This window comes from Mustela putorius, unplaced genomic scaffold, assembly GCF_011764305.1.
Source record: "Mustela putorius furo isolate JIRA1106 unplaced genomic scaffold, ASM1176430v1.1 tig00000129_pilon_pilon_pilon, whole genome shotgun sequence".
Lineage (NCBI taxonomy): Eukaryota > Metazoa > Chordata > Mammalia > Carnivora > Mustelidae > Mustela > Mustela putorius.
The window spans coordinates 2,243,396-3,396,828 of record NW_025421290.1 but is presented as its reverse complement, the minus strand read 5'-3'; the positions used below and the strand labels follow the sequence as shown (position 1 = coordinate 3,396,828).

The following is a 1,153,433-nucleotide window of genomic DNA, read 5'->3' as shown; positions in this document are numbered from 1 at the left end:
TGAGAAAGGATGCTGTACTTTGTCAAATGCTTTTTCAGCATCTATTGAGTGTATCATATAGTTCTTGTTCTTTCTTTTATTAATGTATGGTATCACATGGGTTGACTTGCGGATGTTGAACCAACTTGCAGCCCAGGAATAAATCCCACTTTGTCGTGGTGAATAATCCTCTGAATGTACTGTTGGATCCTATTGGCTAGTATTTTGGTGAGAATTTTCACATCTGTGTTCATCAAAGATATTGGTCTGCAGTTCTCTTTTTTGATGGGATCTTTGTCTGGTTTGGGGATCAAGGTAATGCAGGCCTCATAAAATGAGTTTGGAAGTTTTCCTTCCACTTCTATTTTTTAGAACAGTTTCAGGAGAATAGGAATTAATTCTTCCTTAAATGCTTGGTGGAATTCCCCTGGGAAGCCATCTGGCCCTGGGCTCTTGTTTGTTGGGAGATTTTTGATGACTGCTTCAATCTCCTTACTGGTTCTGGCTCTGTTCCAGTTTTCTATTTCTTCCTGGTTCAGTTGTGGTCATTTATACCTCTGTAGGAATGCAACTATTTCTTTCAGAGTGTCAAATTTGCTGGCGTACACTTGCTCATAATATGTACTTATAATTGTTTGTATTTCTTTGGTGTTGTGATCTCTCTTCTTTCATTCATGATTTTATTAATTTGGGTCCTTTCTCTTTTCTTTTTGATAAATCTGGCCAGGGGTTTATCAATCTTATTAATTCTTTCAAAGAACCAGCTCCTAGTTTTGTTGATTTGTTCTATTATTTTTATGGTTTCTATTTCATTGATTTCTACTCTGATCTTTATGAATTTTCTCCTCCTACTGGGTTTAGGCATTCTTTTCTGTTCTTTGTCTAGCTCCTGTAAGTGTAGGGTTAGGTTGTGTACTTGAGACCTTTTTTGTTTCTTGAGAAAGGCTTACATCACTATATACTTCCCTCTCAGGACTGCCTTTGCTATGTCCCAAAGATTTTGAACAGTTGTGTTTTCCTTTTTATTCTTTCCATGCATTTTTTCAATTCTTCTTTAATTTCCTGGTTGTCACATTCATTCTTTAGTAGGATGCTCTTTAGCCTTCATGTATTGGCGTTCTTTCCAAATTTTCTCTTGTGACTGAGTTCTAGTTTCAGAGCCTTGTGGTCTGAAAATAGGCAGGGAACTATCCCTATATTTTGGTACTGGTTGAGACCTGATTTATGACCCAGGATGGTATCTATTCTGGAGAATGTTCCTTGTGCACTAGAGAAGAATGTGTATTCTGTTGTTTTGGGATAGAATGTTCTGAATATCTCTGTGATGTCCATCTGGTCCAGTGTGTTATTTAAAACCTTTATTTTCTTGTTGATCTTTTGCTTGGATGATCTGTCCACTTCAGTAAGGGGAGTGTTGAAGTTCCCTACAACTATTGTATTATTGTCAATGTGTTTCTTTGATTTTGTTATTAATTGGTTCATATAGTTGGCTGCTCCCATGTTAGGGGCATAGATATTTAAAATTGTTAGATCTTCATGTTCAGACTCTTTAAGTATGATACAGTGTCTTTCCTCATCTTTTATTATAGTCTTTGGCTTACAATTTAATTTATCTGATATAAATCACTGCAGCTTTCTTTTGATGATCATTAGCATGGTAAATTGTTTTCCACCCCCTCTCTTTAAATCTGGAGGTATTTTGGGTCTAAAATGAGTTTCTTGCCTATAGCATATCAATGGGTCTTTTTTTTTTTCTTTTAATCCATTGTGATACCTGTATCTTTTCACTGGGGCATTTAGCACATTTACATTCAGTGTAACTATTGAAAGATATGAATTTAGTGCCAATGTATTGCCTGTAAGGTAACTGTTATTATATATTGTGTCTGTTCCTTTCTGTTCTTCTACTTTAAGGCTTTCCTCTTTGCTTAGAGGACCCCTTTCAATATTTCCTGTAGAGCTGGTTTGCAAAAAACATTTGCAAATTTTTTCAGTTTTTGTTTGTCCTGGAATCTTTTTACCTCTCTTATTTTCAATGATAGCCTAGCTGGATATAGTATTCTTGACTGCACATTTTTCTCCTTTAGTGCTCTTAATATATCATGCAAGTTCTTTCTGGCCTGCCAGGTCTCTGTGGATAAATCTGCTGCCAATCTAATATTTTTACCATTGTGTAACAGAGTTCTTGTCCCAGGCTGCTTTCAGGATTTCCCCTTTGTCACTCAGACTTGTAAGTTTTACTATTAGATGACAGGGTGTAGACCTATTCTTATTGACTTTGAGGGGGGTTCTCTGCACTTCCTGGATTTTGATGTTGTTCTGTTGGCCATATTAGGGAAATTCTCTACTATAATTCACTCCAGTATACCTTCTGCCCCCCCGCTTTCTTCTTCTTCTGGAATCCCAATTATTCTAATATTGTTTCTTCTTATGGTATCACTTATCTCTTGAATTTTCACCTCGTGGTCCAGTAGTTGTTTGTCTCTCTTTTGCTCAGCCACTTTATTCTCTGTCATATGGTCTTCAATATCACTAATTCTCTCTTCTGCCTAATTTATCCTAGTAGTAAGAGATTTCATTTTTTATTGCACCTCATTAATAGCTTCTTTGATTTCAGCTTTGTTAGATTTTAGTTCTTTTATTTCTCTAGAAAGGGCTTTTATTCCTCCAGACAGGGTTTCTCTGTTACCTTTCATGCCTTTTTTGAGCCCAGCTAGCACCTTCTTTATTTTTTTTTAAAGATTTTATTTATTTATTTGACAGAGAGAGCACAGTAGACAGAGACGCAGGCAGAGAGGCAGGCAGATAGAGAGAGAGAGGGAAGCAGGCTCCCTGCTGAGCAGAGAGCCCGATGCGGGACCCTGAGACCATGACCTGAGCTGAAGGCAGCGGCTTAACCCACTGAGCCACCCAGGCGCCCCCCAGCTAGCACCTTCTAAATTGTCATTCTGAACTCTAGATCTGACATATTACCAATGTCTGTATTGATTAGGTCCCTAGCCTTCAGTACTGCCTCTTGTTTGTTTTTGTTTTTGTTTTTGTTTTTGTTTTTGTTTTTGTGGTGAGTTTTTCCACCTTGTCATTTTACCCAGAATAGAATATATTAGTGAGAGAATCAGAGCCACCCACTTGATTTTGGGAGTATTTTGGTCTCTTAGAAGAAACTACCTACCCAAATTTTAAAGGAAAAAAAACCATATAAACACATAAAAAATAAGGGTAAACACAATGAAGGTATGGGATATGACTGTAAAGATGAAAATAAAATAAAATTTCTAAAAAAAGGAGTTGATAAGATATGTTGGTTGGGAAAAGAAAGAAAAAGAAAGTGGAGAGAATTTACTCAGGCTGGACACTAGAACAAAGCCCCATGCTAGGTTTAGGGTATATTTTGATCTATTAGAAGAAGTTGTATTCCAAAATTTTTTAGAAGAAAAACCCTATGTGTATTGAAAAAATAAAGTTAGATACCATGAAGGATAAAATATGACTACAATAATAAAGGCTTTAAAAAGAATTTTTTAAAGAAAGGTATTGTTAAGATAAACTAGTTAGAAGTGCTAAAGAGGGAAGAGTAAAAGCTACAAAAATTAGAATAAGAAAAAAATAAAATTAAAAAAATTTAATTAACTTTGGAGGACTAAAGAATCCTGGTGAAAAAGCCATGAATTCCATGCTTTGCTTTCCCCTCCTCTGGAATTCTGCTGTTCTCCTTGATCAGTGTGCTTGGTCTTGGCTAGATGTTCTTGCTGATCTTCTGGGGAGGGACCTGTTGTAGTGGTTGGCAAATGTCTTTGCCCAAGGTGAAATTGCACCTACCTTGCCTGGGGCTGGGCTAAGTAATATGCTCAGTTTCACTCAGGAACTTTTATTCCCTGAACATTTTCCATAGAACTCTGGAGGAGGGGAACGAAAATGGGGGCCTCCCCATCTCCAGCCCAATGTGGTCAAAAACTTAGGGCCCCATTTCAGGGTGCCATCAGAAAAAAGCCCTCAATCCCTCCCATCTCCCTGGTCTCCAGGCACACTCTGTGCTCACACGGCCTGTGACCAAGCATTTCTGTCTCTGGCACACAGCCCCGTTCAGAGTTGCCAAACCCAGCAGATCCCTGCTATTCTTCCAAAGGGGTTCTCCCTGGATCTGCCACTTGTTGTGTCTCTGCTCAAAGAGTAGTGGCCCGATTGTGCCATAGATCATAGTTTAAGGTAACCCCAAGCTGAGAGCTCACTCCTCTGCTCTGTCCCTGTAGCCAGCTTCCCCACTCCAATACCTGTGATCTCTGTGACACTCAGACACCCCTGATCCTTCTGTGACCCCACAGGACCTGAGACCATGCTGTCCCCAAGAGGGTTCCACCTCCACTTAGCCTCAGGAGCAATGTCCCTCAGTGGGACAGACTTTTAAAAGTTCTGATTTTGTGATCCATTGCTCCACTGCTTGCCAGGATCCGGCCTCTCCCTCCGCAGTCTATCTTCCCATCACTTCGGATTCACTTCTCCACATGTCCTACCTTTCAGAAAGTGGTCGATTTTCTGTTTCTAGAATTGTTGCTCTTCTTCTCTTTGATCTCCTGTTGGATTTGTAGGTGGTTTGATGGTTGGATTTGGAATAGTTTGATAACTATCTAGCTGATCTTCTGCTACCTGATGTCATCTCAGCCTGCTACTCCTTAGCCATCTTGACTCCTCCTCCTATAATCAATATTTTGCTTCTAATAGGTTAATCAGGCTGAATGTTTTCTAGAGTTTTCTACAGTCTGGTTTCTCAAACCTTCCATGAACTTGGATTCCTGTCTGTCCTAGCTTTTAATGTGAAGAACGATTGATGTAGTAATACAAAATCAAGAATGCATTAGATTATGCACATCTTTTATCTTCTGCAGTTATTCTTCCCTACTTGTACATTTGCATGAATATAATCACATGAATTCTTTTGTGTGTTTTTTCTTCAAGAATTGTTAAGTTTCTGAAATTCAACTCTACTTCAGCCTGCATTTCTTATTAGTTTTGGGGGGTTACTTTGCATTAAATCAATATACCATATTGTATTAATCCATTTTACTGATGAAATACATGAGTTATTATCCAACTTGATTAAAAACAAATATACAAAGAAAATTCTTCTTCATATATCTTGAGAAATGTGTACAGAAGATTTGCATATATGCTTAGGAGGAAAATTACTAAATGACAGAGCATGTGCGCCTCAGAATTTGTTAATTAACATCTAACAATTCTAAGGTGGTTGGAGCAATATACATTCTTAGTTATAGAATATGAAGATCCTATGCCTATAGCCATGCCAATAGTTATCACCACACTTTAATGATTAGTGAGTAGTGGTAAAATACTTTTTAATTTCCATTTTCTTTATTATCAAGTACCAAAAACCTTTTCATGTGTTTATCATCTGTTTGCATTTCTTCACTTGTGAGGTACTTATTCTAATACTGGCTACCTCTCTTTTTCTCATTTATGGAAGCATTTTTCATCCATTCTGCAGACTAATTCATTGTCTATTGTGTATGTAACAAATATATTTTTTCCACTTGGAATCTTGTCTTTTCTTTTTACAAAGTGTCTTTTGGCCTTTCACATTTTTATTATGTCTTGTTATTATTTTAATTTGTATTTATATTTAGTGCTTTTTACACCTTCTTTCCCAAGGCTTTCTTTGTCACAAAATATTGGAGATGACATTCTATAGTACATGCTAGAAATATGTACAGTTTTGAGTATCACATTCAAGACTGAAATTCAACTCTACTAGAAGTGATTTAACTTTGCATGAGGTAAGGGAACAATTTCATATTTTTCTGTATGGATATCTACTTAGATCCTTTTTTTAATTATTATTAAAATGCTATCTTGGCCCTACTGGTTTACAGTAACTCCTCATCATATTTCAGTTGTCTGTGTATGTGTGGATCTATTTCTGAGCTATTATAAACTTTCAGTCTCTTTGTCCTCTTACACAATGATGGTGGCTTCATTACTATAATTATATCTTTAGTTCTATATCTGATCATGTAAGTATTCTTTGCTCTTCTTTATGGCTGACTTGGTATTTTTTGTCCATTGCATTTCCATATGAATTTTATTTTTAAAAATTTTATTTATTTTTAATATTTTTATTATGTTAAGTTAGTCACCACATAGCACGTCATTAGTTTTTTATGTAGTCCACATGAATTTTAGAATTGGCTAGACAATGCCACAAAAATATGTTGGGATTTTGAAGAGTGTTCTAATATATCTGTAATTATATTATGGAGAATTGGAATTTGGGGAGATTAAAAATTCTAATATGTGAACATGCTGTATCTCTCCATTTATTTTGGTCTTATCTCTCTCAATACTTTTTTCTTACACGTTTTCTTTAAATTAATTTCTAGGTACTTTGTATACCAGATGCTATTAAAATGGTAATGTTAAAAGTTAAACTAAAATTACCAGATAAAATCTTAATTATCTAAAAGATAATATAAAGGGCACATTTTTCTAGGACCCTCTCCCAACCTATCCCTCTCTTTCTCTCTAAATTTGAACTGATCTCCATAATAGAAAAGAAATTATTGTGTTATTCCAGCTCTTGGGCAATTCTATTTCTTAGTGCCTGAGTGAATTCTTTGGAACTTCTAGCTTAATCTGAAAAATGAAGTTACAATACTGTGAAATACAGTGATATAATCTAAGTGTGAAAAATGTGTAATTTTGATCACAGTGGGGTTGATGGGATAATTTCAATAGTTTCTGGAGCTGACAATTTAAATGTAGTCAACTTATATTAGTAACTTACAAACTTTCTCATATTGCATATTTTTGTGTCTCTATAATATAGATTTGCTGCAGCTGTTTAGTTAATTCTGAGCATGTAATTGCTTGAAATCAATTTATAATCTCAATATTTTGTTCTTAATGGAGTATCCTATTAAACTCAGTTATCTTTTATTTAATAAAAATATCTTTTTTATTGAAGTAGAATTTCAGACACATATCTGAAACAGAAAGAAAAAAGAAAAATGATTTTCAAGACATTGGACAGCAGGCAACAAAGGACAGTGATCATTGAGACAAAGAACAAATGGGTTAGCCCTAGGCATGGCCCAGATTCCTGACTTGAAAAGTTTACAGGTCCTGGCACAGAGAAGGGGAACCAAGGTAGAGCCCAGCTCACTCCTTAAGTTGAGGGGAAGGACACTAGAGTTTTCATAGACCACGGTAGCCAGAATGAAAATATAGAACATTGGAGAGCATAGAAGTTCACACAGAATCTGCTACCTGCTGAGGGAATCTCTTGATTACTCGGCATTTATCAGTATATGAATGTGAAGAAATTACTCAAACCCAGGGAGAGAATTATCTGAAAAAATCAGTGAAAACAGAACTCAAGAGAGCAAACAGGGACGAGAATCGTATCTATTACCTGTAGCCAGTATAGAAAATCTAAAAATGGATAGGGTTGGGTAGAGTACTGAGAAGAGTCAGTGGTGATGAATGTTTAACCTTGGATTAAATGTTCCTTTGAAATTGCTTTACAAATTTTAAGAACATCACAGCTGTTTACAAATAAGTAAACAAAACTGTCATACTGCTTCCAAATACTAAATTGTGTCCCAGAATAAAGTCCAAGAATGTTTATAAGAATGCAAAAGTAATGAGTCTACAATAATGTAAAATTCACAATGTCTGGACCACATCAAAGATTTGAAAAATATATCCCAAAGTGAGGAGAAAATTAATTTATGACATTGATGAGAATTGACACAAATATTAAATTTATAAAACAAGGACACTTAAAAGATTAGAACTAAATTCCATACACACAGAAAGTTAGGTAAAGATATAAACAAATGTATACATCAATGTATCAATGTATCAAACTTTTATAGTTGAAAATACAATGTCTGAAATAGAGAACATACTGGATGAGATTAATTTCAATTAGACATTACTGGATAAAAGATTAGTAGCTTTAAAATCAGCAATACAAACAAGAAAAAACTAAATGCCAAGAGAATTTTTTAAATGAAATAAACATTAGTGAATTGTGGACCAATTTAAAATATCCTAATAGATGAAAGAGGGAACAAGCTATTTGAAGAAAGAAAGGATGAAAATTGCCCAAATTTGATAAAGGTATAAACCCAAGCTAAGCAAAAATTAATCATGAGACACATAAATCACAGTCAAATTGTTCAAGCCATTTACTGCAAGAAAAGCTATAAAGTGGCAAGAGACAGACACTTTATTTACAAAGGAATAAAGGTATAGATGACATCAGATTTCTCATTGGAAACAATGTAAATCAGAAGACAAAGAGCCCTATCTTTAAGTATTGCAAAGAAATTTAATTTGGGGGCTGGGTATCTGGGTTGCTCAATTAAACATCTGCCTTCAGCTCAAGTCATGATCTCAGGGTTCTGGGAAAGAGCCTCACTTCAGGCTCTTTGCTCAGCAGGGAGTAAGCTTCTCCCTCTCCCTCTGCCTCTCAACCTCACTAATGCTTTCTCTCTTTCAAATAAGTAAATAAAATCTTTTAAAAAAGAAAGAAGTTTGAGATTTCATATCCAGAGAAAATAACTTTTAAAAATTTGAGGCAAAATAGACTTTTTCAGACATACAAAAGTTGAAAGAAATCATCTACCAACCAGTATTACAAAACATGCTAGTCTTTCAGGCAGAATGAAATGAGAGCCGACTGAAATATGAGATTTCCATAATGAAATAAAAGCACAAATAAGGATAACTATAATAATAAATTTATAGGGTAACCTTGTTACTAATTAAGTCTTTTAAAAATAAAGTTGACTAAACAGAAATATTAACACCTAATGTAGTTTATAACATATGTATAAGTAAAATATAAGACAACAAAAATGCCAAAAAAAATCCCTATGAAATATTATAAATATTCCCTGTAGTTAATAAACATGAGGAATCATTATTTCCTGAAATAATTTAGTATAAAGATACTCATGTATAGTAACTTATAATAAATAAATGCTAATGGTAATAAACTGATATGAACACATGCTTAGTGAAAAATTTACCTTAAAACATAGTCTAAAATGGAAACTCATTAATGAGAATGAATATTAAACATGTTACAGATTCCAAATGCTTGCCATCAAAAGCATAAATGAGAGGTTGACAGAAAAAAAATGATAAACATTCATAATGATATGTTTATTGTGTTTTCTTGTATGATGGGGGCGATTATTCTACTGTAGTGAAATACACAAAAGTGTCAGGTCCTAGTGAAGATATTAATGATGGTACTGTAAATGCAGGTGATAAAATCATTATTGGAGATACAGTGAAAATGTATATTCTGTGAGTTGATCTTTTGAACAGCCTGAATTTATCAGTAAGACATTCCTGGGTATCCATTCAACTAGAGAGATCACCTGCAAAACCATGGTACTGGATCAAAAGACAATGCTTTTTAAATCACTGTTGTAGTGCTATTTTATCCCTAAAATCCTGTTCCATCGTTATCATGAGATGTCCAACACCAGTTTAATGACAATAATAATAATTATACTTCATCTCCAATATCTTTAAATAATTGTAATAAATGCATAATGCATTAATATGAACAGATATAATGTGTTTTGGATCTTTGTATATTAAAACTTGTACTGAACATATAATTCTTAAGAATAAGTGTTCTAGTATCTGAGGTCTATATTTATCCCATTATTTCATTTATCAATGTAGCAAAATACAAAACGTGAATGAATATAACATATATAATAGTCTTTATTAACTTAATAGTCATGCATTTTTGGGGGGAAACAAAAATGTTTATTCATATGAATAGGTTGTTTATTAATAGAGTAGTATACAGATATCATTGATAATATTTTATAATATGTGAATATATACTCAGTATCTCTCTAAAAATAAAGCAAATGGTAAATCCTAAAACATAACTGACCTGAAAGATCTCAAATATAAACCTGAAGTATTATTATTTCCCTAATGTGAGTGAGATGGTCTATCCTGGGCTTTCATGTTTTCTTCTATTCTCTGGAATAATATCTATATGAAAGACATTTTGTGTTCTCTATGATTTAGGTTTTTTTTTAAATCTGTACACATTTTGGAGGGTTCATTTCTTTACCAATGATACAATTTAATTATGGGAGATCTATAAAATCCTTTGTGCTTCTGGAAATATTTATGGTGATTTATAAATACTAGTAAAGAATATTTATTCCATCTATCTTGTTTTAACTTAAATACATAATGTTTAATATTAATAAATATTATTTATTTCTTATATATAAAATATATATTTATTATTATTTATATATAATACATGTTATATATAAATTTATAAATTATAAATTATATATTTATATATAAATTATATATTTAGTTATTATTTATTATTATTATTTATATATAAAATATACATTATGTATATAAATAAATAAATAAACAATAAATAGCATAATAATAAATATTTGGGCCTTGCACAAATGAGGAGATTGTCCACACCATCTATGGCTTCATTTGGTACACATAGGGGGCCACTCCCCTTGGTCCACTTGGACCCCTGCACACTCCCTACTGGGAAAGAATAAATGCTCTGTAGACCTACCCCCTCTCTCTCCCTCTTTCACTGTGTTTAATTCCTTAGAGAAAATGCAGTCAAATCCTTCCAATCAGACATATGTTGATATTCATTGTGCCTTCCATTTGCCTTAAACTTTCTTGAGGATTTCTCATCCTTTTATCTGTTTCAGGTATTTTAAATAAGTAACTTTCCCTTCAACAATGTCTAGTATTCTTCACATTCATTTAAATGTTTATTTTTCTCCAGAAATTCTGCTATTTTTCTCATTTACTTGTTTTTTCTTAATACATTGTTCTTTTTAAAATAGATTACTATTATAAATTATTTATGAACTATTTATGAACTACTATCTATAAGCTATCCCATTATAAAAAAATAGGAATGGCAGATTTCTTTCTGTTCTATGACACAATAGCATATTTTAGTACTTCTGGTTTTTCTTTTTTTAAGATTTTATTTATTTATTTGGCAGACAAATCACAAGTAGGCAGAGAGGCAGGCAGAGAGAGAGGGGGAAGCAGGCTCCCCGCTGATCAGAGAGCCCAATGCGGGACTTGATCCCTGGACCCTGAGATTATGACCTGAGCTGAAGGCAGAGGCTTTAACACACTGGGCCACCCTGGTGCCCTTCTACTTTTGTTTCTTAATTCAATAATATTTCTATGACTGCCTGCAATCTTTAGGACATCCTTCATTTCTTTTATATAGTGGTGAAACTGCAGCAGCCTAAAATAAAATTTACTTGCAATTCTGCCTTCAATTAAGCCTATATTACTTGGTTTCGGTCAATGTAATGACATTGAACTTAATATCTTCCCAATAAAATTTGGGCATGGGGCACTTAGGTTTTTACTTCCTAGCAACAGCAAATTTTTATATTTGTAGAAATTAGTTTCTAGCTCTTCAAAATATCCACACATGGGTGCCTGGGTGGCTTGGTAGGTTGGGCATCTGCCTTCAGCTCAGGTCATGGTTCCAGGGTCCTGAAATCGTATCCCCCGCCAGGATCCCTGCTCTGGATCTGCTTCTCCCTCTGCCCTTCCGCCTACTCATTCTCTCAATCTCTCACTCTCTTTCTCAAATAAATGAATAAAACATTTTTTTTTAAGAAAATGTCCACACACTTCATATCTACAAGACTTGTCTTGGTGGGCCAGTTGTTTACCAGTCAGGTCCTTTTACACCTACAAGGTCATCACATAGAATATTCATATCTAAACTGTCCATCATTATTAAATTCTTAGAAGCACATTAGATGTCATCATTAGGTTTAATTCTTCCTTCTCAAGAAAAATGACTTTGAAGCACAGTGTTACTTTAAACTTGTGAAGTTGAAACTGGATTCCAAATATATATTCTTTTTTTAATGGGCTCTCTAAAGTGTCTTTTAGAGGGTTCTATTATCTGTATTCCTAATTATTTTGTTTTGACAAGAGACTTTTTTTTTAGTGATGTATTTCTTTTTATACATTATAATTCTCTTTTTGAGCTTATCTTCAACATGGGATAAATATATACACTTTTTTTTTTTTTTTTTAAGGAAAGCCATGTGCTCTTAGCTATGAAAATCCCTCTCTTAGAAAGCTTTGCAACAGTTGTTTCCAGAGTTCCAGAAGATGACAAGGTCTTGTACCAGTTAATATTCCTATAGCACATGAACAATATAAATAAAGGCTGTATAATTTTTTACAAAGTGATTTTCACCCAAAGTTCAAGGAAGAAGACAGCCTACTTATGATATACCTGAATAAGTAGACAAAGATTTTCAACTTTTCATAATTTCAATAGCTTTCAAGGTTCTTATTTATGAAAACTTCTAATCCTAGCTGCACTTGGAGTACATTCAAAATCATATCTTATCTGACTGTTCGACCATATCTTATATTACTGGTTCCCTGCTGTAAGATTTTATATACTAATCTTCTCCCCACACTGTCCTTAGCCCGCACTGTATTTATTTGCGCATAAAGTGCTCATATAAAAACCCCTCCCCTTCCTTTCTGTGCATGTAAGGATTTATTCTTTTTTTAAATCTTTTTTTAAAAAGATTTTATTTATTTATTTGACAGACAGAGATCACAAGTAGGCAGAGAGGCAGGCAGAGAGAGGGAGGAGGAAGCAGGCTCCCCGCTGAGCAGAGAGCCCGATGCAGGGCTCGATCCCAGGACCCTAGGATCATGACCTGAGCCAAAGGCAGAGGCTTTAACCCACTTAGCCATCCAGGTGCCCCTGTAGGGATTTATTCTTTATTTAATTCCCTTTTGTTCACTTTGTAGCTACAGCCACATTTTCTGAAAAAGGCTAATAGATCAGACTTCTGTATATTGTCTCTTGCTTAACTCCAAAACTGTGACCCATTATGTTCCTATTTTATGTGAGATACCATGAAACATTTGATGTTGACCCAGGACACTGTCTTGCCAGGTGGTCACATTCTTATTCTACTATATCAAACATTTTCAATTTATCTTCTGCTCTTATTTGGAAAAAGGAAAGATTAAAGAAATTAATTAACTAATTAAATTTTAATTTCATTGATTCATTTTATTTTATTTATTTATATATTAAAATATATAAAAGTTTTCTATAAAATATTTATTTATAATTAATTTAATTAATTCAATTTAATTAATTAAGGATTAAAATTCTTAAAATCAAATGGGGAATTTTCTTGAAATCAAATCATTTCTTCTCATTATTCTCTTTTTTCTATTGTATGTGTGAATGATTTGGGCTGCTTGTCCACTACGTAGCTAGCACTGACTATTCCATTCCTTACAGATGTTTCTTAAAGACTGGCTAGAAAATGGGACACATGTTTTCTAACCTCCTCTTTGGTAAAACTGAATACAAACATATGAATCCTTTGCATTTTAATAACTTTGCCAGTTACTACTATAGGGAAACAAGCAGGAATAGCAACACAATAAATAGCAAAACAATAATAAAAACTTTGAAAAAAGTTAATATACCCAAAATGTTCTGACAGCCATGGTCTTGGAGCTCTCTTTTCTTATTCCTTCCAAATCTCGCTTCTACATTCATTTTATATATGTGGTACTAGTATCTCCCTATCCTCATGCATTGAATGAGGTTCTCTCTTCCAGACCTATAGCACCAACATTTAAATTTATTTAAAACAGCAGCTTATGTCTAATCTCAATTGTATAATTTCTTACCATTTATGAAATTTAAGACTAAATCTAAATTTTATCACATATTAGGTATTATTGTCTCTTGACACTTCTCCAAAAGTTCATAGAAAGACTGAAAGATAAACCAATATACATGGACCTTACCTGTACTAGCAAAAATTTAAAAACAACAACAACAAAAAAAAAAACCTGCCAGTAAGGTGGTAGGTAAGAAATACTAGCATTTTCAGGAGAGATAAATAAGCCTATTATGAAAGTCTTCCAAAATTCCAACCCACAATATGGTAATCTGCATAGCTCCCTATGATAACATTCCTGCAATTTGAAAAACGGTAAACAGTTAGTGATGGATGTATTGGGTTTCTGTGTATTGCTCCTTGCTCGACTCTGAAACTACAGTCCCTTTATGTTCAAGATCTGGAAGATGTTGCCTATAACTAGATATCATCATAATTATATGTTGATAATAATTATGACAATATTATTATATTATATTACATTAATATAATATTCCTCTATGTGACAGTAACTATGCCAAGTACTTTGGAGACCCTATTTCATTTAACCCTTGTAAGTCTATGACGTATATATTGTGCTCCTATATATTAAATGAGGGAGCTAAGGTTCAGAGAATAAGTAATTTAACTAAGGTCATACAGCTAATAATGCTGGAAAACATGATTTGAATCCAGTTGTTTTGAACTCCAAATCTCAATCATACTAATCACCCTTAAAAATTTTTTTTGGTTGGGGGCACCTGGGTGGCTCAGTGTGTTAAAGCCTCTGCCTTTGACTCAGGTCATGATCCCAGGGTCCTGGAATGGAGCCCCACATCGGGATCTCTGCTCAGCGAGGAGCCTGTTTCCCCCTCTCTCTCTGCCTGTCTCTCTGCCTACTTGTGATCTCTGTCTGTCAAGTAAATAAATAAAAAATCTTAAAAAAAAAATTTCTGATTGGATTTTCACAAGTGACTTATTTAAAAAAAAAACAAAAAAAAAAACCCTAGACATTAATCCAGACTCAACACTTCACAGTCTTTGTTCTGACAGTATGTTGTGTATCAAATATCTTATTTGTCAATTAGAGTTACCCTTGACTTTTTTTCAATTCTGATGATCAACAGGGGTCAATGAAATAGCAGGACCATGTTATTAACTTTATTGTTTTTTTGTTTTTTTTTTTTTTTTTGGTTTTCAAATTTTATTTTTTTTTATTTTTTTTTTTATTTTTTTTTTTATTCTAAAATTTTAACTTTTCTTTCTATGTCATTCTTAATCTTGGGTCCTCTCTTGGTTCCTGGTCCCTGACATTGGTTGGCATGTACATTCTGCCATTCTCCCCCCTCTTCTTTCCCTAATATACCCAGAACTACCCCCTGCCCTTTCTGTCAAATCAAAGTATCTTTAAGGAGTTTCTTTCATACTTGGGTCAGTGGAGGCTTTGCCAATCTGCACACTCCCAGATGGCTAAGAGATACTTTCAGATCATTTTAATCATCTGTTTTTCATATCCCAAAGACTTTGATGCTTATAAGAGGATTATCTCTCAAGAATAGATCGGGTTAGAGAAGAAGCTGTTAAAATTCCATTATTTCTTTCGACTGTTGTTATCACTATGGCTGCATTGGGAATAAATGATTTGGGCTTTTAGAGTTGGTGCATGAAACCAGGTTAAGGAAGAGGTACAGTATTTCCCTTTATAGAATGGAATGATGTTAATATGGTCAAAATATGATTAATTCTTTGAGGCATGACTTCACTTCTACTAACTTGGTCAGCAAGGCCACATGTGAATATGATCCATAGCATTTATCTCTACTAAGACTCATAAACAAGTTTCCAATCTCAGATATTACACTCAATTATTTTAAATATGCAAGTAGAATGGCTTTAGCTCACAGTTTATGTGATAAAATGACTAACTCAAAAGTACATGACATTACACAGAAGATCCAGTAAAGACACACTTAATTTCCAAATTAACCAAATTTCTAAGATAATAGAGATCATCACACTGCAATACATTATAAGCTTTAGTAGTGAGGGATAGGAGGATCAAAAACCATTTAAAATAATAAATATGAAACTATTCAATAGTCTACAGCATTACTAAATAAGGTAACCAATAAAAAACTGGAGGAGAAAATTAATTTTATATACAGGCATACTATGTTTTATTGCATTTTGTTTTAATTGAAGGTTTGTAGGAACCTTGCATGGAGCAAGTCTAATAGCACCACCTTTCCAACAGCATTTGCTGACTTTGTGTTTCTTTGTCACATTTTGGCAATTTGTGTAATATTTCAAAATTTTCATCATCGTTATTATATTTATTGTGCTCATCAGTTATTTTTGCTGTTACTGTTGTAATTGTTTTGGGGTGCCATAAAAATCTCACCCATATAAGATGATGAACTTAATCCACAAATGTATATCTTCTGACAGCTCCGTTGACTGGCTATTCTCTCATTCTCTCTTTCTCCTTGGGCCTCTATGCCTGAGAAATAATAGTATTGAACTGATGCTAGTTAATTACCCTACAATGCCCTGACAGTGGTCAAGTAAAAGGATAAGTCACACATCTCTCATTTTAAATCAAAAGCTAGAAATTATTAAGCTCAATGAAGAAGGTATGTTCAAAAACCAACGTAGATTGAAAGCTAGGTCTCTTGAGCCAAGCACTTAGCCAAGTGCTTTTCCTTTGTGAATCCAAAGGAAAGGTTCTTGAGGAAATTAAAAGTGCTACTTCAGTGAACACACGAATGATAAGTGAAATAGCTTGCTGATATGGAGAAAGTTTTAGTGGTCTGGACAGATCAAATCAGCTACAACATTCCCTTAAGCCAAAGGCTGATCCAGAGTAAGACCCTGAGAGAAGTGAGGAAGGTACAGAAAAAAGTCTGAAGCTAGCAGAGGCTGGTTTATGAAGTTTAAGGAAGGAAGCCATTTCCATCATATAAAACTGCAAGGTGATGTAGCAAGTGATGATGTAGAAGCTACAACAAATTTTCTAGAAGATCTAGCTAAGAAAATTAATGAAGGTAGCTGCATAAAACAACAGACTTCCAACATAGACAAACAGCCTTCTGAAGACGTCATCTAGGAGTTTCATAGCTGAGAAGAGAAGTTGATACTTGGCCTCAAAACTTCAAAGGAGAGGCTGACTCCTTTGTTAGAGGTTAATGCAGCTGGTGACTTTAAGTTGAAGCCAATGCTCATTGATCATTCCATAAATCATCCTAAAATCCTTAAAAATTATACTAAATCACTCTGCCTATGCTCTATAAATGGAATAACAAAGCCTGGATGACAGCACATCTGTTCACAACATGGTTTATTGTATATTTTAAGCCCAAAGTTGAGACCTACTGCTCTGAAAAAAGAGATTCCTTTCAAAATATTACTTCTAATTGACAATGCACCCTGTCACTCAAGAGCTCTGTTGGAGATGTACAATGAGACTAATGTTGTTTTCATGCCTGCTAACACATTCTGCAGTCCCTGGGTCAAAGAGTCATTTTGACTTTTAAGTTTTATTATTTAAGAAACACATTTTGTAAGGCTATAGCTGCCATAGTGATTCCTCTGATGGATCTGGGCAAAGTTATTTTTTGAGGGGTTCAAGGCTTCAGTGAAATATTATTTCAGTGAAATAAGTAACTGTAGATGTGGTAGAAATAGAATTAGAAGTGGAACCTGAAGATATAATAAACTGCTACAATCTCATGGAAAAACTTGAATGGCTGATTTGATTCTTATGAATGAACAAACAAAATGATTTCTTGAGATGGAAACTACCCCTGATGAGGATACTGTAAAGATGATGCAAATGACATAAAAGTAGAATATTACATAAACCAGTTAATAAAGGAGTGGCAGGGTTTGACTGGGTTGATTCCACTTTTGAAAGGCGTTCAACTGAAGGTAAAATGTAATTAAACAGCATTGTGTACTACCAAGAAATCTTTGTGAAAAGAAGAGTCAATGGATGTGGCAAATGTCATTTTTGTCTTGTTTTCTTAAAATGCTGCAGCCAGGGGTGACTGGGTAGCTCAGTCACTTAAGTGTCTGACTCTTGATTTCAGCTCATATCATGAGATCAAACCCTGCATTGGGCTCAGTGCTGAGCGTGGAGCCTGTTTAAGATTCTCTCTTTCCATCTCCCTCTTCCCTGATCCCCTCAAGCTCTCTCTAGAAAAAAGAAATGCACAGTCACCCCAACCTTCATTAACTACACCCCAGTTAGTGAGCAGACACCAACATTGAGGTAAGACCCTCCACCAGCCAACAGGTTAAAACTCATTGAAAGCTCAAATGATAGCAAATTTTAATGATATAGTATTTTTAAAGATTTATTTAATTATTTTAGAGAGAGAGAGAATGAGCACATGAGTTAGTGAGTGGGGGAAGGACAGAAGAAGAGGTAGAGAATCTCAAGAAAACTCCCCATTGAATGTAGAGTGCTACACTGGGTTCAATCTCACAATCCTGAGGTCATGACCTGAGCTGAAACTGAGTCAGACACGTAAACAACTCTGCCACTCAGGTGCCCCAGCAATAAAATATTTTTAAATGAAGGCATGTATATTATTTTTTAGATTTGATGCTATTCTACACTTAACAGACTGCATTATAGTGTAAACATAAATTTTAAACACTGGGAAACCAAAATATTTTACTTATTTTATTGTGATATTTACTTTATTGCACCGGTGTGGAACTGAACATGTAGTATCCACAAGATATGACTTTAATGCCAATGTTCAATAGAGATCACGTAATTAGGAATTTGTGTTACAAATTGAAAAAACAGCACTTAGCGGTTTATGCCTCAGTCCTTTAAAAATTTAAATGCGTGACCCATAAATACAGAGAACAAATGGATGGCTGCCAGAGGGAAGAAGGGTGGGGGGATGGGCAAAATGAGAGAAGGTGAGTGGGAGCTGCACAAGCTTCCAATTATGGAATAAATAAGTCATGAGAATAAAATGTATAGCAAAGGGAATATGGTCAACGACCATATACAATATTGTATAGTGACGGATGGAAGCTACATTTGTGGTGAGCATAGCGTAACGTATTGAGAACTTGAATCATTATGTCATACCCCTGAAACTTATGTATCATGGTGCATCAATTATACTTCAGTAAAAAAAAATAAATGTATGGGCGCCTGGGTAGCTCAGTTGGTTAAGCGTCTGACTCTTATTTTCAGCTCAGGTCATAATCTCAGGGTCTTGAGATTGAGCCCAGTATTGGCTCCATGCTGGGCTGGGGCTTGCTTAGGATTCTCTCTCGTCCTCTACCCCCTCCCCTGAGTAATGCACACTCTCTCTCTCACTCTAAAAATTAATTAATTAATTAATTAACATCTGAGCATTTTTATAACATTTTTTGAAATAAAGCCATTAACCAAATTTCTATAAAGAAATAGCAGAATATATTTAAAAATCCAGTTCTAATCTGGTATATTTAAATAAATATATGTAAAAACCTCAGTTCTGAGTTTGTTTCAAAGTGATATTTTTTAAATTATATGTTATGTGGAGATACTGTGGAATAATAATGATACATAACTACATGTGGACTAATTTATGCTATAAACACTCATTTGAGCAGGCAAGAGAGAAACAAAGCATTATTATGTTCACTTATTACAGAATCAACCAGTTTTTGTTTGTTTGTTTGTTTGTTTAAGATTTTATTTACTTATTTGACAGACAAGTAGACAGAGAGGCAGGCAAAGACAGAGAGGAGGAAGCAGGCTCCCCGCTGAGCAGAGAGCCCAGGACCCTGGGATCATGACCTGAGCTGAAGGCAGAGGCTTTAACCCAGCTGCCCCCAGAATCAACTAGTTTGTCATAGCATCCTGTCCAAAGGGTTAAAACAACCCAAAAATGCTCTTTTACATATTTAGTTGAGTTATGGAGAGTTAAATAAATCACATATTAGAAATGCTTATTTTTAGAAAGCTTTAGAAATTTATTGTACTATAGCAAAATAGAAAAAAAAATTGCTAACTCAAGTATAAAATCTAGAAATGTTGCCTTTCTCATGACCTTTTCAGTCATGTGTCTCATGATGTATACTTAATTTTATACACACAAATATGCATAGATGTATACACATATCCATTGCATTATTTTATTTTCCCTGTTTTACAAGTAAGAAAATTTAATGTAGAAATCATCTCTAAGAAAAGTAGAAAAATCTTTATCTGCTACTGCTTTGAGTTAGTATATTCTAATTTAGAAGATATATCTTGCAATATTTAAAACTAAATGTGGACACAGTTTTTAAGTCATACAATATCTAAAATCCGTAGATATTTTATAATCATCTCCTTAATGTGAAATAAGGATGAGTATTTTTCCTTTAATAAGTTAAAATGGCTATTCTTTGCTTGAATACAGCAGTCAACAGTAAAAACAAGCTTATTTCAAACTTCAAATTTTCCAATTATTTGATCAAATTTAAGAGGAAAATGTCCAACATTTTCAATACAATTAAGAAAAAATTAAGGGTAACGAATACTCTAAATAACAAGTAAAATAGAGAGCAATAAATATGCATTCAAAGGCTTACCAACAATATTTTTTTCTTTAAAAAGTAATATTTATAAGAAACCGTCAAAGGCAAAGGGATAATAAAATAGTCCATAAATAAAATTCCCTCATAAATCATTAAGTGCTAATTTCCCAATATACATATGTGTTAAAATGATATAAACATGACATAAAAGATGAAATCATTTTGTGTTAAAGCTGGTTTATATATTAAACTTGTCAACCTGACCTTTAAGCAAATAACAAAAATAATATTTACAAATGACCTATTTTGACATTTCAATGACAAAACATAAATGTCATGTTTAAATATTTGTTAAATATAGTTTATGGTTGTGAAAATTGAACAATTTTGGAGGAAGTTATTTGGAACTGTGAATAAAGAGCCTTAATACCATTTGTTTCTTTTACCCAGTGATTCAAAATCTGAACAACTAGCCTAAGAAAATAAATATAAATACCCCTGCAAAATTTAATGCACAGAGATGCTCAATTCATAAAAGTGAATAATTAAAAAGCATAAAGCCCTAATTGTCAAACACCTGGGGAACTGCTAGAGGAATCCAAGTGTTTTCTTCTTTTTGACAACAAAAGAATAACAAAACTCATGTAAACCAGGAACAAAGGAGACTCTAACCCTTAATCCTTAGTAACGCTGCTATAGTTCCTTCCATATGCCCACATGTTCTCAAGAGGTTGTTATCCTTTCCATTAGTTCCACTTTGCTTCTTCATAAAACTTAATTCTCAGGACTTTGAGTAAAGCTTCCAAGAGGAATGAGAATCTGTACTAACTAAAGATGCAACCTATAATTCTTACCTGCCCATATCACTGTTTATTATCTCTCTCACAAATAGCATTGGAATTCAAGGAAACTGAGTAAACTGGACAATCTCCCTCCTCCTAAACCTCAAAGCAATTGGTTATTCCCATTCTCCCTAGGAAAAAGTCAATTTAATCTCCTCAGTGAATTTAGACACATAAAAGAAGTCTCCTTGTTAAGGGGGTAAGAGAAGAATAAAATGAAACAAGATGGGATTGGGAGGGAGACAAACCATAAGTGACTCTTAATCTCACAAAACAAACTGAGGGTTGCTGGGGGGAGGGGGTTTGGGAGAAGGGGGTGGGATTATGGACATTGGGGAGGGTATGTGCTTTGGTGAGTGCTGTGAAGTGTGTAAAGCTGGTGATTCACATACCTGTACCCCAGGGGATAAAAATATATTATATGTTTATAAAAAAAAAATAGAAGTCTCCTTGATGCCCAACTATACTAATGGAATTTATTGTTTTATTCTTAAATGGCAACTCATCCCGTGGTCTCAGATTTATGGACTTGAATGAGGAAAGAAAGCTTATAATTGATTCAAAAATTTCTTTTGTGGATTTACAGGTATCAAGAACTGTTTCAAAATTGTAAATATCATGTTGACCCACAAAAGTGTTCACTCAATGGTTTATTCTAGTAAAGGAAGATATGTAATTAATAAGAAAATAAATAGGAAATGGGGGTCAGTGTTTTTCTTTTCCTTGTATAGAGTCTAGAGCTGAGAAAAACAAGACATTTACTTTCTCAAATGGTTATACTGGCTTTATAAAATTCTGAAATAGCCTTTCTAAGAGTAAAATACTAAGAATAAAAATGTGGGCACAATATTTATAACTTAACATTGTAGAAATATCTTCTCATTTAAATCATATCTAGCATTTCTTGTATCAAGTTCCAAATAACAAAGTTTTCAAGATACAGAAGAAATTTTAAAATATACTGAGAATCATAACTGGAGGAAATCATACCAGCAAGAACAATGGAATACAGTGAAAAATTACAATCTAATTGCTGATATACTCTTCAATCTAAAATTCAATCCGCCAGAGAGAAGAAATGGAAGACATTTTTCTTCTTTTCTCTGCTGTTTGCACCTTTGTTCAGAGAACCATTTATATAACAAACAAAAAGCTAGATAGCTAAGTATGTGCATTTTATTTAAGAATGGTTTTTGAGGTGATCAATATGACCCTTTCTATAGATATTTTTAGAATATTCCTGGAAAATAACTGAATTATATGCTAAGTATGTATGTAGGCCACAGTGGGTGGGGGCAATGACTGATATGGAGGAAAACTAGAGAGAGGGTGAATTACTATTACTAACTTACTGTATGAGGCATTTTTAGTTCACATAAATTAAGCACTCAATATAGGACAAAAACAGGAAGAGCCTTGGCAGCATTCATGTTAACAACTGTCATTTTTGTATGTCCTACCAGCTTAGTGTCCTAAAATCTAAAATGAAGGTTAAGGAATAGCCCACTTCAGCTCTGGTAAGCTCTACCAGCCGAATGCCTGCAAGGCCTGAGACATTGGATAGAATATTGAAATACCACTCTACACTAATCCTAGCTGTGATAAGGATTTTTTATCTAAATTGAAAATGGAAAATAAGCAAGGCAAATCACCTATTGGCATACCCCTGGTTTGAATAAATCTATTTTCAATAGAGAATAATTAAGTAGAAGAAAAAAAAAATGATTTCATTGTTGAAAACTTGCTAAAGGGCATGGAAAATGGAATGGCCTCCTAACGTCTCAAAGGAAGATCTCAACTGAGAAAAAACAGTGAATTAAAAAAAGATATTTTCAAAAACTCTTTGAAATTCTTAACATGGAGACAACATGAGGTCAATGAAAGATAATCAAAATTATAGCAAAAGGTGAGCTAAGGTTTAAATATACATATATATGGCAAATATATTTTTCAAATTGAAAAATGTTTTAAGAAAATTAAATTCGAACTGCAGAATTCAACTTTTAGTTAAGTATGTTACTGGCATGAAAGAAAAATTAAGAAATATTTTTAAGAGTTAAAGTGAAGGAACAGAGAAATGAAAATGTTTTTTTTTTTTTCTTTTTTTTTTTAAAGTAGAAGGTAGATACAGGGGACACATAAGGGAAATTAAAAGTTGAGCAATTCTGTCTAAAAATAAGCCAAAGAAAAAAATGATGGAAAACTAAAAGTAAAAGCTTCTAAAACATCTGAAACTAGAGACCTGAATGTGTTGTATTAAGAGGGGATTAGTGGTTGCTAGATTAAGGACTTTTAAGAAATAAAAACTAAAAACTTGTGAATTACAAAGATGAAAAAAAATCTGCAAGCATCTAACTAGAAAATAAATCAGGGTGGTCTTATTTTTATGTGTAAAATTACTTTTTATAAGGCCATAGGGGATAAAATTGGGGTATATGATTTGTTAATCTAAAAACACTCCATGGGGCATCTAGGCGGCTCAGTTGGTTGAGCGTCCAACTCCTAATTTCAGCTCAGGTCATGATCTCAGGGTCCTGTGATTGAACCCTGAGTCAAGCTCATGCTGGGTGTAGAGCCTGCTTAATATACTTTCTCTCTTTCTCCCTCTGCCTCTCCCCCCTGCCCATGCACACTCTCTCAATCTCTCTCCCTCTTTCAAAAACACTCCAGTTAAGATTTTATCAACCACGGGGTGCCTGGGTGGCTCAGTGGGTTAAAGCCTCTGCCTTCCACTCAGGTCATGATCCCAGGGTTCTGGAATCAAGCCCCACATCTGGCTCTCTGCTCAGCAGGGAGCCTGCTTCCCCCACTCTGCCTGCTTCTCTGTGATCTCTGTCTGTCAAATAAATAAAATATTTTTAAAAAAAGATTTTATCAAGCAATAACAACTATTTTATTTGTTTTCAAATAATAAGTGTAACATTTGCTTCCAGATATGATGAAGAAGTTTGTGGCATACCAATGCTCCTTTTGAGAGCAACTATAATGGGAAAAATATTCAAACATATATTTTGATAGGCACTGGAGAGCTAATGAATCAACCTGGAATAGAGGAGACAAAATCCCCCACAGAGAAGATTTATGAAAGATGAACTGAAATTCTGTAGACTTTTTCCCTTGGGGTATTTTCTGGCTCTGGACACCAGGCAACTGTTCAAAAATCTGGATTCTGCCTGGGCAGAGCTCACTGTTGGGAAGCAGAGATGGAATAGAATGTTTTGTCACTCAGAGAACTAAAAAGTCTTGAGAGGTGACAAAGAGAGGAATGAGAATTTAACCTAATGAGAAGGAAGGAGGAAGAGTTGAGCCATTGCTAAGCTTATTTTCCCCTCAATATCTGCTGAAAAGTAGAGGTACATCGAGTATGAAGATAAAAAAACTAAATAGGCTCTGGGTAGCAAAGCAGAGAATGTAGTAGTCTCATCAGGTTGAGATGGGGATTAGCATCTAGAATCTTCCACCCGAAGAGGTCCTGGTGAAATTAGTTGGAAATCCTGCCAGGTTTGGCCTATCCATGAAAACAAATCAGAAAAGATGGTTGTGGGCATTATAATGAGCAGAAGGGTAAGAACAGTATTCAATGGTTGACACCTTAGGGTGGAAATAGATGAGCAGTCCTCCAACATTTTACTTAAACTGTAAATGACAAAAACCTTTACAGGGGCATTTGTTTTGTTTTCTTTTGTTTTTCCAAACCAAGGACTTGAATCACCACAAGAGGGAGTCAAAAGGAGGGTGACTATGCATTAGGAAAAGGAAAATTCCTGGACTTTTCAGAAATTACTAGGAATTGACATTAATTATTGAGAACTGACATTAATCCTTTGGAAACCAAAATGCCATTTTGGTTTGAGATTCCAAGTAGGAGCAGGTGGATTCAGTTTATTACTGAAGTTTTGGCTTAGGTCCATCTCATGTTAGGGTCAGTGTGTTTCTAAATGCATCTGTGGTTATTTCCTCACGTCTAAAAAGCAATATACATATTTATAACTAGAAGAATCCCTTTACTAGCTCCATGACCTATGAAATAAGAGCTATTACAATAGGATTTGCTAGTGAAAACGCACTATTACTGCATCTCCCTGTAAATAGTTTATATGAACAGACAAAAGATCCTGAACAGTAACACAATATTGAAGGTGAACAAAGTCAGAGAACTGACAGCACCTGACTTCAAGACAGTATAAAGCTACAGTAAGAACCTGTGGTGAAGAAAGTTTAGTACTGGTGAAAGAATCAATAAATAGATCAATGCAACAAAATAAAGAGCCCAGAAATAAACCCACATTAATATACGCAACTGATCATTGACAAAGAAGTAAAGGCAATACAACCGAGCAAAGACAGTCTCTTCAACAAAAGGCAGTGGAACAATTGGATGTTCATATGCAAAAAATGAAATTAAACATACACCTTATGTCCTTCATAAAAATTAACCCAAAATGAATCAAAAACATAAGCGTAGAATGTAAAACTAAGAAATTCCTGGACAATAACCCAGGAAAAATATCTAAATGACCTTGGGTTTGGCAATGACTTTTTAGATACAACACCAAAAGCATGATCCATGAAAAAAGAAACTGATAAGCTAGACTTTATTGAAATTAAAATTTCTAAAAAATAAAATAAAGTAAAATTTTCTGCTCTGCAAGACTCTGGCAAGTGAAAGAGAAGACAAATCTCTGACAGAGAGAAAATACTCACAAAAGATTTATCTGATAAAGAACTGTTATCCAAAATACAGAGAACTCTTAGAACTCAATTAGAAGAAATCAAACAACCAGTTTAAAAAATGTGCCAAAGGCCTTGACACCTCAGCATAGAAGATATATAGATGGCAAATGAGCATATGAAAAAATACGCCACATCATATGTCATCAGGAAAATATAATTTAAAACAATAAAATATGGGGCGCCTGGGTGGCTCAGTGGGTTAAGTCGCTGCCTTCGGCTCAGGTCATGATCTCTGGGTCCTGGGATCCAGTCCCGCATCAGGCTCTCTGCTCAGCAGGGAGCCTGCTTCCTCCTCTCTCTCTCTCTGCCTGCCTCTCCATCTACTTGTGATCTCTCTCTGTCAAATAAATAAATAAAATCTTTTAAAAAATAAAACAATAAAATACCACTACACATCTATTAGGATTGCCCAAATCCACAACCAATGACAACCAATGCTGGCAAGAGATGGAAAATAGCAGCAAGTCTCTTTCATTGCTATGGGAATGTAAACTGGTTCACTCACTTTGAAAATCAATGTAGTTTGGTTTTACAAGATAAACCCACTCTTGTCATATGCTCCAGCAATCATACTCCTTGTCAGTTACCCAGAGGAGTTTGAAACATGTCCACACAAAAATCAGCATGTGGATATTTATACCTACTTTATATATAATTGCCAAATCTTGGAAGCAACTAAGACATCCTTTAGTAGGTGAATGGATAAATAAACTGTAGTACATTCAGACAATGGAACAGTATTCAACACTAAAAGAAATGAGCTATCAAGCCATGAAAACACATGGAAGAATTTTTAAATGTATATTACTACAGAAAAGAAACCAATCTGAATTAGCTACGTACTATATGATTCTGACTAGATATTGTTCTGGAAAAGGCAAAACTATGGAGATGGCAAAATGATCAGTAGTCAGCAGAGGTTGGGGGATGGTGGTGGCAGGAGATGAATAAGTAAAGTACAGAGGATTTTAAGGACAGTGAAAATACTCTGATATTTTAAGGGTGAATACATGCAATTATATATTTATCCAAATTTATAGAGTATACAATATCAAGAGTGAATTATTATATAAACTATGGACTCCAGATAATAATGATTTATTAATTGTAAGAAATTACTACTCTGATGGGAATGTTGACAATGGGAGAGGTTAGGCATGTATGGGGACAGAAGGTATATGAAAAAACTGTACCTTCTGCTCGATGTTGCTGTGAACCTAAAACTGCTTTAAAAAGTAAAGTCTTAAAAATTTTTCAAAAAGCTACCACTAGTTTTGGAAAAAATATATTTAGGCACCAAACTAATATCATGAAGTTAGAGCTAGCAGATGTCTACATAGCCCCCATGTGTGTGATATGTAACTCACGGAGCAGGCCATGAGGTCACCATGTGCACATGCAGCCATTATCTCTAAGTTTCCAGGTCTGATAACCATGATCTTTTTCAAAGGATGGCCTCCACTTTCCAAATATGAGAAAGTTCCTTTTATTGGTAAACTCTACCTTGGATCCATATATGGAAGAAGATGCTAGTGAAATATTTCCAACCTTGCACATGATCATTGTACCAAATAGGCAACAAACAGACAATCCAGCTCAGTACATGCCCTTGTCCCCTCAGCATCCTGAGATGCTGACCATATGCATACAGGAAAACAAACAAACAACATTCGCTCTTGCCCAGCCTGACCAATTACCCCTTATACAACACACTAGAGTTACACAAACGAACAAGTAGCTTAAATGAACATTCATTTGAAATCCAGAACAATTTAAGAGCACCTTACAAAGCCACGAAAGTTAATTTTCCTATTTTCACTCAAAGTTTCTTACTACTGTTGAAATTAGGTCATTTCTGCTTTAGTCATTAATATAAACCAATAACAAATAACAACTGAGCAAATTCCTTGTAAAAATGACTTTATTCTACTTGTTTATTTCTTTATAAGTCTCTACTTTGTCAGCATGCCCATCTGAAAATACTGAAAATATTTCCTGTGCTCTTCTTATCATTATTTTGTTGCTTAAGTAATATGGCTTCCAAAGTAAACTGAGATAGGATATTTTAGAGGAGAAATCTCAGATGAGTACTTTATTGTAGGTGGTTTCTCTGTGATCCATCACTCACACCCCACAGCCTTTCCTGTATAAAAATCTCCAAAGAGGCTTGACTGCTTTTTCCAATGCCCAGTGCCTCATCTTTAATGGATATTCTGAAATGGATTATGGATTATAGAAGGATGGATGGATGAATCAATAGATTGATGGATAAATTAAGATAGTCATATAGTCCATTTATTTTTTCCTTACCCCCTTTTGTCCCTTTAGTGCTTTACAGTATCATCTCTTTCCCCTTTCAAATATCTCACACATGTGTCAGCTTCTTAATTATAAAGTTATATTAATGTATTTGCTTGCTAAAAGCTTAGTGCTTATGACAATAAGGCCTACAGAGCTATAGATATCACCTTTTGATGTAATATTACTGTTACATTTTAAGAATTACAACTTTTAACAATTTTTTTGAAGAACAGAATGGGGCCAACCCTGTTTAATTCTGTTCGTTCCCTAAGTGTTTAGTCTATTGGAAATGCATTGGAAACACAGTGAGCACTAGGCCATCAGCCTTTCTTTCCTTACCCTGCATTCTTGGTTCTGTGTTTGCACACTGCACTTACACATATGAGAGTGTTTCGGGAGGGTATTTTGACTATTTGCTTGATATAGTTTAGTTACATCATCCTACATTCTTCTAAATTATTCATACTTCTCAATTAAAAATAAGTTCCTTTTTCCCTTTTTCTTCTGAGGTATCCCCCCCAACCTTTTTTTTTTTTTTTCCTTAGTAGAAGTATTTCACTTGCAGGGAATAGTTTTTCTATCTCTAGACTATGTTATATTTGTATTATATACTATGTCAATTCAGTACTTACTTTTCCCTTGTATATCATTTTTTCTGAGATCATACATGTTTCTCTCAAGTAACTTTTCCTCCAACCTATCACTAATTGCCTATAAATTCCTTCTGATAAAAATTATCATTACTTTGGCTTTCTTTCTAAGTATCCTCAGAGCAGAATATTTCTAACAGTTTTGAAATTTTCCAATTAAGTGTTTGGTGTCAGCTATTCTATAGAAAGTAGTCTATCTTTTAATCAGAAACAACATTCCTTTCTTAAACTGCTTCCAAAAGTAGATGTTATCTTTTGATCATATGTTATCACTCTATAACAAATACCGGACACACACTGAAGTGCTATTTTCCTTTGTTGTGTTTTTATAATTCAAAGGTATCTATTTATAGATGTTTCAGTTTTCTAAATGCACATACTTACTTTTGCATTTCTGTATTTGGCAATATTAGGCTAAACTAGTTTTCACTAGTTTAAAAGAATTAAGTATATGAAATGGAATAACAAGTAATATGTACCTAATATGTCTACAGGATATTTAATATTAAGCATATGAATAAAAATGTGACAGCATAAATTATAATGGACAATGTGCTACAGCAAACTTGGCTAGTCATTGGCCCTTGGCAAGAACAAACATCTGAAACATTCAATTACTGGTAGAAGGTTTGAGGTGAGTTGGGGTAGGAACTTCTTTTCCTTCTCATCAAAGTCAGCTGAAACACCACCGACTTGAACTGGATTGTTGTTATTGGGAAAATATTTCAGTTCTGACAGCCTTCATAAATATGTTCTACAAAGGTATGCTATAAAACGTTATAGATGCCATTGCTTCTCTTCTTTATCTGGTATCTCTCTTCTTTATTTTGGGCTTAGGGACCCTCTAAAAATCTGTTTCTGGGGAATGAATGCTTTCCAGTAGACTTGCTCTCCATTTTGACATATGGTTTTGAATTAACTCCTCCAGCCTCCACAAGTTCTTTTTTAGTACCTAACAGAATAGACCAACAGATTCTCTTCTTAGTTGGAGTTACAAACTCTCATCCAACTACCTAGATGTAGATTTTTCCAACTCCTAGGTGACTTCCAGATCCCTCAAGTCTTTACTTCTTTCCCATAAATTCCAGCTTTCTGCTGCCCTCTCCTGGCCTACTATGGCATACAGACATTTATAAATTTGAGTTTTAAATTAGAAAGAAGTAAAACAATTACTTTAAAAAATTAGTGTGTAACAAAATCTCCTGAAATCTTGTGAATACATTTAAGTTACAAAGCCTATCACCCAGCAATTACTATTCTGTATATCTGAGGTAGTGGTCAGTAATGTTCACCTTTAATAGAGTGTTACTCCGATTAATGTGAACTATAAACCGCACTAAAAAACTGGAATAGGCAGATTTGATTCAAGATCTTGGCTATAATATTTTGACCGCAAGAACAAGCCTTGATGATATTAATTAGCAAAGAAGTCATTTGCATGTTTTTCCATTGTTTAATTTTTAATGTAGTAACTAAACAAAACCATTATTATTTTAGATTTATGTATTTGATATTCAAATTTAGAGCAAAATTTAAAGGAATATGAATACCTAGGTACGCGTAGATACAATGGTGTCTAAGTCTTATATATTGACTAACTCTATTTATTCTAAAAGTTATCTCCTCTGGCCCAATTTTGTATTTCTTACTTCAATCAAATACTTTAAATACATTTCACTGATCTTTTCTGCACATATTGGGTCTTTAAAGATTGACTCTATCTATAAAATAAAACACACAAAGACTGATCAAATGAGCAAATAATAGGTACAATAGCAAATACCCTTGTCACTAGTGCCTATAACATTTTTCTGCCTCAGTCTTTAAATTTGCAATTCATAACCTGAGTCCGATATCAGAATTATCTGAGGACTTTAAGAATATAACTATATTTGGGTCCCACTCCCAGAGATTCTGGCTTAATTGATTTGAGAGCAGGGTTCATATCAATTTTTGAGAGCTCCCCAGGTGAGGCTAATGTGCTCTAAAACTCCTTTCCATTTGGACTTTGAGTCAGAACAATGGTTGCTGCTAATCTGTTTTCCCAGTTTCATGGGCACCCCCTATGCCTCACCTTCATTTATGGTCATCCTTATCCTGGAAATACTAATAGATTGTGCATTCTCTAAAAATACAATAAAACTGACTGGTAGATATTTATGGTTTTGATTTAGCTTGTTGGCTCAGTAATAATGGGGAAAAATACCATTAAAGCCATCTGCTATTCTTTCACCGTCAATCATTAGAAGTCTGTTGTTTTCCAAAATATTGCTAGGCAAAGGATTCTTGAGTCCTTGACTTGTTTTCTCATATGTATTGAGAATATAAAAAAGGGTACTACAACTTTTTTTCCTGTATCCATTGCTTCTCCTAATAACATATAGTTATCTTACTTTACTAATTATGATTCTGGAATTGAAATATTTTTTTTTGTTAGTCCTGACTTGCATGACATATCCAATTTGTAGCCATTCTATACAAAGGGTTGGAAACAAATACAACATCATCATATAACAAAATGAAATTCTATAATAATTATTATACAGTTAAAGTTTTGAATGCATTTATCAATGGGAAGTAAAATGGTTTTATATCACATATGAACAAAGAAGCTTTCTGAGTTTGATCCCATTAGTATGAATTTGTCTAAAATACTGAGTTACTGTTTTAGAATAAAATAGAACTCCATATAGTCATCAGTCTCTAATGCTAGAATAAAGTTACAGGTTATTAACTAAACAACTGGGTACATTTTTAATACCTCTCGCTAAATAATAATAAAGTGCAGTGCACATATATGAAAGATAATGTTTATCTAAATCTACAACTTGAAGATATCACAGAAATGTTAAATTCTGCATTTGTTCTTTAAATTAGATTGTATAAGAGAGAAGCTCAGGTATATAGGTTTATACTTAAGTCTTTACTTAATGTACATTTCTAATTGGAAGAGATGAATTTAAGCAGAAATTTGGACTGTGTTTTAAATAAAGTCAAAATCTGGCTATGAGAAAGGCCCTTATCGTAAGTCCTGTGCCCAGTCCTTTCTAGGACACACATGATACAGAAACTTTTATACTTCATAGTTGGTACAGCCTCCCTCTTAGAGATAACAAACCTACATTTGTGGGAAGAGCTCTCAAAAAGCACTCTTGTCTTGAGACCATTGGAAAAGTGGACTTGTTACCCCCAGAGACCCAGGGAGTCTGTGAATAAAAAGAGGGAATATACTAAGGGTGAATAAGGAGAGAAAGTAAAATGGAAGACCATTATTCCCATAATACTATTACATTCACAAAACTTATTGGCGCAGGGAATCTTTTATGGAAAATAGTGAAGCATCTGCTTACTTCCCATATGCCAGTAGAGAGCAGAGTGGTGACAGAGGACTACGGAGGCATATTAACTATAGGCAATTTTCCAGAATTTGCAGGGATACCTCAAGATTCTCAAACATTACAAACCATGTTTAACTAGATTTTTGGATCACAAGGGGGTACCAGCTTACAATTGGTTTATTAACAAATTAACATAACACTTTCAGATTTAGTAATTTAGTAGATTTAGTAAAATTCATTTACTTCTGTTGTCTTGTTATGCAGCACTGCCACTGGTACTGTATAGAGCACTGAAAGCAAGGCTTCCCCATATACACATGTCCTAAAGAAGCGTGCGTACTCCTAAAATGGTCCTTACCTCCCTGAAAATAGGTAGAGCTTGGAAACCAGAGCTTTCTTCAATCTCAGTATCTGCTGATACTGCAGCACTAAGTGCCAAAGTCTCTAGTTTAAACTAGTGAGCACAAAAGAAAGTAGGGAGCCTGAACTGGGTGGGGGTCCAAACGTGAATATATAGATCATGACAAAAATGAGATGGCTGGTTTTCTATTCTATATCCATTTAATATCCACTTACGAAAACTCTTCCCTTTCCAGGTATATTTTACCTCCATCCTCCACATCTAATTTCATGTAAGAGCTATCTGTATTTATAGTGTCCATTTCTCTCTTTTCTTTAACCCACTGCAATTTTTCTCCTTCCCACCTTTAGAATATGTTTTAACTAGGTGATCAATGATTACCATGTGGCTAAATCCAATGGAATTTTTTTTTAAGATTTTATTTATTTATTTGACAGAGATCACAAGTAGGCAGAGAAGCAGGCAGAGAGAAAGGAGGAAGCAGGCTCCCCACTGAGCAGAGAGCTGGATGCAGGGCTCGATCCCAGGATCCTGGGATCATGACCTGAGCCGAAGGCAGAGGCTTTAACCCACTGAGCCACCCAGGGGCCCCCAATGGAATTTTTTTGAACACGTAAGTTTTTTTCTTTTTTTGGAATTCTCTTTTCCATCTACTTTTCTGACACAACCCTCAATTAATTTTTTTCTACCACCTCTCACTTCTATTTCTGCCTTGCCAATCCATTTTCATTTACCTGATACAGTATTTAAATTCAGGATTCTAGGTCATGGGTCAGCAAACTATGGCTCATGAGTCAAATTCAACTTACTTTCTGATTTTGTATAAAAGGTTATTTATTTATTTTTTTTTTTTTAAGATTTCAATTATTTGTGAAGGCAGGGGGCAATAAGTAGGGAGGAGAGGGAGAAGCAAGCTCCCTGCTGAGCAAGAAGCCCATCGCAGTGCTCCATCCCAGGACCCTAGGATTATAACATGAGCCAAAGGCAGATGCTTCACCAAGGCACCCCTGTAAATAAAGTTTTACTGGAACAAAGCCAGTTTCATTCATGTATATATTGTCTATGGTCAAATAAAAACAACTGTGCTAAGATGTATAATTGTGGCAGAAACCACATAGCCCTGAGAGCCTAAAATATTTACTATATATATAACCCTTCATAGGGGAAAAAAAAATGTTTACCCCAGTCCTAGGTATTGGACCTTAGATTATTTCCTGGTATTTTTCTAATCATTTTTTAATCTAAATTCCATTAGCCAAATTATAGTACATCATTAGTTTTTGATATAATGTCCAACGATTCATTAGTTGAGTATATCACCTAGTACTTATCATATCACATGCTCTCTTTAATGCTCATCACCCAGTTACCCCATCCCCCAGTCACCTCCCTTTCTGCATCCCTCAGTTTATGTCCTGGAGTCAAGAGTCTCATATGAATTGTCTCCTCCTCTGATATCTTCCCATTCAGTTTTCACCCCACACCCCTATTGTCCTCTGCACTATTCCTTATGTTCCACATATGAATGAAACCATATAATTGTGTTTCTGATTGACTTATTTCACTTAGCATAATACCCTCCAGTTGTATCCATGTCAATTTCTAGTCATTTTTATAAGACATCACATTAACTACCCTGTCTTCAATTTGTATCTATAAACAGGATGACTTCCAAATTTATATCTTTGGTCTAGGTAACACCTCAGAGTTTCACATTTTTATATCTAGCTACATATTTTCTAGTTCTAATGGAATGTCTCAAACTCAGGCTCAAAACTGAATTTATAATCTCAAACACAACACACAAAGCTGACCTCATCAGTTTCCTTCCTTAGTGAAGGGCACCAGAATTGATTCAATTGCTTAAATCAGAAGACTGCCATTCACAACACCTCCCGCTGTCTTCACCATGCCTAAGGCAACCAGTACAAAGTCTAATCAGTTCTACTATTTGATATCTCTCAAAGCTATTTAATTGTACCCATAACTCCATCTCCATATAAGTACCCCTAATCTCTCATCTGGACTATTGGAATAATCTTCTAATTCCTTATACGTCCCTGCATCCACCGATATTTCTGTTACTCTATCTCCTTTATATGGAACAAAGGGATATTTTTTTTAAAAAATTTAAACCTAAGTATTAACTGCACACTTTAAGATGTGATTACAGTTAACATACTTATGGCATGACAATTGATTTTTTTTAACTTCTATTATGGGGAGAATATATGGCTCATAGGACTCAGATATTTAGGAAATGTTTAAAATAATTGCACACTAGTAATAAACCTTTTAAACCAGTACCTAAATGCTCTAGTGATATACAGCTACTTATTGAATGGTAAGTTCTGCATATAGCTTACATCCCATTCATGGTAGAATACTTTATTTATAAAGTCAAAATACCATTGCAAACTATTCTAGCAAGCATTATAAATTCACCAAATTAAACCTTTCTGGATTGCTCTTAACAATCATGCTCTTTCAGACTTGCATATTTGTGATAAGCTATTACATATCAGACATGAAGGTCTTAAAAGAACTTAAAAGCCCCCTGCCCAGCATTCTGCCCACAGTTTAAGGCCAGAGTTTTAAGCACATTAAATACAGTACTTGTCAAACCAGCCACCCCCTCTTTTCCCTGGATCCTGCATATAACTTTATCTGTGTCAGCCCATTCCTCAACTCCCACATCATTTTCAGAAAATGGCAGGTTCTAAATCACAAACTGAAACCTGGGTAAGTATCTCCAATAATTCCATGAAATAACGTTCCATTCTGTGTCTACAATGCAAAATAAGCAATTTGTCAGTTATATAATGAGTTTAAGCATTTATCCTTTTGTGACCTACTACGCAGCACCACCTAACACTATCTCCCTTCTGTCTTTGCTTCCAAATTTATCCTCGGTCTCATCATTCCCCTGGAGACAAATGCTATTTAAATAGCATGATCCTATTCCTATGCCTCCAGGAATCAAGTCACCTGCCTCTCCAATTGCCTGAGTTAAAACACATGCCTGACATTTGGAAAATTTATATCAGCTACAAGAAATGGGTTGAGACCAATTAAGCCTACCATATCAATAGTGGACCTAAGCCTCTATATAAGTTTAATTAATTAATTATTCATTCACTCATTTGGTCAGTATGCTGAGTTCTATTATTTGTCAATCACTTTTCTAAGTTTGAGGAACAGAGCAAGAAGACAAAATAAAGAGGGGGGGAATCCCTAATTTTATGGTGGCAGGAAACAGATGATATATATATGCATAAGTCAAACATATAGCATACAAGTTGTAATAACTGTTTTGGGGAAAACATAAAACAGGAAGGAAGGGGTAAGGAGTGCTTACCTTAAATGGTATATGAAAGGGAAAAGTGATGTTATTAAACTGGGAAAAAATATCTTGGTCAGTAAAACAAGTTGTGGGTACTTGAGTGTGTTCAGGTATATCATGAAGACTAGTGAGTCTAGAGCAGTTTGAACAAGGAAGAGAGTAATAAAAGGCACCATCAGAGGGAAACAGGGAGGATAGATTATGCAGGATTCTATAGGCCATTATGGGGCCATTGGTTGTTCTTTTGAGTGAGATGAGAAGTTATGGGGATTTTAAACAGAATATTTTTAGTATGATATGTTTTTAAAAGGACTACTCTAGATTCTATGTAGAGAAAAATTTAAAAAATAAGATGCACATACAAAATAGGAAGAAAAGGGCAAGGAATTCCAATTATTGATTGTGCAAGGAAGTGATTATTATGATGAACCATGGGACCTAAGTTGTGTGTAATGATGGAGACAATTCATTTTTAGTCAGTTAAAATCTATTGCAAAACTTCCATTTAGACAATGCAGTGGCTTGTATCATTTGCAATGGTAGAAATGAGGTAAAGTATTTAAAGTCTGGATAAAGCTTGAAAGTTGGGTCAATAGGACTTGCAACTAGAATAGATGTTAAGTACAAAATAAAGAGAAATCAAAGATGTTGCTAGCATGAACAAATTAGAAAGATGAATTTGACAATAACTAAGAATAGAAAGATTGTGGGAGGGACAGATTTGGGGAAAAAGTAGAGAGTTCTATTTTGAACATGTTAATTTTGAGACAACTATTAAATCTCCAGTAGAGTTGTTATGTGTGCTTTTGGATATGAGAATTTAAAATTCAGATGAGAGTGCCTATATGAAGATATAAATTAAAGAGTCATCAGAGTACAGATGGCATCAGAGGCCATGAAACCAAATGAAATTGCTAAGGGTTAATATAGAGATGTAAGAGTTAGGAGGATTCAGTGCTGGGTCACTCAAATATTAGGAGGTTGGGGAATGGGGAAAACCAGTAAAGGAGACTGAGAAGAGACAGCCAAAGAAGTAAGAGTCTCAGAATACAAGTGAGGATCATGTTTCAAAAAGGAAAGAGTGACTCTTAATTCCTCCTGATAGGTCAAGTAAAATAAAGATTAAAACTACCATTAGAGGGCCACTGGATGGCTCAGTTGGTTGGATGTCTTTCTCTTGCTTTAGGCTCAGGTCAGTTTCTCAGGATCAGAAGATTGGCCCTGCATTAGGCTCAGCACTCACCAACAAGTCTGCTTATCCCTCTTCCTCACCCCCCACCCCTCCTCCCAACTTTATTTCAAATAAATAAATAAATACAATCTTAAAAAAAAAAGAATCACCATTAGATTTAACAACATGGAAATCATTAGTGATTTTTAGAAGTATGTTTTCCATAGAATGGTGGATTTAAAAGCCTGAAATTACCTGGTGAGAAAGAAAGTATAGGCAACCCTTTAGAGGAGTTTTTGCTATAAAGTGGTAGATAATAATGTGTCAATAACTGAAGGGAAGTGTGAGGTATCAAGAAAGATATTTTCCATAAAAACCTGAACCATGGTTAGTTGCTAATAAAAAAAAAATGCTTTTGTAGAGAGGACAAATTGATGTGGAGATTAAAGCGAAAGATTGCCTTCCAGAGGTGAGATGGGGCTAGAGGCTGGTGAACTACTAGAATATTGCATTAAATAAAAACACAGAAGCATTCATATTAATAGGAGGAAAGACAGAGTATAAGAGCATGAGAATCAGCAGATGTCTAATATGTGTTAACATACTTAGGGGAGTTGCAAGTTCTCGGTGGAACAGGAAGGAAAATGATTAACTGAGGGTAACAATGGTGGAGGATAAGTTAAAGACTCAAAGACAGAGGATATGATATGAGATAGTTCTCTAAAAGGACAAGGGAAGAAGGGAGTAGAATTATCTGGTGCCACTACAGGCCCAGTAATTGGTATTTGGTCTTCTCTTCTGCCATGTACCTACAAAACAGGAAGAAAAAGGCAAGAATGCCAATGATTGATTGTGCAAGGAACTGGTTATTATGATGAACCATGGGACCTAAGTTGTGTGTGATGATGGTGATAATTCATTTTTGCTCAGCTTTTATATCAAAGCTTGAGAAATTTAATTTATTTAAGCATTGTCATGGTATTAATATACTAGTAAGTTTCTAATAGGAGAAGCAGATATTAAAAAAATAATCAAACACAAAATATAAAGTTACTATGGTAATAAATAGGACAAAGGAAATGTACATGTTTCTATTAAATCATATAATAGGGGAATTTAAACATTTGGGAAGTCCAGGGAACCCTTGACAATCAAGTAGTGGTCTGAAGAATAAGTAGAAATTGGTTAGAAAAAAAAAAAAGGAGGGATGGGGAGGTCAGGATAGTGAAGTCTCAGACATAGCAAACAGCATACAAGCAAGTACATTGTGGGAGGAGAGAATAGCAGGTACCAAGGAATGAAAACAATTGGGGCTATGAGGGTAAGAAGGAGCAAGTTTCAGGATGAGGCTTAAGACATAGGAAGGGAGAGGCCAGATAATAAAGAACCTTACAATCAGGGTAAGCATATAATTTATTGTCCAAATTATGTACATCTCTGTATAAAAAGAGGTGTGAATAAAACAATTATACTTCCAGAGTAACAGATAGAACCTGGAATTGTGTTGGGCAATGTAGCATTTTGTCAACTCACTCACATAGCATGTTCAGGTCCTAACACTTGATACTAAGAGAGACACCAAATCATTGAGTATTTTTAATGCAGAGGGGTGATATAAACAGACTTGAATTTGTAAAGATCATTTTGGCCACAGTGTAGAGCTTAAAATGGATAAAATGCAGATTGGCTTTTTAAAAAGTACTTAAAGCAGATCATACAGGAAATATTAGAAGAGTATTGATGGAAATGGAGAGAAAAGATCAGTTCAAGATATATGTGTCTTGAAGTACACATATCTTGAGGCAAAACTAACCCAACTTTGGAAAAGTATGGTGAGAGAAGGTATTGAAACAGACTACCATATTTATGGCTTCAATAATTGGATGGGTCATGGAAATATTTTCTGAAATAGGGAACATTAAAGAAGAATAAAATTAGAAGAAAGATCACAAGCTCAATTTTGAAAATGTTGCTTTAGGGGTAGCTTTGAGACATCCAGAAATAGATATTTAGTCGACCACTGGATATATGTGTGTAGCCAAAAAACCCTCAGATTTTATGCTATATTAATTTTATCTGTTTCTTACATCAAATTAATTTCCAATTCTAAAGAGTAGAGATTTCCAAAATGCTAAGAAATTGAATATCTAATATTTCTGCCATTTCCCTTCATCATCAGGTTTTACTGCCCTTTCCTTCACATATTCAACAACCTTTCCAAACCACCTTCCCACCCCCCCATCATACACATACACTTGGAACCTCTGGCAATCATTGACCCCTTCTGTATCTCTATAGGCAGATGCTTAATGAGCTGAGCCACCCGGTATCCCTCCATAAGGACTTAAGAATCAGTTTGTTATTGTCTACAAAATCATTTTATAGGATTTTAATGGGAATTATATTGAATCTATAGATTAAATTGGGAAGAATATTAACAATATTAATGATATTAAATCTTCTCAAAAATCAGTATTATATATTGAATATTCTTTGATTTCTATCATCAGTATTTTGTAGTTTTCCAATTCAGGTATCCAGGCCCTGCACATATTTTGTTAGATTTACACCTTAGTATTTCCCTTTTTTCCTTTTTTGGTACTATTATAAGTGGTATTGCTTTTTTAAATGTAATTTTAAAGTATAATCATCAGTGTTGATCTATAGGAAAGCAACTGACTTTTGTATATTATCTTTGTGTCTTTCAATCTGGCTATCCTTATTAGTTCCAAGAGTTTTTTTTATATACTTAGATATTTCCAGATAGACAATGAATAAAGAGTTTTATTTCTCCTGTTTCAATCTGCATACATTTTATTTATCTTTCTTATCTTTGTGCACTAGCGAGGACTTTCAACAAAGGTTTTAATAGGAGTGGTGGAAGAGGTCATGCTGACCCTGTTCTTAATCTTTGGGGAAAGCAGCCAGCCTCTCACCACACCATTAAATTTTATATTAGCTGTAGTTTTTTTTTTAACTTTTTCTTTTTCAAAATGAGGAATTTCTTCTTTTCTTAGTATCTGAGAGGTTTTCTGAAACATGAAATCATGTTACCTTTTATGAATTTATTTATTTGATTTCTTTACTTGAGAGAAAGTGAGAGAACATGAGAGGGGAGAGGTTCAGAGGGAGAAGCAGACTCCCCGCTGAGCAGGGAGCCCAATGTGGGACTCAATCCAGGACCCCAGGATCATGACCTGAGCCGAAGGCAGCCACTTTACCAACTGAGCGACCCAAGCACCCCTCAAATTATTTTTTAAAAATTTATTTATTTGCTTTAGAGAGACAGCACATGAGCAAGGAGAGGGATAGAGGGAGAGATAATCCTAGAATAAACTCCTTGCTGAGCACAGAGCATACTGGCAGAGCTTGATTCCAGGACCCTGAAATCCTGACCGGAGCTGATTATCTAGAGCCAGAACTTAACCAACTGAGCCACCAAGGCACCCCTCAAATTATTTTTCACTACCATTTGATATAACAATATGATTTTCTTCTTTAGTCTGTGTAAATGGCAAATTACATTGATTAAATTTTCAAATGTTAAAATTCCAGATTTGCATACATGGAATTATCCCTTAATTATAACCACTTATTTGTGTTGTAATTTTTTATAACATTGTTGGATTCAATTTGGTAATATTTTGTTGAGGATTGTTGAATCTATGGTCATGAAATATCAGGATACTGATTTATAGTTTTATAGTTTTCCTTTCTTGCAATGTCTTTATCTGGTTTTGATGTTATAATGCTGACCTCATAGAATGAGCTAGGAAGTGATCTGCTAGCTTCTGTGTTTGAAAGAGACTGTGGAGAGCCAGTATATTTTTTTCGTTAACTGTTGGAAAGATACATAAGTGAAAGCATGTGGACCTAGACCATTCCTTTTTGGAAGGTTATTAATTATTGATTCAATCTATTTACTAATAATAAGGCAATTTATCTATGTTTTCTTTGTTTAGTTTAGATTCTTTGTTTCTTTCAAGAAATTGAAAGAAAGGCATCCATTCTATTCCTTTATTATCCTTTTAATCCATGGAATCACTAGTGGTGACTTCTCTTTCATTTATGGTATTGGCAATTTGAGTCTCCTTTCTTTTTTTTCTTATTCTATCTATAAGTCTATGAATTTTATTGATCTTTTCAAACATCAGCTATTGGTACTGGGTTTGTTGATGTTCTCATGTCTCTGCTATAAATTTTACTAATTTTTTTTTCAAATTGGTATTATTTCCTACTTCTGCATGATTCACGCTTTAAGTTCTCTCCTTTTTCTAGTTTCCTAAGAAGAAAGTTTGGGTTATTTGTTTTATATCCTTCTCTTTCTAATATATTCATTTAATGCTATAAATTTCCCTCTAAATACTGCTTTGTTGCACTACAGGGACTTTAATAAGTTGTATTTTCATATTGATACCATTCAAAATCTTTTTTCAAATTTCCCTTGAGAGCCAGCCCCTCTTTGATTCATAGGTGGTTTAGAAGTATGTTATTAATTTCCACATATTTGAGGATTTTCCAGCTATCTCATTGTAATTGATTTTTAGTTTAATTCCATTGTGGTCTAAGGACATATTCTGCACAGTTATTTCTTTTTAAGATTTTACTTTTTAAAAAATTTTAGACAGATACAGAGAGAAAGAAAGAGTTTGAGTGAGGGGCAGGGGCATTGGGACAGAACCTCAAGCAGGGTTCAACCTCATAATACTGAGATCACAACCTGAGTTGAAATCAAGAGTCAGATGCTTAACCGACTGAGCTACCGACTGTACTGTACTACTGTACAGTACAGTCACTCTACAATTTTTATTATTTTAAATGTATACTGGTGTTATAGCCCAGAATGTAGTCTATTATGGTGAATGTTTCAAGTAACCTTAAGAATAAAACGTACTATGGTCTTATTTGATGAAGTATTCTATAAATGTCATTTAGATCAGACTAATTGATAATGCTGTTAATGCCATCTGTATCCTTACTAATTTTCTTCCTGCTTGATCTACCAATTACTGATAAGAATGTTGGAATCTCCAGCTATAATTTATTTGCTTATTTCTCCTTTCAGGTCTGTCAATTTTTCTTCACATATTTTTTTGCATAATTATATTCTAACACATTAAGGGTTGTTATTTTTTTTGAGAATTGATCCCTTTATGACTATCCTAGATAATATTCTGTGTTGTCTACTTTGTTTGAAATTAATATAGCTAATCTGACTTTCTTTTGATTAGTATTAACATACTATATCTTTCTTCATCCCTTTACTTTTAACTTATCTCTGTTTTATTATTTAAATTGGGTGTCTTATAGGTAACATATAATTGGGTCTTTTTTGTCTACTTTGATCATCTCTGTCTTTCAATTTGTGTGCTTGTATTATTCTCATTTAAAATGATTGATGATATATATATTTTAATTAATACATATTATATTTCTAACTCTTTGCTATTTGTTTCTTTTGGGAATTTTTTGTTTCTTTCTCCTCTTTTTGCTATCTCTGGTTTTAGGAGTACTTAAGTGGTGCCGATTTTCTCCTATTTGATCATATTAAATTGCCTTTTGTAAACAATTGGTTTCATATGGTTTACAACACACATTTTTCTAATCTAATTAATTATCTAATTAATTAATCTAATCGAAGTCCACTTTCAACTAACATTATAGCACTTCAGTGTGATATAGGTACCTTATAACAGAGCTTTCACAGTTTCTGTCACTATCACTTGTAATATTATTTACACTCCTTTCACTTATCCATATGCTATAATCACCCAATAAATTGTTACTATCATTATATTAAACAGTTATCTTGTAGATAAAGAATAAAGAAAATTCAAGGTTTTATTTTTCTTTTATTTATGCCTTCACCAGTGTATTTCCTCTTATTACAGACCTAGATTTCTAACCTATATCATTTCCTTCTACCTAAAAATTCTCTTTACATTCCTTTCAGGGAAATTTTGTTGATCATAAATTTCCTGTTTTTGTTTATCTGAGAAAATATATATTTATCTGTTTCATATAAAGATAATTTTTAACTTTTCCAGCCATGGAATTCTAAATTTGTCTTCAAAAAGTTGTTACATATGTTACTTCATGTTCCCCTGCTTGCATTCTCATGAGAAGCCTGTTGTTAGTATTCTTCTTGTTCTTCTATTGGTAATATTCCCCCTTTATTTTCCTTTCTGGCCTCTTGCAAGATTTTTTTGTTTAAATATGATCCTGGATGTGGGGTCTTGGATATTTACCCTGCTTGGTCTTCTATGGTCTTCCTAGATTCGCAGTTTTTTTTTTTTTTAAGATTTTATTTATTTATTTGACAGAGAGAGATCACAAGTAGGTAGAGAGGCAGGCAGAGAGAGAGAGGAGGAGGAAACAGGCTCCCTGCTGAGCAGAGAGCCTGATGCGGGACTCTATCCCAGGACCCTGAGATCATGACCTGAGCCGAAGGCAGAAGCTTAACCCACTGAGCCACCCAAGCGCCCCCTAGATTCGCAGTTTTATTGATTTTGCAAACACTTTACCTTTACTACTTCAAATATTTCTTCTGCTATGATCTTTTTTCTTTCTGACATTCTGATTATATATCTATTACACATTTTGAAAGAGCCCTACAATTCTTGCATGTTCCCTTTCTTTCATTTTTTTTTCTCTTATATTCCAGTTAAAAAGTTCTATTGGCTTATCTTCAAGTTCACAAATTCTTTTCTTATTCATTTTAAGTCTACATGTGAGCCTGTTGAAAGAATTTTTCATTTCTCTTGCAATGTTTTTAATTTCTAAAATTTCACTTTAGGGCCACCTAGTTTTAGACCTGGTTGAAATACATAAAAAGGAAATAAGCAATTAAAATATAGTCTAAGTGCTCTTAAATAAGAGATAAGAACTCACTTACATATGTCTTTCATTTTATAAAATATTCATAATAGAGCACATGGGTGGCTCAGGTGGTTAATCATCTGCCATTGGCTCAAGTCATGATCTCAGGGTCCTGGGATTGAGCCCTGCATTGGGCTCTCTGCTCAGTGGGGAGTCTGCTTTTCTCTCTCTCGGTCTTTCTCTCTGCTATCTCTCTCTCTCTCAAATAAGTAAATAAAATATTTAAAAAATAATAAAATAAAATATTCCTAATGACAAAGACTACACAGAAAAAATCACGCAAAACCCTAAGGTAAAATTTCTTCTTCATTTTCAGAAGTGAAGATATATATACAATACAAAATATATATTAGCAAGCCAAAATAGATTAAAATGATATGTTATCATTCAACTAGATCTTATTTAATTACATAGAAATGTTTTAAAGTAGAAAGATAAAATAATTACATAGTTATAAAATTTAGAGATATAAACAGTTTTAGCTCAGAATTTTTTAGCTAATGTAAAATGGAAACACAAACTGATTATATATTTTATATTATTAGAAGGCAAAACTTACCAATTCTACAGAAAGAAAAGATGTTCTTTTCCAGAGCTAAAGATAATGAATCATGTCTTTTTAAAGGACCAAGTGTTTTCTGTGTCAAACACTGCATTGAATTTTATTTGTTTAATGTTTGAACTCTTTTTAATGTACATTAATAAAATGTGGAAATAAACTTTAAAAATAGAAAAATATTTTAGATATTATGTGATTCCACCAATACTAAAACTATATCTGTAACATAAATATAGGTTGTGATGACCTGAAGGAAAGAAGTAAATATTGGGCCATAAACTGAGAATGATGAGGATATGTGGTTGCTTCTCCACAGAAGTGAATTTTAAACTGAAATTTGAAGAATGAATAAACCTGTCATTCAGAAAAATGATGTAATATTAAACAGCTTAATACATTTCTGGGTACAAAAAAAAATCAAAGCAAATGGGAGAGTGATAGGAGATGAGATTGGAAAAGTACAGGAACTTCAGATCATGGAAGCAAGGAATTGAGAATTTATTTTGAATAATAAAGAAGGAATAAGTTTAAGCAAAATATGGCACAAATGTATTTGTAGACTCTGACAAATGAATGAAGAATGATGGCAATGGTGAGGTAGAAGAATAGAGGTGAGGAGACCAAAAATTCTTGGTCAAGAGATGATGGCTGCTTGAAGTTCAATGGTATCCACGGGGAGCAAAATGAATGTAAGAATTTGTAAATGCATTTGAGGAAACACATTTGTTTTTCACTTTAATACTAGATAGGAGATGGTTCCATTAATTGAGTTATGGAATCTTGGGGAGAGTCTAGCTTTGGAGGTGAGGGAAAGGAATCTCAAGAGTTTCAACCTGGGCTCATTAACTTTAAAATATTTGTGAGATGAGAGATTGGAGTTCAAGTAGGCAAGAGTGCATCAAGTCTGTACTTTGAAGGAGATTTCAAGGCTCAAGATATTAAGTTGAACTACTTCACATATAACTAGCACTTAAATGCATGGGAATGGGTGATAGTACCTACAGAAGGAAAATTAAAGTAGAAAATAGGATCCACAAGCAAGACTTTATATATTCCTTTCAGAGGCTACTGGGGATTAAAAAAGAGATTAAGAAGCAGTTAGCCAGAAGCAAAATTAGAATGAATTAGTTCCAGAAAGTAAGAGAAGAAAAGATTTCAAGCAAAGGAATGCACAGATGTGTCAAATATTCCTTCAGCGTTGAGTAAGATGAGATCAGAAGAACCATTGGAGTTGGTAACATGGAGATGTTCTTGACTTTATATTCCTCAATGAAAGAAAAAAAGATGCTTTAATAGAGAGTAGAATGTGTTGAAGTGGTCATGGAGATTGAAGCTCCTAAGAAGGCATTTGTGCACAACCCTGATATGTCTTTTGATTTAAAGGTAACATTAGGTGTATGAGGATAAACGATCAAGAAAGTTTTGTTTTAAAGCTTTTTTAAAAAAGATATTTCTATTTTTTTTAATAAGGACTTTATGTAGGCTATTACAGGGATGACAAATATCATCTTCCAGTAGTATTTTTAGGGCTAGACTGAGATAAAGAGATTATAAATGAAATTCTTACATGACAAAAAATGTGAAAATATTGAGCTGCATATCTCAAAATGAAGTATTTTATTTCTATATGAACTTCTGTTTATAAGAAGACTCAATCATTCATTCAACAGCTATTTATTGAACATCTAGTATGTGTGTGAACACTGTTCTGGAGAAAAGCAAATATACCACCAAAGAAACAAGCTAGAGGCCCTTACTACCTTCAAAAACTTGTATGTTTTAATGTGTATATAGGTTTGAAGAGAACAAGGCATATGGTTACTCATTTAGTCCACTTTCCTAACTTGCTAACACTCATAAAACCTACAGGTCTATTTTTTCAGGCTTTTGTTCTCTGGAGGTTTTTATATTTGTTCACTTTTGTTTTTCTTTCTTGCCTTGGCCGCTTTTGATGGTTTTTGTAGGTTTAGAGGAAAGCAAACTGCACGGAGGACATGGGGAGTTAGAGAGAAGGGGGTTGGGGTAAATTGGAAGGGGAGGTGAATCATGAGAGACTATGGACTCTGAAAAACAATCTGAGGGGTTTGAAGTGGCGGGGGGGTGGGAGGTCGGGGTACCAGGTGATGGGTATTATAGAGGGGACGGATTGCATGGAGCACTGGTTGTGGTGAAAAAATAATGATACTGTTATGCTGAAAATAAATAAATGAAAAAAACCCTACAGGTCTATAAAAATGCTATAAATTTGCAATGATAAAGAGGCTATGAGTGCTGGGTAAGAATTGATAGATCAATAGAACAGATTATTTAGGCAATTACCAATAAAAACTATCAATGGAACAGTATAAGTGGCAATTGTAATAAAGAAAATGCTTGCAAATATGCCAAACACTAAGAAGAAAACAAAGAATACTGAAAAATAAAGAAATAGATAATGTGTAGATGAGTCCCACAGAGGAAGCTATTTCAATTATGTGTTTAGAAAGTGATGTTTAAAATGTTCTCCTTATTTACCTAATTAATATAATTTCATTTCCTATTGATTAAATTGGAATTTCACAAGCAGTTGAAAGAGTACAATAATAACTATGACCCATAAAACCCATAAACTTATTTCTAAAAATGTTATATCTATGCCCAATGGGAAAGGGGAACTTTCCCCACTTCTCAGCCACGTATATAAAAAAGAATGAGAAGAAGTTAAGCCCAAATTAAGTTACGCCCAATTTTATTATGCATTAGCATGGACTTGTGATTACCCATAAAGCAAGGGCAACTGAAAGATGCTCTGACTAATGTTTACAGAATAGATGGGGATGTCATACATAGCTTAGTTTCAGTTCTGCAACTCAAACTCAAATTTGGAAGCAAGTTTTTAAAAATTATTTTTGAAAGATCTGGGCATACTTTGCATAATACTAATTTCTAGTACTCAACAAATATAAGCATCCTTGCATTCATATGATAACAGGATGTGTTGCTGTATACACAAGGGATTTAGTTATTTCTACAGTATTTCATAGATATTTTAAAAGCAGGACTTCAAATTGGTGTTAAATTCCAATAAAGAGTTTAAAATACTTCACTTGAACAGGACAAAAAGACCTCAAATAAACAACCAATGTAACAAAGTATTAATAAATTTTTTTTAAAAAGCAAGCAAGTAAACCATAAAAGTTAAAAATTTGAGTAATTACCAGATACCAGACACTGTTAGTGAGATAGCTTATTTCGATTAGTATGGCTTATGTCTAGTGTGCCAGGGACACTCCTGGCTTATACATGTTCCTCCAGCATAAGAATAATAGTGCCCCCAGACAATGTCAAGCTGTCACAGCTTAGATAATAAACTGTAACACAATCAATATTTAATCTTTATCAGATAGGTACTGCTACAATCATTCTCTTTTTTTAATAAGAACTAACTGAGGCTCAGAGAAAACTTGCCCAATGTCCAAAGAAAAAGTAAAGCTAGGCTTCAAACCTGTGTAGAACCAAATCTTGCCTGGGTTTCTCAGTGCTTCTGTAAAAAGCTGTAGCCTATTGAGATACTGAGATATATATGAATAGAAAACATTTGCCTATGCTTCCACTAGAAGTATTTTATTCTTTACATACTATGCAGATTAGATCTGTAGGCTTTTGTGTAGCTCATTATGCTGATCAAAAATGTAGTAAAATGGGACTCCTGGGAGGCTCAGTTAATTGAGCATCTCATTCTTGATTTTGGTTCAGGTCATGCTTTCAGGGTTGTGAGATGGAGCCCTGCATCAGGTTCTATGCTCAGCAGGGAGTCTGTTTGAGAGTCTCTTTCTCCCTTTCCTTCTGCCCTGCACCCTGCTCATTCTCTCTCTTTCTCTCTCCCTCCTTAAAATAAATAAATCTTTTAAAAAATGTAATAAAATTTCTGTTATCTCCCCCAAGAAGTCCAAATGGTTACAGCCTAGTCTTGACCCTTAAACTAATCTCTTAAGGGGTCACAAACATGAGTGCTCTATTTCCTTAGATATTTACATTTCAAGGAAGAATGAGATCCAAGACCTTGGAAATATCTCTAGGTCATAAAATTCAGAGACACTAGAGCTTATCAGGACCTTGGCAGGGTATGTTTACATTCTAGAATGTTAAAGTGGAAACCTAGGATCCTTCCCAACCTATCTCCAAAGACAAAAGGGGAGGAGGAGGCAACTGTCTCTCCCCCTGTATATTACATGCAGATAGATAAAATCCATGTTTCTCCCTCTTTCACCTATGGAGTGACTCTCACTCATCAAGGTAATTATTCCATTTGGCTTTCATCATGTCACCTTAGAGGTAAGGACCAGAACAAGGGGAATCAACAGAATTATTGTTGCATATATAATTATAATAACTAATATGTCTCTTATCCAAAATACCTTATGTGCATATTCGGGATAAAATTAATAAAGATGAATATAAAAACTCAATAAATCCAAGTTGTGCAATTCAAGAATCTGTCAAACCACATTCTTTACTTACAAAATTGAGAATGTCATAAGCCACAATAAAAGAATTAGTGTAGTAATTTAACAAAAATGAGAGATTAATTGAACAAAACCCATGGACAAGAAATAAACATTAGTATAAGAGAATTTTAAAGGAATAATCCATTTTAAATTGCAGATATTTTCATTAATATCTTTGTATTTAATATTTTTAAAAATATCAACTTAAACACCCATATATTAGATATTTTATAATAGTCTTTATGCAGAAAGCCACAGAAAAAAATTAAAGGCAACTGGATTAAATAGTCATTAAATAGGAAGGATTAAGTTATAAGTTTAGGAGGAATAAAATAAATTATAAATCTAAAATATAATTTATATCAAAAATAATATATACTAGGAAAATAAAGATATATTAACATTTTATATTTGCCAAATAAATATTAAAAATATCTATACAAAATAATATAAAAACACTTTAAAAGACAAAAAATAATAAGCTTAGAAAATGGTGACTTGTACTAGCCATGTAATACATAAATTAAGATAATAATGAACGATAGTGACTATTGCATAGCAAACAAAAAATGACAGAATCCGATTTTTCAAAAATAACAGTAAATAGAGTACATTAATTGGTACTTACAGAAATATGATCAGAATATTCTTTTTGAGAACAAAAGATATATTTATAGACAACTAAAATTTTCACAAAATTTAAACTAGCAATCTCTTTTTTGTTACTCTAATAGAATAATAGAGCTAAAATATTAAACCTTGAATTCTAAAATTATATGACCTATATTACTCAAGCTCACTTGATATTTATTGATGTTAACTTTGTGATCTAATTTATAGCCATTTTTTAAAACTATCACATGTGCTTTTGAAAAAGGATATACATTCTGTATGTACTTTGGGGCACAGAATTCTGTTTCTACTGTCAGATCAATTTTTTTAATAGGTAACTCATTTCCCCCATATATTAATTTTTTTGTCATTTTTATCACTTTTTATAATTTCTGATATATATTACAGTCTTTTAGTATGACTTTTTAAAAAAAATTTTTATAGAATTTTTATTTGATGTTTTTCTTCTTCTTTGAAGAATTCTCATTCTCAACTAGGAAATATACACTGCCATATGTATACATGCATATATATCATATATATATATTATATAAGCATTTTTGATGTTCTCATTGGGAAGAGAAAGCCATGTGAGAAAGGAGGTAGAGACCGAAGTGCTGTAGAAGCAAAACAAGAAGCCAAAGATTACCAACAAACTACCTAAAGGTAGGAGGAGGCAAGGAGGATTCTCCCCTACAGGTTTCAGAGGGGGCATTGGATCTGCTGACACCTTGATTTTGGACTTCTAGACACCAGAACTATAAGGCAAGAAATTTATGTTTTAAGCCACTCAGTTTGTGTTAAGTTGCTATGGCTTCAGGAAACTAATACATCCATAAATTACATAAGTGGAATAGAAGATGTAGGAGAAATTTTTTAAGAAAATATTAAAAGTTGTTAAAAAAAAAAGTTAGCTGTGACTATAAAGAAAATTGAATAAATTATGAATTAAGGGAATAACTAGTTAAACCAACAAGAGTAATCAAGAATTATATCACAGCACACTAAAATGTTTAGCTATGAATAATATTTAAGTAGGCATAATAATATAAGCATTCATTATTGATTTAACAAGAACAATATGATAACAGTAGAATGATGGGAGAAAAAAGGCAAAAAAATAACACTGCCAAAGATCTAAATTTACATCTACCATAATAGGAATTCAAGACTATGAAAGTCATTATATATATATATATATATATGTATATATATATATACACACCACATATTTTCTAGCCATTCATCTATGGAAAGACACTTCCATATTTCAGTTATTATAAATAGTGCTACAATAAATATACGGGTGCATATATCTTCTCAAATTAGTATTTTATTATTCTTTGGGTAAATACCCTGTTGTGGAATTACATATGCTATTTCCGTTTTTAATTTTCTAACATATTTCATTTCCAAGATATTTTGTTTCACCTTTGATTTCTTCATTGGTCAATTGGTTGTTGGTATCATGTTGGTTAACCTCCACATATTTGTGATTTTTTCCAATTCCCTTCTTGTAATTGATTTCTAGCTTTATATCATTAGGTTGAAAAAGATGTCTGATATGATTTCAGTTTTCTTAAATTGATTGAGAATTTTTTGTGGCCTAAGATATGATCTATCCTGGAGAATGTGCCATGTTGCACTTGAGAAGAATGTGTATTCTGCTGTTTTGAGATGGGAAGTTTTATATATACCTATTAAATCCATCTGTTTTAATATATCATTTAAGGCTAAAGTTTTCTTTATTGATTTGTTATTCTCTAGAATACGTTCCCTGCAAGCACGTTCATATCTTCTAGATGTGTGGCAAACCTGAAGTCTGTCCCTCAGGGTAAAGCCCCAGGACAATTAAATAGGTCTTTTTCATAGAAAGACTTGTGGTGCCGTGCTGTCTATGTAGAGCTGTGGGGTTGGTAGCCCACCAAGAACTGTCTCTCCAGTTGTTACAGTCCCATGGGACCCAAGAACATAAGCTCCCCTGGCCACCAGCACCAGGTGATCAAGGAGTTCCCCTGTGTGGATGACACACAGCTGCTAGCTTTAGCATGGCAATGAGAGAACATAGAGTCATGGCATGTCCAAAGGCTTTTGCAGAACAGTGGGTAAACACGAAGAAATCAGGATAAAGGAAGTTACAGGGCACCTGGAGGCTCAGTCGGTTAAGCGTCTGACTTGGGTCATGATCTCAGCATCCTGGGATCCAGCCCCACATCAGGCTCCCTGCTCAGCAGAGCATCTGCTTCTTCCTCTCCTTCTGCTCCTTCCCCTCTGCTTTCTCTCTCTTTTTCTCTCTCTGCCCCCGCTCTTTTTCAAATAAATTAATAAATAATCTTTAAAAAAAAGATAGTAAAAGTTACTATCAAGATAGAGGAAGAGTTGGGGCACCTGGGTGGCTCAATGGGTTAAGCCTCTGCCTTTGGCTTAGGTCATGATCCAGTGTCTTGGGATTGAGTCCCTCATTGGGCTCTCTGCTCAGCAGGGAGACTGCTTCCCCCCTTCTCTGCCTGCCTCTCTGCCTACTTGTGATCTCCTTCTCTCTGTCAAATAAATAAATTAAATTAAATTAAATTAAATTAAAAAGGAAGGAGTACAAAAATGACACATGCCAGTGCCCTCACCCACAGAGAGAGTCCCAACAGTCCTTGCATCCCAGGCAGACGCTTCAAGATTAGCAAATGAATCTCCTTCATATATAGGCTAAATGCATTATAATCTGTTGCTTTTTCACTGGTCCTCAGGGCATGTGAGTCCACCTGCAAGCTCTTTAAGAGATAGCAGCAATGTCCACAATAGCCAAACTATGGAAAGAACCTAGATGTCCATCAACAGATGAATGGATCAAGAAGATGTGGTATATATACACAATGGAATACTATGCAGCCATCAAAAGAAATGAAATCTTGCCATTTGCGACAACATGGATGGAACTAGAGCGTATCATGCTTAGCGAAATAAGTCAGGTGGAGAAAGACAACTATCATATGATCTCCCTGATATGAGGAAGTGGTGTTGCAACATGAGGGCTTAAGTGGGTACGAGAAGAATAAATGAAAGAAGATGGGATTGGGAGGGAGACAAACCATAAGTGACTCTTAATCTCACAAAAAAAAACTGAGGGTTGCTGGGGGGAGGGGGTTTGGGAGAAGGGGGTGGTATTATGGACATTGGGGAGGGTATGTGCTTTGGTGAGTGCTGTGAAGTGTGTAAACCTGGTGATTCACAGACCTGTACCCCTGGGGATAAAAATATATGTTTATAAAAAATAAAAAATTATATTAAAAAAAAAAGAGATGTTTCTCAGTTCCTTACAACTCTTCAGATCTAGATATGAGCCCAGTGGTTTTCAAAGCCAAATGTTTTGGAAGTTCACCTCTCTGTTGCAGATCCCCAAAGCTGGGGGGTCTCTTGTGGAGCACTTCAACCCCTTGCTTCTCTGGAAGAGGCTCTGGGAGAAGCTCTGGATCTGGGGGATTCTTCCTAATTGTGGGTTACTGGGCCAGGACTTGAACTGTGGGAATGACATGTCTCTGCCTCTTCTACTCATCTCAGTGAGGCCCTTTCACCATTTGTGGTAAAGGAGCTGTTCAGCTACTTTTCAGGTCTTTTTCAAAGGGAGTCATTCTATATCTAGCCTTAAATTTGGTGTGTACAGGCTAGCAGGTGAGTTCAGAGTCTTCCTATACTGCCGTGTTGAGCTGCTCCCCATTCCTTAATTTTCAAATCAGTAGTTCATCCCATTTGTATACACCTGAAAATAACACACACATTCTGCTTTGGATTTTGAAACTATAATAGCCATGCTATAACTATAACTATAAGTTTTTAAATTTTTCATGTAATCTACACCAAACTCATTTTTGTTGATTATTCAAAAACTGTGTCAAATACTTTAAAATACATATAGGGAGCATTATTATTATCTTTTTTGGTTGACAATGATTATTTTTATACATATTAATTTCTTTGAACAAAAAGATATGAAACAAGAATAACATTGTATTTTTGCCCTTCTGTCAAAGCTTTTTCAGTTGAGTAAATCAGCTTTAAATTCAGCTCAACTTATTAGAATCTCTGCTTGCCACCCGGGGATTTGTATCCCTGGGGATTCTGTAGATAGACTGAGAGATTGATATGATGATAAAGCTCTCTGAGGATCTCAGAAAATATTCTTAGAGGGACATAAAAAGAAAAGGATAAACAAATAATACATTTTGAAAAAAAACAATATTGAGAATGCATTTACATCTAAGCACATAAATATACCCAATTACCTAGCATTCTTTTGAATCATTTTTTAAAGAGTTGAAAAATAACTCGGAAGTGAAGGTATTCTGAAAATTCAGGACTCCTTCATTCATTGTTGTTTAATAGTTAGCTCTTCAATTATTTTAACACTCTGAAAACTTGGTGCTCACAGTCCAAACTGGTTCTTAACATGGACATAACATTTTAAGAAAAAAAATTGTTTTGGAAACTGAATATATTTTCAATGATTTGATTTGAAGATTATTTCTAGCAGAGGAAGAAACAAGGGTTTATTCAGTTTCATAATGAAATTAGCAGGGATTTTAAAAAGATTTTATTTATGTATTTGACAGACAGAGATCACAAGTAGGTAGAGAGGGAGGCGGGGGGGGGGGAGGAAGTAGGCTCCCTGCTGAACAGAGAGCCTAATGCAGAACTTGATCCCAAGATATACTCAGGTGACACATTTGTTTCCAGGATAAGACACACACATTCTACACTCCTTAAGATAAAACATATCTAATTTGCACTAAAAAAGAAAACTGTACTCCCACCTCTTTATCTACATCCAATAAATACTGTGGGCCACAACTAACACTGAGATAGTTTCCTAATTTAAATTGAAATGAAGCAAATAATTTTATAAGCTACCTCTCTTCAGGAAATTCTGGCTAAAAACAAGTCACATTAAATCTTAAATATTTTTAGATCACAAGGGCCTATTACAGCTCTCTGTGATGGCCATATTTTATCCTATTGTATTTTTTTTTAAAGCTTCACAAAAAAATCCAGATTCTTAAATGTGCTTCTAGCCCTTGTGTATTTATCTGAAAGGCAGTGCAAAGTACCATTTGACTCCTTTAAATGAACCACTTGGGAAAGTAATGGGGACTAACTCCAAATAACAAGAGGTCAAACTCTGTCAAGGAAATGTGTTTACTATCTTATGTTTTTAAAATTCTCTTTTTAGAAAAGCCTTTTAGATTGTCACCCAAGTTAAGTGACATCAAAAGCAAGATGCGAGAGCCTCTGTCAGAAGCACAGTGGTGATCTGTAATGCCAACTAACTCCAGGTGTAAAAGGAAACTGGCATTGCAAACTGTATCCTCTACGTAACATTTTGAAAAATGCTTAAAATGCCCAGTGCCTCACTGGGTGATGGGCATTAAGGAGGGCATATGATGTGATGAGCCCTGGGTGTTGTATGCAGCTGATGAATCATTGAACACTACATTAAAACTGGAGATGTACTATATGTTAGCTAACTGAATTTAAATTAAAAAAAAAAAAAGCCCAGTGCAACATTTCTATCAGCGAGAAATGTGGAATTATTGGAAAGTTCCATTTTCCTATTACTGCAGAAATTCAATTAAATGTCCATTAATTCTCAAGATTTTGCTTACAAGATCATTTCCTAGTTAAAAGAAAATTTAAATTTAAAACCCATGTTCATTCATATTAACTGGTTAGTCAATCTATGGTTAGGATAGTCCTTCTTATTTTTCAAACCCATTGTTACTTTATTTTCTTATATTTTTCTTCCTTAAGATCTAAAATGCTATAATGTTTCATTTTTTTTCAAAGATTATATCTATTTATTGACAGAGGAAGAGATAGAGAGCACTAGTAGACAGAATGGCAGGCAGAGGGAGAGCGGGAAGCAGGCTCCCCACTGCACAGGGAGTCCGATGCGGGCCTGGATCCCAGGACCCCGAGATTATGACTCAAGCCAAAGGTAGATGCCAACTGAGTCACCCAGGTGCCCCAATCATATAATGTTTCAAGAAGTGTTTAGCATTTAGTAAGCAGGATGTAATCGTTTCTAGTTTTTTTTTTAATTTTGTTATTTAAATTTCAGCTAACATAGAGTATGATATTGGTTTCAGGTGTACAATAGAATGATGTAATTTTAAGGATGAAATCCAAACTGCAGCCCATTTTGCTATTTTCTCCTCTTTTTGGACATTTGTGTATGTCATATACTAATGGGCTATATTTAGGATGATATCCACTATCAGTAAGTTTTTAATATTATTTTTGCTCTTTAGCCAGTTGTTTATTAATATTGATATTAACCATGGGGCCCCTGGGTGGCCAGGTCAGGATCTCAGGGTCCTAGGATCAAGCCCTGCATCTGGCTCTCTGCTCAGCAGGGAGCCTGCTTCCCCTTCTCTCTCTACCTGCTTCTCTGCCCTCTTGTGACCTCTCTCTGTCAAATAAGTAAATAAAATAAGTAAATAAAAATCTTTAAAAATATATTGATATTAACCAGGCTTCATCAAAACATGATTGCCTTTAATAAGACAATTGGCAAATAACTGAGTTGTAAATGTTTGTGTTTGGGCTCACTAGAATAACCCTTATTTATTTAGGGTTATCAATTGATCACACACATCAAGAATGTGAAAGTGCTTGTTGATCCTAGTTCTTTTCCTACTATGAGATGCAGTTCATGAACAGCCCAAATGTTCAGCCTTATGAACCTGTGAAGAAATATAAAGTCATGTTTCTGTATTATAACAGCTTGTTCTTCTCTCATAATTGTGGCATCTCAAACTTCTCAGCAAAACAGAATACTCTCTCATTATTACTGGGTATCTACAAAGGAGAATGTCATTTGTTCTTATAATGTAATGGGTTCCCAATAACTGCAACTCAGCATCTTCCTTTATACTGATCCAGCCCTTCCTTCCCATTGCCTACTGTTCCTTAAATCACTCTAAGTGATAGATTTGTTCTAACTGCCAATGGAGTTTCTTAGGAAATAATTGGCAGGCCTGTGCTATAAAAGTGAACATTCTGGATTCTGAATCCAGTAATAAGGAATGTCCTAGCCAGAGGTGTGTCTCCTGATACCCCAAACTTCCCACTCTCTGTGATATGAGTGTGCCAGTTTCTGAAAAGAGGCAGAGAAAATGGCTACCTTCTCAACTCTGAACTCAGATTACTTGTACATGTCCCAAACCACAATATTTGTGTACAAAATCTCAAAAAATTTCTCCTGAAAGTGAGTTTTTCTGCCTCTTCTCTTAGCTTCTCATCTTTTGCAAGTATCTCTCAAAGTAAAAATCAACAACAAAAACCACTCATGAATAAAAATCAGCCACCCACTATAGAAGTAAAATCTCTCCACTGCAGTATACACAAAGATGTATTTCTGCTACTTTCCCACTCCACTCCATGTAAGAATAATGCAAATTTCCTGAGACACATAACTCCAGCCCATCTACACCTTCTTCTGGTGTACACATTAACTTCTGGTTACCTGTATCCATCCAAAGGCTATTCAGCTAATTTGCCCAAAACGAGGGAGCACCCTTCCCCAGATATAAACTGAAGTATCTACCTCTAGAGACAAAAGAAACTACGATTTTAAATGCTTATTTTGTCTATCTGTATATAAAAAATAATAGGTTACAGTTTCATCCAATGTCCCACTCAGGTGGAATTCAAAAGCCCTTGCTCATCTGAAACTGTTCCATTGGTTATGACTCCACCTGGTTTAACTGAAGAAGTCTGCCGAACACATGTTTACCCTTGCATGAATAAAACACTAGTTCAAACCATTAGTTGTAAATTATTGTATTGGAATACAATATACCTAACAACTTGACTATTTTCAGAAGGATAATACTAAAAAATATAAAATAGCATTCATCAAATATTTAAGCATATGATAAACACTGTGCTAATGGCTTCACAATATGATGAAAAATACATGAAAATTCTGAAATTTTATGAAAAATATATGAAAATCACCAAATGAAATGGTGATTTGTGGAATTTGAAATGAAAAGAATATGAGAAATTGGAAGTTGTCTGCACATGAGAAGTAGGAACAACATACATCGGGTAACCACAGAAAAAAACAGAAGAGCAGCATGAATGTTAGCTTGCGATTCTTGCTTATAACTCAATCTTGTCATCAACAAATACACCAGACTTATATACTACAAACTTTTTAGACTTTTTAGATTTGTCCAAACTGCCTCCTTTCCTTGAAGCACCATCTCCCAGAGCTTTACCTTGGAAGACTGTTTTCGGTTTGTCCCACAGCTCACTGATGTTCTGGGTTTCTATTAAGTCTTATTTCTCTGTGTTTTTCATTTTAGATAGGTCTACTGCTGTTTCCAACTTCACCAGCCTTTTCTCCTACAATGTCCAATTTGCCATTAATTGCATGCAGTATATATTTCATTTTACCCATTGTAGTTTTTCTCTTTAAAAAAAAAAGATTTTATTTATTTCTATGAGAAAGAGCAGGAGTGTGGGGAGAGGCAGAGAGAGAGGGAGAAGCAGACTCTCTGCTGAGTGTAAAGCCCATTGCTGGGATTCAGCCCAGGACCCTAAGATCATGACTTGAGCCAAAGCCAGATGTTTAATTGACTGAGCCACCCAGGTACCCCAGTTTTTATCTTTAAAAATTCAATTTAATCTTCTGCTTCTCTACTTAACCTATTCAATTACTCCCCAACCTTCCTGAACATATAAAATATAGTCATACTGTTTTAAAAACCTTTTCTACCATTGTTATCAGTTTTGGCAGAAATTTCATTGTTAGTTTTGGCAGAAATTTCGCCATGTGAGGATTAAAAATTTTTTTTTTTTGCTCTGTTGTTTGCATTCCTGTAGCTTTTCTTTGGATGATAGACACTGTAAATTTGGCCTTGTTAAGTACTGGATATTTTTGTATTCCTTTGAATGTTTTTGAGATTTATTCTGGGGTATACTTAAGTTTCTTACTTGGAAATAATATAATCTAATGGGGCCTTGTTTTTAAACACTTTTGGGGTAAGACCATAGCAGCAAATACTCGAGATCTCATTTTTTTCCTACTACTAAGTACTATAGAATATGCCCCATGAATTATAATGTTTTCCACCCTGACTTGTGGGAAAAGGCACTATTTCTGGCCATGTGTGAACTCTGGAGATTATTTCCTTGAATTGTTTTAGGCAATTAACTCCCAACTTTAGTTAGCTTTCTCACAAGCATGCCTTGATCAGTGCTCAATCGAATACTCATGGGATACTGACATCTCTGCATTTCTTTCTCTGTGCAACTGTTCTTTTTTAGAACTGGAGCCTGCAGACTGAAGCCATCTTGGCCTTCCCAAAATCCCAGTTCCATCTCTCACACCCAAGGAGACTAGCAGGCCCCATCTTATTTACTTGCTGTACCAACATCTGCTATCTCTCTTTAGGTGGTAAACCAGGGAAATTAAAATGGCTATAGGGCTAATCCTAAAAACTCACCTCATTTGTTTTTCATCTCTAAGAGACTGTGGTTTTGTTGCTTATGTTCAATGTCTTGAGAAACTCTTTCATATATTTTTATTGTTTTTTAATTTGTTTTAGACAGTTCTATTGATTGAATGTGTCCCTAAAATTCATATATTGAAGTCCTAAACCTCAGTGTGGCGATATCAGGATCTGGGCTCTAAGGAAGTAGTTAAGGTTAAATGAGGCCCTAAGAGCAGAGTCCCAGTCTGATAGGATTCATGTCTTTAGAAGAAAAAAAAAAAAATCAGGGATGCCTGTGTGGCTCAGTAAGTTAAGCATCTGACTCTTGGCTTTGGCTTAGGTCATGATCTCAGGATCATGATATTGGGGTCATGAGATCAAGCCCTGTGGTTCCACTCTCAGCAGGGAATCTTCTCGTCCCTCTCCTTTGGCTCCTCCCCTTTCTCATGCTCTCTCTCTCTCTCTCTCTCAAATTAAAAAAAAAAATCTTTAAAAAAATTTTTTAAAAAAGAAGAAATACCAGAGCCCCCCCCCTTTCTTTCTCTCTCTCTCCTTTCACAGGTGTACAAAGGAAAGGCCATATGATGACACAGTGAAAAGGTGGCTGTCTACAAGACAGAAAGAGAGCCCTCATCAGAAACAAAGTCTTGTGTCAACATGAACTTTTCTGGCCTTCAGAATTGTGAAAAATTAGTCTCTGTTGCTTAAGCCACACAGATTGTGATGTTTTGCTGTAGCAGCACAAGTAGAATCACATAAGCAGGTAGATAAGCCTTGTTTCTCTACCTTGGCTGAAGACAGAAGTCACAGTTAAGTAATTCTAATCATGTGCTCAAGACACAAAATACAGCAGCTATAGCAACACAGAAAACACAGAAGTAAAAGCAAGGATCTTGTATCAGCAAAGTCCAGTTATAGTAACACTAGTAACATTTATCAAGTTTTGAAACATGTGTTAAGCACAGTGCTAAGTGTTTTGCTTCCATCAAACCATTTGTTTCTGTTCAAAAATCTATAAAGAACTCAAGAACTTCTACTCAGCATGAGACAAACTCTCCCTGGATCTGTAAACCACTATAAACAGTAGTAATGTCTTGAGACTTTTGTGTGTCCCTGGCCCCTGCCCAGATTCTTATGCTTTTTTATCTCTCATTCTTGGCACCGAAAGTCTTGGGTCTCATTAGGCATCCAATTTCACCTTGAGTCTCATTAGGCATCCAATTTCACCAAAGAATTGCAATTAATAAACTATAGTCAAGTGAATGTGTTAGAACTAAAGACAATATGTTTTGAATTAGGAACTTAGCAGATAGAAAGAATATCAAATTAAATAGAGAGAAGTACAGTTGACCCTTGAATGACAGAAGTTTGACCCACATGGGTCTTCTTATATGTGTATTTTTTTTTCAATAAATACATTTCTCTATTGTAGTGTATTTGTACTGTAAATGTTGTATATTGCAAATGTATTTTCCATTCCTTATGATTTTCTTGATTACATTTCCTTTTCTTTTTTTTTTAAGATTTTATTTATTTATTTGACAGAGATCACAGGTAGGCAGAGAGGCAGGCAGAGAGAGTGAGAGGGAAGCAGGCTCCCTGCTGAGCAGAGAGCCCGATGTGGGACTCGATCCCAGGACCCCGAGATCATGACCTGAACCAAAGGCAGCAGCTTAAACCACTGAGCCACCCAGGCGCCCCTACATTTCCTTTTCTTGAGCTTAATTTATTATAAAATACAGAATATAATATATATAACTTACAAAAAATGTGTCAATCAGCTATTTATGTTGTCAGCATGGCTTCTGGTCAACAGTCTAATAACAGCTAATTAGTTAAATGAGAATCAAATTCTGCATGGCAATTTCTGACTGCATAGAGTTCACTGTCCCTAACCCACTCAGTTGTTCAGGGGTCAACTGTAGCACACTTAAAAACTAGAAATCAGAATGACAGAAAATATGGAAACAGCAGTGAAAGCAGGAAAAAGAATAGAATCAATAGAAAACATAAGAATCTTGCAGGATAGAAATTAAAATTTCTATTTATATGTATAGAGGGAGAAACAAAAGAAAGTGGATCAGTAGAAATTATGAAGAGAAAATGTTTGAAAAATGTTCCAGAAATCATGAAAGACATGAAGACACAGATTGAAGAAATTCTGAAAATCCCAAGAAAGATAAAGATAAGGAAAACTACTATAATATTCATCAGACTAAAACTGCTAAAACCATAGACAAACAGAAAATACTAAAGAATCAAGAAAAATTTATATCCAAGCATACATCAGAGATATCTTTAACTCAGTTCCAGACCACTACAATAAAGTGAATATCACAATAAAGCTAGTCATTGTCTCAACCATGTGCTTAAAGATATTCAGCAAAATTAGACTGAAAATTTTCTTAGTGTAGTCACATTCCTTAATTATCTCAGCAAGATCTTTTAAATAATTTGCTACAGTTTGTACATCAACACATATTACTCTACCATTCACTGTTACATTATATAGACAGATTCTTAAATGTCATGAACCAACCTCTGATAGCTTCAAATTTTTCTTCTTCAGCTTTCTCACTTCTTTCAGTCTTCATAGAATTCAAGAGAGTTGGGGCCTTGCTCTGGATTAAGCTTTGGCTTAAGGAAATTTGTGGCAGGCTTGATTTTCTATTCAGATCACCCTAACTTTCTCTGTAACAAGCAAAAAGGCTTTTTTCATTTTCTTATAATTTGTGTATTCACTGGACATTTTAATTGTCCTCAAGAATTTTTCCTTTGCTTTCACAACTTGGCTAACTGGCACAAGAGTATTAGCTGTTGGCTTAATTTGGGTTTGAACATGCCTTCCTCACTAAGCTTAATCCTGTCTAGTTTTTGATTGAAAGAAAAAGTTGACAGGAAGAGTTAAGTTGGTGGAGGTGTAGCAGACTGAGATGACATCAGGTCTCAGGAGTTCAGTTAGATAGTTATCAAACCATTCCAAACACCTAAAAATCCAACAAGATATTGAAGAGAATAAGAGCAGCAATTCTAGAAACAGAAAACTGACCACTTTCTGAAAGGTATGACATGCGGAGAAGTGAATCCGAAGTAATGGGAAGATAGACCGCAGGAGGAGGGGCCAGCTCCCAGCAAGTGGTGGAACAACAAAGTACAAAATTCAAACTTTTAAAAGTCTGCTCCACTGAGGGACATGATTCCAGAGGCTAAGTGGGAGTGAAGCCCTCGCAGGGACAGTATTGCCTCAGGTCCTGCAGGATCACAGAAGGATTGGGAGTGTCTGAGTGTAGCAGAGCTCACAAGTATTAGAGTAGGGAAGCAGGCTATAAAGACAGAGTTGAGGAGTGAGCTCTTAGCTCAGGATTATCTTAAACTGTGATCCATGGCACAATCAGGGCAGTGCTCTTTGAGCAGGTACCCCACAAGTGGCAGATCCAGGGAGAGCCACTGGAAGAGCAGAGTGACAGGAATCTGCTGGGTTTGGATACTTCTAACAGGGCTATGTGCCAGAGACAGAAACGCTCCATCACAGGCCGGATGAGCTCAGAGTGCAGCCAGAGACCAGGGAGACAGGAGTGATTGAGTGCTTTTCTCCAAGGGTACACTAAGAAGTGGTGCTCTGAGCTCTCAGCTCCACCAGCCAGAGATTGGGAGACACCCCCCCCCATTTTCATTCCCACCCTCCAGAGCTCTACAGAAAGTGTTCAGGGAACAAAAGCTCCTGAGAGTGAACTCAAGCAGATTAATTAGACTGGCCCCTGGCAAGGGTGGGCAACTCCATCTCAGGCAAAGACATTTGAGAACCACTACAATAGGTCCCCCCACCAGAAGATCAGCAAGAACATACAGCCAAGACCAAGCTTACTGATAAAGGAGAATAGTGGAACTCTAGAGGAGGTGAATGCAATTCTCCACATGATTCTTTAATCCTGCAAGGTTAATTAAATCTCTTTCATTTTATTTTATTCTTATTCTAATTTTTTTAACTATTCCTCTTTCTTTCTTTTCTTATTCTAAGTTTTTAAACTTTTCCTCTTTTCTCTTTTAACATTAACTAGTTTATCTTAACAATACCTTTCTTAAAAAAATTTTTAAACTTTCATTATTATACTCATATCTTCTACTTCATTGTATATAACTTTATTTTTTGTATACATATATAGGGTTTTTATTCCAAAATATTTTGGGATACAACTTCTTCTAATAGATCAAAATATACCCTAAATCTAGCAAAGGACTTTGTTCTAGTCTCCAGCCTGAGAAAATTCTCTCCACTATCTTTTTCTTTCTTTTCCAACAAACTTATCTTATCAATTCCTTTTATAGAATTTTTTAAATTTTTAAATTTTTTAAATTTTTTTAAATTTTCATGTCTAAAGTCATATTCCATCCCTTGATCATGTTTTTCTTTCTCTAAAATTCTGGGAGATAATTTCTTCCAAGATACCAAAATACACCCAAAATCAAGTGAGTGACTCAATTCTATTCACTAGTCTAATACACACACACACACACACACGCACACACACATATACATATATATGTATATATATAGTTAATTTTTAAAAATTCTTTTAAAAAGCTTCTTTTTACCCCATTCTTCTCCCTCTGATTTTCCCACTCTTTCAAGCATTTTATTTTCTCATTCATACATTCTTATCTGAATAAAATGATAAGGCAGAAAAACTCACCACAAAAAAAAAAAAAAAAGAACAAGAGAAGGACCAAAGTCTAGGGACCTCATCAATATGGACATTGGGAATATATCAGATCTAGTGTTCAGAATGATGATTCTCAAGGTGCTAGCTGGGCTCAAAAACGGCATGGAAGATACTAGAGAACCCCACGTCTGAAAAATAAAATCCCTTTCTGGAGAAATAAAAGAACTAAAATCTAACCAAGCTGAAATCAAAAAAGCTATTAATGAGGGGCACCTGGGTGGCTCAGTGGATTAAGCCTCTGCCTTCGGCTCAGGTCATGGTCTCAGGGTCCTGGGATTGAGCCTCGAATTGGGCTCTCTGCTCAGCAAGGAGCCTGCTTCCCCCCACTCTCTGCCTGCCTCACTGCCTACTTGTGATCTCTCTTTCTGTTTGTCAAATAAATGGATAATATCTTAGAAAAAAGAAAAAAAGCTATTAATGAGGTGTAATCAAAAATGGAGGCTCTTACTGCTAGGATAAGTGAGGCATAAGAGAGAATTAGTGATATAGAAGACCAAATGACAGAGAAAAAGAATCTGAGCAAAAGAGAGACAAACAACTACTGGTCCAGAATTTGAAAGATAAGTGATACCATAAGACAAAACAATATTAGAATAATTGGGATTCCAAAGGAAGAAGGGGAGAGGGGGGCAGAAGGTATATTGGAGCAAATCATTATAGAGAATTTCCCTAATATGGAAAAGGGAACAACAACAAAATCCAGGAGGCATAGAGAACCCTCCTTAAAATCAATAAGAATAGGTCCACTGCCATCGAATAATAAAACTTACATGCCTTACTGACAGAGAAAATTCTGAAAGCAGCCCAGGAAAAGAAGTCTGTAACATACCATGGTAAAAATGTTATACTGGCAGCAGACTTATCCACAGAGACCTGGCAGGCCAGAAAAATCTGGCATGATATATTCAGAGCACTAAATGAGAAAAACATGCAGCCAAGAGTACTATATCCAGCTAGGCTATCTTTGAAAATAGAAGGAGAGATAAAAAGCTTCCAAGACAAACAAAAACTAAAAGAATTTGTAAACACCAAGCCAACTCTACAGGAAATATTGAAAGGAATGCTCTAAGCAAAGAGGGAGCCTAAAAGAAGGACAGAAAGGAACAGATACAATATACAGCAACAGTTACCTTACAGGCAATACAATGGCACTAAATTCATATCTCTCAATAACTACCCTGAATGTAAATGGGCTAAATGTCCCAATCAAAAGACACAGGGTGTCAAAATGGATTAAAAAAACAAAACCCATCAATATGCTACCTACAAGAAACTCATTTTAGACCCAAAGACACCTCCATATTTAAAGTGAGGGGGTTGAAAACCATTTCCCATGCTAATGGACATCAAAAGAAAGCTGGGGGGGTGGGCAATCCTTATATCAGATCAATTAGATTTTAACCCAAAGACTAAAATAAGAGATGAGGAAGGACACTATATCATACTCTAAGAATCTGTCCAACAAGAAGAACTAACAATTTTAAATATCTATGCCCCTAACTTGGGAACAGCCAATAATATAAACCAATTAATAACAAAATCAAAGAAACAGATTGACAATAATGCAGTAATAGTAGGGGACTTTAACACTCACCTCATTGAAATGGACAGATCAGCCAAGCAAAAGATCAAGAAGGAAATAAAGGCCTTAAATGACACACTGGACCAGATGGACATCACAGATATATTCAGAACATTCCAACCCAAAGCAACAGAATATACATTCTTCTATAGTTGACATGGAACATTCTCCAGAATGGATAACATGGGTCACAAATCAGATCTCAACTGGTACCAAAAGATTGAGATCATTCCCTATATATTTTCAGACCACAAGGCTCTGAAGCTAGAACTCAATCACAGGAGGAAATTTGGAAAGAACCCAAATACACGGAGGCTAAGAGCATCCTTCTAAAGAATGAATGGGTCAACCAGAAAATGAAAGAAGAATTGAAAAAATTCATGGAAACAAATGATAATGAAAACACAATGGTTCAAAATCTGTGGGACATAGCAAAGGCAGTCCTGAGAGGAAAATATATAGCAATACAAGACTTTCTCAAGAAACAAGAAAGGTCCCAAATACACAACCTAACCCTACACTTAAAGGAGCTGGAGAAAGAACAGCAAAGAAAGCCTAAACCCAGCAGAAGAGAAATCATAAAGATCAGAACAGAAATCAATGAAACAGAAACCAAAAATAAACAATAGAACAAATCAACGAAACTAGGAGCTGGTTCTTTGAAAGAATTAATAAGGTTGATAAACCTCTGGCCAGACTTATCAAAAAGAAAAGAGAAAGGGCTCAAATTAATAAAATTATGAACAAAAGAGGAGAGATCACAACCAACACCAAAGAAATACAAACAAATAGAACATATTATGAACAACTATACGCCAGCAAATTTGACAATCTGGAAGAAATGGATGCATTCCTAGAGACATATAAACTACCACAACTGAACCAGGAAGAAATAGAAAATCGGAACAGACCCAGAACCAATAAGGAGATAGAAGCAGTCATTAAAAATCTCCAAACAAACAAGAGCCCAGGACCAGGTGGCTTCCCAGGGGAATTCTACCAAACATTAAAGAATTAATTCCTATTCTCCTGAAACTGTTCCAAAAAGTAGAAATGGAAGAAAAACTTCCAAACCCATGTTATGAGGCCAGCATTACCTTGATCCCAAAACCAGACAAAGATCCCATCAAAAAGGAGAATTACAGACCAACATCCTTGATGAACACGGATGTGAACATTCTCACTAAAATACTAGCCAATAGGATCCAACAGTACATTCAAAGGATTATCCATCGCAACCAAGGGGGATTTATTCCTGGGCTGCAAAATTGGTTCAACATCCACGAATCAATTAACGTGATACAATACATTAATAAAAGAAAGAACAAAAACCATATGATACTCTCCATAGATGCTGAAAAAGTGTTTGAGAAAGTACAGCATTCTTTCTTGATCAAAACTCTTCAAAGTATAGGGATAGAGGGTACATACCTCAATATCATCAAAGCCATCTATGAAAAACCCACCGCAAATATCATTCTCAATGGAGAAAAACTGAGAGCTTTTCCTCTAAGGTCAGGAACATGGCAGGAATGTCCACTATCACCACTGGTATTTAACATAGTACTAGAAGTCCTAGCCTCGGCAATCAGACAACAAAAAGAAATAAACGACATCCAAAATGGCAATGAAGAAGTCAAACTCTTACTTTTTGCAGATGATATGATACTTTATGTGGAAAACCCAGAAGACTCCACTCCAAAACTGCTAGAACTTGTACAGGAATTCAGTAAAGTGTCAGGAAGTAAAATCAATGCACAGAAATCAGTTGCATTTCTATACACCAACAGCAAGACAGAAGAAAAAGAAATTAAGGAGTCAATCCCATTTACAATTGCACCCAAAACCATAAGATACCTAGGAATAAACCTAACCAAAGAAGCAAAGAATCTGTACTCAGAAGACTATAAAGTACTCATGAAAGAAATTGAGGAAGACACAAAGAAATGGAAGAATGTTCCATGCTCATGGATTGGAAGAAGAAATAATGTGAAAATGTCTATGTTACCTAAAGAAATCTGCACATTTAATGCAATCCCTATCAAAATACCATCATTTTTTTGAAGAAATGGAACAAATAATCCTAAAATTATATGGAACCAGAAAAGACCCCATATGGCCACAGAAATGTTGAAAAAGAAATCCAAAGTTTGTGGCATCACAATTCCAGACTTCAAGCTCTATTACAAAGCTGTCATCATCAAGACAGCATGGTACTAGCACAAAAACAGACACATAGATCAATGGAACAGAATAGAGAGCTCAAAAATGGACCCTCAACTCTACAGTCAACTAATCTTCAACAAAGCAGGAAAGAATGACCAATGGAAAAAAGACAGTCTCTTCAACTGATGGTGTTGGGAAAATTGGACAGCCACGTGCAGAAGAATGAAACTGGACCATTTTCTTATATCACACACAAAAAATAGACTTAAAATGGATGAAAGACCTCAATGTGAGACAGGAATCCATCAAAATCCTTGAGGAGAACACAGGCAGCAACCTCTTCGACCTCAGCCGCAGCAACATCTTTCTAGGAACATGGCCAAAGGCAAGGGAAGCAACGGCAAAAATGAACTATTGGGATTTCATCAAGATCAAAAGCTTTTGCACAGCAAAGGAAACAGTCAACAAAATCAAAAGACAACTGACAGAATGGGAGAAGATATTTGCAAACGACATATCAGATAAAGGACTAGTGTCCACATTCTATTAAAGAACTTAGCAAACACAACACCCAAAGAACAATAATCCAATCAAGAAATAGGCAGAGGACATGAACAGATATTTCTGCAAAGAAGACATCCAGATATCCAAAGAACACATTAAAAAGTGCTCAACATCACTCAGCATCAGGGAAATACAAATCAAAACCATAATGAGATACCAATTCACACTAGTCAGAATAGCTAAAATTCACAAGTCAGGAAACGACAGATGTTGGAGAGGATGTGGAGAAAGGGGAACCCTCCTACAATATTGATGGGAATTCAAGCTGGTGCAGCCACTCTGGAAAACAGTATGGAGGTTCCTCAAAAAGTTGAAAATAGAGCTACCCTATGACCCAGCAATTACACTACTGGGTATTTACCCCAAAGATACATATGTAGTGATCTGAAGATGCACATGCACCCAAATGTCTATAGCAGCAATGTCCACAATAGCCAAACTATGGAAAGAACCTAGATGTCCATCAACAGATGAATGGATAAAGAAGATGTGGTGTGTGTATATATATATAGAATGGAATACTATGCAGCCATCAAAAGAAATGAAATCTTGCCATTTCCAACAGCATGGATGGAACCAGAGGGTATTAAGCTAAGCAAAATAAGTCAATCAGAGAACAACAATTATCATATGATCTCTATGATATGAGAAATTTGAGAGGTAGGGCAGGGAGTTGGGGAAGTAGAGAAGGAAAAAAATGAAACAAGATGGGATCGGGAGGTAGATAGTCCATAAGAGACTCTTAATCTTACAAAACAACTGAGGGTTGTTGGGGGTTGGAAGGGTAGGGGTAGGATGGTTGGGTTATGGACATTGGGGAGGGGATGTGCTATGGTGAGTGCTGTGAAAGGCATAAGGTTGATGGTTCACAGTCCTGAATCTCTGTGGCAAAAAATATGTAATACATTTAAAAAATAATTAATTTTTTTTAAATGTAAGTTATTCAATAATTAAATAATTACGGTCTTGCTCTGTATGTGGAATTTCTAATAAAGTCCATGTTTTCATCCATTGTAAAAAGTTTTTCTAATTTCTCATTAATACAGATATGCAATTCTAAAAATTGATAATCATAGAAGGAAATGGTAATGAGTTGCATATTGCCACATTTTTAGTGCATATCTTCCATGACATTTTAAGAAAATAGAACATACTTGAAGTGTATATAAATATTTCATTATATGATAACAGTTATTCTCTATTAGGAATATTCCTTATTGTTTAAAAAGAATATCACATTACTAAGAAAAAGTTATCTTTCGAGAAATTATATTACTTCCTATACATCATTCAGGAAAGTATTATCTGAGTATATACCCAATTACCAATCTGTAGTATCTTCTTCAGTAATCTTTCTTTCTTTCTTTCTTTTTTCTTTCTTCTTCCTTTCTTTTTCTTTCTCTTTTACTTTCAAGGCATATGCTTTTCCCTATTTTATGTCATTAATCACTTATTACTTGAAGATTTCATTAGTTTCTATTTGTATCACTTTCTAGACCATTAATAAAGCTAATGTTAATATAATCTTCCTTCAACTTGACAGTCTACTATTTTTTTTATTATTCTTAGTTTTCTGTTCTTCAGCATGCTGTCAATCCTGCTAACAATCCTCATAGGTAGGTACTATGAATTAATTTTTCAAGCAGAGTAATATGAAAAATATGAAACAACCTTAAGTGTTATGTGATAATGGTTTTTCCTAAAGCAGAACTGTACCATTGCTTGTAAAAGTTATGTATAGAAGTAATCATTAATATTAGAAGAGATCATAATCAATATTATTAATCTATGTTAATGTTTTCTTCGCTAACAAATACTTAATAAAATAAGTCAGAATACAATTATAAATTGTGGTAAGCCATTTAAGCCATTTTATGACAAGTCTTTACTCTTACTCATTTGTACTTATTTCTGAATATGAAGCTGACTCTTTTTTTGAGTTCCATTTATGAATAGCACAACTAGTTCAAAATGATTGTTCAGTTGATCCAAAATATTTGCCTATTTGCTAATTGTGAATAAAAAATTCTACAGCTCATTTCATAGAAAGACTCAAAAAGAACTCTAAACAAAGGAGAGGACTCTCCTGTAGGTTTAGAGAAGGGATGTGTTTAGTGATTAAGGCATTGTCAGTTTTCTCTGAAAACTTCAGGTAACCCTCAATCAATATTCATTAGGTTTATCAATCAAACAATTTTGTTTAATTTATACCTTTCCTACTATCTCTTTCACCATCTGTCTTCTTAAATATATTTTATTTTATTTTATTTTTATATAATTTTTTACTTATGTTAATCACCATACAGTACATCATTAGTTTTTGATGTAGCATTCCATGATTCATTGTTTGTATATAACACTCCATGCTCCATGCAATATGTGCCCTCATTAATACCCATCAAAGATATGTTTTATTAATGATAAGGCTAGGTCTTTATTTTTCTCTTTTAGAAATAAGATTTATATGAATTTATATTTATTTTTTCCAGGTAGTTGTTTCTACTTTAAATTACCAAAAAGAAGAAATGCTGGTTATATTTAACTGTATTTGAATAACAATGCATATAATCTTATGATAATATTGGTTCATAATTATGCAACAATTGATGAAATCCAAGTTAATGAGTTTCATCCAGGTAATGCCAAATATTTTTAAGATATAGAATACATTTTTTCAAATAAAATCATAGCAATACTTCAAAATATTTAACAGATAAAAGTGAACATCTCTGTGTGAAACAGACTTAATGAGGGCCTGGGATTCTTTTTCCAGCTGTTATCTCTAGATCTCCATGATTTACCTCACAAACCCTAAGACATATCCAAAGAAAATTATATGGTAAGAAAATCAACTTTGTTTCTTGGGAAAGTGGGCATGGAGATGTGTGGGTTAGAGATACACATTCAGAGGTAAATATATCTCTAATTCACATTCAGAGGCAAATGACTGGCCTATGCCAAGTGTTAGTAGAATAGTGGTTACACACACACAGACACACACACACACACACACACGTTCTGGAAGTATGCTGTAGCTATAGAACTGCTCTCAAGGAAGATTCTACTCTGCTAGCTGTGATATGCTGAAAGTACTTTTCTAATGGATGTGAAAATCTTTCATAAAGCCTATTTGCTATTAATTCTGTATTATAGCTTACACATAGGGCATATGAATCATTTTTGTGCTATACTTATTTTTCAACTGAATTTAATGTGCACGACATGATAATAGGTTTCATACATCATTGGAATAAACTGTTATTCTAAGTTGTTTTTTGAACAAAATTTATTTTCCTCATTTTTCAAGTAGCTGTACCAAAAAATCTTAAGCTAATACTTAAGCAAATCCAAATAAGAAATAAAGTACATAAGAAAAGGACATTTTTGAGAGAATTTCTCTGGTATCTTTTGAAACTAGAAACATGAGAAAGAAAATAATTCTTTTTTTCTAAATAATTTTTTAAAAGTAATCTCTCCACCCAATGTGGTGCTCAAACTCACAATACTGAGATCAAGAGTTGCATGCTCTACCAAATGAGCCAGCTAGACACCCCAAAATAATTCTCCATCAATGTAAAACTAAATCAGAAAATGTATTAATACAATGTTTTATATAAAAACATAGTTCATTCTCATATGTAAACAAAATTGCACAGTTAATAAATAGTCGTTTAGAAATATGTCATGTTTAGAACTATGTCATCAATTTCTGGATCAGGTAGCTTTGCAAACTTAGGTTGTTTGAAAAGTATATTGCAATTTTCCTTGAAAGTACCACATACTTGGCAAACTAAAAATGTCCTATTACAACTCATGTCATTTTGTAAGTTTCTTGGATACTTGCTTATTATAGTTGACAAAGCTTTGATATTAGATGTATTTCTATGTAAATGCACATATTTAGCTAATGATATTAATTATTCAGTGTGAAAGTTAAAAAATTTTTCCTATAGTTAAGTAGTTATAATATGGAAGTAGAACAAACATAATCACTAGATTGAAGGTGATTTGACAATATTAAGTCTAAGATGCTCAGGCTTATTATAGTCAGGGCCTCCAGACTATATATTAGGCCCAGGGAAGACAGGCACCCAGCTGCCCTGGGTCCAGTGTTCTAGAAGGTCTAGATGTAACATTACTTTACCCATGACTCTTACCATGCCCCTCTCTACAGTATAAGAAATTTTAAGTACCAAGGAGATGATTCTCCCACCTGAAATCCTGGCCCCATTTTAAATGCACTCTTTGGATATCCAGAAACCTGGTTTCCTGTCCGAAGGACTGTTGTCAGCACACTCTGACTACTGCAAAGGAGGGTATATCTCTGAACCTGAGAGTAGCTAGAGAGTAGCCACCTCTTGATGGGCAGAGGGGAATTGGGCATGAGGAGTAAAGCCTTGGGAGTATAAAAATAGTGGGGGCATACCAGAAGTTCAGAAGAATTTGGAAGCAGTTCTTTAGCATCACACTTTGGCATGGAATCCTGAAGAGTCCCAAGCAGTATAAATTCAAGTGAGAACTTCCAGGTTTTTATCAATATATTTATCAAAGTAGAAGAATAAAATATATTTTATATTATAAATTGTTGCTTTAATTCATAACTTTCAAATATTGATAAATACAGTATGTGAACTTCTATGTGTACCCTGGCCCTAGGCACCCCAATATTGGACATGAACCTAATAATGATGAGTGTCTGCACAGTAAATAAAGGCAGGACAACATTGAGAATAAACCTTCCTGACAACCAATTTGAATAATTTAGTTTCCAAACATTTATTTTTAGCTTGTTTTCCTCCTTTTGGGTAAGCTGAATTGGAAGTCCACATGGTCTAATAAAACGACAAAAATGGATACACAGTCCAATTTCTCATTCTATTTGAGAATGGATGACAATGAAATGGAATCTACAAAATTATTCCTTATACTTTTTAAATTTTATAGTCACATAAATATACATGTATGTCATGAGAGTTAAAACATTTGAGAATCTAGTATATTTTAGAATAATTTTTCATAAATTTTGTAGTTTAAAATTCTGAATAAAATTATCTTGATCCAAGTGGTAAATGACACTGAGGAAAAGTCACAATTTACATGAAGCCTTATATAAGAAAATAGAAGAGTCATAAAAGATATTACTAATATATGTCCCAGTAGATACTGAGTTACTCTTCAGAAAATAGGATTTTTAAGAATATTTTCTGAGAAATTATTCATGAGGTAATATTTTATTAATATAAGAATTCTGAATGATGATATAAACACTTCTAATCTCAAAGTATATATATAAAATAATAAGATTTTGTTGACCACGAATCATATATGATTGTATTTTCATGGATATTGCCTGAGCACCAATTTCATGTATGATTGATTTTCAGAATGTGTTGAACAGAATACATTTTCAAGGTCCATTTATTCAAGATGAGGTTCAATTCACATAAAACATAGTTTCTTATGAATTATAAAGACAAAAGAGTCCCCTAAAACACCAGAGTTCATATGGATTCCTGTTAGTAGAGTTCCTTTATTAAATAATACAATATTTTTAATCAGTTCTTTTTATAGAGGTTAATACACATTTTTTAAAAGTATACTCTATAATCTGATTATTCAACTTAGTTTCCTCAACCATCATCTAAGAAAGGATTTTTCCCCTGAACTTTTATGCATTGAATGGATATACCAAGCCCTCTCCATTTCGTTCATTCGTCTAGTCATGTATATATTCATTTATTGAACAAATTGTTAATTGAGACCCATATACCTGACACTGTGCTAGTGCTGAGATATAAAAACATGTATATACACACATATATATACACACACACCAGATTATTACATAAGATAAGAATATAGAAAGATAGATAAATATTATAGATTGCTAAACCTTGTAAAAGAGGTTGTCTATCTGCTAAAAGGAACCAAGGCAACCTCAATCCTCTCTTCAACATGGAAAAAATGATGCCTTTTGGTATATTAAATTTGCTTCATGGTTATATATGTTCTATACTTACATTCTGAACTTACATGCACATGCCACAACCCCAAAACAAATCAACTGAAATTAACTGACTCAGATTTGACATACATGTTAAATATTAACAAAGGACATTAAAACAGTTATAATAACTCTTTTCCATATTTTCAGAAATTTAGCAGAATATGGAAGGGTTTTTTTTTTTTAATTTTGTATTTATTTTAGAGGCAGAGCTAGAACAGAGCACGAGGAGGAGCATAGGGACAGAGGAAGCAAACTCCCCACTGAGCAGGGAAGACTCAGAGCTTCATCTTACAACCCTGAGATCATGACCTGAGGCAAAACCCAGAAGCAGACACAACTGGCTGAGCCACCCAGGCACCCCCATGGAAGATATTTTTAAAAACTAAGCTTACAAAGATGAAAATTTCAATGTCTGTTATTAAAAAAAAATACCTAAATGGGATTAATAGATTAGACATTGCAGAAGAAAGGAATTAATCTGAGGACAGGTAATCCAAAATGAAACAGATAGAAAAAAAAAAAAACCACTGAAAAAAGTTAATAAACACAACATTTGTGAGTTCTGGGATAAATTGGCCTAAAAAGTGGCCTAAAAATTATGGAATTGGAATCCCTAAGGGACAAAGTAGGGGAGAGAGATGTCAGAGAGGAAAATATATGAACAATCTTTTTAATATGAAGAAAATTATAAATTTAGAGATCTAAAAAATCCAAAAAACCCCAAGCACAACAAATAGAAAGAAAACTATACCAAGGCACATCCTAATCAAATTAATCAAAAATGGTGATGCTGAGAAAAATCTTAAGGCAGGAAGAGAGAAAAAACATAAAGTTCATACATTAAAAACAAAGAGTAGTGGCTGATTTCTTGTAGGAAACACTAAAATTGAGAAGACTGTAAAGCAGCATTTTTTAAATAGTGAAAAAATTCCCATAAACCTAGAATTCTATATCCAAAGAAAATATCTTTTGAGAACAAAGCTGAACTAAGGTACACTTTTAGATATTCAAAACTAAAGAAATTAATCTCTAGCAGGGATCCACTATAAGAAATAATAAAGGAAGTTCTCTAAGCAGAAAGAAAGTTATACCAGATAAAAATATAGATAAACACACAACAATGAAGAGCACTGAAAATGATAACAATGGAGACACCATCCCAAGGTGGAAGGATTATATATATATATATATATATATATATATATATATATATGTTTTAAGATGATTATTTAGCAAAACAATTAATATATCATGGGAGATAAACATAGAAAGAACTAAAATGCATAACAAGAGCAAAAAGCTGGGAGAGAAAAAAGAGAAGTATACTGTCTTAAGACTTTCTAATATATATATAAAGTTGGATAATATAATTTCAAGGTTGACTGCAGTAAGTTAAAGATACATACGGTATACCTTAAAGCAACCACAAAAATAGCAAAACAAGAGTTATAGTTTATAAGCCAAAAAGGGAGGTAAACGGAACCATAAAACATATTCAATTGATCCAGAAAAAAAGGAAACAATCTATAAGATGAATAGAAAACAAGTAATAAGACTATATATTTACTTTATATAGTTACTTTAAAGGAAAAACTATCAACTCATCACATTTAAAAAGCAGATATGATCAGATCAGATAAAAAAGTACGGCCCATCTATATGCTGCCTAGGGAAAACAGAAACATTAAATACACAATTATGTAAAAAGTAAAAGTGATATATATTGCTGGCTCCTCTGAATCTCCAAAGTTTAATAAAATTTGCCCTACTTTCTAACAACAAAGGCAGAATCTGCAGCTCACCATAGAACCCATTCCCAGGGGTCAACATCAAGCACATAACTGGCAAGTAGGTACCATTGACCCTTTACCTATTGTTTGCTCTAGGAGTACTTAAATGTATTTATGCAATTCCAGGTTTGGCACCGAAGCCAATGTTCCAATATGCTATAAAGCACCAGAACCAAAAATATTGTACCAGTTTGAGACTCTTGGGTATCTTTCATCAGATCCAGGCACTTACTTTACTGTCTACTCATTGCAACATGGGAGAAGAAATATCACATTCAAAGGACTAATGCTATTCCTTATTACCCTCAAACCAATGGACTAAGAGGTAAGTGGAAGAGACAAGGGAATGCTATAATGGTGGTGCTATAGAGGGGTCAGGGGAGACAAAGGATTAAAGAAATGGCCTACAAACCTCTGGTGTTATGTGCTATAGTGTAACATGAAAGTAGTCGTGTCATACAAATTATAAGACAGATGTACATTATATGAATTGTTAGGCTCCTGTTGAAATTGGAGCACAGGGGATGAAAGATGATATAGAAATAAAGTAGAAATCTTCCTTATCTTACCATAACTTTCTTTTTCAGTGCAGATCTAATATTCCCTGGACCCAGCTGCCATTAAGGATCCCAGAGGCTAACAATTCTGAAAATAAGGTATTCTGTCCATTAAACTGAACTCCTAGCACTCTGGTTTTATCTTTATTGAGAAAATAAGGCAATTAAAAAAAAAAAAGTTGAACCTAAGTATCCACAATAAAGCAATTAATGCCAAGTGAAGAAAGAATCTATTCCACAAAACATGTGACCCAAGTCATAACACTGAAAATCTTATGGAAATAAGTCTGCCTGAATAACACAAATTAAACATCTAAGAAAATAAAATCACATGGCTTTGGAATGAAAGAAGCAGTGCTGGCAGTCCCAAGTCCTCTGCTCAGTAGCTGTTTTCATTCATTTGTAACAATTAAAATCATGATATTTAGTAAATTTTACTTTCCAAATGTGGTTACAACAGAGCCTCGCCTGGCATGTGCTCTTTTGCAATGTGATTTTGCCAGCTCCCCCTTCAGGAGGTAGGTGGAGATGCATCCCTCTCCCGTTGAATATTGGCCGGTCCTCATGACTTGCAGATAACCAAATCTTGCAACAGAGGTGATGCTATAAGACTCTTGAGACGGGGTCAGAGAGAGGCTTACAGCTTCTGTCGGGGTTCCTTGGAATGCTGGTTGCAGGCTTGTTAGAAGCCTGTCTCATGAAGAGACCACACTTGGGCTCTTTAGTAGAGAACCCCAACTACCCCAGACTTCAACTCACCCTAGCCCAGGAGCCGGATAGTTGAGTGAAGTCCCCGGGTGATTTGCCCCAGCAGTTAAAACCACTGCTGCTGCTCAAGTAGACAGACACTGAGTCCAATTGAGACAAGCCCACATCCGTGCCCTGAATTCTTATTCCAGAGAATTTGTGAGCATAATATAATGGTTATGGTTTTATATCATCAAGTTTGGAGTGTTTTTGAGGATTGAAAAATTAAAGATAAGGTTTAAAGACACCTAATTTATTAAATAGCCCAACTCTAAGCCTCATTACAGGTTAATTTCTTTCTTTTATTTCCCCTTAGAGCTAGAGCTCATATAGCCAACTTAGAATTTGTAATACATTAAAAATGTGAAAAGTCCAGAAAAGAAATGATGACAAAATATATGTCTTTGGATAAACTACTACACACATGAACCAAAAAGAAAAAGAAAAGAAAAGAAAATACTACTGTTTTAATAACTAATAAGACTGTTATTTTAAAGTATATAGAATGAGGGAAATAAAAAATTCAATTTAATGTATACTCAATTTTTCTATGTAGTTTTGCTCCCTTTTTTTTTTTTAAGGACTTTGTTTTCTTTAGAATGTTAGAAGTCAGTAATAATGCCAACATTGTTAGTTACACAGTTCAGAGAGTAGGCCTTGATTCATAGGAACAGTCACAAGCTAAGTTGGGAGTCTGCAGTTTTCTCAGCATGATCCTTGTGTAGTCAACTCCTTGGGACAACACGCCATTTCATTAAATCATTTCTCTTCTAACCAGCTTAACTACTACTTCCCCACACAGCTTTTCCTAAAACTGCAATCATTCTGTTACTTTCCACTGTACATACTTCTCAATATATGTTTTGAATTTTCCTTGGGGAAAAAAAAAATTCAGTGGCACCAATTCTGTTCAAGATGGAGTACCTGTTTAAGACAAACATGAACCATCCTTTCTATAGGACAAAACATGACAGCCCACACTTACTCCACTTCTTATATTCTGGAGTCACAGTGAAGCCTGTACTTCTCAAGAGAATATTATAGCAGATCTGAAATTATTGATGTTTATTGAGTTTGAATATTAACATGGATGAATGTTGGAAAAGACTCAACTTCTAAACATAGGTAAAATGAAATTGTAAAAAGATTAAAACTTACCTTGAATAAAAGGAAAAATAGAGAAAAGACTTTTAACTAATTCTCAAGTTGGAAAATGAATACCTCCCTATAGTTTCTATAGACATCAAGTAATAATTTGTTAATATTATAAACAACTTTATACTGATAAATTTTGAATCTTTGGTGATTTGGACAAATTTCTTGGAAGACACAAATTTACTATGATGCTTCAAGAAAAATCCAAAAATCTGAATAGCTCATATTAATAAAAAGTTTGGGGTTCATAATCAAACACCTCCTCAAAAAGCAAGGCATGGATGTCTGTTTGCACTATTTCTATTCTGCTTTGTACTGAAGATGCTAGCAGGAAAGATGCTAGAGGAAACAAAAGACATGCAGAATTAGAAATAGTTAGTGTCTTGATTGACCAAATAATCACAAGGAAGCTACTAAAAAAAAAAAAAAAAAAAAAAAAAAAAAAAACCTCTACCATTAGGTATGAATTTAGAAAGATCACAATATACGCGATGACTGTTTTTATACTAGTTGTAAAACTGAAATACGATATTTAAGGGAAAAATGGCACTTACAATAACATCAGAAAGATATAATGGAATGAGTTTAACAGGCATGTGAGCCCCAAACTGAAAAAAATAACTTCGCTAAGGGAAATTAAAGAACATGTAAATGAATGGAAAGTTTTACTTTGTTCATAAATTGGAAGACTCAGTCACTAATACGTAAATTTTCTGCAAATTGATCTATAGTTTCAATACAATCTTGATTAAAATATCAATAGGCATATCTATAGACAAACCAATTCTAAAATGTATATGGCAGTGAGAAGGACCTAGAATAATCAAAATAAACTTACCAAGTAAAAATGTTGAAAGACTTACACTATTTCACTTTTTAAAGATTTTTATTTTTTGAGAGAGAGAAAGAGAGCAAGAGCAGGGCGGTGGGAGGTGGGGAGGCAGGGGTAAAAGGGTTAGAGGGAAAAGCAGATTCCCTGCTGAGCTGGGAGCCAGATGCAAGACTTGATCCCTCTAACCTGGGACTCAGGAATCATCACCTGAGCCAAAGGTAGATGCTTAACTGCCTGAGCCACTCAGACGTCCCTATCTTATCTCATTCTAAAAATTTAATTAAAGCTACAAAATTCAAGACAGTGTGATATTGATGAAAGCATAGATAGATAAATTGAACAGAATAGAGAGCCCCTAAACGAACCTATGTACATAAGGTAAGTATATTTTGACAGACTCCAAGGCAATGCAGCAGGGAAAGAAACCCTGTTCAACAAATGTTGCTGAACCATCTGCATAAATGCAAGGTCATAAACTGTTCATCAAAAGTCAGTATTAAGGAAATTATAAAAAATAAGTCACAAACTGAGAGAAATATTTATGATGCTTATAAATGACAAAATACTTTCATCCTACATATGTAAAGAACTTCAACAAATCATTTAAAAAATCCACATAAATTTGGGCAAAATAATTGAAAATATATTTCACAAAGAAATATATTTAAATGGGAAATAAGTATAGAAAAGGAGTTCTACATCTTCAGTCATCGGTGAAAGTACATTAAAAATATAATGACATACAACTTCACACCTACAAGAAGAATTAAAATTGAATGTCAACACCCAAACTGGCAAAATTGAGGAGCAATTGGAGCATTTGTACGTTGCTGAAGCAATGTAAAATTCTAACGTCACTTTCGAAAACTGGTGATTTTTGAATTAAGTTAAACATGTATTTACCTTATGACCCAGAGATCCCACTTGTTGGGTTATCCCCCCCAAAAAATAAAATATACATAAGTAAAATAGTTGCATATAAAATATTCTACTAGCTTTATTATTAATTGCCCAAAAAAAAAGTCAATCAACAAGAGAATGGATAGACAAATCCTGATATGTTCACAAAATGAAATATTCAGAAAAAAATGATCTGCTGAATTATGCAGGTGTGCATCTTAACATTGGATTAATATTATGTCGAACATAGAAGCTTGATACAAAAAAGTATATACAGCATGATTACATTATACAAATTTTGAGAATTGGTAAAATTCATGTATTTTAAGAGAATCAGAGTGTGATTGCTCATAGAAGTTGAGATTAATTTGTGGAGACAAAAAGGAAAGTTCCTGGGATGATGAGAGAAATATTCTATATTGTAACATTTCTCAAATAGCATCAAATTATACAATTAAATATGCATTATCACTCAAAGTTAACATATAAACTTTCCCTCAAAAAGAAAAAAAAAATATCAAAAGTTCAGGTGTTGGTGAAGAAGGTGAAAAGCTCTACTTCTATACATTGTTGATGAGAGTGTTAACCAAACAACCACTTTGATGCTGAACATACACAGACCTTATAACCTAGCATTCCCATACCCATTTACCCAATAAATACAAATACATATGTCTCCCAAAAGAGATGTAAAAAATGTTCAAACTACTTTCTTTATAATTAACATAAACATGAAGCAAGCCAAATACCCACCCAAAGAGGACTAGAATTTCTCAAGACTAGCAATGTTGACATTTTAGACCAAATAATTCTATGTTGTAGAAACTATCTTGTGTATTGTAGGATGTTTAGCAGCACCCTTGGCCTTTTATCCATTAGGTGTCATTAGTAACCCCGCTATTAGTGACAATCAAAAATATCTTCAGACATTGCCACACATACCCTAATGGGAAATTACCTCATTTGAGAAGCTCTGAAATAAAGAAAGCATATTCACCAACTGGAATATTACTCAGCATTAAAAAGAAATGTAGTATTAATAAAAACAACATGCATGAATGGAAAACAGAGTACTATATTGGTAAAAGTTTAATAATTGCTCTCTAAGAAGGGGTGAGGAGAGGCTGATTTGTAGCATTTGCCAATCTCCATGGTTTCCACAACTATTTCAAAAGCTAGCTGTTTAGTGGTAGCAGAGTTGTGTTTTTAGGGAGAACATTTCTAAAAATTAGGCTATCCCAAAATATTTGGAAAAGTGGCATACCTTCTTCATTAGTAATTTCATGGGTACTGTGTGATAAGTTACTGAGGATATTACATAAAAACTTATGAATCCATAAACTTTGGGGTCTTCTAATTTTGAAATTTTGTCATACTAATATTTGTCTTCAGTATCTACTGCCCATTTCCTGTTTATGAAACTAAATAGACCTAAACTCTTAGTGATTTATATTTTTAAACATGTTCTCTTTATATTTATTTGTAAATTCAGTATGTATCTTTTCCTCTCAGAAGAAATTACTGTATATTTTCATAAAAGACATTTATTTTATATACTTTTATGTGTGTAAAAGAGATCTTTTGTACTCATAAGTAAGTAAAGGTCATAGGAGAAAAGGGTCTCATTTAGAAGCCAAAGATAACATTGAGATGATGGTAATTACTTTTCCTTGAGGCTACGGTGCTGTGTTGCTGATAATAAGGATATAAAATGTGACACCAGATTCTACTACTTAGAGATGCACTAACAATAGTAATAAAGGATTCAAGAAAGGTAACATAGCTTTTGACACTAAAAGATTTGGCATGAATTCGTACCTCAAGTTGAAGGGTCAATAAGCCATTGAATATTCTGTAACATGGGTATCCTATTTAGATCTTAAGTAAATATCACATGTGAATTTTTGACATTTGACTATCACTGCTCATGTCCAGTTCACTACTTTTATCCCCCGCAGACTTAAGATGGATGCTGCTTAAATCTATGCTTAATCACTAAAGAACTATTGAGCAGATTTGGGGATTTGAAAGGTTCCTGGATTGAATCTTCAGAACTTATCTCATAAATAGTCAATGAAGCTATGAATGTTAATTTCCAAACTGATGGTTATTTTGTTACATAATCCCACATCAATGTCTTTCAGTAATTAGGGGGCAATCTTCTCTATAATCTACATTCACTCACATCCTACCATGTACAATTTCTTAGAAAACAAAGGAAATAGTGGGCTCTACCTTTTCTTCATATTTGTTGGAAAATATAAATTAAACTAATATTAGTAAAATAGACTTGTGAATGACATTTGAACATCTATGTTACATCCTTCAGTAGAATTCAAAAATATTTCATTCCAAAACTATTTTACAAAATTTCCTTAAATTTCAATAGTGGTTTGGGCATTGTGTATCTACTTTCATATACCATAATCTTTAAATTCCTCTAAAGTCTTCATCAGCCTCTCCAATTATATTAGCCTCTTATGCACTGAATTACAATGTACAATGTTTCAAGTTTTTAAATTTTGAATATATTTTTATAATTGAAAAATATTGAATACAAGAAAATGTTTTTTATAATTTACCCATAAATTAAAACAAAACAAAAAAAAAAACATAAGAAAAAGCCTGATGATTTGATTACACTGAAGTAAAGATATCTATATTAGCTAGGATACCATAATCAGAATGAAAACTAGAAGGAAAAAAAATGCAAAGAAAAAAATCTCACAAATCTAATAGCAACTGCCCATAGCTATTTCCAAATCAGCTTTCAATTCTAATATTTTGCTTTACATTCAACAATCAATATGAGAAAAATTAAGTCCTCACATTATTGAATATTCTCAAATTTGAAAATTTTTGTCACTCCAGTAAATGTTAACAGACATTTTTAGTATGCATAAAATTGGATATCTTTTCACCTTTTATTTGGCATCTGCCCTTTATCTTTAGGAAATATTTTTTTCATTTTGAGGTTTTAATTTCATGATCTCTTCGATGTACCTTTTGTTTCTAGATGAATAAAAAGCTATAATTAACAATGAAGTATATACTATAGGTATAATTGTAAACAATTGTATAGCTCAATAACTAAAGTATATTATTGGGAAAATTTTAGAATTTGAATTTTATCTGAATTACAGGTAAATTGTATATATATTTATTATATATATATTTTTTACTGTTCTTTAATTATTTTTCTGTAACTTTGAAATGAATTTGAAATAAGTAGTAAAAAAAAAGGAAAACAACAATACAAAATGTTTTTAATGGTCTGGAGGTAACAATATTTATATGTATATATGGATGTTTAAAGGTCTCAGTCACAGCAAAGCTAAGTTTGTTGTATCATGAGAGCAAAGCATTAGCCCCTTCGAAATAAGGGAACAAAGATTATTACACTTGGTTATAGACGTGACAGCATGCCCTTGACATGTGTTCAGATGACCATACTATTACTGTAGCGAGTAGACTGACTTCTTTGAAAAACTTAGTGCCAGGTAATAAGAAATCTTATTTCATGTCGCTTATTATGCACTGTAAATATTAATTTGTACCTTTGCCATTACATGCCTAACATAGTTATTTAGTATTTCTTCAAACTTCAAACAAATCATCTCAAAACAGTCTCAAAGATATGAAGTTTCTTATAATTCAGCCCTAAATGCAATTTGCTTTTTGGCGGGGTCTTTCTGCCTCAGTTCTTCAGAATATGACCATAATCTCCCATAATTATGAAGTATTTCATACATCGAGCAAGTTTTACAGCCCACTAAAAAGCTAATTAATGTTAAGTTCAAATTGGTTCTCTTACACTGACATTGCTATGAGTAGTTGGCTTGGCTCAAATATAAAGTGCACTTTCCTTTTTGACCTTATATAACTGAATGCAAGGGTAGCTCATTAAAGGAATTTTAGCATTCTACTTGCATGGATATATTACTAATGCTTGGCTTTCAGAAGCAAAAAAGAAAGTGGGGGCAGGGGTGCAAAACAGTGAAAGTTCAGACAAGGGCAAATACCACATGCAGTTTAATGTCTCTCTTAGTTTGCACTTGACATTGGGCAGGAAGCAACTTTAGAAGTCAGACGTCATAAAAGAAAGTGCTTATGCTCTCTTCCCTGTACTAATATTTCTAATTTTGGTCTCAGTGTGTTCAATCTAAGGTTATTTAACCTTACCAAGAATTTACACAGAGCAGTATTCTTGCTGTGCCTTCTAGAGAAATATATTTAAATATATGTATACATATATACATATACATATACATATACATATACATATAGACTCTCATCGCCCCTTCAAATTCTCCTGGTCCCAGCCCTTTCTCCAGCCTAGTCCTGCTTACCATTTCTTCACAAGCTCTGACCAGCTTTGTGAAGATATACTGGCAAGCCCCTTGCTTCATACTATTGCCCTATATTTCTTCTGTCCTCCTCAAGGATGCACGGGTTACCTAGAACCATGAGGATTTAACATCCATGATCCACTCTACTTAATGAGGATAAATTATTCTCCTTTCCTTCCAGCTGTAGGGAGTCCTGAACTAATGTCATAAGATTCTGGAGGAGGTCTACCTGGATAGAGTTCCCGTGGCCAGGAGCAAATACCAACTTAGTATTGCATCCTTGGATGGTTTCCCCATTCCCCTGTTTTGTTTTGTTGCTTCTTTAACTTTCGCTCCCTGGGATCATTTTCCAAAAAAGCTATGTACTCAACTTTCCCTCAGTTATAGCTTTCAGGATTTGCAGACAGGACATAGAGCAATAGACATATAGAGATATCTTATTAAATATAATTATCTTGTGCTTTATTGTATGACAAATATTCTGAAAGTTGTTTCTAAGGCATTTTTTTTTTTTAATTTCACTGAATGGTAATTTTTTCAAGTTAAGGCCTAATATAGCATTGTCAACATTTTTTAACAGGTATGAATATTGAAAATAAATATCTGCTTAATATCCTAGGCTCTGAAATTTTGCCTACACATGAATCTAAGAAATGCCATTTGCTACAGGTGTGACTTTGGCAAGTTGTTAATGTCTCTGAGCCTCTGTTTCCTTATTTCGTAAAATAGGGGGAGTAATAGAAAGTTATACCACAGTAGTCCCCCCTTATCCACAAGGCCTATGTCCCAGAACTGCCACGGGATGTCTGAAACTACAGATAGTACTGAATCCTCTATAATACCAATTATAAGGTTTAACTTATGAATTAGGCACAGCAAGAGATTAACAATAATAACTAATAAAAAAGAACAATTATAACAATATACTGTAATCAATGTTATGTGAATGTGATAGCTGCCTCTTAAAATATCTTATTGTACTGTACTCAACCTTCCTGTGACAATGTGAGGTGATAAAATGCCCACGGGATGAAATGATGTGAGGTCCATGTCTTAGGTGTCATGACGGAGAGTTATGCTACCTTCTGAGGATAAGGTCAGAGGAGGATCACCTGCTTCCAGATCACTGTTGGCCATGGGTCAATGAAACTGCAGAAAGCAAATCCACAGACAAGGGAGAACTGCTCTAGTGGGCACAGGAAATCATGAATGTATTATACAGCCCTTGTTGCATAACAAAACAAGCCCATACTAAGTGGCTTCAAATAGTAACCATTCGGTTTGCTCAGGATCCTGCAATATGGGCTGGATTAGCAAAAATATTTCTTCTGCTGCTGTCTTTGGGGATCATTCATGAAGTTCATCATGTGATCACTCACAGGTTGCAGAGGTGAGTAGTTCAAGATGACCCTACTCACATCTCTAGTGGACCACTGGAGTTTCTGACATTGAGGTAAGCAGCATTTCAAATGATAGAGAGTGGAACCTATGTAAGGCTGAGGCTGAAAAGTAACAAAAATGTTACTTCTGCCACTTTCTGTTGGTTATAGCAAATCACAAGGATTGGAAGGAAAGAGAGTAAACTCCACATCTTAAAAAGAGAGGCAACAAATAGTATGTGGCCATTTTTAAGGTATCCACCTCCAGTTAGCATTTATAAAAAGCTAAGAACAGTGCCTGGCACGTAGTCTTTACTATTTAAGACAAAATGAAACAAACAAAACCAAAACCAAAAACAAAAACAAAAAAAAACAGCTATTCCCACTACTTAATTTTTTACTACCATTTTATAAAAGTAATTTATTTTTCTTAAATTATAGGAAATTCATTATCTAAAACTAAAGAATAATTCTTATATTTAATAAATGTAGTGAAAACTGAGTGTATTTCCTTATTATCTCATTTCACACAAAATATTAAGTACACATTTACAGAAACAAGTGTATATATGTTAATGCACACACACACACGCACAAAACTAAGACTAGTCCCAGCACCAGTGTTTAGTAATTTCTGGTCAAAAACATCATTTTTCCTTTTAAAATCCAGTCTGTATGGAGCCCAGTTTGCCTAGTTTTTAAACAAAAGTTCTTATCACAACATGACCATTCCCAGGATCCCCATATAATTTTCTGCCTCATCAGACCTAGAGCAGCCAAATATAAGAAGAGCACATCTATTCTGCTTGGGAATAGAAACAAATTACAGGGTTGGAATTGTGTAGTTTCCTGTCCCGCAAATGTTCCTGAGCTTCCTGTGTGAGTTCAGGCATTAACTCAATTCCAGTGATGAGCATAAGACACGTAAGCTTTTGCCTCAGAACACACAGTCAAATGTCAAGCTCCATTCTTGTTCTGAATTCTTGCTTCTCTCCTCAGTGTAAGAATAACATCTTCCTTGGATGGTTTTAAATAATGGATGATAAAATTATCACAATGTGTGGTGTCTTTGAACACATTTAGTGGTATATGAAGTAATATATAGATACAGATAGCTGAATGTCAACTATTTTTACCATGCAGTAATAATATATGCTCCATGCCTGCCTGTAAATGGCTGGCTGCTCAGACTGTGACTTTTGACTAAACTGGGAATGTTGGTTCACCCAGGTTTCCCACAGGCATTTGATTTCTGCATCCAACTTGCCTAATTTCACACTTCATCTCTATGTGCCTGAGTGCCTGACCACACCTTCCCGTCATGTAGATCCAACCTCTAGCTTAGATAACCTGTTTTACCTGCTAACTTCCCTTTGGTTAAGCTAAACATATCTTCCTGCCCTTTCCACTCCCACCAATGAGCTGTGTATCCTTTGTACTGTGGGAGGATTTCAGTGACTATGGTACTCAGGGTGGCTGACCTTACCACTGTACTGATACCTGTTGTATATATTGTAGATGAGTAAGATTCACTTTGAGAAAGATTGACTATAGTTGGCAATAAAAATCCACCAGGCACTCTAATTCCTATCCCAACACTGCGCATCTTGTGGCCTTGATAGGAATCAGTTGAAATCTATAATCTAAAGAACCCACCTTTTAATTATTTGTGATTCAGAATTTTTCCAGGGCACTTGTATCTGCCTTCCAAAAGGCAGAATTGACAGAAAGCTGATAACATGAAAACTCCAAATAATATATGCCTAATCACCTTGTTCTTGCAAAGGAAATTGGAAAAATCATATGACTCTGACTCCAAATCCACTATGTTATTACCTAAGGTACACTGTACTTTTTTTGAGTGCTTATTTAGCAAGACTTGCTTATCCAAAAATTTGGACTCTGTGAAAAGCATTTAGAATTCCTACTGTTTTTTTGATGACCCTTATTTTATCTGGCATGTATTTTCAAAATTTATAAAAAGGCATATGGGTCAGATTTTACCAAGTATAGTTTGTATTGATGAGGGAATTTTTTAAATATTTAGGGAGTTTTTTATCAAATAATACCTATTTTTTATGTCTTTGCAGAGAGAGCAGGGAAAGGAAATGAAAGAACTAGTAATTCAAATCACTGAAGCACTCAGGTTAAGAAGTCCAATGATTTATAGATTATTCCTGGTTGTACTAGTAAAGACTTCCGTGGGTGCAAGTTATTGAAAAAAATTGTTGAAAGCTTTGTGTTATTTTTCAACCATCATTAACAAAGTAGGACAGATAATTGGTATCATGAATAGTCACATGGTCTTATGTAAGAAAGGTGAACAGATGTAAATGCAGGTGGATAACAGAAGATTAAAAGGAAAATTCACCAATTCACCATGCTGGCATTTCTGTCTAACAACCTTTCAACTCCTTATGTAAATGTTCTTGGAACAGAAGGTGGTTTAAATTTGAAGAGGAAAAAAGCCACATGAGGACAGTTGCACTGTTTTTGAGAGAATTTGTTTTCCTCGCTGGGCTTACTCAAGAATAAAATGTTTCCTTCTAAATATCGAGGTTTTTAAAGGAAAAGAAAAGATCCTTTACAAGAGGACTAGAAACAGAAAATAAAATACCATTACAGGAAGCGAAGTTATAGTGGGAGTGAATGACTGTGGAACAGAAAAGCAAGGAAAGAAAAATGAATCATAAGTTATATGAAAGAACAAGAGAGCAACCTTTAAGAGAGAGAGTGCAGAAGAGGTGGAAATCAGGAAAAAAATGAATCTGGAGGACTATGATGCACGTGGAAGAAAACCTTAGAAATAGTGGTGATAATAGTGATAATAGTGAGATATTTGTGGAAGCAGAATTTAAGCCCTCTGAAGCAAGCCAAGAGGAAAGACTAGAGATAAATCAGGACTAGGTTCTTGAGGGACCATTACCACAGCCCCAGTGAGCAGCATTTGGAGGCGAAAATTTAACTCACCCCTGAGTACATCTGTAATTGGATTTGGAATATTTGCAGTGATGAATACTCTACTAAAAATATTGATTGGAAGAATGGTGCAAAACGGAAAGCCCTAGGAATGTACAATATGACCCAAAAAACTGGGGCTTAAATTCCAGCTCCAGCTCTTAATAGCAATGTGACCCTGGGCAAATTATTTCAACTCCATGTGCCTCAATTTCTTTATCTGTGAAATGACATTTTAACTGTCTGATTCTGTTGTGAGTAAAATTATTAAGTCTAGTAAATTGAAATAATTAGAGATGCCCTATCTGGGCACTGCTTGGAAGAGAAATACCTATTCTTGAGGAAATATAATATTCCTTCAAATCAGTACAGTGTTATCCATCACTGTAGACTTCATCTTCCCTCATGTTTCTTAAAATTAGGAAAGTTTAAATAAAAATGATGGAAGTGACTGAATCTGATATCATTATCATTAGAATATTTAAATTTTTAGAATGATAATTTTATTATAGAATTTAAAATAGATTTTTAGGAATGCTAGAAAAGAAAATACTTAAGTCTTTATTCCTTTTATAGTTTAGCCTATAATACAGCAATTTTCTTTTTTATTTTCTCTCCGTTTTATGTGGTATTCTTAAAAGACAAGTGAGCATAAAAAATCCTATTAAATAGTTGCATAATTAAAATTTTTTAAAGATCTTATTTATTTATTTGACAGAGAGATCACAAGTAGGCAGAGAGGCAAGCAGAGAGAGAGAGAGAGAGAGAGAGAGGAGGAAGCAGGCTCCCCGATGAGCAGAGAGCCCGATGTGGGTCTCCATCCCAGGACTCTGAGATCATGATCTGAGCTGAAGGCAGAGGCTTAACCCACTGAGCCACCCAGGCACCCCTAATTTTTGAAGGTTATATTCCACTTTCTACTGTAAAACTTTTAGAATATAGTACCTTAAAATAATCACAAAGAGACATGTTTTTCCAAATTCATAAACTAAATGTTAACCTTATGAAGAGCTCCTTAGGGTTTAGCTTTTCTTTTAAGACATCAACATTGGGTAATCAAGCGCAGAGATTTTCCTATAGGAGAAAGTACTTCTGTTTTTCTTTACTCACGACCCAGCCCACAGCCCTTCCAGCGGAGAAAATAAGAACAACTTCTATACTATTTATTCATCCATAATGGAATTTTGATAATTCAGGAAAGGCATATGTGAAAATTATTGTGTTGCGACATGATTAGATCTATGTTGGGGGGCTGGCACTCTTGGCAGTCCTCAGGATAAACTACCCTATGTGAAGATGGGGAAAGGAGAGCCAGAAAAGAGGTGACAAAGTAGTCCAGGAGGGAAACAGACTAAGTCATGAGATCGTTCATACCATAAGCAGCACATTACTCAGCCTTGTATTTCCCTGTACACAATCAATACAAGAGTTCTTGCATAAATGTAATTAAAGACTGAACTAGAACTGCAAAGAATCTGAGATTTAAGAAATGGTAGACTGTTTGCCAAGCGGCACCTGAAAAATCAGTTGGCTATAAAACCTCATCAAACAGGAAAAACGGTTGATTATAAAGCTTCCGGAACGTGTAACTAGGAGAATCAAATGAATGAAGAGACTAAGCTTAAGAAAAAATGGAAACGTAGGAGTAAGTTTGGGGGTGGAGAATGAACTATTTTTACAGGTTGAATTTGAGGTACCAACACATTGAACAAAAGAGTCTGGCACTAGGAGTGGGAAAAAGGTTAAGACTGCAGAATTGTCCTTTCAAAGTTAATTTATCTAGAGCTAGTTAGTGACTTAAGCTTCTTTGATCTGGCTCAGTGTACTTGAACAATCTCCTTGTATGTCTTGGGATTAATGTCCCTGTTACCATGATTAGTTTCAAACTATCAGTTAATGGAGAAGTTGAAAGAAAAATGGGAACTTATTCTCAAACAGTGTACTATGTGGATAGCCCTAAGCCGCAGAAATTTCCCTCTGTTTTCTTCTTGTACTACATCCAAAATAGAAATATGAGGTTGTTTTCCTGACTGGCACTTTTAAATGTCTCAATCAAATTAAAAAAAAAAAAACTCTCCTGTATATTCCATTAATGATTTTTATGAATTCGGAAAGGTCTACTTTTCCCGTTTCTACACTTCTACTTCCTCAATCAATTATCCTTTATTAATAAAGTAAATTATAAAAGCAATATCATTCTCATGACTTCCCCTATTTTCTAGGACAACTTTTCTCAGAAAGATGAGTCATTTGATTTCTGCTTTTCCTAAATGTAAGTTCCAGTAGACACCTATGTGTGGTAGGGCATATTGTTTAAGACCATTGCCTTGGGAGCTAGATTGTCTGGGTTCAAACTTTGATTCCATCCTTTGCTTAGCAAGTTGGCGCTAGAAACTGTGCAATCTTCTGGAGTCTGTTTTTTCTCTGTACCTGAGCATAACAATAACTCTTCTTCCATAAAGTTTTGTGCTGTATATCTATCTTATGTTTGCCCACAAGGTTCCCCTCATCACTTATCCCAAGTCTACTCTGTGCTTAGAGAGGCCTACTCATATGAACCAAATCATTGCACCCTCTTGCCTTCTCCCTTAGAGCAGAGATAGAGATGGTGGGGTGTGATGTAGGGCATTTATCTCTTCTTGCCAGGTTACTGTAGATTGGCTACAGTCACCTATCAAAGACCACAGCTCCTGGTTGGCAACACTTTTTGTATAGTTACACATACTAGGTCCAAGTAATTCCATTTGCCCGTTCAGACCTAGAGCTGGATCAGAGCCCCTGCTGTGCTAGCTAGGATCAACACCCCTTCATGAGGTAGATACAACTATCCTTATATTACCTGTTTTGAATATGCCATTACATTCCTTTTAGCACTCAGAAAGTAATTGAATGGATTAAATGAGTACCTGGCACAAAGTAAGGTCTACACAAAGTATTGGGTATTATTAGTATTCCTGGGTATCTGAAGTGCTTCTGATATAATTACAACTACCATTTATATAGAACAGGTAAGTTCTCAGTGTTTAACATAAAATAAGTGTTTTAATACTATAACCTGATGAGGTGGCTTCTATTATTATCTTTAACAATAGAGAAACAGAGGAACAGAGATACTAAGTCACTTACCAAAGAATGTATCTCTAATAAGTGGGCAAACCAGAATTTCACCTGTGAGTTAGGCTTCAAAGTAATTTCTCTTAACATGGTCTATTTTATTCAATCTATATCCTCTATGGAGCCAGTAATTCCACTGAGATCAGAGTGCCGGTTATAGCAACCCCTTTACCAATCCCCACCCCAGAGATTCCCCTGGGATTCCTGTGGGATGAGAGTGGAATCAGAGCTCCCAACAAGTAACCCACAACACTGAGGAAGCTGAATGCTTACCCTTGGCTCTCTTTACCCACTAGAGTACCTGTAAGCTTAAAGAAGACCTCAGCCTGGGGAAGGGGCAATGTGGTCAAGTGTAACTACTCCTCTTACCTTTTTTTTTTTCTTTTTTAAAAAGATTTTATTTATTTGAGAGAGACAGCATAAGCAGGGATGGGGGCAGAAGGAGAGGGACAAGCAAACTCCCTGCTGAGCGGGGAGCCTGATAATGGGGCAGCACAGAGTGACCCCGGGGGTACCAGAGGCAACATAGGGTTCAATCTCATGACCCTGAGATCATGACCTGGGCCAAAGTCAGATGCTGAACTGCCTGAGCCACCCAGCAACCCCCCCACCCCCCCCACACACACACCTTTCTAATATAGTCTGCCTTGGTTTCTATGTACCAGGAAGGTGCTTCAGCCTCATCCCCAGGTTCTAGGATTCTCTCAGTGGTATCCATGAAGAGTTGTTCCTTGTTCTCCACCTAAAGGGGAGCCAATTCAGGAAAGAGCTATGTCTCCCACCAACTTGATGATATCACTGACTTCTGAGCCAGTTGTTCTGAAGTCTAATTTCTCTCTGAGTGTCTTTAGTATCACTCTGTTCCTCCCTTCATTTATGGCCAAAAAAATAAATAAAAATACCTTTTTTGTTTCCAGGAACCCTCAGAGTTAATAGTTGTGTGGTATAAAAATTTCTTGACTAAATTCTAGATTATCTTGCCTTCTAAAAAAATCAGTTGACATGAATGTATTCATACATGAACAGTGCAGCAAAGAATAGAAGCAAGATTAAGAATTTTAAGTTCAGGGGCACCTGGGCGGCTCAGTGGGTTAAAGCCTCTGCCTTCGACTCAGGTCCTGATTCCTGGGATCGAGCCCCGCATCAGGCTCTCTGCTCATAGGGAGCCTACTTCCTCCTCTCTCTCTGCCTGCCTCCCTGCCTACTTGTGATCTCTGTCTGTCAAATAAATAAATCTTAAAAAAAAAAAAAAGAATTGTAAGTTCATGTTTTAGTGATGGAGCTTGAACATAAACAAAACAAAAATCATATAACCTTAAATGATGCTGGTACAGAAAAAAAGAGATAGTTATTGAGTTAATTCAAGCATCTTAGAGAAAAATATTGGAGAGAAATCTCCAAATGCAGAGCACTTCTTACCATTTCAAAATATTAAACACCATAACGTGATTTTAGACACAATTCCAAAATTCAATCTAATATCTTACTGTTTTGAAATAAGGACTATCATCGATTTTTTATTGGATTTTGTTTAAATAAGATATAATTATCAATTAATAGCATATGTTTATAGTACATACTCAGCATGTTATTAATTCAAAAGTATAATCCTTCTAATTCCTATGATGATTAGTGCTATATTTGTCTTAATAATGTTACTTCTTATGTTTTTCTTAAGTGAAAACAACTTGACATTTTAGACATGAAGGAATACTTGCTCTTAGAAAATAACTCTTTCCTTAAAATATAATTAATTTAATATTAATACACAAAGATTTATATCATTATAATCTTTAATGAAAATAAGTATTTATTAAAGGCCTGTCATGTGCCAGATATTTTGCTAATTAGGACTCTGAGATCATGACCTGAGTCGAAATCAAGAATCAGACATAAGAGTCAGACTGAGCTACCAGGCGCCCATCATGTGAGCTGTGTTTTGAAGTTTTAAAAGATTTCAAAAGGAGAGAGCATGGGGATGAAGTAGACAAAACAGCTTAATTACAAGGACATTAAGGGCACATTCAGCCTAACCCAACTCCCCTTCTTCTGGGGTTTATGGTGTACTAAGTGGAGCAGCTGAAAGTAAGCCATGAACCACAGTGTGGTGACAAACCACCTAGATTCTTGAATGCTAGCCAAGGAGGTTAGGTTTCCTTGTTGAAACCTGGGTTAGGTTTCCAGTTGAAAAACAGAGTTTCTGCTTTATTAAAATGTGTAACATCATCAGTGTGTGGAATAAATTGAGGACAGGAGAAAACTAGCAGCAGAGAGACCAGTGAGAAAGTCGCAATAAGCTCTTGAATTCTTATAATGTCTTTGTGAATGTAAAGTAAGGGAAATGTGTAAGAAACATTGATATGGCCTGTTCAAAGAACACCTAGGGACTGTATGGAATAGGCCAGCAAATCCCCTCTCAGTGAAGAAGTTGATTATTTGACTAGATGACTCTCTCCTTTTCACTGGAGAACCTTGATGAGTAATTAGTTTGTATTTATTAAGGCAAGAATGAAGGAAAGCTGAATAAATAGAGAGCCAAGTTCTGGGAATAAAAGAGTTTCAAGTAAAGGGGCAGGTATTACAAAGGATGACTGTAATGGACTTGACCCAAGCACTGAAGAACTCCCTTGAAGTGAGGCAAAGATGTTGTTGTAGGAGGACCTATGAATTCATGAGTACCGACTCGCCCTCGGGCACTTGAGCTCAGCCGCTTGGCTGCTGCCATTCAGACTCTCAGTATTTCCGCAGGACCATTGCCTCATTTCTTTTTTCTTTCTTTCTTTCTTTCTTTTTTTTTTTTTTTAAGATTTTATTTATTTATTTGACAGAAAGTGAGAGCACAAGTAGGGAGAGCAGCAGGCAGAGGGACAGGGAGAAGCAGGCTTCCCACCCAGCAGGGAGTTCGATGAGGGGGTTGATCCCAGGACCCTGGGATCATGACCTGAGCTGAAGGCAGCCACTTAAAGGACTGAGCCACCCAGGCACCCCAGCACTCCAGCCCCTCACTTCTTGACAAGAGTTGTGACCCTGAGTCCACATGCCTTGCAGGAGCCCCAGTACGGGCTTCAGTACTGGATGTCTGCTCTCAACACCTATCTAAAGTTATTTTTCTGGACATCCATCATCTTCCAGCTCTGAAGGAGTTGGGGTTCTCATGATACTAGCAGATAAGGAGGTGAAGTCTGGCTCTCGGCAAGTCTTACTAAGATGCTCTGATAAGAGCAAACCCACAATCTTTAAAACACAGAGAGCAGATAAAAATAGTCTTTAGTATGGTTAACAAACAAGTGCTTTCTTGGCATTCAGACAAGTTTTTATTTCTAAGAAGAGGAATATGCGTCAGGAGCTTAAAAACCTACTTTAAGAAAAAAACCCACCAAGCTGTAGTGCTATTGTTTATTTTCCTATGCAAATGTTTAAAATCATCCAGAATTTTAATGTTTATGGAAAATTTGTTCTAGTTTCTTTATATTCATAGTAATATGATGTATGCAGCTGTTTATTTATTAGAGATAGTTGGTTTATGATCAGTTTGGAAATAAATATAGTGAAAAACCATAGTTTTAACAACAATAACAAAAAAAGAATATAACATATAAATTAAATTTATGATGAATGCATACTATGGTTTCTTTTTTAAGTAACTTATTTAATTAGTTGTTCATAATACCAAGAGTATTTAACTTCCCTTTATTATGGAAATAGATAGAGGATATTTTCCATAATTTTGTAAATACTTAACTTCTTATTTTTTCTTCCAGTTATTACTTTTTTATTTATTTTTAATCCATGGATTAAGTTTTACATACAATGTTATATCAGTTTCATGTGTGCAACATAGTGATTCAACAATTCTATCCACTACTCAGTGTTCATCACAAGTGTAGTTACTATCTGCCACCATACCATGTTATTACAATATTATTGACTATATTCCCTATACTGTACTTTTTTAAAAGATTTTATTTATTTGTTTGAGAGAGAGAGTGAGTAAGAGAGAGTACAAGTAGCGGGAGAGACAGAGGAAGAGAGAAACAGACTACTGCGCAGGGAGCCCGATGTGGGGCTCTATCCCTGAGATCATGACCTAAGCCAAGGCAGATGTTTAACTGATAGAGCCACCCAGTGCTCCTATACTGTACTTTTTGTCTCTGTGATTTATTTTATAATAATAAGTTTGTACTTCTTAATCCCCTTTATCTATTTTGCCTACTCCTTAGTCCCTTAACTTCTTATTCTTAAAAGTCTGACTATTCCCAATTGAGTTATTGCTCAAATAACTTTAGTTCAAATAACTTTAGAATTCAAACCCTTATTTCTTAAAAAAATACAGATGTAGTGAAAAGAAGAGCCATCTGTACCCCAATGTTCATAGCAACATTGGCTACAGTCACCAAACTGTAGAAAGAACCAAGATGCTCTTCAACGGATGAATGGATAAAGAATATACGGTCCATATATACTACAGAGTATTATGCCTCCATCAGAAAGGATGAATACCCAACTTTTGTATCAACATGGACAGGACTAGAAGAGATTACGCTAAGTGAAATAAGTCAAGCAGAGAGAGTCAATTATCATATGGTTTTGCTTATTTGTGGAGCATAAGGAATAACATGGAAGACATGGGGAAATGGAGATGAGTAGTGAGTTGGGGGAAACTGGGGAGGGGGACATGAACCATGAGAGACTGTGGACTCTGAGAAACAAACTGAGGGTTTTGGAGGAAAGGGTGGTGGGGGGTTGGGTGAGCCTGGTGGTGGGTATTATGGAGCTCACATATTGCATGGAGCACTGGGTGTGGTGCATAAACAATGAATTGGGGGCGCCTGGGTGGCTCGGTGGGTTAAAGCCTCTGCCTTCGGCTCAGGTCATGATCCCAGGGTCCTGGGATCGAGCCCCACATCTAGCTCTCTGTTCAGTGGGGAGCCTGCTTCCTCCTCTCTCTCTGCCTGCTTCTCTGTGATCTTTGTCTGTCAAATAAATTAAAATCTTTAAAAAATAAAAATAAATAAATAATCAATTCTGGAACACTGAAAATAAATTTAAAAAAAAAGAAAAAATAGTTGTAATAATATTTTACTATTATCACCATTATCAAATTTAATTGCAGATATTAAAACAGATGAAAATAACATGTCTCAAATGATCACTTGAGTCAAAAAGCAGTCCCTCATTTGAAAAGAAAGATCAAAGCAAAGGTTTCTACCCACCAAAAGGGATATGTTTGCTTAAATGATAGAAATGAAAGAACAATAATTTTTACACTGATTTTCATTCATCATTCTCAAATTTATAGGAATTTGAGAGTGGAAAATGGAAAATAAAAATTGTATGTAGACATAAAAAAAAGAATAGTTTTCCTAAAAAAGATTAATATAACTTACAGTAAAACCTGTAATTTTCTTCAGAATCTTACACATCATATAAACATCCATACCTAATTAAAAACCTAAAAATAAAGTGATTTCTGAAGACCAGTATACAAAAGCAAAACAAAAAAATACTTCATATTTTGTATTTCTCATTCCCCAGTGACATATTTTAGGACACTAGGCTATATATAAAAGAATTTTATAAACATACATAATTTAGCTCACTAAAATTCTTTGACTCCTTAAATGGATCATATTATTACATAAAGGAGAGATCTTCAATATGGCATTTTTCAGGGGTAAGTGTTTATTTCCATATCCTAATATAAGTATTCTGGGAAAATCCATCTATTAATTCAACTTTTTCAAAATGTCCTTGTATGAGTTTGTCTAATGTATGAGACTTATGTGATGTCACTTTCTAGAAATAAGCTAGGAAGGAAAAAGTAATATATGATTTGATTTTTAAGAGAAAAAATTAGAAAAAAGTTCAATAATGATGTTTAAAAATAGCATAATATGGCCACTAATAACATATCTTACAAATCAAGAGAAGATAAAATAGAAAAGGAAGTTAATACTTAGGAAATGCAAGAAAATTAAAAAGTCAAATACTTGAAACAAAATGATAGAAGACCAAGAACAGTTACACCAATGAATGTAAATATGTCCTTTTTAAAAAAGAAAAGCTCTCAGATTGATCTTAATACTCAAGTTGCACACATTATTTAAGAGGCAAACCTGAACACTAAAGAGTTGTTGTTTTTTTTTAAGATTTTATTTATTTATTTATTTGAGAGACACAGAGAGAGAGAGAGCAAGTAGGCACAAGTGGGGGTAAGGGGAGGATCAGGGAGAGAGAGAGAGAGAGAAGATCAGAAGCAGACTCCCTGCTGAGCAGGGAGCAGGAAACAGGGCTCCACATGGGGCTCCATCAAATGACGCTGGGATCATGACTGAACTGAAGTCAGAAATTTAACCAACTGAGCTACCCAGTGCCCCAATACAGAATTATATCACTATGAAACAAGTGTAAATGAAAATCTGATAAAATATCTAATAGCTAATAAAAAGGAATTCATTGAATTATATCACCATAAGATATACTGATTAAAATCATGTCATTGAAGTAGATGTACATTTACAGGAAAATGCCCAAAATATAATGAGTTAAAAAAAAAATCCTGTTATATATTATGCTATGTAGAAAGAGTTTAACTATAATATATATCAACATATTTCTAGATACTACAGATAGCTCAATATGTAGAGAGATAGGAATGTAAATATTATATGTTTTATAATAAGGAAAACAATAAAGATAAATACCAAAATATTAATGGTGACCATATCTGAATAATTTAGTAGTAGTCTTCCTCAAAGTTTTGGTAATTTCCAAATTATGCTTCCCACCAAATTTTGTTTTTATAACAGCCTAAAAGGTGAGGAAGATACAACACAAGTTTTCTTTGTTTCTTTAAAAAGGAAAAAAAAAAACCCTAATCCTTAATAAAAAATTATACTATCTCTTAGACTCAAAATTTAGTGACACTACTTTGCTTTGTAGAAAAACATTAGCTAGGGCCACCTGTGTGGCTCAGCCAGTTAAGGGACTGCCTTAGGCTCAGGTCATGATTCCAGCGTCCAGGGATCAAGCCAGCTTTGTCATGCTCCCTGCTCTGCAGGAAGTCGGCTTCTCCCTCTTACCCTCCCCTCACCCTGCTCATGCTTCCTCTAGCAAATGAATAAATAAAATCTTTTAAAAAGAGATAGAAAAAGAAAAATATTAGCTAATGCTTAAAACAATTAGAAAGAAAGAAATTACATGTTATTTTGCCCACATTTTTATTTATTAATATTCAGGAATATTATGGAATAGATTCCATAATATAAGCCATATTTTCTATTAGTGAGCTTAATATTTCTACTATTACTGGTCCCCATCTATACAGATAACTGATAGATTCTTTGTTTAAAATTTACTACTTATAACACTCAAAATTTTTCCTGTGGAAAAACATAGGATTTCAGTCCCAAAAGATCAAATTTAATTATGATAGTTTGTTAAAAATATCATATATTGATTAAAGGATGATTTTGCAATGTATTATAGTTTAGACTGTACCGATAGTTTGAAAATCAATAGAGTTATTTTCATCCATAAATATCACTTTAAATCAGAGTTTCTCAATACTGACACTACTGACATTATGGACTGAAAAATTCTTTGTCATGGGGTGCTGAGTTAAGGATAGAGTGATAAGTGAAAAGGGTTTCTTATACATAAAAGATTGTGGAAGGAGGATTTGAGAGGCAGTGATTCATATCATTTACTGAACTATGTAAGAGTTTCAAGGTCTCTAGAATTCTTACAACCATGCTAGGGTTGTAAGGGACTGATTTAGGGGACTGAATTTGCCATGAAGATGGCTTCTGATTCCAGACAGGGCTTCCATCTGAAAGATCACAAAGAAAGCCTGGTAATAGTAGAGTGTCATATACAAAGTATATTTTAATAGAGACTATCTCTTTCAAAATTGCCTAGAGTGCAGGTAACAGTCATACATAAACATCAATGTTTGAGAACCATTACTTTAGAGTTTCCTAAGGTCTAAGCCTCTTTCTTAAGCATGCCAAGGAGCTCCAATTTTATCCATTTGTCCTAAAATAATTTTAGAAGGCTTCGGAACACATAACAGGATCACTAAATAGATTTGGAGATGAACCTCATGAAAAAATACAGTTCACAATAATTCGTGTGTATTTATTTTACTGCAACATCAGTCTGTTCAGTGATGTTTTGGTGTTATTTTGCAAGATCTAGGATTCAGAGCACCAAACAGCCTATCAGTGGTCCTGAATTTTAACTATGGAAACCTACCTCCAAAATAAAAAGTTACTCTATGCCTACTTAACATTTGTACCAGAGAACAATCACTGCAAATGAAAACAATTTATAACAAAGTCTGGTAATAAGAGACCTCCTGATAGTTCACCATCTCTCTATATCTACCAAAAGTAAAGTCTCCTTTAGAGCAGCACCATTACAAAAAGTAGGCCCAGATAAGTTGGGAGGAATCACAACACCTCTTTTGAGCATCTAAATTCCTTTTGAGTCTTTTCTTTTCAGAGATTACAGAAAACTAATGTAGGCTTTTGGGTCCTTCATATCAGTTCTAAATATCCAATGTAAATAAGAAGACATTGATAGATAAAAGAATAAAATGTTTTTCAGTGTGTATAAAAATGGGCAGCACAGAAAAGTTGGCTATTTATCCCAGATAAAAAATACTTGGGTGGATCTTTTAGTTGATTTTCCCTACATTTGCTAAGTAGGTCACTGCTTTTTTTAAAAAATGGGCTGGTTGCTGTGATGGTTAATTTTATGTGTCAATGTGGCTAGGCTAACAGTACCCAATCATTTAGTCAAACACTATCTAGGTGTTGCTGTGAAGACATTTTGTAGATTTGGTTAACATCTACAATCAGTCAACATTAGTAGAAGAGATTACCCTCAATAATGCAGAAAAGTTTCACCCAATCAGTTGCAAGTCTTAAAAATTGAGGTTTCTTTGAGAAGAAGAGATTCTTCCTCAATACTGTTCTATCAGTTCCTGCCTTAGTTTCCAGCCTGCCCAAATGCCTCTACACATTGAACTGGCCAGCCTCCACCCCTCACAACCCCACAATTATATAGCCAATTATCTTTCTCCCTCTGTGTTTGTATGTCTGCGTCTGTGTCTGTGTCTCTGCACATCTGTGTGTGACACCTAGTGATTCTGTAATTCTGGAGTACCCTGACTGATACAGAATTTGCTCCCAAGAGCAGTGTTTCTAGAAGAACAGAATTTTATAAATGAATTTTTCCTAATTTGTTCTGTGAATTCTGAAACTGGTTCTCATTCTGATTAAACTGAAAGGTACTAATGACTATGCTCCCAGTGGTAAAGAGAGCACTGATTAGATAGAGGCAGATGGAGAGTTATAGGGATATATCCTATTCATTCTGTTTTTCTGGAGAACTCTGACTTGATGCAGTGGCCTAATATCAAGATTGCAATCAAGTTTTGTTGGGATGGAAAATGGATAAAATGATGGAGGCAGACCCAGTTGCCTTTGATCGACCTTCCACATCCTCCTCCAGACTCTATAATCTGAGATACTAAAATGCTGTGGTAAAAGCCGTACAGGAAAGAAGTTTCAGAGAAGATCAATGAGGAAATTCCATTAAAGACAGTGTCACATGAATTATCAAAAATGGAAGTATACCATTCTCTTCCAGACTCTCCCCACCTAATATGCTTTCCTCATTCACCATCTTCAATTCCAAACTTATGCAGAAATGCACCAACCAGAGATCAAACTTTAACTCATCTTTGCTCCTTTGCTCAAAGGAATATAATCTAACCAGAAAAACTGAGACCTCTGAAGAATAAAACATCTACAGAAGAAAGACAACAAACTGAGCAAAAACGAAAGGTGAAGAAAATCAATGAACGAGTAAAAATACGAAGTTAAAATAAGTAAACAAAATATCCTCAAAGAGATCAGAAAAGTTATAACAACATGAAACAAGGTCAGATCTTTGTAAAAAGGGATAAAGTATTATATATAAAACACATAATAGCTGAAATGTAAATATCAAATATGAATTTGGTAGCAGAAAAAGCAAGTTACTAAGTGAAAGATAGGGTCAAGAAATTCTAGTGACTATCAGAAATAGTTAAAGATAAATAATATTTTAAAAAGGGTTAAGGATATAAATGGTAGAAGTATAAGAAGAAAAAACAAAAGAGAAAATATTTAAAATAATAAAAACTGGTAATTTCTAAGAATTAAAGAAAGATTTAAACTTCAAAAAGATTCTCATACACATTCACAAATCTAAATAAATTATAATGAAATTCAGAAATATCTAAAGTAACATGACAGTTCTCCAGGTTCCCAGAGAGAGTGGATGTGCCTTAAAACAACCATCAGATTGACATAGCAAATAATTGACACTGTCAGCAAGAAAACAGTGTTACATTATTTTCAAATTACTGGAGACAAATAACTCAAATAAATTAATGCCATAATTTTATACTAGCAAATTCTCATTTAAAGAAACACAGAAAATAAAAATGTTTTCTAACACAGTCTCAAGTTTTTAAAATAAAAGAACATACTTGAAATTCTACATGGAGGAAATAGTCATGAGGGACAGAAATAAATCCAAGAGGATTTTAATACATAAATGGTATGTAAGGATGAGTAATTAACTTACTGAACTGACTACTATCTATATACAGTAAACAAAAAATATTCAAAAGAACACATACCTAAACGCAAAATAATACCAAATGTATGGTTTTGGATATTGGGATAGAGAATGAGCAATCAGAAAATAAAATAAATTCATGCTAGGTATATAGAGAAGGCCTCTGACTTCTATAGGGTAGGCCTCTGACTCTTGGTTTAGGCTCAGGTCGTAATCTCATGGGTCATGGGATGGAGTCCTACTTTGAGCTCCACACTCTTCAGGGAGTCTGTCTGGGATGCTTGCTCTCTGCCCCTCCCCCACATGCATGTGTGCGTGCTCGGTCTCTCTCTCTCTCTCTCTCTCTCCCCCTCTCTTTAACATAAATAAATCTTTTTAAAAAAATCTTGATACTAAAGGAATGGAGGAAGACATGCAAGGAGAAATGAACCAAAGGAAGACAAAGGTAGAAGTTTTACTATTAAACCATCATAAAAAGACCTATAATATAAAGAATCCTTAAATATAAAGCTTCTGTAAATAAACAGTGGAGAAACTTTTGGGACCTTCACTTTTGTAAACTGTAACAATTTTCTTACAGGCCACAAAAATCATGAATCATTAAAGTAAAAAGAGTATATTAGGAATTTTTATATTCAGAGTATATAAAGAATTCTTGCATTTCTCTCATAAAGAGACAAATCCAATCAAAATACATGGGGCAAAATCTTTAATGGACTTTTCAAAAAAGGATATATAAAAATATCCAGTAAGCACATGAAGTACGTGCAACATCATTAGAAATCAGGGAAATCAATTAAAACACAAAGAGATGTTACTTCAGTTCTAGTAAAATGAATAAAATTAAAAAGATTGACAACACCAACTGTTGGCAAGGATTTGGAGCAACCAGACTTTTAAACCACTATAATCCATACAACTTTGTAAAACTTCAGCAGCTAAACACCTATTATATGACCAAGCAGCTTCACTCCCGGATACTTATACAAGAGAAAAGAACGCATGAATCAGAAGACCTCAAAAGGATGTTAACAGCAGCCTTATTCACATTTCTGCTAACTGAAAGCGACCAAATAAATGTCAACAGGAGAACGGATAAGTAAATTGTAGCATATACATTTAATAGATAATAAAGGTGGCAAATTACTACTTCATGCAGCAATATAGATGATTCTCAAAAATATTATCTTGAGTAATAAGACAGATATATTAATGAACTGTGTGATATCCCTTTGTGTGTCAGCTGCCTCAAGTGACAATTCCCAATAAGGCAGAAGCAACTTCATCAGACAGGGAGCAGTTGCCTCTGTTGGCAAGAAAGGCTCACCAGACTTTTGACTGCAGATACTAAGAAATATCTGAATCCACGGAACCTTCTCAGTTCACTTCGTACAGTCCTGCTCTTTTTCCATAGACACCCTAAACTTAAATAAGACATTTAGGGAGGCTACGAATTCAACTTCCTTTGGAATTCAGCAACCCAGAGGATTAGACTCTTGTTTCTGGTGCTTCATGTTAACATAAGCCTTCAAGGGTAAGATTCTATCACCAGGGATAGAAAATTTCTCATCTTGATAATTCAATGAGAAGAAATTTTTAAAGCTTTAAGCTTGTCATTTTTTTTCCTAAGTCTTCTAAAGGAGCTAAAAATATCCAGCCTATCCAACACACAGTCTTCATATTACTTAACAAATTCTTAATTCAAGATGATTCCAACCAGTAATATAAGTAAGTCATTCATAGCTGTGTACCATAGACAACCATTGGAACACTCTCTGATCTTAAATTCCAGAATCTAGAAGGATATTTACTATTACAAAATCCTACCTGATTGGTTTAGCCATCTCAGCCCTCTATTTTCTTGAGACTTTCTGACCTCCAACATCTCCAGGTAATGTTTACTCTATGAGTCTGCTTTTAGTACAAGAAAGAAGATCCATTTTAAGCTATTTAAACAAAAAGGGATTTATTGCAGGGTATTAAGTAGCTTAGAACATTTTTGGAAGGGCTGATGAGAACTGAGTATGAGCTGGTAGGAGTGAGCCAAAAGCCACCTCAAAGAATTAGACCTCCAAATGCTACTCTAGCCAAGATCGGGTGGCTGCCGGTCAAACTGGAAAGCGGCCATAATATACCCTCTGCTACGAAGTGCGTTTCCATTACACAAACTAGCTTATATGTGAGTGTTAAATTAGGTAATAAGAAAAGTATAGTATAAACATTGCATTGGTTTATAAGTGTTTTTCCCAGTTTATTAATCTTTCATACCAAATAACATCTGAAGGCCAGTCTGGTGCAGCAAACACCAATAGGTGGCACTCTCTCCCTGAACATACTGTTCACCCCACCTTCTTTCTCATGGGCTCAGTTTGCCAGGTGTTCTTGGAAGGCCTTAACGTATAATTTTCTCTTGTCTCTGTGTATGTTGCCCTGACTTCAATAACATAGCATAACACAAAGAATCTGAGGAACACATAGTCACCTTCTATCAAAATTCTGTTCAATAGCCTCTGTCAGAAGCCACGTTATTAAAATGAATGTCATTAGACCTGTCATTCTATTCATTTTTTTCAATGACACTTCTGATTGCTGGAACCTGAATCATGTTCAGAGCTAAAGTCATTTTAGCTTTTTTTTTTTTTTCCTCCCCCCACATACTAGAAAGCAGGGGAATGGTACTGAACCAACCAACCTAAAATATCTATCAAAGAGGGGGCTGTTGCCAGCTGGAACCAAAGAAATACAGAAAGTCATAAGGAAATAACTTACTTCCCCCTCCCCAAAAAAATCCACTAAAATATTCACAATAAAATGAGCAGGAAAATCTGCATTTGCCTCACTAAAGAATTTGATGCCATATTACTACCATATTGGTTATTTTTAAATGTTTTCTGGCCTCTTCTCTCTCCACAGCTTCCTTCAATCCTGAAAGAGCCCTTAACTCCAACAAACAAACAAACAAAGGTAGTTAGCAAGTAAGAGAAACTGGGCAAGAAAGAGAGATATCAAACCAACTCCTTATATTGCAGACTTCTAAGTTCAAGGTGAGGTTTCTCTACTAAGGAAGGAGAATATTTCAATTATATAAAGAGTTAAGTTTGCTCATGTTAACCAAAAGAAGTGTGGGATATATCTGATACTTCAACCAGAGCCAGGAGAAAGGTTTCTACATGTGGAAATCAGAAGACCTAGAGTGAGGGGAAAACATATCTTTTGCTTATAGCCTAATGTTTACATCTCATTCAATAAATGTCTTAACTTACCTTAGATGATATTTATCTTAATGAAAGAGTGTTTTCAATTCTTCATTTTTCTATAATATAATTATGCCACCATGGCCTTGATATAGCTTCCTTATGGGTAAAGTTTACTTGCCTTCATCTTGACATTGGACTTGAGCTGGAATTTCTTTGGTCAATGGGATGTTAGTAGAAGATATATAACTAGAGACTTGAAACGTGGTTGTGGAGTTTGGCTACCTTCCTAACACTGGTGATGAACCATGAAGAAAATGCCTTTAGCAACCCATTTTCTTTCAAGCAGGTCACAGAACAGGATACACAGTGATAGCCACATGCACTGGGTAATTGCTGGAGCCAGAAGATTGAGCATCATGAGGAACAGACCTGAACCCAGTCTGTCTGGAGTTGGGATCCTGAAGCCTAGCTTCTGGTATATAGCCCTACCCAGACACAATGTTGTCAATCCATGACTCATGCATGTGAAAATTATTTTTTCTATCTTTAAACCATGGAGTAGTTTGTTATATAGCATAACTGTAATAATAGCTGACTGATGCACATCAGTATTTCAATTAAATAATTTCATTTCTCGCCATAATACATTGTTATGACTCATCTACTTTATAAAATTAACATAATGTATTTGGGTAAGGAGCTGATGTTAAAATCACCGTGAGAGAAATAATTAGAAAATAACTTTTCATAAGTAAAAATGAGAGTAAGATTTTAGCACAACTGACAATATATTTTCTAACCTTGCACAAATTTTTCTTGCGTGTGCAGAGTATCTCCTTTTTGTTAGTTTGAAGACCAAGTGTAAATATCTTCACAAATAGAAAAATAACTGAACTAATAGCAGTAAATTTATAGGGGGATTTGTTGTTTACTGGGATGAATCTTACCAAAAACAGTCTTTAACTAGAACTCATATTACTTATGCCAATCATCAAAAATATTTATGAAATAAAAATATATACAAATTTCACATATAAGCTAAATTTCCTATTTTTTTTGATCTGTTATTACAATGCTGAGACATTCTTATTTTAATAATCATTCCTTTTTCAGAGATAGGAAGACTGAGGTCAAATTTTTTGCTAAAAAATGTTAGTAAACAAAGTTTGTTTACTACTTGAATCAAATATGCTCTTAATATGTTTAATAGATAAAATTGAAAACATTTAAAGATTTTAAAACTGTTAATATTATATTCCCCTCACCACTTTAAAACTAGCTATTTCAGCCACTTCCTAAACATCAGTACTCCACATGTGTCAAGGTGATGATGGGTAAAATATATCCTAAAATTTCTATCAAAGAAGTTCTTAGAAAAATCCTTCAACATAATAATACAATGGCTATCTTTTTTTTTTTAACATATAATGCATTATTTATTTCAGGGGTACAGTTCTATAAATCATCAGTCTTACACATTTCACAGCACTCACCATAGCACAGACCCTCCCCAATGTCCATCACCCAGCCACCCTATCCTCCCCTCCCCACCCCTCCAGCAACCCTCAGTTTGTTTCCAGAGATCAAGAGTCTCTTATGGTTTGTCTCCCTCTCTGGTTTCGTCCTGGTTCAATTTTCCCACCCTTCCCCCACGACACCCCCTTCCACCTCTCAAATTCTTCATATCAGTGAGATTATATGATAATTCTTTCTCTGATTGACTTATTTCACTTAGCATAATACTCTGCAATGACTATCTTTTTAAAATAAAAAACAACAAAACAGCCTAGAAAAATTAGTTCCTTCAAGAACATGAATGTTCTTTACTGTAAAGAAAATATTTTAAGGAAATTAATGCCACTAACACCTTTACTTCTGTCAATGAAACTGACCCAGGTGATCTAAAGAGAAAAAATATTTAACTCAGAAATTTACAAGCAAGTCATAAAGCCTAACAGGCAAATGGCTCCATATAATAAAAGCAAAGTAAGAGCAAAGGGACACAAGAATGGCAAGTTTTGTAGGACCAGTGTAACAGGTGTGTGTGATCTGAAAACAGTGAGGCCCTTTCCCTTTGAGATGTAACTGCAGCCCTGTCATGCTCTAGTACTCCACAAGGCAGTAGAATAATTGGAGCTAATATTGACTTGGACAGTTCTAGGGAATCTCTATTTAGCAACAGCTGTATGACTAACACGAACCTAATATTGTACAACCAGATAGACAGTGAAACAGCACATGATCTTTTGGTCATGGGGCGCTTGTTAGATAAAAGCGTCTATGTTGTTCATTTGAGTGCAGCCAGCAATTGCTTATTAGATTAACAATAAAGGGCTAGAGTAGAAACTACACGACATGGGATTGTAATAATCTTCCCTTCGACCCTACACAGATGTGTTAGTGTGGAGCATCCATCCATAGGTTAAAAGCCCATTTCTATTTCTTTGTGAAGTGGTGTATCAGTGCTTAGGATGAAAGAATTTAGGAACTAAAGGTCTGAGTGCAATTCTCCACTTAGCTACTTACTACTGATCTGACCTAAGACAAATATCAACTTCCCCAGTTGTAAAAGGAGAGAAACAATGTACTTTACTCAAGAGTGCTTTGCCATATGTCAACTAATAAATGTTAAGCCCATAACAGACTAACTCAGATGTGGTAAGCTCTTGAATATAGTTTTTCTTCTCTTTTCATTTTCAGTGCTATCATTAATCCATTTTCTTATGCTTTTTCTTAGTATTTGAAGTTTTTCTCACTTCATGTTTTAGACCACTTAATTAGAAGACATAGCTCATGTGCTCAGAAGAAAACACGAGATGGTCAGACATGATGACGAGGAGAGAGAGAGAAGAAGTGAATAAAGAACATCAGTGTAAGAGCTGTTAAGGTTTTTGTTGTGTTCAGATTTGCACTGATGTAGTAGTTCAACAAGTCTAGAAATCAATCAGTACAATTCTCTCATTAAAACCCAATAAAACATGTCTTGCTCTTCCTGACACATACAGAAGAAAACCACCATTATTGCCTGATGTAGATCAGTGGCTCTAAACTATATAACAACTATTTTCTAAAGTTCTTTTATTGCCAAAAGACATTCATAGAAAACATAACCTAAAACCACTCACTAGAATAACTCCAAAGTCACATGTTATTGATGCAAAATCGTACGTTATATTGATTCAGGAGAATCAAAGTAATGCTTTAACTGTAAAGGAAAGAAAACCTGATGTTCAGTAAAGTAATTGGCTACGATGTTGGCTATTAATGAAGTACTTACATTTTTGTACCTCCTTACAGCACAATTGGTGCAGGGAAATAGAAGAACATGGATGTGTGTGGACACTAAAATAAGGACTTTGTTAGGCTGACTAATAGTTGCTCTTTGTTGGTAAGAAAATAAATAATAATAATAATAACTAAAACTACAGACCAGTGATGTCCAATATGGTAACCAATAGCCCTGAATGGCTATGAAGCCCTTGAAATATGGGTCGGTGCTACTAAAGAACTGAATTTTAATGTTATTTATTTAAATTAAATTTACTTAAATTATACTAAAAGCTAAATCAGCATTAAGTTCCTCCATAATGTTTACATTGATTATGGGTTGAAATAATAATTGGGAGATATTATATGTTAAATATATAATTAAAATTAGATTCCCCAGGTTTTTTTGTTTGTTTGTTTGTTTTTTACTTCTTAAAATATGGTCACTAAGACCTTTTAAATCTATATTGCTCACATTTGTGGCTTGCATTATATTTCTATGGCACTGTGCTGCTATACAAACTGAATGGTAAACCCTTGAGGGTAGTAGCAGGATAAAATGAACAGTTAGAAAACTTCCTAATTTTTTTCAACATGTAATCTCTATAACCATGACACAATATTTCAATAATTAATTTCTACTACCTAAATTTATTTCTGCATTATAAAAATTAAATTACATATATATAATTTTAAAACAATCTTTATTAATGAAATTCAGTGAGAACCTTGAATTTTATCTATACTATTGAAGTTCAAAGTATGTTAAAAGGAATCTCATGTTTCCTCTGTTCTATAGACACATTGGTGGTAACACTTTCACCAGAATTTTTCCAAAATTACACTACAGACCTGTCAGCTGTCAAAATGTTATTGGAAATCTAGAGTAATTTGCTTCCAAAGAAGTGTATATGAGTCTTAGCAACATCCACAAGTTTTCCTAAGTAGATTGATTCAGAGTCCTTTGGCCCCAACATTAGATTTCAGTTCAGTTAAAAAATTCTAAAAATTTTGGCTAACATGTTCTTCATCTGCTTCACATGGATTAACTACTCAATCCATTTTTATATATTAAACCAAAATTCTTAAAAAATCTAATCATCCTCTCTTTAGTAGCCATTCAAATGAAAGCAACTTACTTGCATCTATCTAGCTTCTGCGAAGATAAAAGCTGTAAAATGTTTGGTGCAAAAAATAGTTTTAAATAATACATGTTTGTTGACAAATCTTATGATAATTCTGTACACTATGAAATTGATCATAAATTCTAGGATCCCATAAAAGATCCCATTTAACTTTGCAAACATATAAATACATCTACAAGAAAAGTCATCATTTTGAGATATGTGAATTGTAATGCCTGATTTTTTGTTTAATAAATCAAAAGTTATTTTAAATAAGAAAAAAATTAACACTGTACACTGAAAAGTCACCTTTCTTCCTAGTATAAACTCTAGTATCATTGCAGCTTACTCCTAATTTTATTATTAACACTTTACTAACTTTGAAATATTTCTTCAGCATCCCTGATATCAACAAAAAACATAATGAATTACGAAAGCACCTACAGCCATTAATGTCAACTTTAAACTCCCATTATACACCCATCACAGCTGCTATTGAAGCAGTGATATTTGGAAAGCTGATGTTTTCACATGAACTATTTTTAAGGGCTTTTTAGTTGACAATCTCTACGTATCCATTCTCAATAATTTTGAAAGTTCCATTCTCATCATGATTTTTTACTCTTTACAACCCCTACATATATATAAGCAGTAATGTTTCATTTTCACATAGAATACTTCTATGCATTGTATGAAAATTTGCCCAACTGCCATTCATTCCACAGCTGATTTTCAACACCTTTCACAATCTCATCAAGCCTTCTTGATAAAATATCATTGCTCAGTGAAACACAAAAATTTTTCCCATTTGAGCTTCTTCCTGTAAGTAAATATAACTTCTCAATCAGCTATAAAGATTTTCTTTAACATTTTTTATTTTACATATCTTATAATGCATTGTACTATTCTGTAAGAAATAATGAGGCCTTTCTTTCTCTGATTAGGGTATATTTAAAACAGTCTGGTCATAATAAGACCATTTTCAAACTTTTCCTATAAATTTCAGTAGGATGACAGGTCCTTGCTAATTGAGTCAGTGTGTTCATGTAATTTGCACTAAATTTAAGTGGTTTAAAGGTTTCCTTTAAAAATGTGTTTTTAATATTAAAGTTATTGGTCTACCTGGGTGGGTCAGTTGATTAAGTGGCCTCTGTGCAGGTCATGATTCCAGGGTCCTAGGATCAAGCCCTCATCAGGCTCCTTGTTCATGGGGAGCCTGCTTCTCTTTTGCCCTCTCCCTCTTCCCCTAACCCCCTTCATGTTCTCTCGCAAATGAAATATTTTTAAAAATAAATAAAAAATAAGTAAAATGTGTTGTTATATTAGAAAGATGAGAAATTGTTCAGTTATCGGACAGACTATAAAACCCAATGTTAAATAATCAACTGAATACCATTGATATATTTCCTTTATATTGACATGTTAAAATAAGGATATTTTTAAATTTTTATTTATTTTTTTAAGATTTTGTTTATTTGAGGCACCTGGGTGGCTCAGTGGGTTAGAGCCTCTGCCTTAGACTCGGGTCATGATCTCGGGGTCCTGGGATCCAGCCCCGCATCAGGAATCTCTGCTCAGCGGGGAGCCTGCTTCCTCCTCTCTCTGCCTTCCTCTCTGCCTACTTGTGATCTCTGACTGTCAAATAAATAAATAAAATCTTTAAATAAAAAAAGATTTTGTTTATTTGACAGAGAGCTATACAGTAAGAGAGGGAACACAAGCAGGGGGAATGGAAGAGGGAGAAGAAGGCTCCGCACGGAGCAAGTAACCTGATGTGGGTCTTGACCCCAGGAACCTGGGATAATGACCCAAGACAAAGGCAGATGCTTAATGACTAAGCCACTCAGGCACCCCTAAAATAGGGATTTTTAAAAATACAGTTATATAATTTCCATAAATGTAATAATTTTAAATACAAATTGACACAAGTATTTTTACATTGGTGACTCAAATATCACAAGCAACATTGTCATTGTAACCTAATCTTCCAAAACAGAAAGCAACCTCTGGCAAAATTTGATCAGAACAAGGGATAATGTCCCTTTAATTTATAAATGAATTCCAGAAACTTTTGGTATATATAAAACCATGGAAAATATTTTGTGTATACATATAATTGAGTTAGGTTTTAGACAATGAGAGACATTCGAAATGTGTCTTCAGATTGAAATTTTTTTATTATGCAGGATTTCTCTATGCTTTATAGCATGTATAACATTCTTGGTTTCTACCTAAAACAGCAGCACCTCCTAATAATTTAACAATGAAAGAAATGCCTGCTTCTCCCTCTCCCAGTCTCCTTACTTGTGCTCTGTCAAATAAATTAATAAAATCTTAAAATAAAAAAGAAGAGAAGAGAAGAGAAAAAAGGAAGAAATGCTTCCAATAAGTTTCCAAAATGACCACAAGGGTTGTGCCTTTCCCAAAGAGAGCACTAAGCAATAGAACAGTGAAATCTGCTACCCATATGCAAACTGTTGCAAACCATGTCTTCCACCTGCTATTTAGTGTATTTATTTATTCATTCATTTGTTTGTTTGTCAGACAGAGAGAGCGAGCACAAGCAGGGGGAGTGATAAGCAGAGGCAGAGGGAGAAGCAGGCTCTGCCATGAGCAGAGAGCCCTGACATGGGGCTCAATCCCAGGACTCTGAGATCACGACCTGAGCCAAAGGCAGATGCCTAACCAACTGATCCACCCAGACACCCCAGTGTCCTTTTATATTTATTGAGTAGTCTTTGCTAAATCTCAATCCCTTTCATAAAAGCAGAGGTTATTTAAAAATTAGCATTTGAAAGAGACTTTTGGGTTTGTCACAAAAAGGTATGGGGGAACTTTTTTTTTTTAAGTTTTATTTATTTAAGAGAGAACATGAGCAAGAGAGCAGAACAGGGGGAGCAGCAGAGGGAAAGGGAGAAGCAGACTCCCTACTGAACCTCAGGGGGTTGCTGAATGCAGGGCACGATGTGGGGCTCCATCCCAGGCACTGGGATTATGACCTGAGCCAAAGGCAGATGCTTAATGGACTGAGCCACCCAGGTGCCCCTGTTGCTGGGATACTTAGAACAAGTTCATGAAAATGAATTTTCTTGCTTGTGTTACATGAAATCTGTAATGCCAACTTCATATTTTTATACTATAATACAAAATACATAGACTCATCTTTATATATCTTTTAGACAAAGACAACAATTTTTAGCAAATTTTGCAGTGACCACTACGCATTTTAACATAAGAAAAATCAACACACCTTTCCTCTATGATACACATATAAAAAGGAATCACAGATGTGCTTCTGCAGGAAATATTTATGTCTTTGCTTCAAACAGAGGAAGGAAGACTAACATTTAATGTGTACCTCATATTGGCAAAAATATTAAAATAATTCCTTAATTCTTACAATAATCCCAAGTTGACTTTTTTCTTAAATGGGGGAAAAAGTCTCAGGGAGTTAAATTAGAGTGATGAAGGCTTAGTGAAAATCCAGTTTAGTTCAGTCTTTCTCCTCTACCGTTCTGTCCTCCATCTTGAATGCCCAGGAAGTGTTCCAAATTTTCCTTTTAAAAGGGCCCCTTATACTTATAATATTACAATTCTTTTTTCCCAGAATATCAAAATAATTTTGGAAGTGGTGTTTTAGTATATTTGGGGGTGGTGATGATGATGATTATTTGAACATTCTGCCCCTTTACTTACTGTCCTTTCATTCAAGGTGGCCCCTGCTGAAGCATCCAGCTATCCTTAATTATGTCCTCTTTGATACAATGAACACTGAGGTTATAGAATAAGTGATATATGCATATACCCCCTAAAATATGTTTGGTATAGTCTCTGGATTAGCAATATGGATTTTGAAGACAAAGCTAAGATTACTGTGTTTTATATTTACATGTAAATATTGATTTTCCCTTAAAAGGTAAATTTAAAAGTTGTACAACAATGGAAGGATTTTAAAGATCTCGATGATTTCATAATTAGTACTGTGGGAATATCCCCTTTAAAAAAAAAAAAAGATTTTATTTATTTATTTGAGAGAGAGTGAGAGAGAACATGAGAGGGGAGAAGGTCAGAGAGAGAAGCAGACTCCCCGGAGCTGGGAGCCCGATGCAGGACTCAATCCTGCAACTCCAGGACCATGACCTGAGCCAAAAGCAGTGGCTTCACCAACTAAGCCACCCAGGCACCCCAAAATCCCCTTTCTGAAGGCTCATCACAGCTATCCATGTCAACTAAATCTGTTTACTCTTTTTTAGACTATTGTTTCTCAGTATTTTTTTTTTTCTCCTGAGATCCTGCCTATAGCCATAGTTACTTTTGAATACCCATAAATTGTCCATTCCATCTGCATTAGTCTCATCGACAGGAACATTTATGATGGGCTAATTTGGAAGGGTACTTCTCATCTTCCTGTGCTCACTCGGACTTTCACCCCTCGCTTACTGTGGTGGCATTTCTTCTTGCCTTTGCAGAGACAGTCTCAGCCCAGCCAGGCTATTCATTAGTCCCCGTATAAACTAACATTTTTATGTGCTTGCTTCGGCAAAGATTTACCAATTTCTCTCACTGCTTTACTTTGCTAATTGGTCCAGTCAGTGTTCCTTCTCACAGCTTCTATCCCCATCATCTTCCTTTAAATTTTCCACCACAGAGTAATTTTCCAGTGTCCCAGAATAATTAACAAATCCTCCCTCTGATTCCACTATGGGTTCTCTAGGACCTAAAATGCTCCACATTCTATGCCTAGACAAAATTCTTATCCTTTAAGCAGGTAGAGCTAGACCCATTTCTGGGGCGGGGATGGAGGGAGATAAAATATTCCTGGCCTAGGCATGCTAGGGTAAATACCTGCTGTATGTCAGAGTTTGAGATTGTCTTCAAGTGGTGCCTGGCTGGCTCTGTTGGTGGAGCATGTGACTCTTGATCTCGGGATTGTAAAATTGAGCCCCATGTTGAGTATAGAGATTACTTAAGAAAAAATAAAATCTTAAGAATATTAAAAAGATTGTCTTCAAGATAACTGATTATCTTCATTATCATGCTCTCTGGTATCTCATTTTCCTTTCTTCCACAATTTCAACATTTCACCAGTCTCTCAAATCCATCGTGGGGGGAAAAAAGCTTCTTAATATTAAGGGAAGAAAGCTGCATAAAATTGTCTTTTCCTCAATCTTAGTATTGATACGCTTTAAAATTCTATTTGTGCATCTGAACATCATGAGGCTAGATAACTGCTTTTTGTTGATTCTTTACATCTATATAAAGTTCTTTCATTCAATGGATAGTCCATAAGTGTTTGATTTTTATTAAGAAATTAATTAATGGTATACTGGTAAAATTTCAAAACAGCTTCTATTATTTTCTACCATAAAAATAAATACTTATAAATTGGATGCTGTGTGTATATTTTGGTTTATGTGGCATTGGCTGATGAAAGAAGTGATGTGACAGGTAAAAAGTGTAGGGGAAAAGGCAATTTCTATGACTTTTAAAGATAAGAGGAAAAACTAATAGGAAGGAAATTAATACAGCCTATTTTGGCCATAACACAAAGCAATTAGCCTGGTTAAAAAAGGAGAAAAGAAGGAGAAAATCAGATTACTGAACTTATAAGTGAGGTATAATATCAAATTCTTTAATAGGATCAAAGAGTCTCACTTACGTTATATAGCAGAAAATAGGTATAAAATTCTTAAAATTAAACTCATTTTTATAATTAAAATCTAATGTATGGAACTAAAGCAAGAATAAAGGGGAAAAAAGTTATATACATTGTACAAGTGTAAATATTCCAAAAGAAAAAAACCTTAAGTGTCAATTCATTTCATGTTTGCAAACACATACATTGGGATACTTGCTTTGGCATAATTAAAAATAATAACTGAAAGCAATTTTAAAACATCTTATACTGCAAAAAAAAAGGCTGTTCCTAAGAAAAGGACTGTAGGAAAATAAACATTCCAGAACAGATTCTCCACAAATACACCTTTTACTAAATCATTTCCCCCAATCCTTGCATTCAGACCCCCTGTAGTTTTCATTGATTTCTGTGAAACAGAGAAAACATACATCTGCCTGTTAAGGAATACTTCATTATAGTGATTTCTGGAAAGAAATGTGCTTGAAAAACCAACATATGCAATATATTCAAAATGTCTAACTTCATTAAAAACTAACAGAAAAAGATTCAATATCACTAAAATAACCAAGATCTATATGTTCAATATCACAAGTAAACACATGTACATTTAAACAATGAGATAACATCATACCCTATAAAATTAACAAAACTTAAGATAAAATTTATTTAGATTATTTAAATGAATTATTTTCTATATAACTCTAAATAATGTTTATAAAGTATGCTAGCACAATGTTGCCATAGACATTACAAGTTAAACTGTCTATATTATCAGAGCAAAAAAAAAAAAAGAAATTTTGTGTGAACCTACAAAATTGATGTCAATAAAAATAAATGAGTAACCAAGGAGACCATGCATTCTGGATGATCTCTGAATGGCTGTGAAGCATAGCCCCTTGAAGATCCATTAGGATCATGTGTCCTCAGAGAAAATTCAATGTGGTATCGACATACTGAAATTGTGGGGTCTCCAGATCCCTGAGAGTCTGAATGTATATGTGGATACACAATACTTCCTGAGCCCCTCCAACCAGAAAATCCTGTCCTCTCCTCTCAGAGTGAAAGAGAAGGGCTTTATTGAGATCACTGGTATTTCCAAGGAGTTAAAGCTAGGATTAGACATAAATTAAGGGTTTAAATTAAGTATTACTTTAATATTCTCACTACTTAATAGGCCCTCTGGGAACAACAGCCTAAGAGGTACGTACTTCTTGAGTCTGAAGATGACTTAGGATATTGAAGAGAAGTATAGCTGAGTAGATAGAAGAGTAAGTTTGGAAGTCAGGACATCTGGATTTAAATATTCATGTCACCACATATTGGCCTTGGCCATGTGAACATGAACCAGTTATGAAATGTCTGCAACCTCACTTTGCTCATTTGGAAACCAGGGATATTAAGTCTGTTTCCATACAGCTGTTCTTTGGATTGAGTGAAGTACACTAGGAAAGCACTTGGCACAGTATCTAGCATGTAATTAGAATGGGTAGTTATTATATGCTAACTAAATAAAGAGGAAGTATAGTATTACTAACACACCTTGATTCTTCCACCAAGATACTCTTTGATAATTCATAATTTATGTGTTGTAAAGAATCACTGTTTTACTTCCTGCTTTTCTATTCTCTTTTCCTTAAAAGTTCGAGATAATATTAATTTTTTCATGACACTCTACTCAATATTTTAAAATTTCAGACTTTTATAATTAGATTATTACATATTGGTGATTAAATATTTAATGTGGCCCAGCCATAGCAACTTCTTAGAAACATAGCCAAAGGCAAGGGAAGCAAGGGCAAAATTGAACTATTAGAACTTCATCAAGATCAAAAGCTTTTGCACAGCAAAGGAAACAGTCAACAAAACCAAAAGACAACTGACAGAATGGGAGAAGATATTTGCAAATGACATATCAGATAAAGGGCTAGTATCCAAAATCTATAAAGAACTTACCAAATTCAACACCCAAAGAACAAAGAATCCAATCAAGAAATGGGCAAAAGATGTGAACAGACATTTCCACAAAGACAACATCCAAATGGCCAACAGATACATGAAGAAGTGCTCAATATCACTTGGCATCAGGGAAATACAAATCAAAACCACAGTGAGATACCACCTCTTACCAGTCAGAACGGCTAAAATTAACAAGTCAGGAAATGACAGGTGTTGGCAAGGATATGAAGAAAGGGGAACATTCCTACATTGTTGGTGGGCATGCAAGCTGGTACAGCCACTTTGGAGAACAGTATGGAGGTTCCTCAAAAAGTTGAAAATAGAGCTACTCTATGACCCAGCAATTGCACTACTGGGTATTTACCCTGGAGATACAAATGTAGTGATAGGAAGAGGCACATGCACCCCAATGTTTATAGCAGCAATGTCCACAATACCCAAACTATGGAAAGAGCCTAGATGTCCATCAACAGATAAGAGGATAAAGATGTGGTATATATACATAATGGAATATTATGTAGCCATCAAAAATGAAATCTTGCCATTTGCAACAACATGGATGGAACTAGAAGGTATTATGCTAAGTGCAATAAGTCAATCAGAGAAAGACAATTGTCATATGATATCACTGATAGGAGTATTTGAGAAACAAGACAGAGGATCATGGGGGAGGGGAGGGAAAAATGAAACAAGACGAAAGTAGAGAGGGAGACAAACCATAAGAGATTCTTAATCTCAGGAAACAAACTGGGAGTTGCTGGAGTGGAGGGAGGTGGGAGGGATAGGATGGCTGGGTGATGGACATTGGGGAGGGTACGTGTTAGGGTGATGATTGTGAATTGTGTAAGACTGATGATGCACAGACCTGTACCCTTGAAACAAATAATACATTATATGTTAATAAAAAAATTCAGTGTGGCCAAAGGTTGTACAAAAATTAATCACTGTCTGACTTATGAGTTTAATATGGTGCCTAGCCCAGAGTAGGATTCAAAAAGGGTAGCTTTATAAACAAATCAATCAATATTTCACTTGACAAGCAATTTCAACACATTAACTAGAAAGATATACATGATATCCTCTGGCTTTCATTATTCAGCATAACCTCAAGATCTCAGTCAAGCAAAACAATAAACCTCTGGATTTCAAGTGGGAGAGAGGGTTGAGCTAAGCAGGAGTGCTTTTTGAGAATTGAGAGGTAACTGAAAAAAATCCTATTGAGCATATCTGTAATCTTGAATCATTTTCTGTTTTGTCCAACAAATTTCTTTCACTGTTTGCCATTGATCTGTGACCTGCCCGAGACCTGCTTTACAACAAAGTATGTCCAAGTCATCTTTGTCTTTCCCATTTTCCCATTTATGACGATTATCTTTCTTTCTTTTTCTTTTTTTTATTTGTTTGACAGATTACAAGTAGGCAGAGAGGTAGGCAGAGAGAGAGAGGCGGAAGCAGCCTCCCCACTGAGCATGGAGCCTGAGGCGGGGCTCGATCCCAGGACCCTGGGACGATGACCTGAGCCAAAGGCAGGGGCTTTAACCCACTTAGCCACCCAGGCTCAGGGGCCCCTATGACAATTTTCAATGAGCCATACATGTCACATACTCCATATATTAAAAAAAAACTAGCAACTTCACCTCCAGAGCTATTTAAATTCTCACATTATTCTAAAGAGTCTTAAATTTCACTTCCACAAAACACATCTCCTATTTCAAATGGGATCACTGAAAGGCAAAAGCACTCATCACATTTTTTTTTCCTTTTTGTTTTTTTCTTTGTTTGTTTTGGGTTTTTTTTTTGTTTTGTTGTTTTTTTGTTTGTTTGTTTGTTTGTTTGTATAAGAGTGTGGAGGTTCTAGATGGCAGTGTGTTGTCTCTTGAAAATCTGCTGTGTACTGGAGGAGTTTAATGTTGAATGACTTTGTCAACAGAATGTGGCACCGCTCTGGGCTGTGCTTCATGTTTGTAGTGCAATAGGGCTCGGAAACATTCTGGGAAAGCAATCACTTCTGCATTGTCTGACCTGAGGAATCTACCCCTCTTGTTCCTCTAGCTCACATCTCTTACCTGCTGGGTGTCATTTCAAGAAGGGCCTTGATTGCAAGTGGCCTTCGCAGCTGGATAGCTCTGGAGATAAATATTTTTCTGTTTCTCCTCTATTTTATCTATCTTCCAGTTTTTCTTCATGCTTTGGATTCCTGAGAAAGAATGAATGAATATATATATATATATATATATATATATATGCCATTTGCATGGTATGCTGTTGATAGGAAGTTAAATTATCATATCAAAGGTTTTACTTGTTTTTTTTTCCCAATCTCATAAAACCAATCTTTTATTTTGACTGACCCTCTTCAATTTGAGTTATTTCACTTCTCTTCTAATACATTTAGAAATCACAAAGCTTCCCAAATCTCCCTTAACATTTTTTTAAGACTCCTATGTAGGAAACATACTCAACAATGTAGCAAATAGGTCAGCTGGAAACTCCCTGGAGGAAGTAGAAAACATATCTATCAGTTTGGTATGCTTATTACTAGGAGCCCATTTGAAATCTTATTAATGCCGAGTATGGCGATTTTTTATTTCCCTTTCCCTTTGGCTAATGGTTTATTTACATATTGACGTATTCCATGGGATTTGGGAGGTACGGTGGGGGGTGGGGACACTAAATGGACATTCGTCTGGAGAATAAAACAGTATTTAAGGGTATTCTTCGTATGAAAATCCTTCTTTTGTTGCATTAACAACTTTGAAATGATCATTGTGTCATGAAATAATCGCTAAATGACACATGGTTCCTTAATCAGCATTGTTCACTGCTGGCAGAATCATAGAATCATTGGACTTGCAAATGCAGGTTTTGACTTATGATGGCTTAGTGTAATGTATGAAAATCGGTGATGGGGTGTTTCAAACCAGGAAAATTCAACCTTGATTTTACATGCATGGATAGCACAGCCCTGCACAGCAAAATGAAATCCATTACCCATTTTATTGTTTTCTATTTGGTGTGGTTTGCTTCAGATTTTTGTGTGAGATGCTATATGAAATGAAAGATGTATCTTCAACTTTTTTTTTAAATTCTGTATATTTAGAGATAATGCAGCTAATGACAGAGCTAACATCACCATAATGTCAATTCTCCATTCTACATACATTCCTCATATGATTTATAGAAATGCCTTTCTCAGGGCACCTGGGTGGCTCAATGGGTTAAAGCCTCTGCCTTCGGCTCAGGTCATGATCCCAGGATCCTGGGTTGGAGCCCCGCATCAGGCTCTCTGCTCAGCAGGGAACCTGCTTCCCTTCCTCTCTCTCTGCCTACTTGTGCTCTCTGTCAAATAAAATAAATAAAACCTTTAAAAAAAAAAAAAAAAGAAATGCCTCTCTCTAGGAAATACCAGCTCCCAATATTGGTCTGGCTAAGGTAATCACAAATAGCAACTTTTACTTAGATATAGTAAATATTACAATAAACTGAAATATTATCTGCTCTAATAACTTGGTACTAAATACAGGAACATTATAGTTTTACTTTTTATTTTTTTTAAGATTTTATTTATTTATTTATTTGTCAGAGAGAGAGAGAAAGAACACAAGCAGGCAGAGGCAGGGAGAGAAGCAGGCTCCCTGCTGAGCAAGGAGCCAGATGTGGGACTCAATTTCAGGACCCTGGGATCATGACCTGAGGCAAAGGCAGTGGCTTAACACACTGAGCCACCCAGGAGTCCCTATAGTTTTACTTTTAAATGGCAACTGTATTACTGATATCAATAGCTTTTACAAGTAGATATTATTGATACACAATATATTAAAGATTATTCCAATAAAACAGCACTGCATATATATTTATACAGGTGAAAAGAATCTGCCAAGCAAACACACATCAATTTTGTTTGTATTCGAGATGCAACAAACAAGATGACAACACAAACTTGATGTAACCTCAAAGTTGCCTCAATCAAATTGCAGTCATGAAGCATTTTTTTTTTTAGATAAACCAGGCATTCCAAATATATGCTCATTTTCATGTGTTTATCTTGTTTAGATTTGAGTTATAACACCCAGAGATACTTTATGTTTTAGAAAAATAAAGTAAGTCTCACTGAGGTTAAGTGGCTTTTAGAAATTCAAACAACTAGTTAATGAGAGAGAGAACATTATCTTCTGTCTTCTTTTCCAGCACAGTTTCCATGAATCTACTGCAAATTGAGGAGAGTAAAAAAAGCAATCCACAATAAGAATATATCAATTACATCTATATTAAACAAAGCCTATATTTCCATTATAATCTCTCAGAAAAATATCTTTGTGTAATGAGACAAATTTAGGTTTGTTGGCTTCCTGGATTACTTTGTTGGAATGGATCTTAAGAACTCAGTTTATTGCCATGGTTTAGAGTAAATATCTGGACACATATGCTGCTCCCTGGATTTGTTTCAGGGACACAATTTGGCAGTCTGAGGCCTCACTGGGAATGGTAACAAATTAAGAATGCCATTCTAGTAAGCTTTGCTCCTAAGCTTAGCACACAGAAAGAAATAAGAAGCCTGTGAATTTTTACCCGTACTATTCTTCTTATTTCTAATTGGTAATCTCTAAGACATCCTGGTTCAAAAATATTTGACATCATAGTTCAAAAAATATTGCTACTTATAAATCCTTTCTTCTGATTTGTTCTTTACCTCCTCAGTTAGAATAGGAGCTCTTTGATATCTGAGCAGTATTTCATGCCCTTTGCCATTCATAGTACACCAAAACAGAGTCTTTACACAGATTTTGAAATATTTCCTGATTTTTGATTATTTGATTCATTGGGTTTGACTTAACATGTGAAAATTTATCAATAGTTTAGAAACATTGTTATTTTATTATGTGTATCCAGATAAAATTGTTTAAATAATATTGCTTATTTTTTCCAATGATAATTCTCTCCATCTGAACTAATTTCAGTATTTTTATTCTTAATTTTGATAATAAAACTTCAATTTACCATCCTTTTGCTTCACTAAGACTTCATTCATGTAACTATCAGAAATGTATTCTGTTAATAAACCAAAATTGTGTGCATATCTTCAGAGGTTCAATTTTAATTAAAGTCACTATTAACTTCTAAAATTATACTTCAGTGCATACTTTTATATATCATACCTATATGTTTTCAAATCAGTGTTCATAGTTTCTTTCATTAAATGGGCTCCATGTTTATTTTTAAACCATTTCCTACAACTGTATTTTAGACATGGTTTTGAACAATTTGTGTCTTTTGGGATCTATTGCCCTGGAAGGACTGATCTTCTGTTACCGTGTTTCTATTTTATAAAACAATGAGGTATTTGGTTTAGGAAAGCAACATTCTGAGCTTCCACAAATAATGTTATCAATGTATTTTCCCCCCCTTCAGGCTTTTACTATTAGCTCTTGGGTTAGGTTATTCAATTTCTATTCATTGTTGAGTGTGTAGTAAGGTAGAAGTCAAGGTTCTATTTTTAAAATATTGGTGGATTCATAGTTGTTCTGGCACAATTTGTCAAAAAGAGATTTGTTTCTACACTGACTTATCTGTTTTAGATACTATTTTATTTGAAGGTATGCAGAAGCCTCTTTTCTTTTACTTTTTCTTCTGTTCATTTATTCATCTATTCCTTCACAAGTTTCACACTATCATGATTAGTCTACTTTTATAGTCAATCCTGAAATCAATTAAAGTAAGTCTTTAAATCTGCCTTTTCTCAAAACTGATTTGCCCTTTCCTATATAAATTTTGGAAACAGTAAGTCAATATCTTCAAATGTGTTTACTAAGATATTGATTGAAATGTTGCTAAATTTATACAGCAATTTGGAGAAAATCAAAATGTTAAAATATAAATCCTTTCATCCATGTACATGGTATATCTATTTTATTAAGTCTTTTTTCATTTCTCTTCCATCCCTAAAATGTCTTATTAGAGTGTAAACAATGAGTTTTCAGGGAATAGGTCTTGCATATATTTCATTAAATTTACAATGAAGTATTTTATGTTTTTGAATGATATTATAAATGATACTTAGTTTTTTGCTTTTTAATTAATCATTACTAATATATAGAAATTTAATTTATTTTTGGATATGGAATTGTTGACCTGAATTGCTGCTGAATTCACTTACTACTTCTAGTAGGTATTTCATAGATTTCTTTATTTTCCAATTAATTGCTTGCATTAAGGAATAGAAATAAATTTTATGTAGAATTCAATTTTATGTATTCATACTATGACCTGAAACACTGATAAAATCACTTTTAATTCTTCTAAGTATTTTTGAAATTTATTGTTTCTTTCTAATCTCTATATCTCATTTTTTTTCTTGACTTATACTAGCCAATATTTCCTTACAGTGGTTGAATTTAAAATCGAAAGAAAAATTCTTTGCAATATGGGGTGCCTGGGTGGCTCAGTGGGTTAAGCCACTGCCTTTGGCTCAGGTCATGATCTCAGGGTCCTGGGATCAAGTCCTGCATCGGGCTCTCTGCTCAGCAGGGAGCCTGCTTCCCTCTCTCTCTGCCTGCCTCTCAGTCTACTTGTGATTTCTCTCTGTCAAATAAATAATCTTTAAAAAAAAATTCTTTGCTACGTTTCCAATTTCAGGAGGAAAGCATTTACAATTTTATATCAAGGAGGATATTAGTTCCAAAAGTTTTTAAACACTTCATTTAAGGATATCTCCTCATATTTATAGTTTGGTGAGACATTTTCCATTATCAGATATTGAGTTTTGTCATATTTTTAATCAATTTCAGTAACTACATGACATTTTTCTTTTTTTTAATTAATGTGATGTTACATTCAATTATGCTTGAATACTTTTGAATACTTAAGATGAATCTTACATTCTTGAGCTAAACCATATTTTCTAATAATATATCTTTTCATGTATAATGTGTCTTATTACATTCAATTTGCTAATTTTTTAAAACATTGGATCCTTAAAAAATGAAAAAGAATGTTTGTTCCATCTTCAGGAGGGCTATTTGTTTGTAATTTTCTTTGTTGAACAGCCTTGTCTGGTTTTGAAAACAAATAATCTGATAATAAATTTGAAACACTCTTTTTCTTCTATTTTCTAAAATTATTTACATGTTATTATTATTGTTTCCTTAAATGTTTGAAATTCATTAATGAAGCCTAATGGCCTAGAGTTATATTAGCAGGAAACTTTCATAATTAAAAATTCAATTTCTTTAATATATGTAATGCTATTGAGAATTTCAGTTTTTTCCTATAGCAATTATGTCTTTTAAGAATTATTCTATATCATCCACTTGAATTTATTCATGCAAAATTGTTTATTACATTTTCTTATTATCCTGTTAGTATACACAGAATTTGTGTTGGGATCCATAGTTTCATTCCTTATCTTTGTAATTTATGGCTTCTTGCTATCTAGAGGACTTCAAATTTTATTAAATTTTTTTAGGATCAGCTTTTCACTTCTCTACTGTTTATTCATTTTTAGTTTCAGTTACTTCTACTTTTACCTTTATTTTTTCCAGCTCATATTTTTCCAGCTAATAAATTTCCAGCTGATAAGTACAGTACATAAATTTTACATATTCTTAATTTTTTAAAAGATTTTATTTTTTTATTTGGCAGAGAAAGATATCACAAGCAGGCAGAGAAGCAGGCAGGGAGAGAGGAGGAGGAAGCAGGCTCCCTGGTAAGCAGAGAGCAGAAGGCAGAGGCTTAACTCACTGAACCACCCAGATGCCCCTATTTTTAATTTTTAAACACAATTATTTAGAGCCTTAAATTACCCTGTAATGACTACCTTAGCCACATTCCACAAATTTTGATATTTATATTATTCATATCTATTCACATCTAAATATGCTACTCCTATCTAAATATTTTCTAAATTCCCATGTGATTTTTCTTTCATATAGCACGTGGGTCATTTAGAGGGTTCCATCTAAGTTCCCAAAAGTTGTAGTTTTTCAAAATATCTTTCTGTTACAGACTTCTATTTTAATTCCCATGTGGTCAGAGAACATATTGTGTTTATTTCTGTTCTTTGTAACTTATATTGACACATTTTGTTAGATTTACATCCGAGCACCTCATTATTTGTACTTTTGTAAATGGTATTTCTTTTTCATTTCAAAATATATGATGGTATGCATTTGTCAAACTCCATCGAACATTACAGCACAAAAGTAAACTAATATATGCAATTTTTTTTTAAATTGGCCAGAAGATTAAATCTAATGCAATAAATACCCTTACAAAAGATTCTAACCGTATTACAAATGTATGCATATCCTTAGTAAAGTGGATGGGCAGAAAAGGAGCTGATCTCAGTAACTTTGGAAAATAGTGTTTGATTGGAAACTATAGGACGTAAGATTAAAAGACCTATACATAAATGTTATACTCCAGTGGTTTCTCTCAGGGACATGGGTTAACTATTCTGAAAAAACTATATCTGTATAAATAATAGATGCTGGATGTCAACTTTTAATAGTTTAATTAGAGAGCAAAGTTACATATAAGCAAGGAGATAGGTGACTAGAATGAACCATGATGTAATGGACTAGCCAGAGACTAACATGAACCCATGCTTAGCTTAATATATATATCAAAGTACAGAAAAATAATTGTTTATATTTGTGTATACAGGACTTAGAATACATATATGGGTTTTTTAATTATGACAGGTGAGAGGCCTAGAAGCACCTCTATTTGAAAATTTGAAAATTGAACCACCCCAGAACATCTGACTTCCAGGTCTTGCTTTCTAAAACCATTCTCTAATAAAATGTATTTCGGACTCCTCAGAGAAATGGCTTAATCTAGGGATGGGGCTGGAAATATACAAAATGAACCTGGAACCTCTCATAGTACTGGAAAGTAAGGAAATGAGCAGAAAACCAATAGGATTAGTAAATGCCCAGGGACACAGTCACCAACCTGAAGGAGCACCCAGTGGCCAGAGCAACAAAATAAAAGCTTAGTACTTCAGTTAGATTTGTGATAACACAAAGTAGAAGATAAGTATCAGTGAGTCCATATCGATATAAATAAGTAATTTAATGAAGGGAGCATAAGAGATAAATCTACGCAACCTAAGAATTCTAAATAATTTATGTAGATATTCTTCCCTCAAGAAGGTGGAACTTAACTCCTTGAATGCAGGTTGGACAAAACACTCACTCACTTTCAAAAAAAGTAGAGTATGGAAGAGGAGGGAGTACCTTTCTAGAGGAAAAACCTGCCAAACACTATTTTAATGAAGGTCAATATCATCAATACTAAGTCATGTTGCATGCGCCATTGTTGTGATATAAATGATACCTCACAATTGGAAGCTCTTTTTACTCAATTAATTTTCCTTTCATTTCTAGTTTTACTGGTATTCAACAAACTTTGGCAACATGAAGTCTTCTGGTGCTTATTCCTAATGACTCTCCCTTTCATTATTCACAGGTATTACCGTGGGTAAATATTTTGAGCTTCTAACTCTGTCTTGAGTAAATTTCCTGGAGGAACCAAATGACATTTGCTTCTAATGTAATAATTGATATGTTTGTGTTTAAGTCAACCAACTGGTATTTGTTTTCTATCCGCCTGTCTGCTCTTTCTTATTCTGTTCATCTTTTCCTGCCATCTCTAGAGTGAATGGATATTTGTAGTATCCCAATTTATACTGTTGACTTTTTAGTCACATCTTTTTGTGTTATTTATTTTGTAGTTTCTCTTATGCATTTTTAATTTATCAAGTCCACCTTCAAATATAATCTACTACTGGGGCACCTGTGTGGCTCAGATGGTTAAGTGTCTGCCTTCAGTTCCGGTCCTGGAGTCGAGCCCCATGTCGGGCTCCCAGCTCAGAGGGGAGCCTGCTTCTCTCTCTCCCTGTTCCTCTCCCCCTGCTTGTGCTCTCTCTTTCTCTTTCTCTCTCTACTAGAAATAAATAAATAAAATCTTTTAAAAAATGTATTATCTACTATTCTATAAAGAAACCAAGAATCTTACGGAAGTATACTTCAAATCACCACCCTCCTGGGCTTTGTGACTTCATCATACATTTAACTCTACATATGCTATATATCTCACAATCTATTGTTCTTTTACTTTAAAAAGTGGTGCCTTAAAGATACTGAAAGAGATGGATTAGATCAGATACATTATAGATAGACATAGATTAATACAAAGACCTGGACATAAGTGAAGTGTAGATATTTAGAAATAGCTTTAAATCTATGTTTTTGATATTTACTTATTTATTTTCTTTTTCTGGTGTTCTTTATTGTTTCCTACAGCCTGAAGAACTTCTTTTAACTTTCCTTGTAGTGAAGATATGGAAGTGATAAACTCTCTGAGCTTTTGTTTATCTGAACAAGTCTTTATTTTACCTCTATTTCAAAAGGATATTATCTCTGAATGCAGAAATCTCTGTGCATAATATTTATTTTTCTGACAGTGAAAGGATGCCATTTCAACATCTCTTTTTAATCATTTCTAGTAAGAAGTCAGCAACACTCTTATGTTGTTCCTCCATAATGCCTTTTTTTTTCTCTAGGTGTTTTTACTATTTTTTTTCTTTTCTTTTGGATTTAAGTACTTTGACTGGGATATGCCTATGTGCAGTTTTGTCATATACATTATGCTTAACTTCTGAATTGAGGCCATGTCCATTTTTCCAAGAAAAAACTTGCTATCATCTCTTTAAATCATTTTTTATGCATTCTTTTCTCCTGCTTGGGCTCCAAATAGAGGTGTTTGACCACTTTATAGTTTCATAAAACTTGCAAGCTCTTTCTACTGACCTATATTTAAAGACCCTGATTCATGGACTCTTTTCTGCTGATAAGCTCATCATATGAATTGTTTGTTTCTGTTACTGTATTTTTCATTTCTAATTTTTATTTTTGAGTCAATTTTATAATATCTATCCCTCTGACGATATACCCCATTTATTCATGCTTGTCATCTGCCTTTGGTCTAGATCCTCTAATATATTTATCAGAGTTACTTTAGTATAGTTGGCCTTTTCCATGAGACCCTTTACCATTTTTATTAAGTAACTTTTAAATTGCTGATAGATGTGGTGCCTGGGTGGCTCATTGTGTTAAAGCCTCTGCCTTTAACTCAGGTCATGATCTCAGGGTCCTGGGATCGAACTCCACATCGGGCTCTCTGCTCAGCAGGGGAGCCTGCTTCCCCTTCTCTCTGACTACTTGTGACCTCTCTCTGTCAAATAAATAAAATCTTTAAATAATAATAATAATTATAATAATTATAATAAATTGCTGATAGATAATCCCATAATCTTTTGACTGCTTCTTTGTTGGTTATGGGACTCTTCTCTTTCTTCTTAATCTGTCTAATAAATATTTTGGGGTTTTTTTTAAGTGTTTTTATTGTAAGAAAAGGATAGGACCTATGGCCAGAAAGAGGGAAGATATGCCTAAAGGGAATGAGTTTGTTTTATTCTGTTTCTTAAGCAGGCTCCATACCTAGCATGGAACCCCATGCTGGGCTTGAACTCATAACCCTGCGATGAAGACTGGAGCAGAGATCAGGAGTCAGACACTTAACCAACTGAGCCATCCAAGCATCCCATGTCTAATAAGTATTTCTTAAATGTCAGACAATTTTTGAAAAAAAATATGGAAAAACAATATTTACACCTATGGAAGAATACTTTCCCGCTTTTGAGTCGATTTTATCTGTAGATGAGGTTGATGTAGAATCTGTTGCTTTAGTTAGATTTAGTTCACTGGCATTTCAAATGATTTCACATTGAGTTCAGAACGTTTCCTTTACTAGACGTGGAATCAGAGTATCTTGCGCTATTTCCCTGTTCTCCTGTCCTCGGACTTCAGCAGGCCCCATGCTTATGCACCCTGGGGAGTTCTATCTCCTCTCTTTCCCGCATGCACTCACACAGGACTTCTGCCTCATGCGCATCCTAAAACCTAGAGGGTTTGTAGAGATGCCCTCTATTGTTCAGCATGGAGAAATCTCTGTGCACCTGCACCTTGAAAGTTACTCCAGCCCTCCTCCAGGCAGAGACAGATGCTTAGCCTGGCTGGGTATGAGGCGCGGAGGGGCTGGGGGCTCTCTCTCTGTTATGCTTACCCAGCCCTCACATTTTAGCGGGACCTTCCCACCACTGCCCAGGGAGTACCTGAAGTGCCTGGGGGTTTCTCGCAGTTCAATCATCCTCCCCTCAGACTTCAGCAGCCTCTACACACCTGACTCTCCCGTGAAATCTGTCTCAGCTCTCCTGTGCTGTTCACAGTGTTTCCCAGGAGTGCTTGGTGAAGCTTGTGCAAAAGACTTGGCAGGTAGTTGCAGATTTTCTTTGTCTCTGCCTCCCTGGGATTCTAAACTGTCATACCAGCCCATTATCAGTCTTTAACAACTTATTATAAGTATAACTGTTTTCCCTTTAGTCATAGCTCTGATGGCTTTTTCCTCCCCTCTTTGTTTCACAAGACTTAAAGCAGCCATGGATCACTTCTCTTCTAGGACAGGCTAACCGCTTAATGGGTTATAATTCATCTCTCTCAAGAGCTTAAGAAACTAGGACTTTAAGGTTCTTATTGCTAGGGTGGAGGGACATTCTCTTGCAACTCTATGTATCCCACGTGGAAGCAGAAATCTTCATTTATTTGTTTTTTTTTTTCTGTTTTGTTTAAGACCTATTTGTTTAAGACCTATTTGAGAGGGTAGGGAGCAGATGAGCAGGGGGAGGGACAGAGGGAGAGAGAGAAACAGACTCCCCACTGAGCAGGGAGTCCAACATGCAGGTCTATCCCAGGACCCTGGGCCAAGACCTGAGCCAAAGGCTGACGCTTAAACAACTGAGCCACCCATGTGCCCCCGTCATTTGCTATTTTTTAATGGACTAATTTCTTCAAAAATATCTTTGAACAATGATAAATAAAAGATGTTTTAAATTTAAATATTTGCAATTAATTTATCTAACTCCTGGAAGTTTATCACTTTTAATTTCTCTGACAATATTATTGAGATGCCCACCATTTGGAATTTCTCAGAAAGATATACAATTTCTAGGTCCTGGGTTTATGAAGCCTTAAATCATAAATCCAATATACAGTGGCTGAGTAGCATACATGGCTAACTGCTAAGAGAATCTTTACGAGGGGTATTTCCCTGTATGTAAAGCTAGAACAATATTGTTATGGAACTACGAGAAGATTATGAATTCTGAAGTGTAAGTACAAAAGTTCAGGTGAGATTAAGGTAATTGCAGAGACATTAAAAGTCTTGTTGAATACAAAGATTTATTGCTTAAGTCTAATCCTAGAATAATAGAAAACTACTGCAATTCATTGAAATAATAAAGGGCCCATTTCTTAGACCTTATATAAAGCGATGTGTAAAGCTTAAGGGAAGCAAGACAATATGCTTGATATAACCTGAATATAAAATATTGCCTGCATTTTCAGATACAGTCACCTTGAATATAAGCTTGAAAGCTTCATGTTGTTAAAAAAAATGCTAATAAATTATTTGGTCATCAAAATAAATATTATTAAATAAATTTCAAAATGCATGTAATCATCCCAATATAATGACAAATTGATATTGCTGTATTTCAACAATGCATTTCTAGTTTTAAAGATGCATAACTGTCCAACTAATCAGGAAAGTTCTGAGTTAACGAAGTAACAACCAGGTAATCCAAAAACAAAGAGAAGAAACAAATACTTGATTCAATATGCAGATAAATATACAATAATGGTAACCAAAAATTGCATTTATTATTAAAAATCCCTGATGAATGAGTCCTTCAGTATAAAAGGACTAATTATAACTGCAATATGAGTAAAAGGAAAGTAAAAAAAATACTGAATTTGGAACACCTGGGTGGCTCGGGCGGTTAAGGGTCTGCCTTTGGCTCAGGTCATAATCCTGGGGTCCTGTGGGGAGCCTGCTTCTCCCTCTCCCTCTACCCGTCCCCCTGCTCATGCTTGCTCTCTCTCAAATAAATAAATAAGATCTTTAAAAAAAATACTGAACTCTACTTAAGGCATGTACACTGTGCCTGGCACAGTCACATCAGAGCTCGATGTACTAATCCTATTGCGCATTTTATAGAACTTGGGGCTCAGAAGCCAATATCCTGGCTCAAGTTAAAGACAAACGGGGCTTAGTTTCAAAATCAAGGGCTATCCACTTTTAATTCCATGTCCTGAGAAAAAGAAAGTGGAGGTGATAGTATCAGAAGGAGCAGCAAAGAAGGCCTAAACTTCAAAGACAGGACGTTTCTGTGAAAGCAGGGAAAGCAGATATCAGAATGGGGAAAGCCTTCAAACAATAAAATTCTCTCAGGAACCATTAAATCAATTTTTGGCCACAGAGAAAGGAATACAAATGTTGCGGCAGCTCTACGCACTGGTTATCTAATAGTGAAACAACTTGGGCAGGATTTAAAATATCACCAAATCACTGAGGGTTACGGCCAGAAGCATCCATCAAAAAGAGGCATAAAAATGCCTCTTCGTAGAGTCTAGGGACTCTTTATAAAATAAAGTTTGGTTAAAACAGAGCTAGAAAATCAGCAAATAGCTTAAATATCCTCCAGCGATGCTCAAGGCAATGGAAGAGTTCACTCTGTTCATATACACAGCTCCAAGATATCCGAGTAGTAGTAAGGCTAGCAATTTAAAGACACAGAATGATCCTGAAATACAAATCACCTGGAAAAGAAAACGACCTTTTATTTTTCTGAATAACTGTCTTCCTCCTGCTACTTACTGCTCCCTGAACAGTCTTTATGAAATTAATTAAAAATTAACTTTATGCATATTAACTTTCTAAGCTCAGTTCACTAGTCATTATCCTCATAATCCGTAAAAGCTTAGAAGAATGCTCTACATTTAGATCACAGATTTTATTTATGCCATTAAAATGTAGATGTTTTGAAAAAAATTAGGAGCTTTTTATCTGGCCTATATCATAGGACAAAAGGCATAAATGATTGGAAGTGGAATTTTGTATATCAGAATTCAAGCATATAGATAAATACACATATGCATATATGAAGTCAAGGACCAAATAGAAAGGAAATTTTCCTGTGAATGTTTACAACCCTTCCTGGAGATTTCCTGGGATAGTCTGAAAACAGGCCCCACATGCTGAGGGCAAGGAGAGCCTAAAGAAAGAGACAAGCCACTCACTCCATGTTGCTAGGTGGCAATTTTAATAACAGCAAAAGGGACTTACACACAAGGCTTGTCCTGAGCTGCAGCAAGATGACTGAATTCCCACACCTGTCCTCCAAATCTTAAAAGCTTATAAAGAGGCCCTGACTGGGCTCAGTCACGTGTACTGCACAGGTGTTTCCAACACCACATCACTATCACAGTTACTCTTTCCATGATGTAACAAAAGTATCAGAAATCTGAGTCGGCATCAGTATTAGCTCAGATTCCTTTGGATTTAAAGGACAGGAAACCCAAAATTAAAATGAGGTTAAAAATATGGCAAATCTTTATGACATAAAAGCTCAGGCACATGATCTCTTGCCAGAAAAGTGCTTATGGAATTGGGACATCTAGCCTCCTCCTGTCTTGTTTGTGCCATTTCTATTTGGCTTTCATTCCCAGTTTTGGCTGGAACCATATAATCTGCATTCTAGACAACAATAGGAAAAAAGAGGGCAAAAAAAAAAAATAATCAAAAGTGGCCGATCTTTCATCAGAGTTCAGTGGTGTGACAGTGACAAGCATCAAGAAAAGTTAATAGAGGCTTTATTCCGAGCACAACTAAAATTCAGAAAATCTGTTATAAAGAAAAGGGTGGAATAGCGGTTCGTACTACAATATTTCAGCATTTTTCGTGTTTTTCCTGAGATAGTAAATGATTGTTCCAGAGGCACACATATGCACAAGATTTCACTTGGGCACTGCCATCATTCAATGGCAGGAGGCTGGAGAGGGAAGAGCTATCTTCGCATACCTCTCCCTCTGTTTTCTAAGGGGGGCAGAGGTATCCATTATCCTTTCCCAGTGCCCCCTCAGCAGACCTCCGATTGCAACTCATTTGGACTGAACGAGGTCACATGCTCATCTGTAACTGCAAGGACAGCTGGCAGAGCAAAGATCTGTCCAGAGAATGAGGGGCCTGTTTGAGCAAGACCAGTGAGAATTAATCCTATTAGACACTGGAGTCAAAACAAAATTAGAGCTTTGTTAGTAGACAATTTTGGAGAATAATATTCGCTAAGTAAACCACAGCTTTTGCCATTATAATCCAGTGTTTTGTGTGTCCTGTTCAACATGAAGGTGGAACTTGCGGTGCCTGGGTGGCTCAGTCAGTTAAGCATCTATCAACCTTTGGCTCAGGTCATGATCTCAGGGTCCTGCTCATGCATCTGGCTCCCTGCTCAGCAGAGTCTGCTTCTCCCTCTACCTGCCTCCTGCTTCTGCTCACTCTCTCTTTCTCCCTCTCTCTCTCTCTCTCTCTCTCTCCCTATATATATATATATATATATATAAAATTACAGTGGAACTTAGGACCAGATAAGGTGAATGTTCTTCAGCTGCTTTTAAAAATTCAATGGCATATTATAGCAGCAATATCCACAATAGCCAAACTATGGAAAGAACCTAGATGTCCATCAACAGATGAATGGATCAAGAAGATGTGGTATATATACACAATGGAATACTATGCAGCCATCAAAAGAAATGAAATCTTGCCATTTGCGACAACATGGATGGAACTAGAGCGTATCATGCTTAGCGAAATAAGTCAAGCAGAGAAAGGCAACTATCCTATGATCTCCCTGATATGAGGAAGTGGTGATGCAACATGGGGGCTTAAGTGGGTACGAGAAGAATAAATGAAACAAGATGGGATTGGGAGGGAAACAAACCATAAGTGACTCTTAATCTCACAAAACAAACTGAGGGTTGCTCGGGGGAGGGGGTTTGGGAGAAGGGGGTGGGATTATGGACATTGGGGAGGGTATGTGCTTTGGTGAGTGCTGTGAAGTGTGTAAACCTGGTGATTCACAGACCTGTACCCCTGGGGATAAAAATATATGTTTATAAAAAATAAAAAAATTAAAAAAATAAATAAAAAATAAACCAGAAAGGTCGCCTAAACAGAAAGACAAGATAATTAGAGCTGTTGTTTAAAATAATGAAGTAGTACTCTATCATGGTACTCTATCAATTACCTGTTGCTATGTACAAACCATCCCAAAATACAGTGGTTTAAAACAGCAAAAAAAAAAAAAAAAAAAAAAAAACTCAATGGCATAATAAAGCCAAGAATAAAAATACTCAGCACACATATTCAGTTTTGGAAAGTGGTATTAGAAAATGGAAGAGAAATTTTTTTAAAAAGAAAGAAAATAATTTTTTTTTGCAGTTCCTAAATATTGCTTGAGTTAAATAAGAAATCAAACCATATTGTAAACTATTAGAATTGAACGAAACTGGGACTGTAACATGCAAAAATACTAAATGATAAGGCTGAAATTTTTCAGAAGAAAATTAGAAGTCTTAAATGTTATGAGAAAATAAGAAAGAATGACCAATAAACATTTCATTTTGGAAGTAATAATAACAATGTATCAAATCAAATTTTAAGAAGAGATACACAAAAGTGAAAGTGAAATCTTATTTAGGGATAAAAGCCAAGAATGTTTTAGAACTAAACATCTATTAGCCTAATTTACTATATTACTAGGTCAAAAGATAAAAATATTAAATATATCTTTAGATGTTACAGGAGAATTTGAAACCATCAGTATGCATTCTTGATTTTTAAAAAACAATCTTATAACAAACTAAAAATAAGAGAAAAATACCTTTAAGAGTATTATGAATCAGGGCACCTGGGTGGTTCAGTGGGTTAAAGCCTCTGTCTTTGGCCCAGGTCATGGTCTCAGGGTCCTGGGACAGAGCCCCATTTTGGGCTCTCTGCTCCCCAGAGAGCCTGCTTCCCCTCCTCTCTCTCTGCCTGCCTCTCTGTCTACGTGTGATCTCTGTCAAATAAATAAATAAAATCTTTAAAAAAAAAAAAAGAGTATTATGAATCAATAGGAAACCCCTTAAGAGTGAACAAGTAATGCCTCAAGTCATCAATTATTTTTCACATTATTCTTCTAATAAATATAGTATGAAAATTAAAGAATTTAGTCATCTAAATGATGGAAAGTTAATAAAAATGATTATTGTTATTATCATTAATAATAAATAGAAGTATATTATAGGTTATAGTATCATCTTGGGGATGATGCTTGTTTTTCCGGGTGTCTTTCTCACAATTTCTAAGGGCATAAACTTGTACACTGCATACTCATGCTTCCAGAGACCCTTGGGAGCACAAGAAGCAGCCAAGAACATTCTGCTAATCTGGTATTGAGTTCCATCTCAAGAACCAGAACTGTCAGCCAGTACCTGGCTATAAATCTAATATTTACAACCTAAATATCTCTCGGTCTCCAGCTTTATTTTGTGCACCAAACTCAAGCTTGAAATAAAATTCTAAACACTGCAACAAACAAAGAGTTTGATTAGCACAGAGTAGTCAAATTTACGAGCAAAGTCAGAAAGATGCAAGACAAAATACACCATACTCTACACTGTGTCCTTGCTCTATACCAAAGGTCAATAATATTATGAGAAATAACCAGTTTTTATAAAGCTCATACAGAAGTATTTTATTTACAACACAAATAAATAAGAGTAAAACAAACTGTACATTGAGATGCAACACTTTTACGAAGAAATAATAAATATTTACTTTAAAACATAAAACACGATCTTGAATAGAGAGAGATCACGTTCCTAAAAAAAAAAAAATAGTAGTGTGGAAAAGATTTCACTAATCTTCAAATCTATATAAATACAGTACAATTAAGTATTTTTTGTTTTTGTGATTTTGCTTTAATGATTTTAATTTGCATTCACAACAACTTTTTTTTAATTTAAAAAAATTTTTTTATAAACATATAATGTATTATTAGCCCCAGGGGTACAGGTCTGTGAATCCCCATGTTTACATACTTCACAGCACTCACCATAGCACATACCCTCCCCAGTGTCCATAACCCCACCTACAATTTTTTTATCATCCAATAAAAACTGGATTTATGGCTTTCCCTAAAATATAAGCTTTACAGAGTTCCTAAAATTTAATTGGGAGGTCCTGGATAGACTTCAATAACTGATCTGAGAAGCAACAGAAAACTTCACAAAACTGCCAATTTCAAAAGATATGCATTAACAGATCATAGTTATACAAAATGAGCCATGATTTCTATTATAACGACCATTCCTCCCCCACCCCCCACAGAACACCAAAAACCACAAATCCAACGAGTTCATATTCCATGTAATAACTTGAGATATAGCTACTGTTCACTCTATGTTGAGAAGCCATAGATCTTTTTTCAATAGTAGGTGGTAGTTCTGCTGAGCCAAGCCAACTTAGTAAGTTTAACATAATGCCAGTGGCAATCCCAAGTTAATTTTTTAAGTTGAAAAAAAAGAATGCTCCTAAAGTTAATCTGGAAAGAGTAAATATATATATTCTAAAGAAAAATCATAATGGGCTATTTGTCTTACCTGTTAAATTTAAAAGTAGTCTGAAAAGATATCATAAATGAAATGTTCAGTCACAGCACCAGATAAAGGAACAAAACGAAAAGTACAGAAACAAACTCCTAAGGAAATGTAGGATTTGATGAAGCATTGAAGGTAATGATATTTGTTCATAAAATAGTGTTGGAATAGGCAAGTATTTATTCAGGGAATAAAATCTTTTATATCTGTTCCTCATACCATAACCAAAAAATGTATTAAAGTAATAAACACTACACATTTCAGAAATACAAACAAAACACAGGTAAATTTTTAGAGGAATGTATGCCAAATATTCTGATGGAAGTTTTTCCTAAGCGTAGATGATCAGAGACAGCAAAGAGAATATAGTGAAAAACTATAAATTACCAGACCCTCAGACCTCTGTAAGAAACCTCAGGATTAATCCTTACAGGAGACATCTCACAACTTTTTTCCTTTCCTAGAGCATGATAATTTGAAATTTTTATCAGCCCTTTAAAATACGTAACAAATTATCTGGCAAAATGAATATTTGGTGTTAGAAGTGAGGATAACAGTCGCCCATGGTGGGGGGAATAGTGACAGGAGAGAAAGAGAAGAGGGGTGCCTGGGTGGCTCAGTGGGTTAAAGCCTCTGCCTTCAGCTCAGGTCATGATCTCAGGGTCCTGGGATCAAGCCCCATACAGGGCTCTCTGCTCAGCAGGGACCCTGCTTCCCCTCCTTCTCTCTCTGCCTGCCTCTCTGCCTGCTTGTGATCTCTGTCAAATAAATAAAATCTTTTAAAAATAATAAAAAAAAATTTAAAAAGGAGAAAAAGAGAAGAAAGAAAGAGAGAGAGAAAGGCAGGAAGGGTGGAAGAAAGGAAGGAAACTCTTCTTTAATATTTAGAAATCGTTCTTCTTTTTTCATCTTGAACCCATATTTCTGTTTTACTTCCAGCACTAAATTGCAAGCTAATATGATATCATTTTATGATTAAAGATTTTTTTTTATTGCACCCCCTTCTTAATTCTGTCACAAAATATGTATATGCTCTAAAATTTTACATTTTATTATAGAAACCTTTGCTAAACCATATTTCTTTTGGATTAAGTTGTGTTACAATTGTTATTAGTACATAATTGATCTTAGTAAAAACATTACAAATCTAAAAGCAATTTTCACATGAAATTAAATATTTTTAGAATGCATATTTTAATGAGATTAATAAAGCTATTTTTAATTACTGAACTTAACCATGGATACCTATGAATTATTGCTAGAATATGACGGTTTGCAATCAATCTTACTGATACTTTTCATTTTATTATCTGAAATAATAAAGAAACATTGATATGTATGTTGATTAAAATGAAAAATGTTTAACAACGTCACCTCATTCTCTGAACTCTTAAGAATTACATGCCAAAATAAAATAGTGTATAATCAAAATTATTATTAATTATAAATCAGTTGGCAAATGGATTAGTTAATACATCTGATTTGTGGAAAGCAAAGAACATGAAACAACCTTTTTTGGCTTTTTTTCCCCCTCTTTTAAACAGGTATTAGTATCATTCCTTGTTTTGATCTGGGGGAAATTTGATGCTTAATTTTAGGTGTCAGCTTGACTCAGTTAAGGGATGCCCAGATAGCTGATAAAACATTCTGGGTATCTTTGAGGTGTTTTTCAGAAGAGATTAGCCTTTGAACTGGTAAACAGAGTAAAGATTGCCCTCAACATCCCAGGTAGGGATCATCCAATTCTGAGGACCTTCATGAATAGAACAAAAAGGCAGAGGAAGAGAAAATTTGCTCTCTTTGCTGGAGCTGAAACATAACATCTTCTGCCCTCAGGTACAGCTTTTCAGGTTCTGGGGCCATGAGACTTGGACTGGGACTTACACTACAGTTCCTTGGTTCTTGGGCCTTCAGACTCTGACTGAATTACATCACAGGCTTTCCTGGGTCTCTAGCTTGTTGATGGCAGATAGTGGGCTTCTCAGCCTCCATGATCATGTAAGCCAATGTCTATGATTAATCTTTTACATATATCTATGTATAAATTATTGACTATGCTTTTCTGGCGAACCCTGACAATACACCATTACTAAAAAAACCTGCACTGAAAACCATCCTAAAATGATGGGAACATGAGTGACTCGGACAGTTGGGAATCTGACTTGGTTTCAACCCAGATTGTGATATCAGGATCCTGACATGGAGTGCATGTTGGGCTTCATGCTCAGTATAGGGTCTGCTTAAGATTCTCTCTCCCTCTCCCCCACCCTGCAACCCCTCCTTTCTAATAAATAATGTTTTTTTAAAAATCATCATAAAATGATTAGAATTTATGCACTTGGTTAAATTCTTTAACCATGCACATTGGGTGAGTTAGGTGGGGGAATAACCAGCAAAAGACACTGACAACCAGAAACAATAACATAAACAAACCTTTTATTACATTAGGAATTGTATATCCATTTGAATCCAACACTTAATGGCGTTTTGAACTATGAAACACTAGAAGCATTCCAGTTAGAATCTGAAACATGTTATCACTAACATTTCTCAGTTTTGTAACGGAAGTTCCTGCCAGTGGAATCTCACAAAAAGAAAAAAGTGGAGAGGCATTACTACTGGAAAGAAGCAATCAAAATTATTATCATTGCAAGCTATATGATTCCTCACTTGCTGATAAATTTAAGACCGTAAAAAAAAAAAGGAAGAAAGAAAGAAAAATAGACCTAATAACCAATTTCAGCTGGTTATCAAATAAAGTGATTAGCATTTGAATCAATAGACCTAGTAAAGAAGATTACTCTCACCAATCAGTTGGGCATCATCCAATTCACTGAGGACCTGAATAGCACAAAAAAGTCAGAGAAAGGGTAAATTCGTCCTCTGCTCCAGCAGGGACATCCATCTTCTCCTGACCTCATATTGGGTGCTCCTGGCCTTGGGCCTCAGTCTTGGTCTGGGACTTACACCATTGGCTCCCTGATTCTCAGACTTCAACTCTTAGAGTGGAACTATCCACCAGCTATGGCAGGCCTCCCTCTTGTTGACAACAGAATCGGAGACTTCTCAGACTCCAGTCATGTGAGTCAATTCCTTATAATAAAACTGTCTCATTTCTATTTCTCTGTACTATATTTCTCTGAACATATAGATATCCTACCAGTTGTTTCTCTGAGGAACCCTCACTAACACAGGAGGGAAACCCAAAGATGCTTTATCCAGATTTTGCAAAGGCAATTTGCCGTACTTGTTATTTTTTCCCTTCGATGCATCTTGTTTAACCTGACCTTGGGTAACTTCCGTGTGCCCCTCTGAATTTATTCCCTCGTCTTTGCTCTGCTCTCTGCTCCCTTGTATCACGTATTTGGTGGGCTTTCGTGCCTGCTAATTTCTCTCTGCTTCGGTTAATAGGAAGCCCTAGCAAATTATCTAAAAGAGAAAAGTGAGTGAAGTCAGGGTGTTTATTCTCCAGGATCCTTCCCTTCAAGGCTGCCCAGACTGCGTCCCTCGCCAAAGGTCAATGCTCATTTCCAAAGGGCCTTGTCTACAAGATTAACTCTCCTTCCAGGTTCCAATAAGCTCTCTCTTCTTTTGTCCCTTTGGTTAAGTGCTGGTGACAGCTTCACTGCTGCCTGTCCCTAGTTCCCATTTTATTCCCGCAGTTCCTCTGTAACTCCAGTGCTCCCCTTTAATTAGTCCCTTTGTGAATCAACGATCCTCAAAAACTCTAAATTCCATGTCATCTTTTGAGATCTTGAGTGATACAGAGTTGAAGAAATGAAGATATTTTAATTAGGTTACAATTTTATTAACTTAGTATTTTAAAATGTTCTTGAACTTTAAAGAGACTTTTGTCAAGATATATTGGAACTGCAAACATTATTAAATGCGTAGAGTACTAAATTTGAAATAAGGTTATGCAATGTATATAGCCAAAATTAGTCATTTACAAAGTAAAGAACATGATAAAATAAATAATTTCCTTTGATAAACTTGTGTGGGTACATATATCATTGGCTTTTATTTATTTATTTATTTATTTATTTTGGGCTTTTAGAATGACTAAATAAGAATCAAGAAAAAAAATCAGAAACAAATCCATTTAGTTTGTTATAATTATTACCAAATTTTCTCATTTATTTAACGAAAGAAACAATGATCTATTATTAAAACCAATAGATCTGATAGTCAGAATACAATTTAATTTTTGCAAATTAGAGGTAAAAAAAATTAAATCTTTTATAAGTGTTAATAAGATGAGAGTTGGTTGTGATTGGAGATATAGCTATTGATATGATTTAATAAAATGGGTTTTAACTTCCTTATTAAATAAGCAGAAACTACAAATCGGAAATCTCTCTCACACACACACACACACACACTTTATATTAAAAGTTATACCTTGAAAAATTTGTTATACAACATCTCAGATACATTTACGTTGATTCTACAGTTTGAAAATGCTTTCATTACGAGGAAGAGTACTGAGAATAGCTTATTAAAAATTGCTTATGATTAAAAACCTAGGGTCAGAGAGGATCAAAGATAGTGGTAGCATTCAGTAATTTCTTTGTATTTTCTTGGGCTCACAGAACTCTCCCTTAAGTATGATGAATTCCTTACTAATAGCCAGGGGTTGGAAGAGGTGATGTTATTAAAGGAAATTTGTCATCATACAAACCATCCCATTCTGCCATATATCAGATCCATTACATTGCATAAGAGGTCAAATGTCCCCTTGCAATGAGCATGTTTTGTATGCTTCACATACTTCATTCTTAAAAGACATATTTATGATAGAAGAAGACAGTAAGCCCTGTGGGTTTGGGGTGCATTAATTAAATCATTAAAAGTAGTCATTTTTTGGTATCAAGTTTTTATCTAAATTCTAGTTAGTTGACATGTAGTGCAACATTGGTTCAGGAGTGGAATGCAGTGATTCATCACTTACGTAGAACACCCAGTGCTCATCACAAGTACCCTCCTCAATACCCATCACCCATCTAGCCCATCCCCTGCGCACCTCTCTCCATCAACCCTCAGTTTGTTTTCTATAGCTAAGAGTCTCTTATGGTTTGCCTAAAAGTAGTCACTTTATTTGATGTCCTGAAGACTGTCAAACAATACATTTTTGTGATTAAGTAAACTCAAAGATCTAAAGTTCATTTTCTTAAAACTATCTTACAGATTGTATTTGAAATGTGTGTAACAAAAGATTTGACCTTAACCAAATAGAGGTCTGACCTCCACCTTTAGCTATTAGTCAGTAGAAGCTGATCTCCAGACCCTTAGAATGTCCTCCCCGATAAAAGTATCTTTATTTACTTGGAGAGCTTTGGCACTAGACATCTAACAATGTCAATTATGCTAAGGACTTTGGGCCTTATGGTATTCACTCTGACCCAAGGAGCTTGAGACTAAGTGGGAAGTCAAACTTCAGTTCAGTTCAGTTCAGTTACAGGAGCTTCAGTAAAAACTGGATACTATGGCTCGCATGAGCTAACCTGGTTGGCAATATTCTGCTTATGCTATTGCATGTTGATGCCAGGAGGGTAGTGTATCCTAAAGAAAATGAAAGCTTCGTGTTTGGAGCCCTCCTTGACTCTGTCCTATCTTTCTCTTCCCATGGCTGATTTTATTTTATTATTTTATTTTATTTCATTTTATTTTAGGGTTTTTTTTTTTAAGATTTTATTTATTTATTTGACAGAGAGAGAGCACAAGCAGGGGAAGCAGGGGGAGTGGCAGAGGGAGAAGCAGGCTCCTTGCTGAGCAGGGAGCCTCATGTAGGACTCAATCCCAGAGCTCTGGGATCATGCATGATCTGAGACGAAGACAGTTGCTTAACTGACTGAACCACCTGGGGGCCCCACTTTGGCTGATTTTACTCTATATTCTTTCTCTGGAATAACTGTGTATATAGCTTTCAGTAAGTTCTATGGGTCCTTCTAGTAGTTTAGTAAACCTAAGTGTGGTTTTAAGGAACCCCAAACTTGTGATTGGTATTGAGTAAGGACAGTCTTGTGGACTATGCTTCCTAGCTTCACAGGAAATATTTCACATATTCCCCCCTTACAAGTACTGCCTTTAATGACATTGTACTATAGGACTTTCAATGCATGGAAATTCATGGCTAACATAGATCCTTAACATGATGTTAAAAAAGTAATAATGAGGAGTCCCTGGGTGGGTCAGTGAGTTAAGTGTTCAACTCTTGATTTCAGCTCAGGTCCTGGTCTCAGGGTTATGAGATTAAGCCCCCTGTGGGTGCTCCGTGCTGGGTGTGGAGCCTGCTTAAGATTCTCTCTCTCTCCCAGCCTCTACCCCTTTCTCCCTCTCTCTATACATACATACATACATACATACATACATACATACTGTATTGAGCTGTCCAGCTACCAAGAGATCATAGGAGGTAAAAGGATTCTCTTAGAGTGTTGTTCCCAAAGGTACCAGTTCCTGGAGAAAAGAGGAAACACTGGGTCAGAGAGGATCCTGCTGGCAACTATAGCTATAACTTGTGCTGCTGGTATTTATTGACTGGGGCATCCCCCAGGAGGATGACAAGCTAGAGAGACATGGTAGACTGGAGGAGCCTGCTGACGTCCATCATCCCAAAGTGTAAAACAATGAACATCTGGGGAAAAGGCTAAAGGTAGATCTGCGCTATGAAATATTGCTTCACAGTGGAAAGCTTGACCCTCCAGTAAGCCTGGGCTTGGAAGAATTGTAGAAAATCACCAAAACTTGAGATTGTAGCCTAACATTTAAATTTTTAATAGAAGATGTGGTCTCTTAAAAGAGCCCTTTAGTGCTATTTTCTAATTGGATTTCATATAAAATTAGAAATGCATTCATCTGGAAAATAATTTCCTCCTAAGAATTACAAAGCACTTCACACCTTATAATTAAGCCAAAGTTTAAAATTTATATATATACACCTATATGAGTATACAGATGTTTAAAAATAATTCTAATAAACTAGTAATAATATTTAAGTAACAATATGAGCTGCAATTTACATTTGGCAGAGAACCTTAAAAGTCTAGGAAAGTCAATATAAGTTTAACTTAAAAAAAAAAACAAAAGTGAACTAAGTTCCCTTTGAATTACCTCACTTGTGTGACAGAATGTAAACATGTAAAGTAGTCTTTTGTGGATCCTATTTGACTGTTTCTGCAATGATTGGTTTTTAGTAAGAACCAATTTACTTTGGGCTTTACGGGGGAATCAAAATGCTATGTCAACAATAAAAGATAGGGCTTTACCATTGTAAGAGAAGTTAAGGAAATAATGGGAGAAATACTTATTAAAGTATGTAAATTTTAAAAATGTAATATTAACTTGGGCAATGCATATTTAATCAGTTCATTGTTTTTGTTGTTGTTTTGTTTTAAAGATTTTATTTATTTGAGAGAGAGAGTGAGAAAGTGAGCACAAGCAGGGGGGAGCAGCAGAGGGAGAGGGAGAAGCAGGCTCCCTGCTTAGCAGAGAGCCTGACATGGGGCTTCAGTGCCAGTCTTTGGGATCATGACCTGAGCCAAAGGCAGATGCTTAATCAACTGAGCCGCCCAGGAGCCCCTAACAAGTTCATTGTTTAAAAATCCTGTGACAGGGGCACCTGGGTAGCTCAGGGGGTTAAAGCCTCTGCCCTTGGCTCAGGACATGATCTCAGGGTCCTGGGATTGAGCCCTGCATCAGGCTTTCTGCTCCGCAGGGAGCCTGCCTCCCCCTCTCTCTCTGCCTGCCTCTCTGCCTACTTGTGATTTCTCTCTCTGTCAAATATATAAATAAAATCTTTTAAAAAATAAAAATAAAAATCCTGTGACAATGTATTTCTGAGTATTATTTCTATATAGTAAGGTATATTTGTGCCCAGTGTGCCTAATAAAATGCAAAAGTACAGAAGCATACAGATGAAAGTCATCTATCAACTTATTACCCAAGAATCCCCAGTACCTTGACTGAGTGGGGAAAAAAAAAAATTAGGCACTGAACATAGTACTCAAGGAACCATAAGGAGACAAAGAATTGAGAATACATTGGGAACATTCAGCAATAATTGATCTCTGATTGTAAGTGCATTCTATGGGCTACACACACGCACAGAGTTTATAATGACATCTGATCAAACTGGTAAATTATATGAAGTACTGTTTAGTGGCACAATCTGACTCTCCCACTCTCCAGTAGCAGGAAGAAGGCTGAGGAATTTGCATTTGCAATTTTGGGAGCTTTCAGGGAAAATGATCTTTGTCTTTTGATAAAATTAAAAACTGTATAAATTTCTACGATGCGAGGGATTACAGCTATCTTTCTTGGACTTCTGGAAGTTGACGTTTTAATTGCAAGGTCATAACCAGGCATAATAGATGTTTCTGAATGGGTGTAGTAGATTTTTGCAATGTTCTCATACGTAGAGATGTAAGGCCCTGAATGACAGCAGAATGACAAAGGTGGCTCAGGAATAGCTCACCAAAAACCTTCAAGATGAGCAGCTAGTGAAGAAATGTGATCCAATATCTCCACTGGGCTCTTAAATCATTGCATTTCGGCAGGAGATTGGGGAGAGAGGGAAAGAAGAAAAGAACAATAACACAAAGACCAGAAATAATGAAGCTATAGCCATTTTAAGTGATTTTAAATAACTCCCTTTTATCAAATTTTACCTGTGTATGCAAGGCAGTGTTGTCTGACATAACAGTTGAGAAGTAACATTTATTACTGATAGTCATTCAGGCTCTTTCCAAGGGAGGCAAATCTAAGCACTTCTCCAATGCAGCCTTATCTCTCTGAGGCAGCGGCCCTGGGAACACAGGCGCTCTGTCTGTGTTACAGACTCTGATCTTAGCAGCTCAGCAACAGCAGGTGAGAGACTCCTAACCTCTGGGGAGCTGGAGCAATCAGACAGCAAAGAAATAAATACTCGGCACAAATAACTCATTGCATCATCACTGTTTACCTATCTAGAGCTCTTTGGAAATTATGCATTATCAGTTTCAAATCATACACCTTAAGCTGCCTGATGTGTGAGGCTGTTGTGTTTGGCCAGAAGCCTGAATTTCAATGGGCTTGAGATTCTCAGTGTTTTATGAATATTGTGCCTTTGATGCTTGTTTCATTTCATTATGATGGACAATGCTCACGTTATTTAATGCATTTTACAAAATTGGCCCTGTGCGAGGAAGTGTGATGTTTGAGTGAATATTTTTGTAAAAGTAAAAGGAAGAACTGAAAAATAATTTTGGTTTTAAATTGCATATTATTATTTGTTCAGTTGTTGTTGCCTTAATGAGCTGTTTTGTTTTTGTCTTTGCTTTTTACCTATTATTTGTTCTGTTTGTTGAAAAGAGGAGCAGGTGGTTTTTCTTCACACTTAAGTAGCCTGATAAAGCATCCAAGCTGGAACAGGGAGGGAATATAGAATCCCTTGGGACTGAGCAGTAGGTCTGTATAATTATTTCAGGTACTCATTTTACTGATGTTTGTGACATATATTGAATATTTTTAAAGGGATACAGATTACTATGTGCGACATAAAAATTCTGCTTTCTAGGTCATGAAATATTGATGAATTGGGAGAGAATAATTGTTAACTATGAGCTGGTGATGGTGAGTAAAGGATTTTTTAGTAGGTGAGGACTGGTGTGTCAAGCCCTTCCCCAGCTGAATGTACATATCTCACTGGCTTCCCTCCCCACACTAGCTCTGTGTACTTGGGCAAATTCCATAATCTTTATGTTATCTCTCAGTTTCCTCATACACAAAAATATGTAAAAGGAGATTAAGCAGGACTTTTGTGAGGAGTAAATGAGATAACCCCTGTTAACAGCCTAGAATCATACCTGGAACAAGGGGAGTGCTTAAAAAATGCTAGCCATTATCTCTGCCCAAAGTCCCTTCAGCAAGTCACCAGGTAAAAAACTGACTTAGCTAAATTATAAATCCAGTCATTCTAATTCTTGGGATTTGGTCACTGGAAAAATGTTCATTTTGTTCGCTTAAGTCTTTTTTGTTATGCTGTTCATAAAATGTGGGGATAATACCTAGCATTCTATGTTCCTTCTAGTTTTCAATGACAGTTGTTCAGGTTTTAGGGAGTATAACATGACGTTCACGAGGGAATAAATTTTGTGTTCAAACTGGGAAACATTTGGCATATGAAGAGATTTTTGAAGTCTTTTGTAGTATTGGCACACATTGCCTATTTTGGATTTAATTAAAACTTCAAAAATGTAATTTTCTTAGAAGTAGTCTCCTTAATGTCCACTCCAAATACATTATTTTTATAAATAAAGCACTTGGCTTTGTAGGGTAGCCGAATATGCCACCCCAGAGTACACCACACTGGCATAAGCCTTATTTTGAGCACAAGGCAATGGAGAGGAAGTACATACAAGTGAAGCTCTCTGCTCTCCCACTATATGCCCAAAGGCAGGACATAAGCTTGCAAAGGTGCCCTCCATTCCTCTCTCTCGCAGGAAAGACAGAATTATCAGAGGCAACTCTATCATTTCTGAAGAAACGAATTAACCAGAAGTTATTTATTTATTTATTTAGCCTTTCCTTCCTTTCTTCCTCTCTTCTTCCCTCTTTCTTCCTTTTCTTCTTTCTAATCTCTAGGCCCAAAGCTGCATGCTCTCCTGGCGGAGTCAGCCCCACACCCCTGGTAGAGACAACTCTCTCTCCTTATCCACCTGAAGGCTGCACCAGAGGAATCTCCATCACAAATCTTCCTAAAATGAGCCTTTACCTAGCACTGGTTTTCTTTATACATTTGCCTTCTCACAATTTGAATCCCTAGAAACTTAAAGTCCTTTTCTTTTGTCTTCTCCCTTCTCTAAAAATGTATTATTCTTTTGTTAAAATGCTGTGGAGGCCCAGTTCTCCATCTCTTAGAGTGACTCAACTCTGGCTGTTCTCACGTGTAAGCAGGATGCACACACTAATACACTTGTGTTTGTTTTTCACTTGTTAATCAGTTTCTGAGACCCTCACCAGAGATCCTAACTGGGTAGAAGGGAGAAGAACGGTTTCCTCCTCTACAGCCTTCTGGGAAAAGCCATTGTGTGTTTTTAGTTTGTTATATTCTCAAATTAACTTTATGCAGAGTTCAAGAGAAGGTAGCTGTTACAAAATTTTAAGATGCTATAGAAATTTATTAAAGGTTTAACTGTTCACCTACTGGCTGATACTCCAGATTTAATATTTAGTGTTTTAGTTTTGCTAGCAAATGTTTATAAAATAGAGACTCTTTGATGTTTATAAAATAGAGACTCTTTCTGTACAGAATATGTAAAACCCACTTAGCTGATATTGACTATTTATATGTCAGAGTGAATGAGTGCATTCCACGAATTTCCTCAATATTTAAAGATGTTAAAAGGGAAAAGTACCATGAAAATATGAGTATCCATGGGTGGGAAAGGGGCATAATTAGGAAGTAAAGTGAAATAAATACGAATCTGAAGTACTATAAAACATCTTAGCCTAGTTCATAATCCCCTCGTGTTAGCCCTTTTGTACTTAGAAGTTTGGGGAAAGGAGACCCCAGCGGCTACTGCCTAGTGACAGTGCGGGGAGGGAATGAAGTCTCATTAATTTCAGTCATTGTGGTTTAAAGAACAGATCATGGAGGTAGACCAGGACTGGGAAAACCCAGGGACAAGAAGAATTTAACTCTTTGTTTGTGTCATGCTGAGACATACCTGTGCTTGACAGGCAAAAGAAAAAATGTGCTCCCTGATACGCGCTTATCCAAAATAGTACCAGATCCCACTTGTTAAACCAGCAAGAAAAAGTAAATGAAAGCTCTACAATTTAAAAAAAAAAAATTATAATTAGATACAAAGCCCTACATTGCCCAGTGTGGTTCTGTGCTATTGTCAACCCTCATTAGCCCACCTCAGATCATGTGACAGATCTGCAGCTCTGGTTGGAACCGGGGGCTCATTAGAAACCACTATTCCTCCTCCACAACACAGGGTGCTGAAACAAGCAATAGCCCATCTTTATTTATAATGTGTCCACCAGAGATTTTTTCATTAATGTTTATTTTATTTTATTTTATTTTTTTTGGTGTCCCTGTGCATTTTAGGGCAAGTTGAGAGCCTCCTGTGCCTCATCCTGATCAAGGCCCAGCTGCTCACACACAGGTTTCCAGATCCACAGAGGTAAAGGTAACGGAATGGGACTAAGCAATTATATAATTTGTGACAATTATACAACAAATATACAGAGAGAATTTTATAATGTGTGATTCATGTTTTCTTTCTCATCAACCTTTTGGTTTTTTATTTGGTCTACAATGATTAGGAACCCTATTACCTTATTGATTTGAGGTACACTTACTGTATTTTTACCATATTCACAATATTAAAGAAATGTTTCTAACACTTCCTCATTAGGAATCATTATTACTGCAGGATATTGTTAGTTATTGTGTGTTAGGTTAAGGAAGCTTCCTCTTATTTAGCTAAAAGTTTTCATCAGACAAATTGCCAAATTTTATCAATTGCTTTTCATATGGCTACTAAGTGGTATTTCTCTGTTTTATAATATAAATTACAATAATTGGTCTTGTAATATTAACTATCCTGTCATTGTTTTTGAATTATGCTGATTAAATTTCCCTGCGTTTTATTTAGGATGTATCCTTCTAATCAACTTGTTATTTTCTTTTCTCATACTGCATCTGATATCTGTATCAATGTTACACTGTACTCAATAGGAGTTGGTAATGATGGGGTCAGGGCAGGCTGCCCTAATAAATTCTACTTTGGCATACAGATTATTTCCAGCTGAAGACAATCAAGGCCCATCAGACTCCAAGAAGAGCCTTTACCTCCCCTTTAATTGCCTAAAAGAAATTAGATGGAGGGCCTGTACCAGGAAGAGAGCTATTATTACTAAAGATCAATTTTTTTTTTTTGAACCCAGAAAGACTTCTCTCCATCATTTCTTCTCCCATCTTCCTATAAGTTGTTTCCCTCCCCTTTGAGGTCCCAGACATCGGTCTACCAGCTTTCCCTTAGGGTGCCAGAGATGCCTCATTTGCCTGCCTGGGAGTCTAAAGAGAAGAAGAGAAAAGTTTTCCTTCCCTACAGAAAACTTTCTATCATTTTCTCTCTTCTGGAATTTTGTAGACAATTTAAAGTATTTATTCCTGGGGAGCCTGGGTGGCTCAGTGGGTTAAGCTTCTGCCTTCAGCCCTGGGGAGCCTGGGTGGCTCAGTGGGTTAAGCTTCTGCCTTCAGCTCAGGTCATGGTCTCAGGGTCCTGGGAGGGAGTCCTGCATCAGGCTCTCTGCTCAGCAGGGAGACTGCATCCTCCTCTTTCTCTGCTGCCTCTCTGCCAACTTAGGAGCTCTCTCTCTGTCAAGTAAATAAATCTCTTTTACCACTTTAATCATTTCAAGGAAAGGATTTGTTGCTTTGTTGAGTCTCACTTTTGTGTGTCTATTTTCAGGTTTTAATGTTGCAGGTCATGCTCCCTGGGAAGCAGACTACATACAGGTGAGATTTAGCACAGGAGGTTGATGGGGGCGTGCTCTTAGAATTACCAGCTGCAGGGGAAGGGAAAGGATAGAAAGACAAAGAAGTCGCCTTCTGCTTCTTCCATGGCAAAGGCTTCAGCTAATCCCACAGAGAGTTCTGGATGGCTTTTAGAGTTCTTCTGAGTTATTAAGACTGAGCCAGGACTTTATAGCCTGCTTTCCACAAATGTTGGATGCAGTGTGCTCCTGGGAAGTAGAAAAGACTTCTAGCAAGGCACTCTACCAGGCAGCAGTGATCTAGCAGCTCATGGAGTAGTAATTTTTTGGTAGACGTGTGGTGAAGTACAATGTCAACTTTAGAATTTAGAATGTCCATTTTTATTTTTTTAAAGGACATTATTTTTTATTTGAGAGAAAGAGTGCACATAAGCAGGGAGTAGAGGCAGAGGGAGAGGGAAAAGCAGACTCCACGCTGAGCAGGGATCCCAAGGTGGGGCTCGATCCCAGGAAAAATCATAACCTGAACCACAGGCAGATGCTTAAAAGACTGAGCCACCCAGGCCTCCCAGAATGTCCACTTTCAGAATTTATTCTGCTCTAATCTACCTCCACATGTACATTGGAAGCGAATAAGGGGCAGGCTGGGCTAGGTAGGGAGAGAGAGGTAGGAGGCTACTGGTTCAGGCTCACAAAAATAAAAAAATGCAGAGATGTAAGGAAATCAGAGATAAGTGACAAACCAGTCCGCCCCACCCTAGGTGTCAGAGGTGGGCTCTTGTTATAATAGCTACTTTGGATCAACAAAGAATTACAAGACCCTAAAAAGGAAGTAAGCCATTAAAGGAGTTATCACCAGTCCTTACTCAATGGTGCTATCAATAGAGATGTTAAAAGGATTTAAGTCCCCTGCTTAGCACTGAATAAAGAACCAACCCTTAAAACCCTCAATGGCAACCCTCTTGGGACCCCTCTCACTCCTGAGAGCTTTTCCTATATCCTCACTTAATAAAACTCTATTGCTTTACTCACTCCCCTTTGCAAGATTCATTCTTCGACTCCCCAAGACAAGACTCTCACTCTCCCACTTCATAAGGAGCAGCGTTTCCATGGTTGGGGTGTGCTTTTTGTTTGTTTGTTTATTTTTAAACATTTATTCATCTAATTGAGAAAGAGACCACACATACATTGAGGGGGTGGGCAAAAGGGAGGGAGAGGGAAAGAATCTCCAGCAGATTCCATGCTGACCTAGAGCCCTATGGAAGCTTGATCTCAGGACCCAGATATCATGACCTGAGCAGAATCCAGGAGCCATCCAGGTGCCCCCGTTTATGGTTTTTTGTTTTTTGTTTTTTTCCACACAAATTCAGAAGCGAAAGGTACCACCACAACCGTCAACTTAGCTGCAGAGTCAGAGGCTACAACTGATACTCCACATCTCCCTCCTTGTTATGGACTGAATGTTAAGCGTCTCCCCCAAATTCATATGTTGACACCCTAGTCCCAGTCTGATCGCATTTGTAGGTGGGGCCTTTGGGAGATGATTGGGTTTAGATGAGGTTGATGAAGGAACAGAAGGCAAACTGAGGACAAAGCGGAAGCTGAACCACCCCCAACCCCACAATGGAATATATGTGACATTCCTCAGGCTCTCCTGGCTGCCCTAAAGGAAAAACAAATAGTCAACTTGTGGAGATCACAATCCTGCAAGACAGGAATCTCCCCCAGTTTACTTACAAAAGCCTTAGCAGTAGCTTCCAGAAGGGAATGCAAATACAATTACATGTCTTTATAACTTGCGGCCCATCTGCAGATATTTCAAGTGGGCAGAGTGTCAAGTTCTTCCAGGGTCTCTCCCAACTGTCTTCATGTTAATGCATTGCTAGAGGGGTAAACAACCTTAACTTGATCATTGCAAGGCCTCTGGTATCTTGTAGGTCCATTTAACATATGAAAGTACTTTCTTGAAACCTCCCTTTTTCCTTACCTCTACCAACCCCATAGTACATAATCAGCCATGCTTCACCACTCCAGGGCAGCAGCTCTTTCTGCCCATGGGTCCTGTCCCCATGCTTTAATAAACCACCATTTTGCACCAAAGATGCCTCGAGAATTATTACTTGGTCACTGGCTCTGGACTCCAACCCACTGAAGCTCACCTATAGTCCAAAACCAGAATAATGAGGGTAGGGCCCCATGAAGGGGTTAGTGCCCTTATAATAGAAGAAGAAGAAAAGACCAGAGCTCACTGGCATTCTCTCTCTCTTTTCTCTTTTGGTCATGTTCTCTTTCTTCCCTGATCATGTGAGAACCAGCAGGAAGGTAGCTGTCTGCAAACCAGGAAGAGGACTGTCAACCATCAGCACCTTGCCAAACCTGCCAGCACCTTGACTTTGAACTTCTGGCCTCCAGAGTTGTTAGAAATAAATATCTGTTGTTTAAGCCACCCAGTCTAGGGTATTTTATTATAGCAGCCTAAACTGAGATACTTCTCAACTCTCCATTTGCATTCCCTTCCATCTTAAACAGCACCTGGGGTGGTCCAGATGGCAGAACTCCAGATGACTTAGACCTTCCCCCATGAGGGATCTGTAGTCCTGGTTACAGTATCTTCTCAGGCTATGGCAGATGTATTATTACACGTGCTCTCCTCTTATTACACAGCAGTATTACCTTTTCCTGTTGTTCAGATCAATTAGCCTTATCAGTTTGGGAAATTCTCATCTGGCCCCTTGAAGAAAAAAATTGCCCGAGAAGAAGACATAACTTAAGTTCCTTGGCATTCTTGTAGGGTCCTGGAGTCAATGGATTTTATCTTTATCAGTCAGAACTTCTATAACCTGTTTGAGCTCTAGGACTGTTCGCCTTAAAGCTCCCAGCTTACTGAGTTTCCCCAATAGAAGTGCAAATTAATATTCAGCAACATACTCAAGGGGACCCTGTGTGTGGTCCTAGAGTTTCTCCTTCAGATATTTTCCTTCTTTGGTTATCTGTCTTACACATTTCTCATTCTAGGTACTTTAGCATTCCTTTATTCTGATCTCTGTCTCTGCAGGTCAGTGAGTTCAGGCTGGGGAATATACTCTTGCACCACGGTTTGGAAAATGCTTCCAGGCAGATCCTAGGGCTCACTTTGTTTGTTTCCTTGTCCCTTGGACCACAGTTTTATGTTGCTTATTGTCTCACACATTTTACATGTTTTCTAGATATATGTAGTGTTGGGAAAATTGTTACACATCACAACCAGAAAAGGATTCTGTATCTTCTCATTCTCGAGAATATTTTGTCATTTACTTATTTTGTGATTTCACCCATTGTGTAGACAGTTAATACGTCGTCATTTTATATTCCATTTGTGATCATCCCAATAACTGAAACCCTTCGGAATCTAAATTAGGTGTTTGTTGTTTCTGATGTTTCACCCACTTTGGCTTAATTTATTTAATCTCAATCTTTGGGTATTGTAGGATCAACTTTTTCTCCAGGGATTATTAGAAATGATTTCTTCTGGAGACCTGGTCCCAGCTTACTAAAGTAATGCCAGGTTCCTTCAGACTTAGTCTAGAACATGATGTTGATAACAACTTTAGTCTCAGGCTGACTCTAAATTTCCCTTTTGTGTCTTAAAGGCAATTCACTACTGATTCTTTCTCAGGATTCAGATCATTTTTGTATGTTTATTAGGTTATCTAATTTTAGAGATTTACTTATTTCCATGTAAGCACAGCAATGCATTGAAATGTAGATTTTATGAAGAATCTAGAATGTGAATTTATTGCACTGATGCTGGACCTTGTGGTATATCTCTCCCTAAATAAGTGTTTTCTTCCCTTCAATCTGACTGTAAACAGTAGCACCCATTGTAGCATATGTTTGATTTGTTTTTTATTTAAATGTTTCATATGAAAACTACATACTACCTTAATTTTTACATGTGTTTCCTCATTGTAGATAAGCCTGTCTTGCTCTCTGGATTTTTTTTGTGTATATGTGATCTACCAATTAACTACTTTTGCAGTTTTAATCTTGTATTATTTCTTCAACTTTGTTTTGTGTAAAAGGGGAAAAATTTAAAAAGCTGGAATCCACCCCCAACCAAAATAAAAGACTGAGCCACCCAGGCGCCCCCAGAGCTTGTGTTAACCACTGTGCTTAAAACTGTATCACCAACACAGAATCCTTTTTCTTTAGGTACAATGGATAAAACGCCTGGAGTCGGATTGTGTTTGTTATCTATTGCTGCATAACCACTGGCTGAGAACAATGAACATTTATTATCTCAAAGTTCCTGTGATTAGAAGATTCTTTTGTTGTTTATAAGCAGATATCATTTGAATGATATGTCATTTACCTGCTGTCTAAGATGTTCACACATATACAAATATGGAGAATAATTCTACAATATAGAAATATTGATTTTAATGGAGTTTCAGTTAAGGCATAAATCAGTGTTCCAACTCTTGGGAAAGTGGAGGGTTTTTGTTGTTTTTTAAATGGAAAACTGTCAAATACAGTGTTTGGCCATCTGAAATGGGAATTGTAATAGCACTATTTTGATGTATTTCCACCAATATTATGTGGCAATGCTATTTTGTTTTACCAACAAGCTCTGGAACATTTAGCAGTCATTTTCACTGGCACAAGAGCCTTTTATATGTCATTCAGTTTAAACTTTTAAACCAAAAATTTTGTGGTCCAGTGTCTTTGGCAAAAAGATGCTGAAGGGAGGGGTGCCTGGGTGGCTCAGTGGGTGAAAGCCTCTGCCTTTGGCTCAGGTCATGAACCTGGGGTCCTGGGATCAAGCCCTGCATCAGGCTCTCTGCTCAGCAGGGAGCCTGCTTTCTCCTCTCTTTCTGCCTGTCTCTCTGCCTACTTGTGATCTCTGTCAAATAAATAAATAAAATATTAAAAAAAAAAAGATGCTGAAGGGAAAGTAACATACAATTACTATGTAACTATATAGAAAAAGATACAAATTGCCATGTTATGGTCCTGCCTTGAAAGAGCACAATGAAGTATATCAATGTATTGTGTGATTCTTTATGAAACTTCCATGTTGTGTTGTTTTGTGTAGACCATAGCCTGTCCTTTGGGCCAGATGTGGCACACTTAAATGCAATTATCATCTCATTCAATGCAGATGCATATAAAATGTCCTTTAGTGCTTCAACATTTTACCTAACTTTTTGTACGTTTTATGACCGTGAGTTGTTGTTTTCCAAAGCTGTTCCTACCTCACCAGGAGGCTTTCTGGATTGTTATGTATTATAAATGTTCTTTATGAGACAGACTACTGTTTTTCTTCTCATTTATTAAAAGTTAAGTAGAAAAAATTTTTTAAAAAGTATTCCTCATGGGTTATTTTTGTTGATTCTAAATATCTTCTCTTTGTCTTGGGTGTTTTGGTTTTTCTGCATGATATTTATGTGTAATTTTATTTTATTTTGCTCCAGATTCAGTATACCTCTCAAAGCTTAAGATTCATGTGACTTATATATTTTGAAAAAAATCCTAATCTTTTCCTTTCCCCTCTTGTATCTATTGTATTTTAATCTATTACTTTTCTTCGTGTCTTTCCCTGCTTTAGTCTGTGTAAAATTCTCTGCTGTGTACTAATGATCTTTTTCGAAGTGTCTTACCTGCTTTTTAACCATTGTGTCAGAGACACAATATTCACATTCTCATTTGCAGTAACGCAATTTGTATACGAATAATTGAACACCTACCTTAAGACATTTGCGAGGCTCCATGGCAACTATTTATGGCTAGATCAATGGGAATTAAGTAAAATTGATATGTGTAACTTTTGGATCACAGCCTTAAAAGGAAAGGAACCGGCCTCCTATTTTTTTCTATCACTCTGGTACAGTCGGGTGCAGATGTGATGGCAGGATGTGAAGCAGCCTTGCAGGACACAGATGTAAAAGCTTAACGGAGATGTTACACAAAGAAATCTGGTTTGTTTGGCAATGTGGAGATGTGTTATCAGCCACAGGATCAGCCACAGGAGCCCTGAATTGCTGGCATTTATGAGAGAAATAAATATTGATCTTATTTGAATAACCGTTTATTTGTTATAGTTTCCTATATCATGTTCCAAGTCTATATCTAACTATTAAACCCATATATTAGAAGGTTGCTCTTTATTTAATATATTTTTCATTTTTATAACTTGCATTTGGCCCCTTTTCAAAGTATTTGCCTTTTTATGCCATCTTATCTCTTATAGTAATTGATTTCTTCTTTCGTGCTTCATTCAATTTAAAGCTACTTATTTTATAGTCTCTGTGTCAGTCAGAGTTTGATCTGAAAAGCAGAACCACCAGATTTGGGTATAATAAGGGATTTATCATAAGGATTTGCCTTCATATATTTGTGGGAGTTGGTTAAACAATCTTGGTGAAGCTATTATTTCTGTGTCTTGTGCTAAGCCTGAAGTCATCAGGACATGCAGTGAGGGAGCAAAGATGGGTATGAAATGAGGGAGCAGGGACAACCAGGTACCTGCAGGAATAAACCAGAAACCATCAGGACAGACCGAGGCCAGTTTAGTCTTTCATTGCTTCGAAGTCTTCAGCCTCAAAGTTGGGGTGCACCACAGGAGGCACTGATACCAGTTCAAACATGTCTCATTCAGAAGTCAGAGAAGTTTTAAGGGGGAATCTGGCAGGTGTGGCCTTACTGTGGGTCCAGCTACCATTCCAATTCAGCCGGATAAGACAGCATGTAAATGACAACCCACTTGAATGGCAACATTGCCTCCCTGATTTCTGAGAATAAAGGGAATACAGCTCCTGCTTCATTTCATCCTTCCAAATCTCATACAATATCTCTTTCCTGGTCCTCATTCACACAGAACTATGCTAGGACGGGGAGTCTGGGGGAAATATTTTTTTGAACATAATTTGGCATAATACAAAGCTATCACAGTCTCTGGGTTTCCCCAAGAATCATTGCCCCCTGGCGTTCACACCCCTGTGAAATCTCCTACCACATTTAATAGGACTGACCTATGTGACAAAAAAAGGTACTGCATAAGTCACAGTGTATGATTTCTGAGGTTAGCTCATTAAATACATTACAGCCTCCTCCTTGGTCTTGTCTCTTAGACTGATCCTTCTGGGGACAGCTAGCTACCATATCATGAGGATGCTCAAGTAGCCCTATAGCGAAGACCATTTGGAGAAGAGCTAAAGTCTCCTGTCAACAGAAGCACCCATTTGCTAGCTGTGTAAGGGAGCCATCTTAGAAGCGGCTCCTCTAGCCCCCATTAAGTTGCTGTCATAGTGAGGGTTTGTGTCCTCCCAAAATTTATATGTTAAACACTTAAAGTCCAAAGTGATGACATATGGAAAGTAATTTGGTAAAGTAATTGGAAAGTAATCGGGTAATGACAATGGAACACTCACAAATGGGATTAGTGCCTTTGTCCCTTCGACCTAGTAAGGATACAGGGAGAAGTTGCAGTGTAGTGGGTCCTCATGAAACACTGAATATACCAGCACCAACGTCTCAGACTTCCAGCCCCAAACTGTGAAAAATAAATTTCTATTTTTATATACCACTCAGTCTACAAAAGTCTACAACTTTTGTTGTAACAGCGCAAACAGACGAAGCAAGTCTTCAGGTAGTTCTAGCTAGTCAGCCCTTAAGTTTTCCAGCTAATATCACAAAAAATCATGGAAACAGAAACAAATTATCCCCTCCTCACTGTGTTTGTGACCCATAGAAACTGTGAGATAATATGATAGCATTATTTAAGGCTACTCAGCAACAGTTAAAAAATATAATCCTTAGCTCTTCATATTGCTTTGAATAGATTATTTCTTCTCATGCTTTGTAATTTTGTATTTGGAACTCATTTTTGAGGGGCTTTATCTGAAATGACCCTAGGTGTCTTGGTTTGAGGGTATATACCACCAGAGTGTTTTGCATTTGTTTCTGTCAGGTGAATGAATGACCTGAGTATAACTTGACATTGATACTTTCAGCTTGAGAATTCACTGAATTACATAAATTCGAGCCCCAAATGTACATGAGGTAAAAATCCATTGTTTTAATTTTTATTTCTCTGAAAGCATTACTTACAATACAATAACTTGTGTATTGGTGTCATATCTGGGAGGTGATCCCAGGAAGTTGGATTGAGGAAGTAAGTACAATAAAGCTGGGCAGGATGTGATATATCTTCCTGGGGTGGGGTTTGTCTTCTAAGAAACAATGTTCCTCAGAATCTTCCTTAGAAGAGAAGGAGTTGAGAAATGTTTTTCCTGGCTCTCCATCTTCCATTGATTGAGGGTGGCCCAACATGTGTTAGGGACTTCAGAGAAAAATAGGGGGTGGGGGGCAGTAATATGAGATGGAAAATCTGCTAAATGCATGGAAACTGAATAACACAGCTGAAGGTGAGATTGCAGATGGGCCCAGAGCATGAGATAGAGAGCCTCAATAGCATCTGCTATATATATGGTCTCAGATTCTAAGGGGAGTATTTTTTCTCTCCATAAGTCATGATTTTAAAAGTTTTTGGATTATCTTACTCTGTTAGGTAGAAGATTGTTTTTCAATTCCATCATTTCATTGAAGGTTTAGCACTTTGTGGATCCCAGCTTTACATGGCAGGCCTGGCTGCATTTCCACTACCATCATCCCTACTTAATCTATTCTGATGTGGACATTGGAACCAAGATACTACATAAAGTTTCTTTGTTCCCTGACAGTAAAGCTGCAACATTGGCCTATAAGTTTACCACTCTAATATTTTAGCCCATCATCAGTCTGAACCATACAGATTTTCTTTACTGAAAGTTCAGCTATACATGTACAAGATTTGTTTCCCAGTATTTTTATTCAGTATTTTAGGTATTTTACAATAGGAAGATATTCAATACCTCTAGTCCAACACGTTAGCAAAATGGAAAACCCTGATCCTCCTGCTTGATGGTAGTGTGGAAATTGAGGAAAGAGACATTAGTCTGTCTGTCACTAAATTCTAATCACTCTTCAGTTGATAGGGAAGGCATTTTGGATACAAAAATCCTAATACTACCCATGAAATAATTTTGTTTTGGGGGGAAATTGAGAGGGGATGGACAAAAGCTGTTTTGGCTGCAAAGTATTTCCCTAATGTTTAACCTAAGATTGAAACCATACTTAACTTCAAGCTAAATGAAGTAGAGCATTGCAGTGATTATCTAAACAATTCACACCAAAATAAAACCTAAGTATGTTTTACATATATTATATATCTATTTCAGAATACTATCTATTTTTAGGAAGTAATGGCATAGGGAAAAAAATTATTTCATCACCCTAAATTTCTACAGTTATATTCTATAGTCATATTTTTTATAGTTATACCCTCTAACTATATAGTTATAGTCTATATAATCATAGTCTATAGTTATATTTCATTTCCTTCTATCAGGGTATAAGTTAAAGAAGCACTTAACTTTTCTCCACTTCATTTTATACTTGCCCAGGGATCCTAGCCAAGTTTATATTTTCCCCTTTTCTTTCTGTAGCTAAGGAAGCTTAGATCTTTTTACCAGGTTTGAGAGGTTATCTTATCTAAATTGTTAATCATAGTTGTGGCTCTCCTTTGAAGAAAGGCATATCCTTGATCCCATAAATTGATGCAAATTTACTTTTCAAGATTTTTTCTAGTCTTACTCACTGCTTCTAAAGAAGTTCTAAAGTTCAAAAATGACCAATGGTTCCTAAGACTGGCCACACATTAAGTATCAGCCCAGGAAAGCTTTTAGAAAATTAAAAGAATCCCCACCCCGACAGGAATTAGTATTTACAAGGAGGTGGATCAAGTAATGATACTTTTAAGAACCTTTCCAGGTGATACATCTAATTTTTGATTAGTCCTAATTCTCAGATTAGCAGTAAGAAGCAATGAGTTAGAATAAGCAACCTATTGTTACTCAAGGATTTAGACTAAATCAGGTAGGTATTCTAAAATTAGAGGTTCTCTACGGGCTTAAAATGTCCTGGTATAAAATATTTTTGAATGAACAGGGGAACTGTAGCTTAGAGGAAAGGAATCAAAATTATTAAAGTCAGAAAAGAGTCCAGTCACTAAGGAAATAGACCACCACCACCCCCAACAAAAAATTCAGGTCAAACTTCCAGTCATTTTTATATGATCAAAATGGATTTATATGTGAGTACAATATATGCATTTTTAGAATTAAAAGGCTTCAATTTTTCCTTCAATAATTGAGGTATAATCAATATATATCAAATACACATATTTGTAGTTAAGATTTATTTTTTAATCAAGTTTTTTAATTTTTTAATTCCAGTATAATTAACATATCTTTTGTTAGTTTCAGGTGTACAATATAATGACTCAACAATTCTATACATCACTCAGTGCTTCATCACAATGGGTGTACTCTTTAATCCCCATCATCTATTTCACCCATCCCTGCACCCACCTCCCCTCTGGTAACAACCAGTTTGTTCTCTCTAGGTAAGAGTCTATTTTTTTTTTGTTTGTCTCTTTTTTTTCTTTGTTGGTTTGTTACTTAAATTCCACATTGAATGAAATCATATAGTATTTGTCTTTCTCTGACTGACTTATTTTGCTTAGCATTATGCTCTCTAGTTCCATCCATGTTGTTGCAAATGGCAAGAATTCATTTTTTATGGATGAATAATATTCCATTGTGTGTATGTATCACCTCTTCTTTATCCATTCATTTATCAGTGCACGCTTGGGCTGCTTCCATGATTTGGCTATCGTAAATAATGCTACAATAACCATAAGGGCACATGTATCCCTTTGAATTAGTGTTTTTGTATTTGGGGGGTAAATACAATAGTGTAATTACTGGATCATAGGGTAGTTCTATTTTTAACTTTTTGAGGATCCTCTGTTTTGGTTGTGGTGGTTGCACTAGCTTGCATTCTCACCAACAGTGCACAAGTGTTTTTTTCTCCACTTTCTTGCCAACACCTGGTGTTTCTCATGTTGATTCTAGCCTTTCTGATAGGTGTGAGGTGATATCTCATTATAGTTTTGATTTGCATTTCTCTGATGATGATGTTGAGCATCTTTTCATATACCTGTTGGCCATCTGTGTGTCTTCTTTGGAGAAATTTCAATTCATCTCTTCTGCCCATTTTGTAATTGGTTTATTTGTTTTTGGGGTGTTGATTTATATAAGTTCTACCTATATTTTGTATACTAACCCTTGATTGAACACTTCATTTCAAATATCTTCTCCCACTCCGTGGGTTGCCTTTTAGTTTTATTGATTGTAGCCTTCACTGTTGGAAGTTTTTATTCTGATGTAGTCCCAATAATATATTTTTGGTTTTATTTCCCTTGCCTCTGGAGAATATCTAGAAAAATCTTGCTATGGCTGATATCAGAAAAATGACTGACTGTGCTCTCCTCTAGGATTTTTATGGCTTTAGGTCTCATACTTAGGACTTCCAACCATTTTGAGTATATTTTTGTGTAGGGTGCAATAAAGTGGTCTAGTTTCATTCTTTTGCATGTAGCTATTTCAATTTCCCAAAACCATTTGTTGGAAAGACTGTCTTTTTCCCATTGTATAATCTTTCCTTCTTTGGTAAAGATGAATTAACTGTATAATTGTAGGTTTATTTCTGGGTTTTCTATTCTGCACCATTGTTCTATATGTCTATTTTTTTTAAAAAAGATTTTATTTATTTATATGATACAGAGAGAGAGAGATCACAAATAGGCAGGGGGCAGGCAGAGAAAGGGGGAAGCAGGCTCCCCACTGAGCAGAAAACCCAATGCAGGGGGTCAATCCCAGGACCCTGAGATCATGACCTGAGTTGAAGGCAGAGGCTTAACCCACTGAGCCACCCAGGCACCCCGCTGCATGTCTATTTTTATGCCAGTGCCAGACTGTTTTGATTACCACAGCTTTGTAATATAACTTGAAATCTGGAACTGTGATCCCTCCACTTTTGTTTTTCTTTTTCAAGATTTCTTTGGCTATTCAGGATCTTTTGTGTTTCCATACAAATTTATAATTGTTTGTTCTAGTTCTATGAAAAATGCTGTTGCTATGTTCATAGGGATTGTATTAAATGTGTAGATTGCTTTGGGAAGTATAGACATTTTAACAGTATTTGTTCTTCTAATCCATGAGCATAAAATGTTCTTACCATTTCTTTGTGTTGTCTTCAATTTCTTTCATTAATGTTTCACATATTTTAGAGTCTTACACCTCACAGGTCTTTCACCTCTTTGGTTAAGTTTAGCCCTAGATATTTTATTATTTTTGCTGCAATTTTAAATGGGATTGTTCTCTTAATTTCACTTTCTTCTACTTCATTATTAGTGAAATTATTAGTGAAATCTGTTGCACAGGTACCTTGATTTTGTATTCTGGCAGTTTTTTGGGAGTCTTTAGGGTTTTCTATGTATAGCAAAACTTGATCTTTTTAAAAATTGAGATATATTTTTCATACATTATGTAAGTTTAAGGTATATAACATACTGTTTGATTCATTTATACTGAAATATGATTCTCTAATGGAAGCTCAAGTAAATGTGAATTACACCACTATAACTCAGGAAATCTCACTTAAACATGTGTCTTAATAAGTTTGGAAGAGGGACAGTAGAGAAAAGCCAATATATTAACATTATTAATCCCTGAGCACTATTAATTTAATAACTCTGTAGAAATTTAGGAATATCCATGTCAGGTTGCTTTGAGAAAATTTTGGGGAAAGCAAGACAGGTAAATATGGAAGGGCTGACCAAAAAAAATGGGTTTTAGAATATTTAGAAAAACATAGAATTTTTAAATGGTCAGTAAGATTTCTCATTTCCTAATAAGAGTTAAAGGGGGAAAAATGGGTAATTCTGAGAAGTTACTTACCTTTTGGTTATTTAAACTATGTTATTTACAAAATTACAGAGTAGTTCAATTCTATTAGTAATTTACAAGGTATTGTAACATTTCCTTCATATTGGCATCATAAGATTATTTTCAGCTAGGAATATTCAAAATTACAAATATGACATTAATTACAGGTCCACATAACCATTGAGATTATGTTTCAATCTTACTTAGACACACTTTAGAAATAAAATGTTATTTTCATTCAAACAAACTGAGCTGATCAGCTCATCCGGGAAAAAACCCTTCATCTGCTTAATTATTTGATAATCATTACAATTATTCCTTATTAAATGTTAAGAAAGCTCTATAGTGTGATTGATCCATTCTAGCTAAACTCTTCATGTAGCAAATATTCAACATTTTTCATGCCATTAAATTTCCTGTCTTTCATTTTTCTTTATATCCCATGTAATCATTTCAACTATATTCCTTTTCCCCAACATATTTTTCTCATTAAAAAATAGCCATATGGTAGCATACCTGTGTGGCTCAGTAGGTTAGACATCCAATTCTTGGTTTCAATTCAGGTCAGGATCTCAGGATTTTGAGATCAAGCCCTGAGTAGGGCTCCACACTCAGCAGGGAGTTTGCTTAAGATTCTCTCTCCCTCTCTCTTTGTGCTTCTCCCCCATTCTCTCTCTCTCTCTCTCTAAAATAAATAAATAAATCTTTTAAGAATAACCATATGGAAATCCAAACAATATTGAAAAATATAAGGGAAAAATTTAAATACATAAATATAAGGAATAATGTTAAAATCACCCAAAATTTCACCCAAAATTTTCACAAAATTTCACAATTATATATATTTTTGAAATATATATGTAAATATATATACTCTGTTCAGAGCCAAACTACTTTCAAATAACTTGACCTTAGTACTAAGTCTAGCTAAAATGTCCTGTCTTCTTTATAGTAATTTTCTTCTGATAGGCCTTTTGGGTTTTCTTACGCATGTCATTACAATTCTAAATATCAAATATAGTATATTTGAACCTCTACTGGGATGCAAGAGAGTGTCCATTTTCTAGTCCAGAAGTCTTATGACCTTCACAGATGCAGAGACAGAAGATAAGTGCATCCACACTTCACATAGCAAGACCAAAGTCACCAAACACCATCTATAGAAAACATGTCTAAACCATGCCCAGGCAATGGTGGAGAGGAGCAGGCAACAGAATCAGTGTCCTCTTCTCCACTGCCCATCTCCCTCTACTCCTTCCAATCTCAAAATTTCAGTCTCTTGGAGCATCTTTAATGACCCTGAAAGCAAATACATTTGTAAGTTGCAAATTTGGAGCTTACAGCTAATAAGCATTTTCCTAAAAGACCACAGAGAAATACCACAGAGAAATTCACCACAGAGAAATAAACTTCATTTTCTTTAACTATCTTTGAATGATAATTTCAAACATGAAAAAAGAAAGAAAGAGAGAAAGAAAGAAAGAAAGAAAGAAAGAAAGAAAGAAAGAAAAGGAAGGAAGGAAGGAAGGAAGGAAGGAAGGAAGGAAGGAAGGAAGGAAAAAGAGACTTTCTGTTTTGTTCTCTAATCATAACATGAAGGTTTGGCCAATTTTTCCCTAAGGATGTTTATTTTCTTAGGAAAATAAAATTAAAGGATCTTTCTTTTTGGCTATACACATAAAATCTGTTATTTAATTTATGTTGAATTTAACGAGGAATTAGCCAATGTGTTATAACACAGTCTGCTGTTAATGGGGAATGGCAATTCTGTTTAATGATTATTACATAGCTTTATTGCCAAAATGTGTCATTAATACACATTACTAAATTGGCATGGAATCTGAAACACAAACTACATTAATCGTTTCCTTTTTGTCTTCCCCATATTTTCCCTCTGCACCACTGCAAACAGGTGACACCTACAGAGAGCTGGTTGCAACGTCACTAAGTTTTCTGAAGCAGATGTCCACTCCAGCTTCATAGGAACTGTATCACTCAGATTCACTCACGTATCGTATTCCAGAAATTAATCACAGAGGATGGGAAAGCAGATTATGTGGGTTTTTTTCCCTCTGGAAAATTTAAGTTCAGAAAGAGAGCTCATGCCGACATCATGTATCACCCACCCAAACTAAGAGGGAAGGCTAAGAACTAAATATGAATTAGGAAGTGAGTTGATTCTGCCCTGCAGCACAACTGCTTGCTAGTAGCAGGAAACTATTTCCAAAATATGAGAGTCAGGACAAAATGGAGTTGAAGTACTAATTTCTTTCTTCTGTTTGTTCATTATTGGTACTCTGTTAGAATTCTCAGTGTTTTTTTTTTTCCCCCAGTGCTGTCATGTTCGTAAAATGAAAGCAAATAAAATTCAATCATAATAGAATAAGCACCATGACAAGGGTAGCTAAAATGATATATCATGAATGACATGGAAATATGATTTAAGGAGAAAAAACTTAGTTGCTTTTAAGCCATCATTGCAGAATATATTAGTGAACAAGGACAGCTTTTCAGTGTTTTCCATGACTCCCCTTATCAACTTCATCTGAGCTCTCCAATACTCCCAACAGTTCCTTCCAGTGTTATTGTTACTTAGCATGTTTCTTTATTATGCGACAGAGGGCGGAATATACACCATTCTTTACTTTTCCCCTAAGATATAAAAATGCAAAGATAAAGTTGTCTTAAGTTGTTTTAAGCAAATAATAAATATAAAAGTTGAAAACAGTTTCTTTGAGGACCTAGATCTGAAATCTTAAGACAAAAGAAAAGCAGTCTAAAACTGATTGCTGGAAAATGGTAAATTATTATATATCTCAGTTTCTCTCTCTGTCTCTGTGCATGTGATGTATAAAATTGTTTATAACTTTGCTTTCTTTTCATTTCCATATTTCCATTAAAATGAAGCAGTATTTTCTCAGAAGACTCTACAGTTTGCTAGGAACTCATAAAATTGGAGACTAGAAAAACTGAAAAAGAAATGAGGAGAACCACATTTAGCTCCTCTTTATTGCCTATAACAGCATCACATAATATCAGTGATGAAACAGCAGTTCTCATTTCGATCTTTTTAAGTCCTATATGTGTAGTGTATCTCAGCTTTGGCAATCATAGTTATGTTTGCTGAAGATTCATTATGTTCTTTTGAGTAAATAAATACCATAATTTGACCTAAAATGTTACTTTACTTGTATTCAAATCTTATTGTCTTCAGTGATATTCTATAGCTAAATGGAAATCATATTTCTGGGTTTACTGATGCTCCAATGGTAGTATAAAAAATACTAGCCATATCTGGACATGAAGTATAGCTCAGTGATTATTATTGTATTTCAGATCATAGAACGCCCTTTGTACGCAGAGCAACTCATAAATGTTGTGAACACTTTTACACATAGGTAACTGGATTAATTGCCATTTGAGACCACAGGCATGGAGACACCTTTCTTTAAAAAAACCCTAAAATTTGTCGTCTTTTTTTAAAATTTATTTTTTATTTATTTTCAGCATAACAGTATTCATTATTTTTTCACCACACCCAGTGCTCCATGCAATCCGTGTCCTCTATAATACCCACCACCTGGTACCCCAACCTCCCACACCCCTGCCACTTCACCACTTCAAACCCCTCGGATTGTTTTTCAGAGTCCATAGTCTCTCATGGTTCACCTCCCCTTCCAATTTCCCCCAACTCCCTTCTCCTCTCTAACTCCCCATGTCCTCCATGCTATTTGTTATGCTCCACAAAAAAGTGAAACCATATGATAATTGACTCTCTCTGCTTGACTGACTTCACTCAGCATAATCTCTTCCAGTCCCGTCCATGTTGCTACGAAAGTTGGGTATTCATCCTTTCTGATGGAGGCATAATACTCCATAGTGTATATGGACCACATCTTCCTTATCTATTTGTCCATTGAAGGGCATCTTGGTTCTTTCCACAGTTTGGCGACTGTGACCATTGCTGCTACAAACATTGGGGTACAGATGGCCCTTCTTTTCACTACATCTGTATCTTTGGGGTAAATACCCAGGAGTGCAATGGCAGGGTCATAGGGAAGTTCTATTTTTAATTTCTTGAGGAATCTCCACACTGTTCTCCAAAAGAGGCTGCACCAACTTGCATTCCCACCAACAGTATAAGAGGGTTCCCCTTCCTCCACATCTCCTCCAACACATGTTGTTTCCTGTCTTGTTAATTTTGGCCATTCTAACTGGTGTAAAGTGATATCTCAGTGTGGTTTTAATTTGAATCTCCCTGATGGCTAGTGATAATAAACATTTTTCCATGTGTCTGATAGCCATTTGTATGTCTTCATTGGAGAAGTGTCTGTTCATATCTTCTGCCCATTTTTTGATATGATTGTCTGTTTTTTGTGTGTTGACTTTGAGGAGTTTTTCATTATAGATCCTGGATATCAACCTTTTGTCTGTACTGTCATTTGCAAATATCTTCTCCCATCCTGGGTTGCCTCTTTGTTTTTTTGACTATTTCCTTTGCTGTGCAGAAGCTTTTGATTTTGATGAAGTCCCAGAAGTTTATTTTCGCTTTTGTTTCCTTTGCCTTTGGAGACATATCTTGAAAGAAGATATGCTGTGGCTGATATCGAAGAGATTACTGCCTATGTTCTCCTCTAGTATTCTGACCTCTCACGTTGAGGTCTTTTATCCGTTTTGAGTTAATCTTTGTGTACGGTGTAAGAGAATGGTCGAGTTTCATTCTTCTACATATAGCTGCCCAGTTTTCCCAGCACCATTTATTGAAGAGACTGTCTTTTTTCCATTGTATATTTTTTCCTGTTTTGTCGAAGATTAATTGACCATAGAGTTGAGGGTCCATATCTGGGCTCTCTACTCTGTTCCACTGGTCTATGTGTCTGTTTTTATGCCAGTACCATGCTGTCTTGGTGATCACAGCTTTGTAATAAAGCTTGAAATCAGGTAATGTGATGCCCCCAGTTTTATTCTTGTTTTTCAAAATTTCCTTAGCAATTCGAGGTCTCCTCTGATTCCATACAAATTTTTGGATTATTTGCTCCAGCTCTTTGAAGAATACCGGTGGAATTTTGATAGGAATCGCATTAAAAGTATAGATTGCTCTAGGCAGTATAGACATTTTAACAATGTTTATTCTTCTGATTCAAGAGCATGGAATGGTCTTCCATCTTTTTGTGTCTTCTTCAATTTCTTTGATGAGTGTTCTGTAGTTCCTTGAGTACAAATCCTTTACCTCTTTAGTTAGGTTTATTCACCGGTATCTTATGGTTCTTAATGCTATAGTAAATGGAATCAATTCTCTAATTTCCCTTTCTGTGTTTTCATTGTTAGTGTATAAGAAATCCACAGATTTCTGTACAATGACTTTGTATCCTGCCACGTTGCTGAATTGCTGTATGAGTTCTAGTAGTTTGGGGGTGGAGTCTTTTGGGTTTTCCATATAAAGAATCATGTCATCTGCGAAGAGAGAGAGTTTGACTTCTTCATTGCCAATTTGGATACCTTTTATTTCTCTTTGTTGTCTGATTGCTGTTTCTAGGACTTCTAATACTATGTTGAACAAGAGTAGTGAAAGTGATACATCCCATTGAGGATATTATTTGCTGTGGGTCTTTCATAGATAGATTTTATGAAGTTCAGGAATGTTCCCTCTATCCCTATACTTTGAAGCATTTTAATCAGGAACGGATGCTGGATTTTGTCAAATGCTTTTTCTGCATCAATTGAGAGGACCATGAGGTTCTTCTCTCTTCTCATATTAATTTGTTCTATCACATTGATTGATTTGCAAATGTTGAACCATCCTTGTAGTCCAGGGATGAATCCCACCTGGTCATGGTGGATAATCTTTTTAATGTGCTGTTGGATCCTGTTTGTAGAGATCCAGACATGTATAATTCTGATCTCAGGCTGATATCATGGGTGATCGGAGTTCTTTGGTGGGTAATCAGCTCACTTGGGGTACAAGTTGAAAAGGTGCCTCATCCTACTTCCCCGCCATCTTGTCCCCCCCTAAAATTTGTCTTCTGCATGATAGCAAATAACTACTATAAAATAAAGGAGAACAATTAAAACAACCTTTAAGATTAATAAGGTAGATAAATGAGTTTGATGTAGATATATAGATACATAGATGATTGCTAAATAAATGGATAGATAGGTAGATAGAATCTATATGTGAGTTTCAAATTTAGTTTCTTAACTTGGTAACTCTAAAATTGCTTTAAAATTTTCTACCCAGCTTAAGCAGTTGACCTGTATATTTAAATGAAATGCAATCCACTGATCAGATACCTATTACCTGCCCATGTCTGCTTTGTTTCTGAGTGGTACCAGACAGTGAGGTCTTGCCTTGACTCCAGGAACTACATACTGTTTTGAAAGTACAAATTTCCATGAATGAGTATCCCAGTACCTGTGGAAAAATCTCTCTCTCCCTCTCTCTCTCTCTCTCTTTTTAAGATTTTATTTATTTATTTGACAGAGATCACAAGTAGGCAGAAAGGCAGGTGGGGTGGTTGTGGGGATAGCAGGCTCCCTGTTGAGCAGAGAGCCTGATTCAGGGCTCAATCCCAGGACCCTGAGACCATGACCTGAGCCTAAGGCAGAGGCCCAACCCACTGAGCCACCCAGATGCCCCGAAAATCTCTCTTGCTTTAACATATGCCTTTCTGTGGCTTTTCTCTGGCCATTTTATGGCCTACTGATTGATTGACAAACTATAACAGCTGAGATTCCACCCAGAGTTAATGATTCTCTCCCCACAGAAAAAAGCTCCCGATTCTGTGTGATATTCATATTACTTTTGCTAATTAACTACCGAGAAGGTAAAAATTCTCTCTAGACTAGTTTTTAGAGACTTCCATTCTATAGCTTTCCTTTAGTTGCAGACTGAGTGTAAATTGCTTAACTATCACCATGCTTGTCATTACAGTCTTTTATTTTATGAAGATGTTAGCCAAAACAGACCAAATGATAACAAATGTTTATGTTAGCTGTTCTGTTTTAAATATAATTTATTATGGAAAAGGAGACTTTTTTTTTTTTTTGGAAGTATAATCCCATTGCAGAAACTCTTCCTATACTGCAATGTTTTATCTCCACATTGTACTTTCCCAAATACAAACACTTTTAAGAAAGAGACCATCGTAGATGGATATGAAAAAGCACATGTTTTGGATTGGGTCATATGAAAAGGCAGATTCCAGACCACATAAGAAGGCATATTTTAATGGCTGATCTACTCCAAATGGAATAAGATCATTCAAGAACAAGTGAGTAAAACTGAAGATATTAAAGTATAGACTAACCAAGTACTAAATGGTAATGCTATATGTGAGTCTTAAAATCTAAGGGCTAGAATAGTTTGGGATATGATCTTTAAGATAAATCTGAATTTGATGATTCTATAATATTATGGAATGGTGAAAGTGTAACCAAGTTTATAAACCCAGCTTTCTCCACATACCATAGTCCCTTGTTAAATCTGCTAATTTTTTTCTATCTTCTGCACACTCATGTGCAAAAATCATGCTTGCTTTCAGGGCTGTGGTGAGGATGAAAGAGTTTGTAAACTTCTGAGATACTTTATTTGTAGGCAACATTATAATTTCATTACAATTCTTATTAAAACAGTGTTTGAAGGTGTTTAAGGGCCACCTAATTCAAATACTCCCTTAAGTGCTTAAATTTTCTTTATAACATTACCGCCAGATGGTTATGTAATTCAGTACTTGTAAATTGAACCATAGTTTTTTTCCTTTTGAAATTAATCTTACAAAGGCTGGATATATAAAGTATATAAATGTGGGATTGTTTTTATTGAGTTAGGGATGGAGATCCCTTGTCCTACTAATTTGCCTCCTTGGTTCTATAGTATCTTCTAAACTTGAAAATCACTGCTTTTTAATATATTTTCACAGCAGTATAACACTCATTGTTTTTTAAGCTAGTGAATAGCTACCAGTATTAGAAGGCTTTTTCATGTGGTGAAAAAAAAAAATCTGCTTCTCAGACTCTTCCTCTTCACGATGGTGGCTCAATAATTTAGGCCCACAAAGGGCAAGTCTACATGTCCCTCCAGTGATCATTCTCAAATGTTTGTAAACAAAAGTTAGTTTTACCCCCAGTCTATTTTTCAAAGATAAAATTTCCCAATCTTAAGGAACACTCTTCATACACATTTGTAAATGTCCCTAAACCTATCAACATTTTTTTTTATTTATCTTATTGTTGTCACTATAACACCCAGGTTATTATATGATAAAGTATAATAAGACTATGTCCTCTCTTATTCTCAAAATATAATGTAAATTTTTATCCATTTTAAAAATCATATACCATTATTGAGTAATTTTGAGGTTTCTGCCAATGAAAAGTCCCAAGACTTTTTTTTACACAGAGTGTTGCTAAAATTCAGCTACCTTATCCTGAATAGGCAGGTTATTTTTTTTCTTTTGACCTAAATCTACTTGATTTTGTTTTTAAAAATCTGTCAAGGATAATAAGTATGAAGAACTATTTATCCTAATATTGATTAAAAGTGTAAAGATAGGGACGCCTGGATGGCTCAGTTGGTTAAGCAGCTGCCTTCAGTTCAGGTCATGATCCCAGCGTTGTGGGATCGAGTCCCACATCAGGCTCCTTGCTTGGCAGGAGCCTGCTTCTCCCTCTGACTCTGCCTGCCACTCTGTCTGCCTGTGCTTGCTCTCTCTCTCTGACAAATAAATAAATAAAATCTTAAAAAAAAAGTGTAAAGATAGATGTGGGGCACCTGTGTGGCTCAGTGGGTTAAGCCTCTGCCTTAGGCTCAGGTCATGATCTCAGGGTCCTAGGATCAAGCCCCACATCTGGCTCTCTGTTCAGCAGGGAGCCTGCTTCTCCCCCACCCTTTCTCTCTGTCTACCTCTCTGCCTACTTGTGATCTGTCTGTCAAATAAATTTTAAAAATCTAAAAAAACTAAAATAAAATAAAATTAAAATAAAAGTGTAAAGACAGATGTAAATGCAAAGCTTGGCAACCTTTGTCCAGGATGACAATAAATAGTCGTTGAATGTGGTTGAACACAGTTATTTCAGCCATCCAAAGCTACTATAAGCATTCAGCTTTTATTTCTTCATCTTATGCATTAAGGACAAAAAAAGACATATTCATAAGTCAATTTTAAAAATGTTCATGTATTAAATTTGTTGTGCCTTTCTCTACTTGTTCTATGATTGTTGATGATGACAAAAGGAAAGGTCAGCCCAAGTAAAATCTACTAACCATTTGTTAAATATTCATATCTTTGACTCCCACAGAGTCAGTACATTTTTTATATATAAAAAGCAAGGAGGTTGAACTTTTGACATCTATAGAATCTGAGGCATGATCACTGGGTGACGGTATTTGCATATTTTGTATTATAGCACAACATTCAAATTCAACCATTTATTCTTATATTAATAGTTATGATGAGAAAGGGATATATTTATGATATAAAGGAATAATTTTTCAGTTTCTATATTTATAATAAAAGCTTCAAGTGAGACAATTGCCTTGTTAAAAAGATGTCTATAATATAATTTCAAGAATGAAAGTTTTTACCATTGCTACAGGATTAGAAATTATAGAGGATGGTCAATAGATACAAAACAACCATCAACTTAACCATAGTGCTGATGAAAATACTGGAAATGTTGGATCTCAATGCCTGAGTAAGATAATATGCTGTGAGAGCGATGGTCAGTCATTCGAATTTAGATAAATAGACTAGTTCTGAAAACATCATGAACATGTAGAATATTTCCACAGAAAATCATACTTCATATTTTGAGTGATAAACATTCATTTTCTTCTTCTAAGGGGAGTATAGCAAAGCATTTTTAAAGAAAATAGTTGTCAGGATGGAAATATAGGTGTCTGGTCTTATGCAAAAATGTATGTCAAAATCCAGGAAGAGAAATTGAAGATGTCTGATGCCCAAAAGGATATATACTTTAAAATCACAAGTGAAGCCAATGGAGTTTATTTCCTCTGCAGTAATGATGATCTTTATGCATAATTCATTTCAAAAGATCAAAATATCAATCAAGCTTAGTATGTAGAAATTATTATTTCTAAAATTCAGAATGATATAACTTTACCATCTTTGAGTCTGCTTTTTAAAAAAAAGTCAAAGGTTCTGAATATAATTTCAAAAAAACATTTAAAATGGTTAGATCAACAGCATTCTTTAAATATATTTATGTATAAATACATACATTTAATTTATTCTTTTTTCCTTTTCCAAAAATCTTTAAACCCAGGAGTGACATATTTTGAAGAAGTGAGCAGTCTCTCAAAGTGCATGATACCTTGAAAAACAGTTTTTAATGATACAAGCTTCTGGAAAATTTATTCATAGACCACTTTACACCAGTTAGAATGGCCAAAATCAACAGGACATGAAACAACAAGTATTTAGAAGATGTGGAAAAAAGAGAACCCTCTTAGATTGTTGGTGGGAATGCAAGTTGGTGCAGCCACTTTGGAAAACTGTGTGGAGATTCCTATCATAGGGTAGCTCTAAAAATAGAGCTACCCTATGTCCCTGCAATTGCACTACTGGGTGTTTACCCCAAAGATGCAGATATAGTGAAAAGAAAGGCTATATGTACCCCAATGTTCATAGCAGCAATGGCTGCTGTGGAAAGAGCCAATATGACCTTCAACAGACAAATGGATAAAGAAGATGTGGTCCACATATACAATGGACTATTATGCAGCCATCAGAAAGGATGAATACCCAACTTTTGTATCAACATGGTGGGACTGGAAGAGATTATGCTGAGTGAAATAAGTCAAGCAGAGAAAGTCAATTATCATATGGTTTCACTTGTGGGGCATAAAGAATAACATGGAGGACATTAGAAGAAAGAAAGTGAAAAGTAAATTGGGGGAAATCAGAGGAGGAGACAAAGCATGAGAGACTATGGACTCTGAGAAACAATGAATCTTGGAACACTGAAAAAAATAAAAGTTAAGATGTTAAAAGAATCATTAGTATTATTTCATGAAAGTATATTAATTTCTTTAAATACAACTTAGAAATAGTAAACACCATAAAGAAACAATCTTTATGGCTGAATTAATATGGATTTCCTCTCTTTTCTTATTATATGGATGAATTTATATTGTCAGTAATTTACTTGCTCTTATATTAAGAAATTAGAAAAAGAGTTTATGCCATTTAAAAATTATGTAACTTCAATAACTGTTTATCTTCCTTTATTTAAATAATTCCTGAAATGGAATTAACTATTTTAATGGACTTCTGTAAAATTAGTTTTTAATAATCTATTTTTTAACTACAACTGAAAAGATTTTATTTTCAATTTTATTTTTTAATAATCCACAAAATAAAGTTTCAACATAGTAATTATTCATGTGGCATTTCATTATATATTCCATTTTATAAGAACTGGCTATTTTATTCTGATGGGCTATTAACATTAGGGCAGATAAATTGAGTGTTATTAATAAATGTGTGTCTCCATGAAAATGGGATGGATGAAGGAAAAAAAATGCTATGACATGAATATTTGATATTTTTATGCAGTAGTTGCAAGCAAACTATTTTATAACCAAAGTACTTCAAGCTGCTGTACTTTGTGGTCTGTATTTTTTAACCCTCTAAGTTACTATATAATGGGACATAGGCAAACATTTAAATTGTAAAGTCTACTTGTCTTGAGATCATATATTATTGTGTTAATTGTTTTTATTTTAATAATCAAGAAGATTATATTTTAAAATCATTCAACAAATCTTATCACTATCTGCTATGTCTTAGGCAACATTCTGGGAACTGGAAATACCTCAGTGAATGAAACATTTGAAAATATTCCTGTTCTCATTCTTAAATTCTAGCATGCATGTTTGAATAAATGGGCAGGAAGTGGATGTCACCTTCCTTGTACACAATAAATATTTTAATGCTGTTGACAATTCCACCTTCTTAATAGAGTCTCTCTTGGCTTTACTTCTTTGCCAAGTCCCATTCATGGTTCTTCTTTTCTCCCTACTTGATCTTAGTCTCCTTTGGTAAGTCTTCCTTTCAGTACTTTCAATATTGGTGGTTCTAAAATTATATCCTTAAGGACCTTTGCCTCTTTCTACTCTTGCCCCAAACATTTCCATTTACTCCCAAGGCTTCATATAGCATCTTTATGTATGTGATGTCCATTCTAATCTCTGCTCTAACCCATGCTTTGTAATTCCAGATCATTATTTTAACTGCTTCTGGATCATCTTCCCCTATGTGCTCCACAGGAAAGTTCAAGGCAAAAGCATTGTGTGAGGCAAATAGGGTAACTTTAACTGATAAATAATAAATTTAAGAGAACCTGTACCCCTGGCGATAAAAATATATGTTTATAAAAAATAAAAAATTAGGGCGCCTGGGTGGCTCAGTGGGTTAAGCCACTGCCTTCGGCTCCGGTCATGATCTCAGGGTCCTGGGATCGAGTCCCGCATCGGGCTCTCTGCTCAGCAGGGAGCCTGCTTCCTCCTCTCTCTCTCTGCCTGCCTCTCTGCCTACTTGTGATCTCTGTCAAATAAATAAAATCTTTAAATAAATAAATAAATTAATAAAAATAAAAAATTAAATAAAAAATTAAAATAAAAAAAAAAGAGAACCTTAGGTACCTAACAACATAACCTATGTAAAATGTAAAAATTGGGTATTTCAGGAGGGAGGAGTCAAGATGGCAGAGAAGTAGCAGGCCGAGACTACTTCAGCTAGCTGGAGATCAGCTAGATAGCTTATCTAAAGATTGCAAACACCTGAAAATCCATCGGCAGATCGAAGAGAAGAAGAACAGCAATTCTGGAAACAGAAAAACAACCACTTTCTGAAAGGTAGGACCGGCGGAGAAGTGAATCCAAAGCAACGGGAAGATAGACCCCGGGGGGAGGGGCCGGCTCCCGGCAAGCGGCAGAGCAACCGCGCACAAAATCAGGACTTTTAAAAGTCTGTTCCGCTGAGGGACATCGCTCCAGAGGCTACCCGGGGCAAAGCCCACACAGGGTCAGCGGGGCCTCAGGTCCCGCAGGGTCACAGAAGGATCGGGGGTGTCTGAGTGTCGCAGAGCTTGTGGGTATTGGAACGGGAAAGCCGGCTGCAGAGACAGAGCCGACAGTAAGCTCGCAGCTCGGGGTGACCTTGAACCGGTGGCAGGCTCGGTGAGCTCGGAGCTCGGCCGGAGGTCAGGCAGACGGGAGTAACTGGGCGCGGTTCTCTGAGCGCGCACTGAGGAGTGTGGCCCTGGGCTCTCGGCTCCTCCGGGCCGGAGACCAGGAGGCCGCCATTTGTATTCCCGTCCTCCGGAACGCTCAGGGAACAAAAGCTCCTGAAAGCAAACCCAAGCGGATTACTCACCCCGGCCCTGGGTAAGGGTGGTGCAATTCCACCTGGGGCAAAGACACTTGAGAATCACTACAACAGGCCCCTCCCACAGAAGATCAACAAGAAATCCAGCTGAGACCAAGTTCACCTACAAAAGAGTGCGGTTTCAATACCAAGGAGAGCAGCAGAATTCTAGAGGAGGAGAAAGCCAAGCACGGAACTCATGGCTTTTTCCCTGTGATTTTTTTTAGTCTTGCGGTTAATTTAACTTTTTTCTTTTTCATTTTTTGTTTTTTTTTCTCACCTTCGGGTAAAATTTTTTTTTAACTGTTACCTTTTTATTTTTTAAAGATTTTTTACTAGTTTATCTAATACATATATTTTCTCTTTTTTATATTTTTCGTAGGTGTTTTCTTTTTTTTAAATTCTTTTCTTTTTTTTTCTTTTTCTTTTTTTTCTTTCTTCCTTTTTGAACCTCTTTTTATCCCCTTTCTCCCCCCTCACGATTTGGGATCTCTTCTAATTTGGTTAAAGCATATTTTCCTGGGGTTGTTGCCACCCTTTTAGTATTTTACTTGCCCCTTCATATACTCTTCTCTGGACAAAATGACAAGACGGAAAAATTCAACACAAAAAAAAGAACAAGAAGCAGTACCGAAGGCTAGGGACCTAATCAATACAGACATTGGTAATATGTCAGATCTAGAGTTCAGAATGACAATTCTCAAGGTTCTAGCCGGGCTCGAAAAACGCATGGAAGATATTAGAGAAACCCTCTCGAGAGATATAAAAGCCCTTTCTGGAGATATAAAAGAACTAAAATCTAACCAAGTGGAAATCAAAAAAGCTATTAATGAGGTGCAATCAAAAATGGAGGCTCTCACTGCTAGGATAAATGAGGCAGAAGAAAGAATTAGTGATATAGAAGACTAAATGACAGAGAATAAAGAAGCTGAACAAAAGAGGGACAAACAGCTACTGGACCAAGAGGGGAGAATTCGAGAGATAAGTGACACCATAAGACGAAACAACATTAGAATAATTGGGATTCCAGAAGAAGAAGAAAGAGAGAGGGGAGCAGAAGGTATACTAGAGAGAATTATTGGGGAGAATTCCCCCAATATGGCAAAGGGAACGAGCATCAAAATTCAGGAGGTTGAGAGAATGCCCCTCAAAATCAATAAGAATAGGCCCACACCCCGTCACCTAATAGTAAAATTTACAAGTCTCAGTGACAAAGAGAAAATCCTGAAAGCAGCCCGGGAAAAGAAGTCTGTAACATACAATGGTAAAAATATTAGATTGGCAGCTGACTTATCCACAGAGACCTGGCCGGCCAGAAGGAGCTGGCATGATATTTTCAGAGCACTAAATGAGAAAAACATGCAGCCCAGAATACTATATCCAGCTAGGCTATCATTGAAAATAGAAGGAGAGATTAAAAGCTTTCAGGACAAACAACAACTGAAAGAATTTGCAAACACCAAACCAGCTCTACAGGAAATCTTGAAAGGGGTCCTCTAAGCAAAGAGAGAGCCTACAAGTGGTAGATCAGAAAGGAACAGAGACCGTATACAGTAACAGTCACCTTACAGGCAAAACAATGGCACTAAATTCATATCTCTCAATAGTTACCCTGAATGTTAATGGGCTAAATGCCCCTGTCAAAAGACACAGGGTATCAGAATGGATAAAAAAACAAAACCCATCTATATGTTGCCTCCAAGAAACTCATTTTAAGCCCGAAGACACCTCCAGATTTAAAGTGAGGGGGTGGAAAAGAATTTACCATGCTAATGGACATCAGAAGAAAGCAGGAGTGGCAATCCTTATATCAGATCAATTCGATTTTAAGCCAAAGACTATAATAAGAGATGAGGAAGGACACTATATCATACTCAAACGGTCTGTCCAACAAGAAGATTTAACAATTTTAAATATCTATGCCCCCAACGTGGGAGCAGCCAACTATATAAACCAATTAATAACAAAATCAAAGAAACACATCAACAATAATACAATAATAGTAGGGGACTTTAACACTCCCCTCACTGAAATGGACAGATCATCCAAGCAAAAGATCAGCAAGGAAATAAAGGCCTTAAACGACACACTGGACCAGATGGACATCACAGATATATTCAGAACATTTCATCCCAAAGCAACAGAATACACATTCTTCTCTAGTGCACCTGGAACATTCTCCAGAATAGATCACATCCTCGGTCCTAAATCAGGACTCAACCGGTATCAAAAGATTGGGATCATTCCCTGCATATTTTCAGACCACAATGCTCTAAAGCTAGAACTCAACCACAAAAGGAAGTTTGAAAAAAACCAAAATACATGGAGACTAAACAGCATCCTTCTAAAGAATGAATGGGTCAACCGGGAAATTAAAGAAGAATTGAAAAAAATCATGGAAACAAATGATAATGAAAATACAACGGTTCAAAATCTGTGGGACACAACAAAGGCAGTCCTGAGAGGAAAATATATAGCGGTACAAGCCTTTCTCAAGAAACAAGAAAGGTCTCAGGTACACAATCTAACCCTACACCTAAAGGAGCTGGAGAAAGAACAAGAAAGAAACCCTAAGCCTAGCAGGAGAAGAGAAATCATAAAGATCAGAGCAGAAATTAATGAAATAGAAACCAAAAAAACAATAGAACAAATCAACGAAACGAGGAGCTGGTTCTTTGAAAGAATTAATAAAATTGATAAACCCCTGGCCCAACTTATCAAAAAGAAAAGAGAAAGGACCCAAATAAATAAAATCATGAATGAAAGAGGAGAGATCACAATTAACACCAAAGAAATACAAACTATTATAAGAACATACTATAAGCAACTCTATGGCAATAAATTTGACAATCTGGAAGAAATGGATGCATTCCTAGAAACATATAAACTACCACAACTGAACGAGGAAGAAATAGAAAGCCTGAACAGACCCATAACCAGTAAGGAGATTGAAACAGTCATTAAAAATCTCCAAACAAACAAAAGCCCAGGGCCAGACGGCTTCCCGGGGGAATTCTACCAAACATTTAAAGAAGAACTAATTCCTATTCTCCTGAAACTGTTCCAAAAAATAGAAATGGAAGGAAAACTTCCAAACTCATTTTATGAGGCCAGCATCACCTTGATCCCAAAACCAGACAAGGATCCCACCAAAAAAGAGAGCTATAGACCAATATCCTTGATGAACACAGATGCGAAAATACTCAACAAAATACTAGCCAATAGGATTCAACAGTACATTAAAAAGATTATTCACCACGACCAAGTGGGATTTATTCCAGGGCTGCAAGGTTGGTTCAACATCCACAAATCAGTTAATGTGATACAACACATCAATAAAAGAAAGAACAAGAACCATATGATACTCTCAATAGATGCTGAAAAAGCATTTGACAAAGTACAGCATCCCTTCCTGATCAAAACTCTTCAAAGTGTAGGGATAGAGGACACATACCTCAATATCATCAAAGCCATCTATGAAAAACCCACCGCAAATATCATTCTCAATGGAGAAAAACTGAAAGCTTTTCCACTAAGGTCAGGAACACGGCAGGGATGTCCATTATCACCACTGCTATTCAACATGGTACTAGAGGTCCTAGCCTTAGCAATCAGACAACAAAAGGAAATTAAAGGCATCCAAATCGGCAAAGAAGAAGTCAAATTATCACTCTTCGCAGATGATATGATACTATATGTGGAAAACCCAAAACACTCCACTCCAAAACTGCTAGAACTTATACAGGAATTCAGTAAAGTGTCAGGATATAAAATCAATGCACAGAAATCAGTTGCATTTCTCTACACCAACAGCAAGACAGAAGAAAGGGAAATTAAGGAGTCAATCCCATTTACAATTGCACCCAAAACCATAAGATACCTAGGAATAAACCTAACCAAAGAGACACAGAATCTATACTCAGAAAACTATAAAGTACTCATGAAAGAAATTGAGGAAGAAATGGAAAATGTTCCATGCTCCTGGATTGGAAGAATAAATATTGTGAAAATGTCTATGCTACCTAAAGCAATGTACACATTTAATGCAATTCCTATCAAAGTACCATCCATCTTTTTCAAAGAAATGGAACAAATAATTCTAAAATTTATATGGAACCAAAAAAGACCTCGAATAGCTAAAGGGATATTGAAAAAGAAAGCCAACGTTGGTGGCATCACAATCCCGGACTTCAAGCTCTATTACAAAGCTGTCATCATCAAGACAGCATGGTACTGGCACAAAAACAGACCCATAGATCAATGGAACAGAATAGAGAGCCCAGAAATAGACCCTCAACTCTATGGTCAACTCATCTTCGACAAAGCAGGAAAGAATGTCCAGTGGAAAAAAGACAGCCTCTTCAATAAATGGTGCTTGGAAAATTGGACAGCCACATGCAGAAAAATGAAATTGGACCATTTCCTTACACCACACACGAAAATAGACTCAAAATGGATGAAGGACCTCAATGTGCGAAAGGAATCCATCAAAATCCTTGAGGAGAACACAGGCAGCAACCTCTTTGACCTCAGCCGCAGCAACATCTTCCTAGGAACAACGCCAAACGCAAGGGAAGCAAGGGCAAAAATGAACTATTGGGATTTCATCAAGATCAAAAGCTTTTGCACAGCAAAGGAAACAGTTAACAAAATCAAAAGACAACTGACAGAATGGGAGAAGATATTTGCAAACGACATATCAGATAAAGGACTAGTGTCCAGAATCTATAAAGAACTTAGCAAACTCAACACCCAAAGAACAAATAATCCAATCAAGAAATGGGCAGAGGACATGAACAGACATTTCTGCAAAGAAGACATCCAGATGGCCAACAGACACATGAAAAAGTGCTCCATATCACTCGGCATCAGGGAAATACAAATCAAAACCACAATGAGATATCACCTCACACCAGTCTGAATGGCTAAAATCAACAAGTCAGGAAATGACAGATGCTGGAGAGGATGCGGAGAAAGGGGAACCCTCCTACACTGTTGGTGGGAATGCAAGCTGGTGCAACCTCTCTGGAAAACAGCATGGAGGTTCCTCAAAATGTTGAAAATAGAACTGCCCTATGACCCAGCAATTGCACTATTGGGTATTTACTCTAAAGATACAAATGTAGTGATCCAAAGGGGCACGTGTACCCGAATGTTTATAGCAGCAATGTCCACAATAGCCAAACTATGGAAAGAACCTAGATGTCCATCAACAGATGAATGGATCAAGAAGACGTGGTATATATACCCAATGGAATACTATGCAGCCATCAAAAGAAATGAAATCTTGCCATTTGCGACAACATGGATGGAACTAGAGCGTATCATGCTTAGTGAAATAAGTCCAGCGGAGAAAGACAACTATCATATGATCTCCCTGATATGAGGAAGTGGTGATGCAACATGGGGGCTTAAGTGGGTACGAGAAGAATAAATGAAACAAGATGGGATTGGGAGGGAGACAAACCATAAGTGACTCTTAATCTCACAAAACAAGCTGAGGGTTGCTGGGGGGAGGGGGTTTGGGAGAAGGGGGTGGTATTATGGACATTGGGGAGGGTATGTGTTTTGGTGAGTGCTGTGAAGTGTGTAAACCTGGTGATTCACAGACCTGTACCCCTGGGGATAAAAATATATGTTTATAAAAAATAAAAAATTATATTAAAAAAATGTAAAAATTGATAGAAATATATACATATATTAAAAGCATAGCAGTAAAGACAGCTTTTAACACATCCCTCAGCTTGTGACAAGTTATACTAATAAATGGTCAATACGATTACCAAACATCAAAATGCATTAACTAGTAGAAAGATAATGATTTGTCAAATATTGTAATCAAAAGCGACTAGATTTTTTTTCAAGAACTTGCAATGCCTTTATGAAATTTCAAATGTAGAAAGTCTGTTCAGATAAAAATCTGTAACTACAACAACAAAAACAGAAATTCTATGTGAAAATTAATAACAAGATTCTGCTACATAGAAAGTTTTAAGTATTCTCTAAACAACATTTAAATCATGGTTAGAAAACCAAAGCTATTAATAATAGTTACAAATTAAATACTAACAAATTTAACTCAACAATAACTTAAAACATTAAGATAACTTTATTAATTAGGGTTCATTATTGAAGTTGAATGAATTTAATAATGCTATTGATCATATCTACAGTGAAAGTAATTATACATTTTTAAATCCTAAAAATTAAGTTTGATTAAATTTATCATCTATTCCTCATAAATCTCTTAACCAACTTGAAGTGGAAGGTACTTCCATAATATGTTAAGGAATAAAATTTAAGACAAGTAATTAAGATTGTATGTAATGGCAAAAATTTTAAGACATTTTCATTAAAATTAAAAGGAAATAGAGTTCCTTAAGTTCTATAGGAAGAATTAAAAATGTATTTATATTAGAAATTAAAATTATAAGAACTTGAGTAAAAAATTAAAAAACGGCAAGATCTCTATGAAGAAAAATTTAAAGTTAATATGAAAAACATAAATGAAGATTATACAATAGTTTTAATAGATATAAATGTTGCTTTCTCACCGGACCGCTCCATTCCTGGGGTAACTCTAACTCATACTCATCATGAGGCTGTGTTCTTTTGTCTAACTGGGCCACTTTGTTCCTATCACCATTAGTAGCTTCATCTTAGAAATTTGGATCTAGCCTCATTGTTACCTCCCTTGGCTTTTTTTGACAATCCAATTTAATCTAGAAATTCCAAATGTCACCTTTACCCCAAATCACCACCAATCACTCTTAAGTTTTCATAGTAATTATCAATATCCACAATAATTCTGAGTCTAAAGTCATTTTCTGGTTTACTATTTGTTTCATGAATACTAATTTTGCATTTCCCACAATGAGACTAGAAGTTCTAAGAAAGCAGGCAACATACAGTCTTGTCTTCTCCTGTGTCCCCAAAGCTAGAACAGGGCCCAACCCAAAAGAGGTGCATAATAAAATTCTGTTATAGTCATTAATCAGCATGTCTAGACACATCTTCTCATAACTGGTTGGTGCAGCTTCTAAAAGTTGATTTATAGATCCACTAGTTGAATTAATGTTTATAATATCTAAGCCTGGGAAGAAAAAGTAGTCACTGGAGAAGAGCTGGGTCTGTTTTGAAGACAGTTTCCCCACCATCCCTCACCTCTATAGGAACCTTAAGGTGAGAGAACCTGAATGCTGTGTCTGAGACTACTATGGCCTCGAGGGGCTCAGAAACACAAGCTTAGGAATCAGTGCTTCAATATTTTGGTGACAATGTGTGTGAGAAAGGAGTTGTCCTTGTATATGCAAAAATGTGTCTTTGGCAGATTAAGAACTCAGTATTTGAATATTCTTTATAGTGTCATAGGCTTTTGTATATTGCAAGACATAGTAGACAACATTCTTAGAGTGGCTGTCAATGTTATCAAAGCAGACTTTAGACAAAACAGGAATGAACACATGTAGCAGCTACCAGCCATCAACAGCTTCTAGTGAGTGAGGTAGATTTATGGCAAATAATCTAAGAAAGCTGGAAAACATTATATCAAACATTTTAAAAGTTAGGTGCAATTAACAAACTTCTAGAAAAAGTTCAGTTAAGAAACCACTTCAAAAACAAATAGATAATTTGCATAGCCTATACCTACTAACAAAATTAATTCATCAGATTATGTCTTCCCACAAAAATGCACTAGACTTACTTGGCTTTATTGGTGAATCCTACTAAGTATGAAAAAATAAATGATGATCTGTGCCACAAAGAAGAAGAGGGGAAATAAGTCACAACTCATTTATGGGATTAGTGTAACATTAATACCAAACCAGATCAGGATAGGATGGGAGAAAAATTTTCAGATCAATCTCATTCTTGAATAGAAACACAAAAATCCAAAAGGAAAATCAGCAAACAATAGAAAGCATTATGAAGAATTTGAGGTTAACCCAGAATTTCAGGGTTGGTTTAACACAAAGAGTTTGTTAATGTAATTCACTACATTAAGACACTAAAGGAAAAAAATCCAAATAATCATTTGGATAAATGCAGAGAGAAAAATGTAAAATACAAATCTATATTCTTTCATGTTAAGTCCCTTAACATAAGGAAAAAAAGGAAACTTTCTCAAAATATGATAAAGAATACTTACCCTAAACTTATACATGAAATATATTAAAATAATTTATTCCAGACATTATAAATCCTGACTATGTATATCCACTGTGAACAACTGTATCCATCTTTTATAGAAGGTTCTAGTCAGAGTAAGAGAAGATAAAGAAATAGTATGCAAGAACTGAAAAAGAAGAAACAAATATTTTTTAATGGGCACATTATGATACTTTGAATAAAAAACCAAAAATCTATAGATAAATAATTATAATTAATATCCAGTTGGTGTCTTCTGCCTGCTTAGAGATCCAGAAGTGTATAATCCTACATCTCAGGCTGATTCCATAGGTATTCAGAGTGTTCTGGTAGATATTTTGCTCGCTTCAGGAGACCGGTTGAAACAGGGTCTCCTACTTCTCTAGCATTTTGCCCCTCTCCTCCCTACAATTCAAGTTATTGTAAGGAGAGCAAAAATTACAAGAGGGATTTAAGTTACTAAACTGTTGGGTAGAATGGAGAAGCAATGGAGTTTACATGGTATCATGGAGAGACCAGGGAGGACAGGGAAGGAGATCAGGGACCATAAGAAGCAATGCCTACTCCAGAAGGAGATCTGGTGATCTACCCCAGTGTCAGGCATTCCTTTAAAAGACTCCAGCCTTGCCAAAGCCTACATTCTTCTGAGACCAAGTGCCTCTGCGCCAAGTTACTACCTACTCAGGACAGAGCCAGAATGTGCTTCCAGTTACCAGCACCACCTTTGTTAGAATCCTCAGTTTCCTGAAGTAATTGCTCCTTTGGTTGTTACCATTAGGAAAGCCCAGAGTTGCCTGTGGAAGCCTTTGGCTTCTATTTTACTCCAGCATCCTTCTCTCTCCCTTTTTGAGAGTGTTGCCTTTGGCAGAAGCTAATCATACTTGAGCTCTCACTGGGAAATACATTTTTAAAGCACCTAGCTCCAATGGTAGAGAGAGAGTACAGGAAGGCGAGTGTGGGCCTAGAACCAGTAGAAAATGACAGGTGGAGTTAATAAGAGAGATGAGGAAGTTTGCTAGATGTGGAACTAGATTTAGTCACTATAGAGGGGCACCGGGGTGGCTCCGTGGGTTAGAGCCTCTGCTTTCAGCTTAGGTCATGATCCCAGGGTCCTGGGATAGAGCCCACATGGCGGGGGGGGGGGAGGGGCCTCTGCTCAGCAGGGAGCCTGCTTCCCCCTCTCTCTGCCTTTCTCTCTGCCTACTTGTGATCTCTCTCTCTGTCAAATAAATAAATAAAATCTTAAAAAAAAATAAAGTCGCTATACAAAAATAAATTAAGTTTTAATATAAATGATCAATCAGAAATTAAGTACTAAAATAGAATTTAAAACTTTAATAAAAATGGATAACTATGGAAGATGCTAAAGCACTAAAATAATAGGACTAAAAGTAAAATTATGAAACTTTATCATAAGACATTAAAGAATACCTGAATGAATATCAAATTACAGCAAGATTAGACTCAGTATTACCAATATGTAAAATTTCTCTAAATTGGCATGTAGGATCAATGCAACTTCAATCATCATTATATCCTCTTTTTGTCATTTTGTTTGTTTTAACAACTCTAAAATTTATATGGAAGATCTAGGTCCAAGTCACACCTAGAACAGAATTACAAAATTGTTCTATGTTGAGATTTGAGTGTATATGCGTGTGTGTGTGTGTGTGTGTGTGTGTGTGTGTGTGTATAAATTAAGATCAAGTTATGGTAAGTGGAACAGACTGCAGTACCCAAACTTATATATATATATGCCAAATTGATATATTATAGAACTATCACTATCAATCAATAGGAAAATTATAGACTATTAAAAATATGCTAGCAAAATTAGTTGATGTTATTTTAAAAACTAATTGGGATTCCTGTCTCTCATTCTATACAAAATCATCTCCATGAAGACCAAATATATAGCAAAATTAAAACTTTTATAAGGAAACATGAGGTAGGAAATAATGATATCTGTCTATCATAAGTCAGTATTAGACAAAATATAAATTGAAGAAACAAGTATTTTAAAAATAACAGCCAACAAATACTTGTACCCAGAGACTACAGATAATTTTTACATATTAAATACAAATAATTCAATAGAAAATGAAAAAAAGCATTTCATGAAAAAGAAAATATGTCTGTTCCAATAAACACATGAAAGGATACTCAGCCTAATTAGTCTTTGTAAAATACCTCTTACAGCCACTACATAATACAATTTTGCACCCACCAGACAGAAAATATTTAAAAGTCTGGCAATATTAAATGTGAGCATGAGGAACAAATATTGGTAAACTGTAATTTGACAAAATAACTTTGGAAAATTATTTGACATTATCTGGTAGAAATTAAAGATGTGCATATCCCATGGCACCAATATTCAACTTCTGAAATAAAGCTTGAGAAACTCTTGCACATATAGAGACCTCACATAGATGTTCACGGAGGTCTGGTTTGTCTTAGCAAAACCTGGAAACAATCAAAGAGTTCACTGAAAGGAAAATGATTAAGTAAATGTTTATGTAGTTAACATACTGGCTTACTATAAAGCATAGAATATTCCAGAAATCTAAGACACTCGGGCACCTGGGTGGCTCAGTCACTTAAGCCTCTGCCTTTGGCTCAGGTCATGATCTCAGGGTCCCTGCTCAGCAGGGAGCCTGCTTCCCCCTCTCTCTCTGCCTGCCTCTCTGACTGCTTGTGATCTCTGTCAAATTAAAAGAAAGAAAGAAAGAAAGATAGAAAGAAAGAAAGAAAGAAAGAAAGAAAGAGAGAGAGAGAGAAAGAAAGAAGAAAGAAGTCTAAGACGCTTAAATGCAGGGGAGAAAAAATATATTTCTCAGACACTGCTAGTGGAAGCTCACGTGGTTAAAGAATAAACTTGGACTACCTTGTCCTGTGGTATAGCCATGCCAGATAATTTACCCCAACTCCATCCCCTCACATACTCACGCCCTGATCTCATCCCAAAATGTACTTTCTCACTTGTGACAGAAACAAATTCCACCTAAGTTTGCAAAGGAAGACATTTACCAGTCTCTCCCAGGAAGGTTAGGAACAGTGTGAATATGTTCTTGTCAAAGTCCTTATACTAATTTTCAGGGCTGCACATATTCTAACCACCGTCTATCTCTTTGGTCCTGATTTCAACTCCAACTACTCCTTACTTTGCTTTTTCTGTTCTATATGACTCCTCAAACCCACCCAGCAAGTTGTCAGCTCAGGGCCTTTGAACTGGCTATTCCTTGTAGCTTAAAAGCTATGCACAGGCTCACTCTTTCACTTTATTCAAGGCTATTCATCACCACAATAATTCTTCCTTGATTACTTGATATAAAATTGTAACTTTATCCTTCATCCTCAGGAGTCCATATACCTTCATCAATGCTCTATTTTTTTTCAACAATGCCAATCAGCTTCTATATTACAGTTTTGTTTGCTTTTTTACGTATTTATTCATTGACTCTCTCTTCCAAATACAATGTATCTGCCATAAAGTCAGGCACGCTATTTTTTTCTTTTTGTGTAATGATGTTTCCTTGGTCTATTTTAAATAGTATCTTAATGCTGAGTGCATGACTTATCAAATAGATATGATTTTACTCTTATGAATTCTGGCTGTTACTGTCAAGAAACACCCTCACTGTCCCTACTGCAATGAACAAACACCGCTATGTTATATATACATATTCCCACATTCACAGAATATCCCCATATTCTGGGAATGTGCCCTTACATTACAAACTCAGTGCAGCCATTTTGCAATAAAAATTTCTGTTTATTTCAGTCTTACCATGAATCACAAATCCTTTATCTATAAAATTGAGCCAGAACATATTACCATTAGACAGATGCTTGCTGGTTTGCATGCTTGTTGAGACATATAATACTGGACTATGATGCTTGCTTTCCATGCAAAACATTTATTCCAGTATAGGAAATAAATATTCTGCTTAAAATTTTTTTAAAGATTTTATTTATTTATTTGACAGAGAGAGAGATCACAAATAGGCAGAGAGACAGACAGAGAGAGAGATGAGGAGAAGCAGGCTCCCTGCTGAACAGAGAGCCCTATGCGGGACTCGATCCCAGGCCCCTGGGATCATGACCTGAGCCGAAGGCAGAGGCTTAACCCACTGAGCCACCCAGGTGCCCCTCTGCTTAAAATTTTTGAGATAATAACTAGATCACCACATATTATCTATCTTTCCATGTACTGGAAAAAAAAAACCTCTTAGAAAAAAGTTCACTACAGTTTATTCTAGCAGTAATAAATATCCTTGGGTTTGTTTATTTTTTATAGATAAGAGAAATGAAATCTATCTAAGTTATCAAAAACAGAAATGCTAGAATGACAAGTTGAGAACAAAAGAATAATAAATCTGTGGCACATGGTGTCATGTATCTGAGAGTTCTGAAGGTTCTAAAGTACAAACCTTTATCTTTACAAAAGATAATTAATACTAAAACAATAATTTTCTAGAAGCACTCAAAGTTGTCTAACTTTGTTGTGGAACTTAATTTTTTTTAAAAAGATTTTATTTATTTATTTGACAGAGATAGACACAGCAAGAGAGGGAACACAAGCAGGGGGAGTGTGAGAGGGAAAAGCAGGCCTCCCACAGAGCAGGGAGCCCAATGTGGGGCTTGATCCCAGGACCCTGAGATCATGACCAGAGCCAAAAGCAGCTGCTTAATGACTGAGCCACCCAGGCACCCCTGTTTTAGAACTTTAAAGATGAGGGAATTATGGACCAGTAGGATTTATAATTGCTACTCCCTTTTCCCTCAATAAAAATCACAAGGTAACTGAAAGAAAAAATAAACCTAGTAATAAAATACATAAGTGAGTGTAATTACCCAGGAATAAACTATTACATTTCTTATGAAGGCACAAAAAACACTGGCCTCAATAGGTGAAAACTAACATGTAAGCCATCTCAAAACTACAACATATATGTGAAAGAGTTCAAAACAACAATGAATAAAGAAAGGAAAGTTAGCCTTTTAAAAATCAAAAGAAATTTTATAATTTCTTAGTGAAAAGATGAAAAAATAATTAACCTTGCATTATAGAAAGTCATAGATTAAATATGAAGTGAGAGCTACAACACAAAGCTAAAATAAGCAACTAAACCCAAACTGGGGAAAAAAATAGTTAACTTAAGGGCCATAGTCCCTATCTTAGCACTACAATTCCTAAAAATGTCTTTAACAGCTATATATATCTCTCCACCATACATATTGAAACTTTTAAACATATATGGTAATATTTTTTAAGGACATTAAATAAGATTATTTAGTTTCTCTTTTATGCATTAACATTATTATAGAAAAGAACAAGTTTAAATATTTCTTAGGTGCTTAGTATAGATAAGTGTAGTAAACAGTCTTTTAAGATGGTTCCATAGTTCCCAAGGACTCCTGCCTCATTATTCAGGTCCCTCTATATGTGTGGACCTGGACCCAGTGACTTGAATTTAACCAATGGAGTACAGCAAAAGCAATGGAATGTCACCTCCGTGATTAAGTTACAAAAGATTGTGACTTCCATCTTGCTAGCACATGCTCTCTCTCTAATGTCTTCTTGGCTTATACAGTTTGATGAAGCAAGATGCTGTGCTCAAGAGGTCCATGTCAGTCCCAGCCCAACAAGCAGCAATAAACAGAGAACGTCAGTCCATCAACCCTTGAGGAGCTGATTCATACCAACAACAACACAAGTAGCATGGGAAGTAACTCCTTGCCTAGTCATAGCTCCTTTATGTAAGACCGCCACCCTAGATTACATACTGAATGCAGCTTTGTGAGAGAAGCAGTGGACCAATCTAGCTCCGCTGAGAATCCTGACCCACAGAAACTGTGAGGTAATAAATGAGTTTTAAGCCAGTAAGTTTGGGGCAAGTTGTTAAATTCAGCAGATAAGTAATGCAGTAAGAAATATGTATTTAGCACTTCTAATGTGCCGGGCATTTTTCTAAGTGTTTAGCATCTTTTGAAGTGATTTAATCTTTTAAACTCCCCCTTTGAGATAGATGCAGTTATTATCCCAAACATACGCTGAAACAAAGTCACATAGATGAAACATCTTCAAAGTAACATCCTCAGCTAGCAAGCAAAAGATACAGGATGTAAACTCAGCTCATCTCAGATAATCTGACTTTGTTCATTAAAAAAAAATACATAAGTATATGGTCTTCACTATTCTATATCACAGTTCACTTAACTCTCACATCTGACATTTGTATATTTCTCTGTGAGAGATTGAATTTTTTAGCTTATTTCAGGGGTGCCTGGGTGACTCTGTCAGGTAAGCACCTATCTTTGGCTCAGGTCTTAATCTAGGGGTTCTGGGATTGAGCCCCACATCAGGCTCCCTGCTCAGTGGGGAGTCTGATTCTTCCTCTCCCTCTGCTCCTCCACCCCCACTTGTGTAGTCTCTCTCTCTCTCAAATAAATAACTATTTTTAAAAATTAATTACCTTATTTCCTTCAATCCATGAAATAACAGAGTATTTTAAAAATCCTGTTTAAAGAAAGATGGAGGAGGTACCCGACCTGATTTCAAAGTTTGTTTTAAGTTACGCTAATCAAAGTAAGTGAAGCAGAGAAAGTAAATTATCATATGGTTTCACTTACTTATAGAACACAAGGAATAGCATGGAAGACATTAGAAGAAAGAAGGGGAAAATGAAGGAGGGGAATTGAAGGGGGAGAAGAACCATAACAGACTGTGGACTCTGAGAAACAAACTGAGAGTTTTAGAGGGGAGAGGGTGGGGGGATGTGTTGGCTCAGTGATGGGTATTAAGGAAAGCACAGGTTGCATGGAGCACTGGGTGTTATATGCAAACAATGAATCATGGAACACTGCATCAAAAAACTAATGATGTACAGTATGATGACTAACATAACATAATAACAATAACAATAACAACAATAATAACAATAACAACAACAACAACAACAATAATAAAGACAATGTGGTAACACTGTAAGGATAAATAGATCAATCAGAAAGAAAGAGTAGAAAAAGGAATCCACAGATATTTGTTCAATTGATTTTGCACAAAGTCACCAAAGGAAGTCAACAGGTAAAGTCTTTTCTATACACACCAAAACATGAATAGTGGGATAGCATTATAGGAAAAAATTCTCTATAACATAGTCAATATGACTGATACCCTCCAAAGAAAAACAACCCCCACTTAAAAGTGGGCAAAAGCTTTTAACAGAAACTTCACAATAAAAGATGAACAAATGACTAACAAGCACATGAAAAGATAGTTGACATCATCAGTAGTCAAGAAAATGTAAATTTAAAAACATTATATACCATTTTACACATACTCTGATTAACTTTCTACGATTAAAAACACCAAACATTTCTGGGAATGTAGGTCACCTAAAATTCTCATACGTTGTTGGTGAGAAAGTACAATGGTATAACTAATCACTTTTACAAAGTGTTTGGCAATTTCTTAGCTATTTCCTACACCTACCCTGTGACCCAGCAATTCTGTTTCTAGATATATATCCAAGAGAAATGAGTGCAAATGCCTTCCAAAATAAAAAGGTTTGTGAAAGAATGCTTGTGGAAGTTTTTTTCATAATGTGTCCAAACTGAAAATGTCCATCACTGCAGGAAAATTAATTAACAAATTATTATATATTTGTACAATGAAACATAAAGAAAAGAAACAAACTGCTAATCACATGACCTATAAATTTCAAACACCTTGAGTGAAAGAAGCCATATATTGTCTATGTAAATATTGTATGATTTCATTTATATAAGGTTCTTTTTTAAATTTTTTTAAAGAATTTATTTATTTATTTGACAGAGAGATCACAAGTAGTCAGAGAGGCAGACAGAGAGAGAGAGGAGGAAGCAGGCTTTCTGCAGAGCAGAGCCCAATGTGGGACTCGATCCCAGGACTCTAAGATCATGACCTGAGTCGAAGGCAGAGGCTTAACCCACTGAGCCACCCAGGTGCCCAATATATAAAGTTTTAAAAAAAAAAACAAAAACAAAAAGCAAACTAGGGGCATCTGGGTGGCTCAGTGGGTTAAGCTTCTGCCTTCAGCTCAGGTCATAGTCTCAGGGTCCTGGGATTGAGCCCTGCTTCGGGCTCTCTGCTCAGCAGGGAGCCTGCTTCCTCCTCTCTCTCTGCCTACTTGTGATCTCTGTCTGTCAAATAAATAAATAAAATTAAAAAAAAAAAAAAGCACACTAGGACACCTGGGCAGCTCAGTCGGTTGAGCATTCAACTCGATGTCAGCTCAGGTCGTGATCTCAGGGTCCTGGGATAAAGCCCACATAGGACTCTGAGTTCAATGCAGTCAACTTGAGATTCACTCTCCTTCTCCCTCTGCCCCTCCCCACCCACTCATGCTCCCTTTCTTTCTCTCTTTCTTTCAAATAAATCTTTTTAAAAAAAAAAAGAGCAACTAGTCTGTTTGATAGAAAGAGGTATCAGGTGAGTGAGACTCACAAAAAAAGCATCATCAGAAAAGTTTCTGGCGTGATGAAAATATTCTAATATTGATCAACATGATCATTGCATGACCTTTACACCTGTCAAAACTTAATAAAACATATACTTAAGGTCTGTGCATTTTTCTATATTTTAATAACACAAGAAAGAACAAACAAAAAAGCCCTTCATATATGCAAAAAAAAAAAAAAAGAAACTCTGGTAGATTAAGTAATTTGCCCAGGATCACACTGTTAAAACATGGTAATATCTGGCCTGGGTCATAGGTCTGCTGCTTCTAATTTATTGACTTTTTTTTTTTTTAATTTGACAGAGATCGGCACAGAGCCAGGCAGAGAGAGTCGGGGAAGCAGGCTCCCCGCTAAGCAGAGAGCCTGATGTGGGGCTCGATCCCAGGACCCTGAGATCATGACCTGGCCTGAAGTCAGAGGCTTAACCCACTGTGCCACCCAGGTGCCCCTGAAACCTTTTAACTTAAAACCTATCCCAAGCCATGTATTTTAGGTGAAAATATATTTGCTAATCCAGAAAAAAAAAAGCCTTTGGCATCATGATAGTTTCTCCCTTAATATTTTACAGCTGTCTGCTGTCGCTTAATTCAATGTTTTTTTGTTTTTGTTTTTGTTGTTTTGTTTTATTTTGTTTTGGCAGCTTACTTAATCCAGTCTTTTTTAAAGATTTTATTTCTTTATTTGACAGAGAGAGAGAGAGATCACAAGTAGGCAGAAAGGCAGTCAGAGAGAGAGACATGGGGAAGCAGGTTTCCTGCTGAGCAGAGAGCCCAATACAGGGCTAGATCCCAGGACCCTGAGATCATGACCTGAGCCAAAGGCAGAGGCTTAACCCACTGAGCCAGCCAGGTGCCCCCCACCTTTTTGTTTGTTTGTTTGTTTGTTATTGACGTTTCTTATTATGCCAGTTGCTTTCTAGTATGCTTTAGAATAAACACTCATTTCTTTTCAAATGAAATCTTATTCTAACAGCTTGGTAATATATAATGTTTGAGAGGAAAACATAGCTCTTAACATGTATATATTTATGTGTGTGTATGTGCAGTGTATAAACTAGCATGACCTTTTGGTGGGTATATTCAAAACACTTATTAATAGTAAACATGTATAAAAATATCAACTAGAAAGTCCATTATTAGAACTTAATTTCATAGAAAACAATAACAAAGAAAAGTTATTGATTATACCTTCCTTATAACAGCAAAAGAGTAAGAGTAACCAAAACATTTATCTTTGGGGAATTAGTAAATAAATTATGTAACATCATTATAACAGAAACCAAGACATTTCTTGAAACAATGTTATAGATCTATATATGGTGACAGAAAGATCCTTGAGACACAATAAGTGAGAAAGCAGAGTGCCTAAGAATGTGTGTATCACAACTCTATTCAACTGAAAATATGAGCATACAGATATATCTAAGTGCACAGAATGCTTCTAAGAAGACACAGAAGTAATTAAGGAGAAAGGGTTGTAAGAAAGGGATAGAAGGAAGATTCATTTTCACTGGATGATTTTTGACCTGTTAAATGTTTTTTTAAGAGACTGTGTACATTTTTCTTTTACATCCAATAAAAGAGCTCCCAAAGTTTATGTCAACTCATAAATGGCAGTTCCTTTTCTGCGAATAAGAGTGTGTTGAGATGACCCAAGGGCATAGCAGCAAAGGGGTCTAGAACGTAAGCCATGATGACATACTCCTTTCAAAAAGAAATTGGAAAGTATGTTAAAGACCAATTATTCTAAATGCGGAGAAGAGGACGGATTGGCATTTGACATTCTATTGTTCTATAGTTTTTTTCTCCAAGCTCAGGAAGAGAAGGAATAAGAGAGAGAAGAGAGAGGTGAGAAAGGGAGGACAGAAGGAATTAAAGAGAGGGAGAGCGAAGAAGCGTGCAGAGCAATGGAAGGAGACATGAAGAAAGAAAGGAAGAAAAAGAAGAGGGAAAAGCATCTTATATGGAACTCCAAGCAAAACAGGAGAGAGCAACACCACTCTTGATGCAGTTAGGAGGAATGTAGATTCCCAGATTCCTGACCTGGTTCTGTTGCAGCCCCTGTGTATCTCAGAATTTTTGCACTCTTTAGAGCACAGTAAATAACTTCTACTCTGTATCGTAGCAGGCCTCAGTGTTTGCAGTTAATATTCACTCTCTGGACACGCTAATATCTCCATCAGTGGGCAATCTCCAATGAGATCAAGACGTGTTTACATGCAAATTCTGGTCTTGAGAGCCACATTGGAGTTGCTTACCCTCAGCGTGTATTAAGTTTTCCATTTAAAGTTAATAAGGGTACACAAGGATACAAACTCGCCTCATACCACTGGGGCTGGAGTAGAGAGTGAATAATATTAGATATTAAAAAAAATCACAAATTCTATAATATGACATCTATGGGAAAAATGGCTGCCTTTGGTTGTGAGGGATATGGAAGTTAGCATTTATTCTTCATGTGCAGTTTTTGGGAGAAACTACCATCTGCTGAATTTTTTAACAGTGGACAGTGGTAGAAAAGTAAAGAGAAAGAAAATCTATCTCAAGTAAGTGAGTTAACTGCTGACTTAGCTGGATCATAACCTGAATAATCCTTAGATTCAGTCATTTTTAAAAAACTTATAAGGAAATCTTTCCTGGGAGTCCATTTACATAAGAGTCTGAGAAACTTACCTGAAAAGGAGTCATTCTATGATAACATGAATTCAATTTGTACAACATCCTACAAGGTAAGTAGTGGCCAGTACTGGGGTATTCTTGCTTGAGTCTTAGGGCAAAAAGTCTGCAGTAAAAACACAGGTAGGGGCACCTGGGTGGCTCAGTCAATTCTGAAATTCTTAATTTCAGCTCAGGTTATGAACTCAGGGTCCTGGGATCAAGCCCCACATTGGGCTCTGCACTGGGTTGGGTGTGCAGCCTGCTAGAGATTCTCTCTCTCTCTCCCTCTGCCCCTCTCCATACTCTACCCCCATTCTTGAGCAAAGTGCACACTCTTTCTCTCTAAAAACAAACACAAAACCACAGGTAAAACCTTTTCACTCTGACACTGAAAAAGCAAAGTATGCAACAAAAAATGGGTGCAAGCGCCTTCTGAGAGGAATTGGGGATATTAATAGAACTTGCTGTAAAAGAACTGTGACTGAAATAGCCAAGAACAATCCTCAGTTATAGACAGATGCAAGAGGGGAGAAGAATCAGTGATGGCATCACCCTTGGGCTCTGGCAAGAGTAGCTGTTTGTTTACATCACTGGGAACCAAACATATCACTACAGAATGTTGGCATGACCGAGGAATAAAATGGTAGGTGCTAAAGGGAAATTAAAAGACTAGTATATAATAGACAACAAATAATGTTAAATTATTAGAAATTAAAAGACTAGTATATAATAGACAACAAATAATGTTAAAAATGAAGTGTTTGGATAATAACATAAAAGCAATATTAGCTTACAGTACATAGGAAAGAATCTGTTAAAAGCCCATAAGAAATAAAGCATCAATGAGTGGTGCCATTTCATGTATTATCTGATATATTTCTCCAAAACAGACAATGTTTTCACTTAATGTTAGAGTTCCTAAGGCTCTGGTGTCCCCTTTTTTCCTCTTCACTCTTTCCATAGAGAAATGCCTCCATATATCCCTGCCCTATTTTCTATCTGTCCTATGACTTTAAAATTCATATCTTCATCCCAGACCTCTCCTCTGGGCTTCAGACCCATAAAGCCAAATATCTATATTTCAGATACCTAAAAAGTATCATAAAATGGTATGTGGAATAATTAAGATCCTTCCCATACCTTGAAGAAAGCCATTTTCCAATGTTTCTTCCTTCAATTACTGATGTCACCGTATTTCCTGCACTTCATGCTACAAATCTACCAGTCTCTTTTGGTGCCTCTATCATTTTCATCCATGGCAAACTCCCTCAGTGCCTTTTGGTCTGTCTTCATGACTACCTCTTTAGTCCAAGCTAACAGCAAGCATCTCTTATCAAGAATCTTTCTCCAGCCTCCTAATTCATCTGCCCTCCCCCTATGACCAATTTCTTTTTTACAAATTGTAAGATATAGGATGACGCTTTCAAAATTCAAGTGTAATCATATCACCCTGATATTTAAAACCCAACAGCAGCTTCATACCATTTTTTGGATAAAGACCAAAATCTTTAACCCGGCATGTGATGGCCTTGCATTGTCTGGGCCCTGACAAGTTTTTAAGATTTATCAATATTTCCTCATTATCTGCTTGCTCCAGACACTGTGGCTTTCTTTCAGAGCCTGAGATTCAACACTTTCTCTCTATTGTTAAGACCCTTGCTTAGGTTTCCTCTTCCGCTCAGAACACTCTCCCCTTCCCCAAGCCCACCGTTGTCCCCTCCATGCTTCTACTCCCAATTCACTCTCAGTCCTCTGTAAACTCTGGCATAAGAAAAAATATTCCTTGAGCCTCCCCCATTCTATACTGAATACTTGAGCACACATTTTCAGAAGGCAACATAACTTTCCTCTCAAACACTTGGGCAAGTGTGAATTATACATTTAACAATGTGACTGTAGGTTTAATGTGTGCCTTCCCTCATGAGACTGTGAGCTCCACAAGGCCAGAGACATCCTCTGGTGTTTATCTGAGCAACAAATCCCCAACATTGCCCAAAATCATTTTTTTATATAAATTATAGACAGATACCATGAAACTACTTTGTATTAGTCCTCACAGCCTCTAGAATTGTGTACTAACATGAAATAGATCCTCTCTTTTTCTCTCTCTTTGAAACAGAGCTGTACACACAGTAAAGCTTACAGCATAATTCCTTCCCACGGAACCCGGTGGCTTCCCTTTACTCCTCTCTATGAACCAAATACATAGTTCTATGTTTTGTAGGTTTATATATTTCTTGAGCCATTCTAAATGAGATATGCACATAGGGTGATTCAAATGGTTCTCAGCAATTCTTAAAATTCAGGCAGGTATTTCTTCTGATGAAAAATCTGTAAGCAACATTCAGGCAGTTGTTGATGATGGCTATCTCTGGGCACAACCAGCACAGCTATCATGACTCCTCAGAACAAGCAAAATATAGCACTAGTGTCCATAACACTAGACAGTCTACAGAGGTCTTACGGATATTTCATTTTGCTTGACTTCCTGATACCGAGCAAGGCAATGTAGAGAAAGTTCTCCTTGCTGACTTCGTCTGCTTCAATGGCCGATCAGATTCAGTCCCTTTACTGCCAGCCCCACTGACCATACAGTCCTCGCCCCATCCCAGGCTAGATGATGCTTACCTACTCTCCCGGAGGTCAATGTGGTATTTATCTTACTACTCTACACTAATTTCAAATCTCTCAGATAATTTGACTTTTTTTATTTTCAAGGGCATTTTTTTTTCCTATATGTGAATCCTTGTGGTTTTGTTTTGTTCTGTTTTTGAGAGAGAGAAAGAGAGAGCGAGAGAGCAAGCTCACATTTGTGAGCAATGAGGGAGGAGGGGCAAAGGGAGAGGGAGACTGAGAATCTTAAGCAGACTCCACACCCAGTGCACAGCCCGACTCAGGGCTTGATCTCACAACCCTGAGATCATGACCTGAGCTGAAACCAAGAGTTAGACACTTAACTGACTGAGCCACCCAGGTGCCTCCAAATATTTGTTTTTTTAAATGAATAGTTTTGACTTTTAGAATGATTGTACTGATGTGGCTTTTGGAACTCACTTTGGAATTCTAAAGACTTTATTTATTTATTTGACAGAGATCACAAGTAGGCAGAGAAGCAGGCAGCCTGCTGAGAGGAAGAAGCAGGCTCCCTGCGGAGCAGAGAGCTCGATGTGGGGCTCGATCTCAGGACCCTGGGATCATGACCTGAGCTGAAGGCAAAGGCTTTGAGCCACCCAGGCGCCCCTTACTTTGGAATTCTAAATCAAAATATTGACTGGATCTTTCTCTTCATGTTCTTGCCATAAAAATTTTATTCTCCTACAGATGATGTAAGTGTCTTTGATTACACAGAAAAAGAAAAGTACATTTGCGAGTATTATAGTATATCATCTCACTACACATGTTCATTAAGCACCTACATTAAGCCAGGGAAATGGGACATGAATCTCAGGAATATCCTCTCAATGAGTGTTCTCCTTCAGTCACACGGTCAACAAGGAAATACTTGTGTAAATCACTTGAAAAGTGAAAGCAGCCAGCCACGTGTGTCACACTTACAGCATGAATAAGTGGTTTAATGAAAAGAATATTCCTCCAAAAAGAAACCTAAGGACCATTTAAGTTACCATAAACAGGAAGAACTGTAATCATCTAGAACATTATATTTAGATTATGAAGTGGTATGCTTTATGATTTTTTTAAAAGATTTTTATTTATTTATTTGACAGACAGAGGTCACAAGTAGGCAGAGAGGCAGGCAGAGAGAGAGAGAGGAGGAAGAAGGCTCCCTGCAGAGCAGAGAGCCCGATGTGGGGCTCGATCCCAGGACCCTGAGATCATGAGCTGAGCCAAAGGCAGAGGTTTTAACCCACTGAGCCAACCAGGCAACCCTATGATTCTTTTTCGTATTAGCTTCATTTTGGTTTCATTTTATGTTCCTTCCTTTGTTTTTTCATATTTTTCCTGTCTCACACATTTCTAAATTATGTTGTATGTGTTATATATGTATGTTATGTGGTGTATTTTCTGTATTATTATATAATTTTTTTTATTTTTTATAAACATATGTTTTTATCCCCAGGGGTACAAATTATCGATTTCCTTTACATATTTTTGGAACAAGAGAGTAGTAAAATAACTAGGCATAATGCAAAAATAGGGCATTTCAGAAAAAGTTAAAGATATACACATGCATGTTAAGAGTGGAGAAGCAGATCAGCAGCTAGTCTAATCCAACAATACCATTTTACCCAAATAATTATTGTCTCTGGAGGGTCTTTTTATCCTTATAAAGTACATTCTCAACCAAAAGTGCTCAGTATGCATGGGGTGCCTGGGTGGCTCAGTTGGTTAAGCATCCAACTGTTGATTTTGGCCCAGGTCCTGATCTCAGAATGGTGAGATTGAGGCCCTGCTGGGCTCCCCTCTCAGTGGGGAGTCTGCTTGAGATTCTCCCCTATGTCTGTCCCCCCATGCCATCTCTCTCTCTCTCTCTCAAATAAGTAAATAAATATTTTAAAAAGTAGTTCTCAGTATGCATTAAAATCAGATGTGTTATATACCCAGTAGTGCAATTTATATAATGGAATATTACTCAGCCATCAGAAAGGATAAATATCCAACTTTTGTATCAACATGGACGCAACTGGAGGAGATTATGCTGAGTGAAATAAGTCAAGCAGAGAAGGACAGTTATCATATGGTTTCACTTATTTGTGGAACATAAAGAATAGAATGGAGGATATTAGGAGAAGGAAGGGGAAAAAAGGGGGAATTAGAAGGGGAAATGAACCATGAGAGACTATGGACTCTAGGAAACAAACTGAGGATTACAGAAGGGAGGGGTGGAGGGGATGGGCTAGCCCAGTGATGGGTATTAAGGATGGTACGTATTGCACAGAGCACTGGGTGTTATATGCAAACAATGAATTATGGAACACTACATCAAAAACTAATGATGCACTCTGTGGTGACTAACATAACATAGTAATAAAAAAAATAAAGCTCATTGAGGGCAAACAAAAAAAAAGCAGATGTGGACAAATTCACATGGGCTGAAATATATGAAATAAGTTGAGAAGAATGGCTCTGCCCTGGGGCATGGCAAGCATTGCAGTCATGAATATAATATTTGGATAGGAGTTTAGGTCATGGAGAAAGTAAAAGAAATATTGATATCAGATCACCAAGAAGAGAGACATTAATGTAGGGCATATACAGGAACAACAAAAAGAGATTCCCAGACTGCTGGTCAGGAAGATATACACCATCAGAAAAAGTGCAGAAGAAAAAAAAAAGTGCAGAAAAAACAGATTGAGAGAAGAATAAAAGCTCTATTTCTACATATTAGATTAAATGGTGGGAGATGCAGTACATAAAATGAATAATAATTGAAAATATTTAGAACATGTCTTAGCTCAGACTGTTCTAACAAAATACTACAAATTAGGTGACTTAAATGGCAGACATTCATTTCTCACAATTTTGGAGGCTGGAAAGTCCAAAATCCTGGTGCTAGCAAATTCAGTTCTTGGTAAAGACCCTCTTCCTGGCTTGTAGAAAGCTGCCTTCTCATGTATCCCCACAGGGCAAAGGGAGGAAGTTCTGGGGTCTCTTTCTCTTCTTATAAGGGCACTAATCCCATGATGGGGCTCCACCTACAGGATCTCATCTAAACCTAATTACCCTCCAAAGGCCTCACTTCCTAATGTAATCACACTTGTGATTAGGCTTTCAACAAATGATCAAGGGCACAAGCCTTCCGTTTGTAACAGAGCATGTTGCAAGAAAATGAGGGGCAGATAATGCAATCAAGGCAAGACCACTTGAGGCATTCACAGAAAAAAACGGAATAAATGCCAAAAGGAGTTAACATGTTGTAAGATACTGACCACATGTATTTTTCAGAGGATGAAAGGCCTGTGGACCCAGTGAAGACTTTGTTTGCAAAATGTTCAAGTATGAAAACACTGCTTCTGAGCCTAGACTTCCAGAAGGTAACAAAGCTGACTTCAGCAACAACAATTTCCCTGGAAGTAGCCAAACTGAACAAAATTTGTTAACTGTCAAAGAAATTTAGCAACACAGTGAAGAAGGATAAAAATGGGGAGAAGTACTGTTTACTAACATCCTTGTGCCATGTTCTGTGTGTTTGCATTCCTACCTCAAATACTGTAGCGGTACAAACGGGGTGGGATAAAACAAAGACATGTATAAACTAGATGTTAGGAATGTCACCAATCAGAAAGCATTTCTTCATTTAAAGAAATTATCAGGCAAACCAGGTTGAGGGTTTACAGAACCACTGACTTAGAATCTTTAAAAAGGCTAAGGTTATAAAAGACAAAGACGGATGAATTGTTCCAGATTAATGAGGACGAAGGAGACACGACTGCTAATGGTATCAGAGGGTTCTATGAAAGTTAAATAACAATACCAGAATTTTTCTAGGTTACGTGATACTGGTAGTATTTTTCAACTTTTTAAAATTTGTCATGTGTTATGACTTTTTATTTTATTTTATTTTATTTTATTTATTTTTTTAAAGATTTTATATATTTTGACAGACAGAAATCACAGGGAGGCAGAGAGGCAGAGAGAGAGGAAAGGAAGCAGGCTCCCTGCTGAGCAGAGAGCCCGATGTGGGGCTCGATCCCCGGACCCCAGGATCATGACCTGAGCCGAAGGCAGAGGCTTTAACCCACTGAGCCACCCAGATGGCCCATGACTTTTTATTTTAAAATAAATATTCTTTCACCCATTTTATTTTATAAAGCTGTATTCTTTTTCTTTTATGGCTCCCCTAAAAATATCTGAGCATCAAGCCCTCCAAAGCCTTAATCTTCTCCTAGAAGATGAATAAAAGAATATAATAAAAGAAAAGGGGGAAAGTTTTTATAGATAGTCATGTACAAAAGAAATGGGGGTGTTCATCCAAAAACATGTGTTCATCTTCTGGCTGAAGTGATTCCAGACCTTTAGATGGATACAGTTAAACTCTAATCTTGAAGATCAATGCACAATATTTAAATCATCAGTTAATGTGTACAGAGAACTTACAGATACAGTAAAGAATTACTTACCTATATTACTAGAGAGTCATTTTACAGAACGGCATTTTCACTTAAGCAGAATGAATCATTAGGTCTCTACTGGAGTGTTTAAACTGTGACAGAAAAGAACTAATTTAAGGACTGCAGAAGTTAAAAATGCACAACTTAAAGCAGGATTACCCTAGACATTTGCCTTTAATTTTCTAGGCTCCCTTTTCATCCTGTCCACCTAGTATTAGCCAATTCTGTAATGACAACGTGAACATCAATAAGCATAGGCTCCAGGCAGAGGTTTAGGTACCCAGTGTTTAAAAACCGAAAAGTTCTCATTAGTGGGTACAACTATTAGCTTTCTTTTCATACAAGTAATCAAAAGAAGAAGATCTGGCTTTCTTCTATGTCAGCTACATTTTAAAAATCAGCATACATGTCCTTAAACTATTATAGTGCTAGTATTGCTCAGTAATTTTTTTGTCCATTTGGATTCTCAAGCTATGTCTTCGTTCAATTGTCCTAAAAACTAGGCAGAGTTTATTAGTCATTGACAGAATCGCATATTACAGAATCTATAAAAGTAAACAAATAATATATTTTATTCAATTATATATTTGTACACAGACTTTTGTGTTCTGTCCAAGTGAAGGAATGCTTTGAGTTTCAATAGCCTCTTCAATGCTTCAGAATAACATGTGAGATACTCTTTTTTTTTTTTTAATATTTTATTTATTTATTTATTTGACAGAGAGAGATCACAAATAGGCAGAGAGAGAGGGAGAAGCAGGCTCCCTGCTAAGCAGAGAGCCCGATGCGGGACTCAATCCCAGGACCCTTAAATCATGACCTGAGCCGAAGGCAGAGGCTTTAACTCACTGAGCCACCCAGGTGCCCATGTGAGATATTCTTACACGGTATTATGGCATAGCCTTCTGTGAGGCATTCGAAAGATTTGAGTATAGTTTCTAAGTCACAGTCACTCATTATGTTAAATACATGGTGCTAAACTTTAAATTCATCAGTCACTCCTTGAATGTTGTCTTAGTCAAAAAATGTCTTGTTGCTGGCTTTTCCCTGGAGTATACCAATAGGGTATTAGTACATTTATTTGTGACATCAGTCATTAAACTCACCAACAAACTGTGACTCGCAAACAAGAGATGGGCCTTTCTAAAAGAGCATTAAAAGCCTGTCAAAATTCCATTAAGTACTGACTCCTCTGGGAGGGCTGCCTCCTTAGCATCCACTCTCTGACATTGATTAGAAGCATAGGATCCAAGGGCAGCTCACTCTTAGTTAGCCCCAAAATTGTACTCTAGAAAGAGATACACGGCATCTGGCTGAATTCTATCAGAAATTCTTTCAGACCAGGGCCAAAAAGAAAGATTCTGTATCTTATTTTTGCGGCCAACACACTGTTAGTTTCTAATCTGGTACAAAGATCTGATTAGTCAATGAACATATTTTGTTGATAAAAGTTCCAGAAAACAATTAAAATGCAAACTACTTTGTTTTGGAAACTATTGAGGCTGTCTAAAAGACTTGCATCTGGCACCCTAAACATTTCAGCTTTCATCAGACTCCGCATGTCCCAGTTTTTGGCCATCTCAATTCTCAAAATTTTTGGAAATAACCAAAAGACTAATTAGGTCATTTGTAGCTTGGCTTCAGTGCCAGGTCCAGAATCCCAGCTGGAAGTGAAGGCACTTAGGAGAGCAATCACCATGTCTAACACTGCCGCCTGGCTCTGGGGATGATTGACATCTCAAGAGCAGAACAAGCTTAGCATTGAATGAAATGCATTGAGGCAGAGCGGACAGTAGGAAATGAACACATTTGTTCTACAAATATTTGCCAGGCATTTGCTATGTGCTATCCATTGTTCTAGGTGTTTGGAGATAGAAAGGTTAAAATGAAATACCCCTGAACCCCCAAAACCATAGCCTATGGATACAGACAAGTATGTGATTTACAAGATAGTGTGACAAACGCCACAACTGAGGCAAAAAAAAAAAAAAAAAAAAATTCAAAAAAGGTAAAGTGTTGAAAGGAACAGCACATTTGTTAAAAAAAAAAAAAAGCATGACAATGGAATACATGGCATCTTCTGGGAAATCAAACTGTTTAAAGTATGGTGTACAAGCACCTTACCAGGAGTTTCAATGCTCTGCATTGTTTACCAGCTTCTCCCATTTTTAGCATCCTTCAGCTGTTCGTTGTTATTGAGTTGCTCAGGCCTTTGTGCAGATCCTCCAATGCTTCACGCTCTTTGCCCACATACTTCTGCCACGACTGAGTCAATCTTATCCTTCAGCACAGCTTCTGTATCACCCCTGCAAAGACACATTTAAAGGATAACATCTCCCTTACATGATTATTCTCCATCATGGCAACCTAAAGAATCTCCATATGACGAGGCATCTCATTTTGTAATTACTTCTTGCATTTATTTGTTTATTGCTTATGTAATGAAAATCTCTATCTGAAACTTGGTCATGTTGCTTTCTTTCATGCCTCTAATTTAGTAGTATTTTGATAAGTATTGAAGCCTGATTTAATGGTCCCAGATGAAAGTGATCTAAAGTTTTATTATATCCGATATAGATGACATTCTCATTGTACAGTATACTTAATATTAAGTACATTTCATTATTCACTGTAACAAAAAGTAATGATAGGTTCCTTGAAACTTAATAAAATTTTTTTTATATCTAGATAAGCAGAAGATAAAGTTATAAGACTTTTGGTCATCTTTAATCTCTTTTTAGGATATCATGTATATACAACATAAGTGTGGTATATGACCAGAATTTCATAACAGATTAGCAGTAGAGCTCAGGTTTGAAAGCACAATATTTGTACATAGACTTTGGTTTGGCCTTAAACCAGGCTTGGTTTCTTTTCATCCTTCTTAGCTTGGTATTTCTCAGATTCATCAGATGAAAGAAAAATAAATGTGTCTCTCAAAGCCTTCCTTATTCAAAGAAGTTCTTTTTGCATTGCAGATCTTAAGTTCTTTTTGTGAGCATCTTGTATGAGCTCGTGCCTAAATAAGCTGCAGAGAACTATGTATTTATAAATCTCATTGTCTCATAAAAATTCACAAGTCCTTAAGTGTGGCTCAAAAACAAGTGATCAAGAAAGAAACTTTTAAGTAAACACTAAGGAAAAGTGACATAGCAAGTGACTAACAACAATAAACGAATAAAATCTGGCCTACCAAACTAAAATAAAATTGAGACCATCTTAAAGAAGATAATAATCCTAATAGCTTTTAATTGTTAGAAACCTGCTACTAACAAAAGATATTAATCATTTCTTAAATCCATGCTTCTATGATCCATAAAATTAGAATCTGCTTTCCACAAGCTAAAAAGAAGACATCAGGGCATGAAAATGTTGTGACTATGCACTTTGATGTTCTATGACCTTACTAGAATATTCTGTTTCTGAAAGGTAATTTATTTTTATTTACTTCTATTATTTATACATCATTGATTTCGCTTGTCAAGATCAAGTGCATTGACAGAAATCTTTACAGGATGGCTGAACACTTCCTAAGGAATACAACGTGAAGTGTACCCTACATTTCTAAAACGGTGCCTACAAAGAGAAGATAGGACCTAAATGTCTAAATGTCTTTGGTCAGGGACAAAATATCATAAGGCAGTTTTACTAGAGACAAGAAAATGAGTTATTGAAGCAGTAAGCCAGCCATGTCTCCCTTCCTTACAGACAATCCACATTTTATAGTCTGTCCAAATATCTATAGAAGCAGTAACCTGAATTAGGGCTCATGATCTATTTTCTTGTTGCACTTACTTTCTGGCCTTTTATAGTAAAATATAAACTTTTAATTCCACTTAATGAATAATAACTTTCTCACTATTTTTAAGAAAGCTATTATGTGCCAAAAAATATTAAGCAAGAAAGTGGTCTTTTTTATTGATATTATTTCTAGTTTTTGTGATATCATTATTAGCTTTAAGCAAATTATTAGCATTAAGCAAATCAATTGATAATATGGTTTGGGTGGGGGGAAGAATTTCATAGCATTTCTAAAGCCTGTATGATGAATTTATTTCTATGCCACAATAAAATGTGATTGACTGAATATTTACAACGGTTAGGGGTGGGATCTGAAGGGGCAGAGGGCAACAACTGGACAAACGTCTTCTCTGCGGAGTCTAAACCGCATTCTTTTCCCTGAAAATGAGGCAGAGCCAAACCACCATGGTGCTTTATTTCTTGTACACTACCTCCCCTTATCTGTGGAGGATACGTTACAAAATCCCCCAGTGGATGCTTGAAGCTGCGGATAGTACTGAACCCCACTGTTGCTATGCTTTTTCCTACACATATATTCCTATGATAAAGTTTAACTTATAAATTAGGCACACTGAGAGATTAACATCAATAGCTAATGATAAAATAGATAGGTAACAATATTCTGTAGGGTAAGTTATGTGAATGTGGTCTCTCTCTTCAAACCTTACTGTATAATACTTACCTTTCCTGTTAGGATGGGAGATGATAAAATATCTACATGATGAGTTGGAATGAGGTAAATGACATAGCCATTGTGATGTAGTGTTAGTCTGTTTTTTACCTCCTGACAATACATCGGAAGGAGAATCATCTGCCTCTAGACCATCAGTTGCATGGAAGTAACTGAAACGACAGAAAGTAAAACTGTGGATAAGAGGGATGGCCATATTCTGGGGCTATTTCACTTCTGAACTTCCCAGCCAGCAGAGTACCATCAAACACATCCATGCTGGCAAAGTTCCCTGAAGAAACAACTGATACACACTTCTACCTGCTTTCACAACTGCTGGGTATTTTACAGGTACTTTCTTTTAAACCAAAGGGAATGTTTAATATCATTTTTATGTATTACTTAATATGTATTCTTCCCTTCCCTCCCTCCATCACCACTACCTACCCCCCCAACACACACACACACACACACACACACACCTACACACACACCATTATTTTGTGGCCCATTTCAGGTTCCATGAATCAGAATTTTAATAGGCTCAGCTGAAGGAATCTGATATTTTATTAAGGAAATAAAAATTTGAAAATCCACGGCTCCAAGCTTTTAATAGCCAATAGGCTATCCACCCGTATACTTTAAGAATTTTAATGATTCTCAAAGGTTTGTTTACCACCAGACACAAAAGGAAGGAATTATCTCACCTCCCTAGTTAAGCTCTGAGAATATTCTAAAATTTATATGATTGATGAAAAACTACAACAATTTAAGCTATGAAAGAACAAAATGTATTATATAATCTTAATGACAGTACTACATTGGTTGACTGTATGACAGTTTTCCCAAAATAATAAGGTATTTAATCATAGTTCTTTCAGTTAATAAGAAATGTGAATGTTTATGTCTGTCCTACCTACTAGCATCTCACAACTGGTAAATGTAGTCAGTGTTTTATTTCGCACATTCAGATGTGAGCCCATCCTTTCATCTAGCCACTGCCCAGCATCAATGCTGTACTCCTAAAGGAGCAACCTTAAAATATCCTTTTATAATTTTAAACATCCCAAAGTTCATTTTACTTATGACGACCTATGTTTTGAGTGAGTATAGAAAGAGCTGCTAGCAGATATTCAAGGTTTCATAAAACAGAGCAATTGGGGAAATGGTTTTAAAGTCACTTGATTTGACTTGATTTAGATAAATAGGGTAGATTAAAAATTAAAAAGGTGGCTTTTATATATATGTGAATTGGCAGGAGAGGTGAAAGGTAACTGACCTGTTTAACCTCCTTTCTGAAATCGACTAATAACATGCTGTAGTTGAAGTAATACTTGGCAGACACAAGAGGCTCATAAACATAGGATGACTTGAGTTCTTCATTTTAAAAAAGCAAATGGCACTGTAAAAAACTCTTTTCAACTTTTAAATTTAGAGTATATAAAAGATCGAGAAATGAAAAACATGCCTTGTATAGAAAGAGAGCAAAAAGTTGCATTCAGAAACAGTCTGCCTCAAAGCAAACTGGGTAACACCTCAAAAAAAAAAAAAAAAAAAAAAGGCCAGGTAATAATTCTTACGAATTGTGGTGAATCAAATAATGCTTTTTATAATTTATATATTTGTATAAGGCATTTTATGTTTGTGTAATGTTAATTGATTATATATATTTCATGTTAGAGAATGTGAGCTATAAAAGAATTGTCATCTTAGTATATTCACCATTGGTCCTTTCTTGTTTTTGTTTTCTGTTTGTAAAACTGGGGAAGATGACTGAGCAAAATTAAGTCATTTAGAAATTCAGTAAAGGAGGGGTGCCTGGGTGGCTCAGTGGGTTAAAGCTCTGTCTTTGGCTTAGGTCATGATCTCAGGGTCCTGGGATCGAGCGCCCTCAATCAGGCTCTGTGCTCGGCAGGGGGTCTGCTCCCCCCGCCCCCACTTCTGACTACTTGTGATCTCCCTCTCTCTCTGTCAAACAAATAAATAAAATCTTTAAAAAATTTTTTTAAAAAGAAATCCAGTAAAGGAACTAAGAATAGAATAGTTTTTACTAAAATTCTTTTTTTCCCCTAATTCCTAAAAGAAGTCAAATTTTGAAAATTATAATTTAATTATAAAATTGAAGTTTTTGCTCTGAATTGTAAAACACTAAGTATGACAAAGATTAGCTGTGAAGCATGGATTCCTACAAAGTCATGTGTTAAAGCAATTTTTGGGAAACTCTAATTTCTTTTTTTTTAGAGAGAGAGAGACAGTGAGAGAGCAAGCATACACGTGTGAGTGGGGGTGAAGGTCAGAGGGAAAGGGAAAGAGAGAATCTTAAATGGGCTCTGTGAGTGTGGGGTTCGATCTCACAACCCGGAAATCAAGATCTGAGCCAAAACCAATAGTCTGATGGGTTAACAGACTGAGCCACCCAAGTGGCCTGAGAAACTCTAAAACACAGCAAAAACAAAAACATCCAATATGAGAATTATGTTTTGGCTTCAAGGCCCACAGGTTATGAAGATTTCCAATAAAGATTCTCCATAGCCAGTCTGATCAGCTCACTCTAGGTTTGGAGGATGTGTTTCAGTGCCATCAACTTTGATCCCAAGATCTCATCCTCCTTGAATACAAAGTAAATCATGCTTGCCATTGGTCCCATATTTTGTACCTTCATAACTACAGAACTTCAGCCCCTTTCTAGGAGACTGTCCCTTCTAAAATCTGTCGAACACTGGATTATAGACCCAGTGAATCACAGAATCATCAAGGCCAAGTTTAGCTCCACTGAGTTGTCCTTCATACTCTGCCAAGCCCACTCCTCTGTCTCCTTCTGTTTCCCACTCAGGTGACTATCAGAGTACCATTCAGGCTAATGCTCAGGTTTTAATGGAATTGCCCCATTTGATGGCATCATCTCTGTTGTATGAAAAGGACAGTGAAATGTCTTCCTTATTTTTATTGTGCTTCTGTACAGGACAGCCTCAAATTAATACAGACTTTAGGGACATGCTCTTCCAGAATTCACACAGCAGATTATCCCCGTGGCATATGCCTGTTTCCAAAAAGTCTAGGTGAAGACTGCCTCAGGCTGTGTTGTTAAACCTGCCTTATCATACAGCACCTCACACATCCCAAGGTAGAATTCTCTCTGAAAACTCACAATCCCGCCGCCCACCTCCACTCTTAGGTCTCAATCTATTTACCTGATAAGTCTACACATACCACTTTCCTATGAGGCATTTCAACTTCCATGTAAATCAGGAGTAAACACACTCTAGGTGTTGAGAGGATAAGTGAGAGCAAGTCATTACCTATTTCTATAAACCATTCTTCACATTAAACAACCCAGCACAAAAAAACTTAGTTGCTATGATGTGCAGAAAATTATTGACAAATAAGTGTTATCAACGTAACAAGGCCTGCATTGTTGTATATTCAATTTCATAACCTCTTAGGAAAGAAAGTATTTATCTTTCTCAAGAATTCACCAGGAAATTATTTTCATGGTACAATGCCATAATCATGATTTTGATCATCCTCTACAACAACATCAATGAGAAAAACAAGCTTTCAGGCTTATACTGTTCTTTCCCCCATGGTACCAACATTTCACAAATATTTTAGGATGCTTTGCTCTTTGCAACATACCATCTTGTGGCTCTAGGAACATAGTTGGAGTAGAATGGACATCTGCAGTAAGTATTTTTGGAATAAATAAATAACCTCTGTCAGTTTACTAGGTACATCATAATAAAATACACAGACTAAGCAAGAGAAATTTATTTTCTCACAGTTCTAGAGGCCAGATGTCCCAGATCAAGGTGTTGGCAGGTTTAATTTCTTCTGGAGACCTCTTTCCTTGGTTTATAGATGGCAGCCTTCTTGCCATGTCCAGATGTGGTCTGTTTCCTGTGCACATGTCACTGGTGTTCCTTTGGGTATCAAAATTTCTTCTTCTTATACCACCAGTTAGGTTGGATTAGGGCTTACCCTACTAGCTTCATTTTAACTTAAGTCTTTCTTTACAGGCCCCATCTCCAATTACACTCACATTCCAGATACTGAGGTTTAGGGCTGCAATGTAGTAAGTTTTAGGAGAACACAATTCAGCCCATAACATGAACGATCAACGTTTATACCATCCAATCAAAATTTATGATTATAATATGAGAAGCAAATGCTGACTTCCTTATGCATATAATTTCATTCCTCTATGGTTAATATACAGGCATATTCTACAAGAAATCTAAACTATACAGAGAGGAAATTCAATAAATACCATGAATTTTAATGAGAAAAAGTAAAAAACTTAGTTCAAATGCCAGTGTGTGTGCAAGGAAACCAGTTAACAGTTTGTGGCAGTTCTCCTAAGAACCTCTTACAAGTATATTAAGTGAGTAATCCTGAGAGAAATTGTGAAGAATGAAGAATACCAAGCAAAGGAGAAAGTGAAAACAAAACTCTAAGGGTCTAAACCCAAGGGCAGCATTTATAGTTCAGAACTTAATTATATAGATGGGGTCCATAAAAAAAAAAAAATTCCTGAAAGCACTGGGAGAGAAAAGAAAACTCCTGCAGTGGTTAAAAGCAGCAACCAGGAACAAAACTGACCTGTGCCTGAATCCTTGTCCCACCACATCCTGGCTGTGATTTGGAAGAGTTTGTTAATCTTTCTGAAGCCATTTCCTCTTCTGTACAGTAAATAATGATTGGAAATTAAGGAAAGAAGTTAAGGAAAGGGCTTGTGCAATGGCTAGAAAACTATGAATATTCAATGAATGACAGTGAAAAAGGATATAAATTAAACAGAATGCTAAATATTCCACTATCTCATGCCAACATATGATTATGCACATGTGGTTCATTTGGCACATATGTAGCACTGGTACAGAGCCAAGGGTACAACAGATTGAATCATCATCATCTTCAGCAGCAGCAGCAGCAGCAACAACCTTTATGTAACTTAGAGGTGTTGAAGATTTACTCTGTGACATAATATTCTTGAGGTTTTATATGCATGATCTAATTCAGTGTTGTCTCTCTCTCTCTCTCTCTACACACACACACACACACACTCACACACTCCTTATAAGGCAGTTATGTTACGTTATGTTAATCAGATTATTAAAAATGTCCAGGGTTAAAATATATTAAAATTATCTTTTATTGGAAATCTGAATAAACAAAAAAAGTCAAGTGTTTTCTCTTGTGTCCTATTTTATAAAGAAAACATAACTGTCATGTAGAGGCGTTGACTTTGGACATATACTTAAGAAGGTAACTAATCTCGGGCTCTTTCACTGAATTGGAATGGGCCAAGGGATGATCCCCCTAGAGGACAGGTCTTTGCTATTCACCTTCAATAAACCCTTTGCACTAATCAAGAGATGGTAAATTAGAGAGAACCCATGCCCTTTCTTCTTGCCTACCTTGGTCACTGATATGGAAAGACAAGATGCTTGGAGCAGCGTCTTGATGACAAGAACCATTGATCTTGTCAATTGTCACCATGACAGTAAAGCCAAGAGCTTCTCAGAGGTGCTGAATTCAACAACTCCCAAACAACAGGCATTAGCAGTTCTTGTTATAATTCTTAAATTAATTGTCCTTATTTTTTGTCACATTTCTTTTTTTTTTAAGATTTTATTTATTTATTTAAGAGAGGGAGAGAGAGCAAGCATGAGCGAGGTTAGTGGCAGATGGAGAGGAAGAAGGAGAAGCAGACTCTCCTCTGAGTGGGAAGCCAGACATGAGGCTTGATCCCAGGACCCTGAGATCATGACCTGAGTTGAAGACAGGCGGTTAGCTGACTGAACCCCTCAGATCCCCCTTTTAAGCCACGCTTAATTGAGTTTTCTCTCAAAGAGAGCTAAAAATTTCCCTGAATGACCCAAGTTTGTTTCTCTGTGCAAAAATCTTGACTAATTAAATGTGAATTAACTGTGATAACTTTTTACATTGATTGATTTTTCTCTCCACTTCACATACAAGCTTTCTATATTCCTTCCCAGGGAAAAGTAGATGATAATTTTAGAATAGAGAATATGGAAAATTGTTCTTACACAAAAACTATTTTTATATATGATTAAATTAACGAAAAAGGCCCTGGGCAAAAAATGAAAAAATTCAGCAATAATTTCACCGATGATGTAAAAATTTTCCATGAAGCTCTAATTATGAGTATATTGCCCACAAAACAATTGTTATTTTCCATTGTCAGATCAATATCATGCCAAAAACTAAAAAAGTAAAAAATGCCTCTTGCCATAATTTTGGATAGTTTTGCTAGCAAGAAATTCATTTAGTTTTGGTATACTCTTTCGTCATCAGTAATATAAGAATTTATTCTATCTTTCTGCAAAGATTGTCACACAGTATATTCTCAGTGCAAACTATTCAGAATTTGAAGGCTTGGTTGCCTATGAACGGTGTGTAATACTATTGCTGATACTCTCCCTGGCACTTATTATCCATGAAATACTTTCCAAAGTTTTCAAGATATCATCACAGAATGACTTGACACCATGGCCTCTGCACCATCATTGAAATTTCTTTTAAGGGCAAATGAAAGAACAAGAGAAAACATTCAGAAGCCAAAAAGACACTCTTTTTCCCCCTAAGAGGTTTAAAACTATCACAGATTTTCAAGCAGAACGGAGCACATGCGAATACAGAAGAGCAACAATACATCACGGATTTGAAGGGCACATCACCCACAAGCAAAACAAAAATAGTTCTTTTAATGTAAATAGTTAATATACATTAGACACCCATGAGAATCTTCATAATTTACCACTTTCAAAAAATGGTAGAATTTCTTTTTCCCTTCAAAGACTTCACAGACATATCCATGGTATACTATAATATCCCTGAAGATAGGCAATGTTCTGTAATACAAAATAAAATGCTATGTGTTAACCTGTCTGCAACAGAGGTTTTAGATGTTTAGCATATATTCTTTTATATCTCTTTAAATTTGACAATTCTTTATCAGGAGAGATTTTCCTTTATTCTATGATTTTTTTAAAAGATTTTATTTATTTAACAGAGAGACAGATCACAAGTAGGCAGAGAGGCAGGCAGAGAGAGAGAGAGAGGGAAGCAGGCTCCCCGCTGAGCAGAGAGCCCGATGCTGGACTCGATCCCAGGATCCTGGGATCATGACCTGAGCCAAAGGCAGAGGCTTTAACCCACTGAGCCACCCAGGCACCCCTCCTTTATTCTATGATTATAATTTTCCTATTACATATTCAAAGATAATTTCCATTATGTTAATGATGGCAATACCACTGACAGTTTCAGCAAATTGAGGCCTGCCAATAACCATGTGAATGAGCTTGAAAGCTGATCCCTCAACCCTTGTTAAGTCTGGAGATGAATGCAGATCTAGTTGACAGTTTGACTCTACTCTCATAAGAGACCCTAGACTAGACTCTCTCAGATAAATTGCTCTAGGATACTGTAACTTCAGAAGCTATATTGGATAATATGTTAAGCTGCTAAGTTTTGAGGAATTTGTTACCTAGCAATAAATAACTTCTACAGACAAAACAAGAACAATTCTCTTGGTCATATTATTCAAGAATAAATAAAAAAGGACTTGATGACTATAATCACATTGTAGCATTCACAGTTCATGGTGAATGGTAAAAATTGCTTATTTTAGACTTTGGGTTTGATGAAGGTCAACATGTTCTTTTGCCTTTGTACAACAAAGTCCCAAGTTAACATGGCCTTGTATGAATGCTTATCCATCTAATAGGTTTTCTGCCTATCTATCTATCTATCTATCTATCTATCACCTGTTTTTCTTTCTACCCATCTATCCATCAACTGATCTATTTTTCTATCTAAATATTTGGGCCAAGTGAACTCTACCTGAATGTTAGTCAAGATTATTGAGTCTAGAGAGGGAAACATCTTTCTGTATTACTGATTCTATCTTCAAGAGTTTAATTTCTTAATGTGCTTGCTATATATTATATAATGATACTTACTGGTGTTAATCTATAAAATCCTAGCATGCAATCTTGGACAAAGAAAATGAAAAAAAAAAGAACTGTTGAAGATCAGTTAAAATTTAAGTAATAGTAAAAACATGGCCAATAGATCTAATCAAGCTTACTGAGGCAGATATACTATGGGATTTTTGCTAACATAGAAAGTTTCACTTTAACCATATCACATTTTACCAATAAAATTCTCTTGAAAACATTGTGGATTTTCTATGAGTTTTCATGGGCTTTATTTTATTTAATCAAAACTACACTCACAGATCTTGTTAAGGCAAGACCTCTTATACTTCATTTTGTGAGATTTGGTGCTGTGAACTATGCTTTCAAGATTTACAACCTTAAGGTGGTTAGAAATACTTTTCTCTAGATAAAAGAATTTCATTCTAAACACTGCCTTAAACTTTTCTGAGATCTTAATTCTCAATTTGGAACTGACTCTACGTTCATGATTTACTAGCAGTACCTTGGAGTGGGTTTTTGTTCTGAAGTCATTCTTGCTTTGAAAGTCTTGCTGTCTGGAGATAATGTTAAGTCGAAAATTCTTGCTTAGTGTCCTTCACTACTGAAGTATTTTTTTTTTTAAGATTTTATTTATTTATTTGACAGTCAGAGATCACAAGTAGGTGGAGAGGAGGCGGGGCGGGGGCAGGGGGGCACGGAGAAGCAGGCTCCCTGCTGAGCAGAAAGCCCTATGCAGGGCTTGATCCTAGTACCCTGGGATCATGACCCCAGTTGAAGGCAGAGACTTTAACCCACTGAGCCACCCAGGCACCCCTGAAGTATTCCTTCTTTACGTCATTTTTCTCCTGTAATATACAATCATAGGCAGTTAAGTGTCACCAAATTCAGTGGCAAAATTCTGCCTAGAAATATATGCATCCAGATCTACAATTTCACCAAGTCCAATTTTTATTTTCTATATTATTGGAGATGACAGTCTCACCAGATGTTTCAATAATACCTAACATAGGTTTCCTATGTTCCAGTAATTTCAGTAATGCCTTCCCTTCTAATCTCTACAGTCTCTTTGCTGCCTTTTAGACTGAAACTAACACTATATGTTTTAGGTTTTTGTCATGACAATATCCTACTTCTAGGTACCATTCCATCCCAGTTTTTTACTGCTGGATGAACAAACCCAAAACTTAGTTCATTTTTAAAAAGCACAATTTATTATTTCTCATAATTCTTCAATCTGACCTAAATTCTTCTGTGCAGCTAGTCTGTTCTACATGGACCTCAAGGTGTGGGATCACAAAAGAAGCCTTCTTCATTCTCAAGCTTCGTGCCTCAACTCAAAGAATCACAGTTTGCAACTGACCCATCATTTTTCTCTCCCCACTTGGACTATTCACATGTCTAGCTTAGGCTTCCTGACAGTATGGTAATACCAGACTTCTCACATGGTAGTTGGCTTCCAAGACTACAGAAACTGAAGCAACCAATACTTTAAAAGCTAGGTCCAACAGATGAATGGATCAAGAAGATGTGGTATATATACACAATGGAATACTATGCAGCCATCAAAAGAAATGAAATCTTGCCATTTGCGACAACATGGATGGAACTAGAGCGTATCATGCTTAGCGAAATAAGTCAAGCAGAGAAAGACAACTATCATATGATCTCCCTGATATGAGGAAGTGGTGATGCAACATGGGGGCTTAAGTGCGTAGGAGAAGAATCAATGAAACAAGATGGGATTGGGAGGGAGACAAACCATAAGTGACTCAATCTCACAAAACAAACTGAGGGTTGCTGGAGGGAGGGGGGTTGGGCGAAGGGGGGTGTGGTTATGGACATTGGGGAGGGTATGTGCTTTGGTGAGTGCTGTGAAGTGTGTAAACCTGGTGATTCACAGACCTGTACCCCTGGGGATAAAAATATATGTTTATAAAAAATAAAAAATTTAAAAAAAAAAGAAAGCTAGGTCCAGAACTGACACAGTGTCACTTCCATCTCATTCAATTCCACAACCAATTCAAAAGACAGCTTAGATTGAAGAGGAAGGGAAGTAGTATATATAGCTTCTACTTTGCTTAGACTTCATTTAAGAGAAATACATGTGGGTTAGCTCTCTTTGCAGTTTGTAACTGCAAAGAGAGCTAACCCCCAAATTCAATTTACTGAGTTTTAGAGAAAGTCATATTTGTGATCATGCTCACTGTTTTACATTACGGCTTAATGATAATCACTTTAATTGCTGTCTACTAGTTTCTCATTTAACTAGAATCCTGGAGAACACAGTCCACAGGTATTAAAAATAAACCTAAGGGGAACCTGGCTGGCTCAGGAGAATATGCAACTTTTGTTCTAGGGGTTGTGAGTTCAAGCCCAGCACTGGTAGTAAAGCCTACTAAAAAAAGAAAATAAATACATCGGAGCAGTTGCTTTTCTTTTTTCTTGTAATGTGAGTCTGTTGATTTTTTTTAATTTAAGCAACATCTTGATGCTGTATTTTACATGAGTGTTCATGAGAAGCAAGTACTCTAACCAATCAGATGTTTCCATCTGGGAGTTTGAATCTTGAAATTCTGAACCAGTGTCTCAGGGTGATGGTAGCTATTTCGGTGACACTTCAAGGAGCAACATGAAGAGTTGAATGGTATATTGCAGTAGCAATGTCCTAACCAAATGATTTCTATTACAAGGCCTTAAGCATGACCTCTGCTATCCGTCTCCACTGGGCTCTACCTAATTTCTGAACTTTCTAAGTTCTTTTTCAGTTTTTCTGAACAACCCAATTATTTTTCAACTGATTTTCTGCTTGGGTTACTAAGGATATGTTTTCTTAGCTTACAACCAAGAAGCCTAACTAATACACATGCTTAATCACAGTTTAACCCAATTTTATGTGTTAATACAAAACCAGAGTATATCCAAGATGTTTCCTTTAATAGCAACACATGATTCTCCAAATATTATTAATATGTTCTCTGACAGGTCCTCTATTGTACCAGTAGAGCCATTGCTAAACTGTGGTGAAGTTTGTGTGGGGGGGGCTGGGGGGGGGCTTTTTTTTTTTTTTTTTACAGAATCTCATTGATTTTATTTATTTTAAAGTGTCCTTAGATGAAAAGACCTCAATAGTTATTATGAACTAGTGATCAGCAACAAGATTTTAAAAACAAGTTAACCTTTGGCAAGTCACACAAACTCAAAAACAATAATGAGAAACCTTTCTTTGTTTAGATATTCAGGAAATTAATTACTAAATTAGTAGAAATTTCTAGAAAACAAAGAACTAATCATTTCCCTTCAATAGCCAAAATATTATTTTTATTGTCATCATTACTTATATTTATCTTTAAGTTTTATTGAAAAGTACACTGGTCATAAATGTTTAGGTCATTGAATTATCACAAAGTGATCACATCTTGTAAGCAGCATTAAAATAAATAAGCAACTATTACAACCACATGGTAACTTTTGAGTAATCCTTGGTTACTTACATGTGTATGATTTTTACTTCTACAGTTGTTTACTCAATTTGTTTTCATTTCGTCTCAGCTTGACTATAATATAGGTGAGAAAAGTAACATTTTGCTCTCATTTTTTTTTCACTGTTAAATAGGACATGTTCAATAAATGATTAGTTAATGAATGAAATAATAAAGTGGTGAGTGGTTGGAGGTTGTGTGAATGTTATAAATTCCCTATTACTGTTTAAAGAGTATTTGATTCCTGATTTTGACCTGAGTCCCTAATAACTGTTATTTCAGTATCTTTTCTGTTGGAAAGCCTGTTTCTGTACTTATCATATAGCAAGAGTTGTTATTTGTAGACAGATATATGTAGTGTATGAACCTGTTGTCTTGTGATCAGTAGAGATGACCTTCTACCCCTCCAAGCCCTGCTAAAGCTGTGCACAGTGCATGTATTTCAGTTAATGCTTTTAACCTTCCCCCACCAAGTCAATATTTTCTTCAGGTTTCACAAAGTAGCTGTTTTCTCCAAGGACCTTTTTCTCCTTAATTCTTAAATTTTAAAGTGAGAAGAGCAGGACGTAAGTTAGAAAGCATGCTTCATAGGAAACATTCTCATTGCAATAAGTGAATAGTAGAATCTCTTATTACTATTGTGATATTCAACATTATCTCTTCTGATTATTTCCAATACTAATACATTTCATATTGGCAACAGCAGGTAAATAGTCACATATGTCAAAAGGAAGAGGTGTACAAATCACCATTTTATACTGTCTACAAAAAAATTATGTTGATTCATCCAGTATCACTAAAAACAAAATGTATTAAAATATATTACCTTAAATCATTCAGGATTATATTACTCAAATGACTGTTATCTAATTACTCTCTTTGGTAGTCAGAACATGTATCCTGGAACCATATTATGCAGTAATTAGTCTACATTCATGTTAGTAACAAGTGTGGCTAAAGATTTTTTCATACTTTGTTATTTGACTAATAAGGCCTTACCTTAGAGATTTGAATAGATTTTTTTCAGTATTTCTGTAAAATTTTTTCCAAAATAAACGTATTGAGTGCATAGCAGACATTTCAGTATTTGGGGAGCTGCTTAGTATCTTAGTATCTTTCCATTTTTTGAGAATTATCTATGAGTCTTGACTGGAAGTATCTATCATTGGTTATATTAATTAATTCTCAAATTCATTCAAGGCCTTTTGGACTTACTTTAAGGATATATAAAGATAGATATCTAAATATCTACTATCCACATATCTATCTACCTACCTACATGCATTTTCTTTTTCTTCTCTATATGAGTTTGTTGAGGTTAACTTTGTAAGTCTTTAAAATATATATTATATATCATATTATTTCTGTAATTGGTCATGAAGAAGTGTCTGTGACTTCCTTCTCCCAATATTATTTCTTAAATTTCCTTTCCAACCTCAGGTGGTTTTGATGTTTTACCTGGTAAAGTACATCAAACCATCATTTCTGAAGTATCTGAGTCCTTAGTGGTTTTGACTTTTTGTTGTTGTAGTCATTGCTGTCATTTTCCATTTACATTCACCAGTGATCGTGGAAGCATTAAAAGGCACCTCAGAGACTCCTTTATTGTGTGGCAGCAAACCGATCTCTCTTTAATAATTAGGATCAATCCAATCACTCCACCAGTGATATGCAAAAACTTAAAATGTGCAGTCTTCTCTTCAAAGTGAATGGAAGTATTATTATGTTTCTTGATGGAAATATCCTCTCCTTGGGAACTAATATCTCTAGTCCAGAACACTTCAAAGTCTTCAGGATAGGATGCAAACATTCTGTGACTGGTAAAATAGTGAAAGGAGTTCCTTCCTACCTTTGATTCTTGGAGCCATGTATTCTGGCTGTGGGGGAGACACAACCATATAATATTTTGTTTAATTCAAAGTATATACTACATCCTATGAAACAACATCACTTTAAGCTGATGTCTTACAACTGCCACTATAAATGACTCCTAAGTAAGCCATTTCATACTTTGTATTAGGTGAGCTCTGTCTGGGTGAGAGAGTAGGTAGTAAGACCAATTAATGCCACGATTCTTTTGTAGCTCATGCTGAGAAATTGGTTTCTTCACCAGAATCGATGCTTTATAAAATTTCATGACAGTGATTAAAGTACTCTGTGAGTCTGCAGGTGGTGGTGCTAGAAGCATCATGGGCATTGAAGGCAAATTGATATTCAGAACATATTTCTATTCCAGTAAAGTTAAAACTTTACCTGCTTTTTCATGGTGAGGGTGCAATGTAATCAATCTGTTTTCAAGTGGTAGATTCCCTATGTGAGTGGTGACATACAGAAAACTCAATGTTGGCCAATGTAACTGGCAGATTGGGCACTCAGCATTAGCATTCTCAAGGTTAACCTTGGTTAAAGGAGGCCTGTATTATTAAAGTCCATATTTCATACCTACTGCCATGACCTCTTTGCTCATGGGCCCATTGAGTAGGCATTGTGTTGGCTGGGAAAGACGTTATTGAAAACTGTAGAGTGAGTAATTTGTCCATCTTATTATTTTGAGTGTCTGCCTTTGGGTAGACATCCACAAGTCAAATAAAATATCTTCACATTCTATGCCCATTCAGAGAGGTCCATACACATACCTCTTGACCCAAGAGCTCCTTTTCACCAATCTTCCATTTTTGTTCTTCCAAGTTTGTATTTATCCAGATGACTCATCAACAACCATTAACAACTATTATATGAACAATGTAATCCATCCTTCTTCTTATCTCTCAGTCTATCCAAAGTAAAATATACTGTTTGGAATTCTGTCTAGTGGAATGTTGTACTTCACTATAGTCTCTTAGAGCCATCATTATGGAGACTGTAAATATGAAGTGTTCACTTACAGGTGACATGAGCATACTGTCCAGAATCATGTACAACAGCATAAAATTTCCTTTTTTCCTCTGAATTTATGAATCATAAGAACTCTCCATTAGGCCAGAAATGTGGATTGAGAGAGTGGATTGTAGTAGGAGTTGTTTTCAAGTAAATCTGAACCACTGACTCATATAACTCTTTTGTATCTTTGGAATCTACCTAAGTCCAGTCTCTTATATACTCTTTCCACTTGATAATGTATTGTATTTGTTCATGCCCAACATTTAGTTTGATAGATCAGAAAACAACTAGTTGATGACTGAAAACTCAGACTTCACAGTTACCTGATATCCCATAGTTAGCATTAAGGCTTTATCAAAGCCAAGTAACAAGTCAGAAGCTGTTTCTCATAAGGAGAATAGCTATCTCCTTAAAGGCATAGTTACGTCCCAAATCCTTAAGGATTGTGTTACAATTATCCTCCAAATTCTTGCCAGATTTTCCATACAGCATTCTTATTTGCCACAGATAATGTGAGTATCATTGGATCTCCCGGATTATAAGGTCTGAGGGGAAAAGCAGATTACACTGAAACCTGACTTGTTTCAAAGCCTTCTTTTGTGCTAATAGAGCAAATTAGCAGGAAATTTGTATATAGGTTAAAGTAGAACACACAAATGTAGTATAGGCCATTTTCAAATTCCAAACATCATGCTTCTTTTGTGTATGTGTCTGTGGTAGGTTGTATGAAATAAACTGTTTCACCTTGAAGGATATATCTTCTGCTACAGACCATTGGACTTCCAGAAACTGCCTTGAGGTGACAAACTTCTGAAATTTTGTGGCATTATCTATGATTCTTTGGCTCAGATTTGTCTTATTAAGGAATCTAAATTATTTACAACTTACAGCTCATCTAGACCAATCAGAATAATATCAATTTATAGAAACAATGCGATGTTTTGTGAAATGACAGCATGATTAAGATCTTTGCAGACTATGTTATTGGGGAAAACAACAACAACAACAAAAACAAGAGAGTAGACATAACTCTGAAGTATGACCATGAGCATATACTGTTAGTCCTGTCAAAAAAAGAAACTATCTAGCAGTCCTTGCAATTTTTTGTATGGAGAAAAATGGATTGACCAGGTCAACATCTGCAAACTAAGTCCTAAAGGCTGTGTCAATTTCTGCCAGCCAAAAGAGGCTGTAATATTGGCTACAAACAGTCACCAAATTCATTCTCCAAGATCTATCCAACTTTTGCACAGGCCAATTATATATTCAAGAACTAGAGAAATTGCTATGGGATCCATATTCTAACCATCTAGGTATTTGCTGTGAGTTAAACTTGGGCTAAAACTTCAGGTTTCCCCTAACTACCATGAACTTCTGGTTTGACTGGTGAGTCACAGCAGTATTTAGAGTGGAGGAAAAATTTCCTGGACAGTGCTAGCTTCAAAGAAGCAATGAAGTTTGCCGCTTTGGGACAGAGAAAATTTCCCAGAAGTCATGGACTTATAATCCATGAGAGCTGGTGCTGTAATGAATTATCCCAGGATCCTGCATGTGAGTTCAGGGGCTGCCATGTTGAATAGAGCACACCGGTAAAGAAAAAGAGATCCCTTCCTCCTGTAGGGATCTTGCAATGGCCTTCCAGTGCCCTATATTGGCAAAATCTAACATCAAGTCAACTGGCAAAGGAGAAAAGTCTAGAAGGTCCACTTCAGGATCACAAAGCAAAGCAAAGAAAGGTGAATTTGAAGCTGAGAAATAATAAGTAAATAACTGGCACAAGATGACATTAATTGAGTGAAGTGTGTGACTATATCTCTAATAATAGATTTTAGAAAGAAAGAATAGCTACATCCCAGGTAAGTAATAACCCAAAGACTCCCATTGCTATATCATTAAGTACAGAAAGTAAGCTTCTGCATGGTTGTCATTTGACCTCTCTTCCCTGCCAAAACAGTATTCCATGAAATTTCAAGTCCTTTATATATATCACACACAAATGAAATATCTTTTTCAATTCTTTTAACATTTAACTTTCAACCTATATCTAAAGTGAGTCACTTTAGTGTAGATAGCCTTCAGTTGGGTGGTCTTTAAAAAAAAATACGTATTTCCTTTTAATTTGGAGAGTTTACTAGACATTAACCTAATTACTGATAAACAAAGTATTATTTCTGCCATTTAGCTATTTGTTTTCTATAAGTTTTATATTTTTTTGTTTTTTCAATTTCACTTTACTGCTTTCTTTTGGCTAAATATATTCTGGTGGACTATTTTAATTTCCTTGTCATTCTTCTTACTATTCTTAGTTATTTTGTTTCGTAATTGAACTGAAGATTGTGATAAACATTAATAGCAAATAAATTTTTAAAAATTCACAAATATGTGGAAACATACTCCTAAAAATCAATGCTTCAAAAAAAAAAAATCAAAAGGAAAATTAGAAAATTCTTTTATATGAAAGAAAACAAAACACAACAAACCAAAGCATGTGGGATTCTTTAAGGTGAGTACTCAGAGGGAAATTTATAGAAGGGAATATGTGGGGGGTCCCGGGTGGCTCAGTGGGTTAAAGCCTCTGCTTTTGGCTCAGGTCACAATCTCAGGGTCCTGGGATCGAGCCCCGCATCGGGCTCTCTCCTTGGCAGGGAGCCTGCTTCTTCCTCTCTCTCTCTGCCTGCCTCTCTGCCTACTTGTGATCTCTGTCTGTCAAATAAATAAATAAAAATCTTTAAAAAAAAAAGGGAATATGTGTGTTGAAAAAGTTCTCAAATTAATAACCTAATCTTCTACTTGAAAAACTAGAAAAATGAAAGTCTAAACTTAAAACATGTAGAAGGGTGGGAAAGAATAAAGATTAATGAATTTATAACAAACTTTCTCAAACTCTTCCAAAAAAATAAGAGAACACTTTCTAATTCATTCTATCAAGCTGTCATTACCCTAATACCAAAGGCAGATGAAGACAACACAAGGGAAAAAACTACAGACCAATACCCATTATTATGATAATCCAAAAATAATCAATAAAATACTAGCAAGCTAAATATAACAATATATTAAAAGGACTATACAACACGACCAAGCTGGATTTATCTCAGGAATGCAAGAGTCATTCACATATATGAAAATCAATCAATGTAAAAACCATATTAACAGCACGAAGGGCAAATCCAAAAAAACGTGTTTTAAAAAATCCAATATCCTTCCATAGTGCAATTGCTGGGTATAAAAACTAAAAAATTAAAAAAAAATCCAATATCCTACCAAACAAACTAGGGATTGTAGTAGGATGTTGCTTAAATGAACAAAAGATATTCAAGAACATATTACTAACATCACACTTCACAGTGAAAAATTAAAAGCTTTCTTCCTAAGATGAGGACAAGACATGGATGTCTGCTATTGTCACTTCCAGTAACATTGTACTAAAAGTTCTAGCTAGAGAAATTAGGCAAGTAAATAAAATAAAAGACACCCAGATGAAAAGGGAAGGAAAAACCATCCTGACTTGCACTAAACATGATCTTATGCATTGAAAACCCTTAAGAATTCAGACACACGGGGCGCCTGGGTGGCTCAGTGGTTTAAGCCTCTGCCGGGCTCAGGTCATGATTTCAGGGTCCTGGGATCGAGCCCCACATCGGGCTCTCTGCTCAGCGGGGAGCCTGCTTCCTCCTCTCTCTCTGCTTGCCTCTCTGCCTACTTGTGATCTCTCTCTGTCTATCAAATAAATAAATAAAAATCTTAAAAAAAAAAAGAATTCAGACACACACACACACACACACACGCATACATACACACAAAAATTAGAGCTAACAAATGAGTTCAGCCAAGTGCCAAGACACAGGATCAAAATACAAAAGTCAGTTATATATCTACACAATTTCACTGAAAATTTCACATTTTCACAATCTGAAAATGAAATTAAGTAAACAGTTCCATTTATAATAGCATCCGAAGAATAAAATGCTTGAGAAAATAATTGACCAAGAAAATACAGGACTTACACACCAAAAACTACAAAACAATATGGGAAGAAATTTAAGAAAAAAGTTCAAGTGGAAAGATATCCCACATTCCTGTATTGAAAGCTAATACTGTAAGTTGACATTATTCCCCCAAATTGATCTCCAGATTCAATGAAACACCTACCAAAATCCCAATTGATTTTTTTTTTGAAGAAGTGAACACACTGATCCTAGAATGCATGTGAAATTTAAAGGGACACTAGGCAGCTAACGCACACTTGAAAAGAAGAACAAAGATTCACACTTGCAATTTCAAAATTTACAAAAAGCTACAGTAATAAAAAGATGGAGATTCTGGTACAATGATAGATATATAAAGGAATAGAATTGAATAGAATTAAGAGTATAGACATAAATCTATACTTATTTGGTTAATTGATTTTCAAGAAGGATGCTAAGACCACTCAATCTAGAAATAATACTCTTCAGCAAATGATGAAGAAACAACTGGATATCAATGTGCAAAAGAATTAATATGGATCCTTATCTAACATCACATACAAAAAATTAACTCAGTATAAAGAATTAAATGTAAGAGGTCAAACTAAAAAAAAACCTAGAAGGAAACAAAAGTGAAATCCTTATGACCTTGGATTAGTCAACGGTTTCTTAAATATGAGACCAAAAGCACAAGTGTCAGGGGAAGAAAAAAAAGATAAAGGAGACTTCATTAAAATTAAAACTTTGTGTATTGAAAGACACTATCAAGAAAGTGAAAAGACAACACAGGGAGTGAGAGAAAATATTTGTGAATCACATGTGTTTATTATACAGAATAAAGAATTCTTACAACTCTACGAAAGTTGAACAACCCAGTGAAAAGGTGGGCAAAAGGGTCGTCTGGGTGGCTCAGTGGGTTAAGTCTCTTGCCTTTGGCTCAGGTCATGATCTCAGGGTCCTGGGATCGAGGCCCACATCAGGATCAGCAGGGATCCTGCTTCCTCTTCTCTCTGCCTACTTGTGATCTCTCTGTCAAATATATAAAATCTTAAAAAAAAAAAAAAAAGAAAGAAAGAAAAGGTGGGCAAAGGTTCTGAACAGACATTTCTCCAATATATACCAATGGTCAATAAGCCCATGAAAATATGCTCAACATCATTAGACATCAGGAGAATTCAAATCAAAATCATAATAGTATACCAATTTATAGCTGGTAGGATAGCTATATTTTTTAAAGGAAAATAACAAATATTCGTCAGGATATGGAGAAATTGGACCCTCAAATATTGGTGATTGGAATGTAAAATGTTTTAGGTTCTGTGGAGAACTTTTGGAAGAATTTTGGTAGCTCTTCAATGAGTTAAACATAGTTACTATAGGATACAATGATTCCACTCCTAATAGAATTAGAAACACACATCTACGGAAACATGGACATGGATGTCCATAAAACATCTTTAATAATAGTCCAAAAGTGGAAACTACCAAAGCATCCATCAGCTGATAAATTTATATTACAAATACAGTATAGCTATACAATGGAATACTATTCAGTCATTGAAAAGAAATAAAGTAATGCAGTGCATGGGTGGCTCAGTCGGTTAAGCACCAACTCTTGATTTCAGCTCAGGTCATCATCTCAGGGTCCTGGAATCAAGCCTGCTTTGGGCTCCTCACTCAGTGGGGAGTCTGCTTGTCTCCCTCGACCTCTTTCCACTCTCTCAGTCTATATCTTTCAAATAAATAAATACACTGAAAAAAAAAAAGAAATTAAGTATTGTTGCATGCAACAACATGAATAAACCTTAAAAACATGATGCTATCTTAAAGTAAAACAAAAAGGCCACATATTGTAAGATACAATTTATATGATATGTCCAGAACAGACAAATCTGTAGAGACAAAAAGTATTAGTGATTTCCAGAGACTGGGGAAAAGAAGAAATAGGGAATGACTGCTCAATGTGTATGAGATTTCTTCTGGGGGTGATGAAAGCATTACAGAATTAGGTACTGTTGATGGTTGCAGAACATGATGAACATACTAAAAACCAGTGAATTGTATACTTTACTATTAAAAATGCTATGTGAATTTTATCTCAAGAAAAAAGTGAAACAAATTGAAGACAGTTTTTGCTATATATACAAATATATCAACATAATCATGATGGTGTTATTTCTTCTTTACATATCCTTATATAATTTTAAATAGACTTTTTATTTTATTTTTTTTAAAGATTTTATTTATTTATTTGACAGAGAGAGATCACAAGTAGGCAGAGAGGCAGGCAGAGAGAGAGAGAGGAGGAAGCAGGCTCCCCGCTGAGCAGAGAGCCCGACGTGGGACTCGATCCCAGGACCCTGAGATCATGACCTGAGCCGAAGGCAGCGGCTTAACCCACTGAGCCACCCAGGCACCCTTAAATAGACTTTTTAAAAGCAATTTTACATTATAGAAAAAAAGAAGATACTACAAAGGGTTCTGGTTTACCCCACACCTGGTTTCTCCTATTATTAACATCCTGCACTATTATAACACATTTGTTACAATTAAGAAAGATACTGATGCACTTTTATTAAGTCCATAATTTATTCAGATTTCCTTAGTTTTTGCCTAATGTATCTTTTCTATTCCATGATCCCATTAAGGATACCATGCTACATTTAGTTGTCACGCTTCTTTAGGCATCTCTTGGCTGTAACATTTTGCCTTTCCTTATTTTTGATGACCTTGACAGTTTTGAGAAGTATAAGTCAGTTATTTCGCAGGATGCCCCTCTGTTAGAATTTACTGTTTTTCTCTTGATTAGACTGGCAGTAGTTCTGCTGCTATTAAAAATTTAAGAACTTTCTGTCTCCTGTATTATGTCAGAGGAATTAACTCCATCATTTAAGAGGCTAATCAAGAGATATTTTTCATCTTTATTGAGGTTTAACTGACAAAATTTTACAATTTTTAAAGTGTACGATGTGATGATTTGATTCACTTATAAACTGTATAAGGATTCCTCCCAGAGATCTTACCTAAATAATCCCTTCTCAATTTTTGCTTCTCCCAATATAGCTGAGGGACATTGCCCTCAGGTTTCCTAGAGGCCACAGTGTAAAGGAGGGGATCTTTGAGTTATTACCCCTTATCTCTCAGAGTCACATCGTGTGACTAAATATTCTGATCTTTTGATCTCTCTGATGTTTCAAGGGAGGACTTTAGGGTCACATCATCAGTATTTTCTGTAGAGTATTTCCTGATAGTGAATTTCTTAATTTTGACTTCCTTTGTTATTTGGGAGAACCAGTAGTTTTCCAAGTTGTCACTTCTCAGTTTTAACAATATTCTCAACTTACATTTATTCTCTCAAATTTTACTATAAGCAGTTAGAATAAACTAGGCTACATTTTCAACACTTAGCATGAAAATCTCCTCAGCTAAATATCATACAATACTTTAGACAATCTACCCCTGTTAATGGATATTTTGGTTTTATTCTCTTCTACTATGACAAATATTACTGCTATAGAGTTTCTTGTACATATGTCTTTTTATATATCTTGTCAGTCAGTATTTCAGATGGATTTATAAAAAAAGAATTTCTTGATAAAGGAAAACAGAATATGTAATTTTGCCAAATTACTTAATTTCCTTCCATGTTTTTAAGTGATTTTTGTACCACATGCTAGTATCTGTTCCCCAAGTCTTGCTAACAACATTTTCAAACTTCAGTGCTTGGCATTATGATACATAAGATATTTTTGTGCAGTTTTATCTTGCATTTTGTAAGATAAAATGCATTATCTTGCATTATTGTAAGCATAAACATTTTTTTCTACTATCAAGATCTCTTCATTTTTTTTTAACTTTTGAAGAATATTTTACCCAAAAGTTAAATATACTAAAATATGGTATGTTTAACTTCTTTGAATACTTTGAAGATTTTATTTCATTATGATATGGTTTCAATTTTGTTTTTCTGTTTCAGGGATCTGGCTTCAATCCTATTGTGACTCTTTTGTCAGTAATTTTTCTTTTTTCCTGGATGCTTTTATCATTTCTGTTTGTCTTTTTGTTGTTTTTAGCACTTTTACCTTGTTATGTGTAGGTACACATTATTCACTTCTTTTTAACCTGAGACTTTATACAATTATTGTTTTTTAAAGATTATCAGCTATTCTATCCTATTTACTATTTCTCTTTTCCCCCCCCTTGGATCTAGTTATTTTGGCATAGACTTTTTTTCTTCTTACTCACTTGTTTCATATGCTTTCTTCTCTATTCTCCATCTTTTTTACATTTTCATGCTTCATTCTACAATTTTTTTTCTAAACTTTCATCAGTTCAATATTCTCTCTTCGTCTATATCAAATATATTATTAAACTCATCTGTGAGTTTTTAGTATCAGCTTCTGATTTTTTTAGTTGGCTTAGTCTAATAGTTTCTCATTTTATTTCTTTGGATTTTTTTTTTTTTAGGTCAGTTGTTGAAACTCTACTATCTAGATTCCCTGTAAATACTATAGGTATTTCTGTTTTCTGTTGTTTCTCTTAGACTTAGATCTATTTTTTTCGGTGTTCCAAGATTCATTGTTTATGCACCACACACAGTGCTCCATGTAATATGTGCCCTCCTTAATACCCACCACAGGCTCACTCAACCCCCCACCCATTTCCCCTCCAAAATCCACAGTTTGTTTCTCAGTGTTCACAGGCTCTCATGCTTTGTCTCAGACCTGGTATCTTATCAGACTTTATTTTTGGTGACCAAAATTCTGCCCCTCTTGGTCCTTGAATTTGTTGAAAATTTTGCTTAGCTTTTCAGTTTTTCATCTACTTCTTTGGGAATATGTTTATTGTTCTTCAGCAAAAGTGGACACAAATGCTGGATTATACTGTGTTTCCATCTTTTCTTAGCACTTAGCCTTGCACTTCTCACTGAACTGTTTGTTCTCTGTTGTCTATATAGACAGACAAATAGATACATATAAAGGCACAGATATGTAGAAAGTCACATTTCAACTTCCTAATTATGCTGTCAGTGGAAGAAATGATTGAGATTACCTACAATGCCATCCCTAGGAACAAATTTCCACCCTTATCACTTAATAGGCTCAAACTAGACATATAACAATGACAAGAAAGGAAAAATACATTTAAATATTAATTTTATTTTTTCATTTATATATAATTTAAGTGTTAAAATAATTATTTGAGAGCTAGAAGATTAATGCTAGGAAGTTTTACCATATTGTTTTTTTTTTTAAACAACATCCCTAGAAATGTATACTCAAATATTTTCTTCATTGGTTGATTTAGATGGATAGATTAGATAGCTCTGAGTAAATGAATTTGGTAGAGAAATGTGTATAGTTTAGATACTTGATAAACTAAAAAAAATGTCAAATATATGTTATCTGCAGAATAAACAAAGTAAATGAGAGAATTTTCAATTCTGTATACTGGAAGTCTGTTTCTGAGAATGAGGTCTTTAGATTGAAAACTAAGGTCAAAATAATAGTTACTATAAATTATCGTCAATAATTAAGGATCTGTATGTAATTTATTTTGTACTTATTAATTTTTAACAATGGGTAAGAAATCAATATTTTGTGTTTACTTGAATCTTTTAGTAACTATAAATGATAATGGTATTATTTGAATAGCCAGAAGATCTATTTGTCCCATACAATCAAAGGAAGAAAAACATGAAAATTTTATTATGGGCCAAGAGTTTCTCAAAGGGTAACGATTAGTCAGATATGCTTTACCAATTTCCTATTTGCAATTTAATTTTTCTTTTAAAAATTTACTAATTCAAGATGTAAAAGGAACATAAAATCCAGACAGTATTCTGAAATGCCAATAAGTAGCTTGATAAAGTTTAGTATCAGTTCTTCATATCTGTATTAATGAGAAGGCTACATTTTATCTGAAAAGATCATGCACTGAGTCAGATGCTGCAATACCTGTCTCCTTTGACTTTTCTCCATAAGGAAGTATCTGGTGAATATGGAAATACTTTGTACTGCAGAGAATGACTGCTCCAGAAATACACTGCATTATGTCACTTTTAAAATTAATTACTTTGAGCACTTTATAAATTCAAAACTAGTTTTTTAATTAACAGATGTATCCTAATAAAAAGGAAATTATCATTCTGAAATGTCTCTAGTCTTCCTAAAATAAAACTGTCAACATAGATTACGACTTAAATCCAAATAAAACAATTACTTGCGAACCTAAATTAAAGTTAGAATGTAATACTTCAATATTAGAAATTATTAATGGGATTACAGGGTTTCTTGGCAAAATAATCCAGCTCCAGGTGGGAAGTGGTAGAGTCTCTTAAAAAATCAGTGTATTTCTTAGATGATCTTTGAATATAAGATACTACTTCCCCACTTAGTTCAAACTCATATAGTGAAAACAATATTTTTTAATCACTTATATATCTCTCTTCAATTCATTAAATCCAAGTTTTAGTCCATTTCTAATTGAGGAAAGCATTCTCCAACAAAATGTTTGGAAAAATTGTATTATGTTTCCATGTAAAATATGGTGGAAACATATTGGGGAGCAGGTTCATCTTTAGATTAGACTTAATAATATACAACAAAGCAGGGGCAGTATGAGTAAAATGAGAGGATGTGTGCTATTTGCTTAAAAGACGCATACAAGGTAGAATAGTGTTTATTTTTGTTAGTCTGAGTAGTAACTGAAAGTGAGTGTGTATGTTGTGGGAGAATCGGGGAGTGCTAATTCTATTTGTTTTATCTGGATGCTGTTTCCACAAATGTGTTCAGTTTGAGAAAACTCATTTTGTTACATATTTACAATAACGTGCAGTTTTCTGTATGTATACTGAAATTCCATGAACATTAAAAAAAAACAAGTAAGATATATAAATCAAGCATGGCAAATACTGGTATTTATTGAAACTGGGCCACAGTTGCAGCATTATTTGCAATAGACAAAAATGTCAGAACCTAAATGTTTATCAACAGATGAATAGATAAAATATTATCTATATAATGAAATATTATTCAGTCTTAACAAAAAGAGATGCTCCTTCTTACAACAACATGGATGAATCTGGAGGACACTATGCAAAGTGAAATAAGCCAGACACCAAAAGAAAAAAAAAAAAACTGCACGATTTCACTATATGTGTAATCTAAAAAAGTCGAATATGTAAAAGCAGAGAAAAGAACAGTGTTCAGTAGGGGCTGAAGGTGGGGAGGAGAAATCGGGTGATGTTTGTTAAAGGGTATAAAGTTTCAGTTATTATGTAAAATGAGTAAGTCTAGAGAGCCAACATATAGCATGATGACTACAGTTAATAAAACTGTATTGAATACTTTAAGTTTGCTAAAAAAGTAGTTTTAGGTGCTCTCATCACCAAAAATAATGATAACTGTGAGGAGATGATATGTTGTTAGTTTGAATGTAGCTATCATTTCATTATGTATATGTATAAGGAATCATCATTTTGTACATCTTAAGTAAATATAATTATTTTTAAAAATATGGTAAAGACTAAAAAAGGAATTGGATGACAGAAAATGTATTTATGTTCTACATTTAGAATTCTAAGCATTGTAGAATTTTCTAAATAAAAACAAATTTTAATTTAATTAATTAATTAATTAAAACTTTAAGTAGGCTTCACACCCAGCATGGAGCCCAAAGAGGGGTTGGAACTTCTGACCCTGAGGTCACGACCTCAGCTGTGATCAAGACCTCAGTTGAAATCAAGAGTTGGATGCTTAACTATTGAGTCCCCCAGGTGCCCCCAAATAAAAAATTTTAAATGACACCAGGCAGATAGCTGATTCAGAAACCATTGTTGACTTCCTGACATGAAGATTTTGCACAGAAAATAAACACTATTATTTTTGTGTAAAACAATGGCTTGGGGGGAAAAAAAGAAAACACTTTAAAAAAATGGTCTGGAACAAACAATTCATGAAACACCATATTCCTTGACTGATGCCTCTCCCTAGTACTAGTTTGCGATCACATATACGTCTGGGACTTTCCTCCTTTTTTAGGTGGGCTTCCCTTAAAAACACAGGAAGCACAGGAAAGTGGGGTCAGAAGGGGAAGAAAGTCAATAAAAGATGCATTCATGAATGGGCACTGCTGTGGACACCTGGGGCTCAGACTCCCTGACTATAACTTGAGAGAATTTTCCTACCAAGGAGTGAAGAAATTGAGGTTATTTATCTACCAACAAATGTCCCTTATTGTTTTGTTTTTGTGGGCATTAGCTCCTTTGCATTTCTGACCTGCTTCTTGGCAGAACTAATGTGTTTCTACAGCAACAGAAAGCCTTCAGACTCAGGTGTTGAGGTAGGAAGCCATTCATTCATTCAATGACTTCTTCATTAAATAGCAGGTGACCTGCAAGATGGACCAAGAGACCAAGGCCAGACCCTTATACAGATAAAACACTTTCTTATGTATAGGTTTAATTAAAAAAAAATTGGAATGAATTAATATCACTACCCATCTAATAACTTTTAACTTGGGTTTTGTGGTTTGATTCCTTTTCTTTAATACAAAGTTGATAAAAAATAAAATAGAAATTTAGAACATATGGAGTACAGGGATTTTGTATACTTTCATGGTTCTGAGTATTTTCTCCAAGATTTTGAAATAAGAATTCTCCCACTTTCAGAGCTGATGACATGCACTGAATCCACCTCCATTTCAACTCTGTTGTTCTAGAGTGAGATTTGTATTCTAAAAGATTTCACTTATGATTCCATCATTCTATTTATAGGTCTCTTGTAATAAGGACAGTTTAATTAACAGAATTCAAAATAACCTAGGGAATATAGACCATGGAAATCCATTATGCTTACCAAGTAACATTTCTTTTTTAAGAGATTTTATTTATTTACTTGACAGACAGAGATCACAAGTAGGCAGAGGTGCAGGGGTGGGGAAGCAGGCTCCCTGCTGAGCAGAGAGCCCAATGCAGGGTTTGATCCCAGGGCCCCACCTGAGCCAAAGGCAGAGGCTTAACCCACTGAGCCACTCAGGCACCCTAGCAAATAATATTATGAAGAGGTATACAACTCATTCTAGGCTTGCCTATGTATTAGAAGTACAGAAAATAACTTAAAGTGAAATAAGATTAGAAAATTCAATTTGATAATTCCCATTTAAATAACATGTGGCTAATAGGCACTAATGCAGGCTCATTCCTATGGAAAACATTCAGGAAAAGACAAAAATTAATAAGTAAAACAGACACTTAACCTTAGGCTAGAATCTGGGAGAAACTGGCATATTTTAAATATAAATAGTAGTTGAGGGGGAAAAAAGAAAGAAAGGAAGAAACCTACTGTTAATTTAATTCTTCACTCAAGTCAAGAGCCTTACTGAAAGAAAAAAAAGAACTAAGAAAGATGCTTTATCTGTTCCCCAACTAAATGGCACATTTCAGGAGCTATTTGCAGAGGAAGCACCACAATACCTGCATTCTGGAAAGTATAGCTCACTACAAGGGAGCACTGAAGAGGGGACAGACACACACACACACACACACACACACACACAAAAGAAAGAAAGAAATTCTGTTGCTGCATGCTGGGACTTATATATTTACCTTTTTTTTTTTTTTTTTTTTTTGGTTTAGAATCAGAAAAGCAGATAAGGCAAGTAGTAGAAAAATCCCCTGGAGTATTCGAGAATTGCACGGCCTGCTCCTTAAGGCTCCAGTAGTCTGCCCATTATGATGACTCTCAGAAGAGCATTTCTCCATTACTCAAGTGGAAAGGGAGTGGGACCCAAGACAATCCATATATTCTGTTAAGAAAATTACATCCTGATAGATCTAAACTCTCTTTAAGAAAAATAATCAGCATTGGGCTAGTAAAAAATTACTGCCACAGAAGAGAAAGAGACTAGCACAAAGACGAGTACATCTCTGACAATAATTTATTGCAAGATCCAGAAGAAAATTACAATTACTTATTTGAAAAGGCTTAAGGCCTTGCCAGTGTCAGGTAAAGACATAAGAAAATGGGATGAAGAAAAGAAAGCAATAAATGAGTTGTCCAAAGGCTTTAAGGACAATTTTAAATTAGTGATAAAGATAAAATTTCCATTTGACCCTGGTGTGGATATCCACTGCTGTGGAAAAATCAAAGCAGTGATGTGGACCAGAAGCATGGGAAGTTTTCCCAGAACACAGAGAAAAATGACAGATTTGATGAAAGAAAGTGAATACTCACATCTTATATATATCAAAATGAATGTATGCAGAGAGAGAGGAAAAAAAGAGTAAAGATAAAGTCAAGAGTAGTTAAATCCCCAAAGAGTATAAGCAGTCTAAACAGAGAAGATATAAATAAGAGAAAACATTTCAGGATATCAAGGGTGAAAAAGGACTTACCACACATAAGGTATAATTCCGGAAAAATCCTTATCCAGGCAAATCCTGATAAAATATGTGAATCACCGACATGAAGTGAAAACACTGAAACCACCTAAGGAGAAAAAGCAAATGTCTATAGTGAATAAAAATTCAAACTTGCCACAGACCTGTCCTCTGTAGTAATGAATGATAAAATACATTGGTGTAACAGGCATTAAATATTATGAAAATATAGAAATGTAAGTAATCTAATTAAGAAGGTTGGTTTTATATATTTATATATAAAACTTCGTATCTCACATTAAGGATTCACAGTTACTTTCTGAGTCAATAAATATTTACCTGGAAAAGATCTTCTAACTGGCCACAAGGAAAATTTCAACAAACATAAAAAAGAAGTTGTACAGTCTACATTTTTTATGCAATAATTAGCATAGCAGATAATTAATCACAGGCAGCGATTTTTCCTTGGCAGCTCCTTAGTTAAGCAATAATTCAAGACTATAATTATTGCAATCTACATTGAAACTAACAAAAGAGATAACATGTTATGTCAAAAATAGAATGAAACAGTGAATTCTATACTCAGGACAAGATGTATAAATCTAAATAGTTTCATCAGTCAATAGGTAAGAATAAACATAAATAAACTAATTATTCAGTCTAAGAAGCTAAAACTGTTATGCCAAAATTATCCCAATTAATCTAAGAGAGAGATAGGAATAAGGAAAGATGAAAACTAACGCACAACTTGATTAATTATAAAGCATACAATGGTATAATTGACAAATCTGAAAGCTAGTAGATAGAAGGGACAAAAAAGATGAAAACTCAAGAATTCACAAAACATATATATGAATACATATACACACAAAGAAAATAAAAGTACAAGTTTTGAGAATGAAAAAAAAGTGATGTAAGCATAGATTTAGAGGAGCTATTTATTCAATTTTAAGACTGTGCTACTCATGAAATTATATTTTAGTAAACATTCAGAAATGCATGACTTACTATGATGCCACAAATTGTATAGACTAACAGGGAAGACCCTTCAAAAACACGTGGGTCCAGATGACGAGCAGGTGAGCTCTTTTGAACCTTTGTATAATAATTTCTATGATACTCTGGAACTCATAAAAATCATAAACTTCCCAGCTAACCTAAAAAAAAGAAATTTCAGACAAGTTTCAGAGAAGAATATAAATACGAGAAAATTCTAACTAAAATTATTAGTAACTCTAGTATTTCATTGAGGTCTTTTTTTTTTTAAGATTTTATTTATTTATTTTTTTTACAGAGAGAGAGAAAGAGAGTGAAAGAGAGAGATAGCAGGAGGAGAGTGGGAGAGGGAGAAGCAAACTTCCTGTTCAGCAGGGAGTCAGATGCGGGACTCAATCCCAGAACCCTGGGACAGTGACCTGAACCAAAGGCAGACCCTTAACTGATTAACTACGCAGGAGCCCCTATTGAAATCTTAATACAGTATTACAAGTATGGTGTTTTTTTTTTTTTTTCCTGATCCACAAAGCTATTCCAACATAATAAGCTCTCTGTGCCTCAGTTTCTTCATCTATGAACTGGAATTAATGAGAAATTCTTACCTTATACTGTGATTTCAAAGATGAATGTATTAAGTTTAAATGGCTTAGATATTTTATTTATATGTATCCACAGGTGGTATTTCTCAGGAGAATCCTGACTAACAGATCTTCACAAGAAACCCAAGTTTAAAATTACCATAAAATAACTATAACTTATACCATAAAGGCATTTGATTAAATTCATTAGTCATGCATACTGGGCGAGTTAGGGGTGTGTGTGTGAAGGGATGTATGGCTAGGAAAAACAAACCTACAACCAGAAACAATAGCACAAAACCTTTTATTAAACTAGGGATTGTATACCCATTTGAAACTAACACTCAATGGCATCCTGAACTGTGAAACATTGGAAGCATTCCAATTAAAATCTGAAATACGTTATCACTAACGTTTTTCAGTTTTATGACAGAAGTTACCGCCATAAACTACTGACAGAAGTTTATGACAGAAATCTCACAAAAAAGGAGGAGTGGGGACTCATGACTCCTAAAGAAAAATCAATAGAAACTATCACTATTGGCAGATTATATGATTGTTTTGCTATCTGATAAACTTAAGACAACTGAAGAAAAAGAAAAACAGACCTAAGAAGCGATTTCAGCTGGTTATCAAATGAATATACAAAAATGAAATAACTCTCTTACCTACCAACAATAACAACTTAGAAAACATAATTTTAAAAATTTCTCATTAGTAACAATAAGGTATAAATTTCCAAAATATATAAGGCATACATAAACAAAACTGCAACATAGTATCACAGTCTTTAAAAAGGCTAAATGAATTCAGAAACAATCAATGTTCCTAGGTGTATGAAAATTGTTTGTTCAAATCAAAACTACATTGAGATCCCACCTCAATGACTGTCAAAATGACTAGCATAAACAACACAGGAAGCAATGGATGTTGGCAGGGATACAGAGAAAGGGGAACTCTCTTACACTGTTGAGGTAGGCAAAGTGGTGCAGCCACTCTGAAAAAAGTATGGAGCTTCTATGCCTAATAGGGCATAGAACTGCTCTATTCCTCAGCATTTGCATTACCAGGTATTTACCCAAAGGATGCAAAAAAACTGATTTAAAGGGGCACATGCACCCTGATGTTTATGGCAACATTATCAACAACAGCCAAATTATGGAAAGAGCCTAAATGTCCAACAACTGATGAATGGGTAAAGATAGGTAGTATGTGTGAGATTAAGAGTCACTTATGGTTTGTCTCCCTCCCAATCCCATCTTCTTTCATTTATTCTTCTCCTACCCACTTAAGCCAAATTAAAAAAAAATATAAAAAAAAAAAAGATAGGTAGTATGTGTATATGTATGTATGTATGTATGTATGTATATATAGTATATAACAATGGAATAATTTTCAACCATTAAAAATAATGAAATCTTGAGGCGCCTGGGTGGCTCAGTGGGTTAAAGCCTCTGCCTTCGGCTCAGGTCATGATCCCGGAGTCCTTGGATCGAGTCCCGCATCAGGCTCTCTGCTCAGCAGGAAGCCTGCTTCCTCCTCTCTCTCTGCCTGCCTCTCTGCCTACTTGTGATCTCTGTCTGTCAAATAAATAAATAAAATCTTTTAAAAAAATGAAATCTTGCCATTTGCAATGACATGGCTGGAGCTAGAGTGCATTATGCTAAGCAAAATAAGTCAGTCAGAGAAAACCAGATACCATATGATTTCACTCATAAGTAGAATTTAAGAAACAAAACAGATGAACATAGGGGAAAGAAAAAAAAAAGAGTGAGAGGGGGGTAAACCATAAGAGACCCTTAACTACAGAGAATAAACAGGGTTGCTGGAGCGGAGGTAGGCAAGGGATGGGCTAAATGGGCGATGGGGATTAAGGAGGGAACTTGTTATGTGCACTGGGTGTTGCATGTACAAGTGATGAATCACAAAATTCTACTCCTGAAATAGTATTACATATTATTACATATTATTACATATTAACATATAATATTACATTATATGTTAAGTAACTAGAATTTAAATAAAAATTGGAAACATTAAAAAAAGAAACTGAAAAAGTAAATAAACTCTGAAGTTGACTGTAAATTTTATATGACTAGTACCGAAACTGATTCATTTGTTTGTAATCATACCCAATATACTTGTTGACTATAGACCCTTTTCCTTCTTGGGATAGTCTCTCTTTCTTTCTCTTTCTCTCAATCTCTTTCTCTCTATTTCTCTTTGCATCTCTCTGAATTGTCTAGAGGTTTCCCCTGCGTGGAGAATAAAATCTTCTTTTCATACTGGTCTATGGAGTTCTTCATGAGTTGGTCCCTAATGACTTTCTAGAAAGCTATCTTCCTGTTCCTTCAATGCAATAGACTCCAAGAACCAATGTTTTGCCATGTGTCTGTACATCTCTTCTCACATCTATATGTGGCCTTTTGTTTTTCAGGTCTATCTCAAAATCCATTTCCTAATGATACTATCTAATATAATCCTCAATGTTTTCATACTCTATTATATCCCACTTTTTAAAAGTATTTATTGTAATCTGCAATTATCCTTATAGTTTGTTTGTCTGATTATTGGCTATTATGTTTCATTCCATTAGAATGTAAGCTTTTGAAAGAAACCAAATGCTCAACAAAGGGAGCTTGGTTAGGCGATTCCATTGCACACACACACTGGGATTGTTGTTCAGTCATTAAGAATGCTGCTAAAGGGGCTTCTGGGTAGCTCTGTAAATTAAGCATCTGACTCTTTATTTTAGCTTAGGTCATGATCTCAGGGTCCTGGGATCCGGCCCCATGTGGGGCTCTGTGCTCAAGGTGGAGTCTGCGTGAGAGTCTCTCTCTCCTTCCCTTTCCCCTTCTGCCACTCCCCTCATTCACTCTCCTGCTCTCCCTCTTCCTCTCTTAAATAAACAAACAAACAAACAAATAAGTAAAGTCTTTTTAAAAAGTGCTTCTAAAGATGATCACTTATTGCCAAGGAAAGATGTCACTCTATATAGAAGAAAAAGAAAGGATACAAACAGGTAAAGAAATATATCATTCAAAATATGTATCTGTAACAATTTTCCCTTTTCCAAATCCTAACCAAGAGATTTATTGTTTCAGGACATGAGAGTTAGGGTATATGCTCTTTTCAGAATTTTTCATTAGGAAGAAAAAAAATTTATTAATATTTTAGCAACATTTCAACTTGTAAAAAAAATAGGCATTTGCATTAAATATGCTGCATTACACATTAAGGACTTAGAGAACTAAGTTTAGTATGGTCAGGCCATATTTTTTTTAAAAGTATAATAATACAGAAGATAAAGGAACTGAATAGAACAGAATGGAACATATCAAAATACTTTGGTGCAAAGGGTAATATTATGAATAAAAATGTGTTTTGGATGTGTGTATGTGTACTGAGTCAGGATAAAAATATATTTATTACGCTGTAATGGAGGTAAGTAAATGGCAAGAAAAGAAAGTTTGGAAATGGCTGCTATAAATGAGTTTTACTTGGGGGGGTAGATGGGAAAAATAAGAAAATTCCCCTTTTCTGGTTATAGGAGTGTAAGAAAAAGAGGGGGAAAGAGAAATATGAGAGGTCTCCTTTATCCCAGGCTTTTGCTGAGTAGAGGGGTTTGTCAGATACATGGAGAACAGAGGTCAGAGCTACCTCTGCTTCTATTCTTTTCCATGAGATCCCAGGCTTCTCACTGTTTTGACAACAGAAATTTATTCTCTTAACGCTTCTTGAAGCTAGAAGTCCAAAATCATGGTGTCGGCAGGGCCATGCTCTCTCTGAAGGTGCCAGGAAGGAATACGCTCCTTACCTTTTCATAGCTCTTGGTATTGCCAGCAGTCCTCCACCTTCCTCAACTTACAGATGCATCACTCCAGTCTCTGCCTCTGTTGCTGCACGGTATTCTCTGTGTGTGTCTGTTTCTGTGCCTTCTTCTCTTCTAAGGACATTGGTCAAATTGGGTGAAGGGCCACCCTACTTCATGATGACCTCATTTTAACTAATAACATCTGTTAAAACCCTACTTCCAAATGGGGCCAAGGTCTGGGATTCTGAGAAGACAAGAATTTGGGGGGACACTAACCTGGTACAGCTCCCTGTGCCTCCTTCCCTCTTCTCATCTCTATCTTGTTGTATTCTTCCTGGTTAACCTTCAGACTACTTAGCCACATGTTAGGCTTGTCTTATTTTCTTTGCCAATTTGGTGGCACACTGGGCTTATTCAATCTCCTAATTACAACTTTCCTATCTATAGTTTTGTTTTTCTTTCTCCCTCCTTTGATGAATCTGTTATGAATTTCCCCTGGAAACCCCCAACCCTCCACTTCTTTGGATCTGCTCCTGAAGTTTGAACTTGGATAATAATGTTTTGCTTCCTTGAGCCACCCGTAATAGACAGAACCCAGTCCTATTCCCTTACTGACATATTTATAGAGGATCGGGATGTACAACTCTAGCTAATATTTTGAAATATTATCTTATATTCAATTTGTTTCTGATTTCCTGTAATTCTTGCTTCTCTAAGGTTCTACACTTATCGAAGCTGAGCACACCTTCAGGGAAAGGGCAGAAACCAAGGCAAAAAGAAGCGTCAGGCATTTGAAAGAAAAAAGTTTTTTTTGGTTTTTTTTTTTTTTTTTGGAAGATCTAGGCTTTAAATTATTAAGCTTTAGCTTGGAGAATTCAGACCACAGCAGTTTTTCTATAAAGCAGAGAGTAAGGAGAATGCAAGATTCAAATGACTTTCATTTTTCCCTTTGCAAGGATGGTCAACTTCCCTCTGGCTTGGTGGGAGTTTTATGGCCAGGAAGAATAGAAGAGCATAGAGAGAGGAAGGAAAATGAGATGTAGAGTTGGAAGACAGGGATATACATATTTCTGAGGGGGACTTCCCTGTCCTCTCTTATGCCTGAAAGGTAGTAGTGACCTTCGTATACGTTAGGTATTCCATGGTATAGAAAGCTTATTTTTTCAATCTTGCCTTAACTTTTGGATGAAAATATCTCAGAGTGTAAATCAGGGAAACTACAAAGGAATATAAAGATCAACATGGCATAGTCAGGTAAAGAAAGAATGAAGAATAATACCATATGGTTTCCAAGGTGTGTGGTGTGGAGGAGATCCAGACTTTCCTGATGGCCCCAGAGAAGAATGAGAAAATTCTTCAATGTCAAGAAGTCTGGGAGAAGCCTGAGGTCAGAAGAAGATAATAGCTGTGTCCTTATCACTGAAAGACACTGGGTGAAGATGTGAGCCATGGGTGCCATGGGGTAAGTGGCAGACACTCAGAAATCAAATGGAAGTCTAACGATATTGGGTGAAAGAACACACCTCTCTCTAATATAAGGACAAAACATGAACCAACCATTTGTGGTATGAGGACAAAGTGAAGGGCACATGAGAGAAACCCTGAAAAACTAGGTAATTAGATAAAAGGTGCTAAATTTAAAAAAAAATGGTCTAGAGAGAGAGAGTTCCTGCACAAGCCCAGTGGGGGAGATGTAAGGGGGGGGGTGGGTAGATAATCCCAAGCAGTGTCCACACCCAGCACAGAGTTCAGTGTGGGGCTGGATCCCCCAATCCTGAGTTCATGACCTGAGCTGAAACCAAGAGTTGGACACTCAGCTTACTGAAATACCCAGGAAACCCAACATATGCTAAATTTTAAATCAAGAAGAGGCTGTGCTTCCTTGAGTTTTCCCAACCATTAGCTGATGTGAGTAGCTTGTCAAGAGGTCAAGTTCAATTACAATGTTTAAAGTCTATGTTATGTTATGGCATATTATATTAATTGTATTGGTGTTGTGATGCTAAATTTTGAAACCAGTACCTGATATGACCCAAATTTTCTTTCCTTTATTTCCTGTTACATGCACAAATATAAATTACTCCAAATATAGAATCATGGGGAACGTTTTAGTTCAACTCTCTTCTAATCCTTTATATCTTATCTGTGGCTTAATCAAATCGCTTTCTTGTCAGAAACAGTGGGCTTCTTTACATTTCCACCACAAAATTGCTAATCCAACTTTGATGTTAATCTTTAATCTAGTCTACTGGTGACCTAGAAGTGTAAGCATTACTTCATACCAATCTGTTTTTAAAAGATAGTAAACCAAGAAAAATGATAAGTGGAAACTTCTCTGTGTTAATATTTAAGCTGTGGAGTTTTCAAAAATAATCTTGAAGTAGAATTGTACTCTAAAATTTTCAAGTTTTCAGACAATCTTAAGCTTTTCCTAAGTACTAAAATGCCAAACCATTACAGATAAACTGTAGGAAAACTTCAGAATTCAATGTAACTGGACAGAAATGGGACAGATGAACTTTGAATGAAAGCAAGTAACGTCATGCCTTTTAGAGAAAACACTTACTTCATCATGCTTATAAAACTAAAGATTCTGAGCTGTTAGCTAACCTCAAAATGGAAGTGATTCAAGTCGTGGTCACATATACTAATGCTCTTTGACAACTAACAAATATTATCAATAAAAATCTTAGGAGTAATAATATATTATTAGAGTACTATGTGTCAGGTGCTGAGCTATGTATCTTATGTGCACTACTTTACTTAAAATTCATAATAACCTCTTGCTCTTTTTGTTTTATGAAATAAGGGAAACATCAAGGTCAAACTGACGTCAGATATTCAAGCTCAAGGCAGTCTGATGTCAAAGCTCAGACATTTACCTTCTATGTTACACTGCCCTGAACTGAACATCTTCTACTCTGGAACAAATCTGCATTTTTTTTCTGTTCCTGAAATAGTGTCAGAATCAAGGGAGACGTGCCAGAATAAGAATAGATCTAGGGCAGGGCTACTAAAATTGTCAAGGCTATGGTATATGAGGGTAGGCTTTAAAAAAAAATAATTATAGGTTCAAGATACAAACTATAGAAAACATGAGTGGTTCACAAAATCCTGGAGGTCTAGAACTATAGACTAGCATATCTGTCTTAAAGAAGGAGGGCATATGAGAGAGAACGTTCTTTACTAAATCTCGGAGATTTGCTATTTTTAAGCTGAAGATAGAATATAGAATATCAAGACTATAAAGACCTTGCCTCATGTTTTCTACCTCTGCCTCTACTTTCCTGTGTTTGTGAGGTACTTCTCACCAGCAGCCACAATATATCTGAGACCTTAGCCCCATCATCTGGTAACAAATTACCTTGGCATCCTCTCAAAACAGTCTCCTTATAGTCAGCCTTTCCTAGGTACCTCCTTTTTCATTTAGACCCTGGATTTGCTACCTCTGGGGATTATCCTTTGGGTATTTTGTTACTTCCTCAAGCCATATATCTCTCCTTGATTTCTTTCAGTCCATACAATGGGGATTTGATGTGCTTCTTTATTTCTAATTTAGCAGTTGCCTTTCTCACTCCCCTTTTTGTTCTCACTAAAGCCCTGTTGAGGGACAATCCTGTTTCCCAAATGAAATCCTGAGTTCTGCTGTTTATGAACAAGTGCCCCCTGCCTGTCTTCTGGAGATGACCAGATCCCCAATACTATGCTTTGTCTCACTGATAGTAAATCATGTCTCGCTGTCATCTGAAACAGTCAATTCTAGGTGATGCTGCTTAGGTTTTTTCTAAGCTTGGATGCGGTGAAGCTATTACCAAGTGGGAGAAAATGAAACTAGGTGGACAGTCATTTGGTTAGAGAAAACTTATCAGAACAGAATATTTTGTAACCTACAGGAATGGTTCAATTGTAGGGTTTAATTAGACTTTATTATAATATGAGTTAGCTTTAAAGAGAACTGGTCCATTGGGCAGAGGTTGAGGAAGGGACAGTTTCGGGTCTCAGATTCATATCCGAGCCACAGAAAAATGGAGTTTGCATTCACAGATTTTGGAAATATCAGAAGTAGATTTAGCTTCAGGATAAAAGGATGAGGCCAGAGATCTGTATACACAGACAACTGAGATATGATTCAGGGTGAGTTATAGTCCAAATAAGATGTGATATAAACCAGGAATCTGTGATCAAGAAGAATAAGGCAAGCAAAGGAAGTGTGGGGCAACAGATTAGGGTGTGTAGTTTCTGAGAGATAACCTATATACCCATGATGATTTCTACATTCTTGCTTAGTTTTATAAACCAGACATGGAATAGTGTATATGTGATTTAAAGGACCACTGGTGGAAACAGGGAGTAACCGTAAAAATACACAAGACTTGGTATTTGCTTTATGGGAAGAGGCTAGATTAGAAAGAAAGGACAGATTTGCTACTAATATTCTGACTTTGCCCTACTCCGCAGTATCTCCTGAATTACTAGCTTCTCTTCTTTCCGTCCCACTATCTGGGGTGTATCTTGTACTAAGCCCTGATTCCCTCCGTGACATTGCCTCTCCCACGTTATCTAGGTTGGAATGTCACGCTCATGCTGGAAGATGGAGATAGAAATTAAAAAGAAACCATAGTTAATAAAACTATAACAGGTTATTAAGGTAATAAGGGTTGTCAGAGGAGAGCCCCTAAATTCTCATGGTCCTGTAATCAGAAAAGATTAAGTGCTGTTCTTATTACAAGAATACTCTTCAGTGAGCCTTAGCAGATGCAACGTGGGATTCCTTTGGGCTCAATGCAGCGTCCATACTCACAAGGCAAAATCCAAGAAGCTGGTAATCCATAAAGTTATTTACACTGCTCCTACAGCAAACTACACTAATTGGGCTGCAGAGTGTCCTGGGTCTGATTTCATTGCAGCCTTTGGACCTGTCTTCTAAAACTCCTCTCCTCTCTGATAAATCTTCTCCCTGCCAGTCATTAAGTCTCAGCTCAGGCTCACCACCTGGAGGCCTTTAGTCGCTAGTGCTAGGTGTGGCTGAATTCAACACACTGGGTTGGTCAGGACAGATTAAAAAAATGTTGAATTTCAAGCAGAAAACAAAAAAACAAAAAACAAACAAAAAACCTTGATTGGTTGAACTCACCATTTGTTTCCAAGAGTTATCTATCCAATGTTTTCATAGGAACAACAACAAAAAATATTAAATCCAGTGCAATTTTTATCCTCATTGCCATGTTACTCAATTAACGGTTGCATGTAAAATTTGCCACCTAGTGCCTTGGGACTTTATTTATATAATACCCATAGTAGTGGTGCATATGTTGACCAACACACCCTGTCCACTATGTGTGTTTCTTTAAAGGAAGGGATTCTGTCTTATATATATTTTTGTATGTTTCAAATCTAGAATTAGGCCTGGCCCAGAGTACATACATCTGGCTGTTTCCTCAACTGAAATAAATTCTGCAATGTCCAGGTTCTCTAAGTTCTCTCCAAGCTCCAAAGAGTTCATTCAGGAACTGCTGAGGTTTCCATGGCTGAGATGTGCACTACGTGGAAAATAAAGGCCCCGTGAGTTCCCAAAGCTTATACTCTAATGTTCAAGGTTAAGGAAAAAATCTCCATTAGGGATAGTCACTTAGTCTGGATTCCTTTGTAAATGGGATATACACTGAGATTCTGTGATAATAAGATATTTAAATCTAGAGTTCTGCAAACAGTCAAAGGGCCTAGGATTCCATAAATACCCCCCCCCAAAAGGACAGTGCCGGTATGCAGGTGAAGTACTATTTGCAGAACATGAGCAGCTAAAATCTGGAAGTACCTCGTGGACATACTGTGAGCTGCCATCTGAGAGTTGCAATTTACAGTCCCTTGAAGCTGCTGTGCTGTACTACGCAAGAATGATTTACTTTTAAAAGACAGATCTTCAGAAACTTAAGACAATTCCTACCGCCCACCTTCCCTACACAAATGACTAGTGAACTTCATTCTCTTGAGAAATGACACACATTGAGTTTTAGTTCTAAAATGATTCTTAATTCCATCCTTGAAAGTGGCATTTCAAAAGAAGGGGTCCCCAACAACATGTGAGTCATGCATTGGGACCCTCTCAACATTCTTGGTTCCTCCTATCTTGGAAAGCCAGAGGGTAAGCACTAGATCACACCCTAAAAAGATAAAATGCATAATTCACTTAATTGAGTTAAAGGACCTCATTGGAGACAATGGGGACTATTCATTTTCATGTGTTTGGAGCTCCCTCCCCATAGCAAAAGTAGCAGGGGGAGAGGGAACTGCAGTATGTTATGTTAATTTATTATGGGAGCAGATAAATGAATACTATGCTCCAGATTCTCCATAGCAATTAGTTTTGTTACCCATGTATAAATGCACTTTTTTAGCTATTTTAATCACTTCCTTATCCATATGCCGTTTGAATTGTTAAGAATATATTCAAGAAAGTGAATTGCACGCAGGAAGCACTAATTATTGTAATTATAAAAACAACTCACAAACCACTTCTATATTCCCAGTTTTCCCTAGCAGAATTTGGTTAAGTATTCCTACACTCGCTCCAATGTAAATTAAAGATGCCTCCAATTTTCTGATCCTTTTCTAACTACGAATTTCTTAAACTCAGTATCAGAACTAGCTAGCTCTGCTCCCAATGAGAGTCTGTCTTTCACAAAAGAGAAAAGATTTTCAAAGCAGCTAACTTTAGTAGGAGACGTTGCATATTAAATAAACTAAGCTCTGAACTCCTAGTGTTTCTCCCCTAGAGAGGAGAGACACCTCATCGCCAGGATGACCACATTTCCATTTAAAAGGATGGAAATGGAGAAGAAACGAAGGCACTTCCAAGTGGCTGCTGGCCTGTTCTGCCCTCTAGTCAAGCAGAACGGGTCCTGGAAGACCTTGGGCGGCGGGGAGGAGGAGGTAGTGTGTTGTAATTACCCTGATCTAGGCTGGTAGCCGGCCCTTCCGCGTGCAAGCGCAAACAGCGGCATCAGGCATAACAGCGGCGGCAGCGCCGCGGAGCTCCGAGTCCGGGGAGGGCCTCGGCGGGGAAAGCTGGAGGCCGGATGTGGCCGGCCTCGCGGAGCCTCTCGGCGCTGTCCATACTGATGAGCTCCTCGGCTGACACAGGCAGGCTGAGCGAAGGCGGAGCAGAGGAGGCAGAGGAGGCGCGGAGGCAGGCGGCTGAGCCGCGCACCCGGCTTTGACGTCGCCCAGCTGCGGCTAGCAGCTCGCGCTCTCAGCACGTAGCGCGCAACGTGACCACACACAGCCTCCCTCTCGGGCAGCCCGGCAGCCCGTCCGCCTGCTTTCGGCTTCGCCCTCCTCTTCCACCTCCTCCTCTCGCCTCCGCGGCGCGCACTCCCGCGCACACCCAGAGATTCCGGCCGGCGTCGAGCCCTGGGCGCTCCGCCGCCCGGCCCGGCACCTCTGCCGCAGCTGGGGCCCGACCCGCGGCCACGCAGCTGGGTGTCCTCCTCGGGCGGCCGCTCCCGCGTCCAGCTCTGGATGCCAGCACTACGTTAGCCCAGGCGGGGAACCCCTTCGGCGGCTCCCTCCTCTAAACTCCCGCCTGTCCCGACCGCCCCCACCCCTCCACCCCTCCACCTGGCGGGGGCGGCGCGGAAGCCCAGAGGACGCGCGCGGTGCCGGTGGGCACGCGTAGACGTGTGTGCGGATCCGGTCTCTGCTTGGCATTCTCCCTCTTTCGCAAGTGGCGGTGTCTGGACTCTGCTTTCGGCTCCCGGAATTGGTGCGGCCGCCCGGAGCCCCTTCTTCGCTGGCAGGGCGCTAACGGCTATTTTGGAGAACGGTGGTGGCGGCGGCGGCGGCTGAGGCTGGTGCCCGAGAGAGCTCCAGACGCACACTCTGCTCCGCGTCGGTCCCTGTCCTCCTTCCTCCCCCTCCTCCCATCCCTTCCTCCCCACCCCCGTCCCCCTAGCCCCACTCCTCCTCTTCCTCCTCCTCTTCCTCCTCTCCCTGCTCGGCGATGCGAGCCTGTATCGTGTAACAGGATTGGCGTTGCAATGGCAACTGATGGAATGGGGGAAGGCAAGACAGCAGGGCTGGGGGCTCCGGACTGCGGGCGGGCGGGCCGCTGCCGCCGCTTGACGCTGCTCCGGGGACCTTCGCGAGTTACTTTGTAAAGGCGAACCCAGGCGAGGACGCCCCTGCTCGGTGCCCCGAGTCAGAGGCCACTTCCTGCTCCGTGGCTGCCCGCGTCAGGCTCGCACCGCTCGGCACCCCCGGACCCCGGCCCGCGCCCGCTGCCAGCCCAGCGCGCCGCCGCCGCCGTAGCTGCGGAGACTCGAGCCCGCTACCCTGAAGAACACTTCGCCTCGCGGCCCCCTTCCCATCACGCCCCCTGCTCCTCCCCGGCGTCTGCGATTTTCCCAGGCGCCCGGTGTGAGTGCGGCGTGCGTGTGAGTGTGTGTCAGGGTATTGTGTTGTGTGTGTGTGTGTGTGTGTGTGTGTGTGTATGAGTGTGGGGTGTGCGGGGCTCCTGCGCTCCGCTCACGGACGCTGCCGGGGAAGGACGGACAGACGGCGCTTTCTTCTTCGGCGAGCGGTTCCCGGGCACCTCGGCGCGGCCCGGGCGCGAGTGGAGCGCGCTCGGCTAGCCGCCGGCCTCCGGAAGGTCCCGCTGCGTACCCCCTGGGCTGGATATGTTCATGTTCACGTGAAGATGGATTTAGTGTACGGTCTCGTGTGGCTGCTGACAGTCCTCCTGGAGGGGATCTCTGGCCAAGGAGTATACGGTGAGTGGAATAGCGACGCTATCGTGACCTTGTGATTCTTAGGCAAGATGGGCTGGCGAGCGAAAATGCACGACTCGCACCGTTGCGGGGCCCCTCCCGGCGTGGTGTTTGATTTACACTTCATCACGTTATTGGGAGCGGTAAGGAGGCAGCGAGCGTGCTGCGGATTGGGCTGCGAGCCGCTCCCCCGGCGCCTCGGCTGGGGCTGGGAGTTGGGTCGAGCCGGCAACATTGCACTCTTGCGAATGAGTGGCTTTGCGCTTGGTTTATCCCCGCTAGGGCCCCGAGCTCTAGCAGTCTTTGATTTAATAATCAGTTGGCTCCTTGCATTGCCGCGGTGTCGGTGCCGCGGTTTCCCCTGAAGGGAAGCTTCGAATGTGACCCTAGTGAGCTTCCCATCCCTCTCTGTCTCCCGCCTTTTCCTTCTCTTTCCTTCTCTCCACCTTTTCTTTTCCTTCTCTCCACCTTTTCTTTTCTTTCTTTCTCTCTCTCTCTCTCTTTCTTTTTTTTTTTTTTTTTTTTTTTTTTTTTTTTTTTTTTTTTTTTTTTTTTTTTTTTTTGGTGAATGCCTCTATGACTTGATTTTCCGGCTCAGGAAGTGGGGTGACAGTTGAGTTGCGTTCTGCACCAGCGTTGCCATGAATACTGACTTGGGGAGGGGAAAATAGCAGGCAAGACTCTCGATGCCAGACACAATTAAGGGACATGTTTATGTGAATGGATGAGCAAAATGCATGAATGAATGGTTGGCCAAGTCTGTGCGTCTGGGCTCTGGGGCAGGACACCAGCTTGCTGCAACAGGAACACAACCTCAGTTTTCTGGAAAACCCAGGTCTGGGCGGGTTAGGATCAAGGCAAGCTTGTTAATTTGGAGATTTTTAAGTCCTCAGGAGCAAATCCAGGTTCCTTTGCCTGTCAGCAGTTGGCACCCTTGGCTTTCGGGACTGAGAGACTCACATACACATACCCAGGCTCTGGTTGAAATGTGCGTCTTTTCCTGGGACAAGCAGGCAGTGCCACAAGGGGAACATAACTTTTATCTCAAAGATATGGTAGAGAGGTTAGGAGGATAGCTCTTGAGGGTACAGCAGGCCAAAAACTCTCCCAGAGCTCCCCTACGGTCCCTGTGTGCTGGAAACCAACCTACTACCTTTGTTATCTATCAAAGTGCTGGCGGGGGGGGGGGGGGGTTGGACCCCAGCACTGCAGTGCTAGGTCAATGGCTGTTCTGGAGCAAAGGGCATGAGTGTTTGTGGAAATGTCAGAGCTCTCCCTGCAGACCCCAGAACTTACTGCAGAGAGGGCATGGGTGCAAGGGGACCTTGAATACTCTAACTCTCTGGGAATGTGGTGTGTGCCTGGGTAGATGCTGGGGAAGGGATGTGGGAGATCCCATAGTAGCCTTTACTGTCTCCACTGTGTTCTTCCTGGTCTGAGCAGTGGGAGGGGGTTGTCCGGAGGGGGTTCTGGAGCCACGGAATTCCATCTGCCACTCCCCTTTCCTGTCTTCCTAGTTCCCTTTTAGGCTTGGGCCGGGAAATTTTCACTTTCTCCCACTTAAAGACATCTTAATTTCTTTTCTCTACCCATCCCCTCATTACCAAATGAAAGAGAACTTGCTTGACAGAGGTGGTGGTGGTGGTGGTGTTTGTGTGTGTATAAAGGAGATGTTGAGACTCCAGGCAGATCTCACTGCTTGGGCTGACAGCAGGAGGTGAGGCACTGAGGAAGGCAGGAATGAATTGAGTGCTCTTTTGACTTCTGCTGGTCTCTGGTGTCCCTGAGATGAGAGTGGCTGAGATTCTAGGGATGGAGGAACGCTGAAAGTAGAGGCTTCTGAAGGAGCTGTTCCTTAGCATGGGGGAGCCTGGATTCCTTTTATCTCAAGTCTAAGTCTCTCTTCCATTTGTTAGGACCATCCCAGCTAAACGGATTAAAAAAAAAAAAAAAAAAACAACTGTTTGTGTGTATGGTGTGTGTGTGTGTATGTGTGTAGGAGATAATGAAAAGTTAGAAAGATTGCAGGGACAGGACGTGCGAGAACTCTCTCGATTAGAAAGGCACGGTTCCATTTTTCCTGTCACTTTTTGTCATTCATATTATTGTCCTGGCAAGTTTCATGTTGGGCAGTGGAAAAAGGTAAGATCTAGGAGTGGAGATAAGTAGGAAATAATTACATGGAAATAATGCCAATGGTGCTTAACAAAAAAGGGGGAGGCAGTTCTGCTACTGAACTGATCTTTGCGATGAAAGTGGTGGTCTTGTTTTGCTTGTTTTCTTTTAATGTTGATGTGGGTATTGGGCATCTGACTTGGAATAGAATGAGTTTTGTATGAAAATTAGTCAGCAACCCTGGTCGTTATGAATGCCACAGCTATTAGGTGGGTGAACAAATATATTTATGTGTTACTTTTTAAGTATGTCTTAGCACACGTTAGGTTCTTACAGTGGGAATCCCTAACCTTCAGCATCAGCATCACCTGGGAACTTGTTAGAAAGGCAAATTCTCAGGCCCCCCTCTTTTCTAAATCAGAAATTCTGGATGTGGAACCCAGCAGTCTGTGTTCATGACCTCAGGCCATGATGACTGTGATGCTTGCTGAAGTTTGAGAACCACCAACATGGACTTAAAATTTCATTGCGTTGACTTTGTAAATCATGACCTTTCTTAATCTAAAGTAGTTTGAATTTTATTAGTGAACGTGTGTATAATGAAGAGAACAGGTTTTTTTTCTTTTAATTTAGGTATAAAATATTGATCAATTGTGAAAAGGACACAGAAGAGTTAGTATAAGATTATAGATGTGTTTTGAACATTTTACATGAAAAGCCTTGAAAATGAATGAATAAAAAAGGGCAATTATAGGGGCACCTGGGTGGCTCAGTGGGCTAAAGCCTCTGCCTTCGGCTCAAGTCATGATCCCAGGGTCCTGGGATCCAGCCCGAAGTCAGGTTTTCTGCTCAGCGGGGAGCCTCTTCCTTCTCTCTGCCTGCCTGTCTGCCTGCTTGTCATTTCTGTCAAATAAATAAATAAATTTTTTTTTAAATGGGCAATTATAAACAGACTTTAAGACCTACATAGGAACTTTGCTACCATAAAAATCTATATCGCTCTATCCTTTTGTCTGTGTTTGCTAATGAAAAACCATTCATGTAACACACAAAGTATTATTTCTTAATTTTGTTTTCTAGTAGCCAGCTTTAAGAAGTAAAAATTATGTGCAAATCAAGCGAAATTATTTCTTTGCAGCTCAAATTAACTTCTTGATTTAGTAATTCAGGTTTTTTTTTTAAAACAGTATATTTGTTTTAAGGCACAGATGATATTATCTTGAGTTACTATAATCTTCTTTCTCTTATGTTCAATCAACTTGACACCATGTGCAGTACTTATGTGTGAAAGTTTATGCTGTAGACCTAGAACTGATTGTCATTTATCTTGGGATATTGCTCAGCAAACTAACTGCATGCTAGCTGAGATTTGCATATGTGTGGCATTTGGGAAGGGAACTTATCCTTCACTTCACCGATATCCTCCCCTCTACCAATAATTTTGATGTCATTTAAAAAGGACATTAAAAAAACTGACATTTTCCCTGTTTATTTCTTAAATACTCTGTATCAGTCATGGCATCGCAGTGATATAAATTGTTTGAAAACACTTCTGAAGGGAAGATCACAAAAAAATAATTTTTTATAATAGAGCTGCATCAGAAGAGTCGATGTGGACTTCCTGAAAAAACTGTTAACTATTCTAATGGATAATGGTCATTTGGAGGTATCTGTATTTGTGTAGTTTTTAAAAATCCATTTTCTTGAGTTACAGATTTGACTTTCTTGAGTTTTAGATAGTTATTTGCATTCAAAAATTTTTTTCCTCAAAATAGTCTTCGAATTTTAGTGTTTTAATTTTCCTTACACCGAAAACCAAGTCATTAAACGAAGAATGAAATGGTATCCATTGCCGGCATTATTTTGTTGGACTTCCCTTGTATGAGGTTGAGGATAACTAATTAAACATAGGATCAGAGGTCATAGTAAATCCCAGCTATGTGTCTATTTAACTGAAGTACCTAGAACCAAGTGATCCAAAGCATTTTTCCAGTTTTGAAAGTTTTCTTTGTAAGTTATTCTGTGTCATAAATTGTTTGGGCTGTTTAGCTATGTTTCCTTTTCTTTTTCTTTTTAAAGATTTTATTTATTTGTTTGTTTATTTAGCAGAGTCCTTAAGTGGACTATTAAGTATTTGGATTGAGCAGGTGTATGTCAAACCTAAGGAATCAGTAGGAGAGAAGGAGAGAGAATCTCAAGCAGACTTCGTGCTGAGCACGGAGAGGGACATGAGACTCTACCTCACTACCCTGAGATCCTGACATGAGTCAGATGCTTAACCTACTGAGCCACCCAGGCACTCCCTAACTATGTTTTCTAGAGATCCTCTTGGTAAGGCAGCATACTGAGAATCGTATCTCCTGGTAAACTTCTCAGTTGTTTTGCTAAAGATAAAAATAGCTCTATTGCCACACACTGTATTTTTACCTCTGACCCATCAGGTCCTTAATTTCCAAGGAGGCTCATAAAAGATTATAAATGCATTAGCACAAGACAAATCTACAAATGAAAAACAGAATTATAGTCTCAGTCTGAGTAGTTTTTAATGGGGGCCAAATCAGCCAATGACTGGGTATCCTGAAATGGTTAATGCACCCTCTATAAATAGCTCCCAGGATGTGCAGGAAGCAATAAACAGAGTAAGCTTATCAAACATACTATAGTCACTCAATTCCAGTAATATCAATTATAGCGAGCTATATTCACTCAATTCCAGTAATGTCAGTTAATATCGTATAATTTAGGAATAACATCCCAGGCAGTAGCTATATAGAAAAGACTTGGTGGGATTGAGAATCAGGGGATAAGGTGGATTGGAAGGGTCTGGAAGGTATTTCAGACTGTCAAGGGATTGAATCTGAATGGATAGATTGGCCCAAAAGGTTAGGTGCTCTGGAACGTCTGTTAACCATTACATCCAGTCCCAGGATATTGCCACCCTCATGGCAAATTTGTTCCAAGTGCACGGAATTGTGATTTTTGTCCAGTTCGAGTTTGGAGATCTTATTATATTATATGCTGCTTTTGACTAAACACATATATAGGATGTCAGCCTGTGGGAGGAGAGGCAGATATGACTTTAATAAGTGTTCCTGAAAAAAAAAAATTGTTCTGAAGCTCTATCACATGTAGTCAGCTTTTTCTGTCTTTCCACTCCTTACCCCACTGCTCATACACATTCACAGACTAATATCATCACATCACCACCTTGGCCAGCATCACAAGGAAAAGTGACCTGCCCTTTGTAACCAGGATTATTTTTGTTCATTCAGAGTCGTCCTTGCTGGTCACATAACTGAGAATTCACAAGTAAAATAGGCAGATTATTTTATGTAGTATTACTTGCTCATGTCTTATAAATCCCTAGGAAAATCCTTAAGTGGACTATTAAGTATTTGGATTGAGCAGGTGTATGTCAAACCTAAGGAATCATTTTCTAGAGAATAAGTCAGAAAGGATTCCAGGGTTCAGATAATTAAGAATCAGAGGTAAACTTAGAAATGAAGTTCTGGTGAATAAATGTCACAAAACAAATCCAAGGAAGGATTTTTTTTTTTTTTTCATGATCTTGATTTCTTGGCTTAATTTTATTGTCCCTTGTTCTGACACTTCTTATTGATACTGTAGAATTATTTTGGGGTGTGTGTGTGTGTGTTATAAGGTGAACCCCCTGAAGTCTTCTTTGAGAAACAGGATACAAGCAAAGTTTTCTGAGAGAACATGCTTTGTATTCTTTGAAAAATTAGTTTTGATGTGATTGTGGTAGCACACATGGAGATGGGACTTACCAGCATGAGCCCTATGGGTTGAGTTTATGTCTTTTTAAGACAGTGTTAGGAACTGTGGTCCTGGGTTGTTTTCCAGCAGTAGAGGTGATTCGTCATTCACATTATTTGGTCTGGTCCTCGTGCTTTGGGAAGGTCTTGAGAGAGCTGGTTTTAAGGCTTGTTACTTACAAAGGTGGAGGCAAACAGCAAACATACCCACCTGGTTCTGATGTTGATGCTGGTGTTGTTTAGCAGCTGCAGTAAACTGAGGGTATGGGCTCTCAGCTGGGAGCTGAATTGGAGCATGTCTTACTCTCCTTTTAGGCTATTTTGGAAAGATAAGCAGCGTATTGTATTGAGCGCATTTCAGGTATGAATAGGGTGAACATTTTCAGCTTCATTGTAATTGCTGTTAACTGAATAGTCCCACAAAATGAAATTTCATTTCTTTGTCTCAGTGTCAGTGTAAATACACAGTTTACAGCAGACAGGAATGATGGCATTTATAGAAAACTGTGTCCTATTTTTATTTTTGAATCCAGTTAATAAATTTCTGGGCTTCTACAATCATAAAGTTGTAAGTGAGCAGAGACTTTAAGATATTATTGAGTCTTCACACTAATTTAAGATAGAATATGTCAGTCAAATAGTGGTCTTAGGTTGTTTGTGAGATTTGTTTACAGAAAGAAATTTCACAACTCTTTCAGAATCCAGGCACATCCATTGGATGGATATTTTTTTTTTCAACTTACTAATAGAGCCCCTCATGTTCCATTATTGGGGCATGCACTTATTTTCCATTTTATGCTAGTACAGTTCCATTTCTTTCTTAACTCTACCACCTTGCACTGATGCCAGTTAATCTCTTTTTATGTTGATTTCTTTCTACTTTTCCAAGACACTATGCCTTTTCTAATCTTGGTTTTAAAACACTTCAGTTCCTTTTCTGTTAATATCATTGATTGAATTCAGTAAGAAGAAGATTTTCACTTTATAATCCAAATCATACATTCCCCACAAGTTTATAATCACAGAAAAGGATTTCAAATATTAGGAGCATACTTTTGGTCTATTACACATTTACTGTAAGTATATTAGTTGAAGACATATTATTAGGTAGGAACAAGGATACTGGAAATTATGATGTAACTTATTTTTGCCTTTTAGTGTGTAACCTTTATAACTTTTCATAAAAATAGGAGACATCAGTTTCTTACTCTTTCCACTCGAAATTATACCAGAGGTTGCTGTGTGCTAGACAGATAGGGTCAATATGTGACATGTTACCGTATTTACAAGCGGCATATTTTTTGTCTTATTTTTTTTGTAATGAGAATGGGAGGGATAAAAATAATTGAGTGATCCTGCGGATAGGAAAACATGTCTGTCTGAAAGAGGAAAGGTTGGTTCATAGCCAGGCCTCCTAGAGTCCTAAAGGACAGCACTAAAGGCAGCTGAGATCTCAAAGAGGTAAGTAGAAAATAGGATGTCAGCCTGGAAAATGCTGTTAGGAAAATGTACCTGCGCCTTAAGTAATGGTAAAAGCAAAATCATTTTTTTCTAAAGTAATAAGAACTTTATTCATGTGTGTCAAACAGAAGAAATAAAATGGTTGCCATCTGACTGAAGAACATCTTCAGGGAGAATTTTCTGATCTGAAAGGGAAAGATGAGGAACTCTTAAATAGAGCCTGTGGTCCCTGTGGACCAGATTATCATGCCTGCTAATTAATTGTATGACTCAGGTACATAAGGAGAAACAGGAACAGATTAAACATCAAGACATTCTATCCATTATTTTGAGTAGAACTGTGTACTGAGTCTATACCTTGCCTCAGGTAGATTTTCTCCTGAAGAAGACGAGGCTTCTGTAAGTATCCTGAGAAGGATAGAAAAATCTGAGGAAGATATGCAGCTTTTGGGAAACTATGGCCAGTGGGGATTCTGCACAGATTCTGGGAGGATGTAGGGGAAGTTCTGGTAATTCAGTCAACAAATTAATGTATTACTGCTGTGGGTAACACATGTGGTTGCGTGAAGGACTGTGAACGCAGAGAGTTTACAAGTTAATTGAAGAGATAAAACTAAATGGAATATGAAGTAAGACTATGAGAAACATATGAGTTTGTGCCTAAACAAAAGAGAGCAATTACAGTAGGTGTCATGGTTGGAGGAAACTAAAAAAAGCCGATACACCATACGTTGAGCCTTGAAAGTGGGTTGGCACAATATAGGTAACAAAGAAGGAAAAGAAATTGCTACAGCGTGGATCCTAGCTGTGGGAATAGTGGTACAGAAAGAAAAATAACTCTAGAATGCATATCTAAGAAAACCTAAGCTATTCCTCCAAAGTATGCCCCAACTAGAAAGATGTTTTCTGTCATTTAACCTCTCCCATCCCCCACAGAAGTCTGTAAGTCTGGAAAATAAATTTCATTGTGTGATACTCTAGAACTTCCTGAGATATTTAGGTCCACCAAGATTTGGGTTTTGTTCAGTTGGGAGCTAACTGAGTGCTCATTAGATGATAAGACAGTTGTGTTTAAAGTTCCTGGGAGGGGTGCCTGGGTGGCTCAGGGGGCTAATGCTTCTGCCTTCGGCTCAGGTCATGATCCCAGGATCCTGGGATCGAGCCCCGCATCAGGCTCTCTGCTCAGCGGAGAGCCTGCTTTCCCCTCTCTCTCTGCCTGCCTCTCTGCCTACTTGAGATCTCTGTCTGTTAAATAAATAAAATCATAAATAAATAAATAAATAGATAGATAGATAAATAACATTCCTGGGAAATACTGTGCCCTTCCAGATTCTAGGCAACCGTAGGAAGCTTTGAACCTACACAGCAGCTCCTCTTGGAGTTAAAGTCAAAAGACTTTTCAAAGCCTTTTTAGAGTGCCTACTACTTAGAAGCAGCGAACCATGGGTCTAGAATGACTTGAAATATCATGTTGATTTTTACAAATGTATAGCCTGGGAGATGAATGCATTGCCCTTATAAAAAGAGAGGTATGTGTTTTCATTATTGTTTTTTATCCTTGTGCAAAGCAGCACAATGTGGTAGAAACCAGGGAACTTGGACTTGCTCCTTGTTCAGCTATTACTTTATTGGGTGACCATAGACAAAAATCTTAATCTTCTATCCATTAGTTTCCACATCTAGTAAACTCTTAGGAAAGAGAGATGTTACATAAAGGATGGCAAGAGTGAAAATGTATGGTTGCTTTTTTATACCTGGAATAGACGGAGAGTGCATGGAAAGTGTTCCCCATCTTCTTAAGAAAGTACACACAGGTGCTCTAGCAATTGGACCTCCTAACAGGATGGCCATTTGGTTCTTAGAACCACGTAAAGGGCTAGAAAGTATCAGAGAGCAAGTAATTTTTTCTGGAAAAAATATTCCAGTGTGTCAGCCTAACAGAAAATAAGTGGTCTATTTTAAAACAGTATATCTGACATTAATCTGTGCATGCAAATGCTACTTGATATTGCATCTCATGTACATGTATAGCTGACACTGCTCTTCAGGCTAACCCCTTCTCTCCCATCAGCGTAACCCTGGAATTTCTCCTTTTGCTTCTTACTGGTGGGGTGGTAGGGGGAAACTCCTATGCCCCCTCATTTAAAAGCTCCACTCAATATTAGTATTACCTAAACTTTATGAGTTTATTTATGTATTTATATTCAAATGTATATATAAATCTTGCTTTAGTACCAAGAAACAAGAATATTCCTAATGTTGTGTCATTTTTGAGACTAAGTGAAAATTAGTAGTCTATAAATATTAATTTCCAAGTGGGAAAAAAGTAGAAATTATTTGTAAAAATATAAATATTTGAGAGTGTAAAAATAAAAACGGAAAATGAGACTATATTACTAAAGAGGCTATCCCATATTTATTGTGTAGCATCTAATCTTGACCCAAAAGTGACCCAAATTGCTGTTTTTCACCTACTCAACTAATCATTAAAAAACAAAAACAAAAACTTTTAGATTTAACTGAAAAGGCAAGGATCTTTTTAACATTAAACTGTGACAGCTATATATATATAAGAAAATATTTTTCTACTTAATGATTTTTTTTTAAAGAGTTTATTTATTTATTTGACAGACAGAGATCGCAAGTAGGCAGAGAGGCAGGCAGAGAGAGAGGAGGAAGCAAGCTCCCTGCTGAGCAGAGAGCCTGACCCGGGGCTCTATCCCAGGACCCTGAGATCATGACCTGAGCCAAAGGCAGAGGCCTTAACCCACTGAGCCACTCAGGCACCTCTACATAATGAATTTTAAGTATACTTGGCAAACACTGCGTTTTTGAGGGTGATAGATAGTTTATGTCGATAATCCCTATTCATATAGCTAATAAGATAGGAAAAATTAAATAGGCTAGTCATTTGAGTGTCAAGATATTAGTTAGATATATTAGTTAGAAATATCTGCTACAAAACCAAAAGGTCATATTTTCTCGAGACTTTAAATAGACAACAAAATTATTAGTTGAGAATAATTTTCCCTATTATGTGGAATGAACAATACTGGCTTTGTGAAGGAAGTCACTATAAGCGTTGACATACGGTAGATTCTGTAGTGTGCACAGATTTAACTGACGTGTAGTTTTGGAGTTCTCAGTCTTTAGTCTTTTAGAATTAGTCAAGTTCTTATTAAGAAGTCATAGAGTGCTATTTTTGTCTTGGTTTTGAACTTGCCCTTTGTTTTTTGTAGTTATTCTACACTGCTGTTGTGATTCTCCACTTGTTCTTTTATTCACATATTTATAATCTGGTTCATTGTTCATACTGGACTATTCACCTGTACCCTTTCCCTGTACAGAGCTGTTATATTAAGTTTAAAGTTTTCAGTCTTACTTCACAATTAATCAAAGCTCATCCTTTGGCTAATTTTGTTCTCACTTTGTCACGCATAGATTGATCTTCGTATAATTGCATAAGGAGATGCAACTCTCTTCCATTATAACCATTCCCTGCAATATTGTAAGCTACATGATGACATCATCATTGTGAAGACTGAGTTTTATAAATTTCCTATTCTTTACCTAAGACAAGAATATCTCCCAATGGGCTGCAGCCTTTTATTCAGAGGCTACTTATTCTCTGATTATTTCCTGTGCTTCTCTGCAAACATCCCTCCAGTGGCAGCAGCTGGGGTTGAAAGTGGCCTTCTTTCTGCTCACTGTGATTTTGTAATTTTACCATTGAACTCTATTCTAATTATATGTGATTTGGGTTACCATTTCAAAAAGCATGTAAGTTTTTAGTTTTCTGTCATCATTAAAAACTCCGCTTGTTAATGCCTAAGATCTTCAAGCTTACTTATGCAAAGATGTACTTTGAAACGTTTATGCTCTACCACCTCTCCAGTTTCAGAGAAAGGTTAAAGAATCTTCTCTATCAATCAGTGTCTGTCTAGATATAAATAGATATACACACACTACAAATATTTATTTATATGTAGAGTATATGTGTATATGCTCTAAAAATATATTCACATATATTAACTGTATTTAAGTATGTGTGTTATGTGTGAGTGTGTTTGTAGATCTGTAGAATGGGTGTTGTGGGTTAGTAGCTATACTTTGGATTAAGCAGGAGGAATCGAGTGGCTTTCCAGCTTTCCTTGCCAACGTGACTCTGATTCAGTGTTGATGGCAGAACACGCAATCTCTTACCTAACTTTCATTTTGTTTTTAAATACCATTTTGTGATACTTACATGTTCTTAATTGTTCACCAGTTTAAAATATTACCTCTAGAAGCTCATCCCTTCTCTTCCCGTCTATTTTTTTTTTTTGCAATTGATAGGGGAGAAATGTTTCTTAGCTGCATAATAGCACTACACATGCAGTCTCTTTTACTTGCAGAACAGTGAGGAATACACTTGAAGCCCAGTGTTACTGGTATGCTGAGAAGACCATCCCTCTTGTCTGTTAGCCAATTCTTTATAGTAGGTCTTTCTTCCTTTTCTCTGTATTCAAATGAGGACAGTAAAATAAATCCATAAACTAAATTTAAGTAACTTGGATTATCTACCTTCTTTTTCCTTTTATTATTGAAAAATAATTAAAAATAGGATATAGTATTTTTTCCATAAAATAATTGCCATTTATTAATTGTCTACTATTGCCATACCTTGTACTAGGAGTTTTATGTCTGTTGTGCAATCCTTTAATCTTGGAATGAGATGATGAGAAATTAAATAACCATTGGATAGTTACTGTTGACTAAATTTCGAATCAGATTTGAAGTATATGTAAAAATAAATATTTGTATACTTATGTGTACTGTTAAGTTACATTCATGTATGTGGATGTTTATAACTATGATTAAAACATGCAAGTTAGCTAGCTCATGTTCCATGCATGAAACTTACCTCAAGCAGTGTATGTTTGAAATGCAAATTGGATAAATTCTAGCTTTTTGCATGAGGAAAATATATAGGTAGTTAATGTCAGCATTTTATATCATGCAGTTTTCTTTCTTAGAAAAGAGGGTTAGGATTTATAATTTTGGGTTTTTTTTTTTCCCTTTCTTTTTAGAACCAAAATGCCCCTACTGAGGGCTCTCCCTGGTATAATTTATTTTTGGACTGATAGGATATTTTAAGCTTATTCATAATTAGTGACCTGTAAAAGTGAAGACATGACTCTACTAGATATTCTGCAGAAGTAGTTCTTTTCTTCCATGTAAAATAGTAGGCATGTGCTTATAAAAAATAACCACTGTCGAGTGTACTACTTTATTTTTCCCCAGGCTGATTAACAATCACTGGCCTTGGTAAGATTGATAGTTAAATGTCATATTTGGCCTGATTTTGCCTTGAGTTCCCTGGGGGTATTGCTTGGGCATTTTTTGCACAGAGTTAATTGAGGGGACTATATCAGCGGGTTCCTTTTCTTAAAAATCTTGTTGTGCTCAAGAGGACAGTTGATTGCAAGCTCTGTCCTTCTCTTAGCTGCCAGTGAGTTCCTCAACCCTCAAAGCTTACAAATTAGTGCAGTTTAGTGATTTGTTTTAGGCTTTTAGCTACAGCATTTGCTGCCATAAAAGCCATTTTTTCCGATACCTTTTGAATGCAGTGATTGTGTCATATAGTATAACCCTGTACCATTCTGGCTATTGTGTGATTGATACAGAAACTGCTTCGATAGGAAACCATTTCAAGAGAGAACAGGAAAGGTATTATATTCGGCTGTAGTGCCATGCATTTCTAAGCAGCTGATGTTTTCTTTAACTGATAACCACCCCCTAAATTTTCAGAGGCAATTGAGCCTTTAGAACTTTAACTCTTAATTCAGTCTGGCTGCAGAGAGCAGTGTCCTGGAGTTCATTATACATTCACATTTCATTAATTCATTCTGGAGTATGACTCTGTTGCTTCTGTTGTATTTTCAAGTCAAACCTCTTTAAGAACATGGAGAAGTATAAATTTAATGAATTTTTCTCTAAACAATGACTCCTTCATACCTGAACCAGATACTTGAAACTCTTGAGATAGTACAACTTTTTAGCATACTGAAAATTGTGATAGTATTCTCAAAATGGAGTGGGCCATCATGTGTTTTTAAATCTTTTTTTCCCCCTAAAGCTTGTGGTTTTTTTGTTTGTTTTTGGTTGGTTGGTTTGTTTTTAAGTTAACTCTACCCACAACATGGGACTTGAACTCACAACTCTGAAATCAAAGCCACATGCTCTCCCGGCTGACCCAGCCAGGTACCCCATGTGTTTTGTTATCTAAGAATCTCAAATTAAACTGTAAACCTCTGTGAAGGAATAGAGTCAAAGATGAATCAAATCACAGTTCAAAAGAGTTTAACCTTAGATTTTATGTTTTTACTACCTCACACATTTAGCAGTATATTTGGGAGTATTTATAGTAGATTTTAGACCTTATTTTTATCTTTCTCCACTTTAGATTTTTAAATTTTGTGATCCCTTAGATGCATAGTTTAATTTGGATGAAGGTGGATAGTATCTTGATGATTGAGCTATACAATTATATACCTAAGATGTAAGTACATCTGTATGTTACAGTTTATCATTTATTTTAATATTATATAATACTGGCAATTAATACTCATTCAAATGAATGTCTATAAAAGCTGAAATAAAGATCCTTAAACAAAATAAAGGCTGAAGTACCTTGTGAATCTGAAAATGCCATTTAAATATCTTCACTTGTTAGAAAATTTAAAGTCTAGATATTTTCAAAGGTTATTCTTGGATTGCTCTAAGAGTATTTTCTGGTGGCTTATATTGATGGCTTCTCGTTCACTGTATGTAGGTGTCATCCTCCCAGCAATTATCATGGTATTGCAGAGGTTTGCTCATTATTAATAAAAGATTCAGGATTTCTCTAAATGGGAAGTAACTGATAAATCAAATAAATAAAAACCATTAAAGCAGACTTCTGACATACTACTGCATGCTGGTTCGGGAGATTAGATTTCAGGTGGCATGGGGAAGAACAGGTATGTTAGCCTGGTCATAGTATTGGCCTAGAAATAGGCAGAATGCACTGGAATAGATTTACTGTTGTAGGAGATAGTTATGGTTGTTATAGGAGATATGTAATGGGAACTAGTAGGATGGATCCAGGCAGAATGAGGTGTCTACATGTCAGAGTTTGGGTTCCCTAGGAAATGAACACACAGAAGACGACTTACATACAGATGGTTCATTAGGGAGTACTCTTGGGAACAGTACCTGTAAGGGAGGAAGGGAGCCTAGATTGAGTAGAGGGTGATTCAGTTACAACAGAGTTCTAAGCTGAGCTGATGGGTGCTCTGAAGTTGGGATGGACATGAGAGATGTCACAGATAGAGGAAAGGTCCTTTGTACCCACTTTTCTAGCAGTCATTGGATGTATGCTGCTTCTGGGTGAGGTGGCTCCCTTTGGTTGAAGGCAAAACCTGGGAGGAACTCAATGGGAAGCAATCAGTAGGTTACGCTCTAAGGAGCTGGGAGAATTGGTGTCTTCATGCAGAAAGATTCTGAATGATGCATCACATTTTCTAGATGTCAGTCTTTATGGTGATTGTACTCGGTTGTTTATGAGAGTTCATCCCATTGGGGAACTGGTCCTCTGGAAGCAAGTTTTCTTTTTTTAAGGAAACATAAGAAAAAAGTTAGTGGACTTAACTTAAGCCCCTGCTACTATGCCGGATCTCAGAACAATTTCTGACATTTATCACGCTCTTTTCTACCACCCCTTTTAGAGGTTCCGCCCCACCCACCGCTAGTAACTCTGAAGTGACCAGGAATGGTCTGTGAATTCTGGTCACACTTCCCATCTCAGACTGCTTCTACAGATACTGCATCAGTCATTTTGCTTTCAGAATCAGTAGGGGAGCATAAACAGATATTTAAGTGGGTCCCTGGGTACCAGATGTCATTTTCCATCCTTACAATGTGTTACAGCAGTCTTGCCTTTTCTTAGCAATCAGGGTTAATTGTCTCTGTGTGAAAGTTGTCTCCTTTCTTGGCCTATTGTCTTTAGCCCACAGTGGCTAGTTGGCAATATTCATAGGAGTTCAGAGTTCTGGCTTTTGTCCTGGGGGAAGTGTTCCCCCTCTGGGGACCAAGGACATCTTAGCCACACAGAATTTAGAATTGTGGAGACTGAAAGTCCAGGTACCCCATGTAGGTTACTAGGAATGAAGTTAAATGGGGCTCTTGGACTTGTGTATTCTACTTATTAGGGATGCAGCTCCACATAATGGTCATTAACCTAGGGTTATCCCAGATCCTGGGCGTGTGGTGACCAGTCTACTCAGGGCATTGTCTTGAAGCTGCTATATCAGCTGCTCCTTCAAAAGGCTGTTCTATTATTTTGTCCAGCCCGTAGCTTTTGAGTGGCACATGATGTGATAGGACCAGTGAATTTTATGATCACATTCATCGTTACACCTTTTTATCCTCTCCAGTGGATCCCTTTGTTTAGTGCAATTTTATGAGGGCTCCTGTTTGGGTAGGTGGCATATACTGAAAGATCTCGAGCTGAGGTGCTTGCAGAGATTGTTAGACAGTAGAGATAAACCCAGAACTGGAATATGTGTCGGCCCTAAAGAGGATGACTCTGCTCTCTCATGGATGAGCAGGATCCAATGTAGTCAATTAACACCAAAAGACTGGTTATTCTCCTTCAGGAACGGCATATATCAGGGTCCATCTTACTGGTCAGTTGGACACTTAGCAGCAGCAGTAGCTGGATAAGCCTTGATGAATGGGAGCTTCTGTGGCTTGGTACATGCATATTGCTGTATGTTTCTCTATGGCTGCTTCCTTCTGGGCATCTATTGAACCAAAACTGTGGTGACTGACAGCAAGCCGACTGATGTCAACTGGCCAAGTCATTCTGTCTATTAGGCTGCTTATTACCTTCCTCTAATTACTGTTGCTCTGTAAAACACCATCCCAGTTTAATGCTATAAAATAGACATTTTGTTATGTTCATGGATGGTATGGGCCAGGAATTCATATAAAGGACAGCCAGAATGGCTTATTTTTGCCCCATAGTTTCTGGGCCCTTTCCTGGGAAGACTTGAAAGCAGAGGATGACTTGACATCTGGAGACTGGAACCATCTGGAGATATCACTTCCATGCAAGGTGGTTGATTCTGGCTGACAGCTGGGACCTCAGCTGGATTGGCAGATGGAATACCTGAAAATGACCTCTCCATCTGGGCTCTCTCATGTTTTGGACTTCGTTACAAGCATGGGGGCTGAATTTTACGAGCATGTATCCCAGGAAGGTAGAAGTGGTCTCTTGGTCTTGTCTGAGAAGTCACATGTGTCAATTCTGTGGTATTCTGTTGTTGGAGGCAGAGACAAAATTCCACATAGGTTGAAAGGAAGAGAATACAGATCCTACTACTTGATGGGAATAGTGTCCCGTTCACATTAGAAGAAGGCTTCTTTTCTGGGATTAGAGAAACTGTTGCAGGCTTCTTTAGAAAGTGCTGTCTGCCACATGCCTCATTCATGGTGGATACACTGTTGGGGGCAGTAACATGCAAGACGAAGATCTGTGGACTTGGGGTACTTGGGTGGCTCAGTCAGTTAAGCATCTGCATCATGATCCCTGGGTCCTGGGGACAAGCCCTGCATTGGGCTTCCACTCAGCGGTGAGTGTGCTTTTCCCTCTCCCTCTGTGATTTCTCTTTTTGCTTTCACTTTCTCTCTCAAATAAATAAATAATTTTTTTTTTTTTTAAAGAACTGTGGACTTTATGCCTACTTGCATAGGTACATTTGCATGTCTCTTCTCCTTAGTTAATGTTGCTGATACTTGTTCTCTTTCCAGTCCTCCATCTCACTAGCCAGCCAATGTATGTACTACCATCAAAGTGCATGTGTGTGTGTGTGTGTGTGTGTGTGTGTGTGTTCTCCAGCCACTTTTCTTTCCACACAAAGTGTGTGATTACTGAAGCTGTGCCTATTGAGTGGATTTCCCTTTTTTTGCTGGCTTGAAGGCATCCCTTAGTGGAGCTTCAGGGCCAGTGCAGTACCTTTTTAGTTTGCACTGCATACCAAACCAACCCACCCGTGGAGCATCATTGGACTTGGTGGTTATATGGGACTTTCCATGAAGTCATGGGTATAAGTTGAGGGTAATGAGCCAGTGCTTTTTACCCAGGGTAGGTGCAGTAGATGCAGGGGTCTAACGTACTTGTGCATTCTCTGTCTACTCAGGTGCTGAGCCTCAGATGGACCATTTTCATCTAATAATGGATTGCTACTGGACCTGCTTTATCTTGTATGATTTAACTGACAAAATCTACCTTCTCATAGACATTTTTGGTTATAAGGTCTTTTAATAGCCTATGGTCAGGCATTCTGCCTAAACAAGGCCCAGTAGTGCATCATAAACTAATTTTCAAATGGTTTATAATTCTCTATTGCAAATGGCATGGGCTTGCTCAAAAACCTTATGTGTCTATGTTGTGATTCTCTTTTTGGGGCTCGCCATGAACTCTGCATGGTGACTGCTCTCACCAAAAATACTTCTGATATGGAATTTGTAAGGTCATATGGCCCAAGCTTCAGGATTTCTTCAGTACAGTTTGTTCCTCTGTAAAGTCTTTGATTTGCTTAGTCTATATTCCAAACCAGCATCCTTCTGTGGTGTATGGTAAGTGGGTGAGAGTAGTATTTCTGGCCAGGGATATGTCGCTCCTGAATCAAGAGTCCTATTAGGGATTTTGCTTCCTTCTTATTGATGCATGATGTGAGATACAATAAGTTGTTCTTTGGAAGAGTTGTCCTTGCGTTAGTGAGGCCTTAGATCCTAAAACTTTCACTGATAAGGTGTTTGTTTTCGATCCTCCGATAGAAGGATGTCTTACCAACTACCAAAGTAGTTGCCACTTTTTGCTTATCTAACTCACTTAGTTGAATGCTATAGATATAATGGGGTAATGTAATATTTTACACAGTGTTCAGTAAGTTCGGATACTTTCAGAAGATATTATGACAGAGGATGAAAAACTTAAAATTGAGTCAGCATGGTAGTTTACTGTGGTTTGCCCTATACTGGTTCTGGTTATCCAACTTTATGTTCCATTCCCTATTGACCCAGCATCCACAGACTCAGTCCCAAAGTTACTCTACTGACTTTGTGGGCAGTGTTCACTAGGTCCTGTGGCTCTTCTCAGCCACTGATTGCTCCTTTCCTCGCTTTGTAGGCTCAGCATGTGCCCAGCCAGTTATGACTTACTCCTAGTTATTGGCCTTTAGGAGGAAGAGAACATAGTGGTAAATCCTAAGAGGGGCTTATGTCCTCTTGCAGAGAATTGTCTTCTGAATTGTCTTCAGGGAGGAAACAGGAAGCACTAGCCTTGGGCAGGAAGGAGTATACCACTTCTGTAGGCACACAGAGTCCAGGGGGGCGCAATGATTGAGACTGTTGAGTGTATCAGACATGATGTTCATTTCCTGAATATCCACAGCTTTCCAGTTAAGCCCTTTATTTTGATGTAGCAGCCTTTTCAGATGAATTTAACTGTATCCAGAGCTCCTAACCTTATAATTAAGTTCTGGACATGATCCTCAGGATTCTTTTACCCTCTGTAGGAAATGAGATTGCTTTCCTTTACTAACAAGGAGGCTCTTTGGTGTTCACATTTCACTTTAAACTGATGATTGTATTTGTTTTCTATTGCTGTTATAACAAATAATCAGAAACTTAGTACTTCAATACAATACAGTTTTCTTGTAGATCTATAGGTCAGAAGTCTGATATGGGTCTCCCTGGGCTAAAGTCTAGGGGTCAGCAGAGTTGTGTTGACTTCTAGAGGGTCTAAATGAGAATCCACTTCCTTGTCCTTGCCACCTTTTAGAGGCTGCCCTTATATCTTGGCTTATGGCTCATTCTTTAATTTCTAAAGTTAATACTGTTGAATCTTTCTGTTCCTTTCTTCTATAGTCATATCTCGCTCTGATTACATTGGTCTAACCCTGATAATCCAGGATATTCTCTTTTAAGATCAGCTAATTAGCAACCTTAATTACATCTACAACCATAATTTCTTTTTGACATGCAACCTGATACAGTCACATTTTCTGGGCATTAGGAAGTGGACATCTTTGGGGAGAGGCAGTTTTCTGCCAAGCATAATAAAAAAATTAATGTCAGCTTCCTATTGTCTTTCTCAAGTGAATGGGTAGTTCCTGGAAATAAACATCTATTTCTGTACTTCTGGTAACTAACTACTTACCCTAACCTCTCAAGTACCTGAGACATTGTACACATTCCTTTGGTATATCATTTCAGTTCAGCTAGGTAAGACATAGATAAAATTGCACGGAGCTCAGGCAGTCTTTTATAGATCTCAGCAAATCTCAGCAAAAAGCTATTGTCTCCACAGTATTCACCTTGATAAATGAATTTTATTCTCCTGGGAAATTTGTTAACTACTCTCTTATTTATAGTTTTTGTGTTCTATAGAAAATGAATTTTTTAATTCTAGAAAAGCTTAACTGTAGCAATTTCAGCTTTTATGATAAGAACTTTTTTTTTTTTTTTTTGGTCCATCTGTGATTCTTATTAGATAGTAATAATCTGCCAGTATAGCATTCATTACCACCTGTAGCTCCATGAATTGTTTATTAGAAGTTAGGGAGATGAAAATGCAGAGAAGATGGTCTGTCAGACAATACCTTTTTCTTAGCCTGAATCTGACTCAGACTTTCAGCTACTCTGGTGGTTTGGTAATTTGTTGGCCATGTCTGCCAATTCTTTAGGGACTTTTGAGATCCTTATTTCTGAGTTTGAGTCTTAGTCCTTATTCATTTTAACTTTTTTGAAAAAAATAAAAGTGATATATTTCCTTTCCACTATCAATTTTTAATTTCTGGAGAAGTGTGTGTATGTATGATGCCAGAAAGATCTTTGCTGTTTTTAAAGTTATTAAAAAATTATAAGATACTATTTTCTTACACAACCACAATTTTCCTGTTTTGTTGGTATTTGACAGGACTTGTTTTCCCTCAAGAAATAATTAAATGGGGGTACCTGGGTGGCTCAGTGGGTCAAGCCTCTGCCTTCAGCTCGGGTCATGATCCTGGGGTCCTGGGATCGAGCCCCACATCGGGCTCTCTGCTCAGCGGGGAACCTGCTTCCTCCTCTCTCTCTCTGACTACTTGTGATCTCCGTCTGTCAAATAAATTAAAAAAAAAAAAAAAAAGAATAGGGAAAGGTCCCAAGTCAAAACTGATGTGCTGAAGCTAGAATGAAGTCTTTGATACAAGACATTAAAAAAAAAAGAAATAATTATATGAATTTGAAACAATTTTAAGGTCAACTTTATAAGCTTTACACATATAAGTCAAAGTCTAATTCTATTTGAGAACATATGTATACTATAAATGTTGAATAAATTAATATTTGAAGATAAAAGAAAATTACTCACTAAATTTCCCACCTTTGGGGCTAGTCTTCTTTATATATAATTTAAAAACATTTATGTGTCATCTGATACTTTCATTGGTTGTTAGGTATATATAATGAAAGTTCAGGTTTCTCTGTGAATAATCTATTATGTCTAATAGAACTCTTGTTCTCAGGAATAATAGATGAGAAGAATATCAGCCATATTTAAGTTTTTTGTAAATAACTTTCCATATTCCAAAAGAATGTGAGATGTCCTAATAGTACTTTATAGGAAAGGAAAATAATACTTTCTAACAACAACAAAAAATCTTTCATAGATAATGTTTCCCTGTATCCTTCACTAGTTCTTCCTCTTCTTAATTGCAAGATATTATAGATCCTCAGAGTTCTGTCCTTGTCCTTGTCTTTTCTCCTCACTCTGCACCCTGTTGCTTTGGGCATTTTAAATACCATCTCTGTCTAATGACTTTCAAACTTGTGCTCCATATCAGATCTTTGTTCTGGGCTCCAGACCAATAGAGGTAATTGCCACATTCACATTTATATTTAGGTTGCTTGAAGGCATCAAAATTAATATGTCAGAAGTTGGAGTCTTGATCTTTGCCTACATCTTTTTCCTCAGCCTACCCCTTCTCATTAAAGGTCACCCATGTCTGTACATTTCTATAGTGTATTATATCATCCACCTGGATGTCATGCTTTTGACCGGGCCTCTCCTTTATGCCCCTGTAACCAGTCTCTTACCTTTGTTGTGGATCAGGCCTGTGGCACCATACTGATCAATGCCATTTTTATACTTTGTCTCTGTAGATGCCCTGGTTTCTTAACTGGTCGTCCCTAACCTCTGTGGAGAACACCCTCCCTACTTCATTTATCTCCATACACACATCCATACATAAAGCCTCCATGATTTTTGAAAACATAAATCAGATGATATCACTACTTTAAAAATCATTCTGTAGTTTTTCATTATGAAGATAAATTTGAAACTCTACTCTTATCCTTACACATTCAAGATGTGTCTACCTCTAGCCTCATCTTGAATTGCTTCTTTCTCTGTGCATAGTGATGGAGACATAATTGTTTTTATTTTATCCTGTAAAAGCATTAGCTCTTTCTTGTTTCATAGTCATTGCGCATGCTTATCTCTTCCTCTTACATTTTCTCCCCTGTATTAGTCAGGGTTCTTTAGAGAAGCAGTACCAGTAGGATGTCTGTATCCACATCTGTATCTATATCTATATTTTTATCTATATCTACAATGTGAGAGATGTATTATAAGAAGTTGACTCATGTGATTATAGAGGTTGACAAGTCCTAAGATCCGCACTTGGCAAGCTGCAGACTTAAGAGAGCAGATGGTATACTTGCAGTCTTTGGGCCAGGAGCCTTGAGACCCAGAAGCAACCAGCGTTTCAGTTTGTATCTGAAGGCAAGAAAAATTGATGTCCCAGCAGAAAGGCAATCAGACAGGAGTAGTTCCCTCTTATTTGGGGGAGGATCAGCTTTTTGTTTTAGTTAATCCTTCAACTGATTAGATATGGCCCACCAACATTGGAATGAACCAGTTGCTTTACTAATTTTATCAATTTAAATGTCAATTTCACAGAAATACCCAACAGTGTTTTATCAAATAACTGGCCACCTGATCACATTTACACATAAAATTAACCGTTACATTTCCCTTACCCCTCCCAGTCCTCTCTGCTTAATTTATTCTGATTTTTCAATTCTCAGATTAAAGAGAGCAGCCCTCCATGACCATCTACTTGATTTAAGTTTAAGTCCACTATTAAGCTGTCATAGCTTTGTATATTTTATCTCTGAGTGGTTTTTATGATTTATTATTCTGTATTTATTTGTGAAATAAGTTTGATATGTATCTTCCCCACTAAATCGGGTGACCCAGAAGGACAAGGTCTGCTCTGACTTGTTCACTATTTATGCTACATAGAACAGTTTGTAGTTTGCCTGACATAACAGTTATTTTATTAGGGGCTGGATAATGAATGGAAAGATTTATGAATGATTTCTAAATTTGTCATAGATAATGTTCATTAAAGTCTCAGGATAATAAACAAGAGGAAAGTTCTTCCTATGTTAACCATTTTCCCCCTTATTCCTTAAGAAGAACAAATTACCACATGGATCTTTTGATAAAAGTTACTATGAATTATTAGGACCATAGAAGTAATGATGAATTAATCCAGTGAATACACAAGTATTTTATGGAATTGATTTTAGAAATTTTCTAGTGTATTGACATTTCTAAAGAAATAACTGTTCTAGCTATAAGACATGAGGTTGGAAGACATAGATAAACCATCACTGTTAACTTGGTGGCTCTAGATACAACAATTGTTACTGGTATAATTTTAGGTTAAAATACATGATCTTTCTTCCATTTCTGTTTACATTCCAAAGAATGGTTTAAATATGGTTTAATAAAATAGTATTGAAGACACTTGAAAAGAGCAGAAAATTAGGTAGACTATTATATGAAAACTTCATTTAGGTTGAAATATCCTTCTGAAATATGTTCTGTGGAGACCATTGTGTAATTTTATTTATCCAGTCTTATTCTATCTGGAAAAGCTTCTACTTTCCAATTCTGGTCCTGCCTACCATTGATACTTCCTTTACTACACCAGCCCACTCAGATCCCATCCTTTGAACTTTTCTTGTACTTGTTTTTCAGTGCCTTATGGTTTAGTACTTAATTGTTCTCTATTTCTGGTTACAATTATTCATTGAGTAAATAATAACTAGACATAGTATGTTACTTTCCAGACATCCAGGAAAACATTCTAAGAATTGTGATAATGATCTTTGTCCTCAAAGAACATATACTCATGTTAAAGAGACAAGTTTATAATCATGCCCATTATAATACTACTCATTGCAAAATGAACTATATGGTAGAAACTTTATTTCCTGATTTCTCAAAATACTTGTTTAATAGTACCCCAGAATTCAGAGGAAGAAGCTGAGTCTCAGACAGATTGTGTAATTTGTGAAAAGTTATGTAGCTAATAAGTGCCAAAGCCCAGATTAGAAGCCAGAATGTCTAACTCTACAATCTGTATTCCTGTCTCTTAACAGTGTGAAATAGCACATCATGACATAGGCAGAGAATCAGAGGAGTCACATGAAACATACTTTGAAATTGTGTGTATGAAAAAAAAAAGAAATTGTGTGTATGTGAGTGGGTATTTGAGGACACAATCTGACATGGTAGTCATAGTATATTTTCTAGGCTTTTAAAAATGCATCTGTATTGGGGTACCTGGGTGGCTCAGTGGGTTAAAGCCTCTGCCTTGGGCTCAGGTCATGATCCCAGGGTACTGGGAACAAGCCTGGCATTGGACTCTCTGCTCAGCAGGGAGCCTGCTTCCTCCTCTCTCTCTGCCTGCCTTTCTGCCTACTTATGATCCCTGTCTGTCAAATAAATAAATGAAATCTTAAAAAAAAAAAAAAATCTGTATTAATCATGATTACTTTAAAGAGTTGAAAAGAAAACAGGAGGACCAAGATGCTACAGTGCATATAGCTGATTCTCCATTTCAATATAGTTCATGTTTAATGCTCCAGAACTCTTAAAACATTTATAAAAGATATATTTGGGACATATGGATATTAAATTTCTATGTTATTTTATGGTAGTATAACAGAGGCAAGCCACCCTATCATAATAGTATTCTCTGCCTAGAATACTATAATTGTCAAAATGGGTGATATGACTACTTTTGTCTACAAAAGGAGATCATATTGTCTGCAGTGTTTATAAAAGGCCAAGTTTTGTTTCTGAAGTTCAGTTTTACTTATCCAAGATAAGATATCTTAAGATATCCACTCCTTAAGTCAAATGGTAGAGTGGAATTGAAAGAAATGATGATTTATTTTTTTACCTTATTAGCTTGTATCTGATGTTATATGATATGATTACAGGGAAGAGCCTTCCCAAAGACAGCATTACAAAGATGCAGGCAGTTCAATAAAACAAATAATTCCATGAAAAAGTCCACATGTTACTACTGATCATCTAATATCATGCACTGAAATTAATAAGAAAACTTTGAGACAGATTTCATAAGGTGAGGCTTTAAAATATATGTGCAGACTCAAAATAGACATACGCAATTATAGACTTTTTAATCTTCCTAGTTTATGAGTGGCATGCATTTTGGCAAGTGGATGAAACGTATATTCATTTGAGATATTAGAACGCCGTATGTGAAACTAGAGGTAGAGATTCATCCAAACAGAATTTTCCATCAGCACCCAAACTTCCTGTGAGAGGACAGTGTGTTTCATTAGTGAACTACCTCTGATTTAGATATCTATGTAAATTGCAGTGTAGTAGAGTGCTTCTAAATACTTGAGTTAAACTTAGTTCCATGGAAGCATGGAATTCAAACACTATTCATCAGTTGTATACACATTAGATAATGGGGACATAAGGAACTAGTAGATTCTAGCTTCGAATTTCAGATTGATGAGCAATTTTGTTTTATTTTATTTTTCTGATTTATTTGAGAGAGCCTGAGAGAGAACAGGGGGAGGGGCAGAGGGAAGACGGAGAAGCAGACTCCCCATTAAGCTGGGAAGCCCCGTGTGGGACTGGATCCCCGAATCCTGGGACCTTAACTGGAGCTGAAGTCAGGTGCTTAACTGACTGAGCCACCCAGGTGCCCCTGTACAGTTTCATTTAAATAAAACTTCTTGGTGATGTAAATTCACTCCTGAAATCAAACATGTGCCAGACTTTGTGGTGAGTGTTGTAAAACAGAAAACCATGTATAAAATAATAACATAAATAATTGAAATTGCTCTTGTGGTAGTGCAGGCACTTTATAAGAATACATGTATGTTGCATACTTTGATGAACAGTGCACTGTTGTTATCCCCATTTTACTCATATGACACCAAACTTAGGGAGAATAGTTATTATAATAAATATAATAGGGAGGGGGTGCCTGGGTGGCTCAGTGGGTTAAAGCCTCTGCCTTCGGCTCAGGTTGTGATCCCAGGGTCCTGGGATGGAGCTCCGCATTGGGTTCTCTGATCAGCGGGGAGCCTGCCTCTCCCTCTCTCTCTGCCGACTTGTGATCTCTGTCTGTCGAATAAATAAATAAAATCTTTAAAAAAATATATAATAGGCAGGATGAACGTTCATCCAACTAGCAAATATTTATATGGCTATATACATACATATACACACACGTATATATATTTGTATATAGGTATATACATGCATATAGAGCTTAAAGCTGGTTTTACATACATAAAAACCTTAAAAAAAGCTGAATGTGTAGATTACTGAAGTATGCTTTAAGAAAACTAGTTCGATAATCCGTCCTCAATACATCTTTAGCAGGTAAAAATATCGGTATATTGTGTGTATTTATATCTTGGTATTTAACATTGACTCTTTGAGAAATGAAAGTTTTTGCATTCACGATGGTAAAACTGGGGGCCCTTGTGTGGCTCAGTTGGTTAAGCATCTGCCTTCCTCTCAGGTTATGATCTCAGGGTTTTTGCATCCAGCCCCACATCCTCTCCCTGCTCAGCAGAGAGTTTGCTTCTTCCTCTCCTTCTGCCCCTCTCCAGATTCCCTGTCTCTCATTCCCTCTCAAATAAATAAAAATAAAATCTTTAAACTAGAAATTTTTCTCTTTTTGTGTTGTAAATCTTTTTGAAACATTGGGAGTTACATTTTGATTGAATCTTATTTTGATCAGTGAAGACTTTTTTGTTAGTGCTGGTACTAGATTTATGAGAACTTAAAAAAATTGTTTAATAATAAAACATACATGTCTACCTGAAATTAAGTCCTTGAAAGCAATTTTTTTTTCTGTTTAAAATTTTCACTTTTGGGAGAAAAATGAAGGTGATGATGCAGAAACTCTTGCAGATAGGAAAGAGGCAAAAGCAGTTTTTCAAGAGTGAAATAGTTCTAAGAAATAGAGCTATAAGGATAGCTTTAAGATAGTGTTAAGATGCAGGCTCCGTTGTTTTTGTAAACACAGTGCATTACTTTCCTACTACTGTTAGAACAAATGGCTGTAAACTTAGTGGCTTAAAGCAGCTCAGATTTGTTATGTCACAGTTCTGGAGGTCAGAAAGTGAGACGGATTTTACAGGGTTAAAATCAGTGTATCTGTGGGACTCTGTTTTTTCTGGGGCCTCTAGGGGAGAATCTGTGTCCTTGCTTCCCCCTCCTCACCCCAGCTGCTGCTGCTTTTTTTTTTTTTTTAAAGATTTTATTTGTTCATTTGACAGAGATCACAAGTAGGCAGAGAGGCAGGCAGGGAGAGAATGCGAGAAGCAGGCTCCCTACTGAACAGAGAGCCCAATGCGGGTCTAGATCCTAAGACCCTGAGATCATGGCCTGAGCCAAAGGCAGAGGCTTTAACCCACGCAGGCGCCCCTCCTCACCCAGCTTCTAGAGGCTGCCCTCATTCTTTGTGTTAAGTCTCCTTCCTCCCTCTTCAAAGGGAGAATAGTAGCATCTTAAAATCTTTCTCCGCTCTGATATTCCTGCCTAACTCTTAATAGGAATCCTTGTGACTCTGTGGGATCCTTCCGTTGGAGGATAGTCCAGGATAATCTTCACATTAATTACATCATCAAAGTCCCTTTCGCTATATAAACCAAAATATTTACAGGTTTCCAGTGTTAGGATGTAGACATCTTTGGGGGACTTTATTCTTTCTACCACAGCCAGATACCAAAATATAGACTAAATGATTGTTTTCATATAAAAACATATCTTTATAATTCTTATTACATGTGTATAGGTGCTCTAATAAAGTAATTTAAAATTAGCCGTGAGAAAACTCACCTGCTCCACACTCTGATCTACTGAATGACCTTTTAATGGCTCATTTCCTCCTTTTCACTATGTAAATTATACCCAACAAGGAGAGTGCTTGGTAATAAGCTTTTAGTGATTACTGCATTAAAAAAAAAGACCCATTTAATCAGTTTCCCTCACATTTTTTTTTCCTGTTTAAATAAAGAGGAATGAAGAATCAACCATTCCATTTTTATTTTAGCACAGGATTTTCTTTTTGAGTAAAACAAAAAAGTTAACATTTTGTTATTCTAGTAAAAGATCATTATTTATTTTTTTATTTTTTTAATTTATTAATTTGACAGAGAGAAATCACAAGTAGACAGAGAGGCAGCCAGAGAGAGAGAGAGAGAGAGAGGGAAGAAGGCTCCCCGCTGAGCAGAGCGCCCGATGCGGGACTCGATCCCAGGACCCTGAGATCATGACCTGAGCCGAAGGCAGCGGCTTAACCCACTGAGCCACCCAGGCGCCCAAAGATCATTATTATATAAAGAAACTACCAGTCTAATTATGACTTCTTGATATTTTAGGTATACAGCAGAGCTTTTAAGGAAAGATTAAGAGTTTTCATCAAGTATTGCTAACAGTTGGTACCTGCTTAATTCTCATATTTTGAGTGGCTGGTGATAAAAAGATGCAAGGTTATATTCCAATAACTAGGATGCTATTCCCTTGCATATTAAACTACTTCTGAGAGATGAATATTGAGAAATTATTGGGAAGAATTTGCCATTTCATATTTACATCATTAGCTTCCCTACACTAAACCTGATGGGCTTAGAGAAATCAGTGATTTGCATATGCATGTACAAAAATGGTGAATGTTAGTGATTTCTGCATCGTTTTTAATGATTGACAAGAAGTACCAGAGATGCTTAAATAGTCTGCTCATTAAATATCTTTCAACTCGATAGGCATTTTATTAAAATGGTATAATGTAGTACTTTAAAATATTTTCCTTTTGCTTCATGAACAGAATTTAAAATAAAGGAACATGCACAGAATCCATTATATATTTGGCTTTTTTTTTTTTACAAGTAGAATATGATTTCTCATCAGCAAAGAGAAGGAGTATAGTCATTGTGCTTATCCAGAATAACAATCATGTTAATAACAAAAGCTCACTTAGCACTTGCTATTTGCCAGGTAATATTCCAAGTGCTGGGTCACCTGGGTGGCTCAGTGGGTTAAAGCCTCTGCCTTTGACTCAGGTCATGATCCCAGGGTCATGCTCAGGGTCTCTGCTCAGCAAGAAGCCTGCTTCCTCATCTCTCTCTGCCTGCCTCTCTGCCTACTTGTGATCTCTGTCTGTCAAATAAATAAATAAAATCTTTAAAAAAGAATATTCCAAGTGCTATATATACATAATATTCCAAGTGTTTTATATACATACATACGTTGTCGATATCCTCATTTGATATATGAGAAAATGAGGCAAAGACAGCCTAAGTCTGAGGTCCATAACTAGTAAACAACAGGTAGGGTTTGAACCCAATCTGTCTCAAAAGTCTGAACTCATCACAAAAGAAATTGTTATTGTATTTTTAAAAGTATTGTTAAATAGTAATTCCAATGAATATACAAGAAATCTTCGGCTTGTTATTTACAAAGTTAACTTTTTTTTAGTTAGTGGAGGTTAGAGTACTTACAGTGTCTATGGTGTAATGCAGGAGCTGTGAGGAGCAGTGAGGGCTCTAAGCCTTCTCGTGGTGGGGAAGGGGAGTAGGAACTGGAAGGGAGGATATGAAGTTGTTTTTTCCCTACCTATGTGTATGAGGTTGAGAAGATGTTGATTTTTGATTCAGCTGTATCTGATGGATAATGAGTGGGAACTGAATCTCTCAGTCCTCCTGAGGAATGGCTGCTGGATGTAGGTTCTTGACTTTTTTTGGTCTGTTGGAAAGTCATGTTTTTGAGCTCATTTTGTTATCTTAAAAGGCATACATGTATATTGAACACACATACGTGTATCATGCTCATTATGTACCAGGGCTATTCTCATTGTCTTGGGAATATTAATTTATTTAATTCTCATAACAATCCAGCGAGGTAAGTACCACAATAATCCCCCATTTACTGGCAAGGAGACTGAGTAGGGAGAAATAAAAAGAACTGCCCAAGGTTGCCAAGATCGTAAATGGCTGATCCAGGATTTGAATCTAGGCAGTCTGTCTCCAGAGTCCGTCCTCTCTTTATAAACAAAGTAGTCCAAATCTGTGAGAACAAATTCCTCTTGGGAGCGGAGCCTTTCACCTTCTGATTTCAGCCCAGTTCTCACTTTTTCCTACTTCCCTGTCACAACTGGAATGGGATAATTAAACACTATGGCACTCTCCCCTCACTCTTCACCCCTTCCTTGGCTTCTAGCTTTTATTCTCATGCACAAATGCTAAGGCTTCTTTTCTCTCTTCTCTTCTCCCTTTTCTCCTATCTTTGCCTCCCCTTTTCTCTTTCAAGAAAGTTAAAACTAAGGTACGGGTAAGTGAATTTGTATACAGTAGTTCTGTAGTGGCATTTTATGTTAGGTATGTAAGAAGCTTAGCTCAAGTTGTAACATGGGAATGAAGTATTAGTATGTTGTTACATGAGAATGAAGTAAAACTTTCTAATTATTCTGTATCAGGTTTATGGGGTTATCATAATACCAACCCAAATTGATATGTAGGAGGAGGGTTATATTCTTATGATGACGAATAGCTAGTTAGAGGACAGCCCGTTGCTCATCAATCTTTCCATTGATCTCTTATTAAGTGTGACCTGGACTTTTGAACTCTTAGTCATCATTCAGCTCTCTAGTCAAATACTGCTTTCTTTTAGTATCACTTTCTTACTTTAGAGTTTCTCTCTCACTTCCCTTTTTCTCTAATACTTGATCCCCTCATTATAGCATTTTCAATAATTTACCTTTTATAGTCACATTCACCCTTAGAATTAAGTAAGTAGAAAGGGTGAGACATCTTTAGAAACATTCACTGACTCAGGGATTATGCTCCCAGATAGGCAGAATGGATAATGTAGGTGAGGAAACAATCGATCATGCTTTGGGAATCAGACTTACATATACTTGACAAAGGGACCTATTTTGTTCTTTGCACCAGGCATGGTAATATAAGCATCAAGGTAGTGATCTGTATCGGTGATTATACTATGGAGTTCTTGGCTTGACTTCAAGTATATCAAAATTAGACATATTTAATTTGCATTAGATGCATACATATGTATAGGTGCATTCATCTACTTTTGCAATTTCTTAGTTGAATGAATAAAAGAAAAAAAATAGAATGCCTGCTTATTTCATTCACTGGGAATAATGAAATGAATACCTTGCCTTGAGAAGTTATAGTAGGAGAGGCAGAAAAATTTTTAAAAAGTTGCAAATTAGTTTACTCAAGAAATGTTTGATAATATATATATATTTTAAAAGAGTTTATTTATTTGAGAGAGATACAGAGACAGAGAGAGAGAGAGCACAAGCAGGGGGAGTAGGAGAGGGAGAGGGAGAAGCAGACTCCCGCTGAGCTGGGAGCCTGACATGGAACTCCATCCCAGGACCCGGAGATCATGACGTGAGCCGAAGGCAGACGGTTAACCATCTGAGCCACCTAGGTGTCCCTGATAATATACTTAAGAGGTGCAAGTCCTACTAAGCTCTGTATATGTAGTTGTAAACCAGAGAGGTGGTGCTCCTGCTTCTGTTGTACATAGGCTGTGATTTTATGTGATATGTGCAGTAAAGGAAATGCACAAAAGAATTGATGATAGCAGAAGACAGGAAGTCTTTGGGTTTTTTAAAATATTTTATTTATTTATTTATTTGAGAGAGAGAGAGAGAGAAAGAGAGAGAGAGAATCTCCAGCAGACTCTGCAGTGTGGAAGGAGCTACATCTCATAACCCTGGGATCATGACTGAGCCAAAACCAAGAGTCAGACACTTAACTGACTAAAGTGCCCAAGTGCCCCAAGACAGGAAGACTTTTAGAAAAAATGATATTTGAGCGAGTGTTTATAAAAGCACCAGTAGAGGTGAGTGGGGAGAGTGTATTGCAGACAGAGGAACCAGCATGGTAGTTCTTAACATAAGAAGTAGTAACTCCATGAATGGACATATTTGTGTCAATATTAAACGAGGGAGGACTCACTGAAGAGGCACTCTGAAGAAAGGGCCTATAGAAGCTGGAAACTGGATATGCTGGTGAGAGAGGAAAAGTGATTTTCCAGTCCTTGGTATGTGTGGATTCCATTTCTCAAGATCTTGTACGTAGAACAAGGGGCCATTTGAGCTTAATACTAAGGATGAAAGAAGAAGAGATGGGGAAATACATGACTTACTTTTGAACATGTTGTATCTTAAATGTTCAAAGACATTCAAGGTGAAGGAACCAGACTCGGTAGGAACTGTGGCTCGGAAAATCTATGGAGAAGTCTGGCTTCAACTTATGTAGAAGTAAGCTGACTAAATCTGAGGGTGAAATAATTTGGGAGATCTGTGATTCCTACTCCTTTACGGAGGATCGGGGATTGCAGGAACTAGAGAACCTCACACTTGGTACGCATTTGATGAATGTTTGCCTTAGACTCAGTTCCATCTTCAAGGAAGCACAGAAGAGAAAGTTCTGTTTAAGGTGCTAAGAATCATTCTAGGTACTGTTTGTTCCTAAGTTCTCTCATAGTAGAACTGGATTTCTAAACTATCATCCTGTGAATTCTCTCTGCCCCTCATTCCTATTGCTCAGATTATATTTATTTCGAATGATTTCAACTGCAAAATGGGTTTTACATTGATATCTAAAAATTGCATCTACATACACATCTGTATGCACAGGCGTAATTTGTGGATGCGCACAGAGTTATTGGCACTAATTTCTTTACTACTGAGTATTTCTGCCTCTGGATGTCAGGGGCTTCATCTAAATTCTTTGTGTTAGGCATCATTAGGCCAGCTTCTTTGACTCTGTTGTAGCTTTGAAGACCATAATCACATGTTCAAAGCCTGGCAGGATTTGATTGAGAATGATGATGACAAAGGAGACAGTAAGCCAAAGAATCAGAGTTGTGTCATTTCATCTCCTTGGGTAACCGCACAGACATTTAATCTGACCGTGTTGCTGTTTGCTGCGCCAAAGGCAGTGTGGGAACAGAACTATGTAATTAGTATGATAGTTCATTCAAAAAGAACAATGAAAAGAGACCAGCTAGCATTTAGGATTATATATATCACATCTGAAATCTGACATTTGCCCGATCTAAAACTATCTTGCAGTCAAATTTGAATAACATTTTCTATGGTGACTTTATACTGATTTGTATTTTATATAATATACTACATAAGGGCATTTTTATACAGAATGGCACATTTAAAATAACAGTATTTTGATTTCTTAGAGGTAAGAGCGGTGTGACCTTTCTTGGGCATTTTTTAAGTTTTAAAAGTTCTTTCCTTGGGCGCCTGGGTGGCTCAGTGGGTTAAGTTGCTGCCTTCGGCTCGGGTCATGATCTCAGGGTCCTGGGATCGAGTCCCGCATCGGGCTGTCTACTCAGCGGGAAGCCTGCTTCCCTTCCTCTCTCTCTGCCTGCCTCTCTGCCTGCTTGTGATCTCTCTCTGTCAAATAAATAAATTAAAAAAAAAAAGTTCTTTCCTTAAAGTCTTTACAGGGATATTAGTCTTAGAAAAGTAAAATTATAATTTATACTAGTTATTTTAAGTGATCATTTGGCTCTGTTATTCCAGAAGGGACTAAACCATAGAAGAGAGGTCATTTTCTCTCAAGGTATTTTGCTATGTCTCTCTTATTCATTTTCTTTATTGACAACTATGCCAGTCAGTTATCTTTTTTTTTTTTTTAAGATTTTATTTATTTATTTAGCAGAGATCACAAGTAGGCAGAGAGGCAGGCAAAGAGAGAGAGAGGAGGAAGCAGGCTCTCTGCTGAGCAGGGAGCCCGATGTGGAACTCGATCTCAGGACCCTGAGATTATGACCTGCGTTGAAGGCAGAGGCTTAACCCACTGAGCCACCCAGGCGCCTGCCGGTCAGTTATCTTAAATAATTTAGTGTCCAAAGTTAAATAGCTTATCCCTAAATTAAAATTGTTTATACTGAATTTTTAACTATGGGCATCTTAACCACAGACAAAACCGGCTTTACGTGGTAGATAGAATTAGAAGTTCTGGGTTATCTTATTGGATTTGAATCCTCTTTGTACTTTTAGCCAGCTTGGTGATCTTGGGGAAGTCATTCAACTCTGTATTCTCTTCTCTGTGTATGTGTATATTTTATGAGACTGTTCCCTTACTTATAAAATGTGAATAGAATACTAGATTTTATAATGTAGCCTTGTAGACTGAATCCAGAAAATATGTATATAGTCATACCATCATGCTTAGCACAAGTCCTTAGGAATTTCTTTGGTTGTTTGAAGTTGTTGGGTATATAAATGTACAGAATCATTTATTAATGCTGGTATGTGGACACTCATATCTTCAATTTATATAGCTGTCTCTAGTCTTAAAATAATTTTTGGTAGATTTTGCTCTGATGATTTATTCAGATCTAGAAACCAGCAAAAGTTCTCTCCTTCATTTGTATTCAGTGAAAGCAGATTAGGCTACATTGTGGTTTCATATATTTTCTTTGCAGTTATACTTAGAAGTTGTTGCTTTTAATAGTAAGATTAATATTCTCTGTTATCTTTTTGTTTAAGTTCAAGTTATACCTTCTGGAGGCTATCGTTTTAGGAGTTGTTGAGTCTGGGAGAAACAAAGTACTTGAAAGTACTATATTACCATGAAAAGATCAGATGTAGTAATAAGATAACCATATTATAAGAAATTATTGTCCTTTACTGAGAAGCGTTATTCCGTCGGCAAATTTTTGAAAAATGTTCCTTGCTTTCTTTTAGTTGCTCATGGAGAGTTTTAAAGCAGGCAAGTTTCTGAATGAAGATTTGTTCGCATATGTTTTTTTGTCAATAGGGTTTAATCTCTGACTTCCATTCCTTTAGATTATGTATTGCATAAGGTGTGTCTGTTTTTACCTTCTCTAAAATGATACCTTTCCACAATTTTCTTGGATATCACATACACTGCTTTGGATGAAACATCTTCTCTCTGGAAGGTAACAACAAAGCATGGATATTTTTTATGATGGAAAATCAGCACTGAAGGCCCTTGTTGTTCCTGAAAATTTGAGTTGCCAGGCTATAGAAACTGCCACTAGTGATTTCAAGGACCATTGAATTTTGAGGGTTGATTATCTTCTGTGAAGATAGATTCAAATCAGAAAATGACCACAGTCCTCTCTATCACTGCAATGATATTTTTCATATTCTTATAGGAAGGTGTTCGTATTCTGGCATCTGAGTACATTTAATACCTAAGAGATAGTGACAACTTAAAGACATTTGACCTCAAAATGAATTACATTCATGTTCCCTTGGCAAACTATGTTTTTTCACAATTTTACCTCCTTTTAAAAATTATTGTTTGCATGGGCGCCTGGGTGGCTCAGTCCTTAAACGGCTGCCTTCTGCTCAGGTCATGATCTCAGGGTCCTGGGATGGAGCCCAGCGTTGGGCTCCCTGCTCAGCAGGAAGCCTGCTTCTCCCTCTCCCACCCACTCCCTCTGCTCTGTTCCCTCTCTCACTGTGTGTCTCTCTGTCAAATAAATAAATAAAATCTTTAAAAAAAATCATTACTTGCAAGCCATCTGATGTTCTTTAGATGATTTGCCAGGCCATATAAAATTTAAGGAAGAACAGACTGATTACATTGCGTTGATTTCTGCTTTATAGGTCTTATTTAATACTGTCTGAAACTTATGATGTAGGTATTTATCCCATTCGGTTAATGAGGAAACTGATTCTTAGAGCAGTGACCTGCCTAAGGTCAACTTTGAGATAAAGAGAAAACTGGGGCTTTCTTTTAGGAAAATAGCATAAAGTTTGTTTTTTGCCATGGACATTGTAGAGTACTTTATTCATTTATTTATTTTTAAAGATTTTATTTATTTATTTGATTGAGAGAGAGAGAGAGAGCATGCACCTGCAAGCAAGTGAGCCCCTGGGTGGGGAGGGGCAGAGGGAGAGGGAGGAGCAGACTTCCTGCTGAGTAGGGAGCTCCACAGGGGTCAAGGTCCTAGGACCTTAAGAAGGTGACCTGAGCCAAAGACAAACACTGAACGACAAACACTCAGGCGACCCTGTAGAGTACTTCAATCAAGAAAAAAAATTTATAAAACCTAGTTCTGATTAAAATTTATGTTGCTTACCTAGTGCCTGTTACTGTTCAAAGTGCTTGCCAGGTATAAACTATTGGGTAGGCATTATTATTACCCATAATAATAACCTAAATGAGCAATTGAGCAATTTGAAGCACAGAGATATTAAGTAACTTGCCTAAGGTCATACAGTTTAATAAGTAGGTAGCTGTGATCTGATTTCAGAACCTGTCTTTTTTTTTTTTTTTTTTTTTTTTTTTTTTGTCTTTTTAAAAGATTTTGTTTGTTTATTTGAGAGAGAGAGAGTATGTGAGTGGGGGATCTAAGAGGGAAGGAGGATGGGCAGGGAAAATAGACTCCTTGTTGAGCGCAGAGCCCAAAGCAGAGGTTCCATCCCAGGACCCCAAGATTATGACCTAAGCAGAAGTCAGCCATTTAACCAACTGAGCCACCCAGGCACCCCTCTGAGCCTATTCTTAAGTTCAGTTTTCTTTCCTGTTAATGGCTTCTTCTGAAAATGATTCAGTTAAAGGACCAGTGCATAGTAATGATTTTGATAGAAGACTTTGTAAACAACGGTATGCCTTTTCCCTAGCATCCTACATATTGTTCATTTTCACAAAAAATAAAAATAGTTTTCATGCTGTGTAAACTGTGGCTGAATAACTCACAAAGTTAAATGAACTGATATTTAAATGAGCCTTTCTAGCCAAAGTCTATGGTTTAGACATGAAATATAGAGGTGAGCATTTTTATTTTAGAAAATATGGTTTATAAAAGCTAAAATAACTTTTTTCTTTTTTTCTGGAGACCAGACTTACAGAAATTTCTTTCAAAATAATCACCTGGGACTAATTTTTATATTTGGGGAAACTAAAAAGTAGATTATTTTAACAAACTTGCATATTTTATAGTATTTATTACAAATGACTATTCAGTTATACACCTCTAATAAATTATTGCTATCCATATTCTCAGTTATTCCTCAATGTGAATATATCATTTTCACATAACTGAGATTGATATACTTAAAATAGGCTCTTGATTTCATACTATATAGCAACATAATGCTTACAATATAGACATAATTTTAATTTTAAGGGCTATGTATGATCTGTCATAATACTAAACAGTTTCTTCATTTTGAGTACAGTTTCTAGTTTTCCCCTATTTTAAGAAATATCACAGTAAACTTCTTGATGCATTTGGCTCTTTTGTTGTTCTAATGTGAATTTACAGAGGCAGGAGGACTAGGTCCAACTATACAAATGCTTCTCGAAAGACATGAACCTTATGTTCTTTCTTAAAGAATCCATTTGCTGGTTGGGTACACAGTGCTCTGTATTTCATCTTAAAAAAAGGACAAGTCTGTTTTCAAACCTTTCGCCTTCACGGTATGTATATCAAGATAGAGTTTCTCATCTGAAACTCTTACCCAGTTAATGTAGTTTGCATTATCCCTCAAATTATGAAAGCTTAGGTTGTTCCTAATCTGTGGGGAACATTCTTGCAGGTGATTTGGGTAAGAAAAAATCTAGGAAAAAGGATCTGCTTTATGTTTAAGGTGAATTACAAACTAGAAACTGTAGTGTCTTTATGGAAACAATGTTAGTAGAATTCTGCAAATTTCCCTCAATGTGCAGGGTAGTTCACTGTAGAAATTACTGATATGACACCAGTATTTCAAAATGTATCAGAATTATCTTCTTCAAATTAAAATTTCATGGTTTTTTACATAGGCTTATTGAGTGTCTTGGCAAAGGTTTTTCAATGAATTGATTGAGATTTTACATTTGCTAAAATGTGTACAACATAAAGTAGCATACCAAATTAAGAATAAAATTTAACATTTAAGATTATTCCTGAATGGTTTAATTTACACACACACACACACACACACACACACACACACAATGGTTATCATTCCTTTGGTAAGCAGCATGTTGCTTTTAAAAGTGCACAGCCCTTGCAGTTGGAAAGTTTCTTTTTAATTCTGTAGCCCTTGCTTTTTTACTGAACTACTGTTTAATAAGTACTGTTACAGTCTCATCTGTGTGCCAGATGTCAGGAATTCAACATTAAATAAAATGGACATGGTCCTAACCCCCAAAGAGCTTCCATATAAGTGGGAGATGACCCAAAAGATAAAAGACTTTGTCATTCTGTGTAATGGAGACAGTGACAGGTGCAGGAGAGGCCATGGTGAGAACACTTAGGATACTGACCAGAAACAATTGTAGCTTCCCAGGAGCACATGGATTAATAATATTTATTGACAATATGTGCCAGGCAGTGTGCCAAGCACTTTACAAGCTTGCTTTCATTTCATATTTACACAGGTCTGTAAGATGAATATATCTGTTATTCTCATTTTAAAGATAAGGTGACCATGAATTAGAGGGGTTCACATGGTAAGAAATGAGAGTCCAAAGTATAATCACCTCCTGTTGAACTAACATCTGAAAGCTCAGTGCAGTGTTATCCAGAAGGGAAAAGAGTTTGGGGAAGCAGAAAAAGAGAATGGGGGGAGGGAAGGGGGGAGAAGAGAGAGATAGAGAGAGAGAAGGAGGGAGCGAAGAGGGAAAGGAATGGGGAGGAGGCAGGGAAGGTGAGAATGAAAACAGACATGTAGAAGTAAAGAGGAACTGGATAAGTTAAGGATCTAGGTTAGAATGGTGACAAGTTTAGGAAGTGCTTATTTGATGGCTTCTACTTTCCTAGTGAAATGAAAAATGATGGGATGCCTGGGTGGCTCAGTTGGTTAAGCGGCTGCCTTCCGCTTGAGTCATGATCCCAGCGTCCTGGGATCGAGTCCCACATTGGGCTCCTTGCTCGGCAGGGAGCCTGCTTCTCCCTCTACCTCTGCCTGCCATTCTGTCTGCCTGTGTTTGCTCTCTGTCTGATAAATAAATAAAATCTTTAAAAAAAAAAAAAAGAAAAGAAAAAAAAAGGAAAAATGAATGAGCCATGCTTATACCGAGAAGTGAGTAGAGCAAAACTGAGTTATTCAGATGCTCTAGAATGCTGGTTCCCAGTTTTGACACAGGTTAGAATCACCAGAGAAACTTGTGCATTCTGTGTGTGAACATCAAACACCAAGGCTGTTGATGTTGGAATCCCTGTAAGGTTGGATCCAAGAATTATTACTATTTTTTAAGTAAGCCCCACACCCAGGTGGAACCCTATGCAGGGTCAGAACTCAGGACTGACCCCGAGGTCAAGAGTTCAAGGCTTAACCAACTGAACCACCCAGCTGCCCCCAGGAATTGTATTTTTAAAAATCTTTCTTGGAGATTCCATTGTGTAAGGAGGGTTGAGATCTTGTAAGAGAATTTTTCCATTTCTTTACAAAAGACAACGGAGTGACCTTGCTCTGTGACCAAGAGCAGTTACTTAATGTTTCTGTTTGATTTGTTGAGTGGGCATAATGGGACCTATTTGGCATGGTTGCCTTAAGGAATGGGTGAGTAAATGGATAAAAGCAGCACAGTAAATCCTCATGAATATTGGTTCTGTTCTTCTTTGGATACAAGTAGAAAAGAATCTCAGAAATGTGTTTCCTTTCTAGTACCTGGCTCTTTCATGTACTCAGGACTTTCTTTGGAATGAAGGGAATGAATTCTGGATGCTCCTGTTTCCTTTAGTACTGTCCTAATCATTTAAGACTTCGACAACACACGTGTGTATGGCTTATTTTGATATTTGGCTTTGTTCTTAATATTCTGACACCTGAAAGTCTAGCTTTCTTCTTAGAAAGTCTTTGTTGTATAGATAATTCCATAACCATAGAAAAAAAATGAGATTTTTACTAAAGAGTCATGGAAAAAAGAATAGTTTGTGAGCAGCCAACTTGTATTATTTGTCATTTATCATATAACATTTGGTATACAAAATTTGACACACATATACACATACATCATAATATATATCTACATTTCCTCCTGAAAATAGTTTCTGCAGTATGAAAATAAATTAGGAAGCTATTCATCGCCCCATGTAATTCATACTTCTTTCTTTCTTTCTTTCTTTCTTTATTTATTTTACAGAGAGAAAGATCACAAGTAGGCAGAGAGGCAGGCAGAGAGAGAGAGAGAGGAGGAAGCAGGCTCCCCGCTGAGCAGAGAGCCGGATGCGGGACTCAATCCCAGGACCCTGAGACCATTACCTGAGCCGAAGGCAGCGGCTTAACCCACTGAGCCAACCAGGCACCCTTGTAATTCATACTTCTAAAAGCGTAAAATTTTGAGGTTTACATTAGAGAAGTGGTTTCATTTACTTCCCACTACTCATTAAGGTTGACTAGGTTTCTGGTATATGCATTTTATAAATTACAGTTAAGTGGCTAAGTGACTTTTTAAAAAAAATATGCTTGTTGTGTATGTGTAACTTTTTACTTCAAAAAATGGCATATATCCTTTTTTCCCCACTGAGCAGTATGTCAGAAATATTGCTTTCTATCTAGATCATATTCTGTGATTCCTAGTCACATGTTCTTATATTTTTTTATACCCTGGCTTCTCACATTATGGTCCAGAGACTGTCAGGATCAGGGTGCTTGTTAGAAATGCAGGCTCTCAGGTCTCACCCAGACCCCCTGACTTTGAATCTGCATTTTAATGAGATCCTTTGGGTGATTTGTGTGCACAATAAAGTTTGAGCAGCCCAGATGCCTCAAGGGAAACTTGTTCTTCCCAGGTAGACATTTTCTAATGAGCTGCAGAGGAAGAAGAGTATATATTCCTTTAGAAGAGTATGTGCTTAATTTTAATTGCTTAACTACAAAATATGCATAATTAAGGCACAAAACAGAAAGTAATAAGAGTTAAATTTTAGCTCAGCTAGCTTGCTGAAAAACAACTGCCAAAGTCAGCTAGATAATTCTTTTATTATAATAATAAACATTTATACCTTTTTTTCTTTTGTATAAGGTATCCCTTCTTATTCTGGAACTAGTAATATCTTTATCCCACAACATTTATGCCTTTATAAGGGCGACCTTTCATTTTCTAGAAAGGTAAACAAATCACTGTGGTGTGGTACACATATGGCATATTTACTCTCTATTATTTCCTCCCTTGACATAAAACCATCTTCAAAAATGTATTTGTTCTCTTCAGGCAAATACAGACGACAATGCTTAATATTAAAGAAACCTGGACAATATTGTCAACATATCTATAAACATCCAGTCAGCTCAAATTAATCAGAATTGCTATTGATACAATGCTTTTGAAAGAAACTTCTGGTACCCTGCTAAGAGCTTTAAAATTTCTTCAGTAATAATCTGTACATCTTCACAACACTGACATGTCACATGTTCTTTATCTACCATTTTTATCCACATAAAACACAAATGTTTTTTTCTTGTCACAGATGAGTTTGCTATGAAACATACCCTGAGATGGAGTTGAGCATGCAGGATGTCTGTTAAGACTGGCTATTAGGGGGCGCCTGGGTGGCTCAGTGGGTTAAAGCCTCTGTCTTTGGCTCAGGTCATGATCCCAGGGTCCTGGGATCGAGCCCCACATTGTGCTCTCTGCTCAGCAGAGGACCCTCCTCTCTCTCTCTCTCTGCCTGCCACTCTGCCTACCTGTAGGTAGGATCTCTACCTGTAGAGATATCTGTCAAATAAATAAATAAAATCTAAAAAAAAAAAAAAAAAAAAAGACTGGCTGTTAGGATCAGTGCTTTAAACAGGGAAGGGATGAAAAGTATGAGTGGGTAGAGGGAGAGGCTGAATGATGATCCTGTCCCTCTGCCAGCCTCTGAGGACCCCATGGAGAGCTCCAGAGATTGGATGGCTTTTCAGCATTGTCTCAAGGTGGGGTAAAGGGGTTGGGCCTTTAGACACCCAAATGCAGGATGTCCCAGGAAAGAAGTTGGACCTGAAACAGTGGCTTCCTTCAGCAGAGATGATCCCCCTAAAGTGAGCTCACAAAGGAGGGTCTTCTTGCAACATTCCCACCAGATTGGGGGATAAGTCTTCATTCCTGAAGAAGGGGGGATGGGGTGGTATATCACTTCATGGTCATTTTTCTCTTTAAGATGGAAGTCTAAAGTAATATGAGGTTCTTCACTATCTGTAGAGAATCAAAGGAAGGTTAATGTTGGTCTGCATAGTTTAAATATTAGGATTTTTGATTCGTCTTTGAAAACTGCCCATTGATTTATCTAATATTTAGTGAGAAGCCACTATAGGCAGTTCCGCACTGTATAATTCTTTATCCTTAGAAATTCAAATCAAATCATGAATTCTCCAGAACAGTGATGCTTAGTAGGAGTCTTTCAGCTCCTTTAACAAATATCTCTGAGCCTGCACTGTATATCACTAAGTCTAGAGTGATGAGCAAAACCAACATAGTCTTGGAGCTCATGGAACTTATAGAAGTTGTAGAGACAGACTAAGCAAATAGTCACATGAGTAAGTAAAAATAACTATAAATTTTGGTAAGTACTATGAAAGTAAAGCAAAATATGTGAGGGGATGAGAGGTGAATTTTCTTAAAAAATGGGTAAGGTGAATGACTTTCTGAGGAAGTATCATAAAAGATCTGGGGATGAACGAAGGCACATGGGTGAAGAGGAGCACTTGAGCCAGAGGGAAGAGAGTATGTTAAAGCTGAGGAAGAGTTCAGGTTTCCTCCCCCCCCACAATGGCAGGTGGCATAGTGGGCAAGAAGAACAAATTTGTCAGGTAGGTAAGGCTGGAGACCTGGCCTGGACAAGCTCAGGTAGGGCCCGTGGAGGCTCTTCAGAATTCAGAGGGTGACTCTGGACTCTCTTTTTAGTAATGTGATCAGTTTAGGGGGGGGTGGCTCTGGCTGGCTCTGTTTGTAGAACACGTGACTTGATCCTGGGGTGGTGAGTTCAAACCCCCATTGGGTGTGGACCCTCCTTAAAAAAATAAAAAAAATAAAAATAATGTGATTAGGTTTGCATTCTTTTATAACAACACCCTAGCTGCCATGCAGACTCAGCCCTCAGACTGAGAGGCAAAGTACACTTGAACAAAGCTTTAAGTGTGGTGAACTCAGTTGTACCAATGAGGAACAAGAAAGGATCCTAGAGTGAGGAATTGGAACAGTGTATTGGAATTTACAGAGACTTAAAACTCTGTCTTAGGTCCTGGGTTCCTGTGACTAGCTGTATAAGGCTAGTAGAGGAGCCTGGGGTTGAAGAAAGGGAGGGGCTAAGTCCTAGGGACTTAGAAATAGACACTGAGGGATTTTTCCTTTATTCTGCAAGTTATCAAGTAGTAATGAAGGCTGAAAAGCAGAAAAATGAGTCTAATAAGCCTATTAGACAGGTAACTCTGATAACATGTGAGGTAATATTGGAGAAAGGGGGATAGTTAGACATTTCAGTAATCCAGATAATAAGTGATGTGGCTTATTTTAAGGCACTGAAACTAAAGAAGGAGGAATGGAACTTAGAAATATTAAGTATAAATGTATGTATGTCTCTTCTCATATTATTCATCTCTCTTTTTTTTTTTTTAAAGATTTTATTTATTTATTTGACAGAGAGCGATCACAAGTAGGCACAGAGGCAGGCAGAAAGAGAGAGAGAGAGGAGGAAGCAGACTCCTCACCAAGCAGAAAGCTGGACGTGGGACTCGATTCCAGGACCCTGGGATCATGACCTGAGCTGAAGGCAGAGGCTTTAACCCACTGAGCCACCCAGGCGCCCCTCATCTCTTTTCAATTATCAGTTTTATTTAAGAGTCAAAAGTCATTGAACAACTTTGATAGAAACTACAGTGACCCTATTTAAGACCTGAAAATAAATATTAAATATTGTATAATATTGCTCATTGCTTTTGTTGATATTATGAATACCACCATTGGTATGTTATTAGAAGGTACAGTCTAATATAAGTTTTAATAGGAGACTAAGTGAGACATTGTTACACAAAACTTTTAGTGCAATAAAGAATCTTGCATACAGACGTTAAATGAATTTTTTTTAACTTACACATTGTTTAGGTATCTGTGTTCTATGACTCTACTCTTGTTCCAAATATAAGAAGTTTTGACCAAATTTTAATAGAGACAACTACAGTGCTTCAAAATAAAAAATTTCAAGATGAACAAAAACTGATCTCAGGAACGATTATACTGTAACCTGTTGTTGAGAAAGGAAACATAAATTTCAAGAGACATAGCTTAAAGGTTTTTAACTATAACTAGAAGCAATATCTTGGGAAATAATCCAATTTGGGGGACTTATGAGTTGGTCAGAGCAAGTAAATTACACTCAACTGCACAAGCAAGGAAACAAGAAAAATTGGAGTTTGAGTGATTTGTTTAATTTCATATGCTAAGGTAATGGTCGAAACAGGCCTAAATGAGGGTTCCATTTAATTATGACTCTAATAGAAATGCCTATATGGGCAAAGGTAAAATGAATCTGTACAAAGCCAACTTGCCCTGTATTTGAAAACAGTTTTATATGATGCCTGCCATTTTGTCTACTTGTTTCTCTGTGGTATAGTCTTTGTTTTATCTGAAAAGCATTTATTAGGTGTAAAGAAGATAAACTGAAGTGTGTATTTCCTAGTTTGAGATTAAAGGAACTAAATTGGGTTTTGACTTCTACCAGTTCAGTGTGACCTCAATTTTAATTTAAAATTAGGAGCACATAGGAAAGTTGTTTACCATCTATTTCATAGCCTGGAGCTTTTTTCAACTGATTGGTTATAAGAATATTCATTTATTTTCAGGTCTTGGAACCAACCCCTTGGTTCTATTTATATCCTTATAATTTGATAAAATGTATAGATTGTTTTTTTCTTAAGGGTGAATAAAAAGATCTCTCAAACAAAAGGAACAAAGTTTTTTAAAGTTTATAGTAGTTAGGGGTGCCTGGTGGCTTAGTCAGTTTAAGTGTCTGCTTCGGCTTAGGTCATGATCCAAGGCCCTGGGATTGAGCCCTGCATGGGGTTCCTTGCTCAGCAGGGAACATTCTTCTCCATCTCCCTCTTTCCTTCTCCCCTGCTCATACTTGCTTTCTCTTGTGCTCTCTCCCTCAAATAAAGAAATAAAATCTTAAAAAAAAAAACAGTTTATAATGATTAAATTAAAGCAATATTTGTCTCAGAAGATGTTAAGGCAAAATCAGTACCTCAAAAAGGGTGTTAAAACTGACATAGATTAATAACTTACTGAAGATAAGATGCCTGTGAACACAGTTCTCTCAGGAGTGACCAGAAGTCAGCCATTGGCTTCTGGTTTGGGACATGTTTGAGGTCATGGGCAATTTCTGTTTATACTAGGATTTTGTCATGTGAATCAACCTCTGATTTTTCTTCATAGATTTCTGCTTAGGAGGCATATATCAAAGAGTAATACACTGGGTTCTACCTATAATCGATCACAAACACAGCTTGGGACCTTGGGCAAGTTTTAAAATTTGCCTAAACCTTAGTTTTTTCCAACTACAAAAGGGAGATACTAATATTGTTCCTCTGTTACTCACAACATTGTAATGACAGTAAAATGAGGTATTTGCAATGAATGTGAAAGCACTTGAAATAAAGGGAAGTGCTAGATAAATAAAGTAGTGATAATCTCTTAGATCACTTAAGTCATGCCTGTGTTTGGTGGTTGCGGAGAGCAGTGTCTGATACATCCTAATGATACTTGTAGACAGCCACTCTTGTCAGATAGGATAGGATACAAAACCTAAATTTAAAAATTAAAAAAATTTTTTTAAAAATGCTTCAGCTTCACTGAGACCTCCAGTCCCTTGATACCTCTCCTTTGCCGTATCTGGGAGTAAAAGCACCTTCCTTAGTTTCCTGACTTAAACGTCATGGTCAGCAGCAGTAGCCGCGTCCATGCCAGTCTCAACAATTCCAGTTCCTGTTGGCTTCCGTGCAACCATCTGGCATCAGAAGCGAGTCTGGCACAAGCCACCTGCCTGCTTGCCTATGACTAAAACCAGTCTGAGTGTCGCTTTTGAAAATCATACCACTCCGTAGACCAGTGCCACTCTCATGCTCTGCTTTCCAATAAACTGGCAATAGTGCCTTGAAAACTTTCTCAGTCCTCAGTCAACTTCCTCTCTTGCTCTCTGTAATGGTGACATCAGGCCTTATGTAACTTCCTGAGGATCAGGTTTATGTCCTCCACCCTTTTAGTGACAACAGATGGTTTTAACTGTTTTCTCTGGGAAATAATAACCATTAGCTCTTAGCTTTTCATGGAACATTCTTTCCATAGCTATATTTTCTCTCCTTCATCTACCTATCTCCCATTTATTCTTGAGGCTACAACCTGAAGAAAACTTTTCCATTCAGAAAGATGCAAATAATTGCTGCTTACTTTTTTTTATCTTTTGTCACTTAAAATTTTTTTTTTATTTTTTATTAACATATAATGTATTATTAGTCCCAGGGGTACAGGTCTGTGAATCATCAGGCTCACACACTTCACAGCACTCACCATAGCACATACCCTCCCCAATGTCCATAACCCCACCACCCTCTCCCTCCCTCCCTCCCTTCAGCCACCCTCAGTTTGTTTTGTGAGATTAAGAGTCTCTTATAGTTGGTCTCCCTCCTGATCCCATCTTGTTTCATTTATTCCTTTCCTACCCCCAAAACCCCCCATGTTGCCTCTCAACTTCCTCATATCCGGGAGATCATATAATAATTGTCTTTCTCTGATTGACTTATTTCGCTATAATTGCTGCTTACTTTTTATTAGTTACTCATCTCAATGAAGGTGTGATTGCCCCATTCACAGTTGTCTCCTTAATGCACATCACTGTGTTTGACTCATGGTTAGTGTTCAACAAATATTTATTGAGTAAAAAAGTGATGTCCTCATTCTTTCTTCCCTCCTGCCTCTAAATGTTACTGTTCTTCCTACTGTGGCTCTGGTCACGTTACTTTTTATTTCTTTCTCCTTTGACTTTATTTAATACATATTTATTAAGTGCCGGTCAGTCTTCTAAGCATATCAGGAATTACTATTTAGACTACATAGTTCTCTTTGAAGAATGTGGAAATATAAAACAGATACCTCTGGAAGGTTGCCAACTTGACAGTAACTCACACTGATTGAATATTTCCTGTGTCATTATCATAGTGCTTATCTCCATTTACATTCTCTCATTTAGTTATCGCCATAAACCTGGGCAATAATGTACTAGTTTTCTCTAAATTATGCTGTACTAACAGATAATCCCCAAATTTCAGCAGTTTACAACAACACAAGCTTATTTCTCCAGTACATGTTGGCTGAAGTTTGACTGTGATTCTGCCCTATGTTCTCTTTACTTTGGGAACTAATCAGAAGGAGCAGCCCCTATTTGGGACATGCCTTTCTTGTGCTCACAGTTCACTGGCTAAGGCAAGTCATTTCGCCAAGTCTGATACCTGTGCTTTGGTGTGTTGTATGTATAAATAAATGCTGTTGGGGCGCCTGGGTGGCTCAGTGCGTTAAAACCTCTGCCTTTGGCTTGGGTCATGATCCCAGAGTCCTGGGATTGAGCCCCACATCGGGCTCTCTGCTCTGCGGGGAGCCTGCTTTCTCCTTTCTCTCTGCCTGCCTCTCTGCCTTCTTGTGATCTCTGTCAAATAAATAAATAAAATCTTTTAAAAAAAAATGCTGTTTGCGAAGGGGACAAAGTCAAGAAAATTACATGAGAAGTGGAAAGAATTTGTGATTAATATTGGGTGGGCGGGATCCTTTGGGTACCTGAGTATTAAGAAAAGTAAGATGGAAGAATGGAGAAGAATGATTGTTAAGGACTACATCTTACATGTATTTAATAAAGAGTTTAGGGATCTGTGAAGGAGTTGAGGATGGCGAAATAAAGTTCAGATAATGAACATGAAGGTCTGAGTGGTGGGAAAGGGGGTTGGGAGTTCATGAGACCATGTGGTAAGTCATGTTAAATGTATGGATTCAGACATCAAGATTATTGAATTTGGCAAGTCCTAGGGGGTGACCAGAATTTCAAATGATTTGTTCCATTTAACGAATCTTCAAAGATTTGTCCTATTAAAGTATGCTGGAAGTAAGTGACTGAACCTAATTTTCAGCATTGGGGATGTTCAGTGATGATAGTTATATTTAAACTTTAGGTGACGAATGTGTGCATTTGCCCACCCATAGTTTACAGTACCTTGATTAGAATGATGATACAACTTAGGCAGTCTGACCATACAGAGTGAACACGAATATCCAGCCATGAACTGCTGGGGGAATTCAGTTCTCTGCTCCAAAAGCCTTGAAAGCTACTGCCTTTCATTGTTTCATTCTCTCCCCAAACTTTATCCTACATGCAAGCCATAAGGTGGAATTTGACTCTTATTTTCTTTCAGATTGCTTTTGACACTTAAGAGCCAAATGTATTTGCTAATCGTATCAATTTTAAATAACTATATACAAAAATTGTAAGGCAAAGCATATGGCCCTGTAGGCAGAAAGCACTTAAGTTTTTCAGCTTTCTCATCGTTACTTGCAGAAGGAGGCAGAGTGGTTGTAAGCATGTAAAATATACCTATTACCTGAAATGTACTTACATTTAGGTGGATTTTTATGATTTACAAATTTAGAAGGCAAATTTAGAAAATTAAAAAAAAATTGTTACTATTCATTTAGAATCACTAATCTTTCCATTTCTTTTGAGAAAAGAGTATATATTGTATTGATTTAGCATGATACATTAGGAAAAGGAGAACTCAATGTGTTACCTTTAAAATTTAGAGACTAACTGCATGGAATAATTTAATTTGCATTTGTCTTTGCATGTGTTAACATTATTTTATATGGTACACTATATATCATACTGTTCCCCCTGTCCTTGAGTAGGCCACAGTATCTTTTTTTTTTTTTTAAGATTTATTATTTATTTGACAGATCACAAGTAGGCAGAGAGGCAGGCAGAGAGAGAGGAGAAAGCACGCTCCCTGCTGAGCAGAGAGCCCGATGCAGGGCTTGATCTCAGGACCCTGGGATCATGACCTGAGCTGAAGGCAGAGGCTTTAACCCACTGAGCCACCCAGGTGCCCCACAGGCCACAGTATCTTAACTAATATAGCTCTAATTCAGAAAGTCAGAGCAATTAATACTTACCTCTTCAATCCAAAACAGTGGTTGGTAGTTTGATAAAACATTGATATTAACTTCTTAATAATTCACTTATTTCTAAAAGCTGGCATTTATTTGGTGCCTTGGTTGTCATGATACAGGCACTGTTAGATCCTAATTCATTCCATTCTCCAGTATTTATCTCTAGATCTCAACCATCAGCATTAAGCCAAGGATAGTGTGTACATCCATCCCAGAGTTTCCTAAGAACACTTTGTAGGGACCTCTTTCACGGCCAAGATGTGAAGGTTTGGGCCAGCAGAATCAAGTGGATGGCCGTATGCTGTGATGAGGACAGCAACAGATCAATCTCTGGATCAATCATGCTCCACCGTGGAGAGCAGAGCATCTGTGGCTGACAAAGTAATAAGTGAAGTTGCAATCACATTTAGTATCCGTGTTGAAAGCCTGTTCAGATATTGACTGTGTGGGGAAAAGTGTCCAATCAGATGGTTGAGTTTGTCAAAGGAAACAAAACATAAAATCGACAGCCTTTTTAAATGTCAGTACCAGGCTTGAAAAGGGCAGTGTGGTCCCTTATGCTCCGTCTGAGTACAAGGAAGTACCTACTCATCTGTGAGTTGTGCTGTGTGGTCTCTTGAGAGCTGAAATTTCCAGTCATTCTCAGATTCTGTCTCTGCCAACATAAAGTTTGAGCACTGTTTCACTGGGTTCTCTGTCTACCTCCTTATGCATATTCTGATTGAATACAGAGCCCTGATTCATGGTTATTTTTGCCCTTCACCTGATATGTGGTAGAAAAGCCTTTGATTTACCTATGAAATTATTACTATTAGCTTTAAAGTACTTCACTCTCTTTGCTTACATATTCAAAAAAATCAATCAGCCTGCCCTCTATTAGCAGCCTACTTCATACTGATGACAATACAGGTGATCACTATTCCATGAAGAGTACTGTTTTCATTCACGTGACTTGTGTTTTGAATATTGTTATTATTAGGTACTAAAATTATTAGGTACTATTTATGAGTGGCTACTTAGAGTCTAACAAATGATAGGTGTTTTACATATATACTTTTCAGCCATCTCAGTGGGTTCACAGAGAAAGTCTTGCTATATATATTTAAATTCAGACACTGAGGCTCAGAGATTATATTAATATATCTAACCCAGAGATTTCCATTCCTGTCTTTGTGCCAGGATCTTTGGGCCTTTTGATATGCATAGAGAGGCCTAGCCGAGAGCCCCTGGTTGGGTCTCATGTGACCACCAGGAATGGCTATTTTATTCCTTATTTGTGTTTGTGCTTTACACAAACAGAGCACATGTTATGTCAAGCACAAACACGGTCCTTCTCTATGAATCCTGTCAGTGGGAAGTTTGGAAGTTTGGAAGCTTCAAAACCTGTAGAAGTTGTGGTACTGGAATTTCAGCTTCAGCCTAAGTTCAAAGCTGCATTATTTTGCCTTATCATGGCTGATTTTGTTATTTTGTTTTGTTTTGAAACTCTTTGTTTGTGCTCTGAGTTTAATACTCTTTGTTTTTATGGCTGGTTAAAAGTACTGGACCAGCTCTTGTACCAAAGCAATGAAAAGAAGAAACCCAAAGTCGTTAGAACATGTACTCGGCATTTAGAAAGATTGCAAAGATGAGCAAGCTAGAGTGCTTACTTACAACAGACTGTGAGTCTTTGATAGAGCACATGTTATGTCAAGAGAGGTACAGAGGGAGAGTTTTAGACTATTGAGAAAGGATGCATCACTTTCAGGGAAGTGATTGATGGAAACATCTTGATTGATATCCAAACATACATGCATATCAGCTGGTACTAGAATTTTTTAGCATTTAATGTTCTTCGGGCTCTTCCCCAATAGTGGCATCATAGTTCTGATGTAAAATTTGCATTAATCCACTCATTTGTGTACAATGAATATGAAATGACCTGCCACTCTCCAGTTAATTGTTCTTCAACATGTTTCTATCTATGTATAGTATTTAATACACTCATGCATGTTGCATGCAAATATGTGAATAATATGCATCTGACCTAAGAAATTGGCAATAACTGTAAGTTATTTTTGTACCACACAATCTAGTAACATATTTTTACAGTTTTACCCATAAAGAAATTGTCTTAGGAGTCAACAAAGACTCAGCCTCTTTCTCCCTCTCTCTCTCTCTCTATATATATACATATATATATATATGTATGTATGTATGTATGTATGTAGTGTCTGTGGTGACTGCTGATAGCAGCATGCAAGTTCACTATTTCCTCCTTTAAAATAGACTAATAAAATTTAAATTAGAAATGCTTTATTATTCACCTAGCTTGTCAGATTATATCCACTCTTCTCTATATGTAAGAATGTTAAATCATTTGGAGGCATATGAGTTGAACTCATTCAGGTCTGTCATTTAACAATTAGGTTATTTCAGCAGTGATGCTTTAAAATCAGTGGTGTGGGCTAGAACTTACTTTGATGATGGATATGTTCTATATATTTACTGTCCAATAGGACAGTTGCAAACCACATTTGACTTTTGAGTACTTTAAATGTGACTTTTAAACTTTATTTACTTTTAATTAATTTAAATTTAAGAAGTTGTATGTCATTCGTGACTACCTAGTGGACAGTGTGTAGCTTTAAGTGCTAGATAAGGTCATATTTATAAGGCTTTGGACAAATGTGTGTACAAATGAGGAAACTTGCAGTACATTCTCTTAACATTGCTGTGTTTCTTTTGTTATGGTTACTTAGATGAAAATTTTAGAATACCAGTGGGGTTTCAGTTACCCATTTGTGTGACAACTTCCAAAGTAACAGAAGTCACTGCTTAGCCCATTCTCTTGTACTTAAAGCAGACTCAGTAATTAGCAGGAGAAACATAGAGAAGAGTGTTTGGAAATTCAAGCATGCCTCGAGTAAAAAGTTTCCTCAGTGAAAGCGGTTCTAGCCTTGAAACAACACTGGCAGTGGGGAAGAAGGAACAAGAGTTTAAAAACATTATAATATCAGATTTTTTTTTTTTTTTTGGTCAGGTTAGTCCAGTGTCTAGATAAGTAATAAATTGTCTGTCTCAGAAATTTTATAAAATAACATAAGTGCATTAGCAGATACTATTAAAATAAACCTTGTAAATAGCTAATTCAGAGTTTACTGCCGGGAACAAGGTAATCTGGGAGTTTTAGCAGTGCATCAGAGGAGGAGCAGACAGTGCACAGACGTTCACTTTGATTCTTCTGTCAAATTTGACAGTAATGCCCCATCATATTTTATTGTCTGCTTCAAAAGTCAGAATCAAATGTATTTTCGTGATAACATTTCAATGCATAGTGCTTATTGGTCATAGGCTGAGATTTTAGTGTCCTGATCATTCCTCCTAGGAGAGGTGGAATGACTTTTCTTCTTGGTGAGGTTTGAAGGAGAAACATGGTTTTACTCTTTAGTGTTCTCAGGTCCTCCACTCTAACATCAAAACCCAGCTCCAACGGTGGACGCTCAGACTCTTCATTTGCTCTCAGTGTGGAGATGGTTAATCCGTCAGGTCTGGGGTCAGCCTCAGGAAGCCCAGTTGCTGGCACATCTCAGCTATGTCTTTCAATTTCAGTTTTATCAATAGTAAACGTGAAGTTTGGTCTTATTTCCCAGTTCATAAGTCAGGTGAGGAAGATAGGATATTTTCTAGACTCCTTTGAAATCCAGTGGTTCTCACCTGTTCTGGGGAGGAATGCAGTTGAGAGTTGGAGGTTGTCCATTAAAATCACTGGAGTTGCTTTTTCAAAGTGCGTTTGTCCTCTTCCTTCTGTCCTCTCACAATTAACCTCACTCCACCTCAGCCCCGGTACCTGCCCCCATTGCAGGCTGGCCTAGATGTTGGAAAGACCCAGTGACAGTTTTGCTTAGAGTTTATTTGCACACCCCACAATTCATACTGCACCAGGCTACTCTACTGTCAAACATCCTGTCTAATTGGCTTGGGCTTGTCAAACATGTTAGGTTTACCTGGGAAGCCCCTCAGTATTTGAGGGAGCTGTTGATCTGGGTAACCAGAATTATTTAAAATGTTCATGTTTTTCAAATGCTACATTTATTTTAAATAACTATACATTATCATAGAATGGTCAAATCATTATTTTGATAGGAATTAAAGGCACTTCAAAGTCAAGTGTTATTTTTTTTTATATTCTTAAGTGTATCATTTCATATTCAGGTTCTATTCCTGAGAAGGTCAAGACAAATAAAATACATGTACTTGTCATTTCTGATGACCATGGGGATATAAAAGAGAACTAAAAAATAAAATAAAACCAGATATAACACACCAGAAAGATGGATCAACCTTACTATAGATTATTTTTTTAATGTATATACTTTTTTTTCTAAATGAGTTTTTAGTAAATAAGTTTTTAGTTAACCTACCAATTAATTGGAGGAGAGTCCACTTTATAACTACCAAATAATGATGATGATGACAATAATATTTAACTCAGGGAACACCTACTGTGTAACCAGATATAGAGCTAAACCTTATAGATACAATCTTTTAAAAATCCCAACCCCACTTGAATTGAGTACTATTATTGGGACAGTTTTATGGAAGAGAGATATGGAGGAACTGTTTCACTGCTAAACCTTAAATGCATGGATGTTAACGTCTTCCAAGTGTTCTGAATGGATTAATTGATATTTGAAATATATTACAAAAACTGCTACCCTTCTTATGTATACTTTCCTTCTTCATTTACCCAGTTAAAATTATAAGCCAGTAGAGATTTGATCTGACTTGGTCGTGTTTTAGATACTTGCTCTACTGGAAGGTTCTAAATTAGGAAGCCTGACATTGTTTTCCACCTGCAACCATTTCTGAAGATTGCTTAATGGTGGACCTTCTAATTTATATGGTTTCATTAAAAAATATTATATTAGAATTTATCTGTAATTGCTCCATTGGTTAGCACAATGAATATGAAGATAAATAACACAAATATGCATAACAAAGCCAGTAATGGCCTCAAGTATGCTTTCTGCTCTGGGAAACTGAATGGAATGCATCTGAGGGAAAACATTAATTTAAAAATTGAATAACCAGTTTCTGGCTAAACTTAACCAAAATTTTATTATGGGAAAAAGAGTTTTTGGGGGGTCACAGTTTATCAACTTTATGTACTTTATACTATATTAACAAGTTTATACACTTTTAAATAACACATATATATATATATAACACAAATTTATATATATATAAATTTATATATATATAAATTTCTTCTAGAATCGCACAAATTATGTTCTCAGTTGCTCCAGTACAGTTAAAGAGCATAAAAAGTGAGAAATTACTTGGAGAAGATTTAATGCTTCATAAGTAGAAGCACACTTAAATAGTTATGCATAGACAGTGGTGAAAAAAATAGTAAATGTACTTCAAAAAGCTTAAAGACAGTATACTCTTTGGTTTTAATAAAATTTAAAATTCACATGCACAGTTACAACCTTGGGCATCTGAACACAACTCCAAATATAGCAAAGATGCTTTAGATGTGTCCATATCTGATGAGGGAAATTTAAAATATTTCATATAAAAGCATAAGTTAAATAATCCTAATAGTGCATAAAGTTTTATTTTTAGTGTGATGTGAGAAGTTAATAATATGAGTTTGAGATGTTTTGTTAGTAAAGGAAATGATATTGTCAACTCGTGTGAAGAATATTGACATGACAGATGTGTATTATTCACAAAGAAAATTAGGAAAGCTATATGTAAATGTAGGTGTAGAAAACATATATAGTTGACCCATGAACAACATGGGGGTTAAAGGCACTAATCTCCCTGCACAGTGGAAAATTGACATATAACTTTTGACTCCCCCAAAACTTAACTACTAGTAGTGAGTCTACTGTTGACCAGAGGCTTACTGATAACATAAACAGTTAACATGTATTTTGTATGTTATATGTATTATATATTCTATTCTTACAATAAAGTAAACTAGAGAAAAGAAAATGTTATTAAGAAAGTTATAAGGAAGAGAAAATACATTTACAGTACTGTACTGTTATTTATTTCTTTATTCATGTATAAGTGGACCTGCATATTTCAAACCCATGTTGTTCAAGGGTCAACTGTAAATCCATATTCTAGAATGCTTAGATGATATTGGCCCTAACAATATGAAATCAGTCCCTCTTTTGTGATAAATGGTACTGTAGCGAGTTCAGGATTTGCTTTTTGTTGTGTATATCTCTTGAATGTATGTGCACACTTGCATGCATATGTAATAAAAAGTTGCCAGCAAAGTGTGAATTCAGAGCCTTTCTCCCAAAATATGTACTCTCCTCTCTTGGTGATTGTTTGACATTCCACCACACAGCTTCTTTAAGAATTTGTTAATTGGTTAATGTGCGAAACTCGTTTGTTAGGAGATGCCTTAGGCAGTTTGCTATTTAATGAAAACAAGGCCATTAGGGTCAGACAGAGCAGGACTGACCTTGCCAGATGACTGTCCATAGGGAAGTTATTTTTTCTATAAGGCTTTTAATTTTCCTTTAGGGAAATAAAGTAAAGTAGTTATTCAGAATTGGTATGAAAAAGAAATGAGAAACCTATAACAGTTATCACCATAGCTGGTATATGGTTGGTGCTTAAAACTCACTGTGAATGATCTGAAATTCTTCCCTGACTTTGTGTCAAACCTAGGTAGTAAGGGAAAGAAAACATGGTATCCGTAGGTTTCCAGAGGATGCTCAGGAGGAAATGTCCTCAAGGCCCTGGAAGGAGAAATCCTATAGTCAAATTTGGTCTACTTTTAAGTTGTTCAGACAGATTTGCCTAACAAGTCATAAACCAGCCCCATATTAGATGTGAGTCTAATATGTAACCTAAGCCCCAAACTAGAAGAATCTTCATACTTTTTTACTTGTGGAAATAGATTATGTTTAAACTACACTTTACTTTCTGTATATAACATATTTTCTGAGCCAGAAATATTATTTCAACACTTTGTTTGGAAATGTTAACTTTAAAAATAAAACTCTCCATTCTGTTACCTGCAAAAATGGGTTTATTTGAGAACAGAGAATGGTAATTCTGGACAAGAAAGTTATGGCAAAATTCTAGGCAAGTCCAGCAAAGGACAGGAATGCTATTTTATGGAGGAGGAGAAAGTTGGGAAAGGTTTGCTTTGAAGGAAAGTCCATTGGAGAAAATCAAGCTTTCAGGGTAATGATGGAGAGTCACAGGGGTCATCGATTTCTTGTAGGAGATGCAATGTATATCTTTTCCTGTTGTGACTTGTAATTGATGATCCTTTCCAGCAGACCATTCTTCTGTTGTGTTCTGTAACTGACAGTTCTTCCGTAATTGACATTGAGTGCTATGGCCCTTCTAGCCTTGGGACTCTACTATAGTGAAGTTTCCCTTTCTTAATTTTCAAAGAAAAAAAATACAACACAGGTAGTGCTTAAAGAGCATAAAAAGTGAGAAATTACTTGGAGAAGATTTAATGCTTCATAAGTAGAAGCACACTTAAATAGTTATGCATAGACAGTGGTGAAAAAAATAGTAAATGTACTTCAAAAAGCTTAAAGACAGTATACTCTTTGGTTTTAATAAAATTTAAAATTCACATGCGCAGTTACAACCTTGGGCATCTGAACAGCTTACAAAAGTTATAGAACCTAATTTTTTGTTGTTGCTAAAACTTATGACTGTTTCCATTTTAAAGTATTTCTAACATAAATTGTTCTTTTATACCTTTGGTCTTTCTCTAAGTGTGTGTAACCTTCTAAATTCCTTATATGAATTCTGTGCAATAAGATCCTGTTCTTACTAGATGTTATACTGAATTCCAGAGTCTGACAATTAATAAAACACATAAAACAGGTACATAAACATATATTTAAAATATAAAATCGAGGGATGCCTGCGTGGCTCAGTCAGTTAAGCATCTGCCTTTGGCCCAGTTTAGGATCTCAGGGTCCTGGAATCAAGGCCCCATGTTGGGGTGCCTGCTCAATGGGGACCCTGGATTGCTTTTCCCTCTCTATCTGCCCTCTGTTCGTGCTCACTCTATCTCAAATAAGTAAATAAAGTCTTTAAAAAAATATAAAATAGTATGTGGTGAGTGCAGTGCAAAAATAGTATTAGGGTGCAGATTAGAGGAAATACTTTCCTTGGATTAAGCGTTCATTTCGAACTTGGGAAATATTTCCACATAAGATAGCCAGAGTTTTTCCCCACTAAATGCTATGAAGATACCCAAATAATTTTTAATATTGTTTGTTCTGTGCTATCAACGTCTTGTGAAACACGGGCTTCTACTTTCAGGAAGTAATAGGCTATGGTGAATCTCTCCTCACTGAAAAAGTACTATTCACACAGCTGACACTGCTTGCTCCCCAGGATTGCTGAGAACTAGCCTTTTTTATGTGCTATGTTGGGTTTGCTGACCAAGAAGAAGAGACTGTAAAACAACCAAAGGTGTTTATTTAGGGCTTTAGGGATTGCAATCTGGGAGATATAGAGTGGCTGAAAATTGAAAATGTGCTCAAATGGCAAGTGGAGAGTGCAGGCTTATAGAGGCAAAAACCACTAGATTACATAATTTGCTTTGCAGAAATTATGATTGGTGCCAACAGAGCTAAACTGACTAACACACATTTAGCTATCTAGCTAATAGATGTTACATTATCTCTGTTTCAGTCCAGAGTACAAAGATGTGTTCCAGAAGGTGGTCAGAGGTGCAGTTGGCAAAAGTCAGAAGTCCAGGACGTTATAAAAACGGAAACAGGCAATGTGCATGGGTCTTCCTCAGTATCTTCCTAGCCCCTACTGTGAATGAATCTTGTAGCAATGCTTCCTTCACTTTGGAATCTTCTTTTGTATGTTGTTGGCCAAACAACCAAAATTAAATTGCTCTACTATTCTTGGGCCAATTAAATGTTAGGATAATTTGTTCGTACTAGTGCATGGGTTTTGTGTTTATTTAAGCTTCCTTGTGTTATAACCTTTCCTAACACATGACATTCTCTTATTCATTAAACTGCTAATAAAATGCTGAAGTTTAAGAAGTAGGCAAAACTGGTGAATTATTTAATAAAAAAACAAAACCAAAAACTAATTCTCTGTGGTTCATGGAGAGAGGCATTTTAGATTGGCACGAGATGTGTGCTTTCTGACTCATTCACAGCAGTTCTTTTTGTCCTACAAACCATTTCTTCCCAGTGGGAAACAAATCATATCCTACATCTTTAGAAGTGTCTTGCGTGCAAAAGGGAAGGGTGGTATCTGTTCACAGTGATGTGGGTGGGTCTGCTGAACAAAGCAATAGTACCTTGAGTATTTAGCCTCAGATATGAGTTTTGAGCTGGAGGCCGTGATTCTGGCCTTACTGTGTGCAGTTAGGTCTCAGTTACCTCTCCTGATGGAGACGGCAGGTGTCTTATGCCCTGACACCATGATTACTAAAATACATTTCGAATATATGAGATGTATATTTAGCTTTTGGATTAAAGTATATATATATATATATTTTTTTTTTTTGACGATTTTATTTATTTATTTGACAGAGATCACAAGTAGGCAGAGGCAGGCGAAGAGAGGGGGGGAAGCAGGCTCCCCGCTAAGCAGAGAGCTCCATGCAGGGCTTGATCCCAGGACCTCGAGACTGTGACCCAATCCGAAGGTAGAGGCCTAACCCACTGAGCCACCTAGGCGCCCCTAAATTATATCTTTTTTTTTAGTGAGTAATATTAAAAATAGTTTGATGGCCATATCGAAATTTGGCTTTCTTTTCCAAGTGGTGGTTTGATAGAAAAGGGAAATGATTCCAAAGGGTGTTCTGTGGTAGAAACTACATGGGATTGATTTTAGTCTGGTTACGCAGCCAACTGTGTACTTCCTGTCTAGTTCATTTACCATTCATTCAATAAATTTGTGTATTCTGGGTGGTAAGGACATAGTAAGGAGCAAGAAAAGGAAGGTCCCTGATTTCATAAACTCTATCATTTAGTTGAAAATAAAGAAATAAAATACAAATAAAAATGTAAGATGATTTCAGTGAGTCATTTGTGAAATGTGAAATCTTATAACCAGATTAATATGTGAAACACTAACTTGGGCAGGAAGGGGTCACCATTAGCTAGAGCATTGGGAGCCGGCCTCCCTGAGAAAGCAGCATGAAGGGTACTCGGCGGATCACCAGGAGACAACGGTGTGAGTGGGCCAAGCATATTTGAGAAAGACCAAGGCCATGAAAAAGAAGGGGAGAGTTGAGGGACAGCAGGAAATATGGGGAAGGAGCTAGCTAGCTTCCTTAAGACATGATATTAATGGAATACACATGTACCTTATAATCAATAGCAGTGTAAATTGTGGGTACCTACTGTAAAACCTGTTTCTCTTTTTATGGGGGATACTTAATCTTCAGTTTGTGAGAAAGAATCTAGGGGAATCGCTTCCCTCAGAACCCATGTTAAAGTTAATTTTGGGAATCCTAAAATTTATTCATTGTAACCATTATAAAGCTTACCTAGAGGACTCTGGGGATGTTGCATATTATCTTAATTTTGTTTCTTTGAGTTTTTGCTGCATTGATCTGATATAATTTTCCCCATTCTTGTTCATGGTGTTCTATCTGTAATATCTTATAGAAAAAGAGTAAGGATACAACAGTATCTATCTAGTATCTTTTCTATCAAGTGACTCATAAAACCCTGTATGTCCATATACCCCGCTTATAGTTAGGACTTCCTATATTTTACTTAAATTTCATATAGCTATGATTAAAAGTGTGTGTGTGTGTGTGTGTGAGTGTGCACGCGCGCACGCGCGTATGTGTGTGTGTGCGCACGCATGTATCCACAGACTCAAACACCCATGTTTTGCCACTTAATTATTTTGCATCTTATCTGTTAAGTATAAGTCGTGATTGCCTTCATTCTGTCTCACTGAAGTTAAATGAATTGATGGGTGTATGGTTAAGTGCTGTGCTACTTATTAAAAAACTTACTTACCCAAGGACACTCCTGTACCTGACACATGTCAATAGCATTGTAGCACAAGACAATTTAAATCATAGAGGGAGAAAAAGAGAGGAAGAGTGAAAGAAAACAAGACAGAAATCAGAGCACAGTAGTTGTATGTTGCTTTGTAACAGACTATTCCCCAGTGCAGTGGCCTGAAGACAATGACCATTGGTGACTTTGTGGTTGGTGTGATGGTTCTGCTGCTACTCTTATTGGATTCTGTTATGCACACGCTTCAGCAGGCAAGTCTGCTGGGATGGGGGGGCCTCTCTGCATGTGGTCTTTCAGCCTTTAGGAAGCCAGACCAACTTTTTCAAAGCATAATGATCTCAGGGTTGTGAGAGGATGAGAATGAGACCTTCCTGGAAACGGCAGGATATCATTTCCATGAAAATCACAGGGCTGGTCCAGATCCAAAGGGTGGCAAATAGACTCCCCTTCTTGAGGGAAGGATCACCAAACTTTTTAATCTGAGAGAGCTAGAGTGAGATCATGATTAAAGAAGGAGGAACGGGGGTGAATGGTGTGAGGTGGGGAGAAAAGAGGGAAGGAGGAGATGGGAAGGAAGTGAGAAAAGTGACATTTGAAATACCAAAGCAGAAGTTGCAAGTATTCCTTCCATGTCTTATCCTGATTTGGCTCAATTTCATGTCTGTTCAAAGTCTTCCAAGGGTTTGGAGACAGTGGGCCTGGAACGGAAACAGGAAATGAGAAAGTGGGGGAGTGGGCAGAGAAAGAGACAGAGGGACAGAGTTACTGAGGGATGAGTAGAGGAACTGGAAATGAACCCACATCTAATTTTAGCTCAGTCATTGGACAAAATGCATTTGCTAGGCAATATACTACAGAATACAGATCTCTTGTTCAGAGGAGCAACGTGGCACAGGAACACTTCCCAATGTGACGTCAAATAGTACCCCTGTTTGAAGTAGCTTTTCTTTGAACAGTGCTGATTTTTGTCTGCTATACATAATTTGAGGATATGCTCTGATGCTTTGGACTAATGCATCACTCCGTGGAACCGGTGCGGACTGATGTACTAGTTTAATAAAGCATTCAGATGAAATCTGATAGTTTCATTAATGTCTGGTAAAGGATTGTAAAAGCAAAATCAATTAGTAGTGGGACAGAGGAAAAATTAGGATCCCTCTCTTTAAATCACTGAAGGTGGAAGAGTAAATATTATTGCAAGTCTCTCTTTGCATCTTGGCAGACAGACTATATTGTTGCTTCTAGAGCAGTGGTCCTCATCCTCGTTAGGGTCGATTATATAATAGACTCATTAATCCAAACTCTTAAATTGAGCAGCTGAACTTGAGAAGATAAACAGGCTCCTATGGTTTTGTGTGGGCAATAATTGGATGGAAGTCATATGTAGATTCTAGTTTACATATGACTTAAAATTTTTCTTTCTCCTTTCTTTTTCTTTAAGCTTTCAGACTTACCAAGTACTTCACTTGGACTCCAGAGAACCAAGTTCGAAAGTGCTATGCAGCATTCAACCTCACTTTCTGCACTCTGGGGCCTCTTCTCTCTAGAATAACATATTTCACAGTCCTGGAACTCTGCACCTGGGAAGCATGGTTGTTGGGTTGGTTTTTCTCCCCAAGGTCTATCTTTTCATCAGTTTTGCATACCACAGATAAACTGTTGGTAAGTTTTTCAGCCATTGGAAGCCACAAGACAAAAGTCCAAGAACTTTCTCTGTCACTTTTATTCCCCAAAGGGACAAAAAGAAATTCCTGTTCAAAGTCTTCTTTACTGGAAAGAGTTTTCCGTAGAGACATGGTAGGAAACTAAACATACACAAATTTTAACCTAGTAAGAGAGGAAGTTTGGTGGTCTCCTTTTTTTCTAGCTTTTAGAGGAATTATAATTGTTTATATTTTATAGTACTTCTGAGTTCTGTAAACACCCTCAAAAAGTTAAAGTGGAATTGTTCTACTGTTTTAATGAGCAACTCATGTGATCAAAATGAAAGCTCATCCCTCTTGGTACTGTCTGATCTAAAAGCAGGCAATAATCCATGCTTCCGCTACATTCCCTCTGTACTAGGCTTCTTGGTCCCCACTATCCTTTTTGGAAAAGCTGGTACTCACAAAACACCTTTGTGATTGGGCCTGTCAGTTGCCTAGTTGTTTAACATGGTCTTTTTGTAAAAACATGAAGTTGCTGGTACAAGAGAGAAGAAAAACATATGCCACTAATTTAAAAAAGTAGTTTCTATTTAGATTTAAATTAGTCACAGGTTTCCACAGTCCAGAGAGGAGCTTTCTTACAATAAGTATGTTAACATAGGTTGTGTTCTTTCTAAATGAGTGAATTTCCTATAGTGGTCAGACCTGAAACAGTACATGATGACTCCAGGAAAATAATTGTAAACCAAAACTCCAAAGTCACAGGAGAGAATATAATTTTTGTACTTGCATGAATTGAAGAGATTTCAAGTTCAAATTTTATTAAAGACTATTTATTAGTATGGGCTCAGACATACACAGGCTTTCTTTTATTCCCAGAACTACATATGCACTGGGATGACACATCCAAGCACTGGTCAATGATGTCACTGGATCATGACCTTTAACCTTGACTCAGATACCACTGAAACTGGAACAAAAAATCTTTTACTTTTACCCACACTTTTTAAGAACAAAATTTGAGCTTCCTCTCAGCTATGCATGTAATTCTGATGGAGTACTGTCTTTCTTATTTAAAAGAAAGAATTTTTTTCATAAAGGCATTAAGTTTCAATGTTAAATAATGGACAAGGAAATGAATATAGCTACTTTATTCTAGACAAGTAGACTAGTAATAGAAAATAGATTTATATGTAAGGACACTTTATGGTTTCAGAGCCATCCCTTAAACTCTTGCTCCCTGAACTTTTATGATCTTCCTGGAAAACAGCCACCCTGGATCAATACATTTATTTTTTCTTCTGTATCCAGGATGAAGACTTATTGTTGGGAAAGTCACAAGTGTTGATTTTTAGTATAGTAGATACAGGGCCTCCTTGAGTCTTTGATCTTGCTCAGTAACCAAACCAAAGCTGTTCCAGACATTGGCACCTAGAACACTCTGCAACTATGAGACGCCTTCAGTATTTTCTTTATGTCTTCTGTCTGACTCCTCATATCTAGCTGATGGCATCAACTAGTTCTTACTCTGTAGAGTAAAAGGACATACAGCATATTTGGTGCTCAAAAATAAATGTTAAGTTAAATGTTTAGTGTGGCCATTTGAGTTGATGTGAAATATGTGTCAGCGTGCACTTTCTTTGAAAATCCTGTGAAGGCAGACTTAAAACTATTACTCTCTATAGCCATGCAGTCTTACAGACAATAGGCATTTTGTGGAACGTAGCTCCATATGTCTTAAGAAGTTGCTGGTAATAACAGCATGTGATTTTTCTATCATTAAATTAAAATTTCTTGTTAAGGTTGCCCATTAAATCATGGAAGACTTACTGGGTAGCGTGATATTTTTTTTGTTGTTGTTGTTGTTAAATGGCTTTGATTCATTCATCAGAAAGATATTTAAAGATAATTTAAAGATTTTTTTTAGCAGGAGTGATGGATTTATACCAATTTAAGTACGGTCTTTCCTGCTCTTTTCTGTGATCTGATAAACAGACATACATAGTTAATGTGGCTTACAAGGAAGAGAATGATGGAGGCTGCGCATCCCCACCGATGGGTTTTGATTTATTTCTTTTGTCCCAGCAGTCTGAGACTTTAATGAGTCAACACTATTGAGAGCCCTAGAGAAGGTGTGGGTCTGATTCCTGTTACATCCAAAAGCAACCATGTCATCATTAATTCAGTAAGAGTTAGGTAAAGTATTAAGCTATTCTCCTGGGAAACTATATCCAATATTAAAGAGGAAACCCACAATAGTCATGTAGCCAATATGGCCACAAATCAAATATATTTCATTTCCTTGTAAATTTGAATTATAGTTCTTTATTCTGTGTAGTATAAGCTAAAACCTAAATCTATTATTTTCCCTCTGTGGTAGTAATATTACTTACCCAAGATATTCAGAACATACAATAGGTTATCTACCTAAATCTATATTAAATTTTTACTTTTAGTTGAATATATTTTATACATTTCAAACAGATTTATTCTTTATTTCAAAGCACAATGAGGTGAGTTTATAATGACACAAAATAATTCCTCAGTAGACTTGATACCTAACCTGGCTCTCTTCTTATCTAGCTGGGTGATATTGAATAAGTAATTAAACCTCTTCTGGCTTGAGAAAGGATGGGGTGGGAGCAGGCTTATCTCTAAGAATCAATTCTAATTATAAATCAATATAATTTAGAAACACAACCTTGTAAAGTGCATGAAGGAGGTATTGTATTTTCCAGATGGGGAAACTGAGGCAGAAAAAGATCTGTTACTTATTTAAAGCCTTTTTTTTTTTTTGGTGGTATGGAGTAAAACTCATTGATGGAGTTGAATGAAAAACTCATGACTCCTTATTCCAAGCACATGCCACTTTCTACTACTTCTTGGAAGAAATATTGAATGCAGTAAAATACTCAGCCTCAGCTGTGTGGAAGTACTTTGAGTTCCGTGTACTGCCTTTTCTTTTTGTGCCTAAGTATACATCCGTAATTATCTTAATTTGATTTGCTGCCATTTGAATAAAATGGAAGAAACCAGCACTTGTCTTAGTTTCCAACTGACTTCATTCTTTCCTGCTAGCAGATTTTCTGTCTAGTTATGTTTCAAATGGAATGACTTGACAGATTCCTTTTAAGTTAAAATCATTGACTCAATTATGGAATATCCTTCTTGTGCATAATGATGTTGTGAAGCATACTAGCAGAGGACAGACACGATGTCTTCCCAAAACGATCGTAGTTTCTAGTTTAGCAGATGAAACAGATGGGTGGGAAACAGAGGCTGAGACACTGCTGGTGTAGCACCTCAGTTCTGTGATTTGAGCTGACATTCCTTCTCTTAACCTGCATTCTGTCCAGCTATTAAAAATAACCCTTTCTTATATCTGATGACAGCTCATTCTGAGCTGACTGTGTCTGTGGAGAAAGGCTCTGAACCACATTTGTGTGGGGAGGAGTCTGGAGCTGATTACAGGCTTTCTTTTTCAAAATTAATATGATTTTGGTAAAATATACATAGCAAATATACATAGCATATAGTTATCATTTTAACATTCATAAGTGTGCAAATTCAGTGGCATTAAATACATTCTCAGGGTTGTCTAACCATCACCACTATGTATACTAAAAACTTAACTGTCCCCAACATAAACTCTGTACTACTAAACATTAACTCCTCCCCACTCTTCCCCCAACCTCTGGAAACCTTTACTTTCTGTCTCTATGAATTTGTCTATTTAGGTTCTTCATATAAGTGGAATCCTGCAATATTTTCCCTTTTGTGTCTGGCTTATTTCACGAAACATGTTTCTAAGATTCATCCATTTTACAATATGTATCAAAATTTTGTTCCTTTTGGGGGCAAAAATACTCCACTTTGTTTGTGTGTATATACGTATGTGTACACCATATTTTATTTAAACATTCATCTGTGGACTGACTCTTGGGTTGTTTCCATCTTTTGGCTAGAGTGAATAATGCTGCTAAGCACATCAGTGTACAAATATCAGAGTTTCTGCTTTCAGTTGTTTTGTAGATATACCGAGGAGTTGAATTTCTGGGATAGATAGTAGTTCTGGTTCAACTTTTTTGAAGAAATACCAAACTGCTTTTTACAGGGACTGTACCAGTTTATATTTCTATCAACACTATATGAGATTTGCAGTTTCTCAACATCCTTGTCAACACTTGATATTTTTTGTTTTTTGTTTTTTTTTTTTTTTTAGCTTTGTTGTTTCTATTTCATTTTTTGGAATATTTATTTATTTTTTAGATTTCTTTTGTGTTCCAGAATTCATTTTTTATGCACCACACCTAGTGCTCCATGCAATATGTGCCCTCCACAGTACCCACGACCAGGCTCACCCAAAATCCCACCCCGCTCCCCTCCAAAACCCTTAGTTAGTTCCTCAGAGCCCACAGTCTCTCATGGTTCATTTCCCCCTTCAATTTCTCCCAACTCCCTTCTCTCCATCTCCCCATGTCCTCTGTGTTATTCCTTATGCTCCACAAATAAACGAAACCATATAATAATTGACTCTCTCTGCTTGACTTATTTCACTCAGCATAATCTTCTCCTAGTCCTGTCCATGTTGATATAAAATTTGAGTATTCATCCTTTCTGATGGAGGCATAATACTCTATAGTACATATGGACCACATCTTCTTTTAATAGCCTTCCTAGTAGATGTGGAGTGGTATCTCATTGGCTTTGATTTATGTTTCCCTAATGACTAATGATGTTGAGTGCCTTTTCATGTGCTTATAAAACCTTTCTTTTGTAGCACATATAATAAAGCATACTTTGTCTTTATATCTTATAGATATATTACTTGATAAAATTTATACATTCTCTTGATGTCTTATTCAGTCAATATCTATCCTTTCCTTGGGCTTGGACAGTTCTATCTCACAAGTCCAGACTCCTGTGATTTTTTTTTTTTTTAAGGAAGCTTCCATATATTTAACTTTTTCATTGACTATAATCTACTACATTGGAGTCTGACATGGAGCTTCACCCAGGAACTGAGCCGAAGGCAGACACTTCACCAATGGAGTCACCCAGACACCCCTACTATATTTTTTTAAAGGAAGTCATTGTAGCAGCCCTGGAATCCAGCCAAAGATACATGAAAACATCTTGAAGTTTTTATAGTAATGATGGTTAGCAAGAAGAGTATTAAGCAAAGATCATTTTGAGTCAAATGACAATTAGTGTGTCACATTTATGTTTATAAAGTATCTCTTTGGAAGGGAGGCCTTATAAAATTATTTTCCAAGTTTTCAGTTTTTGAGATACAAAAATACAAGGTGAAGGCCACTCATATAATAGTTGGAATATTTTACCAACATTATTATTTTTAGTTCATGTTGGAAAAGACTGTTGATGAATTTGTTAGAAGAAAAAAAGAATGTGGGAGAGTCTCATCTATGATATTTTTTCTTATTGATTTGAGTTTTACTGAAGGAAAATATTTAATTGAAATATTCATTCTGTTTAAAAAATGGGCAGACAAGTACATAGATATCATTTCTTGGTAATGGAAACAGACAATCTGAAAAAATTTTTAAGAAATAGCCTTAGTGATTTATTTTGATGATTACTTTAGACTTTTCTTAACTGACTACCTAGGTAATTTATCCTTACAGGGAAAGTTTTCACGACCTCAGTTTCAATAGTGACAGGGTCTCTTGACTACTTGAGCACATGTATCTCTTATAAAACATTTTCATTTTCTTTAGAAGAGTAGGATTTTAAATGTCTGGCCTCAGTGGGTAACACAATGAGACACTGACACATTAGCATGAAGGCCTCATTTGGTGTAGCTACTCCTTAATGCAGAGCAGAGTTCTTATAGAATGTGCTTAGGCACCAGAACATTTTGATTATGGATACAGGATCTTGATTTGGACTTGAATCAAGACTCCTTAACTTACTAATTTTTAGAAGTTAAGAAAGTTGCCTAATTACTACACGACTAGTTTCTTTATCTTTAAAAATGGACATAACAAAATACTGACTTTGGAGGGATATATTGAAGATTAAATAAATGAATCCAAGTAGCAGAATGTGTGGGAAATACATGTTGAGGCAGTATTAGCTAGCTAATGATATTAGTAATAAGTTTGGTAGGGGTATAAAGAGAAGAGACAAGTGCAGTTTCTAGGCATTTGCTATTCCTTAATTCTAGATGGAGCCCCACAGACAAGATGGAAGACAATGGATTTCCTGGGAGGAGGCAGGGTAGAAAGTGATGCCGGAGGTGGAGCTGGATGGTGCGCAATGGCAAACTTCCCCTGGCCCATAATTTCACCATGAACCTAAACGTATGAAACACTAAAAACCACAAATAAGAAAAAACACCACAGAAAATGACTTTCCAGAATGAATCAGAAATGCTTTCTGGAGATGATGAAGAAAGAGTCTCCTGTTTTTAGGTTTCAGTTCTTAGAATGAATCCGTTGCATGAATTTCATTAGTTCTCATCAAGTCCTGCTTCTTGACCATAGAATTACTAGGACAGAACTGGAGGCCTTTTATTTTATTTTATTTTTTCAGCTTTAAAACAAATTTTATTGAAGTATAATTAGTGTACAATTAAATGCAGCCTTCTTATGGGGCACCTGGGCGGCTCAGGTCATGATCTTAGGGTTGTGAGATCGGGCCCCATGCTTGCTTTAGATTCTCTCTCACCCTCTCCCTCTGCTCCTCACTCCATACTGTCTTTCTCTCTAAAACAAACAAATAAATCTTAAATGCAGCTCTCTTATATGTACAGGTGAGGGAGTACTGGCAATGTATATACCTGTGTAAACACTTCTACAATCAAGATATAGAAGAATACTAACATCACTCCCCCCAAACATCTGGTTTTCCTTTGTAGCCAGTCCCTACCCTACCATAGCCTCAGGCAATACCTAGCCTACTTTTTGGAATTATAGACTAGGTTTGGTTTGTTGTTGTTGTTGTTCTATAATTTTATATAAATGGAATCATATAGAATATGCTCATATTTGGCTTATTTCATTCAGCATAGGGGTCGCATTTAAAATGAGATTTGTTCCTATAAAAGAAGGTATTGTCGGGTATCTGGGTGGCTCAGTTGGTTAAGCGACGGTCTTCAGCTCAGGTCATGATGCTGGAGTCCTGGGATCGAGTCCTGTGTTGGGTGCCCGGCTCCATGGGGAGTCTGCTTCCCCTCTGAACTTCTTTCCTCTCATGCTCTCTCTCACTCTCTTTCTCAAATAAATAAAGAGAATCTTCAAAAAAAAGACCTTGTCACCCAAACTCATTTTTTTTTTTTAGTTAGGTCTTTGAAAACTAATGAATTGTGTAGGAAAATTGAGTTAAGGGACAGAGATTACTATATGCCTACATGATTCTGTATAGTGTGGGTATGGCCTTGGTGACTCATTCCAGGTGACAAACATTTAAGATGCATGCTTGAAAGTGGCTTCTTCAGAGTATAATTAATGCCTCGCCCTCCATTATGTTGTCATAATGAGTGAATTCTTCTCTTGGATTCAACTGGAAACATGGTAGGATGAGTTTTTGTGGGTTGCTTTTTATTCCTTAGAGTATATCAGTTTTTATATTTTCCTTTAGTGCTGGGGATAAGCAAAGAAAATGTCTATTGGATCATCTTTTGAAAATCCCAGTTATCATGCTTGGTTGTGTCCAAAATAATCAGCACCCTAAAGTATGCATAATATTTTGTTAGACACTTTGGGGTATGAGAGAGCTTAAGTTATACGCCTTGCTCTAGAAAAGCATATATATACATTGGAGTGGGGTTTATGAAAAAAGTTAGGTATTTACTTAGACCTTGAAAATTGGTAATGTTTTAATTGTGATGAGTGAGAAGACATTCTCAGATGAGGGGTGAAAAGTATTGATAAAGGCTAAAAAGTTGGAAGGATATGGAGGAAATTGGTAAGACAGATTAATAGTGATATATACCATATCATCTGTTTTATCCATTACACTGGAAGTAACTTGAGAACAGAGATGCTGTCTTCCTCTACTCTATTTGTAGCATTTATTTACTTTTTATTTTTTTATTTTTTTAAGGTTTTATTTATTTATTTGTCAGAGAGAGAGCACAGGCAGGGGAGCAGTAGGCAGAGGGAGAAGCAGGCTTCCCGCTGAGCAAGGAGCCTGAAGTGGGACTTGATCCCAGGATCGTGGGGTCAAGATCTGAGCTGAAGACAGACACTTAACTTACTGAGCCACCCAGGAGCCCCTATTTGCAGCATTTAGCACAGTGCTAAGTATGTAGGAGATACTCAATAAATACTGGTTGAAGAAATGAAGAGGTGCATGAAATTTCATGTCAAGCACTGGGCCTAGTGAGCAGTAGTTCTGTTTCTCTTGTGCCTGCACAGTTAAGAACCTAGACCAAATTCTTGTTTAAGTAATGAACAGAATTGCATATGACTCCTGAGTCTATGAAAACCAGGTAGGAGGCAGCACTCCCCCTCTAAGCTCTGAGGAACATTAAACCTAAAAACTCCATTTCAAAAAATTGACAAGAGACCCAGTTTGTTCAACCTGAAACTTGATGTTTCTGTTACTATATAATTTAATATTGAAATAACTTCATGGGTTCTTCAGAGGAATCTGTAGAAGAATCTATCCTTAATGGGAAAGCTGAATTTATTTACAAGCTTTCAAGACTTTCTCTTTTTTAAGTGCTCTCCACACCCAGCATGGAGCCCAACACGGGGCTTGAACCTAGGACCCTGAGATCAAGACCTGAGCTAAGATAAAGAGTCAGATACTCTTGGTTAATTGAGCCACCTAGGTGCCTCTCTCAAGACATCCTAGTTTCTAACACGTTAAGAAGAAAAAAAAAATCAGAACAAAATCAGTCATCAGAAACAGTAAGCTATTATAGAGGTTTGAGAGAGTATAAGGTAAAATGGAGAATATCCGTATCTGTGTCTTTAGCATGTCCCAACAAACTGGCCCTTTAAAAAGTATGGCCACTTAATTTAATGTTTATCCTAGACAAAACCATAAATTCCTTGAAAGGAAGCAAGCCTTAATTTGCAATTTAATTTACTTTGTACAAGAACTATTGTTTCCAATACACACTGAATCTGAATTTTTTACTGACTGAGAAAAGTATACTGATTAATTTATTTTGAAAAATATGTAAGTTTCATTCTAAAAAGACTCTGGCACTTACGTAATTTCACTACTGTTTTTAGTTTAATTATATTTTAAATGTCATTTAGAAAGTATATGTTAATAATAAAAATCTCTCTTCTTGAAACTATCTGGTGTTACTAAACACAAATAATCAAGCAGGGTCTTTTTGTTTTTCAGATCTTTTTAAATTTAAAATCTAGTTAATAGGGGCGCCTGGGTGGCTCAGTGGGTTAAAGCCTCTGTCTTCAGCTCAGGTCATGATCCCAGGATCCTGGGATAGAGCCCCACATCAGGCTCTCTGCTCAGCAGGGAGCCTGCTTCCTCCTCTCTCTCTGCCTGCCTCTCTGCCTACTTGTGATCTCTGTCTGCCAAATAAATAAATAAAATCTTTAGAAAAAAAATAAATAAAATCTAGTTAATATATAGTATAATACTGGCTTCAGGGGTAGAATTTAGTGCAGGGTTTTAAATAAACTGCTGCCTTTACATGGGACTGAGTTTTTCAGATTGTTTCGGTTGGTGTCAAACTTAGCAAATAAGTCTGAAAGCATGAATGGAAGATGTCCAATCCTAGCAGTTAAACCTAGGAATTTTCACATCAAAGATTATCAGTTTTCCTTTGCCATAAGGATGAGCAGAGAAAGAAATTTTCATTTGTAAAATTGGTACTAAAATTTTTAAGATTCTATAGGAAAGAGTAATTTCTTATGACATATGAAAGTTCTATTCATTCTAAGTATAAAGATGAAATGTCCTGTCCTGCTCCAAAATTAGTCTGTAATTGGGTTAAATTTTCTCCAACAGTTCATCATTATTTGTTGGTTAATCATCGTATTTCCAAAATATTACTTTGTGGAGTCAATGGAAGAATTTCCTTGTTCTAACTGTGGATGTTGTGAGCACATTATAAATATTGCAGTATTAGTATAGTTGTCTCAAGATACTGCATATGAAAATTTCTTGGTTTAACTAATCTGAATTATCTTCTTGGTATTTTAATAACTGAATTTACCATAATGAGGTCAGCCCTTCTTTTTCTCTGTTCTTTAAAAAATTCAGATATACCTAGTGTTGTTCATAGTCCTGCCCTATACCTTTCTCCCTAAATATTTTTGCTTATACTTTTCCTTCTGCCTAGACTGTGTTTTATCTTGTCAAAATCCAACTCATCTCTTAAGATCCATCCATATTCTTTTATTCGTACTAACAAGTGGTCACTACATGTCCTGAAACTTCAGTTATTTGCATTTTCTTTTGACATTTATCAGATTCTGCTTTTCATTTATTTGTACTGAACATCAGATACTAACCATACCATGAACTAGGGCACTGCTGAGTTTATATTGTGATGGGAAAGGTAGGTAATTTAAAATCCTATTAAAGATTTTATTTGTTTATTTGACAGACAGAGATTACAAGTAGACAGAGAGGCAGGCAGAGAGAGAGAGAGGGAAGCAGGCTCCCTGCTGAGCAGAGAGCCCGATGCGGGACTCGATCCCAGGACCCTGGGATCATGACCTGAGCCGAAGGCAGCGGCTTAACCCACTGAGCCACCCAGGCGCCCTAAAATCCTATTAAATTAAAGGATGATATCTGCTTTCACAATTTCTCTTCAACATTAGGGCCTAACTAGAGCAATTAGACAAGAAAAATAAATAAAAAGCATCCAATTTGGAAATGAAGAAGTGAAACTATTCCTATTTGCAAATGACTGGAGTTTGCTTATAGAAAACCCTAAGCAATAGATGCATAAAAACTATTAGAACTTATAAATGAATTCAGCAAGGTTGCAAGATACAAGGTCAGCATACGAAAACTACTTGCATTTCTATAAACTGGCAATGACCAATCTGAAAATGAAATTTAAGAAAGCAATTTCATTTATGATGTCATCAAAAGAGTGAACTGTTTAGTAATAAATCTAATAAAAGAAATGCACAATTAACCAGTGAAAATTATTAAACAATATTGAATAAATTAAAGAAAACCTAAATAGCTGGAAAATGTGTCATGTTCATGGATTAGAAGATTTACTGTTAGTTAATATTATGATGATCTCTAAGCTGATCTACTGATTCAGTACAATCCATCTCAAAATCTACACTGCCTTTTTTGCAGAAACTGACAAGCTGATTCAGAAACTCACATGGAAATTCAAAGGAACCAGAGTAACTAAAACAATCTTGAAAAAAAGGGAACAAAATTGGAGGACTCAGTCTACTTGATTTCAAAACTCACTACAAAGCTACACTAAACAATACAATGTGGTATGATCTATTAGTATAGACCAGTGGGATAGACTCTAGTAATAAAACCTTATATTTTTGACAAAGTAATTTGCTTATTCATATTGTATTCTCTTGAAATCTGTGAACCCCCTTATGGCAAGGACTGTATTTCTGTGAGATGCTGTATCAGATAAGATAGTAGTTGAAGGGAATAGGACAATAGGACACATAGTCAAGCCAACAGTACTGGCTATATGTCGTAGGAGTAGATTCAGCTATATGGCTAGAAGTAAGGAATCCAGCTATCTGTAGTCAGGATTAAGGTATTGAGCTCCAAGAGAAAGACAGTGGAGTATAACTGTGGCTATCAAGAAAGTTTGAACATGACTACTAGTCAGGGACTGGATGTTCACTGAGAATGGATTACTGGACAGAGCAAAGGAGGTCTCAGTCGTAAAAAATACATGGGAAGCCACTTCTAAAGAAGACTCTGCAATGAACAGCCCAGGTCCCCTTGGCACTCATTGTCCTCATATTGATATCCTCCGTATGCTCCTATGACTTTTTGCTTGAAGAGTGTTCTTTTAGCTCCCATGGAATATTAAGAAATGCTTGAGGATGGACATACCCTGGAGCTGCCCTCAGCAGCTAACAAATGGACATTGAATGATAAATATTCCAAATGCCTCATTCCTTGGAAGGGGCAACCCTGAGAAGTATCCCATACCATTATCTAGAGGTGCCCAGTGGAGCTGAGTCCCTGATTTTTGCAGAAATAACCTATTCTTGGTGATTCTGGGTGGCTCAGTGGGCTAAAGCCTCTGCTTTTGGCTTGGGTCATCATGATCCCAGGGTCCTGGGATCGAGGTACTGCATCGGGCTCCCTGCTCTATGGGAAGCCTGCTCCCCCCGCCACCCAATCGCCCCCACCTCCACCTGCCTCTCTGCCTATTTGTGATCTCTCTCTATCAAACAAATAAATAAATAATAAAATCTTAAAAAAAAAAATAACCTATTCTTTAATGCATACCACATTGGTTTTCTTCTGTTTCTTGTCTTGTTTCATACTGATTCTTCCTAGGATCATCTTACAAAATACTCAGACTCATCCTTATATTTGGGTTGGCATCTGGAAAAATCATTTCAGATACCACCAAGGCAAAGACTATGAGTTAGGATATTAGGGAGCAATATGGGTGATAAACTAAATCTCACTGACTCACTTAAGTGGCTAGGGTAGAGCATGAAGACATTGTGTTCTTAGGGTTGTGGCAAAAGTAGTACTAAGGACAGTCTGATGCCAACGGTTAATGCTGCGCACCACTTCTTTAGGGCATAATCAATTGAAAGAAAAAACAAGCTTACTTTAGCTAAAGTCAGGTAGAAAATGGAAATATTATTAAGAAGGATAATATAAAAGCTCTCGTTTCTGTCTATCCAGTCTCTCTCCTTTCCCATTCTGGTAAAGACTTCACTGGCCCTCTAGAACTCAACAATTACCATGTGATCTAGATTGGACCAGTTCTAGTAGCTTCTCCTTCCATCTATAGTGTTTGGTTCCAAGCTGCCCATCTTGGTCCATTCAGGTTGCTATAACAAAACGCCATAAACTGGGATGGTTTATAAACAACAGAAGTTTACTTTTCACAGTTGAGGAGGTTGGGAAGTCTACAACGTGGTGCTGGCAGATTTGGTGTATGATGAAGCTCCACTTCCTGGTTCATCAATGGCTGTCTTTTCACTGTGTCCTCATATGGCAGAAAGGGAAAAGGAGCTTTCCGGGGTGTATTTTATTAATGATGTTAATCTCATTTTATGAGGGCCCAGCTTTAATAACCTAATCACCTTCCAAAGGCCCTACCCCCAAACACCATCATTTTGGGGATGTGGAGTACACAGACATTGTGGGGTACACAGTCAGCCTATAGCACTGACCAGTTAAAAACCTCACAGAAATTATATAAACTGAGGCTAAGAAAGTGCATGTTTCTTGCCTCTTATTTTGCTAAATGGTTGGCCAAAATTGAATGATGTAAGCTTTGAGCTATGGGACTGATGAAAGCCATATACAATGCAAAAGAATTGGAACTATATACAAAGGGGCATAATGAAGAGAGCAAGACAGAGAGAAGTAGGGAGAGGGAAATTGATTCTGAAAATGGAAGAAAATTAATGAATTATGGCAATCTATTAGACACCAAACTTCCTAGTCAATCACTTTGTTTTGGCTTTCGTTGATTTATGTTGGGTCTATGAATTACAATTGAGTGTCATAACTATTAACTAGCTGTTTTTCCTAAGCACTTTCTCTGTGTCAGACTGTGTTTTCCATACTATGTATATATTCTCATTTAATCCTGACAGCAGCTTTGTAAGATATGTATTGTTGTATTCGCCATTTTACTGATAAAAAGACTGAGGTTTAGAGATAAGTAGTTTGCTCAAGCTTAGGTAGTTGTTAGTGGTGGAATCAGGGTCTTAAACATAAGTTCAAGTTCTTTCATAACCCAACATTGTTCTGGAAGCTAAGTGGTGCTAATGCCTCAGAGAAAATGTTGGCAAACCTGTAGCTGGAGAGTTAGAGAAACTCTCAGGAGTTTCTCCTGAGGAGAAGTCTCTTAGGAGGCAGCCATCACAGTTCATACATATTTTTGTTCTCTACCATACCTGTATTCTGCCTTTCACATAGTCATTTATTCTTCAATGTATTGTCATTGAATGCCAAATTACCTATGTAGAAAAAAGATTCTGACTTCAACAGACTTTATTCAACCAGGAAGGGATATATCTGTATACGTATACATTTTTAGAAGTGCGTTAGAGTCTGAGCATTGTGATTTAAGTCCATATTAATGGTTATAAGGAGCATTCAGGAAGAAATAAGTTTTTACTTGAGGGAAGTAGGATTCAGAAAAAGCTTTACAGAATGGAGTCTTGATGTGAATAAATCTGTGCTATCAAGGTGAAGAGGAAGACATTCCAAGGAAAGAAAGTAAGTGGCAAAAACATGAAGCCATAAAACAGAATTCACATTATGGGAAGTGTAAGGAGTCAACTTGGCTGAGTTGTGGGGTATTGATGGGATGTAGGCAATGATTAATTCATAGAAGAACTTCCATGTAATTCTAGGAAATTTTAATTCTATCCAGTAGAAAAGAAGGAACCATTAAAAATTTGTATTCACAAAGATGAAATGCAAAGATAGACTTAAAAATGGAAGGTGATTTTCACTTAAGGAGGACCGGAGATGAAGAAATCATTTAGAAGACTTTGTGACAGTCGAGACACGAGACTCTTGAGTTTCTGAATCAGTGTTGTAGGAGAGGGGAAAAAGAGGCAAATAGATGGAGATGTTGAGGAATTATTTTTTTTAAAGATCTTATTTATTTATTTGACCTAGAAAGAGAAAGAGAGAGAGAGAGAGAGCACGCACAAGCAGGTGTAGCAGCAGGCAGGGAGAGAGGGAGAAGGAGACTCCCCGCTAAGCAGGGAGCTGGATGTTGGACTTGATCTCAGGACCTGGAGATCATGACCTGAGCTGAAGGCAGATGCTCAACTCACTGAGCCCCCCAGGTGCCCCAATGTTGAGGAATTTAGTTGTGGTTTTTTTTCTGAAATATGAAATTTGGTTATCTGTACTGCAATAAAACAGTGCTTTCCTCTGTATAATACTTATAAGTAAAGCTGTATCTGATTTATGGTTCCAATCTTAAGATTATCTCTACATAGCATAATATTATCAGTAAGCAAGTACTGATTGAACAACCATCACATGCCAGGTTAAAGTTTAATCTGTAATAAGTAGATGGTTATTCATCGGTGTGATCATGTTTTACATTGTATAACATTACATCAAAAAAAATGACAACAGTGATTGCCAGGAGAGACCACACTTGGTCACATTTGTGTCATCACTGCTTAACATTATTTCTGGATAATAGAATGTGCACAGTACATGCTTGTTCAGTGAAGCACAGATGAACAAATTTCATGGAATTGCTGACTTTAAAAGAAACGAAAAGTTTTATAAAAATGGATTATTTCATTACTTAAAGAAACATCTATATGTTTATTGTCATCAGGAAGGTAACTATCTAAAGATGGTTACATTTTATCCAGATACTTTGAAACTATGAAAATACAGACAACAGGCTAATCAAGATTAAGTAATTTAATTGCCCATTGCCTCAGTTTACTCATTAGAATAGTTGGGATAAGATTGTTTTCCCTCTACATTACTAAGATGTGTTGAGGATTATTTGGGTTTAAAATAATTAAAAATACGTCTCAATGGATGACTAAGCTCTTCAGAGAAAATGCTGTTTACACACAAGGTAATCATTTCAACTTCTAAAGTCGACTAATAAAGAATTCATCTTAGAAAGTAATCACCTGTTATCTGGTGATCTTATTTTGGCTTGAAAACAGATGCATTTTTATATTATCTTAATCCAAGATCCAAACATAGGGATTTAAATAAGGCGTAGGTAGTCATTAATAAACACATATATTTAAAATCTACCATTTTCTCTATCCTTCTGAGAGTTAAAAGCAGACAATTTTGTTCCTGGGACCTAGACTTTTCATCAGTTTTTCAAGGTAGAGAGGATTCAGCATATGTATTTGGAATACAAATATGTTTCAATAAAATTTTGATTATTCAACACCCAAAGTCTGGTACACTAAAATCTCCAAAAATAAATTAGAGCACAATTACATAGTTTTAAAGAGAATTGTCAAGACGAGTGAAAGGCTCCAGTTCACATTTAAGCTAGGAGTTATAAATCTCTCTCTGTTGCCACTGTATTGCTGCTGCTTGTCATTCAGAGCTCAGTGTAAATCTCACCTCTGAGAGAGATGTTTTCCTCGGCCATCTAATCTAATCGAGCGGCTCTCTATCACAGCACTCTGTCTTAAGTCTCTACATCACACTACATTTATTCATTTATTTACTTGCGCATTATCTGTTTCCCCTTAAACTCTGTGATACTGGAGACCTTGTCTGTCTTGCTTACCTCTCTCTCTCCGTTGCTCAAAACACAGTGCATTGTGGGTTCTTGGTAAAAGTTTATTGAGTTAATGAGATAGGAATAAAAACTCACAATTTGGTTCTATTGTCTTTAGAATAAATATCTTCAGTTTTCACAAGGTGGTGTTATTTACCCACCAAAGAGTGCTGTGGCAAGCACAATAAGATGCTCTGTTGCCGTAGTTAGAAGTTGATAAACCGAGTTGAATATGGCAAAGCAGTTGAAGTGGTGACTAATTCTGAATTATGAGAAATATTTTGAGGGGTGCCTGGGTGGCTCAGATGAAGCATCTGCCTTCAGCTCAGGTCATGATCTCCAGGTCCTGGGGTCCAGTCCTATTTGGGAAAAAAAAAAAAAAATTCCTGCTCAGTGGGGAGTCGACTGCTTCCTCTCTCTCTGCCTCTCCCCCTGCTTGAGCTCTCTCTCTCTCTCTCCTCTGTATCTTTCTCAAATGAATAAATAAAAATCTTAAAAAGAGAAATATTTTTTAAAAGATTTTATTTATTTATTTGACAGACAGAGATCACAAGTAGGCAGAGAGGCAGGCAGAGCGAGGAGGAAGCAGGCTCCCCGCGGAGCAGAGAGCCTGATGCGGAACTCGATCCCAGGACCCTGGGATCATGACCTGAGCCAAAGGCAGAGGCTTTTTAACCCACTGAGCCACCCAGGCGTCCCACGAGAAATATTTTGAATAATGCTATAATATCAAATGGTACTAATAAAATATAATTTTATTAATAATACGAAAGAACTTCTAAGAATACTGATTTATCCTTTGGTCATTAATTTGTTTTGGGTTGAAAGATGGTCATGGAGAACTAGCCTAATAACCATACATACTATGCTCAACTTTTATTTAAAGTAAACCAAAGAACAAATATTACATAGATTGCATTTAGAGTAAATGTAAGTTATAGTATTTATTCTATAATCAGCATTGATATCACAAATTTATATTAAAAGTATAAATTATTATAATTTTTAAAAAATAGATAAGAAATCAAGACCTAGAGTTATGAAAAATGGTTAAAAATAAATTCTTATACAGAGGAAAGGTGTTTAGCATATAATAGAAACACTTCTCTCAAAAGGATTAATACTTTCAGTGTGAAACAGTTCATATTTGATCACATGTAAAAGTCATTTGTTCTCAATATCACATCTTAAAAGCACTAATTTATTTTGGTTCCCTTTTGCTGTTGCATTGTTCTTGGAAAATCTTGAATAAAGTGTTGAGGTCAATTTTCATTGCATGGCCATGGATGATTGACCACTGGAAGGATGCCCCAGCCCTTCTTTCCTCCTACTTTCATTTCGTATTTCCTACGAAAATGACAGGCCCTTATGCAGGCTCTGTCATGTTAATATTGTCAGTAATTAAGACACAGATAATGCGAAAAATAATAATATCATACCTAATATTTGCTAGATGCTTACTGTATACCAACCATTATACTAACGATTTTAAGTCTATTATCTTACATGGTCTTCATGGTAATAATAATAATAATGAGATAGGTAGTATTGTTATGCCAATTTTACTACTGAATAACTAGGTTTGCAGAAGTTAGTTTACCGAAGGTCCATCTTATTTCAGAGCTTGCATGCTTAACTGCTATTGTTTTGCTTACTGTAGTGAATGTAGTTCAAGACAGAATGAGGGGAATGAATATGGAGAATAATTCTTGAAAGACGTGTATTAGTTGGGTTTCTGTAATAATGGACCTTAATTGACAACTTCAAAAACATTTATTTTCCCCATAGGTTCAAGTAACTCCATGTATTTTCATTCTGGAACTGGTAGCTGCTGGGGCATACTCTTCCTACGGAGGAAAAAAAGAGCAAAAGAATTTTGTGCTAACTGTAGCCTATGCTATAAATAGACACACTGTCACTTCTGTTCAGATTCAAATGATCAAACAAGTCACGTGACCAAGGCCAACATTAATAAGGCAAGAAAGTGGACTTCTCCCACAGAGTGAGAATTGTGACTAGGCTGATGTCCTGTATATATTTTCATATGGCAGAACCTTCTTTCTTCTCCCCATGATTTCCAAATGTATGGATCCCATCAACCTTCTTATTCCTTTTAAAAGACTCTATTTGAACATATTCTCATAAAAACTTGATTAGTCACAATCCTCAATTCTCATCTCCTCAGGTAATCAAAATAGTGGTCCTCAACCAAGAGCTGGGTTATTAGAAATTTAAAGATTGAGCGAAGTTAGCAGGCAGAGGTGCTTTGGAAATGCAGCCTCCTCATCCTACTCCTACCCTCAAATCTTGTTGAGAACTGCTTTCCTAAAAATACTGCTTTTCTCTATTCAGAAAGTAGGCCCCCATGAAGAAAGTAACATAGGGTAGTTTGGAGACTGAGTTGAGGTTTTTTTTTTTTTTTCCCTTATATGTTCGTGGAGATACACAGTTAGGACTTCCATTAGCTTGAAAGCTGAATTGGGGGACAAATCTTATAGAAGAGCAAATTGCTGAAGAAATGTGAGGCAGTATGATAACTTGTGAATACTCCCTGATTTTAGATAATTAATGTCTTGCTTTACCCAGTTACTGAGCCATCGTGGGTTTAAATTTATTAGCAGTCATTTTTCTTTTCTAAAACAATGTGTGTTAGAGAAGGCTGGTAAGCCAGGCAACTGTTGATGTGCCTCTTTGATGTGGGCCCTGTGGTGAGGGCCATTGTCACTAAGTTGGCTGAGAGGCAACAGGCAGCATGTTATGTGGCAGAAGCATTATTCCTCATAATTGCAAACCATGGGGTAAGAAAACCAGTGCCTTGTTCTGACTTAAAACCTCAGGAAAATATAAATCCATATTGTTTCAAAGAAAAAGAATGACTTCCAAGGGAAATACTGGCATTTTTTTCTTTGTGCTTTTAAATATGTAGAAAACCCATATGGATTCTACTCTTTTCAGAGATTACTGGCAGGTGAATATTTTCTCTTTATATTCCTTTTCCACAATTTCATATTGTTTCTTGATATGGTTTAAAACAGTGTGTGGAGTGAAATTCTATTTCTATGGTTACATTTTGTGAAAACTAACTCACTTGTAAAACTTGAATTTTGGAAATATGAAAAAAAAATAAATTAGGATAAAATAAAATAAATATGTAATAGAGTAAAATACAATAAATAAAATAGAATAAAATAAAAGTACAAATAAAATAGAGATGTGTTCAAATAATTATTCTGTCATTTAATTGTGATGTGAATTTAGCAGAAAAAAGGAATTTCTTTGGAGCTGTTTCCCCAGCTATAATATATGAAGATTATAATTTCTCCCTCTTGGACCTACCTTATAAATTAAATAATAGCATAATACTCTATATATAGTATTAGGTGTCTAATTTCTGTCTCTAAAAAAAACAAACAAACTTTTAACTAGAAAATGGACATACAGAAAGAACTATCTACCCTCTGTCCATTAGGGTCCATTGGATCCAATTTTAGCTTTTAGTGTCTTTTGAGAGCTATTCTAACTCTTTATAAAGATTGATATACCATGACTTTTATGGTTTCTTAGAGGTCTTCCAGAGGAAAAAGAGACCATTTACATTTTTTTAATTAGAGTAAAACTCATCCTCTCTTGTAATTATCATATGAATCCATTGAACCCTCTAAGATATCTTGTGGGATTTTAGTGATATTATTTTTTCCATACCTTGAAACATTTTGCTATTTCATCATCCTAGGAATTATTTCAGTATTCAGCTTGTATTCTCAACAATTCCAAAAAAGACTTAAAAATACAAAATTAAAAGGGAAGATGTTTCACAATTATTAAATGAATCAGAAGATGAATGAAAAGAACACAATAGACTTTAATGATGTTGCTGAAATTTTTTATGTGAGATCTCAGCACATGAATCTTCAGATTATGATATTCTAGATAAATTTTCTCCAAATCAAGAATAAGAGTACGAATAATGCATTTTTAAGGACACAAATATATATGACATTCTCACTTCATTAGTCATTCAACTGGAAACATTTAATCATATAATACTTTACTACAAAAACCTGATCCATTCCATTTTGATAAAAGTTTATCTTTTTTAATATTTATATCCCAAAATTCACTTAAGAGATTGGTATATTTAAATTCTTGTCATAAACTATACTAAAGTTTTTCACTATTTTTATACTGACGTAAATTATTCATAAAACTTAAAAATATATATTAAAAAATTAGATGCAGATGGTAAATGGTGATGACTAATTTTCCTGGCATGATATGGGTAAGATAGTCATATACTTCGGGATGCCTGGGTGACTTAGTTTGTTCAGAGTCCCAACTCTGGATTTCAGCTCAGGTCATGATCTCAGGATTTCAAGATTGAGTACTGTGTCAGGAGCCTGCGTAAGACTTTTTTTTTCTGTCCTTCTCCCTCTGCCCTACCCTCCTCACCTTCCCCCACCTCTAAAAAAAGATATTTATATACTTTGATAATGTTGTCCCCCAGATATTTGTCCTGAGAAAATATTTCAACCCAAGGAAAAAGAAATTCACTACAGCACAAAATGGAAACAAGCTAAATGTATAACATATAAAATGCTTTAATAAATTATGGTTCACCAACAGGATAGTACATCATGTAGCCTCTAATAATGATAATTATGTAGACCATGGAAATTTAGAAAAATATTTATGATGCTAAATAAAAACAACAGTATGTTAATATATACTTAATGATTATAGATGGACTAAAAATAAAAACTTTAACCATGTGTGTTGTCCTTTAATTACAAAACAGAAAGCAAATTATCAAAATTGGCTAAGCTTAATTCTGCTCTTAATCATGTCTTACTCTCTTTGCTTGGCTGTGGAGGTGAACTCAGATTTTGAAAACGTCCACAAAGTAGAACTTCATCATGTTTATGGGACATTATGAAGTCATTTTGGATAAATTGGTTATTTCTACTCTCCACTTCTATCTCCTGTCTCATTTAACTTCCTTCTTCCAAGAGATATGCACAATAGCTTGAGCTATTTTGCAAACTTTCTTCAAGAATACTCTGGGTAGGGGTGGTTGGGTGGCTCACTGGGTTAAAGCCTCTGAGCCCCACATGGGGCTCTCCGCTCAGCAGGGAGCCTGCTTCCCCTGCCCTGCCTGCCTCTCTGCCTACTTGTGATCTCTGTCTGTCTAATAAATAAAGTAAAATATTTAAAAAAAAAAAAGAATACTCTGGGTAGGCAGGAAAGTATATGGGCTTTCAAAGAAGGCCAGCACATTTGTTTTAAATTTGAGAATCTAAAGAGTTTCATTTGATGCTCAATGGCGTATTCTTGCCTGTTTTTTCCCTTTCCTAGTTAGGTTGTAAGTTTTTTGAAGGCAGAGCTGTTTTCCCAGTTCATATATGAGAATAAAGTTAAATGCTTCTGAGAATAAACCTGGTGCGATACAAACAATACATCTTGAGACAAGGGAAGTGACTGAAGAAAACTGAGATTTCTTTAGTGCCTGAAATATGCCATTCGTAAGGATGAAAATTCTGTCTATTCCTACAGTGATTTTTCACTAAAATTTCTAAAATATATATTTTCACTCATATTTTTAGTAGATGATAGATTTCAGGCCCCTAAATGTTACATTTTCAATATCACACTGCTGTTAAGTTCCTGGACCAAAATTCTAATACTAGTCTAACATTTCTACACATGGTCTATATACCGTGCACTACTCCATACTGTGAAAAAGCAGAGACTGTTCTCTAAGGTTGAGGACACTTAACACAATTAAGTGTTAAATTGGTTGCCATCTTTTACAATAATGACAAAACCTAGAAAATGTGCAATGACTTTGACTAGTCCAAGGTTGTAGAATGGGCCACTGGGGAAAAAAAATGAACTTTGGGTTTTAATTCCCAGTTTTGTGTCCCATAACATACTAGTCGGTTTGGCCTTATGAAACATACACATATTCACAGGCACACACACACACACACGCCAGTGTGACATCTTTACAAGGAACCATCTTATTACTACTGTCTGTTAAGTTACTGAAGCTGTTGAGCTGGATGTAGCAGCTCTGCGGGCATACGTCATCTGTGATAAAGTTCAAATAAATGGGAATGAAGACAGGCAATAACTAGGTTACTATGACAGATGTTTGGGGGCATTTTTCCCCCTTCTGTTTTTATTTGGAAAAGGTATAGCAAGCAGGTCACGGGTTTGTGTTAGCTTTTCTATAGTCTGCACTCCAGGAAAACCATAAGTTTACAAAAGCACTGATCTGGCTGTGGCGTTGGGAGTGCATTTGTGGAATTTCATTTATAAAGAAAGAAAAGACTATAAATGTGATGATTTGAAACAAAGGAATATTGGGAAATATTTCCAAGTTACATTAGTGTGCTGAGGTTTCTTCCTGACCTTATTAAATCTTACCTCCTTTTCCCACTGGATTTCATAGTGTTTCCCCAGCTTTGTTTGCCTCGATAGATTGTGGGTGGGGCAGAATCTCTGTGACATGACCGGTATTTTTTTTTAAGACTACAAAGCTGAAAAGAGGAAAGGTGAAACATACTGATGGAGAGAAGAGAATTAGCAAACATAATCTTGCATTCTTTGGGGTAGGCTGATAAGAGGTGATTAGTTAAATGAGTATTTCTATTTTTATCATCTGTACTAATATTTTATTTTCTCCCCACAATATCCCCCCTGGTATATTTATGCAAGGCTCTGTTCTCATGTTTGCTCCCCACGGGCTCCATTTGGCTTGCATTCTTTCCAAACTGCCTGGTTTACTTTGGGGTATAACATACTGGAACTATGGCTCTTTGATTTTTATACTCATTGAAATACTCATTTTATACTCATTTGATTTTTATACTCATTTTATACAATACTCCTATTGTACCATCAAGCATAATTTGATTTTGTGGTAAGTATAAATAGGGAGACGGAGAGCCAAAGTTACAAAGAAGAAGAATCCCTCTATTTTTAGTTGTTCTTAAGATCATACCAATTATTCACATTAAGACTACAATAGAACAGCAGTTTTTAAAATATTGATCTGTACTCTAGAAAGATAGATTATTTTTAGGGTAAACTTATGTTTGCATTTGTTTATTTATGTTTAGGGCCTACTGTTTCATTAAAGCTCTGAGGCTGGTTTAAAAAAATAGGAATCAGAAATAAAATAATAAAAGAGAAGTTGAATTAAAAAATCCATTTCAGGGGCTCCTGGGTGGCTCAGTGGTTAAATGTCGGCCTTTGGCTCAGGTCATGATCCCAGGGTGCTGGGATTGAGCCCCACATCAGGCTCTCTGCTTGGCAGGGAGCCTGCTTCTCCCACTCCCCTAGTCTGCTGCTCTGCCTACTTGTGCTTTACTCTCTATCTCTCTGACAAATAAATAAAATCTTCTAATTAAAAAAAATCTATTTCAAATATAAACATGCCAAATTAGAAGCATACAGATACTGTCTCTGAGTGACACTCAGATTTGGTTCTTAGCTTCCAGGAAGCTGGAGTTGGGTTTTAGGAAAAAGCAAACATGGTATAATTATGTGGTTTATGATACTGAACAGGAATATATATACCAGTTCTTCAGAGGAAGCACAGATTTCTTTAGCACTGAATTCGAAAATGCAACATGTGGGTTTCTAATGTGCTTGGATATGAATTTATATAATGGAGTCCTAAATTATATTTTACATGATATTCAATATTGAATTTCATATATGTTTTATATGCCACTCAAAAGCTGTTGGCACAATATTAAAATGTGTTTCAGGAAGGTAGATTTTGTGAGGGGCATAACTGATGTAAGTTAAATACATATTCTTACAGGAGCTGATTTTGATCTCTAATAAAACGTAAAGTACTGAGGAACAGATGGCTTATACCTTTTTTTTCTTAAATGTGACTTCTTATCCTAGAAGGTTAATGGATGGCAGAGCATCCAAGGTTTTATTTTCTGATCAAAACCTATGATGCTGATGTGACAGAAGTAATTTTTGCCTGGAAATACTTGAAAGTTGATATTAACAGTCACCATTGTTCAGCCAGTTTGTTCAGTGGTTCCAAGTGGCCTGGTGCACTTTCTCTGCGAGTCTATGTGATGTTTAACAGAGACCAAATGATTTTAGCTATTTGCTGAAAATAATGCTTTTCGCTTCTGATGAATTCATGTTGAGCTCTTCTTTCTTTGAGTACTTAGGCCTCAGGATCAGGTTCTTGTTTTTTGCTACTTTATTTGGAAGATATCCATTATGAGAATACAAAGCATTGCAGTATTCAAAAGGGTCTTCCTCTCTTACTCTTCACGGTGGCAATTTTTACTATTTTTTTCAGCTACCTAATGAAGTGTTTCTCTATCCTTTAATATACCACAGCGGTGTCCTCTGCAAAATTAATATATTGATGGCCTTTTGTAAAATGGACATGGTGATTAGAAATTATCTTCATCTACTTACTCAGAAAAATGATTTGGAATGGAAAAGTCAGCAGCTGTTTACGTTAATAGTAGTACTAGAAATAGAGGCAAGGAACATTCCTTATTTTAAGGAAAGAGTTTAGACAGTACAATTGCGCTGTCATGGACAGATTAACTAGAATTGGGTTATAGTTCATGATTAAGAAAATCAAAGTAGGGGTGCCTGGGTGGCTCGGTGGGTTAGGCCGCTGCCTTCGGCTCGGGTCATCATCTCGGGATCCTGGGATCGAGTCCCGCATCGGGCTCTCTGCTCAGCAGGGAGCCTGCTTCCTTCTCTCTCTCTCTCTCTGCCTGCCTCTCAGTGTACTTGTGATTTCTCTCTGTCAAACAAATAAATAAAATCTTAAAAAAAAATCAAAGTAAATTGTTTAATAAAAGGAATAATTGTAAATTGTATTCAGGCCATCAAAGTGGAGTCAGAAATACAGAGCTGGGCTGTAGGGGTGGATGAAGTAGACTGAGAAGTCAGGGGAAAACGTTGCAAGTCCTGTTGCCCAACCAAGGATAAGAACCCAGGGGAGCAGAAAGGCACTTCTGAAGCTGGCTTATGCACAGGATTTGGGCGTGGGGATCTTAGCAAGGAACCTGGGAGTATAAAGGAGTAGGGAAGTATTACAATTTAGGCTCATGATATGGGTAGAGCCACAGATGCCAGTCTTTAGCATCCTGAGATCCTAATATATGCTTGCGTATAATCCACTCTCTTCTTGGTCTGCCTCCAGTTTGCTAAAAAGCCTCAGTGCACACAACCCATCTTTCCCTCCATTGGAATTTACCTAGTGTCTTTGCTTATACCTGTATATATATATCATCTGGATTTTATTAGCAGAGCAAAGAGAAGAGAGAGCAGTGAAAAAAGGCAAACCACGTCAGTTTGGGTTCAAAAGCGCTCTTGGTATAGTCCATGGAATCCCAGATATTTTCTTCCCACAGTGTTAAATTTTATCCTCTACAAGGTGGTAAGGTTTCACTTTTCTGGGAATCTTAAAGATAGCAACATCCTACAATGAAAACATTTCTTAATTTTTAAAACAATGTTAACAAATTAACGAGTTGTATAAACACTCCTTCCATGTCATTTTCTCCAATCAGCTCTTCACATGCTTTTAGTGGGTTTCCTACTGCTTATTAGGAGCAGCTGTGTTGAAGCAGCTGGAGCACAAGTTGGCCAGTAAATGCATGCTATATAGATATTTAATACCACTTAGTGTATTATCAGGCTTTACAACCTTTAATTAGTTAAACCACAGAACACCCGGGCACATTAGGTAATTATTACTTTCCCCCCATTTCACAGATAAGGAAACTGAGCATGAGAAAGATTTGTTTTGTACTAGATTCTAATAGTTAAATGAAGATGCGTGTAAGCTGAATATTTGGTTTGTGAAAAAAACGTGTTGTCTACTGAGATGGCAAGTCCTTGGGGCTCTGGCAATGAGAAGTGTAATAACATGTCTTCTGCTTTATCTAAGGATTATAATGTGATTAATAACATGCTACTTTTCCAGGGCTAGAAATAGTCTATGTCTATTATGTTGGATTCTCTACCCAACAGTTCATGCTTAACTGCTTGGAAAACACTCCCCAGAAGAATAATGCTCGTTTCTTCAGTGTTGTTATCTTAATTAAGTCTCACAGTATTTCATATTTTCATTGATAATTTGATGGAATTGATGTCTATAAATGTTGCCAGAGGTATAAAATAGGCAGAGAAGCATGTTCCTTGATGGATATATTCAGTTACAGAATTATGTGTTAAATGAGAGAAATAATCAATTGTAGAGGGATCGGTCATTGGTCATTGTTTCAAGGGACCTGTTCAAGGAAACATAAGATTATGGTAAATGAATTAAATTTTTGATTCTTAGCACTGTTTCTGTCTTTAATTACAGCTTTGCACTGGAGACAATATGAAAATATCAAAAGATAAAGAACATGTGTATCAAAATGCTAATCAAAGTTGAGTAAATTTGTTTTTTTCTTTTTGGCTAAATTTATTTGTTAAATGAAATTTAAATGAGCCTGTTGGTCTGGTTGGTTTACACAGTTGAATAATGCTGCTGAGGCCAAATTTCCAGTTTCATATTTATATGGACAGATTAATTTTCACTGAGAAAAAAAAAAATCTGTTTCTGTAGCCTGTATCCCCACCTCCAGCTAAGCATCTTCCCAGGAAGTAGGTTGGCTGTTCTGAGTATGGAGGTAGTGAGATCTCCCTACCAAGAGACTTAAAAAAATGAAATACTGACTGTTATAGGTTTTGGTGGAACTTATACCTGAGGGATAAGTTACTTGGTCTTTTGTAAGCCACCTCAGGAAGAAGCTGTGTATTAACTGGGGAATACTATTGGTTTATCAGGTGAACAATTTAGTGAATAAGCCTAATGCTTTAATCAGGTTGGAGTTTTAAAAAATTGTCCAACTAAAGCTTGAATCATATTCAAGTGATCATTATAATTAATAACATTACAGATTTTCTAATTCAAGCAAGATATATGGCTAGGCATTATGAGGATTTCAGTGCATAAAATATGGCTCACGGTTCATACATCTTAAAGTTTATATGGGGTTTTGATTTTTGTAATGAGTGGCAAATAGAGGTCAGAATCATTGCTCATGGCTCACAGTGCATACACATACCTTGTATTTTGTAGAGAAGGAAATTAGCGAGGCCAGACATCATAAATATTAGATGCACTGCAGGAATTTGGAGGAGCAAGGGATTGGCTAGCCTAGGATTCAATTTGGAACTTTCTAAAGTAGAACAAAAGTGAAAGGTGTGCTATGCAGAGAGAATATTGAAAGTAAATCATGGAGCCCAAAAACCAGATTCTGTATTATTACTCCGTTACTTTTTAGATTTGACATATGAGGAAAGTGTGTATATGTGTGGATAAAAATGTACTATGCTGGTATATTCTGGTGTGTGTGTTCATATATGCTGTACATTTTTGAGAGAAGATGTGTTTTCAGTTGAAAGTTTGAAATAGAAATGTGGAAAAATACATTTTGTCCCATAAAGTATCATTTAATCTTCTAACAAAACTCTATGGAAGAGATGGCATAATCCTTGTCTGACACATGAGTGTGCTGAGTTCGCGGGTGAAGGAACTTTCCTAAGGTGAACATACATGTCTAACTCCAGGATCTGTGTTTACTCAGATTCCATTTTAGGAGCTTACGTTAGGTAGAGTTTATACTTAGGGATAGTATATTCAGAAAACTAAGTATGAACTAGTATATCTTGTTTCCTTAACATAGGAAAGTGTTCCTCTTTTAAGTTTTCCATTAATCCTATGGCATAAAGGACAGAGAATTTTTAAGATTTTTATTTTAAAGCAACTTAACTGGCTACCCTTTTTTAAAAAAAAAAAATTATTTGAGAGAGAGTGGGTGCACAAGTGGGGTGAGGGACAGACAGAGAGGGAGAGGAAGAGAGAGAGAGAACCCCAAGCCGACGCCCTGCTGACCACGAAGCCTGCAGCCCAGCAGGATCCCAGGACCGTAATTTTGTGACCTGAGCTGAAATCAAGAGTTGGAACCTCAATTGACTGAGCCACCCTGGCACCCCTTAACTGATAATTTCTAATAATATATTTAAATGAAACACACCTCCTGTTTTCATTACATTTGGTTAGTATACAGAGTTAAACTTTTAATTTCATTTTAGAGATTTTTTTCGTCTTCATCAACAATGTGATTTGTTTTGCCTAAACATTTCACTTAACACTTCACTAAAATTCTTGCTTTGAAAATTTAACCTAAATCTTTAAAAGCACCTCCAGTTCCCATGCTTAAAATAAATCTTTCCTCAAAATTTATCTTTTTTGAAATTAAGACATTAAGTAGTATTACTTTTCCATTACTTGTGGAATATAAGACCCCAAAAGAAAGATCAGTATCTGCAGTAAAATTAAGTTTGAGGTCTCAACTGGGTTATTACTGAAGTATATTGAATTAGCTATGATGCTGTGAACTGTAAGTAGTGGAAATCTGGCAAAAAATGGCCTAAGAGGGGCACCTGGGTGGCTCAGTGGGTTAAAGCCTCTGCCTTTAGCTCAGGTCTTGATCCCAGGGTCCTGGGATTGAGCTCCACATCGGGCTCTCTGCTCAGTGGGGAGACTGCTTCCTCCTCTCTCTCTGCCAGCTTCTCTGCCTACTTGTGATCTCTGTCAAACAAATAAATAAATAATCTTTAAAAAAAATGGTCTAAGAAATAAGGATATTTCTTATCTCCAGAATTTGTCAGTGCTTAAGAATTTATTTTTTTATTTTTTTTTTTTTTTAATTTTTTATTTTTTATAAACATATATTTTTATCCCCAGGGGTACAGGTCTGTGAATCACCAGGTTTACACACTTCACAGCACTCACCAAATCACATACCCTCCCCAATGTATTTTGACTGAACCGAATCACTGGGCCTTTCAGGCTCTTTGCCCTGCCATCTTGTTCCTAGGCTATCTCTCATTGTGGTTGCAAGTGGGCTGAGAGTGTGAACTAGTACTGTGTGCATGTTTTGTTGCCTTTTTTTTTTCATTTTTTGTTGTTGTGTGAGAGATAGAGAATCTATTCCCCAATTATGAAATGTAAATCCTCTCTTATGTAACTGGGCCAGATTAAAAAGTAGTTGCCATGTTTAATGCCATATATTGGCTACCTCAGAGTAATCAAGATCTTTTTCCTGGAGGTAGTGATGGGGAGAATATCTGAACAAAATTATGGATTGAAAGAGGAAAACAATGATCAGATTTTGGACCCTAAACACTACATATATGCATTTTAAATAATGTTATCAAAGTTAATCTGATATAGGATCTTTGATTATGAGACAGAATTATTTTTAAAGGCAAATATAGAAACTAACAACACAAGGAACACAAGGTTAGGTTTTATTATTTATTTCAATATTTAGCCAAGCTTTTATCAGGAATGGCAGTAGTTTTAAGTTTTAGCTAAATGTGAGAGAAGAAACTTATGTAGCAAAAAGAAGTAATAATCTCTAAATACTGACTTAGTTCATGAGCATCAGTGCTATCTTAAAAGGTGTATGTTTTATAACCAGCAAAACAAGTGCCATCTAAAATCGATCATATGAAAATTCTGCATTATTTTGACTCCAGCAACAATTTCAAATATCCCAGGCTTTTCTTATTACATACTACACTCATTGACAGAAATACAATTTTATTAGTCTACAAGGATTTCTTAACAATGATTATCTAAATGCTCTTCTTTATTTTCCCCAAAGAAAACAAGTTCAATAGTTTTGGGGGGTAGTTTTTATGATATGGAAGTTGGTATAAATGACCATATCAATATGTGGTGAATATTCCAGTGGTGAATCACCTATGTACCTTCTCCAAAGACATGTTTTAGAGTGTTTCTTTACCATGAAGAGAATGTTCTTTTGTGTGTGACTGTGTGTGTGTGTGTGTGTGTGTGGTGACTTTTCTTTTTTTGCTAAAAATTGATGGTTAGTCTACATCTCATACTGTCATATTCATTATTTAGACATGGTTTTCACAAAAAGAATTTACAAATAATTGCATTTGTTACATTGGAATAATTCATTCAGTTTTAGCTTTTATTTTAAAATAATTAAAAATAAAGACTGATGGTGAATACTTTAAGTGTATAAGAATAAAGTAAGCCGAACACGCTTCGTTCTCTGACTTGTAGTACTGGAGTAAAATTCCCCAGAACAGCAGTTGGTTGATGACTTTAGTCTATATAGACAGCATGAGGGCCATAAAATCCACATGTGGTTTTAACACTTTTAACTTTAATGACCCTCCTTGTGTCATAACTCAGGCAGGCCAGAACATAATCCATACTGTTAGGGCCCCAGCAGTACTGGCTAGTGAAGAAAGCAAGGGAACCAGGATCCTTTGGAAATGTGGGAATGAGCCCAGGAAAATGGTAGGGCTGGCTCCACGTGGGAGCAGCCAGGAAAGTCCATAGTAGCCGGTTTTTTGGTGCATGCCAGCAGGCAGAGGGACAGGAGCTTTTAGTGAATTTGACAACTTATAGCAGAGTTCCAGTCAGACGTGGGAGTGCAGCAAATAAAATACATCTCACCAACAAAAGGGACATGATTTCATTTGTTTATGTATATGATTAAGTAAACAGTAAATATATTTATATAATTAAATATGTTATATATTATCTATAATTAAAATCTAAATATGTACACACACACACAAACATATAAACACAACAAAGACAGAGATACCGTGTCAAGTTAAGTGGGCTGTTCTAGGATCAGGCCTCCTGGCCCAGCTAGAAATGAGTGTTAGGGAAGATGAAGTCAGAATCCTAGGAATTTTTTGGGTCAAGCAGATGCAGATGGTAGCAGCTGCCTCAAGCGGGTGTGTGACGCTCAACTCTCCCACAAGGGCTAATGCTATGAGCACCGGACAGCATAAAACAAGACTCTTAATTTCACCTTACCCATGAGTATTGACCGTAAAGGCACTTCCTGTAGTGGTTGGCATGGACACAGAAAGTTGTTGAAATTTCACTTTTCAATTAGAAGTATTGTTGCTTGGGTAAGCAAATGTTGAATGGTTGCTAGAGTTTCACCATTTACTGTCTCTGTGACAATATATGATAAATGTTTGCCTCTCAGTTGATGTGTACCTCATTTTAGCTAGTTGTAAGTAAAGCTTACCACTTCATTCTACTGCAGACACTGGTGTTGGACAGATTCTAACATAAGAGTATATTGCAAATGCTCATATATGATGGGTGTCTGAATTATCTTTTTAAATACTTTTAAGTAGTGTTTTATTTTAACCTTTTGTCTATTATCTTACTATCTTACTCATTTTTAACATTTAAAAATGCTTAATTATTTGAAACTTGTCCACAAAACTTGGACAATTTCATGCAGAACTTTTTTCTTTTTTTTGAAAACCATATGTATACACTTTTATGAAAATTTTTAAGAAAATGAAGTAGTTTTATATAATTTTTAAGAACATGAGGTCAATTTTACATATTATAGCTGCCTATTTTACTCCCTTACAAAGCATAATATGTCTAAGCAAGAATTCTCTAATCAGGGCCCATGAAAAGTTCTATTATTAAAAATAATCATTTATCAGCATAAATTTACCACTAGGTTTTATTATAACTGTCATTATGTAATGTATATTCCAGATCTGCCCTAAGGGAAAGAATAAATTTATATGCACTTATAAAAATGCAAGCGTATCACCACTGACTGGCAGGCAACACATAGTAACAAGGGCAGAAAACTCATCAAAATGGACAATGATGTGCATATATATATGTTGTCCCTGAAGACAGAGGCTAATTATAAAATTTACTACTTAAGGGCCTGTTTTCTTTTGTCAGTTCACATCATTTATTCCTGAAATCCAGAGATGTTTACTCATTATTTTTGGAATCTTGACAGTTGTTCTTCATTTTGTTTAGGTACAAATAATGCACTCCCCCAGGGAACTGCATGGTGAGTTAGTCATTTGCAATAAACATCACTTTTCTATTGAAAATACAATTTCCTTCAGATAGAAGCTGGGTTAAAATCAAAACTGACATTATACCACACTAGACCTAAAATTCAAGGATATCAGAGTGGACTTATTTTGTCCCTACCCCTGGCCACCCATACTGCAGATCTTTTTAAATGAGATTGGAAGTTATTTCAAGAATAATGTCACTTTTAGAAAGCATTATACTATTATCCACAGGCATAGATGACAATAGTCAGAATCCTCACCCAATTATAAATCTTGCTTAGAATGACTCTAGAAGTTTTTGGAGTCATGTTCTCGTTGTGGACAATCCAAAAATAAATTTACTTAGCTTACGGATCTGTTTGTAATTCTTTTGTTTGACAGTGTGGAGAGGTGGGTTTTGCATGTATGAGCTAAGAAGTGAAGCCAAAGATCACTCACCAGTCTCAATCTCTCTCTCTCTCTCTCTCTCTCACACACACACACACACACACCCCTCAGTTGTAGACTCGGGGTAAAGCGTAGTGCTTGCTAACAGACAGATCTTTTGTTCATCATTAGAGCCATAGTGTCTGATAGAGAACATGGCACATGATAGGTACTTAGTGAAATTTTATTGAATGAATGAATAAATTAACAAATGGACTTAGTTGGACACAATGTGACATCTATAAAGAATTTTCTCTTGATTTGAAATTTTTAAAAAGATTTTATTTATTTTTTAGAGAACAAGCACAAGCAGGGGGAGCTGCAGGTAGAGGGAGAGGGAGAAGCAGGCTCCTCCATGAGCAGGGAGCACATTGCGGGGCTCAATCCCAAGACCCTGGGATCATGACCTGAGCCTAAGGCAGATGTTTAGCCAACTGAGCCACCCAGACACCCCTGATTTGAAATTTTGAAAGATGATTCAAGCTACCTAGCATTATATCTTCCCATCCTCGTCTGCTTCCCCACCCCAGCCTGCCTAGGAGCTCGAAATAGAACTGTCTCATTCTCTGGTTCTTAAAGGCCTACTGTATAAGAGTCTTTGCTCACAGATGATTTCTGATACTGGACTATCAGGAAATTTTACAGACCTAAGATTCCAGATGAGAGTCACTAAAACCAAACCTATTGACTTTATTTTACATGTTTATAATCGATAATATACTAACTTTTGTCCATCAAGTTTTTGTGAATTTTACCTCCATTTTGATTTGTAAATCTTACTTCCATCATGATGCTCTTTTTGTTCCTATTTTATCACTTAGTATTAAGTAATTCATGAAATGTGTATTTTGTGCTTACTTCAGACAAAACAATGAGCTGTGTACTCTGGGGAGTAGAAACATCTAGAAAACGTGGGCTTTTCCTTCCAAGGAAGCTGTGACATGGGGCAGAGTTTGTGGAGATCGCTGTCAGGGCAGGTAGCATTTATTTAATTATGTGTGTCTTTGCATCAGCTACTTGATCTCTCAGGATCTTTGTTTTCCTTATTGGTGAAATGGGTTAACTGGCAGATCACAGTTATTGTGTGGATAAAACTTTTTTTGAATGGGGAAATTTTAACAAGCTGTAAAATACCACCTAAAGGTACTAAACGTCCTAGAAAAGCTTAGAAAAGGACAGAAGTATTGTATAATCATAAAATGTTTTACTTTTCATATAATAAAAAGTATCTTTGAGATTTAATTTTAATAACAGTAAGTATTTATTGGGCAGGTATTATATGCTAGGCATTTTTATTTTAAACTCAGATTATCATTCCCAAAACTCTATGAAGTTGGGACTGTTACTGTCCCTACTCTGCAGGTCAGAATATAGAGGCTAAAATAGCTCAAATAACTTGACTAGTGTGTTCCAGCTGGTGTTCTAGTGGAGAAGCAGGGATTCAAACACAGGCAGTGTAGTTACTGCTGTTTTGCTCAAGGTGGAAAGGTTTTGGAAAATGAGAGTTTACTTCTGGCTGTACTCTGAAAAATTGGCTCTTTGCTGTCTAGCCTTGAAAATGTATAGAATTCTAACAGTGGAGATGGAATTCTGAGAAGGGTTTTCTCAAATCGGAATTGTATGAGGGAAGCTTCAGAGTGGGAAAGCCTTGGGTAGGGTTTGGAATCACTGATACAGTTATCTGGTGAGAAGTGGGGAGGAAATGAATTATAGGTTTTGATAGTGGGGTTAGGTCAGATTGTAGAGTCTTAAATGTTAGTGAATGGAATTTGTGTTTGATTTAATGAGCAACATGGTCCTATATGCTATGCTTTGTGGTATTTGCAATAACAGAATCAAGTTTAGGGCCAAAGGTAATGTAGAATCTAACAACTGATTCTGAGAGACACCAGTGAGCCTGCCCACTTGAATGCTGCTGTGGTGAAAATATACCCAGGAGTCAGAGAGCAGGTATCTGGATGGAAGTCATTCAGCAAGAGTAATTGAAAGAACCCAAGCCAAAAGGAGACTCTAAATTAAAAAATATGGGGTGCCTGTGTGGCTCAGTGGATTAAGCTTCTGCCTGGGGCTCACTCAGGTCATGATCTCAGGGTCCTGGGATGGAGGCCCACATGGGGGCTTCCTGCTTGGAAGGGAGCCTGCCTCTCCCTCTCCCTCTGTCTGTTGCTCTGCCTCCTTGTGCTTGTTCTCTCTCTGTCAAATAAATAAATTAAAAATAAATAAATTCAGGAATGTGAAGATGCAAAGCAAAGGAAATCTTCAAGCTCAGGCAGTGATTTTATTAGGTTGCAGCCTGTTTGCAGAGTCACAGATTGCTCTCAGTTATGGCTGGGGGAATGGAAGGATTCTGGGGTTTAGAAATGGGACAGACATGGAAAAGAGGATAAATGACAGAGTTGAATTTGTGGAAAAATTAATGGAACCATAGGTTACGAGATGGGTAGAAGACATTGAAGTTAGAAGAAGCAATTTGAAAAGGAATATAGCAAAGTTTTCGCCAACTGAGTTATTTTGGAAGGTGGAGAAGAGATAGTGACTCTCATTTTTGTGGGCTTCCTGTTGCTCTGTTTTCTTTTTGAGGAAAAAGAAAAATAGGTACTTTTCAGTGTAGAGATCATAATTTTTAGAACTTCTTTAAAAATCACTATAATGGACTATTATACTCCCACTTCTGAGTCTTCCTCCTAAAGATGTAGTCAAGTGTTGCTAGCACACATATTGGTCAGAATAAAAATGCTGTCTTTCCCGGAGTTAGGAGTATGGATTCTTAGCTCCATTTCATGCCTGATATCATCAGCCTCTCTTAAATATAACTCACAAGTTCTCCACAACATCACACCCACAGTTTTCATGAGTATGAGACCCCCATGACTGATAATGTTGCAATATTGATGAAGGGACAGCAACGGAAAGTCATGGTTTCTTGGTTCGAATTCTAGTGCTAGTGCTGGCTAGCTGTATGGCCTTGGCTAAAAATATTTGCCTTCAGTTTGCCAGTTTAAGCCAGAGGAGGCACTGGCAATCCTTCACACTCCACATCACTCCCTGCCACCATGAGTGAGAATGCACGCAGTATTAAGGCTATCTCTTGTTGCCAGCCTGCACTTGGACAAGACCAACAGTCTTGCTCCAATAATCTTCTTCCCATAACATCTATAGGACATAACTTAGCATTCAGAATATTGCTTTGGCTGAGCTGAACTTCTTTATTTATGTATATTTGACTTTATTCTACTGAGGGAAATTAGGAAAGAGAAATATGAGAATAAGGAAAGTACAGGTAAAATAGTGCCATGGAAGCCTGTGGAAATAACCTTTGGCTGAAGTTTTCTCATCAGTAAAAGAGAGGGACTAAAGGAGGTAATGGATGCTCAAGGCCACTTCCAAGTATAAACCTCTAAGATTCTGTATTTGAATATAACCAAAGTGTCCTGAGGGTAGTGGTTTAGGATAGAAAGAGTCCAAGTGTAGTCATTGACTCGGGTAAAATGAAAAATGAATTTATTTTAAAATTAGAAGATAGGATGAGGTCATCATTAAAACACCTGCCAGTTAAAAAAATTCTTTATTGTGAATACACTTAGGGAAACACAAATTTATTGAAAATACTGGTAATAAAAATAACCTGCTCCTTGGAAAATTTTCCAAAGAAGTTTTACTAACTTATTGGCCATCTAGCATACCTCTATATGCATGTCTTCATCCATCTGGGAGAGTTGAGTTCTAATGTTGCTGGGTGGTCTGTGAAGACAAGATGATTTTTCAAAATTTTTTTCATTCTTTTGAGCTTATTTTTCTGTCCTTTTATGCAAATATAGTAAAAAAACATACACTTCAAAAATAAGGAGTGTTCAAAGTTATTTTTTCCTAGCAGCAAAATTTCCATCCATATCTCTATTTTCCTGTGAAATAAAATACAGACAAACTGCTAGGTGTGCAATATACTCATCACACAGTCAGATGGCAAATGTAGAGTCTGACTCAGAGAAAGGAACTCAGCCTAAATCAATAACACCTGTAATGGAACTCCCACGCTGAAACCCAGGACACAGGCATCCAGGGAATCAAATGCTCTTCCATAATGGAGAGTGATTTCAGCAACTGAATGCTCATTGAAAGTAAATGGATTTCTTAAATGATAACAAAAAAAAAGAAAAAAAAATAGGAAGAAGGGTTAAAACAGCAAGACCCAAACTAAAGTGTATAGAACTGCCGTATCCCCACAGGAAAGTCAACAGATTGCTTGACTTCATTTTATCTGTGATTCTGGTATTAAGAAAGTGTAGGGTATTTGCATATTTTATTTATTACTAATCATATTTATTGAACACTTATATGTAGAAAACGTTGGAAATTTCTAGAGATGTAAAAAAGTGTAAGAAAGCCTGTATCTTCATATGCTATAAATAGGTAAATTACAATTCTGGGAAATCTCTGATGAATTATAACTGGACTTGAATTGGTCTTTCAGAAATAGTGTTTCAGAAATGGTCTTTCAGATAACCTAAATTTTAATAGTATGGGATTGTCTAAATAAATTATGGACATTCAGTGGCCTATGGTGGCACTATTAAAAATTTTTTTTTAAAGATTTATTTATTTTAGAAAGAGAGAGAGTGGGGAAGGGCAGTGAAGAGAGAGAGAGAGAGAGAATCCTCAAGCAGACTCTCCACTGAGATACAGAACCTGACATGGGGCTTGATACCAAGACCCCTGAGATCATGACCTGAGCTGAAATCAAGTTTAGCCCCTTAACCCACTGAGTTCCCAGGAACCTCTATTAAAATGTTTTTGACAAATTGTTAATGACCTGATAAAGTGTTTAAAATTCAGTGTATTTTTCTTATTATGTTATGAATTATATCTTACAGTATTGGCAAACATTCACATATATGGGTGTGTGTGTGTATGTGTGTGTGTGTATGAGAAATAACAAATATTTCAAAATAGCAATAACATTAAGAGATGACATTATCTTTTTATCTTTTGGAATTTTGTAAAAACTTTCTAATCACACACTTGTTTGTGAAGAGGAGCTATTTATACATTTAAAATTTTTTTAAAGATTTTGAAATCTTTTTAAAGATTTTTTTTTTTTTTTGGACAGAAATCACAAGTAGGCAGAGAGGCAGGCAGAGGGAGAGGGGGAAACAGGCTCCCCACTGAGCAGAGAGTCTGATGTGGGGCTTGGTCCCAGGACCCTGAGATCATGACCTGAGCCAAAGGCAGAGGCTTAGCCCCACTGAGCTACCCAGGTGCCCCTTATACATTTTTTAAAAGATTTTATTTATTTTGAGAGAGAGAGCGAGCTCTCATGTGTGAGTACATGTGAGTAGGAAGAGGGGCAAAGGGAGAGGAAGAGAATTGCAAGCAGACTCCCCACTAAATGCAGAGCTCAACTTGGGGCTCAACCCCACCCTAAGATCATAACCCAAGTGAAACTAAGAGCCAGTGTTCAATGGACTGAGCCACCCAGGTGCCCCCCAGCCCAACAATAGCATTTAAAAAATTAAACAAATAATGAAATGTTTTATGCATTTCACATATTACTTAATTAGTTAATTATTTGTTTCTATCACATAATGATACAAATTATTGACTATCTAGCAGCAGTTCCAAGTGGCTGAGCATAATATACTCATTGACTTCTGGACATCTCCATGCCTTATCACCATATTTGTCAACCACTTTTTTTTTTTTTTTCCTAGGAAGCAACAATATAACTAGCAAAATAGACAAAGTCTTTTGCCATCAAAAACTTCACATTCTAATGGGGAAAGTTACGTAATGATAACACGTACACAAAAGACACATCAGTTGATAAATATATAGACAAAGTAAAATAATACAGTGGCACAGAGAGTGCCACAAAAGAGGTCAGGGCTGCATTTTAAAATTAGGTGATAAGGGAAGGTCTCACTGAAAGGGTAATATTTGAATAAAGATCTGAATTGTTTGAGGGAGCCAGCCAGCAGATAGCTGAGAGAGAAGAGATCCACAAGATTCTGAGGCAGGAGGTTTCTTAGGGTGTTTGAGGTATGGAAAGAAGCCAAATGCAGAGTGAACAAGACTACACTGAGAGTGGTAAGACTGTATAGTGTTTCCTAAGCTACTGTAAAGAATTTAACCATTACTCTGAGTATAATAAGCCATTGGTGGACTTTGAGCAGAGAAATGACATGATCTGCCTTTCCCCCTCTTTTCTTTTTCTTATTTTTTAAAGGATAGAAAGATAAAGATCAGTTAGGAGGCTATGATAGTTGTGTAGTAGGGAATGGGGTGGTGATTTGGGGGCCTGGGCCAGTGTGGAAGGAGTGAGAATTATCAGATGTGATCAGATTCTGAATATGTTTTGGTGTGACCTATAGTATTTGCTGAAGGGATTGGATATTGTGGGATGAGAGAAGGAAGGGAATCGGGGATTGCCCTTATTTATGATTGGACAAAAGAGAGGATGTACTTATAATTTCCAGAGGCCAGTGAGACTGCTGGAGACCCTCTCCGCTCCTCTCTACTCCCCTCTTCTCCCCTTCCCTTCCCTTTCCTTCTCTTCTCTTCTCTTCTCTTCTCTTCTCTTCTCTTCTCTTCTCTTCTCTCTCCCCTTCCCTTCTCCCTTCCTCCTTCCCTCCCTCCTTCCCTTTTTCCCTCCTTCTCTCCCTGCCTTTCTCCTTCTTCTTTTTTCTCTTCTTCATTGGGATAAATCATGAACTCAGTTTTAGACATACTGATTTGGAAATGCATATATAATATCCAGATCATATGAGTAAGTAGATAGTTTGGATAGTCAAGTCTGGAATTCAGGGGAGAGGTGCAGGCTGGAGAAATCCATTTGGGAGAGGTTAGTTAGCGATGGTATTTAAGGCTTTGAATCTATGTAAGATCTTTGAGTTGAGTGCTTATCTAATAGGAAAGAAGGTCAAGGGCTGTTTATGGAAGCGCTGTAATATATAGGGTCACTGAAATGAGACAAAAAGCAAAGGAGATTAAGATGGGATGGCTAGAGAGGAAGGAAGAAAATGAGGAGAGTTGAAATGTCGAGATATTACCATTATTATTATTTTAAAGATTTTATTTATTTACTTGACAGAAATCACAAGTAAACAGAGAGAGGAGGAAGCAGGCTCCTCAGTGAGCAGAGAGCCCCATGCGGCACTTGATCCCAGGACCCTTGGGATCATGACCTGAGCCGAAGGCAGAGGCTTTAACCCACTGAGCCACCCAGGCGCCCCATTGAAATATTATTTTTAAACTAATTTAAAACTAAAACCCAAATGACCATAAATCCTTTAGTAATGTTGGAAAACAGAAAAATAACTAGAATCTTTTCATAATTATTGTTGTGGATGTTATTTCTACTGTTGCTTCTCCCTTTCCTCTATACATATAATAATGTCCTTTTATTGCTCCAGTAATAACAAAGATAGACTATACTGGGAAAGGGTAGAAGATAGTTGATTTTTTTTACCTAATAAGCTTTCCATAAAAACATAAAAAATTTGAAAAATATGCTTATAGCTCCTTTTGAAGTTTTGTTTTCCACTATGTCAAGGAAGAGATGTGAACATGTAATATTAAGGTCTTGGGAGACTTGATGTTGAGTCTATTTCTATTATTTTCTATTTTTGTGTCTTAATTCTTGGGCGATACTAGATTTGTAAATACAGAAAACATTTGATAATGTAGAAACCTCCTCATTGGAGATTAGTAAAAATCAGATTGGGAAATGGTTGGAATTTTTACCAAGGTGTAAAAATTTTACTTGAATAAAATGCCACCAAGAGATTTCATGGAGACTCAGAGGAGCTATATGTATGTACTTAGCTGGAGTGGGAAGAAGTGAGAACATCATAGTATTCAGCCTGAACTGTAGCCGCATGTAGTAGAAATTTTTAATAGAACAGAAAAACATAGAAAGCAAAAATGTGTATCTCCAGGCAAAGAGCAGGCTTAGTGATTTCTGAGCTGGTAATCAGATATCACTCTACTAGATTAAAGGCTAGTCTGTGACAAAAAGCAAAATGAAAACCATCTACCTATCTGGAGGCAGAGTTTAGAAGTATGTATAGTTCGAAATATTTTTTGAATCAAACACAGTCTCCTCTGAGTTATATTGAATAATTATTAATTAGAAGATGTTATATTGTGCTTAATTTCTTTATAAACTTTGTATCATTACTGAAAATTTAAAAATATATATGTATATATTTTTAAATTTTTATTTATTTATTTGAAAGACAGAGATCACAAGTAGACAGGCAGGCAGAGGGAGAGGAAGGGAAGCAGGCTTCCAATGGAGCAGAGAGCCCGATGCAGGGCTCAATCCTAGGACCCTGGGATCATGACCTGAGCCGAAGGCAGAGGCTTTAACCCACTGAGCCCCCCAGATGCCCAAGAAAATTTTAAAATATTTTTAATAAAATAAAAATATATTTAATAAAATATATATTTTAATAATATATAATTAAATAAAATGCATCTTTCATTAAAAATACTTCATTGAATATTATATCAAAAACTAATAATGTACTATACCTTGGATAATTGAATTTAAATAAATTTTTAAAAACACTTCAAGCTATGGAAGTGTTCCAAAAGCAAGAATGAAAGAGACTCTGCTTTAAAAAGACTGGATTGGCTTTCCTCCTTGATGCTTCATTGGAACATTGTGGGAGGCCAAGACTTGACTTGTAAAGGGAAAGGATCCTCAGAGAGAGACTACTACTCTTTCAATGTGTACCTTGAGCCAATATCTGAGCTTTAAATTTAATGAGGGAGTGTTTCTTGATATGTTACTGGTCATTGAAAATAAGATTATGCTAGGCAGAATTGGATGTAACTTGTAGCAGAGAAAAACCATTGTGCCTTCTGCTAAATGCAGAGAAGGCGTCTATTTATAAACAGTCTTATGAAGACTATGGGTGAGACAGGAATTTGGTTATTTTATGTGTTTTCAGAACAGTGAGTTGAAAGTTGAAAAGGAGAATCAGTGTTGACTTACTAAGGATTATTGTGTTTTTTTTTTTTTTAAGATTTTTTTCTTTATTTATCTGACAGAGATCACAAGTAGGCAGAGAGGCAGGCAGAGAGAGAGGAGGAAGCAGGCTCCCCGCAGAGCAGAGAGCCAGATGTGGGGCTAGATCCCAGGACCCTGGGATCATGACCTGAGCCGAAGGCAGAGGCTTAACCCACCCAGGTGCCCCAGGATTATTGTGCTTTTGTTTATTCTTCACCATTGTCAATTTTACTGGTAGGTTGTTTGGAGGTGAAAAGATACATATTTAATATTAAGTACACATATGCATTATCAGTGATGGTGATAGCAATTTTGCCTCTCTATGCTTGATGATACTGATTCTGAAGAGTGGTGTAAGTGTTAAAATGTTGACATACCTTGCCAAACACACCATACTGTATCTTATAGCCATAGCCACATACATGGGGAAGAATGTGATCATTTTCTTTACTAAGAAGTCACAAGAGAAAAAAAAAGTACTATGTAACCTTTAATCCCTTGTTTTAGAAATGGACACTAAATAGCTTTAGAAAGCATTTTTATAAAATCACCTCTGCTAGAGTATGAGTCCAGTTAGCTGGGAGTGGGAATCATTAGTAAAATTAGGAAAGGCAAGCAGATTGCTGATGTATAGTTATGAGGTCTAGTTGGAACATGCTGAGATTATGAGCCCAGAAGGACATCAAAGAAATGATATCTAGAAGGAAGTTAAAAATATATGATGATAGGGCACCTGACTGCCCTCGGCTCAGGTCATGATCCGAGAGTCCCAGGATCAAGTCCCACATCAGGTTCCCAGCTCCATGGGGAGTCTGCTTCTCCCTCTGACCTTCTCCCCTCTCATACTCTCTCTCACTCTCTCTCTCAAATAAATAAATCAAATATTTAAATATATGTATGCTAATAATTTACAAGTGAGTTTAGGACATGAGAAATAGATTTGGGAGATAGTTATATTCATCAGGTTGGACTGCCATAAAGAACTACCACAGACTAGGTGGCTTATTTCCTCACAGTTCTGGAGGCTGGAAATCTGACATCAGGGTGGTGACAGGGTCAGTTTTTGGTGAGAGTTCTATCCCTAGCTTGTAGATGACTGACTTCTCACAGTTGTGCTCACATGGCCTTTTTTCATGTGTGTGTGTGTGTGTGTTTGTGTGTGGAGAGAACTCTCTCTGGTGTTCCTTCTTATTAGGACACTAATCCTGTTAGATCAGAATCCCACCCTCATGTCTTCATTTAACCTTGGGTACATCCTTAGGGTCCCTGTCTCCTAATACAGTTACAATGGGAGTTAGGGCTTCAATATACGAACCTCGAGGGAAGTCAGTTCAATCCATCACAGTAGCCTAAACCAGGGAGTAAGTGGAATCACTAATGCTTTATGTATAAAGACCTGAAGGAAAAGTCTGGTATTCAAGAATAATGAGGACTAAAGAAAGCCATTGACTCTAGATATTAAAATGTATCATGAAGGAAGCACTTCTAGAATGGCAAATAAGACTACCCTTCCCTCCCCATGTTCCTGCTATTCAGTTAAGGGAGAGAGCGAGAAAAGAAAGATAGAGAAAGAGGAAGACAGAGAGAGAGAATGACTATTGCCAAAAACTGTCAATCTGAACTTTTTCAGAACTCTGTATATCAAAAAGCTGCAATAACCTAAGCATATTTATTCAAGAAGGAGCATTGAATCTCTCTAAGAACAGAGTTTTTGGCATTTTTTTACCTTCTCTGTATTCATCTACCTCTCTCTAACTCCACAGAAACTATGAAAACCATCAGCCTCCCAAATGCAGTAGCAATGAGAACTAGCAGCCCATTAACCACAGGAAGGGGAAGACCATTTTGGAGCCCCTCAAATATCTCTGTCCCTTAAAACAACAATGGGATACTACTATGCACCTATTAGGGTGGGCAAAATTCAGAACACTGACGACACCAAGTACTGGTGAGGATCTAGTGTAATGGGAGCTCTCATATATTGCTGGTGGGAACGCAAAATGGTACAGCTAGTTTGGAAAACATTTTGGTGGTTTCCGACAAAATTAAATATACTCTTACCATATGATCCAGCAATCATGCTCCTTGGTATTTATCCAAAGGAGTTGAAAACTTATGTCTACACACAAACCTTCACATCAGTGTTTATAGCAGCTTCATTCATAACTGCCAACATTTGGAAGCACTAACATGTCCTTCAGTAGATGAACAGATAAATAAACATTGGTACATCCAGACAACAGAATGTTATTCAGTACTAAAAAGAAATGAGCTATCAAGCCATGAAAAGACCTTAAAAGTATATTACTAGGTTTAAAAAACCAATCTGAAAAGGCTATATACTATATAATTCCAAATACATGACATTCTGGAAAAGACAAAACTATGGTGACAATAAAAATTTCAGTGGTTTCCAGGGGTTGCGGAGTAGTAGGGAGAGAAGGATGAATAGATGGAGTCCAGGGGATTTTTAGGGCAGTGAAAATATTCTTCATGATACTCTAATGCTGGTTATATGTCATTATACATTTGTTCAAATCTACAGAATGTATAACACCAGGAGTGAATCTTAAGGTAAACTGTGGATTTTGGGTGGTTGTGCATGTTAATGTTGACACCATCAGTTGTAACAAATATATCATTTTTGTGGGGAGTGTTGATAATAGGGGAGGGAATGCATGCGTGAGAGCAAGGGGTATAAGTGAAATTTCTATACCTTCCTCTCAATTTTACTATGAACCCAAACTTCTCCAAAAAAATAATGTTTTTGTTTTGTTTTGTTTTGTTTTAAAAGCTCAATTCCACTGAATTGCCACTATCTGACCTATTTGGTAGATTCCTGGAAAAAGTCCATTAATGAGGCCTGTCTTTTTAAATTTTTTTTCCAAGAATTATTTATTTTAGAGAGGGAGAGTGTGTGCATGAGTAGGGGGAGGGACAGAGGGAGAGAATTTTTAAGCAGACTCCCTGCTGAGCACATAGCCCAATGCAGGGCTTAATGTGGGGTTGGATCTCAGAATCCATGAGATCATGAACTGAGCCTAAACCAAAAGTCTGATGCTTTACTGACTGAGCCACCCAGATGCCCCAGTAGGGCCTGTCTTTATTTGACCTCATTTAAAGGTTCCTCAGTGATAAAAACCTTATCATCAAGGGGGTCAGTTGAAAAAAAATTTAACTACCATTTTAACAATTGAGATGGTGACACCAGTTGGGCAAAATAAGAGACTAACCAAAATCTAAAAAGAAAATCTGAGGAATAAGGAGTCCATAGGGAATACGAAACTCTCTTCCATACTCCTGGGAAACTAGAAGCTCACAGCCATACCCATGGCTGTATGCATGCCAAGGAAGTAATTCAGAAGAACTTAACTTCTTACCTCTGGCTGACCTTTAGGATTTAAACAAATATTTAAAGACTAAGACAGAGTTTAAAACTGCTGTAGTTTCTTTTTTTTGTTGTTTGTTTGTTTTAAGATTTGATTTATTTATTTCAGAGAGAAAGAGAAAGTTAGCAAGGGGAGGGACAGAAAGAGAGGGAGAGGGAGAAGCAGGCTTCCTGCTGAGCAGGGAGCCCCATGCAGGGATTGATCCCAGAATCCCTGAGATCATGACCTGAGCTGAAGGCAGATGATTAACTGATTGAGCCAGTCAGGCACCCCCCAAACTGCAGTGGTTTTAAAGGCATGAATCCCATGTACATACAGAGCTTCTCTTCAAAGGTTTAGAAACTTTATTGGTTCAAGGCATTTAAAGAAATCTCTGTACACTGAGTTGATACTTCAGTGGCTACACATGATGAAGAATACAGACTTCCATAATGAGTCCAGGAGATTCATTAAACAAACAGCAACAATAAACTATGGGCATGAGGGATCTGATTTATTAAGTTGCATAGTTTCAGCAGAGAAAACCAAAAATATGACATATAGAAACAAGAGGGAAAGTGTGACCCATATATAGGTTAAAAAAAAAAAAAAAAGTTGAAAGAAATAGCGCCTGTGGTGCCTGGCTGGCATAGTCAGTAGAGAATGGGCCCTTGATCTCAGGGTCATGAGTTTTCAAGTTCCATGTTGACTTAACAATTACTACCAAAAAAAATTAAAAAATAAAAAGTAAAAGAAACTGTCTCTGAGGGATCTCAGATGATAGGCTCACTAGAAAGAGACTTTAAACCAGTTATTATAATAAATACGTTTGGGGTGGATCAGATGTTAAGCATCTGCCTTTGGCTCAGGTCATGGTCCCCGGGTCCTGGGATCAAGCCCTGCACTGTGTTCTCTGCTCAGTGAGAAGATTGTTTCTCCCTCTCCCACTCCCCCTACTTGTTTTCTCTCTCTTGCTGTTTTTCTCTGTCAAATAAATAAAAATCTTAAAAAAAAAAAGAAATTAAAAAAATAATGAAAAGTAAATAAGTTTACCAAATAAAGGAAATCATGTCTAGTAAACTAAAGTATGAGAATGATGTTTCACTGAATAGAGTATATCAGCAAAGAGATCAAACTTAAAGAGAATAGTTAATTAGAAATTCTGAATTTGAAAATGTAATCAACTAGAATAAAAAATTCATTGGGTAGGGGGTGGTGGTAGTGGTTGGCTTAACAGCAGATTTGTGCTGACAGAATAAATAATGTGTAAACTCAAAAGGTAGGTGAATTGAGGTTATTCAGTTTGAGGACTAGAAAGAAGACAGAAAAATGAACAGAGCCTTAGAAACCTGTGAGACACTGTTAAGTGTTCCAAGATACACATAATGAGAGTCCTAAAGGAGAGGGGAAAAGGATAGAATGAATATTTGAAGAAATGATGGCCCCAAATTTGATTAAAAAATATTATTCTAAACACCAACTCCAAGTAGCATAAACTCAAAGAAATTCAAACCTATGCATATCATAAATAAACTGTCAAAAGCCAGAGACAAATAGAAAATCTTCAACACTCCAAGAGAAAGCATTTTATAACACACACAGGGATGCTCAATACGACTTTTAGGTACTTTAATCAGGAGCCATAGAGGCCAAAAGAGAGTGGAATGATCAGTCATGAATTCTGTATCCAGCCAAACTATCCTTTAAAAGTAAGGTGAAGGGGCACCTGGGTGGCTCAGTGGGTTAAAGCCTCTGTCTTTGGCTCAGGTCATCGTCCCAGGGTCCTGGGATTGAGCCCCACATCGGGCTCTCTGCTGTGCAGTGAGCTGCTTCCTCCTCTTTCTCTGCCTGTCTCTCTGCCTACTTGTGATCTCCTCTGTCAAGTAAATAAATAAAATCTTAAAAAAATAAATAAGGTGAAATTAAGAAATTTATAGAGAAACAAATTGAGAGAATTTATCAAGAGTAGACATCCCTACAAGAAATACAGAATAAAGCACTTTAAGATAAAATGAAAGAACACTAGGCAGTAACCCAGACTCTCATGAAAAAATAAAGAGCACAGAATAAAGGTAACTACATACATGCATATAAAAAACAGTATGATAATATTTTTATTTGTAACTCCTCTGTTTGACCTAAAAGACAAATGTATAAAACAATAGTTTTAAAACTGTGTTGATGGCTTTATAATACAGTAAGTTATAATTTGTATGACAATAATAGCACAAAGCCTAAGAGAAAACAGATAGATATATTGGAGGAGAGTTTTTGCATGCTGTAAAATTCGGTTGGTACTAATACTGATTAGATGGTTTTTTAAATTCTTTTTTTTTTTTTAAGATTTTATTTATTTATTTGACAGACAGAGATCACAAGTAGGCAGAGAGTCAGACAGAAAGAGAGGAGGAAGCAGGCTCCTGGCTGAGCAGGGAGCCCAATGCGGGACTCCATCCCAGCACCTGGGATCATGACCTGAGCCGAAGGCAGAGGCTTAACCCACTGAGCCACTCAGGTGCCCCCTGACTAGATGGTTTTAAGTTAAGACATTAATTGTAAACCCCAAGGTAACCTTTGAGAAAATTATTTAAAAAAATACCAATAACATCAAGGAAATGACAATAGTGTCCTTGCTAATATCCATTTAACACAAAAGAAGAGGATAATGGAAGAATTGAGGAAGAAAAAAACCCATTTAAGATGTCATCTAATATGTGTAAAAACAAGTAACATGATGACAGGTATAACTTCGAACTTATTGGTAATTGCATTGAATGTAAATTAAAGATTCCAATCAAAATTAAAAATAAAAAAAATACTACAAAGGAGATTAGAAAAATAGCACGAGATGAATGAAAGGAAGATGGAGAATACCAGACTGCACTGGATACTGCTACACTGGATGCTGAACTTACAGGGAAACTATAGGTCTGTGTTTTTTTTTTTTTTAAGATTTTATTTATTTATTTGACAGACAGAGATCACAAGTAGGGAGAGAGGCAGGCAGAGAGAGAGACGGAGAAGCAGGCTCCCTGCCGAGCAGAGAGCCTGATGTGGGGCTCGATCCCAGGACCCTGGGATCATGACCCGAGCTGAAGGCAGAGGCTTTAACCCACTGAGCCACCCAGGCACCCCTGCTATAGTTTTTAGTTGTGAATATCTCTATTAAAAAAAGAAAATATTCTTAAGTCAGTAACATTTCACCTTAAGAAACCAGGTAAAGAAAGCAAAGTAAAAGGAGAGCAAGCAGAATGAAGGAGAAACAAACAAAAAATGATTAAAATAGAAATAAAACAGAGAATGGAAAAAGACTAGAGGGCATCAACAAAACCAAAAGTGGTTTCTTTGAAAGATCAACAAAATTGGCAAACCTTTAGCTAGACTAACCAAGGAAACAAAAACAAGGAAACAAACAAACAAACAAAAAAGGAATCTCAAATTACTAAAGCAGGAAATGAAGAAAAAGAGAGATCACTATCAACTTTATAGAAATTAAAAGTTATAAGAGCATGCTAGTGCCTTGGGTATCTTTGATTGCTGTCTCAAATTACCACAAATTTAGTGGCCACAGAACAAATAAATTTACTATCTTACAGTTCCGTAGTTCAGAAGTCTACAATGAACGTCTTTTGGTTAAAATCAAAGTATCTGTCAGGTCGCATTTTTTTCTGGCAGTCTTAAGGAGAACTAGTCTCCTTGCTCTTTCCACCTTTTATAGAATACCCACATTTCTTTGCTTGTGGCCCTCTTCTTCCATCTTGAAAGACGGCAACAGCAGGGGAAATTGTCATATCACATCATTCTGACTTCTTCTGCCTTCCTTTTCCACATTTAAAAAATGTGGCCTCACCCAGGTAATCCAGGATACCTTCCCTAATTTTAAGGTCATATAATTACCGACCTTAATTCCATCTGCTACCTTAACCGTCTTTACCATGAAAGGTAAAATATTCATAGGTTCCAGGGATTAGGACATGAACATCTTTAAAGGACCATCATTCTGCTTACCAATTATATAAACAACTGTATGCCAAAAAATTAGGTAATCTAGATGAAACTGACAAATTCCTAGACATACAGAATCTTCAAACTGATTTTAGAAGAAATAGAAAAACCTGAATAGTTATATAACAAATAGATTTTTTTTTATTTGTGGGAATAATTTTTTAAATTCCCACAAAGGAAAGCCTGGGTACACATAGCTTCACTGGTGATCTACCATACTTTTAATTGAGAATTAATTATATTCCTTCACAAATTTCCTCATCCCCCAAAAAGAGTAGGAAATACTTTCCAACTCATTCTATGAGGTCAGTATTACTGGTTACTGAAACCAGGTAGATATCACAAGAGAACTGGGGCCAATATCCTTTATAAGTATAGATGAAAAAACACCAACAAAATGCTAGCAAACCAAATCTAGAAACATTTATAAAAGATCACTCAGCATGACCAAGTGGGACTTATCACAGGAGCTCAAGGTTGATTCTATTTCTGAAAATCAATCAGTATTAGTAAACAACAAAAATTATGTGATCATTTAAATAGCTACATTGAGCTATCCAGGAATAGATGTGAACTTCTTCAACCTGATAAAGAGAATCTACAAAAAAAGAAACCCAGAACTAACATTATACTTAATCATCAAAGACTGACCACTTTTCCTGTATGATCAGAAACAAGAATGTCTCTATTCAACATAGTACTACAGCTTCTAGGCAGGGCAGATAAGCAAGAAAAAGAAATGAAATACATTTGTATTGGAAAAGAGGAAGTAAAACTATCTCTGCAGAGAACTTGATCTCATTTATGGAAAATTCTCAGGAGTGCTTAAAATTTAGAACTAGTAAGTCAGTTTAACAAGGTTGTAGGGTACAAAATCAGTGGAATATAGGTCAATGGGATAGTATTGAGAGTTCAGAAATTAATTCCTACCTTTATGGTCAGTTACTTCTCAGCAAAGATGCCAAGATCATTCCTTGGAGGAAAGAATAATCTTTTTTTAAAAAATTATGCCGAGACATCTAGGTATCTACATGCTAAAGAGTGGGGTTGGACCCTTACTTGACACCATATACAAAAATGTTTTCAAAGTGGATCATAGACTAAAAGCTAAAACCATAAAGCTATTAAAGAAGGAGATACTCTCGACTTTGAGTTAGACATTAGTTTCTTGTATATGACACCAAAAGCATAACCAGCTTATTAGTAGGTACATTTGATGTTTAATTAAATTGAATTTTTTTGTGTGTTCTAAGGACACCATCAAAAAGGAAAAAACCCACAAAATGGGAGAACACATTTGCAAATCATATATCTTATAAGGGACTTTATCTAGGAAAAAATATATTCATTGCAATTCAACAGTAAAAAGAGAAATATTACAATTTTTAAATTGACAAAGGATTTGAATAGATACTTCTCCAAGAAAATATATATATGATTAATAAATCTCTGAAAATATGCCAAATAATTAAGTTTTCAGGGAAATTCAAATGAAAATCATAATGAGATACCTCTTCACAACTGCTAGAATGGCTTAAAAATTAAAAATAAAACAAAAAATAGAAAATAAAAGGCACTTGGGTGGCTTAGTGGGTTAAAGCCTCTGCTTTCCGCTCAGGTCATGATCCCAGGGTCGTGGGATCGAGCCCCACATCGGGCTCTCTGCTCAGTAAGGAGCCTGCTTCCTCCTCTCTCTCTCTGCCTGCCTTTCCGCCTACTTGTGATCTCTGCCTGTCAAATAAATAAATAAAATCTTAAAAAAAATAGAAAATAGAAAATAATAAAGTGTTGTGAGAATGTTGAAGAAACTCAAATCCTCGTAAATTGTGCGTTGGAGTATAAGATGTTGTAGCCACTATGGAAAAATTTTGGAAATTCCTCAAAATATTATTTATTGACCACATGACCTACAAATTCCACTCCTATGAATATACCTCAGAAAAGTTAAAATGTATGTCCCCATAAAAACTTATACACAGGTGTTCATAGCACTAATATTCATAACAGCCAAAAATTGGGAATAGCCTAAATAACTATTAACTGATGAACTGGTAAATAATATATAGTATATCCATACAATGGAATATATTTAGCAAAAAAGGGAATAGAGTACTGATACCTGTTATACCATAGATGAATATACAAATACTATCCTGAGTGAATGAAGGCAGTCACAGAAAACCACATGCTTTACTTTCCACTTATGTGAAATGTACTGAATATACAAATCCATAGAGAAAGAAATTATATTAGTGATTGTCAGGAGTTATGGGAGGGAAGTAATGTGGGGAGTGACTATGAGTGGGTATTGGATTTGTTTTGGGGGGGTCATGAAATTTTCTAAAATCAGATTTTGATGATGTTAACACAATTCTATAAAACACTAAACATTTAGTTGTACAATATAAAAGAGTAAATTTTATGATATGTAAATTATATCTTAAAGGCTTTTAGTTAGAAATATCATCATTAGACATTTTGCTAGAAGAGTGGTAAAGAGAAAAGGAAAATTGCAGAGAGGTTGAGATTGAACCATAATAAAATATACTATTACCCTTTTAAGAACTTTCTCTGTAAACAAAGAAGAAAGAGGACAGTAACGTTTAATGGAGAAAAAGAATCCTTGATAAGGTCTGTGGAGACTGAAATGTTTGTAGACAGAAGGAAAGAAACTAAGAGAATAATGGAAACTGTAAATGTGGTAGTGTAATTTGACCATTTTATTTCATGTGAAAAAAAACTTTCTTTAATACCAACAAGTTGCTTCTAACTATAATTGATTGCTATTGTTATCAAATTAAAATGATCTAACTATCTAATTTATGTTCAGTGCATTTCTTTCCCCAAAGTCTGCACGACATCTAACCCCAGCCAGACCGGTGAGTTAGGTCTATGCTAATACTGTGAATAGGAAATTGGAAAGAGTCATTTTAACCTTGACCCTCTGAGCTATGAGAGGTGGCCAGGCCTGGCTAAAATCTTCATGGTTTTCTCATTTTTCAGCACATGCTAGTTCTTTACCCTTTGCTGAATGGTTAACAGTTATCAAATGTTGAAAATAGGAATTTGTGAATGTCATTCATCTGCTTACAACAATTTGATTATTGGCTTTAAAACATCCCAAGGCTGTTATTTTTTTGTCAATTCTAGGCAAAAAAATATATTAAATATTTGTTACCTTATTAGAGCATTTGACTTTTGTATGTTCTATTCCCTGGTATCTCCAAACTTAAAATTCTTTGAAATCCAAGAAAATATTATTTAGAGGTTCATAACTAGCTGTATTTTCAGTATGTCAAAGGACTAATGGAAGCCTATATTTACCTATCATCAGGCTACTCAGAGTACCTAAGGAATCAAGATCAATTGTTTAAACTGGAAGTATATCCATGCAATGTGGAAAGGCAATCCTGTGGTTACATCTTGCAGGATAGATGCCATGATTGTATGTCTAGATATCTTTCTATCTCTATATATTAAAAATGGAAAGTTACTGTGTTCTTTTAAAACCAAGTAAGTTGGCTAAAAAAAAAAAAATCCCTTTCAAAAATCTCTTTAAAAAGGCAATATAGAAGTCATATGGGACGTCTAGGTGGGTTGATTGGTTGTGTCAGACTCTTGGTTTCAGCTCAGGTCCTGAGATAAAGCCCCATATCAAACCCCTCCCCCACAACAGACCTGGCCTCCATGCTCAGCAGGGTGTCTGCTTAAAGATTCTCTCCCTCTGCCACTCCCGATTGGTGCTCTCCTTCTCAAACACAAAAGGCAATATAGAAATCATAAACAAAAATCTTCAGATATTGCAGTGCCTACCTCTTTAGAATGGAGAAAATGTGGGCAAATACATCAATAAGTAAATCAACTTTTATTCTTAAAGGAATGACTGGCATCTACTTTAAAAACTAGTAAGTTTTGACCTAATGAGTTCATTAACTGTTTCTGGAGTATCATGGCAGATTTACAAATAATATATCTCAACCAATATGTTTGGTTTGCTTGTGAAGATTTCCAGAGTGGTGTAGTTTCTGTTTTGCCTATGTTTAATGATAATGAATAATTAAGAAAAATTGTTCCTCCCAAATCTAAAGAGACTATATAGATTTAAAATGAAAACATTAGAAGAAATAGGAGTTAATTTATATGTGCCAGGCAACCTTCTGGGCATTTTTCTTTCCTTGTTAAGTCAGAAAATCATTATAGCCACTCCATTATCAAATGAGACACAGAAGACCTGGGAGGTAAAGGAGCATTCAGAAACATGCAGACAACCAGGTTCCAGTGCCTTCATTCATAATCATGATTATGCACTGCAGTTTTCATCTTTGCTTTCATTAAAACAAAATATTTTTCTCAATCCTCCTTCTTCCCAGCTTTACCAACACCGCCAAAGTGAATGCATTAAAAATACGTTAAAATCATGATTATGGGGCACCTGAGTGGCTCACTAGATTAAGTGTCTAAGTTTGGCTCCGGTCATGATCTCAGGGTCCTGGGATGGAGCCCTGCTTTGGGCTCCCTGCTCAGCGGGGAGTCTGCTTCTCCTTCTCCCTCTTGTGTTCTCCCTGTCTCTCCCTAAATTAAGTAGATTTTTAAAAAATCTTTAGAAAATTGTGATTATGTATTCCTTTTTCTTCTTTTAGGAAAAGTGTATCTAGATTTTATGGCACTAAAATTATTGAGTTATTCACATTTTACTTCTTGTCCACACATTTAATGCTTTAATTATTCAGATAGATGAGCAAGTTCAGACATTTTGTTAAAGAAATACTATATGACAGTGGGACCCAAATGTATTAAGACTCATTTCTCATTCTGCACATGAAAATCGTGTTCATTATTAGCATGGTTGTAGCAATAGTTGATTTTAAAGGACACCACTGATTATAGAAGTTGTCTTTACATTTAGCTTCTTGAAAGAATTAGGTTTGACACAATTTTTAAAAGTATAGAATAATTTTTTCAAGGCTTGTTGAGAAATTACCTTGTTCCTTTGAAACTCAAGACATTGTTATTCAAGGGAGTGAGGGCATAACATTGGCAGTACGTTATTATCTCATTTGAAGGACTAAGTACTCATCCTTAAAGTGATCAAATTAAAGTCTCTGACTTTTGGGGCGGTCCACTGAAGAAAAGAGAGGATAATCCAGGAACTAGAGGGACCAAGAAACACTTAAAGTTTTGAAGTAATAGAAGCCCCAGACACTTAACCCTAATCCTAGAGCTCTCCTCCACCCCTTCTCTGGGTTGTCCAAGTCCCCTGTCAAAACCAGAGGCATTTTCTATGTGCCTTTCTTTAGAGAGTTTCCATTTCTGATATTCTTCAGATAGAGTTGGAGGCAGAAGAAGGTCTTCACGGGTATGGAATAAATGCTTGATGGTCCAAATAAGGGCCTTGAATTTGTTTTCGCATAGGAATGTAATGGCTGTCTTCATACTCAATATTCAGTGAATATTATAGCCCACTTCAACAATGCTATAACACTTCAGATTTTGTGTATGAAGAGCTCTGTGTGTGGGTATATGTATGTGTAAACACACACAGAGACACAGCCTCAAGTGAGCTGTGTGTGTGTATGTACTTTTACATTGTCTTGGGATCATATGTTCAGAGGAAAATTGCCCATCAAATCAGTCCATATTATTGGTTGATGAATAATTGCGTGTTCTATGCCTTCCCCATTGCAGCCACCTGACATTCTTTGGTGCTCTCTACTAGGACTCTTCCCAGCATACATATTACATGCTGCTTTCACACTGTGCCTTGTTAGTTTCTATTTCTTGCCTTTGCTAGATTGTCTTCCTTGTTAATTAAACTATGTCATCTTGCATGAACTGTGTTTTCCAAGTTCATATGGAAAGGAACCTTCTACAGAAAGTATTTCCCTCCCCCATCTAAAACCTCCTTTCTTCTGAAGATTTATAGGCTTCTGTTTGTATTTATTTCAGTGATGCTCATATTCCATTTGATTAATAGTTTTGTTTTTCTCCTAGGCTCAGTACGTTCTTCTCCATTTCATCATCATACCAGTCATATAAAAGGCAGGGGTTGTGTTTTAAACATCTAAAATATCTTCAAAGTGCCTAGCACAGCATTGCATGCTTAGGTGAACACCTGAAACACAGCCTTTTCATAAACCTAGAAAAACATCTCAGTAACCTCACACTATTCTGAAATCATTCACAGTGCACTTTCAAGTCTCTCCACCTCCCCACAACCCCAACTCTCCCCTTTATTTCGGTTTGTAACATACTGTTACACCTGAGACTGCTGCTGGTTTTTCTTATTCTCACTTTTAAAGATGCATTGTAAGGATCTAAGCAGGTTTCCCCCCTCCCCCCTTTTGACCATGACAGAATTGTTAAATGTCATTGATTGACACTGTGGATTTGAACTGTATTTTGAGGAAGAAAGCCTTGTTGGCAGAAAGTCACCTGTGTAAATAATATATCATAAGTAACACCCTGCACAGTTTTCATTGGTTTTTGGTATATACAGAGCTTTAATCTATGGCTTTCATTCTTGTTTACAGTGTATACCAAATCATGAACCTATTCCTTTTTGAAAAATAAAGTGTTATCTAGCACAGGATCTCTGCCCCCTCTCTAATCTTTTCTAATCTGTAAAAACATGAGATGTTTTCAAACCAAATATTGAGTTTAGCTGACCACAAAATGGAGATTTCCTCTTTCAATAAAAGTGTGTGTTGATGGATTTTATAGTGTGCAGTTTAAACTGCTTCCTAGCCATTAATATGGACACTTAAATACATCTAGAGCTTAGCCATCAGCTTTTAGTGGTATCAGACTTCTATTTTGTTCTTTTATTTGCACAAATTTATTAAACACAGCCAACAGTGACTTAGAATTAATTCATGGATATGAAACCCATTTGTCACAGAATTTGACAGATTTTCACAATATCAACACAAGGCCAGAATTTTTCATTTAAATATTGAACTTAGTGTTGCATAGTTGAATAATGGAAATGATCCATTTCTGGAAAAAAAAATCAGTTTTAGGTGGCACCGATCATATAGATCATTCTTTTCTATGCACTTCTCTTAATACCATTTTGTTGGTGAATTAATTTAAATCTAGAAAAAAGTTGGTTTACCTTTAAAAATAAACCTATCCTGTACCTGCATATCTCTGGTGCTCTAAAGTAGTTACAGGAATCACTTCTTTCATACTGGTTCTGTGATATGACTCTCAGTTCATCTTTATTTTATTATACAGGTTTGATTCCATTAGATAATCTTTGTATTCTCCAATACAGATTGGCTGGAAGAACACGTCTGATTAGTTATGCTAATTAGCTTCTTCCCTCTGGTGGGAAGAAAGAGGCCTTATAGTCTAATACTGAGAAGTTATTAGCCTGCTGATTTGCGATTTAGCACACACCTCTGGAGGGAGTGTGACCATCTCTCTATAGAACAGACAAACCAACAAATTAGCAACAAAGCAAACACAAAGAAGCAAAAAGCTCAGCAGTAGATGTACTAGGCAACTTAGTTGGTGGGAGATATTAGGCTTTGCCGACTTATGATGGACATATCCAATGTACCCATTCATTTGGAATTGGATTTGAAGTGGCTGTGATTATTTCACATTAGTTTTTTGGCACTGAAAAAACATGGGAAATTTAGGAGGCACGTATTACAGTTGTTGGCCCATGATTATGTGTTTGAAATAGGCAAATCATGCATTTTACATCTGGAAAGCAGGTTAATAAATACAGGCCATTCTTTTTTATCTAATTAATTAATTAGCTAATGAATTAATTTTTTAAACATTTTATTTGAGAGAGAGAAATATGTGCGAGAGAGAAAGATTGAGAGCACTAGCAGGGGCAGGGGCAGAGGGAGAAGCAGACCCCTTGCTGAGCACCGACCCCCCCCCCACACCCGGCCCGCCACTCTGTTTTGGGATCCTGAGATCATGACCTGAGCCAAAGGCAGATGTGTAACTGACTGAGCCACCCAGGTGCCCCAGTAAAGGCCATTCTAACCTTCTAATGCCTTTGTAAAAATCAAAGGTGCCTAAACACTTTGTCTTATAACTGGTTAAGCCTAAAGACAATTAAAAGATTTTTGATTACTGTTATTTTCTCACTGGTGATATTAACCCCAGCATTTAGTCTCTGATATATTTTCTATACTCTCTATCTTTTAAATATTTGAGCATTATCTTTAGTTCATTTGAATATATTTATCATTAGAACTTTATATGAGCCAATTTCAAACCTTCAACATATTCCTGTGAATGAGTTTGGTTAAATGTTTCATGATAAATATATTGGAAAATGTACTGGATTAAATGAAGTTTATAACATTTTCTCAGAGCCTTTTTCTGTTAATGTACTTTGAGACTCTTGCAGGGTTTATAAGCTGCCCCTGACTCCCTACCTTTTTTTTTTTTTTAAAGAAAATCTCACTGGACTATTCTGTGATATTCACTTTGCTGAATGATCTTCAGTGCTTAATATCTTACAAAGCATCTTTCAAACACATCTCTCTTGATGATTTATAGATTTTTTATGGGGTCTGGTAGCTAGATTACATGATTTATGACTATAACTTTAACAGACTGGATGAGAGAACTCAAGATACTTTTGAATTATCTGAGTAAATTCATTGGAAGTGGCCAGAATAAGGGTCATTAACTTATTAACCATGGGGAAAAACTGAAAAATTAATGGTGTCACCTGCTCAGAAAGTATATTCCATTTACTGTTTTGGACCAGACCTATGTCCTTAACTGTCTTAAATCGGAGTATTAACATCTTTACCAACTTTCTCCTTGTCTCTGAGTTAGTGCTTACACTCTGCTTGACCCCCTTAAGGCAGCAAAGTGTTTATTCATGACATAGCTTTGTACCTGAGGGGCTCTGTTATTCTTTTGTAATTGAAATTATTAATTATGTTCTTTTCTGCATCTTCAATGTTTTTTTACTTCCCATGTTTTTAAAAAGTGTGACGCATCACTTTTGTTACTTGAAAATCAAAATGCTCTTATAAATCTATTTTCTAATTCAACACAAAGCATGCTACATCTTTGTGTTATCAGTTGTCAATATCCAGAAGTTGATAACATAACAATATAAGAACATTTTTTATAGCAACATTTTGGAAATTCTGTCTCAAAAAATATTTTAATCTAATATGACTTAGAAATATATGACAATTTTTCTTATATTTTTTTAATCAACTCATATTTACTGTTGTTAAAGAAACCCTAAATGATGTCATTATGTCTTCAGGCTAGGCATGATCTTAAATCGTGTCTTTCTTTAAGCTATACTATAGTCAAAGGCTGTAATAAGTGGTTGGTTCTGAATTTAGCGGCAATAACATGAAATATCTCCAAGGTGAAAGGAAAGCTAAAAGAACATCAGCTAGACCTGTTGTAATCAACCTCTGACTTCCCTTGTGTGTTAGCGTTCTGATCAAATTTGCTTCCCAGAGGTTATTACAAAACCTGGGGAGAGTTTGCTACTTACACATCTTTTTGGAAATAAACACGAGTTTTTAAGTGTCTGTTAAAGGCATAAGAAAAGATATTGTGAGTAGAATACCCTTTTCATGGACTCTAAAGGAGAAACAACTACTTTGTTAAAAAATAAATATTTTGGCTCTATAAAATACTCTTTCCTCTCGGGTTGTTATTTTTTTTTTTAAGATTTTATTTATTTATTTATTTGGCAGAGATCACAAATAGGCAGAGAGGCAGGCAGAGAGTGAGAGGGAAGCAGGCTCCCTGCTGAGCAAAGAGCCTGATGCTGAACTCGATCCCAGGACCCTGAGATCGTGACCTGAGCCACAGGCAGAGGCTTAACCCACTGAGCCACCCAGGCACCCCTCCTCTTAATTAGTTATTATGACCATGTGTTCACAGAACCATGGAGCACAAGTAGTGCTTTAAGACTATGGAATCCATTCTTTTGTCTTTAAAAGGAGCTACTTTGTAAGAAAATAATTACCTATTTCTTTTTCCCTGCCCCTTCTCTCTTTTCTATCACTATTTCTGTCTAGTTCTCTTGTGTTGGGTGCTGAGGAAAGAAGATGATAGTGAATTAAGAGACTTGGTGATTCACAGACCTGTACCCCTGGGGATAAAAATATATGTTTATAAAAAATAAAAAATTAAAAAAAAAAAAAAAAGAGAGTAGTTCAATAACTTTCAATGTTAGGTGGCGGAATGGAGTTATGGTGCCAGGTATTTGACTTTTATAAGAGGACAAGCCTTCTGTGATTCTCCTTATTGAGGAGAAATGGACTTAGGCTCCTCAGGGGAAGAGCAGCCAGTGGCCTGGGGAACAACTAAAGGATTATATTGGGAAGTGATGGAAAGGCTTAAGAATGATATGGCAAGGTTTCCAAGGGAGTTCAAATACTGTGAGGAAATTAAACATTGGATGTGTAGAAATGTATTCAATTTCTCATAGCAATCAAGAAGTAGAGCTGTAATTCAGTTTTTGTTTTTTTTTAAATTCCAAATTGATGTTCCTTCTGAAAATTTACTAAGGGTCACTACTGGTAGACAATACTGAAAGAATCGAGGATACACAGAGGGCAGAGGGAGAAATGATATCTTTATGGTGGCAAAGAGAGAGGGTTGAAACATTATGAGTTCGAGCACAAGTACAGAAACAATGAATTTTGAAATCAACAAATTCCATTATCTACCAGTGAAGGAGAAGCGTGTGGCCTCCTGGCTGCTGTGGCTGTGTATATTTTGTTTATATTTTGCTTATTTTTAAAGTGTTTACATTTTATTTTTGACTTCTTTTGTTCTTAGAACAAATTTTTACAAAAGATTTTACTTTTATTTATTTGAGAGAAACAGAGAGAGCAGGAGTAGGGCGAAGGAGAGGTCCATCCCAGAACGCCGAGATCATGACCTGAGCTGAAGGCAGAGGCTTAACTGACTGAGGCAATCAGGGGCTCCTGTCCTTAAAATGAATTAGCACCTGTATTTACAAACTAAGTGATTATGCCTGAAAATTCTTATTTCCTGTCCCTTTTGAAGTCTGAACATGACAAGGCTTGGCTCTAATTCTTGTGTGGCTATAGTTCCCGAGAGAGAGATGATGAATAGCTGCTCCCTTCATACAGGGCACACCATATTCCCTTTACCCAACTACTTACGTCAGCCAGCTCGACTGTTTATATTACCTGCCTGATATCTGTACTCATTGGATTTTTTAACCTCTAAATTAAGGCATGAACAATAATAATCTGTGCCTAGATTGTAGAATGGAAGTCATTCCACATATATTTATTGATCACCAAGCATGTGGTAGATACTGATCTAGTACCTAAAACACAGTGTAGTGAAGACACCAGGAAAGTTCCTTCTCGGAGTTTATATTCTAATGTGGGTGGCAGGCAATTACTAAAATAATCAACTAAAATATATAGTGTGTTGGTGATAAATGCCAAGGAGAAAAATGGAGCAGAAGAGGGGACAGGAGGTATCTATCTGTGGGTTGTTATTTTAAGTAGGGTATTTAAAGAGTCTTATCAAGAAGGTGACATTGCTAAGAACCTGAAGAAGAAAGTGAGTGAGCAACCACTGTACCTCTTGGAGAGAGGGATTTTTTAGGCAGAGGGAATTACCAAGTGCAGTTGCCCTGAATGGATTTCTTAGTGTGTTAAAGGAACCTGTATGGGGCCAGTCCTGGGGGAGGGATAGGCAGGGCATGGAATCAACCAGTGGGAGAGTAGCAAGGGTTTGGAGCTGGAATGCTGTATAGATGATTGATAGTATCCCAGCTTTCATTCTGAGTACGACCTGTATGACCATAAATACTGGGCCCTAAAGGAAGTGATTGTATGCCAGACCTGCTGGAAGCTATACCATGAAGCTGTACATGACTTACCTTATCTAAATACCTCTAGGTCTTTCAAATACAAGTAAAGGTAACTTAACCCTTTGAACTACCTAGATATGCCACTGCAACAGATTGGTTGGAAGAGAGAATGTGGGTAGGTCCAAAAGATAAAAGTATCAGAATGATTGGGTGCTAATATAAGGTTTTGTTGAGGATAAATTCCTCTTTTGCTGAGTGATGTTCCAATTATTGATTCATTGCCTCTGAGTTGCAAATCCACCCTTAATTACCTGCTCTGCTCTAGTGGAGTTAGACCCTATAAGCAATTTTTTTTCCTTTGCAGTGATGTCAGAATTGAGCTTTGTCAGTAGAGGGCACTAAAGCAAAATTGTGGAAGGAAGAGTGTTTCCCTTCTGGTTCTGTTGCAAATCTGTTTTTGCTGCTGCTTCTGTTGCAAGAATGCCAGTTTAGGAATGTGCAGTTATACTCTGCTTCAACAACATATCCAGAGCGTGTGGTCTGGTGTACCACTTGGCTGTGGCTCTCCCTGTGGGATTCGATATACAGTAGGTTTCCTGCTGATCTGACAGTAAGCAGGCTTCTAGTACTCTGACTCTATCTGTATGCCCACCTGCCTGCACCCCAAGGCATGTTCTTCCCTAGCAACTGTAGACCAGCTCTGGTGTGGACAGCACAGCAAACTTCACTGTCCAGTGGGCTGCAGCCATACTTTCTCCACTGAGATATGAATTCCAGACATGGGGAGTTCTCCCCACCTGGGCAGATTGTGCCATCTTTGGGTACACATCCTCAGCTTTAGAGTTTTTCTTGAGTTTTTATGATACCTTTATAATTTATATTAAATAATTTTTTGTTATTTGATAATTGAAAAATTATTTCATTTTTCTTTGCTATACTTAGTAATTCTTTTACACTTTGTCAGTTCAAATCATGCATTTTCTAAATCCTGATTAGACCCTCAATGATACAGTTGGTAAGATCAAAGAAGTCTAGAACTGGGGCGCCTGGGTGGCTCAGTGGGTTAAAACCTCAGGTCATGATCCCGGGGTCCTGGGATCGAGCCCCGCATCGGGCTCTCTGCTCAGCAGGGAGCCTGCTTCCTCCTCTCTATCTCTGCCTGCCTCTCTGCCTAATTGTCATCTCTGTCTGTCAAATAAATAAATAAATAAATAATCTTTAAAAAAAAAAAAAAGAAGTCTAGAACTTACAGACACATTTTTTTTTCAGTATTCTCAAGGATGCATCAGGTTGAAAAACTCAGCCACAGTGTTGTTTGAGTTGCAGTTATCAGAGAAGTCAAGAGTAGGACTAGCATGACAGGTGGAGTAAGAGGCAACGGACTTAAATGTAAAGCATTCTTGACTAGCAAAGTTTGTGCACTTAACAAGGGATAAACAGAGGTGGTTTAATTCATGACCATGCACATTTATTGAACAATTTTTTACATGCAAAGCAACTGTGCCACTTGCTTTGAAACTTACAGCAGTCCATTTATTCAAAATGCATTTGATGCTTGAACTATGTGGATCTACTCATATGTGACTTTTTTTAATAGTACATACTATAAATGTATTTTCTTCTATTCCTTATGTTTTCTTAATAACATTCTCTCTATTTTAAGAGTACAGTATGTAATACATATAACAAAGTATGTATCAGTCGATTGTGTATAGTATTTAGGAAGGTTTCTGGTCAACAGTAGGCTATTGGTAAAGTTTTGTGGAGTCAGTTATATGTGGAATTTTGATTGCATGGGGACATCAGGATCCATAACCCTTGTTATTGTTCAAGATCAACTGTATATATTCATTGAACATCAAGTAAGTGCTGGCATTGGATTAATGCTGGGTAATTGCTCTGATAATCACACAAGGTAGATAGGGACTTTTTACCTTTCAAATAACATAGAGTCCTGTGTGGGCAGGAGAGAAATACACACACACACACACACATCAATCACATCATGATGTGATAAGATGATGATGGAGGTGACAGAGTAGAAATGTAATAGAAAGGTCAAGTGTTCCTGTCCTGAGACTTAGAGATGTTTTTGAGTGTGAGCAACCCTTCCATTAAGACCCTAATCTAGACATACTGCACTGTTATCTTTACATGGTTAGAACACTAAACCTCAATGAGAAAGGTAATTTCAGAGTCCACTTACAAGACTGGGATCCATTGATTTACCACCCTCTATTCTAGAACAATAATTTATTGAATCACCTGGTAGTTGAATACGAAGTCAACTTCTTAGATGCTACTCAACACACACAGAATAATTTACTGTCCAGGTTCTGTTGATTGGAGAAAAAAATTGATTTACAAATTTGAAATACCATGCCAAACCAGCAGTCAAACTTGAATGAAATGTTAGTTCAGGAGAAACTTCCCGTAATTTTGTTTCATCAATAAGCCATGTATATCCAAGGCATATATTTGCATATGGTTAAAATGTGCTAGCATAGATTCAAAATATCATATCTTTATTTAACTACTGCCTCTTTTAAATAATTAGGACATAAAACAGTCTAACATTGTAATTTAAATTGCAAATAGAAAAACACAGAGGACCTATTTATCTGAATCTGTATTGTCTTAAACATCAGTGCTGGTAACAGTGCTTTTCATTTAACAATACTTTTTCCTATCATATAAATAATACATTAGGATATAAAACTGCCCACCTGTGCTGTACATGGTTATTATTCATTATGTTGTCCTTGGGAGGTCTGGTTCCTAAGTATTTATTGGTATGAACTCATCAAGTTGTTTTAATCCTTAAGGAGTATGTTGAAATCTTAATTCTGTTCTTTTGAGACTCAGCGAACCCTAGAATTAATGTGGTAGCCAAAATAGGGGTAAGTTTAAACCACAATTCTTTGGCACAGGATCAATGGATCTGTTCCACTGTAAACAAAGGTTGGTTTAGTCAAATCAGCCATCTGTCTCTGATGAATTTAAACAGTGATGTGACATATTTCAGTACTGTAACAAGCTTTTGCTTATTTTTAATTTGTTTTTTTTTTAGAGAGAAGGTATCAATGGGATAATAGGTCCCAGGTTTCTTCTTGAGAGTAATTCTTGAATTGCATGGTGGCATCCCTTTTCCATGTCAGCAGCTGGTGCAATTTGTTACACTTACATGTTTGAAGAAACTTCCATTTCTAGATTCTGCTGTCCTTAAATTATTTCAGTCACTTGACTTCTTTTCAGTCTTTTTTCTTTGTGGATTAACCGATTAAGTCTGACATTCTTCCGTAGTGGTCTATAAGCTTTTCATTACATGCTTAGGTTTAGTGCCATAGAATAAATAGCAAGAGCTAGAAGGTGTCTACTTATTTTGCTCAGTGACTAACTTTGGGGCAAGATCATATATTTAGAGAAATTAGACTACTGAAGTACCATGATGGCCAACCTATAGGGAATATCAGACTGAGCTGTCAGTATTGTTGGTGATTTAAAGAAAAACCTTTTACTTCCTATAAAAAAAGTTATTAGTAGTTCTCACTTGTCTACTGGAAGATTTTCACTTTGTTACAAGCTTTCAATTATGTCTCACAATGGTATGAATATATTCTGCTATTTATTCTACTCCAGTGTTTGAACTGGTGTGATCATTGACTTGTGGGATCAGTCAACGGAGTACTTGTGAACTCTCATTCTAAGTAATAGAACACTTGGAAACTCTCACCTGTTCTAGCAACATGAGACTCACAAGAACCTTCATACTTCACAGTAGGCATATGTAAGACAATTATTACTTTGTGTGTCTGATGTTTATATTATATGTGTACACCTAACACCCAAGGTTACAGATGTGCTCTAAAAGATTGGACTGCCTGCTGGAGGGGAAGCTTATGTCTTAGCTCTTTTGGGGCTACTTTGACAAAATATGAAAGATTGGGTGTATTTAAAACAATAGAAATTTATTTTCACAGTTGTGGAGGCTGGGAAGTAAAGATCTATGTGCCTGCAGATTTTGGTCTGGTGAAGGTGACTTTCTGGTTTATAAATGGCTGCCTTTGGCTGTGTCCTCACAAAAGGGGCAAGGGAACTCTTTGGGTGTCTTTTATCAGAACACTAAACTCATTTATGGGACCTACCCCCTCGTGACTTAATCACCTCCCAAAGGCCTCACCTCCAAATACTGTACATTGGGAATTAGGTTTCAACAAACGAGTTTGGGAGGGGTTGGGGAAACACATTTAGTCTGTAGCAATATTTAAGTCTGTTTTTTGTAATGCATTTGTCCGTATTTCACTCGGTAGTTTCCATTCGTTTGACCGTGGTTTTTTGTTTGTTTGTTTGTTTGTTGTAGATTAAATTATAGGCCCTAATTCGTCACCCTCTCCTATGTTGTCTGGTTCATGGCCCTGGGATGATTAAGGCAGAGGAATATTTTCTCTTGAGTTGTGGTGGCCAGATAGTGGAGATAGAGCTCTGAATTAGTTTGCATATGAAAGGCATGCTTCTGGCTGAGCCTTTGCTGTCTCTAAGAAATGGCTAGTCCAGGGAGGGTCATTCTCTCTCCAGCCAGAAAGATTTTTAAAGATGTGAAAATATAATATATATAGAGAAAAAAGAACACACACACACACACACACACACGATATGCTAGTTGTCAAATCTTCAGAAATAAGAAGGTCTAGTTTTAGCATATCCTGTTACATGAAAGAAATTGTGTAAGTGATATAAATGGAATTTATCTGACTTTTTAAATTTTTTTCATTTTGCTTGACAGAGCTTAAAATATAGGCTGAATCAATAACCAACACTGGCAATTCTGATGATGACCAATCGATTCTGAAGAAACAAAACTGAAAAACATGTTGTCATATTAATATGGTTTTCTGGCACGTAACTTTTCATAACGGCATTTCTAATTTGCAGACACAATCTGTGTTTCCCTAGGCCTTTCCCCGAGTGGCATTCACAAAGGGCTTCAATACTGAGCAGATAAGAGCAGCAACATTGTTTTCTTGAGCTTTCTCCAGAGTCATCTGCGAGACATCCAGGCCCTTCAGTTTCTCTGCAGATAGTTCGGGAGTTCCTGGGGAGATTCTGCATTACGTGCTTCAGTGCCATCCTCTAATCTCTCATATGTTGTCTGACATTTTCTGCTTTTCCTGCTGTTGGTGCCCAGTACATTCTCTAAAAGTCCACAGACCTGGTTCACAGACCCAGGGTCCTCACCAAGACAACCTGTGCCCAGGAAGCGGCTGTATTGGTTCTTGCCAAAGCTGTCGAACCCAAAGCCAGCCCTTTTCATTGTTACTTGCTTTTTTATTAAAGCCACCAGCCTCCCAGTTACCCGCACCTGCACTTTGGGATTTATGTGTGAATTCATGAAGGGTGGACTATAGATCAATCACAGCGATGGGATGTTTTCCTAGTTTAGAGCACTCCGAACTCGTCAGCACTATCTCACTGCCCTTGAACTTCTTTGGAGCCTCACATCTCACCCACATGGAATATTTTCCCAATTTTCTCAGTTCTGTGATGCTCCCTGGGCATATTCCCACCCATTTGATTATTATGGTGTAAGATTTAGTCTGCTTAAACTAGGACCTCCTGTGAAATACAAAGAATATCTCCCAGTGATTGAGATATTTGACACCTTTAGCTGTATATACTGTGATTAATGCAATGTCAAATGGTACTCTTTGCCTTTGGTCTTTACTAATTGAAGAATAGAATAATAATTACTATTATTTAACAAATAGATATTTTGGACTGATTATGCATCATGTCTTGCTGAACTTTGGAACTAATAAAATGATCAATAACACATGATTTATTCTTCTGAATATGTATACTGTCTACTAAGGGCACATGTACAAAGGAAACATATTTATTTAAAATATATGGACGTGATAGGATGGATATCAGGGCATAGGCAGTGTAATGAGGTCATAATTCTCCAAGTTTCAAATTAGACCCCAGCCATGAAAGTATGTGCTGTTTTCATTTACATGCCAGATGCCCAATTGCTTTAAGTATCCTTCCTGTGTTTGTGAAGGTGGAAAAGATGGGTAGACAGACACACACTCTTCTATTCCCTTGATCCTCCAAGCATCTGACCTAGTCAGACAGACACACACTCTTCTATTCCCTTGATCCTCCAAGCATCTGACCTAGTCCTAGATGGATTTATATAAACCATTTGCTCCAAATATGTCTGTAGGTTGGATATTGATCAAACCAATAACTCCCAGCATATGTATTAAGAATCAACTAATGGATCTTCTGCAGTGTTTAATATTGTGGGAATGGAGGAGAATTTTGTGGGAGGGAAGATTAGGATTAGGATTTATCCATGACCTGTGTTCAGAGTCTGTAATCTGATTGGTACATGTCTCAGCGACTAGTTCCCTTTCTCTCAACATAGTAAAGTAAATTGATTTTCCTTTGAAGAATTCTGCTTCCATTCTAAGCCTGGGTTATGGGAAAACTTGAAGCTACCTCTGACTTGGTAGACCTGTCTCTGATCTCAGTGATTGACTTAGGGATGTACATGTGACCTAAATTAGAACAAGGGAGAAATAATTCCAGGATTTGTGTGGAGGCTGTCAAAAAAAGGTGCAAAATTCTGCTATGGGGACTGTGATATGGGAGTTGGGGACATAGAGCTAATGCAGCCACTTTGCTACCATGAGGAAGGGCATGATGTTGTTTAAGCAGCCACAGTATGAAGGTTCAGATATAACTTATTCTCTGAAAGATAAAACAGGGAAGTTCTGAAATCAGATCCTTGATAACATTGCTTGAGCCACTGGATAAAACCTCAGACCAAATCAAATCAAAACTAAATCTGGATTTTAATTTGAGCCAGTGAATTCCCTGAGTAAAATGAGTTTGGATTGGTTCTACTTTATTTGCAACGTAAAAAGTCTTAACTGACATAAAGAAAATATATTCAGAGGTATAAATAGTAGGGGAAGGCTCAATATCAGGAAAGGAGAAGAAGAAAGCACCCTGGCAAGCACAGATTAATTTTAATGGGGAGGTGCAGGGAGACAAGTATGATCTGGTGGAAGCGTACTAAAGCAGATTTTCCCTGTCAGTTCCTGGAAACATAGGACTGGAGTAGGGATGATGGGAGGGCTAGAGAATCGGATTTGTGGGCAACAATGAGAGTGATGCTTAAATTCATTAGAGATGAGCTCACAGAAAATGAACATGGTAAAATGCAGTGGACTTAAAGAAGAAACTTCAGTGCCAAGGCAAACCCGGCGTGTGAGAAGACCATGGAGACCCTAAGAAAGAGGGAAAGAAGACAAGGTCAGGAACTGTCCAGGTTATAAAATCTGAGGGAGGACGTTTTATTTCCTAGTAAAACTGAACATTCATAATGCCAGTTAAAAGGAATAGACCTGGTGCATTTCTTTAAAGCTACAACTATCATGGTAATTGGCTTGGAGGATAAAAACTGGAAAATCGTCTCCACCTTTAAATCAGTGCAGAGGGGTTTGTAGTCAATCCTAAGTATGTAGGGGTCAGAGGCTGCTGTTTGAGGCACAGCTATCGGCTTCTATAGCTCTTTCCCACACACTGTGCACTGTTAGCTTCAAATTAAGTGAAAGGCTTCACAGCCTCAAAGCTGCCAGCTCTCTTCCCCTCCCCCTTGTGCTGCTTATTCCAGAAATGGTGATTTGTATTGAATGACCCTCAAGGTGGTCAATTTTCTACAACATTTATTTTGATCATAGAAATATATGTGTTGGGCTTGTCTTCATCAAATCATTTTCAGGATCTATCTCCCTTGATCTTTCAGACTAGTGAATATGTATGCACACAATTCCCTGAGCCACTTAGGGTATTTAACTTCAAACTTAGAGGGGTTTTACCTAGATGGAGAGAAGTACCACAGATAGGAAACCATTATTTCCTCAATTTCAGAGGCTGAAAGTGTTGTGTTGCCATCAGCATTGGACAGAACTTTACCAACATGTTTTATGTGTAAGGAGGCCTCCCCAGTGACTGAATAAGATGACTAAACTAAGCAATACTGCTTAGTTTAATGCCTTCAAGTAACAACAGAAGATACACTGTGTCCCCACACTGTCGTGAATACTCTCTATGCATTAGATTATTTAATCCTCATAACCATTCTGTGAGGTATATTATAATCCCCTTTTTATAAGCAAGGGATTGAAGCCCAGATAGGTTAAGTCATACACCTCATAATATTGTATTTATCCAGTGCTGGTCTGAAATAGTTCAGATACTTCTCTTATCCTTTTTTTTTTTTTTCTTTAAGATTTGTATTTATTTGACAGAGAGGCAGGCAGAAAGAGAGGAGGAAGCCGGCTTCCTGCTGAGCAGAGAGTCCGATGCAGGGCTAGATCCCAGGACCCTGGGATCATGACCTGAGCCGAAGGCAGAGGCTTAACCTACTGAGCCACCCAGATGCCTCCCCTTTCCCTTCTAATAGGGGTTTCTATTAGTGTTGGCTTTTGAAGGACAATGTAACACATGCACATTTTGTGATTATACATCTTGAATCCTCATTTTGAAAGTGATCACATTTGAAGTTTGCTGAAAGACAGGTACCAAATGCCAAAGAGTGGCATCTTCTGCCTTAAAACTCAGTGTTCATTTCCTGGGCATTTTTTAACCTCCTTTGCAATACTAATTTTATCCTGGAAACTTAATGGCATATGTATTACATGAACTTAATTAACATAATTTGGATAAGGAAGCCTTTAAGGTGAATGCTACAAGAAGTGATTCCCTGTTTTATTTTATCTATCATTCTGACTGCCGCTCTGTCATGTTTGCAAGCAACAGATATTCAAATTAAGGAAAATATGATTCATGTAACATGTACAGAAAATGTATAAATTGTATAATTATGTCATAGTTATACATACCCTATAACTTCCAAGCAACTGTACAATTGTTTTTAATGACAAGATTTCCAAATTAGGGAAGTATCCAGCTGTGACAAGTATAATAACATTTAGTTAGATGAATGTTTAAATTTACTCCTACCCACCAAAAAAGACTGTCCTTCTAAGTGTAGCTCTTGTTGACCATTCACAACATTTTTCATGAAAGAAAAGAAATCAGAAGTTCAGGTTAGGAGTTCAGAATGCTGAAATAGAGGTCTTTGTTGAAGGTTACTAAGAGTGTAGAAATAATAAAAAAGGGGAGTAGCATTTTATGTTTTATATTTATAAAAATATTTTTTATTAATGAAATCTCTGAAAAAGTACAAATAATAAATATTCATGGCAGATTTTCCAAGAAAGGATGGAGTTAACGTGTGTGTCTGATTTGTAGTTTTTTTGGGGATGGTTAGCTGCAAGGGAACTCAGTATGGCTATACAGTGCTAGCTGTGTTTCAGATATAGTTTGTTATCACTGATACGATAGGAGATAATGCTACCTGCCCCTTGCCCAAGATTCTTTCTAAAACTTTTTCATGGAACCCAAAGAGTCTGACCTTAAAATGGATGTTTAGATAGATTATTTTCCTGGCACAGTAGAGAGGGTTGTTTTACAAAATAAAATCTATTGGTAATTCTTCCCTGTCAGGAAGTGCTTCCCCGTTAGATGCAAAAAGAACATTTTATTTTAGACGAGGTAAAATTATAAGAGCATTATTTGATTTGACCAGTTCAGTCTAAAAACTAATGTATTTGAGAGAAACTAAATGTTAACCCAGTTGATCATTTCTATTATAAAGATCATTTAAAAAAAATCTGTAAATGTAACTTTTTAGGCATTTATTTGTTCACTGAATTTTTTTTTAGAGAGTATTTATTTTTCCAGTCTTAGTACTTAAAAATCTGCTGGAAACCTATTAGGCAATGACAAGAGACCATGACTTCTTTCTTTAATTAGAAGATGGGAAGTGCCACGGGTTTCTACAGCCAATGACTGAAGAGCTTCCACATTTTCGACCCTCATCAATATGGTGGTCTGATGGAAGAATACACCATTCTGTAAGCAGCTAGAGTGTGAACACTTAGCAGGGCAGGGATGTGTCTGTTTTGTCCACTACTGCATTCTATATGCTAACCATCATGCTCTGCTTGCAGGAGGCACTAATTAAATATTTTCTTGAATGAAAATACTAGATGGTAGACATGGAATTTAGCAGTGCTGTGTCTTGGTACAAGAGAAAGAATATGAACCCACTTGGGCACAGACAAATGGGGAAAGGCCTGACTTAGTAGCAGTTCTTCTACAAAAAATGTGGTGTTAAGTCTGATGTGCTCCTGCTCTGAAAACAAAAGAAAACAAAAAGTCAGGGATAATCGTGTTCTCTATTATGGCATCCAATGAAAGGATCTTATTTGGTGAGCTTTGTGTTCTCTCATTCATTTTCAGTTCCTGCCTTCTGATTGTTCCTCTTTTCAGTCTTTTAAGGTGCTCAAGTCTCTCCAGAGTTAGAAGTAAAGAACTGTTTGGGCTTTTACCCACTGCTTTGATCTCTTTCCTTTATCTCATGTCCAAATTATGAAGGAGAATCACTGACAGTTGATGTCTTTCATATCTCCTGTCTCATTTCCTCCTTCCTTCTGCCGACTCACTCCACCACCACTGCTCTGCTCAGAATATTTCCATTTCAGCCTGCAGTGTTGGCATTATAAGGGTCAGATACAGAAGGTATTTGTCAGCCATTGTGGATACTACTGGAGTCTTCTGCTCGTGTCTTCTTTCCTGAAATGCTGTTCTCTTGCTCACCGAGATCCTCATAGTGCCCTCCTTTCTATCTGCTCCACCCTCCCCTCTCCCCAGCTTTCCCCAAGCTTCTCTCCTGAGTTTTCTGCCTGCAGCGTTTCTCATGTACTTATGCTTCATAGATAATCCTTCCACTCTTAGCGTTTTCAACCCATCCTATGTGCCGATGGCTGCCTTTTCCTTACTTTCACACCTCCTGTCCTTTCTTTCTCTCTTCTTTCTGTCCCTCCTTTGTTCTTTCCATGCATCTATCTATAAAAGTCTTGGTTCATAGACTATAAAGTAGTGGCTGTCTCCTGGTGGGAATCAAGAGGTAGTCTCTACTTTCTTCTTCCTCGTTTTATTCATTTTCTGATATTTTCACAGCGAATATGAATAACCGTTTTAATCAGAAGGAAAAACTAAAATTACTTCTAATTAGAAACAAACAGAAAAGGGAATCTGCTCAAGAATGAATGCTTTCCTTGACTCACCAGGAATCACCTCGCACACTTAACCCTAACTCTCTGTGTTAAACAAAAGGAAGAATGTGTGGGTTCCACATTGTAATCATCTTTGTAGATTGTTCGGTGCAATGTTTAGGGTTTAGCAAATATTCGGTGAACGTTTTTGAAGTATGACAACTCATTGCATGCTGCACAATTAAAATAACATTAAAATCTTGAAGACATGGGTGAAAACCCAAAGCAGGCAGGATGTGGGCCAATATCCTGGAGAAGAGAGACCACCATGGTGATCCTAATAATCATTCTACTTTTCCCTCACAGAATCTGTCAGTATTCAGCAAGGAGGAGAGAGACCTAGGAGCAAGCCCAGCTAGAGGCTTGTAACAGATTTGGGCACTAGATAGAGAATTTAGCATTCTGGGCTACTGGGTAGATCAGGACTTGACACAAGGAAGAGATCTCTGAGACGGGAACTACAAATGAGGAATGTGGTTTCCTCTGAAAGCATTTGCCAGCTTTTAGGCTACATATGTGTAGAGTGAAGTTCCTAGAAATCAAGGAGGAATCTTTCCCAGGAGACCAGAGAGCTTCATAGAGATAGCAACCTGGTGGTCTTGGGGAGAGAACAGTTAGAAGTTAGGGCTGATGAAAGTGGAGTGGCCCTTGTAAATTCCACAGGCTTACTGTCTTGATCCCAGAAGTACTATGACCTACGAATGAGGACAAACTGGAGAAAAGGTCAACCCTAACAAAACCCCAAATCCACATCTGCCTTTTAGAATAAAATTCTCTATGGAAATCACATCAACCAGAGCCTTTACAATATTTTATATATAATATCTACTAGTCATTTAAAATGGCCTGGCATATGCAAAAACAAGTCCAAATTACTGAAAATGAAAACAAATGTCTATATACAGAGACCTGGAGGATGATTCAGATATTGGAGATATGATAATATAGGAGGCTCTAAGGCACTATGATCAATAGTTTTTAAGAAAATAAAGGGGGAAAAATGTGACTTTTCCCAGAGTCCCAGAATCCAAAAGATGTAGTTAGTGAGAAGTAAAGATTTGGTGGTTGGGTTAATAGCAGATTTGACATAGTAGAAGAGGAGATTGGTGAACTGGAAGATAAATGATTTAAAATATCTACCTATCAATAAATGGTGCTGGGAAAACTGGACAGCTATATGTAGAAGAATGAAACTCGACCATTCTCTTACACCATACACAAAGATAAACTCAAAATGGATAAAAGACCTCAATGTGAGACAGGAATCCATCAGAATCCTAGAGGAGAACGTAGGCAGTAATCTCTTCGATATCAGCCACAGCAACTTCTTTCAAGATATGTCTCCAAAGGCAAAGGAAACAAAAGTGAAAATAAACTTTTGGGACTTCATCAAAATCAAAAGCTTCTGCACAGCAAAGGAAACAGTCAAAAAAACAAAGAGGCAACCCACGGAATGGGAGAAGATATTTGCAAATGACAGTACAGACAAAAGGTTGATATCCAGGATCTATAATGAACTCCTCAAACTCAACTCACATGAAACAGGCAAACATATCAAAAAATGGGAAGAAGATATGAACAGACACTTCTCCAATCAAGACAATACAAATGGCTATCAGACACATGAAAAAATGTTCATCATTATTAGCCCTCAGGGAGATTGAAATTAAAACCACATTGAGATATCACCTTACACCAGATAGAATGGCCAAAATTAACAAAACAGGAAACAACATGAGTTGGAGGGGATGTGGAGAAAGGGGAACCCTCTTACACTGTTGGTGGGAATGCAAGTTGGTACAGGCTCTTTGGAGAACAGTGTGGAGATTCCTCAAGAAATTAAAAATAGAACTTCCCTATGACCCTGCAATTGTACTCCTGGGTATTTATCCCAAAGATACAAATGTCCTGAAAAGAAGGGCCATCTGTACCCCAATGTTTATAGCAGCAATGGCTACGGTCACCAAACTATGGAAAGAACCAAAATGCCCTTCAACGGACGAATGGATAAGGAAGATGTCGTCCATATACACTATGGAGTATTATACCTCCATCAGAAAGGATGAATACCCAACTTTTGTAGCAACATGGACGGGACTGGAAGAGATTATGCTGAGTGAAATAAGTCAAGCAGAGAGAGTCAGTTATCATATGGTTTCACTTATTTGTGGAGCATAACAAATATCATGGAGGACAAGGGGTGTTAGAGAGGAGAAGGGAGTTGGGGTAAATATTGGAAGGGGAGGTGAATCACCTGAGACTATGGACTCTGAAAAACAATCTGAGGGGATTAAAGTGGCAGGGGCGTGGGAGGTTGGGATAACAGGTGGTGGGTATTAGAGAGGGCATGGATTGCATGGAGCACTGGGTGTGGTGAAAAAATAATGAATACTGGTTTTCTGAAAATAAATAAATTGGGGGGGGGGAAGGGATATCCCAGCTATCTTAATAGCTTGCTAAAAAGGGCAGAAGGACCTTGGTGATGGCAAAGCCTCTGGTATCCTGTCTCTTATAGGTCCTCTTTAGCATATGAAAGTTCTATTGAAACCTCCCTTTTCCTTAATTCCCCCACCCTCATGGTACATAACCTGCCACGCCTCACAACCCAGGGCAGCAGCTCTTCCTGCCCACAGGTCCTGTCCCCATGCTTTAATAAACCACCATTTTGCACGGAAAACAAACAAACAAACAAACAACCTACCTAAAATCCCAGAGGGGGAAATGAGGAAGAATATTAAAAGAATATGTGATATATGATGAAACTGGAAGTTTATGAGTTACCAAGTAAATGGCCAAGAAAGAATTCTTGAGTTGCTTTTGGTGCAAAAAGTGATTTTATTATAGCATGGGGACAGGGCCCATAGGCAGAGGAGCTAACAGGGTTTGTGCAGAGTGAGTGATTATACACTTTTTAATTAGCAGGGGTTAGGGATAGTTTTAGTCTCTAAGGAATTTGGAAGCAAAGTTTTCAGGACCTTGAGAGGCTGACTGCTGTTAAGATAAGGTTACTTTTAGTCTTTAATAAAACATAAACATTAAGGCATTAAGGCAGCCAGTGAGTTCCTTGAGGAAGGTCACACTTTGTATGTTTCAGGTATCCATCAGTGGGCTGAAGCTGTAAGGAGATTTAATTTAAGCTACATTTCTCTTGCCTTTGTTTCCCTCATCAGTGTGTGCCTAGCATACATATAATTGAGGGTTCTAGGAAGTGAAGAGCAATAGAGACAGAATCAATGAAAATCTTCAAAAACTGGCGATTAAGACACAGATCCAAAAATCCTCAGACTCCAAGGAGGTAAATATAATGAAAAACCACATCTAAGTGAATTATTGTAGAACTGCAAACAAAGAAGAGAACTTCTTAAAAGCAGTGAAACTATGTTTTAATTGTGTTCATTTTTGAGTTCCACATTTATAGAAGGTGATTGAAAAACTAGAGTGTATCCAGGGCCACGTGGATATGGAAAATGTCTGGAAATCATGAAAGACTTAGAGACTGGCTCTGGAGACCAAAAAGTAATAAAAAGGTGAGGGAGGTCGGAATGTTAAACCAGAAAGGAGTAAGAGAGACAATTTTGGTAGTCTTAAAAAATTTGCAGTGTTGTCAGAATGAAAGGGCAATTTACTAGGTCATTGTTATCCAAGGGACAGAGGTAGAATACAAGTTGAAATGAAGGGGTTTGTGGGGTGCCTGGGTGGCTCAGTTAGTTAAACGTCTGCCTTAGGCTCAGGTCATTATCTCAGGCTCCTGGGATCACCCACGTTGGGCTCCCCACTCAGAGGGGAGTCTGCTTCTCCCTCTCTCTCTGCCCCTCCTTGCCCCTTCACTCATGCTCTCTCTCAAATAAATAAATAAAACCTTAAAAAAAAAAAAAGCAGTCTGTGACTCAACAGAGGAGAGTAATAAATAGATCTAAATGACAATGTAACAGTGAACTCCCACTCATTGAGATTTTTAAACTGAGGTTTAGATGACCAAACTTCAGAGAGGAAGAAGGTTTTCTTGTTTTGTTTTTAGATTTTATTTATCTATTTGACAGAGAGAGTAGGCAGAGAGGCAAGCAGAGACAAGGTGGGCGGGGGGAAGCAGGTTCCCTGCCAAGCAGAGCGCCTGATGGGGGGGGGGCTCCATCCCTGGACCTGAGATTAGGGCCCTTAAGCCACTGAGCCACCCAGGCACCCCAGAAGAAGGTATTCTTAAATTGAGTGTGAGTTTAATGAGCTCTTCTGTAAGACTCTTTGTAACGCCAAAGTTAAATAATTCTGTAATGTGCATTCCAGTGAGTGATGGTTGTGTTTTCCTGACTGCGACTGATTTAAGAAGCTGTTTATTTAATCATTAACTCAGCAAATATTATTGCATACCCACTTCATGTAAGGTCCCATCACAGACAGGGGAGCTACCAAGAGACATAAGACACGGTTCCTGGCATCATTTAGATCGTGCACTTGAAAAAAGCCAGTTCTGGAGAGTTTATAACTTATTCAGGTCACTATAATATAACTTAGTACAAGGGAAGACAGGACATATATTATTAAAATGGAGCTGAATAGTGTAAAAGAATAATTCATCTCCACTAAATGGGTATTTTATTCCTTTTTACAGAGGCGATTACATGCTGTTTGTCAAATTGAACACAACTGCTATAAATATAACCCTTTTCAGGGCACCAGATGATCTTAGCATACTATTGCCTCAGTGTTCTAGAAGGCATGCTTGGAGCCTCAGCGGCGTTGAAGCATCTGTATGTCTTCAACAATCCCTAGTTTCTGTGTCAGCTGTTAACGTAACCAATTCTGTCATGGAGTGATCAAATGTGTCCTTATGTAATGGCAGAAGAAAGAGTTATTAATAGTAATTTTTAAATGCACTTTCTGTGCCATTAAATCAAGACACTGCAATTATTTTCTACCCCAAATATTTTCTCCTAAATCTAATGGGATTGAGGATCTTTGATCCTATCATTTTAATAACCCAGGCTGAGGTTGGTTTATACTGTAGTCTGAAAGTAGAACAAGGCGTATCTTTAAAAACTTACTTTTCATGTCAAGTTGCTGTTTTTAAAACTATCTTCGTAGTAGACAATATATTTTACATTTTAAGAGCACCTTTTTAACTGGAGGGGGAAAAAAAGGTTGAAATACCACTTGCTTTGGGTGTTTTTTATCTGTCCTTGATTTGCCCTCAAGCATTACTGAAAAATATTGCCAGTTCCACTGCCTGAAGATTGTTTTCTGGGGAAAATAAATGTTTCAACTGTGACATTGTGTTCTCATTTGATACACCTTTCAACTTGTAAGCTGCTGAAGGAAAAGATAGGGATATTTTGTTTCAGTCACAAACTAAGGCAAAGGCAGCCTCCAAAATGATGGATAGCAAAATAAAAATGGAGATGTCCCTTCGTTGGGATCATGTGCTGAAGACTTAATGAACCTATGTGTGGTCCAGCTACATGCCTGTGTGTGGGAGGTACCTGAGCTGGGAATTCCTGTGGGATGGGGTGTCTGGAAATCAAAGCCAAGGGCCCTTGTCTTTCCCTTCTCTCTGAATGGGCCTTTCCTATAGTTCATGTGAACTTGACTTCAGAGAATCTGACAATTCTGTGGACTGATTACAGAGGTAACCCCTGTGTGTTCCCATTTAATCTCTATCAACTCTGTTTTCTGCTGCAAATAGGAGAATATACTAACAAGTATACTAACCTAAGGGGCCTTCTCTAATACTTCAAATATTTAAAAAATTAATAGCTAATAATTTAGGGTCAGTATCAATGAAATTATATTCAACCATTCCTGTTCACGTAAACCCCTACTGTATGCCCAAAACTATTTTTTTGATTCTGATTAATGTAGGTTTTACATTAATAAGATTATGTACTTATGTACTTACTTTGTCATTTGAAAATGAGCAAAATAAATGGACTTGATTGTATTTTCATCTTTTTTTTTGGTCCTCCATGGCCTTTGCTTAATTGGCATGCCCAGATAGGGAGGATGGGCTGTTGCCTATTTCAGAAGTCTGTTGGTAGTGTTTGATAACTATATAAATGTACACAACAATACTGATGAGCCAATGAAATTAAGCTTTTCAAAGGGCAGCTTTAATTTGTTGATTTGGAGCTTGAAAATGTGGGTTATTTTGTGATTGAATAACATTCTTGAATGTTTAATGCATGGCTCCATTTACCTTGATTAGCTCAGCAATTCGCTACACATTATTTCCAAAGATGCTAATCAATTTTAAATCAAAATAGATTGAATTGCCTCTGAAATTGTGAAGATTGCCCAAAAGTGTCAGTCTCTTTGGGAAATTGAAATTCTGGCATCTTAATGAATACAACCTAGTTATGGAAGTACTGTATAAGAATAATGGGTTTTTGAAATACTATAAACCAGGGATAAATTTCTGAACATAATAGTTACAATAAGTATCGATTTTATCTCCCTTGGAGGAGGTATCTGTGGCATTATTGTAGATCTTACACCTTCTAATTGATAAAATACGAAATTTAGAATTACCATCTCACTAATTATTTGTTACCTCATTCACTTCTTCTGAACTGTCTGAACTTTATGATTTTAAAGATTATCCCTGATTAAATGTCAGGGACATTGCTCAAAATTACACATTTAAAATTAAAACAGAAAGAAAAGACAATTTCTTTAGTGAACATATCCAACTGAATATAGCATTTCTAGTTACATTTAATTGTGTTTACACACACATATTTATTTATATGTACACATATAACACAAATATTAACATATTTGGGGTATTCAAATATGGGAAGACAACATTGTGCTTTTTATTAACCTATTTAACATATTAAATGCAAGCATTTATACCATAAAAGAAAATCATTTGCTTCTCTGTAGAAAGAAATGGAAATGCAGAGTCTTCTGACCATGAGTTTATTTTTATTCAGAACAGTATTTAGGATAAGAAGGGAATGGAAAGGAGGAATCTGTTCCCACTGAAGATTTATTCAGGGTCTAAGATATTAAGAAGTGGAAGGAGAGGTTTATCAATACTTTTTCAGATTTTATTTTATTTTTTAAAAAATATTTAATTTATTTATTTGACACAGAGAGAGAGAGAGATCACAAGTAGGGAGAGAGGCAGATGGTGAGAGAGGGGGAAGCAGGCTCCTTGCTGAGCAGAGAGCCCGATGCTGGGCTCCATCCCAAGACCCCTGGGATCATGACCTGAGCTGAAGGCAGGGGCTTTAACCCACTGAGCCACCCAGGCACCCCTCAGATTTTATTTTTAAGTAATCACCCAGTGTGGGGCTCAAACCCACAACCATGAGATCAGTAGTCATATACTCGTCTGACTGAGCCAGCTAGGCACCCCTTGATTTTCTTAAATATGAAGGTATTCTGAGAATGGTTGTAGCATTTTGGAGTGTATAAGATCCCCTTCCAATCGTGAGCTCCCCTCATTACTGTCTTTGCTGCTTTAGTCAAATTATCAGAATCTTTAAGCCTCATTTTTCTTACCTATAAAGACTAATCACAGTGCTAGTGTGTGTGTGTGTGTGTGTGTGTGTGTGTGTGTGTGTGTGTGAGGTTTTTCTATTTTTTGCAAGAGAGACTGTAGTGACAAGATCAAGATTTACTGCAGTATGTGTAAAGAACTTAGCACTGTAACTGGTAACTGTTCTTCTTATAAGTGCTGTGAATGCATGAATGATGAGTCAGGGAACTTTGCAAAGTAGAGCGAGTAAGGCAGAAAAGATAACGTGTGTGAGCTTCCAAGAAATAATTCTCCAAATCCAGTTTCTATTGTCTCATCCAATAATTGAATATTAAGAATAACAGTCATTGAACCAATCATTAAGATATTCTGGAAGGTGGAAGCAAGTCTTTTCATGAGAAGATTAAAACTAGATTTGAGGGAAGTGGGAAATCAATTTTAGTTTCTGTGTATGTGTGTTTGCAGAGTGGAAGTTTATTAATTATTATATCCATGGCAGGTTATCCTATTCTTGAATTTAAGTCAACGACAAACTATCAATGCTTTTCAATAAACATTAGAAAAGAAATAAAATTCTGATGTGAATTAAAATTCATTCTGTTTTAAAATTGTTTTACAAATTATTTTTCCTCACTTCTGGATGACACAATTCCTATACTTCAGGAATGGTTGATCCTTTAATTTGGACTCATCTTTAATTTGAAGAAAATTTATTTGTGCCTTTCATGTAATGAGTCCAATAGTTCGGAATCATATTTGAAGGAATGGTCACTGATTCCTTCAGTGTTCTGAAGTATACATTCATTTCCAATGTGTCAAGCGGTTAATTTAAAGCACTTATTGATTCTTGATTTTTGCTTGGCTGTGAGCTCATTTATTTTAATGGAGTTGTTAATAAAATGTCAACTTTCTCCTGTTCTGTGTTCTGTATCTATTTTCTGACTACACTTACTTGTGATCTGTCATAGAGAAAAATGATTAATACAATTTCTCAGGGCTTGCAAACTACTTGCACTTTAATGTCCATCTTATAGATGTTTACATTACAAAGTTCACATGGGTTCATAATATGCAGTTTTACTTATCATTGACATCAGCCTCTTCCGGGAAATTAATCCCATGAGTTGCCTCCAGTATGCTAATAGCCAATATGGTTTTGGACAATTATTTTCAGTGCTTTAAGATTTTAGATTGACTGATTGATTTTCAGATATCCTTGGGTGCATTGTGTTTGGCAGGTTTCTGGAAGGGCAAACTTACTGAGTCCAAAACTTACATAACTTAAAAAAAGAAAGGAAAACATCATTAAAGAGAGAATAGTCCTCAGCGAATCCTTAAAGAATTCTTAGTGCTGAGAATAAGTGAAATAGGGTGATTTATTGGAGTGGTGCCTCACAAGGAGGTTGGCTTACCTGTCGGCCCTTCATAGATCTTGAATCAGCTTATCTACAAAGCCAAGTGCATAAACATGGACGTACCTTTTGCCAAATCAGAAACAAATTTTTTTAAAAAATTATTAGTTCTGGTATAGTTCTCTTTGTTCTCAAGCAGTGAGCTCAACTGGTTTAGTATCTGGTTTCATAGAGAGAGAGAGAGTTTATTATCAACAAGAGTCATGACCTTCCAACTTAAAGCAGTGTTTTACCTGGAATAAATATTAGAGAGATAGGGCGGGAAACTATTGGACTTTTTTATTGGTTTAATTCCAGAAAAGAGGAAAAAAATAATTCTTACTGAGTTGGAAATAATTTTCTCACAAACATTATAGCTATTTAGATACCCAAATGTAAGAATGCCTATGTATGGTATAAATTCATAATTTGTTTCTAGCTGATAGGCTGACTCTAGAAGGCCCGGTGAAAGGGCTTTAGAAAGTAATCAGAAGGAGTAATGAGAGATACAATATCTCCTCTGGTCTTCTGACAAGAAAGGAAGTTAAAAAAGTCAAATGAAATCTTGGGAGAACTTAACCTTTGCCATTCCTGTACTGTTATAACCCATTTTATTCAAAGAAAAAAATCAACTATTTCAATTAGCATTATATATAAATTCAAATTCTTTCTCTTAAGATGGAATTTAATTGTTCAGAATTGTTCATATGTCATACATAAAGTTGCAATTTAGAAGAATTGTACGAGAAAACGAAACAGGTGGCCTAAGGCATGTATATCTACCATTCGATGAAAACCTGTGGAAAAGACTGAATCAAAAAAACGAAATCAGCTCCTTAAATTAGAATGTAGCCATGTGTGAAATGCAAAATAGGTTAAGAACTAAAAATAAAATTGAATAAAATGTTTTTTTTTTCACTTGAAGGAATTTTAAAACTACTATAGTAATCATGTTCTATGTTTTTGAACATTCTACATAAAACAGAAATGAATATTCTGTAAGATACTCACCAGTGCTTGCTAAAATAGGAAGCAAAATAGCACTAAAACATTTGGTTGGGTCTAATAGCAAGGATTTCAATTAAAAAAGGACATGTGGCCGCCAGAACAAGCCGCAGAAAGTGTAAACAGTAAAAACGGTGATGGCTGAGCAGTTAGTTTTGTGTGTCTCCTAAATGTGTGTTTGACAAGCTTCCCATGTCACCAGACCTTACATAAAGCAGATTGCTGCTGTAGGTGGCTCAGTGGTTTTAAGTAACTATTTGTCAAATTCCTGTAAGTGTTTTTAACGTGTTCTGTGTCTTTCTTTCTTTCTTTTTTTAAAAGAAACCTTCTCTGTAGGGATATCAAATGTTACAGAATATTAGATAGGAAAAGCATATAGAGTGTTGTAAAATAACAATTATGTTTTCCTGGCAAATACACTATTGCAAATTATGTACACATTCCTATCCATTTTAAGGTGTAATGTGTAGATCAATAATGGAAAGTCCAAAAAGTCATAAAATAGTGTTTTGTTTTGTACTAAACAATTATTTAGTGTCAGGTAAAAATTTATACCAATTTTTATACCTATATAAACATACATCTATGCATATATATAAAATTTCAGCAGGTCTTTTCTCCAGAAATCATTAGGTAGATATGTTACAAAATCGTTACTATTGTTTTCCTCTTGTTCAAAGGAAATTTGCCAAATCTTTTTTACCTTATCATCTGTAAAGATTGTTGACCTTACCATCACCTGCACTTCCCCACCCCAACAAATTTGATATGTTTTTGTGGGTAGAATATTCTGCTTCTAGAATTCTGGAATACCATCTGTCAGTTGCTGGGGAAGAATTATTTCTTTGATCGAGAATTATTTCTTGATAATATATATATGTATGTTCACTTGTATCAGCATAACAGTATTTCCTCACTGTTTACTGGTCTAACCACCTGTAAAGTCATGCTCTCCTTAGCTCATCTATATAATTCCCCTTCCCTCCAATACACATAACCACTCTTCTTACACACACAAGTGTGCATACATATATTCCTTCTCATCATGGTCATTTATACCTTAATTTTCCATACTGTTGGATTTCAAAGGTAATAATAATAAAAAAAAAAAGAAAGAAAAACAAAAAAAATGAGGAAATTTAAGACACACATTACATTGGAGTTGTTTTTTTTTTTAGATTTATTTATTTATTTTGGGAGAGAAAGAGAAAGAGCTCGAGGGTGAGTGGGGATGGAGAGGGAAAGAGGGAGAGGTAGAGAGAGAACTCAAGCAGACTCTGTGTGAGTGTGAGCCCCACCTTGGGCTCAGTCTAATGACCTGGAGATCACAACATGAGCCAAAACCAAGAGTCAGATGCTGAACTGACTATGCTACCCAGGTACCTTGAGATGTTTTTTCTTTATATCAAAATATTCCAGTTTTCTGGTTAGGAAGTAATATTCCATAAGATCGTAAATAGGGGATTGATGAACTCATAAAATAGGTTATTAGGCATTTTGTAATTTTTATGCATCCAAATTTAAGTTATTCTTCATGATATTTGAATAATATGATGCTACTCAGTGGTTTTATATATAAATGTGTGAGGTAACTGAAGGTCAGGTGTCTATGTACTACTTGAGTTCACTGAGCTGATTTGCATGGCAGAATCTAAATTAGAATTCATTATCTCTGTCTGTCTGTAATGGTCTAATTTTATACTGAATCATCTAACATAATATTTTGCATGTGATACCAGTTTAACATATATGTGATTTTTTAATTTTCTCTCTGACTTGTACGTTACTTTTTAAAAATGAAGTTAAGCAAAGTTAATATTTTTGGAAGTTATAACCTAGCTTCTAAATATTTTACTGTAAATATTCTGCTTTCTTCTCCCTTCTTGTATTCTTGGGATAAGTGTACACATAGTGGCACACTAACATCGGCGCATTAACTTTTGCTGAAGGATATATTTTGACATCATAATTTCCCTTCAGAGTTCTAGGGTGTTTTAAGCTTGACTTGTCTCGATTTTAGTCATTGAAAGACTCCCACTTGCAGTCAGAGCTAAACTGTAAAAGTCAGGTGTAAGCATTTTTGGCAAGCATGGTTTTTTCCCCCATGTATTTGTGAAAAAAATTCAGTTTAAGATGCCTTTTATCTGACTGTCATTTTCCGTCTAAAAGGAGGATAAATAGTCATATGTGAAGACATTTGTTGATGTTTGTAAACTATTTGTTAATATCACAACTACTCTGAGTTTCAATCTGCAATTCCTTCTGATTCAACTTCTGATTGTTTGTCTGATAGATGCATTGCATTAGATAATTATTTTGGTAAATAAAATGTTCAATTTTTGTTCTTCTGTGTAAGAATATGTTTTCTAATAACTTTCTATTTTTGCTCTTGATTTAGGAACATTCCAGTTGCATGTGGTAGGAAACAACACAAATTGGCTTAAATAATAACAAATGATTTTGACTCATGTACCCACAAAATAAGTGATTTTATGGACTTTGACTCAGTTTGATTTAAATGTTCTCAGTGTCATCCAGATTTTGGTTTCATTTCCCGCAATTCGCTAGCTGTGCACACCCTGTATTTTGGCTTAATACCCAGGTCAGCTTCCCACATGGTGGCACAGAGGGTCAGACTTTATAACTTCACACGATGAAGTTCAGAGAAATCTCCCCTGAAAAAGAGAGAGGGAAATTGCTTTTCTCGGAGCCCCAGCAAATGCCTCCTTTATGGTTCATTGGCTTAATAACTATTTCTGAACCAAAGTTTATAGCTCAGAGTATAGAATTTACTACCTGGTTTAAGCAGTGTGGCCTCCTGAACTTGTGACTTCAATGGCTGGAGATAAGGTCAAGGGGAGTTGCCAGTGGAAAGTCTGGGGTTGTTGGTAAGAGAAATGGGGATTAGATATTGAGGAGGTGGCCAACCCAGTTGTCTTCTACAGGTTTATGTACAATACTCCTTGTGAAAAGTAATCATTAATGTGCTAATGGTTTTACAGAGGGAGGATAGGCTTCCAGTACAGGTTTTATTAAGGATTAGTGAATACATAGGGACGCCTGGGTGGCTCAGTCCTTAAGCATCTTGGGCTCAGGTCATGATCCCAGGTCCTGGGATTGAGTCCCACATTGGGCTCCTGCTTGGCGGGAAGCGTGCTTCTCCCTTTCCCACTACTCCTGATTGTATTCCCTCTCTCATTGTCTTTCTCGCTCTCTCTGTCAAATAAATAAATAAAAATCTTAAAAAAAAAAAAAAGAAGTAAGGAATACTTGAATGGAGGCATACTATAGATATAAGCATCCTGTAGAGAATGAGTCTCATTTCCAGTAAACTATACATAAATGCAGTCAGTGCATAAGAAAATGTCCTTAGTCTTTTGAATTGGGGTTGATGATTGAACTAAACTTATTTTTTATTGACTCTAGCAATAAAGGGTCTTTATCTGGATTTCAGGGAATTCTCTTTAAGTTCCTAACAGTGAAATTCAGGCGTCCTCCACTTAGCAATTGATTGTGGTAACAAAATATATTTTGTTATAAATATATTTATATTTTTTATTTATATTTTATATTTTTATATATTTATATTTTATTCCACTCCTTGTAGTGAGCATGTGGTTATTGATTCTGTACTATTTTCAGATGCGAAGACTGAGGTTCAGAAAACTTAGTGAATTTGCCCAGGGTCACAGAGCTATTCAGGTTTGGAAACAGTATTTATACCTATGCAGTCTGTACTCTGAATCAGCTGCATGACTGTCCTTCAAACTTGGTGCACTTTCTCCTTAAAAAAAAAAAATGTGGTACTTGATGATTCATATTTCCAGACTTGCCTGTGATGCTTATTTCTCTCTTCATTGTGCTGAAGCATGCTGTTCTAAGACTTGAAATTAACCCACCCCCCCAAAACAGGAGACTCTCCTACTTATCTTAATCATTTATTGATATTTGGCACCTAATTACTGACTACCCATTCTATTTTTGGTGCGTCTGTGTGGATTACAAGAGAGTTAGAAAGCCATGCCCCGCTGACCTCTGTGCGGATGAAGGCAGCAGACACTTCATTTTCCTGCTTTCTTTCTGCTAAAGGGCCCTCATGTGAAGCTGCCCACCCTCCCCGATCCAATGTGAATTTTATATTGTGATGTGTGCAGGCTGTTCACAAGTGATCCCTGTTAGTGGTGACCAACTTGAGAATCTAGCAGTACTGCTGGAAGTTACTGTGATGATGCTAGTGGCTCCCTCCTCAATAGCAGTCCTGTGGCATTACCTTTCTGTAAAACCAACTACCAAGCCCTGCAACCCAGGTCTAATTCTTTAGATTTCTACACAAGTCTGTGAGCCACCCTAAATTCCTTTTCTTCCTAAGCTCTTCATCATTACTTTCTTTCTTTTTTTTTTTAAGATTTTATTCGTTCATTTGAGAGAGAGAGAGACCGAGAGAGAACAAGCAGGAGGAGAGGCAGAGGGAGAGGGAGAAGCAGACTCCCTGGAGAGCCAAGAACCTGACAAGGGGCCCGATCCCAGGACCTGGAGATCATGACCTGAGCCAAAGGCAGACGCCCAACCATCTGAGCCACCCAAGTGCCCCTTATCATTACTTTCAAACTCTGACTGGCAGTAGCATGTTTTGTACTCCCTGTTCTTTAACTAACCTGTTCATGCAAGAAATTTATAGAAGTAAATACAAAATGAGTGCATTTACCTTTGCATCTATGAAGAGACAAAGTATAGTCAGTCTGTATCTCAGAGATAACCAGACTTAGGTTATATCTAGAGCATTGCATCAGAGGAGATAGGATGAAGCCACTGGTTTCCTGGGGCATCAGAATAACTAGAGAGGTGAGAAAAAAGGAAGAACTTGGGGAGAATTTTTCACACTGTTTTGAGTCCTTGTAATCTCTAGCTTGGCCTGATAAAAGATTTATCTTAAAGTTGCAGAGAAATAAATGGAGAGGAGAGATGAAATAAGGAGAGGGAGACGGAGAACCTTTCGTTGGGACTATTATTCACAGATGATCATTCAATCCTAAGGGAGAATTTACCTTATGCAGGTGAAATTAAGTACCAACTATATGAAATGTGCTGCAAGGCAGGGGATAGAATTTCAAGATATTGTTTAATTCCCAGTACTGGTGTTAATAGGTTTGTGATTTTTGGGGAACATCTCATGAGTTTTCACTGTTGTCATTTACAATACAAAGATCAGAGACATCCATAGCTTCCTTCTTCTCCAATCATCCTGGAAAACTCAGAAGGAACATAGAATTCCAGAAGTTAGTTTTAGCTTGGAAGGGTTTTTTGATCAAATTTTGCTTGCTTTCTAAACCCACTGGAAGCTCACAAACCAAGGCTGCCTTGCACACACCACCTTCCTCAGGCATCTGGGGACATTCCCCATCTGTCTTTTAGACTTTGAGGGAAGAGGCATGTTAAAAGGATGGAGGTGAATGTGTCAGGTGGAGTTTCTTACTCTGTAGGTAGTAATGATAGCAAGTACCCTTCCATCTTTCTGAAAAACAAAATAAAGTGAAAATTTCATAAAAGACTGTTAAGCTGCCCCAGCTGAAGTCAGAACCCCTTATTAATTGTGCTGTTGGTTGCTTTGTTGTCAGTGTCATTGGATTTTACATGGCATTTTAGCCCAATAGGCTGTTTCTATAAAATCAACAAATTTGTTGAGCATTCGCTATATTTCAGATATTACATATTATCTCAGTATATTCCAATAGCATCCAGGTACTTAAAGAGGAAAAACATAATAAATGTATGTTGAATTGATTTGTGAGTTTCTGACTATTTTAATTTGGACAAGCCATATAATATTAATTTTTAAAGCATTAGAAACAGAGGTCAGTTAATTCATAACTGAGGACATAGGGAATGCTAACTTAATGTACTTTTTAGTCCTTTGAATTGAAAACATTCGGCAACTATCACTCATGTATGGTTATTAGCCTTAGGGACAATACATATTAGAGCATACACGCTAGGGAATGTTTACACTGTAATTGATTCTATTACTGATGAAATGCTCATTTACCCATTAATATATTTTAGACCCCTAAATTATCACTCTGTTTCTCTTTGTGGTTAGAAAAGTGATCACTAAAAATACTAAGTAGGAAAGAACATACTATTTCAACATTTTTTATATCAGGAGCCATAAAACAAAAATATTAATTTATCCCGTGAGATTATTATAATAGTTGTTTTAGAATATTTCCTTTCTTGAAAGCTCCATTAGGACATAAACTATACTATTACTGTTTTGTTCACTGCTGTATTGGGTGTATAGAAAGTTCTCTAAAAATATCTGAAGAATTCAGGAGGCTGGTTCTCTTACATAATTTGTTGAATTTCCTACTTTCAATTAGCTAGCACAATCTCTCATCACAGATTTTACTTCAGTAGCACAGCTGTCTACGATACACTGTTTTTGTACAATTCTTACAGTATATTAGATTTGTTTGAAAGATATGTGTATACTAAAGACACTGAATGAATGGATACAACAGGACAAGATAATACAATTCTAACCAAAGTGTACATGAGACATAAATTATCTAACAACTAAGTTTTGTAATATATGATATTATTAAAATTTTCTTTGTGATGACATTTGGCTAATTTTTTATGCTTTTGTATAGAAACAAAGCAGAGTTTCAAAGGTCAGCTCTGAACTGTGATGAGCTTCAGAAAAGAAGGTACGATAACATGGGATGTTTTCTCCCCATTCGTTCATTCAACTCAAAGATGGCGACACCCTCACAGTAAGAGAAAGCCATGGATTTTGAGTGGCTGTACAGGGAGTCTGCTGTATAAGAGACTGACATCAATAATTTCAACATTATGCTGTCATCTCTTAAGAAAATCATTGAACTGTGGATTTAAATTAGCATTTCACAGTTGAAGTACTGTTAACTATGGACCTTGGCATAGACTACAATAGATTTATGATGTCGATAGAACAAGGCATCTCTTCATAAGTCATTCAAATCTTTGGCACTTGAAAGGTTGATACCATTTCAGTAAGTAAAGTGGATAATTTGACTTATGATTTTGTAGTCCTCTAATTTTGGGATCTCTTTGAATCTTTATGAGCAATTTTGAACTATAGCTGGATTGAGATCTTATTAAATGTTTATATCCAGTGAATTACTATTATACCAAAATTTTTAGTGATGTTTCTAATGTAGAAAATTAGGAGAAAAGTTTTTCAAGAAATAAATCTGCAAATCTGCCATTTTTTTCCAAGCCAAGACATAATTCAGTTTTCATTTATTGTTGGAAGTCAAAGTCAGACACAAACAGTAAATATTTTACACTTTAATACTTTTATGTGTCTAAGTATGTTACACGAACTTAAAAAGGAAATATTAGATCAATTGATATACTGTGTTCACTGGGCCGTTTTTAGTAGTTCCAATGGTGTCCCATGAAACAGTAATATATACCAATTCTGTTCTTGGCCAGGATTTTACTACGCTCAGGTTTTATTATTTGTGGGTTTTTGTCCTCATGTACTCAAGATGGCTAGAACAGTTTGGAGTATGTAGGCTTTTCTATTGCTCTCTCTCTTCTGTGTTTGCCATATTCAACAGTTATAAATTTTTAAAAAATCATGGAAACATTTTTATTTTCAGGAAAGTCTATATCATAATAGGTCTGTTGAAACAAGAAAGGGCAAATGAAAACAAAACCAAAACTCTCCTACATGTTAATTGTTTGCACATCAAATAAATAATAAATATTTAAAATATTTAAATATTGTGGTGCTTGGGTGGCTCAGTGGGTTAAGCCTCTGCCTTAGGCTCAGGTCATGATCTCAGGGTCCTGGGCTCTCTGCTCAGTGGGGAACCTGCTTCCCCCTATCTCTCTGCCTGCCTCTCTGCCTACTTGTGATCTCTCTCTCTCTCTGTAAATAAATAAATAAAAACTTAAAAAATAATAAATAATAAATAAATAAAATCCTTTAAAATAAAATTAAATAATTAAATATTTAATAGATTTATTTTAATAGATGATCTCTGTATTATAAATTGTTACATTTTTCCGTAGACATATTTGATACTCACTTTATGGTATGGCCTTTCAAAATTTAGCTTCCTTTTCACCAGTAATGAGATTTCCATTGGGCCACAGTTACAAGTTGGCTTGATTTGTTTTAACTCATTTTAACATGGTTTGTTTACAAAGAGCTTTCTGCCTGTTCAGTACTATTCCAAGGTTTGGAAATATACTAACAAGTAAAACAGAGTCCTTGATTTCATGGAGTTAACATGTATAGGTAGATTGGTAGACACAAATCAAACCAATAAAAGTAAGAAAACTGTAGTTGATGGTGATATCTGCCATAAAGATACTAAGATGGGACAATAGAGTAGAGAGGGACAACTTGTATGGGCAGTCAGCTTTATCTAAGACTGTTTGTACCAAGAAGATAACATCTGAGCTGAGATCCAAACTAAGGGAACAAAGCCCTCACATTCACAGGCAGGAATTCATTGGAGAATACCAGGGACAGAAGGAAGGCATATTTGATGGAAGGTAAAATGTGATGAGGTCAGAAAGGCAGGAGCCAGATAATGTAAAGACTTACGGACAACCACAAGGAGTTTGGAGTTTATTGCAATAACAATGGGGAGTCATTGGAGGGCTTCCCGTTTGTCCTTACATCACTTGGATGACATCAGTCTTCAGTTCCAAAAAGAAAAGTGGGTGAGAGGAATAACTAAAGAAAACAAGATTATTTGAGGCGGTGCTGATTATGTCAGATTTTTAAAAGAGACAGTGAGGTAGAAAATAAATAAAATTATCTTGGAACACTGAAAAAATAAAAATAAAGAAAATTGCATAGAACTCTCAAGCAATATCAGAAAGGCTTCTGAAGAACAAAATAAGTTGAGGCTTATAAACTTGTTATCAAAAAGGGCTTCTTTTTTTTTAAGATTTTATTTATTTATCAGAGAGAGAGAGTGAGGCAGCGAACGCACAAAAGCTGGGAGAGCAGGAGGCAGAGGGAGAACCAGACTCCTCACTGAGCAGGGAGCCCAATGTGGGACTCCCCTCCCAGGACCCTGAGATCATGACCTGAGCTGAAGGCAGATGCTTAACCATTTGAGTCACCCAGATGCTCCCCCAAAGGGCTTATTTTGAATCTTATTTAGAGCAACAAGTTAACAGGGAGAACTCTGCCTCTTCTGTCTTTTTCACTATTTGCCTCTCTTCCATATTTCATTGCCTCCCCACTTTTGAAATATAGGAACTCTCCAAACCTCCCTCTTCTGTGCAATACACTGCTTTCTTTGAATGATCTGATCCACTCTAATGGATCATAACTATGCTTATAATCCCCAAACTGATATCTTTAACTTGTTCTCTTTAGTTTCAGGGAAAGTATTCCTGGGGTTTTATTGGATATATCCACAGTCAACCCCACCCTATCCTACAAAGCTGCTTCTAGCATTCTGTTCTCTGCGGTACATGTATATTTAAGCACATTATGTAACAAAATGACTTTTGAAAAAAATGACAATATGGAGAAATAATATGTGAATGACAAAATACATTAGGATAATTTCATAAGTAGCTTGAATGGCTGTAATGAGATCTTATGAATGAGCATACATCATCCCCGAGGGAGGTCTTCTGTACCATTCTCATGGGTTTAATTTTTAATTTTGTTGTTTACAATTCTCGTTTATTATTTTTAAAGGAAGATTGCTAGCATCTTGGTAAAATCTGCAGATAACGAACAATCTGCATACAAGATTGGGATGCAAGTATTTTTCTCAATAGTTTGGAGTCATAAGAATGAGTCAACAAAGGTAAAATTGAATAAAAATTAATATAAAGTGTTTTTCCTTTGCTAAAAATTTAATTTTACATATACAAAGAACAGCATATTTTTTAAACCTAATAATTTAAAATGAGTAATTTTCTTGTGTTATTTGTTGTTATACAGGAAAAGCTTTAAGGGTAGCAAAAGATTGTACTGGTTTTAGCATAACGCTTTGATCATAATAGATAAAGTAATGGTTCGTAACTGTTCTTCACTGATCAAACTCTCTTTTAATTTTGTAGCCCCTTCTAGAGGTCTGCAGAATAAAGATCCATGCTCCGAAATGAATGAGCAGTTATCAATCATTTATCAATATCATCTATCACTTTATTATTTATCAATATCAATTATCAATATCATTTACCTTTACTAAACATTACATGTTTATTCTGAAAAGCAGACTTATCAGAGATATAACTGTCTTTGAATATTTGAATTGTAGTCTTGTTGAAAAAGAATGAACTTTTAATCGGGAACCTTCTTTAGAGGATTGAAATGATCACACTACTCGATCAGGAAGACTTCCTAACAAATAGAGCCATTCAAAACTAGGATTCTTTTTCACTGATGTCAGGAAGTACCTGGTGATGTTTAGGCAGAGGCAAATCCTTATCAAGGATTCAAGCATGAGGGTGAGTTGGACAACATTAGATTTCCAGTCACTGTTTCAATCACCATTTCAGTTCTGATTCTGTGTTGGGATGGAGTAAAGAGCAACCTAGGCAACAAACTTTAAGCCAAAATTTAATTTCATCAGTCACCGACATAGTCTTGGCAGCCACAAAATTTTTGTATGAATTATTTAGGCAGTTCTGACAATGAAGATAAGACCTATCTGAGTATTAGCTGGAAAGAATCCTTTAGGTATAAAGAACACCGAGAGAATAATGCATTACCTTTATCACTAGGGAAAAGTTGAAATTACTTTTCAGCACCTTTCCTCTACTGTCTGATAATCTATAGCTAACATGTTACAGCTACTTGAAAGGAACTTAAAGTGAGAGGTTTATCAGCTGCTTTTTAGTTAGGATCACACATGGATAAGTGAAATCCTGTCTTCTTCCTTATTCAGATCTGGCCTGGCTTGAATGTTGTTTACATTTGGTTTTATACTCCGCTTATTTTCTAAACTTATTTCTAGGCAAAGGGATTCTAAACTGACTTTTCAGTCCTACTTTCTTGCAAGTTACTCTTCTGATTTTTTAACTCACTATTGAATTTTTTTCATGAGCTATATTAGTAATTCCCTCTTCTAAGTCCTTTTCTGTATTTTATGTCACCTAGTTTGAAAGTAACCTAGTCTCTGTTATCTCCTAGGCTAAAATTACAGCTAGATTAATCATCTGTTGTAACCGCAATTCTGAATTCTCTAGTTTCCCACTCTCTTCCCTCTTACACACTCTCCTTTGTGATATTAACTGATTAGATCTTGTAATCTGTCCTGACTTCACCTCATTAAATGCACACCTGCCAACCAGTGTTTGTCAAATTATAATGGAATACTTGGAAACACATGTGATAGCACATGGTAGGGGCATTAACTGCTTTGTTAAGAATTAACTGCTTTGTTATTTCTTCTTCCTCTGTCTACTACAGACTGTAGGGAAAGAAGGTCTGAACAGCCTGCCATCCAAGGCCACAGCATGAAGTCTGGATGTTAGAGGTCTAGCCTGGCTCTGCTCCAGGAAATCATCTAGGGATCTTGACTGTACTCTTCCCTTGGCTCCATATTTTAGAGCATTTTTCTCACATGTGTTCCTGAACCTGATCAAATGCCAGAAACTTCCAGCCTATGGGAAACAGAAAGTGAGAGAAATAAAACTTAGGGCAAGAAGTACATTTAAAGGAACAAAAAGGGGCACCTGGGTGGCTTAGTGGGTTAAAGCCTCTGCCTTCAGCTCAGGTCATGATCCCAGGTCCTGGGATTAAGCCCCGCATCTGGCTCTCTGCTTGGACAGGAGCCTGCTTCCTCTTCTCTCTCTGCCTGCCTCTCTGCCTACTTGTGATCTCTCTCTGTCAAATGAATAAATAAAATCTTAAAGAAAAGAAATAAAGGAACAAAAAGGGGATTTGCACACAACATTTGTTTTTGTGTGCCATGACAAGAAGTTGGTCACATGGCCATGTCTAGCTGCAAGTCAGGAAATACAGTTTTTAGATGAGTGGTCAAGGGAAAAATAGATTTTTGAGGAGACAGTTTGCTGTGTGCTATGTCCTTCATCATTTCTATTTTCCATATTTCTTTTATTGTTTATTTTATGCATCAGCTCCAGTTCTTTGGTCATTGTGGTCAGTCTACTTGAATGTGGTCTCTAACATCCAGACTCCATTTGTCCAAGCACTTCAAACTGAGCGCTACTTTCCCCACAAAGAATATGGTGACCATTCCAGCCAATAGTAATCCATTGAACTGCTCTGTACTTTCTCCCACTAAAACCTTCCACATTTTATTAGTTATTTATCTGCCTGTCTTACTTTTTCTATAAGCTTTTGGTTCAAAAATGATATATCCTTTGTCCTAGTAATAATTTTCTACCAACCACTGAAAAGAATGTGCTTTGTGTATAATTTCTGCTTAATATTCATTCAGTTGAATACATGAGTAAGATGACTATTTTTTTTAAACTTGGGTTCAACAAAAGAAAAAAATAGTAAACAAGACACATAATGGAAATATACAGAGTAAGTGAAAGCTTTTCTAGAGATTGGAAAGTATTCTGTAAATAAATGACTCTGCATTCTAATCCAATTATATTCAAACATTAATTTTGAATTAATGTCACAAAAGACTGCATATAAGTTGGAATTTGGAGTTTAGTTGAAATAAGGGTAGATTAGTCTGCATTTTGCAAATAATGGCATAAAAAATCCCTAGCATTTTTTTTACTAGAATGGATTATAATAACCTAGATTATTCACTTGAAGTTTATTTATTCATTCAACAAATAGTTATTGAGTGCTTGATGCTGGAACAGACATTTTCCTAGGTGTGGAGATGTAGCATGAATAAGTCAGATGCCATCCTCAAATTCTCCTTCTCAGATTATAATATGATATAATATAATATGGGGAGAATAGAGAAGATGAGCATTGGAGATACATATATCTGTATTTTCCCACCTGTTATGAATATTATCAGAACCAGTAAGTGTAGCAGTTTCTTAGTTTATAATCCAGTACTCAAAAATGATTTCCATGTCCAAAGAATAATTTGGGGACCATCTACTAAAAAGAAAATTTTCAGAATGAAATAGTGAAAAAATGAAATCACTAAACCAGTTAAAGCACCAAAATCTTGAAAGAGTTGGTCTAAATTTTTTTTTTTTTTTTAAGAATGACTTAAGGGAGGTCCAGTGAGTTAAGAGAGGTTCTTGGCCTCCCTTAACCTCAGATATATTGGTTTTAGTATAGAATAAACATTAAAGAGCATCATAAAGTTGTCATGTACACTACAATATTAAAAATATCTTAGGTTTACACGTTTTATGCATCTCTTCTTAGCAACAGGCCCTATAAAGCATGGGAAATCTTATTTCAGTACAAAACCTAGAACTTAGTATTCACACACTGAACACTGGCTAACCACATTCTAAAAGAGAGTCACAGGTAAGTAATGCAAAAGAAAGTGGTAAGCAGGGCCTTCAATGTTCGTACTACTCAGACATATTCCAGAGAACAAGTTCAGTATTGGCAGCCAGAAAGAGACCAAAAAAAAAAAAAAAAAAAGTGGGGGGAGCTAAGAACCTGGGATGAGTTTGAGATAGTAGAGAGTAGTGTAGTGGGAAAGTAGCGAATCAATTAATTTTATTAATCATATTCCTTATATAAGACTGTTTATACAAAGTCACTTAAATGTGGCTTGTAGAAAATGGTATCTGAGGCATTTTTTTCTCTTTGACCCTTTGGTTGTTCCTGAAACTAATTCTGAACATGGAAGTCACCTATCCACTATATTGATTATCAATAAAACTTTAAAACAGCTTTATATTTCATATATTTAAAAAAAGAGAATGATCTACCTCTTTTCAGTATAGCCTGTAACTGCAGTGGAGAATTGTCAGATCACTCAGTATTGTTTTGCAGATTTAAAAAAGGTTTTTAAAACCTTGGTTTAAAAAAAGGATTTTTTTTAAAAAAAAGGTATTTAAAATACCATATTTAAAAAAGGTTTTTAGTTTCTATGAAGCACCCAGGTATGTTCTTCTTAAAATTACTTTTAATTAGGAAAATGGATTTTGTATTTAATATTTTGTGATGATTCATAAAATATCTAATTTTTTCATAATATGCATAAAAACTTTTCCAGAATGTGACTTGCTAAGGTCAGCGTAACAATATTATAAAAGGAATGGATTTGTCATCATAGAACTTGATGAATGGCATTTTTCTGGCTAGATTCTTCTAGCCAGAAGTTTCATGCTTTGATCCTATATGCATGAATCCAAATGGAGTTTGGGAAGGCAGCCTTAATTTCAGCTATATGTTCATGGCCTAAGTACTCATTTTCTTTTTTCTTTTCTTTTCATTTCATTTCTTTTTTCTCTTCTCTTCTCCCTTCCCTTCCCTTCTCTTCCGTTCCCTTTTCTTCCCTTCTTTTTAAGCATTTCTTATGGATCTTTTAAGTCTCATCAAATGAAGCAATATAATATAATTAACCCTATGTACCCATAACTCAGCTTCAATAATTAAGAAGAGTTTTCTACTTTCATTTCTTCTCCCAGCACACATTTGCCATATATATAGTATGTATATGTACACACACATACATATATACAAGCATACACACACGTGTGTGTGTGTGTGTATGTATATATATATATATATATATATATATATATATATATAGTGATTTAGTTATTTTAGAGAGAAAGAAAGAGAGAATAGGGGAGGTGGAGAGGGAGAGAATCCCAAGCAGATTCCCTGCTAAGTGCAGAGCCCAACTCAGGGCTCTCCATCTCAGGACCCTGAGACCATGACCTGAGCCTAAATCAAGAGTTGGATGTTTAACCAACTGAGTCACCCAGTTGTGCTCATGTTTGCCAGATTTTTAATGGAAATCTCACATATCACACCATTTCATGTGTAAATACTTGATAATGGATTTCTAATTAATAAGGAAATTTAAGTGGTATATTAGTTTAGTAGGGCTAAACTATAACAAAAAATACAACAAAACCATAACAAAAAATACAACAAATTGGAGATGTAAACAATAGAACGTTATTTTCTCACAGCTCCGGTTGTTCGAAGTCTGAACTCAAGATCTTAGCAGGCCATGTTCCTTCTGAAGGCACCAGGGAAGGAGCTGTTCTGCGCCTCTCTCCTGGATTGCAGATGGCCATCTTCCCTGGTGTCTTTTTACATCATCTTATCTCTATGTGTGTCAGTCTCTGTGTCCCAAGTTTCCCCTTCATGACATCATTCTTATTGGATCAGGGCCCACCTTAATGATTTCATTTTAACTTGATTACCTTTGTGAAGACTCTCTCCAAATAAAATTATAGTCTGAGATATTGATGGGAGATTTGGAGTCCAACTTACCATTTTGGGAGGGGCACAATTCAACCTTAATGAGGAGTAATCCATTTAACATGATTATTACACTAATAAAATCCTTAATAATGTCTAATACCCCAGTTCCTATTCAAGTTTCCTTGTTTAACTCTAAAGTAACTTTGTAGAATTAACTTGTTCAAATCAGGAGCCAAACATATATTCATACAGTACACTAATTTGTGATTTTTCTTTTTTTATTGTATAATGGGCTGTATTCATCTCTTTTTATAAATGCCATTGACTTCTCAGAATGATTCATTTGTCCTGTAGAATGTTCTGCATTTTGGATTTGACTTAGTAATTTCTCATGGCATCATGGAACCTATTCTGCTCTCACCAATTACCTATAAACCAGTAGTTATATCCAGAAGACTGATCATATTCAAGTTCAGATTTTTTATATTCCTTCTATTAAAGGCCCACTTTTGGTGATGCTAAAATTTATCAGTAGTTTCAGAGGTTGTTACCCTTATTTCTCCATTATAAATTCACCATCAATGTTTAATCTAATAAATTCTCTGATGATTACTACCCAGATCTCTTATTTCATTAGAGTTATAGAATATCATTCTTCTGATAATATTGCTTTTCATAATTTATGTGGAATCTTTTTTTTTTTTTTTTTGATTTTCATCACTTTAATTTTTTATTTTTGATAAACATGTATTTTTATCCCCAGGGGTACAGGTCTGTGAATCACCAGCTTTACACACTTCACAGCACTCACCAAAGCACATACCCTCCCCAGTGTCCATAATCCCACCCCCTTCTCCCAAACCCCCTCCCCCCGGCAACCCTCAGTTTGTTTTGTGAGATTAAGAGTCACTTATGGTTTGTCTCCCTCCCAATCCCATCTTGTTTCATTTATTCTTCTTCTACCCACTTAAGCCTCCATGTTGTATCACCACTTCCTCATATCAGGGAGATCATATGATAGTTGTCTTTCTCTGCTTGACAATGAAGAACTCTCTCATTATCCAGATTATTTTAATTATGGTATATTCCCTTTACTTACCAACTTGCAGGATGATAAGTTGATCGTAACTAACTTGAATTGTATTTAGTTGGTCCTAACTTTTGTTAGTATCATTGTGAATATATGAATTTTTAAATATTTGATGGGTTTGATCAGTTGTAGTCATGATTCCTTTTGATGCTAAAACTATCCCATCTTGAATCTGTTGCAGCCCTTTTGGCTTGGTTCTGGCAACTTCCGTATTTGCGAACACATGTCCTAGGCTCATCTTTTATGTATCCTGTTCAGTTATTTCTTCAGGAAACCCCAGTTTCTTTAATGGAATTAGTATTTAGTTAACACAACCTTGGTACTAGGGGTTGAATTTTGATTTTTAATGAAGTCCTATTTTAGACTTTCTAGCTCACATATCTAATCTAAATATCTAAATGAGTATATATTCTTAACTACCAGTTTTTATCTATCTTCGATTGTGGTTTTAATTTTTTTTTAATCTCAACAAATAGAGAAGACTCCTAGTCACATTTGTAACATTCAAAATAATTTAAATTGGGAGGGATTTCCTGTTACTGTATTAGGCCTTTAAATGTTCCTTCAGTCACAGGATTAATTTAACTTTTGAAAGAACTTATAGCATAACCAAGTAGTTCAGTCATTGGGAGAATGTGGGGAAATTTATATCACATGGGTTTTGCCCTAAATTTAAAGTGGTATGAGCCTAAGACTTATGTGTAATTGTACATGCTTTCATGTATATTGTCCCATGTTTTATGACCATCTGCAAATGATTTTTTGGTAGACTAGACTTGAAGATAAAAAAAAAAAACAAAGCAACTTTAAATATTTTTATATTGGTGTATTTTCCAACACTGTTTACCTCTAAATTTCACATTTTCTTTCATCTTTGAGTTAAATATAGGTGCGTATTTCCCTATGGTTATCTGGGCAAAGATAAATGCCAGAACACAAACCAGATAATGCACAGTTTTCATAGACTAAATTAGATCTGATTGAAAAAGAAAATCTATTTGTAAATTCTGAAGCCTGGAATTACAGTGCCCATGAACTGTTTCTTCTCAGAAGGCAGTTCCTGGCTGTCCTGATTTAGTAAGTGCAAAAACTCATCAAAAGATAACTGTAGGTTCTGCTCCCATTGGGGCTTTTATTCCTCTCATTATCTTTGGAATAGCCAATATCTGCTCATCTTTGTTGTTGGAAGCTATAGGAATATAGGCTGATGGTGGTAGGGAGCTTTGGTACAACAGCACTGTTAAGATTCTAGCAGTGCACATTAAAATTGATTAATTATCTGCTCCCCATTTGTAAAACACTTTCTTGGTCTAGAAGAATAGAGAGGATACTGTGGCTATAAGTAGAAGGGCATTAATCTGACTGATTGGTTATAATTCTGCATGACTTAGAGAAGGCAAAACTGTTTTTCATATTGGACCAGAAATATAAAATAATTTTTCGATAACTTTTCCAAAAGTAAATAAAGATATGCAAGATCTATATATAAAGGACAAAGCTAAAAAAATTTTAAAAATAAAGGACAAAGCTCCCCTTGATATCTCCAGTACTCTAGGATTTGCTCTGGGCCCAAGATATCTCAATCTAACAAAGACCAACAACCAGTGGGAAGAGAGCCAGCACTTTTATGCAACTTTATTCCATTATATTATGGACCAGCTCCAGCTGGAATGATTAGGAAGAAATATGCCTAAATAATGAACATACACCTTTGGTTTAAAAAATGAACTAGGATTAGTTATCCTGGAGAAATACGAACATAGTAGCACATGATACAATGAAAAGAAATCCCACCCAAGAGAAAAAGTGCCAAATTGTTAAGTATTAAAATCCTGGCTGACTCCTTCCCTGTTATATGATTCATAAATTGTGGTTTCATAAACTGTGAATGGCGATGTCATGACAATGAGTAAGAAAACTTTTTTCTTTTCTCTTCTCTCTCTCTCTTTTTTAAGTTTTCAGACAAAAATATTTATGATACACAGGATATTTGTATGCCAAAAACTGCTGTGCTGGAATCCTTCTCTTTATAACAACATCTTCTTCCTTTCTTCCTTCCTCCCTTCCTTCCTCTCTTCCTTCCTCTTTCTCCTTCTCTCCTTCTTTCTTCCTTTCTTTCTTGATTTTACTTATTTATTTAAGAGAGAGAGCGACCACAAACAAGCAGAGGGGCTCTTGGGAGAAACAGACTCACCACTGAGCAGAGAGCTGACACGGGGTTCAATTTAGGACCCTAGGATCATGACCTTAGCCAAAGGCAGATGCTTAACTGACTGAGCCACCCACGCAGGCGCCCCATCATTTTCCCAGCTTTCAGTGCAAGTCTTGACATGTTTATTTCTTAATATTTTTATTTTGCTAAGCATTAGGTACCTTTATTTTCATATGCCATTTGTTACTGCGGAAATACTAGTTCTAGTGCATTTAATAATAATTTAAATAATGCCATTATTTTTTTATGACTTAAGACTGTATCTTAAACAGGTACTTTGTTGGTGAGTTCCTGAAGGGAAGTCATCTTCTGTTCCTTTATGAAACACTGTTTCCGTTGTATCTACCATGGTGGGAAACGCATTGTGAGCACATGTATTTAACACTAGAGTATAAGGATGAGAATTTCTTCCTAATAGTACAGATGTGACTAAAGAATTCAGCATCTTCTATATCTGTATTGTTCCAATAACAGCTTCATGTTAAAAAGCTTTTGTTTGCCTTTCGCTCAGCACTTTGTAGTAGGAATATTAGTAAGTGAACATGTCAGCAACACATAGAATTGATAAGAGGGAGTAACTGTCTCCAAATATTCCATGGATTTGAGGCAAAAGAAGGTACATATAGGAGATGCTGGTATCCAGATGTTGCTAGGAAATTCAGAGATGTACAATTGCTATATCAGTCATCTTGGTCCTTGCCCTCTTTCATCTGTGCTTCTGCCGTTTGCTCGTTTCTCCCAGTGGAGCTTATTGGATAATTACTTAACTTTTGGAAAGAGCACCCCAAAGAGAAAACTATAACTGATTCTTAAGGGAATTTTTACCAGAAAAATAATATACAAAATGCAGTACTGCAAATTATCTTGTATTTTTCTATTGATCTCCACCAATAGTTGAGACCTATTTGTTAGTATTTGTAATTTATTCTCAGTTTCAAGAGGCTCAGACCCTGTATTTTTATAGCTTTCCGAGCTTTGCTAATATCAGAAATCAGTGGTAACAGATAGTTCTTAGATAAGATAATCAATTTAAAGAGAATGTTCTGATAAAGTAATCATACAAGAAAAAAATATTCTAATAACACTAGTAATTTTACACTGATTTCTTTATTTTTAAATTAGAGTTTTACTATGCTGTTTTTTCAATTAGAACATATCCTATTCATAGTATATAAAGTCAAATTTTAAGCCCTCCATTAAATTGAAGCTCAGAGTCAATCAATTATCCAAAATCCCTCTCCAAGCCAATGAGTGGTAATGAGGGACTTGTTTTTAACTGAATTTCTGTATTGAGATGCTTGATATTTAAAATTTCAAAATTAGTCAGATCTCATTCTCAACAAACGGTTTTCAGGATTGATAAATTTATGAAACAAAAGTGACCTGTGGAAAAATATTTGATGCAGACTTCAAGCTTTTCATGTTACTGAGATTATTATACTTAATTAAAGAGGTTATGTGAGTGTATTTAATTTCTAATTAGAATGCAAATCAAATGTCTTCCTTTGAAAATGGTCTTACATAAATTTCTTATCTTACTTTTTCAAAGCTAAAAGTTAGGATTTTATAAAAAATAAATAGGCCATAGGATACTATTTGTTCCACCTTCTCATGATCCTAAAAATAATTCCTTACAAGCATTCATTCATTTGAATGAAAAATTTTTTACTCATGAAAGATAAAAACACAAATTATTAATATAGTTAGTATATAAGTACTAAAAATATATCCCAATTAGTAAACGTACCAAGTATATGAAGAAACAATTTATCGCAAAATACAAATGTCAAATAAACTTTTAAAAAAATATGACATCTCACTAATTTTTCAAAGAGGTTAAAGTGAAAATTCTAAGTAATTTTTCAATGGCCAAATTAACACAAGTTTTAAAAATGATGAAACTCAGGGGCACCTGGGTGGCTCAGTCGATTGAGCATGGGACTCTTGGTTTGTACCCTGGTTATGATCTCAGTGTGCTTTGATTGAGCCCCTTGGGGAGCCCATGTAGAGCCCTGCCTGCAGCCTTATGTGGGTCTCTTTGCTGAGCGAGGTGTCTGCTTCTCCTCTCCCTCTATCCCTCCCTGTTGTACAAGTGCATACTACTGTGTGTTCTCTCTCTCAAAGAAGTAACCTTTTTTTTTAAAGATTTTATTCAAACAAATAATCTTTTAAAAAAATGATGTAACTCAGTGATTTTGAAAGAACAGTGGAATGGACATTTGTATACACCATTATTGAGAATGCAAATTTGTTTCCTTTTTTGAAAAACAATCTGGAAATATGGAGGTGAAGTAATGATAATTTCTATATCCTATTGAATGATCGTCATCCTCATCAATTGTTCTGTAAAAATAAGCAAACATTACTTGACTAGTTACTCTGCTACATTACACATAAAATAACACTTAATCACCACAAATGCCATTTTATGATAATAAAGATAGTTCTGTTCCATTTTGAGGATAGAAAACTGAGGCCATGAAGAGTAAGTAAAATTGTTCAAAACTATGAAGATGATAAATAGGGCACACATGATATGAAAATACGGTCGTATGTGGTTGATATGGCTTACGAGGCAATTATCTGTGGAGGACTTACAGATAAAATCAAAACAGCGTGGTACCTAATTTACCAGAGCAATGTTACCAAATGTCTTTCTTAAAATTTTGTTCATGATCCTCTGAAATAATATAGCTTTGGCCATCAGCAATAGTTTCAAAACAGTAGGGTAGTTACCCAGCCGTGGTCATTAGGGGATGAATTTTAGGGAAATTCAGTATATATTACACCCCTTACATGGATTTCTATAAAACTCAATTAGATATGTTTCAGAGTGAACCATATCTCTATCTTCCTCTTGAATGGCAGCTTGATGCCTTCTTTTTGAAGACTTGCAATTTATTTTTAAAATGTTTAAATCATAAGTTCTGTTGGATATATCATATGTATTGGTAATGGCAAAAAGAACAGTAATTTAAGTGTTATTAACTATTAGTGGAATAGGAAAATATTCCAAGGTAGAATTTTAAAAATATTTGAGAGTTACTTTTTGAGATATTTAATTTTAAACAAACAGATACTTGAGATCTATTTTACTTGATTTTGATATATCAGTGTTCCAGACACATTTTAATATTAAAATATTGTACATATATATTGAGATCTTTCTGAGATGGGGAAATAATTGGTTAAATTGTAAGTACTCTATATTTGGCTTCCTAATAGAAGTCTTACCTGGAAATATTGAGGTAATTATATTAAATGTTTCATAGATGGATTAAAATGTAGAATTAACAAGTGTTAGAAAGCCACATTCATGAGAGCTATTATTGTATTATGATTCTGGTGGTAAAATATTATTAAAAGAGGTATAGTGTTTTCAAAAGTTTAAAAAAGCAGTTAAATGGTAAGTGTCTGCAGTTTGGGAGAAAATAAAGTGAAACACAATTTCTCTAGACTCATGTAAAGTAAGTACTATGTAAGTTTTCAATTTATTTTAAGATATAGCTGACTCACCTTGAATTATAAACTAAAAGACTCTAAATGTATTATATAAGTCCAGTATCATGGAAATGATACTTCTGTTATTACTGGTAAAATTCAGTAGGGTTTTATAGGGGGTTCAGAATATCTTTTTAAAGTTTCCCTTATGTTTTTGATAGCACTACTCATAGAAGGGTTTTTATTCTATGCTTATTAAAAATCAACCATATTTTAACTTATCTATAGTGATCAAAAAAATCTCTTTAAAGCTAACCTTTAGTGAAATGAATGAATAAAGCCAACTAGCCAGAAATGATATTTCCTTCCATTGAAGTAACAGACATTTTCTTTGAATCTCTGTTGTTACTTTTTCATTTTCTGTCCTGAGTCATAACTTTGTACATATATTGTGACCACTCATATTGTAAGTTTGTTGAGGGTGTGATCTCTTATCTGCTTAATGCTTGTATTGTACGAAGAACTAAGCTTGAATGTTGTGCTTAAATGTGATTAAGGGGGTACACTATTCCAAAGTGTGGAGTCAGGAGAAGGTTTCCATACAACAAAGCAAGAAATTCTTCAACATCAGTTGGGTGTCCTACACTAACTGGAGATGGTGTTAGATCCCACAGGTTAAGGGGTCCTACAAGACTGTCCTCTACATTAAATGGTAAGTTGCAACCCCTGGTTGTTACTTGTGCTTCTATAGGATCAACTGGCTATAAATTGTAGGTTCCCATGAGCTGCTCTTTGGGTTTCAGATGGCAGTCAAAAGTCCTGGTTGTTACCTGTATGTTGACCAAATGGCTATAAATCAGAGATTCCCATGACCCCTGACTTGGGTTTGATTAATTTGCTAGAGTAGCTCATAGAACTCAGAGCAATATTTTACCTACTAGATAACTAGTTTATTATAAAAGGATGTAACTCAGGAACAGGCAGATGGAAGCAAACATAGGACAAGTATGAGCTCTCTATGAGCATACTGTCTCTGAGAATGCCATTCTTGCTTAAATCTCTCTGCATTCACCAACTGTGCTCTCCAAACTCCCATCTTTTTAGGTCTTTATGGAACTTCATTTTATGGGCTTAATTGATTAACTCATTGATTCAATCATAGCCCCTCTCCATTTCCCAGAAATCAAGGGGTGGGACTGAAGATTTTATCTCTCTATTCATGGTTAGTTCCCCTGGAAACCAGCCCCCATTCTTAGACACTTTCCTAAAGTTACCTCATTGACATTAACCTGCTTGTGGTGGAAAGGATCTTGTTATGAATAACAAGACAGTCATTTGATCTTTATGCCTCTGGGACAGTTTTAGGAACTAAGGACAAAGATGTTCATACTGCTCTCATCAGTCAGGAAATTCCAAGGGTATTTGGAATCTGTGAGCCAAGAACTGCAGATGAAGACCAAATGTATATTTCTTATAAACCATAATATTTCAGAGATAGAAAATTAATAAAATTTTAAAAATAGCCGAAGGAATGAATAAACTATTTCCATCTTCAGTTCATCTCTACTCTGATAGCTTTGAGATCAGAAACAACAGCAAATTTAATTGGCATCTTTGGTTTATTATAATAAAATCAACATTATCAATCTATTTTTTAAAGATTATTTATTTATTTGTTTGTTTCACAGAGAGAGATAGCCTAAGTAGACAGAACAGCAGGCAGAAGGAGAGGGAGAAGTAGGCTCTCCATCAAGCAGGGAGCCTGATGCGGAGCTTAATCTCAGGACCCTGGAATCATGACCTGAGCTGAAGGCAGACACTTAACAGACTGAGCCACCCAGGCATCCCAGATTATTAATATATTAATAGTGGAAAACTAAAGATTAATGAAAGTTTGAGACAAGGGTAAAATTACACAGACTCATTTGGACGTTCTTGGTATGAAGAAACAATGGAAGGAAAGAGGAATTTTTATTTTTGTAATACCTGGTTCAAAAAGGCTACGTGTTCTTGAACGGTCATAGATTGCTGGAGACTGCAGACAATTCCACTAACTGGTCTAATGTAGCTTCCAATGTCATTGCCATAAATAGAACAACTTATTTATTTGTTGAAAGAAAAATGGATATTACCAGGAATATGTGAAAGTACTATCATCATTCTGTGGTCTAATGTGGTAACTCTTTGTTAGATTTTTTGAAGAAAAACTACTATATACCTTGAAAATTAATAATGGTTTTAAGGTCTTAGATGTGTTACATAGTGACTGTGGTACACACATAAAATAATAATTGTCCAAAGTTACTGTTTATTGGCAAAATATATTTATCATCTTGGTAGAATTCCTGGGGAGAAAATAGATCTTTGTTCCCTTATCATGGCTATACATCCAGGTCACCAGTTCATCTTTAAAAAAAAAAAAAAACATGAAAACAGCTACATCTTCTTAGGCCTTTATTTGAGTTGATCTCCATGTTTGCTATCATGAAGTCTGCTGAGTTAAGCTATGAAGCAAATCTCTTGCTTAAGTAGAGGTTCTGGAAGATGAAAGGTTTATCTCTCCTTTCTGTAAGCATCCTTCATCTTCATGGTTAATATATTGGTGCCCTTTCTCACTTAGCTTTATGTAGGGAAAAGTTTCTATCTCCCTTTCTTCCCAGAGTGAAAAGAGAATCTTTCTCATTGAGAAATCCGTATTCCTCATAAGACCCTCAAAAAAAACTGAAGAAAATTTGATGCCTTGGTGTTTAGTAGTTGTAGGGTCAGCTGTGCAGTAAACTCTGTATGGTGTTTGGTCCTGACTCTGAGTTTATGCACATCTCTTTAGAATGAAGGCTAATTAATGAATTTCATTTTTAGCTAAAAATTTCATTTTCCTTCATAATTCTAGGATAACAAAAAAATTGCATCAGTGTCCTGCTAGAATTATTTCCTAAAAATCAAGCTTTCTTTAGAAAGGGATTTGATTTATTTATCTAGCTCTCCATCCATCTGTAGCTTAAACTATTGTCAAAATATCAAGGGCCAGTTCTCTCAGTTTTTTAACAGACAAAAAACGTGAAATTAGCTAGTTTCTAAAGAAAGAAGATTTTCAACAGGAATCTTGTCACAGACCCTGTGAAATGTTCTACTCTCTGATTGCATATAAGCAGTTTATGTCTGCACCTGCACTAGACCTAACTATCTGATTCCTAGAAGGGGAAGCATTCTACCAGTGGCAGAGAATTTTCTCCAGTCTCCTGTGACAAGGTGATATTTTGCTTATTACATCTAATCTGACTTTCTTCATTGCCACTTAACTCATGTTTTTAGATTTTCAAATTTTTTTTCTTTTGTAAGCTCTTATTCTATATTTCCTTTTGCTTAAAATTCTGCAATCTAACACCTCCCATGTTGCTTCTATTATCACCTTTTAGCAACTCTTTCTTATTCCCACAAGTACACCTCACATTGTGAAAATGAGATCTGGCAGTTGTTGAGTTAATGTGATCTGCATAGAAGAGACAGACCACACCATCTGATTTGGTTTCAAAATGAATCTTCATTTAGTCCTCAGAGGTATTATATGATGCCGTCAGTCACCAGTTATTGAACAGTGGCTTATTTTCTTGAAATGTATTCAGAGTAAGAGTTGTTGTTGTTGTTGTTGTTTTTTGCAGCTCTTTGATTTCTTTAGTTTCCCTGGTAGTATTTCTTTAAATAAAATGTTTTTAAATCACGGAAGATAATTCCTCTGGGTATACATACACTATTGTTACAGTAGTCAGTTACAATTCAACCTTTCTGCAAATGGGGGGGGGTGATTTTGTATAAATAATTTTAACAAACACAAAAAACTAAAATTCAATAACATGTCATAGTAGCTAACCCCAGGAGTTATAATTTATCCACAGTTTATGGACAAAAAAGGCTCCCTACTCTCATTGTTGTAGGCCTTTGTTAGGGGGAATAGATTTTACTGTTGACAATACTACTTCTCATTAAAGCCACTATCATTGTCTCATTTTCATCTTCCAAATTAAAAGTACGTGCACGTAATCATTCTTTGTTAGAATCCCTGTAGAAAGCAACCTTCTGCAAAAGTGTATAGGAATGTGAAGACTGCTGAGTAGTTTCTAATCTTGAAAGTTGTATAGTTTTCAGATATAACCCATTAAGTTGTAAAAGAATACTGATGATGAGCTTGAGCTATGTAAAATCCATCCCAGTGATTAAAAGAATGCTGAAAACTTACTGAGACTTGCAGAGAACAAGTGCTACCCAGCTCTTTCATTGAGTACTTGTGTGACTTAGGCAGCACAGCATCTGCTGCCTCAGTTTTCTCTTTATAAGATGGAAATCATAACTGTCCTGAATGCTTATAGACCTTTTAGTGGAAAGCAATATTTAAAAAAAAAACTAGAAAATTTTAAAATTATATTATTCCAGAATTACATATGCAAAATACTGTGTGGATTATCAGTCTCATTTGCCTCTCTTCTGATGGTGTAGGCATTTCACCAATCACTGGGACCTCTGCCAAATAGATAAGGGGCAGAGAGTAAAAATGGTAACCAAAAAGGCTATAGCATGTGTGAAATGTCTTGTCTATTTTTATCAACTAATTTACTTAGCTGTTAGTTTTTTGGTTAAGCACTCAGGGACAAAGCAAAAAGTGAAAGACTTGTTCCCTTTGTAAATAGGTGAATCCTTAAAGATACACCAAAAAAAAAAAAAATCATGAATTCATTGTATAACAATTTAATGACGACCATTTATAAATCTGAGAATAAAACATTTAAGATATGTTTTGTTTTGGTTTTCTAAATAGTACCCCTTCTTAAAGTCATCATCCTAAATTTTTCTAGTGTCACAGTAGTTCTAGTTTCTCTTTAAATATTTATATGGTTAAATCCCATCTGTCCTTGAAATTGTTTTAGCATAACAAGGAACTTCCATTGTCCATAGCTCTAGATATAATTTTAGTTAAACCTATATCAGAATAAATACCAGGGTTGATAAGCATAATAGAAACTACTTAGAATAGTGCACAAGAAGAACCACATTTCATAATTATATTGTGTGGTCAGTTATCAGATTATAACTTTTTCCTGTCCTCTATAGGAGGGACACCTCTTAATAGTTCATGAGGAGTACCAGCTGATTATGCTATGTGGCATAATCATATTATGCTATGTGGCATAAACATGGCACATTTTTAAATCTTTTCCTAGTCAACTTGTATTCTGTGGAAGTGGATTAATTATCATCCTTGGTTCATTACGTATTTTCAGGATTTTTCTATGTACCACTTGTATCGACTTATTTATTGTTTATTAATCTTCTTATTTACTTATAAATCTTTAATTAGTGCTCACTAACCATACTTCAAATGAAAACTAGGAACTTGATCCCTCTCTCTCTCTCTCTGCCTGCCTCTCCATCTACTTGTGATTTCTCTCTGTAAAATAAATAAATAAAAATCTTTAAAAAAAAAAAAAAAAGAAAGAAAACTAGGAACTTGACTGTGACCTACTTGTAGTTATGTGGTCCTCCATCTTCTCATTCCTTCCGTATCTTTTTCTCTTGTTCTTTTTCATATAGTTTTAAATTTATTAACATGATGAATTAGAAGTCTACTTATGTGAATTGTTTTTAACTTTATAAAAGGAGTAGAATGACTTTTTATGGTACTTTAACCATAGGAAGTTTTCAAACTGGTTGCAAAGCACACATGTAAAACAGTAGAATTATATGAGGCAGGATGTCAAGAGCATAATAAATTCTTTGAATTTGATCTATGAACAAAATGCACTGGCCAGATGCTTCATTGGGAGAAAGAGTTATTCAGTTTATGTCCTGTGCTTTGCAAAAGTTGGCTTTGCAAAGAAATTTTACTTACTGTAGTTTTGAAATTCAAGGGGTCTATTTCTTCTCTGGCCTAAGTGTACTCTGTCTTAGCTTGAAATCTCACATGTCAACTCATGCATCTGACCGACAAGATAGCTCACACAGTGACCTACTGAATTCACTAAAATATGCATTTATACTTAGAATACACAAGGGTCTAACTAGGCTAGAGAATGAGTGGCTTGGAACATGGAGATAGCCCGGAGAGCCCCCAGGGCTCAATAGCATTAAATAATACCTACCAGGTGATATAGACAGCCTGTATTCAAACAGATATTCCTAACCTACCAATAATTTTATTTTCCTACTGTAGCGATGAGGGCAGAGGCTTAACCCACTGAGCCACCCAGGCGCCCCAACTGTGAGTCTTTTCTATGCCCCATGTTCTACTTAGCTTAATTCATTCAACCCATACAACTACGTTGATTATTTTTATAATTTTGTTTCATACATGAGGAAACTAACTGAGAAATATTTAGTAAATGACCTAGTTGTAAGTTTTTTTTTTTAAGATTTTATTTATGTATTTGACAGACAGAGATCACAAGTAAGCAGAGAGAGAGAGGAGAAAGCAGGCTCCCCGCTGAGCAGAGAGCCCGATGAGGGGCTCGATCCCAAGACCCTGAGATCATGACCTGAGCCGAAGACAGAGGCTCAACCCACTGAGCCACCAAGGTGCCCCTCTAAGTTTTGATAATATATTGCTCACATTCTTTTTATGAAAAAAAAAATGCTGAATCTCTTGAAAGTCAGAACTTAATGGTTCTAGCCTTGTGTCTGATTGAATGTGATGTACTGTACCTCTCTTGCGATCATCCACAGTAATGTTGCTATGCCTGAACATCTATCAGGAGGATTTGAGCAAAGCAGTGTTTCATAAGGTACTTATTTATGTCCCTTGTTTTGAACAGACTCTGTGACACTGTTTTCTCTAGGTTTGCCTGAGGAAGGCATGATTGAGATGAAATTAGCAATCATTCAAACTGAGCAGTTATTTTTCATAGCATATCATAAACAGAGATTTTTTGTGTTTCTAATTTGTGAGTTGATGATGAATGCATAAACTTTCTCAAACACATTTACACATGAGAGTGATAAAGGAAAAAAAATGTAGTGTTAATTTGGTATTTTTGTGTCAGTTTTGAAGAGCTATCTTAGACTGAAGAAATCTCCATGAATTTAACATCAAACAGGAAAGCAAAATTAACAGATAGTACTGTATCCATTGGCAATTTGAAGAAAACTTTGTTATTAAACCCTCTTTTAAATAAATAAGCATCTCTGCAGGTTTTTGACAAATCTGTCCTCTTCTTATAAAGCACTAATTTATGAATCATTCATTTTTACTAACCAGTTTCCATCAAAAGCTGCTCTACTGAACGGACTCAAATGTTGTACTTTATTTTTCAGCCATGTACAGTAAATGAATGAAAACTGAAAACCAACATGCATTGTTTCACATCTCATTGTCTCTTTGGAAGGAAATTCTTTGGAAAAATATAAATACCTGACCCATAAGTTTTGTATCATACTTACGGTATGACTTGGTATGATAAAACCGAAACGTTAAAAACAATTGCTAACACAAAAAATATTTTTTGTGTATGTAGCCATGTACTTATTCTTCATCTTAGGGTTTCTCACATTCATTGGCCCTTGAACTTATATTATTAAAATAACGAGATAACATTTCTTTTTAAAAACTGTGAAATGTGGGTGAGACAACTGCTGGTTAGAATTTGTACTCAAGGGTTTTGACACCAACAGACGTGTACACTTGTCACCAACTCCAAGCAGTTAAACAAAAAAAAAAAAAAAAATTGATGAGGAGTGGGAATACTCGACTCCTTCTTGGGGACTAGAATATGTCCTTGGCACTTGTCTTTGTAATATCACGCTGTTTAAAAAGTGGAGACTCAAGAACTACTACATGATGAAAATAGATGCCAGCCACTCGCTGCCTGCTGAGATCTGCCAGTGTGAGTGGAAAGTAAGGAGGAGTACTTGTGGGAAAATGAGGTAAATATGAATATGTTAGCAGATGGAAAGCCACTGTTATTTTGACTTCTGTGATGTACTCACGAGTTTTCAGCTTTGTCTGTCACCATCTGTACTTCTCGGTACATACATGGTAGACCTCAGTGCTCTGTGAAATGAGATTTACAGCAGCTCTGTGTTGCAAATGTTTGAAATGTGGTGTCTCAGATAATTAGAATAATGCTTCAAATTGAAGGCTCTCCAAATTGATGGTCCACTTTGGACACGAGAATGATGGGGCAGGAAGAGTTGAGGGAGAGGAACAAAGCAGCTGCAGTGGTCATGATTATGATGATTGTGGGGGCGGGGCTGGAGGCAGGCTCTTGCTCCTCAGGGTTTCTGATTGAGGGTTTGACAAAGGCAGGCCAGTTGGTGTAAAGGGAAGAGTGAGAACAACATGGAATGTGGAGTCCATATGTGGCCATTGAAAATAAATACAAAATAAATACAACATGGAATATCTGTAGTACATTAAAAAAAAATTGACACGTGTTTTAGAATTGTGGAAAGGGAAAGAGAGGGTCAATAAAGGCCCTTAAAACAGCGTTCTCTGGGATTCCTTCTTGTGATGGTGAGCACTTGGGACTCTGAAAATGATGTTCTTACCTTATGATCACCATGATCTAAAAAATGTAAGTGAAAAGCTTTCTGAAATGTTAATTTTTTAAGACTTGAAAGTATGCCATGAACCTCAATTCGGTATTGCAAAAAAAAAAATAAAATACTGTCATTGATTTGTAAACTTGAAAAGGAAAAATAAATGTGTCTATAGAAGGGGAAGGGTTGGGACTGTAGAAAGGGACACTCCTGTAATTCCCTTCCTTCCTTTCCCCCAATTCGGTCCTTCAGCAAATCTTGTTGGCTGTATGTATCTTCAGATTATATGGAGAAGCTGACCACTCTCTCACCGCCTCTACTACTGACATCCTCATACACGATATCATTGCACAATATATGGTCTCTAATAAGTCTCCCTGATTTCATTGTGCTTCTTCTTTTTCTTCTTCTTCTTTTTTAAGATTGTATTTATTTATTTGTCAGAGAGAGAGAGATTGAGAACATAAGCAGGGAGAGTGCCAGCCAGAGACAGAAGCAAGCTCCTTGCTGAGCAAGGAGCCAGAGACAGGACACCATCCCAGGACCCTGGGATCATGACCTGAGTTGAAGGCAGACACCTAACTGACTGAGCCACCCAGATGTCCCCCCATGGTGCTCCTTATAGTCTGTCAACATAAAAGTTAGAATGATCAGTGGTCAATACTACTGAATGGGTGAATGAATGGAAAATGAAGAAAATGGTATCATGATGTGATGTCTTTGTTATCTTTCTTTTGTTTCACAATGTAAAATTTATTTTTTTAAAGATTTTATTTACGTATTAGAGAGAGAGGAAGCATGAACAGGGGGAGGGGAAAAGGGAGAGAGAGAAACAAGCTTCCTACTCAGCAGTGAGACCAGTGTGGGGTTTGATCCCAGGACTTTAGGATTATGACCTGAGCTGAAGGCAGATGTTTAACTGACTGAGTCACCCAGGCACCCCCACAATGTAAAATTTAGTTTCAAATTAAGTTTTGTCAAACAAATTACTGTTACTTTACATTTAAGAAATAGAGGAGCACCTGAGTGGCTCAGTGGGTTAAGCTTCTGCTTTTGGCTGGGGTCATGATCTCAGGGTCCTGGGATTGAGCCCCACATAGGGCTCTCTGCTCAGTGGGGAACCTGCTTTTCCCTCTCTCTCTGCCTGCCTCTCTATCTTCTTGTGATCTCTCTCTCTGTCAAATAAATAAATTAAAAATATTTAAAAAATAAATTAGAGATTTCTAGATTTTTCAAGGTTGGAATGAATTCTAGTCCTATTCTCTCCGTGCTAAATGAGGAAGCTGATGCCCAGTTAAAAAGGTGTAGATATTATGTTCTGTGCCATAGTTTTATTTATACCTGGAACTAATTTCCAGTCCACGTGCTCCTTCCAAAATATAATACCAATCCCAGTGTACAAATGAAAATGGTTGGTAAGAAATTGATTGGTGTCCTATGTCATGCAAAATACTGTTTTGTAAATGGTCCTTTTTTAAAAATTATTATTTCATTTAACTAACATTTAGTATATCAGTAGTTTTTGATGTAGTATTCAATGATTCATTACTTGTGTATAACACCCAGTGCTCATCACAACACATGCCTTCCTTAATAGCCATCACCCAGTTACCCCAGTCCTCCCCACCCCCCTTAATAAATGGCTGGTATCCGAGATGGATAAAGAACTTATTAAAGTCAACACCCAAAAAACAAATAATCCAGTCAAAAAATGGGCAGAGGACATGTACAGATACTTTTCCAAAGAAGACTTAGAAATGGTTAACAGACACATGTAAATGGTTCTATTGTAGAAATGTAACATTTTTTTATTTTTTATTTTTTTGTCGTAGGGAAACTTTGGTCTATTCCTCTCTCCCTAAATGTGTGTCATTCCTGAGACCATATAATTTTTCTCCATACCTGGAAGTCAAAACTTCCAGAGCCAAAGGCTTCTTTTTTGCCTTTCACCTAGAAATGATAATGCCTTTAAGAACCAGCTGTGGAGCCACACTCACTGTTATAAGCCCGTGATGAATTCTAGCTGGAAAATCTAGGTTCATCCTATAGAACTGGTTCATGAATAATAATATTTTACTAAAATTATGTCATATAAGGCCTACTTCTATATTACAGATCATGTGTATCTATAACATTGTGAAAATGTGGGTTAACTATTATCACTGTAAGATTTTAACTGCTTATTTCCAACAATTTATGTAGTCCTTCATATATAGTACCTGTTGGGTATTTTATCTTTATATTTTTCAGAAATAATCTATAGTACTTTTAGTAAAAATTCTGTGTTTTCTGTGATGTTTTAATTTTCATCGATGAAAATATGTGATGCAATATTTTTATTACAAAACTTCTAAGTCAAATACAATTCATTTCTGAACCATAAATGTTTCTCTGTCTTTGAAGACTGTCTACTTAAAATGGATGAATTAAGCAAAATTTAATTTATCTTATAATAAAAAAGACTTAAGCCATTTGGCCTGGCAAGTGATTATGTAACTTGAGGATAATTTCATTACTTTTGTCTGTAGGTAAAGAGTGGTATTTTAAAAACAGAACTGCTTTGTACTGTGTCAAGGCACAAAGGAAACATACTAGCAGTTCAGGATATTAGTATCTGTTTGAACTCATTCCCCTTGGCTATTAATGTGTTGGACAGATACCTTGCATCTGTAATCCTTATTTTATGGTATGGTTAGCCATATAATTTGCAAATTTCATTTCCTATAAACTAGTGCATCATGTAAACACTGTCAAACAGAACTCTGATAGTCTGCTCAGCTAGATGTTGTTTTTAAAATTTCTAAGTTGAATCTGTTTTCTGCACCCTGGAAATAGTACTGGTTCTTTGCCATGTCAGATTTCCTCCTACGCTTATCACTTTATATGTGGCACAGGGAGTAAAAGAGTAGGAAGAATAAGGCTGGTATCTTTTCTTAGCATCACATTAACTTAGGCAAGGGATTGGACCTACTTAACTCACATTTGCAATGGCAGTGTCATTACTTATGTACCTTTTAGGGATATTACTAGTTCTCAAGTGTTAGGTATTCTTATATAAAGACTTCTAATTTCTTGTGCTCCCTCCTTCTTTTATCCATTGCTACTGTCATACAATATGAGATTACCATTAAAATAGCAAGATAATTATTGCTATTGGAACAATTCTCTGGGGTGCTTCTGCCTATCAGAGTAAAAGTGAATCATATAATCATCCTATAGTTTGAGAATTTTTACAATAACACATTGCCCTAATTACTACAGTAGAATTTATAATATCTCATTCTTCTTAAAGATTCCTATTAGAGAAAAAAAAAAGTCTTTCCTTAGTTTGTCTTAAAACTACTTTTCACCGGTACCTGTGGGTGGCTCAGTTGTTAAACATCTGCCTTGGGCTTGGGTCATGCATGATCCCAGGGTCCTGGGATGGAGCCCCTCATTGGGCTCCTTATTCGGCGGGAAGCTTACTTTTCCCTCTCCCACTCCCCATGCTTGAGTTCCCTCTCTTGCTGTCTCTTTCTCTCTGTCAAATAAATAAGTAAAATCTTAAAACAAACAAACAAACAAACCTACTTTTCAGAAGGTACAGAGGGGACCAGTTTTGGTGGACCAATAAGTTTATCTATTTCTTCCTGTCTTGTGAATGATAGTTAAGAAATGATATGCATCTTTAGCACTTTTGAAAAAAAAAAAGTGAGAAAACAGTATTCTTTTTTTCTCATAATATAAATATCATAGTAAACAATCCAAACCATAGTTTTGATTTAAAAATTGGATAATTAGTACTTGTTGCATGAAATGTTAATTCCTACCATTTTACTAACTGATAACAGAAATTGGGGACTAAATGTTAATGCTGTTGGCAAAATCATTTATTGCAGATACATTGTAGGTATTACTTTTTTAGAGCTATTGCTACTTAGGCTGAAAAGATGTGCCAGGAATGTTAATTATTTTATATATTAAAACAGTCATCCAATGCTTAGTTTAAATACTGTTAGAGGCTAGGGCACCTGGGTGGCTCAGTTGTTCAGCATCTGCCTTCAGCTCAGGTCATGATTCCAGGGTCCTGGGATCCAACCCCACATAGGGCTCACTGCTTGGTGGGAAGCCTGCTTCTCCCTCTCCCACTCCCCCTGCTTGTGTTCCCTTTCTCGTTGTGTCTCTCTGTCAAATAGATAAACAAAATCTTTTTAAAAAATACTATTAGAGGCTATTTTACCTGAAATTATGCTTTTCTTAGTTTGACTCTAAAACGTAATACGTTAGGTTGTTTTTCCTGGAAATGTTTGGCTGTATGTGTGTGTTTGTGAATTGATTTTACATGTGCTAAAGTATGGCTAATTTTTGAAGAGCTGTCCATTAGAAGTTTTCAAATAAATATTAAAGAGGGAATGCACTACATATGGTATAATTTTTAAATAATGAAAACACTTGAACCTTTTCTTCTATAAATGGACCACATTATTTACGATTTTTTATGCCCAGTTGAACATAACAATTTGAAAGGGATGAACCTGTATGGAGAGAGAACAGAAAGAATGTAATTGCATAACCTTTGGAAGATGAAATGTGAACCTTAACAGTAGCAAGGGTGATAGAAATGGACCGGACGTGATTTGATTTCAGAGATATGGTAGGCACTGGGAAGCATAAACTTGTAGTATAGGGAGGATTCTGAAGTTTCCATGTGGTTAACTGGGGGCATGATACCATCACTGGGGGAAGGACTTGAGGACATGTTATAAACAATTAGTATTTGGAATAACTTTTTTCTTAAGCTATGTGAAATTTTTTCCATACTTGTAAGATAGTGAATGTTCACCAGTGGTTATTTAGAAAAACATTTCACCAAAGATAATGTTTATGGGAGTAGGTTTTTATGTTGTATGTTTTAGACAATAATTCCTTCTACAAAATATGCCTATAATTAAAATTAGATACCAAGAGGAGGCAGAGGTCCTTCATTCGATTGGACAGTTTGCACCTTTGGGTTTACTAAGACTATAGCATGGAAAGTGTTGTCGAAGTGTTTTCTTACCTAGAAAAAGCTAGAGCTAGCTTTTGAATTGATTAGAGCTTCATTTGAAACTTTTACATTTAGTGTTGTAAATTACTGTTTAAATTACCATCATTCCATTCTATATCTCAAAGGGGAATATGCTATTAATTTTAAGATATATCTTAGTTTATGTTAAGTTCTAAAAAATGATCTTGTATTTATCTATTTGATTTATAATTAAGTAAGGAATTACTGTTTCTGTGCAGAGCACCTTGCAATTCAGTTTAATTGGTTAAAAAATGATCATGTTTATAGGTTTGCTATTATGAAGAGGCTACTACTCTTACTCTCAAAAAATAATTGTTTTAAAGTGAGCCATGTGTAATATTTCCTTTAGATGAAGGAGTGTACAGGAAACTACTGCCAAATCTGACTTGCCTACAAGGAGCCAAAGGTGAGGCTCTCTAGAAGTTAGCTGCCATTTCAAAGCCTTCAGGATGTCAAAAGATCTCCAACACTTCAAAGCCATGTCTTTCCCCCATCTATTTAGCATGATCTGTCATCCACTTGCGAAACCTTCTCTGCTGAATTCCTAATTCATAAGAGGCTTTTCTCAATGTATTCTCTATCAGAAAAGTATCCATTTGAGTTGATTGTTGCTTGAGAGGTACTGCTCTTGGATGTGAAGATATATAAAATAATATTTGTAAATACAATGGGATTTCAGTAAAAGTATCACTAAATACAATTTTTGATATTGCATAACTGTCTTTGCTTTGGCCTCTAGAATATATGCATTATATCTGCATCTTGAAAGATAAACTTCCCACAAGAAAGTTCAGCAATGAATTTCGGTTGATCTAACATATGAAGGACAAAATTTCTACCAAGTAAACTGCAGCTTTTTATAGCTGAACTAAGTTTTATTTTCTTCAGAAAAAATATGTAGGGTTTTGCCTTAGACATTGTGAACTAGAATACCAGAAGTCTTGTCCATTTTAAAAACAAAAGCAATGAGTTTGAGCTGTACTGGGTTATTCTTAAGTAGTTTAAAAGCAGCAAGGGGGACGCCTGGGTGGCTCAGTAGGTTAAAGCCTCTGCCTTCCGCTCAGGTCATGATCCCAGGGTCCTGGGATCAAGCCCCATGTCGGGCTGTCTGCTCGGCAGGGAACCTGCTCCGTTCTCTCTCTCTCTGCCTACTTGTGATCTCTATCTGTCAAATAAATAAATAAAATCTTAAAAAAAAAAAAAAAAGGCAAGGAAAAATAAAGCAACAAGCTATTGGGGAAAGAGAAATGGCCTGGGAATAAGAACAGCTGAACTCAGTTCTCTTACTAATTAGCTGTTTAACCATGGATAGGATACCTTAAACTTTGGAAGCAAAGTTCCCTTTTCTGTAGAAGAAATAGGTTGTGCTGGATGGCCTATCAAGATTCTTAGCCCTACATGTGTGTTTCATATTTATGAAATAATGATTTTTTTTTTTCTTGGCTAGAGCTGGAAAAGAGCCTTCTAACACACGAAGTCTATTGGGATTTCTCTCTCTACCTAAAAATGAGTGAATATCAATCTTACATCTCAGAGGATTAGCACAGAAAAACAAAAGTTGCTATGATGGAGGGACATAAGTCAAATATCACATATAATTCAGCAAACAAAAACTAGCTCCAAGGTGGAAATCAAAGTTGAAAGCCAGTAATTACTTACATTAAGTAAAGAAAAGCCCTGTGAAACAAAAAACCCATAGAATCACACAGGAAAATTTGGTAAGAAGAATCAGGGTGTAGACTTTGGTTAAGGTGTTATATGCTCCAGGAACATAATTTCCATATCACATATTCATTTTTTCTTCCATTTAACAAGTAGTTAATTTGTATTTCACATTACTTTAGGTTCCAGCAATTTAAAATTAATAGGTTTCCTAACATCTAAAACTTAAGCTCTTACAAATCAGATGTCTAAAAATTGAATAATCAGATATTTATCGAACATTCATGTCAGTAATTATCTTAAACATTTTACCTGTATTGTTGCATCTAATATATATATGACTCTCTAATACAGATGCTATTAGTGTATTTTTAAAAACTGATCTTTATTCTTTTCCTACCCCCCACCCCCCACATTGCATCTCCACTTCCTCATATCAGGGAGATCATATGATAGTTGTCTTTCTCTGATTGACTTATTTCACTAAGCAATAATGCCCTCTAGTTCCATCCACATCGTCGGAAATGGCAAGATTTCATTTCTTTTGATGGCTGCATAGTATTCCATTGTATATATATATACCACCTCTTCTTTATCCATTCATCTGTTGATGGTCATCTAGGTTTTTTCCATAGTTTGGCTATTGTGGACATTGCTGCTATAAATATTCGGTGCACATGCTCCTTTGGATCACTACGTTTGTATTTTTAGGGTAAATACCCAGTAGTGCAATTGCTGGGTCATAGGGTAGCTCTATTTTCAACTTTTTGAGGAACCTCCATGCTGTTTTCCAGAGTGGCTGCACCAGCTTGCATTCCCACCAACAGGGTAGGAGGGTTCCCCTTTCTCCGCATCCTCGCCAGCATCTGTCATTTCCTGACTTGGTTAATTTTCGCCATTCTGACTGGTGTGAGGTGGTATCTCATTGTGGTTTTGATTTGTATTTCCCTGATCCCGAGAGATGTGGAGCACTTTTTCATGTGTCTGTTGGCCATTTGGATGTCTTCTTTGCAGAAATATCTGTTCATGTCCTCTGCCCATTTCTTGATTGGATTATTTGGTTTTTGGCTGTTAAGTTTGATAGGCTCTTTATAGATTTTGGATACTTGCCCTTTATCTAATATGTAGTTTGCAAATGATGGGATTGGGAGGCAGATAAACCATAAGAGAGTCTTAATCTCACAAAACAAACTGAGGGTTGTGGGGATGGGGGGTGGTTGGGTTATGGACATTGGGGACGGTATGGGCTATAGTGAGTGCTGTGAAGTGTATAAACCTGGAGATTCACAGACCTGTACCCCTGGAGCTAATAATACATTATATGTTTATAAAAAAATTAAAAAATTATCTAAAAAAACTTATCTTTAAATAGATTAAGAATATTGCTGATGGAAGAACTGGCTCTCAGTGCCTCATCTGACTGTCTTCAAAGATCATGCTATTACACCTTCAATAATACTTTGTCTATTATAAATATCTATACATATGTCCACATTTGTTACTGGAACTATTTAAAACATGATTAAGGAAAAGAAAGCTAATTGAAAAATATGTAATCTCATGCTGATGATGTCTTTCATATCTTTTCTAGGCACACATATATAATTCACCCATGAAAAAACAAATGCTACTGCTATGTGCTTTCTATTTCTTTTCTTTACTTGAAAATATCTATTTTTTATGTCAATAAGAATTCATGAATTCACATTCAACAAATGTATTTCCTGTGTCATTTTTTCTTTTATTTGCTGTGTTATTAATTAATCCCTACAGTAAGAATTTATAATATCCTCAAACTTTTCTAATATTTAAAGTTCTAAGTATATTACCTTTGTATTTAAACCTTTAGGAACATCCTAATTTTATTGTCTAGGATATTATCGATAAAGTTGTATGGATACTTCTCACAGCTTTGTTACATTTTGTCAAATTGTGCTAGCTATGACTGCCTCTTTTCTCTTGTCCAACATGAGATTTTTATGCATGTACATATTTATATATTTTTGATAATATGCAAGTTTTTATGACCTTCCACTGTTACTCAGGTTGAATATTTTTGTCAATGCTTTAGTTAGTCAAGTTTTAAAAAATAAATTTTGTCCTTGAAGCTTGTCCATTTTTTTTTTCTTTCATTTTTCTTTTTTTTTTCCAATTTTTTATTTAGATTTCAGTAAGTTAACATGCAGTATAATATTAGTTTCACATGTCAGATTTAGTGATCGATCACTTCCACATAACACCTAGTGCTCATCACAGTAAGTGCCCTCCTTAACACCCATCACCCACTTAGGCAGCCCCCACTCAGTTCCCTTCCAGTAACCCTCAGTTGGTTCTCTATTACAGTATTTGTCTTTCTCTGATTGATTTATTTTGCCTACCATAATACTCTCTAGCTCCCTCTACATTGTTACAAATGGCAAGATTTCATTCTTTTTTATGGCAGAGTAATATTCTATGGTATGTATATATGTGTGTATACACACACATATATATACATAAAATGTCTTCTTCTTTTTTTTTTTTAAGATTTTATTATTTGACAGAGAGAAATCACAAGTAGGCAAAGAGGCAGGCAGAGAGAGGGGAGGAAGCAGGCTCCCTGCAGAGCAGAGAGCCCGACGTGGGGCTCGATCCCAGGACCTGGGATCATGACCTGAGCCGAAGGCAGAGGCTTTAACCCACTGAGCCACCCAGGCGCCCCCATACAATGTCTTCTTTATCCATTAATCAGTTGATGGACATTTGGGCTCTTTACATAATTTGGCTTTTGTTACAAACATCGGAGTGCATGTCTCCCTTCAAATCAGTACTTTTGTATCCTTTGTTGAATACCTAGTAGTGCAATTGCTGAATCATAGGGTAATTCTATTTTTAACTTTTTGAGGAACCTCCATAGTGTTTTCCAGAGTGTCTACACCAATTTGCATTCCCACCAACAACGTAAGAGTGTTCCCTTTTCTCTGGAGCTTGTTCAGTGTTCTACTGGAGTATTCGTTTCAGAATTTGCTTTGTAAGTTTTTGTTGTTTTTTTTTTACATGTAAAAATGTTAACTCTTTTATACTTTATATTCTAGTCCCCGCCCCTCCCATTTGTCCTTATGCCTTCTAATTTTCCATATAATGCCTTTTCTCCTTTTTAAAGGAGGTCAATATTAATGTAGTCAAGTCTGTTGAGGCTTTTCCTTGAAATTCTGGCTTTGGTTTCAAAGAGTTTTATTTTAAAATATGAAAAAGACTTGTTCTCTCAAAAATTGTTCAAAGTATATGTGCATTTTATTAGGTACTGGTAAGACTATTATAAATTGAACTTTTATCTTTTATTTTTTAAAAGATTTTATTTATTCATTTGAGATGGAAAGAGACAAAGAGAGCTCAAGTAAGGAGGGAGGCAGAGGGAAAGGGAGACGCAGACTCCGCACTGATCTGGGAGCCTGATGTGGGGCTCCATTCCAGGACCTGAGCTAAAGGCAGATGCTTAACATCTGAGTCACCCAGACACTTCTAAATCTAACTTTTAAAAAAATGTCTACAGAATGGGAGAGTTGTTACATCTATGGTTTATTGTGTGATGTCTTAACTCAGATGAACAGAATTGGGAGTGCCCAACGGGGCTACCAGCTGGCAGAGCTGGTGGGCCTTTACCTGATCAGTGCCCCTCCTTGTTTATAAATGCTTTGTCATATCCTTCTATTTATTCTGTTAAGCTCAAGGTATACCTTACTTCTAGGTGTCCTCTACTCTGAGTGGCTTTTCCACCCTGGGAGCATGCATTTGCTTCTGCTCACATTTTCCGAAATGAACCTCCTGGGTTCTCATGCTCAAGTCATAAAGCCCTAGACATGGTTCTTTAATTGACTAAAGAATTCCACCAAAACAATGATGAACACTTTTTATTTTATGTTTTTGTTTTTGTTTGAAACATGCTAAAGACTCTGGTAAGCACTCTTTATGAATAAACTTCTTCAGTCTCCCAATCATTCAATGGAGTAGGTATTTTAAAATTATTGCCATTCCACAGCTGAGGAAATGGAGACTTAGGGCTTTTAAAGTTGCCTAGCTGGTGAGAGAAGGAGTCTTTTCCCCAGTTTCTCGGCCTGAACATCTTTATCCCTTCTCTGTATATTTAACCTGCATGAGGATCAGGTTTACCTAAACCTTCCCTTACCTTTACTGCCACTGTTTCTAGCCCATGCCTAGTTAACATCCCAAATCCACTTTAAACATCTCAACCTTAACCACCACTGGCATTAACTGAAGGTAACCTATCTGTTATGGCTGCAGAACTAATAGTCTGTTCACTCACTTTTGGATAATCAATTTTGTATGTGTCTTCAAGAACTTTTGTATGTGTCTTATAAATTATACAAATTATCTTATTACAAATTATCTTATCGTTGGCTGAATAGCACAGTAAGTCATACAAAGGAAGCACTTTGTGGGCTCCTGGCTGGCTCAGTTGGTGGAGCATGTGATTCTTGATATCAGAGTAATGAGTTCAAGCCCCATGTTGGGTATAAAGTTTACCTTAAAAAAAAAAAAAAGTAATCACTTCATAACTGTATTACAGAAATGACAAATATACAATGATAATAATTAAGCATTCTATGTTCTAAAATTGAGACCTACCTTTATTTCCTGGTAGACATAATACAGTGTTTAAACTCTGTGATTTTAATGTCCGTAAGTTAAGCAAACATAGTATACACACCAGGAAAAAAAAAGAATAAAAATCTGAGCAACTCTGACAGCCACAAAAATGTGAATGGTAACATATTATGGAACATATAAAGGAACTAAAGTTGTATAAATACTTCACTAAGTTATCATTTCACTTTTAAACAATCTCAGATATTTTAGTTAAAAAGGTATGGACTAGTTATTTCACAGAGTAGCATGTAGTCGTTATTAATGGCATTAGAACATAGAAAAGCATATGAAATAAATGTTAAGTGAAAAAAAAGTACAAATTCTAAATTTGTATATATACTATTATTGTGGCTACATATTTTGCAGCTAAAATATACATATAGGCATAGCTGAAAACCTAATAAGCCATAATAAATCATTGTGCTGGGATATTGGGATTATTTTTCCCCCTTTTTCTGGATTATCATTAGTTTTGATATGTTACTTTTATGATTTAAGGGGGGAAAATCACATTGTTGTTTTTTATTTATTTCCTTTTCCCCAATATAGCTTCCTAGACTATCTTGAATAAAATGAATAAACTTAAATTCAATATAATAACACTATCGATATTTTACTTACAAAAGTCTGGCCTATGACAGGCTATAAGTTATTTGAAAAGGGATATAAGTGATTTTTTTTAGCTATCATCTTCCAATTAAGTAAATTATTTTCTGACACAAGATTGGAACTCATGGAACACAAGAATTATTGTACTTGCCAAATCTTTAAGGTTTTCTCCATTCACAGAGTTTATTACTCAGTTAGTTCCCAAAGAGTAAATATGCCACTAAAAAGATTTAAGGCAATTTTAAAATTTGGAATTATATGAACATTAACTGAGCAAAATTATCTAATATTAGATATTTTATTTAAATTTGAATAAATCAATTTAAACAAGAGTAGGTATTTCTTTCTTTTTAAAAAAAAAAGATTTTATTTCTTTCTTTGACAGAGAGAAGGATCACAAGTAGACAGAGAGCAGGGGGCAGCAGGCTCCCTGCTGAGCAGAGAGCCATATGTGGCAACTCCATTCCAGGACCCTCAGATCATGACCTGAGCCCAAGTCAGAGGCTTAACCCACTGAGCTACCCAGATGCCCCAGATTAGGTGTTTCTAAATGAAAAGTGGAAAACATTTTGCCAGAGAAGATTGTTCTGAAAAGGGAGAAAAGCCACCGTGATATAACTTTCTTAAATAAATAAATGTTTTGCTAAATTATATTTCTTGGACTTGTTAACATGATAATTTTCCTCCTCATTTTGCTTTAGTTAATTTTAAAATATGTTTAACTAGTTTAATCTAGAGTAGAAATAAGTTGATATATTTTAAATGTGAAGACAGATTTACAACTTTCTGCATTAGCATAAATGTGACGTCATCCAGAGTCTGTTACTAAACAAACAAACAAAAAGCCCTTCCATCAATGCCATTAGTCACAGGAAATAAAAGAATGCTCAAGAAAATCACTCTCCTTGAGGCGCCCAGGTGGCTCAGTCTGTTAAGCAGCTGACTCTTAATTTTGGCTCAGGTCATGATTTCAGGGTGATGAAATTGAGCCCTGCATTGAGCTCTGCACTGAGATGGAGCCTGCTTGAGATTCTCTCTCTCTCCTTCTCCCCCTGCCATTCCCACTGCTAGCATGTGCTTGTAGGAGCTCTCTCTCAAATAGATAAATCTAAAAAAAAAAAGAAAGAAGGAAAGAAAGAAAGAAAGAAAGAAAGAAAAAAGTAAAGAAAGGAACATCTCTCCTTCCCCTGTAGATTCTATTCTGAGAGCCCTCTGGCTTTTACCCGGCAATATAAAAACAACAACAACAACGTCAGCGCACCTGTTTCTTGCACTCTCCACCCCATAATATTTTGGGATACTAAAACAGTGGTAAGGGTGATCTTGAACCACGTCCTTAACACCACCCCAAGTAGAGAAGGACAGTAATCTTCCCTTACTCTCTCCCACCAACTTTGAGATGAGACCTACTGTAAACACATCCACTGTTGCTGGTAAATCTAACACAGGAATTCACTCCATGAAAATTTCTACTGTAAACTTTCAAAAGAAATTGCTTTCTGTTAGCTGAGTATAAATTCAGCTTCATTTCCATGCTTTCATTAATTGATGCCAGTATGGCCACTCAAAAGAGCTACTCCTGGGAGAATTTTTCATTATTACTTTTGACACACATTGTGGGTAATCCTTTAGTGGACGTCCCAATAACCTGGAGAAACCAGTCCCATAGGAAGTCTTATAAAATCTGCCAGCTGACACTGTGACAGAGCTGAACCTTCACAGTGAGTCTGGCTGTTGTGTCACTGGCTATTGTAACGTCATACAGAGGAGGAGGAAATACCTGAACTGTCTTCATAGACATTAACTTTTAGGTTGCCCTTCGAAGATAACAAGAAGATGCTAATTTCTTCCCAAATCTAATTCAGAATTATGTTAAATAAGCCTGTTGAGATAGCAGTTTCTAAGTATTTGTATCATGCTTTCATGTAGGTCATTGTATGCGATTTTCACATTTCTCTGGGGTATTTTATATATATAGCAATCAAATAGAATAGAATTGTATTTATTTCCAGAGCTCTCCAATGGATGTAAAACCTGAAAAAAATTATTTTTTCAAATTTCCAGTCCTCAGTGTGAAACAGATTTGACATTTCAAAGGCAATTTTAAGTGATTATTATTTGCATAGTAAATTCTCAAGATGCCCTATATGCTCCAACACTTTGCAATGAGCTGAAGTCATTTGAAAAGCAATGCACCTGGCATTTATATCCAACAGAGGTGCCAGGTTTAACTAAAACATACTTTTAGACATTTCCCCATTGGTTTACACTAGATTATGATATTTAAACTCCTTAGTTAAAGGAAAAATTAACCCCAAGAAATTCGATTTTTGAAGTCACGAGAACCTCTGCTGGGCATGGTTAAGGACTCCAGTCTACCTTTGTTTTACCTGATTTATTAAGAATCATTTAGAACCAGATTAATTTTGGCCTCAGCTGCCAACCCTCCTCACAGTCGGAGTTGCTGTCCACATTCATCGTTCCTGGAAGAGGCAGAAAGAAAAACTACTTATTCCAATTAGCTGTGATTAAGAGTTTTCTAGCATATAGGGACAAATAATTGGTGTCAAGCTTTTCAGGTTAGAGATAAGATCAAGGGGCAACAAAACCCGTATGAGGGTCCATCTGCTTTGAAGCTGACATAATTGTATTCACTTTGTAATTTCCATTAAGAACAAATCTACTCATCTCTGTGTCTACTTCCTTTAGACACCATCTGAAGATCACAGGTAGACAAGGCCATAAAAAATTGGACTAGGTCTCATGAGGTTAGTTTGAAGCCATCCCAAGACTGCTTTTGTCACAGTCACTGCCCCCCAAAATGCTTGCACTGGGGGCTTCTGCAACATTCTCCTGATGGCTCTCACTCCTCAGCTCTTTGCTCTTCTGTATGCCTCTGATGGCAGTGCAAAAAGTGTTCACTGTGCCACCGCTGCAAGCTTCTGCCCTTCATGGATACACGTTATTATGAAAGTAGGTCCACTTTCCTTAACCTGTTAGTGACCCAGTTCCTTAGACTTTTGGGCTCCATCATGACATAAACATGTTGTTATATGAGAGAGAGTGTGTCCGAGTTTTCCCTTTAATCATCTTTTAAGTGCGGAGCCCAAGTTTATTTTATAAAGATTATGAATAAGAAGAGTTAATGTTAAAATAGTAAATGATATATATGATTATTATGTATTAGGTTCTGTTCTAAAAACACACACACTTATTTGATCATTAGAACAACCGCACTTATTCCTCATTTTGCAGATTAAAAAAAACTGAGGCACAGAGGACCAAATGCCTTGCCCAGGGTCAAACAGCTCGTAAGTGGGAGAGTGAGGGTTCATATCAGCAGTATGGCTCTAAGACACTATCCATTTACCCACTGCATTATGCAGCTTCCTTAGCTACTTCTGGATCCAAACCTATGCCAGGCTATCAAAACCTTTAAGTGATGCCCTCATTCAAGACATTGCAGGGCACCTTGATGGAAGGGGGAGGACGTAAAGGGACAGTCTCCTTCCCTAGAGCCCTTATCCAGAACCTTTATTGTATGTCATGCTGCAAGATTCATGTCTCTGCACTCCTAGATTCCCTATTGCTTGGAACTTGATTGTGTTACTTTTGCATTTCTATAACACATGTATTTTGTATGTCATTATTTTGATCATTCAGCTACTAATAGTAGCCACTAATATATACTAATGCTTAGTCTTTGAGGAGGGTAAAGGAAACCTTTCTCACATACTAAGAGGCTTCGTTTTTTTTCCCCCGTCTCCAACTGCCAGCCTTATTTTGGCTTCTCCTTTTTACTGTTTTGGCAAGTATTTGTCATAAATCTTTGTGCCTTTTTGTTGAGAAAGTAGGAATTTATGATCATGGTGCCATTTTAAAGAATAGAATTACGTCCTTAGTGGCATCTTCTCTATCTGTCTTTAGTATTAATTGCTCCAATTCACACACTCTGAGTTGCTGATGTGTCTCAAACACTTGGCTTCGTTCCTCCTAGACGTGATTCAGTTGCCATTCCTACTTCTTTGCAATCCCCTCCATTACTTACACTGTTCACAATAAAAACAACAAGCTTTAGAAAGTGAAATTGGAGAGACCTATAGAATGAAGGAATGTGTGTGTGTGTAGAGCTATATAATATTACAATATTACTAATATTCATTAGTAATGTATTATTTATGTATCTAATACATCACATTTATGTGTACAGACTACCATATATCAGAGGAAGATTTTGAGGACTTCACTTTGAAAAAACATTCCGCCTGAAAGGTATCTCTGTTATTCAAGGAATAGGAACCCACTCTTTCTAATGTAAGGTGAAAGAGGACAGCAAGTTATCTCACGGACATCCAAGTTCCATAAGTGAGGCACAGTCTTCTTACAGAAAGACTGAAACCAACATTGGAAAATCAGGGAAGCTGACTCCTTTTTCTACCTGTCAAGGATAACACCAGCACTCACTTGCTTTCTCTCTCTGTCATCCACCTGTCCGTCTCATCTTTCTCCATCTTTAGTCTTTGTTTTCCACCTTTAGTCTCTGGGAATCTCTGAGTAATCTAAGTATGAGTATCAATTAAAATACTTGGAAGAGAGAGAATTGGACTGATTTTTCCTAACCTCTGGGTTGTTTCTTCTTGGATGTTATGTTCACCTCTGGCCCATTAACAGTCCAATCAACTGTGATTCATGTCTTCTGTCAACAACAAAGCAACATAAGCCATGTGGGTGCATGTGCCTAGTAAGTTAGAAATAAGTTTTAAAACTAAACTTCCCAGCTTACCTGTAGTAATTGTTCTAGGGAGAATTTGTAAGTACTGTTATAAGATTCTAAAATTAGGCACATTGGTGATCTGTCTTAAGTGTGGTTTCTCTTCAAGCATTTGGCCATTAAATTGAGCTATTAGGTACAATATTATACTCTAAGTCATACCCATTATAGGCTAAAGGAATATCATTAAATAAGGAGTAATCAGAAGAACACTAGAGTTCTATGCTATTGCAGGAAAGGAGTCAAAATAGTAATAGGAGTATTAAATGAAATGAAAACTACTTGGCATAATGGATGGCATATAACTGGTGATCCAAAAAGTATAGCTATTATTTTAACAATACTGTATGTATATATTCCTCTCTTTAGAAGTTTCTTAATGTCTAAGAACTCTTAAGTCCAGGGGCACTTGGATGGTTCGGTTGGTTAAGCATCTGACGCTTGATTTCATCTCAGGTCATGATCTCAGGGTCCTGGGATTGAGCCCCACATCTGGTTCTGCTCAGGGGGGAATCTGCTTGAGGGTTTTCTTTCTCTCCCTTTGTCCTTGTCCCTACCCACCCAAATTAATTAATTATTTATTAATTAATGTATTTTTTAAAAGAACTCTTAATTCCAGAACACCCCATGTTCATCTCTTTGTATATACGAATTTCCCCATTTTTCAAGTTACCTTATCACTATTTCCTACGTGAAGATTTAGCTGATCAATAAGGCTCATATACATGAAATCCCCTTTCATTTCACTTTTCTTAGGATGACACTCAGTGGCTTCCTATTGTATCACATATAACTGGACTCTTATATATTATTGACTGCTACTATTATTGTAGTGTTTGGATGTCTGCGCCTCCTCTTTCTCCACCTAAATTATGAACACCCCGAAAATAAGAGCTTAAATTTAAAATGCGCACTCTGTCTACCATTGCACTCCTTGCTTGGAACAAGCATTCATGTGATTTCTTTTAGGTATTGTAGATAAATAACTCTCAAGAATTCAGTAAAGTGGGACAGGAAATAGAGTAATTTAATAGAAATTCAGTTTAATATACAAATTTGTTGAAAACTGCTGTCTATGACATAGTATTTATTTTCATCATTAGGTCTATACTAAGTTTTCAGGAATTATAAACTTACTGAATTATCCCTGTTCTTTTCCACGGCTTAGAGTTTACCTTATTTCCTCAATACACACATATACACACACATACAAATATATATTAGAGATTTCTTCTCTAAAACTATCATTAACTTATATAGAATTTTTTGTAGCAAACCACAGCTCTACATAAATGCTTCAGTGTTGCTAGTAAAATCCAGTTTTGAAACTTTATGTGCTCTGAGCATCTATGATATGTTGCTAATGTGTTCACTTATTTTAGTGTGAGAGATAGGAAGGGGAGAAGCCAAAATAATTGTTTAGCCTTGAAATCTTCTAAGCCAAATTGTAACTTACATTAGTCAATTATTTCCATTTTTAAAACACTCTATTATTGGTATCAAGTAAGTATTTCCAAAACTTCCATGTTGATGATACTTGTTTGGGACACTGAGCATTCAGCTTCCTGTCCCTACTTGGAGGATTCTGAGTCAGTGTCTCTCTTAGGTAGAGGTTGCAGTTTTATCAAGAATTTATATTTTTAACCATAAATTCTATTCTGGCAGGATTTCATATTTTTAAAAATTACCTCAGGCAAATCTTATCATTCAGGAAGTTTAGAAAACATCTGTATAAAGCTGTTATCCTTCTTGTCTGCTTCCTTCCTTGCTACTTAAAAATCCTTGTAGACATTACCTACCACAATCACTGGCTTTATTGGGAACATCGCTGGTGGGATGAATTTAAAGGTGGCAGAGTGGTTAGAGTTTATTAAACTTCTTTTTATGGCAAAGACCTACGAGTGCTATTAGCTGGTGAATTGTCTCATCACTTATAAAATATTTTTAATTAGAACAATTTACTGTCCTCCATCAAACACTATAGGGAACTGACAGATTTGAATTTGGAGACTGTTCCCGAAAACACATTACTCACCTATGAATTTATTTTATTCTTATTTCTGTCCTTTTAAAGTGCTCTTCTTTGAAATTACTTGAAATTGGGTTTCAGGAAAAGCAAATGGCTTTGAACTTCAGTAGTATCATTCACTTCCCATAAAAATAAGAAAACCAGGATCATATGGTATTCAAATCTTTTTCATTAAGTATCTACCTTTGGTCTTCTTTCCCTTTTTTTTCTTTTTCTTTTTTGATGCCTGTAGTCTGCAATCATTACAGGTATTTGTGGGGCTTGAATATGTTTGAGCCCCTGAGCACAGAGTCTGGGAAGGAGCGAATGCTCACAGTGGGAAGCCACTTTCCTGAGAAATAAATGTACCACAGGAAATTTAAATTGCTTCTATTTTTTTTTTTTTACAGTGGTATTCTGTTTATAAAACTAAGACATGCTCTCCGTTGTTATTTCCAGGTCTGAATTCCCTCTGTTCTAAGATTACCATTCTCTTTCTTATTTCTATTTTGAGTAAGACGTTTGACCAAATGTTCTTCCTGGCGCAGCTGTCTAGACCCTGCTGGCTTTCTGTTTCCATTTCACAGTGTAGATATTTTTTAACTTAAGGTGCAAGGAACTCTGAAAGTACTTAATTTTGACTCTTTAATGAAATAATTCAGAAACTTGGGGTTCTTCTGATTGGACTTCATGCTTAGACTCCTCCCTTCACCTCCTTAGCTGGAAATCGCTGTAGCTTAGCCACCTGTGTAGGGGGAGCTCTTCAAGCTGAGGTGTAACTGATAAGCGGTTTTATTCTTGCATGACCAGAGTTTATTCCCTCAGCTTTGGAAGGTTTCCTTTTTTTGTTTGTTTTTTAAGTCAGATTTGAGGCAGTTCCTTGGTAGAATGTGAAGCTGTGTGGAAGGAATGACATTGTATGCACACTTCTTATTTGAATGTTTATAATTAATGTTTACACAACTGGGTAGGTAATAAATATACACCCTCAGTCCAAGTAAGTGAATAAAACTCACTTTCTTGGGCTGTCTGAATTTCTACTGATGGGACTTGTGGACCACGATAGTTAGCTTGGGAGGTGTTCCTAGGTGAGCAGATATGGACCAAGAATACTCATGTTATCCTGTGTTCTGGTCCATGTCACTAGTCCCCACATAGAACGAGGGGCTTCCTGACTTCTGCCTTCAGTGACCATGGCATGACATTAGCTGATACCTCTTCTTCTCAGGGGATGAGATATTAAACATTGCAATACAATGCTTACTTTTTTTATGTATTTTTCTTTCAATTTTAACACATTTTACTTTGCTCCTATTTTCTTTTCAAACTATTTCAAAATCATTTCCAAGCTCTACATTACCTTTTCTTTTCCTTATGTATTCATATTTGCATGCAGAGCAGTAAATGTATTATTGCATACGATTCAAGGTCACTTAAAGAATCACAGGTTATAACACCTGGAACAGGAATGAGATCCCCTCAGAATATGTTGTGTATTAGACATAGCTAAAAAAGAACATTAAGTCTCTTAGGAGTCAAATTTAATAGTGAGTATGGGTGAGAATGAAAAAAATGGTATTACCTTTTTTTCCAAAAAAGGAATCAGATCAGGTGAAAATATTTCATTTTGTAATTCTGAACTTCACAATAAGAGATTCAAATTAATGTATACAGCTTTTACTGTACTGAAAAATCTACTCTGGATCCATAGAATATAAATTACCCTGGTTTGCAGATTATGAACACACTATTTTCCTATCTTTTCCTACTACTCTGAAAATAATTCTCCTTCTTAGCATCTTTAACAAAACTTGGCAAAAGTAGCTACCATAAGATTTAAATTAGTTCATTTTGGTATTAATGAACTCTCATAAAATTTTTGATAAGATCAAGAGAGTTTGAGACATAAAATTATGAAATAAAATACATTTAGATTACTTGGCATTTTCCTTTCAAGGTATTATTTCAGTTTAAGACTTTGATATATTCTTTCTACAAGTTTCTCCCATTGAGAAACACACACATACACAAAAAAAGGAAAAACAAAAAAACCAGGAAAGAAAAGGAAGGAAAGATTAAAGAGAGGAAGGAAGGTGATTGAAAGATCTATGTCATAATTCTGGAAAACAAATGAAATTAACCATTGCACAGTGCCATAGTATACAGTGAAATAATTAAAGAGGAGTTCTTCACCTTTTAAAATGGTACAGTCTACAGGCGCCTGGGTGGCTCAGTTGGTTAAGCTTCCACCTTTGGCTCAGGTCATGATCTTGGGGTCCTGGGATTGAGGCCCACATGGGCTCCCTGTTCAGTGGAGAGTCTGCTTCTACCTTTTCCTCTAGCCCCCACCTTGTGTGCTATCTCTCTCTCAAGTAAATAAATAGAATCTTTAAAATAAAATAAAATAAAATAATAAAAATGGTACAGCCTAGGGCGCCTGGGTGGCTCAGTGGGTCAGGCTGCTGCCTTAGGCTCAGGTCATGATCTCAGGGTCCTGGGATCGAGTCCCGCATCGGGCTCTCTGCTCGGCAGGGAGCCTGCTTCCCTCTCTCTCTCTCTCTCTCTCTGCCTGCCTCTCCATCTATTTGTGATTTCTCTCTGTCAAATAAATAAATAAAATCTTTAAAAAAAAATGGTACAGCCTAGTTTTTAAGTAATTGTTCTTGGGCAAGTCAGAGAAATTTCCCCTTTACTCACTGTCAATGAATGAACAATTCAGAGATATTACAGAGTGTAATAAAGGGGGAGTTGATGGCATCACTTTGCCTTCTGGAGGTATATCTCCAGCATGTAATATTCTGCAGAACAGTAGAAACAGGCTGAGCCATGATAATTTAGAGATTTTTTTTGGTCGAAGAATATAGACAGCCTCAAATTCACTAGGACATTAATATATCTCTTCCTAGTTAAAAAACCATTGGAGGGCAGAGAAAAATATACCTTCTTTCCACAAAACTATACTAGTTGAATTTTAGGCCATTACTGGAAATTGAACTGGAAGCTCTGCATATCAACCCTGCCAAGCAGTAAAATATTCTTACAGTCCCAGGAGACAATGGATGTGCAGATACTGATTCATAACATCCTCTCCTTCTGTGAAAAGACTTGCTGAGTATCATTAACCCAGGATGTCAGAGCAGTATAACAAAAGTGGCATGGTAGGATCTTGTGGAAAAGATAGAAAAATTAAAAAGTTAGCTGCATAAAAGTCAGTAATATCTTCCTAATCACTTGAAAAATGAATGCTCTTATGAAAATAATAGTACAGTAAATTTCTTATAGTAACAGTGGATGATTTTTAGAAAATATCTTCTAATGCCATTAAAAAAAATCAAACAACAAAATTCAAATAAAAAGCAAAATAAAGCAACAAAAATGACCATGTGCCCCAAGAATAGGTAGCTATAATAAAATATTAAAATTATATTTTAAAAAAGCGTAGCCTGGTTCAAGCTCAGATTAAAAAAAAAGAAGAAGAAAGCTAACTTTTTAAAATAGCAGCAAAATTAAAATAAAATGGCATAAATAACTCCAAACATGGGACAATGAACAGCAGAGTTAACAGCAGAAAAAGCAAGTAAGTAATCTAGAGGAATACCGGTAGAAGCTTCTCAGTCTTCTTCAGAGAAAAACATTATCTTCTCCCTGTCCAATTTTTTCCCCTCAGTTACTATTTATAGCATTCCCAAACCACTTACTCCATGGCAGCTTGAATTGGAATTGTTTGTTTTCATGTATTAATTCAATTCATGTATTAATTAATTTATGGGAGGTAATGAGTTTGTGTTGGTGTAGTCCTCACTATATTTATTAGATGTTTGCTGAAAGCTTGTCTTCTGAAATGCATGTCATTTGCTAATATACGGTACATACTTTCTTTTCTGGAAAACCACATACCAACAAGGAATAGTACATTTTTTCAGTCTGAACTGGTAAAATATATGTTAAGACATTTACAGGTAGTGCTATTTATCTAACTTCACCACGTAACCCAGTCCTTTGACCATACACTACTTTGTTAATTCCTATGTGCTTTACCAGAACATTCCCTCACTCGTCCCTCCAGCAATTGGATTCAGGCAGTTGTTGCAATATGTCAGCATTGGTTCTAAATATTTCCCCATGCTGGCTGATCTAGAACATCTGCAGTGCTGACATATTTTTATCCAGAGTCTACGTATAGCATGACATTTTTTAGTATGTTTTAAGCTTTTCTTAAGTAAACTTATTCGGGAAGGCCTGGTGCTGTTTCAAACCAAATACATTCACAAGCTGAGAGTCATCGAATTTCTATTGCTCCTGTATAAAACATTAGCGATAGGATGTCCTTGAAAATTTTCAGGCATCATATTTCTTTCCTAAAAGAGGTTACTCCATTTAATCATTTGCATTTATTTATCTCTCACACAGGGACATTCTAACTTGCCATTTGTCTTCTGATTCATCCTTCACCCTATGGTTTCACATCTCTCTAACTCTTTAAAAATGTATACAACTTTCTTGCTAACGCTGACTCAATTGTCTATTTTAGTAGAAGCGTTATAATCTGTTCTTGAAAACTTTTCTGTGATCTCTTAATATTCTAAAATGTCATACCCTCTAAAACCTTATAATAGACATTAGAGTTTGAAGGCTTCTCCTTCCCTCCTCACCTTTCTTTCAGTTACAGTATTGGATACAAACCCATTCAAGCAACTTCATATTTTATTTACCACAGCCCATTCTCATTCATATCCTACTATTTAACCATAAAAGTAAAACACAAAACAAAAAAATACCCTGTTTCTGTGGCTCGTCTTCAAGATCCTAACTTGGGGAGGAGTCAAGATGGCGGAGAAGTAGCAGGCTGAGACTGCTTCAGCTAGCCGGAGATCAGCTAGATAGCTTATCTAAAGATTGCAAACACCTGAAAATCCATCGGCAGATCGAAGAGAAGAAGAACAGCAATTCTGGAAACAGAAAAACAACCACTTTCTGAAAGGTAGGACCGGCGGAGAAGTGAATCCAAAGCGACGGGAAGATAGACCCCGGGGGGAGGGGCCGGCTCCCGGCAAGCGGCGGAGCAACCGCGCACAAAATCAGGACTTTTAAAAGTCTGTTCCGCTGAGGGACATCGCTCTAGAGGCTAAACCGGGGCGAAGCCCACGCGGGGTCAGCGTGGCCTCAGGTCCCGCAGGGTCACAGAAGGATCGGGGGTGTCTGAGTGTCGCAGAGCTTGCGGGTATTGGAACGGGAAAGCCGGCTACAGAGACAGAGCCGACAGTAAGCTCGCAGCTCGGTGTTACCTTGAACCGGTCGCAGGCTCGGTGAGCTCGGAGCGCGGCCGGAGGTCAGGCAGACGGGAGTAACTGGGCGCGGTTCTCTGAGGGCGCACTTAGGAGTGGGGCCCCGGGCTCTCGGCTCCTCCGGGCCGGAGACCAGGAGGCCGCCATTTGTATTCCCGTCCTCTGGAACTCTACGGAAAGCGCTCAGGGAACAAAAGCTCCTGAAAGCAAACCCGAGCGGATTACTCACCCCGGCCCCGGGTAAGGGCGGTGTAATTCCGCCTGGGGCAAAGACACTTGAGAATCACTACAACAGGCCCCTCCCCCAGAAGATCAACAAGAAATCCAGCCGAGACCAAGTTCACCTACCAAGGAGTGCGGTTTCAATACCAAGGAGAGCAGCAGAATTCCAGAGGAGGAGAAAGCCAAGCACGGAACTCATGGCTTTTTTCCTGTGATTTTTTTTTAGTCTTGCAGTTAATTTAATTTTTTCTTTTTCATTTTTTTTTTTTTTCTCGCCTTCGGGTAAAATTTTTTTTAACTGTTACCTTTTTCTTTTTTAACGATTTTTTACTAGTTTATCTAATATATATATATTTTTTTACATTTTTCTTAGGTGTTTTCTTTTTTTAAAAAATTCTTTTCTTTTCTTTTCTTTTCTTTTCTTTTCTTTTTTTTTTTTTTTTTTTTTTTTTTTTTTTTTTTTTTTTTTTTTTTTTTTTTTTTTTTTCTTCTTCTTCTTTTTGAACCTCTTTTTATCCCCTTTCTCCCCACTCACGATTTTGGATCTCTTCTAATTTGGTTAAAGCATATTTTCCTGGGGTTGTTGCCACCCTTTTAGTATTTTACTTGCCACTTCATTTACTCTTATCTGGACAAAATGACAAGACGTAAAAATTCAACACAAAAAAAAGAACAAGAGGCAGTACCAAAGGCTAGGGACCTAATCAATACAGACATCGGTAATATGTCAGATCTAGAGTTCAGAATGACAATTCTCAAGGTTCTAGCTGGGCTCGAAAAAGGCATGGAAGATATTAGAGAAACCCTCTCGAGAGATATAAAAGCCCTTTCTGGAGAAATAAAAGAACTAAAATCTAACCAAGGTGAAATCAAAAAAGCTATTAATGAGGTGCAATCAAAAATGGAGGCTCTAACTGCTAGGATAAATGAGGCAGAAGAAAAAATTAGTGATATAGAAGACCAAATGACAGAGAATAAAGAAGCTGAGCAAAAGAGGGACAAACAGCTACTGGACCATGAGGGGAGAATTCGAGAGATAAGTGACACCATAAGACGAAACAACATTAGAATAATTGGGATTCCAGAAGAAGAGGAAAGTGAGAGGGGAGCAGAAGGTATACTGGAGAGAATTATTGGGGAGAATTTCCCCAATATGGCAAAGGGAACGAGCATCAAAATTCAGGAAGTTCAGAGAATGCCCCTCAAAATAAATAAGAATAGGCCCACACCCCGTCACCTAATAGTAAAATTTACAAGTCTCAATGACAAAGAGAAAATCCTGAAAGCAGCCCGGGAAAAGAAGTCTGTAACATACAATGGTAAAAATATTAGATTGGCAGCTGACTTATCCACAGAGACCTGGCAGGCCAGAAAGAGCTGGCATGATATTTTCAGAGCACTAAACGAGAAAAACATGCAGCCAAGAATACTATATCCAGCTAGGCTATCATTGAAAATAGAAGGAGAGATTAAAAGCTTCCAGGACAAACAACAACTGAAAGAATTTGCAAATACCAAACCAGCTCTACAGGAAATATTGAAAGGGGTCCTCTAAGCAAAGAGAGAGCCTACAAGTGGTAGATCAGAAAGGAACAGAGACCATATACAGTAACAGTCACCTTACAGGCAATACAATGGCACTAAATTCATATCTCTCAATAGTTACCCTGAATGTGAATGGGCTAAATGCCCCTGTCAAAAGACACAGGGTATCAGAATGGATAAAAAAAAAAAAACCCATCTATATGTTGCCTCCAAGAAACACATTTTAAGCCCGAAGACACCTCCAGATTTAAAGTGAGGGGGTGGAAAAGAATTTACCATGCTAATGGACATCAGAAGAAAGCAGGAGTGGCAATCCTTATATCAGATCAATTAGATTTTAAGCCAAAGACTATAATAAGAGATGAGGAAGGACACTATATCATACTCAAAGGGTCTGTCCAACAAGAAGATTTAACAATTTTAAATATCTATGCCCCCAATGTGGGAGCAGCCAACTATATAAACCAATTAATAACAAAATCAAAGAAACACATAAACAATAATACAATAATAGTAGGGGACTTTAATACTCCCCTCACTGAAATGGACAGGTCATCCAAGCAAAAGATCAGCAAGGAAATAAAGGCCTTAAATGACACACTGGACCAGATGGACATCACAGATATATTCAGAATATTTCATCCCAAAGCAACAGAATACACATTCTTCTCTAGTGCACATGGAACATTCTCCAGAATAGATCACATCCTCGGTCCTAAATCAGGACTCAACCGGTATCAAAAGATTGGGATCATTCCCTGCATATTTTCAGACCACAATGCTCTAAAGCTAGAACTCAACCACAAAAGGAAGTTTGGAAAGAACCCAAATACATGGAGACTAAACAGTATCCTTCTAAAGAATGAATGGGTCAACCGGGAAATTAAAGAAGAATTGAAAAAAATCATGGAAACAAATGATAATGAAAATACAACGGTTCAAAATCTGTGGGACACAACAAAGGCAGTCCTGAGAGGAAAATATATAGCGGTACAAGCCTTTCTCAAGAAACAAGAAAGGTCTCAGGTACACAACCTAACCCTACACCTAAAGGAGCTGGAGAAAAAGAACAAGAAAGAAACCCTAAGCCCAGCAGGAGAAGAGAAATCATAAAGATCAGAGCAGAAATCAATGAAATAGAAACCAAAAAAACAATAGAACAAATCAACGAAACTAGGAGCTGGTTCTTTGAAAGAATTAATAAAATTGATAAACCCCTGGCCCGACTTATCAAAAAGAAAAGAGAAAGGACCCAAATAAATAAAATCATGAATGAAAGAGGAGAGATCACAACTAACACCAAAGAAATACAAACTATTATAAGAACATACTATGAGCAACTCTACGGCAATAAATTTGACAATCTGGAAGAAATGGATGCATTCCTAGAAACATATAAACTACCACAACTGAACCAGGAAGAAATAGAAAGCCTAAACAGACCCATAACCAGTAAGGAGATTGAAACAGTCATTAAAAATCTCCAAACAAACAAAAGCCCAGGGCCAGACGGCTTCCCGGGGGAATTCTACCAAACATTTAAAGAAGAACTAATTCCTATTCTCCTGAAACTGTTCCAAAAAATAGAAATGGAAGGAAAACTTCCAAACTCATTTTATGAGGCCAGCATCACCTTGATCCCAAAACCAGACAAGGATCCCACCAAAAAAGAGAGCTATAGACCGATATCTTTGATGAACACAGATGCGAAAATACTCAACAAAATACTAGCCAATAGGATTCAACAGTACATTAAAAAGATTATTCACCACGACCAAGTGGGATTTATTCCAGGGCTGCAAGGTTGGTTCAACATCCGCAAATCAGTCAATGTGATACAACACATCAATAAAAGAAAGAACAAGAACCATATGATACTCTCAATAGATGCTGAAAAAGCATTTGACAAAGTACAGCATCCCTTCCTGATCAAAACTCTTCAAAGTGTAGGGATAGAGGGCACATTACCTCAATATCATCAAAGCCATCTATGAAAAACCCACCGCAAATATCATTCTCAATGGAGAAAAACTGAAAGCTTTTCTGCTAAGGTCAGGAACACGGCAGGGATGTCCGTTATCACCACTGCTATTCAACATAGTACTAGAGGTCCTAGCCTCAGCAATCAGACAACAAAAGGAAATTAAAGGCATCCAAATCGGCAAAGAAGAAGTCAAATTATCACTCTTCGCAGATGATATGATACTATATGTGGAAAACCCAAAAGACTCCACTCCAAAACTGCTAGAACTTATACAGGAATTCAGTAAAGTGTCAGGATATAAAATCAATGCACAGAAATCAGTTGCATTTCTCTACACCAACAGCAAGACAGAAGAAAGAGATATTAAGGAGTCAATCCCATTTACAATTGCATCCAAAACCATAAGATACCTAGGAATAAACCTAACCAAAGAGACACAGAATCTATACTCAGAAAACTATAAAGTACTCATGAAAGAAATTGAGGAAGACACAAAGAAATGGAAAAATGTTCCATGCTCCTGGATTGGAAGAATAAATATTGTGAAAATGTCTATGCTACCTAAAGCAATCTACACATTTAATGCAATTCCTATCAAAGTACCATCCATCTTTTTCAAAGAAATGGAACAAATAATTCTAAAATTTATATGGAACCAGAAAAGACCTCGAATAGCCAAAGGGATATTGAAAAAGAAAGCCAACGTTGGTGGCATCACAATTCCGGACTTCAAGCTCTATTACAAAGCTGTCATCATCAAGACAGCATGGTACTGGCACAAAAAACAGACCCATAGATCAATGGAACAGAATAGAGAGCCCAGAAATAGACCCTCAAATCTATGGTCAACTAATCTTCGACAAAGCAGGAAAGAATGTCCAATGGAAAAAAGACAGCCTCTTCAATAAATGGTGCTGGGAAAATTGGACAGCCACATGCAGAAAAGTGAAATTGGACCATTTCCTTACACCACACACAAAGATAGACTCAAAATGGATGAAGGACCTCAATGTACGAAAGGAATCCATCAAAATCCTTGAGGAGAACACGGGCAGCAACCTCTTCGACCTCTGCCGCAGCAACATCTTCCTAGGAACAACGCAAAAGGCAAGGGAAGCAAGGGAAAAAATGAACTACTGGGATTTCATCAAGATCAAAAGCTTTTGCACAGCAAAGGAAACAGTTAACAAAATCAAAAGACAACTGACAGAATGGGAGAAGATATTTGCAAACGACATATCAGATAAAGGACTAGTGTCCAGAATCTATAAAGAACTTAGCAAACTCAACACCCAAAGAACAAATAATCCAATCAAGAAATGGGCAGAAGACATGAACAGACATTTCTGCAAAGAAGACATCCAGATGGCCAACAGACACATGAAAAAGTGCTCCATATCACTCGGCATCAGGGAAATACAAATCAAAACCACAATGAGATATCACCTCACACCAGTCAGAATGGCTAAAATCAACAAGTCAGGAAATGACAGATGCTGGCGAGGATGCGGAGAAAGGGGAACCCTCCTACACTGTTGGTGGGAATGCAAGCTGGTGCAGCCACTCTGGAAAACAGCATGGAGGTTCCTCAAAATGTTGAAAATAGAACTGCCCTATGACCCAGCAATTGCACTATTGGGTATTTACCCTAAAGATACAAATGTAGTGGTCCAAAGGGACACATGCACCCGAATGTTTATAGCAGCAATGTCCACAATAGCCAAACTATGGAAAGAACCTAGATGTCCATCAACAGATGAATGGATCAAGAAGATGTGGTATATATACACAATGGAATACTATGCAGCCATCAAAAGAAATGAAATCTTGCCATTTGCAACAACATGGATGGAACTAGAGCGTATCATGCTTAGCGAAATAAGTCAAGCAGAGAAAGACAACTATCATATGATCTCCCTGATATGAGGAAGTGGTGATGCAACATGGAGGCTTAAGTGGGTAGAAGAAGAATAAATGAAACAAGATGGGATTGGGAGGGAGACAAACCATAAGTGACTCTTGATCTCACAAAACAAACTGAGGTTGCCGGGGGGAGGGGGTTTGGGAGAAGGGGGTGGGATTATGGACATTGGGGAGGGTATGTGATTTGGTGAGTGCTGTGAAGTGTGTAAGCCTGGTGATTCACAGACCTGTACCCCAGGGGATAAAAATATATGTTTATAAAAAAATAAAAAATTAAAGAAAAAAAAAAAAAAAAAAAAAAAAAAAAAAAGATCCTAACTTGGTGCATCAGAATTCTTCAGTATGTAATTTTATATTGTTTGTTATATTTATAGTATTTCCTCCCACTTCTTTAATATACTGCATGTCTTTTTAACATAGTTCTACTTCTATGAATTCTTAAAATCTAGAGACTGTGTATCCATAAATACCTTCATATTCATTTCAGTTCATTATTTTATACGACAGAAATGTTACATCTCATGTTACCATTTTTGTTTTTACATAATGCACATGCTTTGTATAGTCTAATGTTCATAGTTTTAAAAGGCCTTACATGATATTGTTTCCTCATCTCTTTAGACTGTTGAATAAAGCTGAATGAAATGTATACATGCTTCTTCAATCATATTATTTTGTGGACTTCTCCAGTGTTGTTTTTGGTGTTCATTTGTTAGCACTACCTCCCAACATTCCCCATTTCCAGGTGTTAATGTCTCCTGATTCTTCAAATTTATTTTCCCTTGAAATCATCTTGATTGGAGGAGTCCAAAATGATCTTACTCAGAAGAGTGAAGTTCAGATCTGATGAGACCCTGAAAGATAGCATTTTTTCTCATTCATTACTTCAGGCAGTCATTCAACACCCTTTCAAAGTCCCCTAATTCTAGGCTTCATAATAGGTGCCCTCAAGCCAGCCTCTCAGTTGGAATCCTTTTATCTAGACAGCACCACTGGAACAAGAAACGATTATATAGCTCAGAGAGTCAGGCATAAATGTAAAATTATATTCTTACTGGGCATGAAAACTATATACGCAGTTAAAAAAGTGGGAGAGTGAATAATAATTTTTACTGATTCCTTAAGGACATTAAGTATTATAGAGTTAGCTTTTGGATAGTTTTGGTTCTACATTTATATATTTAAAGTATTAAAGAAATACTGACGTTATAAATATACCACAGACCAGTCATTCCTCTTTCTAAAAAGCAGAATGTAAAACTTCATGATTTATGATAAACAGTACTGCTTTTTTTCCCACCGAACTTTCTCCTTCATCATAAATAAATGTTGATGCAGTTTGGAGGGGAAAGTAAAGTCTGTCACATGAATTTCTTTTGCTCTGTCAGACATCAAAAATTACAGAGTCTGCTGCCTAAAACACTCTCCCACCTCCCCGGATGAAATAGAAGCTTCCATCCATCACATGGATCAGTAGTCTGAGGAACAAAGCAGCTACATTTATTAAGCTAAACCTCCCCATTGGGGCCCATTTCACAATTCTAGTAGCAGAAGGAGTGTATAGCATATAATATGACAAATCAAAGATTTTCAAATACTGTATACCATAATTTCAGCATGACATTTAGCATCTGTTCCCTCATCTTTTTAAATGTTCATCTATGTGGCTTGAATATTCCATGGGATTCAAAGGCAGAAGCAGAGCGAGCCCTTCCTCTGCCATCAGCTAATAGCACCTGTTTATAGAGATGACTGCACCTGTTGGGTGTCAGCTCTCACCCACAGTCAGGTCTTGTCAGACATTTCCACCTCTTTCTAGCTCTTTAGATCATTTAATACATTGGTTATGGGTTAGGCAACTATTTAGTGGTTTCAAAACAGAAGTGTTTCAAACATACTATAATTACATGACTAAAATAATTCTTACCAGAATGACTCTTTTAAAATTTAGTTAACTAATATTCTTTTGGCTTGAAGTTGTATGGGACCTCAAACCTTGCATTTTTCAATTTGGCCCATAGATTTTCAATTTGGTCATAGATGAAACTGAGAGGTAGATGAATCTTCAACAGGGAGGGAAGAGAGTACTATGTACGTCCATATGGTGAGAAATCTGAGTAAAAAAACAAAAACAAGCAAAAAAAAAAAACCAACCAAAAAACTTCTAGAACATTTAAGATTTAAATTAAATACTCAACTCAATGTTTACTACATGAGGAAGATGCTGTGAAACTTGTTTCTTATCTTTTACCGAGTAACAAATCACCTCATATTTAGCAACTTAACAATAACACACATTTGTTGTTTTCTAGGATTCTGCAATTCACATCTTGAATTTGTTAAAAACAAAAGACCTAATATGTATTGAAATTCTACAAAATCCCTTTGTAAAGAAAAATTTTATATTTAAAAATAAGAGGGGAAAGAAAAGGAAAGTTAAGATGTAAGAAAACTAGAATAAGCAAAAGCTAAACCGTGGCCTGGTCAACGGTTGACCATACTTGAAGAGGTTAGGTAGCTTTTACTTAAAATTACTGTTTTGACATTTCTTCTGTTGCCATTATTGTGCACAGTAATAGAGCACCCAGTATACTGCAGTATGGTTGTAGAGCAAGACTGTGTGAAATATGTTAAACTTCACTAAAGAAAGGAATTTTTTTTATTTCTATTACTCAAGGTGGACTGTTATAACAAAGTAACCCCAAAATATGAGTGACATAACATAACAGAAATATGTATTTTTTTAAAGATTTTATTTATTTATTTGTCAGAGAGAGATTAAGCAAAGCAGTTGGAACAGCAGGCAGAGGGAGAAGCAGACTCCCTGCTGAGCAAGGAGCCTGATGGGGGTGTTGACCCCAGGACCCTGGGATCATGACCTGAGCCTAAAGCAGATGCTTAACCAGCTGAGCCACCCAGGTGTCCCCAGAAATATAGTTTTCATTAATGTAACAGTATAATATGCTTGTAAAGTTGGTGGATTTCCACAGTGTGATTCATGGACTTAAATGCTTTCAGTCTTATGTCTCTTATGTCTCTACCATCCCTCACGATGCTGGAGTTTGGCCTTCTAGGCAGAGGACAAGAAATCAGTGCGTGGAGAAGGAATTCCAATTTCTTATCCTTTCATTTTAGAAATGGCATATGTCACTTCGGTTAACATTCCATTAGAGAAAATTAGTTATATGATCCCATGTAGTGTAGTGGGACTGGGAAGTACACTAGGTTGGGCTGGTTCTTCGGAGCAACAGTTACAGTTTTTAGAAAGAAATGCTAAATCTTTAAAAGACCACTGATCAACACCGGTGGCAGTATGATAAAATCTGTTTTAGGAGGGATACTAAAACTCATCTAATACAACTGTACGTCAGATACTTGAGTCTTTTCATGAAATTCAATAAAGTGGTCACCTAGCTCACAGGTTCTCTGTGGAACAGAACATATGGGTGTACATCTACCAGTTAGGAGATAAGTCAAAATCAGTGATGTAAGTAAAAACTAGTAAAGTACTGAAGTTTTCAAGGAATTTACTTCTGTTATAAGATGGGTGGGTGGATTTATGGTTACCTTCACTTGTATTTGTTCATGTTCTTTCATTGTTCAAGTCAGATGGTGGAGAGTCTACATAATTTATAGGCTGTCTAATCTGTACATTGGTTCCCTTCAGCAAAGTCTGGGGAAGGTTGTGAACATTTTGCAAATATCATCCGTATATATGTGTGTGGTGAGGAGAAATGCTGAGAAACTTTTAATCTACTTATTAACCCTCAAGACTACGTTTTCCATCTTTTTTTTTTTTTTTAAGGTTTATTCATTTATTTAATGGGATAGTGGAGGGGCAGAGAGAGAGAGAATACCAAGCAGATTCCCTGCTGAGCACGGAGCCTGATGTGGGGCTCGTTCTCAGGACCCCAAGATCATAACCTGAGCTGAAATCAACAGTCACATGCTTAACTGAAAGACCCACCAGAGCATCCCTGTTTTTTCCATCCTTAAAGACTCTTACTAGAAAGTTTTTTTTAAGTGGCCAGAAGGCCTGTCTTCTTGAAGTCTTTGGCCCTTAATTGCACACCATATTGAGCAAATCTACTACTTCTTCACTTTGGCATTCTTCAGATATTCCCAGAGAAATTCTGTCTCTGTGTGACTTCAACCTTCAGCATGGTATATCCTCTGACTATCTTCCCCATTCTCCTCTGAGCCTTGGGCAGTCTTTCCAAGATCTTATACTATGACCATATATCTCCATTTGTTTTGGTTTTGTGTCAGTGTGAAAATGGCAAACAATTTCTTATGTTATTCAGGATTCATTTACATAGGAAAGGATAAATCTATTGGCCAGGACCAAAATTTCATTACATTGAGCAGTGAACTGCCTAATGTATCAATGTCACCTCTATGTAGTTAACAAAGAATAGATTCACAACGAAATCTGTGACTAAACTCTTCATTACCCTAGGTTTTTAGCCCATCATCTGCATTCATTTCCCTTCTTCATAGCCTGGTTGACATATATGTTAGCTTCATAGGTTCTTTAGGTTAAGATTAGAAGGAGGTTTCAGTGAAAAGTTCCACATTGCCTTTCCCCAGAACCATACTTTGCTATTTCTGTGACTTCCAAAGGCAGAGAAATACAGGGGGACATATTCTCAGTCTATGTTGAAACACCAGGTACATAGAATGGAAATTAGCAGGAATTTGATCAGGAGAAAAAAAAAAAAAAGCAGAAACCAAACCAAACCAAATCAGAACACACACACACACACACACACACACACACACACACACCCCAGTTTGGAGTCATATGTCCCTTTATTCCGCTCATAAAACCACTGCAGTTTCTCCCTTTATTACAGGTGTCTTCTTTCTGTGTTCTTAAAGAATTCTTGATGGGCTTGGTTCAAATCAGGGAACTCCCTTCTGGGGTAGGAGAGTTTGAGCTTAAGATTTTAAAGTGTTCATATATACAATGGACTATTACTCAGCCATCAGAAAGGATGAATATTTACCTTTTACTTTGACATGGATGGAACTGGAGGGAATTATGCTACATGAAGTAAGTCAATCAGTGAAAGACAATTATATGCTTTCACTCATCTGTAGAGCATACGGAATAGTGCAGAGGACAAAAGGGGAAGGGAGGGAAAACTGAATGGGAAGAAATCAGAGAGGGAGACAAACCGTATGTGATTCTTGAATCCCGGAAACAAACTGAGGGTTGTGAAAGGGGAGGTGTGTCGAGGGATGGGGTAATTGGGTGATGGGCATTAAGGAAGGCATGTGATGTGATGAGCACTGGGTGTTATATGCAACTAATGAATCGTTGAACATTATATCAAAAACTAATGATGTACTATACATTGGCTAATTGAATTTAAATTAAAAAGATTTAAAAATGTGCAGCTCTAGTTAGCCTTTTGATTCTGCAGATGATAAGCATTATGGCAGTATTTTTGGAAGGGGATTTTGGGGTTTGGAGGGGTGTAATAATGGAGAGATGTGGTGAAGAATCTTCTGAGGTACTTTCCTAGAGTGGCTACCATTTTAGATCCCTCTGTGGCAAGCCATGGTTACTGACAGATAGATACCTGTCTCTCTCAGGTTCCTCTGATGAGTTAGGAAGTAAAAGAAGTCGAGAGAGCACCTGCCCTAAACAAATGTTAACTCAGTACTGCCCCAGCTAACTATGAATTTTTGAATTTGAATTTTTAAGTTTATTTGAAAAGCAAGTCCTTAGGTTCTCTATTCCATTAACCATTATTATAAATTCCAATAGCAATCACTTGAAAAAAATTATACTATTCACAATTTTGTGCAACAATTGCACTTCCTTCATGTTGAAAATAAGCAGTCTTTATTCATATTCACTAATGCAACATTTCTTCCATTGTCATAAAAGCTATGTGTAACTGCTCTGAATTTTCTAATGTATCACTCTGGAGTCTCTTCTCAAAAATGTCTTAATAAGCAATGAGAAAAATCCTAAATAACAGGTAATAAAAAAACAGATTGCATTATTTGACCTTGGTATTTTTAAATTTCACCCTTATATTTATTCTGGAGATTCTCCTCAGTGGCTTTGATGGTGACAAATGACGTCAGTGTAAATGTAACACTGCTGGGAATCTACTTCCCAATTTCTGACCCAGCAGCTCCCCTCTGCAGCTTACTTAAGGCTGGAAATATGTGATATTCCTTTAAGTCCAATCTGTGGGATCAACCTTTTCTCTGCTTGCATTGGCTTGAAGGCAGTGTGTTTCCAAGGACTTTGCTCAGAGAAAGTAAAAAGAGAAAAGTGACAGAACCACAAAGCTGTGTTTAAATACATTGAGAAGTTAATATTTACTACCAAATATTAAGAAGCTCATACTTCAGTAAGGTGAGAGTAAATCTCAAAAAGAAAAAAAAAATGAAGAGCTATTTATTTTCAGATCTTAGCAGGAAGATATGAATTAAGAGCATATTCCTTGTCTTTCTATCCATGAGGACTGCAAAAGGAGTATGAGGTGATTTAAATTTATGAAGTCCTGTTTAGAGTGAGTAAATAGTTCTTCACATTTTTAGATAGTAATTGTTTTTTGATGATGACGATGATGATGATGATAATGATGATGATTTTGCATACGAAAAAACACATTTAACAGAGAACAACATGGTGGTTCCCAGAGAGAAAGTGGGTACGTGAAATGGTGAGGAGCCCTGACAAATGTATAGAATTGTCAAATCACTATATTGTTCATCTGAAACAACTATAACACGGCATGCTGATTATACTTGAATTTAAGAAAAGAAAAAGAACACATTTATAGGAAGTTCTGATTGGGATCTTTTTCAGAAAAATGAAAGGAGTTGGTGTCAGTATCAGCCAGAAACTCTGCTTCTACTCTGCTGTTCTGTATATTTAGAAATTCTGAAGCTTAAAAAAAAACTTTTTTCCATCCTTCTTATTATCTTTTGGCTGTGTGATTGTTAATGACTAAATAATGCTAGTGATCTTTCAAGTGTTTTCACGTTCTTAGCTAAATCTATATTATTAGAGAAGGTAAACAAACTGATTGCTAAGTTCATTTCTATTTCCAAACAAAAAATGATGCGCTTTGGAACAACACACCCACGATGGGTCCCTCCTCATTTGTCCCTACTTTATGAAAAAACTTTGCTAGGCATGAAAATTGGTTTAGAGATTGTCATAAACTAATTTGTAATAGGGATGAATTTAACTGTATTTCTGTAGCAAAGATCTCATGAACTCCTGCTTAAGACCATGTCATTTAAAATACGAACGTAAAATATGAAACACTCTTTCTTTGGTCTAATAAATAGACTCTTTCGGATATAAATAGGAGTGAGGTTCTAAATATAAAGAACTAAACAAGTTTCGAGTACCTCCACGTTGTTAAGAACCGTACTGGACTATTTCTGGACAGACAAAGGCAGTGGCAAAATACCAGTTTCGTGAGTCTTAGTTGCTCATCTTCTTCCAAGGTATACAAGAAGATGAAGAATCAAAGGGAGTTAAGATCCCCTGGAACGAATTGGGGAGATGTTTCCTTCTTACCCCAAGTCACATGAGAGGGTTTTTAAGATATCCTTCTTCGATCTTGCAGGAGGTCACCTGGGGTTTAGAAGAGCCCAAAGCTGGGATATTCTGTTTCTGCCTGAGCAATCCGTAGGCAGTTGGCTCTGACTGTAGGTGCTGGCTTGACTGCCTGCCTAAGAGGTTACTTATTGCATAAGAATGAAATCACTTCCTGCTAATGGTAGGAGCAAGACTCCTCCTTCTCTATGAACCATAGTGGAAAACTGGGGAGGAAGTCAGCCCAAGTTGAATTTAAAGGGGATTTTGCTAGGACTGCTGCCTGGGGGTAGAGTTTCTGGGAGGTATACCTGGTTCCAGTCTTGAGGATTAACAGAAGTGGCCAACTGGAAAAATGCATTGCCATATCTCCAGTCACAGTGCAGCTTTTCCATGTGGCCCTTATAAGATCCAACAAGATAAAAGTATTACCTTTACCTTGCCTTGCAAGTACCATGGAAGGGAGCCCGGAAGCCAGGTGGTATCTCCCCTCCCTTAGCCTTTTCCATCCCTTCGTATAACTCCCTAAATGGATTCAGGGAACAGAGGGAGATAATGGGGGTAGGCATGAGAGAAGATTCTGACCTATTCTTTGTCCTCAGAGAAAAAGGCTAAGAAGTACTAAGCTGAGCCGAGGTAGAGACTGTGGGAAAGCCTTAGGTTTTGTTGGGAGAAATTAGGAGTTCCCTGGACCGGACAGTTTTTTTGTTTTTTTTTTTTTACTAAAATGGTGATATTTAGCATGTGAGAGTAATGTGAAAATACTGTATTATCTGGAAATAAAAGGAAAATATTTCATGTAAGGGTTAGAGAAGTATGAGTCCGTGGTTCAGGTTTAAGAGAACGGTGTGGGTTAAAAAAGTAAATTGTTTTCTGATTATATTCCATGGAGTTCCGCCCATTCACTATAATGATTAAAGTGACTACAAAGATGCATGAAATTCATTCACAGTGTGTAAGTAGAATTCTAGTCTTCCACACGTAAGTCTACAATAGAGGGGGATGATAGAAATGTGACAGATATTAACATCACATACTTAAATTTGACTTTGGAATGTGGCTCTCCTTCAATCTGACACCCCCCACTTTGTTTTTACTTCTCTATTTTGTAAACCACATATCCTGGTTCAGGCTTTTTAATTTAACTGAATACTGAGACGAAGCTAAGGAGATGTCAAAGAAGAGAGTGGATGATCTCATTGACAAGTGGTGAAGGTTTTTTTTGAAGGTTTATACGTTTCACTACAGTCTTTCAAGTCTTCATGAAGGGAGAACGTTCTTTCACTTTTTTTTCCTAGCCCCTAACCACACTCTCCACTTTCCTTTTTACAAAGATTTATCATTTGGGAGAAGCTCCAATCAAAATGTTTCTGTTTCCACTTCTGTTACAATGAGCCACACCCCAAAGGGAGGAGAATTTCACAGTTTTTCGGTGTAAGCTGCAGTTTTCTTTCCATGTTGTTTTAAGGAACCTGTATAAATTATGGATCACAAACACATTATTTTTGCCAGTAGTCCACTGACTGGATAATTTTCCACTCATTTCCTGTATAATCTGCTCACCCATCATCACAAGAAGTTTTCCTTTGTTACAGCAAACCCAGTGCTCATACACATCTTCATGGAAAGTTTGTGTTGGCAACCCATTTCTCTTCAAAGTTCCACACTGGGCCAACTCTGTGGTACAAGTTAGTTAGTTAATTAGTTTTTTTTGTTTGTTTGTTTCTTTCTTTCTTTCTTATTTTCTTTCTTTCTTTCTCAGCAGTAAGTATAAAACTGGCCAGTGATTTTTATGTATTATTGCTACTACTAAGTCATAAATAATTACTTTCCCTTCTGTTGGCACATAGAGATAAAGCCTGGGGAATGGTAGCCTTGTGAGCGCTTCTTGGGAAAAAAAAAAAGAAGTGATATTTCATTCTAAAACCACAAAGCTATGCACTTGTCACATGAACAGTGTTGACCCACATTGCTTTCTGTGTCCTTAAGAGATTTATGGAAATAAATTATATTTTGTTCCATTGTATTCCTTTCTTTTCTATTTGTCAGCCATCATACCCTCTACTATTGTGGTATCGAGAAATTGAATTCCATTTCTGACTCATTGCTTTGCTTTTCCTATTTGTGCTTATCATTGTCCCAGACCATTTACAAAGGAGCCACATGGCTTCCACTGAAGCTGATGTGCGGCACTTTTGCTCTTTCCCCTCCCCTCCTCTCTCTCATCCCCCAATAACTTCTTCAATTTCTTATTTTCTTTCTTATTACCATCTCCCTCTGGAATTTTTTTTTAATTTTGTCTTATTATGTTTCATGATCACAAAGGTTGAGAAAGAATGGGTAAGTATGCAAACTGAGAAATTAAAGTTCTGTTTTTTAATAATACTTTTCCATGAGTCTTTCCTTGCCATCTAATAATAATTAAAAAAAAATGAAGTTGGTGAAAATGAACTCAACTAATTAAAAAGAGAAAACACTCCAGTTATGCTGTAAATGGAATTAGAATACACTAGGTGTGACTTGAAGCCCTAATCGTTGCACTTGTTATTCTTTCACGTTCAGGGGGGGATATATGAGGGGAAAAAAACCTCTGCTTTCTGGACATACAGAATTTTGTTCCTTGAATGACTTGCATACATCGCATAGGCAGTTACAGTAAAATGACAGAGGTGGCCAAGGACAGATTCTCTTTCATGACCTTGCTGCTGTTTCCAGTGTTTTATTTCTTCCATCTTTCTTTTTCATCATACAAAACATCAGTATGGAGCTTGGCTGTGAGTACCAAATGCCCCCGTCCTGAACTTCACTTGTCCTCTAAAAGGGAAAGGCATAGCAACAGATTGACGAGGCAAATAGAGTTACACTTCCTCCCCTCAATTTTGTTCATCAGAACCCCAGATTCAGCACTTACCTGTCTTTCCCTCTTTTCTTTTTCCATGCCTATCCTCTAGACTAGATACTCCCTGAGGAGCAAATACTGTGAAGACTGTATTATTCTTTGAAATATTCATCTTCTGGGAGGCAAAGTAGATATTATGACAATACTCAATGAAATTGTGATATATAATGATTTCGATGTATAACCGCTACTTTAAATCTGAGAAAGGTGTTTGATCCCTCCTTCAGAGAACTATTGCTCTGCTGTTACAAGTGAAAACTATGATGCTAAGTGCTCAACTTATTTAAAACCTGCTGTTACCAAGTTTGTCCTTCCTTTTGTCTAACAAGTTTGGTAAATAACCTAAGCTCCAATACCAGGTGATTCTGGAAAACTCCCATACCAGCTTTATAGTCAGTAAACTAAGAAGTTTTCCTCTTCAGCAAGGAGCTTCCAGGAAGGGGAATCACCATCAAAAATAAGATGATTTCTTGGAGCAATTGGGTGGCTCAGTTGGTTAAGCGTCCAACTCTTGATTGGCTCAGGTTATGATCTCGGGGCCATGAGATTGAGCCCCATGTCATGCTCCATGCTTAGTGTGGAGTCTGCTTGAGCTTCTCGCTCTCCCTCTGCCTTCCTCCCACCAAATAAATAAATAAGTCTCAAAAAAGAAAAAAAAAAGAGTAAGATGATCTCTCATTTAAACAGGTATTTCTTTGATGTCTCTTGCTAGAGCCTGTGCTATGGGGTGAAAAAACCTACACAGTGAGGTTATGATCCAGTAGATATATAATAGAAATGGAGCAAAAACGGTAACCCTAGAACCTATATAGGATAGAAAAGTAAGACTGCCAGGGAAGTCCTAGGGTTGAAGAGTGTCCCTGGGTGTGTCCATAGCAGAAGGTCTTGGACCTTCTCACGCACTATGTGGATATCTGAATTCCAGCACTTTGGGTCTCCTTTCTGTGCTGGAGATCCCCCCCTCATCAGGGCACCCCTAGTCAGTTGCAGGTGAAAGGTGTTTTTCCTTGCTGGGGATAATTTACTGGCATCTCAGCTTTAACTCTGGATTTATTCTTCATTGAAACATTGTTGTACAAAGTTGATAGTTTCTATAGAATTGCCAAAGCATGAAATAGTGAGATTTCATGTAGTGAAATCTCAGTGCTGAAATACAGAGATAGAAACAGAGATAGGCAGAGAGAGAAATGTAATTCTTTTCATTTTATGAGCCTAATAACACTATTTTTATTTCCCAGTCTATTTTGAAGCTAGAAATTTCTTAACGCTTTATACAAACACATGGTATCTGCAAGGAGGTGGTAATTGTGGGGGGTAGGGCACACATTCTGCATGTCACTCACTGTGCCCATTGAGTCCATATCTTTATGCTTTTATTTGTCCAAATGGAAATATGCAATATAATAATAAAATCATTGTGAGATAAATATGTCTTTTTTTTTTTTTTTTAAGATTTATTTACTTAACAGAGAATGAGAAATCACCAGTAGGCAGAGAGAGGGATAAGCAGGCTTCCTGCGGAGCAGAGAGCCCGATGCAGGGCTTGATCCCAGGACCCTGAGATCATGACCTGAGCCGAAGGCAGAGGCTTAACTTACTGAGCCACCCAGATGCCCCAAGGATAAATATGTTAATCCTCAGCTCCTGCCTTCTTTAGGCCTCATGGGCCACTCTTTTTGCTCACAGTACCCCTGGGTACAGGCCTCCACGTTGGTCTCCGACCTGGGTAAGTGTGTCCCTTACTCCTGGCTGTCCCCTTTCTTTTCCCTCTGTCAGGAATGCTGAGCCTCCAGACAGCTGCCTTCCTTATGCTCTCATTTAGGTTGCTCTTCAAATCATTAGAGGCCTTTCTTGGGCTCCTTAGTAATGATTGGCTCATTATTCTCTTACCTTCTTGATTTTACTTTAAGTGCACCTGTCATTGGAATTAGATTACATTCTTCCTCTTTTAAGTACTTATCACTATCTCTCCACCACTAGAAAGTAAGCTCCAAAAGGACAGGAACTTTGGCTGTTTATGCATCATTATATGTGAAACATCTGTGGTAGTGCCGGGCACTAAAAAGACATTCAGTAAGCATCATTTCAGTGAATAAAGGAACAAATGAATAAATGTTTATGTATCCCTGAACTGACTGCTTGTCATATAATAAGAACTCAAATTATATTATCCATTACCTTTATTACCAGTATGATTATTACAAATTGATGCCAACCTATGATAAATCATAGGATGAATCCTGTGTTTGGTTCTCAAAAGTTTCTATACACAGTCCTGTTTATCTTTTCTTTACTACAGGTTTTTTTTCCCCTAAGTGAGAGCTAAAATCAATATATTTGACTGGTTTTATCTATTTTCTGAAATCAAATAGAAAAATATTTATTCTGCTGCACAGAATGTGTGCATCTGACATTGTGAGCCTATCCCGGGATAGACTGTGGCAGCTGTTTTCCATCATTCTTAACTTTGCACTTGTGGTATTGTGTCTCCATGATAAGTTTCTTTTAAATTTCGGGTATTGGTTTATATTTCTGTTAAGGCTATTCTGCCTTTTGGCATAATAACCTGTATGCACATATACACTTTTTCCACCAATTACTGATTTTGCTACTCAGCTAGTTGTCACATCTTGTACCTACCATCAACCTGATTTTCAAAAAATTGTAAATTCCGTGAGGAAATGAGTCTGTCTACCTCAACAGCGCAACCCTCATGCTTTATTATAGGTGTTTAATATAACGTTTGCTGAGAAAGTATTTATTTACATGCTTATTGTGGTAGCTAAAATTATATTATCCCTTATCTTAATCTTTCTAACACATCCTTCAGTGTAGCCAAAAAAATTTAAAAAATGACTTGCTTCCGTTGCTTATTGACTTTCTAAGAAATTTGTGTTATTAAGTGATTTTATGAGGTTTATGCAACTTTATTTTCTCATGTTTAGATTAGTTATCAAAGGACTGTGGTATTGTTTCTAGTTATAACTTCTCATTACATTTTTATTGTTTAAAATTCCACAATTTATAACTGATTAATTATTGTGTTAGATCCAAAAGTTTTTCATGAAAAGAATTTGTTAATATGCATTGTTAATGATTACTGTTCCTCTTTCCTTCTTTGTGGGAAAGAGTATTTTAGGTGTAAGTTTTGCTCTGTTATTCAGTTATGATTTATGGCTATTGCAAATGCCTGCTGAAATTTCCAAAGTTTTCAATGTAAAAAGTGTGCTTTAGATTTCCCCTTACTCTTTGTTCACTGACCTACTCTGGCCTAGGAAAGTAGTAATTTCATCTTACCTTCCCTTTCTCTATCAAAGCTAGCTGTGACTCATAATATTTCAGAAACCATTCACTCTAAGATAAAAATCACAACTGTGCTAAAATTCCCCTTCTTTGCAAATTTGCATTTGTAAGGACCTCAGGTCCGTGGCATTCAGTCACAGTGAATTCAGCCAGTGAAGTCTTCAAGGCATTCCTGAAAACTTACTACCTACCCTGCACCCCACCGCCACCCCCAACTCCAGTCTTGCTTAAACATTTTAAGCTAATGCTACCCACATGACCCATTCTGTCTCTGCTCTCCATGGTTGCCTTCCCCCACCTGCTGCCCAGTCTCCATGCAGCACATCTTGTCATGTTGTTTTCACCTTGGACGTCCTCTCCTCTTCCTTGACTCAACTTTACCAGATCTCTTATGTTAGAGGACCTCAGCAGCCGTCTTGGGCATGCTGCTTTGCCCGACTAGCCAGTTCAGAGGTCATCCATCTCACCTTTCAGCTCCCATAAGCCTTTGTTTGTGTTTCTCTGTGAGGTGTGTATTTTCTTCCCTGCTTTATAGTCTCTGTGCACAAATCTGTCTTTCCTATTATACTGTACTCCTGAAGGTAGGAAATGCTGTTGAATGTGAATGTGCAGTCCCCAAATGGAATCAGGACTTGCCATATTCAGTTATTAGCTGTGACCTTGAATTTAATTCTTCCTCTGGAAGAGATAAGGGCCTGAAATAGGAAAAATGATGAATTTCTATAAAATAATGCCTTGGAGTCCAGGGAAAACAATCATATCTTTCCCTCATCTATGCATAACTGTGGAGGCAAAGGGCACTCTTAGAGGAAGGTCTTTTTGTTTTCTATTTTTTGACACTTTTCTTCCCAGGGTATCTCTGGAAACTTAGAACAAGGGTACAGTTCTGCTGAGTAAACCAGCTTTTCTTTTATGAACTTGGAGCTACCAAGATACAAACTAGAGGAGTCTATTCTCTTTCACTCTCTTCTAGAAGAAGATAAAGTTGTCTAGTGATTCTCAGTTCTTCCAGGTCTAGATATAACACACATGTGTATCTGAGGTTGCCCTAACTCTCACCAGAGGCGGACCCTAAGGTAAGGTTTCATGAAAAAGTGGTTTATTGGAAAGCATTCTCAGGAGTGAGAAATGGCAAGGGGAAAGGAAGGTCAACAAGTAAGGATGTGAGATCAAACAGAGTCCCATGGAAAGTACCTAGGACTTATCCCTAAGGGGATTCTGGAGATAGTGGGGATCACACTTTCAGAGCTGTTCTTTCAGGACATGGTATCTATATGTTCTCACTGAGATCTGCCTCCAAGGATTCATCTCTTCCTGTGTGCAGGCAAAACCAAGTCCAGAGCTTGAGGGCATCCCTTCTCTGGAGAACCACAGGTGCTTGCTATTGGGGGTGAAAGCATGTTGGAACCAGTGCAGAGGACGGTTAAAAGAATCAGAAGCATTGTAGATAGAGCAGAGGCATTGTCTGAAACAACAAGCCTACATTCCTGCTATAGGTTTGTGCAGAGAATCCTGGCCCAGCGGGGAGAGCTGATAGCAGTGCACTCTAATAAGGCAGCACAGGCGATAAGGAGGTGTGATGTCTGTCAAGGATCCACAAAGAAAAATAAAATAAAACTGGCTAAAAGTAGATCTGCTTTTTTTTTTTTTTTTTTTTTTTTTAATCACCATGCACCACCAGTTCCTAATACTTAGGCTGATAAACTACTTCCAACCTCCCTCCCTCCAGCCCCCGACCTCCATCCGCCCCCCCGCCCCCAACACACATCCTCCACTGTTAGGTACTCAGGTATATCAAATTTGAATCCTGCCATGTTTAAAAAATATTTAGATAAAAATGCATCTTTTTAAAAATGTCAGTCATTATCCCTATAGTTACAAATTATTTGGTGTTCTTTTAAACCACATCACGAAAAGGAAAATATTCTTCTGTATCTATGAAGTAAAATGTGTCCTCCCACTACTGAATCATCATAGGCATAGAGGGGGTTGGGGCAGCAGAGAGGGAGGACCTATTGACTATGTGGGAATGCTAACCTCACATTTCAATTCATCCATTTCACGAATGTTTCTTGAAGAACTGCTGGGTGATTGCTGTGCACATTTTGTGTTAAATGATTATGTAAGTATAAATTATTGCATACATATGTATAGGAAACACACACACACAACATATGTATGTATACTAATTATGCACATTTCTATCTGAACTGTGGTTCATTTCCTTATTTGACTTAACTCAACGCCCTGTCTCCCAATATAGCCTGCTATATTTATCTCCATCATACCAAACTCTTCTAAAGAAAGACTCTTCTTGCCTTTGGAATAACTTTTCTCCTTATTTTATTTTATTTTTTATTAACCAGAGCGCTATGGCAGTTCATCTAAGCATCCTGAGCAAGACAAAAGGACCTAATTCACTACAGAAACCTAATGCATAGTTAAATTCTGCAGATTATTTGCTAGTGAGTCAGCCTATTTACCAAGATAATTCAACTTGCAAATTAGTCATGTAGAAAGATTTAGTTGGCGAAGATAGAGTAGGCACATTTGCCCTAAAAATAGACACACTATGCTTGTTCCTAAAGCAGTACAGTAGCACCACACATAAGAGACAGTGAGGCAGCGAGAGACTTTTTTTTTTTTTTTAACTTATCCAAATGATCAATTCCTTTCCCTGATAGAGCTTGGAGCACATTGCCAAGCATTTGTGCCAGCTTTTCTCTACACTGGAAAATAACCCCTGGCCCATGGTAATGAATCCGGCGCTAGCAGTACCAATTGGTCTGGTTCTTCTTTTGCTTTTCGCATTGCTGACATTTCCTCCTTCCAGCTTGCGAATCGCAGCTGCAGGAATAGAGATGCAGCATATTCTCGACTCCTGCCTCTCGAAAATGGCATCGTGGAGCTAGAGGAGTGAAGTAACTGTCTTGGCTTACATAGCTCAGGAGTGGAGGCTGTTTAGAGCTTGATAAGGAATATTTGAAATCCTTTGCAGAAATGCAGTGTGCTGGGCTGTAAGGTCAGAACACAGTGTCCCCCTCCTGGGTTCCATCCAGTGGTATTTCTTTCAAGGTTATGGGGTACACCTGAAGGTTCAAGCACATAGGTGCCAACTTTTCTTTCTGGTGTGAGACATTTGTTCTTTGTATGTTCTTGGCTATCCCTATTTGCAGCACTGCAAAAACACACCTTATCTTGGAGGGGAGCTAAAATATTTTGCATTTATTTTATTCTTTTAGGCTTTAAGTGTGTAAATGTAGTAGGAAGTTAAATCAGTGCACAAACAGCTAAAAACAGTATGGTTAATAAATGGATAGGTTGAATACATCCATCCATTGGTACGTCTGAATTGTGTTCCAATGTGGACTACAATGTGACAATTCAGTCTAGAGGTACTTCAAGATGAGGTGTTGAGACATGGCCCCATGTGTATACGACAAGCTATCTATAATGGGAAAAGATTCTTGATGAAGAAGACTGGCATTTTGTGGGGAGAGACACTTATGACCTTATGTAGTACTCAGGAAAATGTTGCCTTTATTAGAGTATAGCATGACTGCTCAGAATAAACCAGTGCTAGAGCTCATTAATGAGGCTTCTTCAGTAAATTACTTCTACTGTGGATATGCTTGCATATTGCTGGACCAAAATACCAAAATTTGCATGTGTTTTTCCAGCTGTGCTTGTTTGTTTAATTTAAAAGATCAGCTGCAAAAGAAATTCTGATCATATTCTTAAATTATGAGAATGGCCCCAGTTCCCTGATCACATTTAAAGGCTGATTTGTTTCATTCAGTGCATTCCTGTCATTTGTAGCTTCCACTCTGCCCTGTACTCCATTTGAAATTTGGTGAACCCATTCTATGTACAAACTGTGGGTGTATTTGAGCCCAAAGCATGAGGAAATACTATGGCCGCTAAAGAAATGCAGACATAGTTATTGTCTTCTAGCAACTTGCGGTATTTCTAGAATGGCATCATTTATATGTATATATATACGTGTATATATTCACACACACTTTGCATATAAAGGAAAAATATATAATATGGTTTGAATAATTAGAAGCCTATCAAAGATATGAAATAGAATACAAAGCTATAAAATAGAATACAAATAATAGCTAGTATTTACTGAGATTTACAGTTGGGTGCATTACCACATTTAGTTTTCTCAGTTCAGTTGAGGTATCTGAGGTACAAAGAGGTAAAATATCTTGCTTTAAAATTCCAGGGGTGTCTGAGTGGCTCAGTCGGTTAAGCATCTGCCTTCAGCTCAGGTCATGATCTCTCAGGGTCGCGATCTCAAGTGGGGAGTCTGCTTCTCCCTTTCCATCTGCTCTTCCCCCCAACTCATTCTCTCTTTCTCTCAAATAATATCTTTTTAAAAAGATTCTAAAAAAGCTAGCCTGGGGATAAAAATATATGTTTATAAAAAATAAAATTAAAAAAAAAAAGCTAGCCCTTATAATTTTCCATTAGTCAGTGTTTATGCCCCTATTTAACTAGTTTGGAAAGGAGAGGATTACTTCACATAGAGGTGAGTTTAAAGAAATTAGAAAAAGGCACAATTCTAGGCACCAAAGGTAGAAAAATGATTCATGTGAAAACTCTTTCAGCAGCTTTCCACATGGTGGTGAAGACAGACAAATCGACCAACATTACACTCTGTAGTCAACATTGCAGAATGAGAAATGTCATGGTCTGTGTGTGTGTGTGTGACTCTGAGGAATACACAGAGGGCATGCAAAACCCAGTGTAGATCCTGTTCTCCCTCCAGCAGGTGTGGATCAGTGAGCTTGGATGGAAAACTCAGATCAGAGCCAATGCTTTATTTAAGAAAGGATCTGTCTATGGAATACTTTGTATGGTTTCCCTGGAAACCTGAAATATTACAAGGAGATGTGGTAGGTTGACCCATAAAGTGTAGTCTACTGTAGCTGACGATTATGTCCAGTTTCCTGACTTTTTTCTTCCTACTCTACCTATGAAATCCATTTTGGGTTATTATATATAAATGTATTTAGAATTAGATATCTATTTATCTGTACATATAGTTATACATGTATATGGTTACATTGTATAGTATTACATACAGTATATATTATATGTAGTAAGATATTGTATATTATAGGTAATATTATGTATACTATAGATAAAAAAGAAAATGCCATCTACTCTGGACTACTGGAAATGGGCTATAGTTCATACATAAGCGTGGACTATATATAGCAACATTAGACATCTTTCTTTCTAACCCTCATTCCATTAGAGTGCCTAATGTATTAATCCAGGACTAAAACCTCCAGCCATTTTTTAAAACCAGAATCTCTTATTTTTCAATTTATCTTTACGAGAGGAGCACCCTCTTGAATAGAGAGAAGAGAAACCTTTGGATATTAGAGATATATTCATGATCAGCTTTTCTGTGAGATGACCCAGTTTAAAGAGAACCATAAGCTAAGATCTTAACTGTTGAAGTATTGGGTGCACAGAATGCAGTCGAGCTTGAGGAGGCCTTTCTTGAGGAGGACAGGCTGTGTGAAAGAAAGGAACCAGCTTTAGGGAGTGAGAAAGAAGGAAGAGTCTTAGAAAAAGGCTGAAGGTTTTTGATAAGTCAGGTGGGAACAATGTTGACTTTCTAGAAGACAACTGAATGATACAAATACTGTTTTATGGGCCATGTCCTGCCAAGTTCATAAAGAATGAATTTGAGAGGGCTGAGTCCAAAAGCACAGAGCTCAGGGAGGCTATTTTAGTAACCTGGTCATGAAGGAATGTGGTCTTTTATTACAGCGCTGGTGACAGAAACATAAAGTCATGTCCTCCCTAGTAGAGGAAAGATTCGGGAGGCCTAAATAAGCCTTGGGTATTTGCCAGTTGTTACCGTAAATGCAAATAGCAACTTACGGTGACCCTAGACAGTTTTACAAAGTAAGTTAAACACTATGAAGGCAATGGGAGCTGTGCTTCATGGGTCACAGAAAATGCTAAGCCAGGTGGCTAAACTATGGGTAAAGGGTTTTGTCACCGAAAATAACTTGATGCTCAAGAAAGCTGATTTCCAGGCATGCTAAGACATGCTGGTCTACACTTAAGAGACCAAACTTAAAATAATGTGTGGGTCTACTAAGGTGAAAATATGCCCAGTTCCCAATTTAAGAAATGATGGAAGGTCTGGGGGAAAATATATTTGCATTTCAGAAGTGCATTCAAGAAATGTCTGGCAATACACAAAGGAAATCTTGGCTTCGCTAAAATTGAGCAGATCTGATATTTTTAGGAAGGTGCAGCCACTCTTCTTTGTGTGTGACACTCCCACTAGAGCTAAGTATAATAACTGAGTGGATTGCTGTCATAAAGTACAATTTTATTTTGCAGGATTGGTTTTAATTAAAGCACTGCATTTTTTTTTCTTACTGGGTGTTGAAGTATTGGGACCCAGAGTAATCATACCAAAATTTATATAACCCACACTCAGATGTTGCTCTTCAAATACTTACCTGGGTGTGTGTGTGATAGGTAGGTAGGTAGGTAGGTAGGTAGATATATTTTACTTGTAATTATACCAGCTAATTGCCTTGTCTTCTCTTTACCACCCGTAATTTAGTAGCTAGTCCCCTCTTTGATATATAGGGAGTATGCTTTTATGATTAGGCAATTTCCAGTACTAAGATATATAGATTCCATTTTCTCTACTTTTTTTCCCTTCCAAATGACTCCCATTTGTATAATGCATACATTTATCTATATTTATATATTAAACAAATTTTATCCCCATTGATGGAACTATGAACTAAATTTGAAATTAATTTTTTACTTACTAGTGTTTAGAAAAATAAGGGAAAAGGTCAAAAACATTAGCAGAATGCTTTAAATCCCTAAATAACTCTTTTCTGTGAGTCCTTTTTCTCTCTTCTCCATACTGATATAAGTATATTCAATATCTATTAGTAACGACTGGGAAAGTAACATGTATTAATGATAGTATCCATGTACCACATAGTCTGCTAAGCCCTTTACATGGATAGGTGTAGGAAATGGCAGGTGAGGAAAATGAAGCTCAGAATTGTTAAGTGATTTGCCCTGGGTAACACAGCTACTAGTTTGCAGAGCCCTGATTCGAACTCATATTTCTCCCTCTGTCTTCCTCCTTCTCTGCCTCTCCCTTCCTCTCCCCCTTCCTTAGTCTCTCTTCCTCTCTTTCCCTCCTCACTGTGTACATGTATGTGTGCTTTTTTGTCTTTCTCTCTGTACTGCTCAACTTTAATATGGAGATTATATGGAAGCTGAAAATTAAGTATCTATTCTTTGTATATTAAGGTGCTTTATTTTCTTATGTAGTTTTTGAAAAGTCATATGGTAGAACTCAATATATCGTTTTTCTACTGAATTTTTTCAGCAACTGAGATTGTTAAAGCCAAAAGATATGGGTGTATATGTGTACCTGTGTGTATACACACGCGCACACAAACACACAGTGTTCTGAGAACATTCAGTTTATCTCCTTTCATCAATTTAATCCTTATTTAATTTTAAAAGAGAATATTTTTGAAGTCCAGAAAGATTATCCAGTTTTCCAGAGATCACTGAATATGTAAAGGACATAGATGGGCATTTGGACCAGACTCTTGACTTAAGTACTCTTTCTACCCATCTTCCCATGGGCATCAGGACTTTATCATCACTTCAACAATATGATTATGTATGTTAGAAATTAGAATTATGTCACTCCTAAGCCTTTAAATTGTGGTCATGGTGATTTTGATGATTTCTTAAGCAAATAGCGGAATTCTAGATGCCACATGGACTCTACAGTGGATTGTACAGTGTATGGTCTGCAGTGCAGACCTAACGGATTCTTACACAGAAGCAATGCATATCTGTGTAGTTTGGGTAACTGGTCTCTTTTTGTTTCTTTTTTCATAAATTAATTTAATTAATTTCATGATTTCAGGCTGACGTGAGAGCTCACATCCTCTACCTGTCTGTTCATTGCCCAGCTATCTATAATCCAGAGCAGATAATGACCAGTAATTTCATAGTTTTAGTTTTTCTAACTAAAGGAAACATGATGAAAAGGCATCATGTGTTGGTAAGTTGCAGGAGGAACCAACCTGGAGTGTGGAGAAAGAGGTGGGGGGTATAAGAATATAGAAATTTAGGGAAAAGAAGTAGCCCAAGTGTGATGGGAATTGCAGCAGCTCCCAAGGTAGATCTTCAAACAGAAATTTTCATTTAAAGTTATCAGACGATTTAAATTTAGCTTATCTGATAAGTCTCTTAATCCCTTGTGTATTTCTGTGAATTTGCAAAATCCTTGTCCTTGAAAAATATGGTTCAATGTTAATGTCTTATTGGGAAAGGCTGCACCAACACTGACATTCACATCACAAACTTCAGATTTGGGATAGCATTTTTCATACTACCTAACAAAACTGGTCTCAAATAATAGTGCACACATCCACTTAGACAATAAAATGAAACTAGGTAAATAAACCTTCACTTAATATCAGTAGGAAATAAATGTTGAAGAAGTCACCTAGAAGGACAAAATGATAGTGTCTATCATTATCAAATCCTGAGAACACTTTCTAGTGGAAAGTGTTGAGAACTAGTCAATTTTATGTCAATAAAATGTCTAGGAGTAAAGGAAATATTAAATAAACACGTAGAAATACCACAGAGGCTGGAAACTTCCAGGAACAGGAAACAAAATTGTTTTCTGTACAGGGATGTTGAAGATATTTTTGGTGTTAAGATATTTTTCACAAAGGTATAATTTAAAAGCCCATTTTCTTCAGAGAATTTAAGGAGAAAAGTTCATTTTAGTGTAATTATGACATACTATTCTGAGCCTCTCTATATGTATATGTGTGTGGATATATATGTATATATATATATATATATATATATATATATATATATAAATTTTGACATGTTAGACTTCTAGAAGAGTTAAGAAATAGTGTAGCACTCCCATATGCCCTCTACCCAGCTTCCCCTTATGCTGATATTGTACATAGCCACAGAACATTTATCAAAAGTAAGAAATTAACTGTTACACAATACCAGTACTAAATTAACAAAATTATACAACTTTTAAAGATTTCACTTTTTTTTTAATTTAATTAATGCCCTTTTTGTGTCCTAGGATACAATCTAGCATCGCACATTGAATTTAGTTGTCATGCCTCCTTTGTCTCCTCCGTCTGCAATGATGGTTCCTTGTCTTTCATAGCCTTGATGCTTTCAGAGTACTGTCATTTATTTTGTAAATATCTATCAATTTGGGTGTGACTTATGCTTTCTCATGGTTAGATTTATGGCTGCATATTATTTGAAGAATACCAGAGAGATGATATGTCCTTTTCATTACCTCATATTTGGGGGGTGGAGTGGGGGGGAGGGTGGTGATGTACATTAATGACCATGTTAATCTTGATCAGGGAGCTAATTTGCCAAGGTTCTCCATTCTAAACGTTTTTTTTTTTTTTTAATTATTTCTTTTAGTAATTAGTGTATCTTTTTTTATTTTTTTTAAATCACTGCCATAACAGATTACCACAAAACAACTTAAAGCAACATACATTATCATCTTATAGCTTTTTTATTATTAGACACATGCCTCACTTGAATACAATCAAGGCATCTATAGGATTGTGTTCTTTTTTGTGGGCCCTAGAAGAAAATCTTTTTCTTGCCTTTTCTAGCTCCTATAAGCCACCCGTATTCCCTGGTCTGTGGCCCCTAACCTTCATCTTCAGAGCCAGTAAGGGTGGATCTAGTCTCTTTCACACTGCAGAGTTCTGACCTCTTCCATCTTCAAGGACACTCATGATTCCACTGGGGCACATCCAGATAATTCAAAATAACCTCCTTAGTTTTAAGGTCAGCTGATTAGCAACTTTAATTTGTTATGAAGAATAACATTCACAGGTTTTATGATTAGAATGTGGACATCTGGGGCACCTGGGTGGCTCAGTGGGTTAAAGCCTCTGCCTTAGGCTCAGGTCATGATCCCAGGACCCTTGGGATAGAGCCCCGCATTGGGCTCTCTGCTTGGCAGGGAGTCTGCTTCCTCCAGTCTCTCTCTCTGCCTACTTGTGATTCCTTTCTGTCAAATAAATAAATAAATAAAAATCTTAGAAAAAAAAAAAGAATGTGGACATCTTTGCAGGGACACTATTCTGCTTACTGCACACAGTATTTTTAGGTGATGTCCTGCTCACTAAATTTTTGCTCACTAACGTCCCTCAGGCCTATGGCACTTGTTACAAACTGGTGATATGATGGTGATTTTTGAATTCTCCCATTTCATCTATATTTTACTGATTGAAATTTTATTTAAGAAATAATTACCATTTCCATTTATGTCTTCAGCTTTTTATTGACATAAATAGATACATGGATATTTATTTTATTCTTTGGGTTGCAATCTAAAACCATCATTATTTATTTTCTTGATTGAGTTGTTCCAAATTTGGCCAGTGGGATATATTTCAGGTTGGCTTCTGTGCCATTTTGATATTCCCCTACTTTATCTTTTCAGTACTTTTTTTTTTTCCTTTGACCATTTTGTTACTCTTTGGTATCACAATATCATCTAGGTATGAGGTCCTTTTAATGGAATTACAGTGACCCTTTCAACTGTGAAATTGCTAAAAAATGAAAGTTTCTAGACTTAAAAAATAGAACCTAAAATTATTTTCTATAAAGGCAATAGGTTAATATTTTGGAAAAATAATTCTTTGGAATAGTATCTCTCTGTCTCTCCCTTTCTCCATGTAAATGTTGTGAAAAATCTCAAATTAACTTATAGTGTTTGATATATGTAGCCTTAAGTATGATAAAGATCCATTTTTATAGAGGAGGAAGGACATTCTTTATATATTGCTTGGGGAAGAATAGCAAGCTCTGGTTGCTTTGCAAGTTATCATGAGTTGCCTTAGAAAAAAAATTTTTTGAAGTAAATATACCAAAGTAATAATAGTAGACCATGGCTGGTGAATGTCAGGTGCTCTTTAAACTGTTGGATAATTTAAATAAAAATGTTATGAATTTGATTGTTTTTAGATTGGCACTGTTTCAATAAATCTGCTCTTAACAAATAAACTTCCCATAAACTGCCATCGTGCCACCATTGTCAACATAGTAAAATGTTATGAAAAGCCGTTACTTTTTTTGTACTTTTACAAAATGTCTCAGATGTGTTCTCTGAAGGCAAAAAGAATGTAATACCTACTATTTCTCCTAGAAAAGGCTGAGACTGATGGGAATACAGAGAAAAATTTAAAGAAAATGACATTTTTGGTTATAATAGGAATAAAGAGCTGAGGCAGGGTAGGTAGAGGGAGGAGAGGAAATACTGTGATCTCTGAGGGTTAGGGTTTACAGATACTTTTTGCAACACTATTCTAAATACTCCTAGTGCTCACCAATTTGATTCTTGTAATAAGGAAAAAAGAAGTGTTTGGACCATGTTCTCCTTGTCACTTTGTTATCATTCTTCCAAACATAAATTGCAAACATACCATCTCCTTATTCTCTGCAGTCCTCTCCTTTTTTTTTTTTTTTTTTTTTGTAATGTTCGCATTTGAAGTAAAACTTAACTGCAACTGAGTCATTGTCTCTAAAGTCAATGGTGGGATTCAAGACAGGGTCAGAAAAGCCAAACCGTTTTTCTCTTTCCTGGGACATAATGTTATTCCAGGTACTTACTCAAGTGCTGAATTTGTTTCAATTGTCTAGCAGTTCTTTCCCTTAGAAAGTGCCAATGAGCAGTGAGTTAGGGGCAACATCACATGGTTCTGCTAATCATCTGATTCAGTGCAGATTGTGTGAGAGATGTTCTTCTCATTATTGAGAGATCTATCGTTGAAACATGCCAAGATTAAAATTTATCATGCAGTTAGTCTAGATCTATGGATTAGCTGCACCTAAGGAAGAAAGAAACTAGTGCTAAACACCTAAGAAAGATAAATTATTCTTTGATTTCACTAAAGCACATTTATTGATCTTGCCAGATTTTTCTTTCCTTTTTTTGAATTGCTATTTTAATTTGATGATCAGATCACAGAGAAGCTTTTCTAGGGATGTGTTGCATTGAAAATATATCATTCTATTTTGTGTGCCAGTTCAAACAATACTTAATTGGAAATTGAAGAGAAAAATCTAAAAAGCTTTTTTTTTTCCACTTTGTTATTACTTATGAGTTAGGATAATTAATCAGGAGAATACCATATCAGTATTATACAGTTGTTCTCATAGTTGAAAAGATTAATGTGCAGTTCTGAAGTTTAATTGTGTTTCGCAGAAATTGTTGTTACGGATTGTTTGAAGGTTTCAATGAGGCCTTTTCTCCTTATATTTGAGAAGTACAGTAATTTTCATGATGAGTTATTATGCATTCTCACCACAAAATAAAGACATTCTCTTTAGCCTATATAAAGACTAATTTTCAGAATCAAGTTTATATTTGCTTTTCAATATTTGGAATGTGTTTATTTCAAAATGAAAAATATCACCTTAAAAAATAATACAGTTCTCAAGAATCTGCATCTAGAAATTTCATACATACCTGTTTTGTAGTCTAATATCTTATTATCCTTCAAACCCAAATAATAGATCTTGCTGAGATAGCCTTCTCTAAGTAGTGTTTTTCCCTGTTATTCTTCTCTTACATGGAAATCTTTATATACATGGAGCTGTTCTTCATATATGGAGCTTTCTCTTATTCTTCTTCTCCCCCCCACCAATTTATTAGCCTTAATAACATTTTTGTAAAATGCTACATGAAATAATGATTTATACAAAGTAATAAGGGCTTTTTGAACATAGTTCAAATCACAAACTGACAATAGGACCATCCATATGTTACTGTACAATAAAATTGAGGAAATCATATAGGTATAAAATAAAAGAATAGATGTATACATAATGCACATATTTTTACATATACACTTATACATATACAAAAATCTCTGTATTTATGTATTGGTTTCAGATAATGGTGAGATAATATAAAAAGATAATATAGAAGTCTTTGATATTTAGTTCTAATTCTTTCTCACTAAGGAAATTATAAGCATTCTTTGCAATTGTATGTCAAATAATGGTCATGCATCCTCTGGGCTTCTCCTGTATGTGCAGAATTCCCTCCTAGGATATTCTCATCTCATAGTATTGTGTTCTGGAATGTTCTTACTCTTGTTATAAAACTTACACCATCATCTGCGTCTGTGCATTATGGATTATCAAATGCTCAAAATTCACTTTAGTACAATATTTATAAATTAATTTTTGTAGACTTGATTTTCCAGACAAAATTAATAATGGTAGTTTCATTTACTACCCACATAATGGTGTATTCATTCATTGTAAGAAGTTTTATAGGGCTTCTCAATGTCCTCAGCACCATTCTTCATACTGAGGATAAATCAGTGAAGAAGAGAAAAAAATATTTCTTTCCAGTGGGAAAGATGGGCAGCATTAGCAAATAATTTCATGTAATAATGAATCCTAAGAAGAATATAAAATAATGTAATAGACTTAGTGTCTAAGTGGGAAATGAAGGGTGGGTATACCACAGTATAATGTAATTGGTTTAAAAGGTGACCTGGATGTTAATAACAAGAAAGAGCATTCGAGAAGGAAAAGCAAGGACAAGGTCTCTGAGGTAGGAAAGCAATAAGGACAGTATAACTAGCATGTAGCGAGTAAGGGGAGAACGGAGTAAAAGTCAGAGAGATAGGCAAGGTACAGATCCTATGCCCTTTGTTGGCTCTTCAAAAGAGTTTGGATTTGATTCTAAAAGTATTGAGCATACTTTTTTAAGCAGAGCAATTACATGATCTGTGATATATTTGTAAAAGACTGTTATACAGGGAGAAGCAGGAGATTGTGGAAGTAGTTTAGGAAATAATTCAGAAATACAGAGTGATTCAGAATATATTTGGAAGAAGAACTATTAAAATATGCTGAATAATTGATAAGCATTCATAAAGTAAGAAAGGAATAATATTTATTTATTTATGTTTCTCTTGACCAAATGAATAGATTGAAGTGTCATTTATTGAGATGGTGAAGACAGTAACAATCTTCCATTTCTGTCCTTAGCCAAGTAGTGTTCTATGACCAGATTTGTCTTATCTGGCATATGATCTCTTTGCCATGATCTGTATTCCTTATGCTAGACTGAAAGAAGTGCATATTTAGTAAATTTGAGTGGAAAGAAACACTTTTATTGGTGTTAGAAATTTTAAATATCTAAATAAAAATATTTCTTCTCTATGGAGGAGAAAGTAAAAGGAGTATCATTATTTAAGGGAATCATGATTCAAAATCCTGCTCCAAACTACATAATAGAGCTACTTAAAACTCATTTCTTTTTTTTTTTTAAGATTTTATTTATTTATTTGACAGACAGAGACCACAAGTAGGCAGAGAGGCAGGCAGAGAAAGAGAGAGAGGAAGGGAAGCAGGCTCCCTGCTGAGCAGAGAGCCTGACATGGGGCTTGATCCCAGGACCCTGGGATCATGACCAGAGGCTTTAACCTGCTGAGCCACCCAGGCGCCCCTCAAAACTCATTTCTGTTTAAACATGTGAGATCCTATGTCAAATAAACAGTGTGAGTTTATTTAAACTTCTTTATTGAAGTTTAAAGTCCTATTCAAATGCTGGTATCCTGTTCATTGAAATGGTGGCAGTGCACAAGGTGATCAAGTGTGAGATTACTTAAATTCAGTTCCTAGTACCACCGTTCAAGCTGTTCTGCCTTGGATACATCATTTCATTCTGTTTCACTTTCATCAAGTGTAAAGTGTTATCTATCTCATAGGGTTCATTTCAAGATTGAATGAGTGCACACAAGTGAAGGGCTTATAATTATTCATGGAATAGGAACTCATCAAGCATTCACTATTGCTTTTATTGTTTTTATATTATTATCTGTTTTCATTTGGAACCGTCTGTGTACACACAAACACATGTGCACGCATGTGTGCAAACTCTAGTGTGAATAGATAATCATGAAACAGTTAAACAGAGATTACAAACACCACCATAGGCAATGGCAACTCACTTAATCTTGGGTACTGCTTCACAGGGGAAGCTGGTTTGGTTTTTTTTTTCCTTAAGAGCAATCTTAGGTTCACAGCAAAATTGAGCTGAAGTGGTGTAATGTAAGTTTTAATCACTTGGTTTAAGGGGGGGGAATAAAGTTATCATACAAAATTTTCTAAATTTAGTAATAACCCTGCTTAAAAGAAATTTTGGATATTTATCTTCTCAGTCAACATAAACATAGAGTTCTAGTACCCATATCATATGAGTATTATGTGAATTTTTTGTGGTGATACATAAAGTGTTAGTCCTGGTATCTAGCACATAAAATCCATTATATACTATGTTTTTGTTGTTGTTATAATAGAAAAAGCATAACATTAGAGGTAAGTCCAACTCCTGGCTTTAGTAACAATTCTCTCTCTCTCTCTCTCTCTCTCTTAAGATCTTGTTTATTTATTTGAGAGAGAGATAGTGAGAACACAAGTGGAGAGGAGGGGAAGAAGCAGGTTCCCCACTGAGCAGGGAACCAGACAGGGGAAATCCCAGGACCCTGGATCATGACCAGAGCCAAAGGCAGATGCTCAATCCACTGAGCCACCCAGGCGCCCACACTAATTATCTCTTAAATATATCTGATCCTGGGGACACCGGGGTGGTTTTGGTAGTTAAGTGTCTGCCTTAGGCTCAGGTCATGATCTCAAGGTCCTCCTCTGCCCCTGTCTCTCCCCTAGCTCTTCCTCTCTGTCTCTCTCTCAAATAAATAAAGAAAATCTTAAAAAAAAAATCTGATCATGTTTCAAACCTTCCCTGAGGTGCTCTTCTTTTTACTCTGCATAAGTGAGAATTTCTAGAGTAATAATATCATATTATTACAAAAAATAAGCTATGCCTTACCATATAATTTTTTGAAACAATAGTAAAAGCAAAGAAATAAAAATAAGTAGAGAATTAATAACTGAAAATTTGGGATTTGTTTACATTCTGTTTTTTTTTTTTAATGACAATTAAAATTGAAAAGACCCTGCAGTAGAGCACCCTCCTTAAATTTGCCTAATGTAGGCAAAATAGGCAAATATTCTACAACATATTTGACTAAATTCCTTTATTTCAAATAACCCTGTTACCCTCCTGAGGCATTACTACTTCAAGGGACAAAGTTAGGGAGATGCAAATGTAGCTAGTAAATTATTTATGTCAACATTTTTACCCAGTGAAGATTAACATAAGTGACCAGCTCTTGAAAGAGAATGTCCATTAGGTCTATATACTCTATAAATAGTTTGGCTAGTCTCTGGGTGTCTGTGCAGATTTCTATCTCTGATTTTAAAAAAGATTTTGTGGAGTAATGGGGTTTCATATGGACATTTTAACCTCATGATTTTGTGGTAAAAGAAAATTATTAAAAATCTATGACACAAAGCAAAAGTCTATTTAATCTTTAAAGTTTTGAACTATAACTTTTAAAGTATAACCTTCAAGTTTTAAAGTATAAACTTTAAAATATAACTAAAAAGTTATACTTGAATTAACTTCCATTTGTGATGATTGAGGAAATCTCACCCTTATATGTTAGGTCACAGTTCTGCTTAAATTTTATCTAGCAGCTGAAATGTCTTCTATTATGTTGTCTCATATATTTCTGCCAAATTAGATTTATAAGCTCTTGGAATCAGAATCTGTATATTCAAGTGATTTTATGTACACTTTCTGGCTCCCACTGTATCTCCATTAGAGGAGGAAGGGATTTCTCCACAGTGTGTCTGGTGGAAAGTACATGCCAAAAGAATGATAGGATCTCAGTCCACCAGTGTATTTCCATTTTCACTTATATGAACAGAGGCCTTATGAACTACCTGATACTCTCTGTGTCTTTCTGGAAAAAAAAAAAAAAAAAAAGAATGCTGTCCCAGCTGAGAAACTTGAAGAGAAAGAAAATTCTTAATGTGAATACTTTGAAAATTGCCCTCTTAGTCTCGATATGACTCATATATGTAGCAGTTTAAATAAATCATATTCCAAACAATGGATTTTTAAAAGAAGACATTTTAGAAGATTTAGTTTAAAACTATTACCCTTATTTTATTTTGTCAGATGACCTAGGTAAATGTAAATAGGAATTTTAAAGATTTAATGGTCATTACAGAGATTGTTTGCAGATCAAGAGCCAATTATCAATAGATTTTCAGTCATGCATTTCTTCCATATTTTTTGAGTACCTATCATGTTCCAGAGTGGGGCCAAATACTGGGATATAGAGATGAAGAGAAATGAACCATTTTCCATGCTCTTAGGGAACTGTTCTCATGGTTATATGAGGAGACATGTACTAAGCTAGTGATTACAGACATAATTGCTTTTTCAAAAGGGAAAGGGCAGGGTATAAACAGGGCAAAGGAATTTGTAAAGCACAAGTATTTGAGGAGAGATACTAATTTGGGTAATTAAAAAGTGGTCACAGTGACAACAGTTTTTCATTAAAAAGCACTTTGATAATATTAGACATAGAAATCTTAAAACCAACAGAGATGCCCTTCTGAGAAACAGAGGCACCTCTGTATACCAGTTGGTTTCTGAGCCGGACTGTCTTCTGGAAACACTAGGTACTGACTGAGAAAGCAAGCAGCATTCCACCTGATTGAATTTTTTAGAGAGTTTGATTACTTCAACTAAATGCATAAGAAAACTGAGAAGACAAGAAAACTGAAATAATTTAGAATTACTTTGAAAAATATTTATAACCTACAAAATAATCAACATGACAATGTCCAATTTTGAAATAAGTAACCTGATAGCTTAATGAAGATACTCCTTAAAGTTTTATAAAACCTAACTCAGGGGGCACCTGGCTGGGTCAATTGGTTTAAGCCTCTGCCTTTGGCTTGGGTCATGATTTCAGGGTCCTGGGATCGAGCCCCACATCGGGCTCTCTGCTTAGCAGGGAGCCTGCTTCCCCCTCTCTCTGCCTACTTGTGCTCTGCCTACTTGTGCTCTCTTTCTCTCTGTCAAATAAATAAATAAAATCTTTAAAAAACAAAACAAAACAGAAAAACCTAACTTAGGACTGAAGAGACATTTGGAAACCTATTCACTAGGGAAATTAGAAATTCTGGTTCCAGGACATCAGGGAATTGAAGTGTTGTGGGACCAATGCTGCCATTTACATTGTTACTCCATGAAACTGGCATAAAGCTGTAGACTTGAATGGTAAGCACACTGAGAAAAATGAAATCATCGTTTTGTTATTCAGAGCAGACAGAGCATTCTCTGCTATTTAAATATCTCATCTAGTTGTGCAGAAAACAAATGCATGTGCTAATTCAGGAATGTGTTGAAGTTTCACAGAGCTTAGCCCAAGATACGGTCAATGATACAATTATCAGGCATTGCTGAAGCTTGGCAGGTGTCAGAGAGTCATGGTGGATAGATCTAAAGTTAGCATCAACATCCATGATTATTATTTTCAAGTTAATTTTGTACCACTGCTAAGTAAAGATAAAGTAAATGTATCTGTTAAAAGATAAATAAAAGGCCTTTGGTATCTGAAGAAGAATCATGATACACAAAAGTCACTTTGCTGGTAAAAAAAAAAATAAGAGCTTTAGCTGTGAGATTACTGTTAAGTTCTCCAATTTTAGAAAATAATCATGTAAGAACAACCTGTCCCTGGGGCTCCTGGGTGGCCCAATCTGGACTTCAGCTCGGGTCATGATACCAGGGTCACAAGACTGAGCCAAGTGCCGGGCTCCATGTGGTGTGTGGAGCCTGCTTAAGACTTTCTCTCTCCTTCTCCCTCTGTTCTACCCTCCCCCACAAAAGAAAAACCTGTCAATTATTGAATAGATGATGTCTATTTTTCTTGCCAAATGGCTCCATTTTTCTGTGATATTTTCAGTTTCGACCAAAGTTCAACTGTCGCCACAGTATTCAGATACAGACAGTCTTGAAAATGTGAGTTAAACACCTTACAGTAATTTGCCAGTTGTAGGTGTCTTGTGCTACTGGGGATTTCATTGTTATCCTTTAATTTGCCTCAAAACCAGACTATAAACACTGCATCTGATACATCTGGGATTCTTTGTAAAGCTTTATGAAATGCTGTCTTTTGAACTCATTGCTTTCCAATGGACTTTTCAGTTGGAATATTAGCATATGGTTTATGCATTCATCAAATGTTTCTTTCACTAATTTTAGACTATTTCACGTAAGTCAAAGAGAAGGCAACATTTATTCCAAGTGGGCCAATCTGGATCTTTATATTTATTGTCTAAACTGTATTTTTCACAAGTAACCATAGGGTTTCCTGAGGATGGCAGGAATGTTTACTGGGCTCAGCACAGAGATATGTGGGGAATAGAAATACAGCCATTTATGTTGATTGGGCTAGTGTGGTTTCTGCCTCCTTGACCTGTTCCCCTTCCATTGTAATTCAGTCCTTATAAATGGCTGAACAAAAGAAGAGGCATGAATTGTGGCTTTCATGGTGGTGGCATTTGGAAGAAAGGATCAAACTTGTTTTTCATGCAGAGTTTTAGCTAAAACACCTCTAAATTTTATGTGAATGCTGAAAGGATAGCTGGGATTATGAATGGGGTAGAGACAGATACAAAAAGTGTACATCATAGAAATTATAAAAAGTTAGAAAACTTCAGACCTAGTTTTGAATGAGGGAAACAAAACTCCAGCTACTTTTTTTTTTTCATTTGAACCTTACATTTTAAAATCTTTAAAATGTACTTCAGAAATATCATGGCAGTTCTCTCATGTTGGGGGAGATGTATTTGACTAACTCATTTTACCTTTTTACCTGGAATCTGGTAAAATTTTACCAGATTACATTTTACCTTTGTTAACCTGCAATCTGGAGGAGAGTAGTGGGGGTGACTGGGCAACCACAAAGATCTTCCACATTTGCCTTGCTAATCAAGATCAATGGAAAAACCTAGATTTCACTGGTAAGAAAAGCATTGGAAGGTCAACATCAGCACTCATATTTCCTCTTTATTTAACAGAGACTTTGCTCTTGAGTAAACTCAACTACTTAACTCATTGCTATCACATTTTGAGAATGCTTGCTGAAAGAGAGAGCAGAAAATTTGAGTTTAGGGATAAAAATCAGAAAATACTCAGGCCTGAAAATTTAGTAAACAGAAGAGAGAAGGTGACTATCTATGCTGTAGCACATGGAGAGCAACTCCTATGTTTTATAAGGAGATCAGTATTCTGTTTAGTGACACTACAACTTCAAAGGATATTGTAAAAGTTGTAAAATGCTTTATTACAGTCATCGCACCTCCAAAATTGTCTGGTACATGATTTCTTTTAACTCGGAAAGATGAATTACAAAGTCAACACAATTTGCAGACAATTTAACACCAAAGCAAACACAAAACAAAACACACACTCTGAAATATTTGAAAAAATTAAAGGTGTTTCTGAGTAATCTGGTGTTTGCAATGGAGATGATCAAAACAGTCTTCAGGATGATGCTCCACACACATTTCTTCTTTCTGATAGAAGAAATAGAGTTTGTGCTATTGTGGCTTTAAAATTTTTTTATTTACTTCTTGTTTGTTTCTAGACATTGCTTTTACATCTAAGGAAAATGGAGTCCTTATAAAATTTGTGCCTGATATTAAAAGTAAAGGCCTTTTTCAACTCGCAAAGCCTATAATCCCTGCCAACTCCATGAAAAAAGAAATACAGTGAAAAAGGTTTCTTAAACGCTCATAGTCTTTGAGCCCTTCTGGCTAGAAGCTTTACTTTTTCATCTGTTGTAAATTTTAGTATCTTGTTTTTTGTTTTTGTTTTTTCTCTTTTCTGCTATCCTAGGCTCATTAAAAGACCTAAGGCACTTTTCATATTATTTCATTACGTGATCTTTTTCCAAAATGTAGAATTTTTTGGAATCACAATAGATTTTGTCATGCTTAAAATACCATAGAATATTAGTAGGAGCAAGGAGCTATCTTAGACCTAGTCTGTTTCTTTCTCTTCATATTTGAACTTTTTATCATCCATATTTATCTTGTTATGTGGACAAGATTTATTTTTTGAAATGATTTATGTGAATGGATAACTTATTAGTTATCAAACTTGAATTGTTTATGTGACTTTCAATTTAAAATAATTATTCTGGAAGTAATTTTTAAAATTCTGTTTTAAATATTGTTACCATACATATCGTATGCCAGTGCTATTACACATACATATGGGCAACCTTTGGATTCTCTGATTACATATCTGGTAACTGTTTTTGTTCTTCTTCCTTCTGTCCAAACCCCACACTTACATAATCTTGTCTTGTTATCTTCCTTATAATCAGAGCTTTGTCATCTTTTTAATACTTGGATTATTCCTTACTCCTAGCTTTTATTCACACTTAGAAGGCTTATTTCTTATTACCTTGTATAATTTTTGGATTATCCTTCTTCGTATTTGGATGCCATGTTCCCTTACAGAGATTCAGGCTTTAGTATGTATGCCTAGCTCCATAGAAAGGTCCCTGCATCCCAAAGAAATGGTCCTTATGGAAAAATATTTCTTACGCTTTAATGAATTATTAAATTAATTCTATAACTATCAATTTAAAATTTAAATTTGAATATTTGTTATATTTTGTTGAATAATGGACTTAATCTTTCCTAAGCGTATTGAGTGGTATGGTATATTTTCTTTACAGGTTTTAAAAAATCTAATTAAATTCACTCAATGCTGGACTCATACTAAGCATATGTAAATGAGCAGTGAACCTGTGTAAGGAGTGGGTAAGGGAAGGCCATGACTAGTGGGTATGAGAATATAAGAGCACTAAAACCAATCGAACTCATCCTTCTGTACTCAGGTGTGTTATTTAGAAGAGGCTACTATAAAGGGATATTTTGTACATTTTTTTCATGATCACTGGAAACTTAACCATCTTACTTTCTTTGCACTGTGTTGGTATTTCAATATCTAAATCCTTGATAGAACCAAGAGAGAACTCCATTTTCCTAAATTCTTCTCTCAAGTGAGCAATACTGATAACATAGGAACACTGGTTTTTATTTATGGTCCTGTGTCTTTGCATTTAATACCACTTCAGTTTGGAATCGTCTTTCCCTTACTGATACACCTTTGACAATCCCAGTAGTCTTTCATAGCATGTGAGTATCAACATAAAAACCAATTCTAACATTGGCCGATGGATAACTGATATACCCATATAAAGTGAATGACTTGCTTAAAGCTGTGTTTCTTAAAAGTAAATTGGAATTACTTAGTTATGTGCCCAAATATCTCTTTAATTTCCCTTTAATATCTCTTTAATCCTTTTAACATCTGCAATCTCTGTATATGGCAGAAAATGAATATTGTACTACTTTTTGTCACCAGAATTTATAGGGTGCTTAAAGTATAGTAGCAAAATGTTTATGGGACAAATGAACCCTCTCCAATGAATCAATTTCCTTGACACCTTTTCTGATCTAATATCTTCCTGTTCTCTTAGACCTAGTTTCTGTTGCTCCCATACCAGCTACATATAATGCATGGAAAGTGAGGTAAGAAAGTAAATTGCAGTAAGATGTTAATAAATGATGTCTGAATATGTTTTTCCTACTAAAGTTATGTTTGTTTTACTTTTAATAAGTCAGATAGAAGCTGGGCTGTATAATTACGGGGGATAAATCTCTACTGGTGAAATGTCAGATAGTCTGATTAACTGTCCAAGAAGATAGTTTGATTAAATGAATCTTTCATCCTGGAAATTCTCCCATTTTTTCTCAAATTCAACCAGGGTGGTGACTGCTTATTTCATTCGTGCAAGGTACATTGGGGGACTTTGCAGTTTATGAAGGAAGTTCATTTTGCACAATGCCTTGAGTGTATTCTGTTTAGATTTATACAATAATTCTTACAGGGTTAGCAGGACTGGCACATCTGTAATGAAAGAAGGGTCTTATGGGTTTAGAAGGAAAGTTGAAAATAAATCCTGAAGAAGGAAACATTTTAATGTATTGTTTAATTTATACATACGAATATGTGTGTATATATGTAGTTATCTAACTTTATATAATATAGATACACAACTCATTTTAAGCTAGGTAGAATGACTAAAATTGGCCAAATATAGAACATATGAAAGTGTTTGCTGTCTGTGACAATGAAGCAAAGACAAATGACTCAGTTTGTCACTCAGAAACAACTCTACTGATTAATCCACATTTCTTCTTTATATGCAAAAAACCAAAATCATATATGCCTTAAAAAAGTTATTGGCCTATAGATTGCTCTGCACTTGGATCCACTTGGGTTTATCCAAACAAGATTTTCCAGAATAGGTTTCATCATGTCAGAATTGTGACATTAATTTTAAAGGGAATGCATGAACTTAAAAGCAAGTCATGCTAATTAAAATACCCCAAATTATATGTAACTATATACAAACATTTACATTTTAGCCAAGGATTCTTTGAACAAAAATGAGTTCTTCTTTTATGGGTTTTTTTTTTTTATTTGCCATAAAATTAGATTTGAATCCTTACAACCTTAGTAAAAATGATGATTGCATTAATCTTAATGATTATTCTTTGACTTACTTTTATCTCTTTTTCAATATCTGTTTTGTTGCATCTAAATTTTTGTTGGGTCCTTGGTTACATGGTATGAATTTAAATCAGGATAGAACTTCATAAATCTTAATAATGGTCAAATGTTCAACATAGTGATGCACACAATGAAATATGAATCTAAGAAAGTAATTTTGAAAACCCAAATCTTGACAGGGTTTATAGTCACAACTACAAATGTGCATTAGCATTTTTGTAGAGCTCTAGCAACTTAATACTATTTTTTTCAGTTTTTACATAAATTAGCGAATCAGCAAGTATTTAATCTAGTTCTATTTATTTCCATTTTCTTCTGTCTCTGTATATATATCAAGAAATTTATTTTTAGGCACTGATTTGTAATTTGACAAAGAACATTATCCTTGCTATTAGTAGCTAGCAGTTATTAAGTATAGTAGTATATACAGGGATCATTTTTTGAATTATATAATTTAATTCTAAAAATTAACCTACGGTGTATATGTCTGATTATTCTCATACTATGTTGAACATAATTAGTCTTAGAAAGGATACATTATATGACTAAGAACACAGAACTCATAAGGGACGGATCTTGAGTTATTAACAAGATGTTTGTTGTTTGTGAGTGGTTTTGACAACCAAGCTCATAAAACTTATGGAGATGAAGAAGTTAGATTCAGGATAAGCAGCTCAGTATTATCCTAGGACCATAATTTCATTTCACAGCACAAGTCCACACTACCTTATCCACTGGGATTTCACACTTAATTTCTATAGGAATTAATGCTTATCATTTTCACCTTTTGGCTTTTAAGAAATGCTACTTAACATTTTATAAATGCCATCTCCTGAATACTTCTAAGTCCTGGAGAGTCTGCATCATTTCCTCTTCTCTCCTTGGAACTTAAAAGAGTCTGGGACATAAACCCTGTGTATTGTTAGTGACACTGAGGACGAAAATGAAACTTAAATTCTCTCTGTTCCCCAAATTCTAACACCTGTCTAAATTTGCTGTTACTACAACTGATTCACTTGCTTCCCACTGTGTTCTCTTGTTTGCTTAATGTCCTTTTGCAACATAGGTTTCTCTGAGCAGGTAATTTTATCTTTGGTTCAGCCTCAATGAATTAATAAGATGCTTTGCTTTTTCAATTTTCATTTTTAGTCTTTTCAATTTTTATTTCTTATTGACTATTGCTGGTAATGAATAGACCATCAAGCAAGCTGTCCAGTCTGTGTTACCGTGTAAGTGTTTGTGACTTTCTTGTAAGTGTTTGAATTCTTCCAATTACTTTGTGGGCATTTTGTGCTCTTTAATTCATAGACTCATTGAGGATATAGGCAGTGGCTTTAGGGATTTTTTTCATTCCCTCTTTCCATGGAACTTCTCTTGTTACTACTACCCTCCCCCTTAAAAGCAGAGATGACAGACATCTTTAGAAACTCAAATGACTAATACAATGCATAAAATGTAGGAGGGGCTTTGTAATGACTTTCTGAGCCTAACTTTGTTCAAGGACATCTTCACAGCCTCAGAAATTTGGCAGATACAGGCTCTAGCCGAAGTACCAAGAGTTTAAGAATGTGCTTTCCTTGATGTCTCTTGTTTACTTCCAGTCAAATATTTTGCAGTTTCGTGAAAACTTTGGTTGTTTGATAGATATTTAATATTGACAGACCAGGTTTAACAGCACCTTAAAACCCTGAAATATGATTCAAATGTATAATCAGTCTAATGGAATGATATTACTCACATGGATTTTCTGGACTAACACAAAAATAGGTCTGAAAAAATCAAATGAAATTTTGATGAGATGTTGATAGTCTTCAAAGGCACATTAATGAATCTCTGAGAGATCAGTTTCCTTTATTTTTAATATATTCAGCTTTGAAAGAACACATGGATGAAACCCTTTGACTTGTGATTAAGGAGGAATGCAAAACTGTTTAGCCCAAAGCTGTTTTGCAAATCTCACCTTGAAATTGTGTGAGCAACATGTGGTTTGGTTTGTGTGTACACATGAGCAGCATCTGAAAACCTTGGGGCCTCTTTCCCAGGGAAGTCCAGGAATCCTGATGTTGATGACAGCCTAGAGCACTACTTTCATTCCAGCCTGTCTTTCCCTAAGCAAATCTCCTGTCAAAATAATTTATTTTTCTGCATAATTTATACATTATCAGCAATCTACAACATTTCAAAAGTATTTTTGCACCTTGAAATATTTCCATTTCTATTTCGTTTTTCTTCTGAATAATTGTAGAGCTTCCTGTCTCAGGCTTTCCCTGCCTCACATTATTCATCCTACTCCTTTCCCATGAAGATTGACAGACACGTTATATCAGACAAACTGAAGACTGTTGTGAGTGAGTGCTTTGATGGTTGCATTTTCCTTCTTCCTTCCAGAAAATATTAGCAAACTAACAGGGACTAGATTGTATTGGATTATTAGATGTGGGACTTAAGGAAAGGTTCTTAATTTAGCTTTGAGTTTCAGTTTCCCAATCTGTAAAATGGTAATACTGATAACAGGAGTACTGCTAATAAAGGTACCTACTTCTTAGTGTGATTTATTATGTGCAACAGTGCCTGGCACGTAGCCATATCCCACAGGCAACATGCCAGACCTTTATGATTTTATCAAATGCCCTGACGTAGCCAGGGCTCTGGTTCACAGATAAGAGCCTATGTTTGAGGATCCATCTTAGAATATGCATTGATAAGCAGAATGTATGAATTGGAAGGAACAATAGAGCAGATGGCTGTGATCTTCCTGCTTTCCACATAGATTACTGCTGACATTTTTCTTATCTGTGCCTTCATGAGCCTACTGCCAGTTAATATTTTCCATTTTCACATGGTTTTTTTCCCGTCTTCTGGTCTCCTATGAATTTGCCTTTTCAGCTGTTGTTTCTTATTTCCTGAGACCAACTTTTATGGTCCAACAAATGAAATGAAATTTAAATAATGGCAATCAAAAGTTTGGGTAAGCTTATACTTAATCATTTTAGGGCATGCAAGATTTGGCCACAATCTTCCTACCCAAACTTAGAAGTAAGGGACCTTAATTCTCTCTATGATTATTTTATCCAGATTTCCAGTGCATTCTAGATTGTTCCAATCCAAGTGCACATGCCCCTCTTATACATACCTTTGTTTTCTTTTTCCTAAAAATACTGTGTTCTGCAGTGTACTTTCAAGGCCTAAGAATACTTTTTGACCATTCTGACAAGGTGGTTCCCCTTTCTCCACACCTTGCCAACACCTGTTGTTTCTTGTGTTGTTAATTTTAGCTAGTCTGACAGGTGTGAGGTGGTATCTCATTATGGTTTTGATTTGTATTTCCATGATGATGAGTGATATTGAGCATCTTTTTATGCATCTATTAGCCATCTGGATGTCTTCTTTGGAAAAATGTCTATTTATGTCTTCTGTCCATTTCTTAACTGGATTATTTGTTTTTTGGGTGTTGAGTTTGGTAAGTTCTTCATAAATTTTGGATACATAACCAGCTATGTTTCAACCAAAAACAAACAAACAAACAAATAAACACAAAAAACGAAAACCCTCAAATATACAACCTAAGCTTACAAAGGAGCTAGAAAAGGAACAGCAAGTAAAGCCTAAAGCCAACAGAAGAAAGGAAATAATAAAGATTAGAGTGGAAATATATGATACAGAAACAAACAAACAAACAAACAAAAAAACCCAATAGAACAGATCAACAATACTAACAGATGTTTCCTTAAGAAAAAAGATTTTATTTATTTATTTGTCAGAGAGATAGAGGAGGGGGGAGCACAAGAAGAGGGAGAAATAGGCTCCCACTGAGCAAGGTGGCTGCTTAGCCGATTGAGCCATCCAAGCATCCCAAGAGCTGGTTCTTGGAAAGAATTAATAAAATTGATAAAACCCTAGCCAAGCATATAATAAAGGACCCAAATAAATAAAATCACAAATCAAACAGGAGAGATCACAACCAATACCACAGAAATATAAACAATTATAAGAGAATATATGAAAAATTCTATGTCAACAAACTGGACAATCCGGAAGAATTGGACAAATTCCTAGAAACATACAAACTACCAAAGCTGAAACAGGAAGAAATAGAAAATTTGAACAGATCCCTAACCAGCAAAGAAATGGAATTAGTTATCAAAATATCCCAAAAAATAAAAGTCCAGGGCCAGATGACTTCCAGGGAAATTCTACCAGACATTTAAAGAGTTAATACCTATTCTTCTCCATTTGTTTCAGAAAATAGAAATGGAAGGAAAACTTGCAGACTCCTTCTCCAAAGCCGGCATTATCTTGATTCCAAGATCAGACAAAGAACCCACTAAAAAGGAGAATTACAGACCAATATCTCTGATGAACATGAATGCAAAAATTCTGAACAACATACTAGCAAGTCAAATCCAATAGTACATTAAATTATTACCACAATCAAATGACATTTATTCCTGGGATGAAGGTGTGGTTCAGTATTTGCAAATCAGTCACCGTGAAACAGCACAATAATAAAAGAAAGGATAAAAAACATACTATCCTCTTAATAGAGGATAGCATTTGGCAAAGTACAGTAACCATTCTTGGTAAAAGCCCTCAACCAAGTAGGGTTATTGGGAGCATACCTCAACATCATAAAGGCCATATACGACAGGACCCCAGCTAATATCATCCTCTGTGGGGAAAAACTGAGAGCTTTTCCTCTATGGACAGTAACAAGACAGGGATGTCCACTGCCACCATTACTTTTTAACATAGTATTGGAAGTCTTAGCCTCAGCAGTCAGACAAAAAAAAGAAATAAAAGGCATCCAAATTGGCAAGGACAAATATTTCCTTTCTGATTACTCCTACTCCTAGAAGAGATTAGCCTTTTCTCCCCCATAAACTGATAATATCTCTGTCTACAGGAAACATACTGATATCCCACATACGAAGGAGCCCTACACCAAGTTAGTCAATGATCTGCCAAATATATTATGATCAACATTCAAGTAGAAAAAGACATAGATTTCACCCAGAGTTGAAAGCTTAGTTACAGACTAATGTTGAACTAGAAAACTGTGAAATCATCAAAGACAAGGCCTGTATCTTATATTTTATTTTTAATGATTGGCATAGCTTGGTGAATAGTAGCCATTGTATAAATACTTGTTAGTTCAATGAAAAAAGTAAGTTCAATATTAGACCAACTTTATCTAACATAAAATACTATCAATTTTACATTAGGGAGAACTTGTGGTAAAAGTGATGTTTATTATATAGAAAAATCAGGAATGGAAACACATCACAAATATTTTACGATAGAATGCTTTTGAAAGTTTTTGCTCTCTGAAATGCAATACTTTCTCTCTTCATCCATTTATACATTCATCACATACATGTTCAAAAATATATGTATATATATGTATATATCAGATCTCTTTTATATAAATGATTATAGTTGGGATGTCATTTGTTGTTTGAAATCACTACTTATAAGTTTGGGAAGAAGGAGTTGAGCTATAGACATATAAAAACAAAAGGAAAACTAGTAAATTCCAGTATCAAATTAGTACAACATAAATGAAAGGAAAGGCTATAGATCATCTCTTGGTCTCTTTGAATGACTTTTAACATTCTTGTTTCTAAAAATTCAAAGTAGTGATAATTTGCTCATCTTTTCTTCTTCCTCTCTCTCGCTCTCTCTCCCCCTGCCTCTCCCCTTCTTTCTTTCTTTTCATATTTCATCTTCCTGTTAAGTAAGCTATAAAAAACAAGGCTTACTCTGGATTAAATGCTTCTCTGGGTACTAAATGGTTAAAGCTGTTAGTGCCAGACACTAATTTATAGGTATGTCTTATAACCAGTGAGTAGAATGCAAAATGGTCCTTATTCACATCCTGACAAGCTTCCTGTTTGAAGATAACATAAATTAGTTGACTTTGTTACTGTTAGATTATTGGCAGAAAAAAGAAGTTTGTTAAACAGAATGAAACTCATAGACTATGTTGCTTATGATTGAGCAGCAATCAGTTACGCATACTTCACAGACTTTGGACATTTTTTATTCTTGACTCCTCCGAGATATGTAAACATTGTTTACAAAGACTGCCTACTTTTTTTTTTTTTTTTTTGATTGGATTGTTCTGTGCTTTTTCTTCTGAATGCTCCAATCCAAAAAGGGGAAAATGGTGAATTAAAATCAAAGAAGCAGTTTTCCATTTAGACTCTCTATTGATGATTATACTCATCTTGAGGTTTCTTCATTCTAAAAACAAATCAAAATAATATGAACCTGTTTTTTTAAAATAATTTAAAAAAATTTTTTTATAAACATATAATGTATTATTAGTTCCAGGGGTACAGGTCTGTGAATCACCAGGTTTACACACTTCACAGCACTCACCATAGCACATACCCTCCCCAATGTCCATAAACCCAGCCACCCTCTCCCTACTGCCCCCTCTCCCCAGCAACCCATACATAAGAGTCTCTTATGTATGAACCCTGTTTTGACTTCTAAGTGCCATCTAAGTTGTTTGACATGATAGAGCTTGTGAGAGAAGAGGTCTGGAGGACCTCTGGCATCATAGAAGGTCCCTCTTCTCAAAGGCCTGGGCTGTACCTATAGTACTGATTTGAGGTAGGGATGGCCACATGCAGCTTTTTATTAAACTCACTTGAAAATACACAGTTGACTTTTTAAGGGTCTAGTATGAAGTTGAGAAAGAATACACATGTAATTTTTGACCAGTGTGATATGTGCTAATAATAGTGTGATGTGTTACAATAAGTCAAACTGTGTAGAGGTGTCATGGAAGCTTCCTGGAAGAAGAACCCCTTAAATGTTATATGTAAATTGAAAAATTATTATTTCCTGAATAGGATCCCTTCTCATCTCGATTTTCACTGCCTTAGTTTCTGCCATTATCATCCTTTGTTTAGATTAATGATGTAATCTCTGAACAAATCTCCTGGCTTTTGTCCCTGCTCCTCTAATAGCCTATCCCCTGTACAGCAGCTGGGTTTTCTAGAAACATTTATATTAGATCATATCACTGATCCACTCAGAACCTTTCAGTGGCTTCCTATTTCACTCAGAGTAAAAGCTGAGTTTCCCAGGACTAAGATGGCACATGCTACCATTTCCCATACTTCTCAGATCTCCTCTCCACTCCACTCCTTCTCAAGCCCTACCCCACGCTACTTCAGCCACAAAAGGCCCCTTGCTGTTGTTGAAAGACACCGGGTCTGTGTTAAAGTCTTACCTCTAGCAAGTTCCTCTGCTTGGGACGACTTCTCTCATATGTCCACTTGGCCAATGTCCTTACATCCTTTTCTCAAATCTTACCTATTGTGAGGCCCGGCCTGGCTACCTATTTAAAGCTCCATCTGCCCAGTCTCCTCACACAAGCATTCCTGATCCCTCTGACCTTGCGTTAATTTTAATTCTTCTTAGAGCATTTGATGCCTTCTAATATATTACCTAATTTACTTACTTATTACACATTTTGTATTAGTTTCCTATTGCTGTCAGGAAAATTACCACAGATAAAGCGGTGACTTCAAATGATACAAATTTATTATCTTGCCGTTTTGTAGGTCAGAGGTCCAGATTGGCATGCTGGTTTCTGTGCTCTGGATTTCATGAGGCTGAAATCAAATTGTTCATCACCTGAGCATTTCTCAGATGGCTCTGGGCAGAATAGACTTCCAAGCTTAGGTCTTGGCAGAATCAAGTACCATGTGTTTAGTGGAACTGAGGTCTCATTGACCTTGCTGGCTGCCAACTTGGGGCCACCCTTAGCCCCTAGAATTCTTTCTCCAGTTCTCACATGTTGTCCCCTGCATCTCAGAGCCAGAAATTTCTTATCAAATACTTCTAAGGCATGGAATATCTCTGACTTTCCTTCTGCCTCATCTGTCTTCCACTCCCAGCCAGAAAACAGTTCTTTCTTAAGGGATCATCTGGGTCTGCAAGATAAATAAAAATAAATTCCCTGTTTTAAGGTTCATGAACTAAATTTTATCGGCAATGTCCGTTTTGCCATACAAACTAACATATTCACAGGCTTTGGGGATTTGGGTACAGACATCTCTGAAAGCTGTTTTTCTACCTACCACACAATATTGGTTGCTGTCTCTAGAATGAATGCAAAAACTCATGCAGACAAGAATCTCCATCTGTTTTGTATATTGATGTACTCAGGGTGCTTCAAAGCAGGCCATTCCCCTGGTAGCTGCTCAATAAATATCATTGTATGCATGCATGAAAAATAACTATCATTTTCCATATAAGAGTAAGTTGTTATGCAGTTGCTTAATGATGACTCAGATTAATGGTGACAAGAAAATTTTAATTAGTGTATAGAACATTTAACCTTGCTATGAATATGTGTCCTTGGTTAGAATCTGATTACATAAATGCATTCTCATACTTTTCTCTAAGAAAGATTAATATTAGAAAATCTACTAAAAGCCAAAACACCTACCAAAAACCTTGTTTTAGGGGTAAAAAACACTAGTTTTTGGTAACATTTGAAGATATCACCATAATCTGTAAAGAACAAAAATTACAGTTGAAAAAGGCAACATAAGAATAAACAATCAGAGAATAAAAAGATATCTAATAAAAAATAAATGATTAACTGCATTAATTAAATATTAAAAAACAAAAGAGTTCAAGTATCAAAAGTAGTAACCAACTTATAAATGGTTACACTAAATGCTGGTTACAGTGCCATAAATATATAACAAGTAAGAGTATAACTTCTTATATTCTACAAAGCAAAAAAAAAAAAGAATATGCTATGAACTTTCAAATCAGTCATAAGTGTAGCCTGCAATGCACAATGGAGGAAACATACCTAATGCAACAGAAACTTGAACCAAAATTAATATGCAGATCTATTTATTTCAGTGTTCCAAGGAATTAGAATCAACCGATATCATGTTCTGATAAGTGAATGAATAGCATATTACAAATAATACAATAATTTTACGTGACTTGAGAAAATGTGCACAATATAATGTTAAATGAAAAAAATGTAGAATTAAAAGTGTGTATATAATATAGTATATGTTCCTATATTTGTGTATCATCCATAACAAGGGAAAAACATCAAAATGTCAAACAGTCTGTGACCTTCCCCAGGTAGAAAGATTGTGAATGATATTTATGTTCTTTATACCATTATGAGACTTTGTAATTCTCTTCATTCGACTGTATTACCTTAATATTCAGGGGGAAATTATTTAAAATATTGAAGGAGAATACATATTATCTTCAACATGGAATGGGAGTTTTATTCATTTAACCACACATGTTTCTTCAGCTAAGTACTAAGAATAGACAGAAATGAAGAGGAAACAACCCAATTATTACTTGAAATATTTTGTAGCTATTTCTATACCTTCTTCATAACGGATGCAGAGAAGAGGAGGAAATAGAAATGGAATGAGATGTGAAGACTAGAAAATGTGATGTTTTTCTTTGGTCCAGCCTTTTCAGGTAAATTCTATTCCTCAGACTTGCATTTTCTGTATCTATACTTGCTGCCATTTTAGTGATCACCTAGGAAGGCATTCTAGATTTCTGCCACAATTAAGTGGATACTGTATTGTCAGCCATGTCAAAGGATGCAGCAATGAATTTCATTTTAATTTAAATGTGAGTTTCTAATTATTTTGTTAGGACATATTTCTTAATTGGGTAAAATTTATTAGGTTTATTGAAAATTATTTCCAAATTTCTCTAAAATGAAACACTAACTTTCACTCCTCCAGCAGTGTGAGAATGTCACTTTCTTATATTTGTGTTAATTCTTATAATTATGATAAATTCCTTTCTTGCTCTGGGCCTTGTCTTGGATTAAACTACTTTGCATAGAATTTCCTCATAAAGAGATCAATGTATTTCAGTTTCTGTGGACCACATAATCTACGTTTGGAAATTTATACTTTACAGGGAGCTGTTAGTTGTACTTAAAACTGTTGGAAATCTATGCCCAAGTTTGAAGTTCTTAATTACTTTTCCTTTATTCAAATATTGACTGTATATGTACTGTTAAAGTTGAGTCATGAATGTTCCTTGGTAATTTTAAGAAAGATCATTTATAAAAGTAAATCTTTTGACTGAGTTTATGTGATTGCTTCCTGTGTCATTTATACTCTCACAATTCAAGCATTTTAAATCTCCCTCTCATTGTCTTCATGCTCCAAGTGCTTGGAAGATTATGTAAAATGATGTGACAAAAGGCATAGATTCTAAAAATAGAATTTGTAACTGTCAAAGTGATTTTGCAGTTCATAATTCAGGAAAGGTGCTTGGAAGAGACTCTGAAATTGGACAAACTATTGCACCTTCAAAGTCAAGTGTGTAGCTTTGTTTGGGGTTTGATAGTTCCATTTTCTTCCACTGGTGAGGATAGCAATATTGCCTAACATTACTACTCTCCTTATCTTTGAAAAACATGCAAAGCATAAAAGAAATGTCAGGAAAGGGAAATAAATGATTAATTCTCAAACATTTTTTAAGAAACAGCATGTAACCATCTTTTTCATGGCTTAAGACTTTGTGAAATTTATAGATATGACAGAATATTACACTCTAGCAGTAATGCGTCAGAGTTCATATTCATCAGGAGAGAGCCAAGTGGAAAACACAAGATGAGGATATGACTTAAATTTTATGTAGGAATTCAGTTAAAAACTGTAAGATGAAGGATGTGTTACAGTTCCTTGATTTAAAAGGCAGTTTAATTAATTACTTTGTACCCTTGACAAAGCTGCATCGAAGCACACTTGTTATTAATCATTTTTACATAAACACAATACATGTATACATCGGAGAAGAAATAGATAAAATGTTTGTTTTTTTTTTTTGAGATAGTGTTTAAAAGCACTGTTTAATGAATGATTGCTGTAAAAACATCATTCATTGCTTCAGACTCCAAAATTTCAGAATTATTTTTAATGTGTACAGAAACTGAGCTGAAGTTTTTTTTTTGTTTTGTTTTGTTTTTTTTTTCTATTATTGCTGTCTGGGTTCAAGGTTTTATTACACAAACAGATTACCTAAGATTCATTTTGGGGTAAGATAAGAAGTTTGCTTAAAATCCTTAAAAGATATGTATCATGATTTTCTTTTGTCAAAATCTATGGGGAAATTAAATAAAACAACAATTCCATAATAGTTCTTTTTTCTTTTTTCTTTCTTTCTTTCTTTATTTTTTAAAAGATTTTATTTATTTTATTTGACAGAGAGCGAGATCACAAGTAGGCAGAGAGGCAGGCAGAGACAGAGGGGGAAGCAGGCTCCCTGCTGAGCAGAGAGCCTGATGCAGGGCTTGATCCCAGGACCCTGAGATCATGACCTGAGCTGAAGGCAGCAGCTTAATCCACTGAGCCACCCAGGTGCCCCATAATAGTTTTTATTTTTTAATGGCAAGTTGGAAAGCCTTTTAAATAACCCAAATTCAAATTCAATTGAGGGAGTTTTGGGAAAGCTTTGATAAGGATATGGCCTCTGAACACCAGTCGTGGAGAGGGTATTTCTAGGATTGAAGGCATGAAAGAGTAGCAGGATCACACAGGGGAGCAAGACATCTGGGTGAGCTAGCATAAGAATCCATGCTGGAGATTTATGATGGAGGATACTAAAAACAGTAGAAAGGAATAAGACCTTAGAAAATTCTTTTGCTGTTTTGAAAGTTAACATCTTAATTAGCATGTAATGTTGGAAACTAGTAATTTTATTTGGATCTGCACAGAGGTTAAATGAGTAGATTTGATGGTTGGTGGTGGTATTTCTGGTGGTAGAAATGGTTGAGAAAAAGCAGGAAGAACTGTTAGCAAACCTTGTGGTGGTCCAAGTGGTAGAGGGTGATCGGTTGAGCTATGGCAATGGTAGTGGAAATAGGGCACATCGGAATTTGAAGTGATTACTGGTAGAATGGATAGTTCCTTGTGCTCAGTGGATTGCAGTGGGGAAAGAGAGAGGGAATGTGACTGTGATCGTGATTGACAATGGTTCCTCTAGAAAGCAGAGGTATGGGAGTTTGCAAAAGAGATTGATAAGGAGTATCCCTGGGGAAAAGAGGAAGAGTGGGGTTTCCAGATTCCAGGATGGCAAATGAAGAAGAATTAGAGAAGGAGGACAGTGTTAACCAGAGTAGGACAATCAACTTGGATAAGAAATGAACATGCCAAATTGAATGAGCAGCTAGGGAAGCTTTGGATTTAACTAGAGTGGTTTCATAGATTTGGGAAGGATGGAACAGAGTTGCCGGTGAATATGTTCCAGGGTCAGAGGATGGTGACTGGAGGTGAATCGCAAACAGTTATGAAGGCTAGAAGGGAGCACACAGCATGGTAACCAGAGAGAGTTCAGAGGATGGCTATTGCTGTTGTTTTGTTTTTAAGATTTTATTTATTTATTTGACGGACAGAGATCACAAGTAGGCAGAGAGGCAGGCGGGGGGGTGGGGTGGGGGCTGGGGAAGTGGGGTGGGGTATGCTCTCTGCTGAGCAGAGAACCTGATGCAGATCTCAATCCCAGGACTCTGATATCATGGCCTGAGCTGTAGGCAGAGGCTTTAACCCACCGAGCCACCCAGGCACCCAGATGTCTATTGTTTTTTAGCAAGCTTTAGAACGAGCTCTAGGATGATTTTTTTTTTTAAGATTATTTATTTATTTATTTGACACAGAGAGAGAGCGATCACAAGTAGGCAGAGAGGCAGGCAGAGAGAGAGAGGAGAAAGCAGGCTCCCTGTCGAGAAGAGAGCCCCATGCGGGGCTCGATCCCAGGACCCTGGGATCACAACCTGAGCTAAAGGCAGAGGCTTTAACCCACTGAGCTACCCAGGCGCCCCAATAAGATGATTTTGTGTTGAGGAGAAAAGACAACTCAAGAAGGAAAAAATACATATGGAAGAGAAGAGAATTAAATGATGGTGCCGAGTACCTGGAAAGATGAAAAGGTACAGAATATTAATCCACAGGATTAGGAACTCTTTTTTTTTTTCTTTTAATAGAACAGAAGAGACTGTGTTTTGAAATTAGCTGCCATTCTTAATGGACACCGTTTTAATGATCCCTGTGTTTCAGTCTCCTCATTTGTAATTTCCACATTGCATTCAGTTTTTAAGGCAAAATGAAATGTGTGTATGTCATATTGTATAAATTATATAATGCTATATGAATGCAGAATACCCTTTTTAAAGGAAAACGGTTCATATTCTTTCTTCTCATTCTGTTTGTTCTTTCATTTTTTAGTCTCCCCTGCCACTTCCTTTTTCCACGTTGTTCTAGAAGTATTATGGAATAAACATGTTTTGTAGCCAAAGAGAGAGCTTCTTATCATTTACAGAATTGCATGGGAGGGATAATGTACTCCTTGGTGAGATGGAAATGTGGCACCTGAAGACAAGTTTACACCTCTGCTTGCAGCAAATAAAAAGGGTCTGTTAGGGTAGCATGCCTTTTTTTTCTTCTTCTTCTCCTTTTTTTCTGTAAGGCTTATGTCCTAGTGTAAGTCAGTTATTTATTTTGGGGTATGTGGAATTCAAAATCAGGTTTGTGGAAACACAGAGGCAACAATACCACTTCGGTGTGATTTAACTTTCTCCTGTTCTTGCAACAATGCTGGAGGCTCCTTGAGATCTGGAACTCTTGTCTTTAATGACTTTTAAAAATATGCTGAGGCTACCTGGGGCAGATCTGTGAATCTGGGTATAGAAACAAAGTTTAATTTGCTGAATAAGAAACAAACCATGAGAAAGGCTTGAGTACTACTGCTGGTCTGTTTAAAAGAGGCATTGATAAAATACATACTGTGATTAACTTTTGACCACAAAACAGAATGTGATGGTCAGTGATTTTCATACCTTTAGGCCATGTTCTAAAGTCAGCCTGTCACTTGTTATGAGGCATTTGATTAGTGTTTATTTACTATCTCTCAACTGTCACTCCTTAGAGATTCATTGCATTAAGTCTGCATTACAGTAAAGGAATCTTACTTCACAGCAGACATCATAATTTATCGCTTAATTAAATCAGAGAAAAATATGTAATCAGTGGTCCAGCCAGACCTGACATAGACTGTCATGGGTTTCTGAAAAAGATCTCTCAGGGGATGGTGCTGGAGATGTGGCTTACGAAGATGGACATCAGGCTTCTGAGTGAATTGATCTGATTGAGTACGTAGAGAAGGCCACTCAGCACTTGTGGGTTATGGCCTGTGGGTTATGTTCCTTTGCTGCCGGGTAGCCTGATACCTAACATGATCATGCCCCAAATTCAGTATTATTCCATTTAACCACTTGATGCTGACATGTAAACAGAGTCAAACTACAGGAATTTACTGTTAAAATTCAAGCATTTTAATGAGTGCCAAACACTAAGATTAATCATGCTGTTTGTAGATAATTGGGCTGCCTTATTGCCTTTCTCAGGCAAGGAGAATAAAACTTGCTTTGCTGACTCTCTCTCCCCTTAACTCCCATTTATCTTATGGCTCTTAATATTATGGTACCCTAAGCTTTCAGTTTTAATATACATATTCCTGTCATCTTGTGTAATAGACTTTCACTGCTTCAAGAGGCTGGAATTCCATTCTGTCTTTTCATCCCAATAGTCCTGTTGGGATAAATGGATGTAAGAATTAATGAGTATCTGAATAGATGAGGCAAAAAATGAGCAATTGTTTTGTTATGGTATTTGGTAATTTATTCATTTACTTGGCATGTTTTTAGTGAGATTCTACTATTAATTAGGCAAGAAAGACACCTAGAGCAAAACAGTTACTGGGAACATAGAGGGGAAAATATTTGCCTTGCTATCCAGGATTTTAAAATTGATTTGTTTGTTGTTTTCTTTCTAATGTTCTGTCCATTGTTGGTAGTCACCAATATAAACTCTATAAAGTGTATTTTATTACTGGCTAAACAAATATCACTGGTAGTTTTCCAGACAGAGCCAAATATAAATGTAGAAATGTAGGAGAGTAGACAAAGCAGTCTAAAAGTCTACTCTGCATAAATGGCAAGTGATGAAATAGGAGTTACAAAAGTAATTTTAAAAAATACAGTCATGAAAAGCAGAGAATTTAAACATTGAGTATAAAGTTGGATGAGTTTCGGGGAGAATTCCGATTAAATGGTAACTGTGGTAGCTTGGGGCCAGGAGTATATATGCAGGCAAGTAAGATTTTTAACATTAAATTGTGAAAGAAGCAGGGAAAAAAGCGTACTATAAGAATATGAGTATTTCAATAGATTTTTTCATGATAAACATGCATTTTTAAATGCTCTAGACTTTGACTTTTCCCCCTGTATACGATTGTTCTGTCAACAAGATTATTTTTACCAGAACATTATGCATTCAAACTGGCAGAACACTGTCAGGGGAAAAAAGGAAGTAAATTGGTGATACATGCTATTCTTGTGCCATGGGTCAGGCTTTTAGGTGTCACGGCTTAATTATATATTCTTGGTACCACACTAAGAGACTTGGATGGTGACCAGACCCACCTCCTTATGGATGCCTTCTTTGACCACATCAGCTGACCCATGGTGATTTTCCTTTCCCCTGAAATCCTAAAGCTTGCTATTTTTACATCCCTAATGTGATGCTTGCATATAGCGTTATACAGCATTGATTTTCTTCTAAATCAGACGTAATTTGTTTCCTGAAGTTTATGTAAACTCTTTTGTGGATGTAAAGAGACATTTATTGAATATCTGGGCTTTGCTAGGCACTTCTCAGTATTACGCACTCCATCAACCTCCTCTAGCCCCTCATTAATGTGCTCTGTGTGCCATAGGGGAGAGAGAGGCATTTCCCTTAGGGCTGGACACGGTGGTGGTGTCCAGCTGTAGTGTTCCCAGTGTTTCAGAAGTAGAGTTTATCATATTAGGAGTTTTCTAAGGTCTCAAAACAGATGGAAATAGATCTACTTCTAAGGTAATGGAGAAGTGGTTACTTATTTTGAGAACAAAAAGGCAGGTATCAGACTATTTATTACTCCCCATTCTCCCTTTTCTTGTTAGGCAGATAGACATTACCAATCCCGAGTTTCTTTACCAGAATTTCCCATTCTGTAAACTCTATTGTTCTTTCATCTCCTTATCCCCACATGGTTGTATACCACGAAATTCCAAGTAATACCTGTTCCTCCTCCTGTTCCCGTCTCTTCCTTCGTCCTTCTTCGTTGTGGTCCTTTATGCTGTTCTTTAAGATCGATGCTGCTTTCTCTCTTTTGTCTTATTTTTGACACTCGTCTTTAACATGTCTGACTGAAAATTTCCCTTTTGTGTCACCCATGACATCCGAAATATTTTCAGTCACAGGATTCCTGGTGTAACCAAGTATTCCTTCTTGGCTGGAGAGGAAAAAAAAAATGTCCGGAGACACAGAGGGCCAGGCAGATCAATTCAAGTAGACCCACACTATTTGCCGAAACTTTGTTCTATAATGAAATATAGTAAGGTTACTTGTTGAGTACACAGGCGCTGTTGTGTATAGATACCGCTTATTTTTCCCTCAGGAAATTTGTGGTTTTATTGCAGAAGCAACACCATACAAAGCTAGAAATACCTAAGTCCTAAATGATAACTTATAAACTGTGTATTACAGACATATTCAAAATCTAGAAAAAGGGGTGGAAAATTAAATAACTAGGGGAGAGAATGGAAAAGATGAAGTGTATGCTTTGCACTGAAGGAGTGTTTAAAGCAATGTGGTGCCCTACAAATTGCTTGGAATATAGCATCAGAGAACCTGGATTCCAGACCCTTCGCTACTACTTAATAGCTGTGTGCTCTTAGGGAAATCCCTTATACATACCCTGCTCCTTGATTTTCTCATCTATAAATGGAATAATAATGACAGTTTAATAATAGCTATGGTTTATAAAGTACTTTGCTATGTACCGGAAAAATGTGTGTATACTTTCTCTCATCTCCATAACAACCCTTCAACCATTTTTCTGATATTTAGTATAAAATAGTAAAATGAGGCTGAAGAAGGTTAATACACGTAGTTGGACACCCATGTCTGCCTGGTTGGATTGTGCCTCGTATGAGAGTGTCAGGAGAAATCAATGCAGATGAAAGTGCATCTCAGAATAATGTCAATTTCTATACTTCACTAGTTTCTGAGTTATAAGTAAACTGGATAGACTATATTTAAGTTCTAGATCATGAAAAATTTGGGCTTAGACAGTTAATTGAGGGCCGATATAGCATAATGGTAGAGCGCATGGACTTTGAAGAGAAACCACTCATGGGTTTGATTCCTTATCATGGACCTCAGTCATGTTGTTTACATTTCTGGTGCTGGTGCCTGGGTGGCTCAGTTGGTTATGTGACTGCCTTTGGCTCAGGTCGTGATCTCGGAGTCCCGGAATCAAGTCCTGCATTGGGCTCCCAGCTTCCTGGGGAGTCTGTTTCTCCCTCTGACATGCTCTTTCTCTCTCTCTCACTCTCTGTCTCAAATACATATATAAAACCTTAAAACAAAATGAATTTCTGGTGTGTCAGGTCTTCTTCTGTAAAATTAGGATATTAGTAATACAAGGGTGCTTAAGATTAAAGGGAGACTAAATCAAAGTGCTTGGAACAGTGCTCAGTGGGGTAGTGTTAGCTACTAGACACTGCTGATCACTGAAGCATTGAACAGTTGAGACAAATACACATAACTGATAATGAGAATTCTACATTCCTTGTATTATACCTTCCTAACCTGGGTCTCTTCAGCCAGCCCCCAATGTTACCTTGTTGCTTCTAGAACAAAATTATAGAACATTGGGGATATTTACTGGTCTATAGAGAAAAGAAGCTCTTGATATGCCTACACTCTATTTTATTTTGGTTTTTTAATTTTTTATTTTTTTTAATTAATTTTTTATTTTTTATAAACATATATTTTTATCCCCAGGGGTACAGGTCTGTGAATCACCAGGTTTACACACTTCACAGCACTCACCAAAGCACATACCCTCCCCAATGTCCATAATCCCACCCCCTTCTCCCAAACCCCCTCCCCTCAGCAACCCTCAGTTTGTTTTGTGAGATTGAGTCACTTATGGTTTGTCTCCCTCCCAATCCCATCTTGTTTCATTTATTCTTCTCCTACCCACTTAAGCCCCCATGTTGCATCACCACTTCCTCATATCAGGGATATCATATGATAGTTGTCTTTCTCTGCTTGACTTATTTCACTAAGCATGATACACTCTAGTTCCATCCATGTTGTCGCAAATGGCAAGATTTCATTTCTTTTGATGGCTGCACAGTATTCCATTGTGTGTATATACCACATCTTCTTGATCCATTCATCTGTTGATGGACATCTAGGTTCTTTCCATAGTTTGGCTATTGTGGACATTGCTGCTATAAACATTCGGGTGCATGTGCCCCTTTGGATCACTACGTTTTTATCTTTAGGGTAAATACCCAATAGTGCAATTGCTGGGTCATAGGGCAGTTCTATTTTCAACAATTTGAGGAACCTCCATGCTGTTTTCCAGAGTGGCTGCACCAGCTTGCATTCCCACCAACAGTGTAGGAGGGTTCCCCTTTCTCCGCATCCTCGCCAGCATCTGTCATTTCCTGACTTGTTGATTTTAGCCATTCTGACTGGTGTGAGGTGATATCGCATTGTGGTTTTGATTTGTATTTCCCGGATGCCGAGTGATATGGAACACTTTTTCATGTGTCTGTTGGCCATCTGGATGTCTTCTTTGCAGAAATGTCTGTTCATGTCCTCTGCCCATTTCTTGATTGGATTATTTGTTCTTTGGGTGTTGAGTTTGCTAAGTTCTTTATAGATTCTGGACACTAGTCCTTTATCTGATATGTCGTTTGCAAATATCTTCTCCCATTCTGTCAGTTGTCTTTTGATTTTGTTAACTGTTTCCTTTGCTGTGCAAAAGCTTTTGATCTTGATGAAATCCCAATAGTTCATTTTTTCCCTTGCTTCCCTTGCCTTTTACGTTGTTCCTAGGAAGATGTTGCTGCGGCAGAGGTCGAAGAGGTTGCTGCCTGTGTTCTCCTCAAGGATTTTGATGGATTCCTTTCGCACATTGAGGTCCTTCATCCATTTTGAGTCTATTTTTGTGTGTGGTGTATTTATTTTTGTTTTGAAGAATGTCTAGATACTGTTCCCATTGGAATTCAACATTAGGTCTTAGTTTCATTACAGAGTACCTATAAAAGTCTGTGAGTATGAATTGGACTACAAACTAAAAGCCTTCTGAAATATGTAAAATATTAATAGGAAAAAAAAAAACCTTTAAAAGTATCTTAACTTTGTTTACCAGAAAAATTTTTAAAGTGTTTAAGGAGGCCTAAATAAATGATATAATATAACATTAAAATGAAATTCTTAACTTTGAAGATATGCTTATTAAGAAAATTTTGTATATTTATTTCAAGTTATAGGCTGTGTTTGCTACTGGAAATTGATTTGTGCACTCCTCTTATGAATATTAACACATAGTTTACTATCTCATCTTGACTTTATCTAATCTAACACTTATGAAATATGTAAGTTACCATATTAGTCAGAAGATATTCAAACTTTGGGTTTACTTTCTTCCCTCCCTACTTATTATACACAAAAGTAAATATGGTGACTAGTGGCAGAAATTGCTAGTTACTTTCCAGTTAGGAGAAAATGTCTTTTATACAATTAAACATTCTGTTTTAAACATTCTGATTATTATAATGAACTTAAAACTAAAATGGGTGACAATACTTTTTTTTTTTAAAGATTCTGTTTATTTATTTGACAGACAGAGATCATAAGCAGGCAGAGAGAGAGGGGGAAACAGGCTCCCTGCTGAGCAGAGAGCCCGATGCAGGACTAGATCCCAGGACCCTGAGATCATGACCTGAGCTGAAGGCAGAGGTTTAACCCACTGAGCCACCCAGGCACACTTGACTATACTCTTTTTATACATGAACGTGATTTAAAACTTATGATTGTGTGTGAACTAATGTTTAACTCTCACGCTTTATCAAGTAAAATCTACTCAACTGATATTTCTCAACCCATAATTTATAAAAGTGAGTTATTAATATTTTCATTGTTCATAATTTGTTCATGTTTATTTTGCTTTCATTCCATACATTTTTAAATTGGCCTACAGTTTTCTTCGTAGCTTCTAAGAATCATATTCATGTGGAATAATATCATTTTCTAGTAACTTGCTATTTACTTTAGGCTAACACATTAAAAATTATTGCTTACCAGCACATTTAATCTTGTGTTTGGTAAGAGCCATAAAATAAGAAACTTAAGTGTATTACAGACAAAATGTTATATGTAAATACATACTGTCATGTGACTCATAATGTTTTTTGGTTCTGTGCAGAACACTTCAGAGAAATACATGTACATCTCTACTTTGAGTTAACTCCACTTTGGGAATTTATTTTCAAAACTGGTATAAATAATTTTAAAAAGCCTTTTAATTCTGCATCAAACTAATTTCATTAGGGGCCTAACTTGTGTAAGTTTGAGATTTAAGTTGCAATATATCAATATCTAGGCATATCAGAAGTTGTTTTCAAGTTGCTAACACATAACTTTACATTTGTAGTCAGTAATGTTTCATTTTAAACTTTTGATCCATTGTGGTTTTCAGCATAATTTACGATCATAATATATTTTTTTCTAATTGCCTACTTTATATTTTAATCATGTGAATAAATCCACACATTTTAATAGTTACATGGTTATTAAATTCTCAAGTTGAACTGTTAAAATTTTAAAAAGAACCACTGAATAGAAATGGAAAAGCATGGGTATTAGAATATATTAAGGGAAATAATACAAATTCTTTGCGTCTGTGTCAGATGGATCCACTCAAATGGCAACATAGAGTTTCTCTGGTTTGGGATTGATTTATGTTTTCAGTTGTAATGAAATAACCATTCTATGCAAGATACTTTCTGGTATGGTTAAATTGCTAACATGGTTGAGATTAATTTCACAATGATTTTTGACTGGTAAATATTTGGAGTTTGGGACATTTTCCAAGATGTATCAAATGCCTTTTTGCTAATCTATTGTGTTCAAGAAGCTTTTGACTCTAGTCCAAGATGAACTATCATCCTTCAGTTGGTCACTCAAAGCCTCAGTAACATAGTTGCCTTAATACTAAAAACAAGTACAATATATTGTTCCTACCTTGATAGATTGTTTCAAAGCTCAAATTAATGAACAGATGCAAAAGCAATTGAAAAAAAAAAAAGTGTCAGATGCTAACAAACATATAGCATGTTTATTACATAAAAAATATTATTTTTATTGTGATGTTAACTTTTTTTTCAGTGGAAGAAGTTGTGGTTTTCATTTTCACAGGGGGAAATAGAGGGCCAGAGAAAGGCAATTTTGTCTTTGGAGAAAATGTTTAGTTTTCCTCCTTCTGTTTCCTAAACCACTGCCCAAACTGAAGGTCCAGTGACCAACTGGCCTAGTTTTAGCACTGAATGTCTCTTTTCCCAAAAGAAAACTCTTAGTCCTTGGGAAATCAGTAGGGTTAGTTAGGCTGTAGACACATTTGTTTACTTCCTGTTCAGGCATAAATTACATGATGCTCTCACTATTGAAAGACGGACAAGTAGTTGAGGATCATATAGGTAGAATGTTAATTCATTATAGGCATCACATTCAGATTTTATTGTTCTCTGAAGCTTGCACAATTTTGAGGTTGAGAGGAAAATGCTTCTACAGAAATAGCATAAGGACCCATACAAATGAGGGATCTTAAGTTTAAGCTTCACGGGAAGATTGCTTCTATTGGTAAATCCACCTTTTTCCTTCCTCCATATATGCATAATTTAAAGGAAATAGCTATTATTTGTGGGTTTTAAATTTTTAAATGGGAAACATTCATGCATTAAATATGTAATTATATTTTATTTAAAAAATCAAAGAAGCATAATTTTAAAACTTTTTAAAAATTAAAAAAAGAGAAACTTCTGAAATAATAAACTAAGAGTTTCAGGTCTGGAGGTTACAGCAGTATGATTTAGAAGTAGATTACATTGCAGCAGCACATACATAGATTCTTAAGGATGTAAAAGGAATGAAGGCTTTATATTTTGCATCAAAGCAACTCTAAAGTTGCTTTTTCCCTCCAAGCTTCTCAGTCTTAGAAAACAAAGCTAGCTGCTAGAAAACAGCTAGCTATTTATATACCTTTTTGCAATTCTTTTTTTATTGTCTGGTCTATTTAGCTAGTAACAACTTAGGGTTTATCTAACAAACACTCATGTTTTTGAGACTTTGGAATACCAAGTTTTCATTTGTCACAAAGGCTTCTCGAGAAACACTGGGCTAATCTGATGTTTCTTTCCAGAATTTTTTTGGTTGATGATGAAGAAATGAGTAGTGAGACCCCCAAACACACATTATTTCCACACTCCTGAGACTTCATCTCTCTAATTTCATTCACACAGGAATGGACTTATGTGCTTTTTGCTTAAATTCAGAAATCTCATTCATCAGGTAGTTTTTTCTTTTTTCTTTTTATTTCTGCATTTTTTCTTTAAAATTTTTTTTTAAGATTTTTATTAATTTATTTGACAGACATATATCACAAGTAGGCAGAGAGGCAGGCAGAGAGAGATGGGGCAGGCTCCCTGGTGAGCAGAGAGCCTGATGTGGGGCTCGATCCCAGGACCCTGAGATCACCACCTGAGCCGAAGGCAGAGGCTTTAACCCAGTAAGCCACCCAGGCGCCCCTCAGGTATTTTTTTCATAAGTGTTTCTTGTTTGTCAAAACAACATTCCTACCACTGGACAGCAAGTTTAAGTGGAAATATAAGCTGAGCCCAGATCACCATGCATGGCTCCTCTTTCTCTCTTCCAATGAGATGCTCACAGTGCTTCATTCTGGCCCTTCTTGCATCCCAAGAGGAATTGCAGGGTATGTGCAGCTCAGAAGGCCTCTCTGGATTTTTTGCCCTGAAAATCCACCTGCTTCTTTGAAGGCAGGGTCCACATTATTTTGTTCATCATTATATCTTTCACTCAAAGATGTTTATTGAAAGAACAAAGCTTTTTGCTGAAGTCAGTATTCAAAGGATCAGTTGCATGATTCCGTATTATAAGGAACATTCTGTTGTGCCAGCAGGAAGTATCAGCAAAAATCAGGTCTTGCATCATAATATATATGACTAGAATTTCCCATTATTAAGGTGGATCACTAGCTTCATGAAATGAAAAAAATTAATCATTTCTAAGCTTTACCACTTCTTCACCTTTGACTTTAATAAACTATAATAAACTGTCTTTTCCCTTTCTTCAACTTCACCCTATACTAATTATGTAATTACTTATTTATTTATTTATCCATTCATTCACTCACTCATTTACACACACCTGTTTGATGCTGTCCTTGGGAGATCTCAGGGTTAAGAGACTGACATTCTGGACGTTTGATAAGATCGAAGAGAACTTAGTTTAATGTCTCCCTCTTACAGGTGATTTGCACAACTTTGGCTCACAAGCATACCATGAGCAACCTTGGCATCTTGTTGACCTTCTGGCCTTTAGAGGGATGCATATAAATATAAGTACCAAACAAAAGAAAGAATATTAATAGAAAATAAGTTAGTAAATAATCTTTATTTTTTTTAATAATGAGAATGACCCAGAAATTGTTCTTGGGGAAAAAGAAAATGAATGGAAAAAATAACCTTTACTTAATGCTCCTCCGTTGCTTATATCAGATCTTTGAGATGCGTATGCTGAAGGGGACTTACAGTCACAGCAGCCCACCAAGAAGAAAATTGGGTGTCTGACACTAATCATATATGTCTAAGGGTTTCTAGTATTTACTGATGTTGACATTGAAAATTAGGAGAACATTTTCAGATTCAGTAATTTACTGTGGGAGTGACTTTTAGAGATAATCAAGGTTACACCTAACATTTTCTAATTGGCAAAGCCAATATCAGAGAAATGCCTTGTCTCAGTCATTAAGTTAGTGTGCTATATTTATATGCATTCCTGTGGCTAGAACAAGTGCAATTTAAATAGATGTTCAAAGTGCAGTGAGATTGTCCTATAACCAGACAAACCCCACTAGATGGTATCCACAGAGTCCCAAAGGCTGCCATTTTCTTGGGTCTGACCTTCACTGCCTCAAAAATTGGCAGAAATACTATGAATAAATCATTCTTCTCAGAGGCAGTTTCACAGTCACCTACTCAAAGAAACTGATTCATAAAAATTATGACAATACAATGCCAGCCAATTTTATAATGTGAGATCACTATCATGTGAATAGGATTTCTAGAGCAGACTGGTGCATTTTCTCCCTTTAGCAAATCTATACTACATGCAGGTACAATGAGAAGATTCCTTGGGGCGGAGGGGGTGGGGCATGAAATCAGAGTGGAGATTGCGGTGTGTTAACTGTTTCCAAAGTCTTGTTAGGAAAACTTAACAGAGGAAATCGTATCAGAGGACAAGATGATCCAACCAGAACAAACAGCATCTTAAAGGCTAGAATCAAAACTAGATGCTGTGTCTCTAGTCATACCTTGGATCATAAAGTCTGCAAGGAAGGTCTTCTGCTGGCTGGGTAGTAGTTGAGAGGGCTAGAAATGGCAAGTGCTAGGTTTAAAAAGGTCAAAAAGAGCCAGACCTTGAAAAATTTGGTCCATTCTATGGCAAGAAAGAGAATTCAACTAAGGAGACAGAAAATGAACAGGCAGAGAGAAGTAGGAAAAATTTCAGAAGTTGGTGTCCCAGAAGTTAAGAGCTGGTTTTGGGGAAATATAACTGAAAACAAAATCTTCTCCTAACCCAGAAAACCTCTGAACTCTTAAAAGATAAACTGAAGTGCATTAAAATTTCCAAGAGTTTATTTGAGCACACATCCATTTGAGTCAGCAGAGCAAACCAAAAGTGGTTAGAAGCTCTACAGGAGCTCTATGGGAGCTTGGGGAGAGGTTTTTACAGAGAAGCTAGGGAAGCAAAGCATGGGAATTATTTGACTGGCTGTAGGTTAAAGGGCTTGCTTTATTTGGGAAAGCCTCACTGACTGTTGTGACTGGTTGCTCTTCAATGTTATTGTCTCAGATTCCAGGGCATTGACTCTGGCTTGGGTGTTAGTTGCTATCAAGTCATGAGAGCCACTTCAGTCTAATAATCTCCTTTTTTAATTACTTTAACATCACAAAGGTACCAAGGAAAGAAAACGGCTTTAGTATTGAATAAGCATGAAACCAGAATGTGATGTACATCACAGGCAATATGCTAAGAGACTGCAAAGACAGAAGGAGGTCATGTACTTTGAGATGGCCCTTGCATACACTCTGTCAAGATAAACAATAACAAGTCCTTCAGTAAGAAAACTTGACAACCCCACTTGGCACACACAGTTCATCCTAAATTCACTTGGCAATTGAAGTGACCCTATGTTTAACTATTTGGCTTTATCCAAAGGAAAAATAATTAGATCTTTATGACAGGAGGGAGTTTTGGTGCTAGGCATCTGCCAAGGTTAGGCTTCTGTCTGCCCAGAGACTAGGAGATAGGGGTGCTATGTCCTTGATGATTACATTTCAAGGCTTTGATTCCCAGGTCCTAGAGGAAGACATTACTGGGTTGTAAAGCTGACAAGAGGCTAATCTAGCTTTAAAAAAGAGTTACAGGGCTGCCTGGGTGGCTCAGTGGGTTGGAGCCTCTTCCTTAGGCTCAGGTTATGATCCTAGATTCCTGGGATCAAGCCCCATGTCGGGGGCTCTCTACTCAGCGGGGAGCCTGCTTTCCTTCTTTCTCTCGGCCTGCCTCTCTGCATACTTCTGAGCTCGGCCTGTCAAATAAATAAATAAAATCTTAAAAAAAAAATAAAAAAGAGTTGCATACATTTCAAAGAGACAGAACATAAAATACAAGTTTTCTAAAGAAAATATTGTAAGAATATGGAGTGCAAAGCTGTTTCTTCCCTTGTATTCAATAGGGAGAATTAAACTCTTAGCTTATATTTGTCTTTATGTCAGGGAAGGGTATTCAGTTGATCAGCTACCTTTGACTCATGTACAGGATTTTTAAAAATGGAGAAGGGCAATAGAGACATGCAGAGAACGTCCTATTTCCAGTTTAAAAGGGGCTGGTCTGCTTCCATGAGTTTTCTCAGAGAAAACAATGCAGCCTGGTTCCTTCAGTGTGCTCTTAAAAAACTCATGGAAGCTGAGCAGAGAGCCCCCGACGCAGGGCTTGATCCCAGGAATCTAGGATCATGACCTGAGCCGAAGGAAGAGGCTCCAACCCACTGAGCCACCCAGGCAGCCCTGTAACTCTTTTTTAAGAGCTAGATTAGCCTCTTGTCAGCTTTACAACCCAGTAATGTCTTCCTCTAGGACCTGGGAATCAAAGCCTTGAAATGTAATCATCAAGGACATAGCACCCTTATCTCCTAGTCTCTGGGCAGACAGAAGCCTAACCTTGGCAGATGCCTAGCACCAAAACTCCCTCCTGTCATAAAGATCTAATTATTTTTCCTTTGGATAAAGCCAAATAGTTAAACATAGGGTCACTTCAATTGCCAAGTGAATTTAGGATGAACTGTGTGTGCCAAGTGGTGATGCAACATGGGGGGTTAAGGAGGTAGGAGAAGAATCAATGAAACAAGATGGGATTGGGAGGGAGACAAACCATAAGTGATTCTTAATCTCACAAAACAAACTGAGGGTTGCTGGGGGGAGGGGGGTTGGGAAAAGGAGGGGTGGGGTTATGGACATTGGGGAGGGTATGTGCTTTGGTGAGTGCTGTGAAGTGTGTAAATCTGGCGATTCACAGACATGTATCCCTGGAGATAAAAATACATTATATGTTTATAAAAAATAAAAAATTTTAAAAAAAGAAACTTACTACTAAATAAGTAAATGGCCTTTTTTTTTTTAACTATCTTTTAAAAGACATCTGGATTAATTCTTAAAATATTGTTTGTATTTGAGGGATTTATGTTGGAATCCTCTACCCTTAGGCATTTTGAAGTACTTGACTGTGACAACAATTTTTATTCACAGCTCTCTGGGAAATTATCCACCCCCCCCCTTTTTTTTTACCCTGAGGCCCAGGGACTGCAAAGTAGGGCAGAGTTCTTACTTCTCATTTCCACAGCTGCAGGGGGTGAGTAAGTCTGCTTTTCTGTCTGAAGGCTTTTTTTTCCCCCAAAAGAGAAATCTTCAAGTCTTCTGTAATTGTTCACACAGCATTTTTCATTTATTCTGTTGACCGAATACATTCCTAGAGAGTAGTTTCTTAGAGCCCACATTACAGCATTAACAGCAATAAAATAATCTATATTGGTTGAAACAAGTATTTCTGTATGCCTTTTAAAATCACAAAAATTGGTAAGGTCAGCTGAAGAAACATAAACAATGTATTATTAGATACTTTCCTAGTCATTATATGTTAGCTTGGAGACTTAAAAAAAAAAATATTTGGATAATACCTCCTTTCTTTTAAGAGTCAACATATTTATATGTTTACACATAAGTTTTTCTATCCAGAATTCATATAACATTTATGTTTTTATTTCATCAATCAAAATGTACACAATGTTTATTAAAAGCTATTATGAAACATCAACTATTTGCTAGTACCATGCTGTGTATATTGGGAAACAGGGAAAAGTAAAGACTTGATATTGGTCACAAAAGCTTACAATCATGGTGGTGAAATATGCCTAATGGTCATAGACAGTGCATAGTACAGACTTTTGTGACTCAAAATCTCTTTTGGAATGGAATTTCCAAGACAGAGGAATCAATAAGCAAAATCCAGGAAACTTGACACAGATGGTAAACTATGACCTTTAGTTTGATAGTCAATGCCTGTGTTAGGACCCATATTTATAACTAACAAATTCACTCAGCTGTCTTGGGCAGAAAGCAGCCACTACTGAGAGAAGGCAGACTAGGTCATCATTATGTGATCATAAGTGATGATAAGGCATTAAGTGCTAAGAACCAAAACAGCTCTGCTTTGCCCTCTTTTGCTCTGGGGCCACCTATTCCTCTACCTAGACTTTTCTAGGAACACCTCTTCCACTTTCTCTTTTTCCCAGAATCTATTTTGTTTACTTTTCTGTACGTGTTGGCAGATTACAACTCATACCCCATCCTGAGTTTTTGTGTTCTCAGTTTAAGTGCCTACCAAATCCTGACTGGCATTTTACATTCCTAATCTCAGTATCCTAAGACAAAGTGGGCGTGACTTGACCAGCAAGGTCAAAAGGGCAGCCAGATTGGGTAGATGCTGATGTAGGAAAGACTTTAGGGTTCGAAGCCAACTGCCAAGATAATTCTTGAGACATCTTTGGTGTAGAGAGGTGTTTTATTAAAGCACAAGGACAGCACCCGTGAGCAGAAAGAGCTGCTCTGGAGTCATGAGGAGTGGCTCATTATATACTTTCAAGCTGGGAGGGGATTGGGGTAGTGGAAGACTCCCAGATATTTTGGAAAAAAGGTTTCCAGGATCCAGAGGGGGCTAGTTATTGTTAGGAAAGGTCATTTATTACTTTGAGTAAAAACTCGGTCATGAGACCATTAAGATGTATACTGGTGGGTCATTTGCTTGGGGGATGTTTACCAACATGTGTCTTGGGCAGTAAAGATAAAGGAGGTTTCCAAAGGAATTTTATATATTACAGTAGACTTGCAGCATCTGGGGGGGGGGTGACCTAAGATTGTCTTTTGTGCTTAGGAAAGTATCAACATCAAGGCGGCAGTTGAGTCCCTAGAGGAATTCACTCTACCAGTATCAAGGACTTGTCAGTGGGCTGTGAGTAGTAAGGAGACTTCATAATTTTTCTCCCAACTTTATTTCCCACATAAGATGCCATTAAAGCATCCCCTAGAAAAGGAGTGAGGTAGGCAAATGACAGAGAATTCTGGTGGAGATGGAAGTTGTGGGAGTGCACACAAGCAGGAGGAGCATTTATTGGTATGTAAGAGAGAAAATCACATTGCAAAATCCAGTATGCCTTTCTATGAAGGGTGTGTGTCTCTTATAGAAGAATATCTTATTGAGGGCGCCTGGGTGGCTCAGTGGGTTAAAGCCTCTGCTTTCGGCTCAGGTCATGATCCCAGGGGTCCTGGGATCGAGCCCCGCATCGGGCTCTCTGTTCTGCAGGGAGCCTGCTTCCTCCTCTCTCTCTCTCTGCCTGCCTCTCTGCCTACTTGTGGTCTCTGTCTGTCAAATAAATAAAATCTTTAAAAAAAAAAAAAAAGAATATCTTATTGAAAAGCTGTGGAATCTGACAGTGTTCCAAGTTGAGAGACAAATAACAAAGACCATTGAGGAACAGCGTGGTACAAATCCTCTCCTTCATTGCCTCTCTCGAGGGCCTCATAACACGACCCTTTTGCCCCATTTAATAGCAGAAGATACTGGATTGTGTTGAGTCCAAGTTTAGAGACTGGGCTGTGGGAAGGAATTGAGTTCTTCTGGGTATGAAAACAAAACAGATCTAAGTCAAGGTTCCAGCAGATTAAAAAGACTTGAAAGATAAAACTGGGCTCAATAAATCAATCCAGTCAATGTGTGAAAATAAGGGACTTCTAGTTACTAAGATCAGTAACCCATATGAAAAGTTTGGTCCATAAGCCTTTAAAATGGTCTCTGTCAAGAGCAAGAGACACTCCTTATGTCATGAATGAATCATTGTCTCATGGTTTCTTGGCTGGAGAAGGAAAAGTAAAGGGATGAAAAGCTGGGTTCTTCCTGTCAGTTGATAGAGCCTGATCATTCAATATAGTCGAGAGTCAGCAGCATAGAAAAGAGGGTTGAAATCATGAAGAGAAATAAAATATATAGTATGAGTAAGTGCATGCAGAGCAAGAGGAATAAAGGATCTAGGCTCAGCCGCGAGGAATGTGCATGGTTATAGGAAAAGAGGACACAAATCTTACAACAACCACAACAAAATCTGTCAAAATGTCAATGGAGAACCAGGATTTGAAACATCACAGAAAAAGGTGGGAGGAAGCAATTCAAGGAGGGGGAGAATGTATGTCCAATGCGGCAAAAAGATGAAGAAAATGAGATTAGAGTAAAGGCCATTGCATTTGGCAATAAGGAGGCTAATAGTGACCTTTGGGAGAGTAGAATCAGGAGATTGATTTGTTCAGAAACCAGGTTTCAAGGGGTTAAAATAAGGAATGGATGTGAAGAATGAAGGCAGCAAGTATAAATCAATGGTTTTACATGCTTGATAGGGAAAGGAAAGAAATAGGGAATAATAGACTTTTTATTTTAAGTTAGAGGAGGCAAATATTTGAAAATTTTGTCTACCTATCTCTACCTTCCGTAGTCTTCATTCTCAAGTATCTTAGATTTCTCTAATAAATTTTTAGTCTCTTGGGTTCCCCACCGCCTTTGTACTGCTTATTTGTCTACTGGTTTGTATAACTTCCATTTTTCTGTCACTGATACAACTTCAAAATCACATACCTATACATTTTTAGGAGGAATTGGAACAAAGTTTGAAACAGTTGATTTTGTGTTAATAAGGAATTACTTGAGGATTCAATTTAATTTACTACTATTAGCATGGAAAATAGTGGGCAGTATTTAATTTCAAACTAGATTTAGAGAAGAAATTCTAACTAAGGAATCATTTGTAATACCACTTATTATACATCTCCATCTCTAGTACAATTTCAACTAGCATTATGGGAATACCTAATGGAAGAAATGAAAACAACAAAAAACAAATGAAAACAACAGACTCTCAAAGCATCTAGTGATGAGTTCTCAGGATAAGAAAGGAAAATATGCTATTACTTATTCCAGTTTGTGGTCTGTCAATAACCAGATATTGAGAATAGGGGACACAAACAGTGTATCTGATGAATGTTCAAAAGTGTGGCTTGTTGACCAAAAGGCATGTCCCACCCACATGATATCTATCATTTTCCCTGGTAGTAGAGGCAATACTATATCTGGGCCAACCCTGAATGCAGATGGGTTTGGAAATAGACAAGGGATCTTCTTATATATAAATATACCCTCAATCCAGAAAGATGGTAACATCAATGACTTTCAGAGATGGCATATCCATTCTACAGAGGGCCTGGAGTATTCTACATTAAGAGTACAGGATGTGTTTACCCTGACTCAAAGATGTTTAATGTACAAATACGTTTATCAAAATTATGCCCACATGATGACTTTTTAAAAATTTTTATTTATATATTTGACAAGAGACAGAGATACTGAGAGAGGGAATACAAGCAGGGGAGTAGGAGAAGGTGAAGCAGACTTCCTTCCGAGCAGGGAGCCCAACGCAGGGCTTGATCCCAGGACCCTGAGATCATGACCTGAGGCGAAGGCAGATGCTTAACGACTTAGCCACCTAGATGCCCCTGACATGATGACTTTTGAATAAAGACATGTTTTCTGTTGCAAAAGTTTTTAAAATAATTGAACACTTAGATGGGTTTACTAAACACAATCTAGAGCAACTTCTAGTATTTTCTTTTTAAAATTTTATCTGGCTATAATTACGTCAAGAAAATGTAAAAGAGGGGCGCCTGAGTATCTCAGTTGTTTAAGCAAATGCCTGTGGCTCAGGTCATGATCCTGACCAGGACTGAGTCCTGTATCAGGCTCTCTGCTTGGCAGGGAGTCTACTTCTCCCTCTGACCTCCCCATTCTCGTGCTCTCTCCCTCTCTCTCTCTCTCAAATAAATAAGATCTTAAAAAAAAAAAAAAAAAGAAAGAAAGAAAGAAAGAAAAAAAGAAAAAGAAAATATCAAAGTAATACAGAGAATTGTTGGGTGAACATAAGATGTAACTGTAGAGACGTCTGGATGGTTCAGTGGGTTAAGGCCTGTCCTTGGCTCAGGTCGTGATCCTAAGGTCCTGGGATTGAGCCCCGCATTGGACTGTCTGCTCAGCGGGGAACCTGCTTCCCTTCCTCTTTCTCTGCCTGACTCTCTGCCTACTTGTGATCTCTGTCTGTCAAATAAATAAATAAAATCTTAAAAAAAAAAAAAGATGTAACTGGTAGACAGTGATGAGAGATAGGAAGAAAAAGTGAGCTATTCTGAAGTATTGATGACATATGAATAATAGAGTCAAAATATTATTAGTTCCCACCTCCAACCTCTGATCTTTCCTCCCCAAATGGTGGCATGGAGTGAGGAAAATGGTGGGTGTCGCCAAAGCAACCCACTTTACTCTGCCTTGGTCTCAAAGTATCTGTTCATGAATTAAAGAAAGAAAACCAACTACAGAATCAATTTGGCCTACAAAATTCTGAAATACCTGTTATAGAAATCCTTAATATTTTCTGAGGTGGTATAGTAATGAGCTCCTAAAAAGAAATTCTAAAAATAGCATCAAAAATGACAGTCATGCCCTTGGAAGATGACTTTGAAGAATAGAACTTACGGGGTTAAATAGTCTGGCCATAATGTTTTGTTATTGTTTTGAATTCATTGTTATTGTTTTTAATATGCTAAGAGATGTGACTTACTGAGTGCTTTTCATGTGTCATATATACTTTCTGTCATTTAATCCTCATTTAAAGCCCAGTGAAGTAGGTACTAATGCCCTTATTTTGCATATGAGGAAAGTAAGACACTTTCCAAGATCACACAGCTAGTGAATTGTGGAGCTGGATTTGAAGCCAGGCAGACGTCCTTGTGAGTTCATCCTTAGTGCCACTCCTTTACACTGAGCCATTCCATGTCTCAAGTATAATCTCTGAATGATCCAGAAGTCGTAGTTGTGGATAACCTTAAAAGGTATTGATAGTGTTGGTACTTGACTGTTCATTTGTCTCTTTTCTCTTTATGTGTTTTCAGTCTGCTTCTGTAGCTAATCAGTACCTTTCAGCAAGGTTCCCATTTTATATTGTCATTCCCTAAGGACTCTTTCACCTTGTAATTGTTACTTTTGTTACTTTTTTTTCTGGGATGATTACCATGTTCACATCTTTGAGGAATGGTGGCCATTTTATTGTGAATCTAATGGTAATGATTATCTCTTCATTAACTACATGTTATCAATCAATGGTTGTGTTTTTTCCTTTGATAGAATCCACTATAATCAGTTCCTATGAAATCAGAATCATTGAAAAGATTATAAATGAAATCTATACTTTTTTAAATTAAAAAAGTGACTGATGAATATAATATGGGTACCCTTATTTCATTATACTGCTCTGAATGATAATCTGCATTTATTATTTTTCCCTCTGTCATGCATGTGAATGGATGGATACAGCCCTGGGATTTACTGACATTATAAAGATGAGGCAGCTGTCTCCATTGTAATCATCACTGACTTTCTTTAGAACATCTTAGCAATTAATTTTTTCATTGTGGTCACACAAATGCTCTGTATCTCTCCATTCCTTCCTTCTTCAAAAGAAGACAAGTGTATAATTTTTCTGCTCGTAGTATTTAGAGACAGGAAGGCATTGCCAATGGGTGAGTGAGGAGGATGCATGAAGGAGGAATCATTAATGGTCACTTGCCTTTCTTTTGCATTATCTAAAACATTGGAAAGAAAAAAAAATAGCTTTTTAATTATCATTATTTGCTCCTTAAATAACCATATATTATGGCTCCATCTTTGAAACAATGACCTATAGGCCATTCTTGAAAATATTTTTTTTCTTAATTTTTCTTAAAGATTTTATTTTTAAGTATTCTCTCACCCATTGTGGGGCTTGAACCCACAACCCTGTGACCAAGAGTCACATACTCCACCAGCAGAGTCTGCCAGGCAACCCTCTTGAAAATATCTCTGACTGTGTTTGAATTTTTCATCTTATAAGTACTTTCATATGCAAAAGTTATGATGTCTGATATTACTCACAATAAATTATTCTTATCACTTATTTAGGAATTCCTTGTCAATTTTTACTAAAAACATTTTTCTGTCTATAGGAATGAATGTCAGTTCCTAATCTTGGTGTACAGGACATTTCTTACACCAGAAATGTTTTGTTTGGATCCAGAACCTACCAGAAACACTATAGATATTTATATCTCTATGGTTAAAATCTTGTTTAATAACAATTTGTATAAAAAATTCTTAGAAATAAAAAAGTATTATTTTATAATTCTAATTGGGTCACACATATTGTTACAAGTGCATTGTGTATGTGAGATGGATCCATATTATCACCCCCTGGGACTCTGTGATTGTTCAGTTGCTTTGCCCAAGGTTACACAAATAGCTAGTAATATAGCTAGGATGTTAAATCATGTTGGTTCACATCAAGAACAGCATTTACTCCCTTTTAGGAAATCCTGGCAAGACAGATTTGAAATAGCTAAAGGCATCAGAAGTGTTCATTGTAAGGCTACTCCATTGTTAAAGGCTCAGCTGTCTTTGTGTTCCCAGGTTGCATAGTTTCCTGATTAGCTCTGCAGTGTTCTGTTCATCTGGTCCACCCCACTGGGCTTAACACCCGCATTTGTTCAGTGACTTTCAATTTGTTTTGCAATGTTTTCTTCTGCACTGGGGAGTCTCTAAGTGGGTATATCAGGTGGGATGGAGCCACTGGGAGCCGTGTGGAAGTACCGTGGCACCCACCCTAGCAATCAAGAGCAGTGATTTTGAAGGCAGTAGGTGGTAAAATTGTTCTCTCAGCCATACTGTAGAACATAAAAATATGAAGTATTCTAGACTGGAGAGGAAAGGATGCAAATAATGGTAAACCTGATTAGTAGTTCCAAGTGTCATCACTACCATACCAGGGAGAAGTCAGAAGAGCAGGCGAGGAAAGGAAGAACAATACAATGTAATCGCTCTATGAGAAATGATCCTAGAAAGTTAATCTTGAAGAAAAATAAAATAGAATTTGTACCTTTGACTTTTTTAGGTTTTGAGACTATGGAGTTTAAGATTACTGTGAGTTTGCAATAAATTAATATAAAGTATATATAATATTCTATATTACATATAAAAAAGTATAAAAGTATAAAAAAGCATTAAAAATGTATAAAAGTGTAGGGACCTTACTTAGCTTTGGTACAGCCTAGTTTTATTTTATTTTATTTTATTTTTAAAGATTTTTATTTATTTATTTGACAGACAGAGATCACAAGTAGACAGAGAGGCAGGCAGAGAGAGAGGAGGAAGCAGGCTCCCTGCTGAGCAGAGAGCCTGACATGGGGCTTGATCCCAGGGACCTGAGCCAAAGGCAGAGGCTTTAACCCACTGAGCCACTCAGGCTTCCCGGTACAGCCTAGTTTTAGCCCAACTTCAGAGTTGTCTGGATACTAGAGCCCCTTTCCTAGCTTGGCAGCAACCCTCATAATATTCCGTCCTCTTGATTCAGTCCTTCTGCCTCTGCTAGTGATACTGAATCTGAGATCTCTTACTTTCTTCACTGCATTCTGAACTTTGCTGTTAGGTCTATAGGATTAGCAGTTTCTATTTTACAGTACTTTGTAAGCCTCTAGGCATGTTTGCCTATTCAAATATCTGAGAGACTGTTCGATGAACTACTCACTAACCAATAGAGCACACCGTCATGCTATATCTATCTGTGTATGAATACCACACACAGAAGCCTGATGCTCTAGGCTGCCATTAAGCACTGGGCAGTCCATAGAGGGAAGCATTCTGTCTGAGGCATTTAACCCATTAGAGTGACCTGTGCATAAGAGGTTCTTGGGAATCTGTGTTCAGAAGAAGGATGTGTTTTTGGTCAACCACTAAAATAGAATTTTATTAATTGTTTCCTTACATAAGCACAAATTGGATACAGTGGTTAGTTAATTCCTAGACCTTATTAGATAAGCATATACCACGAATTAACCGAGTCTGTTCATCTTCAATTTTATCATCTCCTTCTTTTTTTAAGATTTTATTTATTTATTTGATAGACAGAGATCACAAGTAGGCAGAGAGGCAGGCAGAGAGAGAGAGAGAGGAGGAAGCATGCTCCTTGCAGAGCAGAGAGCCTGATGTGGGGCTCGATCCCAGGACCCTGGGATCATGATCTGAGCCGAAGGCAGAGGCTTTAACCCACTGAGCCACCCAGGCGCCCCCAATTTTATCATCTTTGATCTTCTGAACTTTCTGCTTCCACTAACTCCATGTGTTATGCCTTAAATTTCAGTTTCCATATTCCTCCTCTCTGCTTTTTCTAGCCCTTCTCCCTCTGAATAGCCATCTCTCTCTTCCCTCCACAGAAAACCACAACTTTTTTGTTATGTTAATTTATCTCATTCTATCCAGGGCTCACTGCTCTAAAATTTGCCTCTTTAAATCCAGAAACAATAACCCTTTCTGTATTTCTTTGGGTCATATTTCACTAATGCTTTTAAAGAAAAAAAATATTTATGACACTTGTTAAAAGACAGTAAGACTTCATCCAAGGAACCTACTACATGGAGTTTTGTGTTGGAGGACAGAGATTGGGCTCAACTCCAAATACAAGAATAAGTGAGAATTTATAGCCAAAAAGCAAGGTGGGGGTCAGTGGATGGAAAATCACTAAGAGGAAACGTTAAGGGTAAAAAGTGGGGTGAATTCTGGCTAAATAACCTAACAGAATTCTTCATAAAAGCAGGCCGGGAAGATCTGACATCACTTGGGAAATAGTAAAGAACAAGAAGCTTGGTCAGATATCAAGGGTGATCAGACATCGCAGGTGGAGATTCTGGTTGAACTGACTCAGCAGGATTTTTGCTAAAGTTGGACAATGCGGAGCCAAATATGGAAGCTAAAATGTCAGGACATAGTGGAAAAGAGAATTCAGAGGAGCCTGACTAATTTGATCAGGGAGAGATTGTCAATTCTTATTGTTACTCTAGCTTGTAACATGTTGGTTTTTTCAATTGCTTGTAATTAATCTTTATGAAAATTCACATTTGTTTATTTTTTTCACTCCAACTGAATTTGAAGCTCTTTAAGACTATGCATTTTTATTTTTTCTGCATCCTTCTATGGTCCCCAATTCAGTTCCCTGTATAGAGTGACTGCTCAATACTCTTGCTCTGGAACTAACTACATGTTTTGTGGGAATAGCATGATATGTGTGGCATAGTGACATGGAAATCTAGTGCAAGAGCAGTTGCACAAAAACGAAGGGGCCAAAGAAAACCAGCAAGTATTTCCCAAATTTTAATATTCCTATTTGAGGAGAAAATTAAAGTAAAAGAAGATAGGATTTTGAAAGTTAGCATTAAAGAAAAGTTGTTCTGAAAAATAAATTTGTGCTTATAAGAAATTTGTGTTTGTAATTTCTTTGCAACTTGCAAAAGAGAACAAACCTAGGTCTGAGTTTGACCCAATAATAGTTGGGTTACACAGCTATAGCTTTATTTTTTCTTTTTGTTAGCTATGTTGGCTTTTATATACAACAGACATATAAATATAGATGATAATGCTGTTTACTAGGAAAACAAGTGTGGAATGAGCCTGTGTGAAATATTTGGCCTCTTTGTAGGAGGTGAGGGCCAGAATCTTTTTTTTTTTTTTTTTATTGTTTGTTTGTTGGTTTTTGCAGTTTAACTCTTGGTGTTATGCACATAGGTATTCACAAACAAATGATCAAAACCCCCAAACTAATTAAAACACAATTAACATAAAACTGATGGATATCCTTTGAGATTGAGGCATTGGAATAAATTGCATTTGCTGTTTAAGTGAAATGCTGTATAATTCCTTTTCATTGTTTTAAAGATGTTTAACAGAATCTTTTCTGTTTTATAAAGTGAATACAATGAAATTTTATTCTCTTAATGATCAGAAACATGCATTACCTTGAACAGTCTTAAAAATATAGATAGAACTCATCTGGCAGATTGAACTGAAAGGAAAAAGACAAAGGAAAAGCAAATCAAGGTTTCCAGTTGGCCATGGACTAACCACTGAGCACAAGGTACTTTTTCTGTGTATGTTGTGCTTTTTGTGTGTGTATAAAAAGCACACATAAGACACACAAAAGTGAAGAGAAACATTGGGAAGTAGCTTCCAAACACTTAGTAAAAGTACAAAATTAACCTTATGAACTCTAAAAACTATCATTTTAGAGGTTAGCTATGGCTTCTAGTTAGAATAATTAGGAAAATTTTTACAAAGTAGGTAAAAATTGAGATCTGGATATTTGTGATGATTGGGACAAGCAAAATTCCATATTGTGTAAAAGGAAACGGAAATTATAAAATGTATGTAATCACAGATTTGGTGATAAACAAATTAAAAGTTAGTATTCCTTTTTTTTTTCCCCCCTAAGGACTGACATCAAGAAAATGGCAGATTTAGGAAGAACAAATTATTTCGAATATATATCAGTTTTACTGAAATGGAAGGAAGATGAAGCCAGATTAAGAAGGATCTTAAAGGTCAAGCTAAAGCATTTTGAGTTTATTTGGCAAGATAATCCCATAACCTGGCACTAAAGATTTTGAGCAGTGAAGACGAATTATATTTTAGAAAGATAAAACTTGCAGTAGTATGTGGTATAGAGTGAGGATTAAGTTAGGTGTAAGAGCTTTGATTAAGATGGAAATCGTAGGCTAAGAAGTTAAGAAAAAGAGAATTAACAACTTTTGAGTGGTTTTTCTGGGGAAGAGGCACTGTATTAGACTTTTTTTTTTTTTTAATGATGACTAATTTAACCCCTTTGCAGAACTACAGAGTAGATATAGTAGTCTCTGCTTATCCATAGGGGATATATTCCAAGATCCCCAGAAGATGCCTAAAACCGATGATAGTACTGATCCCCATATATATTGTGGCCATTCCTACACATGCATTCCTGTGGTAAAGTTTAATTTATAAATTAAGCAGTTAGAAATGAACAACAATAATAATAAAATAGAAGAGTTGTATCAATATACTGTAATAAAAGTTATGTGAATGTGGTCTCTCAAATTTCATTATAAAATACTCATTCTTCCACTTGTGATGATGTGATAAGATGTAAGATGAAGTGCTTACATAGTGAGATGAAGCAAGATGAATGACATAGGGACTGTGACATGGTATTAGGTTTCTACTGACCTGCCAACATGTCCGAGGGAGAATCACCTGCTTCTGGACAGCAGTTGACCCCAGGTAGCAAAGTCAAACTGTGGGCAGGGAAAGACTGCTGTAGTATCTTCCCCATTTTTATAAGTGAGGAAATACATTTGGGAACTTTTTTTTTTTAAGATTTTATTTATTTGACAGACAGAGATTACAAGTAGTCAGAGAGGAGGGCAGAGGGAGAGGGAAGCAGGCTCCCTGCTGAGCAGAGAGCCCGATGTGGGGCTCTATCCTAGGACCTGGGACCATGACCTGAGCGGAAATCAGACTTTAACCCAGTGAGCCACCCAGGCTACATTAGGGAACATTAAGTAAGCGACCAAGTAAATGCTTAGAGAATAGCTGAGCTAGAATTCAAGATAAACTCTATCGGACTTCAAAATTCAAGTTCTTAACCACTAGAACACACTCGCAAAAAAAAATATTTGGAAATGTTGATAAATGATCAGTTATGGGATAAGGTCAGGTTAAAAGAAAATTGAATTGAAGATGACTGTTCCCGGGAGGGGGCACACTTGAGCAAGTAATAGGCTTTATATTTAATATATCTGGCATCTAATAAATATATAGGTATGTGTATAAATTTTAGAAGACATACCATTTCAAATACAAAATTGGAACATAAAGGATCATGTACATCGAATTCTAAATAATCACTTTTAACACTTGAGGAAGAAATGTGCAGAAAACTGAAGAAGCAAATCCAGTGTGTGTTTTTCCCCAGCACCTGCAACTTTTTCTTGCTTGCGTGTAACACCCCTAAATTGATCTGTCACAGATTTTGAAACCATTTTGATATTTAGTTTGGAAATGTTAGTGGCTGAATTCATTGCTGAAAACCACGTTTGGAAAACTGCAGTCTGAAAGTCAGTATCCATGCAGTAATTTTAATCCCCCATGAAGTAAAAATAGACAATGAGTATTTTAGTAATTTGAATACCAAGGAATATCAGGAGTCTTGCCCAGATTGAAAATTGGGATATTATATCCCATTTGTCTCATCATCTGGCAATCTTACTTACACAAAGCAGAGAAGAACCAAAAATTGAGGAAAATGACATTTGAATAATCCAAACTGATCTCACAATATGTTATATATTTAAGGTCAGGTACAACATTTGTGGAAACTCTGGTTTTCTCTTAAATGAAATTTCTTTTACTCTTATTAAGAAGTATATTTAATGAGCTCTGCTTTCAAAGAAAATTAGTGGGAAATCTTAAGAGAACTCCTGTTGTAACCTTGATTTACATTAATATTGCACTTAAATTAGATTATATCATAATGTTAAAGGTGACGTTTGTATTTTCAAGAAAAGTATGATATATTTTTATTAGGCACTGTTTGAGAAGTCAAGTAGCTTTATAACAAAGTATCAAAGCTTCCCAGCTTAAATAAATAATAACTAAATAATAATAAAATAATAATAAATACATTTTCCTAATCTAACATTGAAGAGAAAATATTGATAATTCACGTGGAAATTTTCAATCAACAGGAAATTTTACTTATATGGAGTATTTTTTTCTTGTTTAATGTCAGATTATAGGCTATGTGGTTTAATGAGCATTTACATTTAAAACTCAATTTGTTAGGAAACATTTTACACGTTCAAAAAATACTCATTATTTTTTCAGCTTCCTTGAGCTATCTTTTGTACGTCATACGGTTCACCCATTAAAGTGTGCATCTGGGGGCACCTGAGTGGTTCAGTGGGTTAAGCCTCTACCTTCAGCTCAGGTCATGATCTCAGGGTCCTGGGATCAAGCCCCTGTCATATGGCTCTCTGCTCAGCAGGGGGCCTACTTCCCCCCGCCCCCCTCTCTGCCTGTCTCTCTGCCTACTTGTGATCTCTGTCAAAGAAATAAATAAAAAAAATCTTACAGTGTGCATTTGAATGTTTTTTATATATTCACAGGGTTGTACAACCATCACCACAATCTAAATTTAGAACATTTTTATCCTCATCAAAAGAATCCCTCTGTTAGCAGACAACCCAACATCCTCCTCTTATGAGACTTCTCAGCCCTAGCTCAACAATAAATCTACTTCCTGCCTCTGTAGACATGTCTTTGCTGGGCAGTTCACATAAATGGGATGAAATATCATGTGAATTTTTGTGACAGGCTTATTTCACTTAGCATAATGTTTTCAAGGTTCATCCATGTTGAAGCATGTATCAAACTTTATTATTTATCATTGCTAAATAATATTCCATTTTATGGCTATGCTGTAGTTTATTCATTTGTCAAGTTGATAGAAGTTTGACTGTTACAGATAATGATTTTATGAATGTTTACAAATTTTCATATGGATGGGTACTTTCATTTCTCTTGGATATATCCCTAGGATCACAGACATATTTGGACTAATATCCTGGAACTTACATACTTTACCTTTTAACGGTCATAATTTTAAAAGGTGTCAAAATATTTTCCAAATTAATTAAATGAAATACTGTTGATATCTATGAAGAAAAAATAATCCTCCTTAGTCTTTCTTTCCATCACACCCTCCAAATAAGCAAAGGTAATTGCCTATTGAAGTCTATCCTATGCTGTTCTCAAATACTTATATAAAACATATATACAAACTTTTAAAAATACAAATTAACTTATGCACACATATGAGGAGTTAATTGCATGACAAATTTAGAATGGGCTAATACTGGTGTTTGAATTACTCTGCAATGCAAATTGATTTTCTTGTTTAAAAACTTACCAAAAAAAAAAAAAAAACTTACCATGAAAAATGTAAATATGACAAAAAATGTCATAACTCATTCTTCTAATAATGACAAAATATTTCCTAAAGTGGTATAACAAAATTTACATAAACATTTGATAGTCAAATATACTTATTTCACCTTTTAATTTTTTGCAACTATAAGCAAAACTACAGCCATCACCCTTGTACATATGTTCTTTATAAGAATATATTAATTTCTATAGGCTAGATTCCTTAGAATAGGGTTAACGAATCAATAGTCATCCTTATTTGTAATGCATGTAGTTAAATTAATATAAAGAATGAAACAATTCATACTCCCAACCAATAATTCATGCAAGTAACTGTTTCACAGCATCTCTACAACACTGGATATAATATATGTTTTTATGTTTGCCAATTTTATATGTATTTCATTGTTGACAATTTACATTTCTCTGACTACAAATGAGAGGAAACGTTTTTTTCTTCTGTTTTTTTTCATCTTCTCCTACATTGATTAGCAATTGAAATGTCTTCTTTTGTGAATTGCTAATTCTTTTCCTTTGCCCTTTTTTTTTTATCAAGTTTGTTTCCTTTCTTATTACAACTTACTAGAGCTCTTTATATATTAGGGATAGTAACATTTGCTTATCATTTGTGTTGCAAATATTTTATCATATTTTTGGAATTTGTTTTTATTGTCTTTCACATATAAGTCTTAATATACTCAAAATATATCTATTTTATTTTTCCTTTCAGTCATTGTAGTTTGATCAGGAAGGTTTCTTCTACCCATTAATGATAGAAATATTTTCATACTTTTTTTAACGCATTTCAGCTAATATTATGTTTAAGCAAAGGACATAATGTTTCTAAGGTATTCAGTAATTAGAGTTCATGTAAAATCCACCATTTTCTTCATGAGTCTTTTTCTAAATACTGAATGCTTTATAAAATCTTAGAATATTTTATAAAGTGAAATTATATATTTTATGTATATTATGGTTCAAATGAATAATGAAAAATTTTAGTACATATTATAAATGTTTAATTCAAAAAAGTCAGGCTACTTAAAATATTAACAAACATGAAATGGGAAAAAAAAAGATATTTTTATCCAAAAAGGAGACATACTGATTCCTTTGATGCTATAATATAAAATTTTAAATTATAGACCTAGAAATCACCTTAGTATATACTATTTTCTGGTACCTATGCAGTGAAAATGAGAATCCATTGTTCTTAGAGTTGAAAAACCCTTAAGGCTATGGAAAACTTAAAATTCATATGAGACCTCTTGATTAGCACATTTTGGGGTTGAGGGGATTACAGGAATATTATCATCTAGGAAACACTTTTTGCATTATTATTTTCAAGCTATTTATCTGTTTCTGTGCTTCTCTGGGTTCTATTCAGAATATAAAAATGTGCCTGGGGCCAAAATGATTAATTACTATAATGTTAATATTTTATGAGAAAATATATTAAATCCTGTCTGGAATACAATTCATGGTTGGAAAGAGTCAGTACATTAATTTAGATGACTAAGAGAGATTGATACTTCTAAATAAGGAACTTGGGTATGTATTTGAGACTTTATGTACTAACTTTAGATTTTATAATTTTATACTAAATTTTAGTAATTATTTCATTGAATTAGAAAGGTCAGTATTTGGAAAAGGATCATGCATAACTTTTAAAAGGTCATAATTGTTACGCTACTAATATGATTCCTTAAACTAAACTTCCTGTAGGAAAAATCCAGTGTCATACCACTGACTTTTGCCTTACAATTTTATTTGAGAGAAGAGTAAAAGTGTCTCCTTACTTCCCAAGTTTATTTCAAATTGTAGAATTATTTTTATTTTATGTGACTCCTTTTTTACCTCCTATTTTATTTTGGTGTCTTTTAAGGACTATTTCAAGTCAAGAGATATTTTTAAATTCCTTTTATGCTGTCTACTAGATACAGGTTATATCCCTAACTCTGGATGAATTTGTTATAAGGTTAGAGATATAAAATGTACCCTCAGGAATGTATTAACTGGAAAAACAGGAGACAAGATTTTATAAGCATTTAGATAATATAAAATCAACTTTGTAAAATGGAAATACAGAAATACAGAAAAATATACCATTTGAGTTTTGAGGTTTAAGTTTCACTGGAAACTTAAAACAAGTGTATGATTTTCATTAGTGTGTACATAAGGGGTGGCTTATACACAAGTCGTTGCCAGAGGAAAAGAAGAAAAGCAAAAATGGTTAGCTGCTATGTTTAGAAGTTGGGGTAGGTAGGATATTTGAGAATAATAGTTTGCAGAATTCCTGTTGGAGCTTTATGAATTTGGCAACAGTGAATATTTCAATGACTTGAATTAGTTTGAATAATACAATATAAATAAAAACTATTTTGGTGAACAGCACGTTATTTAAATTTATTGAGAATATTTAATGATATTAATATGGTAACTTGTATATGAATTTCTTTATAAATATCTGTACACAGAATCTTAAACACATTTATAGTTACACAAATAATAAATAGACCAATAAAATATTCACCCAGAGATCAGTGATCTAATCTAGATGGAAGAAATATTTTACTTGTAAAGGCATTTTGTTAAAGTTGTGTTTGCTATGTCTGTAGCATCACTTATTCAATTCAACTCCAGATTAATGTGGCATATCTTCCTTTTTCTTTTTTTTAAGAGTGTGGCTACCATAGGGTAATTTAAACTGAAACTCAGGGGGAAAATAATAAATCTTATATTTAAGACCACTTTACCTTTGCAAAGATATATTTTTACTTTCCCAGATAATAGGAACATCACCTTAGTAATTGACAGTCTTATTTAGAGTCACTTACTCTGAGGTCAGGTTTGGAAAAATGCCAAAAAGGAACACTGGCTAAGTAAGGGAATTAACTAAAACAAAGAAAACTAAATTTCAGAAGGGGATTAAGAGGTCAAAATGTGCATGCTTATAATTGTTGCTCTTGTTTAAATTAGATTTGTTTTGGTGTTAACCAACTGCAGAAGAAAAAGAGTAATATTATTTTTTGGAATGGTTCCACCATAGTAATCTGGTAGTTAGTTAATGAGCTATTATTCTGTACTTTTACTTTGCAAAGGTGTTACTCACAACTAGAAAATCCACATTTAGTTACCCGGGAAGGGTATTTTTGGTAGTAATGTCAAATTAATTCTATATGAAAATAGAAACTAATGATATCTTAATGTAAGGGTTTCCTGACTAATGAAGAGTTTACTACACATTAGTCCTTTAAGAGCATTTTAATGTCTGTCTTCTATATGGTTCTAAATGGTGGGTTTCATGAAGATTTTTGTTTAGTTTTGTTTCGTCTCTTAAACTTAATTCAAAAGCAGTCTGTTTTTCCAGGATAAGAAACTTAAAACACTTCTCCCCTCTTTCTGACTGTTGTTGAAGTTGGAAGTTATTTTAGGAATTTATATTGAGTAGTAACTACTCCTATTTAAAAAAGTGAGATAAAAATTGCTCTAGCATTTGACATCTGTGTATCTAAATTAAATGGAAGTCAAAAGCAGATGATTTATGATTCAGATTAGGTGGTTTGCAAATGGAGTACCAGTGAATAAAATATTACTGGTTTGAAGACATTTTAAGAGACCTACATGTGTAGGAAAGATATAAATGATTTTGAAAACTCTAGGCCTTATCATTCGCTGAAATAAAGATTGATGGGTATTATTGCAAAGACACAAAATACAAGTTTCTGTGAAATTACTTATGAGAGTTAAGGGGTGAACCAATCCCACCATGTTTTATCTCCATACTATAAAGTGAAGAACAGCAAAGATAGTCCAGTTATGTTTGTATTCCTCTGTGCATGTTAATAGTAATTAACTAATAAACTCCAACTGAGTTCTTATTTACAACTGTCAGTCTTTCATTTGATGATTAGACTATGGAACTCAACTATTTGTCACTGTCCTAACCGTATAAAGTTTCTGTTCATCAGTTTTTACTTCTACACGCATATTTGTTTTCTTTCTTTTTTTTTCTTTTTTTCTTCTGCTAGAAGCAAAACTGGTGGACCAACATCAAACTGAAAATGATTGCAATATGTCTAAATTTTGGCAAAACACATATCACACATAATCTTTAAGGAGTTCAGATATGCTTAGATAGAAGTATTGTTATATGGATTGAAGTATATATAACATTTTTTAAAACTCTGATGAAATAATATGTTTACTTGTGCAAAGGCAAATAATGATAAAAAAAGTAGTAATAATAATAATAACAAGAAAGTGAAGAACCTGGTCTGTACTGATTAATGATAAGTTAGCCAGAGGTAAAATTTAATTAATTATATATACTTTAAAATATATATTACATATTATTTGTAACAGATGAATATGTTATATTGACCATTTTTTTGACCATTTAATAGGCAGCTTATTACAGTATAACTCTCAGTGTATAAGTAACCAGGTGAAAGATGAAGAGAATTAGGAAGGGATATCTATTTGACTGTTAACTTTTGCCTTCTACTAGGACATACCATGGATAATGGGTTTGTTCTGGCTAATCCTGGGATTAGAAGGAACCACTCTCTCTAGGAAAATTCGAGAACAGATCCCTTTTATCTTGGCTCTCTTGTGGACTAAAAAATCAGACCCAAATTCCTTGGGGCATTAACATTTAACAATTCTCTCTACCCTTTATGCAGAAAAGACACTCTTACCTAGAAGGGATTGGTGCTTGGGACTCTCCAATCCAGCACTCTTCAGTGGGTTTCCTGACCTCCCTCCTAAATCCCCAAAGCCTTCAGTGGGGGAAGTTCTCCGCTAAGTGAAGGGACCCTCGACTGCTCCAGCTGCTGTAGCAAGAATAGGTTGTGTTGCAAGGAATGCAGCTATTGGAAGTATGACTTACAAGACAGGTTTGGAGCTAGAATTTTTTTTCCCCTTCTTTTCTCTTGCCGGCATGGTTATTGAGATTGCCTTTGTGATTGAAGTTTTGGCACCTCCGCTCTAAAAAAGATTTAGATAAATTAAAAGAGCTTCCGAGAACAGCCACAAAAATGATGAAAGAGTTGGAAGTATTGATTTATAAGGAAAGATTAAAAGAATGAATATGTTTTGGCTTGGCATCAAATTAGGATGTGGTGGCATACTATGGCTATAAATATTTGTAAACAGAAGAAGGAGGGAAACTTCTTTACAGTGAGCCAGTGAAGCAATATGTTATGCAAGAAAGAAAAGGTTAAGGCCATATTTAATGCCCTTCCTTCTGGGTCTTCTCTCTACACACTTGGAAACAGAGTAAGTGACCATTTGCTATCTAGAAGAACTACCTTCTCTTGCTTACCATGGGAGAAAAAGAATAAAACTGAGGGAATTATTATTTAAGTAGAAATGCTGTGTGGTGTTTCTGAGCTTTCTTGACCTTTCCCAAGTTTCTGTCTGCTCGTGCTGGTCACAGTGCTAAGCAGCTTAGCAGTGGCAACGGGTCATGCTGTCAGCAGTATCACCTCAGCTCTTCATGTTCCACAGGGGTGAAGAGCTCCACTCATTCATTATGGGCAAAGCTATCTCTCCCTCAGCAGCTGTGCATGCTGCCAAATACAGCTTCCAGGGGCAAACCTTAACAGACGGGAGAGGCAGGGGTGGGACACCAAGAGGCACATTATCCAGCTGTGCTCAGGAAGGCACGTCTTCCTTCTAATCCAGAAGGAGTGGGGGGGGGGCAGCAAGATCCATCCTATGTCTTTCAGAAATAATACAATACTGAGAAATGGATGGAGGTGAAGGAATTAAATTTTATTTGATTTCTATGATAATATACTTGAGCACCTGTTTAGTTGAGATCACACTGAATAGTGTAGAAAACAAAGTACAGGTTTCCCCAGAGGAACTCTGTTGTGTTTACAGGTTTTGTTCAGATTTTCTTAGTTGTTTCTTAGAATTCATGCATATTATGTCATGAGAGCCGTGTTATACTTGCTAATTCAATTTTAGGCAAAGCTATGAAATCCCATTTTACCTACAAACTACTACTAATTCCATTTTGACTTTACTAGGCAACTTTTCTCACACCATTTATATAAGAAGATGAACTCTAAGATCCAACTTAGAATTCAAGGAGGACATTTCTCTGGAGGGCCAGTCTGCTCAGTGAAGATCTGTGCAACACAGGTTAGCATCAGTCCCATTTGCTTTAAGAGAGGATCTCATTTGGTTGTCACTCAGTTAGAGAATTGTACTCTTCTAATATAATTCAGGAATAGCAGATTAGTGGATTCAGTATTAGGGGATTTAGGATTACTTATATACCTACTCTTTAGAGTTGATGCATACATATTGTTGGAACAGAATTGATAAAACTCAGAATCACCAAATGATTATGTGAAATAAAGATGACAAAGTCAAACACTTGGGAATGCTTGAATTCTATTTGAGGTTCATCTTTAATCAGGGGATTTGGATAGGTGATCTTTCTTTCTTTCTTTTTTTTCTTCTTTAACTCAGAATTTCCAAGAAATTCATTTTTGTTCAGGCAGCTACTGTTTTGAAAGATATGAACACATTTCGATCCTTTCTTCTTTCCTTTTTTTCTTTTCTTCCTTCCCCTCCTGCTCCTTCTGCTTCTCTTCCTTTGTTATCTTTCTTCTTCTAGCCCCTGTTTATAAAATAATTTGATTGGGTTTAATTGAGTTTCTGTATTAATTTAATAAGCAGGAACTTTGAAACTTGGATCTGTAGTCAATATTTACTAAAGCATACAAATTCAATAAAGCCCAGATACAGAGGCATTTTTAATAAAAGTGAAAATCTGAAAGTGTATATAAAAATTATGAAAATAAAGTATATACAAGTGGAAGAAGACATTCTTGCACAGCTTATCCCATCACCAAGATGATAAAAAGACTCTCATATGTTTAGCTTCTACAGAGTTTTTCCTAAGGGAGAGAAAAGGAGGCTGGTTTTGTGAGCATATAAAGTTATGCATTCTGATCAAATTTTTTAAGTATTTTCAAAAGCTTTGCTAATTGCTTTTGCATCTGATGCAAATATTCAATTCAAAATAAAAACTATCAGACAATTTTAGTCCTAAGTGCTCTTACAGAATGTAGGAATGCTAGTTGCTAACAGTATCCAATCCATTAGTACTATAGTGTATGATGCATTTATTTTGAAGTAATTTAGGATAAGTAAAATAAAATAATATCTATTTTCGAAACTTGAAAAAAAACTTTTGAGAAAGCTTCCATCTTGAATATTATAATAACATACACAATGTCATATTGATAGGAGATAGCAAATATGGAACATAGTTTTGCTAAATATAATGAAGTTTTGGGAAGACCTAGCAGCTGATGACTTTCACTTTACCCAACAATTTTGTAATCTATAGAGTCAGAAAAATCTTGTTAGAAGAAAAATACAAGGGAGGGAAAAATCTACATAGGCAGAAAAAAAAAGTAAAAAGTAAATACACCCAATTCAATCAATAGCTAGGTTGTATTAAGCATATTAAGAATATCAATATTCAAAATGTTATTTCTTATAGTATACTTAGTATAGCTAATCCATGGACTGTAAAGATAATAAACACGATATAATCAAGAATTAGATTAATTGAAAAAGGAATGAGTTATGTCATTGTGTGCATACATAGTAAACATCTTCAAAATTATTTGATTTTTATTATTATTTTTTTTTAATTTTTTATTTTTTATAAACATATATTTTTATCCCCAGGGGTACAGGTCTGTGAATCACCAGGTTTACACACTTCACAGCACTCACCAAATCACATACCCTCCCCAATGTCCATAATCCCACCCCCTTCTCCCAAACCCCCTCCCCCCGGCAACCCTCAGTTTGTTTTGTGAGATTAAGAGTCACTTATGGTTTGTCTCCCTCCCAATCCCATCTTGTTTCATTTATTCTTCTCCTACCCACTTAAGCCTCCATGTTGTATCACCACTTCCTCATATCAGGGAGATCATATGATAGTTGTCTTTCTCTGCTTGACTTATTTCGCTAAGCATGATACGCTCTAGTTCCATCCATGTTGTCGCAAATGGCAAGATTTCATTTCTTTTGATGGCTGCATAGTATTCCATTGTGTATATATACCACATCTTCTTGATCCATTCATCTGTTGATGGACATCTAGGTTCTTTCCATAGTTTGGCTATTGTGGACATTGCTGCTATAAACGTTCTGGTGCATGTGCCCCTTTGGATCACTACATTTGTATCTTTAGGGTAAATACCCAATAGTGCAATTGCTGGGTCATAGGGCAGTTCTATTTTCAACATTTTGAGGAACCTCCATGCTGTTTTCCAGAGTGGCTGCACCAGCTTGCATTCCCACCAACAGTGTAGGAGGGTTCCCCTTTCTCCGCATCCTCGCCAGCATCTGTCATTTCCTGACTTGTTGATTTTAGCCATTCTGACTGGTGTGAGGTGATATCTCATTGTGGTTTTGATTTGTATTTCCCTGATGCCAAGTGATATGGAGCACTTTTTCATCTGTCTGTTGGCCATCTGGAAGGAAATCAAAAAAGCTATTAATGAGGTGCAATCAAAAATGGAGGCTCTAACTGCTAGGATAAATGAGGCAGAAGAAAGAATTAGTGATATAGAAGACCAAATGACAGAGAATAAAGAAGCTGAGCAAAAGAGGGACAAACACCTACTGGACCACGAGGGGAGAATTCGAGAGATAAGTGACACCATAAGACGAAACAACATTAGAATAATTGGGATTCCAGAAGAAGAAGAAAGTGAGAGGGGAGCAGAAGGTATACTGGAGAGAATTATTGGGGAGAATTTCCCCAATATGGCAAAGGGAACGAGCATCAAAATTCAGGAGGTTCAGAGAACGCCCCTCAAAATCAATAAGAATAGGCCCACACCCCGTCACCTAATAGTAAAATTTACAAGTCTCAATGACAAAGAGAAAATCCTGAAAGCAGCCCGGGAAAAGAAGTCTGTAACATACAATGGTAAAAATATTAGATTGGCAGCTGACTTATCCACGGAGACCTGGCAGGCCAGAAAGAGCTGGCATGATATTTTCAGAGCACTAAACGAGAAAAACATGCAGCCCAGAATACTATATCCAGCTAGGCTATCATTGAAAATAGAAGGAGAGATTAAAAGCTTCCAGGACAAACAACAACTGAAAGAATTTGCAAATACCAAACCAGCTCTACAGGAAATATTGAAAGGGGTCCTCTAAGCAAAGAGAGAGCCTACAAGTGGTAGATCAGAAAGGAACAGAGACCATATACAGTAACAGTCACCTTACAGGCAATACAATGGCACTAAATTCATATCTCTCAATAGTTACCCTGAATGTGAATGGGATAAATGCCCCTGTCAAAAGACACAGGGTATCAGAATGGATAAAAAAACAAAACCCATCTATATGTTGCCTCCAAGAAACACATTTTAAGCCCGAAGACACCTCCAGATTTAAAGTCAGGGGGTGGAAAAGAATTTACCATGCTAATGGACATCAGAAGAAAGCAGGAGTGGCAATCCTTATATCAGATCAATTAGATTTTAAGCCAAAGACTATACTAAGAGATGAGGAAGGACACTATATCATACTCAAAGGGTCTGTCCAACAAGAAGATTTAACAGTTTTAAATATCTATGCCCCCAATGTGGGAGCAGCCAACTATATAAACCAATTAATAACAAAATCAAAGAAACACATCAACAATAATACAATAATAGTAGGGGACTTTAACACTCCCCTCACTGAAATGGACAGGTCATCCAAGCAAAATATCAGCAAGGAAATAAAGGCCTTAAACGACACAATGGACCAGATGGACATCACAGATATATTCAGAATATTTCATCCCAAAGCAACAGAATACACATTCTTCTCTAGTGCACATGGAACATTCTCCAGAATAGATCACATCCTCGGTCCTAAATCAGGACTCAACCGGTATCAAAAGATTGGGATCATTCCCTGCATATTTTCAGACCACAATGCTCTAAAGCTAGAACTCAACCACAAAAGGAAGTTTGGAAAGAACCCAAATACATGGAGACTAAACAGTATCCTTCTAAAGAATGAATGGGTCAACCAGGAAATTAAAGAAGAATTGAAAAAAATCATGGAAACAAATGATAATGAAAATACAACGGTTCAAAATCTTTGGGACACAACAAAGGCAGTCCTGAGAGGAAAATATATAGCGGTACAAGCCTTTCTCAAGGAACAAGAAAGGTCTCAGGTACACAACCTAACCCTACACCTAAAGGAGCTGGAGAAAGAACAAGAAAGAAACCCTAAGCCCAGCAGGAGAAGAGAAATCATAAAGATCAGAGCAGAAATCAATGAAATAGAAACCAAAAAGACAATAGAACAAATCAACGAAACTAGGAGCTGGTTCTTTGAAAGAATTAATAAAATTGATAAACCCCTGGCCCGACTTATCAAAAAGAAAAGAGAAAGGACCCAAATAAATAAAATCATGAATGAAAGAGGAGAGATCACAACTAACACCAAAGAAATACAAACTATTATAAGAACATACTATGAGCAACTCTACGGCAATAAATTTGACAATCTGGAAGAAATGGATGCATTCCTAGAAACATATAAACTACCACAACTGATTTTTATTATTTTAAAAGTCTGCTTATTTATAATTTCACTTTAACACATATATGGAAAGGAGTTTGCTTGAAGGAAAGGGAAAATAAGGCTGTTTCAAAATTCAAGGAGATGTTAGTATTCCCTTTATGAGATTCAAATTAGTGATGCAAATATATTTGTATGAGCATGCATTAAATCCAACACCACCTGGGGCAGAAGGCCAAATCAGGCTTCTGGTTCAGGTTTAAGGACTATTGAATTTAATGGTAGATAAATATTCTATCTAATCTGAGGTTTCAGACTTTCTATTTTGCTAAGTATGGTGTTAAAAACAAAAACAAGAACAAACCCAACTAAGATGTTCTTTCAAAGAAAGGACACATTTTATTAAAAAAAAAAAAAGTTTTTTAAGATTTTATTTATTTATTTATTTATTTGAGAATGAGAGAGAGAGAGCGTGAAAGGGGGAAGGTCAGAGGGAGGAGCAGATTCCCTCTTGAGCCGGGAGCCCGATGTGGAACTGGATCCCAGGGATCATGACCTGAGCCCAAGACAGTCGCTTAAACAACTGAGCCACACAGGCGCCTGAAAAATTTGTTTTAAATAAACAGAAGTATAATATATCAGAATAAAGAAAGCGCTTCAAACTATATAACTAGCCTTTTATAAAACACCTTGCAATATTCTTATTTTTGTCTAGTTTTCCTGTATTCTGGTGAAAACCTTGCCAGAGAAGGATGTCTGTGTGGCTCATAGGTTGAGTGACCGAATCCTGGTTTTGGCTTAGGCCAAGACCTCAGAGTCCAAAGATCTAGTCCCTAGTCAGCCTCTCTGCTCCGCGGGAAGTCGGCTTCCCCTCTTTAGCCCTCCCTTCGCCCAGCTCCTGTGTGCCCTCTCTCACTCAGTATTAAATATTAATGACAATATAGGCAAAATTAAATTTTAGAGAATAATATAGTTACTTTACTAAAAATGCTCATTAATACCTGTTTAGTAATTTATAATCTACAGAGAGCTTTTACATGTATAATCTCACCTATTCCATATAATAATCCTATGGGATACATAAGCTAAATTACAATATATATAAGAACATATGATATTTATTTTTTGAAACTACCATGTGTTGGGCATTATGCTGGGCATTTTATAAATGTTGTATCAATTAATCTTTTAACTCCATATCTCCACCCCACATCAAAATAAACCAAGACTGGGGAGCCTGGCTGGCTCACTTAGAAAGCATGTGAGTCTTGATTTCTGGGTCCTGAGTTTGAGACCTATGTTGGGGGTGGAGATCACTTGAATAAATAATTAAACTTTAAAAAAAAAAAAAAACTCAGGATAAAAAACAAATAACTTCCCTAAAATGTCATACCTTCAATTGTAAGTCCTATGGAATTATATATTTGTTTTAAGGACATTTGAAATTGAGAAGTTCTATAATAAAATGTTTAGTTTGGACGTGACAAGGCTTACTAGTTATTGTTGTCATTTGTAACTTTAAGTATTTTGGAAATATCTTATAATTTCCCTAAAATTCAACTATGAAGCTATTTCCTTTCTAAGTTAGTTGGCAATTCATCATAATTAAAGGAACATATTCTTAATATAAGACCTATGATGAAATGACATAATGCAGTATTTTCAGAAATAAGAAGGGGTGGTGATTATACAAGAAATTCATTGATTTAAAGATTGCCTAAACATCTAGACAGTTGATATTCAGACCCTTGTATCTCATTTAAAACTGTTTTTTGAGCATTAACAAGCAAGGTTATATTCTTAAAGATATTGAATCCTTGCCCTTGGGAAGTTTACAGTTCACTAAGGGAAGAAGAACTAGAATTTTATCCGGTCATTATGACAGACTGTTTTTTGGCACCTGTCAACTCGGTACAGGTTATGAAATTCAGGGATACCTAATCATATAATAGAAATCTACACGCACAGGATGCCACTCTTATTTTTCTCACACTGGTTTTCCCACAACACTGTGAGAATTCCCTTATCTTCTATCGAAACCTTTCATTGACATTTCTTTCTACTCCCCAGACCCAGCAACCAACTGAAACCACTCAGGAACTTGATAGCTACTGAAATGGAAATTCATTAAAATGATAGGGTTTATATCTCTGTCTCAAAGACATATTCTTGCAGTGGGATTAGAAAATTCAGACATTCTTTTAAAAGTTTTTTGAATGAAAGCTTTATATACATAACTATTATATATAGGCATAACTTTATACACATAACTATATATATGCAGAGGAATGTCTCTTACAAAAGCATGTTAAAAAAATGCTCTATTTTGTATATTTAGAATTTGACATATGACATTATGTTTAAATACGTAACTTTGGATAATTCCAATATTCCATCAATATTCTGGCTCCTATGTAGAGTCCTAATCTTTTCACCTGTCATTTCCAAATACCTGACTATTCTTCAGCCTAACTGGACAGCTCTACTATCTTGAAAACGCCCTGCCTTCTTTGACCTTACTATTAACTTCTGTCAGAAAAGGAGGACCAACAGATAGAATTATTTCTTTTTTACTGGACCAGAAAATTCACTGGTGCCTTGAGTGGACGGATCTCCATATAAACAGGGTTGCAAATCATGGGTTGGAGGAGCAGTGACAAATGACTGTTTAAAAGATGGCAGTGTCTGTCTTAAGGAAGTAATAAAGTTAACAAAAATACTGCTTAAAGAACAATGGCCAAAGAAAGTTACAGTCATCTCATCAAAGTAGAAATGTCTTTTGTGGTGAAGAAGTGGAAGTCCCTTGAGGATTAACGTAGTTCTCCATGATGTCAGAGACCAAAGATTATTTCTTTTATTCTCAAAGCCACTTATTATCCAAGGAGGCTGTGGGAATGCTCATCCTTATTGCCTCTCAGTCATCAAGAAATCATGAAGAAAGGCTTGCTTCCTCCCTTTAAAGACGTTCTTGGAAGCTATATTTGTAACTCTTACTTATATCCCATTGGACAAACCTTAGTTATAGGACTACAGTTAGTTGGAAGGGAGATAGAGAGATGGAATCTTTTGTAATATCTACTCCTGCATTTCTGTGGCAAGGTAAAAAATACATTAAAAACTGAAGGAAAAAAAGAATAAGAAATATTGAGATTAATTGGCAGCTGGTCACATGAATAAAATAGAAATTACCCTTCTAGAACTAAGATAAGGCTAACCTTATCTCAACCAGGTTGAGTCATTTGGCTTACTGATGTAGGTTTTTAAAATTTTCCCAGGTAGGAAAAAACTAGTCTCAAAGCTTGAAACATACTGAATTTGTCATCAGAGATCAAGTATCTATAACTGGACAATAGAGTTTTATGAAAGCAGGAAATCAAATAACTTACTTCTAAGATCTTCTGCTGGGAGGGGATGGTCAGAAATAGGAGAAGCTCTTGGAAGAGGGATACTAAAGAGCCCTACAAATTGACATCTTTGGAAAATAAATCTTAACGAATTATGTGTTCTAGCCACATCTGTTGAATAGAATTTCTCATTAAATTCTACTTCTTTTTTCACCAAAATAGCCAGAAAATGGTTAACATTTAATAAGGTCTAGTTAAAAGGTCAGCATATTTTGCATACTTTCAGATGTGACCTAATGAGTTCCCTAAATCTAAATGGATAAAACGACCTTTATATAGCATAGGGTCCTGGCAGAGTTTATTCTCTAGTGCCTGTCCCATCTTTTAGTGCTTTTACAATGTTCTGATAGTCTGTACTTCTCAGATCATAGGTCATAACTCAGTTATCCCATAATAAATTAACTGTTACCTCTTTTGTTGATTATTTACTATATCTAAAGAACAGAGGATTATGTATTGATAAGAGTCCCAGCAAGAAACAGATGGAGCAAATAAGGTAATTAAAAAACAAAAAACAACAATAAAAAACTTTAATAAAAAGAGTTGGGGGCACCTGGGTAGCTCAGTCATTAAGTGTCTGCCACCGGCTCCTGTAGGTCATGATCCCAGGGTCCTGGGATTGAGCCCCTGGGTCTGGCTTTCTGCTTGGTGGGAAGCCTGCTTCTCCATCCCCTTCCCCCCCCCCACTTGTGTTCCCTCTCTGGCTCTCTCTCTCTCTCTCTGTCAAATAAATAAATAAAATCTTAAAAAAAATAAAACAAGTTAAAATAAAGAGGGTGAAAGATAGCTGACCTTAACAGGATGAGAGAAAGAAGTGGTTCCTGCAACTCTGTGAGTGCCTAGCTGGGGGGGAGTGCCATCTAACAGGAGTTCTAGGTTTTGGTAGAGAAACTGCAGCCAGTAGAGAGGAAGCCAGGGGAATCAGTACCCAAGTTTGCATTTTCTTCTGCCCTCCCATTTCCTGCTGCTGCTTCCCACTGGCTGAGCAGGACTAGAAGGCAGAGGACAAGGGAGAGTCAGGTTGATGGCATGACCTAAAAGATTAGCCTTCTGGGAATACAGCACAGCGTGCGAAGGGGATAGAATGGGCACAGAGAGGTCAATAGTTTATAACTCAGGAAAAACCACAAAGAACTGATTCTGTTACTTGTTATGGTTTTTTTTTTTTAATCTGTAAATAGTTAATAATTTATCTTTAGATGATAAGATAAAATTTAGTCACCTAAAATTTAGTCACCTAAAATTTAACATTTTCTTAATATCATCAGAATTAATGATCAGATGTTCTGGATTGTTTCCTGGATTGCAGTTGGTTTATAAGAATCAGGATGCAAACAAAGACCACATGTTACATCAGCTGACATTTCACTTAAGTCTCTTATGATCTACAAAGCCCCTTCTCTCTCTCTCTTTTAAATATTTGTTGGAGGACTTGGGTAAGGTATCCTCTAGATTTCCCCTGTTCCAGATTTTGTATATTGCATGCGTGTGAAATTTAGCATGTTCCTCTATCCCCTGTATTTCCTGTAAACATTTAATTTAGGTCTCTAGCCATGAACAGATTTAGGTTTATAATTTGCTGAGACTACTTCACAGGGAGTGTTGTGAAGCAGTGATTCCATCACTTTAGCGGTGAGATGACATCTGATTAAGGCTGAGCCTTTAATGTTAAGATTTCATATACCATCCCTCCTAGAAACGGGAAATATCTGGAGATAGTGACATTCTGTGGTCTTAAATTACACCACATGGGTTACTTGCACAGTTTTTTGCGTGAGTGCTTCCTTAGAACTCTGCTATTAAAATGTTTGTTAAAAATTACTTCCTGGGACGCCTGGGTGGCTCAGTTGGTTAAGCAGCTGCCTTCGGCTCAGGTCATGATCCCAGCGTCCTGGGATCGAGTCCCATATCGGGCTCCTTGCTCGGCAGGGAGTCTGCTTCTCCCTCTGCATCTGCCTGTGTTCACTCTCTCTCCCTCTCTCTCTCTGACAAATAAATAAAACCTTTAAAAAAAAAATTACTTCTGACTTGGGGTGCCTGGGTGGCTCAGTGTGTTAAAGCCTCTGCCATTGGCTCAGGTCATGATCTCAGGGTCCTGGGATTGAGCCCGGCATCGGGCTCTCCACTCAGCAAGGAGTCTGCTTCCCCCTCTCCCTCTGCCTGCCTCTCTGCCTACTTGTGATCTCTTTCTATCAAATAAATAAATAAAATCTTAAAAAAAAAATTACTTCTTACTAGGTAGACAACATGTCATAGGCCAGATTTGTACTGTTTCCCGAGTTAAATTCATGACTCTGTATAGACAAATTTCTCCTGCCAAATATTTTTGTATAGATCATCTGATCTTCATAATTAGGTAAGTTGACAGAGAGGGTCTTACTTTGATGCTGATGAGATTTAATACAGATCTTCTCACTTGCTTTAGTCTTTTTAAATACCATGTACCAGATGTGATTTGTATTTTTATATATTTTGATAAAAGGGGCTCTTATATTTTATAAACCTTTGGTACCATAAATCCTGAACTGGTTCTTCATGTAATCAAAGCTGAACACACTTGACTTGCTTTCTGTAATTACTGAAAGTAAAAGAAGATTTCTTTACCTTGGGTTTCCTAGGTTTGGAAGGCATCCCTTTTCAACCATTAGAAGATGGTTATTGAGAGACCTCTGCTTCTGTTCTGAGAAAAGTCTAATATTCTTCTCTGATTTTACTGGTTTTGAAAGAAGGCTTCCCTCCAACCTTTGCAACATCTGGTCTCCAACCCAGCTACAGTAGCTCTGAGTAATTGGCTTGGCCTTCTATAGCTGCATTTTCACAAATGCAATGAAAAAATGCGTTGTATTTGTCCTCCAAGGGGGATAGCTTTTGTAAGTATTAGATTGCAATTTAGTCTGTACAAACATATTTGTGCTGAAATTCTTTCCTTGCTCCCTACCCTCTGGCATGACCAGTGATGAGAATGTAGCTTAATATTAGTGCTTTTTCCTTTCTCTCAGAGTGAAGACATTGCAATTTTATCATTATGCTCCCACCTTTCTCAACTGACTAAAGTCAATACATTTTATTCTGCAATTCATCTTATTTAAAAACAAAAACAAAAACAAAAACAAATAACAATAACAACAACAAAGTCCTGACATTCTTCTGAAATAATGTTGAAGCCAAAGCAAGAAAAGTCTATTATTCTGAGGACATAGCAAACTTACACTGAATAGTTATATATATTTTTCTAAGGAAAAAAGTTTATGTTCACTTAACTACTTAGCATTTGGAGATATTTATTACATGGTTTCCATTAAACACTTGCGTTTCGTTGCAAAATTTATGATGGCATTGACTTTGGCAGTAGCAATAATGATGCTAATCTTTGTTGAGTGTTTATTATATGTCAAGCACATAACTCTTACCTAGTCCCTGTGCTGCAAAACTGAAGGGGCATTTTTCTCATAAATTACATATGTTATCTCACTTAATCTCATAACCACCTTATTAGTTAAGAATTATTCATCCCACATTTCACACCAGAGAATTTCAGAAATGTTAACCCGCTCTTGCAGGTCAAACAATTGAAAGGTGACAAGGAGGCTCTGAATTCATGTCTAGGTCAATCCAGTGTCAATACACTCTACTGTGCTCCTGTGGCCTTTTCATGTTACTTCTTCTCTCCCTGTCATGTTTAGATGTCTTGGTCTGTCACTTCAGGTAGGCTCTTGGGAACACTTTCAGCTCCATTTCCCATGGCAAACATTCAAACATGTTAAGGGTTCTTCTGTCAGAGCTGCCTGTCAATACCCAAACCCTAGATCAATTCAAGAACTTACTTTATTCACTCCTACACCATGAATTCTGTACAAAACCACTCAAAGTCTAATAAATAAAACAATCGATTTCACTATGAGTTTATTTTCTCTACCCTTTGTGTCTCAACCAGATTCTCAATACATGAGAATTCTTCTGTATTTCTCAGTGGTTTTCTTTCTTTCTTCTTTGGAGGTATTTCAAAGTTCTTCACCTTTGCTTGCAAACTAGCTTCCTCCTCTATCAATAACTTCAGCAAATAACTTTGGCTTCACTTTTCAGATGAATAGCAGCCATTGAATTAGTTCTGTAAGTTCTTGCCACCATATCCAAAAGGTTTTTGCTTCTGCAATCACTTTTTCCTCCCTCTCTTCCTACCTCCTCTTTCTCTGTGAGAGTTGAGGAAGTGTTCTATTACTTTCTAAATCAAATCCCTCCATTGTACTGTGTATTTTATCCTTTCTCACCTTCTCAAGGGAACTCTCTCAAGTAATTATCTTTGACCTTTCATTCTCCTTACGTCCCAAATTATCATTTAAACATGCTAAGATTAGTCCTGTCTTAAACACACACAACCACACAAACAGCAATAAAATGTCTTTAAAAGACCCCAAATATTCCTACAACTATTAGACCTGTAGTTTTTTTCTCCCTTTATAGCCAGGCTTGCTGAGAAGATGCTTATGTTCTAACTTTATTTCCTTACCTTAGAGTCACTACACAACCTTCATCAGTTTATCTCTCTCTTTTTTTTTAAAGATTTAATTAATTTATTTAACAGAGAGAAAGAGATTACAAGTAGGCAGAACAGCAGACAGAGAGGGGAGGAAGCAGGCTTCCTGCCGAGCAGAGAGCCCAATGCGGGGCTCGATCCCAGGACCCTGAGATCATGACCTGAGCGGAAGACAGAGGCTTAACCCACTGAGCCACCCAGGTGCCCCCATCAGTTTATCTCTTTACCGAAATCTCCACTCTTGACTTCTTCTGAGGGACCTTTCTCAATTCTGATTTCACTTGATCTCTTTCTAGCATTTCATTCTGTTGAACATTTTCTTATATCTTGATTCTATAACAACACACTTTCCTCATTATATACTGTATATCAGATCATTTCTTCTCATTTTGTGGACTCTTTCTTCTGCCCATTCTTTAGTGTTGATGCTATTCGTAATGACATTCTTAACACCTTTCTCCTCTGCTGCATATACTTTCAATGAACCATTCATTAAACTCCCATGACTAATTTCTGCTGTACACTGAAGATTTTCACTCTCTATCTTCAACCCAGATTCCTAACCTATGCCTCATGTTGAGGTACTATATGCATCTTAAATGCATGATGTTCAAACTTAAAAACACAGTCTTCACCCAATCTGTATTTCCTCTTTTGTTCTCTAGCTCTGAATGAATGACAACACCATCCACCTAAGAGGCTAAACCAGACACCCTGGGATCATTTGTCCGTTTGACTCATAACCGATTCTTCCCATCCCCTATGTCTGATACCACTCATAATAAATAATCATGTAACTTCTTTAGTTCCATCATCATTTAAACATCTGCTCATGTTACCACTTTTATGAATTCTCATTGGTACTTTTTCTACTTTTTTTCTAAAAGCTACTACCCTCATTTCTTATTCAAAATACTGCCATAGTCTCTCCTTCTCTCTCTCTCCCTTTTTTAAAAATTTTTATTTATTTATTTTCTCTCTCTCTCTCTTTTTAAATTTTATTTTTATGTAATCTCTATATCCAACTTGGGGTCAAACTTACAACCCTGAAATCAGGAATCACATGATCTACTGATTGAGCCAGACAAGTGCCCCGGTTGCCAGAGTCTCCTAAACAGTATCCTGACCTTCATTCTTACTTGCTTAAGTTATTATCCACAATTGCTCTCAGAATGAGTCTTAAACCTGAAAATCTAACTGTTTCACTTAGAACCTTAAAATTCATTGCTTTTAAAACAAAGTCCAAACTTCTTATAATGGCCACTGCTCTGTTTTCAGTGGTTCCCTGCTTACGTCTGATCACTCCTCATTTCCTTCTCTATTTCCTTCGGAACCTGCCATGCAGAGGTTTTGGTTCCCTGAGTATATAGCTTGTGTTGACTCTGGGCCTTCTACATGGACTGTTCTCTCTGCCTGTGTGCACTTCTGCAACCTAGTTCTCCCTCCACCAGGCTCATCTTTCCATTCTCAGATTAAACACTGATTTCTTCTCAGCCTCCCTTGGGTTCTAAGACACAGAAAACTGCTCAAAGACATAGCAGTGCTACTTTATAATGGCCAGTTTTTTTGTTTTTATCGTATTTGAGTCATATTCTTTATGGATTATAAGCCTTGTGAGGGTGGAAAGTATGTCATTTCATTAACCATTAAATTCCCAGCGCTTAGAACAGTACCAGACACAATAAATAATAAATATTTATTGAATGAATGAATAAAAATAAGCTATATTTTTAATAAAAGTACAAATAAAAGGAACATTTAATCCAGGTGAATGATTAATTTATAGTATGCAAAGTGTTTTATGTACATATATCATGCATTCTTTAATAACAGCTCTCTGGATGGGAGAAACTTGCCTAAGGTCAAAAAGAAAGAGATTAAAAAAGGAAAAGAAATAGAACTCCTGACTTCTGGTTCAGTGGTGCTTTTGCTGAAATTCTGAAAGGATAAAGTTTGCATACATTGTTCCATTATACAGGTTTATATGATGCACAAAACTAGTATGGCCAGCTGGTTACTAGTAGTAACATTAAAACAAGAGTAATAGTTACCATTTATCGAATGCTTGCTTTGTTACCTGCTAGTTATTCTCTAATAGATAACAGCTTAACTATTTGAACAGAATGACTTTTTCAACTCAGTTAGATACCATATGCAAATGTGTGTGTTTATAATGAAAGGAAAACAGACAACATCTAGTATTTGGGTTAGCTAATTTATGACTATTCTTTGAGCCTCATTGTAATTCATGTGTAGTCTTACAGTGAAAGAATTCTCATGCTGGGGAGATTGCCGGCTCTCTATGGTTTTATCATTTAACCAAGTAACTCTATTTGAGAGTTGGGATGTGGTGGTGGATGGGGGGGATGGTTATACATTTTCAAGTTGTAAAGGGACTATACAGCTGAGAGTTATCATCCAGAAGTTACTAGAAGCAGAAATTCAAAAACACCTTTGAGGTTTTGTCCCCCCCCCTTCATTTTTTATTCTTGTAATACTTCACTTGCAAAGGGATATTGTAAGCTGTTGTTTGGGAGATATTTATTTGCATAAGGACTATTGATACAATCCTTAAACCTATTGTTTTACAGACTGAGATTGTAATTCTTACCTTCTATTCATAGCACGTGAAGGAAGTATATTTTAATAGAGAAGGGACAGTATGAAGACCATCTTTGTTTCCTGTTGGGGCATTTCCAGATTGGATGAAATCAAAAGGGAGCCATCTGTTGAATATTTAGTATTCAGAACGGTAAAACTACTCCTAGCATCTGGTTTGGCCAAGTCCTAGCTAAAAATAAATATTAAATAGAACTTGTTTCTTTTTTTCATTGGTTTTGAACTCTTTTAGAAAAGGTGGTAAATTCCCAAGGGAAAGAAATGTAAACATTTAATTTTTCATTTTGTTTGCAAAATATTAGGTTGAAATTTAAAATCAAATACATCAAAACATTTCTACTTCCATTTCTTTATTTCTCCTGTGAGTTTTTTTTTATAAGTTGTCATGAAATAATGATTACCAATTCATTGATGTTGCATATATCACACAACTCCACTCCCCCTCAAGCACACATATCTTTTCCATAGTCTTAAAATTAAGTTGCAATTCTATAGTAATATAATAAAAATTTCAAATTATGCACTCTTTTGCTGGCTTTGGGGAATGCAATTTTTGTATTTAACTCATGACTGTTAGTTCAGTGTCTTTACCATGTAGCTTACATAGACTCCTTCAGACATTAAATAGTGCTTTATTAATAAAAGTATCCTACCAGATGGGAAGTTACATACAAAAGTAAGAGACAAACTGAATTAACACATTTTATATAGGTTAATAATTAAACTTCTGTGCAGAATAATAATCTTACATGATGCAGAAAAATTACGAAGTTTTGTAGAAATTACCTGCTCTCAAGGAGCCAAGGAGACAATTTGTTAAAGAGAAAAAAAAGAAAGAAAAGAAAATGGGGGCGCCCAGGTAGCTCAGTCCTTAAGTGTCTGCCTTTGGCTCTGCTTGGGTCATGATCCCAGCATCCTGGGATTGAGCCAGCATCCAAATCCCTGCTCAGGGGGAAGCTTGCTTCTCCCTCTCCCACTCCCCATGCTTGTGCTGCCTCTCTCGCTGTGTCCCTGTCAAATAAATAAATAAAATCTTAAAAAAAAGGAGAGAGAGAGAGAAAGAGAGAAGAGTAATGCCACATTTTTTTAAACAAAAAAAAAGTGGTAGAGAACTACAAAATATTTCTGTTTTCCTTTTTTAGAATCTACCCCATACCAGACTATGTAGTTTTTTGTTATTAGCCATCATATACCTTGTAAAATGTTCCTTGATATTGACTAGGGCTTTGAAAAACAGATTAAAAGAGAGAGTGGCTCACTCTTTAATCATCTTTCTAGGAGAGCAAACTACTGTTTAAAGGAAGAATAAACTATTTCATAATTGGCTCTGGTTTTGCCTGGCAAAACATTGCATCAAGACTATTTGTTCTTGTATTATTGAGGAGAGGTTCTTTACACATAAAGAATGTCATAGACCCCACCCTGGCTAATCTTTAACAATAGGATGAGAGACAAAACATTGGTCCTGACAGCCTGGCATTGTGAAAAATACTTGGCTTGTGCTCTTGCCAAAACTGAAGATGCTTTCCTCTTTATAAAATAAAGAAATCTTTTACTCCTCAGAAGCAATATTTTTGATAGGTGCCAAGGATAAAGAAGGCAGAAGGAAATTGGGAAGAAAAGGAGGGAAACCGTTGTAGTGGAGCATCATTTTGAGGTAAACAATGATCAGCTGTTGGCACTCAGGGGGGCTGGCAGGGGCAGTTTAGTTATTTCTAGAAGTGCAGAGGTATACACTCTTCCATTTCTCCAAGAGTTGGGGTAAATGAATAGGCTGTGAAGTGGTGGAACTCATTATTTAATTGAATACTGAAAAAGTTTTTAGAGTTTTTAGATACATCTGAATGCTTTATTTAAAATTATTGCATATTACCATAACCATTTTTAACGCATTTTAAAATGCATGCAAGCTATATAATTGTGTGATGCAGGGGGAAAAAAGAAAAAAAAATAAAGGCTCAGAGCACTAGAGAAAGATTTAACAAATCAATTAGTAAAACAATGAAATTATCATAACCTAGATGCAAAATTTTTTTTTCTAGGAGCAGAAATAACTTTCCTGTTGTGTTATTATATTTAAATAATGAGTGAAAATGGCATTTTTGTTCCTTAGGGTCTGCCTTCTTTATTAGAGAAAGTATTTTTATTCTGTGGCAGTTAATTACGTCTTATCAATTCAAGATAAAACTAAAAAGAAATCATCTTGAAAACATTAGGGGCAAAATGACACAAAGGCTTGGAAAGAATAGGAGTGGTTGTATCTGGATGAAACTAATAAGTGAAATTCAGTGATGTTGATAGAATGAAAGTATTTATTTGGAATTCAGAGTTAAGACTTTTCGCTCTAGGTGATGCCCTCCTTTGAACTGTGGGAGAGCATTCATTTCATCACAAATTCAACCTGTCTCTTTACTACTCATAATTTAGGTGACATTGCCTTCCTGATGTAATGCCGTGCCCAGGATTCAATAGTCTGTCCCTTAAGAATTAGACCATGTCTCCTCTTAATAGCTTAAGACTTTACCACAAGGATTATCAGAAATTAGTTCTTGTCAGAGTAACCTCAGCATTTTCATTAATCCATCAATAATATCTTGAACACCTGTCCCCCAAGATGTGGCCTTCCTGTTCAGGTAGGAAAGAATCTCTTCAGATCTGTCCCTGGCCTCCTAGCCGCTGCCTGCTTTTCCCACTCTGTGGGAGGCTCCCTGAGGTAGTGTTTTTCAGATAAAGCTTTTCTTGCTCCCATTACTCTGACTACAGAGGAAAGGATATGGTTTTCACTAGGCTCTTTCAAGTATAAAATAAGCCCTTCTTCCCCCCTCCCCACCGCCAGCAGAACTTAGCTTTTAAATCTGTAAGGAAGTCTTTTTTTGGATAATAGAAGTTCGAAATGGAAAAAACCTTACTAGTACTATTATGAGTGGCTTCTTTCTGGCCATCTGAATCTGAAGCCGTTTTCACAAAGTCCCTTAAGCCATCTTTTGCTCTGCTCATAAGCTGCTTCATGCCTAAATTTAGGAACATTTACCTCCTCTAAGGGGAACACCCTCCATCAAGTGACCATTTTCAAGTGACCCTCCTAAAAAACATTTCTCCCTTTCCCCATGGAATGCTTCCATAAGACTCCACATGCTCTGTCCTTCAATACAGTTCCTCCTAGTAAAATATGTCACTGCTCTCTTGAGAGGAAACCATCACCAACTTCATCTTCAGATAAAACAAAACAGAAATCTGAAAGAAGTATACCTCTCTACTTCTGAGTTATTCAGGAAGAGGCAGCAGAGAATGTAAGAACTTGAGCTGTCGATAAATACAAAGGTTTGTATTCAGCTCCACTACTCAGTAGCTTTGAGTCTCTGTTTCCTCATCTGTAGAATGATATCAATTAGTATTCGTTCCATATGGAGTATACATAGAAAACATTTTGTCTGAGCTAGGCATACATTCTCATGAGCTGTTAGCAAATATAAACAAATAAAATCACTAGGCTGGAACTTGCAGAACAGCTTATGAATCTCTAAATAAACCGGGTCCTTAGCCTAGTCATAGCCTCTCCCACAAGGTCTCCCTGCTGTTCTGTCCACTTGAGCTCTCCATCTTCTGCAAATGCAAAGAATAACTATATGTAGTCAGTTACTTCTGGGGAAAGAGAAACAAATTGACACTTTTCCCCAAGGAAACATCAAAGCTTGCTGAGATAAATTTTTAAGGCTCTTGAGGTAAGGCTGATTTGTCAGATATATCCTTAGGTAATGAGATATGTATTATCAAAAGTCACCTTATTTACATTGAGGTAACTTCCCTGTTTTCATACTTCCTTGGAGAATTGAGTATGGTTGTTGCATCTTTGTGTTGCCAAACCAACAAGGAAACAAAACAAAAACAAACCTCTCCAAAACAACAAAACAAACAAAAACTTGGCTTACAACTTACCCCAAAGTAGGAAATCACATACCAAGGAGTAGATACTTCTTTTACCTTCAATATGATTTATTTTCCATTTAATGATCATCAGTGTTGAAAAAAACAAATATAGCCTTAGTCACTTCACTCCATGACAGCTATCAAAAGGGTTTTTCTGGCCATATACCATTGTATCAAAAAGCCCAGAAGCCTTGGGTTTTTATTAGGGTAGATACTATTAATTTCACTTGTATTTCCTAAAAAATAGTTTCCCAATCCAGCCTATTATTCAGAAGTCAACTGTTCCTTTGCAGATCATTAAATTGCAATGTTCCTTACCAGGAAAATTTAGAATAAGATCAGCGTGGGAGGAAGCGCAAGATTATGTGATGGCAGATGGGACGAAGTACATAGAAAGCAGCAGTCAGCGGCTCCCCCAAATTTGAAAATAAGACATTCATTCAAAATGAAGTTAACAGAGTATTAAATATAGAGGGTGAGATCAACTGTCTGTATAAGAAACCCACCTGAATCAATATTTTGTGAATGCTGGGTCTGAAATTACAGCAACAGCATACTATAAGCTGGGAGAGTTCTGTGGCATTGAATTTTGAATGTTTGAATACATCACGCATCTGAATAGTAATTCTAACTCTGGGATGACAAATAAATTTCATTAAAAATGACAATTTTAATCAAATTATAGTGACTGCCTAGATTGCTTGCTACTGTCATAGAATCTAAGACTAAGTCCAGATTTATCAGAAAAGAAGGCTGTAATTAATGTCTGCTATACTATAGCATCAAGGAGTGGCCGCAAACCATTTGCTTAGCCCCTTGGTACTCTGTGTGATAAATGTTATGGTCACATACTCTAGGAGATCAGTAAGATTTTTTTAAGACAATTTTGAAATGAATTGTTGGTTTGATTCTAGTGCTAAAAAATGAGAGCGCCATGACTATCTGAATTCCCCTGGAAGTTATATCCCTGTGATTGAGATGGATTCCACAAAATGGCATAAGTACATGGTACTAATGATTGATGTCATCTCCCCTAATAACCTTGGGTCCTGAAATCATGATTAAAGTCAGTACTCTGGATATTTTTTATTCCCCATATTGTTTTAGTCAATGGGAAAGAACATACAGATCAAGAATATATAAGTATTTTGTTTGGCACTCATATTTTTTGTAATGCATTAGTAGTTAGGAAATCTGTTTATACATTGGCATTAGTGTCTTGAAAATCCTCCCAGTTGAGTATAGCTTGCTGTGATCTCTGGTTGGGTGACAAAATTATGATGGTCTGTGAAACTGAGGACCCCAAACTCTGGAGTATCTAGTCCTGATCGTCTCTGCAAGGCCTCCCGTTATCATTGCAATATCTTTAGTTTCTCCTAATAAAATTCTAAAATCAAAAGCAATTAATTAACTGTATAGCCACATTTAAAAGACACATGTTTGATAAATTCTGGTATTACTATATAAGACATGGTATTTGACTTATATAGTAGACATCAGTAGGAAAAGCATGTGTATACAATATTATTTATATACATATACAAATGACCATGTAAGTTAGCTTTATAATCTTGCTTTTTCAGTTATTAAAGTTTTAAGATATACTGCTTCCAAACTTTTATTAACTTATGTCCCCTCTTTATGAGAAACATGAAATTTTCTTTAATAATATTTAAAATTTTTTTTTTAAGATTTTATTTATTTAGTTGACAGAGAGAGTGATCACAAGTAGGCAAAGAGGCAAACAGAGAGAGGAGGAAGCAGGCTCCCTGCTGAGCAGAGAGCCCGATGTGGGGCTCGATCCCAGGACCTGAGCTGAAGGCAGAGGCTTTAGCCCACTGAGCCACCCAGGCACCCTTTTTTAAATAATATTAACTTATTTAATATCTAGTAAAAAAATACTAAAATTAAATATAACTATTCCCCAAGTATTGTTTCATTTTCTCGCTATTCACGCCAGTTCCCTCATTCTGCTACAACCCCTAAAGATGCTATATATATACCCATGAACTTTTAAGACTGGATGATGACAAATGAAGCCATTATAGCCCTTTTAAATGGACTGTCCCTATATAAGGTATGTTAATTACCAGTGATTAATTTCAACCAGTATAAAGTAGACATGATCGTGATTTTTTTCCTTCTGAAATGGCTAATAGGCTTTTAGAAATTTTCAAAATGTGCAACTCCTAGTGAATGTGATGGCTAATTGCACTTTTTAAATTAAATTAGAATTTTGTGAATCAGTTAGAACATCGTATGAACAATAGTACAAACACTTCATATCACCTAAAACCAAGTTTCAGGAACAAAAATGCTTAATTTTGGGCTTCATATATTTGTAAATATCTGTATGTGTTTCAGAGTTGAGGAAGTAAATCATACTATACTATATATCAAAAAACCTATGTCTTTCAAATAATTACAATACTTCTATGAAATGCCCTTATTTGAGTCAATAGATATCTTTGGTTTCTGCACAAAGAAACTGACCTGTTGTAGGTAGGATTGTGAGGTATGCATGAATTGCAACTATATCTCCACAGGACTCTTGATGGATTGACTAAAATGGTCACCCCTGTTGACCAACTGGTTTGAACATTTTCTTAGAAGTGGCTCTTTGTTTAGGTGTTATGTGACCTCTGCCCTATGTTGTAATTCCAGCATACAACTGGGTTAACCCTGTGTTGTAATTCCAACATACAACGGGTTAATAATGCGCCTTTTAAGAGACAGAGGCAAGCACGTATGACTCTCAGAAAAGAAAAAAAGTGGGGCTTTGGTGTAACATGCTATACTACATACATAGAGGAAAGCCAATCTAAGAGGACACCTCTTCACTCTCAGCTTTGAGCATGAGTCAATGAACTTCTGAATAATAGCTAACATCATTAGTATCAGAGCCTGTAGGCTTGCATAAGCTGTTTAGGACATAGGCAAGATTTTCACTATTGTCTTTTAAAACCAAAATCTAATAAATATGTCAAATCCATCTCTCTTACCGTGCTTGAAAGCTTTACAAGCTCTGAAGCACTTAACAAATTTTATTCTTACTTAATTGCACTATAAATTTGCATAAATCAGTGAGGATGTGATCATTCTTTTGGGTTAGGATTGAATGTCAGGAACGCACACATGCAGATATTGTAGTCCACTTACACATATATCACTAGTGAGTCTATTCAGATATACCTTTTGTCTTTTCAGCAATGTGTTGCTTCCTCTGATGCTATCTAGTTCTTAATGGGGTTCTTCAGTATTCGGTATATTCTATCCAATCAACAAAGCGATTTCCATACACTTACACAAACTGTTTAAAGCGGACTGTATGAAATACAATAAAATCTCATTTACTCTAATCCTCATGATCTAGTTTGATGACATGCTAATTAAGAAGAACAAATACACAATTAGGGTAAAACAGCTACTGAAAACCCGACTTGTCTCTCCTAGATTATTTGAAAGAGTAAAGTAAATACAGAGATTATTTTAAGATACTTTGAGAACAAAATTGTTCTGTTGTACCATACAATTATTTAAGCAATTCTTAAAGGAAAAAACAGACTGTGTAATAGAAACTACAGTGTAGTGTTCTGGGTGTTTATGTCATTTAAAAAAAAAATTGTATCATGGGGTCTGAGACATTTTATAAATGAGTATTTAGACATCAGTTTATTTCAAATAAAGTGCAGAGCTTAGTGACATATTTCTTGATATCTCCCACAATATAATCATAGAATAATATGTGAAATTTTATCATGTGCTATTGAATACTCTGCAATCCTTAATTTATAGGATTTAATATCATAGATTTTATTAGGGGGAAAAATTATCAATGGAACCTAGGCAATGGCTACCATATGAACAATTTATTTCCCCTTCCTCTTGTTTTACTATTTCCTAATCTTCTTTTTTTTATCATTTATTTTTAAATTTTAATTTCAGTATAGTTAACATACAGTGTTATATTAGTTTCAGGTGTACAATGTATTGATTCAGTAATTTACATACATCACCCCGGCGCTCATCATAAGTGTCTTCCTTAATGCCCATCGCTTATTTAATCCATCCCTCCACCTATCTCCCCTCCGATAACCATATGTTTGGTCTCTATAGTTAAGAGTCTGTTTTTTGGTTTGTCTCTTTTTCCCCCCTTGCTCATTTGTTTCTTAAACTCTACATATAAGTGAAATCATATGATAATTGCCTTTCTCTGACTCATTTCTCTTAACATTACACTCTCTAGCTCCAGCCGTGTAATTGCAAATGGCAGGGTTTCATTCTTTTTTATGACCAAATAAGATTCCATCATATATGTATATCACATCTTTTTATTCATTCATCAGTCAGTGGACACTTGGGCTGCCTTTCGTATCTTTGCAATTGTAACTAATGCTGCTACAAAGGTAAGGGGGTATGTATCCTTTTGAATCAGTGTTCTTATATTCTTTGAGTAAATACCTAGTAGTGCAATTACTGGCTCATAGGGTAGTTCTATTCCTAATTTTCTGAGGAAAGTCCATACTGTTTTCCACAAACTGGCTCCACCAGTTTGCATTCCCACCAACAGTGCATGAGGGTTCGTTTTCTCCATAGCCTCACCAACACCTGTTGGTTCTTGCCCCTCTTTCCTTTTTGTCATTGTTTCCTCCTACCTTATCAAAGATTTTTTTTTTAATTTCTCTTAGTTTTATTTTTGCAGCTCCTTTCCTAGTAAATAGTATTGTATTATCAGTTGCTAGTATTCATATATAGAAAAATTTATAAGTACCTCTCCTCTTTCCCATTTTTTCCTTCCATCTTTTTTTTTCTATCTCTTTTCTCACTTAATTTAATTGGCATGAGAGTTTGTTATACTTCTCAACTTTGATAGATGGAAACTTTAGTTTATAAGCAGATTTATGTCAGCATTGATCAAAAAGAAATATGGCCAATAAGGCAAACTAGTACTTACTTTTCTTCTTTTTCTCGTGAAGTGAGCCTGAAGGTTTTAGGTGTGTCAGTGGAACCCAAACCGTGTTCTAACCAAAGGCTCTCTATGTTGCAAACACTGTAAGTAGAAAATGTGGGCAAGAGAATGCGAACAGTAAAATAAATTATTTGGAACTAATACAGTCCTTTGAGCAGATACTTCAAGAGTAATACCTGTGAATGATACTTATTGTGGCTCTATCTGTAATACAGTTTCAAGCGTTACCATTACTGAAGTTCTAGAAAAATGAACTAATTTCAATGTCTACATTTCCTAATTTAACACATTCTGTTGACACATTTTTCATTTCTTCAATTTTTTACTGTATTTCACTGGTTATTTATATGAGAAGCTGAGTGAATAATATAATTGATATAAACACATTATCACCATAATTTAGTGCAATGTCACATTCACAACTACTATGAGTGTTTGAAATATAAATGAAACTAGATTTGAGAAGAGAACTAATGAAAATTTGTATTTTTTCTAATGCTAAAGAGAATAATATCAAGAAGATAGATATGTATTTCTCTTCTCTATATTGGCATGACTGTGATTAGGGTGAATAAAGGAAAGGTAGATATTCATTCAGTGAATGTTTATTGAGCAGATACTAGTCTGAGCACTGTGCTCAGTACTGTTAAAAAAAATGAGCAGGTCTGAGAAGATTCTTGAATTCACTTATATTTGGGACAATAAACAAATAAATAAGTGAAATAGCCATACATTTTATCCAGTACTCCTATAGAAGCATATTCTATGATATGGTATACCCCATAATGTGGCAGAGTTTTGAGGGGGCCTACTCTTCTTTGAGGGGGTGATGTTTAAGCTGAGATTTTAAGCACCTACCATTTTTAAGCCACTGCATAAACATTTAATCTCTGTCCTCATACCCTGACATGTTAAGAACCTAAATAATTGACCTAAGGCAGTGACTCAAACTGGTACTTTATTTATGTATTTATGTATTTATTTATTTATTTATTTTAAGATTTTATTTATTTATTTATTTTGAAGGGTGGGGGAAAGGGGCAGAGGGTGAAAAAGAATCTCAAGCAGTCTCCACGGTGAGTGTGGTGTCCGACTTGGGGCTCAATCTCACGACCCCGAGATCATGACCTGAGCTGAAACCGAGAGTCCACACTTAACTGGTGGAGCCACCCACGTGCCCCTCAAAGTGGCATTTTAATTTAAATAATTTTGTGGTTACATACAATTGCAGCTTGCTGGTTTTGTGATTTAGGCCCAGTTACTTAAGGTTTATCAAATAGGAAAAATAATGTCAACTTCAAAGGATTTTTATGAGGATGCATTTATTTCTTTCTCTCAGAGATATGCCTCTTTACCATATTCTTGCTCCCACTCTCCATTTTCTGTTTCTCTACTCTTGAGCAGCTCCGTAGTTGCTGATGTTAATTTCTCTCATGCCATTCTTTCTCAAAACCAGTGCAGCCAGACGTCATCCCTTTCCACTAACTTTCTATTAGTGTCCTGTTGAGCTCAAAAATGACTTCTATGTGATATGTAAAGGTGAATTTTTAGTCATCATTTTATTAATCTGTGAGAATCACCTAACATCATCAAGTCAATCTTTCCCTTCTCTGTGGTTCTGATCCACTTGATCTCCAGATGCCACTGAGTCTGTGTTTCCTCAGTACTGCTCTTTATTATTATTTTTTCACTTCTGTCTTCTTTAGTTGTTCTTTCTTACCTCCTTCTCTCCCTCCTTCATTCTTCCCTTCCTTCTTCAAATATAGGCCCCCTTGTCGACCCGGGACGCCATCCTCTGACCTCTTCCCTCTTCCGTCTGCATGCACTTCAGACCTCAGGAGAGCTGATATCTGACTAACAAACACCTAAACACATATCTGCAGTTCAGACTTCCCTTGGAAACCCCAAACCACAGACCTAGCTACTTCCTTGGCGTCTCTTTGTGAACTCTAAAACACATCATGCAGGGCACCTGGTTGGCTCAGTGGGTTAAGCCTCTGCCTTCAGCTCAGGTCATGATCTCAGGGTCCTGGGATGGAGCCCCGGATTGGGCTCTCTGCTCAGCAAGGAGCTTGCTTCCCTTCCTCTTTCTGCCTGCCTCTCTGCCTACTTGTGATCTCTATCTGTCAAATAAATAAATAAAATCTTTAAAACACATCATGCAACTGCTGATGTGTATTAAAACTGACACTTTCCCTGGCCCTGAACCTTCCTCTCTTACACTTTTTCTTATCAGTATTAATGGAAGCTCCATGACTTCATTGCTTAGATAGAAACCTTGGAGTCATCCCTGAATTCTCTCCAGGACCAGCTTTCTGAGACAGCAACCTATGCAGTCATGCAGGACTCCACACTCAGAAAGTCTCTGTGCTTGGGCTAATGTTCTACTATCACTGTGTAAAAATGCTTGATTTTTTTTTTTTCAACAAAGACCTTACATTTTCATTTTTCACTGAGCCCCACAAATAGCTGTCCTGCTCCTCTTGCTTATGCTGTATATTCAACTCTCACCCAGTCTCATCTCTTGCAGAGATGAGACTGGGTGAGAGTTGGTCTTCCTGCCTCAGGGTTTGTCCCCCTTTAATCTGTTTTCAACCCAGCTGCCAGAGGGATCTTATGTGTGTGTCATATGGTTTATATGTTATGGCATATGTATAATGTGTGTATTACATGCATGTGTCATTCCACTGTATTTAATGACTGATAGTTTCCCATTGTGCTCAGAGTAAATGCAATTAACAAAAAGTCCTACATGATCTGTCTTCCATAATTATTGTCTTCATTTGCCATTACTCTCCTCAGTCTGTCCCACTCTGTAAATACTCTCTACTTTAGGGTTTTCCCATTGCTGTTTTTGCAACCTGGAAGGCTCTTCCCCTGCATATACCCATATGGTGTACTCTCTCATCTCTCATCTACATCAAGATTGACCTCAAATATCTTCTCTTCAGGAAAGTCTTCTATGATGACTCTATTTAAAATTGCAATCCTTCTCTTCAGGAAAGTCTTCTATGATGACTCTATTTAAAATTGCAATCCCCAAACCTCTGGAAATCCTTTTTCACCCTATACCTTTTTGTTTTTTGCCTCTCACAGTATTGATCACCAAATAATATAGCATATAATTTATTATTTATTTATTTAAAATAACTGTCACAGCCTCTACAATGTAGGAGTTATGAGGGCAAGGATATTGTCTGCCTTTCCACTGCTGAACCTCAGCTTTGTAAAAGAGTTAGCACATTGTAGGTGTTCAGTAATAGCTTTGAATTAATTACTTTAAATAAGGCAATATACATAAAGGGTATGCTCTTTGGTTTATGGTAACTATAAAAATATATAATAATACATACTAATTATTTAATACTTTCTTTAAAAAATCTAGTTTTAGGGCGCCTGGGTGGCTCAGTTGGTTAAGCGACTGCCTTCAGCTCAGGTCATGATCCTGGAGTCCTAGGATCGAGTCCCACATTGGGCTCCCAGCTCCATGGAGAGTCTACTTCTCCCTCTGACCTTCTCCCATCTCTTGCTCTCTCTATCTCTCAGATAAATAAATAAAATCTTTAAAAAAAATCCAGTTTTAAAGCTAAATGCGATCTGTTTTCAGCAATTATGGTGTCCAACATCCCTAATATTCCTCTGTGTGGGAAAACCAAGTGTTAACGATTTGAAGTGCTTATTTAACAGATATTGCTCATTCAGTGCAGACAGATCTGTTCTTGACCTCTCCCCATAGAGACCCTTTCACCACATCAGACTAGCTTCCTGAGCACTCAGAATCCCTTGCGTTTGATTCTACTTGAATTATCAATCATGCCGCAGCCTGAGTTTTTCTGACACTCAAAATGTGGTGTGAAAGACACTAGTAAGATGTATATTTGCTTATAGAATTGTCAGCAAAATGTAAATAATTAAGATAACCTAATTTTTATTTGTTTTTTAACATTGAAAAAATGAAAAGTACTGAGTAATATATTTAAGTAAAATTTTAAATATAACCACTATTCATGGCATGCAGTTTACAGGGATTATCTCATTAATCCTCTTACAGATTCCATAAGGTATCATTATCTCCCCGTTAAAGGCAAGAAAATGATACTCAGTGACTTTCCTGTGATCATTTAAGTAGTAAATAAAATTTGAACTTACAACCATGCTACCTTACTCCTTGCATTTTAAAAATGATACTAAACAAAACAGATTCAATACACTTTAAGATGCAAATCTCCTACTAAAAGGATTTTAAAAATGCATGTATGTATAATTAGTGTTTCATCCTGAATGAGCCAAATTCAATGTGACCTAAAGATGAAAATAGGCTTGCTGTATCTTAAATCTAGCTGATTTTTATATTTTTATTTGTTCTCCAGTGAGTCTGTACTGTAGAGCTTTCCCTCAAAAAACCAGGAAGATTTTTGCTTTGTTTTTATATGTCACTTGAAAATTCCAAACACTTCTATCTATCACCTTTTGAGTGTGATGAGTCACAACTCCATTATGGACTTATTTTTAGTTTCTTATTATCATCCCAGTTGAGAGCTGTGATTCCCTCAAATTCTGAACACCAGCATATTGCTAGAGGGAATGTCTTAACCATAACTTAAAATACATAGGGATCCAGAAATCTTAATTATTTGTTACCTGGAACTAAGAAGTCCTTTCACATACAAAATACTACAACTAATATGATGAGTATTTTTAAGTGTGGGCTTAGGATACTATTCTCATTCATTTGTCAGATCAGAACAGAATTGAATATTAACACATTTTGCTTCTAAACATATATTCAAAATAATTATATTTGTGAAGTCATTTTATTTTCTAAGATAGTGAATTGAATTCGTGTATGTGTGAACATCAAGATTGAGGGTAGAAATTGGGAGAAATGAGGGACGAAGACTTATTTTTGTTGTTGGTCTATCACTGATAGAAAAACTATGGTTAAATTCAGTAACTCTTAAAAATTAATACTATAAGTGCTATTGTACTAAGACAAAAATTCATATTGTTGAAACAAATAAGAATTGTTAGATTAATGGGCTATACTGATCATGATATCATAGCCAAAGCAGAGGCTGTTTGATATTTGCTGTAACTTTGAAACAAAGCGTAAATCGTATTCTGTTCAACTTATCTTCTCTATCTATTAGAATGCAACTAAATTTAAAATTACTGGAAAAAATGAATTCTTTACTGTTGTGATACTTTATTGTCTGTTTGTTTGTTTCAGGTTTTTATATAAATTTTGGTTAGTTAACATAGAGTGTATTACTGGTTTCAGGAGTAGGATTTAGTGATTCATCACTTACATGTGCTCAGCACAAGTGACCGCCTTAATACCCATTACTCATTTAATCCATTCTCCACCCACCTCCCCTCCATCAAACCCTTAGTTTGTTCTCTGTTATTAAGAGTCTTTCCTGGTTTGCCTCTCTCTCTCTCTCTTTTTTTTTTTTTTTTTTTTTTTTGGTGGGGTAAGTGGGGCAGAGGAAGAGGGAGAGAGAGAATCTTAAGCAGGCTCCCTGCTTAGCCTAAGCCTGACGAGATCATGACCTGAGCCAAAATCAAGTGTCTGACTGAGCCACCCAGACATCCCTGCCTCCCTCTCTTTTCTTTTCCCCCTTTCCCTTTGCTCACTTGTTTTTTTTCCCTAAATTCCACATATGAGTGATATCATATGGTATTTGTCTTTCTCTGACTGACTTATTTCACTTACAGTCTAGCTCCACCCACATGGTTGCAAATGGCAAGATTTCATTCTTTTTGGTGGCTAAGTAATATTCCATTGTGTGTTTTTGTGTGTGTGTGTGTGTGTATACACACATAACACATCTTCATTGTGCATTCATCAGTTCATGGACATTCGGACTCTTTCCATAATTTGGCTAGTGTTGTTAATGCTGCTATAAACATCAGGGCGCATGTGTACCTTCAAATCAGGATTTTTGTATCTTTTGGACAAATACCTGTAGCACAATTGCTGGGTTGAAAGGGAATTCTATTTTAACTTTTGGGGAACCTCCATACTGTTTTCCAGGGTGGCTGCACCCGTTTGCATTCCCACCAACAGTGTAGGAGGGTTCCCCTTTCTCCACACCCTTGCCAACATCTTTTGTTTCCTGACTTGTTAATTTTAGTCATTCTGTAAGGTATGAGGTGATTCCTCATCTATTTTTGTTTTGTGTTTCCCTGATGGTGAGTGATGTTGAGCATCTTCTCATGTGTCTGTTAGCCATCTGTATGTATTCTTTGGAAAAATGTCTGTCCATGTCTTCTGCCCATTTCCTAACTGGATTACTTGTTTTTTGGATGTTGAGTCTGATAAGTTCTTTATTGATTTTAGAACTTCATCTTCTTAAAATAGTTTTTCATTTAATTTTGATTTTTAAATTTAAGACTAGTAATGATTTTTTTTTAAATAATCTCTACAACCAACATGGGGCTTGAATTTACAACCCCAAGTTCAAGAGTTACACGTTTTACCAACTGAGCCAGCCAGGCGCCCTAGCACTCTTTTTTGAAAGAAATTTTACACTAGTATTGAACTGGCTTTGACTCAGTCTTGAATTCTTTTAAAGTACATTCCACCTTTTTCTTTCCATAAAACTCGGTAAGGACCAGACTTCCCTCCCCTCCACATTGGAAGACACGTTCTGGTGTTTTGTTTTTGTTTTTTTTTAATATTTTATTTATTTATTTGAGAGAGAGCATGAGCAGGGAGAGGGGTCAGAGAGAGAGGGAGAAGGAGAAGCAAATTCCCCACTGAGCGGGGTGCCTGACTCGGGACTCGATCCCAGGATTGCGGGGTCATGACCTGAACCAATGGCAGACACTTAACTGACTGAGCCACCCAGGCACCCCTCAATAATATGTCTCTCTCTTTTTTTTATTACTATGTTATCTTAGTCACCGTATAGTAGTACATCATCAGTTTTTGATGTAACGTTCCTTGATTCATTGTTTGCATATAATACCCAGTGCACCATGCAATCTGCTTTTTCTTGACAGGGTTATAGTTTTTTGTAGTAACTTAAATTGACTATTTACATTATTTGTGTTATCATTGTTTTGATGTTGTTTGGATTCAGCAGCATGTCTGAATTTTGCTAATGTGTCCTTACATGTAGTTGCCAAAATTGAGTGCAATAAGGCTTGTGTAGTTACTTAGCCAATTTCTGAATGCAAACCAATCACTGATTAACTGAATTTGAGAGTTTATGGGAGACTTCAGAATTATCTATACTTGTTTTCCAAATGAGTAAACTGGGGCGTAATGAATATAACTAGCTTGTAGAGAATCACACAGAGAGTTAATGGAGGTGTTTTTTTTGTTGTTGTTTGTTTGTTTGTTTGTTTGTTTTAAGATTTTATTTATTTATTTAACAGACAGAGATCACAAGTAGGCAGAGAGGCAGGTAGAAAGAGAGAGAGGAGGAAGCAGGCTATCCGCGGAGCGGACGGCCCGATGCGGGGCTCGATCCCAGGACCCTGGGATCATGACCTGAGCCGAAGGCAGAGGCTTTAACCCACTGAGCCACCCAGGCGCCCCAATGGAGGTGTTTTGATTTAACTCTAGGATTTATGGGATGAACGAAATGGGCCTGGAGTCAAACTTAATATTGTTATTATGTGTATGGACATGTAGAAGATTTTATGACGAGACATAAGAACAACTGGATTTTCTTCCTCTTATTCCATTATCCATGTCTCCCTAGTTAAATTGTTTGTCTTCTTTATGCCCAAAATATCTCTAGGTACTAAATGAGAGTTGGAAATTAGAGTTTACTAATAGACAGATTTAATCATTAATGGAAAAGGTGTCATGGATCTAGTTAAGTTATTAAGTATATACAAAATAAGGCATTTATTAATGGTCTTTATTAATCCTATTATCAAATAATCTAATAAACATCTCCCTTCTATCATCCCAATAAACTAATTTCTTAGCAAAAATCAGCGTTGTTAAGTAGATTTCCAAAAAATTATTAAAATAACCCAGTTTAAAACCAAGTGATTTGAGAAAAAGCAAGGAAATATGTTTGCATGAGATATGCTATGAGAAAGTGAGAGAGTTTTATAAGTTGTTTTTTTTTTTTATCAAGAGGAGCATTTTTGTGAAAGAGAACTTTTTTTAGATGTCTCTGTTTCTAAAATAAACTGTATATGGGTAGATTAAATTCTAGTTTCTGCAGTATAAATTTTATTTTAGCACCTTCTTATTTCTTGGCATAATGACATATATAGTAATTTTTCTGTTGATTTTTCTTTCCTGCTTCACACCAAACTGCTCAGGGCTAAATACAGAAAATTACATTTTCTTTCTAATCTGAGCATTTGATTGAAGAATTATGTCATCTTATAAGAAGAGTGTTTTTTCATAAAATACATTTTGCTCTAATGTTGAAAACAGTTGCTTTTTAAAATTTATATATGTTATGCTGTATACACATATATCTTTAAAATACCATGACATTTTTTCATTGATCTTTAATGAAATGTCTCATGGACTGGTGCTGCAGTTGACAAAATTTTCATCATAAAAAAAACCTTCTGATTAGTAAACTTATCTTGCGTTAAGAAGAATTAGATTTTTAAACACTGATAAAAACAAGGTTGGCGCATTTTCGACACCCTTTTACCTCTGCCTGCCTGCCCCTGGCAACCACTGTCGTATTTTCTGCTTCTGTGAATTTGACTGTTTTTAGATCTCCATGTAAGTGAAATCACACTGTATTTGTCCTTCTGTGATTGGCTTATTTCACTCAGCATAATGTCCTCCGGGTATATCCATGTGCTTTTTTTTTTTTTTTTTTTAAAGGCTGAATTGTATTTCATTTGTTGATGGACACTTTGGTTGTTTCCACATCTTGGCTATTGTGAAGATTGCTGCAGTGAACATGGGTGTGCAGATATCTCTTTGAGATCTTGATTTTAGTTCTTTTGGATATATATCCAGAAGGCAGAAGGCCAGATGATACGGTGGTATAGGGGAAATGGAGAGCCTTTGTTTGGTGTATGTAAAGTGTCATTTCTGCTATATGAATAAGTTCTAGTTCTGCTGCACTGTAGTTAACAGTACAGTATTGTACACTTCATAATGTTATTAGAAGACATCAGATGTTAAGTGCTCATACCACATGCACTCACAAAAACAAAGGAACACAGGAAAGTCTGGGAGGTGTTGGATATGACTAATTCCCTGAATCATAGTGATAATATCATGGATATTTGCATATGTCCAAATACATCAAATTGTACACATTAAATGTGTGCACTTCGTTGTATATCGACTATACCTCAGTAAACTTATTTAAAAAAATCCTTTAAAGTTAACCCAGTCTGAAGTTCAGTAGTAATGGGTAAATCCTACTTCTCTACACCTCACGAAAACATGCAGAAGGGATTATATAGTCCAGACATAGATAATTCTTTCATAAAATCCGGTTTTCCATCTTTCTTTGCTTTTTGAAAGATGGGGATTTAGATAGGAAGGAAATCTGAAAAATGTTGCCCAGTAGAACTGTTATAATTATTTCCACATTTCACTCAAATATGTTGTCACAAAGGAAATATACTCTGTGGAATTATTTGAGAACTCATTTATATAGGTTTTAGATATAAGTATCTCATATCTTTGAATTTTTTTTTGTTGTTGTTGTTCTGGTAGCCACAGAGAAATATGAAGCATTATGATGTGGTTCTCTCCTAATGTCATGACTGAAATTGACTTGGTAATACAAGTTATTCTGATTATACCTTGTCATAGGGGAAGAAATACACATGGTACATCTAGGTCTCTTTCTTTTCTTTCTTTCTTTCTTTCTTTCTTTCCTTCCTTCCTTCCTCTTCCTTCCCTTCTTTCTTTCTTTCACTCTTTTTAATATTTTTATTTATTTATTTGACAGAGAGAGAGACACTGAGAGAGAGAGAGAGAGAGAGAGAGAGCATGCAAGCGAGTACAAGCGGGGGGAGCAGGGAAGGGAGAAGCAGGCTTCCCGCCAAGCAGGGAACCTGATGCGGGGCTCAATCCCAGAACCATGGGATCATGACCTGAGCAGAAGGCAGAGGCTTTAACCCACTGAGCCACCCAGGCACCCTAGGTCTCTTTTTTCAAAGCTATAATTTCACTTTATCAGAATTCTGCTTTTCCAATTTAAAATTTACCAAATGTTTGTGGATTATTCCCTTTGATGTTGCATTGAATTATGAGACATGACATTAAATACTGTTTGAAAGATACATACTTTTTTCTCTGTATTTCATTGTATATTCCAGTTATTTAAAGCATAGTCACATACCCCAAACTATGGCAGTTAATGCCTCTAGTAGAAATTATATTGTAGGCTAATGTATCACAAACGATGGAAGACTAATAGTCATACCCAAAGTGTATAAAAATTTTAGATCTAGGTTTATAGAAGTAAATCAAATTGACATACAGGATACCTATCCTAAATTAATATTTTTGCTAGGTAACCTGTAACTCACTCATAAAAATGAGAGAAATTGAAACCATTCAAAATTGTTATTAATGAAATATAAATGTAGATGTGGATACATTGATTTTACTATTCTTCCTTTCAAATTGCTATGCCTTAATATTTCTAGCCCGAGTGGTTTCCTGGCAGCTATTTCAAGAAAATAAAAAAGAAAAATGGCAGTTTGAATAGTATTGAAACATTTGATTTGTGCACTGAAAGTATTTCCTTTCTTCCTCTCCTTGTAAATATAGAGGAATTATTTCACCTCCTACTTGGTATCTTGAACTAACTTTTAAAGTCTATACTCTCAAGTCCAAAGGACTGACTTTGTCCAAATCACTTAATTTTTCTTTGCTTCGGTTTTCTCATTATGCAATGATAGACTTCTGTGAGTCTTGATTTTATGTTTGCTTCTGCCTCTCTCTTGATATCAATTGTACATATTCACTAACAAAAATTAGTTCATAACTGTCAACACCTACCATTTTTACTGTGACAATTTGAGAATTTACAAGCCAGTATTCATGATTTATATAGTTTTAAAAATTCGTAGAAGTCACAAGATAAAGGAGAAAAAAACCTATGAAGTGATTACAGACACCTCTACTTTTGTATTTGGAAGGAAAGAAATCACCCTTGAATCTTACAGTACAAGTACTGAGTTCATTACTGGGAAGTGAGAAACTTTTGAAGACCGTCCATCTTGAGCAGCTTGGACAGAAGCACCTATTTTTCTATGCCAAGAACTATGTGTGGAAGGTTCACTTGAATCCTCCTCTAGCCGACTGACATCCTCTCCTATGCTCGTGTTCTCCTTTCTTCTCTGTTTTTCTCTTTCATCTCTTCCTGCTTCCATCCCTCCCCCCTTCCATCCTTTCTTTCAAAATAAGTCTATTTAAGAAAATAACCCCCCATAGCATGCAAGGGTCAGCCTAACAAACTATGCTAAGCAACTTGGCTTTAGAAAGTCTAAAATAGAATAAAGAGTACAAAAAATAATGATAACTTAGTCTCCTTGAATCCTATAATAGCAGCAGAATTTTGCTTGCTCAGGCTGTAAATTAGGGGAAAATTGAGTTGATCCAGTTACATAATTTGTTAATTCAGAGTGAAAACCAACCAACCAACCCACAATATATTGTGGGAGTTTGTTGCTGGATGATAATCTGAAACCTAGAAAGTTACCTTTAAGAACCAGCAAAGCCAACAAAATCAGAACAACGAAATGATAGAGAAGACAGTTGCAGACATAAGAATGATGCCTTTTATGTATAATTGAGGGCACCACTGGGGGCCTGTTAGCTGTGGCCCACCTACATATGGGTATGGCTTAGAGGACAGAATGCTTGCAGATACAGTGTCTCAAACATTTTTGCATCCGTTGCCAACATTGAAATGGGAGGTTTCCCAAAAATATGCATACACCTTCCTCTTCTCTTAAAAAAAAAAAAAAAGTTGTATTAACAATGGCAACGATAGCTGGAATAGAATAAGCCCCCTGTCCTTATCCCCTGGGTTCCATACTTCATGGGCCTTATCCTTTGTGGTTCTCAATAGAACCCATCTCTCTCTCTTTCTTTTGTTCCCAACTCCTGATCTCTTGCAGATGACACCTGATCTGTCCCCCTGGGCCTGTGAATTTTTCCCCCTAGTTTAAATCATATACATTTATATGTATTTTTATTTAAAAAATTATGGATTGGTTTAGTGGGCTATCACATATATGGTATTTATCAAATAAGCAATTAAGAGCAAAACCAAAAATAAATTAAGAATTTTGTTAACACGTCCTCTGTTCACTTGATCCAAAACATGAGAGTTGTCAAATGTTGCTGTAATTCTTATCTTCTTTTTGGGGGGGGGATGCAGTACCCTTCAAAACCTTTCCTTTCTTCACAATCCTAGTTAATTAATGAGAGCAGATCCTAAAAAGAATCCATGACTTCTATTTCAAAAACACTGGGATTGTTTGCTTTTTTTTTTTTTTTGGTCTTATATTTATAAAGGGAAATGGCTCTAATAACATATTTTGTGCAAAGCTTTTTCTTTGATGATTGCTTGTTATCTATCACATCTGATACCTGGAAGAATAAAAACAAAAATAAATTAAAAAAAATCAAAACCAGCTGGATACATACACATCAGGAATAGGGTTCTTTCAGACAGACCAATGCATTCACACTTGCCAGTTTGTTCCAGGAGGATAGGCAGTGAGAATGCACAGTGTGAACAAAGGCTCTTCCAGTAGTGCATAAAATGTGTGCATTGTAAAAATAGGTTTGTATTACTTAAAATCTTAAAAATGCAGCATGATATTAGCATATATTTTGGTCGTATGCTCTACAAAAAGAGCAATAGTTCCTTTAACACACAGTTTTCCTCTCCACACTTTTTCATACTGCCTCAGCTGATCTTTCAAGTTTCCCCTGGTTGGTGGAAATATAGAATTTCACAGTGGATGACAAACACTGTGTGGAGAAAATCTTTCTCTTTATATTTCCTCAGGAATTTATGTACAAATGTACATTGTCTTCCAGATGGTGATTTGCTTTATCTTCTTTTGTTACCATGAAGGGCTCAGACCAAAAAATTGTATACATGTAAAGTGATGTTTAAATAATCACCTCAATCCTTTGAAAATGAAAGAGCTTTAAGAGGAGGCTGACTTTGTTTGTGTTATCATAGGGTAAGCCATATTTTTGTTTGTTTGTTGTCTCATAAAGAAATGTATAATAGTACATTATGTGATTCAGCAGTTTTAGATGGGAAAACATTGTGACTAAGAGTGTAACTTTGCATTAGATTCCTGTGGTTTGAACTCTGGCTTCCATCTTTTCCTGAACCTGTGAACTTTTGTAATTTATTTCCCTTCTTCAAGCTTTGGGATTCTTCTATGCTAACTGTAGATGATATATACTATCCAGGGTTAATGAACTGTCAATGAGTAATTTAATGTGAAATATGTAATGGAGAGCCAGGTATATTTAAAAACTTGAAAATATTCACATGCACATATTGTGTATATGTGTGTATATGTGTATAGTTTTATTTACGTTTTGTGTAGTAGTTTACATTATACACTGTGAATGAATAAATTATTATGGTAAGCAATTCTAAGAACCATGAGGAGTAAAGAAACATTATTTCTGGAATAGGAGTATACTAATCTGGTCTTGCTCTGCATTAGGATTTATTTGTTGGCAATAAGCATTTACACATGTCTCTGCCTGCCAAAAATCCTTGATTCTGCTGTAGGTGAGAGGCAAGACGAGTCTAGCAGGAAGGCCATGGGAAATGGAAGCTCAGCAGGCCTTTCTGTTGATGAGTGTCAGATGACATGCTTGTTTCTTATGTTCACATAGACTTTAATTTACATAATTTTGTGTCAAGAACAAGACTGATAAATATCAGGAAACAAATGCCTGGATATTCCCCGTTTATTCTTCCATTTTCACTCTCCACCCTACATGGACTGACACCAGTGGACTCCCTTGTCTTCTAGCTTCTAATTGCATGAGACCACTAAGACCAAAAGGGTGAGATGGGTTTGTAGAAGAAGAGGTTGAGAATTTCTTCTCTTCACTTACTCTCTGAGAAGACCACAGTGTTCTAGTGGCTCCATTCCTCTGGCTTAGTGATGGCTCTTGTCTGGTGGCCCTGTCGGCCACTAGTTTGTCCAGGTCCACACTTCTTGTCCCTTCAGACTCTGGCTGGGGTGTGGCTTCCCCCTCTTACTAGTCCCAGAGTCTTCCACTTCCTTGCTTTTTCCTTACCTCTGTCCTTTCCTTGGTAAACAGCCCCTTCATTAATATCTCTTTAATCATGCCTTTTGAAAGTGGCATATGATTCCCGACAGGACCTTGACTGATAAAAATGTCCTCAATGAAACAAACTTAATGATTTCTCTGTAGAGAGAAAGGAATAATATATTATTCTACTCCAGGGATCAATAACACTTAATATCTCTATTTCTAAAGCCAAGACAAGCCGTAACCGATTTGCTTGAATTTCTCTCTCTCTGTGATTAAGAGTTTATAAAAATGCTACAACTGTGTGTATATGTATACTATTGTGTGCGCCTAAGGGCAGAGCAATGCTGTGGTTTACATTTCAGAACAGCTGGTGTAGCGGCATAATGGAGAGTGGCTTGAGAAGGGATAAAACTGAAGGCAGGAAATTATTCAGAGACTGTTGTGTGGTTTAGGTAAGAGATCAGAGTAAATTTGACTAGGCCAGTGGGAGGAAATGTACTGGAAAGTAATAATTTAGAAATTATTTGGGAGGTAGGATTGCACAGTGGTTAGCTTCTCACCAGCTCTGTGACCCCAGGCAAGTTCTCTTACCTTTTTGAGTCTCTCTCTCTCTCTTTTTTTTTTTTTTTTTTTTTTTACCTTTTCAAGTCTCTATATTTTCCTCAATCTGCAAATTGGGGAAAATAGTACCTGTATCAGAGGACTGTAAGTTTTAAATTGGTATGTTTAATGTACAGAGAACAATTCCTGGCACGTGGCAGCCTCTAGCATCCACTTACAATATTATTAGTCATATCTTTATGGATGCAGGGTAGGGGTGGACCTAACATGTCTGGGGTCACTTGCAGATAATATAATTTGGTGGAGTATGTGATTTTTTGGTGGCATTCCCTGAAATAGGTAATTGAGCAGAAATTTCAGATCTTTAAGTTTTTCTGTTAATTCCACATAATTTTTTTTCTTCAGACTTAAATTGTTGCCATCTTATATTACTGTGTCTTGCTGTCATCCTCATGTTCAAAATACAGCTAAATAAAACTCACATTCCTTCATCTAGAATTCCGAGTGCATTTGAGGGATCTTCTACTTGACTGGTGTCTTAATTGATCTCTTTATCCCCAGTGGAGTCCCCCACAGTGGCCAAGGGCATCTTTCTTGCAGTTTGTCACCTAAATTGGCCTCCTTGTAACTTAATCTGATTTACTCTTATGTGTCCTCAGAAACCTTTTGTGGCTCTCTGTTTTTTTTTTTTCCAGAGTATATGATCTTAGCTCCTGACTATAGAATCTAGAATTCACAGCCCTCACTAATTTGGCCTGTCATAGTGTTTGATTTTCTCATTCTATTCCATCATCAGATATTTACATATCCTTTAGAGTTTTGATTTATTTTGCCTCTGAGTCTTTCTTATAGCTTACCCCTATATCTGAGATAGATCCTTCTTTCCTACGTGTGCCCAATGAAGCTCCACTCAACCTGCGAAGGTCAGCTCGGTCCCAGTTTCTCAGAGAGATAACCTTCAGAATTCCTCCTGTGTTCACTGTGTCTCTCCTTCCTTCCTTTCCTTTGCCATGCTATAGTACTTTTCAAAGTATTCTTGTATTAGAAAATAAGTTCCCAGATTTTATTTTGAGTATCAGTCATTAATACAACTTCTTGGATCACCCGATCCAAAAGATTCAGATTCTTTAGGCCTGCAGGTTTTAATGCAGATGCTTATCTTAGAATGATAAATGGTCAAAGAGAAAAAGGATTGACCCTTCCTGTCACCTGTCACCCAGCCCAAACAGCTCCTTTTCCTGGCATGAATCCATGATTTCAGTGATTGAGCTGTCTGCTCCCCTGGGTGAGCGGATGGATGCAATCATCCCAGTGTCAGTTGATTTATGACTGAACATTGTTGAATTCCCTGATTCAGTTTCTTAGTTTAGGGTAATTTGAGAAATAAGTCAGATCCTGAATGTCCAGCCCCCAAATCAGAATCTGCAACCAGTCATACCCTTATCTTCCATGTGATTCCTTATCTCATTCTTAACACATTCTACTTTTCATTCCCTCTGCTGCTTAGGCTGGCTTTTACTTCCAAAACCATGCTGTGACACAGTAGTCATGCCCTGTTACTTGCTTTTGTAATAGTACTGTTCTGCTTTTTGTTAAGATGCATGTGCCTAGGGGCGCCTGGATGGCTCAGTGGGTTAAAACCCCTGCCTTTGGCTCAGGTCATGATCCCAGGGTCCTGGGATTGAGCAGGGAGCCTGCTTCCCTTCCTCTCTCTGTCTGCCTGCCTCCCTGCCTATTTGTGATCTCTGTCTGTCAAATAAATAAATAAAATCTTAAAAAATAAAAAAGATGCATGTGCCTATTTGTCCTTGCTCTATCTTCACAGTTTCCCATGTCATATATGGAGCCTGCATCTTTTTTATTTAATTACCCTGAAGGTTGCCTAATTTCCCTCTCCTCCTCCTCTCTCTCTCCTTAGCTTCTTCATAGAATGCTGAACAACATTTATAGCATGTTGCATCCTTTCCTTTCTTACCTAGATAACCATTGAACAGAAATCAAGACAAAACCCTTCACATTTTAAATATTTCAAACAACTTACAAAAATTAACAATTTAAACAACTTACATTTGAATCTAAAATATGGAGACAGAGGTTCAAGGTCAGAAAATAAATGTGAATGCATTTGTTTTCTTTGCATGTTCATCATATTTTTCAAGCAAACCAGGAAGGAAAAAAAATCATGAAAAGATTATCTTAAGATACTTTTGATAAAACAATGATTTGGTTCAGTGGTTGTTGGCCAGAAAAGTCAGCAGAGAATTCCAGAATCTGGACTAATCTGTAATGAAGAAAGAAAATATTCTGACTTTCTCTAGATGAAAGGTAGCTTTGACACTTTTCGAGTCGTTAATGGAATCTCATTTTTAACATGCATTTCCAGTGATTATGATACAGCTGGCCCATGGACAACACTAATGCATTTGACTTTTCTAATTATACTTTGAGCTTCTGCAAGAAAGAAAGAGTGTTTTATACACTTTTGTCTTACAGATCTTAATACATTTTGTACAAAGTATCTACCCAATTAAATATGTCCCATATTGAATTGAATGGTATTATTCGACACTGAGTTTTTCTTATACTTATTTCTTTCATGCTATTTCATGCTTTTATTCTTGCTATATTCCTTTCTAGTTAATTTTACGTTCCTCCCACTTGGCACTCTTACATCGCTATGCCAACCTCCACTTTCAAAGTTGCATTGCAAACTAATTCTCATTGAGGATGCCATTCCAGTTGAGAATGCTAAGGAGCTCTCTTACAGTAGGGTAGTCAACTTTATTTTCTTTTTTTTTTTCTCCTGTTTAGGAAATGAGCTGTTAATTTTATCATACCTATTAATCAAGTCTAGCCACAAGTCATTTTAAGAATAACTGTGGTTGAGCCCTTTAATTTTGAATCTTTGCATAAAGTCACTCAGAAGTCTCATTTGGAAGTATATACGGTATACTATATACATGACTTAACAAAGTTCATTCCTGGACTGTGGTTCGAGTTCATGTTTAAATGAGGGGAGGAATCTTCTACTCTGGAATTTGTGCCATTGCTTCTCTGACAGCCTTAAGACTTTCTCCTATTTATCATTTGAGGTAACTGCAAGCTTTCTATTAATACGAAGCAGTTTCTTGAGGGAGAGCAATGTATGTGTTTGTGAGAGCAGGTGGCGGTGGAGCTAGAAATCCTGGTTGCGAGGAGGGGAGGGGGCAGTTATACGTTAGCTGACATAAGTCAGTGTGGGCAAAATATTTCATGTATTTGCATCATGGCTCATGGTACTGGAAAAAAGTTCAGATTTTAGGTAAATAAGCATAATTTAAAAAACAATACTAGTGGGGCACCTGGGTGGCTCAGTGGGTTAAAGCCTCTGCCTTTGGCTCAGGTCAAGATCTCAGGGTCCTGGGATCAAGTCTCGCATTGGGCTCTCTGCTCAGCAGGGAGCCTGCTTCCCTCTCTCTCTCTCTCTTTCTCTCTCTGCCTACTTGTGATCTGTCTGTCAAATAAATAAATAAAATCTTTATTTAAAAAAATACTAATCTACTCTTCATAAAATCTAGAATTATTGTACTCTGTCAGTCCAAATGGAGACTCTGAATACTCACAGATGACAAATACAATTATCTGAGATGTGGATTTGACACTGAAATTACGTTTTTTATATGCAAGTCATGTTTTAGGTAGTGTTGCATTACAAGTCCTGTCTTCTGTATTCTAGGCCTGTTCCTGAAGGATAAAATCAGATTGAATTCTGTTTCTCCAGGATCCATGTCTCCTTGTCAGGTTGCTTGACTTCATTAAATTTTAGCAGCAATCTTTATTTTTCAGTCTGTTATTTTCTTTCTAGAGATCACTAATAGTAGAATAATGAGTAATAATAATAATAGTAATAATAAAGCAGTAAGCAAATTACTTTGCAAACCTATTCCCCAAGAATGCTGCCAGAGGGTGACCTAATTTTGACACTTCAAAACTTGTCAGCAGAATACCTACTAAAGGAGAGAAAATATTATTTTACATGTAGGACCCCTTGACTTCCCCTATTCCCTTACAACTAGTTAGTCTGCCATTTATAGCAATTTCTGTTGCCTAAATTTTTAAAAACATATGCTCTGTGACATATGGGCTCCTGTGTGTCTCTGGTGATAGGGAATCAATATAAATAGAATATTGTGAATAAAATTTTTTTTCTTTATATAGAATATCTCGGAATCTCTCTTTATTTCACTCAGTTTGCTACTACATGTGAAGTTCAGTATTTTGAAAAAAAGTCCTTTTTAGCATTTTAATAACAGCCTAGCTATTTCTGTCTAAATAGAAAGCAGCATGCAGTTATAGAATCATAATTTCCAGAACTGAAAGGGACCTTGTTAAATTATTACAGGGCAAATTATTAAATAATTGGTAGTCTCTTTCCGAATATATGTGATCAATAGTTTTTAATGGCAGAGAAGATGAACAAAGGAAATATGACTTTGTGATTGTGGAAGCTTGTTTTGGTAATGCAGGGTGAGCCCCTCCTTATAAAGATCATCATGTCCTTTTTTGAAGTGCCTTTAACTTGTATAGCTACACTGTTCCTCATTACAATGGTAGGATACTTTTTCTTTTTTCTCTGGATCAGATAAAACTGTAGTAAGTTGAGTAACATAGGGTACTAAATGACTACTACTTAGCTTTAGTAATTCTTGCAAGATCTGTTTATAGTACAGAAGAAACCACAGCACAGGAAAAGATAACCTCATCCCCAGATTGAGGACAACTGGCATTGAACTCTGGCAAGCCTACCAGCTAGATGTTGGGTTTCAGTCGACAGATTTTAAGGCAACCAACATATGGCAGCTAGCAGTGGAATGCATCTTCTAGTCAAGGCCTTTCCTCTGATAAATAAAATTTGCAGTTACTATTACATGTGAGCTTTTTTTTTTAACATCTTAATTTTATTTTATTTTTTCAGTGTTCCAAGATTCATTGTTCATGCACCACAGCCAGTGCTCCATGCGATACGTCCCCTCCTTGATACCCGCCACCAGGCTTACCCAGCCCACCATCCCCTTCCCCTCCAACACCCTCCATTTGTTTCTGAGTCCAAGTTTCTCATGGTTCATCTCCCCCTCCAATTTACCCCAATTCACTTTTCCTTTCTTTCTCGTAATGATTACATGTGATCTTAATGCTATATTGAATACAAGGTATGTCAAAAAGCAATTAATTGAAAGAAAGTAAAAATAACAACAGACTGTTTCCTTACTGCTATGATCTTGGTGAGGCCTGCCCAACACACAAGATGGAAGCTCAACAGCCAGTATATAAAGATTACTCAGAACTGATTGAAAAGTTACTTTGGGGTGTGTGTGTGTGTGTGTGTGTGTGTGTGTGTGTTTCTACTTTCAAGATAAAAAAGAACAGCTAGCTAACTCCTCAGAATCACAATCTACTCTGTCTGCCTTCTTTCCCCTTCAAATATGCCATTTTCAGGCACATATATGATTTATATTGTTCCTGGAAACGTGTCATTCTTTCCATAGTATTCAATAGGGTGTTCTTGGAACACATCAGCCTGTGAAGTCCATGCTCATGTCCCCTTTGGCCATTAATTCCTATAAGTTTTAGTTTACTTTTATATGGTTAACAGTATTCGATGGGTAAATGGCAGAGATAGATGGCTTTCTCCTAACTTTAGTACAAATACAGATACTCAAGACAGTCTTAAATCTCTTATATCCACACTATTCTCCTCCAGGAAAAATACAGGGGAATTTATGTTTTTGATAAAAATTTTAGATTTGATAACCACCTCTTCTTTATTCTTACTGTATTTCAGTACAAAATAATGGACTTCTCCACTCAGAAAACTCAAGTTTCTTTTTAACAGTGTTACTTGGAGATTATGTGACATTCATCATGCTATCCAAAGGAAGGGAAGAAGGAGGGAGGGCAGAGAGAAAAAAATAGCAAAGGAGGGAAAGAAGAATGGAAAAGAGAGGGAAAAGAAGGGGGTAGGAAGGAAGGAAAGATGAATGGATGTGTTGCTATCACCTATCCGTTTTGGTGACTGTATCATCAGGGGACATGTCAAGGTGTGAACCCCTCATCTTTCTCACTAGTTGCTCAGTAGTATCTCTAGTGGTATCTCTAGTTCAGTAGTCTCACTAGTTGATCAGTGGTATCTCTAGTTGTATCTCTAGTTCAGTAGTCTCACTAGTTGTCAGTTGTTGAGTTTCTTAGTGCTGCCTTAACGAAGTAGTACAAACTGGGTAAACTTGTGTCACAGGTCTGAAGGCTAAAAGGTTGAGGTAAAGGTTTTGGCAGGATTCATTCCTTCTGAGGGCTGAGAAGAATCTGTCCCATGCTTTTCCCCTAATTTCTGATGGTTTGCTGGTCATCTCTGGTGCTTCATGGATTTGCTGGGTGCATCACCCCAATATCTGCCTTCATATTCACATGGTGCTTTCCTGGGGTACATGCCTGTGTCTGAATTTTCCCTTTTTACAAGGACATCAGTTACATGAATCAGGGCTCACTCTAATGACTTCATTTCAACTTGATTACCTCTGTTAATTTCTATCTCTAAATAAGGTCACATTCTGAGGTATTGGGTTTCAGAAATCCAATATAGTTTGGGGGTTCAAATTTAGCCTATAACAAATAATATATCTTTTTTGTTGTAGTACAAAAACTTAAAGCATGTGGAGTATGGTTCTCTTACTGCTGTCACAAACCATCATAATTCAAGGTAGTAGAAGTATAATGTTGCCCTATCCCTCCCCGCAAAATCAGTAGGTAAGATATGTCTCTATCAGTGGGAATTTCTATCATTGCAAATAAACCTCTGTTAATTTTTAGCAAGTCAACAGAAAATGTGGAGATGAACCTGAAGAGATGAAATATCTCTGACACCCTCTTGCTGAAAATTGGAGTTCAGTAGCATATACTGATTGAAAACAGAGTGTGCTTTCAATCTTTTAGTTTAAAGGTACCCCTCCACTAGAAGGAGCAACTTAAGTTTAACAGACCAATAAATGTCCAATTATGGATAGAGTCCATTTCATTTTTGAAAGACAAATAGAATTTTGCAGATTATAATGGATATTTTGCAGTTTGTCTGCAAGTTAGAAATGTACAATTGTAAAAACTGATTGGGAAGAGATAGTTTGTCTGAATTTTGTTAAGCCTAAGGATATTATTTATAAATGTCAGTATCTGTGCTTCTCCCGCCTAAAGTAGATAGTTTGTTGTTCCAGTCCAGAATTACAGATGACTGAAGATCCACCAACCAGAAAGAAGGATATTATAATATGACACTTAGTGAAGATATTATATTATAAATCACAATATACATTTTAAGCAGCACATTCTAAGACATTTTATATGTAGACATTACCACATAATAAACAGACTATAGGAAAGACAGCAAAAGGCTGTGTCCTCAGGCTAAGGAAAGTTATGATGTCAATTATTTTACCAAAAGAGACAGGGGTCTAGATTAGTCCCATTTGCTGGAACGACAATCAGTTAGGAAACTTTTGAAAATAGACGTGCACATAATCTGTAAAACTGCACTTCTAGTCCAGTCAGGAATTATGCATAGCTTTTTTTTTTTTCCTACAGTCCTCTTTCCTCCTTCCCTTTCCTGCCTGTTTTGTACTAAATGCCTATATAGGCTATTGTTTTTTACCATATCCATACATTTTTTCAGTAAACATTTAATGAAATATATGCTGGACACATTGGTAGGCGCTTAGGATATAATGCTGAATAAAACAATAAACCTTCCTGCTTTTCTGACGTTTACTTCTAACTGGAGGAGACTGACTTTCATAACCACAAAGTGTGTGTAAACTTGTATCTATGCTAAGCAGATAGATAGTTGCTATCTAGAAGAAGAGGCCCATGTTGCTCTGAGTGCCCATAAGTAATGGATTTGATTTGTCCAGAGGAGCCAGGGAGTGTGTGCCTGTGGTGAAAACAATGGAGGGAGTTGTGAGTCAGGGATAACAAGGTGAGAGGAAAAGACTTTGGACCCGGAGAGAACAACACGTTCAAAGACCTTGGACCAGAGTGAAATCCAGCAAGTTAGAGGGACTGGAAGGGTGAGTGGGGACAGTTTGAGTTCCATGTGGAAGCAGGGGAAGAACATTCAGAGTTTCCAAAATCCTAATAATAGCAGTTTTATTTTAAATGCATTAGGTTCTTGGGGCACCTGGGTAGCTCAGTGGGTTAAGCCTCTGCCTTCTGCTCAGGTCATGGTCTCAGGGTCTTGGGCTTTCTACTCAGTGGGGAGCCTGCTTCCCCTCCTCCCTCTGCCTGCATCTCTGCTTACTTGTGATCTCTCTCTCTCTCTCTCTTTCCAACAAATAAATAAATAAAATCTGAAAAAGAAAATAAAAGCATTAGGTTCTTAAGTAAGGGATTGATATGGTCATTTCAAAAAATCACTGGTGTGCTGTGTGGAGATGCAGTTGGAAAGGGGTCATCAGCTAGAATGATTTTGTAGTAGTCTGAGTGAGAGATGATAGTGGCTTGAGATGGCATGCTTGTGCTGAAAATGGAGGGAATGAGCCAGTTAAGAGGGTAAAGTCAACAGCTCTTGGTAATGGTGTCAAGAATGAGATCTAGGTAACTGCAGGCAGTTTTTCTGATGGTCTTGCCATTTGATGACACAGAAAAGGCTGAAAGAAGACATCTTTTTGAGGAGAGAGAGATGTTATGGATATGTTATATATATTATATATTATGGAGGTGTTGAATTATGTGTATATAATACAGGATGCATATTATATATTTGGGGTATATTAGACTATATTAAGACATTCGAGAGAAACTGTCAAGTAGACAGGAGGGTACAGAGACCTGGAGTGTAGGACCAAGGTCTGTGTTGGCAGTACGCACTTGTGAGCCATTATATAGATGGCACCTGGGCCAAACCATAGCTTAATGCTTGTGTACTCTAGAATGAGAATGGATCAGAAAAGCCTGGAGTAACACTGGAAACAGCCTTACAGGGTTTGACACCTTTTCCTAGAAAACCAGAATGAGACCCTTCCCCCATGTAAATGACATATGGAAAATGAGGTTGTTCCAAGGGAAGACTTCTTCAATGCAGGAAAGCACTACAGGAAGCTTTTCTTGAGAAAATGTAATTGGAAGCTTTAGACAAACTCTTCCAGAAAGTATAAAAGCCCTTAATTCCACAGCACACTGTTCAGCAGTCTCCACTTGATAAAAGGTCACATACCTGTGTGATCTGTTAAAAATTTTAACCTGTTACCTTATATGAAAAAAAAAAAAAAGATAGGGACAAGTATCATGTTAGCATGAATTATATGTTTTTTGTTTGAGGTGTTCTCATGGGCATATACATAGCCCATACAAAACACTTTGTAGTTAGAGTTCTCAAAATCAATAATTTTTTTATTTATTTAAAGAGGAAGTTTATTTCCATAATTAAATTATATAGCTTCTGTACTAAATGCTAAGTTTAAAAAAAAGATTTTCAACCTCTCTAAAGCTATTTATCATCCTATTTAATTTTTCTCTAGTGTCTCCTCAAATAAAGTTGAAACAGAGGCTCTTCATGTTTCATTGCTATTGAGGTGCTCTTCTAAATATTTGGCTAGAAACTATAATCTGAATTATTATTGTGTGAAGCGATTAATTTGCTGTCATATTTGATATACTAATGTAGGTCAGTGACAAAACACCACTTAAAGGTACTGGTAGCTAATAGGAACATATCAACATGAGAACCTGTCAAAATGGCCTTTAATTGGAAATTAAGGAACATTTGATATATGTCAAAATAGCTCTGGATTTAGACCTTCAGGTCTCTCGTCCTCAATCCTTAATTAAAATGGAGGCTTCATCTGCATAATAACATTCCTGGCTTGTGTCATTCCTCCATTATTCACTTTAGTTTTTGAAACTTCAGTATTGAAAGCGTCATTTTGTAATTGTTTGGATATGTCTTTGAGATTTTTACAAATTTTTGATTTCTTTTTTTTTTGAGATTATGGTAGGGAATCAAATACATGCTTTGCACTTGGAGTATTAAAATATATTTCTAAGAATGCTGATTATGTGATTAATTAAATAAAAGCATATCTGAAATACTTCTCTATAGAAGTACGTACTTGTTCTTCTGTAGATGTGCCTACTTGTTCTTCACTAAGTGTTTTCTTATTTTTTATATTTTAAAATGGTTTATGATAGTAAGTAATTTATCCTTGAAAAGCATCAGTTTCAGTCAAAATTTTAAGCAACAATTTTCATTTATTTAATTGATCAATGGGCCTCAAAAATAAGTTTATATTTGTCAACAAATTTGATCATTTCAGCATATGGACAGTTTATATAAAGTTGATGTCATTTTTAAACATTTTTTTTTCATTTTATCTCATGTAAATTATTGGGAAGAAAATGTAGTGATTTCACTAATCAGCAATAATATTATTTTTTCAATGTTTGCTCCATACATGGAGATTTCAGGCTGTCAATGACTAAAACTTTGAATGCTTAGTGCTGTCAGCCAGACACTGATGTAAGCTTCAGATATACATTGTCAAATGAGATGGCTGAAGCAGTGTGAGGTAAAAAGTTTTATCATCCCTATTTGATATATGAGGAAGGTGAGACTATCCAAGATTTTATGCTAGTATTTCTGACCCAGGAAACTCAACTTCAAACCCAGGACTTTATCTATTTATTTCCTTCCTTCCTTATTTATTTTAAAGATTTTCTGTATTCCTTTATTAAGAGAGACAGACAATGAAAGAGAGCATACATACCCTCACATATGGGGGAGGGAAGAGAGAGGGAGAAGCTTAAGGAGACTCCAGGCACAGGCCCAAGCCCAGTGCAGGGCTTGATCTCAGAATCCTGTGATCATGACTTGAGCTGAAATCAAAGCATCCAATGCTTAACCTACTAATCCACCCAGGTGTCCCGTATTTATTTGTTTATTTGTTTATTTTTTTATTTATGAGAGAGAGCATGTGCACACACATGCAGGAACAGAGGGGAGGGGCAGAGGAAGGGGGAGAGAATCTTAAGCAGACTCCATGTTGACCATGGAGCCTGACTTTTGGTTTGATCTCCCCACTGCGGATATCATGACCTAAGCTGAAATCAAGAGTCAGACACTTAACTGACTGAGCCACCCAGGCGACCCCAAACCCAATACTTTAAATTATAAATGTTAGAAATATTAAACTCTTTTATCACTAGAAACTTTTTTTGTAAGTATTTTATTTATTTATTTGAGAGAGCGATAGAGTGAGTGCAAGTGTGGGGGAAGGGGCAGATGGAAAAGGAGAAGCAGAATCCCCAGTGAGCAGGTAGCCCCACATGGGTCTCGATCCCAGGATCCCAAGATCATGACCTGAGCAGGAAGCAGCCTCTTAACCGACTGAGCCACCCAGGCACCCCTAGAAATTTTTTGAATTAGAGGAATACATAGATACTCATTGTTCATTATGTACGAATAACATAAAGCAGGTGTGGGAGAAAATTACTTATGGCAAAATGTTTCTCTTGAAAGAATAAATAACATCTTTTTGCTTAAAGTTTTGACTGTTTTAGTTATTGGTTTAACTTATGTTAATTATGTAAAATTGTAATGTTGGTGTTGGTGAGGTAGGTCCCTGGGAGAGTGAACCAGTAAAAGTGGGAGTGTAAGATGATATCTGAGTGATGGTTGCTTACAGGGGACCTGGAAAGGTAGACAGAGCTGGTGACCTGAATCATAATGAGCTTAGTCATTCATTGGATTTTATCTATCAGAAAAACTTGGCAGAGCAAGGAAGAAGGTGGGATATTTGAAGTCCAGAAACATGATTTAATGAAAATCAGAAGACTAATCAATTTTTTAAAATGACTCTAATTTCATGGGAAAAAACCTAGTGGATTCAGACAGAAAAGTGTCACCTTTATCCACTGAGATTAAGAGAATTAGTACAATTGTGAAGTGGAAGCAAAGTTTATATATTTTTGAAATTGCTAAAGTTTAAGATTTAAAATAAATAGGTGGATGATAATATTTACTAATAATTGCTTAAGTTTCACATTGCGTGATTTAAACAGACATTTTTATTCTTTCTCTTATGGCATGAACTAATTTAATAAAAATGCTTTTTGCCTATCAGTATGTAAGTGATCATTTTCTTTCTGTATTCTGTTTTTTACCCCTAAATTCCAAAGATATAAAGGAAGGTCTGACCTCTTAAAAATGAAGATGCAACATGGCAAAATGAAACACAATAAAATTTGTTTTTTAGGGTAAAGGCAGAAATGTAGTTAAAACTAAACTTTGAAATTTACTAAGTTTCACTGAAGGTGTCTCACTTTCTTTTTCTTTTTTTCTTTTTTAATTAACATATAATGTATCATTTGTTTCAGGGGTATATATCTGTGATTCATCAGTTTTATGTAATTCACAGCACTCACCATAGCAGACCCTCCCCAATGTCCATCCCCCAGCCACCCCATCCCTCCTACCACCTTCTCCTCCAGCAACCCTCAGTTTGTTTCCTGAGATTGAGCCTCTTACAGTTTGTCTCCCTCTCTGGTTTCATCTTGTTTCATTTTTTTCCTCTCTTCCCCTATAACCCTCTGTCTTGTTTCTCAAATTCTTCATATCAGTGAGATCATATGATAATTGTCTTTCTCTGATTGACTTATTTTGCTTAGCATATTATCCTCTAGTTCCATCCACATTGTTGCAAATGGCAAGATTTTGGGGGTTTTAATGGTTGTATAGTATTCCATTTTATACACCACACACACACACACACACACACCCCACATCTTCATTATCCATTCATCCATTGATGGACATCTAGGTTCTTTCTGTAGTTTGGCTATTGTGGACATTGCTGCTATAAACATTCGGGTGCACTTGCCCCTTTGGATCACTACATTTCTGTCTTTATGGTAAATACCCAGTAGTGCGATTGCTAGGTTGTAGGGTAGCTCTATTTTCAACTTTTTGAGGAACCTCCATACTGTTTTCCAAAGTGGCTGCACCAGCTTGCATTCCCACCAACAATGTAGGAGGGTTCACCGTTCACCACATCCTCCCCAGTATCTGTCATTTCCTGACTTGTTAATTTTAGCCATTCTGACTGGTGTGAAATCTTGTCTCCTTGTGGTTTTGATTTGTATTTCTCTGATGTCAAGTGAGGTTCAACACATTTTCATGTGTCTGTTGGCCATTTGGATGTTTTCTTTGCAAAAATGTCTGTTCATGTCTTCTGCCTGTTTCTTGATTGGATTATTTGTTCTTTGGGTGTTGAGTTTGCTGTATCTTTATAGATTATGGATACTAGCCCTTTATCTGATATGTTGTTTGCAAATATCTTCTCCCATTTTGATGGCTTCCTTTTGGATTTGTAGACTGTTTCCTTTTCTGTACAAAAGCTTTTTATCTGATGAAGTTCCAATAGTTCATTTTTGCCCTTGCTTCCCTTGTCTTTGGCGATGTTTCTAGGAAGAAGTTGTTATGGCTGAGATCAAAGATGTTGCAGCCCGTGTTCTTCTTAAGATTTTGATGGATTCCTGTCTCACATTGAGGTCTTTCATACATTTTGAGACTATTTTTGTGTGTGGTATAGTTTCACTCTTCTGCATGTGGATGTACAACACCATCTGTTGAAGAAAGTATCTGTTTTCCACTGGACATTCTTTCCTGATTTGTAGAAGATTAGTTGACCATAGAATTGAGGGTCTATTTCTGGGCTCTCTTATCTGTTCCACTGCTCCAGGTGTCTGTTTTTGTGCCAGTACCATACTGTCTTGATGATTACGGTTTTGTAATTGAGCTTAAAGTCTGGAATTGTGATGCCAACAACTTTGGTTTTCTATTTTAAAATTCCTCTGGGTATTTGAGGGTGTCTGGTTTGGGGATCAAGGTAATGGTGGCTTCATAAAATGAGTTTGGAAGTTTTTCTTCCTTTTCTATTTTTTGGAACAGTTTCAGGAGAATAGGTATTAATTCATTTTTAAATGTTTGGTAGAATTCCTCTGGGAAGCCTTCTGGCCTAAGACTCTTGTTTGTTGAGAGATTTTTGATGACTGCTTCAATCTCCTTACTGGTTACAGGTCTGTTCAGGATTTTTATTTTTTCCTGGTTCAGTTTTGGTAGTTTATACATCTCTAGAAATACCTCCATTTCTTCCAGATTATCAAATTTGGTGGCATATGAGCAAATACAAATTTGCTCATAGTATGTTCTTTTAATTGTTTGTGTTTGGTGTTGGTTGTGATCTCTCCTCTTTCATTCATGATTTTATTTATTTGGGTCCTTTCTATTTTCTTTTTGATAAGTCTGGCCAGGGGTTTATCAATCTTATTAATTTTTTTCAAAGACCCACCTCCTAGTTTCATTGATCTGTTCTACTGTTCTTTTTGGTTTCTATTTCATTGATTTCTGCTGTGATCTTTATTTCTCTTCTCCTGCTGGGTTTAGGCTTTCTTTGCTGTTCATTCTCCAGCTCTTTTAGGTGTAGTGTTAGGTTGTGTACTTGAGACCTTTCTTGTTTCTTGATAAAGGCCTGTATTGCTATATACTTTCCTCTCAGGACCACCTTTGCTCTATCCCAAAGATTTTGAATAGTTGTGTTTTCATGTTCATTTGTTTCCATGAATATTTTTTAATTCTTCTTTAATTTCCTGGTTGACCCATTTATTTTTTAGTAGTGTGCTATTTAGCCTCCGTGTATTTGAGTTCCTTGCAACTTTCGTCTTGTGATTGTGTTCTAGCTTCAGAACATTGTGGTCTGAAAATATGCAGGGAATGATCCCAATCTTTTGGTACCAGTTGAGACCTGTTGATGACCCAGGATGTGATCTATTCCAGAGAATGTTCCATGTGCACTAGAGAAGAATGTGTATTCTGTTGCTTTGGGATGGAATGTTCTGAATATATCTGTGATGTCCATCTGGTCCAGTGTGGTATTTAAAGCCTTTATTTCCTTGTTGATATTTTGCTTGGATGACCTGTCCATTTCAGTGAGGGGGATGTTAAAGTCCCCTACTATTATTGTATTATTGTCAATGTGTTTCTTTGATTTTGTTATTAATTGGCTTATATAGTTGGCTGCTCCCATGTTCGGGGCATAGATATTTAAAATTGTTAGGTCTTCTTGTCGGACAGACCCTTTGAGTATGATATAGTGTCTTTCCTCATCTCTAATTATAGTCTTTGGCTTAAAATCTAATTGATCTGATATAAGGATTGCCACCCCAGCTTTCTTTTGTTGTCCATTAGCATGGTAAATGGTTTTCCACCCCCTCACTTTAAATCTGGAGGTGTCTTTGCATCTAAAATGAGTTTCTTGCAGACCGCATATCGATGTTTTTTTTTTTTTTTTTTTTAATAATCCATTCTGAGGGGTGCCTGGGTGGCTCAGTGGGTTAAAGCCTCTGCCTTTGGCTCAAGTCATGATCCCACGGTCGTGGAATTGAGCCCTACATCGGGCTCTCTGCTCTGCAGGGAGCCTGCTTCCCCCTCCCTCTCTACTTGTGATCTCTATCTGTCAAATAAAATAAATAAAATCTTTAAAATAAATCCATTCTGATACCCTGTGTCTTCTGATTGGGGCATTTAGATCATTTACATTCAGGATAACTATTAAAATATATGAATTTAGTGTTACTGTATTGCCTGGAAGGTGACTGTTACTGTATATTGTCTCTGTTCCTTTCTGGTCTGTTACTTTAAGCCTCTCTCTTTGCTTAGAGGACCACTTTCAAGATTTCCTGTGGGGCTGGTTTATTGTTTGCAAATTCTTTTAGTTTTTGTTGTTGTTGTTGTTGTGGAAGTTTTTTATCTCCCCTTCTATTTTCATTGACAGCCTAGCTGGATAGAGTATTCTTTGCTGCATATTTTTCTCATTTAGTGTTCTGAATGTATCATGCCAGTCCTTTCTGGCCTGCCATGTCTCTGTGGATAGTTCTGCTGCCAATATAATATTTCTACCTTTGTATGTACAGACCTCTTGTCCTGAGCTGCTTTCAGGATTTTCTCTTTGTCTCTGAGTCTTGTAAGTTTTACTATTAGGTGACTGGGTAATGACTTATTTTTATTGATTTTGAGAGGGGGTTTTCTGTACCTCCTTGATTTTGATGCTTTTTTCCTTCCCCAAGTTAAGGAAATGCTCTTGTATAAGTTGATCCCATATACCTTCTGCCCCCCTCTCCCTTTCTTCTTCTTCTCGGACACCGATTATTCTAATATGGTTTCATCTTACGGTATCACTTATCTCTCAAATTCTCCCCTTGTGATCCAGTAGTTGTTTGTCTTTTTCTCAGCTTCTTTATTCTCCATCATTTGGTCTTCTATATCACTAACTCTCTCTTCTGCATCATTTATCCTAGTAAGAGCCTCCATTTTTTATTGCACCTCATTAATGGCCTTTTTTTTTTATTTCAACTTGGTTAGATTTCAATTCTTTTATTTCTCCAGAAAATGATTCTCTATTATCTTCTATGCTTTTTTTGAAGCCCAGCTAGCATCTTTATAATCGTCATTCTGAACTCTATTTCTGACATCTTACTTATGTCTTGTTGATTAGGTCCTGAGCAGTTGGTTCTACTCTTGTTCTTTTTCTGTGGTGAGTTTTTCTACCTTGTCATTTTGTCCAGAGAAAAATAGGTGAATGAGACAACACAATGCTAAAAGGGTAACAGTGACTCCAGAAAAATATACACTAACCAAAGCAGAAGAGACCCAAAACCGAAGGGGAGAAGATGGGGGGGGAGTGTATATATATATATATATATATGAATAATTGGGCTGCTGAATAGAACAGAGGTACACACTTGATTATGGGTATATTTTGGTCTTTTAGAAGAAACAGCCTCCCAAAATTTTAAAGAAAGAAAAAGTTATGTATATATAAAAATATGGGTAAACGTGATGAAGTGATGGAATATGACTGTAAAGCTGAAAATTTTAAAAAATTTTAAAAAAGGAATTGGTAACATAAGCAGTTGGTTGAGAAAAAGAGAAAAGAAAAAAAAAAGAGAAAGTGATCAGGCTGGAGACTGGAACAAAGCTATACGCTAGATTTAGGATGTATTTTGGTCTGTTAGAAGAAACTGTATCCCAAAATTTTAAAGAAATAAAAACTTACATCTATTCAAAAAAAAGTTTCAATACAGTGAAAATATGGAATAGGACTAAAAAATGAAAATTAAAAAAGATTTTTCAAATGGTATTAGTAAGATAAAATAGGTTAAAACAGGAAAGAGAAAAAATTAAAAAAAATACAGAAAAAGTAATGAAAACTAAAAATTTAACTTTGCTAGACTAAAGAATCATGGGGGAAAAGCCATGAATTCTATGTGCTGTATTACCCTACCACAGGTGTTTTGTGGTTCTCACTGATTGGTAAACTTGGTCTGGGTGGGATGATGAGTTCTTGCAGGGGCCTTTTGCAGTGATTCTCAGACGTCTTTGCCTGAGGCAGAAATGCACCACCCTTGCCAGGGGTCAGGCCAAGTAATCTAAATGGTTTGCCTCTTGGTAGCTTTTGTTCCCTGAATGCTTTCCATACAGCTTTAGAGGAGGAGAATGAAAACAGAGGCCTCTCAGTTTCCGGCCTGTAGGAGCTGGAGCTCAGGGCGCCCACTCCTCAGTGAGCCCTCAGTGAAAACCAGTCAATCCCTCCTGTCTCCCTGGTCTTGGGTCACACTCTGAGCTCACCCAGTCTGTGACCAAGCATTTCTATCTCTGGTGTATGGCCCCATTTGGAGTCTCCAAACCCAGCAGATTTTCTGCAGCGTGCTCCCCGCCACTCTACCCAGTGGAGGATGTGGGGGTCTCCCTGGATCTGCTACTTGTCGCGTCCTGGCTCGAAGAGTAGTTGCCCGACTGTGCCTTCGGTCATGGTTTAAGGTAACTGAGACCTGAGAGTCCCCTCCGCAGCTCCCTTTCTGTAGTCGGCTTCCCCACTCCGATACTTGGCTGCTCTGCCACACTGAGAGACCCCAGGTCTGTCTGTGATCCTGAGGGTCCTGAGGCCACACTGTCCCAGCGAGTGTTCCAGCCCCTGCTTGGCTACTGGAGTGACATCCCTCAGTGGAGCAGACTTCTAAAGTTCTGATTTTGTGCTCTGTTGCTCTCTCACTTGCTGGGCACCGGCCCCTCCTTCTCCTGTCTGTTTTCCCGTATATTGCCTCAGATTCACGTCTCTGCACATCCTACCTTCCAGAAAGTGGTCAAAAATATGGAACACTTCATGAATTTGTGTGTCATCCTTGCGCAGGGGCCATGCTAATCTTCTCTGTATTGTTCTAATTTTAGTTCTGTGCTGCTGAAGCGAGCACAAGTGTGTCTCATTTTCTTAAATGGAAATTAAAGGTATACATCAGGATTTAGAGAGAATTAAAGATTGTCAAAACTCACATGTGTTACACAGGTTCTGGTGTTTGCTAAATTCTCAGTCCATGAGAGCATTTTCCTGTGATGTCTGACTCATTCTTGCTTAGTGATAATCGCTCTTCTGCTCTGTTCAGAAAGGGACTTTGGGTGTGGGTCATTGTCACACTGATTCCTGTATTCTGGGGTCTAAGAGGCATTTTTCTGACATGCTGAGGACCTTGTCCTTCTTGGGATTAGTCACAAGCAGCGGCAGGGATTTCTCATTGGAGAGAAACAATGGGGAAATTGGCAGGCCAGATCCTAAAATTTCCCTGCCTGCCATTGCCGCTCTTGGAGAAGCAAATTGAAGTTTTCATTTTTGGCATATTCTGTAGTAAATCTCATTTGTTTTCTTGATGAGCTAGACTGGAAGAAATAAATACCCAATTTGTGATTAAGGTTGCAGCACAATGATGAGACTAATTTCATTTTAGTTAGTATTTGCTTTAGCTTTGTAAGTTCTTTCCAAGAAAGCTAAAAAGCTCTTAATTTCAGAGAGAGGAGTGTATTTAGGTATACATTTCAGTCCGTAGGGGTAAAAAAAGGAAAAAAAAAAGATGTAATCAGTATCTGTGTTTTGGGGAGTCTTGATCTCATAAGATATGGTGATAATTCATAAGAAGCAAGGAAGATGTGGTTCAAAGAACCTTGGAGGGTTCACTGACCATATGACACATGGCTTCTGACATTATTAGGAGGAAGCCATTTCATAAGTTTGATTTAGAGGGAGAAGTCCTAATCAAATGTTTTAAGGATTAAATGCTGCCTTCCCTTGCAGTGTTATAATCGTTTCTCTGTCTTCTTCACTATGCCCCCACACTGACTCAAGGCACATAAAGAACAGTGCCATCTACATCTGAAACTAATGAGGTACTAAGTTGACTAGTTGAATTTAAATTAAAAAAGAAAAAAAAAGAGAATAGGGCCATCAAAGCAAGAGTGGATTTATCTCAGCATTTTGTTGTTGAAAGTCTATGGCCTAGCCCCCAAAGTGTCTGGCATAGTTATTTTTTAATTTTCTAAAATTTATTAATTAGAGACATGATTCAATTCTTAGTTGGAAACAATTTAGAACTCACTATAGGATACAATAGAAAACCAAGAACTTGCATATAGTGTATCACATTCCTACCGAGGAGAGGGAGTGTGAAGTTCCCCTTAATATTTCAAGTTGGGATATCCAGCTTAGTTTATGCAAATTCTCTGTGAGCAAAATAGGAGATTAATGAAATATTTGATGGACTTTCAGACATCCTCAAGGTGTAGGTCAGCTGTTTTCCCTTGAGAAATACCAGGAAGTACATCATGAGGACTTGGGGTGAGAATGTCCATGTAGAGACCGGAGGGCTCATGACTGGTGCCAGACTTGTTCTCTGGCACACACATTATAGCTTGTCAAATGCTCTATTTGAAAAATATGTTATAAACCGTAGATTCAGTGAAATGTGTATTTTTTTCTTCTATAAAACATGGAAGAGTCTTTGAAGTTTTAGCCATAGATATTAAGAGGTTATGCTTCTAGGTGAAAACAAAGAAAGATATTTCTGATGAAATCTCAAGTTGCAAATGTAGAAACCTTCATGTAATAAAATTTAAAAAAAATTTTTTTAAGATTTTATTTATTTATTTGACAGACAGAGAGAGATCACAGTAGGCAGAGAGGCAGGCAGAGAGAGAGAGAGAGGAGGAAGCAGGCTCCCCGCTGAGCAGAGAGCCCGATGCGGGACTTGATCCCAGGACCCCGGGATCATGACCTGAGCCAAAGGCAGAGGCTTAACCCACTGAGCCACCCAGGCGCCCCTAAATTTAAAATTTTTATACTGTTTCACTTAAGAAAAATAAGACTCAAAAATGTCATTTTGTGGAAAATATTTTAGATTAATATTTTGCAGTTATGTGTTCAATTTTCCATAAAGTCAGTACCCTGCTTGGAGAATGACATTACATGATAGTTCTTTTCCAGAAAAATATTGCTTTTATTGTTTTAACATTACAATTTAAATTGCATTATTGCTTTTTATGTTTAACATCAAAATTTCATGTACATAATTACATTATTTTTGAACGTCATTTCCTTTTCTATTCTTTTTTATTCTATTTTTTATTCTTTCTATTCTCTTTTTATTCTTTATTTATTATTTTCTATTCTTTTTGTGTTTCACTGTTTTCCCACACACCTCTTCTGGTACGCAGCAATTTGTTCTCTGTGTTTAAGAGTGTTTTTTGTCCTTTCTTTTTTGTTTGTCCATTTGTTTTGTTTCTTAAATTCCACATATGAGTGAAATCATGGTATTCGTCTTTCTCTGACTGACTTATTTTACTTAGCATAATACTCTCTAGGTACATTCATGTTATTGCAAATGGCAAGATCTCACTCCTTTTCATGGCTGAGTAGTATTCCATTTATCTACAGATGAACACTTGGGCTGCTTCCATCTTTTCACTATTGTAAATGCTGCAATTAATGTTAGGGTGCATATATCTTTTCAAAGTAGTGTTTTTATTTTCCTTGAGTGTAAGTACCAAGTAGTGGAGTCAGTGGATCATATGGTAATTTTATTTTAAATTTTTGAGGAACCTTCATATTCTTACCTCCTTTGTTGTAGGTTAATTGACCATAAAAACATGAGTTCATTTTTGTGTTCTTTATTCTATTCCATTTATCTGTGTGACTTTTTTTTTGTGCTAAGGTACTATTTAGATTAACTTTGAACTATATTCTTGAAATCTGAAATATTTCTTCTATTTCTTCTATTCTTTCTTCTATTCTTTCTTTTTAAAAAGATTTATTTATTTATTTGTTTGTTTATTTATAGAGGTGGGGAGTGAGGGACAGAGAGGGAGAGGGAGACAGTGGATCTCAAGCAGACTCCTGCTAAGCACAAAGCTAGACATGAGACTTGATCCCACAGCCCTTTGATTATGATCGGTGCTAAAATCAAGAGTTAGGACACTTAACCAGCTGACCCCTCCAGGCACCGCTAACTTTATTCTTCTTTCATAAGATTACTTTGGCTATGCAGAATCTTTTGTGATTCAATACAAATTTTAGTAGTATGTGTTTTAGTTCTATGAAAAATTTTGTTAGTATTTATAGGGATTACATTAAATCTGTAGATTGCTTTGGGTAGTACGAATATTTTAACAATATTGGCTTTTCCAATCTAGAACATGGAATATCTTTCCATTTGTTTGTGTCATCTTCAATTTCTTTCATCAGTGTTTTAAAATTTTTCAGAATTCAGGTCTTTTACCTCCTTGGTTAAGTTTATTCATAGTGATTTTATTATTTTTGGTGCATTTGTAAATGAGACTTTTTTTTTATTTCTCTTTCTGCTACTTCACTGTTCATGAATAGACATGCAACAGATTTCTATAAATTTTATATTCTGCAACTTTACCAAATTCATTTATCAGTTCTAGTAGGTTTTTTGGTGTATTTTTTAGGGTTTTCTATGTAGATTATCATGTCATCTGCAGATAGTGAAAGTTTTATGTCTTCCTTACTAATTTAGATGCCTTTTTTTTTCCTTGTCCATTTTCTGTGGCTAGGACTTAGAGTGCTGTTTTGAACAAAAGTGGTAAGAGTGACCATACTTGTCTTGTTGCCAATATTAGAAGAAAAACTCTAAGTTTTTCACCATTGAGTATGATATTAACTATGTTTTCATAGATAACCTTTATTATGTTGAGGTATGTTTTCTCTAAACATACTTTGTTTCTTTATCATGAATGGATGTTGTTGAGTTTTGCATCAGTGTTCATCAGAAATATTTCATGCACATAATTAAGTTGTTATTGAAAGTTATTTTCTTTGATAATGAATTTTATTCCATCTTTAATAGTATTTATTGCATATAAACAGGTAAGTTTTAATTTTTAATTTAAACTCTACTTTAAATTCTTTGCTAATATTAATCTAAAAAGTCATATAAAAATCTATTATTTAGAAAACATTAATAGCTCCTTTCTAAAACTAGAGGCTTCAGGGCTTAATTTTTTTTTACCTTATCTTGGGCTTTGGAGAGTCTCTCAGGGAAGTTCAATTAATTTATAACAGTGCTTCTCAGGATATACTGAAGAGACATAATATGCAAAATATTCAGAACTTTTCATGTTAAGAGTCCATCAACAAAATCATTTGAGGTTGATATGATCTTTTTTTTTTTTTTTTTAAGATTCTAATCATTTATTTTAGAAAGAGCGGGGGGTGGAGGGGGCAGAGGGAGAGGGAGAGAGAGAATATCCCAGACTCTCCACTTGGAGCCTGATTTGGGATTGATCCCAGGATCCTGAGACCATGACCTGAGCTAAAGTCAGCTGCTTAACCAACCACCCAAGCATCCCTAGATATGACCTTCTTTTGATTAAATCTGGAATAATCAATAGGATCTTGCATTTATTTTATAGCTCATCAAATTAAATATGAAAAAGTATTTCTCTCTAGTGGAATAGGAATGTTGTGTTAACAAAATATAAGGGTTGATGGAAAAGGTGTAGGGAAATAAGTTCATATATATGCAGAAATATTAGTAATTAAATGAATCAATGAATCAGACAACTCAAATAAGCTAAAAGCTTATTTATTTATTTTTTATTGAGCTCAAAGCTTATTTAAAATAAACTGTATGCTTTTTTGTGTCAGAATATTGCTTTATTTAGGATTACTTAAATGGTAATGACAGAAGGATTTTAACTATTGTTAGAAAACATATACAAATTGGATGTTCTGTTTATGTGCATGTTTGATATGTTTATATTCATGAATTTATATTCAATTCACCAATGCCTATTATATACTGAATAGGATGTAATAAGTCTGTATTGTTTTGAAATGTACAGTAAGGTGTAATTTCATAAAGGTCTTCATAGTTTCATGGAAGCAAAGGCATATAAACTTAGACTGAAGGAGAAGTAGAACATCAAAATAATAACAAAATTAGCAGCTTACCACCTTCTATTCTCCTGCCTTATCTTTTTTTTTTTTTTAAGATTTTATTTATTTATTTGACAAACAGAGACCACAAGTAGGCAGGGATGCAGGCAGAGAGAGAGGAGGAAGCAGGCTCCCTGCTGAGCAGAGAGCCTGATGCGGGGCTTGATCCCAAAATCCTGAGATCATGACCTGAGCCAAAGGCAGAGGCTTTAACCCACTGAGCCACCCAGGCGACCCTTCCTTTTATTCTTTTACAAATACAAGCAATAGGGAGAAGCCAGGCTGCTGTGATCTGAGGACTGCAAAGCAGGGCAGAAGGATGGCTTAAATAAAAGGTGCACCATTATTTCTAATCACTAAAATGTAATGGAAACACAAGAGGAGGGCTTGATGAGAGAATGAATACTGTTGTTTTATCTCTGGTTTTAAAATATGAATTCATGTAAGGATATTTATGTGGTGTGGGGATTAACCTTGATTTTATTTTTACAGAAGAGATTAGGTAGTTTTGAGAGATTTCTGCATATGTGGTACAAAGGTTGGCAAAGTGAACTTGTAAAAGAGTAAATAAAAGGATGCCTGGGTGGCTCAGTCAGTTCAGCATCTGCCTTTGGCTCAGGTCATGATTCCAGGGTCCTGGGATTGAGTCCCGTATCGGGCTTCTTGCTCAGCAGGGAGCCTCCTTCCCTCTCTACTTCTCCCCGTGCTTGTGCTCGCTTCTTCTCTTTCTCTGTCAAATAAAAAAATTAAATCTTTTTAAAGAAAAGAGTAAACAGAAAAGAAAAAAGGAAGGAAAAGAAAAAAGATGGGATTTTAGGGAAGTTAATTTTAAAAGAATGATGAGTAGTGGAAAATAGTCAGGTATTGCCAAAAAAAAATGGTTATGTTGGAAATAAAACATTATGGTTTGTTTTTTGTAACATAAATAATTAGTCTCTGCAATCCTGAGATAGTGGCATAATATTGTTAAAGTATTCCATTTTATACATACCATTCTTTTTTACATGGGTAAACCTCAACTGCAGTTTTGCTTTTTGCCCTAAGCTCAGTTTGACCTACTAAGCCCTCTCCTTCTCAATCAAACCTTATCTCATTCAGCTTTTGACCCCCATTACTCTGACACCGTATCTCACTCAAAATTCACCAATGCCATCCTAGCTGTCATAAGCAATGACCTTTTGTCTGTGATCCTCCAAATTTACAACTCTGTTGTAAGTGACAGGTTTGGACAGTTCTCTATGCTTCAGCATCTCTTTATGTCACTTTTAAAGCACCACATTTTCTTCTATTTCTCTGACTTTAGAAACATAGTAAGTCTTTTTCCTTGGCCTCTCTGTATTAAGAATTCATTCTACTCATTTCTGTCATTATCATCTTAACTTCTCATTCTAAAAATTCTCTGTTTTAGAGATTTCTCCTATTCTTTTGTCAACAATGCACTACTGTTTAGAAGCAGTAGGTTTTTGTGTCCAGTTATGACTTTTCAGCTATTGGTCAGCTCACTATCAGCATCTGAAACTGAGTTCTTCATCTCCTTTCCCAGATCTTCCTATTCCTGTCTGTGTCTGTGATATGAGAATATGTAAAGTAGTGACCCTAAGCAGAAAGGTATTAGGCAAAAGGTTGTAAACAAGAGGGATAATTATGGACCATGCCTATAGATACAATACTTAATTGAAAATTTGAGTTGGGAGATCATTGTTAAAAAAGGAAGGGGAGGACTCAGGTCATGATCCCAGTGTCCTGGGATTGAGCCCTGCATCGGGCTCTCTGCTCAGTGGGAAGCCTGCTTCCTCTTCTCTCTCTGCCTCTCTCTCTGCCTACTTGTGATCTCTGTCTGTCAAATGAATAAATAAAATCTTTAAAAAAAGAAAAGGAAGGGGAAGAAAACTTACCTACTATCTTAAACTAGTGACTTGGGTAGGAAAGACAGAAAATAAGAAAGGAAGGCACCATTTTTATTTTTATTTTTAGAATTACTACTCAAATGTGCTATATTGGAGATTGTGAAATAAGCAGAAGAGGCCAATTGTTGTTAATGTCAATTAGCTAAATGCAAGATGTTATAGAAGACTAAGAAGTGTATTACGAAAGAATGTAATCACTTAACTCAAAAGAAAAATGGAAATAAATTTGGTTATTGTTATATTTCTTTAAAAGCAAAACTGAATGCTTGCTAAGAATGGTGTTAAATAAGTGTCAACTGTATTATCTCTTGATGCATGAGAGCAGTAATGTGAGATGTTCTCTGTGTCTCTGGACCTCTGTCTCTTGGTAGAAGTGTGAGGCATGCTGGTGCAGGGTGGCTCACTGATGTCTTTCCCAGGGCTTCTAAGAGGGGGCCACTGAGCATCCCCCTCTCTGCCTATTCCAGGATATCTGTGGTCTATGTCAAGAATAAGCTGTCTTGACCTGGTGTTGAAAAGCATCAAGATTATATTGGCAACTTGAATTTCCAGAGAATCGTTGCGTCAGAGATTTGAGGGATTTACCAGAGTGCAGAGCTCTTACTTGGTGATCTTAAGATGAGAGAAAACTCCAAATACCAAACCTATTTACTGGCTAAAAACAGTGAGTCCTTCAGGAATGGTGCCTGCTACCGGACAGCTGCGGGCAAAAGTGTGTCTTTCGAAAACGCTTTGCAGCTAAGTCCTTAGTCTAACAAAGTCCTCCATGATTTGGGCTCAGAACTCCTCATCTCAAATTTCTCCCATGAGGGAATAATGTGGAGTCCCTAGCAATCAAGAAAGCATTTATTTCCTTCTTTCTTCCTTTTCTTCCTTCCTTCCTTCCTTCCTTCCTTCCTCTCCTTCTCTTCTTCTTTCCTTCCTTCATCCCTCCCTCCCTTCCTTCCTTCCTTCCTTCCTGCCTTCTTGGGTCTAGACCTAACATGGGGCTCCAACCCATGACCCTGAGATCAAGAGTTACATATGCTACCAACTGAGCTAGGAAGGTGCTCAAGGGAGCATTTTCTATTAAAACCATAATCTTTTAGGGCACGTGGGTGGCTCAATCAGTTAAGCATCTCACCCTTGGTTTCAGCTCAGGTCATGATCTCAGAGTCATGATCTCAGAGTTGTGAGATCGAGCCCTGCCTTAGGCTACTTGTTCAGTGCAGAGTCTGCTTGTAGCTCTCTCCCTCTACTCCTGTCCCCTTCTCTCTCTCTCTCAAATATATATATATATATATATATATTTTTTTTAATCACCTTTTACCTAGTTAATCGAGGTATAAACTTCAGTGTCATCTTCACTCCTCCTCTTTCACTCCACATTCAGTTAATCTTCAACTTCTGTCTAACAAAACCTCTGAAGTAGGTCTCTGGCCTCATTTCCATTCCCAGAGCTATACAGTGTCTCTGCTGCGTCTGGACACATAATGGCAACTTGAGAGAGTGGCGCCGCTGTCAAAATTCAGAGTAAGTTATAAACTACGTGGACCACATTTTAATGGAGTTATTTCCTAAACACTGTAGGCAGTCTCTTACAGACATGTCTTTGAACACACTGCTTCCTATCTCTGGAAATGTCCTTTCCCTTTGTTCTCTTCACATGCATTTTTGCAGACCTAGGTTACATGCCATTGACTCTGTAAAACACATTGGAACCCTCAAGGCAGATTTAGGCATCTTCTCCTTTGTCCTCTTCCCCTACTCTTCACTTTCTTCTGTTAGAGGACCTATCCTATTCAACCATAATTGTTCTTTCCTCCCTCTTCCTTCCCTCTCTCCTCCCCTCCTCTTTTCCCTCCTCCTTCCCTCCCTCCTTCCTTCCTTCTAAAATGGATGGACCCAATAGGTTGTAAGCTGCTAAAAGATACAACTCATGGCATTACGTTTTATATCCCCAGAACATAGCCTAATGCCTGATCTATAGCCGTTGTTCAGTAAATACAAGCTTGAAAGCCTGTATATGAGAAGGAAAGCTTACAAATGCTCCTGGTTGTTGCCATTGGAGAATAATTTATTTGTGTTCTTTCTCCAACAGAATACAGAGAGAATTTGGTTTAACTTTCAAAAGTATACTCTAACAAGATAAAAGAATGTCTCTCTTTTGCCCTTTTAGGCTGACCTTTTGAACCCAAGGCCAATTTACTCGAATTAAGGGAGTTGATGTGATTAGTGTTAGGAAAGATTTTACGTAATGCGATTTGGTTTACTTCAAACAAATTTGGATGAATATGAGTCTCAGGCAATATTTTAACATTTTAATTCATTGCTGACTCTACAGGGCAAAGGGACTCATAACCCTTAGTCCAATTTCAGGATGATGAATTGAGGCTTTTTTCAACAAGGCAGAGGATAAAAGGCGACTTGCTTCAGTGATAGTACTGCAAATTGTGTTTATATTTAGAGTAAATAAATTCAGTGCCAAAATATTGATATTTTTGCTAAACTAGGATGTTGGTGTCATTATATTGATATTTACTAAAACAAATTACAAGTTAACTATTAAAATAAAATAAATTATTAAATATAAACATAATCTATGCTCTGAATCATGTGGTGTGGGGCATATGTCTAAAATGGTACTTGGCAACGAAGTGCTTAATATAAAGTCAGCATGTTAAGAACAGGGAGAACCACTGGACAGTACCTCTCTCCTGAAGCCAAGAAAAGAGAATCATTGCTAAATAACCCAAGAAGATTTCAGGAACGTTGATCTATCTATCAGTCTGGGAATTCTAGATGGGAGGATATGGTGAGCAAAGGCTGTCACATGGGATTATATAGTAGTTGCTCAATGAATATATGCTTGAAATTCTGTGTGTGAGATCAAAGGCTTAAAATGTAGGTGATTTTTACCTTCCCACCGATGTTGGGCTGATGTTACAGAGAAGTAGGATTTCAGGTTTTATAATCAGTATGAGGACCTTTTCAGAGCACCTGCAGGCATTAGAGCTCTGTGAAGGGTCATGGATTGACATCGTGAATCCCTAGGCAGGAAGAGCACATGATGAAAATAGGAATTACAAAATACTATTTTGGCAGTTGTGAGATTTCCTGGGTTTGGCAGTAACTGGAGGCAGAATGGTGAATTGAAACATTACAATCGTTGTTTGTAGCAATTATAGTACTCACATTGCTCATCTGCTTATGGTGCTCGAACAACTTCATGAGCAGTTTCTCAATCTTTTTTTTTTCTTCTTCTTCTTTTTTATTCTCCTAGTCTAGTGTACATATAGTTAAGGACTTATTTAGAATCCTAATTTATCTGTGTCAGACATCATTTTAATAGCACGAAGTAGAGAAAAAAACAAGGGACTGTTGGTTCTGCTCTCATGTAGGCCACAAGTAGCTCCAAGCCTGTGAGCAGGTCACTGGATGTCCTCAATCTGGAAATAAGAGAGGTGACCTGGATGAGCTAAGACCTTTTCAGTTGAGCTTTCTGTAGACCAAAGCTTCTAGGATGCTTTCAAAATATTCATCTTATCATTGAGCAGCAAAAGTACTCTGCACATATTTTAATGCATACTAGGAAAAATACATCTTCCACTCCTAAAATTTGGCAGAATATTCCACCCTCCCATAAGAGAGACGGGAGGTTCATATAGGCAATTACCGTTTCCAAGAGTGTGTTAAAATATAGAAGAAAATAGCAGAAAATTAACCCTTGTAAATGAACACAATGTGCTTCCTGTATAATTTAAATGGTTTAAATAAAGCTACTTGTTTGCATTATGCTCCTTTGGAAAGATATAGCTTAAAAATAACAATGCTATTCATTGATTTGAAGTTAAAACAAAAATAAGGTATAAATTAAGCTGGAAAAATGTCCTGCTACTCTATATGTAGATGTACTAGTAGACATGTGCTAGCACTTAAGCTAAATTTGGCATGGCAATATATTTCAAAGTAATGAATCTGTATTTTCTATTTATATTTTGCCGATTTTTATTGATTGTCATCAGTTTGTCAACCTCTATAATATGCATATACTTTGTATGATAGATGTTTAAAAATAAGTAGCTCTCTAGTATTACCTATCTAAATTGAAGTTAAAATTTGATCACCGTAGGAAATGATTTATAGGAAACATTGTGTGAAATATATCAGAACACCCAGAAAAACACTGCAGATAAGAATTTCTAATGTCATAAAACTAAACAAATTACTATAATGTCTAGACAGTGTCCAATGACATGGTTTACAATTTTTTTGATAAATTGGTTTTATAGACCAGACAAAACATTTGATTTGTTTGAGCATCATTTAATTTTCTAAACCAGTGAAATAATGCACAGTATGAAGTTTAGTTACTTGAAAATATTAAAAGGAGAAGGATATTTTATCCTTTGGAATATTTTCCTTTAGTCAGCACACACTAGTAAGTTTTAGAAAATTATTCCTAGCCATCTGGTCTAAGTAGCACTGGCATTGCTATCATTCGGGTGTTTGGTAAAAATGCAGATTCCTAGGTTTTTCTGCATACACAACAGGTTTCTGGCCATACCTCTGAAATCTGTATTTTTTTTTAAGATTATATTTATTTATTTGATAGAGAGATCACAAATCGACAGAGAGGCAGGTAGAGAGAGAGGGGGGAAGCAGGCTCTGAGCAGAGAGCCTGATATTGGGCTTAATCCTGAGACCCTGAGATCACGACCTGAGCCAAAGGCAGAGGCTTTACCCACCGAGCTATCCAGTCGCCCCTGAAATCTGTATTTTGAGAAAGTTTCTGGGGAGCTTTTTCTGCATAGTGATTATAAGAACCACTAAATTCTCATCTTCTTATCCTGCTTTTGGAAATTTTTGCCTTTCATTTGATGCAGATTATTGGAGAATGGAATTCTGAATTTGAAAGTTGAAGAACAGGACTCAGCTTGGATATCCAGAAAAATCTTGAAATACCCAGTTTCATTATTATCTATAAATAGGCTTTTCTATCCTTCAGTTTCTGCTTGAAATTGAGAACCTTAATATGTTCTTTTCAATTGTTAAATACTAAGAGTGCTGTATACATATGGTTCTATAAAACAAAGCATAGATATTGGAAACTTTCTTTTGTGTTACTTTCAGAACACAGGTTATTTCCAGAAGGAATTTTCCCATAATTTGGACTTATATTCATTTTATTGCATCCATAGAATCACCAAGTTTATCCAAATTCTATAACATTCATGATCCTTTTTAATGTTAAATAAAAAATTCCAAGTATGTCCTGATTAATTTTTAAGAAACCATAGCCTCTGCCGGCAATACTGTTGTGTGGGTTGAGATTGCTACAGGAAATTCTAGAGATTATTGTCCTTCACCTGTAGATTGAGCCCTCCCACTTGCCTTTATTTAAAATAACAGTATGTTGGCTAGCTGAACATAATAATAATAATTTTAAGAAAACACTTCCTCTCCCAAATGTATTTATTTCAAACAAAAATCCTGGATTCACGAAAGGGGTGATCTCCAATTTGAAATTAGTGACTGACAGTCATCTCCTTGGTGACAGGAAGCATATCTTATTATCCAAGTGTTTCTCATGACTCATTTTGCATATAGTGGATTTCCAATGATTTGTAAGTCAGTGAATGCTCGTCAGGTTTTATTGAAAAACCTGTGTGGTATTGAAAAAGTTGAAAATTACACTTAGGAATTTGGATAACTTCGTGAGAACTATGTCTCTTGAATCAGAATTTAATATTTGGGCATTAATGATTCATTGCCTTCGTCAGTGGCTTAATTCACGGATCATCTTCTACTCATATCAACAGAAGAGTCTATAAATATTAAAAATCAAGTTGGTTTCAGTTCCTCATAACCAAATCTTCTCATTTGTTGGCACCCCATTTGCACCATGAGGCTTATTAAATTAATAGAAAAACGCCAGTAGCTTTCATTCACATTCTTTTTTTTTTTTTTTTAATGTCTTTTGAGTTTGTCTTTTTTCTAATGGTCTTTTGAGTTTGCACTACCTGAATTTTGGACATCATCCTTTACTATAATAAATTTTGGGTTTCAGAAAGGAAGGGATCTCTTACATTTTAGCAGTCAGATTTTATCATGTAGTCTTATAATGATGGTGATTTCCTAAGTCACAGGTGTTCTCCCATCGTCCTGCTCCCCTTTACCATTTTCAGAATGTCTTGGTGACTGTTAGATAAATCTGAAGCTTTCTGTCCATCAATATCTTTAATCCCTTGGGATTGCTCAAAGTGTTCAGACTGATGGATCTGACCGTGTTAAAGTCTAATAAGAATTGCTCTTACAACCAGGATGATTCATGGGAGGACAGTTGACTTATTTTTTTAATGTATCTTGTCTCCCTTCTTCCTGACTCAACAGCTCCCCCAACGGTTCGTATTGTGCATTCAGGCTTGGCCTGTAACATTGAGGAGGAGCGCTACTCAGAAAGGGTCTACACCATAAGGGAAGGAGAAACTCTAGAACTGACCTGTCTGGTCACAGGACATCCACGTCCACAGGTGAGTCCCGAACCGTGACATTGAGGAATAAGATCTTTGATCTTTCTTGGAAGTCAAAACTGTGTATTTTGAAGATTTAGCTAGGAAAAAAAAAAAAAAAAAACCCTGTGTGTGTGTGTGTGTGTGTGTGTGTGTGTGTGAAATTCAAGTAACTGTGTGTGTGGAATGCAGGATAAGGGTGATTGCTGAACATTCATGCTTGACATACTCAGGTAAGATGAAGGAAGAAAGAAATTTTTGTTTTGGTATTGTGAGAAATTTGGAAGACACTTCTAAGGAAGCTGTTAAAAGACAACTACAAAAATATCTCAGTCAGATAACAATTCATATGGCAATGAGTTTATTTTAGAATGTGGAGCATGATTTCATGATGACATAATTGCAGCCGAGGAAGCATTTGTTCTGAAGAATGTGGTGCACGAGGTCACATGTACTTTCCTTACTCCTAGTCATTATATCCATAGAAAACTTTAAAAACAAATGTTTGCAGGTATATGCATTTCGTTGTTCAGGGTCATCTGCTACAGCTTTCATAAGGTATTTTAGTAGCAGGAACAGAAATTGAGAGTTTCAAAGACATTAAAATTATGAATAATGAACAGAAAAAAAGTTTGTAGGCATGAAAGAAAGGGTTAGGAAGAAGGTAATATAGTTAGGCTGGGATGAAATGTGATTTTTATGATGAAAAAATTAAATTATGTTACAATGCAGAATATTCAGGATTTCTGAATATTTATGAATTTCTGAATTTCTGAATTTCTGCCAATTCTTATTGTCGTATATTTAACCTGACTTGTTCAAAATATTCACCGGTAGTCAACAAAGACATTACAATGAAAAAGAAGTCTCTTCTGGTAGTATATAAATACTTATATATTTTAAGTATTAGTGTTGCAGGAAGAAAAAGAAAATCCAGCTAATACCACTACATAGAAGAAAGTAAAGAGCGATGTGGAGATTTTATGAGTTCATCATTTTAATCTTGTCTTTTGCTCTCACCATCCTTACCTCATAATACTCAAAGATGTTGAACCTTACCATTTTGACCTGAGCAACAAATAAAAATAATCATGTGAACTTTACAGAATGAAACAATAGGTTGATAGATAGGACCGTGACTAGAACTAAAATGGTAAAATATGTTTAATAAAATTTAATGATATGCTGTTAGCAAAATAATCTTAGAAAAATAGTTGTTAAAATAGTTATTAATTATTAATAATAATATTAAAAATTAAAACTCACAGTGGCTTAAATTGTAAATTATAACATTTACTTTTAACTGAAAATTGATTGATGAATAAAATTGTCTTAATAAAATTGAGTTCTACAAAATTTGGCCCATTATGATTAGACTTGGTAGGAAAAAAAATGATTGTAAAGCTAAACGTAAAAAGAAATAATAATTATTAAAATTTGATATAGACAAGCTGATATGTCAAGATTTTTATTTTAATATTTATACAGGAAGCAATGGAGTCCAGTGAAAATAGTAAAAAATGATAGCAGTAACTCAAAAATATTATCTCAAAGAAAATTTAGTGTTGTGAGGATTTGATTCTAATTTTTCTATTGATATACATAGAATAAAAATTCCAGAATCAAAAAGTTGGGGTCAAAATAGGAGTGTCCATACAAACCTAAAAGAACCCACAACCTGCTGTGTAAGAGGTTGGTTTATGGCAGGAGAAAAGTCATTAATGCTTTCATTATTCCTGTACCGAATGGGCCAAATTTAGCACCTTCTAAACTACAAATTTTGCTTAAAAATAAAACTTCCTATCTTTTTTAAAAGTCATCCCCGCTGTTCTGCTCTCCCTCATCTCCATCTTTATATTCCCTTAATACTAGGAATTTCTTATTTTCTCTGTAATGATTTACAATCTGGACTGTAATCTCTGATGTCCGGCCAATCCAAAATAAGTTCTGGAACAAAGGAGTAGATTATTACTTTATTTTTTTTTTTCTAAGTAATTCCATGGCTGGAACCATTTCAGTGTGTTCTGACCCTACGAAAAATTTACTCCAGTATTGTTATTTCTTCATTCCCAGAGGTATTTCAGGTATTTGCAGGTGAATCAGTTTCAGTTTATATTGCCTGTTTGAAAAATTAACTGGGCCTCTTCTTTGTCAACAAACTGTATAAAGAAAGCTGACAGAACAGCTGGGCCTTGGCATCCCAGCCAAACACTAAAGGGCATGCTGGTGGCAGCTGGTCCTGAGGATGGTTCTTCTTGCCTGGGAGCATGAAACTGGAATGCCCTTCTTGTGGTGTTTAATCTGAATATGATGATAGTTGGAAATGCAGGGGGAGGGAGATTTCTCAATCTGTTGCCTTTTCTCTTGGCAACGAGAATTGTAAAGGTCTCCGTTTCCAGAAGTATTCAAAAGCAGCATTTTTTTCTAGATTAAAAAAAAAATTTTCAAAAATATATTATCTGGCAATGCATGATAGCCTGAGTACTGTTGTACCCAAAGGAACGAAATGAAGGAGAAAACAGTACTATGCTGTGTTCCATAGCATGGCGTGGGACTTAGACTGCCTGGGTAGAACCCAGGATCCACGGCGCCTGCTGGAGTGACTTTTGGAAAGTTCCTCAACCTCTCTGTTCTCTGTGCCTCGGGTTTCTTACCTATATAAAAGGGGTGATATAAAAGGGGTGACAGTAACCATTATGCCTAAATTGTAGACTCCTTTTGAGAGTTAAATGTATATTGTAAATATACAGGTACATGTATTATGTATATACACACACATGTATATATGTACTTGGCATGTAATAAGCATTATGCCAACACATAATAAAACATATGCGAGATTGTTATAATTTCTAAGTAATTTATACTAAGACTCTAAGGTCTAGTATTGAATATGTAAGTATGAAAATGTTTCTTAGCTTATAGTCTACTTTAAATTAGATGCATTTAAATAAATTTCAGTCTTTTTGCGTTTTAATACTCCTTAGAGACTTTACATCTTTGCTAATTATCTTTTTTTTTTAAGCTTGCAAGGACTAGAACTATGTTCAGATTACTTTATTTAATGAGGATTTATTATAAAGATAGATGGAGAGATAAGAAAGAAGGAAGGTAAAGATTTGTTGGTCAACCTACCAACCTAATATTACCTCTAGATGCCCATAATTTCAGGATTCAGCTACCTACTCTCTTTCTCTTCCTTCTTTTCTTTTTTCCCTCCTTCCCATTCTCCCTTCTCTCCTTCCTCTCTACTCTCTCAATATTGTCACATCAGTACCAAATGAACTGTGAATATAGTTCTCTTGTAAATGATTTAAACAATGAGATATTTAACTTCAGTGTTCCCTGTCTCTCTGCCACCCACCTCCCAGAGGTTAACATTAAATAGTTGGATGTATTGTCTTGCAGTCCTTTTTTAGTGCATTTCCATAAATAGGATTATATAGGTTAATGCTTTATTTTCATTTTTTTAAATTGGACAATGAAAAGTATTATCCTGTGACTAGAATTTTTCACTTGGCCCTGTGTCCAAATCAGCAAGTATAGATCCAGCCCGGTGGTTCTCAGTGGGTGATCCCTGGAGAGTACTGGTGAGAAATGAAAGTTCTTATGCCTGTGACATCAGGAGCTCTTTCCTGTGTGGGGGTCAGGGATCTGCACTGTCACAAGCCCTCTGATGATTCTAATGTACACTAAAATTTGAGAACCACTGACTTAGAGCATTAGCTTCAAAAAGGATGAATCGTACTCTCTATGAGTGCATTAGACACATGTAATTGCTGCTATTTTGTTCAAAATTGTATTACTTATAGATTTTTTACTGTTACAAATAATAATTTAGGGAAAACTTCTGGAATGTGTATGTATTTATGCACATCTTTATTACATGTATGCCAACATCGTTGTGGGATAGTTTCCTTCTTCAAAATGGAATTTAGCCAGTTAAAGTTAAAGGTGACTCTTGTTTCCTTAGCATAAGTGGATCTTTAATATTTTTGCCGATTTGATGTGAGAGGGTAAATTATACTCCAGTGATGTTTAAATTTTCATTTTCTTTTTTTTTTTAAAGATTTTATTTATTTATTTGACAGAGAGAAATCACAAGTAGGCAGAGAGGCAGGCAGAGAGAGAGAGAGGAGGAAGCAGGCTCCCTGCAGAGCAGAGAGCCCGATGCGGGACTCGATCCCAGGACCCTGAGATCATGACCTGAGCCGAAGGCAGCGGCTTAACCACTGAGCCACCCAGGCACCCTAAATTTTCATTTTCTTAATTACTAGTCAATTTGAACATATTCCCACACATGTATCAATCATTTCTTCCTCTTTCTCATCTATTGATTGTTCTTATTTACTTCTCTTTTTTTATTGGTTAGCTGGTTGTCTTCTGGTGGACCTCTGGGGACTTTTTATTCACCATAAAAATAATTTGAGTGTCTACAAAATACATTGCAAATTTTATCTACCAGGGCATATTTGTCTTTTAATATTGTTTATGTTACTTTGTTACTTCTACCCAGAGATTTTTGTTTTTAAAAAGATGAATCATTTAAATATTTTCATCTTTGGTTTCTGAATTTTGTCCCTAGTTTAGTAGATCTCTTTCATATCAGTATATTGTACATTGTATGTGTTCTTTTAAAATAACAGCTTATATAGCTGCTTATATACTTAATGATTTAATCATTAGGAAACAATTTGTCCATAGTGTGAATATTAGTCTAGTGTTCTCTCTCTTCTTCCCTCTGTCCTAATCCAGACAGGATAGTTAACGTTCCACCCTATAGCTTTAAATTGTTTTTTTTTTCTCTTTTTAAAGAAAATTGAGGTACAGTTGACAAAGAACATTATATTAGTTTCAGGTATAACATTATATGAACACATTATAATAATATTAACATTATATTTTATATTATATTAACATTACATTAACCTTGTATCAACATTATCACATATACATTAACATTATATTGGTTTCACATCTAAAATGTAATGATTTGATATTTGTAAGCATTGAGAAATGATCACCACAGTTAAGTCTAATTAACAGATGGTTAACATATGGTCTAATTAATGTATGGTTATAAAAATTTTGCTTGTGATGAGAACTTTTAAAAACATTTTAACATTATATAATGTTTAATGTTAAACATTAAAGCATTTTTAAAAGTTCTTAATATGCTATCTTTATCATGAACAAAACTGTATTATTTTATTCTGTCATTCTAGTTACTTCTTCTTATACCATGCCATGCTATTTTAATTTCTGTAGTTTTACTTTTTGCTTTGCTATATAGGAAAGCAATTCACTCCTTTGTTGTTTTTCAGTGTTTCTTTGGTTGGCCTCAAACATGTTTCCCTTTCTTTGAAGTTGAAAATGAGCTTTTCATGTCTCCCACCCAAATAAATGTTGAAATTTGAATTACATTGCATTTCTCTCGCCATGAAGCCATGTGGTCAACAGTATAATGGAAAGGTTTTTTAATTTGTTTTAATAACAAACATGGGTATGTATATTTGGGAGGCTTTCTTTCTGTTTTCAAAGACAAAACAAAACAAAGATGAAAATGATCATCAAACCAAAATAGCTCTACATTTATGTGTTTTATATCCTGGCTTTCTAGATGAGATTTCTTTTGAATATTATTTTTCATCACTAAAATATTTTTGAAAACCATTCTTTAAAAAATAATTATATATGTCCAAAATACTACCCTAAGAAGCATTAAAATTGCCTGCTAGTTTATTACAGCCCATCCTTAGGGATTGTTTGTTTTTTAAATTTAAAAAAAAAAAAAGGGGTTAAGACCATTTCTCAATTTTAAAATGGGATCATATCAGTCATTTGATTGCTATGTAAATGTATTCTTGACTGCCAAGCCTGTTGCTGAGTTATTGATGTTTTTATCCTTGTTAATTTCATATGCAGATTTTAAAGTGATAAACTTACCATAATGAAAATCCTTGCAAACCTTCCTAACAGGTTTTTCAGTTTGAAACCATTACCACTATCTGTGTGTTGTTCTTTGCAAATATTTTGTACATATTGGTTCATATTTCCATATTTTTTTGAGTCAGTCTGTTAGATTTCTTACAATAATATTAACACATGCACATGAAAAAGTGATGTATTTGATTTTTGAATTTATGTTCAAATTAATGAGCAGAATTAGAATCAATCATCTAAGGAGAGATCATCAAATATTACATCAACTCCTTCTCATGGTCTATAGAATTCAATACAATGTACTTTTTTCATCTATGATGAATCTATCTAGATTGGATCTGTCTGCTACATCATGTAAGAGATTCTCCAACTAAAACATCTAATATTTTTTCAATGCCTCTTTGGATAGGTTGTGGGAAAGGCTTTAGGATTTATTGTATTCAAACATATATTAATCACAGATTCCATGTCAGTAACTACTTCCCAGTCTGTCCTCCCACACACATATGCACAGACCTACTCTTTTCTCCTGGAGATCTGTATCTTCTTTAAGTTCATGGTTACATGGGTAAATGTACTCACCAGAGCTCATTTAGGAGGAAGCGCTTATAGTGTTTCTGATGGTTGAAGTCATACCTTCGAGTAGTTTTGTTTCCATTGATTTTTATACAAAACATGGGAAGTCTTTTTTGGCTGAACACTTTATACTTTTATATTCCCAGGATATCATCATTAACCAAAGAATTTTTTTTTTTTAAAGATTTTATTTATTTATTTGACAGAGAGAGATCACAAGTAGGCAGAGAGGCAGGCAGAGAGAGAGAGGGGAGGAAGCAGGCTCCCTGCTGAGCAGAGAGCCCGATGCGGGACTCGATCCCAGGACCCTGAGATCATGACCTGAGCCGAAGGCAGCGGCTTAACCCACTGAGCCACCCAGGCGCCCCCCAAAGAATTTTTTTAAAAAAAATTTTTTAAAAAAATCTAACGGAAAAATTTAATGAAAACCCTCATTACATGAGGACTACATTATAAACAGAGAGTCATTTTTTGCTCCTTAGGCGATGGTAATTTATTCTCCTAAACCTTTAAAAAAATATATCTTGTACTTGGATTAAATCTAAGCAGTGAAAGTTTGCAAGTCCATGCACAAGGAATTTCATGTGATGGTGATTGATTACACACACAGACTGAGGATTTGTTTGATTATGGCAGCTTTACCTGCCATGGTCAAAATTTGATCCTCAGATCAGAAAATGGATCTCAAAACAGAGTCAAAATTATAGTTATACAATCATGTAGAAGTCTGAAATTATGGGCACTTGGGTGGCTCAGTTGATTGAACATCTGACTTTGCCTCAGGTCATGATCCCAGGGTCCTGGGATTGAGCCCCATGTAGTCCAGTAGCCCAGCTCTCTGCTCAGTGGGAAGCTTGCTTCTCCCTCTCCTTCTGCCTGCAGCTCCTCCCTGCTTGTGTTCTCTCTCTTTCTCTGTGTCAAATACATAAAATCTTTATTTAAAAAAGTGTGAAATTAGATATCTTCTTTTGAAATCTACATATTCTAATGAAAAGTATTACAAATAGTAGTGCTAAGATCATAACCATTATTTTATTATGGTAGTTGACATAAAATAAATACTTTAAAATTATCAGGGCATTCCAGGAGATAGATGGAAATCAATACTGCCTATTAACATATAATTGAGAATCTGTTGGTTGTGTTGTTTATAGTTGAAATGTATCATTTTAAGGTAAACAGTTGCAGTTCTTTTATTGTAGAAGTTTTGAATACTTACATGGACATTGATGAACTGGATTTTGTATTTTTCATTATTAGCATAACACTCCTATTGGTATGTTTTCAGGTATGTCTTATTTAACTAGGGTGATTGCAAAATGGTAGAGATCCCACAATGTTTTTTTTTCCCCCCCTCAGATTTTAAAATCTTTTTTCTGAGTAGTTATGGAGTGTCAACAAATATAAATTCACAAACCTTAACATAATCTGAAGTGAATTTTTTTTTCATGGTGGAGTGATAGTCAAATTAGTTGACCTATTTTTGAGTCTTTATTATATATGTGCTGTGACTTTGGATATATACATATATATCCATACACACACTTACTGCATATATGTACTTACATATATGCACAAAGATAAATTTACAAAGTATGAGTCGTTTGGGCATGTTCAACATGATGTAAATGGTCATTTATAGTTATATCCACCCCTACCACTTTCAAAAGGCAGCATGTCAATAAGTATAGCAGTTGTCTGCTTGTAATCCTACTGAGTGAAATTTATTCTCTGCATTTATGGCTAGGACATAAAGATGCCCATTAAGAGAATTGGATTTACCTAAATTTTCAAACTCCAATCTAATGGATCATTCCTTAAATTGATTTTAATACATTGAGGTTTCAAATTTAAATTTAATAATTTCAGTACAATAATAGAAAGCCCCACTACCCCCCATCTATTCCATGCTAAAGAATATCCTATCAGCGGTAATTAATAATCTATATCAGTGCTGGTTGTAAACATGACATATTTGTTCTGAATTAGGCTCATCACTGCCTTTCCCTGAAATGCTCAGAGGCGCCTCCAAAAAATCAATAAGGAATAAAAACCTTTCTGTGATCTGAAAAAAGTTAACTTAAGCTACACAGGGAAAGTGCTTGTACAATGTGAGTATTTCCAGGACTGAAAAATAAGAAAACAGTTATTAGGAATGACTCAATCAATTCTTTTTTTAGGAATTATTAATCTTTTATTTTGATTTTCTCTGAGTGCCAGAGTCTTAACAAAAATGTAAAAATAACATTTATTTTCCTGACAGTTTTATCTTTTTCCATCAGCAAACATTGATTTCTTCTTTTTTCTGCTTCTCATGGTACATGAGGAGACATTATCCCGTACTTCCTGGCACCTTCTTGTTTTCTTACTTGCCTTTGGCAGAAATCATTAAATGATGTTGGATATGCTTGAGCAGAGCAAAATCCTTACTTAATTAGTGTCATTTCTGTTGGGTGTCTGTGGTTTTTGAGGTTAACTTTTAGGCATCCAGGTCAGCAGCATAGTGATGATTTGCATTGATATCATGTATAATTAGAACAACTGACCATTTTGAATACAGTGCTGTCAGGAAGATCAATTATAGCCAATCATTTTGGAGGAAGTTATCTGAAAGAGCACAGGAGCACAACATGGGCTATTGTATAAAACACATGTAAACACATTTTATGAGATATATAAATTCTACATCAGCTAATGTCTAAGATTAGCCTAAAGGATCCCTAATTGCAAAATTGTACAAGTGTCTGAATTTCATGATTGTGTATCTTACTAGTTTTCTAGGGCTGCCAAACAAACTATCACAAGCTGGTGGCTTAAGGCCCCCCAAATTTATTCTCTTACAGTTTGAAGGCGAGAATTCTAAAATCAAAGTGTCCTCCAGGCCATACTCCCTCTGCGATTCTGCACAGAATCCTTCCTTGCTTCTAGCTTTAGGTGGTGCATCACCTGCATCATTCCAGTCTGTGCCTCTATCATCGTGTGTGTGTGTGTGTGTGTCTTTGTCTTTGAATAAAGACACTAGTCATATTGGATTACAAGCCCACCCACTCCAGTGTGACCTCATCTTAAGTAATTACATTTTCAACAACCCTGTTCACAAATAAGGTCACATTCTGAGTTACCGGGTGTTAAGACTTCGACATATCTTTTTGGGGGCACATGATTCAATTCATAAGATATAGGCCCTGTTCGTTTAAATTAGATAGCTCCTACCTTCACTGGGCATGTTCTGGGGTTGCCTTTAAAGGGCACATTATCATATATGATGACTGCTGTGTACCATTAATCTCAAAGAAAGCTGTAGTGTTTTGCCTACAGATTTTATATTTGTTGTTCTTCTACTTATCTGCACCCCTGCCTTTTGACTAATAGAATAAATGACTTGTTTGTCACCTCTTCCTGAAACCCTCGCTTGGTCTAAGAGGCTAGCTTAAATGTCATTTCTATTGGTCCAAGATACCTGGCCATTTCTTAACATGATGAATGCAACACAGGATGCTGCTTTGGGGGTTGAGTGAGATTTTAGGCTCTGAACTCAAAACTGCATGGTTTTGAATGCCACTTTCTCCACTTTCTAGCCCTGCAAATGGAAGTAATAGTTAGCCCCTCTTTCATTTGTTTTTGTCATGTATAAAATGACGACAGTAGTAGTAATGATATAGTAAGCTTCTTGCTATTTCAAATAAAATCACAGAAGGAAAGACTTCAGAAAATGTTGAATAATGATAAGGATGATAGAAATAATAAAATAGAATAATTGTATTGTTTTTCTGCATCCTGTATCACTTAGTGGACTCCTAGAAATGAATGAGTGAGTCTTGCATTCCCTTTTTCTATCACTTTAGAGTGAACATATGTTATGATTTTCCTGGGATGGTGCTAGTTGATGGCTATTGTGCTGATTCACTTATTAGTATCATCCTTTTACAATCCCTAAAAATGTCCTCTTGTGGAGAATAAAATGTATGGGACCATAAACATAAAAGCTTTACACATAGAGGATCTCAATTATTTATCGAATGAGGGAATGTGGCACGCATTATCACTTTAGGCTAATTGTTCAATATTTTAATTAATTCTAATCTCTTTAAAAAATATGAAATTGTGTTTGCCTGTGCCTATGCCTTTTACCTCTTAGAATTAGTCATTTAAGGAAACCTTCAGATTGACTTGTGTAGACACTGTTGGAAACCATATACCTCAATGCCTGCAGGAATGCATTAAGCACTCCCTTGGTGGTCTCGAAGACTTAATGTGTGTTCTTACTTTACTATCAAGCAAGGATTTAAAGACACTTGGGAAATGGGACTCAATAATATGAAGCTATTAAAGTCCTTCAGTCAGAGAAGACTCTAAGTTTAAACACTCCATGCCACTTTTGACAGTGGTATGCATGTTTAATTACAGATGTTATAGTGCAGCATTGGGATCTCATATGACTGGAACATATGCACAAAGTATCAGACAAAAGCCTGGTAATTCATTGCTTAGAATTCACTGCTTAAAACCAAACTACAGAGTTGAAACCCTATCTTTAAATAAAATATAGATGATGGATCCTGGTTTTTATCAGAAAAGGGGAAAATCAGTATCAGTAGAAAGTAGAACAGAGTTTGAAAAGGTGTATGCTAAGACATGTTCAACTTTGCTTTTACAACTAGTCCTAGTTAATTTTGCTAGAAGCTTTTTGCATGATGGGGGGCACAGAAGGAGAGAGGGAAGGAGAAAATAAGCAAGTAGGCTCCATACCTAGCATGGACTCCAGTGTGGGACTCCATCTCATGACCCTGAGATCATGGTCTGGGCTGAAATCAAGAGTAAGATGCTTAACCAGCTGAGCCACCCAGGCACCCCAGAAGCTTTTGAAGGAGGATAGCTTCTGTTGTTCATTGGAGTCTAAACAGAAAACCCAGTGGTAGAGTTAGTTACTTCATAAGCACAGGGAATTTGGGTGCATGAATTAAGATGGGTGATCTAGAGATATTTTTTCTCACATACCTTTGGATCCCCTTCCTGGAAACCAGGTAAGCTCCTTGGCCAATGTGTTAGTTAACCAAAGTGGTAAATATTGTGATCACATCTTATCTAACACCATGTTTATCAGTCTGAGTATTGCTAAGCATTCTAAACCAGCTCTCTCAGGATATGATGTTTACAGATTAAACTGTAAACAAATATTTCATTTGTTATTAGACAAAGACATCATCTAAGTCTGCCCCCACAACCATTTGTCTACTTGAGATTTTGATTCCCTCTGATTGTTCATTGATCATCACCATGAGTCACACACTCGGTTTATGACTACTTAGTGTGGTTGTCTGGTATATTTGCCAAAAATTACAAACCAGAATTTTTATTGATTTATATGATATGTACTTATTTATTTATTTTTAAAGATTTTTATTTATTTGTTTGACAGAGAGAGACACAGTGAGAGAGGGGACACAAGCAGGGGGAGTGGAAGAGGGAGAAGCAGGCTTCCTGTCAAGCAGGAGCCTGATGTGGCGCTCGATCCCAGAACTCTGGGATCATGACCCAAACCGAAGGCAGATGTTTAATGACTGAGCCACCCAGGTGCCCCTGACTAATGTGATTTTATAAGTGGATCTGTGTGTATGTGTGTTTGTGTGTGTCCATGAACACACACCTATTACTTCTTGAACAGATGGTTATAGTTACTACTAGGTTCTTATGTCAAATGGTGATCACTTAGGTTTGGACAAGGGAAACAGAAACCATTCTGATTACTTAAAACCCTGAGTTGAGAACTGAAGAAATTTAATGTAGGTAATGAGTTACACTGGGGATAGAAGAGACTGAGAAGAGGGAGACGTACTTGGCTTTCCTTTTTCTTCTGTAATTCGGTCTCATACTACTCCCAAGCCATTAGCTAAACCAGTGAGAGTCTGGGAAACATAGTCTGCAAGGGTTTAGTCCCTCCCAATGATGAAGAGCAGAGCAGATGAAGGTTTAAAATTTTAAAACAAGAGTTTATGGGCAAACTGGCCACAGCCAGCCCTCACAACAGTGCAGAGAATACCACCTGGGGAATTCTGGCTTGCTTTCTAGGTAGTCATCTGAAGAGACACATTTTTGCCTTGGTAAATAAGGTCATTCAGGTTCTAATACTCATTTTGCATGTTCATAAGCTTGTTTGTGTTAGTATAATCAAAGCAGATAAGGGATGACTTTGCATTTTCTAAACTCATAAAGACTCATACGTGTACAAACAATGCAAAAATTGGGTTAGACATTTCTAATGAGAAATGCAATTGCAGGTCCTAGCAGATTGTCCCACTTATAAATCAGTGTAAGTGAGCTATAGAGAGCTAAATTAAGATCAGAGTGCCCATTTTTAGACTTGCAATGGCAAATCGATTGGACATTGCTCTTGTCTACCAGGTTCACTCTCTCAGTAGGCAAACCAATGAAGAAGCCAAATAAAAATCATATTGGTGAGCGAGGGCATTCAACTGAGGTCGCTGAAGGCCATCAGATCCATTATTGGAGGAGAAACTCATAAGGTTTGAGTCCACTAGTAAAGATTTCCCCTTTTTGGACAGTTCCCGAATAGATTCTACTTGCCAGTTTGTTCTCCTGAATGCTTATTTTTCCATTCCTAAGGCTGACCAATTCCTGTTTTGATTGGCACGTTCTTTCTTTAGGTTTATTAGTATTAATACATTCAGTCACATTATAGTCAATTCCTAGAGGTGTGTTAACAATTTGCCTTCATTATGCTGACTTTGCACATCTCTATTCTGAATAGCTGTGGTTAATTAATTATAATTGCATTCCCTAAGGACAGTCTTATTTCCTATATTTCTAATTTCTTTAGAATGGGTGCACCTTATTATATTTTGTTAGAATCCTAAAACTCTGATGAAACTTTGAGTACAGCTTATCCTTTCTTCTGCAGTTCCTCACACTAGGCTAGAGAAGTTGAGTGACTAAGCTCAGGCCCCTTAGACTTTGGGGACAGGGACTAGATTAATAGGTGGCTCCCAAACTGCTAACTTTGTACTCCTTTCTACTCATCTGTGTTTTTGAAACATTTGTACCAATTTCTCCCCTTTTTAGGAATTACAACACTTTTCAGCCTGGTGGCCAGAATGTGATCTTACTTGATCATTACTTTGATCACATTTTATTATTGTTACACATTATAGGGGTGGCCCATCCAACTTAAATTGTGGTCCATGAAACAAGTGTATCAACATCACCTGGGAACTTGTTACAAGTACAAATTCTTGGGCCTCACCCAGATTTACTGAATCAGAAACTCTAGCAGTGGGGCACAGCAATATATATTTTATTTTATATTATATTTTATTTTTTTAAAGATTTTATTTCTTTATTTGCCAGAGAGAGAGAGAGAGGATGCACACAAGCAGGGGCAGCTGCATGCAGATGGAGAAGCAGGCTCCCTGCTGATCAAGAAGCCCGATGCGGGACTTGATCCTGAACTGAAGGCAGATGCTTAACTGACTGAGCCACCCAGCTGTCTCAGCAGTTTGTATTTTAATAAGTCTTTGAATGATTCTGATGCACGTTAAAGTTGAAGGTCATTCATTTAGTGGATTTATATAGTGATGCATTCGAGAATATCCTCAGAGATGCTCATATATGTTACCAGAATATCCCTTGACTCCAGGTGAATGTGGATCCTAGATATTTACTTACCTTCTAAGAGTTACAGCATAGTCACTGGGTGCATGGTTTCATTTCCACAGACAGGCCGTTCTTCAGCAGTCAGGGACAGTTCTCCCACTGTTGGAGACCAGCACTTTCAAGAGGTTTTCCTGCTGACTACACTCATCTGTCCTTTGGAGGCAGTTCTCTTCCAGAACATGGTCAATGCAGGATGACACTTAATAGATGGTTTCAGACTTACTTCCTTGGACATTTCAGAATGTAGTGGTTCATTAGAGCCTGTAAGAAAAGATAGATTGAGGTTCTAGTTTTTACTTTGCCTCTTAAAAGGTTTATATGAGGATTAAATTACATAATGTGTGTAGGAGATTTCAGCATAATGACTAGCAAGTGTTAGGCACCAGTGTAGATGCTAATGTCATTACTGCCGATATTACTGATACTACACAGAGAGCATATTGCTCCCCGAAACAACTGCTGTGTTGGACACCTATGCCTTCTTTTCCAGCTAAAACACAGAGTTTTTTTTTTTTTTTCTTTCTTCTTGTCCCCAGTGATGTCGCCTCAAGCAGCTATTCTCTGGTACATTTATTATGATCTCAATAAAAACATCAACAGGTTTTTTTTTTTTTAATAGGCAAGGTTTATTCTAAAATGTGTACAGAAATAAATAAGAAAGCAAAAATAGCTAAACACTTCTAAAAAAGAAAGTTAACTTGGGAAGATTTGCCCTACCACTTTTTTAAAACCATGTAAATAGTAATGATTAAATACCATACAAATACCACATAATAATAATAAATAAAATAACATGGTATTGTTGCATGAATAGACAGACTGATAAGCAGATTATAAAATGCTGGAAAAGAACCTTATACACTAACAATGGAGATATGAATTTAGTGCCAATGGAAAACAAAGGCAGTATTTCATACCATTAGAGGAAAGTTATATTATTTCATTAGTAGTTTTGACACAAAATGCTAACTTTCTAAAGCAAAATACATTTGAATCTTTACCTCAAATTTCACACTATCAGATTAAATTGGGACCATCCATTCAGTGGAACTCTGGGCATCTGTGAAAGAAATAAGGAAGATCTCCATATATTACAACAGAATGATCTCTGTGGTTGAGATCTAGCTATCAATCAATCTATCATCTCTCTGAATTTCTTTATGTCTATATAACATTTTTGATATTTTTAGAAAAAAATAACATTAAAAACTAATGAAGATTGTTACCTTTAGGAAATGGAAGAGAACAGGATTGAAAGGGTAGAGATTAAGCTATATATCTTTGAATTATCTTATTTTTAAATTCTTACTTATTTAATTCAACTATAATTAATGCATAGTGTTGTATTAATTTTAGGTCTACAATACAATAATTTAAAAATTCTGTACATTACTCAGTGCTCATCACAATAAGTATACTCTTAATCCCCTTCACTATTTCACTCAATCCCCCCCATCCACTTTTTCTCTCGTAATCACAGTTTGTTCTCTACAGTCGAGAGTCTTGTTTATTTTGGTTTGTCTCTTTTTTCCTTTGTTCATTTGTTTTGTTTCTTAAATTCCACAAATGAGTGAACTCATATGGTATTTGTCTTTCTCTGATTGACTTACTTCACTTAGTATTCTGTCCTCTAGACCTATCCATGTAGTTGCAAATGGCAAGATCTCATTGCTTTTTATGACTGAATAATAGGCTAATATATATTCTAATATATGTTCTATGTGTGATGTTGACAGTGAAGGAGACCATCAATGATTTCCTTCCAAAACCACTGAATGGGATATTTATTTGCAAATGAGCTATTAAGTAAGGGGTTAATATCCAAAATATATAAAGAACTTATACAACTAATACCAAAATAATAATAATCTAATTAAAAATGCAAAGAACACATGAATAGACATTTTTCCAAATAAGGTATGCAGATGGCCACAGACACATAAAAAGAAGCTCAAAATCACTAATCATCAAGGAAATGCAAATCAAAACCACAATGAGTAGTTTTATATGTTTTTTGAGTTGTATTTTTTATATTAAAGCCATGCATATTTACATAGCTCCAAACAAAGTAAGTTATTTTTAAATTCCTAAAATTTGAATACAAATGGAAGCAAACTAACACAAGTCCATATCAAGCTGATAGAATCAGCCCACAAGAATTATATCAAGTGATTTATTATAGAGGGAACAGATTGCATGGAGCACTTGGTGTGGTGCAAAAATAATGAATACTGTTATGCTGAAAATAAATAAAAAATAAATTAAAAAAAAATTTGGTCTTTTGGTTATATCTTAATGGGATATATCCTAAATGGAGGCAGGGAGGGAGAACTGAAAAACAGACTAAGCTGCATTTGGTAGTTGTTCTTTTAGTAATAATATTATTGTTATTTTACAAAAAAATTGCTTTGAATCTATTTAATATATATGTTAAATATTAAATATATCTATATCTTAGTTATAGTATGCTGAATAATAGCTCCTAAGGATATCCATGTCCTAATTTCTGGAACCTGTCAATGTCACTTTGTATGGCAAAGGGAGCTTTGCAGATGTCATCAAGTTAAGGGTCTTGAGATGGGAGATTACCCTGGATTATCTGGATGGGCTCCATATGCTCCTAAGAGTCCTTAAAAGAAAGAAGCAGTAGGTCAGTAAAAAAGAGAAAATGTATACTGCTGGCTTTGAGGATGGAGAAGGTAGCCTCTATTTAAATGACATAAGCAGTTTCAGGAAGCTGGACAAAGCAACAAGCAAAACAAACAAAATGAACACAAAAACACCAGATTCTCCTCTGGGAACTTCAAAGAAATTCAGCTTTGGGAACTCATTTTTTTTTCCTCCTAGTGGTGTAAGATAATAAATTTGTGTGTTTTTTAGCCTCCAAGTTTATACCATTTTGTTATAGCAGCAATAGGAAACTAATACAGTAGGCTAAAGAAGATAATTAAAGATATATGTAAGTATACACTCAGACATTTAAATGAAAACTTTGGGGTTTTAATTTTTAGTTGGCAATGTCCATATGAACTCATAATTTATTTTTCATTTTTAAAACGTATGCAGTTCCTAGATCAATCTAATGAAAAATTATAGAAATAATGTAACAAGCACCTGGATTTTTATCTCTAAATAGGATTTTCCAGTAAATGGGACCAGGTCTCCTTGGAAAAATGGTCAATTTCTGTCCTGGGGCAGGGAATATGTAAAGTGAGCTTTAGGTTTTTATTCCAGCCATTAAAAAAAAAAAAGAAAGGAAGAAAGAAAGGAACAATCAAAGAGGACTGAGGTCACTTCCAAAGAACACACTCAACCGGAAAGGGCTTTGACTGGTCAAATAAGAAATAATATGAATCTTGGGGTGATTGTATTAATGTCAAAGGAAAAAAAATCTTTGAGTATATAATAATAACATGCTAAAACAAATCAACAACAAAATGAAACAACTAAACCAACAAAAACTTAATGAACATATTTAGAATTTGCTAAGACACATAAGCATTTTTTAAAAATTGATAATAGTTGAGAATTTATCTTGCTTTTTTTTTTCTTTAAAATGTACTCAGCTGAATTTTTTTTAAAATTTTTTATTAATTTTTTATTTTTTATAAACATATATATTTATCCCCAGTGGTACAGGTCTGTGAATCACCAGGTTTACACACTTCACAGCACTCACCAAAGCACATACCCTCCCCAATGTCCATAATCCCACCCCCTTCTCCCGAACCCCCTCCCCCCAGCTTTTCTATACAAACTGTATTTCAAAGTAAACAAATACTTGTTGAAGACACTGTCTTCTTTAGAGATGAATTTCAGTATATACATGCTGAAAAAATGAACAGAATTTAAATTTGCAACCCCCTCAAAAAATAATGATGTAGGCAGGAGTCATTTATAATGACTGAAATCATTAGGTGAAATATGTTGAGGAAATTTAAAGTGGATGGCTCAGTATGACATCATCTGGATCCTCTGATCAGTCTTAGCCTTCTTGATGAGCAGCACTAGGAAGTACACAGTGCCACGCATTAATTATTCTTGCTCCATTTCCAAATAAATTACAAATGAACCTATATATAAGGAAGCTTCTAGAACTAACTAGCAATTTCTAGAAAACATAGGGTTAGAAAACAATGCTAATTGACACCAGGATGCAGTCACCTAAATACAGAATGTAGGAAAATGTACAGGACAGATCTTCTAGTAGACAATATGGGGTGGAGGGAGAGGAGGAAATGTTACAGATTGAGATACCTAAAGGTCATGTCATTCTTATGCAATGGATAGACTTTTTTCAGACTCTGAAAAAATACATATTTAATACGACGTTTTGAGTCAGTCAAGGAATACTGAGTACAACCTGGTTATTTTATATTCTTTAAAGGAGTTTTTGTTAAAATTACAAGGTGTAATAAATGGTATTATGGTTACATTTTTTAATGTGCTCTCTGATAGAGATAATATGATGTATTTACAAAAGATATGAACCAAGGCCTGGAATTTGCTCAAACACTTTAAAAAAATAAAGATAAGTGATTTTTTTTTTTTTAAATGAGAGGAAGGATAGGAGAAACTAAATGGCAACTATTGCTTGTTGAAGCTGCATGATGGGTACATACTAATTAAATCATTCTCTTTACTATATTGAAGGTTTAAAATTTTCCAGGATATGATGATAAACATAAAAAGTAATATTGGATTCATTCCAGCACACAGGTGACCAGATTGTAGCCTGCAGTCTTGTATCTCAGAGCTTGGCAATCAGAGTTTTAGCCTGGAAGACATTTTAAAGCAGATAATATTTAGAACATTTTTTTAAATTGTGATGTAACTGGCGTATAACATTGTGTATACTTAAGACATAGAGCATGTTGATTTCACACATTTATATATTGTAATATGATTTCATCCACAGTGTTAGCCAACACCTTTATCACATCACATGATTATCATTTTTTTGTGGTGAGAATACTAAAGATCTAGTTTCTTAGCAACCCTGAAGTATACAATATGGTATTGTTAACTACAATCACTATGCTGTGTATTAGATCTGTAGAACTTATTTATCATCTAGTTGCAGGTTTGTACCCTTTACTAATATCTTCCCAGTTCCTCTACCCACTGTCTGTTTCCATGAGTTTGTTTTTTAGATTCCTCGTATTAGTGATACCATAAAGTTTTTGTCTTTCTTTCTTTGTCTAGTCTATCTCACTTAGCTTAATGCCCTCAGGGTTCATCTGTGATGTCCCAAATGGCAGGATTTCCTTCTTTCTCATGGATGAATAACACACACACACACACACACACACTCTTCTGTTGACAAACACTTGGGTTTCCCTATCTTGGCTTTGGTGAGTAATGCTGCAGTAAACATGGGAGTGCAGAAATAATTTTTGATATCCTGTTTGGAAAATGTTATTTTTAATCTCAGTAAAAATTATAACTTTAAACATGATGACTTCCTGTTACATTTATCATAAAAGTAATTATACAGTATTTAGTAAGTCATACACAAGAATTGACGTGGGTTTTTTTTGTTGTTGTTGTTAGCTAGATAGGTGAATGTCTGAAAATACCTTTTAAAAAGAAAATAGAACAATGATTTCCTTGATTTATTTATTATTTTTGAATTAACATATAATGTATTGTTTCAGAGGTATAAGTTTGTGATTCTTTTTTTTTTTTTTTAAAGATTTTATTTATTTATTTCACAGAGATCACAAGTACACAGAGAGGCAAGCAGAGAGAGAGAGAGGAGGAAGCAGGCTCCCTGCTGAGCGGAGAGCTGGATGCCAGGCTCAATCCCAGGACCCTGAGATCATGACCTGAGCTGAAGGCAGAGGCTTTAACCCACTGAGCCACCCAGGGGCCCCTGCACACCTTTTTTAACATCTGTTTCTTCAGCTTGTGCTCTCTTATTTTTTGTCACGTTCACCTTCAGATTAAAATTATAATAATAGTTAAAAGTTGGCCCAAGGCTAAAACCAATATGGAAAATATTCACAAGCACAGAATGAAAATTCCTATATTTGGTTTCATAACATTAAATTCCATGAAGTATAACTCTAGGCTTGACCCTTCTGAAAAGGATACCTGGGTTCTTATAGGACCCAAGGCATAAACTGACCTGGTAATGTTTTCCACCTGGTAAACTAACATAAATTTTAGAAACTACGTGTATCATGGATGTTTGCTGTCTTCTTTAGTGGTATAGCAAACCTAAAGTACTGTGTTCACTTCTCAACTCATAACAAAAGGCTTTTTTTTTTTAAGCTAAAAATTCCTTAATTTTTTTTTAATATAATTTTTTTATTTTTTATAAACATATATTTTTATCCCCAGGGGTACAGGTCTGTGAATCACCAGGTTTACACACTTCACAGCACTCACCAAAGCACATACCCTCCCCAATGTCCATAATACCACCCCCTTCTCCCAAACCCCCTCCCCCCAGCAACCCTCAGTTTGTTTTGTGAGATTAAGAGTCACTTATGGTTTGTCTCCCTCCCAATCCCATCTTGTTTCATTTATTCTTCTCGTACCCACTTAAGCCCCCATGTTGCATCACCACTTCCTCATATCAGGGAGATCATATGATAGTTGTCTTTCTCCGCTTGACTTATTTCGCTAAGCATAATACGCTCTAGTTCCATCCATGTTGTCATAAAGGTTGGTAGTTACTTTTAGGGAGAAGGAGATTGGGATTGGGAAGGGGCATGTGAAGAGCTTTCTAGAGTGCCTGACAAAGGTTATTTTTTGCCTATCTTATATGAATGCATTCAACTATTATTTTATGCAAATAAATAAAAAATAAATGAAAGCCTAAGTGGCTCAGTCTATCAAGCATCTGCCTTCAGCTCAGGTCATGATCCCAGCGTCCTGGGATCAATTCCCACATGGGGCTCCTTGCTAAGTGGGGATCCTGCTTCTCCCTCTGCCTTCCACTGCCCTTTTTGTACTCTCACTCTCTGACAAAAAGACTCTTTAAAAAAATAAAAAGGAATTAGGACTTTGGACTTATTCTCTAGTCCTTTTTAAATAGCAGGAAGAGCTTTCTGGTAAAGCATATCTAGGGTCAAGATAAACCATTTCATCTGAATTTAAAAAAACAGAGTGTGTGTGTGTGTGTGTGTGTGTGTGTGTGTGTGTATGTGTGTATTTGACTGTCTGTCTGTCTCTGTGTGTATTCTGGAGGTATCTAAAAGTTAAACTTAGAAAATGCAACAAAAATACTAGTGGAAACGGATTTTTTCCCCCAAAAAACATTAACATTAACATTAAACATTGATAACATTAAAGCCTGAAGCCATAAATAAGAGACTATTATATTTGAGTACACTAAATAATGAAAATGATGATGGTAATAATAAGCAAAGTAAGTTTGGGGGAAAATCCTAAATTAAATTAAAGGCAAAAATGTCAATTTATATATATATAAAAAGTAATGTTTCAACAAAAGAAAGCACAACATATTTAAGGAAAAGTACTACAAATGAAGACAAGCATAGTCAAAGAATGTGAATATGCAAAAAAAAAAAAAAAGAAAACAAAGACAAATGTCCCTTAAACAGACCACAATTAGCTTACTCTGACATTTATATAAAAAGGTTGATGAAAATTGAAAAGGGAGACTCGAATCTATTGACAAAGGTAAAATGCAGTTGATAATGCAGTATCTGCACTATGTAAGGGAGTGAATAGTCTCTTATATTGCTGGTAAGAGCATAAATTACTAAATCTGTGGCCAATTTGGAAGTATAATTAAAAATAATACACCTAGATTTTGACAGTTACCTCATTTCAGTGCATTCATCTACAGAAAAACACATGTGTTTCTGATGTTACATATTATATATATATGTCTATCAAGAATTTACACTGCCACATTTTTGTAGTAGTAAAAACATGGAAACAACTTTAGTGTACAATAGTAGAGACCTAGATAGATAAATCCACAACACCAAACAAGTATACAATGGAATACTATGCAGTTATTAAAAAGAATAAGACCCTCCTATATGTTTTGATTTCAAACAGTCCCAAGATATATTGTTAAATAGGTTGTGGAGAGGAGGATGGTCGGACGAGTGGAAAAACAGTGCTAACATTCGTTTGAAAAATTCATGAAATAGCCCTGAAAAACAAAACTAAAACAATATGTACTGTATCTTAAGCAGGAGAGGTGAGAGACATAGGATGCAGGAAAGAGTCTTTATTTTTAACTGTATCTGTTTCTTGTTTCTTTTGAATTGTGTACATATGCATATATTGACTATATTGTAACTTAAAAACAGGTAGTATCCCTAAGGGGATGGCTGGGATTAGAAAAAGAAAAAAAGTATTATTCTAATATGGCCTCATTCAGTAAGCTCACTACCTAGTACATTCTTTAGATGATTAGACCAAAATTTGGGGCCCAGTTTGAGATTTCACTGGGGATTCAGGATGCTTGGCAAGTGAGTCTGTCACTAGGTTCCTGTCTATTTGTGAGGGAAAGTGGTCTCTGTGAGTAGACAGAGGCCCTCTAGGGGGCAGTGTTTCCTAACACGACTGCCAGGCTTACAGTGTCAGTTCTGGCCTCATGAAAGAAAATATCCTCCAAGAGTCGTATTTTCATTATAACTACTATTATTTTGCACATTAAATTCACTCCCTGTTATTGTAGCTACTTCCCTGGTTTTCCATGTTCATTATTCTAGCTATGTAGATTTTAAACCTGAGCTGGTTTTCTTTCCCTTCTCTATCCTTCACCGCCTTCTATAGCTTTGAGTGTTCTCCATCTCTGCTGCCCCCCTTAGCTAGCTACTGCCTGCAATCCCCCTGCTTCTTTTATGTCCTCTTCACTTCATCTTGGGGCCAGTCCTGGGCAACTTCTCACTTTTTCACACAGCAGCAGGACCAATACAGAGAAATTACTTAGGTTGAGGATTACAGTTAGTGTTTCCAAGAAAAGTGGGGTGATAAGATTGTGAGCATGCTCAGCGCTATCTAATTCTTGGTGCCAAAACATTCAAGAATGGTGCATGAGCAGTTCAGCCTTCTTAAGCTTTGAATTCATCTTCGTCTGGTTCCCACTGTGTTTCTTGCTCCTCTCTTTCGCGTTGAAGAAACATGTCATTGTTCTGGAAGATTAGGTCCAAGTAATCTATATAGTTTGCCATAATTGACAACACTTAATTTCCACAAATTAATATTAATCCTGTTTTCTGAAGTTAAATAGATTTCTTCTCTGGAATCCCTCTCTGATCAGTATTGCCCAATCAAATGCACAGGAATTAGTTGTTGAGTATAATGTGTTTTATAATTGTTCATAATTTTTCACCCCACATGTATTTATGGAGCATCTACTAGCTAGTCAAAGCAAGGTGATAAAGATGGTCTCACTGTGCTAATAGTTATCTAAGTCTAGCTTCCTTGAAAAATATAAATCCATCTTGTTCATTGTGTGTCCTCACTGCATATCATTTTCACTATTTTTCTTCTATCATAGGCTCTTAGTTCAGGTTCCCTAAAAGGAATTCCTGAGGTGAGGTTTGGTGTGTAAGTGATCTTTAAGGAAAGTGGTGATAGGAAAGAAGGGTAAACAAAGGTGGGGAAGAGAAGGAAGCAACACCAGCCATGATGTTAGGCAAAGCCAGTTTAGTGGGTATCTTCACCCTAACTGTGAAGGGGAGCTCTGCATGTAAGTTTAAACTCCATTTTCCTGCCCTTGTGGCTTCCAGTCTAACTGTGTTCCCTGCACACAGTGATCTAAACCTGATAAATATTTGTTAGATAAATGAAAGGAAAATAGACCTGCTAGGGAATATCAAGGAGCTTAGAGTCTAAACAGAGGTTAGGATAAGGAAGAGTGTGATCAAAGCTATGAGAGGAGTACAAATAAATAGTGGGTTCCAAGGAAGAACAAGTGTCTTTTCTTACCTATCATTTTTTTAATATAATGATAATATTTTTAAAAAGCTTTTAAGGTATTCTTAGCAGTCTCTCAGATACAGGTAGAATCCAGAATGAAAACTAGGATATGTAAACTGGACTTTGCCTCAGGGCCTCCAAATTAGAGGACACAAATCTTTGAATTATTTGAAGGAATAGAGATATTTTTCAAATGTTTACATTATGTGGATCTCCTTTCAGCACATGCACTCCTTTAATTGAGCTTAACCTGCAGCTAGCAATAGGGTAATGTCAGTAATACCCTTCTGGGAACTACACTGTCCATCCTAAAATTGCTAGGATTCTGTGGCCAAGTTGCTAGGTACGGTTCTGCGGGAGTCTCCCCTGCAATACACCCGTGGAAGAGGATTTCACAGTGTACCCTGCTTCCGTGCCAATGCTTGTCCTGTTACCTCCGCCTGGAATGAGCTTCTACTGTTCTTAATTTGGTTCTTTCTTACTCATCGTGCAAGGCCTAATCTCAGACGTCTTCTTAGCTATGACACCAAAAGCACAGGCAAGAACAACAACAACAACAAAACAGACAAATGGGACAACATCAAAATTAGAAACAGCTGTGTTGCAAATAAGATCAAGAAAGTGAAATAATCACACACGGAGTGGGAGAAAATTTTTACAAATCGTATGCCTGATAAGGAACTTGTATACAGAGTATATACAGGTGCTAGGGGTTCCTGGGGGCTCATTCAGTTAAGCGTCTGACTCTTGGTTTTGGCTCAGGTCATGATCCTATGCGGGGCTCAATCCCAGGACCCTGAGATCAAGAGTACACCACTAAGTTGACTGTGCCACCTAGACACACTGACACAGACGTTCTTAAAGCATTACTTATCACATCCCCGAAATGGAAACACCCCAAATTTCCTTAACAGATGAATGTTTAAAGAAAATACAGTATATCCATACAATGGAAGGTTATTCAGCAATAAAATAGGAATCAAATACTCCGTACTATAACAGGATGAACCTTAAAAACACTGTGGGAAGTAGAGAACTCAGTCACAAAAGACCACATAGTGTATACTTTCATTTACATGCAATAGCAGATCCATAGAGACTGAAGGCAGATTAGTGGGGTGCTCAGGGGTGGTGGGGTAGGAGTGGAAGGTGATGGTGCAGGGGAAGAAGACACGTGTCAGCCAATGGCTATTGGGTTTCTCTTAGAGGGACAAAAATGTCCCAAAATTTGATTTTGGTGATGACTACATAGCCTAGCGAATACATTAAACATTGAATTATAACTTTTAAATGAATGGATGGTATACTATGTGAATTATACCTCATTAACACTTAATACAGCTCTAAACGAAACAAACAAACAAACAAAAACCCCTGAATTAAAGGTATCCTCTAGAAAAAGATTTCCTCAGAGGCACCTGGCTAGCTTGGTCAGTGGAGCATGGGACTCTTGATCTCAAGGTTGTGGGTTCAAACCCCATATTGGGCATAGAGATTACTTAAAATATAGTTATAAGATATAAATATATATTATAAATAAATATATAATAATAAAATAAATAAAATTAAATAAGTAAAATGCAAATAAAATAAATAATATATTATAAAATATATACATAAATATATAATATATAATATAATTACTTGAAATCTTAAAAAAAATGAAAAAGATTTCCCAAAACCTCAATTTGAGCTCATTACCTTTTTTGTGTTTCTGGAGCATATATTTATGTTAATAGTCATATTGCATTAAAATTCCTCATATGGCTGGCTTTATCACTGAACTAAATTCCTTAGAAATGAATTCTCTTCTTCTTCCTCTTCATCCCCTCCTTCTCTTCCTTCTACTATTGTTATGTTGCTAGTGTCTAGCATAGTTTTTCATGTATAGGAAGCAAACAACTGAGTTTAACTGTATTATTTCTTACATTCTTTTGAGGCTATTTCATAATGTTAACACCAAATTTAAAATGCTTGTAGGCAGGAAGAATCCCTAAATGTTAGAAAATGCTATCTGCAATACTCTTTTTTTTTCTTCCTTTTTTTTTTTTTTAATTAATGGGTAAATGTTTTGCCTTGAAATTATGGATGATAAAGACAAATCATAAGAGCATATAATCAATATTCGCATACAAAAGCACAGCATATACTGGGCCATTAAAATGACTTTATGAAGGACAAATCAGATCAGACTCATTTTTACTTTCTTCTCATAAATTTACATAAATTTTACTTTCTTCTCATACACACTTTATAAATTTAAAAAAACCTTGTGATTATTTTATCTTTTGTTAAAGAACCATTAAGCTTTTCAAACGCTGTTAATTTGCTCTGACTTTTCCTTGTCTCATTGCACTTCAATGAAAGAAACAGGTTGAACCACTAAAACTCTGTACTCTAATATTATTATATGATTTTACTAAAGACTTCATTGTCATCAAAGTTTCATTAATAACCCCAGAATATTATTTGATGGGGTATTTGAAGACAGCTTTAAGTAACAATTATTAATTGGTTTTATATTCAAAATTCTGTTTGGAAAAAACAAAAATCCTTTACCTCAGTGATTTTCAAGATTTCTTTCTTTTTTTTTTAAGATTTTATTTATTTTTTTGACAGACAGAGATCACAAGTAGGCAGAGAGGCAGGTAGAGAGAGAGGGAGAAGCACGTTCCCTGCTGAGCAGAGAGCCCAACGCAGGGCTTGATGCCAGGACCCTGGGATCATGACCTGAGCGGAAGGCAGAGGCTTAACCCACTGAGCCACCCAGGCACCCCTGAACTGAATTCTTAGCCAAAATCTTTTCAAAATCCAGTATATAAATCATGTAAGAATAGAGATGCTCTGCTAATTAGAAGTTGAAAAAGAGGGTCAAGAGACCCAACCTCTAGCCACAGTTGTCCCCCAGGGCACCTCCAAAGATTGCTTATGGCTCCTTAGGGTAAAAATCACTGCCTTAGTTAGCTGAAAAGTAGGTCTAGGCATCTCCCTGCACCTGGGGAATTATATTTTTTATAGTAACCAATTACCTTGAACTAAGCCAAGTTAATGGCATTTTGCTAACTGATTAGCAAACACTGGAACCCACATCATATGTGTATTGTTTTATATAGACTTTTTAATAGAAAGATGTTAATAGGTACCTCTATGATAACACACTCATGTGATGGAAACAGCTGTGAAATGGGTTGCATGTAATTTGTTACTAGCAATATTTAAAGTGCCAAATTTTGCAAATGGTTCACTTGAAAAAAAAAGAAAATTCAAAGTTATTTCTATTAAAGTTATTTTTATTCCTTTTGCTTTCCTTCTCTGAAAGCCCTAACTGGAGGACAGAGAAAGAAGCAGAGTTAACAGCTGTCATGGGAATTGCTTATAAGTAGAATATGACTTTGGGAGTAGGGAAGGGAGCGAACAGTGTCCATCCATCCACTTCTTCATCTCCATCCCAATATCTCTGTCTCTCTTTCTCTCTCTCTTTTCTCTTCGGGATCACATATCTGGTTATCTGTATAGGTCTGCTATTCACCCACAATGGAATCTTCAACAAGACTTTTAGTTTTCTGGTCTAAGAAATTTATAATCGTGTCACCTTCCTCCTGGGGCTGTGTGAGAGCTATGTCATACAGTCTGTGGAAAACACCTAGCACAGTACATGGCTTGTAGTTAGGGTTCTTTGACTAGTAAAGGTTCGGCTTCTACTAAACCATTTCCTTTCTTTTTTTCTTCCCTTACTTCCTTAAATTTCACTTTAACATTTCTTATATTTCTTATATACTTTATACTTACTGAAGAAAAGAATGTGAGGCATTTTCATTAGACTTTTCCATGTTTGGGTTTGGGTGGGTTTTTTATTTGTAAAGAGAATAACACACAATTGTGTGCATAATTTATAAAAGAAGAACAAAACATCGTTACTCATGAATGTCTAGATTATAAAAACTGGGAGAGCACAAAATAGCAAGATATCAACACAAATTAACCAACAGTGATTTTCAGTCTACTGTGACTCTCACTAAGTGTGAGGTCCTAGATTAAACTGTGTTTGTAGGAGTATGTCACTCTTAATGGGGAAAGAAAATTATTTCAGAAATTCAAGGGAAAATAAGGAACAAATAGTTACTTGGGGGGAGTTATTTATAAGTAAAATTTTACTAATAGTTATGTTATTTATAATTTCTTTTTTTTTTTCATTTTAACAGCTTTTATTTTACTTTATTCCTGCATCTCCTCGATTGTTTCTTCCTTATGTTTGCCCTTTCCCTTTCCTTCTTGAGGAGATTTGGGTTTTACAATTCAAGGATCTTTTTGTGGTCTTTGTCCAGTTTTAGTCTAGGGATACCCCCACCCCCCCTTGCTAGAGTGAATGCCCACATAGTCCGTGGTGCCATCCTCCTGCTCACGCTCTCTTTGTTCCATGTAGAGGACAATTTCTTCCTATGAACCCGGATGACCTTGCCAATTTGCTGACCTTTGTAGTGTCCTCACAGAACCTGTACTTCAGCCTCCTTTGGGATGGGCATGAATCAAATGTTTCCTCTCTCTCCACTGTTTGTAAAGAGGGGAAGACATAATCTTACTGCACATGTGGGAAGGTGCGTTGAAATGCCTTTTATAGTTCTTGTTTCCGTCAGAAGTCCCAAAGGGACTGAGCTTTGTTTTGGCTGCTCGCACTTTAGCGATGGTGGCAAAAGGGAAGAGTAATTTTATTTTTATTTATTTATTTATTTATTTATTTATTAATATTTTATTTATTTATTTGACAGACAGAGATCACAAGTAGGCAGAGAGGCAGGCAGAGAGAGAAGTGGAAGCAGGCTCCCTGCTGAGCAGAGAGCCCGATGTGGGGCTCGATCCCAGGACCCTGGGATCATGACCTGAGCCGAAAGCAGAGGCTTTAACCCACTGAGCCACCCAGGCGCCCCGGGAAGAGTAATTTTAATAAGTTGCAAAGAATTATCTTCTAACATTAGTGGTGTTGCTCCTTCTAGAGGGGGACAGTAATGGTGTCTTCAGCCTCTGTGATTTATCCAGAATCAGGAGGTTGTAGAGCCAGTCATGGGGCTGGGGATGGGAATTCTGACTTTATCATTCCTGCTGCTACCTGGTGCCTGTTTACAGGGCGGTGCTCCCAGGGTCTTTTCAAATTGCAGGCTCTGTATTTTACCAGGTTCTCTGGGTACTCATTTCTCATCCTTTTCTTTAGAGAAACTCCTTCCCAAAATACCTAGAACCACATTTTAGACTTTCAAATTTCATCCATTATTTTCTTTTATAATGACACAAGTTTTTTGATCGTTAGCTCACAGACTTGTTCACACAATTTCCTGTGCTTTTGTAGGGATTTTCTTTTCAAAATTGGTGGTGAGGAGGCTGGGGAGGACAGAATTACATTGGTTATTTCTAAGTGCATTTAAAAGATTAAAAATAAAAGGAAGGAAGGAATTCAGAGGTGATATCTTTGCTGCTATTGGTGGAGTGAGGATTGAAGGAGGGGCAGAGCCAAACCTTTGGGGGAAGGGAGGTTAGTCCTGTCCATATTGAGATTTGGAACCATTTTAAGTTCCTCTCTCAGATAGTGAGGATATCCATACTTGGACTGGCTCCTGTCAGAGATATGCCTTCACTTCTAAAGTGAGGAATCCCACACAGGAAAGAAAATGGCCAAGAATTACAGAAGAGGAGGAATCACCTCCTCTTTATCTCAGAAAAGCTTTAATCCTCTAAGTATAGATTTTCTCCACACGATTATGGTAGCCGAAGTTACTTGAGTAAGCAAACCTCCATGGTTTTGAAAATCTAATCAAGTAACGTATCTTCCATAGGTATCTCTTATTATTTTGAGTGTACATTCACACACACACTACCCACATACCCACATATATGCAATCTGTCCCACAGATAATTAGATACCTGCTAATTTATTAACTTGTCATTTTAAATATGCATATATTTAAAATATATACTGTATAAATAAATATATATATATATTTAAAATATATACTATAAAATATCTAAGTAGTTTGGTGTTTTTCCATCACTAGGTTTTGTCCTAAAAACACTGTCAAAAAACTTCGGCAGATCTCACTTCTCATCCTGGCCCATCTTGTCATTTGAGTGACACATAAAAGAAGAATAGATATAAAATTGTATTATAATTCCCTTTTCCCATTAACATTAATCTATATGCTTTGAATATATTTGACTTTTTTTTTTTTTTGGTACTTTCTGGGCTTGTTAAATTATAGCAACTAAAGCTCCTTTCCCTCTGGTTTCCTAAATGGCATATGCCCATATTACCAACATGAATATTAATGCTTCTCTGCTCAGTTATGTCTCTTTGACGTGACTGGTGTTCTCTAGTTTATGTAACCACTTAGTCTGTTCTATTAGGCAAAATCAGGATTGCATATACATGTGATAGAAAATTCTCATCCTGTGGCAAGAGAGTAGAAAAAAAATTGCACTGCCTTTTTTTAGAGCACGAATAACCTCAGAATAGTGTTTAAGTGTCTAATATTGCTTAATGGAAAAATCCATGGTACGGTTCAAACTAAATGAAATAATGATGTAACTTAGGGTGCTCCTTGAAACAGCATCTTAAGTAGATACTTATGTACTTCTGAGTTCGACCCCACAGCAGACATGCAGCCTCAGAGCTTGCTAGGGAATTTCATATTCTTTTAATGGAGATGGCCCCATGCTGGGCTTTTACTTTTCCAACTGTGACGGTAATAGTTAGTAATCAAGTCGTAATGTAATAATCACAACTACAGGGAAATGCTTCCTGATGTAATAGGTTGCAAGGCGAAAAAATATTGTTGTTTTTCCAGACCTTATTCCATCTGTCTTTTTCTTGTTTTTTGAAAGAATCTAGGCTTATAGGTAAAAACAGCCCCTCAAAATGCTTACACAAATAAAGCTCTATCACTTGCATAATCCTGGTGATTTTTTTTTTTTCCATCTGTGGACTCATGAAAACTCACATATTTGGGAATTTTATGTTGAAATCTGAAAAGTGTCCTGTGAGCAAGAGCCAGAGCCTTCCTAATTCTCAAGTCCCTCACATATTTAACTGGTATTTTAATGAAACAGACATCAATAAAATATTTATATTCTGTATCTTGCAGTTATCTGACTTCTTCCAAAAACTGCTTCGATATTCATAAAAAAAATGCTCCTTGCTGCTTAGAGGTATTCCTAATGCTTCTTGTATTCTGGACCCCAAAATTATCTCAACGAAGGATACAAAGTCCTTTAACTTAGAAGTGTTCTTTATAAATTCATTCGTAAAAACTATGTGGTCTATTCTGTTCATTTTTTGGATAAGGAAACTGGCCCCTGGGAAGTTAACTATCTCTGTATTCTTTACTTGCAGGGTGATACTAGTGACTATGGTTAATGATGATAATGGATCATTTCAAATGGCCTATAGCTTCTCCCCCACAAGAACAAATATATGACATAGCCTAGGTGGAGAAAATGTTCCTCTAAGAGTCCATGAAATCCTACTATATGTTGTTCTAGGCACTAGAAATTTTTAAGTTGAGATTTGAATAATTAACCAGATTAGAACGGGAGTGTCAGGGAAGGGTAGGAGCAGAAGCTTAGCCCCTAAGGCAGAAGAAGGTGCCTGTTCAAAAGTCAGTGGGTAAAAGCATGGCACCTTCTGAGAAGCAGAAGTTGGTCACTATAGAAGGGGACATTGCAGTGTCAGAGCCTGAAGAGCAAATCATGAATAGCTTGGGGAAATCCTTTTTAAGGACTTTGGTCTTCATTCCAATCCTCACTGAAATATTTTAATGAAGATATTGACAGAAGCAGACTTTAATTTTTGAAAGATTATTCTAGCTTCATGGTGAAGAATGATTAAGCATGGCGATACAGGGGATTGTGGCGAGATGGAAGGAATGGAAATCAAGCAGGAGATTCTCCTAGGCCAGAGATGATGGTAACCTAGAATAGGATAGTGGCAATAGAGATGAACAAATTTGAAACCTATTTGGAAGTATAACCTAGTAGTTTTAGTGATCAAGTAAGTGTACTGCTCAACATCAAATACACTTAGGGCTTCAGGTTTAAACACTGGGTGGATAGAGTACAAGTGAGATAGAGATCCCAGGTCTAACAAACATAGTGGAATTAAGAACAGGCTTATGAGTTCGGTAGGTGTGGGTTTGGATTTCTGCTTTATCCCCAGCGTTATTTGGGCTAGTTATTTAGTCTTATGTAAACCCCACCAGTGTGCTCACCTTTAAAATGAGGATAATAGAGGGCACCTGGGTGGCTCAGTCACTTGAGCATCAGACTCGATTTTGGCTCAGATCATGACATCAGGGATGAGAGATTGGGCCCTGTGTCAGGCTCTGTGTCCGACCCACCTTGTCTCATCACTCAGTGTGGAGTCTGCTTGAGATTCTCTCTCCCCTACTTGCTCTATATCAAATAAATAAATAAAATGAGAATAACAGAAGTACTTCCCCCATGTGACTGTGAGGGTTATATGAGGTACTATATATGCCAACCAGATCAGTGCTTAGCAATAGTGGTTGATACTAATAGGGTTAGTTGCAATAATATCAGTAAAGGTTTTTAGAGGCTAAAGATTATGGTTTCTGTATACTTTATGTGGAAGGTATTAGGATTTGTGGCTTTCTCTTTAAAGGCTTGGAAACTATGCGATTAGAAGGTACTGAACTTCTGTGCTGTTAGGAACTTGGGCTCATTAGTTTTAGTCTGTATTAACATGGAAGGCCTCTGAAGTGAGAATAGATTATACTGACACCACTGATCCTCACAGTAGCATTGTGATTTTTTTTTTTTTAAGATTTATTTATTTATTTGACAGAGAGCTAGAGAGAGAGAGAGGTCAAGTAGGCAGATCAGTAGGCAGGGGAAAGGGGGAAGCAGGCTTTCCACTGAGCAGGGAACCTGATGGGGGACTTGATCCCAGGACCCTTGGATCACGACCTGAGCTGAAGGCAGCTGCTGAACTGAGTGAGTCCCCCCAAGCGCCCCAGCACTGAAATTTTTCTAGGACTTTTCAGAGATTTGCCCAGCAATTTTTTTCTTTTTTTTTTTTTTGAACAACTTATCATATCATAAATCATCCAGTTTAAAGAAGATATAATTCCCCAAACAAAAGCAAACACTGGCACAGTATTATCAAGTTCATGCCCTGCATTTAGTCTTTCCAAGAACTTAAAAGAAGATAGTAACATATTTCAACTACCATGAGTAGAAATATAGCAACCAATAAAAAAAAGTATATAGTGTATTTAGATGATGTTTAAAATATGGATTTTAGGGCGCCTGGGTGGCTCAGTGGGTTAAGCCGCTGCCTTCGGCTCAGGTCATGATCTCAGGGTCCTGGGATCGAGCCCCGCATCGGGCTCTCTGCTCCACAGGGAGCCTGCTTCCCTCTCTCTCATTCTCTCTCTGCCTGCCTCTCTGCCTACTTGTGATCTCTGTCTGTCAAATAAATAAATAAAATCTTTAAAATAAAAAATAAATAAATAAATAAATAAAATATGGATTTTACTATCCTGAAGATAGATATAAGCTTAAATCTTGATTAGCTGTAATAACAGAAGCTGTGGTATACTTGAGCCAGCACTTAATGGCTTGTGAAAGGTGATTGTTAAATACACATGTTATTAAACATTAAATATGATCTTATGATTAAATAAATTATATTAAAACCGAAGGTAATAAATCTTCAAAACTAATCACTTCTTAATTATTTTACTATGTCTTGTTATCAATATTCTTGATGTTATTTATTTCTCTTCTATCTCTATGGTAGAGATATCTCTTTCTAACTTTGCATTCAGTGTCTTTATATTGGTAATTTGATATCAGCTCTTCTGGAAGCATTTACACCACAGAAATTGGCAAATGGTAAGTGTCAAGGCTTTGTGTTTTGTTGGAGAACTGGTTGTTAAACATTTGCTAGCACACTGCTGAACAAAGGTAACCACTTGAAGATATAATCTGAAAGATATTGACAAGGAGCAAAACAAGGAAAAGCACTAATCAGGAAGAAAACATTTAAAAATTCTTTGGTGCTTCCTTAGAAGGTAAACCTTGGAATGTAGAAAGCTTAGTTGTTTTGAATGTAGAAAACTTAGTTGTTATGCCATTTTTTTTACCTACTTGGAAGAAAGAATTATGAATTTTAATAATAGTTGTTTATTGGTTTTTGTTTACTACCTTTTGTTTACCACCTTGATGGTGATATCTATAAAGACATGAAAATCTGCAATGATTTGAAAGCAGAGAAGTGAAGATTTCTTCGCCAAGTAATTTTCAGCAAGACATGAGTTTTTAGTGAGCACTGTAGTACAGCGCTCAGAAGTACAAATATAGGAGAGGGGCTCAGAAATAGGACCTCTCTGCTCCTTGGAAACATTTGTGGCTATTAAATTATTCTCCAAGGACATCTTGACTTAAAGAGATTGCTTTTTAATTTTTTTCCTGGGTTCAGGGAATGGTGAAAATGGTAAATTCTGTGAAATAAATAAATAAATTCTGTGAAATAAATTCTGTGATACTTTGAGTATCACAGCTTTAGATAAATCTGTGACAAAATGGGACATGACTTGGAGAGCTTATGTAACACCACAGAGGCGGGCTGGCTTAGTCATAAGTTAGTGCTTATTGGGGTTTTTGAACTCAGGGTCATTTTGTTATTTTTCCTCATGAAAGAGAAAAAGAGACATCATGACCAATGACATCATAAAACTTAGGATAAGGTGAATCATTGTCAGTTGTAGTATAAGGATGGCTTACAACATAGGCTGTGAGTGGATATTCAGACAATCACAAGGCAAATGTGAATGGTTTTGCTGTGCTGTTGTGATCCCTGCAATGACATGAGGTCTGGGAGTTGGCCTATGAGGGTATGATACCATTGCAGTGAATTTGTTGTAGCTTTCTAGCTCCTTTGCCTGTGATGACAATCATGTTAGTCCTAAATATAGGACATCATCAGTCATTCTACTGTAGGAGTTTTTTAAATGAGTACCTCACTGAAACGTGAAAAACCAGTAGTAGATCAGAGATCTTTCTAATACAAAGAAAGGATGACCTCTCACAAGGAAGTATAAATCAAATATGTTTTGGGAGAGGCTTGAAAAATGCTGTTCCATACCACGATTTAACCATACCTGCCTTAGTATTTTTCTTTATTGCATACCAAAATGAGATTATAAGACTGAAGGTGGAAAATTACACTTTGTAATTTGAATCTACATAACTAAGTAAATCTCGATTCTTTAAGTTCTAAGATTTGAGGTTATGGAGAGTCAGATCTCTATGATTCTACTTACCTAGATTTAAGGCAGGGGAAGGAACTGAGTAGCTGGGATGTGACCAGGAGGATCTAGCCTGGATGGTGGGCAGGCAAGAGCTACACAGCGGGGGAATACCCTGGCGAATTTGCCTCTATCCAAGGTTACCCCACAGACTGCCTGGTAGGCTCTAGAATCAAATTTTTCAGTGAACTTGAGAGGTAGGCTCATGCCAACTAAAACCACGATAATTTTAAGTTTATTGGTTTCCTTGTTTATTTATTATGAGAAATGCAATGGCTAAGGAGGTAGTTTCATTCTTTGACTGGAATATTATTACATTGTTAGAAAGCTCTAAGGAAAGCCAAATTTTTACCAAGCCACATTTAGCATAAATTAGGTTTCAAAAAATCTATTCTGTTCATGTGTGCAGGTAAAGTCCGAGATACCAGATACTGTCAGGACAGATGTTAGCACCTTTTTGTCCTATCTTTCCTGGTCATTGCTTGAACAGGGATGACCATCTGCATCTTTTGATGATACTTTGTTCCTCTGTTCAACTTCTGTCCCTTAGATCGTTGGTCAATGGTGAGGTTGCGCCAGCAAATGCACTGGGCAAGCAAGGAAAATATTAGAATTTCCATTTGTGCTTATCTCCATAATTTACATAATATATAATGATTATATAAATGGTATATAGTGAAAAGTATATATTGGTCACTGTTCTAAGGGCTTTAAGTTGATTAGTTCATTTGATCTTTAGAATAGCTTTGTGAGAAGACATCAGATGAAGCCCAGAGTAGTCACCTGATTTGTCCAGAATAGAGGAGCTGAGATTCAAATCCAGGTTGTCTGGCTTCATATTCTATGCTCTTAACCATGACACCACACCACTTTTCCAAAGTAATCCCTAGGTATAATTTATAGATGAATGAATCCATATATGTTAGTGAATACTATTTATTGGTGGTACCGTACAAGTGAACCATTTTATAAACCTCAGACTCTTCTTTCTGGTTTGGGAGATTTTTCTCACATCTCTATGCATCTCCCATGCCCTGATCTGCTTGTTGTATGTCGGTCTTATAAGCAAAATGCCTGTGGGTAATCACAGCTCACTGCTCACACCCATCCCCAAGGGTGTCCATGTTCTTAAAGTGGTTTTCTGGCATCACCTTTAATAATCCCAAGGTCACTCCAACAACATTTACTGTCATCAGATTTAATGAATGTTTCTTTCTTCATAACTAATTCAAAGACCAGAGAATTCTCCAGTCAGCTTGTTTAATGTGGAAAAAAAAAAAAATTCTCCACAAGAGTATGAAGGATAGCACTTTCCTCATAAGTTGTGTGTTTAGTTTACTCTCATTATCTCCATCACACAGGTAGGCTCATAAGACAAGGAAGCCTCATTCAAGGAGAGAGGTTAGTTTCTTTCATCTGAGCATGGCAAGTACCCAGATGCTTGAACATATGCAACAGACCAAGAGTAATTCAGAAAATAGCATCAAGTGTAAGGGGGGGAAACCTTTTTCTGAAGTGAGATTCTTTCTAAAGGTGTTTTTGCTGCTGTACTTGGCATCTTGTTAATAAAAATATTACTTGGGCTATTTTAGTTCTCTCCATACTTATGTGATATAGCACTGTGACTTAGGCCATCTGTTTTTAACATCTTATATCATTCTTTGCCGCTTTTAGCAGATGAATCTTCCAAACAACAGTTCATGAAACTTAATCCTTTCCTCCTTATTGCATCACCTTTTTCTTTGTTAAAATCCTGTGCATATCCCAGAGCTAACTCTGTATTCCACTCTTCACCACCTTGCGTTGAGATGTAAACAAGGGATATTTAGTAAGGTAGAGACCATATTGTTGTAAAATGTTTTAGCTAAGTATCATTTTGTCCATTCCAATTTGATGGTTTCACTTTGTTTTGTTTAAATCCTGAACTTAGTATTTTAATGAGCTTGAAGAATATGGTAGATAGAAGACATCAATAATGTGCTACAGGTTTCAAGAGCCGATGATTGATTGGTCCTTTTAACTATATTTCTCCAAACCCTCTTTATGCCTCCATGGCTTTCGCTGTCATTGCTATGTGATATGACATCGAAGTGATTTGCTTTTGCTTAACTTTCATGCCATTCTTGTCCGTATTATTAACTCAGTGGGCTAGAATGCTAATAACTTTAAATAGCCCATTGGTTGTCATAGTAACTGATATTAAAGCTAAATATAAGTCTGTCTCTTGGATTTCACATTTAAACCGTTGCTGGAATTTGCATACTTTAGGAACTTGATGGACTGATGATAGGACTTTGTACAGAGGGGGGCCTTGAACATTTAGGTTTGAAGTAGGAGTTGATTTAGTCACATCTGGTTTTCAGCCCTTAGTTTATGATTTGTTCAAATCAGTCCAGTTCCATCAGATATATGTTCAGAGACCCCTAAAAAAGATGCTCATCTAAACATTACAAGGGTTATATAGACAAAAGTTTTACTTTTCTAAATTGTTGCTATTCACTGTGGATATTTTCCGTGCTGGTTTACTCTTTTACTTACCGGTGTGATGATTTCTATAATGTTCCTAAATTGCTTTTAAAATCACACTCTGAGAAGGGGTGCCTGGGTGGCACAGCCAGTTTTAGCTCAGGTCATGATCTCAGGGTCCTGAAATCAAGCCCTACAAAAGGGTCGGCGCTCAGCGTGAATCTGCTTAAGACTCTCTCTCCCTCTGTTCACCCCCACCCCTGCTGCCCTGCTCACATTCTCTCTCTCTCTAAATAAAAATACATCTTTAAAGTAATAAAATAATAAAGGTTAATTACAGCCTGAATGCTGAGAAGAGAGAGGCACGTTCAAGGAAGCCTTTTAGAGATGACTGCTGGATACCACCTATGCTCGTTTTAGGGGCCTTCTTCCTCCTATCTAGGGGCTTCATACAGACTTCACCTCTGTCTTCAAGCCTGACTGTCCTCTTTCACTTCTCTTGTGTCACTCTTTTCCCAAAAATATGTGCACTTCATTGAGCACACGAAATTTTATTATAGTTCTAGGCAATCTCTGAGAGCAAGCTGACTAGGTATTAATTTATGTTGTGTTAATTTAAATAACTCATTACTCTCATCCTAACTGTGTAATCTTTCCAGGTAGTTCACACATAGCATTATATTTTGGGCTCTGCTATCCTTTTTTTACCCCTGAAATTAGCATTTCTTTTTTCCACCTAGCACCAGTTTGAGGCTGAATGAATTTTCTCCCTCGATCTCTGGAGATGCAGAGTTATTTTCTGTCTAGGCTCCCACCCCCAGCTTCCAGAAGAAAGAACACTCTGTTATCAGCCGCAGCTTATCTGTTGAATATGTATGAAGCATCCTAGATGTTGGACAGTCTTGTCAGTCTCTTATATAATAATTTGGTGGTGACATTGAGTCTTCTCCCTTCCCCCATATTTCTTGAACTAGCCCCTTTTCTGTTCTGAATATGCAATATCCTGTTCTGCTCCTGGGTCCCCATCTACTCTCTCAGATTCCTTTTCACCAGAATTCACTTTCCAATGACAGCAAGCCCTTATTTTCTAAAACTCTATTTTTTTTCTAAGTTCCTACTTTACCACACACACACACACATATGCGCCCAAGTCTTTCAGTAGCGACATCTAGAATAGTGTTAAACATGTACCAATGGACTATTAATTCTCTGGGTTGTCAAATAATCTTACAAGGGAAAAGGGTTCTGTGTTCAAAAATTATTTAGAAGGGCTGAATTAAACAAGGCAAACAGAGAACCGTGAACAGTGACTATTCACCAGAGAACAGTGAATATTATGAATCTCTTAAGAAGGAAAGAACAAAAGCATTCCTGAAACATGTCTACCTCATGAAAGTTTTAGAACGCTTATTTGTGAGATTTTGTTACCTTTCTTTTCCTTCCTTCCTCCCTTCCTTTCTTTCCTCTCTCTCTCTCTCTTTTTTTTCTTTATGCCTTAGCAGCAATCTTCAAACAAATGTCTGTGAGTAGAGGAATAGTTTTAAGGGAATTAACGAGAGTATTTTCAATTTCTTTAAAATTGATATGCTTTAGAGAGGATTGGGGGGTTTTAAGTTGTCACCCCACCATCCATGATAATCACTGTTAGACTTTTATACAAAAAAATACAACAACAATACAACACCAACACTTAGAGTTAACAGCCTTAATCTTATTTTTGGTGTATTACCTCAGGGTGAGGAAAACAAAAACAAAAACAAAAACCTTCAAGAAACCAAACAAATGGAAACTAGTTTTGGAGTTGAAAAGGTAAGTGACTTCTGTTTGGGTAACAGATTTTTCCCACAGCTAAGATAGTTTCCAATTCTTTTTGCTTTCAACAGAATTGAAGATGAAGTTCTTAATGAAGACAACTTCTTAATGAAGTTATTACTAAATAGGTTACTGGAAATAATGTTCGATGATGTGGGATGGCACTGTATGTTATTTTTCCCAAAGCTGGAATTTCAAAGAAGTAAAATTCCTCTATTCTTATTTATATGAGCACTTCTCTCAGATTTTCATTAGGAGAATGAAAAATAGAAAAAGAGGGATGTTGAACCCTTAGTTTCATTCTAGCCATAATGATTGTTTAGTATACATGAATTAATTTGAAAAAAAGTAGCTTTATTCATTGGATTAAGAGATACATTTTCAATAAATACTTTTCAAAAAATATAATGTATTTATATTTTTAGATCAATTACGTACTAATATGATTTTAGTGATGACTCAAAGTACTTTAATCTCAACCTCAAAAATACACTCCATTTCTCCCACAGGTAATATGAAACATTAATCAGTAAATGACTTTCAAGCATATAAACATATTACCTCAAGATAAAATACTCTGGGGAAAAGTGAAATGAAACATGATTCCATGAGGAAAAAAATGATGTAAAATGTCTATTACCAAGACCATGTTTTCATATTTTAACAGATGATATTGAGCATACCCCCCTTTTATTCTCCATAAGTTATGGCTGTTTATTGAGCAAAAAGTGACAAAACTTTTTTCATCCCATCTTTGAAAGGATAGGTTTTGCTAAATGTACAACATCAAAGATGTTATTATAAGTGGTTGCTAAAAAGGAAAATAAGGAAAACATAAATGTTCTCTTTTAGTTATAGGTGAATTTAGTTAATCTCAAAGTCAGAACTTTGGCAGATTTTAACTTTGGAGGCAAGCCAAAGTTCTTTTTTTATTGTTAAAAAATTTGAAATTAATATATAATCCATATACCATAAAATTCACCCTTTTAACGTGTAACAATTCAGGGGTTTTAATATCTTCACAATCCATGGATCCTGTTAAGTGAATGATATAATCATATTATTTTCAAATCTCAATAGTTACCTTACATCTTTGCAACTAAAGTTAAGAGAATAATGTTAGAGGCTAACCTGAAAATATGTGAGGTATACTTGGATTTTAGCAGTTAGTCTTTTAGGAGATATGTGGGCAAAAATGTTTGAAGAACACAACTCTACATAAGATTCTTTGGGAAACATTGATCTCGGACTCCACATTCTTGTTCTGGTTCTTATTTTCCCATGTCCTTCCCATTTTTTCAGGCTAAGTGTCTGTTTCTGGATAGAGCTCCTGAAAAACTATGAAATGGATTGATTATGCAGTTTAGATAATAGGTAATAGATTTAGGGTTCAACCATTACAAAAATCTTACCGAGCAACACTATGTATCAGGCACAATTCTAGGTGCTGGACAAACTATCAGTGAAAGAAATGACACGAGTCCCTGTTCTTGGAGTGCCTGGGTGTCTCAGTTGTTAAGCGTCTGCCTTCAGCTCAGGTCATGATCCCAGGATACTCAGATCAAGTCCCACATGGGGCTCTCTGCTCCACTGAAAGCCTCCTTCACCCTCTCCCACTCCCCCTGCTGGTGTTCCCTTCCTCACTGTGTCTCTCTCTGTCAAATAACAAATAAAATCTTAAAAAAAAAAAAAAAAAAAAAAAAAAAAAGAATATACTGATAAGGGGACAAAGACAAAGCACAACTATATAAGTAAAATATAAGAGTAGGAGCACTGTGAATTGTGTAAGACTGATGAATCACAGACCTGAACCCCCTTAACAAATAATGCGTTATATGTTAATAAAAAAATTTAAAAAATGTGTTTGAAAAAAAAGAGTAGGAGTTGTGGAGAGCTGAAAGTGGTTTATTTCAAGTTTCAATAAAATGTTCAGGGAAAGCTTCAGTGAAAAGCTGATATTTGAGCAAGTACTTGAAGGAGGTATCGGGGTATGGCAAAACATTTTCGGAAGAGGACATAACAAGGACAATATCCCTGAGATGAGATCATACCAATTGTTAATGAGGAAAAGGTCAGAGTGCCTGGACTAGTGTGAGCTATAAGAGCATAAGAGATGAGATCTGAGAGACAAGGAGGGCAGAAGCACAGGGTCGTGTTGACTGTTGAAAGAATGCTGCTTTTTATTCTCAGCTGAAGTTGTTTGGAGTGTTTTGAGCAGAGGAGTATACATGCTGCCAGCCACAGTGTAAATGATAACTAAATTTATTTTAAACCTGGACTTTCTTAACCTGACACTATCTCTACATATATCCATTTCTCTCCCTGTCTATACCTTTCTAGCCTACTCTTGTCTCCTTTATTTTTCTATTTGTTCCCCTGCCCTTTTTTTCTCTTTCCCTTTTTCACACCTCTGTCCATATATAACTAAATATTTTTTAAATTTATTACATTTAATAAAAATTTTGTGTCATTTTTCTCCCAAATTAAACAGCCAATGACCTTGAACCTAATCAAATATAATAGAGAAAAAAATATATATGCTATTTAACATCATGATTAAGTAGAATCACTTCTTCCCTTAATGGAGTGTCAGAATTTCCTTCTAGAGAAATGATCTTTGGGTAGCATATTATCTTCTTTAAGTGTATAAGATGAGCACTTGAATGCCTGGTTTGGTTGGAAAGGAAGAAGCAAATAGATATAAATTGTTTTACTAGAGAAATGCTCCGAGATTTGCTAGTAAGGGAAACCAGAGAAGGGGAGGAGGGGAGTCAGAGGGTGAGGCAGAAGGAGAAAGCAGTTAGAGAGAGAGAAGGGTCACTGAGCAACATGGGAGGGGAGGGCACTGTTTGTTAAAGTGTCAGCTACTGATAAACTCCTGATTGGAATGGAGGGAAAGTAGATGAAAGATTTTTGGAGGTGCAAGTATTTAATATTGTATTGTCAGCAGTTTTCCTGGTAATCCTACAATGTAACCCCCACCTCTCCTCCCAGTTATTCCAAAATTCAGTAGTCTCCTACACATGCTCTAGATGAATCATCTTAACACCAAGTGAAAGGGAATGTATTATAGGTTGATGTGGAGCATGGAGAAGAAAAATAGCCATGGGAATGTGATATAAGTGAGATCAGAGGTTCAGAAAAACCTAGAAATTTGAATTTACAAAAACAGAAAGCTAAAATAACCCAAGCCTTGAATTTGTGGAAATCTGGAAGTGCGATTCAAATGTCCCATTAAACGTAGATGGGGGAGGGTCAATTTAATTTTATGTAAAACTCTCAGTGGTCAGAATGACCTCAGCTAGCATCTAGACTACATGTACAAATAGCGCTTGCTTCCAGTAACACCTACTCTCCAGTTTCGTTTACCAGACAAGCAGGATTAACATGAGGGTAATGCTCAGACAGAAGAATAGTGTACTGGGAAATTGACTGTTGTTAAAAACACATTGAATGAGACCAAGAAATGTGGTACGAGAAGCTATAACTAGCAGACGCCAAAATGAAAGCCGTGCAACTATGAAACCAAATTGCCATTTTTAAGTAACAAGGGAAAGAAAAGTCCAGTTTCAGTGACATCTCTTCTTGTGAAAATTGAGTAAGTCAACCAAAAGTGAACATTGAAAAGAGGAGAAAGGGGGTAGAGTCTGGAAAAATTCCTCGAGGAGAAGATACTGCAAATACATTTTTGAAAAGTTCCTGTAGCTGATGCAGATATAGGCCAGATGGACAAAGCTAAGCACTAACAACCTGGACGTAGACACCTATCCACACTCAAAAAATACAAATCTGCTCATGTTATCCCCTTGCATAACAGCACCTGTGGAAACGTGTTCTGGCTTTTGTTGACAACACTTCCTCCATCCCTCACGATTCTGTGGTATGCCATGTTCCAATCAACCCATTGCCAGGCTCTTCTCTGACATACAGTTTTCCTTCGCACTGCTATATTTTGGCTAAGATTTGGAACATGTTCTTTGTTAATCTATAGTATCTTTAATACTTTAGGTATTTCAATATTTTGAAATCTTTGGATGTTTCATAATTTGGAAACCAATAATTTAATAATTTGGAAGGGTCACAATATTTGTGTTAAACTTTTCCTCTACCACTTCCTAGCTGAAGACCTACATCAAGTTATTCAACCCTATGAACCCTATGAATCCCTCAGTTTACCTAATCACACCCCATCCATCTCACAGTAGCTAATTTAGTTTTATATAATGTTGAGATAATTAAATGAGATAATACATTTGAGGATCAGCTACAACAGTGCTGAGAAAATAGTGCCTACTAAATAAATGTTTGTTTTCTTAAACTTACCGAATCACCATTTTTCAAAGATGACATATGAATGACCAACAAATAAATGAAAAATGCCTTATACCTTCAATGATTAGAGAAAGTCAAATCAAACCACAATGAAATATTATCTCACACCTGTCAGAATGACTAAAATTAACAACTCAGGAAACAACAGATGTTGGCAAGGGTATGGAGAAAGGGGACCCCTCCTACACTGTTGGTGGGAATGCAAGCTGGTGCAACCACTCTGGAAAATAGTATGGAGCTTCCTCAAAATGTTAAAAGTAGAACTAGCCTTTTACCCAGCAATTGCACTACTAGGTATTTACCCAAAGGATACAAAAATACTTATTGGAAGGAACACATGCACCCTGAAGTTTATAGCAGCATTATCAACAATAGTCAAATTATGGAAAGAATGCAAATGTTCATTGACTGATGAGTAGATAAAGAGGAAGTGGTACACACACACACATACACATTCACATGCACAGGAATATTACTTAGCTACTAAAAAAGAATGAAACCTTACCACTTGCAATGATATGGGTGGGGCTAGAATATAATGCTAGGCAAAATAAATCAGAGAAACAAATGCCATATGGTTTCACTTATATGTGGAATTTAAGAAACGAGAAAGGGGAAGGAAAAAAGAGAGATGCAAACCATAAAACAGACTCTTAACTATAGAGAACAAACTGAAGGCTGATGGAGGGAAGTGGGTGAGGGGATGGGTTAAATGGGTGTTGGGTATTAAGGAGGGCACCTGTTGGGATGAGCACTGGGTTTCACATACAAGTAATGAATTACTAAATTCTATACCTGGCTAATATTACACTCTATTTTACTAAATTTAACTAAATTTAACTTAGTTAACTGAATTTAACTAAAAACTTGAAACTAAGAAAACAAATAAAAACAATTAAAACTCACAATCTTTTGAATGACTACTATCTAAAAAGCAGAAAATAATAGTCATTAATGTGGTTGTAGGGAAATTGGAACCCTTGTGCCTTGTTGATAGGAATATAAAATGATGTAGCCTCTATGGAAAACAGTGTGGAAATTACTCAAAAAATGAAATTCTGTCTGATCCAACAATCCCACTTCTGAATATATGTCCATAATGGCGAAGGCAGGATCTCAAATATGTATTTGAACACCCATATTCATAGCAGCATTATTCACAATGGCCAAGAAATGGAAGAATCCAAGTGTCCAGCATCAGATGAATAGATAAAATGTGGTATATACAGTGGAATATTATTCAGTCCTATAGAAGGAAGGAAAACTTGCCACATGCTACAATATGAATGAAGCTTCAAGACATTTTATTAAATTAAATAAGCCAGTCACAAAAAGATGAATACTGTATGATTCCACTTCTCTGTGTAATCAGAATCCCAGAAACATAAAATAGAATGGTGGTTGCCGGGGGCTAAGAGCAGGGAGGAACCAGGAGTTGTTTAATGGGTATGCAACTTTAGTTTTGCCACATGAGAAGATTCTAGAGATCTGTTGCACAACAATGTGATTATATTTAACAGCATTGAATTGTATAATTAAAAATGGTTTAAAAAGTCTTAAAAAAATAAGTCACCGAAAAAAAAATGTTTTTTTCTTTTATCTAGACTTCACTCTTACCCTTTTTCCTAATGCCTTTGAGAATTCCTTCCAATCTTTATTAGCAACTGTCCCAATGTCTAATAATAATAATAATTACCTCTTCACCTGTTGTATTTCTCCCAAGAAGGAATGCTCCTTGAAGACAGAATCCAAGTCGTATTTCCCCTTGCATTTCCACCCATAACCCATGCCTGACATATCTTGATGATTCAGTGAACGAGTAAAGAATAGAATCATCAACCATTTGCCATCAATTTCAACCCAGATTTTCTTTTTAAAGATTTATTTATTTATTTATTGGAGAAAGAGGGCACGCACTGGAGCAGAGAGAAGGGCAAAGGGGGAGGGAGAGAGAGAGTCTCATGCAGCCTGCCTACAGAGCGCAGAGCCCAGGACCCTGAGATCATGACCTGAGTCAAAACCAAGAGTCAGATGGTTAACTGACTGAGCCACCCAGGTGCCCCTCAACCCAGCTTTAAAAAAGGCAGGGGGGATGGGGAACCAGACACAACACAATGAAACCACTTTACAGTACTCAGACATCACGTTCCTTGGACAGCAGACCCTGAAGTGCCAGTATGGGTTTGCTTTCCATTAATTGGTTTGTAAGTAGGAAAGACTCTAATGTTGATTTTCATGGGCTGAGCTTCCCTAGCAAGTTATTTTCTCAATTTCATAAAGAAAAGCTGCCAAAGAAGTATTAACTGGCATATTGTCCTTATGTCTGATATTTCCTGTTTCAGTCATTTCTATTTTTCATAAGATATTCCTGTTAGAAAGTGGCTTTTTGTTTTCTTGCAAAATTATTGTATGCAGCATGTCACACATAAATATTGTTTTCTTTTTTTACTGAGACATCACTCTCACCTTGTCCTTCTCACCACCCTTTTGGTAATTTTTGATATTTTCTAACAAACAGATGTATTTAGTGTGTTGGTAGGCATCAAGCTTTTGTTTGAAGTTGTCACTCCCAAACTGTGCTCCTGTTAACACTCTCATTTTATCACCAAAATGGAATAATGCTGTTGTGTCTCAATATGCAGCAAAAACACAGAATTTTAACAGATTAAATTTTCTTAATTCTATGTGTTTTTTCCATAAATAATTTTAAACCTTTAGAGCTATTACTAGCTTACTAGATTATGAAAACATAACTATCTATCCCATAATAATAGAAATGTGCAAAACTAGGACTAAATATTTTTGTCCCTTTTTGAGACAGGACCTGGGTATGCATGCCATCATTGTATTTTATGTGAAAATATGGATGCCTTCCACATTTAAATATATCCCAACCTTTTCTGTTCTGAAAGTGGTCTGCCTGAATAAGTTTGAAATTTTATTTGTTATTTTTTATGAGAGTATCTCGTTTTTTTTTTTTTTAAAGATTCTATTTTTTTGACAGAGAGAGAGAGAGACGGCAAGAGAGGGAACACAGGCAGGGGGAGTGGGAGAGGGAGAAGCAGGCTTCCTGCTGAGCAGGGAGCCCTATGTGGGGCTTGATCTCAGGACTCTGGGATCAGGATCCGAGCCGAAGGCAGGCACTGTTTTAACAGACTGAGCCACTCAGGCACCCCATAGACTATTTTATTTTTAACAGTGTTTCTGTACTACATGAGATTCTTATATTTAGGATTCTAGATTTTTCTAATCTTTATCTTTACTTTTCATCAACACGTGCACCCCTCCCCTCTTCCTCTCTGTGTGTGAAAGGGCCTGATTCAGTAAAAACTGATATCTTTTTTGCCATTTTACAAATCTAGATTGGGACTGAAGTCATGTGGTCATGGCAATGGAGGAAGTAGATAGAATAGATGAGGTGTGGGGGAAAGGCCATAATGGTGATATAGTGTGGCTCTGGGGGACTGTTGTCATTTCCCTTATTTCCACTAGCCCCTTCCCTCCCAACCACGACAAACTAAAATAATTATCATCATCATCAATGACAACAACAGCAACAAGAGAGACCACCCTGTTCTATGAGTCAAGTATTGTTATTTTTCCTGTTTTTTTTTTAGATAGAACTAACTCAAAAAGAGGTTAAAGTTCTCGTTTGGGACCTTGTACTAACAAATGGAGATGACCCAGGTAGCCTTTTTTGTGTGTTCATTGTGTTTGTCAGCCTGAAGTTGTGTTTTGTTTTGCTTTATAAGTAAATGTTTCTTTGTCTTGAGTGATATCCTTTATTTCCAAACGTCGTCAAACTGGTTTCTGTGCAAATGTGAAAGTCTTAATGATTCATTTGGTAACCTAAACATCTTGGGGTGCTTTGTGTGAAAACAATGAACAGGTGATGTTTACTTATAGTCACCATGTTTTTACAGACAGAGATTTACATGATAGTTTATTCGTCTTCAGAATAACAGTGCCCAAGGTATGGCATGTATGTTTCAGGGCTAGTGAGTCATAGTAGACACAACCCTATATCCTTTCATTCACGTAATCAATATTATTGACTTGCCTATAATGTAAGGGACTGTTCTAACCTTTGGAAATATAATAGTGCACAAAAGCTTACATTTTAGTGGAGGAGACCATGGATAGTTGAACAAATACAGTAAATGATAACTTGTAATGGTGTTAAGTGGGATAGAGTGAAAAAGCAGGAAAATGAGGTAGAGACAGATTGGGTACTGGACTGCGATACTACTCCGGATGGAATGGCCAGAGAAGGCTTTCAGAGATAGTGATACCTTGCTGAGATCTAAATGAAGAGAAATTGCTGATTCATGTGAAGATCTTGGTGGAGTATGTGAGACAAGAGGCTGAAGGGAGACTTTCTAGGTAGATGAACTAGTAGACAGAAAGGCCGTGAGGCAGGGAACAGCATGAAGAATTCTAGGAACAGAAAAGCAAATATGTATGAAAACAAAGGGTGCTATAAGCACTTGAAGTCTCCGTAACAGGTGGGAGTGAGGAGGATTATAATCAATACATCTCAATATGTGTGTTTAAATGTTATTTTTCTTTCTTGTGTGAAGAATGGGACATAGGGTCAAAGAATTAAAGCAGTGCAACCTGCAAACAGGCAATTAATCCATTTCAGATAAGATCGTAATAATAGCTTAGATATCAACTGAGACGTTGCAAAATGGTGAGACTGGGATATGTTTTGGAAGCCAAATGAACAAAGATTTCTGAGAGATTCAAGAAAAGCATCAACAATGACTCCTATGATTTTGTACTTAAGTGGGGTTTGGCCCATTAAATAAAATTGCCAGCAAGGCTGGGCATTTTAGAAGATCTCAGTTTTCAACCTAGCCATTACAACTTTGTTTATTGTGACCTTGAAAAAGTCATTTAACCCCGTTCCCTCCTCCACTCCCCTGCTCCCCCCCCACCACATGTGGGGCTTGAACTCAAGAGTCGCCTGCTCTACCTACTGAGCCAGCCATATGCCCCTCATTTAACTTTTTTTAAATATTAGTTTCCCCAAGTACAAAGTGAGGGAACTGATAGTACACAGAATTGTAATAATGATGAAATGAACTAATATATGTGAAAATACATACAGTTGACAGTATATATTTGGTGCTCAATAAATTTTTCATGTACATTCAGCCCTCTCCATATGCCAGACGTTAAGTGTTAAGAATTTTATTGTAATTAATAATATCATTATTGTTACGGCTATTACCTTGTATTGCAGAGCAATGCAGTGATAAACTGCACAGTGGGCAGTCAAACATTTTAATCAAAATTCATTATCATTTTTAATCCACAGAGAAATTGAAGGAAAATAGTAAAAATGGCCAAAACATTTGAGAATTATAACCTGAAGGAAGCAATTTACTTTCTGTGCATTCTTTTGGATCCAGAGCCCAATTGGAAAACAGACACATCCAACTAAGGCCAATCAGAGAACTCTGTTGAAGATGTAAATACTTTTTGATCCTGGTGGTTTATGAATATCTTACCAGTGATGCTCAAAATAATTTATAATCTTTTCAGTGAAGTAGAACTTTGGGGTTTTAATCACTTATTCATTTGGGCATTAAAGCAAATTCAGAAGGTGAATCTTGGCCCTGTCCATAGAGTTCTCTGTTCACTTTCTGGTAGAGGTGGTTTGCTTTTTTTGAGACATAAACATGGCTATACTCGATAGTTTTCCTTAGAGAATGTCAAATAATCTGTTGGCTTCTCGTAGATGTTGAAGGATATACATTAAACCATATAGGATCATACTAAATTTGCACCATTAAATAGATGTATACTTGGACCTTTGACAGGGAATAAAATTGAATTCACTGCTCCTTGTCACCATCCAATATATTTATCAAAAGCTGCACGAGAAAACTTTTTTTTTTCCCTAAGATTTTATTTATTTATGGGCACTTGGGTGGCTCAGTTGGTTGAGCATCTGCCTTTGGCTCAGGTCATGATCTGAGGATCCTGGAATAAAGTCCCACATCAGGCTCCTTGCTCAATGGGAAACCTGCTTCTCCCTCTCCTACTCCCCTAACCCATTTGTGTGTACCCTCTGCCTCTCAAAAACAATTTGAAGAATTTATTTATTTATTTTTAATTTAATATTTTCAGTGTTCCAAGATTCATTTTTATGTACCACACCCAGTGCTCCATACAATATGTGCCCTCCATAATACCTACCACCAGGCTCACCTTACCCCCCACCCCCACCCCCTCCAAAACCTTCAGATTCTTTCTCAGAGTCCACAGTGTCTCATGGTTTGTCTCCCTCTCTGATTTCCCCCAACTCAATTATCTTCTCCATTTCCCAGTGTCTTCCATGTTATTCCTTATGTTCCACAAGTAAGTGAAACCGTATGATAATTGACTCTCTCTGCTTGACTTATTTCACTCAGCATAATCTCCTCCAGTCCCGTCCATATTGATACAAAAGCTGGATATTCATCCTTTCTGATGGAGGCATAATATTCCGTTGTATATATGGACCATATCGTTATCCATTCATTCGTTGAAGGGCATCTCGGCTCTTTCCACAGTTTGGCGACTGTGGCCATTGCTGCTATGAACATTGGGGTACAGATGGCCCTTCTTTTCACTACATCTGTATCTTTGGGGTAAATACCCAGTAGTGCAATTGCAGGGTCATAGAGTAAGTCTTATTTTTAATTTCTTTTTTTTTTTTTATTTAATTTTTATTTTTTATAAACATATATTTTTATCCCCAGGGGTACAGGTCTGTGAATCACCAGGTTTACACACTTCACAGCACACACCAAATCACATAAGGAACCTCTGCACTGTTTTCCAAAGTGGCTGCACCAACTTGCATTCCCACCAACATTGGAAGAGGGTTCCCTTTTCTCCACATCCTCTCAAATACTTGTTGTTTACTGACTTGTTAATTTTGGCCATTCTAACTGGTGTAAGGTGGTATCTCATTGTGGTTCTGATTTGAATTTCCCTGATGGCAAATGATGATGAACATTATTTCATGTGCCTGTTAGCCATTTATATGTCTTCTTTGGAGAAGACATTTTTTTGACATGATTATCTGTTATTTGAGTGTTGGGATTGAGGAGTTATTTATAGATCTTTGATATCAGCCCTTTGTCTGTACTGTCATTTGTGAATATCTTCTCCCATTCCGTGGGTTGCCTCTTTGTTTTGTTGACTGTTTCCTTTGCTGTGCAGAAGCTTTTGATCTTGACGAAGTCCCAAAAGTTAATTTTCACTTTTGTTTCCTTTGCCTTTGGAGACATGTTTTAAAAGAAGCTACTGTGGCCAATGTCAAAGAGGTTACTGCTTATTGTCTCCTCTAGGATTTTGATAGATTCCTACCCTACGTTGAGGTCTTTTATGCATTTCGTGTTTATCTCTGTGTATGGTGTAAGAGAATGGTCAAGTTTCATTCTTCTATACATAGAGGTCCGATTTTCCCAGTACGATTTATTGAAGAGACTGTCTTTTTCCACTGGATATTTTTTCCTGCTTTGTTGAAGATTATTTGACCATATGTTTATTTATTTATTTATTTATTTTTGAGAGGGGTAGAGAAAGCCTGTGAGTGGGATAGGGAGTAGAAGCAGAGGGAGAATCTCATGCATACATGACACTAAGTGTGGAACCCCTCAGAGGGCTCCATCTGACAACCCTGAGATCATGACCTGAGCCAAATCAAGAGTCAGATACTTAAGTGACTGAGCCACCCAGGTGCCCCAAGAAAACGTTTTAAAGCTATTTTTAAGGACTTACTTGTCTTTAATCAATGCATTCATTCTGCCAAAAAGTATATATTAAATAGGTATTATATGGAGACATTGTATTAAATGTTTAGGATATAGTAGTAAAAATGACTAGGACACTCAAGGAGCTTGGAGTCAATCAAGGAATAGAAGAATCAGACCATTGTTTGGATATATTTCTACAGGAGTTTCTCGTGTTCTTGCCTGTATCAAAAGCAGAGGCGGGATGCTTGGGTGGCTCAGATGTTTAAGCAGCTGACTGTTGATTTTAGCTCAGGTCATGCTCTCAGGGTCATGGGATCCATACCCGGGTCAGGCTCCATGTTCAGCAGGGATTCTGCTTAAGGATTCTGTCTCCCTCTCAATCTCTGCCACCCCCCACCCCCAGTGTTTGTTCTCTTTCTCTCTCTCTCAAATAAGTAAATAAACCTTTAAAAAAAAAAAAAAAAAGCTTGCTTTGTTCCAGACTATTTTTTCAAAAGTTTTTATATAGCAAATAGCCTTGAAAATTGTAAATAGCGTCTGTCAGGCATGCTTACTATCTAGTATAAAAAAAAAATCAGGGTTCCTTAATGCAGGAATCATGCAGATCATCAGGGAATTTCCTCCCCAAATTCTCAGTGACCTGTTCCTCACCATTTGAGTGAAACCTGTGGGAAATGTGGTTTTTGCTTGAGAACACTTATGTGTGCCCAAACCACAAGTGCTCTGAGAGGCAGCCTCTCCACCAGTGGCCACTCTACCAGCTGTCTTCTCCATGGGACTCCTCACAGACAGGCTGCAGAAACACTGGCTAAACTGACGGATAAACCAGTAGTTTGCCTCACTGTGCCGGCTGGATCCCTGCCTCAACACAGAAAATAAAAAGCATTTCATTCTAAACTGAAAAGAAAAAAAGAACAAAAAAATCCCCAAACCTGGGTTGCCTGATCTGGACCTCCTCTTGCTGTTGCACTGTGGGAATAGAGAGACTCAGGGAACTGGAGCAAATGTGCACATCCTGATGACTGCCAAGGCCATAATAGCAATATTGGTAAAGCATTTCTTTGTCTCTCACCCAAGAGTAATAAAGTCTTTTGTCTCTTATCCAGGAGGCCTTGTCTTCTGCCAGCATTTTTTAAAATGTGGCAGACTAGTTCAGCTTATCAGCTTGCAAATAGGGTTAAGTTGTAGCTCCTGCATGGATCTTGATATCCGTTAATAATCCTGAAGAGTTTATGTTACAAAAGAGAGTAAAGAGAGTAGGGGAGACCTAGGTTCAGGAAACGCACTCTTGGGAGATGATATTAAAGCTGAGACATCAGGGTTGAGGAACTTAAGAATGAAAAGGTCTTGGTGATAGTAGTGGTTCAAGACAGAAGGAAGAGCTTATGGAACAATGTAGAGTAGAGAGAAGGCCTGACATGGAAAAGGAACACGAGAGGTTTAGCATGACCTATCCCATGCCATTTACTTTTCTTTTCTGTCTTGCTTCTGATTTATATTATTTTATCCCACAATATTTTATGTATCCATATTTCATGCATCTTTTATGTATTCGTTTTTTGTTTGTCATAGTATAACAAACCAGCCCTAAACGTAGTGGTTTAAAGTGATCATTTTGTCGTAGCTTGTGATTTTGTGGGTCAGGAATTTTGTTAGGACTCAGCTGAGTGCTTCTTCTTTCTTTGTGATTTTGATGGAAGTCGCTTGGTGGTACTTATTACCAGTTAGGCTATTTTAGATTGTCCGGTAAGGCTTAATTCATTTGGGCGTTGCCTCATCAGAAACAGCTGAAAGGCTGAGCATGCTGGGAAAGATAGCCCCTAGTCCTTATGATGCAGACCCTCTCCCATAATGACCACCCTGCAAGATGACTCAGGACTCCAAGAATGAGTATTTCAGAGGACAAAGTGGAAATTAAATTGCCTTCTGTGGCCTACCTTTGGATGTCTCTTGGCATCACTTTTGCCTTTTTGCTGTTATTCAAAGCAATCACAAGTCTGCCCACATTCAAATGGTGAGGATGTAGATCTCATCTTTCAATGGGAGAAAGGCCTAGGAATTTGTGATGATGTTATACAATTGTCATAACATCTTAAATCCTATTTTTTTTACAGTATACCTATATGTGTGTGGATTGGTTTTTAATTTACTAAAAGTAGGTATGTAGGTAAATAATAATACAGTGTCCTCCAGAATTCACCAACAGAAGTCCTGCTCCCTGAATCCCTCATGGCATGCCCCATGTTATCTGCAACAGATGTTGACTATTCTGCTCCCCAAAAGTCTAGAGACTTGTCTTGGCCTCAGCAATAACATGTTCTCTTGGAAAGGTCCATACAAGCTTTGCATTCTTTGTTACATTCTAGGTAGGAACCCATTGACTTGCTGTCAAATATATTATAAAGCATTGGGGTACTAAAGATACAGATAGAGTTCACAGTGACTGAGACACTCCCCTTCCACCCCAGAAGCTTCCTTCGTAGCCCTGTATCTCTGACACATTTTCCTGAGGAGTTTAAAGACACTTCTTAGACCCTCCTCACATGACCATATTAGACTTTGAGTGTTCTCTTACAGCTCTCACAGTGTGAAAGTCTGTTTCCCTGCTAGAGAAGTGCCAGGTTATAGGTGAATGTCTTGCAGTACCTTGTCTCATTAGCAATTCTTCAAGAACAGAATCTGCTACACAAAAGGAAATACAAAGATCAGTTTAAAAAAATTTTTTTTCAATAAGTGAATGTCTTATTCTTCAGCCCTTGAGCTCATTCCTGTCCTAGGAATATCTGAATCTGTTTCTCTTCAAAAAATAAATAAAAAGATCACCTATTATAATTAATCTTTTTCTTAACAACAGACTCTGAAGAAAGTAGAGGGAACATAAGAATGTTGGTAGAAAAGATTAATTGAAGCATAAATTTAGCTTGAGTTTCAGACAAGATTATTGACGTCAAATATACTATTTTTACCATTTTTTTCTAAGTTCTTGTAGCAGTGTTAATTATGGTTATTCTAAGAGTAGTAGTTAAAATTATTTACTAGCTGTTAGAAAAATAAAAACAAGATTTTTATTTGATAAGTCTGATATTGTGTTGCTCTTAGGCCAACTATTTCATTTTCTAGTCACTAGACTCATTTTGTTACTATAAAACTATATAGCCAACAAGACATTAGGGATTTGTCATGTATCTTTTTAAGTGTAATCTTCTTTTTGGCCTTTTTTCTTTCTTTTTTATAATCATTTTTCTAGCTCTAAAGGGAGCAAGCTGAAAACTGGACTCATCAGTTACTTTGTAACTGTCAGGCAGTGCTTTGTACATAATTTGTGCTCAGTGTATATTTGTAAAATAAATGGGCAGAGTGTTAACATAAAATCAAATTGCTAGTCAGCCTAGGCACCAAATTCATGTTCTGAATGGGCTGGAGAGACTATATAGCATCGTGGGGTCGTGGGTGAGCTTGAAGAACTGTGGCCTCAGAGCCAAATTGCCTCCAGTTAAAGCCCATCTCCACTCAGTTGAGATCCTCGTGACCTCCACTGGACACTTGATTCATAAGACACTCCACAAGACACTTGATCTCCTGATCTCCCCTTACCTCAGGTTTGCCACCTGCAAAATAGAGGTCATAATGACAACTACTCCACTGTTGCTCTGAGTCCTAGATGAGTTAATAGTATAAAGCTCCTTAAAAAGCACTCTCTCCCGGAGTCAAAGCTTCATGAGTGATTGTCATTATTATTCTCTTTAAGGAAATGATTGCAAGTAAGGGCAGGGCATTAGAATACTTGAGGGAACTGTTGACTAGGTGATGAGCTATTTTAATGTTTCACAGAGGTATTTTATACGGGAAGTCAGGATAAGCTTAAAATCCTATGTATTTACCAAAAATATCACCCCTCTGTACCTACAGTTTTACAACTTGTTTTTTTTTTCCCCACTTAAAATATATCTTCGACATTTTTCCATGTCCAGACATATAAAATTGTCTCTACTTTCATAGCAGTTTAGAGTTTGGAAGGAACTTTGAGATAATTTATTTTACCCTTCTCTCCCTATATTGTGGATTGATTGTACTTCTTGAAGGAACCACAGTGTTTCTGATTTTGCATTGCAATATGCAGTTGGCAATTCTATTCAATGTGCCACAGTCAGCATTTGGTTCTTTTGTTGTTGTTTAGAGTGAGTCCTCAGCCCCTCCCAAAGAAGAGAAAATAGCTGTTATTATTCATAATACCCTGAGTTCTTTGTAGTGGATCAAGAAGCCAAGGCCTTTGTAATCACCTGAAATATTGCACACAGAGCAGTAGCAAAAGTTAATGTGGAACAATATAATCTTTTAAAGTCCAGTTAAAAGTAATGGATTAAACACGTGCATTAAGACTGTTGCATTATAAGGTTGTAAAAATGACAATCAGGTTGGAGAGGGAGATTTCAGCAAACCAACCATTGGAATATAAATAGCAGCTTGTCAGCAGGAAGGGGGCAATAGAGCTGAATTCCGAGCCGGCAGTATTAAAACAGAAGAAATGTGCCTTACACTACAACATCCCTACTTCATACCATCAAAAGCTTATGAACGAGCAGCACCAGGTACTCGTGGATGTGGAGGAGATGGCAAGGCTACAAAACTGGGAGAATTGGCCCAAAATCTGTTTGAAAAGCAATTGGACCTTTATTCTCTCTCCTTGACTCTGTTATTTGAGTGATCACTCCTCTCATGCTCTGACAGAGATGAAGGTATTCTATTCTGGAAAAGGTAAAAGTCTCTTTCTAGGTAAATGCAGGGGGCACTAAATTAAAACAAGGGCAGTGAGTGAGTGACTATTGAGGTGATGAATTTTCGATACCTGGTACCTTACCCTGTCCCCCTGCCACTTCACAACCAGTGGTCTACATCCTCCAGTTTTTAAAGTGGAAGATACTTTTATGGGGAGTCTGGGGTGAGGGGGGAGAGAATCCTAAATATACTGAGGGATATCAGAGATCCCCAAGCAAGTGACCCAGGAAATCACCTTATAATGAAGACCATATTTAGTAAGTCTCACTCATGGGCATGAAATTTCCAATCAACTTTTGGTGTTTTGCTCTTAATATGAGCAGAAAACTATAGATCACTCATATTTATGGAAGACATCTGAGATGAGAAGTGGAAGCCAAAAACCCACAATCCGCGCCCCCCGCCCCCCACTGCAAAACCCAGAAAACCATGTGGAAAAAAGACACTGAAAAGGGAGTGAAGATATCCTCAAAAGTTTTTCATTAGCAATCTTAGAGTGATCAAACATGCTATCACATCCATGCAAACAAGAACAGTTTGCTATTAAAAATAGTTATCAAACATAAATGAGTTCTTAGCAATTAAAGATCAAATAGTTGTGAGGGAAGTCTCACTAGGAGGCTTGGAAATTAAAGAAATCTCTCAGAAAGTAGAGCAGATAATGAAATGGAAATTAGGAGACAAAAAAAAAATTAGAAAATTTTTCTTAAGAGGTCCATCTCATTTGAATAACATGAATCTCAGAAAAAAAAAGGTAAGAACAAAAATGGAGAAGTGATTATAAAAAAGTAAAAAAGCAAGAGACCTTCCCAGAACATAAGGAGAGAACATAGGAAAGAAGTGAGCTAAAACTGATAATGGGGAAGGGATGTCTGAGATTACAGCTGCTAAGCAGATTCAGAAAACAACCTGTCCAGATCAGAGACATAGAATCTCTTGGCAGGGATTTATTTCACAAAAATAAGTGAATGAAATACTTAATGTAGTTGTATATACCAAGGCAGATAAGGTCTCTGATGAGAGTTGAGAGTGAATTAATGGTGACTATATTTAAAAAAAAAAGATCAGACAAAAATCACAGTTAGTTACTTCAAGGGAAAACAAGAAGTGGTGCAAGAAAGGAACTATTTCATTATATACTATATGGCTCAGCAGTGACTATCATCACCCAGTCACAGTACTACAAATTCCGAGTAGTGATTAAAATTATGATATAACTATGTTTGGGAACATGAGGGGCAGGTAAGAAGTGTGTTATGTGTTCGTATATCTGTGCATCTTTGTGGTGCAAGTGGGTGAGGCTGGCCAGGAGAGCTAAGTCCCCAAAGTCTGTAATGGAAAGCCAACACAGAATTCTCCAAACAGAAGAACAGAGAAGAGGCAATATAGATATGTTATTTAGATTTATGGAAGTAAACATCACAAAAATATGCTGAAAGAGTTTGAAGTTATTCCCTATGGTAAGCAGGAAGTACTTTACAGGGTTTTGGATGGTATTTCAATTTTAAAAACAAATAAATGAAACAAGATGGGATTGGGAGGGAGACAAACCATAAGTGACTTTTAATCTCACAAAACAAACTGAGGGTTGCTGGGGGGAGGGGGTTTTGGAGAAGGGGGTGGGATTATGGACATTGGGGAGGGTATGTGCATTGGTGAGTGCTGTGAAGTGTGTAAACCTGGTGATTCACAGACCTGTACCCCTGGGGATAAAAATATATGTTTATTTAAAAAAAATAATAATTAAAAAAATACTGAAAAAAACAAATATTGTAAAAATTATTTGGTATTAAATTATATATACACACACACATATATATGTATATATACATTTTTTATATATATATATATACACACACACACACACACACACAGAGAATTATAGCGGGGAAGTAATTGGCTTTTTTCAACTTTATAATACTTGCAGATTCCTCATAACTAGATTGTAAGAACAAAGTAGGGGGAGGATCCTTCAAAAATTGTTTTTACTTATAAAAAAGGGCCTTCATTTTCTGCTGTTCTATTCAGGAAGTTCAGGAAAATGCCACAAGTAAAAATTGCAAGAATTCTATATCACCTTCACCACTCTTGGTCCCAGAACTAATTTCTTTAGGAGGTGAGGTTGAGAAACTCAAATATATTTTTATAACGCATAGGAGAAACCCTGCTTTGATGTGGTACTAGTTTACCTGCCAGCATATGTTTAAAAGTGAGACTGCCACTGGTAAATCTTTATAAAATTTACTTACAAAGAGTGATCTTTTTCCTGCAGTCATTTTTCCTCTGTTCCCCATTCTTCCCCTTGATGATGAAGAGACCATTTGTGCTTAGTCTGTTTTTATTATTTTACAGTATTATTTTTAAGAGACCAAGGGAACCAAAGACTGTTTGGGAAGTGTATATCAAAATATACAGACACAGCCCACCTTTTCAATTACTTTTTTACAAAATAGCATCTCTATACTTTTAGTCAAGATGTCATGTCAGTGAAGAATGTCAGTTGGTCTTTGTGCTGCAAACTAGACACCACTTTGGCCAGAAAGACTTGACTCTATTTTGTAGCAGCTTTGGAAAATCAGCATTGATATAGGTACAAGGATCAGTCCAAAGGATAGAAGGAAAATGATTTAAGGAATTACTGTAATTACATTTGCAAAGATGTAAATACGATTTTTTGTTGAACTTTTATTGTGTGGCCAAAACTTAAATATTAGACACTGGCAGCCAGAGACAGGCCTCCTCAGAGCTAAGTCTAGTAAGAAAGATGATATATAAATTACAAGAGTATAAAATCACATATGTAGTTTTACGTATTTTATTCCAGGAGATAATATGACTTCTGAAAATACATTGTATTAGGGCAAGTAGAAGAAATAGCAACATTGAAATTAGTGGACTTGTATTATCTTCTCTAATATGTTGGATGTTTGTTCATCCATCGAACTATTTCATTATGGTTCTACAGGTAGGTTTTTAAGAGCCTACTATGTTTCAGACAGTCTTGCTAGCTGCTAAGGATAAAATATATTTAAGGATGAGGTTAAGTTTCTTCCAGCAAATGCAGAATCACAAGGGAGACACAAATAAAGAAACAATGATCAGATTGTGGTAAATGCCATTGAGGGATAGTTATCAGAATGGGAATGGATTCTTTATGGACCTTAAATTTTAGAATTATAAAAGTTATAGAATTAGTCTATAGAATTATAGAATTATAAAGAGCCTGCTGTGGTCATCTAATTTTTTACAGACCAGTGAAATGAAACCCACAGAAAATAAAGCTACAGACAGAAGCAAAACAATCTCATGCGTGTTCTGATACTGCTGTGATGTGGTCTCCAGTCACCACTTGCAGTGGTTGGAATGTTTGGCTCCACAGGAATTTAATATCCTGTATGCAAAGCAATATCTTATCAAGCCATTTGATAATTACATAATTATTGAAAAACAATGGCAAGTATGTGTGGCAAGGGGTTACAGTTGGAATGAACAATTATTCTAAATGAAAAGTTAGCAGTAGTAGTAGATTATTAGAAGAAAGCGTGGGTTTTACAAAGTGCCAGGGAAGCAGTGAAGACACTAAAATGAACAAAAATATTCCTTATTCTCATTTTCCATACCCCCTTTAATTTTTTTCTTCACAGTAGCCCTGTGAGTCAAATATAATTGTCTCCATTTTACTGGTATGGAATGTGAAATTCTAAAAAATAAAAGAGTAACTTTCCCAGGATCACAAAGCAATTTCATGGTAGACGAGGGATTTCAATGTAGCATGTCACAATATTAGCGATGTTTTATTTTGTTTTGGTTGTTCCCTTGCCTAAAAAACATTTGTAGGTATACATAACTTTGTTAATTTGGATACTACACAATTGTAACCCCAATGGAAAAATCTTAGAATTATGCTGTAGGGTGTTATACAATGAAATATTCTGAACAGTGGGACAATTAGAGAAAAGGAAGTTGGAGGATGTAAGATTCGGACAAATCTTTATATTTTTCTCCTTGTGGGAATTCATACAAACACTTTGAGCCACAAATAATTCACAGGAGACCTAGTCTTTCAGTGCAAAAACTGATCAAGAACTGATCTTCAATGAAAGGAAACATGCTTGCTAAAGACAAGCAACTAAGACCTCTTCCATCATTAACAAAAATTAATACTTGAAAAAATCATTTTTTTTCTTTTAACCTCAAAAGGAATTGACATTTTAATGGAGAAGATAGATTTTCTGAAGCCAGGTGGGAGTGCCCCCAAGAAGATAGACTGAGACAGTATGAAGATGTTTGGTGTGTAAAAATAGGATACCTACAGTATCATAGTAAAGATACTGTGAGCAGTATCTTTACTATTTTGCCCAATGTACTTGGTTTTTTATTATAATTCATGTACTACCCTACCTCTAAGACACAATAAGGGTCCTAAGAGTTGAGTTACACCTGTTTTTAAGGAAATATTAAAGTAGCATTTTAAATGCTTAATCTTAAAACATCAAATTACTCTGAATGCCCATCTCCTGGATTGGGCAGATGCCTAAACACTAGGTAAGTAGAATATGAAAACCCTCATTGATTTCAACAAATGTAACTAGGCCAGGCTTCCTCCAAATAACCCATTTTTCCAAAATCACATACACGCACACTCATACACGCACCTTTTCACACTCTCTCTCTGTATAAAATTACTTAAAATCAGCTAAGTCAGTGAATGTTCTAATGAAAGCATATGATTAAAGCAATTGGCAGTAAAGTATGAATAATTAACTGACACCAGCCTCCTTAATGACAGTTGGTTTCAAGAGGTGTGGCTAAGTGCTCACTAATTGGTGAATCAGGAGAGAGCAACTGTGATTGGGCTGGATGCTTGTGTTCTACACTGTCTATATTGTCCCTTCTGGGTAGTGTGGTTTTATCCAAAACATCTTAGTTGTGTATCATCTGAAACATGTACTACCTCCGTAGCATTAACAGTTCATTCTTCTGTCTGTGATTTCCATAATTTCTTTTTAAACATTTTCTTTTTTTCCCATTACAGTACTGTGCGCATTCTCATTTTCAATTTGTGCCTCCTTCCACATGGCATTTCCACAGAGACAGTCACATTTGATGTTTCTTTCCTTATATTGCCAATGCATTATGCTTCTTAAATCCTTCTAATTATCTAGTGACTCTTGATTATTGTGATGGTTATTTTATTGAATGTTCACTAACTGAATATACTCCTACAACCTGATTTGAGAAACAAAACATTATCAGCACATTACTCCTCTTGAAAAGTGTTTCTTATTAAGAATAGTGTCCATGCTCCCATTATTTTTGGTGAGATCACTTTGTGTTTTATCTGATATTTGAATGACAAGGTTAGGGCAACTGAATGTGCCCAAAATGTTTCAAGGACTGAAATATTTAGAGAAAAAGTTTGCTACTATACCTCAGGAAAAAAAAAAAAAAATTGTACACCAAAAAAAAAAAAAAAGGTGATATAAAATTTTGATATGAAATCCTACTGTTAAAAAACTGAGGATGTAGTATAATTGTATATATGGAGAAAAAAAAAAACCCTAAAGAATGTCTATTAAAATAGTGACTTTTTAGGCAGGTAATTAAACTTAGGGTGATCTGATTTGTCAAGAATTGAAGCCTATTTTCCCTAAAGAAGATACAATTTCTTTTTTTTTTTTTATTAAAGATTTTATTTATTTGACAGACAAAGATCACAAGTAGGCAGAGAGGCAGGCAGAGGGGTGGGGCGGGGGGAAGCAGTCTCCCCTCTGAGCAGAAAGCCTGATGCAGGGCTTCATTCCAGGATCCTGAGATCATGACCTGAGCAGAAGGCAGAGGCTTTACCTACTGAGGCACCCAGTCGCCCCAAGAAGATACAATTTCAATATATTGCAAAGGTAGTAATAAAATAGCCATTTGACTTATTATGGCTCTTTTTGGTATGTGTTCCCTTGAAATGTTAAAAATTAACAAAAATTGTCCTCAATTAAATTTGTATGCCTGGTACCTTTTTAATATGAAAGAAGCCTTTTATGTTTCACATCAAATTGATCAAAGCATATTGCCTGCCTTTTTCTAAGCAAGCACATCTTTTTGAGAAGGCTGATTTTCTCATCCATACGACACTTTATAAATCATTTTATATAATGAAAGCGATTCACATTGGACATGTTGAGGTAGAAGCCTATTCTGAAATATTTATGATTAAAATAATGATACTTTTCCTTAACTGAGGATTACTAGCCCATAAAACTAATGCTGTATGACACAGCTTGTCTGTAATTTAACTGAGCACTTATCAGAGCCCTTTCCTCATAAATCTAGGCTTTCTTATGGCTGATAGTCCTCAGGATCACAGAAGATGCTTGTTTCCCCAAGCCAGTGTGACACTCATGTTAGGTTTTCACTAAAACTTTGAGTGATGGCAATAGTTAATAACACTCAAATATGTGGCAGATAATTCTTTGGTAGCATTCTGAGAGAAGTCCAGCCCTGCTGCATAGATGCTCATAATGGAATATTTGGCAAATAATAAACAGTTAATTGCAGAGCTAGTCAGATTAATTTACATAAAAATATGTGATATTCTTATTAATTTTGGACTTTCTACCTCTTAGCTCATCTTTTTATTAATTTAAAACCATTCTTCTAAATTATTCTGTATTATTTAGGGTCCCCTGGTCATATTTGGCTAAAAAACTTGTTGTCATTGTTGCTGTTTTGTTCAGGTTTTTTTTTTTCTTTTTGTTTTTACATCATTGTTTGTGGAGAAGTTACTGGAATACATTTCTTTTTTTTTTTTGTTTCTGAGCTTTCACTTTATTTTCTTCCTAAAACTGCTGAGCTTTAAAGTGTTTTCATAAAACCTCTTCTGTGAATAAAATACCCTTCTGGGAACACGGTGTTTCTACATTTATTTGGAGAGGTCTGTAGAGTAACTTAAACCACAGACATTTTAATTAATAAAGTTGATGCTTTTATTATTGCTGAATGGGTAACCCCCTTTTCTTGAGAGCCTTTATAAAGTTGAGTTTCTTAAACAGAGTGCACAATTCTCTCAGAATTACATGAGGCATTAATGAGGTCATTTATACTTTCTAATGCTTACCCAGGGAGTTGTAAAGAAAGGCAGCTGGATGCCTTATGGAAGGAGGTGGGCATTAAGTATCTACTAAGTGTGGGGCACTATTGTAGTTTGGCGATATAGCAGTGAACAAAATCTACCAAATCCTAGCCTTCATGGAGGTTATAGTTTCTAGGGGGAAATGGACAATAAACAGAAATGCATGTATTCTGATCTCTGGTACTGATTAATATCCCGAAGAAGATTAAACTAGGTAAGATGACTGAGAATAACAAACCACTATTTTCTTTTAATTTAATTTTTTTTAAATTTTTTATTAACATACAATGTATTATTAGCCCCAGGGGTACAGGTCTGTGAATCACCAGGTTTACACACTTCACAGCAGTCACCATAGCACATACCTTCTCCAATGTCCATAACCCTACCACCCTCTTCCTACCTCCTTCCCCTTGGCCACCCTCGGTTTGTTTGTGAGATTAAGAGTTTCTTATGGAACAAACCACTATTTTTATATAGGATGGTCAGGGAAGGCTACAGTGAAGAAAGCACTTTTAAGCAGAGTCTTGAGGAAAGAGGAAAGAGGAAAACAAAGGCAAAAGCCCTGAAACAAGAGGAATATGGATGTGTTTGAGGAGGGAGTTCAGAATGACTGCAGGGCAGTGACAACGGGGCCGTTGGAGATGAAGAAGGGTATATGGCCTGAAGAAAAAGAATGGGGTGCCATCCTACTTGCACCCATTTTGGGAAGCCAGAGAAGGGTTTAAGCAGAAGCTAATACCTTGTGACTTATGTTTTAGCAGGATCAGTGTGGCAGCAATTTGGAGAATAGATTAGAGAGATTGAGAGTGGAAGCTGGGTGCTCTGTTCAGAGAGAAATGATGGTGACATCGGCAATGGGGTTCATGTTGGAGGTAGTGACAGAAAGTAGTAGATCAAATATACTGTGAGAGGTTTTTGTGGAGGATTGGATATGAGAGTCAGAGAAGAGCAGTCAAAGATGATTTAAGAATTTTAGTCTGAGTGGTAAGTGCCATACATACAGATAAGGAGTTTTGATTTACTAATTTTTTGACAGTAAACTTCAAGGGCATCTATATCCATTATCAACAGAGATACTTGCATAACAAATTTGAGTTTTCTAATACTTCTGTTTATAAAGTAATACTCTGTGACTCATTCCAGAAGATTATTTTGTCTTTTGTTTCCATTTCAGTCCAAGATTTTATTCTTAAAGATTTTTATTTTATTTTATTTTATTTTATTTTATTCTTAAAGATTTTTATTATTTATTTTAGAGAGAGAGAGAGAGCATGCAGGCAGGGGGTGGGGCAGAGGGAGAGGGACAAGCAGACTCCCCACGGAGCTTGAAGCCCCACAAAGAGCTCAATCTCAGGACCCTGAGATCAGGACCTGAGCCGAAACCAGCAGTAGGAAGCTTCACCAGCTGTGCTCCCCCAGGCGTCCTCCCCCCCACAATTTCGCCTCCAGTTTTAATGACTGAGGAGAAATAGATAATTTTTACCTATAAAATCAGGTTTATAAGACCTACTCTTCATTCAGAATCATTTCTACTATGTTGTCTCAGGTGAGTTTGGAGGTAGAAAGAAGAGCTTACATTAGAGGTAAAGCCTAGGAGACCTGGGTGTGAAACCTACACAGTAAGTGTTGCAGATCCGTTGATCATGCCGGAAATTAGGTTTCTTAAATTTCCTTAATGTGACTTTATCAGGGAACTAAGGTGTTTTAGATCTAAGGATCTTACTTTATTGGATCAGACCCAGGGAGTAAGTGACTTCTTTCTTTGCAAAGCTCTCCTTTTTATGCACCAGGTTCTCTGGCATTCTGAATTCATAATAAGCGTGTCTAAATTAGATTTAGGTTGTGGGAAAGGGAAAGCTTGCCTTACTCTAGGGGAGGCAATAGCTATTTTTACAGGAACCTGAATCTTGTAAGGACTGCATTTTTAGGGTGTTTGCACGAGTTAGTTATATTAATAGGTAACTTGATAACAAATTTCTAAGAAGTGGGTCAGAGAGAAATATTAAATTGGTGCCCTGTAAGTTTTTCTAACAGCTTGGCTTATTTTGCAAGCAAAGTTGAAGAGTCCCTTTTCGTGGAGGCTGTCCTTTATATTTTATGGCCTGGCTGAGGAAAAAGTTTCTTGAAATACTAGCTTTTTTTTCCCCTTCCCTCCCTCTCTCCATTCCTCCCTCCTTTCTTCCCTTTTTTCCTCCCTTCCTTCCTTTCAGTATTACAGTTAACTTGTATTAACTATTTTTAAAACAGATAGGTTCCACTAATATGGACAAAGTCACCATATCCCTTTATCCCCTTTCTGAAGTCCCTGAAGAGGCCCTTCATTCAATTTAACTCTCTCTGAGGGGTGCTGTGAGATGCCAGCCATCATTGCATCATCAATCCTTACCCAGCAGCTTGGTCGGTATTTGAGAGGACATCATTACCAAAGTCACTGCGTTTTTACAAACCTGTGGGGAAAAGCATACTGACTACTTAGAACTTCTCTATCCCGGAAAGAGCATGCCACTCTCAATCTCCTTCATCAGTATTATCTACTTAAGACTTTTCTCAAGCACTCACTGCTTCTAAACCTTTCCTCCTACAGTTAACTGTATCCTTCAGCTTTGTTCTTTGGAACACCTTTCTCATAATAAACCATTGTCTCCCCACAATGGAATCTTCTCTTATGATCCTGTTTTCTCTGGCTACACCATTGATTCTCCACTGTTTTTTCTTGACCCTTGGACCCAGGCATTGGCAGTGACCAAGTCCTTGATTCCCAACACCATTTCTAGGTCTTTAGATCTGGCTTCCTCAAGAGCCCCTGGAGCCAAGTAATGAAGCTCAGACTTGTTAGCTCTTCTTGGCATGAATCTAGACAAATAGGAAGCAAGACACAGGCGGTAATAAGACAGATTAAATTTCTCTTAGTTTTTCCCCTTAAAGAACTGCAGTGAAAGTCGGTTTCCTCTTTGCAGATCTTCCAGATCATCCTCCATGCAGAAAAATGGCACATCCCGAGCAACAAATCCTTTGCATTACTTCCTGTCTCTCCTTGCCTCAGCTACCCCTCTCCCCTTTCCCCCTCATCTTCATTTCACTGGACTTGAACCTCGAAAAGAAACTGTCAACACCCAAATCCCTATCTAAGGCTCTGATCTTTGAAGAACCAGGTCTAGATAGATGGTATTATTCACCTACATTGAGCAAAGATTGTGGAGAAGAGAAAGGACCATAAAGCCCATTTCTGCTTAGACTCTTGGAACTGCTGTCGTTCAACTATTCTTTCCCTAAGTAGTTCGTAAAACAAACAAACAGAAAACAAAAATTTCTCTTTCAGAAGACGTAGAAACCTTGCTCCCAGCCTCCCGGATTATTCTGCGAATTTTCTTATTTTTAATTTCTCCCTAGTCAGACTTATAATACAAATGATCAATGTGTCATACATGAAGACCTTGAGTGAATCGAAGGATGGTGAGATTTCACTAATAGTCATTTTGGCACGTCATAGTATGTAATAACACAAAAATTATTCTGTGGCTATTATATATACACGTGAGACTTATATCATTATCTTCTTTTAATTTCCCTCTTAAATCTTGTTAACTTTGGAAAGTAAGTGGTTGGAAAGACAGTACTATAGGTGATTCTCAAACCTTTTCTCTTTTAGGTATTTAATAAAAAGCGTGCAGTCTTAAAATCAATAAGATAAAGATTTGGATCATTTCAGGATACTCTGTAATTATATAATTAGATATTATAATTACATGTTCAAATGGTTACACATATGAACACTGATTTCTTAATTAAAGACAATTACGCTAACTATGTAAATATACAGTCATCGACTAGAGTGATAAAATCAAATAAATACTTCCATCAAAATGTTAAGGAAAAATGAAAACATGTAGCTTTTGAAAAAACCTTTCAGTGGACTTTTCTTATTTATTAGAAGTTTGATTTGAGTTGCATTCATTTTTCAGTGAGCCTTTTAACAAGATTGCAGTAAAACTGAAATTGTGAATGTGTAAATGTATTAGAAGAGGCAAAAATCTTTTTCATGAACTGTCATGGTAGTATCTTGGAATGTATGTCATTTTCTGTTACCGGATAAGTTCAACATACATTTTTCTCCTTTTGGATTTGTATCTTTACCATGTACTATTGCCAGAATAACAATATTCTATTCCTACTGGCATCATGGCTTCAGGCAGAGTACCAATGTACCAATGTAACATTGGTAGATGTACATTTGTACCTTTAAATAACGAGATCTTAGGTATTTCTAATTTTATATACTTAATACATTATATGAAAACCATCTAAACCATAATTGATAGTTGATAAATGGTGTCTGTAATTGATCTCATGTTATTTTCTATATTTTCACTATTATACTAGAGGATCTATAATTGTAGTTTTATACATATGCATATATGTGTGCCTATATATGTGTATATATGACATGAAATATAAATACATATGTTTATATTGAATATGTTTATACCATGTATTATTGCAGCAATACTTACTAATTATGGGGAGGCTGGTTATTGTATCTCTGTCACTTACTATATGAATTTAGTTTTGTATCTAGATGTATAAAATGAATTAAAAATGTACAAATGAAGTTAATTAAAATAAAAAGATATTGAAATAAGATATTTTATAGTGCCATGTGTGCTGGTTTTAATTTGAACTGGCAAGGTAGGAGAAAAGAAAACATTTTAGGGGTTATCCTTAACAACTCAGGAGACCATAGGCTGAACTAGTTTCATCTGCATCACCTATTTTCCTAAAGGACCCGAATTCAAAGTTTGTGCTACAGGTGACATTCTGTGGAAGTAGGGACTCTATTTCATGACTTCAGGAAGGTTCGAGCTCTCCCTGACCCTCAGGGTGGAAGTGAAATGTTCTCAGAGATTTCTCAATGTGAGTCTGAATTAAAAGTCATGTATGCTGTTAGGTCAGTACTCTGTCTTTTAGGTAAGGAACACTGCATCATTTCTAAATAGACGGTTTCTGTTTAGCAGAATGTGACTTCTGACTGCTTATGCTCTGTTGCAGATGCCACCTTCCCCTTCAGTTACCAGCACCCGCCTATTCTCCTTCACTGCCCTCTCACTCATTAAAACTAGAGGATTGGAGACATCATTTAAGCTTGCAAATGGATAATACTTGGGCAGCCAAGAGTTTGTGTCAATATATTAATTCCCCTGGGTACTTAGATTCTGTGGTGCTTATTAGGTCTATGAAATGTTGACATCTCTAGCAGATGCTACCCAGGTAATACTAAGGAGAAGAGAATTCATCTGATGGATAGAGAGGCCCCTGAGGAGATGTAGTGCTGCCATCGTACTTTAATCCACTAGGCCTGACTCAGACTGTGAACCTGATCGAGGGCAGGTGACAGTGAGAAGAGGGGTGCATCAGCCAGTGTTCAGTTCCAGGTAACAGATTCTGTTCTAGCTAGTTGAAGCATAAATGAATTAATCTAGATATTTAAGTCCTTTCAAAACTAATTATAAGGGTTGCAGGTGAAGGCCATTAAGCTGGACCTGTAGGAATGAATTGTAGAATAACACCATGGCGTCTGTCCACCAACAGCCCTGCTTCCTCTGTGGGAATCACAGTGTAGCTCTCCCAGCCATTAGCTTCAAGAGACACATACCTTAGTTATGATCAAGGGATTGAGCTATCTACTCTGGAACTATTGACTGTTTCATAGCCATGTCTACTGTGATTCACACCTGCAAAAATTGATTCTTTTGTGAGAGTGCTCTCTTCCCACTTAATTTGGTTTTCACAGTTTTCTATTGATAAAGCCCCAAATCTGTCCACAACCTTAGTGCAAGAGAATCTGTTTAGCTTTCTGTCCTCTGAAATCTAAGGACACATCCTTGTCAAAAGTTGGAAGAGGTGGTAGGAGACCAGTGAACTGTATCCCGTGGTCATATGGGACAGTCATATGGGGCAGTTTCCCACCCACCTATTCCCATACTCATTTGATTTTTATTATATTTGGATGAAAGTCAAAATATCTAAATTTCTATTGAAGACCTACCTTGAAGCTATTAAAATGTTGATGATTATATCCTATCAATTCCCTGTTATTTATGTAAACCACTCTGTTTTAGGACAGGCTTCTCTGTAGACCTTTCTCTTTTAACTTTAAAATTCTTAATCTTTCCCCTTCTTTGTACGGCAAGCAGATTCAAGTTCCTTTTCTTATTTCTTTTCATGTCCCAGGAACATTCAGTCCCCCAAATCCAGGTAATACCATGCAGGGTGATTTTCTGCTTTGTTCTTCATCTCCATTTCAATTAGGAAATGTATTCTGGTAGAAATATAAATATGTACAGAAAATGTTACAGTGGGTCGGTAAAGCACACATAATGTGTGCTCTCTTTGCTAAGAATTAGAACAACTGTCTAGTTTCACATGTTCTTGGAGAAAAGTTTCTCAATTTGACTGAACTAAAGCCACCGGAGCTGTTTTCTATTCATACATCAGAGTCAGACTAAAAACAGACTCTGCCTTCAGAAAGAGGGGAACCCCTGTCATAGGCCCTCCCACGTATTAGCTGGGGGATCTTGGGCAAATCGTTTTACTGTGTTCACTGTAAGTTTTCTCATCTGATATAGTTGGAAGGATTAAATGAGAAACCTTAATAAAGCATTTGGCAGAGTAAGCCCTTAAGAGATATTAGTTATTTTTAGTAGAAATAAAGAGTCATCCAGATGCTTGTTAAGATCCTGGGACTACCGTTTACTAATTGGATGGTCTTAGGAAAGTTAGTTAACATTTTTGAATCTCAGTTATCTGAATATTGAGGATAACTGTATTTACATGTAGTGTTGTTAGAAAGACAGTAATGCAGAAGTGCCTACTTATGGAACCCAAGGCAATATTACTTTCCATTTCTTCCCTTTCTAATCTTTATTCAAAATAGAAACAAGTTAAATTTAAATTCTTGCGATATTTAACCCCAACAATAATCTAGAGGGCTAAAATGTTTCAGATGCGTACAAGATTAACTGACCTGTGAATCCTGCAGTTAGGCCCTTGCATGAACATTTATAACAGTCCCTTCTCATAGGCATTATTTTTGGTGCCTTGGTTTAGTTCTATGTGCCTTTTTGTTGATAACTTTCAACCACCTAGCTGTTGATTGAGTTTAAGTTCCAAATAGGAACCTATGAGTAAAAGACATCCATACCTCTGAATGTTGCAAGGTATCCATAAAATGTGTTCTTGTTCTTGTTCTTGTGTTTTCTGGAAGTTCCTCAAATATTTTAGGGAAAAGTGTGAGGTAAGATTTTTCCCTAAAATTGAAAATGTACTCATAGGAATTGGAGGTGTTAATTTCTCTTTCCAGTTCCAGGTGCCTAGAAAAATGCAGAAGGACAGATAATTCACTCGAAAATATTTTCTTGAGCCGATTAAATGTAACTTTTTGGGGTATTTTAGATGAATTATTAGAAAACATGAAATCGAATCCCACTGAATTTCTTATTTGGCAGATCTGGCTGAATTTATCTGTTAGGAGAATCTAGGATACCATCGTTACAAACATCGTGTCAAGTCTATATGCCAAAGACATTTTCATTTTTCTTTAAGTGTGTGGGTGTTTTTTTTAATGTTTTTTTTTAAATTTTTTATTTTTTATAAACATATATTTTTATCCCCAGGGGTACAGGTCTGTGAATCACCAGGTTTACACACTTCACAGCACTCACCAAAGCACATACCCTCCCCAATGTCCATAATCCCACCCCCTTCTCCCAAACCCCCTCCCCCCAGCAACCCTCAGTTTGTTAAATGGCAAAGTTCACTTGGTTATCTTATGAATAAATTTAGCTACTGCTTCAGTAGAGCGCTATCTTGGAGAGAGTAGAACAGAGCAATTTATTTTTTATTACACTTTGAATACTCTGCAGTGTCTGTAATACTGTTAATTTAGATTATATTTTATTATAAAAAATCATTAGGGAAATTACTGCGTCCCTTTCAATAAGACTGAGGATGATAGTGAAAAAATTTCTCATAAGAAGCCCATAAGGAAGAAAGTGGGAAGCTATTCAGTGGCAACAAGTTAAAATAATCCTTAATTATAAAATTTATGGTAAAATAAATATTGATTATTAAGTATAAATGAGCTAAATTTAAATCAGAGAACACTTTTAAAGTCCTAGAAGAAACAGAAAAACTTAACTACCTTAACTATTCACTTACTATAAAAAGCAAGTGTATTTGGAATATACTGTATGTCATTACAGCATCTCCCCTTCATAAAAATGATGCATGGATGATTAAGTTATAAAGGCCCAGTTTAATGATTTTCTTATTTTTTAACTGATATTCTATTCTTTCTCTCACAAGTTGTCACTCAGATCTTTTCTATGCTTTAAATATGGCATTCCCAATGCATGCAGTTTATTTATTTGAATACTTCTAGTTGTTTCTTCAAGGTTATTACTTTCATTATTTCACATTTGAAAGACAGAGATATTTTATTTATAGAGTCTGCATATGTTACAGATGGATTTCTTATATTTTGCTTAATTTATTTTTTTTTCATGGCAAAATGTCTTTGGCTGCTAATTGCTGAATGCAGAAATAATAGCTTAAGTAAGATAAGCATCAGTTCTGTCTAGAAGCTAAATCTAGATGTTGAGAATACTGAGATGGTAGGATGGTGTCAGGGTGTCATAGGGACCCATCCTTCACCCATGACTTCTCTCTGGGTGGTGGCCACCTATGAATCCCCAGCTACCATATTGGAATCTGAGGAAAGATGGAAGAAAAGGAGAAAAAAAAATGGGCCTATGTTCTGTACTTTTAAGGAACTTTTTTAGAAGGCCCACACAACACTTCTGCCACAAGGCATATAAGTATATGGAAGGACTTAACCTAGCAGACCTGAGAACACCATCCTCAGAAAGACATGCTTGCAAGGTTGTACCTTGCTTAGCATCTGGGAACTAGGATTTCCAGAAGGGTGCCACCATTCTCTGATTAGAGAGGCTTACTGTGCCTAAATTGTTATCCAAATCGTATGATGAATGCTCAACACCTGCTTTACTTTCAGAGTCTATATTTTGTCGTTTGCTAGGCAGAGGTGCCTGGGTGAACTTCAGGAAAAACTGAGGCTCTAATGAACTTGTGTTAGACATTTCACATGTGTTGTCATAATTTAATCCTGGGGCAATTAAGTGCCTCCTGTGTGACTCCATGGAGAGCGGACTCTTAGAAGCTTGTGCCTGTTTTTCTCTAAGCTTGTCCTCTTCTATCTTTCCCCTTTGTTAATTTTGCTTTGTATCCTTTTACTGCAAGGTATCATAATCATGACTGTGACCATGTAATGAGTCTTGTAAGTCCCCTTTGAATCATCGAGGCTCATTGTGGTCTTGGGGACCCCAGACAAAATGAGAATTCAGTAAGTGATTATTTTGCGGTTTCTCCAGGTATAAACCATATTTTAAAGACTATCACAGATCTGGTATTTTTGAACTAAAGTTAATAATATGATTTTGTGTGTGTGTTTTTTTTTTAAAGATTTAATTTATTTATTTGACAGAGAGAGATCACAAGTAGGCAGAGAGGCAGGCAGAGAGAGAGAGGGAAGCAGGCTCCCTGCTGAGCAGAGAGCCTGATGTGGGGCTTGATCCCAGGACCCTGAGATCACAACCTGAGCTGAAGGCAGAGGCTTAACCCACTGAGCCACCCAAGTGCCCCATGATTTTGTGTTTTTATTCACATTCTCTTTTCATCAAGGTAACTACAAAGTTTGGGTCTGAATGACTGGAAAGAGGAACTTGCTATTCACTGAAGTGGGAAAGGCTGGGAGGGCTGGTTTGGAGGGGAGAGCGAGAGCTCATTTTCGATATATTACAGGGTCGATGGAGGATAGATGGTGGGGCCAGGAGACTGCCCTGAGCTACTAACACAAGCTTAGGAGTTAGCATCATGTACATGATACTTAAAGTATTGGAGAAGATGGCCCAGAAATGAGTACAAATAGAAAAAGACCATGTTTTAAGGCACGCAGCAATTCAGTGGTCAGGAACATGAGTAGGAACTGCTGGAAAAGCCCAGAAGGAGTGGCCAGGGAGGAAGCAGCTAATCAAATCTCTTTCCATCCACCTTGTGGAGAACTTGGAGAATATCTTATATTCTTTCCTATTTTTCTACAGCTTGTATGGCATGTCATAATCTTTAAACATTTGGATGATGGTAAAAAATGAAGTCAAAACTTTACATTTCAATCATATTTGAGTATATATAGCAAAGTGTTCAATATTATACCAGCTGTATATACTGCTGGTCCACTTTGTAGTCTCTGTGTATTCTATGAGACTGATGCGCTACCTACTGCGCTAACGAGGCACCTTGTAGTCTCTGTGTATTCTAAAACGTGGGGGTGGTTTTATGATAAACTGTTTCATAACTCATGTCATCTGTTTTTTTGTTGTTGTTGTTTAATTTTTATGTGGTTTTGCTCCAATATTGCTGGTTTTCTTAAAAAAATTTATCTTTATAAATTCTACTTTTTCATCTCTCATAGTTGATTTTTGTCCTGTTTAATATCACTAATTGCTTATTCAATAACAGCTCAAACACTAATTTGACACTAAAAAGGTATAATTTAATATCTTCCTCTAACTTCAGCCACCCATGTTCTAAAGAAAATCCTATGCTTATAAAGAGTAATGGGCAAAAATATTTAGATGAATTGATATAAATTCATTAAAATTACAGAATTTAAATAAAAATCCTTTTGTGATATTTCAAACTGAAAGTGGATGAGTAAACTCAACTTATATTTGAGTATATAATAAAAAATCAACATCTGAGACTTACTACACTGTTAAGTGCATTGTTGAGCGGGATTTTGTCTAATTTAAGTTTGCCTTGTCAGCAGAATTGGAATGCTTGGGAATTCATTTAAGCAACAGCAATTTTGTTAATGACTGTTTTGTCCCAGGCTCTGTGCTTTGGGCTGGAGACATCAACATCAAGAACAATGGTTTACAGTTTGTTAAAGGCAAAAGAATTGTATCTTAGATCTGGTTTTTTGGAAGCAGGGTTTAAGATAAGCCTTTCCTTGCAAGTGATTTATTAAGGAAATGGTCTTATGGCTAACTGCTAATGGGGCAAGAAAGCTGGAAGGGAAAAGGAAAAAGGAGGGCAGAGGTGTGATTTTAGGAGATTAGGCTTGGCTGGATCCTGCCAAGGAACTCTGGAGGGCAAAATGTGCTCCTGAATCCATCTTAACTGGAGATGGGTGTGCTGGGCTTTCATATCTGCTCTTTTGTTTCATTGCTTAGAGCAACGGGGTGAAGGTAAACTCTGAAGTATTTCTAAGACTCTAAGAGCAGAGTGGCTTCATAGCCCGAGGACCTTCTTGAATTAAAACCAGAGAATCCTAGAGAGGCCCAGATAGGAGCATAAAGGGGCTCTGAGAGCATCAGGCATAAATATCTAATTTCTTAGCTTGTGATGAGTACTTTTGTAGAGGGGATTGCAAGGTGCTATGGCCACAGACAACAGTTATAATAGAGCTTTATGGGAGAGGGAAGGCTCTCTAATAAAATGATTTTTGGATAATCAGAGGGAGTTAATGAAATTAATAAGAACAGGGCAAAGAACTCTCAGGTCAAAAGGAGCCCAGGGTACCAAGGCATAGAGTCACGTGGTCCCAGAAGAGCTGAAGCTATAAAATGTGGGGAAAACATTTACCTATGTTTTAGAGCCTGTCATGGGATTAAAATCAGATGATGGAATATAAAAGCATTTTGTGATTATTATTTTTTTTTTTAGTTTTTACTTTTAAGTAATGTGTACACCCAACATAGGGCTCAAACTATGACCCCAAGATAAAGAGTCACCTGCTCTACCAACTGAGTCAGTCAGGTGCCCCCATAAATTTTAAAGAAGTAAAATTTTGGAGTGCGTGGTTAATGTTTGGTTATGCTACAAAATAAAACCCTTCCGTGAAGCAGTCTACATTAATCCCCAGCTGTCTGTATTTATAAGTATGTATTTGTTTGCACCAAGACATACTATGCTCTCTATCACCCTTGGTTTGAAATGATGCTTCTAGGCTCTATTGTGGTCTCCTAACTATGTTTCGGAAACCTGGCATTGTCAAGGGTTAGCACTGCATTTATTCAGTTTCTCTCACAGTTTAGTCACCTAGGAGTAAGTTGTTGAAGGTGTAAGTCCAAAGAAAAGCCACAGCCAAAAAGAGTATTAGAAAATCTAACTTTTCCCTGCTTTAAGGCATACCTAGTTTTCAGAAAACCCCATGTCTTCATCCGTGGCTTTCCCTCCATGCCCAGTGTGTTTACCATGTTTACCTCCCCACCATCCTATTCTCTGTGGGGGAGAAGATCCCTCATTGATGTTCAGACTCACCTTTCCTTATTGCTTCTCTGAGCATGTTTGCGATACTTACACTGAGAAATTCTTTCTTATCTCACTCTGGATAGATATCAGTAACTCTAATGTATAGAAATCTTGTAAAAATGTCTATTATGTTGTTATTAGCAATAGTAGTAGTAGTCATGTTGGTAGTAGTAGTGATCTCCAGTATTCTGAGCATACAGAAAAATGTGATGTTTTATGCATAGAGTAAAGAGGTTTTCAGGTTATATTTTTGTTGCTTTGTCAGACAATTGTGGTTCTTTTTTACAAAATTGAATTTAGAAGCAAGTGTGCCATTTTGCTCTAATTTATAGTAGATGGATATGACTTATTAAAAATTGAACCTGTATGATCTGGAGTCTGTGCCTCTCAGAATTCTATTTATTATATTTAGTAATTTAAAGAGGACTGTTTCCTCTGTAATTTTCCCTGATATTAATGCGAGATAAGAGGATAACCTTTATTTTCAAAACTGTAATGAACACTGTCTGCTCATACTCACCTACCATAGATATATCCCTTTAGGGATATAGCCCTTTAGGCTGATACCCTGTAGCTAGTTGTTTAGCTCCCAAAGCACGTCACCAATAATTATAGAAGATCAGATGATCTTTTTTCTTTAGAGTTTTTTTTTTTTTCTTTTTGAGATTTACTTATTTATTTGAGAGGAAGAGAGAGAGAGAGACGGAGGGAGAAGCAGACACCCTGCTGAGCAGAGAGCCCAATGTGGAACTTGATCCCAGGGCCCTGAGATTATGACCTGAGCTGAAGGCAGATGCTTAACCAACTGAGCCACCCAGGGGCCCCTAGATGATCTTTATCTTACTTTTTCTTTGACTTTCTTTTATTGATGAGGGATCATCTGTCAGAATACAAATAAGGCTGGGACAAAGCTCAGAACTCTACAGATTGACTTATGTATAAATGCCCTAACTCATTGACAGCTGAGAGAAAATAGCTTCAGTTCACAAATCCTCATTCACTAGACATTAATTAAAGGGGGTGGGGGCTAAAATTCTTAGCATTGTCAGGACTAAGTCCTTATTGAGTTCATAACATCTATGTAATATACTTTTTAAAGTTTATACAGGTCTATCTTCAACCTATGCTTCAGGTTCTTAACATTTTCTTGAGTTATCTCAGTTCACATTGATTTAAGACTACATAAAAACAATGATGTTTCAGAAATAGCATTCTATGGAAAAACAAAGTAGAAAATTCTTTGTTGGGAGTTGGATAACCCTAAGCTAACTGTTATGTTCTACAACCTGAGAGGATCCCCATATTGTTTGTTCAGATTAGGTAGACATTCCCTAAATTGTAGTAACTTTCTTTTTCTATTCATTTTTTTTTTACAGAAACAATTGTGTAATATTATTGTAACAGGATTTAAATACCATCATACTGAATAATGCAACATATCTGAAAATTAGACATGTTTTATTCCCACCGTGGCAGCAGCAGTAGTCTCAAATATTCTTTCTCTTTTCCAGAGTTATTGAATCATCAGATTTTTTAGCAGAGCCTTGGGAGAGAGGTGCTGTGTGAAGTAGAGTACACATTTCCCAGCCTTTCCTATAGCTTGGGTTAGGATATATCTATACGATATTAGCAGAAGTGTCATTAGGCAGCATCCTAGAAACTTTTGTAAAAGAGAGCTAGCAGGCACTTCTTGTCCTTTTCTTCCTTCCTTCTGCTGGGAATGGGATGTGAAAACTCTATCTACAGGTATGATTTTGGACCTTGAGCTCAAGCAGCACATGGGAGGGAGGGCTTCTAAAGAGTCTGAGTCCCAGAGAGAGCTATTAAATCTGCACCGGCCTGCCTCATTCCAGATTTCTTTTACATGATAGAATTTAACTTCTGTCGTATATAAATCACTGTTAATTGGTCAGGCTTATGGCTGAACCTAATCCTCACCATCATACCCACCAACTTTTCAAGTTCAAACTCAAGTTCCATATTTTCATTCAACATATGTGTATTAGTGGTAGTACTATAGTACTAGTACTAATCTGTATAGATTATCTATTGAACTATTTGCTGAGCATGCAGAGTTGAATTATCCAGAAAGTCTTCCTGTGGTACTTCCTATTTTATTGTTTCTCCAGTGACTTTCAGTCCATTTGTGCTAGGCTAGCTCATGAGAATCTCTGGGAGAAAAAACTAAAAATGAAGATGAATTCATTCTACTTGTATGGCTTAACAAGCAGTAGGTTAGAGTAGAGCCCAGCAACCTACATTAAATTAAAATAAATTAGATGAATCCTTGTTTTATTTATTATTTATCTATTAATGCATTCATTCCTTAATATAGAAGGTACTTATAGTTTATATTTTCCTCTATGTACTCTGTTCACTGCATTCACAGATTTTACTGTGAGATGATTTCTGTTCATTGACTTCTAGATTGCTAGCAATTTTCCTTTTAATTTTCTCTTTGACAATGACGAGATTTCCATGTAGTAGTCATTTTTGATAACTTATTTATAACTATACTCAATTAAGACTAAAGATGTCGCCTGCACTCTTTGCTTTTTTAATTAAGATTTTTTTCAGCTTCCAACTACATGATCAATTTTTGTAAATATTTAATGGATTCTATGTATGAAAGATTTTTTGATATTTTATTAGTTATATCATACATGTTGATTATATTTTTCAGTTCTTCCTTGTCTTTGTTATTTTTTACATTAATAGAAAAAATTGTATCATCTAGAACTGTCTCGTTTTCAGAGAGTTGTATTGGAATTTCCCACTGCCCACTCCCTATTTCTCAAATTCCACTTCTAATTTTGTTTGTATTACATCTTTAGCTACTCTTTACTGTGTATCAATGAATGACAACACACTTTTTAAAGTTTTTCCTTTTTTTTTTTTTAAGATTTTATCTATTTATTGGAAAGAGAGAGCACAAGCAGTGAGGGGAAGGACAGAAGGAGAGGAAGGGACCCTGAGGCGGGGCTGGATCCCAGGACTCTGGGATCATGACCTGAGCCAAAGGCAGACACTTACATAACTGAGGCATCCAGGCACCCTAAAGATTTTATTCATTTGAGAGAGAGAGTGAGAAAGAGAGCACAAGTCGGGGGACAGAGGGAGAAGGAGAAGCAGACTCCTGACCAAACAGGGAGCCGGATGTGGTGCTTGATCCCAGGACCCTGGGATTATGACCTGAGCTGAAGGCAGATGCTTAACCAGTTGATCCACCCAGGTGCCCCATGACAATATATTCTTGCCACCAGTTATGACTTTTAATGTTATAGAAGGTAATCACCTTCCTTTCCAGTTAGTGCTTTAAAGTGTTAATTTGTTCTTATTAATTTAATCTTATAGTATATATTGTCACTCTTGATTGACTGGTTGATTGATTGATTTTAGTTTACATATTCTTGTTACCACTTTCCATGACCATGTCCTTCTTTTACAGTCTTGGTTTCCACAGTCTTGATTATCAATCTTTTATGGTCAGTTTATCTGCATGTATACACACACACACACACACACATCATATATCCATATATATATGATACATATTATGCTATATATACACACAGAAACTTTGATATATAGCATAGTATATATCATATATATATGGATATATGATGTGTGTGTATGTGTATATGTGTGTGTGTGTATACTGATACATATATATCATATAACCTTGTTACCTTTAAATCTAGTCTAACAGATCCTTTTAATGGATAAATTCAGTCTGTTCATATTTAGTCTATGACTGCTGCAATTTTTTCTGTCTTACCCTATGTTTTTTATTTACTTAGAATTATATATTTCTCTGTTCCTTTTGCTCTTTTTGCTTATGTTATCTAATTTCTATTCTCCCATTTAATTCCCCTTTTTCTCATTTTCCCTACCATTAATAGGGTTGTGTATTTTTGTGTATTTTTCTGTTATTTTAATCAGACATTTATGATTATATTATTTATAAACAAAATATTTATCCTCCATAAAGGCATGCTCTTTCCCTTTCCAACTCTCCTAAAGTTTAAGACTTTAGTGTAACTTATTTCTCTCCTCTCCTTTCCTTCCATCTCCATAAGTCATTAAGTTTTACCTCCCATTTGTGTCCTACACCCACCTCAAACTCCAAGATTTTGCTAAGATATTATAAATCCCCTTATCCTATGTTCTTTAGGCTTTAAGAAATTTTATTTGATACTTAAATTGTTTATTACCCAGAAAAAACGATACTTACCCATTAAATGGACATGGGTTAACCCACTCACTACCATATGCTTTTCTTCATCTTGTCCAAAACCAAACCCTCAGATTCAGTTTATTCATTGGGTGATTATAGGATTGTCTCAAGTATTTTTGTCAGGTGGTATTATTAGAACCCTGAGGTTCTGCATGTTTTAATATCACTGAATATTTTTCATTCACACTAGATGAATGAGATCTTGACTATTCCATACAGTGATAGAGACCCTTCCACCACCTTTTTTCTGTAAATTCTGATGCTCTTCCACTGTTTTCAAGCCGTCTGCATTGGAAATGAGATTCCTGAGGACAAGCTGACCTTCTGTACCACCCCAGGCTTATCAGTTGGAGCTAAATTTGGCTATTAGTTCCAGAAATTACCCCCCAAAAATGACAGAAACAAGTTAAATTTTATTTCTCTCCCATGTAGAAGCTCAGAGCTATAAATAGTTTAGGACAGGTAGATGCAACACCATGATGTCAGACATTCAGATTTTTTCCGTTTGATTGCTCCTCTGGGCCGCACTTTCATTTCAGATCAGCTCATCATCCAAGATAGGAGCCAGTGGAACGTGCAGAAATTAGCAAAATGCAGGACTGCTTCCCTAGGAGGACATTTCTGCTCAAAACACACTGGCAAGAAAGCAGATGTAGATAGCTGGGAAATGTTGTTTTTGTCCTGGGCAGTCGTGTGCCTGATTAATAATTTGGGGTTCAATTACTATGGAAGAAGGAGAGGCAGCATTAGGAAGTGAGCAGGCTCTGACAAATTCTGACAGTTTATTCCTTCTAACTGGAAGTTTACAGACTTTGAAGGCACAGCTTTAATGAAAGTCTATCTGGAGGTTTCTTTTCTCATCAGTGAGGTGGACAACGTGGTCAGCTCTCTCAATGAGTAGACATGTCTTTCTATGGCTTAATAATATTTCCTTTTAGTATTTAGTTTTTTAAAGGTTTGAAAAAGGAAAGAAAATTGTCATGTGGTTATTTTTGTTTTTCTCTATTTCTTTTTAGTTTCCTGTATTTCAATACTGAATTATATTTCTTTTTTTAAAAAAACTTATGATAAACAGTATTTGTTTATGGTAAAATAAATTGTGTAAGTAAGAATTTTAAATAAAAATTTTATAAAAAGAATACATTTTCACTATCTTCTTTTTTTCCAATCCCACTCATAGTTAATCAATGTTGTTTTGTGTGTTTTTTTGTGTAATTCTAATATAGTACATATGGACACACACACACACACACACATAATCTTTCTATACAGATGGGAATATTTTCTTCTCTTCCTTTTTTCATTTAATAATATACTTTGTATTTTGGTTCTTTTAATGGCTACATTCAATTTAATTTTAGAGTCAGTTAATGTGCAACTACTTACTTTCATTTGATATTTATATTGTTCTCATTGTTAAACTATTATACATTCATTTGCTGCATTCTTCTGCAAATGATAGTAAGATAAACACTAACCAGATAATTGCTAAGTGAAAGTGTGAACGTGTTTCCATTTTTTTTTTTGACAAAGTTTTCTTTTAGAAAGGGAGCTTCTACCAATTTATCCTTCCAGTCCTGCTATGAAATCTCAACATTACAGGTAGTTTCAATATTTGTGACTATTGCACCAAGAATTTATTTCGATGTGAAGGGTGGTTTGGAAGTTTTGCACAGTGGCAGTATTGTAGCCAATGAGTTTTATCCGAGGCACGATTATTGCTAATTGAAGGGTGGGTTGGAGAGTCTACTATCTTTTATTATTATTATGGATATAGAGTCAGTGGCCCCAACACCACTGATTAAACAGTAAATGGCTAGAGATAGATACAGACATAGGTATGGCTGTTTCCTATATTAACAATCACTGTTTCTTGAAATGTGTCTGCTGGATCTCTAATGGGACCTTGTGATCTTTATAGGAAGCTTATGAAGAAAACATTTTTTTTTTCACTCTTGCATTTGCAGTGATCGTGCAAAGCACTGGTGGATAAAACAGGCAACACCTTAGCACAAAACAAAGCACCGAATTGTGCTATCTGTCTATACTCGTCCCTACTTTCTTCACTAACTTGCAATCACAGTGGAAAACAAACAGAATATCATTAAGAATATCTTTAATAAATCAGTACAAATCATCATTTGAACATCTTCACACTTGAGTACTCTATTTTTAATATTTCATGGGTCAAGAAGAAGTCCTGTAAAGCATTTCTGCTACTTCCTAAAGTACAGAGTTTGTCTCAAGGTAAAGGACTTGTGTGATTGAGTTTTGTAATGAACTTGCCACTGTTTTTCGTAGAGCATAAAAGGATGACTATTTCACAAATTATGGTTATTCAGACTTGGGTATTTGGCAAACCTTTTCTTAAAAATCAATGAAGTGAATGTGCATTTCCAAAGAAAACACCTTAGCCGTATTTGTTGCTAAAGATATAATTCAGTTTTAAGAGAAAAATTAGAATTTTGCAAAATCTTCCCACATAAGTGTGATGGCTTCCCAAAATGTAAAGACTCTTCTGAAGAGATCAGCAGTGAGATTCATAAATTTGCTCTTCTTTTAGTATTACATGATGAAATCTGTGAATATTTGGAAGATCTACATAACTCAGTGAATTCATATTTTCAAATGACTAATGCATAATGTTACAAAATCATGTATGAGTAAAAGATCATTCAGAGTGCAAGATAAACCAGTGAATTTTAATGTTACAGAATACAGAATGTTCACTGATATGGTTTTAGAGTTTACTTTACAGACAAACATTAGGAAACTATCATTGAGAAGTTTTAGTGTAGTATCAAAGAAGGACTATCCATGTTTATGTGAAAAAGCTATTGTAATACTCCTCCCTTTCCAAAGGGAGGTCAGATTTTCTTCATATATTTGAAACAAAGCAATTTGTTGCAACAGATTGCATGTAGAAGCTGATCTGATTATCTAGTTAGCTCTTTTTCACTAAACCAGATATGAAGGAGATTTGCAGAACTATAAAACAATTCCGTTCTTTTTACTCAGTTACTTTTTGTTTTGGAAAATAGTTTTCTGACTAAGAATCTTCCATGTGTTAAGATGTCATCGATTTATGAATATAATTTTAAATGAGTTAATAATACATAGTTTAACATTGCCTCAGCTTCAATCTCTAATACAATAATTGTGAATGGATATAATCATTTTAAATAAATGGAAGTTATTTAGGATCCCTTATAATTTTTTAATATAAAGGCATTTGAAGACCAACAATGTTGATAACTGCTGGTTTTCATCATAGTTTTTTCTCTCCCTGTTTTTCTCTCTCTTTCTGCCTCTGTCTTCTCTGTGTTTCTGTCACACACACACACACACTCTTGCTTTCTCTGTCCCCTATTTCTGAATGATTTCTAGTACTGTACCAGTATAACCCTAATTAATCACTGCAGCTTAATAACATTTTTAGTATCTGGAAGGGCTAGGCCATTTCCAGAATTGTTTTTATCTTGAACTTCCTTTTTATTATCTGAAATATATATTATTTTAAAATCAATTTTATATTATATGATTGTATATTATATTATGATAGTCAAAAAACTTGGTATCTTAATTGGAATTGTGTTTTATTTATCTCAGATTATATCTTAGAAATAACAATTATTGTAGAATTATCATCTGTCTAAAGAAGAACAAAAAATCAGTGCCTTTGTTACATGTTGTCTTTTTATGACCATATTAGTAGCTAGCTTATAAATTGCTTGAAGTCAGGAGTCTTGCCATTTATTTTTGTGTGTATTCCATACACATAGAAGATGTTGAATAAATATTTATTTTTATGAATTACCCAGTTTTTATAAATAAGTAAAATTTTCATTTCATTCACAATTAAGAACAGACATGATTATATTCATACTGATGTTTTAACGATTGGAGAACTTTTAAAAGATACTTTTTATGTCATTTGATTATAGATTTTAACATTACATGAAAATAGCATAGATAATGGCAGTATTATAGGATTTCATCTTTGAAGACTCAGTCTTCAGATGCATTTCTCAGTGTTTCTTCTTATATGTTTGACCAAGGATTTCTATCAACCATTTATCAACCTAAAAATAACAAATAAAAATAAATATCTTATCCAGGAAAGACAAAGAGAGAAGTAAAACCAAATCCTCTTTACTTACCACTTTGTATCACTTTATAGTACCATTATGTGGCTTTCGTTCAGGTTTTATAAACTAAGATACATAAAATTGGAGTTGAATGCCAGTCTTTATTGCTAGCCAAAACTAAGTCTGTTGTACACAGCTGTGTTTAAGAGAATGTTATTGTTTATAATGAAATGTTTTAGATATTCAAAGTGTTTTGGCAGTTAAATAGAAATTCTCTCTTTGGAAAAGTTTACACATTTTTTGAAAATAATTATTGATATAAAGTGAATACTAATTATCTGAACAGACAAGTCATTTGTAGACTTATTAGACCAAAGCCATTTAAAAAAAAAACCCACTTGTAACAGCCAGGTATATATAATTATACATAATCTCAATAAGCCATTAGACTAATCTGCTCAAATTATCCAAATCAAGTAGGAAATTTAAAATAGAATAACATAACATGTCTGAAAAGTCATTAAGAATCTACTTGTACTAAATAAATAAAAAGTATCTTAGGAGGGTTTGAAAAATAGAAAAATTTAAATTCTCAACAAAAAGAAAAACTAATCCATGTTTCCAACATATTACATATGTTTAATTCCAATTTCCTTTATGTTGTATTTATATTGCCCCTCACACTAATTCAGTTATTCATGAATTCCTTGCAATTGAATTAGAGTTACATACGCTACACAACAGTGACCTTGCAGTCAAATTTTTTTAATTCAATTGTGCATACAAATTTAAAATTTTTCCCAATAACTTGCCAGGAATGGCATATAGCATCTCCGAAAGCAGACTCTTCGAATGAGTAATGGCTATTTGATTTTTCTTTGAGAAAACCAACCTAAAGTAACAATCTCTGTTGATGCTTGCTCAGATCAGGTGGACCAAAACAGCAGGAAGTGCCTCTGACAGATTCCAAGACTCAAGTGTCTTCAATGAGACTTTGAGGATTACAAATATTCAGCGTCACCAAGGAGGCCGGTATTACTGTAAAGCAGAGAATGGCTTGGGGTCCCCAGCGATAAAGTCAATCAGAGTGGATGTATACTGTAAGTAACTTTCCCAGAAAACTATAATTAAGTCTACTATGGCTTTCTGTCCTACAGCTTGAGATCCATTTTTTCTATCTATTGAGAAAACCTATGATTTATTCCAAAGCATAGGATTCTGTTTAGTTGAGGATAAAAAGTATGTAAGATAGCAAAAGCTCATTTACTATATATTTACTGAATAAAGAGTCTCCATTAGGAATTTTCATAATATTTATGTGAAAGTAATACATTTTCATTATAGAATATTTAAGAACCAGAGTAACAAGAAGTCAATAAATATTACTGATGATCCCATCAATGGTCATTAGGTTTGAATGTATATACTTCCTACTTTTATATAGAAGTATATAAATGCATTTTTATAACTGCATAAGGAAAATAAACAATTCATACTGTAACTTGTTTTGTTAACTTTACCTCTGTATGAATTTAGCTGTTCTTGTTTTTGTAAAGGCACACCATGTACAAGGTACTATTTGAATTGGCTTGTGAATGACCAAAATCTCTAGGTAGACTCTGTTTTTGATCCACCTGTTTTTGAAGGCAATCAGTACCTTGGGCAATGCTGTGCCACCTGGGAAGTGTTTGTTGATTTATTTTGGTCCTTAGTCTCATTTTTCCACTTTTTGCTGTTAGCAAATATACTTAAAATTTTCTTGGTCTCCTTAACTTCTTCCCCACCAAAAAAAAATCAAGGGCCTACATTCAGTTTGTTCTTTTGCACAGGTTTAAATCCATCATTCCACTGCCTTTTGATGAGAACTTGCATTTTTTTAACTCTCTACTTTTAGAATAAATTTTTTTTTTTTTGCTCTTCTCAAAGTAATTCAGACATAAGTAACAAGTGAGCAGTTCCTGTTTTAGTTCCTGTTTTTCTATTTTTCATTGTGTCCCTTTTCTTTGTTTTGCAGTGTGGGACAAGCATTGTATATTTAGGAAGGTGACTGGAATTACACATGATTTATTTACTGTAACATTTGTTGCAATTTGTTGCACCATCTCATTCAGTTATGCAGGTGACTGGGAAGTGAATGGCAGGGCTGCCTTTGTGATTTATCATGCACTTGGATGCTTGTTCCCTTCCTGGAAAGAATGAGAGAGAAGACCTCTCCCATTCATTCTAACACCTTCTAGCCCCTTAGTCATCCCCTGGCGTACCTCAGGCACCTGTATCCTGCGTGCTAATCTCAGCACACACAGGTCAGTCACACCCATACACCATCTCACCACAGTATAGCCTCTGGCCCTTCTCCTGATCAAATATTTCCAGTTATGTATACTTAAACAACAACAACAACACTGTTTTTACTAGTTTTGTTCATATGTAATTATTTATTTTTTTAAAAAGATTTTATTTATTTATTTGACAGAGAGAGAGAGAGAGTATGTATAAGCAAGGGGGAAAGCGTAGAGAGAGAGGGGAAACAGACTCCCAGCTGAGCAGGGAGCCCGATGTGGGGCTTGATCCCAGAATCCTGGGATCATGACCTGAGCCAAAGGCAGGTGTTTAGCTGACTGAGCCACCCAGGTGCCCCCATATATAATTTTTTAAAGTTTTTATTTAAATTCCAGTTAGTTAACATGCAGTGCCATACTAATTTCAGATATATGACATAGCATTTCAACACTTCCATACAATACCAGGTGCTCATCACAAGTGCCCTCTTTTTTTTCTTTTTTCTTTCCTTTTTTTTTTAATGTTATATTAGTCACCATACAGTACATCATTAGTTTTCGATGTAGTGTTCCATGGGTCCTTGTTTGTGTGTAACACCCACTGATCCACGCAATACATGCCCTCCTTAATCCCTATCGCCAATTTAACCCCCTCATCTGCCTCTTTTCTGGTAACCATCAGTTTGTCTCTATTGTTAAGAGTTTGTTTCTTGGTTTGCCTCTCTCTCTCTTTTTCTGTTTGCTCATTTTTTTCTTTCTTAAATTCCACATATGGTATTTGTCTTTCTCTGACTGACTTATTTCATTAGCATAATACTCTCTAGTTTCAGCCATGTTATTGCAAATGGCAAGATTTCATTAAAAGTTTCATATGAATAGTCACTCTGGGAAACAGTATGGCTGTTCATATCATAATTTTTAATTAAACTAAATTTAATTTAAATGAATTACACACTTGTATAATATAACTTTCTAGAATACATACTTGTACTTTTCTGCTATTACAGATTTGGTCATTAAATCTTAAAGAATTTTTTTTTTTTTTTTTTTAAAGAGAGAAAGAGCACAAACAGTGGGGAGGGCCGGAGGGAGAGGGAGAAGCAGGATTCCCACTGAACGGGGAATCCAATGTGGGACTCGATCCCAGGACTTTAGATCATGACCTGAGCCAAAGGCAGACAGTTAAGTGAGCCACCCAGGTACTCCTTGGTTATGAAGTTTTGTTTTTTTTTTTTTAAGATTTTATTTATTTATTTGACAGAGAGAGATTACAAGTAGGCAGAGAGGCAGGCAGAGAGGCAGGCAGAGGAGAGAGGAGGAAGCAGGCTCCCTGCTGAGCAGAGAGCCTGATGCGGGACTCGATCCCAGGACCCTGAGATCATGACCTGAGCTGAAGGCAGCGGCTTAACCCACTGAGCCACCCAGGCGCCCCGGTTATGAAGTTTTAAAACACACAACTTCAGTACCTTCAACACAATTCTAAAATCTAAAAAGTTCTAAAAATTGAATGAGTGTATTTGCTACTTGCTTTGTTGGACTTTATTGGTAATTTTTTTCAGCAAAACCTGATATGAACTAGTTTGGTGGCAACATCTGATTTAAAATTACTCAAATAGAAAAATAGAAAAGACTTTATGCTCTTTATTTACCCTACTTTGTTTGAATAATCATGTGTTTTGCTCAGGAAATAATGTATCTGATTACACAGTATTGCCACAGAGCCTGCTGGATATGTTATGTGATGCGTGGTATATATATTATATTATCTTTTGAAAATCTGAAATAGTCTAAAAAACATTCCCGAAAGGTTTTGAATAAGAGATTGTGACTTTCACTGCCACCCCAAGAGGTTTGATAATAATTTATATACATAATAATAATAATAATTAAACAATTATATTACTGGGTTAAAAATCAAATAGAAAGGGGGCAATGACATTTTTAAGGACTTAATACTTTTTTTCTTCTCCTCTTACTATGAAGCCATTTCAGTACTAGTCTGCATTATACCCACCTTTTTCTTCTTCTTTATTTTTTTTAAAGATTTTATTTATTTATTTGACAGAGATCACAGGTAGGCAGAGAACTATGTTCCTTACCTTGTATGACCTATGATTTTTTTTAAAAAATTTTAAAAGCACTCCAAGGGTTTTATGAGCTATAATTTCTTAGTAAAAGCATATTTTATAACTAGGCAAATTTCATGACCACATAGTGATTTACTTTTTTTTTTCTAAAATCTGACCTAGTCATTTATACAATATTTCTGATCAAAAGATAATTAATTGCAACTTTTCATTTGCTGGGATATGGTTTCTGAGAGTCTGAAAATTAATAGTTGTATGTTTGACAGAAACATGTAGAATTAGTTCTACTTAATGCACTCTTCATGTCTTCTCCCTAGACCCATGCTGAAACACTAGTAAAGGAATAAAACAACAATAACAAACACAGGATAGAAAGAATGGGAGAGGAGATAAGGAAAAACAATTTTGAAGGAAAAGAATCAGATCAGGAAATGGCCACTGTTTAGCATACTCAAGAATGCTTGAATCAAAGGCATCAATTTAAAGGACAGAACTAGCGTACCTATGCTGTAATGCTGTAGAATCCTTAAAAAGCTCAGTAACTGGAGACGCCATTAAGTTCTTGAGTGAGATATAATTTAGTTTTAAAACAGGAGAAGTGACTGAAAGTCTATATTAGAGTTACATATCCAGATCTCTGTCCACATCTCAAACAGTTCTATGCCTAACCACCTCCTTTTCCCTGCCAGCTTCCTAGTCAATCCCCACAAAAAACCAGAATTTTTAAAATTTATTTTTATTAAAAAATTTTTTTTTAATATGAGATGTTGCATTGGAGAGATTTTGAACTAAGAAACTTGGATTCATCAGAAACAGGAGGCAACATACTGTAGATGAATCAGTTATTAAGTCAAACTTTACATATTCAACATGGTCTCTTCTCACATTTGATTCTGAAAATGCCTTCCTGGCAGAATATTAGAGAATTCCTGTCCAGGAAAACCTATAAACTGGAGGAAAGGCTACGGATCTTGACAAGTATGGAACTTGGCGACAATAATTCAACTAATACACTTACAATAGAGCCTCCTATTGATCAACAGAACTATCAATATGCTCTTTCATAATAACTATTTAACGTGAATATATCCTATACCCCCACATTTGAGACAGTCTTCAAACAAAAGAAATATACCCAGAAAAAGAAATAAGAAAAAGAAATCAGGAAACAAAGATAATTCAGGGGGCCAAAATACAAAATAAAACACAATTCATTGATTGTTTTAATTAGTATTCAGAAAAAAAAAGAAAATATTGCATGTATGTAACAAAAACAGGAAAACTAAAAACAAGGAATTTTCAGAAAACAAAAAAGAACTCTTGGAATAATAAAAATGATAAGATAAAAATCAACAGAAAGTATGAAAGATAACTTTGAAATCTTACAGAGAGTAAAGCAAAATTTATAAAAGGGATAGACCAAGAAAGAGAAGATAAGAAAATGAAATAATTAGCCCAGCTGATCTAACATTTGAATAAAAATTCCAAACAGATAAAATAGAGGTGGAGGAATTGTTTTTTAAATAATTAAGAAAATTTCCTATCATAGTTGGACATGAGTTTTCAATAACTTTGTGTCTAGTATAATGCAATAAACAAGATCCACACCAAAACACATCAATATGCAATTCAGAACACTAGGAAAAAGTGATCTGAAAAATTTCCAAAAAGTTTTTCATTTTTTCCCAATATGGTCACATGTAATGAATTAGGAATTAAAACGCACAGGTCTTCTCAATAGGAATCAGGAAGAAAACAACTGAGTAAAGCTTTCGAAATTTGGAGGGAAAATTATTTCCAACCTAGAATTTTTCACACAGCCAGTCACTGTGTTTTCCTTTTTTTCCAAATATCAAAGAAGATCCTTTTTAGAAGAAGACATTTCTAGACCTATAAAATTTCCAGTTTTTTCCTGCTTTGTTTCCCTTTTCAGGACTCTACTTTTATATATGTTGCACCAAAACTAGAAATCAAATCAAAAAAGAGAAAGAGATGTAATAATAATAACAATAAAATAGGAGATTGTGTATAGGAGAATATAGAAGGGAATCCCAGGATGATATTGAAGCAAGACACCATGACAATAGCTGTGCATTGAGTCTCGAGGACAACCGAGACAGACTGAAGCTGGAAGAGACTCTGTGAAGGGTGTTTTTATGAAGCAGATGCATCTGATCAGCTGCCTGGTTTTAGAGAGGAACTTCATGCTTTTCACAGAATGCTTAATAACGGGGTGATGATAGAAGCATTCACAATTGAGGACTTGAAGTACAGATGTTACTGACAGAAGGCAAAGAAGAAGTTGTATGAAATGAAATGTAATTGAAATATATTACAAGGTTCAACTGTTCAGAATACTTACATAGCCATCGATAACAAGAGCTCTTGACTTAACCAAAAGTATGATATAAGAAAGATGGGAGAGAGAGGATTGGTATAGAAGGGTTAGTATAGTTGTAAAGGCTACTCTTGAACAGGAAAAAATCAATAAGACAATATGAAAATGAAAAGAAAAACAGCCTATAAGTAGCAGTTAGAAATATGAAGGCAAAACCAAGACTGATTAAGAAATGAATTAGAAAAGGTTGCCTCTGGGTACTGGAAATACTTGAGGTTGTGTTTTGTATAATTATTTGGGTTTTTAAACTATGTGCATGTATAATTTGTTATTTTTTTAATTCATAAAATATAGATTTGAAGATTTTGCCTTGGAGGACCTTGTTATGAAGCCCTTATAATATGTCAAAACTGACTTCACTCCAAATTGTATCAGAAGATTATTGTCTTCTAAAACTTAAGACTAGATTTATATTCACATTTTTCTTGAATTCTTCATAAGAATTGATATTCCTTGATATCTGACATGAAATAAAGTTGGCTGAAAAGATATCTTACAAGTAAAAGATAGGCAATAACAAGGGACATTCTAAGTAATTTTACCCCAGAACACGACAGGATTAAACTGAGGTTACTCTCCCCTACCATTTATTTGCACATTGTTTAGGATGAAATTTAATAAGTTTTGACTCTTCATTCATTCAGAAAATATCTAAGTGGCTATTCAAAATATAATACCCTTAAATTTTATGAGGCTACAAAAGAATTATCACATAATTTGTAGTTTCATTGAGTTTAAACTGTTTAAAGAGACAACACGAAATAAATAATTCATTTAAATGGAATACAAATGTAAAGCAATTGGATAAATAATATAAATTATACCACACAACATGAATGATGTGTCAAATGCCACAGAAAGTATAGTGCTGGGTATGAGAGGGTCCTGTGGACTCTTACCATAAAAGCAGTAGGGTTTACATTGTAGTTTGAAGGATGAGATTTCAGAGAATATTCCTCATGACATTTCTACATGTCTTTTGGCAGTTTTTGTTCTGAACTCTCTTTTCAAGGGTGTTTGTATAGCAAACGGTCTCTAATATTAGAGATAGTGTCTGTCTCCAGGGCAGAGAGCAATTTGTTTCCTGACCAGGATAATAAAGGTAATGTCTATCTCAGAAGCCAAGACTGGGCAGGTTTGCTAGCAGAACTTTTAAGATTGGAAGTTTCCTAGGCTCAGGATTCCTTAGCTGTGTCACAAACTATATGTGCAGCATTCATCTGGGCTGCCCCCGGATCGTCCCCCTCGAAATTGAGGGAGGAGGAGAACCTATGAAAACATAAGGCTTATATATCCATTGGAGATCTGAGTAATAACGTCCTTTGTCTCTGACCCAGAAATCTCAGGTCTTCCGCAAGCATCCATGAAATGGTGACAGGCTAACATGTTAGCCGGGAAAATACCAAATTCTTAAAAGAGTTTGACACAGTTTACGTAAGTAGAGGGGAAGGCCAGAGGTAATCCACAGTGAGTGAGCATTTTGATTAAAGGCATAGAAGAGGATTAAATGAACTGTATTTGGACCTGGGCCGGAGGATGGGGGGGGTCCGGTGGGGGGGGGAAGGATACTGACTAAAATGGGGGGATTAGAGGAGGAATGAGAGCTTAATTTGAAAGATGGGCTGCCAGATTGTGTTGAAATCCTACTGCCAGCGTTTTCAGACCAAATGAATGATTCTCTGCCATGTATGCTAAGATCTAAAAAAATTAAAACTTCAGAATTACTAATGAGAGTCAGCAATCTCCTAATACTTACACTGCTTCATTTGTCCTAAGAAGCAGCAACTATTCATTGAGAGCCCCAAGATTCACTTTTGGAGGAGTATAATAATTTATATTTATAGAAATTTATATGTGTATAAATAGATATGCAATATATATGATATATAATACATATACACAATTTATATAAATGATTACACTGCTTTAAAAATTATATGAATTATTTGATATATATTTATGTGAATATAAATATACAAATTATATATCTACATAAAATATAAATATTATACATATAAACATAGATATGATATAGATATAAATATATACATAAATGTATATATATATAAGTAAATATAAAGCAGGCTCATGGAAGTTTGAAGTTTTCATACTGAAATATATTTGTTACCTTGAGATTCTTGAGGGCATTTAAACAGTTTTCTGAGAATGTGTTCTCCTAATTCTTTAACTTATTCTTAGCCATGACTATATTGCTCACAGGGTAATGGAGGTCATACAACTTTAAAGGTTAGGGTTTGATTAAAGATGATTTTTAATTCAAAAAGAAATTAGATTCAGAGGCATTAGCTTAATAAGTTTTCATGTGTGCAGACACTGTTCACACATGAGACAAATCTTTTTCAATATCCATTAAACATTTTGTAAGCCTTCTTATTTCTGAAACATATTCCCTACTTTAATTTCACTTAGTCGATTGCTGCATTTCATTACATTCAGACCAAGCAGTGATTTTTTTTTTCATCCGTCTGTTAGATTTACTTATTACATTTTTACCTGATAAATTAGTGGGAAATTAGGATGACATGTCACTGATTTATTCCCCAAATACAATTTACCTGTGTTAGAAAGAAAAATCATAAACTATACAGTTAAAAATTATTGACAGTGAATTGTTTCGGTTTATTTTTATTAGACCCATCAGCATGATTTCTGGATAACAAAGTTTAGGAAAAGGGCTAGAATGACAAATATGAATTCTGGTACGAAGGTAAGCCCTGCAAGAAAACTAATGCCTGAAGTCAGTCTCATCAAGCATTGCTTTCTTATTTTCCACCCCTCCTCCCAAAACCTCAGTCTCAGATTTGGAAAGTCTTAATAGTGTTTGATGTGGTAATTACAATGCTTATTAAAAATGGGTTACTGTCGTGATAATTACCTATTAATAATTTCAAGACAGAATTTTGCAACATTGTGTATGCTGCAGATGAAGAATACTTACTTATCAGAGTTATATGCTCATGGAGCACATGACCAATCACATTTCAAACAGTGTTAGAGTTACTAATAAAAGAACTTATAAAATATATCCTTCATTAAAAATAAGAGGTAAGCATGTAGAGAATCCTACCAAGATAAGGGCCATGTCAACATCATGCTGAGAGGGTCTGATTTATTGTTAATTTATTGCTAATATGTTAGTTTTATTGTTAACTTATTGTTAATATGTTAATGTATTTATTTTAACAAGAATTTAGCTCTTTTTAAAGTGCTTCAATTTTTTTCTGCAACACTTGTTTGTAGATTTTTTTTCAAAATAGCATTGGCTCTTATAACTTTTAGTATGCAAACATAGGTCTACTCTGTCTTTCTTGTGACCATTTTGAATATTCAAACTGAGGCCTTTTAATGCCCTAAGGTGGTTGTTGTTTTTTTTTTAACAGATTCATTATTTCCACTTAATTTATTATCCTTTGCATGTGGTATTTCCAAACATTTTATCTTCTAGTGTACTCTTTTAACATGCAAAATTTTGTCAGTATTTTTCCAAAAACTTTAGTAATGTTGATTCATAGTTTTACTATAGATATGAGCTGATCCATGTAGTGTAAATTGGAGGTATTATCCTTATAATCAAGAAATGTGAATTCTTACTAATAAAATTGTTAGTTTTGGTTTCTTAAAAAATTTAAAACAGTAATATTTTACTCTCTTGACTCTATCTTGTGGTTAAATTTTTTAAAACATACTTGAAAATTGACATTCTGTTAACATTATTTGTACAACTGATCATATTGTAATGCTAAAGGTAGAATCATATATTTATTAATGTTTAATTTCAGTTTTTTTCATCTGCGCATACATATTTTAAGATTTTAAAATATATTTATTATAGAATTCATTTCCTAGTTTTTCATTTCTTTTTTCCCTTGGTATTTTTCTATTTCACTTAAAAATATTATTGTTTCTTATTTTTCACTTAATTCATTGCTAAACATATTCTCTGGGAGCAACACCAAGATCAAACCACTTTAATATACTACAAACACATCCCTAAATTTCAGGCTATTAATCATGACCTGTAGTAGACTCTTTCTTCCAATGTTTATTTCCTTAATACACAGATGAACTCTGTTTCTCAGTCTTGGTTCATCTAGTTGTGGTCATGAGACTAATTTTGGTCAGTGGTGTAAGAGAAGAAGTGATATATGTCACATTCAGGCTGAGTGCCTTGAAACATCTCATGTAGTTCTTCACACATTGTCTTGATTTATGAATCTTTGCATATACAGGCTCCAGTAATGTGTCTAAGGATCCTGTGGATTTTGGAGCCACATGATGGAAGAATGTTGAATCTCAGGGTCACCATTTAGAGGACGGCTACCCAGGAGACCAATTAGTGTAGGAACAATTGAATTGGAATTTTTATGAAAGGAAATTGTTTTGTTTTGGGTTAAGCCACTGAGGTTTTAGGGATATTTGTTATACTTGTCCTAATTGCGGTCTTCTTTTTTACTATTTCTATCCATTCTCCATTTCTACAATGTATTCATGAAGTTATAGAGCGTGTCAGAAAATGTGTCAGTCCATATTTTTTTTTCAGCACATCTGAATGACTTAGAAGTAAGTACACTTCAACTTGTGAAAGTTGTGAAAGAGAAGAAATCCATTTTTTGAATATATTCATGAAATGGATACAGTAGGAAAATCACTGATTTCTTAGATCTTAATTTTACTATCCCTACCCCCAGTCTAGGAGATACTCCTGGTCTGAGACCTCTCCCTGCCGGAACTCTATGTTAATGCATTTTGAGGCTGATCCATTTTCTCGTTTCTCAGTTCTCCCCTTCTTTTGTGAAGTGTGCGGTAGGACTGTTTCTCAGTGGAAGAATATAACACTAGGATGTTAATTTGTTTCTGTGATGAATTCTCAGTATTTATAGTACCTCACTCAAATTCGGTCCTTAAAAAAAATTATCCAATTTTTATTTGTCTACAGTTGCTACAACTGGAGTATAAAGAAGTAGTTATTGTTTACTTAAGAAAGCCAATTTAGTGCACCTGAGCGGCTCAGTCGGTTGAGTCTGGCTCTTGGTTTCCACTCAGGTCATGATCTCAGAGTCATGAGATTGAGCCCCACAAGGGTCTCTGCACTTAGCAAGAAGTCTGCTAGATATTCTCTCTCTCCCTTTCTCTCTATGCCCCACCCCCACTGCTCACATGGTTGCATGCTCTATCTCTATCCCTAAAAATTGTGGGTATTTTTTAGAGATAGAGATAGAGCATGCAACCATGTGAGCAGTGGGGATGGGCCATAGAGAGAAAGGGAGAGAGAGAAAATATGTATACACACACACACACACACACACACACACTTAATATATATATTAATATATATTAATATATATGTAGTATATATATACTTATATATACTTTATATATATTACATATTAATATATACTCTATATATTATATATACTTATAAATATTGATATATAATTGATATATATTATATATATTGATATATATTATATATATACATATATACTTAATATATACTTATTATATATATATACTACATAATACACACACACATACACACACGTATATTATTCGTGATAGTTGGTATATAAATACCCCAGCTCTATTGCTCCTTGGATGGGATGACTCAGAGAGGCCGTTTCACCATCCCAGAATTCCTCAGGAAAATTAAATTCTAATTCCTTGTGGTTGTTACTAGCTTAATAATGCACTCCTTATGTTTATTTCCCTCACTTTTCCAATAACCTACTGGTGTTTCTGGGAACACTGTCAAATGCACTGCTTGCACTTGAGTGTTTGTCTCAGAGTTTGCCTTGGGGGAGATTCAGAAAGCACATCAATAAAGAAAGGGTGTTTAACTTGTTATAATGATACATTATTTTAGAATGTGCAGGTGGATTTTAGCTTTTAGATTTTAGGTGGATTTTAGCAACACAGCTCTCTGACTTATTTGTATTTTTAGAACATTTATCAGAAGTTACTTTGCACTGAGTAAGTATTAAAATATTGATTACCACATATTTTGGCTGACTTACTAATTTTTAATATGATTTTCTATATAATCACAAAGCATCTTTTAAACAATAATTTCAACATAAATTTCAAGGTAAATTTTATTTCATCTCTGGAGAAGAGCAAATCTTGAATTCATTTTTTATTCTCTTCTCACAGTGAGTTTCTGAAGCATGTCCTTGGGTCTGTAGAAGACTTAGCTTTTCTTAGCTCCCCATAAACATTACCTATTTCATATCTGGTCACTGATGTGTTCAGTGAACATAATGGAAGAGTTGCTTTTAAATCAATGTAGTCCTGTCTTTATCGAGCTGCTTATTATCTATTTGCCACTGATTGAACATATCCTTTCAAGAGATACTCGTGGAGGACCTACTGGAATCCTTCCCTCATTCCACAGGCACACAATCAGAATAGCTACCAGCAGTTTTCTTTCAGTTGCTCTGCACCTGTTCCTACTGCCTTTAGGTTGTTGTGCTTATTCAGTCTGATTCTGAAAATTGCAAATGTTCTGTTAGCCGTCTGGATTGGAGGTCCCAGAAGGCCATTTCCAATTAGAGTCTGTCAGTTTGCAATGTTAATTGGAGGACTCACTATTGCAAAAGATTCTGCTATAAACTATGCTGAGAAATAAAACAAAATTACAAGGCCTTTGCCCCAAAGAAGTTTATAATTAGTTGGAGATTTTTAAAAGTAGACGTAAGAAATAGAAATCAAAATAGAAATAAGAATAGATATAGAAATAAGAAGTAAACTGGTGAGTAAAATTAGTATGAGTATTAAAAATACTAAAACAAAAGTGAATCAAAATATGACATTAATTAGAAAATACTCCCACTAAATATATTAAAGCAGTCAAGAAAATAGATATAACTACTATATCAACATACATTTAATTTCTAGGTTGTTAATTTTATAAAAACTAAAAATTCTTGAGCAAACTTCTTAACTGAAAAGTAACATTTTTTCACAAAAGTTGATGACTGTTTAGGCAAGGAAAGTTTGCATCCAATTTCAATAAACGTTATCCCTCATATCTACAGATTACTTACAAGGTCACCTGGGTGACTCAGTTGGTTAAGCGTCTGCCTTCAGCTCAGGTCATGATCCCAAAGTCCTGGGATCCTGTCTCACTTTGGGCTCCTTGCTCAAATGGGGAGCCTGCCTCCCCCTCCTTCTGCTCCTCCCCACTGCTTGTGGATGCTCATGCTCTCTCTCTCTCTCTCAAATAAGTAAATAAAATCTTAAAAGAGATAAAAATTACTTAAAATTTTTATCTGTCATAGTAAAGTAGCAAATCCATTGATTAAAATAAGTAAAAGTCCCTTGAAGAAGCAGATTTATTGGCTCTGTGAGATTCTTTAGTCAAAGTTTAATGACAGTCAGATGCCTCTGCTGAGTCAGCCAGAGAATTGGAGTTGGCATTTACTGTTGTGATTTCTAGTCAGTTCATGAAGTGTCTGAGTCTAGTTTTTTCTTTAAGAGCAAAGTCTCCTATTGTCAACTCTGTATTACATACATACTTCATTAAAAAAAAAAACAAAACAGTTGGGAGAATGGTATAATTTGTACAAATACAGTGAGTTAATAAAATGATTTGGATCTTAAAAATAGGTAAGAGGATGTTTAATTAGATTGATTTCACATGTTTTTAAATCCAGCCAATTCTGAGTCTCACTGAAAGGATAAAGTAAAAGTTTGAATAGCAAATTAGTGCTCACATATATTTAGCACTTGAGGCCATCAAGTGACTAATACTTCCTCTGAATGTATTCAGGATGCATCATACTTTCTAAGTGAAATTTATAACAGGCCCAAGAAAACTTAGTAAACTTTGCTTCTGCCGTTCTGTCTGTACCATGAGTTAGATGAAATAATTTGAAATATCAGTTCTTGACTAGCTTTATAAGGACAGTGTGGAAAGATTCTCAGAGAGTAAAGAAAGCCATTAGACGTATACAAGATGAGAAGCTCTTCAAAATTATAATGATTTCCACATCCATGTTTCAGGAACAGTTTTTTATTTTTCCCCTTGACAACTGAAGGAAATGGTTCTTGTCAGTCTGGCAGAGGATATCAGAGAAGACATCTGGCCTTGTCTTGGTACTTTATATTTTCAAAATCTTAGCTCTGTTCTTTTAATAGAGAAAAAAATTTAATTAACATTTTTTTAGCTTCTGAACTGTACTTGCATGACCAGATGCGAAATACTGAAGTATCTTAAAGTAGCCGACTTTCAAGACTTTAAAGTTCTTGGGTTGAAAGTGAAGTGAAAACATCTAAACTCCAATTGAGAACAGTGCACTTGTTGTTGTTGTTTATTTGTTTTAAAAATTTTTTGTTCGTGGCCACTTGAGTCTGTCTTCAGGCTTGGAATATAAAAATCCATGCGTCATGAGATACCTATGGCCTGCATTAAGGACATCCAGATGGGTTTGTTCCTTTTCAAACATTTTCAGGAGTCCATCCCTAAGTGTCATACTCAAAATGTGGAGTGAACATGTAAAGAGAGGCTTCTAGAAATCCTTTCTAGTTTTCAGACTGAGCTAAATTAGAATAACAGATGCCATTTTGTAAGCCCACCTTACCAGTCCCTCCTCACCTCCTACCTGGCCCCTACCAAGCGCCTCCCAGCTGACCTCTTCATCAGGAATAGTACTCTCCTGGAATTTATTCTGCGTTGTCATTTCCAGGTCAATCTCTGAGATACAGTCTCTTCCTAGTTCTTGTCAATAAATTTCACATTCATTGTGTACTTTTTTTTTTTACCAATTAAAATCCAATTTTCTGTGCTTTTTTTTTTTTTTTCTATTTTGTGGAAATTTAATCCCTCACCTCTCAAAGCAAAGTTTTCCTCATCCCATCTCCCCTCTTCCTCCTGCCCCCACGCCCCGCCCCCTGCCAGTACTCTAGCTGGCCTGACCCTCTCTGGCTTACTTCCACCTCCATACTGTCCTGTTGTATCTTCCACATCCCCAGCTCCTCTGTTGTGTCCAGTTACCCTGTCTTGCTCCTCCTTCAAGATTCTTTGCTGACTGCTTTAGCTCTTGCTTCATCTCCTCTCCTGGGAATTGTAACATTTTTTTTTTTTTAAATTTTATGCCTCAAGAATGTAGTGTGATTATTCACCTGTTTATTTCACATGTCCACAACATATGTTGTGAAGACTTGAGGCCATTTTAAGACTCAGAGTGTTTCAGATTTTAGAAGGTTTATTGTGAACATAAAATATTTTTTGTAACATTACCAGTGAGACATGGAACACTTCATGATGAAAAACATTACTATTCTGTAGTTCTCTCTATATCCTGAGTCATGTCAATCATGAGCTAGGATACATGAACTTTATAAATAGCCTCAAATCATTCGAAGGCAGCGTCTGTCATCAAAAGAGCTCAGGTCATGTCAGCTTTTGCTTTCAAATGGCTTACAGAAATCTTTCTTTATTGAAATTTTATGGACTTCAAAATAATGTATAAGAAATTGTGGAATTGTATATAAGGCACTGTGTACCTATGCTAATAGTTATTGTGTATGTTGACAGGTATTATATAATGATTCATACCTATAAATTTTGTTTTTCTAAAAGTCTTGCAAACTCCAGGAAAGCAGGGATCACCTTATGTCATAATTTAATATGGTCCTGTTCAAATGACCAGCTCTGCGCCAAACTTATGGTAGGGTATAGGAAACAGGTGTTTGTAGAGGGATAGATTAATTACTTAAGGACACCTGGAGATAGACTCAAACCACTTGATCTTCATTCTTTCAGAATGTGAATTCATCCTTCTTATACTTGTGGCCTCTCTTTTACGACCTCTGCATTATTAGAAATAGCCTATAAATTTCCTCAAAGCAAAGATTCAGGCAAAGAAATGGTGGCATGTGTCCATATTTCTACTGGGTAAAAGAGAAATGAGTAGTTTCTTAACAGCAACTCCCTGAGAGGGCAGAATGCTATTGTTGGAAAACTCTGAGTTAGAAATTTACTATTTCTTTCCTTTTATTTTTCCCCCTCTCTATCTCTGTGTGCATGGAGCAATGTTTTCAATGAGAAGCTGACATCTGGAAAACAATCCTTTTGAATAGTGCCCTCTGTGGGAGTGAAATTCTATTTCATATGATGTTGTATATAGTCAACCATTCAGTATTCATTCAACAAACAATTCTCAAATGACTTCTGTGTGGCAGATTCTGTGTGACTCAGTGTTGAGAACAGAGTGCTAAAACAAAACCAACACAGTTCATATCATCAGAGAGTGTGTGATCCAGAGCAAAGCAGCAGAGTTAAGATATTTGCTGTGGTAGCTGAAATACTGAGCTAAGATTGAGGCATCGTGGTTCTATTTCTTCTTATGTTATCCCTAAGACTTGCTAAATTATGACTTCAATAAAGAGACAGTGTTTCTGGATTTTCTTTTTTCTTTCTAAATGAATAGATTGAACTAAATCATCCTTAATTACCATAAAAATATTTAGATTCTTTGATTCTGAATTTCTTTTTTATTGAAAGGATGCTTTAAATGAAACAAAATCACATCCAGAGTGAAGATTTTGAGTGTGTGCTGGGGCCTGGAAGAGAAAAGGAAAAAAAAAACCCTCTAATATACAGATACTTACTTTTCTAAGAACTGGTTTGAAAAATTATATGATCTGTCAGTAAACATTTTCTGAACACCTCATTGGCTTGGGGATATTTAAAATATATAAAGCATATTATCCACCCATTAACAACCTTTTCATGATAACCTCTTTTGGAAGTAAGAATAGATGCAAAAATCATAACTACAAAGATGTATTATAGATATTTAGGGAAAAAGTCTGGAAAGATTGGCATGATTGGAGGAATGGCTTGAAGCAATAAAGAGTAGACTCAGACCAGTCAAGATGAGAGAGGGAGAATATTTCCGATTGGAAGAGTGGGACTGGCTAGGTGTGGGTATGGAATTATGTATGATATTCTTAGGGGAGCAGGATTCTAGTTCATTAGCAAGAGAGACTGATTTTGGTAAGGGTTACAGGGCAAGTGTTCTCTGAATATTTAGGCAGTGTCCTGGAATGCCAAGGTAAACAGTGTATATATCATGGTCAGGGCAATGAGGAATGTGGTAGAATTGCTAAACAAATATATATACACTTTATAATGTGAAAAAAAAAAGGCTGATAGAAATATGAACAATGAAGAAGGAAAGCATTAAGGCAGAAGTTTTTTTTTTTCCTTGTGACTTAGATCACTCTTATTTTAAATAGCTTATTTAAGTCTTCGCAGTATTGGTGGCATAGTAGGGATTAGAAAGGAAATATTTTAACTGAGTGCCCATGGTATCACAATGAAATTGTCTTGGAATCAAATAATGCTGGTAGTAAAGAAACTGGGAAGTTTTCCTCGTCAGTGTGCTATTTTTCATAAACCCAGCAAAACCCTGTGGGCCTGAGCTGTTTGAACAATTATCAATAAGCTTGTCCTTCTCCTTTTGGAACAATACTAAATATAGGGAGGGTGTTGCAAATAATAGAAATTATAAAGAAGAACGAGAAAGAATATCTGAAAGAAGACAAATTTCATCTTCAGTGCAGTTTGGAAGAGAAAGCAAAACCTACATGAAATGAAGTAACATTATTACATGGTGTGGCATGAGTACATGAGAAGATACAGTTTAATTGTTTTCTTTTTCTGATTCAGTTTCCTTTCCCTCTTTTAACTGAAGGCCATGTAGACACACACCACACATCCTCTGTATAACTTTTTTTTTTTTTTTAAGATTTTATTTATTCATTTGACGGACGGAGATCACAAGTAGGCAGAAAGGCAGGCAGAGAGAGAGAGAGAGGAGGAAGCAGGCTCCCCACTGCGCAGAGAGCCCCATGCGGGGCTGGATCCCAGGACCCTGGGATCATGACCTGAGCTGAAGGCAGAGGCTTTAACCCACTGAGCCACCCAGGTGCCCCTGTATAACTTCTAAATGAAGGTCAATTTTAATCAGTCTTTGCTGCTGAATTTTCTCACTCCTTATTCGTAACCGTTTAGCTTTGTCTTCTCTACACTTTCTTCTTGCAAGGTAAGCATGAGGAGTTGTGCTAAAACAGGAGTGAATCACTGTAATTGGCAATTCTGACTACAAGTGATAGAAAAAATGAGGTGGAATGAACACACTTAATATGCATAAAATGTTTTTAATTAGTAATGTTTTCAATAAAGATTGCTTAGTCCTTTGAAAATGTTTGCTATGTATGTACTCATTTCTAATTTTCTCTCTTTTTATTAAATATCCCCATACTTTTCTTTTCTATGTGTTAGACTGTGTGCCAACTCTAATTTTTCTTGTTGGCACCTCTCAGGACTCACCCTCCCTGTAACCTTGCTTAAAAGCCCCAAATATATTTATCTGCTCCTTTGCAACCAGAGTGTATCCTTGAGAAGTGTTATAGAAACTTCTTTCTCACAGCCCTAAAGCAACAGTGTGGTTCTTATCTGTGGTTATATATCGTCATCTATTTTTTTTTTTTAAGATTTTACTTATTGATTTGACAGACAGAGATCGCAAGTAGATGGAGAGAGAGAGGAGGAAGCAGGCTCCCTGCTGAGCAGAGAGCCCGATGCAGGGCTCGATCCCAGGACCCTGAGATCATGACTCGAGCCGAAGGCAGAGGCTTTAACCCGCTGAGCCACCCAGGTGCCCCTATATCATCATCTATTGTGGACACTCAAAAAAATTACAGGTCCTTGGCCCAAGACATTACTCCTAATTCAAAACGAGGCATATGCCTCAACTTCATGCCACTTTCATACTCCCTCAATGTCCAAAGCTCTCTCTCAGGATTTCTGAAAATTGCTTTGGTTTATAAAGCCCTCTACCTCCTGGGCTTTTCTCCTTTTCTGTCTCTGTTGCTGTGCAATCCCATTTCACCTAATTAAGAAGCATGGTCTATCGATTTCATGGGAAACTGCAATCACCAACAGTCCATGAGCACAGTAGACCTTATTGAAACTTGTCCAGATGTGGGAGAGGCTGATTTGCATCCAGCAATACAAACAGCCAGCCTTACCTGGACCCAGTGGAATTACTGATCTTAGTTTCTTGTTGCCCCTTTGGGGGCAACCAGACGTTCTGTATATTCCTGGTGCCTTTTCTACATTCCTTTCTCGCCTTCTTCCTTTCAGGAATAGTACAACAGTGTCTCCCCATATGCCACCAAGTCCTCTATCATAAAAAATAACATCACCATCTTCTGAAGCCTAATAGGATCTCCTTCTGCCTCTTCTAGTTTTCACTTCCCTTGAACACTCACAAATGGAGGTTTTCAAAGAGTGATCTTCTTGGGGAACAATTCTCAGATATTAGATTAATAAACTGTCTCTACCTTATTATAGTTACATAAGAAGTATGTGGATATCTGTAACTGCATAGTGCCTAGGCAGTATCCATGACTGAGTCTGTTCGCTTACACCTTTTTTTAAATGAGTATGGGTATGCATTAAGACTCTAGAGGCAAAGTTTCAGTTTCAAATCACACATGACAACTGAAAACTCTTTTCAGATATTTAACAAACCAGAACGAGAAAGAAAATTGTTTTCCAGTATTTCAAAGATTTCTCTTAACTTTTTTTTTTTTAAGGTTTTATCTATTTGAGAGAGAGCACACACCAGAATGAGTGAAGGGGAGGAGCAGAGGGAGAGGGACTAGCAGACTCCCTGCTGAGCAAGGAGCCTGATGCAGAACTCATCTCAGGGTCCTGAGATCCTGACCTGAGCTGAAGGCAGACACTTAACTGACTCAGCCACTCAGGCGCCCTCTATCGTGTATTGGAAATCAGTTATGTGCCACTAATCGGGACTGTAAGGTCAGCAAAGTATCATCCTTATGAGTACACACATGCAATCCGGGATGTCGTTCTATAATTTCTGTAACCATATAATCTGTACAGTTTTATTCTCTGAACCTCATGTAACTAATTTTGCTCCTTAAAAAAAAAAAATGGAGGTGATAATAATACCAGAATTATACAGTGGTTGTATGGATAAAATTAGCTGAAGCATGTAAAGTTTCTGGGTAAGTGGCTGATGCAAGTCAGAGTTCAGGAAGGTCATCTCCTGACTGCTACTGACGGGCAGTATGCTAGGGGTATGGGGGAATATGGAGTAGTTTCAAGAAGGATGGTCATCATTGTCAGAATTGTAAATTTTAGGGGTGCCTGGGTGGCTCATTGGATTAAGCCTCTGCCTTCAGCTCGGGTCATGATCTCAGGGTCCTGGGATCGAGCCCTACATCAGGCTCTCTACTCAGTGGGGAGCCTGCTTCCCTTTTCTCTCTCCGCCTGTCTCTTTGCTGACTTGTGATCTCTCTCTCTCAAAAGAATAAATAAAATCTTTTTAAAAAATTGTAAATTTTATATGGATGGAAGTCTGAAAGGAGATAATTAAAAAAAAATCAGGAAGTTAGCATTATGGCCTTCAAGGGTAGGAATTAAGTGAAATAGAGTCAATGAATTAATCTAATCACAAGGGTCCATCTCCACCTGTACTGGCTTTATGGTCTTGGGAAAATTGCTTAGCTCCTTTCTAAAGGACTAATAATGGTGGCATCTAACAGATATCTAATCCAGATAGGTGCTGTCATTACCTAATGATCATAACTATGTTTCCTAACCTTAATCAAGTGTCTACTTTTAACTTGGTAAAGTGTTAAGCCATGGTAGGGATTCTGTTATATAAGTTTTACAGCTGCAAAGTTTAGAATGGTGATTGATGGGTCAAGAATTCAGTAAAGGATGTCTAGAAGAGAAATGTGGGAAGAAGAGGTAGTGGGATGTATCCTATTGATTTTATTTATGTGTAGGTTAAAAAGACTACATCGGGCATACAAAAATAATTGTATCACTATTAATGCTATCCCTACTTAACTAACTGATAAAGTATAACATTTCATAGAACTTTGTAGGTACCATTCTCTAGGTCAATACTTCATGTGTTACATTCATTACATGGTGCACACGTTCCATCTCACAGACACTGAAACTGAGTATGAGGAAACACAAATGATGCAAGAAAGCAGTATTATTTGTGGGAATTGAGATTCTGAGGGAGTCAATTCAAAAATCTCAGATAATATGAGTTAAAACCAACTTTCTTGCTTTGTAATCCCAAGGCAGGCAAGAAGGAGAAAGAAAAAGATCCAGATATAGTAGGCTGGCAGTGGCTGGGAAGCTGAAGGAGTGCCTATCTGTTTGATCTGTTAAAATATAAGGTAACATTTGCTGAGAATGTGGGCAGAGGCTTGGTTAGAGGTCTGAAGAAAATTCTGCATTTTTGGAGCAGTTATGGGGAACAGGAAAGCTCATTTATTTGGAGGAGAGGCTTGTAAAGCAGCACGAAAGGTTCATTTAGTTTAACCTGCAGGTGCATGGGCAACAGGGGAAAGAAAAGAATAGGAAACATCTGCATTTACAATAACAGAGATAAATGCCTTTGTGGGATTTGACGATCTAGGTAAGAATCTGGTGAGAGGGTTCCTGAGCTGAAGTGAAAGTTACCCTGCTTTCAGGAGAGGGTAACTGGGGAATATTGAATATCGAGCTAGTGAAGGTGGATTCAGTATTGATGTGGGTATTGAACACACTGCGTTGGATGGCGGGAGTCATGATGGCAGATGAGGTTGTTTACTAGGTGCAAAAAAAGGTCTTGGAGAAGTTGATGGAATGGACAGGTGATGATGTAACAAGCAGAGAAGAGAGGAGAAACTGCATATATGAGTATTTAAAAACTAGTTTAGTTGGGGCGCCTGGGTGGCTCAATGGGTTAAGCCTCTGCCTTCGGCTCAGGTCATGATCTCAGGGTCCTGGGATGGAGCCCAGCAGCGGGCTCTCTGCTCAGTGGGGAGCCTGCTTCCCCCTCTCCCTCTGTCTGCCTCTCTGCCTACTTGTGATCTATCTGTCAAATAAATAAATAAAATCTTAGAAAAAAAACAGTTGGTACATGAATTATGGTATTCAATTATTACTTTAGAACTTTCAGTAAGCCAAATCTGTTTTATATTCTATATTTTATATTTTATAAGTATATGTATCATGTTATGTATTACAGATATAACTATATTCTATATTTTATATAAGTATAGGTATCATGTTACATATTATAGACATATATTAAACATCTGTTCTCTTTTATTTCTCCACTTTTCACATTTCACTCTTTTTTGTTTGTATTTAATTTCCTAATTTTTTCTCTCCTTTACCCTTCACTTTATTTGGTCTACATATTAGAGCTAATTTTAATATTATAAATATTATTTGCATTTTTATACTACTAAGATCATGATATGGTTTTATATTTTAAATTTATCAAAGAATGTTTTTATTATTGATAATCCAGATTTTGCTATGACTAATTTGTTATACATTTTGTTCTTCTGAATCTTCTGAATTACAAATTCATCTCTCTATTTTTAGCAAATGGATCTGAAATATTATCAGCAAGTTGAGAAGGCAGTGAAGGAAGAAACTGTTCTTACATAGCCCTACTTAAATCATTTAACAGATACGTGCATGCCTGTTATGTGTTTGGCGTAATATATGATTGTTCATCTTTAATCTGTATGATATCAATAGAGCACCCTACTGGGAATCAGGAAGCTAGGCCTCATCCAGCTATGTCATTGTCTCTGTGACCTTAGATTAGCAGTCGCTGTGAAATGAAGAATTGAGAGAAATATTCTAATATTCTCAGGTCTGATCTAGTACTAGCATGCTATTGCAGCCAGTGAAAATGCATAGTTTTGAGGCAACAAATGATTGAAATTTTTTTAAAAAAGTAGAAAGTGAATATTTTCCACAGCACTTATTATATTTCTGCCAGAGATGCTTACTGTAACTTTGCCATAATGCTTCGTCAGATTGAAAGAACAGCACTATGTCAAATCCACCTTTTTCCACCATCACATGGCAGAGATCGGAGAGTGAGAGCAAGTTCTGCTGTCTTTCCTGATAAGGGCACCAATTCCTTTTATGAGGCCTCTACCTAATTACCTTCCAAAGACCCTCAGCTCCTAATACCCTTAGGTTGGGGGTTTGTATTTCAGAATTAAATTAAGAATTGGGGGATGGAGGGGCGCCTGGATGGCTCAGTGGGTTAAAGCTTCTGTCTTCAGCTCAGGTCATGATCCCAGGGTGCTGGGATAGAGCCCCATCAGGCTCTTTGCTCAGCGGGGAGCCTGCTTCCCCTTCCCTCTCTGCCTGCCTCTCTGCCTACTTGTGATCTCTGTCTGTCGAATAAATAAAAAAAAAAAAAAAAAAAGAATTGGGGGATGGAGCATAAACATTCAGTCAATAGCAGTCGTGAGTCCTTTTAAATATGTATTGTAGAAATCCTCAAGTTGTGGAGTATGATACACAAATCCAAAGTTGAAAGGATACTTTTAAGTAATAAACATAATTTTTAATTGTTTTAGATGCGAAAGTCTTATAAATGCTACTGTATTTAGTGTCTCTAGTTTTTAATGTTATGCCACATTATTTGTGCCTATAATGTATCTCGTATGTTAGACTATCTAAAGTTATGCAGAGCAAAGTAGTAGCAAAAAATATAAACTTGGGCAACAGATAATATGTTTTGAAATTCTGGCTCCAACATTTAGAAGCTATTTAATCTTAAATATTTAAAACCTCTGAACACCAGTTCTCTTACATAGTAAATTAAAATAATGATTTCTATATCTCAAGTTTGTTATGAGCATTAAATAACAAAATACAAACCAAATCTTGACCTGATGTGTTAAGCTATAGTAGGTGATCATTTAATGCTATGCTGTAGTACTAAGGCACAGTTATCTCTCTCTGAGCTGAGCAGATCAAAAAAAAAACTACTATTATTGCTGTTTCTGCTTATACTGCTATTATACTATTACTACTACAACTATTTACTATGTTTGTTGTAATATACTTAATGAATAGTGAATGATTCATATGACGTGCTTAGTGTTTTATATAAATTTCTAAACTCAGGAGAAAATTAATTTAGTAATCTTTCCCTGAAGAGGATTAATGAAAAGCAGAAAACATATTTTCTTTTTATGAATACATTACTCTTAGAAATTAAATAGCTCATAAAATTGTTATATAAAGATCTTATTTTAAAATCTTCCTTATAAGCATAATATTTAACTTGCATCACAAATATCATTATATAACTATAAATATAAAACTATATATAAAGTAGTTGTAGTTAAAAAGTCTGAATATCTGAAATGTCCCCAAGTAGGATGTATAAGAAGAAAACTGTCATTAAATTAATATTAGTCTTGATATAGAATGCTCAATAATTCATAATTTGCTGATTTTTGTTTGTATAGGTTTTAAGTTTATCGTAAATGGAGTTTTTATTATTTTCCATTGCTAGGCATAATTTTAAGATGACTGTCTATAGCTAATTTCTGTAGGTCTCCTGCATCTAAGATGTCATCCACAGACTGAAGAGAATATACAATTTACTTAAAAGTTCCTTAACTGTCTTCTTGACTCCCAGTTGTCTGTTACAGACTAAAGCAAGCTTTAAATCTTTGTTGCAATAGCATTTTAAAATCCTATCTGAGATATAGAACAAAAGTCAGTGAACTGTTAGAACTTCTCATTCTTAAATATTTTTGATTTTTTAAGTCAGCAGTGTATTTCCTTATCTGAATATTAAATGAAACCTTAATATGATGGTAGTTAATCTGTATAAATATAATTTCCTGTTAATCATTTGCACACGGCACAATAAAATCATTTATCAAACATACCCCACAGTGAGATCTAGTATAGATTCTGCCTTAATGTCTTCATGTTTCAGTAATAGATATTTCCAAAGACTGGTATTTTAAATTAATTAAAAAATTTTAAATATGTTCCTAGGGGGACATAAGAATATTTCCCTAGTTAAATGGTAATATTATTATCTTTGGACTCTTAGGCCATAATTTTGTCAAAGGTAGATGCTTTTCATGGTAGTTCAATAAATGTAAACACTATTGCCAACATTGATAGAAAAAATTAAATACAATCATTGGAACTCAAATTACAAATAATATGTGTAAGAAAAGAGTGTACTTTGAAGTTGAAAGAATGAAAATTTTCACCCCACTGGTTTTAAATAGAATGCATACTATCTTTGTTTAACAAATACACTGAAGTCTTTGCTGAAATGTAGGAATTGTACTTTAATGCATAGGAGAGAAAAAGTGAGAGCCTGTGTCTTCTATCAAACACATCCATATCACAATCATTCCAGAATATATAAAACAAGTAAGAAAGTTTTATTTTGTAATAGAAAACACAAGCAATGCATTCATTGGTCCTGTCTCAATGTTTAATAGCTAAATGACTATGGGAAAGTGTCTCTAAACTCGGGTTTTTTATTGCTATAAAAAGAATAATGGTTATAATCTTGTACAGTTTTCACAAAGAGAGATAGAGATAGAGAGACCAAGATTCATCTAATTACCTAATTGCAATCCTAGTGCAACTTAAAACCATCTTTATCTACATGTTGTCCCTTTATCTGAATCTTCAGTCCAGTACCATGGGGGTGTGTGGGTGGGTGGGTGAGTGTGTAGTTTCTTGGTTTTATTATGAGCTAATCACTTTATTTCTTCATACTCAACTACTTATCTTTGAAACTGCTTCCTAGGGAAGGCTTTAGGTAACCTAGTCCAATGAGAACTCTTTAGTACTCTCTCCTAGAAAAGGGGGTGATCCCAGAATATTTTTAAAAGGCACAGAAACTTTCATGCCTGAATACTGTAAAAAGGCAAAAACAAGACCAAATTGGATGAATTAACTGAAATTCTGCATCAAAACACAACTGAATAAATTCTATGTATCCAATATATACATATAAAGGAAGGCTGGTTTGAAAACACTTTTTGTAAGATCTTTTATTTCTGGTTATTCAGCCAAAGAAAAATGGAAAATTAATAATCCACATTCTTCTAAATAAACTTGAACCTGGATTTTCCGAATCCATTTTATTAAATCAGCCTGTACTTCAAAAATTTAAAAGCATTGTGTCTAGAAATTATCTCTCAGTTAAATTTTGGCTCTATTGGGGCACCTGGGTGGCTCAGTGGGTTAAGCCGCTCCCTTCGGCTCAGGTCATGATCTCAGGGTCCTGGGACTGAGGCCTGCATCAGGCTTTCTGCTCAGCGGGGAGCCTGCTTTCTTCTCTCTCTCTGCCTGCCTCTCTGTCTACTTGTGATCTCTCTCTGTCAAATAAATAAATAAAATCTTTAAAAAAATTTTTTGGCTCTGTTACCAAAATATGATTTTTTTGTCCAGGATACTATATAGTAAATACAAACACAAATATGATAATTATCTGGAAAAAATTCTTGTACATTCCTTTGAAATACAGTGTTCTGGGCAAGCGATTGTTGAGTTACTTATTCTGAAGAAACTTAAATTTTTCTGATCCTCATGTCAGAGGCTAATGAGCAAAATATTGCAGCTAAAATGACTATTTGATAAATATACCCCAACACTAAATAAAAGGAAGTCTACTATTTAGAAGCCTATCTTCTTAGTGTAGTCTCCTATTTTTGTAGTATGTCTAAAGTGATTTTGTAAAAAAAAAAAAAAAAATGTGACACGGTATTAAAATGCCATTTTCAGGGGCTATCTGAAGGAGCCACCAAGATGCACCAAAAAGAAGGCACACAGTTATATTCTCATTCTCTGAGCTCTAGGTATTCTGTGAACACTGGGCACATTAAATCATTCTGTCATTCTTTGTTTCATAGCACTTACAAGTAGGTTTCTGTATGCTTATATTGGAGATCCAGTATCCTAAGTAAGCCCTTCACATGCATTATCTCATTTAATAAATACAGTTACCTATGAAGAAGGTACCACGATAACCACCACGTTTTCTTTTTACCTTACGCATTGAGAAATCAAAGGTCAGCAAGGAGACAAATTCTCTAGCCTCAAAAAGCTGATGGGATATAATAATAATGAGAAAGTAGATGCAGTCACATGGTTAAGATTTCTGACTCTAGACAAATGGGTCCAAATCTTAATTTCACCCTAACTAGCTGTGGGACAATAATTAAGATTTTAGATATTAAAATCATTGTTAGTGGTATGAGTGGTTACAAGTTAGAATCAGTATGATAATATAAAAAGTGATCTTAAGTGTCCAATGATTTTAGCTATTTCTGCTGTGACTACTATGATGGCTATTGTCACCGTTCTGGTTATTATGGAATATAAACAAGGGTACATTAATGCTGAAATTTTACCTGTCAAGATGCCTGGGGAGCTTTCTAAGAAGGATAATACTTGAGCTAAGTCTTGAAGTATGAATAAGAATGTCACCAAATAATTTAAGAGTCCCTAAATAATAGTCCCTAAAGTTGGGATTTTTTCAATGATTTTATTTATTTATTTATTTGTTTGTTTGTTTGTTTTACTTTGCTTACTTATTTGAGGGAGTGAGAGCAAGAGCTAGAAAGAAAGAGCACAGGAGGGCAGGAGGAGAAGCAGAGGGAGAGGGGGAAAGAAAATCCCAAGCAGATTCTGAGTTGAGCACAGAACCCAATGTGGGGCTCCATCCCATGACCCTGAGATTATGACCTGCACTGAAACCGTGAGTCAGACATTTAACTGACTGAGTTACTGAGGTGTCCCCTTAAAGTTGGAATCTTTAAGCAACGTGATGATAGGCTTCAGATAGACCTAACAGGAGATTTACATGTAAATAATATTGATGGCACCTGAGTTTGAACCCATGGGACTGCTGGAAGTCCAGGGGAAAGTGATTGATAATCACTGCAGCAGTGATTATCAATCTGTTTTTGCAGGTGGCTAGTTGGAGGACACCATTGCTTAAAATCAGTAATACATGGTTGGCTTCTTTAACTGAAACAGTTAGTAGCTAACAAAATAATTGAATATATCTTTTGAAGTAATTAGTATGCACTTGGCTGTTACAGATAGAATAAATAGTTGTATACAGTGAACTGTGAACAATATATGCCAGAGATCTACTAATATTAAATTGTATACCCTTTCCCAAAGAAGTAGCAAAGCAAGTGTTTCTTTTCTGTTCTGACACAATTTCTCTTAGTCTGTCTCATACTTATCTGCACTGGCATTGCCATTGCCTTGCCTTATTATTATTAACTATGATTTGCAAGAAGTTCTCTACATCTGCATTTGTGCAGTTTAAATATTAGATGAAGACCCCTCCTTTATTGCAGAGCTAGTTGTTGCTTTCTCTAATCTGCTCTATAAGATGCAGTCAGTAACTCATTATCTAGAGTTTAAATTTTCATTTCCCTGAACCTTAGTGTTCTGCACCTTTTATTAGAATCTAGGTTTCTCTGCTTTCCTGTTCACTTACCATGTGCTCTGCAGGTAGGTTTTCTACTGTGTCCCGACTTTCAGAAGGAAAGCTAACTGCGTGTGTGGCCTTGCTAAGCATTTCTAGTTGCAATACATCAATCAGATTTATCATTTAACCAAAGTGTATTCATTAATTACAAAGGTTGACCAGTAGATGAGAAAACAAGTAGAGAAGTAGCAACTCATTATCAGTGAGAAAATTCAGAAAGCATTATTATTTAATTTGGTAATCGATTGTTTTCATGGGCATAGAGTCATTTTCTATGAAGAGTTTTGAATGAAATAGCATCAGTTTATAGATACCTTAATCAAATGAAAATGTTAAATTACAGATATGATAACCAAAAATTCTGAAAAGACAGAGATGGCCCTAAGATGGCCTTTTCTAATAATGGATACTATAATCAGAATTGGTGGATAAAGTTTCTAGTATTTTCTCAAAAATATTTTTTTTTTAAGATTCAGACACTAATGATTTTATTTGAATAGAAAGCAATTTTTGTTCTTCTTAAAGTGAAATAAATGGTATTAGTTTATCCTTTGAGAGATCTGTAAAGGATACTTTAAAATACTTTTATAAAAGAGGGGCACCTGGGTGTTTGAGTGGATTAAGCCCCTGCCTTTGGCTTAGGTCATGATTTTAGGATCCTGGGATCAAGCCCCAGGCTTCGCCTCAGGCTCCACCTCAGGCTCCCTCATCAGTGAGAAGTCTGCTTCTCCTTCTCCTTCTGCCCCTTACCCTTGCACATCCCTTCCCCCAACACACACACTCTGCAAACTCCACTCATGCACTCGCGTCCACACTCTCTCTCAAATAAAATCTTTTAAAAAATTTAAAAAAATATTTTTATTAGAGACATATAAGAAGGAACATTATGGTAGGTTTTTTTTTTTTTAAGATTTTATTTATTTATTTATTTGACAGACAGAGATCACAAGTAGGCAGAGAGGCAGGCAGAGAGAGAGGAGGAAGCAGGCTCCCCACTGCGCAGAGAGCCCCATGCGGGGCTGGATCCCAGGACCCTGAGATCATGACCTGAGCCAAAGGCAGAGGCTTTAACCCACTGAGCCACCCAGGCGCCCCTTATGGTAGGTTTTTAAGGTCTTCATTTTGTTTTCAAATTTGTGAAGTGCTAATATACATAAAATTCAAGTCTTGGGGAGGAACATGCACACACACACACACATATTTTAATTAACTAAATACATTAACTAAATCCAAATACTACAAATAATTCAGCTGCAGATACTATAAATAATTTTAAACTTTAAAAAAAAGTTTTTAACATTTCAGTGGAAAAACTATCCACCTTCCCTAAATCTAATACAACAGCTTGTAGGGCAGGTCTCAACCTGAGGCATTTTAAAACAGTTATGTGAATGAGGACCTCCTGAAAAGCTGAGGTTGTAAAGGGGGAAAAATGACCGTACTAACTGACCCCATAACTATATTGTTTCAAACAAAGTAATGTAATAAGATTTAAAACTCCAGCGCACGTACAAGTCTCCTACATTGGATTTTCCACTATATGACTCCAGCGCGTCATAGTTGTATTCTACTGAGAATGTGGAGAGAAAATTGATTTAGATAGTTCTGTACTCAACCATTCCCTCCCCCTCCCCCACTGGAAAGATTTCTGTTGATAAAATGCCTTTTGTTAAGGGGGAGGAAAAGAAAAATATTCAATAGTTTATATGCCATCATGATCTTCTGAACATTGCAAGACTAAATGTTACATAATGTCATACAGTTATGGCAATCTTGTAGAGATGCATTATATATATATATATATCTCCAAAGGTAATATTTTAAGGACTGTGTCATTTCCGAGAACTTTGACCTTACATTCAAGTTGATCTGTAAAGCAGTTTATTGAATTTGCTGATATTTATGTTTTTCCACTAGAGAGTATGAGAGAAATTCCAAAGAACACATGACTTGAAAGCACATGTGTTAATAGAGTACATGTCTTGACTGCCTAATATTTCAGTCCAGAGGGACAGGCAGGCCTTTCCACCTATGTAATTGATTTGGACCTGACTTGTTGTCCTGGGAAGCTGTGTCTACTGCTGTCAGTGAGACTCATTACACATTCATGCTATTTTGCCACAGCAGTGTTGCAAAGGGTCATTAGGTTCTGACTTCTAGATCAGCAAAGTGGTCATTTCCAGACATTACACAGAAACAGAAAGATGCTGTGCATTTCAATTTGCACAGGATCAACTCTAGCCTCATTTTGGATGTTGCGATAGGTCAAACTGATTTGAATTTATCAGGGCCCTAGTAAATACGGAAGCCAAAAACCCAAGCCCTACTGTTAGATGTTGCCAGCACCGTACAGCAAAAGCAACAGATAAATGAGAGTAACAATGGGAGTTGGCAGACAAGGGAAATCCTGGAGAAGTCATCGAAAGAGTGACATTTTACTAGGGTGTTAGAGCACAGCCTCACCATTTCTTTTTCTTGCTACACTGAGGTGGGTTTTAGGTGTCAGCTATTACCGTATGAGTGAGAAAGACCACCAGAAATGATCCCAGACACACTAAGTCCATCTCCTACCTGACATGATGATTGAAGGCTTAACTCTTCAAGAACCATGTGTCTGAGCTCTGCCTCTCACATTAAGGGGTTTAAATACAAATTGAAATGCAGTACCTGTTTTTGTGATTTAGGAAATCATTTTGGGCTTAAAATTAAATGATGCTTGTTTGCCTAATGGTACAGGCATGTTTTCAGTCATGGTTAAACCTGCAAATCAGTAATGGTATTTTTGTTAAAGAGGTGATTGAGAGGTGGAAAAGTGGATGGTATCAGACTCTTTGTTATACTAGGAAGAATAGAAATGACACTGACTCAATGTCAGCAGCTGTGGTTGCCAGAAATAATATTTTTGACTATTCTCGTGATTCTGGACAGCCATGGAGAGGTAGTTGAGCCAGCTATATTCCATGACTCTGGGGACAATATCAACCAATGCTTTCTTGTCAGTCATTTTCAGGGAGAATATTTTTACAAAGGAGCAATATGATGGCTTTAAACTGCCCCTGTTCCCTGCGGGGTTATAATGGCACACCTGATCATCAATTGATAAATTTTAATGTGTACTTGTGAGTGTATGTTTGTGTGTGTGTGAGAGAGAGAGAAAGAGAGAGACAGAGACACAGAGGAAGACAGAGATAGAGAATGTGTGCCACAGGACAGAGTAAGTTTGGGGGTGTGAACTCAGCACTGCTGGCCCTCCTGTGGGCTTGCCTTTAACTGAAAACATGTTAGGCAAGTGAGCTCTCTCTAAGGCTTATGCAGATTTCCACGAAGATGGAACCTGGTTGGGATAGGGGAGTAGCCACAAGCATCAACACCACAGATTTATGCTATTCTTATCTGAAGTTCAGTAATTTTTGTGAATAAATCTTTCTCAGTTTGTGCTATAACCTAGATCAGTTTTGGAATTGGCATTTTGAAATGTTTGTTGCTTTCTGGGGAGAGGAGTTATGCACTTGTTGATATCCTTACTCTGTCATGCTAGAAAGTATCTCTGCTAATCATCTTTACTAATATATCAAGAATATTTCATTTTTGTTCTTTTTAACTTTACTGATAGGAATATTTTTGAATTTCATAGTCTATGTTTTCCTAAGAATAGGGTGTTACTTATTACTGAATAATAAATTACCCCCAAACCCAGAAGCTTAAAATAACAGTTATTTATTATTATTATTTTTAAAGATTTTATTTATTTGTTTGAGAGATAGAGAGCCAGCAAGCATGAGCAGGGTGAGTACAGGAGAAGCATACTCCCTGCTGAGCATGGAACCTGACCTGGGGCTCCATCCCAGCACCCTGAGATCAGGACCTGAGCCGAAGGCAGATGCCTAACCAACTGAGCCACCCAGGCATCCAAAATAACATTTATTATTTCACAGTTTTTGTTTGTCAGGAATACCAGCGTGGCTCAGCCAGGTCATCGTGCCTCAGGGTCTCTGCCTGTCACCAAGTAGTCATCCAGGACTGCAGTCATCTCCAGGGATGACTGGGGGAAAGTTCTCTGAAGAACTTAATCATGGTTACTGGCAGGCTTCACATACACACTGGCTGGTCTCTAGAGACAGAAGTCTCTTCCGCATGGCAGCTCACAATATGATAACCAGCTTCCCTTAGAGCAAGCAAGCAAGAGAACAAGAGCGAGCACCCAAAAAGAAAGCTGCAGAATCCTTGTAGCCCAATCTTGGAGGTGAAATCCTATTATTTAGGCTACATTCTGTTTGTTAGAAGTGAGTCATTAGGTCTAGCCCACACTTAAAGGGAGACGTTTACACTCAAAGGGAGGGAATCGTGGGGGATCATTTTAGAAGCCGTTTACCACAAAGGGTGACATGTAACCCACGGTTTTAGTGAAAGAAGAACGGACATTTACTAAGTCATTTTTATAAAATCTCAAGTGGAAAAATGATTTTGTCCTTCAGATTATTTTTACCTTTAAATTTTCACATCAGGGATCAACTTTTTATAATTTGATGGAGTATTTAGAAATATAAAAAAATGCAGAGATATAGGAGAACAAGCACATACTTATCTACATCCTGTTTTACTAACATAAACAAGGCCGGTATAGTCAAAATCCCTCTCTGAACCATTTCTTTCCTAGAGATAATTGCTGCCCTGACGTTGATGTTTTATTATATTTTATTTTCACTTTGATATTTTAATTTTCAAAATACGTGTTTGTATTTTTACTATATATAGATATGCATTTTAATAATATATTATCATTTTGCCTGTTTTAAAAACTCCTACGAATAGTACCTCTGTTCTGTATATTCATATGCTTCTGAGAACATATGTTAAAAGTTGTTGGAAAGAGCATTATTTATAACAGCAAAACAAAAAAGAAAAGGAAGCACCTATATATTCATCAATAGTAGGAGGGACATAAAAATTGCTGTATAGTCATAAAATTAACTGTTATACACAGTGAAAACGGATGAACAAAAGTCATGCATTACCATGGACTCATCTCACAAGTTTTAAGTTGAAGATGCAGTATTTTTAATCATATATATTTTCTCCCAACTAATTTTTAAGTCATGCAGTATTACTCTAAGTTACTTGTTTAAAATGTGTATAAAGAAGCTTTTTATTAGTTGACTAAATAAATGATGTTATCTGATACCTTATGTTCTTTAGTCTACCAACTGGTTATATGGGGAAATTAAACAGAACATTTCTAAAAAATCACATGCAAGGGTAAACATTTAAAAACTACTAATTACAAGCCTGTCTTATGATGCTTATTGTATATGTTAGGTATTGTTGGGAGTTATGTAGGTCCATTCAATTTGAAGTTTGGTGCTCTGGAAGCAAATTATTCTTATTTGGTTGTTTTTCGGATTTTATTGTGAATGCCTAGAGAGTTGATGGATGTATTTGTGCCTTCCTCTCCCAGCCTCATTTTCCTGTCTTACAATTGGGAAAATTGCAGCAGCTGTGGCTAACTATTTACATTGAAAATAATAACACGCGTAAATAGGATCTTTCTAACTCTTCGTTATTGGCAGCAAAAATAAGTGGGGATATTGGCCCAGCCTCATCAGAGAAACAGAGCCACATCCAGAGTGAGATAAAACAAATGATTATAAACTCATAGCAAAACAAGAGAACAAATTAACCAAAGAAGGCAGTAATAATGATAATCAACAATACATAATAATCGGAGAAAATCTAAGCTATCCAGTAGATACATTTCTTTTTGAGAGGATTTATTTCTATTTGTTGAATTACAAATTCTGAGTTATTTGAGTGACTAGAGGTCCCAATGACAATTAAAAGTCAACTTGTGTTTAAGGCACATTAGATTCAGTAGAGTATATGGTTAATAACATGAGCTAGACTGTCTGGATTTGAAAATCAGCTCAGTCACTTAATAGTTATGCAATCTGGAGAAATTTCCCAAATTCTCCAGGTCTGTTCTCTCACTTACAGTCCTTGTAGGCCTCATAGTATTTCTTTCAATATTTAGTGAGTTAGTATTTATAAAGCTGCAGAAAATTAATTGGCCAATAGTAAGTATTCTATAAATGTTAGCTTTTATTATTAGTTAGAGGTCAAGAATCTGAGATTTTCCAATTACTCGAAAGTAGTTTATATTATTGGTTTTAAAGCAAATAGTTTTATTTCTGTAAAAATCCATACTCCACCCATCTTGGATATCAGTACCTATGTATCTACAATATCTAGTGATATTAGAATTAAATTTCTGGGGTGCCTGGGTGGCTAAGTCAAATAAATAAATAAATAAAATATTTTTTTAAAAAAGTTTATTCTTAAGGCTTTAATATTAAGTACCTGCATTTTGTATGATATCAGGTGAAGTTTTGTAGTGATTGCTTAAGAGTCACATAATTAAAGGGATTCACAAGTTTCTACAGTGTTTTAATAATTGTAGAAAATATGACACAATAGTATAAAGATGCACAGCCTACCATAAAGTGATTGAAAATAGTCAGGTGTGCCCCCTCCCCAAGGTAATTCTTGGTTGCATAGGATGTACTTTTCTTCAGATTATGCAGCAATCAAGATACATGCATGGTATCTTAGTCAAGTTGTGTGACCAGTTAAACCAGATGAAAATTATCATTTTACATAATCCTGAACAACGTGGACAAGTTCATAGTGTTTCAAGAAGAATTGTAGGATTTATTTTATTTTATTGTGCTAAGAGCTCTTCACATGAGATCTATCCACTTAATGTTTAAGTGTATAATATAGTATTGTTAACTGTAAGGACAATGTTGTATAGCTTATCTCTGAGACTTTATTCAAACCACCCCCCTTTTTTAGTGAGGGGCTTGAACGCATGACCCTGATCAAGACCTGAGCTGAGATCAAGAGTTGGATGTTTGGGACGCCTGGGTGGCTCAGTCCATTAAGCTTCTTCCTTCAGCTCAGGTCATGATCCCAGGGTCCTGGGATGGATTTTGGTGTTGGGCTCCTTGCTCAGCCAGAGGAGCCTGCTTCTCCATCTGCTTGCAGCTCTCTCTGCTTGTGCTCTTTCTCTCTCTCTCAAAAATAAATAAAATCTTAAAAAAAAAAAAGAGTTGGATGCTTAAGTAACTGAGCAACCCATGCACCCCAAGACTTTATGCCGTTTGATTAGCAACTATGATTTCCTCTTAGCCCCTGGCAGCTGCCATTCCACTTTCTGATACTACTTGATTATCTTACAAACCCCCACATAAGTGAAATTCTGCATATTTGTCCTTCTGTGACTGGCTTATTTCACTTAGCATATATCCTCAGTGTTCATCCATGTTGTTGCATATGGCAAGATTTTCTTTTTTTCCTATGGCTGAATGATATTCAATGATATGCATGTACCATATTTTCTTTATTCATCTGCTGATGGAGTTTAAGTTGTATGCATATCTTGGCTATTGTGAATAATACTGTACCGAACTTGGAAGTCCTAACATCTTTTTGAAATCCTGATTCCAATGTTTTTAGATAAATATTGAGAGAGAGGAAGAGAGAGAGACTCTCCCATCGCGCAGTGGTGCATAATCATAATTTAACTTTTCTTTCCTTCAGCTTCATTATCTGCAAAATGGGAATATTAATAATACCCAAATCATAAAGTATTTTGTGGATTAGTTAGAATAATTAATATAATGTGTTTAAGAATGCTAACTAGCATTCTAGATTGTTCTCCTGAAAAAATTATCCTGTATTATAGAGTACTGACACACTTTTTTGAAGTTTTTGCCTAATTTTTTGTTATTAATAGTGCTGCCATAATCTGGTTAATAATTACCTTCTCTCTTTCATCTTTTTACTCAAATACCTTGTAGCATTATGTTAATGTGTTTATGTATGTCTCTGTAAAGAGGGTGTCATTAGGTATTTTGAAAGATATATGCTTATCTTTTATTGTCAAGTTACATGAGTTTGGTTAACTTATATGTGACATATTTCTAACATCATTCATTAATTTCTGTTTTATAGTTTGCTTCATTTTATTTTTTCATAATTTATATCTGATTGTTCTCATTTTTACTTATTCTTTTAGCGTATTTTAAAATCACAGTTCTATTTTTATATTTTAATGGCTAAACCTAAATTTTGACATACATATTTAACCTTCTACATTAAACATTAATCAGTATCTCTGTTCTTTTCATAATGCATGGGTTTTAGATATCTCAAAATCTGCAGTTCGATCTACCTGCTACAAGTCCATTGATATAATTTTAAACTTTTATATAGTGTTGTTAGTACTGAGAATTAAACAGAGAACATCATGCTCTAGTTTTCATAAAACATGTCTTTTACCCTGAGTCTGGTCTAATTAATGGTATTTTTAAAGAAGTAGGATGATACTGTCATCGAATGATCTTTGTTCTGCAAAGCTGATATTGCTATTAATTAACTAAACTTCTTTTCAAATTGCAAATTTTGCTAGTCTTATAAGAAAAATTGCACCAACTTGTGAAGGAGGGAGGGAAGGAGAAAAAAGAAGGGAGAGAAAAAGAGGGACGGGCAGAAGCAGAGGCAGAGGGAAAGCGAGAAAGAGGGGGGAAATGAATAAAGAGCTTCATCTGCACCACATAGCTATTTAATAAAGTAACCCAAATTTAAACCATTATATGGGCTGATTTCTAATTAATGACATGGACAAAAAATGTTCTAAAATATCCCAATAGAGGTCTAATTTGCAGCTGTTTGATTGTTTTTCCCTACTATTATCTACAAAGCAATTATGCATGAATAAAGACTTCTTGACTAGCTTTCAAGGAAATATTGACCACTAATACATTTTAATTAAGGAATATTGAAGCAGAAGAATTTAAATTAACAAAATAAACAATGTTAAAATGGTGAAATCTCAACAGTAAGCAATTCTAAAACCTATTAATGTTTCTGTTTCACATTTATAAATATATATGCATGTCTATATATAAAACATACCTGTATATATATGCATATAATTAAAGATTTATTTCTGTAGGATATGTATAATGAATGTGTAATAAATATAGTGTCTTTGTCCTAAATCAAATAGGATTTAAATAATTATTTCTTGGAGAGGGGCATTATCTTGGAAGGTTTGTTCATGCAGTTGATGTCTGAGACCTTAAAAAATCAAGTGATAGGTAGGGATGCAAAAAGGTGATAGAGATTTGTTGGTAGAGGGAACCATATAATGCATAGAGGCAGGAAAATGCATGGCGGTCAGTATAGCCTCATACATCAGTGTCTGGTAGGCTTAGATTAGAATTCTAATGCTGAACTATTTTGGAGAGTTTATTTAAGTTTAAAGACTTTGGTAAATTCTAATGATAATATTGTCTATATCAATATTATGTTTTGGAGATTTGATATACTTATGTACATATGCTTTTTGCGCATTACTAGACCAAAGTAAGTGATCGATAAATAAGCTATCAGTTATTATTGTTATATCATTATTATTACAAAGTTTTCTATAGCTATTACCATTGCTCATTTAAGACATTAGAATTATTATTATTATTTTTTAAAGATTTTATTTATTATTTGACAGAGATCACAAGTAGGCAAAGAGGCAGGCAGAGAGAGAGGAGGAAGCAGGCTCACCACTGAACAGAGAGCCCGGTGTGGGGCTCGATCCCAGGACCCTGGGATCATGACCTGAGCCAAAGGCAGAGGCCTTAACCCACTGAGCCACCCAGGCGCCCCTAGAATTATTATTATTTTTAAGACACTAGAAGTATTTAAACAAACTTGAGCATGCCTAAAAAGAGTAGTAAGAATTAGGATAAGGGAAAGAGGTAATCTGGGGCAGATTATGACCCATTTTATGAACCTCATCAAAACATTGAAACATGGGGGTGCCTGGGTGGCTCAGTCGGTTAAGCATCTGCCTTCAGTTCAGGTCATGATCTCAGGGCCCTGTGATCCAGCCCTGCATTGGGCTCCCTGATCAGCAGGGACCTGCTTCTTCCTCGGCCTGCTACTCCCCCTACTTGTGCTCTCTCTCTGACAAATAAATCTTTAAAAAAGAACCAAAAAAACATTTAAGCATTATTTTGGGGCAAAAGGGAGCTATTGAAGTAATTATCCAATTTGGAATATAGAAGACTTTCCCTTGCTATACAAAGAATGGAACCAGGGACATGAGGAGTGAAACTGGAGGGAGACACATTTATAACATGTTAGAGTTGATGTTTGCCTAAATATGGTAGGTGCAGTAGAGATTGATAAGATAAAATCTGAAATATACTTAGAAATTATTGGGCCTAGAAATTTATTAAATTCAGCCCTTGAAGAGAGATGATGATGAAGAGATCTCCAATGTGATAAATTAGATATATAAAGATTTATTCCCAGGAATGACAAACACAGAACTAGGTCATGGGAATGGGGAAAATGAGTCTGGTTTTGTACATGTATAGGTGCAGATGCTCAGAAAACAAACAAAAAGCATATGTCTAGCAAGTGTTTTGCTGAACTGGATTTCAGTTCTAGAGATACATTAGCTGAAGATAAAGCATTAAAAATAATTAGCATTTATGTTAAAATCAAAGTCAAGGAATGAGTTAAATTAAATTGAGATACTATAAAGGGTGAGAACATACCTAGGGAACATCCACCCACATTTAAATATCAGATGAAATAAGGAGAGCTCACAAAAATGTCCCCCAAAAGCGGTCTGACTTATTTGAGAAAGTGCAGACTTTTCTTTGAATTTCATTAGGTAAGAGGAATACCGGTATGAGTTCCAGTTCTTGTAAAGTGTTGGTGTCATTTTCAACTAATTGGAAACACCTTCTATGATTAAAACCATTCTCTTAATTTCATGTTAAAGTGTACATCTTTGGTTAATATCTTAGTCATCATAATATGGGTCGTCATAACAAAATACCACAGGCTAGGAGACTTAAACAATAGAATTTTATTATCTCATAGTCTGGAATTTGAAATTCTCAAGCAGCCGGAAAGGTTGGTTTCTGGTGGGGCCTTTCTTCTTGTCCTGCAGATGGCCGCTTTCTCACTGTGTCCCCAAATAGTCTTTCCTCTACTTACAAAGCCAACAGTCCTTTTGGATTAGGGACCTACTTTAATGACCTAGTTTAACCTTAATTAATGACCTAATTTAACCTTATGACCTAATTTAACCTTAATAATATCCTTGAAGGCTCTATATCCAAATATTGTCACATTGAACATGAGGGCTTCAGCATATGCATTTTGGGGAAACACAATTCAGTTCATAATAGTTACAGTATCAGAATAACTTGAAAATTTGAATAAGCTGTATGATGAAAATAGTTTCAATTAAAAAAATAATCATAAGAAAATCATCTCTCCTTGAAGAGAACACTAAAGATGTAAGAACTATTCTGATGTCACAGATAAACAGAAGAATCAAAATATTATGAGAAGTGCCTCTTCCCCATGACATATACTTGGTATAATTCCTGGCATAGATTAAGGTGATAAATTATTGTTTTGAAGGAATGTTGAATGAAAAAGTGACATTGATCAGTTCCCCCCAAAATAAATGTAGGAATGTAGACAATGAGAAGTTTATATAATTGGACTAACAAATGAGGTAGTTGCAAATTTTTATTACAAATATGGTGAAATTAAAATTCAGACAGGCTAGATGCTTTTTTATATCATAGTTATTTAATAGAGAAAAAAATGGGTCTGGAACTTAGTCCTTATAATTTTTGTTTCATCGACACCTATTCATGATATATAATGAGAATGGATCAGATGATTTGCAAAGCAAAGTATAAAGATAGAAAATGGGAGAAAAGAAAGAAAAGACAAAGGGAAGTGATATTCACTTAATAAATAAGAAAGAAAATTAAATAATTGAAAAAACAAAATTAGAGTTTCAACTCAAGTGGATTTTTATTCATGAATCTGAAATGAAAAAGTAATAAGTTACCGTTTATGAAAACCACAAGTCAAGATGATCTTTATATATTTATGATTAAATAAAAAAACCAAGTGAACTAAGTTTTAGGAATGAATAGAATAAGATAATCATATCATAAATAAAGAGAGATGACTAGTTTGTTTTATTTAAATAAATATTTAAAATATTTTTTGAACACTAAACTTTTTTTCATAACTATTACTTTAAAATTCTTCACCTGTCTTTGTGTTCCCATAGAACCTGTATTGTTGTACTTTTTTTTTTTTTAAGATTTTTATTTATTTATTTGACAGACAGAGATCACAGGTAGGCAGAGAGGCAGGCAGAGAGAGAGGAAGGGAAGTAGGCTCCCTGCTGATGCAGGGCTGATCCCAGGATCCTGGAATCATGACCTGAGCTGAAGGCAGAGGCTTTAACCAATCCACTGAGCCTCCCAGGCACCCCTATATTGTTGTACTTTAATTGGCTTTTAAAGATGCTATATATCTACAGTAGCCTGATAGAGTATCAAATAAAAAATACATATGAGGGCAGAGAAAGAGATCACAAGTAGGCAAAGAGGCAGGCAGAGAGAGAGAGGGAGAAGCAGTCTCCCCACTGAGCAGGGAGCTCAATGCGGGCTCCATCCCAGGACCCTGAGATCATGACCTGAGCTAAACCCATGGGCCACCTAGGTGCCCCACACATGTGATTTTGTAAAGAAAATTCCAAACCTATAATGATATGTAAGTGGGACTTGAATTAAAATAGATATGTATTATTAACATGGTTTGGATGTCTGCATAGTTTGGAGATTTCCACTTTTCATAAATAGACAGTAGTTTATTTGGAATAATGAGTGATGGGTATTAAGGAGGGCATGCATTGCATGGAGCACTGAGTGTTACATGCAAACAATGAATCATGGAACACCACATCAAAAACTAATGGTGTACTGTATGGTGACTAACATAAACATAATAATAATAATAATAATAATAATAAAGAAAGTGTCATGAAAACAATGTTTGGCTTCAGATATTGTTAAGCTACAGTACAGATGTAAACAGATGAAAAATAGTAAAAATTTCAAGTGATGGCAGTACATAAAATGGACCATAAATGGAAATATTGATGTTTCAAATTAGAAAACTTTAAGGCCTAAAACTTAAGGCCTCCTGTTGATTTGGCTACTCCCCCATAACATTGTGCACCTGTAATTATTAATTACTTATAATTATTTGTTTAATATTCATCTTCCTCAGGAGAACAGTCACTCTACTTGGTCATAATTGTTTCTCCACAGTCTAGCAAAAATCCAGGCACAGTAGATGCTCTATTAAAATTGGTTATAAAGCAAGTTAACATTATAACATAGACATGTATTCATCATTTACCCAAGGCATTGGTGGATCTTCATTGCTGACAAGACCAGTACTCCTATGTATAACTTTAATAACTTTGAACTTGTAGTTTGCTAAATGTACCATGTTCTCTTATACCTTCAAGTGGTTGCTGTTTACTCTGCTTGGAAAAGGTTAGCTTCTATTCACTTTTCTAACCTCAGCTCAAACTCCTTCTCTGTATTCCCTGTTCAGGGAGGATTTATTGCTGTTTCTACCTGGGTCCCTGCATAAGTTTGGGTAGGTTGTGTAATTACATATTTATAATATAACTGTTCCCAAGAGTTTCAGTACCACTCACCACATGAAAATGTTTGTTTTTCTATATTTTCTGCCTCACTGAATTGTGATCCCTTCCAAGATAGAATGTTTATTTTATATTTCTGTACTGAGCTCAATATCTAGTATACAAATGGTAGACATGAAACAATTTTATAGAGTAAATGAATTAACTGCATTTTGTAAAATTTCTTTGAGAATAGGGAGAAGATATTGTCTAAGATCCCAAAGTTAGAAATAGAAGACAATATAGTCAAAACTTTACTGGCATTGTCCCAGGTTTAAATATTCACTGTGCATAGTGAAAAAAGTCTGGTGTCAGTCTTGTGGCTCCCAACCAAGTAGAGATTATTTTGAATGGTCTTTATTTATGAAAGGAAATAATAGCTCTAAAGAACACCTCAAAATTTGAGGGGTTGCCAAATGTGCATTTCCTATGTTAGAGCAAAAATGGCACTGTCTTGTTTGTTATTTTAAAATACTATAACGGTTTTGTAATGAATTTTAATACAATTTAATATCTTTTTTAAAGATTTCTTCAATCAAACTGGAGCTATTCAGAGGGATTTTATTTATTTATTTACTTACTTCTTTATTGTTTTTATAAAGTCCTTATTTATTTATTTGACAGAGAGACGAGAGACGGAGAAAGAGGGAACACAATTAGGGAGAGCGGGAGAGGGGGAAATTGGCCTCCCACTGAACAGGGAGCCGAATGCAGGGCTGGATCCCAGGACTCTGGGATTAGGACCTGAGCCAAAGGCACACGCCCTACAACAGACCCACCCAGGTGCCCCCAAGGCTGTTTTTAGATTACAGAGTCTGTAACACCCACTCCCCTCAATATGTTTCTTAAGTGTTTTATCTCAGAGATTCTTTCCAAGGGGTTCTGTGTGACACTATTAGCTATGGGACAGAATTGATTATGATAAATTTTAGTAAGTACTTTTATAGTTAATCTGCTAAGCATTTCTATTAACTCTTCTTAATAACAATTCACAAACAGAAAATCAGTAAAGAAGGTCTTTAAAAGGACACTGGGTGGTTCAGTTTGTGAAGTGAAGTGTCCCCTTTGGCTCAGGTCATGATTCCATAGTCCTGGGATCCAGCCCTGCATCAGGTTCCCCGCTCAGTCTGTTTTATCCTTTACCCCTACCCTTGCTCATCTCTCCCACTCACTCTCTCAAATAAATAAATAAAATTTTTTAAAAAGCCTTAAAAATACGTTCATATGTCATAAGTTGACATAACATTTCAGAAGGAAAATAGATTCTGAAATAATCACAGTACCTATCTGCAATAAATATTGTCACTGAAGAAATTATATCCTTTTAAACAATAGGAAATCACCTACTTTTTTCTGTATTACTTGTCAATAATGAACACCGAAAGAAAATTCTAGAGAGGTATTAATACCTTCCATGTCAACTGACCTTTGCCTTAGGCCAAGAGAGAACAAAAGATAACCACTTAATTTTTTTCCTGTGAAACCCAAGGATTTTCTCAATCATTTCAATGAAAGCAATGTTATATTACTTGATGTAATTTATTATTTCATTTTCACTTATTTTTCTAGTGTATGAAATTAAAAGGATTTATAACATAGTCATTATGCTTTGGGCCATAGTATTACTGAAGTCAAGAAAAAAATGTTTTTGTACTCTTAGAGGTCTTTTAGTGCACATTTCATATTTAAACCTCTAGTACATTTTCACAGTCTCTTAAGAGACCATGAGTTTTAAAATTATAAAAACCGTATTTTTTATAAAAATGAGAAATTCTCTAATAAGTTATGATCGCCTAAGAAATTGCTTTAATTAACTATTCAGGGGTTGTGAGCCAATGGCTTATGAGTAGTATATGACTTTAGATTCTTATATGAAGATTTAAATTTAGCTACATATATTAAGCCAGTATATAATGTGTCAAACCATCACTTCTTTTGATATTTTAATTTAAAGATACATGAAGAATCTTAAAGTAAAACACTTATAGGGTCATTACAATTTAAAAATCACATTTTTTTATTCACCTTTCTTCTAGAAGGATAAAAATCAACAGAAAAAATTTATTTTGAAATTAATCTATAGAAATATGCATTTTATATAGACTTGTCAGAAATTTTTTAAAAAACTGTATAGAGTGTTTTATTTATCTGCCATCTTAAAAATGTGATAACTGTATCCAGTAGTATTGTACAAATTCATAATCATTGAAATTCTAATGAATTATAAAGTATCCAGGGTTTTTCCCTCTAAACAAAGTATCCATAGTGTTCTAATTTTTCGTTCTTGCAAAAAGAACTTTCAAGTTCAGTAGACTTTTTCTTGAATCATTGCTCTGCCATCTTTGTCAAGTCACTCGACATCTCTAAGAAACTGTAAGTGGGTAGTTTCCCACCTGTAAACTGGCAATGGTTGTGGCTCCCTTGAAGTACTCTTGTAAAAACTGGGTGAATATCAAATGCCTATACAGCGCTTGGCACATAGTATGTTCTGATAAATGATAGCAAATAATTGAGTATTATTTTTTATGGTTTATGATTTCTTTCTTCACTGTCAGCCTTTTTAAATACCATTTCTTGCTGCCATTGTTGGTATTTTTCTTCTTCTAATGTACTTCTGGTTAATTGAGGATTTAGCAAAGAAGCCAAGAAGCAATTATGATTTTATCTAAAAGCTTGGGAGTTGAGTTGGGGGACAAAATAAAGGTGTTGTACCCCATGAGTAAAGGGTGTGCATTTCCGTTGTTTGGTCAAATGACTTTGTCTTTATGTATGCACACTAGAGTTTGTTCTGGTGTTTGGCAATACAGTCAAATTAATTCAGGATAATTGAAGTATTATTTTATTCATCTACCATTTGATATTTACTTGATAATATACTACATTGCCTTGACCTGACAGGAACATTGGGAATGGGGGGAAGAAGGGAGGGGAGTTCTGTAATGTACATAATGATTTTTTTTCTTTCAATTTCTAGATGACTTTATCACTTAATATGTTTGATTTATAATTATTAACATTTTGGAAAAATTATCATTTAAGAGTTCTTTATTCAAGAAATAATCTACTTAAGTTGAGGGGCAAAGCTGTAGAAATGTTTTGATTCAATAACTAGAAAATCTTGTCTATTATAATTATTTCTATTTAATCCTAACTGTCAAGTGAAAGACTCATTTTGTTTTACTACTAAATATAAGGTATATTAGTTCTTGAAACATATATTGCTTATTTTTTTCCCAATTAAATACATGGATTCACATCTTAGTAATAAACATTTTGTTTATTTATCTAGGTGATAGTTTATCTGAACGTTAGTAATCTTTAGAAATCCTTAACAAAAACTGTTGATTACCAATGAATGTGAATCTTTTCATTAATATTTATGGGCAAATGAAGGCAACAGAATACATTTTTAAAATTGTAGATGCACTTTGATTGTAACTATATAAATCTATGGATGTTTTAGGAGCAAAAAGTGGAAGAAAATGTTCTGAAAGGAAACTAGTTGTTAAATTTAAGTTGTTATGAGTTATTCTTGGTCATATTGTTGAATTTGTAAGCTAGGTTTCAATATTCCGCATGACTATTTTAAAATATGTAAATAAAGCAAACTAGCTTTATCTATTTATTTAGCTGGGAAACTAGCTTTTAAATTGTTTCCTGTCATCCTACTATGCCCATTTGGAAGGAGAATTTTAATAACTAGGATAGACAGACTAAATAAATACATAAAATCAAGTAATTGTCCTTTTGTATGCCTCTGAATAAGCTAAAAATCAGACCAATTAATTTTATAACTAAAAAGACAGTAAAAGATAAGGTTAAGTCTCATGATATTTTACTTATATCCATAAACATCTTAATATTGCTGAGGTTTAACAGACTGAAATACTTTAGGTGAATCAGTTCTCAGTCAAAGGGAAACTGTTCTTAGGTACATGTAACTTTCATTGAATTAGTGTCTTGAAGGCAGAATTTCTTCCATTAGCTTCATTAGCATTTTATTACTTTACTGTGAAATTCCACCTTCTTAAATTTAATGTATAAATATAATTTAAGGGGAATTAATTTGAGTTTGAGGCAGTTCCTTAAAATTGAACTTGGTTGATAGCTTAATTCTAGACTATAAAATTTAGCACATACATTTATTAAACTTATATTCTTTTCTAGAATTCAGTACATGCTCCTTAGTTGCAGTATATTCAGAACTATGTAATGTTATTTTAAAAGTTCATTTAGTAGAAATGTTAATTAATAATTTTTTATTAATTACCAAATAAGAATACATATAGTTTTGGGAAAAGAAGTCAAGCAAAAGAAACACACGGTTCATGCCAGTTGAGTGGCATTCTCAACTTAAAAGGATCTAAAAAGTTGTATATTAATTTGGCAGCATTTCACTCCAATTATGATAAAGGGTGAAAAAGCATATGGAGTAGAGAAGTTATTGAACATTAAATGGAAACTTAATTATGGTCAAGATGTTAAGCTTTTATAATGACATTTTTTTCTAACATAAGTAACGGATAGACTATAAGACTTTCTTCACATACCTGGAACATCCCTCACACACGGATGCATACACAAGCCTGACAGTTTCATTCTCACACCCTTTGTCTTCTTTGCCTTTGTAAGCAAAATCATGGCTTTGATTTCTAGTCCAAAGCAATATTGGGAAATATCTTTAGAAAAGGAAAAAATAAATGTGATTGCTTTCCTTAGATAAACAAATAAAGAAGAAAACCCTCAATTTTTTGGTAACTTCATGCTATCCTTCTATATCTGATGATATCACTCGGTGTTAAAAGTGAAAATTTTAATTTTCAGAATTTTTCCAGTGGCCTGAAGTCCTGCTAGTAGCCAACTTTGTTATTATTTTCTTGCTAGGGTTTATTTATAAATTAGTATGGAGAGATGCAGCCCCTTCTCACTAATTCATAAATAAGTGACCATCAATCATTTTGATTGACAACCTCCAGTTTGGTACAAACAGTATGACCAGATTTAATTATTTGAGCCCTCATGATCACCAAATGCAGATTCTTTTATCATTCCCAACAGGAGAACATATCTGACTTCCTTTTCTTGTATGTTTTGGGAAATGTGAATGGTGGATCCATAGAAAACTACACAACAGATAAAACAATGGGTATGGCATGAAGCAGGACATGGGCATTGTGAAGTCACATTCAGTCTGGTTACATCTCTGATATTTATGATATTCTTGCTGAAATTTGCATAATTTTGAGGGATATTACTGTATCTCTCTTATTTGAGTGGCAAGGGGTTGCTCTTAGGCTTTAAAAAAATTATTTTAGAAATCCCATAAAAGCAAACCAAAATGGCAAAGAAAGACAAATGTCAATTAAAGAAATGTGTAGCTAATCCCATAGCATCCAAGCAAGTTACAAATGCACAGGTCTTATGGATGTCTAATATATTGAGGATGATCAGTCGAGAATAGAGAAATAGTAGAGGTACTTATTTGTAAACAACACACATGGCTAAATGCACTGGAATTGTATATTTTGTCTATTTGAAAAATGCAATAAAAATAGATTCAACCATACTGGAAATAAATTAAATCATTCCCTTGAGACATTACAAAGCCAGCAGTTACCTATTGTTCCAAAACTTGTTTACCAAGATTATAAGGTTTTAATGGATTTTGAATATAAATAAAAGAATTGCATTTAGAGTGAACTCTAATGATTAGTGAACTCTAAAAATTGCATTTTTTCCCTATATACCACTCATTACTTAAGCAGGAAATCTAAATCTATTTCTAGGATACATCTTCCTAAGTATTTCTAATAACTCTCTGAGATTCTTCGATGTGTGGTTAGAAAATGTTTTAGCACCTCTAATCTGATGTCCCAGAGATGTGTGACTTAATCAGAGCACTGTCTGTCGCTTGTAAATACCTTTTGGGGGATTGCCCCTTTTGGGTTTCTACTACTTTGTCTCTTGTGAGAAGAATGCCCACTGCTATGGATATTCTCCTGGTAAACCTCCAGTGCTCTGCTCCTTCCCTTCTCAGCCAAAAAGTCCTTCCTGCTTTTCACAGTCAGCTGACTGAAGGGTGGTTCCCACAGCAGAGCACATATAAAAAGAAGACTTGGGTGCAGGGAAAGGTTAAGTAACTTGCCTTAAACTGTAATATTATTAGTATAGACCAGACCAGAGATCTCGGTGACTACCCAGTTCTCTTTGTGATGAGTAAGTTAAATTGGTTCTTATTCAACTTTAATTAGAATTGGTTTCATTCAGTTACTTTTTAAACAGGTATCAACTTCAGAAATACTAGTGGGTGGCTTCTCACAAGTAGAGCATGCCAGTAGTGACGGGTCAGGGTCTACATTTGAGAGGATGCTAATTTCTCCCAATTTTTGGAAAGCTAAATCCAGACCGTTAGGATTTGACAGCTAAAAGCAGAATCAAGTATGCTGGAGACTGGCTTGATTGCCTGATATATTCTAGACACAAATTGTCTTGTCTGCCTATGTGGAGCCCCTGTTGGTTAGTTTTTAAATTAATAATTAAAATGAGGAGCAGTTGGATCAGTGGGAGGTACAAAGCTGGTTAGTTAGTTTGTTTGTTTATTTATTTATTTATCTTTTGTACTGCCAGGCCAGCACTGGACTTGTGTTTAAAACATTCTTTGCCTCAGGTGAAGTTTTTCTCAAGCTTGTTCATAATTTTTCTTCTTCTTTTTATTTATTTATTATTTTTTTAATTTTATTTTTTTTTAAGATTTTATTTATTTATCAGAGAGAGAGGGAGAGAGAGCAAGCACAGGTAGACAGAATGGCAGGCAGAGGCAGAGGGAGAAGCAGGCTCCCTGCGGAGCAAGGAGCCCGATGTGGGACTCGATCCCAGGACGCTGGGATCATGACCTGAGCCGAAGGCAGCTGCCCAACCAACTGAGCCACCCAGGCGTCCCTTCTTTTTTTTTTTTTAATAATGATTTGTTTCAAGTGTTTTTCCTGCAGGCTTTGTCATCTAGAACAGGACAGGTTTCTCTCAGTTGTTTCTCATTTTGAGGTATCTTTCTTCTATCCTAATGACCCATTATTTTATAGTGTGCTACTAAAGCTATCTTGCCCAATATCAGAAGATGCTGATGCTTGTATTACAGATGAAATAACTAGTGTTAAACTAGTGTTAAAAAAAAAAAAAGGAAAATGTACATTGTATTTCCTATGAGAAGATGGATAAATGAACAATTAGATATCTAGAAATACATAGTTTTGGAATGATGAGCTAAGTATACTATGTATGTGTTAGCTATCATTGGGATTACATCCTTCTAAAAAGTTTCAAACAATAGATAAAGATTATTAAGGCTGCTTATAAAACTGGAGAAATAAAAAGTTAGAACAGAGGGTGTATACTGACCTACAAAAATGGAGCCATCTTAATATTTAGCCACCAACCCTATTCTTAGATTAAAATTAAGTAGGATAAAAACTACTTAAATAAGGGGCTTGATTTAGGAAAAAGTTTATTAGAAGGCCAAAAACTCTGTGTGAGGGCTCATAGTTGCAAAAGTAATAGAATGCTGCTTTGCATTGTCTCTTTGCCTATCAGTTTTGGCAGAGACCTAAAGGCTGATAACAACTTAGATGTTGCCAGATAGTTCTGGCAAAGTGAGTTGGTAGACCATCTATGCTGACAGTGGAGACTACTCCCCACCCCAGTGGTATAAGCAGTTGAGATTGGAAGCGAGGGATGGAAGACATTTTTTTTTTTTTTAATTGCTTGCGCTTCATTGTTCCCGCAGGTGGTTAAGAAGGTTATGCTTCTTTCTTTCCTCTAGCCAAGTGAGGGGATTTAGGTAGTTCTGCCTGAAGATCTGCAGATTCTTTCCATCTACAAAAGACAGGGCTTCATTTTCTCTTACCACTTGTCCTTCAGTCATCATCATCATGTCTTTAACCCTGTAAAGATGAGCCCCTGTGACTATGAGAGTAGAAGGGAGGAGGCAAAGCACAAAGTAGGTGAAGGGAGAAAGGGGGCTAAGTAAGCCCTTCATTATTCCCCCCACTCCCCAGGCTTTCAGGATATCAACCCTGAACTATTACACAACTGAAGAGAATGGAGAAGGTCTAAATTAGAGCATTCACAAGTTTGTTTGTTTTTTTTAATTATTGAACTGGGCATTTTAATTACAGAAATGGGACTGTGCTTGTGAATTACTACGGAGAACTGGAAAAACTGTGAAATGTGCCCCAAATCTCATTAAGGAGCAGAAAAAGCAGAAAAAGCTATCACACAGGCTTTAAGGGCCAGTGGAAGAAAGAACAAAGTTGATTTATACTTGCCTCCTGTAACACACTGCTATTTCAACAAACCATTGCATACAAGCAGAAGAGTTCAACTCTGGCTAATTTTAACTATCTAAAAGAAAATTAAATAGTGGGGTTGTTTTCAGTCTCCAGAATGAAATTTAAGAAGTAATCAGGGACCAATAAGGCTAAATGACATGGAGGAGTCCAATCCCCAATTCCTTCACAAAACAGGGCTGCCATTTCTGTAATCAATGAATTTTATAACATATCATGCTGTTGCTCATTCAACATGGGATGCTTTCATTAGCACAGTTACCCCTCCCACCCAGGAAACCCAAGCTTGTTGCTGCTTCCTCTACCACCTACCCTGGAATGGATCTTCCATGGTTCCTAATCTTTGCATTAATAACTCCCAATTCATAGCCTCTGGAGAATGCATCTAGTTAGATGACCCAGTCTCATATGACCACATGCTGGCTACAAGGAGATTGGGAGAGAAAGTATCTAGGATTGCTTTTTTTTTTTTCTTTTTGGGTGGGAGATAGGAAATACACCAAATGTAAGTTTAAATGTTAGCCCCCATACTTGATGAGACCTAACACTTTACCTGTTTTTGCAAATATTTAAAGATCCCAAATCGGGGAGCATAATATAAGAAACCCAATTTCTGAGGTCTTTGACTACTCAAAATTGTGCCCTATTCTGTCCTGATTATAGTCTCAACTCAGTCCTCCTGTTAGGATTTGTATATTTGTGTATTTGTCATTTATGAGCCTCTGTTTTCATTACAAAGAATAAAGTTCAACTATATTAGGCCAATGTTTGTTTATTTCACTAGAATATAAGCTTCCCAAGGGCGAAGTGAATAATGTTGGTCTTTTTCTCCCTCTCTCTTTCTTCCCTCCTTTCCTCCTTCCCTCCTTCCTTCACTTCTGTTGAAAATTCAGAGTGCCTAGAGGAGTGCCTGGAACATATTAGATGTTGATTAAATTACAGTTGAATGAATGAATGAATGAATGAATGAGGGAGAGATAGAGTGAATGTTTAAGAAAAGTATATGATACAATAAGAAAATGCTTATGATATAAGTTATATGCAATATGATTTTTGGACTGAAAGGAAATATATACAGATTAACTAAAATTGGATTTATTTATGGATTTATTTTTACTTCCTTTCTTGTACTTTTCTTTATTTTTCTATTATGTATGATAGCTGTTAACGGGGGAAATGTATTTAAAGCAAGAGTTCATAAATATTCATTATTATTTTTGAACACTTTTTACCAGAAGAGTATAAAATCCAACTAGGACACACTTGTCCCTTTTATGAGGCTTAGTGAATTAAGGTACTTCTTCATTAATATTTCTTATAAATATCTGAATACCTGTATTTGGGGACAGGAATGCTACCTGGCCTATTTATCTTGTTAATTTATGCAAAATATATTGTGATATGGAAAATATATTTATGAAATTTTCCACATAATTCACTAATTATAATTAAAATTTAATTTATTATTAAAGTGTACATTTTCAGATTCAATTCTTGAAAAGCTAAATAATGGAGAAAAATAAAAGAATTATATGATTCTGTGAACTAGGATTTTGTTTTCAAAGACATTAGATGTATATTAGCATTAATGATTTTGTTGGCATAGATAGTACAACTTATTGAAAAACACATTTAGAATACAAAATCATATCATTAAGTAGAGATTTTCTTTTTTATGACATTTAATTAGGTATCCAATCTAGATTTCTTTTGCTCCAATGAACAAAAGAAAAAATTATAGATGAATATTTGTGGCAGTGAATGCAAAAATTTTGGATAAAATCTAACAAATAAATTAACTAGTAGAATAAAAATGCAACATATATTACCAAAAAACATCTATTAAAGGATTACAAAGGTGTCTTATTATCTGCAAATGTATAAATATATTACCAATATGTGTTTTTAAAAGCATTTAATACATTTTTACAGCCCTTCCAAATTTTAAAGCAAATCTCTAAATAAGAAGTAGAAAAGAAACTACTCAAATTGAGAATGTTCAATTTTAATTTAGCCTAAATGAGAAGAAGAGAAAACTAAAATAATTTCAGTTAAAATTAGGACCTAAATATGAATGTTTGCTATTTTATTGTTTTCAGTTTCTAGGAAATGTTCTAAGAAAATAAAGTTATTGATGTAAACTTAAAAAATTAAAAAATAATTTTGCAGATAAATTATAAGACAGAAAATATCTTAAAATACAAATATTATGTATTTATGGACTAGGAAAAACGTTCTAGAATATTTGGAAAGACAAGGGGGTTGAAAATGTATTTGAAGAAATAATAGTAAACTTGCTTGATCCAGGGAAGAAGCAAATCCAAATCTGGGGGCACAGAGATTCTCCAAAAAAAATTAAAACAAGTAGGTCTACAATAAAACACATAATAATGAAGATGGCAAGATGTAGTGATAGAGAATTTTAAAAGCAGGAGAAAAAAAGTATTTACATACAAGGAAAACCCCATAAGGCTGTCAGTTAATTTTTCAGCAGAAACTTTTCAGGCTGAACAGGAGTGATAAATTCAAAGTGCTGAAAGGAAACAATATGTGACCAAGAATATTCTGTCCATCAAGGTTATTATTCAGGGTAGAAGGATAGATAGTTTCCAAGATAAAATTAAGGGAATTCATAACTACTAAACCAGCCCTGCAAGAAATGTTAAACAGGACTGAGTGGAAAGAAAAGACCATAAGCAAGAGTAGGGAACATAGGAAGCAGGAAAACAATAAAACTAAGTATATCTATAAAAATCAGTGAAAAGACTCACAAAATAAAAGGATATAAAATATGATAGCATACATCTAAAATGTAGGGAGAGGAGTAACAAATGGGTTCAAAATTTAAGCAACCATCAATTTCACATAAACTGTACACAGAAGATTTTACATAGAAATTGAATGGTAATCCCAAACCAAAAACTGGTAATAGATATGCAGAAAATAATGAGAAAGGAATCCATGCATATCACTAAAGAAAACCAATGAATTGTGAGAGAAGAGAACAAGAGAAGAAAGGAATAGAGAAACCAGGAACAACCATGAAACAAATAACAAAATGGCAATAAATAATACCTATCAATAATTACTTTGAATATAAATGGACTAAACACTCCAGTCAAAAGACACAGGGTGACAAATGGATGAAAAAAATAAGACCCATGTATATACTCCTTACAAGAGACTCATTTCAGACCTAAAGACACAAGCAGATTGAAAATAAGGGGTTAGAAAAGCATTTATCATGCAAATGGATGTGAGAAGAAAGCCACAATAGCAATATTTATATGGGACAAAGTAGACTTTAAAAGAAAGACTGTAACAAGAGACAAAGAAGGCAGTATATATCATGAAGGCACAATTGAATGAGAAGATATAACAATTATAAATATTTATGCATCCAACATGAGAGCAACCAAACACTTGAAAGTTAATAACAATTATAAAGGAAGTGATCCATAATGCGATAATTGTAGGGGACTTTAACACCCCACTCACATCAGTAGGTAGATCATCCAAACAGAAAACTGACAAGGAAACAGTGGCTTTGAATGACACATTGGACCAGATAGATTTAACAGATATATTCAGAACATTCCATCCTAAAACAGCAGAACACAGGTACACAGGGAACATTCTCCAAAATAGATCAAATATTAGGCAACAAAACAAATTTTAAAAAGATTGAAGTCATTCCATGCATCTTTTCTCACTACAACACTATGATACTAAAAATCAAACACAAAATCTGGAAGGAACAAAAATACATGGAAAGTAAATAACATACCACTGAACAATGAATGAGTCAATGGAAGAAATCAAAGAGGAAGTAAAAAAATAGATTGAGACAAATGAAAATGAAAACAAAACTGTCAAAAATCTTTGGGATGCTGCAAGAGCTGTTCTAAGAGGGAAGTTTATAGCAATATAAGCTTACCTCAAGAAGCAAGAAAAATTTCAAAGAAATTCTGCAACCTTACACATAATGGAGCTAGAAACAAACAACAGCAAAAAAAAACCCAAACTAGTAGAAGAAAGGAAATAATAAAGATTAGAGTGGAAATAAATGATACAGAAACTAAAACAAACAAACAAACAAACAAACAAACAAAAAAAGCCCAGCAAAACAACAACAAAACAAAACCAGAGGAACAGAAAGGTAAACCCAGGAGCTGGTTCTTTGAAAATATCAACAAAATTGATAAACCTTTAGCTGAAATCATAAAAAAAAAGGACTCGGGGCACCTGGGTGGCTCAGTGGATTAAGCCGCTGCCTTCAGCTCAGGTCATGATCTCAGGGTCCTGGGATCGAGCCCTGTATCAGGCTCTCTGCTCAGCAGGGAGCCTGCTTCCCCCTCTGTCTCTGCCTGCCTCTCTGCCTACTTGTGATCTCGCTCTCTGTCAAATAAAATAAATAAAATCTTTAAAAAATAAATAAATAAAATAAATTTTAAAAAGGACTCAAATAAATCCAGAAATGAAAGAGGAGAAATAAAATTGGCCCCACAAAAATATAAAGGATTATAAAGAATATTATGAAAAATTATATGGCAACAAATTAGACAACTTAAAAGAAATGGATAAATTCCTAGAAACATATAACTTCCCAAAATTGAATCAGGAGGAAATAGAAAATTTGATTGAACCAATTACCAATGGTGAAATTGAATCAGTAATCAAAAACTCTCAACAATCAGAAGTCCAGGAGCAGATAGCTTCACAGGTGTATTCACATTTAAATAAGAGTTAGTACCTGTTTTTCTCAAACTATTACAAAAAACAGAAGAGGAAGGAGAACTTCCAAAATCTACTAGGCATGCATTACCCTGATACCAAATCCAGAAAAAGGACAAAACAGAAAGAACTACTACGGGTCAGTATCTCTGATAAACATAGATGCAAAAATCCTCAGTAAAATATTAGCAGACCAAATCCAAAAATACATTAAAAAAAATCATTCACCACAATCAAGTGGGATTTATAACTGGGATGTACGGGTGGTTCAATATTTGCATATTAATCAAAGTGATTAGAAAAGAGAAAGGATAAGAACCATATGATCATATCAGTAGATGCAGGGGGAAAAAAAACCATTTGACAGAGTACAACATCCATTAATGATAAAAATCTTCAACAAAGTAGGTTTAGAGGGAACATATGTCAATAAAATAAAGGCCATATATGAAAAACATACAGCTAACACTATATTCTATGGTGAAAAGCTGAATGCTTTCTCCCTGAGATCAGGAACAAGACAAGATAGCCCACTCTTACCAGTTCTATTCAGCATAGTACTGTAAGTCCTAGCCACAACAATTAGATAAGAAAAAGGAATAAAAGGCATCCAGATTGGTAAGTAAGACGTAAAACTTCTACTATTTGCAGATGAAATGACACTATATATAGAAAACCCTAAAGACTACACACACACACACACACACACACACCCCAGAACTGCTAAATGAATTCAGTAAGGTCACAGGATAAGAAAATCAGTGTACAGAAATCCACCACATTTTTATACACTAATAATGAAGCAACAGAGATATTAAGAAAGCAAAGACATTTACAATTTCACAAAAAAATAATAAAATACCCAAGAATAAACTTAACCAAGGAACTAAAAGACGTGTAAACTGAAAACTATAAAATATTGATGGAAGAAATTTATGGGAAGATAACCCATGCTCATGAATTGGAAGAACAAATATTGTTAAAATGTCTATACTAGCCAAAGTAATCTACAAATTTAATGCAATCTCTATCAAAATACCATTATCATTTTTCACAGAACAGGAACAAATAATCCAAAAATTTGTGTGGAACCACGGAAGTTCCCAAATAGCCAAAACATCCTTGAAAAAGAAAGAAAACTGGAGGTATAAAAATTCCAGATTTCAAGTTATAATACAAAGCTGTAGTAATAAAAACAATATGGTATTGGCAGAAAAACAGACACATAGATCAATGGAACAGATAGGAAGCCCAGAAACAAACCTACAATTATATGGTCAGTTAATCTTTGACAAAAGAGATAAGAATATGCAATTGGAAAAACTGTATCTTCAATAAATGGTATTTGGGAAACCGGACAGCTACATGCAAAAGAATGAAACTGGACCACTTTCTATATAACATATGCAAAAAATAAAATGGATTAGAGATCTTAATGTGAGATTTGGAACCATAAAAATCCCAGAAGAGAGGACAGGCAGTAATTTCTCTGACATTGGCTATAGCAACATTTTTCTGCAACATTTCTCTGCTGAAGCAAGAGAAAGAAAAGCAAAAATAAACTATTGAGACTACATCAAAATGAGAAGTTTCTACACAGTGAAGGAAACAATCAACAAAATTAAAAGGCAGCCTACTGATTGTGAAGTGATATTTGTAAATGATATATGTGATAAAGAGTATCCAAATATATAAAGAAGTGATACAACTCAGCATCCCCAAAAAGAAATAATCCAATTAAGAACGAGAAGACATGAGTGGACATTTGTTCAAAGAAGAAATACGGATGGCCAAAAGACGCATGAAAAGATGCTCACCATCATTTATCACAGAAATGTTAAAACGATAATGAGATATCACCGCATACCCATTAGAATGGCTAAAATTTAAAAAAAAAAATCACAAACTACAACAAATGTTGGCAGGGTTGTGGAGAAAAAGGACCCCTCATGCACTGTTGATGCACCACATGACTGGTACAGTCACTGTGAAAAACAGTATGGAGATTCCTCATAAGTTTAAAAATAAAACTACCCCAAACACATGAATTCAAAAGGAGACATGCACCCCTATGTTTATTACAGCACTATTTACAATAGCCAAATTATGGAGCCAGCGCATGTGTCCATCCATAGATGAATGGATAAAGAAGAGGTTACACACACACACACACACACACACACACACACAAGAATATTAGTCATGAAAAAGAATGAAATTGTGCCATTTGCAACAACATGGGTGGAGTTAGAGAGTATAATGCTAAGTGAAATAAGTCAAGCAAGGAAAGACAAATATGGTCTCACTCATATGTGGAATTAAAGAAACAGAACAAATTAACAAATGTAAAAAAAAAGAGACAAATCAAGAAACAGATATTTAACTGTAGGGAACAAACTGGTGATTATTAAGGGAAAGTGGGGTGGGGAAATGGGATGGAATAGGTTAAGGGGATTAAAGAGTGCGTACACTTAATTATGGTGAGCATTGAGCAATATCTAGAATTACTGAATCATTATATTGCACACCTGAAACTAATATAGCACGGTTTATTAACTATACTGAAATTAAAATTATAAACAATAAAATTTTAAAATTATAGAAGAAGCAATATAATCTGTGTAGGTAGATCTGTAAGAACAGCATCTCAGACAAGAATGAGGCTAGGGACGCCTGGGTGGCTCAGTGGGTTAAGCCTCTGCCTTCGGCTCAGGTCATGATCTCAGGATCCTGGGATCGAGCCCCACATCGGGCTCTCTGCTTGGCGGGGAGCCTGCTTCCCCCTCTCTCTCTGTCTGCCTGCTTGTGATCTCTCTCTCTCTCTTTCTGTCAAATAAATAAATAAGTAAATAAATAAATATCTTAAAAAAAAGAATGAGGCTAAATATTATAGATATCTTCACTCTTATAAATGAGTGAAGACTGGGGTGTCAAGTACTCAGTTTTGAGACTGGGGTGTCAAGTACTCAGTTTTTTGTCTGTTTTCTTTTATAGGTTGTCAGATAAAATTAGTCATTGTACAGAAAACACTATGTAAGAAAGTATATACAGAAAACACTATGTAGGAAAAGATATGAAACTTTCTTGTCATCAATACTTGCACAAAATTTCTCATAGATTTATCTAAGAAAATGGTGTTTTGTATTGATATCTGTAGAAAGTGCTGCAAATCATTGACATTGATGCTTTGTTTATAATGAATGACTTTTTCTTGATTATTGATATGTCTAACAGTTATTTAGTAAGTTTCTTTTTTGTATAGCTTCAAGGCAACTTAATTTTATTCAGGTTAGTTAACATTATTTATTTTTCTGTACATTCATCCTGTAGTTATAATAGTAACATAAATTCTTACCCATAAAGTGAGAAATAATATACTTGATTAGCTTTAGTGCCTACAAGAGTATTGAGTGGTTATATTCCTTGAGGAAACATAGTAAGGTTTTTTGTTTCTGTTTTTGTTTTGTTTTGTTTTGCATAGGATTCTTAAGATTTCTAGAACTTCCCAGAGGGGAAAATGACATTCAGTATGGTATTTAGTGTGTCTTTGCCATCTGGGTTTTCAGATTCGTTTGGTTTAATTCAAAGATTAAAGACAGAAAAATTGGACCAAATGGTAGACTAAAGCCCTGTGGAAAACATGCCTCTGCTGTGATTATTTTTGGGATTAATTGATTCTTTAACTTGTAAGTATACCCCATGACTTCAGTTGCAGTTAATAACTGATTAACCATAAGCACGTAGATTAATTGTGCCCGTGCATGCTGGGAGAGGATTTAACTCTTTTATGTCACTAGAGTGTCCCAGTTTAAGTTCAGAGTAGACTAAACAAATGCTCCCATGATTTAATGTAACTTATTTCAAACAGGACTATCGAATATATAAGCACTACTTTTAGATTTTTTTAAGGTAGAAAATCTATGCCTTTATTAAAAAATACAGAGGAGGCAAAAATAATTCCAAGTTTTTAATCTAAAAGATCAGAAGCTTGGGAGGATACTTCATAAAACAGGAATATGCTACTGATAAGTCTTAAATGATTCGAGTTATAAGAATTCATGTAACTAGGGACGCCTGGATGACTCGGTTAAGCGTCTGCCTTCATTTCAGGTCATGATCCCAAGGTCCTGGGACTGAGGCCCACATAGGGCTCTGTGCTCAGTGGGGAGTCTGCTTCTCCCTCTCCCTCTACTTCTAACCCCCCTCATTGCTCTCTCTCTCCTATCTCAAATAAATAAATAAATAAAATCTTTTTAAAAAAATCCATGTAATATGAAAAAAAAATTCCATGTAATTATACTATTAAATAACTAGCTCAGATATTGACCATTTTCATAAAGTCCCCTATTGTCCTATGTTTTTCCTTCTAAATTCTTGGTTCTTCTTTATTTGTATTTAAGTATATATCTCTCAGCATAGAAGAAAACCAAACAATGATATCCCTGATATGAGGAAGTGGTGATGCAACATGGAGGCTTAAGTGGGTAGAAGAAGAATAAATGAAACAAGATGGGATTGGGAGGGAGACAAACCATAAGTGACTCTTAATCTCACAAAACAAACTGAGGGTTGCCGGGGGGAGGGGGTTTGGGAGAAGGGGGTGGGATTATGGACATTGGGGAGGGTATGTGCTTTGGTGAGTGCTGTGAAGTGTGTAAACCTGGTGATTCACAGACCTGTACCCCTGGGGATAAAAATATATGTTTAAAAAAATAAAAAATTAAAAAAAAAAAAAAAAAAAAAAAGAAGAAAACCAAACAATGAAAACAGAGCAGGACTCATGACTGCATGCTATTCTCTAGCTTCTTCTCTCTTTTTTGCCAGAGCCAAATTTCCTAAAGGATATATCTATGAATCTCTTCATATTTTTACTGGCTTTCATTGCTTTAAGGTACAGCAAAATGACTTTTGGTTCTTCTACTCCTCTGAAAGAACTATGGTGAATGCCACCACCTATTTCTTGCCAAACTTAAAGTCACTTTTCAGTTCTATTCTTACCTTGATTTCTTTTTGCCATTTATTCTGGTTTCAACTCCTCTATGGCAGTGGAGATACTTTTTATTTTGTTTCCCATTGATCTGTTTTGTTTCTACCTTTCTCATCATTTTTTCTTCAGTTTTTTCCTTATGTTTCTCTTCTATTTTCTTCCACTTGGTGTTACCCGGGGCTCTCTCCTTGGACCTTCCATCTCTTAGTTCTGCACACTTTTTGAATGGTGTCTTCCCTCACACAGTATAATGATGACTCACAAAACTGTATCTGTAGCCCAGACTTCTTATTCTGCCCAATATGTTTTAGCATGATTTAAATTTAGCATGATTTAAACAAGAACAACATCTCCACCTTTGTTTTATTTTATATTATTTTATTAATTTTTATTAATTTAATTTTATTTTATTTTACTTTTCAGTGTTCCAGAATTCATTGTTTATGTGCCACGACAAGTGCTCCATGTAATATGTGCCCTCCATAATACCCACCATCAGGCTCACCCACCTTTCATAATCTCCTGTGCCTCCTCTGGTCAAGAACAGGTTTATTTTACATTTCATATTTCTATTAATGCACTGTCCACCCCTCTTCCCAAGCCACATCCTTCCTAAACTCCCTCTATTTACTCAGCCCTGTATCTAATCAGTCACCCAGTTCAGTTCATGTAAGTTTCTAGGATTAACAAAGGTAGTCTATATCATCATAAATATAGAAATATATATGACTTTAATTAGGCAATTCATGACATGTTTAATCAGCCAAAGAGAAAATTTCTAGCAAATTATTTCAGTTAGGAGTAGTGGTTCCATATATGGGAAGAAACTCATTTTCCTTCAATAACTTTATTGTATGTGTGAGTAGCCTTGTTGAAAATTGACATTGATCATATTAGCCACAGATCAGTCTTCTTTTCATTGACACATTAGATCATTATTGAGTACTTATGTCCATTATATCAGGTTGTAGGAATACAAACATGATTAAGATATGGATCTTATATACACATAGATATATTTTGTAGAAAACCATGCTATGTCAGTAAGATGTATTCAAAGCAAATATTTATATATTCAATTATATATGTGATTTATTTCATAAATGCATAGTTTAATCCTCTCTTAAATAATAAAAATAATTCTTTTTACTTCAAAGAATATTTTGTATTTGTCAATGAATATCATCTCTATGTATTTGAATTTCATATATTCAGCTTATAAACTAAAAGAAATTTATTTTAAAGAGAAGTAATAATTGAGATAAGTTTCAACAATAACAGAAAGTAGTACAGTAATATTATCAAAGCCATTTAGTATGAAAACTGAATATTAAATAAATATTTGAGAGATCTTATATCACTTGAACTATATATATAAAGACTAAAGAAAATTAGAAATGATAACCTCAAGGTCCTTGGATAAAACTGTGTAGCAAGTACTCTGTCTAAATCCTGGGCATATTGAAAGATGTTGACTTTCAAGTGAATCCCTCTCATGAAATTATCTTTAGCTGGAAAGAACTACCCAAAGTCAAGCTTTTCCAATAGGGAAGCACTAGCCCAGTGACTGATCAGTGTCCTTTATAGAAAAACTCTGCAGGACAATTATGAAAGTCCATCCCAATCCTAGAGCTTCTTCTGGATCATCTGGAGACTTTGCAGTGACCATCACAGTTTAATTCCTCCACTGCCTGATCTTTTCTACTTTTTTTTTTTTTTCTCTTTCCAAACCACACAGGAATTAATCTTGAGGGCACTCTTCCGTAAGTTTCCTGAATGCATGTCTTCATCAAAGAATCATATTTTCAAGAAATCATTCTACATGGTCTCAGAAATAGGCTCTAAGACAGAATGTTACAATTAGATCACCCCATCAGTCCACTAATTGGCTGACAAAGAGGACCCCATTTCTAGTAGTAGGTGGACTACTGATACCTCTCAAATGCTGTGGCGGTGATGTTGTTAAAACCTTCACTGATGGTGAACAAAAATAGGTACTAGTAGAAGGTAGTGCACTGTGAGTTCATTATCTTCGGCTTTTGAAGAATTCAGGGAAAATCAATAATTGTAAGGACAGTTGAATCAGTTTTTGCTGGGTTCTATTCATGCAGTAGAGAAAAAGAATGAAAGGATGAGTGTGAATAATCATGAGGTAAAGGGTAAATGTGAGAATAAGGAGGTCTCTTTCACAGCATATAAAGAAATTCTCATCTTCTTTAGCCAGAGGTCATTAAAGCTGATAATAAGGCTTAGGATTTATTTAAAAGCATAGCGGAGCTTTATAGAAATTTGAATCCTTAGTGCTGACAAATCAGCTAAGCCAGTTTCTGAACCTTGGTTGAGAATAAATGGAACTCTGACTTGAGGGGTTGGAGAACATTTGGGTTAATAATCTCAGATATCTTGAAACCTAGTTCTCCATAGACCTTCTCATCCTGCACAAGTGATCTGTTCCTCCCAGTTAAGAGTTGTCGTGTCCATCTTGCCTAAAGGTGATTCAGAAACTTCTTCCTTTTATGGCAATACCCTTCTGAGGATATACCCTCACCTCTATTCCTGGCCTCCAGCTCAATATATAGGGTCAATAGATGACATCAGATGGCCACAGAAATGCTGTGTCTCTAATTTTGGAACGGGACTATGCTTTAAATGAGAGGCAGTTGCTAACAATATTTACTGGCAGGAGTTGGGAAAGTATGTATGGAATTGAATCCTAAGGCTGCTGGATCAAATGGGATGAAGAATAAGATTGAATAAGATAGGGGATGGGGAATAAGATCAAATGGGGATAGAGAATAAGGGTTTTTGATATGGTAGTATTCTCCCATGTTACAAAATGTAACATCTTGGCAAGGATAGTAGGAGAAAGTTGCTGCTACTAGATAGCTGTTGGAACCTTGAAGAAAACAAATATTTCCACTAAAAAAAGTACTAATGCCAGAGCTGCTGTGCATACAGTAGAAAAAGGTGTCAAGAGACTCAGATATGTGAACATGTTAAAGTGAATATACCAGTTAGAGTCCAGAAAAGTCATTCATTATCTTCTCTGTAAAAGTTTTGAGGACACCCCTAAAGCAATAAAAATGTTCTGATGACTGAGATCAAGCCTTGGTGGGAAGCTCAGAGGTGATTATTCTCTGTAGGCAAATATTGATGGTAGGAGATGCTAATATAGAATTGAGGTCCCTGATAGGAGTGGGAATGCCAAGATCTCAAAATCATAGAATCTAGGTGACAGTCTTACTTGTCACAAGCAAGGTTACACACAGGTATCCTAATGAGCAGCACCCAGGGCTCTAGACTCACAGAGAGCTCTGAAGATGGACAATAAAACATAGCATCCCACAGGGCAAAATAAGTGGACAGTCAACAAGGTATTATCCAGTCTACATTATTAAAGAAATCAAATGGATGATCAGGAGGCTGAATATGGTCCTATGATGTTAAAAACTCATGATTCCTCACCCAATTGCTGCACTTAATGTAATTTTCATACCTTGAACTCTTTAAAAGGGAGACTGAGTCACTAGAAAGAACCCTGCAACACCTCAGCAGGAATATATGGTAATCATTCTCCAAATTCTTTGTTTAAAGAATCCATATCCACTTAAGTAACCATTTTCTCAGAAAAACAAATTTGTGAAACATTTTGAGGACTGTGGTATAAAGAATCTTAAGTTGATCTTGATACCTAAGATTCTCCAAAATTATCATGCCCTTATATTATTAGAGCTGGGCATATAGGTGCCAGGTAATAAATGGAATCGTGACCTATGTCTGGTCACATTGGGTCTACCAATCCACAGTTCCACCCTTTCATCATTTATCTTGTCTCCAGTTATGTCATTGGAATGGACAAATTTGCTAGTTGTTAGAACCTTCATATTGATTCCTTGGCTTTTGGGGTAAGAGCTATCCTAGTGAGAAGGTCAAATTGAAGCTTCTGGAACTTCCCCACTTTCAGATTTATTAAATACAGTATTATATCCTAGGGGGAATAGCAGAGCTTAATGCCACCCTTAAAATCCTAAAAGAATGCTGGTGGCAGTCCATATTATATTCCAGCTATTGACCTTGTTGTTTCCTGATGAAACCAGACAGATCCTAGAGGAAGATAATGGAATATCACAAACTCATCCAAGCAGTGCTGTCATTGTATCCTGTACCAGATCAGCTACTTTTGCTAGAGTAGAATAACATGGCCTCAGATACAAACTATGGGTCCAGTAATGTACCTAATGTGTTCGTTTTCATTTCTGTTAGGAAAGAAGATCATAAATAATTTGCATTCACTTGACACATGCGGTAGCATGTATTTGAAGTCTTGCCTTAAAGCTAAATTAACTCTCACACTCCTTTTCATAACATAGTCCAAAGATATATGGACCATCTGGACATTCTGTTGAACTTGTTATTGGTCCACTGTATCAATGAGATCATGTTCATCAGTCCAGATAGACAAGAGCTAGATATCTTGGTAAGGCACATATATTCCAGAGGATTGGAATAAGCCTATGAAGATTTAGGCACCCACAGTATTAGTAAAATTTTAAATTCTATTGTATGTATCTTACCAGGATATCCCCTCCAAAGCAAAGCACAGATTATTGTATCTCATAATTCCTATCCTTCAGAGGAAAACACAGTGCCACAACACAGTCTCTTTGGGTTCCAGAGCACATTCCACACATGGAAATGAAAGACACCCCCCCCCCCGTCGTTAACTAATTAACTGCTCTTTTGTTGTGTAAGAGTACCCCTCCTCCCCTTGCAGTGAAAAGACCCTTCCCCCAGGGTTGAATTCAATGTAACTGCTCTTTTGCCTTTCTGTAACTGCTTGGCTTTTAGGGCATGACACTTGTCTCCTGTTTGAACAAGATACCTTCTAATAGCCGAGGCATGGTCACATAGGCAAGGGGGCTGCATGGTCACGTAGGTCACGTAGACAGGGGGCTGCATAGTCAGGTATTACTTTCTGCTGAGTAATAAGGTCAAACTTCCCCTCTTTGTTTCCCCTTCCCGCCTTTCTCTTCACGCGAGGGGGTCTTCCAAAGCCAATCCACTAACACCAAGTATGCCTTTTTTCAAATGTTCAAATTGTCAGCCAATCGGCCCTGTCCCATCCGGGACTTGTATGTACCTGTCTATAAAAATCATGCACCACCCCAGCCAGGTGTGCTCAGCTAGCAGGAGCTGCTGACCACCTGCAGGCGCCTGCGTAACAATAAAGAACCTCTTGCTGTTTGCATCCTGTGGCAGTGTTGAATTCTTGGGTAAGGGGATCCGCAGGTCTTTCAGAAATACCATTTCAAGCCATTAATCTGGTGATTCTGAAGGCTTGAACCATCGACTTCAACTGTGTCTCAAAGTAAAAAGTGGTTTTCTCATATATCTGTGCTGTGATGTAAGTGACCCTGGTGCTTCAGTCACATAACCCATCAGTGCTGGGAAAGGTGTGTGGTTTACAGCAATACTAATAGAAGATTTGCAAACTAAATTTCTAGGACTATTACTAAAACCATACTTTCTACTGTCAGGAATTATGCTCTTTCATAAAATAGCTCTTATTATGCTACTGGGCATTGGTAGGGATGAAGTATCTGAATATGGAACATCAAATGACCATGTGGTCTGAACCACTGATCAGACGTTGGGTTTTGTCATATTTACCAACATCCAGCCATAAAATAGGTCAGATCCATCAGTAGTTCATCATACAATGGAAGTATTAAGTTCAGGATAAGGTATAGCCAGGGCCCAAGGACCCAAGTGAACTGTACAAGGAGGTGCCCAGATCCTCATGACATCTGTGAATGTTTTACCAGTTCCTTTTTCTCAGATCATGTCTGGCCACAGAGTGGATCACTTATAAGTTGATGGTGAAGAAAAAAGGTGAAGCTTATTTTATGATGGGTCAGCTCACTGTATGCATGCAAGCCAAAAGCTGGACTGCTATTTCACTAGAGATCCCCACCGCCCTGGGATGTCCCTGAAAAAAATGAGGGAACGTCTTTCCAGTGGGCATAACTTTGGTTTGGGTGGTATCCCTGGTCAACTACTTTGTGGAAAAAGAGATCTGTTTGACTGTGTTAATGGACCTATGGAAGTGCATATTCTTTTTTTTTTTTTCTTTTTTAAAGATTCCATCCATTCATTTGACAGAGGGAGAGAGATCACGAGTAGGCAGAGAGGCAGACAGAGAGAGGGGAGGAAGCAGGCTCCCCACTGAGCAGAGAGCCTGACGTGGGGCTCGATCCCAGGACCCTGGGATCACGACTTGAGCTGAAGGCAGAGGCCCAACCCACTGAGCCACCCAGGTGCCCCTGGAAGTGCATATTCTTGAGGACCAGAAAGTACCTTCCATAGCAGCACAAAACAATGAAGTAGACAGAGTAGTACAATCAGTTGATAATAACCAGCTTCTGTCATTGGCTACTCATAAACAGCACAACAGGGTCATGAATAGAATTGCCATAATGGTAGGGCCAGAGGTTATGCATGAGTTTGAACCATGGGTCCTCTCGGATGAAGATTGTTGTATCTACTGCCACCACTGAATATCTAACCTGGCAGCAACAGAGGCTAACACTTGACACGTAAAGTACCATCCTTCAAAATTCCAGCCAGTCCCTTGGTAGCAAGGTGTCTCTCTGAGATTCAGACAAGTAATGACCGGGAAGGAAGGAGTGCTATGCTCTGAGATAAAGTATATTCTAAATCAGTGACCATTATTATATGATTTTCTTTTTTTTTTTTTTTCCCTGTAGAATACATAGGTTCGAAACCAAGGAGTGACCCCACTTCTACCATCACATTCAGTGGCCCACTTGGGGAATCTGTGTTTCCCTTTCTGCCACTCTGGGCCCTGCCAGGTTAGAAGTTCTAGTTCTCAGAAGAGGAAAACGCTTCTTTTAAGTGATACTGCAAGAGCCTCATTAATCTTTAAGCCATGGCTGCTACTCATTTACTTGAGGCTTCCTGCATTAGGAAATAGGAGATAAGAGGAATCACCAGCCTGGAGGGGGTTAATTGGCGCATCTGATCAGCGGGAGGTAGGTCTGTTGTTACACAGTGAGACAGTATATGATATGTTAATACCCAGACGATCCACTGAATCATTTCTTGATATTCTCCTGATCAATTTGGGGGCAAACAGCTAAGTGCATCAGTCATGGCTCAAGAAGAACCTGGTGACTTGGGGCTCAAAATCCTCAGTGACAAAGGTATGGCAACTTTACTAGGTAAACTACTTATGCTAATAGATGTACTAGCCCAGGATGAGAGCAACTTAGAATGGTAATAATAGAAAGAGGTGAGGAATATCTCCCAGGAAAGGTGATTAACCAGCATCCTGGAGTAGCTCCCCCTCCCCCACCCCATAGAATGAATTACCATACCTAAAAAAATGGATTTAAGCAGATGCTATAGAGCACTAGCCAGATCCCTTCCTGGGTACTGAAGGACTCATTCCTCCCACTGGTGAGTGTTTTAGCCACCCATGGCTAACAGCTAAATCCTTCTTTAGAAATTACCCTAAACCAAATGGAGCTATTCCTCCCAAGGTCATGCCCCTAGGTTGGGGTGGTGTCTAAGGCTTAGTTCTCTTGCCTTAGGGCAAGACAGTTCTGAGGAGATACTATAGCTCCATCACTTCTCTAGAGTGAAGGAGACCTTTGTTGCAACTAAGGTGCAGCTCGACTCTCCTCCTCAACAATCATGTCTTTTGCTAGAAGTGTTGTTCTAGAAGGTACTTCCCAGTGTACTTCCTGCACACATAACTCTTTAAGACAGTTTCTCTTTTCCAAGAAACCTGACCTATGGTAAATACACATATTCAGTATACATTCAGTAATACTATATAGAGTTTGTGTTAAACATATATTCTGTTTTAAGTGATATATATGTATGCATATTGAACTATATATATATGTATGTGTGTGTGTGTGTGTGTGTGAGTGTACACCCACACACACATAAAATACATTTTTTAGACATGCCATTATTTGACTTTTCTAGAAGATATCTTGTCCTTGTCATGTTTGTTTTTAAGTCCAAAGAAGTATCATTTAGGGGCTGTGTGAAGTAGAAATTCCTAAACATGGGTGAATCCAACAGATAATTCTGCCAATAAAATTTTCAGTAAGCCATTGTCACAGGATTGGTTTTTCAGAAGGCCAGTGACCCAAAGCTTACACAGATCCGAGAAAAGCATGTTTAAGTGTTTGTTCAGGTTTGGTCTGTTCCTGACTGAGCCTGTTGACACCACCACCTAACAAGGAGAGAGCTAGGTATATGTCAATAAATGGATGTTTTAAGGACAATAATATTAGCTATTTGGAATCCAAGGAGAATCATCATTGTTATGTTGACCATCATCCAATTCTGTTTTGTTCCTAAACTAACTGGCTTCAGAATTTTGTTTTTATAACAAAATATAGCTCATATCTTTTAAAAATGAGACTATGACTAAAAGAAATTCTGTTTTGAATAAGAAAAAAAAAAAATACCGTCAACTCACAATACCTTTTTTCTCAAGTCTTTAAGGTTGAATTCAGTTAATCAAACTTCTTTAGGATTTGATTTGTATGTGAAGGACTAATCACCAAGTAAGCGAATGTTTGGTAGATTTTAAAGACCTCTAAATGTTTCATGATAATGATACTGGTATCTCTAAGTACACTGACTATTAAAACCAGATAGTATATATCCCTGCATAGCTAATAGAATGAATTGAAACTGAAGTTTCCTTAAACTTTACCAAAAAAGGAGCAGTTCTGCAAATTTATACTACTGTAATTAGAGGCCTTTGAGGTAGCTGTGAAAAGATTCTGATGTTGGGGAAAAAAAAAAACTCAGAATGTTGCAAAACTAGAAATTTAAACAAGGCTGTCAGGCAATTCACATTTGGAAAAACCTTTTTTAAAACCAGGGACATTTGGGATTCTGTTCTTTGATTCCTTAGGGCAGCTATTACTTCACAACTTTTGTTGGCTTTTTATTATTTTAATGCATTACAAAGAATCTTTTCTAAAAGAACAGTGCCTTTTAAATATTCAGGGTAGCATATGCTCACACACCCCACTATTCTTACGTTTGTATAGTATTGTAGCTTCTCTTCAGTGTTCACATAAAAGTATTGGTCGTATAGAAAAAACTGCTAGCCTGAACAGATGACAAATGACACTTTTATCTATTTAAAATGAGAGTTGAATGCCTTATGAATTGGTGAGATGAAGGTAAGAAAACAATGTGGAATTAACGGAAGTCTAAATGAAACCCCAATAATGATGATAGTAATAATAATAATAGCTAACTTTTATTAACATTTACTATGTGCCTAAGGCTTTAAGGACTAGCTCATTTAATTCTCTAACAGCCTTAATAGTAGGGTACCTTAATATTCCCAATTTATCGTTAAGGAAATTAAAGACCATTGAAGTTATGTAATCTTTCAGTTACAAAGCCAAAGGGGGCAAAATGGGGTGACATTAATATTTAAATACAACAAATGTTTACATCACACTTGGTAACTATATACTGAGTTTATATTAGCACATGGAACCAAGAGCTTGTTGTTTTAGTTTTTCCCACTTTTTTTTGCTGAGCTATAATTGTATTATATCAGTTTCAGGTGTACAACATGATGATTTGATATTTGTACATATTGCAAAATGATCAGCACAATAAGTTCAGTTACATCTATCATCATGCATAGGTACTGATTTTTTGTGTGTGTTTGTTTTTTCCTGTAATGACAGCTTTTAAGATTTACTCTCTTAGCAACTTTCAAATATACAATACAGTTGTTGTTTTAAGGCAAGTTCACTTCTTAATTTCTTTTTCTCTTAATGAAAGAACCTGGAATATGGTAAATCAGGGATTGGCAATCGATGCCAGACTATGACCCACGAGGCAAATCTGGTTGTGGCATCTGCATTTGTAAATAGTCTTACTGGGACTCAGCAACATTCATCATCCATTCATTTACTTACTGCCTTTGACTGCTATTACACTATAATAGTAGGCTTAGGTAGTTGAGAGGAAGACTCTCTGAACCCAAGTTCATACAAAGCCCCAAGATATTTATGTATTGTTCCCCCCCCCCCAGGAAATATTTACTAAACACTATGGTGTATGCCCCTTCTTGAGAATGCATGTAAGATGGCAAAAATTTAGTCCTCATATCCAGCGGTAGAAATATTAATGCCTTTTAACACTATCTTCTACTACCACATTTCAAAATAGCAAATACATTCTGGGAAATAAAATCTGAGATGAAGGAAAAACTTAACCCAGTATAAGATCATATTTCCTTACTATAAAGATAATAATTTATAAACATAATTCTTTGATTGCTTTAAATATTCCGATTATAAATGTTTGAAGAAGTATGTTAAGGGAGTCAGTTGAGCTGCTTGGTATTTATTTCTCTGTCACTATGTTTCATTGTTTTGGTTCATCTGTGAATTGGAGGGTCTTGGATTCTGATCTCTCTCATGGAGCTCTGTTGGAAATATACAGTCATTTGTACTATCTCAATAAGCAGAGATCTTAGGAAGCAACTATTATTCATCTTTATTGTCTATGATTGGAACTTTCTCTAAACATGTCCAGTAAACCAAATTTTAAAAAAATGAGTCTAGTGAAGTGCAATAAAATCAAATATGAAAATGCACCTTTGGTTAGATTTTATATGTGTAATATCGTTGTAACACATAACAGTGTCGTTTGGTTGTTTTTAATTTTTTTTTTTTTTTTTTTTAGATTTGGATGACCCAGTAGTAACTGTTCATCAAAGTATAGGTGAAGCTAAAGAACAATTTTACTATGAGAGAACAGTGTTCCTCCGGTGTGTGGCCAATTCAAATCCACCTGTTCGGTACAGCTGGAGACGTGGTCAGGAGGTATTACTACAAGGATCTGATAAAGGAGTTGAGATTTATGAGCCCTTCTTTACCCAGGTAGGAATTAAGGTATTTACACCCCATTCTGCTAGAATATGTTTCTAATTCAGGTAGCATGCAATATTATGTCTATTTGAAAAGACTCTCCAGCTCTGACCTTTTAAAAATCAGTATGTTCTTGACTGGAAGATAACTCAAATAGTAAAAGACAATTTGTTAATTTTTTATGTGCTCATTAAATTTAAAATGTTAACATTTGAAAAAAAATAAGTTAATGTATCCTAACTTGTATTTCTTTATAGGTTTACCTAGGTTTCACTATAAAGTGCATAATTTAACTTTCGCTGACTGCTTCATTTTTTGTGGTACATAGTTCTTGAAGGGAGAGATTTTGAGTTTCCTATTTGCAATGGCAAATACATTTTAAAGGAATGAAGAAATCTACTTGAAATCCATCTAGCTTTGGTTTTAGGAAAAAGTCTCTGATTTCTTTTGTTCATTTTGGGTTTTCACTTAGGTTAATAATAGAGCCTTAATTATGTAAAAACTAAAATATCTAATGCATCATTAACTTATTTAATAAAAAATTGAATTAATTTTACATGGAGTGAATGTGATATGGAATATTCTTCTGTAATATATATCAAGAGTGGAGAATTAGTAATTCTTAAGAAAGACACTTTATGGGAATATTTGAGTGCCATTACTATAAAGCTTTTTTGGTGACTGGAAAGGAAGCAAGCCTTATTAACAAAGAAAAATATTTTAATTTTAAAATAGTCTATGGAAAATTATCAAAATAATTGTGACCATGAATAACAAAAAATATATAGATAATAAAATAAACAGGGATTTGGCCCCATTATCTGTAGCTTTGAAATATGTGACTATCATAGGACAATTTACAACTAAATTTTATATATTATGAATATTCTACTGCAAAATATTAAAGATAAATATTATGTTTTACTCCTCAACTCTCAACTCTGTAATAACAGAAGGTCATTGTGAATTTTTTAAAATTTCTCTGCATCTCCTTTTGTACCATTAAATATATTTTCTTATGTAGTAAACCATTTACTTATAATGTCTGAGTCCTCACCCCTTTCAATTAATATAATTGCCAATGTTTAGATACTGACTGTGGAAGAATGCATGATATACAAAAAAGCATCTGAACACATCATATATACTTACACTGCCATTTGAGGGTGTAGAACAGCTGGGACTTACCAATATATAAATCTCTAAAAATCATTCTTGGATACTGAGACTACCATGACAGCCTGTTTTGATCTGACCCTCTCCTGACTCAGGTCAATATAGCATCAACTGCTTTCTGTCAACAGAGAGGATCACAGTTTCACACATTCTGCAACACTATAATTCATTCTTCAGTTTTTACTAATATTTATTTATTTAGAAATATTTATTTAGAAAATGAACAGAATATTTGTTAGTAGTATTTAGTTGCACGAGTGCCTCTAAGGTTTAGAAATAAGATAAATGATCACCTACCCCCTTTTTTCTATTGTCGATGTTTTTAAAGAATATATATGTTGTTTCTTCTAAGTTTTTATTTAATTCCAGTTAGTTAACATACAGTGTAATATTAGTTTTAGGTGTACAATATAGTAATTCAACACTTTCATATATCATTTGGTGCTCATCACAAGTGCCCTCCTTAATGACCATCACCTTTTTAAGCCATCCCCCCACTTACCTCTCTCTCCTCCTTCTGGTAACCATCTGTTCTCTATGATGAAGAGTCTCTTTCTTGATTTCTCTCTTTTATTTTTTTCCCTATTGTTTTTTTTTTTTCTTAAATTCCACATATGAATGAAATCATACAGTATTTGTCTTTTTCTCACTGACATTTCACTTAGCATACTCTGTAGTTCTCTTCATGTCTTGGCAAGTGGCAAGATTTCATCCTTTTTTATAGCTGAGTAATATTCCATTGTGTATATGTACCACATCTTATTCATCCATTCATTAGTTGATGGACACTTGAACTGCTTCTATATCTTGGCTATCATAAATAATGCTGCAATTAACACAGGGGTACATGTATCCCTTTGTGGTAGTGTTCTTATATTTGGGTAAATTGCCAATAGAGCAATTGCCAAGTCATAAAGTAGTTCTGTTTTTAACTTTCTGAGAAACCTCTATAAGACTTTTTTCCACCTTGACTACATCCATTTGCATTTCCACCAACAGTGCATGAGTGTTCCTTTTTCTCCACATACTCTCCAACACCTACTGTTTCTTGTTTTTTCATTGGTTTTTGTTTGTTTGTTTGTTTGTTTGTTTAATTTAGCCATTCTGGTGGATGTGAGATGATAACACATTGTGGTTTTGATTTGCATTTCCCTGATGGTAGATGATGATGAGCATCTCTTCATGTGTCTGTTGGCGATCGGTGTGTCTTCTTTGGAGAAATGTCAGTTTTCTGCCCATTTTTAAATTGGACTTTTTGTTTTTTGGATGTTGAGTTTTATAAGTTCTTTATATGTTTTTGATACTAACCCTTTATCAGATATGTCATTTGCAAATATCTTCTCTTATTTCATGTATATTGTTAAAATTTAGAAAATGTGTTTTCCTCTAGAATCTTGTGAAACATTATAACTTTTACAGATACTAAGTTAACACTGTATAGCCATTTCTTACCTATAGGTAGATCTGATCCCTTGGACATGTATACATGGGCTCTGTATAAATTTGGGAGAACAATTATACTGTAAAAATTATTGGGCATTTGTTTATTAAACAAGCACAATGAAACATCCCATTCATTCTTTTGAATCTGTTTCTAGCTTCTATGTTAGCTTCTCTTAAAAACCATCTTATGAGAACTCTCAAATAGCTGTAACACATTCTGCCTTGTAAAAATAACTTTTATTTTTTCTTCCTCTTCTTTCTTCATTCTTTTATGAGAAAACAACTTTTAAATTTGAACATTTCAGAACAGAATATCAGTCTTTACTGTTCTTTATAAGACAAGCTTTCTCTGTGGTGGCTGGGCTCATAACTCTGCTGCTTAGACCATCTGAATCCATTCTCTTAAAAAGTATTTAAGGAAAAATCAGACTTTCTTGCAAAATTCTGTGTTCTGGATTCACCTGATGTAGTTGAAAATTACCAAATAACATGCAGTTTAGCTCCTTTGAAAAGATATATTTCCTGCTTTTGGTTCCTGTGTTGCTTATCTCTCCCCCTGAAATAGCTACTTTGTATTTGTATCTGTCCTAAAAATTCATGTAGCAGCAAGGAATGCTTCCATAATTCTATGTTATGAATGTACTTAATTTGTTAATATCAAATGTGTTTTGTAGACCAAACTAATAGAAACTCAAATAGCAGCACATGGATAATTTAGTTCTTACAGCCATAGAGAATGTTGGTTTTCTCATAAATAAAATACTATCAATGGTTTTACGTCATATCACAGGTGATATACTGCATATAGACCTGATATACACAAGTACAACTGTATCACAAAACTTTCATTATCTCTCCATGGACATTTATAGTAGTGGAATAACGGGCTGCCATGCTCTATTACCCCAAACATCTGTCTAATCATTTAAAAATAAAAATCTGGGGCACTTGGGTGGCCCAGTGTGTTAAGCTTCTGACTCTTGGTTTCAGCTCAGGTCATGATCTCAGGGTCATGAGGTCGAGCCCTGCACTGGGCTCCCCACTGAGCATGGAGCCTGCTTGGGAATCTCTGTCTCCCTCTCCCCTCTCTCTCTGCCCTCTCCCACACACTCTCATGTAAGTATACATGCATGCTATCTTTCTCTCTCAAAAAATAAACAAAAAACCAAATAAATGAGGGGAGGAGTCAAGATGGTGGAGAAGTAGCAGGCTGAGACTACTTTAGCTAGCCGGAGATCAGCTAGATAGCTTATCTAAAGATTGCAAACACCTGCAAATCCATCGGCAGATGGAAGAGAAGAAGTACAGCAATTCTGGAAACAGAAAAACAACCACTTTCTGAAAGGTAGGACCAGCGGAGAAGTAAATCCAAAGTGACTGAAGATAGACCCCGGGGGGAGGGGCCGGCTCCCGGCAAGCGGCGAAGAAATGGAGCACAAAATCAGGACTTTTAAAAGTCTGTTCCGCTGAGGGACATCGCTCCAGAGGCTAAACTGGGGCGAAGCCCACGCGGGGTAAGCGTGGCCTCAGGTCCCGCAGGGTCACAGAAGGATCGGGGGTGTCTGAGTGTCGCAGAGCTTGCGGGTATTGGAACGGGAAAGCCGGCTACAGAGACAGAGCCGACAGTAAGCTCACAACTCGGTGTTGCCTTGAACTGGTCGCAGGCTCAGTGAGCTCGGAGCGCGGCCGGAGGTCAGGCAGACGGGAGTAACTGGGAGCTGTTCTTTGAGAGCACACTGAGGAGTGGGGCCCTGGCTCTTGGCTCCTCCGGGCTGGAGACCAGGAGGCTGCCATTTGTATTCCCGTCCTCCGAGCGCTCAGGGAACAAAAGCTCCTGAAAGCAAACCTGAGTGGATTACTCAGCCCGGCCCCTGGTAAGGGCGGTGCAATTCCGCCTGGGGCAAAGACACTTGAGAATCACTACACCAGGCCCCTCCCCCAGAAGATGAACAAGAAATCCAGCCGAGACCAAGTTCACCTACCAAGGAGTGCAGTTTCAATACCAGGGAGAGCAGCAGAATTCTAGCGGAGGAAAAAGCAAAGCACGGAACTCATGGCTTTTTCCCTGTGATTTTTTTTAGTCTTGCAGTTAATTTAATTTTTTTCTTTTTCATTTTTGTTTTTTTTCTCGCCTTCTGGTAAAATTTTTTTTTAACTTTTACCTTTTTCTTTTTTAACGTTTTTTAACAAGTTTATCTAATATATATATTTTTTCTTGTTTATATTTTTCTTTATTTGTTTTCTTTTTTAAAATTCTTTTCTTTTTTTAATTCTTTTCTTTTTTTTTTTTTCTTTCTTCCTTTTTGAAGCTCTTTTTATCCCCCTTCTCCCCCCTCACGATTTGGGATGTCTTCTAATTTGGTTAAAGCATATTTTCCTGGGGTTGTTGCCACGCATTTAGTATTTTACTTGCTCCTTCATATACTCTTATCTGGACAAAATGACAAGACGGAAAAATTCACCACAAAAAAAAGAACAAGAGGCAGTACCGAAGGCTAGGGACCTAATCAATACAGACATTGGTAAAATGTCAGATCTAGAGTTCAGAATGACAATTCTCAAGGTTCTAGCCAGGCTCAAAAAAGGCATGGAAGACATTAGAGAAACCCTCTCAGGAGATATAAAAGCCCTTTCTGGAGAAATAAAAGAACTAAAATCTAACCAAGTTGAAATCAAAAAAGCTATTAATGAGGTGCAATCAAAAATGGAGGGCCTCACTGCTAGGATAAATGAGGCAGAAGAAAGAATTAGTGATATAGAAGACCAAATGACAGAGAATAAAGAAGCTGAGCAAAAGAGGGACAAACAGCTACTGGACCATGAGGGGAGAATTTGAGAGATAAGTGACACCATAAGATGAAACAACATTAGAATAATTGGGATTCCAGAAGAAGAAGAAAGAGAGAGGGGAGCAGAAGTTATACTGGAGAGAGTTATTGGGGAGAATTTCCCCAATATGGCAAAGGGAACGAGCATCAAAATTCAGGAGGTTCAGAGAACGCCCCTCAAAATCAATAAGAATAGGCCCATACCCCGTCACCTAATAGTAAAATTTACAAGTCTCAGTGACAAAGAGAAAATCCTGAAAGCAGCCCGGGAAAAGAAGTCTGTAACATACAATGGTAAAAATATTAGATTGGCAGCTGACTTATCCATAGAGACCTGGCAGGCCAGAAAGAGCTGGCATGATATTTTCAGAGCACTAAGTGAGAAAAACATGCAGCCAAGAATACTATATCCAGCTAGGCTATCATTGAAAATAGAAGGAGAGATTAAAAGCTTCCAGGACAAACAAAAACTGAAAGAATTTGCAAACACCAAACCAGCTCTACAGGAAATCTTGAAAGGGGTCCTCTAAGCAAAGAGAGAGCCTACAAGTGGTAGATCAGAAAGGAACAGAGACCATATACAGTAACAGTCACCTTACAGGCAATACAATGGCACTAAATTCATATCTCTCAATAGTTACCCTGAATGTGAATGGGATAAATGCCCCTGTCAAAAGACACAGGGTATCAGAATGGATAAAAGAATAAAACCCATCTATATGTTGCCTCCAAGAAACTCATTTTAAGCCCGTAGACACCTCCAGATTTAAAGTGATGGGGTGGAAAAGAATTTACCATGCTAATGGACATCGGAAGAAAGCAGGAGTAGCAATCCTTATATCAGATCAATTAGATTTTAAGCCAAAGACTATAATAAGAGATGAGGAAGGACACTATATCATACTCAAAGGGTCTGTCCAACAAGAAGATTTAACAATTTTAAATATCTATGCCCCCAACGTGGGAGCAGCCAACTATATAAACCAATTAATAACAAAATCAAAGAAACACATCAACAATAATACAATAATAGTAGGGGACTTTAACACTCCCCTCACTGAAATGGACAGGTCATCCAAGCAAAAGATCAGCAAGGAAATAAAGGCCTTAAACGACACACTGGACCAGATGGACATCACTGATATATTCAGAACATTTCATCCCAAAGCAATAGAATACACATTCTTCTCTAGTGCACATGGGACATTCTCCAGAATAGATCACATCCTCGGTCCTAAATCAGGACTCAACTGGTATCAAAAGATTGGGATCATTCCCTGCATATTTTCAGACCACAATGCTCTAAAGCTAGAACTCAACCACAAAAGGAAGTTTGAAAAGAACCCAAATACATGGAGACTAAACAGCATCCTTTTAAAGAATGAATGGGTCAACCGGGAAATTAAAGAAGAATTGAAAAAAGTCATGGAAACAAATGATAATGAAAATACACCGGTTCAAAATCTATGGGACACAACAAAGGCAGTCCTGAGAGGAAAACATATAGCGGTACAAGCCTTTCTCAAGAAACAAGAAAGGTCTCAGGTATACAACCTAACCCTACACCTAAAGGAGCTGGAGAAAGAACAAGAAAGAAACCCTAAGCCCAGCAGGAGAAGAGAAATCATAAAGATCAGAGCAGAAATCAATGAAATAGAAACCAAAAAAACAATAGAACAAATCAACGAAAGTAGGAGCTGGTTCTTTGAAAGAATTAATAAAATTGATAAACCCCTGGCCCGACTTATCAAAAAGAAAAGAGAAAGGACCCAAATAAATAAAATCATGAATGAAAGAGGAGAGATCACAACTAACACCAAAGAAATACAACTATTATAAGAACATACTATGAGCAACACTACATCAACAAATTTAACAATCTTGAAGAAATGGATGCATTCCTAGAAACATATAAACTACCATAACTGAACCAGGAAGAAATAGAAAGCCTGAACAGACCCATAACCAGTAAGGAGATTGAAACAGTCATTAAAAATCTCCAAACAAACAAAAGCCCAGGGCCAGATGGCTTCCCGGGGGTTTTCTACCAAACACTTAAAGAAGAACTAATTCCTATTCTCCTGAAACTGTTCAAAAAAATAGAAATGGAAGGAAAACTTCCAAACTCATTTTATGAGGCCAGCATCACCTTGATCCCAAAATCAGACAAGGATCCCATCAAAAAAGAGAGCTATAGACCGATATCCTTGATGAACACAGATGCGAAAATACTCAACAAAATACTAGCCAATAGGATTCAACAGTACATTAAAAGGATTATTCGTCACGACCAAGTGGGATTTATTCCAGGGCTACAAGGTTGGTTCAACATCCACAAATCAGTCAATGTGATACAACACATCAATAAAAGAAAGAACAAGAACCATATGATACTCTCAATAGATGCTGAAAAAGCATTTGACAAAGTACAGCATCCCTTCCTGATCAAAACTCTTCAAAGTGTAGGGATAGAGGGCACATACCTCAATATCATCAAAACCATCTAGGAAAAACCCACCGCAAATATCATTCTCCATGGAGAAAAACTGAAAGCTTTTCCGCTAAGGTCAGGAACACGGCAGGGATGTTCATTATCACCACTGCTATTCAACATAGTACTAGAGGTCCTAGCCTCAGCAATCAGACAACAAAAGGAAATTAAAGGAATCCAAATTGGCAAAGAAGAAGTCAAATTATCACTCTTCACAGATGATATGATAGTATATGTGGAAAACCCAAAAGACTCCACTCCAAAACTGCTAGAACTTATACAGGAATTCAGTAAAGTGTCAGGATATAAAATCAATGCACAGAAATCAGTTGCATTTCTCTACACCAACAGCGAGACAGAAGAAAGAGAAATTAAGGAGTCAATCCCATTTACAATTGCACCCCAAACCATAAGATACCTAGGAATAAACCTAACCAAAGAGGCACTGAATCTATACTCGGAAAAGTATAAAGTACTCATGAAAGAAATTGAGGAAGACACAAAGAAATGGAAAAATGTTCCATGCTTCTGGATTGGAAGAATAAATATTGTGAAAATATCTATGCGACCTAAAGCAATCTACACATTTAATGCAATTCCTATCAAAGTACCATCCATCTTTTTCAAAGAAATGGAACAAATAATTCTAAAATTTATATGGAACCAGAAAAGACCTCGAATAGCCAAAGGGATATTGAAAAAGAAAGCCAACGTGTGGCATCACAATTCCGGACTTCAAGCTCTATTACAAAGCTGTCATCATCAAGACAGCATGGTACTGGCACAAAAACGGACACATAGATCAATGGAACAGAATAGAGAGCCCAGAAATAGACCCTTAACTCTACAGTCAACTAATCTTCGACAAAGCAGGAAAGAATGTCCAATGGAAAAAAGACAGCCTCTTCAATAAATGGTGCTGGAAAAATTGGACAGCCACATGCAGAAAAATGAAATTGGACCATTTCCTTACACCACACACAAAAATAGACTCAAAATGGATGAAGGACATCAATGTGCAAAAGGAATCCATCAAAATCCTTGAGGAGAACACAGGCAGCAACCTCTTCGACCTCAGCCGCAGCAACATCTTCCTAGGAACAACGCCAAAGGGAAGGGAAGCAAGGGAAAAAATGAACTATTGGGATTTCATCAAGATCAAAAGCTTTTGCACAGCAAAGGAAACAGTTAACAAAATCAAAAGACAACTGACAGAATGGGAGAAGATATTTGCAAACGACATATCAGATAAAGGACTAGTGTCCAGAATCTATAAAGAACTTAGCAAACTCAACACCCAAAGAACAAATAATCCAATCAAGAAATGGGCAGAGGACATGAACAGACATTTCTGCAAAGAAGACATCCAGATGGCCAACAGACACATGAAAAAGTGCTCCATATCACTCGGCATCAGGGAAATACAAATCAATACCACAATGCGATATCACCTCACACCAGTCAGAATGACTAAAATCAACAAGTCAGGAAATGACAGATGCTGGCGAGGATGCGGAGAAAGGGGAACCCTCCTACACTGTTGGTGGGAATGCAAGCTGGTGCAGCCACTCTGGAAAACAGCATGGAGGTTCCTCAAAATGTTGAAAATAGAACTGCCCTATGACCCAGCAATTGCACTATTGGGTATTTACCCTAAAGATACAAATGTAGTGATCCAAAGGGGCACATGCACCAGAACGTTTATAGCAGCAATGTCCACAATAGCCAAACTATGGAAAGAACCTAGATGTCCATCAACAGATGAATGGATCAAGAAGATGTGGTATATATACACAATGGAATACTATGCAGCCATCAAAAGAAATGAAATCTTGCCATTTGCGACAACATGGATGGAACTAGAGCGTATCATGCTTAGCGAAATAAGTCAAGCAGAAAAAGACAACTATCATATGATCTCCCTGATGTGAGGAAGTGGTGATGCAACATGGGGGCTTAAGTGGGTACGAGAAGAATAAATGAAACAAGATGGGATTGGGAGGGAGACAAACCATAAGTGACTCTTAATCTCACAAAACAAGCTGAGGGTTGCTGGGGGGAGGGGGTTTGGGAGAAGGGGGTGGGATTATGGGCATTGTTGGGGGTATGTGCTTTGGTGAGTGCTGTGAAGTGTGTAAACCTGGTGATTCACAGACCTGTACCCCTGGGGATAAAAATATATGTTTATAAAAAATAAAAAATTTAAAAAATACCAAATAAATTAAAATGTAAATGTAATAAAATCTTTTTTCTGCTTTAATCCCTCCAGTGGCTTTCAAATATTTATGATAAATGCAAATAATGTATTGCTACCTAGATCATGTTTTACTTTGCTCTTCCTTGCTCTCTCTTTCTTAATCCATACTTCACTCATACGATTTCTACTAGCCAACCATGTCTATGCCTGGGGTCTCCATGTTATTAATTCTTCTTCATGTTTGCTTAGATAATATGCCAGGGGCCTTCTTCTTCTTCTTCTTTTTTTTTTTTTTTTTTTAAGATTTTATTTATTTATATGATAGAGAGAGAGCACATGTGCAAGCAGTGGGAGTGGCAGGGAGTGGGAGAAGCAGACTCCCTGCTGAATAGAGGGCCCAACACTTGCCTTAATCCCCGGACCCTGGGATCATGAGCAGAGCTGAAAGCGGCCACTTTTAACAGACTGAGACAACCGAAGCACCTGGCAGGAGCCTTCTTAACACTGAAGACGTCACCTTAGAAAGGCTTCCCTTACACATATCTCTGAAGTAATATTCCTTGCTTTCCACATTGTAAATGTGGAAGTTGTATTTTATTTTTCCCATAGCGCTGAATCCATCAAATTATCTCATTTGTGTGTTTGGACATAAACTCACTAATTATAGAGACTTTATCTTTTCAATAGCTCAAAGAGTGCCCAACACATGGAATATTCTCAGTAAATATATGTTAAATGTTCAGCCAGCACTTCCGTGGAGAAGTCTTGATTTTGAGATATGGTACAAATAAAACTGAATTCAAGTTACTAGTAACTCATGAGTCACTCTCTGTAATTCCATCCCTCTTGACCCTCTGAAGACGTCTCAGTGAAGTGTGAATGAGAATGATGTTATAATTGGTTCCACCTTAATGTATTTAGTTTCTAAACTGCTACTGATTTTCTAGTTAGTTTTTAATTGATTTCTAGTCTAATTTCACTATGTCAGAAAGCACACTCTGAACAGTTGTAATCTTTAGAAATTTGTCGAGATTTGCATTATGCTAAGCCTATGATCTGTTTTCATATATGGTCTATGTGCAGTCTCAAGAATGTGCGCTTCACATTTGTTTTGTGTCAGATAGGTCACATTTGTTATTGTGTTGTTCAGATTTCCTTTGTATTTTCTGATTTTTGTGTCTGCTGTTTTAAAAAACTATTTACAGAAGTTAATGTCTATTAATATGGCTGTCTATTTGTCTCATCTTTATTTATTTTTATTTATATAAGGCAATTCTTGCCTTATATATTTTGAAGGCATATTAATAGTACATATGGATATAGAATTATAATTTCCTGCTAGTTTACCTAAGTATGTTATCTTCCTACGCATATTATCTTCTTGATAATATGCTTCCTGATAGATTATCTAAGATATTTTATCTTCCTGGTAGATTATCATTAAGAGTGTCCGTTTGTACCTCTGAAAAAATGCTTCTTGCCGTAAAGACTGTTTGTCGTTCACTAATTTAAGAAGGTATACAGGTTTTTACGTTTTTATTTGAATTCCAGTTAGTTTCAGGTGTTCACTATAGTGGTCTAGCACTTCCACACAATGCCCTGTGGTCATGACAAGTGACATCCTTGATCCCCATCACCTGTTGCACCCATCCTTCCAATGCACCACCCTTCCGGTAACCATGAGTATGTTCTCTATAGTTCAGTCCGTTTGTTGATGAGCCTCTCTTTTGGTTAGTCTTTGGCTTATTTTGGGGGTTGGGTAAAATGGCAAATACTCACCTTTTACTTTCAAAATTTAGGTGTCTTTATGATATGTCACTTGTAATCAATATTTAGATTTTGTTGTTTTATTCTGGTAGGACAGGTCTTAGTTTTTAGCATATGTGACGCTTTGGTTTTGTTTTGTTTTCTTGTACGTGACCCACCTATTTTATTTTACTTGTCTATTCTTGCCTTCTTTTGGATTTAGCAAATATTTTTAATTATTCCATTTACTCCTCTATGTAAGAGTCGTAAGTTATCATAGTATATTTTATTGGTTACATTAAAAATTACACCTTGCCTCCTTGATTATTACTTTATCACTTCTTCAGTAATGATAGGAACTTAACATACTTTAACAATATGTACCCCTTTTGTATTTTATGTTATTTTTGTCTAGCGTTTTAACTTTGTTTTAAAATCAGCAAGATAATATCATTTTGTGCTCTAAAAAAATATTCATTTATATTCATTTTGAGTTAGTTTTTGTTTATGGTGTGAAGTAATGGTTGAGGTTCATTTTTTAGAGATAAATATACATGTGTTCTCCCACCATTTATTAAAAAGATCATTCACCACTAAATTTCTTTGGCACGTAAATTGAAAATCAATTGGCCCTGTATATTAGGGTCTATTTCTGAACAATTTATTCTGCTTCATTGATTTATATGTCTGTCTTTATGCTAATATGCCACACTGTCTTAATTACTGTGGCTTTATAATAAGTCTTGAAATCAGAAAGAGTAAAACTTCCAAGTATATTCATTCTTTTCAGAACTTATTTTAATGTTTTGGCCTTGTATTTGCACCTAAATTTTAGGATCATTTTGCCAATTTCTACTAAAATTCTGTTAAGATTTTGAATACAGTCGTGTTGAATCTATAGATCAGTTTGAGAAGATTGCTTGCTATTGAACCAAGATGACGGATACTGGCAGTGTATTATAATCAAGCACAGAAAAACTCAATCTTCCTCATTTTGATTTTAGTGCTTTATCGTGTATAATACTGCTTTACGAAGGATCTGAGGGCATATGTAAAATTTTCTGGCCAATTTTACTTAGAGTTATCAACTTTTAAGATATAAGTTTGAGTCTCTTTGTCTATATGTATATTTATCATAAGTGCATAGGAACCTGGTTATTGACTTAAGAAATTCTCAAGAGTTTCTTATAAAGAAATTGCGTCTCAGGGGTAAGGCAGACAGGTGTAGACAGCTACCTGGAAATCCCGAGGTTTCGTTTTCAATGGGCACAGTCAGTTTACTTTTGTGCAGGAAACACAAATACAGATTTTCACGGAGACTAATCTGGTCATATATATATATATATATACATACACACATACATACATACATATATATAAATCTGTCTGGTAGTATGAAAATAAGAACTGGTGAAGTTTGCTGTTCATGTCCCATATCTTAGAAAACAGTACAATGCCTATTGTTAGAATTCTGTATTTGGCCTTCTGGGCTGCCATTTGGAAGCTCTACTCAAGTCCACAGTTTCTTTAGGAGGGATGCAGTGGTACTTATGATAATATTACTAGTATTTTTTTTTAAGATTTTATTTATTTATTTGACAGAGAGAGAGTGTAAGAGAGACCATAAGAGGGGAGACGGTCAGAGGGAGAAGCAGACTCCCCATGGACCTGGGAGCCCGATGTGGGACTCGATCCCAGGATTCCAGGATCATGACCTGAGCCGAAGCCTCAACCAGCTGAGCCACACAGGCACCCCAATAATATAACCAGTCTTACATGACTCCAAACACAGAGAATTATGGAATAGGCAGTTTTCCTCTAAAAGGTCTATTGAATGACAAAATTAGAATTAGTAGATCAAAAATTCTGGGGCTGGAATTTTTATAATACAGATGAACATGATACAGGGCACACTTTTTTTGCCCATGAATCTCCTTGATGGCAAACAACATCCTCATTTGTAGCCTCTAACCCACTTGGAAATTTGGAAAGACTGTGAATTATGGTTGACCAGCAGTAGAAAGCAGCAAAATGAACTTAGCTTGTGGTCTTTATTTTTACAATGATAAAATGTAATTTTTATGAAGGTTCTAATTTAAAATGTTATCATATCTATTCTTTTTCTCTACGGTGGAATGTAAACCCACACTTTTCTAAGCGACTATCCAGAATTGTGTTATTGATTTAAAGGCATTATTCGTTTATTCTACATATCAAATTTGCTCGAGATTTGAAATTAATTCTGTGTTATATCCTTGAAATATTTCCTAAGATATATTTGCCTCCCTATAATGGCTTTGGCATTTATAATGAGATAGGAATGGTATTTATTGCTTGTTATGCTAGTGTTTTTATGTGTGTATTTATGAATATATAAAATTCTTAGGTGTTATTGATTTCTTGGATAGTTCTTTCCTATTAACTACTGTGTAAACTTCATGATTGAAAAACTTTCCATATTAACATCATTTGTTTTGGAGCACTTTAGTAATATTTTAAATTATTCCCAACAGATCCTATGACCTTGTGGCTTCCTAATGTAAATAAGATCCAGTTAAAATAACTGAGATCTACTATGTGTAAGATATGGGAACTCTCTGCCAGAGATATAGAAGTTACTAGGTACGGCTCCTCCTCTGCTAACTTTGTTGATATGTATGGGGAGAACTTAAGGTAAATAATGATTATGATTCAAAGTAGAAATCACTGTCAAAATAGAGGCACACAATAATGCCATGGAGAAAGCATTCAAGGTAGAAAATAATAGTATCTGTAATAATACAGAAGGAAGACAATACTTCCAGGATTGGGTGGTGTTTCTCTGGTTGGCTGGATCAATAACTGATGTAGGCAGGGAAGAGTAGACTATAAGCTGGGACAGTATACTAGGATTCTATTGTAGAATAATCCACATTACAGATCATAGTGTGCTTATTTTTTAACATTAGAAAATAAATTCTTAAGGATGTTATGTTTTGTTCTTTAATACTGATGTCTTGTTTTATATTAAGGATAATTTCCCCATTCATATTAATTATATCAATTTGAATCAAATATTTATTTTACTATCCTGTTGAGTGAGAAAATCTTACTTATACTTTTTTTTTATATAACTCATGTTTCTGAGGTAAAATTGGCCTGAGTTCCTAAGTCTGATAGAATTTATAAGAACATAATGTAATAAATTTAAGAGGAATAATTATGCATTTATACTTCTTCATACTGAAGATGTAAGCTAATATATAGTGTCAATTTATAAATTAATAATAAATTAGTTATTAGAAATAGAAAAATGATTGTGAATTAAAAGGTTTTAATTTTTTTACTGGTATTGGAAAATAAATAATTATAAATTTCTAATTCATTTTATGAGAATTTTAGAATTAGTGCTATAGGAGTATTTTACTACACAATGTCAACAGTGGTAAGGCCTACTGACTAATATATAGAATATCTTCCTTCCTTTTTAAATTTTATTTACAAAAAGTAGTTTTAAGAGCTTAAAACTATAGGTATTGCAAATAATTTGGTCAATATTAAAGAAAATGTACTTAAATTTTATAAACTGCACACATTTTTGCTATTTTTCTAGAACTTTTCATAAAGATTTTCATGACATCATCTTGTGTATTGTAATTATATCATCTAATTACAAGACCGAACATATTTACGTCAATTACATAATTAGTTATAATTAGGCTAATTAGACTAATTATACAATTAGACAATAATCAACTGAAAATTCCTTTTTACAAATCATGGAAATTCACATGGAAAAAGCCTTCTATCATCACAGAATATTAAATGTATATGAGCAAAAGAATAAAATCAATTTTATGTGATAAAACCAGTTATAAGTAGTAAAGTCTAATCGGTATAAATCTATATTCAAATGTATACATACATGACATTTGATAGCATATATATGTATGCACACATATATTGATATATTTTGTTATGCAATATGCTATATATATATCTTTTTAATATAATGGACTTTGGGAAATGTTTATTGAGGGGAACAAGGTAATCCTGAATGTCTTCATCATTTCCAGGATGTAGTAAATTAATTAAGTAGGTAAGGTTCAAATTTTCCCATAACTCACCATGTTGTTTTCTGTATTCCTTCAATAGGCTTTGTCTGTATTAGCCCCTCTCACTCTTTGGCATGCTGCCTAATCTTACATATTCACTTAGATGGCTATCCGGTAGGTTCACATATCTTGGTACCTTATTTTCTGAATACTAGATATAAATTTCTTAGGTCACCCAGAATAATTCTCCAATCCCATGATAGCTGAATAACCCAACTATCATGGATCTAAAGTTCACAGTAAAAGTTATTCTTTTTTTTTTTGTCTTTTCTTCTCATGTGCCTATTTTCCTGCTCCATTCTGCATAAGAATTAACTAGAATATGCTGTGTGCAAACCATTATATTTATTGGGCCATACTTGTTGTGGGAGTTATCTAGAAGGGCAACATGAATCCTCTTTTTAAGGCTTAACAATATGTATTCTTACTTTTGAGTAATATAAACACCAGGCACATTCCTGATCACAAAAACATAGGTACACAAAACATTTCAGGAATACATCTACTACAGTAGTAACCTCTGTATTTTAATGGCCAGAGCATCATTGCTGTTGGTTCAGATGTATCTGACTGTTTTGTATATTTCCTTCCCTTGTGACTTATTTCCCATTTACATTTTCTAATTCATAACTGACTATAATTCTGTGGATGGCCCCTAACTCAGCTTTATAAATCTATATTTCAGCCTCACCTAATGTTAAGAATTTTTTATTCCTATTACTACTTGAGTCAATATGGTTAAGCAATGTTGACTGAAAGCTTATGTGCAAGGCAGTGGTTGGGTATCTATTTTTTTCTAGTCAGCAATCTTGACTGAATTGACAGCATATACTCCACAAATGACAGGGGTGGAATGTCAGGTGAAGTTATCTCATATAATGGAAAAGCCAGATCGATACAAATATCTAATTCAAAAAAAAAAGCAAAATAAAAGTGAAAAAATATACAAAGCAAATGACAGAAAACATATACAGACAGTCCCCAGTTTGTGATGGTTCAATTTACGTTTTTTTGACTTTACAATGGTGTGAAAGTGATACAAATTCAAGAGAAACCATACTTCAGATTTTGAATTTTGGTCTTCTCAGGGCTAGTGATATACAGTTAGATACTGTTCTTGTGATGCTGGCAGCATAAATGAGCCAGAGTGCCCAGTCAGCCATGTGATCACAACAAGAGTGATACCCAACTGATCACAACCAATACCCGTATAGCCATTCTGTTTTTACTTACAGTATCATATTCAATTAATTATCTGAGATAGTCAACACTTTATTATAAATGGTCTTTATGCCAGGTGATTTTGCCCACCTGCAGGGAAATATAAGGGTTCTGGGCATGTTTAGGGTAATTGGGCTAATCTATGACATTTGGTATATTAGTTATATTAAATGCATTTTCTTTTTTTTTAATTTTTTATTTTTTATAAACATATATTTTTATCCCCAGGGGTACAGGTCTGTGAATCGCCAGGTTTACACACTTCACAGCACTCACCAAAGCACATACCATTCCCAATGTCCATAACCCCACCCCCCTTCTCCCAACCCCCTTCCCCCCAGCAACCCTCAGTTTGTTTTGTGAGATTAAGAGTCACTTATGGTTTGTCTTATTACATGCATTTTCAACTTACAGTATTTTCAACTTAGGATGAATTTATCAAAGATCATTCTCTCTTCGCTGCGTAAGGTCAAGGAACAGAATTTCCAAGCACATCATTCCCTCTATGGTTGTAGTTAATTTTAAGTCAAGAAACTGGCTATTTCTTAATATATAACAGACAGGAAGTGCATGACTAACCTAACATTTAAAGGATTTGGCTGTTTCTCATACAATTTTTATTTTTTACCAAGAACAGGGAGGAGCAGGAGAGTTGGCCATGTGTTCATTCTAATAATCCACTTGAAAATATTCAAATGTAGAAAAATTACAGAGAAAAAATCAGTATCTGATTATTAATGTGACAAGTTTAATAGGAAGGGTAGAGAAATGAGAAAGTAATAAGGATAATACAAGAAATATAGCAACATAAGCAAAGGACCAAGTGCTTAGTGAAGAATAAAGTCTAATTTTTATAGATTTTATGTTTTTACCTTTTATTTTAAAAGTCATTTTGATTATATATTATGACTACATTTCTTCTTGAAGGATATAATGGGTGGAAAAGACTGAATTTTAGTGCATTCTTAATCAACAAATAATTTATTAAGCAATGGATAGGAAAATTTCTTACTATGTATTGTGAGAGAAACAGGATACCTCTATCCCAGGGGCCTTACGATTCATTTAAAGAACTTAAGGCAACCACTGAATGGTAACTCACAAGTAAGCACTAAATATTGACTTATGAACAGAGGGCATGTGATGTGATGAGCACTGAGTGTGATACGCAATTGATGAATTATTGAACACTACCTCTGAAACTAATGATGTACTGTATGTTGGCTAGTAAAAATTTTAAATTAATTAATTAATTAATTAATAGATGTCTTAGTATAAAAATGCAATGAAAGTTCCAAAGAAAGTAAAAATTTACTTCTAATTGGGAAGGTCAGAAAAGAGTGGAGAATATGTACAAATCTTTTTGAACTGCACCTTGGTTAAGCTGGGAACAGAAAAAGATGCATATCAGGGGTTGGGGAGTGTTTTCTTTCTTCTTTTTCCTAAAGAATTATTTATTTATTTTAGGGGGGGAGGAGCAGAGGGGGAGAAGAGAGAGAGAGAGAGACTTTCAAGAAGACTTCCCGCCGAGCAGAGAGCCCAATGCAGGGCTCCATCTCAGGACCCTGAGATTATGACCTGAGCCAAAATCAAAAGCCAGATGCTTACTGACTGTGCCATCCAGGCACCCTGGGAGTGTTTTCTTTAAAGATGACAGAATTGAATATTATAAAAAGACAGTTCAAAATAGTGATGAAACTTAATTGATGGGAATGAGGAGTTTGAGGAATAAGGAAAAAGTAATTTTGCTTAAACTGCATAGGATCTCAAATGACAAACTGAAGTTTTTGAAATGGTGTCTTAGAAGAAAGTTGGGTAGAGTTTTCTAGCATGGACATGGCACGAGGCATGTCTGGTGGCAGCATCAGAATGATTATAATAAAAGAGAGCTGCAGTTCTTCATAGTAGACCATATATTACCTTAGCCAGAAAGAGCACTCAAGCAATGTTGGTTAAATCAGTGATAAGGGTCTAAAGCAAATACTGTGCCTATATGATTGGAAAGGAAAGGTCATTTCGTGAAAAGAAAATTAAGAATAATCTAAAGCTTAATGTCATTGAATGTGGGGTAATGAGAAACAGTAAAAAATGAATGATGCCATGTCTTCTGAGTCTGGATTATGGGAGAGTGATGGTGGCTTGCGTTAAAAAGAACATCAGCAGAGAAAATAGGTAATGCAGCCATTCTAATGGAGTGTAATAATGAACTTTCTAAGTTTAATATGACCTCGTATGCCCTACTGATGAAAATCTCCATCAAATAGTTATCAAAGAACATGACATGAGGCAGAAAGTCAGAGGTATGATAGGGAGAGGAGAGGACATGTACAGAGAGGCCAGGGCCATCCAACAGGAAAAGAAATACAAACTAGAAATAGAAGAGGTTGGGACACCTGGGTGGCTCAGTCAGTTAAGCATCTGCCTTCTGCTCAGGTCATGGTCCCAGAGCCCTGGGATCCAGCTCTGTGTTGGCTGGGCTCTCGATTCTGCAGAGAGTGGGTTTCTCCCTTTCCCTTCGCCTGCCGCCCCCGACCCTGCTGGTGCTCTCTCTTTCCCTCTTGCTGTCAAATAAGTAAATAAAATCTTAAAAAAAAAAAAATAGGGGCACCTGGGTGACTCAGTGGGTTAAGTCTCTACCTTCAGCTCAGGTCGTGATCTCAAGGTCCTGGGATGGAGTCCCGCATTGGACTCTCTGCTCAGCGGGGAGCCTGCTTCCTTCTCTCTTCCTGCCTTTCTGCCTACTTGTGATCTCTTTCTCTCTGTCAAATAAAAAAATAAAATCTTTAAAAAAAATAGAAATAGAAGAGGCAAGCCTAACTTGTTCGTTGGCAAAGTATAAGGTGGTTTCTTATAAGGGAGGCGGGTAATACAGGAAAAATAGAAGTCAATAAATGATATAAAAAATACATAAAAAAAGAATGATCAAAAAGAATTAGAAAACCAAAACAGATTATCTTAAGAGGTCCAGAGTGGGGGGAAAATACAAGTGCAAGATCATAATTGCTAACAACTGCAGTTAAAAGGATAGGAAAAAAATTGGAGAAGTTCTATTTTATTAATTATACTACTAATGGTGATTTTTTTAAAGCGTGTTTTTTTCTGTTGTTTTGCTTAGAGATTTGTCAGGAACCTATACATTGATGCTAATAAATACTATGATAATGGATCATATTCCACTGGAGATATATTAGTAGAAGATTACAGACTAAAATTTGTACAATAGATAGAAAATGAAAGGGAAAGCAACCAAGAAGTGACTAAATTATGATACAATAATTACATACAGATAGGGGCTGTCAAAGTAGCAAAGTGTTAGAAATAATCAGAAAAGTATAGAAGCATAAAAAAGAAAGATTTACTGAATTATAACAAAAGAGCATCATTAATGACAGTAGGTACAGTTTCAGTGGAGTGTCGAAATATTATTTTAAAAATATGGATTAAGGGGAGGAGTCAAGATGGCGGAGAAGTAGCAAGCTGAGACTGCTTCAGCTAGCCGGAGATCAGCTAGATAGATTATCTAAAGATTGCAAACACCTGAAAATCCATCGGCAGATCGAAGAGAAGAAGAACAGCAATTCTGGAAACAGAAAAACAACCACTTTCTGAAAGGTAGGACCGGCGGAGAAGTGAATCCAAAGCGACGGGAAGATAGACCCCGGGGGGAGGGGCCGGCTCCCGGCAAGCGGCGGAGCAACCGCGCACAAAATCAGGACTTTTAAAAGTCTGTTCCGCTGAGGGACATCGCTCCAGAGGCTAAACCGGGGCGAAGCCCACGCGGGGTCAGCGTGGCCTCAGGTCCCGCAGGTCACAGAAGGATCGGGGGTGTCTGAGTGACGCAGAGCTTGCGGGTATTGGAACGGGAAAGCCGGCTACAGAGGCAGAGCTGACAGTAAGCTCGCAGCTCCGTGTTACCTTGAACCGGTCGCAGGCTCGGTGAGCTCGGAGCACGGCCGGAGGTCAGGCAGACGGGAGTAACTGGGCGCTGTTCTCTGAGGGCGCACTGAGGAGTGGGGCCCTGGGCTCTCGGCTCCTCCGGGCCGGAGACCAGGAGGCCGCCATTTGTATTCCCGTCCTCTGGAACTCTACGGAAAGCGCTCAGGGAACAAAAGCTCCTGAAAGCAAACCCAAGCGGATTACTCACCCCGGCCCCGGGTAAGGGCGGTGTAATTCCGCCTGGGGCAAAGAGACTTGAGAATCACTACAACAGGCCCCTCCCCCAGAAGATCAACAAGAAATCCAGCCGAGACCAAGTTCACCTACCAAGGAGTGCGGTTTCAATACCAAGGAGAGCAGCAGAATTCCAGAGGAAGAGAAAGCCAAGCACGGAACTCATGGCTTTTTTCCTGTGATTTTTTTTAGTCTTGCAGTTAATTTAATTTTTTCTTTTTCATTTTTTTTTTTTTTCTCGCCTTCGGGTAAAATTTTTTTTTAACTGTTACCTTTTTCTTTTTTAACGATTTTTTACTAGTTTATCTAATATATATATATATTTACATTTTTCTTAGGTGTTTTCTTTTTTTAAAAATTCTTTTCTTTTTATTTTTTTTTCTTTTCTTTTTGTTTTTTTTTTTTCCTTTCTTTCTTCTTTCTTCCTTTTTGAACCTCTTTTTATCCCCTTTCTCCCCACTCACGATTTTGGATCTCTTCTAATTTGGTTAAAGCATATTTTCCTGGGGTTGTTGCCACCCTTTAGTATTTTACTTGCCCCTTCATTTACTCTTATCTGGACAAAATGACAAGACGTAAAAATTCAACACAAAAAAAAGAACAAGAGGCAGTACCGAAGGCTAGGGACCTAATCAATACAGACATCGGTAATATGTCAGATCTAGAGTTCAGAATGACAATTCTCAAGGTTCTAGCCGGGCTCGAAAAAGGCATGGAAGATATTAGAGAAACCCTCTCGAGAGATATAAAAGCCCTTTCTGGAGAAATAAAAGAACTAAAATCTAACAAAGTTGAAATCAAAAAAGCTATTAATGAGGTGCAATCAAAAATGGAGGCTCTAACTGCTAGGATAAATGAAGCAGAAGAAAGAATTAGTGATATAGAAGACCAAATGACAGAGAATAAAGAAGCTGAGCAAAAGAGGGACAAACAGCTACTGGACCACGAGGGGAGAATTCGAGAGATAAGTGACACCATAAGACGAAACAACATTAGAATAATTGGGATTCCAGAAGAAGAAGAAAGTGAGAGGGGAGCAGAAGGTATACTGGAGAGAATTATTGGGGAGAATTTCCCCAATATGGCAAAGGGAACGAGCATCAAAATTCAGGAGGTTCAGAGAATGCCCCTCAAAATCAATAAGAATAGGCCCACACCCCGTCACCTAATAGTAAAATTTACAAGTCTCAATGACAAAGAGAAAATCCTGAAAGCAGCCCGGGAAAAGAAGTCTGTAACATACAATGGTAAAAATATTAGATTGGCAGCTGACTTATCCACAGAGACCTGGCAGGCCAGAAAGAGCTGGCATGATATTTTTCAGAGCACTAAACGAGAAAAACATGCAGCCAAGAATACTATATCCAGCTAGGCTATCATTGAAAATAGAAGGAGAGATTAAAAGCTTCCAGGACAAACAACAACTGAAAGAATTTGCAAATACCAAACCAGCTCTACAGGAAATATTGAAAGGGGTCCTCTAAGCAAAGAGAGAGCCTACAAGTGGTAGATCAGAAAGGAACAGAGACCATATACAGTAACAGTCACCTTACAGGCAATACAATGGCACTAAATTCATATCTCTCAATAGTTACCCTGAATGTGAATGGGCTAAATGCCCCTGTCAAAAGACACAGGGTATCAGAATGGATAAAAAAACAAAACCCATCTATATGTTGCCTCCAAGAAACACATTTTAAGCCCGAAGACACCTCCAGATTTAAAGTGAGGGGGTGGAAAAGAATTTACCATGCTAATGGACATCAGAAGAAAGCAGGAGTGGCAATCCTTATATCAGATCAACTAGATTTTAAGCCTAAGACTATAATAAGAGATGAGGAAGGACACTATATCATACTCAAAGGGTCTGTCCAACAAGAAGATTTAACAATTTTAAATATCTATGCCCCCAATGTGGGAGCAGCCAACTATATAAAACCAATTAATAATAAAATCAAAGAAACACATCAACCATAATACAATAATAGTAGGGGACTTTAACACTCCCCTCACTGAAATGGACAGGTCATCCAAGCAAAAGATCAGCAAGGAAATAAAGACCTTAAACGACACACTGGACCAGATGGACATCACAGATATATTCAGAATATTTCATCCCAAAGCAACAGAATACACATTCTTCTCTAGTGCACATGGAACATTCTCCAGAATAGATCACATCCTCGGTCCTAAATCAGGACTCAACTGGTATCAAAAGATTGGGATCATTCCCTGCATATTTTCAGACCACAATGCTCTAAAGCTAGAACTCAACCACAAAAGGAAGTTTGGAAAGAACCCAAATACATGGAGACTAAACAGTATCCTTCTAAAGAATGAATGGGTCAACCGGGAAATTAAAGAAGAATTGAAAAAAATCATGGAAACAAATGATAATGAAAATACAACGGTTCAAAATCTGTGGGACACAACAAAGGCAGTCTTGAGAGGAAAATATATAGCGGTACAAGCCTTTCTCAAGAAACAAGAAAGGTCTCAGGTACACAACCTAACCCTACACCTAAAGGAGCTGGAGAAAGAACAAGAAAGAAACCCTAAGCCCAGCAGGAGAAGAGAAATCATAAAGATCAGAGCAGAAATCAATGAAATAGAAACCAAAAAAACAATAGAACAAATCAACGAAAGTAGGAGCTGGTTCTTTGAAAGAATTAATAAAATTGATAAACCCCTGGCCCGACTTATCAAAAAGAAAAGAGAAAGGACCCAAATAAATAAAATCATGAATGAAAGAGGAGAGATCACAACTAACACCAAAGAAATACAAACTATTATAAGAACATACTATGAGCAACTCTACGGCAATAAATTCGACAATCTGGAAGAAATGGATGCATTCCTAGAAACATATAAACTACCACAACTGAACCATGAAGAAATAGAAAGCCTGAACAGACCCATAACCAGTAAGGAGATTGAAACAGTCATTAAAAATCTCCAAACAAACAAAAGCCCAGGGCCAGACGGCTTCCCGGGGGAATTCTACCAAACATTTAAAGAAGAACTAATTCCTATTCTCCTGAAACTGTTCCAAAAAATAGAAATGGAAGGAAAACTTCCAAACTCATTTTATGAGGCCAGCATCACCTTGATCCCAAAACCAGACAAGGATCCCACCAAAAAAGAGAGCTATAGACCGATATCCTTGATGAACACAGATGCGAAAATATTCAACAAAATACTAGCCAATAGGATTCAACAGTACATTAAAAAGATTATTCACCACGACCAAGTGGGATTTATTCCAGGGCTGCAAGGTTGGTTCAACATCCGCAAATCAGTCAATGTGATACAACACATCAATAAAAGAAAGACCAAGAACCATATGATACTCTCAATAGATGCTGAAAAAGCATTTGACAAAGTACAACATCCCTTCCTGATCAAAACTCTTCAAAGTGTAGGGATAGAGGGCACATACCTCAATATCATCAAAGCCATCTATGAAAAACCCACCGCAAATATCATTCTCAATGGAGAAAAACTGAAAGCTTTTCCGCTAAGGTCAGGAACACGGCAGGGATGTCCATTATCACCACTGCTATTCAACATCGTACTAGAGGTCCTAGCCTCAGCAATCAGACAACAAAAGGAAATTAAAGGCATCCAAATCGGCAAAGAAGAAGTCAAATTATCACTCTTCGCAGATGATATGATACTATATGTGGAAAACCCAAAAGACTCCACTCCAAAACTGCTAGAACTTATACAGGAATTCAGTAAAGTGTCAGGATATAAAATCAATGCACAGAAATCAGTTGCATTTCTCTACACCAACAGCAAGACAGAAGAAAGAGATATTAAGGAGTCAATCCCATTTACAATTGCATCCAAAACCATAAGATACCTAGGAATAAACCTAACCAAAGAGACACAGAATCTATACTCAGAAAACTATAAAGTACTCATGAAAGAAATTGAGGAAGACACAAAGAAATGGAAAAATGTTCCATGCTCCTGGATTGGAAGAATAAATATTGTGAAAATGTCTATGCTACCTAAAGCAATCTACACATTTAATGCAATTCCTATCAAAGTACCATCCATCTTTTTCAAAGAAATGGAACAAATAATTCTAAAATTTATATGGAACCAGAAAAGACCTCGAATAGCCAAAGGGATATTGAAAAAGAAAGCCAACGTTGGTGGCATCACAATTCCGGACTTCAAGCTCTATTACAAAGCTGTCATCATCAAGACAGCATGGTACTGGCACAAAAACAGACACATAGATCAATGGAACAGAATAGAGAGCCCAGAAATAGACCCTCAACTCTATGGTCAACTAATCTTCGACAAAGCAGGAAAGAATGTCCAATGGAAAAAAGACAGCCTTTTCAATAAATGGTGCTGGGAAAATTGGACAGCCACATGCAGAAAAATGAAATTGGACCATTTCCCTTACACCACACACACAAAAAATAGACTCAAAATGGATGAAGGACCTCAATGTATGAAAGGAATCCATCAAAATCCTTGAGGAGAACACGGGCAGCAACCTCTTCGACCTCTGCCGCAGCAACATCTTCCTAGGAACAACGCAAAAGGCAAGGGAAGCAAGGGAAAAAATGAACTACTGGGATTTCATCAAGATCAAAAGCTTTTGCACAGCAAAGGAAACAGTTAACAAAATCAAAAGACAACTGACAGAATGGGAGAAGATATTTGCAAACGACATATCAGATAAAGGACTAGTGTCCAGAATCTATAAAGAACTTAGCAAACTCAACACCCAAAGAACAAATAATCCAATCAAGAAATGGGCAGAAGACATGAACAGACATTTCTGCAAAGAAGACATCCAGATGGCGAACAGACACATGAAAAAGTGCTCCATATCACTCGGCATCAGGGAAATACAAATCAAAACCACAATGAGATATCACCTCACACCAGTCAGAATGGCTAAAATCAACAAGTCAGGAAATGACAGATACTGGCGAGGATGCGGAGAAAGGGGAACCCTCCTACACTGTTGGTGGGAATGCAAGCTGGTGCAGCCACTCTGGAAAACAGCATGGAGGTTCCTCAAAATGTTGAAAATAGAACTGCCCTATGACCCAGCAATTGCACTATTGGGTATTTACCCTAAAGATATAAATGTAGTGATCCAAAGGGACACATGCACCCGAATGTTTATAGCAGCAATGTCCACAATAGCCAAACTATGGAAAGAACCTAGATGTCCATCAACAGATGAATGGATCAAGAAGATGTGGTATATATACACAATGGAATACTATGCAGCCATCAAAAGAAATGAAATCTTGCCATTTGCAACGACGTGGATGGAACTAGAGCGTATCATGCTTAGCGAAATAAGTCAAGCAGAGAAAGACAACTATCATATGATCTCCCTGATATGAGGAAGTGGTGATGCAACATGGAGGCTTAAGTGGGTAGAAGAAGAATCAATGAAACAAGATGGGATTGGGAGGGAGACAAACCATAAGTGACTCTTAATCTCACAAAACAAACTGAGGGTTGCCGGGGGGAGGGGGTTTGGGAGAAGGGGGTGGGATTATGGACATTGGGGCGGGTATGTGATCTGGTGAGTGCTGTGAAGTGTGTAAACCTGGTGATTCACAGACCTGTACCCCTGGGGATAAAAATATATGTTTATAAAAAATAAAAAATTAAAAAAATATATGGATTAAAAATAATTTTTCATTGGAAACAGAAACAAGTACTGACAGAATATAATTAACTGTGAATAAAGAGAATTTATCACTAAATATACATCTAAATGACACTCTTTCTCCTTTGTATGTATTTGAGAATCATTATTACTTTATGATTGCTTTTAGAATGTTAACTATACATACATTTACATCCTTTGAATTCATATCAGGTACCAAGCAGATAATAATCCTGGAGAAATAAATATGTGCAAATGCTTGAATGGTGAAATATAGGTAGTTATAGCACTTTCAATTCATTTACAAAGTATCTCTCCTGTGCTAAGTCCTGTGCTAGATGCTTGGAACTGAGAACAGGACAGACATAGTTAGTGCCCTCTAGGTACTTCCTGGCAAGGGGATGGATGAGTCTGGCAGAAAATTAATCCTTTCCTGAAATAAATGGAAAAATGAGACTGTATTATGAAGAAAGAAGAGCACACTTCACCAAAAGTGATTCCTCCTCTTCCAGAAGGTGAGGCAAGGTTTACCTGTGGAAGTAGGGAGTACTGGTATCTAAGAATGAGATGAATTTGATAAGGCCTAGAGATGATGAACCAAGCACATGCAAAGGTTCTATGGTAGAAGGAAGCTGGATAAGGAACTCAGAGAATGAGGTGAGACTAGGGAGGAAAGGAGAATAGACCATATAGGGTTGACCATCATGTTAACAGCAATTGTGTTCACTTTAAGAACAATAGTTAAGTCATCGATGTGATTTAAGCAGAGAAATGTCATGATCAGATTTTTATATTAAAAAGAAATTCTGGTTGCAGATCGTTATGCTTGCCTGTGCTTTTTTCAAGATTTTATTTATTGGGGGCGGGGGGAGGATGCACAGAGGAAGCCGAAGAGAGAGAATCTTAAGTAGGCTCCATGCTCAGTGGAGCCCCATTGTAGGGCTTGATCTCAAGACCCTGAAATCATGACCTGAGCCAAAACCAAGAGGCAGACGCTTAACCAACTAAACCATCCAGATGCCCTGCTTGCTTGTGTTTTTAAACTATACTAACTGTAATCAGGAATTTCTTAAGGAATGTAGGATGTAGAGCATTACATTTAAAAATAAATAAAAAGAGTGGTCAAAAATGAGCATGTTTCAAAGTCAATAAAAGGATCTGGGAGGGAGATACTGAATATATGAACAAGAAATAATCGAAAGTTCAAGATTCTTGTTACTAAAGAAGGAAGAGGAAATTTAGAGGACTGGATCTGAAGTTCGGTGTAGGATACGTTAGTTAAGTTTTAGGTGTCTGTGAGGCGTTAAAATGGACATATTGAGGTAAAAATTTGGTCTATGTATCTGAAACTTAAGGGAACATTCTGGAATAGAGATGTAGACATGAGGAGGAGGGCAGGAAGGTAGGGCTTGTAATAGTAAGAATAAGATCACCTAGGGGAATTTTATAACTCACAATTAATTGTGGGACAGGCAGCTCCAGGAATACCAACAGTTAAGTGTTGAGAGGAGAAAGGAGAGTGAAGAAATCTAACCAATGATAGTCACAAAGGTAGAAGGAGTAAGATATATCATTTCATTCAAAAATTGTCTGAGTCATCTGTTTCTGGTATAATATTTTCTTTCAACCATGCTAATTCTTTCAAACATGCTTTCTAACTAAGCACACACTTTTCTAGCCATTGTATTTAGTTAATATAAATGGGAACTCTGTAACACACTGAGAGCATGTTTTAAATATAAGTTCTAGAAACACGCACATTGACTTATGTATATTCATGTGGGATGCATTTGCTTTCGTTTGTATAGAAAAAATACAGTGTCTTTCCTAAAGAAAAATTGGAAGATAGAAGATTGTTCCTTCTTAGTCCACTGGGGAAAGTAACTGATTTAAGACCAAATTTTGACAGTGCATGAATGGAATTATGGCCACAGCGCCCTTGCAACCTGAAGGAGAGATTGATTTGATGCATTTGAAAAACTAGGTATCCACATCTGTGTGTGAGCAAGCTTTTTTGCAAATGAGCAGGCAGTCCTTTGTGTTGTTACTAATTATTCCAATCCTTCTGAAGAATGTGTGAAAGTATTGCATTATTTAGGATTTGAGTGATATTACACATGGTTGCATATAGATGTTATTTGGAAAAAAATTAACATTTTGAAAATTGCTATACCAAATATGATTTCACTGGGATACTGTTTACTATTTCCATAATTAAGTTACTTATGAGAGGAACTATTTTGAGAAAGTACATTAATCACCTTACAAAGTAAGGAAATCTTAAAAAACCCATTTTGAGGGTGCCTGGGTGGCTCAGTGGGTTAAAACCTCTGCCTTTGGCTCAGGCCATGATCCCAGGGTCCTGGGATGAGCCCTGCATCCGGCTCTCTGCTCAGCAGGGAGTCTGCTTCCTCCTCTCTCTCTGTGTACCTCTCTGCCTACTTGTGATCTCTGTCTGTCAAATAAATAAATAAAATCTTTAAAAAAAAAACCCATTTTGAACTGGGAAGTTTTTTCTTTAATTTTTATTGTTGTTTGTTTGTTTCTTCTTTTACCATTTCAACAATTTCAGTGTTTTACATGGCCTTTCCTGGCTCATCAAGAGTTTGTAAGATATTCCTGGCTACTTGCCTGATTTGAGTCTATCTACAGTTTTGCAGATTTACCTGGAAGATCTAGACCTTGAACTCCTGAAAAATAAAATTGCAAAACAATAATAATTTTTTCCTTTTTTTTTCATTTTTTTCATGAATGCTTCTTTAAGACATTTTACATCTGTCATTGATATGTATGCACAAAGTATTTATGTATATAAATTTAATTGCCTGTCATTAGCTTGACTTCAATAACTTTGTTCTACCAGCAATGTTTCATTTATCGGCTCTTCTTCAGAATCCATTCCTTTCGAAACATTTCATGTTGAAGTCTGGGTAGATTGCAGTATTTGTTGAATAAACTCCATTATTAAGTACACTATTCTGATCCTTACACAATAATTTGCATAACTACCACCAGAAATAGACTTCTCCCCCTAGGAAGCTAGTTTGCTAAGAAAATGTTATGAATTTTCATTGTAGTCTGTTAGCTTTTATCTCCAGGCACATCATAGTATTATTTTTAAATGCATGTTTTTTTGTTTTGGTTTTTGGGTTTTTTAGGGCATTTTTCCTTAAAAAATAAGACAATCTGCCATTTTGATGATAATATGATCTAATACAACATAATGCCATAATTCATTCATTCATTCATTTTTGTTATCATTGACTTTTTCTAATGACCTTTTCTACATTTTCAGGGTGAAACCAAGATTTTAAAACTAAAGAATCTTCGACCTCAAGACTATGCTAATTATAGCTGCATTGCTTCAGTGAGGAATGTATGTAATATTCCAGATAAGATGGTGTCATTTAGACTTTCCAATAAAACAGGTATGGAGCTTTCTCTCAATGTTTTATGTCTGTTATCCATAGCTAATATTTGAAAAGGTTAAGTTTCTTATACACCAAATGATTCCTGTAGTATATCTAGGAAAAAGACACCTTTTCTTTTTCTCTCAGAGAAGTCTATGATATCTGAAAAGTCACTGGTAAATGCATGCTGTAAAGTTTAATTGCTATATGTTCGCATGTAATGTTTGTTTATATGTCATACAAAATTATAGTTCCTTAAAATAGTGCATTCATAAATATCACAATCATACCCATAACGTGTTCAAAGAAATTCTGAGAAATATTAGATTCTTCACATAAAAATTTATGGTCTAAATTGCTAAAAGTGTTTTGTGATTCCAAAGCTAAGAAAAAGAATCTCTCTCTTACTCTGTTTCAAGTCAAGAACATTAATTGGTAATTTCAGGTAGGTGTTTTTAGGAAAGTATTTTTGTAGAAAATGTCAAAACATTAGTAAGCTTGTGACTTAAGTTAGCCTGTGTTTAGTAATAGAGACCTCAGAATAACTGCAAGCATATTAAGGAAGAATTGCTAAATGAAAGAGCACGGAGAGAGTGTGGGAATGGACTGTCTTTTGCATGATTGTGTGGAAATAATCACTCTAATAAAATAGAATTTGAACTGGTTTTGAGAAACTTTCAGTAGCAATTAATGTAAATTTTTTACTTTCAAATAATGCTATTAAAATAGTTTTTAAAAGTAATTTTCTCATTAACAAAAACCTTGCATAGTGTGGGTTTGATGTGCCTGGGTGCACATTTTGATTCTGCCACTTATTAGCTCTTGGATTTGGTTGAACAAATTGCTTCACACTCTGCCTCAATTTCCTCACAAATTCACAATGTAGGCAAGAATTAGTGAGTTAACATACGTAAAGCACATGGCACATGCTTTGTCAGTTTTCCAACAAAGAGCTAGTCAGCACACAACACATTTGATGAAAAGATCATCTTTTCACCTAAAGTCCTTTTCACTTAGGACTTTATTGGAAGGTGAAAAAAACGTGTGCTCAACTGTTGATTCACCATCCCAGGTTCCACTGAGTTGTTAAAATTTTGAAAGATAATTTAAAAAAGTATTCATTCATGTATTCGTCAGAGACTTCCTGGGTTCCTACTATGAGTCTGCACTGATAGGCTTAGGAATATTGGCTAAAATGTAAATTGCCTTAAACTAGAGAAATGCTTTATTAAGCACCAGGTAAAAGTCATTAGTGGAAGGTAAAAGAAGAATGTGGGACATGAGAATAAACTCTATCAAGAAGGATGAGAAAGACTTGAGGGAAACAACATAACAGAAAAATAAAATCTTAGTGAACCTTAGACTTATAAAAGTTAATAATCTCATTTCACTTAAAAAAAAGAAGAAATAAGCTGTTGAGAAATAAATATCAGAGATTAGCATGTAAGAACTAGGGGTGATTATGTTGCTCTTGGCATGAAATACTTGGTGAATTATTATAATTATCTTTGTTTTTCTTAGTTTCTTTAATATATTTTTACAATACACATGATCCAGGGAGAAAAATTAGAAATAAAATGGAAGTCCCATGGGTTGGATAAACATATTACAGTAAGAGTCAGAACAAAGGAGTTGGTATATTACTACATATGTTATGGACCTTACCCTTGAGCAGTACTTTATTACTTTTAAAAGTATTTCATGTTTATTATTTCAGTTTATCTTTATAACTATTGGGCTATAAACAGGAGGGTTTTTCTTTCTTTTTTTGTTTGTTTGTTTTATCATGTCTTTATCATTTGACACATAACCCACTAACCCTTGGTGATTAAAGTATCCTCATTAGATTGTTTTGAGAATGAACTAAATCAATAAAAACAAAAATTCTTTAAAGACTAAGAGGTACCATAAAATCATATTTAACAATTTTTCTGCTCTAGGAATGTATATTTTATTATTTCACAATGTCCCACAGCTACTAACGAGTGGAGACAAAATTTTTCCCAAAGTGTGAAGAATTATTTTAAATAGGAGACTGACTAGCTACTATCCACAAAATTTTTGTGAAGCCAGAGAAAATGAACCTAAATCTTGGCTAGAGTTTTATTAGGAATAAATAAGCATTTCTTAACCTAAAGCTGAAAGGAGGAGATTACCATGAGAGGTCATAGAGTTTCCAGTTCCTGAGGTCTTATGAAACAGTTGGGTAACTTTGTTTCTGAGGTGATTTTTGACAACTGCCAGCTCAGAAAACAAAGACTTGACTCTCTGTCCTGTGGAGAGAGCACAGGAACTCTGTAATATAGATGTTTTGTTTAACTTTTCAGCTGTCTCGTTCTTTATTTTTCAGTCTAAAGTATTGTGTACCTAGACTGAACCAAGAAAATAAACTATCATTCTCTTTTATAAATTATCTCATGCAAATTTTAGATTCATGTTCACTGCAAATTGATCATTAGAGTTATGGTAAATAATTGGATTAAAAATAATAAGCTTAGGACCTTGTCTGACTTTTCGATTACTATAATCAAATCTGTCATGTGACTGGTGCTTTACATATTCAAACCTGGTTTGCTTCAGCATTTTTCCCATCTGGTTGAAAGAGTTGGTGCATTTCAAATAGGTGAAGTCATTGAGGTAGCTCTCAAATTACACCAGGATTAACTTAAGCTTTCAGCATCTTCATCTTCCTGCAAACAGGCCTATTAAAACACAAGTGCATACAGGCTAGTTCATCGCTTTCTAACACTGGAAAAAGATCAGGAGTCACCATTGGGATAATAAGTGTGAGAGGGTTTTTTTTGTTTGTTTGTTTTTAAGATTTTATTTATTTATTAGAGACAGAGCTGGAGGTAGAGTGAGGGCTGGTGGGCAGAGGAGAGGGAGAAGCAGACTCTCCCCTGAGCAGGCAGCCCCACATGGGGCTCGATCCCAGGACCCTGGATCATGACCTGAGCCAAAGGCAGACGATGCTTAACCAACTGAGCCACTCAGGTGCCCCAGAGACAGGTACTCTTGATGATTTCACTCTTGTGAATCTTTAAATGGCATAAAGTTCCCATATTTTTAACTCTTGGTTGCAAAATGTTGAATGTATTTTAAATAGTATAATATGTTTGATTACCCTTATCTGTTAATTAATATGTTTAAGGTAACTTTGGAGATAATTTTTGTAATGGATATGAAATAATTGACTATTAAATATATTTTTGGTACAAATAAATTTTTTTTTAACAACTCTAGAGTGAAGGAAAATTTTTAAATATAATCAGTTTATTGACCTTATTTGAACAATGCCCAATGACATGGCATATAAAAGATGGAAACAGTGTCTGCTGTGAATAAAGTTTTGTAAAAGTTTTTGCAACAGAACAATTGCATCACGGAATACAGTTTTCTGGGTCCTTTCTGTACCTGCTAAATTAGACTTTCTGGGAATAACCTGCAGTGTACACACTTTAAATAAGCATAAATGATTACTTTGGAAAACAGATACTGTCTATATTATCAAAATGTTTTCCGTGAACCCATTCTACTTTGTGAATTGAAACTTTTGTTAAAAATAAGTCTATTTTGGGAGTGCCTGGCCGTTAAGTGGCTGCCTTAGGCTCAGGTCATGATCCCAGGGTCCTGAGATCCAGCCCTGCATCAGGTGACCTGCTCAGCGGGCAGCCTGCTTTTCACTCTCTCTCTGCCTCTCCCCTCTGTTCCTGTTCTCTCTCTTTCTTGCTCTCTTAAATAAATAAATAAATATAATCTTTAAAACAAAAGCCTATTTTTTACAACTACTTAGAGAAGCCATGTTTAGTGTCATTTTAAAATGAAGTATCATCTGTAGATTTACCAATAACATGTTTTCTTAACTTTCCTGCTATAGATTGATATATGGTAGAGCTTGTAGTTGCGTCTGCCATGGAATAACCAATCATTTGGTGGCCCCTGTTGATTACTTGTTATGCTGTGAAAAATCTCATGTCACAGAAGTGTCATTATTTATCATACCTAACCTAGCTGTCTTAGCACTTATCATGACAACTGAAACGATTGTATAATACATGAAGCTTTAGGTTTATTTCTTTATTGTCATAAGGTTGTAGCAGGGTCCAAGTTGTTTTGGTCATTTTCCTACTCGCATTTGGAAGAAAAAGAATGTTAGCTCTTGATTGATAAATTCTCAGTGTAGCTGTATTTTTCTTAGTTCATTAAAACAAACCTTTAAAATTTGTAAATTTAGGGACACCTGGGTGGCTCAGTTAGTTAAATGTCTGCCTTCGGCTCAGGTCATGGTCCCAGGATCCTGGGATGGAGTCCGACATTGGGCTCCTTGCTCTCCCTCTGCCTGCTTCTCACCCTGCTTGTGCTTACACTCTTTCTCTCTCTCTCCGACAAATAAATAGATGGAAATTTTAAAAATATTTTGTAAATTTAGAATATTGTTAAATATAGGTATATATTTTAAATTATCATAATTATGGTAACTGAATATTAAATATTGAAGTTTCTCAGATTATGTATATTTCTAACTTGAGGGAATTTAGAAATTATGATAAAACAAATTTCATTTATTTTAATATATTTTAAGTACTTATATATGTTGATGTCTCATGATTTCAAAGGCAAATAAGAATTAAGTAGTTTACTTATATTAGGATTAAAAGCATATTACATAATTGCTTGAGAGAGAATTATGCATTCAGTAAAGAAATTGGACAGGTGGGGCTAATTTTACTTAATTATATAGGTCCTTTGATTCAGTCTACTCACACTTAGCATTTATAAAAATTATTTGATTAAGATGTCTTCCTTAAATTTAATAACCAAGTCATTGCAAAAGTATTACTGGCCAAATAAATAGGGAAAACCTATGTCCCTTTCTCCTCTTCCTCTTTCTCTTCCTTCTATTTTTTTCCCCTTATATCTGTGTTAATAAATTATCATAAAATAGGTAGAGGGCTAGGGGACATCTCTGTTTATTATGTTAGATATCTACTGTTATCTATTCTTCTTATTTTATAGAACCCACAGCGAAAGTGTAATATAATAATGCCCAGCAGTTGCAATAAACCTCAATATAAAATTTTTGCACATTGTGGTTTATTTGTGGTAGTTTTCTCCTATGTTTATGGGAATTTAACTAATGTATCTAGGTGTTATAAGAAATAAAATAATATTGCAGTTATAAAAATTCGGTAGGAATAGCTGTAGATAATGAAATAAAAATACATAAAAACTTCCTTTTGTAAAGTGGCATTGTCATACACATTTGGTCACATGGTCATTTTAAGTGCAAAGGAAGGGGCAGTAGACATTTTGCTGTACGTCTGGGTGTTAACCTCATGCATTTTTCTTAGCTGCATAGATATAGCAGTGCCTTGCCTTTAGGTGATCTCCCCAGTATCTACCAAATCAATAGCATCATTTATTAGAATGTAGATATGGTATTTCACTAACAGTGATAACTTGAAAAGACCAAGTTTGTGAGAAATATATAGTGCAAATACAGTGACTTCCTGGACTAGTTTGCTTGGCCTACAATAACGGAACACCACAGACTGGGTGGCTTTAACAGCAGAAATTTATGTTTTCATAGTCTAGAGGCTAGAAGTCTAAGAGTAAGGTGCTGTCAGAGTTGATTTTTGGTGAGGCCCCTCTCTCCTGGCTTGTAGATGCCGTCTTCCCCCTGTAATCTTTCATCTGTGGTTTACAGAGGAAGAGAGTGAATGAACAAGAGCTCTAGTGTCTCTTCTCCTCTCATAAGGGCACAAGCCCTATCAGATTACAGTCCCACCTTTGACCTCCTTTAACCTGAATTATGTCCTAAAGGCCCCAACTCCAAATACAGTGACACTGAGGTTTAAGTGTTGAACATAAGAATCTTACGGGCACACCTCTCAATCCATAATACTTTTAAATGACTGAAAGGTGGGCTTTGCATTTGGAATTCATTTTCTTTTAAAATTTCAGGTATTAGGGTGCCTTGGTGGCTCAGTCAGTTAAGCATCAGCCTTTGGCTCAAGTCATGATCCCAGGTCCCTGGGATAGAGCCGGAGACAGGGTGCCTGCTTGGCATGGAGAATCCTTCCCCTCTTCCTCTGCCCCTCCCCATCACTCATTTCCTCTCTCTCTCTCAAAATAAATAAATAAAATCTTTGAAAAAATAAAAAATAAATAACATAAAAGTTCAGGTATAAGTTTATAATCTGTGTTAAATGTAGAAATAGGTTGGTAGAAATGGTAGAAATTAGTTTATAATCTATGTTATATATATATAAAATCTATGTTATATATATATACAATCTATATTATATATGTTATATATATAATCTATGTTAAATATAGAAATAGATTGGTAGAAATGGTAGAAAATGAATCTACCATTTAGAGAGAAAAGACTTTCTTTAGTAGTATGTCAAATAGATAACTCTAATGAGACTGTTTTGTCAACCAGTTATTTTTATCTTTGGAGGAATGATAAAGAAGCAACAGTAAAAGTTAAATAAAACTTTAGGTAGGGACAGAAATCACTTTTGTAATAGTATTATCATGAATTTTTAAAAGCATGGTCAAAATATTGAAATAGGATCAGAAATGATACATCAGTGAACCCATGCATTTTTTTTTTCTCATTCTTTTTTTGTGATGGAGAAGTTAGTATGTGCTACAGAAGATAAAACAGAAGGAAAAAAAAAAAAACAAGAAAAAGCCAAGAATCATCATTTCATGCACAAATATATATTAAGAACATTAATTCCTTAGTAGATTTTTTTTATCTTAGATAATACAGATTTTCTAAATGACAGTATTTACTACTAGATACACCAACAGAACACACATATTGTTGATGGGCTGTCATTAGAGAATGAGACCTTTCCTATAACTCTTTAGCATGGATTTTGAAATTCGAAAGCCTCAGATACAACTTTTGATTTTCTAAACTTGGAGATTTATTTCGCTTCTCTAAACTTATTTTTCCCCTCCCTAAAAATGGGGATAACACAAAGTCCCACTTTATTTGGTTTTTTAGACTATAAATGCTATAAAATGAAAAACTTTTAAAATAAGTGTCTGGCACATGATAAATATAATATATAGTAGCTATATAAAATGTAGGGTTGTTAACCTAGCTAATAGAAAGAATAAAGTGGCACCATCAGTAAATGTGGTGAGATGATGACAAGAATCTTAGACTTTTGTTAGGATAATGCGTACAGCTTCAACCATTGATGACTAATCTTGAAATAAGTTCATAATCTTCTTAAAATTACTTTTACTGGTGGATAAATTAAATAACATTTCTCAGAAAAGTCTATAGAAATGAACACATATTCTGGTATATGTCTGTCTAAACTGTTAGCAAAAATGTTTAACAGAAATAAAAATTGATAATGGTATGTAAGGAAAATTGAAAAAGCTTACAATTGGGTTGATTTACAGCAGATTCCTAATCCAAGAGCTCATCTTTTCCTAAGGTAATCAAACATATATGCCCTATTCTCATTAATGTATCTTTAGAAATATGAAAATATGGGTGATAAGTAAGCACTAAATCTGGGGACAGAAGCAGTGGTCAGTATGGGGTTTCAACTTTGGTCTTCCTGAGACTGTTTGCAGAGCAACAAGGTGACCCAGATTTTCCAAAACCCTATTACCATAATAACAGGAAGTTCGCATGTTGCTGAGATCTCCCTACACCTGCGTATTTTGTTGTCCTGGCAATGCATTTTTCAGGTTAGTTATATCCAGAGTTATTCTGGGACTACGAGTTCTTATATAAAGTATCCCTCATCAACTATCAACTCTCCCAGAAGCTTTCATAACCCAGATGCAGTAGATGTCTAAAAATAGAAGAATAATAAAAAACACTTTTAATCAAATGAAAGGAAATGCTGTCATATTCATTGAAAGACATGTAAATTATTGACATGTTATCTCACAACTTAACACAAATACTTTGGAGCATATCAAATAATTTGTGTTTTAGCGAACATCTAGAATAATTCATTGGTAAAATTGTTCTAACTGTAAGTAGTTACTATTCTTCATAGGCTATTAAACTGTAATTAAATTGAACAATTTTAAAATTACTTATAAGACTACAAAAGTTCAAATCATGTGTTTTATAATATTTCTTTCAGAAAATTGAGTGAAGATACGCCAAAATGATGTAAGAAGATTCCTAAATCTCTGAGAATAATTAATTTTTTAATTTTATTTTTTATTTTAATTCTAGATTTAATTCTAGATTATGGATTTGTGGACCATGGCTTAGGACTTCTTAAGATTCTTTTGTTCTAGTGAAACCCCCCCAAAGTACATGATTATAAATACTAATTAAATTGCTAGAAATGCATTTTAGACTTGTTGCATGGTTTTTGAGTTTGCAATTCATAATTTGTGATACAGAATTTGTGATACAGATACCTCCATGATCATTTACTGAAACATTTGAATTTATAGATTACTGGCTGTCATGATGAAAATACAATAATTTCCATTAGTGCATGTACCTTATCCTATTATTTATTCACCTTGGTCTTGAATTGATTATATCAGGTAGTCACCTTTCAGGTTGTCAATCATCCCTGTTTGTCCTAGACTCAATGGAAGTCCCAGTCCTGGAAAATCCTATAAACCCAGGCAAACCAGTGATCTAATTCAGCATACAGCCTTCCTCCGTACAAGATACTAGTCTTCATGACAGTCGTTAATGCTGGTGCATGCAGAGGTTTAAGCGACTCTATATAGAGAAACTTCAGTGAGAAGACCTGGTGTGGATCCTGGCTTTCCCTCCCCACTCTGCACTGCTGTGAACAATTCTGACGACTCTTTGAACTTGCATTTTTGCTCAGTCATAATGATAGTGGTCTCTGAGGTGGGTTTCAGGTAGATGAGAAGACACCATTCACTCTAAAATTTCATTTTTATTTAGCAAGATAACATCAACAACAATAAAAACTTAGATGAAATGAGGTAGCTGCAAAGAAGTAAATGCAGCCTCTACACACACACATACTCTTGAGCCCTAAGGTCCAGGCAAGAAAGGTTAAGGTTTTAAGAATATTAATACTTCATTGTGCTGTTGTCTTTTCATATGTGGGGCTTACATTACTATGCAGGAAAAAGTGAAACTAATAATTTCTGAACCGAATGCACCTCTTTGAGGGAATCTTTGCAAATATTGTGCTTTTAATATTACTTGTACAAAACAAAAAAATCACTGGCAGGGAGGCTTTAATGCCCCTCAAGACAGGATGCATCCCTGGCTACTCTTTTCCCTCAAACTCCAAGGCATTTAAATGCATCAATTTCATTTTTAACTTGTTATACATTTTGGGAAGTTTAAATGAGATTAGCCACATTACTCATACGATTTAAGGCTCTGTGTTGTGGCTAAGTTGTAGCCTTGTGGTCACTTTTACCATCATAGGGTCATGGAAGCCACAACTGGCCATAACTTAAAAGGTTCCCATTGGTTCCTGAAGAATTTTAATGAAACATGAGAGAGGGGGGGAGGAAGAGAGAAAGAGAGAAAGAGGTGACGCTGTAGTAGTTTATACAGTAGGAGTAGGGTGTCTAGTGTATTGTTGCAGAGACTAGAAGCAGAGAGAAGACTGGTAAATGGGAAATGATAGACAAGCAGAGTATCAGAAATGCATTAACATCAATCTTTTGATTCTAAGTCCAGACATAACATGTACTTTTGGTTTGCTATTGTAGCAGTTATTTCTAAAGCATCACACCCTGTACTACTCAAGCATTTTATTGACTGCGTCTTTCAGTCACACACTAATCCAGTGAATGTGCTGTGAAGTCAGCAGTATTGATTGCTGATAGACCCATTGTATAATAGGAATTTATTGCTGATGGTCTTGGCCTCTTGTTTTATTAATGCCACCCAATATCCTGATATGACAAGAACGGGTGCTTTCAAGAAACCAGGTATAAAGTTTTTGGCATAACAAGATGTGCCAGTTGTATGAAGCTGCTCCTTAAGTTTTTACTTTGGTTTGGCATTACAGCATTGTGCTCAACCCAGCAAGATGTGGGATTTTAAGTCAGCCAAGGAAAGCGCTTCTAGGGAGTGTTCTGTCTCTCCAGCAAAATCCAGTGACCTGAGTTTGCTTTGTTTTACTAAGAAGTCTTTAGTTCTTACATGGTAAAATGCAGGCAGTTCCAGATAGTTTGACTTAACAGGTAACAATAGGTAAGAAATTCCTTCAAAACGATTGTCACATAAGCGAGGAGGAAAAAAAAATAGGCACCACAGGAAATAAATGAACAAAACTACTGGGAAAATGAGCAGTGTAAAATGGATTCTTGTTAAATTTCTCTGGGATTAAATCTACTAAGACACTTGCTTAGAGGAAACAAAAAGGGGGAAAAGAGGATAAACTCCAATTCTCTGTATCTTTCTAATTCTCTTGATGTTGATCAGAAATATTTAAAAACTCTAGTCTTGCCTCGTTGCATATCTTTCAACTTTATCTTTCAACTTAACCTTTAGCTCAATCTGATAAAAAATTGTAATATTCATGTCTTTTTCCTTTTGCAATTGTAAGTAAAAAGCAATCTGGTGTGATAACCATACAGTATTATGACTCTGTGGGCCATACAGAAATATGATTCTACTTTTCACGGAAGCAGAAAATTCACTGAATATACAATAATCTGCATGTTAAACATTGTTTTATGTGTCTGAGCAAAATGTTAAATATGAATATAGGTAGAGAAAATATTATTATAGATAAACAGATCCAAAGTCAATTTAATATGGATTTAATTTTCAAGTTGCTGAAGAATTAAATAGGCAAATCAATACATATCAATATTAAGAACTTGAAGAAAATAAAAAAATCATTCAACATTGAAAACAAATGGTACAAATACAATGTATACAAATACAAATGGTATTTGTATTCTCTGAAAAGATAATTTCAGTATCTCCTAGTAATCAGGTAGATTGGGAAAATGCAGGTTTAGTGAAATCTATAGTGAAAATATCTAAATGTAAAAGCTGTATTTCTAGTAACTTTGAGAAATAAAATATTGGCAGGACATTTCTATGTACATTTCTTATACGTAGAGAGGAATTGAATTCAGAGGTGATTCAGTCAATGTTTTATCTCTCATATTAAAATAGTATTAAAAAGGTTTTATTGGCTTTTAATCTTTCCTTAAGCAACATTCCATTTTGTGCAGCTTATTTAGTTCTTCTACACATGCTACATTACAGTATTATCTTATTCAAAAAATAAATACCTCCCTTATCGTGTAGCAGCATTGTCCTAGAACATGGCAGCAATGTATTTAAATATTCTCTGAGTGTCTGAAATCCCAAGATAAGAAGTGTAGCTAGTTTAATGGTTAGACTTGAATTGACTCTCGTTGGAATTAGATCTATAATGACAGTGTTAAGCAGCAGTTACTATTTACAGTATGTCAACATGATACCGTAGTGACACCTCCTACAAGGCCTGTAGTTTAAAACTGTCATTTCCTCCAGTGTAAACCACAGTTGTATGGCTTTGTAATTCAGTCCAATAAAATGGTTCCTAATCACACACAAGACTTGAAATCAAATTTCTCTACTCCAGTACACTTATTTTTAACAGATTATGCTCTGATTCTTGTTAAGCCTTCCTTTTTCCTTTTTCACTTAATGAACTTTGGGGAATGAATATCAATAGAAATGTAATAGTAAAAAAAATGCTTAAAATATCTGCACTTGAAAGCCAGCGGCTCCTAAAAACATTCTTAGCCCTTTATAAAACAAAATCTGCACAATTCTAGAGTTTCCCAGGGCAAGTCTCAATTCATTAAGGCACCCTCACCTACTAGAATAAAATGCCTAATTCCAACATTTTCAAATGCATACATGTCCATTGAAGGCTGGAGAAGAAATTCCAGCTGTAAGGTTGGGAACAGATGCGTGCTAAGGAGCTGAGGAACTCATGAGACTACTAATCTGGGTGTCACCCAATTCAGGCAATCATGATATGACAGTCTGTTTTGTAAAACCACTTTCAAAAATCCAAAGGGCCCCTGGGTAGCTCAGTGGGTTAAGCCTCTGCCTTCCACTCAGGTCTTGACCTCAGGGTCCTGGGATCGAGCCCCACATCGGGCTCTCTGCTTGGCCGGGAGCCTGCTTCCCTTCCTCTCTCTCTCTCTGCCTGTCTCTCTGACTACTTGTGATCTCTGTCAAATGGATAAATAAAATCTTCAAAGTAAGTACCTGTTTTAATGCTTAAGTGTGTTATGTATGAATATATGTATGATTTGCATGATTTGATTTTTTTACTGAATTTTGTTCGACTACTGTATTCAGCAAAATACGACCACATTTGTCTTTCATGAAGTAGTATTTCATAGCAAACTTTAGAAGCATCAGCAAAAATATTTCTCTATCTGCGCCTTGCTAACATCTAAATATATGGATGTATTACTTTTTTTCTTGCTTTTTAAAATTATACCTTCCTATTTGGGCATTTTTGGAAAAATAGTTGAAATAGATGGAGGCGTGGTTTATCTTTGTGACCATACTTACTATGCCATGGATTAATGCACTTGTTTCAAACTTTCTCTTTTCTTGCTGGTAGATTGTCAACTATCACTGTTGTTTTCCGTTTTCCCATCTTGAGAAGCCTTTCCGTGTATAACTTCCTTCTCCTAACCTCTTGAAATCTGAGAATTTAAATTTCTGATTCCATTTTAGTTATGTATAAACATGTTAGGAATAATCACACTCTGAGCAATGGCCCAAGAGCCTTTTCCAAAAACACTTCAGAATTTAAGCTTTATAATTATGACTTAGGTGGTTCACAAGTCCTTTTTGTCTTATATTCTGAATGGTAGACAACTTCTGGTAGTCTGACTAGCAAATCACGTTTGTTTTTTCCCAGCCCTTGTTTTTATAATGTAGTAGTGGATGATACTAATATTATCTCCTCTTTCTGTTAGGCTGCTATAAGTCATCTTCTGGCATAAATATCATTAAGAATTCAGTTAGAACTTTGAAATTATCAACTTTGTTCATTTCATTCTGGAGTTTATCTACAATGATTTATCTTCATCTCAAGCCAGATTGCCTAAATTAGAACCCCCAGCTCCACAATTCACTACCTGTGTCACCTTGGGCAAGTTATCTAAACTATTTCCCAGATTGGTAATAACTAAAATGGATAATAGTAGTACCTACCTCATACAATTAAAATTTTATTTATTTATTTGACAGACCAGAGATCACAAGTAGGCAGAGAGGCAGGCAAAGAGAGAGGAGGAAACGGGCTGCTTGCAGAGCAGAGAGCCGGATGCGGGGCTTGATCCCAGGACCCTGGGATCATGACCTAAGCTGAAGGCTCACTAAGCCACCCAGGTGCCCCCTACCTCATATAATTAAATAGGTCATATATATAAAGGTTTTTTAAGAGGGTCTGGCACATATTAAAGGTTGTAATTCTGTCCATCTAATCTTTGCTGTATCTTGGAGACAATTTAGTTATTTGAATAACCTGAATAAGATGTATCATAAGGTTAGGAGACTATATGCCCAGGTGTTTTCCTAATCTAGATAGAAATTTGGTCTCGGCAGTCCTGTAGGAATTATTTAAGAGTATCCCCTGGATATTTGGAGGGGCATACAGAGGTCTGGCAGAGTTAAATCTATTCAGCATTATTCTTCAAGATTAGCTAGGAGCCAGTCTTAGCCAGAGTAACTATAGGATAAAGTTATAGAATCATAAAACGATTCAGAATGGAGCAATATAATATGGTGTCCTCAGGCTGGATAATAAAAGGAAAGAATTAATCTTTATCAGATCAGCAAGAGAATAACCAGTAAGAGAGTGCCTCTTTGCATGAATCCCTCTGTGTTATATTACTGGTTATAGAAATACCAGCTTCCCCCATCTCAGCAGCTGTGGTATCCAGAACAGAATTATTGTTTTGTTTGCTTTGCTGCTCTGGTGAGGCTTCAGCAGTATAGCTGTGAGATCCACACCAGATGGTCTAGGAGGAGACATCTTTATCTGTTCTGCTGCTTCACTGTATCACTCTCACAGTAAAGCCTTACAGACTGACTGATTTTTTAGGCCCATATTGGATTATCTATATACTGTCCTCTTATGACAAAGGTCACGCTTCCTTTATTTCAGTTTCAGGGATATAATTTGGCTTAATCATATAGTTTATTAATAGTAGTGCATGTGTCATAGCTGAGCAAAGAGTTAAGTATAAAAAAGTATAAATAATATGCTATATTCATTTTATGTGAGTGGTATACTAAATTTTGATAGTGCAATTCCTTGTCATCACCTTGTTAGTAATATAAAGTATGGTTAGTTTAGATGGATTGAACAAGGAAAGTACTGGCAGGTCTTTATAACTAGTATTTTTTGATGAATGACTCATGAAATTTCGAGTGGTATGTTGCATTCTTTCATGTTATTGTTATTTTTGTTGTTGTTGTTAATTTTATAATGAATAGTTGGGACTTAAGGGAAGTTTCTATTCTCTAATCTTAATTTTCATTGTAATTTTTATTTGAATATAGTTGACACACAATGTTACCATAGTTTCAGGTATACAGCATAATGATTTGACAGATTTTTATGTTACCACAAATGTAACTACCATCTGTTATCGTATCTCACTATTACAATATCACTGGCTATATTTTTTGTTCTGTGCCTTTTATTCTTGTGACTTATTCATTCCATAACTGGTAGCCTGTATCTTCCACTTCCCTTTACCCATTTTGCCCATACTTCTACCCACCTCCCTTTGTATGGAAAAAAAGTCACTTTTTTCCCTCTGTATTTTGAGTCTTATTCTCCTTTTTGTTTGTTTATTCATTTGGTTTGGTTTTGGTTTTAAATTCCACATAGGAGTGAAATCATGTGGTGTTTGTCTTTCTCAGTCTGACTTATTTTACTTCACATAATGCCCTGTAGGTACATCTATGTTATCCCAAATGGTACAGTCTTATCCTTTTTATGGCTGTGTAATGTTCCATTAATAGTACAACTTCCTTATCTGGTTGTCTAGCGATAGACACTTAGGTTGTCTTGGCTATTGTAAATAATGATGCAACCAACATAGGGATGCATATACATTTTTAAATTAGTGTTTTTGCTTTTTGTGGGTTAATACCCAATAGGGGGATTACAGGATCATATGGTATTTCTATTTTTAGTTTTTTGAGGAACATCCATACTGTTTTCCATAGGAGCTGTACCAATTTGCAATCCCACCAACAGTAATGTGAGAGCTCCATTTCTTCCAGAGCCTCCAAAACACTTGTTATTCCTTCTCTCTCTCTCTCTCTCTCTTTTTTTTTTGCCACCCTGTGATATGATGTTTTATTGTGGTTTTGATTTGCAGCTACCTGATAATCAGTGATGTTGAGCATCTTCTTCTCTAATCTTTAAATTTAACATTATTTTATTTAATGAGACATTATTGAGTACTTAATTCTTCATGAGATCCTTTTCTGGTTGATGTTGATACAAACATGAAAAAAATCGCCCTTCTCACCCTCATATCCTATTCCTAAATATCTCACAGTGAAAGGGTAGGGGTAATAGCTCTAATTGTCATAGTGGGGCATGAGGGATGGTTACTATAAACAACTATGGTCATACAAAGAGGAAATAACTCAACTGTCTTAGACAAGAAAACTAGGAATCCAGTGAGGAATTGATACTGACATTTGAGCATGGTAAAGCACTTGACCACTGGTTTGCCAGGTGGATAAGCATGGGAAGAGAATTCCAGGCAGCAGGTATAGTGAATTCATGCCCTACTGATCTCGTGAAGAGGACACTTTTCAAACTGGCAGTACTCTTCAGCACCTTGTATCTTCTATAAGGAACAGGAAAATTCTTTGAACAGCAAATTTCTTACTTGGAAGTATTTTTAAGCTTGGATTTCTCTCCATGAGTGACAATCTTCTGGGATTCGGCTGCAGCAGCAGATGAGTGCTCTCATTCTTATAAACTTGAATGAGACCAAATTTCCCAATATTTCACATTTTGGCAAGATTAGTTAGGTTTTATTGACTGAAAGGGTGAGATATATGTGGTTTTAAAGTTCTTTTTCATCATGTTTCCCAAAGTTTATGAAGACATATCAGGCCATTATGTATTAGTATCCCATCTATTGACATAGCTTATTGACTAAAATAAAGCTTTTGACTTCATTGTCTTTTGCTCACCTTAGAACACAAGTTCCTGGGTGCCCGGGTGGCTAGGTCATTAAGCATCTACCTTCTGCTCAGGTCATGATCCCGGGGTACTGGGATTGAGCCCCTCATCTGGCTCTCTGCTCAGTGGGAAGCCTGCTTCTCCCTCTCCCACTCCCCCTGCTTGTGTTCCCTCTCTGACTCTCTCTGTCAATAAATAAATTAAAAATTATTTTATGAGACTGAGGGTTGCTGGGGGGGAGGGGGTTTGGGAGAAGGGGGTGGGATTATGGACATTGGGGAGGGTATGTGCTTTGGTGAGTGCTGTGAAGTGTGTAAACCTGGTGATTCACAGACCTGTACCCCTGGGGATAAAAATATATGTTTATAAAAAATAAAAAATTATATTAAAAAAATAAATAAAATAAAATAAGAAAAAAGAAAACAAGTTGCATTTCTAATTTTTCCATTTTATCTTGTTCAATGATTAGAATCAAATGTAAATAACATTTGTTCCGTTTTGTAATGTCTCGTTTTATAATGAATATCTTTTGGCAAATTTCTATACTCATTTTGCTCATGTGGCATAAGCATCTTGATCAGGGATCATAAATGCACATGACTTCAAAGAATAGGCAGGTGATATAAATATATAAAATCACTTAAGACAATGGAGTCATGGGAAAAGGGCTGATTCTCTTCCTTCTAGGATGTGAGCTTCTGAATGCAGGGATTCTTTGACTGTTTTTTTTTTGAACCAGTACATCTCAAGCGCCTATCACAGTGACTAAATACATAGTAGGTGGTCAATAAATACTTATTGAATGAAAGAATGTGTTGAAATTTGTTTTGCTAGGGAAATAAGCAACACACCTAAAAACATTCCTTCTTAACAGCAGCAGCAGCAACAACAAAAATGATAAAACAAAAAAATGTTGTGCCAACCCAGTTTGGCATTATCAACTAAGTCTCTTCTAGGAGACGTTTCTGTAAATTTCCATGAAGGAGCATACTTACTCTGTGTTCTCAATCATTTCCAGAAATATCCAGTGTGTGAATATTAACATAATGAAAAATGCATTTTGGTTTCGATATCTATAGCAAAGCCTCTCTCCTGAATTAGAGATTATTTATGAATACTGTTTCAAATGTTGCCATATCCTGGAGCATTGTTTAAACAGAATTCCTCAAAATGATGTCATTCCTGGACTTCATGAGAATCAATCAATATATCAACAATGATCATATTTGAATGGTATCCCAACTAAATGTATAGATTATTTTCAGTCTTCATATCGACTTCTAAAATATGCTCATTTTTATTATGTGACGTGTTCACTGCAACCTGTATTTCAATGAAATGTGTATTGAAAATGGATTTCAGTGAAATTTGTGAAAAGATGGTGGTTTCTGCATCTCAGTGACGTGAATAGCTCTTTTGAGAGAAACTTTTTTCTATTCCTTGAGTCTATAAGCATAGCTTAAGTTATGTCTCACCACATAGAAGCTTAACTTGGTTTGTCTGTCATCTTTTATATTTTTTAGTTTATATTTTTTAGTTTAAAAATTGTGGGACCATAGAACAGATGTGGGAAGTTAATCATGTGTATTTTTACCCCCTTCCTTCAACTCATACTGTGTTTTTATTCATTTCAGTTTGTGCCTATCTCCTGATGGATAATGTTGCCTCCATTAACCACCCATTCATTCCTTATTCTTTCTTTCTTCTTATCGCATTATTTTCACATAAACAGCTATTGATCGTAGATACATGGAAGGATATCCTAGCAGACATTAGGAAATCCCTGTTTTCTCCTCTTAGCATGTTGTAGAGTTTACTGCGGTTTCTTTTGACAGGTTCCACATTCAGTATTCTTTTAAGGACTTTCTCTCCATTCAGTGTTCCTCTTGTTCCCTTTTCAACATTCGTGTTTCATTTCTTTATCACTTAACAAAGAGTTTAGAATAGTAATCTCTCTCTCGTACATGTTGTTGTGAAGAATGTATGGGTGTCTAGATCTTGCAGTATGTTTTAGGACACTGTGTTTTTCTCATACTAAGAAGGAAACTGATGACCTCTGTGGTCTTACATGTTTATACTGATACAGTGATAGAATAATCTGACCAACACATGTTATAAGCATTTACTGAACACTCAGCTACCTATATGATTTAATGCAATGAGATTTCTCATTCTCATTTCCTATACATCTATGTAAGTGCTAAAGAGGAAGCTTATAATGCATACTCAGGATGGTTGGACAGTTTAAGGACACTGAGAAAAAATAACATTCATTTGCAAGGTAGATGATGAAATAGATATAGCAATTTTTGCTCATGAGCTTTGAAAAGCCCTATGAGAATGTTGAATTAGAACAAGTTGGGGGATGGGCAGAGGGAGGGAGAGAATCTCAAGCGGTCTCCATATGCAGCACAGAGCCCAATGTAGGACTCGATTTCATGACCCTGATATCATAAACTGAACGAAAATAGAGTCAGGCACTTAAGTGACTAAGCCACCCAGGTGCCCCTGGGGTATTTTTAATATCAGCGATAATCAGAAAAATGAATGCCATCTGCAATAAAAAAGGTTGGACAATATTCTTTTTTCAGTTCCATTTTCGAAAAGAGGATTTTTAAAAAATATATCCGTGAATATAGTTCTGCATAGTACATTAGAGGTAGAACAATGGTTTTGTTATGTATGTGTTATTGTTTGAGCTTTGGAATTTTCTTGAGCTTTTTCCTTTAAATATTTTCTGTCTAATAGAAAAACAATTCTTCTTGTACAAGTCAATTTCAGGGACAAATATTTCATGAGTTTATATCACCATTGTATGTTTCTATAGTCCAAACATATGCTCTTAATGGTGCCTAAGCCTTGGGACTTTTAAGTTTACTGAAACATGGTGTAAAACAAATGAGCTTGGTTAACATGATATAAAATTTGGAATCTTTAGAATTATATTTTAACTAAATCCATTTGTAAGAGTTTATAGTATAAATAAGGTTCAGTTAGGCTATAGGGAGATCTTTTACTTTTTTGTGGCAATATATCAATAAATATAATATCTGTTTTAAAAATATTTAAATAGTAATATCTCTTGTCAGCTTAACAACCTTAACTCTTCAGAGAATGCTCTTTTCTACTAAATGAGTGCCTTTTCCATATTCTTTTCACTGTGTACATTTTCTAATTTTAGTCATAAATCTTTATAATTTAAAGTCAACACCTCACGAGGGCTATTAAGATACTTTGAAAACTTCCATATTACTTAAAATCATGTTAGAAGGACCAACATGCAAAAATTATATTTAAAAATGTCATCCAGACAAACCGTGCCTGTTCCACAGTACCATGATAATAACAGGGGATTGTTTTCTTGCTCTCCTTTTTTGTTTTGTTTTGTTTTGTTTTAAAAAGGAAGATGAATATCAGGCCACACAAGAATTTACCTTTTATTCTGAGAAAAACACTCTCCAAGTCTAAGCTGAAGTTAATAGAAAAAAAAAATCACATAGTACAATTGAACATGTTAAGCGTTTCTAATATGGACTGATTTCATACAATACAGTTTTGACTTTGGCATAAAATATATCTGAATATGTGAGATTAAATACCAGCATACAGCATCCCCCTGTTTTTCTTTAGGGATTCATTGTTGGAGACCAGCACTGCAATGTAAGCAGAAAAATGCTGTCTGTGAACATACATATTTTTTGTGTTGTTTCTATTTTGAGTGTTTGATGAAAAGTCTAACACAGCATTTTTTTGAATGGATATTTTATCTTTGTATGTTTTAACCTGAAAGATTGCAAATGACTATTCTTACTGGGGAGATTATTATAAACTAAACATTCGAGTGGTTAGGAGGCACAGTTTGGTGACTATGTTTGAGCTCTCATTTGTTTGTTTGTTTTTTTTTATTTTTAATTTTTTTATTATTATTATTATTTTTTTTTAATTTTTTATTTTTGATAAACATATATTTTTATCCCCAGGGGTACAGGTCTGTGAATCACCAGGTTTGCACACTTCACAGCACTCACCAAATCACATACCCTCCCCAATGTCCATAATCCCACCCCCTGTTTTAAAGCAGTGGTGATGAGAACTCACTGTCTAGATCTTTTGTGAATGGAGAGGTGAGAGATGAAGTATGGAGACTGCATTGGAATTAGATAGTTTTTTTTATGCCTTTCAAGATCAAAAACTAGGCCCATAGCTTAATAAAAGACTAGAATGATCTATGCCTTTATCTCTTACTTCATTGTGTTCAGATACAGAAGTATATCATTTCACCTCAGAATGATCCCAAAATTAAATAATTGACAATACCTACCATGAAAATACAAGGACTAAACAGCTTCAATACTTATACCTGGAAGGAAAGAAGCAAATGGTGATTGTCAGCATTCAAAGGGAAAGGGATTTTTGTTTAAAAACTTTAATCCTCCTCGTCATCCTGATTTCGGAACAATAATCTCAGAATACACAAATTATAATTCCTCTCTATATGTGTAATATTCTTAATACACTTCTATAGGTTTTTACCATGTAATTAATATAGTAACCATTTTATCTGGCTTAAACTTCATTAATACAATAAGATTTTGGCAAAGGAAAAGAGTATGTCTTTTTAATTGTTTGAATAAATATAAAGCATGCTGTGGAATTCCAGTTGTAACAGATCTAAATAGTGCATTTTTTGTTTGTTTGTTTGTTTGTTTATGTCTTTTAGCATCTCCGTCAATTAAACTCTTGGTGGATGACCCTATAGTTGTAAATCCTGGAGAGGCCATAACATTAGTATGTGTTACAACAGGAGGAGAACCTGCGCCCACTCTCACCTGGGTCAGGTCCTTTGGGACTCTGCCTGAAAAGACTGTTTTGAATGGAGGAACATTGACCATACCCGCCATCACCTCAGAAGATGCTGGTACTTACAGCTGCATCGCCAATAATAATGTGGGAAACCCTGCAAAAAAGTCCACCAACATCATTGTGAGAGGTGAGTTGGCCTAGAGAGTGTTACCACATTGATTTCTGGATCAACCAGGCTACTGCAAAACAGATAATGTTTGATATAAAAACATTTCCTCAAATATTGCATGTATGTTTAAAATACATAGGAAATTGTTTATAATTGATGAATGATATCTAATGGATACTAAAATTTCTCAATCTTAATAACCATAATTTATATTTGCATTGGATAGTTTTTGTAACATATTCTTAATGATATTATGAAACTATTCCATTGAATAGTTTTTATATGTTCTTAGTAAAAAAAAAAATCATGAAAATGCAAATATGGCATAGAGCATTAAACTTTATTATTCAGATTGTGTATTAGTTTAGGAATTTAGCAAATGTATCAGTTAGATGTTTAATAAACATTTATTGAATCCCTATTAGAAGCAGAGCTCTAAATTGTGGGATTATATAGAAATCTATAAACCATTACTTTGTACTCAAGGATTATACTATCAGTGAAAATAAAATACCTTGATTAATAGCCCTATGATACAGTGTTTGAGAGGCATAAACAAAAGCTATAGACATATAAAAAATTACAGTATCTTCTAGCTGAGGTTTTAGGAAATATCTAATGACATTTACATCAGGTTCTTTAGACTGAGTAGAGTTTTAACAGACTGAGATTAGGAAAAGACATGGAAAAGTCAGAGCTCATGAAAAACAAAGTGTATTTGAGGAATTTACATAAATGTGGTCGCTAAATCAACGGTAGAATTGATGTTTTAGTGTGGCTGCTGCAAGTTGTAAAAGAGATGCTATCCCTCCAGTTTGGACGATGTAAGTTAGGGTGTAAGGAGACTGTGTTTCTGCATGTCTCACTTCACCTGGCATGGTCCTGGGTTAGGATGGAGGATGGACACCAAGGGCTCTAAATTTAAAATAGATATCCATATGCCCAAGAGGACTCTTCTCACAGCAAATAAAAGTTTCTCATGATGGATGATTATAATGGAAGCAAAACATAATTGATTATATTGAGATTAACTTTTGTGATTATGTGAACATGAATTATGGTGCTTTTGTTACCTGTTACTCTCCAAATTTTTAGAAATATGTTACTTAACCAAAAGCATGCTCTATTCAAAATATTGCAGGGTGTTAGATACAAATCTAGACACTAGAAAATGGGCTACCTGCTACAAAATCATGGGCCATACAATATTTAGTAATTGCAGGGTGTGCCATTATTTTATATATCACTACAAAGTAAAACATAACATCACTTAAGCTACCACAGTGTTTTCTTATGAAATAGAATGTTGCTGAAAGAAGTCTTTCAGATCTGTTTATACTTGGGTTTTCTTTTAAACCATATACCACTCATTAGTAAATGTAAAAAGGAAAATAAATTATTAAATTATTATTATTAATAAATAATTATTAAATAATTAAATAATTATTAAATTATTCTTAAAATTTCACACTGAGAACCAACGCAACTGTTTTAATCCCAGTCTTTGATGACTATGGTTTTCTACCCAATGTCTTTCTCATTAAGAATGTTTATAATTCATAATTATAGAGAAATATTATCTCTGATTTTATTCCAAGCCAGATCACCACAGCTGTGCTCTTCTAATAGTAGTCATAGAAGGGTATTGACCATAAGGTACATTCTGATTTTAGAGATATTTGAATGTGAACATAAATAAGGATTTTAAAACTAATGGAATGTGATCTTTATTTCAGTTGATTTTATAGATTTCTACTGGACAACCACCATAGTCTAACAGCTCAGCAAATCTGTAAGGGATACATTGGGGTAACTACAAAGATCGGTGACTAAACCCCTACCCTCAAAGGAGTTTACAATTCTGTAAGGAAGATAAGAATACAAAGGGATAATATATAGTAATAAATAAAAAGACAGGGTCCCTGAATGGAAGTATCTTAACCTTCCTAACTTCCATACCAATATCAGTGAAATGGGACTGCTCTAAGCCTTGTCTCAGTGAGTTACCAGATTCTGTTCTTCTGACACCTCAGTTTTCAAGAAAAAAGAACAGAACCGTACAAATCACCCATGTTTATTATTTCTGCTTTTAATTTGTTTACCTCTAAACACACGCTTTCTCAAATAGCCATGAAATAATTCTACCAAATCTTGCTACAAAAATTGAGATTAAAGTATTGCCAAACTATTTTTAAGACTCATGGATGGAATGGAGAACCTTTCATTCCATTATTTTATAGTGAATAGGAATTCACTAGAGAAAAGTGATGCTTTAAATGTCGTTAGACCAGAAGATTATCTGCAATTGCATTGAATTCCTATACAAACTGCAGAATATCTAGCATAAAATATCTTGTGTTGCTCAGGCGCCCTCCATATGGGACTAACAAGCCACAGCCCATACATGCTCAGGAAGCGATCTGTTCTCTCCCATTCTGTCTAGCAATTTTCATTGTGTTCTTACAAAGGACAGTTTCCAACTTTGACAGGAATAACCTAAAAAAAAAAAAATCATATAACTGAAAAATGTATTTCCCCAATTTATAATTTATCTTTATGCCTTTAATTTAGCTGAAGCGTACATTTGCATCACCGTATTATATTACCAGTGAGACCTCTCAGCAGTGGCATTCACATCATTCATAAAATCGAGTTTGTATAAAATGTTACTGAATATAGAAATAGCCTTGGTTAACGGGTCCTAGATTGCATGTGGGGAGAGAAACTGCTGCTATAATGTGAGGCATCTGATTTCTACCACAGAGGCCAAGGAATTCAGTTAAAGAAAATGGTTCTCTTTTTATTATATCAAAGAAATTATTTTCAAGTCTTCTGAATTTGTAGACCTCTATAGCGTCTCAGATTAGTGGTGTTATGGATATAGTAAAAATAGAACCCTAGGTTTATCCCCCCCCCCATTCTTATCTGTAATTAAATCAAAATCCATAGACCAGGTTTTCTCTCCAGGGATATTTTGTGCATAGAATTCCCATTACAATTTGAGAATATTCATGGACGAAAAAATCAGAACATAGGGGGCAGACAGGAATAAAACTCTAGACAAACATTTCTGAATTTGTCATTTGATATTTTTAAATAGGAAACACTTTAAGTAATGTAGACAATACTTCATGTAGAAAGCAAGCTCAAAACTGAAGAGCACTCTTGTATGTTTTAATATTTTGTTAGGCATTTAGAAATAGAGCTGCAATGCCTTGTCTTAGGATTCTTCAAGAAATTTTAGTGATTGAGCCATATTTCTCCCAAGTCAGGAGAAAAGTAGCATGGCCTGGACTCTGCTTTCCAAACTCCTGTTCAGTATGTCATTTCCACATTTCTCATCTGTCATGAATTGAACCACTGTGCTGAACAAGCATGGTTCATAACGTGATCAAGACATTATTGTATTGTATTATTGTATTTTAGTTTCCTGTGGTCTCTTTAAATTTTATTCAGTGGTTTAATCTTCCCTGTTTCAGGAAGAAAAGTCAGGCATAGCCCATGACATTTATGCTCAGTATTAGAAATAGAGAGTCTTACAGTACATTCAAATCACAAGCATAGATTTAGTTCAATGTTTTTGGATGCGTGATCCAACATAGTAGTAAAACTCCACACCTGATTTAATGTAAAGTTTCTCTCCTGCCCAGCTTGGGTCCACACTGGGCTAGAGACCTGCAGTGGGAAAGCAGAGTTGGTGGTATGGTTGGCTTCTTTCTCTTGGTCTGTGGATCCTCCACTGTCCTGCTTACCCTCTCCACCCATGATCTGATCGCCAGGTTCTGACAGCCATAGCTTAGGGTGGAGTAGAGAGATCTTCTCTATATAAAACATTTTTCTTTTTTATGTGGCATCTTATTGGACTCTTGGGAGATTCCTCGATCTAGATGAGTGTACATCCATGTATATCAAGGATTGAGACCTAGTGATGGCATCTCCCGAGAGTCCCTTTAAGTGCCACGTTCTCTGAGTACAAGCTTTCATGCAGTGTCCTTTCCCCTTTCTGCTGAAGGCAGCCAACTAAACAGAGCCTACAACAAGCCTCTCCTTCCTTGTGACTCTAATCTGTTTAGTGGAAATGCTTACTGGGAAACTGTGTGAGAGTACACAAATTCCAGTGTGGTCACCTCTGTCCTGTTGCCACACAGGTTTTGGCTTCCCCAGGTAGATCAGGTACATTTTCAAAGAAAATATTTCAGAGCTCCAGCTGGTCCTACAGAAAGCTCCCCAGCAGGACTGAGATGAAATAGACAGGCTCCCCTCCTGCCATCTTGATCCATGTTGGGTCTGTCTTCAAACTGTACTCTGAATATGGTTATGCGTTGCTAAGTTCACTGTCACCACCTTTGTGTAAACTATTAGTATATCTCCTGTAGTTGATTGAAATAGTCTTTTCCTTCATCTTTCTGTTCTGGCTCCATTTTTAGAAGACCCTCTTTTATCCACTTATGAGATGAGGTAGACTAGGCTGCTAACAGAACCATACATATAATTATGTGAAATAAGAACACTTTAGATTTTTCTCATGAAAAAGTTCAGATGTTTCCTAGTTGATAATGCTGCTGATGGTGTTGTGTGTGTGATTGGTGTGTGTATGTGTGTGTGTGAGATCAGTGTGTGTGTGATCAGTGTGTGTGTGAGTATGGAGAGTCTTTTCCATGCACTCATTCTGACACCTAGGTTGATGGTGTCTCAGCCATCTTCCGTCTGTGGGTTCTAAGGTTTCCCTGTCAGCTGGAAGTGGGAAGGAGCTTAAATGAGCACACATAGGAGATCTTTTATGGGTCAGACAAGTGTTAGTTTTACTCACATCCTAATGGTCATCATTGGCACACAGTCACACCCAATGACATGAAAGTTGGGAAACATATTCTTACTGTGTGCTCAAGAATAAGAGGGTATGGATTTTTGTCAACAGGTAGCCATCTCAGTTACACTCATATAGGAGCCATTTCAATCACTTTGAAAATCAGATTGAAATGATCTCATCCTCCTGATGAAAACTCTTCCCCATGGCTTCCGTATCACCTAAAATGGAAGTCAAATTTCTCCTTATCATTGCATGTCCCTCTATTCTTTATCTACTATACTTTAGACACATTATTCTATATCTATAAAATAGCTGCTTAGAGCTATTTACACATATTTCTTTATTTATTGTCTGAATCTTGCATGGGGACTGTGGGGATGAAGAATTTATCCATTGTCATTCAGTGATGTATCCCTAGAACTTAGAACATTACTCAACATATAGTAGATGCTCAATAAATACATGTTGAGTAAATGGATCTCTTTAACAACTTTAGTGGCTTATAATAAGCATTCCTTCCAGACATCTATCTCTCTCTGATATCCTAGTTATGTACTAAATGATATTAAGCTAAATTAAGAAACTTTATATACATATTAAATCATACTAAACTTCTGTGTGATATAACAATATGAAAGGTCATATTGTTCTGATTATTTACTGGTGTTTAATAAATCACCCCCAAACAGTAACTCAAAACTGAAGCTGTCAATTGTTTCGCTCACAAATCTGGGGGTTCAGAGTCTTAGCTAAAAAATTCAGGTTTTCATATGATTGTACTCAGGAAGCAGGTAGGGCTGGAATCATCTTCAAGGCTTTTCATTTAGGTATCTGTTGCTAAACTAAAAAGTTTAAACAGCTAAATTCTTTAGGTTAGTCTCTGTCTCTGTCATTGACTCTCAATAGTCTCTTTACATTGTTTCTCCAAACGGCAGGCTCACAAGTAGCCAGACTTCTACTGGATCTCAGGGCAAAGACCCAAAGAACTGTGTGGATTCTTTTAACCTGGGCTCTGAGGTCATGCAATGTCATATCTGCATTCTATTCAAGGTGACTGACTGAGTCACCCATGTGCCCGGTCTACTCTTATTATTATGTTTACATAAAGATGTACAAACAGCTTAGTTATATGTGTTTATTTTATTAAAGCTTATATTGTCCTCCTTGGTAGATGAAGTCAAATTTACTCCACTTAAAAAGAGATGCACCAACTGGTAGTAGTGCTTTAAAGTCCATACTTGCTAATATCCAGAAAATAAGCCCCTTATTCAACTAACATTATTTTAAAAATTATTTAATCAGTTTTTTTGAAGGCATTTTATGTATTTTGGGTTTTTGTTTGTTTGTTTAGATTTTGGTTTTTGGTTTAATTTGGTATATCCTATAGTTGTAAAATAGGGCTAAAACAATGATATTAATTTGAAATCTCCTAATTCACTCTTCTTTATCCTATTGTTTTTGGGGTTTTCTTAATTAAATTTTTAATTTAAATTCAATTTAGTTAACATATATTGTATTATTTCTCTCAGGGGTAGAATTTAATGATTCATTAGTTGCATATAACACCCAGTGCCCATTACATCCAGTGCCCTCCTTAATGTCCATCACTCAATTACCCCATCCCCCATCCCCCATCCCCCTCCTCTGCAGCAACTTTATTTATTTCCTATAGTTAAGAGTGGTAAAGGCTGTCCTATTTCCCAGAGGGGATCAAAGGGAGGTGTGTCAAATAATCTACAGACATGTTTTTTAAAAGGCATCACAATATGTGTTGTACTCCACAAACCATGTTCTTCACGTCAAATCCCATGTTGCCTCAAGCTCACTTATGACTCTTATTTTGTTCCCATTTTCTCCTTAATTTCATCAGCCCCTATCTTGAACCCCTAGCCTCTACTAAGTGACACTGTAAACTGTTTTTTTAATTTTAGAAATAGTTCAGACCATTTTTTTTTGTTGGCTATTATCTCGGATTTCTAATATGGAAGGAGAAAAAATGTTGTCAATATTGAAATAAATTTAACCTTTATGGAGGAAGTCAATATGTATTCAGTGAGGCATGAATTTACACTTCTCTAACTTTCCAGTAATATACTGTAACCTCCAGGAACATCATAACCCCCTGTACTGAAAAGTATTGATTTAACTAACTCTCGTGTATCCACATGAAATGACTGAATTCTCTCTAAAAATCTGAATTGTGGTATCAAATGTATTTGTTCAGAACTCACTTACTGGAAATACATCAAATATTAGCACTCCTAACATTACTAAAGGATCTTTAGGCTTATTACCCCAAAAAATATAATTCTAAAATTCTAAGAGTAAAAAATATAAACAGTTGAATATATTAGTTCCACTTAGGTAATAGTAATAGTTAATACTGATGGGACATTTACTATGTACGAAACTACCAGGCACACTGTGTACATTAACTTTTCAATCATTCCAAAATATTTATGAGGTAAAAAATATTATGATTCCCATTTTAAAGAAAAGTAAAACTAATGAAGGACTAGTTAAGTAACTTTCCCCAGACAAGCCTTGTCTAAGCAGCAAAGCTGAGAATCAAAACCCAGACAATATGGTTCCAGGGCCACTGGCTTAACCAGGGTACTATAGTGCCTTACAAAATTTAGTCAAGTTTTAAAAAATATGCAATCTACTCCCTAGTTCCCAAACTTAGCGGACTAATGTCCTTTATTATTTCCTGTGATTTTTGCCTTGCCAGAGACTTACTAGGGATTCTTTCTTAAATATATAATCATTTTAACTGGAGGAAATTCTGTCTTTGTTAGTCAGCACTTTCTCCTGTGGTAATGGTGGGCATACTTCCAAGTTCTAACCAAGAAAGTGTTTATAGTTTATGATTTTCTAAATGATATTGCATTGTGAAGGACTTAGCATGACTCCTTTACTTTCACTGGCTGTTTTACAAATTAATGTCTAAGAATTTTAAGAATTTCTATTACTTAGAAGAGACCAATTGAATCACAGAAGACAAAGATACAAAATAACTGCACGAATAAAGCATAAAATATAAACAAGGAATAGAACAAGTAACCTATACTTTAAAAAGTATGTTCATTGTTTTTGTCAAAAGATCTATCTCAAGCCATTGATCAGAAAGTTAGAATTAATTGACAATTTTCTAGAAATAATTGATTAAATTTAGCTTTCAGTATATTTTTAAAAGTATGTTATTTGTGGATTTTCAATAACAAGGTCATTGTACTTCTCAGGCATTTTAATCAAATTAAATTTCCATTTATCAACAGTTTTCTTCCATGATCTTTCATTAATAAAAACTATAACGATAAGACCTGAAATTATAAAAAACCATCTTTAACATTCTCCAAAAGCAAAGCTGTCGGCTGTGTGCAGGTGTCCCAATTATTCATGTAGATTAAATGCTCTATTTCTGTTTTCCCAATTTAATATTCTGTAGTAATTACCTCTCCCCAAAACACCAGAGAGAATTTTATTATATTATGTTTTATAGCTCTGAAATGGTTTCATTATTATTTAAAAAAAATTAATCTGGGCTATACAAAATATGAAAATTATCAAATTCAGTAATTCTCATCTGAATACAGATAGCTCAGTTTCTTTTCATAAATAGGATATATCTAACTTAAATTTGTTCATTGAAATAACGAGGAATTATCATAAAATATAATTTCAAGTAAAAGAAGTTTATCTAGATACCGCCCTCTCTTATTATTTTTAAAGATTTTATTTATTTATTTGAGAGAGAGGGAGCGTGCATGCACGTACATGAGTCTGGGGAAGGGCAGAGGGACAAGCTGACTCCGTGCTAAGTGCAGAGCCTGACTCAGGCTGGATCCCTAAGACCCTGAGGTCATGACCTGAGCCAAGCTCAGATGATTTAACTGACCGAGTGACTCAGGTGCCCCACCTGCTCTTATTATTATGTTTACATAAAGATCTACAGACAGCTTAGTTATATATGTTTTATTTTATTAAAGCTTATATTGTCCTCCTTGGTAGATGAAGTCATATTTAACTCCACTCGAAAAGAGATCTGCCAACTGGTAGTGGTGCTGTAAAAGTCAATACTTGCTAATATCCAGAAAATAAGTGCCTTATTCAACTAACATTATTTTAAAAATTATTTAATCAGTTTCTTTGAAGGCATTTTATGTATTTTTTTTTGTTTTTTTAGTTTTTTGTTTTGGGTTTTATTTTGTATACCCTATAGTTGTAAAATAGGGCTAAAACAATGATATTAATTTGAAATCTCCTAATTCAGTCTTCTTTATCCTATTGTTTTGGGGGTTTTCTTAATTAAATTTTTAATTTAAATTCAACTTAGTTAACATTTACTTTAGTATTTCTTTCAGGGGTTGAATTTAATGATTCATCGGTTGCATGTAACAACCAATGCCCATTACATCCAGTGCCCTCCTTAATGCCCGTCACCCAGTCACCCCCTCCTCCCTACTGCACTCCTCTCCAGCAACTGTTTTCTACAGTTAAAAGTCCCTTAGAGTTTGCCTCCCTCTCTGTTTTCATCTCATTTTATTTTTGCTTCCCTTCCCCTATGTTCATCTGTTTTGTTTCTTAAATTGCACATATGAGTGAAGTTGAGTTGTTAATGTTCGCTATTCTGACCAGTGTGAGGTGGTATCTCATTGTGGTTTTGATTTGCATTTCCATGATGATGAGTGATGGTCAGCATCTTTTCATGTGCCTGTTGGACATTTGTGTGTCTTCTTTGGAGAAGTGTCTGCTCATGTTGTCTGCCCATTTCTAGACTGGATTTTTTGATTTTTTGGGTGTTGAGTTTTGGATACTAGCCCTTTATCTGATATGCTATTTGTGAATATCTTCTCCCACTCCATAGATTTTCTTTTAGTTTTGTTCATTGTTTCCTTTGCTGTGCAAAGGTTTTCTATCCTGATGAAATCCCAATAATTCACTTTTGTTTTGTCCTATTGTTATGACAGGTATTATTTCTCAAGTCTACTGATTCACCTCACTGAGTTCGTGTGGGTTAAATGGTCTGTAGGCAGTAAGATTTAAGGAAAGAGATCTGTGATATGGTTCTGGCTTCCCTTAAATTAGATATCAGATCATGAGTATGTAAACAGACCCCTGCTTACTTTTCTCTACAACCAAGAAATTGCAGTAAATTAACTCTAAGATACTTTTGCTCTAACCATCTATGGTTCAATTTTGCCAAAATGCACCTTAACCTATACCCATTTCTTGTCTTAATCATTCTTTATTTCTCTTTACAAACTTACCCACAGAAATGCATGAGTACCAATACATGGCTCTACAGATTTACACATATTAACATAAACATTAAAGAACCATTAAACTTTAAAACAAAATTCTATTTTCTATATATTTTTTTGGTTACTTACCACAGGATATTAAACCTAGATCACTGTGAACGATGCTTTTCAGAGGTATTTAGAAAATTTCTGCTCTAACCTGTATCTGTGTCAGTTGCTATGAAGGACAGGAAGAGGAACGAGTGTGGTCACTGAAACCACAGAGTCTTACATTTACAGGGAGAAAAGTATCAGGCATAAATCCTAAGAAAAACCATAACCACAATAGAAGCATGGGCATGAACTGTTGGAACCTCAGATGAAGAAACAGTTGATTCTGATTCGGGAGAAACAGGAAAATTCCACAGAAGAAGGTGACATATAAAGTGATCTTTGAAAAATGAGAATCTTTACATATTTAGAATGAGTGTCTCTTTTCTTTGCTGCCCAGAATGGTGATGTTAACTAGCTTTTTGAATTTACTCTTATTTTCTTATTCATGACATGTTAGAAACTGTTGATAAACTTTTAAAGAAAAATATATATTTAATTTCCCCCTTTTATAATAGAATATTTTCAGAAACTAATTTATACATCTTATTTTATGATTTTAAAATGATGCTTAAAAGTTAATTTTTTGCAGTCTTAACTTGCATGAGATTGTATATGCAATTTTTAATTGAATTGGTCAACCTGCCAAATTTTGTTTACTTTGTTTTTGTTTCCCTTTGAATTCTGTCTTAAATACTTCCAAAACCAGTGCTATCTTTAAATGCTTCAGCAAATTTCTAAATAGAATCAATCAAACCTAGTTCTTAAATTATTTCTCTCCAGACTCCATAAGAGATCTTCATTTTAGCTTTCAAAGAATCTTTTCTTCTTCTTCTTTTTTTACTCTTTTGCTTCAACAGATATACTTATCTGAAAATTGTGTGTGCCTGTAAATGAATCAACCCAGAAATTCAAGTTCCTCTTAACCAGAATTCATCTGTTAATTCAAGTGTTAATGACTAGTAAGTGAAAATTTATCCATGGAGAAGTCAATAAATGTATTCCCAAACTATTTAATTAATTTTCAGAATCACAAAATTGGGAAAATACTTTAAAAACCTTTCATTTACTTTTTAATTATAGAAGGTTTAAGTTGTATAAACATTAGGATTATTCTTTCCATGTTTTCTATAACTTATGCCCCATATAACTTTATTTACTTAACATGCATAGAGATAATACAATTCACATTTGAGTTTCAGCTATGATAGAATGGATGAGGCAAACCTATTGCAAAAAAAAAAAAAAAAAAAAAAGAGGGAGAGAGAGAGTGGTATCATTTTATTTACCTGCTTAGGTCAGTGGTTCTCAACAGGAGGCAGTTTTTCCTTTTAGGGGATATTTGGCAGTTTATTGAGACATTCTTGATTGTTTTGACTGGAGGTGGTAGTGACCTTTGGGTACCTAAAAGGTAGAAGCCAGAAATGCTGCTGAGCACTGACAGCTTCCACAGAAAAATAATTATCTCGTACAAAATGTCAATAGTGTTCCTTTCAAGGATGCCTGGGTGGCTCATTTGGTTAGGTGTCTGACTCTTGATTTTGGCTCAGATCATGATCTCAGAGTTGTGGCCTCAAGCCCCATATCAGGCTCCAAGCTGGGTGTGGAGCCTACTTGGGATTCTCTCTCTCCTTCTCCCTCTGTCCCATTTCTCTCTCTCTCTCTCCCTCCCTCCCCGCCACAAACAAAACAAAAACAGTGCTGCTGTTCACAAACTCTGCCTAGATAAAAGTTTCCTTTAAAACCTATTTATTTATTTATTTATTTATTTATTTTTAAAGATTTTTTTTACTTTTAATTTTTTATTTTTATAAACATATATTTATTTATTTTTAAAGATTTTATTTATTTATTTGACAGAGAGAGATCACAAGTAGACAGAGAGGCAGGCAGAGAGAGAGAGAAAGGGAAGCAGGCCCTCTGCCGAGCAGAGAGCCCGATGCGGAACTCGATTCCAGGACCCCGAGATCATGACCTGAGCCGAAGGCAGCGGCTTAACCCACTGAGCCACCCAGGCACCCAAAACCAATTTAAAAGGTACATAAAACTATTCACATGCACACACAACAAAATAAAAACAAAAAAAAAAACACAATTCAAAAAAGCACTGTACATTCTGATACAATATTAATGTCAGAGTGTAACGATTTTTGACATTCATCTCAGCGTTTCAGAGGTCAGTACTTCTTAACCTGACTTTCGACTCTCTCTGTGAGTCATCTTGGGAAAAGGCTGCATGGGCCGACTTTACTGGGGACTTCCTCTTCTCTGTGGCCCATCTTCATCAGCTCTTATCTTCTGGGTTTTAATGATCTCTCTCTCTCTCAGTTTCAATTGTTCACCTAATCCATTTCTTAAGACTCTTCTGAAGCTCTGTACTCGCTTTGGTAACATTTCTCACCTGATTTGTTAGTTTTTCAATGTGTTTTCTAATTTTTGAAACCCAATTTTTTTTTTTTAGATGGGAAAATTTTCTTTTTTTAAAATAATTATTTTTATGAACATATAATTATTATTTGTCCCAGGGGTACAGGTCTGTGAATCATCAGGCTTACATATTTCACAGCACTCACCATATCACATATCATCCCCAATGTCCATAACCCAACCACCCTCTCCTGACCCCCCCCCACCCCCAGCAACCCTCAGTTTGTTTTGTGAGTTTAAGAGTCTCTTATGGCTTATCTCCCTCCCAATCCCATCTTGTTGAAACCTGTTTTTTTGCTATGACAATAAGAGCTCTGTTTTAGGCTTCTAAAACATGCTCTCTCCCCCATGCCATCCATTGAGCCCCATGGAGTCAATGAACACAATATTGTCATTTATGGTGCTCCCGATTCCTATAAAATCTTCATGTTTCTCATAGCACTAGAAGACATCAGGTTATCTAAGACATGAAACCAACATAATGGAAAATGAAATAATAGGTATTTATGTTGCCTTTATCAATTTCCTTCCTAAAATTTCTCCTAATTATCCTGGTGTATGTGTGTGTGTGTGTGTGATCTAAAGTAGATGAAAAATGTCATATTATAGCTCCTTTGTATAGTACAAGTCAAATGCTAACTTTCTTTACAGAAAATTGTTTTGAAGGATTGTTTCTAGTGTAGTACATTTCATTTCCTTTCACAGTGACTATCAATTTCTTCTAACAGAAATAAAAAAACTCAAAAGGGAGGCATGTAACAGATTGCAGTTGGTCTATTAATATAGAAGTTTATTTGGTGGGAGTGCTCAGAGACATAAATGATGATACTCACTTAGATAGCAAGGTTCTTATTCAGTAGTTTATTTCTCTCGCAGTTTTGGAAGTCTAGACTCAGTGTCCCCATGATTTCGTTATCAGTTTTAATACTTGATTATCATAGAATGCCCCCTGCTTGCTGATGATATAATTTGACAATATTAAATCACTATCTTAAAAATGCAGTATAAGATATTAATTAATTTTAACCTATAAAATGTAACAAATTGTGGAAGTTATAAGTACATAGCTTAATGAACTTTCAAAGAGTGAGCATATGTGTGTCATCAGCACCCAAACTGAGAAGCAAAGAATTAATAGCGGTCAAGCTTTCCTCCTGCCCTTCCTCCACAGCTTCACTGAAATGTGACCTCTATTCTGACTTTGAACTTCTCAGACTACTTTTGTTCTTTTAAATTTTATATAAAAGGAACTATACAGTGGAATTTGTGTCTAGATTTCTGTCCCATTATTGTATTTGTGAGATTCATATGCTGCTGTGTATACCCAGAGCCTTTTTATTTTCATTATAATATAATGTTCTCCTGGATACATATAACAAAATTATTTTATTTGACTGTTTATGAACTTTTATGTCCAGTTTGATAACTTTATGTGATAGTTATACTCAGAATATTTTTGTGCCAATCTTTTAGTGAATATACAAATGCATTTCTATTGGACATAAACTTAAGAATTATAGGGTAAGAAGGTTACTATCTAATATCAAATTTTCCAATGTACATTTCTACAAGCTTTCCTTTTGTTCTACGTCTTTGTCAACATTTGATAGTGTCTGTATTTTTTTAATTAATTAATTAATTAATTTTAACCCCTCTATTGGTACTATGGAATCATACTGTGTTTTAAATTACATTTGTCTTATGATGGATGAGTTGAGCAACTCTTCAAATGGTTTTTGACCATTTGATTATCTTTTTGACTATTACTTTTTCAAGTCTTTGGCCGATTTCACTTCCCAATCCCCCGCCCCACATACCCCTTTTGGGTTATGTTTTTTTCTTCTTTATTTGTAGAGTTCTTTGTATATTCTGAAATATCACTTACTGAATATATTTATTGAAAAATATTTCCTCCTACTTTATGGCTTGTCATAATCAATGTCGTCCTATCATGCATCAAAGTCTTCATTTTGATGCAGTCTAAACTATCAAAAAAATTTAAGATTAGTGCATTTTTTATCCCACTTAAGAAACCTTTTTCTAACCCCAGCTAATAAAGATATACTCATCTGTTTTCTGCTATAAGTTTGTTTACTTATAATATTTAACCCTTAATTCCTTTCGAAATGATTTTAATATGTAGTTTGAGGTGGGCATAAGGTAATTTTTTTTTTCAATTTCCATGTCTGGTTGACTCATCACCACCTACTGAATTGACGGTTCCTTCCCATTACACTGCAATATCACCCTTGTCATGCATAAAACTATCAGATACATGTGGCCCTGTTTCTGGACCCATTTTGATTCTATTGGTTTTTGTTTATACTTACACTAATATTACTGTATCTTAATTACTATAACATTATATTAAACTTTAAAAAATCTGGCTTTTCTTTCTTCTTTTTCAAGATTGCCTTGGCTATTCTTGGCCCTTTGTGTTTCCACACACGTTTTCTGGGCAGCTTTAATGTTCACCCTGCCACCAAAGAAAAAACTGCTGAAAATTTTATTTGGATTGAATATAATATGCAAATATTCCAGTCTATAAACATTATCTATCCCTTCATTTACTTCTCATCTTTAATTTTTTTCAAAAAAGTATGTGATTTTCAGGGAATGGTCTTAAACATTTGTTAGACTTATTTTTAGTACTTGATAGTTTTATTGTTCTTGGTAATGTAAATAGTATCATTTTTAAAATTCCACTTCCTATTTATCTTATGCTGGTATACAGTAATGCAAATGACCTTGTATTATTCAACTTTACTAAATTCACTTATTGATTATAATGATGTCTTAGATTCTTTTGAATTTTCTAAATACAGAATCATGTTGGCTTCAGATAATGAAAGATGTATTTCTTCCTTTAATCCTTACATATTTTATATTTGTTTCCTTATGTGGTTTATTGCCAAAGCCATACAAATTACATTTGTAATAGGATTAGAATATCATGTATCCTCATTTTCTCCAGTCTCCAGGGGAAAGTTTTAAGTACTCTACCATTAAATATAATATTTACTGCTGGCATTTTAATTATATTCTTCTATTTATAATTAGCTAAGAATTTTTAATGAGTGCTAAATGCTGTCAAATAATTGAATCATGCTGATAAACACAAGAAAAGAGGAATGGAGAAACAAAGAATATATGAGACATAGAAATCAGACCCAAAGGAGAAGAAAATAATTTTAAAAGGGCATATGTCAATGAAATATTAAAAAAAGCAACAAAACTAAAAAAAGCCAAAAATATATTCCTGGATGACAAATTGATAAATTCTTAAAAGGACTGATCAAGAAAACAATAGATAAACTATAAGTTACTAACATCAGGAATGAAAGAGGTGGCATTACTGTAGAATTTACAAATTTAAAAAGACAATGAGGGAGTTTAATGAAAAACTTTTTCCAATATGGGTTTATTGAAAAGCAGAATTCATCAAAATTAATGTGAGAATTTTTTAAAAATTCATATTCATTATTCATCTTTTAGATATTCATCATTTAAAATTATCTAAAACAGAAAACATGGCCTATTGATATATAGGAATAAATAATGTCAATCCTATATACACACAAACAAAATTCATAAAGTCAAAAAAGAGAAAGCACTTCCCAACTCCTATTACAAGCCACCATAACCCTAGTAGTAAAAGAAGGCAGTAATATATTACAAGAAATGAAAATTAAATGCTAGTAGCCTTCATAATCAGATATAAAAATCTGGACAAAGTATTTTCAAATCAATTCCACCAATATATAAACAGGATAATACAGAGTTATCTAGTGGATTGTATCCAAGAAATGCATATTTGTTTAATATTCAAATAGCAGTTGATACAATTACTACATTAACAAATTAAAATGAAAAATAACATTTCAATTAATATGGAAAAAATTGGTAGAATTTAACATCAATTTTAGAAATAGAAGGGGATGGTCAATGTAATGAAACACAACTACAAAAACCTCCAGCTAAGATAATTCCCAATAACAAAATACTCAATACTTGCCTTCTAAAGACTGGCAACAAGGGAATGATGTTCATTCTCTCTGCATCTAGTCAACATTATACCTTCTGCAGTTTCCATTGGGAAATAAGACAAGAAAAAGAACTAAAACCCAGTAGATTTAAATGAAGTGAAACTGTCATTATTCTCTGATGACATATTCTTAATAAATCTATAAAAATAAAACTTATCATAAGACATTGAGTTTCATAAAATATTAAGAACTTCTGTTTATCAAAAGGCACCATTAAGAAAATAAGCCAGAAATTAGAAGAAATTACTCTCATCCCATAAGCATACGAATAACTTATAACCTGATTATATTAATAACTCCTGAAATTCAATAATAAAACAACAAACTTATATTTAAAAATAGGGAGATATTTGAATAGATATTTACATATGAATGGATACTAAACAAATGAAAGGTATAAACTACACATCAGTACCAAAAAAGGTATTAAAAAAGCCAAGTCAGCAAACATTTTTTTTTTTTTTGCTATGTTAAGTTTATGTGAAATCTGTGTTACTTTCTCCTTCATTATTTAGAAAAAAATTTTCAGAAGAAGCCCTCAGGCTTATAGATTGCTTTGTACAGAGATTTTCAATTACAGATTGAATTTCTTTGATAAATACAGTTGTACTGAAAATCTGGTTTTTTTTTTAATTTATTTGACAGAGAGAGACAAATATCATAAGTAGGCAGAGAGCAGAAGTAGGCTCCCTGCTGAGCAGAGAGCCCAATGCGGGGCTAGATCCCAGGACCCTGAGATCATGACCTGAGTCGAAGCCAGAGGCTTAACCCACTGAGCCACCCAGGTGCCCCAAAAATCACTTTTTCAAGGTTTTTTTTTTCCCCTAAGAGCATGTTTCTTAAATTGTCAAGTTTATTGGTATAAAATTCCTCTAATTAACGTCATTATCTTTTTATTTTTTAAATTTATTTTTGGTTCAGTGGTGTGCTAGTAAACTAGTTTTCTGGGGGAAAAAATGGCTTGATTTATAATACCTACCAATTTCCATGTTGTGTACAATCAGAACATGGCCAATTTCAGGTTGTGTAGTTGGGAACACATGCACAAAGTTTGTTGTTACGAGCAGGTATGAGGTAGTTCCAATATGCTTCTGTTGTAATCTCTAATAATACCATGATATTGGTAATATACGTCTTCTTCACTCTTCTTTATTTGATTTTCCTTGGTTAGTTTTGCTTAAGGTCATTCCATGTCACTAGCTTTAAAAAACCAATTTTCTGTGTTTTTAAAATTTATGTATTTCTTTTTTAAGATTTTATTTATTTATTTGAGAGAGAGAGAGAGTGCAAGCAGAGGAATGGCAGAGTGAGAGGGAGAACCAACCCCCACTGAGCAACAAGACAGAGGTGGGGCTCAGGCTTGACCCTGATATCATGACCTGAGCCAAAGGCAGAGGCTTAACCAACTGAGCCACCCAGGTGCCCCCCAATTTTCAATTATTAAAATTTCTTTTATATTTTTTTAGTTTTCTCTGTCATGCAGACATTTTTGTTATAGTAATTTCTGCGCTTATTTCTTTTTTTCTATATCTTTAGATTTAAAATGCTGGTTTCCAACTTCTTATTGGATTGGATTATTGATTTAACCTTCTCTATTTTTTCTGATATAGGGTTTTAGGCTATAAATCTCCCTTTAAAGATAGTATTGGCTATATCCCATGAGTTTTGATATGTAATATTTTTATTATCATTTAGATTGAAATACTTTCTAATTTCAACTGTGATTTTTTTTTCTTTGATCCAATGGTTACTGAAAATAGTATTGCTCAAGTTCTAAAAAACCTGAGGTTTTTAATTTATATTTTTATTATTGATTCTAGATTAATTTCATTATGATCAGAGTTCATATTCTTAATTACTTTTATTTTTATTTTAGGATTCAGTATGTGGAACATTTCTGCTGCTCCTTTTTTTTTTTTGCATTCTTGAGGTGGGAGCATACATGATTGTATGAGACTTGAAACTTAAAACTTCATCTTTTCTGTTGTATGTATCTCAGTGGAATCAAATCCCTTCAGCACTTCTCTAACTGTGTACCACATTTTGAAATGTTTTGTTTTTATTTTCATTCAGTTCAATGTATTTTTCATTTCCCTCGGTATTTCCTCCTTGACCCATGAGTTATTTAGAAGTACGTTTTCCAGTTTCCAGGACCTTGGAGATTTTCATGTTATCTTTCTGTTACTGATTTCTAGTTTGATTCTGTATGGTTTGTGAACTCATTCTGGATGACTTCAGTTCTTTTAAATATATTTAGATTTGTTTTACAAGTAGGATATATCTTCCTTGATATGTTCCATGGGCATTTGAGAAAATGTCCGCTCTGCTATAAATGTCACTTTGATCTTCTTGGTTGTTGGAGTTCTTCAATGTCTTTGATGATCTGCTATCTACTAGTTTTACCAATTTTAAGGAAGGGGTGTCAGAGTCCCTCACTATAATTATGGATTTGTTTATTTCAGTTTTCACTTCACTAATTTGGCTGCTCTTTTTCTTGTTAGTTGTTGTTTTGTTTTGGGGAGGGGTTGGTATATACATTTAGAACTGCTCTAGCTTCTTGGTGGCTTGATCTATTCATAATGTCTGTCTCTGAATTTGGCAATTTTCTTTGCTGTGAAGTTTACTTCATCTGATATTGGCATTCTTTCTCCTGTTTATCATTGATTGATGTTTGCATGATAATTTTTTTTACTTTTAATCTACCTATATCATTATTTTTAAATGGGTTTCTCATAGACAAAAAATAGTTGAGTCACTTTTTTAATTCACTGTGTCAATCTGTGTTTTAATGAATGTATTTATACCATTTACATGGAATGCAATTATTGAAATGTTAAAAGTTTAAGTAGGCCAGTTACCTTTTGTTTTCTGTTTGCTGTTTTTTTCTTTTTTATTAATTTATTTTATTCCTGCCTCCCTGTCGGTTATTTGAACATGAGAAACTCTTACTTGCTGGAATATGGAGTAGATGTACTTTTCCTTCTTCTTTCCACTAGCTATAACTCAACTTTTTTTTTTTTTTTTGTTAAGACTTTATTTATTTTTTTGACAGACAGAGATCACAAGTAGGCAGAGAGGCAGGCAGGGGGTGGTGGGAAGCAGGTTCCCCACTGAGCAGAGAGCCCGATGTGGGGATTGATCCCAGGACCCTGAGATCATGACCTGAGCTGAAGGCAGAGGCTTTAACCCACTGAGCCACCCAGGCGCCCCTAACTCAACTTTTAAAGTCATTTTAATTTAATTAAATCTGTAGTGGTTTTTTTTTTTTTTTTTACTATATCTCTTTGTGTGGTTTTGTTTTATTTTGTCTTCCTGGCTATTTTTCTAAAAACTTTGTTTGCTTTGTTTTTGTTTTTTTTAATCTTTAGATATTTAAATAGTTTTCCTGCTGTGTGCTTAGATATAGGTTTTCTATGTTTATCCTGCTTGAATTTTTCTAAGCTTTCTGAATCTGTGGGTTTTATAGTTTTTTTTTCTTTACCCCTTCCCTTTTCTCCTCTCCTTCATTGGTTTCACTTATACCTAATGTTAGACTTTTCACTGAGTTTCATGTATCTTTTATACTTTGTTCTTTTTTCTTCTCTCCCTCTGTGTTTCAGAATTTTTATTTTCCTATCTTTTAGCTCACCAGTCCTATATTCTGTTGTTTTGACTCTACTATTAAACGTACTTAATGTGCTCTTCATTCCATTTATTGTATTTTCATTTGCAAAATTTATGTTGTTTTTAGTTTTATAGATTCCAGTTATCTGGTGAAACTTTCCATCTTTTTATTTAGCTTTCCCCACTGTTTTATCTTATTTTGTTGATCATTTCAGTCATAACTATTTTATGTTTTTATCTAAGAACTCCAGTGTCTTAGTCAACTGTGATATGTTGTTTTTTTGTTTTTGTTTTTTAACATTGTCCTGTCTCTTGACAAACCTTATTTTCTTATTGGTTGCCAATTATTCTATATTAAGAATTGGCTTAAAATTATATTATGTTTCTTCAGAAATATTTCTTCCTTAAAAAAAATTTAGTTTTATTGTCTCAATTCAGTCAGAAACTGAGCAGATTCAAGGCTGGGCTCATAATGCTCTGTCCTCTATTTGCCCCACTCTAGAGCATGGATTTTCAGAGCTTCCAACTGAGTACTCTAGGATATTCACGGGGGTTTTTTGCTTGGATCTTCAGCCCCCTCTACAGATAAGTGACTTGAAAGAAAAGTGGCTATAGTAAGTTAGCTCACCTTCTTTGTTTTTCTCTTCTCTGGGATTTTGAACCCTCAAGTTCAGGTTACTGGAGCTGATAACTGATGCTTTCAAAAAGGACTTTTAAGAAATCTTACTGTCTTTTCTAATTTTTGCCTATGGGAGTGATGATCATCCAACAGTGACCCCAGTAAAGTCAAAAACAGAAAGCTGATCAAATACACTTTTAATAATAATGTATTTATAGTAATATAGGCTAACTTTGTATTTGAGAAACATTTGAAAAATAATGATAGAACGCAGAAAACTCAAAAATTATGAGCAAGTAAAATAGAAAATAGCCAAGTAGCTTAGATTTTTCCATCATAAAGTTGATGCTCTTTAAGTTCCTCCTGTTAAAGATAGCTTTTGTTACCTTTTTATTTTTAAGGAGCAAAAATGAGGTAGGTATTCCTGAAATAAAATGGTTGAATTACACATATTATAAAAAATGTAATAGAATACACTAAGATTTGCAATCTGATGTATTTACATGATAAAGATGCTAACAGTAGCATAATTTTATAATATAATGATCAACAACACAGAAATAATAATTGACAAATGGCTCAATCAGCAAATAATGAAAAACTTAAATTGAGCAATAAATTCACAGTTCTTTCTTTCCTAATTGGATATGTCTTAATTGCAGACACTGTGCAGTGAAAATAATATGTTAATAGATACGTGTTTTTCCAGTGACAATTTAAGAACCATTCATCGTTACCAGTTATTATAGTATAGCATTATGTGTAATTCAATCATTTTATTTCAGGAACACCTCATTTCCAAAAATAGGTTCATAATGATAGTCCTGTGCTGAATAGACTCTAATGTTTTGGGTTTTGTTTTGTTTTTCTTTTTTCCCAAAAGCACTTTGTGTCCAAATTCTCTGATTTTCCTGACCCTGCAGGAAAAATACCAAATGCACAAATTAGAGATTTGATTAGATTATTTATTCTTGAATAATATATTCTTTTCTGAACATTGATACAACAATTTGTAAGAAGTGGGAGAGTTGTGAGGTAAAATCTAAACCAGAAACAAATATTGTTCCAAAAGCAAAACAACAATGTTAACAACAACAGCAACAAACAGACCACACAAGTGAGGGCCTGGTCAACAGCCTTAAGTGCAGTAGGTGAGAAGGTCAGCAAGAAAGGAAACTGGGCAGTGACACCACTGCTATACTAGAACACAGAGGAGGGGGAGCAGAAGCCAGATGTCAGCAGATTATGGGAGTATCTGGGATTTGAGAAACAAAGGTTGTGAAGATGGACCGATTGAAATTGACAGTGAATATGAGAAGTAGGAGTGAAAGATTCTTTTTAAAATGACAGAGATGAGCATTTGTGAAAGGTTGACTAAGGTAATCAGTGGCAAGGGGGATGTTGAAAATTGAAGAGAGAAAGGGACAGAGGGCACACTGCAGCAAGAGAGATCCAGGCCCAGATCCTGGCACAGTGAGGGCAGAACCTCATCCTGAGAGGGATGGGAAAGAGTAAGAAGAGGTAGAACCACGGATAAGCTTTGTCTCAGTTGGGAAGGCATCTTAGTCATTTATATCGAATGCTATTTCTTTTTCTCAGTGAAGTAAGAGGCCATAGCTTTTGCTGAGATTGGGAGATGGGTTCAGATGGGAGTTGAGGGTAATAACAGATTTTGGAGAATGGATAAGAGCATGGAAAGGGTGGGGGCATGAACCATTGCTAAGCAACAGAGATTGTAACATTTGCAATGTTCTTTAGAAATGCCATCTTCTTAATTACTGTTCATTAATAACAATCACAGTATCATTCAAAACTAACCCTTAATTATTCATTATAACATGGCAGTACTTGTTGATTCTACTTCTTTTTCTTTTTCTTTTTTTTTTTTTAAAGATTTTATTTATTTATTTGACAGAGATTACAAGTAGGCAGAGAGAGAGGAAGGGAAGCAGACTCCCCAGTGAGCAGGGAGCCTGATGTGGGGCTCAGTCCCAGGATCCTGGGATCATGACCTGAGCTGAAAGCAGAGGCCTTAACTGACTGAGCCACCCTGGTGCCCTTCTACTTATTTTTCTAGAATGGTTGAATTTAACTGAAGTATTGGTTATTGTAATTCTTACAACGAAATAACAAGATATGCCTGGTGACCATAATTCCAAGTAGATCAGTCTCTCTACCTTTTAAGTAATGTGTTTTGTGCTATTTCTTTCAGAAAAATCAAGTCAAATTGTAATTATATGTATTCAGTAAGGCTTGAGGGAAAATAAATAATAATATGAAAATAAGCTGTATCTCCCTCAAGATTCCAATGCACATTTATAGAAAAGTATTTTTTATTTACTTTTTAAATTATGTTAGTCACCATACGGTACATCATTAGTTTTTGATGTAGTGTTCCATGATTCATTGTTTGCATAAAACACCCAGTACACCATGCAGTCTGTGCTCTCCTTAATCCCCATCACCCCTCCCGCAACCTTTCTCCCCCTTAAAACAGTTTGTTTCTCAGAGTCCATAGTCTCTCATGGTTTGTCTCCCCCTCTGATTTCCGCCCCCTTCATTTTTCCCTTCCTTCTCCTAATGTCTTCCATACTAAATGAAACAAGTCAAGCAGAGAAAGTCAATTATAATATGGTTTCACTTATTTGTGAAACATAAGAAGAGTATTTTTAAATTGATAGTCGCAAGTGGTTTTCTCATTGAAGTAAAACTCTTCCAAAGTTTCTGTGGAAGAAAAATAATCTGGTCCCATGTCCCCAAATGAACTAGTGGCTATATAAATAGAACAGACATCTCTTCAACTGAAATCATTGAATTAAACATAAGTGCAATATAAATCAAGCTATTTTTACTACTGTTAGTCTGTAGCATATTCAGCTTTGTTTTAGAATCATGGTTCTGTATATGATGAAAGACCAGGTCCCTCTAATAACTAAATTATGCAAATGATACTCAGTAAGTATCTATTTAATTGAATTAGACAAAGTGTTAACCTTCACCTTACTGTAATTCCTTTATTCTGTTTTATTGAATTCCAGGTGAACTGCAAGTAGAAATTATGAGGAAAAACAACTGACCTAAATTGTACAGTATTTGACAGCATTCATTTCTCTTTTTTCTTTCTTCTTTTTTTTTTTTTTGTCATCACAGCCTAAAACTACTTACTAACTGCATTATTATGGACATTTGGATTCAGTAAATGTTTTCTATAGTAAAACTGAGTACAAAGGGACAGATAACGTGACTGACGTTGCCATGAAACTTTACTATTAAAGTAATGTTATAAGAAATTATCTATATTTTACATATTTCATTTGCCTGCATTCCAATATTATTTTATGCCAGCTTCTATCTCAAGTAATATTTGGAAAAAAAGATATACTTAATAAAAACAATACCATGTTAATATATTCTGCTATCTAAAAGGTTAAAGTAAGTAATGAAATTTCATCAATGCTTGGATTCTTCTCAATTCAGCAAACAGAAACTAAGTTGTTTGGAGAATTAGTAGCTTGTTCATCTCTCAACCATATTAGTGATATCTTACCAACATAATTTTTCATCATTTATTTTGTTTATTTGTCTCTTCTTTCAGTGGCTAAAAAAAATCATCCAAACAATCTACAAATTATGGAGGGTCCTTCATTAAGGAAGTTTTATGTCAAGTGAAGATTAAGTAACTGTCAGAAAGGTCTGTTCATGGATATCAAAAGGTGATCAAATATTAGTGACTGCCTGTAGAACTATGTCCTAAATGATTTTAAGGTATTATCCAGACTGGATAAGAAGGATAGTTAAAACTAATGTATGATAATAACCATAGGTGTATTAAGAAGTAGAGATACAAATGTCACATAATTGCCATGCTGAGTAATCAGTATAATTTTTTTTAAAAATTTACTTTTAAGAGATGATGTTATTACCCCAGGAAAAATATGTGAGTGAACTTCTCTAAGGTTTTACTTTAATAACTTCCCTGGATATGTAGGTTGTGAGCTGTGGTGTCCTAACATTTAAATTAGATTTGTATTTTAAATATTCAATATGGCTGTCTTCTTTTATATGTTGCCATTATAAGAAGTTTGTGTCTTCAATACTCTAAACTAATTTAGGGTAAACTTGTACTTATCAGTGAACTTTAACCCGCACAGTTTTCATGGGAGGTATTCTTGCTTTTGCTGACTGTTGAAGTGTAGGACTTTGTGGTTAACTGTCAGTATAGATAAGTTGCCTTGTGGTTACATGTCAGTATGATCTCAAAGTTATTGCTGCTCAATCCCTTTCAGAATCTTAATTCAGAATATCAAATATATGGAGGAATTCACGTAAGGAATGTTTCTCAACTATTTATTTAGATTAGTAGTCCTCATCTATCTGATTCTCATGAATCAGAATCCTTGTTGCAACCTAGATATGCACATCCCCAAACTGCCCCCTAAGGTATAACTTACTTGGAATCAGAGGTGGATGTGCTCAGATTTTGTGACTCTGATGTTTACCTTCAGTAGGGAGCCACTGGCCTCAACGCACTCAAATCTGTCCCTGAAATGATGTATCATATATTGCCTCATCCCTCACATATTAAACCCCCTTCCCTGAATTCCCCTTGGCCTGATATTTTAGGTATGTACCAACCATTTTTTAAAAATAGATAGCCTTCTAAAATTATTCCTTGTTTGTTTCAAGAAAATGTTCAACGATATTACTCATTGTTCTAACCTGTACCCTTGTTGTGATGACCATTCTCAGGGGTGGTTATACTTCCCCTGTACAGCTATTTTGTTTTTACTATAAAGATACTATCAATTTTACAACTGGCCAATTTTTCTCATTGTTTGTGGCTGCTATCATGTTTAATCTCTGGTTTCCTTCTATCAAATAAATATTTAGAAGTTTATTGTATTTATTTTCCCCATCAGCTTCACTTCTGGCTTTCTTATTTTCCTAACTTGACTTTAACTTGGCTTCTTTGTTTCTTGTTGTTTTTACTGGAAGAAACAATATATTAACAGCAAATATTGAAAGTCTCTTAAATCCTTCTGAGAATATGGCAGGATATAAATAAATGAGCAGCAGCCTCTGACTTATGTTAAGTCTTATTATGTAAACAGTACAAAGTGACATCACTCATGTATAGCAATCATACAGAGCCCTCCCAAAAATGACGAAAAAATGAGAACCAAAGAAAATGAAAAAAATTACAAAAATGTAACTATGAAAAGAGAGAACACAACTGTACATGTATGATAAAGCCCATGCACATCTTTGATAAAAGATTTTTTGTTAGAAATTAACAAAACGGGGGCTTCTGGGTGGCTCAGTCAGTTAAGCATCTGCCTTCAACTCAGGTCATGATAATAATTTTTCTACTTTTTATGATTTTCAAAGGGTCATAATAATTCTGTTTAGTTTAATATGTAAACTAACACAAACTCCATTGTTGTCCCTAGTTACCAATTTTAAAATTGTGGGTATAAATGACAATAAATCAGTTTCTTTTTAAATTCATTTATCAAAGGTCTTAAGAAAAAAAATAATTGGTAAAACTAAATACATTTGTTCAAGTCAGTATTAGCTGATAACAATCAATATGGTAACTGCTTGGAAAGAGCTCCAGATATGTCCCCAGTGGATGAAAAATGTTACATCTTTGTCTATTTGATCTGTTCTTCCCTACTATTAACATAAGTATAAGACATGTAGAAGAGTGCTCAGGAAGACAGCGATATCACATACCTCTGTGTTCCAGAAGCATGTAAGTCCCCAAAATACAAAATAGTGTGAAAACAACTATGTGGAAGAGGGTTTTCTGACAGATATGGAAAAATGACAGTTTTTCTATCTAATTGCATGAATCGGGGAAAGTATTATGAAAGCAGTAACATTGGATCAGGGCTTAGGTGACTGGGTTGGACTTGGAGACAGCATAGAGAAGATGCCCATACCAGGGGAATGCAGTAGTAATGGCAGATTGTGGCGGCCTGCAAGCAACAAAAGACAAAGGGGAAAAGATGGTTTCTATAGAAGAAGGTGTCATTAATGGGGGGAGGGCGCGGAATCCGGATATTCTTTAAAGCAGGAATACAAGTAGTTTAAAAGGCACTTAGCCGAGTGATATGGAGCACTTTTTCATGTGTCTGTTGGCATGCTTAGCGAAATAAGTCAAGCAGAGAAAGACAACTATCCTATGATCTCCCTGATATGAGGAAGTGGTGATGCAACATGGGGGCTTAAGGGGGTAGGAGAAGAATCAATGAAACAAGATGGGATTGGGAGGGAGACAAACCATAAGTGACTCTTAATCTCACAAAACAAATTGAGGGTTGCTGGGGGGAGGGGGTTTGGGAGAAGGGGGTGGGATTATGGACATTGGGGAGAGTATGTGCTTTGGTGAGTGCTGTGAAGTGTGTAAACCTGGTGATTCACAGACCTGTACCCCTGGGGATAAAAATATATGTTTATAAAAAATAAAAAATTTAAAAAAAAAAAAGGCACTTAGGCTCTGAAATGCTGCATCACATTGGAACCTAGCAAGGTGACTGGAAATAAACAACAGTAACTCAGAGAGGTTGGACCAGAGGGTTTTACTAAGGTGTCATCAGTGCTGAGTCAAAAACAGTGCATGTAGGAACGAGCTGTGAAGTGATAGTGTAGACAGAGAAGAGAAAAACGAGAGCCCAGATTTAGGACAGAGAAGTAGGGAGAAAGTCTGTCTGAGAGCTAGAAACAAAAGATCAGAACAAGTTAGACATCGCCAATGCTGCAGGGAGGGTGGGCTGAACTGCAACCCTTTGGAACATATCTTTGTTGGCAATTGTTAAAATTCTGGTACTGGTGGGACTCAAAACTAATTTGAAAGTGGGTAAGGGTGAGTGGCTTATATGTTAATGTTTTGATAATGAGAAAGGGAAAGGAAGTCAATAATAAGTAGCTCCAGGATATAAAGTTGAGGGAAAGCTTTCTGTATTAGTTGTTGTTGCTTTGTTTTAATTAATGAGGCAATTATGATCATGTTTATAGATGCATGGGAAGAACCTCCTTGTGAGACAGAATTTAAGAGAAAAACAGAGGAGAAAGTGGGAGGTGTGCGATACTCCATGCAGAGCTGGAACTGAGATCAGGAGCACAATTTAAGACGTTAACCTTGAAAGGAGGACCAAATTTGCTCCCTGAGAGACTGGAGGGGAATGGAAATGAGGGGTTTAAGTACATTTTGTGGATTCATGAGGGGATTTGCTTGAATCAGTGAAAGATGAATTAGAAACAATTGATGGTACAGTGAAAACCTCAGTTCCACATACTCATGATGGAATCTACTATCTGAAATGACTTTTCATCATCCTCGAGCCTATCTTCCTCTTCCTTAATTCTTAGGACTTCCCTGCCTTCTCCACAGTGACTAGTTGTGTATGTGTGTGTGTTTGTTTTAAAGTATTCCCTTCTGTAATAGCTAGTTCTCTAAACCCTTGTTTTTATTGCACTATAAATACAATTTATTTCTATGCTTTTCTCCACCACTAGGCTTTCCATCTCTGTACCTTTGACAGCAAGCCTTGTTAGAGATACATTGTGAGTCAGGTAGCAGCTGGCATCTACATGTTTGTTGACTCTGTGTTAGCATCAGCATACTCAGAGCATCATGGTTCAATTTTATTATCTCCATTTTTCGGATTTGGGAGTCTGAGTTAATTGCATAAGGTCACATTTAATAAGTGATGAAGTCATATTAGAACCTAGACAGTCTGACCCTGGAATACTTAGTCTTCACTGTTACCTTTCTTTTCTTTTTTTTTTTTTTTAAGACTTTGAGCACAAGCAGGGGGAGTATGAGAGGAGAAGCAGGCTCACTGAGCCCAGCATGGGGCTAGATTCCAGGACCTTGGGATAATGACCTGAGCCAAAAGTAGACCCTTAACAGATTGAACCACCCAGGTGCCCCTACACTGTTACCTTTTTTGACTCTCCAAAAAGTCATTGACACTCAGATGAAAGCTGATAGGTTAGAATTTCTCAATCCCAAATTATGAACATATTAATTCTTTCAGATTTTCCCTAAATGAGGGTTAGATTCATAATACTTTGAAAGTTAAAAATTCTTGGGCAAAGAATGGTGACCTTAAGGTACTTAATATTAATCACTCTTTTTTTTCCCCTCATTCTTTTTTTTTATTTTTTATTTTTTCAGTGTTCCAAGATCCATTGTTTATGCACCACACCCAGTGCTCCATGCAATACGTGCCCTCCTTAATACCCACCACCAGACTTACCTATCCCTCCACCCCTCTCCCCTCCAAAACTATCAGTTTGTTCTTATTTTTTTTAAGGTAGATATATATATATTTTAAATTTATTTTCAGTGTAACAGTATTCATTGGTTTTGCACCACACCCAGTGCTCTATGCAATCCATGTCTTCTCCAATACCCACCACCTGGTTACCCCAACCTCCTACCCCCCGACTCTTCAAAACCCTCAGATTGTTTTTCAGAGTCCATAGTCTCTCATGGTTCATCTCCCCTTCCAATTTCCCTCAATCCCTTCTCTCCATCTCCCCTTGTCCTCCATGCTATTTGTTATGCTCCACAAATAAGTGAAACCATATGATAATTGACTCTCTCTGCTTGACTTATTTCACTCAGCATAATATCTTCCAGTCCCGTCCATGTTGCTACAAAAGTTGGGTATTCATCCTTTCTGATGGAGGCATGATACTCCATAGTGTATATGGACCACATCTTCCTTATCCATTCCTCTGTTTAAGGCCATCTTGGTTTTTTCCACAGTTTGGTGACCGTGGCCATTGCTGCTATAAACATTACAGTACAGATGGCCCTTCTTTTCACTACATCTGTATCTTTGGGGCGTGCAATTGCAGGGTCATAGGGAAGTTCTATTTTTAATTTCTTGAGGAATCTCCACACTGTTCTCCAAAGTGGCTGCACCAACTTGCATTCCCACCAACAGTGTAAGAGGGTTCCCCTTTCTCCACATCTTCTCCAACACATGTTGTTTCCTGTCTTGCTAATTTTGGCCATTCTAACTGGTGTAAGGTGGTATCTCAATGTGGTTTTAATTTGAATCTCCCTGATGGCTAGTGATGATGAATATTTTTTCATGTGTCTGATAGCCATTTGTATGTCTTCATTGGAGAAATGTCTGCTCATATCTTCTGCCCATTTTTTTTATATGATTATCTGTTTTGTGCGTGTTGAGTTTGAGAAGTTCTTTATAGATCCTGGATATCAACCTTTTGTGTGTACTGTTATTTGCAAATATCTTCTCCCATTAATCACTCTTAATATCTTTACCAGTTTGTGAAGAGATCTGTAAATCACTGGTTTTGTGAAACTTTACTTAGGCTTTAGCTATGTTGAAAGGAATAGTTACATGTAAATTTGTGTGAGGTCAATTTATTAAATTTTATATTAATACTCACAGGAGCCATTCCTTAATAATATTTCTGGTGTTATAATCACGATAAATGCTCTCTTGAGGGTCTTATAAAGCAAGCAAAACAAAACAAAACAAAACCCCACTGTGGCCACTTTTAAACATCTCCTTTAGTACCTCAGTCCTTTTGGATGAGCTGATGACCCTGTTCTCTTCTGGCTTTTCATTTTTGGAAGGTGGAAAGATAACTGTTTTTTGTTTTGTTTTATTTTGTTTTGTTTTTAAGATGGTAGTTCTTAAACTTGAACATATATCAAGAATCGCACAATGGATTTGTTAACATGGAGATGAGTGTGTCTATGCCAATAATTGTAGACTTAACTTGGGGTGGAGCCTACCCCTGGAAGTATAACCTCAATGTGAGGTCATACCCTAGAACTTGTATTTCCAACAGGTTCTCATGTTATGCTATTGTTGCTGGTCTAGGGTCCACATTTGGAAAAATACTGTTCTAAACTACAGAGGTCATAGTTTCACTGTTCAATCGTTGTAATAATTTTCATGGATTACTAGCCTCATCATCTCATCGTTTTTTTTGAGAATGAGTTCAGATCATCATTTTCTACACAAAAGTTATTGTTTCTGATAAATATGTTCTAACACTGAACTAGTTTATAGCCAACAACTTGGTGAACAATGCAAAAGTTGATTTAACATGGTGATATATTGTGAAACCATTTTTTTTTTTTTCTTGAAGTGCTCAGTGTGATTCACTTCTTAAAGTACTTTCACTGGATGCTGGTACATGTAGCACTCCTTATCTTTTCCTTCTCCACAGGTATTCCTCTATCTACCTCTTCAAAGACTCTAGCTCCTCATTTAGCTTTTCTCCTTTCTAAGATTATGGGAATCTTACTTCTATGTCACTTAGCACTTAAAGTATCTGTTTTCTATAACTCTGAACATATAACACCACCCTAACCACAGCCATTAGTGACAGCTTCCCTGAGTCATTCTCATAGAATATAACCTTATATTCACTGCTGCTGAATCGTGACCAAGACAAATCTTTGCATTTATTTTTGACTTTAGTCTGAACACCTGTGCATCTAAACCATACTTTTCAGGTTCCTATATGTAAAATTGCTGTAATTAAGTCACCTTGAAGGACAGACTGACAAATAGTCCTATGAATTACATTATTATTATCATCACAGGTATGGTTTAAAGTGCTGCTTATTTTGTGTCTTATTTATACAAGTTCAGAAGATAAATTCCATTCAGATCTTGAAGGAGGAATTTTTTTTTCATTTTTTTATTTGTTTAAGAAGATGGAGTATTTTTAACTCACAGAAACTATGAAATATGAAATGAATATCCCCCCATTAATTTTGTTCCTGTATAGATCAGAATCAATTTATGGCCCAACCACTAACTGAATGGAGGTATAAAAACATTGCTCTACCCCATCACAATGACAGTGTACCACTTGCGTATATGCCACAATTTTCTCATTAAAAAGAGGGAGTAAACTATAACACATATTTCTTAAATCTGTTTTAAAAACTTCTAAACCAAGTAGGAGGTACTTTTTAAAAAGTGAATGTTATGCATTTCTCTTTATAATATATATATTAAAGTTACTTAGTTTGAGAGCCTATCTCTTCACACTTTTAGCAGTCCTATCATCTGTTAGTTAACTCACAAATCCAGACATTTGTCCTGGAGTCTAGTATTAGAAACTCTAGACCTCCAGGGTGTTATAGATTAAGCAGGGTTTACCACTTTAGAGGAAACACGCCTTCCTAAATGGATTAAATTAACCTCTGTGACCATCACATGCACTCGTACTCAAGTGACATTTCATCTTTGAACAACATACTGTCTGTGTGTATGTGTTTGTATGTGTCTTGTAACCATAAGCATTATTTCCTTGGTGTTTGAAACTTTGCAACTGTGAATTTTCTAGATTGATCCTACTTTCATCTGTTTCAGTAATGTTTGCAACTACATCTATTGGTCTGAAAGAAAAATTGCACCTGACATGTTATAAAACAAGGAAGATTGTATTCAAGACTACTTAAACAGGGTGAAGACTACTGGAATAGAGGAGATAGATTAAACTTAACTCCACTGAAATAAAAGGTGGGAGGATTTTTACATGGTGGAGTAAGCTTATGGGTATTTGGAGGAAGGACAGTCAATGGGACTAAGTCATCTGTGTGCCTAAGTGTGTGTCTAAGTGGTCCTTTCATTTTTCAAAGTTAAGTTCCCACTCTCCTATAGAGACTGGGAAATAGAAGCACTATCTCCTTTAGTCATTACTTTTTAAAGGGATGGCTCCCAAATGATTAAGAACGACATTTCTTAAGATATTCTGGCTTGGAGGCACCTAGGTGGCTCAGTCGATAAGTGTCTGCCTTCACCTCAAGTCATGATCCCAGGGTTCTGGGCTCCCTACTCTGCAGAAAGATTGCTTCTCCCTCTCCCACTCTCCCTGCTTGTGTTCCCTCTCTTGCTGTGTCTCTCTCTGTTAAATAAATAAATAAAATCTTAAAAAAAAAAAGATATTTTGGCTTGTAGGAGATTTACATCTCAAAGGGGCAGAGAAAGATTTACGATTGTTAAGTTTTCTAAAAGTAAATTTAGCTCCAAGAAAAGGGAGGTCAGGGGCCTAGACTTAGGAAGAAACCTGTCTAATATTTGGTCATGTTGAGGGGATTGTTTCGTTAGTCTCATCCATGGTATTGAGTCTTCAGATTATCACAAGACAAAAGAAGATAGAGATAATTTATGGGCATCTAAGTAGCTCAGTGGTTTGGGTGTCTGCCTTCTGCTTGGGTCATGATCCCAGGTCCTGGGATCAAGGCCCGTGTCCAGCTCCCTGCTTAGTGGGGAGCCTGCTTCTTCCTCTCCGTCTGCTCCTCTCCCCTGCTCTTGCTCCCTCTCTCTCATGGTCTCTCTTAAATAAATAAAATTTTTTTAAAAAAGATAAAATTTATATAAATTGTAGGCAATACAGGTATTTTTTTTATTTGTTCATTTAATATATCTGGGTTATTTTTCTTGATTTTTAATGTTAAAATGAAATAATATATGCAAATAATGTAATCATTGTTTTAGTTTAAATTGGAATGTGCATGGATCTGGTCGCAACATTTTGTGTATCAAGAAGCAAAACAGTGACCTCATGTTATCAAACAAGAGCAGCTGAATGAAAGGTAGAAGATTAAGGGAAACATCCGTGGTCTACAATTATGGCAAAATAAGTTATAAAAATTATTTCCTTTTCAACAAAAACTGACTTTACACCTATATATGAATAACAAAATCCAAATGAACTAAAAGGAACTCGAGACCATGTCATGACAATTGTGATGCTGGTAAGCAAAGCAAACATTCATTTTCATAAATATCTCATATTTTACCAGTTGTAGAAACCAGTAAAAAAGAGATTTTCAAGAAGGAAGAGTCAATAATGTAAAATGATAAGAAGTACAAAATGTAAGTAATATATAAAAATGGAAAAGGAGTGGAAAAAAATCATTGTATTAATTGGTTAAGAGGTTATTGCTCAGCTTTGAGTCTTCAGTGCTTTAATAACACCAATAAAAACCAATGTGTGAGGGGTGCCTGGGTGGCTCAGTGGATTGGGCCGCTGCCTTCGGCTCAGGTCATGATCTCAGTGTCCTGGGATCGAGCCCCGCATCGGGCTGTTTGCTCAGCGGGAGCCTGCTTCTCTCTTTCTCTCTCTGCCTGACTCTCTGCCGACTTGTGATCTCTCTCTCTGTCAAATAAAAAATAAATAAATAAATAAATAAATAAATAAATAAAACAATGTGTGAACTGGCCAGGTAAACGAGTTCCAGATGTAATAGTGAGGATAACTTGTATTTCACTTTTTTTTTAAAGAAACATGCCACAAGGATTTTGAAGGAATATTAGTGTTAAGAAAAATGTTCTAAGTTTAGATGTGACCGACCAAAATAATTTTCTACTCTTAGAGAAGAGAGCATATGGAACAGAAAATACTGAAATTTCAAAGGCAAGAGGATATCCAAAAGAATGCCAGGCCTCCGGGTTCAGTGAGAGAGGCTGACAGATGGGCGGAATGAGTTTAGAAAGGAAAAAGGCCTTAGCTTTGAGAAAGAAAATGAGGAAAACAAGAAAAGTAAAGAAAGATTTCTAGTTTCAGTTAGCCTCATTATTTTCATCCAGTTTTCACTGCTATGTGATCGATTCCATAAATATTAAGGATCTACTGTTTTCAAAAGGACTTCAAAAGAATTATATTTAGCACAGGCTTTTCAAAGCTGCATTTCATTTTATAGATGTTTCTAGTCCTGGGTCTTTAAAAACCAATAAAAAATATAATTCATCCTGGATACATTCTTATTTCTCATAGTGAAGGAGTATTATCAAATTTGATAGGAAAGGTGAACTCGAACTATCTGCTAATTTGTGACATCTTACGGAGATAAGTTATTGCTGTTTAATATTCTCCTATTCATATAACTGGTGCAAAGACATCATGCTATGTCAAATACCATTTATGTCATAGCTATAGTATGAAAATGTTTGTGTTTATTTATAACATTATATAGGTACTTTGGTAATTGATAATTTAGGGGTAAAATGTTAAAAATGACAAAATCATAATGATGATATTATTTTCTGAGTCCACTTCTTTTCCTTTTTCTCAAGGTAGGGTTTTTACCAAAAAGCATGATTTGTGCCTATCTAAAAGATTCTTTCTTACTAGAATTCCTACCCAAAATATTTACCTGCGTTATTTTACTGAGCAAGGACATTTAAAAGACAATTAAAATTCCACTATACTTTGCTTAAACAATTTGAATGATTAACTATAGAAATTAGCTTTGAGTAAATTCATAAAATAAATAGATCCTTGATATTTCATAATTAAATAGAACCCCAACTTCCTTCCAGCATCTAATTCTGCATTCAAATGATCAGGGGTGCTATTTTAAAGTACTTTCAGGAAACGGGTGTAATGATTTTATTGCTGTTGTTCTTGCATTATTAATGAACTCTCATTCAGACTACAGATTGGCAATTGAAATTGTTAGATAAAGGAAAATGAGTATACAAATTCCTAATAATATATACCAAAAAAAAAAGGCCTCCCCATTCCTATCCATCCTCAAGAAGCTTTACTGCTTCTTATAACACTTTAAGTGCTTTTTTAATAACAAAAATAAATAAATAAATAAATAAGTAAATATTGTTATTTCCTCAAGCAACTGAGTAAATTAAGCCTTACTAATTTATATCAATAATTGCAAATTGTATAGAAGCTAATACACTTAATCCCTTTTAAATGCTATTTGTATATTCCAAAATGTACATTTCCAAGATAGGAGCATGCTGATATATTAAATTTTTTAAAATGCTGGTTGGCTGGGAAAGGAAAAGAGACGACACACCGTTGTTGGTGCAGATAGGCTTATGACATGGCTCTGAAGTATGTTTTGTAACTTCATTGTGCCCTTAGATATATCTGAGCTCAAACATATTTCCCTTTCCTTTAGTTTTCTAGTCATAAATTTTATTTTCCCAAAAGAATCTCATCTTGTCAATTATTCTGTGATGCTCATAATGGAAATTCTTGAAACGTCAAGAATGGAATCTGATTTTAGAATCTTTCTAGTGATTCTCATCAACTGATAGGTTCTCTTATTTTATCCTGTGAGATACTGGTCCTGAAAATGTTCCATAAATAAAGGTTTTTAAAAACATATACTCTGTGCCTCTCTGAGATATTGCAGTGTGCATGTCACCATGTTCAAAGTTCTGAGAAGTTCTGCAAGAAAGCAAATTTTATTCATATAGTCAGTCGCCAAACTTTGTTTGTTCTGCTTTCTTTTAACATGATCCCTCTTGACCTTTTTCTGAAGTAAGTTTTGGCAAACACTATTTCAGATAATATAACTGTGCTTAGATATCAATTTTCTTCATTCTTTCATCTTTCCTTAGAAATGATTATCAACGAGCTCTAAGGCATATAAGCCCTCTTGCATGAAATTCAGGCTTCTGCCAAAGGAAAAATGAGTAACAGATATTACATTCAAAAGCTGACGTCCCTGACACATTATATAACTAGGATACATAACTAGCTAGTCGGCGGCCATGATGGAATGAGGTCTCCTGAGTTTTTCTGTACAGAATCCCCTTCCTTACATACATTCCTATATTAATAGTTTATTCATCAAGTATTGTTGTGTTTCCACAAAAAATACCAAACAAGACAAACCAAAAAGCCTGAACCTTAGAGGACATGAAATCTCTTCTCTTTCTTTTATCCTGTTCCTCCTGTCCTGAGGCATCTCAGAACACAGGACCACCAAACAAAAAGAATTAACATGGACATATCAGACTGAATGGAAATGATTGGAATTTGTAAAGTTAATGCTTTGAAATGTCAGCTTTAATTAAATTTATCAAGTTTAATTAAATTTGACAAAAGATCTTGAATACCAACTCTAACAAGGAACCAGTTTTAAATTTTGGGACAATAAGGAAGAGTAAGGCATGGCCCCAACTCCCTAGGTGTTCACAGTCTCCTTGAAGAGAAAGACTGGCATCTAATTATAATAGGACAAATTATGTATACAGTCATTTACTATTTCTTAATTTGCTTTGCCTATGTAATTTCTTTCCAACTGTTTATTCAATTTGGCATCATGTGGGACTGGCAAATACTCGTTTTCCACTTAAATATTTGTGTTGTCTTTAATAGAAAATAAGTAGAAAATCAATTTTTTATTTGTCTAATGATGTGATTAATGACTTATAGATCCATTTCTCTCAGCAAAATTTTGTCAGTCATCATGTGATCCAAAATCCTACTGATATTATAAGAATTGATGTGGTTGGAGACTTTTAACTAATTTAACTACTTAGAAGAGTGGGCAGTGGTCACTCTGTCTCTAAAAGAGCTTCTTAGAAGAGGTTAAAAAGCTGATACCTGATATTTTGTATCTGCAAAGAGATGCTTCCTCATTAAAATTTAAAACATGTTCAATGTCATTTAATTGAAATTCACTTTATGTTCTATCTACAAATCATATTTTATTATGGAACTACTATGGGCTATATAATTGTAGAATATTTGACAAACAATCTGTGCATTTAACAATTTTAAGTCTATAGTTATAAACAGGACACAGTCTCATAGCCTTGTCTTTGTGTTCCTCTGCATTGAGCTTATATTCCTGGAAGCCATAGATGTAGTCCTTTCCAAAGCCAGTAGTATCTCTTCCGAAGATAAACTCAAGAAGTCATATAGTTTTAAGTAATGGAAGTCTTCTTCAGAATTGTAGACATTCATAGGCAAAAATACACTTTCACCTCTAGGGGAAGGTCCACAGCAAGTGCCACCCAGGTCTTTGCAGTGGCCTGACTCTGATCACCAGCTTCATTCTGTTCACAGAGCACCTTTGAGTGCAGCTAGACTATCCTTATGAGTAACTTGTCAGAAGTGAATGTGGGCCAAGTTTGTATTCAGTTCTCACAATATTAAAAAACCGGGGCTATGGGTTATATGGCAGTGCTTCTAAACTGATTACCCAAAACAGAGGCTCAGCTTGATGCCAATTCTTTACATGAACTGGCAGACTAAACAAGTACCTTTTGAGGTTCATCCATCACAATTTATGATACATTAAGCTAAATCTAATGTTCTTTCAGGCTGGTGTTGTGGGATTTTCAATAGTTTGACTAAGAAATTGCATTTGAGGAAAGGGATTTCTCCTTTCTTCTTCCAAAGAATTTCTTTAGTTCTATAGAGTCTTGTTATGTCTATTGGATCCTTGTTATACTCTGGTACTAATCGCAGATTGATTCTAAGCATTTGAAATCTTAACTGGTTAGCAGGAAATGACTTTAAATTAACATTGCATGAACTATTGGAAATTGTTCGCTGAAAAAGAGAGTGTTTAATTATAAACGAAGGAACCTGCTTCCCAGTTGATTAACTATATTAAACACTTTATATTTCCAAAGCTCTACACTATTGCTAATAAGCTGTTTCTCACAATGGGTCTCGGAGGGAGCCTAATACTATCACCTCCTATTTTTATAAATGATGCACTTGACCCATAAAAATGAGATTGCCTATATTGGACCACATAGAAATGAAAAACTAGACTTAGGTTTCAAGATATTAATGTTCCTGTGCTTAGTTGACAGAGCCATGCTTTTAGGTATCTGAGCAGCCAAAGTTAGAAAATCCATTAAATTTAACTTACTAGAGATGATGACATGCACGCTTGTGCATGGGTACACACAACACACACACACACACACACACACACACACACAGAGTATTTCTTTTTTCTTAGAATGCTTCTGTTCCATATGCTAAAGTAGGTATTCTGTTATGGGGTAACATAAAACAAACTCAGTGAGATGACTCTCCAGTCTAATGATCCATGCTCCTTATTCTGATGTTTCTTAACTTAAGCACACTTGCTACACTGACTTGTCCTTTTCCTTTTTAGAATCTGTCATTTGGAAGACTAATGCGATTGACACTGGCCAAGTTATAAGTGGTCTTATACTGAGAAAAACAATTATTTGTAGCAATGAGCTCATTTTAAAAGCCCACTTGATTATGGTGCTTATTATTAAAAATAGTTGTATATCATATTGAATTTTATTTATGGGTTATTATATTTATAAACTTTAATTTTCTTTTACTTTGGATTTTAAAAGTTATTTTCCATTAATAAAACAGTTTGTGGGGTGCCTGGGTGGCTCAGTGGGTTAAGCCTCTGCCTTCAGCTCAGGTCATGGTCTCAGGTTCCTGAGATCAAGCCCTGCATGAGGCTCCCTGCTCAGTAGGGAGCCTGTTTCCCCCCTCTCCCTATGCCTGCCTCTCTGCCTACTTGTGATTTCTCCCTGTCTGTCAAATAAACAAATAAAACTTAAAAAGAAAAAACAGTTTGTAACACAAAATATATATTGTAATTTTATTTTATTATTATTATTTTTAAGCCATGGCTTTTGGATTGTTTTTGTTGTTTAAGTCTAACTAATCTGAAGAGTTTTCAGTTCTCTTAATTGCAATATCAGTTTAATATGACTGTGCAGGGAGCAGAGCTAGACAACAGTAACTACCTAGTAAATAAATGGTAGTCACTGAAACATCAGAATTTTTGTTTGTATATGGCCACCAACATAATTTTGAAATGAAATTTATTTAAAGGTATCCCATATGAAACTATCAATAAATTAACATATATATTTAAACTTTTAAAGTTAAGAATTATCTGTTTAAAATTTGTATTTAGCCATATCATTTTTCTATAGAAACAGAAAAAGCAAAATTCTTACCAAATAAAGGAAAGTCATTTGAATATTATGGTGTTAACAAAAGTGAATGACCCTTGGAATACTGTTTTTTTAGAATTATTTTTTAAAAAAAAGGGGAAAAAAAAGTATGATACGGTTTACTATGTATGAAAAAACTTTAATTGCTGGGGTGCCTGGTTGGCTCTGTCAGTTAATCATCTGCTTTTGGCTCAGGTCATGATCCTGGGATCCTGGGTTGAAGCCCTGCCTCTGGCTCTCTACTCATGGGGATCCTGCTTCTCCCTCTTACTCTGCATCCCTCCCAGCTAGTGCTCATTCTCAAGTGCTCTCTCTCTCTCAAGTAAATAAATAAAACCTTAAACAAAAAGAACTTTCATTGCATTTGAATTATATGTGCACAATGTGTTACAGAAATTTAATATCATTTGGATTTTCATATTTGATATTAATATTATCATTTGAATATATCATTGAATTTTATATGTGTACAATATTATATACCAAATACAGTAGCCAATAGGCATTTTCAACGCTTTTCTCTTTATAGATACAAAGTCCTATTTCAATCCCAATGAAAATATAAAAGTATGGCACTGAGTAACAGGATGACATAATTTCTCCTAATTTCATCCAACTGTCATGTACTGATAAAGATATGGCTAGGAATAAATAAGGTTCATAAGTTTCATTTTAGTGTGGAAAAATGTAACAAACAATAATATGAGAATGTGATTTAAACATTTGTCTTTGGTGTTTTCATTAAGACTGAAGTCTTGTGCCTTTTATAATATTTTTTAAGATTTTTAAGTAATATTTACATGCAATGTGGGACTCCAACTCACAACTCTGAGATCATGAGTCTCACACTCCACCAACTGGGCCAGCCAGATACCCCTTCTAAACAATATTTTAAAGGACTTTTTGACATTCATATTCCTTCAAACTTCTAATATTTACTATCAATGCAGAGTGTGGTTTTTCTAGACAAGAGTATCATAAATATCAGATGGATAAAAATCAGATGTATAATCTATGAGTACAGAATTTGCTCTACGAATACATAAGAGTAAGGGTTATGTCTGCTTTGTTCATCATGTATAATCAAGGCCTCATCTAATACCTCATCAGGAGCCCTATAAATTTTTCTTGAATAAAAAGAAAGATATAAGCATAATTTTTGATACTCATTTATCTCTCCTCACTAAGATGCAAATAAAAGAGAAGGTGAAAATGTTGGGGGCTGATGAATAAAAAATAATTAAAAGCAAAAATTTTTAAGATTAAAACTTATCATCTCTAGTGCTTCTTACATAGTTCTTCAGATTTCCATGGTACTTCCGGCATTAATGGGATGAACTAAGGGAAATCAGGTTAAATTCGGGAATGCAGTTAAAAGGCCTCCATTCTCTGAGGATCTTCTAAATTCATGTAATTTCTGCCAGTGCCATTTATATATGGTTTGATGGTAAAAATGAATGGACAATATTTTATTCTGGTAATTACCTTGCTATGCATATGCTACATATTGTCATAGAGGGAAAGAAAGTGATATTAAGGGAAAGGGAAATAGGTAGGATGTTAGTAGAGAGAAGAATATGTATATAAGAATCCCTGCCAGAAAAAGGAACATACCCTATTCTTCATTGAGTCCTGTAGTATCTATCATTCAAAGTTCAGAATTGGTGCCCTCAGGAGACCAGGAGAGGCCCCTTCAGAAGCCTCTGGTCATCTTCATTGCTGACCCAGGCTGTGAGAGCAGTACTGACCTTGCACCCAGAAAGCACTACTGTCGGAACACAGACCCAGCATGTCTTCCAAACCATCTGCTGAGAGGTTCTTCTGGCCATCTGCACGAGAGAGCCAGCAAACTGTTTCAACTGGAAACATCTCTCTGTGGTGGAATAGGACAGTCACAGCAAATGTTTTGAAAACAGTTTTCTTTTTCAGTTCAGATTATTTCAGCCCATGAAAATGCATTATGAATGTGAACTGACTCAATTCTTCCCAACTAGTTTTGGTCAGCATGTAGATAAAATCATACAAGAATTTTCTTTAATCTGACATTTGTGCAATATTTGAGTTGTCTGGGAAATTGTGCCTTAATTAAGGGATAACATAGATATCAAATTGGGCTTAATGATCCATTATTATTTTTAATTCTAATATTAATGATGTTATATAAACAAGTTGCATCATTTGTTCAAATTTCAATGGCAATAATGTTTAAGTATGATATAGACTTAAAGCATCTTTTATGTCACTGGAAGATATTACCCAATTTATAAAAAACAGTGTTTAGAGTCTCTAATTGACTTAGGTCTTCAGATATTTACAGGTTATTTGAATGAGGCTTATTGACATGCATGCTGCTTGGAAATAACAAACATATATGCATTTATTTTATTTTATTTTGTTTTGTTTTACTTTATTTCAGCTCAGAGATGACTACCTAAGTAAATGAATCACAACATTATGGAAGTAACACTAACTACTTATGAAATTTTTATGTTGTAGCATTAAAAAAAGGACGATTTTGGATCACACCAGATCCTTATCACAAAGATGACAACATCCAGATTGGGCGTGAGGTGAAAATATCTTGCCAAGTAGAAGCTGTTCCTTCTGAGGAGTTAACATTTAGTTGGTTTAAAAATGGCCGTCCATTAAGAAGTTCTGAGCGGATGGTTATTACCCAGACTGATCCGGATGTCTCCCCGGGAACGACAAACTTGGACATCATTGATTTAAAATTCACGGATTTTGGGACATACACATGTGTAGCATCTCTGAAGGGAGGAGGAATATCTGATATCAGTATTGATGTTAATATATCCAGCAGCACAGGTAAGAAGCATATTTGTGATGCAAAATGTGTTCATATTGAGAATAATTTCTTTACATTTAGCAGACAAGTCTCCAGCCAAGCTAAAACCATTCTTATTCTTTAAGTTTCCTAAAACCAAAATCTAACATTCTGAATGCCCAATAAATATCATGTAAAAGACATTGCTATTTCTATTTTGATTTAGATTTATATGAGATTTTATAGAAATACTGCAAATAAAAGTAATAGCATTGGCTATGATAGGTATAGGCTTCCAGTTTTTTTAATTAAATAATAGCTTTTTTTAATTAACTAAGAACCCTCTATAGACTCTAAAGTTATATTAATTAATAAAGTTAAACAACGAATGCTTATAGAGCTAAGACAATTTTGGAAACATTAAACAAAATGTTTAATCCCAAGAAGAAAATACTGAGAAATAATTTAGAAGTACTCAAATATAAGATATATAAGAAATACATTTTTCACCAATGAAAACCAATGATAAATGTGTTAAACTTGTAATCAGATGTGACTTTCTGAAGAACGTTATGACAGAATCTCTTCACAATGAAATTGAGTAAAGAAAAAAATATATTGGAGTGAAATTCCTTCTTTTAAGGTTAGAAATGAAAAATATGATCCATTTTCTCCCAATTAAATGTACATCTGTAGATGAGGTAAATTATAGGATTATGGTATGGGAGGAGACATGAGCTCACCTATTAAGATGTTTGAAAGCCCTGTGATTCTGTGAACTGTAATCAGCGTGCCTCCAACAACACCAAAGTAGCTTTATTTGTTTTGCCAGCTTGTTACCAGAGTGAATTTCAGTTTAGTATTTTTATATAATTCAAGGGTGAATAATATGTGTTGAAAACGTAGACTGCACATGTAGCCAGCAGACCTACCGTTTTGAGAACATTTAAACAGTTTTTCCTTTCCAGTCAGGCGGCATTTTGACTCTCACTCGGTAACAGACTGGCCTGTGATTTCGTGTCTTCTCATGATCTAAATTGCAATACACGCTAGATTGATTTTTCTCCTGTTGGGATTTAGGTCCATTCTTCAGGCTGACCAAATGTGCTTGCTTTTCACATTCTGCATTATTTCTAGGAGATAACCCATTTTTATCAGCTACCTTTAATGTAAAAGGAGGTTAGAGTGATGAGAATTACTTGTGTTTGGATAGATACCCTTTTCTAGAATATATAATAATAATAATAACTGTTTGAATAGTAACTATCATCTAACCTTTATTTCCAAATCTGTGCTAGCGCTAGGAGATGGATGCATTTCAGGATATCTAATAGGAAGCTCTTGATATACATGATCGTCATTCGGTGAATTTTTCATTCTGTCAACAAATATCCATTGATCGCATACATCAGTGTGCTAGGTGACATCCCACAGTGATATTTCCTGTCAGAGTGACAACAGTTTTGTAAGATCCAGGATTTTCTGTCCTTATTTATGAGTGACGATTTTCCAGAATTATGAGCATTGCTTTTCTGTTTGCTTGTTTGCCTGTTTTGTTTACTTACCGCTGTTGTTTTCAGAACCAGTGACACAAACCCAGATCCAAAGAATCCAGGTTGCTTTCAAAACAGACTTGTCTGATGGTAGCATGGTTCATTAAACTGAGATGGAAGAGGGAGCATAGAATGAACAGAAGAAAGGAGCATTATATAATATCTACAGGATTAATTCTAACATGCATTTTTAAATATACAACTTACATTACCCACTTCAAACTATGTGCTGTAAATGACAGAGAAGATAACTAGCATTGACTCATGAACTTTCTAAAAATCCTAAAAGAAAAATGCGAAAAGATGACCAGAAAAGCAGAAAACATTCGAGAAATGCCTCTTAGTTATGAAAGTTTACTTGTAATAAGTAACGTTTCTTAAATGATTATTATTCTGTCTGGTTACCAAAAGTAGCAATACCAGAAACAAAAGAGATATATGAAGTCCTCCTTCAAAATATATCCCTTTGCTGCCCCCCCACCCCATCTCAGACAGACTGGTTATTATCTGTCTCCTGGTTGGAGTGGAAGCTCCCTGAAGGCTGGGCCTTTGTCAGTACTGCTCATTGTTGTAATCTCTGCATCTGGAACAATACAGGGCACTTTGCAGATATCAGAAAATAATAAGAAATGAGCTCATTTGTTCACATAGATTTCCTTTCTAGGTTTTCTTTCCTTCTTTTCACTCTGAAAGACTGGCATTTGGTCTCTCTCTTCCTGATCTTGTTGTTCCCCACTAACTTTAAGGAAAGTTGTTCAGCACACTAATTTATACTGTGATTTAAGATGTTATCACTCTTAGGGGCAAGAAGAGCTCCATCATTTGTAGTGTCCACTGAAAATATGAAGCAGACCTCTTGCTCAGAACTTACTAAGAATTTCACAATAGCAACATCAAAACATTAAGCACAGGGCCCTTCCAAGTTAGTCTGCATAGGTGTCATGGTCATGGGGCTGGCCTGTGCAGACTATTCTGATAGAGAGGCCTGAAGAAGAGGTTTAACCCAAAGGATGAGTCACTGAAGGCAATCCCATACTCTATTTTTATGCCCAAACTGGCTTTGGTGTTCTGTTTTGATTACAGTAGAATGGAATACCAGATTATAGTATAAAGATTTGTAGATCTAAGATTGTGTGATTCAACTGGTATCAAAAAAAAATTATTTTTATCCTCACATAGTAGAAGACGACACTTAAAGTGGTGCTTTAATATGAAATAAAGATATTGAAGATATTCTGGGGGGTAGAGTTTGAACAGTGAGAGTAACAAGCCATAACATGGAGGAAAATCTTGGACTCCATTAATTCTATGAACCACACAGTAAGATTCAGAGGAAATTCCCACAGATTGGGCCAGTTAAGTCAATTAGAAGGGAACTACTGTTAAGATATAAGTAAATATGTTGGGGGGCTCTTAGATTCTGGATTTTGCTAGTTGTATCATTACTATTTTAGGGAATTTGGAATTGACCAGGTGGTCAGTGATTTTCTTGTGTTAGACATTTTCTATATGTTAAATGTAATCTATTTAGGGTGTTTGTCACACAAAATCTCACATTGTATCCTGGTTGCTACTGTGTACAAGAGACATACATGAAATTTATTAAGATGAGGGTGAGGCCCCATAAGGCACTTCTGCTTAATACAGTTAGAAAACTATTTTTTTAATTAACATATAATGTATTATTTGTTTCAGGGGTTTACAGGTCTGTGATTCGTCAATCTTACATAATTCAGAGCATTCACCATAGCACATACCCTCCCCAGTTTCTATCCCCCAGTCACCTCCTCCCTCCCAACTCCTCCTCTCCAGCAACCTTCAGTTTGTTTTCTGAGATTAAGAGTCTCTTATGTTGACAGCCACATCTCTAGATACAATTTTGAGGACTTTTAAAATTAAGATATAAAATATCTCAGAAAGGTAAATCCTAGTTGACAGAATTTTTAATATTTAAAAAAATAATTATTTGATTTTATAAAAACTGAAAAGGAAACCTACATGTAGTTTGGAGTTTGCCTCATACATTTGAGTAACAGAAACTATGATATGTGATTATAGATTGTATCTTATTCCCACATTAATTCAACATTAACGTTTTTTCCTCCTAACTCTATAAACATTCAAATTATTTTATTGAAAGCATTTATTTTGTCTGTTCAAAATCTGTGTTTCTGGTAGATTCTTCAGCTGAATGATTGCTCTATTTCTGGCCCTACATCATATGCTGATGGACAAATGGGCCTTGTTCTTAAGGACCTTACTACCTAAGGTTTCAAATTACTTAGTTATCAGATGACTTAGAAATAAGGCACAATCTATAGTGGGAAGGAAGCTCTACTTAAATTTGATCAGCCTTCTGTAGGAATGGTGAATGCTTTCTTCAGTATAGCCCGGGAAAGTTTCAGAGAAAAATGGCATTTGAGTTAGATTTTAATGGAAGTAATATTGTAATAGTGACAGTGGAGGGAGGGGATAGTTGGCAAAATCTACAGGATGAAGAAAGTCCCAGAAATATTGTGTGATTCTTCATGTTCTGCTTTTACCATAGGATTAGTATTAATTGATATTAATATAAGCAAGTTATATTGGTTTCTTTCGATTTCATTGCTATCATTACTAAAGCTTACATCATACCTGTAGGCTGCAGATAACTTTAAAAACCACATTGTACTAATTGTGAATTACCACAGTAATTTAGTTTCACTTAATTAATTAAGTGAACTAATTAATTAATTTTCAGTAACTTGTCAGTTAAAAATAAATATACTGAAATTTTCCATCATTACAATTGAATTTCGTTAAATGAAAATCTTCCACATACTTGCTGAAAAATACATGTGCATGTAAGACAAAAATTCTGGCAACAGTTAAAAATCAATTCTTAAATTATTCTTACCTAATTGTTATTCATTTGAAAAAATATAATTGTTATCATAGATATTTAATTTTCAGAAGGCTTGCTGAAAAATATTCCATTGCTTCCTCCAGTGTGGTTCTGTGGTGAAGTCCTCAGGTGCTGTTAGCTTGCAGGCCCTCATCTACATGACCTGACGGACCTGTAGGTTTATAGGAAACTCAGAAGCATCTGCATCATGCTAGAAAATATAAACTGCGAGACTGGGTAGAATTCTGATGTGAGACATCTGGTGGGCAAATAGAGCAGAAGACTAAGTACGGATTTGAGGATTCTTTTTTCCCTCTCATGTTAGAATACAGGAGCATTTTGTATAGCAGAAAATTGAACTAGATTTAGGGGGTTAAACCAGAGGCAGCAACAGAAGCATAGGTGCACAGAGGTGACTGATTGAAAAAATCAGTTTGAAATTTTAGCTTTGCTGCTGAGTACCTGACTGGTTAGTATGATCGTGACAGTTAACAAATGTCTGTACAAATATTCATATTGGTGGAATAAAAGTTCTTGATAATGTAGGGATAGGGTATACAACTAATAAGAAAAGTCAATGAGCTACAAGGCAAAAGAAAAATGACTAAGTCCAGTTCACTGATTAGGTTCTTTGCCCTTTTCCAGTTAAGGAAGAAGAGCAGCTCATGAAATTCTGATTAAAACTGAAGTCCTGTAGAATGACTATAGATGAATGATAGATCCTTTTATGTAACAGGACGCCATAAGTAATACCCACACATGTCAAATCTGACTGTGCTTTGCTCAGAGGAAGCTTTCATGCAGTCAAAAGTTATGTAATTGCTTCCTAAGTTACTGGACCCAGAAAAAATCATTTTCTTCCCTGACTCCAAAATTAGGAAGTTCAATCCATAACCTCTAAATTAATGGTGAAGAACAGAGGCCAGCATTTTTTTTCTGTAAAAGGCCAGATAGTAAACATCTTTAGGTTTGTGGGCTATATGGTTTCTGTTGCTACTATTCTACTCCGCTCTTACAGTGGGAAAGCTGCCCCAGACAATAAAATGAATGAGCATGGCTGTATTCCAATACAACTTTATTTACAAAATCAGGTGGTAGGCCATATTTGTCCACAGGCCATGGTGTGCTCATCTCTAACCAAGATTTCAGAACTCTATTAAGAAATAAATAATGAACTGAACTCTGTGGAAATATTAAAAAACTAAATTAAACCCAGTTAAACCACAAATAACTGTTATTAGTCTATACAATCACTATATATTTTCTAGAGATTGAGGCAGAATCTCAGTCTTTCTTTATTTTTCATTCATCTGTATATCTTATTGAGTCCCTTGTCTGCTAGGGTGATCAGAGCAAGGTCTCCTGAAATTACTTGAAACTGCTCAAGTGTCATTCCTAATATATAAGATTTTCTACTGCCATTCTATTCTGCTTGTGGCCTCTTCCACCTATTTTATATCTGTTTCTACATTAAAAATTTTTTTTTCTTTGAATGGTTAAGGAGACAGTGATTAAAACACAACTTTAAAAAAATGAGACACCCAGAATCTCCTGATTATGGGGGTGAATGGCTGATTGGCAACTTTTCACACTGGCCTCAGGCAGGACTGGTTCTTACAGACTTAATTTACTTTCAGTGCTGAAGCTTCCCCTCTTAGTTGACTCTTGTGCTTATTGGAAGGGATATTATATCTCTCCTTGATTTGGGCCAGAAAGAAGAACTGTATTCTGAGCAGTGTGTCAGTAGGGAGACTGTTGCTCCAAAAAACAGTGAATTAGCTCTTCTACAGTCTTCTTAGAGACTGTTCTCTTCTCCTCCAGTGTTGGGATGGAAACTAAATGTGGCTAGCATATATCTTTACTGTGGTATATATAGCCTTAAATTGCTGTTGTACCTAGTGAATTTCTAAGAGAGACACTGAACTGTAACATATTGTTTTTAATCGCCACATACACAGAATGTTCCTTAGGAAATATCAGGCTATGCATACTCCTAGAGATACCTAATTCCTTTCATCTGTGCTTTCAGTAAGGGATGGTTTGACTGGTAGCCTGTATGGTAGGCACGGTTATCGAATTCATATTTAGATTCAGTAAATTTTACCAAGAAGAGTATTTTATTTACCTATTTGAAGCGCTACCTATTTGAAAGTAACTTTTACTCTTTAAATTAAATGTTTTTATTTTAAAAAAAAATTAATAGTTTGGAATTATTTCTTCTGCTTACTTAGGTGAATCTCGCACTGTTTAGTGGCTGATGCGGGTTTTCTACAATGGAGACATGTAAATGCAACAATCTAGAAGTGTTAGGAGTGGCTATGGAACTTTTCTGGAATCTGTGTTTGTATAATTATTATGGCTTTTATTTAGATTGTATGTTTAAACTAATAAAAGAGAAGTAGTATAAATAGCAAAGTTTTCTAAAGATATTTATACTCACTCTTAAGTAAGTTTAAGAAAATATCAGTTGTCTGCAACAAATATTATTATTACTCGCATTCTGTTTTATTATTATTGTCATTTGTTTCAGGCACCATTAATGGAGATTTTAGGTTTTGGACTTAACGTCCAGTTCTTTGTTGTCTTTGATAACAACCATGCAAATAGTCAAAAAACCCTTGGTTGAATATTTTCAAGGTAAAGGTACCTTCATAAGGCTTACCAAGTACCATATTAAAATATGATGAATGACCTAAGATAAAAATTGTTAAATTACACAAAATTGAGGCAAAGACCTTTACAAAAACCTGAAATTTCTGAAGTTTTCTTAATGGAGATAGGAATGCCACCACAAGAAATGTACACAGTATTTATGGCTCACATTGTGTTTTTTTCCTTCCATCTGGTATATCTGACATTTATTTCTCAGTTTCTCAGCTCTAAAGAAACTGCCCTGAGTGGAGGAAGGTGGAGGTTTAGCAATTTAAATTTGAAAGGCAAGGTCAACTGACAGGGCAAGCAAGAATAAAGCCACGTGTTCTAATATGACAAAGAGAAATTAAGTATAGCTGTCACCTGCAATTCTGGGATAAATTCATGAAACATAGTGTACATTCAATCCAAAAAAAGTTTTATTTGACAACCACAATAGGAAAGGAGATACTGGTAGAAATAAAAATCGGTAGGATCTAATTCATACTTGATTTGATATCCTAGTAGAAATACACTCGAAAAACTTTAATAACAGATGAAGTCTAGTGTTGCTTTACAGACTATCAGAGAAATATAGAAACATGTCGAAGGAAATGTTTTAATCTGGTCAGCAAGAGTTTGATGGAGCAGGTGGCCTCTGAGCTAGATGAAAGATTAAAGGGGCACCTGAGTGGCTCAGTCGTTAAGCATCTGTCTTCCCCTCAGGTCATGAGCCAAGGGTCCTGGGATCAAGCCCCACATTAGGCTCTCTGTGAGGCGGGAAGCCTGCTTCTCCCTCTCTGTCCCTGCCTGTGTTCCCTCCCTCCCTGTCTCTCTCTCTGTCAAATAGGTAAATAAAATCTTAAAAATTAAAAAATAAATAAATAAAAAGAAGGATTAGATGTCACGTATCTTAGAAGAAAATGAATATAATTCAATCCCATTCACTCAGTCAAGAATGACAAAATAATTTTATCAAAGGGGCAGTAGGATCAGATTGGTGTTTGGGGGCCTATTCATTGCATGAGACTTCAGCGATCCGAAAAGAGATAGAGAAAGAAGGGTGGAGAGGTAAAACAGCTATTTTTAAAGATAGTTTTTATCTCTAAAAATTTTTTTAGAGAATTTTTTTTTTTTTTTTTTTTTTTTAGAGAGAGAGAGCTAACAGAAAGGAAAATTTTATTAGGAGGTGATAAGGCAGTGGAGATAGGCAGTCCTTTTTGGATGTGTCCTGAGAGAAAAAAACCGGAAGCCTTAGATAATAGAAAAAGCAGGAGCTTCAATCAGGAAGGTCATCTGAGATGTCTGTAAACCTCTTTGCATCTTAGATTCCTTATCTCTCCATTATAGCTTTGGGATATTTTTAAGGAAAAGTTTGAGGAAATAGAATGCAAAAAAAAAGAACATTAAAAAAATATACAGACCGGAGGGTTGGGGGGAAGGACTGTTTATTCAGCTGAAGAGATTGATAGGAATCAGATGAGGCCTTGAGGAGCACTCATAACCTGTCCCGTTAAGGGCAGTTTAGTCAGTGGCCAGTGGTCTCAAGTCAGTGTAAGAGAGTCTGAGTGACATCAGACAGTGTATGTCATGAGCATGTCCAGGGCTTATGAACTTAGAGCCAGACCCATTTTTACCACTTAATAGCTTTATGACCTTAGGTCTGTCTGGACCTCAAAATTTTTCATCAGTAGAATAAAGGGATCAACTGGGTAACTGATTTTTAAATGGTGTTCCAATGACAACTAGGGATTTGGGGAAATATTTTCAATGACTATGGCACTGCAGAGGAACAGTAGATAACCATAGATAATTTACCCCTCCCCGCCCCCCTCTTTTCCCCAACTCCATTCAGAACTAAGCATATATCTCTCTTATATTAGGACTTCTATGTAAGATTCTATTAAGACAAAGATTCTGACCAAAATTCACATGCATATACATGTGCAAATGGTTTAAACACACATAGTTGAAAACTGTTTGGTTCTATAAGTTCATCATCCAGCCTTTCCAAACTATATTTTACATCTATGATTCCAAAATGTTATACCTCAGTAGTTTAGAATATGGTAATGCCACATTCTGAGTGAGAGATACTAGGTTTTGGGAGACGTTTGAGAGGACAGATTCATTTGGGACTATTTATAGCTGAGTGGTTGGTAAGACATCCTTGTGTTTCTGGTGACCAACTAAAAAAAGTCAAGTTTGATGACCACGGGAAAGGTCAGGAGTAAAACACGATTTCATAAGCAGTTGCAAAAATATATAGGTTGGAGGGTTGAGGGGAAGTGGATGAGCTTACCCAAGAAGAGATTATGAAGCAACGATAAAAGATATCCAAGGAAATGGTGGGAAAAAAAGCAAAAACCATGAAGAAAATGAGAAAAAGTGTGGTCAATGGAAATCACAGAAAAAAGAGCTCCTCAATTTGTGTAGAACTGGGGGGAAATGTATGTACTTACAGCATCTTTAGGGCCTTTAATACCTCTTCATCAGCATGAAGAGGCATGTAATAGATTACATTTGATACCTTAATAATGATGCATGATTTTGATAATGGAAGCAGCTCTCATGTTCCTTCAAGTGAAAGTGTTGTGAATTGAGGGAGGGAGAGAGGAAGGGTGGGACGGAGGGGGAGAGATTTATAGAAAGTAACATTGACACTAATTCTCTTTGCAATAAGATCATTTAAATAGGGAATATTTGAAATGTTTTTAGTTGGCCTTATTAGTAAGTTATAAATTGTTTTGAGAAGTATGGATTTTATCAGTTTTTGCTACTTACTTTTGAGAGGGCATAATGCAAAGATTTGCTACATTAATTTCCTATTTTCTATAATTGTTAAATAAACATTAATTGCGTTTGCAATTAGAATTTTCTCACTTAAAATTGAATCTCTGTAATTATGGAAATGAACATTGGATTCATAGTTTTTCTCTAGTTATTCATCTTAAAATGTACTTCTTTCCCCCAAATATCAAAACAAAGTTTCTACCTTACAGGTTATAGTTTAACAGTGGTTAGTTAGCTATTGTGTAATTACTTTTCTATGTGCTGAATATTTTCTTCATTTGGCAGAGTTAAACATTTTTTTGGAATTCCTGGATTACATTAAGATAAGAACAGGTCAATGAGAAGTACAAAAGAATACCCAATTTGTGCTTCCTATACTCTTAATCCTTTTAAAATGCAAGCAATGGGGACATTGGAACTATCTGAATTTTAAGTCAGTCAATACAGGTTTCTCTAATGAGGACTGAACACCATTAGTTAGTTTCATAATTTGTATTTGAAACTATAATAACTATCAATAATTTACTAGAGTAAATTATTACTACACTTTTGACAATATGTTCATTAACTGATGAACAATAAATGTCTCCATCAAATTTTTATTTAAGAATGGAATATAACTTAAGGTATATTATTTAAAGTTATAGTACCAAACTTCACTCTGGATCTTTTGCCTATAGGAGAAGAGATTTGTGGGAAGTAACAGTGTATGTACTATTTATGTAATTATGATCACACCTCAGAATTTTATGTTTGCAGATGACACTGCCAATTTACCATTATCAACTGAGGGACAGAGAAGTGAATAGAACTAGAAATGGAGACTAGGCTCCTAGATTTCGTAGTTTGTTCACCATTTTGCTTGTGGAGCAGAAGCTCTAGAATCCTAGATCTTTTGGCATTAGAACAATTATTTTAGTGATTTAATTTGTTTGTAGTATGTGGGTTTCATTTTAGAGTTTAGAGTGTCTTAAATGAAAGCTATTTATTTCAAGAGCTCTAAAACAAAAAATTAGAATTACCATAGTGCAAAGAACTTTCCCCAAAGAATATGCTTACAAATGAATACATTTTAATAGCAAAAGGACCTCATTAATTTTCATAGTCTTAATTTCTCATCCTTTATTATGGCATATCAATGAAGTTAGGAAAGAGATTATATAAATTTAGAAAATCATTACAACTGGAATTTTGGTGATATAATTTTGGGATATGTATGAATTACATATTTTTTAAAGATTTTATTTATTTATTTGACAGACAGAGATCACAAGTAGGCAGAAAGGCAGGCAGAGAGAGAGGAGGAAGCAGTCTCCCCGCTGAGCAGAAAGCCCGATGCGGGGCTCGATCCCAGGACCCTGGGATCATGACCTGAGCCGAAAGCAGAGGCTTTAACCCACTGAGCCACCCAGGCCCCCCGAATTATATCTATTTTTAAAATAAAAGATTATTGGGGCAGGTCGTCAGACACCACTTTGTAAGACATTTTTAAAATATTTCTGACTGTCTCATTTACTGCCATGGATTTTAAATATTGAAGACATTTCTTGATTACCTAATACCTTTCATTTTATAGAGAGGAAAATGGGCCCAAAGCTTAGGTACTTGCTTACTTCCTATAGCCACATTCTGAATTAAGTTTACAATCTCAGATTCAAAATCCAGTATAAGAGCTTGCAGCACACTGTACAATATTATGTATCATAAGTGGATCTTTCTCAGGGATTCTGAATTCAGTTGCCCTCTTTGATAAGGGCTTTGCATGGAAGGATCACTAAAGACAGGTCTAAAAATATTCTGAAGGATTCAGGTAACATTCTAGTTGGATCCTGTGACCATGCCATCTGTTGATGACAGAGCACAACCGTCTCCCCTACTTTGAGAACACCACTCCAAAGAGTGTTAGGATGCTAGGTCCCGTTTACTAGTCTTATTCCAGTCACAAAAGCCAAGTGGGACCTTACGCTATTCCAACCAAGGCACATAGCTTGAAGAGTACTCATTCCACCAAAGAACACCACTTTCAATATTATATTAGGTTAAAAATCCTCTCATGTAGCTCAACATAATTATACTTATCTTCTGGAAAAGGGTGGGCCCAGGGCTTGGGTTTTTAAAATACTACTTTACTTAACCACATCTGGGATCTGAGTGGCATAATTTAAACACTAATGGTAACCCTAGAATATACATTAAAACTTACAGCACACAAACATGGATCACATTGTTTATGGTGAAGCATTTTTTTTTTAAATTTTATTGCAGTATGACAAAAGCCCGGAAAAATGCATGAATGTCAGCATGCAGCCTAGGAGTGACAAGACATGTTATATAACCACACAAGATTTAAGAAACAAAGCTCTACTCTATGCTGAAGATTCAAAGTAATTTATAGACCACATAACACAGAATACCTACTTATAAAAACAAACAAACAATAATCTAAGAAGTTTGGAGTGTTTTTATATTCCAATTGCTGGGCTAAACCCTTTAATTTTTTTTTAATATTTTATTTATTTATTGGTGGAGGGGGAGGCGTGAGCAGGAGGAGGGGCAGAGGGAGAGGAACAAGCAGACTCCCCGCAGAGTGGGGAGCTTCACACAGGGCTTGATGTGGGGGTCCTCACCGGGATCATAACCTGAGACAAAGTCACATGCTTGACCAACCGAGCCACCCAGGTGCCCTGTGGCTAAACACTTTAAAATGAGAACTTCACTGAATCCTCAGAACACCATTTGAAGTAGGTTCTGCTGTGATTATACTCATTTTACAGATGAGAAACCTGAGCTTTAGAAAGCGTAAGTTACTGTACTAGGTCTCAGAGTTTCTAAGAAGTGCAGAAGGTACTGAACATAGGTTATTTCTGGCTGTAGAATCCGGATCCTTTACAGAAAACACACAGCCTGTCAATGGAATGAATGCTGAGATTTCAGGCTCCTGAGATATACTGTGACAAAGGAATTTTTCATGAATGAATTCCTCTCAGAATTCTCAAATCATATTGTGTCTGCCTTTCATAAACATCTTTGACTAAGTGAATGGGGCTTAAGAAGTCCTGTTGGTTCAAAGTCAGCCTAAGTAGCAGCTTAGAATCAGGACTGAAAGCATTAGAAAAGGGGATGTGACCATGATTTGCAGGGTAACAGCAGAATAAAGGACACCAGGCTGCCCTCAAGTGTCTGACAGGCAAATACGTCAGTATTTCCAAAATTTTGGAGCTGTTCTTTAAATGATAATTAGATTAAGAAGACATGAAATGTGAAGCATATCATTACACTTTAAAGAAAGTTTCGATGTACAACATGAAATATACTGGTAATTTAAGTATGTGAAGTAGCAATAATAAAAGGACAGACAGTTCAAATATCTGCATCTAAAATGCATTTAATATGAATTACAGTCCACTATAAATGAAACATAAGTAGTCCACTTTCACCAAGTCTGTCTAAATAATACTCGTAAACAAAATATATTTAGTTGACATTTAAGCAGAAATATCCTTGCTTAGGAATAAAATGCAATGTAAAACTCTATTAATAAAATGGTACTAAACTCTATTTACACTCACATATTAGCTCAGCATGAGTTATGTATCATTCTAATCAATGGCATTATATGAGTTTTTATGTGGTTTTAAAATTAAGCTCATATTTTTATTGTATCATTCCATACTTCTACAGACTGCCAGAAGGGATCATAAAATGTGATCATGCATTGGTAGAGTATTTGTTCATAAAGTATTCAGGCGTTATAAAAAAAAAAAAAAACCTCCTCCTATTTTTTAATTGACCAGTTAGTTACCTACTAACAGATCTGTTAATTAAACCTCATTTGCCCTAAAGAACATGTGGCCTTGATCTGTTGATGGAACATTGTGTTCACTGGTTATTTCATTTTGCTCTTGACAAAGCGTGAAAGAGCCAGCTTCATTTTATGTCAAAATGTTTATTAATATGGCAGTAGTGTCTATTTTCACAGGATAAGGCATAGTCAGTGATACACAATCAGTGGTGTAATTAGGGAATTTGTAAACCACGAGCATTGTCCAGAGTGAACATTTATAAGGGGCCTAACAATGTCACATGGATTCTACAAGTAGACAAATAGCCTTTTTATTATAGAAGCAAATTGATTTTTCTAGCCATTCTTCACTGAAGAGTTTACCACTGTGAGCAACAGTTGCTGCTCTAGAAAGTAAAATAAATTGTGGATTGCTTTAAAGCATCTTTATTTTGCTAGGCTTTCATAAAATGCATTTGATATATAATTTATAGCTTATCATCCTTTTAATTTAGAATTCCTTCATCCACAGGAAAGCAGTCACATAATTAACATGATCAGACAGTTCCTTTTTACTTACCAGTCTGTGGTTTTCATGGCAACACCCTGACCTTTGTGAAAATGGACAGCACTGACATTTTGTCATCCTCATAAGGGAGGAATAGATGTGTTTAGGAATGTCTAAACCTCTTCATAGAAACAGAATGAGAGCTGGGATATCTGTATTATGTGCCATTTTAGGTTAATATCCAAACATATGGATCAAATTATTGTGTCTAATGAAGAAATTTGCAACCTTCTTTCCTTCGATGGCAGTGGGGGAGACCTCTATTCAGATTTTTTAAAAGTTCATTCCTGTCCTTTCCAAAATGTTGTCTTTTTCAAATATATATATATATATATATATATATATATATATCCAATGGTCTTGATATTTTCCAGGAAAAGAGAAAAGAAATGCATATATATCTCCAAAACACATGACAATGGCAATGTGGTTTATTTATACGTATGTAAATATATATAATATAATATATACTTATAAAATATTTCTTTGGCCCTGTGTATACCCATGTCCAATACTTGAGACATCATGGGTATGAATAAAGTTAAGACCTTTGCCTTTGGTATAGAAATATATGTACAACAGTAAAATATAGTCATTGATATCACACCAATAAAGGGCAATGATAAGGAAAACATAATGATTAACATATATTGAGTGTTTACTATATGCTAGACCTTGTGCTCAATGTTTTATGTATATTACACTGTTTAGTCCTAAAAAATGTGAAGTTGCTACTATTATGGTCACTTTCTTTAGAGTAAACTGGGAGACACAGGTTAGAGAACTTTCCCAAAGTCATACACCTGCTAGATGATAGAGTTAGATCTGAATGTAGGCTTCCAGACCTGGAATTCTTTACAAGAATATTGTAATATTGTAATATTATAATATGTAATATTCTTTACGAGAGTATTACACAACTCAAAATACTTCATGATTCAGGGAATACTCTAATGTCCATTATGCCATTGTATCTTAAATTATCATTAAATTCTCCTTTTCATCAGGCTTCTATACAGATTAAGAGAATAGATTAAGATGACCTAAAATTGCACAGCTGGAAAGTGGGCTGGGTTGAACTCAAGTAAAATTTCTATTATTGTATACTCACAACTCTTTCAAACTCTCCATGCCCGCTGAAAAGGGGCTTCTGATTTAAAAATAATTCTGAACAATTACCAGTTAGAAAGGGTCCTCCCAATTTATCCATTTCCATAATGCATAAGTGCATTTTTTGAAGGTAGCAAATGGCTTCATTTATCTCTTGCCCTCAGTCTTAAAGATATTTATCTGTTGAAGGGGATCTGAAAGGTGTGTTAAAATGAATTGGTGTTAGCTCTAAAATGACACATAAGTTTTCAGACACGCAGTGCTGCTTCTGTTATTCCCAGAATGTTTGCTATTGATTTAAGGGATAGTGCACACATATAAATGCATTTGGATAAACCATTTTAAGAGCAAGTAGGCAAGGACACAAATATATTACAGAATATAAGAACTGCAGGAAATTGGTGATCTCTGGGTTAATTTTATAACACTCTCTCCTGCTTGTTATTTTTAGTTTCTATAACAAATGTTTAGAATGCTCTATTTAACTTTTAAAGTTGAAATTCCTAATCGATTGCTTATACCCAAATAACTCTTGTTTTCCAGCTTTGCTCTGCATTATTTAAAAAAAAAAAAAAAACCTACCAAAAATGAAAGGGAATTTGAATAATAGAAAGTGAAGTTGAAGAATTAGTCCCCTACTTCCAGAAATGGTTTTAGATTGATTATCTCTTTATCAAATAATCTACTCATATTTTAATAAAGAACTTAGTACTTTATTTGATGTTTTAACTCTTATAATACCTCCCTGGTTATTACAGAAAAAAAAGTAAGTGCTTCTTTTGCAGTCCCAATTTCTTTAACATTCTCAGTCTAGTCCAGACTCCTATCTTGCTAAAATTTTAGAATAATTTGGGTGACTAGCAAGCAGAACTATCTTGCTCCTGTTTTTTTTTCCCTTAATTTAGTTTTTTAAAAAGGTTTTCTACATGAGAAACTTTACTTACTTAACCTGTGGCCAGTTATTTCTATATTCCAGTGCTTGAGAAACACATGCAGAAAGTCAGGGAAGGGAAATAAAAAACAGTGTGTGGGGGGGAAGGTATGCTTTCATGTCTTTCTCCAAAGAGGTGAGTAGAAAGTTATCTTTTTGATATAGACTTATCTTAATAATTCTAGAAGATATTTCCTTCTAAGCCCAAGTCAGAAAAGCAAATTACATGATGAGCCTAACAATGCCAGGTACTTGAAAACTACATTTAACCAAATGCTACATAAGCAGCCCTTCGCTTAAGTTCCCATTCACTTAAGTATTTATGAGACAGCAAGAATGGAACCTGTGTTTCTTTGCAACTGGCCTTGTAGCTTGTGTAGCAGAGAAAATATGAATGCCACTTAGAGCATGATTTTTCTATTTTGTTCTTTCATCTTACACTTTGTGTTCTATTGAATCCCTCAGAGACTATTCTTGTGCCATAGCAACACCTGCTGGGAGAGGGAAGTTGGAACAGCCACACTATTGCCTGCCAAAGTTGTTTTCCTGATTGAATGGCACTGCGTGTCTCCCATCTTGCAATACTAAACCCTCTAGAGTTGCTATCCGCCAAGATCCTGCCTCTCCCCATATGTTTCAAATGACTAACAATGCCATTGTAATAAGATTTTTTACAAGTCTTTCAAGAATAAGCAATGTATATGTGTGTCTGTACGCGTGTACATTTCCCCAAAGAATTTGCAAATGCAGATGCCATGGTATTTCAATCTCAGGTTGGCTTTTAATATGTTTTCTTCCTTTTCTATTGCTAGATTTGCAAAATCATGGTCAATTTTATTTTATTTGCATCTCCTGACTTATTATAGGTGAATCAGTAAAAGAAAAAAATTGTATGTCAGTGCAAAACTAAAAAAAAAGGGCGGGGGGAAGGCAGTTTTATTTACAGAGTGTGATAGGAGAAGTATTTATGTGCATTCATATCATGGACAGAAACAGTAGGCTAACCATCTGGTGTAAGGAAATGTTTAAAAATAAGTGCCTGTTTCATATATGATTTACCCACAAGACTGTAAGTAATACAAGTCTTAGAATATGGGTCTCTGGGGACATTCTGTTGTAGAGCCAAATAGCCTCTTCTTTACTGCTAATAGAGGAAAGCCATAGCGTGGGAAAATTACTCAATACTACCAAAAGCTTCTGATATTTTACTCCCTGTATCATTACTGTGACCAAATTAAAATCTAGTAGAATTGCTAACTTTAAAGAAATCAATTGGGTTTTTGTGGTTTTTCTAATTAAAAAATAGAAAGTGTTCATGTGTGAAAAAAAAAATGGTCTTGAAATTCATATACTCTATAATTAAGTCTTTGATAATCAAAAGGTGATTATTCATCAGTGGTTTTCTTGCTTTGTTTTCTTAATAAGTTCCTCCCATTTCTGAACTGGTGCTCCATCCATCAATCAAGAATTTATCAGGCACCTCTGAAATACTCTAAAATGTCCCGTGCTGTGGCAACTACCAAGGAAGTAGATGAAACCTGGTGCTGACCTCAGGACATCTGAGCTACATTTGTAAGGAAAGGAGAGGGCATTTTGTCTTGGCATCTATAGAATAAATTAGGTATGCTGTGATCGGAGACATGGAAAATAAATAAAAGGTACAGAGTTCAAAAAGACTTAAGGACACTAAAAACTTAAATTGGGCCTTAAAACAATGGGGGATGATTGGATGGGCATTTAAGGGAGTAAATTAATTTCTGGATAGAAGGAAGGAAGGGAATGAGGCCAAATGTTAAGAGAACCCAAAGACCTGCCTAAATTGAATAGAAAACTTCTCACAGCAACATCATAGTTTGATAAAGTTTGGCAGGTAAGAGGGAAAACAAGCAATGGGATTTAGACCTCTATCCAAAAACCCAGAAACTACTGAAGATATTTGAATGGTGGAATGACAGGACTTTATTACTATATGACAGGACTTTATTAAATATATATTACTAAAGATTAATGCAGAAAGGGGAAGAACATTTTAGGAGGGGAGACACTAATCCATTATGTTATAGTAATAACATAATCAGTTATGTTATAGTAATTCATTTGTAACGGGGAAAATAATCCAGAAGGATGCATGGCATTCGATATATTTGCATTATATTACATTACATTAATTAACCTATAGCTCAGAGAAGCTCGGCATACTTTAAAACAACTATGAAAACATTCTATGTGCTACAACTCACATAATTCACCATATTATCTATATCTGTGATTTTGCCAAATAGGAATTATTTCCAATAGTATCCATTTGGGGATTTTTATTCCTTTGATGAGAAATGAGCTATAGAGTGTTGCTGCCTTTCATCAGACATTTTATGTTACCAGTCACGATCCCTAAAAGGAAGCAAATATTGGCAGGTTATTCATAGTGAGAGGCCTTTAGCATGCTGGATTTCATTTGTCACCTTGAAAATCTTTTAACCCCACCTTACTAAATATTTTAATTGACACATATCAGTCAAGAAAATGAGTCAAGCTTATTAGTTTTAAAACTGTTTTGCTAGGCTTGGATTGGAATTTATTTAGGTTGAAGGAAATTTTCGAATTCCCCTTTCATAGTTGTACAGATATTCCCCAATGGCCACAGAACATCACATTCTTAAATGTTGCATGTCCTAAGACAGTTTTTCCCTTCTTAGTTGTCTGTTAATATCAGCCGTGAGATGAAGATTAGACTATTTCCAATATTAGTGTATGAAGTTTTTAAAATATGGATTAAAGATGCTATTCTCACTTAATATTGAATATACTTTTTTTGAGTGGAAGAGAAATGCATAGTTACAATAAGCTTACTTATTGTAGGCAGAGAGAAACGGGGAAGCAGGCTCCACGCTGAGCAGAGAGCGGGATGTCGGGCTCGATCCCAGGACCCTGGGACCATGACCTGAGCCGAAGGCAGAGGCTTTCACCTACTGAACCACCCAGGCACCCCAAGTCTTACTTTTTTACATTTCTTTATATATAGATACCTGGTCAGCTTGAGAATTCCTGAATTCTGACCTCTAGGGGGTCACTTTCATAAAAACGTGTTTTTTGAGTCTTTTATTTTTGTTTTAAATATAGATTATATGTCTTAATTTAAAACACACATAAGTGCTATAACTGTTTCTCCCTAAAATTCATGTATAATTAAATTAATACCATATATAGTTTAGGATTCTTAAAAATGGGAGTCTGGTTGTCCTTCTGGAGAAAATTCTACTTATTACTTACTTTATTGTAATTCTTACATTAAAAGAAATATATCTTTTGTTTCAATATCTACTATTAAAGTACATTATAAATAGTTATGTGTTTTAAGCCAGTAAGTCCATAATAAGCATATTGTGATATCTTTGTTTCAGAGAGCATGATATTTTCTCATACAGTTCAGATGGGCTAACTTTCCCTTGCATTCTTTTTAGTGAAGAAAATAGACCAGTCATTTTTTAGTAATGACTAAAAATTAAGTTTCCTCAGCTTCCTTCCTAATGAAGAAATGAAAACATTTGAATTTTCTGTATTTGTTTTATTTCAGTCTGTGATACAATGGAAATGTTGACAGAAAACCAGTTTAAATTACTTGTCTATGTATTTATGTTTAGAATGAAAAAGTCTGGTGTCATATCATGCTCTTCAAGTTTCTCTTATTATGGCATCTTCTACAGTAGCATTTCAGATAAGAAAAATAAAAATCGGAGCATGTATAATCTGTATGTCATAAACTGTACCTTTGTGTTTTCACCAGGAAGAAATTTTTTCTACTGAGTACACTGTGGATAAATGTGGATCTTACAAGGTGCAGACATTTCAAAATTTTCTACTTAGTTTGATGCTTTCACTGAGACAATATTTCAGGAAAAAATAATTTAGCTGATTAAAGAAAGGATATAAAAAACGTCATGACAAATGATAGATGGCATGTCCTCAAGCTACTTATTTCCCTTTTGTTCCCTTTAATTTACAGCTTATCTATTTGGATTTTTGTTTGAAGAGCTTGGAAATAATATCTTCTTATTTATTTATTTTTTTTTATTATGTTCAGTTCTATCTATTCAGATTTTTAAATGAAAGGCGAAAGACAAGAAAAACTGGAAGAGTCCTTGTTTGACTCTCAACTTTCTCACACACCCACATACATCTCAAGATATACCACATCTGAAATCTATACTAACAATATATTTTTCAGAAGATTCTGCTACTTATATGGGCTACTAATTATAGAAGAGCTATATTGCATTATTTATTGCTTTGGTTTTAATATCTTCACGATTGATGTCTCTCATATTTATCTCTATTATATACTCAGCCTTTTAACTCACCTTCTTACTCTTTTCATCCTCTCTCCCTCCCTTCCTTCTTCAGTTATTTCATGACTCCCTGGTTTGTGCCAAGCAGGAAAGCCAGGCACTGTAGAGGTAGAGTCCTTCTCTGCACTCTGAGGGAGAAGGCACTGTCTGCCTTCAAGAAGCTGTCTGGTCAGGGATATAGATGTGGGAGGAAAGAGAGAGGAAAGCCAAAAGTATGGGTCAAACAAGTACCCAGCGTAATAACGTGGCCAGGAAGAGTGAGCAACCTATCCAGCCTAGGGGGTAGGCAGTTATCACAAAAGTGGTAATATTTGGACTGAATCTCAGCACATGAGGCTGGCAGGGCCTCCTAGAAGTCAGCAAGGGCCAGGAATTCTGGCCATAAGAAAGAAGGGTTTGTTCGAGAGCACTGAGGTTCACCAGTCAGTGAAACTGCAAGAGAATGAATGTTCTAGAAGGGAGCATTTCTCAGACTATGTCATCCAGATTACCATGTCCAGGTGATACATTTTTGTTATTAAGAAGTGGAGTTTTTATCAGATGAGCTTTGGAAAATAGATTGCATTAACATCTTAGGTTTCTCTAGGCTTCTTAGAACCCGTAATATTCTCATTCACATTGCACATGTTGTAGAAGAGTGAAAGAGGAAGGGAAATATATGAAGAGAGTAAAATTCATCAATAATCCCACACTGAGAGAGAACTACTGTTAGTGTTTGGGTATAGTTCTTTCTGAATTTTCTTTTCCTCTAGATTTTTCCCATATATGCCTCTTGCTCTTCCCTGAATCAATGTACAGTTGCCTCCCTGTCTTCATTTGTACATTCAGCTTAACATGTTTTACTGAGTTCCTATCACGGGTGAAATAGAGTGCTGGTTACTAACAATATAAAGTCTATGCTTTCTTTCCTTAAAGAAGCTCCTTGCTAACATTCATTGGCATATGTCTTTTTTTTATATAAAAACTTGACACTACTGTTTGGATTGCTCAGTAACATCTTTTACTCACTTAATCATAGTGGTTATAGCTATTCATTCTGTTCACTAAGATGCTTTTCTTAACAATATGAGCATCTTTATCAATAGATGTAGGTCTATGACATCATCATCTAAAAGGCTGTATCATATTTTATTGTGTGACTATACCACGATTTATTTAATGAATCTGTCGGGCTGTTTTCAGGGTTGTTGTTTTTTTTATTTTTTTATTTTTAATTAAAACCGTATTGTGATGAGCACTCTCCATGAGAACTGTCGTTTTCATAGTGACATGAACAAAATTGTATTTAAAATGATAAAGCTCCTGACAGGGTAGCAGGAAGGCTGAAAGAATTAGACTGGTGAGAGAGAGCACTTATTATAGTGTCACAAAAAGAGAAAATGATGAATTCTACTAAGCAATCTACCTATAGCCATGAAAAGAAATAGGCAGTTATGAGAGATATTTTAATGAGGAACCAATGCAGCTGATTGGAAGTGGTAGATGAGAGGAGATGGTAAAACAAAGAAAACTCTATGGCTTTCAGTTAGCAGATGAGGTGTGTTGATAATTAACTACCAAACTAAGTCAAGAAATTAAACAGCACTGAGGTTTAGGGATTTGAAAGACTTTGGGGATATAGAATTAGGCTGCAATCATAGACTGGAAGAGCCTTGGGATGGAGTTTGAATTTGTATTATCAACATATAAAAGAGAGAAATCCATGAGGAAAAAAAAATATGAGATCTCTTAACAGGGAAATGTATAATAATTATGAGAGTTGCCTGTAGGATTCTAGAGAATGGAAAATCAAGTATGGAGAAGGAGAAGCTATCAAAACTTTGAGAAGTTATAAGGTTTTCTTCACCAAGAAAGATGCAAAGAAAGATTAACTCTGATTCCAAAATTTTAAAAGTTTCATGGAAGAGATGGAAAATAAACTCTATTTTAATTGGCTTTGCTGTTCAGCAAAAACTGGGCTAATTTATTTTAAAAATCTATTTTTATTTTAATGTAGATCAAAACAGGCTTACATTTCTGTAATTTTGATTATGTATGTATGTACAAAGGGAGTTTTTGAATGATGTAGCATGATAAACTAAAAAAAAATTATATAGCTAGTCCACCATCTTTTTTTTTATTAAAATCTCCTAATGAATTAAAGTCTTTGAATATTCATCTTTAAGTCTGGAAATAAACACTTTCATTTAGTACCACTTCTGTCCTTCACATTCCACTATTTGGTTTATGGAAAGAACATTAATAGCCTTGTAGCTCATAAAGTACAAATTCTTAGTTTCAAAAATGAAGAAATTAATACTCAGAGTGATTAAGGTTGGCCAGGGTCATGTGGGTTGTTTTTGGAAGGGATGAGGAAGAAAGATTTCAAATAATAACCGTCCATTAAATAACCTTAAGTTTATCATTTATTTTCATTTATTTCACAAAGATTTGTCAGAATTCAGATATATATTTGGGCTGGGGTATTTTATAAGCAATTTTGACATACATAAGAAATATCCTAATATAGATAGAAAGGTATTTAAGATAAATATAGATGTATAACATATAAAATAGATCAGATGATCTGAAAAGTATGTGTCATTTACCTCTTCAAATTTTTACCTTGGCTCTTTTTTATTGTCCCTGATAAAGTGACCAAGAGATAAGCAGGGAAGATTCGTCCAATTTGTCCCTGGGAACACAGCAGTAATGAGCTGGGCGGTGGGGGAGGTCCCAGTGCTAACTCCAGTTATTTATTCCAGATGCCAAAGTTTTCTGGAGACTGAGACAGGAGTCATTTCTCAACATTGGCCACCTGCTATAAATTAGTCTCAATTTGAATTTTGTTCAGAGCAAAGCATTTATTCTCTCTTATTCTCAGTGTTCTCATTTGTTAATTTTTAATGTTAAATATTTGATCCTTAGGATTATCAAGGGAATGAAAATCTAAAACCTCTAATTATGCCTGGCACATAGTAGGGCATAATTAATGTTAAATGCAGAGGTTATTGCTGTCGTTCTGTGTGCTTTCTCATGGAGGGTGAGTAAATATTACGGCTTCTTCCCCATCCTGCTTTTTAGAATTGCATCATTCCCTTGTGGTTCATTTCAGAAAGAACAAATTATTTAGTGAAATCATTAATATTTTTATATTTACAGAAGTCAATAATTTAATCAAATTAGTTGTGTAGGTTTTTAAAATGTAACAATTTTAGAAGATATATTTAATGCCAAATTCCAGAATGCATGTATCTACTTCAAAAAGGTGGTGGTTAGTGTTTCATATATGTTAATTTCTAAGATGCGTTATTCAACTAGTTTTTGAAAATAAGAAGTAGATGAAGGAATTAAATGAAAAGAAATAGACATAAAGGTACTTAAATAGCAAGATAATTAACTCTCCTGTCATTTTGGATTTAAATATATCTTTTTCTATGTGTCATAAGAGCAATAACACTTCAACGTAAGTTGAAAAATAATTTTAAAATTATGTTTGCTTTTGTTCCTGGGCCCTGGAATATAGTAATGCTAGAAGGAAGAGTAAAACCTTTGTTTTTTATCCATATATGTGGTACTGCCTCCAAACAGAGCACGTGGCATCTATCAGAAGAATAGAATTATTTAAGTAGTTCTGGTTAGTCTTATTCTGGCATTCTAAGTTAGCCATACTTTTTTTTTTTTTTGATAGATGTTTTATTGCACAAACACAATGGATTTCGTGTACATTTGTATAAGAAATAAGAGTCTTCAGTGCGACAGGTGATACTATTTGTAACAAAACAATTTGGGTAGCACTTGCCTCTTACTGGTTCATACTTTTTACTAAACCCTAGCATAAATATACTCCAACTTAGTAAAATACTTTCCAGTCAAATGAACCTCTCATAAATATCTTCAGTAAAATCAGGTATTTTACCTATTTTACCATTACCTGAAAAATTACAATTCTTATTTTGTTGAAATGTTTTGGAAAGTTCACCTAGAATCAGTTCTACTGAAATAGAGGCAAATTATGGCAAACTACTTACAGTAACCTTAAAATGTCTTAAAAGGAAGTTATATGAAGTGCAAATGTTTAAAAAAAAATTGTTAGAAGTCCAAGGAGAGGAATATGGTGCGTGGATTCTCAGAGTGTGGCATTGTAAGTCAGTTTTCCCCTTGCATTTCCATTTCCGGTAGGGAAAAAAACCAAAACCCTAACCTTAGCAGTTTGGCAACAGTTTCTGTACCAGAGTCAAATCTTCTGATTTTATATCAGAGGAACTTTTTCCTTTTCCTGTTACTTTCATTTACTGTGCCAGCTAAGTTGATAATGTCTCTTATCCCTTTCTTTTAGCATTCCTGGGTAAGAGACAACAGCATAGGAAACAAGACTGAAAAACTGAATCCTACTTTCAGCAAGCAGGTTCACTCTTCTGTGAAATGCGGATGTTAAAAACCCAGTTAATGGCTGATAATGACAAGTCATTGAGTAGATTGTTCTTGTGTTGACCATTCCTGTTCCAATTTAATGCTCTATTTATTTTGCTAATGTTTGAAGACCTCATTGGAGAGAGTTATAGGAAAACAATTCAGAATTCTTTTAAGTAAGAGTATGTGTCACTGACTGCCAGGGTCTCTGTTGTATTTGTCATCTGAATTGTCACACCTCTTCAACCAGCAGAAATTGTTTCCTTATGATTTTCTGTGTTTGAATATGCTTTACCAGTTTATACTAACCTTGAAAAATTTTCTTTTTCCCATTTCAAGTTCCACCCAATCTGACTGTTCCACAGGAAAAATCACCTCTGGTCACCAGAGAAGGGGACACAATAGAACTGCAGTGTCAAGTAACTGGAAAACCTAAGCCCATCATCCTCTGGTCTAGAGCGGATAAAGAAGTTGCAATGCCTGATGGGTCAATGCAAATGGAGAGTTATGATGGAACACTGAGGATTGTGAATGTATCTAGAGAAATGTCAGGAATGTACAGATGTCAGACCAGCCAGTACAATGGATTTAACGTGAAGCCAAGAGAAGCTTTGGTGCAGCTCATTGTGCAGTGTAAGTAATTTCTTTTTTCTTTGTGTCCCATGGGAAGACAAGGGAAAAAAGGATGTGATTATTCCTCTAGTATAAGGAAGTGAATTTTGGAATTGGGTTAGGATAAAATGTTTCTACTTTGTTACTAGTCAATTGAAACCTTCCCTAAATCTGCTTGTTATTTGAGCTAATACTCATAGAAAAGTATTAGCTAGTATTAGTGTGGGAGGGGCGGGGTGGGGGGGGGAGAGATAATTTTGACAGGATTGTGTGATTGGTTAATGCCAAAGAATCAACAAATGTAATGGTTCAAAACTGGCCATGTTCAATGAGGCAAAGTAAAGATGGGAAGTAATTGCTAATTCAGATTACCATACTCTTGTTTTCAGAGTTCTTGTTTCTACTTCAGGCAATTGCATGCACCTTTGCCCAAATTATCAACCTATTTCAAAGCATCCCTTTGCTTAAATTGTGGAGACCTAATCATTGAAATGCTATGTTTGCATATCTGAAGTTTTAAGAGTAGATTACATAATTACCTACTAGCATTGAGATCATTCAAATATTAGGTCCTGAATTTTTGTTTGATTTGCTTAACTGAAAATGATTTACTGTGAGAGTTAAATATGATTGATTTTTAACTATTTGTGTTGAAATCACTGTTATAGTTCTGACCGCCCCCAAAAAATGTAGATATTACGTCCTTTGAATTTGCCTTTAGTATTAAAAGTACATAAATTTCTAAGTGTAAAAAATATGTATATTTAATGATGTCCCTGACATTGGGTTATTAGAGGATGCCCTGGTAACTTGGAAGGCAGGTGGTACAGATAATGCCAAAAGAAAAGCAGCAAACTAAACATAATCTGTTCAAACTCCAGTATTACTGCTCTAAGTTTTAATTGATATACAATTTGCTAAATACGTGGTAGCAAAATCTTTAAGAATATGAATGCATTAGATACACTATACACTTCAATAAGCAACGATGTTGTTTCCTTTCTATGTCTCTCTAACTCAGAAAATGGAAAATAGAATTTAGTCCAAAAACGTCTCTTTTTATATTAGATTTAAGGATGTTGGCAGATTGGATTAACTGACTTTAAATTGGAAAAAATAATTGAGATATGGAAGGATTATGTTTGGACCTAATAACAAGTTCATTTGTATATAAGTTATGTGAGTTGTGGGGAGAGGAGCAAAGTTCTGGGCATTGCATAACCATTCCCTGTCTCCATTCTGGAGAAACTCAGATTCCTATTTGCTGTTTGTCCTGTAAATACGCAAACTGATATTTGACAAATGCCTTGGCTGATTTCCAATTGGTTATGAGTGTGTTTGTTTCCAAATAATGCAATTTTTATTTTTTTTATGTTTTTAAAGATTTTATTTATTTATTTGTCAGAGAATAAGAGAGGGAGAGAGAGAGAGAGAGAGAGCACACAAGCATGGGGAGTGGCAGGCAGAGAAACAGACTCCCCACCAAGCGAGGAGCCTGATGTGAGGCTTGATCCCAGCATCCTGGGATCATGACCTGATCTTAAGGCAAATGCCTTACTGATTGAGCCACCCAGGCATCCCCAAATAATGTAGCTTTTAGAAAGCAAGTTTTATTCAGCCATTCAGTATTGTTTTTTCCTCACTGGTCTTTATACTTATGATAAGCTCATGGGTAGGAGGTTCATGTGAAAACAGGTTCTAGACAGAAAAAGAAGAAATGACTTAAAAAAGAGAAACTTCTCCTTAATTCTTGAAAACAAAAACAAAAACAAAAACCTTGCCAGTGACCATAGAGGAAACTGATACAGTTTGAAATACTTTATTGTTGTTGTTAATCACAGAGTTCTGTGCTTCTTCTGGAGTTAGGCGCAAAGCTTTGGTGTTCCTAAAGCTATTGGGCTACTGGTGTTATTCTACTCATATATCTGTGATATGATGTGATGTCTGTGATGTGATGTGAAGCTCTGTGAGCTTCTCTGGGGAAGCTCTGATACAAATAAAAGTTAGGGAATCCATTAGATTCTAGGGAATTTTGAATTAAAGTTTTAAGAACCAGGGTCTCCAAACTCCACAGAATATTCAAACCTTCAGAATTCTTGAGTGTGTGAATTTTTTCTTTTCTTTTTTTCGTTTTGCTTTTTAATAAGTCCCATAGGAATCATTAAGTTCAGCACAGGATTTAAAAATTTAGTCTTGCAGTAGTAGATGAAAATAAATACTGGCATGGTTGTCTCTAGTGTCACAGGATGTAATTGACTAAAAGACAGCAACAGACATAGGCAAATTCTAGTTCATTTAATGTAAATAAAAAGATCTGCATCCCCAAATGACTTCACAGAGCAGGGAATATAATCTAACAGCACTTCCTCTCAGAGGCAAGCTTCCTTGGCCTACGAAGAAGCCAGCTGGGTTCCTATAGCCTTGCCAATTTCAGGTAAGGATGCCATCATGTCTTTCAAGAAGCTCCCTTTCATGTATTCCCAGTTCTTTTGAAGGATCTGATTATGTGCCTGAGCTTTTGCCAGGTACAAATAACTGGTAACAACTCCAGATTATTCCTGAGTGAATCAAATGTTGATTTTCTAGGCACGTAATTCCTGCTAGCAAGTCCAACCTGCATGCCTAACTAAGGCTTATTCCTGCAAAACTTACAATGCAGGAATTTTGATAGTTTTTAAATGATAAACATTGCAACTTGTATAGTGACATCTTAAACGCAAGAAAATAATATGGCATTTGTGCTTAACTTGCAGTCATGCTATGTGTGATAAATATCCATATAAAATACTAAGTTATTTCCCACACGTGTACACACACATACATATATGTGCATGTGTTTATATTATCTTCAGCAATTAGTTTTGCTTTGCCTTATCTATATTTTGTATTCTCAGCACAATACATTTTGCATTACAGCTATTCATTACCCTGCTGAGTAAATGTAAGTTTGATAACAAATAAAATATTTATATATATATATATATATATATATATATATATATATATATGGCCTATTCCTTCCTTCTTACATGACTGATTGTTATTATTTAGGTTTCGGAGGTATCTGAGGACTTGATGCATTGAGTGTGAGGCCTGAAAGTGTTTTAAGTATATGAAGATGTCAGATTATTCTAACACTTATGAAACACCTTTTTCAGGACATGAACTCTACGCTTTAGTTTATTATGATTTCCTTTCTTAAAATGTTTATTACATTGGCAAATTCTGGGACAGTCTATTTTATATATATAATACACACACACACACACACACACACATATATATATATGTAATTTTATGATTTGAAATGTAAAAGAAGGAAAAAGAGATCTTCATGGTAAATAAGAAATAAACAAAAATCTGGTATCTCTAAGGCACACTTTTTCCTTATTTAATTTTACTGTGTCCAGTTAAACAATAACCAGGTAAAAGGACTAAAGGAGCACAGAAATTGTTGTATGTAGGATGTTGATGAGATTCTAGTGCCTAAATATAAATAGTATATATTTATCCACAGTCTATAAATAATGGAATACTCCATTTAGTTTAATGCCCTAAATTGCCAAATGAGATTTATTGTTACCTACTGTTGGATTAAAATTATAAGGAAATCATTTTATTAAAACATACTGAATTATTTACTATCTCCAGTTAATTTGCTGCTGGTGTTTCTTTTTTTTTTTTTTTTTTAATAAACATATAATGTATTTTTATCCCCAGGGGTACGGGTCTGTGAATCACCAGGTTTACACACTTCGCAGCAATCACCATAGCACATACCCTCCCCAATGTCCATAACTCCACCCCCTCTCCCATCCCCCCTCCTCCCAGCAACCCTCAGTTTTTTTTGTGTGAGATTAAGAGTCAGTTATGGTTTCCCTCCTTCCCAATCCCATATTGTTTCGATTGTTCCTCTCCTACCCCCTTAACCCCCCATGTTGCATCTCTACTTCCTCATATCAGGGAGATCATATGATAGTTGTCTTTCTCCGATTGACTTATTTTGCTAAGCATGATATCCTCTAGTTCCATCCACGTCGTCGCAAATGGCAAGATTTCATTTCTTTTGATGGCTGCATAGCATTCCATTGTGTATATATACCACATCTTCTTTATCCATTCATCTGTTGATGGACATCTAGGTTCTTTCCATAGTTTGGCTATTGTAGACATTGCTGCTATACACATTCAGGTGCACGTGCCCCTTCGGATCACTACGTTTGTATCTTTAGGGTAAATACCCAGTAGTGCAATTGCTGGGTCATAGGGTAGCTCTATTTTCAACATTTTGAGGAACCTCCACGCTGTTTTCCAGAGTGGTTGCACCAGCGTGCATTCCCACCAACAGTGTAGGAGGGTTCCCCTTTCTCCACATCCTCGCCAGCACCTGTCATTTCCTGACTTGTTAATTTTAGCCATTCTGACTGGTGTGAGGTGATATCTCACTGTGGTTTTGATTTGTATTTCCCTGAATCTGAGTGATGTGGAGCACTTTTTCATGTGTCTGTTGGCCATCTGGATGTCTTCTTTGCATAAATGTCTGTTCATGTCCTCTGCCCATTTCTTGATTGGATTATTTGTTCTTTGGGTGTTGAGTTTGATTTTTTCTTTATAGATTTTGGAGACTAGCCCTTCATCTGATATGTCGTTTGCAAATATCTTCTCCCATTCTATCAGTTGTCTTTTAGTTTTGTTAACTTTTTCCTTTGCTGTGCAAAAGCTTTTGATCTTGATGAAATCCCAATAGTTCATTTTTCCCCTTGCTTCCCTTGCCTTTGGCAATGTGCCTAGGAAGAAGTTGCTGTGGTTGAGGTCAAAGAGGTTGCTGCCTGTGTTCTTCTCAAGGATTTTGATGGATTCCTTTCTCACATGGAGGTCCTTCATCCATTTTGAGTCTATTTTTGTGTGTGGAATAAGGAAATGGTCCAATTTCATTTTTCTCCATGTGGCTGTTCAATTTTCCCAACACCATTTATTGAAGAGGCTGTCTTTTTTCCATTGAACATTCTTTCCTGCTTTGTCAAAGATTAGTTGACCATAGAGTTGAGGGTCTATTTCTGGGCTCTCTATTCTGTTCCGTTGATCTATGTGTCTGTTTTTGTGCCAGTACCATGCTGTCTTGATGATGACAGCTTTGTAATAGAGCTTGAAGTCCAGAATTGTGATGCCACCAACTTTGGCTTTCTTTTTCAATATTCCTTTGTCTACTTGAGGTCTTTTCTGGTTCCATATAAATTTTAGGATTATTTGTTCCATTTCCTTGAAAAAAATGGATGGTATTTTGATAGGAATTGCATTAAATGTGTAGATTGCTTTAGGTAGCATAAACATTTTCACAATATTTTTTATTCCAATCCAGGAGCATGAAACATTTTTCCATTTCTTTGTGTCTTCCTCAATTTCTTTCATGAGTACTTTATAGTTTTCTGAGTATAGATTCATAGCCTCTTTGGTTAGGTTTATTCCTAGGTATCTTATAGTTTTGGGTGCAATTGTAAGTGAGATTGACTCTAATTTCTCTTCTGTCTTGTTGGTAAAGAAATGCAACTGATTTCTGTGAATTGATTTTATATCCTGACACTTTACTAAATTCCTGTACAAGTTCTAGCAGTTTTGGAGTGGAGTCTTTTGAGTTTTCCACATATAGTATCATATCATCTGCGAAGAGTGATAGTTTGACTTCTTCTTAGTTGATTTGGATGCCTTTCGTTTCCTTTTGTTGTCTGATTGCTGAGGCTAGGACTTCTAGTACTGTGTTGAATAGCAGTGGTGATAATGGACATCCCTGCCATGTTCCTGAACTTAACGGAAAAGCTTTCAGTTTTTCTCCATTGAGAATGATATTTGCGATGGGTTTTTCCTAGATGGCTTTGATGATATTGAGGTATGTGCCCTCTATCCCTACACTTTGAAGAGTTTTGATCAGGAAGGGATGCTGTACTTTGTCAAATGCTTTTTCAGCATCTATGGAGAGTATCATATGGTTCTTGTTCTTTCTTTTATTGATGTGTTGTATCACATTAACTGATTTGCGGATGTTGAACCAACCTTGCAGCCCTGGAATAAATCCATTTAATGTTGTGAATAATCCTTTTAATGTACTGTTGAATCCTATTGGCTAGTATTTTGTGAATAATCCTTTTAATGTACTGTTGAATCCTATTGGCTAGTATTTTGGTGAGAATTTCTATATCTGTGTTCATCAAGGATATTGGTCTGTAGTTCTCTTATTTGATGAGATCCTTGTCTGGTTTGGGGATCAAGGTGATGCTGGTCTCATAAAATGAGTTTGGAAGTTTTCCTTCCATTTCTATTTTTTGGAACAGTTTCTGGAGAATAGGAATTAGTTCTTCTTTAAGTGTTTGGTAGAATTCCCCTGGGAAGCCATCTGGCCCTGGGCTTTTTTTTGTTTGGAGATTTTTGATGACTATTTCAATCTCTTTACTGGTTCTGGGTCTGTTCAGGTTTTCTATTTCTTCCTGGTTCAGTTTTGGTAGTTTATATGTCTCTAGGAACGCATCCATTTCTTCGAGATTGTCAAATTTGTTGGCGTAGAGTTGCTCATAGTATGTTCTTATAATAGTTTGTATTTCTTTGGTGTTAGTTGTGATCTCTCCTCTTTCATTCATGATTTTATTTATTTGCGACTTTTCTCTTTTCTTTTTGATAAGTCTAGCCAGGCGTTTCTCAATCTTATTAATTCTTTCAAAGAACCAGCTCCTAGTTTCATTGATTTGTTCTATTTCTATTGTGTTTTTTTTGTTTTTTTTGGTTTTTTTTGGTTTCTATTTCATTGATTTCTTCTCTGATCTTTATGAATTCTCTTGTCCTGCTGGTTTTAGGGTTTCTTTCTTGTTCTTTCTCCAGTTCCTTTAGGTGTAGGGTTAGGTTGGGTACCTGAGACCGACCTTGTTTCTTGAGAAAGGCTTGTACCACTATATATTTTCCTCTCAGGACTGCCTTTGTTGTGTCCCAGATTTTGAACCATTGTGTTTTCAATATCATTTGTTTCCATGAATTTTTTCAATTCTTCTTTAATTTCATGGTTGACCCATTCATTCTTCAGAAGGATGCTGTTTAGTCTCCATGTATTTGGGTTCTTTCCAAATTTCCTCTAGCTTCAGAGCATTGTGGTCTGAAAATATGCAGGGAATGATCCCAATCTTTGGATACCGGTTGAGACCTGCTTTAGGACCGAGGATGTGATCTATTCTGGAGAATGTTCCATGTGCACTAGAGAAGAATGTGTATTCTGTTACTTTGGGATGAAATGTTCTAAAAATATCTGTGATGCCTTTGGCCCAGTGTGTAATTTAAGGCCTTTATTTCCTTGTTGATCTTTTGCTTGGATAATCTGTCCATTTCAGTGAGGGGAGTGTTAAAGTCCCCTACTATTATTGTATTATTGTTGATGTGGTTCTTTGCTTTTGTTATTTATTGATATTGGTTTATATAGTTGGCTACTCCCACGTTAGGGGCATAATATTTAAAATTGTTAGATCTTTTTGTTGGACAGACCCTTTGAGTATGATATAGTGTCTTTCCTCATCTTTTATTATAGTCTTTAGCTTAAAATCTAATTGATCTGATATAAGGATTGCCACCCCAGATTTCTTCTGATGTCCATTAGCATGGTAAATTGTTTTCCACCCCCTCACTTTAAATCTGGAGGTGTCTTCCAGTCTAAAATGAGTTTCTTGAAGGCAACATATTTATGGGTTTTGTTTTTTTATCCATTCTGATACCTTGTGTCTTTTGATTGGGGCATTTAGCCCATTAACATTCAGGGTAACTATTGAGAGATCTGAATTTTGTGGCATTGTATTATCTGTAAGGTGACTGCTACTATATTGTCTCTTTTTCTTTCTGATCTACTACTTTTGGGCTCTCTCTTTGCTCAGAGGGCCCCTTTCAATATTTCCTGTAGAGCTGGTTTGGTGTTTGCACATTCTTTCAGTTTTTGTTTGTCCTGATGCTTCTTATCTCTCCTTCTATTTTCAGTGATAGCCTAGCTGGATATAGTATTCCTGGCTGCATGTTTTCCTTGTTTCATGCTCTGAATGTATCATGCCAGTTCTTTCTGGCCTGCCAGGTCTCTGTGGATAAGTCCGCTGCCAATCTAATATGTTTACCATGGTATGTTACAGACTTCTTTTCCTGTGCTGCTTTCAGGATTTTCTCTTTATCACTAAGACTTGTAAATTTTACTATTAGGTGTTGGGGTGTGGACCTATTCTTGTTGGTTTTGAGGGGGGGGTTCTCTGCACCTCCTGGATTTTGATGCTTGTTCCCTTTGCCATGTTGGGGAAATTCTCTTCAATAATTCTCTCCAATATACCTCTGCTCCCCTCTCTCTTTCATCTTCTTCTGGAATCCCAATTATTCTAATGTTGTTTTGACTTATGGTGTCACTTATCTCTTGAATTCTCCCCTTGTGGTCCAGTAGCTGTTTGTCCCTCTTTTGCTCAGTTTCTTTATTCTCTGTCATTTGGTCTTCTATATCACTAATTCTTTCTTCTGCCTCATTTATCCTAGCAGTGAGAGCCTCCATTTTTGATTGAACCTCATTAATAGTTTTTTCATTTCAACTTGGTTAGATTTTAGTTCTTTTATTCCTCCAGAGAGGGCTTTTATATCTCCTGAGAGGGTTTCTCTAATATCTCCCATGCCTGTTTCGAGCCCAGCTAGAACCTTGAGAATCGTCATTCTGAACTCTAGATCTGACATATTACCAATGTCTGTATTGATTATGTCCCTAGCCTTCGGTACTGTCTCTTGTTTTTTTTTTTTTTTTTGTGGTGAATTTTTCCCCCTTGTCATTTGTCCAGATAAGAGTATATGAAGGAGCAAGTCAAATACTAAAAAGGTGTCAAAGACCCAGGAAAATACACTTTAACCAAATCAGAAGAGTCCCCAAATCGTGGAGGGGAAAGGGGATAAAATGAGGTTTAGAAAAAAAAAAAAAAGAAAACAAAGAAAAAATATAAAAAGAAAAAAATATATATATTAGATAAACTAGTTTAAAAACATTAAAATTAAAAAATAAAAGGGTAAGAGTTAAAAAAAATTTAGCAGCAGAAGAAAAAATATTGAAAAAAAATTAAATTTACTGCAAGACTAAACAATCATGGGGAGAAAGCCATGTGTTCTGTGCTTTTTGCTTTCTCCTCCTCTGGAATTCCGTTGCTCTCCTTGGTATTGAACCTGCACTCCTTGATAGGTGAACTTGGTCCTGGCAGGATTTCTTGTTGATCTTCTGGGGGAGGGGCCTGTTGTAGTGATTCTCAAGTGTCTTTGCCCCAGGTGGAATTGTACCACCCTTACCAGGGGCCGGGTTGAGTAATCCGCTCAGGTTTTGCTTTCGGGAGCTTTTGTTCCCTGAACCCTCTCTGTAGAGTTCCAGAGGACGGGAATGAAAATGGCAGTCTCCCAGTCTCCGGCCCAGAGGTGTCTAGGACTTGGGGCCCCACTCCTCAGTGCATCCTAAGAGAATAGCACCCAATCACTCCCATCTCCCTGGCCTCCGGCTGTGCTTTGAGCTCACCCAACCTGTGACTGGTTCAAGGTAACACGAGCTGAGGACTCACTCCTCGGCTCTGTCTCTGTAGCCGGCTTCCCTGTTCTAATACCTGCAAGCTCTGCAACACTCAGACACCCCCGATCCTTCTGTGACCCTGCTGGACCTGAGGCCACGCTGACCCCACGTGGGCTTCACCCTGGTTTAGCCTCGAGCGATGTCCCTCAGCAGAACAGACTTAATAAAAGTCCTCATTTTGTGCTCTGTTGCTCTGCTGCTTGCCGGCCCCTCCCACCGCGTTCTATCTTCCCATTACTTTGGATTCACTTCTCCGCCGGTCCTACCTTTCAGAAAGTGCTTGATTTTCTGTTTCTAGAATTGCTGTTCTCCTCTTCAATTTCCCGTTGGATTTGTAGGTGTTTGCAATGTTTAGATAAGCTAACTAGCTGATCTCCTGCTACCTGAAGTAGTCTCAGCCTGCTACTTCTCCGCCATCTTAACTCCTCCCCCAAATGTGCTTCTTCTTAACAGGTGTAGATAAAGAATGATTTAACAAGTGACAGAAGACTCAAAGTATTTTACACCATTCTATGTCCTGTTAAGAGTAGCTAAAGCACCAAAATAAAGTAGTTTAAATTATTAAGTTCTTGTGCATAGTGCTCATTCCTGGAAACAAACAAACAAAATTATACTATCTTTAATTTCAACAATTGCCAGTTATTGCAAGTGACATGGCCAGGACAGGTAGTTGCAAATATAATTCTAAAAGTTTGAAAAATAGTGATTTAAAATTAATCTAATCTAATATTAATTAATTAATCTAAAATTTTTAAAAATTGCCAGATGAAACTACAAAGTGTAATGTAAAGTTTTGATAACAGATCTTCAAACTTTCAGCCATTACTTAATTTCATCTCCATATTTTTGGAGCTGTATAATAGTTCTTTTTGTAACTTTACAGCTCATTTTTATTTGAAGCAGATTTATTCTATTACAGTGGCTTCTTTGAGAATAAAATAGTTATATATGTCAATTAATTCATATCATTTAAAAATCATAGTATGTATGGAGCTTATTTAGCAACACCAGAACAATTTCCTACAAAGTAACAGTAGTAGAGTAATAAAAATTAAATAATGCATAATTTATTCATTAGAATACTGAAAATATTGAATGTTGATTAAATGAAAATACTCAATGAGAAAATACTCAATGAATATACTCAAATATATATATTAAAAGAAGGAACTAAGATATGCCTATTGTCTTCCTAAAGGAAATTATTGTTTTTCTTTTTTCTAAGTACATAAGCTTTATTGTTATATATATATTTTTTACTGTCTTTCTCTGATTGACTTATTTTGTTTAGCATAATGCCCTCTAGTTCTATCCACAACATTGCAAATGGCAAGATTTCATTTCTTTTGATGCTGCATAGTATTCCATTGTGTATATATACCACATCTTCTTTAACCATTCATCTGTTGATGGACATCTAGGCTCTTCCCATAGTTTGGCTATTGTGGACATTGCTGCTATAAACATTCAGGTGCACGTGCCCCTTCAGATCACTACATTTGTATCTTTGGGGTAAATACCCAGGAATGCAACTCCTGGCTCATAGGGTAGCTCTATTTTCAACTTTTTGAGGAACCTCCATGCTGTTTTCCAGAGTGGCTTCACCAGCTTGCGTTCCCACCAACAGTGTAGGAGGGTTCCCCTTTCTCCAAATCCTTGCAAACATCTGTTGTTTTCTGACTTGTTAATTTTAGCCATTCTGACTGGTGTGAGATGATATCTCACTGTGGTTTTGAATTGTATTTCCTAGATGCCGAGTGATGTTGAGCACTTTTTCATGTGTCTGTTGGCCATTTGTATGTATTGGTGTATTCTTATATTTGTATTATGTAAGTATACTTTTTAAAAAAAGATTTTAATTTTTTTGACAGACATAGAGACAGGCAGAGATAGAGAGAGAGGAGGAAGCAGGCTCCCTGCTGAGCAGAGAGCTGGATGCGGGACTCAAGGCTAGATCCCAGGACCCTGATATGATGACGTGAGCTAAAGGCAGAGGCTTACTTAACCCACTGAGCCACCCAGGTGCCCCTATAAGTATACTTTTTTACGTATATGTATGATATTTAAATATCTTTTAGTAAAACGTGTATATTTTCAAATACATTTTCTTGGAAATTAGTTGGGGAAGATATATACTGCACTGAATGTCACTTTTATTATTAAATCTTCATTATATATATGCACATTTGTTGTACCTACAATACAGATTAATTGGAGAAAATCAAATGTAATTTCATGTATACAGGGAATCCACACAGACTCGGAAATTCTAGAGACAGTCAAGCAAAATAAGGTACCTTTGTCATTTGGAACTAAGAAGTGGGTAGGGACCTGGGACTTCAAAGTGAAGGAATGCAATTCACAGGAAGATGTAAGAGTAAATATTTGGTAAGCCAAAATTTGTTAGGTAACTGGGAAACAATGGGACATAGGGGACTTCCAGCAAACAGTCCTCACTAGGTTCTTTCCTATCTATCCTAGCCTACTTTATAGCATAATGTAGTTATTTATGGTGATAACTCTCTTCCTGGAACAGGTTCTCTATCTAAATTCTGTGTAGGCAATTGATGGGGGAGGTAAAGAGTTTATCCTGAATCTGATAGGTTTGGATTATGTTTTAAGAACTCAAAACAATCTTCATGCCAAAGTAGCCTGTCTTGGTCTAGCCTACCCTTGGCAGCTACAAGATCATGGACCTTATAAAGAAAGTTAAATACAGATCAGAATATACTCGAATATCTATGCTTATTATTGTTAGACAACTTACTGAATAGTTTTCTGTAATGTTGGGATATATAGAATGACTGTGTTGAGTGACTATAACTATTTTTTGAACTTTTTTAAACAGCAAAATTACTCTGAAAATAACTGTGACTGGAGATTAAAGCTAATACAAGGGAAAGTAACTATTGATTAAAAAAAAGAAACAAGGGAGCAAATTGTCTTCACATAAGAAGATATTAAAGGCTATCCAGAGGAATTTATAAGTGAATGCACAAGAATTTTAACATACTAGAAGAACAACAAAAGGGGTTTCCAGCTTAGTAACATACTAAGTATGTTACTTAGTAACATAACACACCCAGGTGCATTTCCTGTTTTCCATATTTATTCAGTTTATCCTTTCTCAGCCTTATAGACAAGATAATTTTGTTTTGAGTCTTTAGCTAGGCTCCACTCCTCCCTTCTCCTGTTCCCACCAATTCCTCAACTTCTTTTCACTATCAAGTCCTGACTAAGTCTCACCTCTTTAGAAAGCCTCCTGGTACATGAGAAAGGCCCTCCTTGATAGTTTTTTGAATATGTATTTAGTCTGCTCAAGACAACTTAGAACTTCAAAGTAAAACATTGTTTTGAACATATACGTTAGATGATGTACTTCTTTCAAAAGCATTAGCTATTATTTCATCATCACCTTCCTCAAAACTCACTTGTCAAATTGGTAGATTCTTGAATACTGATCCATTTCTAGTGTCTCTTTCCTTGGGAAAAGTTTAACAGTAAAGCTCTACTTGGTTACACTAAACGTCTATTGACTCTTATTATTAACATCTTACTGGGAAACTTTGTAATATACTCTACTAGAATACAGGTTGGGAAAAGCTTTTAAGTTTACTAAGAATATAATATTTAAACATCTATTTTTCATATTTTAACAATTATTCTTGAGTAGAACTTAGCATTTATTATACAGTGTTCTTTTATTTGAATTAAGTGGCTATGCTTCTTTTTGTTGTTTGCAACCATTATTAGAAATATTAATCAACTGAACCCTAAGGTAATGTTAATATTATGAAAACATTAATATTTATTTTGTTTTCTCACATCCTACCTTTCCTCTCCCCAAGGTAGTTAAGATCTCTTCTTTGGAAAGAAAAAACAATAGTTTTACAAGGTGGTGTACAATTCAAATTGTATAAAATAAAATTCTCAAATTTCTACTTCTAGTCAGCATGTCATATAAATATATCTTACCTCATTTCGCAGTGGATTTAATGAGGAATTTTAATGGAACCACCTTGAAAACAGAGTTGTTTAAACATTTTATTTTTTTATTACTTCTGAATATTTGAAAATTGAACTTTCCAAATGGGTATGTTATTCTGCAGAAAGCCTTTTTATTATTTATTTTATTTATTTTATTTTATTTTATTTATTTAAGAATTTAAATTTTTATTTATTTGACAGAGATCACAAGTAGGCAGAGAGGCAGGCAGAGGGAGAGTGGGGGAAGCAGGATTCTTGCTGAGCAGAGAGCCCCATGTGGGGCTCGATCCCCAGACCCTGGGATCATGACCTGAGCTGAAGGCAGAGGCTTTAACCCACTGAGCCACCCAGGTGCCCCCAGGAAGCCTTTTTTAAAAATGAATTTACTTTAGCTGAACTGCTCCTGCCATCCCAGGCAATCTTCTTGCTCCCTGTTTCCCCGCCCTTCCAGAGAAGATAGGAGTGTAGATAACCATCTAAGGAAATTGTCAGAGAAAACTGAAACTCTCTTTCTAAGAAGCTTCTCTGTGTACAACACAGATGTGATGTCTTTATTGAGTAATCGAGTACAGATTATCTGGAGAGAAAATAGGTTTATCCAGTACATAGATCATGTAAAGAAAATAAATTCATAATTTTCCTTGTTGTATCTCTGGTGCTATCCTAATGTAGATACAAGCATAGTTTGCTATTTAGAAAAACTTACCCATTAAAAGTTTTGTTTTTAGTATCTATACAAAGAAGCAGGATGGGGACCAGCCAATTTTAGTAGAATGATTAAAAGTAGTCCAACTTTAACTCAGCCAAATCTTGTGTTAATTGACGTTGTCAGTTAAGTACTTATTCCCACCTCTGTAGAAATAGATTTAAGTGAATGATTACAGCATTTCCATAATCTGAAAAGACATTTTTCGTTGAAAATCTTTAGATCTGTGATTAAATTAAATGCATTTTGAATGAAGAAAGTTTATGCTGTCTCTTTTCCTAGGATCTTGTCATCACCTCCTCCCTTTCTCATTTTATGAAAGTATATTAACCAAGAGAAGTGAACATAAACACATATTTAAATATGTGTGTGTGACAATAAAAATTCTGTTACTCTTTCCTCTTTCTCAGATAAAAACAGATTTACCTCTCATCCAAAAATAAGTGTATTCTTCCCAAATACAGAATTTAGACATTTTCTAAATACCATGCTCTTCTCCCATGAAAACAAAAAGATAATAATAATAATCCATTAAAATAAATAATGCATTGAAGTTTACAATAATATACCCGTGAATTTTATGTGATTTTATGAATTTATTTTAAATAATATATGACCAATAAAATGCTTAGTGCAAAGGAAAATATAAAGTAGGCAGAAGACATGGGTCTCTGATTAAGAAAAAATATGCTGGGGCACCTGGGTGGCTCAGTGGGTTAAAGCCTCTGCCTTTAGCTCAGGTCATGATCCCAGGGTCTGGGGATCGAGCCCCACATTGGGCTCTCTGCTCAGCAGGGAGCCTGCTTCTTCCTTCTCTCTCTCTGTCTGCCTCTCAGCCTACTAGTGATCTCTGCCTATCAAATAAATAAAATCTTTAAAAAAAAAAGAAAAGAAAAAATATGCTTATGCATTTTAGAATTTAGATAACAATGTTAGAAATTGAATGGCAAAAGGCATTTCATTGGTACATAAAACCAATCAGGAAGTGTGAAATCATAGGCTAGTATTGTGAAAGAACAGCAAGACTTCCTGTCCCTTCAGCAGAAAACCTACATTTAACCAGTACTCAATCCACCTGCAAACAAATAGAATTCATATAGAAATTCAGATTATGTATTGTTAGCAATTTTTATCTTTAGTAATTATCAATTGTTTGATCCAGTATCAGAGTTTGATATTTAATGCCACCCCAGATTTTTTGTCTTGGCATGCATTAGGTTATTTGGGGTTCTATTCTCTTGTGTTAATAACTTTTTTATTTTAATTTTATTTATTTATTTGACAGACAGATCACAAGTAGGCAGAGAGGCAGGCAGAGAGAGAGGAGGAAGCAGGCTCCCCACTGAGAAGAGAGCCTGATGCGGGGCTCGATCTCAGGACCCTGAGATTATGACCCGAGCTGAAGGCAGAGGCTTTAACCCACTGAGCCACCCAGGTGCCCCTGTTAATAACTTTTAACCTAAATAAACTCCTTTCATGTATAACCTACTGGAGGGTCTTCTTAAGTTCAATTATATTCAAACTCACATAGACACATAGGACATTGAAAGGACTTTACAGATATAAGATTGGAACCACAGCTTGCCAGCATGTCTTCTCACTCCCCACTCCTGGGGACACTTGAGTATCTGAAAGCATGTTTGATTGTCATGATTGGAGAAGGTGGGATGCTCCTGGCATCTGGTGTATAGAGCCCAGGAATGCTGCTAAATGTCCTAAGACATAGGACAAACTCCCAACAAGGAAGTATTCTGCCCAAAATGTAATAATTTGTTGTATGTGGGGGTTATCCTATTGATTTTAGGGCTTTGGGAGACATTCCTGGTCTCTAATCTTGAGATGCCACCAAACATCTTTTCTCAACAACAACCACAACAAGAAGTCTTCAAATATTGCCAGATGTCCTCTCATGGGCAAAATTACCCCAGGTTAAGTCTCACTACCTACATGGTTCATATATAAGAAGCAAGGAGCTGTATATTTGGGGATGGAGATTCTGGCAGAATCCTCTAGCCCCACAGGAACCAACATCTCTTGTAACAAATCTATAGACACAACCTCTAGTACCTGAAGTTACAGTCACCACACTAAGCTCAAAGCTGTGGCATACTATTAGATAGGATTCCTCTATTTTTATTCCTCTCAATCCAGGAGCAATTTAATACAGAAATATTGCCTAAAATCATAGTTGATGTTCTTCTCTTGTTAAGTTACCAGGAAAGCAGAGCAGAACTTTAAAAGAAGGTCAGATTCTTGTACAGCAGGGAAAGGGTTTTGTCATCCTTTATATGCATCTACTCTCCTGCCATGTTTAACTTTCTTAGTCATTCTTTTGCTCTAGTACTTTCCTTCATTTGATCATAATTACCGTTGTGTGTACTGAGCAGTTATGTTTCCAACATACCTTACTTTTTTTTTGGACTCATCTTCTGTGAACTGCTGTGCCTATATTCTTTCTTTGTAAGTTATTTGGCTTTGTCTCTGGGTTTGGGAAGAAGTAGCTGTATTTCATGCTGTTCCATCAAGACATTTGATCTCTTATGAATTCCTTTCTTGTGGCAAATGAGTATTTCCTTGAAGTTGTAAAGATTCTAGTAGGAAAAAGCAAAAGTTCTTCAAAAGGAAACTTTGAGACTTAAGTTGACCATGCATTGAGAAATTGAAAGAAATTCTCTCTTGATTTCACACTTATTAGACTTACTTTAAATGTGGAAATAACTCTTTCTTCTTAATTCCAAACAATTTTCAAAGAGAAAGAAGTCGAGTACATTTCTTGAAAATTAGTGAATATGTGGATTTTGTTCTTTAATACTGTTTCTCATTGAATGGAATAAAATATTTTCCTTGAGAAAGATTATTATGTAGCTTGAGTAGCAGGTTTTTTTTTTTTTTTCAATCAAAGAAGGGTTTAAATTTTAAAAAATTAACCAAGCATGGGACATATTAAAAATTAAGCAGGAATTGAAAAATACTTAAGAAAAGTGAAGTGCAGTTTCTTAGCATTTTAACTATTTGCATTGAAATGTATGAAATGGCAGGGGTGCCTGGGTGTCTCCTTCAGTTAAGCAGCCAACTTGATTTTAGCTCAGGTTATGATCTCAAGGTCCTGGGATTGAGCCCCCTCCCCCACCTCGGAGCTCTGTGCTCAGCAGGGAATCGGCTTGTCTGCCTGAGGATTTCTCCCCCTCTTCCTATGCTCCTCCTCCCCCCACTCAGGCACACTCTCTCTCATTCTCAAATAAATAAATCTTTAAAATAAATTACGAGATGACCAAATTATTCCGATATTCCTTCAGTAATTCTTAGTTGTACTGTCAGTCAGTGTCAAGATTTTCTCCAGTGATTCTAGTATTTGAAGAAAAATGTTCTTAAGCACAAGCTAAATGCTTTGTGTACAACACAGAATGATAAATATAATATTGCTGAGTTAAAAGATTTAAGTAATCTGAGTATGTGAAGTTTTCACTGTAAATACTGACTTGAAACCCTAAGGCACAAATGTATGCATATATTTAAGGGATACAAATGTGTATGATGCATGTCTGTCTGCCTATTGTCCTTTCTATCCATCCCTCCATCAATCCATCTGTCTGTCTCAATGTTGACTTCATGCAAACTACATGTTTATTGAGGGAATCACTCATTAATATATTCTTTGCCTTTTAAGGTGCCATATGTGCTAGTTCTGTTTTTATCTTCCACTTATGTCTTTTTTGTTTGTTTGTTTTAGAGAGAGAGAGAGCACATGAGTAGGGGGGGAGAGCAGAAGGAGAGGGGAAGAGAGAATTTTAAGCAGGCTCCATACTCAGCACGGAGTCCCATATAAAATTCTTATCTCAAAACCCTGAGATCATGATCTGAGCTGAAATCAAGAGTCCACTGCTTAACTGACTGAGTCACCCAGGCACCCCACCACTCATGTCTTTATTTTTATTTATTCTTCCTTTCTCCAATAAGGTTTTGTTCCCATTGTTCCATTGTTCTCTTAATCCGCACTCCCTTGCTTGGTAATATAAGGTCTTAAAACATGACTCTGTACAGATCTTCCCTGCTCATTTGTATCTGAAGAATTCAGCCAGCTTCTGTGAATTTCAACTTTGTTTCCTGATTTATAAAATCTAATGTAACCAAAATTAAATTTGTAGTGTTCCTTAATTATTTTTTCTTCTCTTGAATTCCCTGCCCCACCTAAAAAGATCTCTCCCCTTTCTGTTATGAAAGTCCTCATTCTATCTTTTTTTTTTACCCCCAACATGCATCTGAAAATCATGATATTGGATTCTATTAGAAACCTGGTTTAAATTCCAGCTTTGCTACTTTATCTATAATTTCTCTCAGTGTTCATTTTCCATATCTCCCATGATTGAGATTTATTTTCATCCATTATCTTACACATATTTCTGAGAACTGAAATAAATGATGCCAAAAGGTGTTTAACGTAGTGTTCGACACGTAGATAGTACTTTCTAATCATTAGCTCTTATCAAAACCTCAGAATCCATTCCTGCCTCTCTGGTTCAACTGTTGTTTTCAAAGATAGACCCTTTCATGTCCTGCAAGAAATTCCTACTACTTTTCCCACCGCTGATCCTCCCTTTCCCCCTCAGAATACTGGTGTCAGAAGAGCATTCCCTTATGAGCAGGAACACTTTCAGTTGCAAGTGACAGAAAATTCTTATCTGACTGCTACAAACAAGAAACTGTAGTAGGTTCCAGGAACTTAAATATTAACATCTTCTCAACCATCAGCTTGAGTTTCTCATTGTCTGCTTTATATTAGTGGTTCTCATTATTTCTAGGTATACCTGAGTGGGGGGCGGGAGGGGAAGGTGCTCTTTTTTGCCTGTCATCCATGGATTAACTCCATTGGGATACGATACACTTGGCTTAGGTAACCATTCTCTAAAGCAAAGGCATGACTGTAAGCATTCATTATTTCCTCTTTGTTTAGAAATTCTACATAGCTACTCATTACCCACAATTCAAAGTTCAGACTCCTAGATTGGTAACAGGACCCTCCACCCATCTCTGAGATAATATACCATATTCCACTCAAGGGGAACAATTCATTATCTGTGTATTTTGAATTTGGTGCTGTTCATAATTTCATTTTTCCTCCATGAATATGCTTGAAGTCACCTGTCTTAAACCTAATATTTACCATTTTTAAGGCAACAGTTAAGTACCATTTCTCTCTAAAAACTCTAACTATGTTTAATCTTTTTATCCTCTAAATTGACATCTTTTTTCTGAACTTAGCAATTTCAGCATTCTACTCCTAAATTATATATATGAGATATCTATAGATCTCTTTATCTTTCTAAATATAGAGATATAGATATGTTTTCTTTTCTCTATTTTATCTCTCTCTCATAAAATAATATAAGCTTTGCCTTTCGTGAGTCATAATTGCATCTTCCAAAAGGACCTAGGTCAGTAAGTGCATAAACTAATGAATTATTTGAAATTTGTACTTCTGACTTTGGACATGTTTTTAAGTTGCTGTTTTGTTAATGAAGATATACCACCACATCACAGTTTTCACCATAAGTATGAATATGGGTACACCTCTAGGGGAGAAATAGACTGTAAATTGTAAGATAGGTTCTGATTCTGTCACTGGTTCTAATTCTAGCTGTTTTTAATATATGGCTAACTCTGTCCCTACCACCAATTTCCTTATGCAAGTGAAGAATTTAGTACCATGATCTCTAACTAATCATCCAGTTTCAAACTATTACCAACAAGGGTCTGATTTATAATTAATTCACATATCACAGAGAATACATATTTTATTAGCCATTTCAGGAATCTCCTAGAAACTGCTTATTTGAATTAAAAAGATGCCTGATGACATTTCATAGCAACAAGTTCTCAGTGTTAAAATGTCTGTTTTAGGTGAAAGATGAGTAAGAAATAAAAAAGATAACCTGAAGACAAATAACACATTAATTATATCTGCTTTATATCTGTTCCATATAGAGAAAATACATTTGGAATCATGGAAAAAGCATTCTTAGTATAGATAATGACAAGATTTTTGTGCTGTAAATTAAAATTTTTGAAGTTTGTTAAACAGATTGTCCTTGTGAATTTTACCTGAATCTTTTCTTTGTTTGGTTTCTGATGAACTTCACTTTAAAAAAAATAGTAATGATCGGTAAGTACAATACGGAATCCATATACTGGTCCAAATATCATGCATACAGTTATGTGTTATTCTGCAGTTACTTATTTTTAAAGGCTGTGGATCCACCGTCTTATTAAGGATACTGCTATTTGGTTCCTTCCTTAAAACACACACACGCACACACACACCCCATAAGAATACTTGTTCAAGCAACTTAAATTATTTTATTTTTGTTTGTATGTCTGTTTCTATGTAGATATCCTTTGCAGCTTATCTGTAAAGGAAATAAATTTTACAAAGCAATGGAAAGATATGGTAGCTTGGAAATTAGGACTTTCCTCTCATACACCATTTCATCTTAAATGCCTAATTTAAAAATTAGACTGCCTGTTTGCTTTAGCAAGAAGCTTTTTCAAAAAAGTTTCTGAGCCTTTTTATCTTCAGAGCAATCTGTTAAAAAGTTCTGCTTCCAGTGTTTAAATATATTAGATGAGTTCATTTGGGTAAGAAAACCCAGTTTGTTCAGCAAGCACATTAGTATTTATCTGGAATTGAAAAAGATTTTAATTGAAATGGCCATTTGACCTTGAACAATATTAAAAGTAGCATTTAATAAATGATGTGACAGCCCTACAGTCTGTGTTTTGGTTCCCTTCAGAAGTCTTGGGAAAATATGATTATTTTCTGAGGCAGCTTTTGAACCATCTTACCTTCAGAAGATCTCTCTTCCTCCTCCTTTCTTGTCCTCTCCCTCCTTTCCTAGACACACACACACACACACACACACACACATAAACACACGTTTAGGGAGTTATAATTTGAGTCTATTGCTCCTTCTTTGAAAATGGAATATACCTTATCACTTGTCTGTTTTCAGCAATCAGACTGGTTTTCTCTAGAATTCTATATGAGAAATTCTTGAACTTTCCCTTTTTTGGATGAATACCATGCCATCCGATGCTATTGAGTACACTTGATCCCATATTGCAGCTTAACCGTAAGGCTTAGGTTTTGACATTGATGACTAAATAAGCTAGTGTTTCTTTAGGATCATATCTGACTTTAACATCCAACCCTAGGCTCATCTAATATTTTGATATTTCGTGAATTCATTTATAGAATTGCTTAACACTACTGTGCTTATTTTTATGATTTTAAGATAGAGAGGTTTCCATAAATGAAAAAAAAATTAGTTTGGCAATCTGTATATGCATATTATTTTGTTGACACTCAATCTCAAGGTAGTGCCTTGAAATTTCAGGTTTCAGGTTGAATGGGGGCCTGAAATCCTGGGTTCAATCTGTCCATAAAATTCAAGTAAATTTCTACATTCATCTGTATATACTAAAATTAATAGTAACAGAAATATATATTATTTCCCTTTTAACAATAGTAATGCAACATAAATTCAGTTTAGGTATGATACAGGTTTTCTGAAGTGTTTAATTTCTTTTACCATATCGATGATAATTTTACATCATTTTTCCATAAAAATGTTGATTGTTACAAATGCTTTTCCACTTTGTTAAAACATTAACAGCATAACAATAACAAATGATGAACCGACTTAAAAACTAAAGCCAAATTACAAAAGATCATCTACTTGTAGATATTTTTCATGTCTCACCATGATTGTTTTGTATACTTCCTTTTTTTTTTCCTAATCTGGTCAAAATAATGACCATTTTTCCTGCGTTATAAGCTCAAAATATTGGCATCGCTTTGATTCTTGGCATAGTTGTGTTTAATTTATTGTTAAATGTGTCATTCTTTTCCAAGGTAATGAAACTATCTCTCTGCCTCTCTCTTTCACATACGAATCTGGCCATCCCACCTGAAAACAGTGTTTATAATATACCTTTTATTTCTCCACATTTCTTTCTTTACTTCATTCCCTTGTTGGACACCAGTTATGCATTATCATCTTGGTGGTTAACCTATAGCTCCAAATGATCTCCATAATTTGACCTACCTTCTCCCATTGCTCTGATCACCTCTGCTGCTTGTCAACATTGCGATGTTGGCTATGGGCCTTTGTCCTTTGTTCTCACCTTTTACCACTGAGGAGTCAGTTGTTCTAGAGAGCCTTTCTTTTCTCTCTCTCTCTTTCTTTTATTTTTTTGAAAGCACATTATATGTGTCAGTATATTTTAGTCTGTGCAGCATCACTAAGTCTATAATTGCTTCAAGTATGTGTGTGTGTATGTTTAGCATACTTTTTTGAAGAAAAAGACATAGGCAAAGTTTGAATAGTTGGTATAGCATTATAATTTAGGAGATAATGGTCTGTTCATGAAATTTAACTATACTGAATAAGACTTTCTGGATTTATGCATTGCAAGTACTTTTTTCTTCTTTTTCATTTATTTTTATTTTTTTAAAGTTTTTAATTTGACGAGAAAAACATAGCAAGAGAGGGAACACAAGCAGGGAATGAGAGAGGGAGAAGCATGTTCCTGCTCTGCAGGGAGCCTGATGCTGGACTAGATCCCAGGATCCTGGGATCATGACCTAAGCTGAAGGTGGGTGTTTAACGACTGAGCCATCAAGGTGCCCCTTATTTAAACTTTTAATTTAAATTCTAGTTAAGAGGTAGTGTTAATTAACTCTTTTTTTTTTTTCTTAAACAATTGCTTTTTGTTGTTGCTTTTTGTTGTCTGCTCGGTGGGACACCACATTTACTTATTTGTTTTCACTCTGAGTATTCAAATGGGAATGCTTTAATTAATTCGGTCAATAACTACTGATAGTCTACAAATTTTTGTGCTAGCAAAAGGAAAATTCAAATAAAAAAGAAAGAAAGTCTGTACACTAGATATAATGTAGAACCAGACAAAAACTTCTCCATGAGTAACCCAACGTATACTACATGAGCACAGAAGAAATGGTGGTGGTAGCTAATTATGGTTTTCCCTGAGAGTGTGCATGTTTGGTACATAGTTTTGCATTCAAGTTCGCCAGTATTGACAGATATGGATATGAATGTGTACAAAGATTTTCCCCAATCTTCTCACTTGGTTTTGTTCTCTCAACTTAAACTTATTTTTTTTTAATATTTTATTTATTTATTTGACAGACAGAGATCACAAGTAGGCAGAGAGGCAGGCAGAGAGAGCGGGGGAAGCAGGCTTCACGCTGACCAGAGAGCCTGAAGCGGGATTCGATCCCAGGACCCTGAGATCATTACCTGAGCTGAAGGCAGAGGCTTAACCCCCTGAGACACCCAGGTGCCCCTCAACTTAATCTTCTTTATAAAATGGCTGGAGCCCAACAATTAACTAAGAGTACGTTCTAGCCTGTCTCCCTAATATTTCAGGGGGGCCTCAATTCTTTTGTAAATCTCACTCTGAATTTTTCCTGTGTGCTTAATATCTACTCTACTGTCTTCCCTCCCTTAGCAAATTTTAATTTTCCCCACATGTCATTTCACTGAGTGGTTAGAATTTCCCCATAGCAGCCAGAATTGAATAAGGCTGAGAGGCAGAACAGACAACTAAACCTTTCCAGAAACTGGAGAAAGGAGCAGATTAGAGATGGAGATACTGAGAATGAACTGTCAGTGTTTCCAGATAGCAGTTGTTAACATTTCTTTCAGATAGGTTTAGATCTTTCCCTAATTCCCATTTGGTGACATCTTCACATTCTAACCCTGAGCCACTGATAGAAAGCACAACTCATATATATTTTACTTATAGTATATAGTAATTTACTTCTTTTCATGGTAATGATCTCTTTTTTAGACTGTCCTAGTAAAGACTACTAAAAGTGTTTCTTTTAAAGGGAAAAGAAAGCCAATTTTCCCAACAAAAATATATGATGTTTCTCAAGATCTATAAATTTAGCTTTCAAAACTACATTTTTTACTTTCCTCCTCTGTGTGGTTGTGTAAATATTTTTTGTGTGTGTACTGGTGTGTGTTTGCATGTGTGTGTGTGTGTATGTCTACAGAAGTGCATATCAAAGATAAAGTAGGTAAAGTACATTGGGAAAAGAACAGAGAATAATAAATGCCCTAAGTGTTGAGTCTGAAATTCAACAGTGATAAAAAAGGTAATACCAAAAGCAAAGGTGACATTTTTCTTGGGTGGCCTCTTAAACAGTTTGACATCAGGTAGGTCCTATTTTGCGCATATTTTGAAAGTCATTAGAATCAATATATTCAGATCTAAAGGAACACAAAATGGTAATGCTAATTTACTTGTGTAGAATCCTTCCCTTAAACTTTGAGAGCCTCTACTCCCCGCACTCCAGAACAAGGAGACACAGACTGTCTCTCTAATAAGTGAGAACAAAAGAAGATTTTTAATAGTTTTCTTTTTCAATGTTATGTGGAATTTTAAAACTATTTTCTTAAGAAATCATGTGAATATTTTCTCATCTTTTCTTTTTTTCCCCTGCATGTGGAAGATTGCATGTATAGATATAAATGTTTAAGCTCTGATTTTAGGGTCTGGTTAAATTCTGAGGCTGTGTCGTATTTCTTTGGTTTCTTCACTTACTCTCTTTTTGTGTTGGTATCTCTTTCGTGCATAGTTGGACATAATATAGAATTAGAAGATATTTTACTACTCATTATATATTTTTTCCTTCATGATTTAAAATACTGATTAGTGGAATATTTTAAATTTCTCACTCAAAAACAATGCACTTGATCTTAGCCAAAAGGCTGAGAAGTGATTCAAAAATAGTGCCAAAAATATTCATGTAACTTCATTATATATAACTGGATCTAAATTTTATTCCTTTTCTTTGTGTAAGTGTAGATTAATTCTTTTTGACCCTTTGGGTAGAGCTCTTTAATGGAACTAGGTTTCCCTAACTAGATCTAAAATAGAACCTGTCTCTATGGGCAGCAAAAGAGCATGAAGTCTGGAAATGTTTTCCTTTGATAAGCTTGAAAAGTCAATTTCAAGGATAAAGTACCTTGATAAAAGTGAATCAGACTAGATAAACACAAATGGAAAACAGGAGAAATAGAGACATAAATAGATATGTGGTTTCTCCTACTTCTCCTAAATAAGAAAGGCAATTAGATATAAAATGCAGGTGTTTTGCAAGATGTAAACATTAAAAAAGAGAGTGACCAAAAAAAAAAAAATAGTAGAATGTGAATAAAAAAAAACTACTACAAATGGGAAAGTTCACAATGTTTTAAGCAAGTCTTTCAGAGACATTTAATCTGTGAGTTCTATAAAATTTCAATAACTATTAATTTTGAACCTATCCTGGGTGTATTAACAAAGATGTCAGAAGTTTAGATTCTTACTTTGGTTTCTTCAATTTTTCAATTAGAAGATATAATTAAAGGAAAATTAATTATGATAAAATTTCATTTAAAAAGTACTCATGCTTGCAATAGTCTCTAGGAATTTATGTGGTAAGGCTTTTTCTGACTCCAAAAGCCCAGTTCAGTTTGTATCATTGCAAACTCCGAATTATTAGAGTAATAATGAGAGTTTCAGGCTCTTTCTTTTTCCAATGGAGATTTTAAGATATAGTCAGAGTGAGTCACTAAAATGCATACAATCACAGCTTCTCTAGTGCATATATTTTAATTTCATATATAGGAAACTTTTCTATACAATGATACCCTATGTTGACTTTACAAAGCAATATGTGAAGAATGAATTTTGAATGATAGAAAAATTAAATTAACTCACCTAGTACACTGTGTGAACCCTGAAGATCTGGCAAATTTAAGGATGATACATAATAATGGAGTCTATATTATTTAAGAAAATATTTAAGATATTATTAACAACATAATTTGAACTGTGTGTTTATTAGGAGGCTTTCTACTGTTCTTCAGAGCAATCCTGTGAGGAACACACACCTCACTTTTTTCTTTTTCTGTTTTTTTTTTTTTTGTAATGACTATGGAATTGTGAACTGGAGAAAGTAAATGTTTTGACTGAATTAGTAAATGTAAGCAATTGAAAGAAATGGGATCCAAAGGACAATTTTTAGACTCTTTCCACTATATGTTGACTAGATACTTTTAAAATAAGTAGTTAAAGTTAGGAAAATTCTTTAAAGTTTTAAAAGGATTTCTGTCAAAATCCTACCAGCAATGTTGTATCTCCACCAAACAAACTGACACACAGGGCCATTTAATGCTTTACTGGTGCTACGTTAGTGGTTAGTCTGTGAGACTCCTTTTTACATCTCCAAACTATTTAATCTTCAAAAAAATTCTGATTTCTTAGGTTTCCGTAATTCTCAATGTTGGCAGTTCATTCTTATACCTCTCTATATCATCTCAGACTCCTCATCCCTGAAGCTTATGCAACATTCTTTTCTTTCCATCTCAGGTGTTAAGTTCAGACCCTCCTTGCCTCTTTTCTACCCTTGCTTTAGTCCTGCTTCAATTTCTGGGCTTTCAAACTCTTGGGGTCCCATGTTTCTCATTTTCTCATAAACTAATTATAAACCCTTTAGCCTGGATTTTTGGTCCCATATTGTTTGCCTCAAGCTTCTCAGCTTTTACTTTTCTACACATATGTGGACAACTCCATTTTCATGTTCTTGTTTTCATGCTTCCACCCATTTCTCTTGTTAGGTATTGTTTGATTTTTATCTCTCCTTTGCTCTTTTACCTAACAGAATACCTGATAAAGTACATGCCAACTCCTTCAAGTTACTTACCGATCCTCCTCACTGAAATATGATCTGACTCTAAACCAAGTTAACAATGAAAACAATATAAGTAATAATAAAAACAAGCATTTGTGAAACACTCAGTTTACAAATACTGTAGTAAATGATCTTTTTGCGTTATTTGACTTAGTCTTTAAGTCACCCTCCAACTGTACATCATGTATTTTTATATTTGGTTGTGTCTTTATTTGAGCCCATTATGTCCATTTTCTAACGTAGAAACCGTAAGCTAATCAAAGCTTGTTAAAAGTAAGGCCATGATTGATTCATCTTTGTACTTTCTGCTATAGACATTTCAGTGTTAAGCACTAAATTGGTATTGGAAAAAATATATAAAATTATTAAATTAAAGTATAAATCAGTGAACAACACCCACCCTGAGAATTCAGACTCTGCCATGTATGTTTGGACTGATTTATCATTTGCATCATGGATGTTGATTCAGTTGATCATTTTAATGACAGGTCAATTCATTTTATGTAGTTCCCTGTTCTCACAAACAGCTCTACTCACCTTATTGAGAAGAGATTTTCAGGACATTTTTAATGAATCTCTTCTTTATATCAATTTTTAAATTTTTCACTACTTTACTTTTATTTTTTTTCTCTGATCTTATCATCCTACACAATTTAACACAGTCATATACACACACGGAGATTGAAGAAAACATCAGTATCTTAATGTTAAAAGCAAACAAAATTGCAAATGACTAAAAAGTTGATGTAATATAATTCAAGAAAGTGCTGATGAAAATAGCATACATTCGGAATGCCTGGGTGGCCCAGTCTGTTAAGCGTCTGGCTTGGCTCAGGTCATGATCCCAGGGTCCTAGGATTGAGTCCTGAGTTGGGCTCCCTGCTCAGCGAGAAGCCTGATTCTATCCTCTCCCACTCTCCCTGCTTATGCACTCTCTCTGACAAATATATTAAAAAATAAATATATGTATATATTCATATATATTCATATTCATATATATTTACATACATATATGAAATAGCATATAGTCAACTGAGAAAATTGGCAAGGATGGAACTGAGAAAAATTTTGTTATTTCATTGTTTCTAATTTTAAATGATCTGAAAATATATTCCATTGAGGAAAAAAAGCAAATTATAATTAATTGCGATTTACCCTAGGATTAAATTGTCATTGTTAAAACTAGTAAGTGTTATTATTATCTTAACAGAATTCAGCTATGTGATGTTGATATTCTTTACTCTTTTTCAGAACTCTATGTCGATTTTTATCATTGTTATATAGTATTAAAAATATACTGTTGGAGTACCTGGGTGGCTCAGTTGGTTAAGCCTTTGGCTCAGGTCAAGATCTTGAGATCCTGGGATCAAGCATCATGCCTGGCTCCCTGCTCAGTGAGGAGTCTGCTTCTCCCTCTCCTTCTGCCCCTACCTTTCCACACTCCGCCCATGCTCTCTCTCAAATAAATAGACTTTTAAAAAATCTTTAAAAAAAAACACACTGTTAAAACATACTTGCATATAGCAGAGGCAACTTATTTTAAATATCATGCATTTTCCAACCAACAATTATTGTCAACATGACATTAAAGAAATTTTAAAAATTATGCTAGTGAAAAACTAATGGACTCTACATATGTAGTTAGTAGATACTGGGAAAAATTCATCTCTAGAACTCCCAATACAGTGTTTTGAAACATTTTGATGAAATAGTCTATGGGCCAGATAATATGTACATAATATGTACCTAATATATACATAATATGTAGGTTCAATAGAACCACCTAACAAAATTTTCTACTCTCTTCTCAACATAAAAACAGAATATAGATTTATTAAGTTACCCTCTAAAAGTTCATTTACAAGGCCATATTTAAATTTCAGAAATATGTCCTCAAAGAAATAATGTGATGAATGGTATGTACATGAAGACAGTCTATATCTATATCTATATCTATATCTATATCTATCTATATCATCATCTATATCTGTATCTTTTTCTATATCTATATTATCTATATCTATCTATATCTATATCTATATATCATGTTCATGAACCATGGCAAGGGCAATGTTATTTCAAAGTCCTAGTTCTAATTTTGTATTATGTGGAAAGTAAATGCTTTCTTTTTCTCCCTGAGCACCAGTTCTGCACTAGTTTAAGCTTTTCTTCTCCTTCTTCTTCTTCTCCTTCTTCTTCTTCTTCTTCTTCTTCTTCTTCTTCTTCTTCTTCTTCTTCTTCTTCTTCTTCTTCTTCTTCTTCTTCTTCTTCTTCTTCTTCTTCTTCTTCTTCTTCTTCTTCTTCTTCTTCTTCTTCTTCTTCTTCTTCCCCTCCTCCTCCTCCTCCTCCTCCTCCTCCTCCTCCTTCTTCTTCTTCTTGCATGTTTCTATCTTCTTTCTGATTACCTTTGTCTAGCTCCAAATTGCTTTTTTCCTTCTCATGCTAAAAAATCATATACTACCGAGCGCCTGGGTGGCTCAGTGGTTTAAAGCCTCTGCCCTCTGCCTTCGGCTCAGGTCATGATCTCAGGGTCCTGGGATTGAGCCCCGTCGGGCTCTCTGCTCAGCAGGGAGCCTGCTTCCTTCTCTCTCTCTCACTGCCTGCCTCTCTACCTACCTGTGATCTCTGTCGGTCAAATAAATAAAATCTTAAAATATATATATATCGTAGGCAAAAAAAAAATTATCTACTACCTTTTTCTTTCAAAATAAATTTCCAATCACCAACTTCAAATACTCTCTCACAATAAACAAAATGTAAAAATTATAAATTAATAAAATAAAACTCAACTTGCTTAGTGTACATGAACATTAGTAAGAAATAAATCTGATTAAATTAAATCATATGTCCATGACTTATATTGATTAATATAATGAAACGCTTTCATTTCAAAACACCAAGCTTAATTAACACAATATTTAGGTGGTGAACAAAAGTAACTTCAACTTTCTAAGATTTGAATGAGTTAAATGAAGGCAATTCTATCTAATTCTTTATATTCAATGACTCGAAAAATTTAGATTTTACATTATATTCATGTCATAATGAATATTTACCTCTACTCATCCTCACCTAATATTCAAAGTGCTGTGGACAACAAAACTGGATTATTAAGATATAGTTATGAATTGAGGTAATTAGTTCCACAACATGCAGATTTAAAGGGAAAAAATTAATTTGCTTACTAGAATATGTCAGAAAGGTGAATTCTGCGCTTATTTTAACCAAATAGGTGTTTCAATATTCTACTTCAGAGTGTATACATTTAGCTTTACTGTCTATAAATTTACATTATTTTTCATATCTTATTTAATTTCCTTCCTAAGAAGATTTCAAAAGCTTACTTGATTAACTTATTTCTTTAGACCTATTCAAAAAGTCTATCTCGAGCATTTGCTATGTCAGCAATTGGACTAAGTGCTGAGAATACGAAGATTTTTGAAGTCTAACTCCTGTCCTTAAAAATTTCCTGTCTGGGTGGGTGGTCAGAAACAGGCATGGATCATTTGCAGGCTCATTGGTGAAGGGATGGGTTCTACGGGGACTTGATCATTAGTGGAGAACTTTAACAGAGATTCAGTCTTGCCTAGTAGAAGGAGGGGCTCAGAAATCTTCCTTAAAGTGAAGTGTAAGCTGGGTTTTGAAGAATGTCCAGGACTTAGTTGCTTGGGAAGGGTGAAAAGGGTAGAGAAATCAGCATGAGCAAGGCTCAGGAAACTGGACAGCGTGCTGCATAAGAGGGACAGGAAGTAGACTCAGTATTGCAAGAGTGAAAATTAAAGACCAAAGAGGCATAGCTAGAGAGATATGAGAGATCAAGTCATGGTAGGCTCCCTCTTGTGCCTTAGCTAAATGGTTAACTCTTCCCTTCCTACTGTTGTCCTCTCTCCCTGAGAGACTGAATTCAGAATTATTTTTTAGGGGGGACTTATATAGCAGGAATTTATTTCTCATGGTTCTGGAAGCTGGGAAGTCCGAGATCAAGGTGCTCGCTTATTCTTTTTCCCAGAGAGGGCCCTCCTCCTGACTCGCAGGTGCTTCCTTCTTGCTGTGTCCCCACACGGCAGAGAAAGGGGGAGCTCTGACAGACTCTAACTATTTCGCTGATGTTCTAGGACAAATTTCTTTATGTAGATTTTCTTTTTGAGTTTACTTTCCTTTTATTTGGATATAGTTCAATTCATATTTATAATAAACTCTTTTTCTTCAATTTTATTCCAGTTGTATTGAGATACAATTGACATTCATCAGTGTGTAAGCTTAAGGTGTCTGAAATAATGGTTTGACTTTTTTTTTTTTTTTTTACCTTTTGGTAAATACCTTTTTAAAATTATTACTGTTGGGGTTCCGGGATGGCTCAGTGGCTTAAGCCTCTGCCTTCGGCTCAGGTCATGATCTCAGTGTTCTGGGATCGAGTCCCTAATTGGGTCCTCTGCTTAGCAGGGGCCTGCTCTCTCCCCATCCGCCTGCCTCTCTGCCTACTTGTGATCTCTCTGTCAAATAAATAAATAAAGTCTTCTAAAATTATTACTATTATTTTTATTATGTTATGACACCATACAGTACATTATTAGTTTTTGATGTAGTGTTCCAAGATTCATTGTTTACATATAACACCCACTGCTCCAATTCTCACCCACACCTGATCAGATTCAGTAAGTATGCCCAATAGGGAAAATTAAGTGCACAGCTTACCAGGAAAAAATCGAATCACAATTTAATGTTGTATAAATCATGCTATTAATTTATATCACATTGATCATAGCTAAACAATTCTGAAATCCTACTTATCAGAGATTTTTTTTTTCTTTAACTTGGTAATACTGATAGAACTTAAAATGTCTGCTCATATGTACTTAGCAGAAGAAAAGTATATATTGATTAAATGTTAAAGATTGGGACCTCCCGTTGACTGTTAACAGGCCCGGGAGGCCAGTTAACAAGTCAAAGATTCCATAATTACCAAGGGAGGCAAAGATTCAAGTAATATGATCCAAAAGGCACATGTGTAAAGAGTGGTCAAACTGAGATAAACTTTATGTTTTTTCTAACAGTGACCTTAAGAAAAAACATAATGTATTAAAATAACCAACTTTATTAGGATATCTAATTTTATTTGAACATTTCCATAATATGTTATTGCTCCAGTGCTTATTCAAGAAAACAGAATAATCTAATACATAAGTTAAAAAACAGTTGTAGTGGCAACTCTATGTTAATGTAAACTGATCTATAGGGCTATTTGTATTCTATAATATTCTATTTTATTTATCTATTAAAGGAATGTTACATTAAATTGCATTGCCCGATTAAGTAAACTTTACCTGGTGATATATGCTAGGAAGTTTGATTTATGAGTTGTGAATGGGAATATTTTCTTATAGTTCTATGTTATTAGATTAAAAATAGAAATATGTAGATACTAGTTTAATTTTCTAAATAAGATTTAATGATTAAAGAGCTACAATGTGCCGAGGGAGAAATAAACCTATAAATTAACACTTAATTAGGAACTTAGATGTTTTTAAATAATATAAATATTATTGCAGGTAAGAATACACACACTTTATTGAGGGCACTGTGAGATCAGATAGGATGATGTACAATTATAGTTATGTAGTGTTTTAATTTTTAAAAACTCTTTCAAGTACATTATTTTATTTTGTCCTCACTTCCAGAGAAGATATTTTATAGATAATGACATTGTAGCTTGAGAGGTTAAGTGACTAAACTCAATCACATACCCACTTAGTGGCAGAACCGGGGCCAGAATTTCTAGTCCAGTATCATTTTTAACTTCATGCTGCCAAATTCTGTATAAGATTTAAATATGTAAATCTGTACTGGGCATAAATATAAAAGATACCATGCTTTTTAACTGTAGAGCCCAAAGAACATGATAGAATGAGTACACCCAGATCAGTTCTAGGAATTGGAGACTGACTAGCAAGGTGGTGTAGGGCCTATTTAATGTCAAAAACTTAAGTCCATATGCCCTGAATAGAGAAGAGTTATCATTATTTATTTGCTTGCATGAGTTAAATACAAGAAAAAGAGCATTGAGACATTGGCAAATTCTCCAGTACTACCTGTTAGGAATTTTCTGATCCACCTTCAGCTTTAAAATTTTTATTTACAGTATGTTTTTGTGTATGAATAGGTCTCATAATCATTCTCCCCTTCATATATATCCAGAGTACCTCTGAATTGTTTTTGTTCCTCTTACATACACATATCTAAAAACATAGGTCCCCTGCCTTTTTTTACGTTTAGAATGAGACCTCAATACATTTATTCATTATGGAGGCATGATTATACAGTAGTTGTTTAACGTTTGCCATTTTATGCTAAGTAAACTTGAAATTTGAATTGTAGACACAAATAAGGGTCCCAAATAAAGCAAACATATTTGGAAATTGGATGCTTTCCAAAATAATTTTCATCATATTACAATTCACCCTGTGCTTATTTTACTTCCTTAGATTATAATTAGAAATGAATATAATTGAATATTTTTAGAAGTTGATTCACTTAAACTTGATATAATTCCAGCAGAGAAAACAACTCATAGTGTTGAAATCAGCATCATTTATACAATAGACAAAACAATCTGGTATATATTTATAACAGTAAAAGTGTAAATCAACAAGATAATTGAGGAACAATTGGCAAGATGGAGAAATCATTGAAAAGTATCAGTGCTTTTATTCTGTATTCCATTTCTCTCCCTCTTTTCTTTCATTGTCTCATCTTAGAGGCGATAACAATAGACTTTCTAAGGTCATGATGGTAACATTCTGAACCACCCATGTAACATTCTGAACTGTCTGTGTAGTTTTATGCTTTACTCCTCAGAGTAGCAAGGTGCTGCTCACTGTAAGTATCTCCATTAAGTGATCCCTATTGTTCTCACGTAACATGATGCCATGTAATCTTAATGTTGATTGAAAGAACCTTTATGTGTAGATGTATGGCAAGCACTTTCCAGCCAGATTCATTCTTGCCATCTTTACTTACCAAATCCTGTAGCACATCATAACATAATGAAAACACAATATAATGAAAATCTCAACTTTCAGTTAATTAAAAATTGAGCTGAAAAATAGTAGGGGCAGCAATAATTTTTGACTAGATCTTTTTTCTCAAAACATTTGCGTTAGATGTTTATAGTTCCTCTTGATCAACATATGTTGTTCTCTGTCATAAGACACTTCTGTGCATTAGTCCATCCTTTCCATAAAAATCTTGATTTAGGTCTTGGATTTAACTCACAAGACCACATTTATCACTACACTGTGATACAAATCCTATAAGAAGTTCTTGCTGGTCTTTCAATCATTTCCTTAGCGAATGTTATCTGAGTGCATCACTTATCCAAAATAGTGAACTATGTAAAGGAAATGTTGCCTCCTAAAAATTTCTTGGCATCAGTATAAATCTATGGAAGCAGATAGGTGTATTAAGAAAGAACACTGCCTGGGGCACCTGGGTAGCTCAGGGGGTTAAAGCCTCTGCCTTTGGCTCGGATCATGATCCCAGGGTCCGGGAATCAAGCCCCTCGTTGGGCTCTCTGTTCAGCAGCGAGTCTGCTTCCTCCTCTCTCTCTGCCTGCCTCTCTGCCTACTTGTGATCTGCCTCTGAGATCTCTCAGAGATCTCTCTCTGTCAAATAAATAAATAAAATATTAAAAAAAAATAAAACCAGCCTTTAAAAAAGAAAGAAAGAAAGAACACTACCTGAATTGCCCCCCCTCAAAAAAATTTATCTAAGTCTGCTGCATTCCAAATAACAGTATATGATACTATTTTCCCAGAATACTGCATATTTTCCTCCTTTACATCTACATAGCTAAAATGAGCCACCCAGGTGTTTCTTTTCAGACACAGGAACACTGCTTAAAGATGAGTTGCATATTTCCTTTTTAAAGAAAGGAAAAATTAGCAACAAGTCATTTCTGGGAAAGAGCTAAATATGAGACATCATCAGCTTCGCTGGCAGTAGAGTACTTAAAACATTTTTATTCTCCTTTTCTATACTTATATCATTTAAATTCTCTGAAGTGGTAGAACATTTGACTGAATGCTCAGAAATTCACATTTTGTATTCCTATTGGAGTGATGCTCACTATTAATGTTACTAATGATATTATGTTTGTAAGCACTTATATCATTTATTAATCTTTACTATATGTCATAATGAGCCACTTTTACACCATTGTTCTGTTTGGGTGTGTGTGTGTGTGTGTGTGTGTGTGAGAGAGAGAGAGAGAGAGAGAGAAATAGAGATTGGGGAGTTATTTCAAATTTAACTATTGTAAACTGTAATACTCAAATATCCTGAAAATAATTTGGGTTGAAATGAATTGCATCCTGATTGCTGAAATATATCTGAGATTGACTGATCAGAATAGTCCTCTCAATGCATGCTCAACCCTTAAAGATATAAATAACATTAATGTAATATTTTTTTGACAATTCACTAATCTTACATATCAAACTTATCAACATAAGTGACAAATTTTGGTTTTCTATTATTTCCCAGAAACAATCATATTGACTGGTGAGCACTTTATAGGACCTTGGATAGTCCATTTCTCAGAAAACATGTTGAAAAACATGATCTTAGAGCAATCAACATAACATAAGTGCCAACAACCATCCATGTATTTAATTATAGAATATAAATAAATTATATAGAATATAATTTTATAATTATATAGAATATAATTTTAGAATTTTTAAAAATACCACATACTGTTTATAAAATATATAATGCAAAAATATATAAAAATATAAACAAATCACTCTAATTCTTAATATCCAGCAATTGGTGTCAATATCAGTAAGTTGGTATATATGTATATATATTGAGAGATGAAAAAGAGATAAATGTATGTGTACAAAAATTTTTTTGAAAATTATATTATGTTCAAGTTCTTTAAGAAAACTTAAGAGTAGGGAATAATTCCCAACTCATTTTATAATCCCAACATTACTCTGATACCAAAAAAAAAAAAAAAAGGCAAACTATAGCAGTATTAAAAAAAAAAAATCGGGATGGCTGGGTGGGTCAGTTGGTTGGACAACTGCCTTCGGCTCAGGTCATGATCCCGGAGCCCCGGGATCGAGTCCCGCATTGGGCTCCCAGCTCCATGGGGAGTCCGCTTCTCCCTCTGACTTTCTCCTTGCTCATGCTCTCTCTCACTGTCTCTCTCTCAAATAAATAAGTAAAATCTTAAAAAAAAAATCCACTAATATCCCTCATGAACATCAACACAGAAATGATAAGCAAAATTTTAGTAATTAAATCCAGTAATATATAAAAATGATACTACATTATGATGATGGGTGGTTTATTTTGAGAATGCACCATTGCTTAAAACTCAAAAATCAATCAATATAATTCACCACCTTAACAAACTAAAGAGGAAAACTCGTATGCTCCTTTCAATAAATGAAGAAAAAGCAATTGTTAAAATCCAACAGCTTTTCAAAACAAACAAGAAACCTCTTAGAAAACTAGCAGTGGAAGGTAACTTCCCAAACCTGTTAAAACTGTCTACTGAAAAAACACAAAGTTAGCATCATGCTTATAAGGAAAACAGTGAATGATTTCTCTGTAAGACAGGAAAATGATAAGGATGTCTTTCTTACTAGGTCTATTCATTATCATACTGGAAATTCTAGCTAGTACAAGGCAGCAAGCCTAGGAAAATAAGTAAATGGTATCTATTTTGGAAAGCTGGAAATTCTAGCTAGTACAAGACAGCAAGTCTAGGAAAATAAGTAAATGGTATCTATTTTGGAAAGAAAGAAATAAAATTGTCTTTATTTCCCTGATGATGTGGTCATCTGTGTAAAGGATCTGATGGAATCTACAACAAATACTAGACTACTAAGTGAGTTTATTAAGGGTATGGAGTAAAATGCCAATCTACAAAACTAATTGTACTTCTAAACGTGATCAATAAATAAACAGATGAAATTAGAAAAGAATCTTATTTACAATAACATTTTAAAATATTGCACTATATGATTGTATGGAGGAAAATTTGACAAAAGATGTGAAAGATCATCACTATAAAATATTGCTGAGAGGAATTAAAGACCTAAATAAATGGAAAGATATATGGTACTCATAGATATGAAATTAAATACCATTAAGATTTAGACTTTCCCAGTTTGATCTATAGATTCAAACAAGCTCATATGAAACTCTAGAATTTTTTTGGTAAAAATCAATAAGCTCATTCTAAAATTTATGTGGAAATACAAAATAACTACAATCTCCAGAACAACTTTGAGAAGGAGCCAAGTTTGATAAATAACACTACCTGATCTTGAGGTTTCTCATAAAGACAGAGTGGCTATTCATATAAAAATAGATTAATAGATTGGTGGAAAAGAATATAGATAAGTCCACATGTATATGATAGGACACTTTCTTATTGACAAATTGTATAAAGGCAATTAAGTGGGGAAAGGACAATCTTTTCAGCAGATTTCACATTACAATGGGTTTTCCATACACTATAAAATAAACTCCAATCCACCCTTTGCTCCCTACCTAAGAATCAGAACAAAATGTATCATTAATTTGCAATATGTAATAATGTTGATTTCTTTTCATATGATTATTTACCATCCATATATCTTCTTTGTTGAAAAGCCTATTCATATCTCATCTAATTTTTTAAAATTTTATTTATTTATTTGACAGTCAGAGATCACAAGTAGGCAGAAAAGCAGGCAGAGAGGGGAGGGGAAGCAGGCTCCCCACTGAGCAGAGAGCCCGATGTGGGGCCCGATCCCAGGACCCTGGGATCATGAACTGAACTGAAGGCAGAGGCTCAACCCACCGAGCCACCCAGGTGCCCCCTCATCTAATTTTTTATCAAGTTTTCTCATTATTGAGTTTTGAAAGTTCTTAACATATTCTGGATATACATCTTTTATCAAATATAAGATGTTCAGATGTTTCATTATACCTGGCTTGTCTTTTCATTCTTTTTCTTCCCATTTTTTAATTTAAATTCTAGTTAATATATAGTGTAATATTAGTTTCAGGAATAGAATTTAGTGATTCATCACTTACACATAACACCCAGTGCTCATCACAAGTGCCCTCCTTAATGCCCATCACCCATTTAGCCCATTCCCCCCCACCCACTTCCCCTCCAGCAACCCTCAGTTTGTCCTCCATAGGAGGTCATATATTCTTTTGAATTACTGTTTTTGTATTCTTTGGGTAAATACACAGTAGTGTGATTACTGAATCATAGGGTAGTTCTACTTTTAATGTTTTGAGGAACCTCTATACAATCTTTCACATTGTTTCAGTTTATATTCATGCCAAGAGTGCATAAGGCTCCCTGTTTGTCTACATCCTCACTAACTTGCTGCTTGAGATTTTTATTTTAGCCATTCTGACAGGTATGAGGTGATATCTCGTTGTGATTTTGATTTGCATTTCCCTGATGACGAGTGATGTTAAGCATCTTTTTGTGTGTCAGTTGGCCATCAGTAGGTCTACTTTGGAGAAGTTATCTGTTTATGTCATTGTCTACCCATTTTTTTAATTGGATTATTTGGGGTGTTTTTTGGTGTTGAGTTATATGAGTTCTATATATATTTTAGATACTAACCTTTTATTGGATATGTAATTTGTAAATATCTTCTCCCAGAATGCTTTCTTTTTAACTTTTTCATTTTTAATTGGTTTATATAGTTCTCTGTTTCCATGTTAGGGGTATAGATATTTAAAATTGTTAGATCTTCTTGTTGGACAGACCCTTTGAGTATGATATAGTGTCCTTCCTCATCTCCTCTTAGAGTCTTGGGCTTAAAATATAATTTATCTGATATAAGGATTGCCACCCCAGCTTTCTTTTGATGTTCATTAGCATGGTAAATGGTTTTCCACTCCCTCACTTTAAATCTGGAGGTGTCCTTGGTTCTAAAATGAGTTTCTTGTAGACAGTATATTGATGGGTTTTGCGTTTTTATCCATCCTGACACCCTGTGTCTTTTGATTGGGGCATTTAGCCCATTTTCATTCAGGGTGACTATAGAAAGATATGAAATTGGTGCCATTGTATTGCCTGTAAGGTGACTGTTACTGTATATTGTCTCTGTTCCTTTCTGGTCTACCTCTTTTAGGCTCTCTCTGCTTAGAGGATCCCTTTCAATATTTCCCACAGGGCTGGTTTGGTGTTTACAAATTCTTTTAGTTTTTGTTTCTCCTGTAATCTTTTTTATCTCTCCTTCTATTTTCAATGATAGCCCAGCTGAATATAGTATTCTTGGCTGCATGTTTTTCTCATTTCATGCTCTGAATATATCCTGCCAGTTCTTTCTGGCCTGCCAGGTCTCTGTGGATAAGTCTGCTGCCAGTCTGATAGTTCTATCACTGTATGTTACAGACTTCTTTTCCCAGGCCGCTTTCAGGATTTTCTCTTTGTCACTAAGTTTTACTATTCGATGACAGGGCGTGGACCTATTTTTATTGATTTTGAGGGGAGTTCTCTGTGCCTCCTGGATTTTGATGTTTGTCTCCTTTGCCATATTAGGGAAATTTTCTACTAAAATTTGTTCCAATATACCTTCTACCCCTCTCTCACTTTCTTCTTCTTCTGGAATCCCAGTTATTCTAATATTGTTTCGTCTTATGGCGTCACTTATCTCTCGAATTCTTCCCTTATGGTTCAGTAGTTGTTTGTCTCTCTTTTGCTCAGCTTCTTTATTCTCCATTGTTTCATCTTCTATATCACTAATTCTCTCTTCTGCCTCATTTATCCTAGCAGTAAAAGCCTCCATTTTTTATTGCACTTCATTAATAGCTTTTCTGATTTCAGATTGGTTAGATTTTAGTTCTTTTATTTCTCCAGAAAGGGCTTTTATTTCTCCAGAAAGGTATCTCTGGTATCTTCCACACCTTTTACAAGCCCAGCTAGCATCTTAAGAATATCATACTGAATTCTAGATCTGACATAGTACCAATGTCTTAATTGATTAGGTTCCTAGCCTTCAGTATTGCCTCTTGTTCTTTTTGTGTGTGTGTGGTGAGTTTTTCTGCCTTGTGATTTTATCCAGTTAAGAATATATGAACGAGAGAATAAAATACTAAAATGGTGGCAAAGACCCCAGAAAAATGTACACTAACATGATCAGAAGAGACCCCAAATCAGGGGGAGAAGAAAGGGGTAAAAAGAAGATAAAAAATTTTAAATATATATATATATATATATATATATATATATATATTAGACTGGTGAACAGAATAGAGCCACCCACTTGATTTTGGGTGTATTTTGGTCTCTTAGAAGAAACTACCTCCCAAAATTTTAAGGAAAGAAAAACTTTTATATATACAAAAATAAGGGTAAACATGAAGGGATGGAATATGACTGTCACGATGAAAATTTTTAAAAATCCTACAAAGGGACTTGATAAGATCAGTTAGTGGAAAAAGGAAGAAAAAGAAATTGGAGACAATTTACTCAGGCTGGAGACTAGAACAAAGACCAATGCTAGATTTAGGGTATATTTTGATCTCTTTGAAGAAATTGTATGCCAAAAAATTTTTAGAAAAAAAAACCCTCTATGTATACCAAAAATAAAGTTAGACACAATGAAGGTTAAAATATGGCTATAATAATGAAGGTTTAAAAAGATTTTTTTTTTAAAGAAAGGTATTGTTAATTTAAACTAGTTAAAAACCATTAAAAGAGGAAAGAGGAAAAGTTAAAAAAACAGAATAAGAAAAAAATAAAATTAAAAATTTTTAATTAACTTTGCAAGACTAAAGAATAATGGGGAGAAAGGCGTGAATTCCATGTTTTGCTTTCCCCTCCTCTGGAATTCTATTCTTCTCCTTGATCAGTGAGCTTGGTCTTGGCTGATTGTCCTTGCTGATCTGCTGGGAGAGGGGCCTGTTGCAGTGATTCTCAAATGTCTTTGCCCGAGGGGGAATTGGGCAGCTCTTGCAGGCCAGACTAAGTAATCTGCTCAGATTCACTCTCAGGAGCTTTTGTTCTCTGACCGCTTTCCTCTGGAGGACGGTAATGAAAATGGTGGCCTCCTAATCTCCGTCCCAGAGGATCCGAGAGTTCGGGGCCCCACTCCTCAATGCACTCTTGGAGAAAAGTGCTCAATCCCTCCTATCTCCCTGATCTCTGGCTGCACTCAGGCTCACCCAGCCTGTGACCCAGCATTTCTGTCTCTAGCACACAGTCCTGTTGAGTCTCCAAACCCAGCAGATTCCTGCCTCCAGAGGAGAAAGATGAGTCTCCCTGGATCTGCCACTTTGTGAGGTCCCTGCTCAAAGAGCAGTGGTCTGACTGTGCCTCAGATCATAGTTTAACATAACCCCAAGCTGAGAGCTCACTCCTTGGCTCCGTCTCTGTAGCTGGCTTCCCAACTCTGATACCTGTGAGTTCTGCTGCACTCAGACACCCCAATCATTCTGTGACCCCACAGGACTTGAGATCACACTATGCCCGTGAAGGTTTCACCCCTGCTTAGCCTCTGGAGCTGTGTCCCTCAGTGGAACAGACTTTTATTATTTATTTATTTAAGAAAAAATTTTTTAGTTTTTTAATAAACATATAATGTATAATTAGCCCCAGGAGTACAGGTCTGTGAATCGCCAGGTTTACACACTTCACAGCACTCACCATAGCACATACCCTCCCCAGTGTCCATACCCCACCACCCGCTCCCTACCCCTCTACCCCTGGTCACCCTCAGTTTGTTTTGTGACATTAAGAGTCTCTTATGGTTTGTCTCCCTCCTGATCCCATCTTCTTTCACTTATTCTTTTCCTAACCCTCAAAACACCCACATTGCATCTCCACTTCCTCATATCAGGGAGATCATATGATAGTTGTCTTTCACTGACTGACTTATTTTGCTAAGCCTAATACCCTCTAGTTCCATCCATGTCATTGCAAATGGCAAGATTTCATTTCTTTTGATGCTGCATAGTATTCCATGGTGTGTGTGTGTGTGTGTGTGTGTGTGTGTGTGTGTGTGTGTGTAATCTTTATCCATTCATCTATTGATGGACATCTAGGTTCTTTCCATAGTTTGGCTATTGTGGACATTGCAGCTATAAACATTCAGGTGCACATGCCCCTTCGGATCACTACATTTGTGTCTTTAGGGTAAATACCCAGTAGTGCAATTGCTGGGTCATAGGGTAGCTCTATTTTCAACTTTTGAGGAACCTGTTTTCCAGAGTGGTTGCACCAGCTTGCATTCCCACCAACAGTATAGGAGGGTGGAACAGACTTTTAAAAGTTTGAATTTTGTGCTCCACTGCTCGGCCACTTGCCAAGAGTTGGCCCCTCCCCATGTTGTCTATCTTCCTGTCCTTTCGGATTCACTTCTCTACAGGTCCTTCCTTTCAGAAAGTGGTAGATTTTCTGTTTCTAGAATTGCTGCTCCTCTAGTCTCCTATGGGTTTGGAGGTGTTTGAAATGGTTTTGTAACTATCTAGTTGAACTTGTGTGAGCTGATATCATCTCAGTCTGGTACTCCTCTGCCATCTTGGCTCCTCCTCCCTGTGCCTTGTTTTAAAACCACACTAGACTTCCTTTAATAGTCAAAGGATTATTTAGGATTTAATTGTTATTATTTTTTCCACCTGTTGATACTTGAAAGAAGATTATCCATGAAAAGTCAGATATTCAGAGCTTGGATTATTTTGGGATGCTAAGAAAATGTGTAATTAAGAATCTAAGAAATTCAGTTCTCTTTCATGACCTAACACTACCTACTGCATGATATGAGGCAACTCATTTAACTACTCTGTATGGTATTTGAACTTATAGAATATAGAGACCTAGATGATCTTGAAAACTTTTGTATTATTTCTGATTCTAAAACTCTGTAGTTATTCTATATTATTTCTTCACAAATTTAGGGATTAGAATAACTGCTCTTCCTTTGAAAAGCTTATATTTAAATTCCAGGCTGTAATAGCTAACATCTCATAGTTAGCAATTTAATTTGCAAAGATCCTGTACAATTTTTTATTACATATTCACAACTGTCTGGAATGTTGGCAAAAATGGTATTATTATCCTTAATTGCAGTTATGTGCTTGATGTCCGGCTTTCCACCCTTCAACTTTTTTGTGAATAAGATGAATGTCACAGTATCTAACTCAGTGTTGTTGCAAGATTTAAATATGCCTGACATACAGTATGAGATAAATGGCAGCCATTAATATTAGTGTAATGTTATAGCTATAATAATTTTGCTATTCTTATATTTATAATTGCAGTTATTTTTAGGCAGGAAAATGAAAAGTTGCAAAGGATAAATAAACTTGTAAAATCTGTACAGCTAAGAAAAAGCAATGCTGAAATTCCAATCCAGATACTTCATGTTAAAAGTATTTATTATGTCTAATGAGCATATAGCATTCTTATGAAACCCAACTACCTAGTAATATGTGTAGATAGATGATTTAGCATGTCCAAATTTCTAAGATATATGTGCCCTTTAGGCTATCTCTTCACCAATTTAAATTGTCATGGTGATTCAAATTTGAGAAGAGGGGTTTGATATCTACCAATAATCTGAGTGGGAGGGAGCAAGGGGATTGCCATTTTTTGTGGTTTACAGGCTGGCTGAAGTGGGAAGATAGGACTTTCCATATTTCCTTCAAAACCCTCTCCCTTCTCCCACAGCTAACTTTTAAATATTTAAATAATGTTAGACTTAATAACAATAAATTGTTTATATGAGAATAAGTTTACATCATTGTAAATTACATTATAATTACATTGTAAATATAACTATCAATAGTTTACAAAGTGGAATAGCAAGAAAAAAAGTTTTTATGCATTCCAAGTATGCTGTAAAAAACATACTATTTTTTTTAGATTGAGCATCTAAAGATGTTGCTTAGAACTAGGTAATTTGGGGGCACCCTGGTTGCTCAATGGGTTAAAGCCTCTGCCTTCGGCTCAGGTCATGATCTCAGGGTCCTGGGATCGAGCCCCGCATCAGGCTCTCTGCTCAGCAGGGAGCCTGCTTCCCCCTCTCTCTGCCTGCCTCTCTGCCTGCTTGTGATCTCTGTCTGTCAAATAAATAAATAAATATTTAAAATAAATAAAAAATGTTAGAACTAGGTGATTTTATGCCTGTTTGGGATATTGATATCTGTAATTTTGAAAAGACTTTTTAAACACTTGCTTATAATGATTGTTTTTTAAAAAAATCAAACTGCCATTTGTATGTCTTCATTGGAGAAGTGTCTGTTCATATCTTCTACTCATTTTTTGATATGATTGTCTGTTTTGTGTGTGTTGAGTTTGAGGAGTTCTTTATAGATCCTGGATATCAACCTTTTGTCTGTACTGTCATTTGCAAATATCTTCTCCCATTCTGTGGGTTGTCTCTTTGTTTTCTTGACTGTTTCCTTTGCTGTGCAGAAGCTTTTGATTTTGATGAAGTCCCAAAAGTTTATTTTCGCTTTTGTTTCCCTTGCCTTTGGAGACATATCTTGAAAGAAGTTGCTGTGGCTGATATTGAAGAGATTACTGCCTATGTTCTCCTCTAGGATTCTGATGGATTCCTGTCTCACGTTGAGGTCTTTTATCCATTTTGAGTTTATCTTTGTGTACGGTGTAAGAGAATGGTCGAGTTTCATTCTTCTACATATATCTGCCCAGTTTTCCCAGCACCATTTATTGAAGAGACTGTCTTTTTTCTACTGTATATTTTTTCCTGTTTTGTCAAAGGTTATTTTACCATAGAGTTGCAGGTCCATATCTGAGCTCTCTACTCTGTTCCACTGGTCTATGTGTCTGTTTTTATGCCAGTACCATGCTGTCTTGGTGATCACAGCTTTGTAGTAAAGCTTGAAATCAGGTAGCGTGATGCCCCCAGTTTTATTTTTGTTTTTAAACATTTCCTTAGCGATTTGGGGTCTCTTCTGATTCCATACAAATTTTTGGATTATTTGCTCCAGCTCTTTGAAGAATACCGGTAGAATTTTGATTGGAATGGCATTAAAAGTATAGATTGCTCTAGCAGTATAGACATTTTAACGATGTTTATTCTTCTGATCCAAGAGCATGGAAAGGTCTTGCATGTTTTTATGTCTTCTTCAATTTCTTTCATGAGTGTTCTGTAGTTCCTCAAATACAGATCCTTTACCTCTTTGCTTAGGTTTATTCCCAGGTATCTTATGGTTCTTGGTGCTATAGTAAATGGAATAGATTCTCTAATTTCCCTTTCTGCATTTTCATTGTTAGTGTATAAGAAAGCCACTTATTTCTGTAAATTAACTTTGTATCCTGCCACATTGCTGAATTGCTGTATGAGTTCTAGTAGTTTGGGGGTGGAGTCTTTTGGGTTTTCCGTATAAAGAATCATGTCATCTGCAAAGAGAGAGAGCAGCAGAAGATATGAACAGACACTTCTCCAATGAAGACATACAAATGGCTATCAGACACATGAAAAAATGTTGATTATCACTAGCCCTCAGGGAGATCCAAATTAAAACCACATTGAGATATCACCTTAGACCAGTTAGAATGGCCAAAATTAGCAAGACAGAAAACAACATGTGTTGGAGGAGATGTGGACAAAGGGGAACCCTCTTACACTGTTGGTGGGAATGCAAGTTGGTGTAGCCTCTTTGGAGAACAGTGTGGAGATTCCTCAAGAAATTAAAAATAGAACTTCCCTATGACCCTGCAATTGCACTCCTGGGTATTTACCCCAAAGATACAGATGTAGTGAAAGAAGGGCCATCTGTACCCCAATGTTTATAGCACCAATGGCCACGGTCGCCAAACTGTGGAAAGAACCAAGATGCCCTTCGACGGACGAATGGATAAGGAAGATGTGGTCCATATACACTATGGAGTATTGTGCCTCCATCAGAAAGGATGAATACCCAACTTTTGTAGCAACATAAATGGGACAGGAAGAGATTATGCTGAGTGAAATAAGTCAAGCAGAGAGAGTCAATTATCATATGGTTTCACTTATTTGTGGAGCATAACAAATAGCATGAAAGACATGGGGAGTTAGAGAGAAGGGAGTTGGGAGAAATTGGAAAGGGAGGTGAACCATGAGAGACTATGGACTCTGAAAAACAATCTGAGAGTTTGAAGTGGTGGGGGGGTTGGGAGGTTGGGGTACCAGGTGGTGGGTATTAGAGAGGGCACGGATTGCATGGAGCACTGGGTGTGGTGCAAAAATAATGAATACTGTTATGCTGAAAATAAATTAGAAATAAATTTTAAAAATCAAACAGCCTGTTATGTAACTACCTATAAGTACATTAATATTTATATTTTCAATTACCATAAAAGAATTATATGGAAGATATCGGCTATTACCTTTATTAGCACTGTCAGGCAAAATAGGTGGACTGCATTGCAGCTTTTTTTTCTTTTCTTGCTGTGATAATGATAATTTTGGCCCTCTGATTCTGCATTTGATACTTAAATCATAATTCAAGTTGCTGTTTTAAAATTTAGCAAAAAAATCAAGGATTTTAGTGTTAATTAGCATATGCCTGAGATAATAATTTTCATTCATTTCATCCATTATGCACTTCTAGTCTGATTTATTATTTTATTGGTAGGTAATTTAGTAAACAGTAGTCTTCTTCCTACTGGGAATGGTAGGTTTCTGGAATGTCCCATGGTAGAACAATTTATAGTAGAAGAAACTTAAAATTCTATGGGATAAACAGGACAAAGGATATTAAGTTTATAAGAGAAGGTGTCAAACCCTTGACCATTTTATAAGCCTTTAAATAATATAAAGTCGGGGCGCCTGGGTGGCTCAGTGGGTTAAAGCCTCTGCCTTAGGCTCAGGTCATGATCTCAGGGTCCTGGGATCGAGCCCCGCATAGGGCTCTCTGCTCAGCAGGGGGCCTGCCTCCCCCTCTCTCTCTGCCTGCCTCTCTGCCTACTTGTGATTTCTGTCTGTCAAATAAATAAGTTAAAAAAAAACTTTAAATAATGTAAAGTCAACCCCCTAGTTTAAAACCATTGAAATATAAAAAAAATAATAAAAATAAAATCATGGAAATATCATACAGCTATTTAATTGGTAATACTGGTTAGTGGATAGTGTCTGCTTACTACTCACAATTGATAAAATAAATTTCAAACTCTTCTTAGAAGTTTGAAAGACTGCTTGAATTTATTTTATTTTGCAGAGAATACTACAAGGAATATTACATAAGCATCAGATCTTCTACGAGGTTTTCTCACTTTAATTCACCGCTATTGGTTTCCACCTTCTAGTTCTCTTACTGGATTCAGAAATGCAAAGGAGCTTGATCTTTCAGTTTTAAAGAGTGGATAGAGTTTATGTAACCTTTATTTAAGGTTACTCAATTACTTAGCTCTATTAAAACTGTCGGGCAATCTATTTTTAAACCTTTCTCTAATAACGATGTTTATATAACCCCAGGTCTCCAAGACAGCTTCATGAGTTCCACCCTTCTTACAAGTGGCTTTGTTTCCTTATTCTTCATACCAGAGAAATGATTTTCGAAACCTTATGTATTTCACTTCATTTCCTCCCCCTCCCCTACTTGAAGCCTCTCTTAAAATAACTTTTTTCCTTCTCTGTCATTTATTTCTCTTTTTCTAAATTTATCACTCTTGGTTCTTATTTTTGTTATCATGATATTCAATAGGGATTATTCACAATCTGCAAATAACAAAACCATTATTTTTCTGATAAAAGAGATATACTCAAAATATTTACTTTCATAGACCTTTGAATTTGGAGCATTGCAGCAGGGTCAATTTTTTAAATTTTTTTTATTTTTTATAAACGTGTTTTTATCCCCAGGGGTACAGGTCTGTGAATCGCCAGGTTTACACACTTCACAGCACTCACCAAAGCACAATTTTTTATAATACCGATATTTGTCACACCTAGAAGTTTCTTTTATTCCATTATCATGGAATTTCACACATAATACTTGTGAAAACAAGCATTTTCATTCCCTCTGCACTTTTGAGTATGAATAGTGTTGAGCCCATAGAGATTTAAAGCAATAATCCAAGAATGGAAAATGATTTTCTATAAGCAGAAATTTGATGTTAATTTGAAAGTAATGGCAGAATGTAGAGAATAAAAAGCTTGCACTGAAACTTATGAAAATAATACTACTGTCTCATCACTCTTAAGATACCACTTAAGGATTTTACAAGTTATTTTCCCACCCCCTTGACCAATGGCACATATAGTTAAGCCACCGACCACTGGTTTAGAAGAGCTGGCCATAGACCAGTTTTTCTATTCTTTTCTTTTTTTTGTGTGAAAATCTGAAATGGTATCCCATTTTGCCATTTAACTGAATCAAATGCTTTAATTTTATAAGAAATATGTTAAAATTCAACAAACTTGCTCTTTAACTTGCTCTAATCTTACATTCTTATTTCAGATTCTTATTATATTATCATATGAATAGTGTAAGGGATAGTTTTATATTAATGAAACAAATATAAATGTACACTGTTACATTAAAAATGTTTTATATTTCTATCTTCTTTTAATATACATAAAGAACTAAATTTGCATATTAATAAAATTATTTTAAAGAAATTTCTGCTGAAAAAAAACTGGTTTCAAGATTGTCAAATGAAACATTGAAACATTCAGAATGACTACCCAGACTTCATATCTGATAATGAATTCAGCAAAAGATGCTTTTAAAACGATTGCCACAGAAATAATTACCTGACAAAAATCACAAAAATTAAACTATCCTTGTTAATTAAGTAATATAGTATTGACAGTTTTAATTCATAGGATGCAACTAATTTAAATTCCACAAACATTTATATATTGCAAAGCAGTGTGCTAGGCCCAGTCCTGAAGAAAGTTTTAATTTAGTTGATCAATCGTTCTTAAACTTTGAATTTCAATCATTTAGAGAGGTTGTTAAAATGTAGAAACCCCAGGATCATACGGATTCTGCCAATTCTGATTATTTTAGGTTAGAATCTAGGTACCAAAAAACTATGTCTTTAGTTCTAATGGACACTGACTTGATCAATTACTGTAGTAGATGATGATGCAGTAGAATATAAATGAAAGCAGAATAAATGGATTTTTTAAAATTTTACTTTAAAATTTCAATTATAATTCATCAATTATAATTCATAATTTAAAACTGCTCCATATTCTTCTTATAAAATTATTTTCATTGGTATATAATGGTCTACCATCTCTATTTGACCAGAGAAGTATTATTCTACTCTGATGAAACTTAAGAAATACTGTTTTGCTCTGCACTACATAAGCTAAATTTGGAGGAATTCCAAATACTTTTAATAACAGTGTTGACAATTGTGGATATACCTACAAGAATACTACTATAATGAGGCAAGGTTTGAAAATAATGTCTTAAGATAACTGATTAGGGGCACCTAGGTGGCTCAGATCAAAGCCTCTGTCTTTGGCTCAGGTCATGATCTCAGGGTCCTACTATCAAGCCCCGCTTCGGGCTCTCTGATCATCATTGAGCCTACTTCCCCCTCTCTCTCTGTCTGCCTCTCTGCCTACTTGTGATCTCTCTCTCTCTCAAATAAATAAATAAAATCTTTTTTAAAAAGAACTGAATCAAAGAAGTACCCTTGTGTTACTTTTTCTCTTAACATTTTATCTTTATTATTTTTAAAGTTTTATGTCTGTTTCAAATTGTATGTGTGTGTGTGTGTGAGTGATTTATTTATTTTTATTCATTTTTAAAATTTTATTAACATATATTATTTGCCCCAGGAGGTACAGGTCTGTGAATCGTCAGGCTTACACACTTCACAGCACTCACCATAGCACATACCCTCCCCAGTGTCCATAATCCAACAATCTCTCCATACCCGCCCCTCCGGCAACCCTCAGTTTGTTTTGTGGGATTAACAGTTTCTTATGGTTTGTCTCCCTCCTGATCCCATCTTGTTTCATATTTTCTTCCCTACCCCTAAACCCCGCCCCCCAACTCTGCCTCTCAAATTACTCAATCCTGGAGACTATAGGATAATTGTCTTTCTCTGAATGACTTATTTCACTCAGCATAACACCCTCTAGTTCCATCCACGTTGATGCAAATGGCAAGATTTCATTTCTCTTGATGGCTGCATTGTATTACAGTGTATATATATACCACAATCTTTATTCATTCATCTATTGATGGACATCTAGGTTTTTTCCATAGTTTGACATTGTCATAGTTTGAATTTCCCATAGTTGTGGGCATTGTTGTTATAAACATTCAGGTGCATATGCCACTTTGAATCACTACATTTGTATCTTTAGGGTAAATCCCCAGTAGTACAAAGCTGGGTCATAGGGTTGCTCTTTTTTTCAACTTTTTGAAGAAACTCCATGCTGTTTTCCAGAGTGGCTGCACCAGCTTGCATTCCCAGCAACAGTGTAGGAGAGTTCCCCTTTCTCTGCATCCTTTCCAACATCTGTCATTTCCTGACTTGTTAATTTAGCCATTCTGACTGGTGTGAGGTGGTATCTCTTTGTGGTTTTAATTTCTATTTCCCTGATGCTGAGTGATGCTTAGCACTTTTTCATGTGTCCATTAGTCATTTGGATATCTTCTTTGCAAAAATGTCTGCTCATGTCTCTGCCCCTTTCTTGATTGGATTCTTTGTTCCTTAGGTGTTGAGTTTGTAAGTTCTTTATAGATTTTGGATACTAGCCCTTTATCAGATATGTCATTTGCGAGTATCTTCTCCCATTCTGTCGGTTGTCTTTTGGTTTTGTTGACTGTTTCCTTTGCTGTGCAAAGCTTTTGGTCTTGATGAAGTCCCAATAGTTCATTTTTGCCCTTGCTTCCCTTGCCTTTGGCATTGTTCCTAGGCAGAATTGGCTGCAGCTAGATCAAAGATGTTGTTGTCTGTGCTCTCCTCGAGGATTTTGATGGATTCCTGTCTCACATTGAGGTCTTTCATCCAATTTGAGTCTATTTTTGTGTGTGGTATAAGGAAATGGTCCAGTTTCATTCTTCTGCTTGTGGCTGTCCAATTTTCCTAACACCATTTATTGAAGAGACTTTTTCCCATTGGATATTCTTTCCTGCTTTGTCAAAGATAAGTTGACCATACAGTTCAGGGTCCATTTCTGAGCACTCTGTTCTGTTCCATTGATCTATGTGTCTATCTTAGTGCCAGTACCATACTGTCTTGATGATGACAGCTTTGTAATAGAGCTTGAAGTCTGGAATTGTGATGCCACCAACTGCGGCTTTCGTTTTCAACCTTCCTCTGGCTATTCAGGGTCTATTCTGGTCCATACAAATTTTAGGATTATTTTTTCTATTTCTTTCAAAAAAATGGATGGGATTTTGATAGGGATTGCATTAAATGTGTAGATTGCTTTAGGTAGAATTTTGGTGAGAATTTTCGCATCTGTGTTCATCAAGAATATTGGTCTGTAATTCTCCATTTTGGTGGGGTCTTCGTCTGGTTTTGGGATCAAGGTAATGCTGGCCTCATAAAATGAGTTTGGAAGTTTTCCTTCCATTTCTATGTTTTGGAACAGTTTCAGGAGAAGAGGTATTAATTCTTCTTTCGGTGTTTGTTAGAATTCCCCTGGGAAGCTGTCTGGCCCTGGGCTCTGTTTTGTTGGGAGATTTTTGATGACTGCCTCAATCTCCTTACTGGTTGTGGGTCTGTTTAGGTGATCTGTTTCTTCCTGGTTCAGTTTTGGTAGTTTAAACTTCTCTAGGAATGCATCCATTTCTTCCAGATTGTCAAATTTGCTGGCATATAGTTGCTCATAATATATTCTTATAATTGTTTGTATTTCTTTGGTGTTGATTGTGATCTCTCCTCTTTTGTTCATGATTTTATTAATTTCATCCTTTCTCTTTTCTTTTTGATAAGTCTGGCTTATCAATCTTATTAATTCTTTCAAAGAATCACCTCCTGGTTTCATTGATCTGTTCTACTGTTTTTTTGGTTTCTATTTCATTGATTTCTGCTCTGATCTTTATGTTTTCTCTTCTGCTGAGTTAAGGCTTTCCTTGCTGTTCTTTCTCCAGCTCTTTCGGTATAGGGTTAGGTTGTATATTTGAGACCAAGCTTGTTTCTTGAGAAAGGCTTGCTTTGTTCTCTACTTTCCTCTCAGAACTGCCTTTGCTGCGTACCACAGATTTTGAACCAATGTGTTTTCAGTTTCATTGTTTCCATGAGTTTTTTTCAATTCTTCCTTAATTTCCTGGTTGATCCATTCATTCTTTAGTAGGATGCCCTTTATCCTCCATGTATTTGAGTTCTTTCCAAATTTCCTCTTGTGATTGATTGTAGCTTCAGGGCATTGTGGTCTGAAAATATGCAGGGAATGATCCCAATCTTTTAGTACGGGTTGAGACGTGATTTGTGACCCAGAATGTGCTCTATTCTGGAGAATGTTTCATGTGCACTATAGAAGAATATGTGTTCTTCTTTGGGAGGGGGAGTATTGCTTTGGTATTGAATGTTCTGAATATATCTGTGATGTCCTTCTGGCTCAGTATGTCATTGAAGGCCTTTATTTCCTTGTTGATCTTTTTTTTTTTTTAATGATCTGTCCATTTCAGTAGGGGCAGTGTTAAAATCCCCTACTTTTATAGTATTATTGCCAATGTGTTTCTTTGACTTTTTTATTAATTGGTTTATATAGTTGGCTGCTCCCATGTTAGGGCCATAATTATTTAAAACTGGTAGATCATCTTATTGCGCAGACCCTTTGAGTATGATATAGTGTCCTTCCTCATCTCCTTTTAGAGTCTTTGGCTTAAAATCTAATTTATCTGATATAAGGATTGCCACCCCAGCTTTCTTTTGATGTCCATTAGTATGATAAATGGTTTTCCACCACCTCATTTTAAATCTGGAGGTATCCTTGTTTCTAAAATGAGGGGTTTTTTGTGTGGGTTTTTTTTGACAGCATATTGATGGGTTTTGCATTTTTATCCATTCTTATACCCTGTGTCTTTTTATTTGGGGCATTTAGCCCATTTACTTTCTGGGTAACTATTGAGAGATATGAATTTATGCCATTGTATTGCCTGTAAGGTGACTGTTACTATATATTTCTCTGTTCCTTTCTGGGCTACCCCTTTTAGGCTCTCTTTTTGCTTATAGGAACCCTTTCCATATTTCCCCTAGGGCTATTTTGGTGTTTGCAAATTCTTTTATTTTTTTGTTTGTCTTGTAATCTTTTTTTTATCTCTCCTATTTTCAATGATATCCTTGCTGGATATAGTATTCTTGGCTGCATGTTTTTCTCATTTTGTGCTGAGTATATCATGCCAGTTCTTTCTGGCCTGCCAGCTCTCTGTGAATAAGGCTGTTGACAATCTAAAAGTTCTACCACTGTATGTTACAGACTTATTTTCCCGGGCCGCTTTCAAGATTTTTTCTTTGTCTCTAAGACTTGAATGTTTTACTATTAGATGACAGGGTGTGGACTTATATTTATTGATTTTGTGGGGGATTCTGTGTGCCTCCTGGATTTTGATGTTTGTTTCCTTTGCTGTATTAGGGAAATTCTCCACTATGATTCATGCCAATATACCTTTTGCCGCTTTTTCACTTTCTTCTTCTTCTGGAATCCCAGTTATTTTAATGTTGTTTTGTCTTATGGTAGCACTTATCTCTCAAATTCTTCCCTCATGGTTCAGTAGTTGTTTGTCTCTCTTTTACTCAGCTTCTTTATTCTCTGTCATTTGGTCTTCTATATCACTGATTCTCTCTTCTTCCTCATTTATCCTGGCAGTAAGAACCTCCATTTTTGCTTGCACTTCATTAGTTTTTTGTTTTTGTTTTTTTTCAGCTTGGTTAGAATTTAGTTGTTTTATTTCTCCAAAAAGGGCTTTCATTACTCCAGAAATGGTGTCTCTGATATCTCCCATGCCTTTTTTGAGCCCAGCTATCATCTTGAGAATCATCATTCTGAACTCCAAATCTGACACATTATACTTATCTGTATTAATTAGTCCCTAGCCTTAGGTATTGCCTCTTGGTGTGTTTTGTGTGTGTGTGTGTGTGTGTGTTTCTGCCTTATCATTTTATCCAGATAAGAATATGTGAAGGAGAGTATAAAAATACTAAAAGGGTGGCAAAGACTCCAGAAAAATGTACACTAAGCATATCAGAAGAGACCCCAAATTCAGGGGAGGAGAAAGGGGGTAAAAGAAAAAATATATATGTATATATGATGTGTGTATGTGTGTGTTTGTGTGGTGTGTGTATTTGGTGTGTGGTGTGTGTGTTTCTCTGCAGACTGTCTGGACCATCTTTGTTTCTGACACTTCCTGCAGTGGTTGGTTCAGCGGTCTCCAAAACCACTGTTATATTGGACAATTTGCTAAAAGGACTCAGAGAACTGATTGAAAGCTAGTATACTCAATGTTATAATTTATTAAATGGAAAACAGATTAAATCAGTCAAAGAAAGGGGCAAACAGGGCTCCAAATGTGAAGCTTACATTGTCTTTCCCAAGTAGCCAGCATATTTTACTCTCCCAGCATTGATGTGTGACAATATTCATGGAATATTGTTAATGAGGATAATTATCCAAGCTTCAGTGTTTAGAGATTTTATTGAGGTACACTGGGTAAACACAATTGGTTGATTGAGTGATTGACCACATGTTTCAACTCAGTCTCCGGGTCAAACAATACTGTGTGACTCTAAAGATCTCACTCTAAATCACATGGTCTTTCTGTTGTGACCAAACCAATGCTGCCTGGTGCCACCCCCTCCCACTCTGTATAAAGACAGTTCTGTCAGGTATGGTATTGCTTACCTTTCAGAGGCTGAGAATCTAGCCCTCTCTGTGAGCACAGCTAAATTCTTCACTTTCACTGTATAGCTTCTTAAAGCAGAAAAATAAAAAGCTTGGATTAATTAGAAATAATCATCCTTAACAAATACGAACAACTTAGGAAAAAAAGTAAGAATTGTGTAAAATTCTTTATAAGTACTGTTCATTAACGGTGATTTAAGAGCACAGGATTTGGGATTGATTATTCAATATGAAGTATTTGAGGATAAGAACCTAACTAGGTAGTGAAGGAAATGTCTTCAATAAATGTTGATAGAGGAGGTAAATTTGTTTACAGGTGTTTTTTGAATAATTCAGATTCATTTATGAATAACTGGGATAAAATTGAAAAGTATGCATAATAAACATAAATGAAATATGCATAAAATGCATAATATTCCTATCCCAATAACCAGTTAACATCCTTTTTCATCAGAGGGGACTTTACTAGTGTATAAGAAGAAATATAGATAGATAGATAGATAGATAGATAGATAATATGGTATGTATGCATATATATATATCTATATTACTGGGGGTTAAATAATCCAGTTATTGGATAAAGAGATATATAATTTCAGGATATTTGGTTGAAAATATTTTCATATCATTATTATCACATATCACATATCAATATTAAATATGTGAGTGATTAGGTTAGTCAAGGTATATTTCTATGTCATTAATAAATTTCATGCATACCTTGGCTCAGGAATCATCAGGACAATTCTGGAAGCTATCAGTGTCTCACAATTCATTTATTAGGGCTAAGTTCAAAACATATAAAAGTGACACATTTACACAGCCATGCCCAGTACCTAGTAGCTTTTAGTGGAGTACAAATAAATAAGTATAAGATTGCTGGTAGGCACCCAGCTGGTTCAGTCAGCTAAGCTTTTGATTTCAGCTCAGGTCATGACCTCAGGGTTGTGAGATTGAGCCCCACATTGTGCTGTGCCCTGAGCTTGGAGCCTCCTTAAGATTCTCTCCCTCTCCCTCTCGTACTCCTTCTCCCTCTGCCCCTCCTCTCTCCCTTTCTCCCTCTTATTTTTTTTTTCTTTTAGATTTTATTTATTTGACAGAGACAGAGAAAGATCTCAAGTAGGCATAGAGGCAGGCAGGGGGTGGGAAGCAGGCTTCCTGCCAAGCAGAGAGCCTGAGGTGGGGCTCAATCCCAAGACCCTGAGATCATGACCTGAACCTAAAGCAGAGACTTAACCCACAGAACCACCCAGGCGTCCCCTCTTTCTCCCACATTAAATAAGAAATAAATAAATCACTTAAATAAATAAATAAAGTTGCTGGAAAACCTGGGTCTCTAACTACTATGAGAAATGGACCAATAAGTGATCAGAATGATATAACAATATTCTCGAGTGAAAATCATTATACAAATAAAAATAATAAAAATAATTCACTGTTGTAAATGTGTAATAAATTTAAGGCATAAGTTATTACCACCAGCTACTATTTTATACAAATTATTAGTAATTTTTTCTGTAGCAATTCACCATAACAAACATGAAACTATAGGCAGTTATCTTCTCCTAGGAAGAAAATAATTGTGAGATTTTTAAATTTTGTTAAAAAATTTGGGGTAATTATTTAAATAGAAAATTGTCATGAATTTGTTTTAGTAATTTTAATAGAATTTATCTGTATTTCATCTATTTTTTAATAAAAAAATAGAGATTTAATTTCACAGAGGACATTTCAGTAACTTTCATCCACCTCCAAATGTGAAATTCCAATCTATTCAAATTCCATAAGTTTGCCATGGAATATCGGTCTCCATTATTTGCTCATGCTCACACCAGCAATTTGAACTAAGAATTTTTAAATCATTGTCACTAGGAGAGCTTTGTTATCATAGTGTATACTTCAATTGCTGATTGCAACTGTTGGTTTCACTTGTTAGACAGGAAGAATATATTTAGGTCTAGCTTTTCTCACCATGTCATGGAATCATGAGTTGAAAGCAATTATTATCCTATTTAGATGACACAATTATTTTTTTTAAGTGCCTTGCTAAAAACCAATGTATAACAGGGTGTTTTTGTACTTCAACCTTTGAATGGGATTTAAGAGAGTCTGATACTGAACTCAATGGTAAGGCAGATAGTGATCTAGCAAAGTTAATGTACTGAATGGACAAAGATATTTGGAAATTCACCTTTAATATTAAAAGTTTATTCTAAAACAGAGTTTCATTAACTATTCTGTTCTTGAAGTCATAAGGGAAAATAACTGCCTTTTAGTTCGGTGAATGAAGTTCACTTTTGTTGTTAGAAGCATTCATTCCTGAGGAGAAAAACTGATCAGATATTGATGTAAGCTGTATGTTTGCAATTGCCTCCATAGACATCATTAAATTTTTTCATGAAAAAATATTATTGCTGTTTTCGTTTGTACCATATAGTACATATAAAATTGCCAACTAATTTAAATATTAAAGCCATAAATTATTAAATTTTTCTGCTTCAAATCTTAGACACAGAAAAAAAGAAGAATTAAGGGCTATTAAGGTAAATTATTGAGTGATTGCTGGTTGCCATTTGACAGGTGTTCTGTTTGACAAATAGTCTAAGCAAGTCAAAATTTGACAAAAATGATTGTTTTTTAAGTATCAAAATGAGAATACTGCGTTTTTCTTTCTGAAAGCTATAAGATCTTCTTTATATTTCATTAAAGGTTTAAATTATTCTTGGGAGATGACCTTTCTAAAGAAGAGGATGTCTTCCCCATTATTATTCTTTATCCTGAAGTTTCTATTGAAGTATGTGACATTTCCACAGAACTTGAAATAGATATGTTAAGGGACAGAATGGGAAGTATATTCATATAATAATTAAAAAAAATCTGGCTATATGGCCCCAATAAGACAAGTTAAATATATTAACACAACTTATTTCATATTGAAAGACCAGATGGTAGCTAGAAAAATTACTGAGCATAAAGCCAAATTCAGTGTGTGTGCTGTGATACTTGTAGTCATAATCCCATAGTCTTTTACAGACGTGATCAACAACCTTCTCCTTCTGTATCTTCTGCCTCTGTCTTGTGTATTTTTGAGGCCATATATAAAGACAAGTCAATAACTGGAATCTTTATTTTCTATACCTTGTCTAGCACTTAAATTGTTAAGCATATTACTATATATTACAACATAAAATTTGAAGTATTTTGCAGCTAAAATTTGTATTCATTTATCTGTATCTAGTTTCCTTAGTAGAAATTATTTTAAATCTTTGATCTCACTTTTTTGTATATGATATTTCAAAGGCACCATTTTCCACTGTTCATTGCATGCAATTCTGGACATTAACAGAAACTCAAAAATAAAAGGAGAGGTTAACAGTTTTGGAAAATATTTAACAAAAATAGAGAGGTTTTGTTATTGATATTGGTTTATAGTAATTCTCAACAGCTCTTATTTGTTAAAGCATATCATAGATTTCCAAAAAGAGAATAGAAACTCTGGCATTTTCCAAAGTTTAATATGAAGCTTTTTTATATATTTTTATTTATTAAAGAAATGTTTAATGAGTACTTGAATCACAATAGCAAATAAACCTGAACGAGTCCCAATCTTGTGGAGTTTATGTTCTAGGAAACTAGTCTCTCAGGACTAGTGCTCTATAGGACCTGTACAATAACTCACAAAGATGGAACAAGGAATTCCATTAAGTGCCATATATATGCTATCTCATTTAATTTTTAGAATACAATTATGAGTTAAGCACAAACATCATCCTCATTTTACAGGTGTGAAAATTGAAGCCAAAGAGAAATTAAGTTCACATATTTTAAGGTCATATGTCTAGCAGGTGTTAGAGTCTGGATTCAAACCTGAGAGCTTTTAACCACACTGTATCAGATTAAGGACCGATCCTTAAAAAGAGCCTGCCCTCCATGAAACATGAATAGGCAAATGTTTTTCATATATATGAAATTTGGGGCTATAATTTTCATTTTGTAATATGGATAAATTGAGTAATAGGACATAGTAGCAGGAATTGGGGCATTAAGTGAGCTGTGGTTGTTGAACTGCTAATCTTTAATGTTTTTACAAGCTCTGAGCATTCTGTGATTTTTGAAATATTCATGGTCCACTTGCTGCACCACATTTTGTGGTCTCTGCTACCTGGTTTGGTCTTAGGTAGCTAATCATGTAGAGCATGTATAAATGTCTGTATCTAAGTGGAAGCTACTTTGAAAGTGAAAGCTGCCCATTTATTCATATTATCTGCATTTGTCACTCTCTTGTTAGCACAGCCACTCAGGAGTTAACTGGATGTGTTTTAAGTAGCTACTTCCAACAGACTGTTTAAGCTGATGTTATATTTAGTCTCTCCCATTGGTACTAGCATTATGTAATTCTAGCCATGTTGAAAAAAAGATTAGTCACATACCGTCAACTGCCAAGATTAAAAATATCAACTTTCCACCTTGTATTTTTATTTATCTTTAGTTCATTCTCCAGTAAGAAATAATTTTTCCCAAGCACATCTATTCTACTTTCTTCACAAGTGTCCTTTTATTTCACTGCAGCTATCCCATCTTGATATTTCAGGAAAAGTTCCCTTTTCCCATCACTTTCCTACAAGTATTCCTAACCTGTATTGATATAACACCCTGTTAAGAGCTGCTAGTAGAATTGGGGCAAACTATGTAGTCACAGAGCACAGAGGGTTTATAATGACATTGGAATTCAGAGAGCTATAGGGACAGATAAAAAGAAAAGTAAAACTGGGCAGAGAATTACAGGTGCATGTGATGAGTAATTTCTTGTTAGTATAAGGCACTGAAATTTATGACCTGGGTTTGCTTTTTAAATGTAAATTAAAAGAAATTAAAGCAAATTTGAGGGTATGCCTTGGATATGCTTTCTTTAGAATGAGCGGTAGAGTTAAGAAAAGCAGTCCAGGGTCGCCTGGGTGGCTCAGTGGGTTAAAGCCTCTGCATTCAGCTCAGGTCATGATCCCAGGGTCCTGGGATCGAGTCCCGCATCGGACTCTCTGCTCTGCAGGGACCCTGCTTCCTGCCTCTCTGCCTACGTGTGATCTCCATCTGTCAAATAAATAAATAAATAAAATATTAAAAAAAAAGAAAAGAAAAGAAAAGCCGTCCAGGAACTGCATGTATTATATAGCATTTTTTAGTTCTTGCCCTGAAGCTGATACTACAAGAGATTGTGTTATTCATGAGAGTGTGATCCAAATATCATGGTGGAAAAACAGTTGAAAATCATTCTTCTAAAAGGATCTGTTATGAAATATATGTTCTTCCTACTGGCAAATTATTAAGGAATGCATATTTCAGTTTTAAGAAGAGATAGGTAAATCAGATCTTCCCAGACTCTTAAAGCTCAGCTCCATCCATCCCTCTTTTCCAGTTTATAGGTGATATCCTTGTCAGGACATTTGAAGGCAGTACCTTCCCATTCTCTTCACTAGTATTCAATTTTCTATGAGTCCTTCTGCTACTCATTAGATTTTTCCTGTCCATACTATGCCTACTCCTGTGTCAAATGGCTACACTGCATTGTCTGAAAGCTGAAACACTACTGTCACCACACATAGCCTCAGTAGCCTTTCCATCAGCCAACATGTCAGAATCTAACCTTTACTTTCCTGATGTCTCAGTTTCCATTAAGTTGCTTATGTTCAAATAAGACTTTATGAAAACAGCTGTCTGAACTGTAGAGTTAGAATTATGGCTACTTTACTTGATTTTTTATATCAACTCCTTTTTTTTATCCTGTCAAGTAAATATGAATCCTCAGTTATTCTGCTTTTTATTTGACCTAGTTTCTCAGTCCTATTTTTCAAAAATTATGGACTAATCACAACTCTCCCACTATGAATGTGATGACACATTTATCAACTGTACTTTGGAAAGAGAACAATAAGTCTTTTCCCATAATCATATGGTTTTCCTAGCTAGTACCATCTTCAAAAGCCATCTTCACTATGACAATAGTGAGACTATGTTGTAAGAATTTGAAATGCACTCATTTTTTAAAAAGAAAGTTTATTGGAGCTATGGTAAATATATGTACCTTATAACAAAATAAAAACTTTCTTATGGCATTTTCAAGAATTATATTTACTCTCTTTATGCTTATTTGGAACTGTGCTTACACATTCCCTTTTCCTCTTATGCTAATACTCTTTATGATGAAATTGCAAATTTCATTGAGGAATTGGGACTTCAGGTTTGTGAGGGGAAAAAAGAGTAAAGAAGAAATATGCATGGAACAACTGAACATAAGAGTGGGATGAGTAGGTATGAAGAAATTCAAGATGGTGGAAAGATGGACAGATGTAGGTTGCCATGAATGAGGGAGGGTATGGTGGCCACATTAGAGAACAGAATGCCTTTTGGGGAGTGAGCTCTTTAGTTTGTCCTCTTTCATATACCTTCCTGTCCTTCTATTTTCAACATTGTAGTTAGAGGAAGGAATATAAAAGACAGAACAAGTCAGGAGATAGGGAGTGTGTTTAAATAAATGAGCTTATGGATTTGAAGTATTGGGATTTTCAGCTTGCATCTTTGAGTGCTTGATATTCCTTTGATGTCAATTCCTAGGCCGAAGTAGCTGCAGCTGAGGTCAAAGAGGTTGTTGCCTGTGCTCTCCTCAAGGATTTTGATGGATTCCTGTCTCACATTGAGGTCTTTCATCCAATTTGAGTCTACTTTTGTGTGTGGTGTAAAGAAATGGTCCAGTTTCATTCTTCTGCTTGTGGCTGTCCAATTTTCCCAACACCATTTATTGAAGAGACTTTTTCCCATTGGATATTCTTTCCTGCTTTGTCAAAGATAAGTTGACCATACAGTTCAGGGTCCATTTCTGAGCACTCTGTTCTGTTCCATTGATCTATGTGTCTATCTTAGTGCCAGTACCATACTGTCTTGATGATGACAGCTTTGTAATAGAGCTTGAAGTCTGGAATTGTGATGCCACCAACTGCGGCTTTCGTTTTCAACCTTCCTCTGGCTATTCAGGGTCTATTCTGGTCCATACAAATTTTAGGATTATTTTTTCTATTTCTTTCAAAAAAATGGATGGGATTTTGATAGGGATTACATTAAATGTGTAGATTGCTTTAGGTAGCATGGACATTTACACCATATTTATTCTTCCAATCCATGAGCATGGAACGTGTTTCTGTTTCTTTGTGTCTTCCTCAATTTCTTTCATGAGTACTTTATAGTTTTCTGATTATAGATTCTTTGCCTCATTGGTTAGGTTTATTCCTAGGTATCTTACGGTTTTGGGTGAAATTGTAAATGTGACTGACTCCTTAATTTCTCTTTCTTCTGCCTTGCTGTTGGTGTATAGAAATGCAGCTGATTTCTGTGCATTGATTTTATATTCTGCCACTTTACTGAATTCCTGTATGAGTTTTAGCGATTTGGAGTGGATTCTTCTGGGTTTTCCACATAAAGTATCATATCATCTACCAAGAATGAGAGTGTGACTTCTTCTTTGCCGATTCGGATTCATTTTATTTCTTTTTGTTGTTTAATGGCCAAAGGTAGGACTTCTCGTACTATGTTGAATAGCAGTGGTGATAGTGGACATCCGTGCTGTGTTCCTGACCTTAGGTGAAAAGCTCTGTTTTTCCCCATTGAGAATGATCTCTGCTGTTGGCATTTCATAAGAGGCTTTGATGAAATTGAGGTATATACCCTCCATCCCTACACTTTGAAGAGTTTTGATCAAGAAAGGATGCTGTATTTTGTCAGATGCTTTTCGAGCATCTTTTGAGAGTATCATATGGTCCTTGTTCTTTCATTTATTAATGTATTGTATCAGAGTGATTGGTTTCTGGATGTTAAACCAACCTTGCAGCCCAGTAATATATCCCACGTGGTTGTGGTGAATGGTACTTTTAATGTACTGTTCGATCCTATTGGCTAGGATTTTGGTGAGAATTTTCGCATCTGTGTTCATCAAGAATATTGGTCTGTAATTCTCCATTTTGGTGGGGTCTTCGTCTGGTTTTGGGATCAAGGTAATGCTGGCCTCATAAAATGAGTTTGGAAGTTTTTCTTCCATTTCTATGTTTTGGAACAGTTTCAGGAGAAGAGGTATTAATTCTTCTTTTGGTGTTTGGTAGAATTCCCCTGGGAAGCTGTCTGGCCCTGGGCTCTGTTTTGTTGGGAGATTTTTGATGATTGCTTCAATCTCCTTACTGGTTATGGGTCTGTTCAGGTGATATATTTCTTCCTGGTTCAGATTTAGTAGTAGTTTAAACTTCTCTAGGAATGCATCCATTTCTTCCAGATTGTCAAATTTGCTGGCATATAGTTGCTCATAATATATTCTTATAATTGTTTGTATTTCTTTGGTGTTGGTTGTGATCTCTCTTCTTTTGTTCATGATTTTATTAATTTCATCCTTTCTCTTTTCTTTTTGATAAGTCTGGCCAGGGGTTTATCAATCTTATTAATTCTTTCAAAGAATCACCTCCTGGTTTCATTGATCTGTTCTACTGTTTTTTTGGTTTCTATTTCATTGATTTCTGCTCTGATCTTTATGTTTTCTCTTCTGCTGAGTTAAGGCTTTCCTTGCTGTTCTTTCTCCAGCTCTTTCGGTATAGGGTTAGGTTGTATATTTGAGACCAAGCTTGTTTCTTGAGAAAGGCTTGCTTCATTCTCTACTTTCCTCTCAGAACTGCCTTTGCTGCGTACCACAGATTTTGAACCAATGTGTTTTCAGTTTCATTGTTTCCATGAGTTTTTTTCAATTCTTCCTTAATTTCCTGGTTGATCCATTCATTCTTTAATTTAGTAGGATGCTCTTTATCCTCCATGTATTTGATTCTTTCCAACTTTCCTCTTGTGATTGATTGTAGCTTCAGGCATTGTGGTCTGAAAATATGCAGTGAATGATCCCAGTCTTTTAGTACGGGTTGAGACCTGATTTGTGACCCAGAATGTGCTCTATTCTGGAGAAAGTTCCATGTGCACTAGAGAAGAATATGTGTTCTTCTTTGGGATAGAGTATTGCTTTGGTATTGAATGTTCTGAATATATCTGTGATGTCCTTCTGCCCCAGTGTGTGATTTAAGTCCTTTTTTCCTTGTTGATCTTTTACTTGGATGATCTGTCCATTTCAGTGAGGGGTTGTGTTAAAATTGCCTCATATTATAGTATTATTGCCAATGTGTTTCTTTGACTTTTTTATTAATTGGTTTATATAGTTGGCTGCTCCCATGTTAGGGGCATAGATATTTAAAACTGTTAGATCTTCTTGTTAGAAAGACCCTTTGAGTATGAAATAGTATATCCTTCCTCATCTCCTTTTATAGTTTTTGCCTCACAATCTAGTTTATCTGATATAAGGATTGCCACCCCAGCTTTCTTCTGATGCCCATTAGCATGGTGATTTGTTTTTTAGCCCTTCACTGTAAATCTGGAGGTGAATTTGGGTCTAAAATGTGTTTCTTGTAGGCAGCATATTGATGGGTTTTGTTTTTTATCCATTCTGATACCTGTGTCTTTTGATTGGGGCATTTAGCCCATTTCCTGCAGCGCTTGTTTGGTGCTTACAAATTCTTTTAATTTTTGTTTGTTCTCGAATCTATCTCTCCTCCTGTTTTCAATGATAGCCTAGCTAGATATAGTATTCTTGGCTACATGTTTTTCTCATTTCGTGCTCTGAATATATCATGCCAGTTCTTTCTGGCCTGCCAGGTCTCTGTGGATAAGTCTGCTGCCAGTCTGATAGTTATACCACTGTATGTTACAGATGTTTTGTCCTGAGCTGCTTTCAGGATTTTCTCTTTGTCTCTAAGACTTGTAAGTTTTACTATTAGATGATGGGGTGTGGACATATTTTTATTGATTTTGAGGGGGATTTTCTGTGTCTCCTGAATTTTGATGTTTGTTCCCTTTGTCATATTAGGGAAATTCTCTATTATTATTTTCTCCAGTATACCTTCTGCCCCCCTCACTTTCTTTTTCTGGAATCCCAATTATTCTAGTACTGTTTCATCTTATGGTAACACTTATCTCTTGAATTCTCCCTTCATCGTCCAGTAGTTGTTTGTCTTTATTTTGCTCAGCTGCTTTATTTTGTCATTTGGTCTTCTATATCACTGATTCTCTCTTCCACCTCATTGATCCTAGCAGTAAGAGCTTTCATTTTTTAGTGTACCTCATTAATAGCTTCTTTATTTCAACTTGGTTAGATTTGGTTCTTTTATTTCACCAGAAAGAGATTTTATTTCTCCAGACAGATTTACTCTAATATATTCCTTGCATTTTTCAAGGCCAGCTAGCACCTTGAGAATTGTCATTCTGAACTCTAATGTCTGTATTGATTAGGTCCCTAGCTGACAGTACTGCCTCTTCTTGTCATTTTATCCAGTTAAGAATATGTGAACAAGAGAATAGAAATACTAAAAGGATGGCAAAGACCCCAGAAAAAGATATGCTAACCAAATCAGAAGAGATCCAAAACTGGGGCTAGAAGAAAGGGAGGAAAAGTAAATATTAAATATATATATATACATATATATATATATACATATATATATATAACACACACACACACACAATTTATTTACATATATATCTATATATATCTCTCTATATATGTATGTATGTTAGACTGATAAGTAGTTCCGAGCCACCCACTTAATTTTGGGTGTATTGTTATTTTAGAAAAATTGCCTCCCAAAATTTTAAAGAAAGAAAAACTTGTATAAATAAAAAAATAAGGGTAAACAGGATGAAGGGATGGAATATGACTGTAAAGATGAAAATTTAAAGAAAAAATTCTAAGAAAGGAATTGAAAAGATAAGTTGGTTGGAAAAAGAAAAGAAAATCTAAAAATAAGAGGGAATGTGCTCAGGCCGGAGATCAGAACAAAGCCCTGTGATAGATATAGGGTATATTTTGATCTATTAGAAGAAATTGTATCCCAAAATTTTCTAGAAAAAAAAAACTGTATTTATACAAAAAATAAATTTAAATACAATGAAGAGATAAAATATGACTACTACAATGAAGGTTTAAAAGGTTTTTTTTTTTTTTTAGAAAGTTATTGTTATGATAAACTAGTTAAAAAATGTTAAAAGAGTAAAGAGTAAAAGTTAAAAAAATAGAATAAGAAAAAATTAAATTAAAATTTTAGCTATGCAGAACTAAAGGATCATGGGGAAAAAGCCATGAATTTTATGAGTTGCATTCCCCTAGCTCTGGAGTTCGGCTGTTCTTGATCCGTGAGCTTGGTCTTGGCTGGATGTTCTTGCTGATCTTCTCGGGGAGGGGCCTATTGCAGTGGTTCTTAAATGTCTTTGCCCGAGGTGGATTTTGCACAGCCCTTGCCAGGGACCAGGCTAAGTAATCTGCTCAGGTTTGCTCTCAGAGTTTTGTTCCCTGAATGGTTTCCGTAGATCTCTGGAGGACAGGAATGAAAATGGCGGCCTCCCAGTGTCCAGCCCAGAGGAGCTGAGAGCTTGGGCCCCCGCTTCTCAGTAAGCCCTCAGAGAAAAGCTGTTAGTCACTCCCATCTCCCTGGTCTTCAGCGCTCCCAGCTCACCTGGCCTGTGACCGAGCATTTCTATCTCTGGCTCACAGCCCTGTTTGGAATCTCCAAACCTAGCAGTTTCCTGCTGCACTGATTTTCCCAGAGCAGGAAGGTGAATCTCCCTGGATCTGCTAGTTGTGACGTCCCTGCTCAAAGAGCAGTGGTCTGACTGTGACTTGGATCACAGTTTAAGGTAACCGCAAGCTGAAAGCTCACTCTTTGGCTCTGTCTCCACAGCCAGCTTCCCTGTACCATTACCTAGCAGCTCTGCCACACTCTGACACCCCCAATCTTTTTGTAACCCCGTGGGACCTGAGACAACACTGTCCCTGTGAAGGCTTCACCCTTGCTTAGCCTCTGGAGTCATGTCCCTCAGTGGAGCAGACTTCTAAAAGTTCTGATTTTGTGCTCCACTGCTCTGCTGCTTGCTGGTAGCCAGCCCTGCCTCATGCTGCCTATCTTCCTGTTGTTTTGGATTCACTTCTCCACATGCCTTAGCTTTCAGATATTGGTCAATTTTCTGTTCCTTGAATTGATATTCTTCTTCTCTTCTATCTCCTGTTGAGTTTGTAGGTGTTTGGAATGGTTTGCTACCTATCTAGATGAACTCCTGGAATCTGATGTTGTTTCACTTGGCTACTCCTCCGCCATTTTGCCTCTCTCCCCTGAATTCTTTTATAAAAAATATTTTTTGAGTGTAGTTGACACACAATGTTACATTAGTTTCAGGTGTATAATATAGTGATTTAATAAATTTTTGCATTATGCTATGCTCTCCACAGGTGTAGCTACAATTACTCTACATACAATGCTACTATAATAACATTGATTATTTTCCTTTGCTGTGCCTTTTATTCCCATGATTTATTCATTCCATAACCTAAAGCCTGTATTTCCCACTCCTTTTCACCCATTTGGCCATACTCCCCACCCCCTCTCTCTGGCAGCCATCAGTTTATTCTCATATTTATAGGTCTGATTCTACTTTTTCTTAATCTGTTTATTCATTCTTGTTTTCTTTTTCTTTTTTCTTTTTTTTGATTCTATATAATAGTGAAGAAATATTTTGAAATTTAGTAATCTGTTTTTAGTAATCTGTTTTTTTTTTCCAAAATTTGTTTTGACAAATATGATCTGTTTTTGTGGTTATTCTTTACTTCTCTCCTCTTTTCTGTTTTAAACTCTTGATAATTACCATCTTGTTGGCCATAATGCTGGGTTGACAGCATTTTGCCGAAGGCCTATAAATTATATTCTCATATTTTTTTTCCAGCTAGTTGGCTAGAATGTTATGAGATTCTTCAAGCTATCCAATATTTGGCTTATTGAACATATTCAGAATGATTTCTACTTTTAAAATGGAGACTTTCACCATAAGCTTCTTCTCTTATCCATCTCCATCTCCATAACTTGCCCTCAGCTCCCACATAATACCATAGTTAAAATTTTCTAGTTTCTGTCTACTCTGGTCTCTACTCTTTCTCTTCTCAATGATATTCTCCAATTATTATTTTTATATATGACATGATATTATGATATTAATTTAACTACTATTATTTAATCTTATTTTCACCAACATATGCTAGAACATAGCTACCATACCACCACAGAAATCTATAACAGACACAAACATGCATATACACAGCGATATGAGCATTCTATCTCAACACACTTTGTCATAAATATTTCCCTTACATTTGCAAGAAACAATGATTTCTCAGTATGGAGGATGCCTTCTTTTGAGGCCCTAATGGTGTTATATTACTGTAATTGACTTCATTCAGTCCAGGTTAAAATGCCTAGTACATAGTAGGAACTTGGTAAATATCATTGGCACTCATTTCCCTTGATTATCTAGGAGGTATTATTCTAAATTTTCTGTGGATTTTATGCATATTTAGGAGATTGATTAAGCAAAAACTTTCACAAACACTAGTGTTACTCTTTAAAATGATTTTTTTTTTTTTGAGATGACCAAGGTAAATTCATTCTCAGTTTATCAATATGGCAAGTGTCATGTTGCTGCATTTTCACTCTGGAAGGCTCAGTAAATGGGTCTTATGCCCAGCTGCAAAGAGGAGAGAATCAATCTCTCTCTCTCTCTCTTTTTTCCTAAGATTTTCTATTCCTTTAATTCACATAATTCAATAATTCCTCAATAATTACTGATTCACAATGCTTTTTTTATTGAAGTATAGTTGTAACACAATGTTACATTAGTTTCAGGCATATAGCATAGTGATTCAACAAGCCTATATGTTATGCTGTGCTCACCACAAGTGTATTATAATACACAATACAGTTATAATTATACCATTGATTGTATCCTTATGTTGTACCTTTTATCCCCATGATATATTCATTTCATGACTGGAAGCCCATGCCTCCCACTCCCCTTCACCTATATTGCCCCTCCCTCCATCCACTTCCTCTAACAACCAACAGTTTGTTCTCTGTATTTCTGAGTGTTTTTGCTTTTTGTATATTTACTACTTGTTTGTTTGTTTAGATTCCACAAATAAATGAAACCATATGGTATTTATATTTGGTTTATTTCACTAATTGTAATATTCTCTACATCCATCCCTGTTGTTGCAAATGGCAAGATCTCATCCATTTTTATGGCCAACTAATAGTCCACTGTATATATACACCACATCTTTATCCTTTCATTTTTCGGTTGATACTTGGGCTGCATCCATGTCTTGGCTATTGTAAATAATACTGCAATAATCTTTTCAAATTATTACTTTTGCTTTATTTAGGTAAATACCCATGGATCACATGGTACTTTTATGGTTAATTTTTTGAGGAACCTCCATACTGTTTTCCACAGAGAGTGCACCAATTTACATTCCCACCAACAGTGTCCAAGGGTTAGGAGAGATTTTCTTAAACTGCTCCATGGTTCCTGATAAAGAATAGGTCTTGTGGATATCACAATTGCATGGTGGATAATGACATTTTTTACTGTAGAAATTTTTTTAAATTAACATATAATGTATTATTTGCTTCAGGGGTACTGGTCTATGAATAATCAGTCTTACACAGTTAACAGCACTGACCATAGCACATACCCTCCTCAGTGTCCATAACCCAGCCACCGCATCCCTCCCACCCCCCTCCACTCCAGCAACCCTTATTTTATTTCCTGAGATTAAGAGTCTCTTATGGATTGTGTCTTTCCTGATCCCATCTTGTTTCATTTTATCCCTCCCTTTCCCCTACAACCACCCCTGGCCCTGCCTCTCGTATTCCTCATATCAGAGAGATCATATGATAATTGTCTTTCTCTGCTTGAGTTATTTATCTTAGTATAATATCCTCTAGTTCCATCCATGCCACTGGAAAGGACAATACTTTTTTGATGGCTGCATAGTATTCCATCATATATATATATATAATATATAATATATATATATGATATACATATGTATGTGTATACACACACACACACACACACACACACATACATTACATACATATATCTCACATCTTCATCCGTTCATCTCTTGAGGGATATCTAGGTTCTTTCCATAGTTTGGTTATAATGGACATTGCTGCTATAAACATTTGGGTGCACTTGCCCCTTCAGATCACTAAAATTGTATCTTTAGGGTAAATACCCAGTAGTGCAATTCCTGGGCCATAGGGTTGCTCTACTTTCAACTTTTTGAGTAACGTCCATACTGTTTTCCAGAGTGGCTGCACCAGCTTGCATTTCCACCAAGTGTAGGAGGGTTCCCCTTTCTCAACATCCTCTTCAACATCTGTCATTTACTGACTTGTTAATTTTAACCATTCTGACTACTGTGAGGTGGTGTCTCACTGGTTTTGATTTGGATTTCCCTGATGCTGAGTGACGCTGAGCACTTTTTCATGTGTCTGTTGGCCATTTGGATGTCTTTGCAAAAATGTCTGTTTATGTCCTCTGCCCCTTTCTTGATTGGATTCTTTGTTCTTTGGGTGTTCAGTTTGATAAGTTATTTGTAGATTTTGGATACTAACCCTTTATCTGATACGTCATTTGCAAATATCTTCTCTCATTCTGCCGGTTGTCTTTTGGTTTTGTTGACTGTTTCCTTTATTGTGCAAAAGCTTTTGATCTTGATGAAGTCCCAATAGTTCACATTTTCCCTCTCTTCCCTTGCCTTTGGTGATGTTTCTAGGAAGAAGTTGCTGGGCTGAGATTGAAGAGGTTGCTGCCTGTGTTCTCAAGAATTTTTTTTTATTAATTTTTTAAAACATTTTTTATAAACATATAATGTATTTTTATCCCCAGGGGTACAGGTCTGTAAATCACCAGGTTTACACATTTCACAGCACTCACCAGAGCACATACACTCCCCAATGTCCATAACCCCACCCCCCTCTCCTGACCCTTCTCCCCCAGCAACCCTCAGTTTGTTTTGTGAGATTAAGAGTCACTATGGTTTGTCTCCCTCCCAATCCCATCTTCTTTCATTTATTCTTTTCCTACCCCCCAGACCCCTCACATTGCATCTCCACTTCCTCATATCAGGGAGATCATATGATAGTTGTCTTTCTCCGATTGACTTATTTTGCTAAGCATAATACCTTCTAGTTTTATCCACATCATCTCAAATGGCAAGATTTCATTTCCTTTGATGGCTGCATAGTATTCCATTGTGTATATATACCACCTCTTCTTTATCCATTCATCTGTTGATGGACATCTAGGTTCTTTCCATAATTTGGCTATTGTGGACATTGCTGCTATAAACATTCGGGTGCATGTGCCCTTCAGATCACTGCGTTTGTGTCTTTAGGGTAAATACCCAGTAGTGCAATTGCTGGATGATTGGGTAGCTCTATTTTCAGCTTTTTGAAGAATCTCCATGCTATTTTCCAGAGTGGTTGCACCAGCATGCATTCCCACCAACAGTGTAGGAGGGCTCCCCTTTCTCCGCATCCTTGCCAGCACCTGTCATTTCCTGACTTGTTAATTTTAGCCTAATCAATACGGTCATTGGTAATATGTCAGATCTAGAGTTCAGAATGACGATTCTCAAGGTTCTAGCCAGGATCAAAAAAGGCATAGAAGATATTAGAGAAACCCTCTCCGGAGAGATAAAAGCCCTTTCTGGAGAAATAAAAGAACTAAAATCTAACAAAGTTGAAATCAAAAAAGCTATTAATGAGGTGCAATAAAAAATGGAGGCTCTTACTGCTAGGATAAATGAGGCAGAAGAAAGAATTAGTGATATAGAAGACCAAGTGATAGAAAATAAAGAAGCTGAGCAAAAGAGAGACAAACAAATACTGGACCATGAGGAGATAATTCAAGAGATAAGTGACACCATAAGATGAAATAAAATTAGAATAATTGGGATTCCAGAAGAAGAAGAAAGAGAGAGGGGAGCAGAAGGTATACTGAAGAGAATTATTGTAGAGAATTTCCCTAATATGGCAAAGGAAATAAGCATCAAAATCCAGGAGATGCAGAGAACCCCCTCAAAATCAATAAGAATAGGTTCACACCTTGTCACCTAATAGCAAAATTTACAAGTCTTAACTACAAAGAGAAAATCCTAAAAGCAGCGCGGGAAAAGAAGTCTGTAACATACCATGGTAAACATATTAGATTGGCAGCAGACTTATCCATAGAGACCTGGCAGGCCAGAAAAAACTGGCGATATATTCATAGCATGAAACAAGAAAAACATGCAACCAAGAGTACTATATCCAGCTAGGCTATCATTGAAAATAGAAGGAGAGATGAAACTGAAAGAAATGTGACAAACAAAACTGAAAGAATGTGCAAACACAAAACCAGCTCTGCAGGAAATATTGAAAGGGGTCCTCTAAGCAAAGAGAGAGGTTGAAGAGGTTGCTGCCTGTGCTCTTCTCAAGGATTTCAATGGATTCCTGTCTCACATTGAGGTCTTTCATCCATTTTGAGTCTATTTTTATGTGTGGTGTAAGGAAATGGTCCAGTTTCATTCTTCTGCATGTGGCTGTCCATTTTCCCAATACCATTTGTTGAAGAGACTGTCTTTCTTCCATTGGATATTATTTCCTGCTTTGTCAAAGATTAGTTGACTGTAGAGTTGAGGGTCGCTTTCTGGGCTCTCTATTCTGTTCCATTGATCTATGTGTCTTTTTTTGTGCCGGTACCAAACTGAATTGATGGTTACAGCTTTTTAATAGAGCTTGAAGTCTGGAATTGTGATGCCACCAACTTTGCTTTTCTTTTTCAACATTCTTCTGGCTATTCATGGACTTTTCTGGTTTCATAGATGTTTTAGGATTATTCTATTTCTTTGGAACAAAAAATGGATGGCATTTTGGTAGGGATTGCATTAAATGTAAATGCATTAAATTTAGGTAGCATAGACATTTTCACAATATTTGTTCTTCCTATCCATGAGCATGGGATGTTTTTCCATTTCTTTGTGATTTCCTCAATTTCTTTCATGAGTACTTTATAGTTTTCTGATTATAGATTCTTTGCCTCTTTGGTTAGTTTTATGTTCTGAATATATCTGTGATGTCCATCTGGCCCAGTGTGTCATTTATTTTCTTATTGATCTTTAGCATAGATGATCTGTCCATTTCATTGAGGTGGTGTTAAAGTCCACTACTAAAATTCATTATTGTTGTTGTGTTTCTTTGATTTTATTGTTAATTGGTTTATATAATTGGCAGCTCCTGTGTTTGGGGCATAGATATTTAAAATTGTTAGATCTTGGGTTGCATGTTTGACTCAGTTGGTTAAGTGACTGCCTTTGGCTCAGGTCATGATCCCAGAGTCCCAGGATTGAGTACCGCATCAGGCTCCCTGCTCCATGGGGAGTCTGCTTCTCCCTCTGACCTTCTTCCTGCTCATGGTCTCTCTCACTCTCAAATAAATGAATAAAATCTTTTAAAAAAATTGTTAGAGCTTCTTGTTGTACAGACCCTTTAAGTATGCTGTAGTGTCCTTCCTCATCTCTCAGTATAGTCTTTGGCTTAAAATCTAATTTATCTGATATAAGGATTGCCACCCCAGCTTTCTTTTGTTGTCCTTTAGCATGGCAAATGGCTTTCCACCACCTCACTTTAAATCTGGAGGTATCTTTGGGTGTAAAATGAGTTTCTTGTACACAGCATATTCTATTCTGATATCCTGTGTCATTTTATTGGGGCATTTAGGCCATTTACATTCAGGGTAACTTTTGAAACATATGAATTTAGTGCCAGTAGTTGTGTATCTCTCTTTTTCTCATCTTCTTTATTCTTCATCATTTGGTCTTCTGTATCACCTATTCTCTCTTCTGCCCCATTTATCTTAACAGTAAGAGCCTCTATTTTTTTTATTGCACCTCATTAATAGCTTTTTAAATTTCAACTTGGTTATATTTTAGTTCTTTGATATCTCCAGAAAGGGATTTTATTTCTCCATAAAGGGATTCTTTAGCATCTTCCATGCTTTTTTGAGCCCAACTAGCACCTTGTTATTCTTCATTCTGAACTCTAGTTCTGACATTACTAATGTCCATATTTATTAGGTCCTTAACTGTTGGTACTGCCTCTTGTTGTTTTTTGAGGTGAGTTTTTCTGTCTTGTCACTTTATCAAGATAAGAATAGATGAATGAGAGAACATAATGCCAAAAGGGCAGCAACAACACCAGAAAAAATATACATCAACCAAACCGGGGGGGAAAGAAAGGGGAGTGTGTGTGTGGGGGGGAATGTATGTGTGTGTGTGTGTGTGTGTATATTTATGTATATATATATATATATATATATGAATGATTAAGCTGTTGAATAGTACAAAGTTGCACACTTGATTACTTCATTTTGGGTGTCTTTTGGTCTCTTAGAAGAAACTGCCTCTCAAAATTTTTAAGAAAGTAAAACTTACATATATACAAAAATAAGGGTAAACACGATGAAGCGATGGAATATGACTTTAAAGATGAAAATTTTTAAAATATTTTAAGAATTGATAAGTTGTTTGAAAAAAGGAAAAAAGTGGAAAGAATGTGATCAGGCTGGAGACTAGAACAAAGCCATGTGCTAGATTTAGGGTACATTTTGATCTGTTAGAAGAAACTGTATCCCAAAATTTTAAAGAATGAAAAACCTGTGTGTATGCAAAAAAAAGTTTAAATATAATGAAAGGATAGAATATGACTATGAAAATGAAAATTAAAAATAAAAATTTTTAAATGTATTGATAATATAAAATAGTTTAAAAAGTTTAAAATAGGAAAAAAGAAAATTTTAAAAATAGAATAAGAAAAAATATAATTTAAAAAATTTACCTTTGAAAAAATAAAGTATCATAGGGAAAAAGCCATGAATTCTATGTGTTGCATTCCTCTAGGTGTGGAGTACCACAGTTCTCTTTGCTGAACTTGCTCTTGGCTGGATGTTCATGCTAATCTTCTGGGAGAGGGACCTGTTGCAGTGTTTCTCAGATGTCTTTGCTTGAGGCAGAATTGCACCACCCTTGCAAGTGGCCAGGCTAAGTAATCTCCAGATTTGCTTTTAGGAGCTTTAGTTCCCTGAATGCTTTCTGTGGAATTTTGGAGGATGGTAATGAAGATGGCAGCCTTCCAATATCCAGCCCCATAGGAGCTGAGAGCTCAGGGCCCCACTCCTCAGTGTGCCCTCAGAGAAAAACAGTCAATCACTCTCATCTCCCTGGTTTCTGGCTGCACTCCATGCTCACCATGCCTGTGACCGAGTGTTTCTATCTCTGGCACATGGTCCCATTTGGAGTCTCCAAACCCAGCAGATTGCTGCAGCATGCTTTCACGCTGCTCATCCCAGAGGAGGAAGGAGAGGGTCTCCCCAGATCTGCCACTTGTGGGGTCCCTGCTTGAAGATTGGTGGCCTGACTGCCTCAGATCATGGTTTAAGGTAATCCTGAGCTGAAAGCCTACTCATCTGCTCCATCTCTGTAGCCAGCTTCCTCACTCCAATACCTGGGGGCTCCTCCACATTCAGGCATCCCCCATCTTTTTGTGACCCTTCAGGTTCTTAGACCACACTTTCCCATGAGGGCTCCACCCACCACTGAGCAACTTCCCTCAGTGGAGCAGACTTCTAAAAGTTCCAGTTGTGTGCTCCGCTGTTCTACTGCTTGCAGGGAGCCAGCCCCTCTCCCCTGGTCTGTGTTCCCATGGCTTTGGATTCACTTCTCCACATGCCCTACCTTCCAGAAAGTGGTTGCTTTTCTGTTCCTAGAATTGCTGCTCTTCTCTTCTATCTTCTGTTAAGTTTCTAGGTCTTCAGAATGGTTTGATAACTATCTAGCTGAACTCCTGCGGCCTGATGTCATCTCAGTCTGCTACTCTGCCATCTTGCTCTTCTGCCCTTAATATTGATGTTCTTGTAATAAAATTGGTAAGAACTTTTCCTGATCATTGACACAATTCTTAATTTAATCACCTGATTTGGATGTTTGGTCAGATGAAGTTCTTGCTGGTTGGGCCACAATGCATAAAACTACCTTAGACATTTTTATGTCAAATTCTCAGTTACATTTCTTCAGGACAGATCACAAAAATAATTTGTGACATTGCTGCAGTGATAATGAGACAGATCACATTACTTAGAGATTAGCAATGAAAAACCCAGCCTTGTTTGCTTTGCCAGCCTTTTCCTAAAAATTAACCTTGAGCATATCAATAGTTTAATCAATTACTTGAGAGAACTGTCATTTGAGAATGATACGTCAGGTAAGTTTTTGCTATATACCTTTCTTAAAATAAGTTGAGGTCAATGATTATCCTATGACAGGTATTTTAGTATCTCACTGTCATGAACAATTACAGATAGAGAGATAGATAAACAGGAACATAATTGTGAGCATCACTGTAATGGCTTGAAATAATTAAGGCTACTTTGAGAAAATGTGAACAGTTACCTTTAAGAGTCATAAAGTGTGTGCATCTGGGTGGCTCAGTGGGTTAAAGCCTCTGCTTTCGGCTCAGGTCATGATCCTAGGGTCCTGGGATCGGCCCTAGATCAGTCTTTCTGCCCAGCAGGGAGCCTATTTCCTCCTCTCTCTCTCACTCTCTCTCTCTGCCTCCCTCTCTGCCTACTTATGATCTCTGTCAAATAAATAAATAAATAAAATATTTTAAAAAATCATAAAGTCCTTCTTCCAGAATGCTCCTGGGAAATCAGAAAGAATTCTTAACCATAATTTTCTGATAGATGATCAGACGTTCTTGGCAGGTTATGCTCTGAAGTATAAAATAAGTTACTCAGTTCTACTGACTTCAACAATTAAATTGGTTCTAGGCAATCAGATATAATTTACTGTTGATGATTTAGGACAGTTTGCCAGTGTGTTTGTAAGAAAACTGAGATAGCATGCTAAACATCTTATTGTCTTTTGGTAAATGATGTCCACAGACTCTAATTTTCTTTCCTCAGTACCTTGTTTAAGATTTTCTAGTATCTAGCAAAGTTAAAGATATGAATTTAATCAGCTTGTAGATGAGAATCATAAAGAAAGTCTTACATCAATATCTTCAGGGAAGATGGTTAGGAGATTCTGGGATCAGTGTCAGCAGATGCTCAGGTTGTCAGCCTTCAATATTGTTCTTCCAGTTTATGTGGTCATTAGTGTTGAGCAAAGCACCTCAGTGCTTTATAATTAAAGGGAGTAGCTTAACCTCAGAGAGAATCCTTAAAGGGGTTTTGTTGATACAAATAATAAAGGCACAGATGTAGAGGTCGCTGATAAAACTTCTTGTACAAAAGGCTTCTGTATCCATTTTTGCATAATTGAGTTCTGTATGTGACACTGTTCTTGAATGGAAAACAATTGATATCTTTGTGCCATCTGTTATTTTGTGTCTTTGCCAAGTGCCAACACCATAAGTAAAGACAATAGTTTGCAAGTACTGCAGTGTGCTAATACTCACTTGGAACCTGATATTCTAGCAAGCTTCCTCAGGTTGTCAAAGCTATCATAACATAGTGATGCTTTTCAGTCAGGCAAAGATAGTATTCACAGTGTTGTCTCTTGACGAATTAAAACCCAAGAAAAGCTTGAAGTTTTAGTTTCTCCTAGAAAATTGTCCCCTTTACAGATAGCAAGTGGTTACTTGATAAGGTAGAAATAGCAATGTTAATGCAGTAGGATAAGTTGATAAGATCTGTGATTCTTACATCATCTGTCTCCTGTTTCACTTGAATACCTGATTATTGAAATTATATAAGGTTCAAGGAGGTGTTCCTTGCTTTCATCCTGTGCTATTTTATTATCTGTATATGGTACCACCCCAGAAAAATTGAAAGCAGATTTACTGATGTCCAGTTCTTTATTAACTCAAGGGTGAACCATTCAAGTAGAAGTTTGCTCCATTGTCAGGAGAGATGCCATGTTTCTTTTGCTTGACATTGAGAGTGGATTTACTCACTGTGGTCTGTCTTGGAAAATTATTGTTCATTTGTTGTAAGTGTATAGTATCCTTGTTGCCAGCACATGTTATTTTGGGTAGCTTTAAGTCGGAGAGGGGATGAATGTTCCCTCAAGAAAGCTGCCCTTTCTCAAAAAAATTATCTGGCCTACCCATACTATAAATCCCTGTAACATGCTTACCAAGATTAAAACAAAGTCAAACATTAGGAGGAATTTACACAGAATAATGCAAGGTATTGATGTATCAATTTAGCATTCCATGGGATCTAAAACCTTGAAATTTTAATGTATAATTACATAGAAATATATACCCTTCTAAGGCCATATACCCTTTTCAACAAATTTCTAGGAGAAACATTTTGTATTCAAGGATTTCTCAAACAAATCAGATAATCAGTAGAAATTATGTTGATAAATTATTTCCTGCCATAGTATTATTTTTTTTGTTATTTCTTTTCAGTCACTTTCACTTCTTCATTCATTTAATGTTCATGAGAACTCATTAATAAAGACAGGAAATGTCTTGACTTAAAATTCACAGAGTAAAGGGTAGGAAAACAAATATGGAAAGTCTGTGGCTTTGTCCCAGTCACCCTGAACCCATCAGCCTCAGCAACAGGAAAACACTTCCAGTTCTTTGTCTGCAGTCAGTTTCTTCTGGATTCTTCCCTTATTCCATAGTAATTATACTCAGTAGGCCCCCAAAGGGAGCGAAATGAATGAGAAATGAAAGGGAAATACGATAATGAGTATTAAAGAATAATTCCTACTTAAAATAAAATTTGAAGGGAAGCTCAGCAAATACCTACTTAGGGATTTTAGTATTAACTGTAATTTAGAATGACTGTTATTAAGTCTGCTAAAGTTTTGCCAGTGACTTTGGTATTTGGAATGAAAAAGCAAAGTGGAAACTTCAGTTATGTGTAAATGGTGTACTTATGTCAACAGAAAATTGGAATACGAAAATAATTCTTAGCTCTTTGGCAAGTTAACAATCACAACATTTTGTCTATTGCAATATTTTGATATGGTTGCAGGAGCGGATCCAGTTCAATACTTAAGGAGAAACTGTAGTATTATTAATCACCTGTGTAAGATTTTAGCTGGTGGATTGATGGACTATGTAAAGATTCTTGAAGAATGTGATGAGGATCATTGGGTACAACTATCCATTGGAAACCATGGTCTTGATTTGGATATAATGGCATTGATTTGCTGGTTATGGATTTGTAAGCAGGAATCATTTCTTTTCTATGTAGAAATATTATGGGTGATTTGATTATATTTTGTATATTTGTATGATAAATAGCATTTTAACTCAACATTCTTAAAGGAAGGATCACATATGTAAAAAAGTGAGCAAAATTAGCGATGAAATACTCCATAATGCATGGACAAGCCTCAATGAGGCCTTTTCATATAGTGTAATTCAAAACCGGGGCCAGCATTATTTTTGGAGGATCATTGTTGGTTAAAGGTGAGCAAAGAATCTTAAGGAAACCATGTGAAATGATTTATAAAAATTCACAAAAATAAGTTAAAAATAAAATTATGACTGTTAACACTTCCCTAGAGATTGTCATTCCTGATTTTTATTTCCCCAAGAATTAGAAGGCATGTTTGAGGAAATGGAGATGCATGTCAGATACTTATTTTCATACAAGGAAAATTAAATACTAGGTATAGTTTGTTGTTTTTGATAAAATAAGTAAAGAATCAAGGCTGAGAATGTAGAGATTAGTTAGGAAGACTTCCAGGAGTTGGAAGTCAGAGATTTGATTTGAGATGTTCACTGGAATCATGGAAAATATTTTGATGTGTCTTTATTACAATAATGTTCTGTCACTAATATAGCCTTATTTTTATACTTACAAATATTGTGATATTAATTATATATTAATAATAAATCAATATTCAAACTAGTTTTATTGAACACTTCAGTGGGTATTGCGAAGGTAGCATTTTGCTGGATGAAGGAAAGAATCAGCACTCTCATCATCTCTTCTCTGTTTTGAATGGCATAAATAACAAATATAATGCTAGTGAAAAGTACCATACAGCTGAAACTAATTTTTTTCAATGTGCGGAGTGTCAAAAACTTCAACTTTGGAAACGTCCAGTACAAGGACAGTGCTGAAAGTAAGGCTTGCAACCAGGAAAATATTGAAATTCATCCCTACACAGCAAGGGGATTGAACAAATTAAATGAGCGCTCAAATGAAAGACATTTAATTTTTAAATCTCCATAGCACTTTGGGATATCTTAGCTTTCAGTAGGAATATTTTGATGGTGCTCCTCTGGAAGCATATGTAAGAAGACAATTTTCTTAATAGTAATTCTCGTTGATGGAGAAAAGTCAATTGAATATTACCTTAATTCAAATTTATTAATCATAAAATATACTGTGAAGTAAATTATAGGAAACTTTGTGGAAAAATTCAAAGTAATATGGTCTTAGGGATAAATACATTTATTAGATAAATACTAATGACATAAGTATTCAATTAAGAAATTAAATAAGGTACATGGTTATATACTCAAAATAATTATTCTGCTTATTTTAATATTCCTGCAATACAATTTTTAAAATATTTCTTTATGAATGCATATGGATATGTGCTAAATTTTTAAAAATATTTTAATCAGTTTTTAAAGAAACTAATTTTTCATTCCATCAATATATTAAAACTAATTTGTAAGCCAATGGTTAAATATTTCAAAACTCATATAAACTTAATAATTTAGGGACCTCTTATACAAGGTTTGGGAAACTAATTGCATGATTACATAGTTATCCCACTTGTCTTCCTGCTAGCATTTGCATGACACTATCTTATGTAATAGTCACTAATAAGTACCTTATCTACTTGGGAAAATTGCAAGCAGGACTTGAGAGTGGAACTTGTGTCTGACATACCTCTGGAATACAGTGTCCAAAAGATTTAATTATTTAAGTGATGTTCCATGACTTTTGAATGAATGTTTGAATGTATAAATCTGGCTTGATATCTGTCAAATACTACTCAACTTCTGACACCATGCCGCACTAAATATCATACCCTCTTATCCATGGCTATTGTCAAGCTTTTTGTTTGCTTTTTGGTTTGGCACCTCTCTAATTTTGTTCAAAGAATCATTCACTTCCATGGTCAGTCCAAATCTTTGAGTTAACTGAGACCCAGATATTTTAATTGAAAGTTCAAGAAGAGTACAATGCCCGCATTTTCAGTCCCAGCACCTTTCCTACATAAGCATTACTTTCCTGCAGTTTTTGTGGCTCCTTCCTCTCTGTGTACTCCAAAGATTGTTTAACAACTACCTTATGAAGGCTTAAATTACCCCATTCCCCAGTGATGCTCTTCTCCAGTGAAAAACTTAAAGCATTAAATCTATATACCATTCATTTCACACTCACCATTGGACATTTCTCAAGCTCTTTTAAACTTATCCATTACACTATTTAAATATCCATTTATTTATACCTGGTCTTCCCCAGCTAGACCAGAAACTCTGTGAGGATAGGGACTTGTTTTATTTCTCACAGTGCCTGATACACTGATTTGCATACAGTGTTATTAAAAGGTACACATACCTTGTATTTTCCATTTCTTTTCTTCTAGTTCAGACTCCAAGTTTCTTAAAAGTTAGAAAAAGTGTTATACACCGTGCTTCACATAATTCCCTTTTTCAATAGATATTTATTCATTGACATAAATATGTGTTTTTTTTCAAGAATAAACAAAGGCTTTTAAAATCAGAGCTGGTCAGAACTTTTCAAAATCTGAAATATAGACATTTTACAAAGTCCCACACTAACCCAAATGTGTTTACATTTCAGTCAATGCATCTATATACAGAAACTCTGGGAAAGGACCGATTTTGCAAACTCAGGATTTAATATAAATGTACAATTACCATACATTCCAAAATGTGTGAATGGAGATATAAATACTGTCTTACATCTCTGAATCATTCTTTAGGAAAGATTTAGCACTTTTTAATAAGGCTTCTGTAACATTTTCCAATGTTTGCAAATGCAACAACTATGACTTGGCAGAAGCAATGAAAGCATTTCTTCCTCTGTTACCAACAATTATCCCAGAAGCTGAAACTTCATATACAGAGTTTCTTGCTGTAAAAGAATTTACAGCATATTAAAAAGCACTTTGCTTCTTCTGTCTTTACCATTGTGTAAAATATAGCGAAATAGTACAGGGGTATTTTAGGTAGTCATTAACTGTTTTGAAGTATGTAGTATATCTTGAAAGCATTCACTGGAGATCCCTGTAATTAATGTCAGTAGCATAACACATGGCTGTTTAATTTTTTATTTTTTATAAACATATAGTTCACTACCTATATCTCCTATTTCTACACAAATGATATTTAAGGTACTTCTTGACTATTAGCATCTACAGTAGCCTTTCGTCATCCACAGGGGATACATTCCAAGATCCCCAGTGGATGAAACTGTAGATGATACCAAAACCTATATTATGATGCTTTTTGTATATATAGATATCTATGATAAAGTTCAGTTTAGAAATTGTAAGAAAAATTAACAGCTAATGTTAAAATAAAACAATTGTAATAATAAACTGTTAGTAAAAGATATGTGAATGTGATTTCTGTGTCTTCTCTGTTCTATTTCTCCCTCTCAAAAAAATATATTCTTACACTGTACTCACCCACCTTCTTGTGATGATGTGAGATGATAAACTGTCAATACTGAGATGAAGTGAGATGAATGACAGGCATTGTGATGTAGCCTTAGGCTCCTATTGACCTTTTGTCTGACTTTATGCCTCATATTCTTCAGGATGGTGGTTGACTGCAGGTAATTGAAACAGGACCATGCAAACCACGATAAGAGCGGCCTACTGTATACTAAATGTTCTCATCAAATTATAATAAATGAAGAAGCCATTTTGATGCCCAAATTAGAATGATATATTAATTTAAGTATTTTCTGGGTGTAAGTGGTTGTTCTTAACAATCTTTTCATGAGAGTGTTTTCTTTGTTATTATAAGGCAGACAAGTAAATTAAAACAATGTATCTTATTTGCATATTAGAACTACAACTATACTTAATAATATATTTTTTGTAGCCACTGGAATTATAATCATTTTGGTTTTGTTTTCTTATTTGTTTGTTGTTTTTGTTGAAAATATTTTGTGTATAAATACATGAATGTACATGATAACTGTCTTTAACCTTCATAGAAAATAAGATAACTAAAGTATCTACTAAATATAAAAACACTGAAGGAAGCGAAGAGCAAAAACCAAAAACCATGCAACTTCTACTCACTAATATTTTTGGTGTTGGAGACCATTTTTTTAGCTCCTTCCTACCAAGACTAAAGCAACATATCATCTACTTTTGGTCTAGATTAAGCTTCATTATTTCATGTCAAGATTTTCCAGGATAATTCTTCACTGAATCCCCCTCTTTATTTCTGAAGATTTCTTATATACTAAGTTCACTATCATGTTAATGATCTATATTATCTATATATCTGATTTATAAAGGGTGAAGGAATTTACATTTCATTTGTCATAGTAGACATCTATTTTTTTAAGTAAAATCCAGTGATTCAACAAGAACAATCAACATATGAAATAGCTACATATAATGAACTTCCAGATAGAAAATGCAACATTTTAAATATATTTTTATTAGACCAACCTCATTCATGCTTTACTTAATTGGTGCTATTATCATATAACCATTTCTCCTTCCTTAAAAATGCACTTCTACTGTATTGAGCACCATAACTGTTCCTTTGTTTCCTTTATTGTTGCCAAAAATCTGTGTAAACCATGCTCTCTTACCTTGCTTTCTGCTTACTTCACTTTCCTGTTTCCAATGTCCTGTCTTCTTTTCTAAACATCCCCAGTGCATGTGCTAGAGGAGTCCCCAAGTCATATCTATAAATCCACATCCCTTTTACCAGTATCTTATTTTCATACCAGAACCACAATATTCAATGATTTTTATTTTAATTTATTCAAAGTTTAATTTTCTGTTCAGCACCAATACTTTATAGATCTCTTCATTTCCCTTTAATTCCATTAGAAATGGTGCATCCTTTCGGAAAACAATTAACTGAATTTCACCTCCTGAACTTAAAACTATGTATAAAATGTAAGCTTCTGTCCAAAAGTTCTGAGAATTGGCTTTGTGATAATTCATAAGCTGTTGCAGCTTCTGAATGCTGATTCTTCTTCTATTAAATGAAAGTGAACATTAGATGGGTTTTTTGTTTGTTCAGTAATGAAACTTATTCTGAGGTGGTAGTGGAAGAAATGATTCTATTTGTGTTCAGTTTTATTTTAAACTGGACTGATTGTGAAACTGAACTTTTATAACATATATTAATTTTTAAAACACCAGGACAGTTACATGACATCATACTCTATAGTCCAGATTCAAAACCTGTCAAACTCAGTCACTTATTTTTGTCATTCACTATGCATTGTAAATCAGACATCAGCACAAATTGTGGATTGCAGTTTCAATTTCTGAGAAGGTTGTTCTGCTTAATTGGCCTTCCTGGTTGACTTAGAATTAATTAGAAGGCTAGTTATATTAAAATGATCCTTATTGCTTATGTTTTTGAAATATCCCTTGCATTAATGAATACAAAGGGCAGAAAGGGTCGAATTTTCGAGGACTTAGTTTTTAGCATTTCTTTTTTTTTTTTTTTTTTAAAGATTTTATTTATTTATTTGACAGAGAGAGATCACAAGTAGGCAGAGAGGCAGGCAGAGAGAGAGGAGGAAGCAGGCACCCTGCTGAGCAGAGAGCCCAATGTGGGACTCAATCCCAGGACTCTGAGATCATGACCTGAGCCGAAGGCAGCGGCTTAACCCACTGAGCCACCCAGGCGCCCCGTTTTTAGCATTTCTTCTGCTTCTTCACTAAAAACTCCAACTCAAATATTATTTGACTTTGTTGCTCTGAGTTAAGTTTCCAGCTTTTATGGAAGTATTTTAGCTTTCAAATCACTTTGTTCAGTTATATGTACACACAGTTAAGCTCTAAAAGGCCATAAAGGAAAAATCAGAGTAGATTTTAGGGCTGATTTAATCAATTAAAAATACCCCCAGGGGCACCTGGGTGGCTCAGTGGGTTAAGCCACTGCCTTCGGCTCAGGTCATGATCTCAGGGTCTTGGGATCGAGTCCCGCATCGGGCTCTCTGCTCAGCGGGGAGCCTGCTTTCCTTCCTCTCTCTCTGCCTGCCTCTCCATCTACTTGTTGTTCTCTCTGTCAAATAAATAAATAAAATCTTTAAAAAAAAAATACCCCCAAAATGAAATCAGTTCTATTACAGAAACTTCTTTGGATTATCCAGAATTCGTTTATTCTTCACTTTCTTTTAGGCCTAGAAACAGTATGGCTAAATAGTAAATAGTATCTATTAATCTTATAAAGCAAAGTTTCCCTAAAACGGGAGTACTGAGTATACTATCTTGTTATGAGGAAGCAATTGCAGTGGTTCTATAGATTATCCAGCATATGCCTTGTATCGATAATACAAATATACACACATTTTTAGTAGCATAACAATTTAATAATTATGCACCATAATTCCAGAATTCTATCTTGCAGAGAAAACTGTTAAGGATGTGAGGTAATAGTTACCAACAATCTCAAAATGTGTGTGAACAGTAAACACTAATTTTGTAAAGTGTATCACCAAATCTTTGGTGTTGCTTTCCTGCCAATGGTTCACAAATGTTATAGACAATTTTGTTTTTAAACTACATTCCCCTATATTGCCAACTTCTGAGGTAGACTAACATTATGCTAAAGACTCATTTATAATTTGCTTTTTTAATTTTTTATTAACATATAATGTACTATTAGCCCCAGGGTACAGGTCTATGAATCGTCAAGTTTACACACTTCACTATAATTTGCTTTTGATACTGCTTCCTTTAGTTGCTGTGTTGGAAAGAACACGGACTTTGAATTCAAGCAGTTTGGGATCTAAAGTGTGTCACTTGTATTGTGTAGAATGCTCCAGAATGCAACTTCCCAGATTTAGCTTCCTTATATGTAAGATGGAGATCATAATATAACTGTAGAAGGTTGCCATGAAGCGTTGCCTGAGTGGCTCACTTCATCAAGCACTGGACTCTTGATTTTGGCTTAGGTCCTAATCTCTGGGCCTTGAGATCAAAACTGAGTCAGTTCCATGCTCAGTGGGGAGCCTCCTGAAGATTCTCTCCTTCTTCCTCTGCCCCTCCTGCTCATGTGCTCTCACTCTCTAAAAATATTGTAGATAGATAGATAGATAGATAGATAGACAGATAAAATTGTTGTAAGGATTAAATGAGGTCATAAGTATGTGAAATGTGCTTGTACAGCCGCACAGAGTAGATTAATCCTAAAAGTGTTGTTTTAATCTCCATTTTTAAATATACACTTAGTCAAACCCTACAGAATTACCAGTACCTTTTTCTAAGTCCATCCTTTTTCATATATTTCTCTGCTGAATTAATTCAGGCTTATTTTAAGACCTGGTCGAGCAATTCTCTTATTCTTTCTGACACCAAATAAGTAGTGTGTTTCCCAACACCAATCCTCTGATTCTTTGAAGCCTCTGGGAGTCCAAAATTCAATTCAATGCCAACGCTAACTGCCTGGAGTTAGTGAAGATCCCAGGAGTTAATGATGGGCTCAGTCCTGCAACATTAGCTGCATGTCAGACCAGATACAATTCCCAATTGCCAGCCATACTTCTCACCATCCAGCAGCAATTTTGAGAGTTCCCAAGACCTCCTCCCCTTCCAAGTTTGATAATTTGCTGAACACCTCATAGAACTCAGGAAAACATATTCCTTAAATGTACCAGTTTATTATAAAGGATGTAGCTCGGAAACAACCAAGTGAAAGAGATGCGTAGAGCAAGGTGTGGGATGAGGAAGAGGGGTAGTTGAAAGATTCCTTTCTCTTTGCAAAGGCACCATTCTTCCAGAGCATGTGTTTACCACGTTTGTTTACCAACCTGGAAACTCCCCTAACCCCGTTGATGAGGTGTTTTTAATGGATGTCTCATTATGTAAGCATAATTGATTAAATCATTACCCAGTAGTACTTGAACTAAGTCTCTAATCTCCAGCCTCTCCTCCCTTCCTGGAGGTGAGAGGATGGGGTGGAAAGTTCTAATCTTCAAATCCTGGCTTTATCTTTCTGGAAACCAGCCCATATTCCACATCCTTAGCTAGAGGCTGGTTGAGGTTCACTTCATTAGCATAAATTTCTGTGTGGTTGAAAGGGGCTTGTCATAAGTAACAAAGCGCACTCTTATCACTCAGGAAATTCCAAGAGTTTTAGGAACTCTGTGCCAGGAATCAAGAACAAAGATCAAACATATATTTCCCATTATACTACAGCAGTTAATCAGCTATTGCCTCATACAAACTCACACATTCCTTGTTCATATTAAATTGTGCTTACTTACACATATTAAGATATTCCCTTTATACTAAGATTGTAAATTGCATGTTAACAGGAGTCATTTTTTTATTCATTTGCATTTAATCCCCTAATATATCATCATGTACCCACCATTACCTAAAAATTCTCTATTTATGTGCTTGATTGATACAAATGAGGATCTTTTGAATCCATATCCTTCTAGTAGCATAATGTTTAGCGAAATCACATGGTAAATTCTAAATTGCTAACATTTTGAAGGTAAATTGGCCTAGGTTCATATATGCTTGGTGTTTCTCACTGCATAAACAGGTTACTCATAATCATTTCTGAATTTTAGTGTCCTTACCAATAAGATGGATATAACTGCTGCAAGACCATGAAAAGATTTAAGAGAAGTACACACACAGACACAGAAGGAGAGGTTGTCCTACAATAAAAGTAGCAACCTCACTATTTTTTTGGACAACAGAAGAATTTAATTCACTAACTTAACACTCAAACCCCTGGATTTTCTACCTAAGTACTGGATTTTTATTTTTTTATTTATTTTATTTTTTTTTAAGATTTTATTTATTCATTTGTCATAGAGAGAGAAGCGAGAGCAAGCACAGGCAGACAGAGTGGCAGGCAGAGGCAGAGGGAGAAGCAGGCTCCCCGCCAAGCAAGGAGCCCGATGTGGGACTCGATCCCAGGACGCCGGGATCATGACCTGAGCCGAAGGCAGCCGCTTAACCAGCTGAGCCACCCAGGCGTCCCAGTACTGGATTTTTAAAATTATTATTATTAACAGCACAATTTCCCCAGATCTCCATAAACAACAGCAAAGAATAGACAAGTATTTCATTGGACAGGTATTTGGCTTGAGCAGAAATGGCCTTAGAAAAAATGACCCTAGTGTGTACATGTTTAGCAGCGACCTCTCTAAGAATTAAATAACTAAGATCACACATAAATGGAAGTTCTCCAAACAGGTGACTATTTAGTTCTTCTTTTAATTATAATTAAACTGAAGATAGTTCTATACTTATTTAACATCAATGGTCTTGCACTCCCTTAAAGACTTAAAAATGGGTTATATTAACATTTTTAAAAATTAGCTTGAAAGTTTGTTTATTATAGACTTAAATGTCTTTTATTATTTGTGTAAATCAAAAGTATTGCTTTGTTTATAGTTTTGGTGCTCATGAGAACCTGGAAATTGTTTTTAAGAAATAGAGGTAAAATTTTATTCATACACAGTGTTAAAAGAAATCATGAACTCATCTCTGATCTCCTTATTAAGAAATATACACTAATGTACATTTCTTTATAGTTGGATGTTTTCATAGGTTACTCTTTCCAAATAAGTTAGACATTTGTATATGGATTTAAAGATTTAGAGCCATACCCTACTTGGAACATTTGCTAGACATCTGGAACCAGTAGATAAAAGAATAATAAATACCAAAAATCTGATTGTGTGCACTTTATACTCAATAATTTTATTCCAATCAAAATCCTTAATAACTGTAAAATGTTAGATCTTTACCGCCAGATAGCTAATCTTCTACATGCACTCATTATATATATATTAATACATGGATAATACAGAAATTCATTTTTATGAAGTACTTGTTATATACACAACATTTTGAATCTGGTTTGAAATCCATCATTAATAACACTTTTTTCCTTTAGCCTAGCAGTTTTATTACAATACTTTTATGCTTTCCATAAAACATAATTCCCATTTTTGATCTATTCAAGTTTATACATTCTAAATGACAGTGTGAATAGACCAATGTATATTTTCATTAATAACTTTAATAACCAATGTTTCCAAAGGAAATATTGTGAGAGAGCACTAAATCAGGAAAAACTGATAGTGTTTGTAATTGGGAAGAATGAAGCATAGGTTATAGTTAGGAGCCTGCTCTCTGGAGTCAGATCAGCTTGCTTGAATCCTTATTCTGCTACTTTTTAGCCTGGTAACTTTGCTTAATGTCTCTATACCTCACTGTCTTTTAGAAAATGAGTTTTTGCTGTAAAAAGATAAATCATGTGAATATATTTACACAGTCCCTAGAACTCAGTAAATATTTAATATCAACATATATAATTATTTTTATTACTGTCACCCTTCAGTATATATGCAGGGAGATGGTTTAACAAAATGGTTGAACCTAGGTTACTAACATAAGTGAACACATTTAGTATACTACAATGGTATATTTTTAGAATATAATGTATAATTTTAGAATCATTTGTTCAACTGAGCACAACACAATTACCTATTTATTTCTCCTGAAGAGTCTTTCCTATTTAAGTGGGTTTTTTTCTCACCATATATATATATATATATATATATATATATATATATATATATTTTACTTATAGTTTCTTAACATTAAATGTTCATGCTTTTTATTTCATCAGAATAGTGAACTCTTAACTTTTTTCACACCTGAAGCTTTCTTTCATCATATCTAAAGTCTTCACACTACACCATTTAATCCAACTGTGTAAATCTCTTCTCACTGGGTATTCCAAGGAATGAAATGCTGAGGTCAATAATATCCAGCTTGTTTAAAGTGAACCTTATATCACAGAAGTTTTCCATAGGCAAATGTGACTGGATTACAGTGAGTGTGCTCAGTTTCACATTTTCTCACTTATTTTGAGATTATGGAATCACCCCAAATCCAGGTATACACAACATTTTGAATCTGGTTTGAAATCCATCATTAATAACACTTTTTTCCTTTAGCCTAGCAGTTTTATTACAATACTTTTATGCTTTCCATAAAACATAATTCCATATTAAGTAACAGTAATGATTACTTTCATTTAAGGATGCTTTCCAAATCAGACTCTGTTGAAATTAATGAAAATACACTGTGTTTGAAGAGATTTAACTCAACACTATCAAATGTTTTTTTTTTCCTTTAATTTTTCATTTTTTATAAACATATATTTTTATCCCCAGGGGTACAGGTCTGTGAATCACCAGGTTTACACACTTCACAGCACTCACCAAAGCACATACCCTCCCCATTGTCCATAATCCCACCCCCTTCTCCCAAACCCCCTCTCCCCAGCAACCCTCAGTTTGTTTTGTGAGATTAAGAGTCACTTATGGTTTGTCTCCCTCCCAATCCCATCTTGTTTCATTGATTCTTCTCCTACCCACTTAAGCCCCCATGTTGCATCACCACTTCCTCATATCAGGGAGATCATATGATAGTTGTCTTTCTCTGCTTGACTTATTTCACTAAGCATGATACGCTCTAGTTCCATCCATGTTCTCGCAAATGGCAAGATTTCATTTCTTTTGATGGCTGCATAGTATTCCATTGTGTATATATACCACATCTTCTTGATCCATTCATCTGTTGATGGACATCTAGGTTCTTTCCATAGTTTGGCTATTGTGGACATTGCTGCTATAAACATTCGGGTGCATGTGCCCCTTTGGATCACTACGTTTGTATCTTTAGGGTAAATACCCAGTAGTGCAATTGCTGGGTAGCCGAGACCAAGTTCACCTATCAAATGTTTTCATAGGCTGTTAATAAATGAGTGGACTGAATCTTCTAGGTTTGGATGAATGACACATTCACATATACTGAGGGTATAAAAAAATCCCTTATTTGAAATAATCTAATAGGTCAGATACATTTAAAGAATTCCCACAGAAAATCACTCATACAAAAAGTATATATGGATTTTAGGATATTTCCCTGGTAAGTGCAATTAATTATATTTTGACCTTTGCCATTTAAAAACAAACTTATAAGAAGAAAGATAAACAGTTGCAAACACTGTTAGACAAATACAAATATATTGAGAGTAAATGTGTATTCACTTAACATATTTGCATTTGACTCTAGTACCATTAATTTCCATTTCACTTCAGCTTTCCATTCCAGTAACTATATCTCTGATCTTATAATCATTCCAAATTTCCGTACCTCTGAAATATTAAATTCCAACCAATTCTGTTTATCAACTGCACCTTTCTGGTCTCCTGACTCCGTTGTTCTCAGTGTACTTGCTTTTCAGATTTTTAAATTGTCCTAGTAATTCAATCCATTGATTGTCTTCCCCTATTAGTTTCCTTCTAAGTGTATTTCCTTCTGGAATCAACTTGGATCCCAGGATCTGTTGCTTAAACTGTGTTCTCCCCATTGCCTGTCCATTTCTCATTTTGCCTCACTCACCAAGTATGTATTCAATATTAAATGCAGAGTTTTGTAGGCTCAGAGTATTGTGTCAGTTACCTGTTATTGTGTAGCAAACTATTCTTGATACCTAGGACATCAAAATAATCACACTTCATTATATCTAATTATCTACTCCCTACTAGTCAAGAATTTGAAGAGAGCCTGCCTGGGCTCTTTCTCTGTTTCATGTGCTATTGTCTGGGTTGCTTGGTAGTGTTTTGCAAGCAGCTGGTCTGGTCTGGAAGGTTGAAGATGGCCTCACATGTCTGGAACCTTGGTGGGGATGACTGGAAGGCTGACCTTAACTCTGCCCTTCCCTTCTCAGTAGAATCTCAGGGCCTCTTGAGAAGGTTTCTTTAGTAAGGTAGTTGGACTTATTTCATGGGTCTGGGCTCCCAGAATAAGTATTTTAAGACATAGAAAGTGAAACTCCCAGTCTGCTCTGGCCTGAGCCTAGAAAATGATAGAGCATTAGTTTTGATCTGTTTTATTGGTCAAAGTAAACACAGAATCCGTAGAGTAGACATAGATGGGAAGAATATTGAAGATATTTTAGACATCTTTACTCTTTTACATCATTCATTTGTTCTTTTCTTTTTTTATGCATTCAGTAATAATCTGGTACTAGCTATAATGCTCACATACAGAGAATACAGAGGATGTGCAATGAAGGGAGTTTTAAGTCCCTTTATAATGGAACTTACATGAAGTAGATATGAACAAATAATGTTGCTAAGCAATAATTAATTATTATTAATAGTAGGGGAGATGCATTACTAATTGTTAGTCCAGGGTAGGCTTTCTGAAGAGGTAAAATACAAACAATGAGAATAATGCAGCCATGGAAAAAGTGAAGGAAAGAACATTTGGGGAAGAAAGTCTAGAATCCAGAAAGGGCTTCTCATACAGAAACAGGAAGAAAGCCTATGCTTCTGAAACAGAATAACTAAGATAAGAATGGTTGAGAGTATGGTCAGAGCCAGAACATGCTGGAGCTTGTAGGCCTGATTAACAAGCGGAGGTGAGTCAATAAAGTATTCTAAACAGGAGAATAACAAGAGTTTATTTCTCTTGTGAGAGAATATGTGGCCAGTATCTGAGAACTAGGAGGTCAAAAAAAGAAGCACATTGGCCTGGTAGAAGGCTATTGCAGGACATTCGAAGTAGTCCATGTGAGAGTTAATAGTGGCGGTGGAGACTGAGAGAAATGTATAAACTCCTGATATATTTTGAAGATAGAGTTAATAGAAAAGTTTCTTTTCTGATCATAGACAATATTATTGAACAAAGAGGTATCATTCCTGATCTCTACTATTCAGCCATCCCTTCATATGCCAAAAAATCTACAACACACATTGTATATACTAAACAGAAAATACTTTTGCTATAATCATTTATGGTATTAAACTTGTCTATACAAATATTTTTTTCAATCTAAAGTTGTGTATTGTTAACATTTGGCACATTTTATTACTTCATTTCTTTAAAGCATTCAAATCTTTTAGTTTTGTAATAAAACTCTCTGGATCCACATATCTCTCTGCTTATTTATATTGATTCTCCTGTAGTAGCTTCTATTTTCCTCTAACCCCATAAGTGACTATATTCAGGAGTAAATCCAAATTTGGTATTTTACGTGTCTTTGTTTATACTCGCTCTGAGCTGTCTTAACAAAACTGTATCCTGCAGTCAGGCCTCCATCTTGAGCTTTATATCTGTATTTCCACTTGGTTATCAAAGATGGGTGTGATTCTGGGCATATGTTAGACAAAATATTCTACATCACTTTTCCAATGCAAACAACCAAAGGTGCTAGGAAGTTACTAAAAATACTATTAAAAGCATTAAAATGTTTATTTTAAAAATACGATGTCAAATTTATAAGAAAGCTGGACAATGAGGCGGATTTTGCCCTGAGAGCATTTGCTGACAAGGGTGAATTTGAGCTTCAGTTGTGCTGGCATTTCTGGCCAAGGGGTACAAAATTCCAAACCCAGAGTATTTCCTGGGGGAAAATTCTACCCATAGACGTGGGAACTCAAGAGACTGTATCCATAGGAGAAGAGTAAAGTACAAATAAAACCCAGTCTACACATTCCTACTTCTAAGAAATTTGCCTTTGAAGTGAGCAGAGTAGGGATGATGTGGGAATACATACTTTACATTATAATCACAAACTGCCTCTTATCTGGATTTTTTAAAAGATTTTATTTATTTATTTGACAGAGAGATCGCAGGTAGGCAGAGAGAGAGAGAGGAGGAAGCAGGCTCCCTGTGGCGCAGAGAGCCAGATGCGGGGCTCCATCCCAGGACCCTGGGATCATGACCTAAGCTGAAGGCAGAGGCTTTAACCCACTGAGCCACCCAGGTGCCCCCTTTTATCTGCATTTTTAACTCAAATTCATATCACCTTGTTGATTAAAGTAAAACCTTAAGCCAGGAACTTAGATTAATGTGATCCTAGACATTGATGTCAGTAGCTGCCTGTAGACACAAATCTCTCTAGAGGAAAAAAAAAATCATCTTAGACATTAAAGAGTTTATTTTTAAAAATATATTTTTAAAGAACATAAGTATTTTTAAAGACCAACGAATAGCACATAATCAGAATTAACCAAGAATACACAGAGAGAAATTACTCTGAGAGAAGGCCAACAGAAAAACATCCTTAAAATCATAATTGGAAATATCCGACAGTATAAAACAATCACTTTGTTTAAAGAAATAAGAGACAAACCTTACTATGTTTGCAGGTAATGAGAAAGTATGAAAGTAATGGCATAACAAGTATACAAAAGAACTATACAGAATACTTATAAATGAAAGCCTTGTTCTTGTAATTAAAAACACAGTGGATGGGTTTAGCATGTTCAGAAGAATTTGTTCATAATGCAATACAGGAAAAGCAAAAATGGAAAAGTTGGGAGAGTATAAGAGGCATAAAATAGAGAATGCAAAAGATGCTCAAGTGAGGACAGAAAGAAAAGAGCACAGGTATTATTTAACAGTTAATGGTGAGATTTTCCAGAAATTTCTTAGATGAAGGACATCATACTTAAATCAACAGGTCTTAAAATCCAGCAAATCACAAACTGTTAAGTACAAAGAAATCTCTACTTAAAAATATTATATTGAAGCTGTAGAACATCAAAGGTAAAAACATTTGAAATAGCTATAGAAAAAAAGCACAGTGACTTCAAAGTGTGAAAATTTGAGCTTACTTTTCTACAGCAGTAATGGCCATCTAAAGATGGTAGAATGGTGTCCTAATATACTGAAAGAAAATAACTGCCAACCTCTAATCCTATGTACAAGGAAATCATCTTTTAAGAATAAGGTTAAAATATATATTTTCAGAAAATCAAGATCAGAAAGGTCACTAAAGATGATTCTAAATCATGTACTTTAGATAATATTTGAAAATTGATCGTGGATTTGTATGATCTGTAATGAAAAAAGGATTTAAAGGGAAATGAGTCGGCATATATCTGGACAATTCTAAAAAATTGTGCAGGTATAACATTATAGTAATGCCCAATAGGTTTTAAGAGAAGGAAAGAGAATTAAAATTAGTAGCAGGAAAAGAGTTGGAATAATCATTCAATCCATAAATCTGAAAGTAGACAAAGAAAAAAGATCACAAAACAAAATAAAAAGTACAGAACAGGAAGGTACATTTCTACTCAAATATATCAATAGTCATAGTAAATGTAAATAAAGTATTAAATGCTTTCAGTAAAATAAAGATTTCCAGACTTTCTTCAAAAAAATGGATTATAACCACATGCTGTTTAAAAGAGATGCTTGTAAAGTATAAGGATAGTAGAACTTTAAAAGGCTTGAAAAGACATAAAATGCAACTACTAAGTGAATGTCAGGGTAACTATATTAATTCAGAAAAAATTGAGTTTTAAATAATAAGTGCAAAATGATAACTTCAATTTACCAATAAAATAAAGAAATTTTAAATTTGTATGTACTTACTAGTGTAAGCTCAAAATATATAAATCAAGAAGGAGATATAACTATAAGAATTTTTTTAAATTTTTTTAATTTTTTAAAATTTTTTTAAATTTTAAATTTTTTTAAACACTTTTGGAAGTGTTTAACCACCATAAATGGGGTAAAAACACAACAACTGCATAGATGATTTGGACAACTCATTTGTCAGACTTGACCCCCAACACCACATCACATCCCTAAGACTATTCCTTCTTTGCAAGCATACATATGACAAAAATCAATTATATATTGGACTATAAATCATGTTTCAAAAAGTTTCAGATGATTGAAAGCATATGGTCTATTTTCTTCTCTAACCACGATTAAATTAAAAAATCAGAAAGAAGAGATAATAAAAAATACCCTGTATATTTGTAAATGAAGAAACACTTGCCAGCTAGGTATCCCTACTGTGTGACTAGCAGGTGCACAAGTTCAACACGTCCACTGTACCCTAAACTACCTCTCCTCCTCTCCCCATCTTCATCACTGACACCATTATTTACCTATCTAAAATAACATTTGTGGTTTCACTGACATTGCCTTAGTTCAGTCTCTTAACAATGTTGTTCTCAATTTCTCTGTGACCAGACTCTTCCCTTTGAGGCCTGTACTCCTCCTATCTGCCACAGTATTCTTTCTAAAAGATTGGTTTAATCAATAAAGCTTTCATTAAAAAAAAAATAGATGGACTTAGAGGGTATTATACTAAGTTAAATAAGTCAAAGGCAAATACCATATGATTTCATTTACATGTGGAATCTGACAAAACAGAAAAAGACTTCTAATGGATGCAGGAAACAGAGGTAACAGAAAAAGAGGTAGGGGATGGATGAAATAAAATGAAAGGGATTATGAGATACAATAGAAAAAAATTAATGATTGTCAATACCAACAGAATAAAACGCACACTCCATGACGTGATATTCAAGAATCCTTGAATAGAGTCTCTTTCTTCCCATCTTTATTTCTTCCTGAGCTCTCATGCACCTCTTGTGTATCAGCTATGCTAATTAATTTATACTTCTCTGAAAGCCCCCTCCTCTCTATCTTCTTTTTACCTCTGAGCATATTAATCTCCTTACCTGGGATGTTCTCTCTTACTGCTTACCCACCTCACCATTTCCTATATATGCTGGAAGGTAAAGCTCAAGTATCACATTCCTTGAGATGCCTTGAGTGGTCAGTCCTCATAGTGTTACATACTTCTTTACTTTCTACCCGGGAATTGTTTTTTGTCTTTCAGTTTTGTAAATCAGCAATTTAAATATCTGCCTATTGTATTAGGTATATTACATGCCTCATAAATTAAATGCAGACAGGAATTTTTTTCTCATTTATTTTTTAAAAATTCTTAACACTTACAAAGGAAGAGCTCAAAACTTGAATTTATGAGTAAAATGAAATTTAGTAAGATAGTTTAAACATTTTTATTGAAAGAAGCAAGAAGGGCCAGTCAATAGATAAGCAATGAGAAAGGACAGCAATAGTATAGAAAGTAGATGAGATAACATGTAAAGAATATTGGAGGGCACATTTGGTGTGGCTGTCCTAAAACCTTTCAGCACCTTGAGAGAAGGGATGCCAAGTATATTTGAATGGTTTTTATACTGCATAACTCAAAAGGATGTCATACACATGTAGTCAAGGATGCAGTTATGCTGGGCAATGCAATCCTGAGTAGTTTCCTATCTTATTTGATTAAATGAACCCCAACATTAGTGTCAAGGAAGTAATTGTTATTTATCTACTGGGAGTCATTAAGAAAAGGATTATATTTTGCATATTCTACATAATGAGAGAAGTATGTAACACTTTATAGAAATCTTTCTATCAAATACAAAAATTTTAGGTACCTGATGTAGCAAGTTTTTAATCATACGGAAAACAATCACAATTAAAACATGTAAGTGAATCATTGCAGTGAGTTAGAAACCATGTCCACCTGTGGTATAATTTGCAGAGTTTGCTTAAGACACATGAATATTATGACTTTAAGTCAAAGCAGTTCAGACAAAATAATTTAGAAAATAAATTATATATTTGTGGGGTGCCTGGGTGGCTCAGTGGGTTAAAGCCTCTACCTTCAGCTCAGGTCATGATCTCGGGGTCCTGGGATCGAGCCCCGAATTGGGCTCTCTGCTCTGCAGGGAGCCTGCTTCTTCCCTCTCTCTCTGCCTGCCTCTCTGCCTACTTGTGATCTCTCTCTATCAAATAAATAAATAAAATATATATATTTTTTAAATTATATATTTGTGCTACTTATTCTGTTAAGTAACAGATACTTAGAAGCCAAACTAAGAATAATTAGAATTCACCAACTTGAACCCGTGGCTTTATCTGTTTCAAAGTCTTATGCTAGTTTGAAGATTCTGTGTTTTACAGCAAGAACATCAACTGGTTGCTGACTATATAAACCAAACATAGTCATAATATTTTGTTCTGGGAAGTAGCTAGAAAGGAAAATGAACTCTGCTACTTTCACCTGCAAATGCTTTTTCAAAGCAATGAATTTCATTCACTGCCCACAGTCCGTAAATGATGTTTCCCATTTCCCATTCCAAGCTGAAGTTCCTGGTTTGTTCTCCACCCACCTCTAACTCCTTCCCTGTTGCTAGATGTGCTCTTAAAAATAGCTCCTCACAATAATAATAGCTCCTGGCTTATGGCAAACCGCGTGTTTCATCTGTTTTAACATGTCTTCTACAGATCCACCTGCTGTGGAGCCAGCATTCCTGGAGATCCGGCAAGGACAAGATCGAAGTATTACTATGAGCTGCCGGGTTCTGAGAGCGTATCCAATACGGGTACTGACCTATGAGTGGCGCTTAGGCAATAAATTATTACGGACGGGTCAGTTTGACTCTCAAGAGTACACAGAATACCCAGTGAAGAGTCTTTCCAATGAGAACTATGGGGTTTATAATTGTAGCATCATAAATGAAGCTGGAGCTGGGAGATGCAGCTTCCTTGTTACAGGTAAGATCCTAATATTGCACCTTGTATATATTTTTGATGAAGGGCTCTTAGGCTAAGTAATATAAGAAAGTGTTTTGCAAATCCATGGAACATACTGTGAGTAACGTGTCTACTATAGTTAGAGCTATTCATTTCTTTCAGAGGCAAATTTGTTTTAACAGTTGCAGTTTATGTGCCTATGAAATTAGAAGTTTATGTGAATTCAAGATTTGGTGAAGAGGTTGGTTATTTTAGTGTTTAATAAAGTGACAAATCTTAACCAGCTTTTTTAGATCAAATTGCAAATATTAATACATATTTCTTCTGCAAGTCTAAAAGTGCTTGTTAACCAATACCTGCTTTGGTATTCTTAACAGTAGAAAGGGTATTTTTCTTCTTCCTATTATTTACTACCTCTGTATGTGTGGTGGAACTCATTTTGTCCTTGGCTTACCTTTGGTTAACAAATATTCAAAGGAAAAGCAATAAAGTTTATCTGGCATATAATAAATTAGAAAGAAATATCAATCAATATGTTTTGATATCATTATATGAGTATATTAAAAGAAATATTAAGTCTGTATTAAATCTTAGGTAATTATATAAATTATTTTATAATCTATATACTAAAGTAAATTTGTGTGATTTTTGAGCTCAGGTTTAGACATACATTAAAAAGATATATTCCTTTTCAGGATTATTTTGTTCTGGTAAAGTTAATTTTAATAGTTGGAATGTTCATGCTAGTAAAAGAAGAAACTGGACATTGTATATTATCTGAAAAGCAGTTGTAAATATTATGATTAAAGTGTTTCAGATTTAATTAAAACTTGTTCATTAGTAATATGTATTTTTATTCATAAGTTCTTACTTGTAAGAAAATTTTCTAAACATGAATCGCCTTGAGATATTTTGGCTTCTTGAAATGTGATAGTAGGTAGATAAAATGTAATGGATGAACCAATATGAAGATGTCCCCTCCGCTGGATCTTACCATCTCTTGATTTTGCAATCCCTTTTTTTAGCATTCAGTCGGACTTAAAGATTTCTACTTTGATTCTTAAAGTGAACTAGTCAAACAAAACCGGAAGTCCCTAAGACCATACTACTTGTTGTTTTCTACGTATTGGTAGAAACAGTTGACCTTTTCTTTTCTTTCTTTCTTTTTTCTTTTTAATTAACACCCAAAACAAAAATACTCCATAAAATTAACTACATCCCTTCCTTCAAACTTTTGGCACTTATATTCATTCTAATTTATTTGTTATTCCTGACATTGTTTTCTAACTTTAGTTTAGGTCATGCTGCCTCTGTAAGATTTTTATTTGTTCTCTGTTATGTGACCCAAATCCTATTTTCTGAACTAGAAGACAAGCTAATTTCCATTCAAAATCCATGGGGTGTAGTAAGTAGATTTTGATAGCTCCAGAAAGGAATAAACCTGTTAGGGGTTGCCCCACAAAGGGAGAAGATATAGCCCCGTGAATTGATTTGTTTCTAGTGTGTATTTTTCTGTCTTCATGTCAGCCTCATCGTTTCAATATTTCCACATATAATCTAATATAGTTTTGAAGAAAAAAGAAAATAATTGTGTTCCAAGTATTGTATAATCCGGGAAAATATACATTTGACCCTTGAACAATACAGGAGTTTGGAGCATCAACCCCCCAGATAGTCAAAAGTTTTCATATAGCTTTTAACTCCCTCAAAACTTTACTAATAGCCTACTGTTGACCAGAGGCTTACTGCTGACATAGTCTTAACACATATTTTGCATGTCATATATATTATATACCTTATTTCTACAATAAAGTAAGCTAGAGATGTTTTATAGACCATATTTTTATAATAAGGTAAGCTAGAGAAAAGAAAATGTTATTGAGAAAATCATAAGAGAAAATACATTTATAGTACTATGCTGTAAAATAAAAACAAAAAATTAAAAAAACAAAACAAAAACAAAAAACAGAAACCTCCATTTGTAAGTAGACCCATGAAGTTCAAATCTCTGTTGTTCAAGGGTTCATTGTTTGAAGAAATCAATGATTCCATAGAATCAGAGGTCTGGAAGAAACTTCAAAAACACATTTCTTCTATTAAAAACACATCACAGTTAGTAATCCTATGAATTTCCTGCAGTTAAAAACCCGTTAAAGCTATACTGAAGGGAACTAAGTAATAGGATATATTCAAGATGACATATATTCTTTATCCACAAAACAGATCTTTGAAGACAATTCTGTTTACTTCCTGACAGCCAAATTAAGAAAATTTTATTTTTTATTATTATAAATATTTTACCAAATTCAAGATCACTTTCCACTAGTCATGAATGTTATACATTTACCCAAAAGTGAACTTGATCTCATTATGCATCAAAATGTACAGAATTGAACTAAAAGTCAGTGGCAGCCCTCACATTTATATTTATCTCCCAGGAAAGCTAAAAAATTCACACCTTTTTTCCCAGTTATAGCATGTGTGTGTGTGGGAGTATGGAGATAGGTGAGTGAGGTTGTGTTTACTAAGAAGTTAGGGTGTGAGAATATTTTTGTATACAGAAAAAGAAGGTAAGCAAAGATATTTTGGGAAGTGAATAGCCTAGCTTGTAGCGCACTGTCTTGTCTGTGTTAGAAAATAGTAACTATAATATCACAAAATATGGTGTATTTTCATTTCTTTTACTTACTAATATTCTTATGGTAAAGATAAGCATAATTTTGTTTGTTTGTTTTATGGTTTAACTAAGCTTTGTGAACAATGGTAGGAACCCGAACACCATTTATTGCATTTTTCTATGGAGAGTATTTATAAGTTCCAGGAAGTATATATACACAGTTATATAAAATTTAGACTTATAAACCATTTAAGAATTTGATCAATGGAGACAATTTTAGATTCTTTTAAATGAAACTTACTAAAGGAATGTTGTCTTCTTTAACAGGTAACAGTGGATATATACTCTATAAGAATTTTTATTGCATAACTACAAAATATAATTGAACGTAAAACAACTTGTATGTATTATCTCCTTACTGATGAAAGTTTTACAATCAGGAAAATATTTAACAATTATTTGCTGCGTAACAACTATTGCTGGGCACTAGGGAGGATACTGAAAATAGAACAATAAATACTCTCTCCCAGAAATCTTTCACCATCATATATGTTTCTAAGTCTTATCAGTTTTATATCTGTTTGGTATTGTGAAGCTATCATTTTATTTTTACCCCTACTGTATTTGTAAAGCCTTATATTCTCTTATCTGGGATATTATAGTAACCTTTTATCTGATATCTGAGTATTCCTCCTCTTTTGCTTTCAATCCATACTGTCCATACTTCATACTGTGGGACTTTATTTTCCTGGAAAGTGTGTCTTACTCTTAATGGAAAATGTTGATCTTCCTGGCCTCTAGATGCCATATAAATTCATTGTCATGAGTTTTCAAACCACTCATTAATATCCCAAATAGAATATATAGAATCATCTCTTCTTCAATCCTAACAATTATTCCAAACTCTAGCCAAATTAGATCATGATGCCTGCCACCAAATCATTACATATTTTCAAAACTCGGCTTTTGTTAACATACGACTTTATTCTCAAATACTAGCCCTTTGTGTATTCTTCTACTAGATTATGGTGACCCTTGTATATGACTTTACTAGGGTCATTTTGGACCTTGCCCCTCAGCCAACTAGAGATGTGTATATTGTAATAGTATATTATAATTCACAAATTAATTATGTATGTTATTACTGTTCAGGTATCTGAAAGTTTCAGTAAAACTCCAAGTAACCATATTTTGAGCAAGATAGAAAATTATTATGCTCCAGTTAAACCTTGAAGTTTCATTTTGGAAACTAACATAATGTCTCTTCCACAGTCTTCAGGGATTCAGGTTTCTTCCATCTTACTGCTCAGTCATCATCAATAGATGGCACACCTTAGAGCCCTTATGGCTACTGAAGTCCCAGCTTTACCTCTATATTTCATTGAATTACCTCTTTTTAAGGAAGCTTCTTTAAAAAGTAGTATTTTTTAGATACCTTTTCTGCTTGCAAATGTTGGAGACAACTCAGTCCTACTGGTACATCTGCAATAAAGGCTGTGGGGTACAGATTTTATTCTAAGATTATATCACACTTGCCCATACATATTTTAAATTGCCTTAATTGAAAATATTGCAATGAAATTAAATGGAGATTTTCAAGGAAAATCTAGGTTTCATCACTGTAACATTTAACACCATTACTGATAGGCAGCTTTTTAGGAACCATGGCCATTGGGGTCTTAGAATAATTTGAAAGACAAGAATAATATGTGTAATCAGAGACTTCATAAGATATTCTACTGATGAGCAATGGAATTGAGAGTATTGTGTTACTTACTGCTGACTAACCCACTACTACAAACTGAGCATCTTGAAACAGCATACATTTATAATCTATTTCTGTGCCAGGAGTCTGGACATGGCTTAGCTAGATCCTCTGTTGGGTCTCACAAGGCTGTGATCAAAGTGTTGGCTGAATGTTCTTATCTGGAGGCTCACCTTCAGACAGGAAGTTGAATCATGTCCAAACTTATTAAGGTTATTGAAAGAATTAATTTCCTTATGGTTGCATGATAGAGGACCCAAGTGTTTTACTCATTGTTGGCTGAGGCCACTTTCATGTCCTAGAAGATACCTGCATGTCCTAGAGATCACTCATAGTTCTCGATCATGTGGGCTTCCCATCATGGATGTCTACATCATCAGGCCAGCAAGAAGAATCTCTAGCTCAGCTCAGCTAAGATGGAATTCTTATATTGTAGCATAATTACTAAAGTGACATCCCATCAGTTTCTTCCCACTTTCATTACGAAAGACTTATACACAAAGAAATGAAAACCAGAGGTAGGAATCACTGGAAGTTAGTTTAGGGTTTCTCTGCCACAAATACCAGCATTTTCTGCCACAAGGAGTATTTTTTTTTTTTAAGAGCCTACATATAAAGGTAACTAACTGATTTTTCTATGGCAATATTTAAAGAAATCCTTCAATTTAATATCTTTCAATAAACATGGAAAATAGGGTTTTACCAAGCAAAAATTTGCCTGTGATTGTTATTTTTACCTCTAGTTTAGAAATATTTCTACTAGGATTATGCATAGTTTTCCTTTTGATATATTACAATGTTCAGGTTTATGTATTACTACTACTATTTTATCCATGTTCAGCAACAGCAGATCAGATACAGAACTAAAATTTGATTCTAGAAAGCAAATAAAGCAAAGATGAGACAGTTTTGTGAAAGGGAGTACATGTTATCACTCAGTGAACACAAAGAAATTCAGGTTGACTGGGAGCTATAATTTTGCCTGAGACAGGAGAAAATACTGTCGGATGACTCTTGCTTTGCTTAGTTTTAGAGAATGAAGAGAAGGAAATAACAACCAAATCAGATTTGACTCCAAATTAAAATATCAAAATATTCTATTCTTGTTTCCTAATGTCAGATTGAATTATATACCATCCAAATGAAAACATATTTTATTCTCTGGCAATGTATATGTTTGTTTTATTCAGCCAGATACTTAATTTCTTATGAATATCTAAAAATGAGCAACATAAGATTATGGATAAATCATTAACAATTATCAGAAGTAAGAGCAAATGAAATTGGAAAAATATCTAGCACAATTTCCTATGACAAGCTGGGGTACCTGCAAGGCTCAGTCAGTTAAGTGTCTGACTTGGTTTTGGCTCAGGTCATGATCCCAGGGTCATGAGACCAAACCCCACCTCTGGCTCCTTGGTGTAGTCTGCTTGAAATTTCTCTCCTCCTTCCTGCACCTCTCCTCTCCGTGTGCCCATGTGTGCTTACCCTTTGTATCTCTGTATATATTTCTCTCTTAAATAAATAAATAAATCTTTAAAAAAAAGTTCCTGTAATAACTCTAAAAGGCAAAAAACTTGCCTGTAAAATCAATTATTTTTCAGGGCAGAATTTTATTAAATTTATTAAAGTTTTATTTATCATAATAGATAAACTAGTAGATCCCAATGTTTCCGCCAGATTATGAGATTTAGCTATTTTTTTAAAGAGCAGAAATTGCATCATATATTTTAACAACTCCTAATGTGTAGCATTCTACAGTGTGTAAATTGATTCCACTTCTATCTTTTTCATCTCAAACAATCCTGCGAATTGTGTGAAAGCAGTGGTATCACCCTCCTTTGACAGATTTGGCTGACAAAGGCTCAGGAAGCCCAAAATAAAATGTATGTCTTCTAATTGTAAATTCAAGCTCTTCTTGACACACCTCAGTGACTCTTTTATTAGTGGTGCTAAGGGAATTTTTTAATAATTAAGCTAGATAAAATGTAGGTGAGTCTATGATGAATCTGAAAAAGTAGAAATAAAAATGTGAATACTAATTAAGGAAGTCAACACCATCAGTAAGCAAAAACTGTACCAAAATTAGTCTAGGATCTAATTTACACAATATTTTAGACACATTTTATTTTTTTCCTCTAGTAAACACTTGACAGGTAATCTGTATTTCACATTATATTTAATGAAAAGCTTCAATTAAAATTTTTACTGTATTTGATGTAGAAGTTTAATGCTTTCTTAAATTTTCTCATTACTCATTTTCTTCATTATAAAATCATGTAATTCCTCCAATGAAAGATTCAAAGCAGTATGGTCATCCAAAGCCTATTGTTGGACCCCAAAATAAAACATGGCAATGTAACAGAGCAATTTAAGATAGATTTCATGCATTTACATTTCATTTATCATAGATAGTTTAAAATGTAGACAAACTAAGAAAGCTGTTCTTCTCATCTGATGCACTAATTTCTGAATGACACATATCATTATTCACTATAACACACTATCTGGTCTAGTAGACCAGAGAGATAAAGTCCAAGCTAAATTTGTTTTGTTTTCTTTAGGGTGTAAAGAATTTGATAAGAATGGAAATTAACTGAATTTATTAAAATTAAAGTAGATTTGAAAGAGTTAAACATCAAAGTCAGAAAATTTGGCCCTGGGTAAAAGAAGGAAAGCATAGCTGAGAGACAGACCTAGAGAGAGTAAGTTGATCACATCTTGGAATCAGAAAAGAAAGAGGTAAACATCTACATGCAATTAGAAGTGGGATATAAGACCCAAACTAGGGGTGACTTGAGCTATAGATTGAATTGTTTCCTTCAAAACTTCATATGTTGCATCTCCCCTTCCCCCATATATATATACACTGTCCCAGTGTGATAGTATTTGGAGATGAGGATTTTGGGAAATCAGTAGGTTTAGATGAGGTCATGAAGGTAGAGTCCTCATAATGGTATTACAGTACCTCCATAAGAAGAGATACCAGAGACCTTGCTCCCTTGCTGTTTCATGCCATGTGCAAACACACCAAGAAGAGGGCCATCTATAAGTTAGGAAGAGAGCAATCACCAGAAACTGGCTGTGCTGGTGCCTTAATCTTGGACTACCATCCACCAGAACTGTGAGAAAATAAATGGCTGGTTGTGAAAGCCATCTATGTTGTGGTATTTTGTTATGGGGTCCATGCAGGTAGTCCGTGCAGACAGCCTGCTGTAATCATAAATACCATACTGTGTCAGAAATCACTGTATCAGATTATAGCCAGGAGCAAAGAAAATAAAGACTCATGGTCTGCATGAAGATTTCTGGATAATATATTGTAAGTGTGATTGTCTTTCCTTCTTGGTAACTATATAAAGATAGTTCTTCATTGCCTGACAGATGTTAACAATGTCTAACAGTTCAATTTGTGTGTAGGCCATGGAACTCTCTGTGGCCATGGCTCCTTTATCTGTAGAATGGAATACCTGCTTCCCATAAAATATAATTTTAGGAGTACCAATTAAGTTAATCAGTGTAACAGTGCTTTAAAAGCAAAATGGTATGATCATAACAAGTTTAACATACATGGATTTTTGGATTTAACCATAGGTAAGCAAACTCTTACTGCTTTCTATCTTGGTAACATAACAATGACAATACCGCCCAAAAAAGTAGGGGAGGAAGGATGACTGATTGCGGAAATATTGTCAGTAATCAATACACACCTGAGCTCCGGACAAGAACAGTTGAGTGATGAGACAATCAGGCTGGAGTAGAAGCCAGTGACATTTTGGAGCTAATCTGATAGAAGACTTTGTATTTTAGGGGGGGAAGGTGTTATTTTTTTCTTCCTTCGTATATTATTTTAGACGGATTATTACCTGACATTATCATAGAGCAAAAAAGCAGACTCTCACTTGAAACACTAGAGGGAAAATTGAGAAAGAGAACTGGAGCCTGGCAGGGGTAGACAGTGTAGAATGAAGTCAGCCAAGATGGCTGGCTGGAATTGAAGTATTGGAAACTGGAAATACTGGGGAGATAAATTCCCTGAGGAGGATCAGGTTGGAAAGATAGAGAATTATGGGACTGATGCTGAAAGCAGTATCTCTCTGTCCTGAAGCACACCTCCACTCTCCCAGGAGGTGCACAAACAAGCAACTAGGCTATTTCATCTTTATAGGTGATATCAGACAAGGTAGTTAGGGGACTTCTGTGGAAAACAATATGCAAAATCAAAAACAAAATTAATATGAAAGAAAAAAAAATTCATTTTGCAATGATGAGAGTAATAAGAAACAATGCTGAATGCCACAAATAAGTGTAAGAAAAAATGCTAAATACCACAAAACAACATCTTCAGAAAAAGCAGGGATGATATAAGAAATAGAAGGAAGAAAACTAGCAGTGAAGAAAAACTACTTGGTGATTATGGATATAAAAAATGTAATTGTTAAAATAAATAAGTAAATGACTAGCCTAAATATCCAGAATAGACACAGTCAAAGAATAAGTAGGTTAGCTGGAATATCTGGTTTAGAAACCTTCCCAAAAAGCAGCAATAGATCATATGATAGTTGTCTTTCTCCACTTGACTTATTTCGCTAAGCATGATACGCTCTAGTTCCATCCACGTTGTCGCAAATGGCAAGATTTCATTTCTTTTGATGGCTGCATAGTATTCCATTGTGTATATATACCACATCTTCTTTATCCATTCATCTGTTGATGGACACCTAGGTTATTTCCATAGTTTGGCTATTGTAGACATTGCTGCTATAAACATTCAGGTGCACATGCCCCTTCGGATCACTATGTTTATATCTTTAGGGCAAATACCCAGTGGTGCAATTGCTGGGTCATAGGGCAGTTTTATTTTCAACATTTTGAGGAACCTCCATGCTGTTTTCCAGAGTGGTTGCACCAGCCTGCATTCCCACCAACAGTGTAGGAGGGTTCCCCTTTCTCCCCATCCTCGCCAGCATCTATCATTTCCTGACTTGTTCACTTAAGCCATTCTGACTGGTGTGAGGTGATATCTCATTATCTCCTTGATGTGAGGAAGTGGTGATGCAACATGGGGGCTTAAGTGGGTAGGAGAAGAATAAATGAAACAAGATGGGTTTGGGAGGGAGACAAACCATAAGTGACTCTTAATCTCACAAAAAAACTGAGGGTTGCTGGGGAGGGGGGTTGGAAGAGAGGGGTGGGGTTATGGACATTGCGGAGGGTATGTGCTTTGGTGAGTGCTGTGAAGTGTGTAAACCTGGCGATTCACAGACCTGTACCCCTGGGGATAAAAATATATTAAATGTTTATAAAAAATAAAAAAATAATAAAAAAAAAGAATGAGATCAGCCCAGAGAACATGGCAAACTTAAAAAAAAAAAACAGCAATAGAGAATACAAATATAAAGTGAAATTTTAAGAGATGGGAGAAGAGAAGCAAAAGTATAAATAGAAGTCCTCCCCCCAGCACCTGGATGAGTTCCTAGAACAGTGTATACTACTAATGAACACTTTGGAGGGAAGGAAGGAAGGAAGGAAAGACTGAATGAAATCTTAGGAGAAGAAAAATATTTAAAGTTTAAAGTTCATATATGAATTTTCATCCAGGTTAAATTAAACACATTATTTAAATTAGACTTTAAAGTTTTGGGCCACTTTTTGACTCTGTTTATATGTTTTAGAATATTTGTCAGTTCTTTTCTTTATACTAATTTTCTTTTATTTCTAATTTAAGCAATATCATATACTTAGCCTTACAGTAACCATGTCTTTAAAATACACACACTATACAACCCGTGTCTTTAAAAATTCCTACTTTTATAAGATTAAGGATAATTAATATATAGTGTTATATTAGTTGCAGGTGTACAGTTAATGATTTAACAATTCTGTTCATTTCTCATTGCTCATCACAATTATTGCATTCTTAATATATTTCACTTATCCCCCTGCCCACCTCTTCTCTGGCAACCGCCAGTTTGTTCTGCATATTTAAGAGTCTGGTTTTTTGTTTATCCTTTTTTGTTTGTTTAGTTTCTTAAATTCTACATATGAGGGAAATCATTTGGCATTTGTCTTTCTCTGACTTATTTCATTTAGTTCTATCCCCACTAGGTCCATCCATGTTGTTGCAGAGGTGACATTTTAATCTGTTTTATAGAAGATTGATATTAATCTGTTATATATATAGAAGTTGTATATATATAACACATCTTTTAAGTCATTGAGCATTGTGATTTAGCTTTGCTAAACTCTTGAAAGTGACCTGGTAAAAATGAGTAGGATCAGCCTTTTTACTGTTTACTATAGTCTTTACCTGAGGATTGGGTTACAGAGGCAAGGTGAAACTATATGAGGCTTAGCATTTTCTATTTGGGTTTAGAGCAGAAAAGTGGTAGTAGAATTCAAGCAGTGCCAGAGGAAGCTAGGATTTCAGCAAAATAATATACACCTCCTTAAAAGTCCAGACATCCTGGTGAGATATCAGAAGGATTAAGCCTTAGGAAATAAGGGTCATGCTTGAGAAGGGCCTCGTCTAGATACTCCCTGGCAAAGCTGAACACCAAGCCCTGATAAGATTCCTGGGCAGGCAGAATTTAGAAGTCGAATCCCACTAAGTTAGAAGATTCTAACTTGGGAAACACTCTAGGTTCTCCACTGATCTCACCCCAATAAAATATAAAAAGGTAGCATACAAAAGTATCAGGTGGTTGGCAGGTAACTGAATTACCCAGTAGAATAAACACAACAGTCTTCAGAGGAAGAGAACATAGTCCAGTTATCTGTAATATTTAATGTTATATAGTATGTAATGTTATATTTATCACTAACAGTGTAGTAATAACAATTACAATTTATTACTGTAATGCTCAATAAACAATAAAAATTATTGACATGTAAAGAAAATAGGAAAATGTTACTCTGAGTTAAGAATAACAGTGGTCTATTAAAAAGGAGCTCTGAGGTAGCCTAAATATTGAGTATAGCAATAATTAGCTTTTACTAATAATTTCAAAGTATTCAAGGAAAATATGTTCTAAGATTTAAAGATAAATGCTATATTTATGAGCAAATGAATAAGAAATTTCAGCAGAGGAGGAAAAACCCCTCTAATAAAGAACTAAATGCAAATTCTGCAACTAAAACTGTACAATAATTGAAACGAAAAAATTACCTGATTGGGCTTAACAGCATACTGGAAAAGTCAGAGGGGTCAGAGAAATCGAAGACAAATTGAAAGAGCTGATACAATCTGATAGAAAAAGAAATGAAGACTAAAGAAAAGAGATTAAGAACTTGGGGGGATGATATAAAATGGTTTAAAATGGATGTGATTGAAGTTCTAAAAAAAGAGGATGAGAATAGGACAAAAAAATAAATTCTTCAAAGCCACAGATCCAAGCATATCACAGTACAGAAAGCAAGAAAAATAAAGAGAAAACCACACCTAGGTACACGCTAATTGAACTGCAGAAAACCAGACAGAAAATTTTTAAAGCAGACAAAATAAAAAACGATACTCTGATGATATGCGTGGCAGTTACCTTGTCATTAGAAACAGTGTGGGCTGGAAGACAATGAAAAAACATCTCTAAATCTTCAAAATTCTTTAAAATACTGTCAGTTTATAATTTTATACCCAGTGAAAACATACTTTAAAAATTAACATCAACTATATTTTTCTGAACAATGAAAGCTAGAGAATTAGTAGTTAGCAAAACTGTACCACAAAATATGCCAAAGGATACTCTTCCTAATAAAGGGAAAGGTTATCAGTGGATACCAGAATCTATAAAAAGAAATAGAGTCTTTCCTCCTGTTTCTTCTAGGAATTTTATGGCTTCAGACCTTACATTTAAATCTTTAATCCATTCTGAGTTCATTATGTATGGTGATAGATAAGGGTTCAATTTTCATTCTTCGGGATGTGGATATCCAGTTTTCTCAACACCATTTATTGAAGAGACTATCTTCTTATAATGTATTCTTGACAAAGATCAGTTGACACATGTGAGTGAGTTCATTTCTGGGCTCTTAACACACACACTCAAACACCCGTACACATACTCATGCAAACATGCTCACACAGAGAAACTTTTGAAAGTGATGGGTGTTGATTACCTGGGTTATGGTTATGTTAACACAAGGTATAGTGTGTCCAAAATTACCAAACTGCATATATTAATCATGTGCAGTTTTTTTGTAGACCAATTATATCTCAGTAAAGCTGGGAAAAAATGAAATGAGGAGGATCAGATCCAGGAAATAAGTAAAGATAAAAAGATTATCTTTCTTTTTTTTCTTTTAATTTCCATAATAACCAGCCATACAAACAATGGTTAGAAAACTACAGCTTGGAGACCAGCCAACTGTTTTTTTTGTAAATAAAGATTAATTGGAATATAGCCTTCCACACTTGTTCATACTGACTATGGCTACTTTCATGCTACAGTAGGAGAGGTGAGTGCATGGTAGTAACAACAATCCTATAGCTCATAAGCCTAAATGTATTTACACTCTAGCCCTTTAAGGAAAAGTCTGTCAATCCTTGATTTGAAGCAAAAGTAATCACATTATTAAATTAAGGTTTATAATATATTTAGAACTAAAATACCACAACAATAGCATAAATGATGGGAATAATTTGAATTATATGGTTATAAATTTATAACATTTGTGAAGTAAGAAGTGAATAGGGAACTCAGAGAATTATGAAATGTGAAATGTGATATATAAGTGATGTAATTTTTTAATTACATCTGTAAACTGAATCTATAAACTGAATCAATAAGTTAAAGTTGCACAGTTTTAGTCATACAGAAACTTCTAAAATTTTTTTAAAAGGGATACATCAAAGGAATTAAAATGTACTTGATTTTACTCAAAATATTATAGGAAAAGAGCAATATGTGAACAATAGAAACATCGAAAGGACAAATAAAATGAAGAATAGGATTGTAGATTTTAACCCAATGATACCAATAATTACATTAAATGTAAATGAATTTAACACTCCAGTTAGTTATCAGAAATCACAGGACGGGATTTAAAAAAAAAAAAAGTTATTTATAAGATGTATCCTACTGTCCATAAGAAGCACAGGTTACATACAAAGACACAAAGAAGCGGAAAGGGAAAGAATGGTGGAACACAACAAGCAACATGCAAACAGCAGACAAGAAAGCTTGTATTGTATTATTATCAGACAAAGTAGACTTAAAGACATAGAAAAGTTGTGAGTTAAAGAAGGACATTTAAAAATCATAAAAGAGGAATTTACAGAAAGATGTAACAGTTTTTTTTTTAAATTTTTTATTTTTGATAAACATATATTTTTATCCCCAGGGGTACAGGTCTGGTTCTAAATATGTGTTTGTGTCTAATAATAGAGCTGCAAAATTAATAAATACAAAAGTGCCAGGAGAAATAGACTGTTCCATAATTACAGCTGAAGATTTTAACATCTATTTATGAATAAGTGATAGACTATGTACCCAGAAAAATCACTGATGTTTTAGAAGATCTGAGCTATATTATCAAGAAAATTAAACTAATTAACATTTATAGGTCATTATACCCTAAGTTATAAACCATACATTATTTCATGTGCACAGGGAATGAGTTCTAAGCTATATAATATGCTGACTAAACATTTTCCTTCCAAGATTGGGAGTCAGACAAAAATACTTACTCTTGGGGCAGCTGGGTGGCTCAGTTGGTAAAGCATCTGCCTTCAGCTCAGGTCTTGATTCCAGGGTCCTGGGATTGAGCTCCATGTTGGGCTCCCTGCTCAGCGCAAAGTCTGCTTCTCCCTCTCCCTCTGCCCCTATCCGACTCCTTGTGCTTACTCTCTCTCTCTTTCTCTCAAATAAATAAAATCTTTAAAAAAATGCTCTGCCTACTTGTGATTTCTCTCTCTGTGTCAAATAAATAAATACAATCTTAAAAAAAAAATACTCATCCTCCACAAATATTGCACTGCAGGTCTCTACCACTGCATTAACACAAGAAAAGTAAATAAAATGCATAAAAACCAGAAAAGAAGTAGTAAAAATAATTTTATTCTCAAATCACATGGCTATTTTTGTGGATAATCCTACTTAAATTAATAAAATAGTGATAGCATAGGTTGCAAAATCAGTCATATTTCTGTATAAAAATACAATGTAAAACAATCATTTTTGTATAATAGCTATAAGAATTTGAAATGAAAATGGGGAAAACACCATTTCTGATGACATCAAAATATGAATGTTTAATAAAATATGCACAAAATATACGTTGAAAAAAAGAAAAATTCCCAGTGAACTGAAACAAGACCTAAGGAAATGGAAAAATACACCACATTCATGGAATGGAAGAATCAATATTATTTTGATGCTTATTGATCCAATTTGATCCAAATTGATCTATATATTCAATGCAATCCCAACAAAATTCCCAGCATTTTCTTTTTTTGGTCTTTATTTATTTTTTTTTTTTGTAGAAATTGAAAATCTTACTCTAGTTTTTAGTTGGAAAACCAAGGTCCAACAATAGTTAGATCTCTTTTGGGGAAAAAGAATAAAGTTAGAGGTCTCACAGTACATGATTTCAAGGCTTACTGTAAAATCACAATTATCAAGATAGTGTGGGTTTTGTATAAACACAAGGAAGGATTAATCAGACAAGATAGAGAGTGAAGAAATAGGCTTCAGTGGTTGCATATATGATACACGTAAGGTCAACTGAGCTTTTCAAAATCACTGGCATAATCCATTGCAGAACTGATAGTTTTCTGGATAAATTGTGCTGGAACTGATATCCATATTGGAAAAAATAAGTCATAAACAATACCTTACATTGTCCACAAGATTACTTTAAGGTAGACTGTAGATGTGAACATAGGAAACTAAAACTGTAGAATTCTAGAAAAAAACATAGAAGAAAATCTATGCAAATTTGGGATTGGCAAAGATTTCTTAGAAAATAAACAAATAAAAGCACCAGTCATTAAAGAATAATACATCAGAGGTCATTAAAACTTTCTGCTCTTCAAAAGACATCATTAGGAAATAAAAAGGCAAGGCACAGGCTAGAAGAAATGATGTGACAAAAGATTTGTATTCAGAGTATATAAGTAATTCTTAAAACTCAATAATAAAACAAATAGTCCCATTAAAAATTAACAAAAAGGAAACTTGAATGGACACTGCACAAAGGAGCATATACTTGACCAATAACTGTACAAAAACTGGTTGCTATCATTAGTTACCAGGGAAATGAAATTTAAACCACAATGAGATAATACTACACACACATTATAATGGCTAAAGTTAGAAAGACTAACAATACCAAGTGTTGATGAGGTAGTAGAGTAACTGAAATTATCACACACTGCTTCTGGGAATGTCAAATGAGATGACTTTTTTGAAAATAGTTCATCTGCCTCTCAAATTTAAACATGCATTTACCAAATAATCTGGCAATTCAATTCCTAGATGACTACCCAACAGAAATGAAGGCATGCCTATATAAAAATTATGCACAAACTTAATTTTAAAAAAAGAAAATCTAAAGATTTTATTTATCTGTCATCTATCTACCTATCTATCTATCTGTCTATCTGTCTATCTAAGAAAGAGAGGAAGAGCATGACCAGGAAGTGGGGAGAGGGAGAAGCAGACTCCCCATTGAGCAGCGAGCCTGATTTGGGCCTTGATCCCAGGACCCTGGGACCATAACCTTAACCAGAGGCAGACAATTAACCAACTGAGCCACCTAGACACCCCTATGCACAAATTTTAATAGCAGCTATACTTGTAATTGCCTCTAACTAGAAACAATTCAAATATCCACCTACAAGTGAATGGATAGACAACTTGTGATCTACTCATGGAATGGAATTATACTCAGTAATAAAAATGGAAAAATAGTTAAAAATTACCGGTAAACACAATATAGGGATGGATGGATTTCAAAAACTCACTCAATATGTTTCTGTCAGAACCTGACACAAAAGGTGCATTATTTATGATTCCATTTATACAAATTTCCTAAATAGGCAAAATTACCTTTAATAAGAGAAACTAGGTTCTTGTTTGGCTGAGACAGAGTAGAAATGATTAATTACAAAGCGGCAGGAGGTAACTTACTGCAGTGATGGAAATTTCCTATATCTTGACTGGGATGGTGATTACCTAGTAATAACATATTTTTCCCAACTCATCAAAATCTCTACTTAAAATATGTGCATTTTATTTTATGTAACTTATACCTCAGTTAAGTGTTACCAAATAAATAAGTGGTATTTACCAACTAAGGTAGGGTTGAGAATAGGATGTACTTTATAACATTAAGGTGCTTGTTCTATTTAATGTTTTTATGGATACAATTTTCCTAATCCATATCATGTTAATATATTTAAGGTCATTTTAAAAAAACTGATTGTATTTCAAAAATCCTTTGTTCCTTTTCCCCCCACTAACCTTTAAATTACTCTTCTTTAGATGGAGACACTGAACTGGTTATCTTCACAGATTTCCCCTCCCCATGATAACCACTATCATCTTTTCTCAGTTATGTCCCTTACTTTAAGAGATAGAGGCTGTTACATTAAGAATACAGAACGACCTAATATGTTGGTAACAAAGGTCATACATAAAAGTTAGGTGAGAGTGGTATAAATCAGATTTTTAGATTTGTGGAGGGTTAAAGCAAAACTGTGACTGTTGGGTAGAATGAAGGGAAGACAGAGATAACCTAACAACGTTAGCCTGTCGGATTCCGAAACTACTTCTCACAGATTCCTGATATTATTTCAGTAAGGCATTAGATCAAGTTTTCAGAGGGTAAGAAACAGTCTGAAATCACAGATAGCTTCCCCTGAGAGATAAGAGTTCTCATAATTTCACTAACTAGAAAAGAATAAAACAAAGAAGCCCAAATGTAGAAATGACACATATGTATATGAATGTTATTTGTTTAGTATTTCTATCCCTAAGAAAATAATAGGCCCTTAAAAAAGGATCTCTTTAGTTCTTAGTACAGTTGGATTTTTCAGGAGCTATTGGGTGGTAATAAAACCAATCTTTGGAAGAACCAAAGGGCTTTTTAGTTCAATGGAATCAAAGCCAATTCCCAAATTTCCAAGTGTCTATTTAAGCACCTGGCCTCTGTTTATCACCCTGAAGGGATGATTAATGGATGAGAACAGTGCAAAACTTGTTCCAAAGTCATGCCAAAAACCAGACTGAAAGTGGTCAGGAGAGATTCCACAGATGATGGCTCACCACCTGATCCATCGTCTTTTTTCAAGAGAGATTTTTTGACAGAGCCTTAAATTGAAAAAGTCAGTAAAGGTTTTCTTTTTATAAATTCTTTTCAGGTTTTAGACCTGAGGATAAAACCAAAGTCTTACAGTTTTACATTACTTAAGTAAGAATAACTCAAGAAAGCCCCTTCTTTCCTCATTCTTATGAACTTTGTCTATTTTAAAAGAACTCCAATATGGCAGTTGCTAGAAGCTTCAGAATCTGACCGTAGGGAGATACCCGCTTTGCAGTCAGATCCAGACCAGTGCCTCTTAGCAATATGGTAAGAACAGTTATTTGTGTTAGAATCTGTGTGTGTGTGCTAGGAGTCATATTCACAGATCTTTTAGCTATTCTTAGAGAGGCATGGTAATTCAGTTTCAATAACCAGTTTCCTTTATTCACATATAAATCCACTTTATTAATTCAAGTTATATGTTTTGGAGAAAATAAATGTTCCTAGAAGATAAACAGCGTACCTTCTGGGCTCCTCTCCAACTCTCTTGAACACCTTTTGCTCCCTGCCTAAATGATATTCAGCACATTCATATTCAGCAATGGACCACCCACATGTGCAGCAACAGCACTTGCCAAGAAGTTAATGTGGTCTATAAGTACGCCATTGAACATTCAGCTGTCTCAGCCTGAGAGCCACTGGGTCAATTCATCCATCTGTGCCCCTTCTGTGCACACGCCCCAACCAATGGTCCTTTAAAAGAACTCAAGGCTTTGAGATATTTGGCACCATTAAGTTTTTAAGGAATGTATAGTTTTAGGAAGGAATGGACACATTTATTTGCAGCTTATTATATATTCATTATTCCTGAGCTAAATATTTAATAAAATACAGGTAGCTCTCAATTCTAGAGATTGCATCAGTCCTTATCTTTATGAAGCCCTGAGTTGATACTCAGATAACAATATATCATGGCAAATATGGTTGAGTATCAGGGGTAAATTGTAGCTTCACTTTCTGTACTCACAGTGGATGGAGTAGGAAAGCAGGGATACTTTTGAGATTAGTGGAAGTGACATCTTACCAGAAAATCCACCAGCTTGTACAGTATTTGTGTGTGAACTAGGGAAAAAGTCCCCTTTATCGAACAGACTGACTTCTATGTCACTGCAGAAGCAGTTGCAAAAGGAATAGAGCCTGAATTTTAGCCCCTTCACCCTGTCAGCCTGACACACTTGGTTGTGAGCGACCATTTCCAAGGCCATAGGATGCTGGAACAAGAAAGCGACTTTGGATCGCATGAATTCAGAACGTAGCTCTGTTGCTGAATAGTTGCTTCCTATAGGACAAGCTGTTTAAGAACTCTAATCTTCACTTTAAGCTTTTGTAAAAATGATAAGAATATTCTCATCCTGCAGGGAATTGTGCATTTTTAAAAACATATTGTGTGCAAGTTGATTAGCATAGTGAGTGACAAACAGTGAAACCTAGCAAGAGAAATGCCTCATAAACTCTAATTTTTATCTAGGAGAGATCAAGCATCAATTCTTCCTTAACCCAAGAAAGAACAGTTTTATTCTCTAGATTAAGCTTTTTTCTAACACTTTAGAAGCTATGATTGGAATATTTTCTGTAACTAGGTAGTAGAACACTAGAAGCACGTGTACGAAGTTACAAATAGGAAGAGAGGTCATTTATCCAGAAGTATTTGTGTTATATAAAGAGAATAAAAAAAATATACCTCAGGGCCTGAAATTACAAGACTGAACAAAAATAAATTGATGCCTAGTATCACACCATTCGTGGGATTTTTTTCCCTTTTAGTCATACTTCATTGCAAATTTTGTACATTGGTATTTGCTTCACATGCTTTCAGTTACATAATTCTGATTCTTGTAAAATTTCCCCACAGTGTACACAATCTTCAGGGAACTGTTTCTTTGATGGAAGCTGGAATAAGAAAGGAATGGCACAAAGCCTGAAGTGATTGGGTTTTGTATTACATGTAAAAAGTCTTTTAGGGATTTCCAGAAAACGCAAGGGAAAAGTTGGGAACATTATAAAAATATGGGTTTAGTATATAAACAGAAATTTTTGGCTTTTCCATATATTGGCTTATAAATGCTCTTCTTGCATTTTGAAGATAAATGCCCTTCTTGTATTGAAGAGGAATGTAGATAGTATTTCTGTCTCTTTTCTGGACTACATAAGAATAAGCAATTGACTTTCTAAACAAATTGTTGCTAGATACTTCACTAATTTGACTCTCCCACAGGACTTCTTAGGTGTAGGATGACAGGATGAGCCAAGGAAATAAAACTGGTCAGAGAACAAGGGTATACTCAGTACAAAATAGGAAGTTTGTGTTTATCTCGGGTATTGGACACCATGCACATTTAATCATGCACATTTTCTATTTCTAAATCTGCTTTCATGTTGTTAAATTTAATGATGCCTAAGTAATTTCTTCTGCATTCTCAATTATATTCCTGCTCCCTATGCCACCATACATAGTAACTCTTCTAGAGTTAGTTCATTCATAGGCATCATTATAATATATGAAAGAAGTGTTATACCTCTTGAAGGGATAGCCTAAAGGCCTTTACTACCCAAAAAAAAAAAAAAAAAAAAAAAAAGGCAGCACAAAATCAACCCCTGCATCCATTATTGTGGCCCAGCCAAGTGTAGCACTCCAGATACCTCCTTGACCTTGTGTTTCTCTCACCCACTGACAATTGACATGTACTATGTATCAATGAAATTTTTTTAATGTAAAAAAAAAAGCAAAAATAGTTTTATATTCTCTCTGTCTTAGGAATATTTTGTGCAATGTTTCTAAAAAGAGATATTTCTAACAATTTCATTTTATCCTACTGTTCTTAAAATAATATACATTGAGGAAAGTAGCAATCAGATTCTCTGTTTGAAGGCCAGCTTTCTTTGTGTATTTAGGTGAATGATGTAACCTCTTTTCCTTCTCACCAAATGTTTGGATCTTTTTGAGGGATGATCTGCAAACCAGGCAAGGAAAGTAGTCTGCATTAGTTAAGTAATTATGATGTTCATATTAACTTTCAAGATTTGCAGCTCAAGCCAAGTAATATCCCTTTGCATATTTGCCCTTCTCAGACTCAGTGAAGACTAAAATAAGTTAATATTTGTGAAAGTACTTTGCAAACTGTAAATTCCTGTATAAATTTGAGAAAAATTTTTGTCCCTTAAGATTTTTCTTGCTCTAAGAGTCCTTGGTTGTAGTGGTAAATTATAGTAGAATAACTTTTAAGCCCCAGATGTATAATTTTCATAGGTGTCTCAAATACTGGAGAGGGTGATGGGTATGCTGTATGGTATACAGAAGTAGTAAGTGAAGTACAGAGCCTTTTCTCTTCTCTCTTCATACATGTCTTTCCTCTACCAATAATCAGCCATCTTTATTTTGGGAGGACCTCTCCATGTTATTTTTCTTTAGAACATGTATTTTGTTTTTGTTTTTGTTTGTTTTGTTTTGTTTAGCTTGATTTTTATTTACTTATATGAGAGAGAGAAAGAGAGAGAGAGCGAGAGAGCATGAGCCCGGGGAGCTGCAGAGACAGAGGGAGAAGCAGGCTTCCTGCTGAGCAAGGTGCCCAATGCAAGACTTGATCCTAGGACTTTGTTATCATGACCTGAGCCAAAAGCAGATGCTTAACCAACTGAGCCACCCAGATGACCCAAACATGTGGTTTTTATACATACAACATTTACTTAGATATTTCCTTGTAAAATAGCAGTGGATATATATATTTCATTTCCAAACTTTCTTTGCCCCCTTAGCAATTTCCTATTTATGTGCCAAATGCGAAAGCTAATTGTTTCATCAAATCCAAGTCATCTTTTAAAATGTTTGAACCAGACCCTAATCGAAACCTATTCAGAATCATATTATTCATATTTTGCATAATTTCTAGCAAAGTACATTCAGAGTTTTAGAGTTAAAGCAGTTATTCATTTAAGTTGAAATGTTATCTGGCAAATACATATATTTATTTTATATTGCCCTAGACAGTATATATTTGGTGTGTAAGCCAATAACTACTTTGGATAAATATTTTGTTTTTTAGGTCAGAGGTGATTCAATTGTGTTGAAATATAGATTCATTAAAGTTTAAAGAAAGTAAATGGGCATTCATTTATTTTTTTTTAAGATTTTATTTATTTATTTGACATAGATCACAAGTAGGCAGAGAGGCAGTCAGAGAGAGAGGAGGAAGCAAGCTCCCTGCCAAGGAGAGAGCCCGATGTGGGGCTCGATCCCAGGACCCCGGGATCATGACCTGAGCGGAAGGCAGAGGCTTTAACCCACAGAGCCACTCAGGTGCCCCAATGGGCATTCATTTAAATTTGTCTAATCGAGTTTTAAAATTGCTTCAGTTTCCTATGGTTCTAACATTACTACTTACTTTCTTTTTTTCTTTTCTTTCTTTTTTTTCTTTTTTGTGGGAGGGAATATAGTAAAAAAATTAATATTTATTTAAATCTATTTCCCCAGTGCTATAACTATTTTATACAGACTATATAAAATCTGTAAATAGAATAAATTGCATATGCAGATCCACTTGAATCTCCAGAGATAGCTTTCTAACCCAGCTAACTTCATAAAATAATTACTGGTTTTGAGAACCAAAAAACCTAATTGGAAGTGTCCGTGGCAGTAACTAAATGGATCTATTATTAGTAATATTTGCTGATTATACCATGTTTGTTAATTTTTTTATCATTTTAATAAAGAATTTTGACTTTGTATGGCAGATCCCTGCCCAAATGAAATTATGAACTCCTCTGAGAAGAGACTTAAATTGGGGGAAGATTTGGGGTGCCTGGGTCGCTCAGTGGGTTAAAGCCTCTACCTTCGGCTCAGGTCATGATCTCGGGGTCCTGGGATCAAGCTCCACATCTGGCTCTCTGCTAGCAGGGAGCTTGCTTCCCCCTCTCTCTCTGCCTGCCTCTCTGCCTACTTGTGATCTGTCTCTGCCAAAGAAATAAATAAAATCTTTAAAAAAGGGACGCCTGGGTGGCTCAGTTGGTTAAGCAGCTGCCTTCGGCTCAGGTCATGATCCCAGCGTCCTGGGATCGAGTCCCACATCGGGCTCCTTGCTCGGCAGGGAGCCTGCTTTTCCCTCTGTCTCTGCCTGCCATTCTGTCTGCCTGTGCTTGCTCTCGCTCCCTCTCTCTCTCTGACAAATAAATAAAAAAATCTTAAAAAAAAAAAAAACAAAAAAAATTGGGAGAAGATTTTTACAATGGAAAGCATATCACATTAAATACTGATGTGGATATGTGTGGCTTGAGCATTTAGTGGCTCTTTAAAACAGACCCTTTTTTGCAAGAATTAATTACCCAACCATACTACTTTTGAAAACCCTACCTGGTTGCCTGTTTCAGTATGAGTGATTTCTTTCCTAATAACCAATCACAGGATTCTTAGTAAATTGTCATCTTTGCCTCCAATCATCATTTTCATTTAGCAAACATCCCTGGAAGCCATTTTCTTGGGCTGTCATTTTAATGGCCTCTGCCTTCCTAGAGATTAAGAAGAAGGCTAAATTATTAATACTTGAAGATGATTTTAGAAGAATTTATAAAATTGGGTCTTTTATTCATTCCACCTTATAGATATTGAAGTAAAAATACTTAAGACAATTTGAACTCATTATAGTTAAGTAATTTTCTAGTATATGTGCTGCCAAAGCGAGCACTATAGTTAAGTAATTTTCTAAGTTGGTATTTCTATAAACACACTTCCTCTAGATATTTAATCATTCAAAATCTATCTGTAAAGGAAAATTGAATTATATGGTAAAATATTATATTCAAATGAACTTACATTATTGAAGCAAACTATTAAAAAACTACGTTAAGGGATGCCTTGGTGGCTCAATCAGTTAAGTGTCTGCCTTAGGCTCAGGTCATGGTCCCAGGCCCAGGATCAAGTCCCACATGAGGCTCAGTGGGGAGCCTGCTTCTCCCTCTGCCTGTCCCTCCCCCTGCTTCCTGCTTGTGTGCTCTTTCTTTCTCTCTGACAAATAAATAAATTAAATCTTAAAATTTAAAAAAAAAAACACTAAGTTAAAAGTTTGCACATAAGTCTAAGCATTTTCCTTCACTGGCTTTTTTAATTATGAAAAGAACATTGGAATCTACATAATTTAAGTTACTTAATAACTATTGTACTTTATGCTAATATATTTTAATAAAGGATATGAATTGTATGAAGTTATTTCATGAGCATAATCTGAGAATCCTACTATATGGTGGGGGGGGTGGGCAAAATAAGTGATGGGGAGCGTCAGATACAGGTTTCCAGTTATGGAATAATCAAGGCACAGGGACACAAGGTACAGCATAGGGAATACAGTCAACAGTGTTGTAATAGGGTTGCATGGTGACAGAAGGGTTCCTGCAGTTGTGGTGAGAATAGCATAATGTATATACTTGTGCAATTGCTACATTGTACTCCTAAAACTAGTATAACATTGTATGCCAACTACTCATTACTTCAAATCTAAAAAATATTGAAGAAGAATCAATGAAACAAGATGGGATTGGGAGGGAGACAAACCATAAGTGACTCTTAATCTCACAAAACAAACTGAGGGTTGCTGGGGGGAGGGGGGTTGGGAGAAGGGGGTGGGATTATGGCCATTGGGGAGGGTATGTGCTTTGGTGAGTGCTGTGATGTGTGTAAACCTGGTGATTCAAAGACCTGTACCCCTGGGGATAAAAATATATGTTTATAAAAAATTAAAAAATTAAAAAAAATTACAGAAAAAATAATGTCATAACAATGACTGATCATTTGAAATGTATTGACTGTCTCTAAACAGGAAGACAAAGTATGGATAAACATTTCTCTGTCTCAAGTACAAAGGCTTTTCAGTTAAATGATTTGCTTGGGTTATAAATTGTTACATGTCTCACAATTTTTTTTTTTACACACTTTAAACAAATCATTAAGTGAGAGATGTTGTCACTGACTTCACAGCTGTATAATTTAGTTGTTTCGTTTTTGTCCCCCCAACCCCCTGCACACATATTGACAAGTTATCACTGTTGAAAAATCTCTTGACATTCAGTTATTGCTACTGTAACATTCACTTTAATTCTAAGATAAATTGTTCTTTATCAGATACAATAGTTTCTTTTGTCAATATTACTTAGATATTTTCCTCTTTTTTTCATTCCCTCTTCGTATTAATTTACCATCTTTCTAGTCAAATAAGAATAGGCAGAATCCATCAATTCACCAGTGATTCCTTTATTACTTTCTTTTAACGAGATAAGGCCTAATATTAACTATTAAATAAAGGAAACACAAGTGAGTGTACTGATTCTTTTTAAAAATTTTCCTCTGACTTCACAGAATTAAATCTATTTGGTCCTCTGAATGCTTCTTATGCCTCCACTTCAAGGATACTAATCTTTACATAGTTCAAAATCAAAACATTAAGCTTTCAGAAGAATGGGATACCAAGAGGTAATGCAATTCTTCACTCATCCAAGATGAGATGCATACAGTCATTCTCCATCTCAGTTAGAAACTCTAGTGTCCATTCAAGTGTCTGAAGATTGAAAACTTAGTTTACCACAGTATCCAGTCAGGACAAGTGCGAATTGGGTGCTTATCTGCAATGATTTTTTAATTAATCAGCCTTTCTTTGTTTCTCAAATCATGTTTTGTTTTGTTTTTAAGATTTTATTTATTAATTTGACAGAGATTACAAGTAGGCAGAGAAGCAGGCAGAGAGAGAGGAGAAATCAGGCTCCCTGCTGAGCAGAGAGCCCAGTGCGGGGGCGGGGGGGGGTGCTAGAGCCCAGGACCCTGAGATCATGACCTGAGCCGAAGGCAGAGTCTTTAACCCACTGAGCCACCCAGGCGCCCCTGGCTGTTTTGTTTTAAGAGTATCTTATTACAGGTTTCTTGCCCAGGGCTTCTCACTCATCCAGTCCACTCTCTTCTTTTCCACCTGTTATAGTTAAAAACTGTAAAATAGATTTGTATCATATTCCTGATTAAAAACTTAGAAAAACCCCCATTTCCATAGAAGTAATTCTTTCTTTTCTTTTTAAAGATTTATTTACTTATTTGGGGGCGGGGCAGAGGGACAGAGAAAGAGCAAATCTCCAGCAGACTCCCTCTTGAGTGCAGAGCCCTACATGGGGCTTGATCCCAAAACCCTGAGATCACGACCTGAGCTAAAATTAAAAGGGACACTTGGGGCACTTGGGTGGCTCAGTGGGTTAAAGCCTCTGCCTTAGCTCAGGTCATGATCCCGGGGTCCTGGGATTGAGCCCCGAATTAGGCTTTCTGCTCAGCAGGGAGCCTGCTTCCCCCTCTCTCTCTGCCTGCATCTCTGCTTACTTATGCTCTCTGTCTGTCAAATAAATAAAATCTTTTTGAAAAATTTAGATAAAACTAAGGGGGACACTTAACTGACTGAGCCACCCATTCACCCAAATTTTGTTTTCTTTTTAACATGACTCAAGATTCATTAATTTGAAGAGAAAATATTTATGGTTCCAATGATTGCAAATTATTTCTTCTGTCCTGTGGAGGAGTGACAGTTGCATAGATTTTTGCTATAAATTATGTCTAATAGATCACAATGAGTAATCTACTGCCTTAGCTAGGTTATGATTCTGACTAAACACAATGTGACTTGACTTTGTTTGTTAGTTTCTGCTAAAAATGCGTACAGGCACAGAGCTATGATTCTTGTGATTTTAGAAGCCTTAAAAAGAAAAAACAACAGTGCATCATCAGTGTTTTAAGGTTCCTCAGTTCTCTGTGGCTACTCTTACTGTGATAATAAATACACATTTGAAAAATTTTAAATTGTTTTATTATTTTTGATACTTTGCAAGTGTGTTTTAATAATATTCCTTGATTATTAACATTTTGATTATTAATTTAGTTTTCATTCAGTTTGTTGATAACCCTGAGTTCATTCTGGGAAGTAAATATCAGTAGGTTTTCTCCTATTTAAGTGAGTACGAGTTAAAGTAATTGGGGAATAATTGAATTATATGGTAAGTAGCAAACATTTTATTATACCAAAGCACATCATAAGTTAGAACTCACATATTCCTGTCCTATTCAAGCACATGAGTGTGTTAGCAGTTATGTAACAGCTGATGAGACCTGTTCTTCAAAAGTGCAGGGTTTGGTAGGAAGGATAGGCACCACATGCTACAGTTGTATCAGTCCTGTGGAAATTCTAAAATATTATCTATAATATATTCATTTTTCTCCACGAAAGGCCATGCTTTGTTTCTTCTCTTCTTTATCCCTCCATAAGCTATTCTTGTCTATGAACAATTTCTTCTTTAAGATCTACAAAGATGTCAGTATGTCCCCTATGAAGCCTACCTTTGATCCCAATAGAGAGTATTAATTAATCTTCCAAAGAAGGTCCCATAGTATTTATCATTCTCTGTTGTAATTCTTCAGTGGTCTTGGGCATACTTATTTATAAATTCTATTTTATGTTTCTGTTGTCTATAGACTAATCCAGCTGTTCATCGGCTTTCTTAATCACTCATAGTTGAACATTTTCTTGTGTATTAGTAATGTTGTATTCTGAATTCAGATTCATTGAGGCTTAATTAAGAGAAATTCTCTGTGGTCTAAATTGAGAGCCTGTCTTTCAAAAGCAACTTGATATTGGATTTACTCAAGTGCTCCAGTGGTGTCACTGGACAAGGATGATTTTTTTGTTAATGTAAATTTTTTTGTCATCTTCTTTCCTGGTGAGGGGAAAATTTTTTTCTAGTAGACTCTGTCTGAGACAGCTATTTTTACTGATGTTGATTATATGTGGTGGCCTCTTTTCTACCTTCTCATCTTGCACTGGCCCATTAACCTCATCTTCTATGGGCCTTAAATTGTACTCCTAAGAGTATAATGACCAACAACACTCCTTTCTTCTCTATACTCTTATTCAGTGCTGTGTTTTCAGTTCTGTGCTTTTTGACCCTCAATGAATAATTCTTTCATGCTTGCAAGCTTAGAGAAGCATCTAAGAAAAATTTCGGTTCTACATTAACATTTTAGACCAGGAAAGTGACATGTCATAGCTTCTTACTGTATCTTGAACTTTTAGCTGACGCATAAAATTGTATTTAAATCTCAACTTACTTTTCAAAAGATATTTGCAAAATAGAGTAAATGTATTTTTATATAAATTCTATTTAAAATTTTGAACAATTAAATAATTTACCTACATATATTTTAAGAACCAAGATTCATATATATATAATGTATCTAAAAATTATCTGCTAGTTTAGATAATATATGTAGTTCTGGGTCATTTAGTCTAAAAAGATTTAAACTGGGACAACGTTGCATAAAAATTAAACTAGAATATAAAAGAGAAAAAAATTTCTTGGCATGCCTGCTGGAAGGAGGAAAAATGCCCAGAAGATAAAAAGGAAAAAAAAAATTATGAATTCTTTCTGTGTTCAGCCAGCAGATGTCATGTTTGGTTGTCAAAGCCTATGATTATTATAAGGGTGTTTCCTTAGTATTATGGTATGCTTCTTACAAAATGGTTGTATAAATATTAAATGACTGGTTCTGAAATCAGAAAAATTTGTGTATTTGTGGGGTATTTTTTGTTTTATTTTGTTTTGTTTTTTACTTTTAAAAATTATTTCTTAAATAAAATTAGAAAGCTCTTTTCTTTGCTGGTTAATCCAAAACAGATTTAGTACAGATTTGCTGAGACATAAGCAATAATATCTATATTTAACTGTAACTAGTCAAGATTTTGTCTTTTTTTTTTTAAGGTTTTATTTATTTATTTATTTGAGAGATTAGAGAGAGTACATGAAAGCAAGCAGGGGGAGGGACATAGGGAGAGGGAAAGCAGACTCCATGCTGAGCTGAGCTTGATCTCATGATCTGAGACGATGAACTGAGCCCAAATCAAAATTCAGACACTTAACTGACTGAGCCACTTAGGCACCTCAAAATTATTTATCAGTCATTATTTTTTACTACTCAATATTCCTTCCATATCATCTAAAAACTTTTTCACCACTAACTCTGAGGTGTTGCAATTCAACTACAATTTAAAAATTAACAAAGTAATAAAATAAAATCTTCAACTAAAATAAAACTTTCTCTACGAGTTAAAGTCTAAATTTGTAATGGGGCCTGTTTTATCTGATTATTTATTAACATCAAATGTTGTACATCATCACCTTTCCTATTCTGTTCCTAAATTCATCTATCATATGAGATATTGGAACAAATCTTCTCTAAATTATTTCCTATAATGATGTTCCATGAACTGGTATTACATATTATGCTATAGTAATACAGATATATCAAATCAGATAAAATATTTAGAAAATATACTGGAGGGAAGCCTGGGTGCTCAATCATTAAGTGTCTGCCTTCAGCTCAGGTCATGATCCCTGGGTAGTGGGATCGAGTCCCACATTGGGCTCTCTGCTCCACAGGGAACCTGCTTCATCTTCTCCCTTTGCCTGCCACTCACCCTGCTTGTGTTCTCTCACTCTTTCTCTCTGACAAATTAAATGAAAAAAATCTTTAAAAATAAATAAATAAAATATAAATATACTGGAAATCCTTCATAATAATCTGCAATTAAATGTAAAGATGATGGAATTTTACATTGAAATTTGATCTATTTGGAATACTTAAGCATTAGATGAACTTGAAAAGAATCTTGATAAACAAATTCATATTAATCACGGAGTCCTGAGGATTTTTTTGACTTTCAAGGTTAAACTGCTTCAATAACCTTAAAAGTATTTATTTAGGTAAACAATAACATCCTGAATTATGGCAATTTGCATTTATGACAGGCAGCCAGTTACTCTCCAGGCAGTTAACAAAGAAAATAGGATTAGATTACAGGTATTAGAAACATGAAATGGAATTTATAAATTAGTATGCTTAGTACAATTAAAGTAGTACAATAAAGAGTAGGCACCCTATAGACTTGAGACTCAGAGGTGCTTTAAAGGCCACTTTGTGGAAAGTCACCCACCTAAGCCCTGCTAAATGACTGGTAGGTATTGACCGAAAAAACCCCTGATGAAAGAAAATCAGTCTTCTGAGGTAGGTCATTCATTACACAGTCAGAAAGGATTGGTAGAACATTTCAACATCAGATTTTTTTTAAATTAACATACAATGTATTATTCATTTCAGAGGTACAGAGGTACAGGTCTGTGATTCATCAGTCTTACACCGTTCATAGTGCTCACCATAGCACATGCCCTCCCCAATGTCCATCCCCCAGCCATTCCATCTCTCCCAACCCCCTCCCCTCCAGCAAACCCTCAGTTTGTTTCCTAAGATTGAGTTTCTTAAATATGTTTCCTTTTAATATCCACCCACTGGTAGTCACCTTATTTCACAGATTGGTTAAAATTTGACTGATTCTCTTTCTCTGATAAAATTTCAGGTTATAGAAAACTGCATCTGCCTATTTTTGAGAGACTTTTTTGTTCTTTTCAATGCCAAACAAACTGCAAGTTATGACTCTACTCTCTCTACTCATTCCATTGGAATGCATCATTCATTTTATGAACAAAGTGATGCTTAGAACTAAATTGAGAGAGCATGAGCATCTATGCAGGCATATCAGTGGGGAGAGGGGCAGAAGCAGAAGGAGAGAGAATCCCAAGCAGAATCCTGGCTGACGATGGATTCCAGAGAGGACTCAATCTCAGGACCCTGACATCATGACCTGAGCTGAAATCAAGAGTCAGAGACTTAACGAGCTGAGTCACCTAGGCGTCCCTGGATGCTTACTTATAATCAAAACCCCTACTTCTTTATCTAGGCTACCATTAAATGCACATCCTCAATAACATTTGGTCTCAAGTACAAGTTATCAATGATGTTTTGGGTATTGATTTCCTTATTCAGAATATTATTTTCCTCTCATCTAGATTTTGCTCTGAAGAGTTGTGGGCATGAATTTGTACTATCCCTTAGTAATAAGGAAAAGTACCATAAAAAGATTAAAATATATGTTTATAAAAAATAAAAAATTATATTAAAGAAAAAAACAAAAACAAACCAAAAAAAAACACAAAAAAACAATAAAGTGCTTGTGATGGCTCTTTTCTAGAGATCTCCTTCTATGCAGGAGATCTCCTTTCAATCCATTTTCAATTCAATAGAATATCCATAGAACATTTTTTCCAGTGCATATAATGTTGATGTGGGAGAATTTTTCAAAAGTTACTAAAATTCAGATATTTAATTCCATGTGTTTAAATTCACTTATAAACTTAACAAAATTCACATTCGGTTCATCTGATACTGTTTTTTTTCCCAGTGAACATCTCTGGGATAATAGAGACTATCACTTCTATTCTTAGTGGGCAAAATCCATCCTTTAATTATCTATTAGTAATTTTTATGAGCCAGCTCTTCTGCAAGCACTAGATGATAAATGACTAAGTAAGAAATATGAAAAACCGGGTAAGAGAATTTCCTGCAAAGAGAAACCCATAAGGAAAAACCCCTTCAGGACATTAATATTTAAACTAATTTTATGAAAGAAAAACAGAAAAGATGTTGAAGGAGAGGAGTGATAAAGGTACACCTTATTAACTCATCGTTCAGTAAGAACTACAAAGCTTTTGAAAAATCTAAGAAATGTTAGCAATCTCTATGAGGACAGAGGCTGTACTTCATTGTATCCCCACTGGCAATATACTATATGGCATTTAATAGGTTCTCCTTAGATATTGTTAATTTAACTTAATAAATAAATACTTATAGGTAAAAAATGGAAGGTATGAAAATAACTATATTATAGAATATCAAGAAGTTAGATCTATAATTCAAATGGTCTGTGCACTTTCCAATTTGATAACTGAAAAAAAAAACCAGAGGATTTGTATATGTCATATACATGATAGACATTTCATATATCCTTAAAATCTGAATAAAGTCTTCTTTGTTATTGGTCCAAATACTCATGTCATTATTAAGTCATTGGGTATTTTCAAATGTATTGACCAAACACAATATAAACACAAATTATCATTTTCACTGACTTTTTTTTTTTGACAGAATTGATCATTCACTTGCTGATATACTACTTTTGACTTCTAGGATGCCACAAGTTTTATTTTCCTCCCATTCGCTGATTTGTTCCATCTCAGGCTTTGTTGAGGTTGTTATCTGCTCTCACCTCTCTTAACCTTGGATTGCCCCAGTGGTCAAGCTTTAGGCTTTTTTTTTTTTTTTAAGATTTTATTTATTTATTTGAGAGAGAAAGAGAGAGTGTACAAGGGGGAGAAAGGGCAGAGAGAAAGGGAGAAGGAGTTTCCCTACTGAGCAGGGAGCACAACTCAGGGCATGATCCCAGAACTCTGAGATCATGACCTGAACCAAGGGCAGATGCTCAGCCAACTGAGCTACCCAGGTGCCCCAGGCCTTAGTCTTCTTTTCTATATACTCACAGTCCCTTGGTGATCTCTTCAGTCTCATGGCTTTAAACTTAAAATCTATTTATATGCTTATGGTTAATAAGATTATAGATCTAATTCTGGCCTCTCTGGAATTCTAGACTAGTATATACCATTTGATGTCTCCATTTAGATCATTCAGATCAGGAGGGAAACAAACCACAAGAGACTCTTAATCTCACAAAACAAACTGAGGGTTGCCGGGGGAGGGGTGTCCATTTGGTGGGCATATGGACACTGGGGAGGAATGTATGTGCTATTGTGAGTGCTGTGAAGTGTGTAAACCTGGTGATTCACAGACCTGTACCCCTGGGACTAATAATACATTGTATGTTTATAAAAAAATTAAAAAATTAAAAAAATAATAACTTCTGAAGTTCTCCCCTAGAATTTGATCTTCCCATAGTTTTTCACTTCAGTTGATGGAAACTCCATTCTTTCAGTTCCTTAGACCAAAACACTTGTGGCCGAGCTTGATTCTTCTCTTCCTCTCACACTGTTCATCTAATCAACTAGGAAATCTTATATCTATTCCCAAAATTCTCCAGAAAATTGGTTAGATGTTAATAATGACTTTTCAAGTAGAAGAATTACTCCCGGGATACATGGTAGAATGAGGTAAAAGGGCCACAAAAGAACAAGCATGTTTGACTGTCATATGTCGTCATTCAAATTTAAGCACCCTTTCTATTTTTAGGAAAGGCCTATGCTCCAGAATTCTATTACGATACCTACAATCCTGTGTGGCAAAACAGACACCGTGTTTATTCTTACAGTCTACAATGGACACAAATGAATCCTGATGCAGTAGATCGGATTGTTGCATACCGGTTGGGTATCAGGCAGGTGAGAAATTTAATTCTTGTCTTTTGTTTTTTCTGTTTGTGGTTCTGTGAAGGCCTTGCTATTATGATATGTTGCTATAAATTTTTAATCATTTTGCATATTCCAGAATGTATTTTCCCACATGATAGATAATCGTGCTTTACATAGAATTGTTCTGAGTTAACCACAAATGTTTGGAATTAACTTACGTTTTCTACTGTGCCAGCAGACATTTTAAAGTGACATCCTTTGAGCCTTCTGAAATCCTTCACAGGGAGATATGCAATAGAAATAACATTGGATTCTTGCTATGAAAGAAACATTTAGGATGTGCTCACTCTTACCTGTGCTGCATAATTCTTTGTCTTATTTCCTAAGGAGATAGAAGTCTTACTTATTTTTAATCGAAGGGTTTCAAAGTATAGAGAGAGGATATTTTAAGAGTGAATTTAATGTATCTGAAGAATAGAAATAATTTAGCACATACAATCAAGTACAGTGTTTTCCTAAGGTAGCTGAAGATTACGGGTTTTGTGAAAATAGATCTTTAGGAATGAACCGTCCTTAAGCCTTGTTATCCTTTGTTGATGCAAATGATATTTCTGAAATTTAAATGCAGGTCTTTACATTGTTTCCTATTTACATAGTGTATTATCAGGGGTGACTGTTTCTGTATAACAAAATGTTTTCCAAGAGTTATTTGATCCCCTCACAACTTTGTATTATCCACAGATTTAAAAAGTGTTGTTTTCCACTTCCTTAATGAAATCACAGAATAGCATTTTGAGTTTCTACAGTAAAGAGGACAAAATTTGCTTGGAGGAAGATTGATCAACCACCAATAACCCACTCAGTTGCATTATCATAAAACTAGTGTGTTTCTACCTTGTTCAAGAAGTTAAAATAAAAGGCTGTGTAAGATACAGCATTCAAATTAGGATAAATTGTTAGTTGAATATTCTTGCCTTTCTTGTCTAATAAGCAAAAAGAAAAAGAAAAAAAAACCTTTTCTAGTGGATGTATCCTGGTATTTGGTAATCATCACTTTCTTGTCTAAGCATTCACAGGTCACAGACACAGCAGACAGCAATGGATCATTGAGAAACTTTCTTTTTATCCCTCATTTACTTTAGTACCTAAGGATATCTGAGTAAATCTTAAACCGGTATCAAAATTGTTTGTTCTATTTGTTCTAATTTGATGATAATCTTCTCTGATAGAGAAAATATACACAAGAAAGTTTAGCAGTTTTTTCTCCTTCAGCTGGTGGACTTATCTTTTTTCTTTTCCTTTTCCTTTTTCTTTTTCTTTTCTTACCTTTTCTCTCTCTCTCTCTCTCTCTTTTAACTGAACACAGCTAACATTTTTAGATCTTTCATATTTGGAACTTCTTAGAGCATTCTTGACTTTAGACACATCAACTCATTTTCTAAGTCCTTATCACTTGATTTGGTCATTCACATTCAACTTGTATTATCTATATTTTGAAATACCTAAGAACTAAATACCAAATTGCTATCTGTAAAATTAAATTATTTTCCTTACATGTCTTTCCTTTTTTCTGGTTATAGTTTATTTGCAATGATAAAGTCAGGAGTTCATCTTTGGTTTCTCACTTTCTTTAGGTATATTTTCTTGGAGTATCTGGGAAATGGCCCACTGCTCCCTGTAAACCCGTTTTTGGTCTGCACAATTTTCCCAACTCTGCTCATTGTTCCCTTCCTTTGTTCTCACGGTCCTCAAAACTTTCATTCCTAACATCTCTACTTTCTACGTCAAATTCAGCAGAAAAGTAGTTACCATAAAAGTCTTCCCCCCCAAATACATTTTTAGTAGAATTAGACTTCCTCCTAATAGAGATCTGGCTAATTGAAGTCCGTCCTTCTCATTTACATCTTGTAAATGAGTTATTATTACTTATAAATAACTTTCTGCACTATGTTTCGCTACGATTACTACACTATTTTCCAATGGCAGTTTCTCTTCTTTCCAGATTTTCCTTTTCTACATTAACATCTCCTATAAATTCCTATCGTTATGTTTCTGAATCATAAAACTAGTATATAACTCCCTGATATGCAGTGACATACATTTTCCAGTCACTGTGTTGTTCCTTGTGAACAAATTAGATAATTTCCCCATACCCCGCTACTTTAGAATAAATTACATATGTGTGCCTATTTGTGTATAATTTTCCCTATGTTTTTATAAATTATGAATTCCAGACATACTTGGCTTGCAATTCTAGCCAGTCTAGCCTCATCATTTTTTAGCTAGATACCCTTGAGCCAGTTTCTGAACATACCTAAGCCTAGGTTCCTACCCCGCAAATTGAAAATAATGACACCTATTGGGCAATTTCATGTGGAGTGGAATATATCTGCACTTGTCCCACAGGCCAGCTTCCCCTGTGCAGGGCACTCCTTACTTGAACATCTGTGACAATTCTTATGCTCAGCCACCAGAGTTGTATAAGGACTAAAAAAAAAAAACAAAACCAAAAAACAAAGAAACTGCATTTTGAGACCTTAACACAGCTACTATATTTTAGTTTTATTTGGTATGCCATACATCCTAGGCCTAAGAATTATTCCAAGCCATGGTTTTCACAAAATAATTTCTGGACATTTTGTCCCTGTGTCTTATTTTCATTTCAAACCTGTTGTCTTCCATAATATCCATTTTACAGACTCACATTTTTCTCTTCCACCTTGAGTCTTAGTCTAAAGCCTTCTTGATCAGATCAGTAAGGCTGCTGCTAATACTATTCTTTCCAAGTTTGTTAGATTCATGACTTCCACTAGAGGAAAACATACTTCTGGTGTTATAAGCCTTAGTCAGGAAAACAATTCCTGTCTCTCACACAATTTGTGAGGCGAACTCTTTCCTTGCCTCGCTTCTTTCTGGGTTTCTTTATTCTTAGGATTTTCTTTTATGTGTAGAAATAAGTATTATTTCTTCCTATGGTGCTTTTTTTATGTTGCTCCATTTTAATTGGTAATTTTACTCAGATACTGTGTCTTGCCATGAGAAAGTTTCATACATATTTTGGGGAGATCTCAATAAGGAGTAATGGCCTCATGTAGATCTGCCAATGTGAATAGGAAGATGTCGTTTGTAGAACAGAAAGAACATGTATATCCACTTGTTTTTGCCACTACCATGTTATTTACACTTAACCCTTACATGAAAAAGTCTTTACATGCAAAATAGCCTCAAAGACAACATTTCTTTTGAAAATTTCCTTATACACCAAAGCTCAGGATGATAGGGCAAAAGCATCCTAGATACAATGAAAGTGATACAGTTTTTTTAAGACTATCCCCTTGCTTAATAATAGGAAACAAAAGTATTAATGTAAAGTAAGGTTATTTCTTCTATAATATCTTAGAAAATTTAGATGTCTCCTTTCTCAGGCATGTACATTTAGGTATCAACTTTTTTTTTTTTTAAGATTTTATTTATTTATTTGACAGAGAGAAATCACAAGTAGATGGAGAGGCAGGCAGAGAGAGAGAGGGAAGCAGGCTCTCTGCTAAGCAGAGAGCCTGATGCAGGACTCGATCCCAGGACTCTGAGATCATGACCTGAGCCGAAGGCAATGGCTTAACCCACTGAGCCACCCAGGTGCCCCTAGGTATCAACATTTTTAAATATACAATCAGATACCAGCCCTTAAAAAAAAAAAAATTCTTGAATTCTGATCTGATGGTCACTGCAATGAAGATTTTATATTACATACAAATGGCTTTTTTTTTTAATTTCCCAAGCTATCTCAGAATCCTGAATCAAGAGCTTTTGAATCAACTTAGATGATATTTAAATAAACATTAGGAATGTACCCCCAGCAACATAAGTTTTAGAAAATGGAAGTTCTTTCCTAGTAATTAATATTTATGCCTTTGATTATGAGATCGACTTTTCTTCAAGGGATTATTAATAATTAATGTCACATATTTCCTGTTTTTAAAGACTTATTACTTTAGCCTATATTTTTTTAAAGATTTTATTTATTTATTTGACAGAGAGAGATCACAAGTAGGCAGAGAGGCAGGCAGAGAGAGGGGGGGGGAAGCAGGCTCCCTGCTGAGCAGAGAGCCCGATGTGGGGCTCGATCCCAGGACCCCGGGATCATGACCTGAGCCGAAAGCAGAGGCTTTAACCCACTGAGCCACCCAGGCGCCACAAGCCTATATTTTTATTTTGAGCCTATATATCTAAATAATTTCTTCTATCTGCAAAATATGTAGGTTAGCTAGGGCAGAGCACCTCCCCTTTTTATATTGAACATGGCTTTGATTATGTAATACATTTCTATATTGGATGAAGTCTGAAAAACAAATTTGATTTTTTAAAAATTAATGACATTCATTTCTAGAGATCCCTATTTTGTTTTTAAGTGAGAAACTATTAGAAACTTTATCTATTCTTAAATTAATCCATTCTTAAATTAAGATAATTATTCTTATCTATTCTTAAATTATTCTTAAATAAAACCACTGCTTTATTATTAAAGCTTCAGCTGAATGGAGTTGGTAGACTGAACCCAGCATTTCTGCAGCTTTCTGGTGAAATTGGTTGATTATTTCAATTAAGCTATTTGGCCTATATTTAAATATGATGAGGAAAATTGTCTTCATATTTGTGTGTTGGCTTATATACTTTTCTTAGGAGTTTTTGCAGTGTATTTAAAAAAAAAGGCATTCTGGAAGCACTGTTTTAAGAGACTTAAAAAGAGAAGAAATACATTATGTGAAGTCAAAAATATTAATGTGTGGAAAAAAGTTTTCTCAAAATCTTAATGTCCTTAATTTATACTTTTTAGGCTCAGCTAAACAATTGTTTAATCTCCTTAGACAGCTACTAGCCTCTAATTACTTGCTTCATTTGTTGCTTAACAGCAAAGATAAAAGGTTATTTGAATGTCTGTTTCCCTTGGTATCTAAGGAATTAAGAAACAAGGAAAACTGTTTCTGACTCATCTGAATATACATGAACAACAAAAACATTATTTGGCGACATTTGAAACATACACAACTGTAGTTTCTAATAATAAAGAACTTTAGAGTTTTATATATTTTTATGCTCTGCCGTAAGAGATGCACAATGAATGTGACTTTTTGAGTGTCCCCTTTGGAAAGTAGGGTGTTTTATTGAATAAAATAAAATTGCCACTGTTCCTGTCTCTTTGAATTATGACACATTAAAATGCTTAGAATTATCATATTCACTTGATCACACAGTCAGTCAATAAAACTTGAAGTAAATTAATCCTACAGTGATTACCAGGAGTTCAAAAAGGAAGCATTGCCCTTTGAGTCTTGTTAAAGCAATTGCTATCATAGGAATAGGTACAAAATGCCACAGGAACAGCTATAGAAATGGTTAGTACTGCCAGGTAGTGGGGTTAAGAGACGTGATCACCAACGTAGAGACTGGTTTATTAGTTTTTAATAGGTTTATATTCAATTTCTTTTAATAAATAGTAATCACTAATAATGACTAATCAAGAAATCACTAATTGCAAGTATACGTTTCAGTATAATTATTAGATGAATTTATTATCAGTTTCAGTTTGGTCTTCATACAGGTGACTGTAGTGACTGAGACATAGCTTATTTTTCCTTCCACTTAAAACATTTTTTGTTATTTTATTAAATAATTTTTAAAGTAAAGGCCTTATTTTATAGTAGATCATAGTAATTGAAATTTATAAATTTATTGTATATGCAAATGACTATATGGGTGACATCGTGGTTATTAATATTGCTAAGTACCTAGTTTAATGTGTTTATAGAAGCAGAAAATTTTAAGGAACTGGCAGTATAATTGGTTGGTCATGGGGGATGACTTCTTATGCTTTAGCAACTTGAATAAGGAAAACTATTAGCAGTCTACAGATGCTGAAGTAAGTGAGATTAGAGCAATGGACATGATTGACTGAAGCCAGGTGGACAGATTTTGTTGAGAGAGATGTTTGGAGGAACTGTTGGACATAGGGCATTTAATGTCAGCCTAAGGAAGTCTGTGGAGAATTGATAGATAATCTGGATTCATTGCATAGTCTTAAATCATGAGTAAAACAGCATCTTCTGTAGACTAATCTAATCATATCATATATAGTATATTAAATGATACTACTATAGAGGCAGAAAAAAAGTTAGGCACTTTTGAAGTAAGGTCGAGTAAGATTTAGGTAAGAGTCGTGAAGGGGAAAGATAGAAAAATTGAATTAAGAGAATATTGAAATAGAACTTGAATATTGATTTAGTTTTTGAGAAATGATTTTTAAAAGTACAGTGACCTTCGTTCCCTCCCATTTACTTCAGTCTCTTTAGTGAATGTTCTGGAAATCATCAAATATATAGAGGAAGAAGAGAGCAGGCGGGAGAAAGTTAAAGAAGCCATTTTGTTAATGGTTTCTTTGGCTCTGGAAAAGAAATAAGCCATAAGCCAGTTCATAAAAAGTGGTTATTTCCATTTTCCAAACCAAGGATACCACACATTTACTCTTCATGTATTCCCATAAATACTAAATTCACAATGTATTTTCTAGGAGGAATAAATATAATAAATTTGAGAGACCCTGATGAGCCATGGGCCTTTGATGTGAAAGGCTTTGTGAAATAGGAGTACTTTGTCTTGGAAAATTCCAGCTACTTTTTGAAGAGTTTTTCTGAGTCTGTGGCCCTTTGTACAGATTTCATTTTGTGTAGTAATACTGCTCAGGAGAATTTTCTTGATCCTGAATGTAGTGGAAAATGAGCAACCTCAAAAAGACTTTTGGAGTGAAAGAGTGTTAAATTATTGACAAAAGTAAGATATTGAATCAAAGTTTGCATCACATTGACTGATTTGCAAGAATGATCAGATTTTTAAATTGGACTTGTTAAATTTGAATGATAGTGAACATAAACCAAATAAAGGGAGCCTGGTTGGGAACATGCTACTAGAATTTGAGTGAATACTTCCCTTCCAATATGTTAGCTTATGGGTCAGAAGCATTAGACTCAAGAACTGAAGGCAGCAGAAATGTAGAGAACATAAATTTACCGTATGAACACAGCAAGGAAAGAGGTTCCAGTGAAAAAGAAATAACTATGAGGTAGAAAAATGTGTTGTGTCAGGGAAACTAAGGAAAGAATGTGTGACTGTGATGGGAGGGTGGTATTTGTGCTTTCAAATACCTTTTTTTTTTATTTTATATAATTTTTTATTTTTTTTTATAAACCCATCTATATGTTGCCTCCAAGAAACTCATTTTAAGCCCGAAGACACCTCCAGATTTAAAGTGAGGGGGCTTAATCTCAAATACCTTTTAAAAGTTTAAAAAAGGCCTAGAGTTAAAAAATACTGACAAACCAGTGTTGGTTTTTTAAGGTAATTAAGGGAGCGATGGAATAAAAAATATCTAGTAGGTTTAATGTTACTCCAAGGTCAACTGATTACAAGTCAAATTAAATTACCCTGAGCCTATCCTGGTTGTCCATTTGAATTAGTACTTTATTAGGAAGAGAAACCTGATTGATATCTTTCTTTGGATAAAAGAACACCTATTAAATGTCTAAATTGCATGTCCTACAGTCTGTAAATATAGTTATTATGGATTCTATATAGATGTATAACATATATATATAAAATATATTCTGTGCTATTATATATATATATATATATATATATATATATATATTCATGGTCTTAAATGACTAGGATTATAAAGTTCAGTGGAATGCAGTCATTTATTCTACTTTTTTTTTTAAGTTTATTTATTTATTTTAGATAAAGAGAGCGAAAACACAGGGTGGGGAGGGGCAGAGGGAGAGAGAGAATCTCAAGCAGTAGAGCCTGATATGGGGCTTAATTTCATGAGCCTGAGATTATGACCCAAGCCGAAATCAAACATCAGATGCTTAACTGACTGAATCACTGAGGCACCCCTTCACCTACTTTTTTTTTTTTTAATTTTTTATTTTTTATAAACATATATTTTTATCCCCAGGGGTACAGGTCTGTGAATTACCAGGTTTACACACTTCACAGCACTCACCAAAGCACATACCCTCCCCAATGTCCATAATCCCACCCCGTTCTCCCAAACCCCCTCCCCCCAGCAACCCTCAGTTTGTTTTGTGAGATTAAGAGTCACTTATGGTTTGTCTCCCTCCCAATCCCATCTTGTTCCCTTCACCTACTTTTAAGGGAAAAAAATACCAGAATTTGAAATGGAGAGTGGACTTTGGATTAAGAGACTTTTTTAAATTAAGCTTTTTATTTTCATTTTAGTGTAATTAATATACAAGTTTATGTTAGTTTCAAGTATACAATGTAGTGATTCAGCAATTCCATACAACACAGAGTGCTTATTGCAAGTGGACTCCTTAGTCCCCATCTCCAGTTTTACCCATCTCCCACCCTCCTCCCCTCTAGTCACCATCAGTATGTTCTCTGTAACTAAGAGTCTGTTTCTTAGTTTGTCTCTCCCTTTTCCTTTACTCATTTTTTTGTTTGTTTCTTAAATTTCACATATGAGTGAAATCATATGGGTATCTGTCTTTCTCTGACTTATTTCACTTAGCATTACACTTAGCATTCTAACTCCATCCATGTTGTTACAAATGGCACGATTCCAGTCTTTGTTATGGCTGATTAATATTCCTTTTATATATACCACTTCTTCCTTATCCATTCATCGATTGAGAAACACTTGGGCTTCATTTTCTTTTTTTCATGCTTTAACACTATGTGAGTTGTTTGAATTCAGATTTGTATGTGAATTTATGCTCTATATTTGTACTCTCTTTACTATATCTATTAATAAACTGAACACACTATTTTCTGTGTTACAGCAGTGGTTTTCAAATTTGAGTTTGCATCAGAATCACTTCTTGTGCTTGGGAAAACAGTTGCTGGACCCCACCTCCACAGTTTCTGATTTAGTGGGTCTGGGGTATGGCCCAAGTGTTTGTATTTTTAACAACCTCCTGTGTGATCTTGATAAAGCTGTTTCAGAGCCATACTTTGAGAACCACTGTTTTATATTGCCCTTCTATATTGAAGAGACTAAGATCAGATTCCATCTTCATCTTTTAGCATTTTCTTATCATTAAGATTCCTGTATGATCTCAATATAAAATGAATGGGTAAATGCTCTTTCAAGCACAGAGCTTGGCATATGCTGTTCAACACCATTTGTGGAATAAATGAATTTGAAATGTACATCTTATAATGGGTAACTTATAATGGGTACAGTGGGTCTCAACCAGAGCTGTATCCTCTTCTTATGCCTGGCTTGCTGTGTCTCTAACACCAGTGATTATTAAAAATATTAGTCCACAGTTGATCTTGACGATATACCTGGTAGACTGAGAACTCAAATGCAAATGTTTTCTTTGCTTCTTCCGGGAAAGATATACACAGTTCCTTAGGTTTGTATTTGTATATATTTTCAAGTTTGTTGTTGTTTTTTTTTTTTAAAGAAACCTATCAATGAGGTATTAAGTTACTTGATTATGGTATGTATGAACTAAAATTTACATCTGGTAGTTTCCTAATGACTCAGTGCTTCACGAAGAAATGTGACCACCTGGAAACACTGACACAACTCCTAAGTGACCATTTCCTCAAATTTCAAAAATGAGTGATTGTCAAAATCATCTTGAATTGGTACCCATTTTCTATTACTTTTTTTCATTTTTAATTATAAATTACCATCACTTTAGCTTTATCATTTTCAGTTTAGTTTCTTAAGATGCCTGAAAATACGGAATCATACATATTTTTATGCCATTTTCATAACAAAAGCCTGATTAGTTTTCAGCAGTTAAAATATTTTAATTTAAGTGGCTGGAACAAACAATATTTACCTTTGAATAATAAGTGCTGAACCTGACAGATTTTTAAAATATTACATGATATCTACTGCTTTACAGTTGCTTGATAATGGCTTGCCTGGTTTTTTATAATTTTCTGATCTATTTCAACCTGTACCCCTGGGGATAAAAATATATGTTTATAAAAAATAAAAAATTAAAAAAAAAATCCAACCAAGGAATGCAAAATATCATAAAGTGTTTAAGTTGCCTTAGGGGACTCCAAGACCTGGAAACCATTTTTGAAGAGATAGAGCAGGAGATTGAATAGGAATTTGAAGGCAGTAGTTTGAGTAGCTTTGTCATTACTTATTCTCATCAGCTGTTCTTGAAGTATGTAGGCCATACAGTCAGATAATATTCTAGGTGCCCTATATATACTGCCATATTTAATTATTTAATCAACATAATGAGGTAGATATTACTGTTATTCTATGTTAAGGATGAAGAAAGGGTAAGGTTAAGTAACTCACTCAAGGTCAGAGAGTTAAATCAGAGGTGAAACTGAGATTTGACCGCAACCCATTTGGCGTGGAATCTGACAAGTGTAATTCAGCTGACTATTATTATCTGAGCCTTGTGTCTTTTTCTTGATCTTTTTCTTCTTTTCTCTTCCTTCTCCTTCTTCTTCATTTTTAAATGGTAGACTTTCACCTTGTTTTCTAACTTCTCTTGTAATAATTTCTTTTTTTTTTGTAATAATTTCTTATTGAAATTTAATACTTCTTTTTATTAACTTTAGTTGTTATACATATTTTAATTCAAATTAAATACTTCTGTGTTTATATATCTATGCCCACATAATTGAATATTATATTTTTATTCCTTTAATCTTTTCCGTATTTGAGGATACATCTACATTTCCACTTACAGTGTCTATATTTTATGCAAACCTTTCTGACTTCAGAAATCTCTTCCTCAGTTTGTTATTTTATAATTTATTCAATTATGACATGATATGAATACTTGTTTTTGCTTTTTTAATTGTAAATGAGGAAGAAATAAAATAACTGTTTGGTTTCAGAATAAACATAAATATAAATTTTAAAATATGCCAAAATAATAATACTAAACACCAAAATTCCTTTGAAATTAGCATCACTCTTGTTTAGGTACAGACATAATCTTACAAATGTTAAGCTATATTACCATACTCTGCAGAGAGAGAGGACTTGGGAAACTGGAATATTAACCTTGTTTAACTAATTTTGAAGGCTCTTATCTCAACGTCTGTGCTTTACTGCTGTGAAACTCTGTGTGCATCTATGAATCATTAGAATGTAAATGATGGGGTTTGATTGGAAAGGAGATTGGCTAGGTGGCCCAGAGCTCCCTTATGATAAGCTATCTATGTCTCCTCACCTCTTACTGCTCCTTCTATGCACACACACAGTTAAGTTTATAAATTAAAATACAAATACAAGAATAGCATCTTTGCTGTACCTTAAATAAATGAGACTAGACAAAATAGGGTTAGGCTTTATTGTAAATGAATGCTTAAGTCTACATTCTATATCTCATGTCAATTTACAAAGAGGTCACTCATAAGAAAGAAGAATTCTTTTATGTAATCAACCAAGTGTGTACTTAAGCTGAAATAATATATGAAGTACTCTGCCAAATATCTGTGAGTTGCCAAAGGGTTGAAGATGGGTAGGTAGGAGGATAGTTCTTGTCCTCAGGGGATAGATAACAGTCAATTACAATACAGTTTGATAGATATGATGATAGATGTGGATATAAGATACTGTAGGAAAACATTGGAGGGGAACCTAAGGTAACTTTGGGAGGTGAAGAATGCTGACAGAAATAATAGCAAACTTACATGGGAAGGGTGAATAGAAGTTACCCAGATCAAGGGATGGAGGGAATTAACACATTCCTGGATATAGAGTCAGCATGGTAAATTTAGAGAACTGAAAATAAAGCAACATATCTGGATCATAGTGCAAGAGAAAAGGAAAAGATCAAGCTGGATATATGAGGGACCAAGGACATGAAGGGCCATATGAATGGTTCCAAAGAAGTTAGACTTACCTTGAGAGAAGTGGGGAGACACAGAGAGAGCCAAAATAGAGGAGTCAAATGATCATTACTGTGGTACAAAATCCAGAAGGAACAGAAGGGAATGAAAGCTGTTGTTTTATTTCAAGTGATATATAACTACCCACACCAGTGCTGCTGCCTTGGTGATTGGGGAGAAATTGCTGTGGCAACATCAGGAGGATTTGATGATTAAATGTAGATTTCAGGAAGGAAGGAAGCAAAATGGCAGAGATGAAGAAGATGTACTTATGTACTTGTTGTCTTTTGAAAATTTTATGTTAAAACAAATGAATATTTGTTTCTCATTTCAATATGTTAAGAAAATATTCTTAAATATGTTTGTTTATATTAAGAAGAAAATGACTTCAGAAATCTCTGAGATTTCTGAGATTTGTCCTACTGACTTCTGCTACTGAGATGAATGCAGGCACATATTTAATGTAATGTTTTCAAGGAAATGGAAATGGTACAATTTAAAAACAAAATCTAAAGGAAGTTTCATGTTATAATGTAAAATAACTTTAATGTATATCCCTGGAACTCTTTTTCTTAAAATGCTCTAAAATTTATTCCCAGAGACTCATATCTTAGCAAAGTGACACAATAAAAAATTCATGGGTAGTTTTCTTATATTTAATAAGCAGCTCCTCTGCTTTGGGAAGCTAATTTTGAACATATATATGCTTATGCTTATGGTATAAGGTGTTGCAATAATAGGTCTTCAAAAAGAAAAAGAAACTGAAGAATATTTACACTTAAAACTATATATATATATATATATATATATATTTCACTTTATACTGTCTCTTCTGTAATTTTATGTTATCCTTTCTTTAGAAAGTATCTTGGTGCCCAATAGATATTGGTAGACTAGGTTAAGTGTTTCTATATATTAACATAAAATGATTTTTACAGTATCAATTGTTTTTTGAAGGGAGCATGTTAAAGCATGTACCAGCTCCTAGATCTTATTCTTGAAAGGGGCATACATCACTTCTGTTCATTTTTCTTTGACTAAAGAAAACCCTATGACTTGATCTGAAGTCAGTAGGACAAATAAGTGCTATCTTATGTACCTGCAAATTAAAAGAAATTATTTGTGAAAAGCGTGAATTACTACCCAGATTTATCTTTCTAGTCAACAGTGTTTGATTGAATATATTAATAATACCAATTGATTTTCTGATGGAAATACAACCTCGGAGAGATCTACTTCTCAAGTTTATTTCTAAAATATTAAAAGAATGAATACAGATTTTATTATGAAATTGTACCCTTTAGTTCAAAATAATGAAAGTGTAAAGAATTCAAAGGGGCTCAATAAATGTCTTTCAAGTGACTGAGTCAATAAAATTTGTTGAAATAAATGCCCCTGTATGCATATCATCTGTATAAAAGAACAATAAAATCTGAAACATGCTCCTGTATATAATTCATCAAACCCTTAATATTCTTTGATTCTTCTTTTGTAATTAGATGTTACATGCTGTTATATATACATGGGATAAAAAGTGGACTAGACAGAAAATATCCATGAGCTCAAAAGGCTCATATTCTGATAAAGAGCAGACAAAAATATATATAATTGAATAGATGGAAAAATTTTAGAAAGTGATTCATGCTGGGCAACAAATAAAGCAGAGATAGAGAAAAAACTGATATCATTAAAATTCATTCTGTATTCAGAGAATCTGCTGAAAATCTGAGAAGGTATCAAAAGTCTTTTTGTTACTTTTCCCACATGACATTATTTTGATACAATTTTTAAATCATGCTCATAGGAAGGGGACTTAAAAGTTCAATCTGGAGGAAAGAAAGAATCTAAATTTGAATAATCAAATACATTGGCTAAAATGAAGCAATAATGATGTCTGCATTCATTTGCCATTTAAGTTTTTCTTAAAAATTAATTATAAGGTACAGTAAATGACCCCAAAATTCAGTGGCTATGTCCATACTCATAATTATATTCAGGGATGTGAAATAAATCTGAGTTGGGATATAGCTTAAATCTCTCTCTATATATATTTTTTTTAAATTTTTGTTTATTTATTTGACAAAGATCACAAGTGGACAGAGAGGCAGGCAGAGAGAGGAGGAAGCAGGCTCCCTGCTGAGCAGAGAGCCTGATGCGGGGCCTCCCAGGACCCTGGGATCATGTCATCGTGAGCCAAAAGCAGAGGTTTTAACCCACTGAGCCACCCAGGCACCCCAATCTATATATTTTGAAGACATATTGTGACTGGTCACTCTGTAAACCAGTGACAATTTGCAAGATAGGGCACTTGCATAAGAACAAATTGCCAACTAAGAGGAATAAATGAGGTTCTAAGAGCCCTTATCATAAGGACAAGAAGTCCTGCTTTTAAAGGCATTGATTATCCCAATGCTTCAAATATAACTGCATTTTCTTGCTTATTTAAATATGTATTTTATGGGACACTTAGGTGGCTCAGTCAGTTAAGCTTCAGATCTTGATTTCAGCTCAGGTCATGATCTCAGAGTCGGGAGATGGAGCCCTGGTTAGGCTCTGCATTGGGCATGGATCCTGCTTAAGATTCTCTCTGCCCCTCCCCTACCCCCCCCTTCTCACGCATGCTGTTTCTCTCACTAAAAGAAAAAAAAATACATATTTTGAATTTTGTATTCTAATAGTCACAGTTTTTAAACTGGAATAGAATGTTCCTAAGTAGCTACAAAAAAGCTGGCTAGATTGTCAAGCTGATAAGAGATAGGTGACAAAAAATAAAACTGAGAAGGGAAGAGTTGCCCAGGGCAGCATGCTTACCACTAAGAAATCAAGAACTAAAGCCTTAGCTGTTTGCCCCTTCCAGATGGCTCTGTATTGCAGAATGGTTTTTTTTGTTGTTGTTTTTTAGCCTTTCATTTCTGAAATTATGTGATGTTTTTAGTGCTCTGCATTTCTAGCCCATATTTTTTAAATAAGAGCCTGGAATGGTAATGTTAAGGATCATTCTGATTTTATTGCTAATAAACGGATAATGCTATGTGTAGCTTTATTTCATATTTTGTTTTATTGCTGAGAGTGGTATGATGATTGCTGGGGTTGCTTGTGAGATCTTATGTCAGGGCAATATGATGTTGCCTGGACCTCTTCCTGTTCCCTTTAAATAGGTACTTAGTACTTTTCAGCTGAGAACAAGGATGTGCCTCCCACCCTGAGCTAATGGGAAGTCAGAAACAGCCCTAACAACATACTCAGGAAAATTTCCTTATCCTGTGCAACTTTCCTTTTACTTAAGGAAGAAATCCATACACAAATAAACAGCTATTATGATTTCAGATAGGAAAAAAATTGGGAAGAGTGGTGGAATTCAGTAAGACAATGGCGTAAATAGTGAGCCTCTTGCTGTAAGAAATAGTGTGGTCGGGGAGCCCCTGTTTTAGGAGTTAACATTTCAGTACAGACATAAATGAGGTCAAGAGATAGGAGCCATACGGGTCATGATCTCAGGGTCCTGGGATCGAGTCCCGCGTCGGGCTCTCTGCTCAGCAGGGAGCCTGCTTCCTCCTCTCTCTCTCTCTCTGCCTGCCTCTCTGCCTACTTGTGATCTCTCTCTGTCAAATAAATAAATAAAATCTTTAAAAAAAAAAGAGATAGGAGCCACAAAATAATTAAGCTAAGAGATTAAAGCACCTCACAAGTATATTAAAGGAAAATAAAAACATGTAGAAATTATATATATAGAGAGATATATATCTATATATAAAACATTTAGTTTTGTGGGCCAGATCTTCAAATGTCTATTTGACAAATAGAGTACTCTATTACAAGAAACAGTGGAGATCCAAATTAAAGATTTTTATTGTGAATCTGATCATTATAATAATACAAAGGCCTATAGGAAAGAATTGGGCATTCTGCTAATTAGAAGTATGAGTAGCAGATGTTTGCATATTGCAAGGATAAGGGTACTGATAAGATACTGGTTATGTGGGACAGGACAGTGCAGAGCCCACAGTGGATTTGCTAGAAACTAGGACAAGCAAAGAATGAAACTTTGTTTGTAATTGGTATTACTCAATGAGAGACAGTTGGTAATTAATCTAGGTGTTGGGCTTGAGTTTTTAATTAGCTATCTGTCAGTAAATCTAAGTAATGGCACAACATTTTGTCAAGATGGGCAAAATGCCTTACTTCCAATCCAGAAAGTAAGATGTATCTTCCCACTGAGTAGCCAGCTCAATAATGTTTATGCATGAATTCAATAAATATTAGTCTGAACTGTGAAAATATTAGTGACTCAAAAAAAAAAAAGAAAGAAAGAAAAAAAAAAAGAAAAGCCTTTCCCTTCATGGAGCTGCATTCTAAAGAATAAATTAACCCATTGTCAGACAGTTGCAAAGAGCAGTAAGTTCTAGCTAACAAATGGCAAGTAAACAGATATTAGATATTATAACTTACATCAAACCTAGAATAGTGAAATCTTACTGATCCTAAACAGAACATATATTCACAATGTAATAATCTTTTGCACTATTTTACTAAAAAAGGGTGATGGTAAGTTTTTTTGGTTTTTGTTTTGTTTTGCTGTTGCTGTTGTTTTTTAAACATCAGTAAGGCCCAACTTTTCTATCAATATCCAGATTCATTTAGCATTTATCAAACTTTTGCTTTAACTCACAAAATGGAAGACTAACTTTGGTCCCAATTATTACCTCATTTTGGAAATATCCAGAGGATTATAAATTTAGGGGCACATAGTAAGCACTCAGTAAATATTAGTTATTATTTTAAAGAAAGACTCCTCTCATATTAAGATAAGTGAATATAAGCACTAATTTTGGGGGAACAAATTGTCCTGCAGATTTAATAAATGAGATGTTCTCAAAGGCAAGAAAAATGTTCTTTTCTGAACTACATTTTCACTTGCTATGCTGTAGTGCAGTATCTAGCTCAGGGTGGCCATACTAAATGCCCAATACTAATCAATAACTTATTCCTCTTTTACAGAAAGGTCTTAATGTGCCATTGTTTAAAAATAAGAAAATTTTTATGAATTGTATTAATGTAACATAAGGCTTTTTACCAATTTTATTTATATATCTATGCTATCTATGCATACTCTCAGTGCCCGTTATAGAACTCTTGACTGTCAAGGATTTATATCTACTTCAGTTATTTCTATAATCACCAACTAAGCTTAACTCTGGTTTCTGGCTAAAGAGGGGCTTTGTTTTATTTTGTTCTTGTTGTCTGATTTTCAAAGAGTTCAACATTTTTTTTTAACTTGTTGTCATGATGAATTGAATTGAACTACATGCTTATGAATGCTGCCTTTTTTTTTTTTTTTTTTTTTGGCCGCTGGCTGGTCAGTTATATTGTTAAAAGGAACTATCAACAAAGGAATTGTGGTTTTAATATATTTTAATACCTTTTTATATAACCAGATAATAACTTGATAAATATTAATGTTTCAGCAGTATTTCACATTTCTCTATTTCAATTTACTTTCACTTGCTTCTATTTCCAATTTATGTGTGGTTTAGTGTGCATATGCCTAATGATACAAACTGGTGTCATTAATCATGAATGAGATAGCTTGCTTGCAACCTCAAAAGAATATAAATAAAAGTGTAAGATGGAATTTAGAAACATGAGTATATTTGCCAAGTGAAAAAATAAAACATGGTTTTAATTTGTATTCATGCAAATATTAGTACTAAGTATTTTGACATGGAATTTTAGACATCCCACTTTCTCAAAAACAGCTTTCTCAATCTTGAGACTGCACCTCTGGGAATTGCTTTGAATATCTGAAATCTTTTCTGTCATTATTAGTCTTTTGCATAAAGTGAGTCAGTCCTCCAGAGAAGGTGAAATTTTGGACTTTTCATCTTAGTTAAAGACTTAACTTCTAATAATGAAATAGGAAATGGTCCTACAAAAATGAAATGAGATGAAGGATAATCATGTAGGTGTAGAGTCTTCTGAGAGATTAAAAGTGTGTCTGATTGTTTTGCATAAAGCTGTTTCTGCATGTTTCATTAATATTGTTCTATTAAAACCATGACTTCTTTATGTCTTCCCATAACTTCAGAGATCCACACTTATTTCCAGTGGTCCCACATAGATTACCCTAGTAATACCACTTCAAAGACTAGGATGTAGTCATCCAAAGGTGCAAGTGTAAAATTTTTAAGAAGCAAAGATGCGGAGACTCTGAAGTTGGATGTATTAAAGGAGAAGTTACTTGAGTCCAAAGCTTTTAGACATTTCATGCTGTGAGCTTAGAATTTTTTTAAGACCTATATATGCTATTCTTTATTTATATACCCCTATTTCTTTAAAAGAAAACATGCTGATATGAACATTGAAACATGTTAGCATGTGTATTAGAGACATCAAAAAGACTTGATGAAAATAAATGGCTCAGATATGAATTTTCTCGAATATTCTTAGTGTGTTTGAAAACTTATGAATAATTCCATTTGGGGTTGCTCATCTGAGAATTGTTTTGGGCTCAGAAAAGTACTTACTCTGCCTTACTGACACTCTGGATGCCTGTTCTTTTATAGATTAGACCCAAGTTTTTAAAATTAGCACTTTTAGTAATAATGCCAGTGTCAATAATAATAGTGATGCTGAGATTTTAAATATTTTCAAAGGAAATTTTATAGTTTTTATAAATTTCCCAGTTTTTTAACAAATGTATATTTTGAAACCACTCTTCTTTATAAAGTCTTTCTAATTGACTCATCATTGTTAAAAATCTTATTCTTCCTTTTAAGTTAACATAAAATTCTTTGTAAGTTAATATAAAATTATTTTAAAATGTGATCTATATTTAACACTTCTAATTAGATAAACACAAAAACTAGTAGTCAAGAGATTGCTATGTACAGAGGTATTTAATATAATTTCAACTTCAAAAAATTGTTGCTTGGAAACCAGATCATTGTAATAAATGAGCAAGTTCTGTTCAGTTAATGAGCAGAGCCACAACCCAAGATAAAGCAGGATTTCTCTATAGCGGAGTGAGAAAAGCACTCCAATATGACATATAATACAAGTAATGTAATAGGAACGTATTGACGAACAATAAGTTCAACTAGGTTTTGTTGGAGAATAAGTAAATTATGTTGACTATCTCACACAGTGGCTCTATAATGGAAGTGAGGACAGAAAATACTTTCTTTGGTTGGAAACAGAAATAAGATTCCTGAGGTCAAATATAAAACTGGACATTTTGGTAAAGGTTAGAAAATATAACTTCTGAAGTAAGAAAATAAAATTTATTGTTTTAGAATAGTAACAAGTCAAAGAATATAGCCAACTGTCAGTTTTTTTTCTGTAAAAGCCACACTAGGCTAACTCTTCCCTAACACTAAAACTAAGAGTGTATTTCTCAACATTAAAAAAACTATAATTTTCATTTTCTGGTAAAATCTATTACAAAGGGGTAATAAGGTTGTACAAGCAAATAAAGAAGCACCAATTAATCTGTATATTTAAGTAGATCTGTGGATTCTTAGTGCCTCAGAGATTGCAGCAAATGAAGTATTACCACACAAAGTACTGTAAATCTTGAGAAAATGCATATTTTTTCTCCTATAAAAGGCTAGATAATATTACCTTGAACATAAAGCAGATTCTTAGTCATTATTAGTTGATAGTATGAGGATATTATGGCCATATATGAAGCAATAAAGACAGACAAATAGTGTTATAACTCTCGTATTATATATTTTATGTATGAACACAGTGCAGTTGTTTTGAAAACAAAACAAAACAAAGCTTATTTTTAGAAAAATTCCTTTTAGGATAGCAAAAATGCTAGTATTTTGGAAGATACTTGTTTTTTCCCCAAACCAGTATAACTTCTATGTATTCAAACATATATTGGAAAAGGTTAAAGTGTATCAGGGAAAAGATTAAAAAAAAAAAAGTGCATCCTGTATATAGTTCTTTCAAGCAGATTGAGGGAGGAAGGAAATGTATCTGGAAAGAGGTAGAAGGTCAAGTTCCATAAATCTGTAGTTTCTTCTCTTTTTAAAGAGATATGAGAATAATATGATAAAAAATTATTTACTTTATCAGTTATTACATGGGTATTTTTTAATGTATTCTGTGTAGTTTGGGCAGTTTATTTTTCATAGCTTTAAACCTATTTTTAAATTTAAATGCTTCTGTGGTTCAGATGTTTGGTTTTGTTGCCACACCATCTAATTAATGACTTTCATGAACTTGCAGCAAATGATCAGCCAGCTCAATCATTAATAGAATGGAAAATCTAATAGTAGATTAAGATGTAGTGTTAATAGTGCATGTCATGTACAGAATTAGATATTCCACAATGTTCAAATACTCAGCAGTTTTACTGCTACAGTGGATTACAAAGACCATCTTTATTACTGCAGAGGAAACTATAGCCTTCAATTTCTTCTTTGTGTCCAAATATAAATAGCAAATACATATAAAAACAGAAATATAAACCAAATAACCAGATTTAAGTATTCAATCCTTAACCATCCTGGAGCCTTTCGCTTTTAAGACATTTCAACTCCATTGGATGCCTTTTCTCTCCTATATTTCTGATGAACAAATCTTGTCAAGTAATGCCCTTTGTTTTTTTATGATAAAATTCTAGTAATATGTGTAAACCACATAGAGCTGCAAAAACTACCATTTTAAATAACTATTAAAAAGAGCAAGTGCAACAAAAAGTTATACTTGAAATAGAAGAAAAACTATTAAAAAAAAAAAACCTCTTTGTGTTTCCACAAGTCTAGAAGCTTCACGTGGGGTCAGGAGTATACTGTCATAATGCAAAATCCAGCTGATGGCACTAACGAACTGTATTCTAAATAAGGCAGAGTTTTTCTTTCACTATAATTTTTGTGAGGTTCCTTGTTTATTATTCAACTTTTCTCATTTTTTTGTCTTATCACACTTATTGCTCTGTGGTATGTTATGATTTCATTATTCTTTAGTATTGTTGCCCACAGCCAAAATTTTAGCTTTGTGAAAACTGGGCATTTTTCTTTTATTCTTAGTCCGGTTGTTGTTATTATTAACTTTTTTAAATTGGGCATTCCTAGTGTCTATATGAGGAACACTATATCTCAGTCTAGTTACGTTCCTGACAGATAGTATGCATTCAATTAATTTTTTTAGTAGGTTAATGATGGCACATGATAACAAATTCCACTATTTATCACTTATGTGGGTATTGAGAAGTAAAAAGCAAAAAGTAATAATTCAAACATTAAAAATTTATCAAAATCAAGATCTGGGTGACCCTGTTTAAAAAATGAACTAAGACTCATAGAAATGTCTTTTTAAAAGAAGACATTATATTTTTATATGAAGACATTATATTACTAATACATTTGCATATGTGTACATAAAACCCTCTCTTGTAAAGCAAGGGGAAAGAGAGAAAATAATAAGTTGTGCTTATGTACCCCATGAGAAGGGGAATGAAGGAATGAAGTTTATCAGTAACTCTGGATTTGGACCAGAATAGGAACTGTATGCCTTATGAAGTTATTACTAAAAACTCCAGAAGCCCAGGCAACATTGTTCATGGAGATGAATGATTAAGATCATTGCACAAAAGCCACAGCTATTTCTCTTTAAGTCTACTTCCAGACTTCCAGGCTTAGCCATAGTTCTTCAGTTAAGATTGCCATGCCAGAATGGGCCAGGAAAGCTCCAGCCTTAGCTACAGGCTCAGTTCTCCATTTTTTTTTTTTTTAAGTAACATATAATGTATTATTTGCTTCAGGGGACAGGTCTGTGAATCATCAGTCTTACACAATTCAAAGCACTCACCATAGTGCATACCCTCCCCAACGTCCATAACCCAGTCACCTTATTCCCTCTACACACCCCCAGGAACCGTCAGTTTGTTTCCTAAGATTAAGAGTCTTGTATGGTTTGTCTACCTCCCCAGTCCCATCTTGTTTTATTTTTTCCCTCCCTACCCCCCACAACCCCCCATCCTGCCTCTCAAATTCTTCATATCAGAGAAATCATATGAAAATTGTCTTTCTCTGATTGACTTATTTTGCTTAGCATAACATCCTCTAGTTCCATCCACATTGTTTCAAATGGCAAGATTTCAGTGTTTTTTGTTGGCTGCATAGTATTCCACTTTCTGTATGTATGTGTATATCTATACACACATACCACATCTTCTTCATCCATTCATCTGTTGAGAAACATCTATGTTCTTTCCATAGTTTGGCCATTGTGGACATTGCTGCTCTAAACATTTGGGTGCATGTGTCCCTTTGGTTCACATTTGTATCTTTAAGGTAAATGCCCACTAGTGCCATTGCTGGATCATAGGGTAGCTATGATATCTCAACTTTTTGAGCAATATCCATACTGTTTTCCAGAGTGCCTGTACCAGCTTGCATTCCCACCAACAGTGTAGGAGGGTTCCCCTTTCTCTGTATACTCACCAACATCTGTCATTTCCTGACTGGTTAATTTTAGCCATTCTGACTGTTGTGACGTTAGGTATCTCACTGTGGTTTTGATTTCTATTTTCCTGATGTCGACTGATGTTGAACACTTATTAATGTCACTGTTGCTCATTTGGATATCTTCTTTGCAGAAATGTCTGTTTATGTCTTCTGCCCATTTCTTGATTGGATTCTTCTTTGGGTGTTGAGTTTGATAAGTTCTTTATAGATTTTGGATACTAGTCCTTTATCTGATATGTCATTTGCAAATATCTTCTCCCATTCTGTCAGTTGTCTTTTGGTTTGTTGACTGTCTTCTTTGCTGTGCAAAAGCTCTTGATTTTGATGAAGTCCCAATAGTTCATTTTTGTCCTTGCTTCCCTTGCTTTTGGTGATGTTTCTAGAAAGAAGTTGCTGTGGCTGAGGTCAGAGAGGTTGCTGCCTGTGTTCTTCTCAAGGATTTTGATGGATTCCTATCTCACATTGAGGTCTTTCATCCATTTTGAGGCCATTTTTGTGTGTCATGTAAAGAAATGGTCCAGTTTCATTCTTCTGCATGTGGCTCTCCAATTTTCCCAATACCATTTGTTGAAGAGACTGTCTTTCTTTCATTGGACATTCTTTCCTGCTTTATCAAAGATTAGCTGACTATAGAGTGGAGGGTCCATTTCTAGGCTCTCTGTTCTGTTCCATTAATATATGTGTCTGTGTTTGTGCCAGTACCATCTACCATCTATCTTGATGATGACAGATAATAGAGCTTGAAGTCTGGAATTGTGATGCCACCAACTATGACTTTCTTTTTCAACATATAAATTTTAGGATTATTTGTTCTATTTCTTTGAAAAAAAATGGATCGTATTTTGATAGGGATTGCATTAAATGTGTAGATTGCTTTAGGTAGCATGAACATTTTCACAGGATTTATTCTTCCAATCCATGAGCATTTCCATTTCTTTTGTGTCTTCCTCAATTTCTTTTATGAGTACTTTATAGTTTTCTGAGTACTGATTCTTTTCCTCTTTGGTTAAGTTTATTCCCATGTATCTTATGGTTTTGGGTGCAATTTTCAACAGGCTTGACTTCTTAAATTCTCTTTCTTCTGTCTTGCTGTTGGTGTATAGAAATGTAACTGATTTCTGTGCATTGATTTTTATATTCTGCCACTTTACTGAATTCCTGTATGAGTTCACGCAGTTTTGCAGTGGATTCTTTTGGGCTTTCCACATAAAATATCATGTTATCTGCAAAGACAGAGTTTGACTTCTTCTTTGCCAGTTTGGATGCCTTTAATTTCATTTTGTTGTCTGATTGTTGAGGCTAGGACTTCTAGTACTATCTTGAATAGCAGTGGTGATAATGGACATCCCTGCTGTGATCCTGACCTTAAGGGAAAAGCTCTCAGTTTTTCCCCAATGAGAATGATATTCACTATGAGTTTTTCATAGATGGCTTTGATGATATTGAGGTATATACCCTCTATCCCTACACTGTCAAGAGTTTTGATCAAGAAAGAATGCTGTACTTTGTTAAATGCTTTTTCAGCATCCATTGAGAGTATCATATGGTTCTTGTTCTCTCCTTTATTAAGGTATTGTATCACATTGATTGATTTGTGGATACAACCTTGCAGCCCAGGAATAGATCCCACTTGGTCATTGTGAATAATTCTTTTAATGTACTGTTGGATCCTATTTGCTATGATTTTGGTGAGAATTTTTGCGTCTGTGTTCATCAAGGATATTGGTCTGTAATTCTCCATTTTGGTGGAGTTTTTGTCTGGTTTTGGGATCAAGGTAATGCTGGCCTTATAAAATGAGTTTGGAAGTTTTCTTTCCATTTCTATATTTTAGAACAGTTTCAGGAGAAGAGGTGTTAATTCTTCTTTCAGTGTTTGGTAGAATTCCCCTGGGAAGCCGTCTGGCCCTGGGCTCTGTTTTGTTGGGAGATTTTTGATGACTGCTTCAATCTCCTTACTGGTTGTGGGTCTGTTCAGGTTATCTATTTCTTCCTGGTTCAGTTTTGGTAGTTTAAACTTCTCTAGGAATGCATCCATTTGTTCCAGATTGTCATATTTGCTGGCATATTGTTGCTCATAATATGTTCTTACAATTGTTTGTATTTCTTTGGTGTTGGTTGTGATCTCTCCTCTTCCATTCATGATTGTATTAATTTGGGTCCTTTCTCTTTTCTTTTTGATAAGTCTGGCCAGGGGGTTATCATTCTTATTAATTCTTTCAAAGAATAAGCTTCTAATTTCATTGATATGTTCTACTGTTCTTTTGGTTTCTATATTATTGACTTCTGCTCTGATCTTTATGATTTCTCTTCTCCTGCTGGTTTAGGCTTTCTTTGCTGTTCTTTCTCCAGCTCCTTTTGATGTAGGGTTAGGTTGTGGGTTTGAGACCTTTCTTGTTTCTTGAGAAAGGCTTTTTTAAGCTCTAGCACTGAGCCTGGGTCATCAAAGGGAAGGTGTAAACATGGCTTTTTAAAAAAGATTTTATTTATTTGTCCCTGAGAGAAAGAGGGATGAAGCGGGAGAGAACATGAGAACAGGCAGGGGAGCAGTAGGCAGAGGAAGAAGTAGGCTCCCTGCTAAGCAGGGAACCTGATATGGAGCTAGATTCCAGGATCTTGGGATCTTGACCCGAGCCCTCAGGCAGCGGCTTAACCTATTGAGCCACTCAGGTGTCCCTAAACATGACACCCTGAGTGGCTGGGAAAGCTAGAGACAATTGCCGATTGTTGAAATAGCATTTACAATGGTAGAGAAGGATGGAATAAGAGATTTTGGTTTATTTTATTCACTGTGTTATCCGCAATGCCTAGAACTATGGCACATGGTTGTAGTACATTACTAAATTATTGCACATGGATACAATTGTTGTGTAATAGTTTAGCTGGACATTAACTCTAGGTTTTGTTTTGTTTTGCTTTTTCCTTTCCTTACAGCTTAAAAATATTGCTTTCATTGGCTTTTGTATGCATTGGTGCTATAGAGAAGCATGATGTTAATGTGATTTTCCATCTTTTATCATTGAATAATCCTTGCTTGCTAGAGGTTTCCAATATTTTTTCTTTGATATTTTTAAGTTTTACTGTAACTAGTTAAAGTGTGTTTGTGTGTGTGTCTTTTTCCCACCCTTATATATAGCTTCAGTGATTTCAAAATCTTTTCAAGATGGAGTCATTTTAAATTAAGGAAAAAAAAACTTTTATTTTGAAACAATTATAGATTCATGAGATGTTACACAGAAACATATAGGGTAGGTCCATAAACCACTCCTCAAGGCCATTGCCAAGCCATAGTCTCACACAAATAGGGTATATTGTCTAAGCCTAGAAATTGACATTTATATAATCCATGGAGTTTAATGTGAATTCAGCAGGAATACAGTCACTCGTTTGCCTCTCAGTGAAACCATTTTTACTCTTATTCTGGAAATGCTTTGTCATATATAATTATTTTTTGAAGAAAGAATAGGGAGGAAAGAAAATATTCCAGTTATCAATACGCCTGCAACTGTTGTTATCCATTCCCAACCTGTTATACCTGGTGTGTTTAATTTTTGGATTCTTGGTAGAAAAAGCCTGAATAGTGATCAATCCATAACAATAATAAAGGGCAGGAGAGAAAACAAATTACGTGCTAAGCTATCTCCTCTTTGTGGCATGACCTTTTTTCCATTAGGGTCATGCTTGAGGTTACCCAATGATCTAGGGTAGCTGCTATAGTCTGAGACATCATGGCTGAATCACATACCATAGTGAGGTAAAGATAAAGATATAAAATTAAAATCCTTAAAAAAACAACAAATGAATAAAAGCCCTTCTTAGTTGATTAAACTTTCTTTACTAGTCTTCCCAGAACCCCCCCTGGCATTTCTACCTCGATCTCATTGGCAAGGATTCAGTCACATGACCACTTTTTGCTTAAGGGGAGGCTCAGAAACATAGTCCCCCGTAAAAGCTGGGTTCACTTGCTAAAGAGCCAGGGGACTGGAAATGGGTTAGAAAGTAGCATTTCCAGTGTCACGGCTCTATTTCTTTCACTAAGAAAAGTATTGTGTCTCATTGGCCATAAAATCACTAGAAAATAAGACTTTATGTATAAGAAAATTTTAAAACTAAATTTTCTCTGACTCAGAAAAATACTGCACAGTTTGAAATATTTTTATATTATATATTATATAATTTTTATATTGTAATTTATAGTTTAAATTATATTTAAACTATTTTAATATGTTTTATATGATACTTCGACATTATTGTCCACTCACCCTTCCAGTCTCAATTTAACACTGATATAATATAAAAAGAAATTACTCCGCTAGGTTCCTCATTGTTACTGTTTTTGGTCCTAATGAGTTTGACTGAATAAATAAATGTATCAGTCAATGAAGTTGCATAATGTTTCCCATGAAAAGAGAATATTATTGACTTTTTAAAAATCCAAAATATAGTAAGATATGCTAATCTTTATTTATACATCTATGTAAGCATTGCTTTTCTTACTGTTTTTTCTTCTAAGCCTTTAATTTTAGAATATTTTGATGGTTAAGACTTTTTATCATTGCCAATGATTGAATTAAAACTGTAACAGCAAGACATTTAAATTTTTATATCATTATTTTCTATTATATAAAGTTTATTAAAAACATATTAACCTGAGGCTTCTCCTAGAGTGTCAGATTGATTGCCCAAGTGGATATCTATTTAAGTTGTATCAAGCTAAAATAGTCTCAGAAAACTTAGAATATATTCATAGGGATATTATAGATTTCAACTAAGCTGAACCAAATAATTAGTCAAAGCACATACTGTGTGCTCAATAATGTTAGCTATTATTTTAAACAATATTACAAAAGAGTAATCCCTTAGCTCATTTAAGCAGGAAAATAAGATTAAATTACTTTGGTGGCAATATGTAGGATGGGTGGGATTCAGAACTTACTAGAAGCAAGGAATGCAGATAAAAGAAGTTGTTGATGAGATATGGAAAGTCAGGTAACATTTATAGGATCAAAATGTAAAACTATTAGTAATAAACTCAGGACATAGCAGAAGTAAAATATCTTATAGATGTAAAGCAGCACACCAGGTTATCCCCAAAAATAATTGAAGGAAGTGACCTGATCCCCTTATATCAAAGAAATGCCAAAATGAAATGCCAGAATCAAAACCCTAAATACTGATGTATTTGTACATTCTAGAAACAGTAACTTATGAAGAAAGATGCTGACTAAGCTGCTTAATTCTTGTTTAGGTTGAAATTTATAAGGAATTAATCTTTAGGGTGAGGTGTCCTTTCACCTGCTGATCCAAGCATGGCAAGAAAATAATTAGACTGTGTTATTTCCAAACTTGATAGAAAACCAGTTTTTCTTCTGTAGTAATTTATCATTACCTGCTAAAGAATGATTATTTTTACTGTCATATGTGGTCTTTTGGGTGGTTCTCAATGTTGATGTTTTTGTTTTAACACATGAAAGTAATAAGTTCATGGTGGAGGGGCTATGCCCGTAATACACACAAATCCTTTCCTGAGGCAATATGAAATCCCCTGTCACTTAATATAACAGTTATGATCACAGAACTCAGCCCAACCAGGCATACTTTTACTGGAGTCCTGGAACAAAATTCAAAAGCAGAACCTGCATTCTCTTAAACTGCCAGGACTCACAAAATCAAAAGCTTTCTGTATGACTAACCATTCTCCTAAAGATAGATTCATTATCTTAAATCTATCATTCATTGTTATGTAATGCAATTCAACATAATTAAGCCCTCCATAGTGTAAAAGTCCTTTATCCCTTTTCTAAGGGAACGTGAATAAAGTGGACTTTGGTCAGAAAAATTTGTGAAAGCAACACATTTAATATAATATTTAATAAATAATATAATAATAGGAAGTGGAGAATAGTGATTAGGATTAGCAAAGTAGCCTTAAAATTGGACAATATTGAATTTCTGTATCATCTCTTGCTTCTTACTAGCTATGTGTCCTGGGAAAGTATCAGTTCTTTAAGTTTCCTTGACTAAGGAAATAAGGATAAGAATACTAACCTCACTGGATTTTTATTAAAATTAAATGAAAACTAACGTGTAGAATATTCAGTGCAATACCTGGAAATGGTGAGTCTTCAAAAAGTCCTCAGAAAGTTGGTAGCTTTTTTTTTTTTTAACTTTTCTTGGTAGACAAAAATATTTTGAGTATTCCCAAATGTCATCCCAAACTGTAATTGCATAAATGGTTGAAAATTAATCAAATGCACTTTGGAAGGATCAGCTTTCCTGGTGCCTGGAGGTTGAATTAAGGGATATACTATGCAGAAGTTACCATGTAGGCACCCTACTGACCAAGGTCACAGTGAATGGGAGGGATCCTATTTTAATATGATTTGTGCGAAAAATACATTAGAGAATCCTTAAATAACCTTAATCTTTGCAATTAGTTTCTTAATTTCTATATAAAGAACACTGTGGTTGTCAGGTTTCTTCCTAGAAATTTAATTATACTATTGAAATATGAATGTACTGTAACTGCATTTTTTATATTTGAAAGTGAATATTACTTCATGTTCCTTAAATGAAGTTTATACTCCATTTTTAACAAAGTTTGCTGCTTATGTCTTGAAAATTCATGTTTTTCATAATGGGACATTTCCCCTCGGGTAAAGATATATTAGCCTGACTGTGACCAAACTAACAATTTTTCTGAGTCAGAACCACCTGTATTCAGTTCCCCTACACAATAACATATGTGCTTGTTTAAGCCTACATAGGAAATTTATCAAACATTCACCTTTTGTTCCATTTTTACCTTAAAAATTTTATTATAATTATATTATAAAGAGAAAAAGGTTCATTATCAAAAAGTGCCCAATAATCAGGGAAAGCTTTGGGTGAAATTGTTTTGACAAAATTGTGGTTATTGGAATTATACATAACTTCTATTATTTAAACCAAAATAACTCTTTTTTAATAAACTGAAGAAAGATCATTTAATTATTGCATTAAGATTTACCTAAACTTGACCTTCATATGCTCTATCCATTTTACATAAAATCTTTTAAACTCTACCAATCACAAGTCTAAACTCTGTTATTCAATATTTATTGAAGTTATGAAGTTATGAAGTTTATTGAGTTACTAAATAACTCCATAAAACGTAAAATAATACTTCCCTCCCTTCCCTTTCCTCCTCTCCCCTTCCCTTCTTTTTTCTTACTGAAGACTAGTTGACATACCATGTTACATTAGTTTCAGGTGTTCAACATAGTATTTGGAAAGCTCTATACAGTATGCTATTACCACAATTGTGTCTCCCATCTGTCACCATACAGTGCTCTTACAACACCATTGACTATATTTCCTGTGCTGTACCTTTCCTTCCTATGACTTATTCATTCCATACCTGGAGGCCTGTGCCTGTCAATCCCCTTCACCTATTTTGCCCATCCCCCTCCCTTCTGGCAACCACCAGTTTATTCTCTGTATTTATGGGTCGATTCCTGTTTGGGGTTAGAGAAAAAACATTACCTTTGATGAAGTCCCAGAACCTAAGTCAGGTTCGGTAGGGTGCAGAGGTTCAGAGCCGACAACTAAAGAAAGAATTCTTAAGACGTCGTTGGTGCAAAAGGTGATTTATTAGAGCATGGGGACAGGGCCCGTGGGCAGGCGGAGATGCGGCTGCCCCGGGGTTGTGAGGGTAGGCACGTTATATACCTTGTGGTTGGGGGGAGGTGGCAAAAGGATGGGAGATTTCAACAGAGTTCTCACATGTTAGGGAGGGCCTACAAGGTGCCGCGGGAAGGCCTTGCCCTTATGGCCTGATCAATGTCACCTTTAATGGATCAAGAAGATGTGGTATATATACACAATGGAATACTATGCAGCCATCAAAAGAAATGAAATCTTGCCATTTGCGACAACATGGATGGAACTAGGTCAGGCACTAACATCAAGATAGTTGGGGGATTCTTGGTGGGGTATTATGATCCTGCTATCATTTACATTCCCTTCTACCTCAGTCTCCTCCAGTTTATGGTGAGGAGGGAGACATTAGGGCTTCAGGAACTGAGAGTTATTTGCCTCTGGAAATTTGTGCTGTTGATAAGGTAACTTCCCTGTTTACGTCTCTAGGACATCTGTAGAGCAAGGGAGATTCCTGTTCTGCAGGATTGCGATCCCTGCAAGTTAACTATTTATCGTTTTATGGCAGTCAGGGGTGCCTGAGGAATGCTACACATATGGAGGGGAGCGGGTGAAGAGGGGGTGCAAGGCGCCAGCTTTTGCTTTGTCCTCAGCTAGCCTCCTGCTCCCTCATCACCTTTATTCATGCAACTGAAGATAAATGTGTTCTGCAAAGTTAAAAAAACAAAGATGTTTCCTTGAGCACTCCCTAAAAAAAGTATTAGCAGTTACCTTTCAAATACCTTGTATGTTACAAATGCTCCAAAATGTTCTTGCAAGGGGTGAGAAAAGAAAGCTAGCAAGATTCATTTGAAAATTCAATCTGTTCTATATCTTCTGAGATACCATATTTATTCTTTTTCTCTGCTCTTTTATTAGTTTACTTTTTGAGTTTTTATTTTTTGAAACAGTAAATCTACACAAGGTACTAGAATAGGTGAAAATAGAATAATATGGTTTGACATTTAATTAAAATTGAAAGTTAATTTAACTCATTGAATTACTTGGGATTAAATTAAATAACTATAATGTTTAGAACAGATAGTAGTCATTCATAAATATTAGATATTTAATAATATTCTCATGTAATTCTTCTAATATATTTTAAAAGGTTACATTGGAAATGTAAAGTTAAGTCACACAAAAGATGTATACTAAATAGTTAAGGCTGTATAAAATGCTAGTCTCTGTCTCAAACCCTTCACCAGAAACTAAATTTTTTTCAGAGAGCTAAAAGACCTTTTATTCAAAGTTCTAGTCTAATAGTTGTTTTATTTTTTCTGGAACTACATTTTTAACTTTAAGTCATAAAACCCTTGATAAAGTTAGAAAGTTTTTGGCTCGATTTTTCTTCTTCTATTTCTTCCATTTCTATGGTCATTGAGCAAGAATGTTTCATTTGGTTATCACTGAAGACTTTTTTCTATGTGCCTTATGTTTAGTTCTCATTTTTTTAATCATCCTTGAAATACATTTACAGTGTCTTTCATTTATACACCAGCGGTATTTTCCAGACTGCCAAATCTCCAGCTTACATCCCACATGAGCAGTGGTTCATTAGGTAGACAAGGAAATAAGAATTTAGCAAACTAAAAGACTAAACTTTACTGAAGCTGTGGACCCATTCAGTGCTTTCTTTACCTGAGAGTTATTTTGTTCTTTTCTTTGTTTTGTAATCAGGTTAACTATTATGGTAAGGAATATATATTAGAAAACCTGTAGGGAATCAAGACATTCAAAACCAAATGCCATGTTGCATCACCACTTCGAGTGCTGTGAAGTGTGTAAACCTGGTGATTCACAGACCTGTACCCCTGGGGATAAAAATATATGTTTATAAAAAATAAAAAATTAAAAAAAAAAAAAAAAAAACTAAATGCCATGTCTTTCTAATCTCCCTTGACATTAGTTTATCATGTAAGTTAAAAACTTTGATTGCTAAAGGACAGTTGGGAATTTGAAATATTAAGAAGTGAATTTTTAAAATTATTGTAATCCTTTTTTAAATCAATTGCTCCATTATTATTTAATGTTACAAGAGAGGATGTTGAGGATATGGTCCATTAATGTGAAGATACTTTCCAAGAATGTGAAGACAAACCCACTAGCACAAATTTAAACAATGGCTAATGAGTTTTGAATTCATTTTAAAATCTAAGATAAAATCATAGATAAAAATCAAAGTAAAAAGAGTAGCCTTGAGAGCCTAAGCTTTAAATCAGATGGAAGTTGTGGTAGTGAAGTAAGCAGAAGGTGGGTTGAGAGAGAAAATTGTTCAATCCATGGGGTTCCAGGGTGGCTTAGTGGGTTAAAGCCTCTGCCTTCTGCTCAGGTCATGATCCCAGGGTCCTGGGATGGAGCCCCACATCAGGCTCTCTTCTCTGTGGGGAGCCTGCTTCCTCCTCTCTCTCTGCCTACTTGTGATCTCTGTCTGTCAAATAAATAAATAAAATCTTTAAAAAAAAAAAAAGTGTTGAGTCCAAAGCCTTTATGTCAGGGATGAAAACAATGGAAGAAATTCCAGTGCAAATACACAGAATCCCCAGGCACAAGGAGTATTTTATAAAAGTAAGGGAAGAGCAATAGAGTAATTACATCTAAACTTTCCCTGAGAAAGGCACCTATAACCCACGGGAGTAGTTAAGGCTATGCTTGCCTCCCAGTGTGTAGCCCACAAAGAATGGCCTGGAAGCTCTGGGTCCTGGCAGGGTTAGCCCTGGAGTAGCACAATAGCCCAGACTGAGTCAGATTTTCAGGTCCCCGGGGCCTGGCTAGTCTTTTGCTTCATTGTGGTGCTGGAGAAGCAGTCAAGATTTACCAAACTTCTGAGGAAGGGCAGAAAAAATGCTTAGACCCAAAGAACCTGTGATTTGCCAATGACACAGGCTGAATAGAAATATTGACCCAGAGACCAAGGCAGTTTCAAAGATATAAGCAAAATATGCTAGTAGAGGACAAGAAAGACCAAATAAACTTGACTAAGTCTGAGAGAAGATCAGTAGGAGATGGGATAATCTAAACAACAGGCATCCTCTCTGCTACCATGCCAGGGGCACTTACACTAGGGAGTGGGTTTAATTACCTCCCCAGGTAGTACTCAGTACTCTAAGTGATTGGGTTTGAAATCTGAGTTTATCAAGTGCAAATCTTAAACATATGAGTTTAACTTGAATTATCAAGAATCAGTTTCTCAAAAAAAAGAATTTTTCATCATTGGAATGAGGTAAACAAAATTCAATTTTAGAAATGTAAATAATATTCAATTTCTAGAACAAATTATGAAAACTGCACTTTCTCTAATTGCAGGTGAATGTAGCTTTCTAATACTCCTCAATTATATGCTGTAACATTATTCTGAACCCCACCCTTTGGAATCAGATTTCCCAGATATTGTATAGTGGTTAGTTGTCCTATTACCAGTTAATATAATATCAAAGGAACTTTTTAAAAAACTTTATTTATTTATTTATTTGACAGAGAGAGAGACACACACACATACACAGTGAAAGAAGGAACACAAGCAGGGGGAGTTGGAAAGGGAAAAGCAGGTTTTCCACGGAGCAGGGAGTTAAATGGGAGACTTGGATCATGAAGTGAAAGGCAGTTGCCCAACCACTGAGCCACCCAGATGCCTCAGGAATTTTTTTTTTTTTTTAAATCATGCAGAATCTCACTGCCTAAAACAGCTCTTCTTATTTTGTATAACCTTTCAGTAGGTTTATGTGATTTAAATACAACCACAATCATTTTGCTTATATTTTGCACTCTGCTACTTTAACTTTACATTATGTTAGATATTTTTCATGTTTTTCCATCCTCTTCAAAATTAGAACATTCATCATATTGGTAAATAATAGTTACTTAAATCACTTTCCTAAAAAGTTCTTAACCAGTTACTAACTGAGATCACTATTAAGTAGTATCTGTTATTTTGTTTATGGATAAATCTGAAATTAAAATATACATGAATATGTACATCACTTTGTTAAGTTATGAGAATATATCTTCAAGTCAGAAGATTTTAGTGTCACTATGGCTGTTACCGAATTTTACCAAATAAGATTACAATGAAGTACAATGCCATCTGTGCTGAAAGACAATACTGCTCTAATCCCTCAATTCTGTTTCCCTGCACCACTTTTCTAGTGTTGCATATTTGGAATCCATTATATGGTAGTTATTAAGATGAACTTGTCAGCATTTAGCCAATAGAAGTTATTTACCAGACAACGTTGTTTATACAGATACAGACCTTGCTCTGTGTAGATTTCTGTCAATTTGATGGCCACCACAGTTACATTATTAGCATTCTTAGAGTTCTGATTTAAACACGGATCTCTAACATAATGTAATAAGGAAAAAAAGAGTCTAATACTCGGGTTTTTACAATATTTACAAAGTTAACAATAATTATGGGATGGTGAGTGTTACAAGTCTCTTGAAACACAATAAATTCTCTAAGTGAGACACTAAAAAAATACATAATAAACAGGATCCCTACACACTTTCTAAAAAGCCTTTAATATTGTAGGGTGATATACACGGAGAGACAAAAACTATGTACTTGGCATTGACCGATTCCATTTGTAACAATGGAAATGCAATGAAAAGCAGTTGGTGTTTCCCACATATCTCAGAAGACAACCCATTATCTTCAGTCAGCAGATGCTGATGCAGTTTGTTGAAGGACTCCTTACAAATCAGTCAGCTGAAAGCTTCAGGCTAGCTTTCAAGCAAAGCTATCTAACTTTCACTAAACATGATTCAGTTAAGAAAAATCACTCTAGCTTCCAAAGACGAATGACAGACAAAAACTATTAAACACCTGTGTATCTAAAAGAATGTACTGTCACTTCCAAAGGCATTAATATCTTGAGCAAAGTTTGAAAAACCAAATATTTCAAGGGTGTTGAAAAGTGCCTCTAATTCAGGAGATTTCGTACTGAGTGTGAAAAGAGTAAGACTCAAATTTGTACTAATGAAGGAAGAAAAGACATGTAATTAAAGGATAAATATATACTACTATTCTCAGTAGAAAAAAGAAATAAGGTACATTTACTGCAACAGTATTTATTAACCCTTTAACCCCTAAGGTGTTACTAAAATAATAGTGTATCTTAAAGCCCAGGTCACCTTTATTGAGGCTATAAGGCATCTGGATTTTAACCCATCAAAACATTATCTTAGCTAGTTTAGATTCTGTGGGATGATCGTAAGAGTATAAGATTTAATGACTGTAATACCTGGGTTTTTAAATCAGCTGTTATTTTTACTAGTAATGTAGCTGGTAAACACAAATGGAAGTTTCCGATAAAATGGGTACATCAGTATCTTTCTTTTCTTTAAAAGATTTTTAGTTTATTTATTTGAGAGAGAAAGCACAGGCACAAGAAGGGGGGAGGGGCAGAGAGAGAAGCAGACTCCCTGCCCAGCAGGGAGCCCTGATGCCTGGCTTAATCCTAGGATGCTGAGATCACAACCTGAGCTGAGAGCAGACACTTAACCACTTAACGGGACTGAGGCACCCAGGCATCCCTATCAATATCTTTTTTACAGGTTACCTCAAAATAAATGGCATAAATATGTATATGTCTTATATTCAGTTGATATACTCTCTTTTCTCCTTTAGGTTCTCACACAGTATCTTTCACTGGAGTTCATTATCATGCTGAAAGAGCTTTATGTCAAAAAGGAAGACAGAGCAGCTTTCCCCTCCCTAGCCACATTTCAGAATTCATTGCAGATTTCTACTTACAGGAGCTAATTTTATTCCTTTTAAAACTTAAAAAAAAATTGTGTTTTTATTTTTCCTTCTGTAACTTTTTCAACAATAGCATTTTAGCTATCTTCTGTGGTAAAAACCACAGCTTTTAATAAAATGCTTCACTGTATGGGGATTTCTAATTTTATTCCTTTTAAAACTTAAAAAAAAAATTGTGTTTTTATTTTTCCTTCTGTAACTTTTTCAACAATAGCATTTTAGCTATCTTCTGTGGTAAAAACCACAGCTTTTAATAAAATGCTTCACTGTATGGGGATTTCTAGTTTCTGGGGCCATCCCCTAAATTATTTGAGAGGAATGTATCCCCTAGGAAAAGTAAAAGTTAAATGGAAAGTTAAAAAAACCTTGATAAGAATTTAACACATTGCTTTCATATGAACATGTGTATGGGGTACACTTACAATTAGGGTGCCACATTCTGTGAGGGTTTTGTGGTATTACCTCCAAACAGTGGATTGTTGTTGCATTTTCTTTTGTGTATGTGCAAACACTGCATTTAATTTCACATTTTTATGTTTTGCACAGCTCGCTGAGATATAATATGAAATATTTAATTGCTTATTCTTCAACTGCTGAAGTAGATACTTTCATTACAGCTTTAAAATTAAAGACTTGGAACCAAAGTTATTGCTTTTTTAATACACATATGAAGTTATGTACTCTAGAGTTTGTAGTAAGTAACAACATCATTGTATCTGCCAACTAAAATTACTTGAGGAGAGCATCTCATTATAACAACAGAATACCTACAATCCTCCCTGCGGATGCACTACAAATATTGGGTGGTTTTGAACTTATATTAACATCCAGAAAAGTTCACCTTGATTAAACTTGCTTGTTCTTAGATAATAGTTAAATGTCAAATCATTCTGTATGTATTTTTGTGAATTTAAACTACTTTTATCTATATTCTGAAATAAAAGTCCTTTGCCTTTAGTTAAAAATCTAAAAGCAATGAAGGAAATTGTCACTTACATTCTATTAACTTATAGAATACTTGGCCTCCAGAACTAATAGGAACTTTGTAGTCTCTAGTACCAACTAAGCCTGAGTAAAATGCTTTCTGAGCAATTGGGATTTTTGTCCATTTTTACCCTTACATGTAAATTCAGTGATTGTATGTGGTTATTGCTAAGTTAAGTTGGATTTCCTGCTTCACTCCTTGAAGGCCATTTAGAAATACACTACATGCTAGAATTTAATCTGATCACATCTTTATCACGTTAATGATCAGACACTGCAGGTATAAAAATTATTAAGAAATTATTTCTGGCTTATAATCTATATGCAAAAAAATACTTTAAGTATATTATAACTAAATAAATAAAGGCTCTGGTTAAAAAAAATAAGGGAGGCATAAATTCTGGAGAAACAAGGAAAAAGTGATGAGTGAAAGAGTCATTTTGTGTGTATAAACAAATTTTACAGTTGCTACTCTTTGGCTACATCACCTTAAAAGAGTTATGCTAACTTCTCTCTGCCTCAGTTTCCTTATCTGCAAAACAAGGCTAGTATTAGTTCCTACTTACTAGGGGTTGTGCTAGATTAAATATAGTAAGTATAATAGAGTTAACATAGTGCTTGGTACATATAAAAACTACCAGATATAGTGGGGTTTTGTTTTTATTATGTTTTTAACTTAAAGATGCAAGTTAGACAGTCATCAATGTAGAGGTGTTAGAAGAAGCTACTAGTATCAGTGAGGTGGTCTAACAACACTGAGCTGCGCCTCACCAAATGTAGCTCAAGGACCATCCGCATCTCAATGGTCTTGTAGGGAACGTGGGTGGCTCAGTAGTGGAAGTGTCTGACTCTGGATTTTGGCTCAGGAGCATGGGGCTCCGTGCTGGGAGTGGAACCTACTTAAGATTCTCTCTTTCCCTCTCCCTCTGTCCCTACACATCCTTCTCTCCCTCTCGAAAAAAATGTAAAAATAAATAGTGAATTGCCTGGTGTCCCTGGGTGGCTCAATGGGTTAAGCATCAACTCTAAATAGAGTGAAGTCCTTTGTTTACCCCTCACAACGGCATCTTCTTTTGGTGCTCTCTTAACCCACCCGACCGGTATTTTCAACTTAGTATTTACTAAGTTTTGCATTTTTTTATATCCAATGCATATCTATGCATCCCTCTTCAAAATACATACTTTGAATTTAATTTTTATAATATGCCTGTTTCAAAATTAAGTTTAGCTCAATATCACTTTTGTGAAATTTGTCCATGATGATACATATAGTTTAGGTTCATTTTTCATGCTCTATTTTATATTACATTTTATTATTTTATCTCTTATTGAGGTTTAGATCGTTTTCTGTACTTTCTATGCCATGAATATTTCTGTTTGCATGTGTACAAATACAAGAGTTTATCTGTTCTCATTGTAATATTGTTTTTATTGCCAAATTGCTCTTCAGTTTACATACTCATCAAGGCTGTATTTTTAGAAGACAATTTTCCACGGATGTCTTGCTTTTTTGCATATCATGTACACAGAAGCCCTGTCTTTTTATTCCAGCCTATCTTCCCAAGGTCATTTGTAGCACAAGCATCCTTAGAAAACAGAGATATTGTTTCCCTTTAGAGCAAGGAAAGTCTGTTTAACATCCAGTATAATAAATGTTTCCCTCTTCGGTGATGCCTGAGCAGGTTTTGTTACTGTCCGTCATAAAATACTAAGATTTCTTTTTTTTTTTAAGTTTTTATTTAAATTCCAGTTAGTTAACACACAGTAGAATGAGAGTTTCAGGTATACAACATAGTGGTTCCACACTTTCATACAACCCCAGTGTTTATCACAAGTGCCTCCTTAATCCTTATCATTTTGTAAACCCATCTCCGCCTCCCCGCCCATCCCCCAGACTCCTTCCCTGTCCCTTCTGGTAACCAACAGTTTGTTCTCTAGAGTTTGGAGTCGGTTTCTTGGTTTGAAGCTGAACAATATTATGCTAAATGAAATAAGTCAGTCAGAGAAGCCCAAATACTCTCTATCTCTCATACCTCTCATAGGTGGAATTTAAGAAACAAAACAAATGACCAAAGGGGGAAAGAGAGAGAGATACTAAGCTTTTTTTTTTTTTTTTTTTTTTGCTATTCTTAAAGATTTTATTTATTTACAAGTAGGCAGAGAGGCAGGCAGAGAGAGAGGGGGAAAGCAGGTTCCGCATGGAGCAGAGAGCCCAAGCAGAGCTCAATCCCAGGACCCTGAGGTCACGACCTGAGCCAAAGGCAGAGACTTTAACCCTCTGAGCTACTCAGGCGCCCCAATACTAAGCTTTTTTTAAGCTCAGCATCCCTCAGCTGTGATACAAACGCAAGGCATGTACAAAATCCATGTGGGCCCTTGTGCGTCCCCCATGCAGGACTTAGGAGACAAGGGGAAACCAATGTGAATGTCAAGATTCTGCTGTATGCTGTGCCCTGAGTCCATTTCTTTGACCTAGCTGTCTCTAGTCTTCTGCTAGTCTCTGTAGCACTGTTGTAAGCTAACTCCTTAGCTTAAGGGGAGTCAGGTCTTACCCTTCCTCCCACTCCTCTCACCCTCCCTGTTCTTGACATGTATAAAAATTCTCATTGTGTCTATCTACGTCAAACTTTAATATTGTCATTTTACAAGTTTTTGTTTATCTGATGATAGAAAATGGTATTATGATTTTAATTTCCATTATCTTGGTTCACGGCGAGACTGCACCTTTTCTTTAATTAGTTATTGAGGTTTCTGCATCTATGAAATACCTATTCCTATGAGTCTGATGTTTCTCTTGGATTATTTTTCTTACTGAGTTAAGAGAGTATTAATATGATCTAGTTAGCTGTACATGTTCTAAATATCTTCCTCAAACATCTGCCTTGATTTTTGCTGTTTAGTGGGGAGCACTGATAAGAAGTTTTTCTACCAAAATTTTAAATTTAGTATTAATGTCAAATTTAAGATTGACTATTTTATCAATCTTTTTCCTTTACTAATTGTGCTTTTCTAATCTGCTTAAGAAAGCAGTATCTTACTTGAAGTCATAATGACATACTTCTGTATTTTTTCTAAGTAGTTTGATTTTTGCTTTTTATTAAATTTAAGTCTGATACAGCAGAATCTTGACATTCACATTATTTGATATTCATGAGATTTTTCATTTTTTTTAAATATGGTATTCATTCATTTGAGAGAGGTGGAGAGAGTGTACCCGCAAAGGGGCAGAGGGAGAGGGAGAAGAAGACTCCCAGTTGAGCAGGGAGCCTGATGTTGGGTTCAATCCCAGGACCCTGGGATCATGACCTGAGCTGAAGGCAGATGCTTAACCAACTGAGCCACCCAAGTGCCCCTTTCTGAGACTTTTTCTATGTTTTTTCCATATACATAACCAGTTGGATGATAAATCTTTCTCTGTCTTCTATGTGAACAACCCCACAAATATGGATATGGGCTTTCTGTTTTATTCTATAATTTTATTTATCATTTCTCAATCCTGTGGTAATTGCATATATTTGAGATTTACATATCCAGAATTGTAAGAGATTAGGCTTTATAATTAAGACCTACTCACCCTCAGAAAACAAGCAAATATATAAATATATGAAAAATATGTATGTACATTTAATTATATACTATATATGTATATATATATTACCAGGTAAAAATGGAAGGCAAAAATGGAAACACAAAGTATTTTAATTGGAATATCCCACCCAAATTGCTTTTGCCTTCAGCTGCTCACCAACCCAGACAAACTTGGAGTCTTATAGTTTGGTAGTGGTGATCAAACAGAAATCAAAATCCAAGGTCTGCCTAAAACAAGGGATCATCTCCACTTTAATCTGTGAAATGAAAGTAAAAGTGAACCATATTGTTGATGTGCTTAGGAACATGTCAGAAACAAAAGTCTATCTCTAAAGGAATATAATGGTGCCCTCGGTAACAGAGAACCCCCAGTAATAGTATTTTTAGTCATGTAATCAACACACATGTTAAAAATTAAAAAATACAGAGAAAGGTGCCAAAACAAGGATACTTCAGATATAAAAATATAAGGCAACTATACTTATACTACTTATATAAATAAAACTGAAAATGTATACAAATAAAAGAAAATATGAAGTGGCCCAAAAGATTTTTTTGAAAACTACATTTTTCTGGAGTAGTTGTAGGCTCATAGTAGTATTGAGCAGAAAGTACAATGATTTCGCATATACCCCCAACCCCAGCACTTGTGTAGCCTCTAGCAGTAACAGCATCCTCCAACAAAGGTACATTTGTTACAACTGTTGAACCTACACTGATCCATTATTATCAAGCAAAGTCCATAATTTACATTAGTGTTCATTCTTGATGTTGTATGTTAAGTAGTTTATAATTATCTATATCCACCATGATATCATTATATGGAGTAGTTTCACTGTCCCCAGAATTGTTTGTGCTCAGCTTCTATATCTCTTCCTCCCCCCACTCCTGGCAACCACTTATCATTTTATTATCTCCATAGTTTTACCTTCTTCAGAATGTCATGTAGTTGGAACCATACATTATACCACCTTTTCAGATTGGTTTCTGTCAATGAGTATATGCACTTAAGTTTGCTCTATGTCTTTTCATGTCTTAATAACTCATTTCTCTTTAGCACATGTGAAATCCCATTGTCTGGTTGTAGCATTGTTTATTTGTCTCTTCGTCTACTAAAGGACAGCTTTGTAAGTCTTGTCTTACAAGACTTTGTCTTAGACTTTGTAAGTCTAAGTCTTGCCCATTATGAAAAAGCTAGTATAGACATCCATTCATGAGCAGATTTTTGTGCCAACCTAGGTTTTCAGCCCCTTTAAGTAAATACCAAGGGACACAATTGCTTGATTATATGGTACAGGTGTGTTTAGTTTTGTGAATAAAAACAAAGCAAAACAAAACCCAAACTATCCTCCAAATTGGCTATATCATTTTTGCATTCCCATTAGCAGTGAATGAAAGTTACTTTTGCTCTACAAACCCACCAACATTTGGTGTTGCCAGTGTTCTGGATTTTGACTATTTTAATAGGTGTACAGTGGCATCTCATTGTTTTAATTTGTATTTCTATGATAATATACAATATGGAGCATCTTTTCTGTTATGATCCATGTTCCATTTTTTAATTGGGTTATTTATTTTCTTATTGTTGAATTTTGAGAGATCTTTATATATTTTGGATGTGTCTTTTACAAATATATTCTCCCAGTCTGTGCTTTTCCTCCAATTCTCTTGATACTATCGTCATTAGAAGTTTTTAATTAAAAGAAGTCCAGCTTCTCAACTATTTCTTTCATGGATTGTACTGTTGGTATTGTATCTTCAAAGTTATTGCCAAACCACAGTCATCCAGTTTTTCTCCTATGTTATCTTCTGGTAGGTTTGTAGTTTTATGTTTTATATGTAGTCTGTGATCATTTCCAACTAAATGTCATGAAAAGTACAACGCTTGGATTTAGATTCAGTATTTTGCATGTGGATGCCCAGTGTTCCATTGCAGGTTGTGCCACTGTATTATCTTGGCTTGTTTGTCAAAGATCAGTTGACTATAAAGAAGATATGGTATATATATCTTCAGAATGTTAATTCAGCCATAAAAGAGAATGAAATCTTGCCATTTGCAATGACAGGGATGGAGCTAGAGTGTATTATGCTAAGTGAAATAAGTCAGTCAGAGAAAGACAAATACCACATGATTTCACTCATATGTGGAATTTAGGAGTCAAAATGAACAAGCAAGGACAAAAAGAGAGGGGTGAACCAGGAAACAGACCCTTAACTATGGAGAACAAACTGTTACAGTTGGGGAGGTTGGTGGGAGGATGGGTTAAATAGGCGATGGGGATTAAAGAAGGCATTTGGCATGATGAGCACCAGGTGATGTATGGAAGTCCGGAATCACTGTATTGTACACCTGAAACTAATACTACATTTTATGTTAACTAACTGGAATTTAAATAAAAACTTAAGAAAAGAATACAATACCAGTTAAAACATATATCTCTTCAAATCTTCAGTTTGAGACGGTAGTCGAAACTATTGTTTTATCCTCTGACTCTTAATAAAATAGCATATTAAATCTGTTTAATCAGCCAAACTACTCAGTGATAATTTGGTAGTTATCTGCAAACATCTGCATGGAAACATCTACAGAATTTGTTGCTTATTATAGAAACTTGAACTTTAATAAAATATATCCACATAATGTATTGTACTTATTTAATAAAATTTCAGAATGCTTTCTCACCCATTTTGTTAGAACCCAGTAAGTATCTCTGAAGAAAATATTGGGGATGTTACTACATAATTCTTTTGATTTCAGGCTGGACAGCAGCGTTGGTGGGAACAGGAGATTAAAATAAATGGAAATATTCAAAAAGGAGAACTAATTACATATAACTTGACAGAGCTAATTAAACCAGAGGCTTATGAAGTCCGGCTAACTCCTCTCACCAAATTTGGTGAAGGAGATTCAACAATTCGTGTCATTAAATATAGCGGTAAGTAGTCTTTTAAAGTATTTATTTGCATATTCAACTGTCTGGAATATGTATATTGCAGTTATCTATTAAAGTTAGAAAAAACTAACATTTGGAATTGATTTTCAGGGTCATCAGCCAAGTGACAGAAAAATAAAAACAAAACAAAACACCCAGCAAACAAGCAAACAACCCCATAGAACTTAATCATTATAAATTATATTTGATATAAATATAGAAATATAGAATGATGTTTTAGTTAACATTGAATCAATGTGATAATGTCAACAATGTCCCTTGATCCTTTATCCCATGCTATGACACAGTAATTCTGCATATTTTTTCAAATTCTTAATGTCTTTAAAATTTATATCATTAAGAAGTTAGCAAATGGGAGCGCCTGGGTGACTAAGTGGGTTAAGCCTCTGCCTTCGGCTCAAGTCATGATCTTAGGGTCCTGGGATCAAGCCCCACATCGGGCTCTCTGCTCAGTGGGGAGCCTGTTTCCCCTTCTCTCTCTGCCTGCCTCTCTGCCTTGTGATCTCTCTCTCTCTGCCAAAAAAATAAATAAAATCTTTAAAAAAAAAGTTAGCAAATGTTATCAAAACTTGCTTTTTAATTGATAGAGTTGATTTTTAAAGCATTTTTAGATTTACAAAAAAACAAGCAGGAAATAGAGCTTCTATGCATTTCCTTTCCCCCAACAGCTTCCCATATTATTAACATCTTTCTTTAGAAAAATGCCATGCAAAATATTGAATCTAAATACAAACCTTATACTTTTCATGACATATAACTGAAAATGGATCACAGATCTACATGTGAAACATAAAACTATTAAACTACTAGAAGATAAAGAATACTGACATAGTTATTAAAGCAAGTAGTTTACATTATTATTATGTTGTACTGTTATATGAATTGTGATAAGTTGGTATTATTTATTCACCATTACAGTGTCATACAGAATAGCTTCACTGTCCTAAAGATCCCCTTACTTACTCAGCCAACCATGTCCCCTCCAAACCTGACAATTACTAATCTTTTAATTGTCTGTTGTTTTGCTTTTTCTAGAATGTTGTATAATACAGATAATGGAGCAAATAGGTTTTTCAAACTAACTTATTAATTTAACAATATGCCTTTAAGGTTTTTCCCATGTCTGGGGCTTGATAGTTCATTTCTTTTGATTCTTTAATGTCCCATTGTATAGATGTATTGCAGCTTGTTGAAGTACATTCTAGTTTATTTTTTTTAGTCATTTTTTTTAGATTGCTAATGTTAAAAACACCTAAATGTATGTGAGTATGTTTGTGTGTGTGTTAGTGAAACAGATTAATATTTTATCAATTGAAATTTATGAGAATTATTTCAGTTGAAATTTATGATATTCATGACTACCTCTAGAATTGTCAGTATATTTTTCAGGGTTGAATGAATCATTGGCAAAATATTTCATATTTATTTCATTACTTTAGTGAATTATTACTCTCTTTATCATTGATCACCAGGGCTTGATTTTCAAAAATAATAGAATGTGTTTTTTTACAGTTGGAGTTCTCCATTCAGTTGTTTATTTATTTATTTATTTATTTGTATTTTTTTCAGTGTTCCAAAATTCATTGTCACCCCCAGTGCTCCATGCAATAGGTACCCTCCTTAGTATCCATCACCAGGCTCACCCAACCCTCTACCCCCCACAAAAACCCTCAATTTGCTCAGAGTCCACAGTCTTTCATGGTTTGACTTCCTTTCTGATTTCCCCCAATTCACTTTTCCTTTCCTTCTCCTAATGTCCTCCATGTTATTTCTTATGTTTTACAAGTAAGTGAAACCATATGATAATTGATTTTCTCTGCTTGACTTATTTCACTCAGCATAATCTCCTCCAGTCCCACCCATGTTGATACAAAAGTTGGGTATTCATCCCTTCTGATGGCTGAATAATATTCTGTTGTATATATGGACCACATCTTCTTTATCCATTTGTCTGTTTAAGGGTATCTTGGCTCTTTCCACAGTTTGGTGATTGTGAACTTTGCTGCTGCTGTGAACATATGGCCCTTCTTATCACTACATCTGTATCTTTGGGGTAAATACTTAGTAGTGCAATTGCAGGGTCATAGGGTAGCTCTATTTTTAATTTCTTAAGGAATTTTCACACTGTTTTCCAAAGTGGCTGCACCAACTTGCATTCCCACCAACAGTGTAAGAGGATTCCCCTTTCTCCACAACCTCTCCAACACTTGTCGTTTACTGTCTTGTTAATCTTTGCCATTCTAAGTGGTGTAAGGTGGTATCTCAGTGTGGTTTTGATTTGAATTTCCCTGATGGCTAATGACGATGATCATTTTTTCATGGTTCTGTTAGCCATTTATATGTCTTCCTTGGAGAAGTGTCTGTTCATGTCTTCTGCACACTTTTTCAATGATGATCTGTCTTTTGGGTGTTAAGTTTGAGGAGTTCTTTATAGATCTTGGGTAACAGTCCTTTGTCTGTAGTGTCATTTGCAAATATCTTCTCCCATTCCAAGGGCTGCCTCTTTGTTTTGTTGACTGTTTTCTTCACTGTGCAGAAGCTTTTGATCTTGATGAAGTCCCTAAAGTTCATTTTCGCTTTTGTTTGCCTGGTTTGGGGATCAAGGTAATGCTGGCTTCATAGAAAGAATCTGGAAGTTTTCCTTTTGTTTCTATTTTTTGAAACAGCTTCAGGAGAATAGGTATTCTTTTTGAATGTTTGGTAAATTCCCCAGGGAATCTATCAGGTCCTGGACTCTTGTTTTTTGGGGAGGTTTTTGATCACAGTTTCAATCTTGTTACTAAATATTGGTCTATTCAGGTTGTTAATTTCTTCCTTTTTCAGTCTTGGAAGTTTATAGATTTCCAGAAATGCATCCATTTCTTCTACGTTGCTTAACTTTTTGGCATATAACTGTTGATAAAAACTTCCGATGGTTGGTACTTTGATAGGAATTGCATTAAATGTGTAGATTGCTTTAGGTAGCATAGACATTTTCACAATATTTATTCTTCCAATCCAGGAGCATGGAACATTTTTCCATTTCTTTGTGTCTTCCTCAATTTCTTTCATGAGTACTTTATAGTTTTCTGAGTATAGATTCTGTGTCTCTTTGGTTAGGTTTATTCCTAGGTATCTTATAGTTTTGGGTGCAATTGTAAATGGGATTGACTCCTTAATTTCCCTTTCTTCTGTCTTGCTGTTGGTGTAGAGAAATGCAACTGATTTCTGTGCATTGATTTTATATCCTGACACTTTACTGAATTCCTGTGTAAGTTCTAGCAGTTTTGGAGTGGAGTCTTTTGGGTTTTCCACATATAGTATCATATCATCTGCGAAGAGTGATAATTTGACTTCTTCTTTGCCGATTTGGATGCCTTTAATTTCCTTTTGTTGTCTGATTGCTGAGGCTAGGACCTCTAGTACTATGTTGAATAGCAGTGGTGATAATGGACATCCCTGCCGTGTTCCTGACCTTAGCAGAAAAACTTTCAGTTTTTCTCCATTGAGAATGATATTTGCGGTGGGTTTTTCATACATGGCTTTGATGATATTGAGGTATGTGCCCTCTATCCCTACACTTTGAAGAGTTTTGATCAGGAAGGGATGCTGTACTTTGTCAAATGCTTTTTCAGCATCTATGGAGAGTATCACATGGTTCTTGTTCTTACTTTTATTGATGTGTTGTATCACATTGACTGATTTGCGGATGTTAAACCAACCTTGCAGCCCTGGAATAAATCCCACTTGGTCGTGGTGAATAATCTTTTTAATGTACTGTTGAATCCTATTGGCTAATATTTTGTTGAGTATTTTCGCATCTGTGTTCATCAAGGATATTGGTCTATAGCTCTCTTTTTTGGTGGGATCCTTGTCTGGTTTTGGGATCAAGGTGATGCTGGCCTCATAAAATGAGTTTGGAAGTTTTCCTTCCATTTCTATTTTTTGGAACAGTTTTAGGAGAATAGGAATTAGTTCTTCTTTAAATGTTTGGTAGAATTCCCCCGGAAAGCCATCTGGCCCTGGGCTTTTGTTTGTTTGGAGATTTTTAATGACTGTTTCAATCTCCTTACTGGTTATGGGTCTGTTCAGGCTTTCTATTTCTTCCTGGTTCAGTTGTGGTAGTTTATATGTTTCTAGGAATGCATCCATTTCTTCCAGATTGTCAAATTTATTGGCGTAGAGTTGCTCATAGTACGTTCTTATAATAGTTTGTATTTCTTTGGTGTTAGTTGTGATCTCTCCTCTTTCATTCATGATTTTATTTATTTGGGTCCTTTCTCTTTTCTTTTTGATAAGTCTGGCCAGGGGTTTATCAATTTTATTAATTCTTTCAAAGAACCAGCTCCTACTTTCGTTGATTTGTTCTATTGTTTTTTTGGTTTCTATTTCATTGATTTCTGCTCTGATCTTTATGATTTCTCTTCTCCTGCTAGGCTTAGGGTTTCTTTCTTGTTCTTTCTCCAGCTCCTTTAGGTGTAGGGTTATATTGTGTACCTGAGACCTTTCTTGTTTCTTGAGAAAGGCTTGTACCACTATATATTTTCCTCTCAGGACTGCCTTTGTTGTGTCCCACAGATTTTGAACCGTTGTATTTTCATTATCATTTGTTTCCATGATTTTTTTCAATTCTTCTTTAATTTCCCGGTTGACCCATTCATTCTTTAGAAGGATGCTATTTAGTCTCCATGTATTTTGGTTCTTTTCAAACTTCCTTTTGTGGTTGAGTTCTAGCTTTAGAGCATTGTGGTCTGAAAATATGCAGGGAATGATCCCAATCTTTTGATACCGGTTGAGTCCTGATTTAGGACCAAGGATGTGATCTATTCTGGAGAATGTTCCATGTGCACTAGAGAAGAATGTGTATTCTATTGCTTTGGGATGAAATGTTCTGAATATATCTGTGATGTCCATCTGGTCCAGTGTCTAAAATTTATATGAAACCAGAAAAGACCTCGAATAGCTAAAGGGATATTGAAAAAGAAAGCCAACGTTGGTGGCATCACAATCCCGGACTTCAAGCTCTATTACAAAGCTGTCATCATCAAGACAGCATGGTACTGGCACAAAAACAGACCCTTAGATCAATGGAACAGAATAGAGAGCCCAGAAATAGACTCTCAACTCTATGGTCAACTAATCTTCGACAAAGCAGGAAAGAATGTCCAATGGAAAAAAGACAGCCTCTTCAATAAATGGTGCTGGGAAAATTGGACAGCCACATGCAGAAAAATGAAATTGGACCATTTCCTTACACCACACATGAAAATAGACTCAAAATGGATGAAGGACCTCAATGTGCGAAAGGAATCCATCAAAATCCTTGAGGAGAACACAGGCAGCAACCTCTTCGACCTCTGCTGCAGCAACATCTTCCTAGGAACAACGCAAAAGGCAAGGGAAGCAAGGGCAAAAATGAACTATTGGGATTTCATCAAGATCAAAAGCTTTTGCACAGCAAAGGAAACAGTTAACAAAATCAAAAGACAACTGACAGAATGGGAGAAGGTATTTGCAAACAACATATCAGATAAAGGACTAGTGTCCAGAATCTATAAAGAACTTAGCAAACTCAACACCCAAAGAACAAATAATCCAATCAAGAAATGGGCAGAGGACATGAACAGACAGTTCTGCAAAGAAGACATCCAGATGGCCAACAGACACATGAAAAAGTGCTCCATATCACTCGGCATCAGGGAAATACAAATCAAAACCACAATGCGATATCACCTCACACCAGTCAGAATGGCTAAAATCAACAAGTCAGGAAATGACAGATGCTGGCAAGGATGCGGAGAAAGGGGAACCCTCCTACACTGTTGGTGGGAATGCAAGCTGGTGCAACCTCTCTGGAAAACAGCATGGAGGTTCCTCAAAATGTTGAAAATAGAACTGCCCTATGACCCAGCAACTGCACTATTGGGTATTTACCCTAAAGATACAAATGTAGTGATCCAAAGGGGCACGTGCACCTGAATGTTTATAGCAGCAATGTCCATAATAGCCAAATTATGGAAAGAACCTAGATGTCCATCAACAGATGAATGGATCAAGAAGATGTGGTATATATACACAATGGAATACTATGCAGCCATCAAAAGAAATGAAATCTTGCCATTTGCGAGAACATGGATGGAACTAGAGCGTATCATGCTTAGCGAAATAAGTCAGGCGGAGAAAGACAACTATCATATGATCTCCCTGATATGAGGAAGTGGTGTTGCAACATGGGGGCTTAAGTGGGTACGAGAAGAATAAATGAAAGAAGATGGGATTGGGAGGGAGACAAACCATAAGTGACTCTTAATCTCACAAAACAAACTGAGGGTTGCTGGGGGGAGTGGGTTTGGGAGAAGGGGGTGGTATTATGGACATTGGCGAGGGTATGTGCTTTGGTGAGTGCTGTGAAGTGTGTAAACCTGGTGATTCACAGACCTGTACCCCTGGGGATAAAAATATATGTTTATAAAAAATAAAAAATTACATTAAAAAAAAAAAAAACTTCCGATGGTTGTTTCTGTTTTCTTGGTGTTAGTTGTGATATCTCCCCTTTCATTCATAATTTTATTAATTTGGGTACTCTCTCTTTTCTTTTGGGTTAGCTTGGCCAGTGATTTTTCGATCTTATTAATTCTTTCAAAGAACCAGCTTCTAGTTTCTGATGTGTTCTACTGTATCTCTGGTTTCTAACTCATTGATCTCTGCTCTAATTTTAATTATTTCCCTTCTTGTGCTTGGAGTTGGCTTAATTTGTTAATTTTCCAGCTCTTTCTTTATTTTTTTTAAAGATTTTATTTATTTATTTGACAGAGAGAGATCACAAGTAGACGGAGAGGCAGGCAGAGAGAGAGATTGGGAAGCAGACTCCCTGCTGAGCAGAGAGCCCAATGTGGGACTCGATCCTAGGGGCCTGAGATCATGACCTGAACCGAAGGCAGCAGCCTAACCCACTGAGCCGCCCAGGCGCCCGAATTTTCCAGTTCTTTAATGTGTAAAGAGAGTTGGTGTTTTCATGATTTTCCAGTTTTTTTTAGTGGGGCTTGGATGGCTATGTATTTTCCCCTTAGCACCGCCTTTGCCATATCCCATAGGTTTTGGACCAATGTGTCTTCATTCTCATTAGTTTCCATGAATTGTTCAAGTTTTTCTTTGATTTCCTGGTTGATCCAAACATTCTTGAGCAAGATGGTCTTTAGTTTCCAAGTGTTTGAATTCCTTCCAAACTTTTTCTTGTGTTTGAGTTCCAGTTTCAAATCCTTGAGGTCTGAGAATATGCAGGATATTATCCCAGTCTTTTGGTATTGGTTGAGACCTGATTTGTGATCCATATGTGATATATTCTGGAGTAAGTTCCATGTGTGCTCAAGAAGAATGACTATTGTGTTGTTTTAGGGTAGAATGTTCTGTATATACCTATGAGGTCCATCTGGTCCTATGTGTCATTCAAAGCACTTGTTTCTTTGTTGATTTTCTGCTTAGATGATCTGTCTGTTGCTGAGAGTGGCATGTTAAGATCCCCTATAATTAGTATATTCTTATCAATATGATTCTTTATTTTGATTAACAATTGACTTATGCAGTTGACTGCTCCCATGTTGGAGGCATAAATATTTACAATTGTTAGATCTTCTTGGTGGATAGACCCTTTAAGAATGATATAGTGTCCTTCTGTATCTCTGACTACAGTCTTTAGCTTAAAATCAAAGTTATCTTATATGAGAATCGCTATACCAGCTTTCTTTTGAGGCCCTTTGGCATGAAAGATGGTTCTTCATCCCTTCATTTTCATTCTAGATGTATCTTTAGGTTCAAAATGTGTCTCTTATAGACAGCATATGGACAGGTCCTGTCATTTTATATAGCCTGCAACCCTTTGCCATTTTATGAGAGCATTTAGGCCATTCACATTGAAAGTGATTATTGAAAGATAAGTTTTTATTGACTTTTTGTTTCCTTTCAAGTCCTTGTTTCTATAGATTCTCTCTGTGAATTTCTGTTCCATGTCAAGCTTAGATTCTTCTTTTATAGAACCCCCCCACCTTAATATTTCTTGTAGTGCTGACTTGGTGGTCACATGATCTTTTAAACCTTGCCAGTCTTGGAAGCTCTTTATCTCTCCATCCACTCTGAATGTCAGCCTTGCTGGTTAAAGTGTTCTTGGCTGCATGTTCTTCTCATTTAGTGCCCTGAATATGTCTTGCCAGCCCATTCTGCCTTGCCATATTTCTGTGGACAGGTCTGACATTATTCTGATGGTCCTCCCTCTGTACGTAAGGAATCTCTTCCCCCTAGCTACCCATAAGACATCTCTGAATTTAAGACTCCTGAATTTCACAATAATGTGCCTGGAGATCTTTCTACCCTTGTTGATCTTGGGGGGTGTTCTTTCTGCCTCTAAAACATGAACATTTGATCCATTCCCCAAATTAGGGAGATTTTCATCTAGATTTGTTCAGCCATATCTTCTAGTTCTTTTTCTCTCCCTCCACCCCCTCAGGGATCCCAATAATTCGACAGTAGAACCCTTTGTGGCATCATTTATTTCCCTAATTCTGTGTTCATGGCTTCTGAGCTGTTTGTTCCAACCCACCTACTGATCCTTCTTTTCTATCAGTTTGTCTTCTAGATCACTAATTCGATCTTCTGCCTCATTTACCCTAGCTGTTAGAATATTTAGATTAGATTGGATCTCACTGATAGCATTTTTAAGTTCTGCCAGATCAGCTCTCACTTCCACGCTTAGAGATTCTATGTTGCCCTAATGGTCTTCTCCACCCTAACCATTGCCTGGATAATTGTTATCCTGAATTCTATTTCTGACATATTGTTTATGTCCATATCCAATAGTTCTGTGGCAGAGGTCACAGTCTCTGAATTTTTCCTCTGTTGGGTGTTCCTCCTCCTAGTCATTTTGGTGAGAAGTGGCTGTGGGGATGTATAGCTGAATATATCAACCATGATCCAGGCAAAGTGCATCTTCTGCCCCTGCAGAGATCCATAAGTATATAATTTTATATCTCAGGCTGATTTCATGGATGTTCAGAGTGTTCTGGTCATTATTTAGCTCAATTCAGGGGACCCATTGAAGCAGGGTCTCCTACTCCTCCACCATCTTGCACCTCCTTTGAGTTCTTCATTCAGTTAACATTAACATGTTTTTCCTACTTAAAAGGGAAACTGAATACTATCAAAAGTAAAAAATATAGTGAAATTAATAACGTTCAATAGAGTTGTTTTTCATATGAAATCACTTATTTTCACTTTCTTCTCATCCTCTAGATATATTCAATTTTCATTAAAAATATGATATATAGTGTAGACTAGAATATTGATACCAGATCATGGATATAGAAGCATGAGAATAACTATCTTTTTCTTGAATATGGGCCTTTAAAAATACTCACTTGTAAAAGTATTAGAATCACTGCACACCTTTTCTTAACTGTGGTTTATATCATTTTTTAAATGATATAAAGATTACTATTTAATAGCAATGAATAAAATTTAATGACAGTAACAATTGCTATTCTGTAATTACCCCTATGATTCCATTGGGCACACAATTAGATAGCATCTCAATATATTTTTCTTTCTAAAGTTTTAGTTTTATATGTTTTATAAAATATTAATGATTATGTCTTCTTATCTAAGTTTCATGCTCCCTGCCCCTAAGTTATAAAAATGTAGACAACTCAAATGAGGATTAGAAACAATGAATATCCAATCCTTAAAAAAAGAAAAAAAAAAAGAAGATATTAGGACCTGAAAGTTTTCAGTGTCCTGTAGATTTATACATCTATGAAATGACAGACTCTGAATCGAACTGGGGCTGATTGACCCCTTCATAGCAAGAGGATCCATGTTGCTTTCCTATGTTTAGAAATTATATGACTTTCCTCAAAGAGAAATAGAGGGAAAAAAATTATAAGCTCAGTAGTTTTACTCAAAACTCTGAGGTAGCAGAGTAAAATGAAAATAGATCTGGAAAATAGATATTATGGTAGTTTCAGCTTTAATTATCTTTACATTCTTAGGCATACTTTAAAAAATCTTAAAACGGTTTAATTAAAATTAAATTTTAATAAAATTTTTATTTAAACTTCTTTATAATAAAGATTTGAGTGAGGTTTACTTAAATGGTATCTAGATATTTATGAAAAATTACACACAAAAGTTCAATTGTAAAAAGAAAAAAAATGGGCTCACTGAAATATTTAGAATTTAGAAAGGAAGTTTCCACTACTTACAGTGAATCTAATGAGTAGTAATATTGTAGCAGAAGACTCGATTAAAATCAGTGTGGTCAGAGATTAATGTACACTTGATCTTAGCCATAAAGGCCGAGAAGCGATAGAGGTTAACTCTAGGTATGACATATTTTTTTAGGAAATAATTAGAATTCAAAGATGCTTACTTCTTGTAAGATAATATATGGATGGTTTAAAGTTTCGTATCATTTCATATCATTTATAATTTTCAAATTATAATATATTGATCTCTTACAAGAAAAATTTATTCTTTTTTCTCCACTTTAGTCAAACTAGTAGATACATATATCCCTTCTCTACTTAGATATTTCATAATTGACAATAGGGAAACAGAATCAGAAAACAAAGTAATAGGAATTTCTATATTCTGTAAGAAATAGTAAAAATATTTCATTGAGAAAGTAACTCACTTTGTTAAAGTTAGTTCAATGTACTAATGTAACAATTACTATGAACATCATTTGTGCAGTGTATGCATTTTTTACTATCATACTTCATTTGTTAAGTCCAAGTTTAACAAAAGTGGTTAATAGAAAGCACTAGGAATTAACAACAGAGCAAACAAACTTCTGCAAGTTAGATTAGCTGTCTATTATAATCCTGGGAAACCTCAACGATCTTTACTTCATCCAGAATGAAATTTTCTCTCAAAGTGATAAATAAGTAATCATTATACACAGATACCATTTTGTCTGTTAGAGTAGATATATTTTTGTTGTTGTTTCAGTAAAATGGAAAGTATTCATTCCTCTTCATGTAGAAGTCAATTGTCACTTGTAAACACAGGTTCTTTTAGATAAATATGTCTTCTAGGGCAGAAAAACACAACTGTATTGCTTGTTATTTGAAAACTCTGTGTGTGTGTGTGTGTGTGTGTGTGTGTGTGTGTAAAATCAAACAAAGCAGCATTGGTGTAGTTATTTGTTTTAGGGTGCATGTAATAACATGATACAAGGAGTGCTTTATTTTCATATACATCATGTTATTTTCACCAGAAATAGATAACAACCAAAAAATCTAAAGTTTAATCTCTGTTGGATAATTGCTTTCATTGTTAAAACATCTAGATTATAGGTTGGCCTACTGTCAGCCTGAGTTTTGATTTCGGGGAGTTTTTGCATTGGTTAAGATATAAAAGATCCGCAACTCTGTTCCTTGGAAAATGAACAAATCCCACATGCTATTTAGCATTGATCTTTTAGGTACTTTGAGACTGTTAATGCTGAGCTCCAAAGTAGATTCTATTCAATCCTCTAGAACAAAATGGATTGCAGACATAATTCTTCATGGTCGCAGTGTGAAGATCATTAATTTTTGATAAGGAACTATGAGACACTGATTAGACTTTTATTTATAAAAGACATTCAAGCCATGCTAACATTATTTTTTGCTTTTCTTGTAGCTCCTGTTAATCCTCATTTGAGTAAGTATGTTTTTATTTTAATAATGGTACAGATTGCACAGTTAAGAAAAGTAGAAAACTCAGAGGCATATAAAGATTATTTAGCAACTGTTCATATTTGCTTTAAAATGGGATGGCTTAGAAACAGTAAAACTGGCATTAAAAATGAATTGCAAATTTTAAATTTCAATGGATATGCTTATAAAGACAAACTAATATTAATCATGGATTTTTATAAGTTTTCATAAATATGGAGACATTTCCTCCCACTTAACATTTGTTATTTGTTTAACTATGGGATTAAGTTTTTCTTTTGTGGCAATACATTATCATTTTTATTACTATTGTTTCTTTAATTTTTTTTTATTTCTGTACTCCAGTTACAAAAGACTACAGTTAGAAAATTAATATTTGAATGGTTTTATCAAGATTTTTCAGACATCACTAATCTATATCCCCATTGTTAATGAAGAAGATAGTTTGTTCACCATCTTCTTGAATATTTCACATTAGAGTAAATATTGATTTTTGTCTTCCACTTTTGTGCCTATGAATATATTGTTCTTGGCTAATAAGAGAAAGGAGAAGCACCTTTGCACTCTTCTCCTATCCATCCAATATTCTCCATCACTTATACTTAGTAAAGAGACTGTGTGGGTCTTTTTCTTCATTTTATTGTTTCCTTTCTTGTAATGGCCTTTCACTGATTATATAAGCCAAGACCAAACTACATAACCTGTTGTTACCTAATTTTCTACTAAAGATATTCCTTTACTCCATTTCTGCTTATCCAAATTATAATACTGAATACACTTATGGATCTTTACTGTTTTCATTTTGCTTTCATGCACAGTTCATTTTGTTCTCACCAGTGACCTTTCCTGTGGATGTCTTCAACCCTTTGAGGTTCATTTATTAAATTTAGCATAAATGCTTCTTTCTTGACTAGTATTCTCTCCATTAGATTTCCCAAAACAGTCTGTCTTCATCTGTGTTATAAGCTATTTTTTATTTTGTCATAAAATACTTATGAGCTAAATATGTTTCTAATTTCTCTCTATATTGCACTGTCTTTTGGCCTGCCACAGCATCGTATATTTAGCAGGTGTTCAATGATCATTTGTTAAAAGAAAAAATACACAACAGTTTCAAGTTGAATTAACTGCACAAATCAGGTTCTCCCTGGCTTCTACCCAGGGTACTATTGCTATTTAATTACTATATTGATTATAGTTCTTTTGTAGGTAAATTCTCTGACAATAATTTCAGTAGAAATGTTTAAAAATAGTTGTGGGAAGATTAAAACTTGATACTGAAAAAAGTTGAGTAATATTTCAATTCAAGGAAAAATTTTTAGTAGCTTCAATTTACTGGGAAAAATGCATATATAAAGAAATAATAGAGGTATTGTTTGCTAACAGATGAATTCTATACAATATGAAAAGTACCAGTAATTTTATGGCAAATGAAGTTTTTAGAAGACATGTTATTTGAACTGGGTCCTGAAAGCTTAATAAAGGTTCCTTAGGGGAAGAAGGTGAGGAAGGGCATGCCTGCTGCCATCGAAAGGAAAGTCCTGTTCGCATAATAACTGAGCAAAGCTCAGTGCGTCTAGAGTATATAGAGTGTATATTTCAAACATTACAGAAGCCAGAAATGTGCCGTGAAGATGAACAATATTAATTAGGATTTGAGTGCTTCTTTTAAAAGCTCATATCCTTTGGATCATAGTTACCCACTTCTCCAACAAGCATTTTTTGTTGTTGTTAGTCAATGAATTGAATTTTCTACTTTTAAAATACTTTCCATTATAACTCTCTATATTAACGATTTCCATTGACTGTACTTCTTAAATTTTTTACTAAGTGTTCAATCTGCTAAAAGATTACAATGTTTAGAATAAAGACTTTTTAGTAAACATCAATGATTTTTCTAAGTTACCGAGTAATTATTTTTATGTTATTGACAGTCTCATACATTTTCCCCTTATTAATTTCTTTAAACCTGTTAAAGAACCTCCAGGTCCCAAAGACATAAAAGAAAAATATTTTGTGAAGTGTACACATTCATTATACATTCAAGATCTTAATAACTTAGCCAGATATTATTCAATAAGAGGAAAATAGGACAACATGTAGAAGAAGGTCATGTTTTCTTTTAGATTTTGCTATGGAAAGTTATTTTTCTTCCCCTCAGCTAGACAACTTTGACCCACGATCTTCTTAAATGCTATAATGTCTTAAATTCTGTCATTGATTTTCAAAGCATAATTTATATATGGTAAAATTAACTCTTTTTTGTATTTATACTTCTGTAAGAAGTATTGACCAATTCATTTAGTTATGGAACCATCACAAGTTCCATGTTCTCTATAAAGTTTTTGTATTGCTTCCTTGTGGTTAAACCTGTTTTATTGCAACCTCAGGCAAATTTGTTTTTTGTTTCTACAATTTTGCTATATTAATTCAATTAGTTACAATATGCTTACTATTTACTCTCCACATTTCATTAAAACATATTTTTCCTGGTAATGATATTAACGAAGTTGAAGAGAAAGTGAAAATTAAGCAGTTCAGAAAAAAGTCAATGAGGAAAAAATTAAACACATTAAGTATTTCTGATGTTTGTAAATGATTTCTTAAAATGAATATCTTACTTCTTAGGTTGTTTATAATTATGTGTAATGAATTCTTATAACACCATTTAGTCATATTTCCTCCATAAAAGATTATTTTCTACATAATAAAGTTTAAAAATCTTTTGAATGTATGTTGGCTTAGTTATAAATCATCTTCTTTCTAGAAAATAAAGGAATTTATATTATATTTAACATAATACATGTGATATGAGACATATATTGGCACCAAATCAAACTACTCTTAAATCCTCTTTTGCATTTTAACAACTTATATGGTATTTAAGTGAATTGACTTATCCTAAGTATCTACTTCCAATGTATTTGTATAGAATAAGTCCATGAAATTTTGTCAGAGTATGATTCTTCATTAGACTCAAAACAATTACTAGATTTAAAAGAGGAAGGACTTTTGTTTATAGTTTCTTAAAAACTCTTTGGATTGAAACTTTGAACTGAATGGAAGGATGATTAGTTGTCAAGAGAATATTCTACAGGCTCCATTAAGTGTGAGCAGTGTCCTTCTCATCCATTGCTGTTTTCCTAAGGAATGTTACCCTTGGACCAAACCTGAAGTTTAGTCTGTGACTGGACTGTATTAATTGAAAAGAAAACAAAAATATTGAAATCATATTGAAATGAATTCTGAGGTCTCTCAAGTGTCTCAGCAATGGAGTCAAAATTTTCTGTGAAGATGTTTTAAAATTTTTGAAAAGTATATTTAGTCTGATTTAGGTTCTGAAGTCCAAATTGTTAAAATTCAGAGCTTTTGAAAAAAATTTTGGACTTTTTTGGTTTAGATTAAGTACAAGGTAGTTTATACATATATGAAATACATATATAATCAATATTAATATGTATAATATAATAAATAATACATATGCATGACATTCTCACTATCTCTAGGAAATAACTTAAAACTGAAAAAGTTTACCATAATAACCCCTTCTAAAATAGCATCTCAAAGTTGGAACTAATAAACAAATTAACTAAAGTGACGTCATTCAAAATCAAAGTACAAAAACAGTGACATTTCTATGCATTCACAATGTGCTATCTGAAAAGGAAATTAAGAAAACAGTCCCACTAAAAATAACAACAGAAGAACAGAATATGGAGGAATAAACCTAACCAAAGAAGTAAAAGATTTCTACACTAAAAATTATAACACGTTGTTGAAGGAAATTAGAGAAGACAGGTAAATGGAAAGACATGGGTTCATGGATTAGAAGAATTAATACAGTTAGAATATTCATACTTCCCCCGAACAGTCTACTAATTCAGTGCAATCCCTATCAAAATGCCAATGACATTCTTTATACAAGTAGAAAAAACAATCTTAAAATTCACATAGAACCATAAAAGATCCCAAATAGCTACTGTAATATAAAAATAAAGCTAGAGGCATCACACTCCCTGATTTTAAAACATATCACAAATCTATAGTAATCAAAGGAGTGTGGTACTGCCATAAAAACTGTCATTGAGACACAGAATAGAAAGCTCACAAGTAAATCCATGAATTTACAGTCAACTGATTTTGGCAAGAGTAACAAGTACACACTGTAGGGAAAGGATAGTCTATTTAATCAACCATTACACATTGTCGGCCGGAATGTAAATTGCTACATCCATATTAGAGAAAAAAGTATGGAGGGTTCTTTAAAAATTAAAGATAGAATTACCAAATGATCCAGCAGTCTCACTTCTCGGTAAATACCCAAAAAAAATAAAGCTCAATCTTGATGAAATACCTGCAAGGGCAAGTTCACTGCAGCATTATTCACAATAACCAAGATAATGGAAATAATCCATATATCCATTAGTGAATTCATTGATAAAGAAAATGAAGAATATTAGTCAGCTTTTAAAAAGGCTGTCCTGCCATTTGAGACAACATTGGTGAATTTGGTTTATTATGCTAAGTGAAATAAGCCAGACACAGAAGGACAGAGGCTGCATAATCTCATTTCCATGACATCTAAAATACTCAAATTCAGAAGCTGAGTGTAGAATGATGGCTTCTAGGAGCAAGAGGGAGGGGGGAATGGGAAGATGTTTGTCAAATGTTATATACTTTGACTTATGTTAGATGAATGAGTTCTGGAGATCTAATGTGCAGCACGGTGACTGTGCTTAATGACTGTATTATATACTTGAAGTTTGCTAAGGGGGTAGCTCTTTAGTGTTCTCACCTCCAAAAGAAAGAAAAGAAAGGGAGGAAGGGAGGAAGGAAGGAAGGAAGATAATGGTAACTATGCCATATGTGAAGTGATGAATATATTAATTTGCTTCATTGTGATTATTTCAAAATGTATATCAAACATCGAATTGTATATATCTTAAGTATATATAACTTTTGTTTTTCAATTATATTTCAGTAAAGTTAAAAAAATAAAGTAAAAAATAAAGAAACAGGATAGGTGACTACAAGAGGGAGTCATTGGGCTAGAGGACTATCGGGCATTAGGCTGCTTATTCCAAAGTTTTATTCTTTACCATCATGACAAGAATTGTGGTAAATAAAGCACAGTTTTGCAGACCACGTAATACAGAATATTTCAAATATATTTCTTTATTTCCAAGTACCTCCTGAAACTACCAAGAGTGTGTTATAGTTAGAAAACCAGTGAAAAATTCAATATCAAGTCAATCTTCAGTTGCATGTCTTTGTGAAAAATTCTGGACTCTATTACTTTCTTTTTTTATGAGATCTTTTAATATTTAATATTACATAGACTTTTGATAAGTTTTTACAGACAGATGCATTTTCACTATCTATCAAGATGTTCCTTATTTCAATAAAATTTTAAATGAATAGACTTTTACATAATTACCCTACATATAATGACAGGATAATCATAAGATTATTATGGCCCAGAATAGTGAGTTTTTCCCACTTTTATCTTCCTACTCTTTATAAAATCTTACCAGTAATAAATTTCTTCACTACAAAGATGAATGTCTACAGAAGTTATGAGGAACTATGGAGATAACTTATGTATCTATGTCCAATGGGGGTTATTGGAGTCTTAAGTCTCCTTCAGATTTATTGTAAACAACTTACATAATCTGTAAAATAATCAAATTATGAAAAATTTTAGGTCTATCTAAAATTATAGACATGTCTTATGTTCTCGTAAGCTGTCTTTTTGCTTAATTTTACTATGAGAGGCTTCAGTTTTCAGGTTTTAAGAATTTGTTTTTTGTAGGCAAGTTTTTTCAAACAAGGCTAAATTATACAAAACATATGTTTAAGTGGTTTTATAAAAAACATTATATATACTTTTAAATGACATGAAAAGTAAGATTTGGCAGCAGATTCATAAACAAATCCCAAATTTTTACATTTGTTTTTTGGTATTTTCTTTGTGTATACACAATATGTAATTAAACAACTGAAAACATTTAAAATCAAGCATTGCTTTATCGTGACTCCAAAGTAGCAGCTCAAAGTATCTCCTATTGTGCCTAAAAGGTATTTAAAGAAATGTATCCATGCATATAGTTATACTGTTGTCACCAACATTAGATCTCAGTTGATAGTATCAAGCAGTCCTGTCTTCTTTAGTATAAGATTTATGGCATAAATATGTAATGAAAAATATTTTATATGGAATGTTGTTTATATAGAAATTTACTAATTTAGAGTTCACTAAATGCTTATATTCCCTGTAAGTATTCCTATTCATAATATGAAATATAAATAAACACAAGTATAGCAAGTCTTCAATCTGAAAACAAAAACAAAACAACATATTCCTGAAATTCAAAGGGAAAGACTTCTGTTTTATTTTTATGTGTATATGTCAATGGTTTTCTTCCTACTTTCCTTCCTATCTTCTTTCCTTCTCTCTTCCTTTTTTAAACTGGTATTTAATTTCTTTTTTACTTTTAATTTTTTATTTTTTATAAAATTTAAAAAATTTAAGGTCTTTAAATTTTTAATTTTTTAAAATAATTTAAAAAATTTTAAAGATTAAAAAATTAATACGAGATCTACCTTCTTAATAACATTTAAGTATGCAATACAGCATTGTTATCTCCACATAATGTTCTATGGCAGATCTCTAGAACTGACTCATCTTACAGAACTGAAAGTTTATACCTTTTGACCAATGTGTCTCCATTTCCATCTTCCACCAGCCCCTGAAAACCACCATTCTACTTTCTGCTTCTATATATTTGGATATTTTAGATACCTCATAAGTGTAATCATACAGCATACAGCATAATTCTTCTAGGACTGGTTTAATATAATTTTCTTAGTATAATGTCTTCCAGGTTCATCAGTGTTGTCATGTATGGTCAGATTTTCTTCTTCTCTAAGACTAAATACTATTCCATTGTATGTATGTCTTCCTTATCCATTCCTCCACTGATGGGCACTTAGGTTGCTCCATGTTTTGGCTATTGTGAAATATGCTGCAGTGAACAATGAACATAGGAGTACAACTGTCTCCTTGAGAAATGGTTTTAAATTTTTTGGATAGATACCCAGAAATAAGATTGCTGTATTACACAATAGTTCTATTTTTTTTTTTTTTTTTTTTTAAGGAGGCTCCACACCTAGTGTAGCCTATTGTGATGTTTGAACTCACAATGCTGAGATAGAGAGTTGGACACTGAACCAACTGAACCACCCAGGTGCCCCCTGTAGTTTTATTTTTAATTTTTGAGGAACTCCACACTGTTTTCTTTACTACCTGCACCATTTTACATTCCTGTGACAGTGTATAAGAGCTCCAATTTTCCACATGCTTGGCAATGTTTGTTTGTTTTTTTTTTTTAGTTGCCATTTCATCGTGTGATAGCTCATTGTGTTTTTAATTTGTATTTCCCTGATGATCAGTGATGTTGAACATCTTTTTATATGTCTGTTGGCCATTTGGATGTTTTTGGAAAAATGTCTGTTCATCTCTTCTTTGTGTCTAGTTGACATTATCTTCTTTATTAATGCCTATATTTCAAGCAGGGTACATCCCAGTAAGAAAACCCTTTGACACCTAGAAACATTATTTTTACCCTTAGTACAAGGACAGTTGAAGAAAGTTCTCACTGAACTATTTGTTGGGTCTGAACTCAGCATGTGGCAGGGATACAAGAAATGCCAGTCTTTCCACAGTCTTCATAAAAGGTTTTTCATTATTTCTAGTGAATTTCAGCCATCTGCCAAATCCTCATTCAGAAAAAAATGTAAAGATAACTACTTTTTAAAATAGTTTGCCATTATCTTCCCCTAAGTAAACTTCCATTTCTGCAAGTGGGTATATGAGAAACGATCTCCAGACATGGTGTGAAAAATTATAACCTCAAGGTATACAGCTTTAATGTGTTGTCAGGTAAATGAATAAAGCTCATTTTATATTTGAAAGTTTTCTTTGGATTATTTCTATACTCAAAACATGAAAGTTGGGAAAAGTGTTCAGCCATAATTCAAGAGTGAATTATATTCTTTAATTTCAATTATTTGAATATTTCAGAGGCAAGTGGTTTGGGTTTAAGTTATTAAACCAAGGGGCTGGCTTATATATCAAGATTATTTTTTTCTTTTTTGTTAAAAATGAAATTTTTATGTTTATTCATAAGCATGTGCCCTATTATGGCTCCAGTGCCACTATCTCAGTCTTGCATTATTATTGCTGTATAATGTTTTTAAAATTTTTGTAAGGATATTAAAGTGCTTATATTAGTTTAATTAATATTAATTACTTTAAAATTCATTAACAGGAGAATTTCACTGTGGCTTTGAAGATGGTAACATTTGTTTGTTCACCCAAGATGATACAGATAATTTTGACTGGACAAAGCAAAGTACTGCGACAAGAAATACAAAATATACTCCAAACACGGGACCTAATGCTGATCGTAGTGGCTCCAAAGAAGGTATGAGGGTATGAAATGTTGTGTTTATAACAATCACACTCTAGCCTCAGACTTTCAGAAATTAATGCTATTAATGCCATTAATATGACATGCAACAGAATGCTTAGCTATAGATTTGAAGATTATGGGATAAAACATTAAATTTTTAATGTGCAGTACCAATAATTCAAATACTTCCAAAGTTTGTAGACATAAATCTTCTCTCAGAACTCACTGACATGTAGTTGAGATATTGGAATTTTTTAAAATAATTCAAGTGTAAAATTCCAATTTTGTCCAAAGTTTTTATACATTTAAGCAATTTTTTGTTTAATTATGTAGACCATAATATTTATTCTTTTATATTATATATATAAATAGTTAATAAATTAGATCAAAAGTCTTCTGTGACTCTATAATTTTACTTCATATAAAAACTCTAAAATTTCTTCATGATTTCAAATTTCATGTCACCTAATAATAATGTGTTTAAACATTTTATATTGTCTTTTTACAGGTTTTTACATGTACATTGAGACATCTCGACCCAGACTGGAAGGCGAAAAGGCCCGACTTCTTAGCCCTGTTTTCAGTATAGCCCCTAAAAACCCTTACGGCCCCACGAACACTGCATATTGTTTCAGCTTCTTTTATCACATGTATGGGCAACATATAGGTAAGACGGCAAGAATTATTATATTTCTTCTAGAGTATATCGTAACTAAGAAGAAAAAGGTTCATGAAATCAGTTTTAGTCAAAGACTATCACCATTGACTTTAAAATGACTTACTTGCAAATTGCAAAATAAGATGGTAAGAATGTTCCCCTATCAGGTCCTAATTTCCAAATGTTATATTAGAATGTGAACTTTTGGAGTATTACCTACCCTTTCTAGAATCTTAATTCCAGCAAATCATCAATGGGTTAAATTGTTTCTGATCTTATTGGGAAATTAATACCAGTATAACTTAGGCTGCTTCTTTATTAATGACCATGAAAAGGAGTGTTGCTATCTTTGGAAGACAAATACTTTTAGCACTTTGGAATACTAATAAGATATTTTCATGTTTATAAAATATGGAATACTAATATATTTTTTGGAATATTAATATGATATTTTCTTGTTTATAAAATATGCCTAACACAACTAGTAAGATGTAAGAACATCCTTGGTCCTGAAGAGCATGCAAAGATGAAGGTACATTCCTTGCCTATAGAGACCCTTGTACAGTCATGGAAGCCAAGATGCATAAATACATAATCATGCCAGATAGAATGCCACATAATCTTTAGAAAGAGCCTAGCAGGGGCACCTGGGTGGTTCATTTGGTTAAGCATCTGCCTTCGGCAGATCCCAGGGTTCTGGAAGCAGCTCCGCCTGGGGCTCTCGCAGGGAGTTGTCTTCTCCCTTTGCCTCTTACCTTTCCCCCTGCTCATGCTCTCACTTGTGCTCTCTCTCTCTCTCTTCCGTGCACTCACTCTCTCTCTCAAATACATAAAATCTTTTTTTTTTTTTTTAAAGAGCTTATCAAAACTCCTGTGGGAGGTGGGGAGAGATCATATGGGTCTACAGTTCTTTATGCACAATTCTAAAATCAAAAAAACCTGAACACAAAATTTTGTCACTTACTTATCTGACAGTGCATGCCAGCCTAATCTCTGTGCCTCAGAATATATGACCTGAGCTAGTATGAACTTATTTATAGTCTTTATTTATCCAAGTACATGTGAACTTTTATACCACTTGCAGCAAAAACATTACTGTTTAATTATGAGGTTCTGTTCCAGTTCCTTCCAGAGACTATTGTATAATATACAAGATACATATTTCTTTACCTATCCAAAATAAGACTAAATTCTGATGGTGAAGCCTCTAAGCTCACAGAGTTTGGACCAGGGATTGTGGATCTGCATCTAGCTGAAGAATAAGGAAATGCTTAGGGACAGAGGAAAACATTTCTTTATGAAAGACGGGTGCATTTTTGATAAACAGAGATAAACACAGGGAAGATTAAGGCAGTAATAATTAGGAAGTAAAATGTGGGCCATTAGGATTACATTAAGTGTTTTGATACAAATGAGTAAATCTAAAAATATAAATATATGATTATATAAACTAATAAAATGGTACACATGATCTGTTCTACTGCACTGTTTAAGTGAAGTAATCCCCTAAATCAGTTCATAAAAATGGGCATCACTGTTCATCTTTTACAGTAGAGAACACTGAACCTCAGAGTGTGTGTATGAATTGCAAGTGACCAGTTATGCTGGGGCGTGAACTCACGGCAGCACTATTAACCAATGTTTTTCACAGTGGAGCACTAGGTGACAAATCTGGAAGGACAAATTTGTGCAGTCAAAAGTACCCTTAACATGAAGTCAGAAATCAGGGCAGGAACTCGGCTGTTAGCCCTCAGTCATTGTAGGAATTTAGAGAATTCCTTTAAATTGGTTGGTGGCCTCCTCATCTGTAAAATGGGAATAATGATGTCTATTTCAGAAATTTGTAGTTCAAGTTAAATGAGGTAACCTATATAAAAGCTCCAATCAGATGGTAGATACTCATAATCTTAGGCTACTTTGAATCTCAAATAGCAGCAATAATAACAACAGTAAAGTAATAGCTAATGTTTATGGGCCAGGTCACTATTCCTAACACGTCATGGATTATTTCTTTCAATTTTCACAATAAACAGTAGTGCTCCTTGAAGTCCTAATCCTATTTCATAGATAGGGAAACTGATACAGAGAATTTTACTTCACCGTACTTGTCATAATGTTACAGCCAATAAATAGAGGAGCCATACATAATACCAGTCTGGGAGCAGACACACAGTTTGCCCGCTTCTCCACTCTGTGGGGAGACTTACTGGAATGCCATAAAAGTTTAGCTGATTTCGTGGTCAGGGGAAACATGACAGCTTTTGTGCAGACCGTGCATGATGAGATCTTTGATGTGGGAAAACAGATTTTCTAGGAGTAGGTAAAATCATTGAAAAAAAGTATATAGACTGGAAAAGCAGTTAGAAAGTTAGGACAGTGGTCATAGGTTGGTTCACTGCGGCCTAACCTATGAAAAGAAATCATAATCTCACAATGCCAAACCATCTTATTTAGTGTGAGATGTCGACTTTATTATAAAGGTAGATCTACTCTAATTTTTCCCATTAGCTGCTGATGTATGTTTTATTTATTCTTTATTTTGAATATATTTCTTAGACTTCCTTTCTCTCCTTCCAGATTACCTTGGAAGAAGGCTTATTTTAAACTTGTTTTTAAAGGTTTGGTTTTTGTTTTTTGTTTTTTGTTTTTTGACAGAGGGAGATCACAAGTAGGCAGAGAAGCAGGCTCCCTGCCGAGCAGAGAGCCCGATGTGGGGCTTGATCCCAGGACCCTGGGATCATGACCTGAGCCGAAGGCAGAGGCTTTAATTTAACCCACTGAGCCACCCAGACACCCCTTAAATTGCTTTTTAAATAAATAATTCCAAGATCAATATTTTGAAATACTTTAATGAGTAAAATATGCAGTTTCTGTTTTTATGAAGCTAGCCCCTTCTCAAAACTTCTGCATATTTATGTTGAGATCCAAGATAATTTTACTATACTTTTTAACTTCACACGTGTTATTCTTTCCCTCTCTATTGTCAGCAAATGTGCCGCTGACCTCTGCTAGTTTTATCCGGATTGTTTCAGGAAGAAAGCAGATCTCCCTTTCTTCCATGTTCTCATACATCTGCCACTTTGACGCCTGTGTCATTTCTCTGTTTCATCAGGTGGTTGAAGTTTGCAGGTATCATATATGTCACTTGAGTCCCTGTCGGCACGGCATGATCATGCTGCTTACTAAAATCCAGGCAAAAACACCTGCTCCAGACACTGACTCATCCATGAGGACCCCCACCCTCATTAGGGAGAGGTTGCCTATAGCTGAAACCTTCCCTCTTTGCAGATGTTACTCCAAGACATTCATTTATGTGGAAACCTGGGTGCATTTATAGTTACTAGTTTTACAAATCACATTCTCAGTTTGATTGATTCTCTTAGAAGTCCAGATTCAAAAGTGATTCATTCTGAATTTCTAATAGCCTCATTGCAGTTGTTCTTCTTGAGTAATCCTACATGATCTCTGCTGTTTAAACTATGACTAGTGCTCAATGGATCATTCAGAAGAGTTCTAATTTTTTCATACAAATAAATGGGCAATCAGTTATGCATTACTTAGAAAAGAGATTCCTCTTTGAAATAAAATCAAATATGTTGTATTACTTATCGATTGCTATGTAAAAAGTTCCCCCAGAATTGTGTGGTTTGAAACAACAAACACTGACCTCTGAGAGTCTGTGGGTCAGGAATATAGGTGTGGCTGACCTGAGAGACCTGTAGCTTAAGGTCTCCCAGGAGGTTATAAGCTGCCGGGCATGACTGCCCTCAAATTTGAAGACCTGACTTAGGGACAATATATTTTTAAGACTGCTTACTTGGTTTTTGGCAGGCCTCACTCCATCTTGGTGTCAGACTAAGGACATTGATTTCTTGCTGGCTGTTGAATTCCTCTCAGCTCTCAGTTAGTTCCTCGGCATATGGACGTCTCTGGGACTGGCATGGCAGCAGGCTTCCTCCAAAGCAAGCAATCCAAGAGAGAGCAAATACATGCCTCTGGCTTTTAACTTCTGTCTTATTCTATTTCTTATAACAGCTGATAATTCCAACCCACACGTAATGGGAGGAAATTACACAAGAGTGCTAATGCTAAGAGGTAGAAATCATTGGGAGGCATCTTAGCGTTTATTTGCCACATTGGTACAATTTCTTGCTAGTTAAATGTTTCATCAGAATTGAAGAAAAAATAAATGAAAACTACACTATGTCACCCTTAAACTATTGATTTATATGTAGATGATATAATATATAGCTATCTGATAATAGTATAAGATTATTTCAGCAATCCTATAGCTACTAGCAGGCATTTTGATTCATGATTAGTCAGATGGATTTCTAATGTTCTTAAGAGGAATTGAACTTCATATGAGGTCACTGATATGACAAAAGATTATTAAATTCAGTAAAAAATGTACTTCATTTATTTCTAGAAAGAATGTGCGATATTAGCATCATCATAACATATCAGGAAATTAAAGATAAAAATACAAAAAGCACTTATGAATACATTCATTGAACTTGATAAGTATGGTTTAATAAAGTTGTGGCTCTGGAAAGCTAATTTCACTGTGGAACAAATGGGAAGCAAAGAAGAGGAGTACATTAATAGGCTCTGTTCTCATGAATCTTGAGGGTGGGGGAGAAGTGACCAAGTAGAGAGATGTGGGGTTATAGAAGTACCTATTTTAAGAGGAAAAAATAATAGAATAGGAAGTTTTTAGATACAAAACTCAAAGCAAAGCAAGTTTCTTGAAGAGATGGAAATTGAGAATTCTAGTAGGCGAATTAGCCTTGAAGAGGGAATAATGTCATTTCCACTGAGTTGGGAAGAAAAGAATTGAGTAGGAATGTGGCTTTTGATGCATTCCTAGATGCAAGAATAGCAAGCAGACTTGGAAGTTGATTTTTGAACAGTATCTCTTTCCTTCTGTAAAATAAATGCAGCTCTTATGTGTTCAAAGAGTAGACAGTTTCAGGAGAGCAATAAATGGAAGCAGAGACTGGTCAGTGATGTAGAGGTTATTGAAACATGTGAAGATCAGGATATCAGTCCTCAGTGTCTTGAAATGTGTTTTAGGATATAATACTCAGTTTTAATGCTAATCACTTCTTGGGTGTCTTACTGAATTTCCCTGCTCACTGACTTCCTTGTTATCTCTTGGGCCCGTTGTTTCTGAGGTAGAGATCATTGTCTAAAACCAGTAACATAAGGGTTTCAAGGATATACGCCCCTCTGGCTTCTTCTTAGGGCAGTTGCATAGTCTATACCAGCCATGCATGAAGTCCCTCAAACTGAACTGACTTATATCTGGGGCCTTTTTTAAGACTTTATCTTTGTTCTGCTGAACTACATGAAACAAGGTCCTCCCCATCACATGGTGCTCTGCAAATGTAAACATTTATTTACCCACTACATAAATCCTAATTAAGCAAATGAGTATTTTTAAATCACATGATAGAATAAGTGTTTCTTCCCCTCTTAAATCATCTAAATAACTCATAGTTTTCTTTCAGAAACAAACTCAGGGACATCGCTGAGATTTTTCCTCATCCTCTTGCTCCTTTTGTTCCCATAACACCTGGTGCACATCTCTATCATAATAATTGTCCCCCAGACCTCTGCTAGACTCTAAGCTCCTGGAGAGCAGCAATCATGATTCCTTTCTGTTTGATCCTCTGAAACAATAAAGACTCAATATATTAAAAAAAATAATAATTTACACTAGATATTTAAGCTTCTGAGTGTGCTAGAAGAAAAACAAAGCAAGGAGGTTAAAAGTACTGGTGTAGATTGGAAGCAGAAGGTCATTTCACAAAGACTTTATAGAATATATTGGGGGAAAAATAGAAGTTAATCATTGACTTAATTTGTATTTGAGTCTAAGTGTTCTGGCAACTAAAGCCTAGAGGAAAGCAAAAATGTCACATATTTTTTAACGACTAATTCAAAGAGAAATTTATGTTTATCAAAGTACCCTTAGTAGTATAATGGGAAATGTCTTCATTTGGTACTTTTAGAAAGATATAAAACTTGATCAAATAAAAATTTTATATACTGACTGACCATAATACATTACAGGTCATGTCTTGAGCTACTGTATCATGGTCTAGGTATGTCACTTTATGACTGACTAACAGAATACAGAAATAGAACTTAAGAAATCTGTTATTAACTTCTAATTAAATTTATCTTAATAAAATATCTTGGGTTAATTTTTAGCAAGAGTAAATTAAAACTTTCTCAGTGCCGACATTCAAAATTTTTAAAATGGAGACTTTTCTATAAGCTATAGAGAAGGCAATGGTGATAAGCTTTTACCTAGTTCTAGGAGTCTGATTTTTTATTCTCATTTTGGTTAAAGACCATATTTCTTCTGTTTAGTAAAAAAAGAAAGGTTTTTGCTTATATCCCAAATATGTTCTTCAAATAGGAAATCTGCTCACATTATTTTCCCTTGGAGTTAGACATTATAGGAAAGACAGTTTGAGCTTTTTTCAATAAAATCCTGTTTGTATTTAATACTGATAATGCCAGCATCGGTATGAAAGACATTCATTGAGTAAATAGCTTTGTTGAATTAAGATGTATTTTTTTTTCAAATGGGGGTGGATAGAACCTAGCCATGATTTACAACCACTTATTGAAATGTATTATTACACATACTTGTCACAGACCCTCTAATAAGACCATATGCAATATCTAGTGCACTTACCTTTTAAGTATGTGTTTTGGACGACCAACAATCCCTAAGTTTACTCTCCTCCTATTTATTTATTACTCAAACAATGAATAGTAGAAGCTGAGATATTTAAATGAAATTAGTGATATGATGGAGAAAGGCTGGTATTTCAAAATATACAGGTCTAATTCTTAGTGTAATAAATAAAGAATGTTATTTCATCAGTTGAATTAATGGTAACCAAATGGGTTGACTTGCTTTTGTTTCTCACCCAATGTACCAAACTTTTTAAACTAACTTTACTAAAAGTATAGATTTATAGTGATTATTTTTGGCCTTAGGTCTTGAATTCTCTCATTTCTGGTCAACAGAATGAACTGCACATGCTGTGGGCTTAGTGGTATATAGGATTCTATAGAAAATAAGAAAGAATTATTGTAAAAGGTCTCTATCCACCAAATAATTTGTCATCACATTTAGGATAATAAATTACTGAATAAAATAAAAACCAGAAAGTAATAGTCATCAAAATGAATGACAATCCTGTGCTATAGGTGAACAAGGGAGAGAACCCTGAAAACAGCAAAGTTAAAATAAGTTTTCTGTGGAAGTGAAAAAAATACAAACCATCTGAAAAAGTATTTTTTAAGCAGAAAGCAAAGGTTACAAATGTGAGAAGAGCCGCACGTTAGGATGGAAAATAGTGCTCTTACAGCAGCGAAAGGGAAGTGGTGGAATCAAAGAGTGTCAGAGTCTACGTAAGGGATCTGACATATATCAGGGAAATAGAAAGCCTGATGAAGGCTATGTTATAGGAAAACTCACTGTACACGAATGTTGTGATTCAACAGGATACAAGGCATGGTAATGACTAGAGAAAGTGAACTGATACTTTTTATTTAATGTATCATTGCAATTATATATTGAAAAATAACAGCAGATATACATAGCCATTTCTGTTCAAGCAGAAATTAATGATTTTATAATTTTCCACTTTTGTCTGTGTGTAAAAAACAAATGATGCTAACAATTACCTATCAGTATACATAGCTCTTGCCTGAAGCTAGGTAATTTGGGCACATCCACTTCTTCCATGAAATGTGGAATACAAATTAATGTCCGTATTACCGATTAGAATAAAAATGTGATTTATGATCAAGTAATCCCTAGGCCTTAGAGTAAACCAAATTACAAATTAACTTCTATGAGCCTGATAAATTCAAGTATCTGTAAGAAATATGTATGCACATTTTAGGACATATATGTGAGTTATTTATATAAAATATATATTTATAATAAATAGTTAAAAGTAAAATTATGTTAATGACTTAGAGAATAGAACTAGGTAATAATAATTATAAATAATATTGATGCAAACTATATTATAGAGTAATTTCTGTGAAATCTTGTGATTTCCCAATGCCATAAATAACTCCAAAACTTTGGTCACTGCCCATGAGATAATACAGCACTTCAGTCATTTAGACTTTCTGACCATGGTCCCTAACATGAGGTCAGTTCTCTCGAGGTCTTGCACCTGACTCTAGAAGGAGATGATCAAAAAATGAGAATTAGGAAACCAAAAGGAAGAAAAAGACAGTTAAGTTTTGCTTAGCAACTTCAAACTTGTATCATGGGACTATGTAGCATTTGAAAATCCTTGACGTTGATTAAATTCTTACCTATTGATACCTGGTGCCTACTCAAGCATAAACACAGTGCCTCTAAGGACTTGAAATTACTTGTAAAGGGTATGAACACAATCCATCATACTCACTCTAGAATTTTCTTACTATAATACTATAATAATCTGCTGAATCAGCTTTGCTGAATCTAACTTCTCTTGAATTGCTTTATTCTGTTTCACAAGCTCTAATTTCATTGACCTAAATGCCCTGAACATGAGTTTATATAACTGTTGTCACTGAATTCTCTCTTACAAACTTAAAAAGCTGGGAACTTGCTTTAAAAAGGTTCTAAAGTCATTTATCTGTTAATATTGCTTTCAGCATAAAATAGGTCAGTGAATCAATAGTTTGGATTCATAGATAAAGGAGTATAATTAATACTAGGTGCATAAGAATAAGACTTTTAAATTATAAGATATTTTAAGGAATTCATTTCAGTCAGTTATACTTTCAGTATCTTTTTAAATAAGTTATGCTTGCTTTTACAATAAAATTCAGTCACACTTGACTATAGTTCATATAATCTATTCAAAAACAAATTCAAATCTAGCATAATCAGACCTAGCTTCTTTAGACCTAGGACAAATATTTTTCACATAGTATATATTCAATAAACATAAATTCAAATAATTCAAGTTTGAATTTTTATTGCATATGTTAAAAGGAAATATTAGGGGTGCCTGGGTAGCTCAGTGGGTTAAAGCCTCTGCCTTCTTCTCAGGTCATGATCCCAGGGTCCTGGAATCGAGCCCTGCATCAGGCTCTCTGCTCAGCAGGGAGACTCTTTCCACTTCTCTCTGTCTGCCTCTCTGCCTGTTAAATAAATAAATAAATAAAATCTTTAAAAAAAAGAATTATTAATTAAAAATATAAACATGATCACAGGGAAAGCATACTCCCTGAGAAAAAAATATATTTGATCCTGATATAATAACTTAACATTATTGATATAATAATGGAAAGTCATATAGATAGATATAGATAGGTATAAATGTGTATTTTATTAAAGTATCTATTTTCTATTTTAAGTAAATTCTGAAAGACATAATATATGCTACATTTTTGGCCCAATTACAACTAATCTAAAAAGACACAAATTTCCATGCATTGATTCAATGACAGGATTGATTCCTGTCACTTCAATTAAAATAACTAGTGATAATTCATTCCCTTCTGTTTACATTAACACCTCACAGTTACATTTACCTCACAGTTAAATTTACCTCGCATCTACTGGTAACTTTTAAAGTACGGAAAAACGTGAACTCCCTTCATAGCTTAGAGAGAGCATCCTTCATTCTTTTCATGCAAGATATCGAAGGACTTCTACTAGAAAGAGAAGCTAGGTCTTACATTTAAGAAATTAAAAAAAAAAAGATAACTGATATTTTCCTTTCTGTAAGGCAGTTCAGTTAGATAAATCAGTTGAGACTGTCACAGCACAACCCAATAAGTTACCACTGATACAGCCATAGGCTGTGGCAGACACAGGCTATGGAATAGATGAGAAGGTCCTTTTCTATCTAATGCACATACAGACTGTTTCTTCAAATAATGTCAGAAAGATGTATGCTTACACCACTTTGTGAGTCCAATGACAACTAAGGGATTCAGAAAGTATTATAACTTTATTTAATGTTTAACATAATTTGTTATTTACTTGGGTTTGATTTCATTGAATCCCTCCCTGTTGTAGATTATGTTCAAAAATAGAATGCAGTTACATCACACAGAAATATGTCCTGCAGTGGCCTTTCCTTTTGGCACAAGTTTGCCTTTCTGATGTACAAGATTCCAGGACCAACGGGGCAAAAAAAATTGAACCACACTGAATATTTAAAAAGAAAAATAGAAAGATGGATTCAGAAAGCTACTTCTTACCATAGTGGATCATTGAGCACAATGGGAAAGTCCTAGAAAGTTCAACTCTTAAATGGCTCAAAGACATGAATGTTTTTCCACTATTCTCAGATTGCTAAATCTTGATATAGTAGTGAATCTCACATTAACCTGTTCTTCAGCTTTAGATCTTATAGGAGAAGCTAACAAAATCCACACCTATCCTGTGGATATAAAATAAGCCCCATAAAATTGTTTGGGGGAAAATGTCAGAAGATTACTTCACATTATTTAAGGATGAATAAAGAGGATTAAATAAGAGAGAAAGAAAGATTGAAATAATAAGGCTCTACTGAGGATTCCATAGAAAAAAGCAGAGCTAACATGCACATAGTAAAGGAAGCACACACTACTGAAAAAAAACTTACAGTTCAGGTGAAAGTAAAATTTATTCTGTATAAGCTTTATAGCTTCCAACAAATTCTTCATAAGAATGTGAACTTTATTAAACAACAAAAAATAAGAATGATACAACTGATGAATTGAAAAAAAGGACCTGAATAAAAGATTAAAATAAGGGGGAGCTTTATGAGATCAGAGAGGAATGTAGCATCATAAATAATAGCCAAGTAAAGATGACATTAGAAACAGGAGAACATACACTAGAAATTAAAATCAGTACTATGGAAGACAAACCTGAGATTCTTTCTTATACTGAAGGGGAAAAAATACAAGAAAGTAGATTCTGAAGCAAAAGTGAACAAGCAACAAGATAAAACAAAAAAAAAAAAAGAAAGAAAGAAAGCTGGAAAACATTATGTATACATATGCATGTATTATCCCTAAGTACAATACTAGCAAATGGAATTAAAGAGTACTAGTCCAATACCAAGTAAAATTAGTTCCTGGTATACAATCCTAGTTCCACATTAAGAAGCGCACTAGTACAATCTACTGCATCAACAGAGAAATAGAGAAATATTATTGGACTATCTTGATATATGATAGTAAAACACAGTGAGGACTAGGATGAAACATGATGTACAGTTTACATACTTTAACTCATTTTAATTTTCACCAAAAGCTTATGCCAGTTATTATTATCATCATCACTTGTGTGATGAGGAAATTGAAGCAGAGAGATTAAGAGACTAAGCCGAAGTCAGCCAGCTAGGGACCGGTGATGTTAGGAATGCAGGGGGTTTTGTTGTTGTTTTAAAAAGTACATATTTGGGGCACCTGGTGGCTCAGTGGGTTAAGCCTTTGCCTTCGGCTCAGGTCATGATCTCGGGGTCCTGGGATCAAGCCCCACATCGGGCTGTCTGCTCTGCTTCCCCCTCTCTCTCTACCTGCCTGCTTGTGTGAGCTCTCTGTCAAATAAATAAATGAAATCTTTAAAAGAAAAAAAATTACGTATTCATATTTATGTGTTTGTGTCTAATATGAATATGTGTGCTTATGTGTAAAGAATTACATAAAATTGCTCTAAAAATCTGAAGGATGAACTACTCTATACCATTTAATTGTACATATCTTGATATACATTTAAAAAAATGACTAGAGCAACATACACCAAAATATTAAGGAGGCCACCTTTGAGAGACCAATTTAATAGTGATTTTTATATTGTTTTTCCTGTTTTGCAATGTTTGTGTGCAATATTCATGTAAACCAATGTATATATTATATGGAAAATAGATATAGATTTTAGTAATAACATGATTATCTGTAAAAGTTATCAAAATAAGACTGTCTTGAAGCCACACAGTAGTTAACCGGCTCCAGATAAATCCTTCTGCTATAAACAACTATCAAAATGGGTTAAAGACAGTAAGTAATGGTTTTCAGAAAATAGAAGAGGCAGGGCAAGACAGATCTGTGAAAATGAGGTAATGTCTACAGGAGCCTTCCTCTGCCTGAGAATAATTCCTGGCCCTAACACAGAGCTCTTGAATTCAAGCAGAACATGGAGGTGCCACTGAGTTCAGGAAGCAGAGATGAGAGTACTGGGCAACTAAAGTAGTTAGAATCTGTAAATCAGGGTAAAAGAAAGGAGGTATGCTGAGTTGACTCTAGAAACTTCTATAGGGTTCCACATGTCTTTGCCTAAAGGCTAAGTTATGTAATAGTAAAAAAAAAAAACCCAAGGTTTACAATATAGCAACATATTGTTTTGTGGACTTGACAACAGAACAGAGATGGGCAGGTCAAAGACTCCTGGGGGAAGAACAGTAGGGAATATTGAAGTTGAAGCCATTTTAGAGTAAAGAGATAGCCTAACAGCCTCTGACAACATTAAACAAACAAACAAACAAACAAAAAACAAAACAAAACAAAAAACAGGCTCTCCCTTAGGGTGACACCCTAAAGTACTGATCTCTGTAGACCTTTCCTTTAAAAGCCCAAGTCTAAGCCCCAAAAAGATCCAGAGTCTAGACAGATTTGGAGGTTGATTCCCACAAAGTTAACGAGATTCGGGTGACAATTTGGGCTTTTCACAGGTCTGTATTATTACTATAAAGCCAAGCCTATCTATACAAGTTTAATATGATGAGTCAGTAATGGAATAGTCTGTTAGAACAAAACTGCCTTCTTAGAATGATTATAAAACTAAATCTCCATAATGTAATGTCTACAATGCCCATTATTTAGTGAAAATCACCAGATAGACAAAGAAACAGAAAATGTGATCCACAGTCAATGAAAGAGTAAAAAAAATCAACCCATAAAAATGAAACTGAAGAGGACCAGACATTAGACTTAGCAGATAAAAAAAATTTTTAAAAAAGGTATTTTAAATATGTTCAATGACATTAGAGTAAATATATTGCAAGAATCATAGGAAATAGAGTCTTTATAATTGGACAGATAGTGAAGTCTAGTAAAGAAAGAGAAATTTTACAAAAGAGCCAAATAAGATTTGTACCATTAAGTAGTAGACAAGACATGAAGAATTTACTGGAGGAACTTAACATATTGCAGAAGGAAAAAAATAGATAATAAACTTGAAGATAGACAAAATTTTCCAACCTGAAAAATGAAGGGAAAATGTTGGAGGAAAATGAACACTGCCTCTGGTAAAAGAATATCAAATTGCATAATATATATATATATATATATATATATATATATAATTGGAGTCTGAAAAAGTAGAAGAAATAGATGAAGCAGAAATAAAAGGAAAGCTAAAAGAGATTCAGCAAACCCTACATAAGATATTTAGGCACACTATAATCAAACTACTGCAAACCAAAGATAAGGAAAAATGCTCAAAAGCAGCCTGAAGGAGAAAAGAAAAAAAAAATACAGAAGGGAAAAAGATAAAATGATGGCTGACTTCACATTAGAAACCGTAATATAGAGAAGAAAATAGAACAACATTCAAGTGCTTAGGGAAAAATTGGAAGAATTTTAAGTCTTACAAAAACATGATTGAAATGAAGTTATTTTTATATAAACAAATCTGAGAAACTTTGTCTCCAGCAAATCACCACTACAAAAAGTGCTAAAAGATGTCCTTCAGGCCAAAGGGACATGGTGCTAGATTGTAACTCAGAACTACAGGTAGAAATGAATACCATCAAAAATGGTAAATAAGTGGAAAATTTTAAAACTGTATGTTCTTATAATGTATAAAATACATCTTATAATGTATAAAATACATCTGACTATTCACTGTAAGGTGAGATTATATTTTAGGCAAAGGTAAAAAGATACAATTACTTCTAAAAATAGAAAGAAGACAGGTAAATTATTTATACTGTTGTAAGATTATTACACGTATGAAGTAAGATAGCGAATATAAAGTATCAGCTTTGAAAAGAAAAGAGGGAGGTCATAGTAAAACATGTATGCTGTATGATTTGTGAGCATGAAGAAGGAAATACTGACTATAATTAGACTATGAAAAGTTATGAGTGCCTCTTGTTAACCTGAAACAACTGCTAAAACACAATTAAAAAGAGACATTCAAAAATGAGTACAAGAAATGAAACCTTAAAAAAAAAAATCAGCTGAAAAGAAAGAAGGGAAGGAGTCACAAAGGAATAAAAAGCAGAGGGGACAAGCAGAGAACAAAAAAGATAGTACACTTAATTACAAACATATAAAAAACGACAGTAACTATGACTTAAATACTAAAATTAAAAAGACAAACACAATACGTCAATGAATATAACAGAAATTATGCTGAGGAAAAGTAGCCAGACACACAAAAAATACTTACTGCATAATTGCATTAATAGGAAATTCTAGAAAAGGCAAAAATTATCGGTTAGTCAAGAAAGTCTTATCAACAGTTGCGTGGCAAAGGAACAAGGGTATGAAGATTAACTACAAAGGAAAGTGAGGGAGCTTTCTGGGAAGATGGAAATGTTCTGTATCTTGACCGAGTAGTGCTTACCCTGCAGTATATACCAGTCAAAAGTTTATTGACCTATACATTTAAAATGAGAAAATTTTATTGCATGTAAATTATATCTCAATAAAATTTTTTTAGGGGCGCCTGGGTGGCTCAGTGGGTTAAAGCCTCTGCATTCGGCTCCCGTCATGATCCCAGAGTCCTGGGATCAAGCCCTGCATCGGGCTCTCTGCTTAGCAGGGAACCTGCTTCCTCCTCTCTCTCTCTGCCTGCCTCTCTGCCTACTTGTGATCTCTGTCTGTCAGATAAATAAATAAAATCTTAAAAAATAATAATAATAAAAATAAATAAAAGTAAAAAATTTTTAAGTGTATCAAAATACTGATTGCTTAGTGATCAATATATCAGACTTTGGAACACTGTGGGTTCAAATTTTGCCTCTGCTATTTACTTACTGTATGAATTGGGCATATTACTTAACCATTGAAAGTTTTCTCTATAATAGAGCTTCATAGGATCTGGAGTATGTGTTCAACATATATCGTGTTGTATTAACATCATCAACATGACTAATATTTTTACTATGTGCAGAACTGAAACCGTTGAAAAGAGGTATATCAAATCATGAGACAAACGTATTCTCATTTTATCTTCATAATTCTTTTAGAAGAGAAAAGAGACTTGGTTAAAAAGTAAATTGAAAAGGAAATGCTAACTGGTAATATAGGACAGGGCATTTAGAGTCAGACTTTGCACAAGTCACTCGATACACACACAGGCTATATTAGTTTCCTGTCACTGCTGTAACAGATAAGTTACCACAGCCTGTGTGGCTTAAAACAACACAAATGCATTATGTTATAGTTCTAGAAGACAGAAATCCAAAATGAGTATCAGGGGGCTAAAAAGGTGTCAGCAGGGCTAGGTCCTTCTGAAGGCTCTAGGGGAGAATACATTCCTAGCTTCTAGTGGCTACCTATATTTGGCTTGTGGCTTCTTTCTACATCTTCAAAACCATCCACAAAGTCTCTTCTTTTTCTTTCACATGACCTTCTTCTCTCCTCTATAAATCTCCTGCCTCCATTTTATAAAGATACATGGGGTTACATTTAAGACCCACCATGATAATCTAGAATAATCTGCCTCTCTCCCCATTTCAAGATACTTAATTTGGTCACATCTGCAAAGCTGCTTCTATCATATAAAATAACATTCACAGATTCTAGGGATTAGGACACAATTGTCTTTGGAGGTCTTCTAAATGTCAGAAAAGCAAAATTAGAAATAAGAGTGGAAGAAAGAAAGAGACATTAGGGTTCTGAGAAATTTTATTTTTAACAGTTTGAAAGTGTTAGGTCAAGGAGAAACGAATGTAAAACAAAAAAGAATATACAAAATAAAATTTCATTGTTATTTTTAGGTGTTCTAAATGTTTATCTGCGTTTGAAAGGGCAGACAACAATAGAGAATCCACTGTGGTCTTCGAGTGGGAATAAAGGACAGCGGTGGAATGAAGCTCATGTGAATATATATCCAATCACTTCATTTCAGGTAAGAAAAGAACGATCATTTTTGTGGAATGACTGCTGCACATGAGCATAAAGTTAAAGGCAGAACTTGAACAAACATAAGAATATGGAGGTATAGAAACTCTGTGATATGGGCATCACAAAATGACAGTATTAAGTTTTTCTTTAGTTTTAAAAGCTGTTTTATGAAGAGAAAATTCCCCTTTTCTTTATTGATTAAAATCTATCAAATAATATGTTTGAGTAATAGTCTTTCAAAATCCAAATGACTTGCTAGGAGAAAATGTAAGCCATTTCTGTAAAATCACATAATACTTTGTTTACTGAAGATAAATAACATAGGTTCTTATAATAATGGAAATTGGATAGTCAAAGCTCAATTAATCTGTTTTAATTTTACTTGATGGAATTTTACATACTTTAGTAAAATGTGTCTCCCTGAGGTAATGTCATTTTAGTGATTTATCACTTTGATGACCAAAGTCAGAGAACTTCGAAGTTCTTTTTCTTTGTTTTGATATAGAAAAGTAAGTGTAAACTGAATTAAGAAAGTTAGCTACAAATATATAATAGAAATTTTAATGACTAAAAATGGCTAGTATGGCTTGAGACAATATTTCACAAAACTATTTCAGTAGAGAAAATAATGTGATTTTAGTGATTTTATTAGCTATATATAGTATGTGTATTTTATATACTCAGGTTGGGTGTTTTTTTCTACCATCAATTTCTTCAATGTACTTCAAAACATACACACCACACACACACACACAAAATAAGTACTTAAAACAATAGTTCTATTACTGTTCTGTTCAGGATAGTCCTTTATTGCCATAGACATCAATTTAATAATTGAGCACTTTCAAGACAATCACTTATTACCATAATGAACAGTTCAATAAATACTTTTTGAGCTACTCCTGTGTGCCAGGAACATTGCTAGGTTGAAGATCTAAAAATGATTGTTTATTTCAGATTGGTAGAAATATACACATAAACACTTACATTGCATACTGTAAACATTGCAGTAATAGAGGTGTGCACAAGGTTCTGAGCACACCCAACCAATGAAAAGAGTATAGAAGAAAGTCAAGTAAAACTTGTGAAACTAGAGCCAAGGAGGGGGATTGCAAAGCAGAGAAAGAGCTAATATTAATATTGCAGCAGAGATTAGAGTAAACAGACACTGATGTACATAGGATTTGCCTGAGAAACAGAAAAACTTTTATCTGCAATTTGGTACATAAAGAGAAATCAGACTGGAGTGAGCTGAGGTTAAGGAACCCATGGTGCTTGGGTAATGGGGGGGTCATTGGAAGATTTTGCTCTGGGGATGACAGGGTACAGTGGTCATGTTGCTGGCTCAAAGAGGTAAAACTGGATTGACAAACCAGTTAGGACCTGTAAAGTTCACATAAAATGTGTTGAAGGGACAAACTAAGGAAGTGGTATAAAGAAAAAAGGATGATTTCAAGATACCCTTAGGTGTAAAAACCAGCAGAACATTTTTTGTTGTTGTTATGTTAGAAATTTGGGAAGCAGCCATAAATGACTTAAAAGTCTCTAACTAGGGAATCTGGGGCAATGCTTGTGGTACACATTACCTTACATAACAAAGAGGAAAAGAGACAAACTTCAGGGATAAATATGATTACTTCTGTTTTGGACATGTTGATAAGATGCCTATGGAATATCCTTTTAAAAATGTGGAGGTTGTTGTATATGTTGATCTGAAGCTTTGGGGACATGGACATTCGTGAGTCATTGGAGTGCATGTGCTACCTAGAAATGTGGAAGTGGTTGATATTTCCAAGGGAAAGTGTACATTTGTGAACAGTGATTAAATGCTGGAATCATACAGAACACTAACCAGTAATATGAACTATGGGAGAAGAGCTCAATCCTAAGTAGTATTTTTCAGTATGTTTTAGTGTTAAAGAGAGGGAGATCAGGAAAGTTTGGTGCCCACAGAATTTAAAGACCATAATACTCAAATAGTAAAGCAAGCTGAGTCCAGTGGGCTGGTCATTGCAGAGAATATCTGTTCTTGAGAGATTTGCATAAGGTAGTAAGGAAATTAGGAAACCAGCACCTGAACTAAAATTATTCACTACACTGCACCTGGGTGGCTCATTTGGTTAAGCATCTGCCTTCTGCTCAGGTCATGATCCCAGAATCCTGGGATCGAGCCCCATGTCGGGCCCCCCACTCAGCCATGAGTCTGCTTCTCTCTCTGCTCTTCTCCCACTGCTCATGCGCTCTTTCATTCTCTCTCTCAAATAAATAAATAAATAAATAAATAAATAAATAAAATCTTTAAAAAATGATTCACTACTCAATTAATAGAATGACCTACAAGCAGATATTAAATTAATATATTTCTGCAAAGTTATTTTATTCAATATTTTTTCATAGAAAAAGCATTAATTTTATTTTGTTCATTTTGTTCTTGCAAGGGAATGTTTCTGCATTCAGGATGTCACAACAGAGAGAATCCAGAAGGGGAACATTGACGGGGTTTCATAGAGGAAAGAAATGAGAGGCAGTGGGTCCGCTCTAAGTTTGAGATTACAATCTTATAGAAAGGAATTGCTTTTCTTTGTTATTTGGCCCATCTTCCTCCCCTGTGTTTTGATACCAATAGTGTTGATTTAAAGAAGGGATTTCAGGACCTGAATTAGTCTTTTGTTACCGGGAAGGATGTGGTCAGTGTAAATTCAGAGTGGAACATTTTTACAACTACGAATGACAACAGATTTTCTGTAGCCTCAGGGACTTACATATTAAACTCACAAAAAATAAATTTGTAAGAATGTTTAAAGCAGATGTTCAATGGTGTTTAAATAAATAAAGCTTTTTCATAATAGGCCAAATCTTGGGAGAACTCTCTTCACTATAATCCTTCCCTCATTCCAACTGAGAAATCAGACTGGGTTTTTGCATAGTTGGTGCTCAAAGTAGTTATCATTTCTATTGCTTTTTGTTCCTTTTTGTAGATGCATATTTCCATCTGGTATCAATTTTATTTTGCTCGAAGGACTTCTTTTAACATTTATTGTAGTATGGGTCTGCTAAACATGAATTCTTTTCACCTTTTGTACTTCTGAAAAAGTCTATCTCACCTTCATTTTTTTGAAAGATATTTCCTCTCTCTGAGTGTAGTATTCTGGTTTTTCCTTTCGAACTTTAAAGATGTTCTCCTGTCCTTTTGTTTGCATCATTTCTAAGAATAAATCTGTTGAAACTCATATTTATCCTTCTATATGTAATGTGAACAGTTTCTTTTAAGATTTTCTCTTTATCATTGGTTTTGAGCAGTTTAACTGTGACAAGCTTTTATGTCATTTTCTTCATTTTTCATGTGCTTGTGGTTCATTGATCTTGGATCTGTGAGTTTATAGTTTCTATTAAACTTAAGCATTGTCTGGCTAATGTTTCTTCAAATATTTTTAGTTCCTCCTCTTCTCCTTTGAGGCTCCAGTCCAACACCTTATGTATGTATGTAAGACCCCTTATTCATGTGCATACATATGAGGTGTTATATAACTGATTAATGCTTTTTTAGTGTTATTTTTACTTGTGTTTCATTTTGTATAGTTTCTATTCTGTCTTCACATTCACTAATCATTTCTTCTGCAATGCCTAATCTTCCTTCAGTCAGTCACATTCAGTGTATTTTGCATCTCAACCATTGTACTTTTCATCCCTGTGCGTTCAACTTGAGTCTTTGAAAAAATATTTTCCACGTCTCTAGTTAATGTTTTGAGTATATGAAACCCGGTTATAATAGGTGTTTTTTAAATTAAAATATATTTTTTAAAGATTTTATTTATTTATTTGACAGAGATCACAAGTAGGCAGAGAAGCAGGCAGAGAGAGAGGGGGAAACAGGCTTCCTGCTGAGCAGAGAGCCAGATATGGGGCTCAATCCCAGGACTCTGGGATCATAACCCGAGCCAAAGGCAGAGGCTTTAATCCACTGAGCCACCCAGGCGCCCCTCTAATAGGTGTTTTAATATCACTGCCCACTAATGCTAACATCTGTGTCACCTCTTGCTTGGTTTTGACTGATTTTTTTTTCTCCTCATTACAAGTTATTTTTCTGCTTCTCTGCATGTCTGGTAATCTGATTGGGTGTCAGACACTTGGAATTTTACTTTGATAGCTAAAGTTCTTTTTTTTTTTTTTTTTTTTTTTTTTTTTTTTTTTTTGTTTTTTTTTTTTTTTTTTTTTTTTTTTTTTTTTTTTTTTTAAAGATTTTATTTATTTATTTGACAGAGAGAAATCACATGTAGATGGAGAGGCAGGCAGAGAGAGAGAGAGGGAAGCAGGCTCTCCGCTGAGCAGAGAGCCCGATGCGGGACTCGATCCCAGGACCCTGAGATCATGACCTGAGCCGAAGGCAGCGGCTTAACCCACTGAGCCACCCAGGCGCCCGATAGCTAAAGTTCTTATGATTTTATAAAATACAAAATTTGCTGGTCATTTTTATATTTCTGTAAATATTCTTGAACTTGTTTGGGATGTAATTATTTGGAGACAATTTAATCATTTTTTGGTCTTGCTTTTAAGCTTTGTTAGGAGAGACAGAAGCAATGTTTCATATAGGGCTAATTATTTCACACTACCAAGGCAAGAGTCTTCTGAGTACTCTGTCCAATGCCCCATGAATTATGAGACTTTCCAACCCTCGTGTGGGCTGGGTACTATTACTTTAGCGCATCTTTCTGATTTTTTCCCAGTTCTTGTGTAGTAACTACTGCACATTCATGTCCTGAATGTTGCTAAATACTTTAGGGAGACCCTCTGATGATCTCTGTAGCTCTGTCCTTGCTTGTATTCTACCCTGCACACTCTAGCTGCCTCAGAGTCCTTAAACTCTCCTCCGCTCCAACTCCTCCGAGATTTTCTACCAAGCTCTATCTTCTGCTTGCACCATTGTCTATCAATTCTGTGTAGGGCACCATGGGGCTCACCTTTCTGATTCCCATCACTCATTGATCATTGTTCTTCATTACCTGATGTTTATTGTTTCATATATTTTGTCTAGTTATTTGGTTGTTTCAGATGGAAGGATAGATCTGGTTCCTGTTCAATCTGTCTTGATTGGAAGCAAATCGAAGAAGAGCAGTTTTGGTTTTTGTTTTCTGGGTTTTTTTTTAATTGTTTAAAGAGTATCAGTTTTTAATGAAGTATTGTAAATAGCTTAAGTATTTAGTATTAAATAGTATTAGTATTAGATAGTATTTAATTTAGTATTAAATTAGTATTAATTTAGTATTAAATAAGTATTAGTATTGAATAGTATTAAGTATTTAAATAGCTTAATTTAAATAAAGATAAAAATAAGATAAATAAAGATAAATAAGATAAATATAAGATAAATAAAAATAAGATAAATAAAGTCATATTTTTACTTTGGATTTCTATGTTCTTTTATTCTTTGACACTAGGTCTGTTGTCTAAAGACTTTCTGTTATTTCTAAGACTTGATTTTTAAGGAAACATGAAACACAACTACATCAGCCTACCCCATATTTTGCTTTTATTTTGTTTTAGTTTTGAGATTTTTGTTGTTTTGAACTTTTTTCTGACAAAGCATTTTTTAGTCAAAAATCATTTGTAAACTGTCGAGCTTTTCAAAAATGCTTGCTTTGGTATGTGATACCAGGAAAGCACAGTAAAAACTGTACAGAATATATTAGCATATAAATTAGGTTTTGAGAAGTTTTAATATTACTCAAATGTAGCTTTGTGGCATTGTAGAATGTCTTTACTTCAAGTGGAAAGGAGATCTCCTACCTCTTGGAATTTTAAATGAGATATAAGTGATTTTGAGCCTCTGCTGCACTGACACTTAGGTGATTTTATTTGTTTGGGGTTGCATGCATTTAAATTATTTTGATTTATAAGCCCTTTAAAACACAACCACTTGCAAAGTCCTTTGTTTGAGTGTGTCCAATTAGTTTGCTTAGCTGAAAATAAAATTGTGTAGTACTTCTCAGGGTAAATAGAAGTTTTATCCTACTGAAATTCCCTTTGGGGCTCTTTGTCAAGAATTAATATAGCGTGTTCAGTGTTGTTTGTGATGCAAATATATTTTACAGGATTTGGAAAGATTATAGCAAAATTTCCAAAAAAACAAAATTGAGTGTTATTTTAGAATGTTACTTATAACATACCTTACACCAAGAAAAATATTTAACCATCCTCTTTAATGCTTTTTTTTTAAAGATTTTATTTATTTATTTGAGAGAGGGAGAGAAAGCACGAGTCAGGGGCAGAAGCGGAGGGAGAGGAAGAGGGAGAAGCAGACTCCCTGCTGAGCAGGGAGCCCATGCTGGCCTGGATCCCAGGATCCTGAGATCATGACTTGACTGAAGGCAGGCACTTACCTGACTGAGACACCCAGGGGCCCTGCTTTATTTCTTTTTGTAGTATATTCCAAATGCTTTCTAGGGGGAAAATATAGAGACATTTTGAGACATCAAATACAATCTTTATGTTTTCTTTGTTTTAGGTGAAAGAAATTCTGGAAATCTTCTCTAATGTCCTCATTTAAAGATTTCAAAATGATGTTGAGACAGTATCTTAAATCACCTAAATCCTTAACATTAAATAAGGATTGGAAACAGATTTTAGTTCTGTTATTGCATTATGCCGCCCTCATACTTGTCTCTCTAATATTAATAATAATCTGGAATATATTGTCCTCCTTACTAGATACCACATGTTCATGTAGATATATATCTGGCTTTCTAAGCCAAATTCCAGGGCCATTATATAGAAATGGCAGTGGCTCCTAAAGTAACCATTAGAAACATTTTCCAATGTTAATAGCTATTTTCAACTCTATCTGTATCCGAGCTTTTCCAAGTGATGTACTCTGTCAGTTTTCAGACTTCCTCCTTAGACTCTGCTTGCCTTAACAGTAATAATCAGATGCAATATTTCTCTTATCTTGAAGAAAATATGCTCTGAACATTTGCAGAAGGCATCATTAATGCTGAAGACACATCAGAAGTGCACTGTATTCTCTGACTCCCCCCATCTACTTTCCCTCATTAGTATAGCATGGAGTTCTTCCTTCCTTCCTGAGAAATCTATATCAGAACACAGGTTTTATAGCATCATCTCTATCTCTATACTGACGTCTATAAGATTTAAATCACTATAACATATTTAAGAAATGGGTTAAACTAATTTTCTGTAGTGTCATTGTACTAATACAAATCCACACACATTTTATTAACTTCCCCTTTGAATATACCCACCAACAGTTAATTTTCCAATCATGCAGTATTTTCTACATACTAAGTTTGCGGAATTGCAAGCACACACTGTGAAAACATATAGAATTTTAAACTTGTCATTTTAGTTAAGGGAAAACATTTAAATAATATCAGTGCGATAATGTGTAAAAAACAGGTTTTCCATAAATTGAGACTCCTTCCCCCTTTTTAGAAAACCTAAACTTTAACATTTTCTTCCCAACTGTCTAGATGCCATTAATTTCTTCTTCATGACAATTAAACCAGATGCATTTCAGAAGTACTGCAGAGGAAAGGAACATAGTTTTATCCCTTAATGTAATAGTAATCAGAATCATGGCAGTTCTTCATAAAATTATGACAAAACTTAACCTATTAAACTAGAGAGCATTTCTTTTCTAAATGAATAAAATTCAGGGTTTTTTTTTTTTTTCATTGCATACAGACTACAGCTTCCAAGTTTAGAAATATTGTAACAAACTGTTATAGTTTCCCCTTTTTATGACTGAAAGATGTTTGTCACCAAGTATTTTTTTATAGTTTATATAGTTTTTTAAAATTTTTTTAAAAGATTTTATTTATTCATTTGACAGATATCACAAGTAGGCAGAAAGGCAGGCAGAGAGAGAGGAAGGGAAGCAGGCTCCCTGCTGTGCAGAGAGCCTGATGCCGGGCTTGATCCCAGGATGCTGGGATCATGACCTGAGACGAAGGCAGAGGCTTTAACCCACTGAGCCACCCAGGCCCCTATATAGTTTATTTTAAATACAAGGCAGTGTAGCATTTTATAAATATAATTTATCCATCCCTCAGCTGTAGACTGTATCATATTTACACCCTCTCCTATTGCCAACAGTGATAAAATAAACTTCCTTATTGAGATTACTTTGTGCTCATGTTAGACATTTTCTGTGGACTACATTTCTTTTTTTTTTCTTTTTTTTTTTTTTAATTTCTTTTCAGTGTAACAGTATTCATTGTTTTTGCACCACACCCAGTGCTCCATGCAATACGTGCCCTCCTTAGTACCCACCACCTGGCTCCCCCAACCTCCCACCCCCCCCGCCCCTTCAAAACCCTCAGATTGTTTTTCAGAGTCCATAGACTCTCATGGTTCACCTCCCCTTCCAATTTCCCTCAACTCCCTTCTCCTCTCCATCTCCCCATGTCCTCCATGTTATGTGTTATGCTCCCCAAATAAGTGAGATCATATGATAATTGACTCTCTCTGCTTGACTTATTTCACTCAGCATAATCTCGTCCAGTTCCATCCATGTTGCTACAAAAGTTGGGTATTCATCCTTTCTGATGGAGGCATAATACTCCATAGTGTATATGGACCACATCTTCCTTATCCATTCATCCGCTGAAGGGCCTCTTGGCTCTTTTCACACTTTGGCGACTGTGGCCATTGCTACTATAAACAGTGGGGTACAAATGGCCCTTCTTTTCACTACATCTGAATCTTTGGGGTAAATACCCAATAGTGCAATTGCAGGGTCATAGGGAAGCTCTATTTTTAATTTCCTGAGGAATCTCCACACTGTTCTCCAAAGTGGCTGCACCAACTTGCATTCCCACCAACTGTGTAAAAGGGTTCCCCTTTCTCCACATCCTCTCCAACACACGTTGTTTCCTATCTTGCTAATTTTGGCCATTCTAACTGATGTAAGGTGGTATCTCAATGTTGTCACCAAGTATTTTTATAAACACTGGAAAGTTTGGCCAAGGTACATTGTTTAAATGGAATATGTATGCATTTTATTTTAATTACCTACTTTACAATCAAAAACAATATACAGGAAAAGGTATCTCTCTAAGTCTTAGTCCAGAAGCCACTTACGAGAGTATTAGAGTCTATAAAATGTTGTTATAATAATTCAAAGATATAGTTGGAGTTCAGAACATAACAAGAACAATGCAATAAGGATCTCTTTGTGAGAGTCGGTAGGAATTAAAAAAAAAAAAATCTTTGTAAGAGCAAAACTGCAATGGAAATTAAAAGGAAGCAAACAAATATCCCACACAGGATCTTTTTCTTCCTGTTCAAAGAGGACCCTGAGGAGGACTATGATACTCCTCTGGCCCAATGAATTGGATTCCCTATTATCACAAAATCACAAATAAACATTAAAAACACTAATTATATAACCATCCCAAGAGACTAATTGTCAGAAATTATTTTTATTATCCTACTAGTAACTACTATAATTCTGATTTATTTCCACACACAATATATAAAACATCTGATTTATTTCCACACATGATAAATAAAACACCTGCTATGCTTATACAGAAAGTAATTCAGTTGCTTTACTCAGTGACAAACTGTATTATCCATAGTTGTGCTGATAAATGTAAATAATAGACTCACAAATCAGCCAAGTATTATTACTAATCCTTAACTCATTCAGGATCCACAAGGGATGAAGTATTCATATAAGAGAATGTTCTAGATCTAGGCAGTCCTCTGAACACATGAAAATTTGACTTTCGTTGATTTGTATTTTTGTTGTTCCGCCAGCTACACCAGTCAACATATTGCAGGGAGGAAGCAAACACATTAAATTGCATCACTCAGTCTACTCTGACACTTACCACAGAAGGCTCTCCAGCACTTCCTCTCAGTCCTACCACAAAAGAAGTGTGTCAGTGTCCTCCACAGCCTCTCTGCTTCAGGACTCTGTTTTTAGCACCGACCCAGGTCTGACCTTGTGTTTAAACACAAACCTAGGTCTCACCTGCACAGGGAGGTGGAAGGAAGGGAGTTTACAGGAAGTTAATGGGAAAAGTAGGAGTGATTAATACTTTAAAGTCATTGAAAGAAATTCTGAAGGGTTTTGAGGAATGGCAGCATTATTCCAGGGCAAGGAGCTTTGAAAAATTCAGAAATGATTTTGATGTATTATACATTTTAGTTTTCACTTTTAAAACAGCCTCATCTTTTTTATATTTCCACCTACCTCCAGGTGACTAGAACTTGCTAAGTGAGAATAATTGTGAGCTTTAAATTAGAAGAAAATACTTGGGTGGATAATTTTATCACCTATTCACCTCTACATACCTAAGATGGAAAATCCATGTACTCCTAACCCGTTTTTCCAACATCTTTCCCAATGAAAAGATTATGACTTCAGTTTCATCTGTTTGAATTTCAAGTGTGAGCAGGTGCAGAACATTCTAACCTACCCTTATTAGTCTTCTCCCCAACACCTCACTTTCCACACAAAGAAATTCAGTCCCCTTCTTTGCTGTGACTGCATTGGACACCCCAAATTTACTGCCTTCTACAAGCAGTGCTTACAACCTTTCCTTCCCACACCATCTTTTAAAATTAAAACTCTTGATGACCGAAGAGGTTTCCTCTTTACCAAACAAAATTCTCTTAGTACATTCCCATTCCTGCTTCAGTCCAGACCTAAAACCTGACTGGAAGGCAGAAATCTATGATTTACTCCATTCGATTCTTTTAGTACCTGCAAAAAGCAAAGAATTGAGATGATAGCACTCCACTTTTATTCAGTTAAGTATTAGCCATGGGGCCAACGTGGAGCATGTTGGATTTTATGGATGCATATCATCATGAATCTGTGATTTCTGACTTTCTCCAAGATAACACTCCATTCATGTTGTTATCTTCAGGAGAGAAGACTCAGCATCACATGACTGAAACTAAGAAGGGGGTGGGAATAACCATTGATTTACTCTAACATTGATTCTCGACCAGGTAAGCAGCACATATCAAAATAAAACAAAACAAAAATACCCAATGACTAAAAAACCCATGGGTAGGAAAAAGGCAATAGTGCTGATAGGGGCAATTTATGATGACCTTAAAGAGCTGTGTGTTCTTAAAAAGTGTGTATATTAATGTTTTTAAAAATGCATTCATCCTGGGACACCTGGGTGGCTCAGTCTGTTAAACATCTGACTCTCGATCTCAGCTCACGTCTTGATCTCAGGTTTGTGAGTTGGAGCCCCATGTTGGACTCGCCACTGGGCATGGATCCTACTTAAAAATAATAAAATAAAAAATAAAATGCATTAATCTCAGTCTTGTCCAGAATAGCGAAAATAATTTAAATGTCTACCAATATCAGTAGGGTGCTAGTTAAATAAATTATGTGATATCCATAATGTGTAATATTCCACAGTCACTAAAGTGACTTCCCCCTTTCTGATGTCAGTGCTTTTGGATTTTTATACCATTGATTTTGGTATTTTTAATTCTCACTTTGAGGACCTTGTGATTAAAACAGTCCTCTGAGGATTTTTTTAGCCACTTTCCAGATAACTTTCAAAAACACCACCCTATGTCAAATGCAAGTCATTATTTTCAGGCAGCCAAAGTAATACTTCATTGCTGATTCTGAGGACTGAGAATCTGTATACCACTAACTTGATTCTATACCATATTTTAATTCTGGTCTGCCATTTTGTTTTGGCTTCAGTGATGCATGGCATTTTGGATGTTTTTCAAAGAAATAGCTTTGGACAATTCTTTATTAACTTATTTATCTCAACATAGGTAAGGAGGAAACTCTTTCTACACAAGTTAAACATAAAAATAAAAATTTCTCTGAACCTTTTTCTCCTATCAAATCGTGAAAATTATTCTTACTCATGTGGATTATATTATATTCAAGTGCGGAAAAGGGACTCAGTACAAAAGTTGATAACTAAGGCTTCTGCTTATCACTTAGAAATCTCAGTCAATGGGATTGGGAGGGAGACAAACCATAAGTGACTCTTAATCTCACAAAACAAACTGAGGGTTGCTGGGGGAAGGGGGTTTGGGAGAAGGGGGTGGGATTATGGACATTGGGGAGGGTATGTGCTTTGGTGAGTGCTGTGAAGTGTGTAAACCTGGTGATTCACAGACCTGTACCCCTGGGGATAAAAATATATGTTTATAAAAATTAAAAAATTAAAAAAAGAAAAAAAAAGAAATCTCTGTCAATAAAATTAATATAGTACATCAGAGAACAACAGATGAACTTCTCAAAGGTAGCCTAAGTTTTCTGAAAATCACCACAAACTTGCCTTTAGTGAACCATATCAAGATACTTTCAAAGGCAAAAACAAAACCAAAGATATTGGCATCGATAAAAATAGACTTTCCCTCTAATTTGTTGCAACGAAACAAGGCTAGAAATTGTATAAAAATGCACACATCAGTTCGATGTTGAAACACCTTTTCATTAAGCTAATTTTTCCTTGGAAAGACCAAACTAGATATTTCATTTTGGCATGTAGAAATGTTTGTGAATATAATCACTAAATGCATAGTTGCTTTTTCATATCAAAAAGATTAAAAGGTTTTGCTAGAAGCAAGGAATAATTGTGGGGTTAGAGAGAAAATTTTAAAACAGTCTTATTTCTGTAAAAATGAAATAATAAAAATTTGCTGATGTCCTTATTTGTCACTGTATTCAGAATTTAGTAATAATAGGAGAGTGATTTCATTAGCTAGCTATTCTTTCAACTTTGATGTATTAAACCTCAATGTCAATCACTGTTGAAATTCAAAAGTCTGTCATTAAATACTCAACATAGGTAAACCCATAAATATCTTCAGTTCTTAAAGGTAGATTGTCAAAAGTGAAATCATAGATATAACGTATAGGAATGTGAGAAAGTTATTCACATTTTTGCAAGAGAGTAAACAAATTTCATAAAGATGGTAATCCCTTGTTCTGAGCTTCAGTAACCATAATACTGTTGTAAAGAACGCAGAACTGATTCATTCCAGAAAATATTTCTAGAAAACCAGTGTTACGTGTTTAGACAAAATTGGAGGACATCTATTTTAGAGAAATACTGTTCAAATAAACCTTTTTCCTTACCCCTGAAAACAAAAAGTGCTGGGGTTTGTAGTAGTGGTAGTTTTTATTATGTTACTCAGTTTTGTTTCGTTTGAAAATCAACACAGAGCTTTTGATGTGAAAAACTAATAGTAAGCAAGGAATATCCTGTCACTGGTTTTGTTAAGAACATTTATGTTTTTTGTAAGTAACATTTTTAAAGACCATTGATAATAAATGTCAGAATTTCTGTCAGTTTTAGGTTTGGCTCCTCGATTTCTCAATAAAATCCATCTACAAATCAAAGATAGACATTTAGGTTTGTTTCATTCATATTTATAGCTCATTTTTGAAGGTATTCGAGGTCCTGGCATAGAAGGTGACATTGCCATTGATGATGTGTCAATTGCAGAAGGAGAATGTGCAAAACAAGACCTAACGACTAAGAGTAAGTGTCTATTCCTGGACTGGTTTGATGTGATATTAAAGTAACATAATAACTATTAAACTAAAATGGTCTAATTTTTAAAACTCATTTATTTTTGGTGTGTAAATTTAGAAATTCCTTATATGTGAGACACTAAAATTTTGAAGATTTTTTAAAACAAAGTATTAAATTTGATGGTATGTATATTTGACCTAAGATAAGACAAAAGTAATTTTGGCTTAGGTCTATGTAATAAATCAGCCCATTTTTTTTCTGGTATTCTGGTATAATTCTTCTATGTGCATCATAATCTTGTTTAGTAATTCGGTTTCATTTTTGTACTGTGGTTTGAATATTATAGTTTAATAATATCTTCAGATTTTATTTTGTCACCACAAAAATGTTTTGAATCAGAGACATAAATTAAAAAATTATAAATAATGCAAAAACATCAGAATTATGTATTGAGCTCCTTCTTAAAATCTTCATCTCCATATTATCCATGTACAGTTGAAAAACTAAAATCATGTCTTTTAAAATTTCCTCCAGTTGAAGTATTTTCATAGGCCCATCTGGAATCTTTACTTCCGTGTTTATATAAAGGGATATTGATCAAGCTAAATTTACACAAATAACTCATTAATTATTTAGTATGTATAAAAGGAGCATGAAAATCCATTTTGTTAAGTCTAGAGCAAATCAGAGTCTTTGTTGGTTTGAGTGTATTTAATGAAAAATTATATTAGTCTAGATGTTGAAAGGTAAATCTGCAACTACCCAGTGATTGCTCATACAAACTGAACTGACTCCATTTTTAAGCATTGTAAAAAGACAAAAACTAAGAGTGTTTATAACAATGAGTCACTTTGCTCATAGTCTTCACCTCCTTGTCATTACACTTAGCATTCTGAGTAACAGATTCAGTAAAAATTTCTCCCTGTGTCTGGCTAATTTTGCTTTAGAAAACCAGTAGCAGTATCCACATGAAGTAGATTTGCAAAATGTGCAGAAAAGCATGCATTCTCCTTGGAGGAGGAGAATGAGATTTCTTTTGAATTTCATAACATATATCAGTCACAGTAACATTCTAGTAATAATAATAACCACTGAAGGTGGTTACTATCTTACATAGAAATTTGGATAATTTGGATAATTTGGATAACCTCCGTATTATCCATGGATAATTTGGATACATTTGGATAATTTGATCACCGAAAGTTATTATAAATTAAATTCAAAACATTGAAACTTTCCAAATGAGGAAAGCAAGAGAGAACATTCTCCCTCATGGAGAAAACAGAAGTGGTAAGAGTAGCAACAGTGAAATGAGGATGCAAACCCCAAAGGACTTTACTGTTACAAAAATACAACACTTTCAAAATCAGGTATCTTCTCTTCTAAAGTCAGAGAAATGTGTGGCTGTTTTAAATAAGATATATCTGTACATATTGGGGCTATTTTTATTCAGCCTTTATAAATCAGAGGAAGCAACCTTATTAAACAGAAACATTTTCTTTGGTATGAGAAAGTATCCTGTTACACCTGTATCTACTTAACTAGCATTTGCTAAGTTCACGGTGACAAACATTGTTTGGTGAATATTAAATTAATGTTAATTTCTAAGTACAAACCAGCCTGGCAGCCAAAAGCCTCTTCTTGAGTGCTCTGGTTCCCAAACCTTCTCAGGCAGTACCACGGCCCACACTATTAAAAGCTGCGCTTGTCTCTTGTGTCCAAAATCTACCTCTCTCCTAGGTGAGAGCCATTTTGTAACTTAAGCCAGATGACTGAATTATGGTACTTGTTCATGTTTAGCCCTCCTGGGCAACGCATATATTCTACAACGTATCACTTGGACATGAAGCTTTATTTGAAACACCAATTATGATAGGAATCTTAAGGCAGAATCGTGGAACAGATTTTTTTAAATGGACTGATTCTAAAACTCACATTGAATAGATAATTATTTATTCAATTTATAGATACAGGACTGACCTAAGCATATATAATCCACTATTTATGGTGGCTGATTTTCTACCCCTAACAATCCCTTCCTAGTTTTCATAGAAAGTAGTTTTTCTCTCAGCCTTTAATCTTAATCATTTTTGGAAGCTTTGGGGGAAAAAAAGACCTCTTAGGATTTCTAACAATTTCTTATGTGTGCATACTTCCAGGTGGCTAGAAGGACTCTGAGGTTGAGTTCAGCCAAAAACTTAGACAAATACCTCTGGACAAGTTCTCAAGCATATCATATCAACTTAAAAATATTTCTACTTTTCTAACAACACCTTTATTTTCCTTTTCACATGTCTTGGAAATAGACTATAAAACAAACAAAAAAGTATTTTCCAAAAATATTTTCCACATACTACTGTTGTTTTATTAGTTCACCAAAGTTGTATTGGTAGCTACATAGAATATTTATTCTTTTTGTTTGTTTGTTTCTTGGCATTTATTTTCCTTGTCTTTAGATTCTGTTGATGGTGCTGTTGGAATTTTAGTACATCTATGGCTTTTTCCGGTCATCGTCCTCATCTCTATCTTAAGTCCTCGAAGGTGACCTTATCCTGGCAGAGGCTATAAAAGATTCACCAGGCACTGGCATGAAGAAAGAGTCTTTGTAAATGGACATTGAAAAAACAAACTACCAAAGATTCCTCCACTGACTACTGACTCAAAAATAAAATAATAAAAACGAATTTTTTAAAGCACTGGGGATAAAAAGACATCATGGAAGTATAACTTATTCCAAACTACATATAAAAGATAATCTTGACCTGAGTAGAGAAGAGACCTTCAGGTGCTTTTGTGGCTAAAAAGATTACAGCATCATCTGGTCATCTGGTTGAACTCTGGAAAAAAAAAAAAAAAAAAAAAAAAGCTATAGAAATCCTTGTCAAAGCACAAAGTCATGGCTGGTTTTGTTTCAAATGAATAGTTTGCTTGTTACCATGGAAACCTAATGGCCTGCCAACAAAAACCTCACTGTAAACAGGGTACGTGAAGAGCTGGCATTTATTTTCCTTTCAAGAAGGTTTTACGTAGAGAATTAAATAAATGTAGGCCCTTTTACCTTTGGTTGTTACCGTTCCTTAAAAATAACCCGAACTCAGAATTATTTAAAACATTCGTGCTCCTCCCCACCTGTCCCCATCCCATCTTTATTGTTATTATTTGTTTTCCTCCCATGGCTAAGCTAGATAACTGTATGCTGTCTCTTTTTGCATGCATTACTATCCAGGATGGTAAACCTGGGCTTACATATTACACAGGCTTATCGGAGTTTGCTTGCGGCCACTTGAACACCCAAACTAAGTCATCTGTTCCAATGAAGAAACCAAACCACCATCTTTTATAAATTGCCATGGAAACCAAGTGCCTTCAATGAAACAAGCCTGAATAATTTTCAACTCAGAAGCTTGCACTGCTAAGAGTGGTTTGTGTAAAACTATTTTATAAACAAACTACAGAGCCTAAATGTGCAAATTACAGGCAAGACCACAAAAGCCGCTTCTGAAGAAGAAAGGACCGGAGCTGCTGCGTAAGCCCATGCAGACGAGATATTTGTTGTTTGACCTCCTAGACAGCCATGGCCTTTCGGCTTATTGTCCATTAGAAAATAACTTCCATTGAGACCAGACATGGGAGCAACACTTTTTTCTTCCAGGTTATTATATGGGTCAACCAGAGCAAAAGGTTGTTGAGATAATACTTAGCGCAGAAGGTGGTAAAACACAAGAGTGGTTTTTTTTTACTCTAACCTCCATTTGAAATGAAATTGGCCCTAGCTTTAGAGGGAGCAAGAAAATGTTTGTGATTGCAGTGTGCACAAACTCTACAGCGGAACTGGGCCTGAAAAATCTGGCTTTATTCTAAACACTGAAGGTAATATGCCTCTGCCCTTTAGTCAGACTCTGTGCAAATTGTGAAATATTATTTTATTATTTTACCAAGATTAAAAACACTTTTACAAAAAACCGAAAACCTGTAAAAATGATTTTGAGCTACCTGAGGACAAATCATACCTTTAACCAGCCAGTTTTCCAACGCATTGTAAATTTCACTTAAACCTGTTGGTTATGAAAATTTGAAGATCTTTTTCCTTAAATTATCTCAGCTTTTAACTTCATTTAAAAAGACTTTTGTCTAAAGAAGAATATTATTATTATTATTATATGTTCTTTCAACACCCCAGGATTTAAAAAAAACTGATTATGCAAGTAATTGGGATATAAGTATTAAATTATAACATTTGCAAATATTAATATAAAAAGCACAACAAAATGTAGTGGAAAATGACAAAGCTTGATTTTTAAAAGAAAAAAAATTCTGTAGAAATGTTTGTGCAAATTCAATAATTCAACTTAAAAGATAATTTTACAGCTATGTTCAATAAAGCCTCTTTCCAGGTAAGGTATGCAAAGCGGTATGTGTGTTTGTTGAGCAATGTTTACTTGTCACCAAAATGAGATTAGTTATATAATTTATTGGTTATGTTACCATGGGATAAATCTTCAGGGCTTCATATACCTTAATGTCTGCAGGAAAGAATTTAATAGGAACCCCTGATGCACTCTTCCATACTTTTCATACATGTAACAACAACAAAAATAACAAAAGTCAAACCTGTGAAAGTAAAATATGAAACAGATGTGAACTTGGAATTTAATGCTCATTTTCGTAGTTAAAGAGGGGACCAGCTGGAATATCTAGGTAGTGATAAAAGAGCTAAACCAATTCCTTTAAATTAAACAGAATTAACTAATAAGCTTTGTAATTTATTTTAACACATCAGGCATATTGAAAATTTTCAGAATTACAGTCAACCATCTGTTTTATCAAATCCAAACCAAAGAGTTTAAACAATATTTAGGGCACTTAGTATTTACTAACTCTCATTCACCTTGACTTTCATTTTATATGGCAACTAACTACTTCCCTCCACTGTCCCACATTAGTGGATCATCCTTCCTAATTGATTTTCTGCACACTCATTGCTGATAATACTAATAAAACTGTTTTCATCTAAAGAAAGGCTTAGCTCATTGCAGCCTTCTTCCCTTATCTTGAATTTGATTTGAGTGAGACTTTCGCAAAGAACTAAAAGAAAATGTGTGTTTAGAATATTTGGATATACCTTCGTCCTTTCCAGGAAAATAATCAAGTCTTCTTTTCTCCTTATTAACACTGCATAAAGAAATTGTTGCAAGTGAAAGCTTCAATCCTTATAAAATACTGAAGTCCTTTATAACCTTTCATACAATAAGAATACAACATGCCTCAGAAGTCATGAGAACTGGCTGGTACTTCAAAAATTAATTTTGATTAAATTTTTGAGAAATTGTAAATGAGTGCCAAGTACAAAGGGCAATGAGAAGAACTGCAAAACAATCAGATTTATTGATAAGGTAATAAATTAGAATATATATCTCAAGTGGGTTCATTTATATAAACCAACAATCTTTGAATTGTAGAATGTTTTGCATTCCAGATCAAATGTTCAGTTGCTTTAATTGAAAGAAAATGAATCAAAATGTGGGAAATTTTAAAAGGTTGGGATAAGTGAAATGTAAACTGTGTTAAGGAATCTCCTGTTTAACATTAGTTACAAGAATGATGACTTTAAAGCACTTACCTGTTTATCAACTGCCTTTCTTTTCCTAATATTTTTTGTATTTATTAAGAGTTGAACTCACCAACATATTTCCCTTTTTTCTTTTTGATGACATTTTAAGTGTAATTGATGCCATTTCTGTTATTGTTGTTCTTTATAGGAAGGCATCAGGCAATGGAGCTTTTAATTCTCTGGGAGAAAGATTAAACCATGTAATTTCCTAGAGTCAGTAACTGATCCGATTAATTAGGAACCTACTCTGTTTCAGTAGTTCAAAGATGCTTGTTCCTCCATATTTTAACATCTCTGCAACTGGGCCTATTTTAACTACAATTGGTCACATTTCTGTGTAGTGATACATAAAATAAAAGTGCATATTAAAACTGATGGCATCTTAGATATGTTGAAATTCACCAAATTCACTAAAGTCTCCAGAATAGCCAAATCATGCCCAATACCATTCCTTTTCAACAATCTCAAAAGTGAGAAAAGGATGCCCTGTCATATTTGTAGGATTTATATTAAATACTCATTGCCTATGCATTATTTAAAAATAACAACTTTTTATTTTGTGCTTTTAAAAAAATCTCAATCTTCTCTTACAGATGTTATATACATATCTAGCCCTTCTCTCTTTTTTTTTTTCGTTCTGCTACCTATATTTTCGTCCCATCATGAGTTACAATATGCTATGTATCCCTGGTTTGAGATGTTTTCTTGTTCTGTGTGATTCGTAGTACTTAGTAAGTTAGAAGCTTGGCCTGCCATGAAATTTTCTTAAAGAGATCTGAAAGATGCATGGTACATACACTACAATGTCGTACAACAGGCCAAAACAAATGGTACTCCATTTCACATATACCACACAATTGACTTTGGCATGGCAGTGAATTATGATCATTATAATAATCAGAATTACAAAGCAGCTAGTCAGTTACATCATGTTACAAATAGTAAAAATAATCCCACTCTTTTATATTTTAAAATATGACAAAATATGAATGACAACTGTACTTTCACCAAACATGCATTTTTACTTTAAGACTTTATAATAAACTTACCTGTCGAAGTGTGTAATTTGAAGAACAATTAATTAATTCAGTTCTATACTTAAGACTTATGAAACTGGCTGTGGTATTTTTCATGACCTATTTTGTTTGTTTTGATTAGTGATTTGAAAGATGGTGACAGACTAATGTGATTTTCAAAGGATTCTTTTTGAATGCGTTTCTTTAACAACAACAAATATATATATTTTTTTTAATGTGCCTTTCAAAGATCAGGGCCTCACAACAGTATTTAAACTGGAAAAAAATTCACTTCAGATTCATTTCCTTTTGGTTGATGACTACTTAAAAATTGCTTTGCCTGCATCTCAACAAAGCAGAAGGTATATACTCTTCTTGCAACTGGGTAGTTGATATCAATGAGGAGTTATTGCATTTTCTGTGAAAACAATAAAGTCCTAGGGTTCAAGCCCATGCTATTTCCTTTCCTACAACGTTCCTTTTGTGTCTAACCAGTTTAATTAGTTTTCTTAGTGCTTATTTTTAAAAAGCCATCTCTGACATTTTTTTACTTCAACTTAGCAGAAAAGCTACCACAAAAGAACTTTTTTCAAAACTGGTATTAAAGAGCTCTTTGCTGAGTATTCATAATATCTACAAATATATGTTACTACTAGAAAAATTACAACTCAAAGATTTGAAATTTGAATGGGCAATATGTCAATTCAGAATCAATCCATCATATGTTCATGTCTGTTTAGAAACAACTGAAAGTTAGGGAGCAATAACCATTCCATATATTTCCATATGTACTTCTTTATTGACATTATTAGAATAAAAATAAAATATGAGTAGTGATTTCACTGCCCTGAACCCACATTGAGTACACTGAAATTAAGGGATCATTATTCAAAATTTTGAGCAGGATAGAGGTTAAACTCTGGATAGAAATGAAATAGTTTTCTCAAGAGAATATTTACAACTGATTGAATTTAATTTCAATTGTTCTAATTTTCCATGAGTTGAGCTAAAAAATATTCTTATTTTTCAATAAAAATGATGGGAAATTCTATGAAATAAGGATTAGCTTGTCAGTTTCAGTTTGTTTTCATATGGCTCTTAATTGTTGTCCTGGATTTCCAGGATATCATTTTTATTTTTTGAATCTCATCAGTATATTTAAATGTGTAAGTTTAACCAAATATACATTGTATTGAATTTATATTGAATATTAGTTACATTTTAGATCTTGAAGTTTAGATTTAACTTACTTTTCATTTTGATATTTTACTTCTGCTAAATAGTTTCAGATAGCTGTATGTTATTTTCCCTTGGATTTTCTTTCAATAAATGCAATTATGTTAAATACTCTATTAGTGTTTTGGGGAGATTTCTGCTGTCAATAAGCACTTAAGTTAGAAACAAAAAGCTATTTAGATTGGCAATTATATTTGCAAATTAAGATGAAAATGCCATCATTTCTTTCACTATTAAAAAGCTTTTATGGACTCAACACTGCAGTGAAGCACAATTAGCCCATTAAAGATATGTGTTGATTTTTACATCCTTTGTGAGGGATTGTTTATAAGATTATGTTAAACAAGTAGGCACTAAAAAATCTTTCTGAATGAACTGTGAATTAAGAATTATGGCTCAGTTTAGTAACTCTGGGCTTCTGCATGATATGTGAAATATCGACTAAATATTACAGCACTAATGTTCTTCAGGAAGATAGCTTCAGTCATATATTTCATGGGGACACTGTAGGCTACATGTGGGTTTTCTGAGGGAAAAAAATAACAGTGCTTGACAGTGATTCAAGTGAACCAAAGTATAAATGGAATCCTAATGAATAACTTGCATAGCTTAATTTTCTCTCTGTCTTTGGGATTATATTTCTAAGTACATCCATGAAATTTTAGGAAAGTGAATACAATTATCATTAATAGACGCATTAATTGTGTGTAAAAATCAACTCCTAACTATGTATTAAAATGCTATTTATTCCTTATAAGCTATTTAGTTTAATACCTGAATTAAGGACCTTACCCATCTTTTGATTTCCTTTAGTACTTACATTCCTTCAAAGTATTCTTTAATTGTCTGAATATCTGCTCCCAGCTGAAATTGTAACCTACCCCAGGGCAAGGACTGTATCTTTTAACAAGTTTAAGTACTTCCAACTTATCTAGGTTCTATAGAGATTATTGAATTAATGGTGATTGAATTAACCCATGATTTAGAGCTATATTTAGAATAGAACTTATTCACTGAACCTAGGAAATAAGCAGCAATGTCACTTTCAGTGATAAAATCAATGAAATTTCACGGACAGAAGATGTCTCCTGCGTGTGAGAAAAAATGAGAAGACAAGGCAATTGAGAAACCAGCGTAAGCATTTGCAATAAGATTTCCTGGCATTTCTTTGTTTAATAAAAAGTGATTATATTTCTTAATGGAAGGGCAAATGTCAATGTTTTTGCAAACAAAATTACTATGTGGTTAAACCAAGGAAAATGAAATTAATTCTGCATGTTTTATGTCAAATGCCATTGCTATACATGAGACTAATACTGCATAGGATCTCTACTTTCAACCAAAATGTACTAATTGTAGAATATTATGCTTAATTATATATTAGAGAGATCATGAACTCTAGCTAAATTCAATCTTAGCTCCTTTCTAGAGTTTGTTATAGTATATATTTTTTGAGATCCAATTATCCACTAAACTTGAAGTATATTTAAACAAGCAAATATTTTTATGAATTCTATAATAATCAAATTATAAAACACAATTCTAAAAATAGGGAAATAATTATTTAGTTCTGGAAATTTCTTATGTAGCATAAATTCTTATATGGAACAAAAATGGTAAATTAATTTTCAAAATTGAGAATTGTGTTGAACAGAGAGAACTAATTTTTGTTATTTTGTTTCTGTTTTAAATTATATGTTTTAATTTCCAATATTAAGACCATTCAACAGGCCAAGGTGCCTGAAATAAAAGATGGTACAGTGTTAGTACACGGTTACTACACAGTAACTAATTGTTAAGTAAGTGAAACTATAAGTAGTACAGTGTCTGTTATAATTTTTTAATGAAATAAACATGCATCTTTCCTTTTTCATTGGTTTAGTTTCTGACAGTGTCATGTACAAGCCTGGGATTTTGCATGTATTCAAAAAGCCTTTCCAATACAGGGGTATTTGAGGATACCAGAAGGGTAGCCATTCTGAATCAACATCCTCCACTAGGACTGGCCATTCCTCACCCAGCAGTGCTTTCCTCCATGCTTAGTATTGCTTTCTCCATGCAGTCTTTCTTCAGACTAGAAATACTCCTGTTAAGGAAGCATATTAGAGTTCTAGAAAATTTGCAGGTGACATTTCATTAGCTAAAAGTTCTCAAATATCTAGCAAAATTGGCCGAGAAAACACTGACCTAGTGGAGGGGACTAAGGAACCAGGAGAGGCATGCAAAGAGGTGAGGTATGGCATTTCCAAGACTGTATTCATTTGGCAATTATCCTGAGGACAGGTCCAAATTACATATCCAGTACATAAAATATAGACAAAGGAAAGGAATGTTAGTTGGTTTCATCTAAAGGCTTACAGAACAGAATGAGAAAGCTTCTAGGGAGAAATATAAACAATGAGGCCCCCTAGAGGAGGACAATATGAGTAGATAAGGAGAATGCATTGAAAAACAAAACTAATCAAACCAGAGCCTTCACATTCACAGAAAGGAGAGGAAAGGAAAATCACATAACCAAATACATTTTGTAGAGATACTTAATCTAAAAACTGAAAATAAAATATTTAGATGAAGTAAATTTGAAAAGGTACCACAATAAATATATATGCAAATATTTTACCCCCCACACTTCTGGCTTTCTCTTTACTTGCAGGGACCGTAGTTACACTTCGACTTCTCTATCTACTTCTTCCTTGTGTAGATTCACAGTATGTAGGTTAGTTTAGGTTGAGTGTGCCAGTTTGGCAAGGAGCATCTTCAAGTTATTTCCACTTCCTGTAATAATCTTAATGCCCACGCAAACACACACACTCATAAATACACACTATTTATATAATTTATCATTTTCAAAATGTTTTCATTTCATCTGTTCCAGCCCATAACGGTTAGTGACTCACCATGGTACTACTTGAATCTTTGATGGATGCTTTCCCGTCTTCTTCCCATCACCCTGTCTCTCACTGCATGTGGATGGCCACCCTCCACGGTGTGAGCCAGGACTGAAAAGAACATGTTTTTAATAAGCAGTGTCTTTGGTATTTTATTTTGTCTGTTGTCTTTTCGTGCTTTTGTATTTTATTATCAGTGAACCTCCATGCTTTATCAAATCTAAACCTTATTTTACATACCTCTAACGAAAAAGAAAACATTTTTATTGTGATTGTAAGACACCATGAGTTGATGGTAACAGAAAGTCCTATTTCAGAGATGTTAAATTGCAAAATAATAATAATCTTAAGGCTGATGAAATACAGCATCATTTATAATTACACCAGATATCTCAATTGACAGCTTCATAGGAAATCTGCTTCACGTGGTGTAATGCAGTTGAACTCCAATTCTATGTGAATCAAAATCTAGAATGGTTGTTGGAAACACAGATTCCAGAATCCAGTGGTTTTGTTTCAGTTGATTTTGAGGGAAGGGAGAGGGCATAGGATTTTTTAAAAGCCTCTTAAACAAACATGATCTGTGTGGCCAAAATAACCACAGTCTATTGAAGATTGGGGTATTGGAAAGAACTCGATTTCAAACCCTGATTTCTACCACTAGGAGATGTGTGATCTTGCACAGATGGTTTAAAATCTCCGTGCCTTAGTGCCCCTGGAGACACCATGGAAAAATGTGGCGTCAGACAGCCAGGGTTCTTCATTGCATGACATCATCTCCCTCAGTTCCCTCAGCTAGAAAAGGGGGTGTTGGGTCATCTAATTAAGCAGCTAATATGTGTAAAAAACTTAGAACATGAATGGCCTATAAAAAGCACCACATAAGTCGTTGCTCACCTGTAAAAATGGCACGGTAACAACAGTACTCACCTCGTAATGTCACAAAGATTAAATGAGACAATGCAAACTAAGCATTTATCAAAGAGAGAAATGGGATTTTTAATACACTGGTTTCATAAAGTAATATATCTTTTAAAACTCTTCTAATAGCTAACCCTTATTTCCTTGTCCTTGTTGTATCTTGAAGATAGACAAGGAAAAATTTTCTATGATATTTAAATGATTTAAATATTTTAATGCTCTTATTTATCTGACATGAAATGTAATAGCCCCCAAATGAAATAAGCTCTCTGATACTACTTTATGATGTAAATTATTTTTTGAATAACCATGCTTATTTTAGGGTATAGAAAATTAAGTTAGAAAAATGCTAGTAAGTAAGCACAAGTTTGGCATTCTTCAAAAATTACCTTTGAGAGTAACATATGTGTTTATATTCTAGACAGATATGCTGCTCATTTTTTTAAAAAAATAAACTTATTTTGAGATGATTCTAAGTTCACCTGCATTTGCAGAGATAACATAGGGAAATCCTATATATACTTCACCAGGTTTCCCCCACTAATTACATCTTACAGTTATGTATGTGTATGTATTTATTTCTGTGTATTTTGATCACACCTGTAGATTCATGTATCCACCACCACAGTCAAGATACACAGTTCAATCACTGTAATAACTCCTTTAGTGTTGTCTTTTACTTTACACATTTCCCTCCTGCCTCCCCTTTTCCAACCCATCCCATATTCCTGGAAACAAATAAACTCTTCTCTTTTCTACAATATTGTCATTTCAAGAATGTGGTATCATACGCTACATAAATTTTAGGGATTGGCTTTTTACAGACAACATAATTCCCTGGAGATTTATCCAAGTTGTGGCATGTAACCAATAGTTTGTAAACTTTTATTGCAGAGTGTAGTATTGTGTAACATTTTGTGTAACCATTCACCCATTAAAGGACATCTGGGCTGTTTCAGCGTGGGGCCATTACAAATAAAGCTGCTATGAATGTTCATGTGTATACTGTTGTGTGAACGTGAATTTCCATTTCCGAGATAAATGTTCAATATTATAAGAAACTGCCAAATTGTTTTCTGGAGTGGGTGTTCCACTTTTCCCTTCTACTAGCAATGCATGAATGATCCAATTTCTATGCATTCTCACCAACATTTGGTATTATTGTTGGTATTTGTTTTTATTTTAACTATTCTGATAGGTGTGCAATGTCTCATGATTTTAATTTTCATTCCTAATGACTAATGACATTGAATGCCTTTTCATTTGCCATCTGAATATCCTCATCTGTGAAATGTCAAGCTATATCTTTTGCCTATTTTCTAATTGGATCTTTTGCTTTGTTTGGTTTTGGTTTGGTTTTGAGTTTTGAGATCTCTTTTTATATTTTATACCTTAAATCCCTTGCTGGGTATATGGCTTTTAAGTAGCTTCTTTCAGTCTGTACTTTGTCTTATCATCCTCTTCACTTGGCATTTTGCAGAACAAAAGTTTTTAGTTTTAATGAGGAAGGTCTAATTTATTATTTTTCCCACTTATGGATTATGATTGTGGTGTCAGGTCTAAAGAACTCTTTGTGTAGCTCAAGATGCTAAAGACTTTTCTTACTCTTATTCTATTATAATCAATGTTTTAATCTTAAGATGGAAAGTTGGACAAATTTTAAGTCCTATTAGAATGTTAGGTACTTATTTTAGTTCAAAATACAAAATGGTGTTTTCCCAGAGCAATGATGGAAGGTATAAAATAATAATTAGGGCTAACAACTTAGCTTCTTTAGAGGTTAAATCTAAATTTAGAATATTACATTTAGGGGCGCCTGGGTGGCTCAGTGGGTTAAAGCCTCTGCCTTCAGCTCAGGTCATGGTCTCAGGGTCCTGGGATCCAGCCCCGCATCAGGGTCTCTGCTCAGCAGGGAGCCTGCTTTCTCCTCTCTCTCTGCCTGCCTCTCTGCCTACTTGTGATTTCTGTCTGTCAAATAAATAAATAAATAATAAAAAAATCTTTAAAAAAAAAAAAAAAGAATATTACATTTAAAAGTTACTTACATGATATTTGGGCATCCCATAAAAACTTTCATATAAAGACAAGGAAATTGCCTCTCTTCATCCCAAACATATTCAAAGATTACTGCCCTTAATTTTTAAATTCTTCTTTAATTCCATTTATAGGAATTGCCACGGAAAATCAGACAAGGAAGCAAATAATCATGTATTAGGATACTCTGGCACTTTATAATGGTGAAAAAAAAATTGGAAACTATAAATGCCAATCAGTAAAGGAATGGTTAATTAAAGTATGGTTGTGCTCTTCCCATATCCGCTCTAGCTTTAACACAGTGCAGGCTGAAGACTGCCAATTGTGTGAGAGATTTCTTCAGGAACTACCCATGCACTATAGCTCAAAAGTGCCAGAAATTAAGAGCATTACAGCCAGCCCCCTACCCCCCCCCATTAGCAACCTTCAACCAATGTATAATGTCCCAGGTTTCTAGCCCCAAAGGAGACTAACTGTGAGATACCTGTTTTTAAAGACTCCCAGAGTTCCCCAAATAGGACCAAGTTCATTATCCATGGAGTCCTTGAATTAAGAACATTTTTTTATTGGTTGCCTTTCCTTTTCTCTTTAACTTCCTCATCTCTACTAGAATTCTCCAGTAATTACCTTCCAGAGAAGATACTGTATTAAAACCTTGTCTCAAAGAGAAAGTTCTCTCTTCTGGGAGAAACAAACTAAGGCAATAGTTTATTTACAGAAGAAAGAATCAGGAATCTATTTTTTTAATGGGCTTGAACTTTAACATACAAATATGTCTACTACATATTGTTAGGTTAAAAACACACCATATTACATGTAGTCTGATATATTTATAAAAATATGTATACCCCAAACTTCTACATTCTCCTGTCTGGTAGGTATGGTTTAACAGAGTTTCATTTTCTTTTATTTTTTTATCCTTAATTTTTTTGGCATTAAGTATATATAAATTTTGTAGTCTGAACAACAACAAAAAATCCTGGAAGAGAAAAGAAATGACCCAGTGTAGAGGAAGATTGTTCTTTAGGATTTAATTGTTCAGAAATAGATCTCGTCTACATTTGGATGGCCTAGGAAATGGGGCTGTACCCATTTTATACAGTGGTATAAGACAGCCAGGAGAACCATATCTGCTTGGTGAGTTCTCAAAGATGTGCTGGGATAGTGAAAACAGGATAATTGTCAAGGGCAAAAACTCACTTAATGTTCCCCACTGACAGGAAATCAGGTAAGGTTGTGAAGTTAAAATAAGCTCTAGTTAGAGAGGCATACTTGATTCAAAGTTCTGATGGGAGATATTAATCAGAAAAGTGAAAAAAAAATCTTGCTTGTAAGTTAATGAAAATGACAATGATTCCTGAATTATGAAGAACAATGAAGAGTTCACATGCCAGGAGAAATAAGCAGAATTTCTGTTTTATGATATAATGTACATATTCCTCAAGACTATTTTTCCATTTTTATCTCTTCCTTCCTGTACACTAATTATTTGTTGATCTCAACTGTGGTCTCTCAACTGTTTTTGTTCTGAAAGATAGTACACATAAGAATAATCTCCATCACAATGAGCACTTTTCTTTTCATCTTTTCTGCCCTGGTTAGCTCTGTTGATTTGGTTACGTGCTAATGAAGCCAGTCCTGAAGATTCAAACTCCATCCTAATTAGCTCCTCATAAAGAGATGCACTCCATGGACACACACCGATAGTCTCAGCCAAACATCTGACCAATGCTTGTTAGTGGTCAGAAATAGGACTACAATTGTGTAGCTAAATTGATGGTTTTCATGATCACAAGTGAACGAAAAATTTAAAACCTCCTTTTACATTTAGTGTATTAATAGCTGCTGCTTCTCCAGTATTCATTCTATCTCTGATGGCAGCAACACTCATAAGCCAGAAACCTAGAATCAACCTTGATGTCTCCCAAGTCTTCATCCCTTATCAAATCCATCAGCATGTCTTGTTGATTTTTGCCTCTTGAGTATACCTGGAAGCTATGTCCTTGCCACCATCCCTGATGTCACTACCTAGAAAAAATTACTATGAGCTCTTAATAGGATTCCGCATTAGTTTCTCACTGTAGACTTCTACATTGTCTTCCGTATTGTCATCCTCATTCTCTACCTGTAGCTTATAAAATTATCTTTAAAAACTTACACAAATATAAGTTTACTCTCCTTCTTAAAGCCTTTTAGTAGACTCCCATTGCTTGCCGAGTGAAGACCGAATTCCTTAAAGTAGCATAAGAAAATCTTCATGATCTGACTTATGCTCACCAATCCAGCCTTATCTTATTCCCTGGGTACTGACATTCCCAAGTACCTATCATAATTACATAACCCATAGGTGGCACTTAACAAATTAAGATGAAGAATGAAAAACTCTCCTACCACTCTCACTTCTTGCTCATGTTGCTTCAGAGACAGAGCTTTTCTTCAGTTTCTCCAATGCTGCCTCCGTGCTTGGGGCCTTCATGTCTGCTGTTCCTTCTTCCAAACACGCTAAGCCCTCCTTCCCTGCAGCTCCATTCCTTTCTCATTTCAACTTAAAGAGGTATTCCTCTGGGAGACTTTTCTTCATCATTTAGATCAAATCAGTGTCTTCTATTATATGTTCCCTCTAGTTTTCTTTAGAACATCCCTCAGATGTTTAATTAAGTACTTGTGTATTTGATAATTATGAGTTTCCCTTACTGCACTGTAAATTCTAGGAAACCAGAGGAATCATACTTATTTTGTTCACCATTTAAAAAAAAAAAGATTCAGAGTAGTGTGTCAACTCTTTTGTTAAGCGACAAAGAATGATTATATTTCCTCCCCTATCTGATCCTGTAGAAGAGTCTAAAGACCTTCCCAAGGATTCATTCTCTTCAGTCAATATGTTATTTTTGATACTGTTTATCACACTTTTTTGAAATTACTAACTTCCTGAAACTACCAATATTGGCATATGTTATCACATTTGCTAGCTTTTTTCTCATTATTTTGGATACTATCTATTGCCTCACTTGCCACCTACCCTACTTCTATCTTTAACTTTTCCAGTGGTCTAAGTTAATTTCTGTTAGTTCCATCCTACCCACTACAAGAACTACCCTTTCATGGATGATGTCTGAACTGACCTCATTATCCAGGTCTACATCTTTTATATAGATTTAAGATTTATGCTGAATACTCTTTATAGTCCAAATCAGTAATCAATTTCCTCTTCATTCCTAAAAACCAAATTCTTCCCCTGAATTCTTTATCTTATTAATTTAGCTACCATTATGCTACCATTTTTCTAGTGAACTATTTTTAAATATGTTTAAAACCTGCTGAAGCATCTTTACCTCCATTTCCCGTGTGTCCTAAATGTAATCAGTTTTGCCTCATTTCTGTCATTTTTAACCTTTTTTTAAAATTTCACTCTGCTTCACAGACATTAATATGAATTTTCTCCTGTGTACACAATGGCATAGCATCCTGAATGATGTCATTACCCTTATACCCCCTGTTCCCAAAATTAATCAAAACTCTGTCAAATTGGTCTTCCTACATATAGTTCCACTCTCTTACAAGAATGTGGAGCTTCCAACATATTGGTCCCCTGCTCAAGGATTTTCAGTGTCTACCTTTTGCATTTTGACTGAAATAAAAATGCCTAACTAAATACCCACAACTTTCCTTAAATATATCTAATATATCTTGCCAGATTACTGTACACTGCAATTTCACTGGAAAACAAAACTTTCCTAGAACATACTCACCTTCTCTAAAGTCTTTGAGTTTTATCTTACTTTTTCACTTGACAGAAGTGACTTATGGTCTTGGGATGGGGGTGAGAGATAGGGAGTCCTACACATTCTTGAACATTCATGTCAACTGCTACCTTTTTACCCTTCTTGAAATTCATAACACATTTTCACACCTCTTATGGGACAGATATTTTGCTTTATATTATAACCATTGGGTCCTTGTCTTGTCTTTTTAATAGAGACTGTAAGCTCCTTAAGAGCAGGCATTATTTCTTATTAATTTAATGTTCCCTGCAATGCCAATTTCTGAGATTGGCATATACTAGGTGCTCAATTAATATTTGTTGAATTAAACTAAATATGTAGGAAACCAAACTAACAAAAATGTATATATATGTAGAATACTATTCAAGAAATCACTGAAATTTGTACATCAGAATGTATAGAATAAAGAATTTATTGTTTCTGCTGTATCATTTGTTTTATTATGATTTAAAATATTATTTATGTTTATATGATTTAATTATCTTCAAATTTCCTAATAAAAAATTAATGTGATATTCCCAAATGCTTTGTTAGATAGAACAAATAGTCACATGCTCATTCTATACATCAGGAAACTGCTACACAGAGATTTTATAACTAACCTGCTCTTTAAGATTACATGACTGGTAACACAGCCAGAATTAAAATCAGGGTCATTTCACCTTTGTCATCCTAATGTATTACCTCTTAATCCCAGTATTATTTATCTGCAGATATAAAGCGAATTAATATATTAATGTAATTTAATGTTTCAAGTTCTGTTTCACCTGAAGTTGAAATATGTATAGAATACATTCTTTTGGATATTCTGAAAAATGAGAGGAAGATTAAAAAAAGCTCTTCAATACAAAAAAGAAAGAATATCAATATTTTGAATGTATTAATTACTTGCAATTATGTATACATGCACACAATTGAGTGTATATATGTATATATCAGCATATATACATATATCATATCTGATTGAAAATTCTAAGCTCATAATTATCTCTCCCAACCTCATGATTTTAGAATAAAGATTCTAGTGACTGTCTCTCAGAAGCCATACCCATCTCTTGACAAGAAATCTTTAATCTCATATCATGCAGTAGTTCAAATAGACAAAATTGAGAAAGATTTTTATTCTCATCAAAATTTAATCATATTCATTTTAGGATGAAATTATCTGTAACAGAACAGCATAAACTAAGGTTCATATAATGCAACCAGTTCCCCTATTTTCGAGTTAGCTGTGTACAGTTGCCTGAACATGAGCAAACCAGATTCAGATCCTTTATGAATCTGTAATTTTGAACCTAGACTCCATTGGAAATTGTACAAGGATGACACAGTCTTTAAACTTTAATAGTCATCTTCGCTCATCCTTAGCACTAAATGTAGTCTCGACAGAAGAATCAAAAATGCCATGCTGGTAGCATGAAATGTTCTGATATCAAAACATACATGAAATGTTTTTTTCTGACACATTCACACTGAGAACCTGGTGTGACTAAGAGGTTTAAGTGCACGCAAGGGCACTGATGTTGCTGAAAAAATGACATGACTTAGTAGAAAGTCTATTTTTCTAATTTCTATCCCCCAAAACACTTGAAAGTCCCAAAGCTATTTCTACCTAGTTATATCAAAAAGGGATTTCTAGAATGTTAATTCTATGTTGAAATTGAGAAGAGATCAATTTCATAGGGGTAGAATTTAAATAAATCAAAAGTTTAGGGAAGATAAATGTTTATAATTAATAATAATGTCCTGTGTCTTTTTGAAGGGTTTTCTAAGATAGCTACTACTATTCCTTTAAATGAATGTATTTTCTTCTTTAAGAATAAGATTAGAAAAATACTGATTTTTTGCAACTTGAGAGGACAAGAGCAGTACCCTACATGAAATGTAATCCCCTCTTTCATAAAGGAAAATTTGGTTCTAAGGAATGTATGCTGACAAGGGCAACATTTTAATCTTTTAAAATTAGTTTTAATAATATAATTTGATTTGTTCAATTTCTCAGAAAAAATTATTTTTTACATTTGGATTTTTTTTTTCTTTCAAAATGTGAGTTGCATGGGTCTTTACTGTTGAGGGGAAGGCAGATGGATTATCTTTACTAGCTAGAGTATAAGTTTTACAGCTAAGATCATAACCATTCGTATGCTTCCTTTTCACTTGCAATTCATTCTTGTGCATCAATGCATTCTTGTGCATTCTTGTGCAGTCATGCATTAATTCAACAGATCTCTGTAACATGCTGCTATGAGCCAGACCTAGTATTAAGATCTGGGAATGCAGGTGAGCAACGTGGATGACACTGCCCCTTCTCAAGTTACTATCACTAATTTCAATGGACTTCTGTTTTGTTTCTTGTTTTTTGTTTTTTTAAGGCAATCTAGTCTCAATCATCTGGGTGGGAAAAAGTACTAAACCTTGAGTAAAAAATTTGATGTGAATGTTCTCAGCTGTATTCAGTTCTCAGTAAATATCTTTTAAATATATCCTACCCACCTAGTACTTCTTCCTGTTGATTCCACTCTTGTTTTGCATTGCAAAACTTGTAGGGATCACATTGGAAAATAGAATAACACTCAATTTCCATAGACAAAGGTTAGAAGAGCTCAAAGGACTCAGCTCATTTAACCTAGCATCCTTTTATCTTGTGAAACTGCCATAGTGGCCAAAATGGGGTCATTACAAAAGAAAGGAAGGCCTTGGCTCTGAAGAAAGGATCCTGGAGACTCTGTGGTCAGTTGCTCAGAGAGCCCTCTCTTCTCTCAGTCCTTATCTTTTGCAAACTTACTAGGAAAAGTTAAAAAGTAAATATATTAAAAATTCTAAAGATGTAGTAACATATGTGAACTATCTTTTTGTAAAAGTAGCTCTGAATTAAAACTTAATTTAATTTTTAAAAAGAGGGGGAATATACTTACCAGGAGCTTAATAAAATCTGCGATGCTGTGTAGTCAATCGAGAAAGAAGCTATCCTGAGTCATTAGTTAAATATGTCCATTTCTAAAGAAGCTATTACTAGCCTGACTTTCCTTATCCTTAAGTAAAGTAATGCTTATCTGATTAGCTATTGCAAGTCAACCTTCCAGAATTGAGTTGCAAGTATAAAGAAAGAATAACCTAGAAATTAAATCATTAGGTTTGGAGGACATTCTATATTTTGTTTCCAGTATTTCTGCAAACTGTAAAAATTGTTATCTATTGCAATTTCTTTGTGAAGTGATAGATTTCATAGTGACATTATAGTCAGTTCTTTAATTTCCATTTAGTCAGTTATTAAAATGTAATAAAGTGTTTCTAGTCACAAATAATATGAGAAGCTTCTTTAGGATGATGGATGCACATATGCACCTAACCATCCAATTGTTTCACAACAACAACAAAATGAGTGATTTCTACCAGCCAAGCATTCACTAAGAACATGAAAGACAAAAAAATACCTTACTCTTGGGGCACCTTGGTGGCTCAGGGAGTTCAGTCTCTGACTCTTGATTTTGCTCAGTTTATGATCTCAGGCTAGTGGCACTGAGTTCTGTGTCAGGCTCAATGGGGAGTCTGCTTGGGATTTTTCTCTCTTCTTCCTTCTCTTTCTCTTTCCCCTCTGTCCTTCCCCTCACTCACGTGTTCTTTCTCCACCAAATAAATAAATAAAATATTTTAAAAATACCTATTCTTATGGAGCTTATATTATAGTGCAGCAGAAATATAACCCTGTCAGCACAAATAACATATTAACAACAAAATAACTATAATATATTACATGTTAAACAGTGCAAATGCTACAGAAAAAGTAAACACAGCACAAGAGAAGAAAGAGTTGGAATTTTAGGATGTTATGATATCATTTGTTCTTAATATGTTTGAGAATGATTTAAGAAATAAATTGATAAAGCAACAAAGAGAAAAAATAATCCATTCTGTAACAAATCACCAAACAATGAAAATTACCTGAATATTTGTTTTTGTGGTAAACTTACTAGGGGGAGCAGAAAAAATGAAAGCCAAGAACTTCAAATATCTAAAATGGGTTAGAATTAAATAGCACTCAAATGACTTTAAAAAGCTAGAATTTAGGGCGCCTGGGTGGCTCAGTGGGTTAAGCCGCTGCCTTCAGCTCAGGTCATGATCTCAGGGTCCTGGGATCAAGCACCGCATCAGACTTTCTGCTCAGCAGGGAGCCTGCTTCCTCCTCTCTCTCTGCCTGCCTCTCTGCCTTCTTGTGATCTCTCTCTCTGTCAAATAAATAAATAAAATCTTTAAAAAAAAATAAAAAGCTAGAATTTATTTTTAATACATAGAAATTTAAAATATAGAGTCTTGATATTGTAATTTGTACTTCAGATATGTAATCTCACATGCACCTATAATGATTATACATGTCTTCCTTCTGCTGTGTGTCACTTGTTTTAGGAGCTGTATAAAAGGGCCATTTTCAAATAAGCTCTCACTTTTTGGCCACAGAAAATTCAGAGATACATTTAAGCCATATGAAACTTCTGATGCGTTAAACACACTTAGAGAGAAGAAAATAAGCAAAACAAAAATCAAATTCCTGCCTACTTATAAGTAGTTTATACATTACATTTAATGTTTAAATCACTAGCTTGCATTTAAAATGTTTGTATCGTGATAAATCTGCATTAGTCACTTGCAAATATAGCTCAACTAGTTGTCTTAGCTATGTGTAACATACCAATTCAAAGCTGTATTTCTTAATGACTTTAAACCATCTTATAATGAGCAGGGCACATGTCACAATTGTACATATGGGTTGAAATGGAATATACATTTAAGTATGCAACCACTTTTACAAACATTATGCAAATGTGTAAAATTTTTTCATTTTGAATACAGTAATCATGTTTAAAATCAGATTTCATTCAGGACATTGATTTGGACAGAGAGTGATTTAACAGACATTTTTAATAAATGTTAATAAATATTTAAGAAACATTTTACAGGTAATGAATATTTTACACACTTTACCTTATTTACTATGCAATTTAATTATTATTATTAAATAATAACACTGTGAATTAAATATGATTACCATGTCCAATTTAAAATAGATTTATTATGTTAAGGAAAGTCAAACAGCCTGGGTATGAATCTCACCTCCACTATTCATAGCTGTCTGATCCATTTGTTCACTTCCGTATACCTTAATTTCCCCATCCATAAAATGGGGATAATGATAGTACCTATCTCATAACTAAAATGAGAATTAAATAGGTTAAAACATGTAAAATTCTCCAAACAATGTATTCACATATTAAGCACTCAGGATATGTTAACTCTATAGTGGCGGTAGTTAGTGTCACAGGTAAAGACCTGAAGCTTAAAGAAACTAATATGGCACAGCTAGAAAGCAGGTGAACAAAGACACAAAATCAAGTCTTTTACCTTTCCAAAGTTCTATGTGATACATTGCATTTTGGTTGAGTTGCTGTGGATGTAGAAAAAAACATTCAGGTGTAGGTGTGTCATCAGAAGCTCTGTAAAATCAAAACTTTATTTTAAAACTGTAATTTTACTTAACATGTTTCTCATCTTTTGAGAAATGATTATTTGAGGCTTTATCAGTTTAAGTTGCCTGTGCCTTTATTACATTATTGTTTGATAAAATGGATTCAAGGATGTAATATTTTAATAGAAAAAAATAAACAAAAAGTAGCACTATCCATTAAATTAATCTTACATATTTTCTTTGTTGGTATTAATTAGAAATGAACCCTGAGCCCTAGAACTGGCTTGATATTAGTGTAAACATACTTTCCATTGTGTATTTCTATTTGATTTCATTTTTGGCACTGTTTTGTGATGGGATATATCCAAAGGAAGATATTAGCAAGAACTCATCATTACTGACAAGCATTCTGACCTTCAAAGGGTATGACTGGAGTAAAGTGACATGAGACAACACACAATTCTCTTTCCACTTTTCCTTCCTTCTCTTTCACAAACTGACGCCCTGACAAGCCAGCGTCAATTCCTTCTTTGTGCATCTTCCTGATTTTTTACTGAGCTCTGGCTGACAAAAATAGATAATATACACAGTTTTAAGAAAAACAGTAGTCTAAAAGTACAATGTCCATCCTAGGAGGGGAGTTGCACTTCTGAAGACTTCTGCATCTAAAAAAAAAATTTTTTTATTATTATGTTCAATTAGCCAGCATATAGTACATCATTTGTTTTTTGACTTTTGCACTTCTTAAATTGTCTCTTTTTACTAGTAATATCTGAAAATTGTCTACCTGAACAGGCAGATAATTCTACTCTTCACAGTTTCACAGATTTATTTGATAGGTAGACAATTTTACCTGGAACAGGCAGGTAATTCTACTCTCCACAGTTTCACAGATTTATTTGATAGGTAACAAAGGGCTTCTATCTGGGTCCTCTTAAATGGGTGAAGTTTTGACTCTAAGTCCCTTTATCTCATGAAGCCAATTTTTCTTATACAGCAGCAATAGTATTCTATTAAAGTGTGGAGAATGAACTATGGCTTAAAAGTCACCACTTGGGGGCACTTGGGTGGCACAGTTGGTTAAGCGTCAGACTCTTGGTTCTCGTCTTGGTTTGGGTTGTGATCTCATTCATGGTCGTGAGACGGAGTCCTGCGTTGGGCTCCCTCTCAGCATGGAGTCTGCTTCAGATTCTCTTTCCCTTGCTTGCTTCCACTTGTCATCTCTCTCTCTCTTTCACTTGCTTGCACTCTCTCTCTAAAATAAATAAATAAACCTTTAAAAAATAAAAGCCACATTGAAGATCTTAGTAAAATCTTCAAATGTAAATCAAATTTTAAATTTATTTAGTGTGACTAGTGTTCTTTGATATAGTCCCCTGCCAAGGCACATGAATGTGAGAAAGAAGGGTCATGATTTTAACTATTACTTCTAAATGTGTGTGTACATACATACATCTTGTCTAACTTTTTCTCTAATCTATACTTCCGGATAAAGCATACAAAAGTTTGGTGAGATTTCAACTCCAATTTTCCTTTGACTCATTACCTCTCTATAATCAATCAGCAAATCTACCAATTCATTGTTCTTTTCGCCCTTTCATGTTACTGGTTTTTATACCCTTTGTTCTTCTGACTCTATAATTTTGTTCATGACATTTTCCTTTCTATCTTCTTTTCTTTCGGCACAAAATGGCCTCATGCATACTTTTACCTCAACATTTGTCTTAACTATTAGTTTTTCAAGGAGCTGTCCTTCACTAGGTGTTGCCCACTGAAATCATGTTCACTTGGCCATGTTCTCACATCATTCACAAGCACAGTTTATAATATTTTGTCCTGTTCTAACTTGATATTGTTTTTAGTTGACTTCAATCTTGGCAAATTCTTGGCCTGCTATGGCTTACTACAGTGTAAAAATGAGGCCTTAGAATTCTACACAGCCTCTGACATGAGTGGGCAGTGGGGAAGGTTGGTATTCTTGCAGGGGTTGAAATCTAACATAGCAAGTCGAAATTAACTTCTCTGCCAAACCCATTTCATGTTTCCTTTTCCATGTTGCATCTCCTCAGCTTAGTTCCAACTTCCTTAGTGATCCCAAACTATGAAGTGTATTCACCTCAACTGTTTTATATATCTCCTTAGACGTCTTTTTCCCTCTTGATTTTTCAAATTTTGGCCTCCGAAACTTAAACAGTTCCAAACATATACTGTTTAATAATTAATAGTTTGTTGAACTAAATTCTATCGAATTGGCAAGAATGTTAACTTGGTAACAAGCCACAAAACCCTGAGTCAGAGTTCTCTGAGTCCTTCTGTCTAATACCAATGGGACTGAGTTTAGATTTCATTGTTTCCTTTTGAAGGGAAAAAAAAACTATAGGGCAGATCACTTAAAAAATATGGGGAAAAAAGGAGAAAAAAGGCTATAAAACTGGGAAAAGATTGAGAACCAAGGATAATAAAAGATAGTCTGTAGTGTCCCAGAGAGAGGAACATACTTGGAGAGATGCTGAGTCATAAAGATGATCGAGCCTTGTGGATTCTGCTGAGCTATCCTGAAGTCATGAGTCGTGCTCAGGAAACCTGCCTTCGGGGCAGTGTCTGTGTCTCCATCATTTTTTATTGTCCTTATTACAGCTCGTATCCTTAAAATAAACCATCCTTTAATTGAGGCACCTTTAGAGGATTTCAACTTCTCCCAGCCAAAGACTGGGCTGAAAAAAGTGCTCACCTAATTGTTTGACAAATAGTGCTATATATTGGTGTGAAATTGTGTGAAGGTTGCTGTAATATGCATGATATGTTTCTCATACCTGCCTGTTAAGCCATAATTATGATTTTTTCTTCCTGTTCAAAAATATAGCATCCAATGTTATATAGGCTGTTGATTAATAAGTTCTTTTCAAGCAAATAATGAGCGAGCCATTGATTTACTATTTTTATAACCCTCTTTCTCCAAATATGACTCGAAGTAACTAAATAAAATATAATTTGACTGAAGAATTTATTTGAAATATTTCCTAAGTTAAAAAAATAAAATTATTTAGTACAGATTCTTTTCACTGACTGTATTATTATAAACCTGAGGGCAGAAACCATGTTTTATTTATTGCTGATTTCCTCATTTAAGCATCTCTTAAAGTCTGATTCAAAGATAACTTCATCAGGGACGCCTGAGTGGCTCAGTTGGTAAAGTGTCTGCTTTCTGCTCAGGTCATGATCCCTGGGTCTTGGGATCAAGCCTCATATTGGACTCCCTGCTCAGCGGGGAGCCTACTTCTCCCTCTGCCTGCTGCTCCCCCTGCTATACTCTCTCTCTTCCTCTCAAATAAATAAAATCTTCAAAGATAACTTCATGAGAATCACATGGAACACTTGATAAGACATGCATTTGAGACTCCATGCTGAATGAATCAAATATTTAGGAAAATGGAACTTAGGAATCTACATTTAACAGATTCCCCAGGTAAAACTTATGCATCTCACAGTTTGCAAACTCTTACCGAAGATACCGCCCACTACTTTAAAAAGAGACAAGCAGAGAAGCAGTCATCCCCTGGGCTGTGAGGTACCAGTTCAGCTCAGATGACTTCAGAGAGACTGACTGCCCGAGACTGCCTCTCTGGTTTCGATTCCTAGAAGATAGGGAAGATAGATCTCTGCTATTTCAAAAGCACCAGATTTGGGACATAAAGAGGAGATGAGATTTCTAGAGCAGCTTTGCTTACTCTACTGTAATAGCACAAAGAGTGCCCACATAGTAAAATGCAACGTAAAGCCCTTAGATGGAAGTCAGCTGGAAGTTGTGGCTAAAGCCAAAAATAATCACCCGTGGGAGACTATTTCTTTCTTTCTGTTTTTTTTTTTTTAAGATTTGTATTTATTTACTTGACAGAGTGCTCATAAATAGGCAGAGAGGCAGGCAGAGAGAGAAGGGGAGGGGAATGCAGGCTCCCCACTGAGCAGAGAGCCCAATGCGGGGCTCCATCCCAGGACCCCGAGACCACGACCCGAGCCAAAGGCAGAGGCCCAACCGACTGAGCCACCCACATGCCCCTGGGAGACTATTTCTAAGTGAGTATTTTCTTGGTAAGGATTTTGCCTTTCTTACTAATTCTGTAATAGACAGATGAGAGATGATGACTATCATAAAAAACACCACAGCCTCACCACCTCCAGTGTGTGGCTGCCTGTGTTACAGTTCAAGGAATCAGCTCAATTCTTCAAAATCAGTCTCCTTTCCCTCTTCCTTCTTTTTCCATCATCCCCTGGAGGTAAAGACATAGGAAAGACCAAATTCACCCATCCCACAATATGAGCTACCAGGGCCTCACTGAACCTGCAAAGGGGAAGAGCAAGAGCTTTAAGTCTGCTGGAGACCTTTTTTTTTTCTTATGTGTAGGATAGACTCTCAGTAACTGAATCAAACTGTTTTAATAACCCAAGGTGAAAAGCAACATCTGGAATTAGGCCGTGATATCAAAAAGTAAACTTGATATCTAGCAAAAATGGAGGTAATAGAACAAAATGGTAAACAATTATAAATAAAACCATTTTCTGTTTATACCTTGGATGAAACTCTTAACAGAGCACAGCAAAAGTTTTACAGAAGCAGAGTATAAATGAAGTGATTTCATTATCAGGCTTAAAAGCTGACTCATGATCCATATAGGCTACCCTCGATGACACCAGCATGGCGGACAGACACCGTATCTCTAAGGATAACAGGAGTTTCCAAGGGGTTCTAAACTACGAATGAAACACAGCCCTTACCTCAATTCCCCTCAGGATTATAGAGGCTGGTTTACTTCTCACTGACTAATTAAGAAGTGAATACCAGGAAATTAGGATGCCTGAAAACACATGCTGAATTCTGCTGAGCTTTTAGCATTGGGATGTGGAGGATGAATTGAATCTTGTGTAACATTTGCTTATACTTGGGAAAGTGTGCATCTTAAAGATGCTTCTCAGATTGTTACATTGACAAAGGTGAATCGCAACTGTAGTGAGAGATAATGGGTAGCTTTAAATGAGCCATAAAGCCAGTCCATTGACTAAAACTAATTACTTGGCACCAGTGGTTGCTTATGATAACAGAGTATTCATTTAGTACAACGTAGAAAATTAGAATTATGTGATTATGCCTTCAATTCAGGTAAGAAACCAAGCATTGTTTTTCGATTAGAAAAACTGATGCCTACTTTGACGTTGTGGATTGAATCATAACTCATTAACCCCTTGCTAACCAAAATTGTTAAACACTTTACTGTGCCAATGCTCTGGAAGACTTCATGAGGTTTTTAAAGTGGTAATTTGGTTAAATATGAGAAGGAAATGAAAATATAGCAATGAAATACCAGATTATATGTATGTGGTTTCTTTTATTGCAGGGAAGAATAAACTTTTCATTTTGAGAAGAACCAAAGTCTTTGGCAAACCCTTGTGAAATATCCATTATTTAATATTGCATGACAAAGGGGTTTATTATAAATTTAAGAGAGCCTACATAATTCTAATGGCTAACCATGTAATTCTTTGAGCACAAATTCTTTCTTTATAATCATTACTATGAGAATCTGAAAGCAAATGTACTACCATCACTGGCAATTACAAGTGCCAAATTATTAAGTGCATTAACGATTTTAGGCAATTGGAGTCCCACTTAATGCACTAGAGTAGCAATTTACTAAATGGACTCAAGTGGCCTGAAAGATCTAATGCACCCCACAAGGGTAAGCACTCAATCACTTTATTTCCATTTGGATCATCTCTATATTCAAGAAGAGCAGTATTGTGGGAGTTAAAAATTACCATTGAGAAATGAAAAAGAAAAATATACCATAACATGAGCAATTCAGGAGTTGCATTTTCTTGAGAAGTCAGAGCTTTTAAAAGGCTTCTTTTTAGAATATTAAATTTATTAAGCTTGATGTGACAAATTACAGCCAACAAAGTCATGCCTTTATGAATAATAAAGATTCAAAGAACTATCTTGAAATCTTATCTGCAAGTGATAAGCACTGGAATGTGAAGTTACTCAAAGGAATAAGAAAACAACATCTCATAAATAGATGGCTAAACATTCAAGGTCATTCAATTAACAAGCAAAAAATACATTTGACCTTATAAATCTAGCAGTTAATTTTTATAAAAATATACAGAACATGAGAGTGCAAATACAGTCTACGTTCTGAATATTTAAGAAGGTTTTTAATTTGGTTTGTTTTAATTTGTATTTCAGTTTAAGCTTCAAAGAGAACAGTGTATACCATCTCGCCTGAGTTGCTTTTCTAAATGAAAATAAGTTTACTCTAAGAATTATTGATATAGAGAGACGCCTGGTTGGCTCAGTCAGTTGAGCAATCAGCTCTTATTTTGACTCAGGTCACGATCTCAGGTTAGGGTCATGAGATCAAGCCAAGCATCAGCATATGTCTGCTGGAGATTCTCTCTCCCTATCTCCCATCGTGTGCACACACTCTCTCTACCTCTCTCTATAATAAATAAGTCTTTAAAAAAAAAGAATTATTGATACAGAATCCTGCAACCAGCTATGCTTGTGAGAATCTATTTTAAAATGAGGTTATAATTGATGAATGTCAATGAATATATTTAATAATCAAGTCTCTTGCATGAATATTCCTTAGTTATAATTATATAAGTTCATCATACATTAAATGAGGCCCAAAATTATTTCAAAATAGATTTTATAAATGCTTCATTTCATAGTGTAGGAAATAGTCTTGTGTTTTTGCTAGACAATGTTGATCAGAGGAAATAAGGACTCACACAGGATATTTCAGGTAGTGAAGGATAAGATTAAAGACATACGTGGGGATTAAAGATCTTGAATTTCACATACATCTAAGAGGAATTTTTGTGTGACCAGAAACTAGGATTCTTTCTGGATCCAGGTCTTTGGCAAGCTCCCTGGCAGCAGGACTTCAAGGGTATACATGATAGTGCTCCCCACTTACAGTGGCTCAACTGTTCCATGTGTCTATTTCTCTAGGAATCTATCTGTGTCTCTTTCTGTTATGAATTGGCTGCTTTATTCATGCAACAAATATATACTGAGTGTCTACTATATATCAGAATCTGTTCTTGGCACATAGAACTATCAGTATAAAAGTATAAGAACATCAGTGAACCCAACAGAGAAATATCCAGACATCCTTGAATATTTTTTTCTTGAATATTTATGAAATTGTACAACTACTGAGAATAAACAATAAATAGACTTTTTAAAATTAAGGTATCTAGGATATTAGAAGATTATACATATTATTGAAAGAGAAGTATAGGGGTGCCTGCGTGGCTCAGTGAGTTAAAGCCTCTGCCTTCAGCTCAGGTCATGATCCCAGGGTCTTGGGATCGAGCCCCACATTGGGCTCTGCTCAGCAGGAAGCCTGCTTCCTCCTCTCTCTCTGCCTACTTCTCTGCCTACTTGTGATCTCTGTCTGTCAAAGAAATGAATAAAATATTTTTTTTTTAAAAAAAGAAGTATAAATACTATACATTGGGGCAAACCAATAAGAAAGCTTGGTGCTCCTTCCTTTGGCATGGACAGGTAGTTCAAGCCACATCAATCCCTGGCATACATAAAGGAACTTTACCTTGGCTCCCCCTTTAAGCCCAATAAAAGCCAAGACTAATCACCCCTCCTTGCTACCTCCAACCATTTTTAGACATGTGTGGGAGCCTCATTATGTTAGTAATCAAACTCTTCATATCCTTTTGGTGTGTAGTCATCAATCTTGACATCCTACCAATACTGCATGGGGCTCCATCTCTCCTTAGAGGACTGAACACAACACCCATGATCAGTAAGGCACATATTCAAATCTCTCACATTTATGGCTCCCTTCCCTTTTCATTTCAGGCAAATTGGGCATTCTAGATCCTTATGCATATCTGTGATGTTTCTTCTAGGCTAGTAAGCATGATTAGGATATTACTTTGATTGTGTTTAACAAATATATCTATAAGAATTTATCTTCTGCCCTATGAACCATCTCAGATTATACTTGGTAAAGGTATCAAACCAATTTCTTTAGAAAAACTAAAGAACATGCCAAAGAATGGAAAACTTGCAATAGAAACTGTACCCAAATATACATCCTACTCTTAATAGCTGTTCACATTCAAAGCCTTGCTTCCAAAGAAATATTAATATCACCAGACATTCATAAAGTCATTTTCTTTCCCATGCTTTTCTCAAACACCTAAAATAGCAGGCAAAACGAGTGATTTCTCAGATGTCTAATTAGAACCTAAGTTTATGTTTTATTTTGTTGTTTGTTTTCCTTTTCCTAGTGGCTGAGGAATGAGACAACTCCCAAGAGAATTGATACTGTCCTTTCAACATCTGCCAAGCTAAAATCATCAATCTTAAATTATCCCATGCATTTCAATGTTCCAGATATCCAAGGAGAAAAGTGGGTGTATAAAAATATTATATCAATCCAAACATTATCAGTTTTAAAATATCATAACCAGATATATGAGTCAATACCACTTACCACACTATTGATGGAAATATTTTATGGCAATATGCAAATATAAATTATTACTAATGGTAATTTTTGTTACTAATAGCACATATTTTATTATTAATTATTAGTTATCTGGAAGTTAAAAAATAAAGCTCAAATGTCTATTCTTCAAAAAGACTCACTCAAACTAGTAAATATAAGTTAAATTAAACAAGCTAAAGTCATATAGTTTAAAATACCCCTTTAGGGGGTGTCTGGCTGGCTCAGTTTGTAGAGCATACAACTCCTGATCTGGGTTATGTGTTCAAGCTGCATGTTAGGCAGAAAGATTACTTAAAAAAATAAATAAATAACTTTGAAAAAAAATTTTAAATATCACTTTATAGTAATTTTATAAATTATCCTATTCCCAATATATATGAGTATAATAGTTAACAGATATTTGAGGAATTGAGTCAGCTTTGTTTTAAGAAACACTGGATTATTTTAAAATTTATTGCTTCCCTAAACTGATAGATTCAATTTTTAAAGACAAGCACATTATTCAAACTTTTCCTCATTTTTGACACTATGATATAATAAAACTTTCCTTCCTAGCAATTATCATATATGACAAACCATTCTAACCACTTTTTAAAAAAAATCTATGCCTAAGGTAAAATAGAAAATAGGTGTTTGGTCTTTGTCCCTGGCACATAGCTCCTAAAACTCCTAGAATTTCCTGAGTAATAACAGTGACTTTGGTATGCTAATGAGATACATCTTAGTCGAGGGACTATCAGTAATTTGGGAATTCCTCAACCTGATAAAGGACATCTAAAAAAATCTTTTTAGCTAACCTTATACATAACGGTAAAAGTCTTTATCTTCTAAAGCAGTGAACAAGGAAGATCCAGATGTCCAATCTCACTACTCCTATCCAGCATTGTGTTGGTGATCCTTGCCTGTGCAATAAGACAAGAAAAAACAATAAAGGTATAAGTTTAGAGAGGAATATATAAAACATTTTTTTAAAGATTTTATTTATTTATGGTAAAACACATTTTATTCACAGACAATATTATTATCTACATAGAGAACCCAAAAAATATCTACAAAAATTGTTGTTAGAAATGTTAAGTGAGCTTAATGAGATCAATATATATACAAAATTACATACATAATTGCAACGAAAAACTGGAAATTGAAATTTAAAAACAATAAGATTTATAATAGCACCAAAAATATGAATTACTTCACTATAAATCTCAGAGAAGATATCTAGATACTGAAAAGTACAAAACACAGGTAAAGGAAGTCTAAAAGGCTGAAATAAATGGAAAGATTTATAATTTCAGGGATTGGAAAATAATATTTGGGGGATTTAAAAAGTCCCTAAATTGATCTATAGATTTAATGCATCCCAGTCACAATCCCAGTGAGATTTTTTTTGTACAAATTGACAAGGTTATTCTATAATTTACATGAAAAACACAAATTTTCATTTTAAAATAAAATTATAATATATAATAATACACAATTTATTTTTAATAAAATAAATTAAAATTTACAAAAGGGTGTCTGGGTGGCTCAGTGGGTTGAGCCTCTGCCTTCGGCTCAAGTCATGGTCTTAGGGTCCTGGGATCAAGCCCCACATTGGGCTCTCTGCTAGGTGGGGAGCTCCTTCTTCCCACTCTCTCTCTGCCTACTTGTGATCTCTCTCTTGTCAAATTAATGAATAGAATATTTAAAAAAAAATAGTCATCAAAAAATCCATAATCTTGCTTTCTATATCAAATCCAGATGGAAAGGCCTCTCTCTCCATTTAATTTCTTGGATGTAGCTACTAACGTGTAACCTAAGATATCAAGAGACATGCTGGCTGTCTACCCACACTTGAAAGACAATTGTAGGACAGGTATAGGATTACTACCAAAAACATCACCAATCTATACTAATTCTGAAATCCATCTGAACAAATGTCAGAAGTTCCTTGATGCCTGTAAGCTTCTTTAAAACCCTACAATTTGTTTCAGAATCTGTGAGATGATTTATTAAATTCTTCAGTGGGCCTTTTGTGTGAGGCACCACCACTGGTATTTCTGATGCCCTAAAATAAATAAATAAATAAATAAATTGCATTTATATCCTTGCTTTCATATTTAGACAATGATTTCCTTGTAGTGTCCTTCCTGCATTTGACCTTTTCTTGGCAGCCTCTGCTTAATCTTACCATTGTTTGTCTTCTGGAAAGCCTGACAATTCTCAATGCGATAAAACTCCTGATCATTCATGTGTAACCATCCCTCCATTGTTTGTTTCTTTTACATTTCACTGTAAGCACCAAGATACCACCCAGGCTGCATGTTCATCATGTAGGCTAGCAACTTTCCTAGCTAGATCATTCCGTTCATTAAGGATCATTTGTGATGCTTTCACCCATTGCAAGTATCCACTTGCCTTCAATTTTTAAAAAGGTTTTCCTCACTTTCCTAGAAGTCCTCATCTATAGCTTTCTCAAAAGCCATGGTGCTTCTACAAAGGATAATAATGACAATGATAGTTTTAAAAAACGTCTACAATTTTTTTTGACTGTCCTGCAACAATTTCTCTTCCCTTGAATAAGAAATTAATTAGCTAATTGTTTTAAATGAATAGGAGGTAGTACAACTGATGCAGCATGGCTTCTTGGGCCAAATTTTACAGATCAGTGCAGTTTCTGCCCAGCTCTGTCTCAGAACTATCATTTTTGGAATTCAGTCACTGGTGTGGGGCAGCACAGATCCCATAGAGAAATTGTTAGTCGACGTTCTAGCAGGAAGCCTCTGCTAACCTAGCACCTGATAGCCAACATCAACTGTCTTGCTTGTGAATGAAGAAGACTTTAAGACTCCAGCCCTGGCCACTATCTGACTGCAACCCTATGAAATGCTGTGAGCAAAAAACACCCACCTGTGCTGTCATCCCCTAGAACCATAGAAATAAAAAAGAAGGATTTTTTTTTTTTATTGTAGCAACCTTAATTTAAGTCTAGGACAATCTGTTATGCAGTAATGGATTAAAAATCAATTAGTTCAGAAATCAATTAATCCTATGCACATTAATAGAATAAAGGAATATACTCCTATGATCATTTGAGCAGGCAAAGTGGCTCAAAATACAAACATGTAACTAAAGCCAGGGAAAGAAGCTTATTGCCATGGTTTTGTTCAGTGGTATCTGGGAGAAAAGAGGCCTTTTATCACTGATCACAAAGCTGTGAGTATGTGATCCTAGAGTTTCAGAAGTAAATGCATGTAGCTTTTTGAGGAAATACAGTTGAAGGGAATAGAGCCGGAATACAGATGGATACAGAAATGAGGGTTGGAGAGAGAGTCGTGAATACATTTTAATCTGACGTTCTGATCACCAGTGCTTTTCCTTTAATTTTCTTATGTGTACCAATAAACTATCTCCTTGACATATTTTCATCAAAAATAGCTTAGGTTGAGACTTTGCACTTGCAAACAAACCTCATTCTTTCTCACGATCCTCTTCTAATTTCAACGTGCTGTTTTATTACTAAGTATGTTTTATATAAGGACAGAGCAGGGGGACGAAAAAAAATGACAGCAATTGACCGTAATAATGTAAACTAATATTGTTGTGGAAGAAAAAGACAATATTGGAGGCTTGAGTAAATTTTGCACAGAACAAAAGAACCCCAAACTGATAGCCAGTCTCCATTTTGTTTTCCTCTGACTTGAAGCAGGCAAGACAGAGAAGGGCTGGACCCTGAAAAACATCAAACACTTAAGATTGCTTTTCTTGAGTTATTAAAAAAAAATCCTATGTAAGATTTTTAGACATACTGGGGTCCACATAACCTTTAGCTCTTTTCCCCAAGGTGCAGCAAATGCAGATTAAAGGATAATAATTTTGTGAAAGTAATAATGAGAGGGGAGAGATGGCAAAGACAAACCAGAACCAAAGGAAGAAATGGTGCTAAGGCTTTTTAAGAGTCTCACGAAAATGATGTAGGAAAAGTTAGTAGAAGGTACATCAACAGTTGCAGAAGCCAGAGACCTCAAATGGACACGTTTCATAGGATTTATAGCCTAAAAGCAGGAAGACTCGAGGAAGAATATCCTAAGTATAAGGGATCTATAAAATCTATAAAACGAATTGTTTATATTTTGAAAGATGGGCTTTCAAATTTCTTTTTGCTCTTTGCAGGTTTTTTTTTTTTCCATTAAAAATATATAACAGCATCATTAATCCATTAGAAAAAAATAAAAGCTATGTTGTAACCTGCAAACTCTCTCTGGGCTAACCCCCTTAGCACAGATTATGGTTCTTGATAACTCATTCCTGTCTCTGTCCAAGGCTAAATTTTATCAATGATTTTTCCTAGAAATAAGATTTTAAAAATATGCTTTTCCACTCATGTTAAGATAGTAATTCAGATTCATGTCCTGTATCTTACCATGTTTATAAGAAGAGGAACACTAGGTGGGAGCTTTGAATCCTTTCATTCTTCATAGTTAATTTGTGCAACAATAAAATGATAAAAATGCCAGCAGTGACAGGTACCACAGAGATGTGGGTCCAACAGCTCTTTAGAGATGCAGTCTTTGTTGGAACCAGAGACAGCCATCCCTTATAAAATTGTGGAACTCTTTAAGCTAGTGAACAGTTAGAGCTCACTCAGAAGCACTTGAGACTGACCCTGATCTTGCCTCCTTCAGGCAAGGGACTGGATGGATCCCTATAGCATGATTGGTAGCCTACACTGCTGACGGAACAGATGGCCTTTCTCTGGAATCTGTTGCACAAATATCTGCTTCAGGATAGCATATAGAACATTGGATAGGTAGGAACTTAGCTGTCTTGTGTTTGAGACCATCTTTGACCTTACTATTGTCACAGCATGTGTTAATGATTTTCTCTGGACTCACTTTTTTTTTTTTTTAACTTAAATGAATATATTTTAAAACAATATTTCATTATATCCAAACATATTTTAAGATTTACTTAACATTTGGGGCACCTTGTTGACTCAGTCAGTTAAGCATGGGACTCTTAATTTTAGCTCAGGTCAAGATCTCAAGGTTGTAAGATCGATCCTTATGTAGGCTCCGCACTGAACATTGAGCCTACTTAAGATGCTCTCTCTCCCTCTGCCCTGCCTGCACTCCCATCCCACTCCCACTTGCTCTAAGGAAAAAAAAAAGTTTTTTTTTTCCTTAACACCATATAATGCAAAGTTGAAAGGGCATTCCTTATACTCACAACTTTATCTTTTACTTGTCATATTGCTTTATCACTTATTTTACATGTCATTCTATTGTATCTGACAGTGAGCTGCTTATGGACAGACAGAACTCTGTCTCCTCTCTTACGTTCCCTCTCTTTCTGTTCTTCTAATCTTCACAACCTCAGCGTCTGCTGGAACTTAAAAGGTGATTAATAACTATCAAAGAATTGCTCAGAAACAATAAGACTGAAGACTTTCATTATACTCTGTCAAAAAATGGGTAAAGGCAATAATAAACCTGGTATCCTAACAATGGAGTGTTAGGTGTTAGGTTGCATATCTTTCTGAGGAATATCTGATTAAATATGACTGTGCATCTTTCAATTTTTTGACAAGGCTATTTTATGTTTTGAGGGATAAAATGACTTGTGTTGTAGAAATCAGATGGCAATGCAAATGCTTCTAGTATATACTAATGTGAACATACTACGTTCAATAGAGAATATATATGTATATTTATCTACATGTTCAATTTTTATTTGAATTCATACTGGTTCTCTCAAAAATTAAGGAAAAAATTTTTGACATACATTAATTTTATTTTTGTATTATTTTGTATTTAAGTAATAACTTTCATCAATTTGAAAATAACACCTTGTCAGCTCATATATGTAAGAGAAAACATCTTCAATAAAAGTCATAACTCCAACCAGAGGCAAAGGTGAGTCTTTTTTTTTTTTTTAATTTAATTTAGTTTTTTAATATTGTTTTAAAAAGATTTTATTTGTAAGTCATTTCTTTGAGTCTTATTAGATTTCTTATAAAATATTTTATACTTATGTTTCATAAATATTATTATATTTCTTATAGACATTTTCACAATATTTATACTTCCAGGATTGGGAGAATAAATATTGTGAAAATGTCTATGCTACCTAAAGCAATCTACACACTTAATGCAATTCCTATCAAAGTACCATCTATTTTTTCCAAAGAAATGGAACAAATAATCCTAAAATTTATATGGAACCAGAAAAGATCTCGAATAGCCAAAGGAATATTGAAAAAGAAAGCCAAAGTTGGTGGCATCACAATTCCGGACTTCAAGCTCTATTATAATGCTGTCATCATCAAGACAGTATGGTACTGGCACAAAAATAGACACATAGATCAATGGAACAGAATAGAGAGCCCAGAAATAGACCCTCAACTCTACGGTCAACTAATCTTTGACAAAGCAGGAAAGAATGTCCAATGGAAAAAAGAGAGCCTCTTCAATAAATGGTGCTGGGAAAATTGGACAGCCACATGCAGAGAAATGAAATTGGACCACTTCCTTACATCGCACACAAAAATAGACTCAAAATGGATGAAGGACCTCAATGTGAGAAAGGAATCCATCAAAATCCTTGAGGAGAACACAGGCAGCAACCTCTTCGACCTCAGCCGCATCAACATCTTCCTAGGAACATCACCAAAGGCAAGGGAAGCAAGGGCCAAAATGAACTACTGGGATTTCATCAAGATCAAAAGCTTTTGCATAGCAAAGGAAACCAAAGGGGCACGTCCACCCGAATGTTTATAGCAGCAATGTCCACAATAGCCAAACTATGGAAAGAACCTAGATGTCCATCAACAGATGAATGGATCAAGAAGATGTGGTATATATACACAATGGAATACTATGCAGCCATCAAAAGAAATGAAATCTTGCCATTTGCGACAACATGGATGGAACTAGAGCGTATCATGCTTAGCGAAATAAGTCAAGCAGAGAAAGACAACTATCATATGATCTCCCTGATATGAGGAAGTGGTGATGCAACATGGGGGCGTAAGTGGGTAGGAGAAGAATCAATGAAACAAGGTGGGATTGGGAGGGAGACAAACCATAAGTGACTCTTAATCTCACAAAACAAACTGAGGGTTGCTGGGGGGAGGGTGTTTGGGAGAAGGGGGTGGGATTATAGACATTGGGGAGGGTATGTGCTTTGGTGAGTGCTGTGAAGTGTGTAAACCTGGTGATTCACAGACCTGTACCCCTGGGGATAAAAATATATGTTTATAAAAAATAAAAAATTTAAAAAAAAATAAATAAAACTATCCTATGACCCAGGAAACACATTACTATGTATGTACCCAAAGAATACAAAAACACTACTTTGAAAGGATATATGCACCCCTATGTTTATTGAAGCATTATTTACAATCATCAAATTGTGAAAAGAGCCCAAGTGTTCATCAGTAAGTGAATGGATAAAGAAAAGTGGTGCATGTGTACAATGGAATAATACTCAGCCATAAAAAAGCATGAAATCTTGCCATCTGCAACAATATGGATGGACCTAGAAGGTATAATGCTAAGTAAAATAAGTCAGTCAGAGAAAGACAAATATCATATGATTTCACTCATATGTGGAACTTAAGAAACAAAATAAATGAACAAAGGAGGATTTCAGTCATTTAACTGTCTGTTTGCAGCTCAGGTCATGATCTCTAGTCCTGGGATCAAGGTCTACATCAGGCTCCCAGCTGAGCAAGGAGTCTGCTTCTCCCTCTCCTGACCCCCCTGTTTGTGTTCTCTCTCTATCAAATAAATAAATAAAATCTTTAAAGAAAATAAAGGAGAAAAAAGAGGAAAACAAAAAATGGACTTTTAACTATGAAAACAAACAGGATTATCAGAGCTCATTCCTTACACAACAAAAAATCACTGAAACGCTGTTTATATGAGGAAAGGATACTTTCTCCAAAAGCACCCCTTTATAGATTTTTACATAAACTATGCCAAATATCATCAACTTTTCACTTTTTATCCAGGCTAGTCACATGGTCAAGCCTAACTACAAAGTAGTGTTTCATTATCCAACATTTATAGTGAAAGAAATCAAGGAAGAAAGTGGTTGGGATTAGGTATCAACTAAACCTGCTTTTATGAGATAATACAGTGTCCTAGCTGTGTTAGTGAGTTTTGCCCTTCTCTACACTGGGGAGCCCTGAGGAAAGAGTGAATTACCCTTTTACTCCTTTCCTCCAGCAAGGACCACCTGGTGCTGAGAATACTCAAGTACTCTTTGTGAGTCATAAAAATAAAAAGGGTCAACTTAATTATATTCCAAATGCAAAACTAATCCTTACAAAATGATTATAAGATCTAGCTTGTCTAACCACCTTCAGAAGTATATTCCTGGCCTGTGATCATGTGCCTCTATTGCCTGTGAAGAAATTCACTTAAGAAAAACTGATACTCCTTTATTCTAATTCATATAGAAAGCTAAACATCATTTAGTTTACTCTTTGCAGGTGTTGGATGACAATGTCAGTTTATATTATTATCCAAAGAACCATTCACTAATTAATAACCCCAGAAATAAGTAATGTTAATGAAGGCCAAATTCATATTTGCTATTAAGTGTTAGTTGCCCTTGAAATAACATTGCAATTTTCTCCAAAGCTGACTTGCCAGTTCTTCAATGCCCTTGGAGACCATAAATTCAGTCACTCTGTATTAATAAAGAAGCATCTCATTTATTTAGAAATGAGATAACCCTCAAACCCAAAGTACCTGATTATGAATAAATCATAGAAATATATTTTTGTGCCTGAGGGAAACAAGCACCAAATCATTTAGACAAATAAAATCTTATTTGAAGCAACGAAAAATACTTTTTTACTGTATATAATTTTATATACATTAAATTTTAAGAATTAACTGCCTTAACTCCTCCCTATATATTTTTTTTAAAGATTGACTTATTTATTTGAGAGAGAGACAGAGAGCACAAGTGGGGTTAGGGAGACAGAGAATTTCAAGCAGACTCCACAGTGAGCTCAGAGCCTGAAGCATGTGTTGATCTCAAAATGCTGAGATTATAACCAGAGCCAAAACCAAGAGTGGGTCCCTCAGTCAGCTGGCCACCCAGGGGCCTGGAGCCTTGGACTTTTAGCTCAGCTCAGGTCTTGATTGCTGGGTTGTGAGTTCAAGGCCTGCACTAGGCTCAGAGCCAGCATGGAGTCTACTTAAAAAAGAAAAACAGTGATCCACCTTTCTTTTTTAAATGAATTTACTGTACATTTATACCTAACAGAACACTATGGTGACATTTTTCAAACATATGAGATTGAAATTATTTAAGAGAGAATATCTATAAATACTACCTAGTTTCTATCATTAACACTTTGCTATATTTACTTTTTCAAAAATCTATCACGTATCCATTCATCCTTCCATTCATTAGTATACTTTTTGCTAAATACTTCAACATGCGTAGCAATTTGCAGTCAATATTTGTTTACATATTTTTCTTGTGAGATCACATTTACATACAATGAAAAGTAGAAATCATGGGTGTACTTTTTTGCAAGCATGCATTAAAAAAGTCATACACTGGTAAAATATATAAGTTTATCAAGATAGAACTTCACTGTAACTCTAGAAAATTCCCTCTTAAAATGCTGCCTAATAACACCCTGCCCTGCTTTCCATAAATGGATCCTTGTTTTCATTTTGATTGTTTTTCTTTTGTTGTAAACCTTGATGTAAAGAATATTATACCAATACATGTGTGTGTAGTGTAACTTGTTTGGCACAGCTGATAGGTAAATGATGATAGACAGGTAGATAGATGATATGATAAATAGATAAAAAGATTTATCCATGTTATTGCAGGTAGCAGTAGTTCATTTCTTTTTATCATGAGTAGTATTTCATTGTATGGATGATGTGTCACGGTGTGTTTTTTCATTCTCTTATTGATGGGCAACTGATCTTCCTCCAGTTTTTGCCTTTTGGGAACAAGACTGCTATGAACATTGTTTTGCAGGTTTTTTAGAATATTTGTTTCCATTAGCTTTGGGTAGACAACTATGAATGGAATTGCTGGGCTACAGGGTATGTATGTGCTGAGAATATTTAGTATAACCTCACTGTTTTATGGTACATTTTATAGAATATATGTTGAAATTTTAAAAAAAGCTTCATAAAATGTGAGTATAGTGATAACCACTGTTAACATTTTAATATATGTCTTTCAGAATTTCTTCTCTAAATATATATTAACATTAATACTGCGATTAACTTTTTAATTAAAAATCACCCAAAGATATATATATTTTTAAAGATTTTATTTATTCATTTGAGAGAGACAGAGAGAGAGAGTGTCAGGAGAGAGAGAGGCAGAGGCAGAGAGAGAAGTGGACTCCCTGCTGAGCTGGGAACCCTACCTGAGGCTCAATTCCAGGACCCTGGGACCATGACCTGAGCTGAAGGCAGATACATAACCATCTGAGCCACCCAGCCACCACCATCCAAAAATATTTTCTTCTTAAAAGATTTTATTTATTTATTTGTCAGAGAGAGAGAGAGAGAGAAGAGCGAGCGCACAAGGAGGCAGAGTGGCAGGCAGAGGCAGAGGGAGAAGCAGACTCCCTGCCGAGCAAGGAGCCAGATGTGGAACTCGATCCCAGGACCCTGGGATCATGACCTGAGTTGAAGGCCGCAGCTTAACCAACTGAGCCACCCAGGCATCTCCAAAAATATTCTTAAGAAACAATTATATTCAGGGATAC

General features: G+C 35.6%; 1 protein-coding gene, 1 long non-coding RNA gene, 1 other non-coding gene and 1 pseudogene across 3 annotated transcripts; 2 read left to right on the top strand and 2 right to left on the bottom strand.

Moving 5' to 3' along the window:
- Positions 1–104,306: 104,306 nt before the first annotated feature.
- Positions 104,307–108,661, top strand: LOC101693867. The gene is made up of 3 exons (XR_001179304.2): positions 104,307–104,367; positions 105,390–105,520; positions 108,442–108,661. It is a non-coding gene; the product is annotated as an uncharacterized LOC101693867 (long non-coding RNA).
- A 140,772-nt stretch (positions 108,662–249,433) lies between these two features.
- MDGA2 (MAM domain containing glycosylphosphatidylinositol anchor 2) lies at positions 249,434–1,120,974 on the top strand. The gene is made up of 17 exons (XM_004738721.3): positions 249,434–250,683; positions 610,207–610,346; positions 695,655–695,829; positions 766,300–766,496; positions 796,802–796,934; positions 817,836–818,105; positions 860,186–860,515; positions 885,803–886,096; positions 984,245–984,514; positions 1,017,314–1,017,462; positions 1,060,580–1,060,757; positions 1,072,428–1,072,448; positions 1,080,793–1,080,948; positions 1,081,445–1,081,603; positions 1,097,581–1,097,711; positions 1,111,107–1,111,212; positions 1,113,663–1,120,974. Exons 1-17 carry the CDS (start codon positions 250,404–250,406, stop codon positions 1,113,749–1,113,751), a joined length of 3,078 nt encoding a protein of 1,025 aa, XP_004738778.1. The 5' UTR covers positions 249,434–250,403; the 3' UTR covers positions 1,113,752–1,120,974.
- On the bottom strand, positions 596,792–596,897 carry LOC123390614. Its single transcript, XR_006605150.1, has one exon. It is a non-coding gene; the product is annotated as a U6 spliceosomal RNA (small nuclear RNA).
- LOC106005627 lies at positions 638,646–656,143 on the bottom strand (annotated as a pseudogene).
- Positions 1,120,975–1,153,433: the final 32,459 nt, after the last annotated feature.

Coding starts and splice junctions, on each gene's coding strand:
- MDGA2 (XM_004738721.3), top strand. CDS start 250,404: ATGAGTGTGGGGTGTGCGGGGCTCCTGCGCTCCGCTCACGGACGCTGC. Junction 796,935..817,835: donor TAGACTTTCCAATAAAACAG/GTATGGAGCTTT, acceptor TATGTCTTTTAG/CATCTCCGTCAATTAAACTC. Junction 1,072,449..1,080,792: donor TCCTGTTAATCCTCATTTGA/GTAAGTATGTTT, acceptor ATTCATTAACAG/GAGAATTTCACTGTGGCTTT.